Source organism: Trachypithecus francoisi, unplaced genomic scaffold (genome assembly GCF_009764315.1).
Source record: "Trachypithecus francoisi isolate TF-2019V2 unplaced genomic scaffold, Tfra_2.0 Lachesis_group11, whole genome shotgun sequence".
NCBI classification, from domain to species: domain Eukaryota; kingdom Metazoa; phylum Chordata; class Mammalia; order Primates; family Cercopithecidae; genus Trachypithecus; species Trachypithecus francoisi.
Window position 1 is genome coordinate 90,284,938 of NW_022681456.1, and position 1,153,433 is coordinate 91,438,370.

The 1,153,433-nt window shown below is 37.7% G+C and overlaps 7 protein-coding genes, 1 long non-coding RNA gene and 4 pseudogenes across 24 annotated transcripts; 6 read left to right on the top strand and 6 right to left on the bottom strand.

Moving 5' to 3' along the window:
- Positions 1-9,430: 9,430 nt before the first annotated feature.
- Positions 9,431-598,646, bottom strand: TMEM117 (transmembrane protein 117). Of its 4 annotated transcripts, none has more exons than XM_033222346.1 (8): positions 598,249-598,646; positions 589,263-589,567; positions 494,565-494,697; positions 274,611-274,710; positions 203,802-203,899; positions 112,596-112,755; positions 22,487-22,616; positions 9,435-11,168 (listed from the first exon to the last, which is right to left on the bottom strand). In XM_033222346.1, the coding sequence occupies exons 2-8, from the start codon at positions 589,537-589,539 to the stop codon at positions 10,522-10,524; spliced, it is 1,545 nt and encodes a 514-aa protein (XP_033078237.1). In that variant the 5' UTR covers positions 589,540-589,567; positions 598,249-598,646; the 3' UTR covers positions 9,435-10,521. The 4 variants fall into 4 exon arrangements, with proteins under 4 accessions (XP_033078239.1, XP_033078237.1, XP_033078238.1 ...); XM_033222347.1 differs by lacking the exon at positions 598,249-598,646 and adding an exon at positions 597,872-598,236; XM_033222348.1 differs by lacking the exon at positions 274,611-274,710 and having other exon boundaries at positions 9,431-11,168.
- Positions 422,343-423,857, top strand: LOC117090252 (annotated as a pseudogene).
- LOC117090254 lies at positions 465,198-468,885 on the bottom strand. The gene is made up of 3 exons (XR_004439945.1): positions 468,708-468,885; positions 466,537-466,576; positions 465,198-465,401 (listed from the first exon to the last, which is right to left on the bottom strand). It is a non-coding gene; the product is annotated as an uncharacterized LOC117090254 (long non-coding RNA).
- A 26,827-nt stretch (positions 598,647-625,473) lies between the features above and the next one.
- On the bottom strand, positions 625,474-626,282 carry LOC117090255 (translocon-associated protein subunit gamma-like). Its single transcript, XM_033222350.1, has one exon. It carries the CDS (start codon positions 626,225-626,227, stop codon positions 625,670-625,672), a length of 558 nt encoding a protein of 185 aa, XP_033078241.1. The 5' UTR covers positions 626,228-626,282; the 3' UTR covers positions 625,474-625,669.
- A 3,263-nt stretch (positions 626,283-629,545) lies between these two features.
- Positions 629,546-642,228, top strand: TWF1 (twinfilin actin binding protein 1). The gene is made up of 9 exons (XM_033222351.1): positions 629,546-629,773; positions 631,405-631,482; positions 633,517-633,695; positions 635,445-635,540; positions 636,470-636,574; positions 638,181-638,306; positions 638,563-638,713; positions 638,872-638,993; positions 640,196-642,228. Exons 1-9 carry the CDS (start codon positions 629,647-629,649, stop codon positions 640,364-640,366), a joined length of 1,155 nt encoding a protein of 384 aa, XP_033078242.1. The 5' UTR covers positions 629,546-629,646; the 3' UTR covers positions 640,367-642,228.
- A 6,194-nt stretch (positions 642,229-648,422) lies between these two features.
- On the bottom strand, positions 648,423-685,803 carry IRAK4 (interleukin 1 receptor associated kinase 4). Of its 8 annotated transcripts, XM_033222364.1 has the most exons (14): positions 685,657-685,803; positions 683,699-683,746; positions 676,136-676,305; positions 672,233-672,299; positions 671,972-672,117; positions 670,987-671,169; positions 670,271-670,431; positions 669,315-669,379; positions 658,027-658,141; positions 657,493-657,602; positions 652,761-652,944; positions 651,517-651,579; positions 648,713-648,871; positions 648,423-648,588 (listed from the first exon to the last, which is right to left on the bottom strand). In XM_033222364.1, the coding sequence occupies exons 6-14, from the start codon at positions 671,072-671,074 to the stop codon at positions 648,553-648,555; spliced, it is 981 nt and encodes a 326-aa protein (XP_033078255.1). In that variant the 5' UTR covers positions 671,075-671,169; positions 671,972-672,117; positions 672,233-672,299; positions 676,136-676,305; positions 683,699-683,746; positions 685,657-685,803; the 3' UTR covers positions 648,423-648,552. The 8 variants fall into 8 exon arrangements, with proteins under 8 accessions (XP_033078255.1, XP_033078251.1, XP_033078253.1 ...); XM_033222360.1 differs by lacking the exon at positions 672,233-672,299; XM_033222362.1 differs by lacking the exons at positions 672,233-672,299; positions 685,657-685,803 and adding an exon at positions 685,475-685,626.
- On the bottom strand, positions 674,477-675,541 carry LOC117090260 (40S ribosomal protein SA-like). The gene has a single exon (XM_033222368.1). It carries the CDS (start codon positions 675,444-675,446, stop codon positions 674,559-674,561), a length of 888 nt encoding a protein of 295 aa, XP_033078259.1. The 5' UTR covers positions 675,447-675,541; the 3' UTR covers positions 674,477-674,558.
- Positions 685,804-685,821: 18 nt separating the features above from the next.
- On the top strand, positions 685,822-718,342 carry PUS7L (pseudouridine synthase 7 like). Of its 7 annotated transcripts, none has more exons than XM_033222352.1 (9): positions 685,822-685,942; positions 689,726-690,651; positions 695,624-695,783; positions 698,802-698,994; positions 702,841-702,939; positions 707,031-707,112; positions 708,790-709,070; positions 715,176-715,229; positions 716,234-718,336. In XM_033222352.1, exons 1-9 carry the CDS (start codon positions 685,923-685,925, stop codon positions 716,564-716,566), a joined length of 2,148 nt encoding a protein of 715 aa, XP_033078243.1. In that variant the 5' UTR covers positions 685,822-685,922; the 3' UTR covers positions 716,567-718,336. The 7 variants fall into 7 exon arrangements, with proteins under 7 accessions (XP_033078243.1, XP_033078248.1, XP_033078246.1 ...); XM_033222355.1 differs by having other exon boundaries at positions 685,837-686,039; positions 716,234-718,335; XM_033222356.1 differs by having other exon boundaries at positions 685,837-686,039; positions 689,738-690,651; positions 716,234-718,335.
- A 68,098-nt stretch (positions 718,343-786,440) lies between these two features.
- On the bottom strand, positions 786,441-787,009 carry LOC117090884 (annotated as a pseudogene).
- A 104,298-nt stretch (positions 787,010-891,307) lies between these two features.
- On the top strand, positions 891,308-893,476 carry LOC117091083 (annotated as a pseudogene).
- A 13,888-nt stretch (positions 893,477-907,364) lies between these two features.
- LOC117091085 lies at positions 907,365-907,853 on the top strand (annotated as a pseudogene).
- A 9,115-nt stretch (positions 907,854-916,968) lies between these two features.
- Positions 916,969-1,134,472, top strand: ADAMTS20 (ADAM metallopeptidase with thrombospondin type 1 motif 20). The gene is made up of 39 exons (XM_033222369.1): positions 916,969-917,059; positions 917,617-917,978; positions 934,839-934,998; positions 964,798-965,057; positions 974,298-974,381; positions 974,914-975,038; positions 976,754-976,794; positions 998,422-998,527; positions 1,000,338-1,000,481; positions 1,002,385-1,002,526; positions 1,004,113-1,004,217; positions 1,013,000-1,013,145; positions 1,014,360-1,014,541; positions 1,014,646-1,014,782; positions 1,020,674-1,020,791; positions 1,024,070-1,024,162; positions 1,027,598-1,027,770; positions 1,027,914-1,028,043; positions 1,032,980-1,033,106; positions 1,034,513-1,034,723; positions 1,034,857-1,035,021; positions 1,035,840-1,036,004; positions 1,036,873-1,036,992; positions 1,037,633-1,037,740; positions 1,044,706-1,044,870; positions 1,044,974-1,045,264; positions 1,046,026-1,046,187; positions 1,047,783-1,047,959; positions 1,080,205-1,080,372; positions 1,097,342-1,097,515; positions 1,097,591-1,097,761; positions 1,110,325-1,110,522; positions 1,111,226-1,111,355; positions 1,111,553-1,111,647; positions 1,111,735-1,111,826; positions 1,112,368-1,112,501; positions 1,117,831-1,117,922; positions 1,130,968-1,131,072; positions 1,133,298-1,134,472. The coding sequence occupies exons 1-39, from the start codon at positions 916,969-916,971 to the stop codon at positions 1,133,385-1,133,387; spliced, it is 5,739 nt and encodes a 1,912-aa protein (XP_033078260.1). The 3' UTR covers positions 1,133,388-1,134,472.
- Positions 1,134,473-1,153,433: the final 18,961 nt, after the last annotated feature.

Genomic DNA, 1,153,433 nt, shown 5'->3' on the forward strand with positions numbered 1-1,153,433 from the left:
GATGCCTCGCCCTGCTTCAGCTCTCGCTGGTCGGGCTGCAGCAGCTGCCCAGCACCGATTGTCTGGCACTCCCTAGTGAGATGACCCCAGTACCTCAGTTGAAAATGCAGAAATCACCGGTTTTCTGTGTCGCTCGCACTGGGAGTTGGAGACTGGAGCTGTTCCTATTCAGCCTTCTTGCTCCGCCCTCTAAATCTTTTCTTAATCAGAGTATTTTTTTAAGTATGCTACACCTAATAATGCCATTTTCTGCTTAAAATTCTTTAGTGGTTTCCCACTATCTTCAGAAAAAAGTACAAAGTTCTCAACATGGTCAATGAGGCCCAAGCATGATCTGAACCCTGCTCACCTCTCCCATCTCAGCATATCCTTGTTATAAAAAAAGTGTATTGCAAATAGACAAGTTATAGTTGTATGTATTCATAGAGTACAAAATGATGCTATGATTTTGTAATACAAATGTGGAATAATTAAATCAAGCTAATTAACATATCCATCCTCACAAATATTTATCATATATCCTGAGAGAGGTACTAGATATATAGGATTGACCCATACAAATAACTAGAGGGAAAGATATACTTAAAACACATAATGACACAAATAATGATATAATTATCGCTGTAAAAAGACTACCTTTTTTTTGAAGGTAGACTGTTATAAAAACAAATGCAATCTTTCCTGCCTTAGCAAAGCATTATTATCTGGCATTATTTCAGTTGTTTTTTGTGCAGAAGCATCCTTAGGTCTGTGGATTTGGCTTTGTTCAGTCACTGACTCCTACCAAAATCCAGCGGTGTCCCAGCAGCCTGCTCCCAGCAGTTAGGTTTGTTCTCAGGAGCCAGCCCCTCCTGTGTGGGGGTGGGGCGGGCACTAAGGTGTTACTTTCCCCCATATGGTGTGTCTGGTGGTTGGGACTAGAATGCAGCCTGGTCTCTTGTCTGCAGTCTATTTTCTACTGGTACCCTGCCCAAAACCCGAGACCATTTGATTGGAGGCCAAGTGACTGGTCAATCACAAAATGCAAACTGGTTGACGTCCCAGCTTGGGATGTCTGTATGCCTCTCCTTTGGCTTCTCCCAGGAATGCTTCCTGCTTCAAACTGGACAGATTTCTCTGGAACAAATGACAAAACCTTGCCAGCGCCAGCAGTGTCTGCTGCCACACTTCCCTCCATATTGGATCCCTTGCATCAGGGGCTCTTCTGCCTTCTTTAGAAGCTACTCCTCAACCCTTTCAAATAGAGGAATCCCGCAGCGGAACTGGGCCCCTGGCTCTTGCTCCTGTTTTCTTCAATGTCCAGATTTATTTGTTTTCAGGCTTGGATGATGATAGCTATTTAAGTCCTTAGGTCTCAAAAAAACCAAACCAAAACAAACAAAAAACAACTACAACCCACAAAAATCCCTCTACTCTGTCCTTCAGAAGGGACAACAGGGTGTGGGGCTGGAGTAGGGTGGAGTAGAAAAACAGCTTACACTCATTGCCTTTAGCTAAGAGGTGACTGATGGTAAAATGCCAAGCAGGCAGAAAGAGGGGCCATAAGACACTTCTTGTCTAACGTTTTGCCCTCCCTCCACTGTTGTCACTCTGTGTAGAATCATGGCTGGCAAGGCTGGCTTGGATGGATACTTACACTTAGACCTCACACTATTGATTTGCTTAGGGCTAGGTGCCAGGCTTTTCTTCCAGCCTGTACACAACTAATCAAATGAATGGATGCTGCTGCTGGTTCTCATCAAATGCCATTAAAATATAACTCTTTCATGAATAATTCTAAACATTGGCACAAAGCAATTGATTACAAGAACTATGTATTTCAAATGGGAGGAATAATTGATGTTTTTAACATGTAAATAAGCTTCTAGGGAGTTCTGAGATACCAGTTATAAAAGTACAGCTATAATCACAGTTCATCTGAGTTTTAGAGCTTCCGATTTGTGTTTATTATCCAATTGTGGCTCTCAGAGTGCAACATGTAAAATGCAAACCTGCTTCATCATCTCAATTTCATTCTGTCTGGTCCTGCCTGTAAACTTACTAAGTGCTATGGGTCTGCACTCAGAGATATGAACTGTAGAAAAACATACAGAATGGAGACACTCTGTTTCCTTTCTTCTAAAAGACTGGCATCTCAAGATATAGAGTCAGTCATCACATAACTGCCTTCCCATCAATCACAGTCAATTCACCCATGAAAAGCTGTAGTAGAAGAAGGAACTGAAGAGTCAGGTGAAGATATTGCACTCTTGTCTCAGAAATTAGTGCAGCAGACTTCCAGCTGCCCCTCTGACTGGCTGCTCTTTGTTTTAACTCTCTCGTACTTTGTCCTGGTTTGCTCTCACTCCCTACTGTGGGCCTCCCTTACTTGATAGTTTTGTTCAAGTTTTTCTGGCTCAACTGGGATACTCTCTTTAAATTGGATTTTCTAAATTTGCCATTCTTACCTCTCATTCCCCATATTGAATGTAAGAAATAATCCTTCCTCCCTCTTAACTGAAAGGATTTGACTGGCAGAGTCTACTCCCTTACAACATCTATCATGGAGATGATCAGATAATTTGAGAATATTGTGCTACATAAATGAGTCAATTCTTTTTTTTTTTTTTGGAGTCTCGCTCTGTTGCCCAGGCTGGAGTGCAATGGCATGATCTCAGCTCACTGCAACCTCTGCCTCCCTGGTTCAAGTCATTCTCCTGCCTCAGCCTCCCGAGTATCTAGGATTACAGGTGCCCACCACCACACCCGGCTAATTTTTGTATTTTTAGTAGAGACAGAGTTTCACCATGTTGGCCAGGCTGGTCTCAAACTCCTGACCTTAAGTGATCTGCCTGCCTTGGCCTCCCAAATTGCTGGGATTACAGGCTTGAGCCATCGCCTCCAGCCTGAATGAGTCAATTCTAAACACATTATTTCACTTAATCTGTAGTTATTCAGTCAAATTTTATTGAGTCAGAAACTGTGATAAAAGATAATTAATGTATAATTCCTCCTCCCACACCAAATCATCATTATAGGCAGGATCAAAATGTTTATAATCTAATAGGAGACAGAGATATATAAACATACAGTGGAAGAAATGCTAAAGATACTATAATAGATAAAAGGTAGGTCATATAGGAACACAATAGAGGGGCAGTACATTTTATTTTGGAAGATGAAGAAAGACTTAATAAAATAGATGATACTTGAGCTGGTCTTGGTTGTTTGGTGGAAAAGGGGATTCCAAACAGAAGACACTGAGCAAAAGCAGAGTTGAGTGGTACAAGTGATGCAATGGAGAGCTGTCAGTAGTTCAACATGGCTGCAGGGTTAGAAGCCACTGGACAGGGGAGAGAAAACCAGAGACGCTGGCATACAGTCTTGAGTGCTAGGCAGTAATCTGCATTTTATTAGTGGTTCTCAAATTGATGTTTGTAAGAGAATCACCTACGGAACTTTAAAAACTCAGCTCAGCTCCAGCTCCATCCCAAACCCACTGAATTGTACTTCCCAGTGTGAGACATGGCTGGGCATATTTTGTAAATGCTCTTCTGATCAGAAATTCCCCAAGCTTATTCCATGTCCTTTGTGGGCATAGAGCTGAAGAGCATTTCCTAGCATTTCTTGCAGTTAGGCAGAGGCTGTAACTGAGTTCTGGCCAATGGAATGCAAGAAGTGATACATGCTACTTCCAAGTTTATTCCTGAAAATTCTTACAGCATCTTCCTCAGCTGCTCTCCTTCATCACCAGCCTGTTGAATATGCCAAAGACCATAAGACTCTAGAAAGTCAAAGAACCTCTTGCTGAAACATGTCTGAGTCCCTGAGTCATTGTATGTAAGACCACCCAGTGAACACCCAGTTCAGTGGCCATACGAGCAAGGAATTATTTTTATTGTGTTAAGCCACTGGGATTTTGGAGTTGTACACAATACTTTTGAAAACCACTGCTGAGCAATAACTGGCCACTGAAAGTGTGAAGTGTTACAATTGGATTTACACTTCAGAAATATTATTCTGGTACAAGTGTGGGGAATAGATAGCACTGGAAAAGGTGAGAGCCAGGAAGATCAATGAAGATTAATTGCAGTCATCTTAGGAATAGAATATGAGATTGCAGCATGGCAGTAGTGATAATGATGGAGAATAGGATAGTGGACCAATTATAGGAGACAGAAGTAAATGAAATCTATTCATTTTGGAGACCATTTGGTTATGTAAATGACAGATCCTCTGAGTTTCCCAGTGTTTTTGAAGTTCAACATGTTGCTCCTCAAATTCAAAAACATTATAATTTTTCAAAGATAATTGTATAGTAATCTCATGGTTATCAAGCTTGAAGAGTAATTGTTAAGAGTCCTTTCCTGATCTGGCCATTGCTCTTCGTCTCATCTTACACATTTTGTTTCAGTCAAGAGTAACTGTTTTTAAGTGCAGATCTTTTCTAGTGTGGTTCAGTTGAAGTCAACTGGACTATCAGATAAAATGATGCATTCAAAGCAAATAAGTCTATATGGTAAATGGAAAACTCTGACACTGTTTTAAAATTTTATTCTACAAAGCACTGTGGCTTGGCTGAAGTGTTGCCCTGATTCCACAGGCTGCCAAGGTGAGCTTTCTAAAAGGCAAGGCTAGAGTGACACCCCAATTCAGAAGTGGCTACCTCAACTGCATCCAAATACAGCTGGGAGATCCTAAAGTGCAGGGGCTCAGGTGTCTGTGTCAGCTTTCTTTAAAGGCTGAAGACACAAGCACTTTCACTTCAGGATTTATGACAGGTGGTGAATGACTGGCAAGATGAGAGTGTCCTGATAAGAGAAGCTAGTAAAGCAATCATAAAAGGAAAGAAATAATTTACAACTCTAGAGCCTAGGAAACCTTGAGGAATAAGTTTGGCCCAGCAGCTCCAAGGGTTTATGACCACTGATTTCAGACAACATAGCTGCTTGCTTTAAACTAAGGGATCTGAACTTCTGTTAAAAGTGAAAAGGGATCACATTGCAGCTTGTCGAGTTCAAAGCAACCGACAGGGACAGAAAACTGGGAGCAAACGGCCTAATCATGTTTAATGGCAGCATCAAGTCGGAAGAAGCTGAGGGGGTTCTGTTGAAAGCTGTGCACTAGAGGGGACTGGAGCCCACGCCTGTCATATTCACCTCATGTCTGCATGACTTTTTGCAACTACTTGCATGCTTTCATGTATACAGTCTTCTTTGGTCCTCTTCAAAACCTGTGAGGAATTCCCATTCCAGGGAGGAGAATAGGAGAATAACTCATGTGTCAAGGGAAACATCTTCATGGCCAGTCTTGATACCTGGATAAGGATTCTTAAAAATAATAAATTTGGAGTCATCATTTCAAAATATGGTTGTAAAATATGGTTGTCTCTAGAGCCCATATTCAACTTATGCTTCCTAGAACTGCCATTAGCTAATCTTTTTTTCCCCTTGTTTTAATATTCATAACTACCAATTCTTCCTCTCACATTCTCCTAGGGATATGTTCAAAACATGCAGAACTCCAGTCTTCCTTCCCCAAAGAAAGTAAAATGACAAAAGAAACAAATTCCAATGCTAGGAATTGTATTGGGACAAATCTGTGTTGCGGTTTTAAAAATGTTGCTTAAATCAAAACACCTGGCAATGAACTGACTGCTTTTGCCATTTAATTTGAACTTATCTGTTTCAATCATATGCTTTAAATTGTAAATTGCATCCAGGCAGCTATTAGAAATTAATATTTAACTTAGATTCTTGAGAGGTAAGAATTGCTAGAAGTCAAGCATATTTGGTTTTAAAATGGCTTTACAACCATTTCCCAGGTTATCCTTACCAAAGATCCCATTTGATACGATACTCTAGTATTTTGATGGGTGTTTATAGATGTTTGTGATGGAAAACTGGAGTCAGACAAGCCTGAATTCCAATCTTAACTTTGCATTTGGCTAGCTTTAAGTCCTCGGGCAAGTCAAAAATCCTCTCTAAGCCTGAGGTTCATCATCTGTATAGTGAAATTAACCATATTTACCTTCAATTGTTAAGGTTAATGTGAGTATTGAATGGAATATTTATTTTCACATAGAAAATATTCAAAATGGTAGTATCATTAATATGAGAATTAAGCAAAGATCTGGATAGGGTGAAAAAGTTTACTAGAGCAAGGAGTATCTATAAATTGGTTTTGTTACTGTAATTCTCAATTATAAATTATAGTGGTCCTTCTCAGTTATGTAAGTCCTTAAAAAACCCAATAGTACAGTTGGTATTAAGGAATTTAAGACCTTAAGAAAGTTTACGTTGGAGGTAGATATATAAACCTGTGAAATGTGTTTTATATTCACTGAGGTAAAATAATTGATACCTCACACTAAATTAAAATATTATCAGTAGTATTTTATACATATTAAATTAGTAATACTTTCCAACTTTGTTGCTCATTACATTTTTTCAGAATCTCTCTCTAAGAGAAAGTACCTGCAAGACATTTTCATTTACAGGATGTCAGCTTTTATATACTGATAATATGCTTACAAGCCAAATTTGCCCCGATGTTTGTTCTTCCATCAAGGATGTTCCAGTCTCTCTAAACTGATGTGGTGATTTTTCTCTCTTCTCATGTTGCCTACTGTAGTTTGTTTCACAATAACATTTCTCCCCTCCCAGGTCTCATCATGTTCCCTGGGGCAGACAGAGAGTAATTTCAATGCTAGAATGTTTAAGAAGCCAGCTAACCAACCAACCAACCAACCAGCCTTTTATGTAATACCCTCGCTGAGTTATGTTGAATCTAACTTTTGAGTGCTCTACACAACACATAAGAGTACTAACCTAATGAGAATTTTATGGTGAAGTTCCTTTCATAGAGGCTTCTATCCTCTCCCTGCAGTTTTAAAGCCTGTTTAAATTGCTGTTTTTAATTCTAAGATTTCGTTGCAGCAACCTTCACTTGTTCTCCGCCATCTGCCTAACCTTCTCTTTTCATTATAAATATCCACCTATTTTTCTAGCTTCTTCAACAAGAGTGACTTGTGAGTTATAAATACTACATCTAAATTTCCCTAGTTGTTCAAATAAGACAGTTGTAGACCAGTTTAAATGGAAGCAAGCCAAACGTTTCTGAGCTTGATTCTGTTATCTATATTTATTCTCACTAATTACAACTCTATGCACACAAATATGTTTAAATGTCTAAATGGGGATAAATGAGGAAAGTGCCAGTTTATCTGCTGCAGAACTAATTGAGTTTCTCTTGCTCTCTTAAAAGTAAGGGCTGGCTAATAGGCCAGAGTTGGGTTCTGAGGGACAAAGCTCGAGGAAATCAGGCCAGATAGAGTAGTGAGCCAAGTCACAGTCTCAGAGGAAAAAACCAATATAACCCTACTTGTAACTGCCTAACCATGAGTTGAAATTTAAAATAAGGGTCAGTTCAGAGTGAAGACAGATAGATGAGAAGCAATGGCAGGGTACTGAGGTCTTAGCTGAATGTCAGATAATCCAGTTGGCCTCCTGAATGATCAGTTATAGGGACAGTTAAGAGTGATTTATTAGCACTGTTTTTCTCATATTTTATATTGGGCTGTGTTGGTGACCCATGGGGCAGCCAAATAATGTAATAAAATTGCTTATGGACCCCCGTGGTGAGTTACCATGTATTGAATCCCTCCTTCAAATCTGAATGCCTATGTTGGACTTTTTTCCCTATACTGTCAGCCAGTGGTGCACTGTTTTTGGACATTACTTGTGTGAAATCTGATGCTACAGAAATAAAAAAAAAATTGTACCTGGTTGACTCTTAGGGCAGATGAAGAAGAAATAATTCTTAACATTTTAAATAGAATTTGCCGGTGATCTCAGTTATGCTAAAAGATAAGGTAACATGATAAGTAGCTACCATGGGGAGAAAATAGGGTAACTAATTATGATTATACAATACAAATAGACATGTGGTGATGAGATTTATGTCTAAGTGTATATTATCAGGCACAAATTCATAGTGTTTATTTAATTTTCCATTTAAACTACTAATGAAGTACTCTATAAATGTAGGATACTAAAATTATGTCAAATTAGTTCAAATTCTGCACTGTGTGGAAGAAAGTACTGTAATTACTGAACAGTAGAAATATAATTGTTTATAGTACTTAAGCATCACTGCAATTAAGACATCACATTTGTTAAGCTTTCTTTAGAATCTGTGCTTAGTAATTTTTTAAATCTTTTTTTTTAACCTCGATTTCTGAGATTGCTACACATCTCTTTTTAAAATGTCCTTAATAATTTAAAAGTTTTGGTACTCAAAAAGCTCTGTAGAATCTCAGTCTATTAGTATGACTCAGGATTCAAGACTGAACGTGAATGGATTTAATTTTTACTTTGATTTTATTTCATTTTAGTATCTTTACTTGGTATAAATGCAATACCCAAAAGAGGCAGCAAAAGACGAAAGTAGATCCACGTGTAGGTGAGAAAAGGTCACTATCAGTAAATACTGTTCAATAGTGGAAGCCTTAGAAGGCTGAAGTCTTGTTTGACTATTAAAATGTCCTTGGAAATTATTCCATTTGTTACTAAATTTATGAAAACTTTAAATATATATTTTCTTTTTTTATAGTTTTTCTAGCTAATCCCTAGAAACACATAAACATGTTGTTCTAGGTTTGTTATTTTTTTTCTTACTTCTGCTAATTAGATTTTCTCATTAAAACATTTTCCATTAATACCCATGTAAAAATTCTCAAATAATATTTTTATAAGACATGCATACTAAACATCTACTTCCTAAATCAATTTCTTTCTTCATTCTACAAGACTATGACTTTCAGAATAAATAAAAATATGGTGCTAGGTGTTTTTACATGTCCCAGAGCTAAAAGTTGAATGTTCTAGGCTGCCAAAATTTAGTAATAGCTAGTGTTGCCACCTATCACACAAAACATGGTAAGTTCCTTTGGATAGTATGGGCAATGGGTTACTATAGTGAGCTTGATCTCTGCATTTGTGTGTGTGTGTCGGATATGTTTATGATTCTAAGTAGCACCATGCATGGCTATTAAAGGTAAAAGTAACAGCAGGGGCATGGTTCCAAATGCTTAGTAAGGATGTTTATTAAAGCTGGCTCTCAAGTGACAGATAAATGCATAGTTCTATTATGCATGCTAAATTCAGTATGCTGCAAGCTTAAAAGCAGATAGATCAAAACAAGAGAGATTTAAAAAATCATAAAGACAAAATGCAGCTATGTCAGTGTGTGACAGGAAAATATTTTTTCCTTAAAAGTGATTTCCCCTCACCCTGTCAAGAAACATAACCACAATTTATGGAACAAAATTGAAAGCAAATTGGCAGAGTGTGACTTTTCTTAACTTGCCTGGCATCAAGCTTTAAAAGCCCCAAGTAAATTGACTTTTCTTAAGCCAAGGTACAATTAAACAAAAAACTACATCACATAATTACTGCTGTATAATTCTTATTTATTAATGTGCAATATTTAGTTTTTAAAAAACAAAACCAAAAAACACACACGCAAAACAAGACATTAAACAAATTCTTTCATGCACGGCTTCTCTACCTGACAAGGTTCCGCTGCATGATTTTTTTAAGGAGTTCCCTTGCTTGGGGTTGGCATATGTATTTCAGTTTTCACTATCCAGAGTCATATTTGCAGAAAGATATATGAATATTGTAAATGGTGGGCTGTGCTGCTCTCACATGATGCAAACTTCAGTTCCTTGGTTGTCTGGGGCTTTGTGTAAATGCCAATAAATTTGAGAGTTCACCCAACTGTGTCTCTTAACCTTTGTTCCCAAAGGTGAAGGGAAGGATTTTTAATCAAGTAGCAATTTATCTTTAATTAGGAAAACATAATTAGGTATTATCACCTAATTGCAATTACTGGTGGGAGAAAGTCACATTTCATGAGTAGTGACCCATGTTGGGTTATAGATCTCCTATTACTGAATTTTGGATCGGTATTTATATTTGGCAGACAGCCAATAAAAATTAAAAGGTGATCACCATGTTTCTCTGCAGTCCAGTTGTCAAAGTCACCAACTCTGCTGCTGAACAAGAAACCAAGAGATACTTCCTGAGTCACATTTAGCTATTTCTGTTTACCGCTCAGACATCAAGTGTAGATCAAAATAGTTGTATACAAAACGCCCATGTGAAATAGGTTAGGTAACTGTTCCACACTTCATTTCTGGTACAGTTAAAAACAGTTTAATGTCTCAAGGCACCACTATGGTTGAACATCAGATACACGGGTCATCAGCTAATCTTCTACTATGCTGTAAAGTCAGTAATAGCTTGTGCAATTGTGAAAAGCAATCTCTAGAGGACTGTTAAGTACACAGTAGGCACGTGTATTATAATACAAATAGAAAACAATGAATCCTAGAAAAAGCATGTTGAGCACCGTTGTGGCATTGTTCATATTTTTACCTAACACTACGTAAACCTTACATATACAAAATGAAAGACTAAATTTTTAAAGTTACACTCAAGGTTGCTTTTTGTGCTATCTCCAAGTCTATCTCCGAGTCTAGTTCGTAGGCGTACTTTTAGAAGTCGTTGGGTCTTGATCAGCTTCTGTTGCACTAGTAGATTCGTTCAACTGTGAGCTCAAGTTTTCCGAGGTTAGGTGGGAAGACTTGTAGACGATCTCATTGAAGTCAGACCTGATGCAAACCAAAGAAGGGTCATTCAAGGGGTCTTCTACTGAAGCCTGGGTGTTTTCTCGAGTGATTCCCATGTCTTTGCTATGTTCTGATGGAGATTTTCTTTTCATGCGAGTGTAAGTTTTGTCTTGATTCTCCATGCGTGGCTCATTTTTCAAAAATCGTCCGAAGAACCAAATAAAGAATCCAAACCACACAAAGGCTATCAGGCTTGGAACAAAGGCCAGACACTTTACATCAAGACTGGCTCCTATGAACCTGCTGTGTAAGAACATGTCTCCCTCAACATATGTTTTATTAGTCCGAGGGTTAGTGTGATTGGACCTCCATTCCCAGGATAGCTTTGTTCTGTTCAAATCTTTTAAACTTTCTGAGTCTTTCACTGTATATATCTTCTGCCCTGGGCCGATATATTGCCCATATTCATGAGGTTTATAAAATATTTGGTTCTTCCACATATTAAGATCCAAAATCAAGACGAGGAAGATAATTCCATAGTTAAACCATTTGCCTGCATTAAAAAAGAAATACTGCATTAATCAAAGGGCCATAAAATTGCAATAGGGTTTTCTTCAATAAAATGAGGATAATGGTATAATAGCATAAATTATTAATGTTTTAGACTGGTTAACAATTAATTTTTTGAGAGTGCTGTGCTGCCATTAAGTGAATTGGCAAAGGGGATTTACTAAATGGATTCTGGGCATATGAAAACACAACTGTAGGTCCCTGAGCCAGTCATTTATGGTATTTATACTAACAAGATCAAATCTCTCTGTTTTATAGGCACCACAGCTATACTCAAATTTGGTTCCATGTAGGTTATCCTCTAGAACATTTCAATTAATGTGAAAAAACAAAGTCTAATGAAATTCTTAGAAAAGTTCAATGTATGATTGAACATCTCTTACAGTTTTATAATTATGTCTGGGCAAGAAATAAATCATTTTGCAATGCAAGCACAGCAGTATATCAAATGAATTCATATTGCTGTTTGTAGGTGACCTGTTGATTAAACCATTAGTTGATGTGATTCAGATCAATAATCCTTGAGCATTTATTTCAAGACTTTAAAAATAATTGCATCAAATTCTCATTGAACAGAATGCATTTATCAGACATAAATGTAACCATACTTTATGAACTGCTTGAAAAGATATATTTGAAGAGATTGCAACTACTAACGTTCCTTTTTTTAGTATTTAAAAATCTTACATAAATACAATATTTAATGATCTATTATCAAATGAAAGTTTTACATTTGCAAATGGAAAGAATGTGGAAAAACTTTTCAGGTATGCTAGAGTCCATTACAATTTTTATTATAATTTCTACAAATGGACAAAAAGTGAAAAAACTTTCAAGAGATACTAGATTCTATTATAACTTTTTCATTATAAATTACTGCAAGTTTTACAGCATAATGTATATTATAATAATACAGTAATACCTGCCTTATAGGTTTGCTGTAGCAAGTTAGGGGACATATGTACCAGGTTCCAGAAGCTTTAGTTAAAATAATTTTATGTATTATGCCAAAATTTTTTTCTTTTTTATTTGAAGTAACATTATTTAACATTATTGTTACTGCTTCATATGATTATGTATTTGGCAATATACAGTCTAACAAAATATCCAGCTACATAAAAATATAAAAGACATAACTGTGAGGAGTTTAGGAAAGCATTTTATCATCATAATTACACATTTTATTAAAGCTCCTATTATAGGTAAGACTAAACTTTTAATCCTGGCTCCAAAATTACTAGCTGTGTGATCTGGACCCAGTTGTTAAATTCTCTAAAGCCCAGTTTCTTTACATGTAGAAAATAATAGTATTTATTAAAGTTGTCAGAATTTCATGTGATTACTAGATGCTAAGAACAATGTCTGGTACATAATAGGGGTTTACTAGATACTAAGGACAGTGCCTGGTACATAATAGGGGCCCAGTAATTATTATAATTATTATCACGAAAGCCTTGCCTAAACCATGATAATTTTTTTATTTGCATGAGAAGGTGCAACTTGCTCCTCTACGAAGAGAACTTACCTAAACTATATGAAGGGAAACAGTAAATCTGCTTGTCCTGACATTGTTCAGCTATATAGAGTTTATAATATTTGAAATGAAAACTCTTGCCTGAATGATGTTTTTGGGCATACCCAACTGGAAAGTAATTCTGAACACTGGGAATGTTGTTTCAGATATTATAAAATATTTATAGCATCTGGTGTTGTTAAGTTCAAACCACTCATGAGATCTTCAAAACTAAACCAGGTTCATACTAAGGATCAACCATAATAGACTCTGTGTAGAACACATTGGTATATGCTGAAGACATATGTTTCTGCCCTTCAGAAAGGAATTCATCATCTTGTTAGGGGAACAGGACAGAGATCAACAGATAAATAATAAGAGGCTACATCCGAGAGGTGCCAAATGAGTGATACAAACCATAAATGCTGTAGATATTGAGGAAATGGAAAAAAAAAACTGAAGGATACTTTCTGCAGGGAAGATTTTGAGGAAGGAACAATTCATGTGGTCCTTGAAGAACAAGCAGGACAGAAAACAGTTTGGAAAATTCTGTGTTTATTTTAGTTTATGCTTTCAGTATGTTGCAGATAGAACAGTATATATGAAAAGATGAGATGACATGGAAGAAAGAGGCTGAGGGGACAGCAAACAAAAAGAGTGGAGATTATTGTAGAAAAAGGACAGAAAGGGATGAGAAACAAGAGAAATGGAAAAGTTCAGAGATTCTTATCCAGTATTAAGGAGACACTAATCTGTAGATGCCATGACAGAAAGCAAGTTGAAGGAGGGGCTTTGGGTTCTCCTCTGTTGTAGGAGCTTTATATTTATTCCCTTGCTGTAAACTGTACGTGTTACAAAGCCAGATCACATGGTGGGGAAAGAGGTCCTTGTGCTTGTATGACTGATCACCATCTCCTTTTTAAATTTTTATTTTCCTTTTGAGACAGTGTCTCACTCTGTTGCAAGGCTGGAGCACAGTGTTGCAATTATAGCTCACTGCAGCCTTGAACTCCTAGACAAAAGCAATCCTCCTGCCTCAGCCTCCCAAGTAGCTAGAACTACAAGCCCAAGTCACCATACCTGGCTCCCACTACTTTCTTGACTCCCAAACGTTTCTTTCTCCCAAAGAACTTTTTCCAGCACTATTCAATTATTTTTCTACCAAGTGAATAGTGCTGGATGTTTGACCACTAAACTTGCACACCCAAGGATTACTTTTTATTATTTCTCAAGTGTCCTGATGTCTGAACATTTAGATGGGATGGAGAAGGAGCAAATTAAAACTGTGTGGCCTAACATCAGTTAATGGATATCATCATCTACTCCAACACATCTTTACTGGTTTGTAAAAGGGAACACCATGGAGACAAAGCTGCAGGCTAGAAATCAGCAGATGGCCCTCTCATCCCAACACTTTTAAACTTAAAGCATATGACCTTGGGTCACCTGTTTAACCTCTCTAGACCACGGTTATTCTATTTTCAAATTGAGAAAACTGAACTAGATGCCTTCCAGTTCCATAATTCTGCCCTCCTCCAACAAATCTGTCTACTTATTGGTCGTGTATAGAATCCAATTTTTTATTCTGTGAAATGGAGAATAATACCAGTGTAACTACCTCAAAGGATTATTTGTGAGGATAAAGTGAGATGTTGTACTGGAACACTCTCTGAAATATATTGTTTGCCAAATATGTAGGGTGGTATTATTTCTCCAATTTCTTTTCCCTACTTCTTTATTCCACACAGTATAGGATCTTGGTGACGGAATAGAGAGAAGGACATGTAAGGATTGTAACAAAGATATATCCTAAAATTGATCACATTATCTAACTTTTCTGTTGGGATAAAAGAGTAGACATTACTAAATACCAACAACAGGAAGATGACATGGAACCAGTTATCCAGGAGGACCCAGTGTGTGGCTCTATGTAAATATGCTTTGTGAATCAGCATATTTAATATGTTAAAAATCCTTAGCAATTAGTAGTTTGTCTACAGTAGTATTGGCCCTGAGGAAAGACCTTTTATATCTATGAATTTTGAGGCTAAAAAACAGGGGATTGTGTCCCTACCTCTCTGCCACAGAAGAGAGGCCATGTTGGGGTGGGGAAGTGCAGAGGGGAAGGGATGCAGTGAGCCAGGCTGCCTATTCATATCACATTTCCCTTCTTCTCCCTCCTGCGAATGCAGCAGCGTCCTTCCCTCACTCAGCTAAAACTTGAAGCTGCTAAAACGGTAGAAAAAAATGGCCCTTCTTATTATTTTTGTTTGTTTGTTTCTGCCCACCTGATATGACCTCTAGTTCATTTATCTGTTTACAGAGGAAGGATGTTCATCTTTTCTGTCATCCATCCTTCCATTTTTCCCACACACTGTGTCATTATCTTGGTAATGCTTTTTCCTCCTTAAGAAATTCATTTTGCTCTATCAGATGTGGCAAAGCAGAAGGTAAAGTCAGGCAGGGCAACCCAACCCCTGTGTTCTTGTCTATAAAGTGAGAGAGTTGAGCTAGATAATCTTTAAGATTTCTTCCCAGCCCTGGGAAGACTCTTTGATGAGTCTGTGAAATAAACATTGCCTAAATCTTAGTGTTTTATGCTGGGCCAGGAAATCTCAACATTAGAGCAAAGAAGATAGAATATACAATTTTAGAAGGAGAAAGGTTTTCTGAAAAAAAATTGTATATTCTGAGAAACAGTGTTTACCATAAAAAACAAATTTGAGTCCCTGAAATGACCCATATAGAAAGGATTTAAGACAAAAAAGAACAGAATAGAAAGTGCTTCCATAGCCATTTTCCCAAGTGTGTTGTTGTGAATATATAATCGACAGTAACCAGAGGGTTGGTATTTCAGCATTAATCATATGAGAGCTTTTGCATTTTCCCCTGTTGTTTCAACTACATAGCATGATGTAAATCAGCAAGGAGGTAGGGTAAGAATCCATACATTCTTTCTATTAATCTCCTTGTTGCAATACTTCACTATCTCCTCTAATGAGAAATCACTGCATGGTGTTGGTGGGATTACCTCTTTTTTGGTTTTGGGGCTTTTAATGAATCTTACTGCTTGTCAGAGATGATATTATAATGAAAATTTTATCTTTTTACTTTGTGGGAGTTTACAGAATCCGAGGATAGGTCATTTTAAAAGGATTCTTCATTAAATATCAACCTCGCTTAAATAGCAAATGACAACAACTTGAGGGAAAGTGTTATTTTTTCAACTAAGGAAAAAGACTATAAGGTACTGATAATTCCACCATAGAATGAACTTTTCATGACTGAAATATGCAAATATAATATTTTTAATCTTTTACGCTGCAGAGTGCCAGTTAGCACTGTGGTTGAGCTGTGCTGTGGGCCCTTCTCTACCACGTGGGTGCGATGACTTGGCTAGACTTTGACATCCAGTGCAGGTGTATGGATGTGCAGTTATGCTCCACAAAGTCATTCAGCAACCATCATGGGACAGCACAAAACCAGGGCCTTGAAGAAGATGAATTTTGGATAAGAAAAAGAAATATGCAATTTGCTGTATCAGTTTTCTTGGCCATCCATATTCAATCTCCCTTCATTCCAGATGTGAGCAGTAAAAACAGGGCTCATGAGTTAGCATCTCTTCATGTCTCTCCCTAGGCAATTTAGGGATATCTAGAAACCATGTTAAGTACTTGGGTTATGAGGAGGCCATGTAGCAAACTGAAAATATTTACTTATTAATTTATGAAGTAGTCATAATTACTTGAGTTATCAAAGTACTTTCTTAAGACTTAAAAACAAACTGATACAGCTTCTCAAAGTGCCTCTCTTGTCATTGTTACTTCCTAAGTGGGCGATCATTCCTTAGGAAGCAATCCAATGTGAAGAGTACAGGTAGGAACATGTGATCATAAACATAGAAAGAAGAAGACAAGTGGTTATACTGAATGAGATGACCACTAGACTATGACTTTCTTGAGATTGGGAATTGTGTCATGTTCATTTCTGTGTTCTCCAGATACCAACTAGTTTTTGACACATATTAATTCAGAAAAATATCTGTTAACCAACTTGTAAACTATGAGACAATGTGCCCAGAAAAATACACAAAGTTTTAGCATTTCAAATAAAATGCACGTGTCATAATTATCTGATGAATTCCATGATATAGCTAAAATTGGATATAATCTGAAAAACTGGGAAAAGCAAAATGTTCATGTTTCAAGGATTATGAATAATTATATATTTCAAATCCTTCCTCTGGCTCTGAAGACAATTCCTAAAGGGCATGTAAGTTTTATTACAAAGGTGCTCATGTATGTACAAATGAAGACAGGATGCCTCAGGGTGGGCAGGGCAGACACTCAGGGCCAGCAAGAACTGACAGGTCATGGGCAAAATGATGGCCCTGAAGAAGATGAGTTTTGGACAAATAAAAGGAATTTTATTTTATTTGCTGCTTTATATAGAAGTAAACATAGTTAACTCTTAGAGCTGAAAATGAAAATTGCTTGAGGAGAGGTTTGGAAAAATTCACAACTGAGAGAGGACCAAGAGGTCTTTGTGTACTTTGGATAAATTCATGATCTTCGGGGACTTTCTTTGTATACAGGATGCATCACATTTCCTTATAACAAGTCCCTTGCTAATTTTGCCAGACAGAACATTCTGCTAGAGGAACTACTGGCCTTCCCCTCCCCAGCCTTCTCATGGCCTGATTCATACAGGAGAGTTCTTTTAAAAAACCACTTTCTGGGAACTCATTTGCTAGAAATCATGCACCTATGAAAATAAAATCCTTCATTTTTATTCATTATTTTTCATATTCTCACCATTGTAAAACACCTGTACCCTCATACAACACAAGAAACTGAAATAGAACAGACACTACATAGGTTTGTTTACTTCTACATGTTCCATTTTTGCTGAAAGGGTTCCCGTGGGCATCATCGTGCCAACAGTGTGAATTCTTTTCTCAAGGCTGCACAGGTCTTCCTTCTGGCCTTTTGCCCAACCCCCTCCTAATTTACTCAGATGATGGCCACCAATGGGACACTTCCTTTGTCTGGCTGCGATGACAGATGGCAGAGCTTCCACTGGGATTGGCATTAATAGGACTCAGAGGAGCTTCCGAGACTGAATTGAGAGGCCATTCCTCTCTCACCTTCAGAGATTTAGTACATCGCATTTTCAATCCATCTATGCACTTCCTTATAGGTAAAGGGGAAGAGGGCAGAGAAGATCATTATACAGTTGCTTTTAGCATTTACTTTTAGGAGGAGAACAATGAACTTGGGCTAAAAGTACCAGTGTTACTTAATTGCTGACCATTTATTCCCTTTGTTACTGAAGTCAAAATTCTAAGAAAAAATATATTTTAAAACACCCTTGGATAGAAATGATTTATTTTTATAAGCTGTGGCCCAGCTTATAAAATGAAAGCTCATACATACTGCAGCAAGCCATCTGTCAAGGGGGATCCAGATGAGCTAAACAGATGCAACAATTCAAGTTATTTCTGACATGCATAAATAAAACTAGCTTGGAATCAGGATTAAAAAAATACTCAAATCCTAAATGCTTTTAAAATGTCAATGGGAACTCATCAGTGTCAGATAACCTTCTACATATAGAGTATTTCCTTGGGAGAGAGAATTTTGTATTCTTAGCTTTCTCCTTTTTAAGGACTCAGGACAGCAGATAATAGTAGAGAACTCAGAAGAGTGGATAGGTGGCAAGAGGGCACCCTCTCAAGCTACCCAGCATTTCTGAATTAAATAAAAAAGACAATCTCTGGCCAGATGAAAGAAAGAGCTTTAAGTAAGAAACAGTGAAAGCTTATTGAAAGCTTACTACATGGCAAACAGTGTCGTAAGTGCCTTACATATATTATTTTAATTCTCACAACAACCCTATGGGATAAGTATTATTACTGTGCCCATTAAATAGATGAGAAACTGAGTCTCTGAAGGGTTAAGGAACTCGATGATCACCAGTAAGTAGCAAAGCTAGAGCCCATGTATCCAACCTCTTTGCTCCATTGCTTCCGTGTATGCTGGATGTCTTTTCCAGATCATAGGGACATGGTAGATTGGGGCCAAGGTGGAATCAACTTTTGACTCCAGAGACCCTTCACGGTCCTTGTCCAGGCTCTTCTAGTGCAGAATGAGCAAAGCAGATAAAGCAACAGAGGGAGCCATTTGGGGTTCTACAGGTTCCCTTCCCATCCCTGGCTCCAGCTTCCTCTGTGGTCACTCAGACCAGCACCTTTCCCCAATCATAGTCTCCTCTGCTGGCCCCAGCTCTAAAATTTCAGCTCCTAGGAGGACTCTACCATGTGCCTTTCTCCCTGGTCATCCCACTGCTACTGAATTTGCATTCTACCCCTTGGCTTTTGATTTTAACAGTTGCCTATGAAAACAAATTAAAGCTGAGATAAGAGGAATTCTAACTAGAAAATGTCTCTCAGTAGCAGTGTGTCTCAAAGAGCAGTCCTCTGCCAGCCAGCAGACGTATCACTTGCCATGCTTGACAGAAGGGTGGATTCCAAGTCTGCTGCATACCTCAGGCATCAGATTCTGGAGGTGTGGCTAATGCAGATGTCTTTTAAATAAGCTCTCCAGGTGATTCTAATACACATTAATGTTTGTGATCCCCTGATGGATCTAGAGGGTTTTATGCTTACTAACCCCAGTGGTGATACTATATTTAGTTATCAAGGAAAGCACTGAAGTCTCCATAAAAAAAGTACCAGGACTTGGAGGAGCTGATCAACAAGCTAGAATTTGTAGTTCACATGGAAATTTGTAGGCTACTAACTATTGAGAATATTGAAATGCAGCATGTAGCACAGTATTTTGGAAATTTTACCTAGGTTTCCACAGAAACAATTGTCTTACAAATGTAGTCAGGTAAAGCAAAAAGCCCTTCACAGAAGACTAGATGCCATTCTGGGGTGGCCTCAGCAATCTCTTCAGCCAATTAACAAAACAGAAAGAGTAAAAGAAACAGAACGAAAAAGAGAGAAAAGCTCAGACTGCTTCAAATTCCAAACCTGTGCCATTTTCCTAGGTATTTTTATCATGGCTATGTGAATGCATGTGAACAAACTGGGTTTACCACAAATTGGATTTAATTTGTTTATGGTGGAGCCCTTCACTCCACAGTCCTCACCTACCCTGTTTTAGTTTATTTTTTGAGACAGGATCTAGCTCTGTTGCCCAGGCTAGAGTGCAGTGGTGCCATCATGGCTGACTGCAGCCTTCACCTGGGCTCAAGCAATCCTCCCACCTCAGCCTCCCAAGTGGCTAGGACCACAGGAGTGTGCCATCATACCAAGCTAACTTCCTCCCTCCCTCCCTCCTTCTCTTTCTTCCTTTCTTTCTAATTTTTTTTTTTTTTTTTTTTTTTTTTAGAGCTGAGGTTTCCCTATGTCACCCAGGCTGGTCTCAAACTCATGGGTTCAAGTGATCCTCCTGCCTTGGCCTCCCAAAGTGCCAGGACTATAGGTGTGAGCCACCACGTTCCGCCCCCTATTTCACTAATATTTTGAATTTAAGCTCCAGGATCCTCAAAAGCCTTTTTGGTAAGTCCAGGCACCCAACTGTTTGCATGGCACACTTCAGGGAGATGCTCTGATCTTGTCTGTGGTTTCTCAATCAGAAAGGAGACATCCCCAATTATCAATAGCACGTGGGGGAGCTTTTCCAAAGTCCCATTCCCTGGCCCTCACCCAGACCTACTGGATCAAAACATCAGTCATGAAACCCAACAATCTCTGTATTTATAAAGTTCCCTGATGACTGGGCCATCAGCATCATATGGCAAACACTGCACCAAAGTCTTAATTACAATACTTTCCCACCTTCGGGCAAACCAGATTAATGTGCAGTCTGCTACAAAAATTTAGCCTTTCATCCTTTTAGGTTTTCAGAAAATAATTCTTGGTGGGAAATGGGTTTTAGTTCAAACAGAAGCCATGTATCTGCTTCTATCTAAATGCACAGTAGGCTTTACCTCAAAGTTAGTAACACTGAAGCTTTAGGGACTCTGCATGCATGGCCCCCTTCCGAGGCACTGAATATAATTTTGAGATGTAATTTTATATTCATCTTCTTAAACAGAGTATTCCACATCGTGTAAACTCTGGACACCACAAATCTGAAATCTGTACCATCTATAAATGACAATGTAAATGATAAAGTTACACAAAATAACCCAAACTAAATATTTATAGCAGCTCAATTTTTTTCTTACCAATAGGTTCTCCGTTTTTTTTTTTTTTCCTTTTTAAACCTGAAGTTCTGTACTTAAGGAGGATATTTTTGACAAGGCATTCTGATAGTCACAGACAATATTAGTGTAATGATGGCCTGGGACAAGAGCTTGTAGCAATAACAGATGGTCTACGCAAAAGCCCACCCAAAGGGATATGATGATGCCACGTGTGTGATAGCTGTTTTAGAAGTCCAAGAGGGTAGCATGCGGCAGAGATTAAGTGGGGACTCTGAAACCACACTATGTGACCTGAACTCAAATTGATTGATTTACCCAGTGAGTTTAATAGATGGGCCTCATTCATTTTGAACAGGAAAAGAAACCTGCTGCATCTTCCCTATTCATGAGCTCATTCTCCAATTTAGGAAGGTCTCCTCATGCTCAAAGCAAAAAACAGCCTCCTAGCTGGGAAGCAAAGGTTTTTTGCAGTACTCAGATGTTAAAGTTTTCTGGGCTTAGACTATTTTTATTCGGCAGCACAGACAGTAGTGTAAGCACAGATTTCTTCAGCAGATTTTATTATAGCAGGTGTGGGATCCTAGGCCATTGTCCTTAAAACAGACACACATTCATTACCTGCATTTGAACAGCTTTGAACTAATGCCATCCTTTATCGGTGATCATTCAGCTGTCTGCTGCTTGTCATAAAGAAAGAGAGATATAAAACGTAGCTCAGGGAAGCCCTTTTTAGGTGAGAATGACTGATATGTCATGAAAGGATATTATAATAAATCATATTTTAGCCATTTCAAAAGCAGAAAATATCTGAAAATAAAATAATCTGAAGATCCACAAGAGAATCACTTAAGACGAACCTGAGCTTTGCCACAGAAGTAGGTTTTAGAAAAATCAAACGAGAAGTGGCCTAACTCCCTAAAAGCATATGTTCTGATTGGGGCTCTAGGATACCATTGTTTTAATTTTAGCAACAAATAAAGAATACGAGCATAAAGAATATAACATTGAAAATAGACACTGAGTTCTATGTGGTGAAAAATAAACCCATCCAATGAACAAGGCCAAGCAGAGTGGTATATGGAGTATGGCAGAAATGGCTCTCCACACCAAAGATTTTTCTTCCCTCTTTGATAATCCTACACTAGAATACTAGATCTGACACCAGAAGTGGCTGCTCGACTAAGGACTATATTTCCTTGCTCTCCCTGACTCTAACTAGGGCTATGTACCAGATATCATCAATGGAACATGAGGAAAGGTGACATATTTCTTTTCCAAGCCCAAGAGGTTAAAGAACAGACAAGCCTTCTTAATCACTTTCCCCATTCTCTTTATTTCCATCTGCCTGCTGGATGCTAACACTGAAACTGTCCAAGCCACCAGTAACCTAGGTCCCAGAGTGATAGTATGGAGCCCCCTGTTGATCTGAAAACCGCCTTGCACTGTTAAGTGAATGAGAAATAAAATTGTATTTATGTCTCTCAAATATTATGGCTTGCTTTTTATAGCAACTCGCATTACCCTGACTAATGTACGAAGATAATCAAATTGTGTTCGAAGGTACAACACACCTGTTATGTGAATACGATATTCCTCCTTGAAGATCTTCTGGAAGAAAGGAATCTTGAACTGCATGTGAGGGGTGTGCAAACCAGGGAGATTTACATCAACGTCTCCCATGAAATGGGGGAATTCCCAGTCCTGTCAGAGAAAATCAAATAAAAATGTATTTGTGATTTGTTTCATTCCTAAGCAGCAAAACATCAAAAGTTGACTTTTTATAAGCACTTATTTTAAAATCATTTAAATGCAGCCAGCTGTTGGATATATCAGTTTCATTCTGTGATGGTTATTTTATGTACATTAGGTAGCAGTACATATTCAAAATCAAAATTAAGTTGTAACTTATATCTTCAGATTTTCTTTTTAATGTGGTAATAAGAAACCAATACAGAATTGATTTGCATCTACACATGTTTATCTCTTTCATTCTGGAGAAGTGAACTTAAATGTTTTTAGGAAGGAAGTGATCTGTATTTAATATATATGGGATAAATTTGTTATTTTTTGTTTCATGACTTTTAAAAAATATGAATCTCATAGCATGTTTTCTGTAAGAAGACAAAGTAAAGAAGATCTGATTCACTTAACCAAGTTCTTTGATTCACATCAAGTGACTTTTACTGATCATGTCTGCTGGCAACCATCCAGAATGTAAAAATGACAGGCACCTGTCCTGCTCTCTTGCAATTCAGCATCAGTTTAAGCCAAACAATGGAAGACCTGACATGGTAGCATGAGAGATCAACAGTGAATTTTAATTCCCAAATTGTCATTAGTTATTTCCTTGTTGTCAAGGCAAAACTGGGTGGGCCAACCCTCCTTCTCTGAAGGAAGGGAAACAGATGCAAATGAGAATATTTTTGTCTCACCTCCTCTTGGTTTTCAGATAGAGGCACCAAATTAAAGTTCATAACTAGCATATGAAGAAAGAATACACAAAATTTGAAGAAACATTTGAGATAGATCCATAGACACTAGTATACACATTTTCACTTGTAACACCTAAATAATCACCAAATAATCAGTCCTATATTTAGTTAATATTCTTTAAAGAATGAATATGAAAAATTCAGAAACAAAATATTAATTTGAGATTTTAATCTATTACATCGATATAAAGAAATTAAGTCTATTCGAGACTTTTATATATGCAGCTGAGAGGGATGTGCTAGTAATATAGTGCCTAAACTTTTTAGAGGTTTCCATGTCTATTCCACTCTTCTCTCTGTTGGGAATTCTGGTTAAGAGCGAATGGGCCTTGAAGAAAAGATAATATGTGAGTGGCAGTAACCAGAAAAGTCTGCAATGTCTACCAGTTTCCTGATCTATGGATCATTTCAAGCTGCTAATAAGAAATAAATATACAAGAAGAAAAACGGAATGATGCAACATTATCCTGTTCTATCAGTGTACGTGTAAATCTCTTGTTGGTCTCACCTCCACTTGTCTTTCAGACATCAGCAGCAAATAGACATGTAATTTGGGAAGTTCATAAAATCCAACACACTAAAACTGAATTAATTTGGCACATTTTGATCTAAAATATTAGGTTAATGTGCATTTGCCTTTTTTCTCCCACTAATGCCACCTTTGTTCTTTCTATGTTGCTTGGAAGACGTTTGCAAAAATAATAATAATTGACATTGAATTTAGTATTTTGCTAAAGTATAACTCATGAAAAAGTATGCTTGACCAAGAAAATCACTGATAACCAGAATATCTTTTAATTGCCCTGGATAAATGACACAAAGCATTATCAATACAGTACTTCTCTTTTTATTTCTGGGTTTAAGGAAGAGAAGATTTCTTGGCAGTAATTGGGCAAGTGTATTCAGAACTGGCTTCTTTCTAGAAAGACACTTTTGAATGCTCCCATTTAGCTTTTCCTTCAATGAAACTAAAGTTTTCTATTGGGTATGAAATTGGTTTTAGTTTGAAAGCAATCTCTAGAGATTTCTTGTAGACTACGATCAAAATCCCTCTCTCTCTCTCTCTTTCACACACACACACACACACACACACACACACACAGTTCCTTGATTATTTCCCACCTGTACTTTCACAGAGAAAGATAAGTTACGGAAATAGAGAGTAAAGGAAAGAGGGGGAAGAACAAGTCTTAGTTTTTATCTGGAAGATTATTTTTTTTTCTTTTTTTAAAGAAAGGGCTCAGAGAAGGCAGTTTGGACCTGAGGGTGTGAAGTGTGAGAGAAGCAGCTGGTGCCATGTAAGAATTTTTTAAAAGAAGATAAATAAAATAGATAATGACTCATTCATAAAGTCTTTCATATTCATCCTTTCTATTTTACTTTTTATAATCACGATTTTGTTTTTCCAAACTCTTTTACTTAATCTCCTAAAGCCTTACCTCCATTCTCTCTCTCTACTAGATTTTTACATTTTAATTCCTACTCTACATATCTCTTCAGACTCATCATTCTTGAGTGAGTGTAAACTCTGGCCTAATTTAACTTGGAGCAGAACAGTAATAATGATAATTGCTAACATTTTGCAGGACACGTGGGGCTCATTTAATAGAAAACGGACATCCTGGCCAGGCGTGTTGGCTCACCCCTGTAATCCCAGCACTTTGGGTGGGACAGGTGGGCAGATTACCTGAGATAGGAAGTTTGAGACCATCCTGGCTAACATGGTGAAACCCCATCTCTACTAAAAATACAAAAGTTAGCCAGGTGTGGTGGTGCGTGCCTATAATCCCAGCTACTTGGGAGGCTGAGGCAGGAGAATTGCTTGAACCCGGGAGGCAGAGGTTGCAGTGAACCAAGATTGCGCCTCTGTACTTCAGCCTGGGTGACAGAGCAAGACTCTGTCTCAAAATAAATAAATAAATAAGGAAATGGACATCCTAGGCTGATGAAACCTCAGGTATTTAAAGGAGGTAGAAAGCAGAGAGAGTAGGGATGGTATTCTGAATCTGTCTAGGTTCCAGTCTCTTCATGTATAAATTGGTGTTTAATATGTCAGCCTCACAAGCTCCTTGGGAGGATGAGGTAACATTAGCACACTGCTGGAGATAGAGGTGAAAGACAGGTGAATGTCCAACAAAAATGGTTTATTTCCTGGCATAATTTCAAGGTCAAGTTTATCCTGACAGTCAGGCAAAGGAAGTGGATAGGTATGTTTCCAGAAGGGCCACACATTGGCTGTTTCAAGGTCCAGGAGAAAAAGGAAGAAAGCTGTGTTCTCCTTTCTGACCTTACCCATTGCAGAACACTGGCCCCTTGGGGCCTTTGACCAGGACTTGGGCCACAGCACAGTCCTCCCAGAGGGTGCCTGGAACAGGGCTGTTGAGAAGGGCACCTCCCCCAGAGACATGTAAGCATTGGCTCCATGAAGACAGAAGAATAGGAGCTTACTGGTTTCTTGTGCAATGTGGGTCACACTGTGTATAAAAGACTTTAACAGTGTGAGGGAGACATTGCTGCTATGCAGGTGGGAGGCATAGCCAGCAACATGTGTAACCAATGGCAGAGGAAATCTGTGGACATTTGGGTTATAAATTATGGAGCATCTGCAACATTCTATTATCATCCTAGGCTGTATATTCATGTATATACTTACATACAAAACCATCCTGCTTGCTATTATTAACCCATTTTTTATTGAAGTGTAATTGACAAATAAAAATTACAAATATTTAAGGTCACAATGTGATGTCTTGATATATGCATACATTATAAAATGATAACCACAATCAAGCTAATTAACACATCCACCTGCAGATGTGAACATCTGCCTCAGGGAAGCTGTCACTTGTCCAAAGTGACATAGGTGCCATGCAGCAGAGCTGAGGTTTTATCTGGCTCCAAAGAATACATACTTTCTGCTAGGCCATGCTGCCTTTAACTATGGAAAGTGACATCACTTCCTGCTTTTAATTCAGAACTGGAATTATTTTTATCTGCTGTATGTGTTCTAATTGAGAATCACTGAAGGCAGTCGTCACCAAAAGCCAGTTCCATGACAGGCTTTAAACTATTTTCCTTCTTTTTCTTTTCTTTTTTCTTTTTTTTTGTCACAGGGATGTCATTTGATTCATACTACCTTGATGTAAACAAGAAAACCTACTTAACACTTTCTTCAAGAAACAACTGCCCCAGGGATAGTTGGCTTCTAACCAGACTCTGATGAGTGGAGAGATTTGACTAATGGGTGATTCACAGCAAACACTGAGATTCTCTTGGCATCATAACTATGGATGTATAGCCAGTTTTATATACCGATTGTATAGAAGTGTTATGAGAGTCACGGTTTTCTTTCCTTCTACATAAATGTAAAATACATATTTTGAATACAAGATAAAAATGTTGAATTAAGGGAATGATGAGGCAAGAGGTGTTCAGCTACAAAACCCATGGTAGACAGGCTAATCCTGGGATTGTATACTATGAAATATTCATTTATTTTGTTCTTTAAGAAGTGTTATCGGTGTTTAGTAATTCACAGCTTTCTTATTCTCTGCTATTAAATCTTACAATAACTGCAGAGGTCTATGAGATCGGTGGTTCAGTGATGTGAGAATTACTTAGGCACATGGTATTACGCTACTCCAGTTCTCATCAGTTCAAGGTAATGTACACAGTGTGAACAGACTTCCGACTTTGCATCTTGCTTCATATATGATGAACAGTTAATTTTTATTCATATGGGGGTATTTCCCATATAAAAGTAAAAGGACAGTGTCATGATATATACACAATCTTATTTTTTACATATATGGATGGTTTACTTTTGCCTGAGCAATGAAAATCAGTTACTGATCCCTATTATTCATGAGCCACATTAGACAGAGAATTTCAGTTCGATGTTAAATATATAGGCAAGATCATCTCGGGATATCTTGGATTCATAATTTCCCAATGTTTTCTCATTGAGACCCATGCCTCAGGGTCAAGGAAAATAATTTGGTACTATTCAGGGGAACTCAAGCTTGAAATCAACACTGTTTTGAATTCCCTGACTGGCATTCAATTTCCCAAATCAAATGAAGAGACCTCATTTCTATTTAGAGAAGCGTTAGAGGATAAAAATGTAATGATTACTCCACCCTGCAAAACTAAAGCCATAGTATCAGAATAAAAGTTGTATTTTCTAGGCTAAAAATTAGCCACCTGGTTTATGAGAAAATTGATAGATTAGATTAGATTTTAGTGAAAAGCTGATAACCATTTAGAACAGAGTTGACAATAGATTCTTAAACTTTACTATAAAATACCAACAGTTTTCAATGTAATAATTTGTATATCTTCTCTTTATAGGCATTAGATTATTAAGCTTGAATGATATCAAACATCAACTTTACAGATATATTTATTTCTTTCCATGTTAATCTCTATCCCACCATATTTCATAACTGAATTTAGATCTATGAATATCATAACATCATTCTACCGAAAATTTCCCCAGCTTGTGAAGTGTCCTTAGCTTTGCTATGCTTAGCAGTGTCCTAGCAACCGAATTTCAGATGACAGTGAGCAGTGGTGGCCTGGAGAATTGTACTCAGGCTTTGGGTGATATTTTTGTTTCTTATTAAGAAACTCGAGTGCCTGATTTCTTTCAGCAACACTGTACTTCTTCTAATTGGCAAAGTTGCCCCAGTATCACTTGGCCAAATAAATCCATAGAAACCTTGACATACAGTAGATTTTGCTTGTTTATTTGTTTATTAATGTAAGCTCCAGGGAGCTTAGAGGAATTTCTTTCTGTTTTGTTCACTGCTGTATTTTCTATGGCTGAAATAATGCTCAGTATATAGTGAGAACTCAAATATTTGTTGAATTGATGAATGGAACTCTCTGAAGGTTGAAGACACACAACAATCCTCACCTGTAATCCCAGCACTCTGGGAGGCCAAGGCAGTCAAATCACTTGAGTTCAGGAGTTCGAGACCACCCTGGCCAATATGATGGAACTCCATCTCTACTAAAAATATAAAAATTATCCAGGCATGGTGACTCATGCCTGTAGTCCCAGCTACTTGGGAGGCTGAGGTAGGAGAATTGCTTGAACCCGGGAGGCAGAGGTTGCAGTCAGCTGAGATTGCACTACTGCACTCCAGCCTGGGTGACACAGCAAGACTCTGTCTCAAAAAAAAAAAAAAAAAAAATCCCTTTGTGGTTTCACATAAATGGAAACACAAGATGGATATAAGTTAACAGAAACAACACAATAAATACTTGTTTTTGTAAATAAATATTATACATCAATCTTATATTAATTATTAAAAATTGGTTGTCTTATTTTTTCCCTATAAACTAGTTGTACTGGAATTATACAGAGTGAAACAAAGATTGAGCCATTTGTCATTGATCACAGAGGAAAGGAGTGGATAATTAGAGAGAGTGGAAGTCATTGTAAATATCATGAGAAGAGGCAGTAAATGTTTGGAGAGTTGGTTAAAAATGTTTGTTGGGGTGATCCAAGTCACCCTTTTCATCATCATGTAAATGCAAAGAAGTTCATGAGACATGTCTAACCAAGGGAGAGAACAAGGAAAGAGAATATAAACCAACATGTGATTTTAAAGGTCCGGTGATCATTTCGAACAGTGAATGACAGCAGGAGGAGCAATAAGGCAAGGCTGAATGTAAGAGATGCCCTGCGGTAAATGTGAAGGATGAACAATAGAGACATTGCAGGAGGTTACTTCCTAGATGTCCTTGACAACTCCCCTTTTCTCATATGTTGTATTCTCATTTTCTCTTAATATTTACTGTTGTTTTTCCCTTCAAGGGCAAATTAATTCTGTAACCCTTTGGAGTTTTCTCTCAGGAGGAACTTATGCTATTTAAAGAAATTAAAATCTGTGGAGAAAAATCTAGACTTTCTGGTTCAAGTAGGCTTTTTTCAACAAGTAGTAAAATGGCAGACCTCATTCATCACTAAAACAGATCCAAGTCAAACTGTGACCCCTTACTTGAAATGTTGTTTAAAACTTTACTTTTTTATGTGCTTTTGTATATTCTAAAACACCAATGAACTCTCAATATTGTTGTTGCTCAAACAATTTAATTATCCTAAGGATCTATTTTATAGGGTGGCTTAATGTCTTTTATTCATCAATAATTTTTCTTACTTGCAAAGGCCAATATGAATTTTTCTGGAAAATTCTGAAGTCAACATATATAAATTAAATATAAGTAACAGTTTAGTGCCTATAGAAAAAGGAAATAAGTCAAGCCCAGAAGAGGCCTGAAAAGTAAGTATAGTCTGTTACTTTTCAGAGGCCTTGCCTTGAGGCTCTGGCAAGATAGCAGCAGGTTTTTAAAGCAAACTTCCTTACATCTAGACACCTTGAAAACATCATTCCTTTAAGTGCCAAGGTAGAAACCTGTCTGATGAAATGCACTGGGCCTCATTTAAAGACATCCTGCCCTGGCAGACTGATGTGATGAAGGACAAAATATAAGTCAGTCTTATAAGTGTTTATAACTAATAGAAATGTATCATGTGGCATCTAGGAAAAATGGAAAATCAATATCCCCTCACTAGGCAAATATGGTTAATTAGTACACAGGAAAGAATGCTTAATATCTTAAAGACACCAATAAAAGGGGAGAGGGGGTGCAAATAATTGGCTATGAAGAGTTGCTGATAACTAAAGTTAGTGCAAAGTCTAAAGAAACGCATTCAATGATAAGTCATCTTGGATCACCTTCATCAGTTATCAAACAACTTGATCTAGTTAGCACTTCCTAAGAAGAAGGAAAGTTAACTATATAAATTGGCATATTCCTTACTCAAATGAGTGCTCCTCCAATAAGGAATGAGTGAAATCTAGTGGAACAAAGTTATTAAACAACATATTTGTGTTCTTGTTCAGGCTCTGGCTACAGTTCAATAGCACATAGCTCCTACTTACTTGGTGCTTTATTATATTTGCATATTTGGTACAAAATGTCACTGCTCCAGAATCTGTTCTGGCTCCACACATGCTGCCAGGAATGGTCACATTCAATTGTCTGAATGAATAATTTCTTCTATGGGCTATATAGGAAAATTAATTGCATACTGTCAAGAGTAGGTATTATTGTCCTTGGTAACATTTTTATTTAATATCTAGGTCATTTTTCTCCATGAAAAAAATAATGATGATGGAGATCAGTAGGAAATGTGATTCAATATAGAAATATTCACTTTACAAATACCGGAGAGCATACAAAGTTGATCTAAATATTAGATGGTGGGTAGAGGTGAATGACCTCCAGAGTTCTTCACAATGGTTTCAGTTCTATGATTATACGTTTTTCTGGAATGTCTTATGGAGCATATATTCTATTTGGGGAGACAGACCAATCAGAAAATAGCAAGATAATGTGATGTCAAATAGTGATAAGTGTTCTGAAGCAAATAAAGTAGAGAAAGGGGATGGAGAATAGTGAGTTGGGTGTGGCTTCTATTTTAATTATTAAAAAGAAAACTTCTCTGAGGATGACCTTTGTGTGGAGTACTGACTGATATGAAAGAAGAAGCCCTGAGAAGCTCTGGAGGAGGATTATATCAGCTAGAGGAAAGAGCAAGTGCAAAGGCCCTGAAGAGAAAATGAGACGATTGTATTGAAGAAACAGCAAGGTAACAATGGTCATGGGAGCGTGAGTGATGCGGACAGTTATAAACCAACTGCAGAAGGGGTAAAAATCTGTTAGGAGACTGTTGCAGTGGTTTAGGTGTGAAATGATGGAAATTTAAATAAGGGTGGCCAGGTGATCAGATCAAGGTGTATTTTGAAGGCATCACCAAATGAATTTCTGAATGTCTGGAGCAACTGGGAAATGGTAATAGCATTTGCTGAGAAGGGAGACATTGGAGAACCAATACACTTGCAGAAAATAGAGAAGTGGGTAAGAAATCCAGAGAACTCAGAATATGCTAATGTGGAAGGGCTTATTAGACATCCAAGTGGAGGTATATTATGTAGGTAGTTGAGAATCTTTGGGGAGAGCACAAGGCTGGAGATATAGAGGTGGACTCACCAGTCTATTGATCTAAGGCCAGAGAATTGGATAAAATCATTTAGAAATGGGGCATAGAAAGCCAAGAGAAGAGGCCAGGGACTGACTGAGGCACTCCCTCATTTATAAGCTGGAAGAGAATCCCGTAAAGAAAACTGAAAAGAAATGACATGTATTAGAAGAATAAGAGCAAGTGGTGTCCTAGAAGCCAGGTAAAAAAAAGTTTCAAAAGGGAAGGCATGATTGACTTGTGTCAAATGCCCCTGAAGGGTTAAGTAATAAAAAGACTGAATATTAACCATCAGATTTGGCAAAACGGGGGTTGTTGATATTGATAAGACCTTTGAGCTCCTGAGGAAGCTGACATTGGGCACAAAGGCCTGATTGGAGTTGGTTCAAGAGAAAACGGGAGGTGAGAAGTAGAGGAAATAAATACGGAACTCTAATGAGGAGCTTTGCTGTTAGTCGGAGTACGGCAAAGAGGCAGTACCTGGAGAGAGACTATGATTAGATTAGTTTCAAATAATTTTGTTAGCATAAAATAACTTGAATTTTAGTAGAACAGAGGACTCTGACATGTGAGATTCCCTTTTAATATTTTCAGTAGTTTTTGCAATGGCAAATGTTAAAAGCCAGTGTGCACCAATATGGATACACTGGTTGTTTACAGCTGGTGTCCATTCTGATTGTGCAGTATCTATTCTCTTTGGTCAGTACTGCTGCTGTACCAGTAGTTAAATATTCTGACCATAACTCTTTGTGAAGTCAAGATGGTTGTTCTTCTAAAAAACAAAACAAAACTGGGTTAAGTTCACTGTGTCTTGAATGTAGCAGGCTTTTAGAAACAACAGGCTGGATCCTCACTGCTCTGTACCCAGTGTGGTTTCTTTCTGTTTTCATCTTTTTTAGTAAAGACTTCAGGTTCTGAAACAACCTCTGTCTCTGACCCCTATGGACCACCCTGTGATAATATGTAACAGAAAGTAAGACCTTTAGAGCAATGGGTTTGAATTGGCAGGCTTTCCATGCTTTTCTTCAATGAGTGTTAGGTCAGGAGTGTTCATCCTCTGAGCTCTAGAGAAAAATTATCCACCCTCATGTAAGAGAGGAAAGACTAGGAAAACGAGATACACTGGAGCAGGTTACAGGGAAGGAAAGAATAAAATACATTTTGTTGTTGGAGAATTATTCCCTCAGTGAATTGAAAAATTTTCTGAAACTATTGTTAGTCCAGAGGTCAACGGCCAAGAAAAGTCTAAAATACACTACTTTCCTGGTTGGACACCTATGGGAGAGAGATTCTATCACTCTCAGGGTCTTTTTGGAAAACAAGTACACATGCTAGAGTAAAGAACCTTACATGCTTGTTGGCAGTTGCCTATCTTTATACCAACACAATCCATTCAAAGCCTGAGGTGGCTACAGCAAATCCGTTTCATAGATTCCACATAGCATGAATAGAGTGAATGTGACGTCCACATTTCTCACAGAAGTTCCCAATGATATACTCAAGTTCCCCGTAGGAGGGATCACACTATTATTGAACTAATTCAACAGTTAGTCAATGCTCACTAGATGCAAAGCACCTATTCTCAAAGAATATAAAATAACATTGATAAATAAAGGATCAAACTAAACTCTTCCTTTTATAGTTACAGACAATGACAGTCAAGGAGGTTACAGGAATCCTCCCATATCGTCCAACAGATTACTGAAAGAGACCAGATGAAATTCAATCAGTAACCCTCAAACTAGATTCCAATACGTTTCCCTTCATATTACGGAGGACTCTTCAAGAAAATCCTATATAGGAGATTGACTGTATTTTCATATTCTATTCAGACTAAGCAAACAAACATTTGTCATTAATTTGCTCTGTGCCAGGCACTTGATATATTTAATCTATGGTAAACCACATGCAAATATATATGGTAGGTAGGATTTTTCTTAACTTACATGGGAGTAAACTGAGGCTCAGAGAGCAGTTAAATAGCTTGTCCAATGGGGCACAATTGATACCAAAAGGATTTGTACCCAGGACAGTCTGATTGAAAAGACTTCTTTTGTTTACCACAGTAAGATTTTTCATGACATTTTCCCCCATCAGGCCTAATGTTGCAATTATCTACCCACTTTAAGTCCAACTATCATGCCGATATGTCTTCCTGTTTGATGCTAAATTATATCTGTAATGAAAGGTTGACTTTCAGTGGTATGTTGCAGCTCATCTTGAAATAATATTTTCTCAGAATTTTTTGCTACCTGGAGCACCTGGGGACGGAATCCTGTCTAACACACATTGCAAAGTGATGGAATGGAAGTGGTCCTATGTTTATCCTGCAAGTCATTGACAAAGCCTACAAAATATGCAGGCTGAGATAGGCATTTAACTCTAGATGGTTTATGGCCATCTTAGAATTTTTACTGCCAATGCATAGATTTGACTCTAAACTTATCATATTTCTAGTAATGAATACTATCTCCCTAACTTCTTTGCACTTCGCTTTTCTCACCTGAGGGTATTTTTCATCACGTTTAGGCACTCTGATGTCAGATTCCTATATCATTGCATAGAAAAACAGAATGGCTTTTGAGATGATTTAGAGCCCACTAGTGATGGCTATCAAACTTCACAGCTTGCTAAAAAGACAGTTTTTATGTTTCTTTGGAACTTATGTGATGGTAAGATTTGTACTCCCAACATACTGTGGCTGTGCATATCATTAAATGGTAAAACTTTTATATTATGTATATGGCTTAAGGCGTACAAAAACACAAGAAACTCTACATGGATAACAATAATTTTGGCATAGAAACCTAATGAACTATTTTCTCTTAAGTCTTCCTCTGTGTATCAATGGAGTGTTTAAGTTACTGTGTTACAAGAAGCCCTTCACTTAAAGGATTAATTCTTTTTGCTCATAATTATGATCAGAAGATGACACATTGCCTGTAAATATAAAAATCATTAATCATTTTATTAAATATCCTTCTTTATATTTGATTTTAAATAGAATTGTCAATGTAACCAACATTAAAAACTATATCTGTAACGTTATTATGAGGTTGAAGCTTCATATAATATCTCTGTGCAATATATCATATTTCTAATGAAATGTGTCATATTTAAAAGTATTACAAATGATATCCTTAGGCATATGTGGAAACAAAATAACAGGAGAGTTCTGAAGGTGGTAAAAATGATCAGAAATGATTTTATGTTACCTCAGTATAATATCTCATAAAATTTTTACTCATAAAAATTGGCAAACCTATGGTTCTGAAAATGGACTTTTAATGCACAGAGAGACTATATGGAAGCAATCATAAAAACTAAAAATAAAACATAAAATTTTGCCTTCAAGCAGTGGATTGTACTTGGTGAGCCATAGGTAAATGTGAAACTTTACATTTGCCAGTTGCCAAAGGCTTTGCTTTATGGGTATCTGCAATGTTATATGCATAAATCAATTAATATGCTTTTTTCCCCATATAAACCCAGGTACACTTGATTTATTGCCTCTTGCTGGAGGAGAAGTTGGCAAATCAGCATCATTATGAAATTGTTTAGGTGACAAACTACTCAGAAATCAGTTTTCTGTAAAAGGTTCCAAATTATTTTACAAATGTATGATTTGCTGACTGCTCTCTGCCCCTAATTCCCAACTCAGAGATTCCTGGACTTTTAATACTATATTTATCTTCAAATGAAAAATTCACTCTAACAACTACACATTCAGAACAAAAACCTCAACTAATCATGTATTATCTGTCTTTCAATTAGCCTTAGTCTGAAATGGAGAGCTCTTCAAATCTCTTCTTTTAGAACAAAATGTAGGAAGAACATTTGGGTGTTTTAATGTAAATACTTGCAAGGTATGCTAATTAACTCAGAATCAGTGAAAGATTTTTTCAATTTTACTTTCTAAGCCTCAATTATATACAATGAGAAAGAATAATAATTATCATAATTAATGATTTTTCTTTTCCAAGTCAGTAGTTTATGATTAATCATGCCCTTACTGACAATTATATATTATGATCATAGGTTGCTCATGCAATAATCTAAAATAGATGTCCTTTAAAGTTACTTAAATGAAAGGAAATACATCTTCCTTTACTAATATGATTAAATGTTTTGCTTGCCACCTTTCTAGTTGGGCAGTGTAATTGATGCACTATTCTAACAATGACTACTATTCAGTAATCTCCCACATGAAGTAGGCTCTGTACTAGGTGCAGCCTTTTACGTATATTTCTTTGTTCTATGTTAAAAATGATACTACAGGGCAGGTTTTATTTTTCTCATTTTGCAGTTGGAGACACTGTGGCTCACAGAATGCACCTGCCTTACCCACTGTAATATGGATATAAATAGAAGAGTAAAAGCCAAACCTAGGTCTGTCCAGTCCCATGAGTGTTTTTGCAAGATGGCAAGTAATTCAGCTTGTCCTGGGTCTAAATGGCCTTAGATTACTGTCTTGGTTTAACCATTGTTTCGCTTGTGTCTCTCATTAAACCACAGCTGGGTGTGGTGGCACGCACCTGTAGTCCCAGCTACTCAGGAGACTGAGGATGGAGAATCCTTGAACCTGGGAAGTGGAGGTTGCAATGAGCTGAGATTGCACCACTGCACTCCAGCTTGGGTGACAGAGGGAGACGCCATCTCAAATAATAATAATAATTTTAAAAAAAGAAAACTAAGCTGTCAAATTGTGCACAGATGTTTGCCCACAGTTTTGTAGAGGTACAGTCTTCAGATTGCTCTTCTGGTTTAGTCCTTGTCACTTCTCTTTACTCTATCTTTGATTTCCAGTCATTATTTTTCATTGAAAATAGATCTTGCCTTCACCATCACAATTCTAAGCTAACACTTGTTTTGCCATCCTAGTTAACAACTAATCTCTTTTCTTTGCTTTTTAAAAACATTTTGTCTTTTATTTGTGCCATCACCTTTTATTTGCTAAATACTTGCACATTCAAGAACTGTTTGTGTCAGTCCCCCTACTAAGCCTTGGCGATATAGCAGTGAATCAGGTAGAAATGGCTCTAGGCTCTGTCCTCATGGGGTTTACAATTTGAATATGGCATAACTACATACACAGAATAATTTCAGAAAATATTAGTGCTAGAGAGAAAATAAACCAGGATAAGGATTGGGAGAAGCTATGTTAGGGTTAAGAAAAGACCTCTATTAGGTAAAAGCCTCTCCAGGGAAAGAGTATCAGGTGCTGTGATGTGTGCTATGGCTGCAACCAGGACCAAAACAGAGGGACAGAGGTTTACCATCAGGTCTGGTGGGAGTGACAGGTAAAAGAACTAGTAAAGAGCCAAATAAGTGGTGATATGTTTTGCAAAGGAAATAAACTAGGGATTGAGAAAAGAAATAACAGAGGGGGCACTCTGCAAGGCATCTTGAAAGAGGAGACACCTGAGCTGGGAGATGAGGATGAGAATGATCTAACCTTTGAAAAAGTAGAGACTATTGAGCAAAGCAAGTGTTTAATTACCTACTTCATGCCAGTACTCTGCTAGATCTTAGAAATACAATGGTCAATGAAAACTCATGTACACCCTGACTTCTTGGAGCACAGTCTAAAAAGGGAAAAAGGGAGTTGAACACTAATCAAACAATGATGGAAATAAACCTTAGTACTTCTTGGTTAACCTGTATGGCCATGCCTTGAAGGTACACTTTTTTATGTCTCTTCAGTCCTTAGCACAATAGCAGATGCGTGGTAGGACGTAAAAACCATCTGGCTGTTCGATTATTCACCAATATTTAGTAAGTGCTTACTATGTGCCAGAAACTGTGCAAGGCCCTGGGATACCAAAGACATAAATCAAAATTCTTGCCTCAAAGAAAGCTCATCCTCTAGTAGAAGAGGCAAACAAGTTAAACAATACTCACAGGATAATATGGAAGCATTGTATTAACAATAGAGTCTTGAAAGAAGTTCCCTGTGGACCGACCAGGGAATAAATTCTTCATTCAAGCACGGAGGGAATGAGTAAATTAACCAATCATTCTCTATCTTCCATTTTCTTGGTGACCATAGGTTGTTGACAGTATGTAGCTCATCACTGTATTACAGGAGTAGGATGTAACTGTACAAATTGCTCATCTTTTTATAGTATGGAGTTTTTAGTTTTAAACAGAGACCAAATGAACTTTTCTCAGCGGGTAGCTTTAATTTATGCAACTTTACATTAATTGTCTTTAAGAGTCTGTGAAAAGATGACTTTTTAAAAAAATAAATTAATTAATTAATTTTTCATTATACTTTAAGTTCAAGGGTACGTGTGCATAATGTGCAGGTTTGTTAACATATGTATACTTGTGCCATGTTGGTGTGCTGCACCCATCAATTCATCATTTATATCAGGTATAACTCCCAATGCAATCCCTCCCCCCTCCCCCCTCCCCATGATAGGCCCCAGTGTGTGATGTTCCCCTTCCCGAGTCCAAGTGATCTCATTGTTCAGTTCCCACCTATGAGTGAGAACATGCGGTGTTTGGTTTTCTGTTCTTGTGATAGTTTGCTAAGAATGATGGTTTCCAGCTGCATCCATGTCCCCACAAAGGACGCAAACTCATCCTTTTTTATGGCTGCATAGTATTCCATGGTGTATATGTGCCACATTTTCTTAATCCAGTCTGTCACAGATGGACATTTGGGTTGATTCCAAGTCGTTCCTATTGTGAATAGTGCTGCAATAAACATACGTGTGCATGTGTCTTTATAGCAGCATGATTTATAATCCTTTGGGTATATCCCCAGTAGTGGGATGGCTGGGTCATATGGTACATCTAGTTCTAGATCCTTGAGGAATCGCCATACTGTTTTCCATAATGGTTGAACTAGTTTACAATCCCACCAACAGTGTAAAAGTGTTCCTATTTCTCAACATCCTCTCCAACACCTGTTGTTTCCTGACTTTTTAATGATTGCCATTCTAACTGGTGTGAGATGGTATCTCATTGTGGTTTTGATTTGCATTTCTCTGATGGCGAGTGATGATGAGCATTTTTTCATGTGTCTGTTGGCTGTATGAATGTCTTCTTTTGAGAAATGTCTGTCCATATCCTTTGGCCACTTTTTGATGGGGTTGTTTGTTTTTTCCTTGTATATTTGTTTGAGTTCTTTGTAGATTCTGGATATTAGCCCTTTGTCAGATGAGTAGATTGCAAAAATTTTCTCCCATTCTGTAGGTTGCCTGTTCACTCTGATGGTAGTTTCTTTTGCTGTGCAGAAGCTCTTTAGTTTAATTAGATCCCATGTGTCAATTTTTGCTTTTGCTGCCGTTGCTTTTGGTGTTTTAGACATGAAGTCCTTGCCCATGCCTATGTCCGGAATGGTACTACCTAGGTTTTCTTCTAGGGTTTTTATGGTATTAGGTCTAACATTTAAGTCTCTAAACCATCTTGAATTAATCTTCGTATAAGGAGTAAGGAAAGGATCCAGTTTCAGCTTTCTACTTATGGCTAGCCAATTTTCCCAGCACCATTTATTAAATACGGAATCCTTTCCTCATTTCTTATTTCTCTTAGGTTTGTCAAAGATCAGATGGTTGTAGATGTGTGGTATTATTTCTGAGGACTCTGTTCTGTTCCATTGATCTATATCTCTGTTTTGGTAACAGTACCACGCTGTTTTGGTTACTGTAGCCTTGTAGTATAGTTTGAAGTCAGGTAGCGTGACGCCTCCAGCTTTGTCCTTTTGACTTAGGATTGTCTTGGCAATGTGGGCTCTTTTTTGGTTCCATATGAACTTTAAAGCAGTTTTTTCCAATTCTGTGAAGAAACTCATTGGTAGCTTGATGGGGATGGCATTGAATCTATAAATAACCTTGGGCAGTATGGCCATTTTCACGATATTGATTCTTCCTATCCATGAGCATGGTATGTTCTTCCATTTGTTTGTGTCCTCTTTGATTTCACTGAGCAGCGGTTTGTAGTTCTCCTTGAAGAAGTCCTTTACATCCCTTGTAAGTTGGATTCCTAGGTATTTTATTCTCTTTGAAGCAATTGTGAATTGAAGTTTATTCATGATTTGGCTCTCTGTTTGTCTGTTACTGGTGTATAAGAATGCTTGTGATTTTTGCACATTAATTTTGTATCCTGAGACTTTGCTGAAGTTGCTTATCAGCTTAAGGAGCTTTTGGGCTGAGACAATGGGGTTTTCTAAATATACAATCATGTCATCTGCAAACAGGGACAATTTGACTTCTTCTTTTCCTAACTGAATACCCTTGATTTCTTTCTCTTGCCTGATTGCCCTAGCCAGAACTTCCAACACTATGTTGAATAGGAGTGGTGAGAGAGGGCATCCCTGTCTTGTGCCAGTTTTCAAAGGGAATTTTTCCAGTTTTTGCCCATTCAGTAAGATACTGGCTGTCGGTTTGTCATAAATAGCTCTTATTATTTTGAGGTACGTTCCATCAATACCGAATTTATTGAGCATTTTTAGCATGAAGGGCTGTTGAATTTTGACAAAAGCCTTTTCTGCATCTATTGAGATAATCATGTGGTTCTTGTCTTTGGTTCTGTTTATATGCTGGATTACGTTTATTGATTTGCGAATGTTGAACCAGCCTTGCATCCCAGGGATGACGCCCACTTGATCATGGTGGATAAGCTTTTTGATGTGCTGCTGAATCCGGTTTGCCAGTATTTGATTGAGGATTTTTGCATCGATGTTCATCAGGGATATTGCTCTAAAATTCTCTTTTTTTGTTGTGTCTCTGCCAGGCTTTGGTATCAGGATGATGTTGGCCTCACTCTTTTTCAATTGATTGGAATAGTTTCAGAAAGAATGGTACCAGCTCCTCCTTGTACCTCTGGTAGAATTCAGCTGTGAATCCATCCGGTCCTGGACTTTTTTTGGTGGGTAGGCTATTAATTATTGCCTCAATTTCAGAGCCTGCTGTTGGTCTATTCAGGGATTCAACTTCTTCCTGGTTTAGTCTTGGAAGAGTGTAAGTGTCCAGGAAATTATCCATTTCTTCTAGATTTTCTAGTTGATTTGCGTAGAGGTGTTTATAGTATTCTCTGATGGTAGTCTGTATTTCTGTGGGGTCGGTGGTGATATCCCCTTTATCATTTTTTATTGCGTCTATTTGATTCCTCTCTCTTTTCTTCTTTATTAGTCTTGCTAGCGGTCTGTCAATTTTGTTGATCTTTTCAAAAAACCAACTCCTGGATTCATTGATTTTTTCGAGGGTTTTTTGTGTCTCTATCTCCTTCAGTTCTGCTCTGATCTTAGTTATTTCTTGCCTTCTGCTAGCTTTTGAATGTGTTTGCTCTTGCCACTCTAGTTCTTTTAATTGTGATGTTAGAGTGTCAATTTTAGATCTTTCCTGCTTTCTCTTGTGGGCATCTAGTGCTATAAATTTCCCTCTACACACTGCTTTAAATGTGTCCCAGAGATTCTGGTATGTTGTATCTTTGTTCTCATTGGTTTCAAAGAACGTCTTTATTTCTGCCTTCATTTCGTTATGTGCCCAGTAGTCACTCAGGAGCAGGTTGTTCAGTTTCCATGTAGTTGAGTGGTTTTGATTGAGTTTCTTAGTCCTGAGTTCTAGTTTGATTGCACTGTGGTCTGAGAGACAGTTTGTTATAATTTCTGTTCTTTTACATTTGCTAAGGAGTGCTTTACTTCCAATTATGTGGTCAATTTTGGAATAAGTGCGATGTGGTGCTGAGAAGAATATATATTCTGTTGATTTGGGGTGGAGAGTTCTATAGATGTCTATTAGGTCCGCTTGGTGCAGAGATGAGTTCAATTCCTGGATATCCTTGTTAACTTTCTGTCTCGTTGATCTGTCTAATGTTGACAGTGGAGTGTTGAAGTCTCCCATTATTATTGTATGGGAGTCTAAGTCTCTTTGTAAGTCTCTAAGGACTTGCTTTATGAATCTGGGTGCTCCTGATTCAGGAAAGGTTGTTCCTTTCCATGTTTAGGGCTTCCTTCAGGGTCTCTTGTAAGGCAGGCCTGGTGGTGACAAAATCTCTAAGCATTTGCTTATCTGTAAAGGAGTTTATTTCTCCTTCACTGAGGAAACTTAGCTTGGCTGGATATGAAATTCTGGGTTGAAAATTGGCCCCCACTCTCTTCTGGCTTGGAGAGTTTCTGCCGAGAGGTCTGCAGTAAGTCTGATGGGCTTCCCTTTGTGGGTAACCCGACCTTTCTCTCTGGCTGCCCTTAAGATTTTTTCCTTCATTTCAACTTTGGTGAATCTGGCAATTATGTGTCTTGGAGTTGCTCTTCTGGAGGAGTATCTTTGTGGCATTCTCTGTATTTCCTGAATTTGAATGTTGGCCTGCCCTACTAGGTTGGGGAAGTTCTCCTGGATGATGTCCTGAAGAGTGTTTTCCAACTTGGTTCCATTTTCCCCCTCACTTTCAGGCACCCCAATCAGACGTAGATTTGGTCTTTTTACATAATCCCATACTTCTTGCAGGCTTTGTTCATTTCTTTTTCTTCTTTTTTCTTTTGGTTTCTCTTCTCGCTTCATTTCATCCATTTGATCCTCAATCGCTGATACTCTTTCTTCCAGTTGATCGAGTTGGTTACTGAAGCTTGTGCATTTGTCACGTATTTCTCGTGTCAAGGTTTTCATCTCTGTCATTTCGTTTATGACCTTCTCTGCATTAATTAGTCTAGCTGTCAATTCTTCCACTCTTTTTTCAAGATTTTTAATGTCTTTGAGCTGGCTATGTAATTCCTCCTTTAGCTCTGAGAAGTTTGATGGACTGAAGCCTTCTTCTCTCATCTCGTCAAAGTCATTCTCTGACTAGCTTTGATCCGTTGCTGGCGATGGGCTGCGCTCCTTTGCAGGGGGAGATGCGCTCTAATTTTTTGAATTTCCAGCTTTTCTGCCCTGCTTTTTCCCCATCTTTGTGGTTTTATCTGCCTCTGGTCTTTGATGATGGTGATGTACTGATGGGGTTTTGGTATAGGTGTCCTTCCTGTTTGATAGTTTTCCTTCTGACAGTCAGGACCCTCAGCTGTAGGTCTGTTGGAGATTGCTTGAGGTCCACTCCAGACCCTGTTTGCCTGGGTATGAGCAGCAGAGGTTGCAGAAGATAGAATATTGCTGAACAGTGAGTGTACCTGTCTGATTCTTACTTTGGAAGCTTCCTCTCAGGGGTGTACTCCACCCCGTGAGGTGTGGGGTGTCAGACTGCCCCTAGTGGGGGATGTCTCCCAGTTAGGCTACTCAGGGGTCAGGGACCCACTTGAGCAGGCAGTCTGTCCCTTCTCAGATCTCAGCCTCCATGTTGGGAGATCCACTGCTCTCTTCAAAGCTGTCAGACAGAGTTGTTTGCGTCTATAGAGGTTCTGCTGCCTTTTTGTTGTTGTTTTTAGCTGTGCCCTGTCCCCAGAGGTGGAGTCTACAGAGACAGGCAGGTTTCCTTGAGCTGCTGTGAGCTCCATCCAGTTCAAGCTTCCCAGCGGCTTTGTTTACCTACTTAAGCCTCAGCAATGGCGGGCGCCCCTCCCCCAGCCTCGCTTCTGCCTTGCGGTTAGATCGCAGACTGCTGTGCTAGCAATGAGGGAGGCTCCGTGGGTGTGGGACCTTCCTGGCCAGATGTGGGATATATTCTCCTGGTGTGCCCGTTTGCTTAAAGCGCGGTATTGGGGTGGGAGTTACCCGATTTTCCAGGTGTTGTGTGTCTCAGTTCCCCTGGTTAGGAAAAGGGATTCCCTTCCCCCTTGCGCTTCCCAGGTGAGGCGATGCCTCGCCCTGCTTCAGCTCTCACTGGTCGGGCTGCAGCAGCTGACCAGCACCGATTGTCCGGCACTCCCTAGTGAGATGACCCCAGTACCTCAGTTGAAAATGCAGAAATCACCGGTCTTCTGTGTCACTCGCGCTGGGAGTTGGAGACTGGAGCTGTTCCTATTCGGCCATCTTGCTCCGCCGCCCAAAGATGTCTTTCTTATAATACTTTACCTTAAGTCCCATTTTTCCCAAGACAGACCCTGCTTGTTAGACTTGTGTGGTGAAACCAAAAATGCAATCTATATTACTGCTTCAATGCTCAATTCATATCCTTTGAACACTATTGCTAAAGCCATAAAAATGACAATGGTTTGCAAAATTTCTGTCGGCTAGTAGAAATGTTTTGGTGTCCTATGTTAACTTCAGTCAATTTGCAACATTTCTTAAAACCATAAAATATATAAAAAGGTGTAGGTGACTTCAGATCAGCAAGAATATTATTGAGAAAAGTGATTAAAACAAGATTCTCAAGTCCATCGTTAAGGCTGTATGCCTTATTCACATCTAAGCTAGTTTTGACTTAAAATTGTTGACATCATTTAGATTGTTTGCCATTTGGAAAAACACTGGTCTGACAGTTTCCTTGGTCAGTATTTACCTTACACATGAATATGTTTTTAATGTGTTTTAAATGTTTTTAAAAGCCAATACTTTTAATCTTTGACTTTTGTTGTTGTTGTTGTTGTTGTTGTTTTGAGATGGAGTCTCGCTCTCTCACCCAGGCTGGAGTGCAGTGGTGCAATCTCAGCTCACTGCAACCTTTGGCCCTGGAGTTCAGGCAATTCTCCTGCCTCAGCCTCCCAAGTAGCTGGGACTACAGGTGTGCACCACGACGCCCAGCTGATTTTTGTATTTTTAGTAGAGATGGGGCTTCAGCATGTTGGCTAGTCTAAAATGCCTGACCTCAGGTGATCCTTCCACCTCGGCCTCTCAAAGTTCTGGGATTACAGGCATAAGCCACCACGTCCGCCCTAATCTTTAACTCTTGAGGTGATCACTTTGGCACATGACTATGATACCACGTACCAACCTGTCACCAAAAACAGTAATATACACATATCATTTTCTCCAATGCTTCCATAATTCATAAGAAAAATTTACAATTATATTTACTTTCTTAAAATGGGGCTTTAGGTATTGGTATACACACATACACACTTTCCTTATTATTTTCATAGAACATTTGACCATGTAAATTAAAATTAAGAGTACAGAAAAATTACATGTTCCAGCGAAGTAGATCTACTTTTAGAAATCAGGTACAAATGTATGTTTTCTTTGAGTTTCAACTCTTTATTTTTAATCTGGTTTCATACTACCAAAGAAATTGAATTGAATGATGATGTGATAAAAATAAAATCAAACTACTTGTTTGTGCACAGACAAAAAAATTGCTAACATTTTTACTTTTAAAATAGCTGCCTTGGAAACTTGTAAACAGTTTGTAACTTGTAAATATAGCTGGTCTTGAGATAATTTTCTTATTCCTTTTATTCACTTACATTTTAATTTGAGAATACGTTTATGCAGTCATGTTTAAATGTATTTATATATCCATATTAATCTGGTCATTCTACTCCTGGAAATCTTCTCTGCTAAGGAAATAATTAAAAAAATAAAAAATCCATATGCATAAATATAGATTTTCAATCTATTGTTATTTATTATGGTGAAAATGTGGAAACTGCCTTTTGATAGAAAAGAGTAAAACAAATTATGGTTTATAATTCCATGAAAAATTACACAGCTACTCAGAATTATAAGTATGCAAACTTTATGATATATAGTTAAGTTAAAAATACATAATACAAAATTGAATATATGGTATAATTTTACGTGGAAAATCACAGATGCACAGTAAAAATAAAACAAAAAGACATAAGTAATATATCAAATTAGTTTTATTATTGTAGTAAAATTATAGATGGTTTTAAAATTATCTTGCTGTTCAAAGTTTGAAAGTATTTGTATATTATTTTAATTTTGTGCACACACTCTAGACACTTTCTCATTTTCTCACAGCTATTCTTTTACGTTTTTTTTTTTTTTGCTTTAAATCTCCCTTTAATTCTAACATAGTCAATATCTTCCTTTGAACTCTAACCTTATATCCTCTTATAAACCTTGCTTTCATTCCATATTGCTTTTATTTACTTTTGGTTGGAGAAATTCCTTTTCAGCTCTGAGTTCAATGGGGATATAATATCACCTGCCTTCTTTCAGTGTCCCCAGAGTGCTGTGAGATTTAATGGGATAATGTCCACACAGCACTTTATGCTCCTTAGAAGAAGGTGCTATATAAAAACAACGCATTATAATTATATATGTTATTACAAAACCCACAAAGATATTAGAGCTACAATTTGGCACAAGTAGACGGGTTGGACTAACTCCAAGTTAGTTGCAGGCTGGGCAATGTCCCTTTACACCAAACTCCCAGGGGTGGGAGGAGGTTGCTGCTTCTCCCTCCTGGCACTTGCAGTATCAAGAATGCAAAGCCTCAGCTCTTCTCAGTGTTACAAACAGAACATTTCAGTTTTCATGTACCATCTTTAAAAAAAAAATCACAGTATGTCATTTATGTTTACTTGATACTCTCATTTTCACTCTCTCCCCCTTCCCCTGGCTTAGTTCCAACTGAATACATTTCCAATCTATTTATGGAAGATAAACTTACAGAGCCAGGGTCAAAGGCAGATATCACTGACTACTGGAAATTATCAGGTGACACGAGGGATTGGGTATTAATGAAGAATAACACAATCTCTGAGTAGAATTAGAGGTCATTCAGCATAGCCAACCACTACCTGAAGCACATCACCTATCCTGTGTTCACAAGTGGCCAACCATCCTCTGAGAATTTCTAATTAAGGAACACTTGCTACTTCTTATTTCATTTTTTTTCAATTTTATTTTATTTCATTTTTAAATTAATTTCAACTTTTACATTCATGGAGTATATGCGCAGGTTCATTACCTGGGTATATTGTGTGATGCCAGGTTTGCGGTATGATTGTTCCTGCCACCACAGTACTGAGCAGAGTGCCCAACAGTTAGTTTTTCAACCTTTGGCTGCCTCCCTTCCTCCCTCCCTGCCTCTAGTAATCCACAGTGTCTTTCGTTGCTTTATGTCCACGTTATCCAATGTTTAACTCCCACTTATAAGTGACAACATGTGGTATTTGGTTTCCTGTTCCTGTGTTAATTCACTTAGGACAATGACCTCCAGTGGCATCCATTTGCTGAAAGGGGTATGATTTTGTTCTTTGTTATGGCTGCATGGTATTCCATGGTGTAAATGTACCGTATTTTCTTTATCCAATCTACCACTGATGGGCACCTAGGTTGATTCCATGTCTTTGCTATTGTGAATAGTGCTGTTTGAACATATGAGTGCATGTGTCTTTTTGGAAGAACAATTTATTTTCTTTTGAATATACACAACCAGTAATGGAATTTCTGAGTCAAATGGTAGTTCTATTTTTAGTTCCTCAAGAAATCTCCAAACTACTTTCCGTTTCTACTGAACTTATTTGCATTTCTACCAACAGTGTATAAGCATTCTCTTTTCAGTCTTACCAGTATCTGTTTTTTTTTTACTTTTTAGTAATAGCCATTCTAACTGGTGTGATGGTATCTTGTTGTGGTTTTGATTTGCATGTCTCTGATGATTAGTGACATGGAAACACTACCTCTTTTAAAAGTTCTGACACTTAGAATGTTCTACTCTACATACAGCCACACTCTATCCACTTGTAGTTCTGCTTTCTGAAGCTGATCTAAGTGTCCCTCCTCTGACTTAGTCACTTCACTGTGCTTCTTTATTCATTCACTCTGTCAACACTTATTCTATAGCCATGGTGTTGTCCCATGTGAGACTCTGGGGACACAAAGAGAATTGCTGACACTTTTCTGTTCTAGAGGATCACACAGTCTAGTGGGGACACAGACATCAAGATAGAGAAATGATCATAATTGTGGCAGGTGGCCATGCTGTGGTTAGGAAGGAAAGTGCCAAGGAACAGAAAACAGGGAGAAACTAATTCTGGCCTTGAGAGCATTCAGTAAAGCTCACAATCACAGAGAAGGTGATTTTGCTCTCTGTTGAAAAGATGACTAAGATTCTGCCAACTAAAGATATTTTATGAAAGAATTCTGCATACGAACAAATGTGAATGGGCCAGTTTTATACAAATGACAGTGATAAGTCCAATATGGCTGAATCTGAGTGATAGGGATGAAGTTGAAGGAACCAGTGTGTGAAGGGTTTTATTTTCAGAGCTTACAAATTAGGCTTTATGCCCCATGCAATGAAGCTAACAGGGATTATGAAGAGCAAATGACACGATCAGATTTGTCCTTAGGAAGATGACTATAATAACGAAGGTAGAGTATTGACTACAGTGGGGAGAGTCTTGTGTTAAGAAGCTATTGCAAAATTCTAGACAAGACATGGTGAAGACCTATATTCCAGTGTTAGAAAGATAGGAGTGAAATCTGAGAAGTTACTAATGGCACCAATGTTAACATATTGGATATGGGAACCAAAGGAGTGGGAGAAGCAAAAGGTAAATCTATTTTCCTTACTTGAGAGACTAAAGGGATGGTGACATCGTTAACAACAACATCAACAGCAATATACAGAGGGCAGAAGATTTGGGGAATAATTATAAGATAATAACATCTTCAGGTGGGAATATACAGAAGACAGCTGGAAATGTGGATCTGCAGCTTGGGGAATGTCAAACTTGGAAATAAACTGAAAGAAAAAATAACCAGACCAAATAAGCAGAACAAAATAGTTCAAAGGAACTCAGTTGAATACCTAGTGAGGCTTTACTGTGACCTCTCTTATTCTTTTAATTTAATTATTTTTGCCAAAGATGCTGTTGACACTATGAACTCATTCAGAAGACAGTAATATAAACAAAATGGATGAAAAGAGCTTAACCGTTTGCTCCTTTATAATTCCGCATTTGGTTTAGTTTTGTAGTTTGCAACAAATGCAGTTCATTTATCTGTATTACATGTCATATTGTAATTTGTCATTCTTATCATATCAGACTTTCCTATCTTCCCCAAGACATCTTCATGAGGAAAAGTAATTTAAGGCATTTCAGGATCTTGTATTCTTAAAATAAGGTCCTTCACACACACAAGTTCTGAGAAGTTACTAATGGGTCTCACAATTGCACAGAAATCCAGTTCTCTCTTTTACCATGTGGAATCTGCCTTTTTTTTCTTTTTTTTCCTGACTCTAAACAGATATCTACCACAGAAGACAATGTCCATGAACCTGCTTGGAAGACGCTGGAAAGCCACTGAGTTAGCCATCAACCTTTATGAAACTGTCTCCCTCCAGTGCTAGCATGGCTGGTTTTGACTCCAGCTAACTACTGCCAAAGATGTCTCCTGTTCTGCTTCTTTGGGTCAGACAGAAGGCTGCTCCAGCCTCTTGCTGCAGTCACTATTTTAGTTTTATGTACCCCTGCTTCTTCTGGTGCTATATATGGAATACAAAGCAGAAGTCTTCAGTGTTTCCAAGATCGCTCAAAAATTTTGTAAAGGATGCTTTAGGATTTTTATCATCAACACATTCAAGGCTACATTTCTGAGGGTGGTGGAATGAACCACGCAACTTCCATGGTTTGGTTCCTTCTACTCTCAAAGCAATGAATTTATATCAAGCTTCTCTATGTCAACTCTCTATTGCCATAAGATGGACTACTTCCTAAAAGACTCTTCTGTTCATGATGCAACGGGCTCCTGGCAGGCCCAACCTTTAGGACTCTCCAGATGCATCTGATCATACCTGACTCAAGGTAAATACTGATTGGGTGATCATGTGTTATGCTGTGTATCTCAAGTAGAATAACCAGGATAAAGTCTATGTAACCTCCAAATAGCCAATGGAAAGGAAGTGTCAAATCAAAAAGAACTAATGCTATCTCTCAGACATTTATTTTGAGAAACTCAAAACACTATCCCATTATTATATTCAAACAGAAATTTGATCAGTCTAAAGCAATATCAGCCAGAAGACAGATATATTTCTAAACAAATATATAGAGCTGAAAAGGCCAACTTGTATAAGGAAAATCCATTTTTCAAATGATTGTGCATCATTTAATTTTTACAACATCATGCATGAAAGTTCAGTTACCTTAGCCTTTGGAAATAATAATAAAAACAGAGTACCATGCATCCATTTACTTTGGGTCTGCTAACTTTATTAGTTTTAATGTTAATAAAAAGTTATTTATTATGAGTATGCTGGTCAGATTAATTCTAACTGCAAGCTTTCCCCAGTGATTATGGTTCTGCATAGAATTTTCAAAAGAATTTAGAAGATACAAAATTTCTTCCTGTGACTAATTTTCTTTATAGTGTAACACTACTAAAAATTGTTTTGCAAATTAAAAGCACTTTCTTTTCAGTGAATTTTTTTAATTTTTAAAATTATTTTTTAAATGTGGGTACATAGTAGGTATATATATTTATGGGGTACATGAGATGTTTTGATATAGGCATGTAATGCACAATAATCACATTATGAAAAATGGGGCATCCATCCCCTCAAGCATTTATCTTTTTACAACTTTTACTTATCATGCATATATGTCTGTCTTAAAGAAGAAACAAAAGAGAAAAAGGCAAGAAAAGTGAATACAAATGAAAGGAAGATACATTTAGTCACCAGCCTCATATCTGACCCTAATGCATAAAGGCTGTACTGAGGGCAATTGCTGGGAAATACAATTTCAGTTTTTATTTTTTTTAACATATGCCATGGTGATATATCTACTAATGCCAATGCTGTGTAGAGAATAGGAACTTCATCCCAGAAGTATTTCAGTTTTCAAAAATCACTCAGGAAGAGTTGTCAAAAATATTCTGAACTATATTCTAATTGCTGTAACTCACTTGGATTTTGACAAACACAATAGGTTTGGGTTTTTAAATCATTTTTTTAAATCAAACATCCACAAGCAAAATGTAATGAAATTTTCTCTATGTAACTTAAATCAGATTTCTATATGAATCAGAATATACATGTAGGCCTTGAATGAATAAAAGAGTATGTGCCAAGAACATACACTGGGGAAGAGTTAGTCTCTTCAATAAATGGTGCTGGGATAATTGGATGTCCATATGCAGAAGAATAAAACTAGACCCCTATCTCTCGCTACATACAAAAATCAAATCAAAATGAATTAAAGGCTTAAATCTAAGACCTCAAACTATGAAACAAATACAAGAAAACATTGGGGACAATCACCAAGACATTGGTCTGAGAAAAAATTTCTTGAGCGATACCCTGCAAGCACAGGAAACCAAAGCAAAAATAGACAAACGGGATCACATCAAGTTAAAAAGCTTCTGCACAGCAAAGGGAACAATCAACAAAGTGAAGAGACAGCTCACAGAATGTGAGAAAATATTTGCAAAATGCCCGTCTGACAAGGGATTAATAACCAAAATATATAAAGAGCTCAAATGACTCTATAGGAAAAAATTTAATAATCCAATAAAAAATAGACAAAAGATTTGTATAGACATTTCTCAAAAGAAGACATACAAGTGACAACCAGGCATACGAAAAGGTGCTCAACATCATTGATCATCAGAGAAATGAAAATCAAAATTACAATGAGATATTATCTCACTCCAGTTAAAATGGTTTTATTCAAAAGACAGGTGATAGCAAATGCTGGAGAAGATGTGGAAACTAGGGGAACCCTTGTACACTGTTGGTGGGAATGTAAAGTAGTACAACCACTATGGAGAACAGTTTGGAGGTTCCTCAAAATCTAAGAATAGAGCTACCATATGATCCGGGAATCCCACTGCTGGTTATATATCCAAAAGAAAGGAAATCAGTATATCAAAGAGATATCTGCACTCTCATGTTTGTTGCAGCACTGTTCACAATAGCCAAGATTTGGAAGCAACTTATGTGTCCATTAGCAGATAAATGGATAAAAAAATGCAGCACATATACACAATATTCAGAGTACTATTCAGCCATAAAACAATGAGATCCTGTCATCTGCAACAACATGGATGGAACTGGGGGTCATTATGTTAAGTGAAATAAGCCAGGCACAGTAAGACAAACATTGCATGTTCTCAATTATTTGTGGGATCTAAAAATCAAAACAGTTGAACTCATGGAGATAGAGACTAGAGGAATGGTTACCAGAGAATGGGAAGGATAATGGATACAACAAAAAATACTTAGAAAGAATGAGTAAGACCTAGTTTGACAGCAAAACAGGGTAATTATAGTCAATAATAATTTAATTGTGCATTTAGAAATAACTAAAAAATATAATTGGACTGTGTTTAAAACAAAGGATAAATGCTTGGGGGGACAGATAATCCAATTTCCATGATATGATTATTATGCATTGCATGCCTGCATCAAAACATCTCATGTACCCCATAATGTATATACTTTGCATATGGAAAGTTGGTTGATTTTTGTCTTTCTCCTTTGCTAGATTGTGATAAAGATATATACCTAGTATGTACTCATAAAAATTAAAAATTAAAGAGTATGTGAGACAAGTTTTTCCTAATGAAGACAGGCTGTTCCCAGCAATTAATTACTTCTGAAAGAAAAAATAATTGGAAGATATTTAATAAAATATCAATGATGTGGGCATATGCTTTGGATAAGAACAGAATTCATCGAAAACACAGTCCATTAACTGGCCACTTCTCTGACGACCCATTCTGTATTTCACTTCCTCGAACTGACATTTGCAAATGAGCCATCTTTGCCTTTCCTGGTTACATCAGGTATACTTTGCATATGGCAAATTGGCTGATTTTTTGTCTTTCTCTTCTGCTAGATTGTGAGTAACTTGAAGGCAAGGACTAGGTCTTAGTCATCTTTTATGTTTCAAGTACCTGGTACAGTGTTTGGAACATAGCCAATGTGTAAAATATTGTCAAAGGAATGAGTAAGTGAGTGGATGAGTGAATGACTTTCTATTCCATAAGGCAGCTGCACTTTCCTAAATTGGGAAAAGTTGACAGATTAAGCCCTGAGGGAAAGAAGGATGCTACTTCCAAAAGAATGCTCAGCACTTCTCTGGGAACATAAAATGCAGGTTCCAGAATGTATTCTCACATGGAGTGACACAGACAAGCAATCAGCACTCTGAAGTGGATCTGACAGGAATGTCAACGGCCATGTTGTGATTAATAATGGAGGGACAGTACAGGCACTCAGAAAAGAGCAGCTTGCACTGCCTGATTTCCTCCATTTTCAATTCAGCTAAAGTACCCAGACAACTTGATTCAAGTTTTCATAGCTGTTAAAATAACTACCTCATTCCTATTTTACTGAATGGGTGGCTTTCTTTCAACATGTGGCTATTATAAAGAAACTGATGTATTGTTTGCTTAAACAATAGAAAATCATTGTATAACAGAAGCCCTGGAGAATGAGTTAAATGGGTCTATTAGCTGTTAACTTTCACAGAAAAGAATTAAACATACATCTCTGAAAGTTTGAAGATGCATACTCCATCAAACTTTACAATCTATGCCTTTGTCCTCTGTGAATACTGAAAGCTTAAGTACCCTTCTACCCTAGAGTATTCTTGGGAACATACCTGAGATTTGTATGATTCTAGCACAGTCTGTGAATTTTCTGGCACTCTTATTTATTTCTACATCTATGTATCCTAAGTAGAGGTTAAAAATGCATGGCATTTGAAGTCCTTCCAGAATCTGTTACCTGTGGGAAAAACTCCAAACTTTTAATCCAGAGAACTATTCACCATGGAATAAAAGGTTACAGTATAGGTAGGATTGATTTCAGTGGAAGATTAGACAATGGGAAAAAGAATGCTTTTAACTAATTTGCTCCACATGTGTGTGTGTGCGTGTAAATACAGATATAATAGAAATTATGGGGGAGAAGATTTACAAATTAATTCTATTTAGTTGTCTAAACAAATAAAAAGTAAATGTCCTTATCAGGAAAAAAGTGGTTAAAACTAATTCATGGCCTAGAAAAATTATCTCTTCTCATTGGGCATCTCTCAGAAAAGCATTATTTTCAATAATATGCTTACTTCATACAACCACTTGCAAAGAGACAACCATTATGCCACTTCAGTGAGCTGAAGATTTTACTGATATTTTGGCCTATGGCATCTTTTCCCCTGTGTTGGAAAATTCATCCGTTAAAATCCACATTCAGAGGAAGCACTCAACTCTGAAATCACTCTGCTGACTCAAATTGTGTTCTGAAGGGAATTGGTCAGGCCACATTTGACACAACGAGGTACAACTTGGCAACATATGCTGAAGTGACACAGTATGGGGAACAAGGAACAAAGCATGTCCTGCTGCTTATACCACGGGATCGCACATTATGTGCAAGAGTCTAAAAGACAAATGGACCCATTGAGTACTTTTCCTATTGGGAAAAGGAAAAAGAGGGTGAGAATGACAGCAAGAACAAGAGTGAGAGAGAAAGACTCTTCGTTGAGTATTGTGTGTGCTGCATGTTTCCTGTGTATTTTTGAGGAGGAGATTATGAGCAACCACATTGTATATTTTGAAGCAGGATGAAAGAACCACATTTATCTGATTTATGAACAACTCACACAGAAAAAGCATCATTATGCAGGAACAGAAAGTGTAATGTAATGGGGAGCAGAGCAAGAAGACATGAGGCAGATGAGAACAGAGGTAGCCTTTATTGGGCTCGTGGGCGAGGTTCACCAATCCCCTAGGAGAGGGGCGAGGAAGTCGCGCCTGGGGCAGGTATCAAGGGCCTTTTATAGGGCGAGGTAGGTGGGGGTTTGTAGGTTTCGGTTTCCTGAGTTAGATTTCGATTTCTGAGGAATGACGTGTCCAGGAGTTTGCGCAGAGCGGGGAGTTTTGGTGGGCTCAGGGTGCTTTTCGCGCACTGAAAAGTTCTAGCAGGAAGTCCCAGTGGGTAAAGTCCCGACAAGGGGCTCGCATGTCAGGTGGTACCGCCATGTTGGGTCTAGGTCCCTGCCTAACAGAAAGTTGTACAGGTAAATTAATTCAATCCACCTTTGTAGAACACTGCATGTGGAAAGCAACACAGAATTTATAAATTAAGTATAGTACCACACATTCTGTTCAAAATAATCATTTCAAGAGCTTAATAAAAGGAAAGCAGGGGATACAATAATAGAAGTTTTGTTTCCCAGTTAAGAGTTAGATTGAAATGATTTAAATTAACTTACTTAAAGGTAACCAAATTAAACAAATAAAATGATTTTATTTCTTTCAAACTGATAAAACTTCAGGGGAAAATAATTCAATACTTTAAAAGACATAGTTTAACAGATTACAATTTCTTCATTTGTTAAAAGAGGAAATTTTAGTAGATGATATGTAAGATTTCTTGCAGGTCCAGAAGATTCTGTTTCTATCAAAGTAAAATAAGCAGCCTTTGTGAAGGATAAGAGATTACACTGTCCCTAATTATAATCCTATTTACAGAACCCTGAAAGATAATCTAACAGCCCCAGGGTTCACTATTCAGATATATATTTTCAATTTTAAAATGTAGAATTAATTACATCTGTACACACAAAATAACAATAAGAACCAGGAAATAAATAAATAAATAACAATGATATGTTCTATGTAAATGAATAGCAGTTGGCTTTCTTTTCAACTTAATCTCCACGGATTTTTGTATTAGTCTGTTTGGTATATCTTCAGCTCTTCCCTGTTTGAATAACAGTTATGATGCTGATTATATCAATAATAGATCCAAATCATTTGGGATCTATTTTGTGCTCCACATTTGACATATTTAATCATCACAATAATACTATGAAGATGTGTTTTATCTGTTTTATAAAATGAGAAAATATTCACACATCTCAGAGAGGTAAAGTAACCTACCTAAGGTCTCCCCCATCTATACAGTGACAATTCTAGAAATTGAATCTGTGTCTGACTGAAATCAAGGTGCTGCTATTCCACATGATAAAGGAACTGAGGTGAATATGCCCTGACGAAATGGGAGCTGGTGAAATAATCAGAAATTCAGAGCCAACACAATATCCTCAATATTCCCTCCAGACAACTCAGCTCTGATGACTTTGTCTGGACAACAGTCATTCTGACAGTGAGTCCCACTGGCATGGATGGAACCCCCTTTCCACCATTTTATTGCACCAAAGGAGCCCTACTCCCTCTCTTCTGGGCCATTCTCTGCTCCTCCACACCAGCCCCCAAGTCCAGCCCAGCCTGTAGCTTGGAAATCTCCTTCCTCTTCCCAGTCCCCAGTTAGTTGAAATCCCTGATGTGATTCCTGATGACTGGTTTAATGCACCTTCTCTCAGTAGGCCCACTCTGTTGAGGGGATAAAGATGAAAGATGATAGCAAGGACAGGAGAAGCAATGCAAACAGTCAGATATCCCAATAGAAGGCATAAGAGACCCTGCAATCCTACTCATTGGGCACAACAGGAGGCAGAACCTTGGCCTTTTCCTATCCAGGATCTCCTCTATGTAGCAACGACAGCATGAGTAGAAAAGGAGAGGAGCATTGCAGACATGTAACTATGTGACTGAACAATGATGCTGACTGCACACAGGATTCTGTCCCCAACAGTTTACTGACAGGCAAGCTTACAGTCACAAATTTATGTAATACTACATATTTCTCTGTCCATGTTTTTTCTTCAACTCCACCAACATTCCCAAATATCTCCACCCAGATTCCCAAATAATATCTATATCAACCCCAGGTCCTTTCTTTAGCACTTCATATCTGCCCATATTAGGCTTGTGCATCACCTCCTTGCATGACCATGATACTTCAACCTGGACAGTAGTTTGATATTCTTATCGGTGCCAACAGGATCAGGTACATGATTTGAGAGGCCCAGCAGAAAGGAAAACATGGAGCCCCTTGTTCAAAAAGCATTAAAACTATGAAGAAGGCAACAACTGTCATTAAATCAAGTACAAAGTTCTTCAGAGCATGGGAAGCAGTGTAACTGCACAAGTGGCATACCTATGAAGCTAGCCCTGGGTGTCTGTTCAGTCTTTACTTGGTGAAAATCATACTCCTAGTTGGCTCTCTTCTAGGGAGGTAAAAACATATGATGACTCTATTATCAAAACTATGTAAAGCAGCAGATGTTTGCTTTTCATCATACCTTACAGTTCTCAGGTGATGTTAATAGGTTACCTATATTTCCCCGACATCGTAGTTGTGGTTTTCAACACAAGCCTGCTCTCCCTACTTATTTCTCAACAATTTAAGACCAGCTTTGATATTTACTACCCATCATCTTTGTGCTCAGCACTGAACAAGCCAGGCAACCTACCATTATGAGCTGCCCCCACCTGTCTGATCTACACCAGCTTCTGGCTTCCAGCTCCTTGACATGAGCAAACCACAAACCCAATATCACAGTCCACTTCAGTGCCAGCAAATACAGTCAAAGATGACCAGCTTGTTCCCAAGCTCCCCAGACTTGGAATATTCCAGTGGAGATTCTGACATTGAGGATGTAAAACTGGATTTTTAATGTTCAGTCACTGTGATATTCCTTCGTCTGTGAATATAATTGATGATTTTAACATTCGTTAAGCAGTGATAAAATACACATAACATAAAATTTATCATCTTAATTACTTTTAACTGTATACTTTAACAGTGTTGAGGACATTTAAATGTTGTTCAACCTGATTACTATGTATCTCTACAACTTCTTTAGTTGTCTCAAACTTAAACTTCATACCCATTAAACAAGTCCCTGTGTTCCCTGTCCCCCAGGCTCCTGGCAACCACCATTTCACTTTTTGTCTCTATGAATTTGACTAGGTACCTCATAAAAGTGGAATCATACAGTATTTCTCTTTTTGTGATGGATCATTTGATTTTAACTTTTGATGTAAATTTTTCAGGTGAGTGTGGAGAACTGGAAGCAAGTCCCTTTAGGGGTATCAACAGACAACCAGTAAGTTTTAGGGAATTTGCTTATTCCCATAGGAAATAACAACCGAAAGGGAGAGCTGGATCTGTTCCCTGGGTTGGAAATATTCTCATCACCACTTCCCCCAGGCAAAGTCTCTTTTCCGGCCGGGCGTGGTGGCTAATGCCTGTAATCCCAGCACTTTGGGAGGCCAAGGCTGGTGGATCACTTGAGGTCAGGAGTTTGAAACCAGTCTGGCCAACATGGTGAAACCCCATTTGTACTAAAAATACAAAAAAAAAAAAAAAGCTGGGCATGGTGGTGGGCATCTGTAAACCCAGCTAGTTGGGAGGCTGAGATACCTGAACTATGAGAATCGCTTGAAGCAGGGGAAGGAGGTAGGGGGCAGAGGTTGCAGTGAGCAGAGATTGTGCCACTGCATTCCAGCCTGGGCAACAGAGTGAGACTCCGTCTCAAAACACAAAAACCAAAACCAAAACCAGTCTCTTTTTCCTTTTCTTCTCATTTATCAGGAAGAATGTTAAAAACTTTTGAGGTCAAATGTCTCAATCTACATTTGCAAGGTGGTCTTTTTTAAAACTGATTACTAAAGAAGAAAAATAAGCCTTTTTGTCTCATAATAATAAGACAATAATTTAGGTAACCAAACCTGCAAACGTGCCCACTGTTAGATATTTAATGAGTCTTTTTTTTTTTTTTTTTTTTTTGACTAATCAGCAACTCATTTCTGTTTTACCTCTCCTTAGTTCACCCTTTGTACTGGAAACGCTTTGCCTACATATGCAGATCGTTGCAGGCTGACCTTGATAAATGGTCTATGTTTGTGTAATTTAGATTAGTTCAGTAATTGTTTGGAACAGAGGCCAGCAATCTTGCCAGGGGTATTAAACATTCGCTTTCAGGACTTGGTGGTCTGTGAGGAAGGAGAGGTCAGACCAAGGTTGCTTTACCACCTTCTCCCAAGGTCATGTCTACTTTTGCTCTCTTTAAGCAGTTGCCCAGAATCCATCAGCTGGAAGCTGGCTGGAAAGAGGGAGGGCTGATTCCCTAGATTATCCCGGAAGCAGAGATGTAGTAAAAGCTGGCTAACTTTAGAAGAAAGTAGAGAGCAAAGCTAAATCGAAAAGGTAATAAAAGTGTTCCTATGGCCTTTAGACATGACAAATGACTTTCTGCAGCTCTGCTTTCAATAGCCAGTACACTGGAATTGTTCCTGAGAAGCTAGATAGCTGACTTGTAGTTTTACAATATACTTTAAGTTTGTTTTATTATACAGAACTATTTTTTTTTCTTCTAAAATATTTGGGAACTCCTATGAAGTACAAGTAAGAATATGGTAGCCTCTAAGAATTCCAGAGTCTGATCTCTATCCCTTATTTGATCTGACAATACGCTCAGTTCTGAACAGTTTTCATGATGAGACAACTCACTTGCCATGTCAGCCTCTGTTGGAGTGCCTCACTGCTTAGCGTTCTCCTGCTTCATCTATCCAAAACTGTTTCCTTTAACGTATTCTCTGAGCCCATGGCTAATATGTTTACTGACTCTTCTAGATTCGATATCCACGAACGCTGCTATAATTTCTATCTGTTATTCCTTTCCCAGCTATATAAGCCAATCAGATGCTTGGATCCTTTTTCATCTGGTGTGGCTGCAAATTCTCTCATGCCATGGTTGTTTCTCCTAACATGTTCTAGTTGGTTTACAGACCCAAACACAGTCACAGGCCAAGCTGACCACCTCAGAGCAGAGCAAGACTAACACCAACCCTACACTCCCATGTTTAATGAAGCACTATTCACAATAACAAAGATACAGAATCTACTTAATAGTCCTTCAATGGATGAGTAAAGAGAATGCAGCATATATACACAGCGGAATACTATTCAGCCATAAAAAAGAATGAAATCATGTCTTTTACAGCAAAGTGAATGGAACTGGAGGTCATTATCTTTTATTTTTCATTTTTTATTTTTTTGAGATGGAGTCTTGCTCTGTCACCCAGGCTGGAGTGCAGTGGCACAATCTCGGCTCACTGCAAGTTCCGCCTCCTGGGTTCAGGCCATTTTCCTGCCTCAGCCTCCCGAGTAGCTGGGACTACAGGTGCCTGCCACCACACCTGGCTAAATTTTTGTATTTTTAGTAGAGACGGGGTTTAACTGTGTTAGCCAGGATGGTCTTGATCTCCTGACCTCATGATCCGCCCACCTTGACCTCCCAAAGTGCTGGGATTATAGGCGTGAGCCACTGCGCCCAGCCCTGGAGGTCACTATCTTAAGTGAACTAAGTTAGACACAGGGAAATACCACAGGTCCTTACCCATAAGTGGGAGCTAAACAATGTGTCCACTCAGGCTGGGCGCTGCACACTTGGGCTGGGCATGGTGGCTCATGTCCGTAATCTCAGCAATTTGGGAGGCTGAGGTGGGAGCACTGCTTGAGCCCAGGAGTTCATGACCAGCCTAGGCAACATGGTGAGACCCTGACTCTACCAAAAAAATTTTATCTTCTAATTAGCTGGGCATGGTGGTGTGCACCTGTAGTCCCAGTCACTTGGGAGGTTGAGGTAAGAGGATCGCTTGAGCCCAATAGGTCCAGAGTGCAGTGAGCTGTGATCATGCCACTGCACTCCAGCCTGAGTAACAGAGTAAAATCCTGTCTAAAAAAAACATGTACACTTGGACACAGAGAGTGGAATGACAGACAATGGAGACTTGGAAGGGTAAGAGATGGGAGGTGGGTGGATCGTGAGAAATTACTTAATAGATGCAATGTACATTATTCAGGTGATGAGTACCCTGGAAGCCCTGACTTGGCCACTGCACTATGCATGTAGCAGGACTGAACTTGTACCCCATAAATTGATGCAAATTAAAAATGTGTACAATGTAAAAAATGGTCAAATGGTCAGAAATTCAAACATGCCCTATAAGCATATATATGTTTATAATACTAAATCAATGATCTATCCTCCTCCACAACCTCCAGTTCCATCTCCTTCTTGTAAAGGCAACTACTAGATATCCTTTCAGTAAATAAATTCTTGATGTGCATAGCTAAGTAGTTAAATGGTTTGGAATGGGAGACTCAGCTGTTTCTTCCCCAAGCCTCATACATTTTTAAGAGGAAAGGGCCTCTGTAGCTGGAGACTGGCTGAAAAGAGCAGGCAGGCACCACAGATGTTACTGAGAACTGAACTGTGGTAATGCTGGCAAACTTTCTCAGGAAAAGTAGAAAGCACAGCTAAATCACAGTGTTTATAAACACAAGCCTGTGGCCTTTACATTTGATAGGTAAGAAGTAGTACTTCCTTGTTTGGATTGGTTTTCCTTTAATTATAAATGAGGTTGAGCCTTTCTTGGGAAATGTATTAGCCATTTATATGAATCAACTTTCTCTTCATAGTCTTTACTCGCTTTTACCTTCCTGCATTTGCTTCATTTACGTCATCTTTATTCCTTTGGTGTAAGGAGTTAGGTTGTGATCCAACTTTTTTTTTTCCCAAACACCTAGCCAGTGTCTCAAAGGTTACTGAATAATTTACCTTTCCCTGACTGATGTAAAATACCACCTTCATCTTATATTAAATTATTTCTATATGTAGTTATGTTCTAAATCTCTATCCTAATCCAGTGAATTTCTATTTCTTTTTAATGCAAAAACTATTTTAGCTATGGCTTCATTACAATATTTTAATATCTCGCAGTGCATTGCAGACTTTCCATAGCTAACTCTGCATATGTATTTCTTCACTTTAAATGTAGAATTGTCAGGTTCAGAAAAGTCTTCTTGATTTGGATATATTAATATATGTATATTAGATATATATAAAAATCATATATGAGTAATTTAGGGAAAATTAAAAATATTGATATTGAATCCTCCAAAGCAAAGTACTTTATATCTATATTTTTTATATACCTCAGCAGAATTTTTAAGAGCTTCTTCACAACAAAATCTACATATTTTTTAACTTTATGCCAGCTATTGTATCTTTTTGGATTGCTTATAAATGTGATAACATCTTTCATTGTGTTTTCTGATTAGTTACTGATTATAGAAAAGCTATTTGGTTTCTGTACCGTATATTAATGTTATAGCCATTATCTTTCTGAAACATAATTTTTCTAATAGTATTTGTGCTGATTCTCTTGGTTTTCTGAGTATAGGATCATGTTAACAGCAAGGATGATGATCTTGCTTCCTGCTTTACATCTCTTATTTAATTCCATTGGCTACTATTTCAGACAAATGTCAGGTGTAGGGGATATAATATGATGGATGTTGTAGATCATTGCAATCAGGGTCATGTTATTTCTCTTTTAGTATGACTTTAGTCTGCTGGAAGATGGAAAATGAAAAACTACGTTTCCCAGGATTTCTTTGAGCTTGGATTCTACCTGCAAGCTAGCAAGCAGATGTTTACACAGGAAATTTGGAGGGCAGAAATGAAGCAGATTGGGCTGTGCTTCTCTTCTATTGATTAGGCAAACCAAGAACACAGTCAGAGAGTTTCTGCAGCTTTCCTAAGCACAGCATAGATACCCAGTGTTTAATGCCTAGTTTTGTAGGTGTTGAGAAGCAGTGGGTAGGACAGTCATTTTGCTACTATAGGTCTTCCCTGAGATGGTGTGATCATAGAGCAAATAGTTGGGCAGTGGCTGCAAGATTCCATAGTTTCACAATCACAGCTGATGCAGCAGCTCTCTTGGCAGGTGTTCTACGAGACATACCTGGAAGCTATGCCCAGAGCTTGCTCCATCAACTTTTCCAACAATTTCAAAATCAATTTTGCCACATGGTCCTTTCTACTTAAACTAGCTAGATTGGTTTCTGTTGTCTGCCAGAAACTCTAATGATAAAACATTATTATCTTGCTCCTAACTTTAAAGAAAATACATAGATAATTCTAATATTTCACAACTAAGTATGATGCTGGTTTTTGAATATGTGTGTGTATAAATATATTTGCATCAAACTTTGAAAATACCTTTGAAATTACCTCTATACTCATGGATGTTTACACTTCTCATTTCTATTTTTTTTTTTTTTTTTTTACTCCTTGGATTCCTTAATTTTCCATTGTAATAGCAAATTTATATGGACATGCACTATTTTTGAAAATGTTTTACACATGTTACTTTTAGGTCTATTTTCCACCATCTTTTTCGTGTGTCTGTGTATATGTGTGTATGTGTGTGTAAAAGATTTGGCCTAGAATTTCATAATGCAGTATATTACCTATACCTTCCAGCTTTGTTTTATTTGTAAATCTGACCAGGATACAAATTTATGTCATTTATTTAAAACAAAAAGTTAAACAGGATAAGTCTAAAAATAAAAAATCCTGCAAACCTTTAGAAATCACTTTACAGACTGACATAGATTTATTTATTAACATTTTTAGGTATAATCTTTAATCCGTTTCAGATCCACCAAATTATGCTCATTTTTTCTTTATCTTTACCCACATTATCTTAATTTAAAGCAGGACATTGTGTTAAAGTTCTCAAATAATTAATCAATTGTCAAGAGGGTCAAGGTCTGTTTTTAAACCTTTAATTAACTTTTAAAAATACTTCTTATAACATATTTTAAAACAAGATTCTGAAAGCTTTACCTCTAATGTAAAGCCTGTAAGGTCCCTTAAAATCAGAAATCAATAGTGCTTTTCTTTCTACTTTAAACATTCAGTCAGCATTTCCCCATGTAGGTCAGTGGTTCTTAATCATTCACGGCTGCTCCCTCTGTTCTACGGTTTGCAATGGAAAGTAACACTGTTAGGCTACATTTTTCTTCATCAGCACTTGATTTATACATTTTTCCCCAAATATCTACGTTCCTTAATTCAATTAATGCCGAGGTACTTTGAACTACAGACTATGATATGCATTTTAATGCGAAAATATGTGGTTTGAGAATGGATTGCATGCTGTCACAATAAACCCCAAGGAGCTCTTTCAAGGTTGGTCATCCTCATCTCTATCAGAAGGTACAATGTTTATTTATTTTCCTCTCACAGCTGTATGACTTAGTCGTTTGCAAATATGGAGTCCGATTGTCAGTCTATTGGAAAGACGTCCCTGAAGGATGAAGGGCGTGGGTCACTGGAAGCGGGATCACCTGTTCATCTCCTGGGATCTCTTTCTCCCCACAAAGCAGCTCTGTGACATTCTTACCTGACCACTGTCACCAGGTATTGCTAGAACCTGAATGTGTCTCCCAAATTAATTTGTTGAAACTTAGTCAACAATGTCATACTATTAATCACCTCACTTTTAGCTTAAACTAGTAGTGATTAAATCATGAAGCTATAGCCCTCATGAATGGATTATAAAATAAATCTCTTATAAAAGGGCCAGTTCTTCTGCTCCTTCTACTACAAGAGGATACAGCCTTCATGGTCTCTGGAAGATACAGCAACAACGTGCCATCTTGGAAGCAGACAGCAGCCCTCACTGGACACCAACACTATGAGTGCCTTGATCTTGAACGTCCCAGCCTCTCTAAGTGTAAGGAAATATTTTTGTTCTCATTAATTGCCTAGCCTCAGGTATTTTGTTATGACAGCACAAATGGACTAAGACAGTACCTTCTATAAGCTTCCGCAACTGCAAAGGAATATTACACACAAAAGAGGATAAAAGATACTGAAGACATTGAGTTTCAAACACTGTTTTAAAAGATCAGTCTTATTTCTTACACGTTTAACTTTATAATACTGCTTCCGTCAGCAGCTTCAATTACTATTATTACTTTTTAGGAATTGCTCTAGCTGACAGCAGGTCTGATTGATGTTTACTCACATCAGTTTGAATGAATAACTGTAAAAGATGTACAGTGTAGCTTGAACGGAGAAAAGGGAAAGGAAGAACAATCTAGACTTAATCATTTATAAAGTGCTTGCTCTATGACTGATACTATGTTTTACATATATAGCTTTCAAAAAAAACCCCTATTTTTTTAAAGCCTTTAAATGCAACCTTCAGGCACTTTTCCAATGCCTAATGGATTTCTCTAAAACATAAAACCAGGAATCCAGGAACTATTTGTTTCTGATTTCCCATAAAACTTCATTAATCACCACGGATCACTAAAAATCAGTAAAATGTCATAAAAGCTTGCTTTCCATTTTCCTGCAATTCTAATGCTGACACTTCCATAGTAAAGGGTTGGAAAATTGAATGGGTCAGACATGTTCTAGAATACAAATTAGTAGTTCATGGCAAATAGAAAATATTTATATGTATGTGTCTAAGTATGAAACACATGCGTAATGGTGGTTTTGCTGGCATGAGAACCTTTTTACTCGTTACCATCAATTCACTTCTTTTTTATTTTCCTATTTTAAAAACAATCATAGATAAAATTGACTGAATTATTATTCTCTTCATTTTACAGATGAAGACAATAAGGCTTACAAACATGCATAAGATCACAGGGTGAGTAAACGCTGGGACTAGGACTTATACCTCAGCAAAGCTGACTTTAGAATCTGTCCCTTTACGCACAGTACTATACAGCTTTCCCTCAAAACATTCTGCAATAAATTATCAAATGTATTATTATGTGGCCAAAAGTATGAATCAAATAGCTGCACTCACAAAATTAAAAGTTAAACATGGTGCTTGCCACATCCTAAATTGGTTCTACTTATGGAAGGTACATCACGTCTCTTCTACAGAAAAAAACCCATCTTTGCAACAAATCCATATTTCTGGTTTTATTTCTTATAGTTCAAACATTTCCCCCTTTAGATTATAGTGTACGTAGTTTTAGCGGCAAGAATTGTCACTGATTGCTGATACGTAAGATGATTAACATATTCTACTGTTTTAGCATTATGATACCTATTATAAAGTTGGGTTAATCCAGCAAAATCTGCTTGATTCTCTTCACTGCTATTGTGCAGATTTACAAACAGGCATATATTTTTAACAAAAAAGTGAAACACTTCACTAACAAAAATCTCTACATGTTTTTACTAAGATTATGTTTTCAGACAATATACATGAAAATCAGGACGACATAGTTACTACCATTAGACACATTTTAACTTTAATGATAGACAATTGAAATTCAGGATGTTTTTCTAATAATTCTGGCTCTGCCATTAATTAACCAGATGACCCTGAACATACAACTTAACCTCTCTGAGCATGTACTTCTTCCTTTGTAAAACAGATACAAGTATCATCTTACCTGATGGAACCGCTATGATGATCAATGACAAAAAAGCAATGAGAGTGAATTACAAAATACTATTTTCATATAAAGTATTATTTTAAAATGATTTTACTCAGAGACTTATTCTGTTTAGACTTACCTGTTGTAATCTAACCTAAATATTTTATTCTAAGCATGTTAGTTTCATGCCAAAAGTCACTGATGTCTCGATATTTCTGACCCCACATTTCTACATTCCTCTGAATTTTCAAGCGTTTCCATAATCTGACTTCAGGCCACATATCCAATGATAGTTTCCACTGTCAATCATCATGGACTCTGTTGCTCTTCTCAAGCCTATCACCATAATGTTCCATATCCCACCTACGGTGGTCCCAATATGCCATGTCTGCTTTTCTCCTTAGTGAATTCTCTTCCAGTCTTCAAAGTCCCAAATTTTCCATGACAATCTCTGAAGCCTATGAAGATTTACATTCAGAGTATACCTCATGTTATAATGCCCTCCTTACATTCTCTGATTTTTCTGTTTGTGTTTTGGCTTGCTCTCCTTATGAAATTATAATCTCATAGTGAAAGGCCATTCTATATACCTTTTCAGAAGACTTTTACAGTATTGAGCATATAACTGAATTTTTTTCTTAGATCATGAATCAGATACTCATGAAACAGTACTTTTTAAATGTCACTGTGCCAAGAGTTGAGGAGCCTGGTGGCCACTATTTCACTCCTCGTACAGAGCATCATGTGGTGGAGGATTCTGTTCTATGCCCAGGCGTTAAGAGTTGCAAGGTTCTCTTAATGGGAGGAACCTCCTTTCTGAAGCCTAGTGCCCCATAAGCCAAACCTTAAGTAATCATGCCAGGTGTCTCGGAAGAGGTGACTCTTAAGCTAAAAATCTCTGAAAGAATAAGAATCATCCAGGTGAAATGTGCACCAACCACGTTCTTTATAGCTTTCCAAGGTGATTAAAAAAGACGTGGGGTTCACCTGAGGCCCAGAGCTGCACCATGCCTTTTCAAGAGCCTCAGTGACAATCATGTACTCCTAATTCTTGATAAGGTAGCTTTTCCATACAGTCACATAGCTTTGCTTAGCCAATCTAATGATATGCAGGATGAATGTTATTTTCCTAAAGTCAATGAATCCCTTCCCTTAATTATATTACCAAATACTTGACCTGAAATAAAAAGTCCTACATTGACTGTATTTCCACAGCAGATACAATATTATGTCATAATTACTTGTCTTGACAGTCTTTGTCATGCATAGCATTTGAAATTATTCTTAAGAAGAAGAATACAATCTTATCAGGCACTAAGCAAAAGTTTGTCATCAAAAGAGAAGTCCAAGAAAGAACATTATTGTTTACTAAATGCACACTATGTGCCAGCCACCAGGAAATCTATTTTAAAGTCTCCAAAATTCTATTGAGGTAAATAAAATAATTCATTTTGTAAATGAGAAAACAGAGGTTTCAGAGAGGTTTAGCAACTGCCCTTAGGATACAGCAGACAGATTTGAAACCCAAGTTCATAACAATTTAAAGCCCAATTCTTTCCTTTCATCACCCTCTTCACAGGGTTGATCGGTCAGAGAGGTAAACTCTAACCATGCTCCCCAGATCATGCCATGTCTCTCCCCTTTTCAGTGTTTTTCTATCTCTCTTTACTTCTCCATAATACAAATCACCACAACTTGAACATATGTGTATTAGTCTGTTCTCATGCTGTTATCCAGAACTGTCCAAGACTGGGTAATTTAATTCAAAAGAAAGAGGTTTAATTGATTCAGAGTTCCACAGGGCTCTAAGTTTCCTCAGGAAACTTACAATCATGGAGGAAGGGGAAGCAAGCACATCCTTCTTCACATGGCAGCAGGAAGAAGTGCCAAGCAAAAGGGGAAAAGCCCCTTATAAAACTATCAGATCTTGTGAGAACTCACTCACTATCATGAGAACAGCATGAGGGAATTGCCCCTATGATTCAATTTCTGCCCACCGTGTCCCTCCCACAATAAGTGGGGCTTATGGGAGCTACAATACAAGATGAGATTTGGGTGGGGACACAGCCAAACCATATCAATATGTATTTATTTCTATGATTCATTAATTAATATCTACTTCTCTCACAAGATTCCAGGCTCCAAAAGGGCAGTTCCAGTTTCACCCACCATATTTTATGCCCAGGGCCTGGCATATTGTTTGTATTTAAAAAGCTCTTACCAAATAAATGACACTACTCTATGCAGTACACTTACTCCATGCACTCTGAAGCAAGAAACTTGGAGTTTTTGATCAAAGGCACTTCCAGTAAGAACAATGCAGTCTCAAATTGGTGAGAGATGTGTAAATTGTCTGGTGGTTTTGACAACACAATTGCCATCAGTTTTGAAATATTAAGGAACACTCTTCAGTAATCATTTACATCTTATCAAACTGTAATAAAAATATGTAATGTGTTAAGAAACTGTCAATGTACAAAGACACTTTAAATCTCTTAATGTCAGTTGCAACAGAATCGGTATAGCTTTATATGTTATTTTAAAGTAAAAGAGATCTTAAAGTTATGGATACTTTCAGTCCTCTAGTATTAATTAAAACTGTGCACACACACCCACACACCCACACACACAGAATTATACTTCCTATGAAAATACTGGGAAATGCTGATATTCAATTTAGGACATTTTATTTCTAGTCAAGCATTTCTCTAGGTGTGTGTGTGTGTGTGTGTGTGTGTGTGTAGTAACAGTAGTTTGTTTAATTTGTTTTTATAAGCTCCTAGCTGGAAGCTGGCTCTGCCTAAAAAATTTCATAGACTTATGAAAATTCTATAATTAATTCCATACTTCTCCTAATTCTATGAAATTCTAGAATTCATAGAACTCTCACAGTGCTTGAGAATTTAGATATGAATTATGCCAGGATTATAACTTTTAACTTAGATTACAACAAAGATCTAGAACAATTTTGTCAGTGGTCATATTATCATAAAACATTCAAAGGTAGGCTTAAATCAGCCCACTTTATTTTCTTTTCCTTTGGTCCAGTTCTTTGTCTGATACAGAGCAATTTGGCATAACCCAAAGACTGGCTTTGTTATTCTAAGTAAGAAGATATTTTTTCCACCTTCTAGTAAGAAGTGAAATGCTCTACACAAACTTATTCCATTCTTGCAAAGTGAAGAAAAGAAGGAAGGCTATGAAAATAAAACTATGCAATTTATTTACTATAGCAACACTTAGTTTTATTACTCCCATTTTATAGATATGGGAAACTGGAAACCAGAGAGGTTAAAGACAGCCAGTGTACCAGAGCTGATAAGAGATGCAGTCAAGATGTGTCTTCTCTGGGACTTGGTTTACATACATGTAACAGAAAAAGTGGCTGTTCCATCTACATGTGCCTGAAATATGTGATAAATTGATGAATAAGTGTGATGCCTCTAGCACAGAGTTGATGATTGGTAGGCACTCACACATTATTAATAAATCTTATTATCTTAATTAAATTTATTTTTGGCAGCACAGATAAAACCTATGTGCCCAAGGTGACAAGAATAAAGTTTTCTTCATCAGTCAATGAATTAGCAAGTGTCACTAAGTATTGCTGCGGAGTTGGGTGTTTGGGATACTGACGGCTAATAGCAGGCATGGATTTGGTCTCCAGGTATCTACTCCCTAGAGGAAGGGAAAAATTTCCAATGGACAAGAAAGGGTATTCAAAATTTTGAGCAGTAAATTGTTGAAATTCTACAGGAAGCTTGGAAAGACAGTCAATACTGTCCATTAAATGTAAATGAACTACACTGCATCATTAATTCATGAACAATTGCCCTGCTATCCAAACAGTCAACATTTAAGCTTAAATTGATAAGCAGTTCCTTCCTAATCATTTAAAGGCTCTTTAGCTCTTGAGTGTGGAGGCTGTGCACAGAGGAAATAAATATGCCAGCCCGAGAAACACCATCGTGGGCTTTTTCAGTGATGGTTGGGCCCTGAAGACAACTCTCAGCTTATGAAACACCATGGTTATTAAAGCTGACAAGGATCTCAGAGGATCTTACCTCTCATGTGACAATGTCTGATTTGACACCCATGTTGCTTTATTTACTTTGTAGTGTAGTGTCTTAACTTAAAAAATCACTTAGATGATCAAAGAGTTTAATAGTACTACTAAGGTGGTTCACCTGCTGCCAACAATAAAAGAAAAAGAGAGAGAGAGAAAAAAAAGATTTCGCTTTTTATATAAAGGTCCCCCTAGAAGAAATACTAGAGCGGAATCAAACGCCCTTATTGGAGATCTAAATCAAATATTCAGTGGTCACCTCCACACAGAAATTGACCAAATCATAAATGTTGTGATTCTAGACTTTGTTTACATATTGATTCCTGGGAGATCAAATAATTTGGGGTTAGGTTCCCAGACTTGCTAAACAATGTTTTTAAACTTATAGTTTAGCTGAAATACTCTCAGTTTTAAATTAAAAATGTAAAATAGTGTAAAACAATGCCATTACCTTATAGTAATATAACAAAATAGTGAGACCCTGCTGCTACTTCTATCCAGAAGGAGGTTTCCTTCCACGTATGAGTGTGCATACACGTGGTCAATGTGTGAATGTTGGTGAGGTGGAAACATTACCTCCATGCACAAGCTGCCTATGGACATAGGATTTCTGCAAATCACATACGATAATTGGTTGTTTTTGTCTTCTAATTTGTCACAGGATTAGTGAGTATTCAATTAGAATCAAGATCTTGGACTTGTCCAATGTGGTAGTCACTAGCTACATGTGGCTATTAAACACTTAAAATACGGACAGGTAGAATTGAGATGTGCTGTAAGTATAAAATGCACACTAACAATTTTGTATGAAAAAATAACGTAAAATATCTCATCAATTTTATATTGATTACAGGTAAAATTATAGTATTTTAAATATACTGAGTTAAATAAAAGATGTTATTAAAATTAATGTTACATGTTCCTTTTTTAATGTGGCTGCTGGTTACCATTACACATGTGGTTCACAATGTATTTCCATTGGACAGAACTGCTTTAGAGCATAGTCAGGAGGCTTTTAGGGTTATTAGGAGGAAAAGCCCCAACTAACTTAGAAATAAAGGTTTTATTTATTTATTTATTTATTTATTTATTTTATTTTATTTTTTGAGACGGAGTCTCACTCTGTTGCCCAGGCTGGAGTGCAGTGGTTCGATCTTGGCTCACTGCAAGTTCCATCTCCAGGGTTCACACTATTCTCCTGCCTCAGCCTCCCAAGTAGCTGGGACTACAGGTGCCCACCACCATGCCTGGCTAACTTTTTCTGTTTTTAGTAGAGATGGGGTTTTACCATGTTAGCCAGGAGGGTTTCGATCTCCTGATCTTGTGATCCACCCACCTTGGTCTCCCAAAGTGCTGGGATTACAGGCCTGAGCCACCGCACCCAGCCAATAAAGGTTTTATTTTAATTACATAAACAAGTTCATAACTTTTTTAAAAAACAGTTCCTCATTAAAAAAATGCAAATCAAAACCACAATGAGATATCACTTCACATTCAGTAAGATGGGTACAATCCCAAAAAATCCAGAAAATAACAGTGTTGCAGAGGATGTGGAGAAATTGGAACCCTTGTGCATTGATAGTGGGAATGTAAATGGTATGGCAGTTCCTCAAAAAACTAAAAACAGAATTACCAAATGACCCAGGAATTCTACTTTTGAGTGTATTTCCAAAATAATAATAATAATAATAAATCCTGAAAGTAGGAACTTAAACAGACATTTCTATGCCCATCATACAAATATTCATAGCAGCATTATTCACAAAAGAAGGAAGCAACCCAAGTGTCCATGGATGGATCAATGGATAAACAAAATATGGTATATACATACAAAGGCATAGTCATTAGCCCTAAAAAGAAAAGAAATTCTGACATATGCTATGACAGGGATAAACCTTAAAGACATTATGCTAAGTGAAATAAGCCAGACATGAAAGGATAAATGCTATATGATTGCACTTGTATGAAGTACATAGAGTAGTCAAATTTATAAAGACAGAAAGTGAAAGAGTGGTTGCTCAGGCAGAAGGGGAAAAAGAAATGGGGAGTTATTGTTTAACGGACACGGAGAAGAAAATAATATTCTGACACTTTTTTAAATGGTACGGAAGACTTAATTCAGACCATTGTGATAGATGTCAACACTATCACAACTGGAAGAAAGATTGGGTTGAACACCAAATAAGGTACAGACAGCTGGGAATTACAGTTTCATGTACAACTTTCTGAAGACTTATTCTGGCTAAGTGAGGTTGACCAGTTCAGACTAGTGCTCACCTCCACTGCTTTAAATTCCTTATTTATTTTAATACAGCTCCAGTTCTCATTCGTTTTGGGGTGTGTGTGTGTAAGGGGGCAGCCATATCATGGTATTGGTTGATACTGTGCAACAGGATATTGCTGCTAAGCCTCCATTCTGTATATTCGCACTGTGATTACTCAGAATCCTTATGTTCTTCCTATGTAATTTCACATTATATTTGGGCTACTGTTCTAGAGCTGTAATAGTAAAAATATTTTACACAGATAGTCCATCTCCCATCCACTACTCACTTCATGGTCTCTGCTTGTCCCTTCTGTGACCCATGTGGCATCTCTGTGGAATTTAGGGTTCTGAGAAGTATAATTTGTCTTGAGCTATCCAAGACCTGTTGTCTTATTTCTGGTATTATATCAGGTCCCTAAACATTTAAAGCATCTCACCCTGATTCCAGGAATCATTGATGTAACAAGAGAATTGTTTATTGATATAATCTGTATTTAAGAACTATTTCTGACATTCTCTTTTCTGCATTACATTGGTTTTTTGAATGGCATCTGGCTTTCCTGGTAATGAAAAGATTTTTCTGCTACAGGAAGATTATAGAATTCTGTAGAAACAAACAAATTGAAATGGTAAAAAATGGTAAAGGTTTGAAAATTTTTAAATTTGGGGAAAACATCTAAATTCCAATCAAAGATATCTTTTAGTTATAAATGATATCACTGATTGTAACATGTGCTTTATCTGGCTAGAATTTGCTGCTGTGGCTATCTGTGACACTAATTTTCTAAAAGTAGCTGAACAAAGGAACTATAAGAGCTAGCAGTTTTCTTTTTCTTTCGTTCTTTCTTTGGTTTTTTTTTTTTTTTTTGAGACGGAGTCTTGCTCTGTCGCCCAGGCTGGAGTGCAGTGGCAGAAGAGTTAGCAGTTTTTTTGTAGAGTTATTTACTTACTGGCAGAATAAAATGCACTGTTTCTGTAATCTTCAACCCCTACACGGAACTGAGAATGTAAAGAGTGCTGAAATTCTTAATAGTTTTTATCTTCCATGGCAAATGAAGTTAATTCAATTCAATTTGAGTCAGTGCACATTTACGAAAACTCTTACTGCAATACACTGGCCAAATGGTGGCGATACTAAGAAATGTATGATGGCTGTGCCTTCAAGGAGTTCATATTCTAGAGGGTTATGCACTGTTTTAGAACTTCCAAAGGAAATCAGCCATAACTAATAAAATTAGCATCAACTCTCAGAATGTTCTATAGTGAAAGAATAAAAGGGTCATTAATCAACTGGAGAAGCAGCTAGGGTTTTTGATCAACTAGAGATAACATCAAGCCACATTTGGTTAACAAGTTCACTATTTAGAAATTACTTAACTGGCTTACTGCTCCATAGAGAAAAACACATTTGTAATCTGTCACAGAAGTTCAGGCCTGGGTCTGGACATTTAAGTCACAGTATGTAATGTGGCAGGATGCATTTTCCTTAATGGGCATTCCATGACAGCTCACTAGCTAGCTCAGGAAGTGTGGAGATATGGAATTAAAATATTAGGGGCTTCTGACCTTCGCAATTCTGGAGTTCTTACTGACTCAGAACTTTTCCTGCACAGCATACTTATATCTGAAGGGACTGACTCTAAATGCAATATGCAACACACTTGAGTAATTGATTGCTAGAAAAACTAGAACTCCTACTTCATATTTCTACGTAACAACATGAAAAAAAAGTTATGGAAGGTAAAACTATCCGTTAATGGCCAGAATGAAACATACATATAACAGATGTTAAAATATATAAAATGTTTATTATCCCAAGATCTTCAGCGGTTAACTATGCACATTCTCTTTTGTTATGCAAAAACATGCAGGTACTTTAATGAACACTACAAGGATTCCTGAGCAAGTAAAACTGAGTGTGTGTTTTAGTTAACATACTGTATAACACCAATCAAACTTTCAACGGAATCATAAACATCTTGCGCTTAATCATCTTGGCAAAAATTATGCATTTTGATTCCAAACACAATCCTGTTATTCCTCTACACAACTCAAACAAGTTTAATTCTTTTCCTTTTATTTATCTTCCTAAACACTGTATTACCAAAGATGGTTTTATACCTGAATGTACTATAAATTCATTCAAATTTCAATAATGGCTGAAATATGATTTATAGAGTTGTAATCACCTCTTCAATTTTTAAATATTCACTAATCTTTCCTATTGAATTTTCTTTTTTTTTTTTTTGAGATGTTAAGGTTCTTAAGAGGAGAGGATACGTATTGTATTATCGTTATAGCCCCAGTACCTACAGTATAGCTAATAAATATTAAATACATAAAAATATAGGTAAATATATCAAATATAAACACTTTGTCAAGTTTTTTTAATGACTTATCTTTTGTATTAGGTCAATTTGGTGACATTCTGGAGAGAGGCTGATGAGACAAACTGACTTCCCAGTCCTCTGCCTTGACTATAGCTTAACATATGGCTCAGGCTAGAAGGAAGGAGGCTTCAGTACATAGATAGCCTGTGAAACTCTACAGTGTGAAAAGGAGGAACGTGTGAACCTATTGAATTTTAAGAAACATCAAACCATTCATTTAGGTGACACATTTGGTGAATAGTGTGGTGAAGTTGCCCAAAGAGGCCTGGATTGCAAAGGACCTCATAGGACACTGAATGTTTTAAAGACAATAAAAGCCACAGAAGTTTTCCAAATAGGGGAGTGATATGATCAGAGGTGTTTTACAAAGGAAAACTCACAGTGGAAGATGGATTTGATGCCCTGAATTTCAGCATACTGCTCTTCATATGATCTGAGGCAACATAGAATAGCTAAATTCTCTTTTCCATATGCAGTCTTTCAAATATATGAGGGTAAATAGCATGTTCCTCCTCTAAGCTTCAAGCTAAACACCTCCCTTTCCTCCATCAGTCCTCTAATGTCATTCTCTGGGTCTCTCAACATCCTGGATGTTGGCCTCTGGACACGCTTTCCGGTTCCTCACTGTCTCGTTTGAAACACAGAACACTCAGCTTAACATAAAAAGCAGAAATCACAAACAAAAAGATTGATACATTTAAAACAACTGTATGTTGAACACACCCTCTTATAAATTAAAATATGGACTTCTGTATTAATAACACATTTGGGCTTTCTAAGATTCAGATGCCAGGGTTCTTTTCTTCTTCTTCTTCTTCTTTTTTTAAAAACAAACAACAAAAAAAACAGGGTTGCACTCTGTTGCCCAGGCTGCTGGAGTGCAGTGTGGAAGGATTTTGGCTCACTGCAACCTCTGCCTCCCAGGTTCAAGCAATTCTCCCACCTCAGCCTCTGGAGGAGCTGGGATTCCAGGCACATGCCACCACACTCGGCTAATTTTTGTATTATTTTGGTAGAGATGGGGCTTCACCATGTTGGCCAGCCTGGTCTTGAATCCCTGACCTCAAGTGGATCTGGTCCCCTTGGACTCCCAGAGTGCTGAAATTATAGGTGTGAGCCACTGCACCCAGCTTTCAGATGCTATCCTGACCTTTTATATATGTTTTATATAAAATTTTCTATGAGCAGTATTCAAGAATTTGTATTGTACACATATGGACACACCTACCCCATACCACATACAGACATACACACATACATATCAAGTGATTCTTAGGTAGATTCAATCTGGAAAACAACTGTTGTAAACAATCTCAACAAATAAAACTCAGAACAAATATGTGCAACATATATGACAGGAAAAGCCCAAGTTTACAGTATAAAGGATTAACCATTTATAATTTAGGGCAGTGTAAACAGGCTCTAATATGTTATAGAGTGTAGCAATGATACTGATGATGGTGAAAATAGTACTACTAGTAATAGCATCATCATAAGAAAAGAAGGGAAAAGAAAAGAAACTAATGAAATTACAGGCAAGGAGAAGTCACCTGGCCAAAAACTCTCCAGGGCAATCCTTTCTCATGTCTCACCTCCTTTTCCTTCTATAATTATATGAGAATGGCTCAAGAATACAAAAGCTTTCTGATTTTAAAAGACGGGGCAGGTTCTACTTCAAAATAACAGTTTGAGATACTATATTTACTTCTCTTTTCTCTCTAAATACCATTAAAATTATTGAAATGATGTCAAAACGAGGTGAAGAAAGAGGATCAGTAATGAGGCGGGAAAGAAATAGAGTATACCACAAATAGCTCCCATATATGTAAATGGTTCTAGAGCACAGCAAAAGACAGAAGGGCTTCAGCTAATTTATAAGACTAACATAAGCATGATAAAAAAAATTGCAGGAAAAAAAGAATACACACACCTCATTTATAAATATAGATGCAAAACTGGATTCAGAAGTATCTTAAAAGAATAATGTACTACCACAAAGTGGGACAGACCCTAGTAATGTAAGTTTGGGTCAAAGTAAGAAATCTATTAGTTACATTAATAGTTCAAAGTAGAAAACATACTTAAAGAAAGCACATAAGATTACCTAGAATGTAAAAAGGTGCTCTATAAAATTCATCATAAATTCCTGATAAAACAATAAGTTATTTTCTTAATGCTTTAGCAGATACCAACAGCAAAAGTGATAATAAATGGTCAAGTGAGTAAGAAAAAAACCCTAAAACTTCAATAAAGGAATAGGATGAGCCCATGAGCTAGATGTTCATAAAACAATATGCATATTCATCAAGCATCTAGTATAGGAAACAAGTTCAATCTAACTAATAATAATAAAAAAGAGTAATAGGTTATGTTTGACTGTTGGCTACCAAAAGATTTAAAAAATCAATAACACTCAGTGTTGGCAAAGATATGGAGAAAATCAAGTGTATTAGTTTCCTATTCCTGATGTAACAAATTACCACAAACTTAGTGCCTGAAAACAATAGAACTTTATTATTTTAAAGATCCAGAGGACAAAAGTTCAAAATTGGTCTCACTAGTCTAAAATCAAGTTGTTGAGAGGGCTGTGTTCCTTCTGGAGGCTCTAAGAAAGAATGGGTTTCTTTGCCTTTTCTTGATTGTAGAGGCCACCTACAGTCTCTGGCTTATGGCCTTCACCCCAACCTTTAAAGCCAGCAAGGTACACTCACACTGTTATCTCTCTGGTTCTCTTCGGCTTCCCTCTTCCTCTTTTAAAGACTCTTGTGATTATATTGGGCCCTCCTGGATAAGGAAATCTAAGGAAATCTCCCTATTTTAAAGTCAGCTGATTAGCAAACCTAATTCTAGTGTAATCTTAATTTCTCTTTGCCATGCAACTTCACATATTTGCAGGATCCTGGGAGTAGGATGTGAATATCTTTTGCGGGGGGAGGCTGGGAGTGGGGACCACATTATTCTGCCTACTATACCAGGTATTTCCAGTCACTATTGGTGGGAGTGTACAGTATATTCTTACAACCTATCTGGTAGTTTGGCATTAAAATGCCCATGTAGGCTACTTTGCATCGTGAAATAAAATTAAATATTAATTAGATTTGTAAGTTCCTTTTTATAGCTTGGTTTTAAACCATATCTCAAAGATGTGTCAAAAACATTTACATTGGCTCTCTTTCCTGAAATGTAGTGGTGATGACCTACTATTCATGGTGTCCTCAAGCAAATTCCAGGCCATGCAGAGATGAAAGTAATTTTCTAAAAACATTTTTCAAAATCGAGCTTACTCTTACTAATAGATAAGGAAATCAGGAAGTCTTTTAGTAGTGAAATGAAGCTTTTTGTAACTGTTGGAAGAAAACAGAGAGGGTGTCTAAATACTCTAGATCTCTGGGAATCAATAACCTTAAAAAGATGTTCTATCATTCATTTACATTTTTGCCTCAGTAGGTCAGAAAATATACACTTTATGATCTAAGGAATCCTAGAGGTCAAAAGAATATGTCTCAGAGCTACTCACCATGCAGATGCAGACAGAATTTATACCTGAATCAAGCTATGAAGTAACAATATCCAGGTAAATATCCATGTGGATAGAGCTGGTTGGCAGCTAGATATCTCTAACATAGCTTCTCTGACATAAATTGCCAATTTCTTTTATTGAAATGAAATTACTCCCTGTTACATTTCATTATCTTCCTTCTACCCCCACCCAGGTCATTATGGCTAGAGAATTTTCCAGTTTAGAAAAAAATCTCATTTTATGAGAATCCCTGTTTCAAGTTCTCCCATTTTATTGTGAAAGCCTATAAACTATCATTTTCTTTCCATCAAATAAACCATGATTTTCATTTTATTACAGAAAGCATAGTAAATATATATTTAAAGATCCATTTGCCACTAAGCTTGAAACCCTGAGTGATTCTCTATCTGGATATACAACACAAACTAATGTTATTAATATTGAGTAGTTTGCAGTTGGGAATACATAGTTTTTATTTTTCTAAATTAATAATCTATAACTGAGCTTACGATTTATGAGCTTTTAAAGTTGTACTTCATTTGGCATAGTTTTTTCACCCATCATAACAGAAGGTTTTACTCCTAATGTGAAAGTCTGTGATTGCAATCTTCCATCACTCCATTCTTAAGGAAGCACCTCTGGGTGGGAGTCACCAGATTTATCCCTGTTGGCAGTAGCAAAATGAATTCAGATTTTATCATAATATTCTTATCTCTTTTCCTTCTTCTAGGGATTAGGAAAGACAAAATGGGGTCTGCCATGTTCAGAATCTCTTTCTGGTGACTTTGCATTCAGAATTTTCCTAGCTTGCTACAGGGAAGAGCAATCATACTCCCAAATTTTGCTACTCTTTGCATCTGTCTCTAGGAGATACGCCAATGGCATGCATAAAGGATACCAATTTCAACTAAAAGAGTTACCAGAAGAAAAGCTGGGCTCAGAGATGTAAAGAAGAGTAAGCACAAACAATCCATTCTGGGTCTATGATGACTGTGTTTTGCAAAATACTATGAAAATCGAATTACATCATAAACACTCCTATAGCCTACAATAAATTTAATGCAGGAATTGTCTAATGTCAACAGGCTTTAAATAATCCCTGTAAAACAAATCTTTCAGTTTCTGATCAATTCAAATACAATTCTCACATAGAAAAATTATCTTAAAAATAGCTCATACAAGTACATTGATCTGAAATCCTAAAGAAATGAAAAAATAAAATTTCTCCCAGTTGACAATACTCTAAAATCTTTCCTTTAAAATGTGAATATTGAGTCCCAATGACCTGTCAGGAACTGGTTTAGGTGCTGGTCTACATTCAGCCAATATCTGTTGAATATTCTCTGTGTCTGACGTGAACTATTCTAGGCAATTCTTACAACATTTTAGTAAAACAATTAACTACATGCAAACAAATTTAAATGCAACAGTAAACTCTAATTGAAATATCTAAAAATTGCCATGAACAAATAATAAAAGAAGCCTAAAGTTTATCGGAGAGAGGCAGATGAGACTTCACAGAGAGGATAGCATATAAGCTGAGGGTTGGATGGTTGAGGGCAGTGAAGCATGCACAATGGGGAGATGCCCTCGTTTTGCACATGCAAAGGTCTGCACTATTTTAAAAAAGCAGAATTGGGTAATCAACAAGTATTTCAAAATTTAATAGTGTATAAAATGCAAGAGGTGGTGGTAGGAGAGGAAAGATGGTGATAATGACCAGGAAGAGAAGGTCAGAAGCTAGGCATGAGCTAGATGATAAAAGGCCTTGTATAGATAATATGCAAGTGAATTATTATTTAAAGAATTTTGAAGATCAGATTTTGGTGTTAAAAAGATTACTTTGGCATAATGGAGTAAGACCAAAAGAAGAGAAAGGGCTTTGTACTAATATAGGCAAAAGTTGATGGTAACCTGAACTATAAGGTATAGGTGATAAGAGTCTAGAGGGGCAGATTCAAAAGATATTTGGCAAGAAGAATATACAGGCATGATGGCTGACTGGAAGATAAGTACGAAAAAGAAATCTTGGAGTTTTTAAAGTTTTTTTTTTGTGTGAGTGACTGGACAGATAACAGTTTGAAGGGTTGATGATAGCTTGGTTTTAGACATGATGAACCAGAGATGCCCATGTAAACATCCAGGTGGATAGAGCTGGTTACCAGTTAGATATCCAGGTGTGAAATTCAGCAGAAGTCTTAGAGCTTGAGGCAAATTTGAGAAAGACTAGCCTATTGGGAGGCTGTTAAGCCATGGCAGTGGACAGAGTTGCCTTAAAAAATAACTTGGGAGAGCCGAGTGATTAGCAACCAAGTGGACCCAGCCAGTGCCCGTAGGGGTCAGGTGTTGTGGTTTTAATTTAAAAGGGCTTGGAGGCGATTTGGATCAAGAAAGCAAAGCTGATCTCTAGTTACTCGTCATTCCTTTGGACTATGAGCCAAGGTGTGCGGCAGCCTTTAGAATCTGAAGACAAGGACACGGATTCTCCCCTCCAGCTCTACCGACACATTGACTTTCAGAAGATGGCCAAATAGGAACAGCTCCAGTCTCCAACTCCCAGCGCGAGCGACACAGAAGACCGGTGATTTCTGCATTTTCAACTGAGACTCTACCTCTGCGGACAGCGCACAGCTGCAGTCCAACAGGGGAAAGAGCCGGGGCCGGTGCAGACGCGAACGACTCTGTCTGACAGCTTTGGGGAGAGCCGTGGATCTCCTAACGCGGAGGTTGAGATCTGAGAATGGACAGACTGCCTGCTCAGGTGGGTCCCTGACCCCTGAGTAGCCTAGATGGGAGACATCCCCCACTAGGGGCAGTCTGACACCCCACACCTCACAGGGTGGAGTCACCCCTGAGAGGAAACTTCCAAAGAAAGAATCAGACAGGTACACTCGCTGTTCAGCAATATTCTATCTTCGGCAACCTCTACTGCTGATACCCAGGCAAACAAGGTCTGGAGTGGACCTCAAGCAATCTCCAGCAGACCAACAGACAGTCCTTCTGACTGTCAGACGGAAAACTATCAAACAGGAAGGACACCTATACCAAAACCCCATCAGTACGTCACCATCATCAAAGACCAGAGACAGATAAAACCACAAAGATGGGGAAGAAGCAGGGCAGAAAAGCTGGAAATTCAAAAAATAAGAGCGCATCTCCCCCTGCAAAGGAGCACAGCCCATCGCCAGCAACGGATCAAAGCTGGTCAGAGAATGACTTTGACGAGATGAGAGAAGAAGGCTTCAGTCCATCAAACCTCTGAGAGCTAAAGAAGGAATTACGTACCCAGCGCAAAGAAACTAAAAATCTTGAAAAAAAAGTGGAAGAATTGACAGCTAGACTAATTAATGCAGAGAAGATCATAAACGAAATGACAGAGATGAAAACCATGACACGAGAAATACGTGACAAATGCACAAGCTTCAGTAACCGACTCGATCAACTGGAAGAAAGAGTATCAGCGATTGAGGATCAAATGAATGAAATGAAGCGAGAAGAGAAACCAAAAGAAAAAAGAAGAAAAAGAAATGAACAAAGCCTGCAAGAAGTATGGGATTATGTAAAAAGACCAAATCTACATCTGATTGGGGTGCCTGAAAGTGAGGGGGAAAATGGAACCAAGTTGGAAAACACTCTTCAGGATATCATCCAGGAGAACTTCCCCAACCTAGGAGGACAGGCCAACATTCACATTCAGGAAATACAGAGAACACCACAAAGATACTCCTCCAGAAGAGCAACTCCAAGACACATAATTGCCAGATTCACCAAAGTTGAAATGAAGGAAAAAATCTTAAGGGCAGCCAGAGAGAAAGGTCGGGTTACCCACAAAGGGAAGCCCATCAGAATAACAGCAGATCTCTCGGCAGAAACTCTACAAGCCAGAAGAGAGTGGGGGCCAATATCAACGTTCTTAAAGAAAAGAATTTTAAACCCAGAATTTCATATCCAGCCAAACTAAGCTTCATCAGTGAAGGAGAAATAAAATCCTTTACAGATAAGCAAATGCTTAGAGATTTTGTCACCACCAGGCCTGCCTTACAAGAGACCCTGAAGGAAGCCCTAAACATGGAAAGGAGCAACCGGTACCAGCCATTGCAAAAACATGCCAAAATGTAAAGACCATCGAGGCTAGGAAGAAACTGCATCAACTAACGAGCAAAATAACCAGTTAATATCATAATGACAGGATCAAGTTCACACATAACAATATTAACCTTAAATGTAAATGGACTAAATGCTCCAATTAAAAGACACAGACTGGCAAACTGGATCAAGAGTCAAGACCCATCAGTCTGCTGTATTCAGGAGACCCATCTCACATGCAGAGACATACATAGGCTCAAAATAAAGGGATGGAGGAAGATCTACCAAGCAAATGGAGAACAAAAAAAGCAGGGGTTGCAATCCTAGTCTCTGATAAAACAGACTTTAAACCATCAAAGATCAAAAGAGACAAAGAAGGCCATTACATAATGGTAAAGGGATCAATTCAACAGGAAGAGCTAACTCTCCTAAATATCTATGCACCCAATACAGGAGCACCCAGATTCATAAAGCAAGTCCTTAGAGACCTACAAAGAGACTTAGACTCCCATACAATAATAATGGGAGACTTCAACACTCCACTGTCAACATTAGACAGATCAACGAGACAGAAAGTTAACAAGGATATCCAGGAATTGAACTCATCTCTGCACCAAGCGGACCTAATAGACATCCATAGAACTCTCCACCCCAAATCAACAGAATATACATTCTTCTCAGCACCACATCGCACTTATTCCAAAATTGACCACATAATTGGAAGTAAAGCACTCCTCAGCAAATGTCAAAGAACAGAAATTATAACAAACTGTCTCTCAGACCACAGTGCAATCAAACTAGAACTCAGGACTAAGAAACTCAATCAAAACCGCTCAACTACATGGAAACTGAACAACCTGCTCCTGAATGACTACTGGGTACATAACGAAATGAAAGCAGAAATAAAGATGTTCTTTGAAACCAATGAGAACAAAGACACAACATACCAGAATCTCTGGGACACATTTAAAGCAGTGTGTAGAGGGAAATTTATAGCACTAAATGCCCACAAGAGAAAGCAGGAGAGATCTAAAATTGTAAAAGAACTAGAGAGGCAAGAGCAAACACATTCAAAAGCTAGCAGAAGGCAAGAAATAACTAAGATCAGAGCAGAACTGAAGGAGATAGAGACACAAAAAACCCTCCAAAAAATCAATGAATCCAGGAGTTGGTTTTTTGAAAAGATCAACAAAATTGACAGACCGCTAGCAAGACTAATAAAGAAGAAAAGAGAGAGGAATCAAATAGACGCAATAAAAAATGATAAAGGGGATATCACCACCGACCCCACAGAAATACAAACAACCATCAGAGAATACTATAAATGCCTCTACGCAAATCAACTAGAAAATCTAGAAGAAATGGATAATTTCCTGGACACTTACACTCTCCCAAGACTAAACCAGGAAGAAGTTGAATCCCTGAATAGACCAATAGCAGGCTCTGAAATTGAGGCAACAATTAATAGCCTACCCACCAAAAAAAGTCCAGGACCAGATGGATTCACAGCTGAATTCTACCAGAGGTATAAGGAGGAGCTGGTACCGTTCCTTCTGAAACGATTTCAATCAATAGAAAAAGAGGGAATCCTCCCTAACTCTTTTTATGAGGCCAACATCATCCTGATACCAAAGCCTGGCAGAGACACAACAAAAAAAGAGAATTTTAGACCAATATCCCTGATGAACATCGATGCAAAAATCCTCAATCAAATACTGGCAAACCGGATTCAGCAGCACATCAAAAAGCTTATCCACCATGATCAAGTGGGCTTCATCCCTGGGATGCAAGGCTGGTTCAACATTCGCAAATCAATAAACGTAATCCAGCATATAAACAGAACCAAGGACAAGAACCACATGATTATCTCAATAGATGCAGAAAAGGCTTTTGACAAAATTCAACAGCCCTTTATGCTAAAAACGCTCAATAAATTCGGTATTGATGGAATGTACCTCAAAATAATAAGAGCTATTTATGACAAACCCACAGCTAATATCATACTGAATGGGCAAAAACTGGAAAAATTCCCTTTGAAAACTGGCACAAGACAGGGATGCCCTCTCTCACCACTCCTATTCAACATAGTGTTGGAAGTTCTGGCTAGGGCAATCAGGCAAGAGAAAGAAATCAAGGGTATCCAGTTAGGAAAAGAAGAAGTCAAATTGTCCCTGTTTGCAGATGACATGATTGTATATTTAGAAAACCCCATTGTCTCAGCCCAAAATCTCCTTAAGCTGATAAGCAACTTCAGCAAAGTCTCAGGATACAAAATTAATGTGCAAAAATCACAAGCATTCTTATACACCAGTAACAGACAAGCAGAGAGCCAAATCATGAATGAACTTCCATTCACAATTGCTTCAAAGAGAATCAAATACCTAGGAATCCAGCTTACAAGGGATGTAAAGGACCTCTTCAAGGAGAACTACAAACCACTGCTCAGTGAAATCAAAGAGGACACAAACAAATGGAAGAACATACCATGCTCATGGATAGGAAGAATCAATATCGTGAAAATGGCCATACTGCCCAAGGTGATTTATAGATTCAATGCCATCCTCATCAAGCTACCAATGACTTTCTTCACAGAATTGGAAAAAACGGCTTTAAAGTTCATATGGAACCAAAAAGAGCCCGCATTGCCAAGACAATCCTAAGTCAAAAGGACAAAGCTGGAGGCATCACGCTACCTGACTTCAAACTATACTACAAGGCTACAGTAACCAAAACAGCATGGTACTGGTACCACAACAGAGATATAGACCAATGGAACAGAACAGAGTCCTCAGAAATAATACCACACATCTACAGCCATCTGATCTTTGACAAACCTGAGAGAAACAAGAAATGGGGAAAGGATTCCCTATTTAATAAATGGTGCTGGGAAAATTGGCTAGCCATAAGTAGAAAGCTGAAACTGGATCCTTTCCTTACCCCTTATACGAAAATTAATTCAAGATGGATTAGAGACTTAAATGTTAGACCTAATACCATAAAAACCCTAGAAGAAAATCTAGGTAGTACCATTCAGGACATAGGCATGGGCAAGGACTTCATGTCTAAAACACCAAAAGCAACGGCAGCAAAAGCAAAAATTGACACATGGGATCTAATTAAACTAAAGAGCTTTTGCACAGCTAAAGAAACTACCATCAGAGTGAACAGGCAACCTACAGAATGGGAGAAAATTTTTGCAACCTACTCATCTGACAAAGGGCTAATATCCAGAATCTACAAAGAACTCAAACAAATATACAAGAAAAAAACAAACAACCCCATCAAAAAGTGGGGAAAGGATATGAACAGACATTTCTCAAAAGAAGACATCCATACCGCCAACAGACACATGAAAAAATGCTCATCATCACTGGCCATCAGAGAAATGCAAATCAAAACACAATGAGATACCATCTCACACCAGTTAGAATGGCAATCATTAAGAAGTCAGGAAACAACAGGTGTTGGAGAGGATGTGGAGAAATAGGAACACTTTTACACTGTTGGTGGGATTGTAAACTAGTTCAACCATTATGGAAAACAGTATGGCGATTCCTCAAGGATCTGGAACTAGATGTACCATATGACCCAGCCATCCCACTACTGGGTATATACCCAAAGGATTATAAATACTCTACTACAAAGACACATGCACACGTATGTTTATTGCGGCACTATTCACAATAGCAAAGACTTGGAATCAACCCAATGTCCATCTGTGACAGACTGGATTAAGAAAATGTGGCACATATACACCATGGAATACTATGCAGCCATAAAAAAGGATGAGTTTACGTCCTTTGTAGGGACATGGATGCAGCTGGAAACCATCATTCTTAGCACACTATCACAAGAAGAGAAACCAAACACCGCATGTTCTCACTCATAGGTGGGAACTGAACAATGATATCACTTGGACTCGGGAAGGGGAACATCACACACTGGGGCCTATCATGGGGAGGGGGGAGGAGGGAGGGATTGCATTGGGGAGTTACACATGATATAAACGTCATGCACATGTATCCTAGAACTTAAAGTATAATAAAAAAAAAAAAATAACTTGGATGAGAAGATAAGGAAACACAGGGCAGAACCACAGAGTATGTATAATGGGCAGCTAGAGGAAGGAAATTTGACAAACTGGACTGGAAAGAAAGAGACATATAGTCAGGTTTTGAGACCAAAAAAAAAAAAAGGTAATTTTACGAAAACTAAAGAAGAATGAATTTTAAATATTAAATTAACTGGTAGTCAGAAGATAAAGTGAATGCACCCACCAGATCTTATTTCTACACTCATTTAATACATGTAAGAACTTAGCACTTTTTTGTATTTGTGTCACCAGAAAATGCATTATTTTTCTTCCAAGACAGCAGATTAGAGGCTTGCAGTGTGCTTTAGCCACTTGGAAAAAGCAAAATCATGCATTTTAATTCAAATGCATGAATTTTAATTCAAAAAGGAAAATGGGAACCCATTAAGACAGTGAAGGAAGTCCCAAACCCCAGGGAGAAGAAAGTGGGCAAGCTGTCCCTGTGAAGGCATTTGGTAAATAAAATTGAGTGAAGATCCAGAACAGGGGATGGGCAGAGAGCCTCCCTCTGTGAGTCACTTTTCCAGTGGGGATCCATGCCACCCAAGACAAGAAAGAGCATTTTGTTTCTCCCAAACCTTGGGACTAACTCCCAAGCCTTGGGGCGAGGCTTGGAGACATTGGGAGGAAAGGATACCAGGAATTCCTGCAGGCATTTTCCCAGACTCAGGATGGACAGCAGGATGCCATTTTCAATCCAGGTGCATACAAAGTCAGTAATTCTTTGACAACCCAGCAGCGTAGCCAGGCAGGCATTATAGTCTTGGATCAGAGATTGTAGAGCTTGCTCTGGTGCTAAGTAGGGGCCTCCATAGCCAGAATTGAGTGGTGCATGTGGACAGTGCCCCAGTTGTAGGTGCTGGAATTGTGCTCACCTCGTGTAGGTCTAGGGTGAGAGGGGAGCTGCTACAGCGATAGTTTCTCTTGAGCAATGAGTCTTGTAGCTAGGCCTAGCTTGGCGACCTGGAACTGGCCTGTGTGTGACCTTGTTTGGAGCCCCATCCTGCTCACCTGAGATCATGGTGCAGGGGACACTCTCTGCTCCATGCCTAGGCAGATTTTCAGGCATTGGGAGCACCCACTTACATGAATTTGCATCCTGAGTCATCCCACCTCTCTGCTCCATGCTTAGGCATATCTCCAGGCATCTGAAGTACCCTCTTGCCTGGGTCAGTGGCCTGAGTTGCCCCACACTTCCTTGGAGAGACTGTGGTGCCGTGGGGCCCCCTATGCTCTATGCCCAGGAAGATCTCCAGGTGCATCCACTCTACTGGATTAGGAGTTCAGGCAGTCACCCTCCCCATGCAGAGAACTTAGGGCCAAGCAGGTTACCAATCTCCATGCCTAGACATACCTCTGGGTGCTAGGTGGCCACCCATTAGTGCTGGTGCTAGTATCTGCCATTGAGTGGCTGTAGGTGAGCCTGTGCAATCCAGCCCCTACTATCTTGGTTCCCTCATGTGGTGGTGAGCAGGGAGCTAAGACCACTGTGCACTAAACAGTTCAGCCCATTGCCTGAAGCAACAGAGACCTCCCAGTAAACAAGGTTGAACTATATACCCATCCATGTTGGCTAGAGCTGGCTTTTACCCATAAGTGCCATCTACTGGCCTGTATGTAGAACCACACAATCCAACATAAAACCAGCTGATAGAAGTGCATAGGGCTATAGAAGCAAAGCCAAGGCCAGGCTGGTGGATCACCTGAGGTTAGGAGTTTGAGATCAGCCTGGCCAACATGGTGAAAGCCTGTCTCTACCAAAAATACAAAAAATTAGTCAGGTGTAGTGGCAGGCACCTGTAATCCCACCTACTTGGGAGGCTGAAGCAGGAGGATCACTTGAACCTCAGAGGCAAAGGTTGCAGTAAACTGATATTGTGCCATTTGCACTCCAGCCTGGGCAACAAATGTGAAATTTCGTCTCAAACAAAACAAAACAAAACAAAAGCAGAAAAAGAAGCTAAGCCAAAAGACACTAGTCAACATTCTTTACACTCACACCCGCTAGGGAAAAGAACAAAGAAAAAAAAAATATATATATATATATATATTATAGGAAGAGAAAGGGGAAAATCCTATTCACACAAAAATATTAATAATTACAAAAATTAGAAATGCCAGTGTCTCCAGATGAGAAAGAACCAGTGCAACTTTTCTCATACCATGAAAAATCTGAATATTGTGATACCACCAAAGGATTACACAAGTTCTCCAGCAATGGTCCCTGACTAAAACAGACACTCAGAAATGATGTATAAAGAAGGCAAAGCTTGGATTGCAAGGAGGCTCAACAAGATTCAAGACAAGGATGAGAGCCAAAAAAAAGAAACTTCTAAAGAAATCCGGGAAATGAAGAAAGAGATAAACATCTTTAAAGAAAATTAGTCAGAACTTCCAGGATTGAAAAATTCAATTAAAGAATTTCAAAATACAATTGAAGGTTTTATCAATATACTAGACCCAACAGAAAAAAGAATTACAGAGCTAGAAGACTAGTCTTTTGAATTAATCAAGTCAGACTAAAACAAAGAAAAAAAAATTTTAATGAAGTCTGAAACTTTTAAAAGTCTGAAAAAGATGGGATTATGTAAAGCAAACAAATTCATAAATTACTGGCATTCCTGAGAGGGAAGGAGAAAAAGTAAACAATCTGGAAAACATATTTGAAGCAATAGTACAAAAAGCGTCCCTAGTATTGTTAAAGAGGTAGACACCCAGGTCCAAGAAATCCAGAGAACACCTGTGAGATACCATACAAAAAGAACATCACCAAGGCATAGAGTCATCAAACTTACTAAGGACAATGCTAAAGAAAAAATCTTAAAGGCAGCTAGAGAAAAAGTTCAGACCATGTACAAATGGAATCCCATCAGTTTAAGAGCAGATGTCTCAGCTAAAAGCCAAAAGAGATTGGGGGCCTATTTTCAGCATCCTAAAGGGAAAGAAATTTCAACCAAGAATTCCATATCCCATCAAACTAAGCTTTATAAGCAAAGAAGAAATACAATCTTTTCCAGACACCCCCCACACACACACACAAAAAAGCTAAGGGAATGTATTTCCATTAGACTAGCCTTAAAAGAGGTCCTTAAGGGAATTTTTTAAATGGAAACAAAATAACAATACCTGCTACCACAAAAATACATGTAAGTCCATAGTTCACAGACCCTATAAAGCAATTATATAACAGAAACTACAAAGCAACTAGCTAATAACTTCAACATAGGATTAAAACCACACATGACAATATTAACCTTGAGTGCAAATAGTCTAAATGCTTTACTAAGAAGACACAGAGAGTGGTAAATTGGATAAAAAAGTAACACCCATCTGTCTCCTGTCTTCCAGAGGTCCTTCTCCCAGGAAATGACACTTATAGGCTCAAAGTAGAGTTGGAGAAAGAAATATCTATCATGCAAATGGAAAACAAAAAAGAACAGGGGTTGCTATTTTTATATCATTGCTATTTTTATATCAGATAAAACAGACTTTAAGCCGGCAATAATAAAATTTGAAAAAGAAGGACATTATATAATGATGAGCAGTTCAATTCAACAAGAAGACTTAATAATCCTAAATATATGTGCACCCAACATTGGAGCACCCAGATTAATAATACAAGTATTCCTATATCTATGAAAAGCCTTAGACTGCCACAGGATAACAGTGCTTAGTCATAAAGCAAGTCTCAACAGATTAGAAAAAATAGAAATCACACCCACCATATGCTCTGACCACAGTGGAATACAAATAAAATCAAAACCAAGAAGGTATCTGAAAACCACAAAATTACTTGGAAATTAAACTGCTTTTTTCTGAACAATTTTTGGGTAAACAATGAATTTAAGGCAGAAATTAAAAAATTCTTTGAAAGAAATGAACAGACAACACAACATATCAAAATCTGTTGGATGAAGCAAAAACAGTGTTGACAGGAAAATTTATAGCTCTAAACATCTACATTAGGAAGTTAGGAAGATCTCGGCTGGGCGTGGTGGCTCACGTCTGTAATCCCAGCACTTTGGGAGGCCGAGGTGGGTGGATCACGAGGTCAGGAGATCGAGACCATCCTGGCTAAAATGGTGAAACCCCATCCCTACTAAAAATACAAAAAAAAAAAAAAAATTAGCCGGGCCTGGTGGCAGGCGCCTGTAGTCCCAGCTATTCTGGAGGCTGAGGCAGGAGAATGTTGTAAACCCAGGAGGGGGAGCTTGCAGTGAGCCGAGATTATGCCACTGCACTCCAGCCTGGGTGACAGAGTGAGACTCCATCTCAAAAAACAAAAAAAGAAGTTAGGAAGATCTCAAATTTACAATGTATTATCACATCTAGAAGAACTAGAAAAACAAGAATAAACTAACTCCAAAGCTAGCAGAAGAAAAGAAATTATTAACATAGGAGCAGAATTGAATGAAATTCAGACCCACACAAAGCATCAGTGAACCCAAAAGTTGGTTCTTTGAAAGAGGAACCAAGACAGATAGACTGCTAGCTAGATTAATAAAGAAAAAAAAAGAGAAGATCCAAAAAAGTGCAATTTGAAACAACAAAGGTGATATTACAACCAATCCCATAGAAACACAGAAGATTCTCAGAGACTATTATGAACACCTCTACGCACACAAACTAGAAACTCTAGAAGAAATGGATAAATTCCTGGAAATACGCAAGCCCCAACATTGAATCAGGAAGTAATTGAAACATTGAACATACCAATACCAAGTCACAAAATTGAATTAGTCAAAAAAACCTACATACCAAAAAAAGCTCTGGATCAGATGGATTCACAGCTGAATTTTACTACATGTAGAGAAGAGCTGGTACTAATTCTATTGAAACTATTCCAAAAAATGGAGGAGGATGGGTTCCTGCCTAACTCATACTATGAAGCCAGTATCACCCTGATACCATAAACTGATAAAGGCACAATGTAAAAAGAAAACTAGACTGTAGTCCCAGCTATTCGGGAGGCTGAGGCAGGAGAATCCCTTGAACCCAGGAGGCGGAGGTTGCAGTGAGCTGAGATCGTGCCACTGCACTCCAACCTTGGCGACAGAGTGAGACTTTGTCTTTAAAAGAGGAGAAGAAAGAAGAAGAAAGAGAAAGAAGAAAGAAGAAAGAAGAAGAAGAAGACCAAAGGCCAATATCCTTGATAAACACAGACACAAAAATCCTCAAAAAAAGGAAAAAAAAAATTGCCAAAAGAAATCCAGCATCATATCAAAAAGTTAAGTCACCATGATCAAGTAGGCTTTATTCCTGAGATGTCAGTTGGTTCAACACACAAAACTAAATAAATGTGATTCACCACAAAACCAGAATTAAAAACCAAAACCGTATGATCATCTTAATGGAAGTAGAAAAGGCTTTTGATAAAATCCAACATCCCTTTATTATAAAACGCTCAACAAACAAGATCTTGAAGGAATATACATCAAAAAAAATAAGAGTCATCTATAAAAAATCTACAGTCAACATCATTCTGACTGGGCAAAACTGGAAGTATTCCCCATGAGAACTGGAACAAGACAAGAATGCTGTCACCACCCTGATTCAATATAGTACTGGAAGTCCTAGCCAGAGCAATCAGACAAGAGAAAGAACAAAAGGCATCAATAGGAAAAGAGCAAGTCAAACTATCTCTGTTTGCAGATAATATGATTCTATGCCTAGAAAACCCTAAAGCCTCTGCCAAAGGCTCCTAGACCAAATAAACAATGTTAGTAAAGTTTCAGGATACAAAATCAGCATATAAAAATCAGCACCATTTCTATATACCAATAAGGTTTAAGCTGAGAGCCAAATCAAGAACATAATCTCACAATACCCACCCACACAAAAAAGTACCTAGGAATACAACCAACTAAGGATATAAAATATCTCTAAAGAAGAACCACAAAACACTGCTGAAAAAAATCAGAGATGACACAAATGGAAAAACATTCCATGCTCATGGACTGGAAGAATTAATGTCATTAAAATGTCCATACTGCTCAAAGTAATCAGAAGATTCAACACTATTCCTTCAAATTATCAACGTCTCTTTTCACAGAATTATGAAAAATTATTCTAAAATTCATACTGAACCAAAAGAGAGCCTGAATAGCCAAAGCAATGCTAAGCAAAAAAAAAAAAAAAAAAAAAAAACAAAGCCAGAGGCATCACACTACCTGACTTCAAACTACACTACATGGCTACAGTAATCAAAATAGCATGATATTGATATTAAAAACAGATGGATAGAATGATAGATCTGAAAAGTGAACCCAGAAACAAGCTGGACAACTATAACCATCTGACTTCGACAAAGTCAAGATAAATAAGCAATAAGGAAAGAACTCCCTATTTAATAAATGGTGCTCAGATAACTGGATAGTCATATACAGAAGAATGAAGCTGTCCCCCTACTTTTCACCATATAGAAAAACTAACTCAAGATGGGATTAAAGATTTAAATGTAAAATCTCAAGCTATAAAAATCATAAAAGAAAACTTAGAAAATACCATTGTAGATAAGAGGATTGGCAAAGAACTTATGACTAAGCCCTCAAAAGCAATTGCAACAAAGCCAAAAATTGACAAGTGAGACCTAATTAAATAAAGACCTTTTGTACAGCAAAATAAATAGCAGAGTAAACAGACAGCTCACAGTACTGGAGAAAATATCTGCAAACTATGCATCCAAAAGAGGTCTAATATGCAGAATCTGTAATGTACTTAAACAACCTAACAAGCGAAACACAGATAATCTCATCTAAAAGTGGGCAAAAGAACACAAACAGACACTTCTCAAAAAAAAAAAAAAAAAAAAAAAGACAGGGGCACACCGAAGACAGCCGAATAGGAACAGCTCCAGCCTCCAGCTCCCAGGGTGAGTGACACAGAAGACGGGTAATTTCGGCATTTTGAATTGAGGTACCGGGTTCATCTCACTGGGGCGTGTTGGACAGTTGGCACTGGTCTGCAGGTGCAGCCCGACAGGCGAGAGCTGAAGCATGGCGAGGCATTGCCTCACCCGGGAAGCGCAAGGGGGAAGGGAATCCCTTTTCCTAGCCAAGGGAAACTGAGACACACAACACCTGGAAAATCGGGTAACTCCCACCCTAATACTTCGCTTTACCAGGGATCTTAGCAAACCGCCCACCAGAAGATTATATCCCACACCTGGCCCAGAGGGTCCCAGGCACATGGAGCCTCCCTCATTGCTAGCACAGCAGTCTGTGATCTAACGGCAAGGCAGCAGCGAGGCTGGGGGAGGGGTGCCCATCATTGCTGAGGCTTAAGTAGGTAAACAAAGCCTCCAGGAAGCTCTTATTGGGTGGAGCCCACCACAGCTCAAGGAGGCTGGCCTGCCTCTGTAGACTCCACCTGTGGGGACAGGGCATAGCTAAACAAAAAGCAGCAGAAACCTCGGCAGAGGTAAATGCCCCTGTCTGACAGCTTTGAAGAGAACAGTGGATCTCCCAGCATGGAGGTTGAGATCTGAGAATGGACAGACTGCCTGCTCAAGTGGGTCCCTGACCACTGAGTAGCCTAACTGGGAGACATCCCCCACTAGGTGCAGACTGACACCTCACACCTCACACGGTGGGGTACACCCCTGAGACGAAGCTTCCAGAGCAAGAATCAGACAGCAACACTCGCTGTTCAGCAATATTCTATCTTCTGCAGCCTCTGCTGCTGATACCCAGGCAAACAGGGTCTGGAATGGACCTCAAGCAAACTCCAACAGAACTACAGGTGAGGGTCCTGAGTGTTAGAAGGAAAACTAACAAACAGAAAGGACACCCACACCAAAATCCCATCAGTACATCACCATCATCAAAGACCAAAGGCAGATAAAACCACAAAGATGGGGAAAAAGCAGTGCAGAAAAGATGGAAATTCAAAAAATCAGAGTGCATCTCCCCCTCCAAAGGAACGCAGCTCATCGCCAGCAACGGAACAAAGCTGGATGGAGAATGACTGTGATGAGTTGAGAGAAGAAGGTTTCAGTCAATCAAACTTCTCAGAGCTAAAGGAGGAACTACGTAACCAGCACAAAGAAACTAAAAACCTTGAAAAAAGAATGGATGAATGGATAACCAGAATAATCAATGCAGAGATGACCCTAAAAGAACTGATAGAGATGAAAATCATCACATGAGAACTACATGAAAAATGCACAAGCTTCAGTAACCGACTCGATCAACTGGAAGAAAGAGTATCAGCGATTGAAGATCAAATGAATGAAATTAAGCAAGAAGAGAAGTGTAGAGAAAAAAAGAGTAAAAGGAAATGAACAAAGCCTCCAAGAAATATGGGATTATGTGAAAAGACCAAATATACATCTGACTGGTGTGCCTGAAAGTGACGAGGAAAATGGAACCAAGTTGGAAAACACTCTTCAGGATATCATCCAGGAGAACTTCCCCAACCTAGTAAGGAAGGCCAACATTCAAATTCGGGAAATAAGAGAATGCCACAAAGATACTCCTCGAGAAGAGCAACTCCAAGACTCATGATTGTTAGATTCACCAAAGTTGAAATGAAGGAAAAAATGTTAAGGGCAGCCAGAGAGAAAGGTCAGGTTACACACAAAGGGAAGCCCATCAGACTAACAGCCGATCTCTCAGCAGAAACTCTCCAAGCCAGAAGAGAGTGGGGGCCAATATTCAACATTCTTAAAGAAAAGAATTTTCAACCCAGAATTTCATATCCAGCCAAACTAAGTTTCATAAGTGAAGCAGAAATAAAATCCTTTACAGACAAGCAAATGCTTAGAGATTTTGACACCATCAGGCCTGCCCTACAAGAGATCCTGAAGGAAGCCCTAAACATGGAAAGGAACAACCAGTACCAGCCATTGTAAAAACATGTCAAAATGTAAAGTCTATCGATGCTAGCAAGAAACTGCATCAACTAGCAAGCAAAATAACCAGCTAATATCATAATGACAGGATCAAGTTCACACATAACAATATCAACCTTAAATTTAAATGGACTAAACGGTCCAAATAAAAGACATAGAATGGCAAATTGGATAGAGTCAAGACCCGTCAGTTTGCTGTATTCAGGAGACCCATCTCACATGCAGAGACACACAAGGGCTCAAAATAAAAGGATGGAGGAAGATCTATCGAGCAAATGGAAAAGAAAAAAAAGCAGGGGTTGCAATTCTAGTCTTTGACAAAACCGACTTAAATAATCAAAGGTCAAAAGAGACAAAGAAGGCCATTACATAATGGTAAAGGGATCAATTCATCAGGAAGAGCTATCCTAAATACATATGCACCCAATACAGGAGCACCCAGACTCATAAAGCAAGTCCTTAGAGACTTACAAAGAGACTTAGACTCCCATACAATAATAATGGGAGACTTTAAAACCCCACTGTCAACATTAGACAGTCAACGAGACAGAAAGTTAACAAGGATATCCAGGAATTGAACTCAACTCTGCACCAAGCAGACTTAATAGACATCTACAGAACCCTCCATCCCAAATCAACAGAATATACATTCTTCTCAACATCACATCGCACTTATTCCAAAATTGACCACATAGTTGGAAGTAAAGCACTCGTCAGCAAATGTACAAGAACAGAAATTATAACAAACTGTCTCTCAGACCACAGTGCAATCAAACTAGAACTCAGGACTAAGAAACTCAATCAAAACCGCTCAACTACATGGAAACTGAACAATCTGCTCCTGAATCACTACTGGGTACATAATGAAATGAAGACAGAAATAAAGATGTTCTTTGAAACCAATGAGAACAAAAATACAACATACCAGAATCTCTGGAACACATTTAAAGCAGTGTGTTGAGGGAAATTTATAGCACTAAATGCCCACAAGAGAAAGCAGGAAAGAGCTAAAATTGACACTCTAACATCACAATTAAAAGAATTAGAGGAGCAAGAGCAAATACATTCAAAAGCTAGGAAGGCAAGAAATAACTAAGATCAGAGTAGAACTGAAGGAGATAGAGACACAAAGAACCCTCCAAAAAAATCAGTGAATCCAGGAGCTGGTTTTTTGAAAAGATCAACAAAATTGATAGACTGTTAGGAAGTCTAATAAAGAAGAAAAGAGAGAAGAATCAAATAGATGTAATAAAAAATGATAAAGGCGATATCACCACCGACCCCACAGAAACACAAACTACGATCAGAGAATACTATAAACACCTCTATGCAAATAAACTAGAAAACCTAGAAGAAATGGATAATTTCCTGGACACTTACACTCTCCCAAGACTAAACCAGGAAGAAGTTGAATCCCTGAATGGACCAATAGCAGGCTCTGAAATGGAGGCAATAATTAATAGCCTACCCACCAAAAAAAGTCCAGGACCAGATGGATTCACAGCCGAATTCTACCAGAGGTACAGGGAGGAGTTGGTACCATCCCTTCTGAAACTATTCCAATGAAAAGAAAAAGAAGGAATCCTCCCTAACTCATTTTACGAGGCCAACATCATCCTGATACCAAAGCCTGACAAAGATACAATAAAAAAAGAGAATTTTAGACCAATATCCCTGATGAACATCAATGCAAAAATCCTCAGTAAAACACTGGCAAACTGAATCCAGTAGCACATCAAAAAGCTTATCCACCATGATTAAGTGAGCTTCATCCCTGGGATGCAAGGCTGGTTTAACATATGCAAATCAATAAACGTAATCCAGCATATAAACAGAACCAAAGACAAAAACCGCATGATTACCTCAATATATGCAGAAAAGGCCTTTGACAAAATTCAACAGCCCTTCATTTTAAAAATTCTCAATAAATTCGGTATTGATGGAATGTATCTCAAAATAATAAGAGTTATTTATGACAAACCCATAGCCAATATCATACTGAATGGGCAAAAACTGGAAGCATTCCCTTTGAAAACTGGCACAAGACAGGGATGTCCTCTCTCATCACTCCTTTCAACACAGCGTTGGAAGTTCTGGCTAAGGCAATCAGACAAAGGAAAGAAATAAAGCGTATTCAGTTAGGAAAAGAAGAAGTCAAATTGTCCCTGTTTGCAGATGACATGATTGTATATTTAGAAAATCCCCTTGTCTCAGCCCAAAATCTCCCTAAGCTGATAAGCAACTTCAGCAAAGTTTCAGGATACAAAATCAATGTGCAAAAATCACAAGCATTCTTATACACCAGTAACAGACAAATAGAGAGCCAAATCATGAATGAACTCCCATTCACAATAGATTCAAAGAGAATAAAAAACCTAGGAATCCAACTTACAAGGGATGTAAAGGACCTCTTCAAGGAGAACTACAAACCACTGCTCAGTGAAATAAAAGAGGACACAAACAAATGGAAGAACATACCATGCTCATGGATAGGAAGAATCAATATTGTGAAAATGGCCATACTGCGCAAGGTCATTTATAGATTCAATGCCATCCCCAATAAGCTACCAATGACTTTCTTCACAGAATTGGAAAAAACTGCTTTAAAGTTCATTGGAACCAAAAAAGAGCCCGCATTGCCAAGACAATCCTAAGCCAAAAGAACAAAGCTGGAGGCATCACGCTACCTGACTTCAAACTATACTACAAGGCTACAGTAACCAAAACAGCATGGTACTGGTACCAAAACAGAGATATAGACCAATGGAACAGAACAGAGCCCTCAGAAATAATACCACACATCTACAACCATCTGATCTTTGACAAACCTGAGAAAAACAAGAAATGGGGAAAGGATTCCCTATTTAACAAATGGTGCTGGGAAAATTGACTAGCCGTAAGTAGAAAGCTGAAACTGGATCCTTTCCTTACTCCTTATACGAAAATTCATTCAAGATGGATTAGAGACTTAAATGTTAGACCTAATACCATAAAAACCCTAGAAGAAATCCTAGGTAATACCATTCAGGACATAGGCATGGGCAAGGACTTCATATCTAAAACACCAAAAGCAATAGCAACAAAAGCCAAAATTGACACATGGGATCTAATTAAACTAAAGAGCTTCTGCATAGCAAAATAAACCATCATCAGAGTGAACAGGCAACCTATAGAATGGGAGAAAATTTCTGCAATCTACTCATTGTCCCTCTGACAAAGGGCTAATATCCAGAACCTATAAAGAACTCAATCAATTTTACAAGAAAAAAATAAAGAACCCCATCAAAAAGTGGGCAAAAGATATGCACGGACACTTCTCAAAAGAAGACATTCATACAGCCAACAGGCACATGAAAAAATGCTCATCATCACTGGTCATCAGAGAAATGCAAATCAAAACCACAATGAGATACCATCTCACACCAGTTAGAATGGCAGTCATTAAAATATCAGGAAACAACAGGTACTGGAGAGGATGTGGAGAAATAGGAACACTTCTATACTATTGGTAGGACTGTAAACTAGTTCAACCATTGTGGAAAACAGTGTGGTGATTCCTCAAGGATCTGGAACTAGAAATACCATTTGACCCAGCCATCCCATTACTGGGGATATACCCAAAGGATTATAAATCATGCTGCTGTAAAGACACATGCACACATATGTTTATTGCGGCACTATTCACAATAGCAAAGACTTGGAATCAACCCAAATGTCCATCAGTGACAGACTGGATTAAGAAAATGTGGCACATAGACACCATGGAATACTATGCAGCCATAAAAAAGGATGAGTTCATATCCTTTGTAGGGACATGAATGCAGCTGGAAACCATCATTCTCAGCAAACTATTGCAAGAACAGAAAACCAAACACCGCATGTTCTCACTCATAGGTGGGAACTGAACAATGAGATCAGTTGGAGACAGGAAGGGGATCATCACACACTGGGTCCTATTGTTGGGGGTGGGGAGGGATAGCATTAGGAGATATACCTAATGTAAATGACGAGTTAATGGATGCAGCACACCAACATGGCCCATGTATACATATATAACAAACCTGCACATTGTAACATGTACCCTAGAACTTAAAGTATAATAATAATAATTTTAAAAAGACATACAAGGAGTCAACGAGCATATGAAAAAATGCTCATCATCACTAATCATCAGAGAAATGCAAATCAAAACCACAATGAGGTACCATCTCACACCTGTCAGAATGGCTATTATAAAAATAAATAATAGATGCTGATGAAGCTGCAGAGAAAAGGGAATGTTTATGTACTGATGGTAGGAATGTAAATTAGTTCAGCCCCTTTGGAAAGTAGTTTGGAGATTTCTCAAGGAACTTAAACAGAACTACCATTCAACTCAGCAATCATATCACTGGGTATATACCCAATGAAAAATAAATCATTCCATCACCAAAAAGACATGTGTACTCACATGTGTATCATAGTGCTATTCACAATAGCAAAGACATGGAATCAGTCTGAGGGCCCATCAGCGGTGGATTGGATAAAGAAAATGTTATGCATGTATAACCTGGAATATTACACAGCCATGAAAAAGAACAAAATCATGTCCTTTGCAGCAACATAGATTCATCTGAAGGCCGTCATCCTAAGTGAATTAACATAGGAACAGAAAACCACATCCTGCATGTTCTCACTTACAAGCAGGAGCTAAACATTGGGTACATATGGACAAAAAGATGGCTACAAGAGATACCAAGGATTACTAGCGAGGGAAGGGAAGGGACAAGGGCTGAAAAATTGAAAAACTACTTATTGGGTACTATGCTCACTACCTGGATAATAGGATTATGCATACCATAGGTGATAGGATCATCATTCTGTGATCACTCATAGGATCATTCATCAACATCAGCATCACACAATATACTCACGTAATAAACCTGCACAAGTACCTCCTGAATCTCAAATAAAAGTTGAAGTTATTATTATTATTATTATTATTATTGAGACGGAGTCTCGCTCTGTCGCCCAGGCTGGAGTGCAATGGCATGATCTCGGCTCACTGCAAGCTCTGCCTCTCAGGTTCAAGCCACTCTCCTGTCTCAGCCTCCCAGGTAGCTGGGACTGCAGGCACCTGCCACCATGCCCAGCTAACTTTTTGAATTTTTTTTAGTAGAGATGGGGTTTTACCGTGTTAGCCAGGATGGTCTCAATCTCCTGACCTCGTGATCTGGCTGCCTCGGCCTCCCAAAGTGCTGGGATTACAGGTGTGAGCCACTGTGCCTGGCCCGAAAAGTTGAAATTATTTATAAAAATAATGTACCTTGGCCTCCATGACCTTTTCTTTACCCTGGCTCTTGCCCAGAAACCCATCTGGCATGTAAAGAGGAGGACTGACCTGGTCATCAAATGCCAAAAGAATGGGAATATATATATATATATAATATTAACTGAAAATTTATTAGGAAGCTGAAGCTGGATATAGGATGTAACATTATGCACAATAGAGCAAAACTGTTTTGAAAATCCTCTCTGTTACAATTTCTGTTGGCTGTGGCAGCTGTCATCTCTATGTCCTCCCTTTCTTTCCCCATAATAAGTCTTTTCAACCTTCTGCATAGGCAGGAATACTCAACTAGGTTCCTGAGCTTCTCCAATTTGCATCTACACCCACCACCCAATTCATTAAAACAAAAGATCTTTCTTGGTATTCACCCTCTTTAGAAGGCCCAGGAAGGGATTATAAACAACTACTTATCTTTTTTCTAGACACATTTTTGTGTGTAAATTTATTTTGTTATAAAACTGAGATATATGTACCTCCCTGATTTCCTGCTGTTTGTCGGCTTTAGACCTTATTCGACTTGCCAAATGAATGTACTCAGCTACTGAAATCAAACAAAGCTTGAACAAAGGGTAATCTCTCAGATATAAATATCGTTTTCAGCATACATATATGTATACACATGTATATACACACACACACATAAAAATTAGAGAAAATATATCAAGAATACATTTAGTTTTATTTTTCAGCTTTCCACAAATACACAACAGTAGTGATATAGTTTTATAGGAGAAATTCAAAATTCTGAACAATTCCCCAAACTTCTTCAAATGCAATAAATTGAGACTATCATCTGGCAGTTTAGAATTTTCTTGCAGTTCTATCATGTACAGCCATCTGATCAAAGCAATAGCAAACATTCACTTATTACCAGAGTTACATGAGAGCTGGGAAATCACAGTCTAATTTTAAACTCATATTTCCAGGCAGAATCCCCTACTGATTCTCATACTAGTAAGAGGAAGATCCAAGAATCTCCATTTTTAAGCAGAACCCAGGTGATTCTAATGCAGGTAACTATGATGGCAAGAATCATCAGTAATGATTTAAAAGAACATATTCCCAGGCACCATTACCCACTTACTAAACAAGAAACTTCTGGAGCTCTCCTGATCCAAAGAACTCACATCTTTGTAAAGGTTCTGGTGATTGTGTGTGTGTGTGTGTGTGTGTGTGTGTGTGTGTGTGTGACGGAGTTTTGTTCTTGTTACTCAGGCTGGAGTGTAATGGCGCAATATTGACTCACCCCAACCTCTGCCTCCAGGGTTCAAGCTATTCTCCTGCCTCAGCCTCCAGAGCAGCTGTGATTACAGGCTTGTGCCACCATGCCTAGCTAATTTTGTATTTTTAGTAGAGATGGGGTTTCTCCATGTTGGTCAGGCTGGTCTTGAACCCCTGACCTCATGTGATCCACCTGCCTCGGCCTCCCAAAGTGCTGGGATTACAGGCGTGAGCCACTATGCCCTGCCCCCAGTGATTCTTATGATCAGGTAACAGTGAGAATCATTGCCTTAGAGTATGCCTCTATTCGTAGGTTATGGCTACATGGTTTCTCCTACTCCAAATTCTTGATATACCATCATATTACCATAGTTTTTCTTAGTTAAAACCAATGAAGATCTGAATGATCAATTGTAATTCAAAGAATAACTGAAATTTTTTTCAACTAATTTTCTTCCATCCATATTATGTACTTTTGACATGCAAAAACATCATACTTCAAGCATTTTTTAAAAATCTGACCATCACAAAAAAATCTTGTAACAAGAGGAGGGAAAAAACTGTCATGCTATCAATGAGAAAAGTGGATTCCTAGAAACAAACTGACTTAACTAAGGTCACACTGCCACTAAGAACTATGCAGCCCTGACTTTAGTCTATTGCAAGAGTGTTCCCATCACTCACTAAACTTCCTGTCACCTGCAATGTGCTTTGTTTTCAACATTGTATACAGTATATCATTTCATTTTATATGCACAATAGTACAATGAGTTATGAAAAAAAGTATGGTCTTTGAAGTCGGACAGATTTTTTTTTTTTTAATTATCTTTCTGTTGAATCCAGACTGCATCTGTGTGCCTTAGGGAATTCTCATTTTCTTCTCATTTGTAAAATTATAGATAATATTAATAATATTATCCTTATTGGAAGATTTTGTAAGATTAAACGAAATAAAGTACATCTAAGCATCCAGGACAGTGTCCAGCACATAATAAGTGCTCAATGAATGTTGGCCTTTTAGTTTCTTTGACTTCTTCTCTCCCTCAACTCCTGTCTTATTTTTAGTCCAGTAGTGTTTTCATTGCACCATTCTGCCCTTCTTAGTAGCCTGTTCCTCATTTCACTGTGCAGTGTTCTCATTCTGGTCTCCTGTTATGGATTCCATATTTAATCTAACTAGACTTGACACTGAGCCTCTTGGACAACATTCTCCAACGTGCCTTTTCATGTTCAACTCCAGAGTTAACAAACCTTGACTTAGAAACTGCCCATTGGGGTAGTGAGTAGGGGTTCAGAAGACCCAGCTTCTACATCAGGTCCTGTCACTGACTGACTTTATGACCTTAGGCAAGTTAAAGAACCTCCCTGGGCTTCAGCTGTAAAACTCAAGATATGAAAAAGTGATCCTAAATTTTCCTCCTGCTCTAAAATTTCATGACTTTATGATATTAATGAACTTGTCGGTCTAACAATAGCTCTTTTTCATTTCTTATTTTAGGCATGAGTTTAAAATGAATGCTCTGAATTACAGAAGATTGTTATACTGGCTTCCATGATTCCATTGCCTACAAAGTTCTTTTGCAATTTTTTCCTTAGCTTTATCATTGTAACTTAAAAAGTTCATAGAGGAGCCCATAGAAATACTTCATATCCCTGAAACCATCCATTAAAAATAGTTATAGGCCGGGCACGATGGCTGACATCTGTAATCCTAGCACTTTGGGAGGCGGAGGCGGGCAGATCATGAGGTCGAGGGATTGAGACCATTCTGGCTAACCAACATGGTGAAACCCCGTCTCTACTAAAAATACAAAAAAATTAGCCAGGTGTGGTGGCGGGTGCCTGTAGTCCCAGCTACACAGGAGCTTGGGGCAGGAGAATGGCGTGAACCCGGAAGGCGGAGCTTGCAGTGAGCCGAGATGGCACCACTGCACTCCAGCCTGGGTGACAGAGCAAGACTCCGTCTCAAAAAAAAAAAAAAAAAGTTACAAAGGATCAGTCATCAGATCTGGGGAAAAGCTTGCACCATAGCTTGCATTTAGCATCACCTATACAATTCTGACCTGAAGTATAGCCATGCTCTGAGTTTGGGTGTTAACAGCATGGCTGAATGTATCAGTCTTCAATGCTGCACTTTTTTTACTGGGTACAAGAAGGACAATGACAAGTAGCAACTACTACACAGGACTTCCAGGGCCAACATTGACACACATACAAAGATGAGAGTGAGGGATGGGGCTGAAATATCCTTTTCACAGTGATAGTCAAACTCTAATTATAAGAAAAAGCACATTCATTGGCAAAATACAAATGCAAATGAGTTATATCTTGCAGCTTCAGCATGGCTTTGAAAAAATTCCTGCCCATGTGCAGTAGTATAGAATTTATCTTTCCAGTTTTTTAATCATGTTCTAGCTGTCTTTTTAACGAATAGCTCAGGGACGGAAGCTTTTTGCTTTAAATTGGGTAAAACTGGAATGTCTCTATTCTCCACTTACTTAACCAAATCTTATAATTCCTTTAAACTACATTCTTTCCACGTTATACATAAAGACTAGCGTGATCTCTCCCATTCACGATAATCCCTCACAGAATTTACTGTCAGTTTCAACTGTCATCTATATCATATGCTAACCAGACTATTAGTTTCATTTTCAAGTGAATGTGTTTGTCACTCCAGTACCCATGATTGAATCCTAAAAGTTTTTGCCTGATAAACCCAATGCTTCCAGCTCACTATTACCTTCTGCCAAATTCCTCTGATACCATGGGCCACCTGTCAGGACATCTTCCTTGGCACTTCATGCAGACTACCCACTTGGCTGGACTCCTTCCGTCTGCATGGACAAACTCACTGTGTTAAGTCTGTCTACTATTTGGAGATCTGTTGCCAGGACTGCTAATAAACATAATGTGGTCCCCCTCCGTGATTCTCCCTCAACAGTCTGTCTCCCCATTGTACTAGCAGTAATGAGGGAACGGAAAAATGGTGAGAGTAAATAAAGTTGAGATTTAACCCCTTAAGCACATACCATGAAGAGAGTAGGCATTTGTGGCTAATCCAGGTATTACCTAAGTGATAAGCCCTTTATTCCATGTCACCACTTGGGACCCTATAACAGAAGCCAGCACCATTGTGTTTTCAAATAGTATTTTTCCTTGAGTAAGGAAAAATGAAGATGTTAAACACATGTAAGGAGGAGCTTAAAATACTTTGAAGAAGTTATATAAAATATTCCCAAAGCTCAAGGAGATGTTAAATCTAGTGGACAAATATTTAAACAAATCTTTCTTTCTAAGTACCCTGTAAACGTAACTAGTTGGAATAACTTATCTTGAAAATATATTCTCACTTGTTAAAACATCATGGCTATTTAATCAACATAGGTTTATGCTTGTTGCTCTGCCACATGTTCTGAAATGACTGAATCCACTTTCCACAACTGTGACCTCAAAGGAAATGCTCTACTAAAGTCAAGTCAATGGAGTTTTAAAATAAAGTCTACCAAGAGTCACAATGTCTATTTTTAAAGTAGTCAATCTACTTCTGAGAGCCACGCACAAAACAGAAAACAAACACACTTTAAATCTGTTACACAGTGAAATGTTTGTGGAATGCAATTTTCATGATGATTTTTTCAGTGCATTAAGACCGGGGCCTATCATGGGGAGGGGGGAGTGGGGAGGGATTGCATTGGGAGTTATACCTGATGTAAATGACGAGTTCATGGGTGCTGACGAGTTGATGGGTGCAGCACACCAACATGGCACAAGTATACATATGTAACAAACCTGCACGTTATGCACATGTACCCTAGAACTTAAAGTATAATAATAAAAAAAATTAAAAAAAAAAAAAAAAGAATTGCTTTTCAGGAAATATCACTTCTCTCCAAGTGCCTTTTGACTATACCAAAGAGTGCTTTTTAACACCTAACTGCAATTCATTCAGATTTTTATTTAGATAGTTAATTACTGTAAGATCATACTTCAGTGAAAATGACCAAATGTAATATCATTGATAGTTCATTCTCCTGCTGTTGGTATTTCACCTCTTGAAAAATCACATTATTTGGTGCATGTGAAATAATGTTACATTAATTTCTTTGTTCTTTCACAAAGCAAAATATTTATGGTAAAACTGCAATGCACTAACCATGCTGTGGGAATGAAAAAACTGATAAAACATTTCCTCTCCTCAAGGAGCTTACACATTACAGGAGGTATGTGTATACACAGGTGACAAGCAGGTACTTAGATAAATTATAAGAGGGAGAAGTGTTGAAAGACACCAATAGTGTGAGGATCCAAAACTTGATCTTTGAAACTTTCTTATTCTTTTTAATAGTCTCTCCTCTATTCAGCTTCTGTTATGAACTTGATGCACATAAATCTAAGATATTACACAGACACACACACACACAACCACATCTGCACATATATATGCATATAGGCACACATATATTTGTATGTATTGATATAGAAATATGAGTAGATTTCTGCTAGGTCTATCACCTGCTTTCCATTTTTTTCTTTTTCTTTTTAAAATAATTTCTGATTTTATTATAGATTCAGGGGGTCCAAGTGCAGGATTGTTACATGGGTATATTATGTGATGCTAAGAATTGGGGTATGGATGACCATGTTGCCCAGTAGAAAGCATAGTACCTGATGGGTGGTTTTTCAGTTCATTCCCCTCTCCCCTTCTGCCCTCTCCAGTAGTCCCCAGTGTCTGTAGTTCCCATTTTTATGTTCACCTGTACTCAATGTTTAGCTCTCATTTATAGATGAGAACATGTGGTATTTGGTTTTTTGTTCCTCTGTTAATTCACTTAGGATGATGGCCTCCAGATGAATCCATGTTGCTGCAAAGGACATCATTTCATTCTTTTTCATGGCTGTATAGTATGCCATGGTGTATAGGTACCACATTTTCTTTATCTGATCCACTGCTGATGGGCACCTAGGCTGGATGAACATATGTGTGCATGTGTCTTTTTGGTAGAACAACTTCTTTTCCTTTGGGTATATACTCAGTAATGGGATTGCTGGGTTGAATGGTAGTTCTGTTTAAGCTCTTTGAGAGATCTCCAAACTGCTTTCCACAGTGGCTGAACAATTTACATTCCCTCCATTAGTGCATATGCATTCCCTTTTCTCTGCAGCCCTGCCAGCGTCTGTTATTCTTTTTAATCTTTTTTATAATAGGTCAGACTGACAGGTGTGAGATGGTATGTCACTGCAGTTTTGATTTGCATTTATCTGCAAATCAGATAGTAATGATGAGTATTTTTTCATATGCTTGTTGGCTGCTTGTCTTTTTTCTTTTCTTTTTTTTTTTTGAGAAATGTCTGTTCATGTTCTTTTGCCCAATTTTAGATGGGATTATCTGTTTTTTGCTTGTTGAGTTGTTCAAGTATCTTTTAAATTCTGGATGTTAGACCTCTGTTGGATGCATAGTTTGCAGATATTTTCTCCAATACTGTGGGTTGTCTTTTTACTCTCCTATTTCTTTTTCTGTACAAAAGCTCTTTTGTTTAATTAGGTCTCACTTGTCAATTTTTTTGTTGAAATTGCTTTTGGGGACTTACTCATAAATTCGTTGCCAAAGCAAATGTTGGAAGAGTCTTTTCTCATGGTTATCACTGCCCTAGGCCCATGGCAAGTACTGCCTGGCTACTGCTGATGTTCACACAAGATCCAATGGCTGTTTAGTCAGCTTATGGTAAATGCTGCCAGGCCTGGCTCTCTCCTTTCAGGAATGGGCCCCCATCTGGCCCAGGATGAGTCCAGACATGCCATTTAGGAGCCAAGGCCTGGAGTCAGGCACCTCAGGAGCCAACTCTGTACTCTGCCCCACGGTGGCTGAGCTGGTACCCAACCTGCAAGACAAAGTCTCCTTTACTCTTCACTGTGCTTTCCTCAAGTAGAAGGAATATCTCACCATGGCCACCACAGGTGGGGAAGTTTGGGTTTCACCTGAAACCAGCATGGCCCTGGATGTCACCCAAGGCTGCCTGGTTACTCCTTATGTTCATTTAAGGCCCAAGGGCCCTTTAGACAGTGGGTGATGAATCCTGCCAGGATTGAGTCCTTCCCTTCAAGTCAGTGGGTTTCCTTCTGGCCCAGAAATGTTGTCCAGAGGCAAAACCTGAAATGGGGGCCTCAGGACTCTGCCTGGTACCCTAGTCTACTGTGATAAGCTAGTATCCAAGTTGTAAGACAAAGTCCTCTTTACTCTCTCCTCTCCTCTCCTGAAGCAGAGGAAAGGAGTCTGTCCTGGAGCTGTGAGCTGTACTGCTAGAGATTGAAGGAGGAGTGGTTCAAGCATTCCCTTGGCCACCCTAGCTGGTGTCTCACTAGGTTGCATGACACAAAGTCCACTGCCTCCAAGCTCAGCATAGCACAAGGACTAGCCAAGAAATTCCAAGTCCTTGTGGCCTAGACTGCCTTTCAAATTTATATGGGATCCCAAAGCACTTTAGCCTGCAGTTGGGAAGCTACCAGAAATTCCCCTCTGGCTAGGGCTGGTCTAAATGCTCTCTATGTGTGCCAGCTGAATTTTGCCCTGTGTTGCATTCTGCTATGACAGGCAGCACTAAGTTCCAATGCAAAGTCCCACAGTCACTGTGCTCTCCCTCCCCTAAGCACATAGATTCTCTCTGTGCCACGTGGCCACTGCTGGGGGATGGGGGAAGAGAGGTATCAGCAATTCAAGACTGTCTCTCCTACCCTCTTCAGTGCCTCTTTCCTTAATATAATGTTAAAACCAAGTACTGTGATCATTCATCTGATTTTTGGTTCTTATGGAGGTGCTTTCTTATATGGATTGTTGTTAAATTTCATGCTCCTATGGGGGGACAATCACTGGAAGGTTCTATTTGGATATTTTCCTCCATTTGTCCCACTTTTTTCCTTTGTTTACAAACATATTTTAACTATTTTTTTAAAAATTGTGTAAATTTATGGGGTACAAGTTTAATTTTCATACACAGATAGTGTAGTGGTGAAGTCGGCACTTTTAGGGTATCCATTACCCAAATCTTTTCCTTAACCTAGCAAAGATAGTAGGTGGGTGGCGTATGCCACAAATCAAATGCTTATGCAAAGAAATAAAGGGATATATATATATAAATCAAATGACATAATTACAAATACTTAATAGAAACTGAGATAAGGTTTTCCTTAGAAGACAGTTTTCTCTACAATTTATTTCTTGTGTCCTGTATGTAGCATGTATGAGTCACATTACATTTTGCTGGTATCTGTTTATGCCCTAGTTCTAGTGAGTTTACTAAAACCACAGAAAAATGTGATACAATAATAAAGGTAGAAAAATCCTATGTAGTAAATATCTATAAAAATTGATGATTTACTTTCTCTAAAAGTATTCAGAACTGGCCTGCTAATTTTATTAAAAATATTTTTTAAAAACTTCAGAAAACATCCTGGCTAACATGGTGAAACCCCATCTCTACTAAAAAAAATACAAAAAACTAGCCGGGCGAGGTGTCGGGCGCCTGTAATCCCAGCTACTCCGGAGGCTGAGGCAGGAGAATGGCGTGAACCTGGGAGGCGGAGCTTGCAGTGAGCCGAGATCGCGCCACTGCACTCCAGCCTGGGTGACAGAGCGAGACTCTGTCTCAAAAAAAAAAATAAAAAAATAAAAAAATAATAAAAATTCAGAAAAGTAGCACCAAATTATAACGGTTTCTTTTTTAAAAAATTACAATGCCAACCGGGCACAGTGGCTCACGCCTGTAATCCCAGCACTTTGGGAGACCAAGGTGGGCGGATCAGCTGAGGTTGGGAGTTTGAGACCAGCCTGACCAACATGGAGAAATCCCATCTCTACTAAAAAAAAAAAAAAAAAAAATTAGCCAGGTGTGGTGGTGCATGCCTGTAATCCCAGCTACTGAGGCAGGAGAATCGCTTGAACCCAGGAGGCGAAGGTTGCAGTGAGCTGAGATCGCGCCATTGCACTCCAGCCTGGGCAACAAGAGTGAAACTCTGTCTCAAGAAAAAAAAAATATATATATATATAAATAAAAAAAAATATATATTATATATATTATATACATATTATATATATATATAAAATACCTTTCTATAGTATAAGTGGAATTTTCCTACCAATAGAAAACCTAAGCTCGATTGCTTTCAAACCATTTAAATAATTATAGTAAGGACAGGTGTTTTAGTGACACTAATTTTACTTCTTTATTTTTTTTTCATCTGAAATATGTAAATATGGGATGAATTAGAACACAGGTTAGTTGGTTGTGAACTTGCTAGGATATTTGCCTTACATATTTTCAAATGTCTTCAGTACATATGCTTTCTGGGGCTCTATTTCGTTAAATTAACTCTCTTACCACATGTACTAGTTTCTATAACTTCTACATGATGCTCACAAAGAGGGATACAGTTTGCAGAAGACTCAGTGCCGAGCTGTCACTTCTTTATCCTCATCAAGCAGTTATTACTCTGGGCCTAATCCTGCCATGTAAGGAACTTTGCTTGGGAAGCACCAGGGATATGAAGAGTTATAAGGAAAAAGTGACATGTTGATTTGCAGTTTAGGTAAAAAGTGCTACAGGAGTTCTGAAGAGGATGTGATCACGTGGCTTTAATGAAGAGAGAGTTGAAATGGTCTCCAATGGTAGGATCTAAATGAGCAGAACAGAAAAGGCACAATTTGTAGAGGAACAAGAGACTTCTGACACTGGGGAATAAGTGTTCTGTGGGCAAGTGCCCAGCAGCAAATACTTTGATCTGGGTGGAACTAGAGCATAGAAGACATGGGAGAAGACAGATTCAGGGCCAGATCATGGAAGGCACTCAGAGAGCTCCCAGAGGCTGGACTCCTCTTGAACAATGAGAAGTCATGGACAATATCTAGGGCTGAGAAGTGTACAACATGATATTTCCAACTGGAAGGTTATAAAGAAGAGCTGCATAGGGCATACGGTACAAAGGGACGTGGACGTGTGATGGCAGAAGGTCCATAGGAGAGTACTTTACAATAGTATAGAGGGGAGTGAGAAAGAAGAATGGTATTAAAGGCATAGAGAAAGATAAATCAGTAGGCCTGGCTAGCTGACTTAGTGTTATGGGAGAGAGAAAAGAAGAAGTTAAGAGACCTAAATTTGGGGGCTAATTTTTTACTCATCTTTATATTAGAAACCTATTAATTTGGAGTTTATAGCCCAACCTCTCTCCCCTTTTCTTTCAGATGAACTCATCGCCATAGCCTCCCACGCTGAGCCTGTGAGTTCCTGCAATTCCTTCCTAGGAAATCCAGAACCAGGCCTGACAGCTAGAGAAAGGGTGGCTGCACTCTGAGGTGCTGGCAGTAGCCATTTTCTTCCATTTCAACGAGAAACCTGGGAAGACTGCTTTACAATAAGAGAAAAAAAAGAGAAGGCAGAAATAAAAAAGTTAAGAGACAAAAAATAAAGGCTAAGTCTGGATTCCCTGTTACACCCTGGTCTCTGCTTTCATGTGTTCCTAGAGGCAACTACATCCCTCCTCTTGAATTGGGTAGGATATCCCTAAAATGCAGCAATACCTTCCTCCTTTGATTAAATTAGCTTGGCAGGGTTATTGCTACTTGCAGCCAAAATGGTCCAAACTTAAATATTCCTCAGCATAAACTCTTCATCGTCGGTCAGTTGGTGCTCTACTCTCTGAACACTTCAGCACGTTACTGACATTTTACATTGTTATGATATTTTTTCATCTAGAATATCTTTCCCTTCCCCTTTGCTGACTCTGCCTATGTAAATCCTGACTATCCTTTCTTTCTTCCATCTGTCTTTATTAAGCAGTTTTTGAATGAATCCCTAATATCTGTAAATTACAGTGTTATATTTTCCCACTTGAAGTCCTTGATTTTAGTGAACTTATTGGAAGAATACTTAAAACTTATACAAATAGAGTAGAAGCATGAGGATGGTAATGGACAATCAAAGAATTTATGCTCTCAAATCTATGAATGTAAGCAAATTCAATTAGACAATCGTCTACTTGGCTACTAATACCATTGACTTTAAGATGTGTTCAGAGAGGTATCAGTAGGCCATTTGGCCAATGTGGACATTTTATATGAGGAATTATATTAGTTAGGAAATAGAAGAATAGCTTTTTATAAGTAATCCATGATACATTATTGCGTAAGTGCTAAAAATTCAATTCTGTAGATATACATGGAACGTCCTACAGCTTAGTGAGAGACAGATCTAGAACCTGCCAATGCTGTCTGACTCAAAGTCAGATTGGAAAGCTTTTTCCATTGCTATTTCACGAAATAAGAAATTTATCAATTTTCAAATGCGACAAAAATATTCCGTTTTATCTCTTCAAATAATTTTTTTAAAAGATAGTGTATTTTAAAACATTAGCTATTAAAATAGTCATATACTCAAAGAACCATCTTGAACCTAACGCCCAAGATATATTATTTAACAAATTTAAAAAAATCAATCAATAAACTGCTATTCTCTTTTGAGACAACACTGAATATCTCTCATAAAAGCTTCTTTTTGCCTTTAGAAATGAGAAAATCAATCTGCTATCCTGTGAAATCTCACATAAATTCAGAATACAATGGAGTATTCCTTCAGTAATCATAGTCTTTAGACTGGTGACTTACAATGCCTCAGGAGGGAAAAAAATTGCCTGATGAAAGCAATAAGAAAATGTCTAACAAATGGATGGATATTTAATGAGCAAGATAAAATGCCAAGAAATAGCAAGTGTCTCTTTCTGTCCCATTCAAAAGAATATTCCTAAAACCCCAAACGGTCACACCAGATTACATGAGTAACACTGGTTAGTGTGATGCTATTGTATGAAAAATCTGTTGCTAAGCAGGGCAAAAATATGGTTTACATGAAAATGGAATGATCTCTGGTGAATACTGAAAGAAAGTAACAATTTCCATAACCAGAAAACGAATTTTTACATCACTCCATTTCAACTGCTATAAAACCCCGAGTTGCTTTGACAATTGCTTTTCCCTGCTTTGCTGCTTTTATATCATCCTCATGTCTGCAGCTTTCCATTTACTATATGACAGGGTTTTTGGTTTTTGTTTCTGAGTGTGTTTTTTCCCCCTAAAGCCTAGGCAGAAAATACCAACGTGCTATATGGTTTCTAGGGGCCCACCTTGCAATGTTCATAAAATACATTTTTGGTGCCCCTCTTATAAAAATCCAATTGGCTTTCCTCCCAGTACAAGAGCTGAAAATATAAACAGAGAAGGCCCCATTAATAGTAATTGTAAATGCTGTACTTATTTAGATTTATGGAGCCTGCTGCCATATCCTGTTTGTTATACTGGGAACAGAGCATGCAGCGGCTTCGGTGAGGGGAGGGGAAACACACTTACCTGCATCACAATAAGGAGGTCAAAGACCAAGATAAAAGAAGCAAGGAATGCTCTGGAAACTTCATCACTGGGCAAAAATCCCCGATTCAGCTTGTCCCAGCTGATCCAGTCCGTTGTAATCACAAGTACAACCACAGACGTCAGAGTAAAAAGAACTGTCCTGTAAAGAACAAGACACTCATTAAAGAACATAAGGCATAAAATATAGATACCAGAGAGTGCATGTTATCTGTGCTGTATTAAATGTCTGCCCCTTGGTAAGTACCTACCCTAAGGTATACAAGCCAAAAGGAAGATAAAAAAGGTTGGCCGGGCATGGTGGCTCATGCCTGTAGTCCCAGCACTTTGGGAGCCCAAGGCGGGCGGATCACCTGAGGTCAGGAGTTCGAGACCAGCCTGGCCAACATGGTGAAGCCCTGTCTCTACTAAAAACACAAAAAAAAATAGCCAAATGGAGTGGTGTGCGCCTGTAGTCCCAGCTACTTGGGAGGCTGAGGCTGGAGAATCGCTTGAACCTGGGAGGTGGAGGTTGTAGTGAGCCCAGATTGCGCGCGCCACTGCGCTCCAGTCTGGGTGACAGAGAGAGATTCCATCTCAAAAAAAAAAAAAAAAATTAAATTAAATGCCTTCTTTGAAAAGCAATTAGGAAAAGTTATAATAGCATCTCTTCCAAGATTTTCCCTAAAGAACATTAAGATAATAATTATGGAACAAATAATTAACAACAATTTTAAAAATGACTTTGGTTAGTGCAGTAAGTGTCCCAAGAAAACACTGTGTGTAGCTCTTAGTAAACCTGTACATTGTTTACCAAGCATAGTGGACATGCAATGTAAGAAGATAAGGCAGACAGTGAATGGGTGAGGAAATCTTTGGATTCCATTATCCTTCTACAAAAGGGAGGGATATTTACACCAGACTCATCACCATCTCCACCATATGGACCATTATAAGCACCATATGGAGCTTATAAGCTGTATGATAAGCTCCACACAGGGACCACCTCTAAAAGCCAATAATGTAGCTTGTTCTCATAGGACATATATCATCCATGGCTTGTGGTCCAGTGACCTCTCTCCATGTCAGAGCACCTACTCCCTGCTATAAGATACTAGGAGCCTGACATTTTCTCTTATCTATCTTTTTAGCCCCCATAAAATCTTGCATAAATATACACAGATGGAGTTCAATGAGGCTTAGTTGAAAATAAAGCATTTTTAGAAAATTACTCAAATTAGTCTTTAATGCTGACTTTTAAAGTAGATCTGAAATATGTGTGATGAAAATTTAATCTGCCAGAGAATCGTCCATAATGTAGTCAAGCCTGTGCTTTTCAGGGCTACATTGATGGCTAGATATTGTTTAGAAATTATAAGAAGAAAAAAACCAATTATTTGAAATTAATCCGATAAAAATGCAAGAAAGAAAAAGGAAATAAAGGAAAACAGAAGAAAAAACATAGAGGTGAAATAACATTGTAGAACACATACCCATTTTGGCAATTAACAAAACTGTTTTTGCCCTCTAATGTCTTATAATAATTAAAATTCATAAAAAATATGAATCTTCATAGAATTCTCTTCTCAATTGTACATAGTATAAACCCCAAACCAAAAATTTGGTTTTCCTTTTCATAATTTCTTATTTGAAGCAAGTTATACTTTGATACAATGGATATAAAGAAATGTTTCTTATATTTTTTCTCCTCATGAATGGAAAGATACATTATTTTTTAAAATTTTAGAAAATAAACATTCCTATTAAAACTCATTATTTTATTAAAATTGCAAACTTTCAAAAGAATTTGACTCGACCTCTAAAATAAAAAGTACAGACTGTCTCCTGCTATGGTATAGAGGAACTCTGACCACAGAAATTCAAAGGAATTAAATAAGTATGGGAGAAGTTCTAACTAATTATTATAACTCAATAGATAGAAATTGCAAGTATTATATAATAAGAATAGTGGGACTTAAGCAAAATTTTCTCCAGGTTAAGTCTATGTGTTTTTGATTTTGTTTTCTTGAGCTTGAGAAACCTCAAACAACTCTGAATGAAATCACCACAATTTCTCTTTTCAAGAAGGAATATAACAGCCTCAATGAAGAATAAATATTGATTATTATTCAAAGTTTTTTGGGTAATAAGGATATTTTCTCATCATTCTTGGTTTTTCAAGTGCATTTCCCACAAGGATGCTATAAATATATACACTTTAGAGGATGCACTCATATGGCTGTATAGGTTGGTAAATAGTTGGGGCCCCAATTTTCTCATGTCCCACTTTCTTTGCCTCCCCAGCCTCCTTCACAGAGCGTCTCACCTCCCTGTTATCCAGCACTGCCTGGCTAACCTCTGGTGAAACAAGGGTACTCCAGTACCTCACTCTAGTTCTATGGCCAGTATGTAATCTATTGTTCAGAGCCTGTAGTCCACAGGCTCTGTGATATTTTTAATATCATTACTGCATTTTCACCTGGAACTTCCTTTAGTAAAGACAGTTGATTAAGAAGAATTAATACTCTAATGTTACTTCATAGGTCTAAAAATGTAAACTGATACTGTAAAATTAAATATTTATTCAGAGGCACATTTTTAGGTGTGAAAGTCTAGGAGTTTGGAATAAGTGTCTGCTGACCAATTGAAACCTCATCTATTACAGTATTTATAAAGGAACTATTCTAGGAGTCAGCAAGATAGCAGCCTAGGAGATTCTTACTCATATCCTCCCACAGAACAATAATTTGGCAGCTATTTATGGACAAAAGTGCCTTTTTCTAGCTTTAGGATTCAGATACGAAGTCCAAGACTGATCAGGGCTGTCTGAGAGGGCAGGCCTGTACCCAGTCCCCAGGCTTATGGACAGTGGTCCTGGATACAGACCCAGAAACAGCCTCATCCCCCTGTGAACTTGGCTACAGCTCCATTTGGCCTTCATCCTGCCACCAGAATCATCCACCAAGGAATGAGGGAGGAGTCATGCCCACATGCACTTTGTACAACAGACCTGCTGATCTCAGCCCCATCTGTGGACCCTAAAGAGGCCCTGTAATTCAGCTCTAGCCATTCTCACCTGTAGTCTGAGAGCATTTCTGCCCACAGGGATCTGCCAGGAGATATGCCCATTCATGCCCTGGTGGCAGTCCCACCAACTTTGGTCCCACTGTAGATGCTGAAAAAGCCCTTTAACTTTGTTCCAGCTTCTCTCAGCTGTGATCTGAGAGCAGTTCTGCCCACCAAGGGACTTTATAGAAAACATGCTCATCCATGCTCCCAGAAATGGGCCTCAGGCTGAATATAGATCCTGCAGTAGACCTGTGACCTAGCTCCAGCCCTGCTCGGCTGTAGTCGGGGGCAGTCTTTTCCAGTCAAGAACCTGGAAGGAGGTACATTTGTCTGTGACCCTGGAGAGAGATCTAAAAACACTGAACTCAGCTGTGGACCCTGAAGCACCCCCTGTAACTCAGTTCTAGCTCCTCTCAACCATAGTCCAGGACCAGTTCTGCCTGACCAAGGATCCACCTAGTGACCCAGTGGGAGCCCTCCTAAGAACCTGGAGAGAAAGACATCGAATAGCATACCTGGTAACAGGTCTACCATCTGTGGAGCCAACTGTAGAATCTAAAGCACACCCTTGCCCTAGTGTCAGTTCTACTGCCCAAAGTCCAATCCGTCTTGAGACCAGACAGGATTCATATACACTCGTGCTCCTCGTAAGAACCAGCAAAAGTCATGTGACCCAGTTAAAATTCCAGTCGACTGTGATCCCACAAGAAATCCTAACAGGCTGGGAACACTATAGGAGAAGATCCATATCCACCAAAGCCAATCTGTAAAGACTTGAACAGGTATTTGTTCCTTCAAATGCAGACACAAATGCAAAGCTACACAGATAATAAAGAATCAGATAAACAAGACACCACAAAAGGAAAGTAGTAAGTGCCAGTAATAAACCCAAAGAAATTGAGATCTATGAACTGTGTGACAGAGAATTCAAAACAATCATATTAAAGAAGATCAATGGGATGGAAAAGGAAACAGACAACTAAATGAAATCAGAAAAAGAATGCATGAACAAAATTAGAAGTTAATAAAAAACAGAAACCATTAAAAAACCCCAGAAATCCTGGATTGAAGAATACAATAACAGAACTGAAAAAATTCAAAAGAGAGTTATAATATCATATTTAATCACACAGAAAAAAATATCAAACTTAAAGACAGGTCACATGAAATTAGCCAGTTACAGGAATGACAATGAAAAAAGAGTAAAGACAGTATACTAGGCCAAGTGGCTCATGCCTGTAATCCCAGCACTTTGGGAGGTCAAGGCAGGTGGATTGCTTGAGGTCAGGAGTTTGAGACCAGCTTGGGCAACACAGTGAAACCCTGTCTCTTAAAAAAGAAAAAAAGAAAAATCAGCCAGGCATAGTGGCCTGCACCTGTAGTCCCAGCTACTCGGGAGGCTGAGGCAGGAGAATCACGTGAACCCATGAGGCAAAGGTTGCAGTGAGCCAAGATCACACCACTGAACTCCAGTCTGGGTGACAGAGCAAGATTCTCTCTCAAAAAAATAAATAAAGACAATATATATAGAAAGAGAGAATACTAACCTATGGGTACCATCAAGATAATAAATACATGATTTATGTAAGTCACAGGAGAAGAGAGAAAGAAAGAAACAGAAGGCTTAAAGAAATAATGCCTGAAAACTTCCCAGAGGGATATAGACATCCAAATTCATGAAGCTCAAATAATCTAAAGAAGGACCCATTCAGAGAATATTTTTCTGAGACACATTACAGTAGTTCCCCTATATCTGTGGTTTCACTTTCAATGCTTTCATTTACGTACAGTCAGTCAACCACAGTTTGAAAATACTAGATGGAAAATTCCAGAAATAAACAATTCACAAGTTTTAAATTGCATTCTGTTCTGAGCAGAGTGATGAAATCTTACTCTATCATGCTCTTTCTTGTCCAGGATGTGGATTATCCCTTTTTCCAGCATATTGACACTGAGTATGCTACCAGTCATTTAGTCACTTAGTAGCCATCTGTTATCAGATTGACTGTTGTGGTATTGCAGTTTGTGTTCAAGTAATACTTATTTTACTTAATAATGGCTCCAAAGCACAAGAGTAGTGATCCTGGCAATTTGGATATGCCAAAGAGAAGCCATCAAGTGAAAAGGTGAAAGCTCTTGACTTAATAAAGAAAGAAAAAAATGGTATGCTGAGTTTCCCAAGATCCATGGTAAGAACAAATCTTCTACCCATGAAATTAAGAAGAAAAAATGTAAATTCATACTAGTTTTGCTGTTGCACCTCCAACTGCAGAAGTTATGGTCACAATGTGTGATAAGCAAAGATGGAAAAGGCATTAAATTCATTTGTAGAAGACATGAAGAGAAACAGGTTCCAACTGATGACAATTGGCTTCAGTACTATCCACAGTTTCAGGCATCCACTAGGGGTCTTAGAATGTATTCCTCACAGATAGAGAGGGAATACTTTATGATCAAATTGACAAAAGTCTTAAACAAAGAGGGAAACTTTAAAGCACCAAGAGAAAACAGACTTATCACAAAGAAGGATACCCTGATAAAACTATTGCTGAACATCTCAATAAAAAACCTTGAAAATCAAGAGAGAGTGGAATGATATATTCAAAGTGTTGAGGAAACGAAGAGTTAAAATAGAATACTATATCCAACAAGGCTGTCTTTCAGAAATGTAGGAGAGAGAAGGAGTTTTCCACAGAAGCTGAGGCTAAGGGAATTCATTGCCACTAGATCTGACTTTTAAAAGAATGCTAAAGGTAGAAACTAATGCTAAATTGAACTGAAAAGATGCTAATTGACAAAATAAAAATATCTGAATATATAAAATTCACTAGTAGAGTTAAAAATATAGTCAAGTTCAGAATATTGCAATAGTGGTATATAAACCACTTGTAACTTTAGAGTAAAGTGGGGTGGGGGAGGGGGGAGAGATAGCATTAGGAGATATACCTAATGTAAATGACGAGTTAATGGGTGCAGCACACCAACATGGCACAGGTATATATATGGAGCAAACCTGCACGTTGTGCACATGTACCCTAGAACTTAAAGCATAAAAAAAGTATTAAAATAACTATAGATACACTAATTTGTTAAAGATATACAATCTAAAGAGATGCAGAGTGTGACATCAATAGCATAAAATGTTGACTGGTGAGTAAAAGTGTAGCATGTTTGTATGCAACTGAAGTCAAGTTCTTATCAACTTAAAACGGAATGTTATTAGATCATTTATGCAAGCCTCATTGTAACCACAAAGAAAAAACCTCTAGTAGATACACAAAAGACAAAAAGAAAGGAATTAAAATATAGGATTTTAGAAAATCATCAAAATACAAAGGAATACAGCAGGAGACAAGGAAAGGAACAGAAGAATAGCAAAACATTTTAAAAAGTGGAAGTCATAAGTCTTTACCTATCAATAATTAGTTTAAATATAAATGGATTATATTCTTTCATCTTAAAATGCAGAGTGACTGAATAGATTCAAAAAGCAAAAACAAGAGTCCATTATATGCTTCCTATAAGATCATCATCAGTTTAGTCTTAAGGACACTCATAAGCTGAAATGCAGGAATGGGAAAAGATATTCTAATCAAATAGTAACCAAAAGACAGCAGGGGTGGATATATTTAAATAAGACAGAATGGACTTTCAGTCAAAATCTGTTACAAGAAACAAAGAAGGTCATTATATAATAAAAAAGGTCAATATATAAAGAGAATGTAACAATTTCGAATATATATGTATCCAGTACCAGGGTATCTAAACATACAAGGCAACTACTAACAGAACTGAAAAGAAGAGACAGCAATGCAATAATAATGGGGGACTTCAATTTCTATTTGCAACAATGAATAGATCACACAGATCAAAATCAACAACGAAACAATGGACTTGAATAACACCATATACCAAATGACTAACAAATATATTCAAAACATTCCATCTGAAGCAGCAAAATGAACCCTCTTCTCCAGCACACATGGAACATTCTTCAGGATAAGATCATATGTTAAACCATAAAACAGCTTAAAAATTTTTAAAAGATTGAAATCATCTCAAGTATTCTTTCTGACCACAATGGTATGAAACTAGAATCAATAACAGGAAGATTTTGTAAAATTCACAAGCATATGAAAATTAGACAACATGCTACCTGAACAACCAATGGGTCAAAAAATAAATCAAAAGGGAAATCAAAAGTATCTTGATACAACAAAAAATAAAAACAGAACATACCCAAACTGATAAGATGCAGCAAATACAGTTCTAAGAGGGAAATTTATAATAATAACTGCCTATAAGAATAAAGAAAGATTCCAAATAAAACACTAAATGTTATACCTCAAGGAACTAGGAAAAGAAGAACAAACTAATGCCAAAGTTAGTGGAAGATAGGATGTAACAAAGATCAGAGCAAAAATAAATCAAATAGAGACTAAAAAACAATGAAATACCAACAAAGCCAAAACGTGGTTTTTTGAAAACATAAACAAAATTGATAAATTTTTAGCCATACCAACCAAGAAAAAAGAAGGGACTCAAATAAAAATATAAATAAAAAGGAAGACATTAGAACTGATACCACAGAAATACAAAGGGTCATAAGAGACTACTCTGGATAATATTCCAACAAATTGGATAACCTGTAATAAGGATAAATTCCTAGAAACATACAAGTTACCAAGACTGAATAATGAAGAAGCAGAAAACCTGAACAGACTGATCATGAGTAAGTGATTGAATCAGTAATCAAAAACCTCTAAAGAAAAGTCCAAAACCTGATAGCTTCACAAGTGAATTATATCAGAGATTTAAAGAGGAATTATTATCAATCATTCTCAAATTATTCTAAAAATTCAGAAGGAGAGGATACCTCCAAACTCATTTTAAGAAGCTAGCATTATTCTGATACTAAAGCCAGATATGGATACTATAAAAAAAAAGAAAACTATAGGTCAATATTCCTAATGAATATAAATGCAAATATTTTTAAGAAAATGTTATCAAACCACATTAATAGCACTTTAAATGAATACCATGATCAAATGACATTTATCCTTGGGAAGCAAGGATATGTTAGCTTACACAAATAAAAAAAATGTGATGCATCACATTAAGAGAATAAAGGATACAAATCATATGATCATCTCAAACGCAGAGAAAGCATTTGATAAAATTCAACATTATTCCATGATAAAAACTCTCAACTAATTAGGTATAGAAGAAATGTACCTCAACGGAACTAAGGCTATTATATATAACAACCTCACAACCAACATCGTACTTAACAGTGAAAAGATGAAAGCTTTTACTGTAAGATCAGGAAGAAGAAAAGATGCCCACTCTCATCATTTCTATTTAACATGGTACTGAAAGTTTAGTCAGAGCAATTAGACACGAAAATGAAATAAAAGATATCCAATTCAGAAGGGTAAAAGTTAAACTGTTTCTGATTGCAGATAACATGAGCTTACATATAGGAAACCCTAAAGACTCCACAAAAAACAAAACAAGACAAAACTGTTAGAACTAATAAATAAATTGAGTAAAGTTGCAGGACAAAAAATCAACATGCAAAAGTTAGCTGTGTTTCTACATACTAATAATAAATCATCTAAAAGAGAATCAAAACAATCTCATTTACAAAAGAATAACAAAGAATAAAATTCTTGGGAATAAATTTAACCAGAGGTAAAAGATCTGTACACTGAAAATTGTAAGATGTTAATGAAAGAAACTGAAGAAGAGACAAATAAATGGAATACTTCTATCTTCAGAGATGGGAATACTTAATACTGTTAAAATGTCCATATTACCTAAACAAATCTTCAGATTCAATGTAATCCCTATAAAAATTCCAACGTCATTTTTTCAAAGAAATCAGAAAAACATTTTTTAAAATTAATATAAAACTACAGAAGATGGTGAATAGCCAAATGAATCTTGGGAAAGTAGAGCAGGGCCAGGCATAGTAGCTCATGCCTATAATATCAGTGCTTTGGGAGACCAAGGTAGGAGGATCTCTTGAGACTGGAAGTTCCAGACCACCCTTTTAACATAGTGAGATCTCGTTTATATATTAAAAAATTAATAACTAGCTGGGTATGATGGTGCATGCTTATAGCCCCAGCAACTGCAGAAGCTGATGTGGGAGGATTGTTTGAGTTCAGGAGTTTGAGTTTGCAGTGAGCTATGACTAAACCATTGCACTGCAGCTCCAGTGACAGAGAGAGACATTTGTCCTTAAAAAATAAAAAAGAACAAAACTGGAGGCATCACACCTTCTGATTTCAAATTATGTTACAAAGCTATAGTAATCAAAACAGTATGCTACTGGCATAAAAAAAGAGATACATAGACCAACAGAATAGAGAGCCAGAAATAAACCCATACATAGACAGTCAACTAATCTTTGACAAAAGCACTAAGAATACAAACAGAATGGCATTGTGATAAATGAATATCCATATGCAAAAGAGAGAAATCAGACTGCTACATCATACACAAATATTAACTCAAAATGGATTTAAGACTTAAATGTAAGGCCTGAAAACATAAAACTCTTACAAGAAAACAGGGGAAAAGCTCCTTGACATTCATATTGGCAATGATTTTTTTTGGATATGACACCAAAAGCAGAGGCAAAAAATAAAAAATAAATAAATGGGATAACATCAAAGTAAGAAACTTACGCACTGCAAAAGAAACAATCTGACAAGGGGTTAAAATTAAAAATATATAAGGAACTCATACAAGTTAATAGCAAAAAATGAAATAATCTGGTTAGAAAATGGGCAAGGGATGTCAATAAACATTCTTCCAAAGAAAACATACAAATGCCCAACAGGTGTATTAAAAGGTGCTTTATCTCACTAATCATCTGGGAAATGCAAATTAAAACTACAGTGACATATCACTGTTAGAATGGCTATTATCAAAAAGACAAGGGGTAACAAGTGTTGGTGATGGTGTTAAGAAAAGGGATCCCTAGGCTAGGCGCGGTGGCTGTAATCACAGCACTTTGGGAGGCTGAGGCAGGCAGATCACGAAGGAGTTCGAGACCATCCTGGTCATAGTGAAACCCTGTCTCCATTAAGACTACAAAAAATTAGCTGGGTATGGTGATGGGCACCTGAAATCCCAGCTACTCAGGAGGCTGAGGCAGGAAAATCACTTCAACCCAAGAGGCGGAGGTTGCAGTGAGCTGAGATTGTGCCACTGCACTCCAGCCTAGGCAACAGAGTGAGACTCCATCTCAAAAAAAAAAAAAAAAAGAAAGAAAGAAAAAGAAAAGAAAAACAGATCCCTTTTACATTGTTAGTGGGAATGGGAATGTAAACTGATTCAGCAAGTATGCAAACAGTAAGGAGGTTCTTCAAAAAATAAAAAAATAGAACTACTATACAATCCAGCAATTCCACTTCTGAATATATATCTAAAGGCAGTTAAGTCAGTATCTTGATTAGATATCTGCACTCTCTTGTTCATATCATCATTATTCACAATAGACAAGATGTAAAACAACCTAAGTACCTGTTAATGGATGACTGAAGAAAGAAAATGTTACACACACATACACAGACACACACACACACACACACACACACACACACACACACACACACACACAATGGGATAGCATTCAGCCTTAAAAGAGACGAAATCCTTCCATTTGCAACAACATGGATGTACCTGAAGAACATTATGCTAAATGAAATAAGCCAGATATAGAAAGACCCATACTGTATGGTATCACTTATATGTGATAACTGAAAAAGTAGAACTCATAGAAGCAAAGAGTAGAACAGTTATCAAGGATTAAGAGTGGGGAAAATTGGGAGATATTGTTTGAAGTGTACAAACTTTCAGTTATAAAACGAATAGGTTCTGAGGGTCTAATGTCCAGCATGGGTGACTATAATTAATAATACTGAAGTTTTACTTGAAATTCACTAGCAAGGTAGGTATTGAGTGTCTTCACCACATGCGTACATACATATACACACAATGGTAACTATGTATGATGAATATGTTAATTTGATTGTGTTGATATATGCATAGGTATATCAAATCATGTTCTGTACTTTAAACATATGCAATTTTGTTAATTATACCTCAATAAAGCTGAAAAAGGGAGTAATTCTTATTCGTGCTAATAATCTCATTGTGAATAAAGTAATTAAAATTAGTAATTAAAACTTTTTTTATAATTTGATAAGTACTTTGGTAATTAGAATTTATCATAACATTTTGTGTGAGAGATTCCTGAGGCCAAATCAACACCAACTCACCTCTTGGATGTTTTCATTATTTGATATATTTATACAAAATAAAATATTCTTTCTAAGAGCTCTTGATAAGTGGTTTTCCGGCTTTATAATGTACTTCCATTTTGACAAAGGGTATTGCTACAGATCTCAGGAAACAGTTACTGGTAACATCTTATTACTCCAAAGGGAAATTAAAGGAGGTATTCTGTCTGATATTTAATATTTAATTCTCCAAAAGGAATAAAAATGGAAATCATTAAATATGAATGCATACAGCTCAGAGAAAAAGACCTAAAAATAAAATCTCAAGAGAATGGAAAAAAGAAAAGAGGGAGCAAAATACTTTAATTGGTCATATCACCTCCAAAATTATGCTCAGTGCCTTATGTAGATATAACTGCAGATGCAAATGTATTGCATGCCATTTGTTTTTCTGAGCCATTTCTTGTAAAATTGATAGACTTTACCATGCTACGATAATTTAGTCAAAACCATTAGTTTGAAAGAGCCAGAGCTCAGTTAGTTGGGTTATATAAAGAGTCACTTTTCTGTAAAACTGTCATGAAGGAAATAGTAATAATACCAATTACTGTTTCAGACATATGGCACTTAAGCCAAGCACTGGTATAAGGTCTTTATACAAATTAACCGCAAATTTACTTATGTAATGTTTACTACTACCCCAATACCATCCCACCCTATTTAAAAGTACTGAAACTGAATCACAGAAAGTTTCAATAATTAAATCGAACTTATAACACATACTTTATAAATTATATAACATATAAGATAGAAATGATGTAAGATGGTTCAAGTCCAGGCTGACTCATGACAGTTTTTGTCATAAGCACTGCACTGCAATGCCTCTCATAGGAAGCACTTGAATATTACCCTCCTGTTATTATGTTTGTAGCTAGGATTTCATTCCTTTTCATTTTTCATTATAAGTATACTATTGTAAAATCATCATCCAGAAGTACTTAACATTGAAGAGTAAAGCTGACAGAGACTGTCAAGGACTGGCAGGGAACAGTTAAAAAAAAATTTCATGGCAGTGAAAATGGAACTTCATGGATGTTGGCCATCAATACACCATTCTTGGGTTTTTATTTAACCAACATGGTGGAAAAGGTGTTTAATCTGGACCATACTTCTTGGGGGGTTTCAATTTCTCTTTTCGAGTAGTATCCAATTAAACAATTATCTGGATTATTTTCCTTTCAGGCTGCAGCCACTGCCAACATGACACACTGGCTCATCAATTCTACCCCCTCTGGTTTCTGGCCACTAGTCAAATGGAAAGAACTCATACATAATTATCAGCTTGAGTGGTTGGAATCTTCATTATCATGATTCCATATTTCCAGTTAGTCTATTTCCTTTTCCTTAATTGTTGCTAATACCTCTTACGTTAACAGAAATTAGCATGTGAAACTAAGAAGGGTTAACAGAGCTTTTATAACCCAATGGTTCCTAACCTCTGGGGTGGGCTCCTGAGAATCACAGAGTTGTTGCTAAAGAAGTGTGAATGCATATGTGCACTAAGACGTCGGTAAAGTGAACAAATAAACTGCTTCCATAGAGGTTAGGCCACCTGCTTGTGTCACAGAGGCTGCCAGTTACAGAACTGATGAGCATTTATATCTACTGACACTAAGGATTTGCTTTGTAGTAGAGTTCAAGTTTTATAATAGACCACTTTTTCTGTTCAGCTAAAAATCTGCAGAAATTCTCAAAAATATAATATCATCTTGATACCATTTGTTGGAAACATCCATTTTAGAGCCTACTCAATTGTTTACTCTATATGGGATTAGAGACATAGTAGCACATGTAAATAAATCCAGATAATCTCCCAAAACAAGGTTTAATTCATAGTCTTAACTGCTCCTTTATTCTAACTCCTGGGTTTTCTAAAATACGGAACTTTTACTTTAGGTATCTACATTTATGGATATTGTTTTCTTTCATTCATTACCACTTAAGATAGACTTCTTGAGTAGTCAGCCTGAAAGCAGTCATTAAATCAAAAGAGAGAAGAAGCGGCATTAGGTTTAGATAACCCACAAAGGGTTACTCATTTATGGTGGTTAACTATCATGCAATTTAATTTTCATTACACTGGTAGCAAAAATGTGCAGAATTGCCTAATATAAGCTGATTGCCAAAATTTGATGATTTTTTCTATCAAAAATAGAAACTTCATGTGATTCGACATAATAAATATGTTTTATGTGTTTTAATACACTACCTATTATTCTTGTTCTAAATGTTTATAATCTTTGATTCCAGTCATGAATATCATATTCCTTATGTTCATGCTGCACAGTTACTATGAAATCTTAAGGGAAATAAAAATAACTTTTATTTCTTTTTACAATACTAATGTTAAAATGTTGGAGTGCAACCAAAAAAAGCCAAATAATGCATCTGTTTCTTACAGAAAAATAAAAGTCTGTGAATCTTATTAAAATGGAAAGGTTTAAAGTTAACACTACAATAAATGTATGAAGTGGGATAGCAAACTTAATTTTACAATTAAATTATGATATAGTCTCACATATGAAAATGCAAAATACATGAAACAAAATGTGGCATTACAATGGAATTTAAAACCATTAAATGTCCTAATTTCTAACCATGTTGTTTATGAGAAAAAAATAAAACAGGCAAAAAGCAGAAGAATGCTTTCCTTCATTTTTCACTGCAAAACCAAGAATCAGTTCAAACATTCAGTTGCCTGTGAACACTAAGTACCAGCACACTGAAGTCACAGATGGCCCTGAAAGAATGCCAACACTTTTCATTTTGCTTGTTTTAATGATCAATATTGCCACTGCAACTCTGTAAGAAAAGCAATCACCACTCATGTACTCAAGCCAGTTTATCCTGAAATATGTGGGTTTACAGAAGCCTGAAGCCCAGCTGATGAGGTCAACATTGCTGTTTAGGAAGTGGGGAAGGAAGTGATTTGGTTCCCTTCTGGTTTCCCATTCTTGAGATGAGGAAACGTCAAGGGAGCACAAAGGTAATGTTTGCCAAGTGACCTAGTGAAACAGTACAGCTTTTCCATATGGCTTTCAGTAAGTAAATGCTGCTGCTGGTTTTTGGCCAACCTGAACACATTTGTTAAGATAGCATCCTTGAGAATGGAGATGAAGTTATGAACTTATCTTGTTTGTGGCTCCATTGAGATCTGGAGTCTGTAAAGGAAATTACTAGACTCTAATGTTGTCCATTAAAATACACTTTTACGTGTTACTTATCTTTGTATATCTCTATTACTTCAACAAGAAAAGAACCCTGAGCACAGCAGCACCTCAAAAGTGTAAACAAAATAAAAAGAAGGAAACAACTTGGTAACACTTGTTCTTGACAGGCCATAAAAGAGGTGGCTGAAAAAGATACCTCTGGGTTGGAGCATTTGATCATTCAGGTTGTAATGTATGTGAACAGTGTCCCAGCACCCTAATCTATGTAATAACAATGTCCCCTGGAGTTCTGCAGTGCCCAGCCACTGCAACTATGTTGGACCCTGCACACTGGCAATCTCTATATAAAAAGTGATGATTGAAATAATTGTATTTATTGTAGTGGCTTGAATTCCTCTACCTATATCTGAAGGATGTTAGTTTACTGAGAGGCGCTTAAAAGTAGCTTATTGGTATAGAACATAGTTAATCTTGGTTAGGAAGAACCATTTTAGTTTCTCTGCGTTTCACAGTTTTGGGGTGTAGAATAAAAAATATGAAAAAAAAATACCTAGTAGACTGCAAAGCCATTAGGAGATGGCCTATGCCATTTATTATTGATTACCAATGACTGGTACATTGCTGCTGCTTAACAACTAGTTGAATGAATAAATTCATCTATTTGATCTGAGATGGAAAATGTTTATCCTTTATCATCCACCGAGCTCAGATGCTACTGCAAATAGTGGTACATTCCTCTTTACAAAGCAAAGAGGGCTGTGCAGTGTAAAACTAGGTTAGATGGACCTAATGGGCATGTTAATCCTATGTGTCTCTTAGTTAACTCACCAGCCCAATTTTTCTTACTACTGAATTACCTCGTACATGCTAAATAATTCACCAGTTCAACAGAGGGAAATTATATTAGTCTGTTCTCACACTGCTACTAAAGACATACCAGGGACTGGAAAGAAAAAGAGATTTAATTGGATTTAGAGTTCCACATGGCTGGGGAGGCTTCAGAATCATGGCGAGAGGTGAAATGTAGTTTTTGTTTGTTTGTTTGTTTGTTTTTTGAGACGGAGTCTCACCCTGTCACCAGGCTGGAGTGCAGTGGCATGATCTGGGCTCACTGAAACCTCACTTCTCGGGTTCAAGCAATTCTCCTGCCTCAGCCTCCTGAGTAGCTGGGACTACAGGCACACACCACCATGCCCAGCTAATTTTTGTATTTTTAGTAGAGATGGGGTTTCACCATGTTGGCCAGGATGGTTTCCATCTCTTGACCTCATGATCCGCCCGCCTTGGCCTCCCAAAGTGCTGGGATTACAGGTGTGAGCCACCACGTCCAGCCAAAAGGCACTTATTACATGGCAGCAGCAAGAGAAAAATGAGAAAGACACAAAAGTGGGAACTCTGATAAACACATCAGATCTCGTGAGACGTATTCACCCTATCATGACAGTAGCACAGGAGAGACCAGCCCCCGTGATTCAATTACCTCCCCCTGGGTCCCTCCCACAACATGTGGGAATTCTGGGAGCTACAATTCAAGTTGAGATTTGAGTGGGGACACAGCCAAACCATATCATTCTGCCACTGGCTCCTGCCAATCTCATGTCCTCACATTTCAAAACCAATCATGCCTTCCCAACAGTCTCCCAAAGTCTTAACTCTTTAACCCAAAAGTCCACAGTGTAAAGTCTCATCCGAAACAAGGCCAGTCCCTTCCATCTATGAGCCTGTAAACTTCCTAGATACAATGCGGGTACAGGTATTGGTTAAATACAGCTGTTCCAAATGGGAGAAATTGGCCAAAACAGAGGGGTTGCAGAGCCCATGCAAGTCCAAAATTCAGTGGGGCAGTCAAATTTTAAAACTTCAGAATGATCTCCTTTGACTCCAAGTCTCACATTCAGGTCACGCTGATGCAAGAGGTAGGTTCCCATGGTCTTGGGCAGCTCCAGCCCTGTGGCTTTGGAGTGGACAGATTCTCTTTTGGATGCTTTCATGGGCTGGCGTTCAGTGTTTGTGGCTTTTCCAGGAGCAGGATGCAAGCTGTCAGTGGGTCTACAATTCTGGGGTCTGGAGGACTGTGGCCCTCTTCTCACAGCTCCACAAGGCAGTGCCCCAATAGGGCCTCTGTGTGGGGGCTCCGACCCCACATTTCCCTTCTGCACTGCCCTAGTAGAGGTTCTTCAAGAGGGCCTCACCCATGCAGCAAACTTTTGTCTGGGAATCCAGGCATTTCCATACATCTTCTGAAATCTAGGCAGAAGTTCCCAAACCTCAATTCTTGACTTCTGTGTACCCACAGGCTCAACACCATGTGGAAGCTGCCAAGATCTGGGGCTTCCACCCTCTGAAGCTACAGCCTGAGCTGGACATTGGCCCCTTTCAGCCATGGCTGGAGTGGCTGGGACACAGGGCACCAAGTCCCTAGGCTGCAAACAACATGGGGACCCTAGGCCCAGCCAACGAAAACACTTTCCTCCTGGGCTTCCGGACCTGTGATGGGGGTGCTGCTGTGAAGGTCTCTGACATGGCCTGGAGATATTTTACACACGGTCTTGGGGATTCACATTAGGCTCCATGCTACTTATGCAAATTTCTGCAGCTGGCTTGAATTTCTCCCCAGAAAATGGGTGTTTCTCTTCTATCACATAGTCAGGCTGCAAATATTCCAAACTTTTATGCTCTGCTTCCCTTATAAAACTGAATGCCAAGTCACCTCTTGAATGCTCTGCTGCTTAGAAATTTCTTCTGCAGACACCCTAAATAATCTTTCTCATGTTTAAAGTTCCATAGATCTCTAGGGCAGGGGCAAAATGTCGCCAGTCTCTTTGCTAAAACATAACAAGAGTCACCTTTACTCCAGTTCCCAACAAGTTCTTCACATCCACCTGGACCTTACTGTCCATATCACTATCAGCATTTTGGGCAAAGCCATTCGATAAGTCTCTAAGAAGTTCCAAACTTTCCCATATTTTCCTGTCTTCTTCTTCTGAGCCCTCTAAACTGTTCCAACCTCTGCCTGTTACTCAGTTCCAAAGTCACTTCCACATTTTTGAGTATCTTTTCAGCAACATCCCACTCTACTGGTACCAATTTACTGTATGGTGGCAACAAGAAAAAAATGAGAAAGAAGCAAAATCAGAAACCCCTGATAAACCCATCAGTTCTTATGAGACTTATTCACTGTTATGAGAATAGCAAGGGAAAGATCGACCCCCATGATTCAATTACCTCCCCTTGGATCCCTCCTACAACATGTGGGAATTCCAGGAGCTACAATTCAAGTTGACATTTGGGTGGAGACACAGACAAATCATATCAGAAATATACAAAATATTCTCCATTAATCATTACCCCAGGCATAAAATATTACTGCAAGATTGGTAACAAAAGTCATAATAAAGATATGGCAATAGATTAATGCCCATTAATATAGACAATGCCAGGAAGAACTATATCCATTATTATTTAGTGAAAATAAAATGATACCTACAATACTCCAAACATTGTCTCGACTTTTAAAAATGCAAAGTAGAATTTTCTTAACTGTATCAAGTTGCATCTTTTACCTGTTGTTAAAAGTACTTTAAAAAAGAAAAGAAAAAGTAGGATAATGTCAAATGGCAGTGAACAAGACAAAAGCATGTTTTATTTGATTTCTAAATAGGATGAATTTATATACTAGATTAAAAATAAGGTTCTGATAAAATTTTGTGACTTTGATAAAGACAAAGTGTTTACATAAATCAAGGCTAAGAACAACAGTATGTTTGAGTTGCATCTCAAACATCTCTTGAAGAGGATATATCATCATGAGACTTTCCACCAAGAAACATATTTTGATAACTCCCCATAAGTAACCCAAAAAGAGACAATGTTTTCCATGATAAGGGCCGCATGACACAATGGCTAGGAAGGCAGATATTATAAACATAAAATAATTTTCTGTTGTGAAAGAAAACTATAAAATAAACAGAAGTAACACACAAAAAAATCCCTGAAATTATACACATATATTTAAAGGATGTAATGTCTTGTCACAATGAAAGATCAAAAAATTAATATTAGGATTCATATAGGACACATTTCACTCTTAAATTCTAAGGCAAAATATTTTTTTAAAGCATCTAATGCTTTATTACTGTAGAAATATACTTAGTTTCTCTTGGGAACTTGTGAATATGCTGACTTATTTAAGACTAATTCAGGAAAAACTGCGAAAACAACCATACTTCACTCAAAAATAAGGAAAATGCATGATAGCACTTGTGATCGGGGGACCCACTTATCAGCCTGATTGAGTTAAGAATTGATTGTTGGTATTTTAAAGGCAAATCATCAACCTTGTTTGGTAAACCCAGTGGAGAATTTTAAAGCTATACAAAAAGTATAATTTCAACAAAATTTAGAACTTCTCTTAACAGAAAATGTTACTTCGGGTAATGTAAAAGATTGGAAAATAGGATTGCTTTTTGAATTTGAAAGTTATATTGTCATGTAGGCAAGGGCACAGAGAATTCAGGAAACATTTTTTGAGCAACTACCATGATAAAGCTAAAATATAGAGACATGGGAATGACCTCTGCCCTTAAGTAACTTGCTGTCAAATGAAGGATGCCAATATATACACAACTAATCATACCTCAGGAAAAAAAAAATGATGTTATACAAGTTTCTAAGAAAATCTGATTGATTTTTATCCATGTATGAAGGGTGGCTGAGAGTTCTGATTAAATTAGATCTAAAAGATGAATAAATTTCCACAGTAGAAAGGATACTGCAGGCAGGAAGATAAATTTGAAAGGAAAATTGAAATTGTAGTGGATGGGTAGTAAAACATCGGAGAAGAATGGCAGATATTTCCACAGTTTCTAGACTATGTGAATAAAAGAACTGTGAAACCATTAACTGAACTGGGAAACTGGAAAGAAAATAGAAATAAAATATGAATTTGGTTTTGCACTGATGGTTAAATTTAAGAACTGGCAGGACATCTATATAGGGATTAACAACAGTCAGCTGGAGATAGGAATCTAGACCAAGAAAAGATCAGGGCCTGAATTTTGAATCTTTCAAATAAAAGTTAAAGTCACAATGATGAATGAATTTTTCAGGTAAAAAAATAAAAATAAAAAGTGTATATAGGGGAAAACAAACATAGAATACTGAATATTACTGCTTTTTATGTTGTATTCAGAGACAGATTGAGACTAATAAGATGTAGCCAGAGATAGCTTAAGAAATCCAGAGAAAACCAGTAAAAAGCTATCGAAGGAGAGAATTTCAGGAACAAACTAGTGGCCAAAAACTCCAAAAACCACATAGAGGTTTTACATGATAAAGACTAAAGCTGGACCACTGTTGAAGACATTTCCTTCTTCAACACAAGATTGTTCTGAAAATTGTAGGCTGGGCACAGTGGCTCACGCCTGTAATCCCAGCACTCTGGGAGGCCCGGGTGGGTGGATCACCCGAGCTCAGGAGTTCAAGACCAGCCTGGGCAACACGGTGAAACCCTGTCTCTACTAAAATACAAAAAACTAGGCGGGCATGGTGGCATGCGCCTGTAATCTCAGCTTCTCAGGAGTCTGAGGCAGGAGAATCACTTGAATCTGGGATGTGGAGGTTGCAGTGAGCCGAGATTATGCCACTGTATTACAGCCTGCGCAACAGAGCAAGACTCCATCTCCAAAAAAAAAAAAAAATTGCAAATTTGGATGTAAATATAGTTTCAGATATTTTCCTTGTAAATTCAGATATGGGCTTAATTTGTGTTCTGCTCCCAGGTTCTCTCTTGGTAAGGGGGAAGAGAAAAAAAATTATTTGGATAATTTACTTTAAAAAATTTGGCTGCAACTGGCCAAGTAATTTACAACTTTATTACAGTTAACCCAAATATCAGAAGCAAAGGTATTTAGTACTTTAATTTTCCATTATGTTCATGAATGGAGAAGGGCATTCAAAACTCATCCAGGTATATTAAAAAGCTACCTAATATCAAGTCATTCTACTTTGTAGAAACATATTTCTCAGTCATAGCTTTCGATTTTGACTTTATCATTTCCTTATTAAGAGAAAGTAGTTGGCATTAATATTTTGAGGAACAATTATATATGGGCACAAAATTATAAGATACAAATATATCTACTCTTCAGCACTTTATAACATAATTAGGGAAATGGGCTATAATTTAATTAGGTAGAGAAGACGATCATGTACTTCTAACTGTAATGAGGAATAAAGGAAAGTCTCAAGAAGGCACTAAAATTATCCATTGCCTTGAAGAAAGAGCAAATAAGAGAAAGGATCATGTTATATCTAGGGATAAAATTAGCAGGCATTAACACCATTGTGTTGTGAGGAAGTGAATACATCTGTCTAGACAAGAAAAAGGATAGGGGATATGGATTGGGTTAGATCCATGCTTATTCAAGCAAAATAGGGTTAGATATTTAAGGGCAAAGCCATATTTCTGATGGACTTAAAATTCTTAAATTCTTAAAATTGTTCAATGAAGACTTTTTTAATTATTATTATACTTTAAGTTCTAGGGTACATATGCACAACGTGCAGGTTTGTTACATATATATACATGTGCCATGTCGGTGTGCTGCACCCATTAACTCATCATTTACATTAGGTATATCTCCTTATGCTATCCCTTCCCCCCCTTCCCATAATAGGACCCGGTGTGTGATGCTCCCCCATTCCTGTGTCCAAGTGATCTCATTGTTCAATTCCCACCTATGAGTGAGAACATGTGGCATTTGGTTTTCCATTCTTGCAATAGTTTGCTGAGAATGATGGTTTCAGGCTGCATCCATGTCCCTACAAAGGACACAAACTCATCCCTTTTTATGGCTGCATAGTATTCCATGGTGTATATGTGCCACATTTTCTTAATCCAATCTGTCACTGATGGATATTTGGGTTGATTCCAAGTCTTTGCTATTGTGAATAGTGCCACAATAAACATACATGTGCATGTGTCTTTATAGCAGCATGATTTACAATCCTTTGGGTATATACCCAGTAGTGGGATGGCTGGGTCATTTGGTATTTCTAGTTCTAGATCCTTGAGGAATCACCATACTGTTTTCCACAATGGTGAACCATTTACAGTCCCACCAACAGTGTAAAAGTGTTCCTATTTCTCCACATCCTCTCCAGCACTTGTGTTTCCTGACTTTTTAATGATTGCCATTCTAACTGGTGTGAGATGGTATCTCATTGTGGTTTTGATTTGCATTTCTCTGATGGCCAGTGATGACGAGCATTTTTTCATGTGCCTGTTGGCTGTATGCATGTCTTCTTTTGAGAAATGTCTATTCATATCCTTTGCCCACTTTTTGATGGGGTTGTTTGTTTGTTTCTCATAAATTTGTTTGAGTTCTTTGTAGGTTCTGGATATTAGCCCTTTGTCAGATGAGTAGATTGCAAAAATTTTTTCCCATTCTGTAGGTTGCCTGTTCACTCTGATGGTAGTTTCTTTTGCTGTGTAGAAGCTCTTTAGTTTAATTAGATCCCATTTGTCAATTATGGCTTTTATTTTTTTATACTATCACCAGAACAGAAAACCAAATACCACATGTTCCCACTCATAGGTGGGAATTGAACAATGAGATCACTTGGACTCGGGAAGGGGAACATCACACACTGGGGCCTATTATGGGGAGGGGGGAGGGGGGAGGGATGGCATTGGGAGATATACCTGATGCAAATGACGAGTTGATGGGTGCTGATGAGTTGAGGGGTGCAGCACACCAACAAGGCACAAGTATACATACATATGTAACAAAACTGCACGTTGTGCACATGTACCCTAGAACTTAAAGTATAATTAAAAAAGATTATTATTTTATAAAACTGGAAAAAAAAAGAATGTATTAAAATAGTCAGCAGACAATTCTACTTAAGCCAAAGCAGAAGACCCAGTCATGTCTCAACGAACTTTTGACCTACAGAACCGTGAAATAATAAATGGGTCTTTTTTTTTTTTAAGACATCAAGATTTTCGTAATTTGTTATGCAGTAATAGAAAACTAATACAGCTTTAGAAATTTAGGATACTTAGGATCCTAAAATGATTGTTCTTTAGAAACATTTCCTAGTCCAGATATAGAAAAGAAATGTTTAGCTCTTGACAGCTATGATAATTAAGATCCACTAAAAAGGATTACCTATACAAACTGGAAAATAAACCTCGGTTTAAGCAAAAACTTGTATTCACAGGAAAATGTTCATTGAATTAGAAAACAAAAATTAGCAAAATTAGAAAATCTTGTCCAGCTACTTGTCTTCAATTGTATAAATAATTGTTCAAGGAAGGCTGTATCTACCTCTTTTCCCAAAATTTCACAAGAAAGAATAATGCCTTCAAAACCCATCCAGGCATATTAAAATGCTACCTAATATCTAAATGCAATTTCTCTTAGCTAAATTTAACCGCCACAGCCCTAGAAGATTACTAGTCAGGTTCCACACACACACACACACACACACACACACACACACATGCACGCACACAGACTTTTCATGTATCTAAAAAGAGCAACTCAAAGGAAAAAACGGGTCTAGCTAACAGACATAGCTCATACTAATTACTTTTTAAATCGAACTTATTTATTTATTTGCTTTTAGATTGACAAGTAAAAATTGTATATATTTATGGCATATTACATGATGCTTTGGTATATGTATACAATACAATTTAGACTGGCTTAATCAAGCTATTTGACATATGTATTATCTCTCAGATTTATTTTTTGTGGCGACATCATTTAACCTACTCTCTTAGAAATTTTGAAGTATACAACATATTGTTATTAACTATAGATACCATGATATACAATAGATGTATTAAACTTCTTTCTCCTGTATAACTGAAATTTTTTGTCCTTTGACCAACATCTCCCCAGTTCCCTCACCCCCAGCTGCTGATACCCATTTTATTCTCTTTTTCTATGAGTTCAAGTTTTTAGATTTCACTTATAAGTGAGATCATGCTATATGTGTGTTACTGTGCCTAGCTTATCTCGCTTAACACATTGTCCTCCAACTTCATCCATATTGTTGCAAATGATAGGATTTCTTTCTTTTTAAAACTTGAATACTATTCCGTTCTATATACATGCCACATTTTCTTATCCATTCATCCATTGATGGACACTTAGGTTGATTCCGTATCTTGGCTAGTGTGAGTAACGAACACTACTGCAATGAACATGGCAGTGCAGATATCTCTTTGACATACTCATTTCATATCCTTTGGATATATACCCAGTAGAGGGATTGCTTGATCACATGATAGTTCTATTTTTAATTTTTGTGAGTACATAGTAGGTATATATATTTATGGGATACATAAGATGTTTTGATACAGGCATGCAATACATAATGATCACGTCATAAAAATTGGACTATCCATCCCCTCAAGCATTTATGCCTTGTGTTACAAACAATGCAATTATACTATTTCAGTTATTTTTAAATGTACAATTATTGTCGACTATAGTTACCCTTTTGTGCTATAAAACAGTAGTAGGTCTTATTCATTCTTCCTAAGTATCTTTATTATGCCCATTAACCATTCCCACCTCCCCACCTCCCCACCCTCATTAGCCTTTTCAGCCTCTAGTAACCATCCTTCTACTCTCTATGTCCATGAGTTCAATTGTTTTGATTCTTAGATCCCACAAATAAGTGAAAACATGCGATGTTCGTATTTGTGTGGTTGGCTTATTTCACTTAACATAATGATCTCTAGTTCCATCCATGTCATTGCAAATGACAGGATCTCATTCTTGTTTATGGCTGAATAGTACTCCATTACGTATATGTACCACATTTTCTTTATCTGTTCATCTGTTGATGAACACTTACATTGCTTCCAAATCATGGCTATTGTGAACAGTGCTGCAACAAATATGGGACTGCAGATATCTCTTTGATATACTGATTTCCTTTCTTTTGGATATATACCTAGTAGTGGGATTGCTTGATCATATGGTAGCTCTATTTTTAGTTTTCTGAAGAGCCTCCAAACTGTTCTCCAGAGTGGCTGCACTAATTTACATTCCCACCAACAGTGTATGAGGGTTCCCTTTGATCCACATCTTCATTATTTGTTATTGTCTGTCTTTTGGATAGAAACTGTTTTAACTGGGCTGAGATGACATCTCACTGCAGTTCTGATTTGCATTTCTTTGATGATAAATGATGTTGAGCACCTTTTCACCTGCCTGTTTGCCATCTGCATGTCTTCTTTTGAGAAATGTCTACTCAAAACTTTTGCCCATTTTTTGATCAGGTTATTCAACTTTTTTTCTACAGAGTGGTTTGAACTCCTTATATGTTCTAGTCATTCATTCATTGTCAGATAGGTAGTTTGTAAACATTTTCTCCCATTCTGTGGGTTTTTTACTTTGTTGATTGTTTCCACCACTGTGCAGAAGCTTTTTAACTTCATGTGATCCCATTTGCCAACTTTTGCTTTGGTTGCCTTTGCTTCTGGGGTATTACTCCAGAAAACTTGTTCCCAGACCAACGTTCTGGAGAGTTTCCCCAATGTTTTCTTATTAGTAGTATCATAGGCTGAAGTTTTAGATTTAAGTCTTTAATCTATTTTGATATGATTTTTATGTGGTGAGAGATAGGGGTCTAGTTTCATTCTTCTGCTTATTTATATCCAGTTTTCCTAGCTCCATTTATTGAAGAGACTATCTTTTTCAAAGTGTATGTTCTTGGCACATCTGTTAAAAATGACTACACTGTAGCTGTCTGAATTTGTTTCCGGGTTCTTTATTCTGTTCCATTGGTATATGTGTCTGTGTTTATGCCAGTACTATGCTGTTTTGGTTACTATAGCTCTGTAGCATAATTTGAAGACAGGTAATGTGACTACTCCAGTTTAGTTCTTTTTGCTTGATATAGCTTTGGCTGTTCTGGGTCTTGTGGTTACATATATTTTTAGAATTGCTTTTCCTATTTCTGTGAAGAATGTCATTAGTATTTTGATGGAGATTGCATTGAATATGTAGATTGCTTTGGATACTATGGACATTTAACCAATATTGATCCTTCTAATCCATAAACATGGAACTCTCTTTCCATTTTTTGGTGTCTTCTTCAATTTCTTTCATTAGTATTTTATAGTTTTCATTATCAAGATCTTTCACTTATTTGGTAAAGTTAATTGCTAGGTATTTATTTTTGTGTGTGGCCACTGGGATTACTTTTTTAAATTTCTATTTCACATGGTTCGCTGTTGGCATATAGAAATGCTACTGATTTTTGCATGTTGATTTCATATCCTGCAACTTTACTAAATTTATCATTTCTAATAGTTTTTTGTGGAGTCTTTAGTTTTTTCCAAGTATAAGATCATATCATCTGCAAACAAGGATAATTTGACTTATTCCATTCCAATTTGGATACACTTTATTTCTTTCTTGTCCGATTTCTCGGACTTCTAGTACTATACTGACTAACAGTGTTGAAAGTGGGCATTCTTGTCATGTTCCAGATCTTAGAGGAAAAGCTTTGAGCTTTTCCACATTCAGTATGATACTAGTTTTGGGTCTGTTTGGATGGCTTTTATTATGTTGAGGTGTGTTCCTTCTATCCCCAGTATTTTGAGGATTTCATTTTTTATCATAAAGGAATGTTGAATTTTATCAAATGCATTTTCAGCATCAATTGAAATGATCATATGACTTTGTCCTTCATTCTGTTGATATCATATATCACACTGATTGATTTGCATATGTTGAAATATCCTGGCATCCCAGGGCTAAATTCCACTTGGTCATGATGAATGATCTCTTTAATGTATTGTTGAATTTGGTTTGCTAGTATTATGTGTAGAATTTTTGCATCAATATTCATCAGATATACTGGCCTGTAGCTTTCTTTTTCTGATGTGTTCTTGTCTGATTTTGGTGTCAGGGTAACACTGCCCTTTTGAATGAGTTTGAATGTATTCCTTCCGCCTCTATTTATCAGAATAATTTGAGTACTATTGGTATTAGCTTTTTAAATGTCTGGTAGAATTCAGTGGTGAAGTGATCAGGTCCTGGGCTTTTCTTTATGGGGAGACTCTTATTATGACTTTGATCTTGTTACTTGTTATCGAGTCTGTTTAGGTTTTGGATTTCCTAGTTTTAATTTTTTTGAGGTACCTCCATCATGTTTTCCAAAATGGTTGTACCAATATACATACCACCAACAGTGAATAGGGTTCCACTTTTTTCCACATTCTCACCAATACTTATCTTTCATCTTTTTTACTGTGGCCACTCTAATGGGTATGAGGTGATATCTCATGGTTTTTATTTGTATTTCCCGGATGATTAGAGATGCTGGGCATTTTTTCATATATGTGTTGGATTTCTATATGTCTTCTTTTGAGAAATGTCTATTTAGGTCTTTGTCCATTTATCAGTCTATTTGTTTTGGTGCTATTGAGTTGTGTGAATTTCTTATATATTTTATATATTAACCCCTTATCACATATACAGTTTGGATATATATTCCCTCATTATATGAGTTATTTATTCTCTATTGATTATTTGCTGTGCAGAAGATGTTTTACCTTGATGTAATCCCATTTGTCTATTTTTGCTTTTGTTGCCTGTGTTTTGATCATTTTGAGTATTAGCCAGAATATAATGGAACATTTCCCTATGTTTTCTTCTAGTAGTTTTATAGTTTCAGGTCTTATCTTTAAGACCTTAATCACTTTTAAGTTGATTTTTGAATATGATATGAGTGGAGGATCAAATATCATTCTTCAGCATGTGGACTGTCAGTTTTTCTAGCATCATGTATTGAAAAGATGATTGTTTCCCCATTGTATTTTCTTGGCATCTTTGTCAAAAATTGATTGACCATAAATGAATGCATTTCTTTCTGGGCTCCCTATTCTGTTCCAGTGGCCTATACGTACATTTTTGTACTGTTTATGTGTACTTGGAAAAGACAGTTATGCTCTCAGGTCTAATTTCTTAATCTATGAAATGAAGAATGAGAAGAAGGAAAAGCAGAATGGGCAGAAGGAGACAATGATTATAAAAGCTAAAATTTATTAGATAGTTAAAAGTATATTACTATATCCATATACTCACTTCTTAAACACATCCTATGAGGTAAATACTATCATTTTATGAAACCAGTATCACCTTAATACCAAAACCACAAAAGGACATAACAACAACAACAAAAAAGAAAACTACAGACCAATATCCATGATGAATATAGATGCACAAATCCTCAGTGAAATACTAGCTAATCAAATCCAACAGCATGTCAAAAAGACAATCCACAATGGTCAAGTGAGTTTCATACCCAGGAAACAGGGATGGTTTAACAAACACAAGTGAATAAATGTGAATTAAAAACAGAATTAACATAAACAGAATTAAAAACGAAAATTAGATAAATAGAATTATAAAGAAAAATCACTTGGTCATCTCAATAGATGCAGAAAAAGCCTCTGACAAAATCCATCAACTCTTTATGATTAAAAACCCTCAGCACAATTGGGATAGAAGGGACATACTTTAATGTAATAAAAGCCATTTATGACAAACCCACAGCAAACATAATACCGAATGGGGAAAAGTTGAAAGCATTCCCTTTGAGAACTGGAACATGACAAGGATGCCCACTCTCACCACTTCTATTCAAAATAGTACTGGAAGTCCCAGTCACAGCAATCAGACATGAGAAAGAAATAAGGGACATCCAAATCAGTAAAGAGGAAGTAAAACTGTCACTCTTTGCTTATGATATAATTGTATACTTGGAAATCCTAAAGATTCCTCCAAAAAGCAGCTAGAACTGATAAATGAATTCAGCAAAGTTTCAGGATACAAAATTAATGCACACAAATCAGTAGGTTTGCTATACACCAACAGCAACCAAGCTGAAAATCAAATCAAGAACACAATCCCTTTTTACAACAGCTGCAAATAAATAAATAAATAAATAACACTTAGGAATATATCTAACCAAGGAGATGAAAAACCTCTACAGGGAAAACTACAAAACAAGGCTAAAAGAAACTATTAACAATCTCTTTTTGTGTAAGGAGCATTATACTTAGAGTGATTAAGTAGCTTGTTTAAGATTACAAAGTTATTAAATATGGAGTTTAAATTTAAACCCTAATCTCTATGACTCCAACACCAAAGCACTTAGCCACTGTGCTATTTGGATGTACCTAATTATGGTGTTTTTGTGAAGGTTAAATGAAATAATGAATGTGAACTAACACTGAAAAATATTTGTTATTATTGCACTTAAAAGACAACAATTTAGTCATTCTTTAGTCTTCTTTTTCCAGGTTATTTCACAGGTATTCCAAGATAAAGCTACTATAATTTCACTAACTAGTAGTTGGGGAAATTTTCTGTCAAATTATAAGACTGTTAAGTTTTCTTTTTACCCAGAGATGATACCTGTAATCCACAAAACCAGATTTCTTATTGACAATAATTTTCTCTGCTTTGTTTGGTAGTATTAAGTGATAAGAAGCATACGCTGATACAGAAACATAAATATCTGTTTTGACCCAATGAGGACTTGGAAAGTATCATTCATCAAATTGAAAAATGAAATATATAATATAAATATAATTACTGGATTTACAAATGTTGGACTGAATCAATAAACAAAATCGAAGGCAATTATAATTCCAATGAGAGAATGTTAATTTTAACAATGTAAAAACAACATAGCTCATAAAAATGTAGAGGATGAGGAAGGGAGACGAGGTAGAGAGAAACATCGAGCCATAATTTAAAGATAAGAATAGAAAAAACAAAACTAAAAAAAAAAAATAAGAATAATTGCAAACAGTAGCCTGGGACAGGCAGTAGAGGGTAGTAATATAAGACAGTAAATTTCCTATCACTGATTATGTGTTGTTAATAATTACTGTGTGAAACTGATAAATTTTTTAAATTAACAGAATAATTTAGGATTTTAAAACAAGAGTCAATTACAGCAAGGGTTGAGTAGTCATTAAGGAGTGTGGATTGGGGTGGTAGTGTTTTACTTTTAAATTTATGTCTTTTGGTGTTACTTTAATTTTAATTTTTGTTTTTATCATTTGCATGTATTATTTATAGAGTAATAAAATTATCACATAGTTAACCCAAAGGCAATCCTAGTTTGAATGTCAGACAATAGAGAAAGGAGAAAACTTGCCTTAGATATCAGACACAGGTATAAAAATAACAGAGATGAATCTCTTAAATGTAATGTTTAATGGAAAAAAAGCAAGAGATAAAAGTATGTATTTATTTAGACAAAATTCAGAAATGGATAATCAGACTATATTATTTAGGGATGCATGTAAGGTTGATAAAACTAGAGGAAACCAAGTAACTGATTATTACAAAGCACCAATTATGGCTGTCTTAAGGGAGGAAGGAACTGTGATCTGGGAGGGAAACAATAGAGGTTTTTGGGGTCCCTATAGTTGTCTATTTCTTGACCTGAGTGGCGGGTAGTTGACACTTATTAGAAAAGGAAGGCTATGGGCCAATTTCAATATAAAATAGTGCTCATACTTATTAGATTTCAAGAAAATTAAAATTTAAACCACAAAGATATATTTGCATACACCTACTAGTTTGCCAACAATGTGAGAGTTGTTAGTATACCTAAATTAAACATATAAATATAAAGTTTATAGTATACATATACGTAACAAATATATTTATAACACTCTTCCATATACAATAAACTCATACATATGTAATATGTAACAAATATATTTATAATATACTCTTCTATATATAATAAACTCATACATATGTAATATTTCTCATAATTTTTAAAAATGACTTCATTTCTCCCCTGAACAAAAGACACCATGGGGCCAGGTGCTGTGGCTCACACCTGTAATCCCAAGACCTTGAGAGGCCGAGATGGGTGGATCACCTGAGGTCAGGAGTTCAAGACCAGCCGGGGCAACATGGTGAAACCCCATCTCCACTAAAAGTACAAAAAATAAAAATAAAAAAAAATTAACCCGGCATGGCGGTGCATGTCTGTAGTCCTATCTGCTTGGGAGGCTGAGGCAGAAGAATTGCTTGAACCCAGGAGGCAGAGGCTGCAGTGAGCCGAGATCGCTTCATTGCACTCCAACCTGGGCAACAGAGCAAGACTGTCTCCAAAAAAAAAAAAAAAGATATCATGATCAAGTATAATTTTTTCCAGACAAAGAAACTATAAGGAATATTACAGACCCATAACCTTTATAAAAATTATTAAAAATTAAAAATAGAACTACCATATGATCAAGGAATACCACTACTGGGTATATATACAAAGGAAATGAAATCAGTATGTTAAAGAGCTATCTGCACTCCCATGTTCAATGCAGCATTATTCACAATAGCTGAGACATAGAAACAACCTAAATGTCCATTGATGAATAACGGATAAGGAAAACATGGCACACATAATGTCCTCCAGGTTCATCCGTGTTGTCAAAAATCACAGGATTTCCTTCTTTTTTAAGGTATTCAGGCTTATGCTGAATAATAAACCAGACACAAAAGGACCAATAGTACATGTTACCGATTATAAGATGAATCTAAAATTGTCATACTCATAGAAGCAGTGAATGGAATGGTTGCTAGGGACTTGGGGGGAGAAAGGAGGGTCAAAAGGTATACATTTTGGTTATACAAGGTGTGTAAGTCCCAGAGATATACTGGACAGCATAGTGCCTGTAATTAACAATATTGTGTCGTAAACTTACGATTTTACCAACGAAGTAAATCTTATGTTAATTATCCTTATCATACAAATAATAATAAAGAAATTGGGAGCAAACTTTTAGAGGGGATGAATAAGTTCATGATGTAGATTGTGGTGATGGTTTCACAGAGAATACTTATTTCCAAATTCATTAAGTTGTATATATTAAATATGTACAACTTTTTGTATGTCAACTTTTTGTATGTCAATCATAACTTAACTAATTTTAAATAATCAATTTTATTTCTTATACACTAGTAATGAACAATCTAAAAATGCAATGAAGAAAAAGATTTATGATAGCATCGAAAAGAACTAAATATTTAAGAATAAATGGAACATAAGTCAAAGCCCATACACTGAAAATTACAAAATATAGTTGAAAAAATTAAAGAAGACAAAAATAAATAGAAATATATCTTATGTTCATGTATTGAAAAATTTAACACTGTTAAGATGGAAATACTCTTCAGATTGATATACATATTCAATACAATCCCTACCAAAATCCCAGCTGTTTTATTGGCAGAAATTGACAAGCTAATCCTAAAATTCATATGGAAATGCAAGGGACCCTTGGCATAAAGAAAGATATATATATCGGCAAAACAGAATTGAGAATCCAAAAAGCAACCCATATATATACATCCATGGTCAATTGATTTCTGACAAGGCTGCCAACACTATACAATGGGGAAAAGAATAATCTTTCCAACAAATGGTGTTGGGACAACTGAACAATCACATGCAAAATAATGAAGTTGGATACTATCCTATACCATATATAATAACTCAAAATGGATCAACAACCTAAATATAAGAGTTAAAGCTATAAAACTCATAGAAGACATTACAGGAATAAATCTTTGTCAACTTGAGTTAGACAACTGTTTCTTAAATGTGATACCTGAAGTCTGACCAAAGAAAATATAGATAAACTGAATTTCATCAAAATTAAAAACATATGTGCTTCAAAGGACACCAAAAGAAAGTGAAAATGCAAACCACAAACTAGGAGAAAATATGTGCAAATCACTTATCAGATACATGACTTATATGCAGAATACATAAAGAACTCCTACAACTCAACCATAAAAAGACAAATAACCCAATTTAAAAATGGGTAAATATGTTAAATAGACATTTCTCCAGGAAAGATGTAAAAATGGCCAGTAAGCACATAAACAGACGCTCAATACAGTCATTAGGAAAATGCAAATCAAATCTAAAATGAGATAGCAGTTCACATCCACTAGGATGGTTACAATGAAAGTGACAGATGATAATAAATGTTTAAGAGGATAGAGAGCAATTAGAACCATCATTCATTGCTGGTAGGATTACAAAACGCTATAGCCAGTTTGGTAAGCAGTTTGGTAGTTCTTCAAAATGTTCAATGTTACTATATTACCCAGGAGTTATTTCAAAATGTTATAGATTTACCATACTATTCAGCAATTTCACTTCTAGCTACACACCCAAGAGAAATAAAAACATATATCCGTAGATAAAGTATGTGAATGTTCATTGCAGCATTATTGCTAATAGCCCCAAAGTAGAAACAACCCAAATATCCATCAAGTGATGAATGGGTAAATAAAATTTGCTTTATCCATACAATGGAATATTACTTGTGAATAAAAAGTAATGAACGATTAATAAATGCTCTATAATGGACAAACCTTGAAAGCATTATGCTAAGTGAAAGACTAAAAATATCACATAGTGTATTATTTTATTTATTGAAATATCCAGAATAGGTAAATAAATAAAGACAGAACACAGACTGGTGTTTTCCATGGCCTGGGGAAGAGGAGAATGGGAAGGAATTGCAGAATGGGTAGAGGGTTTTCTTTTGGAGTGATGAAAATGTTTCCGAATCAGATAGACAGGGTGGTTGTACAATATTATGAAAGCTCCAAGTGCTACTACATTGTATACTTTAAAATGGTTAATTTTATGTTATGTCAATTTCACCTCAATAAAAAAATAAAGGCTGGAAAAAAGAAACTATCCCAAATGGGTTGACTCAAGCTCTGCCCTCTCTCACCCAAACCACTGACATAGCCTTCTAACTGGAATTACTGCTTTTAGTTTTACCTCTCTATGATACATCCTCCACAGAGCAGCCAAAAATGACCTTTTAAACTTAAACTAGATCCTATCACTCACTTCTTCCAACAGTGTGTCATTGTACTTAGACTGAAATCCGAATACCCTACCTTAGCCCCACAACGTGATCTACACCTTGTCCCCCTCTCCAAAGTCGTCTGGTACCATTTTCACTCTGGCCCTTCCTTTGTTTCTGGATCATACCAGCCTCCTTTCTGATGTGCAGCCTTTGGATTAGTTGGTCTCTTTCCTTTGCTGGCTTCTCGTTATACAGAGTTCTGCTTATAAGTTCAGAAGTTCAGAAGTTCAGAGTTCTCTAAACTCCCAGGCAAAAGAAGACACCTAAACACTCGTTTCTTTTTATCTTCGTATTTTACTTCTTGACAAGCATCTTCAAAGCTGGTATTTTCTTTGGCTTGTTTGTTTCTCATTTGTTTCTTTATCATCTCTTATCGCCAGAGCAGCTATTTTGGAATCATACTGCTAGGTATCTAATCCCAGCTCTGTCACTTTTGGGACAAATTATATTATCTGTACATAATTCATAAGGTTGTTGTGAAGCTTAGATGTGGTAATTTTTATAGAATGCTTAAAACTTTAGTAAATGCTAAAAAGCAGTAGTATATGCTAATTATTATTATTATGTATTTTCAATTCTTTTAGTGATCATCCATATAAATGATGGCATTTGGTATGATTTTCATATATTCAAACCACATCTTTATATTTTTTCTTTATCTGTTGGTTTTATGTTACCTAGAAAAAGCATCTGTTTTTTTCAGATTTCTATGGTTCTGTGAGCAGTTTTCATCCTTCTGACATACATACACTATCAAAATAATAAAAGTTGCCCATGATGTCCTTTACTTCTCTTGTAGCAATTAGGTGGGACATCTCTGCTTTCTTTATCCCTTCCCTAAATGCTTCCCATCAACATCCTTCTTATCTGAGATCTGTGAGCAGCCTTCTCCAGTCTACACATTCCTTCACAAATACCCACCTCACAGAAACACTGGCCCCAGTGTCCTGAGAGCCACAGAGTTAAGGTAACAAATACGGAAGGGACTAGCATAGCTGATAGGGGATTCTGAAGGTGCAACACCACATTCACATTTGTGCTTGGTGAGGAAACAGTAATTGTCTTAGGTTGAAGCTTCAGTAATAGTCATAAAATCAAGGAAGTGAGAGGGCACACTGAAAAATGGATTTTGAATTTCCAGCTAGTGGGAGATCGTCTAGGTAGACAACAAAGATGAAAGACAATGATCAAATAAATAGACAGAAAAACAAACTTGTCAGAAAAAAATCTCCCAAACACCCATCAACTTAAGTTTTACCATATTCACTGAACCTTTTGTACATGTAGACAGTCATCGCCATTTGTAGGTATACTGAGAACCGTAAAGTCTTTAGAAAACCATGAAACTGACATAGCAACGTTTCAAAACATAAAACAGGGATTCTAATTGAGTAAAACTGTTGCAAAACATTACACAATTCTGTTGCCCTGAAAATATTAATGTGATCCTCCAGGATATAAATATACCTTCACTGAAATAAATTATGAACTAAAAGTATTCTTGATTATTTTATCTTACCAAGTGAAGCGATATGTATATTTTATATTTATATTTTCCATGCACAGTGGTCTGTTTTTCTATTATCTTTTCTTATGAGAGGCATAATGACAAATAATTCCAAAGAGTGTATAGCATTATTACAGCAGATCAATCAAATGGCTAATTATCTCCAGGAATAGCCCTCTTACCTAAGTGACATTATCTTGCTTTAAAGGTGATTAAAATAACAAATGAAGAAGTGATTTCATTTTTTAAAAACAATTCTGCAAGGAACCAGTCCATCACTGATGGATATTTGGGTTGGTTCCAAGTCTTCGCTATTGTGAACAGTGCTGCAATAAATATACGTGTGCATGTGTCTTTATAGTAGAATGATTTACAATCCTTTGAGTATATACCCAGTAATGGGATTGCTGAGTCAAATGATATTCCTGGCCTTCTAGATGCTTGAGGAATCGCCACACTGTCTTCCACAATGGTTGAACTAATTTACAGTCCCACCAACAGTGTAAAAACATTCCTATTTCTCCACATCCTCTCCAGCATCTGTTGTTTCCTGACTTTTTAATGATTGCCATTCTAATTGGCGTGAGATAGTATCTCATTGTGGTTTTGGTTTAGCATTTCTCTAATAACCAGTGATGATGAGCTTTTTTTCATATGTTTGTTGATCAGATTAAAGAAACACAGAAAAGCAGATTTCTGAGAAAACTCTGTTATAGATAAAAGTAACATGGAATCTGGGAGGCAGAGGTTGCAGTGAGACGAAATCATGCCAGTGCACTCCAGCCTGGGGGACAGAGCGTGACTCTGTCTCAAAAAACAAAACAAAACAAAAAAACACCCTCATGCAATGAAAATCATGGCAGAGCACATTAATTTAATTGCTATAGAATTATATGATAGCAAATCACATGAAACTTTCACTCTGGTGGCTACCTTAGTATGAAGGTCTTTGTATCCAATGATCACTTTTATGGTTTGGACAAGATAACTTCCCTCATTTCCATCAAACACGTGGGTTTGTGGAAGCAACACGAATGAACAGACTACTCTGTTTTACTGGTTCTATCAGTGATCACAGGATACTTGGTCATGTTTTAACTCTCTGCTTCAGTTTTCTACTTTCTGCCAAGAGAAAAGAAAGTTTTCTTTCTATATTCATATTACATAGTTTCCTAAAACAAAACAAATAATGTATGAGTATAGTATATACTATTACTGGAATTCACACAGGTACATACAGACTGCATAATGTGTGTGTACAAACTGAAAAATTTGTGGTACTATCAATATTTTAGCCTTTTGACTATAGTCAGCATAACCTTTTATGCTTTTCTCCGTATTTTAAAGGCAGAACTTATTTTTTTACATAAAATATTCAGGAAAGGCTCTGCAGAAGCTGGTTCACACCTACATTAATCTTTACAGGTATTTCTTTTATAAAAACTCCACATAGATTTCCTTTTAGTAGCAAAAACATTGGCTGTTTACATTCTAGTTCGTTAAACAAGGTAATTCTCCAACTTTGAACAAAGGTCATTAACTTGTAATTCATACCCAAATCAATAGAGAATTACAATAAGATGAATCTTGCAGGGTGTAAAGGAAAAGTTAGTTCAGAACTTCATTCAGAAGGCCTTCCTGACTTGGCTTTAACTGAATTTCGCTCCAATGCTTTGCTCCAAACATCATTCAAAATGCTGCGTATGTGAAGGTTTCTCAGAGACTCCTACTTCTCAATTTACCACTAAACTGGGAAAATTACTGTGGTTTTCTTTGTAAGCAAAATATCATAATAGCAACAGCAGGATTATTCAACACCATCGTATCTTCCATATATGTTATTATTATTCAAATTGGACTGTTTCTTTAAGCTTTATTTTTTTAAATATGACTTCTCCCCATAGCAATACTATTGGAAAAAATCTGCAGCATTGTTTTTTAAACTTTGAAGTCAAAGCGGTACCAAGACAACCCAAATCCTCAATAATATCAAAAAGCTTTTCATCCATTGTGCAAAAAAAAAATCCAGACTACTGATCTAATAAATACCAAAATTTCAGAATTGTTTTGCATTTTCCACATTATAGTTTGATATGTTAAATCAGACAGCATGTGAGAACATTAGTTTTTCAGTTAGGCAGAGTCGTGTTTGAATCTTTACAATTTACTAATTAAGCAATAATAAGCAAGTTATTTAACCTTTTTGAGCCTTAGCTTCTTCATCTGAGTTAATGATAAACCACTCCCCTTCAGTTATTTACTGAGTTAATCATGTGAAGTGCCTATAAGATAGCTCCATAAATGATTTCTGTTTTATAGACATTATTGATTTTTTAAAAAATTATGTTTTAAGATGGACCAAAGATCCAATATGTATTAATGTAACTTGTATATACTCACAATTTAAAAATCTATTTTAAAAACCCAAGACATAATTGGATAATGTCCTGTAAAGGACATACTTATCAATTAATAGAGATTATAGAAGAAACATGCTATATAAAGTTCAACGTGCCACTCACAATTACAAGACAATATTTTAAAAGCAGCTTGCTAAAAAAATTTGTCTCTCTTTTTACTTGTGGAGTCTGATTAAGATGCTTAAACCTCAAGATTTATGCCCATCTGCCTCTCCTCTTGCTGCCAGGATCTATGATTTGCACATGGTTTTCCACTGTGAAACTAGTTGGGGTGGGAAGGAGTGAAGGATGGTTTTAAACAAGACAGAACAAAACTAATCTCCATCCGTAAACAGATTTGTTTTTCCCTTCTAAACTCATGTAGTCTGAAGTACATGTTGGGGCGAATGATAACCAAAGTAACCAACTTTAAAATAATTTCATGACTACAGCAATTTCCTCTTATATTACCAAATAATAAATACTGTATGTTTCTATTTGTTTTTGTATTTACCACAGAGGTTAATAAGAGATGATATTACCAATGGATTACAAATAGAGCATATTAGAAAATGGAAAGTTATTTACTAGTATGTACTTTTTCTTTGTAAGTATGAATTACAGCATCCTTTAGGCACAACTTCATTTGAAATCACAGTTTCTCATCATGAGTCTTTGTACTTGTGCACCCGATGGCTGAGGCAGCATATGAGGAAAGGTTTAGACTCCACTTAGCCAGAGGGCAAGTCAAACAAATCACAAGTGAGTCTGTAAGACACAATCTCATTACCATAAAAATTACCACTGTAAATGCAGTGGTAACTCAAATGGCTTAAGAGCATGTTTTCTCACCTTTCTCTAACCTGCAGATATCTTTGGGAATAATGGCCTTAGTGGCCAAGGCCAGTCTTCTGGACTGAAGAGCTAAGTGTCATGGAAAGACGCTTCTTGTACCATCAGACCCTAGGTTGGCCTGGGAGCTGCAGGGAAAATGTCCACAGACAATTCTGACCAGTGAAACCAATCAGCAGAACCTAGTCAAAGGAGGTTTCACATGGTGTTCTAAATGTTCTCAGATATCATATAAATCTTCAATTTTTTTCATGGTGGTTTTGTAAATAAGAAACAATTGGTTCTTAACTAAAAATTATTACATAAACTGATGTCCTTCATTCTTCAACTCATCAAATAGCACTAGTGCTAAATGTGGGCCGGGTTACAAACAATTTTATAATGAGTTTTTATTGCTTTTTAAAAACACATGTTTCAAATGCTTTTTCTCTAATTCAAATACATAATTTTAATTCAAAAAGGGTAATTCTATTTTTAATATGACCACTGTTATTATTTACTCATTATAACAACAAGGATGCACAGAAACATTTAGATAACGTGTCTATTTCAGTGAACGCCACCACTTACTATTCCTTGTGGAAGATATTTAATTGCCTGCTAAAGTTGGAGAAGTCTTGTGTAACTTTTACCGACAATCATCCTCGTGACCATCATCATTCCCAAAGATCAATTTAACGTAACTCCGTGAAAGAAGTCCATATCTTCAAGAATTTCCTGGAAAGTGTTAAGATAGAAAGACAAGTAGTTTCCCAGTGAGACTATAAAGACTGAGAAACTTTGCTTTGAATCCTGACTCAGTCCCTTTTGAAACCTTTACAATAATCATATTAAACATGTTTTTGAACCATCTGAGATTCAGTTTCCTCAACTTAAAACTGGGGTTATAATAACTACATCATAGAGTATGGTGAAGAGTATGTGAGATAATTTATGTAATTCACACAGCACATTGTAGGGACTCATACTGTAGGTTGCTATGTAGCCAGAACATTTAGGATAATGCTCGCCACTTCAATATCAAGAAAGCTCACTCCATTAGAGGAGCTGCTGTACCTCCTATGCAGTTTAGTAAGAAACAATGACTTGGGAAATGCTAAAGGGATAACAGAACACTAATATGAAAAGTGAAGTACATTTTTATATTTTACTCAAATGTTTTGTATACAAAGGCAGAAATACAACACAAGCCACAAATCAATAAAATTAATTTAAAATTATGAATCTGATATTTTATATTTTTTTCTTAATCAATCCTTGACATCCATGTTGACTTTATGCTTACAGCACATCAATTCAGACAAATTTCAAATGCTCAGTAGCTATATGCAGTTAGCTCCTGTATTAGAAAATGCACATTAATGAACATCTGACTGAATTTATCAATATTCATCTCAATGTTCCAGCAGTCTCTGGACACAGCCACAACTACACATTTGCTAATTCTGTAAAGTTTATATGTGATTCTCAAGGATAGCTATATTCTCCACTGAGATGACTTAAAAGAAACTCTGACTATTGAATTGTGAAAAGCTTTCCAAAATAAAATGTAATTACAAATGTTGTGAACCAATCTTCAATGTTTTTTCAAAAGAGTTTGAATAAATATAGATTCTTTAATTTAACAAGGTTGATTTTTCTTCTGTTAAGAGTTTAAATAACAGAAATGTCAAAACACTCTAATCTTTTTTTTCCTGGTGATGCTTTAATGTTAAAAATATTTCTCTAGAATACACACCATATGTCATGAGGGAAGGAGAAAAAATGTTTTCCATAAGTGAATGAAATTTTATAATCAGCCATATGAGCTACAAGTCTTTTAAACTCTTGAAAGACATAGAGCAGCCATTATTCAATGAGGCCATGGCTGCTCATTATACATAGACAGTAATTACCTAAGGTAAGAGGAACTAATGTCAAAAATACATAAACACATTTTTTAAATGTAATAGAATGAATAGGGAGGTTCGTTTATGCTTTGGAGGGGTTTGTATGATCTAGCATCAAAAATTATATAAAAATGCCTTTTGTTGATAAAGGCACACCTAATGCTTTGGTAGCTACTGAGTTGAATTCAAAGCTAAGCCAAGATAAAGAAATTCCTTGGAAAAAGATAATTAAGTCTCTATTATGAAAAAAGGTAATTTTCAAACTATGTTCTGTCTTCTCATAAAGGTAATAAATATTAATAATCTCCAGGTTTCCTAATCTATTTATTTTAATTATACTGGATTCATATTATTCTAAAGAATACTACTGAAATTAACAAAGTTATGACTTAACAGCAATGAGTTCAGAAAGATTATGTCACAAATAATTCTGGCAAAAGCCAAAAATGTATGTGCATAATATATACTTCATTTAAAAATAGAAACACCATATTTTCACATAAATTTCCTCCTTATTGCATATGATATATTTTTGTTCCAAGAGGGAAATGTAAAATAATCTGTGTCTCCTGCATAATGTGTTTTATTTAGGTGTAGCACCAGAGATATGGGTGTCAAGTGGGATCTATGTTGGAGTAGTTGATTTGGCTTTAGGATGCCAAAGGTAGTGATTTACAATGAAATCTAGAAGGCAATTTGCCCCAGTACCAGTGAAAATTCCGGTCAGGACAGAATGTTTTATGTAGAGAAGAAACTCGAAATCAGATATTAGTAGCAAATATTGTTCCAAGCTACCAGTCTTTTGAAGACACAGCTCTAGCAAGTAGTTGAGGATATGACAGGCAAGGTCCTTCCTCTACTGAAGATGGCTAAAAGGACTAGACATTGTATCAAGATCTGGATTCAAGACAGAGCTCCAATACCAAAACAGAATGGTAAAGACAAACAGCAAATGGGGTGTACACTCATATAGAGAGAGACAGTCAGTATGTCAAAAGGGTGAGAAGAATCAGCAAATGGATAGGAGTGCAGACGCCTTAAGCACATAATATTGAGCCCAGGGCAGCAGGACTACTTCTAAACCACCGTAAGAGGAAAACTCTTCCCATGGGTGTGCAACTTCTCCTTCTCTCTCCCTCTTTCTTCTTTGCTTGAGTGATGTGTTCTGCAATAACCTAGCATATAGGCTATTTGAGGATTCAATGAAGTCACATACATATAAACATCTAGTATGCAATAGATATTTCATAAATCCTGTCTTCCTTTATGTGAAGAAGGGTTAACTAGGAGGAATAAAAAAGTCATTTTTTAGGGTCAGCAGGGGCCCAGTCACAGACCAGGAAAAGAGAAGGCACTAAGCATAGAACCAGGCTATATGTGTAAATAATGGCCGAGTTACAAACCCTTTTAGAAAACACTTAAAACCAAACAAACTATCATTATATACTGAGACAGGAAAAATCAATAACCTGTAGAAACAATTGCACATTTTTAAAAAATAATGCTGATGCTTTAAGGTATTGATTTCTTAAAACAAACATTTCTTTGATTATCCTAAATAATGCTATTCTCAGAAACAGAAATCAAGTAAGATGAAAGCCCATGTTATTTTATAATTTTAATTGCATCTGCAAACACTTTTTGGGGTTTGTGACATCATATCAATTCCTATTGCATTATATTACTACTGGCTATACCTTTCATCATAAAACCCAAGAATGCATAGTAATCTATAGCAGTAAAATTCCACATTGTATAAATCTACATCAAAATTCACATGAAATATCCATGTATTATTTATAAGAATAATTTCATCTTGTGAATCTGATCAAATTATAAATGATGAGATGAAACCTGAAATGGAATTTAACTTTATTAAAACATGTGATTGCATATTTCTTCCTTCCTTCATATTTAAAAGGTTAAAACATGACATTTTGGGTCCACATTCAATAGTAAGTAGTTTAAGTACAATAATGAGATTCCATATATCTGACCAACAGGGCTTTAAATACTGTGGGCTGGATGTGATGACAATCAAAAAAAGCAGAAAGGCAACAAAAAAGTAGGAAAAATCTTGTTCCTTCCAACATATATACATTGTTTTATATACACATATGTGCAAATATAAAATTTTTATATAAATTTAGATATACATAAATTTATATATAACCTTATTCTGTGGGTATGTGTATATGTGTGCACATAGTGTGTGTATATGTGTTTATATCTGTTTATTTATTTAAAGTTTTACAAAAATGCTGGCTACAAATGATGTTCCTAACTAGTATTTTTAGTAATGTAAGGAGCTATAAATGACTTATATGAATATTTTAATATAAAATCTGCTTGAAGATATGAGGAATGGTCTGGATTGGCTTTCTAAGTCAGATTATTAATAATTTGTTTCACTGAACAACAATCCTATAGTTATCATCAGTGTCCAGTAATGACATTCTCTTTCTGAAATATGAGGATTGTTTTCCAAAATATATTTTCCATGTTAAAAAATATTTTTAATTGCTAATAGTAAAACACAGAAAAGGGTATAGCAGAAAATGAAATTATCCCTCCAGTAATGCAGTGGTTGATTTTTTGCCAGTATTTTGTTATTCTTTGGCACTATTTTATTCCTGTTTTCTCTATAGCTATGCATCTATATGTGTATGCATGTGTCTGTGTTATCGAATTGTGATCCTACCATGTCCAAGTTTATGCCCTGCTTTTACAATTAACTACTTACATTGTGGATATTTGTAAGAAAAATCAAACACAGTCATTCAAATGCACTCTCTTACAGAGCTGTGTAATACTCCATGATATCTATTTACTTGGACTTGTTATTAGACATTTAGTTATTATATGTCATATATGTCACTGTTATATGTATTATAAATCCTAGTCAATATCTGGTACTTTCTTAAGACATGCTCCTAGAAGCAGAATAATTACTGAATCAAGGGTATGACTATTTTATGGATATTTTCCATATTATAAAATTTATTTTTTGAAAGGTTGATTCAAATTACACCCTAGAGGTAGAGTATGAGAATGTCTACTTTTATCTAGTAAAAACTGTTTTAAAATCTGGGCTAATTTGATGATGAAAATGGTACTTAGAGTTTTCATTTCATTTTGTATGATCAATAATGAGGATTTCATTTTGTATATTTAGAAATCCTTTCTATGCATTTTTCTGTAAACTGTCTACTTTATAGTGTTCTTCTAATTGGTTGATTCTTATCTACTGAAACTATTAATCCTCTTCTTACTAATTAAAAACAACTTTCTACCATGTCAGTCATTTTTAATTTTGCTGATAACTATTTTCTGTCAAGAATGTATTTTTTTATGTAGTTCAATATATCAATCTTTTTACTTTTGGTGATTTTTCCTTTTATGCTTAGAAATCTTTTACAATTCTCAACTACTCACACACATGCCATTCTAATCTATATTTCTTTTTTATTTTTTGCTTCACAGTAGTTATTGCTATCATTGAGTTGGTTAGCCTGCTTCTATTTTTTTTCTTTTTTTGGTCAAATGAGGTGAAGGGTAAAAAATGATGATCAAACTTGACTTTTTTCCAAATAGATGATTTTCCAAGTTTCTCTATTGAAGACAGAAATGTTCTCTGCAGTTTTGTAATGTTTCTTTGAAAGAGAGAGAGAGAGTGAGTATGTGTGTGGGAATTATCAATATAGCACAGCAGCTTTCATGCAAGTTCTGAAGTCACATTGGATTTATAACTGGCTTTACCACTTACTAGTGTTTCACCTTGACAAATCATCTAATCTTCGTATGCCCAGATTTTCGAAGTGTAAAGCATGGATAACAATAATGTCAGCTTCATTATGATGTGAAAATGGCATAAACTAATCACACAAGGAACCTAGAGAGCACCAGCTCACCTGCTGAGTCAATCGACCCAATTAAGCAATCCTGGATTCTAATCTCTAGATTTGGCTGTGGGAGAACAGAGCTCCTTATAATCCACATCTGAAATTCAGCATCTCTACCATGTGGCTTTCAATTTGGGGAGGCTCATATAGGGTCTTTTCTTACCCTCTGTCTACCTCAGCTTTAGGATTTTGAGTGGATTACTGATCTCCTTTCAAGATGTTCGCTTAGGATAGACTGAACTTTGCATAAATCATAAAAGACCACGTTTTAAGTTGATCATCCTGAACATCCCTTCAAATATGGTGAAAATTTTAGCAGTATTTATCCTGTCTCTTGATTCTTGCACCAATACCATAATGTTTTAATTTTTGATTGTATAATTAAAAAAAAATAAATCTAACAGGTTAAATATGTGCTCCCTCCCACACACACTCCCCCTATTCATTAATGTTTAATTAGTTATTCTTTTCCTGTGTTTTGACAGGTGATTACACATAAAGTAGAAAGATAATGTTAGAAACATACCATTTTAAACCACGGTCCAAAAATCCACCTGGTTTATAGACATTTGTGTTTCACACAGGAGTAATATTTCTTAGTTAGAAGGTTGCTTTTTTCCTTTTCTTTTTTCTCCTCTTTCTCCTTTCTGTTCGTCCTCTTTCTCCAACCTCTTCTTCTTTTCTTTGCTAAATAATTAATAACCACAACCATAAAATCTTACTTCAGAAGATTTATTATCCTCATTTTTTCTGTAGTGAAATTTTTACTGGACAGGAGTGGGACTGACATGTCCATACTGCCCTTTTAATGCCTCCTCTGTGTCAAAAATATCCTGCTAGGTACTTTTCACAGTCCTGTGGGGAAAACGGAAGCTCAGAGGGTTCAATAAGGTGCTCCAGGTTATGTAACTGATAAAGGGATTTCATCCCAGTATAAATCAAACCTGTGTAAACATCAAAGCCAAATCCTAAACAACTATTCCATAAGACTCAACCAAGGGATGTGAAAATGAAGAGGATGGAGCCCTGATTACATAATAGGGATTGGGAGCAGACTTCATAAAAAATGACATTCAAGCTGAATCTTTGCTTTTTGTTTTTGTTTGTTTATTTTTGAGACACAGTCTCACTCTGTTACCTATGTTGGAGTACAGCGATGTGATCTCAGCTCATCGCAAGCTCCGCCTCCCAACTTCAAGCGATTCTCCTGCCTCAGCTTCCTGAACAGCAGGGATTACAAGTGTGTGCCACCACTCCTGGCTAATTTTTGTATTTTTAATAGGACGGGGTTTTGCTATGTTGCCCAGGATGGTCTCAAACTCTGGGCTTAAGTGATCCGCCTGCCTCAGCCTCCCAAAGTGCTGGGATTACAGGTATGAGCAACCAGGTCTGGCCACAGGCCGAATCTTTAGATATGGATAACGTTTAATAGGTGGGAAAAAGGGGGAAAGACCTTGTAGGCAAGGGAAGCGCATGATCAGAGTCACCAGAGATGAAGCATGCAGCAAGCTTCTGAAACTGGGAGAAGACTGTAGATAAATTGAAGCATTGATATGTCAAGAGATGAAAAAAAGGTTAGAAATGAAGGATGAGCTAGATGCTGTATAGCCTTGAACATTATGCTAAGAAGTCTGCAATTCTTTTTTCTTTTTGCCTTTAAGTAAGGAATCTGGAGTAGGGAGTAATGGAGGAGGAGTGGGGTGATCTCTGGGTAGGAAGTTAGCATTAAGATAGTAATAGTTTCTAAGAGTGATCTGATCCAGTCCACATTTTAAGAAGCTAATGCTGAATGTTTTTGTTTGTTGCCTATTACTTTGTGGCCTCTGACATTTTTGTCTGACATATGTAGAGGTAAATAAATGACTAAATATTTTCCTTGACCACCAAGGGTACAGAGCTACTAACTCAAAGACTAGTTAGGACTGTTGGTAGATTCAGTGTCAGTTAATAAGATAATTTGATATTTCCAATTAATCTGTGGTTTCGGTTATAAATTAATCCAATATATAGTTTTAAAATCCACCTTACATATAAAGTAATGAGCTATAAAATGTGTCCTCAGTGATCTAGGACAGTGGTCAAACTACACTTGGCCTCATGTTGCTATCACAGATGATTAAACGCTGGTTCTCATGAAGCTAAATCTATCATCTTATAAGCTACCCTTAGGATTTCTCAATATAAAAAAAGCATCCAACCTTAATGGCCTTAGAGGCCTTTAGAGGCCTTAGAGGCCTTAAATACCAGTGTCCTGAAGAGGCTTTGAAAGCAACAAGCTTTCACAGCTCATAAATTGGCATGACAGATCTGTCAGTAACCACATTTTAAATGCCTCCCTGGGATTTCAAGTTTCCATTTTAGAAGACCTGTTTTCATTTTATATCCTGTTAAATTATGATGGTACTTCAGCTTTTTCCTTTAATAATGGTGTAAATCTATTTGAAAGATGAATCGCTAGGCTTTGTAGTGCATCCATCAGAGGTGTCATTCACTCTGGAGTACTGGCCCTCAACCCTACGACATCACTGCATCTTGGACAAGATGATATATACTGCTGAGTCAAGACATGAACCAGAGCAATCATGTCACCAAGAACCCTCTCGCAATATTTATTTTTATTTTTATTTTATTTTACTTTAAGATCCGGGATACAAGTGCAGAACACGTAGGTTCGTTACACATGTATACGTGTGCCATGGTGGTTTGTTGCACCTATCAACCAGTCGTCCAGGTTTTAAGCCCCACATGCATTAACTATTTGTCCTAATGCTATCCCTCCCCTCACCCCCAACAACCCCCACTGGCCCCAGTGTGTGTTGTTCCCTTCTGTGTCCACGTCTTCTCATTGTTCAACTCCTACTTAGGAGCGAGAACATGCAGTGTTTGGTTTTCTGTTCCTGCGTTAGTCTGTTGAGAATGACGGCTTCCAGCTTCACCCATATCCCTGCAAAGGACATGATCTCATTCCTTTTCATGGCTGCATAGTATTCCATGGTGTGTATGTACCACATTTTCTTTATCCAGTCTATCATTGATGGGCATTTGGGTTGGTTCCAAGTCTTTGCTATGGTAAATACTGCTGCAATAAACATACGTGTGCACGTGTCTTTATAGTACAATGATTTATACTCCTTTGGGTATATACCCAGTAATGGGATTGCTGGGTCAAATGATATTTCTGGTTCTAGATCCTTGAGGAATTGCCACATTGTATTCCACAATGGTTGAACTAAATTACATTCCCATCAACAGTATAAAAGCGTTCCTATTTCTCCACAGCCTCGCCAGTATCTATTGTTTCCAGACTTTTTAATAATAGCCATTGTGACTGGTGCAAGATGGTATCTCATTGTGGTTTTGATTCGCATTTCTCTAATGATTAGTGATGTTGAGTTTTTTTCATGTTTGTTGGCCACATAAATGTCTTCTTTTGAGAAGTGTCTGTTCACATCCTTTGCCCACTTTTTGATGGGGTTATTTTTTTCTTGTAAATTTGTTTAAGTTCCTTGTAGTTTCTGAATATTGGACCTCTGTCAGATAGGTAGATTGCAAAAATTTTCTCCCATTCTGTAGGTTGCCTGTTCACTCTGATGACAGTTTCGTTTGCTGTGCAGAAGCTCTTTAGTTTAATTACATCCCATTTATGAATTTTGGCCTTTATTGTAATTGCTTTTGATGTTTTAGTCATGAAGTCTTTGCCCATGCCCACGTCCTGAATGGCATTATATTGCCTAGGTTTTCTTCTAAGGTTTTTATGGTTTTAAGTCCTACAATTAAGTCGTTAATCCGTCTTGAGTTAATTTTTGTATAAGATGTAAGGAAGGGGTCCAGTTTCTGTTTTCTGCATATGGCTAGCCAGTTTTCCCAGCACCCTTTATTAAATAGAGAATCCTTTCCCCATTGCTTGTTTTTGCATGGTTTGTTGAAGATCAGATGGTTGTAGATGTGTGGTGTTATTTCTGAGGTCTCTGTTCAGTTCCATTGATCTATATGTTTCTTTTGGCACCAGTACCATGCTGTTTTAATTACTATAGATTTGTATTACGGTTTGAAGCCAGGTAGTGTGATACCTCCAGCTTTGTTCTTTTTGCTTAGGATTGTGTTGGCTACACGGGCTCTTTTTTGGTTCCATATAAAATTTAAAGTAGTTTTTTCTAATTCTGTGAAGAATTTCAATGGTAGATTGGATGGCAGTAGCACTGAATCTATAAATTACTTTGGGAAGTATGGCCATTTTCATGATATTGATTCCTATCCATGGAACCCTCTCAAAATCTTGACCATATTTGGAATTTTACCCATTGTATGGATTCTAGTTGTTTGCTAATTCTATCTCCTGCAGACCTCAGCCTAGACAAATAAACATGTAACTTTGATATTAGTAGTTGTATACCACATACACTTGAATACAAACCTCTAAAACACACACACACACACACACACACACACACACAAAATCCACCCAACCTTTCCCTACATTAAATATCTCTATTTCCTCTCTTGCTCCTGCTCTGCTATATGTGATGCCTGCTCTGCTTCACCTTCTGCCATGAGTAAAGGCTCCTTGAGGCCTCTCCAGAAGCTGTGCAGACATCTGCACCATGCTTCCTGTACAACTTGCAGAACAGAACTAATAAGAAGCAGCCTAAAAAAATGAATAAGCCCCACCACACACACACACACACACACACACACACACACACAAAAGATGAGCCTCAGCCGAAGGAGATGCTGGGTCATTTTTCTTCAGGACCATTAACCTCAAAGTCGAAGGCAGAGGCCAAAACTCTGGCTCTGGTTAAGACACAAACAGTGGATAATGCCAATGAGAAATTCGGAAAACCCCCAGAAAACCAAAAGAAGCTCTCTGACAAAGATACGGCAATCATCAAGATCCAAACCTGGTGGCGGGGCACCCTGGTGGACCAGGCACTGTGGCACACAGCCCTCAGCACCTGGATCATTCAGTGCTGATGGCAGCTGATACCATCCGGGATTCTGGAGATGAGGCAGTGGACGGCACTGGAGGCCTTCTCACGGGAGGAGTGGGCAGCAGTCACACTGCAGTCCCTGACCCACATGTGCCACATCTGCCAGTGCTAATGCCACATTCTCAATGCTGTCTGCATCATCCAGGACGACTGGAGGTGCCTCTGTGTTTCCTGGAGGCTCATCAAGGTTTGTTACAGAGTGATGGCCAACCACTGCCTCTTGAGCTGGAGATCTTGAGGAATTGGCCGGGCTTGTCTGCAGCCCCATGTGGAGAAGGACTCCAGTCCTTATCTAAAACATCAAACACAGAGACTGTGTTTGATGAGAAATGTCTGCCACAGGAAGGAAAGTTCAGAGTACAGATCAGTCAATTAGCCAACCCCAGGAAGCATCATTCATGTTTGGTCTATGTAAATGGTATACCCTCCCCAACACTGGGTATAATGGAAGGCTGGGGGCTGATAGTGATGGCAATGACATCAAAATCTCCAGAAATTCACCCATCTGGGTCTAGTTGCTCAGGGTTTGTTTCCTGATTCACACAACTGAGAGGAGTCTACCCATCCCAAACCCTGTGATCCTGTCTCCCCGCCCAACTGGGGGCTATATCCTCATACTCGGCTTCTGAGTCAGAATCTGAGACCCAAACTGGAAGCTGTTAGCATAACCCAAGCCCTCATTCTCATCTCAAACCCTATCTTTCCCTTGCCCTCAATCCCCAAATGGAAGCTAGAACTCAATTCCTTCAGACCAGCCTGGCATAGGAGGTTCCACAGGCAAGGGGGTGGGAGAGAGACCATTCTGCTGCCAGCCCAACCCTCTGGTGAGTGTCAGACCCCAGGCTATCACAGCACCCTCTCCCCAGGACTAACCTCTTCAACGACTGGTCCAGGCAGAGCTGGCTCCTCTGAAAGTTCCTTCCTGTGAAATACTGCCCCCTGGTGTGGGGTTGGGGCACAGGTAATGATAAAGGGCCAATTAAGAGGTCAAGGTTTGTGCTGCTCTGATGATCAGTGATGCTGAACATGGTTTCATACATCTGTTTGTCATTTAGCAAAAAACAATGTAGAGTATATTTCAAGATACTTAGAAAATTTTGAATGTTGTCACCACAAAGAAAGGATAAATGTTTAAAGTGATGGATATGGTAAATACTCCAATTGATCATAATATGATGTATAAAAGCATTGAAATATAACCTTGTACACCATAAATATGTAAAATTGTAATATCAATTATAAATTTAAAAATAAAATACGAAAAAATATATCCTTGTTTCTCTGGCATTTAAAAACAAAGCTTGAGTATAAAAGAATGTGTATAAAATGTTGCCTTATCATCCTGTTGCTATCTCCCCCCTGAAATTTTTCCTTAATTTAATCAGTGATATTATAACACAGTAGCACCATTATTTCCTAACAGTATAAAGTTCAGCTAGTTACTACCATACAGACTTCGCTTTTGAGAGAGAAAAGTAATGATCTGAAGATACAGATTGCAGCAATAATACAAGTGAATTGTAATTTGAAGGCCTAAATACCACTGCTGTGAGCAGAAATAGGAGTTTTGCCTATGCCAATGCGTTCTATTAAATGGGCTGAAGACTGCCTGGCATACTCTTAAGAGTGCCAAATTTATTAATGAGGCAGTGTTGGGTATCTAAATGCAAATCAAAAACTCCCATTCTCCCTCCTCTGCCTATATTTCTTGAGATGATTAAAAATAACCACTGCTTCTGAGTGACTGTCACTCAAAACTCTGTGCAGGATGCAATAGATGCAGGGCCCAGAAATGTTTTTAGACCATCAAGCATTGGCTCACTGGAAGGTGCTGAATAAATTAAATCACAAATATAAACCCCAGGTTGATATGTTTGAACTTCTCAGCAAACATTCTTCATACATATTTAATTGCTCCATTGAGACTGTTACTGTTTGGAGAGGTTCCAGGCATTAACTCCATTCCATTAGTAAGCTTGCAGGGTGTCTACTTCTTAACCCAAAATGATTGATTCTATAAATGCCTTTCCACTGACTGACCTGAACGCTAATTGAGTTTGTGTATAGATTAAAAGAAAAAGTGTGTTTTCAGAAAATGTTCAACATATATTGCTGTCACTTAAATTCCTTGTAGCAGGAGAAAGTGGCACGTCTAAATGATGACACTAAACATCTTATCTGAACTGGCTTTTTAAAACACAGTGTGCAGCAAATTAAGTTACAATGCTAGAAAAAAGTAGTGAAAAATACAGTTTTCAATGCAAAAGCAAACAGTCTTCTTTAAGAAGAGCATAAACATTTGTGGACATATTAATGCCTCATTCTGGCAGTTTTCAATTCTCCTTGTGGTTAATGTATTTATTGTAAGAAAACATAAATTTATTTTATTCTATTACAGAAAACTAAAACCCAGAATATCTTATTATTTAGTTCTACTAGGGAGGGAAAACTAAATGTATCTTAAGATCTTTTACAAACATATATCAAAATAGTAAAGTGTCCATTACTGTACTTTTGAACTCCTACCTTTATGCATAGTTCATAAAAATAAGATATACTTAAGTAATGGTAATGTAATGTGACTCAGCTTAAGAAACTGAGCTTATAATTCTCCTATTTATTTATCTCTTTGTTAGTCTGTAGATGCTGATCAAATTAAAATTCTTAATGCTCTAACCTTATTTAGAACAAGTAAAATTAGTTTTTAAAAAGTGATGCATCTAATAATTGTTTTGGATAATTCCCATATGGAGTTATTTTGATGCTAAGTACATTGTATATAAAATGTATTTCTTTTAAATGGTCATTTCTGACCAATAACTGTAGGATAATTTGGGATTATAGAAAGTTCTGTTTTCCTGACTGATTTTTTCCTAACAATCATTCTAATGTCCACCATGAGCACTCTCTTTAGTCATCTTACTATACTATCCAGAGTTCTCAGCAGCATTTTGTTAGTTGCTACCTAAGCTTTTTCCTTAAATAAGTACATTGAAAAACAGGCATACAAATAGGAAAGGAAGTGAAATTGTCTCTGCTGATGACTTGATCTTTTTTTTATGTGCTTTTGTTATATATTATATATATTTGTTTTATGTGCTTTTTGTTTTATATATACACACATACACATATATTAAGTTTCATTTTATGTGCTTTTGAACTTTATACAAAAGGCATTGTACCAGGAGCACTATTTCACATGCAGTTTTTTATACACGACATTATATTTTCTTCATCCATTCATGGGTTGATGGTACTTAGGTTTCTGTTGGTTCTGTATCTTTGCATTTGTAAATTGTGCTGTGATAAACATATGTGTGCTGGTGTCTTTTTGATATAATGACTTCTTTTCCTTTGGATATGTACCCAGTAGTGGATTTTGCTGGATCCAATGGTAGTATATATAGAAAATACTAAAGACTCCAACAAAAAACCGTTAGAACTGATAAATGAATTCAGTTAAGTTGCAGGACATAAAAGCAACACATAAACATTAGTAACATTTCTGCATGCTAAAAACAGACTATCTGAAAAATATTTTTTTAAATCCCATTTACAATAGCATCAAAAATTAAAATACTTACAAGTAAATTTAACCAGGAAGATGAAAAATCTGTATGTTGAAAACTATAAAATACTGATGAAAGAAACTGAAGGAGAGACAAATAAATGGAAAGATGTCTAGTGTTCATGGATTGGAATAATTAACAGTTAAAATTTTCATACTACCCAAAGCAATCTACAGAGTCAAGGCAATTGCTATTATAATTCTAATGGCATCCTTCACAGAAAGAGGAAAAAAAACAACTCTAAAATGTGTATAGAATCACAAAAGACTCTGAATAGTCAAAGCAGTCTTGATCCAAAAGAATAAAGCTAGAGGTATCACACTACCTGATTTCAAAGTACACTACAAAGTTATAATAATCAAAATAGCATGATACTAACATAAAAATAGACACACCAACCAATGGAACAGAACAGACAGCCTAGGAATAAGCCAACCAATTTATAGTCAATTGATTTTTGACAAAGAAGCCAAGAACACACAATAAGGAAATGCAGTATCTTCATAAGTGGTGCTGAGGAAAGTGATATCAAAATACAGAAGAATAGGCCGGGCGCGGTGGCTCAAGCCTGTAATCCCAGCACTTTGGGAGGCCGAGACGGGCGGATCACGAGGTCAGGAGATCGAGACCATCCTGGCTAACACGGTGAAACACCGTCTCTACTAAAAAATACAAAAAAATTAGCCGGGCGAGGTGGCGGGCGCCTATAATCCCAGCTACTCGGGAGGCTGAGACAGGAGAATGGCGTGAACCCGGGAGGCGGAGCTTGCAGTGAGCTGAGATCTGGCCACAGCACTCCAGCCTGGGCGGCAGAGCGAGACTCCGTCTCAAAAAAAAAAAAAAAAAATACAGAAGAATAAAATTGGACCCTTATCTCACCCCATATACAAAAATCAACATAGAGTGAGTTAAAGACTTAAACCTAAGGCCTGAAACTTATAAAACGATTAGAAGAAAACACTGAGGAAAAGATCCATGACATTGGCCCGGGCAATGATTTCTTGTATACGATCACCAGTTGCCTAAAGACAAAATAGACAAATGAGATGACATCAAATGAAAAACCTACTGCATAGCCAAGGAAATAATCAACAGAATCAAAAGACAATCTATGTAATGGAAGAATATATTTGAAAGCAATATATTTGATAAGGGGTTAATGTCTAAAGTATATAAAGAACTCAAACTATTCAATAGCAAGGAAAACAAATCTGATTAAAAATGGGCAAAGGACCTGAATAGACGTTTATCCAAAAAAGACAAACACATTAGTTTACCTAATGTTGAACTGTTTTGTGTTGCTAGAATAAAAATTATTGGATTATGGGGGGGGGGAAATACATACAAATGGCCAACAGATATACAAAATAAAATGCTCAAAATCACTAATCATTAGTGAAATGCAAATTAAAACCACAGTGAGACATCACCTCACACCTGTTAGAATGACTATTACCAAGAAGACAAAAGATAAGTGTTGGTGAAGATGTAGAGAAAAGCAAGTCCTTGACGCTGTTGGTGGACACTATTGGCAGCCATTTTGAAAAACCATGTGTAAGTTCCTCAAAGCACTAAAAATATAATTACCATATGATCCAGCAATTCCAAGTCTGGAGATATATCCAAGGGTATTGAAATTAGTATGTCAAAGATATATCTCACTCCCAAGTTTATTGTAGCATTATTCACAATAGCTAAGATATGAAATCAACCTAAGTGCCTATCGATGGATGAATGGATAAAGGAAATGCATATACATACAACAGAATACTATTCAGCCTTAAAAATGAAAGAAATTCTGTCACTTGACAACATGGATGAATCTGGAGAACATTATGCTAAGTGAAATAAGTCAGGCACAGAAAGACAAGTACTGCATGGTCTCACTTATGTTTGGAATCTTAAAAAGTTGAACTTGTAGAAGTAGAGAGTAGAAGATTGTTGTTGCCAGAGGTGGGAGGGTGAGAGGTGGATGGGGAAAGAGAAGATGTTAGTCAAAAGGTACCAAGTTTCAGTTAGGAGGAATAAGTTTTAATCATCAGAATGACACAGCACGGTGACTATAGTTAATAATAACATATTTTATATTTCAAAATTTGCTGAAGGATTTTTAAGGAGACACTTATCACATCACATCATAAAGAAATAAGTGTGTGAAGTGATAGACATGTTAATTTGCCTGATTTAATGATTCTATGATATACACGTGTATCACAGCACCACATTGTACCCCATAAATATATAAAATTATTATTTGTCAATTAAACAATGTTTAAAAAGGATAACTGGTTTGAAGGCATTTATACTTTAGTTATTACTTATTTAAAATTAGTATTTAATCTAATTTTTATATATCTCAGGACTGTGTAAACTCCAGATTATAATAGTGAAGAGAAATCTATCCAGAGTTTCTCAGGTATAGCTTTCTAATTGAGTCTGTCGTTAAAGTATACAAGATAATGACCTACTGACCCATTTCCAGATATTCTGTAAAGACATTAGTTCTATTCTGACCTAAATCTAATAATGCTATCATTGAAAAGATAACACACAAAGAAATACAAGAGAGATTCAACAATCAAAGATCAGTAAACAGGCAACCTACAGAACAGGAGAAAATATTTGTGAACTATGCATTTGACAAAGGTCTAATATCCAGCATCTATAAGGAACTTAAACAAATTTACAAGAGAAAAACAACCCCATTAAAAAGTGGGCAAAGGACATGAACAGACATTTTTCAAAAGAAGACATACATGCGGCCAATGAGGATATGAAAAAATGCTCACTATCACTGATCATTAGAGAAATGCACCATCAAAACCACAGTGAGATATCACGCAAGTCAGAGTGGCTGTTAATAAAAAGAACACAAACAGATGCTCACGAGGTTGCACAGAAAAGGGAAGACTTATACATTGCTGGTAGGAGTGTAAATTAGTTCAACTATTATGGAAAGCAGTATGGTGATTCCTCAGAGCTAAAAATGAAACTACCATTTGACCCAGCAATCCCATTACTGTGTATATACCCGGAGGAATATAGTTCATTCCACCATAAAGACACATACACACAAATGTTAACTGCAGCACTATTAACAATAGCAAAGACATGGAATCAACCTAAATGCCCATCAATGACAGATTGAATAAAGAAAATGTGGTACATATATACCATGAAATACTATGTAGCCTTAAAAAAAGAATGAGATCATGTCCTTTGCAGGGATGTGGATGGAGCTAGAGTCCATTATCCTTAGCAAACTAACTCAGGAACAGAAAACCCAATACCACATGTTCTCACTTACAAGTGAGAGCTAAATGATAAGAACTCATGAACACAAAGAAGGGAACAAGACAGTAGGGCCTACTTGAGGGTGGAGGGTAGGAGGAGGAACAAGAGTAGAAAAAATAACTATTGGGTACTAGGCTTAATACCTGGGTGATGAAAAAATTTGTACAGCAAACCCCCATGACACGAGTTTACCTATATAACAAACCTGCACATGTACCCTCGAATCTAAAATAAAAGTTACAAAAAAAAGACAGATTATCTGGGAGTTGACTGGAAAACATGATGAGACTTGAGGAGAACGTTAAATATTCACAAAGAGATTTCTGAACTCCACGCAGAGCAAGAAGGAAGAAATAGAGTCACTGGTGGAAGAACAGATTCCTAACAAAAATGTTAACTATATTTTGTAAGTAACATAAACTTATTCTCAAATTTAAACAGGAAAGAGAAGAATAGCCAAGCAAATTCTGAAAAAGAAAAAAATAAATGGGGACCAATCCTCCAGAGGTTAAAATATTTTATAAAGCTCCACTGATTAAAACAATTTAGCATGCATAGAAAGATTTTTAAAAATGGATCTATAGAGAAGACTAGAAAGTCCAGAGATTAGTATATAATGGCAGTGATATATCAAAACTGTGGGGGAAGATGAATCATTGAACAAATCGTTGTGGGACTACTGTTTTGCCAGCTTTAAAATATCATGGAATGTTTCTTACCTCATACCATATGACAAATTCCAGATGGATCAGAGGCCTCAACACACAAAAATAGAGGCATAAAACTACCAAAAGAAGCCAAAGAAAACACTTTTCATAACCTTGGAGTAGGACAGTGCTCTAATAATAACAAATTCTTGAAGTCATCAATAGAAAGGTTGATAAATTTGATCACATAAAAATAAAATATTTCTGCATGGCGAAAAAGTACCCACTATCACAAAATAAAAATAAAATTACCAATCTCATTCAAAGTAAGAAAAATACAAATTAAAACAACAAGGAATCACTATGTCTTTTTAATCTATCGAAGACAAGGATTAAAAATTTTGATATTATACTGTTTTGGTAAAAGTGTCTGACAAAGCATGAATTATCAGATATGGTCAGCCCTTCTTATGTGCATGCTCCACATCTGTGGATACAATTAATGTCAGATCAAAAATATTTGGAAAAAAGCATAAAAAACAACACAATAAAAAACAGTACATCTAAAAAACCAATAAAGTATAACAACTGCTTATATTGTGTTTTACATTGTATTAGATATTATACATAATCTAGGGATAATTCAGCGTGTAAGGGAGGATGTCCATGGGTTATACGCAAATACTAGGCCATTTTATACAAGGGACTTGATCATTCACGGATTTTGGTATCCACAAGGGTTCTGAAACCAATTCACACAGATAACAAGGGAAGACTCTAATCCAATGCATGATTCAATAGTGGGGAGATTTGGTACAACTTAGAAAAGCAATTTGTCAACACCTATCAAAATTTAAAATGCATATTCCCTTTGGCCCAAGAATTAAATTTCTAGGAACATACATATAGCTTCATTCAAGTGTGAAATAATATATGTAAATCGATATTCACTGCAAACATTTGAAAACAACTTAAATTGGTATTAATAAGGAAGTGGCTTAACAAATTATGTTTTTTTCTATAAAATGTGGAAAGATCTCCAAAATATATCATTAAATGAAAAGAGTTGTGCAAAATAGTCTCTATGACCTACTCCCATAATATTTATATAAAAGAAATAAAAGCGCATTAACATATATATGTCTATAAATACACATATACATACACACACAAACATATACATACCCATTTCTTAAGTGATAAAAAAGAAATTAGCCACTGTTTCTGGGAAGAAGTGTGGGTAACTGGGAGATAAGGAGAGGATGGCAAAGACCACCAATTGTTGTAATATCTGTTCCCCTCTTCATCCTTAGAACAGAACACTTGATTATTCAGTAAGTGCGTGGCACTCACGCCAGGGGTAGGCGTGTGACTAGATTTGAGCCAACAGCGTATAAATGAAAGTCATATGTGCAACTTCTGGGAAATAGCCTTAAAAGGAGAAAGAGATATGTTCCTTTCATAATGACCTTCCTCCTTCCTACAAACTGTAATGTGAAGATTCAAACTGGATTTCAAGCATCTATTGTGACCCATAAATTAGAATGGCAAAGACAGCAGTGCAGCAAAATATAAGGAGGTTGGGAATCTATAAATCATGCAGCAGAATACATGGCCCAATTCTGAACTTTTTAAAGGTCGCTGTTGCTGTTAGGTTTCTGTCACTCTCAGTTAAATGGAATCCTAATATAGCAGGGCAGTCACTTTTGCCCAAATACCTTTTAATTTCGTCTGATTTTTTTTCATTTGCATGCATTTTCCATTCAAAAGTAATTTGTGTATGTTATTAAATAACATAATAGAATATGTTACTTTATCAAATGGAAAGCAGAAATTATCAGTATTTATTTGGCATATATCTGCATCAAAAATGATCCTTAAAACCGAAATACTGACAAAGTCATATGAAGTAATATCTCAGCCACTTGGAAAGATAAAGAGTAAAACAGTAACTATCTTTTTTTATAACAGTCTTTAGTGTATGAGAGCATGTGTATGTGCGCATGTGGGCATACGACTATATCCCGTGATATTAAATATCTGGCATATAAATTGTCATACTGGTACCATTGACAAGTGTTGATAGGACATTATGGACAACAGAAAAGATGCTACAGGCATGAAAAACATCAAATGTCCTAATTTCCATTGTGCACTTCTGAAAACAATATTCTGGTAAATTTGATATCTCCCATTAGAAAGTTTCTATAACTGAATATTGAACAAATTTGGACTATATTGGGTGAATATGGAGATCACTAAGAACCAACATGGGTTTAAGAACAGAAAAGTATATAAAAATAACAATTTCTGTGCTGCTAAAAGGTTTAATTTCGATAAATAAGAGTAATATTGTGACAGGAACATCTTAATTTCAGTGTATTTGATAAAATTTTCTGATAGAACAATCTTTAATGCCACAGGTACAGTTGTAGCTTGTTGAATTACCATTCCCAAAAAGTAACAAATAGTAAGAGTTATGCTGTATACTTGCTGGGAGCACTAATAAGTTGCCAGATCTGTGTTCAACCTTGTTCTGTTCAACATTTTCACCCATTATTTGAATACACACTGAGAAGATATGTTTATGAAATTTGTGACTAATAAAAAGTTGAGAAGCATAATACCATGAAAGACAAAATCACAAAGCTGACTGTGAAGAGCTAGAAATTATAGTCAGAAACTAGAATAAATAAGGAAATATATTTAACAAAGGCAAATTAAAAACCCTACACTAGGACTGAAAAATGGAGAAACCTATATTAATGTAGATATTTCTGACAATAAGCTCAATTTAAATGCACAATATATCATGATTGTCACAATAATCTAAAGCAACTTCAGGCAGAATTCAAAGAAATACAGTATCAAGCAGAAAGGATAACGGTACAGAAGAAAAGATCACATGTGGTGTACCATGATCAATTGAGTGCATTTGTCTTAAAAGATAAATTGATAAAAATGTCTAATCAACTAATTGAAACCAGTTTAGTTTGTTAGTACAATCCAGGATTGAATTGGTTCTTTGAACACCACAGATATTTAAAAACAAACAAACAAACAAACAAACAAACAAAAACCTTTGTCTTTATATACTGTAAGAATTCCCATTGAAAGGGGAGATACAATTGGGTTGAGTTTTGTTGTTGTTGTTTGTTGTTGTCGTCCTTTAGGGACAGGGTCTTGTTATGTTCCCCAGGCTGGAGTGCAGTGGCTATTCACAAGCACAATTATTGCACACAACACTCTTGAACTCCTGGCCTTAAGCCATCCTCCTGCCTCACCCTCCCAAGTAGCTGGGACTAGAGGCACACATCATTATGCCCAGGTAGGTTGAGTTTTTCATAGCCATATACATATATCTATTTATATATATAAATAGATACAAAATATATATTTTATATATAAATATATATTTATTTTATATATATTTCATAGCCATATGTATAAATATATTTATTTTATATATTTATATATTTATATATTTATATATAAATTTATCTATAAATATTCATATATATTTATACATATATATGAAATGCCTTGATTTAGTAAAATCGAAACACATTAGTAGCCTGGTTCTCCCCTCCCTCCTTCCTTCTACTTTTCCTTCCATAAAGTTTTACTGAGAGTTTACTATTATGTACAACTAAATTGACATTTAAGATACAAAAATCAGTTTGAAAGCTCCTCCCCTTATATATTTACAACATTTGTAAAGATACTTCACACGAAAACTAGTTCATTAAGCAATGCTTCACCCTCTTTCCTACGCTCAACCCTTTTAACTTTTCTAATTAATGCTTTGTTGCAAAATACACAAACACACACACAAACACTTCTTCTTATCTGTAATTTCCTCACATTTTTTTAAGAGATGTGAGAATTTAATCGTCTCAGTGGTGAAGTCAAACCATGATGATATGTAGAGAAAGAATTACTTTCATGGCTCTTTTTTCTCATGATTCCATTAGTGAGTTTTAGTTTCCTAAAACTCTTCACAGAGCAGTGCTGAATAAATGTCTGCAGATATCAGTTTTATTGAGTACATTCTCAATGCACACAAAATAATATTTCTCTACATGCATAATGCAAATGTATTAACTTATTTTCCACTGGTACTATTTAATCTGTGCCCTGATGTAATGGGGCATTCATTCATTTATTCAACAGATACATATCTAATACCTATTGTATGTCATGAATTCATGAATTATATCAGATAATGATGATTAAACAATCAAAAATAGCTACAGTCCCAGTCTTTTTTTTTTTTTTTTAATTGAGACAGAGTCTGACTCTGTCTCCCAGTTGGGAGTACATTGGTGGGACCTCGGCTCACATCAACCTCCACGTTCTGGGTTCAAGCAATTCTCCTGACTCAGCCTCCCAAGTAGCTGGGATTACAGGCACAAGCCACCACGCCCAGCAAATTTTTGTATTTTTCGTAGAGATGGGGTTTCTCCAAGTTGGCCAAGCTGGTCTTGAACTGAGCTCAAGTGATCTACCTACTTTGGCTTCCCAGTGTGCTGGGATTACAGGGGTGAGCCACCACACCTGGCCTGTAGTCCCTGTCTTAAAGGAGCTTGCAGACAAATGGGGGATATATAAACAAGTGTAAATTACAATGTAGAATATGTGCTGTAATAGAAAAGAATGATATTCTATGAAAGGAAAAAAAAACCTATTTGAACAATGTCTGGGGGTTTCAGAAGCCTTTACTGAAGAAATGATGTCTGTCATGTCCCAAAGAATAAGAAAAACTAAGCAGATGAAAGGTGAGTGTTTTAAGCAGATGTATCTTGAAACTTCTGCTTCAAGTAACGGGGAACTAGGAAACAGATCAAACTGCTTGCTGAAAAACTAAAAGGCGTGCATAACATATAGAAAGAATATTCTTTAAAAATATCAAAGATCACGCCTGTAATCCTAGCACTTTGGGAGGCCGAGACGGGTGGATCACGAGGTCGGTAGATCGAGACCACCCTGGCTAACACGGTGAAACCCCGTGTTAAAAATACAAAATACAAAAATTAGCCGGGTGCGGTGGCGGGCGCCTGTAGTCCCGGCTACTCGGGAGGCTGAGGCAGGAGAATGGCGTGAACCCGGGAGGCGGAGCTTGCAGTGAGAGGAGATTGCGCCACTGCCCTCCAGCCTGGGCGACAGAGCGAGACTCCGTCTCAAAAAATAAATAAATAAAATAAAAAAATAAAAAAATTCAAGTACTAGTAATATTTCAAACACATCTATTGAGAACATGATATAGTTTACTGAGAAACATTAAAGAAGACATAAATAAAGGAATATGTATCAATATTCAAAGATTGGAAGGTTCATAATTCTTAAAATGTGAATTCTTCACAAATTGATCTATAGTGTCAATAAAATTGTAGTCAAAATTCCAATTTTATTGTGGAAGTTGATATGCTGATTCATAAAATTAAATGGAAAAATTTTTAAAGTTAAAATTAAAGAACCAAAGAATTATGAAGATATTCTTGAAGAAGTAGAACGAAGGGGCAGGAACTACTTCAACATATATATGAAAAAATAAAAGTTTACTTCTGCTGCAACCACTTAACACCAGTTGTAGACTTAAAAAGCAAAGCAGTAAGCTTGGAAAATAATACAAAGAATATCTTTATAAGTTAAGAACATTTTTGTTCTTAATAAAACACTAAAAGGCACTAAACTTTAAAAAGTTGACTACATTATAATTAAGAAATCACGATCAAAAAATAAAAATAAAAATAAAGAATGGCAAATGTTTATTTACATAATACTTCCTAGGTTCCAGGCATTCTTTCTACTGCTTTATATATGTTAATCAACCACCATGTGAGGTAGAACTACTATTATTCTCATTTTTACAGAAGAGGCATGGAGAAGTTTAATGACTTACCAAAGTTCAAACTGTTAAGTGAAATAGAGCCATTATTTGAATCAGATAGTTTTGCAATAAAGTTCATGCTTTTACCCATAAGAAGGGTAAAAAGACCAGGCACAGAATGAGCAACATCTACAACTGACAAGGAATTGGCATGCAGAAAATATTTTAAAACTCTCTATTATGAAAATACATATAAACCAATGGAAACATGGGCAAGAAACTTGAACAGGCACTTCAGAAACAAAGATTTTTAATGGTCAATACAATAACCAGGGGAATACAAATTGAAGCCGTAATGAGATATTACTGAACAACCACTAGATTGGCTAAAATCAAATTCTATAAACATTAGGTGAAGCAAAGGGGTAGAAAAAGATAACTTTCATATACTATTTGTGGGGGTATAAACTGATATTCCAGAAAGCTGTAGAGATTATCTAGTGAAGGTGAAAATACACTTACCACGTATCTCTCCTTTACTCCTGAATATACATATTCTAGAGTTATCGGGATAACCATCATCCAAGAGACATGTATGCAAGAATGATCCTGAAGACATTATTTCTAATAACTAAAAATGGGAAATAGCTAAAATGCCCATCAAGAGGAGAATGGATTTTTTAAAAGGCTATGTTCATACAATGTAATACAATGCAATAATGAAAATGAAGAAACTAGAGATACACTCTAAAACATGTATAAACCTTACAAACATTATTATGAGTGAAAGAAGGAAAACATAGAGTGTGGTTATATATTTCAAAAAGAGGAAGAACTGAACTGCATGTGCAATTGGCGAAATGATAAAGCAAAGTAGGAAATGATCACCACAAAGTCTGGATAAGTCCTTGGGGTAGAAGAAAGGGGATAAGAAGAATGTAATATAAAAGAGAAATTGGAGGAATCTGGAATGTTGATGACATTTTATTTCTTGGCAGTAGAGGACACACGGGGTCACTTTGTAATTACTCATTTTATAGTACATTGTGTTTAAACCTTTTTTCTGTATGTGTGTTTTATTTCACAATTTTTAAAAAGAACATATTGTAAGTGCTTCAGGGAGGAGGGATAAAATATCCAAAGAACCAAAGGCAAGTGACAATGTCCAGCCATATAGGAATTAAAGAAATGTATTATCTCTAGAGCAAAGAATGTCAAAGAGAATTGTAGGTGGAAAGTGACAAGGAATGAAGCTAAAGACCCAAGAGAAAAGGATGCATAATATCAGCTTTGAGATTCTATTAAAATGTTTGGAAATTATAAGAGCACAGGGGAGCCAATGAATGATTATAAACAGGGAAGTACCAAAGTAAGATTTGTGTTTAAGACATCTTGATCTGTCTTTTAGTGAAGAACAGAAGAGCCTTTACTATGAGGAAGAAAGGATATAGGCGGGATGATAAGTAAGTTGGCTGTTGATGTTCTTCAGGAGAAAGAGGGTGAGAATCTGAACAAGGGAAATGGCAGGGAGGATAGCAAATAGCTGATTCCACAGTAATGAAAAGAAAGGAAGGAAGAATTTTCGGGACCTGACTGGATGTAGAGGTGAAGAATGGAAAACAAAGTTAAGTGAATGACATTGCCATTTCAGAGAGACAGGTGGAGGGGAAGAGGGAAAAGTAGAATTAAGTGGAAAATAGAGTTCCCTTTTGGGTACTTATTTTTAAACCAACCTATTTTGATCACCATTCAAAAGCAGGATATAGAAAATATCGAGGGGTCAGTCCCTCTACTGATTGACTACATAATATTCAGCAAGTCACGGACCACTCTCAGCCTGTTTCCTTATGTACAAAACTGGGAAAACAGTATTATTTCACAAAGTTCAAAGTTCATGCTCCAATTAAACGAGGCAGTAAAAAAAAAGTACTATACTCAGGTCATAATAGGGGCTTGACTCAGGAATCTGAATCTGAAAAGCAGATAATAAATTGCTTTTACATAATGTGTGGGAAAACACACCATTAGCATATACATCAGAAATGTGAATGCAGAGCTCACAAAACTGAACAAAAGAGGATTTTTAAAATGCAAAGTTAGTTTGCTTTATGTTATTTTTATAAGCAAATATTTCCATTGATTTGTATGTTTAATGAAGTTCTATATTAAAATTATTGGAATAAAGAGAAACATTTTCCCCCAAAGCCCATGCATGTAATCTATAATAAATTTTCTTCTAATGTAGTTAAAGCTAACACTTGTTAAATGCTACAGATTATGGCTCCCAAAGGATATCTTAAACAGGGGAATTGGTGGAAATACAAGCATATCTATTGTCTCTACCAGTTTTAGAAAATAAGGAGGCAAGTGAGAGGGAAAGTCTTCCAGGGATTAGAGGAAGTCAAAAGATGGTTTCTAGAAAAGTGAGAAATGGGGCAAAGAGAATCTAGAAGTGAATTGTTCCAAAATGCCTGTGCAATGCACATAAGCTGGGCTGTGTGTTTTTTCCTCTAGCATGATACATTTACCTGGACCCCATGAGCACATGTTTCTCTCTGGCAGCTACATACTAGGAACTGTGATCATATCTCAACTAACGGGAGGTCATAGTGATGTGACTCTAAGGTAAAATGGTCTTAACTGAGCTAGGACACTTCATTAATATCTCTAATGTGATGTTGAATAGTCATCTCAACCTAACATGTAGTATTTCATTGCTCGGACCAGAAACTTCGAAGTTCAAACGTTTCTCCCTGTTTCTTTCTCTGATAATCAGCGAATTCGGCATCACAACTTGGGTGCCTAGTGGGCATCTGTCCAAAGAGAAATCTTGATTCTCTTCTCCCAAACTGCTCCTCCACCAATCTTTCCATCTCTAAATGGCACGATTACTAGAGGCTCAAGGCCACAAGTTAAGTTATGTTTGGAGATAGTCTCCTTCCATTTCTCCTCATGTCTCTATTCCCTGTAAGACATGTTCTGAATCCATGTACATCTCTCCACCTGTACCACTGCCACTTTCGTCCAAGCCAACATCCACGTCTTGCCCAGATCACTGTTGAGTGTACTGCCTTCCTATAATCCATTCTCTATACAGCAACTAGAGCAATCATTTTATAAAGTTGCCTAAAATTCACAGTGGCTTTCTGCTACACCTTGTGTGTGGCCCACAGTCTCATCTTACCCACATCTTACCCACTACTTCTTGGACTGACCATATCTCAAGCTACCCTCTACCTTTTTCACTTCCTACAGGACAGGATGGCCTTTTTTTCCTATTCTCATAACATGGCAAGCATATCCCCACCCCAGAGCCTTTGTATTAACTATATACTGCACATGGGATGCTTTGTCCTCGACCTTCACATGGTTCGTTCCTTCCTGTCATTCAGTTCTCTGATAGGTATCCATGGGAATTTTCCTGGCTTATAATTTGAAGTGGTCTCTTCGGATCACCACATTGCTTTATCTTCTTTATGACATATGCCATTATGGGATTAATTGATTGGTAATCTTTTATTTACTTAGGTCTGTGTAACTCTACCAGAATGTAAACTACAGGTCCTGACAGAAGGTACTTTATCTGTTTTTTCTCACGTTTGATATCTAAAACAATCACTGACACCTAACAGGTAAAAACTATTGTCAAATTCATAGATAGGCCCCTTATATACAAAATGTCGGCAAAGTTTTCTTTCCAAAATATTTCTAGAATCTACCTACTTTTTTTCATCTCTTCTGTTTCCTTTATAGTTCAACTCACCATGATCTCTCTCAGGGGTGACTGCAATGTCCTCTTTCCTAACTGGTCTCCTTGCTTCCCTCAGCAGCCAGAACAATCTTTAAAAATGTAAATGAAATCATATTGTGCTTCTATTTAAAACTGTCCATGACTTCCTATCTCTCTTAGAACAAAATTTCTTCATCTGAGATGATCTAACCTCTGACTGCTGCCAACTCTCCCCATCACTCCCTCCCTCCCAAACCCACCCTACCCTTGTCTCTGGGTTTTATATTTCTCTCTAAGCCGTCTTGTCAATTAAACCTTCTGGATCTCATGTTCTTCAACTATAAAAATAGTAGTTCTGGAAAGGCACAAGATGATCCACAAACATTTACTAGACACATGCTGTGTGGCAGAATCTATCCTGGGCCTTGGGAACAGAAATCTGAACAGGCTTAGTCACTGCCCTTGAGGAGATCAACATGTGAAATAAACAACTCCAGTGCCGTGAAAGCTATAAGACAGGGACTTGAAATCAAATGGTGCTGAGTCTATTGGAGGAGCCTGGGAAGTCTTTCACAGAAGCAGAGACAATGCTCAAAAAGGACCTTTCTACATTGTAAAGCACTATGAAAATGCGATATATATAAAATAGGATTATTGTTGAAATATAGAAGTATTAGATTTATTTTCAGTAAAGTTTTTTTCTGCCTTACCACACGATTAGGCAGAAAGAACTGTCTAGCCAATCCCAAAACCCATTTTGTTTCAACTTGCAAGCAAAATAAAATAATTCATTTTCTTGCTTTTTTAAGTGTAATAGATTACATATGACTTAGTCTTTTTTGAGACAGGGTCTCTGTGTCACCTAAGCTGGAGTACAGTGGCATAATTTCAGCCTCAACCTCCAAGGCTCAAATGATCCCCTCACCTCAGCCTCCCAAGTAGTTGGGATTACAGGTACATGCCACCGTGCCCGGCTAATTTCTGTAGAGATGGGGTTTCGCCATGTTGTCCAGGCTGGTCTCAAACTCCTAAGCTCAAGCGATCTGCCTGCCTTAGCTTCCCAAAGTGCTGGGTGAATCTTTTCTTTTGTGGCTGCAAATAATAAAGTTTCCAGGGTCATGTGTCTGCAAATCAAGTTACTGCTATGACCCTGTAATGCAAATATTGAGTATGTGGGAATTAGAGCATAGCAAGTCCAATCCTGAGCCATGTCTTGAGCCAAAGGCATGAGGCCTTAGAAATTGCCTTTGTAAAAATCCATGATAAGAAGTTGTGTTCGTATTTCTTGACTCTTTATTTTTAAAAAAAATTCGTTACTTTGGGGATTGGGATTAATTGGGCCAAATTTTAATTGTATTTATATTACACATGTGTATGAGCTTGCTAGGGTTGCTATAATAAAGTACCACAGACTAGGTGCCTAAACAACGCACATTTATTTTCTCTCCATTCCAGGGGCTAGAAGCCTCAAATCAAGGTGTTGGCAGGGCTGGCTTCTTCTGAGGCCTCTCTCCCTGGCTTGTAGATGGCTGTCTTTGCCCTGTGTCTTCACATAATCTACACTCTCTGTGTGTCTGTGTCCTAACTTCCTCTTCTTACAAGGACACCAGTCATATCAGACTATGGCCCACTCTAATGGCTTCATTTTACCTTAATACCTCTTTGAAGTCCCAATCTCCAAATACAGTTACCTTCTGAGGCATTAAGACTTCAACATGTGAATCTGAAGGATAAACATTCAGCCCATAACAACATGTATATTATATACGTACACACACACACACACACACACACACAAATATATATATGTAGTTTATTGGGATATAAATGAAGTAAACTCTCCCTACTTCAGGATAGATGAGAATCTATGATACTGAACCCAGGGGTCTAATGGTTATTAAACCTTATTTAGAAACAAATAATTAATTCTATTACCATGCTATTTCAAGGGCATTTCTGGTGACCTTTATTTCTGCCCCAGTGATCCCATTCTTATCCAGAGAGATGACTTCTCAGTCAATAACCACTTACATGGAAAAGATGGCCATGGGACCTGAACAGATTGTGAAACAGGTGCAAGAAGAAAAATTTCTAAACAAATAGCGGTAGTAATTCTGCCTGGTTCTCTAAGAAATCATGGTGGTTCCCCTAAAGGGGAAAAATGGTTTCCTCAGGAGTTGTATTAATTTTTTCTATTTATTTTTTTAAACAGAGTGCCACGTAAATGTAGAGTCTGTAAGCTGCATGATGGGGCGAAATGAACATGTGTATGGGTGTTTAGAACTGTTTTTGTGATGTTAGATAAATTGAGTTTCTTCCTCATACAACAGTGATTGTAACATCTATCCCACAGGGCTGTTATAAGTTAAGTGTGAGTATATATTTAAGGCGCCAGCCTTAGTAGAGAGTCTCAGAGATTTTAGTACCCTTCTTCCTTCTCCAAACCCAGTCCAGTAACTTTAATCAACTGTGGACACAAATTTGTTAAATAATACTTCTATAGTGCAGAAAACCATGGGCAGCTTAACTGGAATCTGCTACAGCGAGGACGGATTTATAAGAAGCAATGACACTAAGTGTCTGATTCATTAACCTCAGAGACCTGCAGTTGGCATATTTTACATTAAAAAAAATACTGTGGTAAAGTCACTGATTAAGATGCTTATATACTAAAATTGCTTAATAGAAAAAATGATAATAGTATCTCATATAATGTAGGTGTAAAATTAGAATTCAGATTATGTGATTCTATATGTAATCATCTTATGCTAAAAGGAAAAAAATCCGTTCATTTATTCATAGTGAAAAAAACATACTAAATTGCCTTTGATAGTTTCAACCTTGGCAACATGCTGTTCTTTTAATTCCAGAAACTGTATCCCTGCACTATTTTTGCAATTTTACGCCAAGTACATTTTAATGTAGTTTCATGGCAGTTTTTTGGCTCATCATTTCCTCTCTGTGATACTCAAATTTCATTTCATTAAGCACTATGTTACTTCATGGTATATTACAAGAGAATCCCAGCCAACTATATTTTAGAAGTGTGAGGGGAAACCTAAAAGTTGTATGTTCTTTCTCAACTGAATACAGTATACTAAGTATTTTTCTTTGACATATAGTCTTTGTTCCTTTCTTTACCCCAAATTGCCACTCTAACATGAAGACACATAAAAACACTATAGCAAGAAAATGCAGCATTCAGTGATTCTCATCAAGACAGCACGTATGAATAAATCATGCATATCTATGGGCACTGAGCTCAGCATTCCCATTCCTTATGAAAGGGGAAAAGGGCAAATGCTGCAGAGAAGCCTGGAGTTCTTGTGATCTCTCTACCCCAAGCTTTCCGGACACAGCTTTGGGGAGTTTGGGAGGAGGGCTGAGAAGACTGAAATGAATGCGCTTCGGGAGAGCAAAACTACTGTGATTTTTTTAAATTACCAGTTTACCCTACAATGAAGCTGCACTCACTGATTTATTATAGCAAATCTCATTGCCTCTGGGGTAGTTTATTTACTAAAAGGGTATTCAAAAGTAAGACCTGCTTTACAGATCAAGCAATTGGGGGACCACACTTACATGGTAATAGAGTTTCAGAGACAAAAAAGAGGTTCCCAGTGACTTTCACATCCTGCTTCATATGCTTTCTAATACTTGGCATTTTGCCAAAGGTAATTTCCTTTTATATTAACATGAAGAAGGAGGAGGAGGAGAAGAAGGAGAAGGAGAAGAAAGCAGAGAAAAACTAAAAAAAAAAAAAAATCATTACTCATCCCTGGTTCCCCTTTGTGCTCGAGTTGGCACAGATGAAGGATGTAGAGAAGAGTCATCAATGAATCTGTAGATTAAGTATAGATGGGACAAAAAGGTCTAATTTAAAGTACTTGTATATATTTGGGTTCTTGGGCAGATTAATAAATACAATCTCTGAAGACTAATATTGATACAAAGATATAGATAAAAGATGGTCTTGCATGGGCTAATACTAAAACTGTTGTGAACCAAGGCTTATAATCAGTCCAATATATGTTTGTGTGTGCATGCTTGTGTGCATATACGAGCTTGTGCATGTGTGTGTGGGTGTATGTAAGAGAATCAAGGCAGAGACAGGTAAATATGGAATGAGAATGAAGTTGAAGGTCTTTTCTTCACATTAGAAGGGAAGCTATAAGGGCTAGGACATGGTAGGGAAGAATGTTTACCAAAAAGGAGAGTACAGTAAAAGCCCATACAGAGTTAATAAAATATGGAACAGCAGTAGATTGACAGCCAGGATGATGGATCATATCCCAGAAATTCTTTGTCTTCCATAAGGGCCAAGCAAATTGGCGGAATGAGGCTAACAATTATACTTTTCAGAAGCTTCTCTTGGCAGCTTTGGTATTTTTGCTTATCATTGACCTGAATTTCTGTTTTTGCTTTGGTTTGCTTTAGGACCTCACAAGTCAGCCTGTATAAGCTCTAGTTGGCTGAGTTAGTTAACTGAGGTGAAACTCCAATCTGAATAGCAGGAAACAGGACCCTAAAACTGGAAAAACTCATAGTTTATAAAGAAGAGGGTGTTTTGGTTTAAAATGTGAGCAGTCTATTCTTAGGAGCAATGGAAGTGCCAATTTGGAGAAAAGCAGAATATTCTTAATAGCCTTTGTTTTGAAATCATATGTACAAAATAATTTAATTTCTACTTTGTTGGTAAGAAACAGACTCCAGAGGGCGGAGCAAGATGGCCAAATAAGAACAGCTCCAGTCTCCAACTCCCAGCACGAGCGACACAGAAGACCGGTGATTTCTGCATTTTCAACTGAGGTACTGGGGTCATCTCACTAGGGAGTGCCGGACAATCCGTGCTGGTCAGCTGCTGCAGCCTGACCAGCGAGAGCTGAAGCAGGGCAAGGCATCGCCTCACCTGGAAGTGAAAGGGGGAAGGAAATCTGTTTTCCTGGCCAGGGGAACTGAGACACACAACACCTGGAAAATCGGGTAACTCCTATCCCAATACTGCGCTTTAAGGAAACAGGCACACGAGGAGAATATATCCCACACCTGGCCGGGAGGGTCCCACGCCCACGGAGCCTCCCTCACTGCTAACACAGCCGTCTGCGGGGATCTATCCGCAAGGCAGCAGCGAGGCTGGGGGACGGGCGCCTACCATTGCTGAGGCTTAAGTAGGTAAACAAAGCCACTGGGAAGCTCGAACTGGGTGGAGCTCACAGCAGCTCAAGGAAGCCTGCCTGTCTCTGTAGAATCCACCTCTGGGGACAGCCCACAGCTGAAGTCCAATAGGGGAAGCAGCGGGGGCCTGTGCAGACGCGAACGACTCTGTCTGACAGCTTTGGGGAGAGCCCTGGATCTCCCAACGCGGAGGTTGAGATCTGAGAACGGAGAGACTGCCTGCTCAGGTGGGTACCTGAACCCTGAGTAGCCTAGCTGGGAGACATCCCCCACTAGGGGCAGTCTGACACCCCACACCTCACAGGGTGGAGTCACCCCTGAGAGGAAACTTCCAAAGGAAGAATCAGACAGGTACACTCGCTGTTCAGCAATATTCTATCTTCTGCAGCCTCTGCTGCTGATACGCAGGCAAACAGGGTCTGGAGTGGACCTCAAGCAATCTCCAATAGACCAACAGACAGTCCTTCTGACTGTCAGACGGAAAACTATCAAACAGGAAGGACACCTATACCAAAACCCCATCAGTACGTCACCATCATCAAAGACCAGAGACAGATAAAACCACAAAGATGGGGAAGAAGCAGGGCAGAAAAGCTGGAAATTCAAAAAATAAGAGTGCATCTCCCCCTGCAAAGGAGCACAGCCCATCGCCAGCAATGGATCAAAGCTGGTCAGAGAATGACTTTGACGAGATGAGAGAAGAAGGATTCAGTCCATCAAACTTCTCAGAGCTAAAGGAGGAATTACGTACCCAGCGCAAAGAAACTAAAAATCTTGAAAAAACAGTGGAAGAATTGACAGCTAGACTAATTAATGCAGAGAAGGTCATAAATGAAATGACAGAGATGAAAACCATGACACGAGAAATACGTAACAAATGCACAAGCTTCAGTAACCGACTCGATCAACTGGAAGAAAGAGTATCAGCCATTGAGAATCAAATGAATGAAATGAAGCGAGAAGAGAAACCAAAAGAAAAAAAGAAGAAAGAAATGAACAAAGCCTGCAAGAAGTATGGGATTATGTAAAAAGACCAAATCTACGTCTGATTGGGGTGCCTGAAAGTGAGGGGGAAAATGGAACCAAGTGGAAAACACTCTTCAGGATCATCCAGGAGAACTTCCCCAACCTAGAAGGGCAGGCCAACATTCACATTCAGGAAATACAGAGAACACCACAAAGATACTCCTCCAGAAGAGCAACTCCAAGACACATAATTGCCAGATTCACCAAAGTGGAAATGAAGGAAAAAATCTTAAGGGCAGCCAGAGAGAAAGGTCGGGTTACCCACAAAGGGAAGCCCATCAGACTAACAGCAGATCTCTCGGCAGAAACTCTACAAGCCAGAAGAGAGTGGGGGCCAATATTCAACATTCTTAAAGACAAGAATTTTCAACCCAGAATTTCATATCCAGCCAAACTAAGTTTCATCAGTGAAGGAGAAATAAATCCTTTACAGATAAGCAAATGCTTAGAGATTTTGTCACCACCAGGCCTGCCTTACAAGAGACCCTGAAGGAAGCCCTAAACATGGAAAGGAACAACCAGTACCAGCCATTGCAAAAACATGCCAAAATGTGAAGACCATCGAGGCTAGGAAGAAACTGCATCAACTAACGAGCAAAATAACCAGTTAATATCATAATGACAGGATCAAGTTCACACATAACAATATTAACCTTAAATGTAAATGGACTAAATGCTCCAATTAAAAGACACAGACTGGCAAACTGGATCAAGAGTCAAGACCCATCAGTCTGCTGTATTCAGGAGACCCATCTCACATGCAGAGACATACATAGGCTCAAAATAAAGGATGGAGGAAGATCTACCAAGCAAATGGAGAACAAAAAAAAGCAGGGGTTGCAATCCTAGTCTCTGATAAAACAGACTTTAAACCATCAAAGATCAAAAGAGACAAAGAAGGCCATTACATTATGGTAAAGGGATCAATTCAAAGGAAGAGCTAACTCTCCTAAATATCTATGCACCCAATACAGGAGCACCCAGATTCATAAAGCAAGTCCTTAGAGACCTACAAAGACTTAGACTCCTACAATAATAATGGGAGACTTCAACACTCCACTGTCAACATTAGACAGATCAACGAGACAGAAAGTTAACAAGGATATCCCGGAATTGAACTCATCTCTGCACCAAGCGGACCTAATAGACATCTATAGAACTCTCCACCCCAAATCAACAGAATATACATTCTTCTCAGCACCACATCGCACTTATTCCAAAATTGACCACATAATTGGAAGTAAAGCACTCCTCAGCAAATGTCAAAGACAGAAATTATAACAAACTGTCTCTCAGACCACAGTGCAATCAAACTAGAACTCAGGACTAAGAAACTCAATCAAAACCACTCAACTACATGGAAACTGAACAACCTGCTCCTGAATGACTACTGGGTACATAACAAAATGAAAGCAGAAATAAAGATGTTCTTTGAAACCAATGAGAACAAAGATACAACATACCAGAATCTCTGGGACACATTTAAAGCAGTGTGTAGAGGGAAATTTATAGCACTAAATGCCCACAAGAGAAAGCAGGAAAGATCTAAAATGGACACTCTAACATCACAATTAAAAGAACTAGAGAGGCAAGAGCAAACACATTCAAAAGCTAGCAGAAGGCAAGAAATAACTAAGATCAGAGCAGAACTGAAGGAGATAGAGACACAAAAAACCCTCCAAAAAATCAATGAATCCAGGAGTTGGTTTTTTGAAAATATCAACAAAATTGATAGACCGCTAGCAAGACTAATAAAGAAGAAAAGAGAGAGGAATAAAATAGATGCAATAAAAAATGATAAAGGGGATATCACCACTGACCCCACAGAAATACAAGCAACCATCAGAGAATACTATAAATGCCTCTACGCAAATCAACTAGAAAATCTAGAAGAAATGGATAATTTCCTGGACACTTACATTCTCCCAAGACTAAACCAGGAAGAAGCTGAATTCCTGAATAGACCAATAGCAGGCTCTGAAATTGAGGCAACAATTAATAGCCTACCAAAAAAAAGTCCAGGACCAGATGGATTCACAGCTGAATTCTACCAGAGGTACAAGGAGGAGCTGGTACCATTCCTTCTGAAACTATTCCAATCAATAGAAAAAGAGGGAATCCTCCCTACTCATTTTATGAGGCCAACATCATCCTGATACCAAAGCCTGGCAGAGACACAACAAAAAAGAGAATTTTAGACCAATATCCCTGATGAACATCGATGCAAAAATTCTCAATAAAATACTGGCAAACCGGATTCAGCAGCACATCAAAAAGCTTATCCACCATGATCAACTGGGCTTCATCCCTGGGATGCAAGGCTGGTTCAACATTCGCAAATCAATAAACGTAATCCAGCATATAAACAGAACCAAAGATAAGAACCACATGATTATCTCAATAGATGCAGAAAAGGCTTTTGACAAAATTCAACAGCCCTTTATGCTAAAAACGCTCAATAAATTCGGTATTGATGGAACGTACCTCAAAATAATAAGAGCTATTTATGACAAACCCACAGCTAATATCATACTGAATGGGCAAAAACTGGAAAAATTCCCTTTGAAAACTGGCACAAGACAGGGATGCCCTCTCTCACCACTCCTATTCAACATAGTGTTGGAAGTTCTGGCTAGGGCAATCAGGCAAGAGAAAGAAATCAAGGGTATCCAGCTAGGAAAAGAAGAAGTCAAATTGTCCCTGTTTGCAGATGACATGATTGTATATTTAGAAAACCCCATCATCTCAGCCCAAAATCTCCTTCAGCTGATAAGCAACTTCAGCAAAGTCCCAGGATACAAAATTAATGTGCAAAAATCACAAGCATTCTTATACACCAGTAACAGACAAGCAGAGAGCCAAATCAGGAATGAACTTCCATTCACAATTGCTTCAAAGAGAATCAAATACCTAGGAATCCAGCTTACAAGCGATGTAAAGGACCTCTTCAAGGAGAACTACAAACCACTGCTCAGTGAAATCAAAGAGGACACAAACAAATGGAAGAACATACCATGCTCATGGATAGGGAGAATCAATATCGTGAAAATGGCCATACTGCCCAAGGTTATCTATAGATTCAATGCCATCCCCATAAAGCTACCAATGACTTTCTTCACTGAATTGGAAAAAACTGCTTTAAAGTTCATATGGAACCAAAAAAGAGCCCGCATTGCCAAGACAATCCTAAGTCAAAAGGACAAAGCTGGAGGCGTCACGCTACCTGACTTCAAACTATACTACAAGGCTACAGTAACCAAAACAGCATGGTACTGGCACCACAACAGAGATATAGACCAATGGAACAGAACAGAGTCCTCAGAAATAACACCACACATCTACAGCCATCTGATCTTTGACAAACCTGAGAGAAACAAGAAATGGGGAAAGGATTCCCTATTTAATAAATGGTGCTGGGAAAATTCGCTAGCCATAAGTAGAAAGCTGAAACTGGATCCTTTCCTTACCCCTTATACAAAGATTAATTCAAGATGGATTAGAGACTTAAATATTAGACCTAATACCATAAAAACCCTAGACGAAAATCTAGGTAGTACCATTCAGGACATAGGCATGGGCGAGGACTTCATGTCTAAAACACCAAAAGCAACGGCAGCAAAAGCCAAAATTGACAAATGGGATCTCATTAAACTAAAGAGCTTTTGCACAGCAAAAGAAACTACCATCAGAGTGAACAGGCAACCTACAGAATGGGAGAAAATTTTTGCAACCTACTCATCTGACAAAGGACTAATATCCAGAATCTACAAAGAACTCAAACAAATTTACAAGAAAAAAATCAAACAACCCCATCAAAAAGTGGGGAAAGGATATGAACAGACATTTCTCAAAAGAAGACATTCATACAGCCAACAGACACATGAAAAAATGCTCATCATCACTCGCCATCAGAGAAATGCAAATCAAAACCACAATGAGATACCATCTCACACCAGTTAGAATGGCAATCATTAAGAAGTCAGGAAACAACAGGTGTTGGAGAGGATGTGGAGAAATAGGAACACTTTTACACTGTTGGTGGGATTGTAAACTAGTTCAACCATTATGGAAAACAGTATGGCAATTCCTCAAGGATCTAGAACTAGATGTACCATATGACCCAGCCATCCCACTACTGGGTATATACCCAAAGGATTATAAATATTCTACTACAAAGACACATGCACACGTATGTTCATTGCGGCACTATTCACAATAGCAAAGACTTGGAATCAACCCAAATGTCCATCTGTGACAGACTGGATTAAGAAAATGTGGCACATATACACCATGGAATACTATGCAGCCATCAAAAAGGATGAGTTTGCGTCCTTTGTAGGGACATGGATGCAGCTGGAAACCATCATTCTTAGCAAACTATCACAAGAAGAGAAAACCAAACACCGCATGTTCTCACTCATAGGTGGGAACTGAACAATGAGATCACTTGGACTCGGGAAGGGGAGCATCACACACTGGGGCCTATCATGGGGAGGGGGGAGGAGGGAGGGATTGCATTGGGGAGTTATACATGATATAAATGATGAATTGATGGGTGCTGACGAGTTGATGGGTGCCAACATGGCATAAGTATACATATGTAACAAACCTGCACGTTATGCACATGTACCCTAGAACTTAAAGTATAATAAAAAAAAAAAAGAAAAAAGAAAAAGACTCCATTAAACATTCATACAAATTGAAGGATCTAGTTCCAAATGATGATCTAGTTTGAAGCCACCATGAAGGGAGAAGGTCTGGTATGGGGGTTGAGGGGACTTTAATACAATCAAAAGGTTTAAGTCATCTACAGAAACACTGGAATGATAATGCTGAAAAAGGAGAACTTTGTGTAAAGAAATTCATATAGAATGGCCCAAGAACTGAGGACTGTAAAGAAAGGTTAAAAAAAAAACGTTTCCCGGCCAGGCGCGGTGGCTCAAGCCTGTAATTTCAGCACTTTGGGAGGCCGAGACGGGCGGATCACGAGGTCAGGAGATCGAGACCATCCTGGCTAACACGGTGAAACCCCGTCTCTACTAAAAAATACAAAAACTAGCCAGACGAGGTGGCGGGCACCTGTAGTCCCAGCTATTCGGGAGGCTGAGGCAGGAGAATGGTGTAAACCTGGGAGGCGGAGCTTGCAGTGAGCTGAGATCCCGCCACTGCACTCCAGCCTGGGCGGCAGAGCGAGACTCCGCCTCAAAAAAAAAAGAAAAAACAACCTTTCCTTACTATGTGTCTATGTGTTCACACACTGGGGCATTTTGCAGGGTGGAGGGTAGGAGGAGGGAGTGATCAGGAAAAATAGCTAATGGATACTAGGCTTAATACTGGGTGATTGAAATAATCTGTACAACAAACCCCCATGACACAAGTTTACCTATGTAACAAAACTGCACTTGTACCCCTGAACTTAAATTAAAAGTTAAAAGAAGAAGACTAGCACTAAAAAAAAGAAAAAGTTTTTGAATTCTTGGTTTATGACTTTTTATCAAGGTTCACACTTACCACTAAATAGTTTCAACACCTTCCTGGATCTACAATCACCAAAACATGTGATTTAGAGAATGTAGCATTCTAGAAAGATTTATATTGCTAGAAAGCCTAGTTTGTGAGATTTATATTGCTAGAAAGCCTAGTTTGTGGCATTATAGCACTACTTGCATTCAAGACCAGGGCAGAGATGTAATGGGGATTCTGTTTTGGAGCTATTAAGCCAATACATTATTCCTCGGTAGTTCCTCATTTCTAACATCTCAGAGCTGCTATATCAAGAGGCCTGACTGACCTGACCACAGAGGTGGAGAGAATAGGCAGGATGGACACAATGTAAAAGCAACTCCTGCCCATGAAAATGGAGGAAATATTCCCTTCCACCTAGAGGCAGCAAAAGAAGAACAGAAGAATGAGAAAGCCAGACAGCAAGGATCTTATTCCCCTATACCACCAGCATCTACTTTAAGGAGGGAGTGGTGATGTGCAGAAATGACAAGATTCACATGAAGGCACTCAATGTGCATCAGGGCTTCTCTGACTGTAGCCCATGGGAGATGGCAGGTCTCTCCTACAAAAGAATGATTATCACAGTCTAGGGCATTTGTAAATGGACATAGGTAGGCACAGAAGACTGAGAAAGCTCCAGATGCCTTCCTTTTCTCTCTGCCAATGTCACAAAGTCCTGCAGATGACCCAGAAGTTCCTGTAAGTGGATGCAAAGGTGATGAGAAGACTGCAGAGGCCTGGACTCAAAGACCCTTTAGGTCCCAACAGTCCAAGACTAAGTCCCTGGACTGTGGGGACCTTAAGGGAGGAGGAGGTGAGTGGAATTCACAACCAGAGACACAAGGCTAGGAATTAAAAGATCAAACAGGAGGCTGGACTTCAACCATCACTGTCCATGCATAAGGCTAAATGAACAGTTGAGATCATCAAAGATACACAGACTTCCCCTCCTCCATCATCATAAAGTCAAGAAGTCAAGAAGATGGAATGAAAGAGGGAGATCGGCCAGGCGCAGTGGCTCATGTCTGTAATCCCAGCACCTTGGGAGGCTGAGGCGGGCGGATTACCTGAGGTCAGGAGTTCAAGACCAGCCTGGCCAACATGGCGAAATCCCGTCTCTACGAAAAACACAAAAAACTAGCTGGGTGTGGTGGCTCATGCCTGTAATCCCAGCTACTCCGGAGACTGAGGCAGGAGAACTGCTTGACCCTGGGAGATAGAGGTTGCAGTGAGCTGAGATCGTGCCACTGCACTCCAACCTGGTTGACAGAGTGAGACTCTGTCTCAAAAAAAAAAAAAAAAAAAAAGAAAAAAAGAAAAGAAAAAAGAAAGAAGGAGAACTGAAAAACTAAACATTTATCCAAAATAGACTTAACCAAATAAGACTGAGTTCTCTGAAAGATACCATTTAGACTAAAAGTCTTGCAGATATCATTAATTACTAATCTAAAATTTTGTGATGAAGCCCTATATCCCACATTATAGCAGTTAGGTGGATGCTCATGAGGAAGACATGATCAGCTATAGATCACAAATACATTCTAACTTTTTGCATATTTGATATATCACTGTACTGAATAATATCAGTAAAGAAATAGTCCATAGTTAGAAGCTTATGCTAGGGCAAACACACTGGCTGTGTTAAGAGAGTAGTTGCTACAGCCTTGAGGTTTATGCATAAGTAGGCAACAACAAAATCTTCTGCTATAAACAACTGAACACTAATTAATAATTTGGGAGAAGGCCCCTTAGATGGCCTTCTCTTTTCTCTTTCTACTCTAACTAGGATATAGTCTTAAAAATTGGACCCAAATAGATACAAAATATTTATAAAGGTACAGCATTTTTATGGTACAGATGTACAGGGTCTTAACCTACATTCTATCAACATGACTTATCACTGACAACTTTAAGTTTCATCACAAGGTCAAGGTAATGTTTGTCAGATTTCTCTACTGTAAAGCTACTTTCCACCACTTTCCATAGTCTATTCTTTGGAAGCAAGTCACAAAGTTCAGCTCATACTCAAGGACTGAGGAGTTAAGCTTCACCATCTTCAGGACAGGAATATCTACATAAATTATGTAAATTCTTCTATACAGGAGATTTGTCTCTTCTTTCCAATTTACTTATTTATTTAATCATTTTTATCTAAGTATGAATTCATGAGTACTTGATAGTTTGGGTTATAATCTAATACTATGTAACTCATTTTGTTGACCAAATTTCTCTAGCTTTGGCCATTGAGACCTCTTTTGGGTTGACTCTTGCGTCCCTTTGAAATGCTCCATCATTCTGTTTTTTGAACACTTCCTTACTTTCTGACATGACATGATGCTTCAGGATCATCTTCTATATTCTCTACCCCAGATTTAGAATCAGTCATTTCTCCAAGGAGCCCTAGTTCCTTTTATTGGAGAATGATTTTATTGGAGAAAAATAAAATTTTTTTATTTATTTAATAAATAAAATCTGGGCAGTGGGTGTGCTCATTACCACTGAGGTATTACTCTATCTAAGCTCTTCCAGCAGATAGAGTGAGCTATATACAAACAAAGCTAAAATTATCCTTGTAACTATCCATCTTTCTACGTTAGAGTGAGCTATATACAAACATAGCTAAAATTATCCTTGTAACTATTCATCTTTCTATGTATTAAGATAAACATGAATTCATACTGATGTCTCTGACTCTAATCCAGTACCATATTGTTCATTATAGCCTGTCCCCAACCCCTTGCTTATCTGTAACTTCAGTCTTTGACAGTGAGAAATCTGGATTCTGTCATCTACCATTCATTTACTCATCAATCAATTCCAGCAAACATGTAAAGCAAGCTCAGAATTGTTAACTGATAACCCCATGAGAAATAACTCTACCAACTAATACAGTTGTGCATGTCTAGTTCCCTTCGTATTAATTCTTAAAATTCCCAGTCAGCACACTGTTTTCTAAAGGTACCTAAATTAGTATCTTTTTATTTCTCCACCTCCCATGTCATTAAATATCTTTCCAAAGATAGTGGAAAGACAGTGGCTAGATTGTGTTCTATGGAATGAGCATGCTAAAACTAATTTAATATTTTCTTAGGATGTTACTTCAAGTTTTTTTTTATTATTATTATACTTTAAGTTCTAGGATACATGTGCATAACGTGCAGGTTTGTTGCATATGTATACTTGTGCCATGTTGGTGTGCTGCACCCATCGACTCGTCAGCACCCATCAAACTCGTCATTTACATCAGGTATAACTCCCAGCACAATCCCTTCCCCCTCCCCCCTCCCCATGATAGGCCCCGGTGCATGATGTTCCCCTTCCCGAGTCCAAGTGATCTCATTGTTCAGTTCCTACCTATGAGTGAGAACATGCGGTGTTTGGTTTTCTGTTCTTGTGATAGTTTGCTAAGAATGATGGTTTCCTGCTGCATCCATGTCCCTACAAAGGAGACAAACTCATCCTTTTTTATGGCTGCATAGTATTCCATGGTGAATATGTGCCACATTTTCTTAATCCAGTCTGTCACTGATGGACATTTGGGTTGATTCCAAGTCTTTGCTATTGTGAATAGTGCCGCAATAAACATACGTGTGTATGTGTCTTTATAGCAGTATGATTTATGATCCTTTGGGTATATACCCAGTAATGGGATGGCTTAATCATTATACTGAATACTTCATATTTGTCCAAACACACAGATGACCTTAGACAAGGAAACAGTCTACCCAGAATTATATTATTTTAGAATACAAAGAACTTTAGATACCAACCATTCTTGCAATCAGTGCTGGAATGTTATCTCCCTAGTAGATGCTTTTAGCAGGAACACTGAACTCATTATTTTCCAAGGAGTAGAGTTATTATTTGAGTAGCTATAATGTATAGTATCTTATTACTTCTAGTGTCCTCCAATAAAATGCTGGACTTTTCTTGTGCTTAATATAGCCAACATTTAGGATATCAACTGTAATATTTAATTTCAACCTTGCAAATGTGTTTTAAAAAAATTAAGCCCTTGAAAACCCTGAAGATAAACAATATAAAAATAACAGCAATTGGCTTTTTATATGTGAACTTAAGTGAAGTTTCTGGTAATACATCATGTTTTATTGGCAAATTAAACTATACATTGTACATCTTTGTCTTGCTTAATCTCCATAATTGAGAGAAAATGATATACAATTATATCAAGTTAAACTACACAGAATGTTCTGATTGTTACTACTGACTTACAAGAATTGTTATCTCAATATCATCAGCAAATTATTTTAGTTTAGTTATCTAATCATCAGCAAACTCTTTCAGTTTCAATTTTCTTGATGCTTTCATACAAAATAACAACAACAAAGAATAAGGGAGGTAACGTGAAACAGTCAAAAGTCTACTAGACCAGGAATCAATAGCCCTGGGTGCTTACTGCCACAGGAACATCAATTTTGTGATCTTAGACAAGTAACTTATTTTTGTTTCAATTTCTTTGTCAATAACAAAAGGGTAATAGAACATAAGTAGATAAACTCCAACGGTTTCCTGGATATTTCGTCTTTCTTTACATAACCCAAATTCATTTGCAAGGAGAAAGAAATGGTTATAGTAAATACATTTGTTGAAAATATGATTAATCGGCCGGGCGCGGTGGCTCAAGCCTGTAATCCCAGCACTTTGGGAGGCCAAGACGGGCAGATCACGAGGTCAGGAGATCAAGACCATCCTGGCTAACACAGTGAAACCTTGTCTCTACTAAAAAAAATACAAAAAAACTAGTTGGGCGCGGTGGCGGGCGCCTGTAGCCCCAGCTACTCGGGAAGCTGAGGCAGGAGAATGGCGGGAACCCGGGAGGCGGAGCTTGCAGTGAACCCAGATCGCGCCACTGCACTCCAGCCTGGGCGACAGAGCCAGACTCTGTCTCAACAAAAAAAAGAGAGAAAAAGAAAACAAGAAAATATGATTAATCATTTTTAAATATGTTAAATATCTTAAAATCTTAGAATAACTGCAGCCATTCAGTGCAGTACTGTGCAGGCTCTGCCCAAACTGGAATCCCAGGTTCACTAGCTATGCGACTTAAACAGCAGGTTTTTGTCTTTAAAATACAGCTAATAATGATAATTACCATGTAGAGGGGCAGTGTGGATTAAAGGAAACAACGATTGTGAAAAGTCTAGCACCAGGAATACATGAAGCACTCAATGATAGCTGCTCTAGAATATAATTATAAGGATATTTCAATAGAGAGGTAATGACTGATAGGTAATATGTCTCCTATGTCTGATAGGTTAAATGTCTTCCTATGTCTGGGTGCAACAATTTGGGTTTGTTTGTTTCTCTTTTCTTGCCTAATTGCTCTAAGACTTCTAGTGCTATGTTGAAAAGAAGTGGGGAGAGTGAGCATCCTTGGCATGTTGAGAGGAGAAGTTTTCAGTTTTTTACCACTGAGTATGATGTTAGCTGTGGGCTTTTCATGTATGACCTTTATCGTGTTGAGGTACATTCCTTCTATACCAAGTTTGTAGAGTTTTTATCATGAAAAGATGTTGACTTTTGTCAAATGCTTTTTCTGTACTATTGGGATAACTGTGGTTTTTATTCTTCATTCTGTTACTGCAATGTATAATTACATTGGTTGATTTACATATGTTGAATCACCCTTGTATCCCAGAGATAAATCCCACTTGGTCATGGTACATGATCTTTTTAATGTGCTGTTGAATTTGGTTTGCTTATTTTATTTTATTTTATTTTATTTTATTATTTTGATGGAGCCTTACTCTGTCGCCTAGGCTGGAGTGAAGTGGCGCAATCTTGGCTCACTGCAACCTCCACCTCCCAGCTTCAAGCGATTCTCCTGCCTCAGCCTCCCAAGTATATGGGATTGCAGGCATGTGCCACCACGCCCAGCCAATTTTTGTATTTTTAGTAGAGATGGGGTTTCACCATGTTGGTCAGTCTAGTCTTGAACTCCTGAACTCAAGGGATTTGCCCACCTTGCCCTCCCAAAGTGCTGGGATTACAGGCATGGGCCACTGTGCCCAGTCTGGTTTGCTAATATTTTTAAACAATTGTTGCATCTCTGTTCATCAGGGTGTATGTTTCTTGTTCACTGTTGCATTCCCAGAAGGCCTAACACAATTGAAAGATATAAATATGAACAAATATATAAATAAGGTAAGCATGTATTTTTCTCTCACTTAATAGCAAATCTTTGTCCAGCTTACACATAGAGACATTGGTTCCTCTTTGGTTTCTGGAATATGAGTCACTTATATGCCCAGCCATTATAGACAGGTTTTATTTAACTTTTTGAGAACTAACTCAGAGATTGACTCATCTGATCCATGACACCTGCCTATAGATTCTACCTCTAGTTTGTCAGAAAACTTCCTTGGTGCAAAAACAAACATCAAAGCATTTCAACCTTCAATACACTTAATGCATTTATCCCTTATTCTAAAGAAAGAAGGCACTCACAAAGGGAGCTCTGGACAGCAGGGGAAATGAAGAAAAAAGATATTCTGAAAACAAGAGCTGGCACCACGTAATCAGCACTGCTGAGGGGAATTTGCGCTGGACCTGGGCAATGGCAGCAGTCTAATCCCAGAAAGAGAATGCTCGTCGGTGGGGTCTGTCTCAGGTCTCAACTTGTCTCAGAGGAACCCTCCCCTGTACTCTCCACTCCCTTAGTTTTGAAACATGGCTCAAAAAACAAATAATAATTCACTTTCACTTAATAATGGTAAATGAGTTGCTCCGTAGGGGACATCAAACTACTAGTTACTAATACTATTACCAAAACTTTTCTGCCTGTCATTTCCCCTGATTCTTAGGTCTCCATTACCTTATTGTATTTTTATGATTGTTATGTTACTCTCCATACCATATTTAATGTATATTAAGATAATAATCATTTGTTGATTAACTCTTCTCTGGTCAGAGGTAAACAACTAAGTTCCTTTTTTTAGACTTTAATAACTATGATATTCAAAGCAGCAAGAATATCAGCTGCTACATTTGTTTCTCAGTTAAGAATTAAGATAATTATAATTAAGAGATACCCCATCCAAACCATTACACTGGTAGAGAAAGTACTTTAAAAAATACACAACATTGCACATCCAAAAGAGAAAACATAAAATTTAATCCTATGAACCAGGATGGAACAGAGTACACAGCTGCTGTATACAGATACACACAGCAATACATTAGGAATATTTTGCTTTCCAATTTCTCTTGGAGCTTCCAAGTCATCACAGACCACAGTTTTACCAACTGCTTTGCCACTATAATACTCAAATACTATAATACTTGCCACTATAATACTCAGTAGTGCTCAGATTACCATCTTTCCAGTTTCCAGAATCAATTTCCTTGCCATTTGCTGCCCAGCCCTTAATACTCAAATTTCAGCTTTCCATTATGGCAGCACCCCATTTCTAGGGATGACATTCTGTAAACATCAGAATGGGTTATTTTATACTATAGTATCAGACAGTCCTTAAATCTCAGTGGATTATTTCTCACTCAAACTACAAGTCTGCAGTGTTATCAAGGATGCTTGCTTTATCCTGGTCATTCAGGGAACCCAAATGACAAGGGCTCCAGCTAGACACAGCTTCCACAATTGCAACTGAGAAAAGAGCTCCTTTTGGCTGAGAGTAGTGGCTCATGCCTGTAATCCCAGAACTTTGGGAGACCGAGGCGGGCAGATCACGAGGTCAGGGGTTCAAGACCAGTCTGACCAACATGGTGAAACCCCATCTCTACTAAAAATACAAAAATTAGCCAGGCATGGTGGTGTGTGCCTGTAATCCCAGCTACTCAGGAGGCTGAGGCAGGAGAATCTCTTGAACTCGGGAGGCAGAGGTTGCAGTGAGCCAAGATTGTGCCACTGTACTACAGCCTGGGCAACAGAGTAAGACTCTGTCTCAATAAATAAAAAAATAAAAATTTGCCTTGGTCAAAGCAAGTCATGTAATCAGAGGGGGCAGAAAGGTGAAATCCTCTTATATGTCAGGAATGTGAAGACCTGGAGTATTTGTGGAGCCCTAATGACCACTAGACCTCCCAATCCCTTCTTCCACCAATTCCTCTGCTAATCACAGAAGTCTGTTTTGTCTTATTTTTCTTTTTAAGCTAAGCCTTTGGGAAATATCATCCTAAAATGCTTCCCTTCAAAGGCATACAAATTGTGTCTCTTGAGAGTACACAAATCAGGGGAATAGAAGCTGATATGAATATCATATTATTTGTTCTTTATGTAGCTGTTCTTTTACTTCAGACACAAGTCAGTGAAAATGGTTGTTGGTAGAGCCTCTGAAAAATAGAAGAGCACAAGGCATTCACATAGCATTTAGATTCTTAGATCTTTGCTCTTTTTAATTATCAAAAGGGCTAGGAAAAGGGCTTTGGAAGAGACCTATAAATATTCCCCCCTTTCCACCTTTCAAATATAGTCACTATTGAGGTTCCCCTGCAATATGAAAGCCCAGGTGCTACAGCAGCCTCATCTTTGCACAATTGCAGAAAGAACTAGGAACCATTTTCTTCAAGGCAGAGACACCTATCACTGAAAATTAAGGAAGAACTCAGTTTCTGACAGGCGTTTGTGAGTTAAAGCAGCTACAAGTAGGTAAGAGATACGTTTACTAGAACAAAATTACATGTTGTGCTGCTCAAACTCCCATGCAGTCACACTGCAAGTTAAGAAAGATTTCCTTTGCAAAATTTTTTCTCCACCATACATTTTTTTTTCACACTAATCTCTCTTTCCTTAACTAAAGCAAAATCAAAAGAAAACATCCATTTTTGAGTGGGCGACACAAAGTATGTAAATACTGTCTTTTATTTAATCTAAAACCTCGCCAATGAGTTTTGTATTTTATCTCCTAGGGCTAAAAAAACAAAACCAAACCAAACACCAAATGCCCTTTTTACTTGCTAAATCCCTTTTATGTGAAAAGTATGAACAAAAAGGAAGATTTCTTTGCTTCCCGCATAATTTCTATATTCAACTTTTTCCATCAGCTTTTCCTTTTTTAAAACCATGAATACCGTTGTCAAGATAATCTAAATGTATAGAAATGGATAAAATGGGAAAAAGTTTTAAAGTGGCATTTAAATTGTTCTTCAGTTACTTTATGCAATGATTTGAAATACTACTTTTGATATAAAACAGTGAAAACAATCTCTCTAATATATTGCCTAATTATTAAAAATTTTACAGAAACAATGACTACAAAATGTGTGAATTTTAGTTTGCTCTCTAAGAATATTATTTGCCAGTGACTAATTAAATTATCATTTTTACAGCATTTAAACTACATTTTAGAATACCCACTGGGCTATGTTATCACATATGTTAAAAATAAACCCATTTGAGGCCGGGCGCGGTGGCTCACACCTATAATCCCAGCACTTTGGGAGCCCAAGGTGGGTGGATCACCCATGGTCAGGAGTTCGAGACCAGCCTGGCCAACATGGTGAAACCCTGTCTCTACTAAAAATACAAAAAAAAAAAAACTAGCCAGGCCTGGTGGCTTGTGCCTGTAATCCCAGCTACTCTGGAGGCTGAGGCAGGAGAATCACTAGAATCCAGGAGGCAGAGGCTGCAGTGAGCCGAGACTACGCCACTGCACTCCAGCCTGGGCTACAGAGCAAGACTTTGCCTCAAAACATAAAAAATAAAGCATTTGTAAGACACCAGTGATATATAGACCTGAGTGATAATGTTCAAAGAAAAAATCGTATTAATGGATTTCTCTCCTCTGAAACAGCAATCATGATTAAGAACAGCTAATGACAGCAATCATGGGGGCCTATATAATACATGGCTTACCCTAGCAAATAGTATACATGTGACCTTGATAACTAGCAGAGAACAGTCATCAATCAGCTACCTTTGAAGATACATGTATTAGTCCATTCTCATGCTGCTCTGAAGAAATACCTGAGAATGGGTAATTTATAAAGAAAAGAGGTTTAAAGGACCCACAGTTCTGCATGGCTGGGAAAGTGTCAGAAAACTTACAATCACAACTGAAGGGGAAGCAAACACGTCCTTCTCCACATGGCAGCAGGAGAGAAAAGTTCCAAACAAATGCGGAAAAGCCCCTTATAAAACCATCAGACCTCATGAGAACTCACTCACTATCATGAGAACAGCAAGGGGGTGACCACACCCATGATTCAATTACTTCCCACTGGGTCCCTCCCATGACAAGTGGGGACTGTGGGAACTACAATTCAAGATGAGATTTGGGTGGGGACACAGAGTGAGACCATATCAGTACACTAATAAGAAACATATGTAAACATAGTAAATAAATATTGTTTCAAGAGAGACCATCTTTAAACACATTTGATATTAGTTTATCTCCTTTCAAATTCTGACGTTTAAGACCCCTGTAGAGAATTCTGTAGGGAAGAAGGCTCCCAATAACTGTATGTTCTTCTTTAGCACCCTACCTAAACAAGAATTAACATTAACATTAATCATTTGGAAATGTGCACACTGACGTATCCTTTGTTCGCCTAGAACAAAGGCAGTCCTAGTGTAATAATTAAAAACTAGGCAGTCCTAGTGTAATAATTAAAAACTAGGGCTCTGGAGTCAGAGACCTATGCCTGTAACAATAGCACCTATCTTACAGGATTGTCATGATTAAATAAATAAAGATATAGGATGTAGAGTCTTTGGCCTACTGCCTCAAGTAAAACATACTATCAATACATATTTCTTATAATAATTATATTTATTATATTTATATTAATTATACACTTAATTATATTAATTATAATATAATTATTCACAAAAGCTATATGGGAAATTTACAAATAGGAAAAAAGATGGAGGTTACATAGTACCATAGGCCACATGTGACTCATGAAGATGAGGTGTGAATACCCATCTAAAAAATCATACTAATTTTCATAACAGTATTGAAAATCCATTTTTGTTTACCTGCTAAGAATTGAGTTCAAAATGTCATATATCTCCAGCAACATTTAATGATAGTGCTAAAGCACAAAAGATAAGATAGAGTGTATATTTTCCTCAAGTACTTAGTTACTATGATTTTTAAAGCATTTGCATTAAAAAAATCAACTGCCAGAATTAAATCCAAGAATAAACAGATTTTTTTTTCTCTTTTGTTTCAAAAGGCAGGTATACAGGATACTATACACCAGCACCAGCTATAATCAATTACAGTTGTCCCTTTATCTGGTGGGCATACATTCCAAGACCCCCAGTGGATGCTTGCAGTCCTGGATAGTATAAACCCTGTATATCCTATGCACGAACTTATTTTTCCTTCTTTACAATTGCAGGGATAGAAGATCCATTCTTACCATATTTCTTAGCATACAATATGTTAACCTCAGCGTATGATTTTTTTTTTTTTTCCTTATTAAGTAGAGAACTTTCACCTTTTCACTTAAAGGAAGCCATATTGCTTCTCTTCGGCTTAACCCAAATTGCCAGCAACAATACTCTTATGCTTTGGGGCTGTCACTATCTAAAATAAGGATCACTTGGACACAGCACTGTAATATCTTGACAATAGATCCGATAAGTGAGATAGCTACTAAGTAACTAAAGGGCAGGTAGCATCGACAGCATGGATAGACGCTAGACAAAGAGATGATTGATCTCCTGGGAGGGTATGAGTCTTCATCACACTACTCAGAACAGCACACAATTTAAAATTTATGTATGGTTTATTTCTGGAACATTCCATTTAATATTTTCAGACCACAGTTGACCGAGGGTAACTAAAACCAGGGAAACCATAGGTAAGGGGGAAATACTGTAGAACATTTGTGAGATGGTATCTCATTGTGGTTTTGATTTGCATTTCTCTGATGGCCAGTGTTGACAAGCATTTTTTCATCTCACACCAGTTAGAATGGCAATCATAAAAAGTCAGGAAACAACAGGTGCTGGAGAGGATGTGGAGAAAAAGGAACACTTTTACACTGTTGGTGGGATTGTAACCATTATGGAAAACAGTATGGCTCAAGGATCTAGAACTAGAAGTACCATATGACCCAGCTATCACATTACTGGATATATACCTAAAGGTTTATAAATCACGCTGCTATAAAGACACATGCACACGTATGTTCATTGCAGCACTATTCACAATAGCAAAGACTTGGAATCAACTCAAATGTCCATCAGTGACAGACTGGATTAAGAAAATGTGGCACATATACACCATGGAATACTATGCAGCCATAAAAAAGGATGAGTTCGGGTCTTTTGTAGGGACAGGGATGCAGCTGGAAACCATCATTCTCAGCAAACTATCACAAGAACAGAAAACCAAACACCGTATGTTCTCATTCATAGGTGGGAACCGAACAATGAGATCACTTGGACTCGGGAAGGGGAACATCACACACCGGGGCCTATTATGGTGAGTGGGGAGAGGGGAGGGATTGCACTGGGAGTTATACCTGATGTAAATGATGAGTTGATGGGTGCTGACAAGTTGATGGGTGCAGCACACCAACATGGCACAAGTATACATATGTAACAAACCTGCACGTTATGCACATGTACCCTAGAACTTAAAGTATAATAATGATAATAAATAAATAAATAAATAAAGAGCATTTAGTGCTAGAAAGTTGCCTTTCAGCACTGCTTTAGTTGAGTTCCACAAAAAAAAAAAAAAAAAAAGAACCTTTGTAAGTGTTAGTTTACATAACTTTTCTTGGGATTATATAATTATTCAATTGTATATTATATCATGTAGAATCACTGTGCTTGGGGAGTGTCCCACAGCCACGTGAAAGTGCCCTTCTTGCTGCCTCTCTATTTCTAACTTTTCTGTTTGAACTTGTTCACATACACATAAATAATGGTGACTTCACAAAAAACAAAGTTCCATAAGACATGGATTATTTTTTAATTTCAATGATTGGGCTGGAGAGCTAAAGGAAACTACATAAAGAAGAAATGCCAATGTAGCCGATGTGATTTGTAAAGAGGTTCCTTTTCTTTATCACTTCTCAGAGCAAAATCATATCCTGTCAAATATACTAGGCAATTTAGTATTTATAGGAGACAGTTTTATATATCAGATTTTACTGATGAAAATTACAGCTTGTCTTTGCTGAATCAAAAACCTACCTCCGGTCAAATCTTAAGTGTATCACTATATTAGCAAAACTTCTCTTTTATAAATGTGAATATACACAATATGTAAGAAGAAATTAATTCATAAAATAATTAGGATAATGGTTTTAATAGAGCATTAGTAGGTACCAAAAATGTCCCTCTAGATAGAATTCTGTATCTCTAAGGAAAATTACACCCAACTCAAGTCCTTTAGTGAATGAGGCAAGGCAGAAATAAGTAAGTGAAACAATTTCCTACCAGAACAAAGTGATCCTCACATTTCCTTTCTTCCAGAAAGCTCTTGCGGATTTTCCCCAGTCAGGATAGGGTTTGTCCTGAAGCATCATATCAGTGACCTGAAGCAATGAAAGGAACTTATTTAGCACTTTCAGAAATCTTAAAATCAGATTTAACTATAAGCCTATAATTTACATTCTATTGAGAATAGAATAAGTACACATTTTAACATTATAACATATGCAGAAACAAAAATTAGGATATACTTCATTCAATTAAAAACTCTAATAGTTTATTTGACTGTACTGTACATACAGAATAAGCACATTTAAAGTCATTCAACATGTCAGATATTAAGATTTTTTTAATATTAAGATTACCTTATATAAAGAAAGTACCTTTGAATATTAGTATCACCATAGAAACAAAGCATATGTAACAAATAAAATACTATATTCTTTAAAAGTTTGTCTAAATTCAAAACTCAAGCATTCCCTGATGTCTAGATTTTTAGTGATATCATTAATCAAAACATTATCTTCTCTTTTCCTCTTCCTTACTTCTTCCAACTATATGTGTGGTAAACTACTCGTACCCATTTTTATAGCATATTTATTCTAATTAGCTAGCATTCTCTCACCCACAATTCTATGCCTTCATCTAAAAATGTTCTTCCTCTTTTCCTCACCTGCACAGATTCTGCCCATCTTCTGAGGCCTAAGTCATATTACTACTGTGATGTCTTCACTGTTCTCTCCCACTTATAGAAAACTTGTGGTTCTTGACCCATCCTTCTCATGTCATGTATCACCTTCTACCTTCTCTTTTACTTACTTATATACTTTTTTCTCTCTTCACTAGGCTTTGAAATCCTTGATGGTGAAGCTCTTTCTATCCCTTCTAATGTCAAAGGGATTTTTATATACTAGACCAAAATATTTGCTCAAGAAGAAATGATAAAATAAATTAAGATATAAATACCTGTTTTTAAAGATCCATTAACAAAATACATTGCTCATTTACCACATCACATATTAATGATTTCAGCAGAAGCTCAAAGTATCATAAATAGTTAATCTATTAGAAAGGTATTTTAAAAATCCAATGAGGATGGAGAATAAATTTCCTTTAAAAAAGTGTTACATAAGTGTGTGTGTATGTTACACACACGCACGTTTCCCATTTCCAGAAAATCTGCCTTCCCTTCAAGAGAAGAGAACACTATTCCAATACTTATGATTTTAATTAATAATGTTCAAATTCAGACAAGATAGATTCAAAATTATGAAAACAGAAACGAAATGAGGTTTATTGCATTGAGTAAGAGAGATTTTCATCATCCACTAAAATAAATTTTTCTCTTGTGCTTAAAGCTTTATCATTGCATTTAAGTGTAGCTTTCAACAGTGGCCTTGATATGGGTGAAATTTAATCATTTATGATGAAAGATGGTGATTCAGTGGGGAGTCCTGTTAGATCAGTGACCCCTTCAATAGTACTGGACTCCCTGTAGAAGGCACATAAATTCTCAACAGGGGCATCCAAAATGGTCTCTGGAAACATTCACCAGCATGTCACTGCTTCATATGCTCACTTAGATGACACAATCAGAATGGTGGATAAGGATTCTAGTTTACAGGAAAGATCTGATATTAATTCTTCATATTATTTCTCAATGTCATTTCTATGAATAGAGTTCCCAACATTCTCTTGGTTGATGAGAACCAAAGATAGTCCATTCCCCTTCACTGAGTAACACTACAGATTTATGTAGGCTCTATCTAACATAGGGCCTACAATAATTTCACATGATGTGGCTTCATTGTTGAATAAAAAAAGATTCAACAATCATGCATGGTTTTAATATAAACTTTCAGTTTATTCCTTTTTAAACTGTCAATCACCATCAATGTGAATGCAACTAATATTAAGAATTCAAAAAGGAAAACATTTTTTACTTATTTTTAAAGGGAAACTAGTTCATCAATGATTTTTTCATGTTTATTTTCTTCTTGATCCTTTTAAATTACAGGATTATATTTTCTCACTCAAACTAATGCCCATGGATAGTATTTCCCATCAAAATGATTCATGATACTTATCAAAAGGAGTAAAGGGAAGATGATAGAATAAAAATTAACTATGAATCAAATGAATTACATTGTTACTGAAAAAAAATAAAGGTGAAAACAGAGAAATTTAAATCTCACATACTCCTAGGAATAAAAAGAGCTTTATATCATAACTCCTCTTGAGGAAAAAATTGCTATTTTTTCCAAATACAATTTCAGCCACTGTACCTTTATAACCTTCTTTAATAACAGGTCTCACGTCAAATATTTTTAACAAAACCTAAAGGTTACATGAATAAATACGTAAATAAATATTTCTTGTTGCATCAGACTTTTAAAAGATTTAATTAATTCTCTTCAGTAATATTTATCCTGTTCCAGAAATAATCAACATGGTAATAAATATTTCCAAGGAACAGAATGATTACTGGGTGGGTTTTATTCAATTTTCAATGTTTTCTCCAGGGCACTTTCTGGGAAATACTTATTATATTTTCTAGAAGGACGCAATCTGCTGCTGTATGACCAATTATTACAGCTGCATGTTTTGTAAAAATGACATTCAAGGATAAAGCATTTTCTCAGGAAAATGGTGAGATGAAGCAAAAAAAACATTCTTTCAGATGCTAGGCAGCTGATCTTTGTCACCTCCAGCTCAAACTCTTTATTTTAAGTCATATCATCAGATCAATGTCAGGTCACTCGCAGCTAAATTGGCAGGAGCAGAGACAATCATTAAAGGGATGCATTCCATAAAGAAAAATCCAATTATCTCCTGCATTAGAGAAATCAAATTCATTTCTGGTGTTGGTCAAGGACAGTCTTTGTGGGAAAAGATGCCGGAAAGGGAGACTAAAGACAATGCCATGAGGTTTCTGCGTAGCATAAATACATAAAACCTGTGAATGCCTCTCTCACAGGCAGGTATTAGAATTTGAAATTGCAAATCTTTCTATGCTAGGAGAAATGTGCTTAACTCTTTGAGTCTCAAAATCCTTCCCTTCCCCTTTCCTCTCTACTAGGTCCCTGTACAGAACTCAGAACCTCATTATGGCACTCACCACATCATGGCTTATCAGATAATCTTTTTCAGTAGAATATAACTTATTTGAGAACACAGATATTGTGCAATCTCAGCAAAAACATGCATTTTGAGGTTTAAAAGTCAGTAAATGATTGTTTAAAAAAACTATCTCTACAGAAATCTAAGTGAAATCTTTGCTTTCCTGTGAGGTGAGCCTGTATGATGCCGGTTAACAACAGCATGAATATAGCAATGATGACAGTTATACTTCACATTGGCTATACAGCTTCATGGATTACAAAGCTGTTAATGGAGTTTTCTTATTAAGCATCACAGCAGCTTTGTAAAGTAAGTCATTATTTTCCACCTTTTAGCAATGGAGGAAGAGAAGTCAATGAGGTTAAATAACAGAGCAAGGTCACCATCTATTATACCATTATGTGCACTATTTCCAGAGTCAGCCTGCCTGGGTTCTAACCCTAAATATATCTCTTAGTAGGTTTTTTTTTTTTTTTTAAATTTAGGACAATGTAATTAACCTCTCTGTGCCTTGTTTTCTTATTAATCACCTATGAGCACAAAATATATATATTAGCAGGTGGTATAATAATTATTGGTGTGTTATTGTTCATATCTGAGATTTCTATCCAGTCACTTTGCTTTATATCAGTAATATATCACACAAATGGATTTAGAGTCAAAGGATTTGACAATCTTTTCTATAAAGACAAGACTATCATATACTGAACTATTAGAAAATGATAGACATAATTTAATGTTACAGTATGATACAGTCTATAATTACTATTTAAAATCAAAGGGAAGGAGGTCACTGAATGCTGCAGTCTTCTAAGAGGGCTTCATAAAATACTTGTGTGACAAAACTGAGTATTAATTGACATTCTGTGTGATTCTCTACTTTTGCCATTCTTATCTTCTTAGCCTGATTACAAGCTAATTCCCATGCAGGTACTACATATATTATATCTAAAGTCATATTTGATATGGTTGTATGCTAAGCATGTGATACTCATGTAAAATATTGATTTATGAGGGCTACAAGGCCAAACTATGGCTATGTAGTGTCGCTCTTGAGGTAGCCACTAATTTGTAGAGTATCATTTAAGATAAACAAGTGTTATTCTATCAATAAACAAGCATATACATAAAGGATATTAATGAACATAATAGATAAAATTTTATTTGCTAGTATGTAATTTTATTTCTTTCTACTTAACAATATATTGACATCACTCAATATTAGCACATATAAAACTGTTGAGATAGCTTCTTCTTGCTTTAGTCATCCATCATGCCTTTTTAAAAATTGTTGTGCCTTTTATTTTAGGTTCAGGGAGTACACGTGCAGGTTTGTTGCATGAGTAGATTGTGTGTCACTGGAGTTTGGTGTACAAAAGATTTCATCGCTCAGGTAGTGAGCATAGTATCTGACAGGTGCAAGTTTTTGATCCTCACCCTCCTCTCACCCTCCCCACTCAAGTAGGCCCTTGTGTCTGTTGTTCCCATCACTGTGCCTCCGTATATTCAATGTTTAGTTCCCACTTATAAGTGAGAATATGCAGTATTTGGTTTTCTGTTCCTTTATTAATTTGCTTAGGATAATGGTCTCCAGCTGCATCCACGTTGCTGCAAAGGACATGATTTCATTATTTTTTATGGCTGCATAGTACTTGATGGTATTTATGTATTATATTTTCTTTATCCAGTCCACCACTGATAGGCATTTAGGTTGATTCCGTGTCTTGCTATTGTGAATAGTGCTGTAATAAACATCTATATGCATTTGCCTTTATGGTACAACAATTCATATCCTTTAGGCATATGCCTGCTGGGAACAGGCCCCCAAATCTGGCCATAAACAGGCCATGAGAAACTGGCCATAAACAAAATCTCTGCAGGACTGTGACATGCTCGTGATGGCTATGACGCTCACACTGGAGGTTATTGGTTCACCAGAATGAGGGCAAGGAAAACCTGGCCCACCCAGGGTAGAAAACCACTCACGGCGTTCCTAAACCACACACAATAGCATGAGTGACCTGTGCCATAAGGACATGTTCCTGCTGCAGATAACAAGGCAGAGCCTGTCCCTTTGTTTCCCATAAGGAATGCTTTTAGCTAATCTATAATCTATAGAAATAATGCTTATCACTGGCTCGCTGTCAATAAATATGTGGGTCAAACTTTGTTCATGGCCCTCAGCTCTGAAGGCTGTCAGCCCCCTGATTCCCACTCTGCACTCTAGTTCTATGTCTTTGTCTTAATTGCTCCAGCACCACTGGGTTAGGGTCTCCATGACCGAGTGGATGTCGCTATATGCCCAGGGATTGGTAGGTCAAATATTAGTTCTATTTTAAGTTCTTTGTGAAATCTCCAAACTGCTTCTCACAGTGGCTGAACTCACATTCCCACCAGCAGCGTATAGGCATTCATTTTTCTCTGCAGCCTAGCTGGCATCTGTCATTTCTTTTTCTTTTTAATAGCCATTCTAACTAGTGTGAGATGGTATCTCATTGCAGTTTGATTTGCATTTCTCTAATGATTAGTGACGCTGAGCTTTATATATATATATGCTTGTTGGCCATGTGTGTGTGTTCCTTTGATAAGTGTCTGTTCATGTCCTTTGCCCATTTTTTAATGAGATTATTTGTTTTCTTGCTTGTTGATTTATTTAAGTTCCCTATAAATTCTGGCTATCAGACCTTTGTCACATGGATATTTTGCAAATATTTTCTCCTATTCTGTAGTGTATTTATCTGTTCTCACACTGCTAATAAAGACATACCCCAGACTGGGTAATTTATAAAGGAAGAGGTTTAATGGACTCACAGTTCCACATGGCTGGGGAGGTCTCACAATCATGGCAGAAGGCAAAGGAGAAGCAAAAGTATGACATACATAGTAACAAACAAGAGAGCTTGTGCAGGGGAACTCCCATTTATAAAACCATCAGATCTCGTGAGTCTTATTCACTACTACCAGAACAGTATGGGGGAAACTGAATCCATGATTATCTCCACTGGCACCTCCCTTGACATGTGAGGGTTATTACAATTCAAGGTGAACTTGGGTGGGCACACAGCAAAACCGTTATCACATAGGTTGTTCATTTACTCCGTTGATAGTTTATTTTGCTGGGCAGAAGCTCCTTAGTTTAATCATGTCCCACGTGTCCATTTTTGTTTTTGTTGCAATTGCTTGTGGGAACTTCATCATAAAATTTTTGTCAATGCCTGTGTTCAGAATGGTGTTTCCAATATTTTCTTCTAGGGTTTCTATCATTTTAGATCTTATATGTAAGTCTTTAATCCATCTTGAGTTGATCTTTGTATACAGTGAAAGGGGTCAGTTTCATTCTGCATATGGCTAGCCAGTTATTCCAGCACCATTTATTTAATAGGAAGTCCCTTCCCCATTGCTTGTTATTATCAACTTTGTTGAAGATCAGATGGTTGTAGATGGTTATAGGTGTATGGTTTAATTTCTGGGTTCTCTAACCTGTTCCATTGGTCTCTGTATTTGTTTTTGTACCAATATGCTGTTTTGGTTACTATAGGTTTGTAGTGTAGTTTGAAGTCAGGTAGTGTGATGCTGCTGATTTTGTGCTGTTTGCTTAGGATTGCTTTGGCTGTTTGGGCTCTTTTATTGTTCCATATGAACTTTAGAATAGACTATGGGTAATTCTGTGAAAAATGGTAGAAATAGCACTGAATCTGTAAATTGCTGCAGAAAATATGACAATTTTAACAATATTGATTCTTCCTATTCATGAATATAGAATGCTTATCCATTCATTTGTGGCATCTCTGATTTCTTTCAAAAGTGTTTTCTAATTCTCATTGTAGATATATCTTCCACCTGCCTGGTTAGCTGTATTCCTATGTATTTTTTCTTTTTGAGGCTATTGTGAATGAGCTTGTGTTCTCGATTTGGCTCTCAGCTTGGACATTACTGACATACAGAAATGCTGCTGATTTTTGTACACTGATTTTGTATCCTGAAATTTTACAGAAGTTGTTTATCAGTTTAGGAGCCTTTTAGGGTTTTCTAAGTATAGAATCATATTGTCTGTGAAGACAGAGAATTTGACTTCCTCTCTTCCTATTTGGGGGTCTTTTATTTCTTTCTCTTGCCTGATTGCTTTGGCTAGGAATTCCAGTACTATTTTGAATAGTAGTGGTGAGAGTGGGTATGCTTTTCTTGTTCTTGTTCTCAGGGGGAATGCATCCACATTTTGCCCCTTAAGCATGATGTTAGCTGTGGGTTTGCCATAGATGGCTTTTATTACAGAATATACATTCTTCTCAGCTGCACATGACACATACTCTAAGATCAACCATATGCTTGGCCATAGAGCTATTCTCAACAAATTCAAAAACAGAAAAATCATACCAACTACACTCTCAAACCACAGAATAATACAAATAAAAATCAGTATCAAGAATATGTATCAAAACCATACAATTAAATGAAACTTAAACAATCTGCTCCTGAATGACATTTGGGTACAGAATGAAATTAAGGCACAAATAAAAAGTTCTATGAAACAAATAAAGACAAAGAAACAGCATACCAGAATCCCTAGGACACAGCTAAAGCAGTGTTAACTGGAAATAGTGCTAATCACCTACATCAAGTTAAAAGGGTCTCAGATTAACAACCTAACATCACACCTAGAGGGCTACAAAAACAAGAGAAAACCAACCAAAAAGCTAGCAGGAGAAATGAAGTAACCAAAACCAGAGCTGAAATGAACAAATTTGAGACATGAAAATCCATACAAAAGATGAACAAAACAAAAAGTTGGCTCTTCAAGAGAGCAAACAAGATTGATAGAGTACTATTCAGATTAAGTTAAAAAGAGATTTAAATCAACACAATTAGAAATGACAAAAGGGACATTATCACCGTCCCCACAGAAATACAGAAAAACCTTAGAGACTGTTGTAAGCATTTCTGCATATGAAGGCAGAAAAACTTGAAGAAATGGATAAATTCCTGAAACATATAACTTCCCAAGATTGAACCAGGAAGAAACTGAAACCTTGAAAAGACTGAAGCAAATTTCAACATGGAATCAGTAATAAAACTTCCTACCAACAACAACAACAACAAAGGCCATGTGTGGTGGCTCACCCTTGTAATCCCAGCACTTTGGGAGGCCAAGATGGTCAGATCACCTGAGGTCAAAAGTTTGAGACAAGCCTGGCCAACATACCAAAACCCTGTCTCTACTAAAAATATGAAAAAAAAAAAAAAAAAAAAAATCCGGGCGTGGTGGTACACACTTGTAATCCCAGTTACTCAGGAGGCTGAGGCAGGAGAATTGCTTGAACCCTGGAGGCAGAAGTTGCAGTGAGCGGAGATCACGACACTGCACTCTATCCTGGGCAACACAGTAAGACTCCATCTCAAAAAAAGAAATAAAAAAAATGCTACCACTTCCAAAAAAGTACTGGACCAGATGGATTCACAGCCAAATTCTATCAGACATACAAGAAGAGCTAGTACCAATCCTACTTAAATTATTCCAAAAATCAAGGAAGAGGAATATCTCTGTAACTCATTCTATGAGGTCAGCATCATTGTCATACCAAAACCTTGAAGAGTCACAACGAAAAAAGAAACCTGCAGGCCAGTATCCCTGATGAACATACACACAAACATCTTCAACAAAATACTAGCAACCAAATCCAGCAGCATATCAAAAAGCTAATCTGCCACAATCAAGTAGGCTTTATTCCTAAGATGCAAGTTTGGTTCATTATATGCTAATCAATATATATGATCCATTTATTGGATCACATGAACAGAATTAAAAACAGTTACTACATGATCATCTTAATAGATGCAGAAATGGCTTTTGATAAAATTCAACATGCCTTCACGTTAAAAATACTCAAAAACTAGGCATCAAAGAACCAACATACTTTTTTATGTGTATTCTTCTAAAATATGAAAGGTTTCTATTTTGTTCTAAGTATTATCTTTATATTTAAACTTCATTTAGGCATGTATTAATATTTCCTATTTATTTAGATTTTACTTACTCCATACTATGAGCATGGATAGGAAAATTTTATTTCTGCTTCCTCCCGCTCTGTCTTCTTTCCCCTCACTACCCTATTTTATTATTTTTCCTATTAACATATTTAACTCTTTGAATATCTTATATTCCTATTTTATTTATCACCTTTAATGATATCTTCACTCGTCATCTATAAAAAATGAGAAAATAAAAATATTTTACTTTCTTACACTATATGTAATTTTTATGTTCTTAGGGTTTGGGAATATTTCTATGTTCTGCTTTATAATTGGAAGTTATGCATTTCTCTTAAACTTGACCCTAAAATTAAATTGGCAAGAGAATGATATAGCCTACAACCAAACTGCTTATTTTTAAAATACTTGGCCAATAATTAGGCTAAGTTTAAAATTATTGGGTCACATTTTTTCCCTAAGAAACTAGAGGCATTCCTTTATTGCCTTAACATTGTTGATGCTAAGAAGTGAGAAAACTGAACCTGAAATTATTTTTTTTCCATCTCTCCAGGTAAATTAGTTTTATAAAGAATTCTTTTTATATTTTGAGTATAATAATTTTGCTAAGTTTATTGATTTGTGTCAATTTTCTAGGCATGACTTGCCCTTTCAATCAAAGAATTCAAGTTTTCCTTTGTTCTGTTCTGTCTTTTTGGAATCTTATCCTAATCCATGACTTTTATTTTCCATTACTTTAGTTCTATTTTTTGGGGGACAACAATTATGTATATGCTGGTTTTCTCTGTCCTCTATGTCTACATTCCTTATTAGCTTTTAATTTTGTTCACTGAGTTAGGACCTATACTGAGGATTTTGGAGTGTGTCCAGTAATATTTGTAGAGATTTCAATTTGACCTTTATTTATCTAATTTTCTTTCTTCCATGTTTCTTTCCTGAGTCCACCATCTTTTATTTCATCTTCTATTGTCTCACATCATCCTCTCTGAATTCTTGTACCATTGCTTTGAAACCTTATTTTAAAAGGCAATTACTTCCCTATTTTTTAAAAAATTCAATATAATATGTTTGGTCACCATTTTCCTCTGGTGGACTCTTCCAACTTCTGCTGGATTTTCCTATCATTTTCTTCCTTTTTTCTTCTTAGTAACAAAATTCTCATGCTAGTTCCTTTGGGACCGATTGACATCTGAATGATGTCAGCTTTTTCCAGACTTTCTGTATCCAAGAGGCTCATGTTGAGGGGTGGTAGGACCAACTCAGCCAGCACACCCTACCCGCATTGTGCCAGGGCTTTTAGAGTCTGGCACCTACCTTGAAGAACTGTCCTTTACCAACTTTGCCTTTGACCAGCAACTATCATGCTTCCTCTTTTCATTGTCTTGAAACGTAGTTGACCGTCACTGCATTTGGGAACCCTCCATTATAGACTGTGATTCAGAGTTAGATATGTCACTTAGTCTTAATATAAAGTTAGCATATTTGATTCCTGCTCTCTGTGTTCTTTTGGTTGATTGCCAAAACCTCTCTATTTTAAAACAAAATTTCTGAATTGTTATTTAAAGCAATTATAAGAGGCCCATTTACAATGACACAGATTTTTGGCAAATTTGAGCATATATCACCCAAAATAATTAGTATATCCATGAGAGGCTTGTTTCCTTTTTTAACAGTATCCATCAGATGACCTAAATAACATTCAAAGCCAGTTTTTAATTAACAATGTTTTCTATTAATGTCTTCCCCAAATACAACTTTGTTCAAAATAAAATAAATGTAATAGGAGATTTTGTAGGAGTTTCAACATAAAACCGTTTCAGCTCTTTTGAGAGATAATTCTGAATAAAGGTTTTGTTTAATATTCAGTATATGTGGTAAACTAAACATTGGGTTTATCTGACTACCTATCTTTATAACATATATGAAACATGAAAAGTGTTTCATAAATGGAATGCTAAGGGGGTTTTTGTTTCTTTTATTTGTTTTTTGTTTTTTGAGATAGAGTCTCACTCTGGCACCCAGGCCAGAGTACAGTGGGACGATCTCAGCTCACTGCAACCTCTGTCTCCCGGTTTCAAGCCGATTCTCCTCTCTCAGCCTCCCACGCAGCTGGGATTGCAGGTGCGTGCCACCATACTCTGCTGATTTTTGTATTTTTAGTAGAGACGGGATTTCACCATGTTGTCCAGGCTGGTCTCGAACTCCTGACCTCAGGTGATCCACCCGGCTCAGCCTCCTAACATGCTGGTATTGCAGGCATGAGCCACCGCGCCCAGCTGCCAAGTATTCTTTAACAGCATTTAGTAGGTAGATTTTTCATCTCTTCTCTTAAAGATAATAGTAATATCACAGTCCCACATTGGTAGCGTCTCCCATCTCATGAAAATTACAGCAAAATATGCCACCAGAAATAGGATTTTCATAGATTTCCTTAATTATCTTTTAAATACTTCAATAAACGTCCTGGTATAACTGTTATCATGGCAAACATTCTTTTAGTTCCTTGTGCAACTAAGAAAATCAATTGAGACAATTAGGGAAGAATTGCCCCACCACTGAAATATTGTTTTCCTGACTTGGTTGATATCATTTTATTCAATTTCATTGAGGAAAATGTGGTCATGTATTGGTCAGTATATTGTGGTCATATACTGGTTCACATCAGGAAAAATACTTTAGGTGAAATTATAAGCAAGTATTTGGCACTTTCTCAGTATGCATAGCCAATTAATGCCAAGCTTTCAATATTAAAAAACCCATAATTTAACATATGCTTTGAAATTTCCTATGGTGGCTTATTCAGTGACAGGATGGAAAGATACTGAATTTCTTTTAATTTGTAAAAGCAGATCTAATGTTTGAGAACTTTTACTGCCCATGGAATATGGTTCAGGATATATTGATTTACCAATAGCCAAAGCCAACATCAAAATGAGAACATCTTCACATACACAGGCCAAGAGGAAAGACTCTTTATCATGATGAAGGACATGAGCACTGACTAAGAGTGTTGGGACATTGGTTACCAACCAGAAAATGTCAGAATTTAAATTGGAGAGGAGGTGAGGTGAACAACAGGGCTCCAGTATTTCTTCAAGTTGTTCATTTTACTTCTCTGCTTCTAAGCATATTGATAGAAAGTCCTAAACACACTGCAGTCATATTTCCCAAAGTTTCTCCCAACATCATCATAACTTAGTATGAAAAATGAGTCCATTTTTTTGATGTTTGATTGCTTATAACTTTTAAGCCTCACCCCTCCTTCTTCCCTTTCTGCCTGACACTTGAGAAAACTGATACGAAAACTATGGTGCCCCTTCCTTTGGTACCAGCAGGAAGTTTAAACCATGTATGGAAACCCTCACCCTGGTTTCACTCCAAGTATACCATAAAAATTCCAAACCAGTTTCCTTTCTAGGCCCTGGCTCAAGTCATTTTCAGATCTGCCTGGGAGCCTCCATGCTCTCCCCAGAAAGCCTTGCTACTTATGAAATAAACCTTTTATACCCTCTTGGGGTAAGTCTGACATCATTTGGCCTAACATCTGAACGAATTTTGGGTGTGTGTCCATCCTATGTACACAGAATGTTAACAACAGTAATAAACCCAATATCATCATGACAGATAAAGAGCTTCTGGTTAATTTTTCTCATTTATTATTTGAGGTCCTAACTTTTCTTATGGAATAGGCAATACAAACATCCTCTGCGGTGGCCCTGCTTTGTTGGTAATTTTGCATCCACTGTAGCATAGCATTATTTTCTTATGCACCCGCTTATATTACTCTGAGATGGAAACAAAGTCTAAATTTCATGTCTTTGACACTATGTAAATACTGTACTGTATAGGATGTATGTATGTAGTTTTGCCCCCCTTTTGCTGCCCTTCCTATTCCAACCATACACAGCACATCACACACACAGACATACATATATGATCCATCTTACACAACATCACTTCCAACTGAGACAAAGAACAACCCAAAGGCTAACCAGAAAGGATTATGCATACTCACTGAGGAACATTAGCTGAGTATACAATTAAGTGAATGGAAACTGCAGATGAAAGTTTCCTAAATCACCTAGTGATGCCTTGAATAAATTGCCACAAGAAGTATCTTAAAAATCACTGCAAACATCTACTGGTGAACATTAAACCTGGAATGTATTCTGCAGCATTTTAGAGGCACAACCAGGATTTCATAATGCATGAATATTAATGCACCTGCTTATTATCTCAATGATAGCCTGCCCTGCTTTTGTGATGTATTGCACCTTATTGCTGGATCCCTACTGATTTACAATGAGTGATGGACTGTTATATTATTAACTAAGGAAATTGGGCATGTCTCAGAATATAGAAGCATTTGGAGAAAGACATCTGAATCATCTGAATACAGAAATACACAATTAAAAAGTACCTTTCCAGGCAAGTTCTGCAGAGTTTCAAAAAGTGTGTTAACAAATACAAAATAAATATGATGTGCCCCAGTATGATTTGCTTTCCACCACATTGAATTGTAATTTAGAATAAATGGAAAACAAGAGAATGATCACTGGTTTTGCTGAGCAAGAAGCCAGAAGAAAGAAAAAAAATGTACACCATCTTCTAGCATGCTATTCCTTACAGGTGGCTAAATTATAAAACAATATTAGCCCAATATTATATGATTGAGCATTTATTTTTGCCTGAAAGAATGAGTAGCTTTCAGGATGCATACCGTCTCTGCTTTGTTAACATGGATAACTGATCATTACTAGATAAAGTAATTACGTACAATATACCGTCATATAACGACTCTGAAAATGTATACAGGGATGGAATGCTAATAGAAAGAAAAATAAAGCATGTTTTCAGAAATGTGATCATAAAAAATATTATCCACAAAGGAGCCCTTGGAACACACAAAAAAAGCAAATATTTTCTCAAAGGGAAAATAAATCTCATCTTAAAGATCCTCAGCTTTCCAGTTTTTTAAATGAAATGGCTACGACATGCTATCCCTAATGATGGAGCCAAAGGAGTTGGCTCAGTCACTCAGATCCTGCACCACTAGGTAGCCTGCCATATTGTTTGTACAATACCACTTATCAAAATGGTTCAGCCAGCTCTATAGGGTGACAAACCCAAATCTGTAGGCTAGTGTGTGGAAGATAACTTATAGGCTTGACATTTGTTTCTAATGTTAGGAAATGGCAAGTCCAAGAAAAGACTGGTAACTCAACCATCTGACATAACCATAACCATTTTCAGAATTTGAGAGATTAAAAAGTAAGGGAACTATCCAAACTTATAACATGGCTTATAAGTTTGAGCAAGCATTGTTTCTATCTTTTATTGTTGCTTGAAAACAGAATTATAATGTTACGGACTGAGTGTTTCAGTTATATTCATAATAGAAAACTTAGAAATTTAAAAGCAGTGACCGAAATGTATATCTTTGTAAAAAGAAATCCTACTTAGCATTCAGTGTCTAAAAATAAAGTCAAATATTTTTATTTTAAATATAAGTGAAATATTGGCTTTAGGACATATTTTTAAGATTATACCAAGTAAAAGTATTTTAGTCAAACCATTTCATTTTCTGTTGTTTTGTTAAAATATCTGATGTAATTACATATCCAAGATATTTTCATTTTACTTTTCTGATATTTTTCTATATTGAAGCATAGGGTTATATCTTTGATCTCTGCTGCATTGCTGTTGATAGTTTATTTTTTTCACATGGTTTATTTGTACTTTTAATCTTGATTAATATTATATTAGTTTTGTTAGCCTTTCAGATAAAAAATTTTGTATATTTCGATCCTCTATATAGTACCTTTATTTTTGTTAATTCTGCTTATATCTTTATTTGCTTCCTAATTTTTTTTTACTAATTTACCCATTCTTTTGTTTTTCTAAATTCTTAATGCTAAATGCTTACCCCATTCATTTCAGTGCTTTTTCTTTTCCACCATAAGCACTATGATGATAGGTTTAACAATCATCAAATTCTGTCAACTTATTCTTTCTTTTTTTTTAATGAGACATGGTTTTGCTCTGTTGCCCAGGCTGGAGTGCAGTGGCACAAATCATAGCTCACTGCAGCCTCAAACTCCTGGGCTCACGCAGTCCTTCTGCCTAAGGCTTTCAAGTAGCTTGAACTACAAGTGTGTGTCACCATGCCCAGTTATTTATTTATTTATTTATTTATTTATTTTAGGAACAGGGTCTTGCTATGTTGCACAGGCTGGTTTCGAACTCCTGGCCTCAAGTGATCCTACTGCCTCAGCCTCCCCAGTAGTTGAGATTACAGGCATGAGCTACCACATCCATCCTAATTTATTCTTTATAAATTTTGAAAGTATATTATATGGTACATACAAGTTTAAAATTGTTACACGTTCATTATGCAGTATCTCTTTTTAATCCTAAAAATGCTTTGTTTCCTGTCAAAAGTCTGTTTTGCTAGATAGCAATATAACTATATCAATTTTGTTTTAGGTCGTATTTTCCTGGTATATGTTTTCCAGGCATTAACCTTCAAATATTCTATTACTTTATGTTTTAAACATGATTCTGAGAAGACTGTATGTGAGATGGAACTCCGAGAATGACCTCCTATGGCCCTTGCTCTTGTGAAATCTCCTTCCCTTTAGTTCTGGGTGGAACCTGTGACTGTGATAAGCAGCAAAAGAAAGATTATTGGGTGGTCCTAATTTACTCAAATGAGCCCTTCAAAAGCAGTAGAAGTCAGTGATATTGGAAGCTAGAAAGGGATTCAGTGCAGGGATGGTCTCCTTTGCTGACATGGAAGAGACAATTTGAAAAGACCTAGGGTGGCCAGGGCCATTTCCAGAAAGGAAACAGGGACCTCAGCCCTACAAGCAAAAGCAACTGAATTCTGCCAACAAGTTGAATGAGCTGGAAATCAGGTTCTTCCCTGGCTCCTCCAGGAAAGAGCCAAGTCTGGCCAATAATTGATTTCAGATTTGTGAGAACCTAGTAGAGCCCACACAGACTTTTGACTTACGGAAGAGTGAGCTATCAAATGCGTCTTGTTTAACGCTGTTAAGTTTATGGTAACTTGTTATGCACAGTAGAAAACTAATACACAGCATATAGATGGAAATGTTTTAAGCTAGCCTGCTAATCTTTGCTCTTTAACAGAAAAATTACATTAATTGTGCTTACTAACAGAATTTTTTCTACCACTTCATTTTATATGCTCCTTTGCTCAAACTTTTCTTTGTGCTTTCTTTCAGATTAACTGAGATTTTATTTTATTTTTAACAGAGTCTTCCTCTGTCACCCAGGCTGGAGTACAGTGTCTTAATCTTGGCTCACTGCAACCTCTGCCTCCTGGGCTCAAGTGACCCTGCTGCCTCAGCCTCCCAAGTAGCTGAGACTACAAGTGTGTGCCATGCCACCATGCCCGAATAATATTTGTATTTTTTGTAGAGTCAGGGTTTCCCCATGTTCTCAAACTCCTGAGCTCAAGCAATGTGCCTGCCTCAGGCTCCCAAAGTGCTGGGATTACAGGCTGGGATTACGTGGAATTAAGTGCTGGGATTATACCACACCCAGCCCTGAGGTTTTATTTTCATTTCATTTCTTCCTTTCTTCTATATTGGTTTGGATTTCTATTCACTAGGAAGTTGTCCTAGCAATTTCACTCTGCATACTTAAATTAGCAAAATTGAACTAATCAATATCACCATTCTACTCCACCAATTCAAAACATTTGTGATCATTTAAATCTCATAACTCCTTCCCAGCCTTTATGGAAATTTTTCCAGAATTTCAGTTCCACTTGACTTTTATTAACACTTGCTTATTTTTCAGAAAGAAATCATTATGGTAGTTGTTCAATATGATACATGTTTGCTTACATTTAAAAACATATTAAACATATTCTCTATCTTTGTCTGATATGCTCTTTAACCCACAACTGAACTGTTCATTTCAATCATTTAAAATTTTTTTCCTAAAAGTTCTGTTTGGGTCATTTTCAAATGCCTCAGTCTTTCATTCCTCACCCATATTTTCAATTTCCTCTTTATTTATTTGCATATATTACTTTATGTTCTATATAGATAATTCTAAGAATTAAAATCTTTGTGGGTCTGATTCTGCTAGTTGTATTTACTGCTGTTTCTCATGACACTCGTTTCTTTGTGTGTTTTGTAATTTTTAATTATGCAGTCATGTTTATCAGTCATTTATTTGTGGAGGTATTTTAAGGACTGATTTGTTAGTGTGTCCCCTCAGAGAGAATGTTTGCTTGGTTCTGTGAAGGGCCTAAGGAAACTTCCAACCTGGGATCTCTCCAAAATAAATTTTTATGTGGAGTTTTTTAAGCCTACAGGTAGTGAGACTCTGGGCCATCAACTCACTTGAGGAACAGAATATTATGAATTCTCAGGGGATACTTTATGTTTTCCTCTCTCTAGGATCTCTGACATGACAAACCAAGTTTCCAAAGCACCTTTTTATTTAGGGTAGTTTTTTTTTTTTTAATTTTTCAGTGAGAGTGTAGCTATTCAGGGGTCCTGGCCTTATATTGGTTGTTTCTGATTTGACAACATACTTTGTCTGAGCCCTTGGGTTTTATTTCATACGAGTGAAAAACAAGTGCTGTAAGTCACTAGCATTGGCAGATGCCCTCAAGCCAGTCACAGCCCCACTCACTACCTCTCTGGGTTTGAGTCACACTTTACTTTTGGTCTCTAAAGATATCCTTTACTTTTGTACAAAAGATCATGGTTTTGAAAAGATTGCTGTTTTTCTTATCTGTTTTATTTTTTAAAATTAGATAGCCAAGGTGTTTTGTGTTGGGAAAGTGTTGCTGTTCCTTTTTCCCGGTTGTCTTGTCCACTGTATTCTTAGGAACAGTTCAATTTGTCCATACTCTTTCACTCTCATTTTAGCATTGTAGAACACAAGATGTTTTAACAAAGAATTCAAGTTTTCATCATTAGTCCTAGAAAGATATGTTTAAAGTCCAGAAATAATTAATTATAGAAAGAATAAAGATATTTAATGATTTTCAAATGTGCACAGCCAAATAAATCCTACAGATTCTAAGTCTGGTTATACTAGAGAAGTGTCTCCTCTCCCAACACATACCTCATTTCTACCTATATTTCTCTGAAGCAGGGAAAGGCTAATCAAGTTTTCACTTTGTACCTTTAAGGACCTACAACATGTTTATTGACAACTAATTAACATATTTTTCTATGATCCAGGCATTACCATGCTCCCAATTTTATAGAACAGGAACACATAACCATACAGCTTGGAAAGGCTTGATAGCTGGTTCAATGTCACAGTATAGCAGAGCCATGATGCAGATTAAATACAATCATGCCTGATCCCAAAGTCCAAGCTCTTAGCAAATGGATTACGTGTATATTTCACTAATGTTAACAATATTTAATGAAGTAATATTTTTTCAAACTAATTATTTTATATTTTCAGACTTTTTGTAAAATCATTTTATTTATTCAATGCATTCAACCAATACTTCACCTATATTAAATATACAATAATTTTAAAAGGACTCTTGGAACTTCAGTTCATTTGTACTCATCACCATTCAGTGTCACATCAGTTTGACAATCTTTATTTCACAAATGGCAAAGCAGGCACAGAGAAGTTTCATGATTTGCACAGAACAATTTAGAACTGTAGCCAAATTAGCCCATTTTATTTAGTCTTCTCCCTTTGCTTATACTAGCATTTGGAAAATGGTAATCTCCTTATGCAAACACCAAAAACAGTAAGCATCCAGTAGGTCCTGAAAGGCAGTGCAATCAGAGCAGGACTCACACGGCTAAGCCTCAGGTGCAGAGGACCATGGGTTCTAGGAGTGGACCACTGGCTCTGCTGCTGAAGATCTCACTGATGGAGAGGGAATGAGGGTGACATTTGACCACCCTGCACCCTTTATCCCAAACCCACTTCCCACATTACTGGCATACTCCTCTAAGATTGAGTATATGCTATTAGAGGGAAGTTTATAGAACTAAGTGTTTATCAAAATAAGTGTGATTAGTATCAATCCTACCCTTATACATTAACTTTAATGCTTAAAGCTGACTCTGATCATACATACATCAAAAAATGTGTGTCCCTTGACCATTTTACATTTGCTCATGGGATTTAGAAAATGTCTATATATTTTATAAAAACATTTATTAAATATTTTCCCATTTAAGTTTTATTGACCAGCACATACTGAATGTATTCTATTACTTATAGAAAAAAAAGTAGTCGTTCAATTCAATTTAAAACAATATTCAGTGTACTAAATACTCATGCATTATTAATTCTGTGTCCGTCCACTAAGCATTGTGATAGCTCATTGACTCACCTCAGGCTGTTCATCCTTAGAACAGTGAGCCCTGCATTCGTAGTGTGATTGTTGTGAGACCTCGATGAGGTACTATTTTAAATGATCCAATATGTATGGTTATTATTATATAAGGTGAGCATACAGAGTTTCTGACCTCAAAAAAATTTAGAATCAGTAAAATATATTCAAATCATTTGAGTAGGACGGAACAAAATGTCAACTGAACCCATTACTACAACTCTACCATCTCTTATTCAAAACTTATTGAGACCAGATACCCTTTAAGATCTAAAATTCTTTAGATTCTAGAAGGGAAATGGTATATATACAGCTATATGTATATAGTTTATAGAGAGACAGATGATACATAGATAGATAGACTGATAGACAGATAGATAGATATGGTTTGGCTGTGACCCTACCCAAATTTCATCTTGAATTGTAGTTCCTATAATCCCTACATGCCGTGGGAGGGTCCAGTTAGAGATAATTGAATCATAGGGGTGGTTTCTCCCATCCTGTTTTCGTGATAGTGAGTTAATTCTTAAGAGATCTGATGGATTTTATAAGAGGCTTCTCCCTTAGCTGGGCACTCATTCTTCTCCTTGCTGCCATCATGTGAAGAAGGACGTGTTTGCTTCCCCTCCCACTATGAATGTAAGTTTCCTGAGGCCTCCCTAGTCATGCTGATTTGTGAGTTAATTAAACCTCTTTCCTTTATAAATTACCTAGTCTCAGGTATGTCTTCATTAGCAGTGTGAGAATAGGCTAATATATATATGGTGTATATATATTAGCATAGGCTACTATATATTACTAGTGTGTGTATTATATATTACATATATATATACTCTTAATCTCTCTCTCTATAGAGAGAGTACACATATACAGCTTATCAGGTAAAACTTCCATAAGAAACACATTCATACTTCTGTAAAAAAAACACATGTCTCTTCACACTTGGGATAAATACAGATCATGAAAAGCCTCACGTCAATTTAGATCTGGTTGTGCCAGAAACTGGATGAGAGCCAGGCAGGTTTTATGAAGTCATATTTTTTTCTTTTTTGGCTTTCAACACTTTCAAGATTTCAGAATTGTGAATAAGGAGCTGTAAATCTCAGGAGTGTGTTTAACTGACACAATTACTTATCCTCTATTTCCTTCTCCACATTTTCCATTTATCTAGACCTGAAGTTAAGTGGGTTTTCTTTCTGTAGCAACTACAAGTCAGCAACGGGCATCAGAATCACCTGAGCAATGCTCCTGTCACACAGTTGCTGAGCCTCACGCCAGGGTATTGGGTTCTAGAAGTAGAACCCAGAACTCTGTATTTTTTCCAAACTCCTACAGATGATTTGTTATACACCCTTCATTGAGAATCATAGCTTGAAGAGACAATATATAAAAATTTATTTGCTTTATAGCTATGTGGCTTAATAGCATAAGAAATTCAACAAACAAGATTATTTCATGTAAAATTAACAATTCTCCAAATCCAAAGTTGCCTTTCCCAAAACCTTAGCATTTTGAGTGCTACTAAACAATATTAGGCTATTACAAAAGTGACAGGATGAAAATGGCCATTCTTTGAGTGACCATTTTCATTATTACTTTTCTTAAATGGACACTCCTATACTCTGAATCCATACTATGTGCACAGCTCATGTGGACCAATCCTTGGCCTACAGCTTTTCTTGTTTGTCATCTCTTCTTACTTAATTGAGCAATTTAATCAGCTTTTGGCATAGGCCTGTGAGCCTTCTGTCAAAAAATCATGCTTGGGTGCTAGTCACGTAAAAACAGGTAACTCCACAATTTCATATAATTTTCAGCCATCTCATCTAGCATATAATTTCCAAGAATTTAGAAGAAATGACTTAAACTATGTATTTGTATTTATAAAACTAATTTTTCTAAAATCACTACTATATCTCCTTGGAGTGATGCAGACAAGTTGATTTTACCAGAGCTTCTAAGTTCTCTCCGTAAGTACTGAGGAATGGCAATATATTGCTGCTTCACTTTGCCTATTTAAGGTTTCTGAACCTTTTTTCTTCCCCTTTTACACAAATGATCTTTAAGCTCTGCAGGTTGCTGAGGTTTTTGTTTTGTTTTGGAGGAGTCATAAGGCAATAGTTTATTTTTTCTTTCAGATGTAGCATGCTGTCATCTCCTCTTACACATGACAAGTAAGTTAATAAAATTCATATTCATGATAACATGAGCCTAAGGTAAATACTTTTATTGCCTGGAGTGTACTATTGTATAGAAGCAAATCTAACATTCTTTCAGCATCTCTAGCTTATCAAAGCCGTTCTCACATATCTTTATATTCTTTTTCACTGTGATAGCTAATCCTTTCATACTGAACAGAGAAATACCATTTTCTGCAGTAACGCTTGATTAAAAGATTCTTAGCAAACATATATAGTTGAAATAAGAATTAAGAATGCAAAATAAGTCTATTCTTAATGACATCGATTATGTGGATATTGGAATTATTCATTCATATATTCAACAAGTATTAAAAATTAAACATATAGTTAAAAGAAATAAGACATAGTGTTTGAGAGATCAATAGGGTGACTACAGTTAATAATAATCTAGTGTACATTTCAAAACAGCTAGAAGAGAATTCAAATATTCCTAGCATAAAGAAAAAATAAATATTTAAGGTGGTATATATCCCAATTACCCTGATTTGATCTTTACACATTATATGAATGTATCCAATTATCATGTGTACCCTGAAAATATGTACATTAGGTACCAATATAAAAATTAATTTGTTACATGCTAAAGCACTTTTCTGGACTCTTGGGCCACATCAGTAAAAACAAACAAAAATCACAGAGTTTACATTCTAGTGGCAAGAAAATACTTAAACAGTAAACACAATAAATAAGTTCCATAATACGTTACAAGGCAACAAATGACATGAGAAAAAGAAAAAAATTAAGCCTGGTAAGACAAATGGGAGTGCTGTGGGAGGTGAGAGCAGAAGAGGGGAATGGTTGCAATTGTACTTGGGGTGGTAAGGGTAAGATTCATTGAGAAGATGACATTTGAGCAAAATGGACAGCAGGTGGGAAATGTTATATACAAAAAATAGAGCAGAGCAGTAGGAGCAAGGAAGCTTGTCACTAAAGTGCGTTGATTATCTCTATCTATCCACTGACCTCTGAAGACAAGAGATAAGATATAACTGGTGCCTGACAAGAACCTCCTTTGCCCTCTGGCCCCCAGGAATGGCATAATTAGGACTGACTTACTCTAGAAACCACAATAATCTCCCAATACTCTCAGATCCTGTCTCATGATCAAGTTATAGGCCCCTTGAAACACTTAAGCAATAAGATGTAGCAAGACTAAAAGTGGTACCAGAAAAACAATAAGGAAAAATGGATCAGGGTTAGCTGCAAAAGATAAGCAGAAAGGCAAAGCCAAAATCACTTATTGGATGTTCAAATAGAAGGTGACCAAAGTCATTGAAAGAGAAAACAGAATTGCAGGCCTGAAAGAGAACCCCAAATCAGCAACAGATAAATTCAGATATGGACATGTAAGTAGCTCACACTGGCCAGCCTACTTAATGTGATCTTTAAGGCTGTGTTTATGCCTTTCTGCCTCATTAAGGCTATCTACAACTATTTTATTGTATTTTATATCCCCCTTCCAAATGTGTCCTAGAAGAGGCTCTAGGTACATCTTCTCCTTACAAATACCAGGTTGGATTCTCTTAATCCAGTCTCAGAGCCACCTGAAAAAAGATTTAATTTCATCAAATGCTCTTGAAATAGAAAGTCTGCTGTATCAATTCTTCCTTAGAGGTAGTGAATAGATAGATCAATGGTAAGTAAATCATTGGTGACAGCTCCATATGAGTCACTTAGGATATTACAAAGGGTCTCTCTGTAATATCCTAAGAGATATTACAGAGTGTGTACTGTACCCCTTACCTGAAGCAGCCATCTAGGAAAACAAATACTGGTGGTCAAAGGGTTATTTCAGGAGATGACTGAAATATTAGGACATGGTACTTTGCCTGAGACATGGCTGCTTCTGTGATTTAATCCTGTTTATAACTCAAGACCCAGCATAAATGCAACATATCCATTGTCTCCATTAGACTATGAAATTCCTCCAGGTTAGAGATCCCATCTGATTCAATCCGAATTTCCTTAGCACATAGTATTAATACAAAAATACTACTGAGCGCGAAGCACTAAAAATATATAGCTGTTGTCCCCCAGGGACTTTCAAATATTTGATAAGTGATTAAATTAACAAGTGAATATCAGGCTAACAGCACTAGTTCTAAAAGGCATAATATGAAAAACTATACAGTCAGAGCTACTCTTATAGGGAATAATATAAAATAGTATACTTTTTAAAAACAGAGATACAAGAATTTTGTTTTGACAAGCATATAGATCAAAGAAAAGATGAAAATATTAAAGACCATGATGACCTTGATTTTTTCCCACTTACATGTGTCCATCTAGATTCGACTGATATGGAGGAAATATATATGCAAATATAAGTCTGGATATAATTAAAAAGCACATATACATTAAATAGTTTTAAGAAGCCTCCCTAGTGAGAGTCCATCTGTGCAAGAAACCAATACATAGTAGAAAACTTGTCTGCCTTGAGAATTAAGTAAGGATGGCTAAATATAAAATTACTGCTGGTTTAGCATAAGATTATTTTATACATACTCCCAGCTTCTCCCACTGTTGAAATGACTCCCAAGGAATAGGGTACGCCTGCTTAAAGGTAGGGTAACTGCTTTAGGGAATCACTACCGAGTAGCCTCTCATGAATTTAAATATTAATGTGCTTCCAAAGCACCAAGAACACATGCACAGGATAACGATGCTTTGGGAGAATGGAGACAAAATCCATTTTGCTTTTTTAGTGCCATTACTGTCTAAATTTTTATGTCTAAATTATTAACTTTTGTTCCTTTTTTTCTTCCACAGGATCATTATAAAGTGAACAGTACTAAGGTAGTCCTAATATTAGGCGCAGTAAAATCAGTCTTCCAGGATATACCATGTGGTAACTCAAAGTTATGTGAAACTGAACAGTTATGACTATTACTAGATTTTTTAAACATATGCTCCTTACAAAAATAGGCTATTGTGAGAGTAAATCATTCTCATTTTCACCTACCCCTTTCCATAGGAAAACTGGTTACGTGTGACACAACATATGGAGATGCTTGGCAGTAATTCACACACGTATGCCGCCCTCTATTGAGGACCGCGCTGGGGGTGGTGAAGAATGAACAGCCACAAGAGACAAAGACAAACAGAGAACATGGCGGCCGCGCTTAGAGCCTCCGCCTCACTTTATTTATACTCCATAAATCCCACGTCAGCAAAAATAACACAATGCAAAACAAACTTTCTGCACCCAGATGTACCTTCTGCTTAGTTCCTTGTCTCTAAGCTCTTTCTTATTTGTCTGCCTTCTTGGCACCTACTAGAGTTCATTAAAAGTTCAACTAGAGATACTGTCCTTGACTACTGGAGTTCATTAAAAGTGCAACTAGCTAGAGATACTGTCCTTGAGCCTTATCTATTCTTAGCATATTGTTTTCAATGGTCCCTGCAGCCCTCCCTGCATCTTTCCATGTGCATTTAACAGCTCAGAAAGAATTTGCAAAGTTGGCTATCAATTAAACAAACAAGTTTTAGAATGAAGAATATCACGCTCTCTAGACTGGTCTTGCTTGGTTTGCCAACCCTGGCTCTCTGGAGGAAACAAATCTGATTACTTTCTTTGAGACATAAGATTCCTTGGAAAGGCAAGTCAACAGGAGCTCCTGGGCTGTCAATATTGGTCCTGGAAGGACTTCCAGTAATGCCTTTAAGAGCAGATGTCAAAATCCTAACCACATCTCATTATCAGGACTCCCAAAGGCCCTTTTCACAAAAGTGGAGGTTTTGGCAGAGGCTCTAGCCAAATCATCTGCTGATTATTCTGCATTCCACCTGCTGAAATACCCTTAGGAATTTCTATTGGATATGTTACTATTCTGTGGCTCATATTGCTACAGAACATTCTGATTACCTGTTTTAAAAGTGCTGCTTTGTGTTAGAATGGGTGGTACATTGCATGTGAGAAAAGGCACTAATAATAACACTATAAGAAAGTAGGAGCACGTGTGTGTGTGTGGGGGGGTGTGTGTGTGTATCTTTTAGGTCTGAAAATGAGCAGAAGTGTATAAACTGTTTCATCTTAAGCATTAACCAGACTATCTTTTATTGAGCATCATGTTAAAAAGAAGTAACAAACTACTAAAAAAAGACCCCATGATACAGCAAAGACCATCTACTTGATTCAGAGACTACAGCACCACTAAGCGCTATTCATTGCACATGGTGAAATACTGGAATATTTGTATCACATAAACTAGGAATAATTTTACAAACTAGTAAAACATGACTAAATAATATGTATACAATATAAATTCACAACCATAAATATGAGTTCATGAAAAAAGGCTCTTTTTAAGCACCAATGTCTTTTCCTAATGATTTAAAAATAGCGAGTTATTTTTAATAACTCACTTTTCTGTTCTGCTTTTTATAGACTAGCTCTTCTTAGAAGATATGCAAGATCAGGTGGCAAAATCTGAAATATAACTTATAGGACAAAGGTTTAAAATTGGGAATTTTTATCACTGTATTTTTTCTATAAATAGGAAAAAAAATCTTTATCTAATTTTCATGATGGAACGTTTTGATTCAGCTCATGACCTTAGCTTGCAAACCGCTGTTCCTTCAATCATGGTTTCAGCAATCATGCTTTGTATTACTACCAGGGCTAGATACTAGAATAGTCACTGATAATGCAAAGTAAGATAAGATGTCAGCTCTTATCAAAAGGCATTTAAGGCTGAAGGGGAATACAGACAAATAAATCAATGATTACCTGCATATAAATTCAAAGACTAAGCTATACATAGGTTTCTATTGCAGTGTGGAGTAAGAGCACCTAAATTACACTCAACCCTATTGAGAGAAGCTTCCTGAAAGAGGAGACACGGTTATTTCAAAGACTGAGTAGGGGTTACCTTAAGGAATAAGAAAAGCGCCATCTAGGTAGAAGGAGGCGTACAAGCACAAGGTATGAGTATTTGGCACAGGAAGTTATGCTTAAATATGTTTGAGATTGCATTAGTTTTCTATTGTTCCTGGAACAAATTACCACTAATTAAATGGCCCAAAACAACATGCAGTTACTAGCTCACAGTTGTATAGTCAGAAAATGAGGTACATTGTAAAACCAGGAACAGAAAACCAGGAAAGTCACAAAGTGAAACAGGGTATAAGCAGAGCTCTAGGAAAGGATCTGCTTTCAAGTCATTCTGGTTGTTGGCAGTATTCAGTCCCCATGCAGCTGTAGGACTGGGGTCCCCATTTCCTGGTAACCTGTAGGCTGGGGTTTTTCTCTGTTTCTAGAGGCTGCCTGCTTGGTCCCCTTCTACCATCTTCAAGGCAAGTCATGATGAGCCAACTCCCTTTCATGCTTTGATCTCCCTGGGCTCCCCTCCCCATCTGCCCCATGTCTCCTGCTGCATCTCCCTAACTCCACTGCCTTTTTCTGTTTCTTTTCAGGGCTTATGTGATCACAATGGGCTCATCCAAACTATCCAGGTGAATTTCTCTACTTTTTATTTTATTTTTGAAATGGAGTCTTGTCTGTCACCCAGGCTGGAGTGCAATGTCATGATCTTTGCTCATTGCAGCCTCCATCTCCTGGGTTCCAGTCATTCTCCTACCTCAGCTTTCCAAGTAGCTGGGATTACAGGCACCCACCATCACACCAGGCTAGTTTTTGTATTTTTAGTAGAGACGGGGCTTTGCCATGTTAGCCAGGCTGTTCTCGAACTCCTGACCTCAAGTAATCCACCAGCCTCAGGCTCCCAAAGTGCTGGGATTACAGGTGGAAGCTGCTACACCCGGCCCTAGTTTCTCTGTTTTAAGGTCAGCTGATTAGTAATCTGAATTCCATCTGCAAAGTCCCTTCCCAGCAGTATCTAGATTGGTGTTTGCTTGAAGCACCAGCGGACAGGAATGCTGGGGGACATGTTTAGAATTCTACCTACTGCAGGGATGTGGATTTTAGAGCTTGGCTTGGGAAGGTCTTGCTAAGTGTGAAATGTGAGGGAAGCAGTCAATCGACGAATATGTAGAAAAGAGGGATTCTATCAAATGGGCTATTAGCTATCAACTCCCTCACTTTTTTATGTGACACACCCAGGCCAAACATGCAGTCCCGTCCCCTTTCCCAACTGTTCTCTCAGCACACTAGGCTACTCAGTTGCATATTAATCCTTTGACACCTTATTCCTTATGCAGCTTGCCTTTGATCCTATTTTTAAAATCCACTTTCATATGCAAAAAATCATTCTGTATGTCCTCTAGGCTTGCTCCTGTTCCCTAAAATAAGTTTTCCCAGCCCCCTTAATGAAGGCCACAGCATAGCACTCTCTAAGATTGTCCAGTTAATGTTTACACCAAAATAATAGAGTGATAACTGTGCAAGAACCAGGCAAAAACAAACAAACAAAAAAAAACTAAAGCATATAGCTTTAGCATAGCTAAAGTACTTTATAAAACACTTTATAATTAATCACACCTAGCTTCATGTCACCTAAAAATGTAAGTATTCGCAATTAACAGCTATGCAAAGTAAGTATCCAAAATTAAGAGAGTAATGCATTTACTAAGATCACACCACAGTGTACTCTCACACATGCAACAATTCTATTGACATGCAAGCAATAATAGGGAATGTCTAAATAAACAATGACATTTTTATATCCTTACTAGTCATTAATAATAATTACCCTATATGAATGGAAAATATTAGAAATACACCAAAATTTTTACTGTAATTATCTCCAGCTGAGGATTTTTGGCAATTTTTATTTCTTCATAATTTTCTAAATTTTCTAAATCCTAAATGATTTTATATATGCCTCTGTATGCATGTGTGAAAGAAAAACAAAACCATTGCTGGTAATAAATGATTGTAATGATGTTCATTGGATTATTTTATTATGTTTAAATATGAAAAAATCAAATAAAGGTAGGTACTAAGATAGAGAAGGCAACTAATAGATGTAGAAAGTTTTTTTTTATTTATTTTTATTTTATTATACTTTAAGTTCTAGGGTACATGTGCACAACATGCAGATTTGTTACATACGTATACATGTGTCATGTTGGTGTGCTAACCCATCAACTGGTCAGCACCCGTAAACTCATCATTTACATCAATTATAACTCCCAATGCCATCCCTCCTCCCTCCCCGCTCCCCACAATAGGGACTGGTGTGTGATGTTCCCGTTCTCGAGTCCAAGTGATCTCATTGTTCAATTCCCACCTGTGAGTGAGAATATGTGGTGCTTGGTTTTCTGTTCTTGCGATAGTTTGCTGAGATTGATGGTTTCTAGCTGCATCCATGTCCCTACAAAGGACACGAACTCATCCTTTTTTAGGGCTGCACAGTATTCCATGGTGTATATGTGCCACATTTTCTTACCCAGTCTGTCACTGATGAACATTTGGGTTGATTCCAAGTCTTTGCTATGGTGAATAGTGCCACAATAAACATACGTGTGCATGTGTCTTTATAGCAGCATGATTTATAATCCTTTGGGTATATACCCAGTAATGGGATGGCTGGGTCAAATGGTATTTCTACTTCTAGATCCTTGAGGAATCGCCATACTGCTTTCCACAATGGTTGAACTAGTTTACAATCCCACCAACAGTGTCAAAGTGTTCCTATTTCTCCACATCCTCTCCAGCACCTGTTGTTTCCTGACATTTTAATGATTGCCATTCTCACTGGTATGAGATTAACTGGTATCTCATTGTGGTTTTGATTTGCATTTCTCTGATGGCCAGTGATGATGAGCATTTTTTCATGTGTCTGTTGGCTGTATGAATGTCTTCTTTTGAGAAGTGTCTGTTCATATCCTCTGCCCACTTTTTGATGGGATTGTTTTCTTCTTGTAAATTTGTTTGAGTTCTTGGTAGGTTCTGGGTATTAGCCCTTTGTCAGATGAGTAGACTGCAAAAATTTTCTCCCATTCTGTAGGTTGCCTGTTCACTCTGATGGTAGTTTCTTTTGCTGTGCAGAAGCTCTTTAGTTTAATTAGATCCCATGTGTCAATTTTGGCTTTTGTTGCTGTTGCTTTTGGTGTTTTAGACATGAAGTTCTTGCCCATGCCTATGTCCTGAATGGTATTACCTAGGTTTTCTTCTAGGGTTTTTATGGTATTAGGTCTAACATTTAAATCTCTAATCCATGGTGAATTAATTTTTGTATAAGGAGTAAGGAAAGGATCCAGTTTCAGCTTTCTACTTATGGCTAGCCAATTTTCCCAGCACCATTTATTAAAAGGGAATCCTTTCCCCATTTCTTGTTTCTCTCAGGTTTGTCAAAGATCAGATGGCTGTAGATGTGTGGTTTTATTTCTGAGGACTCTGTTCTGTTCCATTGGTCTATATCGCTGTTGTGGTACCAGTACCACGCTGTTTTGGTTACTGTAGCCTTGTAGTATAGTTTGAAGTCAGGTAGCGTGACGCCTCCAGCTTTGTCCTTTTGACTTAGGATTGTCTTGGCAATGTGGGCTCTTTTTTGGTTCCATATGAACTTTAAAGCAGTTTTTTCCAATTCTGTGAAGAAACTCATTGGTAGCTTGATGGGGATGGCATTGAATCTATAAATGACCTTGGGCAGTATGGCCACTTTCACAATATTGATTCTTCCTATCCATGAGCAGGGTATGTTCTTCCATTTGTTTGTGTCCTCTTTGATTTCACTGAGCAGTGGTTTGTAGTTCTCCTTGAAGAGGTCCTTTACATCCCTTGTAAGTTGGGTTCCTAGGTTTTTTATTCTCTTTGAAGCTATTGTGAATGGGAGTTCATTCATGATTTGACTCTGTTTGTCTGTTACTGGTGTATAAGAATGCTTGTGATTTTTGCACATTGATTTTGTATCCTGAGACTTTGCTGAAGTTGCTTATCAGCTGAAGGAGATTTTGGGCTGAGATGATGGGGTTTTTTAAATATACAATCATGTCATCTGCAAACAGGGACAATTTGACTTCTTCTTTTCCTAACTGAATACCCTTGATTTCTTTCTCTTGTCTAATTGCCCTAGCCAGAACTTCCAACACTATGTTGAATAGGAGTGGTGAGAGAGGGCATCCCTGTCTTGTGCCAGCTTTCAATGGGAATGCTTCCTGTTTTTGCCCATTCAGTATGATATTGGCTGTGGGTTTTCCATAAATAGCTCTTATTATTTTGAGATACGTTCCATCAATACTGAATTTATTGAGCGTTTTTAGCATGAAGGGCTGTTGAATTTTGTCAAAGGCCTTTTCTGCATCTATTGAGATAATCATGTGGTTTTGTCTTTGGTTCTGTTTATATGCTGGATTACATTTATTGATTTGCATATGTTGAACCAGCTTTGCATCCCTGCGATGAAGCCCACTTGATCATGGTGGATAAGCCTTTTGATGTGCTTTTTGATGTGCTGGATTCAGTTTGCCAGTATTTTATAGAGAATTTTTACATCGATGTTCATCAGGGATATTGGTCTAAAAGTCTCTTTTTTTGTTGTGTCTCTGCCAGGCTTTGGTATCAGGATGATGCTAGCCTCATAAAATGAGTTAGGGAGGATTCCCTCTTTTTCTATTGATTGGAATAGTTTCAGAAGGAATGATACCAACTCCTCCTTGTACCTCTGGTAGAATTCGGCTGTGAATCCATCTGGTCCTGGACATTTTTTGGTTGGTAGGCTATTAATTATTGCCTCAATTTCAGAGCCTGCTATTGGTCTATTCAGGAATTCAACTTCTTCCTGGTTTAGTCTTGTGCATTTTTCACGTAGTTCTCATGTTATGGTTTTCATCTCTATCAGTTCTTTTAAGGTCCTCTCTGCATTGATTATTCTGGTTATCCATTCATCCATTCTTTTTTCAAGGTTTTTAGTTTCTTTGTGCTGTTTATATAGTTCATTCTTTAGCTCTGAGAAGTCTGATCGACTGAAACCTTCTTTTCTCAACTCATCAAAGTCATTCTCCGTCCAGCTTTGTTCCATTGCTGGCGATGAGCTGCATTCCTTTGGAGGGGGAGATGCGCTCTGATTTTTTGAATTTCCAGCTTTTCTGCCCTGCTTTTTCCCCATCTTTGTGGTTTTATCTGCCTTTGGTCTTTGATGATGGTGACATACTGATGGGATTTTGGTGTGGGTGTCCTTTCTGTTTGTTAGTTTTCCTTCTAATAGTCAGGACCCTCAGCTGTAGGTCTGTTGGAGTTTGCTTGAGGTCCATTCCAAACCCTGTTTGCCTGGGTATCAGCAGCAGAGGCTGCAGAAGATAGAATATTGCTGAACAGCGAGGGTTGCTGTCTGATTCTTGCTCTGGAAGCTTCGTCTCAGGGGTGTACCCTGCCGTGTGAGGTGTCAGTCTGCACCTAGTGGGGGATGTCTCCCAGTTAGGCTACTCAGGGGTCAGGGACCCACTTTAGCAGGCAGTCTGTCCATTCTCAGATCTCAACCTCCATGCTGGGAGATCCACTGTTCTCTTCAAAGCTGTCAGACAGGGGCATTTACCTCTGCCGAGGTGTCTGCTGTTTTTTGTTTAGCTATGCCCTGTCCCCACAGGTGGAGTCTACAGAGGCAGGCCGGCCTCCTTGAGCTGTGGTGGGCTCCACCCAATTCGAGCTTCCTAGAGGCTTTGTTTACCTACTTAAGCCTCAGCAATGGCGGGCGCCCCTCCCCCAGTCTCGCTGCTGCCTTTCCGTTAGATCACAGACTGCTGTGCTAGCAATGAGGGAGGCTCCATGTGCGTGGGACCCTCTGGGCCAGGTGTGGGATATAATCTCTTGGTGTGCCGTTTGCTAAGATCCCTGGTAAAGCACACTATTAGGGTGGGAGTTACCCGATTTTCCAGGTGTTGTGTGTCTCAGTTTCCCTTGGCTAGGAAAAGGGATTCCCTTCCCCCTTGCGCTTCCCAGGTGAGGCGATGCCTTGCCCTGCTTCAGCTCTCACTGGTGGGGCTGCACCAGCTGACCAGCACCGATTGTCTGGCACTCCCTAGTGAGATGAACCTGGTACCTCAGTTGAAAATGCAGAAATCACCCATCTTCTGTGTCACTTACGCTAGGAGCTGGAGGCTGGAGCTGTTCCTATTCGGCCGTCTTGCTCAGGATCCAAAAGTTATTTTAAAGTAACAGTTTGGATTAAAAGGGTTTTTTATTTAACTACACATCAAATGAAGTTATTTCTGCATACAAGATGGAGGTGCTACTGACCGACTCATCACACTTTTGCCAATCAGTACAACTAAGCTATGAGGTGCCTGCATCCACTTGCTGAAATTCAGGATAACTCTAGGCATGGCAGGGGATGTATGTCTGAATTATCTAGTAGACTTTTTTTCTGGACTTTCATAACAATTCTATGATGGCTTAAAACCTTTAAGTATGTAGAAAAACATGGTAAGATGTCAGGTAGTTCTTTTACATGGTTGTTTACAAAATCTCACTGGACAAAATAGAGGAACAGGAGCTGCATGTGGCTTAATGAGGGAATATTGATGATGATGATGATGATGATGATAGTGATCACAGCAGAGACACACTGTCTGCCATAAATGTGTGCTCTCACTTACCAACCATTAACACTGGGAACTGGCTGGCCAGTAAGGGGCCACATTTTTTGGTGCATTTTTGAAGCTAGGCGAGTCCATGTGATTAGTGCTGCTCAATGGAATGTTAGTTGAAGTGATTTATTTCACTTTTAGGTGGTGTTAGTTATAAACCTTCTTTTTTATTTTCTTGTACCTAGATAAAGAAGACACTGAGGCCCTAAGGGATGGCTGAGCTACCAAATAAAAAGAGAGTGCACCACTAAATCACAACATGGAAGAAAGCCATCTGCCAACCAGGACAGCCCACAATGGATTGTTATATAGCACTGAAATGTTTGGGTTATTTGTTATTACACTTAGTATTTCCCAAAATAACACAATGATAAAGATAGCCAGCAATAATAGACCACTGTGATGGTTAATATTAGGTGTTAACTTGACTGGATTGAGGGATGCCTAGATGGCTGAAGAAGCATTGTTCCTGGGTGTGTCTGCGAGGGTACTGCCAGGTGGGCTGAAGCAGCATTGTTCCTGGGTGTGTCTGCGAGGGTACTGCCAGGTAAGGTTGACATTTGAGTCAGTAGACTGGGAAGAAAGACCCACCAATTGGTGGGCACCATCCAATTGGCTGCCAGCAAGGCTGGAACAAAGCAAGTGGAAGAAGGAAGATAAGCAGCTTGCTGCTGAGTCTTCCCACTCTCACTCTTCCCTTGCCATGCTGGACACTTGGCTTACTCTCTTCCTGGTCTTCGACATTAGACTCCAGGTTCCTTGGCCTTTTTGAACTCTAGGATTTGCACCAGTGGACTCCCAGAAGCTCTCGGGCCTTCAGCCTCAGACTGAGGGTTGCATTGTCAGCTTCCCTGGTTTTGAGGCTTTTGGACTTGGACTGAGCCACACTACAGCTTGTAGATGGCTTATGATGGGACTTTGCCTTGTAATTGTGTGAGCCAATTCTCCCTAATAAACTCCCTTTATGTATGTATATATAAAGCAGTTTTTTTCCTTTTTTTTAAAGACAGAGTCTTGCTCTTGTCACCCAGGCTGGAGTGCAGTGGCGTGATCTCGGCTCACAGCAACCTCCGCCTCCTGGATTCAAGTGATTTTTCTGCCTCAGCCTCCTGAGCAGCTGGGATTACAGGCACCCACTACCACACCAGACTAATTTTTGTACTTTTAGTAGAAATGGGGTTTTGCCATTTTGGCCAGGCTGGTCTTGAATTCCTGACCTCAGATGATCTGCCCGCCTCGGCCTCCTAAAGTGCTGGGATTACAGGCGTGACTCATTGCACCCAGCCATATAAAGCAGTTTTTATATATATCCTCTTAGTTCTGTCTCTCTGGAGAACCCTAATACAACTACTTACTATGTGCCAAGTATTATGCTAAGCAATTTATATACATTATCCCATTTAAAGTGTATCCCAGATTCTCAAAAGTAGATATGTTATCTCCTTTTAAATGGGGGGAAAAACATAATGTAGACTATTGCATAATTTATCAAGGGTAATTAAAATATTGTATCTTTTACATAATAGATTTGAAAACCATGTCTAGAATCTCTTTTCAACCGAAACTCTTCACTACAATGTGGTATTTATAGGTTTGAAATTGGTAGAATGACCTTATCCAAACAGCCTGATTAATGAAATGATGCTCACCTAGAGGGAACACTGAGGTTTAATATATCAATCAATGAACTGGATGAAGATATACAGTTCTACATATCAAACCTGCAGGTGACAGGGAGCCGACACAGATAAGTAGACTACATGAGAGAAAAGGATCAAAACATCTATTAAAAGAATACAGAAATGACTGGGGTCTTATAAGTTAAAAGTAAATAATGTTAAATATAAGTTTCTGTTATCATAGCCAATAAACAAATGAGATAGGTACAGAATGGGAGTGGCATGGCTTAGTAGTGACAAGAGTTATATGACAAAGTTTAGTTGTCAGTGCATTCAGTAAGGGTCAATACATTGACGTGATTATCAGAGACAAATGTAATATTGGGCTAAATTAACAGTGTACCTAAAGCATAAGAGGTAACAGCAGAACTCCCCATTTTAAGAAAAACATTGGTAAGTGACCAAGATACTGAAGCATCTTGAATTCAAGTCAATTAAGAAATAACAAGCTGTTGTAGATGCTTGCCCTGAAAAAAAAAAAAAAACTACTTAGGTGAATTATATTATGTGTCTTTAATTAAATAATAGTTTGTCATATGGAAGAGAAAGTTTTGGTATAACCTCGACAGTTGGAACAATAATCACAGAATGTAAGCTCAGGAAAAGTGATTTGGGGGTCATTGTAAGGAGAAAATTTCGAAAACTGAGACTTGTCAAGAGTTGAAATGGGCTTTCCTGTGAAGTAATGAGGTTTCCATTACTGGAGGCATTTAAGCATAGTCTAGACAATTCTTTTGCAAGAATAATCCAATGCTGAAATTAACAAAATAATCATGAAATTCTCCTCCAAAACTGAGAAACTGCAATTAAATGGATGATTTATAACTAAATTTTAGTCAATTCATACCCAAATCAGTCACCACTTTATAAGTTGTGAAGACTGAGTTACTAATAACTTTCCTGAAGCATGGTGAATAGGATAGGACAAAAATCTAATAAAAAAAAGAAATATACAGCGTTTCAGCCTTTGTATACCCAGCTCACCACCACCAACTGAATTTTGAACAATCCACTTCCCTCTATCTGCGGAGGCACAGCCACAAATAAACATAGAACACAAATAAGCTATAAATAAATAAATATCTCAATTATAGTCTGTGCTTATGATTATGTGTGTGGAAAGAGCTGACTGTTTATAAGACTTGGGTAACAGGATTGCAAAGAGCTTGTTCATTTTGCATTGAGCCTTCAATGAGGTGTAACAGTAAATTTTTTGTGTAAAGAAGAAAAGGAAAATGGATGCTCAAAAATATTTTGCCCAGCACATACAATTTTTTATCTAGTGAAGTTTACAGACTTAGAGACTTGACCATTTAGTCAAAAATAGTTAGAAATATCTTTCTTTTCTAAAGCAATGCTTCTTTCTTGAAGTGATAGGTACTACACCATAAATTGAATGCCCCTACATGAAACCAGTAAGAAATGTCTCTTATATTTCTTTAATGGTTTGTAGCTTGATTTTTGTTCATCTGAAAGATGCAGCTGGGACAGTAGTTTATCAATATGAGTAACATGACTGGCTTGAGTATTTTACAGTCATGTAGAACTTTACCCCTTTCCTTCCTGAGCTAGTCCTCCATGATATAATACTGTACCAAACTTCATTTTTTATATTCTTAACACTGTTACTCTCTTCTTGTGTTGTTTTATAAAATTCTGTGAGGATAGCATTTTAAGGACAGTTATTTTGAGGCATATATATATGTATATACATATGTGTGTGTGTGTGTATATATATATAGTGTGTGTGTGTGTGTATAGCATTCTTTCCATCACCAGTAGCAATTCCATAGTACTAGAAACACTTCACAATGCAGAGAATGAAATGGTTATAGTCAAGTGACAGCCACCAAATTTTATTCTCCATATAGAATTATTTTAAAAGGGAAAAATATTTCCTTTTGGTTTAATTAAACCAGAGCTTAATTACAAGCTGAAAGCAAGCTCTATGGCCAATTTCCCTTGGACTCTAGGTTAAGTTATTTGAACTCTCATCCTTCTCTCCACATGTAAGGCAAAAAAAAAAATAGTTATCTGGCACATGTTTGACAGCCTAAGTGCTAAACTCTATAGAACTTTATGGGGATCCATGGATAAACAAATCATAGCTCTTGCCATTGAGGAATTCAGTTTGATAGCGATCTCTATACACGAGATTACTAGTTAACAAAGACTTGCACACTAAAGCAATACTGAGACAGCACTTCTATACTTCATATTAACAGAGATGTATTATTCACTTGTTCATTCCACAGGTATTTATTGGGCATGTACTATGTGCCAAGCACCATTCTAGGTACTGGGTATAAAACAAAGAATGAAAGAGAAAAAAATCGTTGCCCTAGCAGAGCTTAAGTTCTACTAAAAATGATAATGTTCCAGTCTAGTCAACCCTAAGTGAGGCAAGCACTTTCATATGTAGATGGTATTATTCTGCATAATATTAGTAATAATATCTGAGAAGAAAGTTTGAAATAGGTATAAGATTAAACTTCTTTCTTAAAAATCAGACAAACAAATAAAATACCTTCCTTATTCCATCTCCCCCTTGAGTTTGTATTTCATTTTTCTTCCATTACAAACTTCTTGAATAAATCATCTACACTTTCTGTTCTTTATCTTCATCTCCCACTTAACCTGACTGTCTCCAAATTATTTCTACTTCATAACATCTACTGAACTGACTTCCTACATATCAACAAAAACCATTCATTCATTTCAATTAAACCAATAAACATCTGTCCAGGATTTTGCATACCTGACTTTCCAGCAGCATTTGCTACAGTTGACCACTGCTCCCTTTTACAGTTCTCATTCCTTTGATTTGTGATACTGTTTTTATCTGCTGCCCCTCCTCCATCTCTGCTGTCAGTCTTTATCAGTCTACCTTTTCCAGCTCTACCTTCTTCATTTGACAAATAAATAAATAAATGGTGGTATTCCTTGGGCCTTTACCTTAGACCATCATGTCACCTAACTCCATACTCTCTGCTCAGGTAACTCCCATAACCTCTATAATCATCTGTGGGCAAAAGATATCTGAATATGTATATCCAATTGTATTCTTCCCTGAGTTATATGCCCTCAGGCTTGAGCTGATCTAGCTCACCCCTTATTTGACATTTCCATTTATACATCTTTCAGCCATCTCAAACTCAACATCATTATCCCCATCCCACTCTAAACAAACTGCTCTTCTTCTAGTGCTCCCTCACTCAGTGAATGACACTAACCCAGTTTCATAAGCCTGGGGTCATCCTTGCTTCCTCCCCATTTTCAACTCCCACCACTAGTATCACAAAATCTCACCAGCTCAACCTCCAAAATACCTGTCAAACTCTCTTCTCCACCATCAACACCTAAAGCTCCATCTTCTCTGGCCTAAACTCCTAACTGAAATCTCTGCAGCAACTCTTTGTCCTAAAAACAATTATCTATTTTCTAGCCAAAGTAGTGATAAAATTTGCTTCAATAGTTTCTTATATCCTTAGAATTCAAAATATTTACCATATTTTAAAATCTTTAAAGCCTGGTCCTTCAGCCTCTCTAGCTCTTTTCCTCACTCATGAAACTTCAGCCAGAATTGTACAATTTCAAAGTCCTTGTGTTTCTAGGAATCTCTTTCTGTTTGGATCTTCAAACACTCTGATCCTTCTCCATGAGACTCCATGCTCCTGTTGCCACTGCCTCTCTTCAACCTGATGGCTGAGTTTCATTCTTCAGGCATCACCACTTTTTTTGAGAGGTCTTACTTGACCTCCTTCTTTTGAGTCAGGATTTTCTGTTGTGTGATAATCTCACTAGATAAACTCTGTACAAAATGTTCATCAAATGCTCATCACATCTAAATATATTTGTTTTCCCTGCCAAACTGTAAACTCCCTAAAAGTGAGAATTCTGTGTATCTTATTTACACAGAGTACTAGTTATGACATAGGTATTCAGTACATTTTTGTTGAATAAAAGAATAAATAAATGAATGACTTTATTAAAGGTATTCAAAATTGTGGCCTAAGAAAACTCAAAATAAGTAACAAATATAACTGATAAAATTTCATCAGCATGTTATATATTAAAACAAAAAAATTAAACTACCCAGAGCACAAAACTCAAAAGAATAGTGAAGTACAGTGAGCAGGGGTTGGCAACCTTTTTCTGTAAAGAATTGGATAGTAAATATTTTGGGCTTTGGGGGCCACAGTGTCCCTCTTTCACAACTTCTCAACCAGTTATTTTATCCCAAAACAAACTATGCACAATATGTTAACAAATGATTGTGGCTGTGTTCCAGTAAACTTTATTCACAAAAAACAGTGGTAGGCTGGATATGGCCCAAGGGTCATAGTTCTCTCATCTCTTCATTAAATGTCCATATTTGGTTAAAAAAAAAAAAGATATTCACAAAGTATGTTCTCTAATATGCTTAGATTATAATGTCAAGAAAAGAAATCTGGGGTTCTCCAAATTTTACACAGAGTTAAATTAATATGGTTAAAATATTTGCATGGAAAAAGCTTAAAAACTCAAAAAAAATGTTAAAAGCAATTACCAGTGGGTCATGAATCTACGGAGAATTGATTTCTTTTTGAGCTTTTCTGACTTTTCTTAGACATTAACCATTTGTTTTGTATTTAGAAATAAATAATTCATCATTTTAACAATTAGGGGAAAATAAGCATTAAAAGTATTTAAGTGTAAAGGAAATTTATCCATAAATAACTAGAAGAAAATATGTGGGAAACATTTAATTGACTTACTGATAAACTTCTATTATTAAAATTTATGAAATAAATTTCAAAGAAAAAAACTAAAATACATAATAATATCACAATCAAACATTTTATGAAAATAAATATTTAAAGTACCCAAAACAACCTGGGAGGTTTTGTGCAGAAAGTCTGATAAAAATTAATATATTATCTATATTAAGAATCTATTGGTAATAAGAAAGATTCTAGTGTTTTAAGCAACTAAAGAATAAAATAATGTCAAACAGGCAATTCATGAAACTACACACATCTCACAAACTTATGAAAACAATCCACATCCAAACTCAAAAGAAGGTAACCAAGTTAAACACCCCGGCAAATGGCCTCCAACTGTAAAAACACATTGTAAAAACAATTTTACTTTATATCCTCAGTAAAATGAAGAAAGTTATTAAATTGATAAAATAAGAACAGGTTGCCAGGCATGGTGGCTCGCGCCTATAATTCCAGCACTTTGGGAGGATGAGGAAGATGGATTGCCTGAGCTCAGGAGTTTGAGACCAGTCTGGGAAACATGGTAAAACCTCGTCTCTACTAAAAATACAAAACATTAGCCAGGCATGCTGGCACACACCTGCGGTCCCCGCTACTTGGGAGGGTGAGGTGGGAGGATAGCTTGACCCTGGGAGACGGAGGTTGCAGTGAGTCAAGATTTCACCACTGCACTCCAACCTGGGTGACAGAGTAAGACCTCATCTCAAAAACAAAAAAACAAAATAAACAAATGCAACAAAAACAGGCTACTTTAAAAGGTTGTAACTTGAAACTAAGAAAGATTTTGCGGCCTGGGGCCATGGTCCACGCCTGTAATCCCGGCACTTCTGGAGGCCGAGGTGGGTGGATCACATGAGGTCAGGAGTTCGAGACCAGCCTGTCCAAAATAGCGAAACCCCATCTCTACTAAAAATACAAAAATTAGCCAGGTGTGTTGGCATGTGCCTGTAATCCCAGTTACTGGGGAGGCTGAGGCAGGAGAATCGCTTGAACCCAGGAGACAGAGGTTACAGTGAGCTGAGATTGCGCCACTGCACTCCAGCCTGGGCGACACAGCGAAACTCAGTCTCAAAAAAAGAAGAAAGAAAGATTTTGCAAAGAAAACTACCATATAAGTAGGTGTGCTGAAATTAAAAACACATGCACACAACAGAGGTAGTGTTATGGGTTTAAACTGTGTTCCTGAAAAGTATACATTGAAATCCTAGCCCCCACAGAATGTGACCTTATTTGGAAATAGGGTCATTTTAGATTTGATTAGTTAAGATGTCATACTGGAATAGGTGAGCCCTTAATCCAGTATGACTGGTGTCCTAATAGGAAGAGGAGAGCGATTCAGAAAGAATAACTGCCATGTGTCTCGAGACACACAGCGAGAAGACAGTCATGTGAATGAAAATGGAGACAGAGGAATGAATTACGATACCACAAGCCAAAGGATGTCTCAAGTCACCAGAAGCTAAAGAGGAAAGAAAGGATCTTCCCCTGGTGGCTTAGAGGAAGCATGGCCCTGCCAACACCTTGGTTTCAGACTGCTAGCCTCAGAACTGGGAGAGAATACATTTTGGTTGTTTTAAGCCTCTTATTTAATGGTACTTGGTTATGGCAGCCATAGGAATCTAATACAGACAGTAAATAACAGAATATGCAATCCTAAAAGAACCTGTGAAAAATGTTCTCCAGTGGCTTTCCACTCTCCCCAGCATAAAATCCATTCATCTTAACAAAGCCTTCAAGACTTTTACCTGATGTGGCCACTGCTTACAACCAAACTTCATCTCCCAAGCACTGCTGCCTCACCCACTATGTTTTATTCTGGTCATCTTTGAGTTCCTCAAGGATGTTAGTTCCCTTGAGCTAAGGCCTTGGCTGTCTTGAGGCCTTGCATATGCTGTTCCCTATGCCTGGAACACTCTTCCCTCCACTTTCTCTCTGCTTGGCTCCTTCTTATACTTCTCTCCTCCTCAGCAAAAATGTTACTTTCTCAAGAGGCATTCCTTAATCATCTCTAAAGTTACCATCCCCTCTCCCAATCTTGGTATTTCCTGTCATGGCAATCAGTTTCTGCAATAGAAAATAGCATAGTTAAGAGGAGTCTAACTTAGATGGGGTAATTAGGGACAGCCTCTTGACATGTCGGACCACTGAATGGGTAAAACCATTTTACTATGATACTAAATACTATTGCTGAGAAGCGTAACTTGGGAGAAATCTTTCAGGAATACATTTGGCTCAATGTATTCAGAGGCTTCAAAAATATGTTCTAAGAAAAAAACGGGGGAAAGAGACAGTTTTTCCTTTCAAAAGAATTCCAGTCAATCAATGTCGAAGGAAAGAGGGAAATACAGTATCACCATTAGGCAAACACCACAGTAATAATTATTGCTGATAAGACCCACTAATGGATTTTAAGATTAATGGGCAAAAGTTGAGGAGAAATAGGATATTTGTATAAGTCTCAAAGTTAACTCCCTCAAGAGTTAAAAAGAGAAAATACAGAATACTGGATCAGATCTCAGAACAGAAAAATATGTTGTTGGGAAAACTGGCAAAATTTGAATAAGATCTGTAGTTTTGTCTTTGCACAAATGTCAATTTCCTGATTGTATAATTGAATTGTGATTATGTAAAGCATTAACATTAAGAGAAACTTGTTGAAGGGTACAAGGAACTCTCTATACCATTTTTGCAACTGTTTTGTCAGACTAAAATTATTTCAAAATAAAAAGTTAAAAATTTTAAAATTAATTTTAAAAAGTCACAGGGAAAAGAGAACATTGATCCATCAAGATGTAAAATTCACTGGTTCTGCCTCCAGGAGGTAGAAAGAAACTTACGTGGTTCTTTAGACCTTGCTTGGCCTACACTGAATGCGTGTATGTCTGTATTGAAAATGCAGGCTTTAAAACATTTCATCCAAAAAAGAAAAATAAAGTTGGAGGTCTCACATTTCCTAATTTCAAAACTTACTACAAAGAAGGGAAAAGCTTCATGACATTGGAATTGGCAATGATTTCTTGATATACTATGAAAAGGCGCATGCAATAAAACAAAAAATAAATTGAATTTCAAAGTTAGAAACTTTTGTGTATCAAAGAACACCATCTATAGAATGAAAAGGCAACCATGGAATGGAATAAAATTTTTGTAAATCTTATATTTGATGGGGATTACTGTCCAGAATATATAAATAACTCCTACAACTTAACAAAAGAAAACAAATAAGTCCATTAAAAAATGGGAAAAGAACCTTAACAGTCAAATAATATACCCAAAAGATAAACGGATGGACAATAAGTACATGAAAAGATGCTCACCATCACTAATCCTTAGAGAAATGCAAATCAAAACCACGAAGAGATACGACTTCGCACCTGATAGAATGACCATTATTTTTAAAAAGAAAGAAAATAACCGTTGGTGAGAACAAAGAGAAATTGGAATCGCTGTGCATTGCTGGTAGCAATTGTGGAAGCTGTGGAAAACAAAATGGCAGTTTCTCAAAAAATTAAACATAGAATTACCATATGATCCAGCAATTCCACTTCAGGGTATGCACTCAAAGGAAGTGAAAACAGAGAGTTGAAGAGATAATGTACACCAATGGTCACAGCAGACTTATTTATAATAACCAAAAGGTAAAGTAATCCAAATATCCTTCAGTGGAGGAATGAATACACAAAATTTAGTACACATACACAATAGAATACGAGCCTTAAAAAGGAAGGAAATTCTGACATATGCTACAACATGGATGAAACCTGAAAACAATGAGTCAACACAAAAGGACAAATGTTGTATGATTTCAGCTACATAAGGTACCTAGTGTAGTCAAATTCCTAGAGATGGAAAGTAGAATGGTAGCTGCCAGTGGCTGAGGGGAGGAGAAAAAGAGGAATTATTGTTGATGAAACAGAATTTCAGTTTGAAAAGAGGGAAAAGTTCTGGAGATGAATGGTGGTTCTGGTTCCACACAATGTGAATGACCAGAGTCACCAAACTCTACACTTAAAAATGGTTAAAATAGTAAATTTTATGTTATGCACATTTTATCACAATAAAAAAATACATATATTTTAGCTCAAAAGTTCTAATTTTGGGAACCTTTATAAAGAAAATAACATGAAAAAAATTTAAAAGCTTCCTCTACAAGATGTATCATTATTTAGAATAACCCAACACTAGAAAGAGCCTAAATGTCCAACAATAAAAGTATGTTTAATTAAAGTAGGTTATGACCACACAGAGTCATGATACAGTCAAGAAGATTTTAATAAAAAGGAGTAAATGCTTATGTTATTATGCTAAGTAATAAAATAATGTACAAAGGCATAACAAGTTATAAATAAAATAAATCACAGGTTAACCATGGATTTTCACCATGCTAGAAATATTTTCTACCGTTTCAATAAAACAATACTTGGGGGAGGGAAACAGCAGTAGGTTCTCCAAGGTAGCCATTAATCCTACAGATCCAGGATTTTTCTTTTTTTCTTTCTTTCTTTTTTTTTTTTTTTTTTTTTGAGACACAGTCTCACTCTGTCACTCAGGTTAGAGTGCAGTGGTGCGATCTCGGCTCACTGCAACTTCCACCTCCCGGGTTCAAGGATTCTCCTGCCTCAACCTCCCAAGTAGCTGGGACTACAGGTGCGTACCACCACGAATAGTTAATTTTTGTATTTTTAGTAGAGATAGGGTTTCACCACATTGGCCAGGCTGGTCTCTAACTCCTGACCTCATGATTTGCCCGCCTCGGACTCCCAAAGTGCTGAGATCACAGGCGTGAGCCACCGCGCTCGGCCAGATTCAGGATTTTTCTACTTGGCCTACCTGAATATAGGCACTTAAGAAATAACAGGACTATGTGGAATTTTCAAGAGGAGAGTAGATAACTTCTTGTAGTTCTGACTGTGCTGGGCACTGAATTACACACTAGAGCTGCACTATGTAATGCAGACCTCAGAACTGTGAACCTACAGACATTATTTCCTCTCTTCTTCTAGAGAAGAAACTAAGACTCAACAAAGCTAAGCAACTTACTCATCTATTGAAATGGCAGAGCTGAAACCAGAACCCCTCTGATTCTACAGCTTTTTTTTTTTTTTGAGACAGAGTCTCGCTCTGTCGCCCAGGCTGGAGTGCAGTGGCACAATCGGCTCACTGCAACTTCTGCCTCCTGGGTTCAAGTGATTCTCCTGCCTCAGCCTCCTGAGTAGCTGGGACTACAGGCGCGTGCCACCATGCCCAGCTAATTTTTTGTATTTTTAGTAGAGATGGGGTTTCACCGTGTTAGCCAGGATGGTCTCGATCTCCTGGCCTCTTGATCCGCCCGCCTCAGCCTCCCAAAGTGCTGGGATTACAGGCGTGAGCCACTGTGCCCGGCCTACAGCTTATGTTCTTTCTACACTGCAAGTCTCCAGTGTATTATTCTACTTGGGGCAAAAGGAGTGCAGTGGGCCCTGGAAGAATCATATTGATCCCTGGGGGGCATTTAATGCAAGGCAACCTCTCTATGTCTAACAGGACTACAATATTTCAGAATCATTTAAACTCAAGGATTTGACAGCAAAACCATCTGTGGAGATGTTCAATATGGTATACAACAAATTATGCTCAAGTAGAATGGAGGACGTTTTATTGCATATAATTTCAGGAACAAATACATATTCTAGGGGCCATCTTAGTGCATGTATCCTACACTTCTGTGAAACTCAAGTGGAAAAAAGATGTAATAATCCCACAAGAGACTGGAAATCCTTTAAGAAAGAGCACATTTGAAAAATTATTGCAATATTAGTTTGTTCATTCAATAAGTATTTATTAAGGAATAACACTGAGCTACATACATTACTAGTATGGAACAAAAATTATAGGTTTTAAATTTTGACAGACTGGTATATTTCATATTTGATAACAAGCCTTGTAAATTTGGGTAGAGAAGCTAATTTCAGAGACAGGAGTACTTGGAGAATTTAAAATTCTGTGCGAAATTGCTCTTTTCCATTCACTAAGGAAGAAGATTTTGCAGGATGCTTAAATTTGTGTGAACATAGATAGGAGTTTGACTAGAGGACTAATAAATATAATCATTTTCCTGCAAGGCTTGTAGCAGCATGATCATTTAAGTAGTAAAACATGTTTATTTTAGAAATTTTTATTTGTCCACTTAGAAACAGAGCAGTCTTGTGTAATTCACCCCATAAAGACTGAACTTGTTGCCAAATTGCAAGTCTTTTTAATTTTTATACTGACTCTACCTCTAAAACATTTGTAGGAAGGAAAGCAAGTTGTTTTTTCGCATATTTGGTCCAAACACAATGTGAAACTTCATTTCTTTCACAAAATCTATTGTTAATACCCTCCAACAAAATTCACTTTTATAGATTCACATTTTTATTTAACTCAATTAAAGACGCTGGCAGTACTAAACATGAGTGTGGCTAAACTATACTATCCAGTTCCTTGAGGGGGTATCACTGGCCTGTTTATCTGAAATCTTTCTACTTTTTTGACGTAGGTATTTATTGCTACAAACTTCCATCTTAGCACTGCTTTTGCTGTATCCCATAGGTTTTAGTATATTGTGTTTCCATTTTCATTTGTTTCAAGAAATATTTTTATTTCCTTCTTAATTTCTTCTTCAACCCAGTGGTCATTCAGGAGCACGTTTTTATTTTCCTTGTATTTGTACAGTTTCCAAAGTTCATGTTATTGATTTCCAGTTTTATTCCATTGTGATACAAGAAGATAGTTGATATAATTTCAAATTTTAAAAATTTGTTGAGTCTTGTTTTGTGGCCTAATATATGCTCTATCATGGAGAATGTTTCATGTGCTGATAAGAGGAATGTATATTCTACAGCTATTGAATAAAATGTTCCATAAAAGTCTGTTAGGTCCATTTGGTCTAAAGTGCAGTTTAAGTCCAATGTTTCTTTGTTGGTTTTCTCTCTAGATGATCTGTCCAATGCTGAGAGTGGGGTGTTAAAGTCCCCAACTACTATTGTATTGAAGCCTATCTCTCCCTTTATATCTAATAATAATTGCTTTATGTATCTGGATGCTCCAGTGTTGGGTGCATATGTATTTGGAATTGTTATATCCTCTTGCTCAACTGACCCTTTTATCATTATATAATGACCTTTTATGTCTCTTTTGACTGTTTTTGACTTAAAATCTGTTTTATCTAACTATAGCTACTCCTGTCAGCATTTAGTTTTCATTTATGTGGAGTATCTTTTTCCATCACTTCGCTTTCAGTGTATATGAGTCTTTACGGGTAAAATAAATTTCTTTAGGCTGCATATAGTTTGGTCATGTTATTATTTTTTCATCCATTCAGCCAATCTATATCTTTTAAGTGGGGAAATTAATCTGTGTTGTAAAGAGATTGAAGTTTACTGATGAGGAGGTCTTATTTCTATCATTTTGTTCATTGTTTTCTGGTTGTTTTATACATCATCTATTCCTGTCCTTCTCTCGTTGTTTATTATTGTGATTTGGCAGTTTTCTGTAGTGGTAACATTTGATTCCTGTCTCTTGGATATTTGTGTGTCTGCTCAATCAGTAAGTTTGAAACTTTCGTGTGTTCATTCCATGTTGTCACTCATATGTGGAGCTAAAAAAGTTGATCTCATGAAAGCAAAGAGTAGAATGATGGTTACCAGAGGCTGAGAAGAGTGTGGTGGTGGAGGTGGTGGCGGGTGGGTAGTGATCGAGAGAAGTTGGTTAATGGGTACAACGTACAGACAGATAGAAGAAATAAGTTCTAGTGTTTCATAGAATAGTAAGGTGACTATAGTTAACAATATATTGTATATTTCAAAATAGCTAGAACAGAAGATTTGAGCTGATAAATGTTACAAAAAGAAATGATAAATGTTAGAGGTAATGGATATCCTAAATACCCTGATTTAATTATTACACACTGTATACATGTATCAAAATATCACATGTACCCATAAGTATACACAAATATTTTATATCAATACAAAATATACCATCCAGATCATGGTTTAAGTGATTCTCAGAGTATTATCAGGCTTACTATGTCACACTTTCTGCCTCAACTGGCCACTCTATCAAGACTAAGATTGTAGCCCTTTAATTCAGAAATCCTCTTATTATATCCCAGAGTTTACAGAATCTTCATAGCCTATTCTTTTCATTTCAAAATTCATGTTCCTATATTTCCATACTGCTGCCTTTTACAAGGGTTTTTTTCCAGGCCCTCACAAAAGTATAGTCTCTGTAACGGCCTTTGTAACAACTTGGATGGAGCTGGAGGCCATTATTCTAAGTGAAGTAACTCAGGAATGGAAAATCAAACATCGTATGTTCCCACTTAGAAGTGAGAGCTAAGCTATGAGGACAAAAAGGCATAAGAATGACATAATGAACTTTGGGGACTCAGGGGTGGGATGGTGGTGAGGGATAAAAGACTACATACTGGGTACAGTGTACACTGCTTGGGTGACGGGTGCACCAAAATCCAGAAATCACCACTAAATCATACCCATGTAATGAAAAACCACTTTATCCCCAAAACTATTGAAATAAATTTAAAAATAAAATAAGATATTAATAAATTCATAGAAGACAAAAAGAAGTATGTTTTTCTGACTTTGGCTTATGTTTCAACTCCTTTATGCTGTCTCTCAGGTTTTTCTTATTCCACTGTATAGTCTCCTCATTCCAAGACCATTGGGGATGGAGAAAGTTTTGTCCAATCCCAATCCTGTCCTAGCTCCTGCACCAGGCCCCCAGGATCCACTGGGATCCAATCCATTTATTTTAGGATCCCTTTCATCTGGGAAGGGAGAAACAAGAGGTTGTGCCAATATAGGGCTCAATGCCAGATGAAAACAGAAAATACTTTGGGAAAATCCAGTTGACCTGACATATTATGATGAGTGGCTTCAATAATCTCTAAATGCCATTAGCAGATTCAATGTTTGTCTTAAAATATAAAAAGTAACCAGGGTGCAACTTACAATGTTATATTTTAGAAGTCACATTTTTGAACACTGGCTAATCAATGCCAATCCAACAATGCTCTTAAAATTAGTACATTTTGGTGATGCTCACATTTTTATCCTAGGAAGACTCAGTGAAACAATTTTTCCATTCATTGTTCTGGCTGCAGCGAAACAAGGCCAAATTCTCTTTTGTCCTGTAAATAAATCTGATGATGATTAAAAGAAATCTTTATTACCGTGTTTTCCAAAGTTTCACACATTTACCTATTGCTTCTAAGGCAAAGTATGCTTAGGTAAGTTTGGTTAACATTAGGTAAGTTTGCCACCTGATTCTTTTCATACCTATTATCTTTTCATACCTTCAGTAAAAGATCATTTCAGAAAAGGAGACTTAGCTAAAGATAGAAAATTTATATTATTACTAAATAAATGTTGAGCTCGTTCTGGAAAAGTAAAATAAAATAAAACAGGTTTTACAGCATTTTAAAGTTCTCCATGTCCCTAAATGTTATGTCATAAGATCATCTTGTAGACAAAGGTATTAAGAAGGTCTGAAAAGCCTCAGTGAGCAATTTAAAAATAATGCACTCACTACTGAAGATTTTTAATCTTAATTCTTAAATGTGGCTCGTGCCTAAAATTATCTGTTAAAATGCAAATCCTATGGATTTGCTAAACCATTCTTTCTTCCACCAAAGAATGTGCAAGCTTTGCAGCAAGCCATCTCTAAAGTTTTCTAGCCCGATTTCTTCAAATGGCAAATCCCTTATTTAAGACTCTTCAACAGACACTTAAGTGAGACAGAAGAAAGAACCGAAGCTGACCAGAAGGTTTGATCTTCCTGTTAGTGTTGTAGGAATTTTGCATATGCATTTTTCCAATGTTGGTGACCAGTCAAAATACACTGACCAGATCTCTTAGGATTTTTCCTAGGGAGCAAAAATCACCTGAAAAGGCTATTTTTTTTAAAATCCTTGATTTAATAATTAATTTTGAGAAAGGCCATCATGCAATACCTACTCCAAAGGTCACACAACTAAATGTGTTATTAGTCTGCCTTTAGGAAATGGAGGCAAGACAACATCAGAGACATTTTCAATGGAACAAGTGCAAAGGCCACTGCATGATCAGTATTCATTCAGTCTCATAACTATTACAACTTTATTTATGCATTCATTCATTCAGTCTTAATGCTATAGTAAACAGATACATCTGGAGGGAAGAGGAAGAAAAAGGACAAGATATAATGACTCTTTGTAAAAGCAGTTAGGTTTTGACCATATAAGCTTCTAAATCAAGAAAATCCAAGCAGCCAGTTAATGGATATGCATTAGGTCAGAGCATGAAAGGCTAAGAGAAAGGTTGAGTGACAGATGAGGGAGCAGTTTTACTGGAAAAGATCAGAGATGAGTTACTTTGTCCAACACCATTCAGCTCTGTCTGGGGAGGGAGAGAAAATGCACCCTGAGGGCATGGTTTCATGCAGAAGAGTATTGAGGAAGCTGAGACAGTGGGGCCAAGAAGTGGCACCTACCCCAGAGTTTGTATGAAGGCCTAAAGAAGGGAAACTATGTCAAGTGCTGTAGAAGGGAATAGGTATTTAAAGACTGGGGTAGACCACAAATTCTCTGTCCACATACAGTGCCCAAAGTTGCTGTGGTTCTCTTCTATGTCTCCGAATATATATCATCATCTTTATTTTGGAGGAGTTCTCTAGAATGTCCACGTTCTCTGGAGCTCCATATGGCATCTCATTCTTTAAACTCACTTTAGTGTTTCAAATAAAAGGCATATTCTGATGATTCCCAGATGACTGCATAAAGTCTAATTTATTTTCCATATCTGACTGCTGACTGTACTCCTCTACCTTGATGTTCCATAGACGCCTCAACTAACATATACATCTGACCTCACTACCTCTCTCACCACATAATTCTCACCTTCCTGAATTATGGATTTTTGTGATCAGTGTCAACTTGTCACTAGGTATACCTATCCATGTAATAAAAATTAATTAATGGATTAATTTGCCACTACCATAAACCAAGAATAGGGAATAAGTATAATAGTACAACCAACTGAAATACTGAAATAAAATGATAATATGGTAATAATAATAGATAACATGTAGTAAGTGCTTCCTACATGCCAGGTATCTTCTAAGTGCTCTGCCTGCATTAATTCATGTAATCTATATGCTTACTAAATGATAATTACTAAGAACTGTGCTAGGGTATGTCACACACACATATGCATTTACAAACGGCATATATAAATTCCATTCATTTAATTAGCAGAACTCCTATAAGGGAGCATTAGTATCTCACTTTCCTTTTAAGGAAATAGGGGCAATAAAATCAATAGCAATAGCTAGCATTTATGAGAGCCTATCATGACATAAGTTCCATGCTAAGTGACTTACAAGGATGTAGGTATCAGTTCACTTTACCAATAAGGAAATTAAGACCCAGGTCATACAATTAGTAAGTACCAGGATTGAGATTTAAACCCAACTGTAGCCAAATTCAACATTCTTTCCACTATTAATAGGTTATCTTTATTATTTTCTGTTTATTAAGATAGGAAAAGATGCAAAAATTTTCAGAAAAATTTCATCAAAACATAATTATAGTCACAAACCTCCAGGGATTAATTTGTGTTTATGTTAACTATTGAGTAAAGAGAAATATGTATTTTGATGTCAAATAAATGGGGTGTTACTCAATATCCCTGAAAACCCTATTGCCCAGTGCTCATTGTACTTCACGAGTATAGCCAATTAGTGACTGTGTAACCTTGACTCAAAATGCCTCTACTTCTTCAGCTATAAAATAGAAATAATCATAATATACCTAATAACATTTGGCTCTAAATAAATCAATAGGTTTAAAACATTTAGAACAGGCTCTAGCACATAGATTCAAATTTTGTATATTACTATTGTAGTTACTATGGCAGCTACAATAATTAATTTCAAACCACCAACACAGATCAAGGCATTGATAGGGTAATTTCTTTTTTCATAAACAGGATCTCATTATGTTGCCCAGGCTGGAGTGCAGTGGACCAACCATAGCTCACAGCAGCCTCAAACTCCTAGGCACAAGTGATCCTCTCACCTCAGCCTCCCTAGTAGCTAGGACTACAGGCATGCCCCACAGAGCCCAGCTAGTTTTAAATTTTTTTGTGGAGACAGTGTCTTGCTATGTTGTGAGGCTGGTTTCAAAATCCTGGCTTCAAGCAATCCTCCCACCTCAGCCTCCCAAAGTGATGGAATCACAGGTGTGAGTTATCACACCCAGTTAATTTTTTAAATGGTATAAGGAAATTCAACATTATTCAATAGTTATATTCCTGAAAAACTATATACAAATCAAAATTTTAATAAAGTAAATAGCATTCTTGCAGAAAATAAGCTTCATTGGTGGATCGTACTGCACTGTAACTAGTAATTTCCCTTTATCACTTATCTTTAAAAATGGAAAAGTGGAGAAATATGGATATTTATATATTAACTTTTCTGTGAGTTATATAAGTATGTGTATATATATACATGTATGTGTACGTAATTTACTTAATGCATGAACAAAATAATTTAGATGCTTAATCTAACATCACTGAATTGCCTTGGTGATCTAAAAGGGCTAATGCAGCTTACAAATACATGAGCCTTCCTCTGTGGATTGGACATCTACACATCTACACATTCTCAGTACTTATTTTTATCCTTGGAATACCTTCAGGGAATGTCATGTTGCTTTCCAGGCTAGTAACAGGGTCCTGCTAGTTTACAATCTGCCACTTCTCTCTGAGCCTTCCTTTGGCCAGGGTCTTTGTGCTTTCATCCACTCTCTGATTTGAAACTAGGAACCTGGGTGGAGATGAGCATTATCCTAAATTGCCTACATTTGTTCCTGTGCCTGCTCTGTCATTTCCACACCAACACTTTGTTTCTCACCGGGCATCTGGTAGCTTAGATTCTTTATTAAAATTATGTTTTAGTAGTATCAAGAACCATCTGAATTAAGTTCATTCTGCTGGTGTTTTCAACAAAGTTACAAAGTAATTAATAATTTTATCAGCATTTTAACTTTTAATGGCATGTTTACAGAGGAACCATAAATATACTAATGTTTAGGGTATCAGCGCTAATTCACAGGCACGCAGAAATTATATGACCCACAGTTTGACACCAAATCTTGTGATTATCTGGCTGCACATTATTATCATGAATTTCAAGCATGAATAGGCAAAGCCTTCATTAGAAATTATGGACCCACTGTTTAGGAAAAAAAAAATGCTAACATCAAAAGTGAGGCTGGCATTTGGTAAGCTTTCAAAAGCACAGCTCTGCAATTGTTTCAGCTTGATTAACCATTCACACCTTCGCATTTGTTTTAGAAAACTAAACCATCTGCAGTTTTTGGTTTAAAAAAAAAAAAGTCTTTAAAGAGTAAATAATACTATTGGACATGGCAATCTGTTTTCCCTGTAGGTAAATAGAACAAGAGCTAGAGTCCAACAAGCTGGCAAACAATGTTTTTTCAAAGGAAAGGAAATACTAAGAAGACAGAGATTTTAAGGCAGTAACAGACATTCCATCTGAAGAGGACTTAACACTTTCAAACTCAGCCTTCAACTTCCCACGGCTGTAACACTTGGTGATTAAGGATTGCTATTCATCATTTCTGCTGCTGAAATATTATCCCAGAACCAATACAATTACCTACCCATAAAATATTTTCCATTTGCCACCCCCATCTCCTATCAGCCCAGTACCACAGATATTCTCTACAGATTTCTTCCTCCCAGCACCAGACATCAAACATGCATCACCCCAGTCTCTGAGGTTGCTGGCATCTTGTATTCTGTAACCTTTGCTCCTCCTCACCTTTATTCTCTACTTGCACATTAGCTACAATCTGCCAGCCAGCTGTACCACAGCAAAGATGCCAAAGACCAGGGCAGACACTGATGGCTACTGACAACATGGTCAATAATCACTTTCCTATTTTGTAAAATCTTTGTAATTGACATTTTCAGGGCTGCTATTTTTTTTAAAAGTTCCCAAAATGCAATTTAATTTTTGCAATAATATTTATAGAGTTTATTATTTTCCAATTGTACTAAAATACCCTAGACCCAACATTTAAACCTCAACAATATATGATTAAATTTTTTAAGATGCCATAGCAACCAAAGATTAAATTTGAATTTGTATAATAGAACTCAGACTCCCTTAAAAATTGTCTCTCAGCTGAAAAGAATACTAATATAATTTTGTGTGGAGTCTTGTCAAGTGCTTTCAAGAAATGTCAAACTATATTTTTAGCCATGGAGTTTGCTTAATCCCATAAGACACTATCTTGCCTTTATGTTGACAAATGAACAGGACTGAAATATCAGGGATCTGAGCTTGTGTCAGGATCCACTTCACATCAAAAGTTGTTCTTGAGCAGTTGTTTTGTCAACACTTTTGAATTAAAATCTGCACTTACCCTTATGATTCCCCTGAGTTTACTATTGAATTCTTTTGTTGTCACACCTGAATTGACTCCAAGCTTTACTTTTATAGACAAGTCAGTGAAATGTTGTGGAAACATAACGCAGAGGAGAGGTCCTGATAATTGTCACTGACTAGGAAAACACCACCTTTACTCTCTGCTTCCCAAATTTGCTTCCTGAATTACATATCTGGCCCAAACTCCCTTTCCTTCATGTTTTTCTGCAAATAATCCATTTTAGAGAATATAGCATTCATCCTTTAATAAAATCTGCTTCTTGGACTCTACTAAAACAACCAGGACTAAAAAGATATGCAAGAAAACTATTTGGATGAATATCTAATTTTTGCCTCAAATATTCATAGACTTTAGAACTCAGAACTCATCAGGATGGAAAATTATGAGACAAAGTTTTACGGCAAAGCTCAAATTATCTACTTTGAGTCAAGATTATATTTTAAACTTTCGCATTTCTCAATACTTCTTTTTAGTCACTTATTTTAATAAATGGAACTATGATTTGCCTGCTCAAGACTGTCTTACCATCTTTTGAAAAGTATACCTAACATATAAGCATTCCTTAGAGAACACAAACTTTTTATGGTGTGTTTTCATCACATAATTCATATTTTAATTTCTATAAGCAGAGAAAATTGTAAAATGACATAACACTAACATCAGGTATATTTATAATTCAGAGTGACCTATTTACAGCTGACCTCATTAAAAAAGGTTGCTATGTAAAATAGTGATTTTACAGTCTTAGTATCAGTTCCTATTTGGCTAAGCTTTGGAAATGACACCAGAGCAACAATAAAAAGATGTTAAAATTAGTAAAAAGTCTTCATTCAGAAAATCCAAATTGAGCACGATATTTTAAGATGTTCTAATGTATGAAACACTGTAATTTTTTAAATTAAGTAACACTAACAATATTAGCAGTCATAATTTCACATGTGTTATCTTTTATCTTACAGTGGCTCACAGTCATATCTTCTAAGTAGTAATTACTAAAAGTAAGCCAACCCCTGAGCAAATGACAACAATACCTACTAATGTTTAATAAGAAGTAAGGAATCAAATTAAAGCACATGAAGAATTGGGGGAGCAGATCATTTACTGGTGGGCAGTTAAATCAGAAGAAAGTTTATGTAGATGATACTTTCTTGCAATAGGCAAAATTATAAAAGGATTGTTCTTCATATTATGAACTGAAAGCAGGGGCTGGCAGTGCTTGTCCTGATAACTAGAGAGGGGAAAACTTCTTAAATATTATCTGAGCCAAAGCCTGGGCATAGTAACATCTGTCAGTTTTTCCATCAAGGATGGTAGAATCTAGCCTTGGGAAAAGTGGAATTCACTGTGAGCATCAAAAGGAACCCAGAGTCAAAGTTGCTCTGTAAGTATCCCACAGCAAGTTCTAGACTTAACTCTGGAGGCTAGGTAACATTTATTGAGCACTTATATTGCCTTGTGCCAATGCATGGGCCCTTGGGGTGCTGCAACCCAAAAAGAAAGCCAGCCCTCTTCATATCCATCTTATCCTCGTGCCTGCTTGTTGTATAGTCTTCCAGTACCAAAAGATTCTTCCTCTTGGTTTCTCCTCAACCTTAATATCTGATGAGTATGACCCCATTAATATCTGATTTTGACATATAATATGTCAAAATGTTCCCATGCCAAACTTCCTGTAATCACCTTAGAGAAACAGTCCCCACATTTTTCTGCATTTTAGAATCTCTAGGAATCTCTTGAACATTCCAACAATCCAGGCCACATGTAGACAAGTTAAACCATTATCCTCGAGTGAGACACAGGCAACAGATGTCTCTGAAACTTTCCAGGTGATTCCAGTACGCAGACAAGTTTGGGAATCGTAGCCTTATGAAATTCAGGTAAAAACTGATTAGAGCACCCAACTAAACAATAAGCTCTGTTCCCTAAATCTATATATAAACTGCTTAAGAGATTTATACATACTGACAGCTTAATGATATTTGTATTCATTTACGATTTCCACAATGCATATTCATTAAGTGCCCACCTGCACACAATTTCCTGATGATAAACTAATGCTAGTAAGTGAGTCAATAAATACAGCATGAGCTTGAGGTCTCTCTGCATGCATGCTGGTATAGGCTAACCTGATTACTATAACAATAATTTAATTAACACTTCAGTAAGTGTTACTATGAAAATGCTTTTTGCCTACTTGAGCCTTAAATGTTTGGGTGGAATTAGTGCTAAGCAGTACAAGGATTCCAGTTGTTCTTATCAGCTATGATTAACATGCAGAGAGTCCTTGTCTCCCCTAAATTTTAGTGGACAGAACAGGGAGAACCAACCTTTTACAGGACGGATAAGTTTAAGGGTGTGATAGAGACATTACAAAATGGCAACTGCCCCAAACTCATGCCCTGTGCTGTGCTGTTCTTGCAATATTCATGTCATAGTCAGTTTCCAGATTAATGTACCCTGTTTTAAAAGTACAAAACAGGACTCCCTGTCAGATGACCAAGGGGCAGAATTTCTGCTGAAATTATATCCTACTTTGCATTAGTGATATTTTTGTTTAAAACCAAATTTTAATGCTTCTTTACAAGAAACAAGATCTCTGGTTCAACGCAGCTCCCCTCAACTCCTCACAGCCCCTTTTCTCTCATACCAGATGTTTCACACTTTTACTAGATCAGCCTGGCCTTGACGGTATTTGAATTTGCAATGCTGGTATTTATTATTTATGCAAGTTTAACAGAGAAAGCCACTGTCACTCATTAAAAACCTCACCACAAACTGATGACTTAAGCTACTGAAACATGGTTGGTAAGATCTCAACACACCAAAAGGCATTGCAGAACAAATTCTACATAGCATGACCATTTGCCAAACCAGCAAGTCTATGGAGGGGCTGGCTGGAACAAGACTATTGAGAGATTAATAACAGCAAGTTAACTTCAAATGCAATGGTATTTTGAGTCAATTTTTATCATATTTAATACAGTCTAATGTTTATTCCTTACTAATTTGTTATGACTTTACATGTGTTTCATATATATTTATTAAGTGAATAGATTCATGAAGAAATAAGAGAGACCCTCAGTGGAGTTTTGGAATACTAAAGGCGTGTAATTTTGCAACATCAAAATTTGATAAAATATTATAAAACTATGTATACAAACAGCTTATTTCATGAGTTTTGTTATCTCAAAATGTTTGTTGCAACAAAGTGACTGAATGGAGGCAAAAAGATGATTATCTTAGGAAATATTTGGACAAAAATAGTAGCAAAAATAAATTTGGACTATTCCTCATTTAGTTGAATAAGCTCTGCACTTCCCTTGACACGAGAGAAAACCTTTACTCAAAGATATTATGGTCTACAGAGATAGTCAGCTGAAGGTGTCACCAATTTTAGAAAGATAGCCACGGCATAACGATAGAGACTTGTAAGGCTAAGAAAGTAAAGTATACAAAAGTACCAGGAATAATTATTCTGCTAATTTTTTTTTAAAAAATCATATAATCAAAACAAGGGGTTTTTAGATATATAGCATATTGTTTGGGGGCAAACTGGTTCACTTTGCTAATTTTTTATTTAAGTAAAATAAAATGCCTGCATTTTTTTTCAAACCTGCAATTTAGATTTGCCAAAAATCTTCCTTCAAATTGATTGTTCGTTCACATTGAAAATGCCAAAGAGAAATTAGGATAATTACGACATAAGAAAAAAAGCACTTGGGTTTTATAAATTATTAGGTTTCATTTTTCTTCAGTAGCTACAGGTTCATAGTATTTTTATGATGTATTTTAAAACCTTTACAAGAGGTGCTATTCTTTCAATGAAAACAGATGGCTTCTCTCTAGGTTTTCTGTTTCAACTCACGCACTTGACTCATAGGCATTACTTCTCATATATCCTCTGGTCAGTAGTCAAGAACAATTTGGAATTCTTAATGTGGCCCATGTGGTGTCCTATTTTTTTTTGTGAGTCCTTGTCTATAGCATTTAAGAAACTGTTGGTGTGGACTTTATCTTCTGTTTTAACTGATATCTTTGGAAATGGCAGAGATGTTTATTTGATCTTACACCTAACCGGTAATTTCTACTGCTGTTGCATGCTTAATTGACTCCTTATGCAATATCATGTTCCAAAAGCTACTTAAGATGTTTCACTGAGCAATTTGGTAGACTAGTGAAGGACTGTGGAGGCAGGTCCAGGTCTGAGATAAAGCTTAATATATTTTGTCAGCCAGGGAAAAAAGAAGTTATTTATTTCCTAATCAGCTTTCAGATATATAAGAGAAGAATATATCCCAAACATAGTTTTAGGAAAACTCTTACTTAACCATTTCTTATCAAATATTATACTCCCTGTGTTCACTCAAATACTTTAATCTCTTGAAAACATAATGGAGTTTTTATGAAGCAACAACAATAAAGCATAAATACAAGGTACTTCACTGCTATAAATCTCTTTTTGATGTTTAACTAAATATGATTAAAACATATTTAACTAAAAACGTGGCATACTCTATGAATATAAAAAAACTGTACTGCTCTAAAAATCTGTGGAGCAAACAATTGCTAAAGAACAGCCATTTCATACAAACCCTTAGCACTTAAGTAACCAGGAATTGCAGTATCTGTCTTAAAACAATAATAAGATAAAACTTATTCCTTCACTTTCTTCCCATTCCAGAAATAAGATGCTTTCCACCATCTTTATCAAAAGGAAATAGAAATATAGGAATTTAAGAATTTTCTAAAGTTGAAAAGCAACAGTTTGGTTGAGATATGATGGTTATATCATTTCATGCCTAAAAAGATACTCACTTTCCCCATCTGATGACAAAATTCAACAAATTGACATGTAAGCAGAAAAAAAAACTGAACCAAAATCTATGCCTATATGCCATGTTGGATTAAGATCTACTATAAAATATTTGCGGCCGGGCGCGGTGGCTCAAGCCTGTAATCCCAGCACTTTGGGAGGCCGAGATGGGCGGATCACGAGGTCAGGAGATCGAGACCATCCTGGCTAACATGGTGAAACCCCATCTCTACTAAAAATATAAAAAAAAAAACTAGCCAGGCGAGGTGGCGGGCGCCTGTAGTCCCAGCTACTCGGGAGGCTGAGGCAGGAGAATGGCGTAAACCCGGGAGGCGGAGCTTGCAGTGAGCTGAGATCTGGCCACTGCACTCCAGTCCGGGCGACAGAGCGAGACCCCGCCTCAAAAAAAAAAAAAAAAAAAAAAAAAATATTTGCAAGAAAATTATTCAGTTTGTCAGAAGACTATAGTATGTGAAAGCAATAAAAACTTTGGAACCAGACTGCCTGGGTTATATTCCAAGTTCTGCCATTCATGCTGCTGCTATCTGTATGACCTTGGGCAAGGGCAAGACACTTAACCTCTCTAAGCTTCAGTGTCTCTATCTGTTTCAAGGTTTTTATGAATGGAAAATCAGTATGTATCTGATATAAAGTTAATGATACAATAAAATGAGTACTCGTTAATATTAGCTGAGATTAGAACTTGAAATATTAAGCTATGTGCTTCTTTTGTAGTACTTCTGGAATTAGTTGAATGACATCTCTGATCATTTCTTTTACCTTTACCCTGATCATTTCTTTTACCTTTAGTTAGCACCTCCTGCAGGCCCAGCATGATTCTAAAATATGTATGTGTGTGTGTGTATGCACTATTCTAAATATATTTATATTATATATACTTTAGAATACTTAGAATTATATATTTATATATCTTATATATATTTATATAATATATTATATTTATATATCTTATATATATTTATATAAATATATTATATTTATATATAAACATTATTCTAAATATGTGTATTTAGAATAGTTCTTGGCCCACAGGAGGCACTAAATAAAGGTGAAAGAAATGTTAAGAGAGCCATCCAACTCCTTCTAAACGTACTACAAAAAAGCACACAGCTTCTTTTTTCAATCTCTAATATAAGCCTATATTAACAGCTAGCACTCATTTCATTATATCATTGACTTTCAAAGAGGAAAAAAATCAAGTATTAATGCCTCCTGGGCTTTATTCAAACTTCTTCAGGTAAGTGGTGGATAAATAGTGCTTTAAAAGATGTGGAACTTTATGTTAGAAAAATCATAAAGAATATGTGGACAAAGGAGGCACCCACCTAGAGGAAGTATAAACTAAGTAATAGAAATAAAGTATAATGGAATTGAAAGAAGCTGAAACTAAGTTGGGGATGAAAAAGATGAAAAATGAGTATCCCCTGTCTCTGGTGGGAATGTCTTTCTGTAAGAGATGTCCTCAGTTTTTTCATATCTTAATGTAGTTCAATTCAATACCTAGGTGAATTTTCCTAGGTGTCTTTCATATTCTTAGTAAATATGAATATAACATTTATATTCCATAAATTTTTAATAAATATAAATTACATACAATATACCTATCACATACTATGGAATTATTTGATATTTTGATAGGCATTGACATTAGGAGACTTACAGTGAAAGCCAGAATTTGTGCCTCTATTCTTAAATATCTATACATTATAGTACAATCTTTTTTACCCAGAAATCCTTTTTTATTCTATTTCTATTTTTATTTTTTTAATTCCAAAAGTCCTGAAAATTAAAAGACTCTTGATCACCACTTATGATGCTATCTGAACACAGGAAGTTAGACTCTCCTGCCTTATTAATTTTTTAGTGGGAACTTATTATTTTGAAGGAACATGAAACACAGAGCTAAAATATTTATAGAGACATTAAAATATTTATACATGCAAAAGCAAAATGACCACATTTACTTCCCTCTAAACTTCCTAATGAGCAAAAAGGAAATGTAAAAAATAATTTCCCTTTTATGCTCGTTGCTTCAATCAAATGACCAAACAAACTGATTTTTTTTTTTTTGGCAAGTATGGATGCCATTAAATTTGCTGTCCTTGGGTTTTGTCTGTGTGATGGTCCATGTTGGTGCCCCACTCACATCCTCTTGACCTACTGGAGCACTCCATTCCCCAAGAGCACAGGCCCAGGAGATCTGGCTGAGGGCAGACTTTATGTGACACCATATAACTGTATCTTTGCTTGCCTCCTTCTCTTTCTCTCTCCTGTTTCTCTCTTCTCTTACAGATTCTCCAAGAGTACATCCTCTTTAAATCTTGTGCTCCTAAATCCCTGATGCATGCTTTTTTTTCTCAGAGAACCTCACATAACATGAAATCTTTATAGAAAGATAGCGTATTAATTAAATGCTTGATCCAGTTTGCATTTTCACTGTATAAGTAATGAAATGGAACATACCATTTCTTTCATATTAAATGTATCAAATATGAGGTTAACTAATCAGGGGTAGGTTGAGGTCAAAATGATTCCAATGAACAGGTGGGGAAAGACAGCAAAAGAGAAAGACCCAGAGGAATGTTCGGCTCTTAGGTCCAGCTCCCATGGCTAAATATCTGGTTTGCACCCTTCCATTTCTCATATACATGTGTTTAATAAGTTTGCTCACTCTGGCCTTCTATTCTAAGTTTCGTTTAAATTTTTTTTCTATTATGAAGTTCAATAAAGCTGTTATTGCTACTTTATTTCAAGTGCTAAATCAAATTCAATTATGCTTTTTATTCTGTCATTTTGAAACATCAGTAGAAGAGAAATAATTAGAAAATTGGCACTGATTATAATACGAATTGTCAAACTCAATTCCAGACAGAATAACAAGCTAGATGTTGGTTATATTCCAGGTTATTGTTCAGTGACACACTCAGTGTTTGCGAAATAGTCCACAAAATAGTGACATGTATAAACTAGAAAATTTTTGAACTAAACTATTTTTAACTTGATAAAATGAAAATAACACAGTTAAACTCCTTTCCTAAATAAGTGTGCAATAAGTATAAAATGACAATTAAAATTGGCCACATTTTAGGTTGCATGTTTATATAATTATAGATATTATTTCATATTATCTATATTTAAACTAGAAGGAATACTTTAAGCTCGAACACTGCAGAAATATTTCCTCCCTCTATTCTGTTCTAGATTTGTAAATAAATATTAACCCTTGATGTAATGGTATTACTCTCAAGTATATACCACTCTTTAATTCTCTCGGTCTACTGAAATTTAACCAATTTTCTGTCTTACGTAGTAATCTCTGCTTGTTCACATGACTCAAGAGACATATCTCAACACAGCTTCTTTCTATCCCAGACCTGGGAGCAACACAGTGCCACTGAGAGCAGTAACGACCATTCAAAGAATGCATTGGCAGGATCTGCAGAGCTCAATCTTTTCTTTATACCCTTTGCCACTTATACTCAAGAATGACATCACCATTTTGGGAGAATAACACTGACAATTCATCACTTCCATTCAAGAGTGTTCACAAGCATGTGTCCTTGTGGTTCGGGAAACAAATTTAGTGTGAAAAAGTGCATAGCCTGGTTGAGGTGGGGTAGGGAGAGGAGCAAAGCAGGGTTAATATATATGATACGCGGAACAATACAGCTGACCTCCTTCCACCTTGCTAGGATTCTAGAATGCTCATTTTACAATAATAAGTCACAAAACTGAACTAGAAGAAAAGAAATGAAACTGTGCTTATGCGCTGTTATGATCTATCTATTTATTCTTTAAATAAATATTTCTTGAGCACCTATTTTATGCCTGGTTCTGTGTTCGATGTTAACCATTATAAAGAGTCTTTTGAAGCAAATATAATAGCAGTATAAATATTAATTATAAAATCTCTGAAAAAATACAAAATGTATGAAAAATAAGAAAGCAAAATTTGTCACTCAAATATTTAAACAGATAATGTAGTACTTATACATAAAATAGGCACAGTTAAAATAGAAGGGTAAAATATATTTCTAAATATACCTTTTTTTCTAAAATCATATCCTTGCTAGATCCTCAATAGAGAGAAATAATTAAGCAACAATTACAACTTATTTCTTACTATATTCCAACTACAAAGGCTATGTTTTATTAATCCAAAAGCATTTTTAATGGTTAAGTTTGTCTGGCTCTAATAAACTCCAAGTTTCAAGAGGAAAAAAAGTCTGTTAAAACCACAAATAATTTTATAAACAGAAGGTCACTATAAATGCCTTAAATAAAAGTAAAGCCAGTTACTGAAGCTTGGGCAATGGAACAGAACAGAGCCCTCAGAAATAATATCACACATCTACAACCATCTGATCTTCGAACAAACTTGACAAAAACAAGAAATGGGGAAAGGATTCCCTATTTAATAAATGGTGCTGGGAAAACTGGCTTGCCATAAGTAGAAAGCTGAAACTGGATCCCTTCCTTACATCTTATGCAAAAATTCATTCAAGATGGATTAGAGACTTAAATGTTAGACCTAATACCATAAAAACCCTAGAAGAAAACCTAGGCCATACCATTCAGGACATAGGCATGGGCAAGGATGTCATGTCTAAAGCACCAAAAGCAATGGCAACAAAAGCCAAAAATGACAAATGGAATCTAATTAAACTAAAGAGCTTCTACACAGCAAAAGAAACTACCATCAGAGTGAACAGGCAACCTGCAGAATGGGAGAACATTTTTGCAATCTACTCATCTGACAAAGGGCTAATATCCAGAACCTACAAAGAACTCAAACAAATTTACAAGAAAAAAATAAACAACCCCATCAAAAAGTGGGCAAAGGATATGAACAGACACTTCTCAAAAGAAGACTTTCATACAGCCAACAGACACATGAAAAAATGCTCATCATCACTTGCCATCAGAGAAATGCAAATCAAAACCACAATGAGATACCACCTCACACCAGTTAGGATGGTGATCATTAAAGTCAGGAAACAACAGGTGCTGGAGAGGATGTGGAGAAATAGGAACACTTTTACACTGTTGGTGGGACTGTAAACTAGTTCAACCATTGTGGAAGACAGTGTAGCAATTCCTCAAGGATCTAGAACTAGAAATACCTTTTGACCCAGCCATCCCATTACTGGGTATATACCCAAAGAATTATAAATCATGCTGCTGTAAAGACACATGCACACATATGTTTATTGCGGCACTATTCACCATAGCAAAGACTTGGAACCAACCCAAATGTCCATCAATGACAGACTGGATTAAGAAAATGTGGCACATATACACCATGGAATACTATGCAGCGATAAAAAAGGATGAGTTCATGTCCTTTGTAGGGACATGGATGAAGCTGGAAACCATCATTCTCAGCAAACTATCGCAAGAAAAGAAAACCAAACACCGCATGTTCTCACTCATAGGTGGGAACTGAACAACGAGAACACTTGGACACAGGAAGGGGAACATGACACATCGGGGCCTGTTGTGGGGTGTGGGGAGTGGGGAGGGATAGCATTAGGAGATATACCTAACGTAAATGACGTGTTAATGGGTGCAGCACACCAACATGGCACATGTATACATATGTAACAAACCTGCATGTTGTGCACATGTACCCTAGAACATAAAGCATAATTAAAAAAAAAAGAAAACACCACATAAAAATTGTGGAATGCCACCAAAACAGTAACTAGAGAGAAATGTTTCAAATTCATATACCATATTTGTGTCAAATTTAAGATGTCAAAAGTTATAAGATACACCATTGTTTTGTGGCCACTAAGAAATAAAAGTGCGGCCAGGCGCGGTGGCTCAAGCCTGTAATCCCAGCACTTTGGGAGGCCGAGACGGGCGGATCACGAGGTCAGGAGATCGAGACCATCCCGGCTAACACGGTGAAACCCCGTCTCTACTAAAAATACAAAAACTAGCCGGGCGAGGTGGCGGGCGCCTGTAGTCCCAGCTACTCGGGAGGCTGAGGCAGGAGAATGGCGTAAACCCGGGAGGCGGAGCTTGCAGTGAGCTGAGATCCGGCCACTGCACTCCAGTCCGGGCGACAGAGCGAGACTCCGCCTCAAAAAAAAAAAAAAAAAAAAGAAATAAAAGTGCTGATTAAATATGAAAATAAATAAATAAATAAATAAATAAAAGTAAAGCCAACTGGCAAACAACTAAATTTATTTTTTCCTGTTTTATGTGTCTACGACATTCATGGTAAAGCCTTTGCTAGTAGTGGCACATATATATAAATTCTGATAGATAATCCGAGCGCTAATATGTTAAAGCCAAGCAATGTCCTGTGACTATTAGGAGTTGATATACACAGTATATGGTTTTCAGGATGAAGGATGCTTTATGACGACTTCAGTGTTCAGTGTTGGCTAACAGAATTGTGTTTTGTTTTGTTTTTTTTTTCTTGAGACAGAGTCTTGCTCTCTTGCCCAGGCTGGAGTGCAGTGGCACAGTCTCCGCTCACTGCAACCTCCGCCTCCCACATTCAAGCCTTTCTGCTGCCTCAGCCTCCTAAGGCATGGGATTGCAGGCATGTGCCACCACACCTGACTAATTTTTGTATTTTTAGTAGAAACGGGGTTTCATCATGTTGGCCAGACTGGTGAACTCCTGACCTCAAGTGATCCATCTGTCTCAGCCTTCCAAAGTGCTGGGATTACAGGTGTGAGCCACTGCACCAGGCCCAGAATTGTCTTCTTAGGTCATGGCTCAGTTTTATCTTATCTGTACACCTCACCCCAACAAGAACCTCAAACCTAGAGTCTGATGTCCTGATTCTATTGTGAGTCATACCATTCACTGCTGTAAGATGGAAGCAACTAGGACAGGATGTACCAGGGGCTAGAACAGGGAATTATTAGGTATAGGTCAGCATAAAGTGCTTCTTCTCTCCGGTATTAAGGGCAGAAGCAAGTGCCATCATGATGTCCTCGGAATCCCCTGCCACCTTAGACTTCATCAGAAGCTGAAGCAGCAATGGCAAAACTGGGGCAATGTGATATGGAACTGGCCGACTCTCCTCCAGCTTCTGACTTACTGGCACAGTGCATGGGCACATAGGTGGATACCTGGAAACGGTGTCTCATGAGACACCCCATGTTGTTTTATTTACATCTTCATGACAGAGCTTTTCTCTGCTCCTGCCCATAGCAAAGACCCAGCTCAATGCGGATTACATCGCTCAGCACTTCACATATTTCTTACATATTAACTTATTTTAAAAACCTAATTGACAAAAGAATTAGCACCCTTAATCTTGACATACATCTCTTGTCCTCTGTATGGGGAGTACCACAGAGCCAGGAAAAGTCAGAACTGCCTAGGAAATTGGACCCAGTAGAACTTGAAGCTCTGTAATGTGAGGGCCAAAGACACTTCTCATATTGGTTGACGCCATCCTTATCTTTGGATCACATCAATACTGATATGCCTTTTAAAACTATGAAAAAGCTTTGAATTATTTCCATAAAAGAAAAATCCTCCATTTCAGAAATATATAAAAGACACACTTTGATTGTTAACTTAAATAGTTGCTTTTCCATGATAGTCACTCTCATCATTGATATTCATTTCATGATGAGAATTCTATAGACAGACTTTAAAGGTCAAGGCTACCTTAAACTTCTCTCATGAGGGAAAATATTATTTTTTAAATGTTATCAATATACACATATGTAGACATATAAATATTTATACAGAAACACACTGCCCAGTCAGTGAATAGAAATGGGAATAGAAATGATGTGCTCTGGGAATCCTCTCTGTGTGACTGTATTTTAAAATTAGGAGCGTTTGGTATTTCCTTTGCTATTTCTGTCCCTGTGTCTAATGGGGAAAGGTCAATGTTTCATGTAACATAGCATAAAGAGACTCTGGATTCTCTTCCAGCTTACAGAAAGGCCCCACGGGGTTAGATCACTTAAGATTACATTGTGGAGTTCAACCTAGAATACCGTTTGCTTGACTCAATCCAGTCTTAGTTTTGTGATGTAGCAGTAATCTTTTATACAGAAAACAGTGAAGTTATCAGTTTAGCCACTAGAAATATAAGGCATTAAAATAGTAAAATTAGAAGAAACTATGAAGGTCAGCCAGATCTTGGAAGGAGACAAATATCACAGGCTGAACTGTGGAATTATTTGTACTCCCCTTAGCCAGATGAGAGGAGCAGACAAGTGCAGAGTAGAAATCCACCCAGGAAGGGTTAAAGGTCTTTGGTCAAAACTCTACCATGCATTTTCCTCCTAAGGCTGCTGTAGCAATTGGACCCCTCCTTATGGTTAAAAAAGAAAAAATGCTAATTTAAAAAACAATAATAATGAACCAATAAATAGAGGCAGAGCTGTTTATGGTATAGAAAGAAATGGCTGGGGAGGAATTGGATAGAATTGGGTTATAAACAAACAATGTTGTCATAGTAGAAAAGAAAATGATTTATGTAATAAATGGCTGGCATGAGCCTGCAAACTCCAGAGTGAGCTCCTAGGTCCTGCTGGTTCATTGTTTTTCCTCTAACTTTTGTCAGGTCACTATGAGACAACAGTCAGGAAGCAATGTACCATATCATCTTAGTCTACTGAAGCATTGGCGATTGAAAGAAACTCCAGACACTCTGGACCCCAGGCCTAGTATAAAGTGGGCTGCTCCCACTTACCGGGCTCAGGAAGTCTAGGCATCCTGAATCTTGGATCAATGGCTTGCCCTTGCCATCACCTCAAAGGACTGAGCCCAAGCTAAAGGGATGAAGCGCCCCGCAATGTGCACAATGAAGCGCTTCTGTCTACCTCATATTTTAGCATTTTAAGTCACATCACAGGGCCACACATTTAAGCTTTACAGAAAATATGTAACACAGGAAGGAACTGTTAACCCTATTTGATAAATCTGCAGACTGAGCCTCAGATAACTGTTTATTATTTGTGGAAGGTCGAACCATAGGTGGTCAGGTCAGATAATTCAAATTCCTGGACTCTAAATCTAGTTACCTTTTCCATCTTATTAAGCAGATTCACCACAAAGTGGTGTCGAAATCATAATGCACAATTAATGTCGAAAACAATTTTTAAACATCCCCTCAAATTTCAAGGAAATCACGTTTTTTTTTTTAATTGGAAAATTTATCCTTTTTATTATTTTCTTACAATAAAAATAAATTTACTTATATGAAATCCATACTTTTCTACACTGATATACCATATTAAAACATTAATTACATACACTTCCACTTGAATTCCAAAACTATAAAAAAGTGTATTTATGTGTACATACACAAATATACAATAGGCATTTCTCTCTTTAGAATAAACAATGTTAGAGAATATTCATCATTCAAATCTAGACTCAGAGCTGAATAATCTAAAAATGATTTCTTTTTTTTTTTTAATTTTTTATTATACTTAAAGTTCTAGGGTACATGTGCATAACGTTTATATCATGTATAACTCCCCAATGCAATCCCTCCCTCCTCCCCCCTCCCCCTGATAGGCCCCAGTGTGTGATGTTCCCTTTCCCGAGTCCAAGTGATCTCATTGTTCAGTTCCCACCTATGAGTGAGAACATGCGGTGTTTGGTTTTCTCTTCTTGTGATAGTTTGCTAAGAATGATGGTTTCCAGCTGCATCCATGTCCCTACAAAGGACGCAAACTCATCCTTTTTATGGCTGCATAGTATTCCACGGTGTATATGTGCCACATTTTCTTAATCCAGTCTGTCACAGATGGACATTTGGGTTGATTCCAAGTCTTTGCTATTGTGAATAGTGCCGCAATAAACATACGTGTGCATGTGTCTTTGTAGTAGAGTAATTTATAATCCTTTGGGTATATACCCAGTAGTAGGATGGCTGGGTCATATGGTACATCTAGTTCTAGATCCTTAGCAACGGCAGCAAAAGCCAAAATTGACAAATGGGATCTAATTAAACTAAAGAGCTTTTGCACAGCAAAAGAAACTACCATCAGAGTGAACAGGCAACCTACAGAATGGGAGAACATTTTTGCAACCTACTCATCTGACAAAGGGCTAATATCCAGAATCTACAAAGAACTCAAACAAATATACAAGAAAAAAACAAACAACCCCATCAAAAAGTGGGGAAAGGATATGAACAGACATTTCTCAAAAGAAGACATCCATACAGCCAACAGACACATGAAAAAATGCTCGTCATCACTCGCCATCAGAGAAATGCAAATCAAAACCACAATGAGATACCATCTCACACCAGTTAGAATGGCAATCATTAAGAAGTCAGGAAACAATAGATGTTGGAGAGGATGTGGAGAAATAGGAACACTTTTACACTGTTGGTAGGATTGTAAACTAGTTCAACCATTATGGAAAACAGTATGGCGCAATCACGTTTTTCAAAGTTTATGTATCTGCTCCTAAAAAGCTTCTTCCAATGGAAAAAAAGAAATTTTTATTTGAGACAGAGTCTCACTCTGTCCCCCAGGCCGGAGTGCGGTGGTGCGATCTCGGCTCGCCACCTCGCCCGGCTAATTTTTTGTATTTTTAGTAGAGACGGGGTTTCACTGTGTTAGCCAGGATGGTCTCGATCTCCTGACCTCGTGATCCGCCCGTCTCGGCCTCCCAAAGTGCTGGGACTACAGACTTGAGCCACCGCACCCGGCCAGGAAAAAAGACATTTTTCACATGAGGCAGCCTGGTCTCAATGTCTAACTTACTCTAATTGCTATTTCTTGAGATGACAAATAAATCATTTTTCAAGTTTACATTTTAAAGTTAATGGAATAGGATCCATCTAGTAATCTGTTAACATTGTAAAAATCAACAGAGATAGGTGGAGGCTCAAAAACAGGCCCTACAAACCCTTTCGTGGTTACCTGATACTCTTCCCGGATGTTCTCAGTAGGAGCAGTTAAGCTACAACTGCTTCCTGATCCCGGAAAGCACCTGTTCCAGGTAAGAAGCAATCAATAGAAATGGCAGAAACTCTTTTGTTCCTACCTACAATATCTGGGACATATCTGCAGGGACATGTCCACAGCAAGTCTTATTTCGGTCAGGCATTATCTGCCTTCAGGTATATCTCCTCATTGTCAAGTGAATAGACTGACAAAGGTAATTAGAATCAACTGCATTTATGAACGATGTTAATGAAGTGCTCCATTTTTATGGGAGTTACACTCTTTGCATTTTGTGAGTCTCTCATAAATATATAGAACCCAGAGCCTTCTAGCAACATGCTATCTTTAAATTTTAACCCAATAATTAAAAACAGAAGATACTTTCTTGACAGATGAGCTCAGCAGAAGACATGTTTGTCTGTTTGTTCCAAGCTTTTAGTAATGAGTAAGAAAATACCAAAGAGATTAAAAGAGGTAATACTCAGAACTCAGTTACCATTATATTAGTAGCTTCAATGAGGAAAATAAATGTAGAAAACTATTTCTTAAATTGTTAAAAAAATATTTCATATGCTCTTCTGAGACAGGACAGACTACATTCCTTACCTGAAAATTGTACATGCCTTTAAAAAAAGCCAAAATTATTTAGACAAACAAAATTATTTATAATTTCACAGGGAGAATTTCTATTAATGTTATGACTGTATATGTTTATATGCTCAAACAAACATGTGTGTTTAGATAGATAGATAGATAGATAGACAGATAGACAGATTCTGGTGGAGTGCCATTACTTATATTCTAATTGCATTGATTTTTCTCTGAGGTCCACAGATATTGGATATAATCTCTGGAATTATCTTTACTCATAAATTTGTTTCACTCAAAGAGAGGTAATTATTTTACTCTACACCATCAAAAGCAGTGTCTGTCCAACACTGTCAACATGTCTTCCGTTTGATGTTTGAAATGGGTGAAGTTAAAATTTTCTTACCATCCAAGCTGTGACAAAGTCCCCCATCCAGGTCCCTACTGCAGCTAATTTCATGAAACTTTCATTTCGGATGCCCATATAGTCTGTAATGATATATGCTCTGTGGAAACAAACACACAAGACATTGTCCGGACTCAGAGAGTCATACAGTTAAGGCTTTCTGGTTCTGCAACAGGCAAAGGGACTTTCCCCACAAGCTGTCTTGCTCTTGTCCCATCACATAGGCTTACAAATCTGGAAGTCTAAGAAGAGCTCTCAGGGTGTCTGGGTCACTTTCAGCTACACTTGAAGACTGAATGTGGCTCTACCAATTACCATGTGCATTTCATATTTGAGCTGTAAGACTAATGACAGCTTTTGAAAAATCAAACAGAAATACTCAGCAAAGGTATTTCTGCATGCTCACTCAAGTATGAGCGGAGCAGAAACACTTCCTAAATTGGAGTAACTTGAAAGAGGGGAGGAGAGCTAACTTTCCTTCAGTTCCATCAAATCAAAACAATTGGAAAAATGCTGGGATTAGGCTTTAGATATAACATCATACCTGAATAATGTTTATAATAATATCAAGATTTAAGAAAAATTCCCATGCATAGTAAAGCAGTATGAAATGTGATCCAAATATGTGTGATTTAAATTATTACTGAAATATAAATGATAACAAAATATAATTATACCATTTGTTTTTTGTATAGCTAATTCCTATTTCCACTGATCATTAAATATTAGTATTAAGACTATGCTAACTGGCCGGGCGCGGTGGCTCAAGCCTGTAATCCCAGCACTTTGGGAGGCCGAGACGGGCGGATCACGAGGTCAGGGGATCGAGACCATCCTGGCGAACACGGTGAAACCCCGTCTCTACTAAAAAATACAAAAAAACTAGTCGGGCGAGGTGGCGGGCGCCTGTAGTCCCAGCTACTCGGGAGGCTGAGGTGGGAGAATGGCGTAAACCCGGGAGGCGGAGCTTGCAGTGAGCTGAGATCCGGCCACTGCACTCCAGCCTGGGCGACAGGGCGAGACTCCGTCTCAAAAAAAAAAAAAAAAAAAAAAAAAGACTATGCTAACTGTTCATCAGGCATTTTCATTTCTACTTTTTCATTTAATATTCAAGAAAACACTAATTATTATTTTTCTGATTTTGCAGTTTCTCTGAAAAAACTGGGACTCAGATCACATAACTTGCCCTATTCATGTAATACAACTAACGAATGGTAGCTAGGTGACAAATTTCTCTCTCCCTCTTTTAGTTTTTATTTTACTCTTAAGTTTTTGTTCACTTAACTATTTTTATCTTAAATTTTGCTCCTTTTCTTACACAAAATAATATCTGTACAATTTAGAGTATTGGTAAAACTTAATTCTTCTTATTTTTAAAATATATCCAATAGATAATGATTGTTCATTATTTATCTACTGAAATTATGAAGGGACATGTTTTTGAAGTCACTGAGAGGTAAACTATCTCCAATTCAGTTTTTTCTTTTCTGGAGTTATTTCAGATGGTTCTGTTATCCATAAAATAAATAGATATTTAACTAGTTTTATTTAACAACAAAAGCAAACTTAAAAATTCTTGACATAACTCTTTTTCAACAAACTTCATTCACCTACCTTGGAGAGTCTGTGTAAGTATTTTAAGGACTAAACCCAACATTTTGGATCGCCAATTCCATGGATTTACATAGTAGCCCAAAATTTATAGCTACCATAAATTGCATGCTTATAAGGTGCCAAAGATAGTTATTACCACTTTAAATACACTGTATACATCAACTCTCACACTGGTCCAATGAAATATATTATTATTACCAATTCACAACACGAAATTGAGATTTACAGAGTTTTTGCAACTTGCTTAAGGTCAAGCATCTGGTAAATGGACAGGATTTAAATCTAAACTTGACTGACTCACAAACCCAGAAATTTAACCACTAAGCAACACCTTCTTCTTATAAGTGTTAGTGAAGATATAAAACACAACGAATATCTACTCTGTCCACAAGTAGCTTAGTAGATGATAAAAATTAAGACTTACTTCCCTTTAAGATAAATCATAAGAAGTCAAGAATAGTATGCAGAACCTTTAGCTCTCCAGAGCAATATTCAAATCTAGAGTTTCAATTCATGTTGAATTCACCAATCAAAGTAGCATCCACTTGAAAGCTCTCAAGTTATTTACTTGGATAACTTGGTGTAGCACCCTTCAGTACCACAATCACTGAACAACTCTTGGTCAGTGAACTCAACGTTACTATAAAGGATTAGCTCTGGTAATTGCCCAGTTCTTTCAATGATACCTAATTTGAAGAACTTGTTCAATGCCCCACCTGCCCACTTTTCTAATTAGTTCTAGACTATCTTGGGGTCGTGTGGAAATTTTAGGGTATATTCCCTGTAACTGCATAGATGTGCATAAGAGAAGGTATCGTTCTTTTATTTTAGTATCTAAAAATAGAGACAGGCGGCTGGATACACTCGCAACAGATCAACCATCCAGCTAAGAACTGAAAGAAAGAAAGAAAAAAAAAACTCCACCACACTCTGGGGCTTTTCAGAGGGAAAAGGGTGGGAGGAGGGAGAGGATCGGGAAAAATAACTAATGGGTACTAGGCTTAATACCTGAGTGATGAAACAATCTGTACAACAAACCCCCATGACACGAGTTTATCTATATAGAAAAACTGCACATGTACTCCTGAACTTAAAAGTTTTTTTTAAATGCAAAAAATGTCACAAATTTGGTATCATGGAGGTTACTGACAAAAGGAGTTTTAATGAAGTGGTGCTACTGTACATGTGTATACAATTTGAATATATGTTAATCAAAAGTGTTAACACTGTTTAAATAATCAAAAAAATTAAAATTGATGAGGCAATGAAAACTAGAAAAATCAAGATATCGGATTAGAGAGAATTGTGAAAAATTAGAACTGTGGAGACGTTAGCTGTATTTTCTCTGGGCATGTTTGCTGACTCTGCATGCAAGGAAACAGGATGAGAACTTGGGTTTTGCCCTTTGCAATCGGCAGTCTCAGTGAGCTGAAGAGACATTGGAAACTTAGGAAGGAGAAGCCCAAAAGAGAGCATGACACACAGCTGGTTGCCTTTCAACACACTTGACAAACCTTTCTGAACTTGTAGGCAGTTCAAAAGGAAGTAGGAAGGAGACTAAAAGACTAAGTAAAATCTCTAAAAAGCATTAGGGAGCTTTGGCAACTTCCTTATGCTGAGGACTCTATTACAGAGTTCAGAACCAGCCAGAGAATGTGGTCCAAGAGAATACAGCCCTCTGGAGGGCTACAGAAAACCAGAAACGGATGAATCCTTGATGAAAGTGTAAACCAGCCCTTACCCAGTCCATTTTATGACCGGATTGTGGTGATCAGCTTCTACTCTTTCCACCTAACAAAGGAAAAAGTAAACCTTTTGTGGAAAAATAAAATTTTATTTTATCCTCTACACACTTTTATACATAACATCTGTCCGTCATTCCAAAATTACCAGGATGTCAAGAAACAAGCTCATATCACTGAAAACCAAGAGAAAAAACTGTCCAGAAGGACAGGAAGCTATTTTGGCAATCCTGTCCACTGTTGATTCTCCAGTGGAGAATTAATAAATATTTGTTTAAATTATGATTTAATAAAGTGACCCAAATCGTTCATATTTATTTATATATGGCATGGGTAGATCTCCATACATTAAATCCTAGAAACAGCAATAAAATGAGATTGAATCATAAAAAACTTTTCCACGGAGGAAAATATTTAAAACTTCTAAAAATTGTTTTGTGTGTTCACTTAATCTCTCCAACTACATTTGTAGCTTCTTGATTGACTGCAAGATAATGGTCCTGTATTCACCCAGAATAATATATCAGTACAAAATAAAGTATCCTTGCCTGTGGCTGTGGACATATGATAAGTGCTAGATGCTATAACAATGCAGATGAGACAGTACTGATAGTTTATGAAATAACTAACATACTTAAAAATGAAGAATAATATATAAAGACTATTCAGTAATTATTCTTACTTTTGCTGCTTTGGATAAATATGAAGAAAAGTTACAAATACGCACATCTGTCATAAAAATTTTCAGTTACTATTTCATTCATTTGCATATCCATTAACATTTAACAAGATTTCCTGGTTGGATTGTAAAGAACAAGACAGACATATATTTATATCAGCAATTTTAGCCAGTTTGAATATCACATTGGACTCTAAAAAAGTGAAATTGTGGGGTTTCATATACCTAATGATTTGGGCAAGTAATTCAAAATTATATTTTACTTGCTAAGAGGCACAATTGAAGTTATTTTGTTTGGTGCTTTAGCTGATTATTTTAACAACTCACACATCCTTTGTTTTCTTTTATGCTTTGTTTTCTTTTTTGCACTATCTAGAAAATCTTGCAGTTCTACCAGCCTTCTCAGTAACTACTGATCATTGATACAGGCTTTTAAGATCCTAAATAAATTTTTTCTCAGCCTCTAACTTCAATTATTTTTATCTTGAGATTTACACCTTAACCATCAAATCCATAACAAACATGTGGAGATTTCAATATACAAGATCTGGAAAAGGTTAATTATCATAACATCCTGACAACATGAGATAACCAAGGCTATTAAAACCTGTTGCAAAGTGACTAAATAGATTCTAACATGAGCTAAATCATCAATAAAACTACAGTATAGTTTATATTACAGTAAGGGTCTTGATCACTAGCAACAAAAGTTCCAGTTCACTTCAGTCTATTAGTCATACATAAGTGATTGCAGTCAATGCCAGGTGATTTAGCGGTTGAGTCTGAATTTTAACAGGAGGTAGTACACACAGATCACCAAACCAATATGGATCCATGCTTCACTGAAAACCCATCTGTGGCCAGCTGGATTCATAATGTCACAACTGTCTCTCTCAGCCATGTTTGAGCAACATAAATAAGACTGGGGGCTTCACACACAAGTAAATTATGGGCAAGGAGTGGACTTGCATGAGTACAGGCCTGCATTAAACACACTAAAACTAAAGCAAAAGCTCTAAGTATTCTTAAGGCATTAAAGTGAAAATTTGTCACTACAAAATGCCAAGAACTAAACCTAGATTTTTTAAATTAACCTTTTCTCAATCATTTTGTTTGTAATGAAATGATTAACTAGATTAATGACTCTAGTCACTTACTTGACTATTATCCAAATAAGCACATTTTAGTATATTTGGTTCTAGTTCTTGATTTAAAATACTTTGATGGAGCTCAATACATGTATAAGGACCTTCCAGGCTAGACCTATGGTTTGAAGCTATGGGGCAAGATCCCCTGGAATGTCACAAAAAAGCTGCAGACAATTGTTAGCTGTAGTCTGTAATGATTAAAATTGCATCTGAACCTAACAATGGTCACGGATAACATTCCAACTGAAATTTCCTAACTTTAGCCGTTAATTCCCTCTAAGTTCTATAAGGAAGACATATCTAAGAAGACTGGAGACAGAGTATTCATTAACCAACCCACCTCACTGTGAATACATCCAGCATACATCAATTCTTCCTTCCATTCCTTGCCTTACTTCAGCCCATTCAGTGAAATTCATTTGTGCTGTATACAGAAACATTAGTATTATATCAATTTCTCCCTTTCCTTTACTCTCAGCATTAGTGATTAATCACTAATGTTACTTCTGAAAGGCTCTCAAATCGATGCTGTTTTTCTGTCATCACCACTATCAATGTTTAAATTCTATACATAATCATCTCTAATCTGAAACTAAAGTAATAATTTCCTATTCCTTTGTAACTATTTCCACCTACAGTAAATTCTTTATTGACACTATGGGGATTTCTAGGGAAGAAATAGGGCATACTGGAGAAGCAGAAGTCCTAGAATCAGAAAATATTAAGCTTGCAACCCATCCCATACCCCCATGACTTGGGACAAATGATCAACTTTGATAATCATTCATTTCCTTGTCTATATACTGGGAATAAAAATACTTTTCCTTCACAGGGGTTTATTAGGGAACATATGATATAAAGTATGTAAAGCTTCTAGTACAACTATTTCATAATATGCATGAAAAAAAGGTAAACCTCTGGCCTACTGGCTTCCATTTTTCAAAATAATATTGTGGTCCCCAATGTCACAGGGTAAAGCATGTGATATGGTTTGGCTGTGCCCCTACCCAAATCTCATCTTGGATTGTAACTTCCACAATTACCACGTCATGGGAGGGACCCAGTGGTAGGCAGTTGAATAAGGGGGGGCGGGTCTTTCTTGTGCTGTTCTTGCAATGGTAAGTGGGTCTCATGAGATCTGATGGTTTTAAATAGAGGAGTTCCCCTGCACAAACTCTCTTTGCTGGCCGCCATCCATGTAAGATGTGACTTGCTCCTCCTTGCTTTCCGCCATGATTGTGATGCCTCCTGAGCCATGTGGAACTGTAAGTCCATTAAACCTCTGTTTCTTCCCAGTATCGGGTATGTCTTTATCAGCAGCGTGAAAATGGACTACGACAACATGGATAAGAAAAACCTCCACTCTGCAAGGCATCTTTATTTTTAGATTCATCTACTTACATTTCAGAATCTCCTTCTTTCAGGCCCTCCTCCTACTAGAAAATCAATCTCACCAATATACCACCATTTCATAATACACTTATCATGGCTGCCCAGAATGCTCTCTTTGTCACATGCCATTCCCTGTCTTCTGGCTTGAGATTACTAACTCAGTCTGTCCACTGAGAAATCTACTGCCATTACTTTTGAAAGTTATCACTTCCCAAGTGTTGTCATAATACTTCGAATATACCTCTACGTTAAATACTTTTCCCAGAGTATTTTAATGATTTGCTTACATTGCCCCTCTCTCCCATAAGAGTTACTTCATCAAGGGTAGAAAACATGTATTTTTTTTTTTTTTTTTCAAATGAAATTCTTGGCCTAGGGTATAGTATGTTTTAGGAATGCAATAAATAAGTAAATGAATTAAGTAGTCAATTACTTAAATCATTGGACATCAGGGCCAAAGTAGGATGTGTGTGAAAGCATAAAACGTAAAAACAAGGATTTGCAATACAAGATAAAATAAAAGCAAACATCAAAGACAAATTGTGTGCCATGTAATTATGATGCTCTAACAAAGTTAGAATACAGTGTTATTGTATCATTTTTATTACCTCTTCTGGAATAAAAAGCTAGAGGCCATAATATAAATAAAGAACATATCTTTGACTTTCTGCAACACATGTTGTAAATTTACTTACTCTCAATGTTAGTTAGTTGAATAATTTAAAAAGTAAAATATTGAAAATCTACTTAATCATGTTAAAGCATTTTTTAAATGGGATAACTTATCAATACATGATTTAGTGCACCAATTTGCTGGCACAAACAATACCAGAGCTACATAGTAAAACACATTTATTTTATCCATGTGAAAAAAAAGGAAAGAAAATATATTTTACTGCCCTTCAAATGGATACTATAAAACTACATTTGTTGTGTGTCCTTTAAAGTCAAAATATAGAGGTCTACAAGGTTAAAAAACAATATAGCCTCAAAACTAATTTTAAAGTTACAGATTTTTTGTGGTTATACCCCAAGTTTCTTTCATAGTTTTTTTCTTTTATCAACTTCCCAAATGCTCCAGGAATATGCAATCTAATGTGATGCTCTTAACAATTCTGTCTTCTACCTCTAACGAATTAAACAAATACAACAAAGACACTTCATGTATCTTCACTAAAGTTATTAGAAAAATAATACAGATAACTTTAAAATTCTGTAAGCTTTAAAATTCTGAGCTTGTTGCTAAGAGAGCCCCAATAAATCCCCAAAGGAATCCAGAAAGTCACAAATTACCTGAAAATAATTTCATAATTAATTTAGTCACATTTTAATGTTAAATAAAATTTAGTGTTTAGAACTATTCTAGTAAAATGTATACAATGCATTGCCATAAATTTTTATTATTGTAAAAGGGAACTGTAAGTTAAGCCAGAATGGCATTCATTAATTTACCCTATATAATGATGCTTCTATCTAAACTACTTGGAAGGGCATAAAATAACTTACAAGTTTTGCAAAGAGTTTGATGTTGTTCAAAGTAGAACAAAAACAACTTCAATTTTAATGGGTATGTGTCAGTGGAGACAAGTGTTCATGGTTGTAAATTGTCAAAATAATGGAATAAAAACAACAGGACATAAATACAATAAATTAACATTTGCCAGGAACTATAATTTGTCCACTGTATATAATAAAATGAAGAAACCTGAAAGATGAGACTGCTCTTTTGTTTCCCACAAAATTTTCAAATTCAAAGCAATTGTGAGTTTCTTTTCTTTCTCCTCTCTCCCCTCCTCCTCCTTCTTCTCTTTCTTCTTTTTGTCCATCTTCCTCTAGATATGAATTCAACCACCTCTTTTTCTCTTCCCTGTAGCTACTCAACACTATTCCCCAATGATTTACTCCATATTCCTGTTGAAAAAATTTTAGGCTCCAGTGATATGGGGAAGAAAGAAAGGAACTGTCTTTTTACCCAGGAACCTTATTGCAGCATGTAAATTTATATTGGATAAGTATCTATCTTAATTCATATTCATTTATTCATTAAACAATTAATTACTGATGTCTCACTACATGCTAGACCATGACCCTGATACATGTAAACTCATACATTTTCAAGGGAAAGAAAATAGCACCCCAGAGCTAGTGGTCCCATCTTGGATTATCACTCAGTGCCTCTTTTCTAGTAATTTCTTCCTGCCATTGGGGAAAGCTTATGGAGTCATGTATAATGATGCCCAACTCTGCTATTGTTTCCTTTTCTGGTAATTTAGAACCAATACAAAAAGAGAGAAAGAAAGAAATATCTTTCCTGGAGGCTACAGGAGAAAACAATCCAGTGATTATGGAGACTACAGCTTTATCCCCTGTAATCTGGGGACAAAGCAAGGGAAGGAAAGAGAGAGAGAGTAGCAGAGAGTGAGAGGGCAGGCAGAGGATGAAAGCCGACCGACATATGCAAAGAAGGAGAGAAGACAGGAAAAAACATGGGTGCTGTGGCAGTCTAATTCCAATGCCTTCCTGGGACAAGCATACCAGCACTTTGGATTCCGTGGGACATCCATGTTGCCTCCTAAAGAATCACTGTTCCCGGCCGGGCGCGGTGGCTCAAGCCTGTAATCCCAGCACTTTGGGAGGCCGAGACGGGCGGATCACGAGGTCAGGAGATCGAGACCATCCTGACTAACACGGTGAAACCCCGTCTCTACTAAAAAATACAAAAAAACTAGTCGGGCGAGGTGGTGGGCGCCTGTAGTCCCAGCTACTCGGGAGGCTGAGGCAGGAGAATGGCGTGAACCCGGGAGGCGGAGCTTGCAGTGAGCTGAGATCCGGCCACTGCACTCCAGCCTGGGCGACAGAGCGAGACTCCGTCTCAATTGTAACTATTCACCCAGGAAAGATGGTAGAGTCTAAAATTGTGGTTCTGAGTATTTTGTTCAATTTTAACTATGCAACAATTCTTCTAACCTTTTAGAAATAAATGACACTAAATTGGCTATAAGAAAAAAGCCATCAGTGTAGTTGGGACCGAGGTTGGTACTCAAATTATTCCTAATTAGAACAAAGACAAACGATGTGCCCACACTTTATGGCACTGCTCTAGGCAATGGGGAAAACTTATGCTTAAATCTAATGTACTGTTTACGCATACAAATTTCATAGGTGTCCTAAAGTTTAGAATAGCACTCTCCTCTCTCTCCAGTTAAAAAATGCGATATATGTTCCTGTTAAGACCGATCTGTTAAGCCTGGGCAACATAGCGCACCACATCTCTACAAAACCAAAAAATTAGGCAGGCTTGGTGGCGCATACCTGTAGTGCAAGCTACTTAGAGGATGGACTGCTTGAGCCCAGGAGGTCACGGCTACAGTGAGCAAGCCTTGATTGCACCACTGCACTCAAGCCTGGGCAATAGAGTGATAACCTGTCTCAGAAAAAAAAAAAAAAAAAAAAAAAAAAAAAAAAAAAAAAAAAAAAAAGACCAATGTGTCTCCATTTTGAGAGATGTGGGACAAATGGTGAGTTTGTCAACTGAGTCACAATACGTGAGGGAATATCTGTGCATTGAATAGATGAAAAGCTAGATATGACATCACTTAACTAGCTAATATAAAGGGAGCCTGATTTTGAAATAAAAAGTGTTGACAAAAGATAAAATAAAGGCACATAATGTGTAACCCGGAGAGAGTGGAGGTTGCATTTCTGACACACCAAAGATATTTTATAGGTCTCTTACAGTGTCAGAAAAAGGTAACAAGAAGATAATATTAAGCAGACATCATTTAGTAGTGTAGAATAGAGCTGGAGAGAGCAACACAGGAGTCTGGGAGAGGGGCCCTGGAATTGAGTTTGCCAGTAATATAGAAGTGGCATATCAGATAAAGGATTTTGAAGTACTTTCCCCATCTGTGCTTGGCCATCCCTGAACTTGAACCTTCCACGAAGGTTCTAGTTAAACGAAGAAGGCTAAAGTCCAAGGGATATCTCTTTAGCCTCACAAAACCTCATTATCATCAAATGCCCTTCAAATTGGAAGTTAATTAGTTCTCATTGCCCCATAAATGTGTTTCATAATTTTACCAATTATATAGTTTCTCTTCACTTAACCACCAAGAATTTCATGCTCTGCTTTTGCAACGTGTGTTTCAAAAGCTTCACCACCCCAGCTATCAGACTATGGTCAAAAAATAAAAAAGAAAGCAAGAAAAAGGAGAGGAGAGGAGAGGAGAGGAGAAGATAAGCCACAATTCCACCCATCTTGTGAACATTTCAGACCCATCAAGTTCCTCCAAATAACTCAGTAAGTTTTCTGAGAGTTTCCTTTGTGCTGTTGGAACCAGTACTGTTAGCTATTACAGTGCTATTTTCCTCTTCTTCCACTCACTGTCATGAAGGCTAGTTAATTCCAATGCCAAAAATGGTTCCAGAGATACCCTCTCTTCGACTGATGTCCACCAAAGAGCCTGCTACTGCCATTCATGTTGTCAACGTGTGCACCAAGACCAAGGTACTCATGTCTGTGCCAAGGACAATACAGACATCTTTGCAAATTCTCTTATTACAACAGAAGGCTCCCTTGTCTGTAATCAGTCAACCAATACACCTACATCATTGTACCATGCCTGTGCTACCACAAGCCAATAGCAACAGGGACATTGATGCCCTGCAGTCTCAAATTCCCACAGAGATTATGGAAAAATCACTTTTCACTTTTACTTTCTCTTGTACTTGCTCTTACCATCTGATTCAGGTGTGCGTAGTGGGGACCACGAGTAAAATACGCTGTGCTTTATTCGTAATAATCCTTTCTTTTTCAACACCTGCCCAGTGTCTTTGAACTAGATATCCCTGCTTCAACTGTCTCTTAGATGTTATTTTTTAGGCCTTTTGGTGCCACATGTAAACAGCACCCTAGAAGTAAGATTACACGTAAACTTGGTGGAGTGAGTAATTATGTTTCCCTCTTCCAAAATCTACTACAATGACAATGTAGGAATTAAAAAATGATGCAGAGTAGGAGAAGAAATGACAGAACATGAGAAATTTTTAATGCAATTTTAGAAAGCAGATTGAGGAATGGGGATGGTCATAGTTTCAGCTTTCTTTGTTGTATTGACTTTTTCTGGAACACATAATAAGAAGGAAGCTAAGCTCTGCCTCTGGATCCCAATAATGCTCAGGGATGAGCAGCTCAGGATTTCTGAAGGCAAGGGAGAAGAGGAATGAAAGTGAAGAATGATCCTCCAATGGAGGATCAGTAGAAATCTTTCACAATGGGTTGTTAGGCCACCATGTATCTTCCCTGGTGCAATGAAACTTGGAAATGACTTTCACCCCACCTAACTTAGATGGGATATTTGCTGCATGAAGAAATTCAAGCCTGGAATGAAACACCTTAATGAGAAGGAGCTTTCAAATACAAGGGGTGTGTGTGTGTGTGTGTGTGTGTGTGTATGTGTGTGTCCCATTATCCACAATGTTGTTTATGTTGTTTGTCTAGGTTAAAAACAGAAGTTACATGTAAAAAAAAAAAATCTGAGCAGCCCCTCCCACTTAAAAAAGTCTTATTAACAATTGAGGGTCTCCCAGTGAAATGGCCAAATTCCTAATAAACACAGCCTCCCTCTGTCTAATTCTTATCCATCAACAAGCCTATCCATGCACAGAGACTTTCCAGTCATCTTTTTATTGTTCAGCCTTAAATATGGATAGACTTCAGGTATTATCATGTATTTGAAGAAAATCTCTAACAAGGAAAATAAAAAGCTCAAAATGAAATAAAAACAAGGAACAAAACAGACAATGCAGAAAACAGAAAAAGTGAGAACAGAATAAAGATATTTTTCAGACCTGCAAAGTAAAAATTCAATTATATGCTGCCATAAAAATACCTAAAACTAAGGCTACATAAAGGTTGAAAATAGTGGGAAAAGATAACATGCAAATAACAACAAAATGAAATTTGGTATAGCTATATTAACATCAATTTTAAAGGTGAATAGTATTATTATAAATTAAGACAGATTCTTATTAATGATAAAAGGATCAACTTAGGAAGATACAGTGTGCTATCAAAATATATAAATTAAATTGACAAAACATTAAGGAAAAATAAATTCCGATAGAAAATGTGAAATAATATATTTTTCTCAATAATCAATGGAACAAGCAGACAAAAACTAGTAAAGATATAAAGGATTTCAATAAGAAGATTAGTAAACTCTGCCTAACGGATATATAGAGAAAAACCCCACAACTACAGAATGCACATTCTTTTAATGCAACAGAGAACATTTAGAAATATTGATCACAAGCAGGGCCATAAACAAGTCTCAAAAAAATTAAAATGACTAAATCATACATAGGATATTCTTTGTCCATATTATAACTAAACTATGCATCGGTAACACATAATTTGAGAACTCAGATCACTGGAAACTAAGAGAGACACTTCCAAATAACAGGAGTGAAAATAGAAACTTCAATAAGGCAGAGTAAATACTTTGAACAGGATAATAATGAAAGTACTGTGAGAAATCGCTAACACCATGCTTAAACTTTTGGATGCTTAAATATATTGGAAAATAAGAAATGCTAAAACTGAATGATTAAGAATCCTCGTCAAGGAATTAGAGAAGAAACAGCAAAATTAACCACAAAGAGGGAAATCTATAAGTTTTTAAAAGACTTCAATTAAATAAGTAGTAAAGAAAAAAGGACTTATACAATAGACCAACACAGCTAGTCTTACGAGAAGATGTAAAATTAATCAGTCCCTGGCAAGACTGATCAAAATATACAGAAAAAGCACAATGTCAGAAATCAATGTCAGAAATGAAATAGGGGCATTGCTATAGATTCTTCAGAGATTAAACAAATAATCAGCTCATTTTTTAAAATGATATGCAAGCTAAAAATGAAAATTTAGGTGAAATTGATAAGTTTCTAGAAAAAAAAATTTACAAATTACCAAAATGTACAAAGGAATAAAAAGTAGATCTGTAACTATTCACAAAATTCTATCTATAATTAGAAACTTTCCCACAAGAAAATCCAGGCCCAGATGTGCACATGGGTACCAAGAGAAAAGTACAGGAATGTTTATAGCATCATTATTTATAATAATCTGGAATGGAAAACTACCCAAATGCCTATCAACAGAAGAATGGATAAACATTATAGTAGAGTCCTACAATGAAGACTACTCAACAATGAAAACAACTACTAATTGAAGCCGGGATAGATCTCAGAAACTGTCACAGGAAAGAAGTCAAACCCTCACCAAAAACATTACGTAATTACAAATATATAAAACTCAGAAATAGCCAAAACTAAGCTATGGTGTTAGAGAGTCATAAAAGTGGTAAAACTATTTAGCAAAGTAAGAAAGCAAAGGGCCTAAAACCTGAGATAGTTGTTACTTTGGAGAGAAGGGAGAGGTTTATCACTAGGACAGCCAGAGGGCAGCTTCTGGGATCCTGACAATACTCCTTCATTTGACATCAGTGACAATAACATAAGCAACATGAGTGTTCACTTAATAATATTTTATAATAACTTACTCTGCAATAATTAAGACATACCTGTGTGCAATCGGCCTTCACTTGTATGTAGTTAGATTATTTCTACATTTTAAAAATTACCAAAAAAATGAAGAACCAATTAGCACAGTAAAGGTTCAACAAATGGTAGCTATTTTTTTTTAGGGAGAAACACTGGGACAGTAAAAGATCAACATAGCTTTGGGAGAAAATTATTTTGATTTTGGATCGGATGGTGCCACAAAGGGAGGTAGAAGAATGAAGATTCCTGAAAATTTATGATCGAGGCTGTGCAAAACTTCTGTGACTCTAGTGAAATATCCTGGCTAGAACAAGGGCAAGGTAAAAACTAATAAACAATTAAGCTGAAAATTAATGATATAGTGAAGGGCATTGTAATGAGTGCCACCACATAATTTAGCCTATATTTTAAAGTCTGTGAACAATTCACATTTGTAAACTAGATTGTTAAGCTTCTTCCATAAGTTGCTAGTTTAAATATCTTTCTGCATTCTGACTGACCATGCTTCTTGATATCTCTTAATGGGAAAGTGATGGTATAGCTGAATGAAAGGGCTACCATTTTTACGTACATAATGCCGATAAGGTAGAGATTCAATCTAGTGCCATTTGAAAGACCCATAAAAATTTATATCTGCTTCATTTATTTCAAGATGGGGAGGCAGGAAGTCACCTCGAAGCAAATGTTCCCTGAGTTCCATGAGGAATCACTTGGGTAATTTTCCTGTAGTTCTCTGGGTTAAGACAAGAAAGTTACTGAGGAAGGGGAATGGGAAAGAGTGTAATAAAACTTCTGTGACTCTAGTAAAGCTCTGCAAGACACTGACATGCAAAGCTGATCACCAGGGAGGAAAAGAGGAGATCTGTTCCTCAAGATGGGAAGCACAGAGGCTTATTGTGGAGGACCTGACAAAGGCCCAGCGCTACAGAAGAATGATGAGACGTCTCCAAACAAAAACTGTGGGGAAAGTGAATGGCCACACTGCTGACTTGGGCTGCTCACTAAAGGGCATGTGTAGGAGAGCTGTTTTCAGCCCCCAGTATGACTGATGAAAGCTCTTCTGAACTCACCATTCTGGGGTTAGAAACAGCGCTGTGGCCCATGCAGGGTCTGGGCCCGGGACAACACTCATGCTGAGTAGACAGAAGACCGTGGAACTATGCAGGAGCAAGCTTCAACAATGACACCATGTAGCAGACTAACAGTAAGACACAGGTAAAGTAGAAGAATAATCAGAATGGCACAGCTTTTTCTATAGCAGGTATTTGAAAAACACAGACCCTAGTGGACTAGGACTGGGTAAGGCATCAAGTTTAAGGTTGACTGGGTGGGAATAACTTCAAAAGGGATATTGGATTCCTTGCTAATGAATGCAGGTAAGACTTCAAGACATTAATTAAAAGGTTAAAATATGTCAGCCCAAATTTATACTCATTTTGCAAAGCATTCATGCCACCAATATATGATGCTAGAGATTTCTATACAATCAGCTTAAATCTGCTGGGCATACATATAATCCCTCACAAATAATGAAAGCATAGGCCTTTGGTGGTAATTAAAGGTCTGTTTGCCTGGGAATTTCTCTTCAAGCAACTCAAGAACAAGAAGCTTAGGAGCATAGCCAGCTCTGAAAGAATAGCCACTTAGGATGCCTCCCAGCCGTCTTCAATGAAACTTAAAGGCAGCTGCTTATCCCTAAAGGAGAGGGTCAGCTATTTATTCATTCTTTCAACAATACTGATTGAACACCTCCTAGATGCCAGGAACTGTGCTAGGTGCTGGGAATACCAAGATGAATAGGACATACTCATTACCATTTAGCCAATGAAAAAAGACTTGCAAACAATTCAACAGAGCCCTCTGTGTAAAATGTTGTGCATGAAGGGGGAAGCAGGGATGAGAGAAGCCTAATTCTTCTGGTGTGAAGAGAAGGAGGCAGAGAGAAGAGAAGGCTTTACAGAGAAGGGCAGAGGAGGGCAAAAGTGTTTGAAGTAGAAGAAAACAGACAGACAAAGGAAGAGAAAGCCGGAAGCAGGAGGGCACGAGAGGAGCGGAGAGAGGAGCGGAGAGGGCAGCTCAGAGCTGCTGCTGGAATGCCCGGTGTGGCAGGCAGGCAAGCTGGAGAGGCAGAGGATATGTTACGGCAGGCTTTGCACAGCCTTAGCAAAGCTTGAAATGAGAACTGAAATGGGAACATTAGAAGCATAAACCTCTATCCCAACATCTACCTAATATTATTTATTTCATATCTTTAAAACGCTTTCCATTTAGGAAACGGTATCAGTCAGAGTTCTCTAGAGAAACAGAACCAGCAGATGATGAAGTAGATAGATAGATAGACAGACAGACAGACAGACATAGGCATACACATAAATAGAGACGTATTTAAAGGAATGGCTTATGCAACTGTGGATCTGGCAATCCAGGTTGGAATTTCTTAGGAAGAAGCTGATATTGAAAACATTCAGGAAGAATTTCTTCTTTTTCTGGGAAACATCAATTTTTGCTTCTGCAGCCTTTCAACAGATTGGGTAAGGCCCACCCACATTAGCAAGAAGAAACTACTTTACTTAGTCTTTTTTTTTTTTTTTTTTTTTTTTGAGACAGAGTTTTGCTCTTGTTGCCCAGGTTGGAGTGCAATGGCACAATCTCAGCTCATCACAACCTCAGTCTCCCATGTTCAAGCAATTCTCCTGCCTCAGCCTCCCGAGTAGCTGGGATTACAGGCATGCACCACCACACTCAGCTAATTTTGTATTTTTAGTAGAGACAGGGTTTCTCCATGATGGTCAGGCTGGTCTGAAACTCTCGACCTCAGGTGATCTGTCCCCCTTGGTCTCCCAAAGTTCTGGGATAACAAGCGTGAGCCTCCGCGACTGGCCTTACTGAGTTATTTTATTGGAGATGTCAACTACATCTACAAAATACTTCACAACACCACCTAGATTTGTATTTGATTAAATAACTGGGTACTATAGCCTAGCCAAATTGATACATAAAACTATCATAGAAATCATATTAATAATTTACATTTAAAGATACAGTTGTTTTTACATCCAAAAATACACCTATCAACGTATGACACAATATTTTAAAATCTCTTTGATCCTGATTTTAGAGTTCAACACAGAAATCCTGTAACATTGCCTCCACTTTCCCTAGTTACCTCATCAAGTAGAAATGGTGCTTCTCATCAATATTATCATTGAGAAGTCAACAGATTTATGCATACCTGAATATTTTATCATTTAAACTGTGGGATTTCACAATATTTCTGAAGTTTTAACTCAGTTTCCATGAGTTCATACCTGTGCCTTAATCCATGAGTTTTGTTGCAACACAGAACTATATGGCTCTCTTTTTCTTCTGACTCCTTTTTGAAGTTCCTACACTAGAATTATTTGTGCTATGAAGCATCAACGTTCTGCTTGCATGTTAACAGCTGCAGTCAACAGGTAAATTACATGCATGGTCAACCTAAAAAGTATTCACTTTAAATTCCTCTTGAGAATAGAGGTCATGTTTATGTTGGATATTTTTACCAAACGACCTATTTTTTTTCCCATTAAAAATAGACTATTCCTTGAATAGAGGCAAATACTGCAACTAGCGCACCACATACTATACAGTCATCAGCCTATGAGAAACACAAAAAGAAAACCCCATGTTGTTCAATGGTTAACCATATTTATTACAGATTTTAGATTTACTCATACTCAAAAAGATACTTTTAGATATTGATACAGTTTGGCTCTGTGATTCCTCCCACAAAATCTCACCTTGTACTCCCATAATTCCCATGTGTTGTGGGAGGGACCCAGTGAGAGGTAACTGAATCATGGGGACAGGCCTTTCCCATGCTGTTCTCATAACAGTGACTAAGTCTCACGAGATCTGATGGTTTTAAAAACAACAGTTTCCCTGCACAAGCTGTCTTCTCTTGTCTACCACCATGTGATACGTGCCTCTCACCTTCTACCATGATAGTGGGGCCTTTCCAGCCACATGGAATTGTAAGTCCAATAAACCTCTTTCTTTTGTAAATTGCCCAGTCTTGGGTATGTCTTTATCAGCAGCATGAAAATGGACTAATACAGACATCTTCATAAAATCCTTAATTGAAATGACTCATTACTTGTGAACAGGTGGCCTCCACAGATGAAGGGGATGGGGAACACACAGTAGGACCTCTTGACTATGGTTGCTACTGTCTGTGTCCCAACACCCAGAAATCAGGAAAGGGTCCTGAGCAATCAGAATCTGAACTGTGATCCCGCATCTAAGGGTCAGCAGACAAATGAGACCAAGCTAGAGCTGCTCAGCCAACAGAAAAAGTCTAACCACCAAATCTAGGGAGGAAATTTACTAGAAATATGTACACCAGGGTATAAAATAGACAATGTCTACAGGCAGGCACAGGGGAAGCCAGTAGCAACTCCTGAGCTGAAAAGCAGACCCTCTGGTTATATACATGGCTAGCTTTTTACCCAGCTCTTGCAGCTGTGAGCAAGGCCATGCTGGAAGAGCTTAAAATGGGCAGAAGAATAAGCCTACGGGAGGCCTCCAGATAAATACTCATGTCTGTATGTGGTGAACCTTATCTTATTATTACAGTCAAGCTATGAGTATATAATGCAGGAAAAAAACAGGTAGACAGCACTCTTTTAATTAACATTGCTTTGATAAATTTTCAGTGACCTTAGTTGGCCTAATAATCCACACGCAAATCAGCAGCACCCAAAATTAAGAATAGAAGACAGTCATCGGGAAAATGGTAATTCCTACTAATTTGAAGTATTTTTTTTTTTTTTTTTTGTTTGTCAACATAGGTAAATCATCCCTTTCTTCTGTCATTTCCTCTTCACAGTATGATTTTACCTTCTCTGGGCACACACCTTCATGGGCACCAGACAATTGCCCAGGTGCTGCTCCAGGCCCCATCTCTATCCTCTCCTTTGAGTTTTCTCTCTCTTCAAGGCCTAAAGTTCTCATTCTACTGACTTTAAGTGACTTTTTTTTTTTTTTTTTTGAGACGGAGTCTTGCTCTGCCACCCAGGCTGGAGTGCAGTGGCCGGATCTCAGCTCACTGCAAGCTCCGCCTCCCGGGTTCACGCCATTCTCCTGCCTCAGCCTCCCGAGTAGCTGGGACTACAGACGCCCGCCTCGTCGCCCGGCTAGTTTTTTGTATTTTTAAGTAGAGACAGGGTTTCACCGTATTAGCCAGGATGGTCTCGATCTCCTGACCTCGTGATCTGCCCGTCTCGGCCTCCCAAAGTGCTGGGATTACAGGCTTGAGCCACCGCGCCCGGCCTAAGTGACTTCTTTTAAAAGCCTATCTGGATTTTTCTTTGCCACTTCTCCAAGATACTACTTCCCAGACTCCTGAGCATCCTTCACCACTGCCCCCAGTGAGCATGTCCCACAGACCTCTCAGTCCTGATCCATGTTCTACTCATTCTCAACCCTGGTTACATATTACATTCACCTGAGACACTTTAAAGAGGCACTATTGCCTAGCCTGCTTCCTAAGAGGTTCTGACTTACTTAAGCTGATGAAAAGCAAATGCATCAGTCTTTTTTTTAAACCTCCTGGTGATGCTAACACACGGTCAGACTGGGGAGTCACTGACATGGCTAAAGCTTCTACACACAGCCCCAGGTAGTTGGGAAGACAATTTGGGGTGTGAGCCACCACACTGAGCCACAAAGGGTCTCAGAAGTCACTACAAAGGACCACTGGAAAGCAGACTATGCAATAGGAATCATGAGCACTGTAAGAATCGTAAGTGCTAAAATGACACAAGCAAGTACCTTTGGATAGATAGGAATGATCAAGGCTGGAGCTCATGAAAACAAAACATTTACACTCTCCTGACTTCCAACAAATGGCTTCATTTATTCATTCAGTTGAGTGTTCACTAGATTAATAGTCAATCTCATTAAGAAGAACAGTGAGCTTCCTTCCATCAGGAGGCATCTAGAGTGTGCTGAGGTGGTCAGCTTTTCACTACATAAATTTCCTCTGCAAGCTCATGAAAAAATGATGAAACTATCAAAGAACAGTCTGTTTCAGAATCATTTATTTAAAAAGCACACAGCATATGATGACATAATTGTATCTTTGGTGATTAACACAACCAGAATTTATTTAAATTAGAGACCTTATGGCTGCAACAAGCTGTCATCATAAGGTGATGTGCTTGGCACACATTGCATTCAAAGTGGAGCATAAGTAAAAATAATTCCACACAAACTACTTTTGTTCACTTTGGAGTCAGTTTTCTGAAAAAAATTAACAGTAAAACTTGAATTATGAGTACAGATTAGCTAAAATACAGTTTTAATATTACTTTAGGTTATTTAGGAACTGGGGGAAAGTCTGTTAACTAATGGCTGCATCGTATTCCCAAATGACACCTGAGAATTGGAAAGTAAAATGCAAGAAATGTGTTTTAAATCCAGAGATACAAATAAACCCACTTGTGACGAAGGGTAACAGGATTTCATTGATTAAAGGGTGTTACAAAAAATAAACCGCATTAACTTTAAAGAAGTGAAAAAATACCTCTGCATGAAAAGTAGAGGCTAAAGAAAAATTGCAATGTGTATTGATTTTAATAAAATAAGATACCGTGTAATACTTGAAGAGCTCATCAAAAAATACACACACAAAAATCCTTACTTTCACCAATTCCTACTAAAGTTTTAGGCATCAGCCGATAACATGACATACAATCTCTCTACTTCTCGTCATCTCATAAACATAGTAATATCCAGCCATTCTGAGCCGCCCTTGCTATGCTCTATCTCTGAGGTTATTGTACAATTGCTGTTCCCTATGTTCGGAATACCTTCTTTTATCATTTTCAGCAGTCGACCCTTGCTTCTCTTTTAAAATAAAGCTCCAGTGTCACTTCCTCTTCTTTCCACCTTTCCCCTGCTTTCTAAAGCTGAAATGGATTTCTACCTCTTCTAAACCATAGTTAATGTAGGTACCTAATAGAATTATTTTGGTTAAATACATGTCATTCTCTTCGAATCAAATCTGGATCATTACTCAATGAGAAAGGGGTTGGCCTCAACATAAAATTATATTATTTCCCATGAACATATTTGCCTTTTATTTATTTGTCTTTCTTCTTTTAAAAAGCTTTTTAACCAGGAAAGTTTAAAATTTTCATTAATCTATAAAAGGCATTAAAGATTGGAAGGAAAACGTCACCTGATATTCCATCACTCAGAACAACTGCTTCAATTTCCTTCCAGTATATTTTCTGTACTTTTTTTTTATAAAGAAGTCAAGATGTGTATCAGGACAAAATGCGGCAGAAGATTTAGAGAGATGATATTAATAGATAATTAGGTAAATAGATCACAATTTACAAAAATAAAATTATTTACAAACAAAACAACTGATAGTCCATATATCTCAATAAATTGGTAACACAAAGATACAGAAAGGAGTTTTACTGGTAGGATCTCCTTACTCGAAGCAGGAGGTACTTAAAGGAGAGTCAAATAATATCATTCCGACATATATCATGGCCAAACAAACAATAATGGCTGACCACAAAGACAAAAACACAGATGGCTTCCATGCCAAATATAGATTATATAAAAGTGAAGCTCTAAAGTAAGTGGTAGGTTGTTCTAGAATTACTGTATTTCTTTCCCCTTCACCGGTCAAAAACAAGACATGGCCTAGTTTCATTCTCAAAACCCCTGATGACTTCAGGATCAAGCTATTGCATATTGCTCACCATGAGCCAATGCAGAGACAAACCCAGGCAGAGGAACTGTGCCAAGGACATGTCCAGAGCCCCAGGACAGAATGGGCAGACTCTAGGGACAAGATGAATCATGATGCAACTGATTCAACTGATACATCCTGCAAATAGTGAAAGGCACTGCAATAACTAAAGATCAAAGAGGACAACTGCAACACCTTGAAGAAAATGCTACAATCAAAGAAAAAGAAAAAACCCAGTATGCTATGGTTTAGGTAAAGCTTCCATGTGCAAATGGCATCAGAATTGACATTTAAAAGATGAGTCGATATAGCTAAGAAGAGAGGTGGGAACATTTCAGGTAGAAGAAACAATATATGCAAAAATAAGGAGGCAAGAGAGATGATGATGAACTCAAGGCACTTAAAATATGCTGAAACTGAAGTCAAAATTAAGGAGTTAGTTGATGGAAAACTAGGGGGTTAGAGTGATGAGGGACAAAAAATGGAAATGTAGGCGGGAACTGATCCTCAAGAGCCAAGTACAAGGCAGAGAGTTTACTCCAGAATCTAAAGGGAGTTTTCAATGATTCTAAGCTTGGATGCCAAAATAAAAATACAGTTTGTGTTTTATTAACACTCAGCTGACAACAACATGGAGATTTATAAGGTTACGATGAGATGAAATTAGATCAGTTAGTAGGCTACTGCAGAGAGTCAAGGAAAGACAAGGGCCTGACTAACGAACTAGCAGCAGTTATGAAGAGGTGGGGACACAGTTAAAGTCTTTTAAGGGATGAGAACCGATAGAATTTGTAGGATGAGGTGGTAAGAAAAAGGATGGGGTTAAAAGAAATTCAGTATCTCTGCTTCAGCAACTGGTGAACCAGTGGTGCTGCCATGCACAAAATTAGCAAATACAGGAAGTGAGGAAGGTTTGAAGAGAGGAGATACATTCAATTTTGGAAAAGTAGAGTTTTACATGCCTGTGGAACACAAGGACATGCCCAGTAAGTAGTTGAAATACTAGTCTGCACTGGGATCGAGAGAAAGATACAAGAATATTCAGGCTAGAAGTGCAGTTTGCAGTTTGTAGTTTTAAAAGTAGGTGAAATTCCACAGAGAGAACAAAAGGAAATTGAGGCCACAAGCTGAGATTGAGAGAAAGATACAAGAATATTCAGGCTAGAAGTACAGTTTGCAGTTTGTAGTTTTAATAGTAGGTGAAATTCCACAGAGAGAAGAAAAGGAAATTGAGGCCATAATCCCAGCAAAACCAACCTCAAAGGAATTGGAAGAAAAAAAGGACCCACGCTGTTTAAAGAGAAGGCAGCTTCAGAGAAATGAGAACAAATTAGGAGAGTATTGTAAAGCGATATAACAAAAAATACAAGAAAACATAATACAATAAGAAATTCAAGAAATGAAATGATTGGCAGCGTGAAATGCTCAAATAAAGTGAGATAATTAAGAATTGAAATATATCTGTTAAATTTAACATGTAGATAATTATTGACTTCAGCAAGAACATTTTCAGTGATTGAGAAGAGAAAAATACTAATGTGCAGTCAGTTGGGTCATATAGAGGAAGAAAGGAGATAAAGACCATAACTGTAGCCACTTATTTTAATGTGAAGCTTGGCTGGAAAGGGGCAGATACACCAATAACTAGGCAACATAGGCTTAAGCAATGAGAAAAACACAATCGTGTTTCTAGTAGATGAAATTGATCCAGAAGGCACTTTATCATGTATGAGGGCTAGTTTTGTAAAGACTTGATTTCTCTACTTAACTCTAAGTTTCTTGAGTGCAGAGACACTAGCCCAGGCATAGTACACATAGTAGCTGTTCCATAAATGCTACTTAATCAACGAGTAAATGAATGAGTCGATCAATCAGAAAGAATATGAAGAATATGACTATGATGAATGCAGACAGGCTTGAAAATTGTAGAAACAGCCTGATGTCACAAAATAAAACTATGGTGGGAACATCCACATCTGGTTTTTCATTCAAATAATAGCAAAAATAACAAGTTATATGACTTCAGTTAAAAAAAAAAAACTATAATATTTGAGTCTTAGATTCTTTATCTGCAAATAAGAAAGTCAGAGTTGATCAGGAATGGCATAGACAGTTTTAACTCATCCTCAACTCTGATGGGTTGGTCATAGCTTCTTGAAACACACTGCAGAGAATTTTGCAGCTCTGTCTTTATTCAATAGAGGATTTTAAAGGATTGGCAATGTCTGCCATGTATGCAGAAGGAGGAACAGATGATGCATATGCTACATATTTGCCAATCCTGAAATAATTCATGTATACAGCTCTTAAAGATAAAAATTTATATATGATTTACAGTCTTTTTCTGAAAATTCATTCATAATTAAGTTTTTCAAGATATTCTACAGTAAATTGGATTTAAGACTAAAGAGATATTTTATTCGTAGCCTCTAACTTTAAAAAAAAAAAAAAACACCAAACTAGAATGTCTAGAATAGAGTCCACATACAGGAAATGTGGAAGTAGTAGCATTTTTATAGGAAACAGTAGTGTTTGTTCTATTAGCTAAATGCACAGAAGAATAATGTGTTCTACCATCCTCACTCCTTCTACTTCTACTAATACTTATGTGGTGACTTTTCAGCATCCCTGATGCTCAATGAGATTCTTTTCTCTCAGAAGTTTGTCTTGATGGAGGTTGGTGGTAAGTATGATTAGCCTCACTGACTAGATGGAGAAAACAAAGCACAGAGACAATAAATTACTTTTTCAGATAGCCACTGAGCAAACTAGAATGGATGTGGAAATCTTTCTTTGGCCAAGCAGATGGAAGGCTTGATTTAGGCATTTCCTCAGCCGTCCCAGAGCGGTACAGAAAAAGGTTCTCTTGAGATCTGGGTTCAGTACCCCTGAGTTTTACCATTCGTCCAATACCAAGCTAAAATACAGTTCTAAATGCAGAGGCAAGTGCCTTGATTTTACTATAGATCTAGTTATAAAATAGTTTTATTTCCATAGCCATTCACTCATTTCTGGTTGCCATTATGAACAGGCACAAGATGGATATAAAGGAGTAAAAAGTTGTCATTTTTCTTTAAAATTTTAAACTTACTTAAATTTGGTACAAATGATTAGTGGAACAGGTAAAGAAAGAGATGAAGTAAACTATCCCTTTTAAATTCAATTTAGTGGATGTGCTCATCCAATGTCAACAGATCTGTGGAAGTATAAACTGTTGAGAAGATTTTACTCATTTTACAAAAAGTGTCAGAATGAAAAATAAGCAAACAAAGTTACAGATGAAAATAAACAAACATACAAAGGGTTTATTTGGTCTGTAGAAGTCAGGTCAGACACTGGTGGCTCTTTCGCTGTGTTATTCAATTGGTTCAGTGCAGGACATGACCAACTTTTAAAAGCCCCATTCCACAATGACTGCATACTACTTTTCCGGAATATGAAAACAAAAAGTTTTGTGGATATAATTCTTGCCATCTGTCCACAAAGAAAACAAAGTTGTTTTCTGAAAAGTTGATTTGAAAATTGTACATTTCAAAATGATCATGAAAGAAGTAAAATAATGTTTCTTGTGGAAGAAATGTTATGTAAATTCATAATTGGAAGGTGATAAATATTCTTCATTAGAAATAGTTGAAAATTAAAAATTCAGTCTGTGCTGTTTACCCTTCACTACTATATGTTAATTTTTAATATTAAAATTATATCTATGTTTCCTACCTCCACGTCAACTCACATTAAAATACAGTGACACAGTGAATGAGTCTTTAATTGAATGTGACAATGCTCTCAAACCACTGTGCAGTAAAGCAAGAAGAGTCTAGGTTCTAAGTGAATTTTTATTTCTCTTCTAAAAAAGTAGATCATGTAAACCTGAGACTAATTTTTCCCCTCTTTTGACGCTGGTCACAAATAAATGTTTCTTAAAAGGGAATGTGTTAATTGGACAAATATACATGGAGTTATTTTTAACACTGTGAGCCCTGGAGCCAAGAAGGCTAGGTTCAAATCCTTGCCCCACATCTTACCAACCCTGGGAAATAAAAGAAAGTTAATTTTAATTTCAATTTTCTTAGTTTTACAGTAGACACTGGTGACAGTTTATATATAAGGTTATTTTAAGAACTAAGTGAGATAATTTATTATAAAGCACTTAAACTTTGTACTTGACCCCTAGTAAGTACTCAATAAGTTGAGTATTATTGTTTGTTTTTAAAATTATAGCATCATCAACTTTACTGATGGACAGCCAAATAATCATTCATCCTGACTGACATCTGAAGGATGACCTCTTATGAATGCAATGTTAGTAGTATAATAGCAATAAAAAAGAGATTCAAAAATAATAAAGTACTTTTTAAACTATTTTACATAGGAAATATATGTATACATTTCCATGAAAGAAACTAAGCTCAAAAATGAGATAAAAAATATTCAATGTACTATTCACTATAATTGGAATTCATTTTTTATTCCACATGTGAAATACTCAATATCCGTAACTCTGTGGTATCAATTATTAATTCAGATTATGTAATCTATAGAAGAATTTTCCCGTGATTCAAATGTATGCTCCCAGATACGTAATTTTGTTTAATTTTTTATTAAAAATTGACAAATTATATTAGTATACATGGAGTATTATGGAGTAGAAAGTGATGTTATGATTTATGTATACAATACATTATCATTAAATATAGTTACTATACTGTGCAATAGATCTCAAAAATTTATTTCTCCTGTTTAACTGAAACTTAATGCTGTTTGTACCAATAGGCACCCAGATATATAACTGCTATTCAAAGTAACAACAATATATAATTGTCACTCAAAGCAAAAGACCAACGGTAACAGCTAAAATATATTTTTTAATTGGAGTTCAATTTTTTAAAATTTTAGATTCCATCCCTTATATTTGCGTGTGACCTCAAGCAAGTTACTCAGCCTTGTTGAAAACTGTGCCTGCTTTCAGATATTTAAATAGAAATAATAGACAAGGTTTTTGGTTCACCAAGCTCCTCTTTCAGACTGGAGCTGGGAAGTCATTACGCCATCCTAACAGCAAGTAAACAAAGGTGAACAAGCCAAGAAATCAACAACTTTTCTTGGATTTGTCAAAGAAGTGCAAGCAGCTGCCCCCAAAACTGGAAAGACAGACAGGTGAATACAGAAAATTGCAACTTAATAGACAAGAAACCCTTAAGTAGAAACCTCTAAGGGAACCAGTGCCAGGACAGAAAAACCTGAACTGTAATTGATAAATTGCTAGAGGCTCAGTGTGGACATATCTCCACAGGTACCAAGTAATAGGAAGGTCCCAAAATTTAGAAGTTTTACTTCCTGAAACTCTACCAGGTTCTCAGAGTGAAAATTGCTTTAAAATGCCCTTATACTTTCAGCAGGGGAAAACACTCCTTTTGGAATATGACAGAGCACTCTGCTCTTCACGAGACCTGCCCTCAAGAGAAACTGTTTTATGATGCCTAACCTTATTGGGATTTGATCAGAGCCTATCTGACCCGGGGAAGGCAAATACCCAACTCTAGACCCCTCCACCCATCCTGTCCCACCCAGGGGCCAGGAGGTTGGTAAAGGAGACTAAAAAGCACTTTTCAAGTTCACAGTCCAAGGGCTAAAAACACTGAGACCTAACCATAGGACTATAGAACATTTCCACTTTTCCCACACCTTACCACCACATTAGTAAAGGCCAATTTACTGCTGCTTCTCTTATCCAATGCATGATTACCAGGTATTTTAAAAAGCAAAAAAAAAAAAAAAACACACTTTGAAGAAATGAAAAAGCATCAGAATCAGAGTCAAATATGGCAGGAATGTTGGAATTATCAAACAAGAAATTTTCTTTAAGAACTCTGATTAATATGCTAAAGATTATAATAGAGAAAGTAGACAACATGCAAGAATAAATGTGTAATGTAAGCAGAGAGATATAAATAATTTTAAAATTCTGGAGATCAAAAACAGTGTAACAGAAATAAAGACCCCCTGTGATAAGCTCCTTAGTAAACTAGGAACACCTGAGGAAAGACTCTCTGGCCTTGAGGCTATGTTAATAGAAACTTATCATATTGAAAATCAAAGGGAAAAAAGACTGGAAAAAAAATCGAACAGAACATCCAAAATCTATGGAGCAACTATAAAAGGTATAATGTAAGCTTAGTGGGACTACCAGAAAGAGAAAGAGAGAAAGGAACAGAAGAAATACATGAAGCAATAATGATGGAGAATTTTCCCAAATTAATGTCAGACACCAAACCATAGATCCAGGAAGCTCAGAAAACACCAAGCAGGATCAATGCCAAAAAGCTACACTTAAGCATATTATATTCAGACTACAGAAAATACATTTTTAAAAAATCTTGAAAGAACCCAGAGGAAAAAATTACCTTACCTACAGAGGTGTAAAGATAAGAATTACATCTAACTTCTCCTCAGAAGCCACACAGCAAGAAGAGAGTGGAGTGAAATGTTAAAAGCACTGCGAGAGAAAAAAATAACACCAATCTAGAATTCTGTACCCTGCAAAGTTATTCTTCAAAAGTGAATGAGAATAAAGACATTCACAGACGAACAAAAATTGAGGGAATTTGTTGCCAGTAGACCTGCCTTGCAAGAAATGTTGAAAGTTGTTCTTCAGACAGAAGAAAAAGTATATAGGTCAGAACTCAGAGTCACAAAAAGGAAAAGTGTTGGAGAAGGAAAATAAGTTAAGGAAAAATGGAGACAATAATACCAGTCACAGGGCCTTTGTGGGACTTAAATATGTTTAAATAAATAAGGTAATTTACTAACTCACCAAGCAAGCAAATGGTAGGTGCTCAATAAATATTTACGACAGAAAAAAAAAAAAAACCCTAATTACCAGTTGACTGAAACATTTAAGCCTGATATAATTTTGATTGATCAGATTGTGTATGCTGAAAATATTTGTTAAAAAAATAAAAGGAAGGAGGAATGGAGAGAGAAAAAAGAAGAATGGAGAGATGAAGGGAGGGAGGAAACCCAAAGCTATGATTTAAATGACCTTATATTCCTGTTATAGTTAATATACTAATTAATCATTCTACTTTATAGCAACAATATTTACACTCAGTTCCAAATAAGTTTTCCAGGATAGCTTCCATTTAACAGCAGCTGTTGAAATCGTAGTAACGAGTGATCATTTACAAACTGTTAACTCCATATCTTGCTTATAAAGACCACTGCTCCTCTCTCCTGCTTTCCAGAAGTGCCAATTTCACCCTTCTTATTAGAGTTTATACTGTAAAGTTTTAATTCAGGGGTTTCTTGGTTCACAATTAAATCGCGATAATGAACATTACATAGTTCTCTTCAACTATGACATGAAAGTTAGTGAGAAAAAAACAGGAACAAAATTCAATTATCTATATGTTTTAAAAGTGCTTGAGGGGAAAATCTAGTGAAGACTAGATAAAAAGTCAAAGATGAGATATTGTAGCTGCTCAAGAGAAAAGAAAAATGATGGTACCGATTCAGCCATATGATTTTCCCACAAAGAATACAAGTTTAACATTTGTCACCTCATAGTTGTGTGGATTCCAGTAGCAGGTGCTGGGATCCATCAGCATGCCAAGTAACAAGACGGCATCCATGAGAAGCCAATCACAGTAAATGATGAAATCTGCCCCCAAAAGGCCAAACATTAAAAAGGAATGAGAAGAACTGAAAAAATAATAGAGGAGAAATATGAAGCAAAGTTAATGAGAGACAGATTGCCACCAACATCATCAAAAGAAAGGAAGTACACACATAAGTAGAAAGATAACATAGGAAACAGGTACAACCTACTAAATGCAATGGTTAGAAATTGAACCTACAAAGATATACCTCAAAGTTCAGCCGGGCATTCTGTGGTGCTTCTTGCTGCCCAGAGTAATGGTACTGATTAACATCTTCTTCCCTCAGACTTCATTACAATATCATGTAATGAAGGACCTTAATAGTTAACTGGCAAAATGTGTTGTCCATAAGTTACAGGAAAAATTCCTCTAAAAAAAAAGATATGGAGTTATGCTGAGAAACGTGCAGAAGAAAGAAGACCTCATAAAATAATATGAAGCAAGTGATCATAAAAATGCCTCTCTCCTTAACTCTACAGAAATAAAAAAATTTCCTTTGTATTAGTCTATTCTTACACTGCTAATAAAGACATACCCAGGACTGGGTAGTTTATAAAGGAAAGAGGTTTAATTGACACCCAGTTCAGCAGGGCTGGGGAGGCCTCAGGAAACTTACAATCATGGCAGAAGGGGAAGCAAACATGTCCTTCTTCACATGGCAGTGGCAAGGAAAAGTACAGAGCAAAGGAGGGAAAAAATCTCCTTATAAAACCATCAGATCTCGGGAGAAGTCACTCACTTTCAAAAGAACAGCATGGAGGTAACCACCCCCATGACTCAACTATCTCCCACCGGGTCCCTCCCACAACAAGTAGAGATTATGGAAACTGTAGTTTAAGATGAGATTTGGGTGGAGACACAACCAAACTATATCATCCCCTTATCCAAAATATTTACAATGCCAACCAAAAAATACAAGGAACTTAAGATGAAAAAAAAAAAAAAAAGGGTAGAATAGTGGTGTTTGGACTATTTCTGAAACCTTTTGTTTGTACTGTATATTAGGGCTTGGAGGATAGGAGCTCAAATGAAAAAGTATTCAGAAATGGTGAGAGAAAGGTAAGAGAACAAATGGAAGAAAAAGGAGAGGCAGAAATAGTATTACAGAGACAAAGAGAAAGAAAGCCAGAGACAGACATTTAGAGAGAGGGATAGAGGTAGAGAGAGAGAGAATGAAAGAATGACTTACTGAGGGGTAAAAAAAGAACTGCAACTCACTTCTCCACATTCAGGCCTCTTCATACCTACACGGGTTAGACAGAAGAAAATATATCTTTTTTGATCTATAGTTGAACAGATTTGGGGAGTTTAATGAATAAACTATTCTAGATAGCCGATTCCCTTAATGTGGGAAATGTTCCTTACAGCAAGCATAAATCCTACATGCTTTGCTGTGCTTTCTTCTCAATATTAATGAAGGATGGTCTAAGTCTGTCCTCTAGGAAATAATTTTTCTTTCTTATATCTCCCTTCAGGCTTTTTCTTCTCCTGGCTGAATAATTGTTCCTTTTCCTGTTCTTCATTATTCTAATTTTTAAACTTTTAATTATCTTTATGGGTTTCCTGAGTATCCTCCACAAATTACCCCAAGCCCACCTCAAAGTGATCTAATAACAAGAACCACATGAAAGTGTATAGATCAGTTTATGAGGCTTATAGAAAATAAAGCAGTTACATAGGCCCTATTTCCTTTGACCATAACAATCTTCCCTTAATATAGACATTACAGTTACCCTTGCTGTATCGAAAAGAAAAAGGCAGGCAGGGATTAAACACCTTAGATATTGCTAGACAGAGAGGGGAGGACAGCTCAGGAACACAAGTGCAGAGGCAGCCATTCCGTCTGGTGTAGGGAGGAGAGTGGAAGGACATAAGACAGAAACAGAAAATGACAGCCAGTCTCTGAGGGGGTTTGCATGCCATGCAAGAATTTTTTTCAGCTGATCCACTGGGCAATGGATGTTTTAAGTAATCTACTGAAAGACCAGCCTTGTTTTAATGGACAGCTGCTCTTCCCACAGTATGTAGTATGATGTGGAACAGGTGGGAGAGGCTTATGCCCAACAAGCTATAAGGATATTAGGAGTCCCCTGCAGTAAACCAGGTGAGAGGTGATGAGTCCCAAACTAAGGCAAAAACTATAAAGACTGAAGATTCGGACCCACATTCAGGGAACACTAATGGACAGAGGAAGGAGAGTCCATGAAAGAGACTGCAAGTAGCCAAAGAAGGAGAAAGAGCAGATCAGGAGAGTGACATCAAGGCAAATAGCACTGCCATGGTCTCAATGTTTGTGTCACTTCAAGGCACCATCACCAACCTATTATGTTGATTAGGTTTCAACATATGAATATGTTTAAGCATATGTATTATAATATAATAGCATATGTATTAAGCATATGTTCAACATATTCATATGTTGAAACCTAATCTCTAATTTGGTGGGATTAGGAGGTGGAGCCTTTGGAATCTAATTCAGAGTTCTCCTGAATGGGATTAGTGCTCATCTAAAAGAGTCCCCAGAGAGCTGCCTTTTCCTTTTACTATGTAAGGATGCAGCAGGAAGACACTTTCTAGGAACCAGAAGATGGTCCTCAACAGGCACCGAATCTGCAGGTACCTTGATCTTGAACTTCACACCACTAGAACTGTGAGAAATAAATTTCTATTGTTTATAATCCGCCCAGTGTGTCATAATTTATTACAGCAAAATACTGCAATGGACCAAGACAAGCACCAAACTGACGGTTGGATAAGCAGTAGCACAGAGGCTGCAAAGACACTCCAGAGCTGGTGTTTAGCAGGTCACCAATAACGGCTCTAAAATGAGTACTTTTATTAAGCACCGGAGATGCAGAAGAAAATCTGCAGTGCATTGAGAAGTAAATACTGAGTGATAGAAACTATTATGTCTAGAAGTTTTATGGAGATGATGAGAAACGAGGTAAAGCAATAACTTGAGGAAAATTTAAGAGGCAGAGGAGTTTTGCTTTGGGGGATGTTATAGACAAAAGAGAATAAGCACAATATGAGCAAAGTATCATCAAGCATTATATTTTATGGGTGAAAACATATCATCACTTGGCAATGAGTAAGCTTTAGCTAAAAATAGAATGAACCTGGCATTAAATATTCCCATGATATGAAGTATTAGGCATTAACGTGTGCAGTAAATCTAAGAGACAATTAGGATGTTTAATGGAATTTATTGGTCTCTGCATACACAGATATCTATATATATTCCAAACTCTCTGCTAGTACTGTCCATAAAAAAATGACCAGTATTCCAAATGAAAAGAATAAATCTCAATTCTTTTATATATATAATGTCACTTTGTATCACTGTCCCTCATATTAATAAATAACAGAATGCTAGTGATTCCCATCTGGCACGTTTATGGGGCATATAATAACCCATGTTTTTAGTTTTTAGCTTCAGCATTACTTTCAGTACACTACCTAATATAAACATACCTAGAACCATGTCTAGCCCATTATAGAGGATAAATGAATTGTATTAAACTTTGTCATTATTTTTGGAGTCCTGCTATGTCTGATTCTTTTGCTCCAAAAGAATCATTCTAATTTTAATACAATTTGAAGTACCCTCAAAGGCTTTTTTTAGTCTGGTATTACTATTCCTCTGCAATCTGTAACTAGCATTCCCATTAAAGCAATATCAGGTCATCATTCTTAATGTTCCCACCACCACATGGCTTGCTCAGCTACCAATTTGCTATAGCTTCTAGGCTCATTTTAGCTTTTTTTTACTAATATCCCACTTGTTTTGGTGGGCTTCTCAAAGTGTTCCTCCATGTACATATGGCAAAATAATATTCTGTTTCTTATTCTGTTTATTTCTCACGATCCTCCTCAATAGTAGCATTTGATATTGAAATTCTAAACTTTAGATGTTGAAGTCATGTTTTATGCAGTTCTAAGCCAGGACTCCACCCAATTTGCTGACGCATTCAGGCTTCATCTAGAATATTTCTAGTTTTATCACTTTATTATATCAGGTTCTTTATATTTTATTTGAAAACAAGGTTGTACTGCTAAACCAAAAGTTTGAAAAACAGAACAAAAAGTTTTAAAGTTTTAGACACCCTACTATATCACTATTTAAAAAAAAAAGTAAGTAAACTTCCACATATACCCAAGTATTTTCACCATCTTACAGAAAAGTGTTAAAAGTAGAGTGTTACTATTAATTTCTTCAAGCAAGTTCATTGTGGCATACCATTTAAGGCATGAAAATCAAAACAGCACAGAGATCTGCATAGGGCAAAGGTCACCTGCCAGAAATCTATTCAAGTATTTTCATGGAATAATTGTTTTTTAAAAACTAAAAAAAGAAAAATGCTGATACCAAGAAAAGGCTGAGGTTGCAAAGCACAGAGGTTGCTATTTCATTAAAGAATAATTAGCTGTTGTTCTACTTCAGATCACTTCAGAAAAGCGGAAATAACTTCAGGTTGACTTTTTTTTTTTTTATGATAATCTGAGGTTGGCTTTGTTGGTAATCCAATAATAACAGCAGACTTCTAAGCAGATGGATAAGAACCAGATGTCAAAAGCAAATTAACATATCATGAGACTGCTCCATACCCTGAACAGTTGAAAGACATTCCATAAGATTATGGGCTGGCCCTTTGCCAGACATACCTGAGGCAAGAGCCGTCTGCCATGAGATCAAGAAATGACACGAGGGAACCACTATAAGGAAACAAGAAAAGATAAACGTATCTATTCTATCACTCCTTTGAAAGCAGTCTCTCTCAGATATATATTCAATATTATTTGGAGAAACTGAGTAAGACCTACTCCTTTCAGAATTTTTTTTTTTTTTGAGATGGAGTCTCGCTCTGTCTCCCAGGCTGGAGTGCAGTGATGCGATCTCGGTTCACTGCAAGCTCCGCCTCCTAGGTTCACACCATTCTCCTGCCTCAGCCTCCCGAGTAGCTGGAACTATAGGTGCCCGCCACCACACCCGTCTAATTTTTTGTATTTTTAGTAGAGACAGGGTTTCACCATGTTAGCCAGGATGGTCTTGATCTCATGACTTTGTGATCTGCCTGCCTTGGCCTCCCAAACTGCTGGGATTACAGGTGTGAGTCACTGCACCCAGCCATCCTTTCAGAAATGTTAAGGCAAAACAAGAACAGCTAACACAGATTTTGAGTGTCACCAATGAGCCCAGCTGGCTATTTCTCAAGAAAGTTATGATAGTATAGGATCTGGCTCCCAGCCTTCAAGACTCAAAAATCTGACTTTGGCAGAAGTCAAAGAAGGGGTTCAGCCCTTAGGGATATACCCACAGTAGACTGATGTAACACACAGAATACTAATGGCCATATTTTAAAAGAAAAATGTAAACATCACCAGGACCAAAGCCCTCATATTTGCTTGACTCTGGTATTCTTTCTCAATAGGCAGACACATTGAAGAATCCAAATTATGATCAGAAACTTGTAGAGTTAGCATGGTCTCAGAAAAAAAAAGGGCATTTGTGAAATGATTTAAGTCTGTAATAATAGGCAAAAATGCCTGCTGTCTCTGTCTTCAAAGGAGAGGTGTTCTGGGCAACGGAGAATAGTATCACTGGCAGCCTCTCTCCCGGACAATGCTCAGCCACATCATGCCATCACTGGCCTCTATGACTGTAAGACCTCTGAGGGGTCAGGGATATTGCCTGTCTTGTTCATCACTATAGCCTCTGGCACCCAGAAGGCATTCAACATATATTTGTTTGGCTGAATGAATTCAACTCATCTTTTTCTATGTTTGCAATGCTGACCAATGCATATTCCATTTTCAAATATGTTAATGTTCAATCCAGTTACTATAGACCCTACTGACTCTGGGGTCATTTTATCTGAAAGCTGACCTTATCCATCTCTGTTCTAACTTATTAAATTGGACTCTTAGAAGAGTCACCCTATATTCCTATTTCAGAATTTATTAGGGATACATATCTGAACTGTCTCCAAGCACCAGCAACACTCATTTTGACCTATTCCAAATTACTGTATTTCTAATTGGTGTAACTCTAACTTGGCCACTGGTGAAGATTTGGAAGCTATTATATCTTTGAGTCATGAAAATGAATACCTAACCTGAAAATAAGTGACAACTTGAACTGAGTCTTTTCTTCTCTCTCTCCTATTCATCTTCTGGACTTTTTCTCCGCAACTTTCTCTTGAATCTAAAGGCCTTCTTTCATTTTTTCTTCCCACTTCTGTACTGATACAAACTCACTGTCCAGCCTCCATTCCACTAAACTAATACAAATCCTCCATTTCTTTCCCCACTTTGCTGCTTACTTCCCAGTGGTCCCATCAAATTTCTATTTGCAGAAATTTAGATTTCTATTCAAATCCATTCTCAACATAAGCTTCATGCAAAATGGCTTCCCAATCCTACTCACTGAATGAATTTACTTATTTTTCTCAAATTTTTGCCAAAAACTCATCTGTTTTGGTGATTCCACATACAAAAACCAAAAAAAATTAAGAATATTAAATTTAATAAAGCAAATAAAAATGTTAACAAGTGTTAATGCTTCAGGATCAGACTTTCACTAAACTGCTAGTATATGTTTGTGCAATATGCATTGTACATGGGTCATGTGCATGTACAGCATAGACAAATGTCCTTTCCCTTACAGTGCCTTTTACTACAGAAGCAGCAAGAACAAGTTGTAGTGATATGATGCATCTTTTTAATGCTCAGACGATACTGTTTTGCCCTGATCCAACCCCTGACAAAAAATGTTGACCAACATGGTAATATCTTAGCTAATTCGTCTTGTAGAATTGCATTACCAATGTAAAAATATGATAGTACATATGTATTAAACAATGTCAAATACTTTCAGACAAACTTTTTTTTTTTTTTGAAGCGGAGTCTCGCTCTGTCGCCCGGACTGGAGTGCAGTGGCCGGATCTCAGCTCACTGCAAGCTCCGCCTCCCGGGTTTACGCCATTCTCCTGCCTCAGCCTCCCGAGTAGCTGGGACTACAGGCGCCCGCCACCTCGCCCGGCTAGTTTTTGTATTTTTAGTAGAGACGGGGTTTCACTGTGTTAGCCAGGATGGTCTCGATCTCCTGACCTCGTGATCCGCCCGTCTCGGCCTCCCAAAGTGCTGGGATTACAGGCTTGAGCCACCGCGCCCGGCCCAGACAAACATATTTACTAGTTGTTTATAAATTAGAAAAAGTGTCTAACAAAGTACTTGGCACAGAGTAAGAACTTACATTTTAATTTCTCTTTCTCCTCTTTAGTTGAGTATTCCCCCTACACATATACTAACACATATGCAAGTTATTTCCCTAATTTGATCTATTCATTAATTAATAATGAGTAAATTTTTAGAAATATCGACTTGGATGCCCAGAGTGCATTTTCTTAGTGATAATGGAATTCCTATCTTCATATTAGGAATGGGAAGAATTAAATATTGGACATGAAAGACAAGATTTAAGGGGATATTCGTGTCGATTGATTTACGTGTTTTTATCAACCATCTGGACTTGGTCCATGTATTAGATATGTCAAAGGTAATTTTTTAATACTTTTCACTAATGCATTTCTTTCATAACTCCTTCTGAGTCTTTCAGTATAATCAGAAAGCCAGCCAAAATAAAAATTTAGGAACCATTACTATTAATAAATGCAAGCTCCTGGGTAAAGTGTCAAAACAATTCCAAAGGGCTAGACTTTAACCTCCAATTCATTCCACTCACTTCTGTCCAATTACCAAATGCATATCGCTCTAACCAAAGTGCACATTTTTTAAGTTTGACATTGACATGCACCACACAGAGATCAGAACTGGGCAGAAGCCCATGACTTACTATGATTTATATTCTGTCATTGGGGCTAATGCATAGTGAATGGTTCAAAATTCTCTTCCCTTTCTTCAGCCCTTTAAATTGAATCAAGCATAGGCACAATATTAATTTTAAAGTTAACTTACTCTAATTGAATGGCAATGCTTTATTATGGTCATGTATCAAACAAGGGCCGTAATACATCATAAGGGACACAGTTAAAGTAGATTCTTCCATGTTTTGCTTTTCATTCTGCTTAATTTTTCATACACTATCTCTTTAAATACTATTAGTTGATTAATATACTCTGTTAGTACATTAACAATATTAAATCATCCCTGTATAAGCCACATCAATACTAAATCATGCACAATGATACGTAAACCAGTTCATATTTCTTTACACAGAAGAATTCTTAAGCCACTGAAACACACAGCTAAAGAAATCGTAAGTGGTCATCCAGTCTATCTGCCTTCCTCCAAGAAAGATCAATTTTCTCACATTCTACCTCTGTCCCTTAGATGATTCTGTCTCTTAGTAACATCTAAGAAAAATTAATGAGTAAATATTTCTTAAAAGATCTATGTAATGCTATTCAATGAAAAAAAGATGATTTCATTGGTATGGTTGGTTTATAACTTCCTAGAAATAAGAAAAAGAAACTTCCCATGGTTAGATTGAGAAATCAAACATGGTTTTTTGTTAACATCCATCATCTGATTTTCATTGTAAACATTAGAATTGGTCTAATACAAAACTGTGAGGTTTGTGCCAATGTCCTCCATCCCCCAGAGAAGGATTCTGGACACTGTGATTCTTGTTCATATTGTGAGAACTGAATGAAATGATATATGTAAAACAGGTTAAAAACATTTCAGAAACTTAAAAGTCATACAATTATATTAATAATTATCAAACTGGGATTGATGAAAACAGTAACAATTAGAAATAAAGTTAGAGAGACAAAGTCTTTAGCTTTATACTCTAGGGAGCTGTGAATATATAATTTAATAGAATAATGTTAGTAATTCTGGCATGTTACTCTTTCTTCAGAAAAAAAGAAAAATATCTCCCTTGACCAGAACACTAAAAGAAAAAAATAAAAAAAGGATTTAGCCTAATCCAACTCCAAGCCCAACTAGCATTCTTATAGATTCAGAGTATTACCATGCTCCTCTCAAACTTTCACAGTCTGATTCCCTATCTCTGAAACACTTGCCCCTTCTTCCCACCCCCATTTCAGTCTAATTTCTAGTCATACTTATATTTGCAACTTAAATGTCACTGCCTCAAGGGAATTTTTCTGCTCCAAACCCCACTCCAAACTAGGTCAAGTTAATTTCCTATACTGCAGACTTGCAGAACACTTTGTACTCTTCCTCCTTTATTGCATTTAAGAAAACTGTATTCACAAAATTATGCGGTCATAATATATGCTCTGTGTGCACAGGAGTCACGTCTGTCTTGTATGGTCCACCCCCTGGCAGAGAGTTGGAGCCCAATAACTACTAGTGAAAGAATGAATAGTTCTTAGCCTCTTAGGCTCTATATGGAGACTGCTGAAGCTTTTCCATGCCACTTGAGTTCTCTGGGTAGGTGTCTGGTTTCCTATAGTGTGTGGCTGCTTTTGAAGGAGTTCAGTATTTTTATTCCCACGAGTTAGCTTCAACAACAGCTATTCCATTGGCAAAGTCACTCCTATGTGTGGGTGAGAGGTGATAGTATTTCAATATGCCTCTGGATGGTCCCTAGATGGTAATAAAAGTAATGTCTTCTACACAAGCTAGCATTAAAACATTTCATCTCCTACGTCCTAGGCAAGATGATCTCACTGCACTGCACTTAGGAAAGCCCCTAGTTCTAAATTTCAAGCTCTGATTGGTACCCATCAGTACCTGGGCCACTGTACTGAGCTCAACCAAACACTGCTTTGCTTTTTGAAAGCAACACCCTGTCAGAGGATGTGAGTGGAAATACGCTTTCAGAAATTCTATGATTTTAGCAACATGTGAAGATTCTAGAAGGTAATAAATGCCTACACAAAGCTGAGCATTTAATCCCACACAGTGGCAAGAGAATGACTTATTTCTATACTTAACTCTGTATTATTTTATTACAAAGAGATGTAGCTGACATATATCAGATTGTTCATATGATCAGCATAACCATTCTTTGTTATCAATGAACCATGCTAATTCATATTCCAAGATGAAGCATCTGAGCTGAGTATCTTCTTGTGTCACCTGGGATGGCTATACTTTCATTCACCCCCTCATCAGTTCTACAAATCATATGGCTTACCACTAATCTACTGTGACCCCATCTATGTCACCAGAAAACGTGGGTGTAGTATTTGAAATGAACAGCTAACATATCCAAATATATGGATACAATATAGCATGAATAAAAACCTGTGACTGTACTACATTTATCAGAATTTGTCTTGAGGCTAACAGGAAAAAAAAAAAACTAGAAACATACAGTTTTCAATTGTTTCTGTTTTTACATTCCAGTTTCCCTTGGGTAAATACAACATCTAGAATACTATCCTTTTCAAAGCCTTGAATTTTGAAAAGAATGCAAAGTTGATTGTATTCTGCCCTCTGTTGTGTCAACTGACTCTAAAATGCTGAGAACAGAAATATTCCCCCTTCTGACCTTAATATCAATCAGACACTGTCACACTTGACATTTTATTGTCCCTTCCTTAGTGGCACGCTGTAAATAGAAACATTATTGTTATAAATTGTTCTTTGAAGTTTGACATTGTACAAATTACACTGTGCACTCTATTTTATTAAATGGTAAAACTCAACAGGCTTTCTATCAGGAGCCCAACTTATGGTACTTTGTTCTCCTAAGAAATGAGTGCTATGTTGGCAGGCTAAGCATGAGGCCTCATCCTAATCATTCTGCCAACAAGTAAGTTGATATGGTTTGGCTGTATCCCTACCCAAATCTCAATTTGAATTGTAGCTCCCAGAATTCCCACGTGTTGTGGGAGGGACCCAGGGGGAGGTAACTGAATCACGGGGGCTGGTCTCTCCTGTGCTATTCTCATGATAGTGAATAAGTCTCATGAGATCTGATGAGTTTATCAGGGGTTTCCACTTTTGTATCATTCTCATTTTCTCATGCCACTACCAGTAAGAAGTGCCTTTCACCTCCCACCATGATTCTGAGGCTTCCCCAGCCATGTGGAACTGTAAATCCAATTAAACCTTTTTTCGTTACCAGCAGCATGAAAATGGACTAATACATAAGTCACAAAATATTTTTCTTAGGATATAACTTAAAGCATTTATCTTGATCTGTTTTAACATGTATCTTTGTATACCTTAACATAGAGAGGTAATATACTGTATCAGAGGTAAAACATTCTATCAGCAAGAGGTGATGCCTGCACTCAGAAAAAAAAAAACCCAACACATAAATACAAGATAAAGAATTAGTACACAAATAAAAAGGCACAAGAATGGAAGAGGAATTAAGTATTTTTCTTGCCTTGAAAAGGTGTTCTAGGTTGGGGGTGTTGGCTCATTGCTGTAGTCCCAGCACTTTGGGACACCAAGAAGGGTGGATCACCTGAGGTCAGGGGTTTCAGACCAGCCTGAGCAACACGGTGAAACTGCATCTCTACTAAAACTACAAAAATTAGCTGGGTATGGTGGCACATGCCTGTAATCCCAGCTACTCAGGAGGCAAAGGCAGTAGAATTGCCTCAGCCTGAGTGGCAGAGGTTGCAATGAGCCGAGATTGTGCCACTGCACTCCACCCTGGGTGACAGAGTGAGACTCAGTCTCAAAATAAATAAATAAAAAGTAAAATAGGGGGCGGAGCAAGATGGCCAAATAGGAACAGCTCCAGTCTCCAACTCCCAGCGCGAGCAACACAGAAGACCGGTGATTTCTGCATTTTCAACTGAGGAACTGGGGTCATCTCACTAGGGAGTGTCGGATAATCGGTGCTGATCAGCTGCTACAGCCTGACCAGGGAGAGCTGAAGCAGGGTGAGGCATCGCCTTACCTGGGAAGCGCAAGGGGGAAGGGAATCGCTTTTCCTAGCCAGGCGAACTGCGACACACAACACCTAGAAAATCGGGTAACTCCCACCCCAATATTGCGCTTTAAGCAAACGGGCACACCAGGAGAATATATCCCACACGTGGATGGGAAGGTCCCATGGCCACGGAGCCTCCCTCATTGCTAGAACTGCAGTCTGCGATCTAACCACAAGACAGCAGAGAGGCTGGGGGAGGGGCGCCCGCCATTGCTGAGGCTTAAGTAGGTAAACAAAGCAGCTGGGAAGCTCGAACTGGGTGGAGCTCACAGCAGCTCAAGGGAGCCTGACTGTCTCTGTAGACTCCACCTCTGGGGACAGAGCACAGCTAAAAAACAACAACAACAAAAAGCAGCAGAAACCTCTGCAGACGCAAATAACTCTATCTGAGCAAACAACTCTATCTGACAGCTTTGAAGAGAGCAGTGGATCTCCCAATACGGAGGTTGAGATCTGAGAAGGGACAGACTGCCTGCTCAAGTGGGTCCCTGAACCCTGAGTAGCCTAACTGGGAGACATCCCCCACTAGGGGCAGTCTGACACCCCACACCTCACAGGGTGGAGTACACCCCTGAGAGGAAGCTTCCAAAGGAAGAATCAGACAGGTACACTCGCTGTTCAGCAATATTCTATATTCTGCAACCTCTGCTGCTGATACCCAGGCAAACAGGGTCGGGAGTGGACCTCAAGCAATCACCAACAGACCTACAGCTGAGGGTCCTGACTGTTAGAAGGAAAACTATCAAACAGGAAGGACACCTATACCAAAACCCCATCAGTACGTCACCATCATCAAAGACCAGAGGCAGATAAAACCACAAAGATGGGGAAAAAGCAAGTCAGAAAAGCTGGAAATTCAAAAAATAAGAGCGCATCTCCCCCTGCAAAGGAGCGCAGCCCATCGCCAGCAACGGATCAAAGCTGGTCAGAGAATGACTTTGACAAGATGAGAGAAGAAGGCTTCAGCCCATCAAACTTCTCAGAGCTAAAGGAGGAATTACATACCAAGCGCAAAGAAACTAAAACAGAGTGGAAGAATGGACAGCTAGAATAATTAATGCAGAGAAGGTCATAAATGAACTGACAGAGATGAAAACCATGACACGAGAAATACGTGACAAATGCACAAGCTTCAGTAACCAATTCGATCAACTGGAAGAAAGCGTATCAGCGATTGAGGATCAAATGAATGAAATGAAGCGAGAAGAGAAACCAAAAGAAAAAAAAAGAAAAAGAAATGAACAAAGCCTGCAAGAAGTATGGGATTATGTAAAAAGACCAAGTCTACGTCTGATTAGGGTGCCTGAAAGTGAGGGGGAAAATGGAACCAAGTTGGAAAACACTCTTCAGGATATCATCCAGGAGAACTTCCCCAACCTAGGAGGGCAGGCCAACATTCACATTCAGGAAATACAGAGAATGCCACAAAGATACTCCTCCAGAAGAGCAACTCCAAGACATATAATTGCCAGATTCACCAAATTTGAAATGAAGGAAAAAATCTTAAGGGCAGCCAGAGAGAAAGGTCGGGTTACCCACAAAGGGAAGCCCATCAGACTAACAGCTACAAGCCAGAAGAGAGTGGGGGTCAATATTCAACGTTCTTAAAGAAAGGAATTTTCAACCCAGAATTTCATATCCAGCTAAACTAAGTTTCATAAGTGAAGGAGAAACAAAATCCTTTACAGATAAGCAAATGCTTAGAGATTTTGTCACCACCAGGCCTGCCCTACAACAGACCCTGAAGGAAGCCCTAAACAGGGAAAGGAACAACCGGTACCAGCCATTGCAAAAACATGCCAAAATGTAAAGACCATCGAGGCTAGGAAGAAACTGCATCAACTAACGAGCAAAATAACCAGTTAATATCATAATGGCAGGATCAAGTTCACACATAACAATATTAACCTTAAATGTAAATGGACTAAATGCTCCAATTAGAAGACACAGACTGGCAAACTGGATAAAGAGTCAAGACCCATCAGTCTGCTGTATTCAGGAGACCCATCTCACATGCAGAGACATACATAGGCTCAAAAAAAGGGATGGAGGAAGATCTACCAAGCAAATGGAGAACAAAAAAAAAGCAGGGGTTGCAATCCTAATCTCTGATAAAACAGACTTTAAACCATCAAAGATCAAAAGAGACAAAGAAGGCCATTATATAATGGTACAGGGATCAATTCAACAGGAAGAGCTAACTCTCTTAAATATATATGCACCCAATACAGGAGCACCCAGATTCATAAAGCAAGTCCTTAGAGACTTACAAAGAGACTTAGACTCCCATACAATAATAATGGGAGACTTCAACACTCCACTGTCAACATTAGACAGATCAACGAGACAGAAAGTTAACAAGGATATCCAAGAATTGAACTCATCTCTGCACCAAGCAGACCTAATAGACATCCATAGAACTCTCCACCCCAAAGCAACAGAATAGACATTCTTCTCAGCACGACATCGCACTTATTCCAAAATTGACCACATAATTGGAAGTAAAGCACTCCTCAGCAAATGTAAAAGAACAGAAATTATAACAAACATGTCTCTCAGACCACAATGCAATCAAACTAGAACTCAGGACTAAGAAACTCAATCCAAACCGCTCAACTACATGGAAACTGAACAACCTGCTCCTGAATGACTACTGGGTACATAACAAATGAAGACAGAAATAAAGATGTTCTTTGAAACCAATGAGAACAAAGATACAACATACCAGAATCTCTGGGACACATTTAAAGCAGTGTGTAGAGGAAATTTATAGCACTAAAAGCCCCAAAGAGAAAGCTGGAAAGATCTAAAATGGACACTCTCACATCACAATTAAAAGAACTAGAGAGGCAAGAGCAAACACATTCAAAAGCTAGCAGAAAGCAAGAAATAACTAAGATCAGAGCAGAACTGAAGGAGACAGAGACACAAAAAACCCTCCAAAAAATCAATGAATCCAGGAGTTGGTTTTTTGAAAAGATCAACAAAATTGACAGACCACTAGCAAGACTAATAAAGAAGAAAAGAGAGAAGAATCAAACAGACGCAATAAAAAATGAAAAAGGGGATATCACCACCAACCCCACAGAAATACAAACCACCATCAGAGAATACTATAAACACCTCTACGAAAATCAACTAGAAAATCTAGAAGAAATGGATAATTTCCTGGACACTTACACTCTCCCAAGACTAAACCAGGAAGAAGTTGAATCCCTGAATAGACCAATAGCAGGCTCTGAAATTGAGGCAATAATTAATAGCCTACCAACCAAAAAAAGTCCAGGACCAGATGGATTCACAGCTGAATTCTACCAGAGGTACAAGGAGGAGCTGGTACCATTCCTTCTGAAACTATTCCAATCAATAGAAAAAGAGGGAATCCTCCCGAACTCATTTTATGAGGCCAACATCATCCTGATACCAAAGCCTGGTAGAGACACAACAAAAAAAGACAATTTTAGACCAATGTCCCTGATGAACATCGATGCAAAAATCCTCAATCAAATACTGGCAAACCGGATTCAGCAGCACATCAAAAAGCTTATCCACCATGATCAAGTGGGCTTCATCCCTGGGATGCAAGGCTGCTTCGACATTCGCAAATCAATCAACGTAATCCAGCATATAAACAGAACCAAAGACAAGAACCACATGATTATCTCAATAGATGCAGAAAAGGCTTTTGACAAAATTCAACAGCCCTTCATGCTAAAAACGCTCAAGAAATTCGGTATTGATGGAACGTACCTCAAAATAATAAGAGCTATTTATGACAAACCCACAGCTAGTATCATACTGAATGGGCAAAAACTGGAAGCATTTCCTTTGAAAACTGGCACAAGACAGGGATGTCCTCTCTCACCACTCCTATTCAACACAGTGTTGGAAGTTCTGGCTAGGGCAATGAGGCAAGAGAAAGAAATAAAGGGTATTCAGTTAGGAAAAGAAGAAGTCAAATTGTCTCTGTTTGCAGATGACATGATTGTATATTTAGAAAACCCCATTGTCTCAGCCCAAAATCTCCTTAAGCTGATAAGCAACTTCAGCAAAGTCTCAGGATACAAAATTAATGTGCAAAAATCACAAGCATTCTTATACACCAGTAACAGACAAACAGAGAGCCAAATCAGGAATGAACTTCCATTCACAATTGCTTCAAAGAGAATAAAATACCTAGGAATCCAACTTACAAGGGATGTCAAGGACCTCTTCAAGGAGAACTGCAAACCACTGCTCAGTGAAATCAAAGAGGACACAAACAAATGGAAGAACATACCATGCTCATGGATAGGAAGAATCAATATCACGAAAATGGCCATACTGTCCAAGGTTATTTATAGATTCAATGCCATCCCCATCAAGCTACCAATGAGTTTCTTCACAGAATTGGAAAAAACTGCTTTAAAATTCATATGGAACCAAAAAAGAGCCCACATTGCCAAGACAATCCTAAGTCAAAAGAACAAAGCTGGAGGCGTCACGCTACCTGACTTCAAACTATACTACAAGGCTACAGTAACCAAAACAGCATGGTACTGGTACCACAACAGAGATCTAGACCAATGGAACAGAACAGAGTCCTCAGAAATAATACCACACATCTACAGCCATCTGATCTTTGACAAACCTGAGAGAAACAAGAAATGGGGAAAGGATTCCCTATTAATAAATGGTGCTGGGAAAATGGCTAGCCATAAGTAGAAAGCTGAAACTGGATCCTTTCCTTACTCCTTATATGAAAATTAATTCAAGATGGATTAGAGACTTAAATGTTAGACCTAATACCATAAAAACCCTAGAAGAAAACCTAGGTAATACCATTCAGGACATAGGCATGGGCAAGGACTTCATGTCTAAAACACCAAAAGCAATGGCAGCAAAAGCCAAAATTGACAAATGGGATATGATTAAACTAAAGAGCTTCTGCACAGCAAAAGAAACTACCATCAGAGTGAACAGGCAACCTACAGAATGGGTGAAAATTTTTGCAATCTACTCATCTGACAAAGGACTGATATCCAGGACCTACAAAGAATTCAAATAAATTTACAAGAAAAAAACAAACAACCCCATCAAAAAGTGGGGAAAGGATATGAACAGACATTTCTCAAAAGAAGACATTCATACAGCCAACAGACACATGAAAAAATGCTTTTCATCACTGTCCGTCAGAGAAATGCAAATGAAAACCACAAGGAGATAACATCTCACACCAGTTAGAATGGCAATCATTAAGAAGTCAGGAAACAACAGGTGTTGGAGAGGATGTGGAGAAATAGGAACACTTTTACACTGTTGGTGGGATTGTAAACTAGTTCAACCATTATGGAAAACAGTATGGCAATTCCTCAAGGATCTAGAACTAGATGTACCATATGACCCAGCCATCCCACTGCTGGGTATATACCCAAAGGATTATAAATCATGCTGCTATAAAGACACATGCACACGTATGTTCATTGCAGCACTATTCACAATAGCAAAGACTTGGAATCAACCCAAATGTCCATCAGTGACAGACTGGATTAAGAAAATGTGGCACATATACACCATTGAATACTATGCAGCCATAAAAAAGGATGAGTTTGCATCCTTTGTAGGGACATGGATGCAGCTGGAAACCATCATTCTCAGCAAACTATCACAAGAACAGAAAACCAAACACCGCATGTTCTCACTCATAGGTGGGAACTGAACAATGACATCACTTGGACTCGGGAAGGGGAACATCACACACCGGGGCCTATCATGGGGAGGGGGGAGGGGGGAGGGATTGCATTGGGAGTTATACCTGATATAAATGACGAATTGATGGGTGCTGACGAGTTGATGGGTGCAGCACACCAACATGGCACCAGTATACATATGTAACAAACCTGCACGTTATGCACATGTACCCTAGAACTTAAAGTATAATAATAATAATAATAATAATAAGTAAAATAAAAATAAAAGGGGCTCTGCACTCAAAGATAGGAACAATAAACCCTGGGGAATCCAAAGGTGGGAAGGTAGCAAGGGTTGAGAAACCACCTTTCAGAGGTTATGTTCACTACTTGAGTGACAAGATAATTAGAAGCCCAAACCTCAGCATCACACACATAACAATCCTGCACATGTACCCCTGAATCTAAAATAAAATTTAAATTAAAAATTGTTTAAAGGTAATTAAATCAATCACAAAGATATTATGTCTGAATACTTACCGTTTAATGTACCAGAATTGATGTGTGGAAAAAAAAAAATGCTATGGTTGTCTTCATGAAATTTATAGTCTAGTTGATCAAGTATGGGATAAACACATAAGACAATAAGAAGACATTATGTGGTAAGTATTGCTAATCACAATAGATGCTCTAGAAGAAGGGTTGGCAAAATATAGCTCCTTTGTAAATAATTATTACAAATTATTTGTAGATAATTCATTGGAACACAGCCACACCTATTTGTTTAAGCCATAAAAAAGGATGAGTTTGTGTCCTTTGTAGGGACATGGATGCAGCTGGAACCATCATTCTTAGCAAACTATCACAAGAACAGAAAACCAAACACCGCATGTTCTCACTCATAGGTGGGAACTGAACAATGACATCACTTGGACTCGGGAAGGGGAACATCACACACCGGGGCCTATCATGGGGAGGGGGGAGGGGGGAGGGATTGCATTGGGAGTTATACCTGATATAAATGACGAATTGATGGGTGCTGACGAGTTGATGGGTGCAGCACACCAACATGGCACAGGTATACATATGTAACAAACCTGCACGTTATGCACATGTACCCTAGAACTTAAAGTATAATAATAAAAAAAAAAAGAACTCCCACATACTAGAAAAAAAAAAAAAAGAATTGTCTATGGCTGTTTTTATTTACAACAAGAAAACTCAATATTGCAACTGAAACCTATGGCCCACCAAGACTAAAATATTTACTGTCTTTAAGAAAAAGTTTGCTATCCCCTACTGTAAAAGGTTAGAGGAAGAAGAAATTGCTATTCACTGGAATGGAAAAGAATGGCTTAAACAATGGGTAGAAATCAGTGAGGAAAGCAATTACAGCAGAATTACAGATTCATGATAAGTGTATTCTCATGTGACTCCCTTAAGCTGAGAGAGTCACATGGCAAAAGTGCAGAGGTGAAAATCTGTGGGGTGGGACAATACAGAAGTCAACCTGGCTTAAGGAGGTAGGGCTCATTGTTTGGGAAGATGAGACCAAGTAGAAAACGTGGTTTTGAGTATGACACAAGTCTGACAAAAAGCACCTAAATGTCAAGTGAAGAAACAGAGACTTTCTCCTCCTAGTCAACAGAGGAGAGCTTTGTGGTTGTCAAGGTAGTGGCTTTATTTATTTTGCTTTATTGTAGCAGATAAGTAAAACATCAAAGATATAGTTTAGAAGATATTACCATTTTTTTCCAATAAAGCATTTATAATATTTCTTCTAACTAGTTCAGTTTGCTGCAGAGCAAAGATTGTCAAGGAGTTTTTTATACCACCTCTATAAATTCATCCTTCCTTTTCATTCATTTCAAAGAACATTTAACATTGTTATTTATAATTTCTTACCCAGCACATATTTGTGTCCCTTATACCTGTGATCCACATTGTCTTCATGTTTAATACTTGAAGAATCAAAGCCCTGAGCAGCAACAGAGAAAAAGAATGACCTCTGACCAGGTCTCTTTTGATGTACAGGGTGTACAGGTGCTGTCATTTTGATTTGCCCAAAGGTAAAAACTTAAATTCAGTATAGAAAGTGCAGTCCTCAAAAGAAATAAATACACTAGGGCCAGCTCCCAGGCATATAGTATTTGATACTTTTGCTCCTGGCTGTTGGCCATTTCAGTCTAGTGCTGGGGGCAACAGTTCAGCCCAGGAAAGATTTGGCAAGTCTATTCAAGTATCCAGTGACCCTGAGTGGTACAGCTCAGTTGTCAACCGTTTGTGCCTAAGAGTCCAGGTAATTTCTGCAGCAGAATTATATAGGTTCATGACAGGTGTATTCCCGAACTACCTAAGATCATCTAAGGAAGTCTCCTCCTATCTTCAGGTTAACCTTGAAGCAAATTCAACTTTCAGGTGTCACCCAGGACCACATTAGATTTCACAAGATCACTCATAATCTAAATGGAGACATCAGTTCTAATTCAAATCAGCCTCATGATCCAGAGGCTGTGATAGAACTAGATTTAGCTCAATTAACCTTGTTTTATGGAAATTTTTTAAGGGGAAATACAATATGATGGAAAAATCACAAGCTCTAGAATTAAAAGATCTGAGTTAATTTTATTAGTTGAGTCTCCCTGAGACAATCACTTAATTTCCCTGAATATAATTTTTTCTTACCTGTAAACTTATGTAATATTGTCATGACTATATTAATTAATCTCACAGTGTTATGGGGGAAATCAAAGAGAAAGCACTTGTGAAACTACATTGTAGACTTTAAGCTGTTCTGAAAATATTTCTTATTATTACCACTTCATATTTATACAGAAATTCCTAAAGTGTTGCTGGGAAGCCCTGGAGACACCAAGACCCTTTGAGTTCTGCAACAACAAAACTGTTTTTATAACAGAACTAAGCTGTTATTTGACTTTTTCACTCTTACTATCTAAAGCTACAGTGAAGTGTTCCAGAGGCTAAGGGACATATGATATCATCATGCTATCAGTTGACAGAATGCTGTGCTTGTGTACGTTTGTATTTTCCAGAATTTTGTAAAGTAAATCTTTGGGGTGCTCAATAAATTTTAAGAATGTAGAATACTTCTGACATCAAAAAGTTTGAGAACCACTATTTTATATCAGTTTAGAACTCCTTTTGTACTTTACAAACAAATAATGTACAGATTATATGTTCCTTTGGTAAATACATGTCAAGATTAGAGAGGCAGAGAGAAATATTTTTGAATGCTATACATTTGTGAACTTATCAATTTAAAAATAATAATAAGGCCAGGCGTGGTGGTTCATGCCTGTAATCCTAGCACTTTGGAAAGCCGAGGAGGGTGGATCACTTGAGCCCAGGAGTTTGAGGGCAGCCTGGGCAACATGGCAACACCCCATCTCTACATAAAAGAGGGAAATTGGTCGGGCGTGGGGGCACACACCTATAGTCCCAGCTGCTCGGCAGGCTGAGGTGGGAGGATCCCCAGAGTCGGGGGAGACTGAGGCTGCAGTGAACCATGATCATGCCACTGCAGTCCAACCTGACTGACAAGAGTGGGCTCTGTCTCAACATACATACACACATATACATACATACATACATACATACATACATAGAAAGAATGGTAAGAAAAACTGCAAATTCAGTTATATCAATTAAGGTGCTTACTGAATACTTTTTGTATGTTTAGCACATTGTTCTAAGGCACACACAAGAAAAATCCAACACACTTGCTACTCAAGATACCTTGAAGTAATTAGTGAATAAAAGAGTATTTTTAGGACAGGACCAAAGTACAACGGAGGCAGGAATCAACAGTTGTGGCCGGATGCAGTAGCTCACGCCTGTAATCCTAGCATTTTCAGAGGCCGAGGGGGGTGGATCACGAGGACAGGAGAATATTACGTAAGTTTACAGGTAAGAAAAAAATTATATTCAGGGAAATTAAGTGAATATTGATTAAAATTCTGACTGAGCTATTTTATTTTGTAAAATACATAATATAATATATAATTTGGAACTAAAGTGTACTAATTCTGTGGCACAGACCAAAAGTAAAAAGAACTAGGATAGGAATAGATCTATGACAGCGTGTATAAGAGGCATAAGAATAAAAGACATCATACTCTTCTGCTTGGTTCTGCAAACATTAATTATGAAGTCATGATAATGTAAATAATGACAATGAATTTAATTAAAATGAGATCACAGTTGTTGTCCGATGGAAACAAGACTAAGAGAAGTCATCCTGGTTGTTGTAATGTAAGCCGTTAAGTATTATTGGACCTCATGTACTATGTTCATGCATTTCATGGCTAAAAGTAAAAACTGTTTCTAAAAATTAGGCTTCCATACTTTGTTTGATAGTGAAAGAGCCTACCAAAACCCCAAGTGCAACAGCACAGCTGCTTGCAAATGGCCCCCAACCATTTGAATCTCTGATCTATCCAGACAGAATTTTGCTTGGGACTTGAGCTAGAAACTGAGAAAGCAAAGCGGGTCTGGATTTGAATAGAAACAGAGTTGAAGTCCAGCATGCAAAACAAACCTAGTTCTGGAATGGAAAACAGGACCAAAGTACAAAAGTACAGTGGAGGCAGGAATCAAGAGTTGTGGCCGGATGCAGTAGCTCATGCTTGTAATCCTAGCACTTTGGGAGGCCGAGGGGGGCGGATCACGAGGTCAGGAGATCGAGACCATCCTGGCCAACATGGTGAAACCCCATCTTTACTAAAATACAAAAAAAAAAAAAATAGCTGGGTGTGGTGGCACGCACTTGTAGTCTCAGTTACTTGGGAGGCTGAGGCAAGGGAATCACTGGAAACCGGGAGGCACAGGTGGCAGTGAGCAGAGATCATGCCGCTGCATTCTAGCCTGGCATCAGAGCAAGACTCCATCTCCAAAAAAAAAGATCTGGAAGCAACATCCAAGATTCTCCAAGCCAAAGCATTTTAATACTCAATATCCTGCTGAAATGAAAGCTCTGGAAAACGCTAGCATCATTTTCCATTATTGTTAGCTTTCTTGTTCACTTCTCTTTGTTAAAACTGATGTTGGAAGAAAATTGACCTTAGATGACTTATAGCAAGAAACCTTGGTCAAAGAGAATAATTAAATTCATTTAAAACCCTGTGCTATTCTCTATCTCCTTCCCTCTCTCTCTCCTTTCTCCTACTCTTCACCCTCTTCTCTTTTTTCTGAAACTGTGATTACAGAAGAAATTGTAGTTTTGAAAGAAGCTCTGCTTTATTTATTCTTATTCTTCTCTAGAAAATAAATAGCTAAAGAAGGAGACCAAAGAGACAGTGTTTTTATACATTTTGTAATTGTTATGTTCAGTAATGATAAGGCATGGGGATAAAGAAGATAATTTCTCTCTTCCAGGAAGAAAAGATGTTCTATAATTTCAAAGTAGTACAGATTTAGTGAGATGCCATACAGAGCTAAAATGTATGATTAGCAACTACCTTTCGCAGGTGAGAAAACACCATTTTGCTTTCCCCTAAACATATGTTTCTCAATCTATTTTCTGAATTGCTGAAAATGGACTCTTGAACCCCTGTAGAGAGAGCTGAAGGTGATCTGCTTTTGCATGTGTTCTCAGATCAAGCTCCCTATTGATAGTTTGGTGATAGCAAACCAGACAGAGTGATTATACCAGAGCCCCAGAACCACTAGCCGCCTTGATAACAGCTTTATTATTTGGATTCTTACTTTGAAGTTCAAATGAATACATGTTCTATATCTACATTTCTTAATCTGTGGTTATAATATGCAGATGCCCTGGTAACCATGTATTAATTTAATCAAACATTTATTGAGCACTATGTAAAGCACGTTTCTAGATACTATAGTAGAAAAAAATGAGACAAAGTACCTGTCAAAGTAGCTTTAGGTAATTAAGGAAATAAAACACGTGTAAAAGTAGGCCTCCAAAGACTACAAATGAGAAATGTTTGTATATTCAAAATAAAGGTTTAATGAGGTAGTCTTATGAATTAATAGCAAAACATGGATGATGCCAAATGTGTCAATATTTCTAACAATACAAAATCAACATCATTTTCCTCACTGGTAACATTTAACGAAAACTTCCTATATATCAGGTGCTGTTATTAAATCTTCACAGCAACCCTAGCTGAATGCAATTTTCAGAAATTCTGCTTATATTAGATGGTACAGAGAAGCAAGCATTTCAGGGAAGTCCTCCCATATAAAGTTTACTCATTCTTCAGGAACTGGATTTCAGATAAACTTTCACACCACCTGGGGAGCACTGGTCTGATGGTACCCGTAGGATTGAGTGCTTTTTTATATAGGAAGCAACAACCTAAGAGTACATTTAGCACAGAATCCACATGGCCATTGTTATGCCACTATAAATATAGGAAGTCAATAAGTAAATTAAGTTTAGCATGGGGGCCTGAGATCCCAGTATGAAGCCCTGAAAAGGACAGATCTTGGGAATTCAAGCCATTTCACCAGGTAGAAAAGGTGAAGTGAGTAATTATCCCCAGATTGTGACCTTTTCTGATACAGATGAGGGAAAGAATGAAAGACACAACAGGGAAAGTTCATGCTTCATATAATACATTCGTCTCTTACTGTGAAATATCACTTTAGGACACAATGGGATTTTAAAGTTGTATTTTAAATAATTAAAATAATTAGTATAATGATATTAAATACCTTTTTATCACAGTATGTTATACTGATAATGGCATAATGATATACTACTGACAAAGGCTTAAAAAAATCTACAGATATGGTAGTAATGGCTTAAGTAGTTATCATGCTGAACTTTTTTGCTCCATGGATATTGGAAGACTTTTCAAAGTACAAGTATAATACAAACGATGTTTAAATAATATAAACATGTCAGAGCCAAGTTTAGTATTCCCCTTGTTCCAATAATAAATATGTTAGAATCTAAAGGCTTTAGAATAAAGGATCACTCTTAGTTTGGGGCTGAAAAAACACAAACATATTTCTACCTACCTATATATATGATTTAGTCTGTCATCTACCTTTAAACCAATATTTAACCAGTTAGACATTTTCTTGTTGGAGACCATTTCAATAAGTAAAACGTACTGCTTTAGAGAATTCAAATAACATTTTGAAACAGTTGTGCTCAAAATATTTTGCGTGTGTTTTTTGTTATATTTTTAGGAAATTGAACTTTATTTACAAAAATTAATTTAATACAAATCAACAGGAAAAAAGACAACCTAACTGGGAGGAAAAATTGACCAAAACGTGTGACAAGACAAAAGATATTTCACACACACAAAAAAGTAATAGTAATAAAAATATAAAAAGATGATCACTCTCATTAGTAGTCAAGCAAATGAAAATTAAGACCACAATGAGATCATTTTACACCCAAGAGTTTAGCACGAATTATGAAATCTGGCCGGGTGCAGTGGTTTACACCTGTAATTCCAGGACTTTGGGAGGCCAAGGTAGGTGAATCACTTGAGCCCAGGAGGTCAGGAGCAGCCTGAGTAACATGGCAAAAACCCGTATCTACAAAAAATACAAAAACTTAGCCCAGTATGGTGGTGCATGCCTGTACTCCCAGCTATTCAAGAGATTGAGACAGGAGAGATACCTTGAGCCGAGGAAGTGGAGGTTGCAAAGATCCCACTACGGCACTCCAGCCTGGGCAACAGAGTGAAACCATGTCTAAGAAAAAAAAAAAAAATCTAATAATACCCAATACAAATTTGAGGATGTGGATCAAGTGTAATATTGCCAGGGATAATGTAAACTGGCACAAACATGTTTGAAAACAATTTATCATTATATGATAATTGACTATGTTATTTATGTTACTGAACATAAATGTTCAGTATTCAAGTTGAACATTTGGATAAACCATGGTCTTGCAACTCTGCTCTTCATTATATGCCTAGAAAAACTTGTGCACACGTTTAAAGGAAGATGTTTACATTAATATTCGTAGCAGCACATATAAAATTGGAAATAGTCCAAAACTGGAAATAGTCCAAATGTCCAACAATAGAAAAATGGATAAATAACTTGTGGTGTACTCACACAATGGAATGTTTTACCAAGAGAAAGTTAATAAACTATAGTCACAACATCAAAGATGAAAAAAACAAATTACAAAAAGTTCAAAGATAAGCAAAATCAAGCAACATACTTTTGGCTATACACACACACACAAATACACACACTTATATACACATATACATATGACATAAAACTTTTAAAATAAAGGCATGGGAGAAATAAAGCCAAAATGCAAAATAATCACTATTTGTGAAGGGATCCAGGGTAAGGCTACTGGTAGTGTTCCGATTCCTGATTTGAGTGGTAGAGTTCTTTATATTGTTGTGTTGCATAACATACTTTCATGTTGCATGCATTATATTTATAAATTGGTATATTTCAATGTCTTTAAAGTCTTATATGCAAAACTGTTACAAAATTGTTATTCGATAGTTGTAATTATTTCCAATTTTTCTCCTTTACTTTCGAGAAAGTACTTTTATGTAACATATTTCTCTCAATTCTATTTTATTGATCAATCATTTATATGCATTTTAAAAACCATAAGAAGAAAAAGTAAGGATATTTACTGTTTTATGAGAAAAATATTTAGTAATATCTATATCTATGTCTATATCCCTATAGTTACACTGACTTAGAACAGAAACCTATAGAAAACAGTAGCTATAGAACCCATAGGTAATACATCCTTTGAACACAATTAGAAGTCAGCTAAAATACTCAGTAGTATCAATTAAGTTTCATACATTTGTAGAGAAAAAATGCTGAATTTGGACTAAGAAATCCTTAAAATTTTTAATTGTTAAATTCCTTTCTAACTCTTACTGAAATTTTCTACACATCCATAGATTTCGTGCTTATAAATAACATGGGTACGATTTTGATTTTATATCAAACTGTGTAAATAAAGATTAATATGGTATTAATGTCGTTCTAATAGAATTATTCTATTTTACAAATGATCAATAGTTGCAGTCCTTTTTGTTGAAACGATCTTATAAATCACAATTATCTGGCTGATAATTTCATAAATATAAATTAAATAATATTTTAATATTATTTACCTTGGGGAGTTTTTCTGGTATACTTGTCTGTTCTAAATTGTTTTGAAAGTTTCTCCCATTAAGATTTATACAGTTAACTCTCTCTCATAGTAATTGTGGTTCTGGCTCTAAAACCTAATACTGTATATGTGACATTAAATTATGCTGATGAGATTTTATTAATGGAATGGTGGGGCACCATGCTTCTAATTTACAAGGCTTCCAGTAAATAACTTGCTTGATGAGATTGGAGATTTATTTGTTTACTAACTTAGAAGTTTTGCATGTTGGACTTACTTCAGTCTCAAATAAATCCCCAAAGGAGTCATTAACTTAAAAAATAATTATAATCAATAGTCATGGAAACCTCAAACTCAGAACTTAAGACTCTACCAGAAGGAAATCACCATACAGCAGAAATCTCAGATTTATATTCCAAGGTCATCTAATTATTGATTCTCTACAAATAAGGTTTTTTAATGTATAAATGGATGATCACAGAACACAGACACTTCTGTCTTTCAGCGTGAATAATTGTAGAGATTTGCATATGTGTTTAATACTGCCTGCACAAAGAAATCACAAAAAATGAACTGAGGAACACAAAAAGCTGGAACACCATGCATCTAATTAGGATCACATTTAGCTGAATTAAATCAGACACAAATACAGTTTGTGATTTCACAACTGTATCATTTTCAAATTTATGGCAACTGATTACTTCAGAGATACGACAAATATTACTAAATTAAACAAGTTTTTGAAAATAGAATTTAAATCAGAAGAAAAAGTAAGTAGATAAAATGGATTATTCTTTTAGTACCAATAGTTTTCAGCTTCATGTGTCAATTTGTTTATCTATTTCTTCAAAAAATACTTCTTGGGGACCCATTTCATGCCATGCAAATGCCAACGGAAAATAATACTATGATTAAATTAAATCCGTTATAATTATTTGTTCATAATATTAGTCCAAAAGTAACTATAACATAAATTCCCGTTTAACTATAAAACACTTATTTTTCATTATGCAATCTTGTATCAAAATCAGAAGATAAGTAATTTAGAACAGAAGTTGGCAAATTTTTTCTGTAAAGGGATAGATAGTGAATATTTTAGGCTTTGTAGGTGAGACAGTCTCTGTTACAACTCTATTCTGTCATGGAAGCACAAAAGTAGCCATATGTAACAGACAATACATAAATGAACTAATGTGACTATGTTCCAATAAAACTTTACTTATGGAAACATAAATTAAAATTTTACATCATCTTCATTGGGTCATAAAATATTTTTCTTCTTTTGATTTTTTTTCAACCATTTAAAAACGTGAAAATCATCCTTAGTTCACAGACCATGCCAGAACAGGTAGGAGGCGAGATGTGGCCCGTGAGCCAGTTTGCTGACCCTGACTTAGAACATAAAACTATCCTCCTTACGAAAAGTTCCTTTCTTAAAAACATCATCTTTATTCATAACGTGATATGGTTTGGCTGTTTCCCCAACCAAATCTCATCTTGAATTTTAGTTTCCATAATCTCCACACGACATGGGAGGGACCCAGTGGGAAGTAATTTAACTATGGGGGCAGTTACCCTCGTGCTGTTCTCGTGATAGTGAGTTCTCATGAGATCTGATGGTTTTATAAGGGGTTTTTCCCCCTTTTGCTTGGCATTTCTCCTTGCTGGCGCCATATAAAGAGGGATGTGTTTGCTTCCCCTTCCACTGTGACTGTAAGTTTCCTGAGGTTTCCTCAGCCATGCTGAACTGTGAGTCAATTAAACCTCTTTCCTCTATAAATTACCCAGTCTGCGGTATGTCTTTATCAGTAGTGTGAGAACAGACTAACACAACATGAGAAAAGAATTTTGTGTTTCTCATATGGTTTTAAAGGTTCTACAATAGTACTCTGGACAGAAGTGTCAAACCTTAGTATGCATAGAGAAAGACTCCCATATACACTCTTTTGTGTGTGTGTGTGCGTGTGTGTGTGTGTGTGTGTGTGAGATGGAGTTTCACTCTGTCACCCAGGCGGGAATGCAATGGCATCATCTTGGTGCACTGCAACCTGTGCCTCCCAGGTTCAAGTGATCCTCTCACCTCGGCCTCCTGAGTAGCTGGGATGACAGGCGCCTGCCACCACATCTGGTTAACTTTTTTGTATTTTTAGCAGAGATGGGGTTTCACCATGTTGGCCAGGCTGGTCTTGAACTCCTGACCTCAGGAGTTCTTGAGGCTGGCGTCCCAAAGTACTGGATATCAGGCATGAGCCACTTTCAGCCCTCATTTTGAATTCATTTAAAATTTAAAATAGTACCTCTCTGGAGATAAACAATTTTTTAGTTTGCTTCCCCTTAGTCTCATAAAATCTTATGTTGATATCATCAGATCCGCCTTATCTAAAATATCTTGAGATATCTTTAAATATTGAAATGTAACTTAAACAAATTTACAAGAAAAAAAAAAAGAATCCCATCAAAAAGTAGGCAAAGGATATGAACAGACACTTCTCAAAAGAAGACATTTATTGTAATCCCAGCACTTTGGGAAGCTGAGACGGGCGGATCACAAGGTCAGGAGATCGAGACCATCCTGGCTAACACGGTGAGACCCCGTCTCTATTAAAAATATAAAAAACTAGCCAGGCGAGGTGGCGGCGCCTGTAGTCCCAGGTACTCGGGAGGCTGAGGCAGGAGAATGGCGTGAACCCGGGAGGCGGAGCTTGCAGTGAGCTGAGATCCGGCCACTGCACTCCAGCCTGGGTGACAGAGCGAGACTCCGTCTCAAAAAAAAAAAAAAAAAAAAAAAAAAAGAAAGAAGACATTTATGCAGCCAACAAATATACGAAAAAAAGTTCATCACCACTGGTCACTAGAGAAATGCAAATCAAAACCACAATGAGATACCATCTCATGCCAGTTAGAATGGCAATCATTAAAAAGTCAGAAAACAACAGATGCTGGAGAGGATGTGGAGAAACAGGAATGCTTTTACACTGTTGGTGGGAGTATAAATTAGTTCAACCATTGTGGAAGACAGTATGGCGATTCCTCAAGGATCTAGAACTAGAAATACCATTTGACCCAGCAATCTCATTACTGGGTCTATACCCAAAGCATTATAAATCATTCTACTATAAAGACATAGGCACACATATGTTTATGGCAGCACTATTCACAACAGCAAACACTTGGAACCAACCCAAATGCCCATCAATGATAGGCTGGATAAGGAAAATGTGGCACATATACACCAGTAAATACTATGCAGCCATAAAAAAGGATGAGTTCATGTCCTTTGCAGGGACACAGATGAAGCTGGAAACCATAATTCTCAACAAACTAACACAAGAACAGAAAACCAAACCCTGCATGTTCTCACTTATAAGTAGGAGCTGAACAATGAGAATACATGGACACAGGGAGGGTAACATCACACTGGGCCCTGTTGGGGGGTGGAGGGGTTAGGGGAGGGATAGCATTAGAAGAAATACCTAATGTAAGTGACAGGTTGATGGGTGCAGCAAACCGCCATGGCACATGTATACCTATGTAACAAACCTGCACATTCTTCACATGTATCCCAGAACTTAAAGTATAATAAAAATAAATAAATAAAAACAAAACAAAAACAAATAAAATCATAATAATACCTAAGAATTTTACACAATTGTAAGGCACTTCAAATAGAAGATATTAAACTGAGTATCCTCAGGAAAAAAAAAAAATTGAAATGTAAACATGTAAAAACAGAATATATTGAAAGTTGAGCACCAAAGTGCCTCCCCTGTGGTTCATCCAATCATGCATTGGTTCTTGCAGAGTATACCTGCAGAGTATACTCGTGGTTGCAAATGACTCACCATGGATGAAACAGCTATGTTTGCACACATGCTGTCGAAATGCTGTATCCAGCTGGGGACATCCACTTTCCTAGAATGTTAAAGAGCTGTGTCATGTATGTTGCTTGACATCTATCCTCAGCCAACTTATCCAGTTCAAATTACTTGATATGGTTTTATTGTTAACTCCAACAACAAATCAACAAAAATTCTGTGGAATCTTAAATATTTCTGTCGTTGGCATATCTCTCTGCTCTGAAGGCATGATCCTTAAAAACACTAGTTGAGGGGAACAAAAGTGCCAATAATATGAAAATGTCTTTTACATAAATGGTGTTCTATTTCTCAAAATTAAACATTTTGGATAATTACATCATTTACTTTTTTTGAGTTTTTATCAACACAGATGTTATGATTATTTAATTCCTGTAAGTTGCCTTTCTGAATTCTGTCTCTTTGATTTTCTGCATTTCTTTTGAGTTACTTGCTTTGTAGGAAATGTCAAAAAAAAATACTGGTATTTTTCCTCCTTCTCTTTGAGTTTGTAAAATGTAAGTACAACAACATATTTTGGTATCAGGAAATTTCTAAAGCTATGTCTTTGAGAGGAAAATATTTTCTACGAATAAGAAAATACAAAATATGAATGAAGAACCTGAACTGTCAGCAAAAGGAATAATAAAATTATGCTGCTGGAATCCTTTGTTTGGTTGAAGGACTATGCCAAAAGAATGAGGCAGCAACATTTTGCATCTTTTTCAAGGTCACAACTCCAGGTGAAATTATCTTAATGTTTCTAAGTTGTTCTTAGAAAGGAACCCCTTAATATTAAAAAAAAATTCTTAGAATATAATTTAGCAATTTAGCAGATGATATTTCAAAATGAAAGCAAAATCTTCTAGGACTCATTCCCTTCCAATCAACAGAAAGGTGCAATAAATTAACCAAGCTCAGGGCTGACATGTTACATGACCTTTGGCCATGTTAAAGGGCTGGAAAATGTAGTAGTTCAAGCCATTGTTTATGTTTCTAAGTAATAAATTCAGTTCAGACTTTCTAAGTGATAAATTTAGATTAGACCAAAGTAACAAAAAAAGAGCTCCTTTTGGCAAATATTCTCACATAGGCTATAAACTGAAATGATTTGAACATTAAATGAAAATAGAGATCTTCAAATTCTGTAGAACTTTAGAGCAGAGTTCTTGACCTGTTTGCAGCAAGTTGTACCTGTGGAAATGCCAGCTTCAAAGTAGCATCTAGTAAAGAAACAGGTTCAGAAGGCGATAGAAATGTGACTCACTTGAGCAACTGTTCTAATGAACACTTTTCACTGCCTTCAGCAGGTTAAGAATATTAAAGCTTTGTTCCTGCTGAGCCTGCCTGGGTATTTTCTATTTGTTAACTCCCCAGGAACTTGTTGTAATGTCTCCTGGTGAGTATGAAACTATACCACATTCTGTAGTTGCCAGCTGGTAGAAGCAAAAACATCTGGGCAAGGTACTTGTTAAATGGCATATTTCTTCTCCCTGGCAGGCTCTGCAGACTGGGAAATCTGCTTCTTAGTTGGGGCTTTATTCTAATGGCCCAAACTGTCAAATCAATCATTTAAGTCCTGTCTACTACTGCTCCTGGGAATGGTTGGTGTTTTGATTTTTTCACATCTTCCATTGGGCTATTTTACAGCCTGCTACAATAAATCCCCCATTGGTTCATTATCTACCACCATTCTCAAAGGGCTACATTTATTATACTAAAGTTCAACGACTAAGGAGACAACTATGTTTATCCATGCTTAAACAGAAATTAACATATTGCTGTGGACACTGATTACTCAAATATGTATCGGCATTGGTTAATTGGAGATATGTACTGATTTGCTATCCATATTTAAACCTACAGTATAAATGTAGGATCATGAACAGAATGTCTCACTTATATGCTAAATAGCTTTCAACTTCATGAGCTGGGAGGTGTGAGCAAGATACGAAAACCTTTCTAACACCACAATAATTATCCATTATTAGTTTTTATAAAGAAGAGATGAATTAGTAACCTTTTCATTAAAGATTGTTTCTTCCTTTCCTTTGGTGTTCAAGTTATGATTTGCTTGAATGTTATGTTTCTATATATGTCATTGAAATCCAATTCTTCCTGTCATTAATTAATAGAAGAAAAAGAGGCTCATATATCAAGGTAACTTTTATGTCACAGGCCACAGACACTCATAATACAGTATAGTTCTTAATGTTATCAATAACCCACATTTCCCCGATGTCATTTCCTCACTAGTTTTTAAAGTACTTCCAGCGCTTTACAACATCCATTCCAATTATTTCTTAGAGAAAGCAAGCAATTTCTCACGTATGTTTTTAATGCAATGCCTGAGGTACTACCTGGCACCTGCCATTTTCCTCTTATGAAAAAGTCAGTTCAGGCCGGGCGCGGTGGCTCAAGCCTGTAATCCCAGCACTTTGGGAGGCCGAGACAGGTGGATCACGAGGTCAGGAGATCGAGACCATCCTGGCTAACACGGTGAAACCCCGTCTCTACTAAAAAATACAAAAAACTAGCCGGGCGAGGTGGCGGGCGCCTGTAGTCCCAGCTACTGGGGAGGCTGAGGCAGGAGAATGGCGTAAACCTGGGAGGAGGAGCTTGCAGTGAGCTGAGATCCATCCACTGCACTCCAGCCTGGGCGACAGAGCGAGACTCCGTCTCAAAAAAAAAAAAAAAAAGAAAAAGTCAGTTCATCTTGGTGGTGGTAATGGCAGTGATTGCATCAGCTGATCGGCTCTCTGAAGTCCTCAAAAACCTAACCGGGAACTTTGGCCCCACTGTTGTCAGCACTGCTGGGACTTAGACAAAGCCAGTCTGACAAGTTATGGCACTGATGCTGTCCCCAAACTGTGGTACCACAGCCCAGTTTTACTAAAGAAAAGAGAGACCCTCCCCACATCTTCATATGATACTACCAGGCCACAGTTCCAAAACAAGGCTGCCTTTGCTCCTAATGTCTCCTAGATATTCTCATGTAAAAGAGTACTATCATTTCCCCCCAGACCCCAGGCAGATAAGCTAAAAAACAACATGAGAGGTGGACACCATATAATAGCCAAGTTCAACCTTCCTTTTTAAATAAATTAGTTCAGATTAAACTCACTGCCTGACTCGACCTTACCACTGTCATATCTTTTCCTAGGAGGATCCTATGTACACAAAGATGAAGAAAATATTACTATCCCTGTTTTACAAGTACAAAATCTAAGGCTAGGAAACAGAATCAGTTACTTAATTTTTAAGACCAAGTGCAAAGGAAAATGTGGATTTCCTTGTTCAAAAAATATTACACATTTCAATATAGCAACTACAGAACATTAATCCAAGTGCGGGGCCCTCCTGACCAAGGTGCCGTGCAACTATGCAGGTCACATGCCCATGAAGCCAGCTCTGCACAAAGAAATGAAGTAACTTACCCAACACCACACAGCTACTGCATGCCTGAATCAGATTCCAGCTCCTAGATTTGAAGCCACCAGGTGCTCTGTTCCTAATACAACATCCCCACCATCCTTCAGATGTACCCAGCCTTGGCCAAAACCTAAGAGGGGAGCATAGCCCAGGTTTAAGTTGGAAATCACAAAATAACCCTGGTCTAGTCTCTTATATGTAGACAAAGTTACGACTAAGCCAGTCTAAAAAAAAAATCAGCATTTACCACCATGGAAAAAGCACAGGGCTTTTTCATATGTTGAAAAAACTTAACTCCTGAGAAAACTGAATAGGCCTCTAACACGAAGGAGAAAATGACAAGAAAAAATAATGCATTCATGTATATGGGTTACACTAATGCATTAGTGCATAAAGACTGGGGTTTACATCCCTTTCTCAATTTTGTCTAAATCACCACAAAGCAAGGGATGCTCGCATGTTCTTAAGGATTCTAGGAAACAAGATCCCACCCCTCATGAAAAGGTTGAATTTGCCTCTTCCTCTGAAATTCTCTGTTTCTGAGGCATCATTATTTTTTTGTAAGAATTGCAATTTTTACTTAAACACAGTTATTAAACATCTTTCTGCTTTAGACAAGAACTGTCAAATGTATATTCTGATAAAGTCCCAAGTCAGATCTAGAATTAAAGCCTCATTCATCTCTCTAATTGCTTAGCAAATAAGCATGCAATAAATATTAACTTTTATTTATTCATTTTATTTTAATCCCTTAACTTTTCTTAGAGCATTTGCATGACTGAGACTTCGTAAATTTACTTTCCATAGGAGCTATTAATTTGTTTCTGTTATTAACTAATAAAAGATTAATGAGGAGGGATTTAATAGATAAAAACTATACTCGGGATGCCCAAATGTCCCCATGTACCCAGGACAATCCAAGTTGATACTTAATGTCTTAGCTTAATTACTAATAAAGAGTCCCCTTCGATTCTCAAAAGCACCCCATTTTGGATGACAAACTGTATGATTACCTTGACTATAATGCAACTGGTATAACTTCAAAGGCTACTAGTTTCTCCATTCCAGTTAAGTTGGTTTTTTTCAAAAATTATTTTTATTTGTGGCTTTGTAAAATCAAACAGAAAACAGGGAAGGTACACTGATTCATTAACAAAGGTTGATTAAAAACTTCTTGTGTTAACCCCTCTGTTAGGCATGTGAGGTTAACACAAATAAAGAACACAATCACCATCACTAGTTTGGTTTTCTTGTATCTTTTTCTTTTTCCTTTCCAAAATGGCTCATGTACTAAAATCATTAAGAACCACATTCCCAGATTAAAATAATCACAATACCTTTAACTTCTCCTTACATAAATAATTTTCTGTCCTTTTTTTTTCTGCCACTTACATTTTTGACATTTCTCAATTTGTATAGCCACAAATAGAATACCAAACACTGGAGATCAACTTGCAAATGTAGTAAGAGTGCAGCTTCAGGCTCTGTCTACACCATATCTTCAAGACTGGCTCTTCTAAGAAGTTCCTTCCAACAACTGCTCTCCTTGCTCCAACCTCCAACAGCACTCCAACGACCTCCAATCTCAACTGATCTGAAACTTGCCATGTTGACTTTCAATACACTTTTTTTTTTTTTTTTTTTTTTGAGACAGAGTCTTGCTCTGTCGCCCAGGCTGGAGTGCAGTGGCCGGATCTCAGCTCACTGCAAGCTCCGCCCCCTGGGTTCACGCCATTCTCCTGCCTCAGCCTCCGGAGTAGCTGGGACTACAGGCGCCCGCCACCTCGCCCGGCTAGTTTTTTGTATTTTTTAGTAGAGACGGGGTTTCACCGTGTTAGCCAGGATGGTCTCGATCTCCTGACCTCGTGATCCGCCCATCTCGGCCTCCCAAAGTGCTGGGATTACAGGTTTGAGCCACCGCGCCCGGCCTCAATACACTTTTAAAAAAGGACATATCTGTGCTCCCAGCTGTACTAAAGTCTCCTTGAGAGCAGTTGGAAAACCTCAATAATAGTATTAATTGAAATTCATTAAACACTAAATGTATGCCAAATGCTTTACATTCTTTAGTTATTTAATCTTTAGAAACATACTTGAAGGTATTATATCATCATTTAAAAAAAAAATGCTTGATGGGGTATTGTGGGTGGGGGCATAAGTAACTTGCCCGAGTTTACCCAGCCAATAGGAAGGAAGGCAGAAGCAAGGTGTGACCCACAGTTGGTTGCCTCTTAAATACATGCTCTTAGCACTCTAAGATTCTTCTTTACATGGCCTGAAAATAGAGTTATCTGGGTATCAGGCACAATAAGTGTTCAAAAATGATCTACTTAGTAATGTTTTAAAAGCTTGTAATATAGAATAGGGAAGCAAATGTTAAAGGTTTTCAACAGAAAACAAAAGACAATGTGAGTTTTTTTGTTTTTGTTTTTTTGGGAGGGGGGGCACGGACAGTCTCGCTCTGTCGCCAGGCTGGAGTGCAGTGGTGTGACCTCAGCTCACTGCAACCTCTGCCTCCTAGGTTCAAACGATTCTCCTGCTTCAGCCTCCCGAGTAGCTGGGACTACAGGCACGCACCACCATGCCCAGCTAATTTTTGTATTTTAAGTAGAGATGGGGGTTTCACCATGTTGGCCAGGATGGTCTCGATCATTTGACCTCGTGATCTGCCCACCTCGGCCTCCAAAAGTGCTGGGATTACAGGCGTGAGCCACAGTGCCCAGCCAGCAATGTGGCTTTGTAAATCGCTTCTTGTAATCATAAATTATTTACCTGCTTGGTCCTTGACACATACCTAACAAACAGCAGACACTCAATAAACATTTGTGGAATGGAGAAACAAACTTATATTCAGGTTATTTGTTATATTCAAGCTGTATTCAGAAGGTTTTTTGTTTGTTTTATTTTGTTCTTTTCATTACCGGACTGAACTCCCTATTTGAAACAAAAGCCCTGCCCAGCCTAAGCCCTATATAGGGTCCGATGGCTTCCTGAGACCTAAATGCTTGACCTCAATGTGGACTTAGTGTGTCTGGCCAGAGAGGCAAGAACTTATCACAAAAGTAACTCAGAACCCAGGGACCTAATTCTTGTCAGAAAGAGACAAAAGACAAAAGACATCTTTTCTACTGAGGATTCAGGCAGAAAGAGAGCAATGAGAATGTGAAACCTGTAGTGACAAGAGCAATATTTTTAGCATCTTCTGAGAATCTCTTCTGGTGTGTCTGGCTAGGTAAAAGAAATAAGAAAATTCCAGATCCAAAGTAAAGGGAAAGAGTAAATAAAGCATGCTGCATGTTGCCTCTTAATTTTGTTGTTGTTGTTGTTTCTCTATTATTACCTAGAAAAGAGCTACTCAGCTTTTTCAGTATCTCCTCAAAGTTCTCAAGGCCAAATTGGAATAAATGGGAAAAAGTTTCCATTGGAGATAACTTGTTTATCTTTATTAGTGAGAAGTGCATCAATCTACCAACTCCTGGATGTGAAGCTGGAAGCCTCCTGAATGCCTAGTGCCGTTCTGGCTATCAAATTTCAATTTCAAGTGATATTTCTTGAAATGTCATTTGCAGAAAACCTGCATCAAAGAAGCCTGGATGCCTACTAAACTACAGATTCCCAGGTTTGTCACCACCCCTGCTTAACCAGAACCTCTGGGTTGGAGCCTAGAAACCTGCATTTTATAACACTCCTTAGATGAATTTTAAGCACACAGGAATTTGAGAACCAATCACTGGATTTGAACCAGGCCAGAACAAATGCCATTGATAGGATACATGTGATATTACCTATCTGTGAAATTAAGCTCCTGAGATGCCCCAGAATTTCATCACCGTTCCTCATTTTTCCCTCGAGTTTTGCTAGTGCGCCCAGGACACTACAGAAAGCTGTTAGCAGCTACATAAGCAGAACACAGCTAGATCCAAATCTGTTTTTGGTTTAATACTGATTGTAACTGTAAGTAGTTTGATTGTAGCTCTAAACTGCAGTTTCTTTATCTGTAAAATAGACATTGTAATAAAATAGTAACATCTTTCACACGTTGTTATAAAAATTAAATGTAGTTTACATTTTCAGCATCATAGGTTAAAATTCCCATTCCCTTTAATTTTATTATTTATGCCTAAACCTAGGGCCTTTCTATATTCTTTCATAGCCATTTTGGAGCCTTGGGTCATTCATTATTTCAGTCTCAAGGTGTGCTTGATAAAACAGCATCAGTCATGTGCAAGGGAAGGGTGAACGCACACCTGGACACAAGATGGATCTGAAAAGCAGCCTCTCTCAGCTGCATCCACTTAGGCAGGAGGAAAAACACCCGTCTGGCACTAGCGCAGCTGTTCTGCTTCCCAGAGCCATTTGGAAACCCAGCTTTAAGCAAATCTTATGAAGAAATCAAGGGTTAATTAAAAAACAAAGGGCCATTGTTATCTTGATAAAAAAAAAATATGCAATTTATAAACCTAATGAAATATACTTTCTTTACAGAGAGAGCTTTCTGGTGCATTTTAAATGTTTTTCTATAAGAAACATATTCTACCCATGAATTTTCAGGAACTTTTCCACTGTGTCACAGGCCAGAAGGATGGATCTGCCTCTTCCCTCCAGAGAGGAATGATTTTCCTTACTCCTTGGCTGTCTTCATTGCCTGTGGAAGCTCGGCTCTGGGGCAGCTAGAGAAAAGCCACAAAGCAATCAGAGTCAGAAGCCCTTGCAGAGCTCAGGTGGCGTCTCACTTAACGGAGCAGGCTGAATCCAATTGGTAATGCCTCATACAAGGTATTCATATAATGCTAAAGTTAGGTCCCAGGATATAATAAATAAGCGTTAGTGACATCTGTTTTAGTCTCTGCCCTGTCATCAAAAGACCTGTGAGGCAGTCACTTTCCTTCTGGGCCTTGGCTTTCTCATCTCTAAAATGAAGCTTGCCATCTCCTCCTTGCCCTCCCCCAGAGGATCACTGCAGGACCCAGATGAGAAAATGTACATGAAGAGCCTGGTAAAATGATAAACCAAAACAGGTATCATGAATCATGACTGCCAGACACTGCAGGTTGACTGACCCAATATCCACCCTCAACTTCTTTATTTCTTAACTGCCACTTCTACAGGAGCTAAGAATGCAAATATTTTAACTGTTTCATCTTTCCTTACAGATCCAGATAGTTTGTAACACAGAGGGAAAGCTTTCCAAGTAGATGTGGCTAGTGCTCTTTCCCTCCTTTCTGCCTTCAACAAGGATGTGATGTCTGGAGTTGCAGCAGCCATCCTATAACCATGAAACAAAAAGTACAATGTCAACAGCCAACATGTGGAGAATGGTGGAGAAAAAAAGATAAAAGGGGACCAGGTGTGGTGACTCACGCCTGTAATCCCAGCATTTTGGGAGGCCAAGGTAAGTGGATCACTTGAGTCCAGGAGTTTAAAACCAGCCTGAACAACATGACAAGACCCTATCTCTACAAAAAATACAAATAATTAGCTGAGCATGGTGGCATGTGACTGTAGTCCTAGCTACTCAGGAAGGTGAGGTGGGAGGATCACTTGAGCCTAGGAGGTAGAAGTTGCAGTGAGCCAAGTCCAAGCCACCACACTCCAGCCTGAGCAACCGAACCAGACTCTGTCCCCTGTCCCCCACCCAAAAAAAAGGAGGGGGGGGGGCTCTGAATCCCTGATTTCATGATGGAAAGGTTGAATCAATTTCAGAAACCTCCTGCATCAAAGAAAACAACAAGAAAAGCAATTCTCTGTTTGTTTAAATTACTATTAGTCAGATATTTTGTTGCTTAAAGCCAAACATATTCCTGAAATAGGAATAGAAGCCAGAATAATCATTTTAAAGCCTAAATCAGATCATGTCCCTCCTCTGCTATAAAACATTACAGTGGTTTCCCACCTCACGCAAGGTACTGTCAGCCTTTCCAAGACCCTAAAGCCCTACTCAATCAGGCCCCCTTGTGAACTTTCTGACTTCATCTCCTGCTATCTTCCCAGACATGGTCCATTCCAGCCAAAATAAGCTTCTTGGTCTTGAATCAACACACCAGGCACACTCCTGCCTTGAGTCTTTTCATTTTTACTGTTTCTTCAGTTTGGAACACTCCTCCATTAGATATTTACCACCCTCTCACTCTCTACTGCCAGGACTTTGCTGAAATGTCACCTCTCAGTGAGGTCTTTATTCCACCCTATATCAGACTACAACCTCCCCAGCCCCCAGCACTGTTTTACTAGTCTATAACCTTTTTAATTAATATAAATCCCAGATATATCCTGCAAAGTATAGGTTTTACATAAAAAGCTGATTTAATACTTGAGGGTTTATTTTTTTCAGAACCATAAAAATGTAACATTTTAAAAACATTTTATTATTTATGTCAGGGCAACCACCAGAGAGATTTGAAGTACCTTACAAAACAAGCCATATGCATAGTCAGTCATTACCTAAATAAACATAACTAAAAACCATAAAGAATAAAGATTTCAACGGTGATTCTCCTTTGTATTCACTCTAAGCTCTTTGGGTGGGCTCAAACTCCTTAGTAAGACCCAGAAAAAAATAATTAACTGTGACAACTGGCTGCCATCATTGCTAGAGATGGCAATTTACAGAAGTACCTACACCAAGTAAATACAGGCATGCCTCATTTTATTGTGCTTTACTTTATTGTGCTACACAGATACTATGTTTTTCAAAAATAGAAGATCTGTGGCAACTCTGAATCAAGCAATCTGTCAGCGCCGTTTTTCCAACAGCATGGGCTCATTTCATGTCTCTGTATCACATTTTGGTAACTGTCACAATATTTTAAACTTTATCATTATTATTTTATCTGTTATAGTAATCTGTGATCAGTGATCTCTGATATTACTCTTGCAATTATTTTGGAGCACCATGAACCACATCTATTTAAGAAAGTGAACTTAATTGATGAATGTTGTGTGTCTTCTAACTGCCCTACCAACCAGCTGTTCCCCTTCTCTCTCTCTCTCTCTTTCTTTCTCTCTCCAGGCCTGCCAATTCCCTGAGACACAACAATAGTGAAATTAGGCCAACTAGTAATGCTACAATGGCCTCTAAATGTTCAAGTGAAGGGAAGAGTTTCACATCTCTCACTTTAAATCAAAAGCTAGAATAATTAAGCTTAGTGAAGAAGGCATGTCAAAAGCCAGGATAGGCCAAAAGCTAGGGCCTTAGCACCAGTTAGCCAGGTTGTGAAGGCTGAAAAAGGTGATGAAGCTGCAGAAGAAATGTCTGAAGTTAGCAGAGGTTGGATCATGCAGTTTAAGGAACGAAGTCACCTCTATAACATAAAAGTGCCAGGTGAAGAAATAAGTGCTGATGGAGAAGCTGCAGTAAGCTATCCAGAAGATCCAGCTCAGATCACTGATGAAAATGGCTACAGTAAACAACAGATTTTCAATGGAAATAAAATGGCATTCTATTGGAAGAAGATGCCATCTAAGACTTTCATAGGTCAAGAAGAGAAATAAATGCCTGGCTTCAAAGGACAGGTTGACTCTCCTGTTAGGGGCTAATGTAGTTGGTGACTTTGGGTTGAAACCAATGCTCGTTTACCATTTCAAAAATCCTTGGTCCCTTAAGAATTATGCCATACCTACTCTGCCTGTGCTCTATAAATGAAACAACAAAGCCTGGATGACAGCACATTTGTTTACAGCATGATTTGCTGAATATTTTAAGCCTACTGCTGAGATCTACTGTTCAGAAAAAAATATTCCTTTCAAAATATTACCACTATAATATTATGAAATATCACTGACAATGACAATCTTGGTCACCCAAGAGCTCTGATGGAGATGTACAAGGGGATTTTCATGCCTGTCAACATAGCGTCCATTCTGCAACCCATGGATCAAGGAGTAATTTCAACTGTCAAGTCTTATTGTTTAAGAGGGACATTTCATAAGGCTATAGCAGCCATAGATGGTGATTCCTCTGATGGATCTGGGCAAAGTAAATTGAAAATAGTCTGGAAAGGATTCACCATTCTAGATGACGTTAAGAACATTTGTGATTCATGGGAGAAGGTGAAAACATCCACATTAACACGAGTTTGGAAGAAGTTGATTCCAACCCTCATGGATGGCTTTGAGAGGTTAAGATTTCAGTTAAAAAAGCAACTGCAGATGTTGTGGAAACAGCAAGAGAACTAGAATTAGAAGTAGAGCCTGAAGAGGTGACTAAATTGCTGCAGTCTCATGATAAAACTAATAGATGATAAGTTGCTTCTTATAAATGAGCAAAGAAAGTATTTTCTTGAGATGGAACCTACTCCTGGTGAAGATGCTGAGAACACTATTAAAATTACAACAAAGAATTTAGAATATTACATAAACTTAGTTGTCAAAGGAAGCAGCAGAGTTTGAGAGAACCGACTTCAGTTCTCTCAAGAAGTTCTACTGTGGATGTAAGGCTACCAAACAGCATCACAGGTTACAGAGAAGTCGTTCATGAAAAGAAGCGTCAACTGACGCAGCAGACTTCATTTTTATTTCAAGAAATTGCCATAGCTCCCTCAACCTTCAGAAACCACCTTCACGATCACTCAGCAACCATTATCATCAAGGCAAGACTCTCCACCAGCAAAGATTATAATTTGCTGACACCTCAAATGATCATTAGCATTTTTTAGTAATTAAGTTTTTTAACTGAGTTATGCACATCTTTTAGACATAATCCTACTGCACACTTACTAGACTACTGCACACTTACTAGATTACAGTATAGTGTACATATAGTTTTTATATGCATTGGGAAACCAAGAAATTCATGTGACTCGCTTTATTGAAATATTTGCTGTATTTTGGCAGTCTAGAACTGAATCTGTGTATCTCCCAAGGAAGGGGTTCCTCCAATCAAGCAATAGCCTCAGAATTCAACAGGTGACACAGGTGACCCAAAACATTTAGCTTGTTTACTATGGCTCACAAAGTCAACAGGAAATTCAACAACTCTACAAACAGTTCCAGAGAATGCTTAGTATACTGCCTTTTGCTTCTAAAGCCAAAGCCACTCCCATCATCTCATCTACAGTTATCCCTTGTTAAATTAAGTTTCGCCTAAAGTTGCCTCCTCACCTATTTTAAGTTCAGCCCAAAGGTTTCTCTGTACACAGTAAACTGTAACCTGACTGGATGTGTAAACAGACTGTAACCTACTCTCATGCGAGTGCCAATCACCAAGTAATCCAGGGCCCAACTGTTGAAATTGTATCAAATAAGGCACTGTTTCTGTACCTCATTTCTATCTTCTGTATGCCGCTTTCCTTTTTCTGTCCATAAATCTTCTTGTACCACCGCTGCACTAGTCTCTGAGACTACTCTGGTTCAGGAGTTTGCCTAATTCACAAATCATTCTTTGCTCAATTAAACTCTGCTAAATTTAAACTAAGGTTTTTCTCCTAACACCATCAAACCTTTGCCAGACTCCTCACATGATCTTTCTCAAGGATCCTAATTGTATCTCAGAGCTTATTTACTATTTACTTCATCTGCAAATGATATTCTCCTTATGCATCATTAACGTAGAGAGAAGAACCACATAATAAGGGTAACTTTAATGGAGACCTCTACCCCACTTTGCTGAACGTTAGCTAGGTATGCTTATCTGTACACAAGTGGGATTCTTCATCTCATTTCTGCTGCTCACCATATGAACTCATTCTCCCTTTCTTGTCTATCAGGACGATTTCAGTTCAGCACTTTTTAGAAAGCCCTCAAGCACAACTGCTTTACATGAATTTTTACCAAATAAAATTTGTGATTTGGTGGAGTTTTGATTTTGCCAAATAAAAAATATAATCCTGTAATCATATTCACAATTCCCTATGAACTACTGATTGTTTTTAAGAAATATGTAATGAGCTCTAAATATGTCCCAGAAACTGTACTAGGTACTAAGGATATGTGATGTACTAAGTACTAAGGTACTAGTATGTACTAAGGTATGACCAAAGTCTCCTTTTCAGAGAGTTTATATTTTTTTTTTCTTTTTATTTGAGACAGAGTCTCACTCTGTTGCCCAGGATGGAGTACAGTGGTGCGATCTCGGCTCACTGCAACCTCCAACGCTTGGGTTCAAGCAATTCTGCTCCTTCAGCCTCTCAATTCTCCTTCTCAGCTGGGATTACAGGTGCCCACCACAACTCCTGGCAAATTTTTGTATTTTTAGTCGAAACAGGGTTTCACTATGTTGGCCAGCTGGTCTTGAACGCCTCAAGTGACCTGCCCGCCTCAGCCTCCCAAAGTGCTGGATTACAGGTGTGAGCCACCATGTCCAGCCAGTTTACTTACGCATTAATTTTATATTTATTTTATCAGATCATATTAATAAAATTAAACTAAAAGGGCCATTGTATTTTTATTTTATGTATGTAAAGCATACCACATAATGTTTTGCTATGCAGTGAAATGGTTACTATAGTCAAGCAAATAAAACTTACCATATCACACAGTTACCCCCCTTTCTTGTATGTGTTATAGGCACCTAATATCCACTCTTTGCAATTATCACAAACACAATACAATATTATTAACCATGGTCTGCTGTACATCATAGCTTTAGACTTACTCATCCTATACATATATAACTTTACAACCTTTGACTTATATCTCTTCATTATAGGGTTATTGTTATTGAATGCTAAATTATGCATACAATTCCTCGTGTTCAAAACCAAAGATGGAAACAAACATTTATCATATCACATTGGTAATCATATCATTCAGGAGAGAAAGCTTTTTCTTTAAAAAAAAAAAAACAGATTTTAAAAAATTAATCATGAGTCATTATACTAATGACACTGCAAAACATTTCATAGAAGTCTTGACTAACAAAGCTAACAGACAGACAAAGCACACACACACACCCCTTCAAAGAGCCACTTGATAAAATATCCTTTCAATTTGAATAACTTTAGCACCAGTTAGTTGCAGAATCAAAGATTCGATTTTAGTCTAACTTGCAATCCCTAAACTTTATTGAAGTAATAAATTAGTATGAGCTTCCAAACCCTTTTCCATTTGAAAAAAATACATATATACATATTGCAAATAGCTGAAGTTTAAATGAACTTAAACAGCAATATTTAAGCGGAAACTTTTAAACTTTTTAAAAACAAAATAGAAATAATGTCAACTGATTCACATTGTTCTTACGGCTCTTAAGGAGAAAGCATCTCCTCCCCGGCTTGCTTAATTTTGGTTTGATTCCTGAAGTTTGTCATCATCTCTCTTTTTAGGGAATCATCTCTTTCTCTGTGGTTGTCTTTTTTGATCTTGCCATATGTAGGTCTCTCTCTAGAATTGGTTCTCAGTAATACCTTCACGGAGACCCCCCAGGAGGCCCATAAATTCACCTACCATAAAAACATGTTTAGAATCTCCCCAATACTAGAAGAATTTTTTGCTCTAAGAAATTATTTTAAATTTCCCTCCTTGCTTCTGATTAATGCCATATCTGAAAGGAACAAGCCTATTAACTTACAGCTCTTTTGTTGGTTGCCCCTGGCAACCACCTTTTGCCACTTCTCTCCCTCAGAGCCATGCATCCTTTTATAACATCAGAGAACTGCATATAATTTTAATTGGCTTTATAACATCTTCTAAGTATGACATGAAATAAGAACAATGTACAGAGTAAAGAAACAAACCTAGGATTGACAAATCTGGATTCTATTTAACCACATAGGAACTTTCTTTTTTCAACTGGCAAGTGTGTTGGAGGTTACTTTGAGCAGTGAGACTGCATTTCAAAAAGCAAACTGACATTGCTAATAAGATATTCAAGGTTATGCAGAGAATACAAACTGTCAATGAGGGATTTAATGGCTCTACTGCATTCCTTTATACTCTTTAAAAACATCTTCTTGCTTCAAAACAGAAATAATTCTATATTGAAGAAATACTCATACAGTCTTCATGTTTTAGGAAAGAAGATGATAAAAGATTCTTGAGAGATAGGATTGTCAGTCTTGGTGTCTCTTTACAAGTTCTCTGAGCAGTCACTTTCTGCAGGAGGAGGGAGGATACTGTTTCTAAACGTTCAGACTGTTCAACTGAGAAGACATCATATGTCTCCTTATAGCAAGTGCACGACATCATTTCACCCATGAGGCCGAGAGTTAATGCTCTTCAAAAACAAACTTTTAACATTACATTTTTAGGTTTACATCTTAAAGTCATTTTAGAAACTGGACCTGGACTCATAACTAACCCACCATTATGGCCACAGTGAGACTTCAGGACATCCTTTCATTTCAGTGATCACTTGCAGTTTCTTGTCTTAGCACTTATCAAATCAGATTTCCTAAAGGAAGATTTGTATTGACCTACCTCACTTTTTCTTGCCAGGCAATGGTTCATAAGTCACTAACTACTGCTTAGCTGTTTTATGTCAGGAGACTCCCATATTCCAGTCCACTGTGGTCTAGGGAAAACTAGGATCATTTGGTTAAGACCATAGCTCCCAGGTGTATCTCTTCAGTGGGAACTTTAATCAAAAAGTCCGTCTTACAAGGAACAAAGGGTAGAAAAATGCCATGAAACATATCTGATTTAGCCCATCATCAGCAAAATTCTGAACCAGTTAATGCAAAAATTAATCATATTTGGATTATTCCACCAAGGTTAGAGCCTTGGAGGCAAAATATTGAGCTATTTCATAGATGGTATGGACATCTATATAGATACTTTAATTAGATACCCTGAGACATATAAATTTAGTTAGGTGGACTGTCTCTTTTAAGAAAACTGGTCCATACCTAACCGCCTCTTCCAAAGAAAGTGGGGAACAACCCTTCCGATATAATTTGAAGCACAGCTAGTTCTTCCTACCTAAATATATCCTTCAACTTTATTTACTTCTAATGCAAGTGGCAATATTTCTGGAAAAATTTATAAAATGAATCTAATAGCATTCAAACCCTTTCTTACTGCTAGGCAATCATTTTATTCATTGTTCAATCAGATGGTCCAAAACATTTGCCTTCTTTACATCTTATGTTCAACGCTGCTTCCTCATCCCCCAAAATGATACTGCTCCCTGCTTGATAGAGAGGATATGATGAAGGTCATCTTGGCATAACTCCTCATCCTTAGTGTCTCTCCCAAAATTATCATAGGCACAATCACCAAATCACTTTAAAAATGCCCTATTTTGCCCAACCTTCTCTTTTGTCCTCTGCCTCTGAGGAAAAGATAAATACCCCTTATTCATGGCCTCTAAACCTATTTTTGAGTCCATCTAATCTCACTTTTGAACCTTGAGTCTCTCACTCCCTACTGTTTTCTTCCCCCACCCCATAAATGTATTACCTCAGCTATCCTAATCTTAAACCAATATAAAACAACAATGACAAATTAAATCCCCATAAATGTAGGTCCTCCTCCATATGGAATGACTGTTTTAGTACTTCACTAACATTGACATAAATCTCATCTCCCTTACAGGCAGTCATGAAAAAAAAATGTAATCCTACCAAGTACATCCTGGATTTTGTAGTGTTATGGAAATGTGTGGGGATAACAGGAGGTGTCATGCTTCCCATGAAGCATAGAGTTTCACTCAGAAAAATCCCCATTAAACACATCTCCTCTCCAGTCTCTCTCCTTGACCCCTGGTCACCATATCTCACCTCACAATCCTCCCACTACAGAGTGCTGAGACCAGTCTTTTCTTTTTCTCACTCATTTTTCTTGCAGAGTAAAATTTTTGGCTTCCATATAAAACATAGCTCAGCTAAGCTCCAACAGCTCCCTCTTACTGTCTTCTCAGAAATGTTCTTCCCATCCTACAAAGAAATTCTCTGAGTTGCAAAGAAGATCAAATCTTCTTCATATCACAGTGTGAAAATCTCCTCTGACCACAAATACCAGAGATCTACAACTGTAACATTTTTTCACACTGCAAAATTTCTCCAGAAAATATATGTCCTCTGCTCTAACCACCAACTCGCTAATCTCCTGCAATAAATATTTTCAACTCAATTGCCACTTAAAATTTGCATGGCCCTATTTAGTGACCAAAGCCCACTTTTCTGTTCCATAATTTGGTGAAAATACTGTCTACTTAATTGGGTTGTTATAAAAATAAAATGAGTTAAAACACATAAAGCCACCAAACAGTGCCTAAATCTGAGAGGTAATAAAGAAAAGTCACTCTCTCCCACCAAACATGACTATCTTCACTGTTAGAGTCTCCTTTTTTCTCAGTGACCGTTCCTTTAACTCTCTTTCTTGCTTGTTTTGTCTCTCCCATCTACAAAATATAAGCAGATGCCAAAGTTGTTAAGAGTTCATACTTCCTCCTGTTCCTCCTCCTCCTCCTTGTTCTCTCTCTCAGAAAATTCACCAATTTTGTGGCTTCAACATATACAGCTCTAACCTTCCTCCTGTGCTTTTGTGACTTTCTCATCTCTTAAAATTTCCATATGTCTAAAATTCAATCTTATGTCTGAAAACTGCTCCTCTCCAGACACACTTTTCTCTATAAATGTTGCCATTGTTCTAACAAGTAAAATTACTCAACAACTTCCCCCAATGCTTAGAAGATGAAGTCCACAGGCTCCTGAGCTCTCATGTTGAAGTCCTCCACAATCAGCCTCCAGCCTTGGCTGTTTCCTGCATTGTTCCCCAGAAACACCAGATTAAACTCTGCTGCTGAGTCTCTGTCCTTGAGGGCCCTCTTGTCAAGAATACTCTCCCAGTTTCCCGCAACTTTAACTTAAATTCTAAGTTCCTTCAAAGACTAGACAAATTCCACCTCTTCCTGAATCCTTCCTCAGTTGCCCCAACCTTTCCCCTGAAAATTTGCGGTGACTATTGTTGCTATAACACTTGCTCTTTCCTCATTTATTTCCTTAGGTGGTTTGGTAAAAGAAAAGAAGGACAATGCCAGAAGATGAGAAGAAAAAATTAAACATCTATGAAGCTTCCCACGTATCCTAGTCACTGGGCTCGCAGCTTTCACTAATCTTCTCAGTAGTCCTGAGAGGTAGATATTACTGTTGCATGTTAAATTCTTCCAGGGATAGAGCCTTCACATTTCTCATATTTGGAAATCATTCGATGATACTTGCTTTCTCATTTTTTGTTTCAAATTCCCAAGGTACTTGGGATAGTTTGTACCTAAACTTCATCATAACAGAATCATACAGCTATTCATAAGCTATTTTCACTATATTCTTCTTATTTAGGCTGTCATCCTTTAGCCAAGTGTGAGGCTGGGTCCCTAACTTTAGTCTATAAAGCTGTCACAACAATCCTCATGGACTTACAGTGACATGCCCATAGGCATGTCAAAAAGATATACATATAAATGTCATAGTTAAATACTTGGTAGCAATTTATTCTGCTTTTTCTGCTGCTGTAATTTTAATGAGCACACTGCACATTCTCATATGGGACCTGCAGTCCATTAGAGAATGTTGCTATATACACTATGTAAGTCCTTGCCTGTCATAGAGAGATTTACTGACAAAATGAAAATTATGCCTTATTTCTTCAATGTCACAAGAGGTAGAATGGTGCAAACTTTTGTAAATGACTTACAAAATGGATGCCATAACCCATTTACACTTTTTTTTTAAAGTAAGGACCACCCCAAAATGAAAGAGTGAGCTTATCACACATTCTTAAACAACTAAAATACATCTGCTACAGCAAATGTTGGCAGAATTCTCTCAAAAACTAAGTTTCTCTCCTTGTAACAATGGAGATTCTGGCCGGGCGCGGTGGCTCAAGCCTGTAATCCCAGCACTTTGGGAGGCCGAGACGGGCGGATCACGAGGTCAGGAGATCGAGACCATCCTGGCTAATATGGTGAAACCCCGTCTCTACTAAAAAATACAAAAAACTAGCCGGGCGACGAGGCGGGCGCCTGTAGTCCCAGCTACTCGGGAGGCTGAGACAGGAGAATGGCGTGAACCCGGGAGGCGGAGCTTGCAGTGAGCTGAGAGCCGGCCACTGCACTCCAGCCTGGGCGGCAGAGCAAGACTCCGTCTCAAAAAAAAAAAAAAAAAAAAAAACAATGGAGATTCTGGGGAAAAAAAAGTGATATATAATTATTTCACAATTATTTACACATTTTATTTTATCTTAAAGGGATTTTAATAAAGTGACAAGAAAGCGGGTACTCCAAGTCACTTTTTATAAATCTATACATTATCCTAATTTATTTCTAAACCATACATCAGGGGTCCCCAGTCCCTGAGCTGCAGACCGGTACCAGTCTGCTGCCTGTTAGGAACCAGGCCACAAAGCAGGAGGTAAGCTGCACGCCAACAAGCATTACTGCCTGAGCTCCACCTCCTGTGAGATCAGTTGGGGGCATTACATTCTCATAGGAGCATGAACCCCATTGTGAACTGTGCCTGTGAGCAATCTAGGCTGCATGCTCCTATGAGATTCTAACTAATGCCTGATGATCTAAGGTGAAAGTTTCATCCCAAAACCATATGCCCACCTCCACCCCTCCCCCGATTCATGGAAAAACTGTCTCCCATAAAATCAGTCCCTGGCGCCAAAAAGGTTGCGGACTGCTGCTATAGATCCTTTGATTAAACTAAAACATGTCATTTACTTCTTTCAGTTGATTTCTCTGATCTGCAAATTTCACAGAGAAGAATGTACAAAGTACTTTGACAACAGAGTGAACAACAACAAAAAAAAAACTGAAGAAAAAAACGTAACAGCAAAATTCATGAGTCTATAGGGCTCAGATTTCATCTGCTTCATATCCACAATACAATTTACTGTGGTAATTACACGTATGTTGTAGAAACCACTTCCTTCCCACAGAATAAACCCTTTTCCGAATGAATATGTCTGTGTGGGTATTTTCTTAAGTCACCAAGATAACTTTTACTCCTTCAGTATATGAAATTTGTTAACTGCTTGAAATAGTGCCATGGAAGAACTATAGTGGAACAAGAAGCAGTATTTGGTTCATTTTTAAATGAACATTGAAGAAAAATACAAAAACCTGAGAAAATGATGACATTGGTATTCACAGCATAGAAAAATTGATCAAGGTAATATCACCTACCAATCCCTTCCTGGGTAACACTTGGGGAAATAGCTTCTATTGTGATTACAGAAGATCATGTTCAGCAAGAAAATACAGGTTTCAGATTTTTTCATACTGATTTGACTATGCCTTGTGGTATACGTAAGTTTTCATTTTTGACTTGAGGCTGCTGAGATTCTTAGCGAATATATTATTTTAAGAAGGTTAAATTGAGGGGGCGGAGCAAGATGGCCGAATAGGAGCAGCTCCAGTCTCCAACTCCCAGCGCGAGCGACACAGAAGACCGGTGATTTCTGCGTTTTCAACTGAGGTACTGGGGTCATCTCGCTAGGGAGTGCCGGACAATCGGTGCTGGTCAGCTGCTGCAGCCTGACCAGCGTGAGCTGAAGCAGGGCGAGGCATCGCCTCACCTGGAAGCGCAAGGGGGAAAGGAATCCCTTTTTCCTAGCCAGGGGAACTGAGACACACAACACCTGGAAAATCGGGTAACTCCCACCCCAATACTGCGCTTTAAGGAAACAGGCACACCAGGAGAATATATCCCACACCTGGCCGGGAGGGTCCCACGCCCACGGAGCCTCCCTCACTGCTAACACAGCCGTCTGCGGCGATCTATCCGCAAGGCAGCAGCGAGGCTGGGGGAGGGGCGCCCGCCATTGCTGAGGCTTAAGTAGGTAAACAAAGCCGCTGGGAAGCTCGAACTGGGTGGAGCTCACAGCAGCTCAAGGAAGCCTGCCTGTCTCTGTAGACTCTACCTCTGCGGACAGCGCACAGCTGCAGCCCATTAGGGGAAAGAGCGGGGGCGGTGCAGACGCGAACGACTCTGTCTGACAGCTTTGGGGAGAGCCGTGGATCTCCTAACGCGGAGGTTGAGATCCGAGAACGGACAGACTGCCTGCTCAGGTGGGTCCCTGACCCCTGAGTAGCCTAGCTGGGAGACATCCCCCACTAGGGGCAGTCTGACACCCCACACCTCACAGGGTGGCGTCACCCCTGAGAGAAACTTCCAAAGAAAGAATCAGACAGGTACACTCGCTGTTCAGCAATATTCTATCTTCGGCAACCTCTGCTGCTGATACCCAGGCAAACAGGGTCTGGAGTGGACCTCAAGCAATCTCCAACAGACCAACAGACAGTCCTTCTGACTGTCAGACGGAAAACTATCAAACAGGAAGGACACCTATACCAAAACCCCATCCGTACGTCACCATCATCAAAGTCCAGAGGCAGATAAAACCACAAAGATGGGGAAGAAGCAGGGCAGAAAAGCTGGAAATTCAAAAAATAAGAGCGCATCTCCCCCTGCAAAGGAGCGCAGCCCATCGCCAGCAACGGATCGAAGCTGCTCAGAGAATGACTTTGACGAGATGAGAGAAGAAGGCTTCAGTCCATCAAACCTCTCAGAGCTAAAGGAGGAATTACGTACCCAGCGCAAAGAAACTAAAAATCTTGAAAAAAAAGTGGAAGAATTGACAGCTAGATAATTAATGCAGAGAAGATCATAAACGAAATGACAGAGATGAAAACCATGACACGAGAAATACGTGACAAATGCACAAGCTTCAGTAACCGACTCGATCAACTGGAAGAAAGAGTATCAGCGATTGAGGATCAAATGAATGAAATGAAGCGAGAAGAGAAACCAAAAGAAAAAAGAAGAAAAAGAAATGAACAAAGCCTGCAAGAAGTATGGGATTATGTAAAAAGACCAAATCTACGTCTGATTGGGGTGCCTGAAAGTGAGGGGGAAAATGGAACCAAGTTGGAAAACACTCTTCAGGATATCATCCAGGAGAACTTCCCCAACCTAGTAGGGCAGGCCAACATTCAAATTCAGGAAATACAGAGAACGCCACAAAGATACTCCTCCAGAAGAGCAACTCCAAGACACATAATTGCCAGATTCACCAAAGTTGAAATGAAGGAAAAAATCTTAAGGGCAGCCAGAGAGAAAGGTCGGGTTACCCACAAAGGGAAGCCCATCAGAATAACAGCAGACCTCTCGGCAGAAACTCTACAAGCCAGAAGAGAGTGGGGGCCAATATTCAACGTTCTTAAAGAAAAGAATTTTAAACCCAGAATTTCATATCCAGCCAAACTAAGCTTCATCAGTGAAGGAGAAATAAAATCCTTTACAGATAAGCAAATGCTTAGAGATTTTGTCACCACCAGGCCTGCCTTACAAGAGACCCTGAAGGAAGCCCTAAACATGGAAAGGAACAACGGTACCAGCCATTGCAAAAACATGCCAAAATGTAAAGACCATCGAGGCTAGGAAGAAACTGCATCAACTAACGAGCAAAATAACCAGTTAATATCATAATGACAGGATCAAGTTCACACATAACAATATTAACCTTAAATGTCAATGGACTAAATGCTCCAATTAAAAGACACAGACTGGCAAACTGGATCAAGAGTCAAGACCCATCAGTCTGCTGTATTCAGGAGACCCATCTCACATGCAGAGACATACATAGGCTCAAAATAAAGGGATGGAGGAAGATCTACCAAGCAAATGGAGAACAAAAAAAAGCAGGGGTTGCAATCCTAGTCTCTGATAAAACAGACTTTAAACCATCAAAGATCAAAAGAGACAAAGAAGGCCATTACATCATGGTAAAGGGATCAATTCAACAGGAAGAGCTAACTCTCCTAAATATATATGCACCCAATACAGGAGCACCCAGATTCATAAAGCAAGTCCTTAGAGACCTACAAAGAGACTTAGACTCCCATACAATAATAATGGGAGACTTCAACACTCCACTGTCAACATTAGACAGATCAACGAGACAGAAAGTTAACAAGGATATCCAGGAATTGAACTCATCTCTGCACCAAGCGGACCTAATAGACATCTATAGAACTCTCCACCCCAAATCAACAGAATATACATTCTTCTCAGCACCACATCGCACTTATTCCAAAATTGACCACATAATTGGAAGTAAAGCACTCCTCAGCAAATGTACAAGAACAGAAATTATAACAAACTGTCTCTCAGACCACAGTGCAATCAAACTAGAACTCAGGACTAAGAAACTCAATCAAAACCGCTCAACTACATGGAAACTGAACAACCTGCTCCTGAATGACTACTGGGTACATAACGAAATGAAAGCAGAAATAAAGATGTTCTTTGAAACCAATGAGAACAAAGATACAACATACCAGAATCTCTGGGACACATTTAAAGCAGTGTGTAGAGGGAAATTTATAGCACTAAATGCCCACAAGAGAAAGCAGGAGAGATCTAAAATTGACACTCTAACATCACAATTAAAAGAACTAGAGAGGCAAGAGCAAACACATTCAAAAGCTAGCAGAAGGCAAGAAATAACTAAGATCAGAGCAGAACTGAAGGAGATAGAGACACAAAAACCCTCCAAAAAATCAATGAATCCAGGAGTTGGTTTTTTGAAAAGATCAACAAAATTGACAGACCGCTAGCTAGACTAATAAAGAAGAAAAGAGAGAGGAATCAAATAGAAGCAATAAAAAATGATAAAGGGGATATCACCACCGACCCCACAGAAATACAAACTACCATCAGAGAATACTATAAACACCTCTACGCAAATCAACTAGAAAATCTAGAAGAAATGGATAATTTCCTGGACACTTACACTCTCCCAAGACTAAACCAGGAAGAAGTTGAATCCCTGAATAGACCAATAGCAGGCTCTGAAATTGAGGCAACAATTAATAGCCTACCCACCAAAAAAAGTCCAGGACCAGATGGATTCACAGCTGAATTCTACCAGAGGTACAAGGTGGAGCTGGTACCATTCCTTCTGAAACTATTTCAATCAATAGAAAAAGAGGGAATCCTCCCTAACTCTTTTTATGAGGCCAACATCATCCTGATACCAAAGCCTGGCAGAGACACAACAAAAAGAGAGATTTTAGACCAATATCCCTGATGAACATCGATGCAAAAATCCTCAATAAAATACTGGCAAACCGGATTCAGCAGCACATCAAAAAGCTTATCCACCATGATCAAGTGGGCTTCATCCCTGGGATGCAAGGCTGGTTCAACATTCGCAAATCAATCAACGTAATCCAGCATATAAACAGAACCAAAGACAAGAACCACATGATTATCTCAATAGATGCAGAAAAGGCTTTTGACAAAATTCAACAGCCCTTTATGCTAAAAACGCTCAATAAATTTGGTATTGATGGAACGTACCTCAAAATAATAAGAGCTATTTATGACAAACCCACAGCTAATATCATACTGAATGGGCAAAAACTGGAAAAATTCCCTTTGAAAACTGGCACAAGACAGGGATGCCCTCTCTCACCACTCCTATTCAACATAGTGTTGGAAGTTCTGGCTAGGGCAATCAGGCAAGAGAAAGAAATCAAGGGTATCCAGTTAGGAAAAGAAGAAGTCAAATTGTCCCTGTTTGCAGATGACATGATTGTATATTTAGAAAACCCCATTGTCTCAGCCCAAAATCTGCTTAAGCTGATAAGCAACTTCAGCAAAGTCTCAGGATACAAAATTAATGTGCAAAAATCACAAGCATTCTTATACACCAGTAACAGACAAGCAGAGAGCCAAATCAGGAATGAACTTCCATTCACAATTGCTTCAAAGAGAATCAAATACCTAGGAATCCAGCTTACAAGGGATGTAAAGGACCTCTTCAAGGAGAACTACAAAACACTGCTCAGTGAAATCAAAGAGGACACAAACAAATGGAAGAACATACCATGCTCATGGATAGGAAGAATCAATATCGTGAAAATGGCCATACTGCCCAAGGTTATTTATAGATTCAATGCCATCCCCATCAAGCTACCAATGACTTTCTTCACAGAATTGGAAAAAACGGCTTTAAAGTTCATATGGAACCAAAAAAGAGCCCGCATTGCCAAGACAATCCTAAGTCAAAAGGACAAAGCTGGAGGCGTCACGCTACCTGACTTCAAACTATACTACAAGGCTACAGTAACCAAAACAGCATGGTACTGGTACCACAACAGAGAAATAGACCAATGGAACAGAACAGAGTCCTCAGAAATAATACCACACATCTACAGCCATCTGATCTTTGACAAACCTGAGAGAAACAAGAAATGGGGAAAGGATTCCCTATTTAATAAATGGTGCTGGGAAAATTGGCTAGCCATAAGTAGAAAGCTGAAACTGGATCCTTTCCTTACCCCTTATACGAAAATTAATTCAAGATGGATTAGAGACTTAAATGTTAGACCTAATACCATAAAAACCCTAGAAGAAAATCTAGGTAGTACCATTCAGGACATAGGCATGGGCAAGGACTTCATGTCTAAAACACCAAAAGCAACGGCAGCAAAAGCAAAAATTGACACATGGGATCTAATTAAACTAAAGAGCTTTTGCACAGCCAAAGAAACTACCATCAGAGTGAACAGGCAACCTACAGAATGGGAAAAAATTTTTGCAACCTACTCATCTGACAAAGGGCTAATATCCAGAATCTACCAAGAACTCAAACAAATATACAAGAAAAAAGCAAACAACCCCATCAAAAAGTGGGGAAAGGATATGAACAGACATTTCTCAAAAGAAGACATCCATACAGCCAACAGACACATGAAAAAATGCTCATCATCACTGGCCATCAGAGAAATGCAAATCAAAACCACAATGAGATACCATCTCACACCAGTTAGAATGGCAATCATTAAGAAGTCAGGAAACAACAGGTGTTGGAGAGGATGTGGAGAAATAGGAACACTTTTACACTGTTGGTGGGATTGTAAACTAGTTCAACCATTATGGAAAACAGTATGGCGATTCCTCAAGGATCTAGAACTAGATGTACCATATGACCCAGCCATCCCACTACTGGGTATATACCCAAAGGATTATAAATTACTCTACTACAAAGACACATGCACACGTATGTTTATTGCGGCACTATTCACAATAGCAAAGACTTGGAATCAACCCAAATGTCCATCTGTGACAGACTGGATTAAGAAAATGTGGCACATATACACCATGGAATACTATGCAGCCATCAAAAAGGATGAGTTTGCGTCCTTTGTAGGGACATGGATGCAGCTGGAAACCATCATTCTTAGCAAACTATCACAAGAAGAGAAACCAAACACCGCATGTTCTCACTCATAGGTGGGAACTGAACAATGAGATCACTTGGACTCGGGAAGGGGAACATCACACACTGGGGCCTATCATGGGGAGGGGGGAGGAGGGAGGGATTGCATTGGGGAGTTATACATGATATAAACGTCATGCACATGTACCCTAGAACTTAAAGTATAATAAAAAAAAAAAAAAAAAAAAAAAAAGAAGGTTAAATTGCCCACTATCTGATGTCAATAACATGTATGGTGATTGTCCCAGAAAAAAAAAAAAAAAAAAAAAAAAATCTCTATTTTCTATATCTTGCTATTGTTTATTTTCTCCAAATTAAATATTGAATAAAAATAAATAATGAAGCACAGCTGCTCTCAAATGGCTTCTTATTAACATAGCTGGAATTTTAAAATGCATCAGCAATAATTCACTTTTACAGAGAATACACTTGGTTAAATAAAATTGGGAAAACTGGTGAAATCCTGACTTTGTGAATTGAAGCCTGTACAGGTATTAGGTAACTGGATATAATCACCAATGCTTTACACATAAACACGATTTCGTACAGAAGAAATCAGCTTTACATAGGGTTTGTTATTAAGTTATATCCTGACATACGTATTTTTTCTATTTCTAGATAAATAAATCAAGCAACAGAAGTATATGGTTCCCCCAGAGCCACACAGCTTATCAGGGACAGAATAGAGCCAGAATCTAGACAGAAACTTTGAATAGTGTTCTTTGGGTTGTCCCTCAATAATTTAAATAAAAATTGACATACTCTTTTTTGAGAAATATTGTTTTCTTTTCAATTAGCTGGTCACATACTTCCTATATTTTTAGTCAAAAAAATCATAGCACAGACTTTCTATGGCAAATTTTCTCTCAGGACCTCTATAAAATGCTCTGCCACTATATGCTAACTCAGAGAGACAAACCTTCCACTCCCTTTTGGAGACAGAAATGGTATGTGCTTGCAGCTTTTGAGTAGTCACAGTATAGTTACTCCAGCATATCATGCTGCTATCTCCTCATAGCATTTATACCCAGTCTGTCATTATTTTATGTGTTTGTATATTACTTGCCTCCCACTAGAAGTTCCTTAAGGGCAGGGCTGCTATCTTAGTCATGTAACCCCAGAAATTCACGGGACCAGGACTGGCACATAGTAGGTGATCAAGACATTTTTCCTGAATAAATGACTCATTCATAAGACCCGCTTACCAACGGCGCAATTTAGATACACTGCTTCCTTTTCTAAAGGGAGCAGAAGTTCGCAAAACATAGCCACGCTGTCAGATTCGACACCTCAATGTAAAACATAACTTTTAAAGTTACACAAATGGAAGACAGCCATCAGTTAAAGTAGTTTCTTTCCAAAGGTCATAAGCACAAATAGGGTGAAGATCTCTGGCTCTCTCTGAGAGAGTCAGTGACAACTCAAAGGCATGAGACTTGCTGTGATTAGAGCTCAAGTAACCATTTCTTTACCCTGCATATAGGTGGGTGCTGCTCACATCTGTTCTGAATAAAAGGCCTCTCCGTGCCTCAGTTTCTTCATCTGTAAAACTGGGATAATAATATAGCCTGTCCCATAAGGTTAATATGTCAATATGAAGATCTGAAATAACATAAAATATATGTTATACACAGAGAGAGAGAGAGAGAAAGAGAGAGATACACACACATATCACAGTGCCTAGAAAACAGTGTACATAGTAGTAATTGTTATCAGGTGTAATGGGCAGCTTATTACTGGTTTTTCCTCCCAAGTCACCCACTTTCCCACAAATGTGTAATTTACCTTAAAATATAAAAGAGAAAGTCAAGTTCTTGCTACCCTCTAAAGTTGACACATTTTTTCAAAGCTATATTCTAACACCCATAATTACTATTAATTTTACAAAACTCTGTTCGAGTAGGTATAATTAAAACTTTAAAACACATACTCTCTAGAAAAGAGATTAAAATAAAAGTTAAACTGTTAACTTGACAAATGGGAAAGTTTTTATTGGGAACACCTTTCCCAACATAATATAAACAAGTCGTTTGAGAAAAGAGGTTTGGAAAAGTGTGTCAATGTCCCTCGTTCTCTGATGCTGGAAGGAACATTAGTGGGACATTACAAAAAGTAATTTGTTAATATATTTTTAAATGCTTTCAAATGTGTATACAATGGAGTACAGTGGTGTGTGCCTATGGTCTCAGCTACTCAGGAAGAGCCCAGGAGTTCAAAGCTGCAGTAAGCTATGATTACGTCACTCAACTCCAGGCTGGGTGACAGAGCAAGAATGTCTCTCTAAATTTAAAAAAAAAAAAAAAAAAAAAAGGAAACCTGTTAAATATAAAGGTAAAATTTTAATGAAAAAATATGTATACATCTATATACTTGTAATTCCACTTCTTGTAATTTATTCTAAAATTGTAACTGCTACAAATTTAGATATAACAATTACGCTGACTCTGTTTAAAAGAATAAAAAGCTGAAAGTATAACAGTTTATATAACTGTTGGTAGAAATATACAATAAAATGCTTTAAGCTTTTAATAATAAATAAAATGTTAAAGATGTGGAAAATAATTATAACATATAAAGTTAAAAAATAGGTGCAAGACATATAGGGTAAAAATTTTACTTAAAAGAGACTGTGTATATCTTATTCACAATATATTTGTATTCAATATGTTTAAGATACTGTTCTAAGCACCTTACAAATATTAACTAATTTAATGTTGATTTTAACTCTATAAGAAAATATTATTATTATTACCACTTTACAAATGAGGAAAATTGAGGCACAAAAAGCAGCAGCACACCTACCTGATACCGCACAGCTAGTAAATGGACACATCAGGATTTGAACTCAAGTATTCTGGCTCCACAGTCCGTGCTTTCATTCACTGATTATTTTTCCTAAGGTTGATTTTTGCCTATCCATATTTTTAATATGCTACAGTGGATATGTATTATTTTCATTATAATCAAAGTGATTTTAAGTGTATGGTAAGAGATCTATATTTTAAAAGAGCATTTTCTGGGTAGCTGTTCCTAACAGCTACATGTTTTTTTCTCGCCATAGTATGTTTTTATTTTCATGAAAAACGTTCTAAGTATAAATAATCAGTACAGACGTACAAAATTTTTATTTAATCCAATTTTTACCTAATCTGCATTCTCCTGTCTCCTCTTAGTTTTAACAGAAAAAGGAGCTTCCTGCTAATTATACAGTTTTTATGGAGTTTTTTAAATAAAATAGAGTTTCCATCACAGAACTTTTACGCTTTTCTTATCTAAGACGTTTTCTAGGTTAACAGTTTAATTGTAATCATTCATTGCCTACCTATTATAAAGAAAGAAAGTAACAAACATGTAATAAATCTAATAAAAATCTGAGTAGGATTAACACTGAGGTGAGTTTATGGCCGTGGCTACTCTGATACTATTCCAGTACTTGGGGACATGGACAATAAGATCCGCCTACATCAATAATCCTATTGGTATCCATAAGGAAAGTATCAGTATCACACACAACCTAACAAGCCAAAAAACTAAAGGAAAGTTGTGCTCCAAATGATAACAATGTACTTCTGATTTAAAACACAGTTTACAAAACTCCAAAGTTTTCAAATTTTATTTCTGAGACATCTGTTTTGAAATGTGCCATGTGGGTTTTAAGATAACCTCTCCATGCAGCGTCCACAATGATCATAACTAACACTGTGATACAGTTCAGTTGAATTTCAAAACTGATTGTTCATATATTCAGGGAGATTTGCAATATAACCTATTTCCGAATTATGAAAAAGAGCAGCCTTTCAAGAAGTCTCAATATGAATCCAAGGTGTTCCTCAAATTCAAAGCATTTTAGTACCCTCAAACATCTCTGAAAATTTAGAAATTACCAGATAAGTTGTTCCTTTACAATCCTTGATTAAGATTTATAAGCACGTAGATTTTTAAATACAAATCTCCCAAAACAGGAAAATATCCTTCTCAATATATGGCATTGCTCTTATGGCTTTGATACCCAGGGGATCTCCAACTAAATTGGTTCACTAAAGGCAGTACCTCCAGGGAGTATATAACTAACATTAAAAATATGTCACTAGTTATCAGGGATGCAATTTTTCAACAAGTTCTTTGATCTGCATCACTTCTTTTCACATACAATTGCCTAACTTGGTGAAAAAACTTCCAAGAACATTTAAAACTAATCACACCCAAATTTAAAAGCCGTATTTGCTCTATCTGAACTAAGATTCATGTTGCAATAGCTCCATTGCATTTTCACTCTGTAGTAAGATGTTAAAATAAAATTCTTCCTCTCACTTCTGACTAAGGCTTAGGTACCAACCACTCCCAAATTCCACGTTTGTGGTATAATTTTTTAAAAGTACATTTGGTCTTTCTACCAAGTTCTAGGCACAGAGTTTCACAAATTCTTGGAATTTCCTGAATGATAAGAATGTCTTTTGTTATTCATACAAAACCCTTTGGACCATACCTGAATTTATGCCAGCAAGGTGGTTCATGGATATGGGGTGGGGAGATTGGCTGGATGGCTTCAGGATGGAGGCTGGTTGCCAGAAAAACCAATTATGTAATTAGGGGGTTGGAACTTTCACTCTCCCAATCTCTGGGGAGAAGAAGAGGGCTGGAGATTGAGATCAATCACATGGCCAATAGTTTAACCAATTATATCCATAAAATGAAACCTAGAAAAAAACTCTCAGCAATAAGGCTTGGAGAGCTTCCTGGTTGGTGAACATATTGATATGCTAGAAAGACAGACCAGTTGGAGAGGGCACAGAAGCTCTGTACCCAGGACCCCTCTAGACCTTGCTGCCCTGAGTATCTCTTCATCTGGCGGGTCATTTGTATCCTTTACAATAAACTGTCATTGTAACTATAGTAACTATAGCACTTTCCTAAGTCCTGAATCAATTGTAACAAATTTTTGAACCTGACAGGGGAAATTCCATATTTACGGTCAAATTGAGCAGAAGAACAGGTAGCATGGGGACCCAGGATGTCCAGCTCGCATCTGAAGGAAAGGCAACTGTATGAGACTGAGCTTCTTAACCTGTGGCGTCTGCACAAACTCATGGTAGTATCAGAAGTGAACTGAATTGTAGGACACCCAGTTGGTGTCAGGGACCACCAAAAAGACCTTAAAGGAGGTGATCAAGAACTTCTTTTGCAACTCGGACCTGGACACCACCTCTAAGGTTGGAGAGACTGGGAGAAGAGGTGTGAAGCTGTAACAGCTCGTGGTATTCTTTGGGGACAGGGAGTGATTTTCTGCACCTCAAGCCCAAGGAAAGAGGTATCAGAGACATTCCTATGTGTCTCCTAGAATGAAAGTGAGCCTACACCTGAGAAATCTAAAGCGGAAGAGACTGCCTGGCAACCTGCTCTGACAACATTGCCAAGAGTGGTCCCTGCACTGGGGGAAGAATGCAATTACACAATGTGTGGGGCAAAGGGCATGGCACTATTTCCCCTGGGTCAGACGTGGGCCACACTTGAGAGGGCCAGCAGTTGTTGTCTTAAATTCTGCCCGAGGGTCCTTGAGGCAGGGTAGAGACACCAGCAGTGTGTGGGAAGTGAAGGCAGAAATATAAGTGACCCGCCAGAAGGGGTTTATTCACCCATATCACAGAACTCAGGGGAGAGATTCCCAGCAACACTACAGAAGGTCTCCAAAGGTCTCCAAAGAACCCACAAAAACACCCACAACTGCCTGGAGTGTCCCTGAGGGGTTGTCTGTGACTGCTACACTCATTTACGACTTTTCCTGTTCCCTACCTTATTTCTTTGCTGGAGGAACCAATGCATTGGGAGGTTGGATTATTGCCCTGGACTGGATTGAGACTGCTTTGGGGGCACTAAAAGTAATCAGATAAAAAAATGTATTTATACCTAAAAGATGCCAGAAAAGTCATGAGATACCACCTCTTTTTGGTCAAAGAAGGTGGGAAGGGGTGAAAAAGCCCAACAGAACTGAAGCTAAAAGTAAAATATTTTGAAGAAACCTAGTTATTCAATGAGATAGATCTTCCTCAAATTTGCCAGCATTGCTAATATGTATTGTTTTATTATGTGCTGCACATATTTAATCTACATGATAACCCTATCAATTATAGGTACTATTATCATCTTTGTATTTGATAAGGAAACTAAAACTTAAAGAAATGAAATAACTTACCAATATTGCACATGACCAAGGAGTAGAGCTGGTATCTGAACCCAGATCTTATTGACAGCAGAGACAGTGCACTTATTTAATGCATCATGTTGACTTGCCCACTGAATATAGGTTTTTAAAATCATATTGACAAATTGCCTAATGATGGTTAAGCCCATATGATTCCTTTTGAAGTTGTTATTATATACTCAAGCTCGTTAGCTTGTACTTTGAATAATGAATCGGGTAACTTCCAATAATGAATAGCGTACACGTGAGACATAGTCATTGAGAAGACGAATTCCCACCTCTGTCTTAGCACTGCCCCTATTCACACAGTCGTGTTACCATTTTATGCATCTCAGTTTCTTTATCAAGATGGTGTGATTTCCACTGTCATATAACTTGATCATGGTAAATTTAAATAGATGCCTTTAAATGGTGGCCTGATTTACCATTTGACAGGAGAGGAAATACTTAGTGAAAAAATACATAATGTACATTTTTCCTTACAACATTAGTCTTGTCAGAACCTAGTTTTACAATAATTTTTAATTATATACCTTTGGGCTTCAAGTATATTTTATTATTCATTTATTCTTGAGAAATGAAAGGAAGTCTGACATTTTCTTGCATACATACATAGTATAGTTTTTGCTACTATTGTTCAGTAGAATAGATGTGGATTATCATCTATTATTATTACTGTCATTATTATTATTAGTATCCTCCCTCTCACATCAAATTACCATGGCTACTATGAGTTGGAGGAGGGTTTACAACATGTCAGACATTCTACAGGATTTATCATATTTTGAGGCCACAGGGTCCTGTCAGGACTTCAAGGGCATCCATGTGTCTGTCTATATACATTCCCTTCACCATTCCTGAGCTTCCCACTCTGAATTTTATATGCAGTTGGCAACACACTTGGGAATGTTTCAAAATGAATGACTCCATACTGTGTAACACATAAAGAGATTATTATTGTTGTCTTCAATTATCTCAAATCCCAAGGATCATAATAAATGAAATCTTAGGAATAACAAAATAATAAATTTTCATTTAGAAGGAGTTGCAATCTGAATATCCTTAATACCTGCCATCAGTCTTTCTCCTAAACTTCCTAGGACATGGGCGATATTGCCCTTGAATGTCCTCAGGGCTGTCAGTAAGATTAAATCTTCAGTCTTTACTGATGTAAATTCTTAACTCAAGGGAATATAAGACATTCTTTGTGAAACAAAAGGTGACAGACAAAAATGGTTTAAGAAATCACTCTTTAGAACTGTATTAGCAATAGATCTCCTAAGGGTTCTTTTACCAGACTGAAAGTTCCTTAAGATCATGTACCTAGCAAGCACAATACCACAATATATGCTTGTTTCATCAATGTTAGATTTTATTTTTAAAGGCAAGGCCTAAGAGAAAGAGACTGAGGCAGACTTGAGAGAGATGATGAGGAAAGAGATTCATCTCCATATCAGCTTCTCAGTACCTAGAAGTTGCTCATCACCCTTAAAGTTCTGACCTGCTTAAGAATCTCTGCTATTCTAACTGAGCACAATGTCTCACATCTGTAATTCCAGCACTTTGGGAGGTTGAGGCAGGCGGATCACTTGAGGTCAGGCATTCGAGACCAGCCTGGCCAGCATGGCGAAACCCCATCTCTTCTAAAAATGCAAAAGTTAGCCAGGCATGGTGGTGCACGCTTGTAATCCCAGCTACTTGGGAGGCTGGGGCAGGAGGATTACTTAAAAAAGCCCAGGAGGCAGAGGTTGCAGTGAGTCAAGATTGTGCCACTGCACTCCAGCCTGGGCGACATAATGAGACTCCGTCTCCAAAACAAAGAAGCTCTGCTATTCTGAACATCCAATCCAGCAAACAAAGACTGTAGTCTGGATTCCCCACTACCCAACAGCTTTGATCACGTGTTGAGCTCCTACCTTTCCAGAGGCCCCACCTCGTTTCCCTTCATTCTGCTATAGAATTGGAATTATTGTTTTGCCTTATCTGTCCCTCGATCCCTGAAGCTAATCAGAATCAAACACTAACTGCAGCTAGCTTTTCTGTAAAATTTGTCAAATAAAATAAAACTTTATTACTCACTAAGCATCAATCATTATTTGCTCTGGGAAAGCTGTTATTTGCAAAGTGGTGGAATCTAAAGTTAATTCCTCGGGCCATTCTCTCCAATTGAAAAACCATTATTAACCCAGCCCTTTATTTTAAGGGCACAAATCATTATGTTTGATGTCACTTTTTTAAATGATTGGACCCATTTGTCTTGTGGATAAAAATAGTTTATAGATGATTATAATTTTAGATAAAAGATTTTGTAATTAATGAAAAATCATTATCTTACACATAAACATACATAAACTTGTCTTTTAGTGCTCTCACATAATGTCCCACATTCAAGGAAATAAATGCATAGATAGGGACTAACCTAGTCATTTCTTTTTTTTCTTTTTTTTTTTTAACTGTTTTTTATTTTACTTGAAGTTCCAGGATACACGTGTAGAATGTGCAGGTTTGTTACATAGGTATACCTGTGCCATGGTGGACTGCAGTACCTATTGACCTATCCTCTAAGTTCCTTCCCCTCGACCCCCAACCCCCAACAGGCCCTGGGTGCGTGATGTTGCCCTCCCTGTGTCCATGTGTTCTCATTGTTCAACTTCCACTTATGCGTGAGAACATATGTTGTTTGGTTTTCTGTTCCTGTGTTAGTTTCCTGAGGATGGTGGTTTCCAGTTTCATCCATGTCCCTGCCAAGGACATGATCTCATACCTTTTTACGGCTGCATAGTATTCCATGGTGTATATGTGCCATATTTTCCTTAGCCAGTCTATCATTGATGGGCATTTGGGTTGGTTCTATGACTTTGCCAATGTAAATAGTACTGCAATAAACATATGTGTGAATGTGTCTTTACAGTAGGATGATTTATATTCCTTTGGTATATGTATATACCCAGTATGGAATTGCTGTAACCCAGGCATTTCTTGACCACCTTTTAAACTAGGATAGAATTATCCAACATTTCAGAACTATTTCCTAATACCTGCTATATAAATATAAAAAAAAGTAGTAAGAATTATAGTGATATAATGACAAAAAAGATTACAGCATTAAATGCCACTCCCTTGAAGTACTGATTTGTTATAATACCATATTTCCAAAAGCTTTCATTTATCCTAAAGAATTACTCTATCCAGTACGTGTTTGTATTTCTCATGTTCTGAATGCTCACATATACTCACAGTCAATGACACCTACTGTGACAAATACACGCACGCTGTCTTGGCCAACAGTATTACTCTATCATGCTAAAAATACTCTCAGGCAATGGAAATACTAACTTACTAGGACTTGAACATATTCTGAAACATGAACTCTTTATTTAGCTGTAACCTCAGTTCTGCCCTTTATTTTGTGCACTGAAAACCATTTTGATCCATAATAACTAAAAAAAAAAAAATGCATATGATAGTACACAGAAAAATTTATCAGAGTCAGCTAAAGCCGTTATTGAAGTGTATAGGAAAATGTTTAACCTTTAATATAATGGAATGGAAGAAAAGTTGAAAATTAATGAGCTAAATCCATCTCAAAAATTTATAACAACAGCAAAACAAATGCAAATAAAGTGGAAAAAAAGAGAAGGGGCAAAGATAAGAACAGAAATGAAAGAAATAGAAAACAAAACTTAGAAAGGATCAATGAAGCCAAAAATTGGATCTTGAAAATGACTGTAAAATTGATAATTCCTTGGCCAGATGAATGAAGAACAAAAGGGAAAAAGAAAAATAATAATGTTAGAAATGAAAAAGGGGGCATCACTACAAAATCTATAATATTAAAATAACAGTGTATCATAATATGTGAGAAGGAATTTGAAAATGTAAAGAAAATGGATAAATTTCTAAAATACAAAATTGACACAAGAAACAAAAAAAATCAATAATTTCAATAGTTTTAATAATTTTATAAAGTAAATCTGTGATTTAAAAATTTTTCCCAAAAAATTTCAGGCCCAGGTAGCTTCATTGGAAAATACTACCAAACATTTAAAGGGAAAAACAAAGCCAACTCTTCCAGTGAATAGATAAAGACAGAACTTTTCTCAACTTATTTTAGGTCAGTATAACCTTGGTATTACATTCTAACAGTAAATTGGTGCAAAAGGAAAATTTCAACTCAGTTTCACTTGTGAACATAAATGCAAAAATCCTAAACAAAATATCAACCAACTATATCCAGTAATATATAAAACTAATGACACATCTTGACCAATTGGGGATTTTTCTCTGAGGGCCTACCATTTTGGGTTTTATGGTCTACAGTCATATAAAGGATTAGATGCAAAGTCTATGGACTAGTCAATTCAGCTGGTAAAATTATTGACTCCTTACAAAGCAAGAATTTTTAAAAAAGCAATACCTTCTATGAAATAGTGAACCAGAAAATAAAATACACCCTACAGAACAAACTAAGAAAAAACACATCTCTTTGTCTTGAATATGGATGGAGGTAGGTGATTTGGGGGCTAAATTCAGAGGATCTGTGTGGTCAAAAAAATCCAGGCCAAAATATTAATATCTAGTAATCCAAGGTTGCCACAGCCTACAGTTTTAGACAAAGCAAACTCAAATTCTCTCTGCAGTAAAGCACTTTAAATGTGAAGTTCAAAGTATTCCTACAGATAAAACCCCATGGATTATGGGCTCAAATGTAAATACGATCAAACATATGAGGAAATAAGCAACCAGAATGCAGAGAGCAGAAAATAACAGAATCAAAGATACTGCTGACACTGCATTTAACAGATATCTAATGTAACTGTATTAGTTACGGTAATCTAGAGGGACAGAACTAATAGAAATAAATACATACACACACACATATATACACTAAAATATTAATCTATTTTGGCAACACCCACACAGACACACCCAGGATTAATACTTTGTATCCCTCAATCCAATCAAGTTGATATTCAGTATTAACCATCACAAGTCCATGCCTTGTCAACTTGGATCCATACACATCTCTTGAGACCATACATAATTTTCAAATAAAGACAATAATGAGGTCATAATTACGCCTAGCATAATACAACTATCCTTCATACAACCGGAAACACACTAATCCCCAACTCCAAAATACTATTACATAAAGGTAATGATACTTAAATGCTGATATGAAGTCAACAAATCTTATGTCACATGATAAAAGAAAAGGAAATAAAATGAAGATATTTTCTTAGTACAAAGTCTATACATGCACAAATATGTTTTTAACAAAAAAGGAGGAAATAAAAACTCATGACAGTTACAGTCCTCATTTCTGTAGCTGGTCACATGATCGTAGCTGGTATTGATGACTACCTTCTTCTACTACCCATTCTGTATTCCCTTTGCCTTCAGCAAGCACCTCAGCAGGTCGTGGCTTTTTTTCCTGGTGTACTGACCCAAACCTCCATTCCTGAAGGGTGTGGGTCATTTGTAGTCCTGCCTGATTTGGGCTGTTGTAGTTTCCCATTGACCTTAATCACAGGGCATGGTAATACTAAAAGACGCCCTAATGGATCGCCTGCATTCCATGCATACTCTTCCTTACCTCTGTTATAGAGTAGTAGACTGATTTCATCTTGATAGTCCGGGTAAATCACCCCAGCCAACACTGAAACTCCCTTGCTAGACTGTTAACTTAAAGGCAGGAGGAGCCCAAAGTGTCCAGGCGGCAATCTTAACTTCCAGTTTAATGGAATCATTGTTGTGTCTCTTGGTGGCAGTGTCCCTCCCTCTGGAACTAAGACCTCTAGCCCAGCAGAACGTAATGTCACTTGAACAGGGAGCAAAATTTTTGCAAGTGGATCACTAGGGGTGACGGTGAGTGATGCCACTTCCACCCCTTGATTCCTGGACCTGGAATCAGGGATATGAGAGAAACAGTACCATATATTGAACGCTGATTCAGATCATACTTGGTCTTCTGGAGAACTTTGCCCCACCCCTGCAAAGTATTGTCACCTAGTTGATGTAGTAATTTTGACTTCAAAGGCCATTCCACCGTTCTATCAATCAAAGGCCATTCCACTGTTCTATCAATCCAGCTGCTTTAGCATAATGGGGAACATGGTAAGACTAGTGAATTCCATGAGCATGAGTTCACTGCCACACTTTTTGAGTCTCGCACCATCACCTGGGCTGGACTGCAGCAGCACGATCTCAGCTCACTGCAATCTCCACTTCTCAAGTTCAAGCGATTCTCCTTCCTCAGCCTCCCTAGTGGCTGAGATTACAGGCGCCCGCCACCAGGCTTGGCTAATTTTTCAATTTTTAGTAGAGATAGGTTTTCACTATGTTGCCAGTCTGGTCTTGAACTCCTGACCTCATAATCCACCCACCGGAGCCTGCCAAAGTGCTGAGATTACAGGCGTGAATCACCACGCCCGGCCACTGCTGCACTTCTTTAGCCGTAAAGTGAGTACCTTGGTCAGAGGCAATGCTGTGTGAAATACCATGACGGTGGATAAGGCATTCTGTGAGTCCACGGATGGTAGTCTTGGAGCATTGCATAGCAGATAGGCAAACCCATATCCACAGTAAGTGTCTATTCCAGTGAGGACAAACCTTTCCATGATGGAAGAGGTCCAATATAATCAATTTACTACCAGGTAGCTAGCTGGCTGATCACCCCGAGGAATGGTGCCATATCAAGGGCTCAGTGTTGGTCTCTACTGCTGGTAAATTGGGCACTCAGCAGTGGCTGTAGCCAGGTCAGCCTTGGTGAGTGGAAGTCATTGTTGCTGAGCCCATGTGTAACCTCCATCCCTGCCACCATGGCCACTTTGTTCATGGACCCATTGGGCAATGACGGGTGACTGGGGAAAGAGGTTGAGTGGTGTCCACAGAACAGGTCATCCTAGCAACTTCATTATTAAAATCCTCCTCTGCTGAGGTCACCTGTTGGTGAGTAGTCACACGGGACGCAAATATCTTCACAGTTTTTGACCACTCAGAGAGGTCTCTCCACATATCTCTTCCCCAAATTTCTTTGTCACCAATTTTCCAATAGTGCTTCTTCCCAGTCCCTGACCATGCTTCTTCCAAGTTCTAAACCATTGGCTACAACCCATGAATCAGAATATAATTGCACATCTGGACATTTCTCCTTTCATGCAAAGTGCACAACCAGGTGCACTGCTCAAAGTTCTGCCCACTGGGAAGATTTCCCTTCACTGTTTGTCCTTCAGGGATGTCCTAGAAAGGGACTGCAGTGCTGCAGTTGTCCACTTTTGGGCGGTGCCTGCATATCCTGCAAAGCCATCTGTGAGCCAGTCCCTAGTCTTCTCTTCCCATCAACTGATCATAGAGAACTCCCCATGAGGCCATCAGTGCAGGCTGGGGTTGGGAAGAGAAGGGCGGATGGCAGCAGTGGAGATCATGGGCATTTGAGCCACTTCCTCATGTAACTTACTTGTGGCTTCAGGACCTACTCCAGCCCTATCACGTATATACCACTTCCATCTGATGATGGAATGCTACTGCTCATGCCCCACATTATGGCTAGATGGGTCAGAAAGCACCCAGTTCATCCAGGTTGCATGGTGACTTGATGATACACGGTCAAATGTTCAGTTTCCACCAAAGCCCAGTAACAGGCCAAGAGCTGCCTCTCAAAAGGAGAGTAGTTATCTGCAGAAGGTGGCAGGGCCTTGCTCCAAAATCCTAGAGGACTCCACTGTGATTCACCTGTGGGGGCCTGCCAAAGGCTCCAAACAGCATCCCTATCTGCCACTGACACCTCAAGAACAGCAATTACAGGGCTCTTCAAAGACACAGGTGCTGCTCTCACAAATCTATTTCTCAAGGCATTAGTCAACAGTGTATCTTCTGGACCTTCCCAGCTGGGATGAGTATATTTAAAGTAATTAATCCACTCCAAAATCCCAATCTCCCTAGGCCCTTGGATCCCTTCCTCTACATTAAACCAAGGGAGGTCAGGCATTTCCAGCTCACTCACAGTAGGGCCATCTTTTCAGCTAACAAAGCAAATAAACTATTAGAACCTTTTTTAACTCCCTGAGCTGCAACACTAAATGCAGAGTCCCTACTTAGTGGGCCCAAATCAATAAATTCAGCCTGATCCAACTCAATGTTCCTTCCACCATTATCCCATCCCCTTAATATCCATTCCCACTGTTCTCCAGATTTCTGTTTACATAAACTGGAGAACTCAAACAGTTCTTCTCACGCGTAGTGCACCTCCTCGTGGGTCACATTCAACCTCACTTCCAGGGGCCCACTAGGACTTCAGTTATAGGTCCAGAAGCAAACAGGGCTGTTGGGGGTGGCTTCAGAGGAGAATCAACATTATTTTGCCTGGAAACAGACTTGAGGAGGCCATCACTGTTGTTTCAGGCAGTGCAGGGTTAATCTCCTCAAAAGTGGAAAGGCTGATGGCAGCATGGGTCGGGGAGTGAATGTTGCCACTACGGAGGATAGGGCAGCTGTTCCTTCCGGCAAAAAAAAGTTTCATCAGAGTTTACAAACTCAGTGCCCCCAGCTTCATTAGGGTCCTCTCACAAGTCCCCATTCCAAGTTTCAGGGTCCCATTCTTTTCCAATCAATGCCCTCACTTTAACAGTAGACACCTGGTGAGGCTGTGCATCCATCTTTCGTTGCAGGTCAGCCACTCACATGATAAGAGCTTGTATCTGTTTATTCACAATTTCAGCTCTTTCTCTACAGAAGATAAAACTCACTTGGGACAATCGTAGCAGATTTGAGGATTAGTATCTGCTTCTGAAGCCAGGAAACAAAATCGCTGAGTTCATCATTTTCTTTCATCACTTTGTCCACTAAACTTAGGAGCAACCACCAGCTTCTTTATGTTCCTTGGTTCTCCACGTACGGTCCAGGACTCACTAAACTCCTTGCCTCTCACAAGCGGTGAATTAGGAGTGTCAAATGTATTTATTTTGCATAACTCTCTAAACAATTCACATTAAGGATTAATCAGTGTTCTCCCTACTATTAGAAGCAGAGTCCTTAACATTTTGCGGTCTAATCATATTAAGAAGCCAACTACAGAAACCCAAAAACCAACGAAACAATTCCATCCTTAATATTCTTTTCCTCTACAACTACTCCTGGTACCAAAATCAATATTACTCAGGATTCCCTAGAGGGACAGAATTAATTGTGTGTGTGTGTGTGTGTGTGTGTGTGTGTGTGTAGGAGTTTATTAAGTATTAACTTACACAATCACAATGTCCCACAATAGGCTGTCTACAAGTTGAGGAGCAAGGAGAGCCAGTCCGAGTCCCCAAAGTGAAGAACCTGGAGTCCGATGTTGGAAGGCAGGAAGCATCCAGTATGGGAGAAAGATGTAAGCTGGTAGGCTAGGCCAGTCTCTCCTTTTCACATTTTTCTGCCTGCTTTATATTACTGGAAGCTGATTAGACTGTGCCCACCAGATTAAGGGTGGGTCTGCCTTCCCCAGCCCACTGACTCAAATGTGAATCTCTTTTGGCAACACCCACACAGACACACCCAGGATTAATACTTTGTATCCTTCAATCCAATCAAGTTGACACTCAGTGTTAATCATCACAATAACTATGCTTAATAATATTTGAAAAAAATTAAGATTATGAGAGATTTTTAAATAAGTAAAAAATCTCAGCAGATTAAAAAAATAAAACAACCAAAAACATAATACAACTTCAGACGTTGAAAACTGTAATTATCAAACATGAAGAAAATGAATAGGATAAAAGGCAGATTATACATAGCTGAAAAGGGAATTTATGAAATGAAATATGAATATTAAAACACTGATCTTGTATCCTGAAACTTTGCTGAAGTTGTATATCAGATCTATGAGCCTTTGGGCAGAGATAATGGGGTTTTCTAGTATAGAATCATATCATCTGTGAAGAGAGAAGTTTGACTCAATCCCTTTCTATGTGGATGACTTTTTTATTTCTCTCTCTTGCCTGATTCTCTGGCTAGGATGACCAGAACTGCTGAATTGGAGTAATGAGAGTAAGTATCCTTGTCTTGTTCCTGTTCTCAAGAAAAATGCTTCCAGCTTTTGCCCTTTCAGTATGATATTGACTGTGGGTTTGTCATAGATGGCACTTAGTGTTTTATGTTCCTTGAATGCCTTATTTGTCGAAGGTTTTCAACATGAAGCGATGTTGAATTTTATTGAAAGCCTTTTCTCTGACTACTGAGATGTGTTTTTTTTGTTTGTTTGTTTTTAGTTCTGTTTATGGGACAGATCACACTTATTGATTTGTATGACGAACCAACCTTACATCCCAGGAATAAACCCTACTTGATCATGGTGGATTGGCTTTTTCCTGTGCTCCTAGACTCAATTTGCTAGTATTTTTTGAGGAATTTTGTATCTATGTTCATCAGGGATATTGGTCTGAAGTTTTCTTTTTTCATTGTGTCTGTCAGGTTTTGGTATCAGAATGATGCTGGCACAGGAGGCTGAGGATCGGGAGACTATTGGGTACTATGCTGACAACCTGCATAATGAAATAATGTGTACACCAAACCCCAGATGCAATTTATCCATGTAACAAACCTGCACATGTACCTCCTAAGCCTAAAATAAAAGTTGGAAGGAAAGGAAAAACATACATGAAAACATTACTGCGAGGTAGTGCAAGCAGCTTAATTGTGGTCAGAGAACATTGCGTGCATGATACAGATTCTTTGAAATTTGATGAAAATTGCTTTATAGCTGACCTGCTAAATGGTTAATTTTTGTAAATAATTGATATAGCTCAAGAATACTATGTATTTTTGCATTGACTGGAGTGTTCTGTACTTTTGCAGTAGATCAAGTAGCTAGTCATGTTGTTCACATGTATTTCTTCTTTCCATGTGCTTATTTTTTCATTTGTCCATTTACTTCTGTCAATCATTACTTTCTGCATTTTGACACTACGTTATTAAGCATGCCACAAACTATTCCTGGTATGTTGAACATCTTTGTTATATAGTATATGACCATCTCAATGAATAGAGAATAATCATGCTATGAAATCCAACACCCACTCATTAATAATAAAAACAAATTTTTATCTAACTATAAATAAAAGAGCACTTATTTTGCCCAACAAGGAAGATATCAAAAAGAAACATAAAATGTTAAAGCACTCATTTGAAATCAGAAGCAATACAAACATGCTTTTCATTACCACTAACATTCAACATTATACTGGAAGTTCATGTCAATGCAATAATACAGCAATAAGATATAAAATATATAAGGATTGGTAATGAAGAAACAAAACTGCCATTTTTAAGATGACAGAATAGTCCAAAAAGAAACCTGGAAAGATGAACATATAAATTATTCAAATTATGAAGAGATTTTAGCTCGTTTGCCAGATGTAAGAACAAATACAAAAGTTAGCTGCATTCCTATTGTTAGAAAACTTAATCTAATAAAATAAGGAAATATATTTATAACAGTCACACAAAAAACATAAAGAAACTAAACAATGGAATTCTGGGAGCCAGTTTGTACAGCTTGCAAGAAGTCACCATGAAATTTTTAAGAATTTTGTGAGCCAGTTGTTAAATAAGATCATAATTAAAAATTACATTATATAAACTTGTAATTATTAATAATTATTACATTTTGCAATTATTTACATTGTTGAGGTTACTGGCATCTATTGTTTCCGTTTTGTGGCGATACTATATAATGGCACACTACTCCATATCTCTTCTCAACTCCCCCCATTCAGTGACAACATGTCAGTAACTTGATATTGGCCATGGTAGGAGAATTTACAGCATGGAAATCAGCAAATCTACAAGCTGTTCCCCTTCTCCCACTCCTCAGATAAGCTATTGTGAAACATTTACTGGCACATCACCGAACCAAAGAACAAACCTATCACAAGATGTTAAAGACCTTTATGGAAAAAAATTATTAAAAATTAATTTATTGAGCACCTACTATATACCAGGGACTATTTCAGGAAATAATCAGGCAGATAAAACTCTTTGTTGTCATTTATATCAAGGAGAAGCAACATGTAATATGAGGTTAAGAAGTATGGTAGTAAAATAAAAATATTCTAGAAGAGGGTGGGGTTTCTTTTTAAATAGTCTGGATGGTAAAGACTTCATTGCGAAGGAAAAAGCTAAATAAAAACATAAATAAAAAGAGAAATAACGCTAGATAAATTGAAAAGTATAACACATTCACAGATTAAAACACCAAAATACTTCAAATTTGGGGAATTTTACTCTGTGAATGTGTTATACTTTTGCATTTCATAAAATCTGTGAATTTATCACAAATTTATCTATACACGGATTGCCAGTCAAAATCTCAAAAGTTTTTGGTAGAATTTGATCACCTAATTCTAAAATTTACATGAAAGAACAAAAGCCCAAGAATAGTCAAAGTTTCTGAAGAGCAAAGTGGGAATTCCTGCCCTATTAATTATTAATATAATAATTAATAAATGTACAATATATAATAATATATAATAACATATATTATTATATATATAATTGATATTAATATATTAATATATTGTTAATAAATTATATTAATAATATAAATAACATATACAATAATATACAATAATACTATGTATACAATAATATATTAATTTATTATAAGGTTATAGTAATTAATAAAATACAGCATTAGCACGGGTACAGAATCCAGAAACAAATCTCAAAGATTTAGAAAATTGATATGCCAGAGATAGCATAAGAGTTCAGTGAAAGAACAGGAAAGGCTATTACAACCAGTGTCTAGGGAAAGCTTTAAAACAGCTGGACAGGGGGTGGAGCAAGATGGCCAAATAGGAACAGCTCCAGTCTCCAACTCCCAGCGAGAGCGACACAGAAGACCGGTGATGTCTACATTTTCAACTGAGGTACTGGGGTCATCTCACTAGGGAGTGCCGGAAAATCGGTGCTGGTCAGCTGCTGCAGCCTGACCAGCGAGAGCTGAAGCAGGGCGAGGCATCGCCTCACCTGGAAGCGCAAGGGGGAAGGGAATCCCCTTTCCTAGCCAGGGGAACTGAGACACACAACACCTGGAAATCAGGTAACTCCCACCCCAATACTGTGCTTCAAGCAAACAGGCACACCAGGAGAATATATCCCACACCTGGCAGGGAGGGTCCCACACCGACGGAGCCTCCCTCATTGCTAACACAGCAGTTTTCGGGGATCTATCCGCAAGGCAGCAGCCAGGCTGGGGGAGGGGCGCCTACCATTGCTGAGGCTTAAGTAGGTAAACAAAGCCCCTGGGAAGCTCGAACTGGGTGGAGCTCACAGCAGCTCAAGGAAGCCTGCCTGTCTCTGTAAACTCCACCTCTGGAGACAGCGCACAGCTGAAAACCAACAGGGGAAGCAGCGGGGGCCTGTGCAGACGCGAACGACTCTGTCTGACAGCTTTGGGGAGAGCCGTGGATCTCCTAACGCGGAGGTTGAGATCTGAGAACAGACAGACTGTCTGCTCAGGTGGGTCCCTGACCCCTGAGTAGCCTAGCTGGGAGACATCCCCCACTAGGGGCAGTCTGACACCCCACACCTCACAGGGTGGAGTACACCCCTGAGAGGAAGCTTCCAAAGGAAGAATCAGACAGGTACACTTGCTGTTCAGCAATATTCTATCTTCTGCAACCTCTGCTGCTCATACCCAGGCAAACAGGGTCGGGAGTGGACCTCAAGCAATCTCCAACAGACCTATAGCTGAGGGTCCTGACTGTCAGAAGGAAAACTATCAAACAGGAAGGACACCTATACCAAAACCCCATCAGTACGTCACCATCATCAAAGACCAGAGACAGATAAAACCACAAAGATGGGGAAAAAGCAAGTCAGAAAAGCTGGAAATTCAAAAAATAAGAGCGCATCTCCTCCTACAAAGGAGCGCAGCCCATCGCCAGCAACGGATCAAAGCTGATCAGAGAATGACTTTGACGAGATGAGAGAAGAAGGCTTCAGTCCATCAAACTTCTCAGAGCTAAAGGAGGAATTACATAGCCAGCGCAAAGACACTAAAAATCTTGAAAAAAGAGTGGAAGAATTGACAGCTAGAATAATTAATGCAGAGAAGGTCATAAACGAAATGACAGAGATGAAAACCATGACATGAGAAATACGTGACAAATGCACAAGCTTCATTATCCAACTCGATCAATTGGAAGAAAGAGTATCAGCCATTGATGATCAAATGAATGAAATGAAGCGAGAAGAGAAACCTAAAGAAAAAAGAAGAAAAAGAAATGAACAAAGCCTGCAAGAAGTATGGGATTATGTAAAAAGACCAAATCCACGTCTGATTGGGGTGCCTGAAAGTGAGGGGGAAAATGGAACCAAGTTGGAAAACACTCTTCAGGATATCATCCAGGAGAACTTCCCCAACCTAGGAGGGCAGGCCAACATTCACATTCAGGAAATACAGAGAACGCCACAAAGATATTCCTCCAGAAGAGCAACTCCAAGACACATAATTGCCAGATTCACCAAAGTTGAAATGAAGGAAAAAATCTTAAAGGCAGCCAGAGAGAAAGGTCGGGTTACCCACAAAGGGAAGCCCATCAGACTAACAGCAGATCTCTCAGCAGAAACTCCACAAGCCAGAAGAGAGTGGGGGCCAATATTCAACGTTCTCTAAGAAAAGAATTTTCAACCCAGAATTTCATATCCAGCCAAACTAAGTTTCATAAGTGAAGGAGAAACAAAATCCTTTACAGATAAGCAAATGCTTAGAGATTTTGTCACCACCAGGCCTGCCTTACAAGAGACCCTGAAGGAAGCCCTAAACATGGAAAGGAACAACCGGTACCAGCCATTGCAAAAACATGCCAAAATGGAAAGACCATCGAGGCTAGGAAGAAACTGCATCAAGTAACGAGCAAAATAACCAGTTAATATCATAATGACAGGAACAAGTTCACACATAACAATATTAACCTTACACGTAAATGGACTAAATGCTCCAATTAAAAGACACAGACTGGCAAACTGGATAAAGAGTCAAGACCCATCAGTCTGCTGTATTCAGGAGACCCATCTCACATGCAGAGACATACATAGGCTCAAAATAAAGGGATGGAGGAAGATCTACCAAGCAAATGGAGAACAAAAAAAAGCAGGGGTTGCAATTCTAGTCTCTGATAAAACAGACGTTAAACCATCAAAGATCAAAAGAGACAAAGAAGGCCATTACATAATGGTAAAGGGATCAATTCAACAGGAAGAACTAACTATCTTAAATATATATGCACTCAATACAGGAGCACCCAGATTCATAAAGCAAGTCCTTAGAGACTTACAAAGAGACTTAGACTCCCATATAATAATAATGGGAGACTTCAACACTCCACTGTCAACATTAGACAGATCAATGAGACAGAAAGTTAACAAGGATATCCAGGAATTGAACTCATCTCTGCACCAAGCAGACCTAATAGACATCTATAGAACTCTCCACCCCAAATCAACACAATAGACATTCTTCTCAGCACCACATCGCACTTAATTCCAAAATTGACCACATAATTGGAAGTAAAGCACTCCTCAGCAAATGTCAAAGAACAGAAATTATAACAAACTGTCTCTCAGACCACAGTGCAATCAAACTACAACTCAGGACTAAGAAACTCAATCAAAACCGCTCAACTACATGGAAACTGAACAACCTGCTCCTGAATGACTACTGGGTACATAATGAAATGAAAGCAGAAATAAAGATGTTCTTTGAAACCAATGAGAACAAAGATACAACATACCAGAATCTCTGGGACACATTTAAAGCAGTGTGTAGAGGGAAATTTATAGCACTAAATGCCCACAAGAGAAAGCAGGAAAGATCTAAAATGGACACTCTAACATCACAATTAAAAGAACTAGAGAGGCAAGAGCAAACACATTCAAAAGCTAGCAGAAAGCAAGAAATAACTAAGATCAGAGCAGAACTGAAGGAGATAGAGACACAAAAAACCCTCCAAAAAATCAATGAATCCAGGAGTTGGTTTTTTGAAAAGATCAACAAAATTGACAGACCGCTAGCAAGACTAATAAAGAAGAAAAGAGAGAGGAATCATTAGACGCAATAAAAAATGATAAAGGGGATATCACCACCGACCCCACAGAAATACAAACCACCATCAGAGAATACTATAAACGCCTCTACGCAAATCAACTAGAAAATCTAGAAGAAATGGAATATTTCCTGGACACTTACATTCTCCCAAGACTGAACCAGGAAGAAGTTGAATCTCTGAATAGACCAATAGCAGGCTCTGAAATTGAGGCAACAATTAATAGCCTACCCACCAAAAAAAGTCCAGGACCAGATGGATTCACAGCTGAATTCTACCAGAGGTACAAGGAGGAGCTGGTACCATTCCTTCTGAAACTATTCCAATCAATAGAAAAAGAGGGAATCCTCCCTAACTCATTTTATGAGGCCAACATCATCCTGATACCAAAGCCTGGCAGAGACACAACAAAAAAAGAGAATTTAGACCAATATCCCTGATGAACATCGATGCAAAAATCCTCAATAAAATACTGGCAAACCGGATTCAGCAGCACATCAAAAAGCTTATCCACCATGATCAAGTGGGCTTCATCCCTGGGATGCAAGGCTGCTTCAACATTCACAAATCAATCAACGTAATCCAGCATATAAACAGAACCAAAGACAAGAACCACATGATTATCTCAATAGATGCAGAAAAGGCTTTTGACAAAATTCAACAGCCCTTCGTGCTAAAAACGCTCAATAAATTCGGTATTGATGGAACGTACCTCAAAATAATAAGAGCTATTTATGACAAACCCACAGCTAATATCATATTGAATGGGCAAAAACTGGAAAAATTCCCTTTGAAAACTGGCACAAGACAGGGATGCCCTCTCTCACCACTCCTATTCAGCATAGTGTTGGAAATTCTGGCTAGGGTAATCAGGCAAGAGAAAGAAATAAAGAGTATCCAGTTAGGAAAAGAAGAAGTCAAATTGTCCCTGTTTGCAGATGACATGATTGTATATTTAGAAAACCCCATCGTCTCAGCCCAAAATCTCCTTAAGCTGATAAACAACTTCAGCAAAGTCTCAGGATACAAAATTAATGTGCAAAAATCACAAGCTTTCTTATACACCAGTAACAGACAAGCTGAGAGCCAAATCAGGAATGAACTTCCATTCACAATTGCTTCAAAGAGAATAAAATACCTAGGAATCCAACTTACAAGGGATGTCAAGGACCTTTTCAAGGAGAACTACAAACCACTGCTCAGTGAAATCAAAGAGGACACAAACAAATGGAAGAACATGCCATGCTCATGGATAGGAAGAATCAATATCATGAAAATGGCCATACTGCCCAAGGTTATCTATAGATTCAATGCCATCCCCATCAAGCTACCAATGACTTTCTTCACAGAATTGGAAAAAACTGCTTTAAAGTTCATATGGAACCAAAAAAGAGCACGCATTGCCAAGACAATCCTAAGTCAAAAGGACAAAGCTGGAGGCGTCACGCTACCTGACTTCAAACTATACTACAAGGCTACAATAACCAAAACAGCATGGTACTGGTACCACAACAGAGATATAGACCAATGGAACAGAACAGAGTCCTCAGAAATAATACACACATCTACAGCCATCTGATCTTTGACAAACCTGAGAGAAACAAGAAATGGGGAAAGGATTCCCTATTCAATAAATGGTGCTGGGAAAATTGGCTAGCCATAAGTAGAAAGCTGAAACTGGATCCTTTCCTTACCCCTTATACAAAGATTAATTCAAGATGGATTAGAGACTTAAATGTTAGACCTAATACCATAAAAACCCTAGAAGAAAATCTAGGTAGTACCATTCAGGACATAGGCATGGGCAAGGACTTCATGTCTAAAACACCAAAAGCAACGGCAGCAAAAGCAACATTGACAAATGGGATCTAATTAAACTAAAGAGCTTCTGCACAGCAAGAGAAACTACCATCAGAGTGAACAGGCAACCTACAGAATGGGAGAAAATTTTGCAACCTACTCATCTGACAAAGGGCTAATATCCAGAATCTACAAAGAACTCAAACAAATTTACAAGAAAAAAACAAACAACCCCATCAAAAAGTGGGGAAAGGATATGAACAGACATTTCTCAAAGGAAGACATTCATACAGCCAACAGACACATGAAAAAATGCTCATCATCACTCGCCATCAGAGAAATGCAAATCAAAATCACAATGAGATACCAATTTACACCAGTTAGAATGGCAATCATTAAGAAGTCAGGAAACAACAGGTGTTGGAGGGGATGTGGAGAAATAGGAACACTTTTACACTGTTGGTGGGATTGTAAACTAGTTCAACCATTATGGAAAACTGTATGGCAATTCCTCAAGGATCTAGAACTAGATGTACCATATGACCCAGCCATCCCACTACTGGGGATATACCCAAAGGATTATAAATTATTCTACTACAAAGACACATGCACACGTATGTTTATTGCAGCACTATCCACAATAGCAAAGACTTGGAATCAACCCAAATGTCCATCTGTGACAGACTGGATTAAGAAAATGTGGCACATATACACCATGGAATACTATGCAGCCATAAAAAAGGATGAGTTTGCGCCCTTTGTAGGGACATGGATGCAGCTGGAAACCATCATTCTTAGCAAACTATCACAAGAACAGAAAACCAAACACCGCATGTTCTCACTCATAGGTGGGAACTGAACAATGAGATCACTTGGACTTGGGAAGGGGAACATCACACACTGGGGCCTATCATGGGGAGTGGGGAGGAGGAAGGGATTGCATTGGGGAGTTATACATGATATAAATGATGAATTGATGGGTGCTGACGAGTTGATGGGTGCAGCACACCAACATGGCATAAGTATACATATGTAACAAACCTGCACGTTATGCACATGTACCCTAGAACTTAAAGTATAATTAAAAAAAAAAAAAAACAAAGCTGGACAAAAACTTAGGAAAATATCTCCATAATCTTAGTTTACAGAAGAATATCTTAAATAAGAAACATACAATCCATAGAGGGAAGAAACTTAGGAATTCAACTATATTAAAATTACAAACTTTTGTTTATCAAAAGAAACATCAAAGAAATGAAAAATAAGCCACAGTAAAACGATATGATGTCTGGCATTTGCTTGGAGGGGAGGTGGTGACTCGTGAGTACCTGCTTGATGAAATAAGAGTAACCATGAATTAAGGAAATGGATACTGCTGTAGCTGAGCAGTGGGTACCACTATTCCATCTACTTTCATACGTGTTTGAAATCGCCACCATTCACAGAAAACATTCAAAACACATACTGAAAAAAAGATTAATATTCAAAGCATTTAAACAACTCCTAAAATGTTAATAAGAAAAACAGGATTCAGTATAAAAGAAAAAGGCCACCAGATATAAATATGTTTTCTACACAAGAGGAATATTGTCAAAGGATCCATCAAGTGTTGATTCACCAGATGGAAACGTCTGTGGCCAGGGGCACCTTTGCCCAAGTTTTTACTCGGGCCTGCTGGGCTCATCCCACCCACTCAGACTGGCAGACTGTGCTCAGCTCACACTACTGGTCTGACTCTCATGCCAGTCAAGGGCAGGCCAGGCACGGAGTGGTGAGGGGTGTGTGAGCAATCGAGTGTGGGGTCCGGTCACTGCGCACAGCCATGCATACTGGCTGTGGTGGGGTGCTTAGCTCCGGGTTCTGAGATGGGTGTCGGCTCCCTATAAGGCTGTGACTGGAGCAGGTGTACCACAAGCAGCTTCCACGGCTGGCACTGGGGAACATAATGGCACCCAGAAGCTTGAAGATGCCAGGAACTGCAGAGCCCCAGAGAGGGTGTCACAGCCCTGGCTTGGTGAGCTCCTAGGTCTAGGCTCCCCAAGGGGCCACAGCCTTTCTCTCCTTCTCTCTTCTCTCCTTCTTGTCACCTGCAACAGGGCAAGCAAGGGGCATGTTTCAGCTCTATTTGTGTTATAGCTCTTTTAGCCCCAACATTTGGCAGGTCCTGAGTTCTTGTCCTGTGTCCAGGAAAAATGAGGTATGCAGACAAGTGGAAGGTGAGCAAGATGAAGAGGGGCTTTAGTGAGTGACAAAACAGCTAAGAGGAGACCCTCAGTGGGTAGCTCCTACCTGCAGGCAGGGGATCCCAGCAAGTATTCAGCTTTCAGTGGAGAAGAGACCCCCAGTGGGTAGCTCCTCTCTGCAGCTGGTATTCCCAATATCTGCCCAGCTCTCAGCAGAGGAGGCACTGGAGTGCTCCTCTCTCAGCAGAGAGGAGACCCTGTAGTGGGTGGCTCCTCTCTGCAGCTGGTAGTCCTGACGTCTGCCCAAATCTCAGCAGAGAAGAGACCCTGGAGTGGGTCGTTCCTCTCCACAGGCAGATCATCCAGTCATCTCCTTGAGTCTGGCTGAGTTCAAAGTTTTCATGGGCTTCAGAGAGGAGGAAGTGTGTACTAATTGGTTCATGGGTGGCCGTGGGTGGGCACAGTAAAAGCACCATATGTTCCCATTCTTGTCCATCAGCCAGGCCCCCAGGCTTCAGGCCCTCCCTGGCTTGAAGATGGGGCTTGACAGGGGACCCACCCCTTTCTGCCCAGGAGCCTACCTGCCTCCTGTCATTGCCCAGGCTCTTTGTGCCGAGGAGTGCCTGCAGGCCCCGGTAGCCACCCTTAGCCTCCCTCCCATGCTTGTCAGTGCCCAACGTCTGGAGGGGCCGAGGTGGCAGGGATCTGGCATGTCAGCATTGCCCCAAGTGGCTGGATTGTGAAAGCACCCATGCTCAGCCTCAACTTTGCTCCAAGATGGGAGTGAGCATCAGGAGCAGGGAGAGGTCAGGCAGCAGGAGCAGGCATTTCCAAGCTGCAGGGAAGGGGGGTTTCCCAGGCCATCAAGAGCACAGAGATGCCAGGCCTGCAGCTGTGGCTGGATGGCTACAGCTGTTCCCCAGGACAGTGGGGCTCTTGCCTGCTTCCAGCCCCCAAGAGCACAGGGATACCTGAGTCTGCAGCCACAGCTTGGGTGGCTGCAGCTTCACCTAGGAAGTGCAAGGCTCCTAACCTGCCAACTTGGAAGGGGGCAGGGCTTCTACCTGTTCCCAGCTCCCACCAGCTCCATGGAGCTGCAGCCCTGGCCACACCTCCCTCACCATAGCCAGTGTGTTTGCAGTGGTCACTCCAGGTGGGCCGCTGCTGCCATTAATATGAAAGATCAATAAATATGAAAAGATATTTCAACCTCATTTGTAATCAGGGAAATTAAAATTAAAACCATGAAGAGGTAACATATTACACAGATGGGTAAAAATTGTAGTCTGTTGTATAAGTAAGTAAGAACTGACCTGCAGCTGATAAGAGTACAAATTAGTACAACCAACCTGGATAATCATTTGGCATTATCTAACAAAGTTGAAGATACACATAACATATAACCTTACAATTTGACTCCTAGGTATATTTGTTATCTGTAAATTTGTACCCAAAGAGACATGTTACAAGAATGTTCTTAGCAACAATATCTGAAATGGCAAGAAAACTACAAACAACCAGAATTTCCACTAAGAACAAAAAAAGATTTTTTGTGTTATTTTCCTTCAACAGAATATGGTAATAAAAGTAAATACCTCATCATAAATGGCAACATTGCTATATCTCAGAAAGATGAAGTTGAGTGAAAAAAGCAAGTCTTGGCAGTGTATATTACATGAGTATGATATCAAGTTCCACAAATGAAAAATAACATATTAACTGAATGCATTTACACCTCATAAAATATGAAGAAAGGCAAATAATTACAAACACATAATTAATTATAGGAATTTCCACTGGAAGGAGGCAGTAGAGTGGGGGAAGACCAGAGAGATGTCCATAGAAGGCTTCAGGATATTAGTTGCTTAAGCTGAGTGGTAGGTAGAAGATTATTCCGTTCACTATTATTCTTTAAACTTACAAATATTTTATATACTTTTTTCTATATTTACTTATTTCAAAATGCATATGTCATTGCTAAAAAGGACAATGTATATAGCAACTTCAGTGGAAAAGATTATTTTAATGCAATGTGAGATGACAACCACTGAGATCTGTAATGATCTCTGTGATCTAGAAACTTTCTACTTTTCTACTTTATATTATTAGTGCCCCAAAACTGTACAGAAAAGCACAGAGCTAAACATCAGAGAACAAAGAGCTAGAAAACACTTAGTGGGAAAGAATGAGATATGTCCTTCTATCATGTCATAAAACACCTGCCGTATCTTTCATTTGATAAAAGATATTAAGAAAACTCAAGGACCCTCAATAGTCCTGCAGTTGCCTTCCTCTCTCTTCAGGTGTGATTCCCATCATTTTCATCTTGAATCAAATGACAGACAGAGAAAATTCATGGTCCCATCCTCTCCCTGGTGTAACCTCGCATCCATTTGTTATCAAGCATAACCTATTTAGCTAATTGTAAGACCTCAACACTTTAGCGCTGTCAGCAAGTAAAAGTCATCTAAAATCCAAGCCAGATTCAATACATTAATAAAGATTATAAACTTTAAGAAAAGAGTACACTCAATTTAACACACTAGATTAAGGTAAACAGCAATGAATAGAAAGAATCAACGTTCAATGTTAACCTAAGCTAATGCAGTCATCTCTTGACTGGTCTCCTGCTTCAAGTTTATTCAGTCAGTCAATTCTACATATACATCCAGTTAAATAACATATTGGGTTAATTACTTGACTACTATTGTTTCTCTCACTAGAAAATACATTTTTTGAGCAAAGGAAATATATTTTATTCGTCTTCAAATGTCCAGCATTAGGCATATAGTAACACTCAATAAATACTAAATAAATGAATGAATAAAGATACAATCACAGAATACATAAGCAGCCATCTATTCAATTCCTTTGTTTCACAGGTGAGAAAAATGAGACCATCCAGATTTCTCAAAATGCCCACACGGTTGTTTCATTTGCATCCTTACTGAACTCAATAGAAACAGAGCCAGTAGGAGATACACACACGGAGATTTATTATAGTGGAACTGGCTCATGCAATTATGAAGGCTGAGAAGTCCCGCAATCTGCCATCTGCAAGCGGGAGACTCAGAAAGCCAGCACTGTAATTCAGTCCAGGTCTGAAAGCCTGACAACCATCAGAGCTGATAGTGGAAATTCCAGTCTGAGGAACAGAGAAGAAGAGATGAGATGTTCCAGCTTAAGGCAAGAAGCAACAGGGGCAAATTCCTCCTTTCTCTCCATTTTGTTCTATTCAGGACCCCAAAAGATTGGTGACTGCTCACACTGGAGAGGGCAATCTACTTTACTGAGTCCACTGATTCAAGTGCTAATCTCATCTAAAAACATCCTCACAGACACACCCAGAACTGATATTAAATCTGGGCATCGTGTGGCCATTCAAGCTGACGCATAAAACTGTCACAGTGTTAAAAGGCACATCATAATAGCATTACCTTCCTACAGAATACAGGTTTTTCAAAATGTAAAAGAATCATTCATTTTGAATTTTCATTTTCTCAAATTTTAATTTTCATTTGAGTTTGATTTATTGAGTGGACAGCTTGTGAGTCCACTCTGAATTCAAGACTGCAGTCTAAAAATAGCTACCAAAAATTGTAAATTCTGCATTTGCAGAATTCTAACATGACTTTAGGAGTAATCACCACGGACTTAATTGCACTAAACATCACACATATATTTTAATATATTTGGACTAATTTAACAACTATTATTTATACTGTTCATATCAATTATTTTGCAAAGATAAATGTTACTGATTTCCCGCTGAGGCCATAAGAACCCGAGGATAGAGCCCCTCACTGCCCCATTTACATTTCTCTTTTTTCAGAAACTCTGTTCCATAGAAGCAATCTCAATTAAGACTCTTTTAAAGCTGAGCACAGCCATGGGTTTGTACCATCAGATATCTATGAATTGAGTAAATTCCTCTCCTTATGAGGTCCCAAGATAACTTTGGGCTACTGGACTTGATAGAAAGTGGCATTCCTTACTTACCACAAGTCAGAAACCCTGTACAGGAACTGTGGAGACAAAGTATGAGACATTTCCCCAAAGGGCTTTTATTGGCTCTACAAGTCAAATAAAAGGAAAGCCAAGGCCTTGGTAAAATAACCAGTTTTTCCTATTGTGTCCTGTTATAAAAGGAAACAGATTCTTATTGCACTTATGCAAATAACTACATTGCCATAAATTAAGGATACTCATAAATAGTTGCTAAATTATGGACAAATCAGGTAGAGAGAAACAAATGTGCTCCAAATTTTGTTCATGAGTATACTTTACTCAATTGCTACAAGCTGTAAATAGCTCAAAAGAAACGTTTTCTCAACTCTGAAAAACAGAGCAAAGTATCAGCAGCATTTTAAGCAAAAAAAAAAGATTACTTCAGATTTCTTTAGTTGAGTTTATGTATTTAACTCCTGTTTGATATTCATGAACATTTCAGCTCTCAATGAGAGTCCTGAAAGTTGTTTCCTTTATTCTAATGTCACAATTTCAGAAACAATTATCAGAAACCTGCATTTAAGTGCACCTGTCGAAGTTCTATACCTGACTATACACCATCTTGTAAAGAGGACCAAAATAAGACAATTGTCTGTGGATGGCAAAAAGTTCTAGGAAAGCCACAGTTAAAAACACGATTGACAAATTTTGGTTACCTCTGTGGCACACAATGATTTTATGTAACAATTATAATTATTAATATACACTAAGTTACATCAGAATTACAGGAGTTTCCTACAGTTTTCAACATATATCAATAGCACATTTATACAAATACAGCCCAAAGAATGCCAAACACTGTTTTACATTTGACAATGCTACCTGCATGATTTTTACACCAAATAAGCCAAATGTCACTGTTGCCTTAGTCCATTATTGATGTCAAACCCAATTCTTAATAAAACCTTATAGACAAATGTATTTAATCTTAATTGGTTTGACCCTAAGGTAAGAGTCTCGTAAACCTTTTATAACCCTTTACAAGTTTTGTTAAAGAGCAGATTATAATCAGGCTTTTGCTTTAAGGAAAACCTGTTGTGCTTTTATTGCAAAATTCAATATACAGAAAAACTGAATAATGGCACTTTAGCCAATAAATTCACACACAGAATTTCTTTTATAATTAACTTCTCACAAACCTTCTACAACTTGTTTAAACCTTCAGCTTTATCCTATTTAATTTAACCCATTTATGCTGAAGGCTGCAAATTTTGGGGGGGAAATCAGACCTTGGTGTTGACCTTGAGCAGTAGGATATAAATAACTCTCACAAGCTCAGTGTTCCAATAATGGAACACTAGGCATATATAGGTTAAAACAATCCTTTAACCCTTTAATTTAGGCAAGAAAAATCCACATTCCCATGCCTTTCTATAATTGTTTCCAAAAACACATTTCACTTTTGTTACACACCTTGCATGTAAAACTGTTTCTTTATAGTAGTCTCAAATACACGTTACACTGTTAACTCTTAGTGACTTTTACTTTTGGTGAAAATCCTAGTTAGTAAGCGATGTTAATTATGTACTAGGTGTGGAACCTATCCTAGGACACACCAGGCAAAAGTGCAGATAAGGGCTGACTCCAGCACAGCTAGACAACGTGGCTAACTCCACATGTCCCCAGGCTTTATCTAGAATTTAATGCTCCAAGGTAGGTAAATTGAACAATTTTCAAAAGTCAAAGAAGCAGTTTATGACCTTAAAGGATTTAGCAAACCTAATATCGAACCTGCATAACTTAGACCAAATCTTTACATTTTTGAAGATATTTTTATTTTACCAATAATCTTTAAAACTGTCTTTATTTCCTAAAGATTACTTAAGTCACATGAACTAAAAAGTATTACACTTTTTACTTTTCTTACAAAATATTTAAGCTCTTATTTTTAAGCCAATTAATCAAAGCTCTTTTATATCACACACATACAACATATATACATATACATACAAACAGAAGACAAAGGACTCATCTCTAAACCAGGAATTGAACTCTAAATGCAGGCCGCCATCGTGAAAAGAGAAAGCACGGCCACATATTTACAAGGTCAAGCTCCCAAGGACATACAAGACAAGAAGGAAACCTCATCCAGTTTTTTCAGGGAACTGCAGCAAAGTTTTTAACTGACCAATTTGCTGGGCTATCTTCAAAAGTGGGCTTACAGGTGTCCTAAGCCCGTGTTCTATCCTAAGGTAGCCCGCTCCATTATAGAACACCGAAAGACACACACACCAAATTCACAACAGCTTAAGATTAGCCTCGCAAATCTTTTTTCCCATTAATCAAAACTTTAATAAACAGTGATTTTTACCATTCATTCAAACAGTTTGCAGCAAGAGAGAGAGGAGCATTGCCAGAAAGACCCACCCATTGCAGCCAACACTGAAAAGTTCAGGCAGTCGCTTGTCAGCAGTAAAAGAATCCTTTCCAGCAGTTCTAATAGCACTCAAGTTTCCCCATTTAGGGAGGAAAAAGCTCCCCATGTCCCATGATCCTGTACATGCCTAATCCTGTACATGCCTGTACATGCCTAAGGATTAGGCTTACCATAGTTACAAGCAAAGAGTGCAAAGCAGATTATTCCAAAGAGAATAGCAGTTAACAATCCGTAGTGCCAAACCTATTCTTAGCCAAGAAGGACTTAAACGAGAAGGACTCTACCAAGAGGGACTTTACTGAGAGGGGTCTCTAACCCCCTAAATCTTAGAAGGAACTCCAACCCTCCTAAGTTAGACTTCTAACCCAAGGTCAGTCAAGCATCCTTGCCTTTTATTGAGAGGAGCCTTTAATGGTCTCTGTCTTAGGAGAGACTCCAACTCCCCTGAGTTAAGCCTGTAACCTAATTCCATTCTTTTCCCGGGTATGCATATACCCAAAGTCATCCAATCAGTGCTATTTCTTTGGGTGAGAGTTCTCTCAGTATCATTCCTTCAGGGTTCGCCAGAAAGAAGTTACTGGACCCCACCTCTTACCCAAAGTTAGCATTTGGGTCAGGGGTTTCCGCACTACAGTCCCTTCCATGGTCACTAGAAAGACGTTACAGGAAAGGAGTTCCAATCCAGACTCCATTCTTAGATCTTGTGCAAGAAAGAATTCAGGGTGAGTCCACAGTGTGAACTGAAGGCAAGTTTATGAAGAAAGCAGAGGAATAAAAGAATGACCACTCCATAGACAAAGCAAACCCAAGGGCTGCTGGTTGCCCATTTTTATGGTTATTTATTGATGATATGCTAATCAAGGGGTTGATCATTCATGCTTCCCCTTTTTAGACCATATAGGGTAACTTCCTGATGCTGCCATGGCATTTGTAAACTGTTATGGCACTGGTGAGAGTGGGGCAGTGAGGATGACCAGAGGCCACTCTAGTGACCATCTTGATTTTGGTGGGTTTTGGCCAGCTTCTTTATTGCAACCTGTTTTATTAGCAAAGTCTTTATGATCTGTATTTTGTGCTGACCTTTGATCTCATCCTGTGACTTAGAAGGCCTTAACCATCTGGGAATGCAGCCCAGTAAGTCTCAGCCTTATTTCACCCAGCTCCTATTCAAGATGGACTTGCTCTGGCTCACATGCCTTTGACAAAATAACACTAAGCTTAAACATTGATTTGCTCATTCATTCATTCATTCATTCACCTCATGCCTTTGTTCCAGATACTGGAATGATGGAAGTGTTTTAATACCTTTAAAAAAAAAAAATCTACACTCAGTCAAACAGCTTTTGACAGTAAATAATAAGTATATATTTCAAATACAGAAAACTTAAGAGTGTGTAAGAGCTAACTTTAGACTAACATAAGGGCTTCAAAGGCCTGAACTCACACTCATGTCTTCTCCCTATATTTAAACAATTTCTTTAATACTACTTGTAAGGTACCCTACCAGTCAAACAATAGGTCTAAAGTCCTAGAATATGACCCTCTACCATCCATTTAGTCAGTGTTAAGAAATATGATTTAAACATGACCATCTGACATCATGTGCCTCTTCAGGTAATGCAGTAAGAAGGAAACATCTCTCACGTAGTATTCCTCATAAAAATGCAGCATCTGAGTCCAATCATGAAGTAACATCAGATAACTGCAAATGGAGAAACATTCAACTATATTACTGACCTATCCTATCCTCTTTTAAAATGTCTAGGTTACAAAAGGCTAAGAAGGCCAGGTGCGATGGCTCATGCCTGTAATCCCAGCATTTTGGGAGGCCAACATGGGTGGATCACTTAAGCTCAACAGTTCAAGACCAGCCCGGCCAACATGGTGAAACTCCATCTCTACTAAAAATACAAACATTAGCTGGGTGTGGTGGTGAATGCTTGTAATTCCAGCTACTTAGGAGGTATCGCTTGAGCCCAGGAGGTGGAGGTTGCAATGAGCCAAGATTGTGCCACTGTACTGCAGCCTGGGCAGCGGATACTCCATCTGTAAATAACATAACATAACATAACATAACACAACATAACATAAAACATAAAACGCTAAGAAATGGTTCAAGGTTTGAAAAGACTGAAGAAATGAGCTAACTACTAAACACAACTCATATTGCATCTTGGGTTGGTAAAACAGTTGATAGGAAAATCATTCATGAAAAAGTTATCAAAATGCCTGTGTGGTCTATAAATTGTTAATATCATATCAATGTTAAATGTCTTGATAATTGTCTTGTGTTTACAAACAAAAATGTTCTTGTTCTTAGAAAACACAACTATTTAGGGATATATACAAACAGAAAATAACAGTGCAAATATGATTTTCAAATATGGTGATAATTGCTAAATATGAATATTTGAAAGATTTTGTACTATTGTTTACAACTTTTCTGTAAGTTCTAAGTGAGTTCAAATAAAAGATTAACAAAATGATTAAACATGTACTTGCCAATTAAGAGATCTGGGAAAATAAAAGTGTTCCAGTCCTACTCTCATGAGTATAAAAGAAAGATAAAGAAACAAGTAAAATATGTAATAAATACTTATAAATCATGATAAATGCTATTTTAAAACTCTACAGTGTTAAAATAAGAAATAATGGGACTGGGAAGGTTTCAATGGGAACCACTGATGTAAAGGTCAGGGACTGTCTCAGTGAGAAGGTGACATGTGAAAACCCATCTCTTCAGGGGCACGTGGAAACCCAGGGAAAAGCAACAGAGGCATCTGGGCCAGCATGTGCAAAGGTCATGAAGTGGGTCTCCAGGTTTTTAATCACAGTCTAAATTTACAAGAAAAGACAGAAAAAAAATGTGGCAGCAGGGTACCAGAGCAGCAGGAGTATAAAATCAGAACAGCCTATGGAATTATTTTGGACATATGAACATGGTTCCAACAAGTTAATACCACTGCAGATGGCTAAAAAACAACCACAGCAAGGAGCAAGCCAAGTCTTTGAAATGAAATTTCTTATTTGAGTGAAAAAATAAGAATAATCACAAGACCAAGATGTGATAATTCATATAACAAGGTCACCTGTTATAGCCACAAACCAATCAGTATGTTTTCCAATGCAGAGGGTAGAAAAGATTATTGGTCCATAGCACAAAGATTATTTGTGCTGACAACTAAAGTCATCTTTGAATGAGAAGAAGAGTGACCTGGCCCACCTAAAATTTCCTCCAAAAGGATATATAAATACCTCTATGGGGGGATGGGTAATTCTTTGATTATACCAGAAATTCATAAATTCTTCATCAAGAATTGTAGCTGTGTAATGAATCTAAATTTGGAGTTCTATCACATATGTAATTGACAGAAGATTTGAAATACCATCTGTTATATTTAAACTTCAGAAATTTTCTCTAGAAATGTTCCTTTTCTCAAGAAAAGAAGACTCTTTAATACTTGTTTGGTAGAATAAAAAATGAGATGTTCCAACAGGCTGCCAGCAACATTTTTTTTCGAAAATACAACAGCTGAATTCACAAATTGTCCCAGCATTTCATTACTACATGTTCCTAAACTCATAAAAAGTCCTTTCAACACCAATCAATACAACAGTGAAAAAAGAGAAATAGAGCTCTACATTCTTGTTTTTCTATCTTTAAATAGGATTAATTTAATGCTTACTTATTCCTCCATATCTTTCTTTAACTTATCTAGTAATATAGTTTATTTTCTTAAAATTCCACATAAGTTTATACTCTATTTCCACATTAGGAGAAGGAGAAGCCTATTATGAACAATTATAAATTTAAGTAAATCTGGTGTTCATCTAATTCCTTCTTAAATAAAAGTCAGTATGAATCCAATTAGCTGCACACCAATTGTGTATGGTGATTAAGTGCTCCTGGACTGTATCTGTTCAACTTGACATCTGCTTCGTTATGTTATAATTAATATTATTACACAAGATGGAGTCTTTAATTTACATCAGTATTTTACAGGCATTGCTTCACTGACTCCTCAAAACAACCATTTGAGCATTATAATCTCCATTCTATACAGGAGCAGACTAAAGCCTAGCAAAGTCAAGTTACTTGCCTAAGGTCAATGACTCAGTCACTATACAGTGAGTCCTATTATGTATGTGGTGGAGAAACTTAGTCACCTTTTGGTTGTAACATGAAAGTTAGCTCCTTATTCAAGCACTCCAACCTGCCTATATTTAGGAATAGATGATGGTGCTCTCTCTCTTCTCTCTGTATGTATATCTACATATATCTGTGTGTATGTATATATGTGTGTGTGTATATATATACACATATACACACAAATATATATATTGATACACATGTATACACATATATGTGTGTACATATACATTCAAAGGCATAATATTTTTATACCTACACTGACTAATCATTAAAATAATTTTTCCGGCCGGGCGCGGTGGCTCAAGCCTGTAATCCCAGCACTCTGGGAGGCGGAGACAGGCGGATCACGAGGTCAGGAGATCCAGACCATCCGGGCTAACACGGTGAAACCCCGTCTCTACTAAAAATACAAAAAACTAGCCGAGCGAGGTGTCGGGCGCCTGTAGTCCCAGCTACTCGGGAGACTGAGGCAGGAGAATGGTGTAAACCTGGGAGGCGGAGCTTGCAGTGAGCAGAGATCCAGCCACTGCACTCCAGCCTGAGTAACAGAGCGAGACTCCGTCTCAATAAAAAAAATAAAAATAATAATAATAATAATTTTTCCTTATGTTAAGAAAATCTAATATGAAATGTTTGGGTAAATTTGACTTTCAATCACCACAATACTTCAATTTTGTTTTCATTTGCTGTTTTCCTTCTCTCTCCCTCCCTCCCTTCCTGCCTTCTTTCTTCCTCCCACCACACCTTCCTTCCTACCTTCCCTTCTCCCTTCCTTCCATTCTTCCTTCTTTATTTATTTAGTAATATACCCTGCTTTCTTCCCCAAAAGTTTGAGATACTAAATAATCCGCCTGCTCTTGTTCTCATCAGTACATGTACTCAATCCATGCTCTCTGTACCACTCATCGCAGAAATAAGTACTGCAACGGTGAGGACTGCTCCCTTTCATATCTGCCCATACAGCACTCCTATTTTTTTCCTACACATTGTTGAGGTCACCTTATTTTTATGACTTCATCATCCATCAAAGGCATTTCTGCTGCTCAGCATATAATCTAAGTATATATATCAATTGACTTGCCTCCATTTTAGCTACGTTTTCTTTGCCATAACACCCTAATGCAGTGCACAAGACAAACTATACACATCTCCTTAGTGCTGCACTTAGGAATATTACACTTAGGCTCACAAGGAGCAAATGTCAACAGTTCATTGTTTTTTCTGATCTCATGTTACCATGTTAGTCTTCTGAAAAGGGCTTCCCGTCTTCATGTGGAACGACCAGCTGTCAGTTAATCAGTGACATGGAAAAGAATAATAGTTAAATCCATGGGTTTTCCTACTGGATTTTAGGAAACTAAGTCACCTTCTTGTTTTCATTCAAGGGCAGTCTTTGCTTTTTTCTGTTAAGAGGGCTGGGTTCATCTGTCTAACATGAATAAAAGCACTCAGCATCATGTTGATACCACTGAACTGCAGTCTGATAATTGATCTGCTTCCTTTATTTGCAGTTTTTGATTAGATGCCAGACCTCATTGATGTAATCCACTGTCTGGAAATTAAATTAAAATGAAGACTCCTTGTTTTCCTTTTAAATTCATCTCTGTACTTGAGTAGTATTTTCGTGGTTTGAGTATAATATGTGTGAAGTCTATATCTATGTGAATCATGAGAAAGGAACATACAACAATTATTTTGATCATTTGGGGAAACTTTTATTGCTGAGTGTTATCCCTTCCTAATATTTCACACTTTTCACATAAATAATACAAAATTACTGCCTAAGGACTTCATGGCTTTTTAAAACTGAGTATCACCCCCTCCTCAACATCATGCTTCTTTATTATGCTCACATTCCTCATGACACCTGTAAATGCTTTAGATAATACTTGTACTTCATTTTACGACTGAATCACACACATAATATGCACGTCTATGCATTCGAAATATTTAAAGGAGACATGTTTTAATCCTTAGAGTAAACATATGAATGAGGTAGTATTGTTATCCTCATTTGACGGTTAAAAAAACAAGTTCAAAATGGTTCCCCTTTGGACACCCAAGTCATGAGGCCAGAATTTTAAAGGAGAGTTCACTCTCTTAATTACACTGTGTTTTAATTACATTGCTTTTCCACCCTTTCTGTCACCTCTGTAATGTAGTTTGGTCAATAAAAATAATTACAGGTAGTATCATCATCATTTTACAGCTCAGAGAGGCTAAATGACTTCTCTAAGTTCACACAGCTAATGAGTAATCAAGGCTCAAACTCAAGGCTTCTGACTTTAAGTCCTTTGTTGTTTCACTATATAATGTTGTCTTTAATGTTCACATAAAAACAGGAACCAAATTACAATTTCACACTATGAAGGAACAACAAGTTTTAATGCATCCTTTATGTAGATTCATTTTCTTCATGCCAAGGAAGAAGCAAACCTACCTGGCTTATTATTTTTAAATAACATACTCATAGATATATATTACACATATGTGGTAAGTTCAAGGATTTGGGGGTTGACCAGAGAAAAGGCAAGACCCCAAGAGGCACTACCACAGAGCATGCTTTATTGCAACTTACGGTTGCATGAGAGAGGAAATTCCTCCCAGCAAGAATACTTCCAGAAACAGTGGCAGGTGGTCACTACTCAGAAGGAGAATAGGTCAAGGGATCTCCAAGGGAGGATAACTTGGAGAGGGGCTTACATGCCTAGGTTAGGGCATTCAGCAGCAAACTATCTGGGTTAGAGGGATCAAAGGGCAGCAGGGTTTGGTGTCTTTATCGCTGGAGTTTGTCTTATCTATGGTTAGCAGATGCTCGGTGCAGACTCACAAGCTACGTAAAACAGGCAAGCTCTAAGTGTCTAAAAATATGCTTATTTGGGCTATATTTAAAGCAATTGGATGTGTAAGAATTTGAGTTTGGTTCTAGCTAACCATCCTAGCCTGCTATGAAGAAGTAAACAACATAGAGGCCAAATCAAGCTAATACACCAGGGCCTTCTTTAGCCCGTTTCTGTAATACTATATGCATGAACATGGATGAGGCTGGAGGCTATTCTCCTTAGAAAACTAATGCAGAAACAGAAAGCCAAATCACATGTTCTCACTTACAAGTGGGAACTAAATAATAAGAACTCATGAACAGAAAGAAGGAAACAACAGACATGAAATAGGTTCTATTTGAGGGTGGAGGATAGGAGGAGAAAGAGGAGCAGAAAAGATAACTATTTGGTACTGGGCTTAATACCTGGGTGATGAAATAATCTGTACAGCAAACCCCCGTGACATGAATTTACCTATGTAACAATCCATCACATGTACCCCCGAACCTAAAATAAAAGTTTATTTATGTATATACACACACAAATCTCTCATCTACTGACTGAATTTCAGGTAATCTGTGAGACAGTGAAAAACAATAGTTAAATCCATGGGTTTTCCTCCTCTTTATATTTTTAACAAACTACTTCATAATCCTGATTTCACACTACAAGCAGAAAGAAATAAATGCCTGGGTTTTGCAAGCTGTGTAGTTATTATCATCAAACTCAGCCAGCACCACAAATCACGGTGTATGTTATTTGCTTAACCAATTGATATGTAAACTGGATCTTGGATTTTGCCTTTTCTATGTATTGTAGCCTCTATTCTGTCTTTAGCATTTTCTCCAAATGAAGTGTAGATTGTGAGCTGAGTTCTGGCTGCTAGCTATTTTTGACAAACTGTTGACTCCTTAAAATATTTATAAAATACCCTATCAAGAACTAAAGACTGTTTACAGAATCACCAAAATTTACATAAAAACTCCTTAGCCCTAGGTTTAAATCAGCATTCATAGCCTTAGTGCATGCCCAAAGTTTTCAACATATTTGTTTAGATACTTGCAAAAAACTTTAGGGTTGAAAGGTACAAATGATAATGTTAGGGCAGTCCCTTAAATTTGCAGATCAGAGTAAATGATGTCTCAGGGACACAAAAGTAGATGACAGCAACAATAGATGAGAAGTCAGGAATCTTAGCTCAAACTGAGTTCTTGAACTATGCCATGCTGCCACTTTATAAATTCTTGACAGTTGGTCTTTAACCAAGAGAATACATCGAAGGTGGATAGTAAGAGGCATAACCACTACCCCATGTAGTACTTTTAGAATGTTGATGCTTGTCAGATAGGGCTCCATATAATAAGAAAGACATAAGATAACTGTGAGGGAATAATGATCCACTGATAACAGTATCTGGATACTGCTAACAGAGCCCATATTATTTTCATTGGAAGAGTTATTTCTTTTATCAAAAATATCATAGACCTGATCATTGAATTTGACCAAAAAAAACCTGGAATTCTTTAATCCTGTTTTTTTCTGAATTTTAAATTCATTTTTAATATGCACAGTTAATTATTAAAAATTTCTAAGAAAACACCATTACTGACTAAATCATTCCCTATGCTACACGGAGGTAGTGGGAGGAAGAATGTCAATTTGCTAAGTATTTTTACCAACCAGATTCTTTTACACAGTATCAACAATCAGACTTTTCATTATGTTTAAAGAGTTTTTTTCTCAAATTGGGAATTATCATATGTGGAAAGAAGAAAAATCAAAGAAGTTTGGGGGGATTCATTACTCACATTCATAGAGCCTTTATTAGAATGATTCCAAAACTTTCTAGAGACAGAATTCCATGTTTTGATAATTAAGAATAAAAAGGATATTCCCTTTATCATTTTTTATTGCGTCTATTTGATTCCTCTCTCTTTTCTTCTTTATTAGTCTAGCTAGCGGTCTGTCAATTTTGTTGATCTTTTCAAAAAACCGACTCCTGGATTCATTGATTTTTTGGAGGGTTTTTTGTGTCTCTATCTCCTTCAGTTCTGCTCTGATCTTAGTTATTTCTTGCCTTCTGCTAGCTTTTGAATGTGTTTGCTCTTGCCTCTCTAGTTCTTTTAATTGTGATGTTAGAGTGTCCATTTTAGATCTTTCTTGCTTTCTCTTGTGGGCATTTAGTGCTATAAACTTCCCTCTACACAATGCTTTAAATGTGTCCCAGAGATTCTGGTATGTTGTATCTATGTTCTCATTGGTTTCAAAGAACATCTTTATTTCTGCTTTCATTTCGTTATGTACCCAGTAGTCATTCAGGAGCAGGTTGTTCAGTTTCCATGTAGTTGAGCAGTTTGGATTGAGTTTCTTAGTCCTGAGTTCTAGTTTGATTGCACTGTGGTCTGAGAGACAGTTTGTTATAATTTCTGTTCTTTGACATTTGCTGAGGAGTGCTTTACTTCCAATTATGTGGTCATAATTTTGGAATAAGTGCGATGTGGTGCTGAGAAGAATGTCTATTGTGTTGATTTGGGGTGGAGAGTTCTATAGATGTCTATTAGGTCTGCTTGGTGCAGAGATGAGTTCAATTCCTGGATATCCTTGTTAACTTTCTGTCTCGTTGATCTGTCTAATGTTGACAGTGGAGTGTTGAAGTCTCCCATTATTATTGTATGGGAGTCTAAGTCTCTTTGTAGGTCTCTAAGGACTTGCTTTATGAATCTGGGTGCTCCTGTATTGGGTGCATATATATTTAGATAAAGGGGATATCATCACCGACCCCACAGAAATACAAACAACCATCAGAGAATACTATAAACACCTCTATGCAAATCAACTAGAAAATCTAGAAGAAATGGATAATTTCCTGGACACTTACACTTTCCCAAGACTAAACCAGGAAGAAGTTGAATCCCTGAATGGACCAATAGCAGGCTCTGAAATTGAGGCAATAATTAATAGCCTACCCACCAAAAAAAGTCCAGGACCAGATGGATTCACAGCTGAATTCTACCAGAGGTACAAGGAGGAGCTGGTACCATTCCTTCTGAAACTATTCCAATCAATAGAAAAAGAGGGAATCCTCCCTAACTCATTTTATGAGGCCAGCTTCATCCTGATACCAAAGCCTGGCAGAGACACAACAAAAAAAGAGAATTTTAGACCAATATCCCTGATGAACATCGATGCAAAAATTCTCAATAAAATACTGGCAAACCGGATTCAGCAGCACATCAAAAAGCTTATCCACCATGATCAAGTGGGCTTCATCCCTGGGATGCAAGGCTGCTTCAACATTCGCAAATCAATCAACGTAATCCAGCATATAAACAGAACCAAAGACAACAATCACATGATTATCTCAATAGATGCAGAAAAGGCTTTTGACAAAATTCAACAGCCCTTTATGCTAAAAACGCTCAATAAATTCGGTACTGATGGAACGTACCTCAAAATAATAAGAGCTATTTATGACAAACCCACAGCTAATATCATACTGAATGGGCAAAAACTGGAAAAATTCCCTTTGAAAACTGGCACAAGACAGGGATGCCCTCTCTCACCACTCCTATTCAACATAGTGTTGGAAGTTCTGGCTAGGGCAATCAGGCAAGAGAAAGAAATCAAGGGTATCCAGTTAGGAAAAGAAGAAGTCAAATTGTCCCTGTTTGCAGATGACATGATGGTATATTTAGGAAACCCCATCGTCTCAGCCCAAAATCTCCTTAAGCTGATAAGCAACTTCAGCAAAGTCTCAGGATACAAAATTAATGTGCAAAAATCACAAGCTTTCTTATACACCAGTAACAGACAAGCTGAGAGCCAAATCAGGAATGAACTTCCATTCACAATTGCTTCAAAGAGAATCAAATACCTAGGAATCCAGCTTACAAGGGATGTCAAGGACCTCTTCAAGGAGAACTACAAACCACTGCTCAGTGAAATCAAAGAGGACACAAACAAATGGAAGAACATACCATGCTCATGGATAGGAAGAATCAATATCGTGAAAATGGCCATACTGCCCAAGGTTATCTATAGATTCAATGCCATCCCCATCAAGCTACCAATGAGTTTCTTCACAGAATTGGAAAAAACGGCTTTAAAGTTCATATGGAACCAAAAAAGAGCCCGCATTGCCAAGACAATCCTAAGTCAAAAGGACAAAGCTGGAGGCGTCACGCTACCTGACTTCAAACTATACTACAAGGCTACAGTAACCAAAACAGCATGGTACTGGTACCACAACAGAGATATAGACCAATGGAACAGAACAGAGTCCTCAGAAATAATACCACACATCTACAGCCATCTGATCTTTCACAAACCTGAGAGAAACAAGAAATGGGGAAAGGATTCCCTATTTAATAAATGATGCTGGGAAAATTGGCTAGCCATAAGTAGAAAGCTGAAACTGGATCCTTTCCTTACCCCTTATACGAAGATTAATTCAAGATGGATTAGAGACTTAAATGTTAGACCTAATACCATAAAAACCCTAGAAGAAAATCTAGGTAGTACAATTCAGGACATAGGCATGGGCAAGGACTTCATGTCTAAAACACCAAAAGCAAAGGCAGCAAAAGCCAAAATTGACAAATGGGATCTCATTAAACTAAAGAGCTTTTGCACAGCAAAAGAAACTACCATCAGAGTGAACAGGCAACCTACAGAATGGGACCAAATTTTTGCAACCTACTCATCTGACAAAGGGCTAATATCCAGAACCTACAAAGAACTCAAACAAATATACAAGAAAAAAACAAACAACCCCATCCAAAAGTGGGGAAAGGATATGAACAGACATTTCTCAAAAGAAGACATCCATACAGCCAACAGACACATGAAAAAATGCTCATCATCACTCGCCATCAGAGAAATGCAAATCAAAACCACAATGAGATACCATCTCACACCAGTTAGAATGGCAATCATTAAGAAGTCAGGAAACAAAAGGTGTTGGAGAGGATGTGGAGAAATAGGAACACTTTTACACTGTTGGTGGGACTGTAAACTAGTTCAACCATTATGGAAAACAGTATGGCAATTCCTCAAGGATCTAGAACTAGATGTACCATATGACCCAGCCATCCCACTACTGGGGATATACCAAAGGATTATAAATTACTCTACTACAAAGACACATGCACACGTATGTTTATTGCGGCACTATTCACAATAGCAAAGACTTGGAATCAACCCAAATGTCCATCTGTGACAGACTGGATTAAGAAAATGTGGCACATATACACCATGGAATACTATGCAGCCATAAAAAGGGATGAGTTTGCGTCCTTTGTAGGGACATGGATGCAGCTGGAAACCATCATTCTTAGCAAACTATCACAAGAAGAGAAAACCAAACACCGCATGTTCTCACTCATAGGTGGGAACTGAACAATGAGATCACTTGGACTCGGGAAGGGGAACATCACACACTGGGGCCTATCATGGGGAGGCGGCAGGGGGGAGGGATTGCATTGGGGAGTTATACATGATATAAACGTTATGCACATGTACCCTAGAACTTAAAGTATAATAAAAAAAAAAAGAATAAAAAGGAAGGACTTCCACATATCTAAGTAATATTAACAGCACCACCTGTGTAGTTTATAATCTATACATATTTACACTGATTAATGAACCTGCCAATTAGAATAAATGAAAATTAATCAGAAATTACATTTATGAAATAAACACTACATAAAACTTGAAATAATGAGCACATTAAACTTGTTTGCCTAAATGTCTTTATCCAGAAGAAGAAGAAAGAGGAAGATGAGGAGGAAGAGGAAAAAGAGAAATGTATAGAGAAGAGAGCCCCAGATTAGGAAGCTAAAGATCTGACACCTGGTCCTAATTCCAGTACTTATTAATGGTGCAGATTTGAATGAGCCAATACCCTCCTGAAGCCTCTATTTCTCCCTCTGCCACTCTGTCAGGGCTGCTATAAGTGAGTGTTTCTGGGAAACTCCAATGGGTCTCCTGGGGAGTGAGAATTGACCATGTCTAGTCTTTTCAGGGAAGTGTGTGACCTGCTGTACAGGATTTGTCTGACATGGTCTTTGTCTCAGGGTTTTGCGTGCATTACATACTGGGAAAATGATGGTCTAGTCACACTAGATGAGCCTGCCCCCAAAGATGTTGAAAAAGTGGCTGCAATTCATCATAAAGCCCCACACCAAACAACATTCTTTCATACAAAAACACAATTAAACAAGCAAAAAACTCTACAGGCAATTTGAATACAAAAATCTCCTCCTTCCCTGACCTTGCCCAGAGCTGAGAACAACTGACTTTTAGGTGAAGTCTACTTAGGGTTGAGTGCAGCTACAAGAGTAGAGTTAATTGGCCAGGCACAGTGGCTCATGCCTGTAATCCCAACACTTTGGGAGGCTGAGGCAGGCAGATCAAGACCATCCTGGCCAACATGGTGAAACCCCGTCTCTACTGAAAATACAAAAATTAGCTAGGTGTGGTGGTGTGTGCCTGTAATCCCAGCTACTCGGGAGGCTAAGGCAGGAGAGTCACTTTAACCCAGGAGGCAGAGGTTGCAGTGAGCTGAGATCATGCCACTGCACTCCAGACTGGCGACAGAGCAAGACTCCATCTAAAAAATAAAAATTAAAAAAAAAACCCCAGTAGAGTTAATTAACAAGAATACTTTCTGGATAAAATATTGATAAGGTCCTAGGAGTTGCTTAAGACATATTATGTGGTTTGAGGAATTCATAATAGCAGAAGTCTCCATTTATGTAACAACCAATGGAATAAACAGTGCAAAGAGTTAGTTTCATAATCTAAGAAATGTACCATTTTTATTAAAACAACTGTCTCTAAATTACTTTGGCCACTTCTAATTAAAATTACTTTAAATATGTTTCATCTAATATAGTGCAGAGATTTTATGTTTTTATTGCATGCTTAGAACACTTGCAAATTCAGTAGGTCTAAAATGTAATTTTGACCTTTCCTTAAAGCATACATATCATTGTCAAATAACCTGAAAGAAAATATGAAGCATAAAAAAGGTGAAAAAAATGAATTTTTGAATGAAAGAGTCCTTTTTTCATTCAATCAGCAAAAATTCACTTTTGCCTTTTGTAACCATTTTGGAAATCTAGTTGACTAACCAGGGTTAGTGTAATTCCCTACATTTTTATGTTTCTTATCTAATTTCAAGACAAAGGCAGAAAAAGGTTGTGTCTGGGCACAGCTGCCACACAGCATGAAATGAACCCCAGCAGAGTAGCCTCGTCACCAAGAGCAGCCAGCACATACCAAATTGGGAGTGATTAATGCATGATATACCAACTAGATAGTCTAATTAAATAACAGTGGTTAATTACTAATTGGTATGTGACTTAAGTAGACAGAAGTACTTAGACTTGTCAGATGTTAAAAAGAACATTGAAAAAATCAAAACTCTGTCATTTCAATGATCTATTTAAAAATGATGCATCAGAGGTTTTTTTTTTTTTTTTGCTCTCATTTGCCTAGCCAAAACACACATTGAATAACCTGTTTTCTCTTTCAAAAACTGATGTCCTTATTCTACTTAAATAATAGCATTACCTTTGATGTCATGAAAGACTACAAAGCCTAAAATGGTATAATATTTTGAAGTGGTGGGGAGGGTAACATAGTGTCTAATATCTATTTAAACATCAGTATATTTGAAATATATCATTATTACTCAGTTGGATACATTTCGTTCTTACTTCTTACATGCTTATCAAGTGCATACTTAGAAAGCCCTGGTTTCAACTAAAAACTCCTCTAGTTAGCCAATCCAGTGACAAGCACTCAGAATACACAAATCTATTTTCTGAGTGATTCATGGTCCCTGGACTTTGGGGTAAGAGGAGGGCCAGCAGAATCCAATTCTTGCTTTTAGAAATCATACAAGATTTCTTTCCACAACTGTGAGACTTGGTGGGTCTGGGTTTTTTCCTTTTTTGACATCTACAGAAAAAAATACCATCTGTCTCCTCATCACCAAAAAAAAAAAGGAAAGAAAGAAAAGGAAAAGCTTGATACAGCATAGTGACGGCAATCTTTACTTTCAATTATTTATCACCTAAAACACACATAAACACATAAACACACACGCACACACACACATAGAAAGCTTCACAAATAATGTTTCCTCCTTTTGTGAAAAGTGTAGGTGGAAATACTACATGCATCCTAAATGAATGGCTTCACCCAGAGCATCAGATTGATGCTCATCTTTACTAAACACTATTTTTTCACAACCTCACCAAATATCCAACTAATCATACCTTTGCCATCTCCTTGGTGATAGTGACACATTTGCCGCCTTGAAACAAAAACCCATAAACAAAAGATAACACTCTAAAATCCACGACACTTTTGCCTGTAAGGAGGCTTAAGGATGGAGGGACTATTCTATAATTTATCAATTTATATCTGTGGCCAGAATAACACTCATCAGAATCATCAAGGATACTCAACTAAATTGCACTTTTCTGAGTCTCACCTAACACCTCACAGAATCTCTATTTTTGGCAGGCACCCAGGTGATACTGATGCAACCTAAATTATAAAGGTGGTGTCTGGGGCTCAGGGTACTCCACCAATACTTTGAATCATCTACAAACCTTCAGGCACTCTGTTCACCATTGACCTCTGCCTTCTTCCCCATTAGCTCTTATAGATGAAAGCAGACGGTCGGGGGCGGAGCAAGATGGCCGAATAGGAACAGCTGCAGTCTCCAACTCCCAACGCGAGCAACACAGAAGACCAGTGATTTCTGCATTTTCAACTGAGGTACTGGGGTCATCTCACTAGGGAGTGCCGGACAATCGGTGCTGGTCAGCTGCTGCAGCCTGACCAGCGAGAGCAGAAGCAGGGCGAGGCATCGCCTCACCTGGGAAGCGCAAGGGGGAAGGGAATCCCTTTTCCTAGCCAGGGGAACTGAGACACACAACACCTGGAAAATCGGGTAACTCCCACCCCAATATTGCGCTTTAAGCAAACGGGCACACCAGGAGAATATATCCCACACCTGGCCAGGAGGGTCCCACGCACATGGAGCCTCCCTCATTGCTAGCACAGCAGTCTGCGATCTAACCGCAAGGCAGCAGAGAGGTTGGGGGAGGGGCGCCCGCCATTGCTGAGGCTTAAGTAGGTAAACAAAGCCCCTGGGAAGCTTGAACTGGGTGGAGCTCACAGCAGCTCAAGGAAACCTGACTGTCTCTGCAGACTCCACCTCTGGGGACAGGGCACAGCTAAAAAAAAAAAAACAACAACAAAAAGGCAGCAGAACCTCTGCAGACGCAAACATCTCTGTTTGACAGCTTTGAAGAGAGCAGTGGATCTCCCAACATGGAGGTTGAGATCTGAGAATGGACAGACTGCCTGCTCAAGTGGGTCCCTGACCCCTGAGTAGCCTAGCTGGGAGACATCCCCCACTAGGGGCAGTCTGACACCCCACACCTCACAGGGTGGAGTACACCCCTGAGAGGAAGCTTCCAAAGGAAGAATCAGACAGGTACACTTGCTGTTCAGCAATATTCTACCTCCGCAACCTCTGCTGCTGATACCCAGGCAAACAGGGTCTGGAGTGGACCTCAAGCAATCTCCAACAGACCTATAGCTGAGGGTCCTGACTGTCAGAAGGAAAACTATCAAACAGGAAGGACACCTATACCAAAACCCCATCAGTACGTCACCATCATCAAAGACCAGAGACAGATAAAACCACAAAGATGGGGAAAAAGCAGGAGAGAAAAGCTGCAAATTCAAAAACTAAGAGCGCATCTCCCCGTGAAAAGGAGCGCAGCCCATCGCCAGCAATGGATCAAAGCTGGTCAGAGAATGACTTTGACAAGATGAGAGAAGAAGGCTTCAGTCCATCAAACTTCTCAGAGCTAAAGGAGGAATTACGTAGCCAGCGCAAAGACACTAAAAATCTTGAAAAAAGAGTGGAAGAATTGACAGCTAGAATAATTAATGCAGAGAAGGTCATAAATGAAATGACAGAGATGAAAACCATGACATGAGAAATACGTGACAAATGCACAAGCTTCAGTAACCGACTCGATCAACTGGAAGAAAGAGTATCAGCGATTGAGGATCAAATGAATGAAATGAAGCGAGAAGAGAAACCTAAAGAAAAAGGAAGAAAAAGAAATGAACAAAGCCTGCAAGAAGTATGGGATTATGTAAAAAGACCAAATCCAAGTCTGATTGGGGTGCCTGAAAGTGAGGGTAAAATGGAACCAAGTTGGAAAACACTCTTCAGGATATCATCCAGGAGAACTTCCTCAACCTAGGAGGGCAGGCCAACATTCACATTCAGGAAATACAGAGAACGCCACAAAGATACTCCTCCAGAAGAGCAACTCCAAGACACATAATTGCCAGATTCACCAAAGTTGAAATGAAGGAAAAAATCTTAAAGGCAGCCAGAAAGGAAGGTCGGGTTACCCACAAAGGGAAGCCCATCAGACTAACAGCAGATCTCTCGGCAGAAACTCTACAAGCCAGAAGAGAGTGGGGGCCAATATTCCACGTTCTGAAAGAAAAGAATTTTCAACCCAGAATTTCATATCCAGCCAAACTAAGTTTCATAAGTGAAAGAGAAACAAAATCCTTTACAGATAAGCAAATGCTTAGAGATTTTGTCACCACCAGGCCTGCCTTACAAGAGACCCTGAAGGAAGTCCTAAACATGGAAAGGAACAAGCGGTACCAGCCATTGCAAAAACATGCCAAAATGTAAAGACCATCGAGGCTAGGAAGAAACTGCATCAACTAACGAGCAAAATAACCAGTTAATATCATAATGACAGGAACAAGTTCACACATAACAATATTAACCTTAAATGTAAATGGACTAAACGCTCCAATTAAAAGACACAGACTGGCAAACTGGATAGAGTTAAGACCCATCAGTTTGCTGTATTCAGGAGACCCATCTCACATGCAGAGACATATATAGGCTCAAAATAAAGGGATGGAGGAAGATCTACCAAGCAAATAGAGAACAAAAAAAAGCAGGGGTTGCAATCCTAGTCTCTGATAAAACAGACTTTAAACCATCAAAGATCAAAAGAGACAAAGAAGGCCATTACATAATGGTGAGGGATCAATTCAACAGGAAGAGCTAACTATCCTAAATATATATGCACCCAATACAGGAGCACCCAGATTCATAAAGCAAGTCCTTAGAGACTTACAAAGAGACTTAGCTCCCATACAATAATAATGGGAGACTTCAACACTCCACTGTCAACATTAGACAGATCAACGAGACAGAAAGTTAACAAGGATATCCAGGAATTGAACTCATCTCTGCACCAAGCAGACCTAATAGACATCTATAGAACTCTCCACCCCAAATCAACACAATAGACATCTTCTTCAGCACCACATCGCACTTATTCCAAAATTGACCACATAATTGGAAGTAAAGCACTCCTCAGCAAATGTCAAAGAACAGAAATTATAACAAACTGTCTCTCAGACCACAGTGCAATCAAACTAGAACTCAGGACTAAGAAACTCAATCCAAACCGCTCAACTACATGGAAACTGAACACCTGCTCCTGAATGACTACTGGGTACATAACGAAATGAAAGCAGAAATAAAGATGTTCTTTGAAACCAATGAGAACAAAGATACAACATACCAGAATCTCTGGGACACATTTAAAGCAGTGTGTAGAGGGAAATTTATAGCACTAAATGCCCACAAGAGAAAGCAGGAAAGATCTAAAATGGACACTCTAACATCACAATTAAAAGAACTAGAGAGGCAAGAGCAAACACATTCAAAAGCTAGCAGAAGGCAAGAAATAACTAAGATCAGAGCAGAACTGAAGGAGATAGAGACACAAAAAACTCTCCAAAAAAATCAATGAATCCAGGAGTCGGTTTTTTGAAAAGATCAACAAAATTGACAGACCGCTAGCAAGACTAATAAAGAAGAAAAGAGAGAGGAATCAAATAGAAGCAATAAAAAATGATAAAGGGGATATCACCACCGACCCCACAGAAATACAAACTACCATCAGAGAATACTATAAACGCCTCTACGCAAATCAACTAGAAAATCTAGAAGAAATGGATAATTTCCTGGACACTTACACTCTCCCAAGACTAAACCAGGAAGAAGTTGAATCCCTGAATAGACCAATAGCAGGCTCTGAAATTGAGGCAATAATTAATAGCCTACCCACCAAAAAAAGTCCAGGACCAGATGGATTCACAGCTGAATTCTACCAGAGGTACAGGAGGAGCTGGTACCATTCTTTCTGAAACTATTCAATCAATAGAAAAGAGGGAATCCTCCCTAACTCATTTTATGAGGCCAGCATCATCTGATACCAAAGCTGGTAGAGACACAACAAAAAAAGACAATTTTAGACCAATATCCCTGATGAACATCGATGCAAAAATCCTCAATAAAATACTGGCAAACCGGATTCAGCAGCACATCAAAAAGCTTATCCACCATGATCAAGTGGCTTCATCCCTGGATGCAAGGCTGCTTCAACATTCGCAAATCAATCAACGTAATCCAGCATATAAACAGAACCAAAGACAAGAACCACATGATTATCTCAATAGATGCAGAAAAGGCTTTTGACAAAATTCAACAGCCCTTCATGCTAAAAACGCTCAATAAATTCGGTATTGATGGAACGTACCTCAAAATAATAAGAGCTATTTATGACAAACCACAGCTAGTATCATACTGAATGGGCAAAAACTGGAAAAATTCCCTTTGAAAACTGGCACAAGACAGGGATGCCCTCTCTCACCACTCCTATCAACATAGTGTGGAAGTTCTGGCTAGGGCAATCAGGCAAGAGAAAGAAATCAAGGGTATTCAGTTAGGAAAAGAAAAGTTACATTGTCCCTGTTTGCAGATGACATGATTGTATATTTAGAAAACCCCATCGTCTCAGCCCAAAATCTCCTTAAGCTGATAAACAACTTCAGCAAAGTCTCAGGATACAAAATTAATGTGCAAAAATCACAAGCATTCTTATACACCAGTAACAGACAAGCTGAGAGCCAAATCAGGAATGAACTTCCATTCACAATTGCTTCAAAGAGAATAAAATACTAGGAATCCAACTTACAAGGGATGTCAAGGACCTCTTCAAGGAGAACTACAAACCACTGCTCAGTGAAATCAAAGAGGACACAAACAAATGGAAGAACATACCATGCTCATGGATAGGAAGAAACAATATCGTGAAATGGCCATACTGCCCAAGGTTATTTATAGATTCAATGCCATCCCCATCAAGCTACCAATGACTTTCTTCACAGAATTGGAAAAAATGGCTTTAAAGTTCATATGGAATCAAAAAAGAGCCCGCATTGCCAAGACAATCCTAAGTCAAAGGACAAAGCTGGAGGCGTCACGCTACCTGACTTCAAACTATACTACAAGGCTACAGTAACCAAAACAGCATGGTACTGGTACCAAAACAGAGATGTGGACCAATGGAACAGAACAGAGTCCTCAGAAATAATACCACACATCTACAGCCATCTGATCTTTCACAAACCTGAGAGAAACAAGAAATGGGGAAAGGATTCCCTATTTAATAAATGGTGCTGGGAAAATTGGCTAGCCATAAGTAGAAAGCTGAAATTGGATCCTTTCCTTACTCCTTATACGAAGATTAATTCAAGATGGATTAGAGACTTAAATGTTAGACCAAATACCATAAAAGCCCTAGAAGAAAATCTAGGTAGTACCATTCAGGACATAGGCATGGGCAAGGACTTCATGTCTAAAACATCAAAAGCAACGGCAGCAAAAGCCAAAATTGACAAATGGGATCTCATTAAACTAAAGAGCTTCTGCACAGCAAGAGAAACTACCATCAGAGTGAACAGGCAACCTACAGAATGGGAGAAAATTTTTGCAACCTACTCATCTGACAAAGGGCTAATATCCAGAACCTACAAAGAACTCAAACAAATTTACAAGAAAAAAACAAACAACCCCATCAAAAAGTGGGGAAAGGATATGAACAGACTTTTCTCAAAAGAAGACATCCATACAGCCAACAGACACATGAAAAAATGCTCATCCTCACTCGCCATCAGAGAAATGCAAATCAAAACCACAATGAGATACCATCTCACACCAGTTAGAATGGCAATCATTAAGAAGTCAGGAAACAACAGGTGTTGGAGAGGATGTGGAGAAATAGGAACACTTTTACACTGTTGGTGGGATTGTAAACTAGTTCAACCATTATGGAAAACAGTATGGCAATTCCTCAAGGATCTAGAACTAGATGTACCATATGACCCAGCCATCCCACTACTGGGGATATACCCAAAGGATTATAAATTATTCTACTACAAACACATGCACACGTATGTTTATTGCGGCACTATTCACAATAGCAAAGACTTGGAATCAACCCAAATGTCCATCTGTGACAGACTGGTTAAGAAAAATGTGGCACATATACACCGTGGAATACTATGCAGCCATAAAAAAGGATGAGTTTGTGTCCTTTGTAGGGACATGGATGCAGCTGGAAACCATCATTCTCAGCAAACTATCACAAGAACAGAAAACCAAACACCACATGTTCTCACTCATAGGTGGGAACTGAACAATGAGATCACTTGGACTTGGGAAGGGGAACATCATACACTGGGGCCTATCATGGGGAGGGGGAAGGGGGGAGGGATTGCATTGGGAGTTACACATGATATAAATGATGAATTGATGGGTGCTGACGAGTTGATGGGTGCAGCACACCAACATGGCAAAAGTATACATGTGTAACAAACCTGCACGTTATGCACATGTACCCTAGAACTTAAAGTATAGTAAAAAAAAAAAAAAAAAAAAAAAGATGAAAGCAAACTGTGACTTTATTTGTATTTCCACTAAAGAATAAAGGGAAATGTGGCAAGAAATCAGGGTGAAGAATTAACTGTCAAGTCATGTTTTGTTTCCTATCTAGTGTAAAACACTCATTGATTGAAATGTAGACTTATGGAGTGAAAGCCCTAGAGAAAAATAATTAAATAATCCCAAAACAATAATTAAGTTAGGAGGAAGAAAGCTGAAGTAAGACAGAGGAAAGAGCAACCATTCCTAGGGCAGGTGGGACACAGGGAGAAAGGGAGACTCTGCTGTGGCCATGGGGATGGTCCCGTTTCCACCTGGGAGGTGAGCTGAGTGAATTCCCAAAGTTAGGTCTGCAAGCAAACAGTGCTAAATTACCCTTGCTAGCTTGGAACCAAGAGTAATGGCTTCACACAGAGGCTGGGACTGGCTGGGTATCTGGCTGCCTTTAAGGAAAAGGGAAAGAAGCCAAATGTGCTACTGAACAGCACCAGGAGAAGCAGCAGTAGTGAGAGGCAGTGGACATAAAAACAGAGCAGCCAGGTGGGGTGCAAGGGAGGCAGAACCCTGTGAACCCCACTCCAACAAAAACTGAAGGGAGTTGTGAGGAAGGGGTAGTGCTATCAATCCAGTCAATGGGGGTGACCCACAGATTTACAGTTTATTCCTGGGTATTTTGTTTTACTCTTGTTTTTGAGACACAGAGACGGTAACTCTGTAATATTTCCAAGCTAGTGGGGTTTTGTAATTAAGCCTGTTCCCACCAAAATGAAACTCTCTACATCAAAATTTTCTTAAATCCCATTATATCTAAATGAGTTGTATAGTCTTATTTGTTGTTTGGTAAATCCAATTATATCTCAATGAGGTGTATAATATTTGTTTTTGTTTTTGTTGCTTACTTCATATAACAAACAAACCTGTCATATATATAATTAACAGACTGTTAGGGGTCAACTTGGGAAATTATTATACTTGTACTTATTTTATTATTTCTATTAGGAAAATACATTCTGAATCCGAATTCTGAAGAGTTAATTTATAAGCAAATTTTTGGATAGGTACATGTGGGTAATTGAGGACTTCCTGTACAACTAAATTCTGGCAGGTTCTAGCTCCTATAGGTATCTTTGCTACAAATGTTTATCCACAGTGCCCTCTAGTGGTTTTAATTCTCATTTCAACATAAACAAAAAAAAATTGAGCAAAAGCTTTTTCATCTTGAGATGAACATATGCATGTAAGTCTTAGAATCATATAATCCAAAAATTTTATGTCCAAGAAATCTTATTTGAGTATATTATATATATAATCAAGAATTAATCACTGATCACCATGACATAAAAGAAATACATTCTTCATAGAATTGATAAATAAAAGCCTTTCTGGGTTTTATTCTTTTTCAATTAAGAATATCAATATGGACACAATAATGACTGACTTCAGACTTCTTTTTAATTTAAATTTTCTTTTTCATTTTTTTTTAAGTCCAGCATCCCCTCTTTTAGATGATACACTGTTCTTGGACAGATCTTGTAGGTAGTACAAGTAATAATAGCCAAAAAAGAAAAAATTGTTCTATGGTAACTACATCATCTGTGTCTCAAATCTCTGATTTATATATTACTACTGTAGCCAGAAATTTTTTTTTTTCTGAACCAAGTTTGCTAAGGTTTTTCAGATGCCTCTTAACAAATAAAATCTCCTAAGTGAGGCCAATCAGAGAAATTACAGCAGGCTTGTGCTGTCCTCAGGCTAGATGCAAGGTAGTGTGCCTTAAGCTTAATTAAATTATATTATTTTCACATACTTGTCACAGCATTTCACAGAACATAGAAAAAAAACACAGTACAACAAATAGAGGCTATAAGGAAAGATCAGAGTAAGGAGAACAAAGAAAATGAAGGAAGAAAGAAAGAAAAGTGTCAACATAAAAGCAAAACATCAAGGGGAAACAAAGAGCAGTAACCAAAAGATGGGAGATACCACTGTTCATTTTCCTTGCTACATCTAGGTGATTAACCATATAGTACAAGAAAGTACACTACCTGTGGAATTGGGTAGTGTAATGTATCTTTTGATTATGCATAGATCTACTTATACTTACCAAATAATAGGAGGTTTGGAAGTTTGGAACAAAACAATGCAGTGGTTTTCAAAGTGTTATCCCAGATTTAGGAGCATCAGCATCACCTGGGAACGTGTTAGAACTTCTCAGGCCATACCCCAGCTATTTCTACCTCAGGCTCATATCCTCCCTGGAAGCAGACACTTCATGTTAGGTCATGAGAAACTCAGCTCCTCAGACACCTGGCCTACAGTCGTTGGCCTCATCTTTCAATCTCATCTTATCCCCTCATCGTAACCCCAAGGCCTCATCAGGTCTGCTGAGGGAGCATGTCCATACCACCCTTAGTGACAAAGGGAAAATGCTTCTGTTATTCTCTGCACCACAGTGGGGTGACTGGAACTCTGTAAGGTTGCCATGGCCCCTCTACCTGCCATGGCCTATCTACCTAGAGCCAGTTCAGTTCTATTGCTTTTGTGCTGTGGGGACAGGGACTTCTGAATATGGCTTCCCACTGCCCAGGCTTCACCGTGAAAAAGACACAAGTCTTTCCTTCTCTAGTCCACAGCTGTATCTGAGCTGTCTATTGTTCTCCTGTGCCTCTCCCTTGAAAGTTTGTTGGGTTTCAAATCCTTTTTCAACTTCCAGTTTCCCGTCCAACATGTCAGGAGCTTGGAAGTTGCCACTCCATCCTAACAGCAAGCAAAAAGCTGAGTGATCTGAAAAATCAACAACTCTTCTTAGATCTGTCAGTGAAGTGAAGTCATAGGGCAAACCCTACACCAAAAATTGGAGAGACAGACAGGCAAATACAGAGAATCACAACTTACCAAAAGAGGAATTCATGAGCAGAAACCACTTCAGGAACCAAGGCTGAGGTACAGATATCTAAGCTGCAACTGATAAGCTGATGGAGGCTTGGTGTGGACAAGTCTGAGAGCTAGAAACTCCAGGGAACCCAGCCACGGAGGACCCTCACACTTCTGTAAGTCTTACCTCCAGGTCCTCACAACGACTATCAGAGAAAAATCCCCCTGTGCTTTCAGCAGTGGGGAGGGAAGAGGAACCATTTGAAATATGAAAGAAAGGATATTCTGTTCTTTGCAAGGCCTGCCCTCCAGAGCCTAACCTCCCGGAATTTTATCAGAGCCTAACCTACCTGGCAGAAGGGAAATACCTAACTCCAGACCACCCTAGTCATCATATCCAGCCTAAGTTGGGGAAAAACTGTGAAGCACTGGTGAAGTTCAGAGCCCAGGGCCACAGGCTCATTAAAAGTCTGAGACCTAGACTGGGTGCTGTGACTCACACCTGTAATCCCAGCACTTTGGGAGGCTGCAGGCTGATCACTTGACCTCAGGAGTTCGAGACCAACCTGGGCAGCATGGTGAAATCCCATCCCTACAAAAAAAACAAACATTAACTAGGGTGTGATGGTGTATGCCTGTAGACCCAGCTACTTCGGAGGCTGGGGTGGAAGGATCACTTAAGGCTGGAAGGTTAAGGCAGCGGCAGCAAGCCCTGTTCATGCCACTACTGGACATGAGCCTGGGTGACAAAGTCAGAACCTGTCCCAAAAAAAAAAAAAAAAAAAGGCAAGCAAGAAAGAAAGAGAAAAAAGAAAAAAAATGTGACAATCAGAGGACTACAAAAGACTTCCCCTCCCCACCACACCCTACTAATGCACCACTGAAGGCCTATTTACTGCACTTCTTTCTACCCAGTACATCACGTCCTCCTTTCAACAAGAAATTACAAGGAAAACAATTATAAAGCAAAAACCCCAGTTTGAAAAAAACTGATCTGGTATCAGAACCAGAGTCCCATATGCCAGGAAAGTTGGAATTGTTAGACCAGGAATGTTTAAAAACTATCATTAATATGCTAAGGGCTTTTATCAAAAAAAAAATAATAACTTGCAAGAACAGATGGATAACATAAGCAGAAAGATGAAATTCTAAGAAAGGATTTTTTTTAATGTTACAGATCAAAACAAGTGGATCAGAAATGAAGAATGCCTTTGATGGGCTCATTCATAGATTGGACATGACTGAGGAAAGAATATTAAAACTTTTTTTTTGAGAACATGTCAATAGAAATCTCCAAAACTAAAAAGCAAAGAGAAAAAACAGAAAATAAAAAGGAATATATAAGAACCATGGGTTAACCAGGAAAGGTATAACTATGTGTAACGGGAATATCAGAAAAAGAAGAAACAGAAAAAAAAAAAAGAAAAGAAACAATATTTGAAGCAACAATGACTGAGAATTTTTCCAAATTAATGTTAGACAACAAACCACAGCTCCACGATGCTCACAGAACACCAGGCAGAACAAGTACCAAAAAAAGCACATAACACCTGGGCATATTGTATTCAAACTGCAGAAAATCAAAGGAAAAAAAATCTTAAAAGAAAACCAGAGGGAAAAAAACCACCTTACACATATAAAGGAAAAAAGATAAGAAATACATCCAACTTCACCTCAGAAATCACGCAATAAAAAGGGACTGGGGTGAAATACAGTGGTCCCCCTTATACCATGGTTTTGCTTTCCATGATTTCAGTTGCCCTCTGTCAACAATGGTCTGAAAATATTAAATGAAAAATTCTACATAAAAATAATTCATAACTTTTAAACTATGCACCATTCTAAGTAGTGTGAAGAAATCTCACACCACCCCATATCCCTCCTGGGAAGTGAATCATCTCTTTGTCCAGTGTATATATGTTTATATGCTATAAATGTATATAGTCACTTAATAGCCTTCTCACTTATCAGAGAACAGACAACAAAATGAAGTTTGGTATAACACCGTAAGATATTTTGAGAGAGAAACTATGTTTACATAACTTTTATTACAGTATATTATCATAATTATTCTATTTCATTAATATTGTTAATATCTCACTATGCCTAACTTATAAAATAAACTTGGTCATACATATGTACATTTGTATAGTAAAGAATACAGTTATATTAGTCTATTTTCACGATGCTGATAAAGGCATACTCAAGACTGGGATAAAAAAGAGGTTTAATTAAATTACAGTTCCACATGGCTGGGGAGGCCTCAGGATCATGATGGAAGGCAAGGAGAAGCAAGTCATGTCTTACATGGATGGGAGCAGGCAAAGAGAGAGAGCTTGTGCAGGAGACCTCCTCTTTATCAAACCATCAGATCTCATGAGACTTATTCACTATCACAAGAGCAGCAACAGAAAGACCTCCACGTATGATTCAATTATCTCCACTTGGGTTGTTCCCACTACACATGAGAATTGTGGGAGTTACAATTCAAGATGAGATTTGGGTGGGACACAGCCAAACCATAACAATAGTATATACAGGGCTTATACTATCCTCAGTTTCAAGCATCCACTAGAAGTCTCAGAATGTATCCCCTACAGATAGGAGGGACTACCGTAATAAAGAGTTGAGAGAAAGGAACTCATTTTTTTCTAGAAAAATCCTAGAATTCCGTACCCTCTGAAATTATTCTTCAAAACTGAAAGAAAAATAAAGACTTTCTTAGACAAGAAAAAAATGAGAAAATTTGTTACTAGTAGATGTATCTTGCAGGAAATGTTAGAACAAAGTTATTCAGAGACAAGGGAAATGATATAGGTCAAAACTTCCAATCTTCATGAAGGAGAGCATTGTGAAGGAACAAATAAGGTAAAATGAAGACTTTTGTTTCTATTATTCTTAATTGCTCTGACAATTTGTTCAAAATAGTAAGAGCAAAAATGTATCTGATTATGTATTCTCATGTGTATATGCTTAGGTATAGTTTTATATAAGTAAAACGAATGATAGCAATTATACAAGGGATGAGAGGAAGGAATTAGGAATATCTTATTATAAGGTACATGCACTACCCATCAAGTGGTACAGGGTTATTGGAAAGGGGACTTAGATTACTTATAAATGTACATTGTAAACTCTAGGACAAACACCTAAAAAGTAAGAAAACAAGTATGGTGATATTCTAAGGAGACAATATAAAATCATATAAAATATTCAAATTAAACCACAAAAGGCAGCAAAAGTTTGGAGCACAAAAATGGAAGCAAAGAACAAGGGCAATAAAGAGAAAATAGGTGTCGACCGAGGAATAGTGAGTCCGGGTAAGGTCTCCAGGAGGTGGAGGGCTAGAATGGGAAAACTGATCTTCCAGAGCCCCTTCCAAGGCTCCCAGAATCTTGGAACTTCACTTGCCAGCCATAGTGTGCTTTCCTGACACTGCTTCCACATGTGGTGCAGGAACAGAGAGCTTCAATACCCAGAGCAGCAGGGAGACATGGCAACAGAGGGTAGTCAAGCAGAGGAAGACAAAAGTGGCCTCCAGGGAAGCCAGAGCTGACAGAAGTGCTCCTAGGAACATCTATTCATTGCTATTGTACCAAACCTGACGCACTCTCATTTGTCAGAGGTGGCCCCAGGTGGGTGTCAGTGTCACACATAGGGGTAAAACTGTTCCTAGAGCAAACAATGATGAGAGAGCTGAAGGCAAATGCATACTTGAACCCCCAGATGGGGACTATGTGGGAGACTAATGGGTCTGTGAAAGAGAACTCCAGTCCCAGTAAGAAATACATCACATAAATAGGGTATCTCGGCCTGAGGACGCTCACAGGCACTTCCAGACCTTCTGATACGATGAAGCAACTGGACCACCGGAGGCTGTCAGCCTACTTCAGAAATTATGCCATCAGTGATTGAGGCCAGAGATCCACTCAAAAGAGCAGATCTTAGAAATACTGATGTTAGAGCAGCCCCTGACTATTTTGCACAAGGATACCCAGAACTGGATGCAGAAGCATCATCCACAGAATGTCAAAACAGGCTGTGGTCCTGGTGAAATGCTTGCAGAGAGAACCTGGTCAAACAAAGAATAAGGTCACAGCCCATGAGCTGGGAAAGAAGGCAGTGCTCCTGGGAGGAACAGCAGTGGCCCCAGGCTTCAAGTGTAAACCAGTGAAGCCCCAACCAAAGAGTGTGTTCCAGAAAGAATGCTAGAATATATACTGGGTACTCCAAGAACAGCTGGGCTGGAATACTCACAAAGAAACACAGCCTGTATATGAAAGAGTTGTGTATGTACAACAGTTTTTAGCCTGTTTTGAGCAGAAAAGGACCAAAGACTGGAAGATGGCACCTGAGCTCATCCTACCTGAGTCCCAGAGTTTTTGACATTTGAAGAAGTGGCTGTGTATTTTTCTGAGGAAGAATGGCAATTATTGCATCCTCCTGAGAAGACTCGACAACGTTGTAATGCAGAGTATCTATGAAACTGTCATCTCTCTAGGATTAAAGCTAAAATATGACACTGGAAATGATCATCCTGTATCTTTCTGCACCAGAAATACAAATGTTAGGATGCAAAGTATCAAAAAAGACCAGAATGAAATTGCCCAGAAAACAACAGGCAGGGAAAATCATGGTGATACACACAAGGTACAGAAACAGCATCGAGCTTTTCCAAGGAAGTAAAGAAACTTGCCACTTGTAAACAAGAGCTTCCAAAACTTATGTATCTTCATGGGAAACACCACACAGGAGAGAAATCTTTTAAATCTCAGGAATGTGGGAAAAGCTTCAGTTAGCTCTGATCTTCTTAAGTACCAGAGAATTCACACTCAACAAAAAACCTATAAATGTCAACAATGTGACACGAGGTTTAGATGGAGTTCAGATCTTAGTAAGTGCTACATGACACATCAAGGAGTAAAACCATATAGATGCTCATGGTGTGGGAAAAGCTTTAGTCATGACACAAATCTACACATACACCAAGTAATTCACATGGGAGAGAAGTCCTTTAAATGTCATGAATGTGGAAAAAGATTCATTCAGAACTTCCACCTTATCAAACACCAGAGAACCCACACAGGTGAACTGCCTTATACTTGTATCATATGCAGAATAAACTTTAGTAGGTGGTTGAGCCTTCTTAGACACCGGAAAAGCCACAGAAGAAGGACGGCATGTCCAGTGTCTCTAAACTGAGGATTTACTACATAGAGCTTCACCTTAGAAGTGATGAAAGAACACAAAACTATGAGGCATTCGATGATAGCAATCTGTCACCAGTAGAACATTTGGGAGGGGTAGATCTTACGCTTCACAAAAAGGAATCTAAGTTGCCTTATTCAGCATTGCATTTTCAGTACCTAGCACAAGTCTTATACATAATGAGTATTTTATAAACAAAAAAATGAAAGTATACCTATGAGATATCTTTACCTATCTATCTATATGTATGTATCTGATTATTCAAAGCTTCCCCACCCCCAGTCATCTAAATTCTTCCAGTATCAGGTGTTTGACAGATAACAGTCAAGACTTATTCTTCATTCTTTGTGAGGACAGATGGAAAGTAAGAGTACTTTGACCCTCTCAAGGGAGCTCACAGATAATTACTAAGTTAGAGACAGTATTAATAGCTATGATTCAATCTGGAAAGCAGTCTTGGTCCTCATCCAGGTATCTGTTTCTTTGTAGGAAGCACAGATAAGTGGTGAATGATCTTTTTCTACCTTTCATTATGTGGACTGGATGGAGGTTTTCAAACTGGTGCCATACTGCTGCAGGGCCTAAGGGGAGGCCTGTATTTATGGCTGATCAGCTACAATTCTATTAGTCCATTTTCATGCTGGTGATAAAGATATACCCGAGACTGGGCAATTTATATGGGAAAAGGGTTTAGTGAACTCACAGTTCCACGTGGCTGTGGAGGCCTCACAATCATGGCAGAAGGCAAGGTGGAGCAAGTCATGACTTACATGGATGGCAGCAGGCAAAAGGAGAGAGCTTATGCAGGGGAACTCCTCTTTACAAAACCATCAGATCTCATGAGACTTATTCACTATCATGAGAACAGCACCAGAAATACTAGCCCCCATGATTCAATTACCTCCCACTGGGTCCCTCCCACTACACATGGGAATTGTGGGAGATACAATTCAAAATGAGATTTGGGTGGGGACACAGCCAAACCATATCAATACTATTTAGAGGGCTTGGTACTATCCTCAGTTTCAGGCATCCACTAGAAGTCTTAGAATGTATCCCCTACGGATAGGAGGGACTATTGTAATAAACAGTTGAGAGAAAGAAACACTTTTTTTCTTGAAAAAAAGCTAGAATTCTGTGTCTTGTAAAGTTATTTTTCAAAAGTGAAAGAGAAATAAAGACTTTCTTAGACAAGAAAAAAAAAGAGGAAATTTTTTGCCAGTAGACCTATCTTGCAAGAAATGTTAGAAAAAAGTTTTTCAGAGACCAAGGAAATGATATAGGTCAGAAACTCTGGTCTTCATAAAGAAAAAAAGAGCATCATCAAGGAATAAACGAACGTAAAACGAAAACTTCTTTTTCTTATTCTTAATCTGACAATCTGTTCAAAATAAGAGCAAAAACATATTTGATTATGTATGCTCATGTGTATATGCTTAGGTATAGTTTTGTATAAGTAAAACAAATTATAGCAATTATACAAGGGATGAGAGGGAGGAATTAGGAATATCTTGATATATAAGGTACATGCACTACCCATCAAGTGGTATAGTGTTATTTGAAAGGGGACTTGTATTACTTGTAAATGTATACTGCAAACTCTAGGACAAACATCTAAAAAGTAAGAAAACAAGTGTGTTTCTAAACTGAAGAAAGTTACCATGTAAAGCTTGACCTCAGAATTGATGAAAGAATACAAAATTATGAGGCTTCTAATAATAGAAATCTGTCATCAATAGAACATTTGGGAGGGGTACATCTTACACTTCACAAAAAGGAATCTAAGCTGTCTTATTCAGCATTGCATCTTCAGTGCCTAGCACAAGACTTATATATAACGAGTATTTTAAAAACAAAAAAATGAAAGTATACCTATGAGATATCTTTACCTATCTATCTATATGTATCTGGTTATTCAAACCTTCCCCACCCCCAGCCATCTCAATTCTTCCGGTATCATGTGCTCGACAGATACATAATGGTCAATACTTAGTTTCATTATTGATTCTTTGTGAGGAGAGATGGAAAATAAGAGTACTTGGACCCCTCTCAAGGGAGCTCACAAAGAATTACTAAGTTAGAGAGAGTATTAATAGCTATCATTTAATCTGCATGAAAAACCAAGCCCAGGCCTCAGGGAACTTGACTCTGTAACAGCAAGAGAGGATTCAATGTTTACCCTGGGAGAGTGCCCCATTCTATTTGCTTCTCTCGTAAGTACCCACTACCACAATGTCTTCTGTCAAGGAATCGCAAGTAGCAAGGGAATGTCTGAATGCAAGGACAGACCTAGGTACCTTGCAAGCACTTCATATCTCTCTGCTTGCTGACTCTGTCTACATAGACATATAAAATGACATGAAGAGGGAGGCAGTCTTGGTCCTCATCCAGGTATCTGTTTCTTTGTAGAAAGCACAGATAAGTGGTGAATGTTCTTTTTCTGATTTTCGTTATGTGGACTGGATGGAGGCTTTCAAACTAGTGCCATACTGCTGCAGGACCTAAAGGGAGGCCCATCTTTATAGCTGATCAGCTACAACCCTATGTATTAGTCCGTTTTCATGCGGCTAATAAAGACATACTCGAGACTGGGTAATTTATATGGAAAAAAAGGTTTAATGGACTTACAGTTACACATAATTGGGGATGCCTCATAATCATGGCAGAAGGTAAGGAGAAGAAAGCCAAGTATTACACGGATGGCAGTAGGCAAAAAGAGGAAGCTTGTACAGGGTAAACTCCCCCTTATAGAATCATCAAATCTTGTGAGATTTATTCACTATCACAAGAATAGCATGGTAAAGACCCGCCCCCATGATTCAATTACCTTCTACCGGGTCTCTCCTGTAACATGTGGGCACTGTGGGAGTTACAATCTGAAACAAGATTTGGGTGGGGACACGGCCAAACTATATCACCTATACCACTTTCTACATCTGAATACTCTTCAAGAAGGCCTGGAGATTTTGCAAAACTTATTTACTGAGAATAGCAAGGACAGCGCTGTGACCTCTTCGTCTTGGTGCACAGCTAATACCAGGAGGGAACATCCTGAAGTGTCAGAGCAAAATAAGGCATGTGGCTTAGAGTGATGACCCCAGTCAAAACAAAGCTGGATGGAGATTGTTTTCTAATATTATTGGTTTTCTTCTTGTCCCTATTAGTCAAAGTGACTATCTCTTATGAAAAGATAATATGATGTCAAAAGAAGTTGGAATATATGGATTTACATCAGTTCCTGGTTTATAATATTGTCCAAGGCTTCTATATATTTAGTATTTCATAAAATTGTACTTTTAAATGAAAATGACGTTTCATGTTAACTTTAGACATTAAACAAAACTTTGTTACCAAAGCACCCAGAAATGGCCAATGTTCACTTATTTGAAACAGAGGTCTTCAGGTATTTTTTCTACCAAGAATCCGTTCTAATCTTTTTTTGAAATTTGTAAAATGAGCATAGTAATTCCTACTTCCTAGGGCTACTGTGAGGATTAAATGCACACATGTGAGCATGCCTGACAATGACTGGCCACAGTAGACGTTTCCTAAACATTTGGAACTTTCTTCATTCTTCTTTCAGTTAGTTATTAGAAAATAAGCTTTGTCTACTTGTCCAGCTTTTAAGCATCCTTCATTAATGAGTTTTCCCACATTTCTAGCTGGTATTTAGGCCCACTAATAATGGTCAGAATGGTAGCCTTCAGCATATTTCTTTCTAGAGGTGCTCCTCTCTAATCAGCCTGAAACAATACATTGATGTCGCAGCTTAGCTAGGTATACTGCTCATGGTATATTACATAAAACCAAAATATACTAGAAACCCCCAACTTGAGATTCCTGTAATGGAGGAGAGGTAATGGCTAGGGGTGGAATTTTTGTAGACAATATTTATGCTATTAGGTGCATCCTCAAGCCAATAAAGTGGAAATGAAAAAGGAAAGAGGTGATTGTATAGTGGTCACTAAAAAGAATGAAAGTGCTAAGCCAAGAGGAGGAAGCTATCTGGGAGGAAAGGATCTCATTATATTCCCAAAGGCTGGAGACTATGACTGCCCCACCATCCTCTCTACAATGACCTGAGATTATTTATGCCCTTGACACTAAAAGGGGAAATTCCACTTCCTGCAGAGGGCTCCATTCTCTTTGTGTGAATCCATGTTTGCTAGCATCCTGGCTAGCTGCTAGCATACTACCATTCCAAAGAATTTATTCATGTAGCTTTTAGAAAGAAGGGAAGTTAACTCAAAAATTCAAGGATGTACTGGATCAATGGACCCAGCAGTTATTGCTCCTCATGAGAATCAGCAAAGTCCCCAAAAACAAGTCAGCAAAAGAGCACTCCATTTTCCCAAAGCTGCTTACCCCTGTTATACTCCCTGTTAGCTTCAAAGCTTATCATGCAGGTCCGTCTATGCTGGCATCATTACCAGCAGGGTTCGAGAGCAGGAAACATGGTTCTATTTGACAGATCAATTATTTATGGCAGGTGGCAAGAAATGATTACCTTTAGATGTGTCTAAGCAGAAACAGAGAATTGAGATTTGTTATTCCAAGTTCAGATACTCTACCATCATTTGAATACAAGGGCTCCAGGAAAAAGCATATTCTCATCCCCGAGGTTGTAGAAGAGGATCAGGTTGCCAGGGTTTCTGACTGACTCATTAGTGCCTAGTCTGCCCTTTCAGCCCTCTGACACAGTCTCCCAGGGCCACATTCCCTGTACATCCTGACTACTCATGTCATTTCCTTGCCATCTTAGAAAAAGAGAGAAAGCGTATGTCCATGGAGACATGGGCAGTAAGGAAAGAAATGACAAAATGAGATAAAGGAGAAAGATGGCATTGTACTACATATCTGCCCACCACCTCCTCGGCACACGGCTAAGAGACATAAACTCCACTGGCTTTCCGAGGACACAAGAGAAAGACAGCATACAAAAGCTCAGGAACTAGAGAAATTGGCAGATTTTCATGCATGGGACACACTGAAGAGGCAGAATGCTCCAACTTCAGATCCCACAGGCAGAAATGGAACTGAAGACCCGAACCAAGTGTGAGGGGGTGTGGGTGCATGTTTCAGTCTCCCAGAGAAGATGGGCTGAGCGGAGAAAGCCAAGAAAGGGTCTGTGAGAGCAGAGGACAGCAGGCTTTTTCACTTGTGTGCATTTGTGAGGACTGAGGTTGGAAGTCAGGAATTCAGGGAGCAAAATGCCACTGTTTGAGGTGGCTGAGGCACAAGAGCATGTGAGTGGATCAAGCCTACCCTGTGCTAGACTCAGGTCTCCACCTTTTCTCTCCCAGCAGACAATGACATGGCTTCCCCCCATGGGCCTTTTAAAGTTTCTTCTAGCATCTCAAGAAACCTCTTCCTCCTTCATTGCCTTGTTCCCTCTGCCACAAGCCAATCCTGCTCCTGCTATTTCCATTTTCCCAGGGCAGGAGAGGAGGAGGGGCCCAGACGCAGGGCCTAGTGAGTGTTACTGTGTTCCACTGTTCCCAGAAGAATGGGCATGATAACTGAGAATGGCAGGCAGCGTTGGGGAGAAAAGAATAAACAAAAAGGAATGATGGCCTAGTCTTTTGTCAAGTAAGTTAAAGGCCCTCCTTGCTACCTCCTCTTTATTCCTTGAAAAACAGTAAATGACAGGTAGGTGGGCATGGCAATGACCATGTTGGGGAGGAAGCTGTTTCTCATTTAAAGGAGGGAGCCACCTACAAAGTCCTGTCCCTGGCTCAACAGCAAAGCCCTCCCATTCTCATTCTTGTCTTCTTTGCCTTCCTCTTCTCCATCCATGCTACCCGCTCCTTCCTACCACTGTGGGTTCAGACAAGGGACACTGGAGTAGAAGGAAGAAGGGACAGGGAGCCAGGGAAACTCTCAAGGATCAACAATTATGAGATATGAGGGGAGGGGTCAGGAGCCATGTTTGAGAGCAGTAGAAGGACAATGTCACCCTTAGATCTGGACAACCCAGGGAAAGGACAGAGGGAAGGAGGCCAGGTCAGCCTTGGGAAGCAGTTCTGCTCCAGGGCTGGGAGTTAGGGATGAAGTAGGAAGAGCCAGGCAATGCCTAGAAAGATTTCACTTGTCCCTCCTCAAGCTCTGGGTATCTCAGGGTGAGACCTGGGATGACAAAAAGGAACTAATCCCAACCCGAGAGCTGCAGCAGACACTTCAGAGGGATTCTGAGTCTGGTAGCAGAAGATCTCATCCCTAAAGGGGGTTGTCTCTTCGGGTCGTACCCGTGCATCTGCCCATCTCCAGGCCTCCATTAGGGAGGCCCTCAGCTTCCATAAAAGGGGTTATTCTAGTTTTATTTCTTCACCTTATGCCCATTCTGCTGTAAGTGACAAGAGGGTAAAGACCTTATTTTGGTGGCATTCTCTATGTTGAAGCCTGGTGCAGGTGTTCTCTTGGCTGTCTCCTATAAGGCCAGGAATCCCTTCTTAGGATGGTCTGGGCTTTTTGTTGTTGTTCCTCTTGGAGGGTTCCAAACCTATTCTCTCAGGATATCCCCTCATCAGAGGTTTCACTCCTGAATTCTTTAAGAGAGAGCTGGCCCGTTAACAGGGGGTGCTATGTCCTCCAGAAACACTTCCTGTCCCTATATACAGTCTGACTGGGAAATCACCCCTCCTCTACCCATTCTGAAGCAGGAGAGTCAAAGGAAAGGATGGACACAGGAAATTTCCCTGGAAAGGCAGAAGAATCCTCAAAACATCCCACCTTGACATTTCTGTGCCACATATTCAGTAATTTTTCTCAAATACAATGGTCACAATGTCACTCTTCCACTCGTAAAGCTGCAACAGCTCCCAGCTCCCACATCCTTGAAGTCCCCCTCCCTCCTTCAGCCTCAAGGCCCTACTTCGCCTTACCCCAGATGAGAGCCACTCTCTCTCCTCTGTTCCAGCTCACGTATACCTGATGCTGAACCAGGCTGTGAATCTGTCTTCAATTATGCTTTGTTTTTAGCCCCTAATATCGCCTCCCAACCTGTCCAAATCCTTTCTTCAGCATCACATCCTGCTTCCTTCTTGTAGCCCCCGCAAACTCACTTCACAGTGTCCTCTTAGAACAACTTCTGAAATCCAGAATTTGATTAAACACCTATCAATGAGTCCTTGTTCCAGAGTTTCTACTTCAATTGGTCTGGAGTAGGGCCAAAAAACTGGCATTTCTAACAAGTTATCACGTATGCTGATGTTCCAGCAACCCCACTTTGAGAACTACTGTCTTAGAGTACATCTCCTGCACTTTCTCCAGAGGGGAGGGGTTGCCTTAGAAGCCCAGTAATTCTACTAAAGGCTAGCCCAGAGCTAGGTATCTATATACACTCTCTGAGTAGATGAGCCTGGCCATTTTAGGGTTAAATGTGAACTTAATCTGTACCTTATTTTCATCCAATTGGTAAATCTGCACCAATAATTAAGAGTGGGTACAAAATCTCCATATGTTCCCTCAATGTAGAAAGCTTCCAATGCCTGTCTTCCTAATCTTCCTGATGTCTCCAGGACTGCCAGAAGCCTGGTCTCCTCGAAGACCTCTGGGTCTCCATGAGCAGGAACTCATGAAATAGCACTTCTTCCATCTGCTTTTCCGGGCCCTTGCACATCAGTCACCACAACTTCAAAGCTGGATACACAGCTAGGACCTCTGGGATCTGGTGGCCTCTAAGGGTGGAACTGACCTAAACACCTCTGTAAATCATCTCTGTAAATTACAGGAATCATCTCTGTAAATTAGTTTTTCTCTTTTCTAGTGCTGAGTCTCCTCCACTTTCCTACCTGTTGGCCCTCTGCAACTCAGCCCATCCTGCATGCTGTCCCCTCTGAAAACCCACCCAGGCAGAGGTCACAGAGAGGCCTGAAATGATGTAGTAGGGAAGTGCAGGGACCTACTTCTCTCCAAGGAGATTCAACTTCCTCTGAGCATTCTTAGCCCTTACTTCATTCTGGAGGTAGGCAGGGGCTGGATCCATCCAGTGTCCCGGAGGTACAGGTGACAGTGTGATCAAGAAGACTCAGCCCAGCAGGCCTGGCCAAAGTCCTCTGAGAAAGTTGGGACTCCCTCTAGTGGTTTCAGAGTCCTCACCTCTGGGGCCTGCAGCTCCCCAGCCCCTGCAAGTCAGCAGCTGCACTGTGTTTAAGACCCAGAGAGGCCTCTGGAGATGCAGTCTTAGGAGCAACTCCTGAGAAGTCCTTAGTCAGTTGTCTTCAAACAAGGGTCACTTGCCTCTGGGACTACACAAAGATGGTCCTGGGAATAGTGGGCATGAAGAGTTCTAAAGGAATCTATTTTCAAATCCTCAGTTCCATACATACTTCTTCCACAGACTGATCCAATGGAAATCTTGAGGGAGGTCTTTCCTGCCTTCCTTTCGCTGACCTCTTCCACCACTTTCTCCTTCCCTGAGCCTACCAGGGTACATTGCCCCAGAGTTTACCACCTCCCAGGAGCCAAAGGGGCTTTCAAAATATCCTAGCACAGGAAAGGAGGAAAGGCTGGGAAGGAAATCCTGCAAATAATTTCCTGTGTTTTCCTTTCAACAGAACTGAAGAAGGACTTCATCAATTAGTCAGCTGATCATTGGGCAAAACTGATGATAGTTCAGGATTTAATTTGTGTCATATAACTCTAAAGGAAATTTAAAATGTTGAATGACCTCATTATAAGAAAATTCCTTTCATTCCCATTAACATACCATCTCTGAAAATAAGAAATAGAGATATAATTGGTGGTGAGCCAAGCTTTATTCTCGAAATAACTAATATTAATTCATGGTATTAACTAATTTCAAAAATCCATCTATATCCAGCCAGGCACAGTAGCTCACATCTGTAATCCCAGCACTTTGGGAGGCTGAGGCGAGTGGACTGCTTGAGCTCAGGAGTTCGAGACAAGGTTAGGCAACATGGTGAAACCCCGTCTCTACAAAAAAGAAAAACAAATAACAAAAATACTAGCTGGGTGTGGTGGCATGTGCCTGTAGTGCCAGTTACTTGGGAGGCTGAGGTGGCAGGAACACTTCAGCCGAGGAGGCAGAGGTTGCAGTAAGCCAACGTTGTAACACTGCACTCCAGCCTGGGCAACACAGCCAGACTCTGTCTCAAACAAACAAAAACCATCGACATCATTAGAAGTGGGATTTTTAATAAATTCTAATTTTTCTTCATAATTATTTAAATGTATAACATTTTTCTGGTTTGATCAAAAGCATTTAATAATTCAATCAGAAGAAACATAGCACTTAGCCTCCCGGTCACAAGAAAGCTTTTTCTATTTATATGCATTTTAAAGAAACCTTTGTGGAAGCATGACACACAAACAGGAGTATTCAGTGTAAAGCTCAGTGAATTGTTACAAAGTGAACATCCTTGTAATTACCATCCAGATCAAGAAAAATAACATACAGCAGCATTCTAGCACTCTAGGAGTGGAATGACTGGAATATTGATATATGTTCACCTTTATAAACTGCCAAAGTGTTTTTCAAAATGTACCAATTTACATTCTGAATAGCAGCATATGAGGGTTTCCTTATCCTTGTCAACATTTGAAATTGTCTTTTTCATTTTAGCCTTCCTAGTAAGTGAATTGTAGTACTGCATTGTGGTTATAATCTCTATTTCCTTGATGATCAATTAAGATGTGTTTTCATGTGTTTGAGTAGTTGAATATTCTCTTGTGAAGTGCCTGCTAAGTCTCTTGACTACATTTCTATGTCTTTTTCTTACTGATTTGTTTGATTCTAAATTTGAGTTGTTAGATATGTATGCTGCAAATATCTTCTCTTACTTCCTGGCTTGCTGTTTCACTCACTTAATGATGTCTCTTGATGAAGAGAAGTTACAAGTTGTAATGTAGTCCGATTTATCAAATATTTCCTTTCATTATTAGTGCTGTTGGAGTTCTGGTGAAGAAATCATTGTCTAATCAAAATCATGAAAATAACTTCCTATGTTTTAATTTTCCAGTTGTATTATTTTACCTTACACATTTAGACTTATCTGGAATTGATTTCTTAAATAAAATGTGGTATGTCCAAAATAAATAAACAGAAAACAGTAACAAATATGGTAGATATTAACCTAACTATATCCATAGTCGCTTTAATGTCAATGGTCTAGAAACAACAATTAAAAGAAAGATTATCAGGCTGTATCCAAAACCAAGACTTAAATATATGTTGTCTACAAGAAACCCACTTTAAATATAAAGACATATAGATTAAAAGTAAATGGATATAGAAAGATATACTATGTTCTAAGAAAGTTCTATTCTTGGCTGGAGCCCTGACAACATTTCCAGTCCTTGCCTTTCCCTCTGCCAATGTCTAGATGATCTTGTTTCTGTAATTCCCAAGCAGTAATTTAAGTCCTATGCTTGTAGGCAGAATCACTATCCTATCTACAAAATAATTTAGGTATTGCACCAGTTGTGAGGGATTTTTGCTACAGATCTTACCTTCCCTAGTTGATTCCATAGCGCTTTAAACACTGATTTGGACTTCCAGCCTAGCAGCCAGACACTCTATTAGACTAGTAAGAACACTATCTATTTATCTCCCTCTCTTGCCCTATGGAGTTGTGAGAACAGCTCTATCACAGAATCTGGCATAAGCAGTAATATTAGCATGAGTGCATGTATGAACTTTAAAAGGAGATTGAACTGGATTCAAATCTGGGCACTACCACTTACTAGGTATGTGATCTTAGGAAAGGTCAGAAAAGCTCTCTGAGGCTCAGTCTCCTCACATATAAAATGAAGAGAACCATAACAACAATGGCACGTCAATAATAAGAATGGTAGTAGGAGACGAAGAGGAGGTGGGCCTACAGGGCTTTATAGTAAAACTTAGATGAGATAATACTGATTTGCGTAATTCGTGCCAGGCCCATGCAATCACTCAGTAAATATGATGCCAGTGACAATGGTAATGATGATAATGAAAATGAGAAATTATAGATTCTATATATGGTGTCCTACATAAAGTGTTATTTTTAGAACTTGAGGGGAATAGAATTGGAGGATGCAAAGGAAGAAGCAGAAAGAAACCAGTCATCTTTCACGAAGAAACTGATAACTAGTTCCAGTTAAATATGTAGTCTGAACTTGATGGACAGGGTATATATTTAAAGTAGAAGTGGAGATATTAAGTAGAAGATCAGAAACTCAAAGAAAAAAAGGAAGATCTCTTTACTGTTTCTTATTAAGTCCCCTATGCCTATACCAAAAAAACAAAAGAAGAAGAAGAAAAATGGAAACAAAACTAAAACAAGCAGGTACCTATGCATCATTTCACCTGTTCTTGCTGCTATTTCTGTTGGAGAGAACCACATGGAGAGAGAAGTTCCAGAAATACTCTGCTTCAAGACTATGAATCTTAATGGTTGCATATGCAGGCTTTGGAGTCAAATATAGCTGGGTTCTATGTCAGTTCTACCACTTTCCAGCTTACCTAATCTCTCAGGGCCTCAGATTTTTAATCTTTACCCTTCTAAAGCAAATGTATTAGAACATTTTGTAGAATGCCACAGAAATCCAACTCAAACTAGCGTCAACAAAAAGAATCTACTGGCTTAAGACTGAGCCGCCAGAACAACTGGAATCACAGGCACTGTCTGAATATTTTTTCTGACTCTTGTATCTGCTCTCTGTATTGTCAACTTAATTTCCTCTCATTAAGACCAACAAATATGCGCAGTGAAAGCTCCCACTGCTTCAGCTACCAGGGAGGCTCCAAGTTAATTTTTTTTTCTAAGGTAGCACTCCATTAAGCTCATTTCGAGTCAAGTGCCCATCTCTGATCCAACTAAAGATTGCCACTGGGATATGATTATATAAGAAGATGGCTGCTCCTATACTAACCATAGTAGACAACAGAAGAAAGGATCATGCGGGGAGAAAATCCCACAGATATTCACTAAGCTGATTTTTTTTTTTTTTTTTTTTTTGAGACGGAGTCTCACTCTGGAGTGCAGTGAGACGGAGTGCAGTGGCATGATCTCGGCTCACTGCAAGCTCTGCCTTCCGGGTTCACACCATTCTCCTGCCTCAGCCTCCTGAGTAGTTGAGACTACAGGTGCTCACCACCATGCTCGGCTAATTTTTTGTAATTTTAGTAGAGACAGGGTTTCACTGTGTTAGCCAGGATGGTCTCGATCTTCTGACCTCGTGATCCGCCCACCTCGGCCTCCCAAAGTGCTGGGATTACAGGTGTGAGCCAACACCCCCGGCCAATAATGTTTCTTAAAAAATTTAATGATATATTTCAGTGAAAATGGATTCATTAACTTTTAAGTAAAAATGAAATAAAACTGTATCTAGGAAACAATCTTAACTTTAGAAAGCGTAACATATACTAAAATCACTGTCAGAAAAAGGACTAAAACATTAATAATGTTTATCCTAGATAACAGAATTATGAATAACTTTCATTTTTTCTAAATGTTTTACTTGTTCTATATTTTTTTCTTCAATAAGCTTGTATTACTTTTACAATCAGCATGAAACAGTAAAAGATTTTGGTTGTCTTTTTTTTTTTTTTAATATTACTTATATTCGTTTCAGGTTAAATTCTGCAATACATTAAGACAGGCTCACACATAACCCTAGTTAAAATGCAAGGGAATGAGACAAAGTTCTACAAGCTTTCTTTGACTTCTACAGTAATTGTGAAAGTTGTCCAGAAAATATATGAGTTTATTTGAAGACAGAACTCCAGAACAAGTTTTCAGAGATGACTCATTAAAATCACATTGGTTCTTAATTTTATAATTTGGCAATTTATCATATTACTGTTATTGTTTCGGTAATGTGTGGATGATTACTGCGTTTTCTTATAGCCTGTGATGTCTGATCATTCGGTATTCCACAGATCATATAAGGTCCAGATCACTAGCTAGCATTATCTAACCGGAGGGAGGTGAGGGATGAAAGACTACATATTGGGTACAATGTATACTGTTCAGGTGATGAGTACACTAAAATATCAGAAATCATCACTAAGAACTTTTCCATGCAACCAAACACCACCTGTTCCCCAAAACCTATTGAAATAAAAATTTTAAAAAACAAGAAGACAAGTAATTACTAGTGCTGGCTTCTTTACAGTGCTTCAAAGAGTATGGAGAAAGAGTTCCAATCTATTTGGTAACAACAATGTCAATCCCTGTGTGAACACTAAGGCATCTAAAATCAATCACCTTTAAGAGATAACAGGTTTTACAAAAGGTCAGAGGGAAAAAAAACCACAGGCCTCAGAGTCAAAGTTTAAAATTCAGAAATTCAGTTTTGCAAGCTCTGTGGCCTTCAGCAAAATCCTTAATTTCCTTTTTTCTTTCTTTTTTTTTTTGAGACAGAGCCTCGCTGGAGTGCAGTGGTGCAATCTTGGCTCACTGCAACCTCCACCTCCCAGGTCCAAGCGATTCCCCGAGTAACAGGGACTACAGGCACACGCCACCACACCCAACTAATTGTTTGTATTTTCATAGAGATGGGGTTTCACCATATTCGCCAGGATGGTCTCGATCTCCTGACCTCATGATCCGCCCGCCGCAGCCTTCCAAAGTGCTCGGATTATAGGCGTGAGCCACCACGCCCGACCAAATTCCTTAACTTCTGAAGCTTCAAGTTTCTCACCTATAATAAAGATAATGCTTCTAACATACAAGATTACTGTTGGATTGGATGAGATAACACATGATATTCTCATTATCACACGTAGTGCTTCTGGTACACAACAAGCACTCATCAAAAGTACACTTCCTCCATCTCCCATCCCAATTCCTCTTCCCAACCATTTTGCATCAAATATAGCATGTTAAATAAGTAAATGCGAAACGTGATTTCTCTTGAGCATATATATTCACTATGAGAAAAGGATAATTATAAATCTTTCTTTCAATTAATTGAAAAGAAATAGTAGCTATAAAATACACTACTAGATAAAAAAGAAAAAACTATATAAAATGTTTGGACCATGTAACTATCGCTAATATCCAAAATCCTGGATTTTACTACTGTTTTGTTGTTTATTTGCATGTTTGTTTCTTTTGCTTTCCAATCTCTGATCCTCCAAAATAACAAAGCTTAAAGATTGCACAAAAGTTATTCTGTGGGAAAAAAATTTTTGGCCATCATCAAATGGTAGGCTTAAAATCACGTAGGAAACTCCTTTTTATTATAATGAGAAATAGGAATATAAGATAAAAACTTTTCTTGTTGAATCATGATATTCTACAGTCACCAAATATTTGAAGGGGTCTATTATCAATAAACATGCCTCCATTCATCAGAGATGTAGCTCACTGCCTTAGTTCTGACTGGAGAAAGCACAAAAATAACAATGCTTCTTTACCTCTGTTAGAACATGGAAACTTTTAATACGATGGTCCCTTTCCTCAAAAACAGACAAGTGCAAGTATGAAATTTGGCATTGCTGACCTGAACAGAAGACATTTATAGGCCTTCCATGGACTCAGGTTGGTCCCTTAGCAGGATTAAGAACATCAAAATATTCTACATTAACATCTCCATTCTCATGAAAACATTCTCACGAGCTTTGAAAGAAAATAAAAATCTTGGCCAGACACAGTTGTTCACACCCATAATCCCAGCACTATGCGAGGCTGAGGTGGGTGGATCACTTGAGCCCAGGAGTTCAAGACCTGCCTGGACAACATGGCGAAACCTCATCTCTACGAAAAATACAAAAATTAGGTGAGTATGGTGGCACATGCCTGTAGTCCCATCTATTCAACAGGCTGAGTTGGGAGAATCACTTGAGCCCTGGAGGCGGTGAGCCAAGATTGCACCACTGCACTCCAGCCTGGGCAACAGAGTAAGACTCTGTCTCAAAAAAAAATTTTTTTAAGGGAAAAAAAATCTGAATTATAGGTGGTTTTTAATTTAATATAAACAATTCTATATCTGCTGCCTGCCTGAGATAGATACATAGTGATTTTTTTTTCACTTCCCTCCCATTTTCTCCTCACATCTTCCATCCCTACCCCCTCCATCTTCTCCAGGGCTCTCCTCTCAATCCCAAACCCTAACACAAGAGTCTAGTGCACCAGGGATATATGTGTTCTCAATCATTAGGCTTAGGAAATGCTTACATCCATGTAATCTGTCCCTTGAAAGAGTTAAGGATCCCTTGAATTGAGCTGAGGCATATAGTACAAGTGAAAATGATAAGTGTAACAAACACCCGTTGTTGAGCATCCATTATGTACCAGGCACTATGCCAGGTATTTCATATTTCATAATATCAAATTCTCTCAACACGTCTGTAAAGTAGGTGTTACTAAAACATCCATTTTACAGATGTACAATATTTTATAGCCAGGAAGTAGCTCAGTCGGGATTGCATTCTGGCACAAAGACTACAGTTTGTCTAACTGATGCCCTAGAGGTTTACTTGAATGTCTTTATTCCAGAAAGACCAAGCAAAAGACTTCAGCTAAAGTATCACATTTATGTGACCTTTTCTCTGTCTACATAATCAAGGCAGTGTCTACTTTCTGTAGTTTTTCTTGCACTGTTTGTCCGAACTACTGAACACTTGTTCCACAGTGCTGTGCATTGTTATTCATTCAATATATATTTAGTGAGTATCTTTCTTGAGCCAAGATTTGAACTCTCGGGAAAGACCAGTGAACAAGACGTAGTCTTTGACCTCAAGCCTCTTCGGTTTAAAGATGAAGGACATAAAGGTTATTACCCCTAAGGGATCAGGGAAGACTTCTTGGAGTTGGCATATAAACCGAACCTTGACTGATGAGTCGAACATGGCCTGAGGAAAGGAAGCAAAATGGGGTCCGATAATGCAACTTGTGCCACAGCTCAAGCAGGAAGTGAAGCTGGGGGCCTGGGCCAGACCTGGACACATGCATACCTGAGAGAGCATGGAGAGCTGGAACACTGTCGGTTTCAGAATTTGGAGATAAAGTCAGAGGATGTATGTGGTATAAGCAAGTCTGAAGAAGCAGTCAGGGGCTGGATCATGAAGGGTATTTTCAGTCAGATAAACTAACAATTCAGGTTGGGCGTCGTGGCTTACGCCTATAATCCCAACACTTTCAGAGGCTGAGATGGAAGGACTGCTTGAACTCAGGAGTTCGAAACCAGCCTGGGCAACATGGTGAGACCGTGTGTCTACAAAAAGTTTAAAAAACAGAAAAGAAATTAGCCAGGCAGGGTGGCATGCACCTGTAGTCCCAGCTACTTGGGAGGCTGAGGCAGAAGGATCACTTGAGCCTGGGAAATGGAGGCTGCAGTGAGTTAGAAACACACCACTGCACTCTAGTCTGGGCAACACAGTGAGACCTCATCTCTAAATTAAACAAATTAATTAAATTAAAATTAAAAATAATTAAATTAAAATAAACTAATTCATACTGAAGTACATGGAGAGCAATGAATTTTAAGATAGTGGTTCTTATGCTCAGACTTGCTTTCTTTTGTTTTGCTTTGCTTTTTTTTTTTTTTTTTTTTTTTTGGAGACAGGGTCTCACTCATTCACCCAGGCTGGAGTGTACTGGAGTGCAGTGGTGCGATCTCAGCTCACTGCAACCTCTGGCTCTCAGGCTCAAGTGATCCTCCCACCTCAGCCTCCTGAGAAGCTGGGACTACAAGCATGTGTCACCACTCCCAGCTAAGTTTTGTATATTTTTGGCAGAGATGGGGTTTCACTATGTTACCCAGGCTGGTCTCAAACTCCTGGGCTCAAGCAACCCATCCTCCATGACCTCCCAAACTTGCATTAAGTTCACTTTGGCTTCAGTGTGGAAAATGGGTCACAAAGGCTGAGACTGGAAATGGAGAGATCAGTTTGGAGGCTGCTGCAGTCATTCAAATGAGAAAGGATGATGGTCTCATTTAAGATGACAGTATGGAAAACAGAGTAAGATATAATAAGCAATCTCTCTCACTCTTGCTCTCTCTCTCTCTCATCTTGTCCACAGATAATAATAAGAACTAATATTTATTAAGCATATATTATGTAGCAGTCTCTTTCCTAACTCCTTTATATTTGACTCCTTTAATCCTCAAAACAAGCCAATTCCTCATTATACAGGAATTTGACTTCTTTAATCCTCAAAACAAGCCAATTCCTCATTATATACCTTAGGATACAGCTTGAAATCAAGTTACGTGGCCGAGGTCCTTGAGGAGGTCAGAGACAATATCCTGTGTTTCTTTCATTTTAGACAGATAGACAGAGATAGATAGATAGATAGATAGATAGATAGATATCGATAGATAGATACCAATAACTATTTGTAGATTGGTTATTACAATCCAAAATTTCTTGGACTTCTTATCTCCTGAGGTGCTCAAACAGAGAAATGTGACGATTTGTCAAGGATGCTTTGAAACAAAATCCTGTATTGTGTGGAAGTTTTACTCAGAAAATCCTAAGGCCCCAAATACTACTAACATTCTGATGACTTTATAATTGGAGGAATTTAAAGGATGCATGACTTGATCATTAATAGAGAAACCTCTGAACTTGCAAGGTTCTCCACCAGTAATAAAATCATCACCAGTGTCACCCACACTTGCAAACACCATATTCTCTGGCTACTATTTCTGAGGTCCTCTTTCAGTGCTCCCCACATGACTGGGCAAAAGGAAATACCCAGCTTTGTGTGACAGGACACTGATCACACATATTTCCCTGAAAACTTAATCAAAGTATAATAGAGACACAGTGATGTTTTATTAAATTATTAAATCCACTTTAATTTCCTAAAGCACCAGCATGTAGTAATATGCTAATTTCCATGGACAATGTAGCATTTTATAATGGAATTAGGGATATATTCCAAGCAAAGGTTGAAAATCTCTCAAATCGGAGAACTGTGCCTTTATTGCTTTTCTAATATTAACATGCTCTGGGACTTCAGGCAGGTCTCTTATGCCTCTCTCATTTGTATCCATTTGTAAAATAAGGAATAATACTTAACAGCTACCTCACAGGGACATATACTGAAAAAATAATAAGCTAATATAGACAGGCAAGATGCTCTGAGATCTTTGGATGAAAGATCCAGCACATTAAATCCTAATTAATGTTAAAGAATTAAAGAGGCACACAAATCCTATTAAATGTATATATTTCAGAGGAATGGACCATGATATCATAAGCTATATAAAAAATCTTTTATGGTGTGAGGTATGAAAATATTAAAATACAAGATCACTTTATAAATGTCCTCTCCTTTTAGATTAAAAGCCAGCAGTGCTCAATTCCATCTTTTTTCTAAAACTTCAAAGGATAGTGAAATGTCCCATGATAGTATCTTAAAAGGAAATCTGGAGTTACCTTAAAGTCATTTCTGGATAATAAAATAGTGTAAAGTCTAATTTTTGAAACTGCAAGAAAAAAGACCTCAGATTCATTTGACCCTCAATTCCTGTGCTCGACATTTCTCACGTGGGTTGAAAGCAGGCAGATGGTTAACAGCTGCCAGGAATGACAGAGTTCTAGACTGAAGGATGATGATCCACTGCTCTAATATCCTCCACTCCAAGAACCACCTTTAAGAGTTTTTTGAATCAATTTTCTTATAATTAATATTTCCTAAGGCAGATTAGCTTCCACATTAGGAAATGCTGGCCTTGATTTATGTTCTAGTTTAAATCTTACTAAAGGGCATCTTTCCCATTTTAGAAATATAGTCTAAAATGCCATCTGAGAGCTAGTAGATAATACAGTCATTGTCTTATTCAAAGGCATTGTATGTAAGGTATGCAGAAATAACACAGAAATAAAAATTTGTTTCAGAGTCAGAAAATGCCACTGATCCAGAAGATAAGAGATATTTTAAGATCTAAGCTCTTAAATGAAGATCGATTACTGTTTGAGGCTAAAATTTTAGGCAGAACTTAAAACAATTAACAATAATTAATAATAATTATCTGGAAGAACAGAGGAACAGATTTTATGGATCTAGGATTCCTAACAAGAGCTTTGACATTCTCATAAGGCTTAAACAGCTAAGTACAGCATCCCCTAACAAAGAAGGGAATTGTCCAGAAAAATGAATACATTCTAACTAAAAGAGGTCATTGATCTCTGATTCGAATCTTGCAATTGAAATTTCCAATATCCAAATGTTACGCTGCTTTCACAGTTACTAACCACTCTGAAAAATAAGAGAAACCAGCCACGGGTAGAACAAATTATAGAATGTAGAATAAGATTGCAGTTTAAAAAAAAAATGTAACAGTAGAGAAATTCTAGATCTTATATTTATGAAACCAAAACTAAATTTCAAATACAAATGAGTCATCAGGAAAGCATAACTGCAAAACTGCCTGTCAGCCTACTTCCCATTCCAGGGAGGTCTGAATCAAGCGCAGTGACTAGAAAGCAATGAATAATATAAACATATGCCCAAGAGGAACAGATTCTTAAAACCTGTCCCAGAAATATAAAAGTTGGAAGGAATAAAGTTTTATCTATTTGTAAATCTACTTTTTAAATATTTCATCAGGACCAATAAAAAATTGAACATGACATGTGCTATCTTATTAGCACTTGGAGAAGAGTGAGTAAATGCCTCATACTGGTACCACTGCTCCCTTTTCCCTTGCCCACAGTAAACATAACTTATTGAAAAACAATAGTTTCCCACTGAGCATAGGGAGGGTTTTTGAATCCTTTTGAAAATATTGCCCCACTTAGTCACTACCTCACTACCTATCAACTGGAGTTGTGTTCTGAGGTGACAGCTATTTCCTGTCTCCAACTTAGATACTCATATGGAAAAGTTGCTTATAATTAAAAAGTAATGGTTTCTCATTTACATATTATGTCTAGCAAACACTTAAATATGTACTTGTAAACGTTTTGCAAAATACTAACTATCATTCAGAGCAGCCTCATATTTATTTTATTTATGTCATTTTGTTTTTTAATATTTGTATAAATGTATGGAGTAAACATTAATTTTGTTCCATGGATACATTGCAGCATGGTGAATTCAGAGGCTTTTAGGGTATCCATCACCCAAATAATATACATTGTACCCACAAACTCTGACACCCCAACCTATCACCATGCAATTCCCGTTGCTAACCATTTAAATATTTGATGCTGTGCTTTGTCGAATTTGCCAATGCACTGCAGTCCATATATTCTCAAGTCTACATACTTTCATTCTAATTTGCTGCAATTTAATAACATCTTTCCTGAAGGAGAAGAAATAAAGCACTACCATATGAATGTAATTTAATTGTAACACTGCCAAATTTCTGATCATTAAAATTTGAAAAATGTGTGTGATATACACATACATAAGCTAAACCCTAACACTCACACTTCTACTTCTGTGAGTGGTACTTTTAAGCCAAGGGTTGAATAACACAAATTCACGCATGTAGATCTCATTTTACTAGATGCTGCCAGGCATTTAATACATACATTTTTTAAAAAATATATAGGTGAATTCAAGTGCCCAGTTCTGTGAAGGCTTATTACCACACAGTATCTTATTTTACTCTATTATAAAAATACATTTAAATGAAACCTTTCTATTACAATATTTCAAATTTTCATGTTTTCCATAAGCAATAATGTCTTTCCTAAGGCTTGTTCTGAGATTCTAAAGGCATTTCAACCAAAAATAAATGTTATTTTAGTTGATACAAAATTAGAATATAATAATACCCAGACAAATTGAAATTGGTGGTTTGTCACGATTAACTGCAGATACTACATATAGTTAAAAACAAGATCCCACCCCATCTTCAAACATTCATGTGTTTTCCTGACAAATATAGAAATAAATGTTAATTTTCAACTTCCTGGAGGAAGCCAAGAAAGACTTATAAGTTGAAGAGCTCAGAAATCGATAACACCGGATCATCAGAACAAAATGTACTCCATCACTAATGCACGTTTTTGTTTTACAGGTATGAATATGAACACTGATCCTAACTTACATCGGCCACTGCACTCCAGCCCGGGCTACAGAGCGAGACTCCGTCTCAAAAAAAAAAAAAAAAAAAAAAAAGAAATGCGTATGCTAACAAGCACATGAAAAAGTTCTAACTAAAATAACACAAATTAAAAGTTCTAACTAAAATAATACAAATTAAAATAATACTCAATTTTTTGTCCATTTGATTAATATTTTTTAAACTGACCCAGGGCACATAAGACTGCCAAGCAGGGGGGGAAAAAAACGAACTAAAAGCTTCATTGAGAGGTTAATTCACAGTAAAATGTACACTGTAAACAAGACAAGGTATCACTGGGACAAGATAACAGAAACAAAAAGCTAGAAAATAAATTAAAATATGTTAAACAGAATCAAAGATATCAAAAAATGATAAAAGTCACATTAAAAAATCACTCTAGCGGCCGGGCGCGGCGGCTCACGCCTGTAATCCCAGCACTTTGGGAGGCTCAGGCGGGCAGATCACGATGTCAGAAGATCCAGACCATCCTGGCTAACACGGTGAAACCCCCTCTCTACTAAAAACACAAAAAAAATTAGCTGGGCGTGATGGCGGGTGCCTGTAGTCCCAGCTACTCCGGAGGCTGAGGCAGGAGAATGGCATGAACCCAGGGGGCGGAGCTTGCAGTGAGCTGAGATCGCGCCACCTCAGTCCAGCCTGGGCAACAGAGGGAGACTCCCTCTCAAAAAACAAACAAACAAACAAAAATCACGGTAGCATGTGCATGACTTGGCTAGGTGTGCCATAACAAATATCCCATGTACTGGGTAACTAAACCAACAGAAATTTATTTTTTCACAGTTCTGGAGACTAGAAGTCTGAGATCAAGGTGTTGGCAGGTGTGGTTTCTTCTGAGGCTCTCTCCTTGACTGACAGATGGCCACCTTCTTGGTATGTGTTCACACTGTCTTCTCTGTGTTTGTGCTTGTGTCTGGTGCCTTAACTCTTCTTATAAAGACACAAGTCATATTGGATTGGGGCCTACCATATGACCTCATTTTACCTTAATCATCTCTTTAAAAGCCCTGTAGCCAAATATAATCACATTCTGAGATACTGGGTGCTGGGGCTTCAACAGATGAATTTGGGAGGTGGGGACATGATTCAGCCCATAAGTATACAGAAGGGAGAAAATATGACTTAAAAAAGGAATAAAATAAAACTTACGGAAATAAAAAAATATAGCCTTAAATTTAAAATCTAATTGGTAGGTTAAACAGCAGAAGTTCAGTTTGGAGGTCTGAAAAGAGAATTAGTGAACTGGAAAACATCTGTGGATAACATGGAATATGCACAGAGAAATAGAAAGGTGAATGATAAGACAGGATGATTAAGACAGACAGAATAGGATGAGATGCTTCAATTTATGTCTCATTGAAATTGCAGAAAGGATGTTACAGAAGTGAGTGAGAGGTAATAGTTAAAGAGATAATGGTTGAGAATTTTCCAACAGTCATGAAAGATATTGATTCTAAAATTTAGGAATACCAAGAAATTCTAAGGAAGACAAATGAAAAGAAATCCACATTCAGATTATTGTAGTGAAGTGCAGAACTTCAAATACAAGGAGATCTTAAAAGCAGTAATGGAAGGAAAAAATCATTATCTACAATAGAATGAAAATTATAAAGACATCAGCAATAATAGATGCCATAGGACAACAGAGTAATGTTTCCAAAGTGCTGAAGGAAAATAATAGTCAAATTCTAATTCTATATCCAGTTATACTATCATTCAAAAGAGAATGCAACAGGAAAAGAAAAATACTTTATATCAAAAACGTAATCGTGAGTACTTCTAAGTACATTAACTGTAGATGATTTTTATTTCTTTATATTTTTCTGTATTTTCAAAAATTTCTGTAATCATTTTTTAACCTCTATCATTTTAACATTAATAATTTACATTTACACACAAATAATTAAAACATATTCATCTTTGTTAAGACAATGGAATAAAATAACTTCATAGTCATTTTCTTCATTTTAACCAGTAATTTTTCTTTCTTGGTGTATTACATCTCAGAGCCCACTAGAATAAATATCATTCATTCAGACTTTGATTCTTTCCCAATAAAGTGTGTGACCAAAAAAAATAATAACAATTTAAGACAAGAGGTGGGACTGTAATTTAGAATTCAAGTATAGCAGAATTACAAAATGTAATTAACTCAGCATTATTGAACCAACAAACATAGAACTTTCAACTTGAAGTATGTCCTCTGGATCCCTCACTGAAGGTTTGTTCTTCCAGCATGATCTATTATATCAGCAGTGATGGGCAAGGCCAATGAACAAAAGCAGAAATCCTGTTGGGATTCCATCCTCAGTTAATCCTAGCTTGTTTTAGAAATTACTTTAATCACCTTCATTTTCAGTTTCTAGCATTTGCTTACCAACATCTTGATTACTTTTTATTAACATATCCAACACTAATTATAAGCTGAGTGATGCTGCTAAATCTTTCCTTCCAAAACAATGTTCCATACACAAACATTTGAAAATAGAATCAGTAAGAAATAATCATCCGCAATTATGTTTTGCAAGTACTTTTTAAATGAGCAACTATAATAATTAATATGTAAAAAGTTATGCTCATTAATAATTTCTTAAATTTGGGATAACAAAACATATAATGATAAATTGTTTATTTATCAAATAAACAAAATAGCTGATTTATCAAAACCAGCTATTTTGTTTTTCAGTGTTTCTCTGGAATAGGCCAAATTTTTAAAAAATTATATCACCTTTTTTGGTTCAAATATTACTTTCATATAAATATAAAGCTTTGACCTTGTAATTTTCAATGTTTCATTGCAATTTTACTAGCTTTTGGGCTTTGGCAGAATCCTGCTGTTTTTCTTGCAAGAAAATGACTTTAAAATAACTTTCTAACCCACACTTTACTTGGTGAGCACAGAAGATAACGGCTTTAAAAAAAATCTCTAATCAATCTATAAAGCATTCTTGAGAATTTCAAGTAACCGTTTGACTTCTTTGCATGTAGAGATATGTAGGAACTTACGGACATTTCCCTCCCATTGTTTTCTATCAAATGATTCCCAGTTTATTAATATGCAATCTTTATGCAGGTTAGGTAAGTATGAAAAAAAAATCTCAAAGAGAGAAGTTTCAAATAAAGCCATCACACAGGAACTTATATCAGTTCAAATTTCCATTGGACATGCTCCCATTTTGTTGATATTTCTTTAAAAGACTCTTTCTGCTCCAAATTTAATGGCATGGTTTCATTTTGCAAATAAAAGACATTTCAGTATGTGGGCTCACTGTAAAACAAACATTCCATTTTGCATGATTGAAGACAAATGAGATTAACAAAAAAATAACAATAGATTGCAAAATAATACTTTTCCTTTACCTCTTTGGACTACATACTTGAGTAATAAATGCTTTGGTTCAAACACAAGGTATTACATCCGAATTGTTTAAGTGTCTCTTATACTAGTTATTGGTTCCTACAAGGATCTATCAATAGGGGAAACTGATGTTCTAATTTATTTCACCCAGAATTCAAATCTTTCCCTATGGTAATGATTTTCTGTAAGTCACAAAGAAATGTTAGCAGATGCTGATAAAAGGAGATTAACTGCAGTGGAAGGAGTCAGGTGCTCATCTGACGAAAACACTATATCAATGTAATATAGTAGTCATAATACACCTTTCAGCTAAATTAGGAGTGGGAAGCTAACGATACGCTTTTGTTGTTGTTGTTGTTGTTGCCTGCTGCTGTTACGGAGTCACACTCTGTCACCCAGGCTGGAGTGCAGTGACGTGATCTTGCTTCACTGAAACCTCTGCATCCCAGGTTCAAGCGATTCTCGTGCCTCAGCCTCCTGAGTAGCTAGGACTACAGATGTACACCACTGCACCCGACTAATTTTTGTATTTTTAGTACAGACGAGGTTTCACCATGTTGGCCTGTCTGGCCTCAAGCTCCTGACCTCAAGTGACCCGCCCGCCTAGGCCTCCCAATGTGCTGGGATTACAGGCATGAGCCACCCCGCTCAGCCATGATATACTTTTAATCCCCTGTGATTCTGAGCATTCTGCTTTCACAAGCTTATGGGAGTCTATATCGGGTAACAGTGGCTTTCAAGTTTAAAAAAATCAAACAATTCATGGCAAGAATTCTATTATGCATTGTGAGCCAACAGACAAAAGCAAATACAGTTTGTGAAAAAGTACCTATTATTAATATATGCCATTACTAATATTTTTTATTCTGTTTTTATTTTTTATTTTTTAATGCTTGTTGAGTCCCATAGACTGGAGTGTAAAGTGCTAACTGTGAGCTGGGACAAGTTATTTACCTTCCTTGCATCTCAGTTTTTTTCACTCTGAGTTTACAAAATTAAATCAGATAACATATGTAAAGTTCTTGGCACATCATAAGTTCTCAATGTAGATTAATTCCCTCCTGTTCACACTATTCTTTGTTACTTAAATATAAAGTAAATCCTCATATTATGTTGCTCAAAGCCAAATATTAAATGCCTTCCATATATATAAATGGTTGGTGCAAAAGTAATTGCAGTTTTTGCCACTGGAAGTAACGCCAAAAACCACAATTACTTTTGCACCAACCTATAAATTTATGCACAAACTGTGATAGAGGCTATAGCAGTGACTCCTAGTGTATTACATCTCCCTGTATCCATGACCCTGCATGGTCCTCTTCCTCACAGACTGTGAACTTGGCCATGGGACTTACTTTGGCCAAAGAGATATTAGCCAACATGACACAAATAGAAGTTTAAGAATTGCTCGTGCACTGGGTCTTTGCCCTCTTGGTCCTGGGAACTCTTTCTTGCTACTTTCGGAAGGCTGACACCATGTAAACAAACCTGCAAAGCCTACCAGAGACTTGTAGTCCTGCAAACAGCCAGAACCACCAAACATGTGAGTGAGGTCATCTTAAAGCATCTCAGAAAACAGCTGCTTGAGATGGGCAAAAGAATATCCAGCTAAGCCCAGCCTGAATTGCTGGCCCACAGATCAGCAATCAAATAAAATGGCTGCTGTTTTAAGTTTGTAAATGTTGAGGTGGTTTATGATGCAACTCCTGTAACTGCATAGCATTTATTCAACTTTATAATAAGAATTTAAAAATGAGATCTGTTACTCTGCTTGAGAAGCTATAGATTAAGGATATCATTGGCCAGGGAAAATTAGGTAGTATATGGAAGGGGTCAAAATACTTCCTCCAGGAAATTTGTATAGCTCAAGTATTTGATAGCTGAGCTTCTAAACAAAATACATAATAGGTGAATACTCTCTGTGTTCTATTTGGCAATATGACAGAAAAAGTAAAAGAAGAGTCATTCTATTCACAGTTTATCTCCCAGGAGAGATTGTGACTGAGCAATCTGGGGTGTGATTTTTCTTGAAAGGGATAAGCACACAAAATAATTTTAAGAGGAAAAGAAGGTCATCTCCCAGAATGAGCTAAGCAGAAAATATTAAGATGCCATCTCAATAATTTGTCAAGTATATCTAGGGAAGTAGATTAAATAATTACATAATGTAGAAAAGGGAGAAGGTATTCTTTAATGCATTTAATTAGAAAAAAATGGTTAGAAAACAAGAGTATGGGGGTTTCTTAGCAGTAACCATCTTTTCCTGTACCTAACGTGAAGCCAGCGTGTAGACTGAGTTTGCTTACCAGACATCTCCCTTTTGTAAACATGGATACATTAGAACCTGATGTAATTTGCCATTCAATAGTGTACCCATTTCCCTTCTTCAGATTCACACTCACCCTGGACCCTTCTGATCATTTTATATTCCTCGGAGAAACTATTTTAGCTGACCCACACATCTGGTTTCTCTGACATTTGTAGTCTCACCTTAAAATAATGAACTCACATTCCTATTTATAGATTTAAAAGAATTTTTTAAATTTTTCATTGGCACTTTGTAATTCTACATATTTATAGGGTACAATTTAGTGTTTTGATACATATATATGTTGTATAATGATCAAGTCAGGGTATTTGGTATATCCATCACCTCATGCATTTATCCTTTCTTTGTGATGAGAACATTCAAAGGATCTCTCCTAGCCACTGTGTAATATATAATACCTTACTGTTAACCATCATCACCCTACTGTGCATTAGAACACCACAACTTACTCCTCCTATCTAATTGTAATTCTGTGCTCTTTGACCAACCTCTCCCCATTCTCTCCTCCCCCTCACCTTCCTATCTCTAGTAATGACTGTTCTACTCTCTGCTTCTGTGATAACTACACTTATTTTTCTTTGCAATTCCACATATGAGTGGACACCTCTTGAAAAGGTAATTTTTCTAGTAGAACCCATTTTCTCTTTATTTAGATTTCATTTTGAGGCAATGCTTTGCTCTATTGCAAACACTTGTATCTTTTTTGTAATACTAAAGAATCTTGGACTAGGTAGAGGCATTAGAAGTCAGAAGGTTTAACCAATCACTCAAAGTAGAAATCTTATCTATATTCTCCCTGACAGGTAGTCTATCTAGTAGCTTCTCGAACACTTCTACCAGTAAGGAACTCACTGCTTTACCAACAAAACAAGCACTTTAGTTTTACGTGGCTCTAAGAGTTTAAAAGTTATTGCTTATATTAAGCCCAAACTGAAGCTCTATAACTATGATCCATTCATCCTTTCTCTTTCTGTCCTCTGGCACTACACAGATTAAGTCTACTCCCAATTGTACATGACAGCTCTTCAAGTATTTGAAGATAGTGATAATATTCCCCAGGCTAAAACCCAGATTGAACAATTCCTGAAATAAAATTGTCAGAAAAGCCTTTATTCAAGTGGTCTGGCCTCCAAATATAATCAAATAGCCAATGAACCTTCAAGAATATAGACTTGAAATGTGGTGAAAATGTGCTAGACATGGTGTAGAAGATCGGTCAGGGTCATGGGAAAAGTTATAAAACTTATACGGAAAGACACAAACTTTCTTGGAAGGCCAGATTTTGCAAAGCTTGGGAGAAGAATGAGCTGAAGGCAGCTGTTCTTGCCCTGGGGCAAAGGGCGAGGGCAGATAATAGGGAAATGAAAAGAAACCTATCTAGATAAATTTGTTTAGTCCTGTCTCAAGAAACCAACCTTTGATCATTCATGCTCAGGACTGCTCTCTACTCAGAGAGTTAACAATGTTTATTACCCACAAATTGTGTTTGCTCCAAGCCTTTGTCATCAAATCTGTACTAAATAAATGTGAGCACTGCCAGCTTAGGGGGCTGCTAAGTCTCTTCAGCCCCTAGTGCCAGCAGTTCCCTAGACTGCTCTTTCACTGGATACCTGTGTCTGAGTACTTCTTTCATCTGTTGCTTGGCCAGAGCATGCAGGACAGACTTGGCAGGTGGTGCCCCATGTGAGGAACGCTGCAACGGATCGCAACGGAACCCTCAAAAATGGAGGTGAAGAGACTGCACAGTCAGTAAGTCAGTAAGTCATTGGTGCCTGCTCAGGATTTCCAAGTTTAAGTTTCAATTATTCAGGCTAGGGTTTTATCATGGGACAATAGTTATCAGCTCAAGAGCAACAGTATATATAAGTATTGAAGCAGCTGCTTAAAGCTACCACAGCCTCAGTTTCATAGGCTCAATTAAGGGACCTAATGCAAACTGTTGTATCCCATAACCCATGGTTCCTAGAAGAAGGTATGCTAGACGTAGAACTCTGGGAACAAGTGGGAAGAAATCTGAAACAACATCATGCACAAAGGCAAAGGATCCCAGTAACAACTCTAATGTTATGGGCTTTAGTTTGGGCTGCTTTGGTCCCACTCTACACAGAAGAGCCTAAAAAGGGAAGGGAGGAAGAACTATCACCTACCTTACCACCTCTTCCTTCTCCCTCAGCCAAGCCATTACTGGGCAAAAATAACAAAGAGGAAACAGAGGTTTTGCCTAAGCCCCCTCCTCCAATAAATTGGAAAAAAGACAAGGGATACACTATAGCTATGGAACCCTATATTAGGCAAGCGGCATTAAAGGGAGAGTTCTTAGCCTGCCCAGTAATGCAAGATTGACAAGGCAATCAGGTCTATGAACCCATTTCTTTTAATGCTTATAAAGAGATAAGAAAAAGCATTAGAGGAAATGGAGTTGTTAGCCCATTTACAAGAGGGTTAATTGAGGTCACTCTGCAGGCCTCTTTCTAATAATGGCCACTGTTATTCCTCCCCTACCCCTGACATAGCTCTCTCAAAATCCTATTTGGATAGAACAGTAGCCTTTAAAGGGAGAGAAATTACGAGCCCATGAATTAGTTGAGGAGCAATGAAAAGCCAGCCATATAGAATCATCAAACAGCCTTTGGAATTTGCCCATTTTTGTCATTCCCAAAAGATCTTGCAAATGGAGACTTTTGCATGACTTACAGTCTATCAGTACTAATTTGCAACCTATAGGGCCCCTTCAACAGGCCCCCCCATTCCCCTGCAGCGATTCCTCAAGATTGGCCTATAGTCATTATTGACTTAAAAGACTGCTTTTATACTATTCCCCCTGCAAAACAGGACAGAGAAAAATTTGTATTTACAATACCAACTATCAATAATGAAAGGCCAGCTTGCCAATTTCATTGGAAAGTACTTCCTCAAGGAATGCTAAACAGTCCTACCATGTGTCAATATCATGTAAATCAGGATTTGCTGCCCAGTAGAAAAAAATTTCCTAATTCCAAGATTATTCATGTTATGGATGATATTTTACTAGCAGCCCCAATGGAGCCAGTACTTTTAAGTTTATATGCCTCTGTCATAAAGAACACACAGTTAAGAAGTTTAATCATAGCGCCTGAAAAAGTACAATTGTCTTCTCCTTGGAAATACCTTAGATACATACTAACTCCCTGGTCAGTAAGACCTCAAAAGGTTAAATACTAGCAACTTACACACCTTAAATGATTATCAAAAATTACTGGGTGATATTAATTGGCTTCACCCCTCCTTGAGCATAACTACTGGTAAGTTACAAAACCTGTTTTCTATCCAAAAAGGCAACACAGCCCTAGACTCTCCCAGGCATTTAACTCCTGCAGCAAAAAGGGAAATTAAGGAAATAGAGGAAGCTATTTCTCAGAGGCAACTAGATCGCACAGACCCAAAATATTCAGTCCAGTTGTTTGTCTTTCCTACTAAACATTCCCCAAGAAGATTAATAGGACAGATGGTCCCAAGGCTATGCTTCCTAGAATGAGATTTTTGCTCACATACCGAGACTAAAACACTATCTCCCTATATCCAGCTAGTTAGTAAAGTCATCTACACAGGCCACAGACAATGCAATCAGTTGCTAGGTTATGACCCTGGTATCATAAGAATTACTTTAAAAAGCAATTTGAAGTAATACTGCCCCTATCTCTAGATCTTCAGATAACACTCTGATTATATAGGTCATACAGAACATGCCCTTCCTGCTGACAAACTAATTCAGTTCTTATCTCATACTCATGTAGTTGTGCCTACAAAAGCAGTTCACTCCCCCATACCTAAAGCTTTAACACCTTTTACTGACAGCCCTGGTAAAAACAGAAAAGCAGCTGTTTGGTGGAGACCACATAATTCCCTCACTTCTTCTGGACTTACTAACACTCAGAGAGCCAAGGTTAGAGTCTTAATATTAGCCCTGGAGACCTTTTCTGCTCGACCTATCAATATTATTAGTGATTCTGCTTACTCTGTTTATTGATTGCAGAACCTTGAAATAGCCCTCATTAAGTCCACCCTGTGTGCACTTTTTCTTCAACTTCAGCAATTGCTGGATCAACGTACACATCCTATTTTTATTACACATATTCAAGCCCACAGCTCACTGCCTGGCCCACTGGCTACAGTAATAACCAAGCAGACGTGCAAGTTATGAACTCACTGCTTGACCAAGCCACCCAATAATGTCAATTTTTCCACCAAAATTGGAGGAACTTAACTAAACAATTTCAACTTACCCAAAGACTAACTAAACAAATTATCCTGTAATGCCCAGATTGTCAGCTCACAGGCATGTCTCCTCCTTTAACATGTGCTAACCCTAGAGGACTAGAACCTAATCAGTTATGGCAAACAGATGTTACACATGTCCCTGAATTCGGAAAACTAAAACTACATATGTACATGTATCCATTGATACCTATTCTCACCTAATTAGCACACATGCTCTTCCTGGAAAGTCCAACCAATATGTTATTAAATATCTTCTCTCAACTTTTGCATTTACAGGGTGGCCCACAAAAATTGAAACCGGTAATAGTCCGGCTTATGCCAGATCACAGTTTCAATAATTTTGCCATATGTGGAACATCCCGTATAACCCCCAAGAACAGGTAATAGTAGAATGTGTCCATTCCACTCTGAAAAATACGCTCAGAAAACAAAAAAAAAGGGGAATATGAATAAGGACCCTGCAACACTACTAGCACAAGCCTTATTTACCCTTAATTTCTTAAATTTAAATAATAAATTTCAATCAGCTATAGAAAAGCACTTTGCTAAAATTTCTCAAGACATAAAACCTGCAGTTTTATGGAAAGATGTAAATAGTAATGTAAGTTGTGATCAAAATGAATTGCTAACAAGGGGAAGAGGATATGCTTGTGTTCACACTCCCTCAGGTCCTCTGTGGATTCCAGCACAACACATCAAACCATACCATGGCATGGCTAGGACAAAACCCGGTACCAGAAATGAAGGAAACGTCCCTGTGGAACCCGCAGCCTCAGACGATGTGGCTTCCTCGGATGACAAAAGCCCCAGACATTACCTAGGGGATGCTGAAGAAGACAATTCAGGATGCTGAGTGAATCCTGATCCAGATGCAGACACCATTCACTCCAGATAATCTGTTCCTTGCTATACTCTCTGTTATACATTACAACGCACATAGGGTATTGATCATTTTTATGCTCTCGCTCTGCCTGCAACCCGCACCTGCTACACTCTATTAGGCTCCTCTCCTAGATCTGCCTTTCTTCCGCCCTGTTACTTGGGCAGTCTCTAATAACATAACTGCTTAGCTGGAAGCGGTTAACATACCCCCAGTGGGGGTGTTCCTTAGTAGCGGCACACATTGAACTAAGGTGCCAAGTAATACTACATGTCACTCCTTGATTAGAAAAGAAGGTTACTGATTACACTCATGTTTGTCTTATGTTATTTACTAATTCTAGGATGCAAAGCCAGAATACGAGTTATAATCACGGTGCCTGACAAACCTGTTGCTGCACACATCTGTACTCTTCAATAAACAAAACCTGATGCAAAAAACAGAAAAGGGGGAGATGTAGGAGATCAGTCAGGGTGGTAGGAAAAGTTATAAAAATTATAGGGAACGACACAAACCTTCTTGCAAGGCCAGGAGGTTTTGCAAAGCTTCAGGGAAGAATGAGCTGAAGGCAGCTGTTTTTACCCTGGGGCAAAGGGTGAGGGCAGATAATAAGGGAATGTAAAGAAATCTATCTAGATAAATTTGTTTACTCCTGTCTCCAGAAACCAACTTTTACATTCACATTCAGGATACTGTCTATGTGATGGGTCGACAATGTTTATTACCCACAAATTGTGTTTGCTCCAAGCCTTTGTCATTAAATCTGTACTAAATAAATGTGAGTGTTGCTGGCTTAGGGGGGCTGCTAACTCTCTTGGGCCCCTAGTGCCAGCAGTCCCCTAGCCCACTCTTTTACTGGATACCTATGTCTGAGAAATCCTTTCATCTGTTGCTCTGCCAGAGTCTGCAGGACAGACTTGGCAACATGGTCTGATACTGCAGAGTACTACTAATTTCCTTATTTTAGAAAACAATGCTACCTATGACTCATTATAATGCTCCTTTACAGTCATGTCACATTGGTGATTCCCATTTAGCCTCCAGTCAACTAGAAGCGTAAAAGCTTTACTAAAAACAAACTTCTGTTAACAGTTCAACCTCCATTTTTGGGGGAGATAATTAATACAAGTGTAGAATTTAAAGTTGTCTCTCATTTTAGTCTTGGTACTTTCAAGCCATCACACCATCCTATGGATACTTTTTGTAATTCTGATTCCTTTAGATACTTCTCTCACCATCACCCCAAAGACTGATAGGCTGAGGAATCTGGCAGATCGAGAGCCCAATGGCATGCCACTAGATACTGCGGAGGGTCATTTGGCTATCAGTCTTTTCAGTGTATGTTTTTCCATGTCATCCTAAAGAAATAATGCTTTCTGCTTTTGAGTCCAGCATAATGAATTGTATCACAAAGCCACTGGGTTTCCAGCAAAGATCACCTTTGTTTAATGGATAAAAGCAATGTACCCTGAGAGTCTGCTAATGCTTGGTGAATAAAAGTTTATTTTAAATAGAAGAAAATGTATTTTTCAGATACCCTATGACTTAATCACCACACAAATCCTATAAAGTAGATTTGATATTATCATTTTTACTTTATTCCTAGGAAAATTCCATGTAGCTAATACTGCCAGTTCTCTGGAGTGAGAAAGACTGCATCTGAATTCTAACTCTGCCTGACATGATATCGGCTACATGACTGTCAGCAAACTACTTAACCTCTGTGAGTGGTCTGTCTCTCCCCCTAAACTGTCATGAGCATTAAATAAAGTTATATACATGAATCATGTAACATAGCACCTGGCAAAGAGTCAGGTCTTGATAACTATTATCTATAATTATTATAGCCCGGGATGAGAGAGTTTGAGAAGTGGCAGAAGCAGGATTTGAAGCAGAATTTGTCTGGCCCCGAAACCATTAGAAATATATAGAGTCAAGGGCACACAGAACTAATTTTACTTTTCCTCTAGCAAATACAATTCATCTTCCTGACCATACCTCACCATACCCATAAAAAAACAAAAAAAAAAATGAGGTGTTGAGACTAATAAGAGGAACAATGCAACCAAAGATATCTCCCAGTTAGAGATTTTATACTGACAACTTAAAGACAAAAACCAGGTTAAGAACTAGGTCATGGAAAACATGAGTTACAAGGCAGACAAATGGTAGCTGAAGGGAGGATATTTGTGAGGCAATGACAAATTCATTTGCTGTCTAATATTGAGGGCTAAGGCTGAATGGCATTTCGATTGCGAAAGGTTATGTGCATTGTCCTGGTTCTTGTGTGTGTGTGTGTGTGTGTGTGTGTGTGTGTATAGAAGCCCTTTATTAAATATATAATATGCATATATTTTCTTGAAGTCTTTGGTTTTTCTTTTTATTTATTTATTTATTTTCATTATACTTTAAGTTCTAGGGTACATGTGCATAACGTGCAGGTTTGTTACATATGTATACTTGTGCCACGTTGGTGTGCTGCACCCATCAACTCGTCAGCACCTATCAATTCCTCATTTATATCATGTATAACTCCCAATGCAATTCGTGCCCCCCTCCCCCCTCCCCATGATAGGCCCCAGTGTGTGATGTTCCCCTTCCCCAGTCCAAGTGATCTCATTGTTCAGTTCCCACCTATGAGTGAGAACATGTGGTGTTTGGTTTTCTCTTCCTGTGATAGTTTGCTAAGAATGATGGTTTCCAGCTGCATCCATGTCCCTACAAAGGACGCAAACTCATCCTTTTTGATGGCTGCATAGTATTCCACGGTGTATATGTGCCACATTTTCTTAATCCAGTCTGTCACAGATGGACATTTGGGTTGATTCCAAGTCTTTGCTATTGTGAATAGTGCCGCAATAAACATACGTGTGCATGTGTCTTTGTAGTAGAATAATTTAAAATCCTTTGGGTATATACCCAGTAGTGGGATGGCTGGGTCATATGGTACATCTAGTTCTAGATCCTTGAGGAATCGCCATACTGTTTTCCATAATGGTTGAACTAGTTTACAATCCCACCAACAGTGTAAAAGTGTTCCCATTTCTCCACATCCTCTCCAACAACTGTTGTTTCCTGATTTTTTAATGACTGCCATTCTAACTAGTGTGAGATGGTATCTCTGTGGTTTTGATTTGCATTTCTCTGACGGCGAGTGATGATGAGCATTTTTTCATGTGTCTGTTGGCTGTATGAATGTCTTCTTTTGAGAAATGTCTGTTCATATCCTTTGCCCACTTTTTGATGGGGTTGTTTTTTCCTTGTATATTTGTTTGAGTTCTTTGTAGATTCTGAATATTAGCCCTCTGTCAGATGAGTAGATTGCAAAAATGTTCTCCCATTCTGTAGGCTGCCTATTCACTCTGATGGTAGTTTCTTTTGCTGTGCAGAAGCTCTTTAGTTTAATGAGATCCCATTTGTCAATTTTGGCTTTTGCTGCCGTTGCTTTTGGTGTTTTAGACATGAAGTCCTTGCCCATGCCTATGTCCTGAATGGTACTACCTAGATTTTCTTCTAGGGCTTTTATGGTATTTGGTCTAACATTTAAGTCTCTAATCCATCTTGAATTAATCTTCGTATAAGGAGTAAGGAAAGGATCCAGTTTCAGCTTTCTACTTATGGCTAGCCAATTTTCCCAGCACCATTTATTAAATAGGGAATCCTTTCCCCATTTCTTGTTTCTCTCAGGTTTGTGAAAGATCAGATGGCTGTAGATGTGTGGTATTATTTCTGAGGACTCTGTTCTGTTCCATTGGTCCACATCTCTGTTTTGGTACCAGTACCATGCTGTTTTGGTTACTGTAGCCTTGTAGTATAGTTTGAAGTCAGGTAGCGTGACGCCTCCAGCTTTGTCCTTTTGACTTAGGATTGTCTTGGCAATGCGGGCTCTTTTTTGGTTCCATATGAACTTTAAAGCAGTTTTTTCCAATTCTGTGAAGAAAGTCATTGGTAGCTTGATGGGGATGGCATTGAATCTATAAATCACCTTGGGCAGTATGGCCATTTTCATGATATTGATTCTTCCTATCCATGAGCATGGTATGTTCTTCCATTTGTTTGTGTCCTCTTTGATTTCACTGAGCAGTGGTTTGCAGTTCTCCTTGAAGAGGTCCTTTACATCCCTTGTAAGTTGGATTCCTAGGTATTTTATTCTCTTTGAAGCAATTGTGAATGGAAGTTCATTCCTGATTTGGCTCTCTGCTTGTCTGTTACTGGTGTATAAGAATGCTTGTGATTTTTGCACATTAATTTTGTATCCTGAGACTTTGCTGAAGTTGCTTATCAGCTGAAGGAGATTTTGCGCTGAGACGATGGGGTTTTCTAAATATACAATCATGTCATCTGCAAACAGGGACAATGTAACTTTTTCTTTTCCTAACTGAATACCCTTGATTTCTTTCTCTTGCCTGATTGCCCTAGCCAGAACTTCCTATTCAACTATGTTGAATAGGAGTGGTGAGAGAGGGCATCCCTGTCTTGTGCCAGTTTTCAAAGGGAATTGTTCCACTTTTTGCCCATTCAGTATGATATTAGCTGTGGGTTTGTCATAAATAGCTCTTATTATTTTGAGCTACGTTCCATCAATACCGAATTTCTTGAGCGTTTTTAGCTGTTGAATTTTGTCAAAAGCCTTTTCTGCATCTATTGAGATAATCATGTGGTTCTTGTCTTTGGTTGTTTATATGCTGGATTACGTTGATTGATTTGCGAATGTTGAAGCAGCCTTGCATCCCAGGGATGAAGCCCACTTGATCATGGTGGATAAGCTTTTTGATGTGCTGCTGAATCCGGTTTGCCAGTATTTTACTGAGGATTTTTGCATCGATGTTCATCAGGGATATTGGTCTAAAATTGTCTTTTTTTGTTGTGTCTCTGCCAGGCTTTGGTATCAGGATGAAGCTGGCCTCATAAAATGAGTTAGGGAGGATTCCCTCTTTTTCTATTGATTGGAATAGTTTCAGAAGGAATGGTACCAGCTCCTCCTTGTACCTCTGGTAGAATTCAGCTGTGAAACCATCTGGTCCTGGACTTTTTTTGGTGGGTAGGCTATTAATTATTGCCTCAATTTCAGAGCCTGCTATTGGTCCATTCAGGGATTCAACTTCTTCCTGGTTTAGTCTTGGGAAAGTGTAAGTGTCCAGGAAATTATCCATTTCTTCTAGATTTTCTAGTTGATTTGCGTAGAGGCGTTTATAGTATTCTCTGATGGTAGTTTGTATTTCTGTGGGGTCGGTGGTGATATCCCCTTAAACATTTTTTATTGCGTCCATTTGATTCCTCTCTCTTTTCTTCTTTATTAGTCTTGCTAGCGGTCTGTCAATTTTGTTGATCTTTTCAAAAAACCGACTCCTGGATTCATTGATTTTTTGGAGGGTTTTTTGTGTCTCTATCTCCTTCAGTTCTGCTCTGATCTTGGTTATTTCTTGCCTTCTGCTAGCTTTTGAATGTGTTTGCTCTTGCTTCTCTAGTTCTTTTTTTTTTTTTTTTTTTTTTTTTTTTTTTTTTTTTTTGAGACGGAGTCTCGCTCTGTCGCCCAGGCTGGAGTGCAGTGGCCAGATCTCAGCTCACTGCAAGTTCCGCTTCCCGGTTTACGCCACTCTCCTGCCTCAGCCTCCCGAGTAGCTGGGACCATAGGCGCCCGCCACCTCGCCCGGCTAGTTTTTTTTTTTTTTTTTTTGTATTTTTTAGTAGAGACGGGGTTTCACCGTGTTAGCCAGGATGGTCTCGATCTCCTGACCTCGTGATCCGCCTGTCTCGGCCTCCCAAAGTGCTGGGATTACAGGCTTGAGCCACCGCGCCCGGCCTCTAGTTCTTTTAATTGTGATGTTAGAGTGTCCATTTTAGATCTTTCCTGCTTTCTCTTGTGGACATCTAGTGCTATAAATTTCCCTCTACACACTGCTTTAAATGTGTCCCAGAGATTCTGGTATGTGGCATCTTTGTTCTCATTGGTTTCAAAGAACATCTTTATTTCTGTCTTCATTTCATTATGTACCCAGTAGTCATTCAGGAGCAGGTTGTTCAGTTTCCATGTAGTTGAGCGGTTTTGATTGAGTTTCTTAGTCCTGAGTTCTAGTTTGATTGCACTGTGGTCTGAGAGACAGTTTGTTATAATTTCTGTTCTTGTACATTTGCTGAGGAGTGCTTTACTTCCAATTATGTGGTCAATTTTGGAATAAGTGCGATGTGGTGCTGAGAAGAATGTATATTCTGTTGATTTGGGGTGGAGAGTTCTATAGATGTCTATTAGTTCCGCTTGGTGCAGAGCTGAGTTCAATTCCTGGATATCCTTGTTAACTTTCTGTCTCATTGATCTGTCTAATGTTGACAGTGGAGTGTTGAAGTCTCCCATTATTATTGTATGGGAGTCTAAGTCTCTTTGTAAGTGTCTAAGGACTTGCTTTATGAATCTGGGTGCTCCTGTATTGGGTGCCTATATATTTAGGATAGTTAGCTCTTCCTGTTGAATTGATCCCTTTACCATTATGTAATGGCCTTCTTTGTCTCTTTTGATCTTTGATGGTTTAAAGTCTGTTTTATCAGAGACTAGGATTGCAACCCCTGCTTTTTTTTGTTCTCCATTTGCTTGGTAGATCTTCCTCCATCCCTTTATTTTGAGCCTATGTATGTCTCTGCATGTGAGATGGGTCTCCTGAATACAGCAGACTGATGGGTCTTGACTCTTGATCCCGTTTGCCAGTCTGTGTCTTTTAATTGGAACATTTAGTCCATTTACATTTAAGGTTAATATTGTTATGTGTGAACTTGATCCTGCTATTATGATATTACCTGGTTATTCTGCTCGTTAGTTGATACAGTTTCTTCCTAGCCTTGACGGTCTTTACATTTTGGCATGTTTTTGCAATGGCTGGTACCAGTTGCTCCTTTCCATGTTTAGGGCTTCCTTCAGGGTCTCTTGTAAGGCAGGCCTGGTGGTGACAAAATCTCTAAGCATTTGCTTATCTGTAAAGGATTTTGTTTCTCCTTCACTTATGAAACTTAGTTTGGCTGGATATGAAATTCTGGGTTGAAAATTCTTTTCTTTAAGAACGTTGAATATTGGCCCCCACTCTCTTCTGGCTTGTAGAGTTTCTGCCGAGAGATCTGCTGTTAGTCTGATGGGCTTCCCTTTGTGGGTAACCCGACCTTTCTCTCTGGCTGCCCTTAAGATTTTTTCCTTCATTTCAACTTTGGTGAATCTGGCAATTATGTGTCTTGGAGTTGCTCTTCTGGAGGAGTATCTTTGTGGCGTTCTCTGTATTTCCTGAATGTGAATGTTGGCCTGCCCTCCTAGGTTGGGGAAGTTCTCCTGGATGATATCCTGAAGAGTGTTTTCCAACTTGGTTCCATTTTCCCCCTCACTTTCAGGCACCCCAATCAGACGTGGATTTGGTCTTTTTACATAATCCCATACTTCTTGCAGGCTTTGTTCATTTCTTTTTCTTCTTTTTTCTTTTGGTTTCTCTTCTCGCTTCATTTCATTCATTTGATCCTCAATCGCTGATACTCTTTCTTCCAGTTGATCGAGTCCGTTACTGAAGCTTGTGCATTTGTCACGTATTTCTCGTGTCATGGTTTTCATCTCTGTCATTTCATTTATAACCTTCTCTGCATTAATTATTCTAGCTGTCAATTCTTCCACTCTTTTTTCAAGATTTTTAGTGTCTTTGAACTGGCTACATAATTCCTCCTTTAGCTCTGAGAAGTTTGATGGACTGAAGTCTTCTTCTCTCATCTCATCAAAGTCATTCTCTGACCAGCTTTGATCCGTTGCTGGCGATGGGCTGCGCTCCTTTGCAGGGGGAGATGCGCTCTTATTTTTTGAATTTGCAGCTTTTCTGCCCTGCTTTTTCCCCATCTTTGTGGTTTTATCTGTCTCTAGTCTTTGATGATGGTGACGTACTGATGGGGTTTTGGTATAGGTGTCCTTCCTGTTTGATAGTTTTCCTTCTGACAGTCAGGACCCTCAGCTGTAGGTCTATTGGAGATTGCTTGAGGTCCACTCCAGACCCTGTTTGCCTGGGTATCAGCAGCAGAGGTTGCAGAAGATAGAATATTGCTGAACAGCGAGTGTACCTGTCTGATTCTTCCTTTGGAAGCTTCCTCTCAGGGGTGTACTCCACCCTGTGAGGTGTGGGGTGTCAGACTGCCCCTAGTGGGGGATGTCTCCCAGTTAGGCTACTCAGGGGTCAGGGACCCACTTGAGCAGGCAGTCTGTCCCTTCTCAGATCTCAACCTCCGTGTTGGGAGATCCACTGCTCTCTTCAAAGCTGTCAGACAGAGTCATTCGCATCTGCACAGGCCTCTGCTGCTTCCCCTGTTGTTTTTTAGCTGTGCCCTGTCCCCAGAGGTGGAGTCTACAGAGACAGGTAGGTTTCCTTGAGCTGCTGTGAGCTCCACCCAGTTCGAGCTTCCCAGCGGCTTTGTTTACCTACTTAAGCCTCAGTAATGGTGGGCACCCCTCCCCCAGCCTCGTTGCTGCCTTGCGGTTAGATCGCAGCAGACTGCTGTGCTAGCAATGAGGGAGGCTCCGTGGGCGTGCGACCCTCCCTGCCAGGTGTGGGATATATTCTCCTGGTGTGCCCGTTTGCTTAAAGCGCAGTATTCGGGTGGGAGTTACCCAATTTTCCAGGTGTTGTGTGTCTCAGTTCCCCTGGCTAGGAAAAGGGATTCCCTTCTCCCTTGCGCTTCCCAGGTGAGGCGATGCCTCACCCTGTGTCAGCTCTCGCTGGTCAGGCTCCAGCAGCTGACCAGCACCGATTGTCCGGCACTCCCTAGTGAGATGACTCCAGTATCTCAGTTGAAAATTCAGAAATCACCAGTCTTCTGTGTCTCTCGTGCTGGGAGTTGGAGACTGGAGCTGCTCCTATTCGGCCATCTTGCTCCACCCCCCCGTCCTGGTTCTTAACAGGACCTTCCTGGCCTTTAGACAGCTCCCTACATTTTCATAGGTAGAGATATTAATTATAACATCATGGAAACTAACACTAAGGAAACTAAATTATTCATTAGCATTACACATTAATAACAGATACATCAATATTATTAAGAATATAAACATAGAAGACATAATTACTTTCTAATTTTTAGTAAAAAAAAAATCTATTTCCATGTTGTAGCAAAGTTGAGGAAATTATATTAAATACATGATATCTGGAATAAAAGACATCAAAAATGTATATCTGGAACAAGGTTAGGTGAGATAGATCATAAATTTTGCCTATCATAGTTATTAGACAAGAGGATAAACAGAAATGAGAACAGAAATTCCAAGGAGCAGTCTTCTCACTATCAGGTGTCAACCAATCTGAAGTTTATTTAATCAATCATTCAGCACTTTCTTAAAACATGTGATAGAAACAAGAACTCAGAAATAAAACAAGTCCTTTATAAAACATACTTTCTAAAGGATAATTCCCAGCTATATATCCCTTAATTTTAAATAAATAATATTAATATTCTTCTATAAAAGGAAAAGTTTTTCTGAATAAAGTCAGATTTAAAATGCTGAAGTTTACTTAAAAGCCTTTAATATTGGGATTCAACTACAGAAGTGCAATTAGAGTCTCTCTAGACACTGCAGTCCCCGAGTAAAAACAATAATGTGCCACCACTCTGTGTCAGGTGAAGAAACAGGTAGTGAAACAAATAAATCTTGCCAGAACCTGACAAAGGCAGGAAACTGTTGTCTTCCAACCGTGGTTTAAAGTCAAATCACTGAAGTGAATAGAAAAAGTTACTTGATTCAATTTAAACAAGCCCTCTTTCTATGGTCTGATGACTACAAAAGTTCTGTAGAAAGAGCCAAGTAAATTCTGGTATAATTCAAAAGACTTCTTGTTTAACATAATTTAAACTGACAAAAAAAAATACAAAATATTATTTTTTTGCTTCTAAAAAGTCTCACTACCCAAGCAAACATTTCTACTTAAAAGATTTTAAAGTCACTATAATGTGGCGTATGAAAATGGGTTATGATTCTGATTTAGGAATAGTCAAAGAAGTTCATATGTGGCTTCCTTGATAGTAGACTTCTAAATAAGTGTCCCAGAAAGAATTATAGCATCTTGGAAACCAGTCCAAAGCCAAGACCCCAAATTGCTGTAGCAGCTTTGAATACCAGGCTCTTGCAGCAGTAAGTATATGATAATCTGAAATTACATGCCATTGCAAAGAGCTGCTGGTCTTGTCTCACACTTTCAACCAAATGAAATGACAGTTTCAAAAGCTGCATATCACCCCCTTTGAAAATTCCTTGTACACTCGCAATTAAGTCATAACCTAATTAAGGCTTCTTGGTTTCACCTGTGAGGTTACTTTTTGTAAAGTTCAAAAGCCAAAAATCTTAACTGCTTGGCCTGGCTAAAGTCAAGTAACAAGGGATCTAAAAGGATTTTCTTAAAGAGTGCTCAGCTTAATAAAAGTGGATATCCAAGTTACAAGTATATTTAAAAGGCCTTTATGTTTTTCTCTTCTTGGATCTTATTTTTCTGGACATATTTTTTCCTTCTCAGTTGACTGAATCATTATTCTCCATTTTTTGTCTTGCCACTCTTAAAGCACAAATGAGAGGCCTTAAGATAAATTCTGGTAGCCTGGGACTCCTTGGGAAAAACAAAAGAGGGGTAACAGACCCTGTTTTGGAAAAACTTGTTTTCCTCATGAAATCCTAGGAATTAAAAGTAGAGCATTCCCTCTCAAAATCATAGGCTCTGTTCTGTTTTACACTGTGTTATCTGAGTTTTTAGTTTTGGGGGTATCAAATTACTTCATATTATGAGAGAACTTCGGTGTGTAATAACTAGGTAGGAAATAAACTTTAAAAGATAGCTGGTAGGGAGGGATACTTAACTGTTTGCACATTTGAATCACAGAAGCATACTCTTGGTCACCTGAAAGATATGGAAATAAGAGGTGAAGCCAGCTGAACTTCCTGGGTCAGGTGGGAACTTGGAGAACTTTTTTTACAAGAGGATTGTAAAATGTACCAAATCAGTGCTCTGTAGCTAGCTAGGTTTGTAAAATGCACCAATCAGTGCTCTGTAAAAACACAGCAATCAGTGCTCTGTAGCTTGCTAGAGGTTTGTAAAATGCACCAATCTGTGCTCTGTAAAAAAGCACCAATCAGCACTCTGTGGCTAGCTAGAGGTTTGTAAAATGGACCAATCAGCACACTGTAAAATGGACCAATCAGTGCTCTGTAAAATGGACCAACCAGCACTCTGTAAAATGGACCAATCAGCAGGATGTGGGCAGGGACAAACAAGGGAATAAAACCTGGCCACCCCAGCCAGCAGCAGCAACTCACTCAGGTACCCTTCCATGCTCTGGAAGCTTTGTTCTTTCGCTATTCTCAATAAATCTTGCTGCTGCTCACTCTTTTGGTCTGTGCCACCTTTAAGAGCTGCAATACTCACCGTGAAGGTCCATGGCTTCATTCTTGAAGTCAGCGAGACTAAGAACTCACCAGAAGGAACCAACTCTGGATACAGAAATATCCCCCCCCACCCCCACTGAGATGGGGTTCATCCCCCATGGGGGATGGATTAATTACAACGGAAGTTGATTGGCTTTGGGTTGCCTTGCAATGAAATGCATGCTATGTGCTGTCTTCTCCAAGATCTAGTATAAAATGGCACCCTTATTTTGGGGACTTGTCTTTGCCTTCAGCTGTGCCTGCTTGTTAGGACCCAAAACTGCATGCTATCCTGGCCCTATCCCTCCAAGGCCTCTACCCTGAAGCCAATAATCCAATTAAGAACTGGCAAACAGGCCGGGCGCGGTGGCTCAAGCCTGTAATCCCAGCACTTTGGGAGGCCAAGACGGGCGGATCACGAGGTCAGGAGATCGAGACCATCCCGGCTAACACGGTGAAACCCCGTCTCTACTAAAAATACAAAAAACTAGCCGGGCGAGGTGGCGGGCGCCTGTAGTCCCAGCTACTCCGGAGGCTGAGGCAGGAGAATGGCGTAAAACCCGGGAGGCGGAGCTTGCAGTGAGCTGAGATCCGGCCACTGCACTCCAGCCCAGGCGAAAGAGCAAGACTCCGTCTCAAAAAAAAAAAAAAAGAACTGGCAAACAAAAAAACTTGATTCCACTTATATGAGGTATCTAAAATATTCAAACACATAAAAGCAAGGCATGCAGTAGTGGTTGCCGGTGCTGGAGGGATGGAGAATTGAGAAGTTACTAATCAATGAGTATAAAGTTTTTGTTATTCAAGATGATTAGGTTCTAGACATCTGCTGTACAACACTGTGCCTATAGTTAACAATACTGCATTGTATATTTTAAAATTTGTTAAGAGGATAGATCTCATGTTAACTGTTCTTGCCACATAAAAAATAGTTTTCATGTAGAGTACTGGAGGTGGGAGGGGCATGGTGTGCTAAATGTTATGATGTAAGTGGCACATGGTTCCATGGGAACACACAGAAGAAACATTTTACCTGACCTTAAGGTGTTAGGAAAGTTTTCCCAGAGGAAGTGATGTCTAAGCAGAGACCTGAGTAAGTATGAGCTTGCCAGGGTATAGGCAGTGAAGGCATGGAGGGTAGGGGCTGAAGGGGTTTATTTCAAGACCTAGAGGTATGAAAAAGAAAGTCCTCTTCATAGAACTAAAAGAAGTTCACTTTGGATGGAACTTAGCCTTTGGGCGAAAATAATAGAAGAACAGAATGATGAGATAAGCTGGGGCTGTTACTTAAAAGTCATGGGAAGGACTTGGACTTAATTTTGAAGACAATGATAAGTTGTTCACTGAAGAGTTGGATGCAAGGACATAAATGTTTTAGAGGAATTACCACCACATGAACATACTGAACTAGGAAAGACATCTGTTGCAGTAATCCAAGAAAGAAATAAGGGGAATAGCAGTAAGGTAGGACTAATTAAATGGATTTGAGAGATACTTAGCAGGTAGAATCAATAAGCCTTTGTGATTTACTGCATGCATGAGATAATGGAGAAGAAAAAAAGAATGAACAACACACCTAAGTCTGGCCTTAGCTACTGGGTACATACCTGTGCTATTTGTTGATATGGAACAGAGAAGGTGGCAAGGGTAGGGTGAGAGAAGTGAAGAGTTCAATTTTAGACTATCCAAGTTGAATACCATTGACATATTCAAATGGATGTTTCTAGTAGCTAGTATGATATTCAGCTGAAAAAAAAAATTAAGGGTAGACATATATATTTTAGAATCTCCTGCATAAAGATAGTCAGTCAAGCTACAGAGGTAAGTCCATACAAGTAGCCTAACTAGAGTAAGAAAACAAGATTAAAATTCTGAGTGATGAGAGCCCAAAAAAAACTGAAAAGCAGTACAGTAGTCCCCTCTTGTCCACCAGTGGATGCCTGAAACCACAGGTAATACTGAACCCTATATATACTGGTTTTTCCTATATATACATACCTATGATAAAGCTTAATTTCTAAATTAGAGGAAGAACTTAACAATAATACTCTATAATAAAGTAGAGCAAATATAACAACATGCCACCATCATTACTCTTGCATGCAGAGGTCATTATGAAGTAAAATAAGAGTTCCTTGAACACAAGCACTGTTGTACATTGACAGTCAATCTGATAACCGAGACGGTGGCTAAGTGACTAACCTGCCTCCTGCGTATCCAATGTGGATATGCTGAACAAAGGGGTGATTCACATCCCAGGCAGATGGCACAAGACTTCATCACGCTACTAACAATGACTCACAACTTAAAACTTACAAATTCTTCATTTCTGGAGCTTTCCATTTAATATTCTCAGATCATGGTTGGCTACAGGTAACTGAAACTGCGAAGAAAAACTGGGGATAAGGAGGTACTGCTATATCTAGAGGAGAAATTAAAGAGAGGAAGGCAGTGAATGGTGTCAGGAACCAAGGAAATACAGTATTTCCAGGAGGCAGGAATGGTGATAAGTGTCAAGGGATGGAGAGAGAAACAGGTTAAGTAGAATAATGACTGGGAAGCATCCAATCCACCGGATGGTTTGACAGAGTCCCTAGGTGACCATGTGGATTTTAGAAACACCCAAGATGATGGCAAGACTTCAAGCAAAGACCAAGACTGTGAGACAGGCACAGAAACCTTTTAGTGAGAGAGAAGGAATATTGAGCAAGCTGCCAGGTGACAGAAGGGAAGAAGTACAAGGTGAATGCCAGAAGCCTCCAAGAGTTTTCATACAAGGATGGAAATATAATTTTAAATTAATTTTTTTTTTTTTTTTTGAGACAGAGTCTCACTCTGTCGCCCAGGCTGGAGTGCAGTGGCGCGATCTCAGCTCACTACAACCTCTGCCTCCCAGGTTCAAGAAATTCTCTGCCTTAGCTTCTCGAGTAACTGGGATTACAGGCGCCCGCCCCCATGCCCAGCTAATTTTTTGTTTTGTTTTGTTTTTTGTTTTTTAGAAGAGACAAGGTTTCACCATCTTGGACAGGTTGGTCTTGAACTCCTGTCCTGACCTCATGATCCACCACCTCGGCCTCCCAAAGTGCTGGGATTACGGGCATGAGCCACCGCACCTGGCCAATTTTAAATTAATTTTTAAAGGATCGATAAATATTTACTGCACACTAACAGACATCTACCACAAACAATATTTTGCTTCTATCTTTTCATGACAGCAATTAAAGTGCATTTTCTACTTTATTCTGTAAGGTAAAAAGATATTTCTATGGCTCTGTTGTGCTTTCTTTGATTAGTGATGCTGTGACATTACCAGCTGAAACAGTTTTATTATATCTTTTTATATTTCCGCTTACAATATAATTCTTACTTCCCAAAGTACAATTCAAACTCATTTCCTACTAAAAGGATATGCACATAAATCTGCGTGTCACACAAAGCTCATGAGGAAGTGTTAAGTGATTTTAGTAAGAATTATTTCCCCATGTGCAGGCTACAATAAAAACTGCCAATTCTGGAAACAGTTTTAAATACAGGTACTTTTTCATGCCTAACTGAAACAGCATTACACCATTATTCCTAAATTAATGTGGTATATGGCACCTATAATCTGATGACTGTAATAATTTGTATTGTGCTAAAGAGATAATTTTTGTTTTTAATTCTGCAAAGGGTTTTAGCTACCCCTATAGCAGAATAGGATGAGAAGTAGCCTGGACTTAATCTTCCTTCAGCAGCTTTTTCAAGCTGAATATTTACCTTTTTGGAACAAATAATTTAAAAGTTAAGTTATAGACAACAAAACACAGAACTGTATAGCCAGAAAAAAAGGTGTTACCTGCCAATTATTTTTTCCTTTGTCACAAGTAGAACTTAAACCATTCCCAAAAGATAACCATCCATCTGCAGAAGAAATTTGATGAACTCCTTTGTCATGACACTTGATATTGTCGAAAAAGTCAAATACGCAAGATATTCTCCTTGGAGGCTAGTAAGTTCCACTTGGGTGCCATATGCTACAATTAGGCTACTCCTTAAAACTGCAAATAAAGACCGTACTTACTGACAGACTTGAAAAAGAAACAGCCAGCTAAAATTCATTGTTCTGTTTACGGTAAGGATGTTGTTAGGAATATCACTGAAGATGTTCTCTACATTTTAGAGGATCCTCTTTATGAAAACTCACAGGAAAAATTTGCATTCAATAAGAAAGATCAATAGTGCTTCTCCCAAATGTATGCTGTATAATATCATATGTGGTCTCTATGCCCGAGACTGAGTCTTCTGTTTATTTGCTAATATGCTGTGGAACTATTTTAAAGTCCCCCTACCATAAACAGAAGAAAATATCCGGAAAAAACATAGGGCAAAAAATAAAATCAGCACAGAGAATGCAGGAGAGCACAGGAAAAACTCTTATCCTTAACACATAAGGATTTTGTAGCCATTCTGTGTGTGTGCGTGTCCACAGGCTCACGCACATTTCTGTGTATTTTCATCATTCAGAACACACTATTTTATTTTACATGCAGTGCATTAGTTATCCACTGCTAGGGAATAAATTATCACCAAATGCATCAGTTTAAAACAGAAAGCATTCAATATCTCGGTTTCTGTGGGTCAGGAATCACAGCACAATGTAGCTGGATCCTCTGGTTGAGGATCTCTTACAAGGCTATAATCACCACATCAGCTGAGGCTATAATCATCTCATGGCTTGATCTGGGAAGGAACTGCTTCCACTCCCTCATGAGGTTGTTGGCAGGCCTCAGGTCCTTGCTATTATCTGGAGATAGCTGCTTGCCACATAAGACTCTGCACAGGACGACATACTGCCAATGTGGCAGGTTGCTTCCCCCATAGTAAGGGCTCCCAGAGAGAGGGCAAGAAAGAGTGTGCAAGACAGAAGCCAGCCTAACCTCAGAAGTAACATGTAGCTGGGTACAGTGGCTCATGCCTGTAATCCCAGCACTTTCGGAGTCCAAGTGGGAGGATCGCTTGAGCCCAGGAGTTTAACACCACCCTGGGAAACATGTGAAACCCATTTCTACAAAAAATACAAAAAATTAGCTGGGCATGGTGGCACATGCCTGTAATCCCAGCTATCCAGGAGGCTGAAGTGAGAAGATCACTTGAGCAGGAGGTCAAGGCTGCAGTGAGCTGTGATTGTGCCAAGGCACTCCAGCCTGGGTGACAGAATGACGCCTCACTCGAAGGAGAAGGAGAAGGAGGAGGAGGAGAAGAAGGAGGAGAAGGAGGAGAAGGAGGAGGAGAAGGAGGAGGAGAAGAAGGAGAAGGAGGAGGAGGAGGAGGAGGAGGAGGAGGAGGAGAAGGAGAAGAAGGAGAAGGAGGAGGAGGAGGAGGAGGAGAAGAAGAAGAAGAAGAGGAGGAGGAGGAAGAAGAAGAAGAACAGGAAGAGGAGGAGGAAGAGGACAAGGAAGAGGAGGAGGAAGAAGAAGAAGAGGAAGAAGAAGGAGGAGGAGGAAAAGGAGGAGGAGAAGAAGGAGAAGGAGGAGGAGAAGGAGGAGGAGGAGGAGGAGGAGGAGGAGAAGGAGAAGAAGGAGAAGGAGGAGGAGGAGGAGGAGGAGAAGAAGAAGAAGAGGAGGAGGAGGAGGAAGAAGAAGAAGAACAGGAAGAGGAGGAGGAAGAGGACAAGGAAGAGGAGGAGGAGGAAGAAGAAGAGGAAGAAGAAGGAGGAGGAGGAGGAGGAGGAGGAGGAACATGGCATTACTTTTATCAAATTCTATTCATTAAAAGCGGGATCCACTGGGTTCAACCTACACTTAAGGGGAAAAGAACAAAGGACTGGGCCTAATGCCAGGAAGTGGGATCACTGAGACCATCTCAGAGGCTGCCCACTACACAGTTACAGTCATTTCTCACATTCTAGGGACTCTTCTTTAGTCCTATTGAAATCTGAGGCAGGGCATGACAGGTTTGCCTTAAGAAAAGTGGAGCTCATTTTAATTTTCTTAAATTATTGTCATGGGCACAGAAAATGCAATCAAATTAGTGAGTTAGTCCTTAACTTTGACAATTCTTTTGTCAATTACTAAGACCATTTCTGAGGCTTCACTCTGAATATGGACTTCTATGACTTTATTTTTTGCCTAGTAACTTATTTTTACATAGTTAGCCTGATACAAGTTATTCCTGGAAAAGAGCTTTTATCTTAAAATAATTTCACGTTCTCTATTATTAATAGTACTGAACGTGGCTGCAAATTAGTCACAAGCGAGTATGAATACTCATTGTGCACCAAGGCCAAGATTTCCCCTTAGAGTATCCCAAGGTAATTCTCCTTCCCTCCTTATCTCTCTGTTCTCTCCTACTGGTTTTAAGTATGGTGGCAATATTATTAAGTCAGCCATGGACATCATAATCTGTCTTTTCTTCTGTGTTATTACTAACAGCACTTTCTTTTACTTTCAAAGGTGTCCTCATTTGAATAACAAATTAAAAACCATCCTATTTTTAGGTAATGTTGTGTATTATTTTAATTTATTTATGTTATAGTTTTTATTAGGTTTTGTCTCAGGAATTTTAAAGAGTGGAATAGAGGAAGCACCTCTTATCCTCTTCTTTTTCTAGTGGGAAAGGTTTAAAGAGAAAACAGATATTGAAAGAGTGAAGTATTCAGCTATTCACAATAGCAAACACATGCAATCAACCTAGGTGCCTATCAATGGTGGATTAGATAAAGAAAATGTGGTACACATATACCATGGAATACTACCCAGCCATAAAGAAGAATGAGATCATGTCCTTTGCAGCAACGTGGGTGCAGCTAGAGGCCATTCTCCTAAACAAATTAACGAAGGAAGAGAAACCCAAATACCGCATGTTCTCACTTGTAAGTGGGAGCTAAACATAGAGTACACACGGACATAAAGATGGCAACAGGAGACATTGGGGACTACTAGTGGGTGGAGGGATTGGGGCTAGGGCTGAAAAACTAACTATTGGGTACTATGCTCACTACCTTGGTGACAGGATCAATCATACCCCAAACCTCAGTGTCATGCAATATACCCATGTAACAAACCTGCACATGTACCCCCTGAATCTAAAATAAAAGTCAAAATTATAAAAAGAAAAAACAGTGAAGTGCTCATGACTCCTCCTAATCTCAGTCCAAGCAGTGGTGTACATTTGACAGGTATTTAATGAAAGCAAAAAAGGCTCAGACCATTAAGCAGAATTTGAACAGATATATTTGGCAAGGATACAATATGCTTAAGGACAATATCAAATAGAAAGTAAGCAACATTCACAGAAAAATATGAACAAGCCTGTTCTAACTCCCTCTTGAACCTTCTGGGCAGATGAGAACTTTCTGGGTAACTCTAGGAAGAGGCACAGTAATCCACACAGCAAGTGGCTCAAATCCAAGCCAATCTGCACAGGTTACAATTTTCCATTCTAGTGCTTCCTCTGGGCTGTGATGGAAGACCTCATAGAGATATACAAATATACACGTGATTTACTATCTACCCTGACTTCAACCAAGATCAGGAGAAAAACATGCTATGTGCAGGGCTTTGCTCAGAAAATTTCAAGATAAGGCTCAACTTAATTCTTTTTCTTATTTTAACTCAAATTCATCCCTTCATGACCTCATCCTTTGCCTTCAGCAAACTCCTAACTTACCCAGAAGTAGCAGCTGACTTGAACACCTATGTCTCTACTGCCAATTATTACCTCACTCACCCTGTTAACATTACTAGCATAGAAAGGAAACCTGTTACCAGGGCAACCAGGACGAGTGCAAAAGTTCAGCCACAGTTGGAGCCTCTATTTTAAATGATCAAATTCCAACTGTGTTCTTGACTCATTTTCAATTTGTAGACATAAAAAGGTATAACATTTTATAATTCCTCTGACTTATTATACATGTTTTAATCCATATCTCCATAAGGTCCTGTTGACCTGTTCCTTTTCTTTGAAATTCAATAACTAATTTGTTTCTATTAACTAGGGATGACATTCAAAGTGTTTAGAACCAAAATGACATAAGAAGTACCAATCAGAATGGATGTAGTCACCATATCAGTACTATATTCTGATAGTAGTATATCAGAATGTATATAGTACTAATTATAGATAAGAACTCAACCAGAGCATACTAGCCACCAGTCAGTCCAGTGTCTTACTAATCCTGATATCTTACCTTCCTCATGAAATAGATTTCTCTTCTGTTCAATTATTGCACACTTATCCTGACTGGCGTGTACAAGTGGAAAAATAACTAGATATTGATGTGAAATGCATCCACGCCTTTTATGTCAAGCCATAGATGGGATGATTTTTAAAATATTCTATATATTTCCTTCATAGGAAGAAAGACATCGTGTGTTAGGTGGAGAAGGATTTTAGGAAGGAGAAGTAGGAGATCAGGAAGTATATAATCCCTTTCTAGTTGAGAGGTAGGAGTGGTCTCATGTGGTAGTCAGTGGAGTTGTTCCTGAAAATGCTTCTGGTTCTCCTCCTCCCAAGCCCATGCACTTACCATGCCCTTGTGCTTGGGTGGGGCCAAATAATCAGTTCTTATCAGAGTGTGAGCAGAAGTGATTTATGTCACTTCCAGGCAGAATGTTCAATTACTGACTACTCTGAGACCTCCCTGAGAGCAACCTTCCACATTACAACTGCTATTTCAGCCTTGATCCCAGAGGGAGAGCAACAAGCAATAGAGCCCTCCAGCTAACTCACAATGAAAATGTAGTGAGAGCAAGAAATAAACTCTGTTGTTTCAGACCACTGAGATGTTTGATTTGTTTGTTACTGAGGCATAATCTAACCTAACCTGACTGATACATATTAGTTTTAAGAGCTTATCATTGAGATCTCCTGTTTACTTTCCTAATTCTGAGATACTTAGTTCAATGGCTGCGAGTCTGTAAACTCTCTCATATTGTACACAAAATTTGGGAGGCTGGAGGAAGTGGGTCCATGGAGTTCATTAAATTCTCCAAAACTCCTGACTTTAGCTCCACCTTATTGCTAATTCCTAAGTAATCCATGAGTTTAGACTATTACCACAAATGACAACCTTGACTTGGATCTCCAATTATGCCAACCTTGACTTGCATCTTCTAGTCCTAAATTCTTACCTTGTCTTTGTAAGCCATCATCACTCATTGTGTGGCTACAACAAAATGTGTGCTTGATCTACTTCTTGAACCAGCTCTGTTTGATGTTAGGGAAATCTGTCTTTAAACTGTAACTGGAGCTGAAATTTCCGAGCTCATCTCTTTTCTGCTGAGCCCTGTATTAACTTGACAGGATCCTAACAGAAATACCACATCTGTTGCTCCTTTAAGACCTCTTCTATGAGGTGTTGTTGATGTCTCAGTATTATGAACTATATATCCACACACTTGATTAAGATGCCTCTGTAGAGTTCAAAATGTATCTCTTTGTTACTCAAAACTTTCTATCATCAGTGATTTATTTTGGACACTTAGCTGTAAGTTTGTCCATCAAACTCTCTAATAAAAGTAAAACGCTTTAATAACTAGATTTTATTGCCTAACAATGGATATTACACATTATATATTGTGTATACTAGTATACATTAAGTAGTATATTTAAAATATAATTTATAATATATTTAAAATAACAGAATATGCATACATAGATGTATTAACAATAAGCAATCAAATACTGAGGCAATACTGAAGCAATACAAACTAATTGTTTTTTGCTAAAAGAATATAAGCATCTTATATGCGATATATATATTATTTCCTATTACTACATAGGATGCTGAATAAAGTACGCTTTGCAACATGCCTAGGAACTAATTTTTTTTTTTTTTCTTTTTTAGATGGAGTCTTGCTCTGTCGCCCCGGCTGGAGTGCAGTGGCGCAATATCGGTTCATTGCAAGCTCCGCCTCCCAGGTTCATACCATTCTCCTGCCTCAGCCTCCCGAGTAGCTGGGACTACACCACCATGCCTGGCTAATTTTTTTTTGTTTTCGTATTTTTAGTAGAGACAAGGTTTCTCCATGTTAGCCAGGATGGTCTCGATCTCCTGACCTCATGATCCACCCACCTCTGTCTCCCAAAGTGTTGGGTTACAGGTATGAGCCACCACGCCCGACCCCTCCTAATCTTTTAAAATATGCATTTTAGGGAGACAGAATTAAACTGTGGAGGGTACAAAATAAATATCAAAATCCAATATTTCCCTTTCTTTCTTCATATTTTAATTTTATTGATCTTTTATTGTAAATGACATAAAGTGGTGGTTCTTAAAATTAAATAAAATTAAATAAGGATATTAATTTAGTATGTTACTTAAATCAGTATCAGCCTTTGAGTGTCCCAATTCTAAAGAGCTTTACTACTGTAAATATTATGCTCTTTCAAGCCCCATAATCCCACGTCTTCTGACACTAACTTAATTATATTATGCATATTTGCTTCTCCAGATAAAAGGAAAAAGTACAGTGTCAGGGTACCCTGGCGGTAGCCTAAAGGAAAATGAAATAGAGAAAAGTTAACCAATTCCGATGTGATCCTCTTCTTAAGAAAGTACAAGCAGCTCACTTAAGTTCACCATGAAAACAATATTAACCTTCCCAATCTGGTACTGGAAGGGTAGAAGAGTTTGTAGACATTTCTAACTCAGGAGCAAGGATACTGTATACACTTGTACTGTCACTGATGCTACCTTAGGAGGAAAATATTTAAAAATTAAAATATTTTCTTAATAGGACTCCATTTACTGTTTTTCATCAATTCCTCAAGAATAACTACAGAGTTAATAACGCACAGGATAAACTGTCACAGAAATATCACTTTCTCAGATGGTGCTGGGCCATCTCTTATTAATTTATTAAATCAGACTATATAACTTTTGGTAAGCCGTGAACCTCAGGCTATCAATATACATCAATTTTCCATGACTAGAAAGTAATTATTTCCTACATATTCACCACTGGGAAGAAGGAACTCAGACTGACCTAAAGATATTCATTATCATATGGGTTCTAGATAACGAATACACACACAACATGTGCACACACACGAGCCACTGAGTTATTCCCAAGCTATCATCCATAATTCTATCAAATTTTCCCACTTTTTAAAAAGAATTATCAAATAATCATTTAGTTACTTAATAAAAGGTGTAACTTGTGAACCCTAATGAAATATTACAGTAGATTTTCACATTTACTTTTCATTTATGGAAAATCAAATAAGGAACTGCTTATTTACCTTCATAAAGATGCATTCCAATAGCATTCAAGCCAGGTGTCATATATTCCATGGGCTAATTTCACTCCATAAGTATCTTTAAGATTACACATTAAGTACTATGGCATAAACATTCATATTTATTAAAGACCTACTGGGGCCAGGTATTCATTTGGGCATTTTGTATGAAAATAATAATTATTACAATTGCATGATAATGTAATAATATTACTGCCATAAATTAGGTCGTTTCATATATTGGCCAAATTACTTATTGTTTTTATTATAGCAATTAATATTTATTGAGAGCTAAAGTACTTCAACTAAAATATGTATTTTCTGTTATTATAATAGCTACTAATATTTATCAAGAGTTCATTACATGGTGGACATTGTACCAATTGTTTTGCATTTATTATCTTCCTTGATTGTCACAACAACCCTGAAACGGGTACTAACATCCTCATTTTACACTTGAGGAAACTGAGGCTCAGAAAGTGTAGTTTACTCAGAGTCACAAGGCTAAAGAATGGCGGGACAAAAGTCCATGCTGTTTCTATTATATCACACTGCTTCCCACATAAAAAAAATAAGGTCAAAGACAACCAAGATTTTTTGCGACCTTAAAAATTTACTTTGCCTCTTCACTTTGGAAGCGTGCATTTCCCCCAGATTAGTCATGATGATGATGATGTCAGGAATAGTGATATTAATATCACTATTAATATCATTAATTATAAATGATATAACAACTCATTTCTAGAAAATGAGAAAACTAACTTTCCTGCATTATTTTTGCCTCTATGTAGTTAAGACGAGGCTAACATACAAGTATTTTATTTGTCAGATCAGAATTTTCCCCCTCTAACAAGCTGATAAAATATTTAATAAGAGAGCTGGAGTAAACAACCATGAATAATGATCACAGAACACCTCTTAAGTGTGTCAAATCAGTGTCCATTCTGAATAGCTAATAAAGCACTCCCATAGAGTAACAAGGATGCAACATTATGTTTTTCATTAACGTTTTAAAACTTCACCAATTCAAACAACACTAACTGAACTTGTGATAATTTGGATATGCTGTGCCATTTTACCTTTGTACTATTAAAACCAAATAATGCAAAACCAATAATGTTAACAGCAGCAAACTGTGCCCTATTGCTGTTTCCTCTAGCTAAATAAGTCTAGTCTCATTCTTTCTCTTTCTCTTTCTTCTTCTTCCCTCTTCCCCTCTTCCCTCTCCCTCCTTCTCTCTCTCCCCTTATTCCACCTCCCTCTCCAGGGCCTCCCTGGGTCAATCCTCTTGACCAGAATCAGCCATTCATTTCCAGCCTTTCTTGTCACCAGCCCATTCTCGGCAACTAGCTCTGCCCCTTACTCCCAGCCTTAGTAATTAATTGTGCTATTATTGTGAATTAATCGTACAAGCAAGTCAATGTTTAGCCTAATTAAGAGTGAACCCAACAAATTATCGAAAGCACCACTCCAGCAGAATTTGCATCCAGCCTTGTATGAGCAGCCAATCAAGCTTTTCAGCTATTGAATCAAGGAGTTCTGGGCTTCATTAAAACACACAGCTCGGCCCTCTTCCCACACCAGCGCCTGAGCCCTTTCCAGTCCTCCATTCTTTACCCACCCCTAAATGCTGTGCTTAACTACATACCTTTGGAAATCACATTGTATCTCTTTTTTTTAATTTGCTACAATTGGTAGCTTTGTACTTTAATAGTTTCATCAGTTTAGGTCATTTATAGTTTATTAAATTTAAATTTTTTCTTACCGCCTCCCAAAACAAATTAAATAAAACAAATACCACCTCCCAAAATAAATAAAACAAAGAAGCAAACACACAAACATTCCTTCCTTGGAAGGAAGCTACCGGTGTAAACAATGGCAGCAGGTTGACCAACTTATTACTTGAAAAACAATAAGTGAAAATCACAGTTCTTATCAGTAAAAATTTGCACCTGGGCTCCTACTACTCAATCATTATTGACTAGAATAAGAAAAAAGTTTGTGTAAGGGATCAGAAAGCATACTGAAGCTGTTGAAAATAGTGAACTTAACAAAATTTTTTAATTAAAAATAAACCGCTTGAAGTAAAAATTCACCCTGATTTTTTTCCACTAAATAATTCAGCCTTGAGAAAAATTGTGTCCTGAAGCCTACAGCTGTGAAGATAGAAACTGGAGCTACAAATCAGAGAGTTTTTTCATACTTATGAACCAGTGTATTAGTCATTCTTTTAAAAATCAGGATAAATGTAAGAGCTCCAGAGGCTAAGGCCTAAGTCAGCATGGTGCGTGGAATTTAATTAGATCTTGAACAATTTCTTTCAGCCTTCCAAGTCTATGCCAGTCTCTCCCTCGTTTATTTTTCCTATTCATCCTTGCTTGCTTTTGTTGCCCCCTCAGTACATAGAAACCATGCGTTTTACACCTCCATTTCAGATATTCTCTCCTGCCACCTCCCTGGGTGCAGTCGTCCTGGTCAGATCACACTTACTGAGGGTACTCGCCATACCCAGCCAGATGAGTTCTCCATGTGACTTCTTACTAAAGCTTATCAAAAAGGAAACAGAACAGAGAGACCGAGTCTATTCCATTCTCATTACAGTCACCACCTAACCCATACCTTCATGTTGTTCAGGTCCTGAATATGAATAGTAACATTTATTTTCAAAATCACCTGCATCACTTTGTCTTATTTCTCAATTTCTCTCTCTGAAATACTTAACACATAGTGATGTATTAATATTGGTAACTGATTCTCTGGAAAAGGCTTTGTATCAGGAAAAATGGAACTTTCCCTTGTGATTAACACTAGAAAACATCAGCTTCTGCATATCCTGCCCTAAACAGTATGCACTCTTTGGAAACATTCCAGTTCACAGAAGAATTTTTACCAGTGAGTCAAATGTCTAATTCTCTCAGTGCTAAACACTGTATTTATCATTATAATACTAAAATAAGTCTATAAACATACTGATGTATATGCAAGCATATAAGTATCTATACATACTGTTATTTAAACCTGTTTTAGAACATAAAGTAAAAGGGGCCAAGCACATCACAAAATAACAAGTGCTTATCATAGAATTCACTATGTAGATTTCCTCAAAAAGCCCATTAACAACACAACAGGAGAATATTTCAACACCAAGTTTCAGAAATTCAGAAGCAGGAAGACTCCCTTCTTTTCCTGTGATTCATTAATGAGACAATCAGTGCTGAAAACATGCCTTTTGCTGCCATCAAGTGGCTCTTTTCAGAATATTCTGATCAACATCATGGTGTGCTAGCACTGCTTCCCCCACCACTTCCTTCCTTGTACATTATACATTATCAACCTTTGGGGAACAGGAATATTTGAAAAGACCAAGCAAGCCTTTCCTAAACTAGGACTTTATACTATGGATGCTATAAAAATTACATTACTAAGAAATTATTCAGAAAGACAACTTCAAAAAGTGTTTGAAGTATCCAAAACCGAAAAATCCTTCCCAGCCCTGGGTGACCTTTTCAGTTTCTAGTCAATAAAGATTGTGACCTGAACTTGGGAGCACGCCTCTCTTTATTAATACCAAATAGAGAATTTCTAAATAGACTGGTTCAGGGTACATAGTTGAAAAGAGGGGAAATTAGAAAACGTATTTGGAATAATTTTTAATTAAGTCAAATCCCATTACTATGGAAGAAAATAGTTTTCTATTGATGTCTCATTTTCTCAAGGCTTCACTCCTATATATAAATAATGCAGCATACTGTACAGTCACTGCAAAAGTTCAACTGTGATTACTATATAATTCTCATTTTAATATAGTTGATTGCCTAGTCCCTTTTTATTTGAATATCTTCCCTTTTTTATTGCTTTTTTTCAAGTTCTAGGGTACATGTGCAGGATGTGTAGGTTTGTTTCATAGGTAAATGTATGCCATGGTGGTTTACTGCACCTATCAACCCATCAGCTAGGTATGAAGCCCAGCGTGCATCAGCTCTTTTCCCTAATGCTCTCCCACTCCCACCCTTCCCCAACAGGCCCCGGTGTGTGTTGTTCCCCTTCCTGTGTCCATGTGTTCTCATTGTTCAGCTCCCACTTATAAGTGAGAATATGCAATGTTTGGTTTTCTGTTCCTGCATTAGTCTGCTGAGGATGATGGCTTCCAGTTTCATCCATGTCCCTACAAAGGACATGATCTTGTTCCTTTTTATGACTGCATACTATTCCATGGTGTGTATGTACCACATTTTCCTTATCCATTCTATCACCGATCGGTATTTGGGTTGATTCCATGTCTTTGCTATGGTGAACAGTGCTGCAATGAACATAGGTGTGCATGTGTCTTTATGGTAGAATGATTTATAATCCTTTGGGCATATACCCAGTAATGGGATTGCTGGATCAAATGGTATTTCTGTTTCTAAATCTTTGACGAATCACAACACTGTCTTCCACAATGGTTGAACTAATTTACATTACCAACAGTGAAAATGTGTTTCTATTTCTCTACAACCTCAGCAGCATCTGTTGTTTCCTGACTTTTTAATAACTGCCATTCTAACTGGCATGAGATGGTATCTCATTGTGGTTTTGATTTGCGTTTCTCTAATGATCAGCAATGTTGAGCTCTTTTTCATGTGTTTGTTGGTTGCATGTACATCTTTTTTTTTTTTTTTTTTTGGAGAAATGCCTGTTCATATCCTTTGCCCACTTTTTAACGGGGTTGTTTGTTTTTACCTTGCAAATTTGCTTAAGTTCCTTATAGATTCTGGATATTAGACTTTGGTCAGATGGATAGATCGCAAAGATTTTCTCCCATTCCATACGTTATCTGTTCACTCTAATGACAGTTTCATTCACTGTGCAGCAGCTCTTTAGTTTAATTATATGCCATTTGTCAATTTTTGCTTTTGTTTCAATTGCTTTCAGCAATTTCATCATAAAGTCTTTGCCCATGCCTATGTCCTGAATAGTCTTGCCTAGACTGTCTTCTAGGGTTTTTATAGTTTTGGGTTTTACATTTAAGGCTTTAATCCATCTTGAGATAATTTTTATATAAGGTGTAAGGAAAGGATCCAGTTTCAATTTTCTGCATATAGCTAGACCATTCTCCCAGCACCATTTATTAAATAGGAAATCCTTTCCCCATTGCTTGTTTCTGTCATGTTTATTGAAGATCAGATGGTTGTAGATGTGCAACTTTATTTCTGAGTTGTCTATTCTGTTCCATTGGTCTATGTGCCTGTTTTTGTACCCATTACCATGCTGTTTTGATTACTGTGGCCTTGTGGTAAGTTTAAAGGCATCATAGCGTGATACCTCCAGCTCTGTTCTTCTTGTTTACGCTTGTCTTAGCTATGTGAGCTCTTTTTGGTTCCACATGAATTTTAAAATACAGTTTTCTAATTCTGTGAAGAGTGTCAATGGTAGTTTAATGGGAATAGCATTAAATCTACAAATTGCTTCGGGCAGTATGGCCATTTTCATGATATTGATTCTTCCTATCCGTGACCATGGAATGTTTTTCCATATGCTTGTGACCTTTCTGATTTCCTTGACTGGTTTGTAGTTCTCCTTAAAGAGGTCCTTCATTTCCCTTGTTAGCTGTATTCCAAGGTATTTTATTCTATATGTGGCAATGCGAATGCGAGTTCATTCATGATTTGGATTTCTGCTTGTCTGCTGTAGATCTATGGGAATGCTTGCGATTTCTACACATTAATTTTGTATCCTGATTAGAGGTGACAATGTGCTAGCAGCCCTAACTCTCAGTGCCTCCTCGGACTTGTTGTCCTCAATATTTTATTGAGGAATTTTGCATGAATGTTCATCAGGGATATTGGCCTGAAGTTTTCTTTTTTTGTTGTATCTCTGCCAGGTTTTGGTATCAGGATGATGCTGGTCTCATAAAATGAGTTATGGAGGATTCCCTCCTTTTCAATTGTTCGGAATAGTTTCAGAAGAAATAGCACCAGTTCCTCTTTGTACCTCTGGTAGAATTCTGGACCTGGGCTTTTTTTGGTTGGTAGGCTATTTATTACTCTCTCAATTTCAGAACTTATTATTGGTCTATTCAGGGACTCAACAACTTCTGGGTTCAATCTTAGGAGGGTGTATGGGTCCAGGAATTTATCCATTTCTTCTAGATTTTCCAGTTTATGTGCATAGAGTTGCTTATAGTATTCTCTGATGGCTGTATTTCTGTGGGGTCAGTGGTGTTATCCACTTTATCATTTCTGATTGTGTTTATTTGGGTCTTCTCTCTTTTCTTCTTCATTAGTCTTGCTAGCAATCTACTATATTGATTCTTTCCCCAAAAAACCAGCTCCTGGATTCATTTATTTTTTGAAGGGTTTTTCATGTCTCTATCTCCTTCAGTTGCACTCTGAGATTATTTCTTGTCTTCTGCTAACTATGAGGTTTGTTTCCTCTTGGTTCTCTAGTTCTTTTGGTTGTGATGTTAGGGTGTCAGTTTGAGATCTTTCTAGCTTTTTTATGTGGGCATTTAGTGCTATACATTTTTCTTAATATTGCTTTAGCTGCATACCAGAAACTCTGATACACTGTTTCTTTGCTCTTTTTTGGTTCAAACAACTTCTCGATTTCTGCCATAATTTCATTATTTACCCAGGAGTCACTCAGGAGCAGGTTGTTCAATTTCCATGTAGTTGTGTGGTTTTGAGTGGGCTTTTAAATCTTGAGTTCCAGTTTGATTTCGCTGTGGTCTGAGAGACTTTTGTTACGATTTCAGTTCTTTTGCATTTGCTGAGTAGTGTTTTACTTCCAGTTATGTGATCAATTTTAGAGTAAGTACCATGTGGTGCTGAAAAAAAAATGTATATTCTGTTGTTTTGGGGTAGAGAGTTCTGCAGATATCTATCAGGTCCACCTGGTCTAGAGCTGAGTTCAAGTCCTGAATATATTTGTTAATTTTCTGTCTCAATGATCTGTCTAATACTGCCAGTGGGGTATTAAAGTCTCCCACTATTATTGTGTGGGAGTCTAAGTCTCTTTGTAGGTCTCTGAGAACTTGTTTTATTAAGCTGGGTGCCCCTGTATTGGGTGCATATATATTTAAACTAGCTCTTCTTGTTGAATTGAACCCTTTAACATTATATGATGCCCTTTTTTGTCTTTTTTGAACTTTGTTGGTTTAAAGTCTATTTTATCAGAAGCTAGGATTGCAACTCTTGCTTTTTTCTGCTTTCCATTTGCTTGGTAAATTTTCCTCCATTCCCTTATTTTGAGTCTGTGTGTGTCTCTGCACATGAGATATATCTCTTGAATACAGCCCACCGATGGGTCTTGTCTTTGTATCCAGCTTGCCATTCTGTGTCTTTTAATGGGGCATTTAGCCTATTTACATTTCAGGTTAATATTGTTATGTATGAATTTGATCCTGTCATCATGATGCTGGTTGGTTAATTTTGCAGACTTGTTAATGTAGTTGCTTCATAGTGTCATTGGTCTGTGTACTTCAGTGTGTTTTTGTAGAGGCTGGTAATGATTTTTCCTATCCATATTTACTGCTTCCTTCAGGAGCTCTTGCAAGACAGGCCTGGTGATGACAAAATCCCTCAGCATTTGTTTGTCTGAAAAAGATTTTCTTTCTTATTCGCTTTTGAAGCTCAGTTTGGCTGGATATGAAATTCTGAGCTGGAATTTCTTTTCTTTAAGAATGTTGAATATTGGCCCCCAATCTCTTCTGGCTTGCAGGGTTTCCGCTTAGGGGTCCACTGTTAGTCTGATGGGCTTCCCTTGGTAGGTGAACTCACTTTTCTCTCTTGCTGCCCTTAACATTTTTTCCTTCATTTCAACTTTGGAGAATCTGGTGATTATGTGTCTTGGCATAGATCTTTTCATGGAGTATCTTAATGGGGTTCTCTGGATTTCCTGAATCTGAATACTGGTCTGTCTTACTAAGCTGGCGAAGTTCTCCTGGATGATATCCTGAATTGTGTTTTTCCACTTAGTTCCATTCTCCCCATCTCTTTCAGGTACTTCAATCAGTTGTAGGTTCCATCTTTTTACACAGTCCCATAATTCTTGGAGGTTTTGTTCATTCCTTTTCATTCTTTATTCTCTAATCTTGTCTGCCTGCCTTATTTCAGCAAGATAGTTTTCAACCTCTGATATTCTCTCTTCTGCTTGGTCAATTCAGCTATTGATATTTGTGTTTGCATCACAAAGTTCTCTTGCTGTGTTTTTCAGACCCATCAGGTCATTTATGTTCCTCTAGAGACTAGTTATTCTAGTTAACAGCTCCTATAATCTTTTATCATGGTTCTTAGCTTCTTTGAATTCGGTTAGAACACAATCATTTGGCTCAGTGAAATTAGTTACTACTCACTCTCTAAAGCCTACTTCTGTCAGTTCATCCATCTCAGCTTCAGCCCTGTTCTGTGCTCTTGCTGAGAGGTATTGTGATCATTTGGAGGAAAAGAGGCATGCTGGCTTCTGGGATTTTCAGCATTTTTGCATTGGTTTTTCCTCATTTTTGTGGATTTATCTACCTTTGATCTTTGAGGCTGATGACCTTTGGATGGGGTTTTTGTGGGGTCTTTTTGTTGATGTTGCTGTTGTTGTTGTTGCTTTCTGTTTTTCTTCTAACAGGCCCCTCTTCTGCAGATCTGCTGCAGTTTCCTGGGGGTCCACTCTAGACCCTGTTCACTTAGGTTATCACCAGTGGAGGCTGCAGACCAGTGGAGGCTGCAGACCAGTGGAGGTTGCAGAACAGCAAAGATTGTGGCCTGCTCCTTCCTCTGAAAGGTTCATCCCAGAGGGGTACCAACCTGATGTCAGCCAGAGCTCTCCTGCATCAGATGTCTGCCAACCCCCGTTTGGAGGTCTCACCTAGACAGGAGGCACGGGGTCAGGGACCCTCTTGAGGCAGTCTGTCCCTTAGCACACATGCACAAAAAATGCAGACCAGTCTAAGAAAACTCCTTCTTCCCCTCGGAAACCCTACAGCCACTCACCATTCATTCTAGTCCTGAACTGGTGTGCTGTGCTCAGGGAATTGCCCTCATCAGGATCGGCCAATCTCTTCAGAGGTGGCAGGCAAGAAAGATTAAGTCCGCTGAACCTGAGACCACAGCCACCCCTCCCCACAGGTACTCTGTCCCAGGGAGATGAGAGTTCAATCTATAAGCCCCTAACTGGAGTTGGTGGATGTTCTGCAGGGAGGCTCTGCCTACTGAGGAAGGATCTAGAGAAGCAGTCTGGTCACAGCTGCTTTGCTGTACTGTGGGGAATTCTGCCCAGTCCAAACCTCCTAAACCGCCTACTAAAGCCACAGTAATGGCAGCTGCCCCTCCCCCCGGCAACTTGGTCATTCCAGGCAGATACCAGACTGCTGTGTTGGTAATGGGGATTTCAAGCCAGTAGTTCTTAGCTTATGGCCTCTATAGGAGTGGGAGCCACTCAGCAAGACAACTTGGCTCCCTAGCTTAAGCCCCCTTTCCAAAGGAGTGGACACTTCTGTCTCACTGGGGTTCCAGGTGCTGCTGGAGTATGTAAAAAGCTCCTGCAGCTCAGTGCCTGTCTGAACAGCCACCCAGTTTTGTGCTTGAGACCCAGGGCCCTAGTGGTGTAGGCTCACAAGGAATCTCTTGATTCGTGGATTGCAAACATCCATGGGAAAAGCATAGTAACACTGGGGGGTGGCACAGGCCCTTGCCACTTCCCTTGGCTGGGCGAGGGAGGATCCCCCCGCCCCACCCAGGCCCCGCTCCTCCAGGCTCCATGCACTTTCCGGATGAAGCAATGCCCCACCCTGCTTCTGCTCATTCTCCCTGGGGCATGCCCACTGCCTAGCCAGTCCCAATGAGATGAACTGGGTACCTCAGTTGGAAATGCAGAAACCACCTGCCTTCTGTGTTGGTCTCCCTGGGAGCTGCAGACCCAAGCTGTTTCTATTTGGCCATCTTGGCCCCTCCCCGCATTCACAAGAGATCGTTAAACTGATAGCAGAATTTTAAAAATGACAATGGTTATTTTAAAAACAAAGTCAAAATACTGGGGGGTAACAACCCCCGTGAGAAAAAAAAAAAATAGTTCAGAGCAGTCTGAGCTATGTGAGGTACTCGGGCCCAGAAAGACATGAGTATGGAACTTCAGTCATTGCCCTCAACCCCACAAGACCCCACCCCCAGCCTCCACCACACCCATGCCTGGGGCAATTGTTTAACAAGTCATTTTGTTCCTGACCAGCTGTATAGTCAATCAACAGCTTGTGTTATTTTAATATGAATTCTTGATAAACAACTCAAAATCTGCCTCTTCTTTTCCATTCAAAAAACACTTATAACTGCTGTTAATTGAAGCATATATTCAGGGCCATTTGGATCTATGATCTTCGGTTGCAGTCCTCAAGCTTGGCCTAAACAAACTCTACTTATATTAATTTTGCCTCAGTTTCTTCCTTTTAGGTTGACTCTGAGAAAGCAGCAAATCAGAGTATTGGTTCCTTTGACTGTAAAATGCATTAATACGATTTTTTTCATGAAAAGAAAAGCCCTTGATAAATGGAAGTGGATAGAAGTTGAGGCAAAAGGGAACTAAATTGCTCTACATAATAAAACAGAGGAATTCAAGTTATTTGGGGAGGGGTGTCCAGAGAAAAGAACCTGAAACTGGGTGAAGTATTTATAATAGCTGAGGATGTTTTGAGGTTCTAAAATCCAAAGGAAACTGTATATTAAAATCACAAAACTGCACCTATGGTAACAGTTCCCTGGGAGATATTTTTCCCCCAGAGCCCAGTTTAAGTACAAGCTTCTTTGATGCTTGACTGTGCTAAGTGGTTTTGTTGGAGTAGGTAGCTAGGCAGACATGAGCAGGGCAGGAGAGGGCCCTCCTCAAGAATGTCAGGCAATCATCAGGTGATAGGCAGTTGTTAAACAGTCTCTCCAAAATAATAATTGGTCACAGCCAGTGCCACGGAAAGGCAGTCTCCCAACAGATAGCAAACTCCTGGTGATCAGCAGCTTCCCAGAAGTTGCTTCCCAGAAGGTCTCAGAAGTTGGGCCAGTGGGCTCAAGCATGTGCCCTAACAGACCAAATGGCAGAGTTTAACTGGTATATGACCTTCCTCTGGGAACACTTGACTGGTAAGAGAAAAATGCCTCGGATGAGCATGCACACAACTTCAGTAAACACACTGCACATGCAGCCCCTCCCAAGTGCTGGCAGGCCACTGAGCATGCAAACAGTCCACTCCAAGGGAAGAATCAAGGGAGAAGAAATGCAAACCTCAGAACCCTTCCAATGTATAAAAACCCAAGTCAAGGGTCAGATGGGGCACTTGGATCTCTCAAGTTGCCCGCTTGGCCCTGTTCCAAGTGTACTTTACTTCCTTTCATTCCTGCTCTAGAATTTTTTAATAAACTCTCACTCTTGCTCTAAAACTTGTCTCAGTCTCTCACTCTGCCTTAAGTCCCTTAGCTGAATTCTTTCCTCCAACGAGGCAAAAATCCAGTTTGCTGCAGATCCGATGATTCAGTGCTGCTAACAGGTACATGTTTTCCACTTCACCCCCCCACTCCCACTGTAGCCCTTTGTGGGACCATCTGTATGGAAACTTCTATTTTCAATTTTTCAATTAATATGAGCCAAATCCTTGTTTCTGGTCCCTACATAAAGGTTAAAATTCAAGTGCCTAAGTCAACTCCACTGAGTATCAATCAGTTCATTGTCTTACTGCCCCAGTTTTCAGATCCTTCTGCATTTTTGTCCTCTGGGATTTTTCCTGACCTTTGGGTAAACTCAGCTACGCATTTCAAAGGAGTATACCAAGTTGCTTCATCTCTTCCAGCTGTTCTAAAGATTTTGTAGTAGGCAAGGCTTCAGGTTACCTAGTCTGCCACCTTGTAAAAAAAAAAAAAAAAAGATGGCCGGGTGCGGTGGCTCAAGCCTGTAATCCCAGCACTTTGGGAGGCCGAGATGGGCGGATCACGAGGTCAGGAGATCAAGACCATCCTGGCTAACACACTGAAACCCCGTCTCTACTAAAAATACAAAAACTAGCCAGGCGAGGTGGCGGCGCCTGTAGTCCCAGCTACTCGGGAGGCTGAGGCAGGAGAATGGCGTAAACCCGGGAGGCGGAGCTTGCAGTGAGCTGAGATCCGGCCACTGCACTCCAGTCCGGGCGACACAGCGAGACTCCGCCTCAAAAAAAAAAAAAAAAAAAAAAAAAGAAATTACTCATAAAACGGCTAGATGCAAAACTATGCCCAGGATCAGCACCTTCTCCGCAGCAGAACCCTCAACATTTATAAAATGATGAGTTTAGTTACATCTTGGTGACTTAAAGAATAAATGAGGTTACAATAAGAAGCATTTTAGTGGTGTAAGGAACTGAGGTGCAGAAAGAGAGTCAAATTTGGGACAAGTTTTTTCCTCGTGGTGCTACAAATACGGATTGTTCAAGCCTTGATCCTTTTTAGCTCAACCAGCTAACTTACCTCTTTCCCTCTCCATATGACTGCCTTTCAGCTTGGCTCCCCAGAGATGTCTACAGCCATAAGAGTTAGTGCATACATCAGGGAATCCACTGTAATGAGGAAAACAGGAACCAGGCAACTCTGGGCTAAAAACTCTTGAAGTTCTGGTCTGGATAAACCTAGGGATTTTTTTCTCTATAGTAAGAGATCATGAGACCCCAGCTTAGAGTAAATTTATACCCATTCCTAAAATTGGCACACATGCACAAAAAACGCAGACCAGTCTTAAGAAAATTCCTTCTTCCCCTTGGAAACCCCACAGTCACTCATCATTCATTCTAGTCCTGAACTCCACCAGTTTGGAAAGGAATCCTAAAATACATTAACACAGATCTAGACGCCATACGAAATTCTTGAAACCCTTTTGGAAATAATTCTAGGCCAATATTCCTAGAGAGACTCATAAACAAAGAAACATCGGACTCCCCACAAATTCAGTGTAATGCAAATGAGATTCAGTGTAAAGAATCCTGAATTCCTCTCTAGTACCAGGAATCCTCTGATATAAAACCAGTTACTTGTCATGTCTGTGTGCCCACTGTCCTTACTGCACTCTCTGGCTCCATTATTCCCTGTGCTACATGGGATGAAGCAATATCTCAGAAAACCTGGTGTGTTCTAGGACAACCCCAATAGCACAGTTGTATCCATTTGCTCTAAGAACTGATTTTCCTCCAAGTTTACACTCCTATTGCAATGTGCTCACGATCAAATGATGTGTGTCATAAAAGTTAATAATACATCTTTCATAAATGGTGATTTAATTTTTATTTTTTATTTTTCTTTTCAGAGGCAGAGTCTTATTGTTTTACCTAGGCTGGAGTGCAGTGACACAATCATAACTCACTGTAACCTGGAACTCCCAAGCTCAAGCAATCCTCCTGCCTCAGCTTTCCAAGTAGCTAGGACTACAGGGCGTGCCATCACCCCCAGCTAAGTTTTTTATTTTTTGTAAGAGATTTCAAAGTCTCTGTTGCCCAGACTGGTCTCAAACTTCTGCCCTTAAATGATCCTGCTGCCTCAGCCTCCCAAAGCACTGGGATTATAGGCCTAAGTCACCATGCTCAGCCTTGATTTATTTTTTCTGCAGAACTAAACCATTTGTCCCTTGCTATGAATTTTTCTAAAATATGGCACCTTTAATATATCCTCTCAGTAAAAGATGTTTTCCTATGAAGATGAGGCATAACGGTGAAGAGTTCAACAGTTACATAAAACTCTGTAAGATTGTATTTAGTCTTAGAATAAAAATGACCACTTTCAATTTTAGTTAGGCTACACATAAATTGTAGGCTAACTATTCTCTTATTTCCTAAGCATATCTCCTGCTTCTTTCAATTGTCAAATTCTTCTTGAATAATAAAATACAGAGAAAGGCTAATAGACATATGGTGAATGAGTAACAGGGTCAACCATCAATCAGACCTGTGTTCTTTAAACAATAAAGTGGCAAAACCTCTCTAGTCCTCAGTTTCTTGATCTGCAAAATGGAGATGATAACTCCTACTCCACGGAGTCATTGAGAGATTTAATTGAGATAATTCGTGCCTGGTGTAAATGCTCAACAACTATTAGCTCTCATTTTATTTCCAGCTATTGAGTGCTTTATAGAGTACAAGGAATTATTTATTGCATTTAATTTATTTCTTTCAAATCTGTTCCCTTCCTCAAAATAAGCATTTCCAGTTAGCACAGGCCTTATTAGCTCCAGATAAAAAAAACAAGCAGAATTAGATCAAAAGTCAGCTTCTTAGCAAAAGATATATTTTATATATTATATAATGTATTATTTCCAGCAATTGCTTTTAAAATGTAGTTTTCACATAGGTTCCTTCTCCTTCTGCTCTCAGTGCTTTGAGTACAAAAAAACTCACAGAGAAACCTTTGGCTGTGTTAGGTAACTCCAACCATTACCCATTCTAGTATTACAGGCACTACTCCAAGGCTGAGGCATATTCTGATGAGCCATAGGTGAGGGCCTTCAAAACAGACGTGGTATTAAAACTATCATTCTAAGTCCAAGAAATAATTACAAAGTATTTTAATAACTTTCTAGAGCCTGAACATTTTACCTCAAATCACATTCTTGAATTTATCACTTGTCAGTATAAACTAAAATATGAAATATGTGAATGTATTTTTTCCTTTGCTATTCATCTCCTTTAGTGAGGGAAAAGCAATGAAATTCTAAATGAGCTTCCCTCTCAGTACTGAACAATGGTGGCCAAAATCCATATGTAACACCAAAACAGTTCCCTGTTTCCCATGGAACTGGACAACAATCCTGCCTAGCCTACACTTAGAAGAAAAGGATATTACCTAGCTTTCTGATCTATTAGGGGAAACAGATCAAAATCTTTCTCAGTAACTATTTCAACACACAACAAATACCTAAAGTGGTTTATTATTGTCACGAATCTAATTTTAATACTAAGCCAATCTCCTTATATTCTGGTCTCAAAACTTACTGAGAGCAGGCCAGACGCAGTGGCTCACGCCTGTAATCCCAGCACTTTGGGAGGCCAAGGTGGATGGATCACCTGAAGTCAGGAGTTCAAGACCAGCCTGACCAACACGGTAAAATCCCATCTCTACTAAAAAATACAAAAATTAGCCAGGCGTGGTGGCAGGCACCTATAATCTCAGCTACTCGGGAGGCTGAGTAGGAGAACTGCTGGAACCCGGGAGGCAGAGGTTGCAGTGAGCGAGCCAAAATCGCGTCATTGCACCCCAGCCCTGACCGACAACAGCGAGATTCCGTCAAAAAAAAAAACCAAAACAAACAAACAAACAAAGTTACTGAGAACAAACCAAGAGGAAATTATACTGAAAGACCAATCCTTGTGTTTCATTATAGAATGAAAGGGGTAAAGAAACTTAGAAAAATTATACAACTACTTGTTAGCACATCTTCATGCCTTACTGATTTGATAAGTATATATCACAAGCTAGGAGTTAATACAGTGTGGCCCACATTTTTTTTTTTTTTTGAGAAGGAGTCTTGCTTTGTCGCCAGGCTACAGTGCAGTGGCATAATCTCAGCTCACTGCAACCTCTGCCTCCCGGGTTCAAGCGATTCTCCTGCCTCAGCCTCCCAAGTAGCTGGGACTAGAGGCCCACACCACCACAGCCAGCTAATCTTTGTATTTTTAGTAGAGACGGAGTTTCATCATGTTGGCCAGGATGGTCTCAATCTCCTGACCTTGTTGATCTGCCCGCTTCAGCCTCCCAAAGTGCTGGGATTACAAACATGAGCTACCGTGCCCAGCTGTGGCCTACTTTTAAAACAACCTGTTAATCACAAAACTCTCTCTCTCAAGGGACTGTCAAGAGAGTTAAAGAAAATCCTGTACCAAACACTTTTATTTAGTCAGGCATTGCAGACCAATGAAATTGCAAACCTGGAAACCTTCATCTTAGCCCCACTCTATGAATCATTTGAATATATGCAAACCAATAAGATTTCCTGAGTCTTATACCCGCTTATCAGTATAATGAAATTAGTACCTGCCCTCCTACCACCCTATACAAAAGTCCTAAAGGATAAAGAACAAAATCTAAATATTGTAATGCAGTATACGCTTCCTGGAAAAAAAAATTTTAATATCTTAGGTAAGAAAAACATACAAAATACTCCTTCTTCTTAGGGCAGAATATTTGTAAAGCAGACAGACTACTATAAGCTAAAAAATTCTTAAATTCTTATGAGTTTCAAACATAACACTCACCACAGTAGAAAGGGGAAAGATAACCTACCCCATGTTTCCATCCATCAGAAGAATCGTGTTGTATATGTGAGAAAATATGAAGAGAAAGAGAATTGTGCTGAAGAACATTGTCATCCACGACCCATGATCCTCTCGAAACATTTTTAATCGCAGCAACTGACCTGAAATACAAATATTATTAAATACTAATGTACATTGTAACTCAAAATTCATGGATCTTTGCTTTATTTTTATGAATCTCTATTGTCTCACTATATTCTGAAGTCTTTGCCATAGGACTGCCTTATGAGTAAAGCCACAATATAATGTTCTTTTTGCTCTTTTGTAAATAAATGATCATAAATAAAGTCCAAGACGATCCTCATATCACATATCATCCTAGAGTAAATAGTACTAATCCAAGAATCTAGTGTTCAGAGACAGTACATTATGCTAGCATGAAAATAAGATGAACTACAGCCCTACTTAGCTGCTACTTTTTATTTTACAAATATGTTTTCGGTTCACACTGAAACTACTTAAGGCAAATGGTAAAGTTGCATGAATCCCATATCGTTTCCCTTTGTTTCTATAGATCCATTCCCAATACTGGCCAGATGATAAAACCAAGACCAACCTTACTTATCAGGTCTAATTGTTTAAGGTACATGAAAACTTGAAAGAAAAATTTAAGTCTCTGTTATAAAACATGCAGCTTAGCCTCACTCTTAACACCCATGCCCCTGTACAAGTACAAATACAAGTGCATATGAGAGGTGACAGTGTATGTGTTAATGAAGCTGGGTGTGGCTCTTGGGAAAACATAATTTTCACCCTGATGACTAAAATTCCATTTATGAAGACAAATGCTAACGTTAGAGAGAATGTTAAGATGCAAACACCTTAAGGAAGAAACATGTATGAAGATGAACACTAAAGTAAAAACTACTAATATAATTCCACCAGAGAAATGTTTTGATTTATGGTAAAGAGAAATGATGGCACTAGTACCCTGAAAGATAAGGAAGGTGAAAAACCTTGGGAGTAAGAAAGATGTGAGCATAGGTCACCCTAGCTTCTCCCAAGATAAACTGTGTCTATTTTACTTACCTCCCTTCCTAAGAGTAATAATGGAGATGACGTGCATATAGGAACTACAATTACTAGCCGCATAAATTATAAGATCATAGAACCTGTTGATTAATCAATAATTATGAAAAGCCAGGGATTTTCAAGCCTCCACACAACATACTGACAAGAATATTGTAAAAACATATTAACCACAGAATGCTTGAGAGTAAAATCACGTGCCACAAATATCTTACACTATAAGGAATATTTATCTATTCATTGAACAAATATTTAATATGTGCCTATTACATGCCAGACACAGTTGTAAGTGCTGCAGATTCAACTGTAAGCAATGCAGGACAGTGCTTGAAGTCAATTATCATTTGAGTATTTAATGGAATTGTGACCTTACTTTGGATTCATGGGCTCTCTTTGTTCAGGGGTCCCTTTTCTGCAAGTCCTTTCAGCTTTAGACTAAGACCTATTTATTTAATTCAGCAGTTGATAATGAAGCACTTCCAAGAGGCAATTAGAGTTCTTTTAAGATTTAAATGTGAATTTCTTTCTTAATATAAGCGTGTGTCAAAAAACTTCACTAACAAATATACTTTAAAAGTCAAATAATAATGCTGGTGACTCAACAGTGCTTTGCAAATAAAACATTGTGGACTAACTGTACACAGGTGGAAATAATACAAAGTTAGCAAAAAGAGAGATGTGGCAGTACTGTTTATGCTGTCATTGCCAAGCTCATCGTCTACCACTAATTTTAGCCATTAGTGTCATTAGAACAAAATGGCAGGTTCACATGACTTGAAATTCATTCGAAGACAACAAGAAAAGTGCTGCAAAATATTAAGTCCAGAACTAGCATGACCTAAGTGTTGAGTCGCATTGTATTATAAAAATTTCCCATAAACTACTTAAAGGTTAACTCAATAAGTAACCCTCAAATGTTAAGAAACATATACACAAGGACTGCCCTCAGCTTACTGTTCTCACAAAGGACTTCTCCCATGCAATGTAATCAGACCAAGAGCCTTGCAACTACCTGAGGATGTCAGATGGAAATACACTGTCTCTGCCCTTTAGGGTGACTATATATGTGATTTGCCTAGGACAGTAGTGGTTTATAATTGTTGTCCTGGCATAAGTATTAATAGTAACCCCTTCCTTTCTTAAGTATGCTTGTTTGGAAGATAAATTATGTGTCACTTTTCCTATAGGTCTCTAGGTCCCAGAATTCAGAATTTTATGACTTTCTTTTAGAGGAGTTTCAGGAGACAACCAAGTTGCAACAATCCTTATAGGCCAACAGAAGTGAAAAACATCACTAAGAGGGATACATTTCTGACATGGTCAAAAATGATTATTTGAATCACAGATATACTAATATTTGTAAATCTGAGTGTGTATTTATTTTATTAATAAGATCCATCTTGCAGTATATAGACTGTTACCTTCAATACAGTCAAAAAATTAGAAAATATAGCTCAGAACAATCAAAAGCATTAAGGCGGGACACAAACTTGCATATGTGAAGGAGGAGAGGGTGAGAAGGCACAGGAATTGATGATTATGAAGGTTGGCTAAAGTCAGATGAAAATGGCCTAGAACTTCAGAATGTTTTCTGAAAATACAGTAGGTTTAGGGACACTAAGATGTCATAAAATTCTAATGATATAAAAGCATATTTAAATGTGTATGTAAAGGGCCGGGTATGGTGGCTCACGCCTGTAATCCCAGGACTTTGGAAGGCCCAGGCGGGCGGATCACCTGAGGTCAGGAGTTCGAGATCAACCTGGCTAACACGGTGAAATCCCATTTCTACTAAAAATACAAAACAAATTAGCCAGGCGTGGTGGCACATGCCTGTAATCCCAGCTACTTGGCAGGTTGAGGCAGGAGAATCGCTTGAACCTGGGAGTTGGAGGTTGCAGTGAGCCAAGATCGCGCCATTGCACTCCAGCTTGGACAACAAGAGCAAAACTCTGTCTCAAAAAAAAAACAAAAACAAACAAAAAAAAAGTGTATATAAAATGAACCTATGTATGTTGTGGAAAACAGAGGCAGACAATTGTGATAGGGAGAATTATGGAGAAACTACTCGGTTTCTTGGCTTTTTTGCTGCTGTGTTCTCTTCACCAAAAGAATGGAAAGAAGATTTTCCTTTCTACCTCACTGCCAGACTTTTTTTATTGAGAGTTCTAGGTCCCTTTTCTTTAGGAGTGATTTTCACATGGAGGCCTGTGCAAAGAAATACACTACACAGTCTCAGAGGAGGAGAAGTGTTTGTGTTTCCAGGTAGGAGATGTGGGGAGCCCCACCTCTGGAAGATTGTTAAAGCAGGGTTCAGATAGACCGAGGGCTTCTGGGTTCATAAAGAATACAAGGATTTAGGTCTCCAACGTGGCAGAGCCTCATTTGGGGGTGACTACATGGATATTGGTGAAGGCCAAGGTATCAAGGGTCATGATGACACAGTTTGGCTCTGTGTCCCCACCCAAATCTCACCTTGAACTGTAATAATTCCCAAGTGTTGTAGGAGGTCCCAGCGAGAGGTAATTGAATCATGGAGGCGAATCTTTCCTGTGCTGTTCTTGTGGTAGTGAGTAAGTCTCATGAGATCTGATGGTTTTATTAATGGGAATTCCTCTACACAAGCTCTCTCTTGCCTGCCACCATGCAAGATGTGACTTTGCTCCTCCTTTGCCTTCTGCCATGATTCTTTGTGAGGCCTTCCCAAGCCATGTGGAACTGTGAGTCGATTAAATCTCTTGTCTTTATAAATTACCCAGTCTTAGGCAAGTCTTTATTAGCAGCATAAGAACAGACTAATACACATGGCTTTGGAAGTCTGAGTTATCAACCTAAGCTAGTCCCAGGGGAATGGTGCCAGTAGGGCAGCCACCCACCTCTATTAGGCACACAATGACCTGAGTAGATCCCAGGCACCTCAGACAGCGTCATTGTGCCAAAGTGGTAGAAAACCATTACTGAAGTAGCAGTAGGAGAAGGGTAGAAAAGTAAAAACAAGCTGAAGGAGTCTTTTCAGTATGTGTAGCCCTGGAACTTCTGCAAAACCTTGGTGATAGAAAAGGCGATTTGAAATATTATTAATATTGGACTCTCTGCTTACCTTGGGAAGCAAAAACTCAGAATAAGATTTAATTTAGACGAAAAAGTATGGCATTACACATAAGACCCTGACTAGGAAATACAAAAGGACAAATGAAGGGATTCATTCAAGAGGACTCCAAACTGAAATTAACACTACTGTCCATTAAGTCTTCTGCTCTAAAACCTATATATGATTTGACCCACACATATATACAAAAAACAAATAGAATCTGCAATTACTTAAAGGAGTATATTTAGTTTGTTGGAGTCAAAAGATATAATAGGCAAAAAATCCGCATAGCAGGCATTCCACATACCAGTAAGAATATTCCTGTTGCAAATAACAAAAGCAAAACCAAAACCTAAACTTCAACTAAAACTAGATTAAATTATAAGGATTCTTTATTGGCTTCCTTCTCACAATTTCTTTTTTTTTCTAGCCCTGGCTAGAGTGCAATGGCACAGTCTCGGCTCACTGCAACCTCCGGCTCTAGGGCTCAAGTGATTCTCCTGTCTCAGCCTCTGGAGTAGCTTGAGATTACAGGCACATGCCACCATGCCTAGCTAATTTTTGTATTTTCAGTAGAGATGGGGGTTCACCATGTTGGCCAGGCTGGTCTCGAACTCCTGACCTCGGGTGATCCATCCACCTCGGCCTCCCAAAGTGCTGGGATTACAGGCATAAACCACTGCACCTGGCCTCTTCTCACATTTTCCATCTTTTTTTCTCATGTCTGTTCTCAAAATAAAACAATTAACTTTTGCATACAATAGATATTCAGGAAATAATGTAGATCTAGTTTACCTAATAGAATGACTTCAAGCAAGGCCTGATCCAGCACTCAGATAATATTATCAAGGCTTGATTAATCTCTATTTCCCAGCTCAATTTCCTCAGTGTGGCATCTCATCCTAGCTGGTTCCCATTACTTTCTCCCCCAAGAAACATGCACACACCCTTTGTTGTCCCAAGATGACCATAACAACCTGAGGGCTGCTTCTTCATTGTTGTCCATGGATGAAAAGATAATGCTTTTGCCCTAGCATTTCTAGAGAAAATTATGAGATTCATTCTATTCGAGCTCATTTGGGTCCTGAACCAATTACCCTAGGCAGAATTATGAAAAGCAATCTAACTAAGTCTTAGGATTAGCTAGGCCTATGCCACCTGCTCCACTCCTACAGCCAGATGAAATTAGTTCCCTAGCATCACCTTGACCCCATATGCAAGTTAAGTTTGGCAAACATGGTATTGAAGAGGGGAGAGCCACAAACAAAAGGCCTCTGGGTCCTTGAGTCACTGCTTGGAACACAGGTGCCTGCCATGTCTTGGGCTTTATGTGAATGAGAAATTCAGCTGGTCTGCAGTCATTATACATTTTGGAGATCTGTATTACTGCAGCTACCATTATCTTACTGGATCAAAGATGACTGATGGAAAGAGGCCCATGGAAGGCAAGAAAAAATGGGGTTTAAATGGCCTACATGAAGTCTTTATTTCCTTTATCTTTCTTTACATCCCTAGTTCTCAGCATAACACATAATAAAATATTTTCACTGAATGAAATACTGATGAGAAGATTCTAGAAAGAAAATTAAGACCTGCACTCAAGTCCTCCAAAAGAAAAATTCTACAAGTAAAATAGGAAGAAAACACACCTTGCTGGCAATGATGTACTGTTACCTCTCAGTCTGCTCAACCACAAGAGTCCTAATGAGATACAGTAGGAGTGGGATGCAGCTCCTTCTTCACATATTTTTTCTTTTTTCCTCTCTTGTCCCACTGATCTCAAAACCCACATCACTACCTTGCTGACACTATACCTGCTAACCTAGAGGCTTTGGTCATACAAAGAAAATAGCCATTCTATATCATTCTTCTGTGCTCTTGTAATGTTTAACCAGGCCTTTTATTTAAAGAATTCCAGAAACTGGCCTTAGGAGATCCAAACATCCAACCAAGGTTGTGGGGTGTCCCACCTTGAGAAGGAAGGCTAAACCGCTGATTTATAGCCTTATTGCCCCCAGCCAGGCCACTAGGTGGCCCATTACCTCAAACCATCACAACCAGATATGCTGTCCTGCATACCCTAGCCCTCACATGCTCCACCCAGCCCAGCCTGCACACCCTCTCCTTGATGTCAGTTCCTGTACAATGCCTAACAAAAAATCCCTACGGCTCTTTTCAGGGAGCCAGCCAGAGAATTCTTATACCTCCACTGTCTCCCTTGAGCTTGAGCACAAGTCCCAAAATAAAGCCTTGTCTGGCTAATCTACTTGGCCTTGTGTAAATGTCTATTACACAACAGCCTGAGGGCCTGTGGTCTGTAACACTGAGACCCAAAGATTTGTATAGTTTTTGTCTACCATATGTGTGCTACACCTGTCTATAAACTGTAGCACAGTAGAGACCAGATTGATCTTCTTTACCACTACGTCCCCATGGCATAGGACCTGGCACACAGTACGCCTTAAGTTAGTTGTCCAATGGATTAAAAAAACACACTATATAAATAAATGAACAAACAATATTCCACTGTATGGAATCCTGTCTTTCTAGATCTAGGTCCTGTTATACTTGCCCTCTGAGCTCTTCAGTTCTTTAAGGTGCTCTCCTCCCCAACTTTCTCCCCATCTATGAGTCACCTCCTAAATTCTGTTCCCCCCATTTAGCATGAAACTCCTGCTTCCTTATCAGCCTTTTCATCAACACCATATACATTTCTGTAGACCCTAGATGTGTCTTACACATCTCCAGCAAACAACCAACTCTGATGTACAGCTACAATTTGTTTTCTCCAATTTTGACTACTGTGGAAAAAAGTTGCACAACACAGTTGATAAGCCACTACATAATCATAATCCAGAGTTTAGTTGCTATCACAGCACTGCACATTAATGCATCAATGCCTTTCCCTGTCCTTGTCAATTCTCTTTCCTATTCCCCTTAATATCTATCAAATTTCATCTCAAAGCTCCCACTGAGCCCCTTTCACTCTTAGAATATGACTCTGGTCTCAACCTCAAGAAGACATCCTTGTCATCAAACATTATTTCCCTCAACTTCCTACCTACTCACATTCATCTATTTATCTACCTTCATGACTATCCTAACTTCCTTCCCTTATTCCTCAAAGGATGCAGTACTCCTCCCAGAATAGACTCTACTTGTGCCTTTTTAAAACCACAACCCCTCCTCCCTTGGGGGACTTGATCCAGCCATCCTTTCGCTCCTTTGTATATCTGATCTCTCCCTCTCTCCTCATTCTTTTTTCTCCACCTCTGAAGCCTCTTAAGTTGATCCTAAAAATAATGTCCTTGAACTTCCACCTATTCTCCCTGCTTTCTCTTCCAGACTTCATGAAAGAGTAATCTTTATCACACCCACTCACCAAGATCTTACTTGCCATGCAAACATTCCACTGAAATTGTTCTGGCAAATGCCATGACCTCCACCACTTCCAAATCCAGAATAAATATATTGGTCTTTAACTTGCAAGACATCCTGGCTGCATCTGACCTAACAGTTGTTCTCTGTCTCTTTTCACACTACTTCCTCATGTTCCCTAACACCAAATATGCCATTCTTTTTCTATTTTCCTGCTTTTTCTCAGTCACCATTTTAGGCATCCCTTCTTCCAATTAGCACAGAAATAATGATGTGCCATGGTCTGTCCTCAGTCCTTGTCCTCATCATATCACTATATGATTTCATCCTCTCCCATGGTTTCAACGTCCAGTATCTCCAGTAGAAACTTTTCCTCCTGAGCTTCACACTGGAAGTCAGCTGTCCACCATAGTCCTAGATATCCTACCAGCAAATCAAACTCAGTAGACAAAAACAAAGCCAAAATCCCTACCCTCTGCCCCAACATACAATATGCCCCTATTTGCAACTTGACCCATCCCATCCCTAAATCTACTCCTACTTCTGACTTTATTATCATTTTCAAAATAACTCAAGGTAGAATTCACTCTTGACTTTTTCTTCCTGCACACCTTCCATTTCAATCAATTGCCCTATCATTTTATGCCCTTACCTCCAAACTCTTCTCTCATAATTTAGGTTCTCACTGTCTCTTGGTAAGACCTATTGCAATGCCCTCTTAGCTGGCCTGTCTTACTCCAACCTTTTCCATCTCAAACCCACCCTCCACAGAGCCAGTAGATCTGACTAAAATCACACGTGGTCAAATCAAGTCACCCCTTCACTTAAAAAAAAAACTTTCAATAATCACAAGTCCCCGTAATACAAAATCCAAGCTCCCTAACATGGTATACAAGGCATGAATTAATTTGACCCATACTTCCCTCTCCTCCCTCACCACTCCCATCGTGTCACTGTTTCCATCAACACTAAGCAGGTTGCACTTTCTATGCTCATGCTCAACCCTCTGCCTGAGATAATCTTCCTTCTCCACAACTCAACTAACTGCTCTCCTTCCTATAAAGCCTAAAATGCAAGTCAGAAATGATCTCTAGGAAGCTGCCTTCTTTGTTAATACTTTATATCTGGGATTATAGAAAGAGCTTATAGGATGGACTCTCTCAGGAGGTAGTAAGTTCCTTTCAGTGCAGACAAGGAGAAATGGCCCTTGCCAAGCATAGTTTAAAGGGCTGAATCACATGACTTTTAAGATCCAGTCCAATTCCGGGATTTATGATTTGCTTTGTCAGGGAGAGATTAGGTCAAAATCTGCTAATTCAAAAAACCATTTTATATATATACGTGTGTGTGTGTATATGTGTGTGTGTATATATATGTGTGTGTATATATATGTGTGTATATATATAATATATACAGTCCTTACCCATTATAAGTATTCCTCCTTATATTTTATCTCTCATTGTATGCTTCTCTAATATATAAAATGAACCTGAAGTTAACACACTGATAACATTCTTTAAAGGCCAACTTAATATTTAACATTTTAAATATTAGAATACTTGACAATAAATGTAATCCCTATTTCTTATGGTTGGAAGAAGACAATAAAAGATAAAATGAAATTTAATCACAGCAGTTGAAAACTAATTGAAATTCACTTCCAGTCAGACTAAAATAAGTATATTAAGACTGCATCACAAACTTGTGTAAATTATATAGTTTATAAAAACATGATATGACTATTTTTGTTTAAATTCACTAACTAAAAACTGGTAACAGAAGCCTGGGCAACATGGCAAAACTCCATCTCTAATACAAAAAATTAACCAGGCATGGTGGAGCACCTGTAGTCCCAGATACTCCAGAGGTTGAGGTGGGAGAATTGACTGAGGCCAATGAGGTCGAGGCTGCAGTGAGCCAAGATCATGCCACTGCATTCCAGCCTGGGTGACAGAGTGAGACTCTGCCTCAAACAAAAATAAAATAAAATAAAAAATGGTAACAGAATAAAAGTAACTAAAATATGAGAATTATTCCATGAACGGAACATCAACCAAGTTATCTAACAAACGACACAAGAGTATCATTATGGCAGTTAGGATGGTCTAGTTAGACAAACATGACTTTATACAATAAATGTAAGATCATAAAACTTTTGTACTCTAAGAGTACCATTACATTAATATTCAGATCAAATCTTATTTCAGGGTACAAAGAGAATTTAAAAACATTGAGCAGATGGTTATTATCCCTTATTAGGAACAGGAACATACTCAAGAAAAGTCAGCTATTCTCTGAATTTGACAGAATATCAAACACTGAATATTGAGATACAATCTCTCATAATACTAACAAAGATTACAATGTGAAATTCAAAAGAGCTTCTACAAAAAAAAAAAGGAAAATAAAAGCATGGTTAGAAACAGTATGAATGATAGTGTGTTCAGATCTAAAGTTTAATGTCAATTTAACTAAATGTCAATTTCAAAAGTGTGTATATTAAAATAAGTGTTTAGCAAAATTACTAAATAAACACATGTTGACATAAATTAGTCTCAGTAACACAGTAATAAACCTTCCATTTGAGAGAGTCTGAATATTGTATTTTACTATTACAATTTGGCTCTTTCCATTAAACCATCCTCAAGTTTAACTCAAATTGCTTATTGCTCAACATGAAAAAACATGACTGCAAGAGGAAATAAAGGTATTCATTTATTAGAATCTATTAGTTTTCCTTTTAAGGAAAAGTTAGCCATCAAATAAAAAGAATGCTAAATTAATGCTACATATTACCTTGTAGCCCAAGAGAAGATTTATCAGCACACTTAATTTATGCATACAGATATTATGTTCTCTAATTTTGATGGAATCAATTTGGCCTATAATTTATTACTAAGTGAAATTATATCAAATAGCATTTTTAAGGTCAAAACCCATCAAATACCAGCAATTTGATATCGCTTAACCTAATAAGACATAACTAGCTATGGTAGATTTAAAATAATTATTTTAGAAACATTATTTCAACATTCAATAATCAAAATTCTTTTAATCTATTTTTATAAATCAAGTAAAAGTAAACATAATATTTTCTGAACCCTTAGAGACTGTCACTATTGAAATTCTGGGCCACGAGCAGTGGCTCACGCCTGCAATCCCAGCACTTTGGGAGGCTGAAGCAGGCAGATCGCAAGGTCAAGAGTTTGAGACCATCCTGGCCAACATGGTGAAACCCGTCTCTACTAAAAATACAAAAATTAACTGGGTGTGGTGGCACGCACCTGTAGTCCCAGCTACTCGGGAGGCTGAGGCAGGAGAATCGCTTGAACCCAGGAGGCAGAGTTTGCAGTGAGCCGAGATCACGCCACTAAACTCTAGCCTGGCGACAGAGTGAGACTCCATCTCAAAAAAAAAAAAAAGAGGCCGGGCACGGTGGCTCAAGCCTTTAATCCCAGCACTTTGGGAGGCTGAGACGGGCGGATCACGAGGTCAGGAGATCGAGACCATCCTGGCTAACACGGTGAAACCTCGTCTCTACTAAAAATACAAAAACTAGCCGGGCGAGGTGGCGGGCGCCTGTAGTCCCAGTTACTGGGGAGGCTGAGGCAGGAGAATGGCGTAAATCTGGGAGACGGAGCTTGCAGTGAGCTGAGATCCGGCCACTGCACTCCAGCCCGGGCGACAGAGCGAGACTCCACCTCAAAAAAAAAAAAGAAATTCTGTATTTTGAAATGGGTAATGAGATAGAAAGTATAGTTCCCAATTCTTAAAAATTAATATTACTACCATTATTAAATTCTTACATCTTCACCATTATACTAATACCAATATTAAAGAACAAGAATACTTGACAATTTTAAAATAGGTTTTCCTTTAACTTCAGGCATGATATTAATGCAATTAAAAAGGAAAAGTTAAATTGCCAAGAATAATCCCCTGCAGGCTGATTTCCATGGTCTTAAGCAATCTTGATCAATCACAAGGCGTGGATGCCAAAGCCAAGATTCTGCCATGTCATCCACATTTACAGTATTCCTGTTATTTGTACCTATGCATTCAGATCTCTCTGACTCTCCCTTTTATCCTGAATTTGATTTTCATTCACGGCTTTCCAAAAGTCCTCTAGGTCTTACAGACTGGTGTCTCGTACTTGAAAATGTGCTATTGTCTCTATACATTCCATTTACAGATTTACTAAAACATATTAACTCATAAGATACAAGTTTAAATGACAGATTAGGAGTATCAAAGAGAGGTGTTAATTATAAGTTGCTATGCTTTTTAATCCCCTAGTAATATCCAAGAATAATGTATTTCAACTCCTTTGATTAATAAATGAGAAAGCTGAGGTGTAAGTAGTTCAAATAACCCACCAATGGTCACACAACAGTTTGAAGGCAGAGTCCACGATTCTTTTGATGTACTTTAAGGTGAGTTAGGACAAATCTATCAATCATTATTTCTTTTAAGCCAAGTGTAAGGATCTTTCGGACAATTTTCCAATAATTATCCAAGCCCAAGTTAAAGTAGAGTCAAAAGAACAGGATACAGGAATCACTTTGGTGATCACCATCAAAAACGGTATTTGAAAGGTGTTCAAACAAAAAGTATCCAGTTCTGGGAAAAAAAAAAAAAAAAAATCTTATTTAATGAAATCAGAGCAAAATAAATCCAACTACCAAAATCTAACAAAGTTATTTTATATAAATTCTTACATGAGGCAGCCATTTTCTCTATTTTATCTAGACCCCTACGATTTAAAAAATCTAGAAATAATATAATTTTAAACACCAAAGGCTTTTGTATTAATGACAGTAACTCATATGGCAAATTCTTAATTCTAACTATGTGCCTGGCCATTGCTGTGTACTGTAAATATGATGGTAATTAGGGGAAACACAACACACACAGATTTTCATGCACATCAAAAGGGCTAGAGGCAAGAGTCAGCCAAAATTTAAAGAGTACCAGTAAGCAAACTTAAAATCTAGCGTTACTTTCAGGCCAAACACCCATAAAAACGCTGAGAAAATAAAATAAAAGTAAGCTCAAGGTCACTGCAAGGTAGAGATGCCAAGCCTGGGTCTCCCAGCATAAATCAGGATCCTTCAAAGAATGTAAAGTTGTCCTTAAACTATAGTATCTATTGGATTCCAAATTTGGCAAATGTGAACACTCTCTAGAGAAAAACAAGCTTTATTTAAACCCTCAGAATTTAGATAGATTATTAAAATATGAGTTTAAAATAAAAACTCACTAAACTCAAAAAGAAGTGTTACCATGAGTGAGAGTTGACAGAAATAGCAAATAAAACTTTAGACAATACAAGAACTTTAAATATTGAAATTACCAAATGTAGGCTGGGCACGGGGGCTCATGCCTGTAATCCCAGCACTTTGGGAGGCCAAAGCGGGCAGATCGCAAGGTCAGGAGATTGAGACCATCCTGGCTAACATGGTGAAATCCAGTCTCTACTAAAATATACAAAAAATTAGCCGGGCATGGTGTCGGGCACCTGTAGTCCCAGCTACTTGGGAGGCTAAGGCAGGAAAATGGCGTGAACCCAGGAGGCGGAGCTTGCCGTGAGCCAAGATCGAGCCATTGTGCTCCAGTCTGGGCAACAGAATAAGACTCCATCTCAAAAAAAAAAAAAAAAAATTACCAAATGTAAAGTATTTGAAATCTGCTATGTTGCAATTTAACACATGGGCATTTCTCTAACCTCTGGAACATATGGAACATAGTTATAATTTTTGATATCATTGTTACTAACTATATCAACAGTATCATTTTTGGGCTCTTCTTTTGACTTATTTTTCCTCTGGATTACGGGTCATATTTTACTGCATCTTTGTGTGTCTGGTAATTTTTGACTGGATGCCAGACATTGTGAATTTTCACCTTCATGGGTACAGCATATTTTTGTATGCCTATAAGTACTCTTGAGTTTTGTTCTTGGATGCATTTAAATTACTTGGAAATAGTTTGATGCTACTGAATATTTCTATTAAACTTTGTTAGGCAGCAGGAGCCTTCAGGGTTAATTTTGCCCCACTTCCACCATTCTGAGTACTCTACCCGATGGCACATAAATGACAAGATTTTGTGTTTTTGCCTTGTAGGGACACAAACTTTTCTTAGCCCTGTGTAAGCTCTAAGAATTTTTACTGTGTTCCTTTCGAGTGATACTTTCCCCAGCTCTAGGTGGTTTCTCGCATCCCTGTGGGTGATCATTACTCAGTGAAGACTTAAGAGGCATCTTCAGATCTCTAGGGTTATTCCATTGTGCTGCCTTTTTCATTCTGGCACTCCGCCATATGAAATAGCTGTCTTGGTCTCCCCACACACCCAACTCTATCTCCTCAATTCAGGAAGATGCTGGCCTCTGCCTGATTTCCTCCTTCCTGCAATGAGGCCAAAAAACTCTCCAGGAAGTAAGCTGTAGTAACTGCAGGACTTACTTATCTTAAAAGACAAAAAAGATCTTAAAATCAGACAGTAAAGACAGATTATTTGAAAGGAACAATAATTATACTGATCTCTTCCCAACAGCAACAATGGATGTCAATAAGATAGTGCCTCAAACTGCTCAGAGGAAATAACTATCAACCTATAGCTGTATACCTAGCAAATGTATTTATCATAATGAAGGCCACTGTTTGAAGGCATCAAAAAGCAAACAAGGCAGGCAAGACTTGAAAGGCCAAGATTACTAAGGAAAGAAAATGCACTTAGATGAGCCAAATTTATTGCATCTTTTTTCCCCCTGGGAGATTTGCTGATTTTCAGGGTCATAGAGACCATATGGAGAACTGTGGCTTAGAGCTTAAAGCAGTGTCACTGGACCAGAGACAAAAAATTGAAATTCATGTCTACAAATGCAATTAGGACATGAAAGATCAAAATACCAGAAGAAAAAGGAAACTCAGAAAGTGACCCAAAATTCTAACACAATTTCCCACAGATCATTTGCTGACACCTACTATACTATATAGGTGAGAGGTAAGCTCAAGCAGAGAACTGCTGACAAGCGAAAAAAACTAAGCATAAATTTTAGTCTCACGATGCTGAGTAAACAAAAATTAGAATTCAGGGAACATCAAAGTAGAAGAATTCTGGGCAGAGTTCAGGCTTTAGGATGTGATATATGAAAGGCACTATCATAGGAGTAAGGACAAATCAGAAACAGATCAAACCAAAGAAAGCCTGAAACCCAGTATCTACAAACTAGAAGAAAATAAAATTTTCTCTAGGGAAGATTGTATCATCACGAATCTCTACAATTCTTTAGCTATTATCTCTAATATTCAATTTTTTTAATTAGGCACACAAGGAAACAAGACATAAAAAATTGCTGAAAACCAGGAGAAAAAACTGATAACATAAGCAGACTCAGTGATGATGCAAAGATTGGCATTTTAACACAGAAGTCAGAAAACTACAATTAGTATGTTCAAGGAAATATATAAAAATTATGAATTCTACCAAAGAAATAACCAATGGATAGATTTAATAGCTGTAAAGTATGCACATATTATTCCATTTATATAAATTTTGAGAAAATGCAAATAAACAGTGATTGTGTGAATGCATAGAAGGATAAGAGAAGCAGGTTACAGGCCGGGCGCGGTGGCTCAAGCCTGTAATCCCAGCACTTTGGGAGGCCGAGACGGGCGGATCACGAGGTCAGGAGTTTGAAACCACCCTGGCTAACACGGTGAAACCCCGTCTCTACTAAAAAAAAAAAAAAATACAAAAAGCTAGCCGGGCGAGGTGGCTGGCGCCTGTAGTCCCAGCTACTCGGGAGGCTGAGGCAGGAGAATGGCGTAAACCCGGGAGGCGGAGCTTGCAGTGAGCTGAGATCCGGCCACTGCACTCCAGCCTGGGTGACAGAGCAAGACTCCGTCTCAAAAAAAAAAAAAAAAAAAAAAAAGAGAGAAGCAGGTTACAAAAGCTTACACAGACATGGTTATCCTGACTGTCGTGGTGGTTTTACAGTTATATACATATATCAAAAACTTACAAAACTGTATACTTAAGTATGTGAAATTTGTTATATGTCCAGTATACCTCAATAATGCTGTTAAAGACTTAAAAAATAATAATAATATCATTTAGAATTTAAAATGTGGAATTTCAGTTTATGACAAAAACAGGCTACAAGGCAGAAGGGGTCAATAAAGTTAAGTGCTACAAGGTTCTTGGAAATTGTTGGCAATATTCACTAAAGGTAGGCTTTAATGTCAATTATGCGTGTTTTACTCTTTAGGGTAATCAATAAATGAATAAAAGTATGTGTAACTAACAAGGCAGTATAGTAGTAACAATAAAATATTTAAAATATTGCATTTATCCGAAGCAAAGCAAAAGGAGTAAAGAACTAAAGAAAGATAAGGCAAATAAAAAACTAACATGGTAAAGTGATATAATTAAATGCAAATATTTGATAGTTATGTAAGTACAAATGTACTAAATACTCCACTAGAAGACATTTGTTACAGGATTTTAAAAATGAAAACAAAAAAAAGCAAAAACTGAGAGAGTATACCTCCTATATGCCTTCATTTAAAAGTACTTCAAGGAGAATGAACCTAATTCCAGAGATGATCTCAGAAGAAATATCTGAGGCAAAGAGAAATGGTGATAAAAGAAACTAGTAAGTATATATCAAATCTAGACAAACATCGTTTATACAAAATAATAAAAATATTAATGTCTACTTTGCGGAGTTAAAAAAAAAAAAAAAAGAACTAGAACACTGAACAGCAATTCCATGGAAGTAAGAAGAGGCTGATTACAGTTAAAATGTTCTAGAGAACTTTTTATTATTTAGCAGGTGATTAAGACATTGATCAGCTGTAGAATAGCTAGGTTTTTTAATATACATAGTAAAGTATCAAGGGTAGCCACTAAAATAGTAGATATGTAATACATAGTTTCTAAACCTAGCAGAGGAGTGAAGGAGGGATAGAAAGAGAAAAGGAATAAACAAAATTCAATCTGTGCAAAAAAAGGGAAAAAAGAAAGAAGGAAAAGTTGTGCTAACAGAAAATACAAAAAAACTTGGCAGAATCAAATCCTAATATAAATTTAATATATTGGTCTTGCCAGTTAAAAGACAATAATTGTTAGATAGAAGATAGAAAACTGATAGAAAAATCCAAAGATGTGTGTTTGCAAGAGACATGAGTAAGAATACAGAAGTGTTGGAAGTAATAGGCTGTAAAATTATATACCAGATAAAACTAACCAAAAGAAAGCTAGAATATGTATTAATTTCAGACGACATAGATTTTAAGTTAAAAAACAATGTTAGGAATAAAGAGAATCATTACATATTAACAAATACTAAATTCTCCAGGTAAATATAATGATTTTAAAATTGATCAATAAGATAGATTATATAAATAAGATAGATTCAAAATACTGTATGTAAAACAAAATCAGATAAACTATAGGAAGGAATTTAAAAACCTATAATCAGCATGAGATGTTAGCATTCCTCTCTCATTTAATAAGTCATGCAAACCCCCCCAAAAAAACATAAAAATTAACAAAGAAATAGTATATTTGAATACTACAATTAAAACTCGATTTAATGGACTTCATATTGAACCCTGCATGCAACAATTAGATAACACATACTCTCTTCCAACATGCATTGAAAGCTTTAAAATTGACAAAACAAACCTCAGTGAAGCTCAAAGATTAGATATCACACAGACTACATTTTCAAACAAATGTAATCAATTAGAAATAACAAAATGTTAAATAATTTTTATACCTCACACTTCAGAATTTAAAAACACATTTCAAAATAATTCATGAATAAAACAAAAATCCCAATGGAGATTAAAAAACATTATCAAGACAAATTTTTGGAACGCAACAAAAATAGTTGAAAATGGGAAATTTAGTCTTCAATTGTTTAGATTATGAAAGAAAGGCTGAATATCTATAAGCTATATATCCAACTTAAGAAAAAGAACACAAGGTAATAAACTCATAGAAAGCAAAAGAAAGTTGATATTAAAAGATATGAAAAAATAATTAAGTCAAAGGCAAAAATAAAATACAGAGGATCAATAAAGCCAAAAACATTAAAGTTTTATAAAACCAACAAATCTCTTACTAGACTGATGAAGAAAAAAGAGAGAAGGTAACAAAAGTATTAGAAATGAAAAACTACAAACATAGCAGGGATAAAAAATGAATACCGTGAAAAGGATATTATTTGCCAAAATGATTAAAGAAGTATGAAACTTGAGTTATTCTATTACTAAAAAAATATTTTATTCAGTAGTTCAAGCATCTTTCAGTGAAAAGAATACCATGTCTAAATGGTTTGAGAGAGGAGTTCTTTCAAACATTCAAGTAACAATTAGTTCCAATATTTCACAAACTCTTCTTCCCTAAGGTTTTATAATTAACTTAAAAAATCAAATTTAAAGGGGTAGATAATTTAAGAATGACTAATGTGAATTTAAATCTGAAATTCCAATGTAACCATTTATTTTTTCTCAGACTATATTCCCTAGCTTATGAAAATGTTTATCAGAAGACTTTAAGCAATATAACTCCTGGATTTCACAAAGAGGAGCAGCAAGCTAATTGGAAGAGGGGAGAAGAGTGTTCAACCTACAGTTACATAGCACTTCACTTTATATAAGGGAGAACAAATCAATTATCCATTAATGGAAAGGATACGCCAGCCAATGTTTTAGGACTAAAGCACCCTGGTGCTTCTACTGATTTCAGGTAAGAATTTCACTGCCAATTTTGAATTGAAGTATTCCATTAAAGTACAAAAGTTCCTTGACAGATGTATGCAACGAATACCTTCAAGATACATAAGACCAAAACTGAGATATAGTGAATTTTTCTAAACATATATTTAATTAGCATACAGATTAACCTCAAACATTATTTATGCAGCTACTAATGGCACTGGCGATATATATGTTTAATATGTTCTGTGTTGCGCAAACATGGCAAGTGGCTAGTTTGAGCTTAAAGCTGGGATTCAGACTGGCTCGCTAAACTGAAAGGAAAGAATTCCAATAATTTCAATAGTTTACTTTCTGGCTAAATGTCAAATGAAATAGGCGACACAACATTGCATCTGAAGCATATGATGGTACACAAGGGTCAAGCTCAGCCCACGTATCCTGGTTTAAGCCCCACCAGATAGAGAAGCACACTATCTTGTACTAGGGGATAAATATACATAATTCATAGGTAGAAAAGGGAACATTTTTTCCAATTCCGGGTGGAAATCAGCACAGGTTTTGAAATAGGAATAATTTCACGTAATTCATCTTCATTTTAGTAGCCTGGGGGCTTGTAAATGTGGAAACCCTCAGAAAGCATCCCATTGGCATGGATGACTGATGAGGTGGAGTCCTAAAGCCCACAGCAGTGGTGGAGCACTAACCTCCATCAGTCCCCAGCAAGTCAGCATCAATAGAGGGCACAGAACAGAATATGACAGACGACTTTATAAGCCCATATGACACACTTGGAGATAAGAAATAAGTGTTTGAGATTTTAAATAAGATTAGAAATTGGAGGTTGCAAAGAGTCAGTGAAAATGGGTTGCACATACAATAAATGTGACCATTTAACTCAATTCAATACTTTTAACCAAAAATAAAAAAATAAAAATTTTTTTTGGGAAAGTGCGGTAGCCAGCCTACAAGATGGCCCTCAATGAGTCTCAGCTCTGGCTAGTCACCCCCACACACACTGAATTATGACTGGCCTGTGTGACCAACAGAATATGGTTGAAATGACATGAGGAACTTCCAAGGCTAGGTTGTGAAAGTTATTGTAGTTTCCACCGTGGTCCCTCTCTCGAGTTGCTGTCTCTGGAGGAAATCAACTATTACGGCACGAGGACAATCAAGTTGCCCTACAAAAAATTCCACTTGAGGAACTGAGGGATCCAGCCAACAGCTAGCACCAACCTGCCATCCACTTGAGAGAACATCTTCCATCCTTCTTGGAAGGTAACTTTCCAGTCAAGCCTTCAGATAGCTATAGCTCTGGCTGATATAGTCACAACAACCTCATGAGAGATGCCAAGTCAGAACCAGCCAATCGGCTCCCAAACTCCTCACACAGAGAAATTATGAGATCACAGATGTTTATTCTTGTTTTAAGCCACTGAATTTTGGGTGTGTTTGTTACAAAACAATACATAACTTTATGCTCTATAATTATTCTGAAAATGAGTAAGAGCCACTTGAGAACCTGAAGCACGGAATTAACATGATGAAAATGTAATACGATAATGCAATTTTTATGAGGAGAGATGTGGGACCGCAAACTAGAAATAAAGTACAATATTCATAGGGTAAATACTTATTTTACATTATTAAAATGTTTGACATTTTATTAAGACAGAGCAAAAGAATATTTGTGAAAATAACCCTCACAGCACAAAATACTTGAAATAAATAACTTCAAAGGGCAACTTTTATGTAGCAAATGTCAGTAATGGCATTTTTTATCTCTACTGTAATTCACATAATGTATCATATTTTCTTACCATATTTTATATCCTTTTAGTCAGACTGTGGATGTCTATACTACCAATAAAATAACAGACATAGGAGTTATTTTATATGACCAGTGTCTATGCAAACAATGAATAATAAAGCACTATAATTTAGATGCTTAGGGTTCTTTCATCTTTAAGAATTCAGGCACTATTCCTCCCAAGTTTTAATCTACTGAGATTTGTAACCTGTCTCAGTTATAGAAAAGGACAAGGAGCCACACCACACTCTGGAGAGCCAAGAGCTTGTATTTACAGAAAAGAGATTAGTATATAAAACCCATTAAGATTCACAGTACCATTTTTTGTTTGAAATCTCACTCCTACTGAATTCACTATTTTATTTGGTTCCTATTTAACAGGCATTTATATAGTGCTGTGTTCTAGGCTCTGTGTTTTATTAAAGGGTAATTTACTTAGCCACTATTCTAACATTTGATGGTTATAACTTAATATTTAATATGTATATAGTATAAATTGTGTTTCCTTCCTGAACTTCACAAATAAATCTTTCTATAAATTAAACACTGTTGACTATTACTGACATTTATTTTTCTGCATATAAGGACATGAAAAATCTGTGGTTAGAATATTACCATATTACTCAATACTTTCCATTTCCAGCACCATCTATACTCAACGGTGTTACATGACTATGTAAAATGAAATTGATAATTTTTAGTGTATAATAACTTGAAATTATGACAGATAATTATCTTATACATTTTTATTTAACCAAATATGCAAACCTCCAACTTCAGAGAGATTAGTAGGAAAATATTTCCAAATATAATATCATTTGAATTAGCCTCTTGTACAGTCTTAGAAATAGTTATCCATTAGTGCCTGGAAGAAGTAATAACATGATGAGTTTTTGATGAAAAATACTGACTCATTGTAACACATTATATTCTACTGTGGCTCATCATTAACACATAAGATAAAACAGTGATACCTGTTATAGAAGTATTGTCACATTTGTGAAAATGAAAAATGTGTGACCAGATGCCACCCAGATTGTACATCTAACACACGAAAAATCATTTTTAGGTAGCTATTACATGCAAAGCATTACTTGAAATCTTGACTGCTCCTTTTAACAAATATGTTGGTATAAATACATTATAATGGGCCACCTCATTTGTTCTACCAACTAGATTACACAAGAGGATTGGCAGTATTATGTGGAATGTCTATTCCCTGGTCCTAGGTGTTTCCTTCCAGATAAAGAATGGCCTACTCTCCACTTCCAGGGGACAGGCAACATACCTGACAGACCATTTTGAAAAAATAAATTTGGCATATATAAGTCAACGTCTTTTCTTTATAGACCAAGTTTCTCCTGGAGAGCACTCCAAATTCTGTTCTGCCTTTCCAGGAGAGGTGTGTCCAACCCAGTATTGCCTGGGACCAGGGAAATCAATTTAATTTTGGAGTTTAGTATTGGGAAATCCCATGCCTGAAGATTCTCCAGTATACAGTCTTTTAGGAATAAAGGTGGTATTTTGATCACCAATTTCTGCCTTATTTCTTTCTTTATTTAAAACATAGGCTGAGAAAAGGGGTGCTTCTTCTTGGGCCTCTTAGGGGATGTAAGAAGTGGTGAGAAGACATAAGAAGTGGTGAGAAGAACCAAATAGTCTACAAAATGAGAAAAGACAATCACCTAGACACTAACCAGCATTTTCATGAGTTCCAACTTTCATTCTCTTGCAAACTACCTATGTTGTTTGAAGTTACAATGAAGAGATTCAAAGAACTTAATCAAGTATAAGTAAGCAAACCAGCACGTTTAACCAAACCTCAAAGCAAAGGTGATTTTAGCCATCAACAGACCTGAGAAGCCAAATGGAATGCTGTAATGAGGCTGCTATGCTAACATAAGATCCAAATTCACCAAATGTGTCACTCTATTGTAATGCTTTTGCCTTACAAAAGTACACAGATATTTAAATTATTCCGTATAATTAAACCAAAAGCACAAACAAGGGCTACATTTATCTATATGTTAATTTCACATAACATTCTCTTTTCTTTCACTAAGTCACCAGGGATGGCTTACTTTCTAATGTATTCTTAAATTCAATTTTTAAAAACCTAGAAATAATTACAATTCAATTACTGCTCCAATTTCTAATGTTATGTCCCTTTCTATTTAGAGAACCCATTGTACACGTATTGCCTTCTAATACCAAAAGACAGAGAGAGAGAGAGAATGACAGACAGAGGCAAAGAGAGGCAGAGACAGAAAGAGAGACTACACAAGTGTTAAGAGAAATGACAGTTTGCAAGACATATCTGACTCATTGGTTAAATCCAAGGAGTCCTTTTTGTGCTTTTTGCTAGTTCTGCTGACAAGAAGGCACCCTAAGGTGGGCAATTTACATGGAGGTTTAATTTGGAGAAAGGAAACTTTAGGACTTTTATGGTAGAGTTCAGGAAGAAAGTCCACTTCCAGAGTTTGACAGGGACATTTGGGAGACCTGGTAAAAATAAGAAATCTGCCAAACAGAGGTAGAAATGAAGAATTCACCAATACGGAAAGTCAGTGAATGGAAAGAATGTCAGCTGAGCAAATGGGGGAATGCATTTATTCAATGAATATTCATTGTTGACGATGCAGAACCTAACCTTAACTGCAGTTATGAACATAAAACTTTTCCTTCTCTCAGGAAACTTGACATTTAGTTGAGAAGATGAGATACATAGAAACAAAAAGGTAAATAGCATTAAAACAAAATGTAATTAACAACGGAGTTGTATAGCAAATTTAATATATGAGAATAGAGAAAATCAGAAGGATGGAAGAAAGAGAAGGTGAAAACAATAAAACTTTTACTGAGCTCTTCTTCTTTGCAAAGGTCTTTCACATAATATTTCAAATCTCAAAATAAGCAACTAAGTATAATTGCCCCCATTTTGTAGATGAGAGAGTAGAGGCTCAGAGAGATTACTTGATTTCTCTAAGGTCACACAACTAGTAAGTGGGATATCTAGGAGTTAAATCTAGATCTATCAGACTCCAAATCTTATTCTCTCTCTACCAAGTACTAATAAAAAAAAATGTAAAGGAAACTGAGCACTGGAAAACAAGCAAAACACTTTCCTTCATTCACCAAATATTAATTCACTCTCTGTTTGAGTATATGCATGTTCTGGGGAAAAATACGCAGAAAGAAAAATATTTTTCTACATTTTTGAAGCTTCTAGGCCAAAGATGCGTGGGTGGATAAGACAGACAGAGACAAACCAACAAATAATGCAGAGCTTAGTAAGAAAAGTGGCAAAGAAAAATGAGAAAATGCCATGGGCTCAGATAAGAAAAGATCACATTATTTTAAGAGCATCAATAGGGCCACATTAGGAAACACAGAAGGGTAGACAAGTTTATAAGAACGGGAACCAGCTACTCCAGTTATATATGATAAATGAGTAAAAGTGTAGAAGTGGAAAGCACGATGCAGATCAAGAACTAACAAAAAGCAGGAGTGTGACTGAAGTGTAAGACACAGGGAGGGAACCACAGGAGAGTGACAGACTTCAAATATTTGGCTAAGATATTATACTTAATTTTGAGCATAACAAACAACTAGATAGTCAAGCAGAGAAGAGATACTCTCTGAATTATCCTTTACAGGAAGTAATCCACATTTTAAAGGATGGATTTTAAAATGCTTCTGAAATAGTACAGTTAAAAGCAATTCAGAGCCAGGTGTGGTGGTGTACCTGTAGTGCCAGCCACTCAGGAGGCTGAGGCAGGGGGATCACTCCTTGAGCCCCAGGAGTTTGAGGCTGCAGTGAGTTGTGATCATGTCACTCCACTCCAGCCTGGGCAAAAGAGTGACATCCTGTCAAAAAAAAAAAAAAAGCACTCTAGGTTTGAACTGGTATGACAAAAAGTAATTTTTTTGAGATGGAGTCTCGCTCTGTCGCCCACGCTGGAGCACAATCACTCAATCTCGGCTCACTGCAACCTCTGCCTCCTGGGTTCAAGTGATTCTCCCGGCTCAGTCTCAGCTAGGACTACAGGTGCCCGCCACCACACCCGGCTAATTTTTTGTATTTTTAGTAGAGACGGGGTTTCACGGTGTTAGCCAGGATGGTCTCTATCTCCTGATCTCGTGATCCGCCCACCTCGGCCTCCCAAAGTGCTGGCATTACAGGCATGAGCCACCGGGCCTGACCAACAAAAAATAATTTTTAAAGAGAGGAGTGCAAAGACGTTTTAGAGATAAAATCTATAAAATTTGATAGCTGTTATCCTGTTGAGAGAGAGGTCAGAGAGCAACTTCAGTGTTTGAAACTCAGGAATCTGGGGAAATGGGAAAGCCAATAAAAAAGGAGAGGTTGTAGAGATCAACTACTGACATGGGTTGTGCCACAGGGAGAAGATTGAGTCTGGATTTTCATTAAAGTAACAGAATGAAGAGGTCCTAGAGGGAGATGAAAATATCATGAGTGATGCTGGACCGAGAGATATAAATACTAACTGCATCAATTTAGAGCTGATCAGTCAATTCTTGAGAATAAAGTCACCAAAAGAAAGAACATGCAAATTAAAACCACAATGAGATATCACCTCACATCTGTCAGAATGGCAATTAACAACAACAAAAAGTGTTAGAAAGGATGTGGAGAAACTGGAATCCTTACACACTATTGACAAGAATGCAAAATGGTGCCACCACTGTGTCAGTGTGGAGGTTTCTCAAAAAATTAAAAATAGATACCATATGATCTAGCTATTGAATTTCTGGATATTTATCCAAAAGAACTGAAATCAGGATCTCAAAGTGATATCTGCATCCCCATGTTCATTGCAGTTTCAACAGCCAAGCTATATAAACAAACTCAATGTCCACAGACAGATAAATTGATAAAGAAAATGTGGAATATACACACACAATGATACAGTATTCAGCCTCAATAAAGAAGGAAATCCTGCCACATGGGACAGCATGGATGAACCTTCAGGACATGATGCCAGGTGAAACAAGCCAGTCACAAGAGAACAAAGACAGCATGATTCCACTTATATGAAGTATCTAAAACAGTCAAATGCACGGAACAGAGAGTACAATGGTGGATGCCTGGCTCTGGCAGGAGGGGGAAATAGGGAATTACCAATCGATGGGCAGAAAGTTCCAGTTAAACAAGATGAATAAGCCCTTGACATGTGCCGTACAACGCTGTACCTAGAGTCAACAATAACGTATTGTTATTACATTATTACTTACAAATTTGTTAAGAGGGTATACTTCATGTCCAGTGTTATTACCATAATAAAATAAAAATTTTAAAAAGAGAGAGGATGCATGCGACGAGGAGAAAAGGAGAAGCAAGAATGCAGGGCTGGAGACACAACACCAAAGTTTTTGAACTAAGGAAGCAGCTCTCTTATGTAGCTCACTTAATACTTGTAGGAAACTGGAAATTAAAGAAGAGCCAATGAAGGAGGCCAAAAAAGCAGAGTATATAGCAGATAATTTTCATTATGGAAATCAAATGAGAAAACTTCAAGTGTAGTTACAGTATCAAATTGTACAGAGATTAGAGAATTAAGACAGAAAAGAGGATTTGCAGTGTGATGGTCAATTGAGATTAAAGAAAGTATTTTCAGAGGCATGGTGAGAATATTAAAATGCTTTTGAGTGTTGGTAGGGCAGACAGCTGTGGAACTCAGTAGACTGCAGGATAATTCCCAGTGTTCAAGAGGCAGGCATAGAGCTAAGGGCTAACAAGACCCACTGGAAGCATCTGTACAAAGGAAGCATCAAATTAATGTGTTTTAAAAAAGAAAAATAAATTCAAAGAAAAGGTCTATAGCCAAGCAAGCATTTATCTTGAAAAATAAAATCAGAAGTAGTTTCTAATTGCTTAATTATCTACGCAGTTAGACAAAGCTATCCAAAAGGATTAGCATGGTGAAATAACCTTTTGTTTAGGCAGTGATTCTCAAGTGAGATTGGCTGTTAACCTTTGTAAACTTTGCTGTTAACCTTGGCAAGAACTGGGTGACAAGTTAAAAAAGAGAAGTCAAAAAACTTATTCAAAACCCCTGCAAGAGATGTTCTAAAAACAAAAAATTATGATTGCTGATGACATAAAAATAGCCATCAACTTTAATCAGACTAGACCAGATGGAGCCTGCATATACAAAAAGTGTACTGTCGCGAATTATATTAAGAAAAAAAGAAATGCTCCAGGCAAGGACAGAATGACGTCCCCCTTGTAACAGCTAAAATCACAGCACTCTGCAGGCAGTCTGCAGCACCATGTAGGCTATATTTTTGTCAAATAATGTGAGCATGTCTGACAGTTATGTTCTATCTCAGGCTGTGTCCTTGATGATAAGAGTGTTCTCATGGAGCAGAAATAGAAACTGAAGGATTTCCCCATCTACCAGAGAATAACCTTAGGAAATCAATCTAACAAACTAGTAAAGATGATTCAATGCCATAGACCAAGTGACTAGAATAGAGATCAAGTCTTTCTATAGAAACCTAAATCAACTTCAACTGGCAAAAGTCTAAAAAAGTATAACCCAAGTCTGTGCAAGACAGTGATAGGACAAGGGGATTGTGAGGTCACTCATTCCAGCTCCCACCTTCTATGAGTTTATAAATCCTGATAAAAATGTTTGCCTTTTGCTTGACAAAAATCTTTAAAAGAATCCTAAAATTAGACACATATAAAAGAATTGGTTTGAAAATTCGGGTAAGAATTATGAACCCCAATATTGCAGACCAATAAATTTTACTGGCCGGGCGCGGTGGCTCAAGCCTGTAATCCCAGCACTTTGGGAGGCCAAGACGGGCGGATCACGAGGTCAGGAGATCGAGACCATCCTGGCTAATATGGTGAAACCCCGTCTCTACTAAAAAATACAAAAAAACTAGCCGGGCGAGTTGGCGGGCGCCTGTAGTCCCAGCTACTTGGGAGGCTGAGGCAGGAGAATGGCATAAACCCAGGAGGCGGAGCTTGCAGTGAGCTGAGATCCGGCCACTGCACTCCAGCCCGGGGGACAGAGCGAGACTCCGTCTCAAAAAATAAATAAATAAATAAATAATAAATTTTACTAAAAGCTAAAAATGTTTATGTTTATGATATGCATAATAGGTAAAAGTGAGGGTTTGGGAGACAGATGGCTGAGGCTTAATTCCTGGTTTTGCCACTGCCCACTGGGGTGACAGTTACATAACTTCCCTCTGCTTCTGGTTATATGTAAAATGAGGGTAATAACAGTAACAGACTGCTGTGAAGATTACATTGTGACTTACATAAATCACTTACTAAAGTGCCCTGACACAGGGCATGCACTCAAGGTGAGTTAGTATTCTTAGAGACAAGATCTTGCAGCTTCAAACTACTGAGCTCAAGCGATCCTCCTGCTTTGGTCTCTTGAACAGCTAGGACTACAGGCTCGGCGATCCTCCTGCTTTGGTCTCTTGAACAGCTAGGACTACAGGCTCGCGCCACCACACCAGGCTAATTTTTTTTTTTTTTTTTTTTGTAGAGATGAGTCTCTCGCTGTTGCCCAGGCTGGTCTCAAACTCCTGACCTCAAGCAATCTTCCCACCTTGGCCTCCAAAAGTGTTGGAATTACAGGCATGAGCCACTGTGCCCAGCCATAGTACTATTATTGTATCACTATGTCAATAAATCAGATTTGATCTCTGCATGTAACTCATCACATCTAAAACTGGGCACAGGAAGGTCATAAATAAATGGTTAAGGTAACGAATGGCTTCAGGTAATCTGATTATGCTCTAGGAGGCTGCAACCTTAACATGAATCTGACTGTGGCAGGGAAGAAGGATGGACCACTGGGAGGAGTAGAGAGGGGAGTATAGGCTCTAACAGTGAGACTGTTAACATCAGAGAAGAAGCCTAGATCTACTTCACACCAACAAAAACCCAGAAACAGTCAGAGGTTCCATCAAATATATCTATCTGGCTTATGTTTAGCCCTTTCAACTCCTAGGATGAAATAGGAAAACTTCGAGATACCATTTAATTTTTTTTTTTTTTTTGAGATGGAGTCTCGCTCTGTCACCCAGGCTGGAGTGCAGTGGCGCAATCTCGGCTCACTGCAGGCTCCACCTCCCGGGTTCACACCATTCTCCTGCCTCAGCCTCCTGAGTAGCTGGGACTACGGGCGCACACCACCACGCCCAGCTAATTTTTTTGTATTTTTAGTAGAGACGGGGTTTCACCATATTAGCCAGGATGGTCTCGATCTCCTCACCTCGTGATCCACCCGCCTCAGCCTCCCAAAGTGGTCATTTAATTTCTTAGTCCCAGTAGCTAAAGAGAAAACACCATCAGGACTCATCAGTTTCACACTCCAGCAACAGTAATGCAACAACTCTTCATTGTGTTTGTCCTTCTTACAACGTTCAAAGATCTATGGACTAAGATGTCCACATCAGAGTGATATAAGTAGTGAAATAAAAGGCAGCATCCTGTGAACATCCTAAATGTTCAACTAAATATGGTGGTATGATAAAGTGATAAAATCATGCAGCCATTAAGATGTGCTTATACATGATATTTAATAACCTAGAAGGGGTAGAATCATTATAAATATTGAATACACAGAATAAATTCAGTTTTATAAACACATATACATAAGAAAACATGCCAAAACGTTAATGCTGGTGTTCTCAAGATGACAGATTACTAGAGAATTTTTTCTTCTTTGAACTTTGCTACATTTTCTAAATTCCACACAATGTTCCTGTTTTAGTTTATAATTTAAACAACATTTTGAAGAAAATAAAGAGGTTACCATGGCTGGCATTAAGTCACTGAGAAATATTTGTCAATGAAGAACAAAGAGTTGGAACCGGGAATCCCTCCCCTCTCTCCATTCCATTTCCCCTTCTAACATTCTCCCTCCATGCCTCCCCTCTTCTGTTGGATTTGAAGGTGGTTCAAAATGTGGCTGGGAAAAGAAGAATGAGTTAGTAGCGGCTATGAATTTATCCCCCACTTTTTTCTTGCCCAACCATCACCCTCTCCCTGCCACTATTTACCATAATGGCCACAGCAGCCCTTTTGCTAGATCAGACAAGAGAGTTGTTAGAGTGGGGTTGGGGGTGAGGTTGAGGGGGGTGCTGAAGCTGCAATATCTGCAACAGTGGCAGTGAAATGTGGTCACAGCCTCCCATCTTAAAAATAAAAATTAAAAAAGTGTTCCCTTAACCCTTGCCTCCTCCTCTAGTTTGAAGACACTATACCCAGTAAACACCACTAGATTTTTTTTTCCTTTTTATTTCTCTTTCTTCCCTCCTTCTTTCCTTCTTCCCCTCCTTTCTTTTTCTTCCTCTTTTTTAATAATAGAAACAAGCCTTCTCTGTTCTCCTAGGCGTCACCTGAGCAGGCCTTCAAATTAGACAATTCTAGGGCTAGGAGATAGTCCCTGGCCTAGGACTAAGTGCAATAAACCCTTCTGTGACCAAGCAAGAGTATTTAGCTATGCAAAGTTGGTCACCGAAGGGGATGAAGATCAGTTTGTATAAGAAGCACTGATATTTGAAAGTAAGGAAAGTTATAGGTGTGGACTGGACAAGGTCAAGCGGCAAGAAAGGGTAATGAAGCTCTAGAAACAAAATAACCTTGAGGCAAGAAGAACTATGACTGAGGAACTAGACTCAAGACAGGAAGTCCAAGATCCACAGAGGAGGGTTAATTCCTGTCTGCTCCTCTGTTTCCAGGTACCCGGCACAATGCTTAGATCCTAAGAGGTAATGATTCACCATGGGAATATTAACTGAAGAAGAAGTCTAAGTGTGGAGTGCCTTTGGTAAATGTCACTGAGGAGTGGCCAAGTCTCCCTCCAAGGAATATGGGTAAGACCTAGACTTTGAGAACCTGGATGTCTGTATGCCTGGAAAAGACTAACACTCAATACTGACACCATGTGGAAGCAAAGGAGAAATGGCAGTAACACTGTTTAAACATCAGTGCTTTCCCCTGGGGAAAGAAAGCAGCCAGATTTTCCTCTCACAGTATAAGCTTCAGGGGTCTTGGGCAAATCAAGATGAAAAGAAATCCCAGGAAGATATGAGACCTTCTGATATGCAGATTTACAGTGAGTCTTAATATAAATTTGCTGAAGGAGGGGGAACCAGAACTTATACCACTGAATATTACAGAACTATTAATAAATACTACACTATGAACAAAATCAAATACCATCAATCTCTACCCTCTGAAGGTTTCAGCTTCCTCTCCCTTTGATCCCAAAGCTTCCATATACCCAAATGCTTTTTGGTCAGCTCCTCAACCCAAAATTCAATTTATTTCATGAATGAAAGACAGGAGAATAAAGAGCAGGCACAGCTACCATGAAATCTCATCAATCTGACTTCTTTTATATGCAGACGCATCAGTCAGGGACAGTAAAAGTAACCCACTGTTCCCCACTGTCTTTCTCCCCCATCCCCTCTACCACACATTCAACTGGAGGCTGAAAGCTCCATTTGCAGGGCCTGTGTCTGCCTTGTTCTCCACTGAATTCCCGGCACGGTGTTTGGGACATTGAAGGAGCACCACGAATATTTGCGAAATGAATTAGCTCATTCAATTGCCAGATCAGACTTAGCTCAGGGATAAAGAAGAATGAAATGTGATCACAATCTAGGGGAAGACTGAGGAGTGGTTTCATTAGAGCTAAGTTTCTTAGGAGACCTGCAGGTCTGAAAAAGGAAGTAAGCAGTAACAGAAGGAAGAGAAGCAAAGCCAAAGCAGAAACAGAGAAAGTTTAGTAACTCAAGTTTTTCCCCATAGATGAATATTCCTAGCACAAAGCCTTCAAGCACATCCCCTCCTGAACCCGTTGGAGGTCCCCCGACTCTCCCATGCATTGGTATACATGGGGTTGTAGGATCACGGTTTCCATTTAATTGACTAGAGTTAGCCAAAGACTTCTCCTGTGATACTTTCTCTACCCTCAGATGCACCAGAGGAAATATGGAAAGGATAAAGCATTTGTATCTTTCACATCTGGGCATTTACACCTAATATCCCAAAAACATATAAGAGAACTAAATCGGGTCGGGCGTGGTGGCTCACGCCTGTAATCCCAGCACTTTGGGAGGCCAAGACAGGTGAATCACGAGGTCAGGAGATCCAGACCATCCTGGCTAACATGGTGAAACCCCGTCTCTACTAAAAATACAAAAAATTAGCCGGGCGCGGTGGCGGGCGCCTGTAGTCCCAAGCTACATGGGAGGCTGAGGCAGGAGAATGGCGTGAACCTGGGAAGCGGAGCTTGCAGTGAGCCAAGATTGCGCTAGGCACACCCCCTGGGCGACAGAGCAAGGCTCTGTCTCAAAAAAAAAAAAAAAGAAAAAGGGAACTAAACCAATTAAAATACATCAATATAAATGGAAAAGCCCATGAGAACTGTTGTCCTACTTGACAAGATATAGTTAATATTTGGTCATGTGTAATACTTCTATTCTCTGTAAACATAAATTATGTTTCTGTAAACCTAACTTTAAAAATAAAACATATCTCATATTCTGCCATGATGAAAGCGAACAAAGTGAATAATTAAAAGATGCCAAAATTTTCCTTTACTCTTTTATTAAATCATGTTGTGTGATTCTGTGCCTTGCGTAAATCCAATTTGGATTGATTTTCTAGAGATAATATAATGCATACTGTAAAAGCAACTGTCACACAGTGAGAAAAACAGGAATGACTCATAAACTCAGAGAACAATTGGATGTTAGATTTAAATAGAATGTCAGTTGGACATGGCCTGCTTCTCCTCTCTCTGTCCCCAGTTTCTCTGGGATGTCACTCAGATAGCCCCAGCCCTCTATCAGGCAAAAACAGTCCCTCTCTGTTAGTTCCCTTTCCTTCAGGTAAATAGGAATCTTTTATCCCATAACATGACAGGACAGATGCCTAATACAAACTTTATTAATCCATATGAATATGTAGACAGTAAGAAGTTCAAAATATGATTATAAAACAATGACTTTTTTGTTACTAGACATTGCTTCAAGCAATGTTTATTAAATATGAGGCACTTTCCTGGGGTGAAGAATGAAGCAGATCCAGCAGCTATATTCAAGGATTTAGAGCTTGGTAGGTATGCCTTTAAAGCCAGGCTTCCCACCTGGAGTCCAAGGACGCACAGACAGTCCATGAATGAGCTTCCAGAAGCCTACGAATCCCTTAAATAAATGCAGTGTGTTTACATGTTGGTATGTGCATCTGGCAGGGCCGTATGTTCAACAGGTATCAAATTCTCAAAAGAATTGGTGGCCCTAACGAAGTTAAGAATCACTGCCTTGAGGCTTATAAAATATTCCACTTCTCAAAACAGTTCCAGATGCTCAAAACATTTTTTTGAACTTTTCCTTTGGAATGCTTCAAAGCCTAGGATACCTTTCATGAATAATCTCAATAATGACAAGCCTTCCTTGGAGGAGGACTCCAGTTTTTAAAGTCATGCAAAAATATGGCAGACAGATATAATAGGAAGATGCCTAAATTGTGTAGTTTATTTTTGGAGAAAATGAATATAACTATAACTTAATGGGACTATTTTTGGGGGGGTACATGCATTAAAGGTTAAACATATATTAATTGAAAATCACATGGAAAAGCACCAATAAAAACATCAGTACTTTAAGGATTATATTAACCAAGGTGGAAAAAAAGACATATTTTTATTTTTTCATTCTTTAAACACATATTTATTGAGTGTGTAATATGTACCAGGCACTCTTAAAAGTGCCAAGGATAGATATACGAGTTAACAAAACAGAGAAAAATCCCTGCCTACATGGAGCTTTCATTCTGCCTTTTTTTTTTTTTTTTTTTTTTTTTTTTTTTTTTTTTTTTTTTGGGATAGCGTCTCACTCCCTTGCCCAGGCTGAAGAGCAGTGGTAAACTCTCGGCTCACTGCAACCTCTGTCATCCAGGTTCAAGTGATCCTCCTGCCTCAGCCTTCTGAGTTGCTAGGATTACAGGCATGCACCATGCCCGGCTAATTTTTGTATTTTTAGTAGAGATGAGGTTTCACCATGTTGGCCAGGCTGGTCTCAAACTCCAGACCTCAAGTGATCCACCCACCTTGGCCTCCCAAAGTGCTGCAATCACAGCCATGAGCCATTGCCCTAGGTTTCATTCTGCCATCTTTGTTTAACAATTGAATTCATCTAACATGTATTGCACAGCTATGAATGTGTTAATAAAAATAAAATAGAAAAAATAAAGTAGGAGTTTAAAAAGTATGTTATAGAGAAAATAACGTTTGGGTAGAAAATTATTGATGGCAAAATACAATGTATGTTTAGCATGCTGGCATAAATATTTGGTTAAAATGAACAGAATTATTATAACCAAAACATACAAATAAACAGTAATGATATTGAGTACTTGACAATTCTTAGAGAATATACAGTATACTTTTAAACTGTATTTACTCATGTGATCTAAGCAAAAGCTACAGAAAGATTTGGGGGATTTGGGAGCGCAGGATCACAATATAGAGGAAACAGAAAATAAGGATGTCATCAGATTCAGGACTGAGTTTGCTCCCTTCTCTAAAAATATAAAGATATGTCACATCCAGAAATTCATAGAAAAGGAAGTTCTTGCTCCAAGCCTAAATCACTTTCCTAAATTAAGTGAGCAAATAGTCTCCATCCTTCTCTAATCTGAACTCTTCAGGTTATTTCTAACACTCTCAAGCTACAGATCAAAGAGCCCAGAAATACAACTTTCTGGTATTATCCATTATGGTTTTAAAAGTCTATGTGAAAACGCAAATAAAAAATAAATATTTAAAAATAAATAAGTAAAGTCTAAGTTAATTGATTAACAGTTAATATAATCTAATGGAAGAATGTCTTGAGTCATGGGGTCTGCCAGGAGAAGAAGGGTGACCATCTTCTGGTCCCCACTCCCCGTCAAGATTGTTCATCACCCCTCCCATTGGGTGCCTAGAAAATGCAGATGAGTGCATACTGGGAATAAGAGAATGAATAGAAAAAAATCCTCAAAAAATATTCTAAATTGAGTACTAAGAAACTCATCTGATGCCTTGCAACTGCAGCTGCCCTTTTGAAGCTTTCTCTGCATAACTTAAGGGGAACTAGAAATCTTCAGGATAAGGGAGACATACACAGGCACACACAGGCTCAAAAACAATTTCTTTTTTTTGAGACAGAGTTTTTTGCTCTTGTTGCCCAGGGTGGAGTGCAATGGTATGATCTCAGCTCACCACAACCTCTGCCTCCTGGGTTCAAGTGATTCTTTTGCCTCAGCCTCCCAAGTAGCTAGAATTACAGGCACGCGCTACCACACCCAGCTAATTTTGTATTTTCAGTAGAGACAGGGTTTCTCCATGTTGGTTAGGCTGGTCTCGAACTCCCAACCTCAGGTGATCCACCTGCCTTGGCCTCCCAAAGTGCTGGGATTACAGGTGTGAGCTATCACGCATGGCCAAAAACAGATCTTTTGACAAGCAAATGTTGATGAAATTGCTATTTTGGAGTGAAGAAACTGGAACAACAAGGGACTAAACTGCTTGGTATAACAATGTAAAAAAGTTTTCTTGGGTACAGAGAATATTAGTTCTATAACTGATTTCTCTTCTTCAGATGTAAATGTTTAGGACCAGGGAAATGGAAGCCAGGTACTAACCTGGGAGTGATAAACGATCAACGGATCAATGTAGTGCTATTGAGTGCATAAAGGAGTCACCGAGGCAGGCTGCACTTGCTCAACCACTCTTGGTGGTAGAAAAAATTACAAAAGACAGGATTCTTTTTCCAGAAGAGCTGGCTGGGGCCTCAGGAGAAAGACTGCTTTGTGAAAGGGCCTGATGAAAAGTCTAGGATTGGGGATATTAAAATGTAAATGGATATTAAAAGTTAAATAGAATTTAAAACACGAATATCATTAGGAATCTTTTTGTCTGTTTTAAAAGAAAGGGTCTTGCTCTGTCCCCTAGGCTGGAGTGCTGTGGTGCCATCATAGCTCACTGTAGCCTTGAACTCCTGGGCTCAAGCGATCCTCCCGCACCAGCCTACAAAGTTCTGGGATTACACGCATAAGCCACTGTGCCTGGCCTAAAAGGTTGTTTTTAAGGAAATACACTTTCTGCTTGTGAACTATTCAATGAATCTGTTTTATTGTATGATTTTGAGGAAATTAAGATATCATTCTTTTTAATTTGTGAACATGTCAAGTTGCTCATGCAAACTGATCTTAGAAAAATCAAAACACTTCTTTTCTTAAATGATACCATCTGGCAAAATGACCAGGCATTCACTTATAACACAATACTCTGTGAATGCATGATCATTAAATATGATAGCGATGAAAGTTAAAGAATTGGGCTTTGTTTCTTTTTGTGGAAGAAAAAGTTAAGCCATCAAAATGATGGCATTTGAGTACATAAAGGAGTCATTGAGGCAGGGTTAAACACTTGCTCAGTCACTCTTCCTGGTAGGAAAATTAGAAAGGATAGGATTCTTGTTCCAAGAGGTCAGATAACCAGATAACCATGGGTAGGCATATAAATGGCCCAGGCTGAGCTGTGCTGCAAGATAAAGTGTTCCTTGGGTTGAATAATCTCCAAGAGAAAGAGCTCACTAGCAGAAACTCTTTTGTAAAGTGCAGATATATCAAACATTGTAACATTTTCTTTAATGTCAGAGTTACCCTAAACCCACATCTTAGGCTATAAATGCTCCCTTATCACCTGTCTCTTCATCTTATCTTTATCTAAAAAGAAAGCTGCCAACTTCAGTAGGTATTTTTCATATATTCTAACCACTTTTAAATGAAATTGAAAGTAAATTAATGCAACACATAAAAATCATTCTAACAAAATTTTCTGCTGCACTGATATCCCATTTTTTATGTGAGATGACTCATTCTAATATTGTCCTTTAATCTGTATTTTTCTTTATTCTATATTCAGTAAGTCCATCTTGGACTCAATTGATTTTATATACTCAACACTCGATTTCTTAGAAAAGTTTTTATTGAAACACCAGCAGAAGCAGTAAATAGTAGTGCTTAGTGACCTTTTCCCACCCAGCACTAGAAAAATCAGATTATACTTTTCATAATTTCATGGTATCCACTTTTTTTGCCCTGTACCCAAAAAATATATACAACACTTCTTCTGAAAAGTATATATCATGTATCACCAAGAGAGGTCTGATAAAATTTTATTCTTTTTCTAAGCATAACTGGACTCTAGAAAATCAAGTAAATTTCAGAAAACTTTAAAACTGGCAAGAGTAAAGTTACTAATGTCACAGCTTAAAAATTCCATCAATACCTCATGAGTTTTCCAGAAAAGGTCAACCAGAAAATAAAGGTCTTCCATGTTTTGGTCTATAATTTTAGGAAAAATAATTTACTTGTAGCATTTACTTTTCTATTTTAAGGTACTGCTGTGCTTTTGTCCTTGTTAAGCTACTCTTGGGTTTTAATCAGTTATCCAGTTTTTTTTAAGATTATGCTGAAATCTTATCTTATTTACTAATATGCAAGTAACTATTTTTACTTGATGTCATTTGAGTAACTAATGGCTTGTTCTCTAATCTATCCATTTAATGGAAGGGTTAAATAGCACTGAATCTAGGACTGGCTCCTCTGGGTCATCATGTATCCCTCTTACTTCTAAAACATTAATAGTCACCTTTGGGTGATAATACCATGGTCTGTCTGGTTCCAATACCCTCCTACCCCTATCCCGTCTCTCCCCACAGTGGAAGCCACTTAAGCTCTCCTGGATGTTCATTCTTATCTCAGGCTTTGGACCAATAGCATCCTCATGAGAAGGGAACTTTAGCTCAATGTAGAGCTCTAGATATCAAGTCAACCTTGCTATTAGTTCACTTCTGAAAACTGACTCTTTGGCAAAGTTCTAACAACAGGCTTCTGTCTTGTTTTCCTGAAACCAAGTCCCAACTGATCCTCTTGATGTGGTAACTGGGTCTCTTGCTCATTTCCTTCTGTGCCTGGGCCTTTGTTCTGATAAAACCATTATGTCAACTCTCTGAATACCATAAAGTACCTTCCTGAAATAATCTTTCCTCCAGTGTCTACAGTTATGCCCTGGTCCCAACCCATCTCCAGCCTCCCTCACTCAAGGGCATGCCTAGTTCCAACTTCCAGGTCCCCTAGATCACTTCTGTTCCAGTTAACACTGTCAGGTCTGACTCCGCCTTACAACATAAGACAACCAGTTGTAAATTCACCAACAGAATGCACAATTGATCAAATGGTATTTTCACAGATTTATAAACCTATAAAATTTATGTAGGTTGAGTAAGCAAATGTCTTCCCAAATCCATAAAATGTTAATATTATCATTTTCTCTATGTAATATGCCACCATTATCACTGTAGAATAGACCACAAAATGTACAAATTTTGTATATTGTTATAAGAAATAGTACAATATTTACTGACTACTAAACCCCATTCTCTCCTAGGCTCTTGAAAAAAATGTTAGGCAAACAGATGTACACTTTCATGGAATATGTATATTTTACTTTTCTTTTTGAAATAGAGATCTTAAAAATGCCTTCAGGTGCTTCATCTATTCTTCATAATCCTTCTAAAAAGTTGGTTAGTAGCACTGTGATGCTCTGCTCTATGACACACGTAAATAAATTAAACAGCACCAGTCAGGCACGATGGCTCACACCTGTAATCCCAGCAATTTGGGAGGCCAAGACAGGTGGATCACTTGAGGTCAGGAGTTCAAGACCAGCCTGACCAACATGGTGAAACCCCGTCTGTACAAAAAATACAAAAATTAGCCAGGTGTGGTGGCCCACACCTGTAATCCCAGCTACTGAGGAGGCTGAGGCAGGAGAATGGCTTGAACCCAGGAGATGGAGGTTGCAGTGAGCTGAGATTACGCTACTGCACTCCAGTCTGGGCAACAGAGCAAGACTCCATCTCAAAAACAAAACAAAAAAACAAACAAAGAAAAAACAGGGCAAATGAATGATCTATTGTTGAAAAAGAAAGCATTTGGAGAAAAATAACTCTCATATGCTACCAGCAGAAACATAACTTGTTTCATTCTTTCCAGAAAGCCTTTGCACAATTTGTTTCCAGAGCTTTCTTAAAAGTCAACTCATTTTGACACAATAATTCTCTTTCTAGGAGTCTTTCCAAAAAAAAAATTAGACATTTATTCAAAGATTTATATACAAAGATGTTTCATTTATATCAAAAGAAAAATAGAAACAACCTAAGTAAGCAATGAAGATAGATATACTGTAATTCAATAAATTACAGTATATCTATCTATGTGATGGGCTATAATACTTAATGAAATCAGGGAAATCCAGAAAAAAAAATTGTGCTCTGGTTAGTCAACAGTCTTCAAATAGTAGGTGATTTTAATTTTCTTTTCTTTTTTCATTGTTCTTCCTCTTCTTCTTCTTTTCTTTCTTCCCCGCTCTCTCTCTCCCCGTCTGTCTTTGTTCTGCGGTTTCCAAATGTTCTATACTAAGTATGCATTGCTCTTTAAATAACCCCTCCCCCAAAAAGAAAGAATTGCAGAGAATGTAAAATTTTTTTTTTTTTTTTTTTTTTTTGGAGACAGAATCTTGTTCTGTCACCCAGGCTGGAGTGCAGTAGCGCAATCTTAGCACACTGCAACCTCTGCCTCCTGGGTTCAAGTGATTCTCTTTCCTCAGCCTCCTGAGTAGCTGGGATTACACGCACATGCAACCACACCCGGCTAATTTTTGTATTTTTAGTAAAGACAAGGTTTCACCACATTGGCCAGGCTGATCTCCAACTCCTGACCTTGTGATCTGCCTGCCTCGACCTCCCAAAATGCTGGGATTACAGGTGTAAGCCCCCGTGCCAGGCCAAAGATGTAAAAAAATTTAAGGGTATGAGGGTTTCTTCAGGTATAATGAAGAAAAATCTAATTGATTTCTCTTTTTAATTCCTTAAAAAATTAACGGGTAATTTTCCAAAGAGCTGTGGTCACTGCTGTAACTTCCTAAACTACCTCTGTGTAATGACTGTCCCCATCCTCAGAACACTGTCCCAGCAGATCTCTAAAGCGATGTTAAGGAAAAAGTTAGCAAGCAAATAAACCAAAAACCCCTATATGCAAGTACCCTATGTAAATACAATATGCTGCAGCAAACTCCGGCAGTCTAATCCCACCAGTAGATTTTTACTGCAGTTTGGAGGATCAGATTTGAGAATAAGCTGAGAAAATAGTTGTGAGTGGGTTCCAAACTTTAAAACTTACCTTCAATTATAAACCACCTTCAATTATAAACCATTAGCAGGAAATGATCATGGATGGTGTGAACACTCACTGAGTGCTTACCAATTTTGACCCACTTCACAGTAATATACATACGAGAATAAAATGAGTATATATAAACCTTTATTATAAACCTCTTCAGAGAGAAGAAAAGCAGTTTGCACAAGGTCACATATCTAGGTAGTGGCAAGTCCAGCTCTGTCTGCTTCCAAAGCTCATTTTCTTCCTAATACACTACTTAGGACTAAAGATCCTGCCAATTCAAAAGAGGACAATTAAAGAGAATGTATGTAAAGTACCTTGCACTGTGGTGGGTATCAGGCAGGTGCTAAATAAATGGTAGTCATTTTATAGTTGCTAAAAGTTAGTGACATGTGTACATTCTCATTTGAAAAAAGAATAAAAATTGAGGGAAACACACCTGAAATGAATTTCCAATGATCTGTTAATTGAAGTGGCTTACTAAGGAAACAAAGCACAATTCCCCAGGACTCCGATATGCAGAATTCACAATATGGTAAATTACTGTTTATTCAGAATGATCATGATAGGAGGCTGGTTATTATTGCTACTTAAAAATGTATATATGAACTACCAATGTTTTACACTGTACATACAATAAAACCCCCACCATATACTAAAAATAAGTTTATATTTTTAACAATGAAGAAAGTTCAGAATCTTTTACAAATTATCAATGTAAAGTGTCACTGTGGTTTATAAACAGTACTCATCAGTAAAGATTTTCAGTAAAACGAGCCCTAGATAATCCAACTTTCACTACTTTACAAAGTTCATTGCTAATAGGCTACTTTCAACTGGAGCTAAGAAAAATATTTTGGGTTTCATAATTAAACATATTTAGGACCAGACTTCAAGCAATATGAATCTATAGAAAACAGCTACTTTCATGTGGTTAGATTAGGACTTGTATTGAATTTTCAGCAGTATGAAAGGTTCTTGGGCAAGGGCAGCGGTTGTATTCTCAAGATCTTTTTGATCTTGCCATAATGCTTGGTTATCTGCCTATAACATATACTCGATAGAAATCCACTGACAGACTGCTGCTCCACCCCAACTAGAAAATGACTGCTGTCTTTCTTAGCTGAAGAATCTGGAAGTTCTCAAGTCTGTCAGATCAGTTACTTTTCAACAACTTATGAGGCCACTTTTGTCTCAGAGCCAATCCCACTGTCGGTAGATCTTCTTAGACTCTCCAGTTCTGTTGCAAATGCTAATGAATCAGTTCAGGAATTGAATTTCAAGAAAAGTGTTATGTAAGAGAAGCACCCTATTACAGTACAACTAACTACTCTGTTGGACATTGTGAAGTAAGTTATTTAACACCGATATCACATGGTGCTCTCAGCCATGGGAAACTGTGTAGGGGACACTATAATAGGTCAATGAGATTAATTCACTCCTGGAACACTGAAGGCACTTTTTTCCTGTATCGTGGATATCTAAAGTGGATTACAGATGAGATGATAACAGCCTCCCATCCCACAGCCAGATGTAGAATAGGTCTAGAAATGTGAGGTTCAAGTAGGGTCTATTATTAATCTATTCTTAATAGAAAGGTTCTATTATTAATCATTATTAATCACAATATATTCTGAAATGTATTATTTATTAATATATTATTCATTAATTAATATAGTAATCATAATATATATTAATCACAAAATATCTTTAAAGTCCAGCTTGACACTTAAATACCTAAAAGGGCATAAAGATGTCTAGCTAGATTTCTAAGAGAAAAATTATACCATTAACAGGAAATAAAGTCATAAGAACTCAGATTGATAAGATTAAGAGTGAAGAAGTACTTCAAACATCATCCAAAATCTACAAACTCATCTGGAGGGAACGATAAGGAATTCTGTTTTGAGCTGTTAAGTTTCAGATGCCAATAAGTAAAGAGCAGAAATTAGGAGAGAAGCTAAAACTATGAAGGAAACCGATGTTTGTGTGTCTGTGTCTGTGTGTGTGTGTGTGTGTGTGTGTGTGTATACGCATGTGCGTGTGTGTGCGGTACATTAGTCGCATTCATAGACTTGACAGCCAATGCCATGGGAATTAGACAAGGGTCATGAGAGAAAAAGCACGGACAAAGAAAATGAAGGCAAAGACCAGGCACAATGGCTCACGCCTGTAATCCCAGCATTTTGGGAGGCAGAAGCCGCAGTGGATCACTTGAGGTCAGGAGTTTGAAACCAGCCTGGCCAACACGGTGAAACCTCACCTCTGCAAAAAAAAAATACAAAAATCAGCTGGGCATACTGGCACACGCCTGTGGTCCCAGCTATCCAGGAGGCTGAGGCAGGAGAGTCGCTTGAACCCAGAAGGCAGAGGCTACAGTGAGCCGATAACATGCCACTGCACTCCAGCCAGGGAAACAGAGCAAGGCTCCGTCTCTCAAAAAAGAAAGAAAAATCTGAGCGCGGTGGCTCACACCTGTAATTCCAGCACTTTGGGAGGCTGAGGTGGGCAGATCACAAGGTCAAGAGATGGAGACACCATCTCTTTCACCAACATGGTGAAACCCTATCTCTACTAAAAATACAAAAATTAGCTGGGCCATGGTGGTGCATGCCTGTAGTCCCAGTTACTCAGGAAGCTGAGGCAGGAGAATCACTTGAACCCGGGAGGTGGAAGTTGCAGTGAGCCAAGATCGCGCCATTGTACCCCAGTCCAGAGTCCAGGCAACAATGTGAGACTCTGTCTCAAAAAAAAAAAAAACTGTTACAAAAGGAAAGTACAGATGGAACTGGAACTGATAGGTGAGAAAATAAATTAAATAATTCAGTACCACAAAAGCCCAAGGAAACATTTCAAGAAAGCAGCTCTCAGCAGGAGTTTAAGAATACAGTGAGAGGGCCGGGCGCGGTGGCTCAAGCCTGTAATCCCAGCACTTTGGGAGGCCGAGACGGGCGGATCACGAGGTCAGGAGATCGAGACCATCCTGGCTAACACGGTGAAACCCCGTCTCTATTAAAAATACAAAAAACTAGCCGGGCGAGGTGGCGGGCGCCTGTAGTCCCAGCTACTCCGGAGGCTGAGGCAGGAGAATGGCGTAAAACCCGGGAGGCGGAGCTTGCAGTGAGCTGAGATCCGGCCACTGCACTCCAGCCCGGGCGAAAGAGCAAGACTCCGTCTCAAAAAAAAAAAAAAAAAAAAAGAATACAGTGAGAGAATGAAGAAAATGTAGATTGAAAAGACTGAATGTGCAATGTTTTATTCAAAGCATTTTGGGTTGCAAAAGAACACGCAATATAGTTCAAGTGAGGGAGAATTTACTTAATAATCATAGAGGCAATCTCATAGAGAAAGAAAAAGTTGTCTTATAGGCACTTGAATCAGGCAACTAGGTCTAGTCATTCTCTCAAAGTTTATATGATGAATCTCATCTTCTCCATTTTTCCTCTTGAGCAGCTTCCCCTTCTTGTGCACCGACCAACATAGTTGCCTGACACAAAAATATATTAAATTATAGGGCAAACACCCACCATAAACTGAAACTTCCTCATCCTAATGCAAACTCAGAAAATATGACAAAATGATAAGCTGTGGGTCAGCAATTGAGTTCACCACCCTCAGGTTATGTGCACATTCCTATCCAGTCAACTGCAGTGAGGGAGGAGTCACATGCTATAACCATGGCCACCAAAGCCTCCAGCAAAGGCCATGGACTGAGAAAAAATTTAAAAAGGATGTACAGGAAGTGTGGACCACAAAAAAAATGTGTTTATTTCAGACAACCTAGAAGTGCCTGTTATAATTAACTCAATGTTGAAAAACATGGGGGTGCCTACCCTGTACAAGGTGCTATAGACTGAACTCAAACGTTGTGTCTTCCCAAATGTCAGCAGAGTAGGAGACAATGTTGAGGACAATCTTGTAACTACAAACTATGAACAATATGATAACTGCTATATAAAAGTGATCAGATGACTAGAGGAAATAATGACTTTATAGAGGAGGTGACATTTTTGCTGAGTTCTGAAAAATGACTAAGATTTCAATAAGAGAAGGAAACAGGGAGATAGGGAAGGAAAAGGCACGATCTAGAAGACACTGTCTCCACTGCTAGGCTGAGAGCCTCCTGAGGGTAAGGAATATTTCCCACGAACCTTTATATCTCCAGTGCTTCATATATCATTGCTGCAAGGTAAGAGCTCAATTAATATTAGTATTTTATTATTAAATATTGTGATGGTCAATACTAAGTGTCAACTTGATTGGACTGAAGGATGCCAAGCATTGTTCCTGGGTGTGTCTTTAAGGGTGCTGCCAAAGGAGACTGACATTTGAGTCAGAGGACTGGGAAAGGCAGACCCACCCTCAATCTGAATGGGCACCATCCCATCTAATCAGCTGCCAGTGTGGCTAGAATAAAGCAGGCAGGAGAAAATGAAAGAGCAGATTTGCTGAGTCTTCCAGCCTTCATGAGCAAAATTATGAGAAAATTTTTAGCCTGTGCAGAAAACAATAATATTCAGTACTTGAAGACTATTGAGACATAAAAGGAAGGATAAGTGTAAAGACGTATTATGTATGTTTAAAGACATATTATATATTTGAATATAAACTAAGCATTAGCATTAGCATGGACCTTTAGCATAGTGTAGGGAATATCACTGCCCTGGAAACAAAGAGACTAAATTATAGCACCAGATCTGACAAAAGTTTCCTTGACCATTTCTCATGTATAAAATGAGACTGGCAAATTTTCTCCACCACTTCAGAAAGCTGTTTTGATACGTAAATTAAATAATGTTATATTGAAGATGGTTCATTCACCTTTGTATTCCCCACAGCACCCATCACAGAACTTTGCCTAGTATAATGGCTTTAATTCATTTGTAAACTGTAAAACTATTCAAATATAACAAGACACATGCACGCATTTGTTCATTGCAGCACTATTCACAATAGCAAAGCCACAGAAACAACCTAAATGTGCACCAGTGATAGACTGGATAAAGAAAATGTGGTACATATACACCATAGAACACTATGCAGCCATAAAAAAGAACAAGATTATGTCCTTTGCAAGGACATGGATAGAGATGGAGGCCATTATCCTTAGCAAACTTACACAGGAACAGAAAACCAAACACTTCATGTTCTTATTTACAAGCAGGAGCTAAATGATGAGACCACATGGACACATAAAAGGGAACAGCCCACCACACTGGGGTCTTTTGGAGAGTGGAGGGTGGGAGGAGGAAGAGAATCAGGAAAAATAACTAACGGATACTAGGCTTAATACTGGGTGATGAAATAATCTGCACAACAAACCCTCATGACACAAGTTTACTTATGTAACAAACCTGCACTTATAGCCCTGAACTTAAAAGTTAAAAAAAGCAAAATGTTCAATCCTCACAATTAATAAACCCATTTGATTTAGTATATATGCAAAAATTGTGTGTTCAACTGAGTTAGTTTTTATTTCTGTATATATTTTCTAAGAATATTGCCACATAAATTCTATTCAAAAAAATGGGCATTGAAAATCTGTGATGTCAATAGCAAAGATGTGGAATCAACCAGAATGTCCACCAATGATAGATGGGATAAAGAAAATGTACATATACACCATGGAATACTATGTAGCCACAAAAAGAATGAGATCATGTCCTTTGCAGGGACATGAATAGAGCCGGGGGCCATTATCCTTAGCAAACTAATGCAGGAACAGAAAACCAAATACCACATGTTCTAGGTGGGAGCTAAATGATGAGAACACACGGACTTACACAGAGGGGAGCAGTTATACACTGTGGCCTATTGGCGGATAGAGCATGGGAAGGAGAGAAGGAGGAAATATAACTAGTATGTTCTAGGCTTAATACCTGGGTGATGAAATAATCTGTACAACCAACCCCCATGACACATATTTACCTATGTGACAAACCTGCACATCCTGCACATGTACCCCTGAACTTAAAAGTTAAATTTTAAAAAAAGAAAGAAAGAAAAAGAAAATCTGTAATGTGACACTAGGGATGCAAAGATGAACCAGTCACCCTTTTCTCCCTCAAGGAATTCACAATTTAATAAGGGAGATAAGACATCTGTGAAAATACATTTAATACCACCTAACACCTTGAAAATGGAAATGTGAGTGAGGGAGTATGCTGTGGTAGCTGTCTCCAAGGTGGCTGCCATTAATTCCTTCTCTCCCTGTATGTCCACACCATGCTCTTGGCAATGAGCAGAGACTTTCCTTTCACTCTTGAATCTGAGCTGGCCTGGGATTTCAGTGACCGATAGAGTACCATGGAAGTGTTTATGTCAGTTCCAGACCTAACCTTTAAGAGGAATGGCAGCTTCCATCTTGGTCTCCTGGTGGCTTTAAGAAGTTGTCATGCTGAGAAAAGCCAAAGCTCAGCAGGATGAGGTGCCCTGCAGAGATGGAGAAAGGCCAAGAAGCATTGAGGTGCCAAACTTGTGAGTGAAGAGGCCATCCTGAAAATTGATCCTCTAGTCCCAGCTACTTCAGCTGATGACCCATGTATCCGAGTCCTTCATAAATTTCTAACCCACAAAATCACAAGCAAGGTAAAACTGATATTCTAAACCACTAAGTCTGGGTCAGGGTTTTAGGTAGCAATAGATAAGTGAAATACATGGGATGACAGAAGAAAAATTAATTTCAAAGTAGAGAATAGGGAAAGACTCATGAAAAGGTGGTTTTGAAGAACAGGTAACATTCGGATGGAAAAAATGGCTAAAGGGGATTGTGATTTTTCACAAAGAGAATTGAGTATAAAATTAATCATGGAGGTAAGAAAGTCTAGAATATTTAAGTAATGGCCAGAGATTTGGGTTGATTTAAATATGCACTGAAAAAGGCAGAATTTTGAGAAATTTTTAATGGGAATAAGTGCAAGACTGAAACTTAGTTTCAAAAAATGCCTTGAAGGTATCTGAACTACATACTGTAGCCAACTGAGTGATTTAAGTTTTTAAGCAGTAATGTGTCATAATATCCTCGCCTCTTCACTGCTCTCACCCTAGTTCAAGCCTCCATCATGTCTTAAGACTTCTAGAAAAGCATTTGATTTGTCTCTGTGCTTCCATTCTTGTCCTCTTACAGTTAGTTTTTGACACAGCAACTAATATAATCAATTAAAAATATAAATTAGGTTATGTCCCTTCCTGTCCAAAATGCTCTCAGAATTTTACATTGTACTTAGAATAAAATCCAAACTCCTTATTGTGGCCTCCTAAAAGAGCCAACATAATCTGTTTTTTGCTCATTTTTCCAAATTCACCTCCTTCCATTCTCTACCTTCTACACTGCACTCCAGCTACACTGGCCTTCTTGCTGTTTCTGGAACATCATATCCAGCTCATTTCACCTCTGGGCTTTTCACTTGCTATTCCTTCTGCCTTAAGTCTATGATAAAATCTCACCTTTTCAGACAAGCCTTCCCTGATGACCTTATCTAAAATAGTGCCTACCCCATCTCTTGTTCTTTTTCCCATTAAACTGCTTTATTTTATTTCATAATCTTGACTACCATCTGATATTTACTATTCATTTTTCATTTGTCTCTTTATAGTCTATCTTCTCTTATAGATCAAAACATGACAGGATTTTATCTATCTCGTTTATCACTGTAGCCCCAGTATCCAAAATAGTGGCTCACGCATTGCAGATTTTCAATAAATACCTCTGGAAGGAAGGAAAGAAGGAAGTCAGATTAGAGCTACATTTCAGGAAGAGTGTACAGAAAATAGTTAACATATCAGGCCTAAGTTGCTGTCCTTAGAAAAGCCTGCTTGCAAAGTTGGCCCTTGGCTGGTATCTGGAAACTAATTTGGGGAAGGTTCCCACCATTCCATAATTTAAAAGGCTGGTTCCTTGTGCCTAAACTGTTTATACAAACAATATGGCTTACCCTGAACACCTGCTTTCCTTCTGGGAGCCTGGAATTTGGTTACATGTCAGGTAGAGGGTGCCTACATGACCAGCCCCCAATAAGAACCCTGGCCAATGAGTCTTTAACAAGTTTTCCTGGTTGGCAACATTTCCTATGTGTTGTCACAATCCCTTGCTGGGGGAATTAAGTGTGTCTCATGTGCCTTCACTGGGAAACAATTCTGGAAGTTTACGCCTGATTTCCCCAGGATTTTGCCCCACGTACCTTTTCCCTTAGTTGACTTTCCTTTGGATTCTTTCTCCATAATAAATCCCAGCCATGAGTCCCAATGAGGAGGCCTGTGAGCTCTCCTCATGAGTCATCAAAACTAGGGGTGGTCTTGACCTCCTGATACCAGGAGTATTTTGACAGCAGCGTATAAGGTAGATTTGATGACTAGAGTAATTATTGACAAAGAGGCCAGCCAGTTGGGAAAAAGGCTATTGCAGTGGTCCAAGAGAGAGATATTGGCAGGGCAGTATAGCAGTGGAGGCAAAAAAAAAGATGGATTTTTTAGAAGTATATTTTCCAGGGGACAGTTTTGTAAACTTCTAACAAAAGACATTGGATTACAAGAGGTTAAGGAGTAATAGAGAACTAAGGAAGCTGAGAGTAAGTGCAGACTACTTTTAAACAACAGAGGAAAAACATATGAGTATATAGCAGTTTTAGGGTAGCCTGATTAGGAGAAAATTATTACATAAAATAGGAGGATATGAGTGTTTTCTAGAAAGCAATTAGAAAGCTTAAAAATTCAAGAGGTATTTCCCAAAAGAAATGTTAGAAGATGGCTTAAGAACAGAAATGGAATCTAGAAAAGTTAAGATTGTAAGCTCAATGAGGGCAGGTATTTCTGTGTGTTTTGTTCACTGACATATTCCATGCACCTTGAAGAATACCTAACACATGGTATGCACTCAACAAATACTCATCAAATGGTAAGGGAAAAGGAAGGGCCATTATTTTAAAAGTAGATAAATCCTGAAATGTGGAGGAACAGAACTGAGAGATGTCAAAGATGATTATATCATATCTGTCAGTAAAGTAAGAAGCTAGTGGGTTCCCCTTAAACTGAATAGGAAACATGCATGACCTCCTCTGGGGAAATCATTAGGAAACAATAAGAAAGTAACAAAAATAAGTACTGCTTTTCTGCCAAGATTTCCTCCTTAGGGAAAAAAAAAGTCAGATGAATTTTTAAAATACTTTTAGAATACACATAACATGACACCTAAGTGAAGTAAGACAAATCAATGTCTTCTTTAAAAGTATTCATAAGAAAATATCCCTTGGGGCTGGACGTGGTGGCTCACCCCTGTAATCCCAGCACTTTGGGAGGCTGAGGCAGGTAGATCACGAGGTCAGGAGTTCGAGACCAACCTGACCAAGATGGTGAAACCCCAACTCTACTAAAAATACAAAAATTAGCCAGGCACGGTGGCAGGCACCTGTAATCCCAGTTACTCAGGAGGCTGAGGCAGGAGAATCACTTGAACCCAGGAGGCAGAGGTTGCAGGGAGCCGAGATCAGACACAGAGCCTGGGCGACAAGTTCTATCTCAAAAGACTCTATCCCAAAAAAAAAAAAAAAAATTTGCGGGGCGTGGTGGTGTGTGCCTGTAGTCCCAGCTACTCTGAAGGCTGAGGCAGGAGAATCGCTTGAACCCAGGAGGCAGAGGTTGCAGTTAGCCAACATTGTGCCACTACACTCCAGCCTGGTCAACAAGAGCGAAACTCCGTTTCAAAAACAAAAGCAAAAAAAAAAAAGAAAAGAAAATATCCCTTGGAGAAATTATTTCTCTAGCCCTAAAAATCTGATGAAAAAGAAAGATTCTACGTTTGTCTTCAAAACCCATCTAGAATGACAGGACATCCAAATGATTCTCATTTGAATGAAGAGAGAAAATGTACTTTTACACTGCATGGGGTGAGATTTATTGACAGATTTTCACTAATAGTCTTACAGTCCAGACCAAAGTACAATGTCAACCTAACCCAGAAGGTGCAAAAAGAATTGTTAACATTTGAAAGGAAAATATCAAAAATTAAATTTCTATTTATTTTATAACTGCTTCAAAAAGAGAACACTGAAAATAAATCTATATTCCTACATTAAATATTACTTTTCTCCTTTTTATGAGTTACATATTACAGAACATGTCACGAATACTGGGTGGCACTTCCCAAATACCCCTTTCAAGACCAAATGACTGATTTTCCAAGCTGCTGAGAAGACTGTCAACTGACTGATCTCAACTCTCAGCCCTCAGTCCTCTCCAAGAACTGCCCTTGCCTGAAGAGAGCTATCTCTCCCAAGGTCATGCACCATTCCCAAAGCAGCCCTCATCCGATGGCTGATCCATGTGACCGTATAAAAGCTCAAGCCCTCATCCCAACTCAGGCCTACTGTGAAGGACTACTTTAGTTTCAGAGCTCCCTGTGTGGGGCTCGTGGGGACCTTGTTGTGACTGTATTGCAACCAAACTGCTGCCTCTGTCTTATCCTGCTCTGCTTTCTTCCCTTCCCAAGAGCACGCCCCACTGAACTTCCTGCACCTCCTTCTCAGAGTCTGCTACCCAATGAACCTGCAAGAAAGATGCAAGAATCACTCATTGTTCTAAGAATTAAATAAAAACGAAATCTATGTCTTGCTTTTCTCGTATTTCAGCAAAGTGGTTATGTCCCTCAACAGTTCTCTTACTTAAAAGTAAATGCAACGTTAGAAAGTAAAAAAGTAGAAATCCTACTTTCAAACAAAACTATTTCAACCACACAATTTATTATCTACATCAGGGGTCCCCAACCTCTGGGTCGCAGACTGGTATAGGTCCATGGCCTGTTAGGAACTGGACTGCACAGCAGGAGATGAGGGGCTGGAGAGCAAGCATTACTGCCTGAGCTCCACCTCCTGTCAGATCAGTGGCAGCATTAGATTCTCATAAGAGTGTGAATCCTATTGTGAACTGCACATGTGAGGGATCTAGGTTGTGCGTTCCTTTTAAGAATCCAGGCCAGGCGCGGTGGCTCACGCCTATAATCCCAGCATTTTGGGAGGCCGAAGCAGATGGATCACTTGAGGTCAGGAGTTCAAGACCAGCCTGACCAACATGGTGAAACTCCGTCTTTACTAAAAATATAAAAATTAGCCAGGCATGGTGGCAGGCACTTGTAATCCCAGCTACTTGTGAGGCTGAGGCAGGAGAATTGCTTGAATCCAGGAGGCAGAGGTTGCAGTGAGCTGAGATCATGCCATTGCAATCCAGCTTGGGTAACAAGAGCAAAACTCAGTCTTGGGGAAAAAAAAGAATCCAATGCCTGATGATCTAAAGTGCAAGTTTCATCCTGCAACCATCTCCTGCTCCCCCACCCCTGGTCACTGAAAAATCTGTCTTCCACAAAATCCATCCCTGGTGCCAAAAACGTTGGGAACCGCTGATCAACATTATCTTGGGCAACTTAATCTCTGATCCTCAGTTTCTTCATGATTTAAAAAAAATTATAATAGTATCTATCTGATTAAGTTGTTGTAATGATTAACTAATGTACACAAAAATACACAATAAGGGCTCAATAAATATCACCTCACTTCTCTCCATTCATTATCCATGGGGCATGAGTTCACAATTGCTTTTCCATAAGCAATTCATTTGCACTGATGATGCAAACCCCTAATAACAAAGAGTACACAATTATAAAAGAGTTGTGTGGCTAACAGATGGCATATCTGATCAATAAGGTGTGAGAAAGTATTATTCACACTACAGAGAGTCACATACAGAATAGTAAATTCCTCTTTACTGAGCATTTACAATATATGAAGTACAATGTGGAGTGTTTTGCATTTTATATTTTCTTTAATCCTCGAAACAATACTGTGAGATAGGTATTGTGCCTATTGCACAGGTACGAAACTGGTGATGTTCGGAGAAAGTAAATTATTTAAGGTTACACATCTAGTCAGCGGCACAACCAACATCTGAACTTAGTTTTCCTGCACCTAGACTTTTGTATTATACTATAGAATTTCTTTTGCTTTACTTCTCTTCTACAGATTTGCCCCAAATAGAGGCTAACTTTGGCACACCAGCTATACAAAAACACATAGAGCCATCTTAGCTTCCATAGCACAGCACAGAAAGAAGGGATCTGTAACTGCTGTTTCGATCCTCACTATGAAACAAACAAATGGTCTCACCTGCAGCCACATAATTTACTCTTACAGCCAGAGCCCCTTTCCTTCCATACCCGGTCCATACAATCTGTCTTCTCATCACTGTTGTCCTTGAGTAGATTGGTCTTTGTCCGACTACTGAAGCTACCCCAGCCCTCTATCTGATCCTAAATAAGTATAACTTCTGCTGAACTTTCTGCCGTCGTAAGTGTAACTTCTGCTGACATTTTTCCCATCCAGGCCTTGGCAGTGAGATGCATCAGAGCTGTTGGAGTCAGAGTGCTGGTGTCTTCTACAGTAGGGACCCTTGTCCTGAGATCATATGTCTGCACTGGCTGAAAGGCAAGGTCACAAACCAGACTAAACCCTAAGTAGAATCCAGTTGCACCTTTTAAAGAACATCCTTAGTTTAGTTTCTTGTAAAAGCCCCTAGATATGCTACAATGGTTGTCTTCCAACTGTTTAATTTTTCATGATGCTATTTCAACAAACTGCAATAATTTGTTTTACTCAGTTTTGTGTACATTGCACAAAATAGCAGGAAGCGAAGTACATTCTTCACTTTTAACCTGCATTAATCATTACTCTCCCCAGGGAACAGCTATTTATAAGAATCTCAATAATATTTTCTCCTAGGAAACCTCCTGAGCACTGGATTCTAGCTTTGTCCCAAGCAGTATTTCTGCTTTTTGCTTTGCATAAAAATGATAGCAAGTGCAGCCACCCAACCCCTCATTGAAAATAGGTGAGGCCCAGGCCAGGCACAGCGGCACACGCCTGTAATCTCAGCAGTTTGGGAGGCCAAGGCAGGCAGATCACTTGAGGTCAGGAGCTCAAAGCCAGCCTTACCAACATGGCAAAACCCCATCTCTACAGAAACACACAAAAATTAGCTAGGCGTGGTGGTGTGCGCCTGTAGTCCCAGCTACTCCAGAGGCTGAGGCATGAGAATTGCTTGAACCCAGGAGGCAGAAGTACAGTGAGCCGAGATTACATCCCGGTACACCAGCCTGGACAACAGAGAGAGACTCTGTCTCCAAAAAATAAAAGAAAATAGGTGAGGCCCACGGACACATAGAGGGGAAATATTCACACTGGGGCCTTTCTGGGGATGGAGGGTGGGAGGACAGAGAGGATCAGGAAAAATAATTAATGGGTACTAGGCTTAATACCTGGCTAATGAAATAATGTGTACAATAACCCCCCTTGACACACATTTACCTATGTCGCAAACCTGCACATCCTGCACATGTACCCCTGAACTTAAAAGTTAAAAAAAAAAGAAATGGCTACCTCGAGAGAAAAAAAAAAAAATTCTCAAACCTATGTCCCCCTCAAATTATTGTTCTGTCTCTTTCCTCACCTTCAAAGCCCAATTTTTTAAGCTATGCAAGTTGTTTGAATTTGCCTAAGTACTATTTACTCCTGAACCAACTGCAATCTGACTTCCATCCCCCCCCACTCCACTAAAATATCTTTTATAAAATCTTAAGTGATCTACATACAAATCTAAGTGACACATCCCAGTCCTTCCCTACTTGACCATTTTGTTGTTGTTGTTGAAATACTCTCTTTTCTTAATGCCTACGACCCCATACTCTCTTAGATATTTCCTCCATCTCTAGCAATTCTTTTTCCTCTTCTCTGCAGGTACACTGCCCTCTATATGTCTCTTATATTCCTTAGTCCCTGTTCTCCTCTCCCTTTACCTCCTTAGATGTTTTCTTGTCTCCAGGATTTTCCACTATTCATCCTTCTTTCTGCTGCCAAAGTGACCTATACCACCTATCTAAATTATTACTCTACTGCTTAAGAACTTTTAATGCCTCTCTATAGCATATAGGATAGATAATATGATGCACAAGGTTCCCCTATGTCATGGTGACTGCCTTCATCTCTAGCACAACTTATGCTCAATATTCTAGAAATACCTCATTAGCTGTAATTACCTGTGCTTAACATACTGTTTCACACTAAAATGTCTCATACCTGGAATGCTTATTCTCTTGTCCGTACTTAGCTAACTTCTACCTATTCTTTCAAATTAATCTCTTGTAAAACCATCTCCAGGAAGCCTTCCCTGGTTACCTGTAGTTGAACCAAATGTCTGTCTTCTGTATTCTGAGAGCTTCCTGCGCATATCTCTATTACTGCTTCTACCGTATTATGGTGAAATGTATTGTATACATAGTTGTCTCACACACTAAGGTTAAAGCTTTTTTATTTACACTTGGTCTTAGCCAAAAAGGCAAAAAGTAATAAAGTTTCTTTACCTAAAAAAAATAAAGTATACATTTATGCCTAAAAAGAAAACTTCCAAAAATATTAACAGTAGTCATCTCAAAATGGTAAATGATAGACACTGTTCTTTTTTTTTCCTTTTGGCTGCACGTCCTTAATGTTTTACAATGAATTCACATTTGTTTTTTGTTTTTTTTTTAAAGTTCTTTCTCGTGAAAATAAACTGTAGCTGGATATCAAAAAAAGAAGAAGAAGAAAATAAAAAGAAAATAGGGGAGGCCCTTAAATCTTTATGAAAGCAAGAGAACAAAGTTGGGAGGGAAGCTATACTCCATTCTCTTTGAAGCACTCACGTGTTGACAACAAGCCTACACAGGCACAGGGCACGCTGATCTCAAAACACAGTGTCCTTACACATCCCGCCCTGACTAGGACCAATACACACAAAGCTGAATTGTTCACACCAAAAGAGGTCAGGTGGACACTCTGCTCTCAAGAGACTGTGATTGCTACGAATCCAAGAAGTGTTTGTTTATTGGCTCGCTACCTCACTTTCATAAATGGGATAGGACAGGTGTCTCGGGTAGCGACTATCTGGGGCCTGTATTGCGCAGGCAGTTAGAATAATTTACCAAGACATTTCTAAGTAAAGAAAGGCAGATTTATTACAGAAAGCAGAAAGTATGAAAATACGTTGCGAGGGTGCCATGGGCAAGTCAGCAAGAGTGGCGCTGACTGCAAGGAGACAAAGGCTTGCTGGGGATTTTATAGGATGGTGCTTGTGCTGTGTGCTGAAGAGGGCTTTGTGCTGTACTGATAATGCCAAGAATGCAGTGTGCCAACTTGTAGGGTCTGGTGGTAAGGTGAACACAGGAAGACTGTGAGTTATTTGTGCAGGAGGGCTACATGCCCTGGACCAGGAAGAAAGGCAGACTTAAAGCTTATCTGCTTTTTCTTTGGCTTTCCCCTGTTCCCACCAGCCTGAGTCTTTTTCCCTAATTAGGACTCCACAACAGACAAACAAAACAGTAAGAGTGGAGCAAGAATATGGGAGATGGTAGAGATAGCTACTCGGAAGATTCCACTTAAACGAATCCTTCCCTACCAAAAAAAAAGCCAATTGTCCTTTTTGGACAGACATGGGATCAAAACTCCTCATCAACAGAAACCTTTACTGGAGGCCATGAAACAAGCATAGATTTCTGAAAATGCTAGATAGAACTGAACAAAAGTTATCACTAAAACAAATACTATACATCTAAAAATATAGTTTTTGGGAAAATGGGTTTGAATGAATTTTTTTATTCCATTGAGAATTTATTTACCTAATAAATAATAAAATATAATAATATATACTATTGAATACACTGACCTAAAAGTATATTACCACATTTCAACTCATGAAAGCATTTTAATTAATAAGCAAAGTCAATATTTTCATACAAGTAAAATAGTCATTTCAGTTCTCTGCTATCAATATGGGTAAATTTTGGCTCCTTTTTTTTTTTTTTTTTTTGAGACAGAGTCTCGCTGTGTCGCCCAGGCTGGAATGCAGTGGCGCGATCTCAGCTCACTGTAAGCTCCGCCCCCCGGGTTCACGCCATTCTCCTGCCTCCCCCTCCCGAGTAGCTGGGACTACAGGCGCCCACCACCACGCCCGGCTATTTTTTTTTTTTTTTTTTTTTTTTGTATTTTTAGTAGAGACGGGGTGTCACCGTGGTCTCGAGCTCCTGACCTCGTGATCCACCCGCCTCGGCCTCCCAAAGTGCTGGGATTACAGGCGTGAGCCACCGCGCCCGGCCTGGCTCCTTTCACTAAATAGGGTAATCCAGTCTTTTTTTTTGTTTTTTGTTTTTTTCTGAGATGGTATCACTCTGTTGCCCAGGCTGGAGTGCAGTGGTGTGATCACGGCTCACTGCAGCCTTGACCTTCTGTGCTCAAGAGAGCCTCTCACCTCAGCTTCCTGAGTAGCTGGACTACAGGCATAAGCTATCACAACCGGCCAATTTTTGTTTTTCTTGTAGCATCAGGGTTTTGCCATGTTGCCAAGGCTGGTCTCAAACTCTTGGGCTCAAGCAATCCTCCCACCTCAGCCTCCCAAAGTGCTGAGATTATAGGCATGAGCCATTACGTCTGGCTATAGGCCACTCTTACTATATTTCCTCCCTTAGAATAGAGTTGGTTAGCTAGCTCCTTGTTTTTTGTTTTTTTGTCTTTCATAAAAAGAAAGAATGGTATTTGTCTTATGTTTTCATCATCTGAATGTTTTTCACATTTTTACTAGGTTCCAAAGAAGGTAATATGCATAAATAAAGCACAATTTTAGAAGTGGGCTGCCAGGATCTCTACATTAAAAGGAAATCCAACTGATTCATTCCCTTTTAACCACTCATAACTATTCTTACATCAGCCTGGAAAGGCAATAAGTGGTTTTGGAAATCTCTGTTTAGCTGATTAGCTGAATGTTGGCTCATATTTTAACTGTCTTACTGTTTCTGGTTAATGTAATTCCAAATTATGAGAAATCTATTTTGTGTTCTCAGTATTTAAGATCTCAGCTATTTCATAGTTATTTCTGGCAGGCTTTGTATATGAAATGCAGTGATGAAAAGATATGACTTGAATAATCATATGTACTATATAATATATCAAGAAGAAACAGAAAAAGACAAGAAATACACGATCCTGAGCCTTTCAACAATGTTTCTCCTGTTAAATGCATGTCTCCAATAAACTAAAATCACTTCTCAAGAAAATGTAATAGGGCTTATTTATTATACCTCTTCTTCCTCATTTATCTAATGAAGCTTACTTGTATATACTAAATAACCTAAACATCCTCAAGTTTTACATTAAAAAGAACAAAAATATAGAACTCTTCTCCTTTTTGTAATGGATACAAAAACCACCATTGGAAACTTTTGGGAAAAATAACCTAAAAACTTCAATAAGAACTTTGCATTTTTCAAAAGCACTCCAAATCAGAATGCTTTTATTATACTGTCTCAATCTTAGCCTTGCATAACTAAGAAAAAGAAGTCCCAGAACTGAGATGAGCTTCAATTATAAAAGATGCTGCAAAGAAATGAATATCTTTATTGGTAATCTTAGTTTTTTTCCCTCCAAACGTCTGAAATAAATTTTTTACCAATTCCAGAATCTTAAAATCTACATCTGACCATTGAATAAGCTGCTGTGTTCAGTATCTTCCACCAGAAGGTGCCCTCGCCCAAGGAAGAAAACCTCCTTTCCATACATACACAGCTAAACTCCACATTTATGCTCATTGACCTAAATGTACTATACTACATCAAGAAGAAACAGAAAAAGACAAGAAATACACGATCCTGAGCCTTTCAACAATGTTTCTCTTTTTAAATGTGTATCTCCAAAATAACTAAAATCACTTCTTGAGAAAATGTAATAGGGCTTATTTATATAACTCTTCTTCCTCATTTATCTAATGAAGCTTACTTGTAGACATTAAAATTTAATCAGCTTTTTCATTTAAAATCAGCTTTTTATAGATGAAATCTCTTAGAGATAAGCAAACTCTTCAGATACTTCTAATGAAATTTTGGATGTGAGACAACAGAAATTAATGCTTGCAGAATGTGCAGACCTCTTTAAATTGTCCTCAAAATCAGGGGTAAAGTGAGGAGTTTGGTAAAGAAGGATAAAGGATATAAACATATTTCTATGCCAAGACTGTTTAGAGAAGTACTGTGCAATAGGAATACAATGCAAGCTTCACATAGAATTTTAAACTTTTTAGTAACGACATTTTTAAAGTCTTTTTTTTGGAAAGGGAGTCTCGTTCTGTCATCCAGGCTGGAGGGCAGTGGCGCAATCTTGGCTCACTGCAAGCTCCTGGGTTCACGTCATTCTCCTGCCTCAGCCTCCCAAGTAGCTGGGACTACAGGCACTCGCCACCATACCCGGCTAATTTTTTATATTTTTAGTAGAGACGGGGTTTCACCGTGTTAGCCAGGATAGTCTCGATCTCCTGACTTCGTGATCCCAAAGTGCTGGGATCACAGGCGTGAGCCATCATGCCCGGTCTTTTTTTTGTTTTGTTTTGTTTTTTGTTTTGAGACAGTTTTGATCTTGTTGCCCAGGCTGGAGTGCAACGGTGCGATGTCGGTTCACCACAACCTCCGCCTCCTGGGTTCAAGTGATTCTCCTGCCTCAGCCTCCTGAGTAGCTAGGACAACAGGCTTGCGCCACCACATCTGGATAATTTTGTAGTTTTAGTAGAGACGGGGTTTCTCCATGTTGGTCAGGCTGGTCTCAAACTCTCAACCTCAGGTGATCTGCCCACCTTGGCCTCCCAAAGTGTTTGGATTATAGGCATGAGCTGCCACGCCTGGCCTTAAAGTCTTTAAAGAGTGAAATTGATTTCAATATTTTACCTGACCAAATATATCTAAAATATTATCATTTCAACACATAATCAATATAAAAAGTATTAGTAAAATATCTTACATTTTCTTCGTATTCACTGAACTCCAGCCTGGGTGACAGAGAGTTCTTATGCTTACCGACACAAAGGAATGCACAAATGCTTTTCTCTATATATCATATGAAAAAAATTGGTCTAATTTCCCTTCATCTCTATAATCTTTTTTTTTTTTTTTTTTTTTTTTTTTTGAGGCGGAGTCTCGCTCTGTCGCCCGGACTGGAGTGCAGTGGCCGGATCTCAGCTCACTGCAAGCTCCGCCTCCCGGGTTTACGCCATTCTCCTGCCTCAGCCTCCCGAGTAGCTGGGACTACAGGCGCCCGCCACCTCGCCCGGCTAGTTTTTGTATTTTTAGTAGAGACGGGGTTTCACTGTATTAGCCAGGATGGTCTCGATCTCCTGACCTCGTGATCCGCCCGTCTCGGCCTCCCAAAGTGCTGGGATTACAGGCTTGAGCCACCGAGCCCGGCCTCATCTCTATAATCTTTGGACTCCATAATAACCTACAAATATAAAATAAAATAAATCCTAGCCTTGTTTAATTATACCTGTGTTCCTGATAGCACCAAACATAAAATATATAGGCATATATAATAGACCAAAAATTGCAAGCTCCCATATACATAAGATGAACAGTGAATAGTACATGTCATGTGTATAATAAAATAAACAAGCATTAAAAAGTAGATTTAACAAGCATCTCCTTGTTACTGGTTTTAGAATTCTCTATTTAACTAGCTCTGTGAGTTAGAATTTTCTGAATCACAGGTAACAAGAACATAAAAGGCCTATTTATCATCCACATGCTCTTCTTTCATAATAAATTGTACTTTTACCTGAAGAATGGCAAGTTGATACAAAAATATTCTTAACAAAAATGAAAAGGGTTGACTTATTAGGCCATAAGGTCCTGAAAGTAGACTGGGTTTTATTTTTCTTGTCAAGCAAGAGCACAGTTTAAAAGACAACCTTGTTTCTTTTACAAGATGTGTTCATGAGAGCAGTGAAATACAATCACTTTGAGAAACTGCAGCAGCAAGAGGTCACACCACTCAGGCTCTGTGGAAAATGGCTCAAGGGAGACTGTCTCCGTCTGCAGGGGATTCTTTAGGGACCCCCACACCCAGTTCCAAGTCACCATTGATTGATGCTGAGCAAAACCGGACTTTTACATTAAGAACAACAGCATGCCCAGGAGGAGCTGGCATTCATCTGCAATTCCTTATACTCCCCGAATTTCTACAAAGCCTCAATGCTTAATTCTGCAAGATAATTTTGAAATTAGACATGAGTAGCTGACAGGATGATTTTTCTTTCTGCACAGGAAAAATAAAAGGAACAAAAATTGAAGTTAGAAAGAAATTTTTTTTAAAGTTATTTAACCATGTAACATGGCTGGTTTTATGTTATTGTATTCAAATAACAGTATATAGTGCAAGTAGTTATGAAAAGTAATAAAAAAGCAAAAGCCACCCTGATAAATAAAACAATGCCTTAGGATAGTGGGTAAATTTATAATTGATAGGAATCTTTACATCCTCCTATTTGATCTTCATAAATTCCTAGAATTGAGGACAGGCATTATTACTTCACTTCATAAATGAGAAAACTAAAGCTCAGAAAATTGCGTACTAAAAGTTGATGAAATAGGGAAGTATGAAAAATGCTACCTGAAAAATATTAGAGACACTCCAATGACTTGAAGAAAGCTTTAATTTATATTCCTTACAAATGAATTATTTTTCTGTCTGGGTAGAAACAGATTTCCTTCCTAAGGGTCTATTACAGGCTTCACGTAATTTTTTTCTAGCCAGCTGGAATCACTTTCGATCTTGCTCAAGTGAAGGGAACCTCCTGGAGGCTTAGCAGCATCTTCTGCAGCAATGTGGCTCTTTCTACCAGTACACTCTCAATTATTCAAGATAACACAGGAAGGCCTGGAGACAGATTACTCCAAAGGCAGCAGAAACAAATTAACAGTTAGTTGAATTAGATAAACTTGATTTAAATGAGTGCTTTAAACTTCGCATGCTGATACAACATACATTGATGAAATATGTAGAAAGGAGTTGGAGCTGTCCAAAAATACAGCAAGCAGGCACAGTAGGATGGCTTAGAATCAAACTATGGAGACGACATAGCCTTCATCAGATCCAGAATTAGGAGGAGGCATGACTTGTACCTCTACCTGTAAGCTATACACATTGATACACTTATCTCATCCAATAGCAAAATATATTTGCATACTACTTTGAGGCCTGCACTGAGAAGACACACAAGTTTGCTTCAAAGAGATATGGCACTCACACTGACCTCACCAACAGGGAGCAGTGGAGTTGCATATGCAATTATACACTGAAATATACTGTGGTCACCAATGACTCCATAGAAACTTTTGTTTCTATTTTAGTATTTAATTTCATTGACATTGAAAACAATGCTTTAAACTGTTTTGATGATAAAGTTTTAGAAAACAATATAAAATCTGCCTTATTCATTAACTTATTATCACTTATTTATGATCTATGTCAAAATGATAGTTTGATTTTGAATTCTGAGGCTCCCACAGTAATAGAACAATTTCAGTATATGCTTTGATAAAACTGTTCACATATGTATCCAAAATCTACATATATTAAAAATAATATTAACACACAGGGTTTTCAGATCCCTGATCTGATCATGCTTGACAAACTTACTCACTTATCGGCATTTATGACTAGCATTTATCATTTAACCCAAGTATTACTGGCTAATCAAGTATAAATACAGTATTCCAGGAACTTCTTTCACTAGATATTTTCAATATATCATTGGTACACATTTATGAATGACTACCTACCATACTTAATTCACTGTGTCACCATCTCTGTTCAGAAACATTCAATGACCAAGATTTTTCCCATGAGCAATAACCAATTTTACTTTTCTAAATAAAGTGTTTATTTTACTTTTGTTCTCCAAATTTCTAAACTTTCTCATTTTAAAATGACTTTTACATAGTGCTAGTAGACTTACAATTTTCTAAGACATATCAAGGTTTTTTCTTTTTAATATTTACTTCTCTCCTTCAGAAAGACAAAATTTTAATCAAAATCACAGCATACATTTAGTGAGTTAATAAAAGCATGCATTTAGCTACAACCTATTGTTGTCACCTTATTTTATTCTATATTTTTAGCTGCAACAAAAATTGTTCCTTCCTCTTATCAACAGAAAAGTATAGATTATTTCTGAAAACAATTTCTTAAATTGAAACACTTTTGCTATTTCATCCTCTATTTCCTCTTCTAAAAAAATTGGTTGTTTGACATGAAACAGACCAGGATGTAAGCGACCATATTTTCAGCAGCCTTTCTGAGGATGATTACCTCTGAGAACATCAATGGCTGGAGAAATCACAATGGTTTAGCTGTTATCTTGTGTAAAATAATATACCAATTAAGCTAACTATAAAAGTGATCCTGACTTCAGGGCACACTCTTCAAAGCCCTGAAATTCCTCTGAGGACTACAGGAAGCTGTCTAGTTTGACAGCACAGTTTGCAGAAAAGTCAGAGTGGTTTGTTAAGGCCGTTGATTTTTTTTTTTTGTCTTCCTTATTTACTTTTTCTTAGAAAAGCAAAATTTTTTCATTGTAAAATGTGAAACAATCCTAAGATATACATGCACACACTAAGATACAGTTTTAAGAACTTGAGTGTATCCTTTCACAGCTTCCTGTACGTTCAAACAAATCATAAACATATATAAAGTATTATTATGTGTGTGTGTGTTTTTTGTTTTTACAAAAAAAGAACCATACTATCTATATTACTTTGCAACTGATATTTCTCACTTAGCATCATGGGCATTATCATGAGTTAACAGATCTAAACCAAGGGCTACATAATATTATATGTAACGTGAATGATCCACATTTTATTCAAACCTTTTCTTATATGTGGTCATTCACATTGATTTCAGCTATTAGTTGCTACAAGCCCTCAAAATATTACATATATGTTTATATAAAAACACATCTTTTTTTTTTTTTTTTTTTGAGACAGAGTCACACTCTGTCACCCAGGCTGGAGTGCAGTGGCACGATCTCGGCTCACTGCAACCTCCACCTCCCGGGTTCAAGTGATTCTCCTGCCTCAGCCTCCTGAGTAGCTGGGATTACAGGCACCCACCACTATGCCCAGCTAGTTTTTTGTATTTGTAGTAGAGACGGGATTTCACGATGTTGGCCAGGCTGGTCTCGAACTCCTGACCTCAGGTGATCCACCTGCGTCAGTGTCCCAAAGTGCTGGGATTACAGGTGTGAGCCACTGCGCCCGACCAAAACTACTTATATTTCTATAAGACAGATTATTTCAATTAGTGGGTCAAAGGATATAGCTTCTTTTCAAAAACTAATATTTCTCCAAATTGAAGATCAAATGTCACAGGACAACCTGGAAATATATACCAAGTGAAAAATGAGCACATTCTTTGACTCAAAAATTCTAACTCTAGGCATTTTTCTTAAATAAATAATTGTGCAAATGAGCATAATTTTTAATGTATGTACATGGACATTCTTTGAAGCTGTTTATAAAAGAGGAAAATAGAAAACACCCCCAAATTCAAGAACAGTATGATATAAATTATGTTAAACACACTCAATGGAACAATAAGCAGACATTAAAATTAAGTTTATACTATACACATTATGAAAATATATACTTATTGACAAGGTAAGATGTTTAAAAATAAGAAAGAAATTAATTAAATGTCACTGTCATAAAATAATTTAAAAGAGAGGGGTACTGAGGGAAAGGATAGGACAAAATACTAGTAATACTTATTTCTATATAGTATTTTAAACTAAGCGTAATTATTTACTTCATGTTCTTATTTATCCAACATTTATTCAACAAATATTTACTGAGTATCTATAGTATCAGAAACTATGCTAAGCACAGCATTGGAAAAAGCAATATCTTAATGAAAATTATCCTGTGTGTCTATGAGGCAGGAAGAAAGTGGAAGCCCAGAAAAGGTGAGGGGAGGGGAGCTTCAGAAAGCAGACAGGACAGGTTAAAGGCTCAAAAAATATTTGAAATTGTATAATCATTCTAACACAGCTGTGAGATATTACCATATTCAGTGCAATGCAAAATTTCTATAAATTGTCTAAGATCACTGAGCAAATAAGAATGTCTTCTCCATCCTCTTATCCTCCATCTGACAGCTAGATATGAGCTGAGTTTCCTAGAAAACCACATCTTGAAGATCAACCTAAGCTCTTGAAAGACCTTAGAAATGACAAGACAATACCAGAGGAAACCAAGTTGAAAGCCCATAGTCTGGTTGGAGCCTGCACAGCAAGAAGATGTGTCCCAACTCTAGGAAACAACAGAGACTCAGAGAGCAAAATCAGCCAGAGAAAGCCACCACACCTGAACAATCCTAGACAAATCAAATCATGAGTTATACTAGCTGCTCTTCTTCATCATAAATGCCAGCAAGGTGAACAACAACCAGAGAGGAAAGGACAAAGTCATGAGAACAGGATAAGCCACTGGATACCATGCAGATCATGAAGGGCACACTTTTCTCTTGTCCCTACAGATGACATCTTGGAGGAGAGGAAGAAGAATGCTGAGATATTAAGTATTTTACTCAAAAGAACTAAGCCAATCAAAACTATCCCAACAAGGTTTTCAATTCTGAAGACTAAAAGTTTAAGCCATCAAAATTACTCCATATGAATAAGTGGACCAAGTGAGACGAAATGCAGGTTTTCCAGATGGAGCTTGTTTGTAGACCCATATCATCCCAGGGCAGGGAAGTAATATATAATGGGGAAGAGAGGAGAGTAGGACATGAAGGCAAGGCAAAGTAGCCTCTGATTTCTTTCCCTAATTCACTGTTAGCCCGACCCAATAATGGTGTGATAATTTGTTATTCTTCCTTGCAATAATAAAGTAGCCCAACAGGTTTTTGTTCTAGGCCCTGTCCCAAATTTAATTCTTTGAATTTTAGGCAGCTAGATAATCAATCTAACCAAAGTCACAGTCCGAGGAAAGGGCAAAGAAAATAATCAAGAGATAGAGAAATTAATTTATGAAAGAAACTTTACTGGACACAGTCCTGCATGACTTTTAGAATACAAATGAGAAACATATAAGCCAAGTTGAACTGCTTAAGCTACTGAAAGCAAAAAGCAATAGCATATCCCAAAAGCTCAGATGTGGATTTCTAGGTATCTCAAAAAAATAAAATAAAAATATATCATGTAAATCTGCTTCAGGGTTCTGAGCACTCACTGCTGTTGACAGTGAAAGACATTCAGCTACTGGATCTCCTGTACAAGTCAGATGGCTCCTGGTACACCTTCAGCACAATCCTTTCTACTTATCCTGTTGTCCTACCTGATTCTGACTCTTTTCACACACCACACACACACACACACACACACACACACACACACACACAGTTCCCCACCATTCTTTTCAACACACTGTCCTGAGTTTAAGCAAATCTTAATGCTGTAAAGAAGCTGTTTGTATTTAACTTCTTAAAAATACATCATTTACAAAATAATTTTGGGCAACTTGTATCTATTACTTGCAACTCAAAATTATGGAGGCTAACCTGTTTTTTACGGAAGATAATTAATACAGTTTGTACTAACAAGTTCAGCTCCCCTGAACTTAAGAAAACTTATCAAATGTCAAATGTTATTTACTAGTGAGAAAAAGTTATTTACTAGTGAGAAAATGTAATTCCCACCTGCATCCCCAGAGGGATTTCAGTGACCCTGGCCTCACTTCATCCCAGCAGATCTAATTTGATATCCCCATTACTCTTCCAGAAATGAAGGATTTCAGTGCATATTTAAATGGTAATGAAGTCAGTACATTAGACAGTAGCTCAAATTAATTCAACTGATACAAATGGAGTGCTCATTCTGTGCTATATTGACAAAACAAGTCAAATTAAAAAGAAAGCTAAAAGTGCAGGATCAATTATCCAAGAACCTGTGTAGACTAACAAAATGGTTAGAGAAAATAGACTATATGAGGCTATCTCCCAGAATTTAATATGGCTTTTTGTTTGTTTGTTTTTTTGAGATGGAGTCTTGCTTTTGTCGCCCAGGCTGGAGTGCAATGGTGCCATCTCGGGTCAGTGCAACCTCCGCCTCCTGGGTTCAAGCGATTCTCCTGCCTCAGTCTCCTGAGTAACTGGGATTACAGACGCCCGCCACTGGGCCTGGCTAAATTTTTTTTTTTTTTTTTTTGTACTTTTAGTAGGGACAGGGTTTCACCATGTTAGCCAGGCTGGTCTCAAACTCCTGACCTCAAGTGATCCAACCGCCTTGGCCTCCCAAAGTGTTGGGATAACAGGCATGAGACACCATGCCCAGCCTTAATATGGTTTTTAATAAACTTTTCTGACCTCTTACCTGTGGAAAGAGGAGACAAATTAAAGTTCTGTAATTCCTTCCAATTTATTGTAATACAAAAGGTAAATGTCCGGTTGTCTTTACTATTTTCATTCTTTCCTACAGTGTTATTGAAGTAAGAAATGTATCTAGTCCAAAGAGAAAAAAAGCAATAATTGCCAATGTGGGAAAAACTAAGACAGGAAAACAGAATAGAATAAAGAAAAGAAGGAAGTTAAAATGTAAGACTAGAATGTAACAAATGAAAAAAATACATGGATTTTTCAGCTCAGATTAAAAGCAAGCTACAACAAAAAATTATAACTCACTGGCTTTACCAATAAATGATCAAAAGGTGGTTGGAAGAATAAAAGAAATGAAAGAGAAAATAAGTATATGCAGATAGCTTTAAGGTAGCGAAAAAGGAATCCAAAAGACAAAAATAAAATTGCAAAGCTTTAGGATAACTTATCAAAATATTCTTCTGAGAGCCTTATTGGTAAAAGGCTCTCAGAATGAAATTCTGAGAAATACAAAATAAAAGGAGAAAATAAAATAAAATAAAACAAAAGGAGAAAATAAAAATAAAAAGGAAAAAAATTAAAACTGGAAAGAAGGGGCCGGGCGCGGTGGCTCAAGCCTTTAATCCCAGCACTTTGGGAGGCCGAGACGGGCGGATCACGAGGTCAGGAGATCGAGACCATCCTGGCTAATATGGTGAAACCCTGTCTCTACTTAAAAATACAAAAAACTAGCCGGGCGAGGTGGCGGGCGCCTGTAGTCCCAGCTACTCGGGAGGCTGAGGCAGGAGAATGGCGTGAACCCAGGAGGCGGAGCTTGCAGTGAGCTGAGATCTGGCCACTGCACTCCAGCCTGGGTGGCAGAGCAAGACTCCGTCTCAAAAAAAAAAAAAAAAAAAAAAAAAAAAAAAAAAAAAAACTGGAAAGAAAGATACAGTAAAAACAGGTAGAAACTGTACAGAAAGAAAGACAAAATTTAAGATTAAAATGAAAGTGACTACAGTTTCTTTTAATGACATAAAATTAACAAATGTTTTCCTGACTCAGCATAAGCCTCAGAAGTTTATTAATATTCAGGACAAGCAAGAAGATAGCTAAATGTGTTTTATTGCATTTTGGTATTAAAATTAATCGTTAAATAAGGACGTCATTAGGGTACTAAACCTCTGAATGTTGGATGAATTTGATACCTTTCTATCATATAGTAAACAGAATTTCTAATATATTTGTAAAATGTAATTATATTCTCACATACTAAAAGGTTTTGATTAAAGTGGATTCTCAAACAAATACTTCTAAAATAATATCTATGTTGCACAGCACTTGTTAAATGTGCCTGATTATACTCTACTAAACCTATTAGAAGAAAACTAGACTTTCTTTCATAAACTGTAAGATAGTACTTTGAGAACTCAAATGCACTAAGTATTATCCTTCTATCAAAAGGACAGACTGGAAGCCATTTTAACTAGAAACTATTATTTCTATTACCTTTAATCAGTTTGCAAAATCCTCTCTCTGTCTTCAGGCATCCATCACTATTGAGCATCCTCTTCCTAAGATTTTATTTCACATGGTGCCTTTGATGAAATTCTCTACTGATCTTCCTACATCCTCGTATTGCCCCTACATTTTAGAGTCTGACTTATCTTTTATTTCAAGATATTTTCCAGTGCTATAAAACTTCTCATTTGCATCATCATTTTTCATCTTTCTCTCTTTGCCAAAAAAGAAGAATCGAGAGGGGGAAAAACAAAGCTATAATCTGTGGCTTTTACAGAAAATTCATAATGCTATTAAGGTATTAAGAATTCAAAGACTGGCTGAATTTTATTTCATGACAATTTCTTTGTACCATACGGCACGACACACTACTTGATGGTAGAGTGGTAAAGCACACTATTATCTTAACTGTCATAACTGGAAGATGGAAAGATTCAAAAATACCTTTGTGAGTGGGCATTATCAACAAATTATGCTCAATGTCTTCCTGTACAATATGTCATGTAATGATTTATGATCTTCCATTCTTGAAAAAGCTAATTCTCTGGTAACATTAAAATACATACAAAAGCTCTGAAAAAGTAAGTATTTGAAATTCTCAGGCCGGGCGCGGTGGCTCAAGCCTTTAATCCCAGCACTTTGGGAGGCCGAGACGGGTGGATCACTAGGTCAGGAGATCGAGACCATCCTGGCTAACACGGTGAAACCCCATCTCTACTAAAAAATACAAAAAAACTAGCTGGGCGAGGTGGCGGGCGCCTGTAGTCCCAGCTACTCGGGAGGCTGAGGCAGGAGAATGGCGTAAACCTGGGAGGCAGAGCTTGCAGTGAGCTGAGATCTGGCCACTGCACTCCAGCCTGGGCGACAGAGCGAGACTCCGTCTCAAAAAAAAAAAAAAAAAAAAGAAAAGAAATTCTCAACTAAAAATGAGCAAATCAGATGCCCAAAAGAAAGTATCTTACAGAAAAGTTCCCTATTTCTTAATACCTGCTATGTCACTGAGTTCCACTGGCCAAACAGTCAAAATGCCTTCGTCATAGATTTTCCATGGTTAGAGGTACAGACACTTTTTTCATTTATTTTTAGAATAGTATTGATGCTCATAATGATGGTCTGTGCCAATATTGTTTTCAAGCCAATCTTTGATTACTACAGGATATGAGCCAAAAATAGAAAATAATGAACCTGCAATTGAGATAGGTAGCAGGTGGTTCTGAAGATAGAGTGCTTTGAAATGCCTTAGTCACATCTCACTCCACTAAAAAGGCAGGAATAGACCAATGCAGGAGGATTACTTGAAGCCAGGAATTCGAGACAGGCCTGAGTAATAAGCAAGACCCCATCTCTACAAATTAAAGAGTAAAAAAGAAATTAGCTGAGTATGGTGGCTCACTCCTGTAGTCCAAGCTACTGAGGAGGCTGAGGCGGGAGGATCACCTGAACTCAGGGGGTCAAAGCTGCAGTGAACTATAACTACTCACATCCATAACCTTTGAGCAACTACCATTTAGGGTAAGACAGCACCAAGAAAACTCATCAACTGATATGTGTATTTCTTTGCTGTCAGAACAATACTTAGAAAAATTGCTGAAGACTAAATAGGGCCTAGTAGTGTGCTGTGAACAAAGGAAAAAAGATTCCTCAATAATGTTTGAAAAATACTTCCAATTAGTCTTTTATGAAACATTATTAGCTTCTTATTAGCACACATCAATTAACAAAAATTATCAAATCAGATCATTAACAAGTCAATCCAATTCTCAAATGTTGCAAAATTGTTCTGTAATGGCTTACCTGGTTGTAACTAAATACTAGTCATTATTGTAGAGACAGCTAAAGATAGATATTTTATTCAGAGTTGATTTGCAGACACAAAACCATGAACAGATACTTCTCAAAAGAAAACATGCATGTGGACAACAAACATGAAAACAGCTCAAGATCACTGATCTTTACAGAAATGCCAATCAAAACCAAAATGAGATCCCAGCACTTTGGGAGGCCAAAGCTGGCGGATCACGAGGTCAAGAGATCGAGACCATCCTGGCTAACACGGTGAAACCCCATTGCTACTAAAAATACAAAAAAAAATTAGCCAGGCATGGTGATGGGCACCTGTAGTCGTAGTCCCAGCTACTCAGGAGGCTAAGGCTGGAGAATTGCTTGAATCCAGGAGGAAGAGGTTGCAGAGAGCCGAGATCGTGCCACTGCACTCCAGCCTGGGCGACAGAGCAAGACTCCATCTTAATTTAAAAAAAAAAAAAAAGGCTGGGTGTGGTGGCTCACGCCTGTAATCCCAGCACTTTGGGAGGCCAAGGCGGGTGGATCACTTGAGGTCAGGAGTTCGAGACCAGTCTGGCCAACATGGTGAAACCCTGTTTCTACTAAAAATACAAAAATTAGCCAGGCGTGGTGGCAGGTGCCTGTAATCTCAGCTACTCAGGAGGCTGAGGCAGGAGAATCGCCTGAACCCAGAAGGCAGAGGTTGCAGTGAGTCAAGATAGTGCCATTGCACTCCAGCCCTGGCCAACAACAGCGAGACTCCATCTCAAAAAGGAAACAAAAACAAACAGATGCTGGTGAGGTTGTGGAGAAAAAGGAACACTTTTACATTGTTGGTGGGAGTACAAGTCAGTTCAACCATTGTGGAAGAGAGTGTGGCAATTCCTCAAAGACCTAAAGGCAGAAATACCATTCAACCCAGCAATCCCATTACTGGGTATATACCCAAAAGAATATAAATTGTTCTATTATAAAGACACATGCACACAGCTGGGCATGGTGGCTCACGCCTGTAATCCCAGCACTTTGGGAGGCCGAAGTGGGTGGATCTCCTGAGGTCAGGAGATCGAGACCATCCTGGCCAACATGGTGAAACCCCATCTCTACTAAAAATACAAAAATTAGCTGGGCGTGGCAGTGCATGCCTATAATCCCAGGTACTCAGGAGGCTGAGGCAGGAGAATAACTTGAACCCAGGAGGCAGAGGTTGCAGTGAGCCGAGATCACACCACTGCACTTCAGCCTGGCAAAAGAGCTGGACTCCACATCAAAAAAACAAACAAAAAAGTCACATGCACACTGCAGCAGTATTCACATGTTCACTGAAGCACTATTCACAAAAACAAAGGCGTAGAATCAACCTAAATGTTCATCCATGATTGACTGGTTAAAGAATATATGGTACCTACACACCGTGGAATACTATGCAGCCATAAAAAGGAATGAGATCATGTCCTTTGCAGGGACATGGATAGAGCTGGAGCCAATATTCTCAGCAAACTAATGCAGGAACAGAAAACCAAATACCACATGTTCTCACTTATAACTGGGAGCTAAATGATGAAAACACATGGACACATGGAGGAGAACAACACACACTGGGGCCTGTAGGAGGGTATGGTTGGTGGTGGGAGAAGGGAGAGGATCAGGAATAAAAGTTAATGGATGCTGGGCTTAATACCTGGGTGATGGGATAATCTGTGTAACAATCCACCATGGCACACATTTACCAATGTAACAAACCTGCACATCCTGCAGATGTACCCCTGAACTCAAAATAAAAAGTTGGAAACAACAACTTTTTTAAAAAAAAGGTCAGGATCCAAGGAAAGAGCATGAGCTTGAAAGGCAGAAAATGATGCAGCAAGAACAGGGAACAGAAAGCATTACAGTTTGGCCTCATATTCCAGGTTTTAACAATTGTTTTCTATTCTGCACACAGACAGAAAATGAGAGTAAGCCACTGACTGATCGATCCTGACATCAGAGTACACATTTGAACGCATATTCCCATTTGCCCACAAGTTTCTGTCACCTGTGGGCAGAAAACAATTCTGTTAAGTATACATTATTTGCATATGTTGTAGAAAATAAACATAACCAAAATTTTCCTTTATCTCTTCATGTCCTTACTATGAATCACATCTCTGACAGGTAAGTTATTATTTATAAAGTGCTCAGAACAGTAGCTGGCACATCAAAAATGCTACAATAGAATTAAATAAAGTAAATAATTAAGTGAAGCCTTGACTCTTCCTTCTGCTTAGAGAAGGATGGCAGCTACAAGTCCCCAAGAGCACGAAAAAAATGGAATCATTTATGCCAAGAAATCTCTTTCTAAAGGGGTTTTTGATAATGAACTCAATTTCTTATATAAATATATATATAGCTATGTGGATTATTTCTTCTTATGTCAGTTTTGCTAAGTTATTCCTATCAAGAATTTTTTTTCTATTATATTTCTTTAGTGGATTTTTTAGAATTTATTGGCACAAATTGGCATTCCCTATACTTTTCATCTCTTTAGATCTGTAACAAAATTCCATCTTTAATTCTTGATACTGGTAGTTTGTGTTCTCTCTTTGCTTCTTAACCAGTATTTCTAGAGATTTCTAGTCTTATTAATGTTATCAAATAATCAACATGTGGATTTATTAATTTTCTCTATTGTTTCTTTTTTTTTCCTTTTTTATTTCTGCTCTTAAATTTATTTCCTTCTTCCTACTTACTTTTGATTCAATCTGTTCTTTTCCCAACCCTTTACAATAAAAACAGAGCAATGATTTGCAACTTTTTTCTTTTCTAATATAAGCATTTAAAATATAAATTTACCCCAAGCACTGTTTTGTTATATCCCATAAATTTTTATATAACTTCATCATCAGTTAGAAATATTTTAAAATTTATCTTCTAAATTCTTCTTTGATCCATAGGCATTTTGAAGTGTGTTTTTTTTTTGGGGGGGGGTGTTTGTTTTGAGATGGTGTCTCATTCCGTCGCCAGGCTGGAGTGCAGTGGCAGCATCTCGGCTTACTGTAACCCCCGCCTCCCAGGTTCAAGCAATTCTGCCTCAGCCTCCTGAGTAACTGAGGCTACAGGCACACAGCGCCATGCCTGGCTCTTTTTTTTTTTTTTTTTTTTTGTATTTTAGTAGAGACAGGGTTTCACCATGTTGCCCAGGCTGGTCTCGAACTTCTGCGCTCAGGCAATCCGCCCGCCTCGGCCTCCCAAAGTGCTAGGATTACAGGCATGAGCCACCACAAGCGGCCTGAAGTGTGTTTTTAAATTTTTAAATATTTGGAGAGAGAAAGAGAATTGGCGGGGAGAGGGGTGGAGAGACAGAAAGAGAGACAGCAGACAGAGTGTGTGTGTGTGTGTGTCTGTGTGCGTGTGTCTGTGTGTGTCTGTATGTGTGTGTCTGTATGTGTGTGTATTTGATCTTTATTTCTAATTTAATTCCTTTGTGGTCAGAGAACACACTTTGTATTATTTTATCTTTTGAAAATTTTTATTATGGATCAATATATGCTCTATCTTGATTAATATTCCATTGCACTTGAAAAAAAATGTGTATTTTTTTCTGGAGTAATGTTCTGTGAATATCAGATCAAGATGCTTGTGCTAGAATTGTCTGTATTCTTACTGATTTTTCTGTATAGCTAATTTAATTCCGTCAATTAGTAAGAGGACAATAAATTATCTAACTATGATAATGCCTTTTGCTCTCTGTTAGTTTTAGTATCCGATATTTTGATTCTCTAGATACGTAAATGATTGTTTTATTGTACAAATGAATTGACCCTTTCATTATTTTAAAACATCTTTTTGGTTACTTTGTCTGATATTAACATATTCACACGAGTTTTCTTTTGCTAAATGTTTACAGGATGTATTCATTTTCCATTCTGTTGCTTTCAACTGCTCTGTATTGTTATATTTAAAATACATCATTTATAAACACTATATACTTGGATCAAACTTTTTAATTCAGTCTGACAATCTCTGCCTTTTAATTGGAATGTTTAATTTTTCTGCATAAAAAATTATAGATACAGTTGGATTTAGGTCTACCACTTCGCTATTTATCCTTGTCCCATCTGCATACTCTTCCTCTGCTCCTCTTTTCCTGCCTTCTTTTGGCATAATATTATTTTATTAGTATAATAATTTACATCCTATTTAGGTTTCTTATGTATCCTCTTTATACTTTTCACTGATTGTTCTAAAGATTGAAACGTGCCTTTTTAACTTACCACAGTTTAATTAGTGCTAATATTGTGCCACTTCATACAAAATACAAGAATCTTGCTAAAGTGTAATTCCATTTGCCTCCAATCTGTCATTATTGTCATATATTTTATAGTATCATATGTTACAAAATCATGATATACAATATTACAATTTTCCTTTTGAACACTGTTGTCTTTTTTTTTTTTTTTCTTGCGATGGAGTTTTTGCTCTTGTTGCCCTGGCTGGAGTGCAATGGTGCAATCTGGCTCACCGCAACCTCCACGTCCTGGATTAAAGTGATTGTCCTGCCTCAGCCTCCCCTAGCTGGCATTACAGGTATGCGCCACTACACCCGGCTAATTTTGTCTTTTTAGTAGAGACGGTGTTTCTCCATGTTGGTCAGGCTGGTCTCAACCTCCCGACCTCAGGTGATCCACCCGCCTCAGCCTCCCAAAGTGTTGGGATTACAGGCGTGAGCCACCATGCCCAGCCTAAACATTCTTGTCTTTTAAAGAAATTAAGGAAAAAACAGTCTAATTGAGCCCTATATTTATGATTTCTAGTGCTCTGCATTCTTTCCTGTATATTTGATATTTCTATACGGTTTCATTTATCTGCAGCCTGAAGAACTTTCTTTAGCATTTCTTGTAGAGCAGGTCTGCTATAGATAACTGTCTTGTTGATTTGTTTGAAAAGTGTCTTTTATTTATTTTTGTTTTTTAAGAGACAGGATCTTGCTCTGTCACCCAGGCTGGAGTGCAGTGATGGAATCACAACTCACTGCATCCTCCATCTCCCAAGCTCTGGTGATCTTCCCGCCTCAACCTCCCAAGTATCTGGAACTACAGGTTTGCACCACTTTTCACAATCTTTTTTTTTTTTTTTTTTTTTTTTGTAGAGATTAGGTCTCACTATGTTTCCGAGGCTGGTCTCCAAGTCCTTGGTTCAAGCAATCCTCCTGCCTGAAGTGTCTTTATTTTACCTTCATTTTGTAAGTATATGTTGGCTGGATATAGAATTTTAGGTTGAAATTTTTATTTCTTACAGTACTTTCAAGATATCTTCTGGCCTCCCTTGTTTGTGATAAGAAATTAACCATCATTCATATCATCATTCCCTTATGTGAAATGTGACTTTAGTTCTGACTGCTTTCAAAATTTTCTCTTTATCTTTTATTTCAGCAGTTTGACTATGATGAAACTGTTGGTGGTTTTCTATGTCCTTGCCCATGAACAAAGTATGAACACTGTTATAAAGTCTTTGCTAATGCCAGCTTCTGGATCATCTAAGTGCTTGCTTCTATTAACTACTTTTTCTCTGGACTACGGGTCGCACTGTCCTGGTTTTTTGTATGTATAATAAACTTCAATTTTAAACTGGACTTTATGGATGATACATTGTTGTTTTATTATCTTCCTCTAAGAGTATTAATTTTACTAATAATTATTATTAATTATTGGCTAATCACTTCAAACTGGTGAAGGCTTGATTTGGTTAATCACTTTAAATTAAATGTAAAACTACCAGCTAATCACTTTGAACTTGTGAAGGCCTGATTTGATACTTGGTATGTATGAGCCTATATTAGTTGTGGTTTTTTTTCTCTTTTTTGAGATGGAGTCTCTTTCTGTCACCCAGGCTGGAGTGCCGTGGCACGATCTCAGCTCACTGCAACCTCCACCTCCCAGGTTCAAGCATCTCTCCTGCCTCAGCCCCTCCAGTAGCTGGGATTACAGACATGCACTATCACGTCCAGCTAATTTTTGTATTTTTAGTAGAGATGGGGTTTCATCATGCTGGCCAGGCTGGTCTCAAACTCCTGACCTCAAGTGATCCACCCGCCTTGGCCTCCCAAAGTGCTGGGATTACAGGTCTGAGCCACTGTACCTGGCCAAATTTACATTCGTTTTTGTCCACAGTCCTGAGGCAACTCCTGTAGCCCAAGGATGTATTATTTATTTCTAAGGGGCACCCTTCTGGGGTTTCAATGCCCATGACTTTACCAATCCTTCTAACGTGGTATGACTCAAACCCCAAACTTTGTCTTTACTGCAGTAGACAGCACTAAAATTTCTGTTCAACCCTTCCCACCTCTCAGCCATTGCTTTTGCTGGGCTTCTCAAAAATTCCCTCAAGTGTGAACAGTTCCGGGCCAGTTAAGAATTAAAGGAGAGTTTATACACAAAATTTCGGGCTTCCCTCTGTGGGTCTGCCCTTTCTAGGATTTGCTCTATTACTTTCCAGCTGTTTTGTCAGCCCTGAACTCCATGCTCTGAGTCCCCAAATCAAGAGAATTGTGGCTTGCTTCGAGAGTCAGAGATGCCCCCATGCGTAATGGTCTAATCTTTTCAAAGCAACCTAAAGGGTCACTCTAAAAACCTAAACTGGATCATATATCAGTGTTCTGCTCAAAACTCTATGATGGCTTATTCTTAAAATGAAATACCATGATCTACCAAGTCTAACATCACTAAACTCCTACCTCCTCCTTCCTTACTCTTTAGGCTCCACTAACTTCCTTGAAGGTTTTGTTGTTTGTTTGTTTGTTTGTTGTTGTTGTTGTTGAGACAGAGTTTCACTTTGTTGTTGTTGTTGTTGAGACAGAGTTTCACTTTGTTGCCCAGGCTGGAGTGCAGAGGCACAATCTCGGCTCACTGAAACCTCTGCTTCCTGGGTTCACGCAATTCTCGTGTCTCAGCCTCCTGAGTAGCTGGGATTACAGGCACCCGCCACCATGCCCAGCTGATTTTTTGTATTTTAGTAGAGACAGGGTTTCACCACAGGCAATCAGCCTGTCTCAGCCTTCCAAAGTGCTAGAATTACAGGTGTGAGTCACTGCGCCTGGCCGATGTTTTTTGTTTTTCTTGGTTTTTCTGTTTGTTTTTTCTTTGAGACAGAGTCTCGCACTATCGCTCAGGCTGGAGTGCAGTGTGAAATCTCAGCTCACTGCAGTGCCCAATCTCAGCTCACTGCAACCTCCGCCTCCCGGGTTCAAGCAATTCTCCTGCCTCGGCCTCCCAGACGTTTTTTAAATGTACCAAGTGTTTTTACCACTCAGATTCTACATATGCTACTCCTTCAGTTTGAATGCACTTCTTCCAGATTTTCACTTGGCTAGCTCCTTTCTCATCATTCAGGTCTTAGTTTCAATATAACCTCCTCCGAGGCAGCTAACCTGACCACTCTATTTAGCGTATCCTCTGCACTCCATCCCAGGCATTTTCTGTCACAGCTCCCTGTTTTGTTTTGTTTTGTTTATAGACTATATCACTAGCTAGAAGTGCTTCCTTTTCTAAAATGTTACTTTTTAAATTTCTGTATCAGTCAGGACTTCTTAATTTCTCCCAGCCAGGCACTCAGGAGAAGTTAGGTTATGCCATGCTTGGAGTTATGCCAACTCTAAAATCTCAGTGGCTTCAAATAATAAAAGTTTATTTTCCAGGCGCGGTGGCTCACACCTGTAATCGCAGCACTTTGGGAGGCCAAGGTGGGCGGATCACGAGGTCAGGAGATCGAGACCATCCTGGCTAACATGGTGAAACCCTGTCTCTACTAAAAATGCAAAAAATTAGCCGGGCATGGTGGTGGGCACCTTTAGTCCCAGCTACTCTGGTGGCTGAGGCAGGAGAATGGTGTGAATCCCGGAGGCAGAGCTTGCAGTGAGCCGAGATCACACCACTGCACTCCAGCCTGGGCAACAGAGCAAGACTCTGTCTCAAAAAAAAAAAAAAAGGAAAAACAAAGTTTATTTCCTTCTCATACTACATGTCCACTGAGGATCAGTTAAGGGCCCTACTCCACATTGCCTTCACTCTGGCAGACTCAGGCAGACAGTGCAGCAACTATCTGGAAAACTGCTGATAGCCAAGGAAGAGAAAAAGAAGCTGGAGGGTCTTGCATGTGCAATCAAATGCTCTAGTTCAGAAATGCCACACATCACCCCTGCTCTGACCTAACCAGCCATAACTAATCACAAGTACAACCTCACCACGTGTCAGACATGATGAGACTGAGACAAAAAGATCTGATGAATTGCAGGAATGACCGACCACATTTGTATATTTTTCCCCCACCAGAATACATAACCTATAAGAATAAAAATCTCAAGTGTTTTGTTATTATTATTCGTCACTGTATCCCTAGTGCATAGAATCAATCCTCCCACATAATATCTCTGGAATGAATGTATAACGTCTCTTTTATTACCCTTTCTTGCATACCTAAAGCTAAAATATGTCTAGACTTGCTCAAAGTATTGTATCTAAAGATCTTCCTCCCCTCATTGTGACTGAAGAAGAGTAAAAATATTCTTCTTTCATACTCAATTTGATCTGTCATCTAGAATTCAGCTGTTAAGCAAATTCTGTGTCCTCTTTTAAACATAGATTGTTAAGCACTTGTTTACAAAACTCAGTGGACAGCACAGAGTTCAGTAATCTATTTAAGCTCTAAATAGAAGCAAGGGAGCAACCCAGAAATAAATGGATAGGGTCATTTTCATGTGCCTGAACTAGCAGACTCATGGCTGGGGTTGTAACAGGGAAAGGTCTGTGAACCTCCATCTCTACACCCCCTCCCCCACATGGACAGAACATCTATTCATCCCTAGAGAAAGAAAGACGCTTTTCTTCCTCTATGGGGGGATCTGAGAGTCAGAACTTTAAAGACAATCAACTGTGACTTCCCCACATGGCTGCCTCCAGGACCACACTCCCCACCTCCACTGCTGAAAATACCATTACAAAGTTAGCACTGCCTCCACCACTGACAGGGATGGGGAACAGGCACAGAGAAAAATCTCTCTTAAAAATTATTAAGTAACTCAGCCTTCCTAAAAACCATCTTCCCTCACTTCTAAGTTCCACTGCAGGGAGGGAAGTGAGGTGGACAGCCCCATAAAGGAGCCATAATGGGGAGCTGAGAAGAGTAAAGGAACTGCCAGAATAAAAATCACGGATCCTGCATTCTCTCGGAATAAACTAAAACAACGAGCTCAAGGGCATCACTAAAACATCAACTTTAAATACACCATATTTAATTTACAAACTAAATAAAGCTATACAGATTTATGTGTTTATTGGCATCTCCCTTTTACTTAAGGAGGGAAGACTTGTTACAAAGGGACCCTATGACCGGCTGTCCCGCCTCCCTCCACTTCTCCTCCTAGTCTCTTTTCTGTTCCCTCTGCTCCAGCCACTGACCTCCTTGCCACCTTGTTCACCAAACACTCTCAACACACCACACTTTGGGGCTTTCAGAGCTGCCCTGCCCTCTTCTTGGGATGTCCTCCCCGAGAAAGCTACCTAGGTTGTTTCTTCACCTTCTTCAGGTCATCTCATTAGAGAGGGAATTCCGGGAATTCTCGGGGCCCCTCCCTAGACTCTCCCTGTTTTATTACTCACCACAGCATTTATTGCCCTCTGATATAATATATAATGATTTGTTTATTATCCATCTTTTCCTACTAGACTGTAAGCTCAGTCACGGCAGGGACCTTGTTGGGTTCAATGCTGGATCCCCAGGGCCTAGAAAATTCTAAGCGTTTACTGAATGAACAAAATCAAGTCCTATATCATTAAGGCTCCTGTACTTTGCAAATAAGACAAATTAATGAGCATGATCCACAAATTCAACAAGTGCTAAGCTTCAAAAAAGAAATTCTTCACACACTGGGATCTGTCGGGGGGTGAGGGGGCTAGGAGAGGGGTAGCATTAGGAGAAATACCTAATGTAGCTGATGGGTTGATGGGTGCAGCAAACTACCATGGCACGTGTATACCTATGTAACAAAACTGCAAGTTCTGCACATGTATCCCAGAACTTAAAGTATAATAATAATAATAAAAAGAAACTCAATGACATTAACACCTTCATAGCTTAATATCAGTGAGCATAGATCTGCTTTTTCTTAAAGTCTCTTCTAGTGGCACAAATAACCAACAGAACCACACATTTGTTTCTTTCAGCAAACTTGGAGAATAAAGTAAGATGATCTAATGATAATTTAAGTTGCCAATTTTAGAAATAGATTGTTATGCCTTATGTTCAGTATATGATGGGAATGGACTCAGGGAACAGGAGTCTTTAAAATGATGTTATTTAGAAGAAAAGTATATTTGCACTATCAGTCTTCCTCACATATTCTCTTCCTTCCTCCCCTCCATTTCATTCTCATTGCCACCACTTCTAAATCAAGCCTTGATCACTTGAGGTCAGGTATATCCCAGCAACTGCAGCATACCTCCCTGCCTCAAGGCCAAGTAAGCCCACATGCATTTTCCTACAATACTGTTTTGATCTTGTCATCCTTGTGATCAAAAACTTTTTCTTCTCTGACTTCATATATTCTGTTTTATTCCCACAATAAGTTTATACAACTTTTTAAATTTACAAATCAAGAAAGGAGGGATATGCTCCATGGTTTCCTATCGTTTTCAGAATGAATTTTAAGCTCCCAAATCTGGAATTCCAGAACCTCCACAATTTGCACTGAAGCTTCTCTTTCCTGCTGCCAGTCTACCCAAAACTTACTGATCCAGGAACAATGGCCTGTTCATGTTTTACACTGCAACCATTTTGCCCTTTCCTTCCCCACAACTTTGTGCTTGCCATTTCTCCAGCTTGGAAGGCCCTCCTCCCTCCAACAGAATTCTGCTGGAGTTGCATGGTAAAGCTCAGGTTCAGACACAGGAAATGCAGAAACAGTGATCAAACAGAGACTTCTTTGGGGATAGTCACCATTGTTAGAGGTGCTCAAAGATTGGCTAAAAATATAACAAGGAACCTCTTACCAATTCCATTCACTCTGAGATTCTATGATTCCCACAAACTCCTATTTCACTAGGAAGCTTTATTTGATGATTTATCTTGGGTATGACTTCTAGACCTCTTCAAAACAGACTGTCCCTCCCACTCACACTGCAGTGTTGGCAATTATCATATTTGATAATTTTCCCGCCTAAAAGGCACAGGCTCATGGCACCTGGTGCTTTCCCTTGCAAATGACAGATATTCAACACATTTGTCAATGATGGTGTTGAAAAACAGCACAGTTCAAACAGGAATAAATTGGAAAGGACATAAAAAACACTCTTCCCTGGAATACTGAAGAGTAAGTTCCAACTCACTCTCTCAAGTTTGTGTGTATTTGCTGGTAGTCTGTCCATTTCAATGGCCACATCCTCAAGGACACACAAAGTATCATAACAAGCATGGAGTAGCCTAAGAATATCCGGATTTCACTCCTCTGAAATTAAAGGGAAAAAGTATAGTACAGCCAAGAATGTTAGGTTACTGATGGCCACAAGGACAGGAAGCATTGTACTGAGTTTCTCCGGGATCCACAGCAATGATAGACTTTGTCCTAAAACTACAGAACTTCTCGTGGGGGCAACTAAATGACTTTCTTTAACTAAAAGAGAGAGCTGGTCAAGCAGGAGGCGGTGCCAGAAAAAGATCCAGAACACAGGCAACGCAGAGCAAAACTGTAGGGAATGGCCTAGCACAATCCGGTCTTCAGGCAGACAAGGCACACCAGCTGCCAATGCGCCATCTGGGATGCCTGAAAAGGCGCCTGTCTGGGAATCAGGAGGCTTCAGTTTATGTTCCAATTTTACTGCTGGCTACTGTTATGACCTTGGAGGCAGGCAGATCAACCCTGTACATTTCTATTTACCCATCAACAATAACTCTAGGTCATAGCCAAGATAGGAATACAAATTAAAAACAATAGGACTGCTTGGACCACCTGTGATACTCAAAATCAGATATACAGTGTCAAGGCCACCACCGTAAAACAACTGAAGCCTGTCTTTGGAGAAGCCCCTTATTCCAGTCTGACCCTCTGCATATCCCTAAATCTTCTAACATCTTTTCTTTGACCCCACTTCTATCCAGAACCCTGCATAGCAACATAGTTACCATGTCAGCACACTGGCCTACTTCCTCCCACCTGCCACCACTTATTTATCCTTTGGGAACAGATCTCTCAATGATGGGACTGTCAACATCCTTGTTAGTTCATCACACCTCTCAAGTAGCATAATATTTTAAACCCAGTGAAAATATCTTCAAGAAATGATTCTAGTTGTAGGAACTAGTAAAAGATAAAAGGAAACAAATCAGCGGAAAATTCTGGCAGCATCCTCTCAATTCACACTACTCACCCAGCCAGGACTGATTACCCGATTACTTGAAGAATAAGCAAACTAAGACCTCTAACAAAATGGTTTTAAATGAATCAAATAATCAAGCACTTTTCATTTTCAATTTCACCATATGTTATTTAGCCAGCTGTCAAATTCCACCTTGGCTGGTTACATCTCACTAATAGTGAAGTGGTTTCCCTCTGCACGGTGTATGAGTCTGCCTTCTGTAATTCCATGTGACAGCCCCCTTTGTGAGAAACTTCTACCATTACCTCCCATAGGTGGGAAATAAGAAAAGGACATGGAGGCAATGATTGGACCTGGTAAGAAAAGAGTCCCTTGGCCCCTGAATGACTCATTTGTATCAAGAACAAGAAAAAAGAAAAAAAGTACCTAGGAAAGCTACCCTGGTTGGTAATTGCTTAATTATAATGCTCTAACCTAACTAAAAGTCCTTGAGGTATCCTTTTACAGTGTTTGTATCCTCTGTCCTAGGGGAACTAGAGCAGCCAGATGATTCTATCACACTGAAAGCTGCAGCTCATTGCTCTTTAGCGCTAATGGATGTGCAACTGACTGCACTGCAAACTAATGAAAGCACCTAATAAGCAGGTGTGGGAGGAAATGGCCATGTACTTGGGACTTCCAGCCTCACCTTCCTTCACTGCTCTAGGAGAGAGAACATAACAGGAACATAAAGTAACAAGATTAGCTTTTTGAAAGGGGCTACAAAGTTCAGTAGCTGAAACACACCAAATCTCCCTCTGAAGAAGGGCCTTCCTGGGGATTTTTTAAAACATTGAATATCAATAATTTTCCAATTTACCTCTCCTAATCTATCTCATGTCTTTTTAAGGAACTGCTTTTTTATTTTATTTTTTTCATGAGTGTTCATAGCAGTTTTATTTGTAATATATAAAAACTGGAATAAAAATAGAAATGTCTATCAACAGATATTACGGGTAAACAAATTTTGACATATTCACACAATACCAGTCAGAAACAAAAAGGAATGAAGTATTGATACATAAAACATGAATGAACTTCAAAATTATGCTGAATGAAAGAAACCAGACAAAAAAGAGTATATGCTGTTATGTTTTCATTTATATAAAATTCTAGACAATGCAAACTAATTTATAGTTGACAGGAGTGGTTTGGAGAGGGAGGAGGAGGATTGTGATGGGGTATGAGGGACTGTTTCATAGTGATAGACATGAGGAACTGCTTTTTTAAATTCCTTACGCCAGAAGGTCACTCCAAACTTTGAAATAATATTTTTCTCTAATTTAAATTCTGTTGGTCACTTTGGGCTCTAAAATTACTTACTCTGTGAAAAAGGTCTGGGTGTTGACAACTCAAGCACCTAGAAGAAGTATTATTCCAGCTCTCAGTGCAGACTGGTTGAGAATGAAGATGGTGACACAACATTAAATATTTGTCATGAGTATCAAATATAACATTTTGAGGGGGCAAAGCTTAAAGCTATAGATATTCTAAATGGCATTTGGCTATATAGACAGTGTCTGTTCAGATAATTTCCCCAAAAAAGTCCTTAGCACTCTGATAATACAATTCTTAAAATAATCAGTTGTTGACATTTGCCCTGAGTAGTCATAAATACAGTTTTAATATACTCTCAACGACCATGATAACTTGTTGGTTATTTACACTATTCAGTTATTCAGATCTCAAATTAACACAAAGGAAGTCAAACCATACTCATATCATTGTATTAAAATAATAGTTTTTTATTCCTAAATATCTAATTATTCATGTTTTGATATTCCTGTATCACCATGACTACCTTGACCATGCTTTTCAGAATCTTTGAATCTTTTCTATTTTGAAATGATAAAATCATATGTGCAGTTCAACATAACAAAAAAAATTCAAACTAAGCTTAAAGCTAAGAAAATAGAAGACAAATAGGCATTTCACTTTATTAAATTCATTATGACAAAATATTGTTGAGTTACTTGGTATTGTATGGGAGACATCCTTTTTGTTACAGCAAAATGAAATACACAAACTAGAATTTGTCTTCTCAAATCTCTGGATATATTGAGAATGCTTTGGTCCCCAGACTTCCTGTTTCAAACTAAAACAGACATAGGTACATAGAAAATAGCAAACCCCTTAATGATTTGCATAATATAATCACAAGAAAAGTACATCTTCAGCAAGTATTCATATATTGTAGCCATTTAGTTATGAAATTATTCTATTTTTTTTAACTACAGCATTTTAAAAAATCATGATTTTTGGCCGGGCGCGGTGGCTCAAGCCTGTAATCCCAGCACTTTGGGAGGCCGAAACGGGCGGATCACGAGGTCAGGAGATCGAGACCATCCTGGCTAATACAGTGAAACCCCGTCTCTACTAAAAAAATACAAAAAACTAGCCGGGCGCGGTGGCGGGCGCCTGTAGTCCCAGCTACTCGGGAGGCTGAGGCAGAAGAATGGCGGGAACCCGGGAGGCGGAGCTTGCAGTGAGCTGAGATCCGGCCACTGCACTCCAGCCTGGGCGACAGAGCGAGACTCCGTCTCAAAAAAAAAAAAAAAAAAAAAAAAATCATGATTTTTATGCAGCTGGTTATCGTGGGTTAAGCAAAGATGTATATATTTCATATATCAGGGAGGCTTATCAGGAGGCTGAGGTAGGAGAATCACTTGAACCTGGTAGGCGGAGGTTGCAGTGAGCCAAGATCACGCCACTGCACTCCAGCCTGGGCAACAAGAGTGAAACTCCATCTCAAAAAAAAAAGAGAAAAAAAGAAATGCTTATCATAGTCAAGTACAGGTCCATAATTCAGTTTCCACAATCCTGAGATCCAAAAGACTCTGATTTTTGTAACTGATTTATTCGCAAAACCTGACCAAACCTGAATCCATTTAGTAGCAAAACCTAACTTGAACTTACTTGAGTCTGTCTATGGTCTTTACTTATCCAACTTAATGTAAATATGTATACATATATACAGAAATATTAGTATGTCTGATGATGGGGTATTTAGCAGGGTGACCTTAAATAAAGGCAAATGCTCTAAATTCTGAAACACATCTGGCCTCAGGGTTTTGGATAAGAAGTGGTAGGCCTGGGCCCAGAGCGGTGGTTCACATCTGTAATCCCAGCAATTTGGGATGCCGAGGCGGGTGGATCACCTGAGATCAGGAGTTGGAGACCAGCCTGGCCAACATAGTGAAACCCCATCTCTACTGAAAATACAAAAATTAGCCAGGTGTGGTGGCACACGCCTGTAATCCCAGCTACTCAGGAGGCTGAGGCAGGAGAATCACTTGAACCCGAGAGGTGGAGGTTACAGTGAGCTGAGATCATGCCACTGCACTCCAGCCTGGTGACAGAGTGAGGTTCAGAAAAAATAAATAAACAAATAGTCTGCCTGCACTAATCTTAATAACACACACCTTTGCTGTTCTGTGAACTGTTCAAGGTAAATGGGCCATCACTTATGTGCTCATGACCTACAGCCATCACTTCCTTAACTCATTTTCATCTTCTCTAACCGGATTCTCCTATGGACTTTTTTTTTTTTTCCCAGTAGGATAATCACTCCTCCAGTCTCCCAGCCTAATCTTACTAGTTACCTTTCATTTCATTCTCACTCTTGCTTACTCATATCCCATCAGTTGTGGAAGTTTCACATGGCCTCACATACCCCCATCTGCTTGCCTTTCCTCCACCCCTTATCCACCCCTTATTTTAGACTGGTCTGAACAAACTTAAGCCAGAATTATTGCAGGCAGCCCCCAAAGACCTTCTTACTTCCTTTTTACTCCCTGAATCTCTCCTTTTCCAATTCCCCTTAAATTCTGCTTCAAGATTAATCTTGTCACCATCTCACACATTGTTCAAATATTTCCCTTGACTTAAAGACCGTAATGGAAGAGATAAATTCTAAAGATAGAAGACTAGCATTTAAAGACCAAAGAATTTTGGCCCAACCTACCTTTTCACTGCAACACCTCTTTCCTAACATAAATTGTTCTCAGTCAAAATAAGCACGAATTCTTCAGCTTTTCCCCCAACTCCAAAAAACAGCTGAGTTGTCTCCATCTTCGCTCACACTACCTACCCAGGATCTGAAATCGGTAATGAATACCTTTCATCATATCTGACTATTTTAATCTCACTCACACTTGAGACTCAATTTAGGTCCCACATGGGCAACAAAGCTTTCTTTCCCTGTCCTGGCCCCCTATGATCCTCTCTCCTAAATTCCCACAGCACTCACAATCCATACTATTCATTTGATACTCGACACACATTTTCTTGTATCATCAAAGTATTTGATTTTTCATGCATATATATCTTGTATTTTTAACCAGATTTTAAATCCCTTGAAATCACAGACCATGTCTTATATTTTATGTATGAACAAATAAGTACCTTTCTATATCTTACAATAAAAAGGCAATACTGGGCCGGGTGTGGTGGCTCATGCCTGTAATCCCAGCACTTTGGGAGGCCAAGATGGGCAGATCACGAGGTCAGTAGATTGAAACCATCCTGGCCAGTATGGTGATACCCCATCTCTACCATAAATACAAAAACTAGCTGGGCATGGTAGCAGGCGCCTGTAATCCCAGCTACTCGGGAGGCTGAGGCAGCAGAACAGCTTGAACCTGGGAAGCAGAGGTTGCAGTGAGCCAAGATCGCGCCACTGGACTCCAGCCTGGCAACAGAGTAAGACACTTTAAAAAAAAAAAAAAAAGGTAACACTGGCAAAGACAACATGTAAAGGATGAAGAAACATTAATTTACTTAATCAAATGTATTGAATACTACTGTGCCAGGCATTGTTTTAGGCACTGAAGATTAAAAGGTAAGCAAGATCAACATAACATCTCACTCACCAGTTTCGGGTATAGCTGTGAAATCATATATTAATGAAACAATTTTACAAGTAACTATATAAGCAAATACATGTTTGGAAAAGGAACTATGCAGTATTAACAGGCTTCGAATTGTTTTCAGATGCTACACCTACCACCTCATTCTGAGGTGGCCTGCCTTCCAACCACTCCAGTTCCAGCTAAGTAATACCTTCAATGAATACAAAGAACATAATTCTTGTTGAGAGACTGACAGCTCCTTATGGTGGAGGTCATCTGACAATGTGTTAAAAGGGCAGTGTTAAAAAGAAAATGGCAACTAATAGAGGATCTCTGCACAAGTTGGAAAACAAAAGGAAAAGAGAGAAGACAACAGGAAAGCAGTCTGTCTGAGAAATACATTATTACAGTCTTGATGTTCTAAAATCCATCCTCAGATAGAGCTATTCAATCAAAGTAACTTGAACCCTTATCACTTTGCCCTTCATAGAAATGTTTTCATGAAATAAAGCATCACAGACTTGCTTTCACGATTAAATTTTTTTGTTTGTTTGTTTTTGAGATGGAATCTTACTCTGTGCCAGGCTGGAGTGCAATGGGACAATCTCGGCTCACTGCAACCTCTGCCTCCTGGGTTCAAGCGATTCTCCTGCCTCAGCCTCCCAAGTAGCTGGGACTACAGGTGTGCGCCACCATGCCCAGCTAATTTTTGTATTCTTAGTAGAGACAGAGTTTCACCATGTTGGCCAGAATGGTCTCGATCTCTTGACCTCATGATCCACCCATCTTGGCCTCCCAAAGTGCTGGGATTACAGGCGTGAGCCACCGTGCCCACCTGATTAAATGTTATACTCTACACTTTGATGAACGTTTGCTTTAAGACACAAGAATATGAAATCCATTTCTGCATTTGCCACTTCACCATTCAGCATCTCCAAGCACAAGACAAAAGAAAAGCTTTACCAAAATTTATGACAAGGAAGTTCTACAACTTGGTGCAAAGAAAAATACCTCTGTGGAGCTTACAATTTTCATCACTGCTGATAACCACAGTGATGTAGTTTCCCCTTGTGCCCAGCTCTGAGAAAGCTCAAAACCAAGCAAGGTTTTGAAATTCATGAAATCAAAACAAATTTGATTCTGCCTTTTCTGTGGTCCTGATTTTCTACTTCTACTGTATTATGCATACATGTTGTAAATAATTTAAATTCCTTTTTGGAATAAAAATTATTTCTTGAATAAGCTCAAGAAATTAAATTCTCCTTGTAGATAGGTCCTAATTGTCAGCATAATAATTTTGGATGTCTCTATTCATGGATATCTCTAAAGTATAATCCCCCAAAAAGCTAGGATGATTAAAACACATTAAAAAAAAAAACTAGAATCATCCAAGCAAATGAAAGAGAGAGGTACTGGAAGAGTATAAACTGACATTCCAATGGAACCTAACTTTTATAAATCCTCATATAATACCTAAAGATTCTGTTTTAAACTAAAAAAAAATTCTAAACTTATCAATTCTGATTTCAGAATTGCTCCTGAATTATGTTACTACCTAAAGAGTCTCAAAAACCTAATATTTATGTCTCACAGAAAAATTAAATTTATAACCAATGAAGTATATTAAATCATGTGCTCACAGAATAATTCGCTCTCTCTCACACATCCCTTAAATTGGGAATACTTATTGTTCTTCTGGAATCTACTAAGAAGAGACTTCCTATAACAAAATAAATGAAGGAAGACTTACAAGTTGATTAAATGAAAGGGATAGTGGCATTCTATATAATATTTGTATTTGGCATTTTATTAGAGAATTATATAAAAAAGAAGCTGTTGAGTTGATCTCAAGAAATGATTCTGATCATTTTTATAAGCCATTCTAATATTTCTGTAACAAAAATTTCTGTGCTTCTCATTAGCAATCCCACCCCTTCCAACATACACACAACATCATCCTCATCATCATCATCACCTATCAGAAGCTTGCATGTACAAATTGTTAAATATGTCCTTTTAAAAATGAACTATGAATAAATGCTAATTATTTGAGAACCAGGGCAGAAACATTTATCATATACCAAGCCAACAAGGACATCTATGTTTGCATTAAATTTTTAATTCTTTTCCATATCATTGCACGGCTGTGACTCTTTGGTACAAGTAGTCACAAGTGGGAGCTGAAGAGAAGACAACTGAAGTCTTACACGAGGGAGTCAGAGAAAGTGCCACAGAGGAGATAATGCTTGAACTGATATTTGAAGGAAAATGGAAAACTAGCCAAAGTGACAAAGCAGAGAGGAGCATACTGGGCATGGGAGAGCACACAGGCAAAAAACACTGGGACATGAGATAACATGGCAAGTTTGAGAACCAGTAAATATTTCCCTGCAATATGTGGAATGTGAAAAATCAGGTTTGGAGTGAGGAAGGAGTAGATCATAAATAACTTCGAGTATCAATCAAAGGAGTTTAGATTTTATTCTGTTGGTGGTTCTGCAGGTCGAAGTAACTCCATCTTAAATGCTAATCCATCATGTTGACTTCTGATCAACCCTAGTTCTGGGAAGGCCTCTAAGACTTTTACTTACCATGAATTCTTCCCTTAAGCAAATTCTCTGTGGTGTATAAGCCCTGGGTCTGGAGAATAACAGGGCAAGGATACATCACCTCACAGGTACCGAGATATGGCTTCTGTTAATAAGTCCCTATTTAATGTTGTTTCCTGTGAAAATGGATATGTCAGCCTCTTTCTTCAGGCTCTCAGCTCCCTCAGTCTTTGGGGATAGGTTTGCAAAGACCTACTTGCCACAGAACAGTGACAGAAGTCATTTAGCAATATGGAAAAAATAATTCCACTAGCAAAATCCATAATGAACAAGAGGAGCAGATAACTATTTGGAGGAAATGACTAATAGTTCATGAAGTAAGGAAGAATCAATTGCCATGAGCAGAGACAGAAGAAGAAGACAAGTTCAAAGTTTATTAGGAAATTTGATCAGAGAATGAGAGGGGACAAGTTTGGAGTTCATCAGGAAATTAAATCAACAGTCCTCACCATTTACAGAAGGTTATGATTCCTTCTCTAATATTCCATAAAATTTCATAGGTTTTTTAGTAAGAGAAAAAGGAGAAGGAAATTGCCAAATAGAAGAAATCAAGCTGAGTACATCATATAATCTTTCCTACTGTAAGTAAAAAAAAAAAAAAAATTGAACTCACTTCCATTATTTTAAAATAATTTGTACTCAATAAACCACTTGAAACCAAAAGTGCTTTTTCAGGGCTGATTACTTATATCACCAGTAAAATGTAAGCCATAACTGAAATGTGATTTTAGTATAAGAGATAAAAGTTTGCAAAACAATAATTTAACAAAATGTAGTGATTACAAAACCAAATGTCCTGTTTATAATTCACACCATTAGCTTAACGGTGTGATTCTCAATCAATCTTCAATATAGCCAGATGACTTTTCTCCAAACTGGATATTTTGGTCTAAATTTGCCTTAGCTTCCTCCGCTGAGAAAATTTTCTCGAATGGGATCCAAACACATCCAGCCATTGCTTGTAACAGGTATCTATTGTTTTGTCTCCCCAGCACTCTCTATCCATTTTTGGAAAATGACCCACTCCCATTCACTATCCACCCTTATCCTCTTCTATCCATATAATTACTATGCAGGACATGATGCTTGTTTAATGTTTGGTAGATGATCCAACTAACATTGAGTTCCTAAATATTCTCTGTGTCAATGACCCATCTCTCTACTCTACTTTAGGACTCACTCTCTAAAGACCACACCCTACTTGGGAATCACTACTGAAGAATGGTTTACTTCTGTTACAACATCTCATGTGACCACACCCAGCAATCCTTTCCTTTTTCTTACTCCCATCTCACCTGTTGAGCCTCATCCAAATCTTCAGGCCCCTGCCCACTCCTCCCAGACTGTTACGAGAAGTCAGGGACCCTGAACAGTGGAACCGGCTGGAGCCACGGCAGAGGAACATAAATTGTGAGGATTTCATCTTAATATGGACATTTATCATTTCTCAAATAATACTTTTATAATTTCTTATGCCTGTCTTTAATCTCTTAATCCTGTTATCTTCGTAAGCTGAGGATGTATGTCACCTCAGGACCACTGTGATAATTGTGTTAACTGCACAAATTGATTGTAAAACATGTGTGTTTAAACAATATGAAATCAGTGCACCTTGAAAAAGAACAGAATAATAGCGATTTTTATGGAACAAGGGAAGACAACCATAAGGTCTGACTGCCTGCAGGGTTGGCAAAAAAAAGCCATATTTTCTTCTTGGAGAGAGCCTATAAATGGATGTGCAAGTAGGAAACATATTGCTCAATTATTTTCCTAGCAAGAAATATTAATATTAATACCCTGGGAAAATAATGCATTCCCGGGGGGAGGTCTATAGATGGACGCTCTGGGAATGTCTGTCTTGTGCAGTTGAAATAAGGACTGAGATAAGCCCTGGTCTCCGGCAGAACCCTCAGGCTTACTAGGGTTGGGAAAACTCAACCCTGGTAAATTTGTGGCCCGAACGGTTCTCTGCTCTCGAACCCTGTTTTCTGTTAAGATGTTTATCAAGACAATGCACTGCTGAACATAGACCCTTATCAGTGGTTCTGTTTTTGCCCTTTGCCCTGTGACCTTTGTTGGACCTTTATCAGTGGTTCTGCTTTTGCCCTTTGCCATGTGATCTTTGTTAGGCCCTTATCAGTGGTTCTGCTTTTCATTCTTTGATGCACGTGATCTTTGTACCTACTCTCTGTTCTTACACAGAGAGTTCTGTTCTGTTTCCCCTTTTGAAATCCTTAATAAAAACTTGCTGGTCTGAGACTCAAGTGGGCATCACAGTCCTACCAATATGTGATGTCACACCCAACTGTAAAATTCCTCTTTTCATACTGTCTCTCTTTCTTTCTCAGCAGGCCAACAATTACGGAAAACAGAAAGAACCTACTTTAAAATATTGGGGGCGGGTTCCCCCAGTACCAGACCTTCATCTCCCTCACCTGTTTTCCACGTCCAACCACAATCCCCTATCAGTCAAATGAATAATGCGTTTCCTGTAACTCTCCATTTATTTTCCATCCTTTGTTTCCAATACAGCAAGCCTGATCAGTCTCCACCCAGATGAATCATGCTCAAATTCTCTTCTGGATGACTGAACTCTCAAAAAGAACACTGCTCAACAATCCAGACTGGTATCATTCAAATTTATAGTGGCTAACAACCCTCATGATAATCAGCAACCCTTTCATTTGTTCTGAGTCAGTACACTTCCCAACTCCCTAAGCCCACTGTTCCAAACCTTAACCACTTCCTTAAACCGCCTGCATCATCAAGCCCCTCCATCTTTATCGTCAGATCTTCTTTTTCATAGTAAAACAGAGGTTATCAGATTAAAGAGATATCAGGTTATCAGGTTTAATAGACAGAAGAATATTCACCTTCCTGTTCCTCCACCTCAAACATAGCTAATGGAGTACCAATCTTTATCTCACTCATGTCTATATTTGAGCAACCAGGGTCTCTCCTCTTTTCCTCTCCAAGCCACCACTTCTACCTGTGTCTTAAGTCTGAGACCACAGAAACCTTCAGAGATGCTGTCTTTCTTCTATATCTTTTTACCTCCACTTTAGCTCCTTCTCCCACGAATATAAACAGGTCAATTAATCTTATCCCCCAAATAAAACTATCTGCCCCACCACCAACAAAATGTTCCCTTGGCCCTTCTTCCATTTTTAGCACTTCTCTATTTCTTTCTTTTAGTTTCTCACCAAATGTCTAGAAACTATATGCATCTATACATATGTGTGCATTTTATATATATAAGCACACAGACAATAAATATAAAATATGTGCATTTTATATATTTATATAATAGAAACAGATGGCAATAGTTTAAGGAATAAATAGAGAAAAAATATATATAATACTATGTGTATGTGTGTGTATGGATATTTATTTATTCCTTAAAACATTGCCATGGTTTCTAATCCAACCTCTAGACCAAAAATACCTTCAGTAAGTCACCTATTTATGTTATCACTGATAAGTCCAAAGCTCTATCATTAAATTCTCTTCCTAATTGACCCAACTACAGCATTCAAAACTACTTTATTTTCCCCCATTGCATACAGAGTATACATTTATTTGTTTAGTCTTTCTCTCTCCTGTAGGAACTAAGTTTTTATGAGGGCAAAGACCTTACCGGCTTGATTCACTGTCTAGAATTGTGTCTGGCATGTTATAAGCGATGAACATTTATTGAATAAATATCACCTACCTCTAGGCAAAAATCGGTTAGTTCAGAGGTGGGAACCACACCCTGAGACAACTTCACTCTCTTCACTGAGAGTTTAAACTTGAGACCAGGAAAGTCAACCCAGTCTCTCTAGGTAATAAAAATTCACCTTCAGTGTAAAAGGAGAATAAAGCAGATAATACACAGAAAGTGAGACAAATAGCATCCTAACAGATTTCAAGCCCTTGGTTTCATTTATCCCAATGTCCCAATGTCCCTGTCACTTAATTCTATCTTTGGTCTCTGAAATATCCTAACATCCTTATAGTAAGTTACCTTTTTAACTTAAACAATTTAGTCTCTTCTTCTGTCATTATCAAGAGATTCCTTACTAATATACTATTCTGTAGCTGCATAGGTTCAAAAATAAACATCCTAAAGCCAATGTTCAAAAAAAAAAAAGAGAGTAAAAGTTTACAGTTCCAACTCCCTGAATGAACAATATGTGTAAAATATATTTAACAAAAATGTAGTGTGATATGTGTTTGGACCAGCAGAGGCAAGATGGCGCACTTCCGGGTTCTTCATCCCCCCAACTTTTCCCGCGCGCGCGAAAATGCAGCCGACGCCCGGGAAGGTGCAGACCAACTGGGCATGCGCCAGGTGACGTCAATCTGAAGAGACCAAGATTTACCTGGTCGCACCTGCAGAACGCCCCCGGACACGCCCGTGCCCCGCCTATCGCCCTCCCACTCCCAGAAAAGCCGCTAGGGACGAGTGCCACGCCCGCGGACTTCCCAGCTTCCCCACTGCGGTCGGGACCGTCGGAACTCCGTCCGAGGTCAGCATGGAGAACTCTGTGGGCCTCATTTGCCCTTCTTCCCCTGAAGCTAGGTGACCAAAATAAACTTGCAGTTTTGCTCCTACCCTTGCCTAGTCGCTGGTTCCTTTGCGCCCGCTCTGGTGGTCTTAGAAAAAAACAAAACAATATGGAGTCATTTTCTTTATGATTTATAAACTCTCTGCCACACTTAGGTACTATTTACGGAAGGAAAAGCTATTTTCTTGTTCATATCTTCTCTAAAAAAGATTACGTATATATCACCATGGAATACTATGCAGTCGTAAAAAAGGATGAGTTAATGTCCTTCACAGGGACATGGATGCAGCTGGAAACGATCATTCTGAGCAAACTATCACAAGGACAGAAAACCAAACACCGCATGTTCTCACTCATAGGTGGGAACTGAACAATGAGAACAGTCGGACATGTGGCGGGGAACATCACACCCCAGGGCCTGTCATGGGGTTAGGGGCAGGGGGATGGACAGCATTAGGAGAAATACCTAATGTAAATGTTGAGTTAATGGGTGCAGCAAACCAACATGACACATGTATACCTATATAACAAATTTGCACGTTGTGCACCTGTACCCTGTAAGTTAAAAGTATAATTTTAAAAAATTTAAAATTTTTAAACAAGTTTTCAAAAAAAAAAGATTATGCATATATTCATTTTATTCCTAATGCCTTTTTTTTGAGACGGAGTCTCGCTCTGTCACCCAGGCTGTAGCACAGTGGTGCAATCTTGGCTCACTGCAACCTCCACCCCCCACGTTCAAGCGATCCTCCTACCTCAGCCTCTCAAGTAGCTTGGATTACAAACATGCGCGACCACACCGGGCTAATTTTTGTATTTTTAGAGTAGAGATGAGGTTTCACCATGTTGCCCAGGCTGATCTCAAACTTCTGACCTCAAGTGATCCACCCACCTCGGCCACCCAAATTGGTAGGATTACCAGCGTGAGCCACCACACCTTCCCGAATGCTATTTTTTGAAATGAAGTTTGGTACTAATTTTACCTCATGCTAATTTTCCTTAGACAGTAGGAAAAGTAAACCATTAACAGCGAGTAGTTGAAAAGTAAACCATTAACCGAGAGTAGTTGAAGAACCCAGTTACAACCACGCATAACAACTTTAAGGCAGGAGGACAAACTAAAATGTCTCCTACATTGGCATTTAGAAACATACCTCATGCTAATTTTCCTTAGACAGTAGGAAAAGTAAACCATTAACAGAGAGTAGTTGAAAAGTAAACCATTAACCGAGAGTAGTTGAAGAACCCAGTTACAACCACGCATAACAACTTTAAGGCAGGAGGACAAACTAAAATGTCTCCTACATTGGCATTTAGAAACAGTAAAGTTGTATCTTGGAAAACATAAATTAAATAATGAGCAATATTACATTTCATGGGTCATGGTACTTACCAAACAAACGCTGATGGAACAGAAATTTGCCAGCTATTAGTCCTGTGAGAATGGCAAGTAGCCATAGAAGCACCTTCAAAATCCTCCAGCCAACTCCTCTAGGGTATTTATTTGTAACAAATGAAAAACAGTTTCCAACAACAATAACATTGGCTTCTGTTTGGCTATGAGAAACTGGGTCCTCCGCAAATATTAAGAAGTTAAAGAAGATCACCAAGTAAGCCACAATCATGCGAGACCAGGGATGCTGGAAATAATAACGAAAGTCTTTACCCATTCTTCAAAACTCCCAGTTCGTACTTTACCTGTGTAAGAAAAGATAGATAGGGTTAGAGCAGGAAAACAAGTAGTCTCTTCCTTCTTTTTATCAGTTCAGGTTTATAACAGTTTCATAAAAAGGTATTAGGAAAAGATTATATCTGTTCCTACTTAGGGCTCCAAGACAAGTCTGAGAATGAGGAAAGCAAATACTGCCCCTTCCCTAACATCTAATCATACCTCTGATCATTTGGAGACTTGGGAAAGAAAAACAATGGAAGAGTAAGGAGAAACAAGGGGATGTGAGAGGGCAGAACACTGTCCAAAATTGGGATGGTGACCAAGATGACATGTAGAGGTCCTCCCAGGGGGAAACGCAGAGGTGGCACAACCACAGCTCATTGCAGCCTCCATCTCCTGGGCTCAAGTGATCCTCCCACCTCAGCCTCTCCAGTAGCTGTGACCACACGCATGTGCCACCACACCTGGTTAACTTTTGTATTTTCTGTAGAGACAGGGTTTCACCATGTTGGTCTTGAACTTCTGGGCTCAAATGATCTGCCCACCTAAAGTTCCCAAAGTGCTGGGACTACAGGTGTGAGCCACCATACTTGGCCTCCTGTTTTTGATTATTACAAAATCAAAACAATATAGAGGTAAAATGAGCATACATTAACGAAAGTTAAACAATATTCTCTCCTCTGTCCAAATCCTTCTCCTCAGAGTTATGACTGCTTAAGAATTTGGTGTAATTACTTTCAGATCTTCTTCTAAACACTGACAAATGTATATACATGAATAAACTTTTATTAAAATGTTCACAGTCTAGTTATCAAATAATTTCAATAGAGAGTAAGTTCTATGAAATAGCTAAGTCTACAGCAGAGTAGTAGCCCACAGAAAGGACTGGGCAATCCTTTGCACTGGGTGAATGAGAAGAGGAAGATTTCACAAAAGATATCCCCACGTTTAAGGTTGGAGGATTAGCATAATTTTTTTTACTAGTGAAGAAGGGACGGATAGAAGGCAAGCCACTCTAGGCAGTGGCTACGGCACATCCAAAGGCACAGGGCACTGCAAAATATGTAATATGTCTACAGTAGTGGGTTCTAACCTGAATATGTGCACTGGAAGTACATAGCTATCTTAAAATGAAAATGTTCAGGCCCACCTCCAAAGTCTTGCTCAGCTCCTCCCTCTTCCCTCTTTGGGAACTAGCCTGCCCATAAAGAACACAAGCTGTAACTTCCACATGAAGAGATCTGTCTGGGTCCACCAGGGCTTATAAGTGGATGATTATGTCTATGTAGTTCTGGGGTTTGGCGTTCGTGAGCCCATTTGGCTCTCAGATTAAACTGTGTCTGTTTTTCAGCAACAACACTGATTAAATCTTAGATATCAAAAATAATACAGACAAAAATTTGACAGCCATCTGCCAATTCATTTTTCTTCTCTCCCAATCTGTTCAGAATTCAGAAAGGGAAGAGGGAGAAGAGGGTCCTTTACAAAGTCTACAGCAGTTTACATGCCAGGCTCTGTGCTGGATGTCTGTATGTATCACTGTGTCATTTTTGTCAGAACAACCCCCTGAAATACTGTTATGATCATTCCTGCCACTTCATTTTACAGGGTGGAAATTGGGGCTGACACAGATTTTCTGACTTGCCCAAAGTCACCTAGCAGGAGAGCTCTGATCTGAGCCTCTGAGGCCGACCCCAGGTGCTGATCACTATTCTCTGCAGACAGCCAGATCAGCTCCTTGCACTTTCCTTGCCTAGAGAACAGGCCTAGGTCCCAGTCCCAGGGATGCCATCCCTTGAACGTCTTCTGGAGACATGTTCTCCTCCAGACACAAATATAATAACTCTGTAATATCTACTTCTAACGCATAAAAAAAATTTGTGTGTGTGTGGGCATGTGTGTGTGTGTGTGTGTGTGTGTGAGAAAGAATCCTTTATAAACTCTGAACACTTGGTGGGGGGAGTATCCATTGATAAATACTCTCACTTTATACATGACTGAAATCATAAAGACCATGCCACAAGCCTGAAGTAAGTCAATGGAAGATCTGAGATAGCCTCCAAGGCTCCCAAGTCCCAATCCAATATTCTGGGCTGATGAATGCCAATTCAATCCACAATCTTAGTTAATGAGGACTTGTCATGACTATTTTACAAAAGCAATATAAACAGGGAAAGGATTGGCAATAGAATTCAGCCAAGCAAACAGTCACTGTGCCTTGGATTCATAAGCCTTCTAAGCAATTTTAAGTCCCTTGTTATCTCTGTGAACACTCTGAAATCTATCCCCAGGGGCTGTAGCTTGGATCGCCTAGGAATGGTGACTATCTCAAGAGTCTTGTTTTTGTTTTTGTATTTTTCAGTGTGAGGCTCATCACCTGCTATAGCAGCAGAAACTTAAACGTGTGACTCTCACACCAAAGACAGCAGAGCAAGTAGTGAAGAACAAAAATAAACTTTTATGCGTTTTCATGATATTTAATGTGTAAGAATGCCAGAATAGGGTGGTTTTCAACTCAATTTCACACAACACTTTTGGAAGTGTCCAAAGACCACCACTACAAGAAAAATTCATCACTGGTCACCAGTGAGTCATAAAAAAGAAATAGTTCCCATATGCCCATCAGAACTAGAAAGGAGTATTATTTAAGAAGCTGTTATTACAGGTTGCTGTCACTGCTTTTGCCAGTGAAGAATTCTACCACCACCTCCCCTCCCATCGTGAACACACACAATTAAGGCAGTAGGAATTAGAAATACTACTGAAATAGCATTATTGTCATTCCTATCACTCCATTTTACAGAGAGGAAATTGAGGCTCACATGGACTTTGTAACTGGTCCAAAGTCACCTCTCAGAAGAGCTGTGATCTGAGCCTCTGAGGCGGACTCCAGGGCCTTATTACCATTTCCTACAGACGGCCAGATCAACTCCAATACATACAATCTTGATTCTTTTTTAAAATACATGCATTTTGGAGGCTAGCACATACTTATTTTCTTGTTTTTAACTTGAGAATCTTGCTTCGTGGGCTATGTGATGTCCACATGCTCAAGTTAAAGTAGAACATTCAAAAAATTTCAGAGACAGCTGTTTCTCTGCAGCATTTATATTATTTAGGGAAATAGAACTATAGCATTGAGCAATAATCCTGCACTAGTACATGATTTTATTTAATTACCGCAGTAATGCCATGAATGCTACTATCACTGCCACATTACAGGGAAGAAAACGAAGGCTCAGAGCAGTTGCTGCCTGTTTAATTTACATAGCAAGTGGAAACATCAGGGTTTGAATCCAGACCTACATGTAGCCCTTAATCTTTCTAATATACCACAAAGCTGGAAGTGTTTTTTCCAGTAAGATATTTCCCATCACGGTTACAGCTTATTCTGTATTTCCACTAACAGTTTCAACTAGCAGAACAAAACAGGACCTCATTATTGATCATTTAAGCTGGCTGAAATTTATTCTTGCCTCATAATTCTGAAGTTGAAGTGATATCTTCTAGAGGGTCCCAAATTTCAAACTCTTACATAATAATTTGAATTAAATCTCTGCTTATCCTCACTTCATGACTTCGTACACAGGCTGCAAATGTTTGCCTAGTCATCTCAGCCCTACTTTCTAGTTCCTTAGGTACCCCAACATTATCCAGAGAACCAAAGCTGTTTTTACCTCTGTAGTGCACATAAAACATCTTTACAATCAGTAAGATCATTTGGTGTATCTACTGTTAATTTAAATGCAGGCTTGAGGCTGTTCAAATGGACTATGTTATACAGGGCACATAGTCTGCAAAACCTTTCCATTTTTAAATTCATTTCTATAACCACAGATGAGAATGAGCTTTTATCTTAGCTCCTGGCTCATTATAGTGAAATTATCTGTGTATGTGTTTGTCTCCCTCACTTGATCATAAGCTCCTCAGAGAAGTGGCTGTTTACTGCCAGGGCACAGCACAATACTGGGCTCATACTGGGTGATCAGTAGGTATCTATTGGATGAGCTGAGTGGTACACTCACAAAGAGAAGCTCCTTCATTATTTAGGTGAGATGAGAAGAGGGTGGAGCAATCTGCCATTCAACTTCCGCTAAGGCAAAGTGAAGGGGAGCAGTAGAGACCAAGGACTACATTGATGACCTGGCCAGTAACAATACTAATGCATCCCCACTAAACTCCCTCTCATTTCAGCACGAGGTGTTAAATTAATATTTCTAAGGCTAACATATATTGAGCACATACTATATACCAGACACTACGCTGATGAGCTTTACCAGCATCTCTTAAATTTCATAGCAAACCAATGAAGAAAATACTATTTTCCCCATTTCACAAATATTGAAACTGAGACTTAGAGTTCAGTACCTTGTAAAAAAATAACAAAATTAATTTATATCAGAGCCACAATTTAAACCCAAGCCACCTGGCTTCAACACTCCATGCAATGCCTCCCACACACAAGGACACAAATTCTAAAATCTTACCCTTTACATTAGTTAGAAAGTTTCTGATAATAAAGCCAAGTGATATAAAAAAAAAAAAATTCACAGTACTTCTATTTTGTGCAAAGGCACAGAAGAAACTGCCTGGGACTGATGTAGAGATGTATCAGTAGTTGCGTGTGGCTGGAACACTGGGTGCTTGGCATTATCCTGTGAGAGTTAAGGATAATTTGGAGCCAATCCAACAAAGATTATCCAAAAGTGTTGGTCTGTATTTTACTGAAAATAGAGAATTATCAAAGGTTTCAGAGCGGAATAGTGAGACAATCTTGCATATAAAAGGGATGATATACAGATTTGTTAACTCCATAACAACATTCATTCATTCATTTGTTCAATATTTACCACTTGCCTATTTTTTGCCAGGCACAGGCCTATGTGCTAGGGTAACTAACAGACAAAGACCTGTTGCTTGCATCTGATAGTTTCTTTGAGGGAAACAGATATTAAACAGATAAAAATTAAACACAGTATTCAAGAAAGTTCACAGAGAAAATTAAAGCAAGGAAAAGTTAACAGGGAGTGTCAGGTGTGAGGGAAGCTGAAGACTTCATTATAAGGCGACATCAGAAGACAGGCACGAAAGAAGGGAGAGAAGTCAGCAGCTATCTGGGAAAATTGTGATCCAGATAGAGGGAACAAAAGTTGGAAAGGCTATTGTTGGGTGCAGGTTTAGAGCAAATTAAGGATCTTCAAGGAGGGCAGTATGACTGGATGGGGAGCAGGTGCAGGGGAGTATGAAAGAGATGAGGTACAGGAGGTAGCATCTGATCATTAGCAGGCCTTGAAGCCCTCCTATGTGGGCTTTCACCCTGAGTGGGATAGGAAGCAGAGGAGGGACACAATCTGACTTATATGTCAGAAGGGCCTGTCTGTTTCCTGATTGAAAATATTTTATAAGAAAGGAGGGTAAGGGGCCGGGCGCGGTGGCTCAAGCCTGTAATCCCAGCACTTTGGGAGGCCGAGACGGGCGGATCACGAGGTCAGGAGATCGAGACCATCCTGGCTAACACGGTGAAACTCTGTCTCTACTAAAAAATACAAAAAACTAGCCGGGCGCGGTGACGGGCGCCTGTAGTCCCAGCAACTCGGGAGGCTGAGGCAGGAGAATGGCTTAAACCCAGGAGGCGGAGCTTGCAGTGAGCTGAGATCCGGCCACAGCACTCCAGCCTGGGCGGCAGAGCGAGACTCCGTCTCAAAAAAAAAAAAAAAAAAAAAAAAAAAAAAAAAAAGAAAGGAGGGTAAGGAACAGAAGAGCAGGGAAGCTACTGAGGAAGCTGTTGCAAAAGAGATGCAGCAACTTAGACCAAGCAGACAGAAATTAAGGCAGTTTAAACAACTCTGGTTCTGGACACATCAAAGATAACTACTAAGATTTACTAATACATTGGATGTAGACGTGATCTAGGCAAAATCCAGAATGGAACTACCATTTCCTGAGATGGAAAATGCATTTCCTGAGATGAAGAGGGTTGCAGCAGATGTAGACAGCAAACTTGTAATTAACACTTTCTAGTGCTTTTAGGGGTTGGGCTCTTGGAAAGCACTTTCCATGTATTCTCTCAATTATTCCTGATACCAGCCATTTGAATTTACCAGTGAAGAAACAGAAATTCAGAGACATTATGATCTGTCCAGGATCATAAAGCTACCAGCTGACAGAAACAGGTACAACTACCTCTATATAACCCCAAAGTTATTACTCTTAGTTACCATTGTGTGAAGTATAAAATACAGAATAAAATTTCAATGGGAACGAAGTAAGAGTTAGGTACTAAGTGATGACTTGCACCTAGTAGGCCTTTAATACATATTTGCTGATGGATGAATAAATGAATAAACAGATGTATGGATAACAGAAAACAGACCAGCCTGGGTGAGGAAAAAAAAAAAAAAAAACTAGAAGACTCCATTCCAGAGAGAGCACAGTCTGGATAATACACATCCAAATCTGCAAAAGGAGTAATGGCAGAAAGGTGAAAAACCAAATATATGGAATGTCCTCAAAGAGCTACAAACTTTCAAAAGCAATCTCAGGCGGCACAACATCATTTCTGTTTTTGTCTACTGGTGGTATGGGGATGTAGAGGTGGGGAAAGGCAGAGCCCACAAGGAGTATGAAAAGTCTTATACTTACTTTCCAACCTATTTGGTCTCACACACACATATGTACACACGCACACAGACCAGTCCTGAGGTAATGACAGGTCTTAGTATATTATCTTCAATTGTTACATAAAAAGGCAAGAAAAGATTATATATACCATTTTACATAATGCAAGTGCCTAATACAGGTTTTTAAAAAAACACACAAATAGCAATAATAACAGAAATAAAGTTAGAACTTCTTACTTTTAGTCTAATACAAAAGACCACGGGGCTTTTAAATAAACAGCAACCTTTTAAGTCAATCAATAAAACCACCATAAGTGGTTCTGATAGATTCCAGGACAGTATTTGTGGTACCTTAGCTAATTTAGAGGTTTACATCTATAAATCACTTCCTAGACTTTCTCTTCACATTGTTTCAACCTTTAAGTGATTTTTCTTCCCTTGTTCCTATCCTGCAGTCCTTGGGTAAACAAATTGCTTAATCAATGCAAGTTTCTAAAACAGCAACTCCAAAAGCAAAATAGGTCTACTGGTCCTCTGAACAGAGACAACTTTCCATTGAAATGGCAAAATATTTACGAGCCCTAGCACATTATAAAGTTAAAAAATAATCACTACTATATCCTTTAAAAATGTTTAGACCTCCTTTTCAGTGATTTGTTTGTAATAAAGAATTGCCAGTGGGGCGCAGTGGCTCACACCTGTAATCACCGCATTTGGGGAGGCCAAGGTGGGCCGATCACAAGGTCAGGAGTTCGAGACCAAGCTGACCAACATGGTGAAACCCCACCTCTACTAAAAATACAAATATTAGCCAGGCGTGGTGGCGTACGCCTGCAATCCCAGCTACTCAGGAGGCTGAGGCAGGAGAATCCCTTGACCAGGGACGGCGAGGTTGCACTGAGGTGAGATCACCGCACTGCACTCCAGCCTGGGCGACAGAGCCGGACTCCATGAAAGACAGAAAAGGAAAGAGAAGAAATTGCCATGGCCATATTCCAAACATAATGCCAAAGAAAAAAACATTTAATGAATTAAATAGAATTCATGTAAAAAGTGTATTTTTTAAAGACAGCTTAAAGCAGCATGGATAAAACTGACAAAAGCCAGTTTCTCATCACAGGGATGAGAGGGAGGGTGGAATAGGAGGGATAAATGCCTGAGACAAAATGTCAAAATCCATAATTACTTTTAAACCACGAAGACTGGGAGGATAAAAGAAAGTATATCCATGGTCAAATGTCAATACTTTACAACAAAAAAATGAGGTTTACAGGGATTCAACTACTTTTATATTCAATAAATTCAAGACCTCGTTTCTGAAGCCAAAACAAAAACCCTGTGGCTTCCTAGAAGTCCTTCCTTGGATTTCAGACCATACATCATTTATAATTAGGGGGCAATACATACCCTTATATTCAACATACTTTTCCTCATGTTTTTTTCCTTTTTGGTTCCTGATAAGCATGTGATGTTTACTCCCCTCTCTCTCACACACACACCCACACACACACACACACTTCATTGTTTCACAGACGGTAGAAAGCACTTGTGGGCCTGTGGCATTTTCAAAAATAGGAATAAAAACATAGTTTTATTTAGTCACGATGAAGTTAGCAAACACCCAAACACCCAAGTCTTTGTTTTTTTCCCCAAGAACAACACCTACGAACTGCAACCTGTTAATTTAATTAAGAAAAATAGGGCTTTTACTCAGTTCCTAGGCTAGGAATCGCTGAAGCAAGGAAAGTTCAAGGTCTGCTCTTCCACCGTATCTCGGCACCCTGGAGCCAGGAGTTTGAGGGCTCCCACCAAGAGTCTTTCGCCCAGGAGTCTCCACTGCCCTTAGTTAGAGGGCTGGCGCGTCCCCCTCCCTCCTTGACACTTCACCCTGCCTCTTTGGCTGCCATCCCCAGGAAGGCAGGCGCCGGGGAATTTGGGGGCCGGGCCAGGCTTCCGCGGCTGCTTCCGCACTCACGGGCAGGGACGAGGAGGCAGCCGGGCTGCGGGCGGCAGGGCCGGGAGGGCTCCGCTGCGGCTGGACCGAGCGGCGGGGGAGGCTCGCCCAACGCCCGGGCCCACGTACTCACCCGAAGGGTCGCGCGGAGCGCGGGGCGACTACACACGGGAGTCGCGGTCAAGCACAGCCCTCGGCGGGCCGGCGGCCTCGCTGGGAAGCGCGGCAAGACGGGCCGGCGGCGTCGCTGCCGCTGCTGCTGTCACGAAGCTATAAATACCGGCTCGGCCCACACCCGCCGCCGCCTACGCCGGGCGCCCTCCGCGCCGGTGCTTCACCGCGCCGCGCTCCCGCCGCAAAGTCCGCGGCCGCGGGCCGGGCAACGCGAGTGCAAGGGCACCGGCGCCGCGCGGGTAACCGCGATCATGCCAGCTGTGTGCAACCTCTGCAGCTGGAGGCATGGCCTTTCCCAGCCCCCGCCCTCCCGCCCGCACCACGGGCTGACTCTAGCCCGCGGGCCGCGTGCGCCACGGGCCGGGCCGAGCCTGCCCGGGCCGGCCCACCTCTGCAGAGCTGCAGCTGCAGGCGGGGGACGATTCAGGAACCGGGTGGGGGTTGGGGGGCGGCTGACAGAAAATCCACCATCCTGCAGGGAACCAATGAGGGTCCCACTGGAATGTCCTCGAAGAGCTGCAGACTTTCGAAAGCAATCTCAGGTCACAAAACGTGATTTCCGTTTTTGTCTGTTAGAGGTGTGGGGATGTGGGGGTGGGGAGAGGCAGAGCCCATGAATAGTATGAGAAGTCTTCTACTTACTTTCCAACCTGCCTAGTCTCACACACACATGTGTACACACACATTCATACACACATAGAGATACACAAATACACTCATGCATGCATATGTATACACACATAAGCACAAGTACACACATGCATACACACGTATACCTCAGCACACATACTCATGCACAATTTTTGAACTTTTTGCAGTCTGAGGCTCTCAGAAGGCTGTCATTCTATGGTACCTAAATGATACCGCTGCGGCATAGGGCAGGAAGACCCTTTGACTACATATGACCAATTGCTCTCTTCCTGAGTGTAACCTCATTTCCTTCCACACCTAATGGCAGCTGCTACCTCAGTTTACCAGTTGCTGAAAATGTGTTAACAGCTGCTATCCAGCATGCTAATATTTCTTGGTAATGGAAGTTATCACCAGTGTATATAATCAAATGGAAAATAGGATAATTTCTATATGCCCATATTAGCAAACTTATGAAGGAAGAGGTAGGCCCTCTCCTGGACTGGTAGCCTGATTCAGGAATGGGTTGGATGGCAAGAGGGAGAACTGAGGTGTCAGCAGACTTTAAGATGGGATGGAGAGAACCATGCCCAAGTGCCACAGGGTAGCTTATCTGCACAGGGATAATTGGGAATGCACTGCGATACTTCCCACTAATTTGACATTTTTCTAGCTTCCAAGAATGACCATATATATATTGTTATATATATATATATTTGCCTCTCATATATATCAGAGTGAACTCAATCCACTCCATAATCAATTGAACTACATGGGTGTCTACTAAAATGAACTTCAGTTCATCAGAACCGAAATGTCATTCAGCAGCTTGTCTTCTGTCTCCTTAAGAAATGGAACCCCCACATCCCCACACCACTATATATATATAGTAGTCAATCATTTGTGGTCATTTTACAGAACTCTTAACTAGTAAGGTTCTCTTTTGTAATGCTTTAACAAGTTTTGCCAGAAAGAGTTGTTGCCTATGCAGCACTTTGTACATTTTACTATTACACTTTTGTTGTTCTTTTTTGTGACTTCTTTTTTCCCCCACTACGCTGTGAACTCTTCAAGGGCAGAGACTAAATGTTACTCATCATTGTATCCTTAGTACCTAACATAGTAAGTTATAGTAATGGCTCATAGATACTGGATTAATTCCACATATTAGTCATTGTATTCCACTGTGCTTTTATAACTGTAATTAATAGTATTATTTAAAGAATTTTTAAACTGTTACACGTGGGTAACTGTTTAACAAGGGTTCCATATACTATATTTTCCTTGGATCTCCATTTAAAGCAAGGACTCTTCAATCAGTTAAAACTGAAAAATAGTAAAACTTCACAAATTACACAGAATACTGAGGTCTGTAATTTACTTCTTTTATTATTACTATTTTCTTTGAGACATAGTCTTACTCTGTCCCCCAGATTGCAGTGCAGTGGCACAATTATAGCTTACTGCAGCCTTGACCTGTTGGGCTCAAGTGATCCTCCCACCTCAGCCTCCAGAGTAGCTGGAATGACAGGCACACACCACCACACCTGGCTAATTTTTGTATTTTTTGTAGAGACAGGGTTTTGCCACATTGTCCAGGCTGGTCTCAAACTCCTGGTGATCTGCCCACCTCATCCTCTCAAAGTGTTGAGGTTACAGGTGTGAGCCACCGTGCCCAGCCTTTTTTTTTTTTTTTTTTTTTTAAGAGACAGAGTCTTGCTCTGTCTGTCACCCAGGCTGGCGCACAGTGGTGCAATCATAGCTCATTGCAACTTCAAACTCCTGGGCTCAAGCAATCCTGCTGACTCACCCTCCCAAGTAGCTGGGATCACAGGTGCACACCACCACACCTAGCTAATTTTTTAAATTCCGTAGAGACAGGGTCTACATTGCCCACCTGATTGTGAACTCCTGGCCTCAATCCATCCTTCAGCCTCGGCCTCCCAAAGTGCTGGGATTTTAGGGTTAGCCAGAGCACCCAGTTAAGGTGTGTAATTTATAACCCCCTGTCACCTCCAGACAAAACAAAATAAAGGAAAATAAAGGAAAAGAGGAGGCACTTTCCCTTTCATTGAGAAAGAGACTGAAAAAAACATTGTATTTCAGGGGATAGTGGGGTAAAAATCATTCAGTAGCTTGTCGTCTGTCTCCTTAAGAAACAGAACTCAATCCACTCCATAATCAATTGAAGTACATGGTTGTCTACTAAAATGAACTTCAGTTCATCAGAACCGAAATGTCTGGCATCACTTACATGGAACTTGTTAGCCTACCTTTAGACCTTTAGATCTCTCTTCATATAATAATAATTTTAAGAATAAGCTCTACCAGTGCTTACTATTTATTGTTGAGAAGCCTCAGGGCTTAGAGAATATAGTTCTCTAGGACCACTTCAAGGCAAAATACTGAAATGGGCAAGGCTTGTTTTCAGCATCAATGTTCCCTTTTTACCACTGACCAAGAAGCCTGTGCCCTTTGGCTTGGTAGCCAGCCATGATCTCCAGCTCAGCCCTATTTCAGAACCGGTCAGAGGAATAGCCTCTCAGCTTGGTCACAATAACAATTAGTGACAAAAGTTCAACTTATTGAAGGCTTATTGTATACCAAACTCATTACATGTATTAAAGACATGTGAGATAGCTGCTAAACACGGAGTATCTCTCTCTACATTTACCTTTGAGGAGACAGGCATACCGAGGTTGAGTAATTCATTCAAGATATCACCTATTTAACTTCCAATAGGTCAAGATATTCAAGATATCATTCAAGTAGCATAGTGGCAGAGTAAGGATCAGAAGCCAGGCAATGTGGCTTGTCAGCCCACGTTTTAACCTCTCATCTTATGTAATACTTCTTCTCCATATAAGAGGAAAGAGATGTGGGTTTTCTAGTTAGGAGACCTGACATAATGAATATTGGTATACATTCTGGCTCCACCGCTTACTAGCTATAAACTGATACAAATTGCTACTAAAAAATTACAGTAGGAATCCCCAGATCTTCCCTCTTCACCACTGAAGTGGTGAGATGTTAGATCTGGATGTGGACTTAGGAGCTCAAAGTAGGTCACTGAAATCTGTTCACAGACAGATCCCACTCAGGATTTCAGCTACTGTTCTCCCTATTCTTCAGTCTCCTTCCATCCCAATCACTACCACATAGACCTATTAGGGACTTTAAATGACCCAATGTCTATAAAACACCTGTAGTGTCTGCCATGTAATAGGTAGTCAGTAAAGGCCATTCTTCTTTCCCATCAAACATTACCGTTCTATGAAAACTTTCTTCTAGGTCAAAAATCAATTGGCCAGGTGGTGATTGCTTACTCACACAGAGTTAACCACTTCTTCAGTGTTGGTCAGCAGTGATTTTCAAAGGGTATAGATAGAAGTTCCAAAAAGAAACCAAGATAGTACGGCATAAATCTCCCACTCCCTCATCCATATTTTAGCCCAAACCACTCCATTTCTTTTATATGCAGGAGTTTAGCCAATTGGCCACAGTTTCAGACTGTCAGGGTAACAATAGAAATAGTTTTTGAAAACTCTCAGATCACACTGGTCAATCATCTGCCTACTCACCTCCACATCTGAAGTCAACCCTGCGAATAGGCTTAAAATGTGTGTTGTTTACATACCATTCCTTTGTAAAATCTGATCCAAGAGTTAAAAAATCAGAAGCAAGGCCAGGCGCAGTGGCTCACGCCAGCACTTTGAAAAGCTGAGGTGGGCAGATCACAAGGTCAGGAGTTCGAGACCAGTCTGGCCAATATGGTGAAACCCCATCTCTACCGAAAATACAAAAATTAGCCAGGCGTGGTGGTGCACGCCTATAGTCCCAGCTACTTGAGAGGCTGAGGCAGAAAAATCACTTGAACCCAGGAGGTGGAGATTGCAGTGAACCAAGATTGCGCCACTGCACTCCAGCCTGGGTGACAGAGTGAGACTCAGTCTCAAAAAAAAAAAAAAAGAATCAGAAGTAACCACATGAGGCATGATGTTTTTCCGTTCACCTCACATGTCCCAGTACCTCAATAATACAGTTTACTCTTGATTTAAAAAAAAAAAGAAAAAGATAAGATCAATGCTCAATGTACATTTCAAAAATTGATGAGAGCTTTCATTATGAACCAATTTATCCTCTCTAAATGGCATTTTGAAAGCCAGGGGAAAGTATAGGTGTAATCATCAGTAAACTCTACCAAGTCAATTGGGAAATGTTTTTGTCAGTGATTAGATGGACTCTAAGCAAAACTTTTTAACTTCCAATAGGTCAGTCAGGATGATGCTAATTACATGCTCTGAATATAAGCAGCATAATTTCCTTATTGCCAAAGAGGCAAGAATAGAAATTTGCCCACCAAACACAGACAAATTATGATCCATAATTTTCTTTGGTATTTAAAGGGCAGTGACTCTACTGCTAGGATTTTCCTCAACAGTCCTAATTTCAAGTGTTCATTCCCATTAAGCCCAATGCATGCTGATATATTTTAAGCCCCATATCCTGAATTTTGCTTGTGAAAAGATGGCCATCATATGTCTGCTGCTTGGAATACTAGAACCTGTGCTCTGAAATCCTCATGATGATGCCAACTAGTTGTAATATGATATCAAGCAAATTAAGCTCTCTGTAGTTTAGAAGTAGCTGCTTTGCATGTCTTAGAGGGATTAAAAATGAATGTTACACTTTTAGCATTTGGTCTGGTACATATTACATTTTCCATAAATGTTGGCTCTTTTTGTTATCATTATTATTCATTTCATCCCTGGCCCACTTATATTCTTCATGTCCCATAGAGTTTCTTTTACTGAAGAACTGGTTCACCTAGCCTTGGCTTAACCCTGTAAATGACTGGGCGAAGGTACTTTTCTAAACAGTTTTTTGTTGTTGTTGTTTTTTCTTTTGAGACAAGAGTCTCACTCTGTTGCCCAGGCTGTAGTGCAGTGGCATGATCTCGGCTCACTGCAACCTCCGCCTCCCGGATTCAAGCGATTCTCCTACCTCAGCCTCCTGAGTAGCTGCAATTACAGGTGTGCACCACCACACTCAGCTAATTTTTTTTGTATTTTTAGTAGAGACGGGGTTTTACCATGTTGCTCAGGCTGGTCTTGAACTCCTGACCTCGTGATCCGCCCACCTCAGCCTCCCAAAGTGCTGGGATTACAGGGGTAATCCACCACGCCTGGCTCTAAACAGTTTTCAAAGCAAAGGAGTCATGCAAACAGAGGGTGGGCTAGCAGTCACACCAGAAATACAGCTGTTACTTGCCTGGTAGGGTGGGCAGCGTCACCCCTGATTCATACACAGGGCTGTCCTGCAGAATCTATATAAATGCAGCAGTTTCTTCAAAGGGCCATTCCCATTACCTTGACAGAGAGGGGCAATTGTGCTGCTGCCCTGCCCACCTACAGTTCCTTTTTTTTTTTGAGACAGAGTCCGGCTCTGTCACCTAGGCTGGAGTACAGTGGCACAATCTCAGCTCACTGCAACGTCTGCCTCCCGGGTTCAAGCGATTCTTCTGCCTCAGCCTCCAGAGTAGCTGGGACTATCGGCACATACCACCACGCCTGGCTAATTTTTGTATTTTTGGTAGAGACGGGGTTTCACCATGTTGGTCAGGCTGGTCTTGAACTCTTGACCTCGTGATCCACCCGCCTCAGTCTCCCAAAGTGCTGGGATTACAGGCGTGAGCCACTGCTCCTTTTACTACCTCTTGCTTTCTCCTCTGCCCCGTGCTGACTCCCACATACACAGAGGCTCCCACTTCCAGTGTGCAGTGCTTAGATGACCTCATAAACAGGAATGTGACTGCTGGTTTTAAATGGCAAATTTGCTTTTGGGGAGTTTTGAGCTGACATTCCCTTTCTTCGTGGTTCAAAAACAAATGATCTTTTTCTTTCTTCAAAACTGTGTTTTTCTTCAAAACAGACCTCAGACAACTTTGATAGACCTAGCTCAAGGTAGAAGGGAGGCTTAATCTGGGGGAACACAACAATATACTGGCTTTCGAGATCTCTTGACTTCATGTAAAGTACCAAATACACCACCCAGTCAATAAACATCTCCAAGCAACTAGTCTATCAAGCACTTCAAAATGTTGAGGTTTGTAATATAAATACATTGTGTCTATTTCCTTACGGAACTCATCATCTAAGTGAGCAGACAATAGGTGGCTTATGATCACCATAAATATTAATACAAGGTTACACATGATCAGGGCTAAATGCATTGTACTGACCATAAAAGCGACAGAAATCTGAAACGGAAAAATAAAACTATCCCTAAGAATTGCTGTAGAAAGCCAGACAGAAGAAGTTTGAGGCAAACATTGAAGGATAAGGAGAATTTAGATACACAGAAAAGGGGGAAGAAAGAAATTCCAGGCAATGGGGAGCAGCACAGAAACAGTAATGATAGCTAGATACAGTGGCATGCCTTTATAGTCCCAGCTACTTAGGAGGCTGAGGCAGGAGAAAGGCTTGAGCTCAGAAGTTGAGACCAACCTGGGCAACAAAATAGCAAGATCCTGTCTCTTTAAAAAACAAAAACAAAAAACCCAATGCCCAAGGCTCTAATTACCAAAAGGCTCTCAATAAATAAGTGCTGAAGCAAGGGAGAAAGACAGCGAAAGGGTAAGAAAGAAAGGAGGGAAAGATGAAGAAAAAAAGCCAGAAGGAGCCAGAATGTTGTGGTCCAATTCACAAGAGCAGGGACTCATGGGGGATAGTGAAATACATCATTTGTAGTAGTAGGAAAAATCAGATTGTTGAGGATGGACTTCTCATGTCCAGCCATTTTATCACTAAGGGGATGGGGGCAGGGACTCAGGATAGAGGAGGATAAACTGGAAGTCAAGAGAAATAATTGGCACCAGGAATTTTAAATAATAAGAAACGAAAATTATTTATTTGTTTCATGACAAGGGTTATGAGTACCAGTTGCCATGAAATGAAACAGTAAGAGTCACCCTTTCCCCATGGACTGGAAGGGCTAGTCTCTCTGCCTCTCTCACGGGTTAAGGGGAGCAACCCCTACCCCCAGTATTTCATATGAAGGAATAAGGTAGGGGCCTAGAATGCCTTCTTCCAATGAGCTACCTGAGACGTGTCTGAGGCCCTTCCTCCATCATAGCTGCTGAGCCCTGAGGCCTGGCTGGCCCATTCTTCTGAGTTTTAGGATGCCATTAAAGACCTGAATCTCACAGAGTACATTATCTGCTCATAGTGAGCACTAATACACATTAGGTATTAAAATAATACTTCAAAATATTGTAGACTAAGGTACAATTCCCATATCCTCCTTTTCTCAAGTTAGCATGTATCTCCTCCTCTCACTGTGTTCATTTTCCAGGCTACCCTAACAAATTACCACAAACTTGGTGGTTTAAAAAAACAGAAATTTATTTTCTCACAGTTCTAGGGACTAGAAGTGTAAAATTATCTGTGCCAGCAGGATGACATTCCCTCCAAAGGTTCTAGAAGAGAATCCTTCCTTGTCTTTTGCAGCTTCTGGTGATTCCTGGTGTTCCTTGACTTGCAGATGCATCACTCCAATTTCTGCCTCCATCTTCACGCATCCTCTCTTCTGTGTCTGTGTGTTCAAATTTTTAACTTCTCTTAGAAAGGCACATTTTTGGGTTTAGGGCTCACTCCAAATCCAGGATGATTTCTTCTTGAGATTTTAACTAATTACATCTGCAAAGACCCTATTTCCAAATAAGATCACATTCTGAGGTTCCAGTTAGACATGAATTTTGGGTGAGGGGCAGGACACTATTCAGCCCACTACATCACATTTTTAAATAAGCAACTATCCCTCATCTATATGTCATAACTTTACTTACAATACCTGGTCATTTCTTCAATATGGAGTAAAAATACATGAAAGAAGTCTAAAAATACATAAAAGAAGTAATTTACTTAATGGTAAAGATAATGTGTTTTTGTAACTCTCCCACCAAACAATGTTATTTACATCTCTCACATTTACTCCAGCAATGTACGGCACTGGGTTTTTATTTTGCTTCTATCTGCTGAGGTGTGTTAGGCCTCTGAATGTCAAAGTATTGCATGTTAATTATGCTACCATTCCAAAATGTAAAACCATCATTTTCAGGAAGCTCTTCTGTGTCAGGCACTTCAATGTTCTGCCAGTTTGATGGTGAGAAAGATAAAGCTCAAGGCTCAAACAGATTATTCTAAGCAGTGAACAGACAGTAGATACAAAACGTATAATGATGTAATGTTAGGCTATGAAAGGTGCTATTAAGAAAAATAGGTAGAATCAGAGCATCAAGAAGGATGTGGGTGACAATTTTAGAAAGGGTGGTCAGGGCAGATTTCCTTTGAGGTGACATTTATGCAGAATAATTAAGCGACCTCCTTGCTACTTAAGTCTATTTTCCATCTGTTTCTTCCATTGCATTCTTACTAGAGGCAATAAGAAGTCCATGTACTAGATTAAATGTATTTTTTTCCATATTTGAATATAACTCAAATAACCATGTTTAGTAATATAAACTCAGTCCTTTATGTCAAAAGGGTATTTTGGTCATTACATCGCCAACCAACCATAGACTAATGCATCTGTGATGTATTCCTTCATAGTCACTGCATTCCAGGCACTATTCTAGGGGCAGGCAGATACAGAAATGATCAACACAGACAAAAATCCCCAGTATCAAGCAACTCTATTAGAATGAGGCTTGCACTGGACACGGTGGCTCACGCCTGTAATCCCAGCACTTTGGGAGGCTGAGGTGGGCGGATCATGAGGTCAGGAGATCGAAACCATCCTGGCTAACATGGTGAAACCCCATCTCTACTAAAAATACAAAAAATTAGCCGGGCATTGTGGTGGGCGCCTGTAGTCCCAGCTACTCAGGAGGCTGAGGCAGGCGAATGGCATGAACCCAGGAGGCAGAGCTTGCAGTGAGCCGAGATCGCGCCACTGCACTCCAGCCTGGGCGACAGAGCCAGACTCTATGTCAAAAAAAAAAAAAGAATGAGGCTTGCATTCCAGCATTAGATGTGAAGAGAGAAAACTGAGTTTTGCTCCCCAGCTCTCTTACTCCTCTCTTACACTTAGTACATCACTTTTTAGTTGTAGGCCTCAGTTTCCAAGTCTATAAAGTAAGGAAATTGGACTAGACAATCTCTGAATTTTCTTCTTACCCTTGCACTCTATTGTTTTAAGGTAGGCAGCAACCCAGTTTACAATAGCTAGCCAGATATGTTAAATAGCTTCCAATTTAGGCAGCCACAAATATCCCTGGAATTATGAGCAGAAACCAGTAGCAGGAATCCCCAACTCTAGAGTCCATAGATAGGTGGGTGGTCTCATTGTGGGAAAAAGGTGACATTATCTATTTGAAGCAGCAGTCCCAGCTGGCAATTGGAAATATGGGGAGTAGATCTAGCCTCAGGGGGTACTGAGCTGCCAAAAACTTGGACAGAGAATTCAGTGGCTTCAAGAAAAGATTAAATTAATACATGTGAAACACTTAGAAGAGTGCCTGGCATAGAGTAAACCTCAATAAATAAAGCTGTTGCTATGATTGGCTTGTCCCAGAACTGGATTACCCTTAGAAAGCCAAGGTAGACTTACTGAGCAGCCATGGCTAAGCCTCAGTGGGCACACTGGTGCCTACCACATACCTCATGCACCCTATTGCTGGCACCCACCCACCATGGGTGCAAATGTAGATTTCTGGCTTGGGCAACAGACATATACCTTTGATGGTGCATTTCAATGGAATTTTTTAAAAGTCTGTGTTCAGGCTTTGGAGAAAAATAATACACTTGGATTCAGACAATGAGAAGTTATCCAGGTAGAGATGGTGGAGATTTCTATTAAGGCAGTTGTTTATATAGATCCACAACGCAGGGAAGAAACTAGGGCTGAAATAACAGATGTGCCAGCCATCAGCATCCATTATGAGTCAGTGTTTCTCAAAGTGTGGTCTCTAGACCATCTGTGTTACAGTAAACTCAGGTGGGTGTTAACAAACAAATTCCGAACTCTACCTACTAAACCAGAATCTCTTGAGGTGGAGTTTCATAATCTTCATTGTAATAACTTCCTAAATAATTCTTATGCACATTTAATTCAGAGAGACACACAGAAAGGGAATTATTTATGTTACTGCTCTTCCTATATTTGAATAGTATAATATTTCATAATAATATCACATATTTAATAATAAATATAATCATAGTTCTTTATGTCAAAGGGAGTATTCCAGTCATTGGATTTGCCAACCAAACACAGACAGATGCATCTGTGATTTATCCATTCACATGAAGATAAAGTTGCCTGAGGAGAATAGAGAGAATGAGGAGAGAAGGTAGCCAGGAAAGGGTTATGGATAGGGCCCTGTGGTGCCTAGAATCCTGTCACTTCATACCACCTTTTAAGTGAGTAGGGATCAACCCCTGCTGCATATTGGGATAATCCGGTGCTTGGGGTTCACCCAGCTAGACTAATGAAATCAATATTCCTTAAAAGCCGGAAGGCCAGGCCCCTTCCCTCCGTAGTTCCAAATAGCCGCTTCTATGCCAACCCTTGTAAACTGGTGGCAATTTTGCCTGTGGATTATTTTCTTTGATCCTCATACTACTTTAAAACTTTAGCTGAGTTGCAAATATTTACAAACCAGTAGATTTCACTTTAAAGAAAAACAGAATGTTTAGCTTCTTATGAAAACCAAAAGAACTGGCCTTTCAGGGTCTACATTCTTGAGTGGCATACAGTTGCCCAACAAGGTCTTCAGTCACTTAAGTTCCCCACCTGGTTGCCTGGCCTCTGAAGACATTCGGGAACTATAGTGCACCTTACTACAGGGCTTTCTTTTTGTTTTGTTTTGTTTTGTTTTGAGACAGTCTGGCTCTGTCGCCCAGGCTGGAGTGCTGGAGTGCAGTGGCGCAATCCTGGCTCACTGTAAGCTCCGCCTCCCAGGTTCACGCCATTCTGCCTCAGCCTCCCCAGTAGCTGGGAGTACGGGCACCTGCCACCACGCCTGGCTAATTTTTTGTATTTTTAGTAGAGACAGAGTTTCACTGTGTTAGCCAGGATGGTCTCGATCTCCTGACCTCGTGATCCGCCCACCACAGCCTCCCAAAGTGCTGGGATTACAGGTGTGAGCCACCACACCCAGCCCCACAGGGCTTTCTTAGCTCGGCATCTGCCATCCTGCATCCAAGGCACTCTCCTGTCACAGATCTCAAGGTTTCCCTGAGCAAGCATGACAATGGTTTGGGAAAATCACATGAAACAGTCTCCACCTTATCTGCTGGTTTTATCCTCTCCTTCTAGAGCCCATTTCCTGGAGCCATAGTTGCGAAAGTCTCCTGTCCTCTTGACAGAACTGGAGCTGCTACCCTGGAAGCAGCACTCACCTCAGGCCAAGTGAAGGCTGACACTGAAACTGATACTTGTGCATTCTACCAACAGGGATAGATTCCCTGCTAATCACAAATTAGCTGGACACCTGGGTCTCCCAGAATGAATCCCGGCAAGTCCCTCAAGCCTTAGTGAAATCACCTTTCTTCAGGAGGAAGCAATGCCAGCTGGTTTGACCAGAGAGCCTCCCTAGGTCTGTGGAAGGCTGGATTCTGTATTGAAATTTGATAGACATACTTGGTGAGAGGAATTCAAGAAAATTGTCCCTCCTTCAAGTAATGAACTTTCTCAAGTCTCTTTTGTTTCCTTTACATCACAATATTAGCTAATGGATTAGTTAACTAATTACCTAATTATTTTTTAAAATACCAATGCTAGACATCTGAGATTTTTATTGTTTTCCTGCTGTGAAAATGTATATGTATACTAATGTAATTAATTTGTCAAACTATTGTTAAAACTATTAAGCTGGCACAAAATGTTTCTTATCTACAGTAAAAAGGAAAACAATAGGAAATTAGCATTTGAACTGATATGGAAAGTACTTCAATTTAATCACTATCAGCACACAAAGCTTGTTTTTTTTTAAATTACACTCATGGCCAGCACAGTGCCTCCTGCCTAGAACTTTGGGAGGCTGAGGCCGGTGGATCACAAGGTCAAGAGATTGAGATCATCCTGGCCAACGTGGTGAAACCCCGTTTCTACTAAAAATACAAAAATTAGCTGGGTGTGGTGGCGCGTGCCTGTAGTCCCAGCTACTTGGGAGCCTGAGGCAGGAGAGCCTGAGACTTGAAACCGGGAGGCGGAAGTTGCAGTGAGCCGAGATCACGCCACTGTACTCCAGCCTGCAGACAGAGTGGGACTCCGTCTCAAATAAATAAATAAATAAATAAAAATAAAATTGCACTTACACAAATTTGTTCTCTCTGAGATTGTTTTCAGCCTTACCCAAAAGAATGTGGTTATCCTTTTCTTGATCATCTCATCGTTTAGCTTCAATAAATGTATAGTATAATGGAAAGGAGGTAGATTTTTGGAGTTAGGCCTGGGTTCAAATTCTACTTTGCTACCTTTTCTATCTGTGAACTTGGCCAAGTTGTTTAACCTCTCTGAGACACATACCCATATTTAACATTTTTGGCTAATAATATAAAATGTATGGACTGCAGTGAGGATTAAATGAAATAGTATAAGCAAACACACCCTGACACATCTTCTATTACCTTCTTAATACATCAAGTTCCATTCCAGTGGATAATAGGCCTAATAAATGTCCTCAAATTTTTGTAATAAAATTTCTATATAAATGCTTTGCCATAAATTCAATGGAAAAGTATCATCATACCCTCTGGGTCCATGACTTTGATATCCCTTAAAACTGTATTGTGGGTTCCATTTTTACAATAGGCCTAATATTGTTATAATTATCTCTATAAAAGAGAGAAAAAGGTTTTCACATTTCAGTAGATTACCACTTTTCTTTTCTTTTCTTTTTTTTTTTTTGAGGCGGAGTCTTGCTCTGTCGCCCAGGCTGGAGGGCAGTGATGCAATCTTGGCTCACTGCAAGCTCCGCTTCCCGGGTTCACACCATTCTCCTGCCTCAGCCTCCTGAGTAGCTGGGACTACAGGCACCCACCACCGCACCCAGCTAATTTTTTGTATTTTTAGTAGAGACGGGGTTTCAGCGTGGTCTCAATCTCCTGACCTCGTGATCCGTCTGCCTCAGCCTCCCAAAGTGCTGGGATTACAGGCGTGAGCCACCGCGCCCGGCCTTTTTTTTTTTTTTTTGAGACAGGATCTTACTCTCTTGCCCAGGCTGTAGTGCAGTGGCATAATCTCTGCTTCCTACCTCAGCCTCCCAAGTAGCTGGGAGTACAGGCAGGTACCACCATGCCTGGCTATTGCCACTTATTTCAATCAATATTTCATTCATCCTCTTAGCAAAAATTTACTGTCTACTATAGGAACAGCTAAAAGAACATCATCCCTGCTCATCTGATAGAAAAATAATACAGACAGGTAAACATATCATTTATTATACTACCATATAGAAACAGGAATAAGTGTCCCATGAGAACACAGAGTACTGGACCACCAGCTTCATCTAGACATATGAAAGGATTCACAGAGTGACAAAGTGAGACTGCATCTCAAAAAAAAAAAAAGATATTTAAAGATTTTATAAATATTAGGCTATGGCCATCCACAAAATTACACAAATTAATTTTGTCACCAAACTGAACTATGTTAAATCATTACTGAAAAATCATTAATGTAGTGTAATAAATGATACGAATTTACTTAAGTCTGCAAAACCAAAGTTTGTAATGTGTTCTGAGAGTTTCTCTGCCCAATTTAACAAGAAAATAAAAATCTTGTTTTAATGTGGATGTTGGGTAATATCTGGGCTCACGCAAGAGTTAAGTAACTGTCTGCCCGAAGCCAATCTCGCATTGAAGTCAACTCACATTTATGCCTTAGTAAAACTACACCTAAACGCATTGGAACACATCTTCAGTACCCTAGAGAAGTCCTGAAATCTTGAATATCAGTTCCATGCCCATAAATGTCTGGACCTCTTAGAGTTCTAAAAACTCTTTGAGACTCATCATCTTTTGCTTCCTTCTGAAAGAGGCAAAATTATACATTCACAACAACATGGTCACGCCCACAGCTAGCTCACCCAACATAGTGTTGCAGGCCCTCATGGTTGACACCTTAGAAATGTACAAAATAATAATTTTTTAAAATGATTTAAAAACTTATCTTTCTTGAGAGGAACCAAATCCCTGCCCTTCTGTACTAAAAACAAAACAAAGATGTAATATTCAGTATCCTTGCAGATAGTCACAACTGAAGTATAACACAAACAGAATACAACTGGAAATCATGAAAGATGGGCTTAGTCAGCTCTGCCACTGCTGATCTGTATCATCCTGGATGAGTTACTTAACTCTGTGCTTTCAGGGCCTCAATGCATTTTTATAAACTTTAGTAGATTCAGGCATTTTGGGGAATATGAAATTAATATTCAAAATCTTAAGACTTCTTGGCTGGGCACAGGGGCTCACAAGTGTAATCCCAGCACTTTGGGAAGCTGAGGCGGGAGGATTGCTTCAGCCCAGGAGTTTGAGACCAGCCTGGGCAACGTGGTGAAAATCTGTCTCTATAAAAAATACAATTAGCCAGGTGTGGTGATGTGTGCCTGTAGTCCTAGCTACTTGTGAAGCTGAGGTTGGAGAATTGCATGAGCCCAAGAGGTTGAGGCTGCAGCCAGCTATGATCACACCACTGCACACCAGCCTGTTAAGACCTCTGTGGTCACCCAAGATTCATCCCGTGTGCTTATGTGTATTTTTGCTGAGGCATTAAGATTTCTTCATGATTTCAGTCACACGATAAAGCATATTGGATGAAAAAATATTTACTTAGTCCCTAAAATTCTATAGTCCTAAATAATTTATATCAAGCAGTAATGCAATTTTTATTCATTTTGTGTCTTTATGCTTTCTTTTTTTTTTTTTTTTTTTTTTTTTGAGACAGAGTCTTGCTCTGTCACCCAGGCTGGAGCACAGTGGCGAGATCTGGGCTCACTGCAAGTTCCACCTCCCGGGTTCATGCCATTCTCCTGGCTCGGCCTCTCAAGTAGCTGGGACTGAAGGTGCCCGCCACCACGCCTGGCTAATTTTTTGTATTTTTAGTAGAGAAGGGATTTCACCGTGTTAGCCAGGATGGTCTCGATCTCCTGACCTTGTGACCTCAGCCTCCCAAAGTGCTGGGATTACAGGCGTGAGCTACCACGCCCGGCCACTTTATGCTTCTTCTCGAAAGACAGAAGGGTTTGGCAAACATTTAACTTATTACTTGTCTATGTGTATTTGAGACTAATTTCTATTTGTGAGTAAGCAGTGCCCTTCCTGCTGTCTTTTGATTATGAGGACAATAACGTGGGCAAAATGCGTAAAATTGCACATCTGTAGAGTAACAATGCTTGCTACAAATTTTTCTGCAGCAATGTATTGATTCTATTAAAAAAAAAAATACACCGATGGCTGGGCGTGGTGGCTCATGCCTGTAATCCCAGCACTTTGGGAGGCTGAGGCGGGCGGATCACGAGGTCAGGAGATCGAGACCATCCTGGCTAACATGGTGAAACCCCGTTTCTACTAAAAACACAAAAAATTATCCGGGTGTGGTGGCAGGTGCCTGTAGTACCAGCTACTTGGGAGGCTGTGGCAGAATGGTGTGAACCTGGGAGGCGGAGCTTGCGGTGAGCAGAGACCGTGCCACTGTACCCCAGCCTGGGCGACAGAGCGCGACTCCGTCTCAAATAATAATAAAACAAATACAAAAATTAGCTGGGTGTGGTGGCGCACGCCTGTAGTCCCAGCTACTTGGGAGCCTGAGGCAGGAGAATCGCTTGAACCAGGGAGCGGAGGTTGCAGTCAGCCGAGGTTGCACCACAGCACTCCAGCCTGGATAAAAAACAAAACAAAACAAAACAAAACCTGTAATCATGCCCTGTTAAGAGCTAGAGAGGTAGAATATCTGAAAACACGTGCAATGGATAATAATAATTTTTCTTTTTTTTCCACAAGTTTAATTTTATCATATTCAACTGCCTTTATGTGGGAAATATAAGCTTAGATCTTTCCATGTAGAAGAGAACCACAAAATAATTAGGATACCAAATACAGCTCTTTTCTAGAATTCAGCATCAGCCTACAGAGTTTCATACTGTAATGATGCCCCTCCTTTCCTTTCCTCCTTTCCTTTCCTTTTTCTTCTCTCTCTCTTCTTTTTTTTTTTTTTTTTTTTTTTTTTGACAGAGTCTTGCACTATCACCCGGCTGGAGTGCAGTGGCATGATCTCGGCTCACTACAACCTCCGCCTCCTGGCTCAGGCTCAAGAGTAGCTAGGACTACAGGCACGCACCACCACGCCCGGCTATTTTTTTATATTTTTAGTAGAGACGGGGTTTCACCATGTTGGTGAGAATGGCCTCGATCTCTTGACCTCGTGATCCGCCCGCCTCAGCCTCGCAAAGCGCTGGGATTACAGGTGTGAGCCATCGCGCCCAGCCGCCTATTTCAATTTAACCACCTAGTCATGGGAACTATAATAGAGAAAATCAGTGCTGTTGGATTCAGACATCTCTTCTGAAATACCGTAAGGGGAAATGCAGTACTGTTCTGAGAAACAAGATAGGAAAGTTCAGCTTACAGTGGAGTCGGCCACCAATCAAACTTTAGAATCAAAAATCAGAAAGATCTACAATAAATAGAAAGACCTGAAGACCAGTGGAGGCCTTCACTCTTTTTTCCCTTTACCAAAACTAAGAAGCAAGACAGCAAGTAAGGATTTGGTATACACTGTGTCTACAGTACGTCATAGAAAGTGGATTTTTAGGTCCACAATCAAACAACTGGTTCAACAAATCCCTCCTTCCCCTCCTCCCCTCCGCCATGTATTCGGTGACTTAATCCGCAGCTGTGAGGTAATGTTGCCTCTCCCCGTACAATTCTGTATCTTTAGTTTCTTGGTAACCCTGTGTTCTCAATCTGTGCATCACATCATGGAGAATTATGGGAACCCTATCGGTTTTGCTAGAGTGATGTGGCACTGAGATGTATTTAAAATTGAAAGAACAAGTAACAAGGAAGTAAAAAGAAAGTTATTAGGAAGAAATAAAAAGTGGAAAGAGGTTCCTTTAAAATATTGTGGATGCACATACCCCTCTAATTTCTGTTTCTGACTCCATTAAAATGTGTATCAAAATCTGAACTGAGACCATAAGGGTAATATTAAAATGTCAAGATTAAAAGAACAGATACAGGCCTGGTGTGGTGGCTCACGAGGCCTGTAATCCCAGCACTTTGGGAAGCCGAGGTGGTCAGATCACGAGGTCAAGAAATCGAGACCATCCTGGCCAACCAATGTGGTGAAACCCCGTGTCTACCAAAAATACAAAAATTAGCTGGGCGTGGTGGCACATGCCTGTAGTCCTAGCTACTCAGGAAGCTGAGGCAGGGGAATCGCTTGAACCCGGGAGGCGGAGGTTGCAGTGAGCCGAGATTGCACCAACATACTGCAGCCCAGGCGACAGAGCGAGACTCTGTCTCGGAAATAACAACAACAACAACAACAAAAAGAACAGAATACAAATTTCAAAGTAAGAAAAGTAGGTTAAGGTGGGTAGGTGGGTGGGGTGTGGGAGTGGGGGTGCAGATTGTTTATAAATTAGAAAAAAAGGGTGTTTAAAAGTTGATTTTATTTTCCAGTAAGTGGAAGGAAAAAATGTCAGTACTTACTTATATGTACTTTCTATTCTCACAGGAAATTTGATTAACTCAAACACTTAAAGCTTATCATATATAAATGGGTAGAAGTGAGAATCTATTTGTATAACTTTGTTTGCAAGTTTTAACGTGTATGGAGAGGGGAAAAATTGAAGTCCTTTACTTCAGTAACAGTATGAAGGTGGACTTAAGATTCTGCAAACTCATCAGAGAGGCATCCTTGAAAAGTTAAACCTCTCCATTTCAGAGCTGCTAAATAAGTGCAAGTATATACCTGTGCTATAACTAAGTACGTATTTTCAAGTAGTAGAAGTCAAAAGTGGACATGGAGTCTCCTTGTTTCTGTATATTTTTAAAAATAGCTTCATCACTCATGAGATAAACTGAGATATGGCTCTAAATTTAGTTCACAAAACTAAACTCTCTGAAGAATAAAGCTCTTATGCTTGCATTAACATAGCCGATATGAGTAAATTTTATGCAAATGGAGAATTATGAAATAATTCATAGTCTAATTCTGAGCTTAGAAAAGAAGTGTAATTTTATTTTTTCTGCATTGATGCTAAGTGGAATCAACTGATCTAATACAGTGTACCTTCAGAAATACTCCAGGATGACTGTGTTCATACACTAACATAATTTATAACCTGAAAAATAAAAGGTGATGTTTTTCTTAACTCAAAGGAATGATGTAATTCCTTGTAAGTCCACTCTGAAATATTTAAATTGTTTCTACTGCCTTCAGTAATGGAAGAGTTTCTTAGGTGCTGCCTAAATATATAAAAATCCTAAGCTTATTCCAGTCATTTAAGGTCATAAATTCAAGTTTTGCTTTTGTCAAGTCAGGACTCCAAATGGAAATAAACAAATGTATATATTCTTTTCAATCATATAATCAAGGAATATCTCCTAAATCATCCTCATTATTCTCCCAAGAGGAGTTTTTATTCAATCACTATGTTTTCAAAACATAACTCTTATAGCAAAAGTATATTTCCGTAACTAACTCATTATCCCTTCAGGTAAGGCCAACACATTTGACAGAGATCCATAAAGATTATTTTTCTGATTATTGGTTAATAGGCACAGTTTGTACCCAAATTGCTTTTCCTGAAAATTGAAAACCGTATGAATTTTTACTCAATTCTGTCACTTATTTCTATTTTAAGAAAAGCATATTAAAACCAGTATTTAGATTCATTTAAATGTGGGCCTTTCAAAGGCCCTACATCTGCTCAGAATGCTGAAGAATCCAGGGTACTCTTTGACGGCTGAAAGAGCTAGGCAGCCAGGATATTTCTGCATTCCTTCACAGCTCCCAGTTTCCAAATAACTTCAATTTATTCTAAATTCCTAATGCATTCAGGTTGTGCAAAATGTTAATTATACCATCTTGCATAAAATTAATATACATCAGATGTCAGATAAATTAATCCTGGCATCATATTATAGTTTGGGTCTCAGGTAGTTTATTTTCAATAATTTCAACAATATTGATGTTTCATTTCAGAGAATGTTTAGTTCATAGTGCAGTTCATTTTAAAAGCCTGAGAAATTTGGAGGATTCTGCTTGAATCAAATCACCGAGGTGAAACACTGGCATGTGATAGCTAAGTATCTTTCTTTGCAGCTAGTTTCCAAATGCAGGGCTTATCAAAATCCCTGTTCTGCCAGCTACTCGACCATCTCTCCAGAGTTTTAGACTGGGTAGTGGATAGAAGGTGAGTAAAGTCATAGGTAGTGGACAGGAGGTGAGTAAAGTCATGAGTAGTGGACAGGAAGTGAGTAACGTTGTGGGTAGCGGACAGGAGGTGAGTAAATTTGTGGGTAGTGGACAGGAGGTGAGTAAAGTCAGAAGTGAGCTAACTGTGGTGTGGAAGGAAATGAAGTGGTTTTGGAGTATAATGAAGCAGAACAGAACACCTTGCCCACAATTACCCCAACAAGCCAATGGCATTTTGTCTACCTCCTCCCTTTCCCCAAACTGACAACCCCAGGTGACTGCTCAAATGCCATTTGAAGTAATAGCCAAAGACTTTGAGCTTAGAACCCTTACAATTTGTATAGAAAATAAGTATTTAAAAAAAATCTTCACAATACAAAAACTACCTAAGATTACAGAAAGCTTACTCAGTATACACGAATATGCTAAGAAATGGATGTTTTATTTAGATGTTCCAAAATTTAATGCACTAAAATTTGAAGCCCTAAACATTTGAAAGTACAACACATTTGAGTGGCAGACAAAAGGAATGGAGTCTTATCCTCCTTTCTCTTGCACTGCCTTCCTGCCTTTGTGCATAGCCAGCTACTGGGTCTCAATTTGTCATTGTCATCAGTGTTCAAAATGATGCCACTGATGGCTGACGGCGTTGTTTTGCATGTGTGCAAGTGTGGCAAAAAGACAGCGACATGACCAGCAGTTCTCTCCATCCAGCATATATGAAAAGGCAGTCCTTGGGTTTATGGCTGCAGCAGCAATTTTTACAGCCTGTTACTGTTTACGGCTTTGGGTTCTTCACCTTATATGCTACCTGACACCTTGACTCCAAACAAATGACCTACTTTTCACTTCATGATCTGCTGTTGCTGTTTCCTGGTATTTTATCACCAGGCTGCCTTATGTGAAAATGTACCTCTGTGTATCCTTATAACACCTCTCCTGTGTCTTCAGCAATTCACTCTGCATCAGTTCCTCAGACAGCTGATACTGGGGTATTCTATTGACAGAACTAAGACAACTGGTGTTGGGGAGAGGCAAACGAAAACTTCCCTGACTTCCTGAATGGCTCTTACCAACTCGTCACATGACTTAAAATTCTTCATTGTTAAGGCACTGACAATTTGTATCCAAAATTAAAGCATTAAAGGTCTCCATAAATGATAAATGAGGATAACCAACAATATAGTAGTAACAAGCACTATTTAACATTGACTAGGAGCTAGCCATTGAATATACTTGTCCTTAAAATCCAACATCACCTGCAAGATGTTATTATTGTCCCAGTTTACAGATGAGGAAATTGAGACATCTGGAAAGATTAAGGAATTTTTCCTAGACGACACATCTAGCAAGTGACAGGGTAAGATTCAAACCCACAGCCGGGCGCGGTAGCTCACGCCTGTAATCCCAGCACTTTAGGAGGCCGAGGCGGGCAGATCACCTGAGGTCAAGGGTTCGAGACCAGCCTGGCCAATATGGTGAAACCCTGTCTCTACTAAAAATACAAAAATTAGCCGGGCCTGTTGGCAGGTGCCCATAATCCCAGCTACTCGGGAGGCTGAGGCGGGAGAATCGCTTGAACCCGGGAGGTGGAGGTTGCAGTAAGCCAAGATCGCGCCATTGCACTCTAGCCTGGGGGACAAGAGGGAGACTATGTCTCAAAAAAAAAAAAAAAAAAAAATCCAAACCCAGGACTGTCTTACCCCAAAGCCCAAGGTTGCTGCATTGTATGCTGGTAATGCAGCGGAACAGCCTTGGTCAGCCATTCACACCTGCATAGGAGCTGCAGTGCTCAATAAATGTTTGATGAATCAGTGAATGAGCTCCTCGTGGTGAATTAGTTTACCAGATCGGCTTCCAGTTACCTGGCAAGTATTCTGAACAAGCGAGACTCTGGATAAGTTAGCTGTGCTAGGAGAAAGGAAAGATGCAGCCCAGAACAGAGGGTCCAGCACCAGCAGGCTTAGGTGAGATAACATCTAGAGAAGCCAGTGGGGAGAAAGTCACAAATATGCATAATGTTAGAAGGATGATAGGGAAAAGAATAGAAAGAAACAGCCCAGCAAAGATCAAACACCAAAAGCAATTCTGGGATAATATTCTTATTCAAAGATGACCCGGTTGCTGTGGTCCCTTCTTTCTCCCTTTGACCATCTCCCATTCAACATCACACAAGTAGGCAGTTGTGGAAGTAAGCTTTTTCCATAGCGGGAGACACTGCTTCTCTGATGTGTACTCAAACTTTAAATTCCTCAAAGTGCAATTCAGTTCACTTAGAGCTGTATTTTTTTTTTTTAATGAAAATTACATATAATTTCAAGCATATTCCTGTTTCAGACCAGAGCTGTAGAACCGAAAGATCTGTGTCCTTTTCAACACGTTAGTCCATCTCCATTATAAACATCTAAGATGTGCTGTCACAGTATGAATATACCTGAAAATCTACTAGGGATCTTTGCCCTCTATCCCACTTCACTCTTAATGAGCTAGAATACATAGGAAATATCAGGGCACTGACAATGGTTGTAAAAGAAAGGAAGGGAGGGAGGGAAAAAGAAGGAAGGGAGGAAGGAAAAACAGAGTTTAAAATGAAATAAAATCCAGACTAAAGTGAACTGGAGATTATCTACTACAGCCAGGGAAAGTGAACTGTGATTTAGCTGAACCTGTGCTATTGTTTGTGAAAGAACAGTTCAGGAAGAAACAACAGTCACTGAGTAAGGAAGGGCCCTGAAATGAGCTTCTTTAAGAGTGTAGAAAATACTGCCTAGGGAAATGAACTGATGTAGGCTGGCACACCGTGTGAAGAAACAAACTGTAATGTTATCTCAGAGAAAGGGAGGGAAAAAGAGTTCAGGATTTGAAGGGTGAGAAAGAAAACCAGTTCAGGGCCGGGTGTGGTGGCTCACGCCTGTAATCTCAGCACTTTGGGAGGTCGAGGCCAGGAGTTCAAGACGAGCTTAACAAACATAGTGAAACCCTGTCTCTACTAAAAAATACAAAAATTAGCCAGACATGGTGGCAGGCACCTGTAATCCCAGCTACTCTGGAGGCTGAGGCAGGAGAATTGCTTGAACCGGGGAGGCAGAGGTTACAGTGAGCCGAGATTGCGCCACTGCACTCCAGCCTGGGCGACAGAGCAAGACGCCGTCTCAAACTTAAAAGAAAAGAAAACCAGTTCAGAAAACCTGAATGAAATAGCACCTAGGATCATGAATAATGCTGATAGGAGTATGACTATGAAGGCAACTGGGATGGACCTACGGAGTCAGTGAGTCAGGAGAATCCAAACAGAAAAGTGCTCTTGGGAGCCTGAATGGAAAATCTAATCTAGAAACTTGAGTGGCAGACTCAGCTGCTGCTGGTGCTGCTGCTGTTGCTGATGCTTTTTTCTTTTCTTTTTTTTTTTTTTTTTGGAGACAGGGTCTCACTCTGTTGCCCAGGCTGGAGTACAGTGCACATGATCGTAGCTCACTGCAGCATTGAACTCCTGGGTTCAAGCAATCCTCCCACCTCAGCCTCCCGAGTAGCTGGGACTACAGGCTCACGCCACTGCAGCCAGCTAATTTTTTTTTTTTTTGTACTTTTTGTAGAAATGGGGAGTGGGAGGCCTCACTTTGTTGCCCAGGCTGGTCTCGAACTCCTGCCCTCAAGCAATCCTCCCTCCTCAGCCTCAAAAGTGCTGCGATTACAGGCATGAACCATCGCATCTTACCTCGGCTTCTTCTTAAAAAGAACCCAGCCTAGTATAGGATCAAAGTCAACTGGCTTAATAAGATTGATCAAAATTGCCAAGTGCAAGGGCTAGTGTGGATGCAGGAGCAGAAACAAGAAGAACCTGGAAGAGTAAAGTTAACTTGTGAAACCTTTGCTAACCTGATAATTGAATAACACAAAAACAAGAATTTGACATTTCTCTCACTTGTATGTAAATATATCCTTCACTTTCCTTTCTCTGTAGTAAATCCAAGGTGCACATTAATTGTAGTAAAATGTGCTGCGTTGCAGTGAGTAAAGAGAAAGAACAGAAAGAAAAGATGGGTCAGGCTCCATGCTTCTGTGGATTCCTTGATCCCAGCCCACCCAATCCTCTAACAAGCTTGATTCTCCATTGACAACAGGTCAAACATAACTGAAACGAAAGGCCAAAGAGAAATTGTTTCCAAAGGTTTTCTCTTTTAGGCGCTGTCTCTGAGAACTCATTTAAGAGAGAAGAGTGTCAAGTCTAAGCCTGTAGATAACAAAAAATGAAGTACAAACCAGAATTGTAAGATTACATCATAAATTCAGAGACTATTGATGTCTGTTCACAGTACTATTCAGCTATTTAGCAAAGCTACTCAACAAATAGAATCTTAAACTTTTTTTTTTTTTTTTTGCAGATGGTGAATACTTTTTGGATTTTTATTTAACCTTGGGATGAGTCAATATTTAAGAAAAATGTTGAAATTCAGAAGATACATGTATCTCTTACAATGTTTTCATTTACTATAGTAGTGAATCTCATTAAAGTTTTAAGAATATAGAAATATATGCTGAAAGATATACAGTATTTCTAAATCTGATGACCAAGGCATATTTAGCTGCTTTTATGCAGAGGAATATTTTCGGGTCTCAGCTGATTTGCTTCTCTATTTAGCAAAGTTATAGGAAACTTTTGCCACTATCTCGTTATATGCGAAGAATGTAGATTAACTTGCTGTAATTTCAACTTTAAAACTATATGTGTCCTTGGCTGCTCAAATTCTCACTAATTGCAATCTAAAATTTAGGAATCAAATGAATTTGGTAACACAGCATCCCTGTTGTACTAATCTACTATGAAAGATTTCACTCTATGAACCAATGAACTGTATGATGAAGGATATTTTTACATAACAGTCTTGGTAAAACAAGGTGCCTCACTTACAGAATATATTTGGCTGCTAGTAACACAGACTGTAATTAATCATGGCTTAAATAGAATGGAAGTTATTTTTCTTGAATGTAAGACAATTCTAGAGGGAGACATGCCAGGTCCAGTAGGGGAGAGTGACAGTCAACAAGGAGGCAGAAGATTTCTTTCTGTCTTTCTTTTCCACTATCCTAATTTGTGGTTTTCATCATTTAGATAGCCTCAGGTCCAAGATAGCAGCTGGAACTCCGGCCACCACACCTTCATTCGAACAGAAAACAGGAGGAGGTGGGGTAGGGAAATAGAAAAGGATCATCCACTATCTAGCCCCACTCACGAAGCCTTTCAAGAAGACTCACCCAACAATTTTTCATATCATTGGTTGAAATTTAATCACATGGCCACATCGAGCTGCAAAGGAAGTAGAAATGCAAACTTTTACCTGAGCACCTTGCCACATCAAATAAAATATTAGTTGTGTTGTTAAGGAATAAAAATTATTGTGTAGCAACTGTCTGTCTCACCAAAAACTATCGTTAAAGCATTACAAACACATAGGCGCCAATATAATTATCTTAATGAATAACTTTTGAACAATTCTTTTTCTGGGATTCATTATATTACTGTTCTCATGAGGCTATGATTTTCAGGCAGCTCCAAAGAGTAGTTTAGGCTGGAAGTGAAGGGGCTTTAATTCTCCCATAATCTCATTGAGCATCCCTGCCCTCTCGACCTGCTTGTCAATTTGCTATGAATGCCTTTCTTGAATTTATTTTAAAAAATACAGCAGAACTGAACAAAACAAACAAACCCTGCTATGCAAGCTCAGCTTACAGTCCCCCTTGCACCATCTTCCCACCAGATTGCAGATTCCAGCCCTAAATTTATCTGATATGGAAAGTCTGGAGTTGCCTATGTTGCAACTACAGAAATACATAAAGGACATGGAAGGTTGTCCCCGTTTGTGGACCCAGTATGAGATAATATCTCCTGTACACGCTAGTTAAAAGTTAGGGAAGGTTTTTGGGTGTTAATTAGCATCACTAGCAAAGACAAAGAAACAGAGAACCAGAGGAAGCAGCATGTTCAAAGTGATTTGCAAATATTCCGATTAGGCATTTGAACCATCCTACCCTACATGACATGTTAGAGATAATGAGAAAGAGATTCAAGATGCTGTTGCTAAGGCACTTTTCCAACCCAGGGTGAAAATCTCACTATAAATAATACATCAAAAAGCTGGTTGCTTTGTGCTTTCCTGCACTTTGATTCCAATATGCATCCTTATCATTATCAACAATTCTTTTGAACCAGTGTTCCCTGTTTCTTTCATTGGAAAGTACGTATCATTTATTAATATTACTTCAGTCTAGATTTTACTTGGGAAAATAATACAGAAATATCATTTGCTTGAACTATTCCCTAACCCAGACTCTTTGTTCTGTTTTCTCAAGCACCACTGAGTCCAATAGGAATGAAATAACTTTATCTTATATATTCCATTTCGTGAAAAGTTTTAGCAATCTTGTCAGGTGTTTATTGTGAATTGTTGAGGGTTATAATTACATGCATATAATAAAAGTTAATTTCAAGGCCGGGCGCGGTGGCTCAAGCCTGTAATCCCAGCACTTTGGGAGGCCGAGACGGGCGGATCACGAGGTCAGGAGATCGAGACCATCCTGGCTAATACAGTGAAACCCCGTCTCTACTAAAAAAATACAAAAAACTAGCCGGGCGATGAGGCGGGCGCCTGTAGTCCCAGCTACTCGGGAGGCTGAGACAGGAGAATGGCGTGAACCCGGGAGGCGGAGCTTGCAGTGAGCTGAGAGCCGGCCACTGCACTCCAGCCTGGGCGGCAGAGCAAGACTCCGTCTCAAAAAAAAAAAAAAAGTTAATTTCAGTCAAGGTATGTTGCTTAATTCTTGATCCTCATTTTTTATAACCCAAAGGGCTATTTTTCTTATTTAATGCTTTATAAATCTAAGGATGTGTTACATAAAACACAGCAGTTCACAGGGCCCAGTGATATTGTGGTTTTATGAACCTATATAAGAAATCAACTTTGGATTGTTGCTTTTGAGGTTTGGAAATTCATATTTTGAAACATACTATATTGTAATGTATTGTGTTATACTTAATTCTAATAAAATATGAAGCCTAACAAACATTGAGCATCTCATACATGTTAGAGCTTCATAAAGTCATATTTCACTTGATTTTCTTTTTTTTTTTCCGTTCAATTCATTTAATTTCAACAATCTGTCAAAAACAGCCAATAAACAAATACTGAATTACATTCTGCTGGGTTTTTTAAAGGCTCTAGACTATGAAAACATCTTGTGTGTCTCCCACCCTGACCACCCTGCGACTTTTCCATATACCACAGGCCACCCATAGACACAAAGCCAGGGGGTGAAGCTGACATGGTCTATTTGGAGCCAGTAGACAGGAGGGTGATGAGTCCTGATGAAGCACTTATGGACAAGATGTAGTTCACTGTGGGGTTGAAGTTCTTCAATATGAAGAAGGAAGCAACAATGACCACGACCAGGAACAGAGTGTTGTTATAGAAGATGGAAAATGTTGTAGCTTCATAATCAGCAACTTCATTCTTCTTCCACAAGATTCTTTCATCTTTCTCCTTCCGAGACATCTTTCTATTATCAGCTTCAGAAAGTTTTCGAGTCACTTCTTTGGAAACAGCATCCTCCCTCTTCTGTGCTACTTTGTGCTTGAGAACAAATTTCACATTCTTGTACGCAAAGGCTACCAAATATGTGCTTACTAGGGTTATCACACTATACAAAACAGCAGACTGAATAAGATCCATATGCCATATTCTCCAGTATAACCAGATGGGGATGGCGGACACGATGAACGCGTTCCCGAAGAAGAGCGCGGAGGACTTGGCCGAGAGATTGCGGCTGAAATCCCGCAGGAGCAGGTCCTCCTCGGACTGCTGTTTGGAGCTGCCTTTGGGAGCCATGGCGGAGCAGGAGGCGAGAGCTTCACTTGATTTTCATGACAACCATGAGACGTGAGTATGGCATATAACAAGAGAAAATGGAGACTTAGGTTAAATAATGTTGTTCTTGGTCATACAACTTCTATGTGTTTTATTTTATTTATTTATTTTATTTTATTTTGAGACAGAGTCTCGCTCTGTCGCCCAGGCTGGAATGCAGTGGCCGGATCTCAGCTCACTGCAAGCTCCACCTCCCGGGTTCACGCCATTCTCGTGTCTCAGCCTCCCAAGTAGATGGGACTACAGGCGCCCACCGCCAGGCTAATTTTTTGCATTTTTAGTAGAGATGGGGTTTCACCATGTTAGCCAGGATGGTCTCGATCTCCTGACGTCGTGATCCACCCACCTCAGCCTCCCAAAGTGCTGGGATTACAGGTGTGAGCCACTGCGCCTGGCCTCTATGTGTTTTAAAAAATTTACAGCAGGCTTTCTTCTCTAGGAAAATCTAATGCAAATAGTGCAGCTCTTTATAATTACCTCACCAAGTAAAGAAGAAATGAATCTATCAAAAAGGTTTCAATTCAGAGAAGACACAAGATGGATGGATGAATGATTTTTTATAGATTCCTGTGTATATGCACTATGCACAAACATGTATACTGCTCACATTAATGTGGCACACATCATAGTCTCTTTTATCGCAAAAAGAATTTATGGAGGGTTTGATTTTAAAATGTCATTATTTGGCAATTGACCACACAGATCTAGGTCAGAAGTCCTAAACTACCATGTTCATAGGTCAAACCTGACTTGCAGTTATAGTTCTCTTTTTGTTTTGTTTTCCTACATAACTGAAATAGAGATTTTACATAAAATCCCAGTTTCCAACATCACTTGCAAAACATAAGATTGGTCACCTTGCACTTGAATTCCCACAGAGCATCAGTCAGTTAGAATTGAACTGAGTAGTAGTAGCTCCTTTTTTTTTTTTTTTTCCTGGTCTGTCGCCCAGGCTGGAGTGTAGTGGGGAGATCATGGCTCATTGCAGCCTCTACCTCCTGGGCTCAAGTGATCCTCCCACCTCAGCCTCCTGAGAGCTGGGACTACAGGTGTCAGCCATCCCACCTGGCCTAGTAGTAGCTCCTTTTAGATGGATCCTGTGCTTCCTCTTGTCGCCACAGTCTCTATTTATTAGCTTCATTCATTTATGTTATTTAACTGACCCCGTAAGCATTGGTGTTTTGTGACCACCATCTTAGGTTTTAAACATTAGCTCTACCAGATTGTAAAAAGTAGGAATTCTACACCTGTTTCCCACACCCCAGATCCGTCTCCCCTCCTGTGATAATTTCCTTTCACTCATGGGCAGTGTACATTGGGTAAACCAGCCAGCTTGGCCAAGAATGACTTGACACAAGCCAAGCAGGGTCATTCACATGCTTTCTCTTGGGAACTTTAAACTTGGACTTAGAAGAGCTATTTAATCTCTGCATGCAGCTACAACCCTGTTAATTCGGAAAGTGTAGGGTAGCCATATTCAGCCATTTTGACTGCACAAGCAGAGAGATCCTATTTGGAGAAAAATAAGAGAAAAGCAGAGGTGACAACCAGGTTGTCAAGATCTGTAAGATCCTCCAATATCCTTAGAATAAACGCTCTTATCTGCATACGTTGTCTTCAAAGGGTTTGTTTCTTACAGACACTTGTCTTAGTGTTGAAACCTGCTGACTTCCCAACTCTGTGGTTCAATTTCCAAACCTCTTAAAGTTAAAAAATAAAACCTGATATTTTGTTTGGCCCGTCACACAGGATTATGCTGGTACTCAAATAAGTCTATTATATATTCTTTGAAAACTGTACCATACAAATCTAAGGTATTATTCTCATGACAGCTCTGGCAAATGTTCACTAAATGGAGACACAATAGATGAAAAAAAGTGGGAAAATATTTGTGGCTAGAGCAGAGCAAGGCATCCAACACCCTTGAAGCTTTTAGGTGAAACTACTGTACTGGCAGTAAATAAGAACTTTCTGGTGGCTGTCAGGGTGGCCCCAACCTAACCAGACATTCCTCTTCTTCAGGACTGAGCATATGGTGGTCTTTCCCAAGGACGACTATAGAAGGATTATATTTTTCTCATCTGTACTTTTGAGCAACGCCAACTTCCTTAAGCAATTTCCCCGAGATACGAGGATATGAATCAGTTAAAACACTGCAAGTCAACTCTGCAATTTTCTCTCTGCTCAGCGATGTAGTAAAAAACTGGTAAATCAAGGCGAACCATTGTGTCAGGAAGAATTGGGTTAGAATGAAACTCCTCCCTACATTTCTTAAATCCATACAAGTCATAAAACTCAGATTTAGTTTATTCCCGAATATAAGAATATGTCTGAAAAACAGAGCTCAGACAACAGGGAATAGAACATAACCTTGTTTGCTGTGATCCTTGTAAAGAAAAACAATTGCAGGCCTGTTAATTACTCATTAAAAATACATTGTATAGTATTTGAACAGTGATTAACTCGCACTTATATTACTGACCTGAATAAATTACTTGTTCATTAGATTATAATTTCGTATATATGTCACTTCAAGGCCCTAAAAATAAGAACTAGCTTCTCACCTAGTAGCAGTAGAGAAGCAGTACCAAAAAAACCCAAACTCCCCCAAAAACTAACATTACCTTTCAGGAAGGAACTATATGTTTGTAAAAGCAGGAATGGAAAAGATTTTAAAGTAATATCTGCTGTTACCTTACAAATCTGTCCAAGTGAATTTTGAATAATTATTGGATTAAATAATAAACTGCCAACCTAAAGCAGAGCAGGATTTGCAGTGGTATAATCGACCACAGAGGGATACTCAAATCAGCTAATCTCTTAGTGGCTGGCTCTTTTTGGAGTGAAGAGAAAGATACAGTGAGTCTCTAAATGTGTCCAACTGAAAAGAAAAGTTAACAGTCTGAGATTAACTCAATTTAAAATCGTGGAAAAATTTGATGAAAGACAGTCTATAATATATTCTTTCAAAACAGTGGAGCAAGGAGAAGGCTCTTCTACACTAAACGGTATCGATTATAGGAAAAGTAAACCAAGAAAGGTAATGTGCACATCTTTTTTAAGCTGAAAAAGCCTATTTGGTAAAATGATCATTTCCGTTTTTAAACATCCCTTTGCTGAGGCAGCGAATGGCGGCGTCGGAGGGATCGTCAGAGGGCAGACGTCTGAGAACGGAGCTGTCTAGATTCTGCGGCATTTCCCCCCAGGTAGAAGCGGGAGAGGCGGCGGCATGAGCAGAAGCAGGACCCCAAGCAGAGAGCTAGGGTCGCAAGGCCTGGGGTTGTACCGCAGCCCGAAGGCCAGGAAGGGCGGCGGGGCGGTGGGGGCGCTCCGGCACTCAGTCAATCTCACGGGGCGGGGCGGCCCAGGGTCGCGTGCGGATGACGCGCCGGGACCGGCGGAGGAGCAGCCACTTCCTGGGGCCGCCGGCCGGGGCCGCTCGCCGCATTCAGCGCCGGAGCCGGGAACTAGCGGTCGCCGCCATGTCCCACCAGACCGGCATCCAAGGTAACAGAGCCCGGCGCGACCCGCAGGGAAGGTGCTCCCGGGAGGCTCGGGAGAGACCGGAAGGCTGCAGGACGGCAGGGCTGGAGTCTGGCCTGGACCTCCGGAAGTCGGTCTCGCGGGGCGAGCCGGGCCTCGGCGCCTCTCCGCGCTCCTGCTTCCCAGGCGCTCCCGGCCTGCGTCCTCCTCCAGCCTGGTTCCTGCTGCCGCCACGTTGCAGATGGACTCGAAATTCCGGGGAGCGAAGGAAATTGGCTTTCGAGGCGGCCTGGTTGAAGGGGGCGTGCCTTCCACCGTCCCCGACATTAGCCCAACTTTCCCCCTTTTGGTCAGGTAGGGAAGAGCTGGGACAGTGGAGGCGACTGGGGCTTCCCTACGCTGTCGAGAGCCAGGCGAGTTTTCCTTTTCATGGTCCAAAGGAGAATATTACAGGACTTTGATTACGAAAAGAAACATGCCAGAATCTTTCTCACATCGGTTGGGGTGCTTCCCAAAATTCTCCCGCACTTTGTCCCCAAATAGGAAAGTGAGAGTTGTTCTGAGAAATCTCGAGTGCAGCGTGTTTGTGTTTTGATCTTTTTCCTAGGCACTCCCCAAGGGAAACTGATCTGTATGGTTGCATGTAATGCGTGCAGACAGTTCAATGTGCAATTATATTTGACCTCCATTATTTCCTGGTTTGAAATTGGGCAGCCTGGAGGTGCTCACCTCATCAAGAGTCAAACAATATATCCCCGGGTTACTCGCGATCACTTAACGAGTTCTGGTATAAACTCAAGCTTTTACTGTTAATAGCGAGTATTTCTCCCAGATGAACACTTAATTGTATGTTTTATTCTTAAAGATTTTTGACACCACGCCACATACCCCCTGCATGCACGCAGCAGCAAAATAGTCTCAAATCTAAAAGCGTTGTTTTATTTATCCTCATTAATTTCGATATATAAATATGTCGTTATTGACTCTCATGCTTGAGCCTTATAGCAAGCACTACCTACTTATATAGTGGTTCTTGCTGCTAATAGACAACACAGGAACGAAATTAGAACGAAATCGAAGCTTTAATAGGAACACAAGCGTTAGTTATTAAATACATATTTATTCAATGATTTTAATCTAGCTTTTGAGAAATGCAAGTTAGAAAAATACAACCAGAATTAAGATTAAAGAAAAAGACAGTAATTCAATCAAGTTAGGGTATTTGATATTTACTGTTGTTTTTAACGGGAAAATACAGAAAGTGAATTGATGAAGGAGTGTCATAAGCTTGAAACTGAATTAGAATGAAAGCAGGTTTTCAATATTTTTCAGAAGAGCAATAAAAGTTTTTCAAAATTGTGATTTGCTCATTATTGGGTTTGAGTAACTTCAGTATATTCACCCCAGTGTTATTTCTGCACAGAATTATGTAGCTAAAACAGATTAGAATTATTAACATACTTTTAAAATGCTAATATTTATATTTCTTAATTGTATACAGTCTTCATTATTTTATGCGGTAAAGTTTTATAATACTGATAATAAGGATGCTACATGCTCCAGATTTTTTCTTTGTGTTCTAATTAATTTTTTCAATATAAATAGGAAAGTATATATAAGTATAAAAAGTTTACTTTCTTTATCTTTTTCCACAGCGAGTGAAGATGTTAAAGAGATCTTTGCCAGAGCCAGAAATGGAAAGTACAGACTTCTGAAAATATCTATTGAAAATGGTTAGTTAAATATTTTAAAATATTTTTTGTTCCTGGATTAGTGGTGGCCATTGTATTTTTAAACTTAGTGTGTGTTGTCAGTGATTTGAACTATTAATTAATGTGAAGCAAGTTCAGATCTTCCCTTACGGTAACTTGGATTCCTCATACTTTGTGCAGGTCCCTGTGGGCCCCTGATTTCATTCTGAATTATGTGACTATCAGGGAAACAGAAAGATGTTTTTTGATGTGACTTCTTCCTCTTTTACTTTTTGTGTCTTAGTTTCTGCACCACAGTCCATTTCTAATGTCAGTGCTTCCATCTCTGGAATGGAAATCACTAAACAGGTGATTATCAAAAAAAAAAAAAAAAGAGTTACTTGTGAATTATTCAATAAAGTTTGTTTTTAAATACAAACAAAGGATTTCAAACTTCCATTTACTCCATTTGATTGCAGCCTTTGCTACAGAAATGATTATTACCCTTTCTTGTTTTGGGAAAGTTCTGAGAATATAACAAACTACAAATTGATTCTTTAAAAATAATTCTGTAAACAGGGAATCTGGTTGAGTGGGAGAATCTTTTAAATCAGGCGGATTTGAATTTGGACAATTACTACTATTATAGCTACTCAGTCACAAATGAATATGTTAAAATATTCCAGCGGCCTAATTTCTTAAATATCTGAAAATATTTTGCTTTGGAAAAGTAACTTGTTCTTTCACAAACTGGAAGTAAATCTAATTTGTTTTCTGTTTTCTGCTTATATATTAAAAGTACCAGAATAGTTTGTAAAATATGCATTTGTTTACATATAACATTCAATAGGAATATATGTATATTGTAAAACAACATATTTTAAAGATACTGAGCTAAAATTTTTAATACCATCACTTCCTAAGTGACTAGTTAAGGATCTAAAATGGAAAAGTTAATCTAACTAGCATCTCTACAGAAGGAAAATGGCACTACTTCCTAAATTATTACTTTCTGGTTTTACTTTTTTGTTTTGTGAAAAGTTTTAGATAAGGAAAATTCCAAAGACTAAAATTGTATCATAAATACCTATATCTCCCCTTTATTAATAACTGCTAACATTTTATCATATTTACTTCAAGCATTTTAGAAAATTCAGTGTTTTTGTGGTATAAGAGCATCCCCTTTAAACAGTTTTGCTTCTGACCTCATTCCCCTGGGGCACCTGCAGTTAGGAGTTCTGATATTTGTGCAGTCTCTTTTTACGTATATCCCTAAACAGCATATAGTGCTCTTTGAGTTCAAGTAAACTGCATGATACCATCTTATTCTGTATCTTTCCTTTTTCTGAAAATGTTACATTTGCAATTAGTTTTGATAGCTCAATAACTGATTTTAAATCTGAACAGAATGTTATATGACTATGACACACATTATTTTTCCATTCTCTTATTGATGAACATTGAGGCTATTTCCAGTCTTCATTGTTACTATATAGTGCTGCAGTGAACACCTTAGTATTTGTAAGAGTTTCTGTATGCATAGTAGATTCACAACTTTACTTGATTCTGCCGAATAGCATTTCAAAGTGGCCATACCAGTGTATGCATCTAGGCAAATGTTTAAATCTGTAGCATTATGGCCAAATAAATAGGAGTTAAACCTGGTTTTATTTAATATTTCTTACTGTACAATTCAATGTTAATGTCAGAAATTATACTTTTGAATGGTAGTTTAAATGTATTTTGTTGATAACTTAAGCACAGACATCTTGGAAAGTAGAAATGTAACCACCCATTATTTGACCATTCAATTCAACTGTTATGATCATTTTTATATGTTTCTTTCTTAGGCTGTGTATATTTTAAAAATTTTAACCATGTTCATAAAAAGTTATCAGTTTTTATAATACTCTGTATCATAATTACTTTCTATGTTGCCACATTTTTCTTTTCAACTTTTTGATGTGAATAATAGTAACTGGGAAATGACTATATATTTATTTTTCTAGTCTTCATCACACTACCACTTGGTATTTCAAACCATTTACCTATCTTTCTAAAAATAATTTTTCATAGAGCAACTTGTGATTGGATCATATAGTCAGCCTTCAGATTCCTGGGATAAGGATTATGATTCCTTTGTTTTACCCCTGTTGGAGGACAAACAACCGTGCTATATATTATTCAGGTTAGATTCTCAGAATGCCCAGGGATATGAATGGATATTCATTGCATGGTCTCCAGATCATTCTCATGTAAGTAACTTTTTTATAGTTTGTTTAACATTAAATGCTAGAAAGATGTTTTTGAAATTTCTAGGTCAAATAAAGGTTAAAAAGCAATAATTATTTCCCATAGAAGGGAATGATCATGAGGAAAATCCTAGTATTTATAATATAGAATCAGGAATAATGTGCTCAGATTTGGGAGTTTTGCCATTGAAATCAAAATAATTATTATTGATTTAAGATTTAAAAATTTGTGGCAATGGCAATTTTTTTTCTTAAAGCAGAATGTCACTGTCGTCCAGACCAGAGTGCAGTGGTGCAATCTTGGCTCACTGCAACCTCTGCCTCCCAGACTCAAGTGATTTTCCCACCTCAGCCTCTTGAGTAGCTGGGATTACAGGCATGTGTCACACCATACCCAGCTAATTTTTATATTTTTAGTAGAGATGGGGTTTCACTGTGTTACCCAGGCTGGTCTTAAACTCATGGCCTTAAGTGATCCACCCACCTCGGCCTCCTAAAGTGCTGGGATTACAGGCATGAGCCACTGTGTCCAACCTAATTTGTGGTAATTTTAAAATGACTCATGGGCCTCTGAAAAATGAAGGAAACTACCTGACCCTGAGAGTAATAATTGTAATAAATCTGAGAACTAATTGAACATAATATTAAGTTTTGTTAGTATTATGCATTTATTAATCACTGCCATTCAAGTGATGGGCCCGCATACAAACAAGTATTTTAGGAAAGCTGGTAGTAGATTGACTAAATAGAACAACAGACAGAATTAATATATGAACATGGCCCAATATTTAAAAAATTAATTTGAATTTTTCTTATTAAAAAATAATTATTTTTAAAGTTATCTAGATATTGTTCTCAAAAGATCATCCCATTCCTCTTTAATTCCCCATGTTCTATCTGAAAGAAATACTGGATTTGACCATGTAGGATTATGAAATTATTTGTTAATTGGTAGTTATCTTTGGTAGCTTTCCATAGATACTAGTTGACTCTTTAATTTTTTTTCCATCTTTGTGTCCCTCCTAGAATGGTATGTGCCATCAGTAAGCCATGAATTTTGATTCTTAACAACTTAATTCGTAATATTTGATACAGCTTTGAGAAGAATGTCACTATCAAAGTTACTTCATTTCAGTTTTCCTCATATTTTAATTTTTTTATTCTTGAACTCATGAGTTTGCAAAATGAAGAATTTAAACAATTTATATTTTTTTCAACTTTAAAATGTGGCCAGGCATGGTGGCTCATGCCTGTAATCCCTAAACTTTGGGAAGCTGAGGCCGGTGGATCACCAGAGGTCAGGAGTTTGAGACCAGCCTGACCAACATGGTGAAACCCCGTCTGTACTAAAAATACAAAAAATTAGCCGGGCGTGGTGGTGCACACCTATAATCCCAGCTACTCAGGAGGCTGAGGCAGGACAATCACTTGAACCTGGGAGGCGGAGGTTGCGGTGAGCTGAGATTGTGCCATTACACTCCAGCATGGGCAACAAGAGCAAATGTGTATCTCAAAAAACAAAAAAAGTGACATTGTAAATTGAAGTCTATCTTAATAGCCATTGATAGTTTAGATGCCCATGTTAATGATGGTTATTTGTACACACATATTTTAGCATATTATAGTGGGTGGACTTCAGCTCAGTTTTATTTTTAATATGATTCAGGATGTTAATACATTCAAAATGTGCTTTCTTTTGTAATGTTATGTTTTCATTTATTAACTTCTAAGTAAACTTTCACAACTGAATAGGTTCGTCAAAAAATGTTGTATGCAGCAACAAGAGCAACTCTGAAGAAGGAATTTGGAGGTGGCCACATTAAAGATGAAGTATTTGGAACAGTAAAGGTATTATATTTTTATGTGGATTCTATATGTTGCAATTAAAATGATTAAAGAAGAACTGCTAGGTAATGGGTAATTGATATGAAATCAAATGGATAATCTGAAAACATGAGAATAAGAGAAATACTGTGTTTCATATGATATAAACGTTACCTGTAATGAATATGTAACTTTGAGTTTATTCATTTGTATCTGTTTGACACTGACAATAAGTGGTATTGAAACATACTGATTCTTCTAAAGTACATGGTAAATATATGTATTTACACGTATATACACAAATTGAAACACTGAAATATATTTTTGAACTTTTTTGTTTGTTTAGAGTTTTCTGATTCAGAAAGTCATATAATCTAGTGGAAAGAGCACAAGACTAGATGGGAATATATTGCTGCTTCACCATTAATTGTGAAGTCGGCTGGTTTCTTAATTTCATGAGTCTCAGTCTTCTAAACTACAAAATTTTGATGATAGGTAGACCTCTTTGTAGTATTTTTTTCTTTTGACATGAAAACTGTAGTAGTTCTCCATGAATAATTACAAAGAAATTATATAAATCATTATAACATAGTATTCAGAATCTGAATATGTTAATTATTGGATAATCATTGGGCAGTTTTCCCCAGAAGGTTAATTACAGTTGTCCTATAGACTTAAAGGATGACCAGGTTCAGTATTTCACTTTGCTAGTATGAAACTCATACAAAATATTTAGTAATTATGAAACGTCATATAAAATGAACAGCAGGTACTCCCGTTAAAAAGTTTTGAAACTTAAAATTGAGGATTAAAGTAAAAATATATTAAAATTCTTAATGCTATTTATTTTAATTTAAAATCTTTTCTGTTAATGATTTTGCTTTTCCTAAAGTAACCTCACTGTCGTTTTAATTCTAGAGAATTACTGATTATAGTCTATTCTGTACTTACAGGAAGATGTATCATTACATGGATATAAAAAATACTTGCTGTCACAATCTTCCCCTGCCCCACTGACTGCAGCTGAGGAAGAATTACGACAGATTAAAATCAGTGAGGTAAGTTACAACTTCAAAGCTTTTGCACGATTTTAAGTGTTTGAAAATACCGTATTTTTAATTAGTAGATGTGGGAGGTAACTAGAGATTAAAGAAGTTAGGTAGCTTAAGTTTATTCCGTTTAGTTTAGAGATAAGTCTATGTGCTTAATGTCTTTTCAGAAAAGAAAAGTTAAAAATGAATATTAAACTTTATATGCATTTTATAAGTAGCTTAGAATATTAAACTTTATATGCATTTTATAAATAGCTTTTCCTGTAATTTTCCTGTCAGAATAGTAACTCTTCCTGTTGAAGTACAACTGTTGCAAACTTTGTACTTTGAATATTATATAGAGAAAAAGTGTGTGTTACCCATTTAGTGCAAAGAATATATCTAATAAGGTTGCCTGAAGCAGATTATTGTTTTGTTGGCTTTCTGGAGAGTCTACAAATTAACTTCTGTGAACTCTACTTGAATAGAGATATATATGGAAGATTATTATTTGAGTACCTGTTGAGCATATTTGAGTCAATAAATTTCAGCCATATTATTTTGTAGTTTATCATTATTTTTAATGTGTTTTCTACAGCCATTCTAATATACTGGAATAACTACTGTATTTCTGCTGGGACTTTACAGAAAAGAACAAGTGGCTGAAACCACTATTCATTAGGCTGAGTCACAGACTAATAGGAATCAGTCTGGAGAATGGTTGAATATCATTTAATATTAAACTGGTAGCAAGGATCTGTCATATGATTTTAATTCATGTTATTTGAGTAGGGCTTTTTATATGATTTTTTTTTTTTTTTTTTTTTACAAGTTTGATAGTTTGTTTTATTCCTTGCACTCAGAGCCCAGAGGATCATATTGGGGTATGCATTCGCATATGTTCTATGATGTTTTCATTAACTAATATCATTTATGCTGTAGAATCTCCATTCATTTTTTTTAAAGTAAAATTTCTATTGGACTTTCTGTTGCAACACTGCAAATGAGATGCTCTGCTAGCTATCATTTATCAAGTATAAAAATCTTAAACATGTGCATTGAATGCTTTCTTATCTTTCTCCTCTTCCAGTACATGCACACCATGTTTTTAGTAAAGAAATCTCTTAAGTCTGGAACTTCTGCAGTAGTATAACTTGTTGAGCTGTGTTATGTCTTTGTACACTGTTTGTACTTCCTTTCAATTCAGTGCATGGTGTTTGTGTTGCATTTTCTGTCCAACAGAATAAAGTTCTATACCTACTGTATGTAGATTGTTTATAAATTCTATCAAGTAAAATTTTATAACTAATGGTGTAACCTGATGACACTCTAAAGAGCTTGTGTAGCTCATTGAAATTGTGCCAAACCAAACATAAAAACAAACAAACCCCCCAAACCCCACTAACTTTGTACACTCATGCAAATGTTCACTTCCAACATTGTCATAAAGATGTGTCATGCACTCTGCATGTTGACAAAATGCTAGCAGGACCGTGAACAAATGTGAAAAATAATTTTAATTATAGGCTGGGCTAGGGTTGAATGATACTATTTTATAGAGGTTGGGTTTTCTTATTTTTGCCATAGGATACTGCTAACTGCTAAACTTGTAAATTAAATCTGTCATACTTAGGTACAGACTGACGTGGGTGTGGACACTAAGCATCAAACACTACAAGGAGTAGCATTTCCCATTTCTCGAGAAGCCTTTCAGGCTTTGGAAAAATTGAATAACAGACAGCTCAACTATGTGCAGTTGGTAAGAGATGTATAATGATTATTAAGTGGCTGCTCTTTTTGGTAGTTTATGGCTCATATAGGGTTTATTTTTAATGTATTTTAAATTTTAAATATGCTTTCTGATTTCTAAAATTCATTTTGTAAATGTTCGTTGTGAAAAAGTCAAACAGTGCAGAACTAAGTTCCTCCTTTATCTCTTAGTCTTTTCATTACCTGTTTTAACTTAATTTCCTTATATCTGGTTTTAATGAATGTATTTTGTTTCTTATTGGCAGGAAATAGATATAAAAAATGAAATTATAATTTTGGCCAACACAACAAATACAGAACTAAAAGATTTGCCAAAGAGGATTCCCAAGGATTCAGCTCGTTACCATTTCTTTCTGTATAAACATTCCCATGAAGGAGACTATTTAGAGTCCATAGGTATATGATACATTGTTTTTAACACGTTACTTTCAGTTTGTTTATTAGTATATCAGCCCTATGTGCTTACTTATTTCTTGCCCAGAGGGCTTAGCTGTAGTTTTATGAAGTTTATGCATTGGTATGCTAATTATATTTGTTATTATTTGAACTTACAGTTTTTATTTATTCAATGCCCGGATACACATGCAGTATAAGAGAGCGGATGCTGTATTCTAGCTGCAAGAGTCCTCTGCTAGAAATTGTAGAAAGACAACTACAAATGGATGTAATTAGAAAGGTAGCCATTTTAAAATCTTCAGTTTTTGCTAAATTTTTCTTTTCATTTCTATGTAGTTTATGATGTATTGTGATTTATAAATGAAAATATTTATTTTTCTTATTCTAAATCCTTAGGATCTCCTCTAAGTGCCTGGGGACTACCTATCATGATCCCCATCTCTATATATATCTGTACTTTCTAGTAAGCCACATGTGGCTATTTAACTTTAAATAAGATTTAAAGTTCTGTTTAGCCACTAGCCTCACGTCAAATGCTCATTAGCTAAATGTGGTTACTGGCTACTGTATTGGTTAGTGCAGAATGTATAGGACATTTCCATTGGTGCAAAAAGTCCTATTGGACAGTGCTGCCAGAGCTACATACTTGTGATTATTTCTGGACTCCATATTAAGAAGGAATTACAGTCTTCATTATGACTGTGAATTATGGGATGGTTGGGAGTCTTTCCAGTTTGGGGGAAGTAAGGAATAAGCATAAACATTTGACTTTTGGAAACTAAGCTACCAGTTTTCTTAATTTAATTTTCTTAAGTACAGATAGGGCATGGGGAAAGATATATATTCTTGAGCCCTTAAACTCATACAAATACAGGTTCTTAAAAACTACCAGTGTTTTTAGGTTCTGAACCCTTCATGCTTTTTAAGCTCCTAAGAATCAATCACTTTATCATGGGTAGCACCTTCTATAGCAGGGATCAGCTGACTTTTTCTACAAAGGACCAAATAGTAAGTAAAGGCTTTGCCAGGCCACATATAATCTCTGTCACATATTGTTGTTTAACAACCCTTAAAAAATGTAAAACAATCTTACCTTGGGCAAGATTTGGCCTTTGGGCCATGGTTTGTTTACCTCTTGTAGAGGGCTTTCAAGTGACCCAAGTGATGAAAGGGCCATGAGTAAATGTTCCTTGAATAAATAGTGTATCACAGCAACTTGAGCATATAGTGGTGGCTTCTACTTTTAAATATTATTTAAACTGGAGCAGTAAGAAAGAACCAAGAAGGAAGTGAATGCAGCTGATTATATATTCAAGCAATTTAGCCCCTTCCCCCAAAAGAAGAAAGTGAAACTGTTTACATATGGTCCTTGATTCTGCCTTACTGGAATGGGTATTATTTGTGAGCATTCATATACCTGAAAACCAGCTTGTTGCTTGTATTAGGTTTTGAATGTTGCGCTTCTAATTTTATCTTTTACAGATTGAGATAGACAATGGGGATGAGTTGACTGCAGACTTCCTTTATGAAGAAGTACATCCCAAGCAGCATGCACACAAGCAAAGTTTTGCAAAACCAAAAGGTCCTGCAGGAAAAAGAGGAATTCGAAGACTAATTAGGGGCCCAGCGGAAACTGAAGCTACTACTGATTAAAGTCATCACATTAAACATTGCAATACTAGTTTTTTAAAAGTCCAGCTTTTAGTACAGGAGAACTGAAATCATTCCATGTTGATATAAAGTGGGAAAAAAAATTGTACTTTTTGGAAAATAGCACTTTTCACTTCTGTGTGTTTTTAAAATTAATGTTATAGAAAACTCATGATTTCTATTTTTGAGTTAAAGCTAGAAAAGGGTTCAACATAGTGTTTAATTTTGTCACACTGTTTTCATAGTGTTGATTCCACACTTCAAATACTTCTTAAAATTTTATACAGTTGGGCCAGTTCTAGAAAGTCTGATGTCTCAAAGGGTAAACTTCCTACTTTCTTGTGGGACAGAAAGACCTTAAAGTATTCATATTACTTAATGAATATGTTAAGGACCAGGCTAGAGTATTTTCTAAGCTGGAAACTTAGTGTGTCTCCGAAAAGGGCGGAAGTTGCTTATTCCGAGTAGCTGTGCTAGCTCTGTCAGACTGTAGGATCATGTCTGCAATTTTTAGAAATAGTGCTTTACATTGCAGCAGTCTTTTATATTTGACTTTTTTTAATAGCATTAAAATTGCAGATCAGCTCACTCTGAAACTTTAAGGGTACGAGATATTTTCTATACTGCAGGATTTCTGATGACATTGAAAGACATTAAACAGCCTTAGTAAATTATCTTTCTAATGCTCTGTGAGGCCAAAAATTTATGTTCAGGTTGAAATTTAAATTAATATCAAAAGGAAACAAAAAATGTTGAGTTTTAAAAATCAGGATTGACTTTGTTCTCCAAAACCATACATTTATAGGCAAATTGTGTTCTTTATCACTTCTGAGCAAATACTCAGATTTAAAATGACTTTAAAGTCCTGGTACTTAACAGGCTAACACAGATAAACACCTTAATAATCTCAGTTAATACTGTATTTCAAAACACATTTAACTGTTTTCTAATGCTTTGCATTATCAGTTACAACCTAGAGAGATTTTGAGCCTCATATTTCTTTTATACTTGAAATAGAGGGAGCTAGAACACTTCATGTTTAATCTGTTAAACCTGCTGCAAGAGCCATAACTTTGAGGCATTTTATAAATGAAATGTGGGGATCCAGGATTTGTAATTTCTTGATCTAAACTTTATGCTGCGTAAATCAATTATCGGAAATGCACATTTCATAGTGTGAAGCACTCATTTCTAAACCTTATTATCTAAGGTAATATATGCACCTTTCAGAAATTTGTGTTCGAGTAAGTAAAGCATATTAGAATAATTATGGGTTGACAGATTTTTAAAATAGAATTTAGAGTATTTGTGTGGGGTTTTGTTTGTTTACAAATAATCAGACTATAATATTTAAACATGCAAAATAACTGACAATGTTGCACTTGTTTACTAAAGATATAAGTTGTTCCATGGGTGTACATGTAGACAGACACACATAGACCCAAATTATTGCATTAAGCATCCTGGAGCTGTGTTGCAGACCATAGCTGAAGCTGTTATTTTCAGTCAGGAAGACTACCTGTCATGAAGGTATAAAATAATTTAGAAGTGAATGTTTTTCTGTAGCATCTATGTGCAATTATACTCTAAATTCCACTACACTACATTAAAACAAATGGACATTCCAGAATATAGATGTGATTATAGTCTTAAACTAATTATTATTAAACCAATGATTGCTGAAAATCAGTGATGCATTTGTTATAGAGTATAACTCATCGTTTACAGTATGTTTTAGTTGGCATTATCATATCTAGATGGTGAATAACATATTCCCAATAAATTTATATAGCAGTGAAGAATTACATGCCTTCTGGTGGACATTTTATAAGTGCATTTTATATCACAATAAAAATTTTTTCTCTGTAAGTTGTGTATGTTCTGTTGGTTTTTCTACTGTAGTTTTTTGTAATGTTTGTGTAATTTTGCATAACTCAGTACGTGGTGTTAGGTTAGAAATCTCATTCATTTATTTGTTAGTCTGCCTAAGTCCAAAAAGGATTTTAAGTAGCTTTAAACTTAGGCAAGGATAATTGTGACTACAGAGTGCTTAGATTAAAATTTGCCATGGTTGTAGCAATAGTAAAAATGCCATGAGTTACTCATTTTCTGTGATAGAAGCACCGCAGTACCAATTTACTTGACACCAAACTCTTCAGACTTGCCACTGTATTCATTCATCTGAAAAATGTTGAATGCACTCCTGTGTGCAATTTGGTTTGAAATCCTTTTTATTAGAGATGTGACAAAATGGATGTCTTTGGTAGCAGTTTTACAAAAGATGCTGAAATAGCTTTAGAAAGACTCATTGTTGGGCCGGGCGTGGTGGCTCAGGCCTGTAATACCAACACTTCGGGAGGCTGAGGCGGGCGGATCACGAGGTCAGGAGATCGAGACCATCCTGGCTGACACAGTGAAACCCTGTCTCTACTAAAAATACAAAAATAGCCAGGTGTGGTGTCGGGCACCTGTAGTCCCAGCTGCAGGCTGGGCAGGAGAGAGGTGTGAACCCGGGAGGTGGAGCTTGCAGTGAGCGGAGATCGCGCCACTGCACTTCAGCCTGGGTGACAGAGCGAGACTGTCTCAAAAAACAAAAAGGCTCATTGTTAAAACTTTTAAACATTTAAGCTAAGGCATTTCTACTCAGAACTAAAATAATATGCCTGAGGTTCATACTGTAAATAGTTTGGTGTATATCCTTTCACATTTTCTTTGCAAATACAGTCATACATTTAAGGATGGAATTTTTGTTGTTTAGATGGAGTCTTGCTCTGTCACCAGGCTGGAGTGTCGTGGCGTGATCTTGGCTCACTGCAACCTCCCCCTCCCAGGTTCAAGCAATTCTCCTGCCTCAGCCTCCTGAGTAGCTGGGACTACAGGTGTCCACCACCACGCCCAGCTAATTTTTGTATTTTTAGTAGAGATGGGGTTTCCCCGTGTTGGCCAGGATGGTCTTGATCTCTTGACCTCGTGATCCACCCACCTCGGCCTCCCAAAGTGTGGGGATTACAGGCATGAGCCACCGCACCCAGCCTGGAATGTTCTTTTTTAAATAAAACACTAATTCTGGGTTTCATGCTAGATTTTGACCCAGTAGGTGGGTCCAGGAATCAAATAGTTCTACAAATGATTCATGGCTAGCCATGACTGGGAACAGTTTACCTTAAATCATATAAATTGTAGGTCTCCCCCACCCCAATTCAGCCAACAAACTGAAGTTTTACACTGTACTAGTTATGATAGTGGCACTATCTCATAGAAGAAAGTTTAGGTCTTACTGTTGCCCAGTAGCTTCTACGTGACTTGCCCGTGGCTCTCTACCTTCCTTGATCAGTCTCCTTCAGTTCATGGACAGCTCTCTGTTCCTCTAGTAGACCAAGCACAGCCTCAAGAGCACTGAATGTGTTCCCCACACTGGATCACTCTAACCCGGTGTCTACATGTCTTCCTCACAGGTCTCTGCTCAAGGGTCAGTGTCATCTCCTTAGAGAGGTCTCCCCTAATTTCCCAATCTGATTGTACTCCTTGTTCCTCTCACCTTAATCCTACTTTAATCCTCTTCATGGCACTTAGCTATTCTATATCTGTGCATATGTTGTCTCTTCCACTAAAATACCAGTTCAATGGGGCAAGAAGCTTAGTTTCATTCACTGCTACATCCTTAGCACCTAGACGTTTCTATGACATAGTGGGCATTTTTAAATTTGTTGAATGAATAAATGAATTTACCTTTCCTTGAAGAACAGCTGTGAAAGGAGCACATGCCAGCAGTGGTAGGTCACCAGAGGATCTAGCCTCCATCATTTTATTTCTGGCCACAGCAAAACTCACTAGCACTGGCAAAATCTGTTGCCCTGTGAAAGCCGTGGGTTCCACCACACAAAATGCCAGTACTGACCCATTCCTGAGCATCAAGTGCTTTCCAGTAGGGATCTTCATTCAGCTGATTCTGTGCACCGAAAAGACTGAGACCAGCCTCTACTCAACTGTCAGTGCTGCTCCACTACCACCCTCATTTGCTAGGATTCAGTCAGGCTGTAGTTTCTTAGTGAACTCTGGATGGTTAATGGGAAAGAGGCAAGCTATGAATGGGGGTTAGATTGTATTTCTTAGTTTTCTAATTACCAAGCTGCATTTATAATAAGACAAGCTGGGCCATATCCTCGTGTGTGTGTGTGTGTTTCTGACTGCCACTTACTGGCTACATGACTAAATCATGATTTAGTAATACTAATGCATAACAAACTATGTGATTTTCATGGTAGCTTATACCTGTAATCTCACACTTTGGGAAGCTAAGGCAGGAGAACTGCTTGAATCCAGGAGTTCAAGACCAGCCTCAGCAACATAGTGAGATCCTGTCTCTACAAAAAATTAAAAACAAAAATTAGCTGGACATGGTGGCACGCACCTGTACTCCAAGCTACTCAAGGGGCTGAGGCAGGAGGATCACTTGAGCCTGGGAGGTCAAGGTGGCAGTAAACCATGATCAGACTGCTACACTCCAGCATGAGTGACCAAGTGAGACTGTACCAAAAAAAAAAAAAAAAAAAAAAGCAGTTTAAAACAACAGCTATCCTTCCTCACAAATCTACAGTTAGCTGACCTCTCATGTCTCATGCATGTTTGTGATCAGCTAGCAGGCGGGCTGATTAAGGATGACCTCATCTGAGATGCGTTGTCTCTGTTTTGTATGGTCTGTCATCGGCAACTTGTTAGCCTTGGCTTGTTCTCATGTCAGTGGCAGGGTTCCAAATGAGAGAAGTAGTGCATTAGGGCTTTTGAGGCCTGGGCTTGGAACTGACCATTACTCTTCTGTAAGCAAGTTACAAGGGCCAGCCCAGATTTAATGGTTAAGGAAATAGACTTTACTTCTTGATGAGAAAAATTACAAAGCCAAATTGCAAAAGGCATCAAATATACAGATGAGTGGAGAATTGCAGTCTAATACAATGAACAAGGGAAAGAAGTTATTTAATCTTTGGGGGTCTCAAAATTTCCTCAAGAAGTAAAAGAACAGAACCTACACTGTAGATTTATCAAATCAGATCACGCATCTAAAACTCTTAGCACAATGTTTGGCACAATAGCTTTCAACACATGACAGAGAAAATGATTATGATTAATATGATGCACAGACATAGTGTTAGTGGTAAAGATTGCAAACTGATGCCAGATGCTAATTTCTGCCATGCAACTTATTAGCTATATAATCTTGGGTAATTTCCTCATCTGTAAAATGTGAATATTATTACCAAATTCATAGGATTGTTATAAGGATTAAATAAAGCACTTCAAACAGTACTCATAAGTGTTTAATAAAAACAATACATAACTTAAAAATTACAAATTTATATACTGTTAGCCCGTTTTGCATCACTATAAAGGAATACCTGAGGCTGGGTAATTTATAAAGAAAAAAGGGTTTTTTTTTTTTTTTTTTAATGGTTCTGCATGCTTTACTAGCATGGCACCAATATTTGCCTGGCTTCTGATGAAGGCCCCAGGAAGGTTACAATCACAATGGAAAGCAAAGCGGGAGCAGACTCTTTTAAGCCACCAGATCTTGCACGAACTGAGTGAGAACTCACTCATCACCAGTGGCTCTAAGCCATTCATGAGGGATCCACCCCCATGACCCAAACACTTCCCATCAGGCCCCACCTCCAACACTGGGGATTACATTTAAACATGAGATTTGAAGGAGACAAACACCTAAACAATGTCATTCTACCCCCAGCCCCCCAAAACTCATGTCTTTCTCACATTGCAAAATATCATCATCCCTTCCCAATAGTCCCTCAAAGTCTTAATTCATTCTAGCATCACTCAAAAGTCCAAAGTCTCATTTGAGACTTAAGGTAAACTCCTTCCACCTATGAACCTGTGAAATAAAATATAAGTTATTTACTTCCAAGATACAGTTGACGGTACAGGCACTGAGTAAAACATTCTTGTCCCAAAACGGAGAAATTGGCTAAAGAAAGGGGTAACAGGCTCGAGGCAAGTCTGAAACCCAGCAGGGAACACATTAAACTTTAAAGCCCCAACATATTCCTTGATTCCATGTCCTGCATCCTGGCACACTGGTGCAAGGGGTGGGCCCTCAAGGCCTTGGGCAGCTCCACTCCTGTGGCTTTGCAGGGTACGCGGCTTCCCTCATAGTTGAAATTGAGTGTCTGTGGCTTTTCAAAGCTCAGAGTGCAAGCTGCTGGTGGCTCTACCATTCTCAAGTCTGGAGGGTGGCAGCACCTTTCCCATAGCTCTACTAGGCAGTACCCTGCTGGGGTCTTTGTGTTGGTGCTCCAACCCCACATTTCAGTATGTAGACTATAAGCCCCCCACTGTACATGCTCTGTTTTATTCCCACATACTCCTCAAATGTTGGCAGAACCTGTAAATATCATGGGAAATCATCACGGGATAAACATCATGGGAGAGTATCTGTATTTGTTTTCTATTACTGCATAATAGATTACCACAAACTAAAAGGCTTAATGTGATCCATTTATTTATTTATTTATGAATGACAGACTCTTGCTCAGTCACCCAGGCTGGAGTGCAGTGGCACAATCTCAGCTCACTGCAACCTCCGCCTCCCCGGTTCCAGCAATTCTCCTGCCTCAGCCTCCCAAGCAGCTGGGACTACAGGCGTTCAACACCACGTTCAGCTAATTTTTGTATTTTTAGTAGAGACAGGGTTTCACCATGTTGGCCAAAATGGTCTAAAACTCTTTACCTCAGGGGATCGGCCCGCCTTAGCCTCCCAAAGTGCTGGGATTTACAGGTATGAGCCACCACAACTGGCCAATGTGACCCGTTATCTCACAGTTCTATATATTAGAAGTCCAGCACAGCACAGATAGGTTCTCATACTGAGGATCACGCAAAGCTGAAATCTAGGTGTCAGCCAGGTTGTGGTATCATCTGAAGCTTGGAGTACTCTTCTTAGCTCACTCAGATTGTTGGTGGAATTCAATTCCTTGTGGTTGCAACTGAGGTTCCAATTTTTTTTTTTTCCTGCTTGCCCACAACTGGAAGGTACGTCTCATCTTCTAGAGGCCACCTTTAGGTTTTAGCCAATGTGGCCCTCTCACAACATGGTACATACTTCTTCAAGGCTTACAAGGAGAATCCTTCTTGCAAGGGTTCACCTGATTAGGTCAGGCCCTTTCAACAGTCTCAGAGTGAGTTGTTTAGGAACCTCAACTGCATCTGCAAAATTCTTTCAACTTTGTCATGTAACATAATCTAATAATGGACATATTATTATGGCAGTATCATCAAGGGATATTTTATTTGTGGTTAAATGCTGTGAACACAATCTATAAATATATGACTAATAGGATTTTGTAACTGGCTCTATAAACTTTAAATTTTGTATCATTTTTATAATTCACAAAGTGCTTGTATATATTCTGCATCATTTGATTTTCATGATTACCTGTCAGAGAAGCACAGCAGATATTAGCCCAATGTTATCAGTGGCTCAGTGTGTGTCCTCAGCAGCTAAGTGTGTGTCCAAAGCTTTACAGCAAATTAGTAGTGGAGTCAGTTGGGCTTCAGATCAGAGTGTTTCCACCCTACATACAGCCCAGGTTCTTTTTGCTAACTCTGTAATGTTCAAACTGTGTTTGATGCTTGGAGATATCTCAGGGATTACTGTAAGAACTGGGTGTGATACTAATGGGTAGGGCTAAGTGTTGATACAGTGGCTCTATTTTTATATGTTGGACGTTCACCCCATGCTTTAATAACCACTGCCCTGCAACAGCCTATGCCTTGTTAACGGTAAAGAAGAATATTTAGGAAAAAAATTAGTTAAGAAAATGGTTGAGGCCGGGCATGGTGGCTCACGCCTGTAATCCCAGCACTTTGGGAGGCCGAGACGGGGGGATCATGAGGTCAGGAGATTGAGACCATCCTGGCTAACACGGTGAAACCCCGTCTCTACTAAAAAAAAAAAAAAAATTAGCTGGGCATGGTGGTGGACACCTGTAGTCCCAGCTACTTGGAAGGCTGAGGCAGGAGAATGGCGTGAACCCAGGAGGTGGAGCTTGCAGTGAGCCCAGATCACGCCACTGCACTCCAGCCTGGGCAACAGAGCGAGATTCCATCTCAAATTAAAAAAAAAAAAAAAATGGTTGAGATAGGCGTATATAAAAAGTTAGGAGTCTATTCCAATAGTTTTAAGAAGCTGTCATCTCTTGCAGCAGCTGTTGAACCTTATAAAAAGACATAGAAAAAAACAAAAGAACCACATTATACACTTGCTTTAAAATATACACTCTGGAAAACATGATGAACCCCACCCCTTTCACTTTTTAAATAAGTATACAAAATTTATACCTTCTTAATGTCTGGTCTCTTATTTTTCTTTTCATGCAGACATTGACTAGCAACAGAGTACATAGCTTCAATTGAAGTGGAATCAGCATCATTCATCTTTTTATCAATATAATCTTCAATCGTCTTTTCTTCATCTTCAATTTCTTCTTTAATATCTAGCTTTAAAATGAGTGTTAAAACTTTAAGAGCTTCAAATCAAAGTGAAGGAAATTAGAATGTATATTTTAATTATTTAAATTAATCTACTTTGTAATAACATGTACTCTCATTTTACTATCTTATCTTAAAACCTCATTAAGAATTCAAGACCCAGCCTGGGCAACATGGTGAAACCCTGTTTCTACTAAAAATACAAAAAATTAGTCAGGCGTGGTGGTGTGCACCTATAATCTTAGCTACTCGGGAGGCTGACACAGGAGAATCGTTTGAACCCAGGAGGCAGAGGTTGCAGTGAGCCAAAATTGTGCCACTGCACTACTCCAGCCTGGGTGACAGAGCGAGACTCTGTCTCCAAAAATAAAACAAAACAAACAAACAAACAAGACATACAGGACAAATTCTATGTAAATAAGTACAGCCATCCACCACAAAATGACATTTTGGTCAATTGGTCAATGACAGACCACATATAGATGGTGGTCCCATAAGATTATAATACCGTATTTTTACTGTACCTCTTTTATGTTTACATACATAAATACTTAGCATTGTGTTACAATTGCTTACAGTATCCAGGACAGTATTATGCTGTACAGCATATGTTTGTAGCCTAGGAGCAATACCATACAGCCCAGGTGTGTAGTAGGTCACATCATCTAGGTTTGTGTAAGTACACTCTATGAAGTTCACACAATGAAACTGCCTAACGACGCATTTCTCGGAACATATTCCTGTCATTTGGCAACACGTGACTGGGTGTGTGTGTGTGTGTATAATATAAATGTGTATTTATTTATACCTTCTAGATACTTCCACCCATCTGCCTTCCAATTTTTATATTTATGTTATGAGCTAATTGCTTATATGTTTCCATTAGCAGCATTTACAAGGTGGGCAGCACAGTGTGGTCTGCTTCTTGATGTGCTTCTAATAGCGCAACTCCAACTTTTGGACCCTGACTCCTCCTCCCTGTACCCAATAAACTTCTCTATGGGTACTAAGATTGCTGAATCAAAGAGAAAAAGGGAGGGGAAAAATGGGGAGCAGGCCATGATAAAAAAAATAATTAACAGGGAGAGAGGTGTAGGAATAAGATAGTAAGTTGGGTGAATCATGGTCTCCCAAAACATGTCTATGCCATAATTTCTGGAACCTGTAAATGTCCTCTTATTAGGAAAAGAAGGGCCTTTTTGGATGTAATTAAGTATCCTAAGATGAGAATATTCCAGATTATGGACAATCCTGGAGGTAAGCCCTACATCCAACGAGCAAGGCAAGATTCTCTCTGGAGCCTCCAGAGAGAGCATAGTCTTGCCAATACCTTGATTTCAGACTCTGGCCTCCAGAACTACGAGCAAATAAATTTCTGTTGCTTTAAGTCACACAGTTTTTGGTATATTTTTACAACAGTCCTAGGAAACTAATACAGATGAAAAAAACTATTCATGAGAGGTAAACTCTTCAAAAACACTTTCAAAAGATAAATTCTGAAAATGTTTGGCAATGGCGAAATCTAGTGACATAAGGGTTCTTCAAAGGATCATTTTTTTTTTAACTGTGCTTGTACGAAAATCTTATTAGAGTCACATCACAGTCAAACCTTAAGAATGGGTGAAAGAATGTAATTCTCCAAAGATTTATGATTTTCACTATTATATGATGAAATGCAAAACTTGTGACTGAGATAGAGCTTATGTTTTTCTGCATTTCATCCTTACTCAAGCCAAAGTTTTGAGGCTTTTATATATTTTGAAAGAAAAAGCCTTAGGCAAAATGATGGAAAACTTAGGTAAAGTATATGCTGCATGCAAGTTAGTGAATCAATCTGGGTTCCATCTTGAGCCCTCCATACCCACAGAGGAGGTCACAGGAACTCCAACTTGAAGGCAGTTGGTCAGAAGTTCTGGAGGCCTAAACTTGCGACTGGTGTCTGGTGGGATCGCAGTCTTGGGGACTGAGCCCTTAACCTGTGGGATCTGATTCTGATGCTATCTCTAGGAACAGTGTCAGAATTAAATTGGAGGAGATCCAGCTGACTTCTGCTGCAAAGTAGACTGTCTGCTTGTTGGTGGAGAGAAATCCTCCCCACTCACATTTGGTCACAGAAATCTTCTGTGTTGATTGTTGCTGTGATGTGAGAGCAAAGGAAATACATGATTTGCGTTTTTCCTAACAATAGCAAATTTGGTATGTTTTTTATTGTAACTTTGTAAATAAAATACTCCATGATAGAAATAAGTAGAGAACTTTTACTAGCAATTTTATTCTGAGAGAAATTTGAATAGAAGCCATTTTTTTCCCTTCTGAAAATGTTGAAAACACTGTTATTAAGAGTAGCCACCCTGAAAGTAACAAAATAAACATAAGCTAAAGAGGACCTCAGAAATCATTTAGTTCTATTTTCATTTTACCCACAAAGAAATCAGAACAAAGAATACATAAGTGACTTTTCTAGGCTTCACAAATACTTCATGGGAGAGCTGAGAATGAAAAATATTTAATGCTTTTTCCATATGCTATTGTGTAATAGCCAATGGAAAGACTGCCAACAGAAAATGTTATTTCTAGATGTCAAATTTATCCATATAAATTTAGACTACAAAAGCAGAGAAAAAAGGATTGAGGAAAACGAATATTTCAATTACCAATAACTGAGGTTCACGGTGTTCATCCACGGCTGGAAGTCCAGTTATTATTTCTAGTAAAACCTATTAAGACAAAAAAATTTCATTAATATAATACACAAGACAGGCTGGGCATGGTGGCTAATGCCTGTAATTCCAGCACTCTGGGAGACAGATGTGGGAGGATAACTTGAGCCCAGGACCTCAAGACCAGCCTGGAGAACAGGGAGACCCTGTCTCTACAAAAAATTTTTTAAAAAATTGGCTGGGTGTGGTAGCACACATCTGTAGTCCCAGCTACTTGGGAGGCTGAAGTGAGAGGATCACTAGAACCTAGGAGGCTGAGGCTGCAGTGAGCCGTAATTCCGCCAGTGCACTTCAGCCTGGGTGACCAAGTGAGGCCTTGTCTCTAAAATATACATATATTATACATGATACTAATAAATTATATATATAATACTCAAGACAATAATAAATATAAACTAGAAGGAATATGAATCTTGTTTACAAAATTTGATTAATCATTCTATACAAAGCTATGTCTTTTAGATATTAAAGTGGAAAGAACACGAGCTGGGCATTTCTCGCCATCCCTCCTTCAGGGATATCTCGGACCCCATCATGAGCATAAGCAGCTCTTTTCTATTGGCAACTCTACTAAAGAGTCAGCCCCACTCAACATATGTTCTGGGAACTCCCAATCCTTTTCCTGCCTCTTAGAGATTCTTCACAAGAATAATTTTCTCTGGCTCTTAGGAGAATATTATTTTCTAAACATTAGGCATATTCTACAGTCCTATGCCTTATTTTCACAGTGCTATGAAGTTAAATTTCCATATATGAAACACATATGAAAAAACAAATTGAAGAAAAAGTCCCCTGCTTCTCTAACCACCCACACCTATCTCTTATTCTATCTTAAAATTTATTGGGAATAGACAGGTAGATTAGTAAATGTCAAAAAATGTGAGACTAAAGTATACACTGTATGACACGATTCATTTAATGCATTAGGTGTCATGCTAATTCATAAACACAGATGGCAAGAAAATCATTTCTTGTAGTCATTTCAAAAATAAATTCAAAAGTTTTACACATTGGAAGAAGTTTTTACAAACTTTCTGGTATAAGTAGAGGTTAATGTGAAAAATTTGTGTTGTTACATAAGAGAGCTAAACAAGATAGGTGTATTAAATAATATTCGACTTCATTTCCACAATTATAGCAGAATGACTATTTTTACTAATTATGTATATGGAACTTACCACACCAAAGCTGTAAATGTCAGATTTGGGTGTTATTTCTCCTCGCAAAGCTTCAGGTGCCATATAAGCTGTTGTTCCCACAATTCTGCTAGTCATGACTGTCTGGGCAAACTTCTCAGAAGCCCGTGCAAGGCCAAAGTCAGATATTTTAGCAGTAAAAGCTTCATCTAGTAAGATATTTGCACTGAAAAAAAGTAAAGTTTGAAGAAAAAAAATGTTTTCCCCACCCCAAAAAAGTCAAACAGTTCCTTAGCTAAATGTATGTATGCATGTATATATGTATATGCATACATGTCTATGTACATACATATTTACAGAGTATAACATTTTATAGTATGCATCATAAAAGCCTAAAATTTCTATTAATAAACCTAGAACTCAGATTATAGCTAAAGAGAAGCACTGTCCTTTTTTTTATGTTTCTTGAGGAAAAAATTTAGGAGAATAAAAATGAAATAAAACTGTCTACATTAGTAAGAGATATTTTCATTATTCCACAAATAATTTATTATAGGGTAAATTACTACAAAGTCTTCCAAGGCACTTTTAATAATTCCTTTCTTAATATGTATCAATTCATTTAAAAACAAATTTCCAACCAAAGTATCTCAATTATGCATTTCTTTATTCTTTTGTTCTGTACTATCTGGCTTTTGAAGAGAAAAAAATATGGCCAAAATATCTCAATTAATTCATTATATGCTTTCATACTTTCATTCAACACAATCTTATTGAGAACTCCCTATGTCGTATAATATTTAAGCTCACTGCTGGGCATGGGGGAGTCTTAAAATCTTGTCTGTGACAAAGGCATAAATACTTTTTTATAACAATGGTAATATTAGGTACAAAATGCTGAGAGAACAACCATGTGCCTGGAAAAGCAGGAAAAATTTCAAACAGAGGGTGAAAAGTGTGCTTAGTATTGAAGGATTATTAGAAGTTGATAGTTATATGAGGGAAAGAAAGGCACTCCAGGCAAATGGAGTAACAGGTACAGAGTGATGAAAATATGATATGGTGTACATGGTCAACTTCAAGGAATGAGTGTCCTAGAAACATGGAGATTATTTGAATTTTATCCTGTGAGCAACAGGCTACCAGCTAAAGTTTTCACAGTAGGAAATTGATGTTATTAGACTTAACTTTTAGGACCATGACCTGGTAGCATTGTAGTGAATAGATGAGGACTGATAGGCTGGATTTAGGTTGACTACAAAGGTTTGTAACAAAGCAAATGAGAGATAATGAGGGTCTAAATGGTCATAACATGGGATAAATGGGAAGTGAAAATTTTGAGGCTCACTCTACAGAATTTTGTAATTAGCATGATACAGAGAATGAGAACGTCTTCAGCTTGAGAGAGAGAATGAATAGTGACTTCACTGGATCAGAAAGGAAATGTGAAAAGACTTTAGGTTGGAAAGAGCTGATGAGTTTGATTTCTGATGTGCTGACTTAAAGGTTACTGTGGGATACCCAGATGCAGTGTTTTTGGTACGGGGCTACTAAAAATCCAGGACTGGAAGCTTATAATACAGATTCGAAAAACACTCACATATAAGTAGCAGTTAAAATCAACATAATATCACTCAGCAAAAACACACAGAGAGAAGCCGGGCAGGTGGCTCACACCTGTAATTCCAGCACTTTGGGAGGCCAAGGTGGGCAGATCACCTGAGGTCAGGAGTTCAAGACCAACCTGATCAACATGGAGAAATCCCATCTCTACTAAAAATACAAAATTAGCAGAGCGTGGTGGTGCATGCCTGTAATCCAAGCTATTCAGGAGGCTGAGGCTCGAGAATCTCTTGAACCCAGGAGGCGAAGGCTGCAGTGAGCCAAGACTGTGCCACTGCACTCCAGCCTGAGTAACAAGAGTGAAACTCCGTCTCAAAAAAAAAAAAAAAAAAGTACAGGGAGAAAAGAGACAATGATAAGAACATGAGAAAGTACCAACAATACATGAAGGATAGGAGATGGTGTTTCTTTTTTTTTTTTTTTTTGAGACGGAGTCTTGCTCTGTCGCCCAGGCTGGAGTGCAATGGCCGGATCTCAGCTCACTGCAAGCTCCGCCTCCCAGGTTCACGCCATTCTCCTGCCTCAGCCTCCGGAGCAGCTGGGACTACAGGCGCCCGCCCCCATGCCTGGCTAATTTTTTTGCATTTTTTAGTAGAGACGGGGTTTCACCGTGTTAGCCAGGATGGTCTCGATCTCCTGACCTCGTGATCCGCCTGTCTAGCCTCCCAAAGTGCTGGGATTACAGGCTTGAGCCACCGCGCCCGGCCCGAGATGGTGTTTCTTTTCTCATCTAAGGTCAGTTCCTTTGCTCGAGCTGCTTACATTCTCAGGAACCCTACTGAACACATTATCTCATTTCTCTCTTCCACGGTATCCTCTCCCTCTTAATCTGGATCCTTCCTATAGGCAGATAAGCACAGTTTAGTCTCTGCTCTCTTAAAAAAAAAAAAAGTTTCCTGAATGACATATCTATTTCTAGCTGTCCCCTTAGTAAAATGTCTTAAAAGATTTGTCTGTACTCCTATCTAAGTTCTCTAGCTCTCACTCTCTCAACTACAATGTGATTTCTTTTTTTTTTTTTTTTTTGAGATGGAGTCTCGCTCTGTCACCCAGGCTGGAGTGCTGTGGCCGGATCTCAGCTCCACCTCCCGGGTTTACGCCATTCTCCTGCCTCAGTCTCCCGAGTAGCTGGGACTACAGGCGCTGCCACCTCGCCTGGCTAGTTTTTTGTAGTTTTTAGTAGAGACGGAGTTTCACCGCGTTAGCCAGGATGGTCTCGATCTCCTGACCTTGTGATCCGCCCGTTTCGGCCTCCCAAAGTGCTGGGATTACAGGCTTGAGCCACCGCGCCCGGCCATACAGTGTGATTTCTAAACTAATTACTACATGGAAATGGGTTTCCATAAAGTCACCAAAGACAATGGTGATGCTAATCCAATGATTAAAGCACTTGATTCTTTTTGACTACTCCCTCTTGGGAAACACTTTCTTTCCTCATTTTCAGGGACTCCATACTCTGCAGGTTTTCACCTTACCTTTCTCTGTATGTGTACTTCCTTAGATTCCTTTTTGTGATCATCTCTTCTATTTGGCCATTAAGTCTTAGGGTTCCTCAAGACTTAATCTTGTGACCTTTTCTTAATCTACATCTCCCCTCAAGTGAATACAGTCACTTCAATTATCACCTGTATGCAAGTAATATACACATTTATATCTTCAGCTCAGACCATCAGCTCCAAATCTGTATATCACACTAACATCTCTACTACTATATCTTAAAAGAACCTTAATTACAACATGTACAAAGGAGAATTCACATTTTCTAACCATCTGTCTAACCCCAACCTAACCAGGTCTTTTTTTGGTCCTTTCTACATAAGTGAATCATACCATAATCATTCCAGAATGCAAGTCTGGATGCCATTATTCCGGGAGTCATTCGTGATACTTCCCTCTTCCTGAACCCCTGCATAGCCAAGGTATCAACAAGCTTTGCCATTTTAATCTTTCTAATCTGCTCACCTCTCTTCATACGAACTGCCACCTATGATAGACTACTAACTGCTTCTTCTTATAAACTATTCTCTACACTAGAGTCAAAATCGTTTTTGCAAAACTTAAATATGATGCCACATTCCTACTTAAAAATTTCAGCGGCATCTCATTATACTTGAGATAAAACTAAAAGCCTTACCTTGGCACATTAGGTCCTATAGAACTTAGCTTCCTACACTTCTCTGTAGTTTTATCTTCAATCCACCACCCCATAACTTTGTGCATCTCAGTCATACTGCATTTATTCATTGTTTTTTTTTCAGACAGAGTCTTGCTTTATTACCCAGGTTGGAGAGCAGTGGCATGATCATAGCTCACTTCAACCTTGAACTCCTGGGCTCAAGCATCCTCCCTCCTCAGCCACCCCAGCATCTGGAAGTGTAGGCATGCATTACCAGGTTTGACTAATTTTTTTGTAGAGATGAGGTCTTGCTATGTTGTCCACGGAACATAATCAGGTCTGCAACTCCTGGCCTCAAATGATCCTACTGTCTTGGCTCCCAAAGCATATTTCATTTCTTGTAACTCATCATGCTCCCATATTTTCTCTCACCACTGGTCTTACAAATGCAGTTCCTTCTGCCTAGAATGTTCTTTTCCCCATCATCTATTCTACAGTTACCCTCAAATTGTGCCTACTTATTTCCTGCCCATTCTTTGAATCTCTGCTTAAATATCACTTTCTTGGAAAACCTTCTTTATATTAATCCTATATACTATACTGTATTATATATAATATATATGTGTGTATTTTGTGATTTGATTGATGTTGAGCTCTATATATTAATATGTTACTTATAGTAGGTAAATATTTAACTAGATAAATACACAAGAAAGAAAGAGAACTGAAAAGTACTCATGAAGGATGAAGGTGATTCAGAAAAGAATGGTGATCCATAAACTAAGAAAACAACTAATTTCCATAAGGCAAAAGGGTCAAGAAGAACGGAATAAACTACTATTAAAACAACTAAAAAAGGTCAAGTAGGATGAGTACTGGAAGATTATAGATGTCCTTATTGAGAAGAGCTTTCATGGAGTGATGGAAAAAGTCCAGGTGCCCTAGGTTAAGACATGCATGTGAATAGTGAATAGAGTGACAGCAAATTATTCCTTAAAGACAGCTTTCCAAAAGTTTTTAAACAGTAGCATTTACCTTTTAATATCTCTATGAATATGATGATTTTCATGTAGAAAATTGATGCCATTAGCTGCACCCTGAGCAATTTTGCATCTCATGTGCCAAGAAAGTGGTGGAGTACCATCCTTGTAAAGAAATAAACCAAATTAAAAACTAGAAAGAATAATAAAAAATCTACAGAAACTATATAACACAGAATATTTTTCTAGGCAACAACTGAAGATGATGCTATATCAATAATAATTTAGGACTACATTTTTAAGTTATTAAAAATAATCTCCAAATAAGCTCAAATGGGTGTTTACATTTCTTATTTGAAGATAAAAATATATAAAAGCATCTTCCTAGTATAGTCTTGACTGAATTTTATATTTAGGATTACCACCTAATAAAATGGCAACCCAGTTGTTGACATATCAACTGTATAATTTTCATAGAGCAGGAAAAATATGAAAGCGAATTTGGTTTAAATAATCCAGTAACAAAATGAATATTAATACTCCAGCATATAAACAAAAAGCCAAACAATCTGATGAACAAATAGCTTACCAAGCAAGAGAGTCTGTCTAGTAATGAACCATTAGGCATGTAAACATACACTAAGCAGAGGTCATCTCCATCACTTGAGAAACCAAGTAGTTCTACTAAGTTTTCATGTTGACACCTGTGACAAACAATTTTTCATGCAAAATTATTATAATAAATACTTATATAGTCAGTTGCAGGTTGGAAGTTATTCAAAGTTTTAATAGAAAAAAATAGTATGTTATATAACATTTCTAACATGATGTTTATGTTTATGTATGTTTATTGTAACTATTTATAATTTTCTGCAAATAGTTGTTAATATTAAACAACATTAGAAGTAAAATCTGGGTCCCGGAGCAGGATGGCCGAATAGGAATAGCTCCAGTCTCCAGCTCCCAGCACGGGCGACACAGAAGACGGGTAATTTCTGCATTTTCAACTGAGGTATCGGGTTCATCTCACTGGGGAGTGCCAGACAATAGGTGCTGGTCAGCTGGTGCAGCCCGATCAGCCAGAGCTGAAGCAGGGTGAGGCATCGCTTCACCTGGGAAGCGCAAGGGGGAAGGGAATCCCTTTTCCTAGCCAGGGGAACTGAGACACACAACACCTGGAAAATCGGGTAACTCCCATCCCAATACTGTGCTTTACCAAGGGTCTTAGCAAACGGCACACCAGGAGATTATATCCCACATCTGGCCGGGAGGGTCCCAACCCCCCGGAGCCTCCCTCATTGCTAGCACAGCAGTCTGAGATCTAATTGCGGAGGTTCGGGGAGGGGCACCCACCATTGCTGAGGCTTAAGTAGGTAAACAAAGCCGCCAGGAAGCTCGAACTGGGTGGAACCCACAGCAGTTCAAGGAGGCCTGCCTGTCTCTGTAGACTCCACCTCTGGGGACAGGGCACAGCTAAACAGAAAGTAGCAGAAAGCTCTGCAAATACAAATGACCCTGTCTGACAGCTTTGAAGAGAGCAGTGGATCTCCCAACATGGAGGCTGAGATCTGAGAATGGACAAACTGCCTGCTCAAGTGGGTCCCTGACCCCTGAGCAGCCTAACTGGGAGACATCCCCCACGAGGTACAGACTGACACCCCACACCTCACATGGCGGGGTACACCCCTGAGACGAAGCTTCCAGAGCAAGAATCAGACAGGATCACTCGCTGTTCAGCAATATTCTATCTTCTGCAGCCTCCACTGCTGATACCCAGGCAAACATGGTCTGGAGTAGACCTCAATCTCCAACAGACCTACAGCTGAGGGTCCTGACTGTTAGAAGGAAAACTAACAAACAGAAAGGACACCCACACCAAAACCCCATCAGTATGTCACCATCATCAAAGACCAAAGGCAGATAAAACCACAAAGATGGGGAAAAAGCAGGGCAGAAAAGCTGGAAATTCAAAATATAAGAGCGCATCCCCCCTCCAAAGGAACGCAGCTCATCGCCAACAACGGATCAAAGCTGGACGGAGAATGACTTTGACGAGTTGAGAGAAGAAGGCTTCAGTCCATCAAATTTCTCAGAGCTAAAGGAGGAATTACATACTCAGCGCAAAGAAACTAAAAATCTTGAAAAAAGAATGGAAGAATGGATAACTAGAATAATCAATTCAGAGAAGGCCATAAACGAACTGACAGAGACAAAAAACATGACACGAGAAATACGTGACAAATCCACAAGCTTCAGTAACTGACTCGATCAACTGGAAGAAAGAGTATCAGCGATTGAGGATCAAATGAATGAAATGAAGCAAGAAGAGAAACCAAAAGAAAAAAGAAGAAAAAGAAATGAACAAAGCCTTCAAGAAGTATGGGATTATGTGAAAAGACCAAATCTACATCTGATTGGGGTGCCTGAAAGTGAGGAGGAAAATGGAACCAAGTTGAAAAACACTCTGTAGGATATCATCGAGGAGAACTTCCCCAATCTAGTAAGGCAGGCCAACATTCAAATTCAGGAAATACAGAGAATGCCAAAAAGATACTCCTCGAGAAGAGCAACTCCAAGACACATAATTGTCAGATTCACCAAAGCTGAAATGAAGGAAAAAATGTTAAGGGCAGCCAGAGAGAAAGGTCAGGTTACACACAAAGGGAAGCCCATCAGACTAACAGCAGATCTCTTGGCAGAAACTCTACAAGCCAGAAGAGAGTGGGGGCCAATATTCAACATTCTTAAAGAAAAGAATTTTCAACCCAGAATTTCATATCCAGCCAAACTAAGTTTCATAAGTGAAGGAGAAATAAAATCCTTTGCAGACAAGCAAATGCTTAGAGATTTTGTCACCACCAGGCCTGCCCTACAACAGACCCTGAAGGAATCACTAAATATGGAAAGGAACAACCAGTACCAGCCATTGCAAAAACATGCCAAAATGTAAAGACCATCGAGGCTAGGAAGAAACTGCATCAACTAACAAGCAAAAAAACCAGCTAATATCACAATGACAGGATCAAATTCACACATAACAATATTAACCTTAAATGTAAATGGACTAAATGGTCCAATTAAAAGACACAGACTGGCAAATTGGATAGAGTCAAGACCCATCAGTCTGCTGTATTCAGGAGACTGATCTCACACGCAGAGACACACATAGGCTCAAAATAAAGGGATGGAGGAAGCTCTATCAAGCAAATGGAAAACAAAAAAAAGCAGGGGTTGCAATACTAGTCTCTAATAAAACAGACTTTAAACCATCAAAGATCAAAAGAGACAAAGAAGGCCATTACAGAAAGGTAAAGGGATCAATTCAACAGGAAGAGCTAACTCTCCTAAATATATATGCACCCAATACAGGAGCACCCAGATTCATAAAGCAAGTCCTTAGAGACTTACAAAGAGACTTAGACTCCCATACAATAATAATGGGAGACTTCAACACTCCACTGTCAACATTAGACAGATCAACGAGACAGAAAGTTAACAAGAATATCCAGGAATTGAACTCAGCTCTGCACCAAGCAGACCTAATAGACATCTACAGAACTCTCCACCCCAAATCAACAGAATATACATTCTTCTCAGCACCACATCACACTTATTCCAAAATTGACCACATAGTTGGAAGTAAAGCACTCCTCAGCAAATGGAAAAGAGCAAAAATTATAACAAACTATCTCTGAGACCACAGTGCAATCAAACTGGAACTCAGGACTAAGAAACTCAATCCAAACCGCTCAACTACATGGAAACTGAACAACCCACTCCTGAATGACTAATGGGTACATAACGAAATGAAGGCAGAAATAAAGATGTTCTTTGAAACCAATGAGAACAAAGATACAACATACTAGAATCTCTGGGACACATTTAAAGCAGTGTGTAGAGGGAAATTTATAGCACTAAATGCCCACAAGAGAAAGCTGGAAAGATCTAAAATTGACACCCTAACATCACAATTAAAAGAAGTAGAGAGGCAAGAGCAAGCACATTCAAAAGCTAGCAGAAGGCTAGAAATAACTAAGATCAGAGCAGAACTGAAGGAGATAGAGACACAAAAAACCCTCCAAAAAATCAATTAATCCAGGAGTTGGTTTTTTGAAAAGATCAACAAAATTGACAGACCGCTAGCAAGACTAATAAAGAAGAAAAGAGAGAGGAATCAAATAGACGCAATAAAAAATGATAAAGGGGATATCACCACCAACCCCACAGAAATACAAACTACCATCAGAGAATACTATAAATACCTCTATGCAAATAAACTAGAAAAGCTAGAAGAAATGGATAACTTCCTGGACACTTACACTCTCCCAAGACTAAACCAGGAAGAAGTTGAATCCCTGAATAGACCAATAGCAGGTTCTGAAATTGAGGCAATAATCAATAGCCTACCAACCAAAAAAAGTCCAGGACCAGATGGATTCACAGCTGAATTCTACCAGAGGTACAAGGAGGAGCTGGTACCATTCCTTCTGAACTATTCCAATCAATAGAAAAAGAGAATCCTCCCTAATTCATGTTATGAGATACCAAACTCATATTTGGTATCATCCTGATACCAAAGCCTGGCAGAGACACAACAAAAAAAGAGAATTTTAGACCAATATCCCTAATAAACATCAATGCAAAAATCCTCAATAAAATACTGGCAAACCAGATTCAGCAGCACATCAGGAAGAAATTGAATCCCTGAATAGACCAATAGCAGGCTCTGAAATTGAGGCAATAATTAATAGCCTACCAACCAAAAAGAGTCCAGGACAAGACGAATTCGCAGTTGAATTCTACCAGAGGTACAAGGAGGAGCTGGTACCATTCCTTCTGAAACTATTCCAATCAATAGAAAAAGAGGGAATCCTCCCTCACTCATTTTATGAGGCCAACATCATCCTGATACCAAAGCCTGGCAGAGACACAACAAAAAAAGAGAATTTTAGACCAATATCCCTGATAAACATCAATGCAAAAATCCTCAATAAAATACTGGCAAACAGGATCCAGCAGCACATCAAAAAGCTTATCCACCATGATCAACTGGGCTTCATCCCTGGGATGCAAGGCTGGCTCAACACACGCAAATCAATAAACATAATCCAGCATATAAACAAGAACCAAAGACAAAAACGACATGATTATCTCAATAGATGCAGGAAAGGCCTTTGACAAAATTCAACAGCCCTTCATGCGAAAAACCCTCAATAAATTCGGTATTAATGGAACGTACCTCAAAATAATAAGAGCTATTTATGACAAACCCACAGCTAATATCATACTGAATGGGCAAAAACTGGAAAAATTCCCTTTGAAAACTGGCACAAGACAGGGATGCCCTCTCTCACCACTCCTATTCAACATAGTGTTGGAAGTTCTGGCTAGGGCAATCAGGCAAGAGAAAGAAATCAAGGGTATCCAGTTAGGAAAAGAAGAAGTCAAATTGTCCCTGTTTGCAGATGACATGATTGTATATTTAGAAAACCCCATTGTCTCAGCCCCAAATCTCCTTAAGCTGATAAGCAACTTTAGCAAAGTCTCAGGATACAAAATCAATGTGCAAAAATCACAAGCATTCTTATACACCAGTAACAGACAAACAGAGAGCCAAAACAGGAATGAACTTCCATTCACAATTGCTTCAAAGAGAATCAAATACCTAGGAATCCAACTTACAAGGGATGTAAAGGACCTCTTCAAGGAGAACTACAAACCACTGCTCAGTGAAATCAAAGAGGACACAAACAAATGGAAGAACATACCATGCTCATGGATAGGAAGAATCAATATTGTGAAAATGGTCATACTGCCCAAGGTAATTTATAGATTTGATACCATCCCCATCAAGCTACCAATGACTTTCTTCACAGAATTGGAAAAAACTGTTTTAAAGTTCATATGGAACCAAAAAAGAGCCGGCATTGCCAAGACAATCCTAAGTCAAAAGAACAAAGCTGGAGGGATCACGCTACCTGACTTCAAACTATACTACAAGGCTACAATAACCAAAACAGCATGGTACTGGTACCAAAACAGAGATATAGACCAATGGAACAGAACAGAGTCCTCAGAAATAATACCACACATCTACAGCCATCTGATCTTTCACAAACCTGAGAGAAACAAGAAATGGGGAAAGGATTCCCTATTTAATAAATGGTGCTGGGAAAATTGGCTAGCCATAAGTAGAAAGCTGAAACTGGATCCTTTCCTTACTCCTTATATGAAAATTAATTCAAGATGGATTAGAGACTTAAATGTTAGACCTAATACCATAAAAACCCTAGAAGAAAACCTAGGTAATACCATTCAGGACATAGGCATGGGCAAGGACTTCATGTCTAAAACACCAAAAGCAATGGCAACAAAAGCCAAAATTGACAAATGGGATTTAATTAAACTAAAGAGCTTCGGCACAGCAAAAGAAACTACCATCAGAGTGAACAGGCAACCTACAGAATGGGAGAAAAGTTTTGTAATCTACTCATCTGACAAAGGGCTATGATCCAGAACCTACAAAGAACTCAAACAAATTTACAAGAAAAAACAAACAACCCCATCAAAAAGTGGGCAAAGGATATGAATAGACAATTCTCAAAAGAAGACATTCATACAGCCAACAGACACATGAAAAAATGGTTATCATCACTAGCCGTCAGAGAAATGCAAATCAAAATCACAATGAGATACCATCTCACACCAGTTAGAATGGCAAGTATTAAAAAGTCAGGAAACAACAGGTGCTGGAGAGGCTGTGGAGAAACAGGAACACTTTTACACTGTTGGTGGGATTGTAAACTAGTTCAACCATTGTGGAAAACAGTATGGCGATTCCTCAAGGATCTAGAACTAGAAATACCATTTGACCCAGCCATCCCATTACTGGATATATACCCAAAGGATTATAAATTATGCTGCTATAAAGACACATGCACACATATGTTTACTGCGGCACTATTCACAATAGCAAAGACTTGGAATCAACCCAAATGTCCATCAGTGACAGACTGGATTAAGAAGATGTTTCACATATACGCCATGGAATACTATGCAGCCATAAAAAAGGATGAGTTTGTGTCCTTTTTTAGGGACTTGGATGCAGCTGGAAACCATCATTCTCAGCAAACTATCGCAAGAACAGAAAACCAAACACCGCATGTTCTGACTCATAGGTGGGATCTAACCAATGAGATCGCTTGGACTCGGGAAGGGGAACATCACACACCCGGGCCTATTATGGGGAGAGGGGAGGGGGGAGGGATGGCACTGGGAGTTATACCTGATGTAAATGACGGGTTGATGGGTGCAGCACACCAACATGGCACAAGTATACATATGTAACAAACCTGCATGTTGTTCACATGTACCCTAGAACTTAAAGTATAATAAAAAAAAAATAGAAGTAACATATCACTGCCCTCACTTAAATTCTAAATAGATCTAGTATGATATTTATGCCTGTAATAATTTATGCATTAAATGTTTAACCCAACTTGAAAGGCTAAAATGAAGAACTACTTAATAATTCTCTAAAGGTTAATAAAAGTAAAGACAACATTAACAAAAAAAAAAAAAAAAAAGAAGTAAAATCTATTTTCTTTTCTTTTTTTTTTTTTTTTCTGGAGACAGGGTCTAACTTTGTTGCCCAGGCTGGAGTGCAGTGGTGCAATCATAGCTCCCTGTGGCCTCGACCATCTGGACTCAAGTGATCCTTCTGCGTCATCCTCCCAAGTAGCTTGGACTACTGGTACATACCACACTCAGCTACTTTTTAAGCTTTTTTGTAGAGATGAGGTCTCACTGTGTGTTTCCCAGGCTGGTCTCAAACTGCTGGCCTCAAGCGATCCTACCACCTTGGCCTCCCAAAGTATTGGGATTACAGGCATGAGCCACTACACCTGGCCAAACCTTTCTATTTTACAGTAAAAGCTAAATAATTCAGATTATTAGAACTTGTGATAAGTTTGGTTAAGGACTAGGCTGATGTTCACTTTCTTTAGCCCAATATTCAATGATGGCACAAATAAATTTCAAGAAGTCCATTGAATTTTTATGCTAATACTGTCAAGAATTTTCTAACAAACTCAAAGCACTGATTTACAGACATGATCTTGAATCACATCTAACTTACATGTTTTTGATCTTTAATCACACTGGATTATTTATAACCTAATTTGAGTGTCTTTATGTACTTGAGAATAATAAAACTAAAGAGACCTACGATATAATAAAGCGGCAGGCATCTGTGTTAAGATGAAAGAACACAGGGCTCAGAGTTATACATCCTAAATTTAAAGTCTAGCTCTGCCCCCTCCTGGATACCTGACCTATGGCAAGTTAACAGCCTTACTGAGCCTCAGCTCCCTTATCAGCTAAATGCAGAAAATAGTACCTATTATGTAATATGGATGCTGAGACAATTAAATGAGAAAATGTAAACATGACAGCCTAGAAACATATCTGGCACATGATAAGTGTTTTATTATTTAAGTGCTTATTCATTTTGTTCATTCAAAATTATCCACAATTCTAGCAGTTCATTATATCAAATATGACTTCTTCTATTCTCATAAATATTTTAAGAAGCGCAAATTAAAGCAATAAGTGTTCCATTTTCCACCAAATTGGCATATTTTAAACATGAGTAGTTAACATTTGCTGAGTTTATACTATATACGAGGCATTGTGGCAAGTGATTTACCTGCTTTATTTAATCCTCACAATAACTTAAGTAAGTACTATTATCCTATTTTATAGATGAGAAAATTAACGAATAGAAAGTTAAGAAACTTGGCCAAGATCATTCTGCTAGTAAGGTCCAGAGATTGGCACTTACTAAAAAATAGTAATAATAAGCTGGGCGTGGTGGCTCACGCCTGTAATCCCAGCACTTTGGGAGGCCGAAGTAGGTGGATCACGAGGTCAGGAGATCAACACCATCCTGGCTAACATGGTGAAACGCCGCCTCTACTAAAAATACAAAACGAAATTAGCCGGGCTTGGTGGCGAGCGCCTGTAGTCCCAGCTACTCAGGAGGCTGAGGCAGGAGAATGGTGTGAACTCGGGACAGCGAGCTTGCAGTGAGCCGAGATTGCTCCACTGCACTCCAGCCTGGGCGACAGAGCCAGATTCCATCTAAAAAAAAAAAAAAAAAAAAAACAAAAAAAAACCGTAATGATATTAAATGAAGATAAGGAACCAGTAAAGTTTGAAATTGTAATGCACTGCTGGTAGTAATATAAGTTTGTTTGTTTATTTATTTATTTATTTATTTTTGAGACGGAGTCTCACTTTCTCCCCCAGGCTGGAGTGCCGTGGCGCGATCTGGCTCACCGCAAGCTCCGCTTCCTACGTTCACGCCATTCTCCTGCCTCAGCCTCCCGAATACCTGGGACTACAGACGCCCGCCACCTCGCCTGGCTAGTTTTTTGTATTTTTAGTAGAGACGGGGTTTCACCGTGTTAGCCAGGATGGTCTCGATCTGCTGACCTTGTGATCCGCCCGCCTCGGCCTCCCAAAGTGCTGGGATTACAGACGTGAGCCACCACGCCTGGCGCTGGTAGTAATACAAATTACTGAAACCTATCTCAAAAGCCATTTGAATGTTTGAATGTGTATTTAGAAAGTCTTTAAAAAGTTCATGCATTCCGACCCAGTAATTCTTTTTCTAGGACTTTACCCTAGATGATAAAGTAAGTATAACTGCATTTAAAGATTTATATGCAAAGAACTTTAAAGAAGCTTTATTTTTAATACTGAAAATTAGAAACAAATATAGCTATGGTTAAATAAAATATGATTCTCACATATTCTAGAATGCTGTACAATAATTTAAAATGTTTTCAAATTATTTTTAATGACATGGGAAAATACTACACACACATCATGAAGCAAGTATATAAAAATATTAGCAGTGGTTATCTCTGAGTGATGTATTTGAGAGATGGTTTGTATTATTATTATTAAGTTCCAGGACACATGTACAGAACGTGCAGGTTTGTTAAATATGTAAACATGTGCCATGGTAGTTTGCTGCACCTATCAACCCATCACCTAGGTATTTAAGCACTGCATGCATATGGTTTTGTATATTTTAAAAATATTTTCCTGTATTTTCCAGATTATCTACTGTGAACAAGTTAATTTTAGAACTGCACAGTAGGGGTAGAAGTGGAGAAAACAAATCCTAAAAACAAAAAGTTTGATCTTTTTTCAGTGTGTATCATTTTTACCATGCATAAGTCAATTCTAGTCTATTCTTCTTACTTGAGGTTAAGTAACTATGATTGGTGATTTACAGCAGTGGGTTTAACGGGTATAATTTGGTAAATCCTATTAGGATTCAGATCAAAAGTTCAGGCTCTGCAATCAAACAGATCGGGATTTCAATCCCATCTCTAACACTTACTGGCTACGTGATCTTGGACAAGCTATTTAATGTTTCTAAATCTCAGTTAACAAACAAAATGGGCAGTTGTAACAGTTGTAAAGGTTAGATAGACAATGCACATAAAGTACATAGCACAATGTCTGGAATGCTGTACACACTCAAATATCAATCACTATTAATTACTATAATAATTAGAATTAGTTCTCTTGTTGTCCCATTTCTTTAATGTTGTAGGAGATGCTGTAGGCAAAACAGGGGCGGGGAGATCAACACCTGTTTTCATATGACCTCAGTTTATAAATGCTAGTGTTTAAATGTGTCCCCAAAAGTTCAAGTTCATGTGTTAGAAACTTAATATACCCATTGCAACAGGGTTGAGAGGTGGGACCTTTAAAGGGCAGTTGTTGTCCCTCCTACCTTTCCTGATGATGTCCAACAATTTTCCAGCACACAGGGTCAATGCTGAGAAGGCAGATAACATGACTAATTATTACAGTAATTAATAGTTGGTCATGAGGGCTCTAGTTGCTTTATAGGTGCTACTTTATATATAAAGTATATATATCTTCAGATATATATGTGGATACTATGTGGAGCAGGGCTTCTCAACTTTAGTTTGTGAATCTCCCAAAATTGTATGTATGATTGTGTGTATATGTACATAACTACATTTTTCTAGGGGTAGGGTCCATAGCATTCAACAGATTTTTAAATTTTAAGAACTACTATGTAGAATGATGTTTATTTAAAGTATATCTGCCTTCAGATAACAGCACATAGAGTAAATGCTTATCTTTACAGATAACATGACTCTAGTTGCTTTATAGATGCTACTTTATATATTCTGTAGATAGTTTTTTAAAGTATCTCTACAATTGATCTCTCATGAATTCTGGAAGTAGAAAACATGATAATGAAGGACATGATAGTAAAATTCCACATAATCTTGTTGTGACTTAAAATAATGACTGCAGTCAAGCGCAGTGGCTCCTGCCTGTAATCCCAGCACTTTGGGAGGCTGAGGCAGGCAGATCACGAGGTCAGGAGATCGAGACCATCCTGGCTAACACCGTGAAACCCCGCCTCTACTAAAAATACAAAAAAAATAGCCAGGCATGATGGCACATGCCTGTAGTCCCAGCTACTCGGGAGGCTGAGGCAGGAGAATCGCTTGAACCTGGGAGGCAGAGGTTGCAGTGAGCCGAGATGGCGCCACTGCACTCCAGCTTGGGTGACACAGTAAGACTCCATCTCAAAATAAATAAATAAATAAAAATGACTGCTATTTAATCTCCAGGCATTAAGTATATGTAATCACAGAATTATGGAGCCAAAAGTACTTTCAATTTCTCTGAACACTTAATTTTAATTTCATATATTTGCAAACATCACTAGTTCATGGCACACTCTAGTGTGAACCAGGTTCCTTACTCCTTGTCTTTTTCCTTTCCACTACACCGCACTGCCAAATTAAGACTTACTTTGCCATTACTTTTATTTCTTGATCAAACTGCTGTTTCAGTTCTTCAGTAGTAATGTCAACCATCTGAAAAAAATAAAATATACAATGTAATACTACACAATTCTAAGGTTCCTAATGCTCAGAGGGATCAAGAGATCAGCTGGCTCATCTCCCTTTCTTTAAAACAATAAGGTATTATTCTCCCAATTCTACAGAACAACTGAGATCGAGAAATACTAGCGATTTGCTCAAGGTCCATGGCTGGTTAGTGGAATGAAAAATATTCACTGAGTTGTGGAAACAAAATGAAATAGCATGAAATTTCACTACACAAAAAATTTGAAAAAATATTCTAGGAAACAGAAAACACACGCAGTTTTAGTGCAAAATGGAAAACAAAACCTACAAAAGCCCTGCAATGTATATGACAAAGAGTGACTATCTTTATCACATACATATGCATTCTATTGATATTTTTAGGCTCTAACAAAAGGTTTAGAATATAACTAGTCAATAAGTAAAAGGTGAACACCCCAGTAGAAATGGCAACAAAGGACACAGATAAAAAAAAATTTAATGTTTTTTCTGAATGTATACTTCCTAAACTTTATTTTTAAATGGGAAAAGTAATGCAAACAAGGTGTTGTTGTTGTTGTTTTTAATAGTTTTCCTGGTATCTTACAATTTTAATCTTGATTACACATGAAGCACTATGTGGAGCAGGGCTTCTCAACTTTAGTTTGTGAATCTCCTAAAATTGTATGTATGATTGTGTGTATATGTACATAACTACATTTTTCTAGGGGTAGGGTCCATAGCATTCAACAGATTTTTAAATTTTAAGAACTACTATGTAGAATGATGTTTATTTAAAGAAAATACATACTGAAATAATGTATTTCCTAAAGATTAACTTTAAAATCTGTTATAGAGCACACTATGAAGCTACTCTTTATTCCTGAAAATATAACTTACTGCTGCAAGCTTCTTTACTGCCACAGTTGTGTTATTTACGTAGCCTTTATATACAACTCCAAATCCTCCCTCTCCCATTTTATTACCACCAACAGAAATGGGTCGTTCATCAAAGTTATTTGTGACGTTCTTCAATTCATAAAATGAAAAACTGTGAAAACCTATAATGTCAAAATAAGAAAAACATGTTTAAATTTTTAAAATTCCTTTTAATAATTCTAATATTTTCTCATTTGAAGATTTCACATGTATGTAAATATTTATGATTTTGAATTAGACAAGACGGGAGAATATAAAACCATTTCTAAAATACAAATTATAAGTTTTTCTTGAGAATTCTGTTTGGTGATCCTACCCTCTGAACACTGTAGTCACCCACCCAAAATTCTAGTCACACATTTGAGTGGGTCTAGTCTACCTACCCAAAACTCTAGTCACATATTTTATTTTAAAAAGTGACCCTTCCAAGTTATGTAAATATTTACTTATTTTTTTTTTCATAGCTTCTCTGGTTGTTTGCATATCCTATTGCCGCTAATCACTGATTAACACAATGAAGATGGTTCTTAATATATCCGGAGGAAAAAACTCACAAAAGAGCTATTGCCAGTGTGCCTGTGATTGCTGCACAAACAAAAGAACAAAAGCTTTCTTTTAAAGCACTGCTAGTCTTAATGACAAATCCATTAGTAGAAAGCACTGAAAATGTTACTTACGTGTATCACTAACTTCTAAACTTTTATTTTCTGGACTTAAGGAGTCAGGTGGCATATAGCTTTGTTCAAGATTCTGCAGAGGTGTCATCAATGTCCTGTCTTTGTCATAGAAAGGTATCTGTTTTTGTTGAACTGTTACAGCTTCTTTAGAAGGTAGTGTATTAGCAGTTTTGGGAACAGCATCTAACAAATGAAGTAAGACACAAGTGGTTTTTCAGTAATAAAAAGTGGTTGTGAAAAAGTTAAACTAGAAACTTGGTTCATTTAATATCATTCCAGTTTCTACAGGTTGGTCTTATATTCTCACAGCACACACAAGAAGCTACCTAGTAAGAATCTGTAAGTTATAATGAATATGAGTAAAGAGAGTAAGGCAGTGTTTTCAAACAGTGATCCACGAGCCACCTGAAGCACTTATTTAAGAATATAGACCTTAAACCCAATTCCAGAATTCTGAATACATTGATTTGGAACAGACCCTAGGAATCTACATGTTTAACCAGAACCTAACTGATTCTTATGCATGATAAAGGTTGAGATCCACTAGTGTGAAAGGCATCAAAGGAAGAAAAGAAAGGTTATAAGGAAGGCAACTAGACACTAACACATCAGAATATAATTTTTTAAAATTATGATCATAGAGTCCCATCAGGGTAGAAGTTGAAGATGAAAAAAAGCAAGAACTCAAAAGAATAATTACTTTCTTACAGCCTAAGCCAGATGTGTGAAGTCTTTCCTTCTAAACTTCCTATTGGCACAAAACTATCTGACTCTTAAAGCTTCTATCACCTTAGTAGCAGGGTCTACAGTGTCCTTTGTCGGTACTGCTTTTTAAAGAGTTGAGGAGTGCTGAAAGAAAGAAAGGGACTCTCAAATGTAAACTTCATCTACCATGCAGAAAAAGTAAGAGTAAGAAGAAACATTTCTATTTTGGCCATTTGTCTTTCCACCCTAATTGTGGACACCCTGGTCACAATCAGTTTACCTGGGAGCAAAAGACTCGCAGGAGCAAAAAATTCATTTTGGATTAAAAGATCCACAAGATCACCAACTGTGCAATTTGTGGTGCCCCAGTCAAACAGTAATTCAGAAGTGGGACTTTTTCCAGTTTGAAGTAATGCTTCAAATCTCCTTAAAAGTAAGTAACAAAGAAACAAAATTAGTCTATTGTCTTAGTCCATTTTGTGCTGCAATAATAGAATACCACAGACAGGGTAATTTATAAACAATAGTTAATTTGGCTCACGGTTCTGGAAGCTGGGAAGTCCAAGATCGAGAGGCTGCATCTTGTTAGGGCCTTCTTGCTACATCATCTCATGGTGGAAGGGCAGAAGGGCAAAGAGCATGCACATGTGCATGTGAGAGAGAAGGAAAAGAGAGAGAGAGAGAGAGAGAAGGAAAAACAGGGCCTAATTTACCTTTTTATCAGAAACCCACTCCCAAGATAACTAACCCACTCCTGCCATGACATCATTAATCCACTCATAAGGGCAGAGCCCTCATGACCAACTGCCCTTTAAAGGTCCCACCCCTCAACCCTGTTGCAATGGGTATATTAAGTTTCTAACACATGAACTTGAACTTTTGGGGACACATTCAAACAATAGCATTTATAAACTGAGGTCATATGAAAACAGGTGTTGATCTCCCCTGCCCCTGTTTTGCTTACAGCATCTCCTACAACATTAAAGAAATGGGACAACAAGAGAACCAGCAAGAATTACAAAGAGACAGGAAAAATAGGAGGAAAAAAGATGCCAAAGATGATGATAATAATCTACTGGGTACTTATGGGGTATTTACTTAGTGGGTTACAGGATGTACACACATGAGCATGTTCAAAGATATTATGATTATCATACGAATTTACTAGTGAAAAAGCGAGGCTTGGAGAGGTAGAGTAACAAGCCCATAGCCACACAGCCAATATGATTGATGTATCCAAGTTGAGGTCCAAATTCAGATCTCATTTGACATAAGAGTGTATTCTCAATCTACTTAGCTATATTACTTCCCACATAACTTAGGACTCTGATAGCTATATAATTTTTAATAAATCTGCCTGCTTAATGAAAGAAACAGAATACACAAAAACTTAGGAAATTATTCCTTCAATCTTAACTGTAATTCAATTAAATTGAAAAAAAATCACAAAGTCGGCTTTCATCCCATTTCTTTCCATTTCATTTCTTTAAAATTAAAAATTAGTTTTGAAAAGTTAACATTTAAAAATTTAACCAATATTGTTTTTTTCTTTTTCCTCTAAAGATTTTAAAAAATTTCAAACTCACAGAAAAGTTGAAAAAATGATAGAATGAACAACCATTCACCTAGATTCACCAATTGAATAACTGATAAAATTGTGCCATATCTGGGCTCTTGTGCATGCTCTCTTTCAATCTATGTCTGTGGGAGTGTATTTTAGAATACGGGCCAGATGTCATAGAATGAGTCTAACAGCCTAGATATATCCGACTACTTTCTCATGATTAAATTCCGATGAAACATTTTGGTAGAAATACTACATAGGTATAATGTGCCCTTCCCATTGTATCATATCCAGGGGTACGTATTGGCATTTTGTACCATTATTATTGGTGTTGAAATTTGATCACATGGTGAAGGAAGTGTACTTCAGATTTCCTCATTAAAAATGTACCCTTCCCTTTCATACTTCACAAGTAATTTGTGTACAATACTTTTTATCTATCTATTGAGGGAGTCTTGCTCTATCACTCAGGCTGGAGTGCAGTGGCATGATCATGGCTCACTGCAGCCTTCACTTCCTGGGCTCAGGTGATCCTCTCACCTCAACCTCCCAAGTAACCGGGACTACAGGTATGCACTACCACGCCCAGCTAATTTTTTGTAGAGATGGGATTTTACCGTGTTGCCCAGGCTGGTCTTGAACTCCTGGGCTCAAGCAATCTGCCCACCTCGGCCTCCTCAAGTGTTAGGATGACAGGCATGAGCCACTGTGCCCAGCCTATAATACTTTAAAATCTTGTGCATATCCTGCTCATATGCATGAGAACAACCACCTTTCACCTTATGCTTTTAGGTTCAGTGATGAGCTTGCAAGAATCAGTTACTCATTGGTGGTTACAAATAGTTATTTTTCTCATTCTACCCATTCTTTTCACAATTATTTGCAGGTATTATTCTGTAAAGAAGAGCTTTTTCTGTCACAGGAGTGAGTCTTGAAAACAGGGGGAAAAAAAAAAAAAAAGAAGAGCTTTATCTTCCTGACACCACTGCCCCAATTATCCTCCGTAAGTTTTTAACAGTAATATTAAAAAATTATCTTTAAACATTGGCTTAACACAGTTTAAACTTAAGCTTCTTTCAAGTAATTTAACATGTTCGCTTTTCTTATGAGAAACATTTCCTGCAAGGGAGCCAAGGCTATTAGGTTCTTTCCGAGGTTAATGCTGAAAATAACAAAGAGTCTTCTTTTCCTTTTGCTACCAAAGAAACATTTTGACATCGGTTTTTTTTTTTTTTTTAGAAACTGATGTTTATTTTCCATCAACCATTTTTCCATGTTGCTTAAGAGCCCGTGCAAGAACAGCTTAAGACCACTCAGTGGTTGCTCCTACCCATTCAGTGGCCTGAGCAGTGGGAGCTGCAGACCAGTCTTCCGTGGCAGGCTGAGCACTCCAGTCTTCAGTAGGGAACTGCTGAATAGGCACAGAGGGCACCTGTACACCTTCAGACCAGTCTGCAACCTCAGGCTGAGTAGCAGTGAACTCAGGAGCTGGAGCAGTCCATTCACCCTGAAATTCCTCCTTGGCCACTGCCTTTTCAGCAGCAGCCTGCTCTTCTTTTTCAATCTCTTCAGGATCTCTGTAGAAGTAGAGATCAGGCATGACCTCCCACGGGTGTTCACGGGAAATAGTGCCACGCATGCGCAGAACTTCCCGAGCCAGCCTCCACCACATCAGACCCACTGAGTGAGCTCCCTTGTTGTTGCATGGGATGGCAATGTCCACATAGCGCAGAGGAGAATCTGTGTTACACAGAGCAATGGTAGGTAGGTTAACATAAGATGCCTCCGTAAGAGGCTGGTGGTCAGCCCTGGGGTCAGTAACCACAAGAAGCCGTGGCTCCCGGAAGGCTGCCTGGATCTGGTTAGTGAAGGTTCCAGGAGTGAAGCGGCCAGCAATTGGAGTGGCTCCAGTGGCAGCAGCAAACTTCAGCACGGCCCTCTGGCCAGTATTCCTGGAGGATATAACACTGACATCAGCAGGGTTTTCAATGGCAACAATGGCACGGGCTGCCAGCAGAAGCTTCTCCCAGGTCCTCTTCAGATTTATGATGTAGATGCCATCACTTTTCCTTTTATAGATGTACTGTTCCATCCGGAAGTCAAGATTGGTGCCACCTAAGTGGGTTCCTGCTGCAAGGAACTTAAGGACATCTTCCTCCTTCATTTGCAGGACATCAAGGGCTCCGGACATTGTGAAAAGTTTCCCTGTAAGTTACGACGGGAATCCAGAACAACGCCGTATGGACCCCTCTGTAGGTAGCGCGGAAAGCTACATCGGTTTTAAATGCAATGACTGACAAAAATAAAATCTGCATGCATATTTTACACTAAATCGAGCAGAGATGAGTAAAGAGGAAAAATTGAAATTATCTGATGATAGCACTGAGAAATCCTGAATTTAAGAATTCTGTTCGCAGAAGTGTACACTTGTAAGCAGCAACTTTAAAATGTCAAATTGAAAAACTCCCAAAATACACTGTTAGAGTGCATTAGAGAGTCACACACTTTGAAGTTTAAGCTCTAGATTTTTACTAGACATTCTTATAACATTCTTATTTTCCTTCAATCTGGAAATGAGAAGTGTGAGGCAGACTGAACTTCACTTGGCTTGCCAAACTGGGAACCACAGCAAAGGTGGGAATATTGATTCTAACTCAAAAAGCTTATTTGAGAGATCACAATATTAGCCCTATTGACATATGGGAGAAAGAAGACAAAATTGCAAAAGGAACAACCAAAAAGAGGTTACTTACTACCAATGTCTCCTCCACAGTATAGGGGTTTACTTTCTAAACTGCCACATTAGACAGTACTTATACCAATTAATCATTCCATATTGTGATGTAAGAATTTAAAAATACAAAGAATTTTATCTGTTACCTTATGTGAAACTGATTGTATCTATCATCACCAGATGGTTTTTTAATAGCTACAGCTAACTTCTTCCATCCTTCTTGAGGATCAATAAAATCTGACAGCTTCCTAATCAGTCCAACATTGAGGCAGCGCACATATGTTGATGGTGTTATGGGTTTGTTCATCTTCTATTCCTAAAATATGGAAAAATCTCATTAAAATTTTATAGTACTTTTAGAGATACATCTGTAAGCTTCTACATCACACTTTGCTATATCATATGAAATGCCAGCAACTGATTATACCATAATAAAGAAACATTCCAAAGTCAAGTCATTGATACCCTAAGATGAAACTAAAATCGTAATTCATTTGTCCAATTATCCTCTAGATTTCCTTCCTTTTTCCACCTATTAATAGCAATAAAAATCGGAGGACTTTTTTCTGACATTGATATTTTCCAAGTATAATTTATAGAAAGGGGCAAAACACTTACCAGAGCAATTCTTTTTAACAGTAATATCAATAAACTATCAGAATTAGCATATTCAGAAATCAAATCTGTTAATAAAAACATTTACCTTTCAATTTAATATATGTTGCTCAATCAGTACTCATTTACGATTAAAAATTTATGTAACGTTCTTTGGTAGAAGAAAAAAAAAGTACTGAAATGAATTGTGTAGCATTAACAGATATGGTCCACCCACCCACTGTTCACATAGCTTGCTTTTCCTTGACCTCTGCACATTTTCTGAGTCCATGAGATCTGCCTGACCACAGTTCATTTGCTACTATGCCAAAACCTGTGTTTCACCACTTCAGCCACTGTCTAGACAGAATCTTTATTTCTTCAGTCCCCCTTTTCTTCTGCTACTCCACCCTGGAGAGTTGCAGCCAGGGATAAATCTAACAATTTTACTTGTACACCAGAGTTGCTGATGTGAATACAAATTTATGGTAATCCTCTTTCCACATTAATGACCTAACACTGCCATTAATCCTTCCACTTGTCTTCTCTCATCGTCCTTAGTGACTATTTCATATCTTTACTTCTTTCTATGTGGATTTTATTTGTTCTGCGTGTACCTCATTCTCAATAGGAAATGATCTTTCCTTCCAATTAAGACAAATAGACTCAGATACTCTTTTTTTTTTTTTTGAGACGGAGTCTCGCTCTGTCGCCCGGGCTGGAGTGCAGTGGCCGGATCTCAGCTCACTGCAAGCTCCGCCTCCCGGGTTCACGCCACTCTCCTGCCTCAGCCTCCCGAGTAGCTGGGACTACAGGCGCCGCCACCTCGCCCGGCTAGTTTTTTGTATTTTTTAGTAGAGACGGGGTTTCACCATGTTAGCCAGGATGGTCTCGATCTCCTGACCTCGTGATCCGCCCGCCTCGGCCTCCCAAAGTGTAGACTCAGAGACTCTTATGTCATTTATTTTTGCTTCCCTATATATATTTTAAAAATACAATTTTAGAGTAAATAATGTGTTCATGTGGAACAACATTCTAAAACTATCAAAAAGAGTAAAACGAAAAGCTTCTCTGTATCATAGGCTTCTATGTTAGTATCCACTTCCTCTCTTTGGACTTCTTTGACCACATCTAAATAGGTCTAGCTGCCCTTCACCTAATTATCTGTCATCATTGCACAATGTATTTGTAATCACATATTTATTTGTTTACTTGTTTACTGTCTCCCATATTAGATTTTAAGATCCATGAGTTCAGGGCCGTGCTAATTTTATTCATGAATATATAGCTAGTGACTTGCATACTGTAGATAATGGTGTTGTTCAGTATTTATTTTAGGAACAACTAAATTATTTCCCAGTACAGTTTAATCATCTCTGCTTTACAAAGGTGGTAAGTGAAAGATCCAGGACTTACACTTATGTCTGACTCCAAAATTCATGCCATACAACTCTGCTTTTATAACACAATGCATTGTTCATGCCATTCTCCTTTTCAGAAAGACTATTCCTTTCCTTTCATTCGTGAATACATTCAGCAAATATTTATGTCAGTCTTTGTACTAACAAATGGGAGCACAGAGAAGAGAAAATCTTTGTTTCCAAGCTGTTCAGTATACCACGGGATACAAACAGTGACAGGGAGTGATAAAAGCTGCAGGAGTGTTATGGGGCCCAGAAAAGGGGCATCAAGCCGAGGCAGTCTGGAGAGGGATATCAAGACAGATTTGCCTGGAATATGAGGTTGGAAGGATGAACGAAAGGGAATGAGAATAAGCCCAAAAGAAAATTCCAGACAGAGGGAATAGCATGGGAAAAGGTGGGAGCACGTGCGTCTCAGGCAAAGAGCTTGCTATGGCTGGACCATAGGATGCCTGTGATTAAGTGAGAAGAGATGAGGGTGGAAAGGTAGCAGGGCCAGATCATCATGTACCTCATATGCTAAGACAAAGAGTTTGAACTTATAAACTAAAAGTTACAGGACAGCTACTTCAGGATTTTTAGGAGGGATGTTAAATAATCTTATATGGTTAAGTGGATTCCTCTGGATAAAAATTAAAGGGATGTATATTGAGGCAAGACAATTAGTTTGAAAACTTCTGCAATAATCCAGGTGAGCAGAAATGAGAGCTTGGAAAAAGTATAGGGTAGGGGAATGGAGAAATAAAACATCAAAACATTTAGGCGGCCAAATCAAAACAATTTCACTAGAGATGAACAATTAGAAGAAAGGGAGATAGAACAAAGACGGTTTTTTTTTGTTTGTTTGTTTTTTTGACTCACGTTAAATGTGAAATATCTACCTTTGGCACCATCTAGGGGCCTTCATACCAAGTACTTAAATATGCGGTCTAGAGCTTAGGAGAGAGGTTTCAGCGAAGAATGCTCACTATGTAAGTATTCTCGTATATAAGGGATTTTCAAAAAGTTAATGGAAAATGCATATCATGCAAAAACCATGCATGGATTTCAAATTTTTTTTTTCAAAACATATTTCCAAAATATTTCCTAACTTATCATTCATGTCTAAACAGGATCTAGTTTGAGGCACTAAGAAGAATAAGACAGTTTGAAAAGAACCTCTACCACAGCAACATGAATTCTGCTAAAAGTGAAGCAAGAACAAACACCACATTTATGTGGAGGTTGGTTGGAAGAATGGTGAAATCACTGATGCTTTATTGATGGGGACGATGCCCCCAAGAAAATCAGCAGCATACAAATCAGTAACTCATTTTAAGGGATGAGATGATGTTGAAGATGAAGCCTGCTGCAGCAGACCATCCACATCAATTTTTGAGGAAAACATTCACCTGGTTTGTGCCCTAAATGAAGAGTACCTATAATTAACAGCAGAACCAACAGCGAACACCATAGACAACTAATTCAGCCTATACAATTCTGACTGAAAATAAAAGTTGAGCAAACTTTCCACTTGATGGCTGCCCAAACTGTTGCACCCAGATCAGCTGCAGATGACAGCAGAGCTTTCAATGGAAATTTTAAACAAGTGGGATTAAGATCCTAAAGCATTTCCTCAAAAAATTTTAACAGGAGATGAAACATGACTTTACGAGTATGATCAAAGCAATGGCTCCCCCAGAATGGCAGCGGTCCAATCAAAGCAAATGCAGACAGTCAAAAGCAAGGGCATGACGCAGCTTTTTGGGATGCTCAAGGTATTTTTGCTTGTTGACTTTCTGGAGGGAAAAAGAATGGTAACATCTGCTTATTAAAGAGTGTTTTTGAGAAACAGTAGCTTTTCTAAGTGTTTCTAAACTAAAGCTTTTCTGCTAAAGCTTTAGTCAAATGTTTAGCAGAAAAACGCCTGGGAAAGCTTCACCATAGAGTCCTTCTCCATCACAACAATGCCCCTCTTCTTTTCTCTCATCAAACAAGGGCAATTCTGTGAGCACCAACTGGAAATCATCAGGCATCCACTTTACAGTCCTGATTTGTCTCCTTCTGACTTCTTTTTGTTTCCTAATCTTGAAAAATCTTCATAGGGCACCCATTTTTCTTCAGTTAATAATGTAAAAAGACTTTATTGACATGGTTAAATTCCCAGGACTCTCAGTTCTTTAGGGATGGCCCAAATGGCTGGTGTTATCACTTACAAAAGTGCCTTGAACTTCATGGAGCTTATGTTTAGAAATAAAGTTTACAGTTTTTTGTTTTTTGAGTCTCGCTCTGTCACCCAGGTTACAGTACGGTGATGCAATCTTTGCTTACTGCAACCTCTGCCTCCCAGGTTTAAGTGATTCTCCTGCCTCAGCCTCCCAAGTAGCTGGAATTACAGGTATGCACCACAACACCCAGCTAATTTTTGTATTTTTGGTAGAGATGGGGTTTCGCCATGTTGGCCAGGCTGGTCTTGAACTCCTGACCTCAGGTGATCTGCCCACCTTGGCCTCCCAAAGTGCTGGGATTACAGGGATGAGCCATAGCGCTGAGTCAAAGTTTACATTTTTTATCTTTTAATTCAATTTTTCCACAAACTTTTTGAAATGCCCTCATACAAATTAAGAGCATATATATATATATGGTTGAAACAACAATAAAATGAGGTTGCCTATTAGGAATGCTTAGAATGGAAAGGAATGATGTGAAAGAAGAATTTTAAAAAATACTGCTTAGTCATGAAGGCAAGAAAAAAAACCAGGACAGCAGCATACCAGAGACATCTAGAAAAGGTGGCAGGTTGGTACAAAAGACTCAGAGAGGTCAAATAGACACTGATGGAGATGTTAGACTCTGAAATCAGAAGGCCTTTGGTGACTTGGGAATAGCTATAGTGAAAAAGTGAGTGAATGGCAAAAGCAGATTTTCCAAGAAGTCTCATTATGAAGGGAAGGAGAAAGAGAGAGGAGTGTGAGCAGAGGGAAAACAGGGGTGGAGGGGTAGGGAGAGAGAGGGAGGAGAGCATGCAAGAGAATAGCAGTTTTCAAATTTGGTCTCAGGACCTTTTACCCTCTTAAAAACGATTGTAAACCCCAAAGGGCTTTTGTTTATGTTGGTTATATCTACCAATATTTACCATATTAAATTGATGCTGAGAAATTTAAAAATTACTTATTAATTCATTTAAAATAATCATAAATATACATGTTAGCATATATATTTTAATAAAAATAACTACCTTTTCCTCAAAAACAGAAGAGTAACATTGTTTTAAGGTTTTGCTAATCTCTTCAATATTTAACTTAATAGAAGAGAGCCAAATTCTTATATCTGCTTCTGCACTCAACCCACTGCAGTATATTGTTTTGGTTGATGTATACGAAGAAAATCCAGCTTCACACAGACATATAGTTACAAAGAAAGGTGTATTTTAATAGCCTTTTCACAAAGTAGTAGATATTTCTCTTTGATACTACACTAAAATTGAAAGAAATAACTTCCTAAAGGTAAGCTGCAATGTGGAATCTGAAGCTGTATAAATTAACTTGGAACATTAAAATCCATTGCACTCTGAATGAATCTTTTAACTATACATGATTTTGACCTTACAAATCTCCTGAAAGAGCATTAGGGACTCCCAACAGACTTTGAGAACTGCTGGTGTTAAGCGTTTAAGACTTAAGTTGTTTGGCAATACAAATGGGATAATGAATAGCATACAGGTGAAGAAATCAGCCTTGAAGAGAGAGAAGTCTCTTTTGAATCTAGAAAGAAGGAAGCAGAGGTTTAAATACAGATATATTTGAAGGGAGAAGAGTTCCCACATACTGTTATTTTTTTCTGTGAAACAGGAAGTGAAGTCATCTAGGGCCAGGTAAAAGAATAGCCCACGTATCTTAAAGGCCCCCTGGTAAATGCCTATTATTCCTTCAAGCCCAATTCAAAAGGCACTGTTAGCTTCCCCTGATTGTCATCTCTTTTGCTCCAAAATGTCACCTAATCATTCTTCTGTTCTAATAATTATTATGTTTTACTGTTTATGTATCTGCTTTCTCTGTTAGATGGGTGCTCTCCTGGCTGGGACCCAACCAAATTCACCTCAGCAACGACTCACGACATTTGTGTTGAATGAAAGGCTGAGGATTTTTAAATTTTAATTAAGAAATTGTATCTAGGTTACCTATAGACTCTGCAGTTGCTCTCTTCAAGTTATTTTTCCTTATTAAGATTTCTCTCTACTGTAAGGTACAACATGATTGACAAAGCTAGAAAAGATAGAACTGCTTAGTAGTTTTATAAATTAGAGCTAAATACAAGGAACTGAGGAAAAAACCCAGACGATCTAAAGGCCAGGGATAAATTTGGTAGCTCTCCTGCACCCAGGCTTCCAGCAGAGGTGATGAGTATAGGGATACTAGGAAAAAGGCCTTCTGCCAACTCTTCCAGACATGTGCCCAGAAGTTCAAATTCCCAGAAATTAAAATTTTACTTTAAATGTACATTCATATACCACTCCCAACCACATACTTACAAGAACATAAGCCAAAATATTAACAGTGGTTATCCCTTGGTGATGACTTTTATGATAGTTTTGTTTTCGTTTTGCTTTTCTGAATTTTCAATAATGAAAACACACTGTGCAAAAAAACCTTAAAAGTGTCATCTCTTTCAAACTGTTCAAGATTTACCTTAGTACACTTAGGATTAATACAGGAGGATTTGCTTACAAATAAATAATTAAATACCTTCATGACTGTTTCGTCTTACCACTAACTCTCATAGTAAAGAAAACCCATTCATATTTTCAAATAAGACAACTCAGACAAGTATAAAAGGTGGGGTGGTGATTGAGAAATATATTAAAATCAGCACCTGCTTATGGAATCCAATGCCTTCCCAAACAAAGTACTGTGCCCAAAACAGGAGGGCAAAAGATTCTTGTCAAATGTGTTAATAAAGTTTTAAGACTGCTTCATTAGCACTTTGATCAGAGGAAAAGATTGTGCAGCGGTGGAGGGAAGATGAACTTTGAGGTTGCACAGGCCTAAGTTCTAACCAAAGCCAACTGTGACCAGAGTTAGTAATTACATTTCTCTGGACCTTGCTTTTCTTTATCTGAAAAACAGAGATAGTAATACCTAAGAATTGCTGTAAGAATTAAAATCAACACATACAAAGGGCCAAATCTTGTCACATAATAGGTGTTCAAAAAAAAAAAGGAGCAATTATTATTTTCTGGCAGAAATTATTCTTATATCACATTTTTTTTTTTAAAGATATGTGCACAGTTGTATTTAGGTTCAATTTCCAGAACAGTAATGAGGATCTACTGAAAGGGTACAAATAACAAGTCTGAGAAAATAACTAAGTTTTTAAGATGGTGGCAGTCTTATTTGATCAACCATGGTACTTTTAATATATTTATATCCTTTCTAAAATATACTATTTACTTCCATATATTCTTAGCAAAATATGTTGTATAACCATTAATCTTTATTTTTAGATACTTTAACATCATCATTATGAACAAAAGCTGGTGAGGCCTTCCAGCGCTATTAAATTAGATAGGGCTGCCTATTACAAATTGGGATATGTGCTGGTGTACCATAAATTAAACATAACACATCTTTCTTGAACATTGATCCAACACAACAGTAAGTAATTGAAAATGCTTTGCATATATTTAAGAAACAAAATATAATACCATTGACTCACCGAATATTTACTGAGTGTCTACTATGTGCTAGATACTGCTCCGGGCCCCTAGGGATGAAGCATTAGGAAAATTAGAGAAAACACAAACAAACAAACAAAAACCTGAACTCATGGAGTTTATATTCTAATGGAGGAAGGAAGGCAATAAGTAAATAAATAAACTCTATAGTATGTTAGATGGTGCCAAGTGAAGTGAAAGAACAAAACGAAACAGAGAAAGGGTTGCAATTATAAATAGGGTAGTCAGAGGAAGCCTCAATAAGAAGGTGCCATTTGATTAAAGATCAAAAAGAAGGTGAAAGCCAGCCAGTGGACTATCTGGGAAAAGTTTGCGGACAAAACGCAAACGTAAATGCAAAGGTTGGAAATGGGGCCACTGGGCAACAGCAAGGACATGGTGAGACTGCATAGGAGGGAACAGGCAAGTAGCAGATGAGGTTAGAAAGGCAAAGGGGCCAGGTCTCCAAGGGCCTTAGAGTTTTTGCATTGACTTTGTTTATCCTCTGGGTGAGATGTAGAGGCTGGAAGTTTTGAGAAAAGAAAGACATGCTCTATACTCATGTCTTAGAAGGATACTGGGGCTGCTGGGAGTAAAGGATGTTGGAGTAAGACAGAAGCAAGAAAGAGGCATCTAGGAGAGCCTACCAATAAGCCAGGTGGGAGGGGCTGGAGGCTGGGACCAGGGTGGTAGCAGAGCAAGTGCAGAAGTCCTAGGATTCTGAGGTGGAGCCAATAGAAAGCTATGTGCTGATGTGGAGAGTGAGAAGACAGCACCAAGGTTTTTGGCGTAACCAAGTTTCCCGATATTTACTGAGATGCAGAAGGCTGAGGAAGGAGCATGTTCGGCCTGGAATATCAGAAGCTCAGTTTGGAGACGTAGAAGGCAAACTTCAAATGAACGCTTTGCACGAAAACAGAAGAAATTTGAACTTCCTGATAGCCCTCTTCAAGGACCACTCCAAGAAAGGGAAAGGCAGATTTTAATATCCTGTGCTTACAAGGGACCTTGGGCAGTTACGTTTTTGAAGCACTAATAGCGCCGTTTCTTTCCATTCTAAATGCTCAAAGTGCTTTCTCGCTTTCCCGGGGTTTGCTTTTTTTTTTTTTTCTTTTGAGACGTCGTCTCCCTCTGTTGCCCAGGCTGGAGTGTAGTGGTGCGATCTTGGCTCACTGCAAGCTCCGCTTCCCGGATTCAAGCGATCTCCTGCCTCAGCCCCTGGAGTAGCTGGGATTACGGGCGCCCGCCACCATGTCAGCTAATTTTTGTATCTTAGTAGAGACGGGGTTTCACCATGTTGGCTAGGCTGGTCTCGAACTCCTGACCTCAAGTGATCCGCCCGCCTCGGCCTCCCAAAGTGCTGGGATTACAGGCATGAGCCACCGCACCTGGACAGGGTTTGCTTTTATCCCTTTGTCTCTCTCTGGCTTCCAAGCTGACAGGTACATTTTTTCCCCCATCTGCGAATGTACTCATCTGATCCCATAAGCCCCCTCCACTTTCTAATTCCCTGGAAGCTTGGAGGCCGGAGAAACAAGCGAATTACAATCGTGTGGAGGCTCCGCGAGCTGTCGGAGCCACAGGCATCTGTCAGGTGCTGGCCTGACTTCCTGGTTCTGGGGAAAAGATACTTCATTTCGCAATCGGGCTCACGGAACCCAGCGCCTGGGAGGTGAGAAACTTGAGGTCCGACTGCGCCCCAGAACAGCTGAGTGACGTCCCTCCAAGCCTCAGGCTCTTTCTCAGGGCCGACGAACTTCTTGATTCCCGGGACCTACCCAAGTCTTTCTCCTGGAGTAAGCTCTGTCCACGGAACCCACTTCCTCTCTAACTTTTCTCAAGGATGATAGAGATTTCCGTTCCGCAACCTACCACAGCAACCCTGGGGCAGAGGTGCCGAGGCCTGGAAGCGGACCTCGGACGACCTTTGACCGAGGCATGAAGGCGGGGAATGCCTTACCTGCCCGGGCGCGGGTTGCTGAAGCCGGCGACAGAAGAACCAGCCGAACTAGGAAGCGCCGTGGAGGGGCGGGGCCTGCCGGGTTGGCCCCGCCCCACTTCCCCGATGGCTTCATCTTGGCGCCTTTAGGCGGCTCCACAAAGTGAGAAACTCCACGTCTTGCTTAGGGCTCGTCTTTACGTGGGCGCCTGCCCCTTTAATTACGCCCGTGTCGGAGGCTGAAACACTTAAGGCTTCCGGGCATGCGCACAGCGTTGTGCAAATGAATGCTTTCCACTGAACCGAGGTAGATCGGGTCGAGCTTCTTGCGCGATGGTGGGCTTGTATGCGGGGGGGTGACGAGGTTGGCATTGAGGATCCATACCCTTTGCCCCCAAAGAAAGGTGACGTGGGCTAGTATCGCGCCTTTGGACAGGCAGTTAGGGGAGGGAGAAGAAACAGGTAGAGTTGCTGGCCTTGTCGGGGACACTTTTGGACGTGCTGGAGGGCAGCGACGCCCTTAGTTCTGCGAAGTTAAGTAGCTTCTGCAGGACTGGGTTCAGTATTTCTGATACCTTCTCAGAATCCCTCTTCAGCCAACGAATTCCTCAACCACGGGCCAAGCAAACTACTCCCCGCCGGCCCCCCTCCCCCCGCCCCCGGCACCTGGCTCCACACTGTGGTGAGCAGTCTCTGTTGAATGGGAACACTGCACCTTCAGGCTTAACGCCATGTGGGCTCCTTTGCTGCCCTCCAGTTTGGTTCCACTCTTTTACCAGAATGCTGGAATTACATTCTCCCCGAGTTTCCCTACCTGTTTCACTTGCTTAGAATGTCTATCTTCCTCCATTTTTCTGGGAGAAAGAAAAGGTCATTATTCTTTCAGAGCCAATCCCTACAGCTATGTTCTTGACCATGCTGTTTTGTTTTTCAGCTCCTCTAACTGTTACTCAGTCGGATACATCCTGCTCATTTCCATCAGAATCATCTTACTGAAACCTGTTTTGGGATTGTGTCCCTTTTCTATTCAAACACTAACAGCCATCCATTGACCACCCAATAGATTCCAAGTCCTTGTCAGGCCATCTTCCATAATCTGGTACGAACTCAGCTGCATTTTCCAGCACAGTACTCTCCCTGCCTCCCCATCCCCACTGCTCTGTATCTGGACTGTTTGTTTTTCTCTCACACATTGCATGTTTTGTTTGTACATTACTTGTGAGGTCTCTGCCTCATTTCTGTCTCTTGAACTATTGGAGGACTTAGATGGCCACTTCTTGCATTATGCCTCTCCTAATTATCTTCCACTTCACTCCTACAGCACTTATTTTGTACTAGTTTTTTCATTTATTTAACAATAGTATTTATTGCAGACCTACCATGTGCTTGACACTTCAAAATGTGGGATCATCAGTAGTAAATAAGGCAGACAAGCTTACTCCTCACATGGAACTAACATTCTCTTTGGAGGAGATAGACAATAAGTAATAAAGAAAAACTTTACCTAGAACTGCTATGCAGAAAATTAAATAGGGTTTTGTGAAAGAGAATCACTTGCTGGGCGCGGTGGCTCACGCCTGTAATCCCAGCACTTTGGGAAGCCGAGGCGGGTGGATCACGAGGTCAGGAGTTTGAGATCAGCCTGGCCAATATGGTGAAAACCCGTCTCTACTAAAAAAATAGAAAAATTAGTCAGGTGTGGTGGCGCGTCCCTGTAGTCCCAGCTACTCCGGAGGCTGAGACAGGAGAATCGCTTGAACTCGGGAGGCAGAGGTTGCGGGAGGCAGAGGTTGCAGTGAGCTGAGATCGCGCCACTGCACTCCAGTCCGGTGACAGAGTGAGACTTTGTCTTTTTTTTTTTTTTTTTTTTTTTTTGAGACGGAGTCTCGCTCTGCCGCCCAGGCTGGAGTGCAGTGGCCGGATCTCAGCTCACTGCAAGCTCCGCCTCCCGGGTTCACGCCATTCTCCTGCCTCAGCCTCCCGAGTAGCTGGGACTACAGGCGCCCACCAGGTCGCCCGGCTAGTTTTTTGTATTTTTAGTAGAGATGGGGTTTCACCATGTTAGCCAGGATGGTCTCGATCTCCTGACCTCGTGATCCGCCCGTCTCGGCCTCCCAAAGTGCTGGGATTACAGGCTTGAGCCACCGCGCCCGGCCTGAGACTTTGTCTTAAAAAAAAAAAAATCACTTGCAGGTTCCTGTAGATTATTGGCCAGGAAAAACTTCTCTGAGGGCATGAATCCTAAAAGATGCAGCTATATGGTTCGGGAGGGAACAATTTAGCCAACAGGAACAGTTAGCACAGAAGTACTGAAGAAGGCCAGAGTAGCTGGAGTATAGTGGGTAATGGGGTAAAGGTACAAAAAAATTTGGAAAATAAACAGGTTCCCTAATCTTAGACGTCCTTGGAAGCCATGGTAAGTAATTTGGATTGTATTGCAAATGTGATTAGAGGGTTTTAAACTGGATTGTGATACGATTTAATGTACCTTTTAAGACACCATTCTGGCTGGTTTGTGGGCTAGTTGTAGAAGCAGGAGTTAGGGGCCTTCACAACAACTAAAAGTTTTTGGAATGGAAGTATTAAAGTAGGTGTGATGAAGGACAGTGGGGGTGATAAAAATCAGATGCTTAAGGTTAATGCAGTTTTTGGAGATGAGAAAGTCAAAGTTATGACCATGACAGTGGATGCCCAAGATGAAGTAGAGGTGTGAGGTTGAGGTTGAGATTGAGGACTTGAGGGTCCAAGACATTGAATGGATGATCCGTATAGATGATCATGAAAATCATGTTGCGTAAGAAGATAGTGAGCCAGAGATCAGTGAATGAAGCAGAGTTGTCTGGGGATCCGAGAGAGGATGACAGCAGATGGTAAAGCCCAATGGCAGGCTCTTCAAAAGAATTGGTTTTTTGGAGGTAGTAGAGGAAGAAATGGCTTGCAAGGAACAGTGACAAACATAGAACAATATTTACAGCCTCCAGGTCCTAAGGTAGGTGGGTGGGAAAGAAAAAATAGCCCTCACTTGAGAGGACTAAGGAAGAAGCAGCCTGAAAAAATAGCCAGCTTTCAATTAGGGCAAGAAAGTGAGGGAACTGTACAGGAAATTAAGTAATTAAGGAAAAATAATATTTTCTTTAGGAAATTAGGGTATGGAGAATTTGTTGTGATTTCTCTATGGCATGATTGAAAGGATTGAGAAGGGATGTGATTTGCTAAATTGGTTCAGAATAGTAGAATACATTATAGATATGAGATGATGGTCCAGATGATGATAAATTACTTGGAGAATGTGAGTAAACACAGAACTCAGTAGTATGGGGCCCCTGGGCAATTTATCTTTCCTGCAGCTCCATATGGTATGGTAGCCATGGGTTCGTGTGAAAAGTGAGAGATCAGAGTACTATTCTCTTGCGTAGTGTTCCCAGGAAGCTCTGTAAGGGTTTCTTCTGTTTGATGCCAATGATATAGTTAGAACTTTCCTCTGGGTCAACCTCGAAAGCTTCCATTTGTCCTAATGGGGGCATTAGAGAAGGCCCAGGACTGACTTAATCTTACCTTGAAATATAATCAAATCACAAATTTGTATTTATAACTTCATTTACCCATCAGTTTTCCTATTGTCTTCTTGTTACCTCTCCTGTCACTAACCACTAATAATATGAGAAAACTTAGCTACATATTCTCTGGAATTAGCTGGAGATTTTAGGCTCCAGGAATGGAATTTGGACAAATCTTTGTTTTATAGTCCTGTGTTCTCACCTCTTCTTGTGGGCCTACAAATGATATTTTTAAGATAAACTTAAAATTGACTCATTTTAATCCCAGATAATAGGTACAAATCTGGAGTGAGTGAAGATACAAGTTAACAAATCTTTAGCTATACCAGAAACAGTTTGCCTATTATTTCAGCTTGGTATAGGAGAGTCAAAGTACACAGGATGTACATATAGTTATAAATTAACGATGCCATTTAAGAAGACTCAGGATTAAAAGAGAGACAGGATTAACTAAATCCTGCAAACCTATTCCTATCTGGTCATCCATAATTTCTCTTTCTGTTAACTAACCACCTCTTTGTTTTGTTTTTTAGGCATTATTATAGAAGAATGGAAGAAGATACAGATTATAGAATCAGGTTTAGTTCTTTGTGTTTCTTTAATGATCATGTTGGATTTCATGGCACTATAAAAAGCTCACCAAGTGACTTTATTGTTATTGAAATTGATGAACAGGGACAGTTAGTTAATAAGACCATCAATGAGCCTATTTTCAAGATTAGTGAAATACAACCTGAGCCAAATAATTTTCCAAAAAAAACAAAACTAGATCTTCAAAATCTGTCCTTTGAAGATGGAAGAAACCAAGAAGTTAATACTTTGGTTAAGTACACTGATGGTGACCAAAATCATCCGTCTGGTTCAGAAAAGGAAGATACTATCAGTGATGGAACTTCCAAATGTGAAGAAAAAGCTGATATTTTAAGCTCCTTTTTAGATGAAAAAACTCATGAGTTACTGAATAATTTTGCCTGTGATATAAAAGAGAAGTGGCTTTCTGAAACAGAGCTAATTGGACTACCTCTTGAATTCTCAATAGGCAGAATCCTTGACAAGAACCAGAGGGCTAGTTTACATAGCGCCATTAGGCAGAAATTTCCATTTTTAATAACTGTAGGAAAAAACAGTGAAATTGTTGTAAAACCAAATCTTGAGTATAAAGAACTTTGTCATTTGGTATCTGAAGAGGAAGCATTTGACTTTTTTAAATATTTGGATGCGAAGAAAGAAAATTCCAAATTTACCTTTAAACCTGATACAAACAAAGACCACAGAAAAGCTGTCCACCATTTTGTCAACAAAAAGTTTGGAAACCTTGTGGAAACCAAATCTTTTTCGGAAATGAATTGCGGTACTGGTAATCCGAGTGTGGTGATAACAGTAAGATTTCGGGAAAAAGCGTACAAGCGTGGGAAAAGACCTCTTCCTGAATGCCAAGAAGGAAATGTTATATATACAGGTAATTTAATAAATAATCATCCATTTTCTTGGATAAACTTAGTTAAATTTAAAATTGTGAAAATGAATTGAATAGACTTGGCTAGAGAGATTGGAAAGAATACATGCTTTACCTTTAGGGAGGGGAACTGCTGATAAGCAATTTAAGCAACTCTAGGAATTCTTATTTATTCTGTTACTTACTGGAAGATGATAAAACCTTTCAAATTACACTGAATTTAAAAATTAGCCTTACTGATAACCTAGGCATTTATATTAGCCTATTCACAAATGTCTAAAGTTGAATCAGTTGGTTTGTGTTTAATAAGTTTTATTGAAGGTAAATCTTGATTTCATATTTTGAAAGTCATCTCAATTAAAATTAAGTTTTTAGAGATAAGAAGAATATATTTACTGTGCTTGGGAAAGTGAAGAGATACTTTGTAATCCAAAACAAATTATATTTCCCTACCTTGGGTAGGGAACCTGAAAACTTGGTCCTGCTGATCATCTAGACAAGATGTTCTGAAACTTTAGCATGCATATAATCATCAAAAGGTCTTGTTAAAACAGATTTCACAGCCTCATTCTCAGTTTCTGATTCTGGGGCTTTCACAAATTTCCAGACTGTTTTTTTCCTGGTCTGCTACATTTTGAGAATCACTGTTTTAGGGTCTGTGTTTAATTCCCAGGGTGGCTGGAACTGATGAACTCTCACTGTAAAAGTCCAGCTGACTAGGTTTAACTGGCCTCAATTCTACTTGAAGGATGGGAACTGTTTCAGATGATCATATTTAATAAATTAGAGTTTGAACCTTGGATCTATGTGCGTTTGATTTGATATTATGACTTTTAGTTCACAAAAAGACTTATGAAATTTTTATTTTTATTTATTTATTTATTTATTTTTTGAGACGGAGTCTCGCTCTGTCGCCCAGACTGGAGTGCAGTGGCCAGATCTCAGCTCACTGCAAGCTCCGCCTCCCGGGTTTACGCCATTCTCCTGCCTCAGCCTCCCGAGTAGCTGGGACTGCAGGCGCCCGCCACCTCGCCCGGCTAGTTTTTTTTTTTTGTATTTTTAGTAGAGACGGGGTTTCACCGTGTTAACCAGGATGGTCTCGAACTCCTGACCTCGTGATCCGCCCGTCTCAGCCTCCCAAAGTGCTGGGATTACAGGCTTGAGCCACCGTGCCCGGCCAAGACTTATGAAATTTTTAATGTCTTTAAGATTTGATTTCACAAATGTAAAAATGGGAAGAATAATACCATGGGCAAGTTACTTAACAATTCATAACTTTTGGTTGTACTTGAAAAATGGAGTAATAGGAAAGCCTGACACACAATGATATTCTAAGGATTAAATGAAATAATGAAATTGTTTACTATGTAATAGTTACTTAATATTAGGCATATAGTAAGTGTTAACAGATATATCCATTTTGAAGGAAAAACACTAGCTTTACACGTAGAAAGAGGAATTGCTGGTGAGTGATTTAAGCAGCTCTAAGAATTTTTATTTATCTTATACTACTTGAAATTCTAACAATATTAATTTGGGTTAATGAGTAAAAAAATTATAGAACTTTATATATTAATTTAAATTCATTTTTCTAAAGTTGTGAATAGTTGGGGGCATATGTTAAAAGGAGGAATGATGGTTCAAAAAACCTTTTATTTTTTATTTTCAATTATGTTAAAATATACGTAACATAAAATGTACCATCTTAATCATTTTTAAGTATCAGTGGCATTGAGGACGTTCACGTTGTTGTACATCCATCACCACCATTCATCTCCATAATTTTTTCACCATCCCAAACTAAAATTCCATATTTATTAAACAATCCCTCCTCCTCTCCAGCTCAGAAAAATGGGAACCACCATTTTTCATTCTGTCTCTATGGATTAGACAACTCTAGGTATCTCATATAAGTGGAATCATACAGTATTTGTCTTTTTATAACGGGCTTATTTCACTTAGTATGTTTTTGAAATTCATCCTTGTTGTAGCACGTGTTAGAATTTCCTTCCCTTTTAAGGCTAAATAATACCCCATGGTAGGTGTGTGCCACATTTTGTTTACTCATTCGTCTGCCAGTGGATGGGATATAATGGTCAATAAAGCACACATGATATTTGCTTTGGAAGCATTCAGCCTTGGAACTTGGAAAGAATTTGAGGGAGAATGTGGATGTGAGGTGACTTCTGAGGCTACGTCATAAAAGTATTATACTTCTTGTCATGTTCTTGGATTGCTCATTCTGGGGAAAGCTAGCTACCATACTGTGAGGAGACTCAAACAGCCCTTTGGACAGGAACTATAGCTTCATGCCGATAGCCAGTACCAACCTTCCAGCCATGTGAATGAGCCCCCTTTGGAAATGGATCCTCCACTTTCTTTCAGGCTTTTAAATAACTGCAGCCCTAGCCACATCTAACTGCATGCAACCTCAGGAGAGCCTGAACTAGAATCACCAAACCAAAGTGTTCTTGAAGTCCTGATCCACAGAAACTACAGGCGATACATGAATATTGTAAGCCACTAAGATTCGAGGTGACTTGTTGTGTAACAATAAATAATACATAGCATTTAACCCTGGACATGCACAAATTACTGATCAGCAACAAACTCAAGGAACCACTTATGTAGATTTCTGGAACTCCTTCTCTACAAAGCTTTGTCTTATCAGGTACTCTCCCTGTGAATTCCAGCCCACTCAGCCTTCCTGAATTCAAATATCTACCCTCTTAACTCAGCAGAACTTCTGTGCTCTACCTGGATTCTGTCTGTGCTATGTTCCAGAATGTACTTCTAGGCAAAAAATTAGAGTATTTTAGGACTCCTCTCGTTTGTTTTTCTTTTCTTTTAGATTACAGTTTTGTGGTACCTATTCTCTAGTCTCTAAAAATGGCTGTTTCATATGTTTTGTTCAGTTTTCTATTTGTTTACAGTGGGAGGTCATCTGGTATCAGTTATTCCAACATGGGTCAAAGTGCAAGTCTCCAAAATTGAATTTTAAAATTCAGTATAATTGACTTTCTTTTTAAATATGTAATTGTTCCAAGTAATTAAGAAAATGTTATAAATCTTATACATAAAACTTATAAATTTAGTGACCCTTAAGATTTTGTAAATGTTCCCATATTGCTTACTAACTTAAATAAGATTCAATGTAAAAAGACAAATGTAAATCAATTAAATATTTTAAATTGGAACTCCAAGTTTCATTCTCTTAAACATTCAAGTGCATAAACTTTTATGTAGATACAGATTAATATTAACACAATATCATGGATTTGATCCTCTTAAATATATTTCTGTACTAAATTCTAAATCTTTATGGGTGAAAAAATGCTTATCCACCTAGGCTACTATCAGCAACAAACCGATATCTCAAACAAGTTGGAAATTTCTTTTAAATTGCTGAGCTTTTTGAATGACATGTCGAAAATTGTCAGGGCGAATGGCTGCTGCTAATGGACCTTCAAGAACACATAGAAGTAAGACAAATAATAAATGGAAGGAACACATTTTATTTTTAAATTTTTATTTTAGTTTCAGGGGTACATGTGCAGGTTTGTTACAAGGGTATATTGTGTGGTGCTGAGATTTGGGGTAGATTGAACCCATCACCCAGGTAGTGAGCATAGTACCCAATAGGTAATTTTTCAGCCCTGTGCCCTCCCTCCCTCCTACCTCTTATAGACCCTAGTGTCTGTTGTTTCCATTTTTATGTACATGTGTACCCAGTGTTTAGCTCCTACTTATAAGTGAGAACATGCGGCATTTGGTTTTCTGTTCCTTTGTTAATTCACTTAGGATAACAGCCTCTAGCTGCATCCATGTTGCTGCAAAGGGCATGATTTTGTTCTTTTTAATGGCTGTGTAGTATTTCATGGTGTATATGTACCGCTTTTTTTTCTTTGAGACAGGGTCTCACTCTTTCACCCAGGCTGGAGTGCAGTGGCACCATAGTGGCTTGCTACAGCCTCAACCTCCTAGGCTCAAGCAGTCTTCCCACCTCAGCCTCCTGGGTAGCTGTGACGATAGGTATGTGCTACCACACCTAGCTAACTTTTTAATTTTTTGTAGAGATGGGGTCTCCATATGTTGCTCAGTCTGGTCTTAGATTGTTTGCTCTTGGAATCCTTCTGCCTCAGCCTCCCAGAGTACTGTGATTACAGGCATGATCTACTGTACCCAGCCACATTTTCTTTATCGAATCCACTGTTGTTGGGCACTTAGGTTGATTCCATATCTTTACTATTCTGAATAGCGCTGCAATTAACACACAAGGGGAACTCATGTTTTAGAGGACTGAAATGTATGAAAGTACAAAACTGTTGAAGGCTCTAGTTAATCCAGGGATTACAAGAAGTTCTCTGTGGCAGGGTTATAGGATATATGAAGGGAAGTGGTGCACTTGGAGACTGGAAAGGTAGATTTGGGCCAGATATGAATACCAAATTAAGGAATTTGGATTTTTTTGCCTGTAAGCCTTCAATGAGCCAACCAACAGTTTAAAAATAACAGCTGAAATCTATCATGCTGATTTTATATTTTCATTAAAAAATACTCCTTACAGCTGGGTGCGGTGGCGCACTCCTGTAATCCCAGCACTTTGGGAGGCAGAGGAGGGTGGGTGGATCATGAGGCCAAGAGATCGGGACCATCCTGGCCAACATGGGGAAACCCCGTCCCTACTAAAAATACAAAAATGAGCTAGGCGTAGTGGCGTTTGCCTGGAGTCCCAGGTACTGGGGCAGCTGAGGCAGGAGAATCGCTGGAACCCAGGAGGCGGAGGAGTGAGCCTAAATCACGCCCCTGGACTTCAGCCTGGTGACAGAGTGAGACTCCGTCAAAAAGCAAAAAACAAAAAAAAAATCCTTACATTAATAGTTCGATTCATTATACTAATCTGTTAACTAAGAATGTAATTGATATATGGTAGCTGCTTTTTTTGTGATCTAAGTTTTTTTTGTTGTTGTTTCAGCTTTTACCCTACGAAAGGAAAACCTGGAAATGTTTGAAGCAATCGGTTTTTTAGCTATCAAACTTGGTGTTATTCCTTCGGATTTTAGTTATGCAGGCCTTAAAGACAAGAAAGCCATCACCTATCAAGCAATGGTTGTTAGAAAAGTGACTCCAGAGAGGTAATAAGATATTACTTTATAAGACTGAACTCTGGCCGGGCGCGATGGCTCACGTCTGTAATCCCAGCACTTTCGGAGGTCAAGGTGGGCGAATCACGAAGTCAGGAGATCAGTACCATCCTGGCTAATACAGTGAAACCCCGTCTCTACTGAAAATACAAAAAATTAATTAGCTGCGCCTGGTGGCGAGCACCTGTATTCCCAGCTACTCGGGAGGCTGAGGCAGAATGGCGTGAACCCAGGAGGCGGAGCTTGCAGTGAGCGGAGATGGCATCACTGCACTCCAGCCTCCGTCTCAAAAAAAAAAAAAAAAAACAAACCAGGTTGAACTTTACTTTCATACTTCATCCAATAAATACGTATAAGATCAAAAGCTCTGAATAATACTGGGAACATATTAACCTCACTATCAATATTCACTGATTACATACTTACTGAACAGCACATTCTGTATTCATAATTATCTTCTAAATAGAGATATGTCTTAAGTTTACATTGAAAATATAGGAAGTTTTAGGATGGAAACTTTGAGAAGTGGAAGATTTGAATTGTCTAAATTGTTTCTAAATATCCTGTACTGTATTCAAATATGCATTTATATTCATAAAAGCACCTTATAAATCATGTTTTCCTAATTAATTATATTATGGCTTTATTATCATAGATCCTTACATTTAAAATCCTTGTTAAATGAATGTAAAGTACTCAAATTTAGTCTCCGTCAGCTTAATCAAATTGTATGCATTTTTTTGTAACTATAAAAGACATATATTTATTGTGGAAAATAGAAAAAAGTTTTTTAAAAATAAAGTTACTAGTAAGCCTACTACTCAGAAATAACTGCAACAGGCTGGGCACGGGGGCTCACGCTTGTACTCCCAGCACTTTGAGAGACTGAGGCAGGCGGATCACTTGAGGTTAGGAGTTTGAGACCAGTCTGGCCAACATGGTGAAACCCCATCTCTACCAAAAATATAAAAAATTAGTTGGATGTGGTGGCATGTGTCTGTAATCCCAGCTACTTGGGAGGCTGAGGCAGGAGAATTGGTTGAACTGGGAAGTGGGAGTTTCAGTGAGCGGGGATCATGCCACTGCACTCCAGCCTGGGCGACAGAGCGAGACTCTGTCTCAAAAAAATAAATAAAAATAAATAGCTGCAATAACATTTTTCTCTATTTCTCTCTAGACCTTTTTCAGAGACTACATCACACAGAAACTTTAATTTATTATTTATCATTATTATTATTATTATTATTATTTTGAGACAGAGTCTTGCTCTGCCGCCCAGGCTGGAGTGCAGTGGCCGGATCTCAGCTCACTGCAAGCTCCGCCTCCTGGGTTTATGCCATTCTGCCTCAGCCTCCTGAGTAGCTGGGACTGCAGGCGCCCGCCACCTCGCCCGGCTAGTTTTTTTGTATTTTTTGGTAGAAACGGAGTTTCACCGCGTTAGCCAGGATGGTCTCGATCTCCTGACCTTGTGATCCCCCCGTCTCGGCCTCCCAAAGTGCTGGGATTACAGGCTTGAGCCACCGCGCCCGGCCTATTATTTTTTTGAGATGGAGTTTCACCCTTGTTGCCCAGGCTGGAGTGCAATGCACAATCTCGGCTCACTGCAGTCTCTACCTCCCGCGTTCAAGCAATTCTCCTTCCTCTGTCTCCTGAGTAGCTGGGATTATAGGCGCCCACCACCACGCCTGGCTAATTTTTGTATTTTTGGTAGAGATGGGGTTTCGCCATGTTGGCCAGGCTGGTCTTGAACTCCTGACCTCAGATGATCCACCCGCCTCAGCCTCCCAAAGTGCTGGGATTACAGGCGTGAGCCACTGCTCCTGGCCAACATTTATTATATATGTGAAAATCATACTGCATATACAGTTTATATTTTACTTTATAAAATAAAATAATGTTATTAGATGAAAATTTACGTCATGAAATATTTCAAAATTATGTCTATCATATAGACTAATTTGTTTAACATTCCCTGTTTTTGAAAATTGAAATTCTTTCCAGCTTTTCACTGTAAATAATACCATGATTAATATTCTTACACTTAAATCTGTAACTTATAATTTCCTTAAGATAAACTTCAAAATGTGAAAAATTGGGTCAAAATTCAGCCTAGTTAATGTAACATCGATATGTTAATTATTAGTTATTAGTTAACACATGTTGAAGTATCCACTATATGCAAGTAGACTCTTCTGAGTGCTTCTAAGCTCTTACATGGGGGACAAAAAAAAAGTGTTTGAGTTTGCTTTTGTGGTCACGAAGTGCAGGGTAGGGCAGAAAGAAGGACTTTAGATGTTAAAATGTATTTAAGATGAAAGCTTCCCTCTTAGGATGAGAGATTGCTTTAAATTAGCTTATGAGTCTGGAATTTTAATTACACTTCAAGTAATAGTAAAATTTTAGCAGATTCAGAAAACTGGAGATATATTTGTGGGGCAGTAACTCAATAGTCTGTCACATATATAATTCCTGTAAGGAGTATGGAAACTATGGCTATAAAGGAAATTTTATATCAGCCCTTATGGGGTCATACAAGTTACTCTAAAAATATTGAAAATATTAATTCTTTAGATGTTGGGAAAAATTGAAAGTTTGTGTAAGGAAGTGCTCAGAGCAGAATTTCAGGAAAATCCTCTGGTGCCAGTGATTTTTCTTGGTAATGTTGGGGAAAGAGACTGAGAAGGAAAGGAGCAGAGTTGGGGACAGGAAGATCAGGAGAACCGCTAGGAGGTTCTGTCACTCAAGCTAAGAAGTTAGAAGGCCTACATAGGAAGAATGATAACATTAGTAATATATGTTCAAGTTTTTAAAATAATTCTGTTAATGTAATCCTATAATAATGGATATTAAGCACACATTTGGTGAAATAACATGAACTTTAGAATATTCTAAAAAATTTGTATTAGTATTCTCATAAGGTGTTGCTTGGCAACTGCCATTTAAAACCTTATTGTAAAGTAATTTTTAAATGTAAAATTTAACTGACTTTATATGATTTATTACTTACAGGTTGAAAAATATTGAAAAAGAAATTGAAAAGAAAAGAATGAATGTCTTTAATATTCGCTCTGTAGATGATTCCCTGAGACTTGGTCAGCTCAAAGGAAATCACTTTGATATTGTTATTAGAAATTTAAAAAAACAAATAAATGATTCTGCAAACCTGAGAGAGAGAATTATGGAAGCAATAGAGAATGTTAAGGTAAGAAAACTTAATTTTAAAAGAGTATCCAGGGAAATCTTCATAGTCTCTTTCTCTACATTGAGGCAAGAGGGGAAACTTCTTTTTCTTTTGTACCTTTTTATGGGATTTTTAAACATGATAATTATTTTTTAAAGTGATAAATAAGGCCATTTGGCTTATATTTTACTTTCAGCTTAATACATTTTTGTATTTAAACAAAACAAAATATGTAAACATGATTTTAAAAATGCAGGGTATGGCATCCTCCAGAGAAGAGGGGACAATCTACATTCATAAGAGAGATTTTTTAAGCATCTGCTATATAGAGCAGTATTTAGTCAGGGGAACTTATTTTTTGGAAATTTTGATGTATACACATTATAAATCATACACACTGTATTAGTCCATTCTCACACTGCTAAGTAAGGACATACCTGAGACTGGTTAATTTATGAAGGGAAGAGGTTTAGTTGACTCACAGTTCAGCATGGCTGGGGAGGCCTCAGGAAACTTATAGTCATGGTGGAAAGGGAAGCAAACACATCCTTCTTCCCATGGTGGCAGGAAGAAGTGCCAAGCAAAGGAGGAAAAGCCCCTTATCAAACCATCAAATATTGTGAGAACTCACTCACTATCATGAGAATAGCATGGGAGTAACAATCTCTATGATTCAATCCCACTGGGTCTCTCCCATGCCACGTGGGGATGATGGAAACTAAAATTCAAGATGAGATTTGGGTGGGGAGACAGCCAAACCATACCATAAACTTTATGTTTTACGGTAAAAAATTACTTAGCATAAGTGTCTAAATGACATTTTCCAGACATTTAAATGTACACATACAATGATAGCCTTCAAGACCAAATCATCTTAGATCATCTAGACATCAGCAAAGTTTATACTGTAATGGGCCAGATAATAAATATTTTTTACCTTTTAGACATATGGTTCCTCTTGCAACTAATCTACTGCCATTGTATGGAAGCAGCCACAGACAATATATAAGTGAACGAACATGGCTGTGTTCCAATAAAACTTTGTTTACAAAAACGTGTTGGACTAGGTTTCATTTGTGGGCTGTAGTAGTTTGCTAACTCCTGATGTAGATGAGTTCTCAACCTGAGGAGCTTTCAAAAAATTTCACCCATTGATCTCTACTCCTGAACCAATTAAAAAAGAACATTTGGGGATGCAGGTTAGGCATTAATACTTATTTTTTATTTTTTTATTTTATTTTATTTTTTTTTTTTGAGACGGAGTCTCGCTCTGTCGCCCAGGCTGGAGTGCAGTGGCCGGATCTCAGCTCACTGCAAGCTCCGCCTCCTGGGTTTACGCCATTCTCCTGCCTCAGCCTCCCAAGTAGCTGGGACTACAGGCGCCCGCCAACTCGCCCGGCTAGTTTTTTGTATATTTTAGTAGAGACGGGGTTTCGCCGTGTTAGCCAGGATGGTCTCGATCTCCTGACCTCGCGATCCACCCGTCTCGGCCTCCCAAAGTGCTGGGATTACAGGCTTGAGCCACCGCGCCCGGCCAATACTTATTTTTTAAAAACTTCTTAGGTGACTCTACTTTAGAGCCAATACTGAGAAACACTGATTAAAGTTTCTGACCACAAAGACCTTTTTACACAATTTTATACCTCTCCAACAGGAAAACAAACAAACAAAAACTGGTTATTAATCTGCCTTGTAGTTAGGAAAATATCTTCCAACTAAAGATCTTTTAAATCCAGCACTTTCATCTGTATATGGAAGTTACCTGATTGTATACTCATTATATGTTGTATACAATCATTATTAGTTCATTCTCATGCTGCTATGAAGAAATACCCGAGACTGGGCAATTTATAAAGAAAAGTGGTTTAATTGACTCACAGTTCCATATAGGTGGGGAGGCCTCAGGAAACTTACAATCATGGCAGAAGGCACCTCTTCACAGGGTGACAGGAGAAAGAATGAATGCCAGCAAGGGAAATACCAGATGCTTATAAAATGATCAGATCTCGTGAGAACTCACTATCATGAGAACAACATGGGGGAAAACCGACCCCATATTCAATTACTTCCCACTGGGTCCTTCCCATGACGTGTGGGGATTGTGGGGGTTACAATTCAAGATGAAATTTGGTGAGGACACAGCCAAACCATATCATATGTTATTTTACCTTTGTTTTCCTTGACCCACCTAAAATTCTACTTTTTTTTCCTCAAAAACTCTTACTAAAATGATATATTTTAAAAAAGGTAGAAGTTTCTTTGAACTCTGATAGCATTTATTACCTGTCTTTCATTTGTTATGTATGAATATACAGCTACCTATTACAAAATTCCCATTAGAAACAATCTTAGTTTTAGCCAACTTCCATTGGTTCTCATGATGTGAGAAAGGACTTGAGAAACCCTGAAAATAAGGAGTCTTTGAAGTTTTGTTTCAAGGGATTATATCTCTGTTATAAACCTTTTGTTATATCTAATTACTTTGAAGGGTTACTTTAAAACTCTTCTGGTTATTCTAGGATATTATGTGATGTTATTTTTTCAAATTTGAAATAATTAAAAATATGAGATTTAATTCAGGGAGTACTTATTCTATCTGCAGTTAATTTTTTTTTTTTTTTTTTTTGAGACGGAGTCTCACTCTGTCTCCCAGGCTAGAGTGCAGTGGCGTGATCTTGGCTCACTGCAAACGCCACCTCCTGTGTTCAAGCCATTCTCCTGCCTCAGCCTCCCGAGTAGCTGGGACTACAGGCGCCCACCACCATGCCTGGCTAATTTTTTGTGTTTTTAGTAGAGACATGGTTTCACCATGTTAGCCAGGATGGTCTCGATCACCTGACCTCGTGATCCGTCCGCCTTGGCCTCCCAAAGTGCTGGGATTACAGGAGTGAGCCACCGTGCCCAACCTGCAATTAATTTTTTAAATGACATGAGATAATGACATGCTTTTGTACCATGCTGACAACAAATTGGCTCAACATCTTTTACTAAAAAATTCTTGGGTTGGTATTCAATAATAATTGTTGACTGAATAAATGCATACTCTCCTCATGAAGTAAGTGTGGAGGACTCTTTTGTCTTTCAAGAAACTGTCTGGGCCTGGTATTTTCTTTCTGAGCACATGTTTAATGACTGACCAATTTCTTTAATGGTTGCAGCAGTATATTACAGTTTTCTATTTCTTCTGAGTAATGTGACAGCTTTAAAACATGGCCTGAAGGGTTCACCTCCATCAAGAAGTAAAGTCTGTATTCCTCCCCTGGAATACAGGGAAGAATACCTGTTCCAGTTGCTGGAACAGCTGGGCCAGTAGAGTACTGCTGAAGTGGCTCCATTGTCTCAGGTCAGCCTTTAAGAAACTGAGATGAACTAAAGAACAAACAGTTATGTAGAAAAGAGCCAGGATGTGTGGGGTTTGAAAGTAAGCCTGTTCTCGACTCCCTACATCTCCAGACAGCCGAAGAGTCTCAAAATAAGAAAGAGCGTCAGGGTAGGGGTCAGATCTGGGTACTCGGTGACCAACTCATTTTGGATGCCCAGAACTTTTCTGGCTCTAGCACTGAAAATCTCACATCCCAGGAAACTCCTTAATAACATGAATGGAAAGCTGACATATTTTCTTCACTGGTTTTATGTTCTAACTGGTTTTGTGTTCTCACTGGTTTTATGTTCTAACTTCTAATTCTGTGTTTTCTTTCCTATTCTTTAATTGCACAGCATTTCTCAGACTATTTGGTCCCTATGTGCATAATGCTGATTACAGAGTTCTTCTATTAAAATAATTATGAAGAGAAAAATTCAATTGTGTATTTTGACACATAATTGTACTTATATACTCTTAATTTGTTGATTATTTTGTATACATAGAAAAAAGGCTTTGTGAATTACTATGGACCACAGAGATTTGGGAAGGGAAGGAAAGTTCACACAGACCAAATTGGACTAGCTTTGCTGAAGAATGAAATGGTATGGATTTTGGAAAATGTAATCTTATCTGTTTCTGTCAATTATACTTACTACATAATCCAGCTCCTTACTTTCTTAACTCTAGCTTATAAATGCATGTAAACACACACATACCAAATATATTACATCACTGAACATTTAGTAAGCTGCTGCTATGTCCTTGGTATCATATTATAAGAAAGCCAACTGTGTGAGTGTCCTTGTGGTTAGTACATATTTGAGATTTGACACAGATATGACTATCACTTTCCAATTTAGTGAACTGAATAGAAGATTTAGAGGAAATTTTGACCCTGTAATCCCAGAAATCAGGTATCAGATCATATAAAAGATAGGAATCCACGTAAGTCCAGAGACTAAAAGGGGAGCAGCAAATTTGAAAACAAAATCTGACTAGTTCAAAATGAAACTAAAAATGCATGTTACAACTAAGAAGCTGCATTTGCTGAAATATTAAAAGCATATGTGTGTATATCTACTTTTAATTTATATTTTTTATATATAATTACATATTTTTACACTAAAATGGAATGCACATAATGGAGGAAAACTACAAAACTATAAAAATTATATATTTGAACAAGTGGAAGATTATTCTTATGATAGTATCTTGTTCACTCACCTGTGTTCTAATATAGTTTCTTGAGTGCAAGAGAAGGAAACAGTAAAAGATTTTGTGAGAAACATGGTACATTGAACATCATCTTACATATCAAATAATGTTCAGAGCTGATATTTAGACCACATCTGCAAATCTATAGGTAGTTCTGGGTTTCACATTTCAAAGGAGATTTTAGCAACTGGAATATAACTGATATGATAAAGAGTCTAGAAATGTTTACCTCAGCAGTGGTTCTTTAGTCTAGAAAACTCTGAAAATTAACTTGTAAAATGTTTAAAATTTTGTCATACAGAAGAAGTACTTAATAGTTTGGGGCCTGCTGGATGCAGCATATGTTCTACTTGAGTTCTGCCATTTGTCACCTGTGTTACTATAGGTACTTAACTTTTCCAAGTTGCTTAACTTTTCCAAGCCTCAGTTTCCTTATCTGTAAAATGGAGATAGCATGTATGTCACAAGATTTTTCTGAGAATCAAATGAAAGAACGTTTGTTAAGGCAGCTAGTACAGTGCCAGACAAGTGTCCATAGATGGGATCGGCTAGATATTTAAGGGACTTGTAGTCCAGCATAAAAGACTTTTTCTTAACAATTGTTCAAATAACTGGAATGTCCTGTTTCTCATGGCATTTAAGCAAAAGCTGGATGGCTACCCCTCTACCCCTTTCAAACCTCATATTGCATGCTCTTGAATTTTTAAAAACTTTTGCTTTAGTAGTAATAATCAATTATTGCTATGTAACAAATTACCCCAATACATAGTGGTTGAAGACAACAAGCATTTATTATCTCAATTTCTGAGAGTCAGGAATTTGGGAGCAGCTTAGCTGAGTGGCTCTGGATCAGGGTCTCTTGTGAGGCTGCAGTCACACAATTGGCCCAGGTGTGTAGTCTCTGAAGACTTGACCAGGATGGAGGATCTGCTTCTAAGCTCATGCTCGTGGTTGTTGGCAGGAGACTTTATTTTCTTGCTTTAAGACTATTTGTGGCATGGCTTCTCCTAGAGAGATAAGTCTAAGAATGCAAAGGAGAGAGAGAGAGAGAGAGACAACAGATACCGCAGTGTCTTTTATAACCTAGTCTCAGAAGTGGCATACTTTCACTTCTTCTGTCTTCTGGCCACACAGATCAACCCTGATAAGTGTTTGAGAGGACTACATCACGTGTGAAGACCAAGTGAGGGAGAGCATTGAGGGCCATCTTAGAGGCTGATTCTTGCAGCTAAAAAGCTGTATCTTCTTTCCTTTGCCTGAAGCACTCCCTCCCCAATGTGTATATTCTTTAGGTCTCACTTTAAATATTCTCTTTCTACTCCCCAGGAAAAAGTGAATTCCTCTTATTTTGTGATCCTGTATCATCTTGGGCTTACCATCTTAAGTTTTATTATATTTTATTGTTATTACTTATTTAATTTTGTCAGTAGGCAGGAAGTTTTAGTTGGACAGAGACCATGACTCTTCTACTCAATGCTCTGTCCCTAATACCCTATGCAGTACCTAGCACATGGCAGATACCTAATAATATTTGTTTGAATAAATGAATACTGTAAAGGAAAATTGAGTGGGAAATTGGGTCAAATGACCTATTTAAGATTCTTTCCTACTCTAAGACACCTGCTTTAGAAATAAATCCCAGGGCTAAAGGCAGTGACAAAATAAGTGAACTAGTAGATACTATTTAAAAAGAAAGGAACATCTTTTAATCTATTTAGGATTTAAAATAAAATATTAAATTTGGCAACTTTTTCATTAAGATTTTGGCAATTATTTTTAAGTCCAAAGAATTCAGGAAATTGAGAGCACAAATGAAATTAAGGGCTTGCCTTTCCCCTCTGCTTGCTACTTTCCTATTTTTGTCATGTGTGTTGGTCAGGTCTGAAATTTATGTCATTATTTTACCCTTGTGTTCTTAGCTCAATAATAGAGATAAAGCATGACAGAAGTCTAGGTTGTCTGTCCATTGCCAATGACAATAGAATTTATACTGTGTACTTACTTTGATAGTACTCTCGATATAACCTCTTCTCCAATTTTATATCTCTCTTTATCTTTTGTCTTATGAATCCTTTTTGGTTTTAAGGGAGAACTATCTTTTATATTTCCAATATCCTTTTCTTCTTCAAGGACTTCTAAGTCTTGAGAAATAAAAAAGCCAGTTAAGATATTTGTGCTGAGGTGGGCAGTTCACAAGGTCAGGAGTTCGAGACCAGCCTGGCCAATATGGTAAAACCCATCTCTACTAAAAATATAAAAATTAGCTGGGTGTGGTGGCAGATGCCTGTAGTCCCAGCTACTCGGAAGGCTGAGGCAGGAGAATAGCTTGAACCCAGGAGGCAGAGGTTGCAGTGAGCCAAGATCGCGCCACTGTACTCCAGCCTGGGCAACAGAGCAAGACTCCGTCTCAAAAAAAAAAACCAAAAAAGGATATTTGTGGCTGTGAAATGGGTGAAACATAACTTTAATTCATTTGATCCTAACCTGAAAGTTATAGCTGTGTTTTCTTTGGAAACTTCTGAAGCTTCTTTTTTTAATGTTTTCTTTCTGAGCTATTTTCTTTACTTTTGCTCTGGGAGCGAGGCATTCTACATCTTCAGAGCTACTTCTTTTCCTCTTTCCTTTTCTGACTCATGTAAGTTGGATACTTAAAATCTTTGTTGTTGGTTTTTTTCTTTGAGGGTTGCTTTTGGGGTTCACTAGTTTCTACTTCTGAGCCCTCAGAGTAGTTCTTGATCTTTTTACTTTATAGCTGCCTGCATTTCTTGTGTCCATATTTAACTCTTTGACCTGGACATTGTCTTGCTTTTTCATTTGCCCTTTCTTTTATTTTGTTTATTTTTCGTTTTTCTTCTGTAACAATACATTGGTTTAATTTTACTTCTGCTCCAGCCATTTAAATATTAAATATTTTCAAATACATCTATTTAAAGATTAAACAAATATTTAATATTTATTTTTAGGCCAGAAGGGGCTCAATTTTCACTGTCTTAGGAAGTATGTTAGGTTTTCTTGGTGCTTCTTCTGGTGGGTTTTTAAGAACCTGAAATGAATTCAAAAAAGTTTTATTATTTATAATACTTTCTAATTTTTTTGCTTTTGGAAACAGTTTAAAAATAGGGGTTTAATACATTTAGCCTAAGCTTTTCAGAATTCTTACACCTTACTAAGAATGTCAATATATTTTAACCTTAATATTTAAAAAAAATGACAAAAGTGGAATTATGGAAGTGATAGGGAAATGCTTTTTTCAGTCCATAATATTTTAAACCTATATATAAAGTTATTTCGTGTAGAAGGCTTATTTCTACATTTAACATTGACTGTTTAATTTTTGAAACCCTAAAGAGAAAATTGCAGCATCAAGTATAATTATTAAATGCCTATTCTTTTAGGATGCTGGAGAATTTGCATCTTTTTTTTAAGAAAGTAATTTGCCATTTTTATTAACACATGTTTACTTGCTTGATTTTTCAAGACGAAAGCCATAAAATTGTTTCTTACACCAGAAGACTTGGATGATCCTGTAAATAGAGCAAAGAAGTATTTTCTTCAAACTGGTATTTAAGTTTCTTTATCCTGTACATAGCCATGCAGATACAGATACACACTATAAATGTTTTATCAGCAGGAGAACATTTATTGTAACATAAATGTGATAAGAAATCGATTATAGTATATTACATACTGAATACTTTTATTCCATGACTTAGCACTCACTTTGTTTTTGGTCAGATTTGGAAGTTTTTTTTGTATATGCTAACTCTTGTCTAGGGGTAGGGGCAATGGGAGAAATAGTTTCTTAGTTTTTCTTGGCTGAAATCCTCTCAAAAGAGAGGAGTTCCAAATTCTAGTCTGGCACTGATGGCAATATAATTAATTGCAGCTGGGGGAGATACAAACATAAATAAATGAAAGTTCATTTATGATATTCCAAACTTTATGCATTATTTTCATTCTGGTTGCCAATTAGCCTTGTCAGTTTTTAAAACTTTAGGTCAATATGATGGAGTATATATAGAATGCTTGATGAAAACCAGTAAGGAAAAGTGGTTATGAATGTGGCTTGAGTCAGACTGCATGGGGTTAACTCTCAACTTTAATACTTCCCAACTGTATGATCTTGTGCAAGTGATTTGACGTTATTGTGTTAGTTTCCTTATCTGTAAATTGAAGCAAATCACAGTACCTAAAAGAGTATTATGAGATTTAGATATGCCCTTGGAATAATGCCTTGCATGTGCTACATACAGATAAATATTACCTTTATTTAAATAATATTATTTATAATATTATAAATATTACCTTTATTTAAATAATTAAAACAGCAACCACACCATGTCAGATTCATTCAGATATCTGACCGACATACTGAATTTCACTTACATTGAAATAAAGGATGTCAGTTTTCAAATATTTATTTATTATTTTTAATTATGTACACATTACATATGTGCAACTATTCACAGGAAAGTAATATTTTTGTGCCACACCACAATGTGTAAACAGTGTGGGCACTTCTAACTCTTATGAGTAATTTAAGTAATACTAAGGAAAATTCAAAGTGACTTATTTGTGTCTGTTGTAGAGTCCCCGAGATGAAAATTTTCTTATGGTAACAATTCTTCAACACTCATATGCATAAGAAACACCTGGTACATTTATTTCAATGCCAATTCCAAGGCCATACCTGAATAAGCATCTTTGTGGTAGATTCCAGTCATCTACATTTCAAAGTGCATCCTATTTTGTGAGGCATAATAGTGTGCCTGAAGGCTCCAGATCTCAACCCTTTCTTAGTAAAAAAAAGTTCTGTGTTTATGTCCAGAATAACTCTTTAAAAAACTCTAGTCTCTGCTAGCTCAGCGATAGCAATTAAATTATTTAATCCTTGAGGGTTTTTTTTTTGTTGTTGTTGTTGGTTTGATTTTGTTTCAACAGTCCTGTGAATAACTTCATTAGTTTATCTCTATTCTGAAGTAAGGGACTTTAGTAAGCTGTTATAAATGTTGGATTCTTGCTTTTTTTTTTTTTTTTATAACAGGAAAAGTGAAAGTAGGGCCATATTATGCTTATTATTTTTTTAAGCTCTTCAAGTGTAGCTAGGTTTAACCGAAAGCGTTAAATATCATCTTAATACCCATGTTCATTGCTTTAGTTTGAGATTAGAACAAAAGCCTTTGTAAACTGGTCTTTAAATAAAAGTGGCTAACTACCTGATTTACCCTTTATTTCAGAGGATGCTAAAGGGACGCTTTCCTTGATGCCTGAATTCAAAGTGCGGGAGAGAGCACTGTTGGAGGCATTGCATCGCTTTGGCATGACCGAGGAAGGTTGTATCCAGGCATGGTTCTCTTTACCCCATTCCATGCGCATATTCTATGTTCACGCATATACCAGCAAAATTTGGAATGAGGCAGTATCTTACAGACTTGCAACCTATGGAGCAAGAGTAGTGGAGGGTGATTTGGTCTGTTTGGATGAAGATATTGATGATGAGAATTTCCCAAATAGTAAAGTAAGTATCATTCCATCAGAGTTTTCCAAGAGTAGTTACTATACCAGAACATGAATTTTCAAAAGCCCTGATTATAGAAACACTTTAAACATACATGTAATTTATTCATCTGTTTGTATTTATATTTACTTATCTCCTGCTTCAAGTCTGCTGTCAGTTTAGGCTTAACACATGTTGGTAAATGGAAAGATAAAAATAGTGGTATGGAGTGAAAGATATAGGTAGTAAAGCTTTCTTTAAAAAACCCATTTGAGGCCGGGCGCGGTGGCTCAAGCCTGTAATCCCAGCACTTTGGGAGGCCGAGACGGGCGGATCACGAGGTCAGGTGATCGAGACCATCCTGGCTAACACGGTGAAACCCCGTCTCTACTAAAAAAATACAAAAAATTAGCCGGGCGAGATGGCGGGCGCCTGTAGTCCCAGCTACTCGGGAGGCTGAGGCGAGAGAACGGCGTAAACCCGGGAGGCGGAGCTTGCAGTGAGCTGAGATCTGGCCACTGCACTCCAGCTTGGGCGACAGAGCGAGACTCCGTCTCAAAAAAAAAAAAAAAAAAAAAACCCATTTGAAAAGGATTATGCAAATAATGCACAAAACAGCCCATCAAAATAAAAATCAAGGCCAGACGTGGTGGCTTATGCCTGTAATCCCATCACTTTGGGAGGCCGAGGTGGGCGGATCACGAGGTCAGGAGTTTGAGACCAGCCTGACCAACATGGTAAAGCCCTGTCTTTACTAAAAATACAAAAATTAGCCAGGCGTGGTAGTACACGCCTGTAATCCCAGCTACTCAGGAGGCTGGGGCAGGAGAAACTCTTGAACCCCAGAGGTGGAGGTTGCAGTGAGCTGAGTTCGTGCCACTGTACTCCAGCCTGGGTGACAGAACGAGACTCTGCCTAAAAATAAAAATAAAAACATTGCGGATGACTCTGCCATCCCTGCTAGCATCCTAATGTGATTCCCTCTGCTTCCTCCAGAGACTCAACCTCCATTGTTATATGTCTTTCTAGACTTTTCTCTATGCTTTCACATAAATATCCATTGAAAATCTATTTTTATTATATTAGTTAACACTGAGAAAATAAAAGATAGGATTTAGAGACTCAAAACTTAAAATATGAAGAGGAGAAGGAATATGATTTTTATAATGATATAGGGAACATGTAATGTATATTTCTTTTATGGAAATGTGATTTTATCTAAATGTGATTCATAATTTCCTCAACAGTGTCTTAGAGACATTTATATTAGTGAAGTTATAATATAGTTTATATTTTAAAGCTTGGTTCTTCCATTTCCTCGTTGTCAAGTTTTTTTTTTTTAAATTAATTAATTAATTAATTTTTTTGAGACGGAGTCTTGCTCTGTCACCCAGGCTGGAGTGCAGTGGCGCGATCTCGGCTCACTGCAAGCTCTGTCTTCCGGGTTCACGCCATCCTCCTGCCTCAGTCTCCTAAGTAGCTGGGACTACAGGCGCCTGCCACCATGCCTGGCTAATTTTTTTGTATTTTTAGTAGAGACGGGGTTTCAACGTGTTAGCCAGGATGGTCTTGATCTCCGAACCTTGTGATCCATCTGCCTCTGACTCCCAAAGTGCTGCGATTACAGGCGTGAGCCACTGTGTCTGGCCGTCTAGTTGTGTTTATCTCTGTGGGTTTGAACTAATGAAACTGGGTTCCATAAATCATGCAAGGAAGTTCATTTGACTGTACTGTAATACAAAAAGAACAAATTATTTTCTAACATTATCATGTCAGTCTCATAAATTTTAAAAATTAGTGAAAATTTGAATAACACTTTCATATGTAACCTAATAAAACCATTGAATTTTAGAGAAGAAAAGGATTTTAGAGACACTCTTTTTTAATTCCCATTTGAAGGGGTGGCCTGCCCCTCCACACCTGTGGACGTTTCTCATTAGGTGGAACGGAGAGACTTGAGAAAAGAAATGAGACACAGAGACAAAGTATAGAGAAAGAAAAAGTGGGCCCAGGGGACCGCCGCTCAGCATACAGAGGTCCTGCGTGGTACTGGTCTCTGAGTTCCCTCAGTATTTATTGATCATTATCTTTACCATCTTAGAAAAGGGAAGTAGCAGGATAACAGGATCATAGTAGGGAGAAGGTCAGCAGTAAGACATATGAATAAAGATCTCTGTGACATGAATAAGTTTAAGGAAAAGTACTATGCCTTGATATGCATATGCAAACATCTCTATAAACCTTTTTAGTGCATAAAAAGCAGCATTGCCACTAGCACGTCCCACCTTCAGCCCTAAGGCGTTTTCTCCTTTCTCAGTAAATAGAACATACAATGGGGTTTTACAGCAAGATGTTCCATTGCCCAGGGATGGGCAGGAGACAGATGCTTTTCTCTGTCTCAACTGCCAAGAGGCCTTCTTTCCTCTATTACTAATCCTCCTCAGCACAGACCCTTCATGGGTGTCAGGCTGGGGGATGATAAGGTCTTTCCCTTCCCACGAGGCAAGATTTCAGACTGTCACATGGGGAGAAACCTTGGACAATACCTAGCTTTCCTAGGCAGAGATCCCTGTGACCTTCTGCAGTGTTTGTGTCCCTGGGTACTTGAGGTTAAGAGAATGGTGATGACTTTTCACAAGCATACTGCCTTCAGGCACTTGTTTAACAAAGCACACCCTGCACAGCCCAAAATCCCTTAAACTTTGAGTCACCTCAGCACATGTCTCTTGCAAGGACAAGGTTGGGGGTAGGGTTAACAGATTAACAACTTCTCAAATACAGAACAAAATGGAGTCTCTTATGTCTACTTCTTTCTATATAGACACAGTAACAGTCTGATCTCTCTTTCTTTTCCCCACACCATTTTATAGAATGAAAATTGGGTCCCAGATTGGAGAGGAGACAGATTCAGAGTCACACAGGTAGTGGAATTAAAAAGATCCAGCTGCCTAACTCCTAGCCCAGTTTGGTCTCTACTAGAAAAATCATGGAGTATGGAGAAGTAGTCTGTAGTGAGAACTAGAACATGGGCCGGTTTTTCAAAAATAGAGGTAAAACAGACTCTGAATTCTACATAATGGAAACGTTATCTAAATTAATGTCAGAATTCTTGACGTATTAATTGAGGTTTTTTGGTTTTAAGTAATAGAAACCCACCTCAAACCCACAGTAATTTAAAGAAACACGAGAATTTATTGGCCCTCGTAACTGAAAGCCCATGACTGATTCAGGCACAACTGTATTTGGGACTTAAGTGTCCTAAACGATCGCCTTTTTTTTGATCATTCAGCTCTGCTTTTCTCTGTGTTAGATCCATTCCCAGTCTAGCTTACACCTTTGGTGGCAAGATGGTTATTAACCACCCTAGGCTCATTTGTCACCACTCTAGACTTGCTTCTCTGCAGAAGAATGATTTTTCTTTCCCAACAGTGCCAACAAAAGCTGTGTAATTGAGTCTTAGTGGCTAGGAATGGCCTGGCCTGGATCATATATACAGAACCAAACCAGAAAGTGTGAACTGCAGTATGTGATTGACTAAACCTGCATTCCTGGGACTCCTTCCTGGGACCCTTACCCACATCTGACACCTGGGAGAGGTCCCTTGGAAAATGAGAGTGCTACTACTTGAAAAGAGGGAGTAAAGATTGCATAAGCCAGAACATCAGCTGTCTGCTTCACTGTTTCATTAAATGGATGAATAGGCAAAAACTGCAATTACTTTTGCTCCAACCTAATAGGAAAGAAATAAGAAAATGGTCACTAGGAGGCAGCATATGTTGCTAAGAATGGTAATTTAGTTGAGATACAGACTCAAACTCTGTGTGAAAAGAAACCTAGCAGCATTATAAGTTTTATTTTACCTCATGTGGGGAAGAAGAGATGTGCCAATGATCCCCTTTTGATAAATAACAAAAAATCGTTATCATTTATTAACACCTCCCAGATAACGTGTCCGTTTAAATATCGGAAAGCATACTAATTAGTAAGTCATCCATTTCTAAATCAGATTTTTGGAAGTTAAAGATTACTTTCACAAGATACAGCAACAATTTTTGAAATGCATGAGTTTTATAAGACTTCTTCATTCAGAATAACATTTACAAGGATAGTTTTGTGACTGACATTTTAGCTGCTTTCTTTTTGGAGCTGTAGGAGAAGAGAAAACATTTTCTCCTACATACTTTGCAGTATTTCCTTTTATGAGCAGCAAAAACAATGTTTCTATATATTTTTAAATCGATCACTTATTTTATTAGTTAGCACTGAGGAAAGAAAAGGCAGGACTTAGAGGCTCAAAATATAAAATATGAAAAGGAAAAAGAATACAATTCTTAATAAATGGTATATGGGGCATGTAATGTGCATCTACAATGAAAAATTATAGAAAACTAATCTGATTCCTTCTTTTGATAGGATTACTAGACTAACAGGTGTAGCTACATTTCAAATCACTTGGTAACTTTTTTGTGTGTGTGTGTATGGGCAAGATGGAGAAATGTGAGTTACACAATTAAAAACTTAGGTGAATTTGTAGTTGGGGAGCAGCCATACAAGGAAAACACGTTTGCTCATGAATTGTTGGATATCAACCTGGAGGGAATTCTCTAAAGACAAAGCATGGTGTTTTATACCTAACCATGTTTATTCATTGCTTTCATAAATTATAAATCACAGTATGTAGGTATACTTATCACTCTGTGAAAGAGAAAAGGCTAGAAATGATGATGCAAGAGAGATCATAATTCCATGTAGTATGTCTCTTGTAGTTTGATCAGATCACATCTGGAGCTTTGTATCTGTTTCTGAGTGCAGTAATTGAAAGAGGTTAGTTACCAATAAGCAAACAAACAAAAAAACCCAAATTATAAACAAAAAAGGTGTTACATTATTGATAAGATGAGGGAGAGTTGAGGGGAAAGCAGGTAGATTTAGAAGGGCTCTAGACACTGTACCATGTGATGAATACTTTAGGAATATGAGAATGCTGTGAAACCTTGTGGAGGGAGGATAGATGCCTTTCTGCTTGAGCTTTCATATCACACACTGGGGCCTATCACACACCGGGGCCTATCACACACTGGGGCCTATCAAGGGGAGGGGGGTGGGGGGAGGGATTGCATTGGGAGTTATACCTGTTGTAAATGACGAGTTGATGGGTGCTGACGATTTGATGGGTGCAGCACACCAACATGGCACAAGTATACATATGTAACAAACCTGCACGTTATGCACATGTACCCTAGAACTTAAAGTATAATAATAATAAAAAAAAAAGAGAAAGCAAACTGCTTATTCTGTGATATCCTAGAGCAACATTTCATAGAGTTAATCTATCATGCACCTTTTTTTCCTCTTGTATGTGGCAGTTGTTACCATTCTATGAAACAAATGCTGAGAAATACGACTTCTTTAAATTTTTTTTTTTTCAATTTTATTTTAAAGACAGAGTCTTGGTCTGTCACCCAGACTGGAGTGCAGTGGCACCATCATGTTTCACTGCAGCCTTGAACTCCTGGGCTCAAGCGATCCTCCTCCCTGAGTCTCCTATGTAGCTAGCACTACAGGCATGTGCCACCACACCTGGCTAATTAAAAAAATTTTTTTAAATAGAGACAGGCTCTCCCTATGTTTTCCATGCTAGTCTCAAACTCTTGGCCTCAAGCAATCCTCCCAAAGCACTGAATTGCAGATGTGAGCTACCACATCCAGCCAGAGAAACATCAGTTCTATAGAGAGTATTATATTTTCGGGGGACAGAGATAAGTGGGGGTGGGCAGTGAGTTGATATTATAGAAGCGGATTTTTGATTCAGCCTAACAAAGAAAAACTTTGTGATTTAGAAAAAGATTGCTGGTGATTGAGGTGAAAGTATTGCCTCAAAGTTTTCAGCAGTCCACCTTTCTCCATGTTATCCAACTTCAGTGATTAGTGGTTAAAGCAGGAAGAACCATTCTAATTTTTATGTATTCTACACCTCCAGAAACAAATTATGATAAGATCTTGTTTGGGTCTATGTATATTCAGCGTAGGAACTGATTTATATATAATAGAATTAGGGAAAATTGAAAGTGGAGGAAATTTGGAACATGTGGAAATCATTCATATTTTCATGTTTTTTAAAACTAGGTTCACCTGGTAACTGAAGAGGAGGGATCAGCTAATATGTATGCAATACATCAGGTAAATTTGCTTAAAAATTACTATCACTTAGACCTAAGTGTAGACGTTGTCCCCAAAAAGCAAAATGTTGACTAGTTCCCCTCCTCTTTTTTGTTTTAAATAACTTTTAAATTAAGATATAATTTATATACAATTAAATTCACTTAGTTTATAATTGTAGAGGCTTTGATCAACATATTTTTGATAAATGTAGGACTGTGTGGCCACCACAAACATCAATCATAAAGAACAGTTTCCTCCCCTCTCCAAATTTTCCTGTGCCCATTCCCATCCTTCACCCAGGGCAACCCCTGGTCAGTTTTCTGTCACTATGGTTTTGCCTTTGAAATAATGTCATATAAGTGGAATACTACAGTATATGACCTTATGGGTCTGGCATCTTTCACTTAGCATAGTGAATTTCAGATTCATTCATATTGTGTATATTTGAATTTTTTACCTTCTTGCTTTTCTTGACTACCTTTTGGTACTGTTCAAGAAAACTGTCTAGAAGACACCAGCAAAGGAAGAATACCCCACAAAATGCAATGTTTACTCACAAGCAGCTAAGAAAATAAGCATTGAATGTGTTGCTATGTGTTTGCTTTCTTGTTTTGGAAGAAATAAGAAAATTTAAGATTGCCCACCAAAATACTGGTAATGTGATTGAGCAGTAGAGGTTACTCTTCGTGTTACAGACAGTACATGCTTTATTCTATAGAGATTAAGTCGATATCAGCTAATTAAGTGTACCTAAACTTCTTGAATAGTGAATTTTCTAATAATATCTGATTTGAGTTGGTTACCTTAGTTATTGTGAGTCCTTGATTTTAGTTAGCTATTTTCTTTGACAGCATAAAAATATCATAGCATATTATTTAAAATATGTTTTAGGCTTATTGTGATGTTTATATTCTGAGACTGTTTTTACAAATCCGGGTCCCAGTCATAAAAGTACATTAAAAATATGATCATGTATCTTTTTGAAGGCTATTTTCATATTTTTTCCCTCTTTTCTTTCACAGGTGGTTCTTCCAATACTTGGATACAATATTCAGTATCCAAAGAACAAGGTAGGGCAGTGGTACCGTGACATACTTAGCAGAGATGGACTACAGACATGTAGGTTTAAAGTACCTGCTCTGAAACTGAATGTACCAGGATGCTATAGACAGATTTTGAAACATCCCCGTAATCTCTCATACCAACTAATGGAAGATCATGACATTGATGTCAAAATGAAAGGTTCCCACATTGATGAAACAGCTTTGTCTCTTTTGATCTCTTTTGATCTTGATGCTTCATGCTATGCTACCGTTTGTCTGAAGGAAATAATGAAGCATGACATTTTAAACTGATACGCTTGGTATAACCGTATATGTGTCACTCTGAAGGAAAGGGAGCTAAAATGTCTTAAGCACCTCCCATGTGTTAGGAGCTTCATAATTGTTATCTCTTTTAATTTTCACAGCATCCTGAGAAGTTAGGATTTGATACTATAATTTTATAGAGGACATGTAAGTGTCAGGGTCTAAATTTAAGGTCCACGTGACCCCAAAGCCGGTGTTTTTTTCTATTGTATGTTTCAGTGACCTTTATTCTGTGTAATAAAGTTACAATCTTTTGAAACCATTAGGAATATATATAATACTGCAAGATAACATTTAAGAAAAAAAGTTGTGAATGTTCATATCCTCCAGCTCCTTGCTTAGAACCTTGGTGAAATTAGGTTGCAGTAAAGCAAATGTTGGAGAGAAACATAGATGAAGCATTTTGCTAATTATTATTGTCCTCCTTTCCTATTTTTGAAATTATTGATCAGAACAATATACAAGGGAAATATCATCCCTCTGTATGTGATAGGTACCCCAGAGTAGTTATTACCTCTTTGTGAGACAAATAATCTTTGATGAAGACTGAAATAAAATTTCTCATCCAATTTTTATACATTGCTATATGCTGATCCTCTCGACCATTTGTAATTTTTTTTCGTATTATCTAAAACAGGTGTCAGAATCAGGCAGATTTATGCTTAGATTCTAGCTCTGACACTTACTGGTGACTCTGAGTATGTTGTTGATTTTTTTGTGTGTAGGTTACTGATAGAATCAAGACAATGCCAGCTTCATAAGTGACAAATAATAGGATTATTTCCACATGTTCTGTTGCTGGAGGAATAAAACATTGTGCCCATTTGAAAATTTTAATTTTTGTTGATTTAGCTATCCCACATTATAAATCATCCTTAACCATTTTATATCAGTTAAATACAGGGGTGGGGTGGGGGAGGAATGACCGGCATGTAGACATGTATTGATTTAGGAATATCTGAGCATTTCTTTCATTGTTGGTAAGATATCATGATGAAATTAAAACAGCAGTATGGAGCATTATATATCAGTAATGTGATACTTTATATGCTTAAGCCAGTTTAACCATTTTGGGAAATATTAGCATAAGGAAATAAAATCCAAAAGAAGGAAGAGAAGCTATATGCAATGCAAGATTCGCTTATTGCAATATTTTTATATACAATTAAAGACACTAAAAACAGTTTTCAAAGTCCATCATTACATAACTAAAGTGAGTAAAATGATATGTATCAACTTGATGGTAAAATATGTAGTTATTTAAAAAAGCAATGAACAATTTAGTTTCATGAGAAAATATTGTCCCCTAAAAGTAGAACATATATATTGCAACTGCAATAATGCTCTGAATTCATCTTTCACAAATAAGAGGCATGTTAGCGTAGTGATTAAAAGCACTGATATTGGAGGCAAACTTACCCAGTTTGAACTCTGGCACTGCCATGTATAGCACTGCAGCCTTGGGAAAGTTATTTAAACTCATGTGCTTCAGTTTCAACATCTGTAAAATGGGCATGTTAACATTGCCTATCTCATAGGCTTACTGTGAGAATTTTCTAAGTTAATATAAGTGAAGCAGCTTTAAAAAGTGCCTGGCATTTAGTTATTGTTAAATAAGTGTCTGCAGATGCAAGTTTGGAAGATAAAAACAAATAAATGAAAATGCTTTCCTGTTAAGATGATGGGGTATTTGGATTTTTTTTAATACTAAAAAGTTTTTTTTGTTATATGTTTTGGCAGTAAATAATTCTCAACACACAAAAATTGGATATTGTAGTACCATTGATTTTCTTTGGATTACTGCCATCATTTTAATATTGTATTGAGAATGAAGTGATGTTCTATTAGGTAGTAAAAAAATTTAGAAAAATGTTTTATTTTATATGATAAATTATATCCTATAAATGTAATCATAAAATGAGTTATATACATTATTAAATCTTAGTTTTTAAAAGTTTTGAGTAGCTGTCTGAAAATATGAAAGCATGAAAATGTATCATTGATATTACTTTCTTTGCCTGCAGATGGCACTATAATTTTAGACTTATTTATTTATTTAGTAAATACTTCAGCTGTGTATAAAGAATCAGTAAGTTTATTTCATCACCATAAAATGTATTGAGATATCATTCATGTGGAATATTATTTTATATGCCAATAAGACTTGCCATGTTACATTTTCTTTTTGTTTAAGGACTTTTATTATTAATAGTATGCTTTGGACCAGCTGATCACTAGTCACTTAGATTTTTGCAGTTTTGCTGGAGCATTTCAGACCTTCATAAGCGTGATCTTTGGATTAGGTTTCTTTTTTCTTCACATCATTGTTAGGAGATAATTTATTTTTAAAGTGTCATGTTAAACTGCAAGGATGTCCATTAAGCATCACAATTAAACATGCCAAAGGAGAAGCCATATCTTCAAAATACTCACTTAACCTACCCAAACATCTCAAACCCACCTTTTGCTGACCTTCTATAACCCCATTTCCAAAGTTTTGCTTCCTTTTTATTGTTTCTTCCAACTTTTATTTTAGGTTTGGGGGTATATATGCAGGTTTGTTACATGGGTAAATTGCATTTTGTGGGGGTTCAGCATACAAATTATTTCATCACCCAGGTAATGAGCGTAGCACATGATACATTGTTTTTTGATCCTCATCTTTCTCCCACCCTCCACCCTCAAGTGGGCCCTGGTGCCTGTTGTTCCCTTCTTAGAGTCCACGTGTACTCAAAGTTCAGCTCCCACTTAGAAGTAAGATCATTTGGTATTTGGTTTTCTGTTCCTGCATTAATTTGCTTAGAATAGTGGCCTCCAGCTACATCAATGTTGCTGCAAAGACATAATTTTGTTCTTTTGTATGACTGTGTAGTATTATCTGGTATATATGTACTATGTTTTCTTTATCTAGTCCACTGTTGATGGGCATCTAGGTTGGTTCCATGTCTTTGCTATTGTCAGTATTGCTGTAATGAACACATGTGTGCATGGTCTTTATGGTAGAGCAATTTATATTTCTTTGGGTATATAACCAATAATGGAATTGCTGGGTCAAATGGTATTTCTGCTTTAAGTTCTTTGAGAAATCTTCTAACTGCTTTACACAGAGGCTGAACTAATTTATATGCCCACCAGCAGTGTATAGCATTCCCTTTTCTCTGCAGCCTCCCCAACATCTGTTATTTTTTGACTTCTTAATAACAGCCATTCTGACTTGTGTGAGATGGTATCTGCTTGTAGTTTTGATTTGTATTCCCCTAATGATTAGTGATGTTCAGCATTTTTTCATATGCTTTTGGCCCATGGATGTCTTCTTTTGAGAAGTATCTGTTCATGTCCTTTCTTCCTTTTTTAATGGGGCTATTTTTTGCTTGTTAAGTTCTTTATAGATTCTGGAAATCAGACTTTTGTTCATGCATACTTTGAAAATATTCTCTCCCATTCTGTAGACTGTCAGTTTACTCTGTTGGTAGTTTCTTTGGCTGTGCAGAAGCTATTTAGTTTGATTAGGTCCCACTTGTCAATTTTTTTTTGTTTTTTTAGATGGAATTTCCTTCTGTCACCCAGGTGGAGTGCAGTTGCTCATTGCAACCTCTGCCTCCCGGGTTCAAGCCTTTCTCCTGCCCCAGCCTCTCGAGTAGCTGGGGTTACAGGTGGCCGCCACCATACCTGGTTAATTTTTGTATTTTTATTAGAGACAGGGTTTCACCATGTTGACCAGGTTGGTCTCAAACTCTTGACCTCACGTGATCTACCCACGTCGGCCTCCCAAAGTGCTAGGATTACAGACTTGAGCCAGCATGTCACTTGTCAATTATTGGCTTTGTTACAATTGCTTTTGGAGTCTTTGTCATGATATCTTCGTTAGGTCTTAGGTCCAGAATGGTATTTCCTAGGTTTTCTTCTAGGGTTTTTATAGTTTTAGGTTTTACATGTAAGTTGTTAACCCATCTTGAGTTGATTTTTGTATATGGTGAAAAGAAGAGGTCCAGTTTCAATCCTCAGGATGTGGTTAACCAGTTATCCCAGCACCATTTATTAAATAGGGAGTCCTTTCCCCATTGCTTGTAATTGTTGACTTTAACAAAAACCAGGTAGTTGTAGGTGTGTGGCTTTATTTCTGAGTTCTCTAACCTGATCCGTTGGTCTATGTGTCTGTTTTGTATCAGTACCATGCTATTTTGGTTACTATAGCCTTGTAGAATAGTTTGACATCAGGTAATGTGATGCCTCCAGCTTTGTTATTTCTGAATTAGTTTTAATTGCCAAGGTTGTTTGAGCCAGCAGTAGTGCCTGGGAGTCGGTTAGGTGAAACAAATTGAGGTGTTTTTATTAATATTAAGTTTAAAACACCTTGATTTTTTTGTGAGTTGTAAAAAACTGAAAGTCATGTAACTTTTGATTTAACTAACATTTTCTGAGTATCTATTATGTCAGTATCTCACATTTTAATCCATATTCCCACCCTGTGTGGAGGTATTATCTTCACTTATTTTGCAGATTGGAAACATACCTGAATAGTTTACTAACCTAATCCAGGTCAAACAAAATAGTGTGTGGGGTGAGTGCGATTATACTTCCTAAATCAGTACTGTTTTCATCTACCTAACATTTGCCTTCTGAGAACAAGTTTTTGGATAATAACTTCCATTTAGGCCGGGCGCGGTGGCTTACGCCTATAAGGCCAAGACGAGTGGATCACAAGGTCAGGAGTTCAAGACCATCCTGGCCAAGATGCTGAAACACTGTCTCTACTAAAAATACAAAAATTAGCTGGGCTACTTGGGAGGCTGAGGCTGGAGAATCGCTTGAACCTGGGAGGCGGAGGTTGCAGTGAGCCAAGATTGCCCAGCCTGAGTGACAGAGCAAGACTCCATCTCATAAAAAAAAAACTAAAAATTAAAATATAACTTCCATTTCTACCAACTTGATATTACTTGCCGTTGATTTAATAGGCATATTGGGCCGTGTCTTGGCAGAGACAAGATACCTTTTGAGATTCTGAGACCAAAATATAAAGTAAAGGGGATCCCTTCAGGAAATCCCCAAATCATTTTGAAGTTTTCCCAAAATATTTTGGGATTTGTATTATAATAATATGTAAAATCATTGTAGATCATAGGAGGTGTTTTAGATGGTACCTGGCACAAATATCATTGAAAAAGCATAGTGAGAAACTTGTTCTTTCTCAATTCATTTTCAGTCTTTGCATCAGTCATTCTGTTTAAGGAAGGAGAAAGCTGATTGATACTATTTACATATATCAACATTTGCTAATTTACCTTTTTAGCCAGCTATGCGGGCTTCAGGCTCAGAAACATCAACAGGCAACAATATAATATGTAGCTAGAATTTAATAGGCTTGCATTGTTTTATTGAATTTATTTTCCCTTTTATTTATGGCAATCAATTCTGGCTTCCTGTTTATGTGATGGTATTATGTTTCCTTTAAAACTAAATTTAATTTTATTTATTTTTGTATTTATTTTATTTTTAGAACTGTGATTTCATTTCTTTTTTTTTTATTATTATACTTTAAGTTCTAGGGTACATGTGCACAATGTGCAGGTTTGTTACATATGTATACATGTGCCATGTTGGTTTGCTGCACCCGTTAACTCATCACTTACATTAGATATATCTCCTGATGCTATCCCGCCCCCCTCCCCCACCCCACGACAGGCCCCGGTGTGTGATGTTCTCCTTCCTGTGTCTAAGTGTTCTCATTGTTTAGTGCCCACCTATGAGTGAGAACATGCAGTGTTTGTCTTTTTGTCCTTGCGATAGTTTGCTGAGAATGATGGTTTCCAGCTTCATCCATGTCCCAATTTAATTTTAAAGAGGTAGAATCAATTTAAAGGTATTAAATAAATAATAGTATAGAAACAGCAGTAATTATGATACCAATACCTGAATGATTAGAGTATGGGAAATATACTGGTACAGTTGAGAATCCCTGAAATCAGAGATGGGCTCTACCACTGCTTTAATATGTGACTTTAGTAACCCACTGACTCTGTTGTAGAATTCTCAGACTTGAAGTACTGTTAGTTATTTTTCAGTCCAGGATAGTATTGCATCAAACAAAATTATGAAATATGTACACATTTAAGACATTATGAGCAGAGGCATTGATGATCACATGCTGTATCTTAAGATTTTACTGATAGAGATTTGATTTTAGAAAATCTTATGAAACACTAAGAACAGTGTCTGGTGCCTAGCAAATTCTCAGTAAATTTCAGCTAGTATTACTATAGTTAGTATTACTTTACTATGCTCCCTGATAAAATTTTTATAATAAAATGGTTAGTGACTTTCCGTTGAGGTCTGATCTGACTTATTCTTAGCATAAAGTAATTACAATTCATATTTTTAGAGGTTTTTTTTGTAGTAGTAGAAACAACTATTTCTAAATCTGGGGATTCAGTAGTTCATTCAAATTGGGATCTTTAAGAGCTGTCTAGGTCAATGTTCCTTAACATTTTCTACGTGGGAGCAATCTTTAAGAGAACAGAAAGAAAATGAAACTCTATATAATTTAATGCAAAGTTTTTTTACTTTAATGTAAGAGTAGGAAAAGAGGTTGGAGGAAGATACAGGGAGGTAGGAAAATAGGACTTTTTTCCTCCATTTACTTTTGATGTTTGAATTTCAAACATGAGTATATTTGTGTATTATTTTGCAGTTAAAAACATTGAAGACTACTTAAAGATCAAAGAGGGAAATTTAAGGGAATTAATAGGTTATGATTGCATTTGTTCAGAATGGTTTTGGTGGCTCATGATAACATTTTGAGAGAGAGATTTTTACGCATTGTACATTTTAGTGGCACCAGTGGCAGCTAGGATAACTAGTTTAAAGTTTTGGGCCTGTGTTAATAGATTTTGCTTTCTAATTTCAGAAAGATTCTGTCTTATAGTACTGTTTTAATCTGTTTTTCTAAGCCCTCTGATTTATATGTATTTAATAGGCCACAAAATAATGTCAAATATATGGCATAATCAACAAATATTTGAATAAGTGAAAGGTACTCTATAAAATGCTATGGGAAAGACAAAAATAAATAATATCCGTTTGCTTGAGGGATTAACAGTGTTATATTCCTTAAGTTTTCATTTGATTTGAAATGCCACTTGCAAATGGAATATGCAGACTAAATGGCAAAGAGAAAATCAAGCAGCATCTTTTCATTTCACTTACAGCTCACTGTACGACCAATATGTTACTTGACCTCTCAGCACTCCATTCTAAATCCTTAAGTGATACTTATTTAGCATTTCTAAGCATCTTGAGATCTCCTCTTAAAATATGCTTTGAACTATTCAGTCTAAATGCTGCTTTCTAAAAAGCTACTCGTTTAAAGAATCGGAAATGGTGTTAATGGAGTTAATCTTGTGTAATTTCAGTGTGGGTTGTCAAGAATACCTCTAAGTAAAGAAAATGACTCTAATCTTCTTAAGCAATTCATTTTCTCAGCAACTTTGAGGCAGGAGTTAATTTACTCTGCCTGTGTACATAGGCCGCCTCTTACAAAAGAAAAATTTTACTATGGACAGAAGTCAGGATAGCCATGAAATTATTTAAATTTAGTCTTTAGAACATATTACAAAATGTAAGATACATTAAATTGTCTTTTTTGTTAGAAACTCAACTACCAATGTAGAAATAAAACTCCTGTTGCAAGGATGGAGTTTAGCCATGGAGTCAAAACAAGAGCTATTTGGTTATTTTAAAAGAGAAGAGATCAAAGAGCTGGTCATTCCTTAACTAAGGGTGTTTGGGCAACAGGATAGGGTGAAGAGTGGAGGGGGTTAGAACTCAATTCTTTATGCTTTTATACCAAGGCTCCCTTTTCTAATAAGCCTTACTGGTATTTCGTTAGACTTAGTTAAATCAGGATTCTGAGTTTTTCAGTACAATAGGGTTTTAATCTGAGCTGATCATTGTTTCCAATGCGTCCTCTGTGGCAGGGGAACGAAAAGAACTAGTGTTCTTTTCTAAAAAGGGAAGATGGATATTTTTTCTATAACCTTTATAATTCCCTTATAATAAAATGAATGATAGGTTATAATAAAATGAATTTTTTTGCATATGATTTTCAAAAGGAAACTAATTTATTTTTCTGTAAAATATCTCAAAGGAATCTAATACATTTTTATTCTATGTAAATAATAATGTAATTTTCACATTTAGGAGGCAATAGCAAATCTGGGAAGCAGTTATTCTAAGTTGGAAGAGCATTCTCCCAATGCATTGAAAACATTTGATGACTGTTTTTTATCTTTTCTTTATTTTGATTATTATAATAATGTTCTAATTGGCTGGCCTTTGTTTTTCACTGTAGTCAGTCCATCTTGTTTACTATTGCCAGTTATTCTCCAAAAAGTAGAAATGAGATCCTGTCATTGTTTTGGGGCCATAGAACATTTCAGAAGCTTCCCAGTATCTATGTAGTAACAGTCCAAACCCCTTAACATAGCACATTTAGTCCTGCAAATATGGCGCCAAATCTTCAAGTGACATCTGTCACTACTCCATAGTACATACCCTTTGTTACAGCTGTTTCACAAATACAGGTTGAATACCCCTTATCTAAAATGTTTGGGACTAAAAGTTTCAGATTTCAGATATGTTTGGATTTTGGAATATTTGTACATGTATAATGAGATACTCTTAGAGTTGGAACCCAAGTCTAAACAAAATTCATTTATGTTTCATGTATACCTTATACACATAGCCTGAAGGTAATTTATTTTTCCTTTGGGAACACTGAATAGACTACGTGTTGTGCACCTACATTTTGACTGTGACCTATCATATGAAGTCAGGTGTGGAATTTTCCATTTGTGGCATTACGTCAGTACTCGAAAAGTTTTGGATTTTGGAGGATTTTGGATTTTGAATTTTCAGATTAGAGATGCTCAGCCTGTATAGCAGATGTTCCCATGTTATACACCTTAACCTCCCCTTCCCATTGGCTGGAACATCTCTGCTTATATTAAATGTCTTTTCTGTGAAATCTGTGTTCTCATAGCCTTTTGTATAGTTCTCTACCATCTCATTGCTCACATTGTATTGTACTTATTTGATTAAATATCTGGATCACCTACTGTGAATTATTCAGGAGCATTGATCTTTATACCTCTGGCACCTATCAGTGCCTGACATATAACAGGGTTAAAAATGGTTAGTGAATACTGCAAATATACCTTAGCAAATTTATTTAGTTCTTATTCTCAAGAAAGTTCTAAAATAGTTCTTTCCCCTCATAGAAAGTTTAGAATATTAAAATTGGGTATCATTATAATGCACTTTCTTTTGTAACAGTTACATCTTTGCCTTTTATTGAAATATTAAATGCATTGTAGAATTTCATTTAAAATTTAGAACAAGCTGTCAGGTATGATAACTATTGTCATTTAACAAATGAAGATTCTAGGGCTTGAAGAAGTTGTTTTAGGGCCATGATGATAACCACTTTGCTCTACTGATTTCTAATGGAAAGTGTTTCAGTTTTCCACTTTGCCTAGCTAGTGATTATGTAATTTCTGCTTATCTCTGAATTTATCTGCATATTTCTAAAACTTTATGACATTAAGGAAAGTTGGGGAAAATTCATTTTAAGTGCTGTAATGACAATAGTTGTCAATCATTGAGTACTGTGTATTAAGCATTTTATATTTTATCAACAAGTACTTACATGTGGGATGAGTACTGTTACTATTTTCATTTTATAGATGAGGACACATATAGAATGCACTTAGGAAACTAGAGAAAGAGAAAACATGGATAATTATCTGGAACTAATAAGACAATAAAGTACAGATTTAAGAAGTTCAGTGAATCCCAAGCAGTATAAAATAAAAAACTACATTGAGATACATCATAGTGAATATGCAAAGCATCAATAATAAAAAGAAAAACCTTAAAGGCAGCTTTAACAATATACTGAATGACTAATATACTCAGCAGCCATAGAACCTCTATTCTTTTAAAGCATCCATGGAACATTTATGGAAATTGTGCACTGGACTATAAGCATATGCAATAAAATTCCAAATGACTGAAACCATACGAGTATATTCTTTTGCCACAGCACAATTAGACTAGAAATGAGAAACAAAAGGATAACAGGAAAATATCTATATATCAGAAATTAAGAGATACACTTATTTATTTTTTGTTTTTTGAGATGGAGTCTCACTCTATCACCTGTCCAGTGGCACAGTCTTGGCTCACTGCAACCTCTGCCTCCTGGGTTCAAGTGATCCTCCTGCATCAGCCTCCCAAGGAGCTGGGATTACAGGCGTGTGCCACCACACCCAGCTAATTTTTGTATTTTTACTAGAGATGGGGTTTCACCATGTAGGCCACACTGGTCTCGAACTCCTGACCTCAAGTGATCTGCCAGCCTCAGCCTCCCAAAGTGCTGGGATTACAGGTGAAGAGATACACTTCTAAGTAATCTATATGTCAAGTAAGACATAAAGAAATTAGAAAATATTTTTAAGTCAATGATTAAACCATACTACACATCAAAACTTGTGCAATGCACTTAAAGCAGCATGTAGAGGGAGATTACATTCATAAATGCTTATGCTAGAAAAGAAGGAAGCCTGTACATTATGTAGCTATGCACCCATCTAAAGAAGTTAGGAAAATGACATTAAGTAGAACATCAAAAGAAAGAAGGAAAGGATAACTTAAAACAGAAATGAATGAAAAAAAAAAAAAAAAAACAGAATAAAAGAGAGGGTCTGCAAATCCAAAGTTGGTTTGTTGAAAATACTAATAGAGCTGACATACCTGTGGTGAGACTGATGGAAATAATGCAATTACAACTAACGGATATCATAATTACAAAGGAAATCACTATAGGTGCTATAAAAATTAAAAAGATAATAGAATATTATAAATGATTTTCTGCCAATATTATTGAAAGTTTAGATAAAATGGAAAACTCATTTAAAAATATAATTTAACAGTATTGTGTTATGTAAATACTATAACGATAATCCTGTAATCATTAAATGAACCAGTAGTATAAAATTTTTCCATATAGGAAAGGTCAGGCCCATGGGTTCAATGGTTGGTTCTACTAGACATTCAAAAAAATAATAATTCAAGTCTACACAAACTGTTCCTGAGATTAGAAAAAATAAGGAAGAGTCCCCCCACCTGTTTCTTACGTTATGAGACCACAGACCTAAAAGATAGAAGACAGCTTTTGCATCCAGTAAATCCTCCATGAACACCTCTTTAATCACAAGTCCTCAACTTCAAGGTTACTTTTATTTCAACTTTTATAATACTTTTCTTACTTTTCTTTATAGCTTTACCACCCATGTATTCATTCCTAAAAAATATACAGTTTTGTCTGACTTTGAATTTTACGTGAATGGAATTGTACATGTCTGTGTTTTTGTCTTCCTTCTTTTACTCAATACTGTTTCTGAGATCAATCATATTATTTGTTAATATTTTGTTTAGGATTTTTGCATCTCTATTTCAGTGTGAGTTTGGAATGTAAATTTCCATTCTCAGACTATCTTCTGGCCTGTATTTGGTTACATGAGTATATGTTTTAAAAATATTACTTACACTTTCAATAAATTTTAAGGACTTTTATATTGTTTTGTGTCATAAATTTTTTAGAATGCAAGAATAAATATAAAACATCCTTTGGTTTGAGGAAACTGCTAAATCTAAATCTGTTAATAATCCTTTCAGCTCTTTTGAAGCAGATTCGTTTTTAAAAGCTGCCCTGTTTTCTCTTTGCTTTGCTGTATTTAGGGTTTGGGGAACACACACACACACATGCGGATGCACACACATGAACACATATATTGAACTTGCATATATATATATATATATTTTTTTTTCCTTGAGATGGAGTCTCACTCTGTCGCCAGGCTGGAGTGCAGTGGCACAATCTCGGCTCACTGCAACCTCCGCTTCCCGGGTTCAAGCAATTCTCCTGCCTACCTTCCCAAGTAGCTGGGACTACAAGTGTGTGCCACCATGCCCAGCTAATTTTTGTATTTTTAGTAGAGACGAGGTTTTACCATGTTGGCCAGGGTGGTCTTGATCTCTTGACTTCTTCATCCACCCCCCTCGCCTCCCAAAGTGCTGGGATTACAGGTATGAGCTACCATGCCCAGCCGATGAACTTGCATTTTAAATGTACTAGGGGGCTAGTCTATGAGAAAACCCATGGTGATTACCGTGAACAGAACAAAGGAAACCATCAATAGAATGAAGACACAACCTACGGAATGGGAGAAAATAATTTGCAAACCATACATACCGTAAGGGGTTAATATCCAAAAGTAATAGCAAAAACAAAAACAAAACTTGATTAATAAATGGACAAAGGACCTGAATAGACATTTCTCAAAGAAAGACATATAAATAACCAATAGGTATTTGAAAAAAATCCTCAACATCGCTAATCATTAGGGAAATGCAAACAAAACCACAGTGACTGTCACCTCACATCTGTTAGAATGGCTATTATAAAAAAAGATGAAAGATAACAAATCTTAGCAAGGATGTGGAGAAAAAGGAATCAATCCTTGTACATTGTTGGTGGGAATGTAGATTAGTACAGTCATTATAGAAAATAGTATAGAGACTACTCAAAAAATCAAAAATAGAACTACCATATGATTCAACAATCTTACTACTGGGCATATATCCGAAGGAAATGAAATAAGTATGTTGAAGAGATCTTTGCACTCCCATGTTTATTGCAGCAGTATTCACAATAGCCACAATATAGAACCAGCCTATGTGTCCATCAGCAGATGAATGGATAAAGAAAAGGTGGTACATATACACAATGGAATACTATTAAGCCTTTTAAAAAAAGGAAATTCTGTCATTTGCCACCACATGGATGAACCTGGAGGACATTTCAACTCTAAAAGAAGACTTTAAAATTTTCCACAAAATTTTATATACAGTTAAAGAGCATTTACTATTTGCTAGGCACTCTCACAAACACTTTGCCTGTTATTCTTTTAATCCTAAGTTTAGCCAAGAAGTGTATGTAGCCATTTCACACACAAAACCCACTATTAAAGTATTATGGTCAGAAAAGCAAGCTCGAATATCTTGTTAAAATTTCAAAATACTTTATTTTGAAATTTTATACAAATTCTATACTTAATATCTTCCCTAGTAGTTGTATTTTTTCTTATAATTATGTAAAGAAAGGTAATCATTTTTTCCCCACTAATACCCCTAATCCTCTCCAGTCTACTTTAGAGTGACACAATTATCACTTTCTTCATGTGAGGAGAAAAAGTTGGGGCGCAATACCCTATATGGTGTCAGAAAAAATAGAGGAAGAGGCTGAAGGCAAGATTCCTCATTATTCTTAACCATTCTGCATTTTCAGGATATATTAAAAATAAATAATGTTATAAAATATGATGTCCATATAAAAATGGCTGTTTATTGCCCTGTGTCTTTCTCCTTTGTTTTTCCTCTCTCTTTTTGGTCATGTCCCCATGGTCTCAGTCTTCACTGGACTTGATCAGTTCCACAGCCACAGAAAGCCATAGGTGGTTGGTTGGCTTCATAAGATACTTCTGTGACCTTTGTACTGCTGATTACTTAGTGTTCCCCAAAGAAAACTCACTAGGAGCCATCCTTCAACTTCAATGCCTGCTCTAATTTCACAGGGAAATATATCCTTGCACTTATAACCCCCTCATAGCTCATGTAACTCTACTAGGTATACTTGCATGACTTAGTGCACTAAGAAAAACTGGGGGCTACCCTACAGTTCACTCTGCCTATTTCTGGAGTTTTAGAATGCTTACTTTTATTAAGCAATCACTTTTTAGATGATGAATTGAAGTATTTTGATAATCAGCTGAATAGCTCTAGCAATTGCAGTTGAATAGAATTTCTTTTAGTAGGAGCTACTGGGAAATACTCTGTATGTGTTCTTTGATAAGCAAAATTAGCAAACTTAGCATTTTCAATCCTTGACTACTGCATTTACACTTGTATTTCATGTTATCCAAGAGACTAGATACAACACTGTCTTACGAGACATGAGTTAGAATTTAGATGTCTGCCAAAACACGTTTAGGTGACTTCTGATATGAACATGGCTGTGTAAGTGGGGATTTTTCCCCCTTCTGGAAATCATACAAAAGTAATGAGAAAAATGACTTAAAAAAAAAAAACCTACAAACAATATATAAGCAAATTTAACGAATGTCTATGAGCTACCAAGAGCAGATGAGACCTGAAAATTTGCATAGTAGAGAATGAAAAAAGTGGCAAGACTGTTCAATAATAGCGGATCTCAAAAGCAGCAAAAATTGCTTTTTCTAGAGAAAAAAAGTTAATTTGCTTATTTTCAAGGGTGTAAAAAATTAAGTAAGCAAAATTGGCAGCAGAAACCCTACTGAACCTGATTTGGGGCTAAACAAAGCATCACAAACAATGGTATGCTATATTTGTAGAAGAGGGAATCTTTGAGTTATAAAGCTTGGAAGATTATCTTGGCCTCTCCCTCCTAATCAAGATCTTCCTGCAAATAGCTGGTCTGGGAAATTTAACTCATTGAATTACAAGTAATAAAGGATATTGGCACGGCCTCAATACATAGATACTGTAAGATAAACATGTGGAAGGGAGCAACAAGATTTACCAACAGACTACACAAAGGTGGCCATAAAGAAGATAAAAAATGTGATAAACACTTACAATTTTTTTTGTAAAACAATAATTTTTATAAAGGATGACTATAAAAAAGAAATGGATCAAGTATAAAAAAACAGGAAAGATACGACAAGACAAAAGGAGGAGGAGATGAAACCTGAGATAGTGGATCTTAGGAAAGATGCAAAAGATGAAAGCAAAATCATCAGAAAAATGGAAATAAATTGAAAGAAGCACAGGTAACAATAGACAATGAGGAAAGCAAGGAAAAACAAAGACTATCACTAGAACAAAATTGAGCTCTCGCAAGTATGAAGATTTAAACACACAACAGATACCCACAAATGAAAGAAAAACAATAAAATGAAATGTTAGTGGGTTAGGGTATACAAGACTACAAAAGACCTTTATGTTTGTGCTAACAAGAATCTCTGAGACAAAACAAAAATTATACTTTCCTATGGAATTAACAGAGGGTCTTGGATTTAAGGAAAGCTTGATGGACTGACTACAAGGGTGAATTTTTTTTTTTTTTTTTTCTAGCAACACAGTCTTGCTATGTTGCTCAGGCTGGAGTGCGCTGCCTATTCACAGATGTGATTATCATAAGGCACTTCAGCCTCACACTACTGGGCTCAAGCAATCCCCCTGCCACAGTCTCCAAGTAGCTGGGACTACGGGCACATGGCACTGCCGCAGGCTGACGTGCATTCTTTATGGCTAAGCAGAGAGCCATTTTAGCTCCCATTCTGAGGGTACTTAAACTCAACGTAACATAATCTGTGTACCAGCCTAAGCTCAACTCAAACTCTAGAAAGAATCAGAATAAACAGCCTTTCTTCCAACAGCCAAATAAGGAAAGAGCTTCTACTGTTTGAGAAATAAAACACCACTGGTATCTTATACTCAATGTTGGAATTGAATTTTTAAAATAAGGCATTTAATGAAGGAAGAAAGTGTGATCCATAATGAAGAGAACATTTAATGTTAAAATATTGAAGAGCTGCTCCTAAAGATAAGAAAGAAGGCAAAAATGTCTGCTCTCACCACTTCCGTGATAGTAGACGTCCTAGCCAGGGAGATAAAGTAAGGAAAAGAAATTACATGTAAATACATAAAGTTTGGAAAGGAATAAATTCTTATCTTTGGAAGACAACATGATGTTGGACATATAAAATGCAAAGGAGTCTACAAACAAACAGCCAGAACTAATCGATGCTTTTAGGAAGTTCACAGACTAAAAGGTCAATGTGCAAAAGTTAACTTTATTTCTATATAATAGCAATGAATAATTGAGCAATGGAAATTTAAAAGCAATAATATTTACAATAGTATAAAAATATAAAACAATTCGGAGTGTATTTAACAAGTGATTACACTCTACACTGTTAACAAAACATTTCTGAGAGAGAAATTCAAAAGACCTAAATAAATGGACAAATGTGTGATGTTCATTGACTGGAAGAGTCAATGTTGTTAAAATGGTTTACCCCAAATTGTTATACGGATTAGATTAAATGCCGATCAAAACACAACCTGTGTTTGACAGCCTGTTGTTTGTGTGAAAAACGGTACAAATCAGCAGTCTCCAACCTTTTTGGCACCAGGAACTGGTTTCGTGGATGACAATTTTTCCATGGATGGGGCGGGGGGTTGTGGGGAGATGGTTTTGGAATGAAACTGTTCCACCTCAGATCATCAGGCAATAGGAGCCCAAAACCTAGATCCCTCACATGCACAGTTCACAATAGGATTTGCACTCCTATAAGAATCTAATGATGCCGCTGATCTGACAGGAGGAAGAGCTCAGGCAGTAATGGTGGCTTGCTTGCCACTCACCTCCAGCAATGCGGCTGGGTTCCTAACAGTCCAGTGCCAGTACCACTGGGTACCAGTCAGTGGCCCAGGAATTGGGAACCCCTGGAACAAATGATTTGGAAAATTGTCATTTTCTCATAAATTTCACATACACTTGCAATATGATTCAGTAATTCCAAACTAGATATTTACCAAAGATTAATGAAAATACATGTCTACCCAAAAGAAGGTTAAAAAATGTTCATGGTAGCTGGATGCGGTGGTTCATGCCTGTAATCCCAGCACTTTGGAAGGCCGAGGCTGGCGGATCATGATGTCAAGAGATAAGAGACCATCCTGGCCAACATGGTGAAACCCTGTCTCTACTAAAAATACAAAAAATTAGCTGGGTGTGGTGGCGTGCACCTGTAGTCCCAGCTACTCAGGAGGCTGAGGCAGGAAAATCCCTTGAATCTGGGAGGTGGAGGTTGCAGTGAGCCGAGGTTGCGCCACTGCACTCCAGCCTGGCGACAGAGCGAGACTCCATCTCAAAAATAAATAAATAAATAGATAGATAAATAAATAAATAAATACATAAATGTTCATGGTAACTTTATAATAGTCAACAACTGGAAGCAACCCAAATGTCCATAAAAGTAACATGTATAAACAAGTGATGGTATATTTACATAATGGAATAAAAAACAATTTTAAACTACTGATCATGCAACATGCGTGCATATTAAAAACATTATGTCACATAAGAGAAGCCAGAAGCAAAACAGAACATGTGCTATGATTCCATTTATATGAAATTCAAAGCAGACAAACTATGGTAATAAAAATAAGAACAATGGTTGCCTCAGTTTGTAGGAGGGGAGGAGAAGCCAGTGTGCAGAGGGAAGGAGGTTTGATTTGATCCAAGGGCCACAGGGAATTTTTCGTGTGAAAGAAATGTTTGGTACCTTGTTTGAGATGGGATAAACGGATTTATTAATTTGTCAAAACTTGTTACACTGTACACACTAAAGATCTGTGCATTTCTGAATGTAAATTATAATTGAATAAAAATATTATAAAATGTGTGTGGTAGCCATGGCAATTTTTCACTCAAATACTTCTCCAAGAGTGAGAGTGGCAGGTGGCATGCAGTTAGCTACAGGCCTGCATTTAGTCACCTACATACTTTCAGGATGTACTGCAGCGTTGACGACAAGGACATGGTCTCTCCTGCAACTCCACCAGTGCTTAGCAGGGCAGGGATATTAAGGCCACATCTCTGCCCAATGCGAGACTTCTCTAATGCACAGTCTTTGTTCTGGAGCTCCCTGTAAGGTTGGCCATGACTTTTTCAGAGCTGCACTGCAGTCAGAGGATCTTCCTACCCAACTGTCCTTTCTTTCCCCCTTTCCTTCCCCTCCCTCTTCTTAAGTTTCAGACACATACCATGGTCTGAAGGCTTTTCCTGCCTACTCTTGCTCCTTCTCTTCATTATCTGTCAGTCGTTAGCCCCCAAAACCTTTTGCTTGTCTAATTCCATCTTGGCTTCTGATGCAAACTGTCAGTTTAAAATAAAACTGTGAGGAAAATGAGGCCATATATATGTCATATCATAGCAGAAAGCAAATTTCACTCTATCCTGTATACAGGCTCACCTAAAACAAATGATTCAAAGCGATCATATATAAAGTTGTGAACAAAGATAAATATGAACAGAAAGCAAAGGTCATAATGTTAGTATCAGTATAGAATGAATTCAAGTCAAAATACATTAAATGAGACAAGGATGCTTTATAGTGCTAAAACTTCCAGATTACAAAATTATAATGAGCTGGAATAGTTATGCATTGAATAAAAGGAGTTTCATCAGTCCAAAAGCAGGTATTATATAAATAGAAGGAAAAATAGAAATATACTATTTTTAGGACACTTCACTTCCCTCCATCCATGACAGAGTAAGCGGGAAAAAATATGTTTAGCTATAAAAGAATTATGTTAATTCATAAGGTAGATATTTTATATAATATAAAATGAGCTATATACATGGAGAATATAGAATAAAATTTGTTTTCATTGCCAATGTAGCAGTCTATGGAAACTGGCCATATATTTACAAACAAAAAATTAAATCCCAAAACATTGAAAGAGTGGAAGCATTTTTCAATCATAATTTAATACGAGTAGAAATGATTAATGAGCATAGCAAAAATACAGGTACTGTGAGGTCCCATGAGAGCAGGGACATTGTTGGTTTGTGGTTTTTTATCATGGTATCCTCAGCATCTAGCACAGTGCCTGGTACATAGTAGGTACTCAATAATTCTTATGACTGAGTAAATGAAGAATAGAAGACAATAATATTGATTTAATTCTTTGTGAAGGACTACAACTAAATTTATTCCATGTAGATGAAAGTCTCTCTGGAGGCAGAGAGATGCTATGCTCATTGATTGGTTTATTTGTTCATTCTGCAAGTATTTACTTACATGGCAGACACTAGGCTAAGCATGAAGTAAACAGTGATAAGGAGAATAGACATGGTTCCTGACCTCAAAGAATTCACAGCCTGGGAGGTAACTGTTGAAGAACTTAACAATTCTCTATTTCTAATATTTTATGTAGAACTGTAATTATACATTTGTAATGGTGCTGTAATAGAGGGTTCTCACAACTATTTTCTTGATTCTCACAGTACAGATATTGTATCCAATATACAGATAAAGAAACAGATACTTAAATAGTTATGCTTTGTATTTCATTTAATTTAAGAACTATTTATTGAGTGCCCACTATATGTCAAATATTTCTGTAGGAGCTGGAGACACAGAAATCAACAAGACAGAGAATGATCCTTCTAGTGAAGATGGTGGGAGGGGGCTGGCAAACAAGAAACAAGTAAGTTTAAAAATTCAATTTTAGGCCGGGCGCGGTAGCTCACGCCTGTAATCCCAGCACTTTGGGAGGCGGAGACGGGCGGATCACGAGGTCAGGAGATTGAGACCATCCTGGCTATCATGGTGAAACCCCATCTCTACTAAAAAATACAAAAAAACTAGCCAGGCGAGGTGGCGGGCGTCTATAGTCCCAGCTACTCGGGAGGCTGAGGCAGGAGAATGGCATAAACCCGGGAGGCGGAGCTCGCAGTGAGCTGAGATCCGGCCACTGCACTCCAACCTGGGCGACAGAGCGAGACTCTGTCTCAAAAACAAAACAAAACAAAACAAAAAGTTAGCCAGGTGTGATGGCAGGCGCCTGTAGTCCCAGCTACTTGGGAGACTGAGGCAGGAGAATGGTGTGAACCCGGGAGGCGGAGCTTGCAGTGAGCCAAGATCGTGCCACAGCACTCCAGTTTAGATGACAGAGCGAGACTGTCTCAAAAAAAAAAAAAATCAATTTTAATATGGTATTACAGAACAAATAAACAGATTGATGCAAGTAGAAAGTGACTATAGAGAGAATTGAAGGAAGGACTTTATTTATTTATTTATTTATTTATTTATTGAGACAGTCTCACTCTGTCCCCCTGGCTGGAGTGCAGTGGCACGATCTCGGCTCACTGCAAGCTCCGCCTCCCGGGTTCCTGCCATTCTCCTGCCTCAGCCTCCCAAGTAGCTGGGACTACAGGCACCCGCCACCGTGCCCGGCTAATTTTTTGTATTTTTAGTAGAGACAGGGTTTCACCATGGTCTGGATCTCCTGACCTTGTGATCCGCCCCCCTCGGCCTCCCAAAGTGCTGGGATTACAGGCGTGAGCCACCGCGCCCAGCGAGGAAGGACTTTCTTAAGGTGGTGACATAGAAACTGAAAAATAAAGAGTTAGGGGAGGGGAGTGGAGCAAGATGGCAGAATAGAAGCTCCACCGATTGTCTCCCCCCGACAAGGACACCAATTTAACAACTATCTACATGAAAAAAGCACCTTCATAAGAACAAAAAATCAGGTGAGCACTCACAGTACCTGGCTTTAACTTCACATAACTGAAAGAGGTACTGAAAAGGTAGGAAAAACAGTCATGAATCACCAACACCACTTTTTCCCCATTCTCTGGCAGTGGTGGCATGGTGCAGAGAGTGTTTCTGAGCACTTGAGAGGGATTGACTCAGTGCTGCCCTGTTAGAGCAGAAAACAAAACTGGACCAAATTCAGCTGATGCCCACCCACAGAGAGAGCATTTCAATCAGCCTTAGCCAGAGGGGAACCGCAGATCCCAGCGGTCTGAACTTGAGTACCCACAAGCCTTGCCACTGTGAGCTAAAGTGCTCTTGGGCCCTAAATAATCTTGAAAGGCAATTTGAAAAGATTGAAAGGACTCACCTGAACTCCTAGCTGAGTCCTAATGTGGAACTGGACCCAGAGCCAGTGCGCTCTGGGGGCATGTGACCTACTGACACACTGGCAGGGCAACCAACAGAGTGCTGGCATTGCCCCTCCCTATCCTCAGGCTCCACGGCTCGTGGCTTCAAGACTCCTTCCCTCTGCTTAAGAAGAAGAGAGGGAAGAATGGGGAAGACTTTATCTTGCATCTTGGATACCAGCTCAGCTACAGCAGGATAGGGCATCAGCCAGAGTCGTGAGGCCCCCCATTCCAGGCCCCAGCTTCTGGATGACATTGCTAGATACATGCTGCACCAGAAGGGAACCTGCTGCTTTGAAGGGAAAGATCTAGTCCCTCAAAGGATTCATCAACTGCTAAGTGAAGAGCCCTTGGGCCCTGAATAACCAGCAGCAATACCCAGATACTACATCAAGGGGGTGAGCCTCTGAGACTCGCTGGCCTCAGGTGAGACTCAGCACATTCCCAGATGTGGTGGTTACATGATGAGATTCCTTTCCTGGTTACAGCTTGAGAAAAAATGGAGGCAAAAGTAAAGGGGACTTTGTCTTGCACCTTATGTACTAGCTTGGCCACAGAAGGGTAGGGCACCAGGTGGGCTCTTGGGTTCCATGATTCCAAGACTTGGCTCTTGGATGGCATTTCTGTACCTGCCCTGGGTCAGAAGGGAGCCCACCGTCTTGAAGGGTGAGTCCCAGGCCAGGCAGCATTCAGCATAAGCTGACATATGAGCCCTTGGGCCTTAAGGGAACATCAGAGGTAGTCTGGCAGTACTTCTTGTGGGCCTGTGGTGGTAGTGGCCATGGTGTGAGGCTCCTCTGACTTTGGAAAGGGAGGGAAGAGTGGGAAGGACTGCATCTTGTGATTTGAGTGCCAGCTTAGCCTCAGTACAATAGAATACCTGGTAGACTTCTAAGGTTGTTGACTCTAGTTCCTGGCTCCAAGATGGCAGCTCTGGACTCACCCAGGTCCTGAAAAAAATTGCCATCTTGAAAGGATGGACACAGACCTGGATGACTTTGCCACCTGCTGATTATAGAGCTTGCAAGTGATAGCCAGGGAGTGGTTACAGCAGGCCGTGGGTGAGACCCAGTGCTGTGCGGGCTTCAGATCTGACCCAGCACAGTTCCTGTATTGGTGCCCACAGGAGAGCTTGCATCACTCCACCCCCAGCTCCAGTTGGCTCAGAACAGAGAAGAGAGAGAGAGAGAGAGAGAGAGAGGAGAGAGAGAGAGAGAGAGATAATCTGTTTGGGAAAAAGTAAGGGAAGAGAATGAGAGTCTCTGCCTGGTAATCCAGGGAGATCTTCTGGACCTTTCCAAGACCAACAAGGCAGTACCTCTGTGAGTCTGCAAGAAGCACAATATTAAAGGGCATGTGGTGCCCCTTAACACAGATTCAGATTAGATCACAATACCCACATCATTTCAAACATCTGGAAAGACTTCCCAAGAAGGATGAATATGAAAATGCCCAGAATGAGAAGACTACAATGAGTCCCTAATGCTTTAATGCTCAGACACAGACAAATATCTATAAGTTTTAAGACCATCCAGGAAAACATGACCTCACCAAATAAACTAAATAAGGAACCAGGGACCAATTCTGGAGAAACAGAGATATTTTACCTTTCAGATAGAAAATTCAAAATAGCTGTGTTGTGGAAACTAAAAGAAATTAAAGATAACACAAAAGGAATTCAGAATTCTATCAGCAAAATTTTATCAGACAAATCCGATAGACAAATTTTATCAGAACCAGGGACCGATTCTGGAGAAACAGGATATCTGATGTTTCAGACAGAGAATTCAAAATAGCTGTGTTGAGGAAACTCAAAGAAATTCAAGATAACACAGAGCAGGAATTCAGAATTCTATCAGACAAATTTAACAAAGAGATTGAAATAATTAAAAAGAATCAAGCAGAATTCTGGAGCATAAAAATGTAATTGGCATATTGAAGAATGGATCAGATTCTTTTTAATAGCAGAACTGATCAAGCAGGAGAAAGAATCCATGAGTTTGAAGCCAGGATATTTAAAATACACGGTCAAAGGAGATAAAGGAAAAAAACAAAAAAAGAATAAAGTATGCCTTCAGAATCTAGAAAGTAGACTCAAAAGAGCAAATCTAAGAGTAATTGGTTTTAAAAAGGGGTAGAGAAAGAGATGGGGCTAAAAGTTTATTCAAAGACATAATAACAGAGGTCTTCCCAAACCTAGAGAAAGACATCAATTTCCAAGTACAAGAAGGTTATTGAACAGCAGGCAGATTTAACCAGAGGATACTACCTCAAGGCATTTAATAATCAAACTCCCAAAAGTCAAGAATAAAGAAATAATCCTAAAAGCAGCAAGAGAAAAGAAACAAATAATATACAATGGAGCTCCACTGTATCTGGCAGCACACTCTTCAGTGGAAATTTTATAGGCCAGGAGAGACTGGCATAACACATTTAAAATACTGGAAGAAAAAAAAATTCACCCATAATAGTATATCTGGCAAAAATATCCTTCAAACATGAAGGAGAAATAAAGACTTTCCAAGACAAACAAAAGCTGAGGGATTTCATCAACACCAGACCTGTCCTACAAGAAATGCTGAAGGGAGTACTTCAATGACAGATAAAAGGATGTTAATGAGCATTAAGAAACCCTCTGAAGGTAGAAAACTGGTAATACAAAAGCACGCAGTAAAAGACAGAATATTATAGCACTGTAACTGATAAACTACTTTTATCTCAGGTAGACTAAACAATGAACAAATCAAAAATAATAACTACAACAACTTTTCAAGACATAGGTAGTACAGTAAGCTATAAATAAGAACAACAGTAGTTAAAAAGTTGGGGGACAAACTTAGAGTAGAGCCTTTAGTAGTTTTCTTTTTCTTGTTTTTTGCTTATGCCAACAGGATTAAGTTGTTACCAGTTTAAAATAATGTGTTATAAGATAGTATTTGCAAGCCTTGTGGTAACTTTAAACAAAGAAATATACAATGAATACACAAAAAATAAAAAGAAAGAAATTCAGTCACATCACCAGAGAAAAATCACCATCACTAAAAGGGAGAAAGGATGAAAAGAAAGAAAGAAAGAAAAGAAAAAGAAAGAAAAGAAAGAAAGAAAGAAAAAGAAAGAGAGAAAGAGAGAAGAGAGAAAGAGAGAGAGAAAGAAGGAAGGAAGGAAGGAAGGAAGGAAGGAAGGAAGGAAGGAAGGAAGGGAAGGAAAAAGAGAGAGAGAGAAAGAAAGAAAGAGAAAAGAAAGAACGAGAAGACCAGAAAACAACTAGAAAACAAATAACCAAAGAAGGCAGGAGTAAGTCCTTACTTATCAATAATAACACTGAATGTGAATGGACTAAACTCTCTGATCGAAAGACCTAGACTGGCTGAATGGACGAGAAAACAATACCCAGTGATGTGTTGCCTACAAGAAACACACTTCACCTGTAAAGACACACATAGTCTGAAAATAAAAGTATAGAAAAAGATATTCCATGCCAATGGAAATCAAATAAGAGAAGAGTAGCTATACTCATATCAGACAAAATAGATTTCAAGACCAAAACTATTGACAAAAAAGGCTACTATATAATGGCAAAGCAGTCAATTCAGCAAGAGGATATAATTGTAAATATATATGTACCCAACAATGGAGCACCCAGATATATAAAGCAAATATGATTAGAGCTGAAGAGAGAGATAGACCTGAATATAATAATAGCTGGAGACATCAATACTTCATTTTCAGCACTGGACAGATCTTCCAGACAGAAAATCAATAAAGAAACATCAAACTCAATATGCACTATAGACCAAATGGACCTAACAGATATTTACAGAACATTTCCTTCAACAGCTGCAGAATAAACATTCTTTTCCTCAGCACATGAATCATTCTCAAGGACAGATCACATGTTAGGTCACAAAACAAGTCTTAAAGCATTCAAAAAATTGAATTATCTAACATCTTCTCTGATTACAGTGGAATAAAACTAAAAATCAATAACGAGAGGAATTTTGGAAACTATACAAATACATGGAAATTAAACAGTATGCTCCTGAATTACCAGTGGGTCAATGGAAAAATTAAATAGGAAATTGAAAATTTTCTTGAAATAGCAATTGTAAGGCATTGAACTCAGTGCTGTTCTGTTAGACCAAACTCACTTGATGTCTACCCACAGATGGAGCATTTAAACCAGCTCTAGCCAGAGGGACATCGCAGATCTCTCTGGATTTGAGTTGCCACAAACTTTGCCACTGAGGGCCAAAGTGCTCCTAGTCTCTAAGTAAACTTGAAAGGCACTCTAGGCCATAAGGATGGCAGCTCTTAGGCAAGTCCTAGAGCACTTGGCCCAGAGACAGTGGACTAGAATTACATGTGACATACTGAGACACTAGCTGGGGCATCCAAAGGAGTGCTGGCATTACTCCTCTCCTATGTCCAGTCTGCTCAGCTCAGGGCTCCAAGAGACATTCTCCTGTTTGAGAAGAGGAGAGGGAAACGTGGGGAGGACTTTGTTTTGCATTTTTGATACCAGCTCAGCCACAGCAGGGTAGGGCACTAGTCAGAATCACGAGGCCCCTATTCCAGGCCCTAGCTCCCAGATGACATTTCTAGACACACTCTGGGCCAGAAGGGAACCTGCTACCTTGAAGGAAAGGACCCTGTCCTACCAGCTGAGATCAGGCCACTGTACTCCAGCCTGGGTGACACTAGCGAGACCCTGTATCAAAAGAAAAAAAAAAAAGTACTCCATGAATAAACTATTAGAACTGAATAAACAAATTCAGTAAAGTTGCAGGATATGAAATCAACATACAAAAAGCAGTACCATAGCATTTCTTTCTTTTCTTTTTTCTTTTTCTTTTTTTTTAGTTTTAAGGAGCAGGGAGTTTAATAGGCAAGAAAGAAGAGGGAAGAAAAAATAAGAAGCTCCCCTGTACAGAGACAGAGGGAAGGGGGCTCCAAAGCTGAGAGACAGAACCCCACCTGCCACAGATACCAGCCAGGTATATTTGCAGAGGCTGGACGAGGCAGTGTCTGTTTTTCATAGGGCTCAGGGGATTGGTTTGACTAGGCATGTCATTCACATAGCAGGTGAAAAAGCTAGCCCTTTCACCCTAGCCTTTTAATATGCAAATGGAAGGCGCCATGATGTTCTCCACACGTGGGGATATGTGGGGGAAGCCATGTTGTCAGGAACATGTGGGGCAAGGGCAAGAAGGCTGTGGGAATCTCCATGTTGGGTGGACTCAGTTTCTAACAGCTGGAGAAACGCTTCTGGAGATGCTTTAAAGAATGAAAACTTCCCAAGACCCCTTTTTCTCTCTATCTGCCTAAAATAATTTCTTAATAATTTCCTAATAACTCTTACAACATTCCTCTCTGTGGAGATGCCACACTGACTGCTATTAGAGGGTTTTGGGCAATGACTCTTTCTGGCTACTTCCTGCTGAAAGGGGGCCTCGAATGGCGAACAACAGTTAGGGCTCTTCCTGGGGTTGATTTAAGGGTCCTCAGAAGAATGACATGTCCATGTGTGGTTCAGTTTGCAGCACCATTTGGAGTTTGATTGCTTCTAGGCGAGAAGAAACAATTCAAGTTATAGCATTGAGTATACAGGGTCCAAATATTAATACAAGACATATAAGCAAGAGAGGGCTTAATGAAGTGACTAACCAATTCCATAAAGAACACTGGAATTCATTAAAGAGGGATTGTATCCACCCAGAGCTGGAGCTGGCATTTTCCCTGAGCCTGTTAATAATTTTGATCTGATTTTTAAGTACTTATAGATTTTCCTTTACTTTACTAGAGGTGTTAATCCAAAAGCAGCATGTTTCATTTAAAAGTGCATCAGTAAATTCAATAAAAGTCCTGGCAGACTTAATGATAGTAAAACTTTTATGCTTCCTTTTTGTTAGTAACTATTATCCTGGTTATAAGGTTAATAATTAATTAAAATACGACAGCAATGGAAACTCTCTGTCCAATATTTTAGTTAGAAGGTGCTACCGTGTATAACCCTATTGCAAATAGTAGAGTGAGTATAGCAGTTCCCACAAGTGTGGTGTAGTAAATAATTTCCATTGAAAAATTTACTTGCCAAGATATAGAATTTTCCTTTGGGGGTGTCTATGAAGTTCCTTGGTTTTATTTTCCCAAACAAAGAGATCTTCGGGTTATGGGCACCCTATTCACTTTCATTATCTGGCAGAGTTTGTAAGATAATTGCCAGAACTAGTATATTGATCCAGATATTTACATTCCCCATCCCTTTTTGTTTCTTCCAAGCTTCAGGCTTCAGGAGATCACCACTTGACTCACAGGAATAAGCAGGGTCTAAAATGCAGGCCAAAAGCTTAAAAACAATTAATGACTGGGATTTAATGACAAACATATGATAAGCTTTGGAGCAAATTTTTTCTCTCCAGTCCCCATTTTTGGTAAAAACTAATTATGAATAAACTTCAGTTTTATACTTGACCTGATTATTTGCATAAAGTGCAGCAAGAGTGGTTAATTTTACATAGGCCTTTTGGATTAGCTTTGATGAAACTCTGTTTCACAAGGACTCTCAGGTAAGACCTTTAAAGTTGAGCCCAGCCATGGGTTTGTATCCTCTAATACCTGTGACTTGAGTGATCCTCTCCTCTTGAGGTCCCAAGGTAAACTCAGAGCTCCCAGACCTGTTAGGAAGTGACACTCTTTACTGACCACAGGTTAGGAATCCTGTGTGGGGACTGTGTAGGCAAGGTATGAGGCCAGCTTTCCCCAAGGGGCTTTTATTGGCTTTGCATGTCAAGCTTGATTTCTTAAAGGGAAACACACCATTTCAGTTAAAGCCTTGGTAAAACAACCAGTTTTTCCAATTGTGTCCTGTTGACAAAGAAAAATGGATTCTTACTGCACTGTTGCAAACAAGTATATTGCCATAGGTTAAGAATACTTACAGGTAGTCTCCAAATTTTAGAGGAACTAGGCGGAGAAAAATGAACATGCCCCAAATTTTGTTCCCAGTAGTATACCTTACTCAATTATTAAGGGCTATAAACAGTTAAAAATGAGTTTTCTTGACTCTGAAAAACAAAACAAGGATCAGCAATATTCCAAGGAAAAGTTGAAAAGCTTGCTTAAACTTTTTGAGTGGAGTCCATTTAGTTAACTCTTGTTTTTTTTTTTTTTTGAGATGGAGTCTTGCTCTGTCACCCAGGCTGGAGTGCAGTGGCATGATCTCGGCTCACTGCAAGCTCCGCCTCCCAGGTTCACACCATTCTCCTGCCTCAGACCCTCGAGTAGCTGGGACTACAGGCACCCGCCACCGCGCCTGGATAATTTTTTGTGTTTTTAGTAGAGACGGGGTTTCACCATGTTAACCAGGATGGTCTCGATCTCCTGACCTCGTGATCCGCCTGCCTCGGCCTCCCAAAGTGCTGGGATTGCAGGCGTGAGCCACCGTGCCTGGCCAACTCTTGTTTTGCTTGATATCTGTGAACATGTCAGTTCTTTAGGAGTCCTGTACGTTCTTTCTCTATTCCAATGTTACAATCTTCAAAGCTATTAAAAACCTGCATTTGAGAACACCTGTTAAGTCCTTAATATGGCTTGATTATAAACCATCTTTTGAGAAGGTACAAAGCAAGACAATTGTCTGCGAATGGCAACATTTCCAGGATAGTTACAGTTAAAAACATGACTGACAAAGAAGTTTATTTATCTCCATGGTTTACAACAACTTTACCCTTAATTATGATTGATAGCATTTACTTAGACATTAGAATTTTAGAAATCCCATACAATATTTAAACATATATTAGTATTATTCACCGAAATATAACTTAAAGAAGATTGAACATCATTTTGGCAATCTTATGTGACTAAACATCTATACATGTCAAATAATTCTGTTTACTTCTTTTTCGAATGTTTCAGGGGCCCTCTGAACTATTTAAAAAGCCAGGCATCAGGAAGGACAATTTCCAGATTGCCATAAATTATTTTGCAAAATGATTACTCAAAAGGCAAAAACCTTTCATTAGCCTTTACTATGACATGAAAATCCTGTTCAAAGCCAAACTTTACCCTTACATTCGTTTATTAACGTTAACCCCAACTTGTTTAAATGAAACGCTATAGATCATTCCTTCTTATTTTAATCAATTTGACAATGAAGTGAAATCTTTATAAACCTTTTTTAACCCTTTTACTAAAGGGCAGATTAGTGTCTTAAAGCCCTCTTTGCTATGCTTTTATTTCAATGCTCAATTTATGAAAAGACCATATAGATACGATGGGAAAGGACAGTATAGTGCTTTTACCGTGGATTTCATTGCAAGGCAACCCAAAGTTAATTGGCTTAGTTTGTAATCAGCTCATCCTGATAGGAGTCTCATCTCCTAGTCAGGGGTCGGGATGTTTCCCTATTTTCCAGATAGCCAAGAACATGCTTCTCTGATTTATTACCATTAGCCATCCCTTACAGCGTAGTTTCTACCTAGTTATTACACACCAAAGCTCTCTCATAATGTGAAGTAATTTCTGATATCCCCAAAACTCAAAACTGTCAGATAACACAATGCAAAACAGAACAGAGCCTTTGTTGGGAGGCCGAGACGGATGGATCACGAGGTCAGGAGATCGAGACCATCCTGGCTAACACCGTGAAACCCCGTCTCTACTAAAAAATACAAAAAACTAGCTGGGCGAGGTGGTGGGCACCTGTAGTCCCAGCTACTCGGGAGGCTGAGGCAGGAGAATGGCGTAAACCCGGGAGATGGAGCTTGCAGTGAGCTGAGATCCGGCCACTGCACTCCAGCCTGGGCGATAGAGTGAGACTCCGTCTCAAAAAAAAAAAAAAAAAAAAAAAAGAGTGGTAAGACAAAAAATGGAGAAACATAATTCAGTCAACTGAGAAGAAAAGAGCCTTTTTCCAGAAAAACAAGATCCAAGAAGAGAAAAACATAAAGGCCTTTAAAATATACCTATAACTTGATTATTCACTCTTAATTAAGCTAAGCATTCTTTAAGAAAATCCTTTTAAATTCCTTGTTACTTGACTTTAGCCACACCAAGCAGTTAAGATTTTTGGCTTTTGAAATTTACAAAAAATAACCTCACAGGTGAAACCAACAAAGCTTAATTAAGTTATGACTTAATCACAAGTGTACAGGGTATTTTTAAAGGTGTGACAGGCAGCTTTTGAAACTGTCATTGCAAATTTGTGACAGTGAAAGAGATTGAACCTAAACAACTCCATTTTGTTTCCAACCCATAAGCTGTCCTTGCCCATCCCTGGGCATAGGCTGAACCAACTTTGGGAGGAGCCTTGTTAACAGTTTATAGTCTAAAACAAAGATGATAACAGGCACTTCCAAGATATACTTCCTTTTTCCCTGGGCACCAGACCAATAAACTAAGCACAAGACTAGAAACCATGACCCAGAAGCCATGCAGCTGGAGGCTACAAGATTTTTTACCCTCTCTAAGCTGCTGTCAAGATCAGTGCCTAAGATATTTTGTAAACCCTGCCCTTGATGGATCAGCTGGCACCACCCAGATTGTCAAACTGCCTTATCTGATTTAGCACAAGAAGAGGCTACTTCCTGCTGAAAAATGGCGGAGACTAAAACAAAGTATTGCCATACGGTTATAGATTATGTTCCCAAGGACATAAAATAAGATGGAGGCCTGTAGCCAAGTTTGTTACTGACCATTTTGCTGGGTTAGCTTGAACAGCAGGCCCATGGGATCCTGGGCCTGGTTTCTAATCTTATCCCTTTTACTAGTTTGCACAGGTAAAGAGAAGCCAAAAGCCCTAATGGTAAGAAATTTTTATCCTTTTGTCAGCATGTCAGACTTCTGGGTTCCCTTCCCCCTAGCTCAACTCTAAGCCAAGCATTTTTAAGGTTTGGAAAATTAACTTCTCCCAGGTTGGAAGAACATTATAAAAGAGATAGAAACCATTTTAAATTATGAAAGAAGGAAAAACACCATAAAAAGGAGTTCCAATTAGGGTTTTTTAGGAGGTATTTCCTCTCTTCCTATTGGGAATGGTGTTTCTCCTATTTCTTTGCCTTCGCTATTTTCTCTTTTCCCTTTTGGCCTACTACAGGAGGCATATTGTTCATGTCCAAAATTTTCTCCTGCTTGCAGAGCTGCCTGTTTTAACCGTAGTTAGGGTTTGGCTTAGCAGCATCACATTCCTGCATGAGAGGTTAAATACCTGAGTTAAATTTTGGAAAGCTTCTATATACCTATCAGGGTCGTCAGAAAATTGACCCAAGTCTCCTTTTACTTGCCTAATGTTCTGCAATGAGAAGAGAATGTGAAGGGACCCCAAATAAGGGGAACCCTCAGATGATTTCCCTGAAAGTTACCTTTTTTAATTTTGAGGAGCGATTTTCCCTGGGCCTGCCGATATGGCCACAAAAGAAAATAAGCCACTTTTTCTTCGAAGTTTCAAGGTTGAAGTAGTCCCAATGCTTCAAAATACACTCCAGGGGAGTGCATGTTGAAGACGATCTGTTACCCATCTAGAAAAAGAAGTGAGAAGAAAAGCATCCTTTCAGTCTCTTTCCTTTCGGTATGCAATCCAGGATGGAGGAGAAAGTAGTAGGAGGCGTCCATCCCCCCAACTATCTTCTCTGCTTCTTTCCTGGATTCCCAGCACCCATTTAAATGTACTATCCGTGACTGCAGGTGTGACCCTCCAAGCCATGGCACTAGAGGAACTGAGTTTGGGCCTTAGTCATGCTGTCCCCAAGCAATCAGTTCTCTGCCTTTTATTTCCCTTTGACCTTCTAGAGTTGTGTGGCCTTGTGCCTTCCAAAAAACAAAAGACCGATTTCAAGAAAAACCACCTAATTGGGCAAGGCCCCTTTAAGGGAGAGGGTGTGCTAGATTGAACTCTGTATCCTGCTATTACAGCCCATGCTAAAGCATTTACCCTTTAAAAAATGGTTCTGGTTAACATCTGGACTTAAAATCCCTTATTAATTAAGTACTGTCTTAATAGGAGACAAAATTGATGCCTTAAAGGAACTTAGGAACCAGAAATTCTCAGTTGCTTCTGAACTTTTCCCAGCCTTGTGCAATGGCAAGGTTCCCCATGAAAAGAAACTATTTCAAACGTGCTCAACATTCCCAAACCCACGGGTAATGGGGGTTCTCCACATTCTCCCCAGCAAGCCTCACATCCGTGACTTGAGTACGGCAGCCAACGCTAAGCGTATGTGCTAGGCTGACAGATGCCTGTTGATTTATTGGATTTATTTAAATATAGAGGCAAAGAGCACCTCGGAATGATAGAATAGATTTTAAGCTTGCTCCCATGCTCACTACTCCGATGAAGGCTGTACTTGGATTCCAAGCCAATGCACCAAATGATATGGCTCTGATGGGTGGAGGAATGTCAGGTTCTTTGTCTCAAGTTCAATTAGAAAAAACCACATGGACGCACGAGGAGTAGTTTTAAGGAGCAGGGAGTTTAATAGGCAAGAAAGAAGGGAGAAGAAAAAAAGAAGCAGCTCCCCTGTACAGAGACAGAGGGAGGGGGGCCCCAAAGCTGAGAGACAGAACCCTCTCAGTAGCATTTCTATATGCCAGTAGTGAACAATTGGATAAGAAAATACAAAGTAATGCCATTTACGATAGCCACAAATAAAATTAAATACCTTGGAATTAACCAAAGAAGTGAAAGATCTGTTACAAAACTATAAAAGACTGATGAAAGATATTGAAGAGGGCCCCAAAACATAGAAAAAATATTCCATGTTCATGGATCGAAAGAATCAATATTGTGAACATATTCCTACTACCCAAAGCACTCCACAGATTCGATGTAATCCCTATCAAAATACCAATGACATTCTTTACAGAAACAGAAAAAAATTCCAAAAATTTATATGGAACCACAACAGACCAGAGTAGCCAAAGCTATCCTAAGCAGAAAGAACAAAACTGGAGGAATCATGTTACCTGACTTCAAATTATACTACAGAGCTATAGTAACCAAAACAGCATGGTACTGGCATAAAAATAGATACATAATCCAATGAAACAGCATAGAGAACCCATAAACATATCCACATATCTACAGTGAACTCATTTTTGACAAAAGTACCAAGAATATACACTGGGGAAAAGACAGTCTCTTTAATAAATGGTGCTGGAAGAACTGGATGTTTACATGCAGAAGAATGAAACTAGACCCATATCTTTCACCATATACAAAAATAAAATCAAATGGATTAGACTTAAATCTCAGACCCCAAACTATGAAACTACTATAAGAAAACATTGGATAAACTCTCCAGGACATTGGTCTGGGCAAAAATTTCAGCATAGACAACTAAAGCAAAAATGGATAAATGGGATAACACCAAGTTAAAAAGCTGCACAGCAAAGGAAACAATCAACAAAGTGAAGAGACAACCCACAGAATGAGAGAAAATATTTGTGAACTACCCATATGACAAGGGATTAATAAACAGAATATAGAAGGAGCTCAAACAACTTACAGGCAAAAATCTAATAATCTGATTTAAAAATGAGCATAATATCTGAATAGACATTTCTCAAAAGAAGACACACAAATGTCAAACAGGCATATAAAAACGTGGTCAACAGGCTGGGCGCAGTGGCTCAGGCCTGTAATCCCAGCACTTTGGGAGGCTGAGACGGGCGGCTAACGAGGTCAGGAGATTGAGACCATCCTGGCTAACAGGGTGAAACCCTGTCTCTACTAAAAAAAAAATACAAAAAACTAGCTGGGTGAGGTGGCGGGCACCTGTAGTCCCAGCTACTCAGGAGGCTGAGGCAGGAGAATGGCGTGAACCCGGGAGGCGGAGCTTGCAGTGAGCTGAGATCCGGCCACTGCACTCCAGCCTGGGTGACAGAGGGAGACTCTGTCTCAAAAAAAAAAGGTGGTCAACATCACTGATCTTCAGAAAAATGCAAATCAAACTGCAGTGAGATATCATCTCACCCCAGTTAAAATGGCTTTTATTCAAAAGGCAGGCAATAACAAATGCTGATGAGGATACGGAGAAAAGAGAACACTCATACACTGTTGGTGGGAATGCAAATTAGTACAAACACTATGGAGAATAGTTTGGAGGTTCCTCAAAAAACTAAAAATAGAGTTATCATATGATCCATCAATCCCACTGCTGGGTATGTATCCAAAAGAAAGAGGAATCCGTATATCAAAGAGATATGAGCACTCCCATGTTTGTTGCAGCAGCGTTCACAATAGCCAAGATTTGGAGGCAACCTAAGTGTCCATCAACAGATAAATCGATAAAGAAAATGTGGTGCATATACACAATGGAGTACTATTTAGCCATTGAAAAAAATGACATTCTATCATTTGCAACAACATGGATAGAACCACAGGTAATTATGCTAAGTGAAATAAGCCAGGCACAGAAAGACAAACATAATAAGATCTTATGCATTGTAGGATCTCAAAATCAAAACAATTGAAATCATGGTGATAGAGTATAAGGATGTTTACCAGAGGCTGGGAAGGGTAGTTGGGGTTGAGAGGGAAGTGAGGATGGTTAGTAGGTACAAAAAATATCTAGAAAGAATGAATAAGACCTAGATTTGCTAGCACAACAGGGTGACTCTAGTCAATAATAATATCATTTGCAACAACATGGATAGAACTGCAGATAATTATGCTAAGTGAAATAAGCCAGGCACAGAAAGACAAACATAACATTAAATTGTTAAATAATGATTTAATTGCACACTTAAAATGACTAAAAGAGTATAATTGTATTATTTGTAACACAAAGGTTAAATGCCTGCAGAGATGGATACCGCAGTTTGCATGACGTAATTGCTACACACTGCGTGCCTGTATCAAAACATCTCATGTACCCCATATGTACATATGTACATATGCCTAGTATGTACTGACAACAATTAAACGTTAAAAAAAAGAAAAGGGAAGTAAAAAGTTAGAACCAGCCATGGGAAAGTCTTCGGTGGGAACATCAAGTTCAAGGCAATTAGCAGGATGTGAGGTTGGCACATTCAAGGAAGAAAAAGTCTAATGTCAGTGTTACACAGTATGAGATAAGATTCAGAAAGCCAAATCACGTTGGGTTTTATAAGCCATGGATTCTTTTCTGCATGCAACAAGAAGTGACTGAAAAGTTCACACAACTTACTTAGCATGGGTACTCACCGATGAGGATTATGTGGCACTGCATATAAAACAAACTAATTGTGCCTACACTGACTTCAAACACAACGTGGACTCAATAGAGAAGTTGTAAGTTATTATCTTCATTATCTGGGGAATTTCTTTAGGCCAGTGAATCACCTTGAAGACACTGAACGTTGTCCTTCAGAAGTGTGTGTGAAAGGAGGGTGGGAGGGGGTAATGCCAAGGAGACACTGAGGGTATTGCTCCTTAGGAAAATGTTTGAGAAGCCCTATTATCAGAGGGAAAAGGATGTAACCAGGACTTCTGGATCTGGGGGATTTAAAAGCAAAACACTCCCAGATATTTAGGGAGGGAAGAAAGACAGTGATTCTGTGTCTTTAAGTACTTTATGTGGTAGAGAATGGTAACAGTCCTATGAGACCCTGGGAAGCAAGTATCAGGCAGTTTCAGCACAGCCTAAGCAGGGGTGTGTGTCACCGCTGGACATTCACTATCTGTCAGGCTATAGCCAGCAACACCAGCAACACCATGTAGCAGAAAGAAGCAATTGTGGAACCAGCTCCCTTTCTGCTTGAGTGCAGAAGGCAGAATGAACCTCTTTTCTACTGGATAAAGCCCAGGGATTTTGGAAAATTCAGGGGAAAGGTGGAGCTCAAAGAAGAATGTTGAACTTACGACTAAAATGGCAGGCACGTGCTTAAGCTATCAATTGGGAAAATAAAAAAGAAATGACCTAAGGTGTATCCCAAGCTTGTAGAGCAGTTTGTTTAAGTGTGAGATATACAACTCATTTCAGGAATATTGCCTTGTCTGGAGGGATGAAAACAAGATTTTTGGTACAAAAAGTTACATAAATCATTTGATATTTAGTAGCTCTTTCAGGATTGCAAAATCAAGCTGGCACCAGAGTCTGTGCTCTTATCCAATAGTATTTATTTATTTATTTTTTGGTCTATCCATTAATTAAAAAAAAAAAACTGTTGTAATTTAAAAAAATACCATTGTCTTTATTTGGCATACAGTTTTTATTAATTTTGGTTCCTGGTTAGTATATTTTATATTCAGTCATTTTCACCATTGCTCAAATAGTAACTAATGAGTTATCCAGGTCTGCTGCCCTTGAGAACCTTCCATAAATACTCTGTATTGTGGTTGTTTATTATTATTATTATTATTATTAGTTTTTGCTGCTCAGACCTTGTTCTTTTTTTTTTAATCATACCTTGCTTTTGCTCATTTTATGTTAACTCTGCTTCATTATCTGTATTCTTGACATGATGAAAATTCAGGTTCATATCTGAGCAGTGGTGGTCATGTGGGATTAGAAAGACCTTTGGGGGTTACCTGGTTTCACTCTTACCATCCCTTTTCTTCAGCTCTCTCTTAGGTCCTATGAGCTGCTCATATAATGTTTTCTTTTACTTAAGTTAGCCAGGTTTGGTTTCTGTTGCTTGTTACTTAAGTATCCGAACTAATACATAAGTTATGACAGGGTCTTCTCTAACTTCCCATTCCCATAAATAAGTCCTCTAGGGAAGTAAGACCTGCCAGGAAAATACATAGTTAAGCTGACCATGAATGTTAATCATGGTTTTAATAGTGATATGTATTATTCCTGCCCTATATTGTATGCATTTTCATAAGAAATGTTTTAGTGGAAGAAATACGTTGGTCATAATATAGTAAGGTCTAAATCAAAAGATGCCCAGAGACCATCTTGAACAATATTTCTCACTGTTGTAGTACACAGAGATAATATTCACAGCTCACACTTTGGACAGGAGCCAAAAGAGCAAAGAAGAAGGGTGCAGAGAGATGAAGTAAGCAGGAATTTATTCCAGATGTCTCCTGCCTAAAAGCACCTTAAAGCTTTGGTAAACTTAATTTTAACATAGACACAGATTCCTGTCTTCTTATAGTATTTTATATTTGTATTTCCAATTTGACTTTTTTTTTTCTTTTTTTGAGGCAGAGTCACACTGTCCTCCAGGCTGCAGTGCAGTGGTGCAATCTTGGCTCACTGCAACCTCTGCCTTCCAGGTTGAAGTGATTCTCCTGCCTTAGCCTCCTGAGTACCGGGATTACAGGTGCCCGCCACTATGTCTGGCTGACTTTTGTGTTTTTGGCAAAGATGGGGTTTCACCATGTGGGCCAGGCTGGTCTCAAACTCCTGACCTCAGGTGATCTTCCCACCTTGGCCTCCCTAAGTGCTGGGATTACAGGGTGGGTCACCACACCTGGCCCAGTTTGACTTTTGACTTTTCAAAATTCCCACAAAATAAATATAGATTATACAATGCAGTTTTTATAGTCTGTAAGACCATTTTGTAGTAAGGCTTAACAGTTTTTTTAATAGTATAAAAAAGTCTTAAGATTAAAATTTTCTCTTTATAATTTCTTTCAAGGCCAAGAAACTCAAGTCTTTTTGAAACTGAATATAATTTTGTTAAATTTTAAATCTGAAATAAGCATTAAAAACAGGAAGTAATATTCTAAAATAAGGTTATTTACTAATACTGTTATTTTTGTCTCAATATAAAATACTGTATTTAAAAAATTATAGTTGTATTTATTGTGGTTTACATTTTCTTTTATTGATTTTTTGGTTCCTTGTTGGTGTATCCCAAAATCATTTATTTCAAAACATCCTTCAAATAGTAAATAACAACAATTTTAGGACCTATATTCTAATGTTGTAATTGAATAATTATTTACTATATTTAATAGAAATAAATACTAGTAATTATTACATAGCTTAATGAAAGCAGTATTTATAATTTTTATTACATTTTATTTTCAAGCCTTTAACATAAATGGTACTAAGTAATCTGAATATCTATGCTTTTTTTTTTGCCTCATTATTTTCATGTTCTTCTATTTTTATTCCTCATTCTTATTTGCCAATTCCAACCATTCTTGTAAATGTTTTTTCTCTTCTAAGAGGTCTTCTAACACTATTCCAGCATAACGTTTCCTGTCTCCAACAGTCATCTAACATGGGATCACAGGCTCCTTTGTGATAAGTTTTTTGTTGTCTTATTAGTCAATATTCCATATATTTTACCTCAAACTAAATTGTAAATTCCCTGAAATCAGGGACTGAGGCAGTATGAACAAATAGTTTAGAATCATGGCCTCTACAGCTGTATGCCTTGGGTGAACGTCAGCTCTGTCACTATTTTCTTATGGGCATAGGATTCAATTTCTCTAATTAGTTTCCTCTTTCTCTTAAAAATACTCTAAAAGAAATACCTGCTTTCAGTTTTCTTTTTTCTCTTTTTTCCTTTTTCTTTTTTCTTTTCTTTTTTGTTCTTTGAGACAGAGTCTCACTCTGTCGCCCAGGCTGGAGTGCAGTGGTGTCATCTCTGCTAACTGTAAGCTCTGCCTCCTGGGTTCACGCCATTCTCCTGCCTCAGCCTCCTGCATAGCTGGGACTACAGGCGCCCGCCACCACGCCCGGCTAATTTTTTTGTATTTTTAGTAGAGACGAGGTTTCGCCGTGTTAGCCAGGATAGTCTTGATCTCCTGACCTTGTGATCTGCCTGCCTCGGCCTCCCCAAGTGCTGGGATTACAGGCTTGAACCACAGTGCCTGATCACCTGCTTTTATTTTTCAATAACAATAAGCATCAGTTTATCCAGAATATTAGCACGATTTACTGGATTTATTTCTGATGATATTCTATTAAATATGTGTTATCCTCACTTTATAGATGAAGATTCTTTTGCTCAAAGAAGCCAAGAACTTCCATGAGGTGATATTGTAGGAGGTGAAACCAAAGCTTGAACCTAACGCCATGACCCATGCCAAAGTACTTTGCATACTGAAAATACGAAATTAGGTGATTAGCTAGCTTGTAGTGTCAACTCCCCAGGACTGAGACTGAAGAATTACTTGAGCCCAGGAGTTCGAGGCTACCATGGGCTATTATGACACCACTGCATTCCAGCCTGGGTGACACAGTGTGACTGTATCTCTAATAATGATAATAATAATAATGATAATAAACAATACATTTAAAATAAATAGGTGACTGATGAGTTGTCCCTTTTTCAAATCTTTGCCTACTTAAGCTTTCTTACGTGTAGACAGTTGTTAATTTCTTTGAGTTTCTCCCTAGTTTATTGCAAACTCCCCTCTTCCAACCTTAAGAATTTTAAGAATAGGGTAGGGCTAATTATCTATCAGCTACCATTTGATTTCTAATCAAATTCTGAAACTAATTTGAAATTTCCTGCTTGACTTGCAAAGTCAGTCTCTGTTCCTTCATTTTGTGCTTTCCAACCTCATCTTTTCTTAGATCACCTCTCTGTGACTGCATAACTGAGTCACTCTTTCCTGTTCACTGCTCCACTGCTTACTTCCTTTCTACCCCCAAGCCATTACATCTGTCCTTCCTCACAAAGTATGTTTCTTGTCGGTTGAATCTGTTTTTAATTCAAGTCTTCAATCATCCTCTGTTGCCTGAAACACTTACAGCTTGTCTGAAATCCCATTTGTGATTTTACCCCTTTACTTTAGATTTCTTCTTCTTTTTCTTTTTTTCTTTTAGGAATCTTTTTCTATTTATTTTCTTATAGAATTATCTCTCATCTATATTGCTTGTTCAAATGACTTTTTTTTTTATGCTGGCTATAGCAGAACAAGTTAATCTGTTAATCACATATATATTAATTAGAGTTCATTCTATAATTTTAACTATCCATGGATGGAAAAAATCTATTTCTGCCTCTTTTTATAAATCTAAATATAAAGCTAGCATTTTATGTATGTTTTTAACGATAATGACATTTTAGGAGTAAGTAAAATTTAGGTAACAGAAATTTCTATGGAAACTCTAGTAGACTTCAATCCTACATTGAGGTACATAAGCAGATTTGAGTGTAAATGAGTTCAGTGTCTGTTAAAAAACTTGAGCATCTCTGTGTGTTGTTGTAGAGAAACAATTATACTGCCTGTTCCTGCATACTGATTGCTTTTTTCTGATAGCAGCGATCACAGTGGCTGTTATGACCCAAGGGAGCTCAACCTCTTGGGTTGAAGGGTTTGTCCCTTCAGATCTAGAGCCTAAGAGCAAAACTCCATATTCTCACATGTGAAGCCAAATGTCTTGTTTCAGGTTTTTAGCAATAATTTAGATTGTGAATTATCCTTTTGAAGACACAAGACTAGTCAGCAACATTTAATTCTACCAAAGTAAAAATGTCATATCAAAGTCTCCATGAAATTGACCCAACTATTGATTTTAAGAGATCCTAATTTGACAATTTTATAATCCTGTATTTGCTAAAACTCTATCATGCTCATAGATTAGCTCAAGAAAGTCTAACATACCTAGAGTTTGGATCCCTATATCAAGAATTGCTTTATTCTTCATTCTCTTAATTCTTCTTCCAAGCCAAAGGTATCTGAAATTTCATGCCAGTCTCTTGCTATGAGACAAATTCTAGCCCTGGGCTAAACACATAGAAAGCCCTAGGCTCACTGAATCTTTAGCTCAATAATAAACCCCATTTATATTGTTGATTTCCCATGCCTATTACTAAAGCCACCAACTTGGAATCTGAGCCTTGCTGCTACACTTCGCTTTTTGGCTTGAGTTTCTGATCTTGTGTTGCCCAGAAACTCTAATTTTCAGCCTCTGTCTTCTAGCATGGCTTCAAGTCCTCCCAGACAACTGACCTACCTGTTTTCTCATTAGATTCCAAGGAACTTGCCAACTCCAACCTGTCTTTGTTAATATTCTTGATTTGGATCTTTGCCCGCTTAGATATTCTTTAATCATAGCCTTAACATTTACTCTTTCATAGCCAGATTCTTAGTTCTATCCCTGAAACTTCCAGCCTTGTTTGTTTCAATCTAAATTCTGGTGAAATATCCCGGTCAGTCATTCAGCAACTTGAACATTATGTATAAGGCAAGAAATATTGCATTTCTCAACCCATAGCCTTTATAATTTATAATTTAATCACAGGGATGTCACAAGGGTTTGGTGTACAGATTATTTCGTCACCCAAGTCATAAGCATAGTATCTGATAGGTAGTTTTTTGATCCTCGCCCTCCTCCCACCCTCCACCCTCAAGTAGGTCCTGGTGTCTGTGGTTCCCTTCTTTGTGTCCATGTGTACTCAATGTTTAGCTCCCACTTATAAGTGAAAATATGTAGTATTTGGTTTTCTGTTCCTGTGTTAGTTCGCTTAGGATAATGGCCTTCAGCTTCATCCATGTTGTTGAAACTTCATCCATGTAGCTCTTTTTTATGGCTATGTAGTATTTCATGGTGTATGTGTACCGTATTTTCCTTATCCAGTCTACCATTGATGGGCATCTAGGTTGATTCCATGTCTTTGCTACTGTGAATAGAGCTGTGACAAACATATGCATACTTGTGTCTTTATGGTAGAACAATTTATATTCCTTTGGGTATATACCCAGTAATGGGATTGCTGGGTCAAATGGTAATTTTATTTTAAGTTATTTAAGAAATCACCAAAACGCTTTCCACAATGACTGAAGTAATTTACATTCCTATGAGCAGCATATAAGCTTTCTCCTTTCTCTGTGACCTCTTCAGCATCTGTCATTTTTTGACATTTTAATAATAGCCTTTCTGACTGTTATGAGATGAAACCACGTATCACTGTGGTTTTGATTTGCATTTCTCCATGATTAGTGATGTTGACCATATTTTCATATATTTATTGGCCTCATTTACGGCTTATTTTGAAAAGTGTCTGTTCAAGTCCTTTACTCACCTTTTAATGCACCTGTTTGTTTCTACCTTGTTAGCTTGTTTTAAGTTCCTTATAGATTCTGGATATTAGGCCTTTATTGGATGCATAGTTTGTAAGTAGATTCTCCCTTTCGGTAGGTTGTCTGTTTACTCTGTTGATACTTTCTTTTGCTGTGCAGAAGCTCTTTAGCTTAATTAGGCTCCATTTGTCAATTTTTGTTTTCGTTGTGATTGCTGTTAGTGTCATGATCATGAAATCTTTGCCAGGGTCTATGTCCAGAATGGTATTTCCTAGTCTATCATCCAGGGTTTTTATACTTTTAGGTTTTATATTTAAATATTTAATCCATCTTGAGTTAATTTTTGTATATGTGAAAAGAAGGGGTCCAGTTTCAATCTTCTGCATATGGCTAGCCAGTTATCCCAGCATTATTTATTGACCAGAGATTTCAGACCCCATTGTTTGTCTTCATTGACTTTGTCAAAAACAGATGGTTGTAAGTATGTAGCATTGTTTATGGGCTCCCTATTCTGTTCCATTGGTCTATGTGTCTGTTTTTGACGTCAGGTAATGTGATACCTCCTGCTTTGTTCTTTTTGCTTAGAATTGCCTTGGTTATCTGGATTTTTTTTTTTTTTTTGGTTCTATATGAATGTTAACTTCCAAGATCAGACAAGGTTAAACACATTCAGGGTGGTATGGCTGTAGACGGGTTCCATATGAATTTTAAAACAGTTTTTTTTCTAATTCTCTGAAGAATGTCATTGGTAGTCAGATAGGAATAGCATTGAATCTGTAAATTGCTTTGGGCAGTATGGCTGTTTTAACAATATTGATTCTTCCTATCCATGAGCAAAGAATATTTTCCATCTGTTTATATCATCTCTGATTTATTTGAGCAGTGTATTGAAATTCTTGTTTTAGAGATGTTTCACCTCCCTTGTTAAATGGATTTCTAGGTATTTTATTCCTTTTATGGTTGTTGTAAATGGGATCGCATTCTTGATTTGGCTCTCAGCTTGGATGTTGTTGGTATATAGAAAAGTTACTGATTTTTGTACATTAATTTTGTATCCTGAGACTGCAAAACTTGTGTATTAGTTTAATGAGCTTTTGGGCAGAGAGTATTGGGCTTTATAGGTATAAAATCATGTCATCTGCAAAAAGAGATAGTTTGACTTCCTCTTTTCCTATTTGGATGCCCTTTATTGCTTTCTCTTGTCTTACTTCTCTGGCTAGGACTTGCAGAACTATGTTAAATAGGGGTGGTGAGATTGGGCATCCTTGTCTTGTTCTGGATGTCAAGGGGAATGCTTCTAGCTTTTGCCCATTCAGTATAATGTTGGCTGTGGGTTTGTTATAGATGGCTCTTATTATTTGGAAGTATGTTCTTTGATACCTAGTTTGTTGAGGGTTTTTAACATGAAGGGATGTTGAATGTTATCAAAAGCCTTTGGTTTTTGTTTGTAATTCTGTTTGTGTGATGAATCATATTTATTGATTTGCATATGTTGAACCAACCTTGCATCCCAGGGAAAAGCCTACTTGATCATGGCGGATTAGCTTTTTGATGTGCTGCTGGATTTGGTTTGCTAGTATTTTGTTGAGGATTTTTGCATCTATGTTCATCAAGAATATTGGCTTAAAGTTTTCTTGTGTGTGTGTGTGTGGTGTGTGTGTGTGTCTTTCTGTCTGTCTGTCAGGTTTTAGTATCAGGGTGATACTGGTCTCAAAGAATGAGTTACAGAGCAGTCCCTTTTAAATTTTTTAGAATAGTTCCAGTAGGAATAATACCAGCTCTTCTTTATATATCTGGTAGAATTTGGCTGTGACTCCATCTGGTCCTGGGCTTTTTCTGGTTGGTAGAGTTTTTATTACTGATTCCATTTTGGAACTCATTATTGGTCTGCTCAGGGATTCAATTTCTTCTTAGTTCAATCATGAGGGGTTGTATGTTTCTAGGAATTTATTCATTTCTTCTGGGGTTTCTAGTTTGTGTGCATGGAGGTATTAGTAATCCCTGAGATGTTTTTGTATTTCTGTGGTGTCAGTGATAATGTCCCCTTTGTCATTTCTCTTTGTGTTTATTTGGATCTTCTTTCTCTTTTTTTTTCCTATTAGTCTAGTGTGAGCAGTCTATGTATTTTATTTATTCTTTCAAATAATGAACAAACTAAACTTCTTAATCTTTTGTATGGTTTTTCATAGCTCAATTCCATTCAGTTCAGCTCTGGTTTTGGTTATTTCTTGTTCTCTGTTAGCTTTGGAGTTGGTTTGCTCTTGTTTCTTTAGTTTCTCTAGATGTGATGTTACATTGTTAATTTGAGATCTTTCTAACTCTTTGATGTGAGCATTTAACACTATAAACTTCCCTCTTAACACTGCATCAGCAGTGTTCCAGAGATTCTGGTATGTTTTATCTTTGTCCTTATTAGTTTCAGAGCATTTCTTGATTTCTGCCTTAATTGCATTGCTTACCCAAAAGTAATTCAGGAGCAAGTTCTTTAGTTTCCATGTGATTGTATGATTTTGAGCAATTTTCTTAATATTGATTTCAATTTTTATTGTACTGTGGTCCAAGAGTGTGATTGGTATGATTTCAGTTTTTTTGATAAGGATTGCTTTATGGTTGGGCATGTGGTGAATTTTAGATCATCTGCCATGTGCAGATGAGAAGGATGTATATTCTGTTGTTTTTGAATAGAGAGTTCTGTAGATGTCCATTAGGTCCATTTGGTCAAGTGTCAAGTTCAGGTCCTAAATATCTTTGCTAGTTTTCTGCCTTGATGATCTTTTTAATACAGTCAGTGGGCTGTTGAAGTCTCCCTCTATTATTGTGTGGTTGTCTAAGTCTCTTTCTACGTCTCTAAGAACTTGCTTTATGAATCTGGGTGCTCCTGTGTTGAATGCATATGTATTTAGGAGAGTTAGGTCTTCTTGTTGAATTGAACCCTTTACTATTATGCAATGTCTTTCCTTGTTTATGTTTTAAAATTTGTGTTGGTTTAAAGTCTGTTTTGTTTGAAATTAGAATAGCAATGCCTGCTTTTTTTTCTGTTTTTCATTTGCTTAATGGATTTTTCTCCACCCATTTATTTTGATCCTGTGGTTGTCAGTGCGTGTGAGATGGGTTTCTTAAAGACAGCATACAGTTGGGTTTTGCTTCATTATTCAACTCTCCACTCTATGCCTTTTAATTGGGGTATTTAGTCTATTTACATATAAAGTTAATATTGACATATGCGAATTTGATCCCGTTATGTCGTTAGCTGGTTATTATGCAAACTTGTTTGTGTGGTTGCTTTATAGTGCCAGTGGTCTATGTATTTAAGTGTATTTTTTTGGCAGTCAGTATTGATCTTTCCATATTATTCCCTTCAGAACCTTTTGTAAGGCAGGTCTGGTAGTCAAATTCTCTTAGCATTTGCTTGCCTGAAAAGTATCTTATTTATCCTTTGCTTATGAATTCTGTTTCTTTTTAAATATAAAAATGCAACACCTTAGGAGGGACATGTTTTATTTATATGTGTATGAATAAATTGGGACAAGAAGTAGTACAAAGAATTTTAACAAATGCCCATTAAATAAATGAATGAATGGTTCAACTAGCCACATTATTTGCTTTTCATTGTTTATTTTTGGACCTGATTATTTTATTTATTCATATCTAGTTTATTTCCTCAAAGGTTATGATGGAATTAAATTATTGGCCAATTAATAACAGAGTAATTTAAAGACTCATACCTGATTGGAATGTCATGTGTGGAGTTTAACTTTTGAGTATAGTTCCAAGGTAGTTTTCTCCTTGAATATGTTTGCTGCTTTTTCTGTAACTAGTAGTAGTAACTTCATCTTTGCAGTATTTGATATCAGGGATGAATATAAATTCATTGCCATTATAAAGCTTGTAAACACTTTGCATAAATGTTCATCTATACTGAAACTTTTAATAGGACCTACATGCTAGATAGGGATCTTTGTATTTGGTGCTTACATCCAAGGAAATTAGCTGGTACAGTACCATGTATCGGATATGGCAATGTTCAATTACCAGTACCAGAAACTCAAAATACCAATGAGTTAAATGGGAGTAATTTATTTACATCTCAAGTAAAATTCCAAAATAGGCAGTACACTGCTGGTAAGAAAGATCTGTCCCATAAAGTTCTTGGGAAACAGATTCCTCCTCCTTTTTTGTTTGACAATGTGTGGATTTCCATTCCCAGTGTCTACTTGTGGTCCTAGTTCACTGCTCCATTCACATTTGCTAAGGCATGAGGGGAACATTGACCAAAAAAGGAGCAAATATGTGGGCCAACTACTTTTACAGAAAGGTTTTGCTTTTATGTTCTTGCTAGAATCCAGTCACATGCTGCTTGAAGATCCAATGGAAGCTAGGAAATGTAGTTCTTATTCTGGACATCTGTGAGTCTAACCAAAAAGTCAAGAATTCTTTATTATGGAAAAGGAAAAGAACTATTGGGGGAAATGAGGAGTCTGTATCACCATATGAGAATTACTTTACGTTAAAGATGCTCTGAAAATAAAAATGGAAATACTAAGTCACTGGAGAATAACTCAGGGTAGTCATTGGAATTTTTTAATATCAAAATCACAATGTGTTCACATCTTATAACCTGCCTTGTGCCCTGTCAACTTAATATATAAAATGTACTTGGAATAAGTGACAGAAAAATAAGTAGATAGTAAAAATAACACATTATCCATATGTCCTCATAATCTGCTTATCAAAGCTGGTCAGGTATAAAGAATATGAATTGTTCAAAATTATCTGAAATTGAAATAAAACTCCTTAATAAAATAGAACTTCAGTAGTTTTATATTCCTATATCATTGCTTTGAGTGTGGGAAAAAGAACAGTACACTTCACTGAAACAAAGGAGATGAACTAGAAATCCTGACAAGCATCATTTAACAGAAGGTGGGGGCTGGTTGGGCTAGCATCAAAAAGGATTAGGAAGACATGCAAATGTTGCAGAACAAAAATGCTGTGGTAAATACTGAATATAACTCTGTTACCTTTTGAATTTCTTGGTTATTTTCATATTGAATATGAATGAAGTTTTAAAATGATGAAGAAATATCTAGAAACATATTTCATGCCAGTTTAAAGAAAATACTAATTCAACAATGTTCCAACTTTAGTGGTCTCTTAAATCATTATTAGTACCACTTGTTTTTCACAACTTTCTCCTTTTTTGCACCTGTACTTGCAAGATATGAAAGATGTGCTACTCTTCCCCTGACAAAAAAACCCACTTTATTCAATTTATACCTTACTTTGTGAAGGAAAGCTTAGTGTTCTTAGAGCTTCTGCTCTTGAAAGGATTGAATTCTCTAATGTTACATTCAAACAAATGTCATTTATTAAATAGTTGTATTGCCTCATTAATGTTAGCATTTTCCTCATCTATCTGCTATGAAATTGTAACCAAAATAAAACTTTAGAGACAGTGTGAGGCATCTATTGCCCACTCTTTTCCTTTCTTTGCATCTGAGAGCAGCTGTGTTTTAGAATAAGGGGGATAATAACACAAAAGAGGTCTTTCTTGGTCTCTTCCTCAAATATAGCTAGGAATTTAAAATAATGTTGACATATATTTTGTAGCACACAAATATTATCTTCTGGCCGTTGACATTCTGTGCAATAAAATTGGGTCTCCCCCCATCCCACCCTCACTCAAACTATCCTTTTCTCTTTCTAATTAAGTTTAAATGAGTTGGAAGTTATTCATCCTTCTTCTTTCCTTTGGGTTACCAGGGCAATGGGATGCAGATATCCAACAGCCATGAAGATTCTGACAATGCCAAGAAAATGCATTCCCTTTACATTTATTTAGTGAGAAGTCTCAAAAAATTAAGGATGGGAGGTGACTGTTAGAAGAGGGAAGAGCAGGAGTGGATTCAGGTTTTGTGAGGCCTGGGATTTATTTAATAGGGAAAAGAGGAGGTTCCTGTTTAAGAATAAAGATACAAAATATCTTTACAAGCTTACAAAAAGGATCATGCAACCATGGTGGCCTGTGCAAAGGAGAGGTCCTGAAATGTTTAGCATCACAGAAAGTCTGCATCTGGTCCAGTGTTCAGATGTATTTTGTGGGGATTTTTGCCATTGATTTATGTTATACTTCACCTGGTCCCCCTTTTGACTCACTGGACTTTCTTGGGCAAAACCCTGGGTTTGTTAAATGACAGAATAGAAGTTGGGCAACTTCTCATAATTCCTGTACAGCCTGATTTAGCCTATGTGCTGGAACCCAGAGGCTGCTCTTTCTTTTTTCTAGCAAGAGATAATACGAACTTAATCTGGAAGGGGAATGATTAACGAAGAAATTTTCTCTTGTAAAGAATCATGTTAGATGGTGCCCATTTATCCTATGCATATTGACTATCCATTATAAACAAAGTATTTCAGGTAGAATTCCAAATGCCATGATATCTAAGACAATAATCCTATAACTTCTACGAATTTTTCATAAGCTAAGTTAGGAAATAGAAAGTTGGATGCTTTTGTGTATGTGAATATAAATGATAATTTCATCAGTAAAGTGGTCAAGTATTATTACTTAAAAAAATTCCTGACACTTTATATTTGCAGGTTACTAATAAATAGTTTAACAATAAAGTAATGAGATTCATCTTTAAACACACTCATATTTTGAAATAAATATGCTTCTTCTTTAAATGGAGTCGTTTTTGAAAGTGATATGCTTATGCATTTACTTCAATATTATTGAAATACTTGTTTTGGAATTTCCCACATAATTTGTTTTATACATAAATATATGTACACATGTATGTATAAATCAAATGTAAATATGTTTTATCTCTTGTGAGGACTATATGAATATACATGCACACACATACACATACATTCATGCAAAAAGTTTTATCTTCTGCATGACCTATATATGTAAAACTACAAAATATACCGCTGTTGTTGTATTTATTTTTGTGTGCAGATGTAAGAGTAAAATAAAGGGAAATAACATAAACATGGATATGGGACATCCTCAATATTGTTACAGTGTTGTAATTTATAATTGTAAGGTGTAAGTTCTCCATATTAATCTATAATTAAATGTAATTCCAAGTCTTGTTTTTGTAATATTTTACTTTAGAATTTGAAAACTTAAAAAGACATTTTATAGTGCATTTAGGAAAAATGTGTAAGAAATATTAAGAAAATGTTTCAAAAAAAAACCAAGAAATTTGTCCTATCATTGATGTATATTTTAATATGTAAGACTTCAGCAATGAACATGTTCTATATTAACATATATTATGTAATCAATTTAGTGTCATACCAGTGTCAGATTGTACAATTAAAAACAAGCCAAAATATCTATAATGATTTAGTGTGTGGATACGGTGACATGGAAAGTCATTGAGCAAGGTCGCATAATAATAACAGCATTTACTGGTTACTTACTGTGTTCCAGGTGCTGCTGTAATCACTTGACATGTATTATTTAATCTCCACAGTAAACTTGGGAGGTTGCGTTAGTCTTATTTGGTAGATGTGGAAACTAAGACATAGAGAGATTATGCAAATTGCCAAAGATCATATCAGTGGTAAGTGAAACAGGCAGATTTTTATTTTTTTTATTTTTTAAATTTTTTTATTTTTTATTTTTTTTATTTTTTTGAGACGGAGTCTCGCTCTGCCGCCCAGGCTGGAGTGCAGTGGCCAGATCTCAGCTCACTGCAAGCTCCGCCCCCCGGGTTTACGCCATTCTCCTGCCTCAGCCTCCTGAGTAGCTGGGACTACAGGCGCCCGCCACCTCGCCCGGCTAGTTTTTTTGTATTTTTTAGTAGAGACGGGGTTTCACCTTGTCTGCCAGGATGGTCTCGATCTCCTGACCTCGTGATCCGCCCGTCTCGGCCTCCCAAAGTGCTGGGATTACAGGCTTGAGATTTTTAAAAATGTTTAATTTTTAATTTTTCTTTCCTTGTCTTATGGTGTTAGTAACAGGCAGGTTTTGAATCTAGGCAGTCTGGCTCTCAATTCAAGCTCTTAGCCATCATGTATTTTTGTTCACAATGCCCCTTATCCATTTTGGATGCTGATTATTTTAAAACATTGTTATTATCATAGGCAAAAATTTAAAAAATGTTTTTCATTTTTAATAGAATTTTTTAGTAATGGAATTGAACTTTTAAAATTATTATATATTTATATTTCTTTTTTGGTGAATTGTCTGTTCCTACTGATATGTTCAAACTTTTCTTATGATTTGTAAGAATTCTTCATAAGGATGCTAATTTTTTATCTGCCATACAGATAGCTTTAGCGAAACTGGACTTTACTTATTTTCCCCAAATGGCATATTCTGTCTTATCCCTGGTTCATCAATTATACTGTTTCCTCTCTTTCTGAAACACATTTTTCCTGTGTAACCTGTACTCTGCAGGATCTCAGTTTAAACATCTCTTAGTAAAGCATTGCCTGAACTGAACAGAGACGCACTGCTGCTAGGCAAGTAAAATGCCCCATGTTTCCCTCTCTGAAACACAAATCATACCTATATTTATTAATCCAAAATCCATCCTAATAGAAGGCAAATTACCTGAGGATCACCATCTTGTTAATCTTGTACACCTCTACAACTGGGGCAGAGCTTGGTACTCAAAATTGGGGAATAATATGAATGGCCATTTAGAAATATGTATGAAAAGCCTAACCTTTAACTCAGCAATTTCAGTTCCACAAATATTTTTAAAATAAATAATTGGACAAGTGTACAAAGATGAATATATGAAGTTCCTTGTTTCTTCACAGTTATAATACTAGAAGATATGAACCATGACAATTTCTAACAACAAGGAATTGATAAATTAGTTGTGGTTCTTCCTGGTTCAATCTTGGCAGATTGTATGTTTCCAGGGATTTATTCATCGTGTCTAGGATTTCTAGTTTGTGCACATAGAGATGTTTATAGTTATCTCTGGTGATCTCTTTATATTTCTATGGTATCAGTTGTAACATGTACCCTTATCATTTTGGATTGTGCTTATTTGAATCTTCTCTCTTTTTTTCTTAAACTAGCTAGTGGTCTATTGATCTTATTTATCTTTTCAAAGAACCATCTTTTAATTTTGTTGATCCTTTGTATCCTTTTTTTTTGGTCTCCATTTCATTTAGTTCTGTTTTGATCTTTGTTATTTATTTTCTTCTTCTAGCTTTGGGTTTGGTTTGTTCTTGCATTTCTAGTTCCTTGAGTTATAATATTAGGTTGTTAATTTGAGATCTTTCTATATTTCTAATATAGGGGTTTAATGCTATAAAAATTTCTCTTAGCACTGCTTTTATTAAATCCAAGAGGTTTTGGTATGTTGTGTCTCTGTTTTCATTCATTTTAAAAACATATTTGATTTCTGACTTAATTTCATTGTTTACTCAAAAATTATTCGGGATCAAGTTGTTTAGTTTCCATGTACTTGTGTATTTTTGAGAGTATGTCTTAGTATTGATTTCTAATTTTATTCCACTGTGGTCCAAAAAGGTCCTTGATAGGATTTTGATTTTTTAATATTTATTGAGATTTGCTTTGTGGCCCAAGCATATGGTCAATTTTGGAGACTGTTCCATGCTCAGATGAGAAAAACGTATATTCTGTGGTTGTTAGGTAGAATGTTCTGCAAATGTCTATTAGTTCTATTTGGGCCAGAGTCCAATTTAAGTCCAGAGTTTATTTGCTGACTTTCTGACTTGATTACCCATCTTGTGTTGCTAGTAGGGTGTTGAAGTCCCCACTATTTTTGTGTTTCTGTCAGCCTGTTTTCTTAGGTCTAGTAGTTTTTATTTTATGAATCTGGGTGCTCCAGTGCTGGGTGCTATCTATGATTGTTAAATCTTCTTGCTTTATTTAATCCTTTATTATTATATAATACTCCTTTTCTCTTGTTTTCCTGTTGTTGGTTAAAAGTCTGCTTCATCCAGTATAAAAATGGCTACTCTGCTTGCTTTTTTTTTTTTTTTTTTCATTTGTATGAAATATCTTTTTCTACTCCCTTGAGTCTGTCTTTAGTTATTTGGAAGGTCTCTTGTAGGCAGCAGATAGTTGGGTCTTTTTTTTTTTTAAGTCAAATTTGCCACTCTCTATATTTTAAGTGGAGTATATAGGCCATTTATGCTCAAGGTTAATATTGATATGTGAGGTTTTTTTTCTTTGGTCATAGTTTTGTTAGCTAGTTGCTTTGGAGTCTAAACTGTGTAATTACTTTATGGGATGTGTGAACTTTCTACTTATATGTGCTTTTATTATGGCAAGTATCACCTTTTCATTTCCATGTTTAGGACTCCTTTGACCGTTTCTTGTAGGACCTGTCTAGTGGTGACAGATCCCTTAGCATTTGCTCATTTGGGAAATACTTCGTTTCTTCTTCATTTATGAATCTTAGCTTGGCAGGATATAAAATTCTTGACTGGCATGTTTTTTTCTTTTAGGAGGTTAAAGATAGGCCACCAATCTTTTCTGATTTGTGAAGTGTCTTCCGAAAAGCCTGCTGTTAGTCTGATGGGATTTCCTTATAAGTGATTTGATGCTTCTGTCTAGCTGCCTTTAAGATTTGCTCTTTCATGTTGACCTTGAATAGTCTAATGACTACATGGCTTCATGATACTTGTCATATAGAGTATCTTGTGGATATTCTTTGCATTTCTTAAATCTGGATTTCTACATCTGTAGCCAGATCAGGGAAACTTTCCTGAATTATTCCCTCAAGTATGTTTTCCAAACCTCTTTTTCTTCTTTTCCCTCAGGAATGCCTAAAAGTTGTAGGTTTGATCACTTTACATAATCCCATATTTCTCAAAGTCTTTGTTCACTTTTAAAAATTCTGTTTTTTTTTTTTTTTGTCTAACTGTGTTAATTTGAAAGACAGGTCTTCAAACTCTGAAATTCTTTCTTCTGTTTAGTGTAGTCTTGTTAAAACTTTCAATTGTATTGTGAAATTCCTTCAGTGTATTTTATATTTCCAGAAGTTCTGAACTATCTCATCTTTCATCTCCTGATCTGTTTTTCTGCCTTTCTGTGTTATTTTTCAACTTTTACTTAGATTGCACAGAACTTGCTTACAACCCATACCTTAAGTTATTTATCTGTCATTTCAAAGTTTTCATTTTGGTTAGGACCCATTGCTGGAGAGCTGGTGTGCTCTTTTGGAGGTATCACAACATTTTGTTTCTTCATGGTGCTGGAGTTCTTGTGGTGGTTCCTTCCTATCTGTAGAAACTGTCACTTTTTATTTTTGAATTTACTTTCGTTTGGGTGAGTTTTATTTTCTTCTCTCTTTGAGCGTATGACTGTTGCATATACTGGGTAGGGTCTTTTGGCTTTGCTTCTATGTAGTTTTAGGGGGCCAAAGCTCTGTATGAATTAGTTGGTTATAGATAGCGTAGTGGTTTTTTTCAAATGCTAGTTGTTTGTAGGTTGTAGTAGCAGTGTGCTGTATGTGTGATCAGGTTCACAGTTTCCAACAAAGATAGAGTCATATTTTGTTCTCCAGCACCTCTGTCAGCAGAAATTACATTGGTTTGGGCAGTTCACCATGCGTGCCACTAGGTGATGCTTGTGAGTGACAGCTGGCTGTTGTACACTAATGTCAGAAGTTGTGATGGACAGTACCGTTTGACCTCCCAGCCAATAGATGGTGCTTGTAGGCAAGATGAAGTTATAGTGACGGTAATGGCTTTTTTTTTTTCTGAGGCAGAGTCTTGGTCTGTCACCCAGGCTGGAGTGCAGTGGTGCCATCTCGGCTTGCTGCAACCTCTGCCTCCTGGGTTCAAGCAATTCTCCTGCCTTAGCCTCCCAAGTAGCTTCTCCTGCCTCCCAAGTAGCTGGGTACAGGTGCCTAGCACCATGCCTGCCTAATTTTTATATTTTTAGTAATTTATAAAAATTTTAAAAATTATATAAAAATATAATTTTTATATTTTTAGGGGTTTCATCATATTGGTCAGGCTGGTCTTCAACTTCTGACCTCAGGTGATCCACTCACCTTGGCCTCCCAAAGTGCTGGGATTACAGGTACGAGCCACTGTGCCCAGCCGGTAGTGGAATTTGTACTTGGTCTTTGTTGATATGTTGACAGGGGAAGTACTGGGGTGTCCCTGACAATGGGTGGGGTGTGTGGCTCTCAGGGGTCACTCCCCACACTCTGCTGCCAAGGCAGCTAGAGGCGGCAAAGCTAGACACTGCTGGATCAGGTTGGTCCAGGCTCTCTGGAGCAGGTGCAGGTTCTGACCTTGGTGAAGTTCTGGGGCAACTCTCAGGCCACTGGGACAACTCTCCAGGGAAGGGCAGAGGCATCTCTCCTGTGCCACAGAGCCAGCTCAGAGGAAGAGGGGTGGCGTGGGGTTTTCAGCACAGTAGTGAGCTGTGGGGCCTACCCAGCTCCCACACCCTGATCTGGTGGGTCTTCCTCCTCTCAGTGTCTGGCTCTGGCGACAGGCCCAACCAGTTAGGCTACTTCCAAGTCATCTATATCCAGATCGCTGAGCCATTCCAGGCATTCCAGAGTATAAAATTCCCTGCGCCAGAAAGTAAGGCTTTCAGGCCAGACACATTCCAGGTCTTGTGAAAGGAGGGGTGCCCAACTCCTGCGCCATGACATGGACCTGCACTAAACTCTTCTCTGTGTTCTGACAGTGAGGGCTTCTCTACTGCTAAAGATCAGGCCACTAGTCTCACCTTCATACCCCTAGGTGGTATGGTCAAGTCCTAGGGAACTTGGAGCAGACCAGCAGATTGTCCTCTGGCCACTCAGGGTCATGCACGAGCTGTGATGGAGGTGTTGAACTGCTCCTAGGCTACCAACAAACCACTCCAGGCAGGGCAGTGGAGGCTGTGCTGTGGGTGCCCACTTGCCCAACGTGGGAATGACAAGCAGGTAGTCTTGAGAGGACCAGCAGGCATGAGGGGCACATGATATGATGCATCTCAGTCCTGTGACAGTGATGGTTCTGTCTTGGGCCCATGAGCACACCCAACCTCAAATCCCTTCTGGCCTCCACAGATGGCAGGAGCTACAGCCACTTAGGGCATGACCCAGAGCCTCAGGGGATGGGTGCCTAGAGTTACGTTTTGCTATAGCTGCCCAGCACACTGAAGTCTTGAGGGCTCCATGCGGGTTTAAGCAGTGCCTCTGCTTGTTCTCCAGACAGCATTCCTTGCCACTCCAAAGATCTACAGGAGTCATGGGAACTCCCATAGCTAGGATCTCAGAGGTCCACGGTGGGAATGTGGTGCCCTGGGTTTCCTTCATTCATCCCTTCCTGGGGTTCAGTCTGGGTCTAGGGGTTGGTTCTGGCACCTAGCAACACTCAGCAGGATACTCCACTTCCTTCCTCTTCAATCACACTGTCTTCCATCACATCGCTGTTACATTTCAGTGTTTTCTCTCTAAAGATCCATTTGAAGTGTGAAGATTTACTTGATATTCTGGTTCCTCTCTGTGGAAGAGACACATCTTAGCTGCATCTAGTCAGCTGTCTTGAATCTAATCTCCTGGACTCATTTCTATTCAATTGATCTCTATGTCTATCCTTATGCCAGTACCGCACTGTCTTGATTACAGTAGGTTTGCAGTAAGTTTAAAAATGAAGAAGTGAGAGTTTTCTAGCTTTGGTTTTCTTATCCAAGATTGTTTTGGCTAACCTGGGTCCCTTGCATTTCTATATAAATTTTAGAATCAGCTTGCCCATTTCTTCAAAAGAACCAGTTGAGATTTTACTAAGGATTGCATTGCATCTGTAGATCCACTTGGGCAGTATTGCATCTGAACAACATTAAGTTTTCCAATCCATGTACAAAGAATGTCTACCATCTATTTAGGTCTTTAATCTGTCTCAGTGGTGTTTTCAGTATACAAGTCTCGTACTTAAAAATAATTTTATTCCTGGCTGAGCGTGGTGGCTCAAGCCTATAATCCCAGCACTTTGGGAGGCTGAGGCAGGTGGATCATGAGATCAGGAGATTGAGAACATCCTGGCTAACACGGTGAAACCCTGTCTCTACTAAAAATACAAAAAATTAGCTGGGCATGGTGGCACATACCTGTAGACCCAGCTACTTGAGAGGCTGAGGCAGGAAAATCGCTTAAACCTGGGAGGTGGAGGTTGCAGCGAGCCGAGATCGCACCACTGCACTCCAGCCTCGGTGACAGAGAGAGATTCCATCTCAAAAAAAAAAAAAAAGTAATAATAATAATTTTACTCCGAAGTATTTTATTTATACCATTGTATTTTTAGACTACTTAATTGAAATGGTTTTTTGTTTTTTAGTGTATACAGCCTGAATTATTTAACAAGCAGTTTTGGTAGGTTTTGTTGATTTATTCAGTCTCTTACCTAATATTTCAACTATTGTAATTCCATGCAAAAAGATGTCATTACCATGTCAGACAAGACAATTTTATGTGAAAAGCCAACTAGTTCATTTTTGCACTACTCCGTTACTACTTACATGCCAAGTTCATATTCTAACCAAATGTTTTCTAAACTTTGTTATTTTCCTTTTTCCTTTATGACTTTTGTCATATCTACATGCCATTTAATATACTTTTTAAAAAATCTAATCACTTTTTTAATGTAAATAAATGTATCTAAAAGGAAATGTTATATCACAGATTTAAGAAGGCAATAATGTCTTCCCCTATGCATTACAATAAATATATTACTACTAAAGTAAAAAATGTCATGTCTGTGCCACCTAAAATTATTTTTAGGCAATCATAAGTTTACTACCCTTTGGGAAGCTCTATTATAACCAGTTTAATTAACTGAATAAATAAAAATTTCCCTAAAATTTATTATTTCATGATGGCCAGATGATTACTTAGTGACAGAAAGCAAATAATTAGGGTCACTATCAGATCATCTATGCAAAACACAGGAATAATTCTACCAATTTTTAATTGTGTTTTCTAGAGAATATCTAAGGAATATGTATGAGTTTATAATACTCCTATGAGTAAAATCTGCTCTCATTCAATGCTACATTGGATAGCATGGATTACATCACACTGTTATCTGATAAATATGATTAATTTCCTCTTAGAAGGTAGGAACTGTGTCTATTTAACTTGCCTCATACAGCATGCAGCAAAACTTTATGTTCATTTGGGAACTTAATAAATTCAAGTGGATGATATAATTTATTTGTTAATCACCAATCATTCTGAAAAATAATGATGTACCCAGGTCTGTTGGTTCCACCCCACAACAATTGTTGTTTTTTTAAATTGAGGGTTGAACATTATTGAAAGACCGCTACTTAAAAGGAAACACAGTAGAAAATTGTTCAGCTTTTCAACAAAAAGAGGGAGCTTTCGTCTTTGATAATTAAATTCCTTTCAAAGGTAACAATTAACTGAACATTTATTTTACTTGGAGAATAACAATATTTATTTAAGTAACAATTTAAAGCATTTTATCTAAAAAAGAAAACACTTCTTGTCTGGATTTTTAAACAATCCTTCAGTAAAAATCAGGCCACAGAATTTTTGCAGAAATAATTAGCTATGTGTTTCATGGTAGGGAAACAGAGACTCTTGGCTTATCTCCTTTTTTTGTTTATTTGAGACAGAGTCTCACTCTTGTCGCCCAGGTTGGAGTTCTGTGGTGTGATCTGTGCTCACTGCAACCTCCACCTCCTGGGTTCAAGCTTCTTCTGCCTCAGCCTCCTGAGTAGCTGGAATTACAGGCGCTCACAACCATACCCAGCTAATTTTTGTACTTTTAGTAGAGACGGGGTTTCACCGTGTTAGCCAGGCTGGTCTCAAACTCCTAACCTCGTGATCCACCGCCTCGGCCTTCCAAAGTGCTGGGATTACAGGCACGCGCCACCATGCCTGGCGGCTTATCTCTTGACACTACAGTTTTGAAATGTTTAGAGAAATACCAAAACTAGCTTCATTCTATCCCTTTCCATACCATGACACTGCTTCCTCAAATCTGGGTCCAGCTTCTGTGAAGCTAGAGACAACGTCCAAGTGTAGAAAGGGTCTTTCTTATAGTTACTCCCATGGTCTAGGAATGCAAACGCTAAAAGAGTAATTGTAATCTAACCAGGAAGTAAAGAGACACAATTCACATAATTTGATTTTGAACATAAAATTTCTTAGATGTGGCACTTCAGAAAAAAGAATCAGTGAAGCCAAAGAGGCTGGGGAGTGTATTGTTCAATAAATACACAGAGTATTTGAGAAGTTTTATAATCTAATATAGGCTGTGACTTATAGCTTGGCACCATATTGTTATAGGCAAAATATACCTGAAATTAATTTTAGTGAGGTTTTTAAATTTTTAAATTTTGTTAAAAATATTCAGGGAAGATCCTTTTAACTAAGAGCAAACAGCTAATTGTACTGTTTTATAATCTGCATCTTCATCACCTATAAAGTGTATGTTCCTATATTTCTTTTGGTTGCACTGTAACTGTGGTGGTAGAGTTGTTTATCTTGATTAAAAAGATGATAGAGCATCTATCTGACTGGCAATCTAAATAGAAATTCCTGTTCAAAGGTGACAGGAAGCTCTTTGATCAAATGTCCAAACTAAAGGTAATGTAATCATGTGTCTTCCTGTTGAAAATGCCCTTCATCATTCAAGATGTTTATACACTTGAATGGAGTGATTAGGATTAATGAAACTGTTGGTATTCCAAAATCCTAAATTAAACATCTATAAGGCCATAAATTTTATTTTTCTGCTCTTTTAAAGACAGTAGGAGGATAAATGATTTTGCAACAGTAAAACTAAATCTGGATCTATATTTCCTCTCGTAGAATTTTTTTTAGAATAGCAAACGCATCAAACAAGACAGATAAAGCACAGGACTTGGTCTTTTAAGTAATAGAAAATTGAGGTGAATGTCTAAAATCTCAGGCCTAATGACTCTTGGTAACGGAAAAACTCAGCCCCTTTGCCAGTACACATATACTTTTGCTTTGATTTAATCAAGGTTGTTGAAATAATTTTGCTTCCCCAGTTTGTGCCACCTTGGTATCAGACACAAATCTTGCCCTCCTTTGTATTAATATTAGCTTGCCCTTCTTCCCTTCTTCCCTGCCTCTTTTTCCTTCTCCCTTTTTTTTTTTTTTTTTTTTTTGAGACGGAGTCTCGCTCTGTCACCCAGGCTGGAGTGCAGTGGCCGGATCTCAGCTCACTGCAAGCTCCGCCTCTCGGGTTCCAGCCATTCTCCTGCCTCAGCCTCCCGAGTAGCTGGGACTACAGGCGCCCGCTACCTCGCCCGGCTAGGTTTTTTTTGTATTTTTTAGTAGAGACGGGGTTTCACCGTGTTAGCCAGGATGGTCTCGATCTCCTGACCTCGTGATCCGCCCGTCTCGGCCTCCCAAAGTGCTGGGATTACAGGCTTGAGCCACTGCGCCCAGCCCTCCCTTTTTCCTGATGCCCTGAGTTCCCATCCCTCACTAAGGTGATAGCTTTAGACCATCACTTTTAGACTAGGCTAAGATAAGCATTCTTTCATATTTATTTGTCATAAAAATGTGTATATAAATTAAGATTTAACTTTTTTTTTTTTTTTTTTTGAGACGGAGTCTTGCTCTGCCGCCGGGGCTGGAGTGCAGTGGCCGGCTCTCAGCTCACTGCAAGCTCCGCCTCCCGGGTTCACGCCATTCTCCTGTCTCAGCCTCCCGAGTAGCTGGGACTACAGGCGCCCGCCTCGTCGCCCGGCTAGTTTTTTGTATTTTGTAGTAGAGACAGGGTTTCACCGTATTAGCCAGGATGGTCTCGATCTCCTGACCTCGTGATCCGCCGTCTCGGCCTCCCAAAGTGCTGGGATTACAGGCTTGAGCCACTGCGCCCAGCCCTCCCTTTTTCCTGATGCCCTGAGTTCCCATCCCTCACTAAGGTGATAGCTTTAGACCATCACTTTTAGACTAGGCTAAGATAAGCATTCTTTCATATTTATTTGTCATAAAAATGTGTATATAAATTAAGATTTAACTTTTTTTTTTTTTTTTTTTGAGACGGAGTCTTGCTCTGCCGCCGGGGCTGGAGTGCAGTGGCCGGCTCTCAGCTCACTGCAAGCTCCGCCTCCCGGGTTCACGCCATTCTCCTGTCTCAGCCTCCCGAGTAGCTGGGACTACAGGCGCCCGCCTCGTCGCCCGGCTAGTTTTTTGTATTTTGTAGTAGAGACAGGGTTTCACCGTATTAGCCAGGATGGTCTCGATCTCCTGACCTCGTGATCCGCCCGTCTCGGCCTCCCAAAGTGCTGGGATTACAGGCTTGAGCCACCGCGCCCGGCCTTTAACTTTTTATGACCTGTGACCATAAAGTTCTAAGTACAAAAGGTGACTGAATTAAATTATTATAATTATCAAGAAAATACAAATAACAAAAACATGAATATGTTATGCATTTGATAAATGGGTGGTAAATATAAAAATAAACTTTTATTGGTAACCTGGATCTTAATGAGATGGATATGGAACTATTGTCTCTAATTAGTTTGTATGCACAGATGTGTATTAGTTAACACTAGGGTATGTCCTATGGGAATATATCATGGTAAGGTTCAGGATGGGTGAGAATGACATCTTTCCTTGTAAGGGGGAAAATGACTATCATGAAAGGGGATATAGGAAAGTACTTCTTAAGCAGAGATACTTTCTCAGTCAGTGTCTTGGTACATTTCAGGGTTCTTACGAAAATTATTACTTGAAAAATATCCTTGTTTTGTGCCACTTGGGTGTATATTTGGGAATAAGTATAAGCCAATTCGAAGACTGCTAGTATGGAGAGTTACAGGTCACTTCTTTGTGGCAATTACCCTAGCCCAAGCCTTGTGTTCTCCATTAGAGACTAAGGACCATCTTTGATATAAAAGTCAAAACTGAGCTATTGTCTGTGGAATGCTAATTGCAAGGTATCTGGAAACAACCAAGAGATGCCAAGAGTATTCCAGATAACAGATTTTCCTCAAGGTATACCAGAGGTATTGGGATTGTGTATCAACCAAATTTATTTAAGACAATGGCCATTTGCTTTACAGACATTAACCCATCTTAGACAGTACCTAATATTTAAATCAATTTTCTATATTTAATTCCTTATCTGAGAAACTTAGCCTCAAAGTAAAACTGTTTGTGTAAATGTTGATTTTCTGACAGTTCCTCAGAGTGAATCTCCTTCACATCCTCCTTGTTCTGATGTTTGTTGTTGTCATTTTCCTTTTTTTTAACTTGAAAAATTCAGAAAGGGAAGAGATGAATAATGACCCATATCCTGTGACCCAGAACGAATAGCTGTTAACATTTTGACTTTTGTGCTTTTGTCTTTTCTCTATGTGTATTTTTTAAAAAGATTTCATAAATGACAAATGGTATTAGTTTCTTGTGGCTGTTGTAACAAGTTACCACAAATTGGGTGACTTAAAAATGTATTTTCAGTTCTGGATGCTTTAGATCTGAAATGAGTTCCACTGGGCAGAAATCAAGGTGTGGTCAGGGCTATGCTGCCTCCAGAGGCTCTAGGGAAGATTCTATTGCCTGCCTCTTCCAGCCTCTGATGGCTATTGCCATTTCTTGGCTTGTGACTGTATCGCTCCAACCAGCAACTTCCAACTTTTTTCCCTCTTTTTTCTGTCTTTGCATTGCCTTCTCCTTTGTGTGTCTGTGTCAAGTCTCCGTTTACTTCACTGTTATAAGTACAGTTGTGATTACATTTAGGACCCAGTCTGATAATTCAGAATAATCTCTTTATCTCACAATCCTTAAATGAATCACATCTGCAAAGTTTTTGGCATATCAGTAATATTTTTAGGTTCTAGGATTAGAACCTGTATCTTTGGGGGTTGGGACACTTTCAGCCTACCACACATTTGAATATATAGTCTATTTAAATTACAATTTGGGGTTTTAGAGATAAAGCTAAAACCCCACTTGCTCCCAATTTTGGACCTCTCCAGATTCTCCAGAGATCACCACCACGTTTAGTTTGCCATCCTTCTAGAACTTTTAAAAGCCTTTCTCTCTCTCTCTCTCTCTATATATATATACACACACACACACATATATACACACACATATATGCACACATATACATATACACATATATACACACACAAATATCTATAGATGTAGATACACACACATATATATTAGAGATAGATACACACAGATGTGTATCTATCTCATCTATCTATCTTTTTGTCTATCTATCTATCTATCTATCTATCTATATCTATATACAGCAGGTATCTTTACTGTCCAATATAATAAATATGTTTCTTTTTGGTGCAAGATTGGGCAGGTTTAGTGCCTGCTATGAACAGATTCGAGTTCCCTAAACTCTGAATTCCACTCCCACAATGCAACCTCCTACACGTGCACGCTTCACTGGGTCTCTCTTTGTCATCTTATGGGAATTGGGGCTCAGAGATAGAGCGCAAATTTGCTGTATTGCTGTGACTAATAAATAGTTTGCTGCTATTGCTGTGACTAATGAACTATCCTGTGTCTCTGATTCAGGAGACTCATGTCTTCCACAAGCATCCAGTAAACTATGGCTGGCTAATTTGCTGGCTTCTAAGTAGAATAAAATCTCTGACGTTTCATAGTTCTTTCATTTCCAAATTTAAAGCTAATATAGCTGATAACTGCAGAAAAATGCTATGTGAGCCCTCAAATTTAGATTTCAAAAAAGTTTGGACAGAAAATTGATTTTTTAAAAGTAAATCATATATGAACAGGAAAATCTATACTTTTAGACTTACACATACATGCACACATACATACATAACACACACATATATACACACACATATATGCACACATATACATATACACATATATACACACACAAATATCTATAGATGTAGATACACACACATATATATATTAGAGATAGATACACACAGATGTGTATCTATCTCATCTATCTATCTTTTTGTCTATCTATCTATCTATCTATCTATCTATATCTATATACAGCAGGTATCTTTACTGTCCAATATAATAAATATGTTTCTTTTTGGTGCAAGATTGGGCAGGTTTAGTGCCTGCTATGAACAGATTCGAGTTCCCTAAACTCTGAATTCCACTCCCACAATGCAACCTCCTACACGTGCACGCTTCACTGGGTCTCTCTTTGTCATCTTATGGGAATTGGGGCTCAGAGATAGAGCGCAAATTTGCTGTATTGCTGTGACTAATAAATAGTTTGCTGCTATTGCTGTGACTAATGAACTATCCTGTGTCTCTGATTCAGGAGACTCATGTCTTCCACAAGCATCCAGTAAACTATGGCTGGCTAATTTGCTGGCTTCTAAGTAGAATAAAATCTCTGACGTTTCATAGTTCTTTCATTTCCAAATTTAAAGCTAATATAGCTGATAACTGCAGAAAAATGCTATGTGAGCCCTCAAATTTAGATTTCAAAAAAGTTTGGACAGAAAATTGATTTTTTAAAAGTAAATCATATATGAACAGGAAAATCTATACTTTTAGACTTACACATACATGCACACATACATACATAACACACACATATATATACACACACATTATGAAAAAATCACATAAAAACTTTAGAGAACACTTGTAAAAACAAGAAGAGAAGCAAGTTACTTATACTGTCATCATTGTGAAATAACAACTACTGTTAAAATGTCTTATACTTAAAAGTTGGCTTTGAAATTCCTGCATCTGACTGATTCTGCTGCATTTTCTTGACAGTGAAACTATGGTCTTTGTTGGGGACTAGTGGTAATTGTGTTTTATATCAATATCATAAAGGTAAGACATATCTCAAATATGCTATATTTTCTTTAACATTGCATACTATACCTGTAAACTGCATTTTTTTAACCTTAGATATCTATTTTAATGTTTACCTTATAAAAGAACAAACATCTAACAACAAACTTTTTATCTGGCCACATTTGTATTGTTCTAAAATTCTGAGAATTCTTAAATAATACAATTATAATTGATATAATTATTGATTGTCTTCATTCTTAATCCTGTTCTTTAAAAAAAAAAAAAACTGTCAACTGTCATTCTCACAGATGTTCTACTTTTTCCTATCCCCTGGGTCAGCTCCATTCTTTTCTTAAAACATCTTTAAATTCATTTTGAAGATTTGAAGAAACGTACTTTTTACTTATTGAGAGAAAATAACCTTTTAAAATAAACTACTAGTTTTTTAGTGGAATCCTGGACCATTAATCTGAAATTCTGCAGTGAAGGAACATGACTATTTTCTGTAATAAGTATAACACTATTCACAGATCAAAGAGAAGAAATAAATGCAGAAGAGATCCTTGGACCTTAGTTGAAAGAAAGTTCCACCTGAAGTCTAAAATAAAAAGAAAATGAAACCAATAATTTTTAATATTAAAGTGTTGAATAAAATATATCATAAAAATACCATTTACATTATTTAAACAAGCTCGTATTTATACAAAGTCTATAAGAACTCCCCCACACATATACACTTTTAATGAATACAAACCTGTACTTTATATTCTTTTAAAAATTGTTTCAATTATCCCTCATAGTCAAAGCAATGTTGCCAGTGTATTACTATTTGCAGCATGCTTTCAGAAAGATAATATGTCAGAGACAACGACATGAGTCAGTATGAGTGATTTTATAAAAAGTTCATGTAAATGAGGGGATTTTAAATGTTTTCACTTCAGAGAAATGGTAAATATTTGAGGTGATTGATATGTTAACTGGCCTAGTTTGACCATTCTACAATATATATATGTGTTGAAATATAATATTGCATCCCATAAATATATATGATTATTGTTTGTCAATTAAAAATAATAAAATAAGAACTTATCACAGATGATGAGGCCTGCTATGATCTGAATGTTTGGGTCTCCCAAATTCACATGTTGAAACTTAACCTCCAGGGTAATGATATTAAGAGGTAGGGCCTTTAGGAGGTGATAGGGCATGAGGGCTCCACTCTCATGAATTTGTACTATTTTAACAAAGGCCTGAGGGAGCTTGTTTGCCCCTTCTGCCTTATGAGAACCCATATAAGGCACTATCTCATATACTGAATCTGCTGAAACCTTGATCTTAGACTTCCCAGCCTCCAGGAACTGTGAGCAATAAATTTCTGTTGTTTATAAATTAAAAAAAAAAAAAAAAGAGTTCATGACCCTTCAAGGTAAGTGATTTTATCATGAAAATAAAGAAGGATGAAGGAGACCTTGTTTCAGAATTAAACTTTCATCTATTTTTACATTTGAATGGAATAATATTTTTCTAACAATAGATTTTTTGAAAAGATGGAAACCAACATATAGCATGGTTGCAATGTTTAAATTAATGTGAAGAATGTGTTCCAAAGAAGTGAACTATTTCAAAGAGATAAAGTCCTCTTTGTGTTTTTTAGCAACAAGAACAATGGTTGTAAGAAATCTAGTTTAGGTTTTTCTAGGACCATGTGGTTTTGAGGTACTCAGACATTTTACTTTCTTATTGCCAAAGAAATTATCGTTCAGATAAAAAGATTCTTGGAGGCTTTAAAATAAAATGTGTGATTATGCTTTGTCAGTAAATCTTGCTGTATAAGTCAAATTGCCACCATCGGTCTTTCCATAGTAGCTCAAGTCAACATTAACCATGGACCACTATGACTACTTGGAAATTTTGTCACTCCCAGTGATTCTGTTTTTCTATTTCATGACTTTCTGACTCTTTATTTAATGTTAACCTCCTTTTTTTTTGTGATGGCATTTCTGGAAATTGGTGGATTTATTTCACTTCTTCCTTGTTTCCCACAGCTGCGCCAAAAGGTTGCAGTTATATCACTACGTGTTTATTTCTTTGCTGCCTGCTTGGCATATGGACAATATATTTCTGCTCTTGGACCATCTGAAATTCAACAGTCTTCTCTTCACACAAGCAAAACCCAGCTTTGATGATGACAGCTTGGCCACATTCCAGAGTCTTGCTTTTAGTTACTCTTGCTTGGTAAATTATTATAAAGAAAGTATAACATCTGGTTCATTAGGAAAAAGTTATCAATTGTATATAGTTAAAGCTGTGATAAATTTTAAAATGTGGTAGTAAAGAATCTGTTCACTGATTAAAACTAGAAAAAAGTATCATCATGACTAGTAAGTTAAGGTCAGATAATAGAAGTGGTGGGATTTGTGGTAAGACTAAATAACAAATGGGTAATTTTAAACTTTTTTGTTGCTTTTCATATTCATGAAAAGTCAGTGTGATTCATGCAATGACTCTATGAGTTAGATATTTTATGAACTCTATTTACAATTGGTGGGCATAAAACTTAGGAAGATTAAATGACTTGTCCTAGGAAATACACCTAGTAAGTTGCAGAGACGGTCACAAACTCTGATACCTGACTTTTTTTTATGGCAGCGTGCCTATCTGAGGAGTCAACAAAAAATATATTAGTCATATCACAAGTGGAAAAAAGGAGGGAAGGATATTAGGTTTCATCTAATCTCTAAATGTCTTCCTTTTTGGGGCCAGAAATATTATCTTTCACTATTCCAGATTATTGCTAAAATGTATTAATTTTCTTGGGCAACAGGGAATGGTTTTAGGGTTCCCCATCCATCTCCATTAGAATGGATTAATTCATTACAGTTGTTACTTCAATTCAGCCATTTTGGAAGAAGCAGAGGTTGTTACAGGTTGAGAACTGAGAAAGTAGATTTTAATAGGAAACAGGGATTTGCCTTGAAGGCGGTTGTGGTACTATGACCAAAGAGTTAGATCAAGAGGAGAGTGTGAGAGTTGACAGGGTATAAAAGGCAACCCTAGACAAATTGAGACCACTCTCTGCTGTGGTAAGGGCCAGACAAGAAACCTGGGATGGAAGTAAATCAAGGCTAGGGTTAGCAAAAATCATACTCTGATTCAATTTTTGTTCTTGCCTCGTTCATCTTTTTCTGGTTCTGCTAGATTTTCAAAAAGTCAGTCCCAAAAGCTACTGTCATATGATATGGCAGAGCACTTCCGTTCATGTCAGCTAAGGGAAAAGTCTGCTACAGTTAAGATTGACAGGGGCAAACTGAGGTGGGTGGGGGACATAGGCAGTAGCTCCTTTGTTCTGTCATTAATGGGAAACAGACGTCTAAACACCTCTTGTAAATGCTCGAATTTATCTCAAATATGTTAGGCACTATTATGGTATCCTTTATTCGGTCTTTGTATCATGAGTATGAAGACCCTTCCAGCATTTTTACAATGTGCTTCACTTTATGAAGACATGTTCCACCTTAAGAAGACTCATCTAAAATGAAATTAATGAGTTCCTTCTTAGGATTGGGTTACATGCCGATGCACATATTTGCTTTAGACACACCCTTTTTCCACAGCAACCCAAAGGGCAGCTGGGCATTTTATGTAGGAAAAGAGAATTCTTTGTGAGAATAGCCTCACGTTTGGTGAAGAAATTTTACCCAAAACTGAAATACAATGAAGGAAGTGCAGATTCTATTTCAACTTAAAAAGTTCATGTTCTTTAAAACATGCAAATTTATTTAAAAACCTTAGTTATACCTTTCCAAGTAGAATAATTTTTCTACACAAGTTCCTTCTCATTGATTTTTTTCCTACTTAGAAAATTTCCATTTTTTAATGATTTACATTTACTCACTGAAAGATTGTATGAGAATTAAAGTCAAACTAAAGAATAAGGTTTTTTTTTTGTTGTTGTTAGACAATATTTTAAAACTGTTTTAAGAAAGATTTAAAAATTGAGAATAAACATCCTAAATTTTGGTCTATGGTTTTCTCTGATTTTGTGGACTAGATCGTTAATCAGAAGGCTATAATTTATTAGATGAGTGAGCAACTGCCAATGTGAGATTGTAATTTGTACACAAATAGCTGAAATTATTGGTTTGGGTGAATTCAACATATATTTTACCATTTTGTAAATTTGCCCAGCTTGAGATACTGCTTTCAGAGAATTTATCAGAATCATATATATTAAGTTCGTAGATGATTATTTTTGTGTGTTCCTTATTTTGAGGACACATTTAGACTTTAAACTGTACTCACAGTTACAGCGAGGTAAATAGCACTTGCTTTTCTAATTCAAAAAAGTATTTGATAAAACTACTTCTCAACTATTTTTTTTCTCTTGCAAAAGGACAAGTTAATATAAATACTTTCTGGTACTTAGAAAAGTCATAATTTTCTAGCATCTCAGTCAGGACTCTCTTGGCACATATTTTGCAGTCTCCCTTTAATTGTTGACTTGTATATTCATGTGTAGTTTAATTCAGTTTAAACTGACTACCAGGGAAAGGCTTCAGGCTGTTAGGTGGAGATTACAATTATGTTCTTATTTCACTTGTGGAAAGAGCCAACTGTGAAGTACTTCTAGGAAGACTTTATCTCAGTCTCTGTGCTGTGTATGGAGCTGTGCTGGTGAATAACTGGTTTGCCTTTTAAAGGTTTCGTAGAAAGTAATATATGTCTTGTCTTATCAACCTTGTCACTTACATTCTGAAGGCTGAAATTTCTGATTTGTCTTGAAAGCAAGAAACGGTCATCCCTGCAGTTTCAAAAGACAAGCGAGACAGAAGTTTAAATGTGTAGCTATTTTTTCTTCTGAATATTGTTACTTATTTTAAGGATAGTAATACAACTTGTCATGATGAATTTAAAATGTTTTAATCAGTGAAAGGTAGAGTTGGTTGCAATTCTAATTAATTTAGATTCAGACAAATTAATTAAATCAGAATTTCAGATAGTATTAAATATTATTTCCAGACTATTTACATTTTTCATAATAAATTCACAGAAAATGGGAGGTAATATTTAATCAACTTAATAAAATGTTTCTTCAAAGCTTTAGCAGAGCAATTATAAATACATAAATTAATTTGCTAAATAAAAATATTGCATATGTTAAAAAGTTGAATAGAGCACCTATTTAGAAATATATTCATGCAATTCTACTTCATTTATATAACTAGTAAATTTGCATTCCTTAAATTTTTCTTTAAGGCTGTTTACTTTTTGAAACTGTACTCATATAGTCTTCACATCTCTTGGGCCCCTTAAGGAAAGATATAAAGTAATCAGAGGAGGAAGGATCCAAAGAAGCAGAAACATAATGATTAGAAAGCCAGAGATATTATTATTTAAGTTGTCACTGGAGTAAAGTTTCAAAAAGCAGTTCCTCATTAACAATGTTAAGTGCAGCAGAAAGGACCAGTAAAACAAAGACTAAGAAGCTCACATTGCATTTGGCAATTTGGGGTTCATTTGTGATTTTTCTGAACGCATTTTTGAGTAGAATTATCGAAATCAGATTGCTGAAGCTAAAAGAGAAAATGGGAAGTGAAAAATTAGAGACAAAAGATCTGGTTAATTTTTCAAGTCTGGATAGCTAAGGTAGGGAGCAGATGGCAGAGGAAATGACGGGGCTAAGGGAGAGTTTTGAGGAAGGAAGGCAATTGTGCATGTTAATACACAGAGGGACAGCCACTGTTGGGGAGAAGTTAAAAAGAAGGGAGAAGAGAGGTATTCAACAAATACTGTATACATGAATTTCTTTATTCTATTAGTAAAAATTTAGTTACACCAAGAAGCAACTTTTTTTGGGCTTTAGAGTTGACAATCAGAACAGTTATAAATTTGTATTTGTTTCTAAAGTTTATGGTGTGTACTCCCCCAAACTACTTTAAAAATCTACTCACATCATTCTTTCTCACCAAATTTCACCCAGTTGGGAAGTGTTTCCTATTTCCTATTCCTGGGGAGAGCTTAGGTGAGATTACTATTATTTCTTAAATATATATATATATTTCTTAGTAAACTTAATTTTAATGGGTCTCAAAATGACAGATTTTTGGTCAAGTTTTTTTCATTAAAAAGTACTGATTTTAAAAACTAATCCCTTAAAATGGCCACGCACATTAAAAAAAAAAAAAAGAAAAGAAAAGAACAACAAAAACCAAAGTGGTCCACAAAACATTATCCTTTCCTTCTGAAGGTTTTATGATGCATTGTTATCATTAACCAGTCATTTACTATTAAACCTAAATGGCCAATTGAAACAAACAGTTCTGAGACTGATCTTCCACCAGTGATTAAGACTGGGGTGACAGGTATTAGGGACAATATTCATTTAGCCTTCAGAGCTTTCTGGGCAGATGTGGTGACCTTGCCAGCTCCATTGCTTTGATGACACCCACAGCAACTGTCTGTCTCATATCACAAACAGCAAAGCGATCCAGAGGTGGGTAGACTGAGAAGCTCTCAATACACATGGGCTTGCCAGGAACCGTAACAACGATGGCAGCATCACAAGACTTCAAGAAAGTAGGGCCATCTTCCAGCTTTTTACCAGAAGTGCTGTCAATCTTTTCCTTCAGCTCAGCAAACTTGCATGCAATTTGAGACATGTGGTAATCCAGTACAGGAGCATAGCCAGCACTGATTTGGCCTGGATGATTCAGGATAATCACCTGAGCAGTGAAGTCAGCTGCTTCCATTGGTGGGTCGTTTTTGTTGTCACCAGCAACGTTGCCATGACCAACACCAGCAGCAACAATCAGGACAGCACAGTCAGCCTGAGATGTCCCTGTAATCATGTTTTTGATGAAGTCTCCATGTCCTAGGGCATCAATGACAGTCACGTAATACTTGTTTGGTCTCAAATTTTCACAGGGAGCTATCAGTGGTGATACCATATTCACACTCAGCTTTCAGTTTATCCAAGACCCAGGCATACCTGAAGGAAGGAAATTGTAATCGCTTTTTCTTGTTCTTGTATTTTTAATAGGTATTGTAGAATTAAAGCAGCCCAATTTACTCAGAATTTCTAGGAAGTTATTTTGGACAGTTTGCCATAGCATTTTCTAGTATCTTCCAGCAAAATTAGTGAAGGTTGTTATTTGGATACATTTGAAGAAGATAATTTCAAAATAGAGAGAAAGTCAGGATGGAAATAAAATATGCAGATTTAACTTTTGATCCCTCTTGTAGGTGAGAGGTGATTATGATTAAGTTTGATTGTTGCCAATGAATTCTTAAGATCCTGCTTCCTTTTGCAGAAAAGGTCTGCCTCAAATCAATGGGGTAAAAGGAAAGAAAAAGGAAGTTAAATAGCTACTCTGTTATTTCCAAAGTAAATAATTATGGAATAAAATGTACGTAACTACCTTAGCCTGTGAAAGGTTGATTACTCCTTTAAACACTTCAGAGGTGGGTACATTAATTGTTGTATTCCTTGATTCTTACTTTTGTTATTGAGTTAGTATAAGGACAATGCAGCAAATCTAGAAATCTTTCTTTTGTTCCAATACTTTTTCCTGTTAGACTCCAGGCAAATTTCTAAAAATATTTGTACCTATCTAAGTAGGATAACTAAATGTCACCACATCTTAGAAGTTTGATTCATTCTGTCAGTCTGCTTGGACTGCAAAAGACACTTATGAGGTAAACCAAAACTTTGAATTTGTTTTGTTTGGGAGCCCCTGAAATTTCCAGTTTTTTTCTAAAGTCATTCATTTTAGTTAAGGGCAAATTTGGATTGTAATTTGTGCCTTTTTTCATTGAGACTTTAAGCTTGGCTTTAATTTCCTCCCCTGCTGGTTAAGAGTTCATAAAATGTTTGTGTGTGTTTGTTTCTGTGATACGAAGTAATTCCAGTGTGTTTAACAGTTTTCCCAGAACGAGAAACTGTGCACCCTGGTAGATTTTCAATCTACTGATGGCAAGGAAAAGCAATGATATTAATATAGATTATTTCCACTCCTCTATTTTTCTTTCATCTTATCCTTAAATGTGACCAAACAACATAAACTAACTAAAGTCTTCTAAATGTATGAGACATGTTAGAAATGATAAATCAGTGAGAATGAAAAAAGGATTTGAAGTTATCTCTAAGCAGAATACTTACTTAATATATACTTATGCAGCATTTACCATGTGCTAGACCTTGTGCTAAATATTTGCAATATTAGTTCATTTTGAGCTCCTAATACCCAGAGAAGATAGATACCATTGTTATCATTCACATTTTACATATGAAGAAATGTAGGCATTAAGAGGTTGAGTAACATGGCCAAATTCACAAAACTTCTGGCAATGAAGCTGGGATTCAAGCTCTCCAATCTGTGTTCTTAATTATCTGCCTAGTTATTCTGCTTCTCATTATGTGGTGATGAGTTAACTGCATTGTTGTAAGAAAAAAAAAATGATGACCTGGTGAATTTCAGTCTTTATAGTGAGTTCTTCAAATTGTAATTTGTGAGTGAACCACTGGCCTCTCTCCTTAATTAAATATTAAGAAATATAAGTGCAGAAACAGTATCTGATCCATCCTTGTATCCTGAATTTCTTTTTTTTTTTTTTTTGAGGCGGAGTCTCGCTCTGTCGCCCGGACTGGAGTGCAGTGGCCGGATCTCAGCTCACTGCAAGCTCCGCCTCCCGGGTTTATGCCATTCTCCTGCCTCAGCCTCCCGAGTAGCTGGGACTACAGGCGCCCGCCACCTCGCCCGGCTAGTTTTTTTTTGTATTTTTAGTAGAGACGGGGTTTCACCGTGTTAGCCAGGATGGTCTCGATCTCCTGACCTCGTGATCCGCCCGTCTCGGCCTCCCAAAGTGCTGGGATTACAGGCTTGAGCCACCGCGCCCGGCCTGTATCCTGAATTTCTTAGCAAACTAAAAACATAAGCATGTAATCATTGTACTTCAAAGGGAATCTTTTTTGCAGATAGATGAACAGTCCCAATTATAAACCTTGTGTTCCCCCTGAATTAGGCTTTTTACTTCTCTGATTGCCTAACTGTCCAGCAATTAGGCTTAGTGTTAGGCCACTGCATTGAATACCTCTAGGAGGTGCCACTCATAGAGCACACACGGCAAATGGCACAAACTACCTGTATGGCTGAGTGCATTGGCTCGGCTATGTAAGTCAGTATTCTTTGGTCTAAGTCATTAATGATGAATGGCTGCTTCATTGTAGACAATGTGTGCTAGTAATCCCAAGTAAGTGAATAGAAGGTTTGATAGGGTTAATAGCAGTGATTAATTCATTAATTCCTTAATTCATTGAGACAGTAGAACACAGAGGTTAGGAGCTGGGGTCTAGAGTCAGAATATCTGGACTTAAATCCCAACTCCATACCTTAACTAGCTGATGACCTCTGACAAGTATCTTTCTCAAGCCTTCAGAGTTCTCACTTATAAATAAAGATTTTAGTTCCTACCTCTGGGATTTTTGTGATGACAAAACAATTATATTACAGAATGTTAAATATTATATTATATTGAAGATTACTTCACCTCTCCGGGCCTATGTTTCCTCATTTATAAATGGAGAAAAGGAGGCAGGAGATAGGGATGTGGGTGAGGCAGGGTAAAGTTGGGGTATGCTGGAGGTGGAAAGAAAGGTGGATGAACTGAGGTCAGTGGTTATCAAGGTTTTGAGTTTCACAACCAGTGAATCGCATATACCCATATATGTTGTACTGGGGGTCCCCAAGGCCATCCTTAGAGTTGATGCTTCACTGGAAGGTTTCACAGAACTCAGAAAGCTGTTATACCCATGGTTGCAGATTATTACAGCAGAAAAGATACAGATTAAAATCAGCAAAGGAAAATCGCACAGAGGGTGAAATCTAGGGATAAGCACATGGTTTCAGATATCTTCTTCAAGTGAAGTTGTAGAAACAGCAGACAGTGCTTCATTCTCTCAGTAACAAGTTGTGCCAGCATGTGTGGCCAACTAGAAAAACTCACTCCAGCATTTTTGGGATCAGTCTTGGGGATCAGTCATGTAGGCATGAGGTGCTATTGTGACTGACCTTAACTACTCAGTCTCTAGTCCCTCGCAGAGGTCAAACTGACAGAAAATGGCCCTAGGTCCCAGGTGAACAAAAACAGGCATTCACCATACATCACATTGTTAGCAGAAACACTTCTGGCATGGCCCAAGGCTCAGGTATAAAATGACATGTTTATTAGGTAGGATATTCCAAGACCTTATGGGTTATCTCTTAGGAGCCAGTGAAGGCCAGCCTTGAAGACGGTTGGAATGCACAGGATTTGAATAGCCCAAGTCCAAGTTAACTCTTTACTGCACATACATATATACCTATACATATTGCTTTGGTCTAATTCTTCCAACATTTATGTTGAAACCTAGTTCTCATTGTGGTGGTATTAAGAGGTGGAGCCTGTTTGGAAATAATTAAGTAATGAGGTCTCCACATTCATGAATGGGATTAGTCCCTTTATAAAAGAAATTTAAAAGCAGTTTCCTGGCCCCTCCTGACACGTGAGTTCATAGCATTCTCTGCTGATGCCATGTGAGGATGCAATAATAGGTGCCATCTTTGAAGTACAGAGCAAGCCCTCACCAAACACTGAGTCTGCTAGTGCCTTGATATTGGACTTCTCAGCCTCTAGAACTATAAGCAATGAATTTCTATTTTTATAAATTACTCAGTCTCTGGTAATTTTGTTATAGCAGCCAAATGAACTAAGGCAAATGTATGTATATGTATGCATACACATAAACAAATACATATACATACATATTTAAGGTTTTGATGGGCTGGAGTAGAATAAAAATCATCGAATTGCCAACTTTTTAGTTTTACAGATAAAGCTTTTAAATGAACTGTGTTCAACTATCACCATTACTTAATAAAATGAAGGTCATTTTTACTAGCAAAAAAGGTAGAGGGACTCAATTGCAGAATACAGATGTCCTTATTGAGATAAGACATTCATGCATACATATGCACATATGCATTCACAGAGCAAAAATATTATTAAAATGCATACATTTATAATATAAATGCTTATTTTATACCATTTCCATAAATAATTATTTCCTTGAACAATTATCAATTTGGAAATCTATATTTGATTATATATCACAAAGTAGAGCTTATTCATCCAACTGTTTCCTATACTATGTTATTTTTTCACAGTTTAGCATAGAAAATACTATTTGCAATACATAGAAGTGTTGGCCAAAAATAGAAAATAAAACCTATTTTATTTCATTTGGAATATTCTGGGAAAACTAAACTGAAAGTCCAAGCAATGATCGTGTCATACCTTTGGCTGCAGTTTGGATGACTCACTAGAGCAGCCTGTGGTTAGGAAGCTCTAGGGTCCCCCTTATACTGAGCACGGTAAGCTTGAGGGTTGGAGGTGTGTGGGCATTACGTGCCTCAAAAAGAGCCGTGTGGAAGTTATCTGAGAAGAATGTTTTGGATCAGACCATGAAAAAGTGTTTGTGAACAACTGGGCCAGATGGACTTCTTCAGTCTTAATGTATATTACCTGACTTGTGGAAATACAAATAAGAAAAACAAAGTGGATGCTGCTTTTAAGGAGTTAGTGATATAGCTACAGAAATAAAACTAATGGGAATGAAACAATACAAAGTAATGAAATGCTAAATAAATGGACTAACTACATAGAGATGAGAAGGTCTTAGAATGATGGAATTTTCAGGGAAGATGTGAAATCTGATCTGGACCGTAAAGAGCTAGCAGGATTTGCACAAGGAGAAGGAGAGAGCTCTCCAGGTAGGAGAAAGAAAAGGAGCTGAGGTCTAGAGGAGGGATTAGTCATAGACCATGCCAGCACCAGTGGTGGCCCCAGAAGCTTAAGTGGAATTCAGTCTTATTTTTAATTTTTTTAATGAGAGTCTTGCTCTGTCTCCCAGGCTGGAGTGCAGTGGTGCCATACTGGTTCGTTGCAATGTCTGCCTCTGGGGTTCAAGCGATTCATGTGCCTCAGACTCCCAGGTAGCTGGATTACAGGCATGTGCTACTGCACCTGAGAGACAGGGTCTCGCCATGTTGGCCAGGGTGGTCTCGAACTCCTGGCATCAAGTGATCCGCCCGCCTCAGCCTCCCAAAGTGCTGGAATTACAGGTGTGAACCATGGTGCCCAGCCCAGAACTCAGTCTTATAGAAGAATAAAAACATTGACTTCCTAGTGAAAGACCAAATGAGGCAGGTCTAGAAAGCTAGGTAGTAGAGTTGGACTATGAATTGTGCAGACAAGACATACAGATTTGTGAGAGGGCAAACATCTGTAATTTATTGAGCAGATGTATATTGAGTACTACTGTGTGTCAGACGCTGTGTATTGTACCTGTAAATAGTGACTATGTCAGATGTAATCGGTGCTGTCAAATGTTTAACAATGAGCCCCCTGAGGGAAAATATGCCCTGAGTCATAGTGTTTGCTGATGTCTATGGTATAAATGCACCCACAATGGACAATTTAAAGTTATCAAGATGACTTTGCTGAAGGCAGTGTTTGAGAAGACAGCACACAATCCACTTTCTCCAGCTGGTGAGAGCCAGCTCCAGCACACCACTGGATAATCCCAGGCATTGTAAATCTGAAAAGTGATATCTCTGGGAGAGCCATGTAGCAGTATTGTTGAGGGTAATTGGTAGAGGGAGGAGATAACAGCCTAAGCTTATTTGCTGTACCAGGCATAGAGCAATAAAGGCTGTGCTGGAGTGTTAGCAGTGAAAATGGGGAGAAAAATGTGTACAATGGAAATATTTTAAGGGAAGAAAGAGTGAGACTTGGAAAAATAGCTGTGGATGATGAAGGAAAAGTCAAAGACTGACTTCAGCAATACTACTGAATTCAGTAGTCAGGGAGGCCTATGATTAGAAATAGTGTGGTTGGTGTTATAGTTCTCCACTCCCATGACCTTTCACCCTTGCAGCTGAGGTTCTTTTGCTTCTTTTAAAAACTTAATCCTATCCCATGCCCTGGGACTAATCCTCGACTATGCAAAGGAAGTTCTTAAAAGCTTTACTGGAAGCAGCTGTGTGATAAGATGAAATAAGTCGTGGATTCAGGAATTGAAGGTTTGGTTTTTAAACCCTGGCTCAGCTACTTGATGGTAACATGACCTTGAATAGTTTGCTTTCAACTATTAGCCTTTAGTTTCCTCATCTGAAAAGTTAGGACTATAATGATGGACATTTCACCTTCACATGTACTATCTCATTTAATCCTCAAAACAACTCTGTACAGAAGACCATTCAAGTCCTATTAATGCCCTATATTACTCACAAGGAAAATGTAAGTCAGAGGATCTTGATGACTTGCCCAGGACTCATAGCTAGTGATAGAAACAGAAATGCAGATGCATTGATGGCAAATGTTAATGATCGTTATGATTTTTTGAATCCTACCTATGTGCGAGGGACTTTATATGTGCCATAAGCACTTTACTTATGTTACCTCAATTATTCTTACAATCACATTGTGAATTATCACCCCTATTTAAAGAAGCTGAAGTTTAGAATTTAGGTAAGTTGCCCATGTTCAGAGAGCTACTATGTAATGAAATGCATGTTTTCTACTTGACACATTAGTTCTTTTCTATTTTAAGGGATGGTGTATCCAATATAAGTAAAATCACTTGGTAAACTTAACTCCATTGTGGATTCCATTTTGTTATTGCTTTGTTATTATCTATCTTTTAAGTTGCATAACCAACTATTTGATTTCTTTTGAAATTAATAATCCACAAATATTACAAGTATGCAAATAGTGCAAGTGAGTTCAATATACTCACCATATTTTAATAAAACCATGGCTTTACTGCTCTAAAACCAAAGTATAAGATCATATCTGTTCATATTTTAATAAACCATTCTCATTAAAAAGTGCACAATTAGCATTAAAATTAAAATTAATATTAAATTAATAAAATCAAAATCTTAAGGATGAGACTATTTTGCATTTTAACACATGTATTACAACCAAAATTTCACATTGCATGAAGTTATTTATGTGTTTGCGGGAGCTATGAATCTTATAAAATGTGGAAAACTGATTCCAAAAATAAATTAATTAATTTAAACACAATTACTAGACAGTTGGGTTCAATTCCCTTCAAAGAAAATGTTTCTAGGCAGTGCCTGAAGAAAATGCCATGATCAAGGCCATGCAAACCTCCAGGATCCACGAACATATTTGAGCTATTTCAGAAAATTATTTTTCAGTTGCTTAATTAGCAGTTTTTCCTATAACTCTGATTAAAAATAAATTCAAAAGTATGGACAATTATAAATCTATTTTAAACATTACAAATGATTGGAAATGAATAGGTAAGCTAGGCAAATTCCTTCCTTTTCTTGGGATATTGGGCAAAATTGCTCTATGGTATAAGGCCACATTTATAATGTAGCCTCTGAAGGTTCAATCTATATATTGTTATTCCAATGCCTTTAATTAGAATTACTCTTTCATCATACCACTAAAATAGCTTTATTTGATCTATTTGGCCAGAATTAATGAAAACTTCTGATGGGTAGAGAAGTGTTAATACAGCATGTTTTACTCCCTAGATAACTCCTGCAAAATGCTACTAGAAAAAGAAGTTATTCCAATATATCTGTAAGGTTTTCTGTGTGTTTGATCAAATTAGAGAAAAATATTTAAAAGGAACTAAGTAGAGTTCATGTTCTTGAAAATCAATTATATTCAAAATGCTCATTACGGCATGGTATATTGAGTTGTCCACATCGCAGCAAAATAGAGGTTGAATTTCATGACTCTGCACTTGGAACAGAAAGAAAGTAGAACCCGTCACTGGAGGAGAAACGTTGTAAAGTAGAGAACTTTTGAAGGAACATAGAACTTGTTTAGTGCCAGACTCCTCCTCTGTGTAAAGTCTGCCATCTACCAAAGAGCTGGACTGTGGGAAAACATTCATAAAAGAGACATTGAGTAGATAGATAGTGATCTTCCTAGGGTTTTGTGTATGGATCTTGGCCTTAGCAGAACGCTGCAACTCTCTTTACCATATTGGTTCTCTCTTCTGAGCAAGCATTAGATGCCCTTCTGGTTTTCATGCCAGTAAATAATCCCCTAATTTATTTTATTGAATACATCTATGTAATATATTATTTTTAAAAATTACACAAATATTTTCATAAAAACAATAAATTATAGGAATCATATAGAATACTATCATTATTCCACTTTCCATAGTTCTCTGTGAGACTATTTAAATCTACACCACATATTCTTCAGACTCTAAAATTAACTTCTAAAATTATAATCTTATCTTACATAATGAAATATTTCCTTAAATAATATTTTCTCCATAATTTAAATTAAAAAAAAAAAAACGAACAATGAAACTGGTGAAATGCTGTGATTCTGACCTCTGCCTATATCTCAGGTACCCCAGGAACCCATGTGGAATGTTTATTAGGAAGTATTCTTGGGACCAACACAGAGGAAGGGATATGATGGAAGCAAGATTGGGCATAGGGAGAAGTGAAGCTGTGATGTGATCCCAGTGAAGGTCTCAGCCAACACGTGGGGAGTTCTGGATCTAAGAAGGTCATTCCAATTATTTTGAGTTGTGGCTGGGGCTGGACTTTATACCTCGTGTAAATTAATTACTGGATATGAACTGACCTTGGAAGGAGACGAAACTTTGGGGGAGGCAATTTTCTAAAGCCATGACATTCCAGCTAAAGAAGGCTGATAAGTGAGGGCTGTTTTCAGGCCATATTCCCAGTAGATGGGAAACAAGCCCTTCTTCCTTGAAGAGGTATCTAAATGTCCATAACAATCCATCTTGGATTTCATTTACTCTGACCTGATTTTATTTGAGCTTTCTTTCTCCCTGATGTTCAATGAGAGTGAAGATAATCCAAGCAAGTGGCGAATTACTTAAAATCACAGAAACTTTGAACTAGAGATATTCCGTGGCAGTAATAGATTTGGTTCAACTTTTCTCCAGTAACACTTGTCTATCATCATAGTTGGATTGATACTTGGGAAATAAAGCGAAAATACAGATGAGAATAAAATACTGACTGTACAATTTACTTTGTCACCATAAAATTCCAGACTCCTATGGATTGATGAAGAATGGGGTAAGATGGAAAGGTATTTTTTTTTTCACAAGATAAACTCTTGTAACAGAAAGTCAAGTGATATTTTTCCTGTTTTCCTCAAATTTCTGCTAAGGTAAAAACTGAAACAAAAGTTTCTAAGATATGAAACAAAAGTGTCTAAGCTCTCTATATTCTACATTGAAGGAGCTTCCAGAAGTTAGGTTAGCTATCTTCCTGCAGATCTTAATTAATTACACAACTACCCTGTCACCAACAATCGCTTTCACCCCTTCTTCCTCAAGCCCAAGTGAAAGAAGGGTCATCTTCAGTCTTTTGGAGATAGTAGTGTCCACGCAGAGAGGCGAGAGGGAGGGAGTTGTTTTCAATCCTCAGTATCAAGGAGGGTTGTTTTAAGATAATCACTTACACAAGGTTAAGGATGCAGCAAAGGGAGATGGGAATCTTGTTCCCCAGTTGGAAATCAGCTTATCAGCAGTTTTGCTGAATTGAGTCTGTACTACCTGAACAGGGGAGGGAAGAACTGGAGAGAGATGTTAGGCTCACAGCAGCACAATGCCCTCACTCTCACTTTTTGGCATGGCAAGAATATGTATTTCTCACAGAGGAGAGCTGGTCTTGACCTGTGCCGCCGATATCGAAGCTGGATGAAGAACCTCAGCAGCAAAAGGCTGCAAACAATCTTCCTTTGATGGGGAGCTGATTTTCTGCTTCAGGGAACTGTTTTGTGGTAAGGACCCTGGAGGAGCCAGCTTTTGGATACCGGCCACACTGAGGTCATTGAGAACCAGTGTTGGGCAGTGAAAAGGGTGACGTCTTCAAAGAGGGCCCACTATGGGAAGCCATGTGAGGTTTCAATAAGCCAGACACTTTTCATGCTCGTCCACCCTTCTCAGTTCTGAAAGTTGAGCTTCAATGGGTCACTGTCCAGTAATGGAAGCATGGCCAGGAGATTCTACTGTTCTAGGATAGTCTCCTCCTTTGTTGGTTTTACTTTGTCTGGCAGAGCTTACCCTACAAGTGGAAAGTTCTCCCTGATTGCAGCTGGAGGCAGATTGCCTGGATTTATATAAACTCTACCTTGCTAATTGTATAGTCCTTTGGTAGTTTAGTGAATGATTCTGTGCCTCAGTTTTCTTATCTGTTATTTGGGGATAATAAAAATGTAATGTTATGGGGTTGTTGTGAAGTTTAAGTGCACATAGTTTGTATAAATCTTTCAGTCTAGAGCCTGGACTATTGTGTAATCTCAGTAGATACTATTAATGAGTGCTGCCACAGCTTGTCATCCTTTTTTTTTAAGTGAAAGCAAGTTTATTAAGAAAGTAAAGGAATAAAAGAATGGCTACTCCATAGACAAAGCAGCCCCAAGAGCTGCTGGTGGCCCATTTTTATGGTTATTTCTTGATTATAAGGTAAACAAAGGGTGGATTATTCCTGCCTCCCTTTTTAGATCATATAGGGTAACTTCATGACAGTGCCATGGCATTTGGAAACTGTCATGTACTGGTGGGAATGTGGCAGTGAGGACAACCAGAGGTCACTCTCATGGCCACCTTGGTTTTGATGGGTTTCAGCTGACTTTTTTACTGCAGCCTGTTTTATCAGCAAGATTTTTTATGACCTGTATCTTGTGCTGACCTCCTATCTTATCCCATGACTTAGAATGCGTTAACCATCTGGGAATGCAGCCCAGTAGGTCTCAGCGTCATTTTATCCAGCCCCTATTCAACATGGAGTTGCTCTGGTTCAAATGCCTCTGACACTACTGGACATTTGATCTCATTTTAACCTACTCTTCTATCTTCTCAGGCCTTTAAAGAGTGACTAACGTCATGGGACTCCAGAATATTGAGTCTTGGAGAATAGGTATCAAGTTATCTTTCAGGGTCATTTAGGACATCACTAACCATTACCATGTTTCTGGAAGAAATTTGTAATTGTGTAATACTATTTATCAAATGGTTAGCATTCTGGGAAGTGAAACTTTTAGATTTCCATAAGGAAAACAGCTCTATTGAATAAGCATTGCAGAGTGGCAGAGAGCACAGGCTCATAAATGAAGTTACTCTGCTTCTTTATTTGTCTACGAAGTTAGGGACCATTTCTGTAGTTCATCACAGCTTGTCATTTCATTGTTTGATATTGGACTCTGCCATGAATCTGCAGCACACATAGTTGGGACTCTGGTGACATCCTTCTCAACATTTGTGAGGTAACTGAACCATCTGGATTTCCTGCTGTTGGCTAAGTTCATGATTCAAATCAAATGCCTGACATTGCCATTGTCTTGGCTTAGACAAATGACTCTCAAATATCAGGGTAATTAAACACCATTTAGAGGAGCTTCTAAAAACACATGTCTTCATATTTCACCAACAGAAGTTCTGATTCAGTAGATCTGGGGTTGAGTTCACAAGGTGGTCTATAGATCACACTTTTTTTTTTTTTTTTTTAATTTTGCTTTGTCACCCAGGCTAGAGTGCAATGGTGCGATCTCAGCTCACTGCAACCTCCGCCTCCCTGGTTCAAGTGATTCTCCTGCCTGAGCCTCCCAGGTAGCGAGGATTTATCAAATGTGCCACCCCAGCCAGTTAATTTTTGTAATTTTTAGTAGAGACAGGGTATCTCCATGTTGGCCAGGCTGGTCTTGAACTCCTGGCCTCAAGTGATCCACCTGCCTCAGCCTCCAAAAGTGCTGGGATTACAGGCATGAGCCAACACGCCTGGCCAGATCACACTTCTTTGAACACTGTCGTAGAGCAGAATTGTAGAATTCTGTTGGGACTCACTCATTATCAAGCACCCATTTGGATATTGATGTTAGCCTGGAGTTAACATATTTATTGAGCATGTACTACATGCTCAGAATTTGCCTATATTTACTTATTTTTACATTCCAAACACCTAGTACTCAATTATTGACTGATTAAATAAACACAGGATGGGATAAATTCTCTGATGGGAGCAAATAAAAGACAAAATGCAACTGGTCTTAGAAGGTCAGAGAAGTTTCCTTCAGAGAAAGTACTAATAAACTGTATTCCGAAGAATGAACAAAAATGAGCCATGTGAACAGGTGATGCATCAAGAGTGATCTAGTAAGTGTTTGGTCTATGGCATGGAGGCTGAAATATTTGTCTTGAGTGTACAGATAATGATTGAAGCCAAAATAGTGAAGAATATGACTTAAAGGGAGTGCATAGCGTAATAGGTTTTTTTTTTTTAAAAAAAGGCTGGGCAGGGCACAGTGGCTCACGCCTGTAGTCCCAGCACTTTGAGAGGCTGAGGCAGGTCGATCACGAGGTCAAGAGATAGAGATCATCTGGCCAACATGGTGAAACCCCGTCTCTACTAAAAATACAAAAATTAGCTGGTCATGGTGGCGTGCGCCTATACCGCAGGCTACTTGGGAGGCTGAGGCAGAAGAATTGCTTGAACCCGGGAGTCGAAGTTGCAGTGAGCCAAGATCGCACCACTGCGCTCCAGCCTGATGAGAGAGCAAGACTCTGTATCCAAAAAAAAAAAAAAAAAAAAAAAAAAAGGCCAAGGACAGACTTCTGAGATGATAAGAGACATAACCATACCTCCATACCTTGAGTTAATGCATTTCTCCTTTTTGTTTTATTATATCCTGTTCTAACAGGAAATTCTCAATAAAGTTAAATTTTTAAATGAGCAGTGATCTTTACAGTCATTCTTACCTCCTATTTAATGGGAAATGTATTTGAGAATTTTATCACTAGTCGTATATTAAAGGTGAAGTCCACTTCCAACAAGCCGGAAAACAAAATTCTTAATTATGGCTTGTGCAAGCTTAGCCTCCTTTGGACAGCATATAACAGTATATGAGTGGGAATGTTCACAGATCCCATGTAAAATGTTGGCCGGATATTTCCGTGCTCGCTTTTTTCTGCTGCTCACTTTTTCTGCTGCTCACTTTTTCTGCTTTTTCTAGATGGTTAAATAACACTTGATGTTCAGACTTATAAGCAGGGGCTACTTAGTTGGAATAGCATTTGAGAAATACTTTCAAACTGTAGTTTAGAATCCAGTGAAAGCTAAGGAAGGGGTTCACCCAATGCATGTGACTTCCCCTTCTCCAGGCTCTCTAATTTGTCATCCAAAAACCCTATAATCCATCACCTCCCACAACTGTGGAAAGAGTATGAATGAAGCTGGTAAGGTAAGAACAGAGATGGGGTGAGAAGGAAACTCTGGCTGAGGGAGGAAACTTAAACCTGAATCCAAGATCTCAAGTAAGTAAACAAAATGTAGGCTCCTGTGAGCTCTGAAATTGAAACCAGAGGCTTTCTTCCGACAAGCACTCTTTTGCAAGTCTCCTACCAGTGAACAGCCTAGAGGTGTCAATATGTCATACATAAAAATACTTACATGTGAATTGAAACTCCATGTTAAACACCTGCTATGGTATCAAATATTATCATGGGTGTTTAAGACAAGGTCCTTCCCTCCAGGAGCTTACATTCTAGTTGTGTGTCCTTTATACTGGAGATTGTATGCAAACCACTCTGAGCTAAATCCACCCCACTAGATTTGTTTTGTACAATCCTTACAGTGTTTTAATAAAATCTTAAATTTGTTGGCTTCACTTAAAAAGTTTTTGCATGAAAATTTGGATTTCTCAGTTGTCTTGAAAAATCAGAAAGTCTGGCAATTCTAGACAAAATATTTATTCATGGCAAAAATCCATGTCATGAATGGGAGCCATGAAGCAACTGTCCCTTTAAGATGAGGCAAACCCTCCAGTGTCTATTCCTCAGGTAATAGATCTGTCTAGCATCTGTGGGCTTAGGAGTTTGCAACTCTTACTCTGCCTCTCAGGCACTGTAAAAACCCTTCTTCAGCAGTCCCCAAGTTGTAGTGTTCAAACCTTTTCATGCAGGAAGTCCAAAGGTACAGCCTATCCCATTCCAAGACTGCAGTTTCTCCAGAATATTGTCCAGGAATGCTCTAGTTGTAAAAGTGTCCTTAGGGCCTCCTTGCAGATCAGATCTTCTCAGCTGACCAAATTTTTCTACACTTGAGTGAGACAGTTTTTCAAAAAATTTGTCAAAACAAAATTGGCATTGCTAGCTGAACATTTATATACCTAACAGAGATGATGTAAGTCTTCACAAAACAAGAAAGATCTATCTCTTTAAAGTTACTTATCTTCTACTTGGAATAATGGAATCCATAGACCTGACACTTTCATCACTATAGAAGATCACTTAAATGAATCTTCACCAAACAAAGTTATAAATCTATTCTCTCCTGTGTGACCCTATTAATTACTTGCTACACATATGTGAAGACAATTAGAACAAAATGAGAAAAATATTATGAAGATATGAGCCTGGTATTTGAAGTTTAGTCAATAACCTTTAATAAACTCATTGACCCAATTAATAAAATAGTGTACATTCTCTCCCAAAATTATCACCTTTAAACATTAAAACTCATGGAATCTTGCCTGAAAATGATATAGCATTGAAAATTCTCATTCAACTTAAAATACTTATACCTCAGCTATTTGCCATAGCCCAGTTTTTCATTGCTAGGTAAGGTACTTTTTTTTTTTCCCACATTAGAAAGTACCAAATCGAAGATACACAGGTCCTTTTAGTTCATATTTTATAGTATAATATTATACAACAGTAGAACTGTGAAAGTCTTTAAAGATCATCCAGTACAGCCAAAGTATTTCATTTGTGCACCTTAAACCCTTGACAGCTGTTTTTAGACCTAGTTGCATTTTGCTAGTATCCATTGTGTTGCCAGGCTTTGATCAAGAGGATTCCTTATCTGTGGCCTACAGAAAATGAATTAAAAATCATGTCCTTTCATCTACTGTGAGCTTAGCCTTGTGAATCACTTGCTTAGCCCTGCTCCTTTTCAGAAGACGTGTTGTTTCTCTCACTGGTTCCTGGTAAGAATTCTTTTTTTTTTTTTCTTGATGAACCAATTCCTTTATCCTTTTCTACAAAAGGGCCCAGCAGATGTCACTTCACATTTGTCAAGCCTAAACCACATAATCTTTTTAGCATGGAATATTTTATAATATCTTCCTGGCACTTTCTCTTTACTATCTTTAATTAATCCCCCAAATTGCTAAGTAGTTGAACTACATGATCAAAAAAATATTGGGGAAACCTTGGGAAGAGGGCTCAAACTCCATTTATATTTTATTTCCATATACAGGGAACAGACTATGATGATTTGGGGCAGCTCATTCAATTGTTTGAATTAAATCTATCATTTGAGAACTTATACTGGCCTTACTTTAAAAGTAACTATAAAATTTCATTACATATCATATTGGATGTAAAAAAAAACCATGAAATCTATAAGGTTTGGGTATTTAAGTTGCTCTCTTAATAATACTATAAGACAGTAAAATATCACCATAATATTTTTATAAGGCAGTACTTGATAATACTATAAGATTCTCTACCATGGTGCCATTAAAGAAGAGAAGTTGAAAAATAATTTTCCTTGCCTTGGGCATAGTTCTGTTCTGCTGTTGTTCAATATTTGACCTAAATTCTTATTAAAACAAGTTTAAAACCCACAGGTAATACTCTAATTGTTCCCTAGGAGAATCTTTAATTTGTTCATATATTCACAAGAATTAAACATATATATTTCCTAGAAAGCCACAAGTTTAAAATAATTCTGTAATTTAAAGTTTAAAATTGGTCTGCTTTAAAAATAACAGAAATCTGTTCCAAATGTCAATTTGACTTCTTAAAATGGTAGTGTTATTTTTTTAAACAAAAGCTTCAGAGCCAATTTGTTCATCAAGTATACAGTTGTGACTTTGAAACAACAAACTGATATGTCTCTTTCTAAAATGGTGATACAGGTAATACACTTTTCCTCTGAACTCATGAGTTCTGTGTACAAACTATTAAAGGAAATGTAAACATTTTATTTCTGAAGTTATCTTAAACTTGATTTTATAAGAATTACACATGAAAACAGCCTATATCAGGTAACTAACAACCTAAAATTAGCCGATACGAATCTGAAATAGGCACCTTTGAAAAAGCTATAAAAGCTGAATTCCTACATAATTGTATTTGGTTCTCTGTGTCTTAGTTGAGGTTGTTATTGCTAGTTTCATAATTAAATTATATCCATTCCATATTCTAGCCTTAGCTGAAAGTAAAATTTTCTCATCAAGTTATTAATTACTAAATATAAGGAGTTAAAAGGAAATGTTGACAACTTATAATTTAATCAGCCCAGAGCTAATGGTTCTGATATAATTAAAGGCTAGTTTAATCCAACCATTCTACAAAATGTCTTAGTTTAACTTAAAAAGTATGTTTATTGTGTAGTTTGTTTGATTAGAAAGGCTCTCTTTGTTTCTCTCTAGTGCAATTAAATATTTCTCCAGGAATATATGTTATTACCAATGTGCTAGATGTCAGAACACAAGGCAAAGTTTGTTAAAACCCTAGAAAATCAGAAAATTTAAGATATCTGCAAGTATTTTGACTACTGACATTTAGTGAGTTGAAGATTTCCATATGATTTCTTCTTTTCTGAAGTGTAGATGTTAGAATAAGGCTTTTCTGAAGTTTTTGAAATTTTCTGTAAACAGATTGACCTGTGTCTTTTTGAAAGGACTCATTGTATAATAGTCAACTGCTATTGATTTAGAAAAATTATTTATTTATTATTCTTATTATCCAAATAGTTTGAATGAACTAACGTTTGAGAGAAGATAAATAACCTTATGTGCAATACAAAATTATTTGAGATTCTCTTTGTATGGATTAAACTGACTATTCCCTGTGCTTTGCCAGTCTTTCAGGACTTTCTGTAGTCTGATTCACGGGCTAGATCAGCATTTCCACATATTTCTGCATAGTTCAGCCCTTACCTTCCTTTTAAACATTCAGCATTAAGGTATGTATATGTAATATACATTAGGCATTAATAAGCATTAAGGTACAATATGTAATAGAAATTTCTACTGAGTCCAGGCAGTCTAGTCTACTAGGAGAGTATTAGGACTGATGGTGTTCTAAGTGGAAGTTGTTTTCTAGGGTCTGTCTGAAGCCTGGGTTAATACTAGTCCTAAAAGTCCTCAGCTTCTGGTGACACCATGCAACCTGACTTCAAACTACACTACAAGGCTAAACAAAACAGTATGGTACTGGTACCAAAACAGATATATAGACCAATGGAACAGAACAGAGGCCTCAGAAATAACATCCCACATCTACAACCATCTGATCTTTGACAAACCTGGCAAAAACAAGCAATGGGGAAAGGATTCCCTATTTAATAAATTGTGTTGGGAAAACTGGCTAGCCATAGGCAGAAAACTGAAACTGGACCCCTTCCTTACACCTGATACAAAAATTAACTCACGATGGACTAAAGATTTAATTGTAGGACTTAAAACCATAAAAACCCTAGAAGAAAACCTAGGCAATATCACTCAGGACATAGGCATGGGCAAAGACTTCATGGCTAAAACACCAAAAGCAATGGCAACAAAAGCCAAAATAGACAAATGGGATCTAATTAAACTAAAGAGCTTCTGCACAGCAAATGAAACTATCGTCAGAGTGAAAGGGAAACCTACAGAATGGGATAAAATTTTTGCAATCTACCCATCTGACAAAGGGCTAATGTCCAGAAACTACAAGGAACTTAAATAAATTTACAGGAAAAAAAGAAACAACCCCATCAAAAAGTTGGCCAAGGATATGAACAGACACTTCTTAAAAGAAGACATTTGTGTGGCCAACAAACATATGAAAAAAAGCTCATCGTCACTGGTCGTTAGAGAAATGCAAATCAAAACCACGATGAGATACCATTTCATGCCAGTTAGAATGATGATCAGCAAACAACAGATGCTAGAGAGGATGTGGAGAAATAGGAATGCTTTTACACTGTTGGTGGGAGTGTAAATTAGTTCAACCATTGTGGAAGACAGTGTGGCGATTCCTCAAGGAGCTAGTATCAGAAATACCATTTGACCCTGCAATCTCATTACTGGGTATATACCCAGAGGATTATAAATCATGCTACTATAAAGACACATGCACACGTATGTTTATTGCAGCGCTATTCACAATAGCAAAGACTTGGAACTAACCCAAATGTCCATCAATGACAGACTGGATTAAGAAAATGTGGCACATAGACACCATGGAATACTGTGCAGCCATAAAAAAGGATGAGTTCATGTCGTTTGCAGGGACATGGATGAAGCTGGAAACCCTCATTCTCAGAAAACTAACACAGGAAAAGAAAACCAAACACTGCATGTTCTCACTCATAAGTGGGAGTTGAACAATGAAAATATATGGACACAGGGAGGGGAACATCACACACTAGGGCCTGTCAGTGGCTGGCGGGATAGGGGAGGGATAGCATTAGGAGAAATACCTAATGTAGGTGACGGGTTGATGGGTGCAGCAAACCACCATGGCACATGTATATCTGTGTAATAAACCTGCACGTTCTGCACATGTATCCCAGAACTTAAAGTATAATTTAAAAAAATAAAAAGGAAAAAGGAAAAAAAAAAAAAGTCCTCAGCTTCCCTGAAATCAGTCTTGAAAGTCCCACAGAGCCTTCAAAGACTCTGGATTCAGGATCATCATAGATGAACTTCTTCAAGGGAGGTAAGAATTGATCTCATACTTCTATGAGGACTGAGGAAGTGTTAAGGAGTGATCAGTGTCCATTAGCATGAAGTCCCTAGACTTGACCTAACTGCTGCTCTGACCTTAGAGCCAGGAGGCGAGGACAGTTCTGATGAGCCTTAGGAATGCTACCAAAGTAAGTAACACATTGGAACTCTCTCTGAGCACTCTCTGGTACACTTTCCAAGTTGAAGAGTGGTACCAACCCACATTTGGCATTAATCATTTTATGTTATCAACTCTTCATAACCTCAGCATATATGTACAATGATAACACACACATGTTCATGTCATATATTTTTATATTTATTAGTAGATTACATATGCAAATGTACTATAAGAATATTCACTTAGAGATAAAATGCCTGTGTATTAAAATGTCAGTCTAACCTGAGGATTAAGTAATTTTTTGTTGTTAAAAATGTATATATTTTTATTGTATATTTATGAGAGAGAGAGAGAACAAGGAGGAGGGAAGAAAGGAGAGGAAAAGAAAGAGAGCTTATGTGCTGACTACATTTATGCAAATACAATCAAAACATGTTATAACTTGAAAGGATATTCATGACCTTCTTATCCAACTCCTTTATTTTCTAGTATAGGCAAAAAACTCCAGAATGGTTTGTGATCTGGTAATATTTTTTATTCTCTTTGATCTTAACGTGGGGAAATTTCAGTGACTATAACAATAGGAATGCTTAAAAAAGAAGTTATCAAAGCAAATTAGGGATATAACTTTACTGTTGAATGATTTACAATTCAGTAAGAAAGTCTTGTGCATTTATATTGACATTGCTTACATATAATATACTTGTCTTGTCTTCCTGTTTGGCTGCCAAGCTTATTTAGGGCAGAGATAATGCCTTCTCTACAGCCTGTGAACCTACTCTGTGACTCTGTGCAGTGCGACATCATTCGTAGCCAAACAATCACTCTAGAATGAAGGATAAATAAAGACCTTTTAGGAAATAAAGACTAAGGGTCTACTTTTTGTGACTTGTTCTACTTCTACTTTCAAGCTTAAGTGAATTTTGTTCCAGCTTTTTCTTCATTTACACTATTCCCCTCTTTTCCTTCTATATTTTTTGTCAAAATACTGCTGATTTTTCAGGTACAATGCAAATGCCAATTCTTCTGTGATGTCTATCTAAATACCCTAATAGAACTTAATATTTCCTTTATCTATATTCTTGATTTCTGCTTTGTATTGTATTACTTACGTGTCTTTCTCCTCTATTAGTCACAGAGTTGTCTTTGGAACTAATGGGTGATTTAAAGGCAGGTCTCTGGGGAGGTGAAGTGGGTAGGATTCAGGCTTTTTACGGCTATTTTAAACAGAGATGCTTCGCTTTTGTGTTATAAACTTGGGAAAGCCAATACAATTTCTTTGATAAAATCTTTTAACTGCTAAAAGCCAAAATTTAAAGATGACTACCAAAATTTGTAATTACTTGAAGGATTATTTTATTAATTTCTGTATTTTGGCAAACATGGAACAGAAAGTTTTCCAGTAAAGGGCTATATCTGCCCAATGAGATCATTTAAAAGAGCTGTATTGCATTTTAGCTTAAAGTATAGTGAATAAAGTCAGTATTACTGCTTTAACAACAGTCTTTTTCAAATGTTAAGCTAGGAGAGTGACAGAACCTCAAGTACCAGTGGAGGGGCAGGAAAGAAGAAAAAGAATCAGGGCCCTGGAAATGATTTATGAAGAAGAGTGGTGAGACTTTATGGAGCGGACACTAACAGATGGTTCATACTTTTTTTCATTCCCACAATTATCCCTCCTCGACCCTGCTCCTGGAATATACATTCTGCACTAACACAAGGGCAAAAAGCTCTTTGGAAGATCTATTGGAGCCATGTGTAAATAGCACTTGGGCTCCTAACACAATGACGACTCTCAGCATCCCCAGGCTCCAGATTCACACTTGTGGGTATTGTGGGTGATAAAGTTTTGTTTTTCATACTCTTGTGTTAACAGACATGATTTATCAGAGTCTCGGAGAGTCACAGGTGTGCTTTTTTAAGCTTCTAGTCTAGACAGAAAGTATGAAAACATTAGTCAACCTCCTCCAAATTGATTTAAATGAATCATGAGTGGATTTCCTCCAAATCCGTTGAACAAACCTCAGTCATTAATATTTTTCATTCTTTAAGGAATCAGAAGTGAGTTTTAAAAAAATACGAAACATTCTTTTTAGAAACCAGATATCCTTAAAAAAACTAATTTATACTTCATTCTGCTTAAACATAGCACTAAAATTCAATGGAACTTATAAAATATGTATTTTACTCCTGGAAGTCTTTGACTTAATTTATTAATTTTGGCTTAAACGTAAAACATATTTCTAAAAATATAATACTATTAAACCTGAACATAGAATTTGAGATTGGAAAGATTTTAGCAGTTTCTAATCTAACCATCTTTCAATGCAAGATCATATCTAATAACAGAATCTTCACACTTTGGCATTTTTTGTTAGAAAACTCTCTTTTCAGAAAGCCGGGCACCTCATAAGACAGCCAATTTTTTATCCAGTACTACTTGTCATATCTTGACATTGCATTCTATCAAGCCACAATCTGCCTACAGAAATCATGTTCCCAGAGATCAATTGTTGTTAAACCTTCTGGGAACTTGCAGAAGCTTAATCTCTCTCCCAGAAAAGTTATTTAAATATGTAAAGATATATACAGGCATACTTCAGGCATATTGTAAGTTTGGTTCCAAACCACCGCAATGAAGTGAATATCACAATAAGCCAGTCACACAAATTTTTTGGTTTCCCAGTACATATAATAGTCATGTTTATACTATACTGTATTCTATGAAGTGTGCAATAACATTATGTCAAAACATTTATATACCTTAGTTAAAAATATTGTATTGCTAAAAAGTGCTGACAATCTTTGGAGTCTTCAGCAGGTTGTAATCTTTGGTGGGTCTTGCCTTGATGTTGATGGCTGCTATCAGGTGATGGTTGCTGAAGGCTGGCGTGACTAGGGCAATGTCTTCTTTTTTCCTTTTTTTTTTTTATTATACTTTAAGTTCTAGGGTACATGTTCACAACGTGCAGGTGTGTTACATATGTATACATGTGCCATATTGGTGTGCTGCACCCATTAACTCATCATTTACATTAAGTATATCTCCTAATGCTATCCCTCCCCTCCTGTCTCCACCCCATGATAGGCCCTGGTGTGTGATGTTCCACTTCCTGTGTCCAAGTTTTCTCATTGTTCAATTCCCACCTGTGAGTGAGAACATGTGGTGTTTGGTTTTGTGTCCTTGCAATAGTTTGCTGAGAATGATGGTTTACAGCTTCATCCGTGTCCCTACAAAGGACATGAACTCATCCTTTTTTTATTGCTGCATAGTATTCCATGGTGTATATGTGAAACATTTTCTTAATCCAGTCTATCATTGATGGACATTTGGGTTGGCTCCAAGTCTTTGTTACTGTGAATAGTGCCGCAATAAACGTACATATGCATGTGTCTTTATAACAGCATGATTTATAATCCTTTGGGTATATACCCAGTAATGGGATGGCTGGGTCAAATGGTATTTCTATTTCTAGATCCTTGGGGGATTGCCACACTGTCTTCAACAATGGTTGGACTAGTTTACAGTCCCACCAACAGTGTAAAAGTGTTCCTATTTCTCCACATCCTCTCCAGCACTTGTTGTTTCCTGACTTTTTAATGATCACCATTCCAACTGGTGTGAGACAGTATCTCATTGTGGTTTTGATTTGCATTTCTCTGATGGCCAGTGATGATGAACATTTTTTCATGTGTCTGTTGGTTGCATAAATGTCTTCCTTTGAGAAGTGTCTGTTCATATCCTTTGCCCACTTTTTGATGGGGTTGTTTGTTTTTTTCTTGTAAATTTATTTGAGTTCTTTGTAGGTTCTGGATATTAGTCTTTTGTCAGATGAGTAGATTGCAAGAATTTTCTCCCATTTTGTAGGTTGTCTCTTCACTCTGATGGTAGTTTCCTTTGCTGTGCAGAAGCTCTTTAGTTTAATTAGATCCCATTTGTCAATTTTGGCTTTTGTTGCCATTGCTTTTGGTGTTTTAGACATGAAGTCCTTGCCCATGCCTATGTCCTGAATGGTATTGCCTAGGTTTTCTTTTAGGGTTTTTATGAGGCGTAAATGAGTAAGTCTTTAATCCATCTTGAATTAATTTTTGTATAAGGTGTAAGGAAGGGATTCAGTTTCAGCTTTCCACATATGGCTAGCCAGTTTTCCCAGCACCATTTATTAAATAGTGAATCCTTCCCCCATTTCTTGTTTTTGTCAGGTTTGTGAAAGATCAGATGGTTGTAGATGTGTGATATTATTTTTGAGGGCTCTGTTTTGTTCCATTGGTCTATATATCTGTTTTGGTACCAGTACCAGTACCATGCTATTTTGGTTACTGTAGCCTTGTAGTATAGTTTGAAGTCAGGTCATGTGATGCCTATAGCTTTGTTCTTTGGCTAGGATTGTCTTGGCAATGCGGGCTCTTTTTTGGTTCCATATGAATTTTAAAGTAGTTTTTTCCAATTCTGTGAAGAAAGTCATTGGTAGCTTGATGGAGATGGCATTGAATCTATAAATTACCTTGGGCAGTATGGCCATTTTCACAATATTGATTATTCCTATCCATGAGCATGGAATGTTCTTCCATTTGTTTGTGTCCTCCTTTATTTCGTTGAGCAGTGGTTTGTAGTTCTCCTTGAAGAAGTCCTTCATATCCCTTGTAAGTTGGATTCCTAGGTATTTTATTCTCTTTGAAGCAATTGTGAATGGAAGTTCACTCATGATTTGGCTCTCTGTTATTTGTGTATAAGAATGCTTGTGATTTTTGCACATCGATTTTGTATCCTGAGACTGCTGAAGTTGCTTATCAGCTTAAGGAGATTTCGGGCTGAGACGATGGGGCTTTCTAAATAAACAATCATGTCATCTGCAAACAGGGACAATTTGACTTCCTCTTTTCCTAACTGAATACTTTTTATTTCTTTCTCCTGCCTGATTGCCCTGGCTGCAACTTCCGTCACTACGTTGAATAGGAGTGGTGAGGGAGGGCATCCCTGTCTTGTGCCAGTTTTCAAAGGGAATGCTTCCAGTTTTTGCCTGTTCAGTATGATGTTGGCTGTGGGTTTGTCATAAATAGCTCTTATTATTTTGAGATACGTCCCATCAATATTGAATTTGTTGAGAGTTTCTAGCATGAAAGGCTGTTGAATTTTGTCAAAGGCCTTTTCTGCATCTATTGAGATAATCATGTGGTTTTTGTCTTTGGTTCTGTTTATATGATGGATTACGTTTACTGATTTGTGTATGTTGAACCAGCCTTGCATTGACTGGGGTGATTTCTTAAAATAAGACAATGATGAAGCTTGCTACAGAAGATTTCTCTGTAGCATGTGATGCTGTTTGACAGCATTTTACCCACAGTAGAACGTTCAGAATTTGAGTCAATCCTCCCAAACTTTGCCACTGCTTTATCAGTTTTATGTAATATTCTAAATCCTTTGTTGTCATTTAAATAGTGTTCACAGAATCTTCACCAGGAGTAGATTCCATCTCAAGAAACCACTTTCTTTGCTCATGTATAAGAAGCAAGTCTTCATCTGTTAAAGTTTTATTATGAGATTGCAGCAATTTGGTTACATCCTCAGGCTCCACTTCCAATTCTAGTTCTGTTACTATTTCTACCACATATGCAGTTACTTTTTCCACTGATGTCTTGAATCCCTCAAAGTCATCCACGAAGGTTGGAATAAACTGCTTTCAAATTCCTGTTAATGTTGATATTTTGACCTCCCCCTGTGGATCACAAATGTTTTTAATGACATCTAGAATGGTGAATGCTTTCCAGCAGGTTCAATTGACTTTGCTAGATCCTTCAGAGGAATCACTACCTATGGCACCTATAGCCTTTAAAAAATGTATTTCTGGAATAATAAGACTTGAAAGTCAAAATGATTCATTGATCCATGGGCTGCAGAATGGGTGTTGTGTTAGTAGGCATGAAAACAGCATTCATCTTCTTGTATGTCTGCATCAGAGCTCTTAAGTAACTGGGTGCATTTGTCAATGAGCAGTACTATTTTGAACGGAATTTTTTTCTGAGGACTTCTCAACAGTGAGCTTAAAATATTCAGTAAATCATGCTATAAACAGATATGCTGTCATCCAGGCTTTGTTGTTCTATTTAGAGAGCACAGACTATTAATTTTTTTTACCCAGTGTGTTCTAATTCAAGCAGATGTGATTTGCCGTTTCTCTGATACCTGCTTAAATGGTATCCATCTGTATAGGACAAGCCCTGTCATCTGAGGATTTTGAAGCAGACTTAAAAGTCCACGGCATGTAATATTTTGCTGAGGCATCATTTTGAATTATGAGTATTGCAAGGCTGGTGTGTGAACATGAATCATAGAGCAGGGAAGAAAGGCTAAACAAACACACAGAGCCTACGCCCCCCAGTCCTCAGTGCTACTCTCTGTGATACATTATTTTATTTAGTTGTCAAAATATCCCATGATGCTTATATTATTCCCCCCATTTTAGCTATGAGGTCACTGATAAATTACATGCAGGTATTTGGTGACAAACATCTTTGGACATGTGTGTCATAATTTCAAGACATATACTCATTTTATCCTTTATTCTAGATTACATGCCTCTTGTGATCAGAGACTATTTGATGGCCCCATTCTTTACCACCCTCAGTACTTAGGACAATTTGTCAAACTCTATAGGTTCTCAATCAATGTCTGAGAAATGAATAAATGATAAGGTTTAAAAATTCAGACAGAAAAAGTGTATAGGGGTCATTAATTGGCTAACTTAAGTGGAAAGGAAATATTTAAGAGGAAAGTAATATGTGGTAAAAAAAACAAAACAAAACAAAACAAAGCAACAAATTAGTAGAGCCAGAGAAAATGCAAAATAAACCCCAAGTAGCATAATTGTGATTTTTAATTTAATGAGATATTTTCAAGATCCACCGAAAATATTAATGGATTATGACAAGAGTACATTGGTAGTTGTATTTTGACTCACTAAACTGGAAAGATATTAGGAGAAAGAAATTTAATGGTAAAATATTGCCAACACTAGGTCTACTGCAAGTTGCCCAGAGTCCAGGTGAGTGATTTAAGTAAAGATTTAATAAAAATAACAAATCTATTTTAATGTAAAAAATTATTGCTAAATTGCAATATGCATTTTTTTTTTTTTTTTTTGCTAGGGCTGCCATACAAAGTACCACAAAGTATTTCTGTGTGACTTAAACAACAGAAATGTGTTGTCTTATAGTTCTAGAGACTAGAAGTCCAAAATCAAGATGTTGGCAGGTTTGGTTCCTTATGAGGGCTGTGAGGGAAGGATTTGTTCCCAACCTCTCTCTTTGGCTTGTAGATGACTGTCTTTTTTCTATATTTCTTCACATCCTCTTCCCTCTATGCATGCCTGTCTGTGCCCAAATTTTCTCTTTTTATGAGGACACCAGTCACATTGGATTAGGTCGTACCCCGACAACTCCATTTTAACTTGATAATTTTTGTAAAGACTCAGTTTCCAAATAATTTCACATTTGAGGTGCTGGAGAATCAAACTTCAGTCTATAAATTTGGGGTAGGAGTACACAATTTAGCTCATAACATAATGTGTAAGGTAATCCTGAATAACAATAACAAGAATTAAAAGATGAACACATCTAATAATTATTTACTGATTTCCACTTATACACCAGACATGGTGCTAGGCATTCAAGGTACCAAACTAAGTAAAGATAAGATACATATATCCTTAAGGGTTTTATAGTCTCTTGGATGAGGCAGATAAGTAAGTAACTAATTACAATGCAATTCATTTAGAAGTATAATTTAAATATTTACAAAGTATCATCTAAGAATAGAATGGTGGGAAAGTTAAAAAATAAGAAAAGGCATCAGTGAGGAGATCACTTTTAGGTTAAGTCTTGGATGATGTAAAGAAGCTTGAAAAATTAAGTTGGAAAGCAAATTCTACCAGAGGAAATAGTATGGTTTATTCTCAGTAATGTCAGATTTTTAGTATGAAGTACATGTTGCGAGTAAAAGATGAAAAGTTTGAAAGTTAGCTAGGGAGCCTATCAAGAATGTCATGCAAATGAGATCCATTAAATTATTTTAAGTAGAGAAGTGATTTATAAAGATTACCCTGAAGGCTATTTTAAGAGTACCTTAGGAAGGAATAAAGAGCCACAGAGCCCAGGTAAGAATACATTCTACTAGTCAGATGAGAGACCAAGAGTGCCTTAATGACAAGAGTAGCAAAATGGAGAGCAAGGTATGGAAAACAGAGAAATGCACACAATAGACTTGACAAGATTTAGTGAGCAACATGTGGAATTAGGTGGTTGTTTAGTATGACTCCTAGATTTCTGAAGTGTGTACTGGGTGGATAGAGTTGGTATTAAATAATATAGGAATACAAGAACAAAGATTTGGGGATAAAGATAATTCATCCAGTTTTGAACACATTGAGTTTGAGATGCTTGTGAGGCATCCAAGTAGAGCTGTTTAGTAGAAAGAAAGAAATACATATAGGCAGATCAGGAAAGACATGTGGTAGAGATTAAGCTTTGGTAGTCATCAGCATACATATTCACTCACTTGTATAGCAAACGTTTGTTGAGTACCTACTAGATCCCCAGAATTATGCTTTTGGTGAACATTAAAGCTAGGGGACTAGATTGCGATACCCTAATGAAAACTTGAAGAAAATATGACCCAGGTTCTAGAAAACATCAGTATAAAAAAAAGTGACAGAGAAAGAGGAACTGATAAAGTAGATAAGAATGATCAATCAAAAAGTGAAGAATTTGAGAAATTGAAGAATAGCAAGAGGGAGATGTTTAACAGTATTAAATGTTATTGTAAGACAAGATAAGAACTGGAATCAGGCAGGGTTCTGCCAGGAAATAGCTGCCCCCCTCAAATGGGGTAATTAAGGAGAGAATGAGAGAGAGAGAGAGAGAGAGAGACAAAGAAAGAGTGAGAGAGAGCTGTAGAAGAAAGCCAAGAACCTCCTGACATAGGTGATTGTGGTCATGAATAGAAAAATAAAGTTGCAGCCAAACCACAGGATGGCAGGAAGGGAGCTGGGTGAATACCTTCCATACTCTGGCCTCTTATGGTGTCTCCCATCGACAAAACCCAACAGGATGTCAGAGGAAAAAGTTCTTGATGTAGTTCATATAGGTCAGCTTCTCTGATCAAGAAGCAGAGTGGAGGGCCAGGTGCGGTGGCCCACGCCTGTAATCCCAGTACTTTGGGAAACCGAGGTGGGCAGATCACAAGGTCAGGAGATTGAGACCATCCTAGCTAACATGGTGAAACCCCGTCTCTACTAAGTATAAAGACATAATAATAAAAAAAATTAGCCAGGTGTGGTGGCGGGTACCTGTAGTCCCAGCTACTCGGGAGGCTGAGGCAGAATGGCGTGAACCAGGGAGGTGGAGCTTGCAGTGAGCTGAGATCCTGCCACTGCACTCCAGCCTGGGTGACACAGCGAGACTCCATCTCAAAAAGTAAAAAATAAAAAATAAGAAAAAAAAAGCAGCAGAGTGGAAAAGAGAGAGTAGACTTGGTAGGGTCAGTGGAGAATATTCTGTTTAGGTTTTAGAAGATATTGTACTTGGCAATTTGATGATCAAGGGTAGGGTGAAAGGAACATGAGAGAATGAGGGTAGAAGCCACATTGCAGTAGGCAGAGGCACAAATGAGGTGTGAAAATATAGATACACCTGTAGCCTTTCAAAATACTTAACTGAGAAGGGAAAGAAAAAAATAAGATCTGTTTCTTTTTTTTTTTTTTTTTTTTTTATATATTTAAGAAACTAAAGTTCTTTTTTTTTTTTTTGTCTTCTATTCTTTTTTTTTTTTTTTTTATACTTTAAGTTCTAGGGTACATGTGCATGACGTTTATATCATGTATAACTCCCCAATGCAATCCCTCCCTCCTCCCCCCTCCCCATGATAGGCCCCAGTGTGTGATGTTCCCCTTCCCGAGTCCAAGTGATCTCATTGTTCAGTTCCCACCTATGAGTGAGAACATGCGGTGTTTGGTTTTCTCTTCTTGTGATAGTTTGCTAAGAATGATGGTTTCCAGCTGCATCCATGTCCCTACAAAGGACGCAAACTCATCCTTTTTGATGGCTGCATAGTATTCCATGGTGTATATGTGCCACATTTTCTTAATCCAGTCTGTCACAGATGGACATTTGGGTTGATTCCAAGTCTTTGCTATTGTGAATAGTGCCGCAATAAACATACGTGTGCATGTGTCTTTGTAGTAGAGTAATTTATAATCCTTTGGGTATATACCCAGTAGTGGGATGGCTGGGTCATATGGTACATCTAGTTCTAGATCCTTGAGGAATCGCCATACTGTTTTCCATAATGGTTGAACTAGTTTACAATCCCACCAACAGTGTAAAAGTGTTCCTATTTCTCCACATCCTCTCCAGCACCTGTTGTTTCCTGACTTCTTAATGATTGCCATTCTAACTGGTGTGAGATGGTATCTCATTGTAGTTTTGATTTGCATTTCTCTGATGGCGAGTGATGATGAGCATTTTTTCATGTGTCTGTTGGCTGTATGGATGTCTTCTTTTGAGAAATGTCTGTTCATATCCTTTCCCCACTTTTTGATGGGGTTGTTTGTTTTTTTCTTGTATATTTGTTTGAGTTCTTTGTAGATTCTGGATATTAGCCCTTTGTCAGATGAGTAGGTTGCAAAAATTTTTTCCCATTCTGTAGGTTGCCTGTTCACTCTGATGGTAGTTTCTTTAGCTGTGCAAAAGCTCTTTAGTTTAATTAGATCCCATGTGTCAATTTTTGCTTTTGCTGCCGTTGCTTTTGGTGTTTTAGACATGAAGTCCTTGCCCATGCCTATGTCCTGAATGGTACTACCTAGATTTTCTTCTAGGGTTTTTATGGTATTAGGTCTAACATTTAAGTCTCTAATCCATCTTGAATTAATCTTCGTATAAGGGGTAAGGAAAGGATCCAGTTTCAGCTTTCTACTTATGGCTAGCCAATTTTCCCAGCACCATTTATTAAATAGGGAATCCTTTCCCCATTTCTTGTTTCTCTCAGGTTTGTCAAAGATCAGATGGCTGTAGATGTGTGGTATTATTTCTGAGGACTCTGTTCTGTTCCATTGGTCTATATCTCTGTTGTGGTACCAGTACCATGCTGTTTTGGTTACTGTAGCCTTGTAGTATAGTTTGAAGTCAGGCAGCGTGACGCCTCCAGCTTTGTCCTTTTGACTTAGGATTGTCTTGGCAATGCGGGCTCTTTTTTGGTTCCATATGAACTTTAAAGCAGTTTTTTCCAATTCTGTGAAGAAACTCATTGGTAGCTTGATGGGGATGGCATTGAATCTATAAATCACCTTGGGCAGTATGGCCATTTTCACGATATTGATTCTTCCTATCCATGAGCATGGTATGTTCTTCCATTTGTTTGTGTCCTCTTTTATTTCACTGAGCAGTGGTTTGTAGTTCTCCTTGAAGAGGTCCTTTACATCCCTTGTAAGCTGGATTCCTAGGTATTTTATTCTCTTTGAAGCAATTGTGAATGGAAGTTCATTCCTGATTTGGCTCTCTGCTTGTCTGTTACTGGTGTATAAGAATGCTTGTGATTTTTGCACATTAATTTTGTATCCTGAGACTTTGCTGAAGTTGTTTATCAGCTGAAGGAGATTTTGGGCTGAGACGATGGGGTTTTCTAAATATACAATCATGTCATCTGCAAACAGGGACAATTTGACTTCTTCTTTTCCTAACTGGATACCCTTGATTTCTTTCTCTTGCCTGATTGCCCTAGCCAGAACTTCCAACACTATGTTGAATAGGAGTGGTGAGAGAGGGCATCCCTGTCTTGTGCCAGTTTTCAAAGGGAATTTTTCCAGTTTTTGCCCATTCAGTATGATATTAGCTGTGGGTTTGTCATAAATAGCTCTTATTATTTTGAGGTACGTTCCATCAATAGCAAATTTATTGAGCGTTTTTAGCATAAAGGGCTGTTGAATTTTGTCAAAAGCCTTTTCTGCATCTATTGAGATAATTATGTGGTTCTTGTCTTTGGTTCTGTTTATATGCTGGATTACGTTTATTGATTTGCGAATGTTGAACCAGCCTTGCATCCCAGGGATGAAGCCCACTTGATCATGGTGGATAAGCTTTTTGATGTGCTGCTGAATCCGGTTTGCCAGTATTTTATTGAGGATTTTTGCATCGATGTTCATCAGGGATATTGGTCTAAAATTCTCTTTTTTTGTTGTGTCTCTGCCAGGCTTTGGTATCAGGATGATGTTGGCCTCATAAAAAGAGTTAGGGAGGATTCCCTCTTTTTCTATTGATTGAAATAGTTTCAGAAGGAATGGTACCAGCTTCTCCTTGTACCTCTGGTAGAATTCAGCTGTGAATCCATCTGGTCCTGGACTTTTTTTGGTGGGTAGGCTATTAATTGTTGCCTCAATTTCAGAGCCTGCTATTGGTCTATTTAGGGATTCAACTTCTTCCTGGTTTAGTCTTGGGAGAGTGTAAGTGTCCAGGAAATTATCCATTTCTTCTAGATTTTCTAGTTGATTTGCGTAGAGGCATTTATAGTATTCTCTGATGGTTGTTTGTATTTCTGTGGGGTCGGTGGTGATATCCCCTTTATCATTTTTTATTGCGTCTATTTGATTCTTCTCTCTTTTCTTCTTTATTAGTCTAGCTAGCGGTCTGTCAATTTTGTTGATCTTTTCAAAAAACAACTCCTGGATTCATTGATTTTTTGGAGGGTTTTTTGTGTCTCTATCTCCTTCAGTTCTGCTCTGATCTTAGTTATTTCTTGCCTTCTGCTAGCTTTTGAATGTGTTTGCTCTTGCCTCTCTAGTTCTTTTAATTGTGATGTTAGAGTGTCAATTTTAGATCTCTCCTGCTTTCTCTTGTGGGCATTTAGTGCTATAAATTTCCCTCTACACACTGCTTTAAAGTGTCCCAGAGATTCTGGTATGTTGTATCTTTGTTCTCATTGGTTTCAAAGAACATCTTTATTTCTGCTTTCATTTCGTTATGTACCCAGTAGTCATTCAGGAGCAGGTTGTTCAGTTTCCATGTAGTTGAGCGGTTTTGATTGAGTTTCTTAGTCCTGAGTTCTAGTTTGATTGCACTGTGGTCTGAGAGACAGTTTGTTATAATTTCAGTTCTTGTACATTTGCTGAGGAGTGCTTTACTTCCAATTATGTGGTCAATTTTGGAATAAGTGCGATGTGGTGCTGAGAAGAATGTCTATTGTGTTGATTTGGGGTGGAGAGTTCTATAGATGTCTATTAGGTCCACTTGGTGCAGAGATGAGTTCAATTCCTGGATATCCTTGTTAACTTTCTGTCTCGTTGATCTGTCTAATGTTGACAGTGGAGTGTTGAAGTCTCCCATTATTATTGTATGGGAGTCTAAGTCTCTTTGTAGGTCTCTAAGGACTTGCTTTATGAATCTGGGTGCTCCTGTATTGGATGCATAGATATTTAGGAGAGTTAGCTCTTCCTGTTGAATTGATCCCATTACCATTATGTAATGGCCTTCTTTGTCTCTTTTGATCTTTGATGGTTTAAAGTCTGTTTTATCAGAGACTAGGATTGCAACCCCTGCTTTTTTTTGTTCTCCATTTGCTTGGTAGATCTTCCTCCATCCCTTTATTTGGAGCCTATGTATGTCTCTGCATGTGAGATGGGTCTCCTGAATACAGCAGACTGATGGGTCTTGACTCTTTATCCAGTTTGCCAGTCTGTGTCTTTCAATTGGAGCATTTAGTCCATTGACATTTAAGGTTAATATTGTTATGTGTGAACTTGATCCTGTCATTATGATATTAACTGGTTATTTTGCTCGTTAGTTGATGCAGTTTCTTCCTAGCCTCGATGGTCTTTACATTTTGGCATGTTTTTGCAATGGCTGGTACCGCTTGTTCCTTTCCATGTTTAGGGCTTCCTTCAGGGTCTCTTGTAAGGCAGGCCTGGTGGTGACAAAATCTCTAAGCATTTGCTTATCTGTAAAGGATTTTATTTCTCCTTCACTGATGAAGCTTAGTTTGGCTGGATATGAAATTCTGGGTTGAAAATTCTTTTCTTTAAGAACGTTGAATATTGGCCCCCACTCTCTTCTGGCTTGTAGAGTTTCTGCCGAGAGGTCTGCTGTTATTCTGATGGGCTTCCCTTGTGGGTAACCCGAACTTTCTCTCTGGCTGCCCTTAAGATTTTTTCCTTCATTTCCACTTTGGTGAATCTGGCAATTATGTGTCTTGGAGTTGCTCTTCTGGAGGAGTATCTTTGTGGCGTTCTCTGTATTTCCTGAATTTGAATGTTGGCCTGCCCTACTAGGTTGGGGAAGTTCTCCTGGATGATATCCTGAAGAGTGTTTTCCAACTTGGTTCCATTTTCCCCCTCACTTTCAGGCACCCCAATCAGACGTAGATTTGGTCTTTTTACATAATCCCATACTTCTTGCAGGCTTTGTTCATTTCTTTTTCTTCTTTTTTCTTTTGGTTTCTCTTCTCGCTTCATTTCATTCATTTGATCCTCAATCGCTGATACTGTTTCTTCCAGTTGATCGAGTCGGTTACCGAAGCTTGTGCATTTGTCACGTATTTCTCGTGTCATGGTTTTCATCTCTGTCATTTCGTTTATGATCTTCTCTGCATTAATTAGTCTAGCTGTCAATTCTTCCACTCTTTTTTCAAGATTTTTAGTTTCTTTGCGCTGGGTACGTAATTCCTCCTTTAGCTCTGAGAGGTTTGATGGACTGAAGCCTTCTTCTCTCAACTCGTCAAAGTCATTCTCTGACCAGCTTTGATCCATTGCTGGCGATGGGCTGCGCTCCTTTGCAGGGGGAGATGCGCTCTTATTTTTTGAATTTCCAGCTTTTCTGCCCTGCTTCTTCCCCATCTTTGTGGTTTTATCTGTCTCTGGACTTTGATGATGGTGACGTACTGATGGGGTTTTGGTATAGGTGTCCTTCCTGTTTGATAGTTTTCCGTCTGACAGTCAGAAGGACTGTCTGTTGGTCTGTTAGAGATTGCTTGAGGTCCACTCCAGACCCTGTTTGCCTGGGTATCAGCAGCAGAGGTTGCCGAAGATAGAATAATGCTGAACAGCGAGTGTACCTGTCTGATTCTTTCTTTGGAAGTTTCCTCTCAGGGGTGACGCCACCCTGTGAGGTGTGGGGTATGAGACTGCCCCTAGTGGGGGATGTCTCCCAGCTAGGCTACTCAGGGGTCAGGGACCCACCTGAGCAGGCAGTCTGTCCGTTCTCAGATCTCAACCTCCGCGTTAGGAGATCCACGGCTCTCCCCAAAGCTGTTAGACAGAGTCGTTCGGGTCTGCAGCGGCCCCGCTCTTTCCCCTAATGGACTGCAGCTGTGCGCTGTCCGCAGGGGTAGAGTCTACAGAGACAGGCAGGCTTCCTTGAGCTGCTGTGAGCTCCACCCAGTTCGAGCTTCCCAGCGGCTTTGTTTACCTACTTAAGCCTCAGCAATGGCGGGCGCCCCTCCCCCAGCCTCGCTGCTGCCTTGCGGATAGATCGCCGCAGACGGCTGTGTTAGCAGTGAGGGAGGCTCCGTGGGCGTGGGACCCTCCCGGCCAGGTGTGGGATATATTCTCCTGGTGTGCCTGTTTCCTTAAAGCGCAGTATTGGGGTGGGAGTTACCCGATTTTCCAGGTGTTGTGTGTCTCAGTTCCCCTGGCTAGGAAAAGGGATTTCCTTCCCCCTTGCGCTTCCAGGTGAGGTGATGCCTCGCCCTGCTTCAGCTCACGCTGGTCAGGCTGCAGCAGCTGACCCGCACCGATTGTCCGGCACTCCCTAGTGAGATGACCCCAGTACCTCAGTTGAAAATGCAGAAATCACCGGTCTTCTGTGTCGCTCGCGCTGGGAGTTGGAGACTGGAGCTGTTCCTATTCGGCCATCTTGCTCCGCCGCAGATCTGTTTCTTTAATTGCAAGAAGATGAAGTGTTGAGGGAGTTAAGACATGAGAGATTTAGTGATATATTTAGGCTGAATGAAAATATTGAGTGGGGAGATGTATATCTGCATTTCTGATGAAGCAATGTGTAAGGGGACACAGGTTATTAGAATCAAGAACAGGAGAAAAGAGTAACTTTTGACGTATGTCCCTCCTTCTGACCAGCGAGCTTGTCTATCTTCTTGTAGCACTTGACACCTAGTTGGATGTGCCCATTCTAGTCCCCAGTGACAACAAATGCTTTGAACCTGGTCCAATGGCAAGCAGAGGTCTGCTTTTACACAGGCATAATTTTTGAAACCTTATCCTTGAGGAATGTCCCCAGGCAAAATTCAGTGACCTCAGATTCCCTGATGTACAGAGAGATACAACTACTCTTTCTATTTTAGATACTCCTCAGTCATCTCTGCTTTTCTCTATGCTTCTGTTCTTTCTCTCATTCTCTCTCTTAAAAATTTCCCTTGATTACTTGTCTTACTCATGGTTCAAAATTAACCCCTTTAGCCATCTATAGCCTAGAGAGGTAGAAACATAGGGTCCATTATTCACCAGCAGTTGTGACCAGCAGAAGATCCCTTCAAGAAGTGTGAGTAGAGTAGACATTCCAGAACACCACCATTTCTCTTTTAATCAGAATTTTAATTTCTGCTTCAATCCATCCATTTTACACCATAAGTGATATTGTTTTATTTAAGAGCTTTCATGAACACTCATATTTGAACAAACTGATTGAATATGAAACTGCATTTATCAGGTTTGGTGCTTGTGATGTACAAATTCTAATTTACTTTAAGTTTTATATAATGGGCAGATTGAATTTAAATGATCATACTCAGAAAAATCTCTGTGTAGTCAAAACCAGAAATAAATGTGTAAGATTCTGTTACTGCAAAATAGCAATGTTGCACTGCGATCAGCAATTTAAACAGCCTAGCACATATTTATAGTTGGCATCACATATACGGTCTGTTTCTGCCTCACTTAACTCTGGGATTAAGATTTGAACCTGACCTCCTTGCCCTTGAGTTTATCTACCTTTCAAAGAAAACAAATCATTCCTGCCCAAAGTTAATTATAATTCACTTGCAGTCGATTTACTAAATTGCTTCCAGATCTGCATTTTAAAAATAAGCAAACTAGAAAGAAATATTTGCTCTTTAAAAAGAGTATTTGTTTTTGTCCAAATGTACATTTTCTTTAGCTACATATGTTCAGTTAATTTTCTCTGTAGTTTAAGATGGTGCCTAGAAAACCTTTAAAGAGTTAGAATGGACATTGCTGTAGAAGAGTGCCTTAATGTTCTATTGCTTTATCACTCAACTATTATGATCTGGGAATGCAAATTTATTTGTAAAAATTGGCAAAACACAGCTTTCTGGGAAAGTTTTATCTATTAACCAAAAGTAGAGAGGACACACACAATTCCTTTCCTGTATCAATACTGATTGTGGCTATCTTAGGACTGTGTTGGGAAAGATTTTGAAGGTGGGGGTAGAGTGTTGCAGAGAGCTGTTTAGTTGTTGATCTCAGCCAGATGCCTGGAATGGGAAGCTGTGCTGTAGCTCCCATCTCAATATTAATGTCATATCAGGACTAAGCAAGTAACATTTCTCTTAAAAACAAGCATGTCCATAACAAAAGACAGCATAGGAAAAAAGCATGTGTTGCTATATATATTTTTGTGTATGACTGTGTATAATTCTTTGATCTACTTAGATATTAGCTGTCCAATAAGTAGTCAGAGGCATTTGAAGAGAGAAAAAACATGCCCTCATACCTGCTACCTTCACTACTGGGGGCTACCAGGATATAAGAACATAGGACCTAGCTCTACTCCTTTCCCAAATGCAGGAGTTATAGGAGGACTCCCACTAGCAGACCAAGACCACAAATTTTACCTGTCCCCAAATATAAAGGAACAAATAGGCTTTGTTGCTAAGGGAGAATAGAATGATAGGTGGCTACAGAAAGGGTTCTCATGTTGATGTACCATTAACTCTGGGGCAAGAAGTTGAAGAAAGGAAAACTGACACTGTCTTATATAAATAAACAGGAATGTAAGGATAGGGAGTAGCAGAAAAGAGAAGGGAGAGAGGGAAAAGATAGGCCAGACACTATTTCAGGAGGCTGCATCCTAAAAATAAACGTGCTAAGCAGAGAATTCCTGACTGTGGGGTAGTAGAATTTTTAACAATAGTAATTCTAACTTTCCATTCTATGCTGTGACAAAAACCTTGTCCATCTTCATTTTCACAAACAGTGTAAAACCATCAGCCTTCAGCACATTTTGGGGGAAAAGAGTCTTGTTTAAAAATAAAAGAGGTTTGTTTATGGAAGCTCTGAAGACAACCCTCACTGCAGCTGTTTTTCTGTTTGCTCTTGTTCTAATTTGGACCACCATTCACGTTGCTGCTAATCACTGCCTAGAAAACTTAGATTTCCATTTATTTTTGTACAGTATAACTATCACCATGTGGATGTCAGTAGAGTGAAGAATTTTGGGAGGTAACACTTTTCTTTACTATTGCATCCCAATATTCCCCACAGAATCCCTCCTCATAATATTAGACAGGTTTGGAGTACTTTTTTTCTCTTGTTTTTCCAACACACTATATGTTGTACATTTTTTATCTTCCAACTCATTTATTAAAAAGAGTGCATGTTCGTATATTATTTTCACTGCTATATTTCCCACAACCTAATAATCTTTAACAAAGTAGGTATTCAACAAATAGTTGTTAAACAAAAAATAAGTAAACAAGTATTTTATATTTTATAAAATAACTTACATTTCCTACATGCGATGCAATAAGATATAATCTACACTAGTCTCAAACGTACTGAATTCTAAAAATGTGAATCAACAATCCACAGAACTAATTTCATGACCCACAAATGATCATGATTCATAGTTTGAGAAACAGTGACTTAAACATTAAGCAAGAATATTCTGTGTCCAGCATAATGGCAAGAGCCCACTGGAACCTAGATTTCCAACTAATTACAACAAAAGGATCTTAACAAAAACAAAAAGGAACTACCTGAAGACTGTAAGAAAGTTAACAAAATTTCGACTAACAAAGAGTCGAAAGTAAATGTACAAGGTATATTTTCCATTTTTTTTCTCTTATGCTTTGCTCCAAGGGTGAGCCCCAGTCACAGAGCAGCACATCAGCATAATAGGTTAAAACTTCAATAGGAAGCTCATCTTTACAACCAGAGAAACCAACAAAGAAGATTCTGGGGCCTGGAGAGAGGACAGAATCTCAGAGAAGAGAGAACCAGAAAGGAGAATCCCTGATTCTGTGTAAAACCTACAGATGTTTCAGGTGCACTTTTTCTTTATGGTGCAAGAGACAAGCTCAAACAAGTGGATTAAGTTTTTGGAACTGAACTGAGATTTTAACCACCACACAAAGAAAGTGAGACAGAATTTGTGATCTAAACCTAGCCATGTTGATTGCCTGCTAAATAAAAATCAACATTCTCCAGAGTATTATAACAGAACCTAGAGTCTACACAACATGACATTCACAATGTCCAGGATACAATTCAAAATTATTCAGCATAAAACCAGGAGAATGTGGACAGTTATCAAGGTAAAAAAATAAACAGTTTTCCTAGATAACCCAGATGTTGGAATAATCAAAGATTTTAATGCACTTATTACAAGTAGGTTTTATGAAGAAAGAATATACTTGAAATGAATTAAGATAATTTGCCATCACAGAAAAGAAACTTTAAAATTAACTAAATGGAAAGATTAGAATTTAAAAAGTAGTTTCCCCAAAATAAAAAAATTCACTGAATGTGCTCAATGGCAGAATGTAGATGACAAAGTAACCTGAGGACAGGTAATTTGATCAAATCTGAAGAACAGAGAGAGGAAAAAAAAAGAAATGTGTGACAGTATAAAAAGGTCTAATGAACAATGCAATAGGAGTTCCAGAAGGAGAGGAGAAAGAGAATGGGATAGTAAAAAAATATATTTGAAAAATAATGGCTTGGAGTTTTCCAGATTTGTGAAAGATAAAAATGTACATATTTAAGAGTTCAGCAGATCCACAAACCAGATAAATTTTTAAAAATCAAATTTAAACAAATAATACTAAAAATACAGGAAACCAAAGATTTTCTTTCAATCTGATAAGTATGTTTTTTTCCTTTTAAGGTTACATTTCATATATCCAAAGGAGCAATGATTTGAATGATGGCATGTTGCTCATTTAAAACCTGGGAGATCAGAAGACAGTGCGGTAACATCTTTAAAGTGCTGAAAGAAAAGAACAGCCAACCTAGACTTTTACAGCCCATGAAAATATCCTTTAAAGATACAGGTAAAATAGGAAACTTCTGGTCTCTATTCCAGCTTCATTCTGACAAGTAAAAGCTAAACAACAGAAAAATCAACAACCATTTCTTAGATCTATCAGGGAAGTGAGGACACAGAAAAATGCTGCTTCCCAAATTGTAGAGACAGACAGGTAAATACCTATCATCACAATTTACTGGAGTAGAAACCCCTGAGCAGAAATCTCTGAGGGAACCAGTGCCAGGGTATGAAAACTTGAATTGTATTTCATGAATTACTGGAGGCTCAGTGTGAACAAGTCTGAGTTAAGAACTCCAGAGGACCCAGTCATAAGGAGGCCTCCATGATTTTGTGAGTTTTACCTGCAGGAACTCTACCACATCCTTACAGTGAATGTTGGAGAAAAATCCTCTCATACCTGTAATAGGAGGAGGGGAAAAAGAACCGTTTTGAAATACACTTGAGCGTTCTGTTTTTAGCAAAGCTTGTCCTCAGAAGAAACTATTTTACCCCAGCCTATTCTGCTGGTTTTTTTTTTTTTTTTTTTTTTTTTTTTTTTTTTCCAGCGCCTAAACCTCCCTTTGGGAAGGGACATACCCATCTCCAGCCAGCTGCAGCCTTCCACACATGGAAAGGAAATTCCCAACTCCAACTCCCTGTAGCTTTACACGTGGGAGAAGGGAAATACCTAAGTCGGGCTTCCTCTAGCCGTCATATCCCATCCAGCAGGGTAAAAACTGTGAAGTACTGATGAAGTTGACAGTCCAGGGGCATAACCTTACCAAAAGACTGACACCTTATCATAGGACTATAGAATGCTTCCTGATATGGTTTGGCTGTGTCCCTGCCCAAATCTCACCTTGAGTTATAACAATCCCCACATGTCAAGGGCTGGGCCAGGTGGAGATAATTGAATCATGAGGGCAGTTTCCCCCATACTGTTCTCATGGTAGTGCATGATCTCTCAAGATCTGATGGTTTTGTAAATGGCAGTTACCCTGCACAAGCTCCCTTGCCTGCCGCCATGTAAGACGTGACTTTGCCTTTCCTTTGCCTTCTGCCATGATTGTGAGGCCTCCTCAGCCATGTGGAACTGTGAGCCCATTAAACCTCTTTCCTTTAAAAATTACCCTGTCTTGGGTATGTCTTTATTAGCAGTGTGAGAACAGATGAATACACTTCCCCTCCCAACACATGTTACCAACATATTACTAAAGGCCTATTTACCAGAGTTCTTTCACCTAGTGTATCATGTCCACCTTTCAACAAAAGGTTACAATGCACACTAAAAGCCAAACCCCACCCATTGCAGTTTAAAGAGATGGAAGAAGCATCAGAATCAGGGTTAGATATAGCAGGAATGTTGAAATTGTCTAACCAAAAAGTTTTAAAATCTGTAATTCATATGCTAAGAACTTTAATGACAACATGCAATAATAGATAAATAACATAAACAGAAAGAATGGGCATGGTGGCTCACACCTGTAATCTCAGCACTTTGAGAGGCTGAGGTGGGTGGATTGTTTGAGGCCCATGCAAAACCAGCCCAGCTAACATGGCAAAACTCCGTCTCTACTAAAATACAAAAATTAGCTGAGTGTGGTGGCATGTGCCTGTAATCCCAGCTGAGGTATGAGAATCATTTGAAACTGGGAAGCAGAGTTTGCAGTGAGCTGAGATATCGCGCCACTGCACTTCAGCCTGGGCAACAGAGAAATGGAAATTTTAAGAAAGAATAAAAAAAAAATGTTAGAGATAAAACACAGTAGCAGAATTAAAAACGTCCCTTTGATGAACTGATTAGTAGGTCGAACATGGCTGAGGAAAGAATTGCTGAGCTTGAGAATATGATAAAAGAAACTTACCAAACTGCAAAGCAAAGAGAAAAGAGACAGAAAAAATCCTAGAATATCCAAAAACTATGGGGCAAGCAAAAAAGTTTACTATATGCATAATGAATATAATAGAAATACAAGAAAGAGGAAAAAAAGAAGCAATATTTAAAATAATAATGACTGAGAATTTTCCCAAATTAATGCCAGACACAAAACCGTAGACCTAGGAAGCTCAGAAAATATCAAGCGGGATAAGCACCCGCACCCTACCCTCCAGCAATAACTACACCTGGGCATGTAATAGTCAAATTACAGAAAAATCAAAGGTAAGTAAAAAATACTGCAAAAATCCAGAGGAGAAACACTTTATCTTTAGCAGAGCAAAGCTAAGAATTACACCCAACTTCCCCTCAGAAACTATGCCAGCAAGAAGAGATTAAAGTAGAATATTTAAAATATTTGGAGAAAAAACCCACCAATCTAGAATTATGTATCCTGTGAAATTATCCTTTAAGTTGAAAGACAAATAAGGGCTTTCTCAGACAAACAAAAATTCAAGGACTTAGTTGCAAATTATATAGGTGTGTGCACACATATCCATACACACACATATCCATATATATGTGAACACATGAATGTTTATGCATAAGTGAAATGAATGACAACAATTATATAAGGAATGGGAGAGAGTAATTAGGAATAAAGATATAAGATACTTGTACTACCTGTGAAGTGGTATAATGTTATTTGAAAGTAGACTTCAATTAGTGTAAATATTTATTGCAAACTCTAAGGAAACCACAAAAGAAAGTTTAAAAACAAGTATAATTGATATATTAAGACAGGAGAGGAAATGAAATCATATAAAATGCTCAATTAAGACCATAAAAGGAAGAAAAAGTACAGAAGAAAAAATAGGAACAAAGATGCCAATAAAAGACATAGATTGCCAGAGTAGATAAAAAAAAGCAGGGTCCAACTATATGTTGTTATGAGAAACTCCCTTCAAATATGAAGACATACGCACATTAAAAATAAAAGGATGGAGAAATATTAACATACTATCACTAATAAAAATAAAGTGGGAGTAGCTATGTTAATTTAGAGCAGAAAAATTACCAAAAATAAAAAAAAAGAGAGGCATTAGGTAATGACAAAGGGGTTAGTACTCTGAGAAGACATAACAATCCTCCATGGGTATGTGCCCAACAACAGAGCATCAAAATACATGAGGCAAAACTGATAGAACTGTAAGGAGAAATTGATAAAACTACCATTATATTTGTAGACCTTTACACTCTTCTAATAGAAATGGACAGATCTAGCAGGAAGAAAATCAGTAAAAACAGGATTGAACTCAATCTCACCATCAATCAACTGAATAAGAATGGGACACAAGGGCCAAAGAATAATTCTGGAGAGAAATTTCAAAATATTTTGAATTAAATGAAAATGAAAATACAAATTATCAAAATTTGTGGATGCAGTGCTGAGGGAGAAACTTATAGCATTAAATACAGAAGAAACTTCTTTTCTAATATATGCATTCAATGCTATATGGTGGTAGTGGAGGGAGAGTTGTGCATGTGTGAGGACAGGAAGTATATAAGAACTCTATGTTCTTTCCACTCAATTTTAATATGAACCTAAAACTGCTCTAAAAACTAAATTTTATTAATGAAAACAAACCAGATAACACTTCATACCCAATGGAATAAGCTGAATCTAGGGTGACAATAACAAGTGTTATTGAGATTATGTTACAGAGAACTTGGGTTGCTACATATTCTTAACAATCCAAGTGTTGTTGAGAATATGAAGTAATCCAAATTCTTCTACATTGTTGGTGGGAATGTAAATTAGTACAAACACTTTAGATAATAATTAGATATTATATACTAGTTCCAAAATATGCATACCTTATGATCCAGAAATTCCACTCATAGGCATATAGCCAACAGAAATACATATATATGAGCCCCAATAAATATGTACAAAAATGTTCAAAGCAGAATTATTCATAATAGCCTCAAACTTGAAAGAACTCTAATACCTGTCAATAGTAGAATGAATTAATAAATGCTATACATTCATTGATGGAATGCTAGATGATAAAATTAGCAACTAGATAAATATAAGCAACATAATATTGAGGTGAAAGGTGCCCAAAATTTAAAATGTATGATCTTATTTATTTAAGTTAGTTTAAAATAAATTGAAACTGGGGGCGGAGCAAGATGGCCGAATAGGAACAGCTCCAGTCTCCAACTCCCAGCGCGAGCGACACTGAAGACCAGTGATTTCTGCATTTTCAACTGAGGTACTGGGGTCATCTCACTAGGGAGTGCCGGACAATCGGTGCTGGTCAGCTGCTGCAGCCTGACCAGCGAGAGCTGAAGCAGGGCGAGGCATCGCCTCACCTGGGAAGCGCAAGGGGGAAGGGAATCCCTTTTCCTAGCCAGGGGAACTGAGACACACAACACCTGGAAAAACACTCCCACCCCAATACTGCACTTTAAGCAAACGGGCACACCAGGAGAATATGTCCCGCACCTGGCTGGGAGGGTCCCACGCCCACAGAGCCTCGCTCATTGCTAACACAGCAGTCTGCGGCGATCTATCCAGAAGGCAGCAGCGAGGCTGGGGGAGGGGCACCCACCATTGCTGAGGCTTAAGTAGGTAAACAAAGCCGCTGGGAAGCTCGAACTGGGTGGAGCTCACAGCAGCTCAAGGAAACCTGCCTGTCTCTGTAGACTCCACCTCTGGGGACAGGGCACAGCTAAACAACAACAGGGGAAGCAGCAGAGGCCTGTGCAGACGTGAACGACTCTGTCTGACAGCTTTGAAGAGAGCAGTGGATCTCCCAACACGGAGGTTGAGATCTGAGAACAGACAGACTGCCTGCTCAAGTGGGTCCCTGACCCCTGAGTAGCCTAACTGGGAGACATCCCCCACTAGGGGCAGTCTGACACCCCACACCTCACAGGGTGGAGTACACCCCTGAGAGGAAGTTTCCAAAGTAAGAATCAGAGAGGTACACTTGCTGTTAAGCAATATTCTATCTTCTGCAACCTCTGCTGCTCATACCCAGGCAAACAGGGTCTGGAGTGGACCTCAAGCAATCTCCAACAGACCTATAGCTGAGGGTCCTGACTGTCAGAAGGAAAACTATCAAACAGGAAGGAAACCTATACCAAAACCCCATCAGTACGTCACCATCATCAAAGACCAGAGACAGATAAAACCACAAAGATGGGGAAAAAGCAGGGCAGAAAAGCTGGAAATTCAAAAAATAAGAGCGCATCTCCCCCTGCAAAGGAGCGCAGCCTATTGCCAGCAACTAATCAAAGCTGGTCAGAGAATGACTTTGACGAGATGAGAGAAGAAGGCTTCAGTCCATCAAACTTCTCAGAGCTAAAGGAGGAATTACGTACCCAGCGCAAAGAAACTAAAAATCTTGAAAAAAGAGTGGAAGAATTGAGAGCTAGAATAATTATTGCAGAGAAGGTCTTAAATGAAATGACAGAGATGAAAACCATGACACGAGAAATATGTGACAAATGCACAAGCTTCAGTAACCGACTCGATCAACTGGAAGAAAGAGTATCAGTGATTGAGGATCAAATGAATGAAATGAAGCGAGAAGAGAAACCAAAAGAAAAAAGAAGAAAAAGAAATGAACAAAGCCTGCAAGAAGTATGGGATTATGTAAAAAGACCAAATCTACGTCTGATTGGGGTGCCTGAAAGTGAGGGGGAAAATGGAACCAAGTTGGAAAACACTCTTCAGGATATCATCCAGGAGAACTTCCCCAACCTAGTAGGGCAGGCCAACATTCAAATTCAGGAAATACAGAGAACGCCACAAAGATACTCCTCCAGAAGAGCAACTCCAAGACACATAATTGCCAGATTCACCAAAGTGGAAATGAAGGAAAGAATCTTAAGGGCAGCCAGAGAGAAAGGTCGGGTTACACACAAAGGGAAGCCCATCAGAATAACAGCAGATCTCTCGGCAGAAACTCTACAAGCCAGAAGAGAGTGGGGGCCAATATTCAACGTTCTTAAAGAAAAGAATTTTCAACCCAGAATTTCATATCCAGCCAAATTAAGTTTCATCAGTGAAGGAGAAATAAAATCCTTTACAGATAAGCAAATGCTTAGAGATTTTGTCACCACCAGGCCTGCCTTACAAGAGACTCTGAAGGAAGCCCTAAACATGGAAAGGAACAACCGGTACCAGCCATTGCAAAAACATGCCACAATGTAAAGACCATCGAGGCTAGGAAGAAACTGCATCAACTAACAAGCAAAATAACCAGTTAATATCATAATGGCAGGATCAAGTTCACACATAACAATATTAACCTTAAATGTAAATGGACTAAATGTTCCAATTAAAAGACACAGACTGGCAAACTGGATCAAGAGTCAAGACCCATCAGTCTGCTGTATTCAGGAGACCCATCTCACATGCAGAGACATACATAGGCTCCAAATAAAGGGATGGAGGAAGATCTACCAAGCAAATGGAGAACAAAAAAACGCAGGGGTTGCAATCCTAGTCTCTGATAAAACAGACTTTAAACCATCAAAGATCAAAAGAGACAAAGAAGGCCATTACATAATGGTAAAGGGATCAATTCAACAAGAAGAGCTAACTCTCCTAAATATATATGCACCCAATACAGGAGCACCCAGATTCATAAAGCAAGTCCTTAGAGACTTACAAAGAGACTTAGACTCCCATACAATAATAATGGGAGACTTCAACACTCCACTGTCAACATTAGACAGATCAACGAGACAGAAAGTTAACAAGGATATCCAGGAATTGAACTCATCTCTGCACCAAGCGGACCTAATAGACATCTATAGAACTCTCCACCCCAAATCAACAGAATAGACATTCTTCTCAGTACCACATCGCACTTATTCCAAAATTGACCACATAATTGGAAGTAAAGCACTCCTCAGCAAATGTCAAAGAACAGAAATTATAACAAACTGTCTCTCAGACCACAGTGCAATCAAGCTAGAACTCAGGACTAAGAAACTCAATCAAAACCGCTCAACTACATGGAAACTGAACAACCTGCTCCTGAATGACTACTGGGCACATAACGAAATGAAAGCAGAAATAAAGATGTTCTTTGAAACCAATGAGAACAAAGATACAACATACCAGAATCACTGGGACACATTTAAAGCAGTGTGTACAGGGAAATTTATAGCACTAAATGCCCACAAGAGAAAGCAGGAAAGATCTAAAATTGACACTCTAACATCACAATTAAAAGAACTAGAGAGGCAAGAGCAAACACATTCAAAAGCTAGCAGAAGGCAAGAAATAACTAAGATCAGAGCAGAACTGAAGGAGATAGAGACACAAAAAACCCTCCAAAAAATCAGTGAATCCAGGAGTTGGTTTATTGAAAAGATCAACAAAATTGACAGACCACTAGCAAGACTAATAAAGAAGAAAAGAGAGGAATCAAATAGATGCAATAAAAAATGATAAAGGGGATATCACCACCACCCCACAGAAATACAAACTACCATCAGAGAATACTATAAACACCTCTACACAAATCAACTAGAAAATCTAGAAGAAATGGATAATTTCCTGGACACTTACACTCTCCCAAGACTAAACCAGGAAGAAGTTGAATCCCTGAATAGACCAATAGCAGGCTCTGAAATTGAGGCAATAATTAATAGCCTACCAACCAAAAAAAGTGCAGGACCAGATGGATTCACAGCTGAAATCTACCAGAGGTACAAGGAGGAGCTGGTACCATTTTTCTGAAACTATTCCAATCAATAGAAAAAGAGGGAATCCTACCTAACTCATTTTATGAGGCCAACATCATCCTGATACCAAAGTCTGGCAGAGACACAACAAAAAAAGAGAATTTTAGACCAATATCCCTGATGAACATCGATGCAAAAATCCTCAATAAAATACTGGCAAACCGGATTCAGCAGCACATCAAAAAGCTTATCCACCATGATCAAGTGGACGTCATCCCTGGGATGCAAGGCTGCTTCAACATTCGCAAATCAATAAACATAATCCAGCATATAAACAGAACCAAAAACAAGAACCACATGATTATCTCAATAGATGCAGAAAAGGCTTTTGACAAAATTCAACAGCCCTTCATGCTAAAAACGCTCAATAAATTTGGTATTGATGGAACGTACCTCAAAATAATAAGAGCTATTTATGACAAACCCACAGCTAATATCATGCTGAATGGGCAAAAACTGGAAAAATTCCCTTTGAAAACTGGCACAAGACAGGGATGCCCTCTCTCACCACTCCTATTCAACATAGTGTTGGAAGTTCTGGCTAGGGCAATCAGGCAAGAGAAAGAAATCAAGGGTATCCAGTTAGGAAAAGAAGAAGTCAAATTGTCCCTGTTTGCAGATGACATGATTGTATATTTAAAAAACCCCATCGTCTCAGCCCAAAATCTCCTTCAGCTGATAAGCAACTTCAGCAAAGTCTCAGGAGACAAAATTAATGTGCAAAAGTCACAAGCATTCTTATACACCAGTAACAGACAAGCAGAGAGCCAAATCAGGAATGAACTTCCATTCACAATTGCTTCAAAGAGAATCAAATACCTAGGAATCCAACTTACAAGGGATGTAAAGGACCTCTTCAAGGAGAACTACAAACCACTGCTCAGTGAAATAAAAGAGGACACAAACAAATGGAAGAACACACCATGCTCATGGATAGGAAGAATCAATATCATGAAGATGGCCATACTGCCCAAGGTTATTTATAGATTCAATGCCATTCCCATCAAGCTACCAATGAGTTTCTTCACAGAATTGGAAAAAACTGCTTTAAAGTTCATATGGAACCAAAAAAGAGCCCGCATTGCCAAGACAATCCTAAGTCAAAAGGACAAAGCTTGAGGCGTCACGCTACCTGACTTCAAACTATACTACAAGGCTACAGTAACCAAAACAGCATGGTACTGGTACCAAAACAGAGATGTGGACCAATGGAACAGAACAGAGTCCTCAGAAATAATACCACACATCTACAGCCATCTGATCTTTGACAAACCTGAGAGAAACAAGAAATGGGGAAAGGATTCCCTTTTAATAAATGGTGCTGGGAAAATTGGCTAGCCATAAGTAGAAAGCTGAAACTGGATCCTTTCCTTACTCCTTATACGAAGATTAATTCAAGATGGATTAGAGACTTAAATGTTAGACCTAATACCATAAAAAACCTAGAAGAAAATACCATTCAGGACATAGGCATGGGCAAGGACTTCATGTCTAAAACACCAAAAGCAACAGCAGCAAAAGCCAAAATTGACAAATGGGATCTAATTAAACTAAAGAGCTTCTGCACAGCAAAAGAAACTACCATCAGAGTGAACAGGCAACCTACAGAATGGGAGAAAATTTTTGCAATCTACTCATCTGACAAAGGGCTAATATCCAGAATCTACAAAGAACTCAAACAAATATACAAGAAAAAACAAACAACCCAATCAAAAAGTGGGGAAGGATATGAACAGACATTTCTCAAAAGAAGACATTCATACAGCCAACAGACACATGAAAAAATGCTCATCATCACTCGCCATCTGAGAAATGCAAATCAAAACCACAATGAGATACCATCTCACACCAGTTAGAACAGCAATCATTAAAAAATCAGGAAACAACAGGTGTTGGAGAGGATGTGGAGAAATAGGAACACTTTTACACTGTTGGTGGGATTGTAAACTAGTTCAACCATTATGAAAAACAGTATGGCAATTCCTCAAGGATCTAGAACTAGATGTACCATATGACCCAGCCATCCCACTACTGGGTATATACCCAAAGGATTATAAATTATTCTACTACAAGGACACATGCACATCTATGTTTATTGCGGCACTATTCACAATAGCAAAGACTTGGAATCAACCCAAATGTCCATCTGGGACAGACTGGATTAAGGAAATGTGGCACATATACACCATGGAATACTATGCAGCCATAAAAAAGGATGAGTTTGTGTCCTTTGTAGGGACCTGGATGCAGCTGGAAACCATCATTCTTAGCAAACTATCACAAGAAGAGAAAACCAAACACCGCATGTTCTCACTCATAGGTGGGAACTGAACAATGAGATCACTTGGACTCGGGAAGGGGAACATCACACACTGGGGTCTATCATGGGGAGGGGGGAGGGGGGAGGGATTGCACTGGGGTGTTATACATGATATAAACGATGAATTGATGGGTGCTGACGAGTTGATGGGTGCAGCACACCAACATGGCATAAGTATACATATGTAACAAACCTGCACGTTATGCACATGTACCCTAGAACTTAAAGCATAATAAAAAAAAAAAATAAATAAATAAATAAATAAATTGAAACTACAATATTTAGAGATAATGTTTGTGTTACAAAATTACAAATTAAATAAATAGTTATAAATTTTAAAGCTGATAAAATAAAGATATACTCATATAAAGGTAAAATAAGATAATTGTTGTTAGCATAGTCTACAAGAAATTTTTAAATAATTTATTCAGGGAGAAGAGGCATAATAGCAGAGGGAAAGGTATGTCATCAGGCATGAAGAAAGAACAACAGAAGTGGTAAATATATGTGACTAAACAGAAAAGATTATTTTTTACTCTTAAATTCTTTAAGATATGTATAACTCTTTAAAGCAAAAATGACAACACTGTCTGCTGTGTTTTTGAGCAACTGTAGATTATATTATATCAAACAAAGTATATAGACAGAATGTCAATAAATAAGTTAAAATGTAACATTAAAAATATTCAAAAATCCCAAAGAATGCAGGAAAAGGAGAACAAAGAATGAAGTCAGTGGGAACATATAAAAAAGAAATAATAAAATGGTAGACTCTTCAACCAAACCATATCAGTAATTATATTAAATGGTCATGTTCTAAACACACCAATTAAAGATAGAGATTGATAGAGCACATAAAAAAGCAAAACTCAACTACACTTTGAAATAAACCTCAAATATACCAGCACATATAGACAGAAAAAGATATACACATGGATGGAAAAGATCTACCATACAAGCAGTATACATACAAAAGCTGAAGTGAAAACTTTAGTATCAGATAACATAGACTTTAAGACAAATGGTGTTGCCAGAGATAAATATTTTATAGTGACTGAAATGCCACTTCACAGTTGTCTTCTCCTTTCTGTGACTGATCCTTCCACCCAGCTTCTAGATTCCTTCTCCTCCCTGCTTCTCCAGTGATCCTCTCTCTCAATCTCTATCTCAGAACTTCACTTCTTCTCCTTTTCAATTCCTTTACGTTACTCTGCAAGTATATTCCAGCATTTCCTATCTTGAAAAAACAAAAACAAAAACAAAAAAACTTGGATACTGTTTCAAAATTTCTGACTAGATGCAGCTAGTATGAACCTCTTCCACAGAGAGGAACCAAAATGGCAAGTGGATATTCGCATTTCAAATTGATCATCTAGAAGATAACACTGGGATTCAGCAGAGAAGTGATGAGAAGCACCCAAAGCAGGTAAGGGGAGAGTGAGTCCTTGCTTGGTTGGAATTGACTGGGATCTAGAAGAAGCTTCTGGGTGCAAGGAAAGCATAAGAGAGGGGCACCTAGGGCTGCATACTTCCACCACCGTCCTTTAAAATGTTAATTATGGGAAAATGTCTCAACCCATATACATTTTGAAACTAACATAGGGATTGGCCTAGAGATTGCACAGACACATTGCTAGAAAGAGGGAACTCATGTAAAGTCTCACAGATTTCCAAGCCCTGAGCAGCTGCAGCTTGGCACCATCCTCAGAGCCAAATCCCCAGAGAATTGTGTCTTGCCCGGGGAACAATGCCACAGCTTTTGCCACCAGGCTAAAGAGGGAGTGCTCCCCTGTACCCCAAGGACAAATCCCACTGTGCTGTTATGGGCTGCTGTGGGATAAGGTACAAGCAAATTATACTCCCCGTAGCTACCTGCCTTTTGCTACAGCCAAGTGGGGGGGGTCCTCCCTTCCCTGGTGGTAAGCCCACAGTCAGAACTATTCTGAGATCCTAGCCTTCAAAGGTTTACATTCCGCAATGGTGCCTGGACTTCCACTACCATTGCCACTGCTGGGCCAAGGAGGAAGAAAGAAGGCTGGACACACTTACATACACCTAGTACAAATCGTACTGCTGCTGCTGTAGGCTGCTGTGTGACAAATGCATGAGTCAATTGCTCTCCCCACAGCTACCTGCTTATGCTGCTCCAGTTGAGAGGGGACCCACCTTCCCTGGTAGGTAGGCAGCATAGACACTGCTGCCCACACCAGAGCATTCTGCCATGGCCTGGGGACTACCATCCCTTGCTTATCACAACCAACACCTGAATGTGCCACCATGGGGCCTGAGGACAAGTCTTCCAGACTGGGCCCCTCTACCCAGTACTTGAGCATGCCATCCAGAACTGTGGAAGCTTTCCAGCCAAGCCTACTATTGCTAACACCTGAGCACTCTTCCCAGACTCAGGTTGGGCTGATTCAACCTTCCAATACCATCACAGCCAGTACACACCCACACATGATCTCAATACTGGAATAATCAGCCCTCCTGGAACCAATAATACTATAAGCTGTCCTGGGTTGCCCAAAAGGCAGGCTCAGTCCATTGCTGCCACCATTAGGGCCCAAAGACTGGCCAAGCTGACATCCTAATCACCAGCAAAACACAGCACAGTCTCCACTATTAACTGCACCTCATTAACTGCCACCATTTATTGAACACTGTCTTCAGTAAGTGATTCTGGGAAACATGGATAGCCACATACATAAGAATGAGATTGGACTCTATCACTCACCATATACAAAATCAACTTAAAATGGATTAAAGACTTAAATGTAAGCCCTGAAGCTAAGAAAATATTAGAGGAAAACATTTTGTGGACATTGGCCTAGACAGTGAATTTATGCTGAAGGCTCCAAAAGCAAATGCAAAAAAACCAAAAATGGACAAATGAGGCTTAATTAAACTGAAAAGCTTCCACACAGAATAAAAATCAAGAGAGTCAAGAGTCAATTTGCAGAATGAGAGAAAATATCTGCAGATTATTCATTAGCATGGGATTAATATTTAGAATATACAAGGAACTCAAACAACTTACCAAGAAAAAACAAATAATTCCTTCAAAAAGTGGGCAAAGGAAATGGCTAGACATTTCTCAAAAGAAGACACATAAATTGCCAACAAGTATATGAAAAATTGCTCAGCATCACTAATCATCAGAGAGATGCAAATCAAAATCACAATGAGATGTCATCTTATCCCAGGAAGAATGGTTATTATAGATACTGTGAGGATGTGGTGAAAAGAAAACCCTTATCCACTGCTGGTGGGAATGTAAACTATTATAGTCACTATGTAAAACATTACGAAGATTTCTCAAAAAACTTCTCATGCAATTCAGCAATTCCTTTGCTGTGTATCTACCTAAAGGAAAAGACATCAATATATGAAAAGGGTATCTGTACTTACATGTTTATTACAGCACTATTATCAATAGCAAAAATATAGAATCAAGGTAGGTGCCCATCAACAGATGAGTGAATAGAGAAAATGTGGTGTATATACACAATGGAATACTATTAGGCCGTGAAAAGGAAATAAATCATGTCATTCGCACAACCTAGGTGGAACTGGAGGTCATTATTTTAAGTGAAAAATAAGCCAGGCACAAAAAGACAAATATTACATGTGAAGAATTTCACATTATTCACTTATATGTGGAAGCTAAAATACTTGATCATTTTGAGGTAGAGAGTGAAAATATAGATAACAGAGGCTGGAAAAAGTGAGTATGGGGGAAGTGAGGAAGATAAAGAGAAGTAAGTTAAAGGATACAGACATTCAGTCAAAATGAATAAATCCAATGTTTGATAGCAGAACAGGGTGATTGAATTTACAAAAATGTACTGTACTCAAGTGATGGATACCATAAATACCCTGTAATCACAGTGACTCAATCACTGTGCATTATATATATGTAACAAAATTTCACATGTACCCCACAAATTTGTACATCATAATAATAATGATAAAATGATCTTGCTTGAAAACAGATCATTCATCAGGAAGATACATAATTATAAGTATGTATTCCCCTAATCACAAATCCATAAATATATGAAGCAAAATGGACAGGATTAAAAGGCAAGTAGTAGTATATTTCTACACAAATATAGTAGGAGATTTAAAACCAAGTATTTCAGCAACTGACAGAGCAAGGAGATAAATAAAAAATAGTAAAGACATAGAAAATCTCAATAAAATTACCAACTGCTTTGATCTAATTGACGTTTTTAAAATACCACATCTAATAATTGCAGACTTCACATTATTTTCAAGTGTGTATTGTGGATTTACCAAAATAGAGTATAAATTAAAGAATAAAACATGCCTCAATAATTTAAAGGGATCAAGAATCACACAAAGTGTATATTCTTTTGCCAAAACATAATTAACTTAGAAATTAATAAAAAGTATTTAGGGCTGGGTGCGGTGGCTCACACCTGTAATCCCAGCACTTTGGGAGGCCAAGGCTGGCAGATCACCCAAGATTGGGAGTTCGAGACCAGCCTGACCAACATGGAGAAACCCCGTCTCTACTAAAAATACAAAATTAGCTGGGTGTGGTGGCGCATGCCTGTAATCCCAGCTATTCGGGAGGCTGAGGCAGGAGAATTCCTTGAACCCAGGAGGCGGTGGTTGTGGTGAGCCGAGATTGCACCATTGCACTCCAGCCTGGGCAACAAGAGCAAAACTCTCTCTCAAAAAAAAAAAAAAAAAAAAAAAAAAAAAAAAAATTTAGAAAATCCTCAAATATCTAAAAATTAATCAATTTACGAATTATTTACAGGTCAAAGACAAAATCACAAGAGAAATGTAAAAAATATTCTGAACAAAATGACAATGAAAATATTATGTCAAAGTAAAACATAGCTAAAAAGTACTTTGGGAGAAAATTTTAGCTTCTGATACTTATATTAGAAAAGAAGAAAGAGGTAGAATTAATGACCTAAGTTTCCACCTTAAAAATCTATAATACAAAGAGCAAAGTAAGCCCAAATTAAGCAGCAAAATGGAAATAATGAAGAGCAGAAATCAGAGAAATAGAAAACAGACCAATAATAGAGACAAGAAGGAAGGCAAATGTAGATTATATGAAAAGATCAACATATTGACAAATGTCTAGTTAGACTAATCAAAGGGAAAAGAATCACAAATGAAAAAGGGATTGTTACCGCAGATCACATAGACAGCCAAAGGATAATCAGAGACTGCTGTAATCAAACATATGCCTGACAAATTTGAAAACTCCGATGAAATAGACATTTATTCAAAAACACCAAAATTTGCTGTAAAAGAAACAAGAATTTCAACTACCATGTCAATGAAGGAAATGTATTTATTTTATCTAAAATCTTCCTAAAAAGAAAATCTGAAGCCCATAGATTATAACCAGAAAATTTCATTAAAAATAAAGAAGGAAAAAAGACCAATATTACACACACATTTTAAGAAAATAAAGGAGGAGGGATCACTGACTAATGGCCAGTATTACCTTACTATGACAAACTGACACAAATGTTACACACACATAGGAGAAATTTATAAGCCATTATCCTAGAGAAATTTATAGGCCAACATCCTTCATGAATCAAAATGCAAAAATCCTTAACAAAATGTTTATAAATTAATTTTAACAACATTTTAAAAGGATGAGACATTATAATAAAATGGAACTTATTTCCTGAATGCAAGGTTGATTAACATTTAAAAAAATCAGTGAAGTTTGCCATATTCATATAATACTAAAAAAAACCCCACATAATCTTTTCAATAAATGCAGAAGAGGCTTTTAACAAAACTCAGCATATATTTGTGAGAGTATCAGCAAACTAGAAATGGTGTGAGAGTATCAGCAAACTAGAAATGGTAGGGAATTTTCTGAAAGAAATAAAAGGTACCAGCAAACAGCTATCATATTTAATGATGAAAAACTGAATTGTTTCCCCATTTGCCTGGGAGCAAACCGATACTGCCTGTTTTAGTACTTCTATTCAACATTGGTCTAAGGTGTAAGGTCTTGAAAAAAGGCAGTTAAACTGTTTCTATCTGCAGATTCTGTAATTGTTTATATAGAAAAACCTCTGGTAATTGACAAAATAATTACTAAATTAACTAATGGATTTAGCATTGTGGCAGGATACAAGGTTCATACACAAAAGTTAGTTATAGTCATATACTTACAAGAAACAACCGAAAAAAATAAAAAAAAATTTTCTGAGTAACACACAAAAAAAGTAAAAACATAAAATACTGACGAATGACACTAGCAAAGGGTGTCCAAGATATCTGCACTGAAAACTGCAAACATAGCTGATAGAAATTAAAGAAATGCTACATCTATGGAGAGAAATTAAGACTCAGTATTATTAAGCCAACTAATATTCTTAAAGTCCCCAAATTTATCTGTGGAATCAATGCAATCCCAAATAAAATTCCAGCATTTTTTTTTTTAATAGAAATTGACAAATTTTTCCTAAAACTTCCATGGAAATGCGAAGGATCTACGGTAAACAAAACTTTTTTTTTTTAAAGAAGAAAGTTGGAGAGCTTACCCTATAGTTTGGTATTCATGATAATAGAGATGTATAGATTAGTGGAACTAAACAGAGTCCAGAAATAGACTATACATATATAACCAGTTGATTTATAACAAAAGTGCCAAGGCAATTCAATGGGACACATCTTTTCAACAAATGGCACTGGATTGACTGAATGGAAATAAATAATGAATCCTTGCTGAACACCATGGATAAAAATTAGCTCAAAACCAATCATAAATGTAGGCAAGACGGTGGAATAGAAAGCCCCACCAATCGTCTCCCCCTGCAAAGAGACCAAATTAACAACTATTTATACAGAAACAATGCCTTCGTAAGAAACAGAAATCAGGCGAGTGCTCATAGTACTGATTGGATTTAACTTTTTATCTCTGAAAGAGGCGCTGAAGAGATTTAAAAAAAAGTCCTGAACAGCCAACACCACCACGCTGGCACTCTGGGCAGCAGCTGTCTTGTGTGGAGAGCTTCCCTGTACACTGGGGGAGGGAGAACACAGCAATTGTGAGACACTGAACTTCAGTGCTGTCCTGTTAGGGCAGAAAGAAATACTGGACCCAACTCAGTTGGCACCCACCCACAGAGAGAGCATTTAAATGAGCCCTAGTCAGAGGACAATTGCAGATCCCAACAGTCAGAACTTGAGTGCCCACAAACCTCCCCACTGAGGGCCAAAGTGTTCTTGGTCTCTAAGTAAACTTGAAAGGCATAAGGACTGTAGCTCTTAGGCAAGTCCTAGGGCATTAGGTCCAGAGACAGTGGATTGGGGTTGCACGTGACATACTGAGAGACACTAGCTGGGGCAGCCAATGGAGTGCTGGCATTCCCATTCCCTAAGTCCAGGCTGCACAGCTCAGACACCAAAAGAGACAGTCTCCTGCTTGAGAAGAGGAGAGGGAAGATGGGGAGGACTTTGTTTTGCGTCTTTGACACCAGCTGAGCCACAGCAGGATAGGGCACTGGTTAGAGTCATGATGACGCCATCCCAGGCCCTAGCTCCCAGATGGCATTTCTAGACACACTCTTGGCCAGAAGGGAACCTGTTACCTTGAAGGAAAGGATCCCATCCTACCAGCATTCATCGTCTGCTAACTGAAAAGCCCCTGGGCCCTGAATAACCAGCGATAATACCCAGGTACTACACTGAAGGTCTTGAATGAGCCTCTGAAACTTGCTGGCTTCAGGTGAGACTCAGCACATTACCAGCTGTGGTGGATACAGGATGAGACTCCTTCCACTTGAGAAAAGTGGAGAGAAAAGTTATTCTCAAGTGTACATTATATGTTAGGTCACAAAACAAGTCTTAAAACACTAAAAAAAAAAAAAAAAAAAAAAACCTGGAATAATATCAGGCATCTTCTCTGACCACAATGGAATAAAACTAGAAATTAATAATAAGGAATTTTGGAAACTATACAAACACATGGAAATTAAACAATACACTCCTGAATGACTTGTGGGTCAATAAGGACATTAAAAAGGAAATTGAAAAATTTCTTGAAAAATAATAATGGAAACGCAACATAGCAAAATCTAACTACTAAGAGGGAAATTTATAGCTGTAAGCGCCTATATCAAGAAAGAAGAAAAAATTCAAATAGACAATCTAATGTGTGTTTTAAAGAATGAGGAAAGCAAGAGCAAACCAAACCCAAAATTAGTAGAAGAAAATAAACAAGAAAGATCAGAGCAGAAATAAATGAAATTGAAATTAAAAAATACAAAAGATCAACGAAACAAACTGTTGTTTTTCGAAAAGTTAAACAAAGTGACAAATCTTTTTAACTAAGAAAAAAACAGAGAAGATCCAAATAAATAAAATCAGAAATGAAAAAGGAGACATTATAACTGATACAGCAGAAATTCAAAGAATCCTTCATAGCAACTATATGCCAATCAATTGGAAAATCTAGAAGAAATGGACAAATTCCCAGACACATATACCATGATAGAACCAGGAAGAAATCCCAAACAAGAAAAGACCAATAATAAGTAGTGAGACAAAGGCATAATAAAAAGTCTGCCAGTAAAGAAAAACCTGGGACCTGACGGGTTCACTGCTAAATTCTACCAAACATTTAAGGAAGAACTAATACCAATCCTACTCAAACTATTATGAAAAATAGAGAAGGAGGGAATACTTCCAAACTCATTCTATGAGGCTGGTATTACCCTGATACCAAAACCAAAGTTATGTCAAAAGAAAAAGAAAACTATTGGCCAATATCTCTGATGAATATTGATTCAAAAATCCTCAACAGGCCGGGCGCGGTGGCTCAAGCCTGTAATCCTAGCACTTTGGGAGGCCGAGATGGGCGGATCACGAGGTCAGGAGATTGAGACCATCCTGGCTAACCCGGTGAAACCCCGTCTCTACTAAGAAATACAAAAAAACTAGCCAGGCGAGGTGGCGGGCGCCTGTAGTCCCAGCTACTGGGGAGGCTGAGGCAGGAGAATGGCGTTAACCCGGGAGACGGAGCTTGCAGTGAGCCAAGATCTGGCCACTGCACTCCAGCCTGGGCGACAGAGCGAGACTCCGTCTCAAAAAAAAAAAAAAAAAAAAAAAATCCTCAACAAAATACTACCAAACCAAATTCAACAATATGTTGGAAAGATCATTCATCATGACCAAGTGGGATTTATCCCTGGGATGCAAAGATGGTTCCACATATGCAAATCAATCAATATGATATATCATATCAACAGAGTGAAGGACAAAAACCATATGATCCTTTCAATTGATGCTGAAAAAACATTTGATAAAATTCAACATCTCTTCATGATAAAAACTTTCAAAAAACTGGATATTGAAGGAATATACATCAGCATAATAAAAACCATCTACAAAAGGCTCACAGCTAGTAACATACTAAATGAGAAGAAACAGAAAGGTTTTCCTCCAAGATGTGGAAAACGTCAAGGATGCGCACTATCACCACTGTTATTCAACACAGTACTGGAAATCCTAGCTAGAGTAATCAGACAAAAGAAGGATATAAAGGGCATCCATACTGCAAAGGAAAAAGTCAAATTATCATTGTTTGCTGATGATACAGTCTTATATTTAAAAAAACTGAAAGACTCTAAAGACAAACTATTATAACTGATAAACAAAGTCAGCAAAGTTGCAGGATACAAAATCAACATACAAAAACCAGTAGCATTTCTATATGCTAACAGCAAACAATCTGAAAAAAAAGTAATTCCATTTACAGTAGCCACACATACAATTAAATACTTAGGAATTAACCAAAAAAGTGAAAGATCTCTATAATGAAGACTGTAAAATATTGGTGAAGAAAATGGAAGAGAACACTCCCAAAAATGAAAAGAACAAAAACATAGCATGTTCAGAGATTGGAAGAATTAATATTGTTAAAATATCCAAACTACCCAAAGAAATCTACAGATTCAGTGCAATCCCTATCAAAATACCAATGACATTTTTCACAGAAATTAAAAAAAAAATCCTAAAACTTATATGGAACCACTGCAAACCCGGAATGGCCAAAGCTATCCTAAGCCAAAAGAACAAAATTGGAGGAATTACATAACCTGACTTCAAATTATACTACAGAGCTATAATAATCAAAATAACATGGTACTGGCATAAAAACAGACACAAGACCAATGGAAGAGCATAGAGAACCCAGAGACAAAGCCATATACCTACAGTGAACTAATTTTCAACAAACGCGCCAAGAACATACATTGGGGAAAAGACAGTCTCTTTAATAAATGGTGTGGGGAAAACTGGATATCCATATGCAGAAGACTGAAGCTAGACCCCATCTCTTATCATATACAAAAATCACATCAAAATGAATTAAAGACTTAAATCTCAGACCTCAAACTAGGAAACTACTATAAGAAAATATGTAGGAGACTCTGCAGGACATTGGTATGGACAATGTCCACTGGCCCCAGGGTATGGGGTATTTCTTGAGTAACACCCCACAAGCACAGGCAACCGAAGCAAAAATGGATAAATAGGATCACATTAAGTTAAAACTTCTGCACAACAAAGGAAACAATCAACAAAGTAAGAGACAACCCACAGAATGGGAGAAAATATATGCAAACTACCCATATGACAAAGGACTAATAACCAGAATATATAAGGAGTTCAAAAAACTCTATAGGAAAAAATCTAAGAATTCAATAAAAAACTGAGCAAAAAATTTGAAAAGACATTTCTCAAACGAAGACATATGAATGGCAAATGGGCATATGAAAAGATGCTCAACATCATTGATCATCAGAGAAATGCAAATCAAAACTACAAGGAGATACCATCTCACCCCAGTTAAAATGGCTTATATCCAAAAGACAGGCAATAACAAATGTTGGCAAGAATGTGTGAAAAATGTGTACACTGTTGATGAGAATGTAAATTAGTATAACCACTATGGAGAACAGTTTGGAAGTTCCTCGAAAAACTAAAAGTAGAGCTACCATATGATCCAGCAATCCCACTGCTGGGTATATACACAAAAGAAAGGAAATCAGTATATGAAAGAGATCTGCATTCCTGTTTGTTGCAGCACTGTTCACAATAGTTAACATTTGGAAGCAACCTAAGTGTCCATCAACAGACGAATGGATAAAGAAAATGTGATACATATACACAATGGAGTGCTATTCAGCCATAAAAAAGAATGAGATTCAGTCATTTGCAACAACATGGATGGAAATTGAGGTCATTATGTTAGGTGAAATAAGCCAGGCACAGAAAGTCAAACATCACACATTCTCACTTATTTGTGGGATCTAAAAATCAAAACCACTGAACTCATGGACATAGAGAATAGAAAGATGGTTACTAGAGTGTGGGCAGAGTAGTGGGGTGCGGGGTCAGGGGGCGGGTGCTGGAGGGGAGAAGGGGATAGTTAATGGGTATAAAAAACAGTTAGAAAGAATAAATAAGACCCACTATTTGCTAGTAAAACAGGGTGACTATAGTCAATAGTAAATGTACATTTTAAAATAAAGAGTAACTGGGCTGTTTGCAACTCAATGGATAAATGATTGAAGAGATGGATATCTCATTCTTCACAATGTGCTTATTTCACATTGCATGTCTGTATCAAAACATCTCATGTACCCCATAAATATATACAATTACTGTGTACCCACAAAAATTAAAAAAAATTAAATCATACATTTAAATATAAAATTTCTAGAAGAAACATGTGAGAAAATATCTGTGATCTTGGGTTAGGGAAACGTCTGCTTATTAGAACAATAAAAGCATGAGTCATGAAAGAAAAAGTGTTTTGAAAAATTTGTCAGGCTGTACATGGTGGCTTATGCTTGCAATCCCAGCACTTCGGGAGTCCGAGGTGGGTGGATCAGTTGAGGCTAGGAGTTTGAGACCAGCCTGGCCAACATGGCAAAACCCTGTCTCTACCAACAACACAAAAATTAGCTGGTCGTGGTGGTGCATGCCTGTAATCTCAGCTACTTGGGAGGCTAAGGCACAAGAATCACTTGAACCCGGAGGTAGAGGTTGCAATGAGCCCATATGGCACCACTGCACTCCAGCCTGGGTGCCAGAGTGAGACTTTGTCTCAAAAAACAAAATAAAAAAAAAAATAGCCAGGCATTGTGGCATCCACCTGTAGTCTCAGCTACTCAAGGAGGCTCAGGTGGGAGGATTGCTTGAGCCCAGGAGGTAAGGTTGCAGTGAATCAAGACAGTGCCACTTTACTCTAGAGCCTGTCTCAAAAAAAATTTGTTTCAATCAAAATTAAAAAGTTTGCTCTTCAAAACACACAATTAAGCCAATCAAAAGGCAAGCTGCAAACTGGTAAAAATTATTGGCAATACACATATCAAACAAAAGAATTATATACCAAGTATATAAAGAACTCTTACAAGTAAACGATCAACAAGCAACCTAATGGAAGATGGGAAAATGTTCAAAGTTACCAGTTATCAAGGAAATGCAAATTAAAATCACAAGGAGATACCACAACTCAGGTACTAAAATGTCTAAGATTTTTTTTCTTTTAATTATACTTTAAGTTCTATGGTACATGTGCACAACATGCAGGTTTGTTACATAGATATACATGTGCCATGTTGGTTTGCTGCACTCATCAACTCGTCATTTACATTAGGTATTTCTCCTAATGCTATCCCTCCCTCAAACCCCATCCCCCGACAGGCTCCAGTATGTGATGTTCCCCTCCCTGTGTTCATACGTTCTCATTGTTCAACTGCCACTTACGAGTGAGAACATGTGGTGTTTGGTTTTCTGCCCTTGTGATAGTTTGCTGAAAATGATGGTTTCCAGCTTCATCCATGTCCCTGTGAAGTACATGAACTTGTCCTTTTTTATGGCTGCATAGTATTCCATGGTGTATATGTGCCACATTTTCTTAATCCAGTCTGTCACTGATGGACATTTGGGTTGGTTCCAAGTCTTTGCTATTGGGAATAGTACCACAATAAACACACGTGTGCATGTGTCCTTATAGTGGCATGATTTATAATCCTTTGGGTATATACCCATACTGGGATCGCTGGGTCATATGGTATTTCTAGTTCTAGATCCTTGAGGAATCGCCACACTGTCTTCCACGATGGTTGAACTAATTTACACTCCCATCAACGGCGTAAAAGCATCCCTATTTCTGCACATCCTCTCCAGCATCTGTTGTTTTCTGACTTTTTAATGATCGCCATTCTAACTGACATGAGATGGTATTTCATTGTGGTTTTGATTTGTATTTCTCTGATGACCGGTGATGATGAGCATTTTTTCATATGTCTATTAGCTGCATAAATGTCTTCTTTTGAGAAGTGTCTGTTCATATTCTTTGCCCACTTTTTGATGGGGTTGTTTTTTTCTTGTAAATTTGTTTGAGTTCTGTAGATTCTGGATATTAGCCCTTTGTCAGATGGGTAGATTGCTAAAGTTTTCTCCCATTCTGAAGGTTTCCCATTCACTCTGATGATAGTTTCTTTTGCTGTGCAGAAGCTCTTTAGTTTAATTAGATCCCATTTGTCAATTGTGGCTTTTGTTGCCATTGCTTTTTGTGTTTTAGTCATGAAGTCTTTGCCCATGCCTATGTCCTGAGTGGTATTGCCTAGGTTTTCTTCTAGGGTTTTTATGGTTTTAAGTCCTACAATGAAGTCTTTAGTCCATCTTGAGTTAATTTTTATACAAGGTTTAAGGAAGGGATCCGGTTTCAGCTTTCTACTTAAGGCTAGCCAGTTTTCCCAGCACTGTTTATTAAACAGGGAATCCTTTCCCCATTGCCTGTTTTTGTCAAGTTTGTCAAAGATCAGATGGTTGTAGCTGTGTAGTGTTATTTCTGAGTCCTCTGTTCTGTTCAATTTGTCTATATATCTCTTTTGGTAGCAGTACCATGCTGTTTTGGTTACTGTAACCTTGTAGTATAGTTTGAAGTCAGGTCACGTGATGCCTCCAGCTTTGTTCTTTTTGCTTAGGGTTATCTTGGCTATGTGGGTTTTTTTGTTCCATATGAATTTTAAAGTATTTTTAAAAATAATTCTGTGATGAAAGTAATTGGTGGCTTGATGGGGATGGCATTGAATCTATAAATTACTTTGGGCAGTATGGCCATTTTCATGATATTGATTCCTTCTATCCATTGGTATGGAATGTTCTTCCAATTGTTTGTGTCTTCTTTTATTTCAAGAGCAGTGGTTTGTAGTTCTCCTTGAAGAGGTCCTTCACATCCCTTGTAGACTGGATTCCTAGGTATCTTATTCTCTTTGAAGCAATAGTCAATGGGAGTTCACTCATGATTTGGCTCTCTGTTTGTCTGTTACTGGTGTATAAGAATGCTTGCCATTTTTGCACATTGATTTTGTATCCTGAGACTTTGCTGAAGTTGCTAATCAGCTTAAGGAGATTTTGGGCTGAGACGATGGGGTTTTCTAAATATACAATCATATCATCTGCCACCTGCAAATAGGAACAATTTGACTTCCTCTTTTCCTAATTGAATACCTTTTATTTCTTTCTCTTGCCAGATTGCCCTGGCCAGAACTTCCAACACTATGTTGAATAGGAGTGGTGAGAGAGGGTATCCTTGCCTTGTGCCAGCTTTCCAAGGGAATATTTCCAGTTTTTGCCCATTCAGTATGATATTGGCTGTGGGTTTATCATGAATAGCTCTTATTATTGTGAGATACATTCTATCAATATCTAGTTTATGGAGAGTTTTTAGCATGAAGCACTGTTGAATTTTGTTGAAAGCCTTTTCTGGATCTATTGAGATAATCATGTGGTTTTTGTCGATGGTTCTATTTATGTGATAGATTATGTTTATTGATTTGCGTATGTTGAACCAGCCTTGCATCCCAGGGATGAAGCTCACTTGATCGTGGTGAATAAGCTTTTTGATGTGCTGCTGGATTCGGTTTGCCAGTATTTTATAGAGGACTTTTCACATCAATGTTCATCAGGGATATTGGCCTAAAATTTTCTTTTTTTATTGTGTCTCTGTCAGGCTTTGGTATCAGGATGATGCTGGCCTCATGAAATGAGTTAGGGAGGATTCCCTCTTTTTCTGTTGATTGGAATAGTTTCAGAAGGAATGGTACCAGCTCCTCCTTGTACCTCTGGTAGAATTTGGCTGTGAATCCGTCTGGTCCTGGACTTTGTTTGGTTGGTAGGCTATTAATTATTGCCTCAATTTCAGAACCTGTTGTTGGACTATTCAAAGATTCAACTTCTTCCTGGTTTAGTCTTGGGAGAGTGTAAGTGTCCAGGAAATTATCCATTTCTTCTAGGTTTTCTAGTTTATTTCCATAGCAGTGTTTATAGTATTCTCTGATGGTAGTTTGTATTTCTGTGGGGTCGGTGGTGATATCCCCTTTATCACTTTTTATTGTGTCTATTTGATTCTTCTCTCTTTTCTTCTTTAGTGGTCTTGCTAGCAGTCTATCTATTTTGTTGATCTTTTCAATAAACCAGCTTCTGGATTCATTGATTTTTTGAAAGTTTTTTTTGTGTCTCCATATCCTTCAGTTCTGCCCTGATCTTAGTTATTTCTTGCCTTCCACTGGCTTTTGAATTTGTTTGCTCTTGCTTCTCTAGTTCTTTTAATTGTCATGTTATGGTGTCAATTTTAGATCTTTCGTGCTTCCTCTTGTGGGCATTTAGTGCTGTAAATTTCTCTCTACACACTGCTCTAAATGTGTCCCAGAGATTCTGGTATGACGTGTCTTTTTTCTCATTGGTTTCAAAGAACATCTTTATTTCTTTTTTGTTTTCTTTCTTTCTTCTTTTTTTATTATTATACTTTAAGTTCTAGGGTACATGTGCATAACGTGCAGTTTTGTTACATATGTATACTTGTGCCATGTTGGTGTGCTGCACCCATCAAGTCTTCCGCACCCATCAACTCATCATTTACATCAGGTATAACTCCCAATGCAATCCCTCCCCCCTCCCCTCTCCCCATAATAGGCCCCGGTGTGTGATGTTCCCCTTCCGGAGTCCAAGTGATCTCATTGTTCAGTTCCCATCTATGAGTGAGAACATGCGGTGTTTGGTTTTCTGTTCTTGCGGTAGTTTCCTGAGAATGATGGTTTCCAGCTGCATCCATGTCCCTACAAAAGACACAAACTCAACCTTTTCTATGGCTGCATAGTATTCCATGGTGTATTTGTGAAACATTTTCTTAATCCAGTCTGTCACTGATGGACATTTGGGGTGATTCCAAGTGAATAGTGCCGCAATGAACATAGTGTGCATGTGTCTTTATAGCAGCATGATTTATAATCCTTTGGGTATATCCCCAGTAATGGAATGGCTGGGTCATATGGTACTTCTAGTTCTAGATCCTTGAGGAATTGCCATACTGTTTTCCATAATGGTTGAACTAGTTTACAATCCCACCAACAGTGTAAAAGTGTTCCTATTTCTCCACATCCTCTCCAGCACCTGTTGTTTCCTGATTTTTTAATGATTGCCATTCTACCATCAGAGTGAACAGGCAACCTACAAAATGGGAGAAAATTTTTGCAATCTACTCATCTGACAAAGGGCTAATATCCAGAACCTACAAAGAACTCAAACAAATTTACAAGAAAAAGAACAAACAACCCCATCAAAAAGTGGGCAAGGGGTATGAACAGACATTTCTCAAAAGAAGACACGCATACAGCCAACAGACACATGAAAAAATGTTCGTCATCTCTGGCCATCAGAGAAATGCAAATCAAAACCACAGTGAGATACCATCTCACACTAGTTAGAAGAACATCTTTATTTCTGTCTTCATTTCGTTATTTACCCAGTAGTCATTCAGGAGCAGGTTGTTCAGTTTCTATGTAGTTGTGCAGTTTTGAGTGAGTTTCTTAATCGTGAGTTCTAATTTGATTGCACCATGGTCTGACAGACAGTTTGTTGTGATTTCTGTTCTTTTGCATTTGCTGAGGAGTCTTTTACTTCCAATTTTGTGGTCAATTTTAGAATAAGTGTAATATGGTGCTCAGAAGAATGCATATTCTGTTGATTTGGGTGGAGATTTTTTAAAGTAACCATATTAAGTGTTGGTAAGGATGTGTATCAACTGAAATTCTCATTACTGCTGAAGGGGATATAAAATGATAGAACTACTTTGGACGAGTCTGGTACTTTCTTAAATGAACATACATATACTATGCAACTCTACCTTTTAATTCCCAGGAAGATAGTCAATAAAAAGTCTAAGATTTGTACATGATACATTATAGCAGCTTTATTTATAGAAGCCTCAAACTGGTAAATACTCAAATGCCAATCAAAAGAAGAATGGGTCAACAAATTGTTGTTTAGACCTAAAATGGATACTAGTCTTCAGTTAAAAAAAGGCAAATGAATGCAAACAATCACATGGGTGAATCACAGAATCATTAGGCTGAATGAAAAAAGCTGGAGAAAATAGAGTGTGTATTCTATGATTACATTTATATAAAATTCTAGAAAATGTAAACTAAACTACAGGAACAAAAAACAGATCATTGACTGGAGAGAGGGGTGGAGAAAGGGGTGGATTACAAAGGGGCATATGAGCTGATGGAAATGTTTTTCTTGATTGTGGTGAGGATCTCACGTGTGTATACTTATGTCAAAGATGATTAAATTATAAAATTTAAATATGGGAATTTTATTGACCTCACTTATACCTTAATATAGTTATAAAATAAAGCAATATAGATGGACTTTTCTGATGGTTCTACACTAAGTAATAGCAAAACGTATTTTTGCCCTTGAAATATAATATATAACTTGATCTTAAAATATTAATTTTTAAATCATGAAGAAACAAAAAATCTGAACAGACCAATAGTGAGTGATGAGACTGAATCAATAGTAGAATGATTCTCATCAAAGAAAAGCCCAGGACCTGATGACTTCAACGCTGAATTCTTCTAAACATTTAAAGGTGAACAAATACAAATCCTTTTCAAACTTCTCCCCAGAAAAATGAAGAATAAGGAATACTTTCAAACTCATTTCAATAGATGCAGAAAAAGCATTAAACATCCATTCATGATGAAAACTGTCCACAAATTAGGTATAGAAAGAATGTACTGCAACCCAATATAGGCCATGTATGACAAACCCACAGGTAATATCATATTCAATGGTGAAAAGTTGAAGGCTTTTCCTGTAAGATCAGGAACAAGACAAGAATACTTTCTCATCACTTACATTCAACATGGCAGTGGAATTACTACACACAGCAATTAGGTAAGGGAAAGAAATAAAGGCATTCAAATAGAAGGAGAGGAAGTTAAATTGTACCTGTTTGCAGATGATATGAATTCATATATAGAAAACCTTAAAAATTCCACCCAAACCGGTTAGAACTAATAAACACAATCAGTAAGGTTGCAGGATATAAAATCAACATACAAATATCAGTAACATGTCTATACACTAGCAATGAACTATCAGAAAAAGAAATCAAGAAAATAATCCAATTTAAAATAGCTACAAAAAATACTTATGAATAAATTTAATTGAGGAGATGAAAGTCCTGTATACCGAAAACTATAAAATATTGATAAAACTAAAGGCACAAAAAATGAAAAGATATCCCATGTTGATAGGATGAAAGAGTTAATAGTGTTAAAATGTACATATTATGTACAGTAATTTACAGATTTAATGCAATCTTTATCAAAATTGCAAGGACATTTTTCACAGAAATACATAAAAACAATTTTAAAATTCATATGGAGTGCACAAGAGACCTTGAATAGCAAAGCAATCTTGTGCGAAAGGAACAAAGCTGGAGACATCATACTCCTGATGTCAAAATATACTGTAAAACCATGGTAATCAAAACAGTGTGATATTTCCATAAAAACAAACACATAGACCAATGGAATGGAAAAAAGACATAGAAATAAATTCATGCATTTAGGGTCAATTGATCTTTGGCAAGGATGTCAAGAACACAGAATGAGAAAAGGACAGCCTCTTCAATAAATGATGCTGGGAAAAGTAGATATTCATATGTAGAAGAATGAAATTCGACTGTCATCTCATACCACACGTATAAATCAACTAAAAATAGATTAAAGACTTAAATTAAGACCTGAAATTGTAAAACTACTAGAAGAAAACAAGTTCCATTACATTGGTCTAAGTAATGACTTTTTTGAATATGACTTTAATAGCACAGGCAACAAAAGCAAAAATAGAAAAATGAAATTACATCAAACTAAAAAGTTTCTGCGCAGCCAAGGAAACAATCAACAGAATGAAGAGACAACCTACAGAATGGGAGAAAATATTTGCAGATTGTATAGCTGTTAAAAGATTACTTTCCAAAACATAAGGAACTCAACTCAATTGTGAGAAAACGAGTCACTTAAAAAAGAGCAAAGGATCTGAATAGACATTTCTCAAAAGAAGACATACAAATGGCCAACAGGTATATGAAAAAATGCTCAATATTACTAATTATGATGGAAATTTGTAAACTCACACCACAAGGATACATCACTTCACACCTATTAGGAAAGCTATTATCAAAAAGACAAAAGATACGTGTTGGAGAGGATGTGAATAAAAGGGAATCCACCTGCTGGTGGGAATGTAAATTAATACAGCCATTATGAAAAACAGAATGGAGGTTTCTCAATTAAATAAAGAACTACCATATGATCTAGGAATTCCATTACTGGGTATATATCCAAAGGAAATGAAATCAGTATTTTGAAGTGATATCTGTATTCCCATGTTCAATGTGGCATTATTCACAATAACCAAGACATGGAACCAACCTAAGTGTCCGTCAATGGATGAATGGATTTAAAAATTGTGGCATGCACACCATACCACATATATATATATAAATGTGGTATGTGTATACACACACACACATACACACACACACACACACACATATACACACACACACGCAATAGAATTCTATTCAGCCTGAAGAAAGAATGAAATCTTGTCATTTTTTAGAATATGGATGAACCTAGGGGACATTATGTTAGGTGAAATAAGCCAGGCATGGAAAGATCAATACCACGTGATCTCACTTATGTGTGGAATCTAAAAAAGTTGAACTCATAGCGGTAGAAAATATAATAGTGGTTATGGGAAAATGTTGGTTAAAGGATACAGAATTTCCAGTAGATTGGAGTTCAAGTGATCTACCATAATCTACTGTACAATGTGGTGACCATTGTTATTAAGAACGTATTGTATTCTTGAAAAATGTTAACAGAGTAGATTTTAAGCATTCTTGCCACAGAAAAATGTAAGTATATGAGGTAATGCATATGTTAATTCGCTCTATTTAGTCATTTCACAACGTATACATACTGTATTTCAAAACAACATATTATACATGATAAATATATATAATTTTTATTGGCAACTTAAAATATAAAAATTTAAAAAGTATTGAAGAATAAATATAAATTTAACTTCCCTCATTATATGTGCCATTATATAATGTGGAAGTCAAATATAATGTGTTTGTATATTTATACATAAAATATTTACATAAAATTTATCTTGTAGATTAATTATAAGCCTCCTGAACATTGACAACCAGAACTTTTGCATCTATATCTCCCACTGGCAGTGTACAGTGACATTAATAAACTTTTAATGTTTATTTTCTGAAAAATAGCTTTTATTAGACTGTAAAATAGTGGAAACACCTTTTCTGATCAAAGGGATCACATTTTCTGATCAAACTCTATTGAGAATTGTTTAGAAGAGTGATAAGCATAAAACATACATTAAAATGAAGAAAGAATAAAGGGTTACCCAGAAATGTATCAATAGAACAAAAATATATCTCTGCTAAGAAGACCATTAGTATCCTCTAGGAAAGAAACATATTAAAGCCTTTCAATGGAAACACACTCCCATACATATACATGCACACACAGTACTTTTATCTTTGCCATAAAGAAAAGGAGAATCATAAATTGGAGATCCCTCACACTGTATTTAAGAGCAACCTACAATTAGCTTTAAAATGAGTTACTTTATCCAGACTAAATGAAGGGTAAAAGCTTTGAAAAAAACCCAGCTGTTCCAGTGAGTGCTTTCATGCATTTAAGTAATGGGATGTGCTTAGAAATGCTCCATTTCCTGCCTTACACCAGGAAAGCATGCATTATACAGCTGCCTGACACCCCATCCCTAGCACACTTGCTAAGTATAAATTCCAGCTGAGGATTTCTTTGTCACTTAAAAATTTTCTCTATTTTTTTTTGTTTTGTTTTGCTTTGGCTGATGGTTTCCACACACAAATTTCTGAAGAAACCCTTTAGCAGAATAATTTCCTCCTAATGTTGATTTATAGTAGCTGACTGTAGAGAAGCTTTTTTCCTTTAATTTATTGTTTTTGCCCCCTCTGGGGGGCAGTGGAAAGACTAAAACTACTAGACTTGTCTCAAAATAGAGGATATTTGTGTATCGTTTCATAGTACACAGTACATCAGATACTTGACATTCCAAACTGCTGTTATAATTTAAAAATAATATATCAGTGAAATTTAGTCTTATGTAGAACATTCCAGTCCTCCACAAACATTTATGATTTCAATTATTTTCTGCTTATTAAACAGCAATCTTCCTGGCAAATATATACTACTGTGCGTCCTAGCCAAATAAACCACTGTCAGATGAAGTTAGTTAAATTTAACATAAATTTCATGTGATATAACAAATATATTTAATATGTACCTTCTATAAATAAGATCATTTGATATCAGCATGTGAAACTTCGGTAATCTTAATTTTTTGAGTCTTAATAAGTTAATTAATTGTAGATTTGTTAAGTTATTGTGCATTTTTATTGTCATTAGATCTAATGATTTGATACCCAGAGGTTATTTTGCAGCTGGGGAAAGGATTACCAACAGTTTTGCCCTGCCAACAATTAACACTCGGAATGAGCATGAAATACTACAGTTCATTTCTCTGTGTGAACACAAGCATGTTATACTGAGCGGACTTGTAAAGAACTGTGATCTTTGAATTTTGGGAGTTACTCAGGCTCTGCAGAAATCATAGAGTAGTTAAGCAGGAAAGTTTTAAAGTTTCAAGATAATTTCCCCAAAATAAATACATTGAAAGAAAAAGAGTGGCCAGGCATGGTGGCTCATGCCTGTCATCCCAGCATTTTGGGAGATGGTTGGATTGCCTGAGGCTAGGAGTTTGAAACCAGCCTGCCCAACATGGTGAAACCTCCTCTCTACTAAAAATACAAAAAAAAAAAAAAAAAAAAAAATTAGCTGGCTTATGGTGACACATGCCTGTAATCCCAGCTACTTGGGAGGCTGAGGCAGAGAACAACTAGAACCTGGGAGGCAGAGGTTGCAGTGAGCTGAGATTGCACCACTGTACTCCAGCCTGGGAGACAGAGTAAGACTCCGTCTAAAAAAATAAAAAAAACAAAAACAAAAGAAAACCGAAAGAAAGAAAGAGGAAGGAGAGTCTTAGTCTTCTGAGACTCAAAGAATGAAATGATGAAATTAAAAACTTAATTTTCTATCAAACTGTCAGAATCTATTTTGGAGTTATTAGGAGAACTCTTACTGATACTTTCTGCTTTCTTGACCCCTTTCATTCACGTAGAAAGCACAGGAAAAAACAAGTAATATACTCAATGCTTGTGTGTTTGCTGTCAAGCAGTATCTGTGAAACAGAACAGAGAATGTTTCTCTCTGTAGTAGTGGTCCCTAGGAATCTATATCATCTCCTGAAAACGCACCCTTCATGTTCTATGGGGTCTCAAGCTCACTGCTGAAATTTAGCCTAGTGACCAGACAAGGTTCTGACCTGCCAGTGAGCAAAGACTGTGTCATATTTAGAACACCCATAGACCACAAGCATAGCAAAAAATTTGCCTGTTAAATTGATCTCGTTTGTTCATAAATAAATAGATGTGTATTTATTCATTCATACAGCTATATATAGCTGTATATTTATCCATAGCAGTATGGAACTACTTCATTCCATACTTCAACCCACTCTCTTTCATATTCCATTTTTTTCTCTTCACTTATTTCATTTAAACCTCACTACTGTTTTTTGACATCGTTTTTATGACAAATCATTGACAAAAGGATATTGAAATTGGAAGGGACTGGAAAGATCCGATTTCTCATTTTACAGTTGAACACATGAGGGTCCAAGACTTGAAGTAACTCATCAGTGATTGCCAGAGAATGGCAGAACCTAGGACTATCTCTCTGAGTTGCCAGCTTGTAGTTTAGCGCTCTTTTTGTCATACGCACTTGCTCTCAATATACATGATTTTCCTTTAAAAAATTTGAGCTAGTTCTTTACATAGGCAGCTTTACCTGGTATGATTTAAAGGCATCTATAATCCTGCTTGAAGCAACATTTCTTCACTGCTTGCCAGTGTGCAGGGAATTTTCACCATTCGATTATCAAAAGAGAAGGTCTATTATTTCTTATGAATGGACATTGGGCCTGACACAAAGATTTGCCTTATTTAAAACAATGATTTTGGCAAATGGATATTTTATTCCTTGATCCCAACCCTTTGATATTCCTTATTCCCTAATCTCATCTGATACAGAAAATTGCAGTCGTATTTTCTGAGGATACTGTTTACCAATCTGGAAGAATGTACAAGGGAAATTCTTATATTATATTTCCTAAGTATGTAGATTTCACAATGGTTTAAACAAAGAGATATTTACTTTATTAATGGTTTAGAAGTAATAAGAAAGAAGTAGGGAAGAAAGCAAGAAATAAAAAGAGGAAGGGAAGGAGAAGGATGGGGAAGAAAGGAAAGAAAGAAGAAAGGAAAGAAAGAAGGATGAAAAGAATGAAAGAAAAGAATAAAGACTATATAAAAAGGAAGAAAGAGAGTAAGAAACCAAGGCACTGAACATCTAATTGTCATAAATTGTTATAGGCTTGAGTTTTTCCAAACTTAGATATAAACACAGTGACAAATTTTATGGGCAAAAAGAGTCACACAAGAATTGTTCAAACTGATGAAGAGTTCAGAGTTGGAACAGTTTAATTAGATTTCAAATAAGGCTCTCTGCTGAATCTATAAGAAGAATAAAAAATTATAAGGATTTTTGCTATAATAAGAATAACCATATGGAGTGAATAAGGAGCTCACGAGCTTTAATCATTGCTTTAAGGTGCCCACATCTAATCCAGGAATGTCTTTGATCATAAGTGGGTTTATGATTCCTTATTCCTCCACCTCTTAAGGACAGATATAAATGCTAGGCATATATTACTTTTGGAGAAATGCTTATAGAGGATGAGCTCACAGTAAGGATGACTCTGCCAGTGCAAATACTTTAAGACTGACTTCTTTTCCTCTAAACTCTACTGGAATAGATTCTGATCATTTTCTTCAGGGACAAGCATTTTAAAAATAGTGTTCATAATTGATCAATATTCCTTGTTTGATACATTATTGTTTGAGATATTTAATACAGCTCATCTCACTTTAATATGCATTAGAATCACCTAGGGATCTTGTAAAAAGATTATAATACAGTATATCTGAAATGGAGCCCTAGATACTGTATTCCTCACAAGCTAGCAGTATAGCTGGTTCATAAACTACACTTTGAGTATCAATAAGTTAACACATTTAATGAAATTATCTTCACCTCTTGTAGGCCTAGGAGCTGGTCTGTCTCTTCAGGGAATATATAAATCTGACTTTCTTTTGAGATTAAATATAAAGAATGTGAAGCTAATTTACCTTTCCCCAAGTAGTTCTCCCCAGTCACTCATCATTACCGAAGGTGAGGGTCAAAGATAGTCCAAAGAAAAAGGTCATTAGCTGTGATTGGGGGTAGGCTCAATATCTCAGGTGGATTTGGACATGTTTATCATGGAAAACAAAGGTTTGGCCAAAATGTAGAGTTAACAATTCCGGGATCATATCAATGCTAACACAAGGAGCATACCTCTTACATTTAGAATGTTGAAAAAATAGATGGCACACAAAAGGACCATTCCAACAAGGTAACGTTCAGTCAAGACAGAACCAAATTTGCTGACACATTCTTTCTTCTTTTCTGGTTTGTCAAGATCATATACCAATTGGTAGATCTAAAACTATACTGAATGTAGATAAATCTGACTTTAGAAGGTAGGAAAAAATGAGGTTAAATAACTCAAATTCTCTCCTCTGTCCAACTTCTTCTATTCCCTTGCACTCTCTAGTAATTTTTGCTCAGCCTGAGTACTGAAAAGAAGATGAAATCCTTGTGCCAATGGAACTCTGATATAATACATCTCTGGCTTATAGTAAATAGAGTAGAAATATTTTCTATAGTTTTGATCAGCATCGTTTTATGATTCAGTGTCTTATCAAAAATCTGGACTCATGGGTATGTGAGAAATTTGCTAAGCAAATGATATATAAAATGGTTAAAATCTATATTAGATCTATTAAGTGTATTCTATTTGGTGAATTGGGTGATCAAGCAGTTAACAAATATTTATTGAAAGCATAACTGAGAGTCTATATCTAGTAGTCTTCTAGGATCTTGGGCTATCCTAGTATATTATAAAGGAATTGTCTAAGGGAATGGGCAGCTTTGAGATCTAGATACAAAAAGAATTTAGAAGACCAGAATTGTTGGCGTTGAGGTGACGAAGAAGAAAGAAGCCAAGACCTCAGTGTTGCTTTTGATGATTAGGTGAACGGTGACGGCATTCGCTGACAGCGTACAAAGATAAAGAACACTATGGGTAGTGGAGGTGGAATTCATTCGGATTTGGAAATGTAAAGTAGGAAAGATGCAGGGTATTTAGCAGGCAGTCACATATACGGGTCTGGAGCTCAAATGAGTAGACCAGTTCAAGAGACAGGTTTGGAGATTATAAATCTACTGAAATAACTGGAGTCATGAGAACAGACGCTGCCCCCATGGAGATTGTGAGGTTGGGGATTCATGAGGATTGAAGGCTGAAATCTGGTGAATACCTAGATTAATGGGATACTTAGAGAAAAATGTACATTTGTGGTGTATGGAGATAATTTTTTTACCTTTAGATTATAAAATGTTAACATCTGTACATTCATACAGCCTGTTCCCTGTTACTTTGATTCTTTTAAAATTAATATGCTATTAAATTATCACAAAATGACTCAATTCCTATAAGTATGTGCAACAATATAACTAGAAACAACAAAATCAAAGCTGTAAGGTCTAGACAGGGTGGGTGGGCCTGGTTTGTCTCTCACTCCAGCTTGGTGCCTTGTATGGGCTGCTATCTCATCAGCCTTTACAACACCTCCTCAGCAGGAGTCAAAGTAGCAATCAGACAAGCCAAGTATAAACCTCCACATGCCTGACATTCTCCACCAAGAACATGGATTCATTCTCTCTTCTTACATTCCCCATGGGTGCTTCTGTGTCTTCCACAAAATGTAACAAAAATATTTCAAGAACGCATAGCATTTATAACATGTTACTAGCCCATATTTTTGAACAATGATAGCAACCGAAGTTATGAAGATACCTATGAGTTAAAAGCAATTATACTGTTTTTAGGGACTGTTAATGACTGACACAAACAGCCAGTATTAGATCTATGTGAGCAGTTTGTTTAGAATAGTTCAAAAGAAGAAAATAATGGAGAATAGGAGAGAAGTAGCAGCAAATTAAAAGAAAAAGGACTAAATAAAGGTGAATTCTGTTGACCATCAACTATTATTTGGCTAACCTAAGGGTTAAGAAAATTTTCACATACCTTTGAAACATTTTATGTGTAATATTTGCTCTGCAGATTTAATGTGACATTAGAGGGCAGGTCTCTGTTATTGTCATGGAAGCATGTCAGAAAAACAAGGTATTATTTTAAGATTAGAAAGTATATTATTAACTTGTTTTACTTCCACAATTTGGGAAAGAAAACACTGTAGCCTTTTACTTACCTCCACATATTGAAAATCATGGTTCTGTACAAAATTACAGCCATATCAATTAGTGGGAGATCTGAAGACAACGAGGGCAAGATGCACTCCCTTAAATTGGAAGAAAAGGTGAAAACTATCCACTGAATAACTCCAAGCTCTATATTTAGAGACAAAATGAGGTACAAATTAATTTTGAATTCAAGGTAGAAAGGCACAGTCAATTCAAACATTCTGTAAGTGGATAGCTCTTTACAATCTTCAGCAGTAGCATAGCTGGTTTGAAAGTTATTTAGGCCATTCGACCCTGTCTTCAGTTTTGCCCATGCTATGACACTTCACTGTGCCCGTGTATCTTTAGCAAAGAGCAAAGAATTAAAAGAAAAGATAAATGCTTGCTCCTAAATGTCCTGTTTAAGCCTGCATTATTCCTAATAACAAAGTCATGGAATCAGCCTAAATACCCATCAACAGTAGATTGGATAAAGAAAATGTGGTACACATACACCATGGAATACTACAAACCGTAAAAAAGAATGAAATCATGTCCTTTGGAGCAACATGGATGCTGCTGAAGGCCATTATCCTAAGTGAAATAACACAGAAACATAAAATCAAATGCCCCATCCTCTCAGTTGTAAGAAAGGAGCTAAACAATGGGTACACATGAACATGAAGATGGAAATAATAGTCACTGGGAGCTCCAAAAGGGGGGGGGGGGCAAGAATTGAAAAACTATCTGTGGGTAGTTCGCTATTTGGGTGATGGGCCCACTGGAAACCCAAACCACAGTACGACCCAGTACACCCATGTGCAAACCTGCATGTGTGCTCCCTGAAGCTAAAACTTAAAAAAAAAAAAAAAAAAGAAGGGCAACAAGCATACACAATTGTACCAAAACCTGTCACGGGGCCCATGTGGACAACGGCATGCAGGATGATACTCTGTGTTCTTTATAACATAGCCAGAATCACACTTCTGACTATCATATTTTTTACATAGCTGGGATACTTTTTCATTTTATATCTGTGTACTTAGTTGAATAGAGGCTTTTGTCTTAAAACAAATCATCTTTTACTTTCGGAATATCTATAATACCAAAAAAAGTTGTTTTAAAAATTATTTCATAGTTTCCTCAATGCAAAATGGGTCATTATTTATGGTTGCAAATAGATTAAATAGATTGATAAATGAATACAATAGTGTCTTGAACTCATCATTTTCCAGGCAATGTTATCTAAAATGATTTAAATATGTATATTTTGTTTCCATATTGTGAAAGATAAATTTTAGATCTAAAAATCTAGTGGTATTATCTTTAGCTCTGACTTTGAAGTACTTTCTCAGAGTAATTTTGTTACTTTTGAAAATTGCATAGATTGTATTATCTACAGTTACACTGTCACTGGCACTTTGGCTGAGGTAAATTTATTCCTCTCTGTCCTGTTGTACTGACCAAAACTCTTTGATTAGGCAGCAGCTGTTCTGCTGTAAGCTAGTGTGATTAGCATTCTGGAGGCCAAGCCATCCATGTTTCATTTTATTTATTTTTGAGACAGGGTCTTGCTCTTTCACCCAGGTAGGAGTGCAGTAGCATGATCACAGCTCATTACAGCCTTGGCCTCTTGGGCCCAAGTGATCCTCCTGCCTCATTTTTTAATTTTTTGCAGAGACAAGTTCTCACTGTGTTGCCCAGATTGGTCTTGAACTCCTGGGCTCAAATGATCCTCCTGCCTTGGCTTCCAAAAGTGCTGTGATTACAGACATGAGCCACCATGTTTTAAAGGAAGTGTAATTTGGCCTGTTGAAGGAAGTTTACTTTTTATTTTTATTTTTTACATTTGATGTGATATCCACATAAAGGGAAGATGCTTTCTTTGCTAAAATTCTAGGAGAATGGGGCATATTTAATTTAATGTTATTAAATAATTAATTTAATATTATTTTCCAAAACTCTTATGTGAATAAATGTATCAAAAAAGTAGACATCCTCCACCACCTAGAAGTTGAACTGCTTTTCCACTTTTTAATAATTCTAGTTCATTTTGCATAGTACTACTGGAAACATACGTGTTGGGAAGATGCAGAACTTGTTTATCAAATCAACTATGACAAAAATGACCTTAGGTGGACGTTGCAGCAAGCCAAGATCATGCCACTGCACTCCAGCCTGGATGACAGAATGACAGTTTCAGAAAAAATAAATAAATAAATAAAGACCTTAGGGTTTCTTGAGTTTGTGATCTAAAACATACACCTGCTTTTTATTTTTTAAAATTATAATCACTCTTTAGTGACATTATGCAGTGGCATTTTTCCATTATAGAGATGAATACAGATTCTGTAAATACAAAGTGCACACAGTAGCAAAAAATCATCTCATATTTAGGATGATTATACGTTTGTCTCTGAATAAAAAGGGACAAATGGTTTTGTCATTTAATAAGAGAAAAACATTGAAACATATTATAGTCTAAGGGAAATTATAAAAGAAAACCTGGGATTCATAGTCTTCTTGAATCTACCTTGCCTTTCAGAACCTGGCAAATATTACCCCCCTTCTGATCCATCATGGTGCCCCAAGAAGGAGCAAGTGAATGGCCCTTTTGTCATCTTTCTCACTTAAATATATTTCATTTCCATGTTAATATTCTGTCTATATGATCTGGGTTATAATTATATTTTTAAAGGAAATTTGCCTGTGTTGGGCAGCTAATCTATAATGAACAATACTAAATGCTTATAAGCATCTTGTTTTCACTAATTGTACCGTGGGTAATTTAATTGCAAGACACAATTCCCAAAGATGAACCACTATAAGACAAAGTATATAGTACATTGTACGTCAGTTTGTACACAGGTACCCAAACCAAATTCTTGCTTCTTATTGGATTTTCTTTATTACATTCCTGGCATTTGTAACCATCTGAAATTACCAAATTTACTTGTTGGCTTATTGTTTACTTCCCATCATGAATGTATAAATTTCAGACAGTAGGGATTTCTGATGGTCTTTTCCATGACTTATCCCCAAGAACTGTATCCCAGAACCTGGTGCAGATGTGATACCTGGTAAATGTTAGTTGAATGGATAAATAAATTAGTACATGAATTAATGAATGAATGTACTCCTCAGGATCTCAGCTTCTGGGACCCAGAAGACTTAAATCTTCCTTTCAGACATTCTATTGTAAATTGGGAAAAGGAAGTCTGAAGAAGGTAATATAGTTTGTGGTAAAGTGACTTGGGATATTAACAACACATACAGCTGGGACTAAAAGATGGCCTCTTGGGGCATGCCCAAGATGGCTAAATAGGGAAGCTCCAGCCTCCAGCTCCCAGCGTGAGTGACACAGAAGACAGGTGATTTCTGCATTTTCAACTGAGGTGCAGACCGACACCTCACACCTCACACAGCGGGGTACACCCCTGAGATGAAGCTTCCAGAGCAAGAATCAGACAGCGACACTCGCCGTGCAGCAATATTCTATCTTCTGCAGCCTCCACTGCTGATACCCAGGCAAACAGGGTCTGGAGTGGACCTCAAGCAAACTCCAACAGACCTACAGCTGAGGGTCCTGACTGTTAGAAGGAAAACTAACTAACAGAAAGGACACCCACACCAAAACTCCATCAGTATGTCACCATCATCAAAGACTAAAGGCAGATAAAACCACAAAGATGGGAAAAAAGCAGTGCAGAAAAGCTGGAAATTCAAAAAGTCAGAGCGCATCTCCCCCTCCAAAGGAACGCAGCTCATCGCCAGCAATGGAATAAAGCTGGACAGAGAATGACTTTGATGAGTTGAGAGAAGGCTTTAGTTGATCATACTTCTCAGAGCTAAAGGAGGAACTGTGTAACCAGCGCAAAGAAACTAAAAACCTTGAAAAAAGAATGGATGAATGGATAACTAGAATAATCAATGCAGAGAAGATCTTAGAAGAACTGATAGAGATGAAAACCATAACACGAGAAATACATGGCAAATGCACAAGCTTCAGTAACTGACTCGATCAACTGGAAGAAAGAGTATCAGCGATCGAAGATCAAATGAATGAAATGAAGTGAGAAGTGTGGAGAAAAAAGAGTAAAAAGAAATGAACAAAGCCTCCAAGAAGTATGGGATTATGTGAAAAGACCAAATCTACATCTGACTGGTGTGCCTGAAAGTGACGGGGAAAATGGAACCAAGTTGGAAAACACTGTGCAGGATATCATCCAGGAGAACTTCCCCAACCTGTAAGGCAGGCCAACATTCAAATTCAGGAAATACAGAGAACACCACAAAGATACTCCACGAGAAGAGCAACCCCAAGACACAAAAGTGTCAGATTCACCAAAGTTGAAATGAAGGAAAAAATGTTAAGGGCAGCCAGAGAGAAAGGTCGGGTTACCCACAAAGGGAAGCCCATCAGACTAACAGCAGGTCTCTCGGCAGAAACTCTACAAGCCAGAAGAGAGTGGGGGCCAATATTCAACATTCTTAAAGAAAAGAATTTTCAACCCAGAATTTCATATCCAGCCAAACTAAGTTTCATAAGTGAAGGAGAAATAAAATCCTTTACAGACAAGCAAATGCTTAGAGATTTTGTCACCACCAGGCCTGCCCTACAAGGGATCCTGAAAGAAGCATTAAACATGGAAAGGAACAACCCATACCACTCATTGCATAAACATGTCAAAATGTAAAGTCCATCGATACTAGGAAGAAACTGCATCAACTAGCAAGCTAAATAACCAGCTAATATCATAATGATAGGATCAAGTTCACACATAACAATATTAACCTTAAATGTAAATGGACTAAATGGTCCAATTAAAAGACACAGATTGGCAAATTGGATAAAGAGTCAAGACCCATCAATTTGCTGTATTCAGAAGACCTATCTCACATGCAGAGACAACATAGGCTCAAAATAAAGGGATGGAGGAAGATCTACCAAGCAAATGGAAAACAAAAAAAAAAGCAGGGGTTACAATCCTAGTCTCTGATAAAACAGACTTTAAACCATCAGAGATCAAAAGAGACAAAGAAGGCCATTACATAATGGTAAAGGGATCAATTCATCAGGAAGAGCTAACTATCCTAAATACATATGCACCCAATACAGGAGCACCCAGATTCATAAAGCAAGTCCTTAGAGACTTACAAAGAGACTTAGACTCCCACACAACAATAATGGGAGATTTCAACACACCACTGTCAACATTAGACAGATCAACGAGACAGAAAGTTAACAAGGATATCCAGGAATTGAACTCATCTCTGCACCAAGTGGACCTAATAGACATCTATAGAACTCTCCACCCCAAATCAACAGAATATACATTCTTCTCAGCACCACATCACACTTATTCCAAAATTGACCACATAATTGGAAGTAAAGCACTCCTCAGCAAATGTCAAAGAACAGAAATTATAACAAACTGTCTCTCAGACCACAGTGCAATTAAACTAGAACTCAGGACTAAGAAACTCAATCAAAACCACTCAACTACATGGAAACTGAATAACCTGTTCCTGAATGACTACTGGGTACATAACGAAATGAAGGCAGAAATAAAGATGTTCTTTGAAACCAATGAGAACAAAGATACAACATACCAGAATCTCTGGGACACAAATCAACTAGAAAATCTAGATGAAATGGATAATTTCCTGGACACTCACACTCTCCCAAGACTAAACCAGGAAGAAGTTGAATCTTTGAATAGTCCAACAACAGGTTCTGAAATTGAGGTAATAATTAATAGCCTACCCACCAAAAAAAGTCCAGGACCAGACGGATTCACAGCCAAATTCTACCAGAGGTACAAGGAGGAGCTGGTACCATTCCTTCTGAAACTACTCCAATCAATAGAAAAAGAGGGAATCCTCCCTAACTCATTTCATGAGGCCAGCATCATCCTGATACCAAAGCCTGACAGAGACACAATAAAAAAAGAAAATTTTAGGCCAATATCCCTGATGAACATTGATGTGAAAAGTCCTCTATAAAATACTGGCAAACCGAATCCAGCAGCACATCAAAAAGCTTATCCACCACGATCAAGTGAGCTTCATCCCTGGGATGCAAGGCTGGTTCAACATACGCAAATCAATAAACATAATCTATCACATAAATAGAACCAGTGACAAAAACCACATGATTTTCTCAATAGATCCAGAAAAGGCTTTCAACAAAATTCAACAGTGCTTCATGCTAAAAACTCTCCATAAACTAGATATTGATAGAATGTATCTCACAATAATAAGAGCTATTCATGATAAACCCATAGCCAATATCATACTGAATGGGCAAAAACTGGAAACATTCCCTTGGAAAGCTGGCACAAGGCAAGGATACCCTCTCTCACCACTCCTATTCAACATAGTGTTGGAAGTTCTGGCCAGGGCAATCTGGCAAGAGAAAGAAATAAAAGGTATTCAATTAGGAAAAGAGGAAGTCAAATTGTTCCTATTTGCAGGTGGCAGATGATATGATTGTATATTTAGAAAACCCCATCGTCTCAGCCCAAAATCTCCTTAAGCTGATTAGCAACTTCAGCAAAGTCTCAGGATACAAAATCAATGTGCAAAAATCATCAGCATTCTTATACACCAGTAACAGACAAACAGAGAGCCAAATCAGGAATGAACTCCCATTCCCAATAACTTCAAAGAGAATAAAATACCTAGGAATCCAACTTACAAGGGATGTAAAGGACCTCTTCAAGGAGAACTACAAACTACTGCTCAGTGAAATCAAAGAGGACACAAACAAATGGAAGAACATACCATGCTCATGGATAGGAAGAATCAATATCATGAAAATGGCCGTACTGCCCAAGGTAATTTATAGATTCAATGCCATCCCCATTAAGCTACCAATGACTTTCTTCACAGAATTGGAAAAAACTGCTTTAAAGTTCATATGGAAGCAAAAAAGAGCCTGCATTGCCAAGACAATCCTAAGCCAAAAGAACAAAGCTGGAGGCATCACGCAACCTGACTTCAAACTATACTATAAGGCTATAGTAACCAAAACAGCATGGTACTGGTACCAAAACAGAGACATAGACCAATGGAACAGAACAGAGTCCTCAGAAATAATACCACACATCTACAGCCATCTGATCTTTGACAAACCTGAGAGAAACAAGAAATGGGGAAAGGATTCCCTATTTAATAAATGGTGCTGGGAAAATTGGCTAGCCATAAGTAGAAAGCTGAAACTGGATCCTTTCCTTACTCCTTATACAAAAATTAATTCAAGATGGATTAGAGACTTAAATGAAAACCCTAGAAGAAAACCTAGGTAATATACCATTCAGGACATAGGCATGGGCAAGGACTTCATGTCTAAAACATCAAAAGCAACGGTAAGAAAATCCAAAATTGATAAATGGGATCTAATTAAACTGAAGAGCTTCTGCACAGCAAAAGAAACTACCATCAGAGTGAACAGGCAACCTAGAGAATGGGAGAAAATTTTTGCAATCTAGTCATCTGACAAAGGGCTAATATCCAGAACCTATAAAGAACTCAATCAAATTTACAAGAAAAAAACAAATAATCCCATCAAAAAGTGGGCAAAGCATATAAACAGACACTTCTCAAAAGAAGACATTCATACAGCCAACAGACTGATGAAAAAATGCTCATCATCACTTGCTATCAGAGAAATGCAAATCAAAACCACAATGAGATACCATCTCACACCAGTTAGAATGGCACTCATTAAAAAATCAGGAAGCAACAGGTGCTGGAGAGGATGTGGAGAAATAGGAACACTTTTACACTGTTGGTGGGACTGTAAACTAGTTCAACCATTGTGGAAAACAGCGTGGCGATTCTTCAAGGATCTAGAACTAGAAATACCATTTGACCCAGCCATCCCATTACTGGGGATATACCCAAAGGATTATAAGTCATGCTGCTATAAAGACACATGCACACATATGTTTATTGTGGCACTATTCACAATAGCAAAGACTTGGAATCAACCCAAATGTCCATCAGTGACAGACTGGATTAAGAAAATGTGGCGCATATACACCATGGAATACTATGCAGCCATATAAAAGGATGAGTTCGTGTCCTTTGTAGGGACATGGATGCAGCTGGGAACCATCATTCTCAGCAAACTATTACAAGAACAGAAAACCAAATACCGCATGTTCTCATTCACAGGTGGGAATTGAACAATGAGAAGGAAGGGGAACATCACACACCAGGTCCTATTGTGGGGAGGGGGGAGGGGAGAGGGATAGCATCAGGAGGTATACCTAATGTAAATGACGAGTTAATGGGTGCAGCATACCAACATGGCACATGTATACATATGTAACAAGCCTGCGCCTTGTGCACATGTACCCTAGAACTTAAAGTATAAAAAAAAAAAAAAAAAAAAAAAAGATGGCCTCTTAATTCCTGGCCTATGTTGCTTTCACATGCCAGTCGATTATGAATTGTAGCAATTTTTTATTTGGAGATGGTAGAATTTCCTTCTTACCTACATTGTTGAGCCAACTAGAAATCCTAATTAGAATATATTGCAGTAATTAGAAATTACTGTGCATAAAATATGTGTTCGGAGAAATAGAGAATAAAAAATATATGTACAGTCTAATAACAACTGTGTAAAGCATACCTATATCAATTTATATGAGTCAATGGATGTAAATGGATGCAATTTGAAATGTATTTAACTTTTTTCTGTGGAATTAAAGTTAATGACAGATAACTCTTGGAAATTCTGAAATTGAAGTTTTAAAAATGTATTATATCTTCAGCCTGCTCTTCTTCCCTGGTTTGTTAACACTGAAAAATAAGTCTATTTCGGTTTTGCATTCTTTCTATCAATGTTTTAGCTTCTTTTCAGAGGGAGAGTGTTAGCTTCTGGGATTGTTTTAAATATTGCTTGGAATTACTTGTTATTTTTTCAAAGACATTGCATCAAAGCTGATAAATCAGTCTCAGGCATCTTTAAAATCTCTACTTTGTTATTCCACCCTTCTTATGCATATTCCTTCCTCCTGACCAAGGACTATATTGTTCTTATATGTTAATGGATTACTAAAAACATTGTCTTACAAATAATTTACAGTCACTACTGACAGGTAAGTTAGAAGAGAAAGACTCCTCAATATTTTCGGTCATCCACCAAATCTTCTCACAATGTAATGATAGAGAACCTTAAAATAAAAACTGAAAGGTGCGTTCTATTCTGAATTTATTCCCAGACTTGCATTATTTAAAATTTCTTCATGTTGAGGCTTTGTTACACAGTCTATCAGCAGACCTTTTAAATATATGGAAACCTAGTAAAAGATAGTGCCCAGGTTAAAATTGAGGAAGAAATACACAGAAAAATAACAATTCCATACCATTTTATTTGATTTTTCACTTTTTGAATATTTGAGCTAAGTCGATATTTTGAAAATAAATCTATGAAGGGTTCTGTGCAAATTCTTCTACTTGCATCCTAGACTGCCTTCCTAAATTTCTCTGCTGTGTTTGTTTCCCTCTGATTTGAAAAACTCCCTTCTTGGAGCATCACTTCCCTTAACCCACGAAGCCAAATGGTCTTTCAGTTCTCCCCACCACTGCTTAGGCTATTTCCTCTGCTTAAAACCCTTTTCTATAATTTCTGTCTAAGTCGCTCCTATTTACCTAACAATAACCAGTTAAAATATTACCTCAGTGGTAACGCATTTTTAAACTTTCCCTTTATCACCTACAGAATATTTCTTTCTTTCTTTCTCATCACATAGTATTTTGTATTTATCTTTGGTCACACTGTATGGTTATTGAATATCCTGGTGGTAAACTTAATAATCTATTAGAGTCAGAAAATGATACCTCTTCCTGCTTCTCCAGGGTCTAGAAAAATGACTGGTACACAGAAGGATCTCAATAACTACTCAGAGAGCAGTGGGCACATGGGAGAATTCGTTAGATACGAGTCAAATTATTTATTATTTGCTAAGTGAGAAAAGCATGATAAATGGAGAGATTCCTCCCCCCTGCATATAATTTAAATAGCCTTATTTTGGAAGACAATGAAAAATATTTGAGAAATATGAAATGACAGAAAAAAGTAACATTGTTCCAACTTTGCATATTTAAGTATAAAAAACACATGCTATGATTTAGCATAAGTGAAAAATGAGGTGAAAAATCAGACAGTACACCACCTGTTCTTACGAGAAACCCTGGAGATTTGTCATAACTTACTGTCCTCAAAAAAGTTTTAGTATTATTTCTACGGCGAGTAAGAATAAAAATCAAGGGTAGTTGATTTCAGTAGACTTGACATCAAATAAACTCTTCAGGCATATCTGGTGGTATGTCTAAGCTGGAACATAAGTGAGATTTCACTACAGTTAATTGATAGAGAGTTTCTGTTTCATTTCACTAAACTTTTCCTCACCCAGTACTGCTCTCTTTCACTGCATGTCCTTCTAATACAGATAGGTTTCTTTCTCTTTCACATATGTGCATAATATGGAAATAAAAATTATTTTTCTCTGACATATGTAATAGATAATATATGAGGAAGTGCATTCATACACACATGCATCCATATGTTTGTACACATACATGTCTGAAATGAAAATTATATGTAATATGGAATAACAATAGCTTCTATTCTATTGAGTACTGCTGTGGTTTGAATGTTTGTGTCTTCCCTAAATTCCTACAGGGAAATCCTAACCCCATGGTTATGGTATTATGACCTGTGACCTCTTAGGAGATGATTAGACCGTGAGGGCAGAGCCCTTGTGAATGGGATTAGTGCCCTTGTAAAAGAAGCCAGAGACCTGTCTTCTCCCTTCCACCATGTGAGGACACAAGTAGAAGGAGCCATCTCTGAACCAGAAAGTGGACCCTCACCAGACATCGAACTGCCAGTACTTTGATCGAGGAATTTCCAGCCTCTAGAACTGTGAAACATAAATTTCTATTGTTTATAAACTACTCACTTTATGGCATTTTCTGATAGCTGCCTAAATAGACTAAGACAAGTACTTACTACATGTTGTTTGTGCCATAAAATATTATACCAAATTTCATTTATTTCTTGTAATACCTCTTCAAGGAAGATATCATCCCCATTTCACAAACTGAGGATCAGAAATGTGAAAGAGTCTCTGTGGGGAGGTGCATTAGATAGGCAATAGCATGGCTGGTTGAGTCTTTAAATTTTTTTAATTAGAGAAGAATCTTTAAAAGTTGCCAACAGTTTTCTGCTTCTAGAGGTAGAGATGTCAGTTTACCTTGGAACAGACTTTGATTTGGTGGTGGAGGTTGTGGGAATTACTGGATGCAGTGCTTTAGTTATACAAATACAAGACAAATATCCACCCATTATTTTTGAAGAAAACAATAAAACAACCATGAACTCGATAGGCAATGTTTCATATGAGATGTTAAAGCTTCTATTTAATAAAAATATTTTGTACATTTTTAGGAGGACCATTCCATGCTGGAGACAGAGAATTCTCCCCTCTCTTTTATCGAGTCTGGTCTTAAGCTGCCAAATGCCCAAGAGCATTAGTATTCTTGAAAGGTATGCGTTTGCGTACATGAGGAAGAGTTTTCTTCGCTCAGACTTTGTTATTAGCTAGTCACAAGACTACATCACAGCAGAAAAGAAATGCAGACATGATTTCTTCATCTTATGTCAGGAAAGCTAAAAAAGGAGCCAGGTCACATTTCACATACTAACTTAACATCACTTTGGCATCCCACAAAGGGTGTTATTTAAGATTAATTTAGGAAATTTATTGAGTTAGCATTGTTTTTTCCTTTTCCTGGACCATGCGAGCCAAACCACACTTGATGGGTGCAGGAGAGTGTTTTCTCCCTGAAGGAAAGAAAGTACGTTCCTTGAGTTGTCATGCCCCGTGGAGGAAAGGCTTGCAAGGTAATGAGGCAGAGGCAGATACGGAAACTGGAGTGTGGTGCTCGGAATTTGAAATCTCCCTCTTTTCTCTAGTCCTATGGGTGGTTGATATGGGAGCTCAAGGGACACTGATGTCTAGAGTTTCCTTTTGATGGTTGGAAGTAAAAGGAGGTCCATTGGCCTTAGCCAGTTCTAGAGCTATGTCATACTTCCATTACTCCAGACTATCAAACATTTCAGCAGAGACTTAGCTGTGCCCACCCTCGAGTAGAAATAGGATGATGTGTGTTAACAATCTGACAAAATACTTGGGAGACAAAGGGAAGTGGTCTGTAAAGCACCTGGAGTGGGATTGGTCCTGATTGAGGGGCCAACACAAATTTGCAGCGCATATAGACATGATTTAGTATGGTGGTTTTATATTGTGTCTACTCAGCCAAATTGAAGCAGCAACTTTTCCCAGAATCCCTTTACTGTATGGTTCCAGATTAGAATTTGCCTCAACAGAGATTTGTGTGATATTTGGGAGGCAGAAGGAAAGCAGTAGCAACTATGCTTTGAAAGTCCATCGGGGTGCCAGGCATGATTGAAGCTTGTGCACCTCATTGCTGACCTACTGGCCCAATTTTTTGGTGCAGGGCTGTAGCTGGCCTGCAGCTTCTCCTGCTCCCCTCATGTCTTCCTGCAGTTTCTTGGGGTCCTGAGCCATGCACATGTGCAGCTCCATGGAGAAATGAATGAATCCCTTCTGCGTGTCCACTGCATCTCAAGATTAGAAACAGTGAGAGATAGTTTCTTACTGTTGTGGGTTCTAGTTTGTCCTTAGACAACTTCAGTTCACATCCAGACTGTCAGTCCTATTGTCTTGCAGTGACTTCAGGCCCATCACCAGAGGCAGAGATGATATGTTTCCATAGACTTCTTTATCAGTTCCCACGATTTCCTAAGGCTTAATATCTATAATAAATCCTTCATCCCATAGCAATTACAGTGTTTCTACTTCACTGACCAAATACTAACTGATGTGCCTGGCAAAGCCTGAAGACCAGATAGATGCATGTGGGCTGGTTATATATTTGGTAAAAATGTTTTGGAACACTGTGACTGTCTGCAATTAGAAAGAAGGATTAATAAATTTATGAATTATGGTTCTATTTATTGCTCCCTTTGAAGGGTAATTATTTATCATCTTAAGTAGGATTATAGAGTACATGTGTCAACAACATCCAATGATAAGCCAGGGATGTTCTGTAAGATGCAAATTCAAGTGACATTGTAGCTTAAATTTGCATTATCAAGTTCAGATCATCAAGTTCAAATTCAGATATCTTATAACTCAAAATAGTTATTAATAACTCCCCCAAAACATTTAACTCAAACCCATAGTTGATTAGTCCATTCTATTCAGTCTTTTTTTTTTTTTTTTTTTTTTTTAAACACATTCCCTATGCCAGGCACTGTGTCAGATACTAGGGACATAATTACAGGTTTAAAAAAAAAGACATAGCCCATTCCTCCAGGATGTTTGCTACCTGGAGGTATCTGACCCCTTGCAACCTTTTAAAATAGCCAGTTTGGCCATTCATCACCGTGACTGACAGATAAAAATAAAACTCAGAAGGTGTAATCTGTTGAGATCATTTTTTCCAACCCTCTCCTGGCGCTTGACTCCCAGGATTTCAAACTCTGGGCTTCAGACTCTTGAATTCCAAACCTGCTTCTGCTCCTTCCATCTATTTGGGGATTTTTGATTTTCAGCTTATTGGATTTCAGGTTTTCATTGAGCTTTGTTTTCTACTTGCTTCTGACATTTCCTGATCTTTTCCAGTTCTGGCCTAAGGAATCAGGCCAGATAGGTTAGCCCCAACCAATCTCGTAGCTGAGGGAGTGGGATTCAGATAAATGAGGAGACAGAGGTGAAACACAGAATTGTAACATAATAAAAAGTGCTATATTGTTCATGCTTAACATAGTACACATTCATTGATGGTGACATAATCAGCACTATAAATTGTGACCTCCATTGACTTCTGGCCCTATAGCTACATATCTTTAACTATACTTTGTTATTCTTCCATTCATCCTACAAATATTTATTATGCAAACCCCCATGTGCCACCCACACTCATTAATTTTCCTTTATCTCACAGGTATCTCTTCTGCTGCTTCAGGCTGCCACCCAGGCTTTGGAGAAGCAATGTAAAGGAATGATTAACCATGTGGTGTTAAGCTGCTTAGGTTCAAATCTTGACTCACACTCCTTTATGTTTTAGTTCTTTTTTGTCCATAAAATAGGAATAATCACACACCTACCTCCCTGGAGTGTTAAGGTTAATGTCATTTATGCATTAAAGCCCTACCCCAGGACCTGAGACAGATAGATATTCAGTGGGCGTAACTATTATCATTAATGATTCCACGTTTTCATCTGTTCTAAGACCAGTTTTTCATTTTGCCATATTTTCAATCTTCCTTTATTTGCTCCTGTCTCATATATCATTAAAAGTCCTCAATTCTATGTATCTCTAGCTATGACCCTCATCATTCTCCTTTCCTTTATAATTTGAATGCTTAGAAATATTAATGCACACTATTTCTATTTCCTTACATCTAATTCACTTTCTAGCCCTTCCCAGTAATGCCGACTAATAATCATATTGATTTCCAGTCCAAAGGTTGCTTGGTCCTCGTTTGTCTGAATTACTACAGCATTCCTGAGACTTTCTTTTCCTTCGGCTCTGGCACACTGCTCTTTCTGGTTCTTCTTTAACATTTTCAATCATTTCTTCTCAGTCACATTTACAGATTTCCCCATTCATATATCCACAACCAATACAATTGGTTGTAGAGTTCTGTGATTTTTACATTCTTAATGTATCTTTTATCTATCTCAGCCATTCTTTTGAGCCACAGTTACCTCAGCCCAGATCCTCTTTATGTCTGAATTGTTGCAATAGTTTTCAAGTTGGTCATACTGCTTAGTTTCTTGCCCCTTCATATTTTTGCCACAATCGTGATCCTTTCAAAATACAAATGTAATACACTATATTTCTCAGGTCAAAGCAGTGTGGAGGTAATAAGGGGACACAACATCAATATCAAGACAGTACTCCTCCTCCCAAAACTTATAACCCCAGACCCATCATGGGGAAAAGATCAGGTAAATTTAAAGAGAGGAGGGTTCTCCTCACAACTATCAGAGTTATCAAAAATAAAGAAAGCCCAAGAAAACATTACCGCTAAGAGGGGCCTAAGGAGATATGACAATTAGTTGTCATGCGGTATCCTGGATGGAGTCTTAAGAGAATGGGATCCTAAGAAAACTAAGGAAATATGACTAAACTATGAACATTGGTTACTACTCATGTATCAATATTAGTTTATTAGTTGTAATAAATCTAGCATATGAATATAAGATGTTAATAACAGGGGAAACCGCAGGGAGGGTGGGCATGTGGAAACTCTTTACCATCTGTTCGATTCTTCTGTAAATCTAAACTGTACTGCAGAATAGCCTATTAATGAAAAATAGTTTCTCTCTCTCTCTCTCTGTCTCTCTCTCTCAGTCTTCCTCTTTCCCAAATCTTCCCTCCCTCTGTGGGAAGCTCTAGATCCCTTAAATTTTTATCCAAATACAGAAGCCTGGGTGGCTGGTGACAATTAATGTGTGCTCTGAAATGGTCTTGTTGTCCACTCTTTCTTCTGTCTTGTTCTTTCAAAGAAAAGAGAGAATAATGCCTTCTGCTGGAGTTCTTGCCACGGCACTAATGTCAGTTTGGTGTCCAATGTTTAATGCTGATTTGATGATATTGTCTTGGGATCTGAGGTTCTCATGGGCATCTTGTGGAACAGGTGTTTCTTTGCTTGTCATTGCAATTCCTTCTCCGTGGGGCTGAGGCATCAGTCCCTGGGGACTAGGAAGGAGAACAATCAGAGGAACAGACATTGCATTCCTAAGCTTAGAATCACTGCTCTTTTGTCACTTACTCCAAGAGTTCTTGGAACTCTTACTTTCTATGGATGGACTATTTCCCAAGAAGTTTCTTGACTACTCAGGCAAACAGATTACTGAGGTCCTGGGCCACCTGTCCTCAATACCTGTCTGGACATGTCTGAATCTGAGGTAAAAAAAACAGCTCAGGCTCAGGTTACAGAAATATGATCATGTCGTTGTGCTGTTTGGAATTCTTTAATAACTGCTTACTTCGCATGGTTTTACAAAGCACTCTCATATCCTGCTTCAGTATATATCTCCAGACTCAGCCCTCCACAAACTCTCCTCGGTCTCTCTAGTCCAGCCACATTGAATTATTGTAAGCACCTACATTTCATTGATTCACCAGGCTTCTCGGCCTCCATGTTTTACCCATGCTGTCCAAACTGGGTTAGCCACCCTTCCTTCCCTAATCATCAACCCAAAGTGTCAATATTTTTGTATATTTTCACCACTACTGCACTACTCCATTGTGTTAATTATCTATTGATGTTTAATGAACTCCCCCAAAACCTAGTGACTTAAAACAACAAACACTTATTGTAACACAGTTTCTGTGGGTCAGAAATCCAGGCATGGCTTAACTGGGTCCTCTGTCCAGGGTCTCTTGAAAGGTTACAATCAAAGGTGTTGGTTGGAACAACAGTCTCATATATAGGCTAAACTGGAGAAAGATCCACTTCAAAGCTCACCTGACATTGTCATTGGCAGAATTCAGCTCTACATGGGCTGACGGACTGAGGGCTTCAGTTCCTCTCTGGCTATTGACTACAAGTCTCCCTCAGTTACTGATGATGTGGACCTGTTCAAAGGTAACTGGTTTCCATCAGAGCAAGCAAGAGAGCAATAGAAGTTGAGCAAGAGAGAAACGAAGAGTCTTTTTGACATTTAATTTGGAAAAGACATCCCATTACTTTTGCTGTATTCTATTTGTTTGAAGCTAGTTACTAGGCTCAACCCACATTCAAGTGGAGAGAATTATACAAGGGCATGAATACCAGGAGACAGGGATCATTGGGGTGTTTTGTGGTTGCTTTGTGGAGGGCAATAAACACTCATCCATAATTGGTTAGGATGATGAGACTGTGAGACTGAAGATGCTTCCATCCCTCCATCCAAGTGGCAGGGAAATATTTATTGCTCATATAATGAGACTTTCTAAAAAAAAAGCTGGGCAGGCATAAAAGCTGGTCTGGAATGTCTTGAGTGAAAAGGGAAGCCAGTGGCTTTGGTTTCGATTGTGGTGAGAGGGTGGGGCTGTAGTGAGTGTTCCCAGAGGAACAGGGTTTGAATGGTTTGCACTTCTCCACCAGCACCAAGGAATGGAGCCCCAAGGCTTTCTTTTTATCTTCCCCTTATGTGGGACAAAAGGGAAAGGGTTAGGGTGGGGCATGAAAGCTGTCAATAGTCAAGCATCAAAAATGAAATTGGTGTCAGATTCCTTATTACTGGGAGCTGTCTAATGTATCCATTGTGGTATAATTATATAATTTTTTGTCTTTTATTGGATAAGAATATAGTTTATTTATCTTTATGTTTTCAGCACCCGGTGCAGTGCCTGGAATATCATGGTCACTCAATAAATATTGGATGAATGAATAATTGAACGACTGAATGGACTTTCCCTCTTTATTTTATTTTATTTATTATTATTATAGTATAAGTTCTGGGATACATGTGCAGAACATGCAGGTTTGTTACATAGGTACACACATGCCATGGTGGTTCGCTGCACCCATCAACCTGTCATTTACATTAGGTATTTCTCCTAATGCTCTCCCTCCCCTAACCCCTCACCCCCCAACAGGCCCTGGTGTGTGATGATCTCCTCCCTGTGTCCATGTGTTCTCACTGTTCAACTCCCACTTATGGGTGAGAACATGTGGTGTTTGGTTTTCTGTTCCTGTGTTAGTTTGCTGAGAATGATGGTTTCCAGCTTCATCTATGTCCCTGCAAAGGACAGGAACTCATCCTTTTTTATGGCTGCATAATATTCCATGGTGTGTATGTGCCACATTTTCTTTATCCAGTCTATCATTGATGGGTATTTTAGTTGGTTTCAAGTCTTTGCTATTGTGAACAGTGCTGCAATAAACATATGTGTGCATGTGTCTTTATAGTAGAACGATTTATAATCCTTGGGGTATATACTCAGTAATGGGATTATTGGGTTAAATGGTATTTCTGGTTCTACTTTCCCCCTTCTTTTGATGATTATTTATTTACTAATTGTAGATCTATTGATCTTTCAAGATTCAGCTCAATTACTATTTCCTCTTTGATGCCTTTCTTGTTCCCTTCCCTCTTTTTCTGGTAGAACTGACCACCTCCTTCTTTGTGGTCAGCTATACTGGTTTCTGTCATAAAGCTAACATAACTCAATTGCCTTTATTTTTATACAGGACTGTCTCCTTTATTAGTCTGAAAGTTCTTGGATGGTAAGAACTAGTCTTGTTATATTTGTACCCTCAGTATCTAATGTGCTATTAGACATAGCAGATGTTCAGTTAGTGTTACATGTGAGATTCAATTAATTCCGCTTTGGAGAAGGGAGTAAGAGAAAGCTAAATATAGGAAGAAAATATCTGGATCTTGAAGACTAAATAAAAGGGATACAGGAGTGGGGAGGCTTTGAGGAGAAAATAATCTAGACACAGTAAGTAGCAGAAGGAAAGAAAAAGAATTGCAAAAGAAAACATGGTGTATTCAAGTAATACAGTAAGACTAAGTTGGTTGGAGGTGAGGCTAAAGAATTAGGTGCACAACTAGGTTGTGAAATTTTGTAGGCTATATTAAGTAGGATGGACCTTCTCTTTAAGCTAATGGGGAATAGTTGAAGATTTAAACGAAATCTGAGTGCAGCTGTTAATAGAAGTAAATTGTTCCAGAAAAATAACTCTGATGGTAGGATACGATGAATTGAGCAGGGAGTGACTTAGAATCAGTCACAGATGAGGACTGGGTTGTTCTACTGGGACGACATGAACTCGAACTAGAAAAATCAGCGTGGATGGAAGGTGAGCATCAGCATTCTCTAAGCTGATGAGAGGAATCTGGGAGCTCTGAGATTTGTGGGTGGTGGGACACTGAGAAAACGCCATTGAAGGGATTGTGAGGATGTATAGACAGTGGAAGTATCATCCAAAGAAAGAAAAATCTGTTATAATTGTCTTGATAATTGATCAATTGGTGTCCCCAGTAAGGACTTTATTCCACTTCTGATTTTGGAAAGATACATTTTAACATAAGACAATAGAAAAAAAAAAAAAGAAAACCTGTCATGCCTAAAGAATCCAAATGGATACAGAAAATAGTTTTTCTTATTTCTCTGGTTAAAATTCTATAGAATTGTATTATCTCCTCAATTTTAGCTTTTTATTCTAGAAGAATTACCACAAACTTCTTATGTTAAGTCTCAGAACTATTTTCTAACATTGAATATTGTAGCTTAAACTTTCTGTTCAAAGAAAAATGTTGCAATGGTTATAGGCATGACTATTTTCATAGGTAACTCTGAGAAACAGAAATAGACATGTTTGAAGATATTTCATGTTCCTAGTTTAAGTTGGAGTCTGAAGCATTCTTGGTTAGAATCCATAACTCCTATACTCCGTGAAGGCCTTCATTGGCTAGTTGGGTGGAAAACAGGCTACAGGACAAAAAGATACCCATTTGCTGCTCTATTTCAAAGTTTCTATAGCTGTTCTGTAGAGTAGCCTATGGGGGCTCTCTTTAATACCATTTTTTCAGATCTCTCATGTAATTTTAGTATTGAATGGTTAATGGAAATGAAAGTAACAAAATGCTGTTCTGAATTCAGTAAGACTTTTAAGTGAATTTATATGTTACTAACAGCAATAGCATGTGCACACATTTGATGACACTAGTATTCTACATACCTGTGTGATAGTAGCATTTATTCAGTTGTACATTTGATTTACCTTATCCCTTTCAGTAACTCCATGGCTCTGAAAGGGTTTTTGACTCATGGGTTAGAAATGGATTTGGCTCAACTTCCTTACTTTATAGATAAGGAAACGTGTTGAGTAACTTGTAACTTACAAGCAACTTACATGGGGGTTACTCAAGATTATACAGAGTTTTGAGGGCAGAGTGCGATGTGGAACTTGTGACCTTTAAATCAATTAATACAACTCCAAAATACCCCAAAGCATTAATACCTGTTAACGCAAAGGCAAAGCTAACCTGTAGTTCTTATGCTAAGTGGTATGATACATCAATTCCACTCTTTAGAAGGTAGTCTCAGACTTTAAACTTTCTGGTATGTTTGATATATCGTAATGGACCCGATATTGCTAGTGAATGTTACAAATTGTTTTCTTGATTTTCATTATTCAAAAAAGTGTATAGGGTTTAGAATCTATATTTGATAAATTCTGTCTGCTTATCTACATGCTCAAGGACTTGGTACCATGATTCAGTCTCTTTTGCATTAGTTTTTCCTCCTTGAGAACAGGAAAGATGTAATAAAGAAAATAAAAGCCAGCATGGCTTGGCATCAAGGAAGAGGAACTGAGAAGGGTCAGAAGGGTACATGTTTAAGATGCTGAACCTATGTGTAGATGGCTGTGTTCCACCCATCAGCTGAAGGAGTGTATTTGAAGTGGCATAATAATTAGGTTCAAAAATTTACCCTCAGTGTGCCCTTCAAAGTAAAACCTTGACTTGAACCTTGGGGCAATTCATTTCAATGGTTTTTCAATCTCTGTAGAATACAGCTGCAGATGGGAAATCTCAAAAGAACTAGTTTTCTCCCCTTTGAGAACTATAATGCATATTTTCTGGGTAGAGTGTTGGCAAAAGCAATTTCCCTTTTAATTTCATATCACTTATTTCTTCTTTATGATTAAACTGATATTCAAAATTATTATCAGACCTCATTTTTTCTGAACTTACATTATAATAATAATAATGCAGTGTAGATTTTCTGAACTTACATCTTATTTTTACAAGATAAAGTATCTGGAGACAGAAATTTTAAGTTATATATACATTCCAAATACCATGTATTGTTTTTTTCAAATGACAAAAAACAGGAAAATAAACACATTGCAGAATTAAAATGTAATATAGCTGTCACTTTATTATACATATCAAATATTTTTCTTTTCTTGGTTTGCAGATGAATTTTGCAATAACTATGTTTGATTCAGTTGAAATAAAGGTTTGGATACTATTGCCTTCAGAACCAAGTTAACACATAATTGTATATATACCAGACACTCCATATTGTCAATTAAAATGACCTTAAATATTTTTAAGGGACATGGATTTAAACAAACAGCCACTTGCTGACACTTCAGCACTTTAGAAGCGTGTGAGAGAATGTAATGTTATGTTCTGGCACAAAGCCAGAATGTTTTGTTTTCTTACCAACATTTTATTTCCTTGAACTCGAAAAGAAGTGACAGGTTATTTTGTCTGTAATGGTGGTTATTTTCAACTTCAAAAACTTTTCTGTGATCTTAAAACCTTATAATTTGTTCACAGTTACAAGCTAATACAAGCACTGAGCAGCATCTGTATGTAATTTTAGCTGAGAGATATAGCGGGAACTTTTAGTCTTTCCAAACTTATTTCATTAGACATGTATTGTCTAGAGCAAGTCTGCTGCAAGCACAATACCGAGTTAGCTTACATCCATATTAGTGTTGGAAATGTGGACGTGTGTGTTTTGGGGGGTCTTAAGTGGCATCCTACATCAGTCTCGTTCTCTGTTATGTGGAGAACCGGGAAGGAAGGAGGAAAGACAGAAACATTTGTAATAGAGCTTGTCATGCCAAGCTTTGTGGCAGCGCACTCCCATGTGCTACATCACTGAAATCTGAAGAAAACTCTCACCTCATTTTTGACACTAAAGCTTTTCAGTGTCTCCTTTGCTTGTTGCTATGATGCTCTCTTTTTGGGCTTTCCCTTCCCAGGGAAGTGACTGGCCCTCTCCAACTTCTCTTCTTCCTCCCAGGTACTTATTTCCCTGAAGTTTAACTGAAGCTTTCTGGAGATGTGGGATTTAATACAAAGTAGTCTTGGGAGAGGAAAAAAAAATATTGTGGGCAAGGCGTCTCTTTAGGGCTTCTCAGACTACAGACAGACTGGTCCTGCCTACATGCAAGAAAAAAAAATCACGTGAATCATCCTGATGAAATGAAGGGCAGAAAATTTCAAAGAGAAAAAAACAGAGTTTGTTTGAAAAAGGGTAAAGAAAAATCAAACCGAATTCAGTGTTTTGTGGCAGTCCCAATTATTTAAAAAACTATGAAGTTAGGAGGCATGAAATTTTGTAATGAAATTAGAGATAGTCTATCGTTTACATGATTTTAGGGTAATTGTGGAGAATGTCAACCTAAATGTTACAAATTGGAGAGAAATTATGGGAATTGCCTGAATTTTCCAAAAACTCTCTGCTTTCTTACATCCAATCTTTTTGTTATCAGCTGTGTCTTAACTGTGAAAAAAGTGATGAAAGCAAACCTTACCTGATAACATTATTAGACAAATTAATTAGGGAAAGTTTGGATGGAGAAGTTTCTTTGTAGAAGTCTAAAGGTGTGTCCTTATCACTTAAAAACAGACCAGGGATTCTGCTTGCTAATTTCTGTGCGAAGTTCTTGCCCACTAGCAATAGGGACAGAGGCTGGGATGCTTTGTGGTGGCAGCAAAATGCTGGCAGTGAAAAATATATAACAATGCCTCTGTTTCCTGTTTCCAATTCTTGCAGCATAGAGCTGGAAAACAGAAAACGTGCTGCCCTGAATAATTCAACTTTTAAATCTGTTGGTGGTTCAAGACAATTTTGATTTACTTTTCTTCAACGTTATATTCCTTGCCTAGTTTTCATACCAAGGTTTTTGGCTTTCTTTCCTCCTCTGCTTTAAGTTTTATTGATTTTTAAGAATCAGTGTGATCTGCTTTAGAAATATTAAGCAGGACTATCTAGTCAGAAATAAGAAACACAAAGAAAGATATTAAAAAATGCCAAATCTAAAATAAGAAAAAGTCAGCATGAATTTTACAAGGCTTTATGGTTTTATGATGACTCTGTTACCCCACTCTAATGTTTTAAGAGAGTTTTAAAGCTATATTCTTGCCCACAATCTCTTTTGTAGATAATGAGCTTGACATGCTTTAAATATTTACAGTGGGACTCCAGCATGTTACAGAAAACAAGTCAGCTTCTAGCATATGGGCTATGAAGCTAGAATCTTCATTAGTGTCACACATGGTGATAGAGTGGGAATAAACAGTCTAAAATAGGCAAGCCTAGTGAGGCTGGATCAGCTAATTGATGATAAACTTTCACATGTGTCTTACCAATATGTGCTTTAATATATATCTTTGTGTTTTCTTTTTATTTAAAAAATTTTTTTTGTTTAAACAGCATGAAAATGTTAATAAAGAGAATATAAACAGAAAAATAATATTCAAGTTACTACTTTCCTAATAAAACTTTTATTTTCTTTCTCTCTTTCTCTCTCTCTTTCTCCCTCCCTTTTCCCTCTCTTGCGCTCTCTCTCTCTCTCTCTCTCTCATACACACACACACACACACCCCTAATATTGTCCTTGCTGGCCTTCATTCTCCCCTCCTTCAAACAGGTTTTCCCCCACGTGATAGAGAACACGACGGGTAGCAGCAGCTCCGAGGTCGTAAACTTGACAACTTCATGACTCTGAGCAAAGACAGGGCTTCTCTCTGCCTTATTCCATATATAATACTCCTATGGGATAGTTCTGATTAGCCACATCTGAGTCTTATTCCTATCCTTGATACCAATCCCTGTTGCTAACACAACAGGATACTGTTGAGGTTGTGAGACTTGTCCATGTGTCTGCAACTGGCAGCCTCACTAGCTTCAAATAGTTGGAGCAGGGAAGAATCAGTTCCCCAAAAGAAGGGAGTTGCATTTACTAGAGGAAGGAGAAAGAGACATGTTCAGCAGATAAAAATGTAGATGGCCACTATATGGAAAATTAAGGATATAGTGAGAAAATGAGAATTGCTGGATATGCTGTTTTCCAAGAACTGGTCACAGAATTTCCAGCAGAAAATGACAATATGTTTATTATTTATTCAATTGATATTTATTAAGTGTCTACAACTGTAACCTTTTACGTACAGTTTCTTCTTTGCTGTGATATAGGAGTGAGCAGGAGCTAAAACTCAAATTCAAACCCCTTGCCCTGGTGGAGTGGTTTATGAATGCTTCTTGTGACTTTTAGAATGTCCTCACTGAAGCCACATGTAGTTGTTTCTGTAATTCTGAATTCTCTAGTTCATCTGAGGGCCCTGCTGCTGACACCACAACATCACGGTCACAGCTGCCCGACTGGTCCCACTTCCTCTGCCCATACACACACTGACTCCACACACTTTATCCCTCCGTCCCTCACGACACTCATACAGGCTGACTGCTATGACTTGGATTTGTCATGTTCTCTTTGGTATCATGCCCATATTCTCGTGCTTGTCAGTACTTTCTCTTTTCCATCACTTTCATCTTCGGCTTAGGTAAGAAATAGCCTTCTTCTCTCCAATGAAGTAATTCCTAACCAGCTCCCAAATAGTAACCCTTGCAATTTTCCAGAGATAAAAACACTTTATTAGGCTCAGTTTTTAAAAATTCTTCACCCGAGGCTTCTAAAGGCATTGTTGGGTGCTGGTATTTTCACTATTGTTTGATTCCTTGAGTTCATCCCTGACATACTTCTGCTAGTGCCCCAGTACAGTCCTAGTTCTTCCACACTGCTCACTCAGGTCCATCTCAAGACCTCACTCCCTACAGAGTGGGAGGTTTGTTTGACACTATATTTGTTCAAGGGTCTCAGAAACTTCTCTCAAGTGGGCTTTTTGAGTTTGCATGCAACTAGAATCTTCCAAGTTCTTGTCTTTTATTCCTTGATATGTTGGAAATTTACAGTGGATGTACATTTTGGGCTTTGTCTGATGCCCATGCTGCACAGCTATAATATAAAACAGAATGAAGTAAGATCAAAACCAAAAGAATACAGAAAAGGTCAAGGGAATGCAGGGTAAGGACTAACTGATTCCAACTGTGGAAATCAGGTCACAATTTTAAGAAGAGGTGATATTTGAGCTGAGCTTTGAAGGGTGGGTTGGATTTTGATTGGGGGTATGGAAACACTTCAGACTGAGAGACTGACATAGATAGAGAGTTGTGACATCCATGGCCAGTTTGGGGAATAAAATTGCATGGTCACAGAACTTTGGGGGAACAAAGTGTATTCCTAAAGATCCTTTAAAATGTTCCCTTTCAAAGTGGCTCCTAATACTGTTCAAAATGCTTTTTTGTTATAAAATGAATGAAAGGAAAAGATTATTGAATCCCATATGTGAATACTGAAGAGTTCAGCCTTAATTGGGAGAGGCCAGGTATCTGAGCAAGTAAGCAATATTTTCTTTTCTGGGTTTTTTTGTTTGCTTGTTTGTTTTTGCTTTTGTTTTTGAGATGGAGTCTCACTTTTGTCACCCAGGCTGAAGCGCAGTGGTGTGATCATGGTTTACTGCAGCCTCGACATCCTGACCTCAGGGATTCTCCCACCTCAGCCTCCCGAGTAGCTGAGACTACAGGCCTGGCTAATTTTCTTTGAATTTTTGTACAGATGCATTTTTACCATGTTGCCCAGGCTGGTCTCGAACTCCTGGGTTCAACTCCTGCCCACCTTGACCTCTCAATATGCTGGGATTACAGACATGAGTCACCGTGCCTCACCTGGAGGCAATATTTTCTAAAAAAATATTGACAGCAATGAAAATGTTGCATAAAGAGCTGCTAGACTGGGGATAAGGAGACCATCCAAGAAACTACTGCAAATTAAGAGGAAAGCAGTTGGTTAAACAGGCTGAATTCAAAGAGAACTGATCAGAAAATAATTTTGGAGGTCAGTGGGAGGAAAATGACTGCTGTTTGACGGAAGCTGCTGTTGTTATCTGGCTGCTGGGGCCTTCTGTAGGACAGATGCCCAAATGCTGCTCTTTCTTTGATGCAGGCTCTTTTTGGACTATCTCTGAGATACACATCCAAAGGCTGTGGGGACTTCTACATTACCATTCTCTGTCATAGGTGATACTCTCTCTACCTTACTTTGCAGGGCAACCTTCAATTTTTCAGGCCTCTGTCTTGGAGGTAGACCCTACAAAACCTTTCTCTCTTGGCCCCACCATTCAGACTGTTCCATGTGAGAACCACATACCTAGACCGTCTGCTCTCCAAACTCCATGGATTTATTAGGTTCTCTCAAAGACCATCACGCTTCATTCTTGAAATAGCCCTGGATGATCCAAATAGTTTATGAAGCTTAGAAAGAATCCAGCTAGAGAATGAGATGCCATCTGAATTTTCCAACCAATCTATCCAAAGATTCCCCTTTGCTCTCTATCACTGGAGATGCATCCTGCAAATTCCCTTAGAAGGAACTTCTCTCCAAAGAATCTTAGGTGATTGCTTGTCACGTAGTAACATTTTGCAGCCACTACTTTTTCTGTGTTTAGTATTCTTTGCAGTTCTTCGTGTGTGGTGGTGTTTGCTTCTTATTCCTTTCATATTATAATATTGGGGAATAATGAAGAGTATTAAGAATTAATAATTTCTCCCAAATATCAGAGTTAAAAATATATCCTCTACCTAAGTGATATCTGCACTCTCATGTATATTGCATTGCTATTCACAATGGCCAAGATCTGGAAGCAACCTGTGTCCATCAACAGATGAATGGTTAAATAAAATGTTGCACTTATACACAATGGAGTACTATTCATCCATAAAAAGGAATGAGATTCAGTCATTTGCAACAACATGGACAGAACTGGAGGTCATTATGTTACATGAAATAAATCATCCTTTTACTGACTAGATGTCTCTCTTTTTCCCAAGACTAGTCCATTTACCACTTCACAGGTTACCATCCTTACTCCTGTTTCGTTCCTGAAACTTCAACTGCTCCCTCTCTACTTGTTCTATTCCATTGGCTTTTCAATATTCTCGAGACACTTTTATCTTTAAAAAGTTCTTCAACCATATGTCTCCCAGAGCTCATGCTCTCACCATAACTCAGTTACTGAAATACGTGTCTGTGCTCATTGTATCAACCTGCGTCGCTTCCCGGTGCATAATCTACTCATTTCGCACTAAAGGGTCCACTAACGTCATGGATGACTCTCTTTTTGTGAAATCCAGTAGATATTATCACTCTTCATTTTATTTTACCTCTTCCCCATTGTTAGTTGACTAATGTTGTCCTTTCAGAAATACTCTGGTTCTTATGTAATCCAATTTTAACTCCTATTTTAACCTTTTCCCCAAGTTTTTAAAGATAGCATCTTAAAATGAACCATCCTAGCAGCTTTAATGACACAACAAACTGGAAGAATTTTTTTTCCATATTCCGGTGTGATAAACCAATCCCACAGAGGTGGGTATATCCTCATACGTGTTCCCATATTTAAAACAAAGAGAGAGAGAGAAACAGGGAGAAAGAGCGGAAGGGGGGATCACAAATAGATATCCTCAATATGCTTCATTTAGGAGGTGCTCTGGAAAAAACAAAACCCTGACTATCGTATGAAATCAAAATAGAGACACAGTAAGAGAGGGAGGATTTAAGTAAATTCACATGTGGGATTTTGTAACAAAAATTGCAGAATCATGGCTGCTGGTTCTTACTGACAGATGTGGTTTGGGCTCTCTACTCCTCCTACCTTCACTATAGCTTACATTAGATGAGAAAAAGCACAAATAAGAATAATCAATAAATATTTTGATGCAGCGAGGTCTGATCCAGAATCATGGTGAGCCACTCTAAAATAGATGACTGAGCCTGCCGCTCCTTACCTTGTATTTATTCAAGGAAACGGGAATCTAGGTATTTTCAATGTTTACAAGTTTATACGGCCCAAGCTCAGTGTGTCTGTGAAAACTTCTGTTTTCTTCTGGAAGAATCAAGAAAAGATGATTTGAGAGATGATAATATCTGGTCTGCGCTGAAGCAACATTTTTATGTTGTGTACAAACAATCTTTGTGTATTATTCGTAGCATCATCTCGACAGGGAAAGTTACAATAGCACTTATTCATAAAAACCATGAAAGTAGGCTTCTCTCCTGCCCGCCCCTCCCCGGCGCGTGGGCCCAGACGAGCCGACCCGCCTGGCTCCCCTCGCCGGCACCGAAGGGTGGGCGGAGTGCCCTGAGGAGGCGGGGATGGGAGGGCTGGGCCGACCTGCCGGCGGGCTAAGATGCCGAACTTGGGCGCTGCCCTCGCCTGCACGCGGAGGAGCATACAATCCGACCTGGCCTTCTTCAGGTTCCGGCGGGACCCGGCCAGATGCCAGAAGTGGGTGGAGAATTGTAGGAGTGCCGACTTAGAAGATAAAACACCTGATCAGCTAAATAAACATTATCGATGGTGTGCCAAACATTTTGCGACCTCTATGATCTGTAGAATGAGTCCTTATAGGACAGTTCTTTGAGATAATGCAATACCAACAATATTCGATCTTACCAGTCATTTGAACAACCCACATAGTAGGCACAGAAAACAAATAAAAGAACTGAGTGAAGACGAAATCAGGACACTGAAACAGAAAAAAATTGATGAAACTTCGGAGCAGGAACAAAAACATAAAGAAACCAACAATAGCAATGCTCAGAACCCCAGTGAAGAAGGGGGTGAAGGGCAAGATGAGGACATTTTACCTCTAACCCTTGAAGAGAAGGAAAACAAAGAATACCTAAAATCTCTATTTGAAATCTTGATTCTGATGGGAAAGCAAAACATACTTCTGGATGGACATGAGGCTGATGAAATCCCAGTAGGTCTCTTTACTCCAGATAACTTTCAAGCACTGCTGGAGTGCCGGATAAATTCTGGTGAAGAGGTTCTGAGAAAGCAGTTTGAGACAACAGCAGTTAAAACGTTGTTTTGTTCAAAAACACAGCAGAGGCAGTTCCAGAGATCTGTGAGAGCTGTATTCGAGAAGAAACTCTCAGAGAAGTGAGAGACTCACACTTCTTTTCCATGATCATTGACGACGTAGTGGACATAGCAGGGGAAGAGCACCTATCTGTGTTGGTGAGGTTTGTTGATGAATCACATAACCTAAGAGAGGAATTTGTAGGCTTCCTGCCTTATGAAGCTGAAGCAGACATTTTGGCTGTGAAATTTCACACTATGATAACTGAGAAGTGGGGATTAAATACGAAGCATTGTCGTAACCAGGCTAACATTGTGTCTAGTGGATTTTCTTCCAAAATGAAAATTGTTGCTTCCAGACTTTTAGAGAAGTATCCCCAAGCTACCTACACAATCTGCGCTTCCTGTGCCAAATATGTGGTTGGCAAAATCAATACCTGTTATAGGAGTATCTGTTGCATTAGGAACAATTGAGGAAGTGTGTTTTTTTCATCGATCACCACAATTACTTTTAGAACTTGACAGTGTAATTTCTTCTTCTTCTTTTTTTTTTTTCCAGAGCAGTAAAGAAAGGGGTAAAGAACTGAAGGAAATCTGCCATTATCAGTGGACAGGCAGTCATGATGCTTTTGAAATTTTAGTGGAACTCCTGCAAGCACTTGTTTTAGGTTTAGATGGTACAAATAGTGACACAAATATTAGATGGAATAACTGTATAGCTGGCCGACCATTTGTACTCTGTAGTGCAGTAACAGATTTTGATTTCATTGTTACTATTGTTGTTCCTAAAAATGTCCTATTTTTTACAAGAGCCTTTGGGAAAAACCTCCAGGGGCAAACCTCCGATGTCTTCTTTGCAGCCGGTGGCTTGACTGCAGTATTGCGTTCACTCAACGAAGTGATGGAAAATATTGAAGTTTATCATGAATTTTGGTTTGAGGAAGCCACAAATTTGGCAACCAAACTTGATATTCAAATGAAACTCCCTGGGAAATTCTGCAGAGCTCACCAGGGTACTTGGAATCTCAGCTAACCTCTGTGAGTTACTATAAAGAAACCCTAAGTGTCCCAACAGTGGAGCACATTATTCAGGAACTTAAAGATATATTCTCAGAACAGCACCTTAAAGCTCTTAAATGCTTATCTCTGGTACCCTCAGTCATGTGACAACTCAAATTCGATACGTTGGAGGAACACCATGCTGACCTGTATAGTAGTGACTTACCCAATCCTGACACGCTCTCAGCCTAGCTTCATTGCTGGAGAATCAAATGGGCACAGGAGGAAAAATAGGTATGAAAATGAACGAAAGCGTCTTAAAGCCTATTTGGGGAACACTTTGACAGACTAAAGATCAAGTAACTTGGCTTTGCTTAACATAAATTTTGATATAAAACACAACCTGGATTTAATGGTGGACACATACGTTAAACTCTATACAAATAAGTCAGAGCTTCCCATAGATAATTCAGAAACCTTGGAAAATACCTGAGAGACTTTTAAAAATAGGTTTTCTTGGCTGGATGCGGTGGCCTCTGGATAATCTATCTGTTTAAATGGCCCCCTTTGAACTCTTATGCTTTGAGGACCTATCTGTTCTTCCAGAAGAGAACATTGAAAGTCCCATGTTTCCTTCTGCGTGATCTCTGCTGGTGGCACTCTGGAATTGTTTCAGTTAAGTCATTTTAGACATAGCATTTATTATCATTGTGAATCTCTTCTTGTTGGGTCTTATGAATTCTTTGAAGAAATATATTTTGAAGAGGTATGAGAGGAAGGAATACATTTTATAAAATGTTATAGTGAAGCCCACAATTGACCTTTGACTAATAGGAGTTTTAAGTATGTTAAAAATCTATACTGGACAGTTACAAGAAACTACCAGAGAAAAGCTTGTGAGCTCATCAAACAAGGACTTCAGTGTAGATTTTGTCTTTCTCAAATGAGCTTAAAGGAACAAACAAAAGTTAAAGTTTGAATGGAAGAGCCTGTTGTTTTTCCACATCTCATTGTTGCTGTTTACATTCCTTTGTGGAGCCTACATATTCCTAAGCTTTTTAGCAGGTATATGTTGAACACTTGTGTTTCATGCTGAAGACAGAATCGGAGGCCATGGATACTGACAATTGGTTTGTCTGGTTTTTTTTCCTGTCTTTTTCCATGACTCTTATCTACTGCCTCATCTTGATTTATAATCAAAACCTGGAAAACCTACAAAAATAAGTGTTGAAGTTTATCTAGAAAAATATGGAAAATATTGCTGCTGTTTTTGGTGAAGAAAATCTATTTTGTATGGTTTATTTCTATCTAAATAAAATGTGACTTTTGTTTAAAAACAAACAAACAAACAAAAACCATGAAAGTAAAGAAATACTATGTAAGGCATCCCTTTGGCTGATGTATTGTATTTTCAAAGCAATTCTTGTGAATTTGAATTTATTTATCTCAATTTATTTATTGGAATTTATCTTATTTTAATTTTCTGTAAAAAGTACATTCCTTTACATAAAATACAATTTTGGTCTCAATTTGTGTGGGTGAGAATATTCAGTAATAGAAACCCTACACTTTGATAAGTTCATTTCAGTTTTTAAATGACCTTAATACTTAAGTCTCTATATATGTGTGCAGTGTAAAATGTTGGAACAAAAGAAGTCAGTGTGCATAATCTACAAAATTTCTCAAAAGAAACCATGTAATGCACCCTTTTCTCTCTAAGCTGTTTGTAAAGCTTTATGGACTACATGTAATTCATTTGAGCTTAGTAGGCCTCTTTTGGATATGAAAATATTGATTTCAACTTTTTATTTCCACCTTACTTTGTCTCATCAAGGAACAAGGTATTTCTTGAAGCTGCTATATCCCAAAGGGCAACATCTATTTTTTGCTACCCTCCCTTCATAATGAAGATTCAATATTCATATTGTCCTTCTTTAGCCTGCAACCTCTTCCCTTCCCAGGTGGTCTTATATATTTTATACTTTATTCTAAATCATAAAATTATAGAAAAATAAAATGTTGGATGTGTAAATGGTCACAGAAATTACCCAGTTCAATCTTCTCATTTTACAGGTAAGAGAACAGAGACCTTAAAAGGAGAAGAGGTTTGACATACATGTTCTTTGGTGTGACAGTGTCTTGAGCATCACTCTTACTAGGCCATATTGGTTATAAATAGTTATTATTTTGGAAAAAATGTGGTGAAGTGTCCTGGAATGAAAAAGCCTGTATGAATTTTTGCTCAGAGTCAGCAAATCCCTGCTTCTTAGTACAGGCATTTACTTTGCTCTTTGCAAACGTATTAGAGAGTCTTATATTTAAACCATTCAATCATTATCATGTTAGTCTGATGGATTTCCAGGCACCTCCCCAGCTAGAACAGAGTTGCAGTTTTAGCTCCTCCCATTGCTTCCAGAGTTTTGTAATTTAAACTGGATAGGGAGAGAGCAGCTGCTTTCTTCTTCTATCCTTGGAACAATGCCTTCCCTTCCTTCATCGGCTTGCTAAAGTCTCCTTGCCTTTTTTTCTCCCTGTGCTGGTGGTGTTCCACCTTATTTGTCATTCAGTCAGGTCAGTGGGGCAAACTCCAAGACTGGCTCCTGTGTTCTCTCTAATCTTCTGTCATTTTTTTTTCTTTCCTGGCAAAAACCTCTACTGGTTAAATGCCACATAATGTCGATTTTTTGTTTAACACTTCCTTAAAATACAATTATTTTTGCTTTTCCTCAATACAATATATCTTTGCCTTAGTGTAGAATTAAAAAAAGTTTTAGTGGTAATAATTCTTTTAACCTTTTCTACCACTAACAGACTGCTAAAATTTTGTCTCATTAGCAAATTGAAATGCAGAATATACTACTTGAATACTTTGTGTAGAAGGAAGCACTTTACTTACATGACCCTTAAACCATAGATATCAAGAACTTATTTTCCAGAACATTTTGCCAAAAGACCAATTTTCAGGAGCAAGACGCATCAGTTCATTATGCTTTGTACAATTCCAATATAATGACCATTTAAGCAGAAACAATGGTATAATTGTTTAGAAAAACATATTTCCTTTAAAGCAGTTGACTGTTCCACTTACATTTCATTTTTCCTGGACTAGAAACATCACTCTATATAGAAGTCAATTGATGTATTTTGTGTGAATCCATTGTGTCAGAAAAAATACTTCTACTAAATAATCCTATAATACTGTACAACAGGATATAGACCTTAATATGCAAAATGGTATAAAAGGTCAAGAAGTTTCAAATAAAATAGAAAATGATGATTAGACTCATCAGGAGTCTACATTCTCTTGAGTAAACTTAGCAGCACTACATATTTCAAAAGAAAACTAGTGAATCATTCATGAATCCCTCAAAATCAAGGGAAAGTTATAAATTTCCATTTTTCTTTATTTTTCTTTCTTTATTTTTTTAACTCATGAGTTAAGTGCCATGTCGTTGACAATGTATTTTAATTAAATGCAAATATGTTCTTTGGAGGAAATATAAAGAAAAATTGAATATATTATTAAGTGACTCATAAATAGCAATAGATCATATTTTTGTCAGAATTTTCCTGATATTTTTGGCTTGTGAGAGTCTAGTTATAGGCTCCAAATTTGTTTTAAATTGTGTCTAGAAATAAATATTTACCCTCAAAGATTATTTTAATGTTCAATTACCTGAGGTTCTTTTAAGCTTTTCCCATATAGTAAAAAAAAGTGTTTTCAATATTAACATATTAAATAAAAATACAGTATTACATACCCACACAAAGAAAAATGAACGTAGGAGTGTAGATGTATAAACTTTCACAAAACAACCCACCTGTACAACTAAAATCCAGATCAAGAAACAGAATGCTTCTACCATCTTAGAAAATCTCTCAACTTCACTCTAATCTCTATTCTTTGCATCCCAAGGGTTAGCCAGTACCTGGACTTCTAATGACATAGAATATTTTTTTCTGTTCTTGCATATTGTACAGATATGGAATCATGCAATATATATCCGTTATTGTGGGGTCTGGGTCTCTCTCTAAACAGTTTCTTTGTGAATTCATTTATATTGTTGCATGTAACTGCAGATTTTACGTTTTCATTCTGTCTAATATTCCATTGTGCACATATACCATAGTTTGTTGATCTTTTCGACTGATGATTGGCTTTTGGGTAGTTTTTAGGTTTGAGCTAAACCTAACAACTGTGGTTGTAGCAATATGCATCCCCACTCAGCAGTGTCTGAGAGCTCCAGTTGCACCATGTCGTTGCCACCATTTGATATTATCCATCTTTTAAACTTATTCAGCCTGTGAGTACGTGCTTTTTTATTTGCATTATCTTGATTAATGATTTTGAGTAAATTTTCCAATGTTTATTTGCATTTTTATATCCTGTTTGTGAAATGTCTTTTAGTCTTTTGACTATATTTATTGTTTGGTTGTCTTTTATTTAATGTAGAGTAGCCTTTACTAATATGTTCTGGATACAAATCTTTGTTGGATAAATGTGTCTCCCACACTTTTCACTCTCCTGACAGTGACTTAAATAGTTCTTAATTTTCTTATAATCCCATGTATTATTTTTGCTTTAGAAATCCCATGTCTTATTTTTTCCTTTGTTTCTCTATTTAGAAACAAGTTCTTTGTCATTTTATATAATTACAAATAATTTCTCCAACATACTTCTCTCTCTCTAAATGATATCTTTTGGATGCACAGAGGTTCTTAATTTTGCTGTAATCCAGTTTATCATTTTTGGTTGACAGTTTTGAATCTTTCTAAATAAATTTTTACCTATTCCAAAGGCCCATATGTTATCTTACATTTCCTTAAAAGCTCTATTGCTTTTTCTTTCACATATAAATCTACAATCCATCTGGAATTGATTTCTGGGTATGCTGTGAAATAGGGAATCATATCTTAATTTTTATTACATAAAGAATACATATTCATTGTAGAGAAAGCAGAAAATAGAGATTACTTATGTTCTACCACCCAAGACTATCACTCTGACACTGTGATTTGTATATTTCTACACACTGCTATTGTTATTACTTTTTAGTTTTGTTACATAATGATATTGATGTAAAAGATATTCTTTTTTTTCTCTCTCAAATATATAAACTAAGACTGAGAAGCCTAGTTCTTTTTCTTAAAAAGCCACCCTTATGGTCCATGATAAAAAACAAAATGAAAGGAAACAAAATGTCTCTAAGTTAATGTGAATGCCTTCTTATTTATATCTCACATTTTTTGTTTGTTTGTTTGTTTAAGACAGAGTGTCACCCTGTTGCCCAGGCTGGAGTACATTGGTGCGATCTTGGCTCACTGCAATCTCCATTTCCCGGGTTCAAACGATTCTCCTGCCTCAGCCTCCCTGAGTAGCTGGGATTACAGGCGCCCGCCACCATGCCCAGCTAATTTTTGTATTTTTACTAGAGATGGGGTGTTTATGTTGGCCAGGCTGGTCTTGAACTCCTGAACTCAGGTAATCCACCTGCCTTGGCCTCCCAAAGTGTTGGGATTACAGGTATGAGCCACTGCACCTGGCCTGTTTCACATATTACAGGCTAACTTCTCAAGCAGACTTTTGAGTTTTCCTTCTCCTATGGCAAATTTTCCCATCAAAATCAGTTAAACACATTATCTTTAGAATCATGAAGGCCTGTAGTTTATTTTCTAACTCTCTCATTTTTTGCTTGTATCTTTATTAATTCCTGTATTCAATTTTACATGATTTTTTGACCAACATTTTGGTTACTGGCTGAATTCATTTTTCATTCCTTTTAAAAATTGATCTAAAAATTTAAGGTGATAAATTTTCTTTTGAGTCCGGTTGTATCTCTATCCCATTTGTTCTGATGTGTAGCTTTTCATTATTGCTGATTTTTTTTTCTTTTCTTATTTTATTTTATTTTTTTGTGATGGACTTTCGCTCTTGTTGCCCAGGCTAGAGTACAGTAGCCTGATCGTGGTTCACTGCAACCTCCGCTTCCCAGGTTCAAGTGATTCTCCTGCCTCAGCCTCCTGAGTAGCTGAGATTACAGGTGCGTACCACCAAGCCCAGCTAATTTTTGTATTTTTAGTAGAGACGGGGTTTCACCGTGTTGGCCAGGGTGGTCTCGAACTCCTGACCTCAAGCAATCTGTGTGCCTTGGCCTCCTAAAGTGCTGGAATTACAGGCATGACCCACCGTGGCTGGCCTATTGATGATTTTCTAAAACAATGTTCAAAATATGCATCTAAACATGCACATAGATATAATGCAAATACAAGTGCTTGCATTTTCTACTTGACTCAATTTGTTTTAAAACTCCCTCTGAGGCCGGGCATCGTGGCTTATGCCTGTAATCCCAGAACTTTGGGAGGCCAAGGTGGGCGGATCATGAGGTCAGGAGTTTGTGACCAGCCTGACCAACATGGTGAAACCCTGTCTCTACTCAACACACAAAAATTAGTTGGGGGTGGTGGTACGCACCTGTAATCCCAGCTACTCAGGAGGCTGAGGCAGGAGAATCACTTGGACCCGGGAAGCAGAGGTTGCAGTGAGTCGAGATCGGGCCACTGGACTCTAGCCTGGGCAACAGAGCGAGACTCTGTCTCAAAAAACAAACAAACAAACAACAACAACAAAAAACTCCCTCTGAAGAAAACCTTTAGTTTTCCTGCTTTGTCTTTTTAGCTTATTACACTGTAATCAGAGAATGTTAGCTAAACTAGTTCTACTTTTTGGAGTTTATGAATGTTAAGCAAAAAGTCTAGACACAACTATTTTATTAGTTATACCATAAAGGTTATTTACATTCTCATTCATATTTTTGCCCTTTTACCCTGTCATGAAATGGTAGGTATGAATTAAAAACTCCTACTACCAGTCTATTCTTTCCTTCATTTTTTTTTTTTTTATTATACTTTAAGTTCTAGGGTACATGTACATAACGTGCAGGTTTGTTACATATGTATACTTGTGCCATGTTGGTGTGCTGCACCCATCATCTGGTCAGCACCCATCAATTCATCATTTATATCAGGTATAACTCCCAATGCAATCCCTCCCACCTCCCCCCTCCCCATGATAGGCCCCAGTGTGTGATGTTCCCCTTCCTGAGTCCAAGTGATCTCATTGTTCAGTTCCCACCTATGAGTGAGAACATGCGGTGTTTGGTTTTCTCTTCTGTGATAGTTTGCTAAGAATGATGGTTTCCAGCTGCATCCAGGTCCCTACAAAGGACGCAAACTCATCCGTTTTTATGGCTGCATAGTATTCCATGGTGTATATGTGCCACATTTTCTTAATCCAGTCTGTCACTGATGGACATTTGGGTTGATTCCAAGTCTTTGCTATTGTGAATAGTGCCGCAATAAACATACGTGTGCACGTGTCTTTATAGCAGCATGATTTATAATCCTTTGGGTATATACCAGTGGTGGGATGGCTGGGTCATATGGTACATCTAGTTCTAGATCCTTGAGGAATTGCCATACTGTTTTCCATATGGTTGAACTAGTTTACAATCCCCCAACAGTGTAAAAGTGTTCCTATTTCTCCACATCCTCTCCAGCACCTGTTGTTTCCTGACTTTTTAATGATTGCCATTCTAACTGGTGTGAGATGGTATCTCATTGTGGTTTTGATTTGCATTTCTCTGATGGCCAGTGATGATGAGCATTTTTTCCTGTGTCTGTTGGCTGTATGAACGTCTTCTTTTGAGAAATGTCTGTTCATATCCTTTGCCCACTTTTTGATGGGTTTGTTTGTTTTTTTCTTGTAAATTTGTTTGAGTTCTTTGTATTCTGGATATTAGCCCTTTGTCAGATGAGTAGATTGCAAAAATTTTCTCCCATTCTGTAGGTTGCCTGTTCACTCTGATGGTAGTTTCTTTTGCTGTGCAGAAGCTCTTTAGTTTAATTAGATCCCATTTGTCAATTTTGGCTTTTGCTGCCGTTGCTTTTGGTGTTTTAGACATGAAGTCCTTGCCCATGCCTATGTCCTGAATGGTGTTACCAAGGTTTTTTTCTAGGGTTTTTATGGTATTAGGTCTAACATTTAAGTCTCTAATCCATCTTGAATTAATCTTCGTATAAGGAGTAAGGAAAGGATCCAGTTTCAGCTTTCTACTTATGGCTAGCCAATTTTCCCAGCACCATTTATTAAATAGGGAATCCTTTCCCCATTTCTTGTTTCTCTCAGGTTTGTCAAAGATCAGATGGCTGTAAATGTGTGGTATTATTTCTGAGGACTCTGGTCTGTTCCATTGGTCTATATCTCTGTTTTGGTACCAGTACCATGCTATTTTGGTTACTGTAGCCTTGTAGTATAGTTTGAAGTCAGGTAGCGTGACGCCTCCAGCTTTGTCCTTTTGACTTAGGATTGTCTTGGCAATGCGAGCTCTTTTTTGTTTCCAAACTGTTTAAAAGCAGTTTTTTCCAATTCTGTGAAGAAAGTCTTTGGTAGCTTGATGGGGATGGCATTGAATCTATAAATAACCTTGGGCAGTATGGCCATTTTCACGATATTGATTCTTCCTATCCATGAGCATGGTATGTTCTTCCATTTGTTTGTGTCCTCTTTGATTTCACTGAGCAGTGGTTTGTAGTTCTCCTTGAAGAGGTCCTTGACATCCCTTGTAAGTTGGATTCCTAGGTATTTGATTCTCTTTGAAGCAATTGTGAATGGAAGTTCATCCTGATTTGGCTCTCTGTTTGTCTGTTACTGGTGTATAAGAATGCTTGTGATTTTTGCACATTATTGTTGTATCCTGAGACTTTGCTGAAGTTGCTTATCAGCTTAAGGAGATTTTGGGCTGAGACAATGGGGTTTTCTAAATATACAATCATGTCATCTGCAAACAGGGATAATTTGACTTCTTCTTTTCCTAACTGGATACCCTTGATTTCTTTCTCTTGCCTGATTGCCCTAGCCAGAACTTCCAACACTACGTTGAGTAGGAGTGGTGAGAGAGGGCATCCCTGTCTTGTGCCAGTTTTCAAAGGGAATTTTTCCAGTTTTTGCCCATTCAGTATGATATTAGCTGTGGGTTTGTCATAAATAGCTCTTATTATTTTGAGGTATGTTCCATCAATACCGAATTTATTGAGCGTTTTTAGCATGAAGGGCTGTTGAATTTTGTCAAAAGCCTTTCCTGCATCTATTGAGATAATCATGTGGTTCTTGTCTTTGGTTCTGTTTATATGCTGGATTACGTTGATTGATTTGCGAATGTTGAACCAGCCTTGCATCCCAGGGATGAAGCCCACTTGATCATGGTGGATAAGCTTTTTGATGTGCTGCTGAATCCGATTTGCCAGTATTTTATTGAGGATTTTTGCATTGATGTTCATCAGGGATATTGGTCTAAAATTCTCTTTTTTTGTTGTGTCTCTGCCAGGCTTTGGTATCAGGATGATGTTGGCCTCATAAAATGAGTGAGAGAGGATTCCCTCTTTTTCTATTGATTGGAATAGTTTCAGAAGGAATGGTACCAGCTCCTCCTTGTACCTCTGGTAGAATTCAGCTGTGAATCCATCTGGTCCTGGACTTTTTTGGTTGGTAGGCTATTAATTATTCCCTCAATTTCAGAGCCTGCTATTGGTCTATTCAGGGATTCAACTTCTTCCTGGTTTAGTCTTGGGAGAGTGTAAGTGTCCAGGAATTATCCATTCTTCTAGATTTTCTAGTTGATTCGCGTAGAGGTGTTTATAGTATTCTCTGATGGTAGTTGTATTTCTGTGGGGTCGGTGGTGATATCCCCTTTATCATTTTTTATTGCGTCTATTTGATTCCTCTCTCTTTTCTTCATTAGTCTTGCTAGCGGTCTGTCAATTTTGTTGATCTTTTCAAAAAACCAACTCCTAGATTCATTGATTTTTTGGAGGGGTTTTTGTGTCTCTATCTCCTTCAGTTCTGCTCTGATCTTAGTTATTTCTTGCCTTCTGCTAGCTTTTGAATGTGTTTGCTCTTGTCTCTCTAGTTCTTTTAATTTCGATGTTAGAGTGTCCATTTTAGATCTATCCTGCTTTCTCTTGTGGGCATCTAGTGCTATAAATTTCCCTCTACACACTGCTTTAAATGTGTCCCAGTGATTCTGGTATGTTGTATCTTTGTTCTCATTGGTTTCAAAGAACATCTTTATTTCTGCCTTCATTTTGTTATGTACCCAGTAGTCATTCAGGAGCAGGTTATTCCATTTCCATGTAGTTGAGCGGTTTTGATTGTTTTTCTTAGTCCTGAGTTCTAGTTTGATTGCACTGTGGTCTGAGAGACAGTTTGTTATAATTTCTGTTCTTTTACATTTGCTGAGGAGTGTTTTACTTCCAATTATGTGGTCAATTTTGGAATAAGTGCGATGTGGTGCTGAGAAGAATGTATATTCTGTTGATTTGGGGTGGAGAGTTCTATAGATGTCTATTAGGTTCGCTTAGTGCAGAGATGATTTCAATTCCTGGATATCCTTGTTAACTTTCTGTCTCGTTGATCTGTCTAATGTTGACAGTGGAGTGTTGAAGTCTCCCATTATTATTGTATGGGAGTCTAAGTCTCTTTGTAAGTCTCTAAGGACTTGCTTTATGAATCTGGGTGCTCCTGTATTGGGTGCATATATTTTAGGATAGTTAGCTCTTCCTGTTGAATTGATTCCTTTACCATTATGTAATGGTCTTCTTTGTCTCTTTGATCTTTGATGGTTTAAAGTCTGTTTTATCAGAGTAGGATTGCAACCCCTGCTTTTTTTGTTCTCCATTTGCTTGGTAGATCCTCCTCCATCCTTATTTTGAGCCTATGTATGTCTCTGCATGTGAGATGGGTCTCCTGAATACAGCAGACTGATGGGTCTTGACTCTTGATCCAGTTTGCCAGTCTGTGTCTTTAATTGGAGCATTTAGTCCATTTACATTTAAGGTTAATATTGTTATGTGTGAACTTGATCCTGCCATTATGATATTAACTGGTTATTTTGCTCGTTAGTTGATGCAGTTTCTTCCTAGCCTCGATGGTCTTTACATTGTGGCATGTTTTTGCAATGGCTGGTACCAGTTGTTCCTTTCCATGTTTAGGGCTTCCTTCAGAGTCTCTTGTAAGGCAGGCCTGGTAGTGACAAAATCTCTAAGCATTTGCTTATCTGTAAAGGATTTTATTTCTCCTTCACTGATGAAACTTAGTTTGGCTGGATATGAAATTCTGGGTTGAAATTCTTTTCTTTAAGAATGTTGAATATTGGCCCCCACTCTCTTCTGGCTTGTAGAGTTTCTGCCAAGAGATCTGCTGTTAGTCTGATGGGCTTCCTTTGTGGGTAACCCAACCTTTCTCTCTGGCTGCCCTTAAGATTCTTTCCTTCATTTCCACTTTGGTGAATCTGGCAATTATGTGTCTTGGAGTTGCTCTTCTCAAGAAGTATCTTTGTGGCGTTCTCTGTATTTCCTGAATTTGAATGTTGGCCTGCCCTACTAGGTTGGGGAAGTTCTCCTGGATGATATCCTGCACAGTGTTTTCCAACTTGGTTCCATTTTCCCCCTCACTTTCAGGCACCCCAATCAGATGTAGATTTGGTCTTTTTACATCATCCCATACTTCTTGCAGGCTTTGTTCATTTCTTTTTCTTCTTTTTTCTTTTGGTTTCTTTTCTCGCTTCATTTCATTCATTTGATCCTCAATGGCTGATACTCTTTCTTCCAGTTGATCGAGTCTGTTACTGAAGCTTGTGCATTTGTCACATATTTCTCGTGTCATGGTTTTCATCTCTGTCATTTTGTTTATGACTTTCTCTGCATTAATTAGTCTAGCTGTCAATTCTGCCACTCTTTTTTCAAGATTTTTAGTTTATTTGCACTGGCTACATAATTCCTCCTTTAGCTCTGAGAAGTTTGATGGACTGAAGCCTTCTTCTCTCATCTCATCAAAGTCATTCTCTGACCAGCTTTGATCCGTTGCTGGCGATGGGCTGCGCTCCTTTGCAGGGGGAGAGGTGCTCTTATTTTTTGAATTTCCAGCTTTTCTGCCCTGCTTTATCCCATCTTTGTGGTTTTATCTGCCTCTGGTCTTGATGATGGTGATGACGTACTGATGGGGTTTTGGTATAGGTGTCCTTCCTGTTTGATAGTTTTTTCTAACAGTCAGGACCCTCAGCTGTAGGTCTGTTGGAGATTGCTTGAGGTCCACTCCAAACCCTGTTTGCCTGGGTCTCAGCAGCAGAGGTTGCAGAAGATAGAATATTGCTGAACAGTGAGTGTACCTGTCTGATTCTTACTTTGGAAGCTTCCTCTCAGGGGTGTACTCCACCTTGTGAGGTGTGGGGTGTCGGTCTGCCCCTAGTGGCGGATGTCTCCCAGTTAGGCCACTCAGGGTTCAGGGACCCACTTGAGCAGGCAGTCTGTCCCTTCTCAGATCTCAACCTCCATGTTGGGAGATCCACTGCTCTCTTCAAAGCTGTCAGACGGAGTCGTTTGTGTCTGCAGAGGTTCCTGCTGTTTTGTTGTTGTTGTTGTTTACTGTGGCCTGTCCCCAGAGGTGGAGTCTACAGAGACAGGCAGGTTTCCTTGAGCTGCTGTGAGCTCCACCCAGTTCGAGCTTCCCAGCGGCTTTGTTTACCTACTTAAGCCTCAGCAATGGCGGATGCCCCTCCCCCAGCCTCGCTGCTGCCTTTCGGTTAGATCGCAGACTGCTGTGTTAGCAATGAGGGGGCTCCTTGGGCGTGGGACCCTCCCGGCCAGGTGTGAGATATATTCTCCTGGTGTGCCCGTTTGCTTAAAGCGCAGTATTGGGGTGAGAGTCACCCGATTTTCCAGGTGTTGTGTGTCTCAGTTCCCCTGGCTAGGAATAGGGATTCCCTTCCCCCTTGCGCTTCCCAGGTGAGGCGATGCCTCGCCCTGCTTCAGCTCTCGCTGGTCGGGCTGCAGCAGCTGACCAGCACTGATTGTCCGGCACTCCCAGTGAGATGACCCCAGTACCTCAGTTGAAAATGCAGAAATCACCGGTTTTCTGTGTGGCTCGTGCTGGGAGTTGGAGACTGGAGCTGTTCCTATTCGGCCATCTTGCTCCGCCCTCTATTCTTTCCTATATTTCCTTATAATGCTTGCAATTTTTGCTGCATGGAGGTGGTTACTATGCTATGCACTTATATACATACTTATAACTGACATATAGTTATGAATTTTTCATTTCGCTCTGTAACATTTGGATTGGTTCAGTACCCAACATTGATTTCAGTCTTAGCTCTAAGTTAAAATGTTTCAAAACTATTTATCATTCCTTTAGCCCTCATTTACCCATTCTTTGGTTGGTTGCTTTTTGGCCTTCAGGAAAATATTCTCTGAGTTCTTGCAGATTCAAAATTGTTTGTCTATAGTCTGTATTTGAAAGACAGTTTTGCTGGATAGAATCCTCAACTCATATTTCTTTCCTTGATATACATTAAAGGTTGTATCCTTAATACACAATAAGAATCTTGTTTGGATGCTGAATGCCTTCTGATGTCTTATGCTGTTGAATGTTGCTGTAAAGAAATATGAATAAGACCTATGGCTTTTTCCTCATAAATAACATTTATCTTCCTTGGCTAGGAAAAAAATTAATCTTTATTTTAAAGCCCAGTGGCTTTACTAGGAAATGCCTTAGCTTTACTAGGAAATGTCTTTATGTTAACCATTCTTAGTCAATTTCTTTCTACCCAGTGTTGTTGTCAAATATGAAAATTTAAGTCTTTCATTTTAACAAAAGCACTCTTGAATTATACCTTAAATTTGTTCTGTTAATTTCTTTTTTTTTCTTCAGTGACTTCTCCCAGCATGTATATGTGGATCTCCAATGTACATCTTTTATTTATATTTTCTCCCTATCTCCCTAGTCTGTCCCTCTCTCTCCCTCCCTTCTTCTCTCCCTTACTGCTGCCCTCCCCTCCCTTCCCCTCCCCTCCCCTTCCTTTCCATTTCCTTGTTCCCTCCTCTGTTTATTTTCATTTCAATGTGGTCAGTTTCCCATTTTCTCCATATTCCTTATTGTGTTTTTCATATTGCCTATTTTCCCTCATGCAAGTTTCAATTTATTTTGTTAGGATACTTTCCCCTCTCTACTTCTTTTCTGAGTTGCTCCAGATCATATTTTATTTCTTTCTGTTGTCTCTCTATATCTTCCCAGAGTTCCCATGTTTCTACTTTGAGGTCTTTACTTCAAAAGTAGTCTCTTTATTAATTTTTAAAAAATCTGTGACAAAATGTTTGGCGACAACTTTTATTTTCTCCATGGCAACGTTTGCAGTGTTCTTTCATCTGTAGGTAAGTTTTGATGCTCTTTCCCATGTTTGTTTCTTATAATCCGTTTTTATTTATTAAATGCAATCCTTAAAAAATAAAGCATCTTTTTTTCAGCCAGAACCGCCATCTTCCAGTAATTCACCAAAATGATGAACACAAAGGGAAAGAGGAGAGGCATCTGATACACATTCTCTAGGCTTTTTAGAAAACATGGAGTTGTTCCTTTGGCCACATATATGCGAATCTATAAGAAAGGTGATATTGTTGACATCAACGGAATGGATACTGTTCAAAAAGGAATGCCCCACAAGGGTTACCATGGCAAAACTGGAAGAGTCTACAATGTCACGCAGCATGCTGTTGGCATTGTTGTGAACAAACAAGTCAAGAGCAAGATTCTTGCCAAGAGAATGAATGTGCGTATTGAATACATTAAGCACTCTAAGAGCTGAGATAGCTTCCCAAAATGCGTGAAGGAAAATGACCAGAAAAAGGAGGAAGCCAAGGAGAAAGTTACCTGGGTTCAACTGAAGCGCCAGCCTGCTCCATTCAGAGAAGCACACTTTGTGGGAACCAATGGAAAGGAGCCTGAGCTGCTGGAACCCATTCCCTTGATTAATGGTTCCCTATGAATTATTCCCTAAGAATTCATGGCATAATAGGTGGTACAAAAATACCTCCGGACTGTAAAAATGTTTCTCTTCATTGAGTAAAAGTGTGGTGTCCTCCTTCCCCGAAAAAACATTTAAAGCAAATTTTAATTGTGTCCTAATTCATTGTGTAATGTCTTTACTATTCAAATTTAATGTATTTCTTGCTGAAAGATGTGAGGTGGCTTATTGTGCAACAAATTACTCAATTGGTTAGAAAACAGTCAGATACTATTTATGAAACATTTATACTGGTTTGAAGATAGTCCCTCTAAATCATCATGGAACAAATAAAATAATTTATAAAATAAAATAAAACATCCTTGAATTAACTGGATTTTCTTGGACTAGCCTTCTAGCCTCTGTAGTTCTCTGCTGTTACAGAGACAGATTGTTTCTTCCAGCTCTGGCTCCTCTTTGTTATTATTTGCATAGCTCACTTCCTCTGCTTTTCTGAACAAAATTTGGTCCAAGAGGACTTCTGCTGGCAGCATGCTCATGTGCTCAATCTCTGATATTCCACAGATGGAATATAGCTTTCACAAAACAAGGTTAACACTCACCTTCAGCAAATACATTTTTTTTTTTTTTCTGGTGTAACTTGACATCTGCCTCTGCTAAGTCTCCTTGCTCCTCTCTGGATAGTTTACTTCTCCATATGACTTCTACCTCATTTGTTTATGGTAACTGTTATGTGATCTGGGAGTTATCCCTCTTCTTAAAAAAAAAAAAAAAAAAAAAAAAAAAGCAGTTCCAGGAGGTGAAAGTGAACTATTCTGGTATATATAGTAATATTCATCTTTTAAATTAATTTCTTTATATTTCATCTATATGAAGTATTACCATCTTAAAAAATAGTGCACATGCACATGAAGCAACTGTGGAAGAACAGGGAAAGAATCACCAAGAAGAATTAGAGGTAACAGTGCCTCTGGCTCTTACAAAGCCAGGAACAGTCTGTTTTTGCTAACTACAATGGGAAGCCTTTTGATTCATGGGCATTGGATAGAGTACAAAGAGGATCTTGCCTTAGTAGTAGAAGATAATTAGCCCTAGACTGAGCTCTACTTTACTCTTGCTTAACAAATGTTAAAAGTAAGACCAGAGATGACGTGTTTCCAAGCAACTTAACTGTATCCAGAGCAAAGTTCAAGAATAATTATAGTAATTCAAAAATATCCAGTACCCCAAAATGCAAAATTAACTGTGTATGACATCCAATAAAACCATCATCAGGCATCCAGGAAGTAGGAAAATATGATCAATAATAAGGGAAAAATCAGTTCACCTAAATTCACTGAGCACTGACCCTAATGTTAGAATGGACATCAAATGAATTATAACTGCATTTCATATGTTCAAAAAGTTAACTAGAGGTATGTAAGATACAAAATAAGATTCAAGTTACAGTTCTAGAGATATAAATGACAGAATGTGAAATGAAAGGTACATTGAATAGGATTAATGGCAGAATAGAGAAGGCAGAAAAAAAGATTAGTAAACTTGAAGATATGGCAATAAAATTATCAAAAATGAAACACAAAAAGAAAGATAATTTAAAAAAGTAAACGGAGCTTCAGAGAGTTGTGGGACTTCATGCAAGCTGATATATGTTTAACTGGAGTCCTTGAAAGAAAAGAGAGAGAGGAAACAGAAAAAGTTTTGACCCTAAAGATTCTTCCAGAAAGCTCCTAGAACTGATAAAAGAATTAAGCAAAGTTTCCAGACACAAAATTAGTGTACATTAATCAGTACCTCTTCTATATGCCAAAAGTGATCAAGCTGAGAATCAAAGCAAGAACTCAACCCCATTTACAATAGCTGCAAAAAAAAAAAAAAAAAAAAATACTTTAACACAAAACTACAAAACATTGCTGGAAGAAATCATAGATGACACAAACAAATAGAAACATATCCCATACTCGTGGATGGGTCGAATCAATATTGTGAAAATGATCACACTGCCAAAAGTGATCTACAAATTCAATGCAATTCCCATCAAAATAACACCATCATTCTTCACAGAATTAGAAAAAACCATTCTAAAATTCATATGGAACCAAACAAGAGCCAGCATAGCCAAAGCAAGACTAAGCAAAAAGAACAAATATGGAGGCATCACATTACCTGATTTCAAACTATACTATAAGGCCATAGTCACCAAAACAGCATGGCACTGGCATAAAAATAGGCACATAGACAAATGGAACAGGATAGAGAATTCAGAAATAAACCCAAAGACTTACAGCAACTGATATTCAACAAAGTAAACAAAAATAAAGTGGGAGAAAGGACACCCTTTTCAACAAATGGTGCTGGGATAATTGGCTAGCCACATGTAAGTGAATGAAACTGGATCTTCATCGCTCACCTTATGCAAAAATCAACTCAAGATGGATTAAGGACTTAAATCTAAAACCTGAAACTATAAAAATTCTAGAAAACAACACTGGAAAAACCCTTCTAGACATTGGCTTAGGCAAGGATTTCATGACCAAGAACCCCAAAGCAAATGCAATAGAAACAAAAATAAATAGCTGGGACTTAATTAAACTAAAGAGCTTTTGCATGGCAAAAGGAACAGTCAGCAGAGTAAACAGACAACCCACAGAGTGGGAGAAATCTTCACAATCTATACATCTGACAAAGGACTAATATCCAGGATTTGTAATGAACTAGAACAAATCAGCAATAAAAAACCAAACAATCCCACTGAAAAGTGGGCGAAGGACATGAATAGATAATTCTCAAAAGAAGATATACAAATGGCCAACAAACATATAAAAAATGCTCGATATCACTAATAATCAGGGAAATGCAAATGAAAACCACAATGTGATACACCTTATTCCTGCAAGAATGGCCATAATCAAAAAATTAAAAAATAATAGATGTTGGTATGGATGTGGTAAACAGGGAACACTTCTACAGTGCTGGTGGGAATGTAAACTAGTACAACCACTATGGAAAACAGTGTGGAGATTCCTTAAAGATCTAAAAGTAGAACTACCATTTGATCCAGCAATTCCACTACTGTATATCTACCCAGAGGAAAAGAACTCATTATATGAAAAAGATACTTGCATGCATATGTTTATAGCAGCACAATTCATAATTGAAAAAACATGAAACCAACCCAAATGCCCATCAATCAATGAGTTGATAAAGAAACTGTGGTATACACATATGATGAAGAAATGTTTTCTTCAGCTATAAAAAATGAATTAATGACATTTATAGTGACCTGGATGAATTTGGAGACTATTATTCTAAGTGAAGTTACTCAGGAATGGAAAACCAAACATCGTATGTTCTCACTCATAAGTGGGAGCTAAGCTATGAGGATGCAAAGGCATAAGAATGAGAAAATGGATGTTGGGGACTCAGGGAGAAAGGGGGGGAAATTGTTGAGGGATAAAATACTACAATAGGGTGCAGTGTATACTGCTTGGGTGATGGGTGCACCAAAATCTCACAAATCAACCCTAAAGAACTTATTCATGTAACAAAACACCACCTGTTCCACAATGAACTATGGAAATAAAAAAAATCTAAATAATAATAGTTGTACTATAGTTATATATGTCATATGTGGACATTAGAGAACACAGGATTAAAGGTATACAGAAATTCTCTTTAAAAAAGAAAAAGTTTTGAAAAAATAATAACTTCAAATTATGCAAATTTGATGAAAATAAATTTGGGAACCCACAGTTCCCAAAAAACTCAATGAACTCCAAGCACAGGAAGCATTAAGAAAATCACATCAAGTCTTATTGTAATCAATTTGCACAAAACTAGTGACAGAAAAATCTTAAAAGGGTTCACAACAAAAAGATACCCTATTGCAGAAGATGAATATAACAGATTTTTCATTCATGACATATTTTTTGTCAGAAAAAAACTAGAAAATAGCAAGAAGACAATTAATCAATGTCTTCAAACTACTAAAAGGAAACCCACAGCTTTCAGCATAGAATTCCATACCCAGAAAAAAATAGGCTTAAAAAATAAAGATGAAATCAATACTTTTTTTTTTTTTTTTTTGAGACAGAGTCTCGCGCTGTCACCCAGGCTGGAGTGCTGTGGCCGGATCTCAGCTCACTGCAAGCTCCGCCTCCCGGGTTCACGCCATTCTCCTGCCTCAGCCTCCCGAGTAGCTGGGACTACAGGCGCCGCCACCTCGCCCGGCTAGTTTTTTGTAGTTTTTAGTAGAGACGGGGTTTCACCGTGTTAGTCAGGATGGTCTCGATCTCCTGACCTCGTGATCCGCCCGTCTCGGCCTCCCAAAGTGCTAGGATTACAGGCTTGAGCCACCGCGCCGGGCCGAAATCAATACTTTTTAAGACATACAAAAGATGAGAGGATTCATTATCAGCATCCTTACACTATAAGAAATGCTAAAGGAAGCTTTTCAGGGAAAAGAAAATTGATGTTAGATGAAAGCAACTGTTTAAATAAAAATTGCAACAATGCAATATGGGATTTATAATACATGAAAAAGTAAAAATTAAAAAGATTGGAAGAAAGAAATTGAATTGGCATGCTATTACTTGAAGATAGAGATAAGCTAAATATGTATACTATAAATCCTGAAGTAATCACTTATATAACAAAACAAGGAGTGGAGTAGTAAAGGAGATTAAATAGAATAAAAAACATATTAATTTAACCCAAAAGGAGACAGATGATGAAGAAAAAAGGAATGATTAATGATAGTACAGATAGAAAACAATTAACAAGATGATAGACTTGAATGTAACTATATAAATTATTACATTAAATGTAAATGGTATAAATATTTCAATTAAAAGACAGAGATGATAAGATTGGCTGATAGTAGGCCCAACTGTCCCTAGGTTATATACATTTTATTATTTGTATTTATTCATTTAATGAATATTTAATTTATTTATATTTCATAGGGGGGACAGAACTTGGTGCTGGTGATACATATGATGCATAATTTAGTATTAAATGCAGGTAAGTAAATATGCAATTAATACAGAGTGTCATAAGTGGCTCGATAGAAGAGTTTGATTTTTCTCTGCATTCCTGGAAACAATGACAATATTTTAAAATTATTAACAAAATGACCACAGCTTGCACTGCTTTAATTACACTGCTGGATAGTTTTCATACCCATTAGAATATATGAAGAGTTTCTACTAAGCAATTGGCTATTTATAATTACAAATGAAGCATTATCTGTGGAGTCTTCTGAAAAACCCACTTTGCATTTACTATTTCTCTGTTTTCTTCCTGTACTAGAGCAGAGGTTTTCAACTGGGGCCAATTTTGCCCTCGAGGGAGATTTGGCAATATCTGGAAATATTTTTGGTTGTACAACAGGGGTGGGGTACTACTGGCATCTAGTGGGTGGAGGCCAGGGATACTGCTAAACATACTACAAAGCACAGCATAGCCTCCAATAACAAAGAATTATCCAACCCCAAAAGTCAATAGGGCCTTGCTTGAGAAACCTTGGACTTCAGTGGCCAACTAATCCTAGTTTTCAAAAGACTTCCCAGGTTTCAGCACTGAAAATCTTGCATCTTAGGAAATTCCCCAGTCTCAGGTAAATCATGAAGTTGACCACCCTAATTCCTACCTATTAATATTAGAAAAGCAGTATATATTCAAAGAGTTGTTCCTTTTAGTATGAACATTCAATATTCCATAATCAGCATGAATATGCATTGAGAACATAGTTTGTTCAGTATTATGTCAAGAATGTTACCTGTATTGTCCCTTTTAATCATCTTAACAATTGCATGAGATTATTATTATTAACTTTATTTTAGAACTGAGAAAAAGTAGGCTTACATTAGGTAAATTGTTCAACATTATACAGCTGCTTACAGTAGAATTAGGATTATAAAACAAGGTCTATTAACCCCTAAATACAGTGAGAATATATTTTCTCCACATTGTGCCAAAAACTGGTTGCATGGCTTCTGTTTATAATGATTAATGTCTCAATTATAAATCCAACTACATTTTATTAATTATTATATTATATTATTATTTTTAGAGACGGGATCTCACTCTGTTGACCAGACTGGAGTGGTAGTGTGATGATAGCTCACTGTAACCTTGAGCTCCTGGGCTCAGGAATGATCCTTCTGCCTCAGTCTCTCAGTCTTCCCAGTAGCTAGTTCAACAAGCAAGTGCCCTATGCCTGATTAATTTTTTTTTTTTTTTTAGAAACGGAGGTCTCACTGTGTTGCCCAAGCTGGTCTCAAGCTCCTGGCCTACATGATTTTCCTACCTCTGGCTCTCAAAGCACTGGGATAAGGTACCACTTATGGAATTCCTCTGACATACCATTTAACTTACCTATTACCTCCATGAAGCTCAGAGAGATTACATAATTCACTCTGGATTAGCATCGAGTTAGACCCAAATCTCTGGTTTCAAATTTCATACAGTTCAAAGAATTCCATAAGTGATAGTTCTAATTATCAATGTGAGGAAATAGGTTGAATTAAATGGCATAGATTAGCTTATTTATGATATCTTCATTAGCAGAGTAGGAAGAAAAAAGAGAGATAATGTGAACATCATAACATTTATAGCTCAGTATAACAAAAAGGTATTTGCAGTCAGAAAGGATTAGTAAAAATCCAGCTTAGATACTGTATGACAGTGTAGCGTCTATCTTCTATGAAATGAGGAAAACAATAGTTTTTACTGAACATTGCAAAGATAATAATGATATAGAATACACATCCCACATACCTTTTCATTTATTTAAAAAATGGTGCCGGGCATGATGGCTCTTGTCTGTAATCCCAGCACTTTGGGAGGTTGAGGAGGGTGGATCATCTGCGGTCAAGAGTGCGAGACCAGCCTGACCAATATGGTGAAACCTTGTCTCTATTAAAAATACAAAAATTAGCCAGGCGTGGTGGTGAGTGCCTGTAGTCCCAGCTACTCGGGAGGCTGAGACAGGAGAATTGCTTAAACCCAGGAGGTGGTGGAGGGTGCAGTGAGCCGAAATCATGCCACTGTCCTCCAGCCTGGGCGACAGAGCGAGACTCTGTCTCAAACAAAAACAAAAGCAAAAGCAAAAACAAACAAACAAACAAAATTCCCTCACCCCATTCTTAGAGCAAGCTGAAAATCAAACGCGTGATTATAAATACTGCCCTGAGTTACAAACATTCAGTGATGGAAATGAAATACCAAATTTTCCCTGTAGTCAGCAATGAGATCGTCAATTAAACAGGTGCAGTTCTATTTTCTGGTATTTGTAGGAGAGAAGGTATGGCTCCTAACGTGAAGACACATTCAGAGCTGCCATGTAATTAAAATGACTCAATTATAATGTACTGAAGGTAACCACTAAATAGACAGGTGTGAGTAAAGTCCATTTTTGTTTTGTTGAGAATAATAGTATGTTTAGCTTAGGAAAAACATCCCACCAGAAGTCTGTAATTCTTTGGTGAATGAAATATCACTTTGTGAGAAAAGAGTACAAAAGAAGGGGAATGATTATGAAAGAATTACTATCACCAAGCTGGGTGATTTCCTTGGGAGATGTAAGATTAAACCCTCTTTCATTGAACAAGATTGTTCCACATTTGTGGTGAACAACAGATGACTAAGTGTATGCCATAAAAGTGCAGAGGCATGCCATCAGAGGTCAATTCAAAGAGTGCAGCATTTTCATTGTTGAGAGCTCAGAGGAGGTACTAAATTAAAAGTGTTTTCCATTGTATGTGTGAAGATTTACTCACATACTCCTTTACTTTTTTTCTCATATTCTTTCTCTCCCCTGGTTGGGATTTCAAGACAATCTGACTACTCCCTCCCGCTTTGCTTTCATACTGGGTATCGAGAAAAGTAATTATGTTACCAGCAAATCAAATAGGTGGATTTGAGAAATGAGAAATCGTACTAAAATAATTGATTTCGGCTACCACTGAGGTGTATTCAATTTAACAGACACCTAGGGACAACTGGATTCAGAGCCACAGTAATTGTTAAGGAGGATAGTTGTGAATACATGGGGTTATTTGTATGTTATAAACAAAGGGTATATGAATACTGTGGAACTAACAGCAAAAACTCTCGCAGGCAGGGCAGATCCAAGTTCTGTGGGTCTTGACGTTTATATAATTTTGGAGGGCTCTTGATACAAAATTAAGTACAAATACGAATATTAGAAAGAAGAAAGAAAAACAGTAAGTTACTAAAACTTTGGAGACTCAGATCCTTTTCTTGAATTTATTTCGGCAATTGCCAGAAGTGCTTGTGTGCAAACTCGGCTTCCTCGCCTCACCTATGGCACTCATCAACTCTCAGCAACTCCCAGCACACACAGGGGCCCATGCAAGTGAGGACCGGTCACTGAGCTTCATTGGTAGCATCCTCTGCCTACAAGAACTTCCGCTGTAGCTTATTTTATTTTGTTTGAGAAGCCTAAAAGTACCGTGAAACATAAAAAACAGAAACTTTCTATCTGATGCTTGTCATTTCATCTAAGAGCTCAAAACCCCAGGCAACTTTCACTTACGCCGGTGCTTGCATCTGGCTGGGTTTCATAGGTCCCGAGTTGGTGCCCAGCCGGGCCTTGGGGCTACTCAGCAAGTTGAGCGCCCGCTGGGGCAGCAGGAGGGGACCGCACTCCCCTTGCGGCTGGGTGGAGAAGGGAGGGGGCTGCGCGGGGGAGGGCGATTCGGGGCCGCGCCTCCAGTTGATTGGCCGGGAACAGCTCATAGGGGCGGGCTCTCCCCTGCGCTCGCCGGTCCGGGGTGGCTATATTGGCACCATTCCTGCTAGGTCGAGTTGCTTCCCCCGCGCCGAGCTGAACCTGAGCAGGGAGTTTCTGAGAGCGGTGCGGGGGCAGGAAGGGGTGTGAGGCTACAGTGCTATGAAACAGCGGCTCAGCGAGTGAGACAGGCGGTGTGGCTAGACGAGCCGGCCCCAGGGCCCGCGCTGCTGTTCCCTAAGCTGCTGAAGCGCGGAGATTGGCGGCCGGCGCGGAGAGCGGCGGGCGAGAGGGAGGAGAGGGATCTGAGCGCGAGGGAAGCCCGCTCGGCGGCTGGCGGCTCTGGTGGGCCTCCCCGATCGGGGTCCCCTGGGTGGAACCATGTGGGTGGCCAAGTGGCTGACTGGGCTGCTCTGCCATCTCTCGCTCTTCATCACCAGGTCTTGGGAAGTTCACTTCCACCCCAGGCAAGGTAAAGTCACCGCGAGACGCCTTCAGCGGCGAAGTGGGGGCTCGGGGCCCGAGTGGGACATGCAGGTCGAGGGGACGAGCGGCTCAGCCCGTTGGGGAACCCTGGCCCTGATGGGGTTCCCGGGACTCCCGGACCAGTCAACCCGAGAGGTCGCGACTGTGCGGGGTTTCGAGGAATTGCGCGCGCCGGCGACGCATCGCACTCCCGGGACCACGCGGCGGGGGCCCAAGGGGCAGGGGGACGGGTGCACCCGGAGGGAAGGAGTTGGCGGCTGCGGGGAGGTTAGGAGGTACTGGGGAAGGAAGTGGGTTGCTTAGGGCCATTAGTAGGGTCTTTGCTTGGGGAGGGTAGGGCAAGTCGGGGGTGTGGGAAAGCAGAGCACTAACAGCCCCAGTGCACGTGTGTGTGTGTGCGTGCGCATCAGCATGTGTGCATTTGTCATGCCCCTGGCTGTACTGGGACCTGGGACCTTTAGCGGGGACGTTTGGTGGAAAAAGTTTAGAGTTGGACAAAGAAGAATGCGTGGGAGCTCATTGGTCCTGTCGCTGTGGTTGCAGAAGCCCTGGTGAGGACCCTGACCTCCTACGAAGTAGTGATCCCGGAGCGGGTCAATGAGTTTGGAGAAGTGTTCCCTCAGAGCCACCACTTCAGCCGGCAGAAACGCAGCTCCAAGGCGCTGGAACCCATGCCGTTCAGAACCCACTATCGCGTCACTGCCTATGGACAGCTCTTCCAGCTGAACCTGACCGCCGATGCATCCTTTCTGGCCTCCGGCTACACCGAAGTGCACTTGGGAGCCCCGGGACGCGGGGCCTGGGAGAGCGACGCAGGGCCCTCAGACCTGCGCCACTGCTTCTACCGCGGCCAGGTTAACTCGCAGGAGGATTACAAGGCCGTCGTAAGCTTATGTGGAGGCCTGGTAAGCGTCCTCGGGTCCCTTGGCATTTTCTTGGGATTCCGGCAAGGGCTACATTCAGGGAACAGGGCCTCGGGTTTTCCAGTTGGTGGCTGATGACCCTAGAGTTCAGGTTGAGCTACCAGAAGGATTAACACCAAGCCAGAGGCAACTCCTTAGGAAGGCTCTCGCGGCAGGATGAGCAGGTCTCTGCCTGCTGGGCAAAACCGACCCTCTGTGCAACGCTGATGAAAGATGCTCTTTCAAGCATCTTTCCTGAAAGTGTCAGACGCTGGAGTGGTGCTCAGGGAGTGGCATGTGGGACCGCTGTTACAAGCGGAGTGTGGCTTCCAACTGGAGGGCAGGCTGTTTGACTCAGATGTACCCTTTCGTGGTCCTGTTGAGGAGGACCACGTATTTACTTAAATAAGTTTGTTTCTGGAATTTGATAGAAGGAAAGGAGAATGAATATACATATAATGAAATGGCTCTCACTAGCAAGGCCTGAATAGGAAAAGTTTGTTTTGCTGATGGTATGGGGATAGCATGTGAAGTAGAGTAGGGAAGAAGTTGAATCTGTTCAAAATGCATCATACTTGAAAACAGTCTATCTACAAAGATCTGTTGGTTATGTCTATTATATTCTTGTGGTGGTAATCAGATGACACATAGCTACACCAACCATAATGTGATATAAAAGTATCATTTTATTGGTAACAAAGCCACAATGTCTGTGGTTTCACCTACAATCATACTTGAAGGAAATGTTGCAGTATCAGAGGTTAGTGATAATAAAGATGTAACTTTTTTCCATCCAAGTTCATGGAACCCCAGGGTAAGGACAGTTGTTTTAAAACATATATAGGCTCACTGCATCAGTAACTCCTCTGACAAATACATATTCAGGAAAAAACAAGAATTAGGAATTTGGTTACAGGATTCTACAGTTCCTAAGTATCTAGCTTTTGTTTAGCAGATACACACTTTTACAAAAGATACTTCTGGAAAGGTTTTCAAAGATATTTTTAGAACATCAACACTGTTTATTCTTTGATTAAATAAAAATCTGATAACATTTCTCTGCAGTTCAAATGTAATACTCCTTTGGCTTAATTGATTTAAGATGCCTTCCTGTATGTGAGCTCTTTTTCAAGTGTTTATCTTGAGTTGTTTTTTTCATGAAATGGCTAGAACCATTTCCTTTTTTCTTCCATGTGAAATACTTGCAACATCACAATGACAGAATCACACTCTAATATTTACATAGCCAGCTATACTTCAAGGGACAAAAAAAATCTCCTTTCTAAAACCTCACATAGCCACCTAAACTTCAAAGGACAAAAAAATTCTCCTTTCTAAAACCTTTCTAAACTAATGTTTAGTTTGTCTGGAAAATCCTAGACTTGCTACCACAAATTTGTCATGGTCAATATGTTTTCTCATGGAAAAGCATTCCAGATGGGAAGGCATTATTGGGAATGCTGTTCCTGCTCATTTTGATTCATAATGTTGATGTAGTTAAATGATTATTCAGTATCCTTTTTAAAACATTTTTAATTTTTGTGGGTACATAGTAGGTACACGTATTTATGATCAATATCCTCTTTTTGAATTCCGAAAGCAGTTAAAGATGTTTGAGTCATAACTTTCTAGTCACTGTGTCAGTTTGGATACAGTTGGCCAAGTCATCATCATACATTTTTGTTTTATTACCAAGTTTATTTTATTAACATATCTAAAAATTAATATTAATATTTTTATAATGTTAAGTGTGAAGATTTTTATTTCCTCATTTATGTGGATAATTTAATGTATTATACAATATATTATCTGAAAGTTAATCAGCAATGTTTATCTTCTTTAGCAATGTATTCATTAATCAAAAATGAAATCAATCATTTGTGTTATATTGATTTTATAATAAAACATTCAGAACAAAATTATTTAATTTAGTTGAGGGATTACTAGAAATTACAAACAAATAAAATGATTTGTTCTGAATGTTCTTTTACTAAATTTTTGAAGAGGAAAAATCATCTATAGTAGTCATACTTTCGATGGCAAGTAAATAATCCCATATATGTACTCTGCTTTTGATTAATTTATTGATATTATCAGAAGTTGTTGATTAAACATTTAAACATTTATTTTCATATCTCCATAACTCAGCTTTATTTTACATAATTTCTCTGTATTGTATAAGGCTTAGTTGCATACTTCAATCATTATAGAGAAAGAAATTTTCCAGTAACATTGGAAATAACTAGAGGTACCAATATCTCCATTTTTTTCAGTAGTGTGATCATAACCAATTGTAAGTCTAAATTAATGATGAGATTAGTGACTTTTTTAAAATTTTGCATTTTTTAATATTAGCACTAAAATGGATATTAGCTACGTATTTATGATTATATATATTTATTTCTACCCTGACTCTATGATTAAATTTCTTTGGATTAATAGTTTCATCAAACAGTAGAACCTGGTAGATTTTAGAATCCATTTGTAATTATACCAGATTCCTCTTTTTAGTCTCAGATCAGCCTTTAGTTTTTGTATGTAGGTAAACTGTAGTATCTGAAGCCTGGACCAGCTGAGTTGTTTGCAGATCAATGTTGATACAAAGCTTGGGAATTCAATAATGCTAACCTGATGGCCCTGCTCCTACTTGCTTCCTAATTTATCTTTGTCACCTTGTGTACTTGATAATCTGGCTTTGGTCTCTCAGTCCATGAAACATTAAGGTTGAAGTTTGCTGAAGGATTCTCAGAGCCAGTCTTATTAGTTTAGAGATGTTCTATTCTTTTTCTAGTTGCTTTTTGCTTTACTTTAGTTTTGCTTTTAATCATGAATGGATGTTGTATTTTATTAAATGCTTTTCCTGAATATATTGAAATGAGCATTCAATCTCATTTTTTTTTTCTGCTAATGGGTATTGTTTTATATATTGGTGGATTCAATAGTTCATTGAACATTGATGGAAACTGACTATATACAGGGTCATAACGTGTTATGAGGTCTTTGTATTGTTTGGGAGAGGGGTGAGGAAATTGTACCATCCTTCAGTTCCTCAAGTGACTGGTGATGTTCTTTGTGCTATAGTTTCATTGTACTTTTCTATTAACAGCAGCTGATTTCTGGGCCTGAGAACTGATGGCCTTTTATCTCCTTGCTCAGTGGGAGCTCACTGGTCTTGACTCATCCTCCTCTGGACTCTCACTAGTGCTGTATATCCCTCCGAATTCTGGCTGTAATATCCATTTGATTTCTTGTCTCAGTAATTCATTGTGCAGCCTTCAAATACAAAGTCTTGCTGCATCACCTTCTCTAGGTAAACTGGTTTGGTGATGCTATTGCTATTCTTGCAAACTCCTCTAAAGGCCTCGAGTCCTCTATGGCATTTGAGAGTCAAGAGGGATTCATTTCCTCTCTTTGTCAAACTCTTCTACACCTCTAAATTTGATGTGTATAGGGAACCCTTTCAGAGGGTTCCTTCCTTGAGTACCACATAGTCAGCACCCTGGAACACCTCTTTGGGCAGTCCCTTTAAACAATGCAATATGCCTTCTGTTTCTGGGATTTTAAACCCCCAGTGGAGAAGTTAATGCGCATACATCTTACCATCTGTTTCCTTTGCCTCCATTGCCCTTTTTTCCCCCCAGTATCTACTGAGTTTCCTTTTCACATCTCATTTAATTGACCTATTGCCTTCCATCTTCCCAACTGAGGCAGAGTCTCTCCTTCCCTTCTCTGGTGGTGGCTGGAGAATGTGGCTTTCAGAGAAAAAGAATGAAAAACAAATCAAATTAATATTTTCAAAATATCTCTGTACAACCATTTGTTAAGTTGACACCCCAACGTATTTATTGATTCAGTTTAGTTTTTAGTGTTGAATTAACCCCAAACATGTGAACTAATACTTTCTTCTAATTTCTATATGGTTAAATTTCACCCACTTTTAGAAGTTTTGGTATTTACGTTTTTCTCTGAACCATAACCAGTATTGTTTAATTTTTTTCCTAAGTGTTTTGAGCCCAAGAACCAGAAGAGTCTAAGAGTCTGGCAGAAATTTTCTTTGTTTAACATGTATATAATTCTTGCTTTTCTAATCTTTTCTTTGCTATAATTTTTATTTCCTGTAAGTGTATTTATTCATCCCATGATTCAAACATTTCTGAATAGAGATTTATTTATACATTTCCAAGATCTATAAAAGGTATAAAAATGGAATGGAATCATAAAATTATCTATAAGTAATGTAACGGCTAATCAAACTCTCTGTTTTTAATCCATTGATAGGCTACCATAGCATGTATAGTTACCAGGACTTAATATCCCTATATTCAACTCTAAACTTCTTTTTTATGGTCATGTTATTTATCATCTCATAATGTTGATAAATAATCTTGCCAAAGTATTTAGAGATCAGTATTTAATAAGCTGGCATATACTTCTCAGGGTAGGATGGACAAACTTTACACAGGCTGTTTCTGACAATCCCTCGTGCTTCTGGTAGCCCTTTTCTCATATTACCTAGGGTGTTCACGTCTTCCCAAGGTCCCCAGGAATTAACTCAACTGCCTAGACAGTTAACTTCACTATTTCTTGGTGGGATTTGAGGCAATGCTGTCTTTCTGGTTGAAGGAAACAGTTTCCAGATGTCATAACACCAGACATTGCATCTGACTTATACAGTATTCTCATGGAGTAGCTTGTCATGGCCATGTGTACCTTTGAAGTTTCTCACATGAACCATTCTGCAACATGTCAAGCACTACCTCCCTGATAATTGATTATTGAGTAACTTCTTGTTCAGACAGGAAATAAAAATATAGAAAGCATCAATAGTGTTTTTACTGTTTTTTTGTGTATTCTGGCAAATTTTTAGTTTTTTTATTTCCAAACTTTCTATTTTCCCAGAACTAATATAGCCCTGGATTATTACACATGCCATTCTGTATTCATATTTTTTCTTATTGGGAAAACTAATAAGAACCTCTTTTGGTATTGACTGCAATACTAGTCAAACAGCAGTATAGAAAATTTCCTATGCTGTTCTTTTAACATTCTAGTGTGTGTTAGTCCAGGTCTTTCAAGAGGCAGATGCAAAGATAAGTGTTTATTTAGGGGAAGTGTCTGTGTTAGAGAAACTAAGGAGAAAGCTGGAGAGAGACTTACATAGGGGAAAAAAAGGATAAGAATGTTGGATAGTAGCATTCTAGGCTGCTGGGCAGTCCAAGCAAAGTTGAGCAAAGCCATCCTTGAGCCAGACTTGTCCAGAATAAGAGTCCATGGCTCTCAAGAACAGGTCTGCCATGGTATCCCTACCATACTCAGTTACTGACAGGGAGAAGCCCTTGGGAGCTATGGCCAGGGTGCAAACACTGTGATGGATTCCAAAGTGCCCTTGCTAAAGTGGATAGCATAAAAAGTGCTGTGTAAACTTTGAGGAATGGAATAATCAAGGAAGGAGTGATTAAGAGAGTTGTGAGACCTGTGCTGCTGACTTCTCAACTGGACTTTGAGGAATGAATAAATGTGGATATGAAAATTCAAGGGCTTCCTGTGGATCTGTGCATCTGAAAAACAGGGTAGTTTGGGTAGTGAGGGTTTAAGGCCAAGGTTGGAATGGGATTATTAAGGTCCTGAAATGCATTGTAAAGGAATGAGGATTTGAACAGTATGTGGTAGGTTTGTTCAATGTGTAAGGAGACACATCTCCTCTTATGCAACATTGTGCAGGGTACGGGGGAGGCAGTGAGTCACTGGGGGGAAGGAGAAGAGTGGGTACCTATGGAAGGTATGCTACTGCAGACCAGTGTTTCCTTACTGGGAGCAGTTTTGTCCCCCAGAAGATATTTGTCATTGTCTGGAGACAATTTTAGTTGTCGCAACTGTGGGTCCATTGAGGTGAGCATGTTACTGGCAGAGCATGGGTAGAGGGCAGCAACATCCCACAATGCACAGCACAGCCCCCTACAACAAAGAATTGTCAAGCTGTCTGTAGTGCTGAAGTGGAGCAGCCTTGCAGGAGACCCCTTAGAATTTTGGAGCATTGGTGAAGGAGACCAGAAAGGTTTAAATGACTCTGGCTTAAATGACTGAATGATGTTGTGGCTGTTAACCAAAAAAGGCAATGACAGAAGTGGCAAGAAAGGTAATTATTCTGGAGACACTTGTTTGATTCTATCACAGATTTACTCTAATCTTCATAATTGCTTGAATTTGTATTTGCTCTTCTTTCTGTATAGAATGTCCTTTCCCTCAACCTCCTACTGATCCTTCCTGATCCATTTTGAGCTACCTTCCTTTTTCCCTGATATTCTCTTGGCAAAATTGACCAGGACTTCCTTGGTGTACCAGTTGACGTTTTATGCACGTGTACTCTCATCACATATTAAAGTTATTTTTCTGCATTTCTATTTCATTTATAGAATTAGAAGGTAGAAAAAGATAGTCATATTTCTTTTAGCATATAATATATTATATGGAATTTATCAATACATGTATTATGAGTAAGATAAGCAGCTAACTTTTATTTATATATGCCAAATATTTAGCTAACTCATCTTTACATCAGTCATTTGATTCAGGAAAATTATTTTACCAATTTTAGTTAAAGTGCTTGGGCATATTTGAGAAATTTTGTATTGACTAAATCTTTTCAGATGATATGTAAGTTAATCATGTTCCATTTATTAGTTCATTCATTTAAGCTCACATCACATCCTTGTTTTTTGTGGCTTTATTTCTGTTGCAATTATTGTAATTACTGTTTAATATGAAATATATTTAAGCTGTCCAACTCATACTAATATGCAGAGGAAGAAACACATTGTTAATTTGTCAACAAATACTTATCAGTCATTTATTATCTAACAGCCACTATTAGGTTTTGGTGGTACGGTTGTGTGTTTTCTATTTGAAAAATACTGTGTTTATTAATTACAAATATGTTTATGAGCTATATAATTTATAACTATAGTAAGAGCATGGAGAAGGTATACTGGATCTTGACTTTCTCAGCCCAAAGGTGGCACAAACCAAATTTATGTATATTCTATTGAGGAGAACTAGTTGCCTGGTTCTACCTAGAAGTAAAAAGACTGGAAAATGAGGGGCATTGATTTTTCCTAGGAGAAAGAAAGGAACACCCATATTGGTGATCACCAATAGTCTTTACTACAGGCTGTCCTTCTGTTTGCCAAACAGATCACACATCAAACATACTTTTCTTGTCTATAAGGAGAAAACTCAAAGTTCCCACAGGGGCACTGACTCTGGCTCAATGTCCAGGATCTCTGGATAATGCAGTCTTCTCCATAAAGTCAAGTTGTGGCTCTCCGTAGCTTGGAAAAATATGAATTAAAAAGATAAATTATCTTCAGCTACCAGCCAAATATATAGCATGACCAGCATGACTGCAACCCTAACCTCAACTTGCTACAGAAAGAAGAATAGGAGACACCTAATAATCACTGATATTTAGCAGTTTTTGACTCCTGAAGAGGAGTTGTGGAGACTCACTACTCTGGAAGGAGAGAAGCTCCTCGATTACTTTTCTTTCTTTTTTTCTTTGAGACAAGACCTTGCTCTGTTGCTCAGGATGGAGTGCATTGGCATGATAATAATTTACTGCAGCCTTGAACTCTTGGGTTCAAATACTTCTGATTCAGCCTCCCAAGTGGCTGGGAACTACAGGCACAAGCCCCCACACCTGACCAGTTTTTGTTTGTTTGTTTGTTTGTTTTGTTTTTAATTTTTAGTAGAGATGGTGTTTCCTTATGTTGACCAGACTGGTCTTGAACTCCTGGCCTCAAGCAGCATTCCTGCCTCAGCCTCCCAAAGTGGTGGAATTACAGGCATGAGCTACAGTGCCCGGCCCTTGGTTTTGGCTGGGATTCTTGGACCTCAATTACCCAGGTCCTTGGTTCTGCCTTCTGGAACTGTCTTGTCCGTCTTCCTCCATGGCCTCATCTAAAATGGGGTCTCAGGGGGATTTTGTCTTGGGGGAGCTTCAAGAATGCTGGGGTAATTCTGAAAATTTATAGGTTATTTTACAATGAACTCCATCAAAAGCTTTTTCAGTCCAGGCTAGTGTTTTCGTTGACAGTATAATCCCTTTAAAACTTAGTTGGCTTCTGACAGCAGATCAAGTTTTGATAATTGCTTCAAGTTAGTTTTCTGTGACAGTTGCCAAAACCTAAAAGGCATTTATTTTAAATCTTTTAATGCCAAGAACTTATTATAGGGAAAAACTAAATTTTGAATTCTCACTTTATTGGTAGAATAAAATTTCAACTCTACTAAAGTAAAAGAAAATGACAGTATATTATAATTTTTAGGTAGGGAAAAATACCAGATATAACAAATAAAAAAAAAATCAATAGATTTGCCCAAATAATAATTGAAGAGTACCATGTCTAAATAATTGTAAAAAAATTTAAAAATAAACTGGGAAAATATATGCCACAAATATTACAGGTGGTCTGGCACATGCATGCCATATGTCCCTCTAGATATCATATGTATTTTTGTGTTTGTTTTAAAGTCATATTGCTTTAGAATATTTTAACAATATATCATGAGTATGTTTCCATTATAGACCTACAAAATAGTTTTTAATGATTTCTTATTTTAAATTTCTCATTGTTATGATTTTTGATTTTATATTTTCATGGATATTTTGGAGACAGTTTGGGAGAAGCCATATGAGGGCCACTACGCAGACCCCACAAGAACAAGGGCCTTTCTTTGACAATTCTCTCCTCTTTTTAATTAGTTCCTATGACTTCATAACACCTCAGTGCCCACAAGAATGAGAAATATTACAGAATTTACTCCATGTTATCAAGGCTGCTGGGCCACACTCCTTGAACTTGTGTCTTTTGGCTACATAAATCTTGCATAGATGAGTCCAGAGTCTTTGTTTTATATTCTTGATTTGAATAGGCCAGGACTTGGCAAGAGACCAACCAGTCTGTTATAAAAAGGTAAGATACCAGCAACGTATTTATTTCCCTTTTATTGTTTCACTTTTATACTAGAGATCTGGGATTGTCTCAGAATGGGGAAGGTAAATAATGCTTCTAGAGAAGAGAAGAACAACTAATCTTTTTTTTTTTTTTTTTTAAAAAAACCCTTACTATGAATTTTCTGTTTTATGCATCTGGAGGTAATTCTTATGTTTTCTTCATATCATTGATTCATTCATTTATTCATTGTGTGTTTGTGTATAGTACACTATTTCCTAGGCATGATTAATGATGTTATAAGGAGAAACTGTCAGAGAGAGAAAGCTTTTTACATTTTTACTTATCACCAGATAAAAATTAATCTCAGAGTTCATATTTGTGGTCTTTTATTATATAACATTTATACTCTGCCAGTGGTAAAAAGAGTGGCTGTAACATTTGTGTTTTTAGTGGAGAATTTTTCATCTTGCTTCAAAATGCATTCAATTTCAAAACAACTGTTGAGCTCCTATTATTAATATTACTTAAACACACATTAACTTTCCTAGGAAATTGGGTACATACAATTATTCCAATTTTGTTTTACAGACAATGGAACTGAAGGTCAAAGATATAAAGTAACTTACCTAAGATTCTATGAGCACAAACCCAGAACTCATACCTAGGCTTTCTTCTTATATATCATCATACTGATTCTCATGATATGATTTATGATTGAAGATGGAAAAACTAAGTATTTTAGTCAACACTTCAGCAGTACCTTATTTCCAAATGCTCTCCAGTTGACAGTGTTTAATGTGATAACTATAATTGATTTGGGAAAGGAATTCAAAGGATTTGTATTTTGTACTTGTTATTACCCTTTAATGAAATCTGAGAGTACCTTATTGGTTGTAGCAAAAGTACATGTATTTGCTATGTATTTTGAAAAAAATGTGGATGAATGCCACGATTCTGAAATAAGAACACTTTGGGAAAAAAATTATATAAAATCTTCTAAACATAAATAATTTTGGCCTATGGGAATAAATTGGAGCCAGTTGTATAGTCACTTAACTGCCTTTCAAAACAGCTTGGCAAATAGAAGATCATTACTCTGAGTAATCAAGAAACTCCTACCCAAGTGAAAACTAGTTTTGCTGCTTTTAATAGTCATTGAAAGAAAGTGTTGGGAATTTGATTGACATTTATCATGAATCAAATTGCAGGGCCTATCTGTAGATAGGCATGTTGCTAAAAATATAGCATGATCTAAATACAGTTCTATGAACCACCTGTTTTTTTTTTTTAGTCCGCTAATTCTTTGCTGGGTTCTTTCCAAGTTAAAAAAAAAAATTTAAAGTGCTTCCTTAGGAGCCTTTAGGGAAAGCTCTAATATTTTAATTATTTGAACAAAAAGTCCACTGAAATGGGGTAAGTTATAGAAAAGTCGATGGGAGCAAAATGCTTCTAAGTCTTTCATTAATAAGTAAAAAGGATAAGTGTTTATCCTCAGTTTGAGGACAAATATTTGCCAATGTTTTTTAACTTACTGCTTTCAAACATACAAGCTTTCATTTAAGTTTTAAAGGCAATATTTTTTAAAACCTAGAGTGTTCTAGCACAACTTAGAAGGGGGTGCCGATGGCTTCTGGATATAACTATATTTTCTTCTTACATGGGAACACAGATTGGACCCATGTGCAGTTTTATTGCCACATTATAATAGTACCTGCCTCCCAGAGTTTGAGCCAAAAGGAGGTTAAAAAAATTCTGTGGTTGGCTAGGCGCGGTGGCTCACGCCTGTAATCCCAGCACTTTGGGAGGCCGAGGCGGGCAGATCACGCAGTCAGGAGATCGAGACCAGCCTGGCCAACATGGTGAAATCCCGTCTCTACTAAAAATACAAAAATCAGCCAGGCATGGTGGTGCTTGCCTGTAGTCCCAGCTACTTGGGAGGCTGAGGCAGGAGAATCACTTGAAACCAGGAGGTGGAGGTTGCAGTGAGCTGAGATCGTGCCACTGCACTCCAGCCTGGCAACAGAGCAAGATTCGGTCTCAAAAAGAAAGAAAGAAAGAAAAAAAATTCTATGGTTAATAGAATTATTTTCCATATTGCTTGAAGATAGTGTGATGTTATTTAAAGTGGTTTTGTAGGTACATTTAGTTGAGTAAACAAGCTGCCTCATGTCTATTAGTATCTTTTGTCAAGATAGTATCACATTTCCCCTCTTCAGCATGCTTTTTAAAAAAGGTAGAAAGGGATTTTCCATGGATCCATGTACTCAGGTTTCAAAAACAGTGTCTTTGTTACTTCTCATAAGTATGGGTAAAATTAGTTTTCTAGGAAGGCAGAGAATGCTAGAGTATTGGTGTTTGTTGACAGTAAGTGATTTGCAGTTATCTTTGGAAAATAGACACTGGTAGAATGAGTGAAATATGTTAGGGTATCAGCCCTAGAAAAGTGTCCAAGAAATAGATAAGAATTCTTAATATTTATAGCTTTGCCTTTTATTTTATAGACTATAATTATGTCTGATGGAATTTCATTAATTTTTCAACTATTTGTAAATGTGTAATCCTAACATATTAGCAGACTATGTAAGGGTGTCTAAACATTTTACTTTTCAGCGTTTAAAGAAAACCATCATACAACTATATCCCATACATGTCTCAAGAGTACCGTAACTTAAGAATGTTCATTAAAGGCCGGGCGTGGTGGCTCACGCCTGTAATCCCAGCACTTTGGGAGGCCCAGGCGGGTGAATCACAAGATCAGGAGTTCAAGATGGTGAAACCCCGTCTCTACTAAAAATACAAAAATTAGCGCGGTGGCAGACGCCTGTAATCCCAGCTACTAGGGAGGCTGAGGCAGGAGAATTGCTTGAACCCAGGAGGTGGAGGTTGCAGTGAGCCAAGATCACGCCACTGTACTCTAGTCTGTGCAATAGAGTGAGACTCCATCTCAAAAAAAAAGGAATGTTCATTCAAAAAATTAAAGAATTACTTACTCAAGGGTATAGGTAGAGAAGAAAATAGGTACTTCACCAGGTTTGTTACAAAAATGTTCATTTGCGCAGCTGTGTATGGAGTGCCTGCTGTGTTTCAGGCAATGTTTTAGATGTTGGAACTCTGAGAATAGTAAAGATGTTCTTACCTCTAAGGAGATTTCAGTGTAATAATAAATATCAGTGGAAAGAGAACTTTATGGCTATAATGGCCATAATCATTTAAATGACTTTAAGTGTTCGGTTAAAATAGTATTTAAAATATATGTTACTTTAAACTATTAAACTACTACAAGAAAGCACTAGGGAAAATGTTCAGGACATTGGGCTGGGCAAAAATTTTTTGAGCAATACCCCGCAAGCACAGGCAACCGAAGCAAAAATGGACATACGAGATCACATCAAGTTAAAAAGCTTCTGCATAGCAAAGGATACAGTCAACAAAGTGAAGAGACAATCCACAGAGTGGGAGAAAATATTTGCAAACTACCCATTTGAGAAAGGAGTAATAACCAGAATATATAAGGAGTTCAAACAACTCTATAGGAAAAAAATTGAATAATTTGATCAAAAACTGGGCAAAAGATTTGAACAGACTTTCTTAAAAGAAGACATACAAATGGCAAACAAGCATGTGAAAAGATGCTTAACATCATTGATCATCAGAGAAATACAAATCAAAACTACAATGAGATATCATCTCACCCCGGTGAAAATGGCTTATATTCAAGACACGGGCAATAACAAATGCTGGTCAGAATGTGTAGAAAAGGGAATGCTTGTGCATTGTAGTGGGAATGTAAATTAGTGCAACCACTCTGGAGAACAGTTTGGAGGGTCCTCAGGAAACTAAAAGTAGAGCTACCATATGATCCAGCAATCCCACTGCTGGGTATACACTCAAATGAAAGGAAATCAGGACATTGAAGAGATATCTGTACTCCCACTGTTTGTTGCAGCAGTGTTCACAATAGCCAAGATTTGGAAGCAGCCTAAGTGTCCATCAACAGACGAATGGATAAAGAAAATGTGGTACATATACTCAATGGAGTACTATTCAGCCATAATAAAGAATGAGATCCAGTGATTTCTAACAACGTGGATGGAATTGGAGATCATTATGTTAAATGAAATAAGCCAGGCACATAAAGACGTACACTGCATGTTATTTGTAGGATCTAAAACCCAGAACAGTTGAACTCATGGACATAGAGAGTAGAAGGAATAGTTCAGAGGCTGGGAAGGATAGTGAGAAGGTGGGTGGGGTGGGGAGAGGTGGGGATGGTTAATGGGTATAAAAAAATAGAATGAGTAAGACCTATTTGCTAGTACAACAAGACTATAGTCAATAATAATTTAATTGTATATTTTAAAATAACTTAAATAATGTAATTGGATGTTTTGTAACTCGAAAAGCATTTATCAAAAGATAAATGCTTCAGGAGGTGGATATCCCATTCCCCATGATGTGCTTCTTTCACATTGTATGCCTGTATCACCATATCTCATGTACCCCATAAATGTATACACCTACTATGTACCCACAAAAATTAAAAATAAAAGTAAGGGCCGGGTGTGGTGGCTCACGCCTGTTATCCCAGCACTTTGGGAGGCTGAAGTGGGTGGACCACTTGAACTCAGGAGTTTGGGACCAGCCTGGGCAACATGGTGAAACCCCATCTCTACCAAAAAAAAAGAGAAAATTCCGCCAGTTATGGGAGGCTGAGGTGGGAGGATTGCCTGAGCCTGGAAGGTGGAGGTTGCAGTGAGCCGAGATCATGCCCCTGCACTCCAGCCTTGGTAACAAAAATAAATGAATAAATAAATAAATAAATAATAGATAAATAAATAAATGAAAAATAAAATAAAATATGCTTTTTATTTGCAGTGGAATTTAAAACAATGATTTCAAAGTATCCCTATATTAAGATATTTGTAATTGAGAAATGGAAATGAAGTCTCATTCACTGAAACTGCATTTATCATACTTCCTGTAATTCAGTAATTCATTTCTGGATTGGGTCTTCATAGAAAGATGCCTTTCCATGTGGAAAAGTGCAAAGTTTTAAATGTAGGTAAATGTATTTGTGTGATTCTCTGGTGTGAGGAGTGTTTTTTTCTGTCAAGCATAAATAGTGCAACCGGCTTCTGCCTGTCTGGTGTCATCTGCTACTCTGTATCTCCTGGCTGGCACAGCTGCAGCCTCACTGTTCTCTCTGTCACTTTACCTGCTAAGACTTTTTCATCTCTAGGCCTTTCAGTCACTGTTTGGAATATTCCCTTCTATGTGGAATGTCCTCCCAGAATTTTCCACAGCTACCTCCTGATTATTCTAGCCTCAGCCTTGCTGTCCCCTCCTGGAGTGCCTCCCCAGCCTCACCCTCTTTTATTCTCTCTCTCCTTATCTTATTTTTTATTGCACTTATTGCATATTCTATTATATTTTTATTTATTGTCTGCCTTTTTTCCATAGGAGTATACATTCTTTGAAGCCAGGGATTTGGTCACATTCACCTCTGTATCTTTAGCCCCTAGAACGGTTCTTGGCCCATAGTAGGTGCCCATTAAATATTTGTTGACTAGTTCATAGAGTCTATCAAAATTGGCACATGATAATGAGTGCAGCGTAATCAGTTAAGGCATGAATTGTGAAGCCAGAGTATTTGGGTTCACATCTTGATCCTGCCACCTACTTGGCATGAGCCTTGGACAAGTGACTTAACCTCTCTGTTCCTCATTTGTCTCACCTGTGAAGTGGGGATAATAACATAATTTACTTTAAATAATTATTATTAGGTTGAAATGAATTATATATTTATATAAAATATGTATATGGATGAATATATGTAAATGAATAATGTCTGATCTGTATATTGGAATTAGCTATTAATATTATAAATGCCTCCCTTGGATGACTTACCCTCACCTGACTCGAGAGAGGGATCTATCTATATAAATTGACCATTTTAGGGCTTCTTTCCAACAGAGTGCAAGTTCTTGTTATTTCATACCTTGATGGCTAAACATTTACCTTCACTAGTCTTTCCTTAGCTGTACAGTTGTTTAGTCTTTCAAAGTTATTGCTTTGACTCTGCTCCCCGCTCCCACTTTTATTTGAATTCTTCAATGATTCACAAATGAACCCTTCTCAGAATTTCAATGCACCTAAAATATTAACAAAAATATAAGATAAAACATTTATATTGAAATATAGTTGTCAAGATATTCAAAAAAGTTATATATATTTTATTAGCACCTTAAATAATAAGATGTATTGGCAGACTAATAACTACCTTAATTTTGAAGTGTTGATAAGCATAAGCAATATTTTTAGATATTTCAGACATCATTATGTGATGAAAATGTCTGTGCTTTCTATTGACAACCTTACTGGAATTTGTAGCCTACATTCAAATTTAGCATTTCTTTCATGAAGTAGTTTATAGGTTCATTATAATTAGGTTAATGACAATAAGGATGTAATTTTTTTTCTCACTGAAGTTTGTGGACTCTTCTGACAAAAATCCCTGCAAGCAAGGGTCTTTATATTCTAGGTCTAGCCTAAGTTTTCAAATTTATGCCCTACTTTTGCTTAACATAAACTGAGCTTGCAAAGGTAGGAAATAATAGCTTTCATGGTTTAACAAGTATTTACTGCTTACCACATGTGCCTAGATCTCAGATAGTCTATTCAGCAGCAGAAATTCAGGGATAGGTCTCTGCTTATTTAAAGACTTCTGTCTAGTGGGGAAGAATAGTTTTAAATAGCAAACAAACATGTACATGCAACATACAATAAATGTGCTAAAGAAATCAAGCAGATGTAATGTGTTTTTAGGAGTAGGGATGGGTATGTGGTTACCTAGAAAGCAGGTCAAGGAAAAACTTTCTGGGTGATTCTTATTTGATCTGACACTTGAAGGATGAGATGAAGCCAGCCAGACTGAGTGTGATGACGCAGAGGTAGAGATGAAGGGTGGGAAGTAGGGAAACATTTTAGGTAGAGGGACAGCATATAGGAAGCACAATGCCATACCTAGTCCATCCTACATGCACCCAGTTTCTCCCACTTCTGTCGGCACTGTTTCTAATAATCCTTCTAGAGTTTTTTCAGTAGTAACCAGGCAAATAGAAATATTTAGTTTTTGGGTTTCTTCCTTTATTATACAATAGTAGTGAAGTATACATTCTGTTTTGTAGCTTTTTTGTTTTGATGTAATGATATGTATTGGAGTTCTTTCTATATCACTACACAGAATGTTCATTCTTTTTTTGTTTGTTTGTTTATAACCTCAAGGGATGCCATCACATAGTTGTGCCAAAGTTTATGTAAACAGACTCTATCAATGGACTTTTGAAGTGGTTCCAATATTTTGCTATTAAAAACAATGTTATGGTTAATAACCTTGTAAGTATATTATTTCACACATGCAAATGCATAGTATATGTAGGATAAATTCTCAGGAGGGGAATTGCTGTGTTCAAGGGCAAACACATTGTTAATGTGTTAAACATTGCCAAATTGCTCTGCATACTGATTGTACTGATTTATATTTTCAACACTAATGTATTAAAGTACCCATTTTCCCACAGATCAAAATAGCACAGGCTTTATTATTTATAGACTATTCTAAACACTTTTTCCATTTTGATGCTTTTGTCTATGCTGTTCTTTGTACCTGGAATGCCTGTCACTTAGCTTGGCCTATTGGAATAGTATCCAGTCTTCATGATTTTATACATAGGAGTGGAGAGAGAAAAATGACCCATGGAAGGGAAACTTTTTATGCTCAGATGGTGGCTCTTAGTGAACAGACTCCTTGCTGTTTTGCTTCTGTCTGCTCATTTAACCTGTGGCACTATGTGTTTTTTCTTCTTGGCGACTGTTAGGAAAATTTCATTTTTGTTTCCTTTATTTTCAGACGGGAACATTTAAAGGACATGATGGTGAATATTTCTTAGAACCTATAATGAAGGCAGATGGGAATGAGTATGAAGATGGTCACAACAAGCCACATCTTATATACAGACAAGAATTAAATAACTCTTTTCTGCAGACTCTGAAGTATTGCAATGTGTCAGGTAAACTGTGAAATAAAACTTTTTTCAGCTAAATAATGATACTATTGAAATCTTTTGATAGGTTATAATTTACATATTCCCTTCAATATTTTATTTATTTTTAATTAATTTTTTGAATTGAGAAATAAAAATTGTGTATGTTTAGCATGTACAGCATGTTGGTTTGAAGTATGTATACACTGTGGAATGGTTTAATCAAACTAATTAACATATGCATTAACTCACATCCTTATTTTTCTTTTTTTTTTTTGTGGTGAGAACACTTAAAACCTACTCTTAGCAGTTTTCAAGAATACAATACACTACATTGTTATTGAGTATAGTCACCATGCACAGTACAGTGGCCTATTTCTCTTATCTAACTGATGTTTTATGCCCTTTGACCAACATCTTTCCTTACCCCCTGCAACTGCAGCTCTGGTAACCAGCATTCCACTCTTTACATCTATGAGTTCAACTCTTTTAGATTCCACATATAAATGAAGTCATGTGATATTTCTTAAATATTGAAGGACATGATCTTTTAAACAATATTTTCACCTGTACAGATGCATTAGAGATTTTTCTGTCTGTAGATAACTTTTTTTGTAGTGAACTAAATTTGAATCCCAAAAGTTTTTCAGTATATGAGATTTGTAGCAAATAATCATACAGAAAATTTTCACTTCAATCTGTTAGTCACATTAGTATTATTTAATTTTTTTTCAGCAGGATTTTAGATGAAAAAATAATTCCTGAACCTAAGTAACAGTAAAAACATATTGCTCAATTTTGCATGGTTTAAACTTTATATGAAATGGAAACATATTGTATATAGTTTTCTGTGACATCCTTTTTGCTCAGTATTGTTTCTGGGGTTCATCTATTTTGGTGCATGTAGGAACAGTTCATTTATTTTTATTGTTGTACAACATTCCATTGTTTGAGGGTAACACAGTTCATATATCAATTTTCCTGTTGAGCTTTTGGGCTCTTTGCTGTTTTTTGGTGTTAGAAGCAATGTTTCTGTGAATATTCTTGCCCCCATCTCCTGTTTTTGGGAGTTTCTCCAGGATATATGCATGGATACTAGATAATTCCACATTGTTTTACAAAGTGATTTTTAAATCAATATTATGGTTTCACCAATCTATGAGAGAGGTATATTTTCATCATTTTTTTTCTGTAAAATTTAGACTACTGAAGATCTACAGTAGATTAGAATCTAAGAAGCATAGATTTCTACAGAGTATATCTGTGGATGGTAAAATACTTACATATTGTATAAAAGTTGTATTTATTAAGAGTTGTGTCCATATAGGTTCACATATCTTCACTATTCATAGAATGACATGCAATGATATGATGGAGAAAAGGCACCTGCAGTTACCATCAAAGTACAAAATTTAGACAAAAGAGTGGGATTAGCAAGGATTTATTTGAGATCATAGGTGTCCATAAACTATAGTTCCAAACACTGTGATGCCATCTGTTTTGGGATATAGTGATATGTAGGCCTTTGATGGTTTTCCCTGGGAATGCACTTCTTAACCTTTAGAATGGTTCTCACTGTGTCTAAGGCCGTGTTTTAAATCTATTGACATAATAGATGCCTTTCTTATGCTTTTAATATGAGCATAAGGGTTTCATTTTTATGGCTTCAAAGAAAACACAAATGGGTACAGCTTCACAATGGAATTCTGCAGAGAGAGCTTATACTTGTTCTGATCTACGATTCAAGAGCAGCTTGTTTAATGAATTGTTTAGCTTCTTAGGAAGAAAACCACAAAGTAACATTCTGAATACATAAATGTTTCACATAATTTGGAAGATTTTGCATTCACAAACAAGAATATAATTCAAGGAAAGCTAGGCTTTTTTTTGTTAAATTGTTTTATACTAAAGACTTATTAGAAAGCTGCAAATAAAAAGCAAATGGAAAGCTATGTGATTTCATTTTCTTTTAATCATAAAATACTTTTTTCCTACAATATTTATCTAATAAAATGTAAAAGGTAGTATCCTTTTCAATTCTTAAATCACCTCCAATTTTAGGTACAATTAGCATATAGATTTTTAATTACTAATAAAGGCAATTAATTAGTGACCTAAAAATTAGCTAATAAATACTCATTTTTTTTTTTTTAGTAAAAGTGGAGCATTGCAAATGCAATTAAAATTATCTAAAGCATTTTTTCTTCCTCCCTCAGTTCACACATTGTTGTTTAGAAATACTTGGAGGTTTTATATATTCTTTTTAAAAGTTTTAATAGCTTTTGGGATACTAGTGGTTTTTGGTTACATGGATGAATTATATAGTGGTGAATTCTGATATTTTAGTGCAGTCATCACCCAGGTAGTGTACCTTGTACCTGATATGTAGATTTTTATTCCACACCCACCTTCTACCCTCCCACTTCTGAGTCTCCAAAGTCTATTATATCATCTGTATGCCTTTGCATACTCACAGCGTAGCTCCCACTTACAAGTGAGAACATATGGTATTTGGTTTGTCATTCCTGAATTACTTCACTTAGAATGATGGCCCCCAGCTCCATCCAACTTGCTGCAAAGGACATTATTTCATGCCTTTTTATGGCTGACTGGTATTCCATGGTGTATATATACCATATTTTCTTTATCCGCATGTTGGTTAGCGGGCATGTAGGTTGATTTCATATCTTTGCGACTGTGAATTTGACCACAATAAACATATGTGTGCATGTGTCTTTTTCATATAATGGTTTCTTTTCCATTGGGTAGATGTCCAGTCGTCATATTTGCTGGATCAAGTGGTGGATCTACTTTTAGTTCTTTAAGGAATCTCCATACAGGTTTCTATAGAGGTTGTACTAATTTATATTCCCACCAGAAGTGTATCAGCATTCCCCTTTCACCACATCCATGCCAACATCTATTGTTTTTTGACTTTTTAATAATGGCCATTCTTACAGGAGCAAGGTAGTATCCCATTGTGGTTTTAATTTGCATTTCCCTGATGATTAGTGATGTTGAGCACTTTTCCATACGTTTGACCATTTATATATCTTCTTTTGAGAACTGTCTATTCATGTCCTTTGTACACTTTTTAATGGAAGTATTTGCTTTTTTCTTGCTGATTTATTTTAGTTTCTTGTAGATTTTGGATACCAGTCTTTTGTCAGATGCATAGTTTGCAAATATTTTCTCCCATTCTCTGGATTGTCTGTTTACTCTGATGATTATTTCTTTTGCTGTGCAGAAGCTTTTAAATTATTCAAGTTCCATTTATTTTTGTTTTTGGCATGTTTGCTTTTTGGGTCTTAGTCATAAATTCTTTGCCTAGGCTAATGTCCAGAAGAGTTTTCCCTAGGGTTTCTTCTATGATTTTTATGGTTTCAGGTCTTAGATTTAAGACTTTAATCCAACTTGAGTTGATTTTTGTACGAGGTGAGAGATAGGGATCCAGTTTCATTCTTCTATAGGTGGCTATCCAACTCTCCCACCATTTATTAAACAGGGTACCCATTTTCCAATTTATGTAGTATGCTTTGTCAAAGATCAGTTAGTTGTAAGTATTTGGCTTTATTTGTAGATTCTCTATTCTGTTCCATTGGTCTATGTGCCCACTTTTATACCAGTACCATACTGTTTTGGTTACTATAACCTTGTGGTATAATTTGAAGTTGGATATATATTGCCTCCAGATTTGTTTTTATTTGTTTGTTTGTTTTGCTTAGGATTGACTTGGCTATTGGAGTCCTTTTTAGTTCCATATGAATTTTAGGATTTTTTCCTAATTCTTTGAAAAATGATTTTGGTATTTTGATAGGAATTGCATTGTATCTGTAGATTGTTTTTGGCAATGTGGTCATTTTCAGGATATTTTCCAGTCCATGAGCATGGGATGTATTTCTGTTTGTTTTTTATTCATCTATGCTTTCTTTCAGCAGTGTTTTGTAGTTCCTGTTGAGATCTTTCACCTCCTTGGTTAAGTGTATTTCTAGGTATTTTATTTTATTTTTTGCAGCTATTGTATAAGAGATTGAGTTCTTGATTTGGCTCTCAGCTTGACTGTTTTTGGTTTGGTTTGTGTATGTTGATTTTATAACCTGAGACTTTACTGAATTTGTTTATTTTTTATTTGTATTTATTATTTTTTAAAATTTAGATTTCTTTTTTCACTTTTTTTTTTCACACTTTGTGTTCTAGGGTACATGTGCACCATGTGCAAGTTTGTTACATATGTATACATGTGCCATGTTGATATGCTGCACCCATTAACTCATCATTTACATTAGGTGTATCTCCTAATGCCATCCCTCCCCCCCTCCCCTGACCCCACAACAGGCCCCGGTGTGTGATGTTCCCCTTCCTGTGTCCAAGTGTTCTCATTGTTCAATTCCCACCTATGAGTGAGAACATGCGGTGTTTGTTTTTCTGTTCTTGCGATAGTTTGCTGAGAATGATGGTTTCCAGCTGCATGCATGTCCCTACAAAGGACATGAACTCATCCTTTTTTATGGTTGCATAGTATTCCATGTTGTATATGTGCCACATTTTCTTAATCCAGTCTGTCATTGATGGACATTTGGGTTGGTTCCAAGTCTTGAATTTGTTTATTAAATCTAGGAGTCTTTTGGAGTACTGTTTAGTCTTTTCTAGGTCATATCATTGGTAAAGAGAGATAGTTTCACTTTCCTGATCATATCATTGGTAAAGAGAGATAGTTTCACTTCCTCTTCCAATTTGAATGCCTTTATTTCTTTCTCTTGCCTGATTGTTTTGCTTAGGATTTCCAGTATTATGTTGAGTAGAAGTGGTAAAAGTGGGCATCCTTGCCTTGTTCCTGTTCTCAGGGGGAATGCTTTCAACTTTTTCCCATTCAGTGTTATGTTTGCTGTAAGTTTGTTAAATGTGGCTTTTATTATTTTGAGGTATGTTCCTTCTATGCCTAGTTTGTTGAGGGATTTTATCATAAAGAGATGCTGGATTTTTTCCAAATCCTTTTTCTACGTCTATTGAGATCACATGGTTTTTTTCTAATTCTGTTTATGTGATACTTTATTGACCTGTGTACATTAAACCATCCCTGGATCGTTGTGATGAAACCCACTTGATTATGGTGTATTATCTTTTTGATGTCTTTTTAGATTTGGTTAGCTAGGACTTTGCTGAGGATTTTTGCTTCTATTTTTATCAGGGATATTGGTCTGTATTTTCTTTTTTTGTTAGGTCGTTTCCTGGTTTTCGTATCGGAGTGATACTGACTTCATAGGATGATTAGGGAGGATTCTCTGTTTCTCAGTCTTTTGAAATAGTTTTAGTAGGATTGGTACCAGTTCTTCTGTGAATATTTGGTAGAATGCAATTGTGAATCTATCTGGCCCTGGGCTTGTTGTTGTTGTTTGCAATTTTTAAAATTACTGATTCATTCTTTCTGCATGTTATTGGTCTGTGTAGGGTTTCTATTTCTTCCTGATTTACTCTCGGATGGTTGAATGGTTCCAGGAATTTATCTGTTTTCTCTGGGCTTTCTAGTTTGTGTGCATACAGGTATTCATAGTAATCTTGAATGATATTTGTATTTCTGTGGCATCAGTTGTAATGTCCCTAGTTTCATTTCTAATTGAGCTTATTTGAATCTTCTCTCTTCTTTTCTTGGACAATTTCACTAAAGGTCTATCAAGTTTGTTTATCTTTTCAAAGAACCAGCTTTTTTTTTCATTGATTTTTTTGGTATTGTTTTTGTGGTTTCAATTTCATTCGGTTCTGCTCTGAACTTTGTTACTTATTTTCTTCTGCTAGCTTTGGATTTAGTTTGTTCTTATTTCTCTAGTTCCTTGAGGTGTATATTAGATTGTTAACTTGTGATCTCTCAGACTTTTTGATGTACAAATTTCGTGCAATAAACATTCCTCTTAGAACTACTTTTGCCCTGTCCCCAAAATTTTGATAACTGTGTCACTATTATCATTCATTTTAAATGGTTTATGAATTTCCATCTTGATTTCATTGTTAACCTAAAAATCATTCAGGAATAGATTGTTTAATTTCCATGTATTTGTGTAGTTTTGGGGGTTCCTTTTGGAGTTGATTTCTTGTTTTACTTCACTGTGGTCTGAGATGATATTTGATATGATTCCTTTTTTTTTTTTTTGAGACGGAGTCTTACTCTGTCACTCAGGCTGGAGTGCAGTAGCACGATCTTGGATCAATGCAAGCTCTGTCTCCCGGGTTCATGCCATTCTCTGGCCTCAGCCTCCCAAGTAGCTGGGACTACAGGCACCCACTACCATGCCCAACTAATTTCTTTTTGTATTTTTAGTGGAGACGGGGTTTCACTGTGTTAGCCAGGATGGTCTCGATTTCCTGACCTCGTGATCCACCTGCCTCGGCCTCCCAAAGTGCTGGGATTACAGGCATGAGCCACCGTGCCCAGCCGATATGATTCCTGTTTTTAAAAATTTATTGAGATTTGCTTTGTGGCCTACCATATGGTCTATCTTAGAAAATGTTCCATGTGCCGATGAGAAGAATGTGTATCCTGCAGTTTTGGGGTAGAATATTCTGTACATATATCTTAGATTCCTTTGTTCTAGAGTGTACTTTAAGCCTAGTGTTTCTATGTTGACTTACTGTCTTGATGATCTGTCTAGTGCTATCAGTGGAGTATTGAATTCCCCCATTATTATTATGTTGCTGTCTATCTCATTTCTCAGGTCTAGTAGTAATTGTTTGATGAGTCTGGGAGCTCCAGTGTTAGGTGCATATAATTTACGATTGTAATTTCTTCCTGTTAGATTGATCATTTTATCATTATATAATGCCTTCTTTGACTTTTTTCTTTTTTCACTGTTGCTGCTTTAAAATCTGTTTTATCTGATACAAGACTAACTACTGCTCACTTTTGGTTTCCATTTGCATTCAGTGTATTTTTCCACCTCTTTACCTTGAGTTTATATGAATCCTTAGGTGTTAGGTGACTGTCTTGAAGACAGTAGATATTTGGTTTGTGATTTGTAAAAATCCATTCTGCCCATGTGTTTCTTTTAAGTGGAGAATTTAGGCCGTTTATGTTCAGCCATATTATAGAGATATGAGATACTGTTCCATTCATCATGTTAATTGTTACCTAGATATTTTTTTTGTTGTGTAATTGTTTCATAGGCTCTGTGAGTATTATGCTTTCAAGAGATTCTATTTTGGTGCATATAAAGCTTTTGTTTCAAGATTTAGAACTCCTTTCAGCATTTATTGTAAGGATGGTCTGGTAGTAAATTCCTTCAGGATTTGTTTGCCTGAAAATGATTTTATTTCCTCTTCATTTATGAAACTTAATTTTGCTGGATACAAAATTGTTAACTGACAGTTGTCCTGTTTAAAGAGGCTAAAGCTAAAACCTCAAATCCTTTCTTGCTTGCAAGGTTTCTGCTGAGAAGTCTACTGTTAGTCTGATAGGATTTCCTTTATAGGTTCCCAGATGCTTTTGTCTCATAGCTCTTAGAATTCTTTCTTTCATGTTTACTCTAGATAGCCTGATGACTATATGCCCTGATGATGACCTTTTTGCAATAAGTCAGGAGTGCTTTGAGTTTCTTGTATTTGGACATCTAAATCTCTAGTAAGGCCTGGGAAGTTTTCCTCAATTATTTTCTCAAATAAAATTTCAAAAGTTTTTGCTTTCTCTTCTCACTCATAAACACCAATTATTCTTAGGTTTGGCTGTTTTACATAATCCCAGACTTGGATTGTTTAACGTAATCTTAGAAGCTTTGTTCATTTCTTTTAATTATTTTTTGCTTCATTTTTGTCAGATTAGATTATTTTGAAAGCCTTGCCTTTGAGTTCTGAAATACTTCCTTGTAATTGTTCTAGTCTGTTGTTGAAAGTTTCCACTGCATTTTGTAATTCCCTAAGCATGTTTTTCATTTCTAGAAGTCTGATAAGATTTCCTTTATAGGTTCCCAGATGCTTTTGGTTGGTTTTTCTTTGATATCTATCTCTGTAGAATTTTTTCCACTCATATCCTGAATTGTTTTTTAAATTTCTTTATGTTCATTTTCACCTTTCTCTGGTGTCTTCTTGAGTAGCTAAATAGTTAACATTTTGAATTCTTTATCTGGCATTTCAAAGATTTTATCTTGATCCGGATCCATTGCTGGATGGCTAGCGTGTTCTTTTGCGTGTTTTATAGAGCCTTGTTTTGTCCTATTACCAGAATTATTTTTCTGGTTCCTTCTCATTGGGGTAGAATATTTCTTCTAATTATTCTTGAATTTATTTTTGATTTGATTGTGTTTTTTTTTAATTTATTTTTTTCCATCTTAAGGGTGTGACTTTAATGTTTATAGTTTACTGTAGTGTAATCAGGCTCTTGTTGCTTTCAGGGGTGAAGCCTCTGTATGAATTCCTTGACTATAGAGAGTGATAGCTTTCTCAGATGCTGGTTGTAGCAATGTGCTCAGTGTTTGAACAAATTCACTGTGTCCTATAGGGTTGGAATGGCAGAGGTCTCTTGAAGCTTATCTTATTCCCCCAAGGTGTTTACTTTATTTATTTTTTCCCAGAATTTTATTTACTAGGTTGAATATTCAGGCCAGTAAGGGAAAGGCCCATAGGTAAAAACCAGCTGTGGCTAATGTAGGTGAGTAAATGCAATATCCAATGGTGGGCAGAGGGCCCATCCTTGACAGATGTGGCTGGGGAAGCTCTCAGTGAAATGCATTGAAGTTTTATCAGACAGAAAGGCCAGAGCCACTTCAGCTCCCCTGCCAGGTCAGCAGGAAAGCTATCCACTTACCAGACACAATCCTGACCCAGTGTTCCAGCTGTTCAGATTAGGCAGGCAGATCTTTAATCTGCAGGGATATTGATGTTCCAGGTAGAGAGGAATCTGGACTCTACCTCCCTTGCAAACCTGCACCTGGGGAGTATTCTTCCTCTGGGGATGCAGCCACCCTGAAGAATTCCAGAAAGGCTGGTTATAGGTGTACTCATGCCAAACTCCTATGGTAAAAGCCTCAGTTGTGACTGCAGTGGTGGATAAGGGGGAAAAGAAATCTCTGTCTTCAAGACCTTTCACAAGCACTAGGGCTACCTGAGGGTTGGGGTAGAGCTGCAGACTTTCCCTGCTGAACCCAATACTGCAACTGTGCCTCTGCTGATATAAACTTGCCACCAGCAGAAAGGTCTGGAACTCAAGACCTGCTATCTGGGTTCTTTTGTCCCATGGGCTGTTCCCTTGATGTGGTGCATTCCCTCTTCCCCTAGGAGTAGGAATCCCTGAAAACCAGATTACTGGGAATGCCATTGCACCTTTGAGTCTGGCTGCCAATGGGGCTGCAACACTCTAGGCTAGTGCTGGGGAACATCTGCAGTAAATCCAATGGTGTGACCTGTCCTCAAGTCTCCCAGCAGTGGGTACCAACGCCAGCTCTGATGGGAGTGGTGAGGGAGTGACATAGACTGTGAGATTCCTTGGTTGTCGATAGCTTTAATGTGCTGACTTGCTCAAAAGCCAGTTGTGGTAGTAATGAATTGATCTCATTAATTACTGGACTGTTTGGACAGGCTCAGGACCTCCTGATTAGCCAAGGTACTGCAGACTATGGTGATATCTGCAGTCATGTGCAAGTTAACTCCTTTCTGGGCACAATGTTTACTTGGAGATGCTGTAACAGACCGTGTCAGTTGGCCTCTAGCCAGGAGGTGGCGCTTGCAGGATAGCACCAGCTACAGTAGCAGTGGTGGGATTTGTGCTTGCCTTAAGTTACCCAGGGGAGGTACTCTGGTTTCTCAGGCCATGTATGGGGCCATAAAGCTCCCCAAAGTGTCTGTCCTTTGTGTTAAGCTACCAGGGTGGTGGTGGGGGGAGGGGGGTGCTGGGGCGGGCAAAGCCAGCTGGGGGCTGGGTCAGGCAAGTCCTTGCTCTGACTCTCTGAGTGTGGGGCAAGGAACAACCCCTCTAGGGGTCAAGGGGTAGGTCTCTGGTCACTGGGGAGATGGTCTCATGTTCCAGAGGAGAGCATAGCTGCCTCTGCTGCACAGAAGTGTTCACCCAGGGAGTAGGGAGTAGCAGGCAGCAGTAAGCCCCACCCAGCTCCTGTGCACTTGGCAAAGTAGATCTCAAAGCCACATTTTTTCTGCTAGCAGCAGCAAGCTAAATTCTAGGGCATCTAAGCTCAGAACTCAACAGCAGCTTTCAAACCACATCCCTCCCAGGTTGCCTGCACAGCTGGGGTACCCAACTCCTGCACTCTTTCCATTTGCCCCCTATCCCCACCTGGTTCTGACCAAGGGAGTTCTTCCCCACTTGAGGTTATATCACAAAATTCATTTCGGAGCTTTTTTTAACCTATGACCACTGCCTGAGTTAACTGGCAGACTTCCATGAGGTCCCCTGGGAGACAAAATAAGGAATGGCTTCTGCCGTTCTGCATGGAGACTGGGAATGCATGCAAGAGTCTTTCCACTGCCTCTCCTACCTTTATATTCCTTTCCTTAAATCAGTTCCAGCTCTGGGTATGGTTAAGGCCTTGCCCTGTGACCTGGATTCCCAGGTTTCCTGGTGGGGGTGTATTTCCTGGAGGCAGTCTCCCCATCGCACACTCTAGGGACCGAATGTCTTATATATTCTAATGGATGAACCTTCAGGAGGTTCCCCAGAGAATCCTTTAAATAGGTGGGCCTACAGATTTAGCACATGAGACAAAGTGATTAAATGGAAAAGGAAAAGTGATATCTTTTTCTGATACAGTATTTATGTTGATAGTTTTAATTCATTATGACCCTAAAATATTACAATTCATGGTAGTTTCAGCCTTGAACTAAATTGTTTCCAAGGTCAAAGTTCACTGTGTGCCTCAAGGTCATCCAACTTACATTTGGTAAACCTTGTCACTGTGGATGCCAGGCTCTCAAATGGATGTCAGATATATTCTAAATAAAATCCTATGGAAATGGTAAAGCAAGCAAATTAAAAACCCATGAAATGAACAAACACCAACAAAAAACCCCACAAACACCACCATCAAACAAAACTATACAAAATAAATAAACCCAAGTGAGGAAGGACCCTAAAAAGATTCACAGGAATGAAAAAAAGCCTCTGAATTCTGTTAAGTGTAGTTCTGCTATGGCTTGTGTCTAAGGGCAGATCACAACCGGTCTGTGTTCCTCAGGAGACCTCATTAGTTTTGCTTCACTTCCTCTATCACCCACTCTGTCCCTGTAATCTCAGTGTCATGGGTTAGGATGTAAAGGATTTGTAGAGCAATAAAACAGATGACTGGATGGAAGTGAAAACGAAATGTCTTTAGATGGTAACATGCCTTGGCTCTGTGTCCCCACCCAAAGCTCACCTTGGCCTGTAATCCCCATAATACCTGTGTGTCAAGGGCGGGACCAGGTGGGGGTAATTGGATCATGGAAGTGGTTTCTCTTATGCTGTTCTCATGATAATGAGTGGGTCTCATGAGAACTGATGGTTTTGTAAGTGTCTGGCATTTCCTGTTTGCACTTCTCCTTCCTGCTGCCTGTGATTAAGGTGCCTTGCTTCCCCACTTCACCTTCTGCCATGATCCTAAGTTTCCTGAGCCATGATGCACTGAGTCAATTAAACCTTTTTCCTTTATAAATTACCCAGCCTCAGGTATTTCTTCATAGCAGCGTGAGAGCAAACTAATACAGCTGGGTTTTAAGATGATGTCAGTCAGCTTTAAATTTCTGTGCTTTTCCTGAAAGTTTTCTAAATTTATTTATTCTTACAGTCTTTGAGTACCTAATGTTACAAAATTTATAAAGATTGGTTAGAACAGGGCTCTAGCCAAGAGGGAATGTGGCATTTGTATCTTCTAAGTCCTGCTGCGTGTAGAAAAGAGCAACCCATTTACTATATCAGGAGAGTAAGGTGCAGGTGTGTGTGTAGTCTGGGGAGGCTGGCAAGGTGCACAGAGACTAGTTATGAAAGAACTCTAAGGATTTTGTTGCTTATCCCATAGGCATTGGGGAAACAACAAAAAAATTAAAGCAGAGATATTATCAAAAATATTTTAAAACAGATATTATATAATTTGCTTTAAAAAATAGTTGTATTAGTTGCTATGGCAGCTTTTAAAAAATATGTAATTTTGGCTTTGAATGATAAGAGACTGAAGGTGGGGAGACTGAATTAAAGAAAAAAGCCACCTTATCAACAAAGGATTTAAGATAATTAAATCCTTTGTTTACATAAAGAAGTAAATTGAAGATAATTTCCTGAAAACATTTTTATCAACTTTGAAGAGACGTTTATATTATTTTTTGTGAGTAAGCTATTTGGAAAATATTTTTGTGAATGCATGAGAACTGCCTTTTTAATAAAATTATGTACAGATTATTTCCCCTTACTTTAAATATAATAATTTAATCAACGTTGGTCTGGAGGAAGTCCAATGTTTTTAGTTTCGGCAGAGGCCAGAGTTTGCTTAGTTAAGCGAGTTCTGGCTATGCTACTAACTGGCTTTGAGACCTAAAGATCTCTGGGTCTTACTCAAAGTAGATAATGAATAGTTAATGAATTTAATTGGTTTCCTATTCAATTAAATGGGAAACTTGTGGGTTTTTACCTTATTAACTTTCTAACTTTACAGCTAAAGGGATCAGGCAGTTACCAGAAAGGAGTAAGGTGAGGTGTCGTGAAGGAACTGAACTGTCCATTGGGCACTGGAATATACGTGCTTCTTGCAAAAGATGCTTTGGGAATGTGAGACCAGTATTACCAGATCATTTGTACTTTACAAAGAAGATGAAAATCTAGATTTTTTTTTAAAGTGGAAAAAAACAAAAAGAAACATGAGAGCTGAATTTCATTAGCCATCATTTTGCAAACTTACTTGATTTTTGAAATCCCTACTATTTATAACATTTTATAAATTTGTGAGCAGAGAAGAAGGTGCCATTAATTAATGTAGGGACAGAGGATTTTAAATATGGCCATGACCATGCCCATTATTGTGTACTATAACATGTTAATAATGTTTTAAAGAGTCAGCTTAAGCTTCTAAACCTATGTAGAGATAACTATAGAGATATTATTCTCCTTTCCAACCTTTTACTGGAACTACTCTTTCAAAGATCACTTATGACTTTCTACCTGCCAAAAGCATTAATCTGTCTTGGTCTTACTGTTACAGTTTTGGGGAACCTGTCACACAATCCATCAGCTTATCCTAACTGCATTTTCTTACGTCTTTGGCTTAACTGGCACACTTTGCTTTCAACTTTGCTTCTTTTCTTTCTTTCTTTCCTCCCACTTCCCTTCCTGGTTGTCATTGGTTTCCCATCTTCTAAGTTAAGCATTTTTTTAAAGTGCTCTTCTTGGACCACCATTTTAGACTATCTTTTAATATAGATCATGTATTTTTTCTGCTTTCTTAATTTTAACTACGAATTTAAATGATACATGATGTTAAAACTTTTAACTTAAGTGCTTGTTTTTAGACCAAAACTCAGGTCATGCATGTTTTCTTAGATGTACCAGTGACAGTGTAGATTCAACACAGTTAAGGCTGAAGCCATTCTCTCTCTTTCACCTCTCTCTTCACCTACACCCTCCAAAAGAAGCCTTTTTTTTGGTGCCTAATTTATTTTTTACATTTAAAAAAATTTTAACTGAGGTATTAGCAAATATAATACAGACTGTGGTAAAAGAACAAGAACTAGAAATAGTGCAAAACTGCCCAGTTTTTTGTTAAATCATTTCTTTTTTGCCATGGCATTTAATAATTTTGTGTATATTCTATCAAACTGGGATTATTTGATGACCACTCTTCAGATTTTTTATTTGGGAGATGGGAAGGCTGCAAGTAGAAAGACCAAGGTGATATTAAGGTTATGACTTTCAAAATCTGATTGTACAACAGCAAATAAGATAAATTTCTGAATTCGTTATCTGTCTCTTTTGTATACTGACTACTAACCCTGGAGGAATCAGTGCATAGCATTCAGCTGAAAAGAAAAAAATGTAGCATAGAGTGAATAAATAAAAAGTTTCTTACCATGGGGTAGGGATGTACCAGGAGAAGTAATGAGAAGGAAAACCAGAAGAGCGCAGTGATAAGACACATACAGGTTTTTCCTGCTCCTTGTTAGAATATGAGAGTGGAGTTGGACATTGAATAAGTGAAGAAAAAAGTTGATTGCTAAGAGGCGACTCCTTTTCTTGTCCCACATAAGAACTCTGCAAGATGAGGTGTCACCCTTGCCCTAGCATGGTTTTTTTTAAAAAACTTTGTTCATTGATTCATAAAATATTTACTGAATACCTTCCTCACTGTTGCAGGACTATCCTGTGCAAGTGCAGTGAGGGAGGAAAGAGGGTTGTAGGAAATCAGTAGAAAGAATGGTAGTAGGAGGCCTGATCATGTAGTTATGGGTGGCTCCAGGTTGTGGGATCCTAAAGATTAGACAGTTGGAGTGCTCTTTAATAGAAAATTATGAATACATAATTTCTAGAGACCAAAAGTTTAAGCCTTTTTAGGTTCATGGTGAATCCATCTCTACAGTTAAGACATTTTAAGTCACAGTACTGAATTTGGCTATAACTTTAGCAATGGAAGCCACTGTCAGATATGGAGCATAGTAATGATATAATCAGTCCACATTGTAAAGAGATCACTCGGATGATGTGGGAAAAAAAACTAGGGGAACAAGCAAAAGCAAGGAAACCAATAGGAGGTACTGCAGTATACTGCAATAATTGTGTTGAGAAGTGGTGAGGTGCTGAATTAGGGTGGTAAATGTGAAGACAGTGAGAGGTGTCCAGATATTGTATATATTTTAATGGTCAAGCTGACAGGTAAGTTGTAGGTGAGGGCTGAGAGTAAGAGAGTTGTCAGATTATTCTTTTTGACAGTATTGTAAATGATATCATTTAAAAAATTTTATTTTCTAATTGCTATGTTTATTCTATATAAAAATGTAGGCATTTAAAAATATTGGCCTTATATTCAGCAACCTTGCTACATTTATGTACTCTAGTGGTTTATTTGTTGATTCTTTTGGATTCTGTACCTTGATAATCATGTAGGCAGTTTATTTCTTCCTTTCCAATCTTTCAATATTTTATTTTTCTTGTTTTGTTACATTGGCTAGATTTTCTAGAACTGTCCTTAGAAATAGCAGTAATGAAAATCCTTGCCTCACTGCAAGTTTTAGAACGAAAGCTTTCAACCTTTTCTAATACATACAATGTTTGTTGTAGGTTTTTCTTAGGTACTCTTTATCTGATTAGGGAAGTTCTCCTAAATTTCTAGTTTACTAAGAATTTTTATTATGAATGGATGTTGAATTTTATCAAGTGTTTTCCCTGCATGTACCAAGATGATTATATAGATATATAAATATATATATTTCCTTTTATTAAGTTAATGTGATGAATTTGATTAATTGATTCTCAAATGTCACATCTACCTTATATTTTTGCCGGTCTTGGTTTGATAATGTTATCTTTAGAATTTTTCATCTATGTTCAAGAGTAAATTTAGTTTGTAATTTTCTTGTGTTGGATAGAAGAAGAGCAAGGAAGATGAGAGCCTATTGAAGAGAATGATTAAAATAATGGACCATAGGATATAAACTCTGTGAGGACATCATTTTTATTTTATAAGTTGATACTCATTTAGATTTACTCACCAGGTAAAGAAGATAAGCAAAAATAAATAGATTTATAGAGAGCAAGATATACAACTTTTTCTATCTAAAATATTAGATCACTAATCAGCATGTAGTTCCTTTTATAGTTTTCCTTTGGTCTAGCAAACACTTAATTGTAAATGCTTAGTGAAGTCAATTTGAATCTTTGGCTCTAGTAGAGAACTGCTTAGCCACATGATGCTTTGCTTATGAAAAGGAAGCAATAATTCTAATTATCTGCAATTAGAATCTGATTCAGAATTGCGCTATTCAGAAGCAGCCCTATTTTTAAAGACATTGACACGTCTGACTGGGCTGCATTCACAGAGTATAAATGCAAGGGAAAACTGCAAAAGGAGGATGGTTCATGTTTTTGGCTGGCCCTAGCATATGTTCAGTACTTTGTAAAGATCATATGTTGGAGTGAGTTGGACCCATCACCAGGACAGGAAACAAATATACTGTTTCGTGTGGAGAGCATTTCAGACTACTGGACCTCAGGACTAATGTTTTCTCCCTTGAAAGAGAGCCAGAAAACTGAAGACGGTGGGGCAGTGGGGCGGGGTGGGGGGAGAGGGGGAGAACCTCCCTCCCCACTCTGACCTGTCTGTCTGCAACTTCTTTTGTACATATTCAGCTGTATCCAGATACTAGATTTTTCTTGGTGTTAAATAAGATCGACAAAACATTCATTTGAAAAATGGTGAATTATTAAATTCTGGGATGTAGCGTAAAATAAAATACCTGCTTGAAAATAAGTGTTCAATCTATAAATAATTTTAAAGTTTGATTTGTTCCTAGTTTTGTCAACATCTAAAAATAGTGAATGGGTTAGTAACAGCTGATAAAAACCATGTGAATAAAATTGATTCCATAATAAACATATTAAGTACTATTAATGTATCACATAGAATTTTTGTTTCTAACATTTAGTATTCATTTAGTGACCATCTTTTAATTACATCTCTAAGTTTTTCAACATTAGATTTACTTTGGAAAATATCTTTAATGTTTCTTATTTTACAAAATCTTTTAAGAAAATATAAAAGGTTAGATGGACATTTCATATGATAATTCTGTTGTTTTCAGTCAAAAGCTCTTTCAGAAATTACAGAGCCAGGAGGAGTAAATGTAGAGTAATAAAAAAATTTGCAAGAGTAGCATTAGAATAAAGAATGAGTTAAAGTATAAACTTAGCTTATATCCTGGATATCTGAATTATGACTTTTTAACAAATATCCATCATAAATTACAGAGTTAATAACATAAAAGGAAAAGTTCATACTAATATTTCATCAAGTTATTTGAAAATGGTGTTGAAAATAGTATTATATCAATACTTGAATTGATGGAGTAAATAGAGAAGTTAAAAATTATAAATGGTTACTTTGAATTACCTTTGTATTTTGGGAAGTATTTTAGAATTCTTAGTACTTAAAATTATCTCAAATTATTTCTAGAATGATTTTACACACATGGAGCAGATAGTTAGAGACTGTGGTTGATCTAGCTCAGAAACAAGCCGTATAAAAATTTGAAAAGCAAAAGGGAGTTATTTGTTGTATGCTGTTAAATCATAGTCAGTGGAGATGGCTTGGAAATGGAGTGCCATGAAGGCTCATCTGAAAATAGGAAGATAAGATTAATGTAGTAGAATCATGTATTACTGTCAATTTTAATAGCGTTATGCCATATTCTAATTTCAGCAGCCTCACACATTTGCAAGAGTCACTTAGTAGATATCAATATTCAGCATGAATTCTGAACACATGGTTTTTCTTTGAAGAACAAAATGATACATTTCATTTACATGTTCAAATGCTAGAGTATATATTTAATTCACTGATTAAAAGATTTTCAAAAGCGAATCTTTTCAAGAAATAATAGAGGAAGAGTTTGGAATATCGTATTGTTATATATATAATCATCCATCTAAATTCTGATATTAGGATCCATTGGTTTATTTTAGTCCAACTTCGTTACTTAGAATTTCTGGTAAATCGCATTTGAAGATGTGGAAAAAGCTTTTTTTTTTTTTTTTTTTTCTTTGAGATAGAGTCTCATTCTGTCTCCAGGCTGGAGTGCAGCAGCAAGATCTTGGCTCATTGCAACCTCTGCCTCCCTGGTTCAAGCTGTTCTCCTGCCTCAGCCTCCTGAGTAACTGGGATTATAGGCATGTACCCCCCACCCAGCTAATTTTTGTAATTTTAGTAGAGATGAAGTTTCCCATGTTGGTAAGCATGGTCTCTATCTTCTGACCTCTTGATCTGCCTGCTTTGGCCTCCCAAAGTGCTGGGATTACAGGCATGAGCCACCGCGCCTGGCCAGGAAAGCATTTTTTAAAATGAAAAGGGTGAGGCCAGGCATGGGGGCTCATGCCTTTAATACCAGAGCTTTGGGAGGCTGAGGTGGGAAGATTTCTTGAGCCCAGGATTTCGAGACCAGCCTGGTCAATGCAGCAAAGAAAAAAAAAAAAACAAAAAAAACAAAACGCGGAGGGCTGTACAAATGTTCCCCTTGTTTTAATGCTCTTAAAGTGTAGAGGTTACGATGCCAAAAGCTGGAAAGAGACAGTAGGTGTGCATGTTCCTTTCCATTAAAAAAAAATCTTAAAGGCTTTGAGTTTGTGAAATTAACGTGTACCTGTTTTCAGTTTCTGATGTATGCAGGAATCTTTGATGCAGCTTTTAAGGGAAGTGTGTCTTACACTTCTTTAGAACAAGTCTCATGGGTTGGTTTTTTGAGAATGCGGAAGAATAAAAAATATTTACTCTGTGATGCTTGACCAGTGTGCTCCATTGTCCTGTTAGCACACATAGTGGGAGGAGGTAGGATTTTTTGCTATCTGTAGGATTAATGGGGGTAATTTGGAGGTTTCTAGTGCCTTCTTTTTTCCTTTAAGGCCACTAGATGAAAGGACATTATCAGATCTGTCTCAGGTTTTTATTCTAAATAGAGCCAAAAGCCTTTATATCCAAATCTTGGCTCAGCTCTATGCTTCTACAATGCAAGAGGGACCTCTGTAATGCATATTTTTGTGAATATGAGTGGCTAGTCTTTTAGGAATCAACATTTACCAACATGACCCTGGTTACTACATTCTCAACAGTCTTCATATATTACCACATTCAACTTTTAGAAGAGTCATGTGATGTGGAGTTCAGCTGAAATAATTGATACTGAGAAATCTGAATTCATGTCTTTGTTATGCCACTTATTCAGTTGGTGGCTGTTGAAATTTCATCTAATCTGTGTCACATGTCTCTGTGTTTTAAAATGTGCACCATAATAGTAAGTGATTCAGGGATGTGAAGAAGACTGATGGTGTAATGATTTGTTTCAAGTTTCAGCTGGCCACTGGTAAGTTCATAATCTTCTGCAAATTTATTGTTAGTAGTTAGGGCTCCAGTTATTAACTCGTGAAACTCTTTGAAAAAGGTACTATGAAATATTTTATAAGCTGCAAGCTATAATTCTAAAGTACTGGTTGAAATTTCTAATAATATTGAGAAATCACAGAGGACTGTAGATTTTCATACACTTTTGTGTTATGAAATACTACTAATTTTTAAAATAAATATATTTCAGGTTTATATTTTATTAGTTATATTACAATAGGCAGTTTAACCTTCCTGTTCCCCACTTTCCTCATATATAATAATAATAACCTCATATATAAAATTATAATGATTATTATCCTCACATAAAATTATTATCCTCATATATAAAATGAGGATATTTTATTTTATTAGTTATATTACAGTAGTCAGTTTAACCTTCCTGTTCCTCACTTTCCTCATATATAATAAAAATATTATCACCCTATATAAAATTATGATTATTATCCTCATATATAAAATGAGGATAATAATAGTACTTACATCATAGGGTTTTTGTTAATGCTAAATGAGATAACATATATGAAGTGTACTAGTACCTGATATGTAATAAGCACTCAGTATTGTATCTTTATTGTTGTTGATAGTAGTATTAATAAGAAAACGCAATAGTGTGGCAACACAGGACATATAATAGATCCAGAAAACAATTTAAATGATAAGAAAATGTGAGATTTTACAATACACCTGATATGGTCACACTTTATCTCAAGGACCACCCAGGTATTTGATATGTTGCACATTCAGCAAGTTGTTTGAGATGTTAAGTCTAGAATAAGCATCATTTCATTTTATGTCCTCATTTAAAAAATGGATGGTTGCATGCTAGTGAAGAAGTGTAAAATGTGTTTCCTCATCTGGTCAAATATAGAGCATTATATCAATTCTAGCCTGTGTACAGACATCAGAATGAATGTTGTACTTAATATTAGGCAAATCGAAGATCACATATCTGTCTTTTAATTGTTCCTATTGTGCATCACAATTATTGTTCCTACCCTGAAGATCTGGCCTGATCAACTCTTTTGTCTTGCTCTTCAATATATTCTTTTCCTTCATTTCCCTCTCTCACTGCCTTTCTTCTATTTCCCTCCCCCATTATCCTTCCTTTCTTCATCCTAATCCTTTTTCTTTTTTTCCACGAACATTTACTGAGCACTTACAAAAGGCAGAACATATTGCCTAACAGTGTTCTCAGTCTTTAGGGAATTTATAGCTTGGTGGTGGTGGCTATATTTAGGGGTGGGCTAGTAGGGAGAGGCTTAGACTGTATCTTATGGGCAATGAGGATCCATTATATCTCTTTCTAAATAAGGATGAGATAAAAGGAATGTTTCTAAAAATGAATCTTTTTGGACATAAATGAAGGATGAATGGAAGGGACAAGAGATTGAAGATGGCAGAAACGTTTGGGAGACTCTGTGTCTAATTTTGTATTCATTATTCTAATAATGTTCTGAGGTGAGAAGGACCTGAATGAATGTGGAGGCAAGGACCCTGCAGGAGAAGCAATACAAGGAGCATTTTGAAGGAGAAATGGCCAGACTTGGTGACTAGATACAAAGGGTGAAGGAGGGATAGGAGGAGCCCAATGGTAATGTTCAGTTTTGAATATGAGTTATATGTATTGGGAGGCTATTTCTCACATGAATAGAAAGGGAAACTGTGTATGGGAGAAGAAAATGATGAATTCAGTTTTGTATGTTTAAATATGAGGTGCCAGTAGGACATCCAAGTAGAATTATGGGATTCTAATCATATTATTATTTAACACTAATTTTCCAGTAGTTTATATTCTTATTAACATCCTCCTTGCATTCTAGAATACACCATGCTGTTATAAGAGATATTCAGTGATTGTAATTTTCAAGTGTTTTATGCTCTAGTGGGCAGATTATCATTGTTGCATGATAGCGTGATTTTGTATTTTGGTTTGGTTTAAATTAGTTTTGGGTCATAATACACTTGTTATTAATGAAAGACAACACGTTATTTTAACATTTGACTCAATGAGACCTAAATAGAAAGGGATACATTACATAGAAATGATGTAATTGAACTGGCCAATGTGCTTTGAATAGTGGCCATTTATGTAGGGTATTTGGAAAGGTAATTGTATCAACATTTGTAACACCACTTAGGTATAAATACAAAAAAGTAATGAGATTAGATATTTAGCCAAGAAAATAGTAATATATGCATTTTAAAAAATAATCATTTAAATTTAAAATTACAATAACAAAATAAGCTCATCATAATAATTTAAAGGGCACTGAGATGTTAAAGAAAGCATGTAATAGTTTTACTGTCTCCCTCTTCTGTCTCACTTATTGTTAAATGTTTGGGGTGTATACCTTTTAGGCTCATTATATACATTTTATGAGTACTTGCATATTTGGAAAAGAGTTTGTTTTTACAAAACTGGGATTAAACTACACACACCATTTACATTTTTACTTAAAAATGCATTCTGGACATCCTTCCATATCAAAACTTATAGACCTAATTCATTCATTTAACAACTGCATAACATTCCATTATTCAACTATTCCTCTATTGAGGATTATTGTCTTAATTGGTTTCTTATTTTGTCTCCTGGGTTTTTCAGTTATGCAAGCCTTTCATCTACAAAATAAAATCAGAACAATAAACTTCTTAATATTCATACTGTTTATATCATTTTATTTTCTTATTGCTTTAGCTAGTATTACCAAAACAATTTTATATGATAGTGATGAGAGCCAGCATATTGCTTTAATAGCAGTCAGTTTGCTATATTACTATTTACTAAGAACTTAGTAATAATATAATACATATTGATGAATATATGACCCAATACAAAATATAAGACCTGGATAACAACCCAAATGCAACCACATAATTTCATTCCCCTCACCCATTTTGTTCACTTGCCCCCCCTTACCTGAAGCAACCAGCATTCTTAATTCCATGTTTGTCATCTCCTTGCTTTCTTCTTATGTGATGTTATTATACCCGTATATGGCATATATTTTTATTTTAGTTTTTAACTATATTTTAAAAACTATGTTGGAGTTAATTTTCTCACTTTCCTTACTTATAGTGACAAGATTTATTAACACTGTTGTGTGTTCAAGTAAGAAATTATAGATTTCTTCTAAATTGTTCAATTACTTTGCCAAAGAGTTGTGTAGAATATTCTTTTATGGTTTATTCCATTGCTGATGAAATTACACCCCTGAGATCTGTATTGATAACATTGTATTTGTTGTTAAATTTTGATTCTCTTTCCTTTTGTCTTTAAACGTCATTGTCAAGCAGAGTCCTTGTGTCATTCTATTACAAGGATAAATGTACACATATGTTCCTTGCAGCACTATTCCCAATAGCAAAGACATGGAATCAACAAATGCCAATCAATGATAGACTGGAAAGGGAAAATGTGGTACATATACACCATGGACTACTATGCAGCCATAAAAAGGAACGAGATCATGTCCTTTGCAGGAACATGGGTAGAGTTGGAAGCCATTATCCTCAGCAAACTAACTCAGGAAGAGAAAACCAAACACCTTATGTTCTCACTATTTATAAGTGGGAGTTAAACAATGAGAACACATGGACCCAGGGAGGGGAACAACACACTTTGGGACATGTCAGGGTTGGGGGAGGGAGAACATCAGGGAAACTAGCTAATGCATGCTGGTCTTAATACCTAGTTAGATAGAATGAATAAAGTCTAGTACAACAAGGTGACTACAGTCAGCAATAATTTATTGTACATTTCAAAATAATTAAAAGAGTATAATTGGATTATTTGCAACACAAGGAAAGGATAAATGCTTGAAATTATTTATGCCCCATTTACCCTGATGTTGTTATGTAATATATGCCTCTATCAAAATATCTCATGTACCTCATAAATGTATATACCTACTATGTACTCACAAAATATTTTTTAATAGTAAAAAAAATTTTAACTAAAAAAAAAACACTCTGAACCAGGTCCCCAGGATTTGAATCCCAGCCATGCTACTGATCAGTTAACATATGGCCGATTTTGTTTATTAACTGAGTTCTATAAAGTTTTTGTTTTTTGATGGACAAATTCAACCTGTTCAGTTTTATCATGATAAATGATCTATTTAGTTTTGTTCCTTTTATTTGTTTTTATTTCTACTTCCATTACTTAGCAAATGTGTATGTGAGTTTCTTAAGCTCAATATGTTGTAGATTCCTCATCTGTAAAATGAGATAAACAATAACACCTATCTTATGTGGTGTTATTGAATGTTTCAATGATAATAATAATAGTCTCTAAAAATTTATGCTATTTATTGCAGACTTTTTTTCTGGGATCTAATGATCATCTCCTTCGGTGTTCTCATTCCAGATAGAAACTGTTTCTTTCATCATTTTATTTTATTTTATTTCTTAACTTTTATTTTAGGTTTGGGGTACATGTGCCAGTTTGTTATATAGGTAAATCTGTGTCACAGGCGTTCGTTGAACAGATTATTTCATAACCCAGGTACTAAGCCCGGTACCCAATAGTTATTTTTTTTCTGCTCCTCTCCCTCCTCCCACCCTCCACTCTCAAGTAGGCCCCAGTGTCTGTTGTTCCCGTCTTTGTGAACTTGAGTTTTCATCATTTAGCTCCCACTTGTAAGTGAGAACATGCAGTATTTGGTTTTCTGTTCCTGCATTAGATTGTTAAGGATAATGGCCTCCAGCTTCATCCATGTCCCCCAAAAGATATCTCATTCTTTTTTATGGCTGCATAGAATTCCATGGTGTATATATACCATGTTTTCTTTATCTATTCTGTCATTGATGGGCATTTAGGATTATGAATAATGTGGCAATCTTTCATTATTTTAGTTTGCACTGAAACCATCTATATTCTAGTTTAGTCTCTGTCAGCCTGATTTCTTCAAACCATAGTGCTTTCTTAATTGAATTGTGTTATTTTTTACTTATTATTGTTAGCCAGTGAGATATATAATTTCTTAGCGCTCAGGCTAGACAGACTTTCGGAGATTCTTCAGGCAGTGAGATAGTAACAGGCAGTAGAAGATAAGACAGGATTTCTTTTTCTGCTAGAGACAAGTGGTAAATTACTTGACAAGAGGGATGCTTTCTTTTGAGGAGTGTGGAGATGGTTTTTCTCTTCTGAGGTGAGGGCTGCTTGTTGTCCCACATTGCAAATCTTATGCAGTGCTGCTACATCAGCTAGCATAGTCAGCCTTTCCCAGAATAGGATGCCATGTATGGATAAGGAAAGCATCTCTTGCTGAAGCTTTGTTATCACTTCCCCCACCCCAGCTTTACTGATGTATAATTGATTGATAAAAACTGTATATATTCAAGGTATACATCATGATGATTGATATATGTATACATGTGAAATGATTACCACAATTAAATTAATTAACACATCATCGCCTCACAGAGTGATGTGTGTGGTGACAACACATAAAAGCTATTCTCTTAGCAAATTTCCATTAAATAAGACAGTATTATTAATTATAGTCACTATGCTGTACATTCAATTCCCAGACGTTATTCATCCTATAACTAAAAGTTTGTGTGTTTGACCAGCATCTCCTCATTTCCTTCACTCCCTAGCTCCTGACAACCACTGTTCTACCCTTTGTGAAGCTTAGTTCTTGTCCTTTCTAGTTTTCTCCTGTGGACAGACATTTGGGTTGTTTCTAGGTTTGGTTATTATGAATAAAAGTGCTATAAACATTCTTTGAAACATTTTAAAATTGTGGTTAAAAAAAAAAAAGGTGGCCGAGCATGGTGGCTCACGCCTATAATCCCAGCACTTTGGGAGGCCGAGGCAGGCAGATCACAAGGTCACGATATCGAGACCAGCCTGATCAACATGGTGAAACTCTGTCTCTCTAAAAATACAAAAATTAGCTGGGCGTGGTGGCGTGCACCTGTAATCCCAACTACTTGGGAGGTTGAGGCAGGAGAATTGCTTGAACCCGAGAAGCAGATGTTGCAGTGAGCTGAGATTGCACCACTGCACTCCAGCCTGGTGATGGAGCGAGACTCCCCCTCAAAAAAAAAAAAAAAAAGTAACATGAGATTTGCCATCTTAATCCTTTGTACGTGTACACTTCAGTAGTGTTAAGTATATTCACATTGTTATGCAACAGATCTCCACGACTTTTTCTTCTTGCAAACTGAGACTATATCCATTCACAACTCCCCATTTTCCCTTTTCTCTATCCCCTGGTAACCACCAGTATACTTTTTGTTTCAACGAATTTTACTATTTTAAGTATCTCATTTAAGTAATATCATACAGGATTTTTAAAAAACTGGCTTATTTCACTTAGCATAATGACTTCAAGGTTCTTCATGTTGTCATATGCGACAGCATGTCCTTCCTTTTTGTTGTTGTTGTTGTTTTTGTTTGTTTGTTTTAGAGGTGGAGTCTCATTCTTACCCAAGCTGGAGTGCAGTGGTGTATCATAGCTCACTGTAGCCTCAAACTTGGAGGCTCAAGTGATCCTCCCACCTCAGCCTCCAGAGTGCCTGGAACAACAGATGCATGTCACCACACATGCCTTCCTTCCTTTTTTATACTGAATAATATTTCACTGTATGTGTATACTACTACATTTTGTTTAGTCATTCCTTTGTCTTTGGACATTTGGGTTGCTTCTGCTTCTTAGCTATTGTAAATAATACTGCAAAGAACATGGGTGTATAAATAGCTCTTCAAGACCGTGCTTTCATTGCTTTTGGATATTTACCCCAGTAGGATTGCCGGATCATAGGGTAGTTCTATTTTTATTTCTTTTTTTTTTGAGACGGGGTCTCACTCTGTCTCCCAAACTGGAGTGCAGTGGCCAGATCTCAGCTCACTGCAAGCTCCGCCTTTCGGGTTCACGCCATTCTCCTGCCTCAGCCTCCCGAGTAGCTGGGACTATAGGCGCCCGCCACCTTGCCTGGCTAGTTTTTTGTATTTTTTTTAGTAGAGACGGGGTTTCACCGTGTTAGCTAGGATGGTCTCGATCTCCTGACCTTGTGATCTGCCCATCTCGGCCTCCCAAAGTGCTGGGATTACAGGCTTGAGCCACTGCGCCCGGCCTCTATTTTTATTTCTTTTTTTTTTTTTTTGAGACGGAGTCTCGCTCTGTCGCCCAGGCTGGAGTGCAGTGACCGGATCTTGGCTCACTGCAAGCTCCGCCTCCTGGGTTTACGCCATTCTCCTGCCTCAGCCTCCCCAGTAGCTGGGACTACAGGCGCCCGCCACCGCGCCCGGCTAGTTTTTTTGTATTTTTTAGTAGAGACGAGGTTTCACTGGGTTAGCCAGGATGGTCTCGATCTCCTGACCTCGTGATCCGCCCGTCTCGGCCTCCCAAAGTGCTGGGATTACAGGCTTGAGCCACCGCGCCCGGCCTATTTTTATTTCTTAAGGAAGGTCCATATTGTTTTTCATAGTGATTATACCATTTTACAACCCTACCAACAGTACATAAGGTTTCCAATTTCTCCACATACTTGCCAACATTTGTTATTCTCTCTTTCTCTCTGTTTCTGTGTGTGTGTTTAATAGTAGCCATTCTTATGAGTGTGATGTGATATTGTGGTTTTGATTTGCATTTATTTAATGATTAATTGTGCTGAACATCATTTCATGTATGTGTTGATGATTTGTATAATGTATTTGGGAAAGTGTTTGTGCAAGTCTTTATTCATTTTTAATCAGATTGTTTTCCTGTTGTTGAGTTGTAGGAATTTTTTTAATATTCTAGATATTAATTCCTTATCAGATACATAGTTTGTAAATATTTTCTCCTAATCCATAAGCTGCTTTTTTGCTTTACTGATTGTGTCCTTTGAATAATATTTTTTAAGTTTGATGTAGTCCCATTTGTCTATTTTTGCTTTTGTTGCCTGTGCTTTTGATGTCATATCCAATAAATCACTGCCAAATCCAACGTTATGAAACACTTTCTTTATATGGTTTCTTCTAGGAGTTTTAATATTTTGGGTCGTTTAGATTTGTAACTCATTTTGAGTTAGTCTTTGTATATTGAGTGGTCTTGGCACTCTTGTCAAAAATCATTTGATCATATACACAAGGGTTTATATCTGGGGTCTCTATTGTAGTTCATCAGTCTATATATTTGTTTTGCTGTGAACTTATACCAGTTTTCTTGTGAACATATGTTTTCCTTCTCTTAGATAAATACCTAGGAGTGGAACTGCAGGGTCATAGGGTAAATGCATGTCTAATTTAAAATTGGCCAGATAGGTTTTTCAAGTGATTGTACCACTAGGTATTAAAGCTCTTTGTAATTTTAGTCATTCTGGTAGGTAGAATCATATTTTTTTTGTCTCTTGGTTGAATTGGTATTGAAGCACCTCAAGATACCTGAAATTTTATCTTTACTATATTGTTAATTTATTTTTTGCCTCTTTCAATTAGAGTGTAAGCTTTATGAGGTGCTATTTGCTCCTCAGTATCTAAATGTTTCCTGATATGCATTAGGCATGCAATAAATGTTTCCTTTAAATTAACGAATAAATCAAAGCATAAATATTTATCTTTTCCTTGATTGAGATTTCTATATATCAGGTATATCTGGGATCTCCTCTAGGGTCCAGTAATTGATCAAGGATATTTTCGTGGGCAAGTCACTTCAGGAGAAAATGGCAGGAAAAAGTTTTAGGACTGCACAATTTGTCAAATTTCCAGAATTTCCCACTAGGATAAATTTTAAAACCTAGGAACATAGCACTATTAAAAGCGAGATGTTTTTAGGAATTAGAAAAAGAAGTTCATAGACACTTTTCAAAAGAACACATACATGTAGCCAACAAACATATGAAGAAATGCCCAACATCACTAATCATCAGAGAAATGCACATCAGAACCATGATGAGATACCATCTCACACCAGTCAGAATGGCTATTACCAAAAAATAAACAAATAATAGATGCTAGTGAGGTTGTGGAGAAAAAGGAATGCTTACACACTGCTGGTGGGAGTGTAAATTAGCTCAGCCATTGTGGAAAGCAGTGTGGCAATTCCTCAAAGAACTAAAAACAGAATTACCATTCATCCCAGCAGTCCCATTATAGGGCATATACCCAAAGGAATATAAATTATTCTATAAACACACATGCATGTGTATGTTCACTGCAGCACTATTTAAAGTAACAAAGACATGGAACCAACCTAAATGCCCATTCGTGATAGACTAGATAAAGAAAATGGTGGTACATATATACCATGGAATATTATGTAGTCATAAAAAGAATAAGATCATGTTCTTTTCAACAACATGGATGGAGCTAGAGACCATTATCCTTAGCAAACTAATGCAGGAACGGAAAACCAAATACTGCATGTTCTCACTTGTATGTGGGAGCTAAATGACAAGAGTACATAGACACAACAAGTAAAAGACACCTGGGCCTACTTGAGGGTGGAGGGTGGGAGGAGGGAGAGGATCAGAAAAAACAAATATTGCTTAGTGCCTGGGTAACTAAGTAATCTATGCACCAAACTTCCACGACATGAGTTTATGTGCAGGACAAACCTGCACATGTACCCCGAACCTAAAATAAAAGTTAAATAGAAAAAAAAAGAATAAGACAAATAAAATTTTTTAAATTAATTAAAAAAAATTCATCTGTGGAAACTTAATGTCTAAAGTGGTCCATTTCTTTCTTACAGCCATAAGATAACATTCGTAAAGATGAATTATTTTAATAATAATGAAATATGTTTTTATATTTATACCTAATTCTTATAGTACAGCCATGTCTTGGTTATTGATTACTTTGGTATTGATTATTTGGTTTATAAACTATCCAGGACCTTGATTTCTTCTCACTTGACTCCTTTGGTCCACTTTTCTATTGAAAATACCACCACTAAACAATTGGCAGAAAAATTAGCCAAGAAAAAGAGGAAGAAGTAAAGAAGAAAGGAGAGGAACAAAATGAAGGGGAGAGAAATAGGACAAGCACCTGTGCAGCCTGTGAATTTTTTTCCATTAGGACAATTAATTAAGATTTAAATGCATAGGCATAAATGTGTAAGTTTCATAAGTGCATAGGACTCTAATGAATAGTACTATACTGTAATAATCTTTAATGATCAATTATTTTTCATGCAGTATTTATATATAAGCAAACACAATAAATCAGGTATTTTATGTAATCAAATGTTTAAAAAATTATAGCAACATTTGCCTTTCTGGATTCAATAGATTCACCCACATATTGTTATTTTGCTTAATTTTCTGTTGTTCTTGGTGCTTTTCACATGTAAAGAAAGTTTGTTTTGTTCTATATTTTATAAAGTTTCACCCTACAAAATGTTACTACTCTGTAAGGAGATTAAATGTCATTGTTGACTTGAAAACCTAATTTACATACTGAGAAAAACATAAGAAGTCCTGGATATTTTTATTTTCTACTTGGTAGTTAATAAATACTTTTGAATAGTCATACCTTTTCAAATATGACTTAGATACGATTTTACCTTTTCAAATATGACTTAGATCCAATTTCTTGTTGGTAAAATCTAAGAAAATGTGAACTTTTGCAAACTTTTTATTACTATAGAAAGCAATCTTCATGATAATGCTGTACAATACTATTTTAAATAATACTTTCTCTTTGTCCTTTTATTTTCATGTTGGGAACAGCTATGTAAGTATTAAATAATTTTGGCTATTCTATTTTTTGCGATATTTTTGGTCACATCCAATTTAATGGTTCTACATTATATTCTTTTTTTCTCCCTAGAAAGTCAAATAAAGGAAACCAGTTTACCCTTTCATTACTACAGAAACATGAATGAAGATCTTAATGTAATGAAAGAAAGAGTTTTAGGACACCCATCAAAAAATGTACCATTGAAAGATGAAAGAAGTCAATTACATTCCAGGAAAAAGCGTCTTATATCATATCCAAGATACGTTGAAATTATGGTTACAGCTGATGCTAAAGTGGTTTCTGCTCATGGATCGAATTTGCAAAACTATATACTGACTCTAATGTCAATTGTAAGTAAACTTAATATGACTTTTATATTTCCTAAAATGTTTAGCTTAATGAAATTTTAAATGTCTAAATAAAAAATTTTTTTCCAAACATTTTAGATGTAATTTTGTATCTAAGTTTAAGCCAAAAATAAGATTTCATTGAAGTTTAGTTTAGATAGAAGTATAGCAAGTATCCTATTCTGTTACTTGGACACCTTTCTAAAACATTTAAAAATCCACAAAACCACTTATAGAAATGCTTGAATTATTCTTTACTTCATCACATGAATGGCTTCTGCCCTCTAGTGACAGGAACTGTCCTAGTTGCATTGATCTTTTGCTCTTTAAATCTGAATTTTAAAACCTCACCCTATTTCTGCACAGAGGGGAGAAGATATTATGACTATATTCTCCAAATCAGAAATTTGGACACCTAACATCTTAAGTTATACATGTATTTATGGTGATAAAGGGATAGGCTGTTACTTATAGAACTGTCCTAACAAATTTGGAATATAAGATCACAATAACTCTCAGGGTCCTTGATCTGATGTTAATACCTTTGTCAAGCAGTGGTAGTTTTAGTATCCATAGAACTGTATTCTAGAGCTGGTGAAGGGTGCCAATTCTGTGTGAGTGGAATCACCCTTCATCCTTACGTGTGTGTGTGTGAGAGAGTGTGTGTGTGAGTGTGTGTATGTGTGTATCTCCCTCCACCACCCTGGGACATTCCTGAATTAGACCTGTCATTTTAGAGTAATCACTAAAGGTAGCCATTTTCATGCTAGTTTAGTTGATGAATTATTGGCCAGGCATGGTGGCTCACGCTCGTAATCCCAGCACTTTGGGAGGTTGAGGCGGGAGGATCACCTGAGGTCAGAAGTTCGAGGCCAGCCTAGCCCACATAGTGAAACCTCATCTCTATTAAAAATACAAAAAATTAGCTAGGTGTGGTGGTGGGTGCTTATAATTCCAGCTACTCGGGAAGCTGTGGCAGGAGAATTGCTTGAACCTGGGAGGCAGAGGTTGCAGTGAGCTGAGATCATGCCATTGCACTCCAACCTGGGCAAGAAGAGTGAAACTACAATTAAAAAAAAAAAAAAAGAATTACATAGCCACCTATTTATAGATTCAGGGTATTTAGAACATATCTCATGACTGGAAGTACTTCTATTCACATGTAGGGAATTCAGGCTCACTTAGTTGAAAAGACTTAGCCAGTGCATATCTATAGGACATTGTAAATTTCTGTTAGCTAGATATTCCCAGTTTATTGTGACATGAAGATCATAAGATACAATAATTTTTCTAAAATATGACATTTTACCTTAAATTCTTATTGTTATACCATAGTCTATGTTGCCTAAACACAGTATCTGATACTGTGGGTACTCAATAAATAGTTACTGAAAGTATGAATGGAAACATGGTTAAAGTATTACTAAAAGTAATATTGTTTTTCAGAATTCAGTGCATTGTGATAAATAACAACAGAGATATATAAAATAATTTTTTGAAATTGTGTAAAATTGACCCTTACTTTGTTTACTTCAATTGAATTTTTGTAAATGATAACAGAAGTATAGATAGAAATTTATCCTAATTACTTTTTTTTTTTACTTGTGAATTTGAAGTAAAATTACCTATATGTATTACCTAGATGTATAATTATCTAAATGTTAGTATGGCAAACTCTAAATTATGAAGGGATTCTAATGAAAACTATGATGTGGAGGATGTCAATTGTTATGTACAAGATTGTATCAATTATATGGAACACTGGGATATACTTTGCAATAGAAAATGGTTAAAGGAGATGGCATTCATTAAGAAAGTTGGGGCTGGGCTTGGTGGCTCATGCCTGTAATCCCACCACTTTGAGGGGCCGAAGCAGGCAGATTACCTGAAGTTAGGAGTTCAAGACCAGCCTGGCCAACATGGTGAAACCATGTCTCTACTAAAAATACAAAAATTAGCCAGGCGTGGTGGCACATGCCTGTAAGCCCAGCTACTCGGGAGGCTGAGGCCGGAGAATCACTTGAGCCCAGGAGACGGAGGTTGCAGTGAGCCGAGATCGTGCCACTCTACTCCAGTCTGGCTGACAGAGTGAGACTCTGTCTCAAAATAAATAAATAAATAAATAAGGAAAGAAAGTTGAGTGGGAGAGATACTGAAGGTAAATGTTAGATCTGATAGATTTTTAAAACATGGTAAGTGACAGATAACTATTGTCAGTGCTTTGGGCATACTGACTAGAAGGAATAAAGGAATAAACACAGGACTAATATTGGAATAGTTTCATGCATTTTTGGTAACATCACCACCCTCAGAAAGGTTCTGTTATCTACATTTTACATAAAAATCAGTATTGGCCAGTCGCCATGGCTCACGCCTGTTATCCCAGCACTTTGGGAAGCCAAGGCGAGTGGATCACGAGGTCAAGAGATCAAGACCATCCTGGTCAACATGGTGAACCCCATCTCTACTAAACACACAAAAATTAGCTGGACGTGGTGGCGTGTGCCTATAATTCCAGCTACGTGGGAGGCTGAGGCAGGAGAATCGCTTGAACCTGGGAGGTGGAGGTTGCAATGAGCTGAGATTGTGCCACTGCACTCTAGCCTGGCGACACAGCAAGACTCCATCTCAAAAACAAACAAACAAAAATCAGTATCATCACTGTTAGAAGATATTGTGACATACTTTGAGATAACTAAAGTTGTCCATGGAAAGTTTAAAGCCGGAGTTAATTGAAGGGAATGCAGACAGACCTTTTGACTTCATGGAAAGCAAATCTTCATTGAAACAATGCTTGAAACAACAGATCAATGCATGTACTTCTCATTTTCTGGATTTTTAGGGCTGCTAGAAGGAGAGCAGCTTTCTGTTGAAGACAGAATTTTTATAGACACAGTCATCTGGTTTGTGTTAAGCTTTTATTCTCAGGGAGATAGATGCAGCAAAATTGAGGAAGAGATGTGCATTCCAAATAAAGTGGGGTAGGAGGAAAAATTAAGGAGGGTAAGTCTCCCTTTTGAGATACTTTGATTTTTTGTATATGCTTTCTTTTTTCCTAAGTAGCCAAATTTTAGATGACTTCTAAGCTACCTGGGTTTAGTGCTTTTCTTCTCTGTCACTGAAAGACTGTTCAAATGAGGACACGGGAAAATTAGTAGAGCCTATGGTTCTATACATAAATTGTTGCTTTTTTATTGGCTAAAAAACAGTGATCACAACTATATTTATGGTTGCAAAAATATTAAAGGTAAAAGGGAACTTAAGAGAAAGAGTGACAAACTCTCCCTGTTTTACCTGGAACTAGCTCAGTTTTGGTATTGAGTCTCATGTCCTTGGAAACCCTTTAGTCCTGAGCAAACTGGGACTGTTGATCACACTATGTAGAGATCAAATCTAGTCCAACTTGTTTTATTGCTACTTGTTAAATCCATTTCAAAAACCGCTTTAAAGAGGTAAGAGAAATGCTATTTGCACATAAGTGTCCACCGATATTTCCAGTTTAGGAAGGAGCTGTTCAGGTTTTGCCTATTTTTTCCAGTTTTTAGAAGGCACTAACTGCATTTATTCAAACACACATGTGGATTATTGGTGATATTCTGATCACGGTAATTTAGGAAAAGGTCAAGACAATGTGACATAGGATTGGTATACAATAAAGACAAGTTCAAAGTGATGAGAAAGAATTTTTGTCTGTGGAGCTCCAGATATAATGGGGGAAATGAGGGAATGCTTTCAGGATTAAGCAAATGGGTTATACACACAACTTACATTATCTATCCTTACTCATCCTGCACAAAGTAAACAACTGTGCTGTCTTCTTAAACTTTTTCTTTGCTTTCAACAATTTAACGAAATATCTGAGTGCAGTGATATTGAAATAAAGAATGTGACTTAATTCACTTTTTAGTTGCACTTAACGTTGTCAGAGTAGACTAGAGACCCTTCTTACTCAAAGGGTTTCTGGAATTAACATTAAAATTAGTGGGGAAGGCCGGGCGCGGTGGCTCACGCCTGTAATCCCAGCACTTTGGGAGGCCGAGGTGGGCAGATCACAAGGTCAGGAGATCGAGATCATCCTGACTAACACGGTGAAACCCCGTCTCTACTAAAAAATACAAAAAAATTAGCTGGGCGTGATGGCGGGCGCTTGTAGTCCCAGCTACTCGGGAGGCTGAGGCAGGAGAATGGCGTGAACCCGGGAGGCGGAGCTTGCAGTGAGCTGAGATTGCGCCACTGCACTCCAGCCTGGGCGACAGAGGGAGACTCTGTCTCAAAAAACAAACAAACAAAAAATTAGTGGGGAAGAACACACTTGTGATGTATAATATATCTAGTGAAATAGCGTTTGTGTTAAATGAGCAGAGATACTCAGCTGCCATTCTAAAACCTTTATCCTTAGGGAATTTGGGTGACAACACCGGGTTAAAATGGCATTTATATATGCATTATCAAGCTACTAAAATGTATGTAAACTAGAGCAACTTTTTCTTCAGTATATTTATTTTGATACTCAATTTATTATTTAATAGACCTTAAATATTTACTAAGTAGTAAAAGACTTCCACACTTCATTGTGTTTCTAAAGGTTTGACTCTATAATATTCACCCTCTTGCAGATGTAATAATGTAAATTTAAGGAGCATCACATAATCCTCAAGAATTAACCCTTTCATTAAAATATGGTTACTAGTATTAGAGGCATGTATCAACTAAAAACCCTCATTTGCATTACATTGACTTTATACCCTTACTTTCAATTTTGTTGGTTGTTTTTACTGATGTTATTAGGACGGGGAAGATTTTTAACTATATTACAATAAAAACTAATGATATGCTTTCATACTTGAGGTATAACCATTTATATTATTTTTCCCTTCAATTTGTTGCTCTGCATATTCTTAATTATTTGCACATATTTGCTCTGTATGTATATAGAATTTCATCATTTTCAGTTTAAAAATGAAAAGATCTTTCTGATGAAGTTAAGAGTAATGATCTTTGTAAACATTTGTTTGTCAAAATCAGTTTTTAATAGATGACTTTGTACTTCTTAATGAAGGTGGCCTATGAACATACCATTTATGAATGTTTGCTAAAGCTCTATCTAGAAATTATTTTCAAAATGGTTGGTAAGTTAATGGTGATAGCAATTTGTTTCGTGCTTTGTATGAACTATATTTTGCCTAGAATTTTCTTAAAGATTTCAACAATACAATTCATACCATTTCTTCTTCACCTTTCATTAAATATCCATGAAATAATAATATTTACTATTTTATGAAACCTATAAAGAAGTAAGAACTACTTATGTGAGGAAAACTAACATTTAAAGAATAAAAGATTAAATACATTTTAAATAGATCAATAAAAATTCTAATACATGGCACTCTAAAATGTAGTGAGTAAGGTAATATATTAAAAATATTAAATGGCTTTTAGAATAGGATGATACATTAGAAGTCTGGTCTGGTGTTTCCTAAAGTGTAGTCTATGGAATGGAATATTAGTCCTGTGATATGCTCCATGGGGGGCAGTGGGGAGCTAAGGACTGTGGTCATATAGTTGCATGAAATGCTGTATATAATATCTCTGTGTCACAGATTTAATATATATATCTGTGTGTGTGTGTGTGTTAGCCTATTCAAGATTCCATGAAGATATCTAATTATTTTAGCTCATTTTGCAAACTGTGGAATGATTTTGTTCTTTAAAACAAATGTCTTTCACAACTCTTCCCCAGCAGCACCTGGTTAATATTAATCCAATATGCAAGGGCATTGTGACCCAAGGGTACCCAGTGCCTCCACATGGATATTATGGACATTAAGACAAAAAAAAAAGAAAAAAAGGATAAACCCATTTTCCAGGGTTGAACAACTAGCTTGCAGCTACTAATAGAGCTGGAACTAAAGCCCAGGTCTGCTGACTGCCTAGGGCTTCTCTGAGGCCATGGGCAAGTGACCATAACAGGACAATACCAGTGGCCAGGGGATGTGTTGCAGCAGGGTTTTGAAATGTCTTGAAATGTTTTTACCAAGAGCTAATTGGTTCAGAATGCTGAATAAAGATCAGATAAAGTAGTCAGTGCTCTAAAGCCAGACTGTACAGTACAGAATGAAAATTGGTTCTCTTTGCTACCAGCTGCCGGATGTTCAGTGTCTTACTTAACTTCTCTGTATCTTACTGTTCTTATCTGTAAAATGGACACTATAGTAGCTCCTATCTCATAAGATTTGTTGTGATAATTAAATGAATTAATACATTTAAACTTGAACACATCTGGCACACAATAAACATTGAATAAATATTTTATGTATCATTTAATATTTACTCATTTATTATTTATAGCAAACATAGTATCCTATCATCAAGGCAGTCTAATTTGGGGTGGTGGTTTTAGGAATGAGGGAAGTGCATTGTACATACTGCTTCAAAAATTCTCTGAGTACCAAATGGGCCTTGTGGCTATCCATTGCTTGAATCACAATTTAGCTTTATTGAATAGAGTCATTCAATAACAGTACCTTCAAACATCTAAATATAGTTAAAGGTATACATATATTCTACATGAGCACTTAAATTATAAAGGTCAGTAAAATAATAAGAGATACAATTAGAAAAAATGAGCATGATGACATTCTTAATTATTTAATGAAATATACTATTTTACTGTAAAAGCAAAATACCATCTCCAGGACTTTCTTTGGGGGAAGTAAAAATTATGTAAATCAAATTGCCTGTTTTCGTATATTTTATTCCCAGAGGACTGTGAATTAAGGGGAGAGATTATGCCTTGTTTAGCTCTGTATATTTAGTAAGCAACACAGGGTTTGATGGGCAGTAGATATTCAGTAAGTACTAAAAGAGATAATAAAACAATCATGCTTTTGGATACTTTGCTTCCAATTTAGACATACTGTGATAATTAATTTGAAACGCATGTACTAGAACTAATATTATGAATATCTGTATCTATAGCTGTATTATGCCTTTTCTTCTGAAAAAGCTTTATAAGTAGCAATAAGAGTAATAGCCACTGTGATTGATCCCTATGATCCTGGCCCTAATCTAAATACTATTTGCATACCATCTCATTTAATCCTTATAGTAGCCTAGAAGTAGGTTTTATCAAATGGCTGTTAGAATTGAAACCTGTGTCTGTTTGCCTTAAATAACTATATTTTATAACCACTATCCACCTTGCATAGCAATAGTTTGCATTATCTTTTCCCTAGTGTTACATTTAAGGATATTTTGCTGTAGTAATATATTTTAAATTATACAGTCAGAATATTGGGACTTTTTTCCAAATTCTAGCTTGCCGATTTATCGCTTTTAAATAAACGTGCAGCATCTGTTTCCTTCCAAAACTGGAAATATTTTTGTGGTTATGTATTTTATAGCTGATACTATAACATCCAGATTTTCATTCATAGTCAAAATACTTGGGACAATGGATATAGTAGTTAGCCATGTAGACACCTCATAGTGCATATTCTCTTTTTTCTTGGACTACTGGGTATGCATATTATTCTGAGACACAGAAGTCTTCATAGCTGTTTCTCATTTATAGGGGAAAAAGAGCTTTTATAAATACCTTTGAGGTGTATCTTTTACCTTGTAGTTTGGCTTAGAAAAGCATCCATTTTTAAACTCACAGGATCAAGCGTAACTCCAAAATCATAATTACAGGTGTGCTTTTTTTCCCCCCATGGTAGATGTATTTTAAAACATTGCATGTAAAATGAATATTTATAAATTCAACCGTAAATTCACAGCTCCTATTTTAAAGTGAGAAATACTGCATTGCTAACAGACCTGCTTGAATTTGCCAATCAGCTGACCATCCCTGTCTTAACTTACTGTCAACCTCGCTGGGGCTACCTCCACTCTTGCCAAAACATGCTACTACCAGAGCCAAAGTCATCACTATAGGTTCAGATGACAAACCTGTAAATATTTGAGACTGCACAGCCATAACGGTAGTACAGATGCTGGACTATGTATTTATGCTCATGCTGACCCTACAGTGTCAGCAGCTCTAAAGATGCTTTTGGCTCTAGTTCTGGTAGAAGTCCATTTGGTACAAGAGGCATTGACAGCAGTCATGTTATATGTTGTGGTGAAGCAGCTTTGACTGACAGAGTGAGGGCTCCGGTAGTGATACTTCTAACAAACTGTAAGCTCCACAAGGTCAGGGCCTTTGTTCTCTTCCCTATATCTGCTTCTGTAGCCAACAAAGCAAGGAGTAGATACTGAACATTTATTTATTAAACAAATGAGGGAAGTAGCACACCCTGGAGCAATTGCTGCTTTGACTTAGGCAGTGGCCAAGAAGGTGATCTAGGGTTTAGAAGCAGTTTTCATTGCACAGGTAGCCCAGATCCAGAGTGGGGTATGTCTCTAATTAAGTACCAGGCAGTGGCATTGGCCATGAAAGATGCTCCTACTGCAGTGGCAACCTCTATAATGGCTACAAGGAGAGGATATGAATTAGCGAATGGGATGGCACCTTGATCATGAATCATCAGTGAGCCCATGCAGAGCCCATCCAGAGTGCCTAACATTCTCCAATCCTGGAAAACTGAGGACCAGGTTGCGACTCATGACCTCTTCTAGGGCTGTTTATATGATTCTAGATGGATCTGTCTCTATGGATTCTGGTAATGCTAAACTTTAAAAATAATAATCATATTTGGAGTTGGAAATATACAACTGTGGCTGAAAGATTAGGTGAACTATCAGAAAAGAATAGGTAAAACTTACATATTTTTATGGAGTATTGTAGTCATGTCAATTGTGGATTATGACACAGAATGAAGTGAATTTCTTGCTGAATAATCCATAACAGCAGTTCCAAAGGCTAACATGTGTTCAGAACACTTGAGAGCTTGTTAAAGTGCAGACTGTGAATCATTAATCCAGGGTAGGGCCTGAGATTCTGTTTCATATCAGCTCTAGGTTATGTGGATGCTGCTGATCCATGGATCAGTCTCAGTAGCAAGGTTTAAGATACTCAAATTTTGAGAATCTTTAAGATGCCTGGGTCTCAATCCTGCAGATTCTGATTTATTTGGTAAGGGACGTGGTCTGAACATGAGGATTTGTTAAAGCACTCTAAGAGATTCCAAGATTCCTACGTGCAGTGCAATTGGAGAACTGATACTCTGTGACTGATTTCAACTTACTTTTGAGAAGAAATATTCATTTTAAACAACTAATCCTACATTTTTTTACATGCAGGTTGCAACAATCTACAAAGATCCAAGTATTGGAAGTTTTATACACATAGTAGTGGTAAAATTAGTTATGATTCACCACGAGGAGGTAAGAAACAGGTCTAATATTAGTAACCTTAGTTGTAGTAAGTTTTTAGTGACAATACATAGAGATTATGGAATTCTTACTAGAAATGAGGTATTTTTAAAGTTTGCTTTAAAGACTTGATTTGAAAACGAATGAGATTACCCTTATGTGTTGTGATGGAAATAAAGTAGAATGACAGCAGTGTTTAACTGAGCAAAGGAAGTAACAAAAATGAATAAACAAGTCAAAAATAAAAGATTAAAAACCTTAGTATTCATTTTTATAATCCTAATGTCAGAGGATTTAAAATATAGTAGTTTTTAAAAGTTTTTCCCAAATATTGGATGGTTATATTAAGAAGATCTAATTAGATTCAGTTTTGATCACGTTTTAGATATTGCTAAAATATGTTGTAGTTAATATATGAAGAAGAGATGCTCCTTCATTTGCCTGTGAGAATGCTATTTGATAAATTGTGCAGATGCTGATAAACTTGGAAGGAAAAGAGGACATTAATATTTTGATACAGTATTGCTTTGCTTATTTTGCATAGGAAGGGCCAGTCATTAATTTTGATGGTGCTGCCACATTAAATAACTTTTGTTCATGGCAACAAACTCAGAATGACGTTGATGATGTTCACCCTTCCCACCATGACGCTGCTATTCTTATCACTAGGTATGATTATAGAAATAATCTTTCCCATACAATCCTTTATTCTTCCCTCCTGCATGACTGATACTTCTTCATAATTCTTTGTTAATAATACACAGAAGTGTTCTATGAGAATTTGTACTACAAAAGAAACTATCAAATAAAAGCATTCTTTTGTTCTTTCAAACCAGAATACTAGTTAGTTCTCTAGGAAATTAGCAATGTCAGGTTGCTGAGTAATGGTTTGATCTAAACAAAACAATTTCCTAACGATATTAGGACAGAATGAGAGAATTAAGAAATTAACATAGTTATGGAACTGAGAGCAGGTTTTGTTCATTCCCTTCTTGGTATTTCAGTTGCTTGGAAAGAAGAACAACTTTCTTCTTTCGTTTGTCCACTTTTTGGACTCCCTTTGCTTTTAAAAATCTGTTTATCTGTTCCTTGTTTTGATGCTTAATGCCTGCCTTAATTGCCAGGCTACCTTTGCTAGGGTTATTCTCAAACCTACTTATTTATATGAAAAACAGCTTCTGCTATTATAAAATTATTATTCATTTTACAAGGAATACTATACATTGTTAATTCATACGTTTGTTTCAGCAATGGTGATACTACCAGAATATATAAGTCCTAGGTTTGATATTTGTTTGACTAACCAAATAAATCCTTTATTTAGGCATCAAACTCAAATAAATCTCAGCTTTCTGGAATTCTAAAACGAAAAGCTTTAGCCTATGTAAAATAGCTAACATGTAGTTCATGTACAGTTATGTGTTGCTTAATGATGGGGACACATTCCAAGAAATGCATCATTAGGTGATTTAGTCTTTATGCAAGCATAATAGAGTGTACTTATGCAAAACTGGATGGTTTAGCCTATTAGACACCGAGGCAATATGGTATAGCCTAGTGGTCCTAGGCTACAAACCTGTACAGCATGTTACTGTACTGAATACTATAGGAATTTGTTACACAATGGTAAGCATTTGTGTATCTAAACCTATCTAAACATAGAAAAGGTACAGTGTAAATATGGTATTATGATCTTATAGGACCGATGTCATATATGCAGTCTATTGTTGACTGAAACATGTTATGCAGTGCATGACTGTACTTTAATCTCTTTTCAAAACCAAAGCAGAATTGATTTAATTTTATACATAGTATTATATTATATGTAGTCCATGGTTCTTCCTTGGATTGTAGTTAGAAGCCAAGCAGGAGAGATTGGAGATAGCAGATTAACTATGGGAGGAAGAAAGGGCTATGAGAAAGAGGTGATTAGAAAGGAGACACAAGGACCGTCAAATTGAGTGGCCATGGACTAAGTAACGCAGAAGCAAAAAAAAATTAAGCAACTTGATAACATCTGAGAACACCATTATTTGAGAATGATAACTGAAGCTCATGATGACATTGAATCATCATGAGGGTAAATTATATTACATATACTGTGTAAGTTAAAAGCAGAGACGTTAAAAATAGAAAGTTTTTCACTGAACTTGGTTAATGATTCAACTATTTACAACACTCATTATATAGTACGTATTGCTTATTGATGTGGACAAATGGTGTATTACTCTAGGTTTAGACTTTTTGAGAGGTTAATATGAACTAGATTTTAGAAGTTAGCTTGTGGTAGTAGTCATATCATAGTTAAAGCTTCTTTGTTTTTATTTTGGCTTGTTGTAAAAATATTTTCCAAAAATGCTTCAAAATAAATCTTTTATTTTAAGGGAAGACATTTGTTCATCTAAAGAGAAATGTAACATATTAGGTAAGTTATTTTGTCAATTAAGTTTAGCTTATGTAATTGTTTATTGAATTATTTAAAATAATGTTTAGGCTTTTTTCCATTTTCCATTTTAGTGATTTTGATTAAAATTATCTTGATAAATTATTACACTTGTCACTTATTTCATTTCTGCTGCTGTAAATTTTACAAAATAATAAGAACTAACATTTATTTGCAAATTACTAAATATCAAATGCTGTGCATGAGAAATAATACATAATCACCTATATGCCAGTTTAAAGGGAAATAATAAAATGAATAGCCATGAATTCACCATTAGATTTAAGTTAGAACTTTGCCACTAGTATTGCGTGGTCTATGCTCAGTCATTTTGCATCTCTCTGCTTTTCCCCGTGAGGTAGCCAATAGCATGAATTTTGTATTTACCAATTCCTTCTGTCTCTTGAAAAATAGTCTTATTACATACATATATGTTCCTAAACAAAAAGTATTTGCTTTTATTACATATATATGTGTTTCTAAACAAAAATTACTTTGCCTATTTTTGAATTCTGTAGTCGAAGTTCATGCATTTTCACTGTTATATAATATTTCATCTACAGTTTATATATCTATATTATATTAGTGTGTATTTGGGCTGATTCTACTTTCTTGTGTCATGAACTTCACTGGAAGAGCTAGGGTATATCCCTAGTATTAAGATGCCTGTGCCATTAAGTGAGCTAATATTCACATTTATAAGATATAACAAATTATTTTCTAAAGTGGTTATGCCAATTTATACATTTATCAATAAACATTCCTTTTGATTATATCTTTATAAATACTGGGTATCTTCAGATTTCTTTTTTTTAGTCTAAATGTAATATATTTTATTACCATTAGAATTTTCATTTCACTGATTGCTAATGAATTCAAGCATCTTTTCATATATTTGTATTTCTTTTTCTGTAAGGAATTAAATAAATGAAAGAAACATTGCCTATATTTGTGGTGTGGTATTTGTTGCTTTCTTAACTGCTTTTCAGGTATTCTTTATAACTTCCTGACACCAAACCCTTTTTGGTTTATACGTATTACAAATACCTTTTAGCAGTTTGTTGTTTTGTTTTCATTCTTTTATGTGTGAAAATATAAAATGTAGCTGAATTTATAAATCTACTCTTTTAGCGTTAGCTTTTTTGTTTCTTCTTTTTATTTTTTTTAATTTTTTTTTATTATACTTAAGTTCTAGGGTACATGTGCATAACGTGCAGATTTGTTACATATGTATACTTGTGCCATGTTGGTGTGCTGCACCCATCAACTCGTCAGCACCCATCAATTCATCATTTATATCAGGTATAACTCCCAATGCAATCCCTCCCCCCTCCCCCCTCCCCACCATAGGCCCTGGTGTGTGATGTTCCCCTTCCCGAGTCCAAGTGATCTCGTTGCTCAGTTCCCACCTATGAGTGAGAACATGCGGTGTTTGGTTTTCTGTTCTTGTGATAGTTTGCTAAGAATGATGGTTTCCAGCTGCATCCAGGTCCCTACAAAGGACACAAACTCATCCTTTTTTATGGCTGCATAGTATTCCACGGTGTATATGTGCCACATTTTCTTAATCCAGTCTGTCACTGATGGACATTTGGGTTGATTCCAAGTCTTTGCTATTGTGAATAGTGCCGCAATAAACATGCGTGTGCATGTGCCTTTGTAGCGGCATGATTTATAATCCTTTGGGTATATACCCAGTAGTGGGATGGCTGGGTCATATGGTACATCTAGTTCTAGATCCTTGAGGAATTGCCATACTGTTTTCCATAATGGTTGAACTAGTTTACAATCCCACCAACAGTGTAAAAGTGTTCCTATTTCTCCACATCCTCTCCAACACCTGTTGTTTCCTAATTTTTTGATGATTGCCATTCTAACTGGTGTGAGATGGTATCTCATTGTGGTTTTGATTTGCATTTCTCTGATGGCGAGTGATGATGAGCATTTTTTCATGTGTCTGTTGGCTGTATGAATGTCTTCTTTTGAGAAATGTCTGTTCATATCCTTTGCCCACTTTTTGATGGGGTTGTTTGTTTTTTTCTTGTATATTTGTTTGAGTTCTTTGTCGATTCTGGATATTAGCTCTTTGTCAGATGAGTAGATTGCAAAAATGTTCTCCCATTCTGTAGGTTGCCTGTTCACTCTGATGGTAGTTTCTTTTGCTGTGCAGCAGCTCTTTAGTTTAATTAGATCCCATTTGTCAATTTTGGCTCTTGCTGCCGTTGCTTTTGGTGTTTTAGACATGAAGTCCTTGCCCATGCCTATGTCCTGAATGGTATTACCTAGGTTTTCTTCTAGGGTTTTTATGGTATTAGGTCTAACATTTAAGTCTCTAATCCATCTTGAATTAATCTTCGTATAAGGAGTAAGGAAAGGATCCAGTTTCAGCTTTCTACTTATGGCTAGCCAATTTTCCCAGCACCATTTATTAAATAGGGAATCCTTTCCCCATTTCTTGTTTCTCTCAGGTTTGTCAAAGATCAGATGGCTGTAGATGTGTGGTATTATTTCTGAGGACTCTGTTCTGTTCCATTGGTCTAGATCTCTGTTTTGGTACCAGTACCATGCTGTTTTGGTTACTGTAGCCTTGTAGTATAGTTTGAAGTCAGGTAGCGTGATGCCTCCAGCTTTGTCCTTTTGACTTAGGATTGTCTTGGCAATGCGGGCTCTTTTTTGGTTCCATATGAACTTTAAAGCAGTTTTTTCCAATTCTGTGAAGAACTCATTGGTAGCTTGATGGGGATGGCATTGAATCTATAAATAACCTTTGGCAGTATGGCCATTTTCACGATATTGATTCTTCCTATCCATGAGCATGGTATGTTCTTCCATTTGTTGTGTCCTCTTTGATTTCACTGAGCAGTGGTTTGTAGTTCTCCTTGAAGAGGTCCTTGACATCCCTTGTAAGTTGGATTCCTAGGTATTTTATTCTCTTTGAAGCAATTGTGAATGGAAGTTCATTCATGATTTGGCTCTCTGTTTGTCTGTTACTGGTGTATAAGAATGCTTGTGATTTTTGCACATTAATTGTGTATCCTGAGACTTTGCTGAAGTTGCTTATCAGCTGAAGGAGATTTTGGGCTGAGACGATGGGGTTTTCTAAATATACAATCATGTCATCTGCAAACAGGGACAATTTGACTTCTTCTTTTCCTAACTGAATACCCTTGATTTCTTTCTCTTGCCTGATTGCCCTAGCCAGAACTTCCAACACTATGTTGAATAGGAGTGGTGCGAGAGGGCATCCCTGTCTTGTGCCAGTTTTCAAAGGGAATTTTTCCAGTTTTTGCCCATTCAGTATGGTATTAGCTGTGGGTTTGTCATAAATAGCTCTTATTATTTTGAGGTACGTTCCATCAATACCGAATTTCTTGAGCGTTTTTAGCATAAAGGGCTGTTGAATTTTGTCAAAAGCCTTTTCTGCATCTATTGAGATAATCATGTGGTTCTTGTCTTTGGTTCTGTGTATATGCTGGATTACGTTTATTGATTTGCGAATGTTGAACCAGCCTTGCATCCCAGGGATGAAGCCCACTTGATCATGGTGGATAAGCTTTTTGATGTGCTGCTGAATCCGGTTTGCCAGTATTTTATTGAGGATTTTTGCATCGATGTTCATCAGGGATATTGGTCTAAAATTCCCTTTTTTTGTTGTGTCTCTGCCAGGCTTTGGTATCAGGATGATGTTGGCCTCATAAAATGAGTGAGGGAGGATTCCCTCTTTTTCTATTGATTGGAATAGTTTCAGAAGGAATGGTACCAGCTCCTCCTTGTACCTCTGGTAGAATTCAGCTGTGAATCCATCTGGTCCTGACTTTTTTTGGTTGGTAGGCTATTAATTTTTGCCTCAATTTCAGAGCCTGCTATTGGTCTATTCAGGGATTCAACTTCTTCCTGGTTTAGTCTTGGAAGAGTGTAAGTGTCCAGGCAATTATCCATTTCTTCTAGATTTTCTAGTTGATTTGCGTAGAGGTGTTTATAGTATTCTCTGATGGTAGTTTGTATTTCTGTGGGGTCGGTGGTGATATCCCCTTTATCATTTTTTATTGTGTCTATTTGATTCCTCTCTCTTTTCTTCTTTATTAGTCTTGCTAGCGGTCTGTCAATTTTGTTGATCTTTTCAAAAAACCAACTCCTGGATTCATTGATTTTTTTGAGGGTTTTTTGTGTCTCTATCTCCTTCAGTTCTGCTCTGATCTTAGTTGTTTCTTGCCTTTTGCTAGCTTTTGAATGTGTTTGCTCTTGTCTCTCTAGTTCTTTTAATTTCGATGTTAGAGTGTCCATGTTAGATCTATCCTGCTTTCTCTTGTGGGCACTTAGTGCTATAAATTTCCCTCTACACACTGCTTTAAATGTGTCCCAGAGATTCTAGTATGTAGTATCTTTGTTCTCGTTGGTTTCAAAGAACATCTTTATTTCTGCCTTCATTTCGTTATGTACCCAGTAGTCATTCAGGAGCAGGTTGTTCAGTTTTCATGTAGTTGAGCGGTTTTGATTGAGTTTCTTAGTCCTGAGTTCTAGTTTGATTGCACTGTGGTCTGAGAGACAGTTTTTTTTATAATTTCTGTTCTTGTACATTTGCTGAGGAGTGTTTTACTTCCAATTTTATGTGGTCAATTTTGGAATAAGTGTGATGTGATGTTGAGAAGAATGTATATTCTGTTGATTTGGGGTGGAGAGTTCTATAGATGTCTATTAAGTCCGCTTGGTGCAGAGATGAGTTCAATTCCTGGATATCCTTGTTAACTTTCTGTCTCGTTGATCTGTCTAATGTTGACAGTGGAGGGTTGAAGTCTCCCATTATTATTGTATGGGAGTCTAAGTCTCTTTGTAGGTCTCTAAGGACTTGCTTTATGAATCTGGGTGCTCCTGTATTGGGTGCATATATATTTAGGAGAGTTAGCTCTTCCTGTTGAATTGATTCCTTTACCATTATGTAATGGTCTTCTTTGTCTCTTTTGATCTTTGATGGTTTAAAGTCTGTTTTATCAGAGACTAGGATTGCAACCCCTGCTTTTTTTTGTTCTCCATTTGCTTGGTAGATCCTCCTCCATCCCTCTATTTTGAGCCTATGTATGTCTCTGCATGTGAGATGGGTCTCCTGAATACAGCAGACTGATGGGTCTTGACTCTTTATCCAGTTTGCCAGTCTGTGTCTTTTAATTGGAGCATATAGTCCATTTACATTTAAGGTTAATATTGTTATGTGTGAACTTGATCCTGCTATTATGATATTAACTGGTTATTTTGCTCGTTAGTTGATGCAGTTTCTTCCTAACCTCGATGGTGTTTACATGTTGGCATGTTTTTACAATGGCTGGTACCGGTTGTTCCTTTCCATGTTTAGGGCTTCCTTCAGAGTTTCTTGTAAGGCAGGCCTGGTGGTGACAAAATCTCTCAGCATTTGCTTATCTGTAAGGGATTTTATTTCTCCTTGACTTATGAAACTTAGTTTGGCTGGATATGAAATTCTGGGTTGAAAATTCTTTTCTTTAAGAATGTGGAATATTGGCCCCCACTCTCTTCTGGCTTGTAGAGTTTCTGCCGAGAGATCTGCTGTTAGTCTGATGGGCTTCCCTTTGTGTGTAACCCGACCTTTCTCTCTGGCTGCCCTTAAGATTCTTTCCTTCATTTCTACTTTGGTGAATGTGGCAATTATGTGTCTTGGAGTTGCTCTTCTGGAGGAGTATCTTTGTGGTGTTCTCTGTATTTCCTGAATTTGAATGTTGGCCTGCCCTACTAGGTTGGGGAAGTTCTCCTGGATGATATCCTGAAGAGTGTTTTCCAACTTGGTTCCATTTTCCCCCTCACTTTCAGGCACCCAATCAGATGTAGATTTGGTCTTTTTACATAATCCCATACTTCTTGCAGGCTTTGTTCATTTCTTTTTCTTCTTTTTTCTTTTGGTTTCTCTTCTCGCTTCATTTCATTCATTTGATCCTCAATCGCTGATACTCTTTCTTCCAGTTGATCGAGTCTGTTACTGAAGCTTGTGCATTTGTCACGTATTTCTCGTGTCATGGTTTTCGTCTGTGTCATTTCATTTATGACCTTCTCTGCATTAATTAGTCTAGCTGTCAATTCTTCTACTCTTTTTTCACGATTTTTAGTTTCTTTGCGCTGGCTACGTAATTCCTCCTTTAGCTCTGAGAAGTTTGATGGACTGAAGCCTTCTTCTCTCATCTTGTCAAAGTCATTTTCCATCCAGCTTTGATCCATTGCTGGCGATGGGCTGCGCTCCTTTGCGGGGGAGATGCACTCTTATTTTTTGAATTTCCAGCTTTTCTGCCCTGCTTTTTCCCCATCTTTGTGGTTTTATCTGCCTCTGGTCTTTGATGATGGTGACGTACTGATGGGGTTTTGGTATAGGTGTCCTTCCTGTTTGATAGTTTTCCTTCTAACAGTCAGGACCCTCAGCTGTAGGTCTGTTGGAGATTGCTTGAGGTCCACTCTAGACCCTGTTTGCCTGGGTATCAGCAGCAGACGTTGCAGAAGATAGAATATTGCTGAACAGCAAGTGTACCTGTCTGATTCTTACTTTGGAAGCTTCCTCTCAGGGGTGTACTCCACCCTGTGAGGTGTGGGGTGTCAGACTGCCCCTATTGGGGGATGTCTCCCATTTAGGCTACTCAGGGGTCAGGGACCCACTTGAGCAGGCAGTCTGTCTGTTCTCAGATCTCAACCTCGGTGTTGGGAGATCCACTGCTCTCTTCAAAGCTGTCAGACAGTGTCGTTTGTGTCTGCAGAGATTCCTGCTGCTTTTGTTGTTGTTGTTGTTAACTGTGCCCTGTCCCCAGAGGTGGAGTCTACAGAGACAGGTAGGTTTCCTTGAGCTGCTGTGAGCTCCACCCAGTTCGAGCTTCCCAGCGGCTTTGTTTACCTACTTAAGCCTCAGCAATGGCGGGCGCCCCTCCCCCAGCCTCGCTGCTGCCTTGCGGTTAGATTGCAGACTGCTGTGTTAGCAATGAGGGAGGCTCCGTGGGCATGGGACCCTCCCGGCCAGATGTGGGATATATTCTCCTGGTGTGCCCGTTTTCTTAAAGCGCAGTATTGGGGTGGGAGTCACCCGATTTTCCAGGTGTTGTGTGTCTCAGTTCCCCTGGCTAGGAAAAGGGATTCCCTTCCTCCTTGCACTTCCCAGGTGAAGCGATGCCTCGCCCTGCTTCAGCTCTCGCTGGTCGGGCTGCAGCAGCTGACCAGCACCGATTGTCTGGCACTCCCTAGTGAGATGATCCCAGTACCTCAGTTGAAAATGCAGAAATCACCGGTCTTCTGTGTGGCTCGCGCTGGGAGTTGGAGACTGGAGCTGTTCCTATTCGGCCATCTTGCTCCGCCTTCTGTTTCTTCTTTAAGAAACCATTGTGTAACTCAAGGTGTAAACATATTATCCTGTTTTCTTGTAAATATTTTAAAATTTGTCCTTTAACATTTAAATCTCTAATCCATCGAGGTAATTTTTTTTGATATCGTATTAGGTAGAGATTTAGTTTTATTCCTTTTAAAAATTCAAATAAATATCCTTTATTAAAGAAAAAAAGGAATATGGTTAATCACCAAAATTGTATGCTGTTACTTTGCATGTACAATAAATGAAAGGTGATTGCAGTACTTGGTGTACTGGTAATTAGCTCTGAAGTTATGTATAACAAATAGGAAACACAAAGCAATACAATATAGTAATTACAATTTAGAAAAGTTGCACTAAAGAGCCAAAGGCAACAGTGAAAACAATTATTGGAGATTTCATAGTATCGCTATTAATGCTTGTTTAGTTTTTTCTTTATACTTTTAATACATTAGAATGTTAAGTATATTTAAGTATTGTAAATTTGCAAGCGTTGGCACTTCCAATACACTATGCACATTGTTTATTTAACGTAATGGTGTTAAGGCAATCCTTATAAGCCAAGCACAATGTGCTGCTATTTTGCTTCTACCTTTATAATATTGTACAAAGCTAGTAAATGGTGAGTGCCAATAAAATTTTTATTTACCTGGAAATTCTACAAAACATGTCAGTCTTCTTACCTCTAATGGATATTATTCATGCAAAATGATGTGTAGTGTTGAAGTTTTCCTGAATTCATTATTTCACACTTGGCAAGATATGCAATACACTGAGAAATTCAACAAGGCAGTGGGAATTCTATCAAAGAAGTTCGAAGTCACTGTGTGGGTTGCATCATCTACTCCCACAGATAAAGGGAAAATGCCACCTGTGATTATGGAGACTTCTTAAAACCAATATAATTAGTATTTGAAAAAGCTGGAATAACTTGTTATATCCCTTGATGGTTAACCATATAACACATAGGTTAAAAAAAAGCCAAAAAATTTCCTTGTTAAACCTGAGCTCTATAACCACATTCATACCTTTTGTTTTCATCTAAACATTACTTTTTAACATCTTTCCTTCACTCTCTCAACCCCCCAAATGAAGCCACTCTTAAAAATCAGTTGTACCTGATTTAAAAAATAACACAGAAACAAAAAAGCCCTTCTTCTAACCCTCAAAATAAACAATTGCTTTGAAGTTCACTGTGAAATTACATTCATAATCTTTTTTTATTTGACTAACCAATTTTCCAAACTATACATTAAATAATTCCTCTCTTTTTCTGAGAATCTGCAATGTCATTTATAAAATTTCAGTATGCACCTGAGTCTGCAACATCATGCCACAATTTTATGGGACCATAGTTGCTATTTATCCATGCATCAGTTCTGTAATATTTTCATTTTTATAGTTCTATAATAAATATTAATCAGTGGGGTATATACCATCAGCTTATTTTCTTCAAGAATATTTTTGCTATTTTTGGACTTTTGTTCATCTATGGAAGTTTTAGAATCAGCATGTTAAGTTCTCAAAACATTTATCTGTCTGTTTAAGTAAGACTTTTAAAATGTCATTCAATAATTATTTTCTGTCAATGTGTCATGTACAACTTTTGCTAGACTTTAATTTTTTAATTTATTAATTTTTTTATTTCAATAGCTTCAGAGGTGCAAGTGGTTTTGGGTTACATGGATTAATTATATCGTGGTAAAGTCTTAAGATTTTAGTGCACCCATCACTTGAGTAGTGTACATTGTACCTAATAGGCAGTTTTTCACTCAGTTTTTCACTCCTCACCCCCCTCCCACCCTCACACCCTTCCCTCTTCTGAGCTTCCAGTGTCCATTGTATCACTCTGTATGCCTTTGTATACCCATAGCTTAGCTTCCACTTATACGTGAGAACATGCAGTATTTGGTTTTTGATTCTTGAGTAACTTCACTTACAATAATGCCTCCAGTTCCATCCAAATTGCTACAAAAGACACTATTTCATAGTTTGTTTGTGTCTGAGTAGTGGTGTACAATATCTGTTGTTGCCAATCAATATCCATGGTGTACAATATCTGTTGTTGCCAGTGGTATGCCAATATCCATGATATGCCAATATCTTTGTTGTTTGACTTTATAAATAATGGCCTTTCTGGTTGGGGTAAGATCGTATCTCATTGTAGTTTTAATTTGCATTTTCCTGATGATCAGTAATGTTGAGCATTTTTTTGTATATTTGTTGGCCAATTGTATATCTGCTTTGAGAAATATCTGCTCATGTCCTTTGCTCACTTTTTAATGAGATTATTTGTTTTCTTGCGGATTTGCTTGAGTTTCTTGTAGATTCTGGATATTAGTCCTTTGTCGCATGCATTGTTTGCAAATATTTTCTCCCACTCTGCATTGTCTTTTCACTCTGATGATTATCTCTTTTGCTTTGCAGAAGCTTTTTAATTTAATCAGGTTCAGTATTTATTTTTGTTTTTGTTGCATTTGCTTTCGGGTTCTTAGTCATAAATCTTTGCCTAGGCCAATGTCCAGAAGAGTTTTTCCTTGGTTTTCTTCTTGAATTTTTTTGGGTTCAAATCTTAGATTCAAGTATTTAATCCATCTTGAGTTGATTTTTGTATAAAGTGAAAGATAGGGATCCAGTTTCATTCTTCTACATGTGGCTATCCAACTTTCCCACCATCATTTATTAAATAGGGTACTCTTTCTCCAATTTATGTTTTTGTATGCTTTGTCAAAAATCAATTAGTTGTAAGTATTTGGCTTTATTTGTGGGTTTTCTATTCTGTTCCATTGGTCTAGTGTCTGCTTTTATACCAGTACCACACCATTTTGTTTACTATACCCTTGTAGTATAGTTTGAAGTTGTGTATGTGTTGCTTCCAGGTTTATTCTTTTTGCTTAGGATTGCCTTAGCTATTGGGCTCCTGTTTGGTTCTATATGAATTTTATGATTGTTGTTTTATAATTCTTTGAAAACTGATATTGATATTTTGATAGAAATGCATTGAATCTGTAGATTTCTTGGCAATATGGTCATTTTCAATGATATTGATTTTTCCAGTCTATGAGCATGGGATGTATCTGTTTGTTTCATTTATTATTCATCTATGTTTTCTTTCAGCAGTGTTTTATAGTTCTCCTTGTTGTGATTTTCCACCTCCTTGTTAAGTGTATTCCTAGGTATTTTATTTTATTTTTTGTAGCTGTTGTAAAGGGTTTGAGTTCTTGATTTGATTCTCTGCTTGGTTGTTTTTGGTGTATAGCAGTGATACTGATTTGTGTATGCTGATTTGGAAACCTAACACTACTGATTTATCAGATTTAGGAGTCTTTTGAAGGAGTCTGTAAGATGGTCTAGGTATACGATCATATAATCAGCGAACAGAGATCGTTTGACTTCCTCTCTTCCAATTTGGATGCTCTTTATTTCTTTCTCTTGCCTGACTGCTCTGGCTAAGACTTCTAGTAATATGTTGAATAGAAGTGGTGAAAGTGGGCATCTTTGTCTTGTTCCACTTCTCAGGGAGATTGCTTTCAGCTTTTCCCTGTTCAATATGATTGTGGCTGTGGGTTTGTCATATATGGCTTTTGTTATTTTGAGATATTTTCTTTCTATGCCTAGTTTCTTGGGAATTTTTATCATAGAGGGATGCTGGATTTTATCAAGTTCTTTTTCTGAATCTATTGATGTGATCATTTGGTTCTTATTTTTAATTCTGTTTATGTGATGAATCACATTTATTGACTTGTGTATGTTGAATCATCCCTGCATTCTTAGAATTAAACCTCTTTGAACATGGTGAGTTATTTTTTTGATACACTCTTCAGTTTGCTAGTATTTTGTTGAGGATTTTTCTACCTATATTTATCACGGATATTGTTCAGTAGTGTTTTTGTTGTTGTTGTTGTTGTTTTTTGGCTATGTCCTTTCTTGACTGGTATCTGGGCACTACTGGCTTTATGAAATAAGTTAAGGAGGATTTCCTCCTCCATCTTTTGGAATAGTTTTAGTAGAATTGATACTAATTCTTGTTTGAATGTCTGATCGAATTCAGTAGTGAATCCGTCTGGCCTTGGGGTTCTCTCCTATGTATTGACTTTAGATAGCCTGATGACGGTAAGCCTTGGTGATATCCTTTTTGCAATGATTTTCTCAGGAGTTCTTTGACTTTCTGAATGTCTGAATGTGTCTGAATGCCTACATCTCTAGCAAGGCCAGGGAAATTTTCCTCAGTTATTCCCAAAATAGATTTTACAAACTTTTTGATTTTTCTTCTCCCTTAGGAACACCTGTAATTCCTAGGTTTGGCCATTTTACATAATCTCATATTTCTTGGAGACTTTGTTCATTTATTTTCATTCTTTTTAAAAAAAATTTGTCTGATTTGGTTAATTTGAAAGTCTTGTCGTTGAGCTCTGAAATTATCCCTTCTAGTCTATTGTTAGACTCCTTCTAGTCTATTGTTAAAATTTGCACTGCATTTTCTAGTTTCCTAAATGTGTCTTTCATTTCCAGAAGTTGATTTTTTTTATTTAAAATATCTCTTTAGAACATTTTTTATTTATATACTGAATTTTTGAAAAATCCTATGTTGTTTTTCACCTTTCTATTGTATCTCCTTGAGTTACTTAATAATCAACCTTTTGGATTCTTTGTCTGGTATTTCAAATATTTCATTTTGGCTTACACCCACTTCTGGAGAGTTAGTGTGATCTTTTGGGGATGTTATACAACCCTGTTTTTGATATTGCCAGAATTATTTTTCTGGTTCCTTCTCATTTGGGTAGACTATTTCTTCTAATTATTTTTGTATTTATTTTTGATTCAACTGGGTTTTTTTTTTTTTTTTAGAATTTCACTTTTCCCCCATTGAGGATGTGCCCTTAATGTTCATAGCTTATTGTCACCTAGCTTTGGTTTTGGGTGCTTTCAGTGGTGGACTCAGTATGAGTTCTTTGGTTATAGAAAATCCATGCAATGGGTTTCTCAGATGCTGGTTGTCATAGTGATCTTGTGGGTCTGTGGGTTCACTGTGTGGCTGGAATGGAAGAGGTCTTATGACGCTTATTTTGCTGCCCCATGGTGTGCACTGTAAAAAGTGTTTTGTCCCAATATTTTATTTACTGGATTGAATAGTTCATGCTTCAGGCCAGTAAGAAGTACCCGTGGGTAAAAACTGGCTGTGGCTAAAGCAGTTGAGTAAATGTAAGACCCCAGTGTTGGGCAGACATCTCAGCCTTGGCAGAGCAGGCTGGAGAAGCTGCCCTGAGGTCTTTTCAAGGGGAAGAGAAGGAGCCACCATGACTCTCCTTCCAAGCCAGCAGGAAAGCGATCCACCACCCAGTCACATTCCCGACCCAATGTTCTGGCTATTCAGATCAGACAAACACCTCATTTCATTTTTAGGAATGCTCATGCTCCATTTAGAGAGGGGTTGTGACTCTACCTCTTGTGCAAACCTGGACCTGGAGGGTGCTTCTCCCATGGGGATGTTGTCACCCTGAAGCACTCCAGAAAGGCTGTCTACAGATGGCAAGGGGGAGAAGTCCCCTTCTCTAAGACCCTTTATGAGCCCCAGGGCTGCTTGACTCTTGGGGTTGGGCTACAGATTTTCCCCACTGAGCTCAGAACTGTACCTATGCCTCTGCTGAAACTCCCCACAGGTGGAAAATTCAGGGACTCATGGCCTCCAGTCTGGTTTCTTTTGTCCCACGGGTGCTTCCTTAATATAGTAAACTCCCCTTCCTCCTAGAAGTAGCAGTCCCTGAGAGCCAGGCTTCTGTGAATCCTGCTGCTCCTTTGGGTGTAGCTGCCCAGTGACACTGCCACACCCCAGGTTGGTGCTGGAGAAAGTCTTCAAGGGATCCAGAGATGTGGCCTGTCCTCTAGTTTTCCAGTAGTAGGTACCAGTACCAGCTCTGATGGAGGTGGGCAGGGAGTGACATAGACTCTGAGATTTCCTTCATTATAAGTAGCCTTAGTGTGTTGGGTTTCTCAAATGTCAGCTGTAGTAGTGATGTACTGGCTCATGGACAGACTCAAGATCTCCTGGTTAGCCAGGGTGATGCAGGCACCTTCCTGAGCCAGGAAGGAGAAAATTGGACTTATAGATGTTGTAACTGGCTGTTCAGTTGCACACCAGCTAGGAGATGGTGCTTTCAAAAGTTCACCAGTTACGGTGGTAGCAGTGGAATTTGTGCTTGCCTTATGTTACCTAGGGGAAGTACTCTGATATCTCAGGCAATGGAGGGAGCCATGGAACTCACAAATGTCCTTGTCTTTTGTGTTATGCTACCAGGGCAGGTGAAGGGGCAAAGCTAGGTTGGGGATGGGTCAGGCAAGTCTGTGCTCTGGCTCCCCACATGTAGGCACAAGCAGCAGCCCCAGTGGGAAGCAGAGGGCAGTTTCCTGGCTGCTAGAATAATGTTCCTGGGAGGAGCACAGCTGCCTCTGCTACACAAAAGAATCTACACTGGGAGGTGGCAGTAAGCCCCACTCAGCTCCCACACTCTTGTGAGGCAGGTCTTATACCCACAGTGATCTGCTAACAGCAGCTAACTGGGGTTCAGGCAGCTTGTTTCAGAATTCAAAACTGCCCCAGACCATAAGCCTTCCCTATGGAGACAGAGTGGCTTTCAGGCCACACCGTTTCCTGTCTGCCCATGAAGCAAAGGTGTCCAGCTCTTGCCCACGTGGTGTTAACACACTTCAGGCTTGCTCCTCGGGTCTGGCCAATGAGGTTCGTTCCCACTTGAGATTATATTGCAAACCTCAATTGGGAGCTTCTCTCAGCCTGTTACCACTGCCTGAATTAGCTGGCCAACTTTTGTGAGATTCCCTGTGAGAAAGGATCAGAAATGGCTTTCTTCCATCCCTGTTGGAGACTGGGAGTGCACACACTGATGCTGCTCCTTCTCGTTTATTCCCCACTGCTCACTAAATCAGCTGCAGCACTGGGTAGGGTTAATGCCTTCTCCCCATGGTCTGGATTTCCTGGCTCCCCTGTGGGAGTGTGTCTCACGGTGGCAGGCTCTCCCCCATTCATACTTGGGAGGCTCCATTTTCCGTCTGCTCATGATGTAGGCTGTTGCTCATTGCTTCCTTCAAAGGGTCTGTGGTTTCTTTCCATTTTTCGGTTAAGTTTCTGGGTTGCTCCTTGGAAAAAAGTTCACAGTGTGAGTTCCACACACTATTTTGTCTTTCCAGGTGTGAGAGACATACCAAAAATACCTCCAGTTAGCCATCTTGGAGGAAAAAAAAAAAAGACTTTTATTTTCTATTGTTAAAGTAAATGTTTTATGGTGCTGGTCCATAGAAATGCAACAGATTATATGGCTTGTTGATTTTTAAATGCAGCCACCTGATTCATCACTTTAATTAATTCTCATATTTTCACTTGTAGATTCTTGTGGATTGTTATGTGAATAATTATGTTTGTGAATTATGGCAATATATTTCCTGTTTTTTAATCCTTATAACGCTTTTCTTGTCTTACTGCAAGATACAAACCTCTTATAGAAAGATGAAGAGACCTTTCTGGATTTTAAAAGGAATATTTTAAGGTTTCACCATTAAGAAAAATATTTGCTATAGGTTCTTAGCAGATAAGTTTATTAACCTTGTTTTCTGAGTCTTTTAAACAATGATATATGTTTTATTTTCTTAAGTGTTTTTTCTGCAGATAGTGAAATAATCACATGATTATTTCATCTTAACCCATTTATGTCTAGTGTTCCATTATTGGAACGCTAATTTTGTGGAAGCTATTTATATCCTACTGCTCAAGTTCATCACCAAGGTCTGATTTTTCACACAAAAAAATGTGCAACCTCCTGTATAAATGGGTTAATCTGATGAATTCCCTAGATTTTAAAAATTAATACTATTTTTAATTGACAAATCATAGTTATATACATTTTTGGGGTAAAATGTGGTGTTTTGATATACATAGATAATGTGGAATGATTAAATCAAGCTAATTAACATACCTATTATTCTTTTTTTTGGTGAGACATCTGAAATGTACTTTCTTAGTTATTATAATACATTATTATAACTATCGTCACCCTCCTGTGGCAATAGATCTCAAAAACTTATTTCTCCTGTCTAACTGTCCTCCTGTCTAACTGAAACGATGTACCTTTTGACTAAGAACTTCTCCATTCCCTACCTTCAATATCTGCCCACACTCCCTCGGCATCCGGAAACCACCATTCTTCTCTCTACTTATCAGAGTTCGACTTTTTTAGATTCCATGTAACTGAGATCATGTGATATTTGTCTTTCTATGCCTGGCTTAATTCACTGAGCATAATGCCCTACAGGTTCATCCATCCTGTTGCAAATGATAGAATGTTCTTTTTTAAAGGCTCAATTGTGTTCCATTATGTGTATATACCACATTTTCTTTATCTACTTATGCATTGATGTATACTTATGTTGTATACTGTTGCTGGTAAATTATTACAGCCATTATGGAAAAGAGTATGAAGATTTCTCAAAAAGCTGAAAATAGAACTACCATATGATATAGTAATCCCACTCCTGGGTATATAGCGAAAGGAACTGAAATAAGTATGATGAAGAAACATTTGCATTTCCATGTTTATTGCAGCATGGATTTTTCTAATGGTAAACCAACCTTGAACAAGACTTTTCCTTCTCTACGTCCCCCACACTGCTAGATTCCACTTGCTAACTTCATGCATACATTTTCAGGAGTGAAAATGAGCTGTAATTTTCCTTTATTTTAGTGTAGTTTTCTAATTTTGATTATAAGGTTTCATTCACCTTATAAAATGAGTTAGGATGTATTACTTTTTTCCCCAAGTTTAGAAGATTTTATGTGCTATTGGAATGATACATCCTTTCAACATTTGAACAGTTGGTACGCCCCACGTAGAAAACCATTTGCGTTTACTTGCCATCATATTTATTTGCGGAAGGTTAACCATTTATGGAGTTTCTCCAGTGGAAATCAGATTTTATTTATGTCTTCTTAAATATATTTGAAAAGTTATTCTTTCTAGATATTTGACTATGTCTTTTACTAGTAACATTTTTTAGCTTAAATTATTTTCATAACATTTTCTTATTGTTTTAAACTTTCTCCCTCTAGCTGTGTCTCAATTTATTTCTGATATTGTTTGTGCCCCCTTTTTAATAGATCAATTCACTGAAATAGTGTTTATTTCATTTGTCTTTTTAATGAACCAACTATTTGCTTTTTATGTCTTATTTTTATTTCATGAATGTCTGCTCGTTGTTATTTTTCTTGTAGTTTTGTTTTTCAATTTACTCCTGCTGTTCTATTTGTAAGTTGATTGCTTAACTGATTAATGTCCAGGATTTCTTCTTTTATAATTTTACTATTTAAGTCTATCAACTTACTTCAAGTATCACTTTTTTGGGTCTCATAAGTTTTTATTAGTATTTTCCATGTCATTAACAATTCTAAATGTATGTAAAACATATTTAAATTCCATCATGATTTATTTGCTGCTTCATGAATTATTTAAAAATGAATTTAAACATTTCTGAATGTGTGGAGACTTGTTATTTTTGTTTAATGACTTGCAATTTAATTTTATTGTAGCTGGAGAATGTGATCTATTGATATTCTTTGAAATCTTGATATTTCCTTAATGATCTATTATGTAGCCAATTTAAGAAAATACTCCATGTATACTTAAAAAGAATGTATATTCTCTGAGTTCTGCATTTGTCTGTTAAATCAAATTTGCTAATTGTGTAATTCAGATCAACTGTGTATTTACTAATTACATTACTAATTGAAACATGAAGTAAATCTCTATCACTTTCTTCACATAATATTACAGTTAGTTACTTCATCTAGCTGAAGGCTAACTTATTAGATATATAGTTTAGTGAATAGAACCTTCTACAACTGTATAGTGACTCTCTTTATCTCTGATAATGTTTTTTAAAGAAAAAATAGAGTTGGTGTGTCTGAGCTGTTGTCACTCACAATAAACATATATGGGTTATTTCCACACCAACAAGCAGTTCTTCAACTCTCCAGACACTGAATACTCTACAATTCAATTCATTTCTGATATTTAATACCTTGAGTTTGTGTCAGACTCCGCAGGTTTAAGCACTCAGTCTTATAAAACTGTCTTTAATTCAGGCACCAGTTGCAAGCATTAGGTGCCCAGGGTACCTACACATCTGTCTGAGTTGGCTGCAACGTTGGGGGTTCTCACAACCCACTCTTTCTGATTCAATAATTTACTAAAATAACTCATAAGTTTCAGTTGCTTCCTGATTTAACAGGTAAATACTCTTATTTTTGAAATATAGTTTTCTAGTTACCAATTCTAGGTTGACAGTTATTTTCTCTCAATATTTTGAATATATGATTGTGTTGTGTCTGCCTTTTGCTATTGAGAAATCTATAGTGGGTTTAGTTGTAGATTTTTTTGGTGATCTATCTTTTATAAGATCCTCTCTTTGTCTTGAATATAGAGCAGTTTCATTAAAACTTCATCCTAATATAGATATGTTTCTTTTTATTTATCCTGCTTGGGCTATGTTGTGAGTCCTGTATCTACTGTTGATCTTTCAGCAATTTTGGAAAATTTTCATTTTTTTTTTTTGAATTTTATCCTATTATTTTATCTGTTTTCACCGCGGGATTCTACTCCATCTGTATTAGGTCTTCTTACTGTGTTTTCTATGCTTTCACTTCTTTTTCTCTTCCTGCCTCATTCAAGCAGCTTTAATTTCCATTTTACTAATATAAATTAGTATATTTGGCTCTCTCTTTTCCTGTGTCTAATCTGGTATTTCACCCAACCTTCACATTTTATATTTTAAAATGTATATATTTTTCAATGTAAAAGATACTACTTAATTCTCATTAAAAATCTACCTGTTCATTTTGTTTACATTTAAAAAATATTTGTTCATGTTTTTAATTGAATTTCATTTTCTTAAACATCTTATGTGGAATAATTTTTATATTATGTATCTGAAAATTCACACATCTGAAATACTTGATAGCCATACATCTTATTTCTGCTTTTCCATATGTTCTCTTTATTTATTTGATGGTCTTTGATTTTGAGCTTATATTTATTTAATATTAAGCCATGGGATTGAAAAATTGCTAGCTCAAGAAGTGTGTGCTTTCTTCCAGAGAAGATTTTTATTTCTTGTTGAAATCTAAAGCGTGTTCATAACTGGAGTCCCTGGCTTAATGAAGAAAACTCAACATCCACATCCACCTTGAAGCTTCCTCTAGCAAGCTCTTACTCTTTGGATAATATTACTTTTATCAGTATTTGCCCTCAGAATAGCATCTATCCTTATTATTCATTGCTTACCACTTAGAATTTGAAAAGTATGAATGTATGTGTATGTGTGTACATATGCCTGCATGCTTACATATTGAGAGAGAGAGAGAGAGAAAGAAAGAGACATATGTGTGCTAAATCACTGAGGTCTGGACTTGATAGTCCTCACTAGTCATGTGAGCTAGGCATAAATCGAAACCTAGTTTTTATTAAATATCTAGTTTGTGTTAAGGGATTCTTTAGAAATGCCCGTCTTCCACACTTGTAGAAATAGACACTTGCTGCTCTAATTTTTACAACAGACTGAATTTCTTCCTCCCTACAAACTATTCTCTGACTTTGTTAAGTGTATTTTATGAGATCACTTAACAAGAATCTATTGAATATATTTCTTGCATTATCTATATCCTGTTGTCCCATCTTTATACTTAAGTAGTACAAACTTTTACTGAGTATCTGTCATTTCTTACCTTTTTTTAGTGATTGAATGCTAGACATTCTGGACTATTCCTATAGAAATGGTTGGTCTTCTAGTCCCCAATTATGGTTTTATAGCTTTCTGCTACTCCTATGTACATCAATTATAATGACATTCAGAAACATATAATATGATGATGAAAGCACTATTATTCCTTAAGTCAAGAGTAATGATGATAATGATAGTTAAGGTATTTGAATGCTTCCTATTAGATACTATATTAGAACAACTGTTACTTTAATTTTATAGATGAGGATGAATAATTTGCACAAGACCACACAGCTTATATTAATGCAAGTATTAGTATTTTATTTTCTCATCTGAAATATGTAAAAATAACAAACTAAGGAGAGTTCTTAATGATAAACACAAAATGTTGGTAGTAATTACTAGATTTTCCATTATATTTCCATTTCCATTTATTGTTGTCTCAGTCCCTGACCATGTTTTGCAAAATATGTTGCAGAATGATTTTCATTCTTCAGGATGGCTAGATTGGGTGACTGTATGCAGCTTCTTTTATTTCCAAACACAGGGAACCTGTATCAAGCTTGGGCCCATGCTGCTTTATTCTATCTTTAGACTTTTAGAGAATCCAGAATTAGCTTAAATGAGTCTAGACACAAACCATCAACCAGCGGCATGTTTCCATAATATTAACCATTTACTTTGAGTTTTGTTGGTGTTGCCTGCTTACAGGAATATTTGAGCTTGGTCTCTAATCACATTTGGTACATATTTTTACAAATCTCTTATTTGACTAAAATGTTCAGTTTAAAATGTACGTACCTTTAAGCATGAAACATAAAGTTTGGTTGGTAATGGACTCATTACTGTGTTCCAGATATCTGCACAGCGCTAAAAATGAAAATATTGGAATTGTACAATTTGGCAAATTGAAAATACTAATAAATCCTACTGTAGAATACCCATGAAAGAAATGTGTTTCCCTTGAACTTATCCTGACAAAAGAAACATATAAAAAGATGATGATTCACTAAAAAACTGAACATGCGAGCATCAATTGTAGAATCTTAAGGAAGCCGGTAATTCCCTCACACTCTACAGAGGAAATAATTTCTCTACAGAGAAATAATTTTTTTGTTCTTTTAAATTTTTTTCCTTGCTTAATTTTAGTCTTCATTGTAAGGAAAAAGCTCGTTTCCTAGAGGGACCTTGCCGAAGCAAGACCTTTTGACGGTGTGGTCTGAAAGAGAGCAAATCTTTCCTTTTTGTTAAAAACTATTGGCTAATGAACTTCATCTTTTGACTTTTCCTCAGCCTATTTGGATTCCTCAGTTTAACTTCCATTTCTCTTAAAGCACAACGAAAACATTCTAGTTGTTAGGACATCTACCTTAAATGCTGAGAAGATGTTCAAGTTTTTAACTCCTAAGAATAAAAAACGACATCGCAGGGAAGAGCTAAACTAGGAGCTAATGGAAGTCAGTTTATTCTATATTAAGAAATTTCTAAATGCAAAAGCTTTATAGCAAGAAACTAATGATCTTATATATGAAAAAATCTTTTTTTTTTTTTTGGTGAAAGAAGAGTTCTACGAAAGCAGGTAAATTTACAACCAAATTGTAGGGTAGTAATAGCAAAATCATGGGATTATGTTAATCTAAAAAATAAGTAAATGAAAAACTAACTTGATTGGTGATGAAATATGGATTGTTGTAATGAATATTTATTTTGAGTTTCTTATTCTATACTATTTTTAGAGGACTGCATAAACTATAATTATTGCTGTCTTTGGTGTCCAACCAGTTCATACCTTCATCTTTCAACAGCACATTTGAGTTGCATGTTATTCTTTATACAGGACTAAACAGATCCTGATTTGCAATACATTTCCTATTGTGGAAATGTTACAAAATTATTCATTACTGCAGTAATGATTATACTATAAATTCATTTTATTGTATTTAACATATATTAAATGCCAGACACTATTCTGACCACTTAACATATTTTTCACTCATATCATGTGATAATTGAATATTTGTATACTGCTTTAAACCTTAAAAAATTAAAGAAACTCCATTGATTTGTAGAGTTCTGTACCATTTTTTTCTCTTACTAGCTTTTCTATTACCAATCAACACATTTAATCTCTTTCCTGCTACCCACACTAATGTGTTAAAACACTTCATACTTCCTGCAAATATTCTTTTCTTTTTAAAACATTTTAAAAAAAATTTTTAAAAAGTTGTTTGCTCACTCTACATTTTTGGATTATTTACTTCAGTAAAAGATTCCAAAAAATTGCAAAGATGATTTCAACTGCAGATAAATCATTCCATTCTCTTTTTTTCACTTTCTAAAATATTCATTCAATATTAACAGCCAATTCTACATTCTTTTCTAAGTAATAACGTCAATGGTTAAATGCTTCAAAATTAAGTTCTTACTTTATGATTTTGGTAGTGTTTTCCATTTTGATGAAATACAAATGTGAAATTTTTCAGGTTTATCATACTTAGGTACCATATGTGATCCTTTACAAAGCTGCTTTATTAATGAAGAAAAAGGACTCATTTCTGCTTTTACTATAGCCCATGAACTTGGGCACACGTAAGTACCTTCTGTCACCTCCTTAATGTGCATTCTGTTTATCTTTGCACAGAATGCCTGAAATTCCATCTTCAGTTGAGTAATTAGCACCTTTTTTTCTTCATAAAATGTTATTAGTGTAATTTTCTTCCCTGAAATGCTAACTCTGGCTTTTTGTGATCTATGTTAGGTCAGACAGGCTGCACAGATCAACAGACTAAGCAAAGCAAAGAACTAGAACTTGGGAATTCTTTTATTTCCTTTACTGTATTGGATACATGACAAGCACTTCTGGCCTCTGTCTCTTGTTATCCTATATATGACCAGGTACTGTCCTCTACCATTTTATGGGAGGGCCTGCATGGGCTCCTGGTTCTGGGGGACTCCCCCAAATATTTGTAATACCAACTCATTTCTTGCTCTCAGTAATGTGCCCCAACAGAGGATATTGCCCATGGGAATTTCTTAGTTACTAAAAGATTTTTTTTTTAAGTTTTCACTTTTTCCATAGTTGCTCATAAAAATGTGGGATTCTCTTACCTTTTCCTGCATTACTGAAAAATATGCTGGGATTCTATGTTGTAAGAATAGAGGCCGTGATTTCTCATGATACCCTTGGAGCTTCCGTGGAAAATCAGAAACCCCTACAAATGTATCCTCTGAAAAAAGATTCTAAATGTACCCCTCAGAACTCCTGGTGTTTCTTTGTTATCTGCTAATAATGACCTGAGTCTACAGTTGCCTCTGTTAGTTTGACCACATTTAATTTCCTAGTCACGCCTTGAGATATCATTAGAACATTCAACGGGAAAAATAATTTCAAATGGAGATAATTTTTAGTAAACGATCATCTCTTCGGTTCCTTGTTTGCATGGTTATATCTCATAATCATCAACAAGCTACACACTTTATTTTGTAAGTTGTTTATGAAGTGGGGGGATAGGATGAGCAGAATATCTGAGGACAGTAGAAGTAGTGCAGCAACATCTGGGTAGCACTGTGTGCTGGTTTTCAAGGCTGCTGACCAGTAGAAGACTATTTTTGCAGAGAGTACCATCTTAGATATTTGTTTTCTTCCTGAGAAACTCTTTAGGTGTATCTAGTATATGGGTAAGTTGTTTAATTTAAAAAATGGTTTAAAAACAAATTTTAGCAGGCAAGGATCTGAATTAAGTGGTTTCAGTGTTCCTTCTAAACTTGAGCTTATACTTGAGTTCCCCCCCAGATTGTACAGGATCTGCTGCCAACCTGCTAATTACTTAATAATTAAGTCATGAAGATTTGACAGCCCTTTAGGAATGTTTTTATTATTGTAGTTCTGTTGGGCATCACTTAGGAAGTATGGACCTGAAATAGTATTTAGGGTCTTTCAGATAAAATAGATGGGTACTGTAGAATGATGAGAATTGGGGATTCACAAAGTTCTTGTGATATTGTAGCCATAGTCAATGGTCTAGAATTTAGTATGGTATTACCTTTACCTGATCTCTATCCACACACATCTCTATCCACAACATGGGATATCCATGTTGAACCTGCAGGCACTTTTTAAATCAATGCTGTGGTCCATATTGTGATGAGGTGCAACAGAGTCCAAATATTTTGATTGTGTAGATTCAGATGCCAGATCACCAGCCTATAATATTTCTCAGCCATCAGGTACTTCTAAACATGAACATTGTAAGGCCTTATGGATAGATGGAGTTCAAATTATGATATACGCATATTTACCTATATTTTATATTGTATTATAATGTGACTATAAAGGATCTGTTACTAATATTGTATGCATCTTTTGATATTCCTTTTAAGTGTTTATTTTTATTTTTAGACTTGGTGTTGAACATGATGATAGTCCTAGATGTAGAGAAATGAATGTTATGCAATATCATGTAATGGCCCCTGTTTTAAGTTTTCACATGAGTCCTTGGAGCTGGTCAAACTGTAGTCGGAAATATATTACTGAATTCCTAGAGTAAGTAAATTTATGTTACATAATTGAACATGTATTCGATTATAAGATTTGAAATCAATATTTTTAAAGGTAGTTCAATTTCTGTTTAACTTTTTCTTGTTTAAATTTATGTTTACTTTCACTGTACAAATGGATGTTTAAGAACAAGAAGAGTTGTGTGTGTGTATACATTATATATATATAATTTCACTCTTTAAAATTAATATTTTTATTGTGGTTCAGACCTAGCTATTTTTTTATTCTGGATTCTTTCTTGTGATGAAAACTATGTTTGATGGGAGACTGATGGGAATTCCAGTTTCCTTATGTGTTTTTGAGTTTTTTTGAAGTGACTAGGCAATATTTTGAGAGAAATTTTTGTGGCTGAAGTTTGAGGTGCCCCTGAAGGACAGAGAATAGCTAAAGTCAAACTATGAATTATTCTGATAGTTCTCTAAAGTCACAGAGATGTCGAGTCTCTAACTTTACATAGTCTTTCAGGAGCTCTTTCTAGCTCTGAAGAGAGGTAGTAGATCCAGGTTTTTCTTGCCTCATTTCTCCACCTTCCTTCAGGTTTCTCTGCTTCCCAATTTCTTTTGTCCAAATGGTGTTTCTTTCTCAGTCACTGAAACTTTTCCAAAAGGCAAGCCTGAGCTCCTTCCCAATAATCTTTTTGTGTAAATGTAACACTACTTCACTTCTTCTACTGATATATTCTAACCATCAATTTAACAGCGTTAGTATTTTCTAATTCCCTCTCTCTTTATGAAACCTAAGCGAACAAATAAAATCATGCTTTGGAATATATATTTATAAATATATCCTTGAATTATAACCAACAGTGATAATACATACTTCTATGGGAGCTTGACTTAAAAGCACAATTGATACTTGCTGTAAGAAGTACAGAATTGTATATAGCTTTGTTCAATAGTTAAAAATACTGATGTGACATGTAAAAATACCAATGGTGTGCTTTTCTTTTTAGAAGAGGGTAGTATTTTGATTTTCTTCAAAGGAAATTTTTAAGGGTACATGTTCATTTAGTTGGAAAATTTATATTTTTCCTTTTAACCAGTAAAATTTTTCAAAAAAAGATTTATTTTAATTATTGCAGTGGGACAAATTGTTGCTCTTAGCCCAATTGGAATAGCTGTATATTTCCACAGAGTTTTCTGCATACTGGACATTGCATGGTAAATTAGGAGTAGTATATATATTTCTCATGCTTTTTCCTAAGTCATTCAAACCTATCATGTATTCTGATAGCATGGTAAAAAGATATTATCACTCTCAATTTACAGATGAGGAGACGTGGTTCAGGGAGATAGGGAGATTAAAAAATTTGTCCATGGCCATGCATCTTGGGAATTGATGGAACCAAAACATAAGCTCCCAAAACCAGTGATCCATTCTGCTATATTCCCTCCTCGAAAGACCTCTTGAGGTGGAGACAGCATACAACTTTTTGAAGCTTCTTTGTTGTTGTTGTTTAGTACTAGGAATATACTTTCTCAAGTGATTTTAAAACTTGTTTTTCCAACATTTTAACAGTTAGTCATTACACTTGAGGCATTACTATTGGATAGCAAAGTAGACCAAAAGTGTGATATGGATGTATGTTTCATAAATAATGTTCTGATGAATTTCTGTTTATTGCTTATCATTTTTTAAAATTGCCACCTTCAAGGTGGTTGTGGGGATCAAGTGCAAACATGCACATTAAAGGTCCTTTGTAAGCTGTGAGGTCATCCTTATGTGTAGGAACATTGCTATACTGATAGTGATGTGAGTTGTTTTTTTAAGTTATGAATAAATACTGATATTCTCTTTGAAAGTAAAGAACTACAGAAAATGTGATAAAGAATCATACTGGAATGCATCCATTGTATTCGTAATATTTTATTTTCTGTCATTGGTACAGTACTGGCTACGGGGAATGTCTTCTTGACAAACCAGATGAAGAAATATATAATCTGCCTTCAGAACTTCCTGGATCACGATATGATGGAAACAAGCAGTGTGAGCTTGCGTTTGGTCCTGGGTCACAAATGTGTCCCCATATAGTAAGAAAAGAAAATTCCTTTATTTTGTTTGAAAGCTACCATAAAGTTATGCTTAGAATATATTTCAAAATGTGTTTATTCTCTTGAACTAAATATAGCTTTTAAGTCTGATAATTTAGTATTCGTCAAAAAGAGGTTAAGAAAAGGAAAATTAAAACTTATTGACTACTTATTATGTGTCAGGTACTGTTTGGGGTACTTAAAAATTATCTTTGTTAACTCTCACAAATCCCTATGCAGTATTCTCATTTAGAAAATAGGGAAGTTATATAATTTGAAAATTAAAAGCATTGAAATATTAATTTTCAAATGATATTATTTCGAGTTTAAGGAGAAAATATAGGTGTTTTGAATCTGAATTGTTTTAAAGGCACCAGGAATCTAATAGAGTACATTTTCCTTTACATATGTTTGAATCCAAAAGAATTAAATTTGGAGCATATTGTTTAGTTTTCATTGAGCTATTATTTTATAATATTTTGAGGATTTTTCATAGACGAGATACTTTTTTCATTGAAATAGTTGATCCTAACACTTTTATTGGATCTGTAATTATGATTTTCTTTTATATGGGTGTAAATTTAAGATTTAGTTTAGAATAAATGTCACTGCTTTGGTGAATCCATGCTTTACTTTTCCATGTAGAGTACTCATTCAGTTTTTCTTATTCCCTATATATTTTTGCCTAATTGCTTCCCTCCCTACTAGGTTGTGAGGATCATTGGACCAGGAATGTAGACTTACTCAGTCATTAAAATAAATATCTATGTCTATTCCTAGGGTCCAGTTTAGGATTTGTCACACAGTACATGCCACAAAATAAATGCTTATTGAATGTTGAATGAATGGATTGATTAGAGAATGCAGGACAGGCAAAGCTCATTTCACATAGTGACTATTCTTCCTAAAACCTTAAATTTCAATAAGCCTTTAAACATTCATGGTGACGTGGGGAAGATTTACCTTAAAATATCATTATAAAAGATACATTTCTTTCCAATCTGATTTAGACACTAAATAAGTTTTGAATTTAAATTAAAAAAAAAGAAATGAATCATATTGGGTATAGCTCGCATGACCCTCTGTGGACTTTTGTTTCTTTCGAAAAATTCAGAGCCCTTTGTTCAAATGTTGAAAGTATGCATTAAAATAGGAAACTTCAGTATACATTATACATTATTTCAATGCAGATTATTCATACATTCCACCATTGTATCAAAAGCAGCTTCTGGCAACTTCTTATGAATAACATTTAACAATAAAAAGTTCTTTAGAAAAATATCTTGTAAAGAGAGAAAACTATCTCAAATAATTTTGAAAATTTCCACTCCAATTTATAACTCCTATTCTATGTATGAATAAAGTTTTTTTTAAAAAAAAGCTTTAAAGAAAATGTCACAATTTTATATATTTAGAAGAAAATTAATGACTAGAACTTACTTAGTAAAAAAATTTGCTGATTAGTTTCAGCTTCTACCATAGAACCAGGAAATAGATCAATTTATAAACCAACGTGTAGTACTGAATTGAACCAGTGTTGTAGTGTTATCCTTACACTGGCTTGCCTGCCTTTTGTTACTCAGGAGAATATATGCATGCATCTGTGGTGCACAAGTGCAGAAAAGCTTCACAAAGGCTGTTTCACTCAACACGTGCCACCAGCAGATGGAACAGACTGTGGTCCTGGAATGGTAGGTTTTCTTGAAGGGTGAGTCTCGTATAAAGATATTATCCAAGGATGTGATTGCTCTGCATTTTCACACCTTGTTTGTTATTTGCTGTCAACTTTTCTTCAGCTAGTTGAATTATTAGTGCCGTGTTTGTTTGATATAGTACATTGTCAACTGAACTAAATTTTTAATTTTACCCTATTTCTAAGCTATGGAAGATGAATAAGTTTTGTATAGTTAGCATATAAATAATTACATGGATATATAGTTATCTACGTATATTATAGCATTGTTATTAAAATTGAGGACAGATATAACAGTCCTAATATTTTGGCAAATTCTACAGATTCAGGGATGTTTCCATTTCATGTTTTCTCCCTTGAAACTCAGTTAATACAATTGAAAGTTTTAAGTGGCTTCTTTAGACCTTTATTGTTTCTAAGTGTATCAAGATACATTATACTGCTAAAATCAACCACCTACTGTGCTGTGTCTTTATTATTCCAACAGTCATGAACTTATTTAAAACTGTAAACATGACGTTGAATGATAACGCTTACCATGATAATGAAAAGTGTCTTGTGAGAGGATGAAGTCAGAGTGTACTTTGTGCTCCAGGACCTCAGTGGCCAGTGTTGACTACATTAAGTGTTTAGTCTGTCAGCATCTCTGAGCTCCCTCAGTGTAAAAGGAACACTTCTTTGGCAATGGATTGGCTAATTCTGCCTCTTTGTTATCTTCACATTAGCCAAAAAAGATAAACTTCTTAAAAATAAGGTCAATTCAGTAGCTGAACTTGTGCCTTTACCCCCTCTTGCTTCATTGAAATATTTATACTAGTTATTGCTTTTCTCTTGAGTCACTTACATCAAAAGGTGTGTGTTTCCTATGAATATTGCTCACATCACAAATTAATTGGTTACTAATATTTTATTTGAAACTTCAAGTTTTGTAGCAGCTGAAGTACTCATTGAAATCGTCTAACACACTAATAACCTTTTTGCAATTTTAGGATGAGTGTTCTAGTGGGCTTTTTCAGTTCAGCTGGCTTTGAATTTTAAAATTTGAACTTTATACAACATTTCTATTTGTTGGATAAGAATTATTTAAAGGACTTTACTTTTTTCTCAGTTCTTGTGACTAGTATTAGTAGATAGCTTTTTGAGTAAAAGGTGGCATTTGTGAGAGTAACTACCTGAGGCTGAGCAGAGGAAAAAAAGTCTTTTCGAAGTATGAATGCTGGCCTGCTGATATTGGCAAATTTGAAGATGTGCTCCAAGATGTTCACCTGATTAAAATCCAGGACTGGCATCTTCCTCTGCTCCTCAGCAAATTTTCAAGTTACTGTATGCCATGAACCTTCAGGATTGATTGCCTGTGGCAAAAGTAGTAACTGATATATTTACAAATATTAAGAGATATACTATTTATAGCTAATTTATTAATATTCTAAATCCAGTTAGGGCATAAACATGATTTTTTGAAATTAAGGTATATATAAGTATAATGCATAGATCTTAGGTATACAATTTGATGAATTTTAACAAATGTGGATGCACATATAGCCAACATCCCAATAAAAATTTCTATCACTTTAAAAAGTTCAGTTGTGGCTGGGTGCGGTGACTCAGGCCTGTAATCCCAGCACTTTGGGAGACCAAGGCAGGCAGATCACCTGAGATCAAGAGTTCAAGACCAACCAGGCCAACATGGCGAAACCCTGTCTCTACAAAAAATACAAAAATTAGCCAGGCATGATGGCAGGCACCTGTAATCCCAGCTACTCAGGAGACTGATTCAGGAGAATCGCTTGTACCTGGGAGGCAGAGGTTGCAGTGAGCCGAGATCATGCCTTTGCACTACTAGGGGACAAGAGTGAGACTTCATCTCAAAAAAAAAAAAAAAAAACCAACAGCAACAAAAATTCGGTTGTGCCTCTATCAAGACAACTTTCCTTCCTTCCAGAGAAAACTCCTCTTCTGATTTTTATTTCCAGAGATTCGTTTTTTCTTGTTTTTGTCAAAAAAGAACATCCTCTTTTTTGAAGGAGTGGAATGGAACAGGCATCTTTTGTTCAACAAAAGATATGGAAACTTCCAAAAGATATGGAAATATGGAAAACAAACTTCATCCATATTATCGTGTGCATTAGCAGTTCATTCCTTTATACCACAGTATAATTCAGCTATACAGATGTACTTAATTTATCAATTCTCCTGTCAATAGATATTGAATCATTTCTGGTGTTTGGTTATTATGAATAAAACTGCCATGAACGTCCCTGTACAAGTCTTCTTGTAGACATGTTTGTGTTTCTCTTGGCATAGAATTGCTGGATGATAGGGTAAGTGTATGTTTAACATCATAAGAAAGTGCCAAACAATTTTCTAAAGTGTGTACACCATTTTAGACTCCCCCCAGCAATGGAGGAAAGTTCCAATTACTCTGTATTTCTTGCCAAATTTTGATACTGTTAGTCTTTTAAAAATATTTGGCCATTCTACTAGGTATAAAATGGAATCTCATTGTGGGTTTAACTTGTATTTCCATGATTATTATAAACCTTGTGCATTTTTTCATGTGCTTATTAGCCATTTGAATATTTTCCCATTGAGATGGTAGGATAGGCATGGATTTATTGAGATTCAAGGTAAATGTGATGAAATGCTAAGATTTACTTTAGAGCCAATGCAAATTAAAAGCAAAGGTGGCATTTGGGGTAGTATCATGTGGATTATAATAGGTATAAATTCTCTTTCTAAAATTAATAAAACACAGTGAACCCCTATATATTTAGCTGTATTCAGTATTAAATAAACCTTTTATTGAAGGGACATTTGAAACAAATATTCTATAATTTTGCCTTAACATTCTTCTTTATTCTGTTTATCTTGTGACTGTCTAATGAGTCTGTGTGCTGAACACTTTTGCTAGTAAATCAATTTGTGTGAAGCCATGGTGAACCCTTCTGATAATGAGTTAATTTTACTACATGGTGAATAGTATAATATTATAACATTTTCATGCTCTAGTCTCTCAAATTATTTTTTAAAAAGAGTAAGGATTACTTAAATTGTTCATGCAAGATTCTTACAAAATGCACATGCACATAGCACGTTATGATTTTTTTTCCACTTCTAATACGGCTTTCTTATATTGAATGACTTTTTGTAATGGAGAACACAAAGCATTTTTACTGCTATAAGCTTGGCTATAGGATTCATTCAATCAGCAAAGATTTATCAAGGTCCTACTATGTCAGGCACTATTTTAGGTACACTATTTCTCATTTTCTTCTGTTGCTGTAGGATACATCAGTTAACAAACCGACAATGTTACCGCGAGTCCTTGCTCCCAGAGCCCCCAAGATGGTGGTGGGCCACTTCCAAAATGGTGGCAGGCAGCTTCCAAGATGGTGGCAAGCCTCGTTTTCTCTGACCTGGGGTTCTTGGCCTCATGGATTCCAAGGAATGGAATCTTGGGCCATGCGGTGAGTGTTACAGCTCTATTAGAAGCCATGGGTCATGGAAAAGAACCATGGAACCCAGTGACTAGTGTTCAGCTCGATTGGGATGAACCCAGGCACTTAGCCATGCAGGAACAATGGCAAGCCTTTAGCCCAATCAGGAGTGGCAATGGCCGTCTCGCTGAATCAGGAGCACAGCAGACATCCTGTTGGAGCTGGAGGGATGGAAGTCAGTGGCAGGTCTGAGAGGGCAGCAAACAGCAGTGGTAGATGGCGAGTGAAAGCTCAGCTCTAGCCATAACAAACATGGACCAGAAGAGAGTGCAGCTGCAAGATTTAATAGAGTGTAAACAGAGCTCCCATACAAAGGGAGGGGACCCAAAGAGGGTAGCCGTTGCAGGCTCAGATGTCTGGGTTTATATCTGGATCATTGTCCCTCCTGCTGTGCTCTCAGGCGATAGATGATTGGCTATTTCTTTACCTCCTGTGTTTGCCTAATTAGCATTTTAGTGAGCTCTCTTTACTACCTGATTGGTTGGGTGTGAGCTAAGTTGCAAACCCTGTGTTTAAAGGTGGATGCAGTCACCTTCCCAGCTAGGCTTAGGGATTCTTAGTCAGCCTAGGAAATCCAGCTAGTCCTGTCTCTCAACAAGATCTCTGCCCTCATGTAGCTTAAGTTCTAGAGGGAGACTAGACTATTATAAATAATTAATATAATAGTACCATCAAACTGGTTGGTGCTATGGATCAGAAAAATAGAGCAGAAAGCTGATTAGAAGTTTTATGGTAGGAGAGGGCAGATTGCAATTTAAAATATGATGGTTAGGACAGACATTATATGAAGTTACCAAATTAGCTGTCTTAAAGGAGGTGAGAGGGTTAGCTATGAGGATATCTGGGGTAAATGAATTCCCAAGAAAGGGAATAGCTGAGCTCCTAAGTCTGGAGTGTGCCTGGAGTGTTCAAAGAAGAACAAGGAGGACATTTTAGCTGGAGTGAAGTGAAGAAAGAAAGAGACTTATAAGGAGAAGCTGAAGGAAGATTTCGTAGGGCATTGCAGGTGTGAAAGAAAAATATCTTAGGACTCTTCAAGCTGGGAAGGTCTCAGGACAAACCTGCTTCCTATTCTATTCAAGTCATCACTTTGCTCACAGAAATAGACGGATATTCTAATTGCCTCCTTTGGAAATACTTATCAGAAACCCAAAAGAATGCAACCATCTGTCTCTCACTTACCCATGACCTAGAAGTCCCCAGTGAGGGGTGGGGAGGGGCTTGCTTTGAGCTGTCTCCGCCTTTTTGGAGAGAACTAATGTACTTCTTATGTATTGACTGATGTCTTGTCTCTCCCTAAAATGTGTAAAAACAAGCTGTGCCCTGACCACCTTTGGTGCTTGTCATCAGGACTTCCTGAGGCTGTGTCATGGGCATGTCCTCAACCTTGGCAAAATAAACTTTCTAAATTAACTGGGACCTGTCTTAAATTTTTGGTGTTCGCAAAGGCCATTGTGAGAACTGCGTATTTACTCAAAGTAAAATAATGAAGGATTTGAATGGATTCATACCTGATTTGACTTAGTTTAAAAAGAGATCATTCTAGCAACTGTGTTAAGGCTAACCTATCAGGCACAAGAGTGGAAACGGACATCTACTTAGCTATTTCAGTGATAGAAGTAAGGGATGCTAGTGCTCAAACCAGAGTGATAGTAGTGAGATAATGAAAGGTCAATTTTTGATACATTTTAAAAGGAAGTAGAACATTTATTCTAGCTAATGTATCAGATGTGGAGTGTTCAAAGAAGAAGAAGAGAAATGATGACTAGGCTTTTGGCTGAACAACTTAGATCAACTCAGTAAAAGTGGGTTTTGAGTTGGGAGGGCAGGAATTCTCTTTTGGATATGCTGTGCTTGAAATGTCTATTAGACATTCCAGTAAATAGTCATAAGTAAGTAGGCATATATATGAGTCTGGAGTTTAGGAGAGAAATCTGGACTAGAAGTAACTGTTAATAGTAAAGAATTAAAAAACCAAGATATGAGCCAGGAGAGACATTCCAACATTAAGTTGTCACAAAGAAGAAGATAATTTAAGAGAGAGATCTGGACTAGAAGTGACTGTTAACAGAAAAGAATAAAAAAACTGAGATGTGAGCCTGGAGGAACATTCCAACACTAAGTTGTCACACAATAAAGAAGAAACAACAGAAGAAAATGAGAACAATTAATTATGAAGAAAGGAAGAAAACCAAGAGCCCTGGAAATGAAGAGAAAAAAAGTATGTCAAAGAAGAAAAGTGATTAATCATGCACATATTGCTGATAAGGAAGACAGAGAATGAGAACTGGCCATTGGTGTCCTATACATTGTTAAATATAGTGAACCCCAAGTTTCTCTTCAAAGAATCACTATGTCAGTATGTTCAGCTCTCATATTCTTTGAATCTCCATTTTAAAGTTTAACTTCCTGGCTCTCTTTGCTTCCTTGCCTCTAAAGTTTCAGTAAAGAACTTTCCTGCCATTCCTAAACAGTAGTTCACATCTGTTCCCTTGGTCACCTGTTCTGACCTAAGTCATCTTTAGTTACCTGTTCCTAATCATCCTTCCTGCCAAACTATTCACCCCGCCATTCCGGCTCATGCTCCTGCTCTTTTTAAAATAGCCAGTTGGAATTAGCTTAGACTGTGTGGTCCAACCCTAGCCAGTAGGGGAATGACACAGCAGTAGGGGCTCTCTGTGTCAAGAGTAAGAACTGCCCCTGCCGTGTCTAGATGTGCTCTTGCCATTGTTCCATCTGTGAGGAGCACCCTTTTTGCAGAAAGGAAAATTTGCCTTGCTGAGAAAATTAATGTTCAAGTGCTATTTCTTTGCAGCACCAGGGAACAAGCATTTTGCATTTCTAGCAATTTGAACAGATTAATGGAGGAATAGGATATAAAAACCTGGCTGGGGTGGGGTTATGAGAGAATTAAAAAGGAGTTAAAGAATGAACATGGCCGGCTCTTTCAAGGAGAAGCAGGACAGCAACTGGTAAGGGCAGTGAGATATAGGAAAGGTTTTGTTGTTTCTATTCTGAAAGTGAGAGAAATAAGAGCTGTGTTCGTATGTTAATGAGAATAATCCAGGGAACTACTTTGCAAATTATCTGTAGTAACAGATTGTCTTTGTTCTTTTCTAAAATATCTGATTATAAACTGATACTTTTGTACAAAGTAATAAAAATTATTGACTAGGAAAATAAAATGGAAAAAAAACATTCAAAATATAAGCCAAATTTTTCTATGGGAAACAGTATGGGAAACAGCCATTCCTCACAAAATTAGTAATCGAATTATCATATGATCCAGCTATTCTACTTCTGGATATATACCCAAATAATTGAAAGCAAGATCTCAAAGAGATATTTGTACACTCATGCTCATAGCAGCATTATTCACAATATCTAAAAGTGTAAGCAGGAGTTTGAGACCATCCTGGCCAACATGGCAAAACCTTGTCTCTACTAAAAGTATAAAAATTAGCTGGGTGTGGTGGTGTGCACCTGTAGACCCAGCTACTCGGGAGGCTGAGGTAGGAGAATCACATGAACGTGGAAGGTGGAGGTTGCAGTAAGCTGTGATCATGCCACTGCTCTCCAGCCTAGGTGACAGAGAGGGACTCTACCTCCAAAAAAAAAAAAAGGATGAAAATAACCCAGTGTCCATTGATGGATGAAAGGATAAATAAAATGTAGTAAATGCATACGCTATGGTTTGAATGTTTGCCCCCTCCCAAACTCATATTGAAATTTAATTGCCCATGTAACAGTATTGGGAGATGGGGCCTGTTTGATAATACTAGGGCATAATGGCTCTTCCTTCCTGGGTGGGTTTAATGCCTTATAAAAGAGCCTTCAGGAGTGAGCTGTCTCGGTCCTTCTGCATTGTGCCCTGTGAGGATCCAGCATTCTCTCCCTCCAGAGGATGCAGTGTGCAAGGTGCTATCTTGGAAGAAGAGAATGGGCTCATCAGACACCAAACCTGCCGGTACCTTGACCTTAGATTTCCCAGATCTCAGACCTGTGGGAAATGAATTTCTGTTATTTATAAATTATCCAATCTTGGGTATTCTTACATAGCGTCACAAAATGGACTGAGACAACATACAATGGAATATTATTCATTTTTAAAAATGAAGTTCTGACACATGGATGAAGCTTGGGCATATTATGCTAAGTGAAATAAGCCAGTCACATGAAGACTAGTTCTATAGGATTTCAATTATATGAAGTATCTGGAGTAGTCAAATTCATAGAAGCAGAAAGTAGAATGGTGGTTACCAGGAGGTAGCAGGGAGGACAAAATGGGAGTTATCGCTTAATGAGCATAGCGCTTCAGTTTTACAAGATGGAAAAGTTCTGGAGATTGGTTGCACAACAATGAATATACACAACACTATTGAACTATATACCTAAACATGGCTAAGATGGTAAATTTTATGTTATGCGTGTTTTGCCGCAATTAAAAATAAACATAAGACAATTTTTAAGTTATTTGCTTAGACATAAAATTTCTCTGTAAAAATCTTTTAAAAATTTCGAAATGCTTACTCTCAAGTTGTGTTATCTTCTCTCAGTCTGGTAACTAATTCATAGACTGGCATGACTGCATGGTCATACTTGATTAGCTGTCACTGAAATGATGATGTAGAAGAGATGAGAGAATTGCTGGAGTGATGTTTGGTGTAGTGAGAAGGGATGGGATTAAGTGCACAAGCAGAGGGGTTGACTTTGTCTGGGACAGTGAATTTTCCATGTATGCTAACAGGTAGCAGGTCTGAATGTATGAGTGCAGATGCTGTTGAATGAGTAGAACAGGTGGTGAGAGACTGTGGGTAGATTATTCTGTAAGTTTCCATTTTCTTGATGAAAGTAAAGAAAGAAGGTTGTCATTTGAGACTTTGTATAGGGTAAAGTAGAAAGCTTTTTATGAGTGGAAGAGTGAATAGATACTTTGAGTAAAAAAATGGAAGGATGGAAATATACCATATTAACCTAGTATTTGATTCTTCTATTCAAAAAATACCCCCCATATTCCATTTTACTATTTAATTTTTCCTTCCTCCCCAGTGACACTAAATCTTAAAGCCAAGAGAAATATTACACTCCTTTTGTATTCCACAGATCTTATTCAGTAGGTAGGAAATATTCATAAAATGGTTTCAAATGTAATCTGAATTAATAACAACTTGCTTCAAATTGTTTAGTTTATTCTTCTATTGATCTTTATGCTGCTATTACAATTTTTATGATGTTCTAATTAGAGGCACACATCATTTCTTTTTGTGCTTATTATTTTTATAGCATTGCCGTCGTGGGCTATGTGTAAACAAAGAAATGGAAACACGTCCTGTAAATGGTGAATGGGGACCATGGGAACCTTACAGTTCTTGTTCAAGAACATGTGGAGGTGGAATCGAAAGCTCAACCAGGCACTGTAATCGTCCTGAGTATGTCTTTTTTATGTCACTATAAATTAAGATTATCTCAAGGCACCAGAAAGTAAACATCAGTTTCACTCACTTCTAAAACTGGAGGTCAGTCCGTAAGTTTCTGAGATTCAGAAAACTTCTGGAACACTTTAAGCCATATTGATTTATATTTTGGTAGATTCAGACATTTTTTAAAAAACCCTAAATAGATTAAATTTTATAATCTGAACTGAGATCTATGTTGTTCATTTTTTTGTTTTTTAATTTAGTATAAATTTTGAGACATACTTTTAAATATGAATGACAGTTATATAATGGCATTTTCACATTTACCGTATGCCCAGTGAAACATCCTGGCTCCTTTCATTTATGTTTTGGATCTTCTGGACAACATGTATAGTTTTGTTACCGGTATTTTTACTGTTTTGTGCAATGTGACGTGTGATATTTTCTTTTCTCTGCTTCTTGTGTTATAGATGCATCATTGTCTTTAGCTGAATAAGTACTAAAGCATATATCCCCCTCATCAAACTATTTAAAAGAGCTTAGATATTGCATTAAGATTTTAAATTAATGTTTCTGTTGTATATATGATATAGAAGTTGGTAAGCAATATGATTCTCTTTACTTAAAGTATTATTAATAAGCATTTTTATTGCAGAAATGTGACTTACTCTGAATAAAATCTTGGTTCATTTAAATTTTAGGATAAATTATACTAGAAGTCTTTATATTCCAAAAATTCTGCAAAAAAATTTTATTTTCTGGCATAAGCCAAAATAACATGGATATAGATTGATACCATAAAACTCCTTAAATTGAGTGATAAATAAGATATACATGACAAAGATGTGTATGTATTTTCTTTTTATTTAACAAGGCATCTGCCTTTGTTACTGTCTTTGGCTCACGACATGTCTTTTTTTCTTTCCAGAAAATGAGCAGACCCTTTTTTGGAAGTTTCAGAACAAACTTCCATTGCTGGTTTCTTACTGGTTAACCTAGTCAAGAATAAGATATCATTTCTGCCCTCTAGGCTCACTGTCCACGCTAAGGTGGATATTTTAGTGGTTCATTATCCATAGAATTGCTTAAAACTCATGTTACATACTTCTGTTAAAAAGTGGGACTTCATTGGTTTTCTAGATCCTAGAAAAGATTGGAACTTTTAGAAGTAAGTGGCACCAATAATGTTGTACTGATATGCTTTAAAATGTAATGAATTTGACTAGGCCAAGAAACGGAGGAAATTACTGTGTGGGCCGCAGGATGAAATTTCGATCATGTAATACTGATTCATGTCCAAAAGGCACACAAGACTTTCGAGAGAAGCAATGCTCTGATTTTAATGGCAAACATTTGGACATCAATGGCATTCCCTCTAATGTGAGGTGGCTTCCAAGATACAGTGGCAGTAAGTAAATTATACTGTTTCTTTGATGTAAATTTTTCTGAGACATAAGAACACATAGCTTTATTATTATACATTAAAAAATGTGACCTTTTTCTTTTTTACAGTTGGCACAAAAGATCGTTGTAAACTCTATTGTCAGGTTGCTGGAACCAATGATTTCTACCTATTGAAGTATATGGTTGAAGATGGTACTCCTTGTGGAAATGAAACTCATGACATCTGTGTTCAAGGCCGGTGTATGGTAAGTAAACTGTACGTTTCTGTTATATTTAAAGTGACTTTAAGAATAATGTTTTTTTCTATTTATATAACCAAATATTACTTTTACTATCTCAGTATATGTTCTTATGCATTCCAACAAAGCAACCTTTGTTATCATGCTATCTATAGAAGTATAGTTAGCCTGGTTACTGGGAATTCTCTGTCATCAAAAATGCCCCAACAAAGCATTAAGTTAAATTTTCTGACTTCCTATGGTCCATTGTACTCATAATCAAAATAGAAATGAGGTCAGCTTCCTAAAAAGATAGAAATTAATAGGATACAAGGATTGTAAAGTGATTTTGCTACTTTAAATGTAACCTTCTACAGTAACATTTTCCTTGTCCGTTAAAACCATTGATAGTCTCCCTTCCTCTTTCCAGCTCTCTGTCACTTACTTTTATGTGCATTCAACAAACATTGATTGAGTAGCTACTAGATGTCAGATACTGTTCAAGTCACTAGGATAAAAGATTGGAGCAGAGAATCCCACTTCCAAGATGGTCACAGATTTGTGGGGGAAATAGGCATGTAAACAATTACAATGTAGTGCTATGGGTTATCTGCAAGGTAGCATGGAGTTATTGAAGAAGGAGTGTCTTATTTTATGGGGAGGTGGGTAAAGGATTCAGAGAACCTTTCATGGAGCGCATGAGACTTGTGCCAAGTATTGAAATGAGTAGGTTTTAGGAAGGCAAGGAATTATGGGAGCAGAGTTGGAGTTAGGGACCAGCAGATGGTTGTCAAATGCACTTTTTTTTTCTTAACTCCTTGGAAACACATAGAAGCATTTGAAGTCAAGGGAGAGATGTGATTCAGTTTGCATATTGGAATCTTCAAAATATTGGGTTTAGAAGATTGGAGACAGGTGGTCCATTTAACAGGGTTCTAGGTCAGAGCTGATAAGATGCTGAGTTAAAGCACAAACATTGCAATGGCAATCTTGAGAATGGATGGCAAGTTTGAGAACTAGGCTAGTGAATGTGGTCTAAAGAATATAGTAAGTGTACTTCTATGAGATCAACTTTTTTAGATTCCACATATAAGTGAGATCATATGGTATTTGTTTTTTGGTGCCTGGCTTATTTCATTTAACATAATGTCCTCCAGATTGATCCATGTTGTCACAAATGGCAGGGTTTCCTCTTCTTTATGGCTGAATAATATACCATTTTGTATATAAACCACATCGTTTAAATCCATGCATCCACTGATGGACATTTAGATTGATTTCATATTTTGGCTATTGTGAATAGAGCTGTGATAAACATGGGAGTGTAGATCTCTCTTTAATATACTAATATCATTTCCTTTGGATATGTACCCAGTAGTGAGATTGCTGGATCACATGGTAGTTCTATTTTTAGTGGATATGTGCTGTCACCACAAAAATGATAACTACGTGAGGTTATGCATTTGTTAATTAGCTAGATTTAACCATTCCTTAATGTATTGATATTCTTCAGAACATCATGTCGTACATGATAAAAACATACAATGTTATCTGTCAATTTAAAAATAATTAAAAAATTAAAAATATAAGTATAATCTTATGAACTTATTCTTTTGGTTAAAGTGGAACTCTATAAGGCAAACTTAATCTCCCCGTAAACAAGTCTCTATTACCTTATCTGGGTGATAAAGGCCCTTCACCCAAAGAGCTAATGAGCTGTTCAAAGAGAGTTAAAATAATTTAAGTTGGAAACAGCTTAAATACTGAAAAGGTTATTCAGTGGCCTGAAAAAAATTGTGCTTTAAATTAGCAGCTTAAAGTCATATCAAAATGCAAAAGTTATGATGAAGATTATCTGAACATATAGAGGCATACTACTTTCAGAAAATATATACTTAAAATTTTGATTTTGAAAACATCTGCCTTGTATATAAAAAAATTCACGAGGCTTAAGAAATTTTCTTTACTGATCACTAAATTTAGAGGGCCATTCCAAACAATGGAAAGAGTTATTGCAATGTATGCAGAGGACAGCTTCTTCATGGAAAGGAGCTGCATTTGGTTTTTTGAAATTTCTGGAACAAGCCATCTATTTGCATATTCATTCAGTTTTTAAAATAAGCACTGTTATGCTGAGTATTAGTTTTAGAGAAAATGTTGCTTTTAAATATTTATTTGAAACTAAGATTATTTGCAGAGTTCTAAGGTCATGAGTTAAAATAATAACTATGAAAGACATCTTTTTGGAGTATTCTAATGTGTTACTTACATACTCATTCTTTAGTCTCTTTGAATTACATTTCTTTTAAGAGCGGTTTTCAAATGACAGTGCCTATTGGAATCAATGTCAGTGTTACAATGCAGATTCCTAGGTTTTATTTCCAAGTATTATAATTCAGAAGATCTGGGAATCTGTCTTTTTAAATACCACCCCATGTGATGTTGATGCAGGAGGTCTGTGGATGACCCTTTAATAAACATGACTTTTTAGACCATGTAAATAGATATGTGAAAATATTGACATACAACAAGATGCATACATATTTTGAAACAATTCTGTTGTACTGAATCTCCTGGTAATTGAAAGGATGTTTGTGAAAAGAACTTTGTAAACTTTAAAGTGCCATTCTTATAGTTGGTCATTCTTTTTTTTTTTTTTTTTAACTTTTATTTTAGGTTCAGGGGTCTATATGCAAGATTTTATACAGGTAAATTCGTGTAATAGGGTTTTGTTGTACAGATTATTTCATCATCTGGATACTAAGCTTAGTATCCAGTAGTTACTTTTTCTGATCCTCTCCCTCCTCCCACCCTCCACCCTCAACAGGCCGCAGTGTGTGTTGTTCCCCTCTTTGTGCCCATGTGTTCTCATCATTTAGCTCCCACTTATAAGTGAGAACATGTAATATTTGGCTTTCTGTTCCTGTGTTGGTTTGCTAAGGAGGGTGACCTCCAGCTCCATCCATGTTCCTATAAAGGACATAATTTTATTGTTTTCTATGGCTGCATAGTATTCCTTTGTGTATATGTGTCACATTTTCTTTATCCAGGCTACCATTAGTAGACACTTAGGTTCATTTCATTTCTTTGCTATTGTAAATAGTGCTGCAATGAACATACACCTGCATGTGTCTTTATGGTAGAACAAATTATATTCCTTTGGGTGTATATCCAGTAATGGGATTGCTGAGTTGAATGGTAGTTCAGTTTTTAGCTCTTTAAGGAATCTCCACACTGCTTTCCACAGTGGTTGAACCAATTTACACTCCCACCAACAGTGTATAACCGTTCTCTTTTCTGCAGTCTTTCCAGCATCTGTTATTTTTTGACTTTTTAATAATAGTCATTCTGACTGGCGTGAGACGCTATCTTATTTTGGTTTTGATTTGCATTTCTCTAATGATCATTGATATTGCACTTTTTCCATATGCTTGTTGGCTGCATGTATGTCTTCTCTTAAAAGATGTTTGTTCATGTTCTTTGCTCACTTTTTAATGGTTTTTTTTCCTTGTAAATTTATTTAAGTTCCTTATAGATGCTGGATAAGAGACCTTTGTCAGATGTGTAGTTTGAAGATATTTCCCCCCATTCTGTAGAGTGCCTATTTACTCTGTTGATAGTTTCTTTTGCTGTTCAGAAGCTCTTAAATTTAACTAAATCTCATTTTCCAATTTTTGCTGTTGCAATTGCTTTTGGTGTCTTCATCATGAAATCTTTGCCAGTTCTTATGTCCAGAATGGTATGGCCTAGGTTGTCTTCCAGGTTTTTATAGTTTGGGGTTTTACATTGAAGTCTTTAATCCATCATGAGTTGATTTCTTTATATGATGTAAGGAAGGTTTCCAGTTTCAATCTTTTCTGCATATGGTTAACGATTTATCTCAGCACCATTTATTGAATAGGGAGTCCTTTTTCCATTGCTTGTTTTGATCAGCTTTGTTGAAGATCAGATGGTTGTAACTGTGTGGACTTACTTCTGGTCTCTCTATTCTGCCCCATTGGTATGTGTGTCTGTTTTTGTACCAGTACCATGCTGTTTTAGTTACTGTAGCCCTGTAGTATAGTTTGAAGTTGGATAGCATGACGCCTTCAGCTTCATTCTTTTTGGTTAGGATTGCTTTGGCTATTTAGGCTGTTTTTTTGGTTCCATATGAGTTTTAAAATAGTTTTTTCTAGTTCTGTAAAAAATATCAATGGTAGTTTTATAGAAATGGCATTGGATAGGCCGGGCGCGGTGGCTCAAGCCTGTAATCCCAGCACTTTGGGAGGCCGAGACGGGCGGATCACGAGGTCAGGAGATCGAGACCATCCTGGCTAACACGGTGAAACCCCGTCTCTACTAAAAATACAAAAAAAACTAGCCGGGCGACGTGGCGGGCGCCTGTAGTCCCAGCTACTGGGGAGGCTGAGGCAGGAGAATGGCGTAAACCCGGGAGGCGGAGCTTGCAGTGAGCTGAGAACCGGCCACTGCACTCCAGCCGGGCGACAGAGCGAGACTCCGCCTCAAAAAAAAAAAAAAAAAAAAAAAAAAAAGAAATGGCATTGGATGTATACATTGCTTTGGGCAGTATGGCCATTTTAGTGATATTGATTCTTTGCGTCTGTAAGCATAGAATATTTAGAATATTTTCATTTGTTTGTGTCATCTCTATTTCTTTGAGCAGTGTTTTATAATTCTCATTGTAGAGATCTTTCACCTCCCTAGTTAGCTGTATTCCTAGGTATTTTATTCTTTTGGTGGCCATTGTGAAGGGATTGTCTTCCTTATTTGGGTCTCAAGTTGGTTATTATTGGTGTGTAGGAATGGCACTAATTTTTGTACATTGATTTTGTATCTTGCAAATTTGCTGAAGTTGTTTGTCAGGTTAAGGAGCTTTTGGGTCGAGACTGTGGAGTTTCTAGATATATAATCATGTCATCAACCAGCAAGGATTGTTTGATTTCCTCTTTTTCTATTTGGATGCCCTTGCTTTCTTTCTTTTCTCTGATTGTACTGGCCAGGACTTTCAGTACATGTTAAATAGGAGTGGTGAGAGAGTCATCCTTGTCTTGTGCCAGTTTTCAAGGGAAACTCTTCCTGCTTTTCCCCATTCAGTATAATAGCCTTTGTGAGTTTGTCATAGATCACTCTTATTATTTTGAGGTGTGTTGCTTCAATGCCTACTTCATGAAGAGCTCTTAACATGAAAGGGTGTTGAATTTTTTTGAAAGCGTTTTCTGCATCTGTTGAGATAATAATGTGATTTCTGTATTTTGTTCTGTTTATGTGATGAATTGCATTTGTTGATTTGCGTATGTTGAACCAACTTTGCACCCTGGGGATGAAGTCTACTTGATGGTGGTGGATAAGCTTTTGATTTGCTGCTGGATTTGGTTTGCAAGTATTTTGTTGAAGATTTTTGTATCAGTATTCATCAAGGATATTGGCCTAAAGTTTTATTTTTTTTGTCGTGTGTCTGCCAGGATTTGGTATCAGGATGATGCTGACCTCATAGAACAAGTTAGGGAGGAGTCCCTCCTCCTCAATTTTTAAAATAGTGTCAGTAGGAATGGTACCAGCTCTTGTTTGTACACCTAGTAGAATTCAGCTGGGAATCATGTGGTCCTGGGCTTTTTTTTGGATGATAGACTACTTATTACTGATTCCGTTTCAGACCTCATTATTGGTCTGTCCAGAGATTCTCTTTCTTCCACCTTCAGTCTTGGGAGGGTGTATGTGTCCAGGAGTTTATCCATTTCTTCTAGGTTTTCTAGTTCATGTGCATAGAGGTGTTCATAGTAGTCTCTGAGAGTTATTTGTATTTCTGTGGGGTCAGTGGTAAATCCCCTTTGTCATTTCTGATTATATGTATTTGGATCTTCTCTCTTTTCTTCATAATTAGTCATTCTTATAATATTGATTGTAATTGTGTCTTGAAGGCAGCTGGTTGTGATCACGTGTTAAACTCCAGTGCCAAGATAGACAAATGTGGAGTGTGTGGTGGGGACAACTCTTCATGCAAGACAATAACAGGTGTCTTCAACAGTTCTCATTATGGTAAGTTGTGTATTTGTTTCTAGTTTTCCCTTTTATTTAGTATAATAATGGAATCTGTAAAGAATGTGTAATAGTAATCCTTTGTTACTGTTTTGTCTACTCTATACCATTAGTCCAAAATGATTGTTAAGGAAAAATTTCCTAAATATAAAATAATAAAACCTGCCCCAGGCAAATCTGATTCTTAAAAATGTATTAGGTGCATTTATTAGAGTAAATTCAGTGCTGTTTGACTATGATGCGTGATATGTGAATAATCCTCCCATAATGAAATGCTTTCTTTCCCTATAACCTAAAATGTATATATTTGTGATTTTTTTTTCCAGGAAACTTGCTTTCAAATATTTTCATTACCTGAATCGCTTTCTTTTTTTGATATGACTTGGCCTGTTACATTTCTTATTAATAGTACATAGAAAATGTTGATTGAAGGTGAAGGATGAAACCATTAACTTAAATCTTTTTCTGAGTTAAATGTTTCAGAATTATTGTCACATTTGATTTTCCAGGCAGTATCTTGATCACATATTGGCCATGATTTAATTTTTCTCCAAAAAATCATGAGAATATGTAAGATATTTTCCATTGTAATGTTTTCTGGGCAAGATTTTTTGTTTTTATGATAATAAAAGCAGATCTTTAAAACCTTCTTTGCAAATTAAATGTATTTCTTACAACCTTATTTATTCATTTATTTATTTAGAGACAGGGCGTTACTCTGTTGGCCAGGCTGGAGTACAGTGGCACAATCATAGCTCATTGCAGCTCTGAACTCCCGGGCTCCAGCAATCTTTCCACCTCCTCATCCCCAGTACCTAGAATTACAGGTGCTCACCACCATGCCTAGTTAATTCGTGTGTGTGTGTGTAGAGATGGGTCTCAATGTGTTGCTAGGATGGTCTAAACTCCTAGCTTCAAGGAATCCTCCTATCTCGGCCTCCCAAAGTCCTGAAATTACAGGCATGAACAACCATACCTAGCCTATTTTTTTTTAACAAGATTTTTTTTTTTTTTTTGAGATGGTGTCTCACTCTGTCGCCCAGGCTGGAGTGCAGTGGCCGGATCACAGCTCACTGCAAACTCCGCCTCCCGGGTTTACGCCATTCGCTTGCCTCAGCCTCCTGAGTAGCTGGGACTACAGGTGCCCACCAGTGCACCGGCTAATCTTTTGTATTTTTTAGTAGAGACGGGGTTTCACCATGGTAGCCAGGATGGTCTCGATCTCCTGACCTCGTGATCCACCCGTCTCAAGATATTATTTTTAATTAAATCAATTGACAAAGATTTTGAAGTATCATAATACCTAATATTGGCAAGGATGTACATAACCAGGCACTCTCAAACATTCCTGGAAGGAGTTTGTCTTTGTACCCTTTGACCCGTCAATTCCATTCACCTTTGTCTTCTGTGTTTTCTTCTACATCTTGTAGTTAAAATTGCCTTGTAGAATTTTTCCAGTGTTAGCCGTCACTGTGGGATCACTGTTGCTATATTCAAGACATCAGAAAATATCTGTCAGTGAAGTGAGAGCAGTTTATCAACAAAGACCACGCCGTGGCCACTTTATGGGTGCAGATCTTGACAAAACGATTCTCAAGTTCTAGCCTATTTTTTACAGTCTTACCGTTCAGCTTTAAATTGTGTTTATGTGTGTTCAAATGGTTACTTCCATTAAAACAGTATAATTTAAAACTTAATATTTATGTTTTTATGTATATGTAAAACAGTACATTTTATACTCTGATATTTATGAATCTCGGTTACCAGATGATTTGATATATGATTTTCCTAGTTATTTATTGAGAGCTACACACATTTTATTCCCTTATATAATGCATGGCGCATACTTATTACAGTCTGTATTTACCGAAAAATGTTTTTTCCAGGATAAAGCCACATAAACCAAATTAAGATCAAATATGTAATCTTGTGAAAATTGTACTGTGCATTAATCAGTTTGCAAATAGAACAGTGTGTTAAACTTATTTGCAAGGTCTGATTAGCATTTGTCACATTTCTGCCCCCTGGTGGTAGCCTTCATCTTACCACCTTTGCAATGCCTTAGGCTTGCTTTCTTGAAAAAAAAATAATAAATAGTAAAGACATAAATAGTAAAAGTAGTGGGTGAAAATATTTTATAGTGAAAAGGTGGTTAATTAAAATTATTCTTGTAGGTCAATAACCTACAACCAGTATGCAATTAGTGTATACTAAATCATGAAACTATTTACCATCTTACACTAAAAATGTGATGCCTTAGATATAAATAAGGCTGCTCTAAAACACATGCAAGATAGTCTGACATTAGGGTTGTAAATTTAAACTCTTTTTAAACTGTCTTCTTAAGTCAATTCCATATTTATCAAAGGTAGTGTATGAGAAAAATTACTTCTTTTGCTCATTAAATAGGGGGAAATCCTAATAAGGAAAAGGAAAAACTTAGAATAATATCCTTAGAGTATAACTAACTGTATATTTAAAAACCTGAGTATTTGGACAACTATGGAATGTGTTTTTAGTTTCATGAAAACGTAAAATGTTTTCTCTTAATATATGTTAGATAAAATATTTCCTCTTTTGAGCAGTGCCAATGTTGCCGAATTTGACCTCATAAAATGGAAATACTACATTCGTTTCACTTGAGTAAATTTTTTACTTTTCTCATAACAAGTTTATTAGTATTCTTGTAAAAATAATGTAAAATTTGGGGAATAGATCAAGGGATTCCTGCTTGTACTATAAATAAAAGCTCAAGAAAAACTTGAGCTTTAAACTTTTTCTTTTTTATGATTTTTCAATAATGGAACTGAAAAATTTTATTATTTTGCTATTTACTGAGGCTGTGTGAACACATCATAGCAATGACCAATTATTTTAATATCTCCTGGACTTGTGAATTATATTGGAAATCCTCTATTTTTTTCTCAGTATAAAATACAAAAGCATTAACCAAGCTTAAAAGTGAATATGTGAACTAAGTGTCTCAGGAGCTAAAATACTAGCTTTATTCCATTCTATATTAAGAATATTAGAAGTAGGAAAAGATTAGGAAAAGTTAAGAATCTTAAACTCTGTTTCTAGACAACAACCACTTTTTCTCAGTCTTCAGCAATTTGTGTAATGTACTGACTCAAAAGGAATAACCACTGTGTAATTTTGTAAAGACACAACAAAATTAAGTCTGACTATGGTGTTCATATTTTTCATTCATTCAGCAGCAATAACCTCTGGGTCATCTGCTTTTTGTGAAATTTAACATATGTAAAATTATATTGCAGGTTATAATGTTGTTGTAAAGATTCCCGCAGGAGCAACAAACGTTGACATTCGTCAGTACAGCTATTCTGGACAACCAGATGACAGTTACCTTGGTAAACATTTCTCATAAACAACAGCCAGTATGTGGCTCATTGCAATTTCATGGATGTCTGTAGTTTATGTAAATTCTTGGAAGGCAACAAGAGTCCCTTTAGCAAACATGCAATTTCATTTCATACTGAGCTTAGGGCTCCCTATACATATGTTCTTAAGCAGTCCAAAATGTATTACTTAAAAAAAAAACTTAATGAAATTCTGAACAATAATTTGTCTTCAGTTTTTTTCTCATGTGAATAGTTTAGATAACCAGAAGTTATATTCAATTAGTTGCATGTGTATTTAGAATAAAATACTATTCTATCATTTTGTCTAACATTAGTTATAGAATTCTTTGGGGTTAAGTGTTTTAAATAATTTTCTTAATTTTTTTTTTTTTTACTATGTAGCTAAAGTATTTAAATACAGTTTTTTAAAAGCTCTTGTATTTAAAAAAGTTAGAAAAAGAACTGTGGTTTCACATTTTTATATGTTAATGAATATAGTCACAGTATATTGTCTGTTAGCTATTTCTAAAGTATAAACTTAATTTATGTTATTTATTTTTAGAAATTAGCTTTCAGGCTTAAAGAATTTCACTTTAGACACAAATATGAAAAGGATGCTTTAAAAATCTTTTCCTTCTGCCTTAGAAATATCTTAGTAGTGAGTTATCTATAATTCACCAAGCTGGAGTAGGTAGGTAATGGTGCAGAGCTGATATTGAGAAAGCATCTGCTGTACATTAATAAGATGCGGACTATTGACTCAAATAATTAACCTATGTAACTGCAATCTGAATCTATAATGAACAGCCTATCTCAGGAATTGCATTTGGAACTATACAGTCAAATGTAAAGGGAACAACTCCTTAATGGGTACAAGGTTTCCTTTTGGGGTGAACAGGTTTTGGAACTAGATAGAGGTGATGGTTGTACGTCATTGTGAATACACTAAATGCCATTGAATTGTTCATTTAACGATGGTTAATTTTGTATCAGTTTCACCTCAATAAAAAATGCAAAATATTTTATTAAAATCAAGTGTAAATAGTTAGAATTATTAGCCTTTTACATTTAGTTGAAATTCTTTTCCTCATGCTAAAAATATTACTTCAGTACATATACATAGATATATGCTACCATATTGGAAATAAATAATTTAATAGGTGTCTCTTAGATTCCAAATGTAGACAAATATATCAATCTGGGTCTGGATCACAGGTTCTTCTCAACTTTAAAAGTTAGAAATGTTGGCCGTGCATGGTGGCTCACACCTGTAATCCCAGCACTTTGGGAGGTCAAGGCGGGCGGATTACCTGAGGTCAGGAGTTTGAGACCAGCCTGACCAACATGGCAAAACACTGTCTCTACTAAAAGTACACAAATTAGCCGGGCATGGTGGCAGGTGCTTGTAATCCAAGCTACTCGGGAGGCTGAGGCAGGAGAATCGCTTGAATCCAGGGGGTGGAGGTTGCAGTGAGCTGAAATTGTGCCATTACACTCCAGCCTGGGCAATAAGAGCAAAACTCTGTCTCAAAAAAAAAAAAAAGAAAGAAAGAAATGCTCACCAATAAAGTATCAGTATACTTTTTGAGAGCATTGTAAATGGAAATATCAAAGTCTAAGTCGAAGTGAGTAAAATAGACGTGTGATGTCAATAGAAGGAATTTTTAAAACATTTATATTTATGAAGTTTGGTAACTAAAAGTAGGGAAATGTGTAGTTTTTTTTTGTCTAAGCCAGTAAGGTTTTGTTTATTTCCCTTAGGTTTAACAGAATCAATAATCCCTTAAATAGACCTAGCCACATCTGATAAAGCACAGATTCTTAAATAGAGGAATTTCTATGTCACAGACTAAATATAGAACTTTGTTTGTTCCTCACTGAATTCAGTGTAATTCATAAAGACAGTTATACTAGTCCACATACACACAGAAATACCAAATTTATTTTACAATAATCCCTTAAATATTGCTTTTTCAGAGGGGTGTTGTATTTATATTAGGAAGTTTAGCCATAGATAATTGTGTGCTTTCGGTGAGGTTTCCTGGAATGCCAAACAAATGTTTTCTGGAAAGGTTATTCTTCCACTGAAAAGTATAACTTAAGTAAAGCAAACAAAAAAGTATTTGATTAATATGGGGGTTCTTGTAGTGTAAAATTTTAGATATTACACATCCTCTTGAAAATTAAAAATAAATAGCACAGTACTGTACAATTCACATGCCTAAAAACATTTTTCAAACTTGATCCTGACTAAAAGACTGAAATAGAAATTTTTATTATTTCTATTACGCAGTTTAGGAAACTGAGTGTGAGGTTTGTCCAAGATTACATAGACATTAATTGCAACAACTTAAACTTAAATCCATTGTTTTAACCCCACATTCATTTCTTTTTACTACTGCATGATTGTGGGTGACATGTAATTTTATATTTAAAAAGTAACATTTCTAATACATACTATATAATTGTCTTATCTATTTGTATATATAATATATAAATAAATACACACATATACATATTCTATAGGCATATATTAATGTCTGTCACTGGGAAAAAGAGAACAAGAAGGGGACATGAACAGAGAGGGAACTGTATTATTCTGAAAAGCAGATATCCACTTATGTATTAACAGGGATACAGGGCTTTTCTATGAAAGATCTAGATGTTTGTGTAGAGAATGACATAGTCATTGCATAGCCTTCTAGAATGTTGATCCTAGAGTTTTAAAGCTTTGTACCTTTTTTCTAAGGTAGGCATAAATGGAATGATGCAGCAGTCTGGCTGCTCCTTCTTTCCCTACCACTGATGACCAGGATGATTGAACTAATCTGTCTGCTGGGGTCATGACTTCTTTCTGCTTTCCCACTTCTTGTTCTGAAGCTACATGCCTCATGAAAGAAGATGACCATCTGAGATATAAACGTATAGAGTGAACTTATTTTAATATCTTTGGCTGATGTGCTGAAGTTATCCAACTTATTGATAAAATCCCACATTACAGTAAAATAAAGTTTATTTCCTCAACATTAATTTTCATTTGCATTCTTTAATTTCAAAAAAGGATTTGAACTTTAAAAGTTAAACAAGTCCAGACTCGGTTGCTCACGTCTGTAATCCTAGCACTTGAGAGGCCGAGGCGGGTGGATCACTTGAGGTCAGGAGTTCGAGACCAGCCTGGGCAAGATGGCGAAACCCCGTCTCTACTAAAAATACAAAAATTAGCTGGGCGTGGTGGTGCATGCCTGTAATCCCAGCTACTCAGGAGGCTGAGGCAGGAGAATTGCTTGAACCCAAGAGGCGGAGGTTGCAATGAGCCGATATCATGCCACTGCACTCTAGCCTGGGAGATAGAGCAAGACTCCATCTCAAAAAAAAAAAAAAAAAAGTTAAACAAGTATTTTCTGTATTGTTGATTGGTGTTACTATTTCATTATTCTTTTACAGCATTATCTGACGCTGAAGGGAATTTTCTTTTCAATGGAAATTTTGTTCTAAGTAGATCAAAGAAAGAAGTCAATGTGCAAGGAACAAGAACTGTTATTGAATACAGTGGATCCAACAACTCAGTTGAAAGAATTAATAGTACTAATCGACAAGAGAAAGAACTTATTTTGCAGGTAAATTCTCAGTTATCAATAATAACACTTAAATTTAATTATATTAGTAAACTACTGGTTAAGTGCTTAACATCAAATATAAAATGATGTCTTAAGAATATTTTTTATGAATTAATTGTACGTTCTTTTGTGTTCTTATTGAGGTGTTATGTGTGGGTAATTTATACAACCCTGATGTACGTTATTCCTTCAATATCCCTTTGGAAGAGAGGAGCGACCTGTTCACATGGGACCCCTATGGACCATGGGAAGGCTGTACCAAAATGTGTCAAGGTACGCTGGCATTCAATAAGGGACAAAAGACTGACTGTGCATTCTGTCGTCATTTTGGGTACTTTTGAGTCTTTGCTGCCTAAGGACTCCTCCCCACTGTCCATATGCATATCCCACACTGACATATAAAGGTTTTCAATCTTGTTTTCCTTTCTACTTTTTTCACTAATTCTTTCTATTTCTTACACTTAACAGCACTATTTAATGTTACTGTTTTCACCCTTCTCTGTCTATTACTGTTCTTTTACTTTCCCATTCTCGTTCTCTTTTTCACAGCCACAGAAAGTTTCTCTAACATATATATCCTGCTTCCTGGTGAAATAGCTGCGTTTTCTTCCACTCATCTCCACACAGTCTTTCTCAACAACTTGGCTTCCTCTTTTATTGTTGAGATAACAAACATTCTTTCATCTTTTTATTTTCTTTCCCTGACCAGTAGAAAGTATAATTATGTAGATGGCATGAAAAATGAAAAGAAATAGAGTGAGAAAAGGAGGAGAGTGGGAACAGCAGGGCAATTTGTAGAGGGGAAAAAAGTGGGAAGACTAGAGTCTGCAGTCTGTAATTATGAATATTTAATTGTGTAATATTATGTTCAATGCAGTAAGTATTTATTGAGGGAATACATTCAGATTATCCCAATTCTGCATTCAAGTTTTATTCTAGTGCTTGAAACAGGTGCATGAATATATATGTTAATTTATTAATAAAATGGTAAATATAGTACTATAGATATGCACAGTGTGGACCTAAGAAAAGGTGGAGGGAACAGTTTTTGAGGAGATTGAAGCTGACGAGAGAGAATTTTGTGTAGAATGGAAGAAAAGTCTTCATGAAGAATAGAGAAGCAGTTTGGGAATTAGGGCATGAGTGGGTCAGGGCAAAGGATGTTCAGAACCATGTGGAGATGAGCTTATCATAGAAAGTAGGCAGCCAGAGCCGATGACAAAAGATGGTGAGAATGTAAAGAACAGTCTACCATCTGACCTGACGAGGTGCCAAAGGAACTGTGATGCCCTATTCAGGAAAAGGCACAGTCTTGGTCCTGTGGCATCTAGACAGTGCTTCCCAGAATGATTTCATGGGAACAATTGTTCCTGTTTTAGCAGTGTCTCAGTCGAGGGATACAAAGATATGATGCGACATAGACTGGTATAAATGCTAGAGTAGAAAACACAGAGCTTTGGTTGACATAGAAGGAAGAATTTATTTCGACAGAAAGGTCCTGCATATCCTTTTAGAAGAGAATTAGAATTTGGGGAGCTGGGATCAGCATTCCAACTTGAGTGGGTAAGCTCGTCTGTGACCATGGATATGGGGAGTTAGAAGGAGAAATTCCAGCAACAGGAGAATGAAAGAACATTTTAAAATGCAGTGAACACACCAAGAATAACAAGATTCAAAATGGAAGTTTGGACAAACGTGGTGAGAGATGATTTGGGAGTCCAAAGCAGGAGAGTTCTCTTAAACAATCACGCGCAGGGGAAAAGCAACTTATTTCTTTTACCACATAGTGAACTATGATTATGTTCCCTTTTTTTGTGTAATTTTTTTAGTTTCTCTGAAGTTAAAGTTAAATTCCCTCCATTTTGTTTGTTTCTGTGTACTGAAAGTTATCGGTCCTTAAACTTTTTGTCAGAACTATGCATTTTGTCTTAATATTTTCAAGCATATTATAGAATCTATCAATTTTATTTTTCCTTCACTTTTTCTTTACCTCTGGCTACTGTGGCCCTCTGTTCTCTAATTTGTTCATGTTGCTTTTTAGGCTTGTTTAATGACTGTCATCTTGAGATTTCCCTTCGTTGTTGTCCTGGGAATTCTCTTCAGTATTCTGTGTAGATTCCCTATTTTCTAAATCCTATCAATCCCTCTTTTTGATTTACTTCTTTCATTGGGTGGAACATATCCCTCAGTATTTTCTTGAGAAGAAAAGTAGATTTTTGAGACCTTTCATGTCTGAAAATGGCGTAACTATATTCTCATGCTCGATCAGTAGTTCAACTGGTACAGAGATTGTTTTTCTTTAGAATTTTGAAAGCCTTGTTTTCTGGCTTGTTTTCCAATTTCCTGTGCTTCTACATGGCATGTTGTATTCTGAAAGTTTTGTGGATCCTCTCTTTAATTCTAGTGGTATGAAATTTCAGGACAATGTGCATTGATTTGGTTTTTTTTTTCATCTATTTTTCTAGGTAATTAAGATGCCATTCCAATTTAGAAACATAAATCTTTGTCTTGATAAATTTTATCATGTTCTTAGATGACTTCCTCACATTAACTTTTCTCTTTTATCTTTGGGAAACTAGTATTATTTGGGTGTTCACATTCCTGAACTGCTATTAATTTTCTAATTTATTTTCTCAATGTCATTGTTTTCTTAATGTTTCTTCTCATAACATCTTGCTTTTGTTTTAGGAATGTACTGCCTTCTATCATATCTCTGAGTGTATTAATCATAGTCCTTAAGTTTTCTTCTGCTCCCTCACTTACACGTGTTTCATCCCAGTTCTATTTTGTTTTTGTTCATTTTGCTTTTTTCTTGTGTGTTAGAGGCTTTCCTAAAATGTCTAGTGATCTTGTGCTGTTTGTTCATATTTTAAAAGTACTAAAATTCTGATTGAAAGTCCTCTGTGGGTCACACAAGTTAACTAGAAGTTTCATTATAGAGTAACTTGGTCATTAAGTAGCCCTCTCTCATGTCATTGGAGAGAAGTCTCAAATGTTATTGTCAGGTGATCTTTTTTCTTGAGTTAAACAGGCCTGCAAGAGAGGAATTCTCTCATCTTCTGATTATCATGAGGGTGCCACGGGATAGCAGAAGCTGGCATGGTGCCAGCAGGGGACTGCGAACTGAATGGGCTGGGATCACGCCATTAAATGTGGGCAACTTTACTTAGCCACCTTGTTTCAGTAGAGCGTGTTCCCACCTCTTCTCAGCTGTGTCTTATGCCTTCAAATTTACTTTTTCTAGAGCTATGCTGTGCAATATGGTAGCCAGTAGCCCCATGTGGCTAATCTATTGAAATGTGCTATAAGTGTTAAATACATATTAAATCTGGAAGTCTTAGAATGAAAAAAGAATGTAAAATATATTATTAATAATTTTATATTGATATGTTCACACGATCATATTTTAAATATTTGGGGCTAAACATGAAGGTTACGAAAAATAGTTTAGCTGTTTTCTTTTTTTTTAACGTGACTACTAGAAAATATACAGTTCCAGATGTGATTCACATTCTGCTTTCATTGAACAGTGCTGCTCTCAACTAGGAAGCTAGTAGTCTAACCGTTCTTTTCAAATACTTTTCAATTAATTCTTTATTATTTCAGGCCTACCCCTCACACATTCACCCTGTCAGAGGAACCTGCTGTTTTCCATTCCTGGGCCTTTCTTGGGTTCTGTGTCATGAATGATTTGTTTGTTATTTACTTTTCCACTTTGCAGGGTTAGGTTTCATCTTCCTTGGTTCTGTTAAATAGTTATTTCCATCTACTTTTCATATTCAAAATTTCCTTTTCTTGCTGTTTTTTTTTTCTTTTCTTTTTTTGTTCTTTTAGGTTTGTGCCTTTTCAGAATTTCTCATAGTTATTTCAAAGGATATTTAGGAAGGAGCAGAGATAACATATATGATCATATTTAGTTAAGTGGAAGCACAAAGTTGAACTTTGATAAAACAGAAATTTGTTCATGTCACTGACTGTTTAAACTCTTTACTGTCTCCTCATTGAAGAAAGCATAAAGCTCAAATGAGTCTGGTCAGTTATGACTGCTTCTCTTAGTTTGCTTTTGCTGTAGTTATCCTGCATGCAAACAACCACCAAATCTTAATGGCTTGGAACAATAAAGGTTTATTTATTGCTCATATCATGTTTTGGCTGCTAATTTGCTATGGCTCTACTCCAACTTGGTATCTGTGCCCATGGTTTTTGTTTTTTGTTTTTTTAATAGACTTTATTTTTTTAGAGAAGTTATAGGTTTACTGAAAAATTGAGTAGAAAGTACAGAAAGTTTGCATATTTATCCATCTTCCCTCTGCCATTCTCCTCCACACTCCTCTATTATTAACATCTTGCATTAGTGTGGCACATTTGTGCAATTGATGAGCCAATTTTGATGCATTATTATTAACTAAACTCCATAGTTTACATTAAAGTTTACTATTTGTACAAAAATTCTCTGGGTTTGACAAATGTATAATGACATGTATTCACCAATATAATATCATACATAGTAGTTTCACTGCCCTAAAAATCTCTTGTGCTTCATCTATTTATTCTTCCTTCCTTCCCCCACAACCAGTGACAAACACTGATCTTATTGTTGTCTATGCCTTTTTCTTTCATGATTCCAGGCAGAAAGATCAGCTCTATCTGGGAAATGATGTTCTGGAGGCAGAGGGAAAAAGGAAAGAGAGCTGGGTGGGACTGGAATAGGTCATATTCCTTTTCAGTCAGTTGATAAAAAGCCTGATGCTGATGGACAGGAAAGAGTTCTTCCCCTACAGGAAGCTACTATAACATTGTAGCAATAGAGATATGTAATCCTCTTGCAGGGAAAGGGGAGGTAGCTGAGGAAGCTGATGGATGACAGTACTATAGTGTACTGTATAGCAACAGCATTGTCCTCAGCTACTCAATTATTCACCAACAACCACTCTATCCCACTGTAGTGAATTTCTTTTTACTCCAATGCCTGTCCCATCTTCTGTACATCTCTTCATTAAGCAAACTTCTCAGTCATTCAGGATTCAGCTTACTTATTATAAAAAGTCATTCCTCACTAGATTAATATACTGGTATATCCTGTATGTTGCATTGGAAATTTTTACTTGCTTAGCTGGCTCCTTTAAGCTATTAGCAGAATTACATAATTATGGAACATCTAACTGTGAATTTTTCTTTCGTTTTTTATTTTCATTTGACTTTGGCCAAGGTCTTCAGCGAAGAAAAATAACTTGCATACATAAGAGTGATCATAGTGTTGTGTCTGATCAAAAATGTGACCAATTGCCACTTCCATCATTTGTTACTCAAAGTTGCAATACAGACTGTGAACTAAGGTAAAAGAGAAATAATATGTAATATAACCAGATTAATAAGTGAGCTAAGATTAAAATGTCTAACACAGTGACTGACACAGAGTGGACATATAATTATTACTCATCATCTGCCCTGCCATGAAAAAATTTCAGGCTCACTAATTTGTAGTAAAACTCAGTACATGATGATTTGAATTTTCATTCATAGCATTTTCTGAATACTGGTATATAGGCCTCAACATTTTGTGTAGAAAAAGATTGCAATGTTGTCTGTAAAATAAATACAAGTAAATTGTAATCTGAAAATGGATGGTTTAAAGGTCTGAAACAATAAATTTTGTAGCATGATTCGTTATTTTCCACTGAATTAATGAACCAGTAAACTTCTGAAGTTTGGGAATTGGAGAAATCAAATTGATTGATTTCCTTGATATTCTATCAGTATTTTGTCCATTAAACTTCAGGGAAATTGATCCTAGATCATGACAGGAAGTTTATACTTCTAATTTAAATTTCTTATTATTTGGGTTTTGTGTGTGTGTGCATGTGTGTGTGTGCATGATTGGTCTTGGAGTGACATGGTATACAATGAGTCCATCTATCATATTTATACATTTATTTTCAGCATTGTAGCGGGTACCTTTTAACATTCAGATATGGCCAGAACCTCTTTCACTTGATGAGAATTTCTATATATTTATGGTGTTGTTTGATGACATAGCAAAAGCACAGTAGTAGAACTGCCTGTGTAAGTTGGATCCACTACATAGTAGTAAAAGGAAGTACAGTGAAATTCTTGAAATGCAATTAGGGATGGAAATGAATTTCGTGAATTCTGTGCTTTGTTATTCGGGTGCCCTCACATTGATGAATGCTAGACTACAATTGGGATAATTTGGCTGTAACTAACATTTTTACTTGTGGAAAACATGTTTTCCCTGGAAACATGTCTAAATATAGATTACATGAATTAATGAGAAAGTGTGGTGTACTTTACAAAAACTAGTTAACTTTTAAAATGCTTTATTTTTATCGATGTAGTCAAATTCCTAGACATTCCCTGGTCATAAAATCAAAATACTTATAGAGGGATTTCATAGGGAGAAACTACCTGATTGGGAGTCAGATATATGCAGTTATTGTCTTAAATCAGCTGCTAAGTAATTGGGTAATCATGATCTAAACCAGTTGTTTTCAAAGGTTTTTGAGGAAGCCTGGGGTTCCTTGGATGCACCTCCGAAGCTGCCACCAAATGCTGGCATGAGGTCAGTAGTATAATGCTGGCTTCCTGGCTCCAGACTGGTTTTGTTTTTTTGGTGGTTTGTCCATCAACTCTCAGAATTTTAAAAACTGAATGCATGAGTGTCTCTGAACCTATTTTTAATTACGTAATATACCTCCTAAGTATAGTAACATCTTTTTTCAAGGTGGCATGTTATTGGCAAAAGTGAATGTTCAACCCAATGTGGTCAAGGATATAGAACCTTGGACATCCATTGCATGAAGTATTCCATTCATAAAGGACAGACTGTTCAAGTGGATGACCACTACTGTGGTGACCAACTTAAACCTCCTACCCGAGAACTATGCCGTGGTAACTGTGTCTTCACAAGATGGCATTTTTCAGAATGGTCTCAGGTACAATAAAAATGACTGCTTAAAAAAAGTTGCCCTTTTTTTTCTAATTACATATTTATGTTACTCTAAAGTACAGTTTTGTTGAAAATCTGATTTTTTCCCATTAGTTACCACTTTTTTTTTCTAAAATCAGTGTTCCAGGAGTTGTGGAGGAGGGGAAAGGTCTCGAGAATCTTATTGTATGAATAACTTTGGCCATCGTCTTGCTGACAATAAATGCCAAGAACTGTCCCGAGTGACAAGAGAGAATTGCAATGAATTTTCCTGTCCCAGTTGGGCTGCTAGTGAATGGAGTGAGGTACATTAAACACATGAGGCTTGGAACTATTAAAATATGGTGTTAGTACAGCTTTGTAATCTAAGACTTTACAAAATTTAAAAGTGCTTAAATTTATTTCATCATTTTGTAAATAACTATTATCAAAGCAATCAGAAATTTACAAGGCAGACCAGGCACACACTGCCTCATGCCTGTAATACCAGCACTTTGGGAAGCTGAGGTGGGAAGATTGCTTGAGCTCAGATGTTCGAGACCAGCCTGAGCAACATAGTGAAACTTAGTTGGGTGTGGTGGCACACACCTGTGGTCCCAGGTACTCGGGAGGCTAAGGTGGGAGGATTGCTTGAGTCTGGGAGGTGGAGGTATCAGTGAGCAGAGACTGCAGTAAGCTGAGATTGGCCACTGCACTCCAGCATGGGTGACAGAGTGAGACTCTGTCTCAAAAAAAAAAAAAAAGAAAGAAAGAAATGTACAAGATAGTTTGTCATTATACTATTTACAATATCTGACTAGCAATAACACTAACTGATATTTAATCTATAACCCTTTGCATAAGAAAGTGCCAGGGTCCACAGCAGCCTGGGATGAATACTTATTCTAAGGTTAGTTTTGCACCTTTGTTTCTAGGATAAATGGATGTTTCAGTGGGAATTAGCAGCAGAAGTTAGGGGCAGGCTGATTTTACCCAGTGAATATTTCTGGAGGAGTGAGGGAAAATGCATTTGGGAATGGTTTTTCTACTGTGTTTTCCTATGCAAATTGATCGTTGCATTATTTTAAGGCATTTGTGTTGACTAATGCTACAAATAAATAATGATCAGTTGTATTCTTAACAGTGCCTTGTTACATGTGGTAAAGGAATAAAGCAGCGGCAGGTATGGTGTCAGCTGAATGAAGATCACTTGAGTGATGGCTTCTGTAACTCAAGTACCAAACCTGAATCTCTGAGTCCATGTGAACTTCATACATGTGCTTCCTGGCAAGTAGGACCATGGGGACCTGTGAGTATATGATACGGGTTTTTCTAATTTGATCTATCTTTACAGAATAACACAACAGTTGTGTTATATTTACTCCTCCCTTAGTGGGTGCAATGGAATTTGGCTTGATTTATTAAAAAAACAACAACCCTGAAATGTGAACCTTTATGTGTAACATGTTGACAGTACTGCTAATTTTGCTGTAATAAATATTTCAGCTTTGCTTTTGAACTCCCTTTTGTTAACCAAAATGCTACAGACTTTATGCTTTTATCAGCTTTATTTAGATTATAAATATTTTCATCTCTGTGTCTGCATTGATATCTTTATTGTTTTTAGGATAGGCATTGTTTAGATGTTTCGCTGAACAGGCAGCTAGGAGTCTGCAGGATGAGCAATGATCAGGCTGGATGAGGATGGAGTAGCTTATTATTCTGCAGAGGTTGCCACAATTGACAGGAAGCCTTCTCTCATTTTCCCTTTAACTTTATCATATGCTGTTCCTTCTTTGTCTCTTTAAAATTTACTTAGTATATTAAATGACATGCATACACTAGGTGGTGTTTGAAAAGTATTTAGTTTCCTTAAATCATATTGACTGTTTCTAAAATATCAGGCCTCTATTTATATTTTTATATGACAACTTTTTAGGATACATTAATTGTTGTACAGCTTGGTTAACTTCAATATTTGATTGGCATTTACTAAATTTGAATAAATATGCATATTTATTGACTTTGCTCTTTTTAAGTCTTAAATCTAAAATAAAGGACTGATAAAAAGATTATTGGAAGTATATTATTAACAGGGTATTCGTTAAGAAAATAGAAGTTTATGTAACTTTTAGAAAACAATGTTTTTTAAACATCTATTTATATTCTTCTTTCAGTGCACAACGACATGTGGACATGGGTATCAGATGCGAGATGTTAAATGTGTCAATGAGCTAGTTAGTGCAGTGTTAGAAGACACAGAATGCCATGAAGCTAGTCGCCCCAGCGACAGACAGGTAAAAAGAATCATGGTTTACAAACAAAAAGATTTACGAGACAGAAAGATTGTTGATGTGTTAAACATCAACATTTTAACTTTATACACCATGATTACTTATTTTTTTCCACTTAAACTTGTATGCCTTAAAAATGTGTATGTGAGAGAGAGAGAGGGAAAAAAATAGAATTTATTGTTCTTGGTTTTGCCAGCTTTGTAGCTTTATTAATGAAATTTTTTTTTTTTACTCTTTATCTGCTGAGGGCTCACTCATTTAACTTGTGAATTTCAATTATTTGAACTGAAGAAGGAGTATATCTAGTATTATAAATATCATGAACTCGTAAAGTATATTGTGCTTTTTAAGGTAGAGTTCTGTGTCCATTCAGAATGTTTCAGTTGAGCAGTATTTTTAAAGGACTGACGCTCTTTTCCTTTTCAGCAATCAGACAGAATGGTCCAAACTTTAGGATTCAGTCATTATCCACTACGGACACTTGACAATACTGTAGTTAGTGCTTTTGAAGATGAAAACATTCATATTACCAATTTGTAATTTAGTATAGAATTGTTCTTGAGACATACAGAAGAAATGAAGTATTAGATTTTATACAAATCAGTCATTAATGTTTTATGATATCCATTTTTCTTCTGAACAGAACTGTGTACTTACACCTTGCCCATTTATTTCTAAACTTAAGACCACTTCATTACCAACTGCTCTCATAGAAAAGATGGCACAATGGCGACATGGTTCTTGGACCCCAGTAAGTGAATTTCTTTAGTAGATACAGTGTTTCTATTATGGAGGCTTTTAGACATCAACAAAATGGTTGCTAGAGATTTCACAAATTAATGTATACATTTATTCTCAGGTTTTTTTGATAGTATCGAAGAAGTATAGGGTTTAGAATTAAGAATTAATGGCTAAGTCCTTTGCCTTTCAAGAACTCTGTGTCTCTGGACAAGAAATTGAAGCTTTCTGAGTCTATTTTCTTTTTTTTTTTTAATTATTATACTATAAGTTCTAGGGTACATGTGCACAACGTGCAGGTTTGTTACATATGTATACTTGTGCCATGTTGGTGTGCTGCACCCATCAACTCGTCAGCACCCATCAACTTGTCATTTACGTCAGGTATAACTCCCAATGCCGTCCCTCCCTCCTTCCCCCTCCCCACAATAGGCCCCGGTGTGTGATGTTCCCCTTCCTGTGTCCAAGTGATCTCATTGTTCAATTTCCACTTATGAGTGAGAACATGCGATCTTTGGTTTTCTGTTCTTGCAATAGTTTGCTGAGAATGATGGTTTCCAGCTGCACCCATGTCCCTACAAAGGACAGGAACTCATCCTTTTTTATGGCTGCATAGTATTCCATGGTGTATATGTGCCACATTTTCTTAATCCAATCTGTCACTGGTGGACATTTGGGTTGATTCCAAGTCTTTGCTATTGTGAATAGTGCTAAACATATGTGTGCATGTGTCTTTATAGCAGCATGATTTATAATCCTTTGGGTGTATACCCAGTAATGGGATGGCTGGGTCATACAGTATTGCTAGTTCTAGATCCTTGAGGAATCGCCATACTGTCTTCCACAATGGTTGAACTAGTTTACGTTCCCACCAACAGTGTAAAACTGTTCCTATTTCTCCACATCCTCTCCAGCACCTGTTGTTTCCTGACTTTCTAATGATCACCATTCTAACTGGTGTGAGATGGTATCTCATTGTGGTTTTGATTTGCATTTCTCTGTTGGTCAGTGATAATGAGCATTTTTTCATGTGTCTGTTGGCTGTATGAATGTCTTCTTTTGAGAAATGTCTGTTCATATTCTTTGCCCACTTTTTGATGGGGTTGTTTGTTTTTCTCTTGTAAATTTGTTTGAGTTCTTTGTAGGTTCTGGATATTAGCCCTTTGTCAGATGAGTAGATTGCAAAAATTTTCTCCCATTCTGTAGGTTGCCTGTTCACTCTGATGGTAGTTTCTTTTGCTGTGCAGAAGCTCTTTAGTTTAATGAGATCCCATTTGTCAATTTTGGCTTTTGTTGCCATTGCTTTTGGTGTTTTAGACATGAAGTCCTTGCCCATGCCTATGTCCTGAATGGTATTACCTAGGTTTTTTTCTAGGGTTTTTATGGTATTAAGTCTCTAATCCATCTTGAATTAATTTTCGTATAAGGAGTAAGGAAAGGATCCAGTTTCAGCTTTCTACTTATGGCTAGCCAATTTTCCCAGCACCATTTATTAAATATGGAATCCTTTCCCCATTTCTTGTTTTTCTCAGGTTTGTCAAAGATCAGATGGCTGTAGATGTGTGGTATTATTTCTGAGGACTCTGTTCTGTTCCATTGGTCTAGATCTCTGTTTTGGTACCAGTACCATGCTGTTTTGGTTACTGTAGCCTTGTAGTATAGTTTGAAGTCAGGTAGCGTGATGCCTCCAGCTTTGTTCTTTTGACTTAGGATTGTCTTGGCAATGCGGGCGCTTTTTTGGTTTCATACGAACTTAAAGCAGTTTTTTCCAATTCTGTGAAGAAAGTTTTTAGTAGCTTGATGGGGATGGCATTGAATTTATAAATTACCTTGGGCAGTATGGCCGTTTTCACAATATTGATTATTCCTATCCATAAGCATGGTATGTTCTTCCATTTGTCTGTGTCCTCTTTTATTTCACTGAGCAGTGGTTTGTAGTTCTCCTTGAAGAGGTCCTTTATATCCCTTGTAAGTTGGATTCCTAGGTATTTTATTCTCTTTGAAGCTATTGTGAATGAGAGTTCATTTATGATTTGGCTCTCTGTCTGTTACTGGTATATAAGAATGCTTGTGATTTTTGCACATTGATTTTGTATCCTGAGACTTCGCTAAAGTTTCTTATCAGCTTAAGGAGATTTTGGGCTGAGACAATGGGGTTTTCTAAATATACAATCATGTCATCTGCAAACAGGGACAATTTGACATCTTCTTTCCTAACTGAATACCCTTGATTTCTTTCTCTTGACTGATTTCCCTGGCCAGAACTTCCAACATTATGTTGAATAGGAGTGGTGAGAGAGGGCATCCCTGTCTTGTGTCAGTTTTCAAAGGGAATGCTTCCAGTTCTTGCCCAATATCAGTATGATATTGGCTGTGGGTTTGTCATAAATAGCTCTTATTATTTTGAGATGCATTCCATCAATACCGAATTTATTGAGAGTTTTTAGCATGAAGGGCTGTTGAATTTTGTCAAAGACCTTTTCTGCATCTATTGAGATAATCATGTGGTTCTTGTCTTTGGTTCTTGTTTACATGCTGGATTATGTTTATTGATTTGCGTGTGTTGAGCTAGCCTTGCATTCCAGGGATGAAGCCCAGTTGATCATGGTGGATAAGCTTTTTGATGTGCTGCTGGATCCTGTTGGCCAGTATTTTATTGAGGATTTTTGCATCGATGTTTATCAGGGATATTGGTCTAAAATTCTCTCTTTTTGTTGTGTCTCTGCCAGACTTTGGTATCAGGATGATGTTGGCCTCATAAAATGAGTTAGGGAGGATTCCCTCTTTTTCTATTGATAGGAATAGTTTCAGAAGGAATGGTGCCAGCTCCTCCTTGTACCTCTGGTAGAATTCCACTGTGAATTCATCTTGTCCTGGACTTTTTTTGGTTGGTAGGCTATTAATTATTGCCTCAGTTTCAGAGCCTGCTATTGGTCTATTCAGGGATTCAATTTCTTCCTGGTTTAGTCTTGGGAGAGTGTAAGTGTCCCGGAAATTATCCATTTCTTCTAGGTTTTCTAATTTATTTGCATAGAGGTGTTTTTAGTATTCTCTGATGGTAGTTTGTATTTCTGTGGGGTCGGTGGTGATATCCCCTTTATCATTTTTTATTGCATCTATTTGATTCTTCTCTCTTTTCCTTATTAGTCTTGCTAGTGGTCTATCAGTTTTGTTGATCTTTTCAAAAAACCAGCTCCTGGATTCACTGATTTTTTGGAGAGTTTTTTGTGTCTCTGTCTCCTTCAGTTCTGCTCTGATCTTAGTTATTTCTTGCCTTCTACTAGCTTTTGAATGTGCTTGCTCTTGCCTCTCTACTTCTTTTAATTGTGATGTTAGAGTGTCAATTTTAGATCTTTCCAGCTTTCTCTTGTGGGCATTTAGTGCTATAAATTTCCCTCTACACACTGCTTTAAATGTGTCCCAGAGATTCTAGTATGTTGTATCCTTGTTCTCATTGGTTTCAAAGAACATCTTTATTTCTGCCTTCATTTCGTTATGTACCCAGTAGTCATTCAGGAGTGGGTTGTTCAGTTTCCATGTAGTTGAGCGTTTTGATTGAGTTTCTTAGTCCTGAGTTCTAGTTTGATTGCACTGTGGTATGAGATATAGTTTGTTATAATTTTTGCTCTTTTCCATTTGGTGAGGAGTGCTTTACTTGCAACTATGTGGTCAATTTTGGAATAAGTGTGATGTGGTGCTGAGAAGAATGTATATTGTGTTGATTTGGGGTGGAGAGTTCTGTAGATGTCTATTAGGTCTGCTTGGTGCAGAGTTGAGTTCAATTCCTGGATATTCTTGTTAACTTTCTGTCTCGTTAATCTGTCTAATGTTGACAGTGGAGTGTTGAAGTCTCCCATTATTATTGAGTGGGAGTCTAAGTGTCTTTGTATGTCTCTAAGGACTTGCTTTATGAATCTGGGTGCTCCTGTATTGGGTGCTTACATATTTAGGATAGCTAGCTCTTCCTGTTGAATTGATCCCTTTACCATTATGTAATGGTCTTCTTTGTCTCTTTTGATATTTGGTGATTTAAAGTCTGTTTTAGAGACTAGGATTGCAACCCCTGCTTTATTTTGTTTTCCATTTGCTTGGTAGATCTTCCTCCATCCCTTTATTTTGAGCCTATGCGTGTCTCTCCATGTGTGATGGGTCTCCTGAATACAGCAAACTGATGGGTCTTGACTCTATCCAATTTGCCAGTCTGTATCTTTTAATTGGGCCATTTAGTCCATTTACATTTAAGGTTAATATTGTTATGTGTGACCTTGATCTTGCCATTGTGATATTAGCTGGTTATTTTGCTCGTTAGTTGATGTAGTTTCTTCCTAGCATCGATGGTCTTTACATTTTGGCATGTTTTTGCAATAGCTGGTACTGGTTGTTCCTTTCCATGTTTAGTGATTCCTTCAGGGTCTATTGTAGGGCAGGCCTGGTGGTGACAAAATCTCTAAGCATTTGCTTGCCTGTAAAGGATTTTATTTCTCCTTCACTTTTGAAACTTAGTTTGGCTGGATATGAAATTCAGGGTTGAAAATTCTTTAAGAACATTGAATATTGGCCCCCACTCTCTTCTGGCTTGTAGAGTTTCTGCTGAGAGGTCTGCTGTTAGTCTGATGGGCTTCCCTTTGTGGGTAACCCGACCTTTCTCTCTGGCTGCCCTTTACATTTTTTCCTTCATTTCAACTTTGGTGAATCTGACAATTATGTGTCTTGGAGTTGCTCTTCTCGAGGTATATCTTTGTGGCGTTCTCTGTACTTCCTGAATTTAAATGTTGGTCTGCCTTGCTAGGTTGGGGAAGTTCTCCTGGATGATATCCTGAAGAGTGTTTTCCAACTTAGTTCCATTTCCCCCCTCACTTTCAGGCACACCAATCAAACGTAGATTTGGTGTTTTCACGTAATCCCATATTTCTTGGAGGCTTTGTTCATTTCTTTTTCCTCTTTTTTCTCTAGACTTCTCTTCTCGCTTCATTTCATTCATTCGATCTTCAATCATTGATACTCTTTCTTCCAGCTGATTGAGTTGATTAGTGAAGCTTGTGCATTTGTCATGTAATTCTCGTGTCGTGGTTTTTATCTCTATCAGTTCGTTTATGTCCTTCTCTAGTTATCCATACTTCCATTCTTTATTCAAGATTTTTAGTTTCTTTGCGCTCGTTACGCAGTTCCTCCTTTAGCTCTGAGAAGTATGATCGACTAAAGGCTTCTCTCAACTCGTCAAAGTCATTATCCGTCCATCTTTGATCCGTTGCTGGCGATGAGCTGCATTCCTTTGGAGGGGGAGATGTGCTCTGATTTTTTGAATTTCCAGCTTTTCTGCCCTGCTTTTTCCCCATCTTTGTTGTTTTATCTGCCTTTGGTCTTTGATGATGGTGACATGCTGATGGGGTTTTGGTGTGGGTGTCCTTTCTGTTTGTTAGCTTTCCTTCTAACAGTCAGGACCCTCAGCTGTAGGTCTGTTGGAGTTTGCTTGAGGTCCATTCCAGACCCTGTTTGCCTGGGTATCAGCAGCGGAGGCTGCAAAAGATAGAATATTGCTGAACAGCGAGTGTTGCTGTCTGATTCTTGCTCTGGAAACTTCGTTTCAGAGGTGTGCCCAGCCATGTGAGGTGTGAAGTGTCGGTCTGCACCTAGTGGGGGATGTCCCCCAGTTAGGTTACTCAAGGGTCAGGGACCCACTTGAGCATGCAGTCTGTCCATTCTCAGATCTCAACCTCCATGCTGGGAGACCCACTGCTCTCTTCAAAACTGTCAGACAGGGTCATTTGCATCTGCAGAGGTTTCTGCTGCTTTTTGTTTAGCTATGCCCTGTCCCCAGAGGTGGAGTCTACAGAGGCAGGCAGGCCTCTTTGAGCTGCGGTGGGCTCCATCCGGTTTAAGTTTCCTGGTGGCTTTGTTTACTTACTTAGCCTCAGCAATCAAGGGCGCCCCTCCCCCAGCCTTGCTGCTGCTTTGCAGGTAGATCTCAGACTGCTGTGCTAGCAATGAGGAAGGCTCCGTGGGCATGGGACCCTCTGGGCCAGGTGTGGGATATAATATCCTAGTGTGCCATTTGCTAAGACCCTTGGTAAAGCGCAGTATTAGGTTGGGAGTTACCCAATTTTCCACGTGTTGCGTGTCTCAGTCTCCCTTGGTTAGGAAAAAGGATTCCCTTCCCCCTTGCGTTTCCCAGGTGAGGGGATGCCTTGCCCTGCTTCAGCTCTTGCTGGTCAGGCTGCACCAGCTGACCAGCACCGATTGTCCGGCACTCCCCAGTGAGATGAACCTGGTATCTCAGTTGAAAATGCAGAAATTTCCCGTCTTCTGTGTCACTTGCTCTGGGAGCTGGAGGCTGGAGCTGTTCCTATTTGGCCAACTTGCTCAGGGACCCATCTGAGTCTATTTTCTAATCTTCAAAATGGGAATAATAGTAATAATTATGTCACAGGTTGTTATGAGAAGCAGATATAGTATTAGGCTTTATCAGTTTTTATTTAAACTACAAACATTTTCGTGTTGTTTTTCTACATGGAAAGCTTTCATATATGTGGAGTATACGTTGCTAAAATCTTATAGAATATGTATTTTTAAGTTTCACATGTTCTCTGAATATTTTAATTATGGAATTATATCTATCTGTTACTTAGTAATAAATGTTAGATATCAAAATTATTTTTATTGATATTGTAAGATTCTCGTACCTAAAATATTTTCAGTACCTTAATTTTAGCAAATAACTAAGCATCATTTTAAATCATTATATTTATGTATTATTGAATTATTATACATTATTTGTGAAATTTATGATCTAAACTGATTGGAATATTCAGTACCCCATCTTTATTTGACTCAGAAGTGATGTCAAGTGATACTATCTATAATAATTTAAATTTTCTCAAGAAACTGGATGTTTTAGAAATGTGAGTAACAGCTATGTATAAGGGACATGGGTGATGTACTACTGTGTAATGCCTGGATACAATTTGATTTCTTAAAAAGTGCTCCGTATCTTGTGGAAGAGGTACTCAAGCCCGCTATGTAAGCTGTCGTGATGCTCTTGATAGAATAGCAGATGAATCATATTGTGCCCACTTGCCCCAACCTGCTGAAATATGGGACTGTTTTACCCCTTGTGGAGAGTGGCAAGCAGGGGATTGGTCACCCGTAAGTATTCTTATGAGAACAAAAGAAAATGAAAAATTTGAATATATTTGATACTAAATATAAATTAATGTTGTATATTACCCTTGGCTAAATTTTTGATCAGTGTTCAGCTTCCTGTGGCCATGGAAAAACAACACGACAAGTTTTATGCATGAACTACCATCAGCCAATTGATGAGAATTACTGTGATCCTGAAGTTCGCCCTTTGATGGAACAGGAATGTAGCCTAGCAGCCTGCCCGCCTGCACACAGCCACTTTCCTAGTTCTGCTGTGCAGCCAAGCTATTATCTAAGCACGAATTTGCCATTAACTCACAAACTTGAAGTTAATGAAAATCAGGTGGTCCATCCATCGGTCAGAGGAAACCAGTGGAGAACTGGACCATGGGGATCAGTAAGCCATTTTTATTGAATTATATTAATTCTATAATTTTGTTATATTACATCCTTTTCACAGGTATGTATATGATGCCATCAGTACTTTAAATGCTAAATTTATTTGAAGATCAATAGTTTAAATATTAAAAGGATTAAGCATTTTTGATGCTCGTTACAAATGCTAGAGTTCTTATTGAATTATGCACTAAAATGTTATTATGATTACAGAGGAATGTACTGTAAAACAATCTGAGTAGAATTCATTATAATAAAAACAAAAGAAAACCCTTTAAGGGGTATGACTATAAATGTTTATGAATAAACCTAAACCCCAAAATTATTATGATAGCAATACAATAAGCTAGTATAAAATCGTGACAAACTACACATGGTATAATTATAGTTCATATTGTACATGAGATTAATAATACAAAATGAAGAAACACACCAGTGTAAAGTTAAATAATTTAATGCTGTCTTTTATTCATTCCTAGTGAGACCTCAAAACTTCAATTTTTTACTTAACACTTATGATAAGTGAAAATTGTTTCCTAATGCAAACTTGAAAGTCCCACCTTTTCATCAACAAATTCTAATGAAGCTCCCAGTAAAACTCAAGTGTTTTGACAGATTTCTCACTTCAAATTGTGATTCCAATGAAGGAGATTCTAATGTAGAGTTTGATTTTGATTGAGTCGGTGCTGATTTTTTTTTACCATGTAAATTAATGATGTGGAATCTGCAGTTTGTGCATATTTTGTGTTTTATTCTTGTCAGTGCTCTAGCAGTTGTTCTGGAGGACTTCAGCGTAGGGCTGTGGTCTGCCAGGATGAAAATGGACAAAGTGCTAGTTACTGCGATGCAGCCTCCAAGCCTCCAGAGTTACAGCACTGTGGTCCAGGGCCTTGTCCACAGTGGAACTACGGAAATTGGGGAGAAGTAAGTCATAGTATTTTCTAAACTTGTGAGATTATTACATCTCCGAAGACCAAAAGTAAAAAGCATCCTATACTGTTCGATCATCTTATTTCACTATACTATGTAGAAAAAGATTTTTTTTTTTTTTTGAGACAGAGTCTCACTCTGTTGCCCAGGCTGGAATGCAGTGTTGTGATCTCGACTCACTGCAACCTCCCCCTCCCGGGCTCAAGCACTCTTCCCACCTCAGCCTCCCAAGTAGCTAAGGCTACAGGTGTGTGCCACCATGCCTGGCTCTTTTTTTAAATTTTTTAATAGAGATGGGAATTTCACCATGTTGCCCAGGCTGGTCTCGAACTCCTGGCCTCAAGTGATTCTGTTGACTAGATTTTTTTTTAATTGCATGAAGCCATGTTCTGTTAATAAATGTTCTGTTATGGTTTAGGTCACTCATTCATGTTTTTAAAAATGCTTATTCTAGAATTTTCAACAGAATCTAATATGCTAGGCAATATGTCTTTGAACTACTAGTATCTTTCTAAAATTGATTTATTCTCTTAATTTCTTAGACAACTAGGTTGATATAAAAATAGAAAACTAGAATAAAATATAAACCATGTTTAATCCTATTACTAAGTTATGCATTTGGCAAATCTTTTTCTTTAAGCCAGATAGTTGTCAGTTATTGAGCACTTGCTTCATTCACTTGCACTCTGTAGGCACTGGAAATAAAAAGATAATTTTTTAAAGTCACTTTTAATACTAACTTCCTTCATAATGTGGAATGGGAACAAATAAGAAGCCAGTATTTCTATTAGCTTTGGAAAATTAAAATGAATGACCTAATTAAATTAATCAAATATTTTTGCTTAATGATTTTTAGCACATAATTTCTGTTCACTGGGAGTTTGAAGCCATGTTTGTAAAGTACACTCAGATCAGGTGCTAATACATATCAAGCACATTTTTAAGATACACTTTTACTATTTTCCAAAACTAAAGTAACCTCTGTTTCTGAGTTTGCATGCACTCGTTTTGAAAATTCAAATTATATGTCCCAATATAAATACAACTTTTTAACAAAATTTGGTATATTTTCTGCCAGGCTTTTGTTCTACATGAGTTTTAGAAATTGGTTCATATTATACAGCTATTTTATTACTTGCTGTTTTTATATTATATATACTGAACATTTCATGTTTATAAAATTAGACATACCCTTATTATTAATAGCTTTCATGGTTATTTAGTAACCTGTTGATTGGATATTGTACATTATGTACTTAATGCTCATTACTTAGATAAATAAATTTTTATTCTGGCTTGACCTGCCAACATTTTCTTATAGGTCCTGGATATCTTATTGAAATATATTATGATACTAATCCTCAAAATCTAGTCAACTTTTAAAGTCGTGGAATTGAAACTTTGATTTATTTTTTTTATCTAGGGAGAAATGTTGATAATTATGAAGTAATTATAAACAAACTCTACCATTACTAGAGTAACATTACTAGAGTAAACATAATTACTGATTATGTTTAAACATTGAATGAAGCAATACATTATTCTCTTTAAAACCACATAGTTTTGAATTTTCCTATTCTTGTTTTTAGTGTTCACAAACATGTGGAGGAGGAATAAAATCAAGACTTGTAATATGTCAGTTTCCCAATGGCCAAATATTAGAAGATCACAACTGTGAAATCGTAAACAAGCCACCTAGTGTAATACAGTGTCATATGCATGCTTGCCCTGCTGATGTCTCATGGCATCAGGAACCATGGACATCGGTATGATAGTATTCTTGCTTGTTAATATGTCATACTTTAAAGTTTGAGTCTGAGTGAGGGAGAGTTCATTTTTTTTCTTTTCCTCAACTTTTATTTTACATTCAGGGGTACATGTGCAGGATGTGCAAGTTTGTTACATAGGTAAATGTGGGCCATGGTGGTTTGCTGCACAGATTATCCCATCACCTAGATATTAAGCCCAGCATCCATTAGCTATTCTTTCTGATGTTCTCCCTGGCCCCCACACTCCTTCCCCAACAGGCCTCAGCATGTTGTTCCCCATCATGTGGCCATGTGTTCTCATCATTCAGCTCCCACTTATAAGTGAGAACATGCAGTGTTTGGCTTTCTGTTCCTGTATTAGTTTGCTGAGGATAATGGCGTCCAATTCTATCCATGTCCCTGCAAAGGACATGATATCATTCCTTATTACGGCTGCATGGTATTCCATGCTGTGTATGGTATGATAATATTCTTATTCTTTTTTGTTTTGTTTTGCTTTATTTTGTCTCTTTTGCTTTAATTTATTCTCTTTATAAATTGTGGAATGCATACACTTTATCTTCTCTGATTTCTTTGTAGAGTAGATCATTGACCCTCTTGGTTTGTGTTTTGAAATTTGATATTTGGAAGAGGAATCCATTTAATTTCAAGTAGTGTAACATATATAATGGTATTTTATATATTTATTTTTTAATATGTGAACTTTGGACCATACCACTGTTCTAATGGAAATATTTTTCTCCATTTTATCTTTGGTTTGCTGTCAATTAATCAGGAATATTATATTATTTACATTTATATATAATGTTGACGTTGTGCTTGTAAAAATGGCAAATTAAGGCTGTGTCTTGTTTAAGCATATAATTATGTGTGGCTTTCATCTGTTGATATCCATAACTGATCCAAAAGCCAAGTAGTATTCTTTAAAACTTGTTTTTTGTCATTATCTGACTTACTATTTTGTTTGGAAATGTGAAAATATTATGTTTAAAAAAGTAGAGAAATTTACTTCCATAACGTAACTTGTTTACAGTTTTTTACATATGTCATGCAAAAGTTTAATTTATGTAATAATTTATATGATTATGCATTTCTCCCACTTTGTGGAGTTACTGTGGTTTGGGAATATTTTAATTTTCTGAGTTTTTATTGGAGCCATAGACAAAACTCATAAGCTTTGTTCGTGAATGATTCTTTAGTGGTCTTCAAATATCTTTTTTTGAGGAGTAATTAATATATAATTATATTGAAATAGGCATTTTGATTACCATTGATCTTTTAAATCGTGAATGACCAAGTATATTTCCGTTAACTGAAAAACTGATTTGAGTTTATAATCTATTTGTAATTAAATTTATAAAGCTAAGTGATTCTTTATTTGAAAATTAGTTATAACTCCAGTTTTGTAACCAACACTTGATGCCTGCACTTGTTTTGTTTTGCCCTACTCAAACATCTTTATAATAAGATGCAAACCCAAGTTTCAAGTCATGTTACTTGAAGAGTAGGTCAAGCTCTGGTTCAGGCTGAAATTCATTTTTATAGTCAAAGTGTGACTGGTGATGTTAAACAACAGAACATTTTAACTTTATAGGAGGATCTTAAAGTAAAATTGCTGCCTCAAAGGACCATCATCTTGTGGATCTAATGAAAAACATATTTTACCATGGAAAGCACTCACATATGTATTTAATAAATGTCATTACCAACCATCTTATATATCCTAGGCACTGTGATCCAGAGATAATTGAAACATATTTCTTATTCTTATGGAGTTTACAGTTTACTTTGGGAGATTTGAAATACTGTAAGAACTCACCATAAAAAGATATTTTTTATTAGCTATGTTAGATTGGAAATCCACTTTCTGCTTACTATGTCTCTGTTGCATCTTCTTTCATTTTATTGGTTATAGTTTGCAAGCCTAGTTCTTAAGAACGCTATGGATTACTTTCTTGGAATTTTTTCCCAATTAGGAAAGCAGAATCCTAACCACTAATGAGACTGAGTTGTAATGGCATTTGTTTCTGAGCACAGATATTTTATTTTCCCTACCCATTCATGCTTTTAATTCACCAAGCATTAAACATTTACTCAGGTCTCATGCTTTATACTAGGCATTGAAACAATTAAAATTAAGTGTTTTTGAGTCAGATTCTCTGTTTTAGAGGTCAGCAAACTATGGTCCATGGACCAAATCTGGCCTGTTGCCTATTTTTGTAAACAAGTTCTGTTGGAACACAGTCATGCTCATTTGTTTATGTGTTATCTATGGCTGGTTTTGCACTACAGCAGTAGCATCAATTAGTTGCAATAGAAACTCTGTAACCCACAAAGCCTGAAATATTTACTATCTGGCTTTTTCTGGGAAGAGTTTGCTGACTCCTGTTCTATTTAATAAACATTATAATGCTTTTAAGTTTAACCTAAAAATCTACTTAGATTTATAGAATATTAAAATTACAAATAATTCATTCCAGGTCAGTTTTAGATGTTTTTGATCCTTTGATAGTTTACATTTTAAGGTTTATCAACCTTCTCTACATATCCACTGTGATATTCATGCAATGTTTATGTAAATGTATCAATACTATATTCCAGTATATTTCTGTTATGCTATTTTTTGTATGTAAATTATGTCACAAGTGAAAAATATGAATGTTCATTAAAGTCCAGTATATAGATGACTTTTCAACCTCACAAAAACAAATGACCAAGAAAACAATAATCACAGATTGCCAAATAGTAAGGCAGATGTGCAGAATTCTTTAGTGTTTATTACATGTATATCCCAAAAGGAGTTCATTGAATAATTCAGTCTTTGCACTATGAAGAAATGTAATATTTTTATTTTTTTGCTAAGTTGAATATATTGAAGTTTTAAAAATCACAATAAATGTTTGTATAGAATTTTTACAAACATAGTTGTTTACTTTTTTATATGTATGAAGTACTTACGTATCATTAGAATGACTGGATTTCTTTTATTATACGAAGTATATTTATTTGTTAAATTAGCCTTTTATATTAAATGGGTTTAGGACATCTGAAGTTTTGTTGTCAATACCAAATATAACATTTTACCTCTTTCAGTGTTGGTGCATATTAGACAAACTTCAGAATACCTTATTAGCATACCAGAGTAATGTTCTTTCATGGATAACTTTAACTTCAGCAGATCCTACTGACTAAGTAGAAAATTAGGAGTGTGTATGCATGTGTGTGTGTATGAGTGAGTGACATGAAATCTCAGAAACATTTTTCATTTTAAAGCAAAGGAAATGGGAAATGTAAAATTATTTAAATTATTATTAGAAAGTTTTAAGATACATTTAAATTTTCTTCATGTTGTAGAAAGTCTTGTGCTGTAATAAAAAAAGGAATAAATAAATTTAACCTTTGTTAATTCAATGGCTACATTTCTGGTGATTAGTCAGCGTGAAATGATTGTGTTTTAACCTGTTTATTAATGAGTATTGTGGCTTTGTGCTTTATGTCATTCATATGTATGTTGTATTTTTACTTCTTGCACTTAAAATGTTCTAAGTCACTGAACAGATCTTGTATTATTAATATAAGGAATGCCTCCTGTCTTTCGATGGTGTTTTCCTTAAATAACAAACTGTTAATTTCTCTTATTAAACATTTAATTGTTGAATAGTATATGTTTTCATAATTGTATTTAGTTTATGTATAAGCTACTGAATTTTTTGCATAATATTCCTGTTAGAAACTAACACTGAGATTTAAAAGTATAAGACTTATTTGTTAGCTGTCAATTTTTAAATACTGTGAAGTTTTTATAAATTTTCTTTTTATATATTATAAACAATGAATACAAATTAATAATGTAAGCAAATTTATTTAATAAGTTAAAAATAGATATGCTTATGACCAAAGTAGTCTTTAAAGGGTGAGTAAAAGTTTTACTTTTCTCATTCATATATAGTAAGCGACATTACGTGTAACATAGTTCAATTAGCAAATGCTCTTTAAGTAAATTTATATTAATCAACTTATTTTTTCTCACTAAGTTTCATTTTAGAAGTTATTTATTTTCTTGGAATTTTTTATTCCTGACGTAGAATGAAATAATATTTGGTAAACAAATAGAGTGTATTCCAGTGTGCTTTGGGAATGATGACTGTCCAACAGTAGTGAATAGAATATATATTTTTTTCCTTTTTGCCTTAAAGATTGTTTCTCCTCACATAAAAACATGAGAAAGTTTTTTTTTTTTTTTAAATGAAAGCTTGCTACTTGAACCCTAAATTCTGGTGCATTCACTTGGTGTTTCTTCTTAAAAAAAGTCCTTCTGAAACATTGTGCAGAAAAAAATATATACTGTACTAAATCTATTATATGATATAATGGAATGCAACAAATAGAAGCACTGTCAGAAACGATCGTGTAAACTGGGCGTGGTAGCTCATGCCTGTAATCTCAGCACTTTGGGAGGCCGAGGTGGGTGGATCACTTGAGGCCAGGAGTTCGAGACCAGCCCGACCAACATGGTGAAACCCCCGTCTCTACTAAAAATATAAAAATTACCTGGGCCTGTAATCCCAGCTACTCTGGAGGCTGAGGCAGAAGAATCACTTGAACCTGGGAGGTGGAAGTTGCAGTGAACCGAGATGGTGCCACTGCACTCCAGCCTGGGTGACAGAGCGAGACCCTGTCTCAAAAAAAAAAAAAAAAAAAAGAAGAAGAAGGAGAAGAAATGAGCATATAGTAGCAGCAAACACCAGTAAATCTGACGTTTGTCCATTTGAAAAGAGCACTGAGGGTTTGAGCAAAGGGTGTTGGGCTATGACTCCCCCTGTAGCTCCCATTTAAGAGAGATGCACTCAGCAAGAAACTGCCTCTACTGCTCCTAAGGCCAGCAGGAGCCAGGTAATGTGTAGGCAAATAGTTTCAAGAAACTGCCACTTCTTTATGTTGACTTTGTAAAGTGTTCAGTGAAAACATTTATCGTAATTGTTTTCTTAAATTTAAAAAAGATACATAAGCGTAGTAAACAGGTTAGAAATCTATTTTAAAAATAAATTTTATAATACACTTCCCATAACAATATTAAGTATTTAGTATTTCTCCATTTATTATGTTTTCTACTGTATCTTTCTAAAATACATTCCTTGATTCTCCCCAAAAGTGTGAGTATCTACTACATATTAGACATTGTATTGGTCACTAGAAATGAACCAGGCACTGTGGACTAGGTGTTTGCAGTTTAGTAATGCATGTAATTAATAAACAGATGGTCAGAATGCAGGGTGAGATTCCTAACACATTTCAGTAACAGTCATGTGATTTATCATACTGAAGACCCGTAATATTTGGAGCTTACTAGGGTGAGATAATCCAATAATTAGTAATGAAGATTGTATTTAACAATAAAATAATTCGGCAATTGTTCCTTCTACAAAGCCTAAACTAGTAGGCTATTCTATCATAACCTGACAAGAGAGAAGCAGTGTTCTAATTCCCTACCATAAAAGAATAATATTTTGCATAATTGCAGCATTTACTTTTTCTGCACATATGGATTTCATATGTTACCAAAGAAGGGGATGTAGATGGATGTATAGTTTGTCCCAGATATGATGTTCTGAAAATAATTTTGAAGACAAAATTGGGCCCTGCAGATTTGAAATGTATGGCCTGGGAAAAATTTAAGTGGATACTCTAATTAATGGTGAGATCATAAAAGGAGAGACTGTGTGTGTGTGTGTGTGTGTGTGTGTGTGTTATAATGTTGAGTGAAGTTGGAATGTACAGTATAAAACAACCCTAAAAACTCTCAATATGAAATGATTATAGGCCATATTTTTTTCTGTATGTTTCCATGTTAAAGAAAGTGAAAGTGTCCATGTTTCCACGGCAGTTCTCCTATTTTTCAGGCATAATGCTTCAGGAATGTTTAAGAATCTCAAGAAATTGTTCTTAGTGTTTTACAATATCTATGTGCTATATATTGAGGCTGCTTATAGAAAATATGTAAGCATTCTTAATATTAGTGCATTTAGATATCCCAAATTTTTGTTATAGAACCTTTGTGTGTTACCTTCCAATAGTTTGAGAAAATCATATTTTAATTTCTACATTATCACATCACTCAGACATTAACGTTCGTATGTTTATTCCTTATTAGGAATAAACATTTTTAAGTCATTTGATTTTTAATTGTTTGATCATATGTATCATTCTCAGTAGAAAATTTTGAGCATATGCCCTTATCTATATGTATTATATAGGCATACATTGCACGCATAAACTAACATATGATTATGTGACTTATAGAAGATATACAAGTATAAATTTAAAAGGGTAAGTTGAATAATTAATGTTAAATATAATTTTTATTTTGTGAATGGTAACTTTTCTCTCATAACTATTCTAACCATTTAATTTTTTAAAAAGTAGTAGAATGTTTTGTTAATTTTGAAAATGTTGGTTCAACACTGTGCTATAGCAGTTTTAAAATATGGTTTATTTCAATATGTGGTTTCAATAACTTCTTTAGCTGAAAAATATACCTCACAAAATATCTCCAAATAACAAAGTTTATCACTGAATACTCCTGATATATACCAGTAATTGACTTCAAATCCAGTATAAATAATTATTGGGAAAAAATTGAAATTTGTTTCTCAAATTTCTGTTTTCCATGTCATTCAGTTCTTGAAGTACTACTAAAAGAAGCTGTAGCTTAATATTTTAACAAGAAGCTTTAAAACTCAATGAAACTTTGAAGTATTTGGAAGTCATTTAAACAGATTAGAAATTTTTGTTTCAACATTTTAAAAATATACAAGTGGCATATTGTTTCTGAAATGTTTGCTTCAAAGTTTTAAAAATATGCACTAGGCGAGGCCGGGCGCAGTGGCTCATGCCTGTAATCCCAGCACTTTGGGAGACCGAGGCGGGCGGATCACCAGGTCAGTAGACTGAGACCATCCGGGCCAACATGGTGAAACCCTGTTTCTACTAAAAATACAAAAATTAGCTGGGCGTGGTGGCGTGTGCCTGTAGTCCCAGCTACTCGGGAGGCTGAGACAGGAGAATCGCTTAAACCCGGGAGGCGGAGCTTGCAGTGAGCTGAGATCCGGCCACTGCACTCCAGCCTGGGCCACAGAGCGAGACTCCGTCTCAAAAAAAAAAAAAAAAAAAAAAAAAAAAAAGAAAAGAAAAGAAAATGCACTTGGCAAAATCACCTAGCAGGAGAAACGTTTCCAAACATTTCAAAATGTTATCTCCTGAGTAGAAGGCGTTTCCAAAAGTAGTTGCTTTCTCAACTACTGCTAAATGTTTTCTTCATCTTAAAGACTAAATATTAGGTATCACATTTTTCTCATAGAAAAAAATTCAGCAAATTTGGAACAATTTGGTAATATAAAAATTGGTAATCCATCTTTATGAGCCCATTCATCATTATGACTTTGAATGTAACCAGCAAAAGTCTGTGTGCTTAAAACTAAAACAAACCAACCAGCAGCAGCAGCAGTTGCAGTTCCTCCTGGCACTCCTCATCTCACTACAGAGGATTATGAGTTTATACATATCATAGAGTTCATATATCTTCCTCAGTGGGCATGTATGAGCTGCAGTGAATACACTGAAAGTGGATGACAGAGTGATGGTCTCCTTCTTCTGTCAGGAAACCTAATGAGTTATAAATGTTGTCTGTCAGACTGATATATAGCCCCATGTAGTAAATCTTGCTAATTTTCCTGGAATGTTAGATAAAACAAATATGAGTATATGTTCTAAAAAAATAATATTTTGGGCACTCCAGTGAATCACCCTTGCCTCTGAGCAATATATCCTTTTGAAAGACTGTGACTTAGAAACTTAGATACCTATGAGGAATATATGTTTAATAATATATCTCAAACCTTATAAATTGGAGTCAGTATTAGAATTATGTAATTTGTTTTCATAGCCACTATTGACTGCTTCCTGGTTGTAATCCTCACCCCCTAGATTGTACTTAACCTCATACACTAATTTACCCAAGTCCTAACTACTAGTAGGACATACCTAGGAAGGTACTTTGTTATCACATTATGTGGTAATATGGCCGTTTATGTATTAAAACTCTTCTACATTATTATATGTTTTACATATACTTGTAAGAATTAAGTGAAATATTGCAAAGTTTTTGATAGTTCAGTTATTAGGTCACATAGTAAATCCTTCTGTGTCGGTTAACTGAGCTGAAAAGTGATCCTATTAGACAGCTTTTGATATTTTGCAGCTGTGACTCAGGGAAACCCAGAGGTCTTAGAAGTAATTATGAAGGGAATCATGGCCATTGCACTGCCGGAATTGCATTACCTTTCCACTCAAGATTATTGAGATCCCTTATCTACCAGGCACTGGGTTAAGAATTGTGGAAAACAAGATAAATAAGAATGGCATACTCTCCTCAAAGGACTCACAGTCTAGGGAAAATTAAATATACATGCAAATAACTCTAAGAAGCCAGAAAGGGATATCATAGGAAGTCAGAAAATATGCGTCTGATTGGAGAAACATGAAAGGATTTATGGGGGAGAAGGTATATGTCTAAGGATTGATGGGTAGATAGGATTTTGAGTGAGAAAAGAGGTATCAGGTAGGAGACCACCTAGAGCAAAACTATATAGACCAGAAAAAAAGTAGTTCAGTGTGACTTGTTTGTGATGACAAGCCAGTTTGTGAAACTGGTTTGTGAGAACAAGGGGTGGGATACAATTAGAAATATGAATTAGGGCCATGTCAAAGAGGACCAATGAGGATCGTGCCTAAGAAATTTAAAAAATTCTATAGGTATAGAAAAACTTGATTTTTTTTTTTTGGACTGGGTGTCAGAACTGTATCTTGAGAAGTTTAGTGGACAATTCTTATCATAAAATATCAGCAAACTGAAAAGTGACAGACTGGAGATGAAAAGTCAAGGAGGGAATGCTCCAAAAGCTGAGGTGATTTAGGGGCCATTCATGCGGCTAGTCATCAGGTGTTTATGGATTACTCACCCATAACACTCAAGTGTCTGTAGGTAGAGAAGAAACCAGTGGAGGAGTGATTGATGGGACACTTTTTGATCCAAGGGTGGGGTGGCATCTGAAGGTGGGAGTAAAAGAAGTATAAGTAAACATCTGAACACAATAAACTTGATAAAAGCCAAGATGGGTAATTTTGAGATCAGGGAAGTTTGGACTTGAGGAGAGTAAAAGTTTCGGCAATGAGTGAAAAAGTCAATTTGAGAGCACTAGGATTACACGTTGCGGTGTGAAGGGCCCATGTGATGATGCATAACAAGATTTTGTATTAGATAGTCTCATGTAAGAGAATATAATCTTGACTTTACCAAGAGAAATGTGAACTTTCATTTATCAAAAAAGTTTGAAGACATATTATTCCTAAGCCTTGAAATATTAAATATTGAGTCTATCCGAGATCTTGTAAGTAAGAATAAGAGCTGTGGTATTAGAATGCCTCGATTTGACTCATGTTTTACTCAGTGACCTTTGCCAAGTTACTTAGCATTTCTAACATTTCATTTTCTTAGAATGAAAATAGTAGCTAATTAAGGAGGGTTTTTTTTTATTATTATACTTTAAGTTCTAGGGTACATGTGCATAACGTGCAGGTTTGTTACATATGTATACTTGTGCCATGTTGGTGTGCTGCACCCATCAACTCATCAGCACCCATCAACTCATCATTTATATCATGTATAACTCCCCAGTGCAATCCCTCCCCTCTCCCCCCTCCCCATGATAGGCCCCGTTGTGTGATGTTCCCCTTCCTGAGTCCAAGTTTCCTCATTGTTCAGTTCCCAACTATGAGTGAGAACATGCAGTGTTTGATTTTCTGTTCTTGTGATAGTTTGCTAAGAATGATGGTTTCCAGCTGCATCCGTGTCCCTACAAAGGACACAAACTCATCCTTTTTTATGGCTGCATAGTATTCCATGGTGTATATGTGCCACATTTTCTTAATCCAGTCTGTCACAGATGAACATTTGGGTTGATTCCAAGTCTTTGCTATTGTGAATAGTGCCGCAATAAACATACGTGTGCATGTGTCTTTGTAGTAGAATAATTTATAATCCTTTGGGTATATACCCAGTAGTGGGATGGCTGGGTCGTATGATACATCTAGTTCTAGATCCTTGAGGAATTGCCATACTGTATTCCATAAGGGTTGAACTAGTTTACAATCCCACCAACAGTGTAAAAGTGTTCCTATTTCTCCACATCCTCTCCAACACCTGTTGTTTCCTGATTTTTTAATGATTGCCATTCTAACTGGTGTGAGATGGTATCTCATTGTGGTTTTGATTTGCATTTCTCTGATGGCCAGTGATGATGAGCATTTTTTCATGTGTCTGTTGGCTGTATGAATGTCTTCTTTTGAGAAATGTCTGTTCATATCCTTTGCCCACTTTTTGATGGGGTTGTTTGTTTTTTTCTTGTATATTTGTTTGAGTTCTTTGTAGATTCTGGATATTAGCCCTTTGTCAGATGAGTAGATTGCAAAAATGTTCTCCCATTCTGTAGGTTGCCTGTTCACTCTGATGGTAGTTTCTTTTGCTGTGCAGAAGCTCTTTAGTTTAATGAGATCCCATTTGTCAATTTTGGCTTTTGCTGCCGTTGCTTTTGGTGTTTTAGACATGAAGTCCTTGCCCATGCCTATGTCCTGAATGGTACTACCTAGATTTTCTTCTAGGGTTTTTATGGTATTAGGTCTAACATTTAAGTCTCTAATCCATCTTGAATTAATCTTCGTATAAGGAGTAAGGAAAGGATCCAGTTTCAGCTTTCTACTTATGGCTAGCCAATTTTCCCAGCACCATTTATTAAAAGGGAATCCTTTCCCCATTTCTTGTTTCTCTCAGGTTTGTCAAAGATCAGATGGCTGTAGATGTGTGGTATTATTTCTGAGGACTCTGTTCTGTTCCATTGGTCTAGATCTCTGTTTTGGTACCAGTACCATGCTGTTTTGGTTACTGTAGCCTTGTAGTATAGTTTGAAGTCAGGTAGCGTGACGCCTCCAGCTTTGTCCTTTTGACTTAGGATTGCCTTGGCAATGCGGGCTCTTTTTTGGTTCCATATGAACTTTAAAGCCGTTTTTTCCAATTCTGTGAAGAAAGTCTTTGGTAGCTTGATGGGGATGGCATTGAATCTATAAATTACCTTGGGCAGTATGGCCATTTTCATGATATTGATTCTTCCTATCCATGAGCATGGTATGTTCTTCCATTTGTTTGTGTCCTCTTTGATTTCACTGAGCAGTGGTTTGTAGTTCTTGAAGAAGTCCTTTACATCCCTTGTAAGTTGGATTCCTAGGTATTTGATTCTCTTTGAAGCAATTGTGAATGGAAGTTCATTCCTGATTTGGCTCTCTGCTTGTCTGTTACTGGTGTATAAGAATGCTTGTGATTTTTGCACATTAATTTTGTATCCTGAGACTTTGCTGAAGTTGCTTATCAGCTTAAGGAGATTTTGGGCTGACACGATGGGGTTTTCTAAATACAATCATGTCATCTGCAAATAGGGACAATTTGACTTCTTCTTTTCCTAACTGAATACCCTTGATTTCTTTCTCTTGCCTGATTGCCCTAGCCAGAACTTCCAACACTATGTTGAATAGGAGTGGTGAGAGAGGGCATCCCTGTCTTGTGCCAGTTTTCAAAGGGAATTTTTCCAGTTTTTGCCCATTCAGTATGATATTAGCTGTGGGTCTGTCATAAATAGCTCTTATTATTTTGAGGTACGTTCCATCAATACCGAATTTCTTGAGCGTTTTTAGCATGAAGGGCTGTTGAATTTTGTCAAAAGCCTTTTCTGCATCTATTGAAATAATCATGTGGTTCTTTTTTTTTTTTTTTTTTTTTGAGACGGAGTCTCGCTCTGTAGCCCAGGCTGGAGTGCAGTGGCCGGATCTCAGCTCACTGCAAGCTCCGCCTCCCGGGTTTACGCCATTCTCCTGCCTCAGCCTCCCGAGTAGCTGGGACTACAGGCGCCCGCCACCTCGCCCGGCTAGTTTTTTGTATTTTTTAGTAGAGACGGGGTTTCACCGTGTTAGCCAGGATGGTCTCGATCCCCTGACCTCGTGATCCGCCCGTCTCAGCCTCCCAAAGTGCTGGGATTACAGGCTTGAGCCACCGCGCCCGGCCTAATCATGTGGTTCTTGTCTTTGGTTCTGTGTATATGCTGGATTACGTTTATTGATTTGCGAATGTTGAACCAGCCTTGCATCCCAGGGATGAAGCCCACTTGATCATGGTGGATAAGCTTTTTGATGTGCTGCTGAATCCGGTTTGCCAGTATTTTATTGAGGATTTTTGCATCGATGTTCATCAGGGATATTGGTCTAAAATTCCCTTTTTTTGTTGTGTCTCTGCCAGGCTTTGGTATCAGGATGATGTTGGCCTCATAAAATGAGTGAGAGAGGATTCCCTCTTTTTCTATTGATTGGAATAGTTTCAGAAGGAATGGTACCAGCTCCTCCTTGTACCTCTGGTAGAATTCAGCTGTGAATCCATCTGGTCCTGGACTTTTTTTTGGTGGGTAGACTATTAATTGTTGCCTCAATTTCAGAGCCTGCTGTTGGTCTATTCAGGGATTCAACTTCTTCCTGGTTTAGTCTTGGGAGAGTGTAAGTGTCCCGGAAATTATCCATTTCTTCTAGACTTTCTAGTTGATTTTCGTAGAGGTGTTTATAGTATTCTCTGATGGTAGTTTGTATTTCTGTGGGGTCGATGGTGATATCCCCTTTATCATTTTTTATTGGGTCTATTTGATTCCTCTCTCTTTTCTTCTTTATTAGTCTTGCTAGCAGTCTGTCAATTTTGTTGATCTTTTCAAAAAACCAACTCCTGGATTCACTGATTTTTTGGAGAGCTTTTTGTGTCTCTGTCTCCTTCAGTTTTGCTCTGATCTTAGTTATTTCTTGCCTTCTACTAGCTTTTGAATGTGTTTGCTCTTGCCTCTCTAGTTCTTTTAATTGTGATGTTAGAGTGTCAATTTTAGATCTTTCCTGCTTTCTCTTGTGGGCATTTAGTGCTATAAATTTCCCTCTACTCACTGCTTTAAATGTGTCCCAGAGATTCTGGTATGTTGTATCTTTGTTCTCATTGGTTTCAAAGAACATCTTTATTTCTGCTTTCATTTTGTTATGTACCCAGTAGTCATTCAGGAGCAGTTTATTCAGTTTCCATGTAGTTGAGCAGTTTTGACTGAGTTTCTTAGTCCTGAGTTCTAGTTTGATTACACTGTGGTCTGAGAGACAGTTTATTATAATTTCTGTTCTTTTACATTTGCTGAGGAGTGCTTTACTTCCAATTATGTGGTCAATTTTGGAATAAGTGTGATGTGGTGCTGAGAAGAATGTCTATTCTGTTGCTTTGGGTGGAGAGTTCTATAGATGTCTATTAGGTCCGCTTGGTGCAGAGATGAGTTCAATTCCTGGATATCCTTGTTAACTTTCTGTCTCGTTGATCTGTCTAATGTTGACAGTGGAGTGTTGAAGTCTCCCATTATTATTGTATGGGAGTCTAAGTCTCTTTGTAAGTCTCTAAGGACTTGCTTTATGAATCTGGGTGCTCCTGTATTGGGTGCATATATATTTAGGAGAGTTAGCTCTTCCTGTTGAATTGATCCCTTTACCATTATGTAATGGCCTTCTTTGTCTCTTTTGATCTTTGATGGTTTAAAGTCTGTTTTATCAGAGACTAGGATTGCAACCTCTGTGTTTTTTTATTCTCCATTTGCTTGGTAGATCTTCCTCCATCCCTTTATTTTGAGCCTATGTATGTCTCTGCATGTGAGATGGGTCTCCTGAATACAGCAGACTGATGGGTCTTGACTCTTTATCCAGTTTGCCAGTCTGTGTCTTTTAATTGGACCATTTAGTCCATTTACATTTAAGGTTAATATTGTTATGTGTGAACTTGATCCTGCTATTATGATATTAATTGGTTATTTTGCTCGTTATTTGATGCAGTTTCTTCCTAGCCTCGATGGTCTTTACATTTTGGCATGTTTTTGCAATGGCTGGTACCGGTTGTTCCTTTCCATGTTTAGGGCTTCCTTCAGGGTCTCTTGTAAGGCAGGCTGGTGGTGACAAAATCTCTAAGCATTTGCTTATCTGTAAAGGATTTTATTTTTCCTTCACTTATGAAACTTAGTTTGGCTGGATATGAAATTCTGGGTTTAAAATTCTTTCCTTTAAGAGCATTGAATATTGGCCCCCACTCTCTTCTGGCTTGTAGAGTTTCTGCCGAGAGATCTGCTGTTAGTCTGATGGGCTTCCCTTTGTGGGTAACCCGACCTTTCTCTCTGGCTGCCCTTAAGATTTTTTCCTTCATTTCAACTTTGGTGAATCTGGCAATTATGTGTCTTGGAGTTGCTCTTCTCGAGGTGTATCTTTGTGGCATTCTCTGTATTTCCTGAATGTGAATGTTGGCCTGCCCTACTAGGTTGGGGAAGTTCTCCTGGATGATATCCTGAAGAGTGTTTTCCAACTTGCTTCCATTTTCCCCCTCACTTTCAGGCACCCCAATCAGACGTAGATTTGGTCTTTCTACATCATCCCATACTTCTTGCAGGCTTTGTTCATTTCTTTTTCTTCTTTTTTCTTTTGGTTTCTCTTCTCGCTTCATTTCATTCATTTGATCCTCAATCGCTGATACTCTTTCTTCCAGTTGATCGAGTCGGTTACTGAAGCTTGTGCATTTGTCACGTATTTCTCGTGTCATGGTTTTCATCTGTGTCATTTCATTTATGACCTTCTCTGCATTAATTAGTCTAGCTGTCAATTCTTCCACTATTTTTTCAAGATTTTTAGTTTCTTTGCGCTGGGTATGTAATTCCTCCTTTAGCTCTGAGAAGTTTGATGGACTGAAGCCTTCTTCTCTCATTTTGTCAAAGTCATTCTCTGACCAGCTTTGATCCGTTGCTGGCGATGGGCTGCACTCCTTTACAGGGCGAGATGCGCTCTTATTTTTTGAATTTCCAGCTTTTCTGCCCTGCTTTTTCCCCATCTTTGTGGTTTTATCTGTCTCTGGTCTTTGTTGATGGTGACGTACTGATGGGGTTTTGGTATAGGTGTCCTTCCTGTTTGATAGTTTTCCTTCTGAGAGTCAGGACCCTCAGTTATAGGTCTGTTGGAGATTGCTTGAGGTCCACTCCAGACCCTGTTTGCCTGGGTATCAGCAGCAGACGTTGCAGAAGATAGAATATTGCTGAACAGCGAGTGTACCTGTCTGATTCTTCCTTTGGAAGCTTCCTCTCAGGGGTGTACTCCACCCTGTGAGGTGTGGGGTGTCAGACTGCCCCTAGTGGGGGATGTCTCCCTGTTAGGCTACTCAGGGGTCAGGGACTCACTTGAGCAGGCAGTCTGTCCATTCTCAGATCTCAACCTCCGTGTTGGGAGATCCACTGCTCCCTTCAAAGCTGTCAGAGTCGTTTGCGTCTGCACAGGCCTCTGCTGCTTCCCCTTTTGTTTTTTTAGCTGTGCCCTGTCCCCAGAGTTGGAGTCTACAGAGACAGGCAGGCTTCCTTGAGCTGCTGTGAGCTCCACCCAGTTCGAGCTTCCCAGCGGCTTTGTTTACCTACTTAAGCCTCAGCAATGGTGGGTGCCCCTCCCCCAGCCTCGCTGCTGCCTTGCGGATAGATCGCCGCAGACTGCTGTGTTAGCAATGAGGGAGGCTCCGTGGGCGTGGTACCCTCCCGGCCAGGTGTGGGATATATTCTCCTGGTGTGCCCGTTTTCTTAAAGCGCAGTATTGGGGTGGGAGTTACCCGATTCTCCAGGGGTATGTGTCTCAGTTCCCCTGGCTAGGAAAAGGGATTCCCTTCCCCCTTGCACTTCCCAGGTGAGGGAATGCCTCGCCCTGCTTCAGCTCTCGCTGGTCAGGCTGCAGCAGCTGCCCAGCACCGATTGTCCGGCACTCCCTAGTAAGATGACCCCAGTACCTCAGTTGAAAATGCAGAAATCACCGGTCTTCTGTGTTGCTCGCGCTGGGAGTTGGAGACTGGAGCTGTTCCTATTCGGCCATCTTGCTCCGCCCCCCAAGGAGGGTATTTTTTAAGGATAAAATGGAATAGGAAAAGTGGTTGTAATAAGGCCTGTTACATAAAGGCCCAATATATTTTGCTTATTGTTATCACTTATTCAGTAAGTATGTATTATTTTTTCTCAAGGAGTTAAATATCCAAATATGGTAGAACAGGCTAATTAATAATATATCAAACAATTTGAAACAAGTCTACTTGAGGAAGTTGTACTCTAGTATAAGAGAGGAATCAATTTGGACCGTTATTTTGTTCTTTAAAGTAAACTTTTATGGAAATAAGACATCCAGCAAAACTTCAAATCATAATGGTCCAGTTCAACGAATTTTCCAAAGTGAACACACTTATGTAGACAATGCTCAAATGGAGAGCATGAGCAGCCCCTTTTCTGACATCAAACATAATAGATTCATTTGCCTGCCTTTAAACTTTATACAAATGGAACTTAGAATATTTGTGAGAGTTAGAATATCATACTTGAGACTCATTTATGTTGCATGTAATTGTAGTTTCTCATTGCAATCTAGTACTGTGTCATATAAGCATATAACTTCTATGACTTTTATGTAACTGCTATGACTTCTATGAATAAATGAATTAATATGATTTGTATTAATATTTATCCTTCAGTTGACAAATATTTGGGATTGTTTTTAGTGTGGGACCTACAAACAATGCTGTGATGAACATTTCTCAGACATGTCTTTTGGTGAACATGTATGTCCGTCTCTTTTGGCTAGGTAGGCAGGAGTTGAATTGCAGGATCTTAGTGTATATAGTGTAAACTAGTTTAGTTTTAGTAAATACTATATGACAGTTTTCTAAAGTGGCTGTATGAGAATTCTGGTTGCCCCAAATCCTTGCCAACACTTGATATTATCAGACTTTTAAATTTTAGTAATTCTAGTGAGTATGTAGTGGTATTTCTTTGTGGTAGTAGCTTACATTTCTCTGATGGCTAAATTGTTTATACCCAGGGGATATCCTATTTTCTGAAGCACCTATGGAAGTCTTTTGTCCACTTTTCTGTTGGATTTTCTGCATTATCTTATTGATATATGGGAGTTATTTTTGGTTCTGGGTATAAGTACCTTGTTAAATATATGTATTGAAGGACATATCACCTCTTCATTTCAGTCTTTTATGGCCATCCAATCCCAGGAATAGCTACTGAGAAGTAGCAACAGTAAATGAATTTCTACTTCTTTGCATTAAGTAGATAGATGGGAGGTTCTGAGAGGATTAAAACGAACAAATATGGAGAGAAGAGCAAACTGTTCTGTTGAGAGAATGGATGGCTTGTGTGTATAGCAAAGATTTATTTTAAAATTATTTAAAAGGCAAACTTTTTAGGAGGGAAAACTTGCTACTTTACTCTGCCAGTTTAATTAAGATAAGAAAGATTAGTCTCCCTGCACTATTTCTCCTTTTAAAAAATGCTAAGTCCCTAATTTTTAATCTTCATGAATTTCTATTAAGTTTATTTATTCAGTAGACATTTACCTAGCAGTTACTACGTGTTAGATACTAACAGATGTGGAGGATAAAAATACGATTAGATCAGGACATAGGAGAGTTTGTATTACAGCACAATAAAAAATGTTAAAACGAAAGAATATACATATGGTTAGTTCTGCGCACACAATCATGTGAGTGCAGAGGTAAGTGTTTAGGAATGTGGTGGGATATGGGATGGGAAAGATTCTTCAAGGGCTGAAAAGGGAAGAAATGAATTTTCTTCTCCCTGAGTCAAGTTTCATTATTGTTAGCTTTTTCAGGTGTTTTGAATATCAGTTTGATATTTGGTAAAGTATTCTATCTCTGGAAGTTAGAACCCATTCAAAATCAGTAGAAACTTGCAATGAAATTAAATTTGCAGGAAAAAGAGTTTTATAAAATCAATTTGATATGCTTAATCATTAAGTTTAGATAATTGAAATACTTAAACATATGATTGTCAAATTATTTTGAGACAAATATTTCTTTTAAAGTGGTATTTATTAGTAAGAATTACTCTAAATTAAAATAGCTCTAAAATATGAATAACAACATACCTAAAATACCAAAGCAAGCAGTCAGATTTCTAGTTTGTTATAATCATTAAAATTGTCAGAAAAAGACTTGCCTGCAGTAGAACTATTTCTGTTTCTTTCCTATAACTTTTTTCAAGGTGTAAACACAGATTTAGGAAAGTTCATGTCTTTTATTATAGTAGATTTTGCCCATCATACACAAACCCTATAATATTTGATAGAAAAAAATCAGAAGACATTTTGTGTCACTGATGATTAATCATTCTGTTTGTGATGTCATTAAATATAATGTGATAATTAAAATGTGTGAATGATAAAGTATAAATGATAATGTGTAAACAATGTGACTATGTTCTCTTTAGGAGAAGGTAAGAAAAAAAGAATTTATACTGATACACTAATAAAAAAATTATTAATGGCTGGGCAAGGTGGCTCATGCCTGTAGTCCCAGCACTTTGGGAGGCTGAGGCGGGCAGATCACGAGGTGAGAAGATCGAGACCATCTTGGTCAACATGGTGAAACCCCGTCTAAAATACAAAATACAAAAAATACAAAAAATTAGTGGGGGTGGTGGCGCGCGCCTGTAGTCCCAGCTGCTTGGGAGGCTGAGGCAGGAGAATGGCTTGAACCTGGGAGGCGAAGCTTGCAGTGAGCTGAGATCGCTCCACTGAACTCCAGCCTGGGTGGCAGAGCCAGAAACTCCATCTCAAAAGAAAAAAAAAAGAAAGTTGTCTATTCTATCAACTAGAGAATGTTCGTTGTTCTATCTGAGGGCAACCTCTTTATTGTTTATTCGTGGGCCTTAGGAAAGTTTCACATCTAGAAATCGGGAAGATAATCAGACATAACATATCCCTCACTCCTGGACATTTCTTCTGTGGCAGGGAGCTGGCTCCCAGATAGTGGCTCAAATGGGATCCTGTCTCCTTGTCAGCGTTTCTCTTCTAAAATTGGCAAGGTGTCAATCAGTTGAAATCAGGAGAACTTTCTTGTCTCTGTTGATCCACAAGGTATCCCTTAGAGTCAGAACAAAACAACAGAAATCTTGAAAAAGAGATCTATTACGTGCAGCTTTCCTTTCAGGGTTATTTTTGTGGGACTAAAGATCATTCAACTCTGCGCCATTCAGATAAAGTAGATTGCATATTTAAAAGGTCTTTGCTGTACATATACATTTCAACTTTGTAAAACCGCACCCTTTAAATAAAAATGCTCAGGCGACTGAATTTTCTCTCTACTGAAGAGTAGCTGTAGAATAGTATATCAGATCTTAACGTTTCTGGAGCAAAAATGTTAGACAATTTGAAGCTTTGTAATGTAAAAAAGTATAAAAATAATTTGAGTAGAAATACAGAAAGCATATGTAAGCCTGATTATCTCTATATATACAAGCTTGTTCCTATGGCTTTTTTCTACATAGCATCGGTTCATTTTCTTATTCAGTAAACATTTATGGAACTGGTTTCTGCCCTTATTGAGTTTAGAATTCTCATTTATAATGTCATCATTTTATTCAAATTTCTAGTGCGTTAATAAGGTATTCCATGTATTCATATATAGTAAAGTAGGCGATTTAATATTATGGTATACACTGAGGAGGTACCTTAAGAGATTTCTTTGTATTTTATTAAATGCTCTCTCTAAAGTTTTCTGTGTCACTCTGAAGCTCTGAAAATTTTACATAGTTATTTTTAAAGTCAAAATATGGAGAAAACTGTGATGAATAGTTGCTTATTCTTACAGATTGGAGAAATGTTTTTTATTTTTATTTATTTTTCATGCTTAGAAGAATTCTATAAAGGTTTTTAAAAGAGACGTTACTTGGAAAGATGTTTAGCTTATGGTATTAAAAAGCAGATGCTGGGCTGGGCGTGGTGGCACATGCCTGTAATACCAGCACTTTGGGAGGCTGAGGTGGGTGGATCACCTGAGGTCAGAAATTCAAGACCAGCCTGGTCAACACGGTGAAACCCCATCTCTACTAAATATACAAAAATTACCCAGGCATGGTGGCAGGTGCCTGTAATCCCAGCTACTTTGGAGGCTGAGGCAGGAGACTTGCTTGAACCGGGGAGGCACAGGTTGCAGTGAGCCAAGATCGTGCCATTGCACTCCAGCCTGGGCAACAGGAGCAAAACTTCGTCTGGAAAAAAAAAAAAAAAGGGAAACAAAAAACAGATGCTTTTTGAAAACCGATTTTATCAGAAGCTAAAATTTAAAAGTCTGGGGAAAACTTAAAGGTTTTATTTAGACACCTGATGTCATAGTAAAAGAGGCAATATAAAACTTTGACACTGATTTGATAATTTTGAAGACTAAACGATGGCAGAATCCCTTTCTGTCAAAGGATGCCCCATAATTCAGGTAGAATTTGCATTTTTCTCATTTGAGTAAACAACAATAATGCAATATGTTTTCATTTGTCCATAAATAATGCATATATCTAAAGAGTTAAATTATTGTGATTCTTGAAATATTTTTAAGATATAATTTTTCCTCTCTTTTTATCATATCTTTAAAATTGGGAAAGACTTCCAGTTTTCTCTTTCTTATCCCTTCTTATCTACACAAAGCATAAATTCTTTGAAGACAATTTTCAATTGAAGTGCATAAAGCTTCAGTTGTGTCCTAGTGAAACTTCCTAAAGTTGGAGGCCATACATAATACAATATAGCCCATTTCTTCTTAGGAAAACTAAACAGACATGTGCTTCCAATTCTCATTCTGCACCCTGAAGTAAGTAAGAATCAATCAAATTCCTCCCCTATAGGGCAAATATTTGAAGACAATTGTTTCTCTCTGCCTTCTGTTTTCCAGAAATCCAAGTCTTTCCTCCCCTAGAAGTAATCTCTAATCCTTTCATCTGTGTCTTTTGATATTTACCCTCCATATTGCCAAATAATAGGCTTATTCAGCTGTTTATGGATATATCCAAACAAATTTACCTGTTGACTCCCTTTTATAGAGGTTGAGAATTCCAAATTAATTCCAAATCAATTTTGATTAAGTCAGCAGTGCTGCTGTGTCAGTGTGGAGCCAAGTAGTGTACTGTCCTTTCTTACACAACTCTTAATTTTTCCAGCGGTGGATTGCCTTATTTTAAATTTTGCTTACTTTTGTTATGTTTTAATCACTGTTTTTTTTTTTCTTCAAGGGCTTGAACAGGTATGTAAAATATCTATAAACGGTTTTTCTAAACGCTCAGATATTTCCTGTATTTTGGACTCCTTCCAGAGACCCCTCCACCCTCAATCTGCCTCCTCTGATCTGGCACAGATGACCTTAACCCTGCTTTACCAGTCTCTCATCCTGTGAAGTGTTTTCACTGGTCTTTGGTTTTGATAACTTTTTCTTACATCACATATATTTCTCTTTTTTTGGTTTACCCTCTCATACTAAAACACTTCTTCCTGCCAGTACCTTCCTTAAAAATGAAAAAAATGAGAGGTACAATTTTCCTTCTGTGCAAACCTGGAACTCTCTTTAGTCAATCCTTATATTGGAATAATTGACTACCTATAAAATTCTAGCTTGAAAATAATTTCCCTCAAAAATTTTAAAGCATTGCTTATTTTACTTTAGCATTCTGAGCTATTATTGCGAAGTCCGAATGCATTCTGATTCCTTCCCTGTTGTTATGTGCCCTTGTTTCCATGCCTGTTCCACTGAAGCTTTTGGTATTTCCTTTCTGTTTATCCCTGTCATTCTTACAGTTTCTGGTGAAGTGACTTAGTGTTTACGAATGTGCTTAAAATTTAGTTTGCTAGACGTTCTTTCTGTAAGCGCTTTCATTAAAAAGATTTGTATTGGGAAAATTGGTTGTATTACACTTTGATAATTGCTATGCAACCTTTTTTTTAACTCTTTATGGTTGAATATTGGGATTCTTGGATTGGTCTTCTAATTTTCTTGTTTTTATCTTCCTATTTCTACTTCTGTCTTTTGATTTTACTTGATGGGAAACTTTATCAATATTTAAACTTTATATTGAATTCTTTATTTTAGTTATATTTTTTAATTATCAAAAGGTTTGTCTGCATTCTTATTGTTTTAGTGTCATAGTATTCAAATTTTGTTTTGTCCATATAGGATCTACATTTCTGTCATAGCTACAGTATATTTTTTGGGGGGGATAGTTTATCTTTATTGTCTTTTGATAAAGACACACTCAGGATTTGAGAAAGGAAGTAAAAAAAGGGAATAGAGGTTTAGTATGCTTTTAGATTATTGTGTCAAGAACTATTTCAGGTTTATTCATACATTATCTAATTTAATCTCACAACCACCTTGAGATGTAGGTGTTATTATTATCATAGCTTCTGACAACTGAGATTCAATTGTAGGCCTCTGACATCAAATCTCATCTACTACTAGATTATTATTCCATCTGCTACTCTCCACTAGTGAAAATGATGAAACCCCGACTTAAATATTGATACAAATAATTTTGTGTGATTAAAGGCAAAATCTTAGAAATTAACTTAAATTCATTGAAATATGGAATTAATCTCTAAAACATTCTCCCTCAACTTTTTTACATATGGAAAACAGACATTAATATGTGCAGTGGGTGTGGTCTTTTAATCTCAACTCTGACTTTTCTCTTTTCAAAGCATGCATAGAACTCATTTATTTCTCATGTCAGAGTACTCTGTGCATATTCCTTTTTAGGCCTTTATAACCCTACTTAAAAGCAAACTTATTGGCTTTATGGCTGTTAACTCCCACAGCTAGCACATAAAACATTTATGGAAACTTAAAATGGTAAATCCTGCTATTTTGTTGGCACTCGATTTTAAGAATTTGTAAATGTTACCATAGTAAGTAATGCCTTAAAAGACAATATATTTTTTAAAAGGTATGCTTTAGATATTTTTCTGATCTCTTTATCTTTTTATGGTCTACTCACACTGAATAGTTTTCTACATTTGTCAGTCCAGGAAGGCAGACGGTCATGCTTCTGGATGTAGGCTCCCAGGGGTAAGATGGGAGTGGAGTTTTTATAATGGAATTGGCGCACATTCTTGCAAAAGCAGTGTTTCAGTTGATTTGTGTAAAAACATTAAGAAAAAGTGAATTCGCAATAATGGCCCCAAAGAAATTGTTAAAAATAGACAAGACTTGCATTATTCTCATATTAACCATACCATTTTTCTCCATGTCACCCTATACTTGTAAAGGTTCATGTTACTGGATGAGTCAATAAAAACTCCAAACAGCAACTCTTTAGGTGAGTTCCACTTGCTAAACAGATTTTATAGAGGAGTCCAAAATGTTCATTTCCCCTTTGTAGTACACACAAACAATATTATTAGAAAGTTAAAAGTATAAATTACAAGCTTTAAATGAATGGCAGTTTTTCTTGAGTATTTTTGCTACAAATAGTGCTCACATCTTGAGTTAGACTTACATTTACTCTTGCTTCTACCAAAATAAACTCAAGTTCAAGAACTAATGTTTGTAGGTTTGAAATGATTCTTTATCAAAACTTACTATTGAAGAAAATTAATCCAATCAATTGAGTCCTTTAATTCCCACTCACTAGGATGATTTCTTGTTCTGATTTTCCAATAGTTATTTGTGGAAAATAATATTATAAAATGAGATAAGTGAATATTTCTGTACAAGATACTTGCATAAGTTACTGCAGCTTTCCCTCAAGTTTTATATTTGAAAGTGAAAATAATCACAAAACTTTTCCAAAATTATAATATAGAAAATATTAATAATTATAGTAAATTATCTTTATTACTTCCAATTGAGTTAGATGAATTTCATGTAAGTTCTCTCATAGTGCATGGATTAGCCAAGAACTGTAAATTCATTATGAGTGTATGTACATATATATATGCTCAAAATAATATAAAATTACATATGATTATTACAATGATATTAATTTAATGAAATTCTGCTGGATATATTTGTTGTAAATCATTTGTTTTTTTCCTTTGAGAGTCAAATATATTTGCAAATTAATCTGATTTTTAAATTTTTAAAAGTCTGGAGCTACAAATTTTAAATATGATTAGATGCAATGCAATGGAGTGAAATATTTCAGTGATAAATATTTTTAAAACCAAATGCTGTCTTGGCTTATTAGAGCTGAATAGTCAAAGAACGCCTGTAACAAGTTAAAAAGGACATTTTCAAACTCCATTAAACTTTAAAACTATAAGCATAATCTTTCAGGAAGCACTATGAATGGGGTCCCTGTTGATGGATTTAGTGTCTTACTCCCTAGAGCACATGTGCATTGAATTAAAGGAACAGTAGCAGTACTATTTTAGAGTTGACACTCTACTCTTAATATGCATATTTTGTCAATTTGTTTTGTTTTAAGCAGAAATACATCCTACTACTCTATTATAGCTACTTTAATGTTTTACTTTGCTGCTAACTGAGACACTCAATTTAAAAAAGGTTTCTTCATTCTAGGGAATTCCCTTAATTACAAAGTAGTTGTATGAACTCTTATCTAAGATTTTCCTATAGTGGGCTTTTCTCTTGGATCTACAAGTATCATTGGCTTCTGGATTTAGATATAGCCTCCTTGTTTTATTTAAAGAATGCTATTATAGGCTTCTAAAAAAAATGAAAGACATATACATGGATGCATACACATGATAGTGTTTTATTTCTCAAAATATCTAATTTGTGGTCTGTTTAGACATGAAATTCTATCATTTCCTGATTTACTATGTTGTTTCATACATTCATCTTTTATTTCATAATAGTGTTCTAAAGACATTTAATATAATCAAACATCATTTAAAAAATTCTTTAGCAAAAATAGCTATAATGTGTTTTTTACTAAAATATTTTAATTTAACTTTGCTGAAGATGCATAAAATATTTTAATTTTGAAAATAGATAAAAACAGGACAAATAATACATATTCTAATGTTGAAAAGTTCATCGATACATTTGGAATTGCCAAAGACTAAGGAAAACACAACTAATCATCTCAAATTGTTCCAAGAGAGACACTCCAACATCTGATTATCTTTAGCTATTATAATATGTGGATGTTTAAATAAAAACCACTCTATTTTATGTATTGTATGATATATCTTATGAAGTTGCACCTATCTTGATGGAAATGATTTCTGGTTTGTAATGAGAAAGTGGACTTGAATTTGTAATGTATAATATGTGAGTTTCCTTAAGTTTACCTTTACCTAAACAAAAAGGTTGCATGAACCCTCAGCATGCTTTATTTGGTTGTCTGCAGAAATTAGCTAATACCTGGCATAAAAATGAGCAATAGGATAGACATGATACCCAGCCATATGGTTATAAGCGCTTACACTTTCAACAATGACTTACGCACCTTGCTGTCAGAAAACAGACAAAGAAAAGTGGCATATCTAGTAATAAAGTAAAAATTTGTTTTTATCTGATCATTTGATGACTTCTTAAGGATTGTGTTTTAAAAAAAATCAGAAAATTTCAAAAGTCAAAGTGAATTTGAATAATGCCACCTCATTTATTTTTATTCAGTTTTGTCTTTTCTTATTGTCATTTTTTGTTTAATAACAACAATAGAGGACTAAAATAAAATGGTTGAGGGAGAAAAATGATAATTATGAAGTTTACGTCTAGTTAGGTTATTTACGGTAGCTTAAAAAATTAAGTGCCATAATTTTTAACCATCCCTAAAATGGTTTTTGAAAAAGTATATGAAATGTTTACAATTATATTATCAAATTTTGGAATGTTTAATTGAATTTATTTATTATTATTTTAATTTTTATTAGAGAAGAGATCTCGCTCTATTGCCTGGGCTGCAGTGCAGTGGGGTGATCCTGGCTCACTGCAACCTCCATCCCCTGGGCTCCAAGGATCATCATACCTCAGTCTCCCAAGTAGCTGGGACCACAGATGTGCATCACCATCACCATGCATGGCTAATTTTTCTTTTGTAGAGATGAAGTCTCATTTTGTTACCAGGCTGGTCTCAAACTCCTGGGTTCGAGCAATCCTCTGGCCTCAGCCTCCCAAAGTGCTGGGATTACAGGCATGAGCCACCTCACCTGGCCTCTATTTAATTTAAAATGTTTTTCTTATCAGCAAATGTGGAGACATGTTTAAGGAGCAGTAGTTTAGCTGTTGTAAGATACTTCTAGCTCTTACTGATTGACCTGGAATAACTAAACAATCTCTGCTTCAGCAACAGAGTCATTGTCAAATTCACTCATTGAAAGTTTTTTCAGCTGGCAATAATTGAGGCAATGTACAGATTTAGAAAATTTTAAATTATAACACAATAATTTATATGAAGGAAACATGTATGAAGGTAAACTAGGTTTTCTTTGAAGTCTCTCTCAGTAATCAACTTTATCTTAATACTCACTAAAATATTTAGCATAAAACTTACAGTTGATGTCAAAGCCTTTTTCTAATATTGTGTTTCAAAGACTAATTTTTAGCATATTAAGTATTAGTTTTGATACTCTTTTAGAAGTTTAACCAAAGTTTAGATGATTAACATAAAAACAAATATATATATACCTTCATCCATAGATGAAGCTATGCAGTAGCAAATGAAATGGATATTTGCTACTTTTCTAGCCAAGCTTAATTAAAAAATCCAATGGATAAATAATGCTTACTCTTAATTTTAATTTCAATTGATTTTTTTTTTTTTTTGAAGCGGAGTCTCGCTCTGTCGCCCGGACTGGAGTGCAGTGGCCAGATCTCAGCTCACTGCAAGCTCCGCCTCCCGGGTTTACGCCATTCTCCTGCCTCAGCCTCCCGAGTAGCTGGGACTACAGGCGCCCGCCACCTCGCCCGGCTAGTTTTTGTATTTTTAGTAGAGACGGGGTTTCACTGTGTTAGCCAAGATGGTCTCGATCTCCTGACCTCGTGATCCGCCCGTCTCGGCCTCCCAAAGTGCTGGGATTACAGGCTTGAGCCACCGCGCCCGACCTCAATTGATTTTTTATACACAAAACTTCAGGTCTTTTTTTCAAATAGCCAACTAAGGATTTTTGTAGCTAAAATTGAGGATGATCATTACTATGTAAAATAACTATTACATTGGAAATGTACCATCTAAATCAGTTCATGCGGTGCCAGAGGAGTATCTACTATTTCAGATAAACATTGGTCAGTAAATTGATGCAAGATCCTATGGCTCGTGCTGCATTGGTATTATTTCCTCCTTGTAAAAGAAAGGTAGAATGATTCGTGACACACTAAATTAAAAACGAGTGATTCTGGGTGCTATTTGTGTGTGCGTATGCGTGTGCGCATGTGTGCGTGCGTGTGTGTGTTTCCCTACAATATGTCTGTTCTCAGCAGATTTTATAGTCTGGAAAGGGAAAGAGACATAGAACAGACAATTACAGGTGTACTGAGTATAGCAAAGAAGAAAGGGTGCTAAAAAAAAGTCTGTAAGAACCCTACCTAATCTTGTCTAAATTGGATATCAGACATCCTCCATCAGAGAAGGGAGTTTTGAGAAGGAAATGAGATTTAAACTCACCATTGAAAAGTACGTAGGGATGAAATGGGTGAACGTGTTGGAGTGGGAGAAAATGATATGATGCATGTGCAATGATATGATAACTTGAGCTGGGAATGAACAGAGTATTTTCCAGGAAACAACATTCATAGGTCAACTCTCCATCTCTTCTCTATCTGTCTCATCTTCACTATTCCATTTGCTTTATGGGAGACATTTTCAATCTTGTCCTGAATCTAATCAATGTGATGTTCTGCACTACTCTTTTAGTTCTTTATTTATTTTATTTTATTTTATTTTGCATTTTGCTATAGCATTACAGTTGTCTTCAGAGTTTTCTTAGTTTGGCTATTTCTCTCTTTAAAAAAAATGACTTTCATCTTACCTTTACCCAGAGATGTATATGAAATAAGTATTATTTTACCAATATTACATATGAAAAATGAAGGTCTAGTGAGGTTAAATAACTTACTTATAGTTATCCAGCTTGTAAAATCTATAAAGAGCACAGTTTATGCATGACTACTGTAACAGTTACTTTTCAGGGATATATAATTACTAGTTAGGGTACATATTAATTCTAACCAGTACCTGTGTGTTTCCCCGTACTGTCAGAAAGGATACAATATAATAGTTTAGGGAAGCCTAAAAAAACAAGACTTCATCCTAGAACTAAAGCTAAATGAATTTTATTTCCTTATTTTATTTTGTTTTACAATTTAAGTTTCCAGAATTAATCGACAAGACTCCCACAAATTAAGTCAATACACTCATTCTTCTGTAGTATCCTATATATAAACAAAAAAATCCACACCTAAAAATGAGAAGTAATCTTATTCTATAATTATGTACAGCTTTTCTCTAAAAATAAAAATATACTTGTTCCAAAGTTATCATGTTAGAGGGGACTACATTTTCAGCACTTGAAAAATTTGCATTTTTTCAGATTCCCTGTTTTATCTTAGACATCTGTCTTCACCTAATTTATAAGAATTATCAGTTTGGGGCACTTGTATGTTTATTTAGTATCACTACTTCTGAAATGGGTTGTGTTGTATCTACTGTTCCATAGTAGTCGTTGGGAAAAAAAAAAAAAATCTCAGCAAGAGTTTAAGACTAATTAAGGGAACTAGGGCTGATTGTCAAGAAAAATTCTTTTGATGAGAATGCTAGAAATGAATTACACAGCATTAAATAAAACCTCAGAAGACTATGATGGTATCAGGGTTATAAAACAGAGGGAAAAAAACAACAGATTGCTGGGATACCAGAAGAAAACACTGCATCTTTGAATACTCCTACCAAATGGGCTATTTTGTGGAATCCTTACAACTCAGAATGTATTGTAGATTGAAAGGAAGGTATCACTAGTTGTTTACTCTGTGGATGCCTCATTCCAACTAAAACATAACTCTTTGCATAACATGTCCTGTTTTACTTTAGAGAAATCCCCAGATGGAATTTCATCAAATATGATAAAATGCTGGGCTTATTCCTCTTTAAATCTCTAGGATAGAATCTGTACTTACCCTCTTCAGATCTTGGAGAAAAAGAGCTTTACTTAAGTATATCTAAAGCACAATTCATTTTGTAATTCTTTGATTTTGTATTTTTTTCTATCATTCCTAGAAGACTTTTGGTTTTTTAACCAATGAATATATTTCATGGAATTTAAAATTTTTAAGTAAATTATTTTAGAGTTTAATAAAAGCAAATTAAAAATTGCTTATACCATTAATCAACGTCCATCAGCTGATAGTTATTACACATGCCACTTTGTATGTGATATGGGTGATCTAAAAGGGCTTGACCTCCAGGAAGCTGGGTAGATGAAGCATGTGACTAAAGTTGAAAATGTAGAAAATGATGAAGTGCTAAAAACAGGGTAGGACTCAGAACAGTTCAGGGAAGTGAAAGATTGATGTGTATTTACTCTAGACATGGGATTGAATTAGGGCTTTAAGGATAATTATTAGAGGAAGTGATTAGTCTAGGTAAAGGAAATAATGAGTTAGGCCCCGTGTTTCAGCGAATATGTCACATTAAAGAGAAAGCAATTATGCTTAAAGGGAGCAAAGGTTTGCACGGCGAAAAGCAGCAAAATATAAAGTTGGGAAGGCATGTTGACTAAAATTTGGTAGATCAAGAAAGCAAGGAGTATAAGTTTGACTTGCTGTTAAGACAATAAGAGAGCCATTGTCAGCTCTTGAGCAAAAAAAGCATAAAAATGTGCTTATAAATTATAAAATAGAAAGATTGATAAAAATAGATTTATGTTGATTAGAATAACAAAGAAGAGAGAGAAGCAGAGATGACCTAAAGTTATAGAGTAGAAGACTATTCAGTTTCTTGAAAAATAATTCTTAACTTTGGCAGTGTACTACATGTGTGAGTTTACATTCCACTCATAGATAATGCTTATAAAGGAAATGTATTGCTGAATTCTTAATTAGAATTTGGAATTTAACTTGTCCCCTCTTATGTTACATAACTTTGTAAGTGAATTGCCAATTCTTATCAGAAATATCAACAAGTTACTGTATATTTGCTGGCTGATTCTTGGATTCTTGGCATTGTTAAAAGACCTCTGGGAATTTTACAAAACAGACACACCTGGACAATGTCTAGATAAGTCATATCAAACATAGATATAAGACCATTCACCTTTGTCCGTCAACAAACTTACCTAACTTACCTCTCCTTCAAGAATGAATTTAAATATTACCTTCTCTTTGAGCACTTACAAATATCCTAGAAAGAAATGGCCACATTTCATGAATTTTTAAATTCCATCACATTTTTTATTGTATCCTTTTAATGGTATTTAGTGTCGTGTAGTGTTTTTGTTTTTCTGATCTTCACTGAGTGCAATATTAAGACCTACACTGGTATAATTCACTTCATAGATGATGTGTATCATTTAGATTATAAGCACTTTGAGGATACATCAAGAGCAAAAGCAAGAGATGCTGTTTAATGAATCTTTGCGTGACTATTCGCAATAATTATTACCTTTTAATAAAGTGACTAGCAGAGGGGGTAATCAATGTTTCCTTTGTTCAAAAGGTCACAGTTTAAAAGTATTATTTTGGGGAAAATTATTCTTCCATGTGTGAACATATACATACTCAAAGTAGTCAGCACACTCCCTAGTATATATTTGACACTCAATAATATTTGATTTTTTTTAGTATATAATAGGTTATACTCTGAAAAGTAAACAATGAAGAAAAGAAAGAGGCAAGGAAAGTGCCCAAGATACGTGGTCAGGAACGATAAAGCATATAGGTAGGTCTAGATCAATAGGAGGAAAGAATGTATCTTAAGACAACATACGAAGATCCACCATTAGAGATTTTCACAGAACCAAGTGTGTTCTAAGTGGCATGGAATGACTGTAAGTATTAATGAGGTGGAGGACAGGTAGAGAACATCTAAGATATGATAATAGTTCTTAATAATCAATGCATTATTGCAACATATTGCTGCTAATATAAAAAGGTAAATTATCTCCAGACTGTTCATTTTTTAAAAGTTTAAACTCTTTGAGTATCAAATAGTCCGTATAGTCTAATATTCTAGGAATTCACAATATGCATAAAATGCATAATGTAGTTTCTAAATGAAACCATATGCCAACTGTTGGAATGAGAAAGGTTGTCTGGACTCCATGACTTCTTTGCTTAGCTTTCCCCTGGTACATATACCATGCTAAAATTGTCAATATCTTCTCTGAGACTATATGAAGGAAAATGGTAGAAGAGGAAGCTAAATGTTTACTGAGGATTTACCAAGTGTAATAGGGTCTGGGTTAGACATTTCATATTCTTTATCTCATGTTAATCTTCATAGCAAGTTTGTAAGGTTGATGTTACTACTCATGTTTTATAAATGAAAAATAAAAATCAAGGCTTGGACAGCTTATGAAATGGGCCTAAAGTTACCCAGCTGTAAATGGCATAAGTGGTACTCAATGCCAGAGCCCAAGTGCTTTCCACCACATTGCACTGTCCTCACTCATAAAATGAAAACTGACTGACAAATGAAGTCAAATCATTATTTTACCTATATTTTTAAAAATATTTCAGTTATTTTTTGTTTACTAAATAAATCAGAGGGCCGATGGTAGGGAAAGACGTCTTCCAGACTGATGCAAAAAACAACCTGAATTGAAATGATGCTAAAAAAAGTAAATTTTCTGCTTTCTCAATCACAGTTTCCTGCACTGAGAGATTACTAAAATTTTTAAATATAGAAAACATACTTTACAGTATAGAAAAGCATATGGAGATAAAAATAAAATGGGTATTGATTCTACAAAATGGAATGCAAGTTTTATTGGATGATAAAAGGAGTTAGTTGAGGATAGTCTAACCTTAAAAGATTTAAAGCATTGGTGTGTCAGAAGAGTACCTGGTATATTGTAGACAATCAATACACTTTTTGTAGAATAAATTATAAAAATGTAATCATATTACCTTGTAATATTCACATTAATTGATAGTCCAGAGCAGATTGGTAAATTTTAACTTTTTGCTAATTAAAGATACCAGAGTATATCTTAATAAAAATATCAAAGCAATTATGTATGGATTGTTACATTTTGTACTTCTTTAAGATAAGCTTAAATTAATCAAGAAGAAAATGAATCAAGTGCATTCATATTTCTTTTCTAGTGCTCAGCTTCTTGTGGTAAAGGTAGAAAGTACCGGGAAGTGTTTTGCATTGACCAATTCCAAAGGAAATTAGAAGACACAAATTGCAGTCAAGTACAGAAACCTCCAACTCACAAAGCCTGTAGATCTGTCAGATGCCCTTCATGGAAAGCCAATAGCTGGAATGAGGTATATGATGTATATTTTATAATTATATATGTATTTTTTGTATTTAAAAAGAAAATCTTAATTCATTCTTATTTTTCATAACCTTAATGTTTTACTTCTCTAAAATGTATTGTTATGTACTTTTTTGCACTATGCTTTGTTAGTATTAATACTAAACAGTGTTAACACATTTGCTAAGTTTATAGTTAAATAATAAATTAGTCATTTGATTTTTTAAAAAATTAATACAGGGTCTTGCTATGTTGCCCAGGCTATTGTTAAACTCCTGGACTCAAGCAATCCTCCCATCTTGTCCTCCCAAAGTGCTGGGATTACAGACATGAGCCATTGTGCCCAGCCTAGTCATTTGATTTTTGTGACTATAAACTTAACAAGAAATTGTGTTACTGAATACTAGCAGGGGCTACTGATAATCATAATACTGTTCTCTGCAGTCTAACAGAAAAACATATATGACGATACATTTTGTAACTGCCTTGTTTCTACCCCCAACTCTTGGATTTTAGCTAAGATTGAATCCTGGAGAAGGGACTGGTAAATTCCAGATGGGATTGTAATCAGAGATTGAGAGTTAGGGAGTTGTCAGAGATAGATAGCTTAGGCTGTGCTAGAATGAAAAGACTCACCAAAAATGAAAAGACTCACCAAAAATGAAGTTGATAAATAAATGAGACCCAGGCTGACAATTTAGCCTGTAAAAGAAGGGTAATTGATACCACTTGGCATGCTCAGAGAAAAGAGATCAAAATTTAAATTCGGGTAGGCATGCATTTGAAAATGACTGTCAAACACCACCAGCTTGGGAAATACTGAGAAGAAAAAAGCCATGAAAGAAGTCAGAAAAGATAGCTGGAATAATTTCCTGAGGACTGATTTCAATGGGGCTAGACTTTCAACATAGCCATCTGGCTGCTTTCAGCAGTACCTCAGAGAGCTTATCTATTTCTTAAAGGGCCTAGTCCTGCAAAGGGAAAAAGAAAGCCATCTTCTCATCATGGAACTTCCTTATCTCTGTCAGATGTTTGAGTCTGTCTATTGGGGAGCTAGAAGGAAATGGAGTTTCCCCTGGGGTCCAAAGTCATTATCATTCTCTCTTTGCGCTCAGCATGTCAATGCAGGGCACGCAGCTTTGGAGTGGAATTATGTCAGTGCCTCACTGATGCTGAATAAAAGCCTCCCAAATTGAGTAAAAGTCTCAAATGTCTTTGTAGAAGAGGCAGCCTCTGTCAAGTGTTAATGTGCTGGGGCTTATGGTCAAGAAAACTAGAGGCTAATGTGTCTGTTTTTTATCCCATAAAAAAAGATGTATTATTGGGCATTTGCTTCTATATTGAATGTTCATCAATCAATCAATTATTTTTCATGCTTTACCAGATGTCGTGATTTAAAAGATTTCTCTATTAACTTGTTTAATTTAGTAAATGTCACTACTCCCTACTAAGTTGTTCAAGAAAGAAATACTGGATCCATCCTTATCCTTTTTCCTTGCCTCCATAGTTAGTCACTCAACAGATTCTCTCATTTCTCATTCAAGTAGCTCTTGAATCTCCGTTGCACCCACCCCAGTCTAGTTTAATAGTTCATTGTCATCTGTTCCCGAGCCTATAATGGCCTCTCTACATATATTTTGACCATTATTTACATTCATATAGTGTGAGCTCAGAACTCAGATATGCTTGTGTTGCTTAATATCATCTTGGGTCACTTAATAGCATCTGTGACTAAGCATTATCTTTAGGGAGTAAGACTAAAACCTAACCCATGCTCACTTTTTCAGAATTATCTCAGACCAGTGTCTCTTTTTCTCTTGGCGACAATGGATATTTTGTTTCCTAAGCACCTATCTAAGCTAAATACTTCTTGCTTTGAATACTGTGATCTAATTGCAAAAATACTCACCATCTCTTAAATTATTATGTTTCTCATATTATGGTTTTACTTAAAGTGGAGGTTTGCCTTACTTGATCTGGATAGAGGTGTGGCAGGATAATGGCAAAGTAGCTTTCCCCTAAGGATGTGAAACATTCTAAAGGCACTGAACATGAACGGCCAGAGATCTGCTGGACCATTTAGATACCTAAAGAATCTCACACAACAATATTCAATATAGAATCAGGTCAAATCAGCCTCTTGGCTGCTTACACCTTCTTTGAGACCCATCATTTTCTTTTTTTTTTTTATCTTGAAATAATTTTTTTTTATTATACTTTAAGTTCTAGGGTATATGTGCATAATGTGCAGGTTTGTTATATATGTATACTTGTGCCATGTTGGTGTGCTGCACCCATCAACTCGTCAGCATCCATCAACTCATCATTTACATCAGGTATAACTCCCAATGCAATCACTCCCCCCTCCCCCCTCCCCATGATAGGCCCCGTTGTGTGATGTTCCCCTTCCCGAGTCCAAGTGATCTCATTGTTCAGTTCCCACCTATGAGTGAGAACATGCGGTGTTTGGTTTTCTGTTCTTGCGATGGTTTGCTGAGAATGATGAAGGATCTAGAACTAGAAGTACCATATGACCCAGCTATCCCATTACTGGGGATATACACAAAGGATTATAAATCATGCTGCTATAAAGACGCACGCACACGTATGTTCATTGCAGCACTATTCACAATAGCAAAGACTTGGAATCAACCCAAATGTCCATAAGTGACAGACTGGATTAAGAAAATGTGGCACATATACACCATGGAATACTATGCAGCCATAAAAAAGGATGAGTTTGTGTCCTTTGTAGGGACATGGATGCAGCTGAGATCCATCATTTTCTTACTTGCATTTTAAGATCAGAGCTGGGACCAAAGGTGATATAAATTCCAAAATCCCACAAATCTGCTGTCCAGTGCCCCCACCCAAAGCCCCTAATTTGGAAAAAAAAAAAAAGAAAAAAAGAAACTGTATACTAAATGCTAGATGTTTAAGAGATTTTGTATTTCTGTAATTCCATATTGTGTAATTTCAAAAATACATAAGTATAAATCTTTATTTCTATATTTTCAGAATTTCTGACATATATGTATATGTTTTATAATTTGAAAAATAGTAAATGTTAATTTTTTAAGTCCCTAAAGCTCCTAAGAATCTGTGATCCCTTCATTTGTAATGTCAGTGACATTTCTACTTGTGAAGGTAGACTAGAGTTCAGGGACAGGGAGGATGTCTTCCTGCTTCCAGCACTGGGTAAACTTTGCTTCCTAATTTTTTCTAGCTAGTGAAATTCTGTTTTTCATTTCAATGCTGTCTGTTAATGCTCCTCCTTTATCATCTTTCTTAATATTTAAAGTGGCCTTTCTTGGGGTAGGCTGAGGTGACGAGCACTCTAACATAAGGCATTTATCGAACTTTTCAAGGCATAAATAGTTGAATCTCCATAACAAAAGTAAAAAAATGAGAAGGAGAAGGGAGCAGCAAGGGACACATCCTGACACCATATAAGAGTTTTTATTCCCCACAAATGCAGGTATTAATATGTGCATTAGGCAGATGAAGAAACAGCAGCTTATAGAAAGGTTAAGAAGCTTCCATGGAATATTATGCAGCCATAAAAAAGGATGAGTTCGTGTCCTTTGTAGGGACATGGATGCAACTGGAAACCATCATTCTCAGCAAACTATCGCAAGAACAGAAAACCAAATACCACATGTTCTCACACATAGGTGGGAATTGAACAATGACATCACTTGGACATAGGAAGGGGATCATCACATACCAGGTCCTTTTGTGGTGAGGGGGTAGGGGGGAGGGATAGCATTAGGAGATATACCTAATGTAAATGATGAGTAAATGGGTGCAGCACACCAACATGACACATGTATACATATGTAACAAACCTGCACATTGTGCACATGTACCCTAGAACTTAAAGTATAATAAAAAAAAAAAGAAAAAAATGAAGCTTGTGTAGGTCATAGTGCAGGAAATGTTGGGGGCAGGGATTTGAACACAGGTCTATTTGAGCTTTCTCCATTATACTAGTTATCATTATTCCATTATTATCATTATACATTAGCTCATCCTTATATTTCCTTAGCAAATTATTGCCCCTTTGGCCAAGAAGGACACATGAAGTTCACAATTTCAGGCCATCACTGCACTACATATAATAATGTGGTCAATAGAAATGTAATTTCGAAGTTGTGCTGAATTCATTGCAAGTTTTCAATGTAAAAATATCTGTTGCATATATATTTATTTTTTTATTTATTTTACAGGTTAAAGGGTAAATAACTGAGGATATAGTTGATCACATATTAAATATGGAGTTGCTTAAATCACTAACATATTAGGTTACATTAACAGAAGGATGATGTTCAAAATGTTGGGCACTAATATATCCTGATCAGATATTTGGAGTAGTGCCTATTCCGGAATACAGATTATAAGAAAAATCTTGACAATTTTCCAGAGAAAAACAATTAAATGGTAGCACTATACTATGTTGGTTGTCTAGTGTTCTGCTGCTAGTAGCAAGAGTCCTGATTTATTAGTGGTTTAAACTACAAAGACTTTTCTTGTTTACATAACAAAATCAGAGAGTTGCTGGTTTTAATTTTAATTCAGCAGCTCTACAACATTAGAGTGCTGGATTGGCATTTCTGTGCTTCTGTTGTTCAACTCATAATGGTCATAAAATGGCTGCTACAGTTCCAGTCCTCATGTCTTCATACTTTCTCACATGAAAGTAGGTATATATTTGTTCTATATTTAAAAGGCAGACAGATCCTGGACAGTGCAGTAAAGTTTAAAAAATATTCTAGTTCAATATAAGAAAAAATTTGCTAGCATTGGAGATTAAAAAATGCTATGGCTGCTTTCACAATACAGTGAACCTACCCACAATGAAGTTATTTAAGTATGAGTAGGTTTTATGGTCACTTATTCATTATTGTTGTAGAAGGATTTCATAATGAAAGAGAAATTAGGATTACTTATTCCTAGAGTCTCTTTAACCTTAAAATACTATACTACTGCTAATGGTACTACTATATTATTGATGCCCTTGAAATAAACCATAGTTGCAAATAAGTGACTGTAATGAAATCAAAACCTTATCCATAATAAAAAAATTATAAACAAAGTATCCAAAGAGAAGACTTCTCTATTTTCATTTTAAATAATTATTTATTAAACAGCAGAGTGAGTCAGCTTTGAACCCGTTTTTGCAATGCACAATCTAATATTTCCTTATCTCTGCTCTACAATAGCTATAATGGCTACAGTACCTGTGGATTTGCTAAAATTTACCTAATCCATTTCCACTCTCAAGTCTTTAAAGCACTAATGTATGCAGTGCTACATTTGTTCATAAATATGATATTTATGAACTGTCTGGATTGAGTTATATAATATAGATGAAGTAGTGCGTCCCAATCAGTTAGTTGGTGGTATAATTGCAATTATAGCTTCACAATGCCTTTACATTCATTACCCAGATTTTTTTAAAAGACAAAATTTGACATGCTTGTAAATATTAGTTCTATAAAACTGTAAAGGACGGGCGCAGTGGCTCACGCCTGTAATCCCAGCACTTTGGGAGGCTGAGGCGGGCGGATCATGAGGTCAGGAGATCGAGACCATCCTGGCTAACACGGTGAAACCCCGTCTCTACTAAAAATGCAAAAAATTAGCTGAGTGTGGTGGTGGGCACCTGTAGTCCCAGCTACTCGGGAGGCTGAGGCGGGAGAATGGCATGAACCCGGGAGGCGGAGCTTGCAGTGAGCCGAGATGGCGCCACTACACTCCAGCCTGGGCAACAAAGCTGTCTCAAAAAAAAAAAAAAAAAAAAAAAAAGTTTTTTTCTGTCTCAAAAAAAAAAAAAAGTTAAAATAATGGGAGTTATAATGTACCTTGGGAAGCCATTCTAGTAAGCCACTTAAGAGTGGATGATAGTGTTTTCCCTGTATTTGCAACCATAGAAGGAAATGGCTTTGGGAAAAGGGAAAGAGTTTTGCCATGGAAATGTTAAATTTTAGGTGCCTTTGACGTATCTAAGTAGAAAACATATAAAAAATCTTATAAATACATGAGACAGTTCTTATAAATACATGAAAATATAAATGCAGAGCTCAGAATTGTGATCAAAGCTGGAGACAGCATTTAGAAATTACTCAAGTAGAGAAAAAATTGGTCAGAAAGAGCTTTTTAAGAGAATCCAGTTATAAATGGAACCCTGGGATATGCTGACATTTAAAGAATATGCAGAGAAAGTAGTAAAAGACCCTAAGAAGGAGCAATTCAAGAGGTAAGAGGAGACCCCCTAGAACTAAAGGAGTTTCAATTACAGAACCAGAATGATTCAACAGAAAGTGATCAATGGTGCCAAATGTGTTTGGGAGATTAACTAAGAAAAGATTTGAAAACTTTCTGTTGAATTTGGCAATTGAGATTATTGATGACAGCAGGCTAAGGAATATTCAATTTAAGCAATGAATTCTTCTAAGTTAAAATCTAAAACCATACTGATTTACGCTATTGTACTTTTATTCCTAAAAACTGAAAAACAAGTTACTTTTTTCTTCCAAGTAGTAGTCCCTTCTTTTTCTTTTTAGAGAAGAGTTCATATCAAAAATATAGTAGCTAGCTGTTCTCTTAGTGGATTTTTAAAAACTCATGCTAGGATCAAAGGACCAATAATCAAGTGTGGTTTATCTAATTGTAGGAAATTATATTTGCCTAATAGAACAACTTGCTAAATTGTGTTTTATAAACTATTTTTTCCAGGAATTCTTTTTCAGGCTTAAAGGCAGGATGTTTTCCAAATATAGTTTATATTTCTGAAATTAGCTGTGAAAAATATTTTCAGGAGCTTTATTTTATAGGCTAGACATTTTCAGAAGAGATTCATTTAAGTTAAACTACATCCAGACATTTTAGTCTATTTAATATTGTGCCATACACAAAGTGCAGATGAAATTTGTAGATATGCATAAGATTTTATACATTTAGTTATGCCTTATCTTTTACTTCATAAGTAAGCAACAAAAATCCTCTTTGAAGTCAGTGGTTGCTGCTTATACTCACAAGAGAGAAAACTACATTTTAAAGTGCTTTTCCAGTAAAAATGTTGGCACAGTTTATGAGAGGAATTTTAGTCTACTGGGTAAACTAAATTCTTAGCTTTTGTGGGCTTTTAACTTTCTTTCAGAAATACCCTGTATTTCTTCAAAATACAGAGTAAAACTGTATTTTGCAGATATATATTTACTGTTGTGAAAAGGAAATTAGTTACTCTGGAACTCCTGCAGAAATAATGAAGTTGGTGAATAACCTGATTTTTCCCCCTATAATATTACAGTTGGGAATACTAATGGATCCCCAAACAATATGACTCATTATGACCTGCAATTCCTACTGGAATGACAAGGAATATAAACAATGAAACTCACAAATTAAATATCATTAGACATATGCTACACTTTATTAACATTGGCATCACAACTCTTGTAGTCAAGCTCTGTTATTATATGGTTTTACTACTTAATTTTGGAACACCTGACATCCTAGAGTTGAAAGATTGCCAAGTCCTTTTTCATCCCCAGGAGGCAACACAGTAAGAACTCAGTCTGGAGTAAAAAAGAACTGAACTTCAACTATTTTTCACTGCTGCTGTGATCTGAATATTTGCCAACTCCACACCTGAAAAAAACGCATGTGTTGAAATCCTAACCCTTGAGGTGATGGTATTAGGAGGTAGGGACTTCGGAAGTTGACTAATTCATGAGGGTAGAGCCCTCATTGTTGGAATTAGTTCTCTTATAAAAGACACTCCGGAGAGCTAGCTTGTTCCTTCGCCCATGTGAGGACACAGTGAGAAGGCACCCTTTTATAAATCAGAAAGTAGGCCCTCACCAGACACTGACACCGCCAGCACCTTGATCTTCAAATTCCCAGCCTACAGAACAGTGAGAAATAAATTTCTGTTGTTTATAAGCCATGAGTTTATGGTATTTTGTTATAGCAGCCCTAATAGACTAAGATAAAAAAATTGGTACTGATAATGAGGTGCTACTATAATAAATATCTCAACTACCTCAGGTGTGTCTCCAGTGGTCCCAACTATAGCAATGGCTGTGATGGCCAGCCCTCTGGAGTGCACAGGTGATAAACTTTAGCAGTGTCCAATGGGACTATCTCCACTGACAAACAGAGTAAATGAGTCATGGTTGTGTGGCAGCTTCCACCTAAATTTCAAAGGATAGAGCTACCTACAGACTTGGGCACATGAGCTAGGAAGAAGGCCTTTGCAAGGGCAGAGCTATGTTCATGGAAATATGGATAGTAAAGGCCATGAGGTCTCAGATGGAAATCATAACATGTTATCATATTATTGGACTGTGGAGGAAAGTTCATCCTTGTTCTAAAGTGGCAAAAAAGAAAAAATTGTCCCCACTAAGGTGATGCCTAGTGGAGCCATGGTGTCAGAGCTGCCCCTGTGACCCCGGACCACTAGAGCCACTGGCATGCAACTTCAGTCTGGAAGGGCCATAGGCACCAAACTACAATCCATGAGAACTGTGGCGTGGGCTGAATCCAACAAAGCCATGGAGCAATGCCACCTAGAGCCCTGAGGACCCGATCTCTGCCCCAGTGTGTCCAGAAGGTGGAACATTATATCAAAGATTATTCTCAAGACTTAAGATTTACTGTTGTTAGCTCTGCTAGGTTTTTGACTTACTCAAATCCTACTACCCTTTTCTTCTTTTCTACTTTTCTTTTTTTGAAATGAGAATGTCTATCCTATGACTTGCCTATACCACCATTGTATTGTGTAAGCACATAATTTTCTTGATTTCACAGGTTCACAGCTGAAGAGATATTTGCCTCAGGATGAATCAATTATACCTTGAATCTCACTCATATCTGATTGAGTCGATACTGAGATGAGAGTCTGGACTTTATAGACCTTTGAATTGATGCTAGAATGAACTAAGACTTTGGTGTTATTGAGATGGAATGAATGTATTTTTCACGTGAGAAGGACATGAATTTGAGGAGTGGGGCAGGGAAAGAATGGGACGATCTGAATATTCGACTGTGTTTCCTCAGAATTTATATGATGAAGTTCTATACCCCAAGGTGATGGTATTAGGAGGTGGGGCCTTTTCTAGTCCCTTTTAAAGGACACCCCAGAAAGCTAGCTCATCCCTTCCTCCATGTGAGAACACAGTGAGAGGGTGCCCTGTAGGAACCAGAAAGTCGACTCTCACTGGATGTAGAATCTGCCAGCACCTTGATCTTGAAATTCCAGCCTCCAAAACTGTGGGAAAGAAATTTCTGGTGTGTAAGACATTCAGTTTATGGTATTTTGTTATAGCAGCCTGAACAGACTAAGACAATCACTAACTATAGGCAGCACTTCAGGCAAGGGACTTTAACTTCTCCGAGTCCCAGTGTCCTCAGCCATAGTGCCTCTTTTATAGAGGTATTGACAGGAATAAATGTATGGAAAGTGTTCTGTGACATTTCACAAATAACACACAATTGTACACATAAGAAAAACAAGACTTGGAGAGGTTAAGACAAGGTTGTCTATGTTTACAATTTACACAACCAGCTTTCCAAAACTCCTATCCATTGAAATATAATCATGACTCAATGAATTAGCCAAGATGGCCAAATAGGAACAGTTCCTATCAGCAGCTTCCAGTGAGACCAATGCAGAAGGCAGGTGATTTCTGCATTTCCAACTGAGGTACCCAGTTCATCTCACTGGGACTGGTTAGACAGTGGGTGCAGCCCATGGAGGGTGAACAGAAGCAGGCAGGAGGGACGTCACCTCACTTGGGAAGCACAAGGGGTCAGGGAAATCCCTCCCCTAGCCAAGGGAAGCCATGAGGGACTGTATCTTGAGGGACGGTGCTATCCGACCCGGATACATGCTTTTCCCCTGCTCTTTGCAACCCACAGAGCAGGAGATTCCTTCAGGTGCCTATACCACCAGGGTCCTGGGTTTCAACCATAAAACTGGGCGGCTGTTTGGGTAGACACCAAGCTAGCTGCAGGAGATTTTTTTTGTACGTGGCACCTGGAATGCCAGCAAGACAGAATCATTCACTCTCACGGAAAGGGGGCTGAAGCCAGAGAGCCACATCATCTAGCTCAGCGGATCACACCCCCATGGAGTCCAGCAAGCTGAGATCCACTGGCTTGAAATTCTTGCTGCCAGCACAGCAGTCTGATGTCAACCTGGGATGCTGGAGCTTCGTGGGGGGAGGGGCATCAGCCATTACTGAGGCTTGAGTATGCAGTTTTTCCCTCACAGTGTAAACAAAGCCACAGGGAAGTTCAAATTGGATGGAGCCCACCACAACTCATTTTTTCAAATTGGGTGGAGCCCTCCACAACTCTAGCCAAGTTGCCTCTCTAGATTCCTCCTCTCTGGCCAGAGTATCTCTGAAAGAAAGGCAGCATCCCCATTCAGGAACTTATAGATAAAACTCCCAGCTCCCTGAGACAGAGCATCTGGGGGAAGGGGCAACTGTGGGTGCAGCTTCAGCAGACTTAAATGTTCCTGCCTGCTGGTTCTGAAGAGAGCAGTGGATCTCCCAGCACAGCACTCGAGCTCTGCTAAGGGACAGAATGCCTCCTCATGTGGGTCCCTGACCTCTGTGCCTCCTGACTGGGAGAATCCTCCCAGCAGGAGGAGTCTCCTCATACAGGAGAGCTCCAGCTGGCATCTGATGGGTGCCCCTCTGGGACAAAACTTCCAGAGGATGGAAAAGGCAGCAATCTTTGCTGTTCTGCAGCCTCTGCTGGTGATACCCAGGCAAACAGGGTCTGGCATGGACCCCCAGCAAATTCCAGCAGACCTGCAACAGAGGGTTCCGACTGTTGGAAGGAAAATTAGCAAACAAAGGGATGCCTTGAACACCAACAAAAAGGATGTCCATGCCAAAACCCCATCCAAGGTCACCAACATCAAAGATCAAAGGTAGATAAATCCACAAAGATGAGGAAAAACCAGCACAAAAAGGCTGAAAATTTCAAAAACCAGAATGCCTCTTCTCCTGCAAAGGATCACAACTCCTCACCAGCAAGGGAGCAAAACTGGACAGAGAATGAGTTTGGTGATTTGACAGAAGTAGGCTTCAGAAGGAGGGTAATAACAAACTCCTTTGAGCTAAAGGAGCATGTTCTAACACAGTGCAAGGAAGTCAAGAACCTTGAGAAAAGGTTAGAGGAATTGCTAACTAGAATAACCAGTGTAGAGAAGAATGTAAATGACCTGATGGAGCTGAAAAACACAGCATGAGAACTTCATGAAGTATACACAAGTATCAATAACTGAATCAATGAAGCGAAAGAAGATTGAAGATCAACTTAGTGAAATAAAGTGTGAAGACAAGATTAGAGATAAAAGAATGAAAATGAGTGAACAAAGCCTCTGACAAATATGGGAAAATGTGTAAAGACCAAACCTACGTTTGATTGGTGTACCTGAAAGTGACAGGGAGAATGGAACCAAGCTGGAAAACACTCTTCAGGGTATTATTCAGGAGAACGTCCCCAACCTAGCAAGACAGGCCAACATCCAAATTCAGGAAATATAGAGAACACCACAAAGATAGTCCTGGAGAAGAGCAACCCAAGACACATGATTGACAGATTCACCAAGGTTGAAATGGGGGGAAAAATGTTAAGGACATCCAGAGAGAATGGTCTGGTTACCCACAAAGGGAAGCCCATCAGACTAATAGCGAATCTCTCTGCAGAAATCCTACAAGCCAGAAGAGAGTGGGGGCCAATATTCAACATTCTTAAAGAAAAGAATTTTCAACCCAGAATTTCATATCCAGCCAAACTAAGCTTCATGAGCGAAGGAGAACTAGAGAAGCAAGAGCAAACATATATGAAAACTAGCAGAAGACAAGAAATAACTAAGATCAGAGCAGAACCAAAGAAAATAGAGACATGAAAAACCCTTCAAAAAATCAATGAATCCAGGACGTGTTTTTTTGAAAAGATTAACAAAATAGACTACTAGCCAGACTAATAAAGAAGAAAAGAGAGAAGAATCAAGTAAACACAATAAAAATGATAAAGAAGATATTACCACTGATCCCACAGAAATACAAACTACCATAAAAGAATAATATAAACACCTCTATGCAAATAAATTAGAAAATCTTGAAGACATGGATAAATTCCTGGACACATACACCCTCGCAAGACTAAACCAGGAAGAAGTCAAATCCCTGAATAGACCAATAACAAATTCCGAAATTGAGGCAGTAGTTAATAGCCAATGAAACAGAACAGAGGCCTCAGAAATAACATCACAAAACTACAACCCTCTGATCTTTGACAAAAACAAGCAATGGGGAAAGGATTAATAAATAGTGTTGAGAAAACTGGATAGCCATATGCAGAAAACTGAAACTGGACCCCCTCCTTACACCTTATACACAAATTAACTCAAGATGGATTAAAGACTTAAACATAAGACCTAAAACCATAACAACTCTAAAAGAAAACCTAGGAAATACCATTCAGGACATAGGCATGGGCAAGGACTTCATGACTAAAACACCAAAAGAAATGGCAACAAAAGCCAAAATTGACAAATGGGATCTAATTAAACTAAAGAGCTTCTGGACAGCAAAAGAAACTATCAGCAGAGTGAACAGGCAATTTACAGAACGGCAAAATTACAGAAAATTTTTGCAATCTATCCATGTGACAAAGAGATAATATCCAGAATCTACAAAGAACTTAAACAAATTTACAAGAAAAATACAACCCCATTAAAAAGTGGGTGACGGATATGAACAGACCCTTTTCAAAAGAAGACATTTATGGGGCCAACAAACATATGAAAAAAAGCTCATCATCACTGGTCATTAGAGAAATGCGAATCAAAACCACAATGAGATACCATCTCACGCCAGTTAGAATGGTGATCATTAAAAAGTCAGGAAACAATAGATACTGGAGAGGATGTGGAGAAATAGGAATACTTTTACACTGTTGGTGGGAGAGTAAATTAGTTCAACCATTGTGGAAGACAGTGTGGTGATTCCTCAGATCTAGAACCAGAAATACCATTTGACCCAGCAATCCATTTTGGGTATATATGCAGAGGATTATAAAACATTCTACTATAAAAATCATGTGCACATATACGTTTATTGCAGTACTGTTCACAATAGCAAATAATTTGAACCAACCCAAATGCCCATCAAGGATAGACTGGACAAAGAAAATGTGGCACATATATACCATGGAGTACTATGCAGCTATAAAAAAAGGATGAGTTCATGTCCTTTGCAGGGACATGGATGAAGCTGGAAGCCATCATTCTCAGCTAACTAACACAGGAACAGAAAACCAAACACTGCATGTCCTCACTCATAAGTGGGAGTTGAACAATGAGAACACATGGACACGGGAAGGGGAACATCAAACACCAGGGCCTGTTGGGGTGCAGGGGGCTAGGGGAGTGAAAGCATTAGGAGAAATACCTAATGTAGATTATGGTTTGATAGGTGTAGCAAAACACCATGGCATGTGTATACCTGTGTAACAAACCTGCATGTTCTACAAATGTATCCCAAAATACAAAGTATAATAAAAAAATCAATAAACTAGGAGCTGGCTTTTTGAAAAGATTAACAAAATAGACCACTAGCCAGACTAATAAACAAGAAAAGAGAGAAAAATCAAATAGACACAATAAAAAATGATAAAAGGGATATCATCATTGATCCCACAGAAATACTAACTACCATCAGAGAATACTATAAACACCTCTATACAAATAAACTAGAAAATCTAGAAGAAATGCATAAATTCCTGGACACATACACCCTCCCAAGACTAAACCAGGAAGAAATCAAACCCCTGAATAGACCAATAACAGGTTCTGAAATTGAGGCAGTGATTAATAGCCTACCAACCAAAAGCACAGGACCAGATGGATTTACAGGTGAATTCTACCAGAGGTACAAAGAGGAGCTGATACCATTCATTCTGAAACTATTCCAAACAATAGAAAAAGAGGGACTTCTCCCAAACTCATTTTATGAGGCCAGCATCATCCTGATACCAAAACCTGGCAGAAACACAACAAAAAAAGAAAATTTCAGGCCAATATCCCTGATGAATATCGATGCAGAAATCCTCAATAAAATACTGGCCAACTGAATCCAGCAGCATATCAAAAAGCTTATGCACCACAGTCAAGTTGGCTTCATCTCTAGGATGCAAGACTAGTTCAACATACACAAATCAATAAATGTAATCCATCACATAAACAGAACCAATGACAAAAACCACATGATTACCTCAATAGATGCAGAAAATGCTTTAAAAAAAGTCAACACCCATTCATGCTAAAAACTCTCAATAAACTAAGTACTGATGGAACGTATCTCCAAATAATAAGAGATATTTATGACAAACGCACAGCCCATATCATATTGAATGGGCAAAAACTGGAAGCATTCTCTTTGAAAACTGGCACAAGACAAGGATACCCTCTCACCACTCCTATTTAACATAGTGTTGGAAGTTGTGGCCAGGGCATAGGCAAGAGAAAAAAACAAAGGTATTCAAATAGGAAGAGAGGAGGTCTAATTGTCTCTGTTTGCAGATAACATGATTGTATATTTAGAAAACCCCATCGTCTCAGCCCAGAAACTCCTTAAGCTCATAAGCAACTTCAGCAAAATCTCAGGATACAAAATCAATGTGCAAAAGTCACAAGCATTCCTATACACCAATATTAGGCAAACAGAGAACCAAATCATGATTGAACTCACAATCACAATTGCTACAAAGAGAACAAAATACCTAGGAATACAACTTACAAGGGATGTGACAGATCTCTTCAAGGGCAACTACAAACCACTGCTCAAGGAAATAAGAGAGGACACAAAAAAATAGGAAAACATAGAAAGAATCATTATTGTGAAAATGGCCATTCTGCCCAAAGTAATTTATAGATTCAGTGCTATTCCCATCAAACTACCATTGACTTTCTTCATACAATTAGTAAAAACTCCTTTAAATTTTATATAGAACCAAAAAAGAGCCCGTATACCCAAGACAATACTAAGCAAAAGAACAAAACTGGAGGCATCACGCTACCTGACTTTAAACTATACCACAAGGCTACAGAAATCAAAACAGCACGGTACTTGTACCAAAACAGATACATAGACCAATGGAACAGAATAGAGGCCTCAGAAATAACACCACACATCTACAACCATGTGATCTTTGACAACCTGACAAAAACAAGCAATGGGGAAAGGATTCCATACTTAATAAATGGTGTTGGGAAACCTGGATAGCCATATGCAGAAAACTGAAACTGGACCCCCTCCTTACACATTAAACAAAAATTTGAACTAAAGACTTAAACATATGACCTAAAACCATAAAAAGCCTAGAAGAAAACCTAGGCAATACCGTATATTCAGGACACAGGCATGGGCAAAGACTTTATAACTAAAACACTAAAAGCAATGGAAACAAAAGCCAAAATTGACAAATGGGATCTAATTAAACTAAAGAGCTTCTGCAAAAAAGCTATCATGAGAATTAACATACAACCTACAGAATGGGTGAACATTTTTGCAATCTGTGTGACAAGGGGCTAATATCCAGAATCTACAAAGAAACAAATTTGCAAGAAAAAAACAAACTACCTCATCAAAAAGTGGGTGAATAATATGTATAGACACTTTTCAAAAGAAGACATTTATGTGGCTAACAAACATATGAAAAAAAGCTTATCATCACTGGTCATTAGAGAAGTGTAAATCAAAACCACAATGAATACCTCTCATGCCAGTTAGAATGGTGATCATGAAAAAGTCAGGAAACAACAGACGCTGGAGAGGATGTGGAGAAAAGGAATGCTTTTACACTGTTGGTGGGAGTGAAAATTAGTTCAACCATTGTGGAAGACAGTGTGGCAATTCCTCGAAGATCTGGAACTAGAAATACCATTTGACCCAGCAGTCCCATTACTGGGTATATACCCAAAGGATTATAAATCATTCTTTTATAAAGACATGCACATGTATGTTTATTGCAGCACTATTCACAATAGCAAAGACTTGAAACCAACCCAAATGCCCATCAATGATAGACTGGATAAAGAAAATGTGGCACATATACACCATGGCATACTATGCAGCCATAAAAATCATGAGTTCATGTCCTTTGCAGGGACATGGATGAAGCTGAAAACCATCATTCTCAGGAAATTAACACAGGAACAGAAAACCAAACACCACATGTTCTCACTCATAAGTGGGAGTTGAACAATGAGAACACATGGACACATGGAGGGGAATATCACACACTGGGGCTTGTTGAGGGGTTTGGGGGCAAGGGGAGGGATAGCATTAAGAGAAATACCTAATGAAGATGATGGGTTGAGGGGTGCAGCAAACTACCACCACACATGTATACCTATGTAACAAACCTGCATGTTCTGCACATGTATCCCAGAACTTAAAGTATAAAAAAAATTAGCAAGTATTTGGATTCCATAACAGGTAAAAACTATAGTAGGTACTGTAGATAAAAAGATGAATATATCACAATCTTAGAAATTATTGTCTCTTTGAGAGAGATAATGAGTATAATCTAAGAATTTAATTGACATTTAAAAGCAATGTTGTGGAATAATTCGTGATTAATTGTGTGGTAATTTTTGTAGACATTATACTCATTTAAGTCAGAAGACAGAGTCATTGATTGGGATGCTGTCTACTATAACTTGATTCACTTGTCAGAGTTTCTATAAAGCTGAAGTACCTTATGCCAAACAGAAAATATACATTTACAGAGATAATGGTAAAAACACTTATTGTATGTATTTTTATCTAATTCATGTTATAATACCAGGCTATATTTAAAATAAACAATATGTGATGGCTCCATTGGCTATTTTTATATAATTTGGTATTGCTTAGCTAATTATTCAAATCAACGGGACTCCTTTGTAGTGCTCTGTGACCTGTGGCTCTGGAGTTCAGCAGAGGGACATATACTGCAGACTGAAAGGTGTTGGTCCGGTGGTTGAAGAAATGTGTGATCAGTCCACCCGACCTTGTTCTCAGAGGCGATGTTGGAGTCAGGACTGTGTGCAGCACAAGGGGATGGAAAGAGAGAGGATGAATGTGAGTATCAACAAGTAAATTTTCAAAGACATTGCATATAAGAATGTGTTATTCATTTGGTTATTGCATTTCTAGTGTTCAACATCATGTGAGAGAAAAGATTCACATCAACGAACGGAGTGCACAGATAACCAAATTGGACAAGTGAATGAAATAGTCTATAATTCTTCAAACATATTTCTTACATCCAAGAATTGCAGGAACCCTCCTTGCAATTACATTGTGGTAACAGCAGACTCATCACAGGTAAGGTAAAGAAAGGAAGTTGAGAATTTTTGCTCCTTGATAAAGCAGCTGAATCTACAATTTGACACAGCTGAAACTGGGTATAAAATTTGAATATGAGGGCAGATAATGGTATGCATATCAATCTAAGGAATGAGAGCACTGACAGTTGGATGGTGCAAATAGAGTAATAGTGACAATGTGTTAAACTCTAGTGCAAGTCTGAAGTGTTAGTAGGTGCCAACTGTAAAACCAACCACCAGGAACGATTTGGCAAACTGGCCCTGTACAGTTGTCCACTTTTGAGAAATGGCTTTATTGAGGTGTAATTGATGAACCATAAACTACATATATTCAAAATATATAGCTTAATAAGTTTGAACACATGTACACAGCCATAAAACCAGTACCATTTTCAAAATAAAGAGCATCTCCATCACTCCCAAAAGTTTCCTTGTGCTGCTTTATAATGTCTTCCCCCACCTCCATTTTCCCTCCTCACCCAATAAGTGACCTCACCTGTTTTCTAGCAGTGATCTAGCACTATACTTGTTTGCATTTTATAGAGTGTTATATAAGTGGATCATACAGTGTATACTTTTTTTATCTACTGTAATGTAAGTATTTTGAGATTTGATCAGGTTGTAGTATGTATCAGTAGTTTTTTCTTTTATTGTTGAATAATATTCCACTATATGGATGTCTTTATGTTTGCTTTTCTTTTCTTTCTGATGTCTGATCCCCATCCAGTCTGTTTCTTATCTAAGCAATTATCATCTTCATCCTTAGAGGTTTAATTTCAACTTTTTTATATCTTCCATATCTCTACTTAACATGTTGAACATATGAAACATAGTTGCCAATTTTTTTTTGCAGGTAAAATTTTCCAATTTTTATTTTTTTCTTGATTTTTTTAAAATTATAATTTTAACGTCCTCTTCTGGACATCTAATCCTAACATCTATGCGCACGTTTATAATTTAGCGAATTTTAGTATAATCACCTGTATGTGCAAGCATCACCATGATCTAATCCCAAACCTTTTTATCACTCCCAAAAAAATATCTGCACCCATAAGTAGTAATTCCTTATTCTCACATTTTCTCCTAGTCTCAGACAACCACTAATCTGTTTCCGTATCTATGGATTTGTCTGTTCTGCACATTTGGTATAAATGTAATCATACCATATGTCGTCTTTTGTGTCTAGCTTCTTTCACTTAGCATGATATTTTAAAACTTTATACAAATTTTACCATACATCATTGCTTCATTCCTTTTTATGATAAATAATATTCCATTGTAGGAATATACTATATTTTGTCTATTTATTTGTCAGTTGATGGACATTTGGATTGATTCCAGTTTTGACGTTTGAATAATGCTGTTAGAAACATTTGCATACAAGTTTTTGTGTAGACATATGTTTTCAATTTTCTTGGGCATATGCCTAGGAATAGAATAGCTGGGTATTGTAATTCTATTTAACTTTTTGAGGAACTGCCAAACTGTTTTCCACAGTGGGCATACTATTTTTCTTTCCTATCAGCAATGTATAAAGGTTCCTATTTCTCTCTCCATATCATCATCAGCACTTGTTATAATCCATCTTTTTTTTTAACATAACCATCCTAGTATGTATGAAATGGTATCTATTTTATGTTTAAGTTGCATTTCTCTAATGACTAATGATGTCGAGTATCTTTTTGTGTGTATGTTAGTTATTTGTGTATCTTTAGATAAATGTCTGTTCAAATCTCCTGCCCCTTTGCCCCCCCCCTTTTTTTTTTGAGACGGAATCTCGCTCTGTCACCCAGGCTGGAGTGCTGTGGCCGGATCTCAGCTCACTGCAAGCTCCGCCTCCCGGGTTTACGCCATTCTCCTGCCTCAGCCTCCCAAGTAGCTGGGACTACAGGCGCCGCCACCTCGCCCGGCTAGTTTTTTTTTTTTTTTTTTTTTGTAGTTTTTAGTAGAGACGGGGTTTCACCGTGTTAGCCAGGATGGTCTCGATCTCCTGACCTCGTGATCCGCCCGTCTCGGCCTCCCAAAGTGCTGGGATTACAGGCTTGAGCCACCGCGCCCGCTTTTTTTTTTTTTTTTTTTTTTTTTTTTTGAGATGCTCTCTTGTTCTGTTGCCCAAGCTGGAGTGCAGTGGTATAATTACAGCTCACTGAAGTTTTGACCTCCAGGGCTCAAGCAATCCTCCCACCTAAACTTCCTGAGTAGCTGGGACTACAGCCATGTGTCACCATTTCTGGCTTTTCTTTCTTTCTTTCTTTCTTTTTTTAGAAATGGGGTCTCCCTGTGTTGCCCAAGCTGGTTTCTTACTCCTGGGCTCAAGGGATCATCCCTCCTGGGCCTCCAAAAGTCTCGGACTACAGCATAAGTCACCATACCTGGCTGCTCATTTTTTCACTGGGTGAGTTGTAAATTATTTATATATTCTGGGTACCAACTTTTATCAGTTAGATGATTTGCAAATATTTTCTCCAATTCCGTGGGTTATCTTTTCTCTTTCTTAATAGTATGCTTTGATGAAGTGAAATTTTGTTTTTTGTTTTAGTTCTTTGTGCTTTAAGTATCATATCTAAGAAACTTTTGCCTACTTCATGGTCACAAAGATTTATATCTATGTTTTCTTCTTAGCCTTTTATAATTTTAGCTCAGACAATTAGGAGTTTGATACATTTTGAGTTAATTTTTGTATGTGATGTGAGGTAGGGGTCTAACTTCATCCTTCTGCATGAAAAAATTATTCTTTCCCCCATTGAATTAGTTTGGCATCCTTGTCAAAAATCAATTGACAATTGACCATAAATGTATTGGTTTATTTCTGAACTCTCAATTCTATTTTCTTGATCTATATGCCTATCAATATATTATTACAATATCAATATTATATTGATAGTAATCAAGTAGTCTTGATTACTATAATTTTATAGTAAGTTTTGAAGTCAGGAAGTATGAGTGAACCAATTGTTTTCCTTCCTCCTTAAGATTACTGGGCTATTCTGAGTCTCTTACATTTCCATATGAATTTTAGGACCAGTTTGTCAACTTCTATGTAAGAGCCAGCTGAGATTTTGTTAGAGGTTGCAACGACTCTTGATTAATTTGGTAAATATTATTATCTTAATAATATTGTCTTCTTATCTCTGAATGTGGGATGAATTTCCATTAATTTAGGTTTTGACTTATTTCAAGTATGTCATATAGTGTACAAATCTTACACTTCTTTTGTTTAATTTATTCCTGAGTATTTTGTATTCTTCTGTAAATGGAATTGTTCTATTAGTTTCATTTTCTGATTATTCATTGCTAGTGTATAGAAATAGAATTGTTTTTTGTGTATTAAAAATTTTGGCAGGGGGATTTAATTATTTAGTGTGTGGATTAAATGGGATTTTCTGCTTACAATGTCATCTTCTCTACAAATATAGTTTTACTTCTTGCTTTAAAGCTGGATGCCTTTTGTTTCTTTTCCTTGTCTAATTTCCCTGTCTAGAAATTCCAGAATAATGTTAAATAGAAGTGGTAAAAACAGACATTTCAGTCTTGTTCCTGCTGTTTGTAGGAAAACTTTTAACTTTCCTAATTCAGTATGCTAACTATAGATTTTCTGTAGAATCTCTTTATCAGATTGAAGAAGTACCCTTCTAGTCCTAGTTTGCTTCGTGTGTATATTATGAAAGTGTGTTAGATTTTGTCAAATGTTTTGTCTGCATCTACTGAAATTATCATACTTTTTGTTCATTCTTCTATTAGTATGGTGTATTACATAGATTGACTTTCATATGTTACAATAACCTTGCATTCCTGGGATAAATCTTACTTCATCATGGTGTATAATCCTTTTTATGTGTTGCTGGAATTGTTTTGCTAGTGTTTTGTTGAAGAATTTTACATCTATATTCTTTATTTTATTTTATTTTTTATTTTTTATTGTACTTTAAGTTCCAGGGTATATGTGCATAAGGTGCAGGTTTGTTACATATGTATACTTGTGCCATGTTGGTGTGCTGCACCCATCAACTCGTCAGCACCCATCAACTCGTCATTTACATCAGGTATAACTCCCAATGCAATCCCTTCTCCCTCCCCGCCCCATGATAGGCCCCAGTGTGTGATGTTCCCCTTCCCGAGTCCAAGTGATCTCATTGTTCAGTTCCCACCTACGAGTGAGAACATGCGGTGTTTGGTTTTCTGTTCTTGTGATAGTTTGCTGAGAATGATGGTTTCCAGCTGCATCCATGTCCTTACAAAGGACTCAAACTCATCCTTTTTCATGGATGCATAGTATTCCATGGTGTATATGTGCCACATTTTCTTAATCCAGTCTGTCACTGATGGACATTTAGGTTGATTCCAAGTCTTTGCTATTGTGAATAGTGCCGCAATAAACATACGTGTGCATGTGTCTTTATAGCAGCATGATTTGTAATCCTTTGTGTATATCCCGAGTAACGGGATGGCTGGGTCATATGGTACTTCTAGTTCTAGATCCTTGAGGAATCGCCATACTGTATCCCATAATGGTTGAACTAGTTGACAATCCCACCAACAGTGTAAAAGTGTTCCTATTTCTCCACATCCTCTCCAGCACCTGTTGTTTCCTGACTTTTTAATGATTGCCATTCTAACTGGTGTGAGATAGTATCTCATTGTGGTTTTCATTTGCATTTCTCTGATGGCCAGTGATGATGAGCATTTTTTCATGTATCTGTTGGCTGGATGAATGTCTTCTTTTGAGAAATGTCTGTTCATATTCTTTGCCCACTTTTTGATGGGGTTGTTTGTTTTTCTCTTGTAAATTTGTTTGAGTTCTTTGTAGGTTCTGGATATTAGCCCTTTGTCAGATGAGTAGATTGCAAAAATTTTCTCCCATTCTGTAGGTTGCCTGTTCACTCTGATGGTAGTTTCTTTTGCTGTGCAGAAGCTCTTTAGTTTAATGAGATCCCATTTGTCAATTTTGGCTTTTGTTGCCATTGCTTTTGGTGTTTTAGACATGCAGCCCTTGCCCATGCCTATGTCCTGAATGGTATTACCAAGGTTTTCTTCTAGGGTTTTTATGGTATTAAGTCTAACATTTAAGTCTCTAATCCATCTTGAATTAATTTTCATATAAGGAATAAGGAAAGGATCCAGTTTCAGCTTTCTACTTATGGCTAGCCAATTTTCCCAGCACCATTTATTAAATAGGGAATCCTTTCCCCATTTCTTGTTTCTCTCAGGTTTATCAAAGATCAGATGGCTGTAGATGTGTGGTATTATTTCTGAGGACTCTGTTCTGTTCCATTGGTCTAGATCTCTGTTTTGGTACCAGTACCATGCTGTTTTGGTTACTGTAGCCTTGTAGTATAGTTTGAAGTCAGGTAGCGTGATGCCTCCAGCTTTGTTCTTTTGACTTAGGATCGTCTTGGCAATGCGGGCTCTTTTTTGGTTCCATATGAACTTTAAAGCCGTTTTTTCCAATTCTGTGAAGAAAGTCTTTGGTAGCTTGATGGGGATGGCATTGAATCTATAAATGACCTTGGGCAGTATGGCCATTTTCGTGATATTGATTCTTCCTATCCATGAGCATGGTATGTTCTTCCATTTGTTTGTGTCCTCTTTGATTTCACTGAGCAGTGGTTTGTAGTTCTCCTTGAAGAGGTCCTTTATATCCCTTGTAAGTTGGATTCCTAGGTATTTTATTCTCTTTGAAGCAATTGTGAATGGAAGTTCATTCATGATTTGGCTCTCTGTTTGTCTGTTACTGGTGTATAAGAATGCTTGTGACTTTTGCACATTATTTTGTATCCTGAGACTTTGCTGAAGTTTCTTATCAGCTTAAGGAGATTTTGGGCTGAGAAATGGGGTTTTCTAAATATACAATCATGTCATCTGCAAACAGGGACAATTTGACTTCTTCTTTTCCTAACTGAATACCCTTTATTTCTTCCTCTTGCCTGATTGCCCTAGCCAGAACTTCCAATACTATGTTGAATAGGAGTGGTGAGAGAGAGCATCTCTGTCTTGTGCCAGTTTTCAAAGGGAATTTTTCCAGTTTTTGCCCATTCAGTATGATATTGGCTGTGGGTTTGTCATAGATAGCTCTTATTATTCTGAGATAAGTTCCATCAATACTGAATTTATTGAGTGTTTTTAGCATGAAGGGCTGTTGAATTTTGTCAAAGGCCATGTCTGCATCTATTGAGATAATCATGTGGTTTTCGTCTTTGGTTCTGTTTATATGCTGGATTACGTTTATTGATTTGCGTATGTTGAACCAGCCTTGCATCCCAGGGATGAAGCCCACTTGATCATGGTGGATAAGTTTTTTGATGTGCTGCTGGATCTGGTTTGCCAGTATTTTACTGAGGATTTTTGCATCGATGTTCATCAGGGATATTGGTCTAAAATTCTCTTTTTTTGTTGTGTTTCTGCCAGGCTTTGGTATTAAGATGATGTTGGCCTCATAAAAAGAGTTAGGGAGGATTCCCTCTTTTTCTATTGATTGGAATAGTTTCAGAAGGAAAGGTACCACCTGCTCCTTGTACGTCTGGTAGAATTCAGCTGTGATTCCATCTGGTCCTGGACTTTTTTTGGTTGGTAGGCTATTAATTATTGCCTGGATTTCAGAGCCTGCTATTGGTCTATTCAGGGATTCAGCTTCTTCCTGGTTTAGTCTTGGGAGAGTGTAAGTGTCCAGGAAATTATCCATTTCTTCTAGATTTTCTAGTTGATTTGCGTAGAGGTGTTTATAGTATTCTCTGATGGTAGTTTGTGTTTCTGTGGCGTCCGTGGTGATATCCCCTTTATCATTTTTTATTGCATCCATTTGATTCTTCTCTCTTTTCTTCTTTATTAGTCTTGCTAGCAGTCAATCAATTTTGTTGATCTTTTCAAAAAACCAACTCCTGGATTCATTGATTTTTTGGAGGGTTTTTTTGTGTCTCTATCTCCTTCAGTTCTGCTCTGATCTTAGTTATTTCTTGCCTTCTGCTAGCTTTTGAATGTGCTTGCTCTTGCTTCTCTAGTTCTTTTAATTGTGATGTTAGAGTGCCCATTTTAGATCTTTCCAGCTTTCTCTTGTGGGCATTTAGTGCTATAAATTTCCCTCTACACACTGCTTTCAATGTGTCCCAGAGATTCTGGTATGTTGTATCTTTGTTCTCATTGGTTTCAAAGAACATCTTTATTTCTGCCTTCATTTCGTTATGTACCTAGTAGTCATTCAAGAGCAGGTTATTCAGTTTCCATGTAGTTCAGCGATTTTGATTGAGTTTCTTAGTCCTGAGTTCTAGTTTGATTACACTGTGGTCTCAGAGACATTTTGTTATAATTTCTGTTCTTGTACATTTGCTGAGAAGTGCTTTACTTCCAATTATGTGGTCAATTTTGGAATAAGTGTGATGTGGTACTGAGAAGAATGGATATTCTGTTGATTTGGGGTGGAGAGTTCTATAGATGTCTATTAGGTCTGCTTGGTGCAGAGATGAGTTCAATTCCTGTATATCCTTGTTAACTTTCTGTCTTGTTGATCTGTCTGATGTTGACAGTGGGGTGTTGAAGTCTCCCATTATTATTGTATGGGAGTCTAAGTCTCTTTGTAAGTCTCTAAGGACTTGCTTTATGAATCTGGGTGCTCCTGTATTGGGTGCATATATATTTAGGATAGTTAGCTCTTCTTGTTTAATTGATCCCTTTACCATTATGTTATGGCCTTCTTTGTCTCTTTTGATCTTTGATGGTTTAAAATCTGTTTTATCAGAGACTAGGATTGCAACCTCTGCATTTTTTTATTTTCCATTTGCTTGGTAGATCTTCCTCCATCCCTTTATTTTGAGCCTATGTATGTCTCTGCATGTGAGATGGGTCTCCTGAATACAGCAGACTGATGGGTCTTGACTCTTTATCCAATTTGCCTGTCTGTGTCTTTTAATTGGGCCATTTAGTCCATTTACATTTAAGGTTAATATTGTTATGTGTGAACTTGATCCTGCCATTATGATATTAACTGGTTATTTTGCTCGTTATTTGATGCAGTGTCTTCCTAGCCTCGATGTTCTTTACATTTTGGCATGTTTTTGCAATGGCTGGTACCGGTTGTTCCTTTCCATGTTTAGGGCTTCCTTCAAGGTCTCTTGTAAGGCAGGCCTGGTGGTGACAAAATCTCTAAGCATTTGCTTATCTGTAAAGGATTTTATTTTTCCTTCACTTAAGAAACTTAGATTTGCTGGATATGAAATTCTGGGTGTAAAATTCTTTTCTTTAAGAACGTTGAATATTGGCCCCCACTCTCTTCTGGCTTGTAGAGTTTCTGCCGAGAGATCTGCTGTTGGTCTGATGGGCTTCCCTTTGTGTGTAACCCGACCTTTCTCTCTTGCTGCCTTTAAGATTTTTTCTTTCATTTCCACTTTGGTGAATCTGGCAATTATGTGTCTTGGAGTTGCTCTTCTGGAGGAGTATCTTTGTGGCATTCTCTGTATTTCCTGAATTTGAATGTTGGCCTGCCCTACTAGGTTGGGGAAGTTCTCCTGGATGATATCCTGAAGAGTGTTTTCCAACTTGGTTCCATTTTCCCCCTCACTTTCAGGCACCCCAATCAGATGTAGATTTGGTCTTTTTACATAATCCCATACTTCTTGCAGGCTTTGTTCATTTCTTTTTCTTCTTTTTTCTTTAGTCTTCTCTTCTCGCTTCATTTCATTCATTTGATCGTCAATCGCTGATACTGTTTCTTCCAATTGATCGAGTGGGTTACTGAAGCTTGTGCATTTGTCACATATTTCTCGTGTCATGGTTTTCATCTCTGTCAGTTCGTTTATGGCCTTCTCTGCATTAATTATTCTGGTTATCAATTCTTCCCCTCCTTTTTCAAGATATTTAGTTTCTTTGCGCTGGGTACGTAATTCCTCCTTTAGCTCTGAGAAGTTTCATGGTCTGAAGCCTTCTTCTCTCATCTCGTCAAAGTCATTCTGCGTCCAGCTTTGATCCGTTGCTGGTTATGAGCTGTGTTCCTTTGGAGGGGGATATGCACTCTTATTCTTTGAATTTCCAGCTTTTCTGCCCTGCTTTATCCCCATCTTTGTGGTTTTATCTGTCTCTGGTCTTTGATGATGGTGATGTACTGATGGGGTTTTGGTGTGGGTGTCCTTCCTGTTTGTTAGTTTTCCTTCTAACAGTCAGGACCCTCAGCTGTAGGTCTGTTGGAGTTTGCTTGAGGTCCACTCCAGACCTGTTTGCCTGGGTGTCAGCAACAGAGGCTGCAGAAGATAGAATACTGCTGAACAGCAAGTGCACCTGTCTGATTCTTGCTTTGGAAGCTTCCTCTCAGGGGTGTACTCCACCATGTGAGGTGTGGGGTGTCGGTCTGCCCCTAGTGGAGGATGTTTCCCAGTTAGGCTACTGAGGGGTCAGGGACCCACTTGAGCAGGGAGTCTGTCCGTTCTCAGATCTCAATCTCCCTGTTGGGAGATCCACTGCTCTCTTCAAAGCTGTCAGACAGAGTCGTTTGTGTCTGCAGAGGTTTCTGCTGCTTTTTGTTGTTGTTGTTGTTGTTGTTGTTTAGCTGTGCCCTGTCCCCAGAGGTGGAGTCTACAGAGACTGGCAGGCCTCCTTGAGCTGCTGTGAGCTCCACCCAGTTCGATCTTCCAGGGCTTTGCTTACCTTCTTAAGCCTCAGCAATGGCGGGCGCCCCTCCCCCAGCCTTGCTGCTGCCTTGCAGTTAGATCGCAGACTGCTGTGCTAGTAATGAGGAAGGCTCCGTGGGCGTGGGACCCTCCCGGCCAGGTGTGGGATATCATCTCCTGGTGTGCCCGTTTGCTTAAAGTGCAGTATTGGGGTGGGAGTTACCTGATTTTCCAGGTGTTGTGTGTCTCAGTTCCCCTGGCTAGGAAAAGGGATTCCCTTTCCCCTTGTGCTTCCCAGGTGAGGCGATGCCTTGCCCTGCTTCAGCTCTTGCTGGTCGGGCTGCAGCAGCTGACCAGCACCGATTGTCCGGCACTCCCTAGTGAGATGAACCCAGTACCTCAGTTGAAAATGAAGAAATCACCTGTCTTCTGTGTCAGTCACGCTGGGAGTTGGAGACTGGAGCTGTTCCTATTCGGCCATCTTGCTCCGCCCCCTACATCTATATTCTTAAGAAATGTTGGTCTATAGTTTTATTTTTTTGTGATGTCTGTCTGGTTTTAGGAAATACTGGCTTCATAGGATGAGTTAGGCAGTACTCCTTTTTCTTCTATCTTGTGGAAGAGTTTTGGCAGGCTTGGTGCTAATTCTTTAAGCATTTGGTCCTGGGCTTTTCTTATGTGAAGTGTTTTGGTTACACATTTAATCTCTTTACTTGTGATAAGTCTATTCAGCGTCTCCCTCCTCCCCAGGGTTTGCTGTTGCTGCTGTTTGTTGTTGTTTGTTTCTTTAGTGAATTTTCTGAGCTAACTGTAAAGTCTGTATTATTTGTCATACATGGCCACTGAAGTCTCTGCTCACTTAGTTTAGTTGTCAGCTATGACTGAACAGTAATTTCCTTAATTTCTGGAACCAATAATTTTAGTTCCCTAGACTTTGCCAAAGTACTGTGTTTTGGGGAGTTGGGAGTAGGGTGTGGCCTTCAACACCCATCAGGTAGATGACAACAGTTCCTAAATCCTAACTTTCTGTTTGTGTAGAGCCTTGAGGTCAGCTGGAGGAGAGGCTGCAGGCCCTTCTCAGATGCTTCCTGAGCTTGCAGACAGACTTGGACATGTGTACAATCTGATGCATGTTCACAGCCACCTAGATCTCATTAATACAATGGAGCTTTTCAAAGGTCTGATGAACATCTTATTCTCTAGTTTTTCCTTTTAAGTTTTTTTGGCTAGCCTGTTGTTGCTCCAACTGTTATTCCACATCCTGGAAACTGCAAAGTTAAACAATGGTTTTTTCATTGAGCGCAACAAATGTCCCTAGATTTTTAGAACTAAGCAAGTCAGGTCAAACAAAGAGATTCTCGCAAGTGCGGTCTTCCAGAAAATCACTAAACAGTTCAAATAATGACAATTTTCTAAGAATGTGGCTTTGAATGATGCCCAAACCTGTTCTGCTCCCCTCCAGTGGCTGCCAGAATTCTGGTTTCACCATAATTACAGGGCTGTTGATTTTAAAGGTTTCCATGGAGCTAGAAAGAAGAGGATGGAAATAGAGGACGTTCAACCATCACAAAACTTGCTCTTCTTACCAAGAGTAAGCCATGGTTATTGAATAAATGCCTTCTGGATTGCTGCAAGTCTTTGGTCAGTTTCCAGAGTTCTGAAAAAACTTATCTGGAAAATTTTGCCCATTTTCTCACTGCCGTTATAGAAGAGAGAGTTTTTAGGTGTCCTTACTCTTCCATTTTCACAGATGTCACCCTCTAGGGATGTTGTGATAGATGGGTTTTTTCTTCGTTATGAGTCTTATTGTCCAGGTTCTTTGCATGCCAATTAATTTTCTGTTGCATGTCAGCCATGAATTTTACCTTTTTGGTGACTAGATATTTTTTATTCTTATACATATATTTTGAGTTTTGTTCTGGATTGCATTTATTTTGTTGGAGAGCAGTTTGACCCTCTCTTGCCTTGCACTTAAGATGTGTTAGCAGACCAGTATGTTGTTTAATCTAGGTTAACTGTTCCTCTCTACTGTGGCAAGACTCTTTTGAGTACTTTACCTATTTCCTCATGTATTTAAGTTTTCCAGTCTAGCTGGAAGGAATAGGCACTATATTTGGTTCTGTGTGATCATTAGAAAAAGTAACTTCTAAGCCTTTTGGTTGGTTAATTGCCTCACGTTGGTTGGTGTCCTCACAGGTATGTACACACTACTGGTCAGAACTCTGCTGTCTTCCTTTCATTGTGCCAAGACCTGGAAAGTTTTTCAAAGCAGTAGGCTGGAATGATTTTATAGTGTCACTTTGTTTCTCATCTGTCACGGATTACTATTCTTTATTATCTAAGGTTGAGTGTCTTAAAAGCCGTTGCTTTATATATTTTGTCCAGATGTTTTGGTTGTTTTAAGTTAGAAGGTAAATCTATTCCTTGTTACTCCACTTTTGCTAAAAGCAGAAATCTATTTGCCCATTTTTGGATTGGGGCTTTAATTTACACCTAAATCGCTTACCCATTTTAGTCAAATGTTATTAGACTTTACATTATATCTATGAAGACACATGTGTGCTAACTTATACATTGTTACCAGTGATCTAAGGCTAATAGATACCCTTTATTTCCAGTAAGGACCCTCAATATGTTTTGTTCCTCCAAAGCTGTGCCTATTGGGAGACATAGTTTCATACAGTTAAGATGGTAATGTAATTAAAACACACACACACACACACACACACACACACACACAGGCACTACAGGTAGAAAATCTAGCCTGAATCTGAGTTTCTTTCATTTGTTGGTACAACTCTGGGAAACTTGTCTAATGTCTGAACCTATGCTTGCTCATCTGTAAATGAAACTAATTAAATAGGATTATTGTGGAAATGACACAGCATAATGTATATTAAGCATCTGACAAATATTAAGCCCTGGCTAAAGTTAATGACATTTTCTTCTCTTTTAATCATGTATTTTTCAGTGTGCAAACAACTGTGGATTTAGTTACAGACAAAGGATTACATATTGCACCGGGATCCCATCTACTAAGAAACATAAGCTCCATCGACTTCGGCCTATAGTCTATCAGGAATGCCCTGTGGTGCCTTCCTCTCAGGTTTACAAATGCATTAACAGTTGTTTGCATTTGGCCACTTGGAAAGTTGGAAAGTGGAGCAAGGTCAGTGTATAATTATGAATTTTAAAACTTCTGAATAAGACTTTCTAGGTATGGGAAATCTGGTAATCTGTACGTCTAATTAGATCCTCAGAGTTGCCCCAGACCACTATTGTCTAAAAACCACTTTATTTGTTATTTATATAAATATCTTATCTCTTGTTTGATGCTTGCTATAACTTGCTTAAAGCAGAGACCATAACTCATACTTATTTCTGTTCCTTAGAGGGCTTAGCACAGTGGCTTGCACTTTGAGTAAGTGCTTAAGAAATATTTATTGGTTAAGTGAAGAAATAAATCAATCTAACATATGAGTAATAAAAGTTATATCATATTCTGTTTCCAATTTAATTGATAGAAAGCAAGTAAATATCACTTTGCAAACTTAGCACATAACTTAATGAAATAGTCTTAATTACCATCACTGACTAATGTTTATGAAGTATTTACAATGTATTGTTGCTAACTGCACAAAATGAATGAAAAGAAGCCAGTAACTGAGAAATAATAGATTCAGGCTCATGCCTAAGGATTTCTCCCACCTGTGACTCTCCAACCCCCAGCATAGTTTTGTGTCTTCTGTGGATCTAGCCACTACTGACCTTCAGTGTGCTCCAGAAATACCTGGTCTAAGAAAAGGAGACTTGGATTTTCTGGCCTTATGATTCATAATATAGTTTATCTTCAAACCTTACTCTGTTCACAGTGCTCAGTGACTTGTGGAATTGGGATAATGAAGAGACAAGTGAAATGCGTTACCAAACATGGTTTGTCCAGTGACTTATGTTTAAACCATTTAAAACCAGGTGCTCAAAAGAAATGTTATGCCAATGACTGTAAGTAGTAGACTTCAAAACTCTACCTAATACCTAAGGGTTTCTAATAAGTTTCAGTTAAACTAAATATCTGTAGTAGTTGCACACTCCACAAAACAAAGTGTCAGATACTCAGAGTGTAGCAATGTTTCTATGATTAGGTTCATGCTGCGTTTGTAATTTGCTCTGTGTTAAGTTGTGTTAATTTGTCTTTGAAGGTAAATCATTTACCACCTGCAAAGAAATTCAAGTGAAAAACCACATTAGAAAGGATGGTGACTATTACCTTAACATTAAGGGAAGAATAATAAAGGTATTATGAAAACAGTTCCTATTTTATTTTAACGTTGATCATTGACTTTGGAAAAAGTTTTTCTAGATGTTTACATTTTTTCTTTAGATTCATTGTGCAGACATGCACTTGGAGAACCCTAAGGAATATTTAACACTGGCCCAAGGTGAAGAAAACTTTTCTGAAGTGTATGGCTTTAGGTATGAGATGTGTGTTGGTCTATCTGAGCATTTTCATGATCTTCCGAGAGAATTGGAACTTCTAGCCTTTAGAGTGATACTTGAATAGCTTACATGTGAGACAAATAATGTGGGAGCAGGTAGACATGTTACGACCTAAACCAGATGTTATTAATGCCTGTTCAGAAATAAAGGCTTGAATATTAACCTGTACTGTTAATATTGACTGTTGACAGAGAGATTGACTAAGAATACTGTGGCTGAGAAGTCAGACATGGAGAAGGGAAGAATTTAAGAACTATGTGCATTTTCATAAAATCAAATTAATTCCAGTAATAAAAGCTAGAAGAATTGCAGTTGAATTATTTTTCTACAAACTCTTCTTAGATGTTTCACTGAGAATTTTGTAGGCTCACCTAAAGTGATTTTTACTTCTTTCTTAACTTGTTGACATTATAATATCGAAGAGCAGGAGTGTGTTTTATTTTTCTGTTCCCAAAGATAATCTACATTATGGCCTAGTAACTGCATCTAATACTAAAATATTCCAATGTTGTTACAGACTAAAAAATCCATATCAATGTCCTTTTAATGGGAGTAGGAGGGAAGACTGTGAATGTGACAGTGGACACCTAGCTGCTGGATACACTATTTTCAGCAAAATAAGAATTGATCTCACTTCCATGCAAATTAAAAGTAAGTGCTCAATCTACATTTTAAAATCAAAAAGCCTCCATTTGCTTATGAATGTCTAACAATATGTTGGTATATATGGTAGCCAGGGTACAGAGAAGGACCTGGCATTGTGCAAAAATTGCTTACTTTTTAAAAAACAGTTAGCTACATACTTCCTCTGCAATGACATGCACCATGAGGACTTTTTTTTTTTTTTTTTTTTTTTTTGAGGCGGAGTTTCACTTTTACTGCCCAGGCTGGAGTGCAATGATGCAATCTTGGCTGACTGCAACCTCCGCCTCCTGGGTTCAAGCAATTCTCCTGCCTCAGCCTCTCGAGTAGCTGGGATTACAGGCACATGCCACCATGCCCGGCTAACTTTTTTGTATTTTTAATAGAGATGGGGTTTCACCATGTTGGTCAGGCTGGTCTCGACCTCCTGATCTCAGGTGATCCACCCACCTTGGCCTCCCAAAGTGCTGGGATTACAGGCATCAGCCACCGCTCCTAGCTGGAGACTCTTAATAAAAACGTAATGACAGTGACAAGTAAGATACTGCCCTTCCAAGATAAAATCCTCTACCTTAAAATCCTCAGGTACATTAAGGATAAGAAAGTTGATATCCTCAGTCTACTTGTGGAACCTTTTTGCAGGGCTTAAAGTAATCATTTAAATTAGTTTCAAATGATAATTTATCAGGTATTTTCCCATACATTATCTCATTTGACCTTTTTAAACACTCTTATATTAGTTAAGGCAGGTATTACATCATAATGTTATAAGTAATATGGAAGTTAAGCAACTTGTTCCATTCATACAATTAGTAACTGGCATTAAGAAAAACAAAGTCCTACTCACAGGCCTTAGATTATAGATCGCATTGCTTGTCTAGAAAATAATTTATAATACAATCAAGTCAAAACATCTTTATAGAACTTAATATACACCAGGCAAATGCAGCCTGCCATCCTGAAAGTTACATATCTACATGAAGAGGCAAAAAAGTGCATTTCACTAGCAGAGGTTCCATCTCAATTGCCATTGAATCGTCAGTGCCTAGCATGGTGCATAAGTCATAGAAAGCAATGAAAAAAATTTAAGAAAGCATATGCATGAATACATAATATATAAATTATAGTCATACAATTATGAACCATTATTATTAATAATAATGGCTATGATTTACTGAATATCCACCATCTACTACAGTGTGGAAGCATTATATTACTATGGTTACAATAATAAATTCTAGACTGTCTGGGTGTAATTCTTCATCTTCATTTATCAGCTGTGTGATGTTGGGCATATGTCTTTAAGCCTCGGTTCCCTCATGTGTAAAATGAGAAACTACCACTAAGGTCTTTTCTTCATTTCCTTTTTCTTTCCTTCTTTTTTTTTTGTTCTTATTTGGTGATGATTAAGAGATGATATTTGTAACGTATCTAGTCATTGTTTTACATATAATACAAGGTTGTCAAACCCACAGCCTGCAGTCCTCATGCGGCCCAGGGCGGCTTTGAATGTGGCCCAACACAAATTTGTAAACTTTCTTAAAACATTTTGAGACTGTTTTTGTGATTTTTTTTTTTTTTTTAGCTCATAAGCTATTCTTAGTGTTAATGTATTTTATGTGTGGCCCAAGACAATTATTCTTCCAGTGTGGCCTGGGGAAGCCAAAAGATTGAACATCCCTGATAGAGTACATGCTGTATAAATATTGGTTATCATTTAATAATGTGTATGGTTATAAGCATATTATTAGCACTCTAAGTTTCTAACCGGCACTCAGTAGCTTATTTGCTGTTAACTAGGCTGCTTTTTAACAAAGCTGCCATTTTGCCAGGCATTGGTCTGGGCCTGGAGCATACAATGTCAAATATATACAGTTTCAGCTCCTCTCTTCTTCTTCCTCAAACTTGTATGGTAAAAATCCAGCCTTGATTAAATTAAACCTCCTACCCATTCTGTGCTTGTAGCATAAAACTGAATGTGGCAAATAATACTAGCCCTTCTGACTGATACCATTTTAAACCCATGAGTACTAAGCTTACAGGGATCCATGGCACTGCCAAGTAACTATTGCATGTCCCTAGTCCATTCTCTCTCCTGCTTTTCTAACTTATACCTTCTCCTCCAGCTTCGAATTTCCACATTTTTAATACCTCCATTCTACTAACTCACTGCTGGTGATCTTGCTCGCTATTTCACTGAGAAAATAAGAACAACCAGAAGGGAATTGCTCAAGTTCCCACTGCCACATCTACCCATCTACCTGAATCTTTACCTATCTCCTTTGCTTTCTCCTGTTTACCCAGATGAACTCTTCATGCTCCCATCCAAGGCAAATCCTGCTCCTTGTCCTCTAAACTCAGTGCCTTGTACCTACTCAAGAGCATTATTTCAGCATATTTCATGATCTCCCTCACATCCTCAATTCTGCTGCTGAATCATTTAAATTCTTCATAGAGAAACATGTTATTTCTTTCATCATAATCATGAGCAAATAATCTTGACCTTTACCCCTCCAGCCACTGTCCAGTTTCTCTGTGTTCATTTATAGTAAAATTTCTGAAATGAATTATAATTTGCACTCTCCAATTTCTCTTTCCCCATGCTATACTCTAATCAATCTCTTATTCATATCACTTCCAGGAAACAGTCCTTATCAAAGTCGTCAATAACCTGTTTCCCTAAATCCAATGATAAAGTCTTGTTTTTCATCTTACATGATTCATCAGCAGCATTTGTTTACCAGGATACCATCCTCTAATGGTTTTGCGCCTTTCTTGACCCCTCTTTCTCCTGTCTTTCTCACTGTTTCTCAACTTGGCAAGTTATTCTTCATCTTCTACAACTCTGAATGTTGAGGAGCTGTAGGATTCAATTGTTATTTGGGAATCTCATTAAATTTATAGATTTCAAGTACCACCTGTTAAATGACAGTCCCAAATGCACATTTCCAACCTGGACTGCTACCCTAAACTCCAAAATCCAACTGTCTACTCAGCATATTCATATGAATGTTTAATAGGCATGTCACACTCAATGTATCCAAAACTGAACTTCTAATATTTCCTGCCAAACCTGCTCCTCAAACCCAAATGTTTACCACTGCAGTAAATGCCACCAATAATAGTCTATTTAGTCTAGCTAAAACCTAGTAACACCTTCATCTTCTACCTTTCTTCCACACCCACATGTAATTCAGCATCAACTTCTGTCAGGTGAATTTTCAATGTGCATGCTGTTATGGACAGAATTGTGCCTTTCACTGGTCAACACAAGTCAACATGACCTTCCCACCTCTATTTCCTCTCAGTTTTCTGCTGCCCCGAGCCCCCTCATCACTCCTACTATAGACACAGTGGCCTGTTTGCTGTTCCTTGAACACACCAGGTATGCCCCCATCTTAAGGCCTTTGCATTTATTGTTGCATCTGCCAGGAACATTCATCTGTAGCTGTCTATATGTTTTACCCCTTCATTTCTTTTGGGTCTCTGCTGAAATTCATCTTCTAAATAAGGCCATCCAGAACCACTCTCCACCACTAAATTCTCTTCCTCCCCATTCTATTCTCTGCTTTATTTTCTTTCCATAGCAAGTATCACCCCTAACATACTGTAATATTTGTTTTATAACTTGTCTCTTCCTGGTAAGACTCAGGTTCCACTGGCCTCTGTTTCACCCACTGCTGTGTTCACAATATCTGTAATACTGCCCAATGCAAAATATATTGTAAATAAGTATCTGTTGCATTGAAAGTCCTTGCTTTTCTCAAGAGGTTTATAGGAACAGATAGTTTGAACAATCTCAAGACAACTTTGAGTTAACAAAAGTGGCAAAAAATGAGTTTTAGGAGGAGGGAGAAGCGTGAACAAAAGCATGGAAGGGAGAAGCATTCTGGTGGTATCAGAGAATAAAAAGCAGTCTAGTTTTGTCTAAACATAAATCAAATGTAGGTTGGGGGATGGTAGCTTATTAGAGAAGTTCGCAGGGAACAGATCATGAAGAACAGTGTATACTAAACTATCCATTTGAATTTTATCTTGCAAGTTATAGGAGCCATTGGAATAAAAGCGTAAAGGCATACGCAGGGGAAGGAATGTAGTTGGTTGGAGGCAGAACAAATTGTATCCATGAAAAATGATTAGGAAGCTAATGTAACAATTCAGATAAAAAATGATGAGTACTGGAAACATGGGTCAGGATACCCATCTGAGAAATATTAAAGAGGTAGACACTACAGGATTTTCTGATAGAAGGGGTGTGGGAATTAGTGACATGGAATGTTTAGAAAGGTTTCTAAAATAACAAGACAGATGGTAATATAGTTTAGTGAAATGGGAAATAGAGCAAGGCAATTAAATTTGAAGAAAAAGGTAATTCATTTAGCTTTGAACATGTTAAATGACAGATATCTGTGGGTCACCCAAGTAATGATGCCCAATAGGAGTTTGATATATGTGCTGTAACTCATCAGAGTCAAGTGAACTGCATATATACTTATGAGTCATCATTGTGTAATTGGCTGATGAAACTGGCTGCTGACTGACATGCTTTTGGAGATAGTAACAATAGATGGTTTGAAAGTTGTGTCTCTGATCTTTTCCAGCCTAACCCACAAATGCCACAAATAAATAGTGGTGTGCAGATGAATGACCACCAGTTATCCAGGGAAGAAAAAGTCCGATTTGTGGTGCTAGGCACTAATATATACATGGTGTATATATTCCTGCCATGACCAATCATAAGCTACCAACATGACCTCATTGTACCTGGGCTTGGGAAGAGATGCACACAGTTGGCTGTCACTATTTGTTACAAGCTGGCTCTGGTAAACCATGGAAAACTTCCTGGTTTCCTGTGGAGAGATTTTTCTCTGTGGAGAGATTTTGAATTACCTAAATGAATTACCTAAATGAATTTTTATATATTCTGTCTATAAGCTTTCAATTTTATTGTTTTGTCATTTATGTTTACATAACCTTTTTTCTCCAGTGATTTTGCTTCTGACCCCACTTTATCTATTTCAGATATTCTGTGACTTCAAATGTAATAATGCATTTATTTAGTTTTCAATCTTCTATTTAATTACTAATATGCTTGCCATTTGTTAGGGCAATTTATGATATGAACATTTTTGTATTAAACAAAATTTATTCATTGAGAGCCTAGTCTGTATTATACACTAGAATTGTGGCATTTGTGCTTAAAATTTTAAAATTAATATATAAATATGTATGTTTACTAAGTAAGTAATATGAAAACTCTGTGTTTGATGACAAAGATTGCATTATTGTCTCCATGCTAAAGAGTTTCATTTATTATTTTCTATTTATTATTTTCTAGCTACAGACCTTTGTTTTTCCAAAACAGTATTTGGAAATGCAGTTCCATTTGCCACAGCTGGAGATTGCTACAGTGCTGTCAGATGCCCACAGGTATCTCATATTTGTTTGATTAATTTTCTTTCATTGTGAAAAAAAATTATAGCTTCTCTTCATTTATTTTTTTTGACCAGAATATTGCAATAAACATAAGTAAATAGAAATGCAAAGCTTCATATATACACTTTGTTTCAAAGGTTATAGATAACCTTTGGAGGAAAAGCATCTTTGCCAATTTTGGGTTTGTTTAAAAGGTATAACAATAATTTTAAACAGATTCTATTTCTTCTTCCATAATATGTTATCAGTTTCTTCATCTTTCCATTTAGTCCATGGAAATGAATAGATATTTGTCAAAAGGCAAAGGAATGGATCACAAGCATGTGACTTTCATACACTTCTGCTGACATCAGTTCCAATAGCTTCCTAGGTCTGTAACATCCTCCAAATGACAGTCTATTATCGGTAAAATTTATATTGAATACATTTTCATATTTTTATTCTTGCTTTTATCCTTTATTTCCAGAGTTCTCTTCACATGCTCTTATGTCATTTCCATGATTTCCAATACAGAGCATGCTTCTTAGAAGAAAATTTACTCTCACATTTTTAGCTAGAGATTTTACATAGATAATGAAAACAATATTTTTATGATAAGATGAAGGATTGTAAGCTAGATGAATATAGCACTTTTAGGTGACTCATTGGTAATGGAATATATGAACCAAATCTACTACCTAAGACAAGTGGTAATTGCTATATTGATATGATTTTGAAGAGAAGTAGTTAATAGTTTGTCATAGGCCTCTCTTCTTAGACTATTCCATTTATAATTTTCATCATATGACATTGAAGTTACGCTTATATTAGGAAGAGAGGACATTTTCTGTTAGAGAACTTAAAGGAGATCAAGAGACACTGGAACTGCAGGCTGAAATGAATAAAAGCCTGAATAAATCTATACATCTTAACTCAGGTCCAGAAACTCAAACAGAATGTGGTGATGTTACATGAAAAAGACAGGTGTTTTATTCACCCAGCATGAGTTCAGTATGACTCCTTTAGATCAGGGAGTGATTTATAAACAACCTAATATAATCATAAGGTTACAAAACAAAATAGCAAGATGGAAGGATTTATTTTTATTTGATACTGAAACATTACGGTTATTTTAAAATTTCTATCTGTAAAAGATCATTTTCAACCTACTTAGGAGTAGGAGGGGATCATAGGAAAGAAGGAAGGGTTTAAATCATGTCAACTAAGGAAAATGGAGAAGGTAGCCAGGAAAAGAGTGGGAGATAATGGTAATGATCTTTACATATTTAAAGAACTACCGTACCATGAAAGAAGAATGGGGTCATGTGTGTTCCTCCAGGAGGCATTAGTAGGGCAGTAGATTCCAGCTCAACAGTAAGAAGGCTTTGACAGGTAGAGTTGTTGGTAAGGAGAACCCAAATCTGGGGCCCAAATAAATCGTTAATTTTTGCCTTTATTTGTATGGATTGATCTTGTATTCTGCAACTTTGCTGAACTCATTTATTAGTTGTAACAGTAGATTACTTAGGATTTTCTTTATACACAGTGATGTCATGTGCGAATAAAGATAATTTTACTTCTTCTTCAATCTAGATATCTTTTATTTCTTTATCTTGTTTTATTGCCCTGACTACAGCTTCTAGTACAATACTGGATAAAAGTGGCAAGAGTGAACATCCTTGTGTTCTGATATTAGGCAAAAAGCATTCAGTCCTTCAGCAATAAGTATGTTAGTTTCATGTGTATGTTAAGTATGTCAGCTAGGAGTATTTTCTAGATATCCTCCTCAGGTTGAGGACGTGTCCTTCTGTTTCGAGCTTAAGTGTTATTATAAAAGGATGTTGGATTTTCTGTGGAGAAGATCCTGTGGTTTTTGTCCATTACTGGATAGAGTGTTACCACACTGATTCATTTTTGTATGTTGAAACACAATCTTGCATTCATGTGATAAATCCCACTTAGTCATGGTGTATAATTATTTTCATATATCGCTAAATTCGGTTTGCTAGTATTTTTTGAGCATATTTCATATTTGTAGGAGAGATTGTTGTATCTTTGTTTTTCTTGTGATATCTGTCTCGTTTTGGTACCACAGAAGTTGTGGCCTTATAGAATGTAGTGGGACATGTTTTTTTCCTATTGTACTGTTTGGAAAGAGTTTGTGAAAAATGTATTCTTTATATGTTTGGTAGAATTTACCAGGAAAGCCATCTGAGCCTGGGCTTTTTGTGAAAGTTGTTTTAATTACCAATTTACTTTATTTATTTATTATAGATGTATTCAAATTTTTGCTGTTCTTGAATTTGTTTTGGTAGTTGTGTCTTTTTAGGAATTTGTTTGTTTTATCTAAGTTAACTAATTGGTTGTCACACATTGTTCATAGTATTCCATTATAATCCTCTGCTCTTCTTTTTCCAGTGTTTTAAGGTAAAAGGGTAGATTATTGATTTGAGATTATTTTTCCTTTTTAATATAGACATTTATAGTTATAAATTTTCCTTTAATCAATTCTTTTGTTGCATCTCAAAATATTTGATATATTGTGTGTTTCCTTTAATTTATTTTATTTTCTATTATCTATAGTTATATCTTTGATATATTGGTTATTTAAGAGTGTGGAGTTTCATTTCTACATATTTGTAAATTTGCCAAGTTTTCTTTTTTGTATTTCAACCTTTATTGTGACTGGAAAACACGCTCTGTGTTATTTTATTTACTTAAATTTATTGAGGCTTATTTTATGGTATAGCATATAGTTTGTCCTGGAAAATCTTCAATACATTCTTGGGAAGAATGTGCATTCTGTTGTTGTTGGATGAAGTGTTCTATAGACTATAGACCTTATTGGTTTACAGTGTTGTTCAACTCTTCCTTTCTTGTTGATCTTCCGCTTAGTTGTTCTATCTGCTGAAATTCTACAACTATAATTTTTAAATTGTCTATTTCTCAATTCTATCTTTTATGTACTTTGTTTTGCTTAATTTATTTTGAGATTTTGTTGCACGTGAATATATAATTGTCATAACTTCCTAACATATTGACCTTTTTATTATAAAATATTCATCTTTATCTACAGTAATGTTTCTGTTTTAAAGTCTAATTTATCTGATATTAGTGTGGCCACTTCGGCTCTGTTAGAATTGCTATATATATTTTCATCCCTTTACTTTCAACTTATTTATATCTTTGGCTCTTAAGAATGTCTCTTACAGAGTATTTTGTTGGATTACTGCCTTTGATTGGATTTCTTGAACGTTACTATTGCTATGTCTGGATTTACATCTGCCATTTTACTTTTTGTTTTCTATATGTCTCATATTGTCTTTGTTCAACTGTTCCTCCTTACTGCTTTCTTTTTTATTCAGTGAATGTTTTCTAGTGTAACATTTTAATTTCCTCAATTTTTTCATTATTTTTGAATTGTTTTCTTAGTGGTTATTCAAAGGCTTACAGTATACGTCTTATCAGAATGTACTTTACATTTTACTATTGAACATTCCTATCTTTGCAGTGAAATATAAAGACAGTACTACTATAAATGACCTATTTCTTCTCTTTTTCTGCTATATTTGTTATACATATACCATTTATAAAGGCAACAAACTTGCAACATATTGTTATTATATTAACTTAAATAATTTTATGTCTTTTACATAATATGAGAGAAGATAGAGCAATTATATATCCATAGAGTTGGTTACGTAAACCTTCTCATTTAGTATTTCTGGTTCTCTTTATTTCTTCCTGTGGATTTGACTTATTGTCTTGTGTCGCTTCCTAACTCTAAAACAGCTTTGCTTCCACCTGTCTTATTTGTCCCCTTATCGTCAAATATGTTATACGTCTATATATTACAAGTCAATAATAGAATTATATACACCTTGGTTTATATGACTGCCTTTAAATCAGTTAAAATGAGAAAAGTGAAGACATAAGCAATTATAGCGTATTTTATAATTATCTACATAATTATCAGTACTCTTGATTGTTTTGTGTTGATTTGTTTTAATGTCTGGTGTTACTTGATTTCAGCCTGAAGAACTTCCTTTAGTATGTCTTGTAAAGTAGATCTGCTAGCAATAAGTCCTCCCTTTTTTTTTTTTTATCTAGGAGTGTCTTTATTTTGCCTTCCTTTTTGAATGATAGATTTGCTTATTGAAAAATTATTGATGCACAGTTTTTATTTTCAGTACTTTGAATATATCATCACACTGCCTTCTGACTTCTAAGTAGATAATAGATGTCAGCTTTTATCTTGTTGGGTTCCATGGATGTGGTCATTTTTCTCTTGGTGTTTTTGGGGATTTTCTCTTTGTATTTGTCTTTCAATATCTTTACTGTGTCATATTTTATGTGCCTCTCTTTGTGTCTACTGGGCTTGGAGTCCACTAAGCTTCTTGGATAGGTAAATTAATATGTTTCACTGATTTTGGAAAATTTTCAGTCATTATTTCTTCAAATATATTCGCTGCTCTTTTTAATTCTTCTCTCCTTTTGGTACTTCCATTGTGCATATGTTGGTGCACCTAATGGTGTCCTTTCATTCCTCTGAGGCCCTGTTCGTTTTTCTTCTTTTTTCCTCTCTGTTCTTCAGACTGCATCATTAACATCCCTTTAAGTTTGCCAATTCTACTAGATCCATAGACAATTTCAGTCCCCTTTGTGAATTTTTTAATCTTGATTATTGTACTTTTCATCTTCAGAGTTTTCCTCTGACTCTTTGTGAAATATGATATCTTCATCTTTATTGATATTCTCTATTTGATGAGACACAGTTATCATACCTCCTTTTACTTTTTTAAACGTGGTTTCTTTAGTCCTTTGAACATATTTGTATTAGCTGCTTTGAAGTCTTTGTCTGCTTAGTCTGACATCTGATACATCTCAAAGGAAGTTTTTCTTGACTTTTTTCTTGTGTATGCATCATGCTTTCCAGTTTCTTTGTATGCCTCATAAATTTTGTTGAAAACTGGACATCTTAGGTAACTATATTTTAGCAACAGTGATTACTGATTTCACTCTCCCTTCTGAGGCTTCTTGTTATGGTTGTTGTTTGCTTCTTTGTTTGTGTGCTTTTTCAATTACCTGACTGAAATATGTTACACGTCTATATATTACAGGTCAATAATAGAATTATATACACCTTGGTTTATACGACTGCCTTTAAATCACTTAAAATAAGAAAAGTGAAGACATAAGCAATTATAGCATATTTTATAATTATCTACATAATTATCAGTGAATTCTATTTCTCTTGTAGTGTGCAGCCTTTGATGTTGCTCCTCAGTGGGCACAGTCTTGGGCATGCACAGTGACCGTGATACTCCTCTCCTTCAGGGATAACAATGGTCTTAGCTGGGCTTTCTTCAGTTCTCATTCCCTGAAACTATTTTGAGTTTATCTGTGGTCTGTCTCTACTGATAGGATGCTTAGCAAGAGCTCCGCTCATTGCTAGACAATTTCCCTATTCTTTCAACAATATTTTGGGGACACAAATAACTCCATAAACTGATCCAATGAAATTGAGACCCCATGGCCTCAATTAGTCTTATAATCTGTCTCTGAGATCAGGAAAGTCCCCAAGAAGAGCCTTTGTTAGCTGCCTCATTCTCTGGTTCTCTCTGTTAAACTTCAATCTTATCTACCATTTGCCTTCATTGAGCTACTACCCTCCTCTTAACAACACACCACTAAAATCTTCTTTTCCGTAGAGTACTTAGACTTGAACTTCTCCAGATTCTATTCCAAATAAGCTCAGTCACAATAGGAAAAGCTAGTGAATTTCCTATTTTTACAACTTGATTCTCTCCCTGGGAAGAAGCTCTGCAATACTGTGTATCTGGGGACAGGGACAGTGGCCCATTCCTCAGAGTAACACCCCTGCTGTATAAATGGAGTGCTGAGTCATGGCAGTAATCCCTGGTCTTCTTGACTTTTGACCTTTTCAGCATGGCGTGTCTGCCTTACCAGTGATTTTTTGTGGGGACATTTGAGGCCTAGTGTTCTTGATCTACCATGCCTGGGGTGGACTGACTGCTCTGTGAGTAGGGACTGGGTGGAAGAAGGGAGCTTCAGACTCTCAGCTACTCTTGCCTATAATTCAACTTCTGCAGTACAGAGCTGGGTGGAATAAGAAATGCTGGTGGCCTGCCCCTCTCAAAGAGAAACCATAGCCTTAACAGGGACCTGGGGGAGAATATCCTTAACTGCATTCACCATGATTAGAACGATCATCTTGCTGAGGTGGGAAGAAAAGAGGGTGAGCCATGCTTCAGATGCCACAGATTCTCACTGTTCTTACCTAGATTTAATACATTTTCTTGAATAAATGTTTCTCCCTTTTCCATATAACCGTAGAACAAATTTCAGAGACTTTAAGTGGTGGTTATAGTTATAATTTTCACCAGTGGTGTTTGTTTCACTGGAGAGAGTGTCCATGGGCTCCTCACATCACCGTTCTAGAAGTGCTTCCTCACATGATTGTATTTTTAAAGGCAGGCAACTTTGCAGAGGAATCCTATGTTCTCATTCAATCTTTGAGGCTGGTTAGCTCTATTTATGTCCATTCTTCTTTCCAATTTCCTATTTCACCCATATTGGTGATGAATACCTATCTCTAACATGGTGACTCTGACCTACTACTTTCCATTCAGTTCCCTTCCCAGGACTGTCCTTTCCCTGCTGAGCCCCTCCTCTCCTGAAGTCCTGCACTGTCTCTTTTTATACCTGTTCTTAAGTCAAGGATGTGTAATCTAAAACTTTTAACATTCTAAACAGTTTTTTCCTTGATATGTGGATGTCTTTTGTTGGTGACACATCCATTCCAACCCTCTTAAATGGAGATTATACATTCTACAATGGTTAACCTATCTCAAGACTGGTCAACTTGTCCAACAACCCATCCTCCTTTTAAGCTATGCCTTCTGGTCATATATTTGATGTAATTAGAGATAAGTAAATTGACAATGGAACCTAGTCTGCTAATACAAGGCCTAACAAATGTTGTTACTTTGGAAAGGTCACCCAGTTCTGGAAATCTGGTCCTTGTCATTACACGTTGAGTTGGGAAAGGTCTGGTCAATGAGACATCAAGAAAATCACAGGAGATGCATATACAAGTAAATCATATAACTGTCAAATGGAATCAAATTTTATTTTATTTTATTAATGAACTTTCCTTATAGGAAATATCTGAACAGAAACCCAATTATTACAAATAAAATATTTCTTCATGTACATGAAATTTGAATGAGATATTTGCACAATCAGGTTTTTAAATAATAAGATAGCTATTTCCATTTCTTTCTAACTCCGTTTCTCCAATTTCTCTGTAATCCTTTTTTCCCTATAAGATCTTGAAAAAGTTATGTAGCTGTAAACTGAGATTACCCAGTTTATAACTGAAGAAACAGACATTCCATGTTAACAGTCTGTCCAAGATCCTTAAGAAAGTCATAGGCAGAACCAGTAATAAAATGTTCTTCCTGCCCACTGGGGCGAGATGTCTCCCTTGCACGGTTTTCTAGGCATTTCTGAAACGCAAATTTAAGAAACGCTCCATTTCCAAAATTAGATGTTATTGGGCATAGACACATGCTGTCAAAAGGAACTGTGCCCTTCTATATTCAGCCTGTATTTCTCTGCTTGAGGCTACTGTGACCAAAAATACAAACTGCCCAATATTTTTGGAGATGTTCTGTCAATATATAAACTAGATTCTGTGTTATGTTACACAGCATCTGCATGAATACTCTCCAGATGTTTGATGTCACAGAACTTATACTGTTGTTTTGGATTCATCAAACCCACATCCTCTGTGTTTGCATGTGACAGGATAATCTGGGATAAAAATGCTAAAATGAGCATGGACACATATGGCACTTTTTAGGGAAAATAAACTTTGCCACATTGCAATATGAGATGAAATTAAGGAGTGTGGTGTGACTTTAGAATGCATATGTCAAAAGTAAAGTAAATGTTTTGTACTTTTTGCAAAGCCACAAAAACTTTAAAAAACAAAACTAATGTGGATCTCTTTAACTGGTTGGTAATTACATAAAAGTAGGAGAAAAATCATATTTGGCTAATGTTAGTGGGTTATGGCCAGCATCCAGTTTGAATGTTAAAAGTCAGTTGTTAGATATTTGGAATGTGTATTCATTATTATCAAGTTGTAGAGCTTAATATATATCCATAAGATCTACCCTTTCGATTACATTGTTTAAATCATGTCCTTTTGTTCACTTGATCTCTCTTGTTACTGGAAGTGGTATATTGATTTTTCCTATTATTAGGGTGTGTCTGTGTAGCAGGACAAGCCGCAGACAAAACTCCTCAGACACTGGATTAAAGAAGGAAGAGGTTTATTCGACCGGGAGCATTGGCAAGACTCCTGTCTCAAGAGCTGAGCTCCCCAAGTGAGCCATTCCTGTCTGGTTTAAGGGCTGGCAACTCTAAGGGGGTCCACGTGAGAGGGTCGTGATTGATTGAGCAAGCAGGGGTACGTGACTGGGGACTGCATGCAATGGTAATTAGATTGGAACAAGACAGGATAGGGATTTTCACAGTGCTTTTCTCTACAATGTCTGTAATCTATAGATAACATAACTGATTAGGGCAGGAGTCCATCTTTAACTACCAGGCCCAGGGTGTGGTGCCGGGCTGTCTGCCTGTGGATTTCATTTCTGCCTTTTAGTTTTTACTTCTTCTTTCTTTGGAGGCAGAAATTGGGCACAAGACAATATGAGGGGTGGTCTCCTCCCTTATCTGTGTCTCCATGCATATCTCATAGATTTTGCTTTATAAAAGTTGTTGTATGATTTGATACATAATATTTATTATGTGTTATGTCTTCTTTGTGGATTATTACTTTCAGCACTTCCTTGTCACGGTTTCATGATTGGGGACTCAAATTCTCCTTTGTCATTTGTCAACATTGCTACCCCTGCTATCTTTTTATGTCCTTTGTCTTTTTATGCTCATTTTTAAGTATTTATTTATTTATTTATTTATTTGTTTATTTATTTTTGAGACAGAATCATGCTCTGTCACCCAGGCAGGTGTGCAGCAGCACAATCTCAGCTCACTGCAACCTCTGCCTCGCAGGTTCAAGAAATTCTCCTCCCTCAGTTTCCTGAGTGGCTAGGATTACAAGCGACTGCCACCACGCCTGGCTAATTTTTATATTTTTAGTGGAGACAGGGTTTCACCCTGTTGGCCAGGCTGGTCTTGAACCCCTGACCTCAGGTGATACACCTACCTCGGCCTCACAAAATGCAGGGATTTCAGGTGTGAGCCACCGCACCCGGCTCGTGATACGCATTTTCAAGTCTTACTCATTTTAAAACCTGAGATGTTGGTTTCCTTACTGTTGAGTTTCTTTATATGTTCTGGATACAAGTCTTTTGTTGGATACGGCATTCTAGTCCAAACCTTGTCTTTTCTTTCTGTTAAGTATCTCTCACCAAGCAATTTTCAATTTTAATAAGGTCAAATTTTTGTTTTATGGACTGTACATTTAGACTCATTTCTGAGAAATCATTAAATAGACTCAAATTACTGAGATTTTTCTCCTTTTGGAAGTTTTCTTCAAAAACTTTTTATAGTATTATGCTTTACACCTAGACCTACAATTTATTTTGAATTAAATTTTGTACTAAGTCTGGGGGATTTATAGACGTAATTTTTCATCTGAGTCCAAAACATATAGATACCCAATTTTTCTAACACCACATGTTGAAAAGACAATGTTTTCTCCACTTATTTGCCTTTCTACCTTTGTCAAAAGTACTGGCCATATTTATGTGGGTCTTTTTTTCCTTTGATTTACATGTGTCTGTCTTCACCAACACCATATGTCTTGATTAGGATAGCTTTATGATAAGTGTTAAAGTAGTATGGGTCCTCCAGCTTCATTCTTCTTTTGTAAGCTTATCTCGACTATTTATATCCATAGCCTTTCTTTATAAATTTTAGAATCAACTCTCTGTATCTACAAAGATTCTGGATGGAAAATTTGTATTGGTATTATATTAGATCTATAGAGTATATACATAATAAAATGTGTACAGTACATTTAAAAATTGTAAAACATAATTATTTAATGAGCACACATGAACCAACCAGTCAATCCAAGAAGTGAAACGTTAAAACTTGCATCTATCTATATGCTTCTTCTCTATCTTATACCCATACCTACCTTTTTTTTTGACACAGCCAGTTACTCAAGAATAAACATTCCAATTTATTGAATTCCTAGGTCTTCTGAATCATATTACCTTCCATTTGTGATTTGGCTACTGAAATTTTAATTTGTGTAGTGACTGCTTCTTCAAAATGTCAGGAGAGTAGAAGAGGAGATAAGTTTCATACTGCGTATCTACTCTCCTGACATTTCATACTACATATGCATGTATGGAGCGAGAGACAGTGAGAGAGAGAGAGAGAGAGAGAGAGAGAGAAACCTCATATGTTGAACAATTTTTAGGTTAAAGATTAGGTTTGAGGTTTAAATTTTAATCTTAAATGAAGTATTGGAATTAATTAACACATTTATTCACTTATTTATTACTTCTAAAATCCTATAGGAATGTATAAGTACCTTTTTATGGCACTTATAGTTCTCTCGTTGAATTACTTTTTTTAGGTACATATGCTATTTCACTTGACAGATTTAGAGTGAGATCTGTCTGATCTCATGGTACTTGACACCATCTCTGCCAGTCAGTTAATTTTGAACAAATGAGTGAGATATATTTTCAGCTCCATCAACATCATACCAAATTTCAGATAATTGTTTTACCATTTTTTTTTTTTGAGATCGTATTATGTAGTTTTTTAAGTAAGGACTAAGAACAGAAATAAAGCTCATGAAAATTAGTCCAGAGAAATGGAACAATCAATAGTTCTAGACTCAACTAATTGTGTTGATGACCACCTAAGGCTGTTAGTAGTCCATCAGATTCATTCCTTTTACTTCCAGTGTATATACATTTGAATATTTTTAAGGCATATTGATCAGAGAGGTAGAGAACAAATGGAAGAATGGAAAAATGGTATTAGGTTGCATGGCCCAATCCGGGCACTCAAGGAGGATCTGGTTACAAGAAATTTACATGATAGAATATATTTTCATTTTTTAATAACTTTATTTGGTGAAAAGCCTATCTGAGAAGGAATGTGAGATTGGAGGTATACAGTGCAAAAAACCTGTATCAGGTTGATTAAGTATCAAATGGAATAATATATCCTAAGAATCAATTCTTTTTATTCAAATATTTGTGAACATAAAATACCACTTTGTCTAGTTTTAGTGTCATTCATTATCATAGAGTCTGAAGAGTTTTATGTATGTATTTGTGTATTTACTTTTATAATACTACTATTTAATGTTTTTAAAGCTGCACTTAATTCATCCATTTGAAAACACTTATTGAGAACTTAGGCCCTGTTCTGTGCTCTGGGAATACAGCAATGAAGCTGACATAGAGTTCATATTCTAAATTTCATAACCAAGTGATGTTGTATATGATAAATTGTCTTTGAAATTTATCTAAAACTAATTATTTCTGCAATGGAAAATTCTCCATTTATTATCATTGTTTTATACAAATATTTGATCTTTATTTGTTTTTAAATGAGAAATATACAATATAAGACTGCTGGCCGGGCGCGGTGGCTCAAGCCTGTAATCCCAGCACTTTGGGAGGCCGAGACGGGTGGATCACGAGGTCAGGAGATCGAGACCATCCTGGCTAACACGGTGAAACCCCGTCTCTACTAAAAAAAAAATACAAAAAATTAGCCGGGTGAGGTGGCGGGCGCCTGTAGTCCCAGCTACTCGGGAGGCTGAGGCAGGAGAATGGCCTAAACCCGGGAGGCGGAGCTTGCAGTGAGCTGAGATCCGGCCACTGCACTCCAGCCTGGGCGACAGAGCGAGACTCCGTCTCAAAAAAAAAAAAAAAAAAAAGACTGCTAAGAAATCCAAGTTAATGACTAAATTGATATCTAATTGTTTTAGCAATATTAATAATTCACATTATATATAGAGTTTATTTAGACTTTGCTTTTATGACAAGATAATATTTTCATTCATATAATATAAAATCCAGTGTTTTGTCACAGTCTTGCTAAAGATTCATGAGTCTTAAGCCATTGAGATATTGTGATGTAATTGAAGAATGTCTTAATATTGTTCTGAATCTATATGCATACTGAACATTGTCAGTAGACTGAACTTGTTTATAGTTCTACTTTTCAATGCTTAAATCTGTACTATAAAATTATATAAATATGACACAAGTGTTACCTATTTTAATCACACATTTTCTCAGTTAACATTGCAATTTAATAGTTAACAAAGACAGTGTGAAATATTTTGACATAAAAATGGTCCTGTACTTGGAAAGAATTAGATCATAAAGCTCATAGGGGACCCACACACCATAATGTGTGTAAACCATGTGGCATCACACATCTAAACACCGTTTTTGGTGTTTAAAATAGATGTAATTGCCAGGACAATAATATTATGTGAGATAGTTTTGTGTGGTGAGTTAAGAAGTAATATTCTTATCACAAAAGGAATGGGGCAATAACAGAGATTCTGGAAAACACGTCAAATAGGTGAAACATCATAGAAGTTAGCAATGAAGGGTCAAAAATAGAAAGTGTAGAAATGTTAAAGTGCAGCGAATATTGGTCCCCATGAACACTATTTCTGTCAGGATTTACTAATTTCTACAGGACCATTAGCTCTAGTTGTCAAATCATAGAGTCCTGGAGTTGGGCAGAGTTACTTCTCCACAAATGGCATTATATAGTGTTAATTCAGTTGTCACTTGCAATTGAGAAGACTTATTTGTAATCAATTTTCAAAGTCCTTAACCTGTTCATTTTCTTTACAGTAAGGTTATATCGATATTCTTTCATTTTATAAAAGACCCTTGAAGAGTATTTTGAGTCCATCCTTATATAATTCCTATTCAGATGTTGTTAGCCAAGAGCATTCTTAAATATTTATAAATTCCATCTATTTTTGTTTGTTTTATTTACAATCCAGGGACAGTTTAGCATTAATTTAGCAGGAACTGGGATGAAGATATCCAGCACAGCAAAGTGGCTTGCTCAGGGGAGTTATACCTCTGTCAGCATACGAAGATCAGAGGTAAGTCCTGCAGGATCAAAAAGCCTGTTTGAAATACTTCTGTGCTGTGAACTACCATTAAAGGCTCTCTACCTTAAATGTAAACTTGTATGAAATTGATGACTAAAGAGTTATTGCATATAATGGGTAGATTATACATAATGGAGCACAACATCAATTTATGAAATGAAACGGGATTCATTTGTATTAATGTGCATGTGTAGGTTTTGTATACTTATGAATCCATATATGGGCTATAGATGTCTGGACATAAATTGCCAAATGCCAGGACGTATAGGTTTTGTCTATCTCAAGTTTGGAGCTAATGACTTGAAATACAGGTCTTCCAAAAAGGTATGTTTTTTACTATACTTGAATTACTGAAAGTTTACAGGTTTTAATATTTCAAAATGAGTGTTAAGTTTTGTTTTCTTCCCTCACTGTTTTAGTGATGGGGGTGGTGTTGGAGACCCTTGTCATTTAACAAATATTCTTCACAGTTTTTTCAAGAATTAGGATTATGTATTTATGTTGTACTCATGTTTTCCTGTCTTTATCTAGATAACGTTGTTATTTTATTTGTAAAAATATAGACTGTTATGTAGTATTTATATATACAGTTATAACTATTTTTTATAGCTTATTTATATAATTATTTTAACTATAGCACATGTTGTATTATCCAAATAGAATCCACTTAATTTTCTGCAGGTATGATGTTCCAATATGTACACTTCAAGAAACGCTTTCTATTACTCACGGTTATTGTGTCTTAGATAACATAGCCCTGCCCATAGTAAACCTGGATCTAGGTTATATTTGTTCTCACTTATATTACACATAAATTAGCACCAGCAACAACCCCTGTATACTCTAATGTTTTATGATTTTTATTTCTTATGATAAAAGTGATTTTTGTTATACTCCTATTTATATAAATATTTCTCATAAATGAAACTTAGTATTCTGATAGTCATAGCCTTTAAAACATTCTGTTTCTGAAGATGATAAAATTGGGCTTTACTTGACAAAAGATTTGTGTTTTTATTAACTTCTATTCTAAAGATTAACTCATTATTTATTTCATTGAGAACTTCTATCTCAATCAAAAATGTTGCACATAACTATTTCTTGAGATCTGATGCCCGGTGAGAAACTGATTGGTAAAATCCAGACACACTTACAGAAATGCAAACATATTTTCCTTTGCCAATAAGTTTAATGAAGATCGAGTTCTTACTACAACAGAGGGAATAGGGAATTATTCAACTCTGAGATTTTACTGCCATTCCCTTCTCTGTGTACTCAGGTTCTCCAGAGCTAAAATTGCTTTAGAAAGAAAAGATAACTTCAAAAGCTTCCATTCTCAAAACATTCTTCCATCTCAAAATGTCCCCAGAACCTACAGTTTTCTTCTCTATCTTTACTCCCTTAGATTTTAAAAAATTACCTTTTCCAGATATGATAGGAGTTCAACCTGCTTTTGTGTCGTGTTCTAGAAATGTCTTCAGTCTTCACTTTTAGACCTAAAGATGTGAGGCATCTCGAGAGTGCATCTATCATGTCCTGACCAACCCGCTTCAGCCCACCTCTGTCACCTGTTCCTCAGTGAACTGCTCTGCTTATGGAACAATCTCCCATTTTAGTTCTTTTCTAATTCTAGTGACTACTTTCAGCCCAGTTTTAATTTTTTTTCTCCATTTTACCACCTTCTATACTTTTCTCCAGAGTGTGTTTCTAATGCCTCCACGAGATGTTTGAAATAAATGGGATAGAGTATGAATTATATACCTTTAAAGTCAAGTTTATACAATATCCTTCTTTTATTTGGTCTAAGAGAACATTATATAAATTTATGTAAATACTGGATAGCAAATTGGGAGAGGTTTTAATAGACTCACTGAAGCAAATAGAGACCTAGATGAAAAATATGTGGATTGAGATTGAAATATGTGGATTGGATTTAAAACTTAATTGAGATTTAAATTGTCTAAATTATAGTATGGTATATAACATTCAATTAGCTAAAATGAATCTCAGGTTGTCTAATATCCTTTAACTTTGCCATGTCCACCAGTTTGAACTAATATCAAAAGGGTATGATCTTTGACCTCAAATGCAATTCTTATAGGAAACCTCTGCTAATGATTTTAGCCATATGATTCAAAGCATTTGCCTTTTCTGCTATTTGCATGCAGACATCAGCTTGTATAAGATTCTTCTATATTTCTTCTTCCAATTTTCAGGATGGAACCAGATTTTTCGGCAAGTGTGGAGGGTACTGTGGAAAGTGTCTTCCTCACATGACTACTGGTCTCCCAATTCAAGTCATATGAACATTTAGAAAGGGGATGTATGCCCTAAAGAGGAAATATTCTCTGGAACATTCAAATAACGGTGCTCATTTCTTTATTTCTCCCTTCCCGAGATTTCCAGGTCTAATATGTCTCTGCGTTTTTTTCAGGGTGCTCATCAGGGATTCAAATAACTGCTTAATAAGGTTCTATTAATCAGGATTTTTTTTAAAAGAACATAATAATTTATAACAGAGAATACCAGGATTGAATGAATTATACCAAGACAGTGCTGCTCTTAACATCTTGGACTGGATCACACTTATCTTATACCTATAAACACATGTGTAAATCTCTGCTCAGCTTTGTACTGTACAATGAAATTTATTCTACTAGCTAAAATGAAGCAAGTAAATATTAGGATAATAAACATTCAAAATTACTATAAACATTATTTAATCTTTCTGACAAATAGCAAATCAGTAGTTACATAAAAAAGCACAGAGCCATTATACTTTCTACTCATACAGTTTAGATACCTTGTTTTATTTTTCCTTTAATTTTTACTTGTGGATTATGGTGCTTCAATTAAAAAAATAGTCCTCAAATGAGGTACAAATTGTGTATTAAAAATGTATGTTTGGGTTAAATAGTAAATAAAAAATTTTGTGGGTATAATAAAGATATGATATAATTTAATTTTTAAGATCTACCTCAAATTTGACTGTACTTATAAGAACAATACATTGTTTTTATAATGTTTATATTCTGTTTTGCCTTTATAATTCTTGTGTGTGTATATATATTCTTTAAAAATCTATTTTCTCAAAGTTGTGTACTGTATTCTATTAATTAAATATGTGAGAATTCTTTTAATTTTGAAGATCTTATTTTGGTAAACATAAAAATATATTTACATATGTAAAAGTTTTATTAGAGATGTTTAAGTTATTTTATATCAGAGGTTTCTCAAAGTCAGAACATAAAGGAGTATAAAAATTAACTATTAATTGGCAAATTCTCAGGTATTAAGAGTTTTTACATGCAGATAATTTAACCATGTATTATATAATAATATGCTTTTGAAAGCCATGTAGACAAATAATATTTTAATATGGAGACCTACTCTGAAAACCAAAAAAAAAAAAAAAAAAACCGTGGAATCTACTAATAGATTTTTGCCAGTGAATACTAGTGTACTTGTTTTACCCACAAATTGTTGTTCTCCCAACCAAACATTTCTTACAGATGTATTGTGCCATATAAAGCTCTAATGCAATTTTGTTCCAGTATGGTTAAATAAACATTTGAAGATGTCTGTATCAAAAGAAGTATTTTGTATTATGTGCCTTAAGCCAGTTACAAACATTAGTACAAAACGTGTGACATTTTCCAGGAATCTTTTCATGCATATTTAGAATCTTACAATTTATAAACATTTAAATAAACATATTTTTATGATTCATTAGCACTTTGTCTTTATTGTCTTTACATGTTAAAAAAAGAACTTTCACTGCAAAGGTCTGTAACTCTAAACACTTTAGAAATTCTAATTTTTAATTTTTATTTTTTTTGAGACAGAGTTTCGCTCTTGTCGCCCAGGCTGGAGTATAATGGCACAATCTCGGCTCACTGCAACCTCTGCCTCCTGAGTTCAAGCGATTCTCCTGCCTCAGCCTCCTTAGTAGAGGGGATTACAGGCTCCTGCCACCATGCCCAGCTAATTTTTTGTATTTTTAGTAGAGACGTGGTTTCACTATGTTGGACAGATTGATCTTGAACTCCTGATCTCAGGCAGTCCACCTGCCCCGGCCTCCCAAAGTGCTGGGATTACAGGTGTTAGCCACCATACCCAGCCAATTCTAAGAAATTTTTAATCAAATTTGTGCAGTTAGGATGAAGCACAGCTCCTATCTCTGTCCTTCTCATGGCAGAGGAAACCTGGCAGGAAAGCTGGCAACAGCTTGCAATGCCTCTGAAAGCTTGTATATACAAGGACTATTGGTGTCTACTCTGATTCAAGTGACCAAACCAGATCACAGGACCAAGTCCTATGCAGTGGGGCAGAGAAATGTGCTCCTGCAGGGCAGGATGGCCAGATCTATGGAAATCGGTGGGGACTTAACAATCTCTCCCAAGGCAAGAAGCAGGTCCTTGTGATACATCATCTTTAACCTCCCTAGAATTTGCCCAAGTACTTGCAAAGTGTTTAAGTAAATTAAATTACCACTGGAAGAGAATAAAAATTTTAGTTGATCCACATTCTCATTGACACCTGAATTTCTGGGTTTTTTTTTTTTTCTAATATGATGGGACATAGCATGGTATTTCATTGTCTGAATTTATATTTATCTGAATACCAGAGTAGATGGGATCTCTCATATGTTTTTACATTTGTTTTCTTTTTTTGAGAATCACTTGTTTATTACCTTTGTCAGTTTTGGTTTAGGATTTTTTTTTTTTTTTAAGTTAAAGGACTTTTTAAAAGTTACCATCAGAGTGGGAACAAGAAAAATATAAGTTTACAGTTTGGGACTGTTATTTTAAGTTCATTTTCTTTGTCCTCACAGTGTCTATGTCAAAGTGTTGCTGTTTTGCTCAAATATTTTGTCTCCTTTCTAACCCCAAATTCTCAGAAGGTAGCATTACTTTCTATTTTACAAGAAAGAAAACCATTGAAAGTAAATTCTTTCAACTTCCTGCCACTTACACATCTCCTCTCCACCTCCTCTGCCCCAAAAAAGAGAAAGAAAAAAAAAGTCATATTTCTGAATAAAAGCCAAGCAGTTTTATGTGGATATAATTTAAAACATTTGAGAATCTCTTGCCAAAAAGCATGCTTTTGTATTGTACCTTAAATTAGTTGCAAATATTAATATACAACTTATAACGATTTACTTCTTTAACATTTAAGATGGCATGCTCCCTGCATCTATTTTCTCTTTTTTTTTCATGCCCTGATGGAGAAACAATTACCCTGCTCATGTGTGAGGATAATCACTCAACCTCTGCCTTTGATTTCCCCTACTCTGAATTCTCTAGGACTTCTTCCCATTGATTATTCTGTCTCCCTTTCCTTTCTCTTACCACGGGTTCCTTTTCTTCATTCAAAAACCATGTTTGCCTCTCTTCTATATTAAAACAAAAATATCTCATTTTCCTGTCCAATCAGTAATTATGTCAAGTTAGTTTATCATAGTGTTTAAATCTTTTCTATATATTTATTGATTTTTCCAATTGTAGTATTGATATTGAGAGATTATAATCAATAAAGTCAGTACTGCAATTTTAAAAATTGTAAAACAGGTAATTCTCTCTCTATTTTTGGTGTTTGCTCTAGGAATTCCAATATAGATCCTTAACTTATCATAATCTACCTTCAGTGTTATAAACCTCAAATACAATTGTATATAAATTCTTGTTTTAAACATGTCTTTTAAAATAAATAAGATACTATAAATTATCCTTTATATATTAGCTGGGCATGGTGGTATGCATCTGTAATTCCACCTACTCTGAAAACTGAGGTGGGAGGATTGCTCGAGCCCAGGAGGTCAAGTTTGCAGTCAGTTCTGATAGTGCCACTGCACTGCAGCCTGGGCAACAGAACCAGACCGTCTCTTAAAACAAACAAACATACAAACAAACACACAAAAAAAGCCCCTAACATCATGTACAAACACTGATGGAAATAGAAGATAGTAATATAATAAATTTTGCAAAAACAACTTGTTCACAACTGTGTACAGATTTGAAAAATATAAAGCTGTTTTATGATGCTATAACAACAAAAAGGAACAGAATTAATTCATTTTTTTCTCCCTCAATGTCACTCATCAGGATAAATGTAGCTATCAATCAACATTGGCCATTGCATGAACTTCTAATTTTTATTTTCTTTTCTATTTATTTATTTATTTTTTATTTTTTATTATACTTTAAGTTCTAGGGTACATGTGCATAACGTGCAGGTTTGTTACATATGTATACTTGTGCCATGTTGGTGTGCTGCACCCATCAACTCGTCAGCACTCATCAATTCGTCATTTATATCAGGTATAACTCCCAATGCAATCCCTCCCCTCTCCCCCCTCCCCATGATAGGCCCTGATGTGTGATGTTCCCCTTCCCGAGTCCAAGTGATCTCATTGTTCAGTTCCCACCTATGAGTGAGAACATGCGGTGTTTGGTTTTCTGTTCTTGTGATAGTTTGCTAAGAATGATGGTTTCCAGCTGCATCCTTGTCCCTACAAAGGACACAAACTCATCCTTTTTTATGGCTGCATAATATCCCATGGTGTATATGTGCCACATTTTCTTAATCCAGTCTGTCACAGATGAACATTTGGGTTGATTCCAAGTCTTTGCTATTGTGAATAGTGCTGCAATAAACATACGTGTGCATGTGTCTTTATAGCAGCATGATTTATAATCCTTTGGGTATATACCCAGTAGTGGGAAGGCTGGGACATATGGTACATCTAGTTCTAGATCCTTGAGGAATCGCCATACTGTTTTCCATAATGATTGAACTGGTTTACAATCCCACCAACAGTGTAAAAGTGTTCCTATTTCTCCACATCCTCTCCAGCACCTGTTGTTTCCTGACTTTTTAATGATTGCCATTCTAACTGGTGTGAGATGTTATCTCCTTGTGGTTTTCATTTGCATTTCTCTGACGGACAGTGATGGAGAGCATTTTTTCATGTGTCTGTTGGCTGTATGAATGTCTTCTTTTGAGAAATGTCTGTTCATATCCTTTGCCCACTTTTTGATGGGGTTGTTTGTTTTTTTCTTGTAAATTTGTTTGAGTTCTTTGTAGATTCTGGATATTAGCCCTTTGTCAGATGAGTAGATTGCAAAAATTTTCTCCCACTCTGTAGGTTGCCTGTTCACTCTGATGGTAGTTTCTTTTGCTGTGCAGAAGCTCTTTAGTTTAATTAGATCCCATTTGTCAATTTTGGCTTTTGCTGCCGTTGCTTTTGGTGTTTTAGACATGAAGTCCTTGCCCATGCCTATGTGCTGAATGGTACTACCTAGGTTTTCTTCTAGGGTTTTATGGTATTAGGTCTAACATTTAAGTCTCTAATCCATCTTGAATTAATTTTCGTATTAGGAGTAAGGAAAGGATTCAGTTTCAGCTTTCTACTTATGGCTAGCCAATTTTCCCAGCACCATTTATTAAATAGGGAATCCTTTCCCCATTTCTTGTTTCTCTCAGGTTTGTCAAAGATCAGATGGCTGTAGATGTGTGGTATTATTTCTGAGGACTCTGTTCTGTTCCATTGGTCTAGATCTCTGTTTTGGTACCAGTACCATGCTGTTTTGGTTACTGTAGCCTTGTAGTATAGTTTGAAGTCAGGTAGCGTGATGCCTCCAGCTTTGTTCTCATGACTTAGGATTGTCTTGGCAATGCAGGCTCTTTTTTGGTTCCATATGAACTTTAAAGCAGTTTTTTCCAATTCTGTGAAGAAAGTCATTGGTAGCTTGATGGGGATGGCATCGAATCTATAAATAACCTTTGGCAGTATGCCCATTTTCACGATATTGATTCTTCCTATCCATGAGCATGGTATGTTCTTCCATTTGTTAGTGTCCTCTTTTATTTCATTGAGCAGTGGTTTGTGTTTCTCCTTGAAGAGGTCCTTTACATCCCTTGTAAGTTGGATTCCTAGGTATTTTATTCTCTTTGAAGCAATTGTGAATGAAAGTTCATTCATGATTTGGCTCTCTGTTTGTCTGTTACTGGTGTATAAGAATGCTTGTGATTTTTGCACATTAATTTTGTCTCCTGAGACTTTGCTGAAGTTTCTTATCAACTTAAGGAGATTTTGGGCTGAGACAATGGGGTTTTCTAAATATACAATCATGTCATCTGCAAACAGGGACAATTTGACTTCTTCTTTTCCTAACTGGATACCCTTGATTTCTTTCTCTTGCCTGAATGTCCTAGCCAGAACTTCCAACACTATGTTGAATAGGAGTGGTGAGAGAGGACATCCCTGTCTTGTGCCAGTTTTCAAAGGGAATTTTTCCAGTTTTTGCCCATTCAGTATGATATTAGCTGTGGGTTTGTCATAAATAGCTCTTATTATTTTGAGGTACATTCCATCAATACCGAATTTCTTGAGCGTTTTTAGCATGAAGGGCTGTTGAATTTTGTCAAAAGCCTTTTCTGCATCTATTGAGATAATCATGTGGTTCTCATCTTTGGTTCTGTTTATATGCTGGATTATGTTTATTGATTTGCGAAAGTTGAACCAGCCTTGCATCCCAGGGATGAAGCCCACTTGATCATGGTGGATAAGCTTTTTGATGTGCTGCTGAATCCGGTTTGCCAGTATTTTATTGAGGATTTTTGCATCAATGTTCATCAAGGATATTGGTCTAAAATTTTCTTTTTTTGTTGTGTCTCTGCCAGGCTTTAGTAGCAGGATGATGTTGGCCTCATAAAAAGAGTTAGGGAGGATTCCCTCTTTTTCTATTGATTGGAATAGTTTCAGAAGGAAGAGTACCAGCTCCTCCTTGTATGTCTGGTAGAATTCAGCTGTGAATCCATCTGGTCCTGGACTTTTTTTGGTTGGTAGGCTATTAATTATTGCCTCCATTTCAGAGCCTGCTATTTGTCTATTAAGGGATTCAACTTCTTCCTGGTTTAGTCTTGGAAGAGTGTAAGTGTCCAGGCAATTATCCATTTCTTCTAGATTTTCTTGTTGATTTTCATAGAGGTGTTTATAGTATTCTCTGATGGTAGTTTGTATTTCTGTGGGGTCGGTGGTGATATCCCCTTTATCATTTTTTATTGCATCTATTTGATTCTTCTCTCTTTTCTTCTTTATTAGTCTTGCTAGCAGTCTGTCAATTTTGTTGATTTTTTCAAAAAACCAACTCCTGGATTCATTGATTTTTTGGAGGGTTTTTTGTGTCTCTATCTCCTTCAGTTCTGCTCTGATCTTAGTTATTTCTTGCCTTCTGCTGGCTTTTGAATGTGTTTGCTCTTGCTTCTCTAGTTCTTTTATTTGTGATGTTAGAGTGTCAATTTTAGATCTTTCCTGCTTTCTCTTGTGGGCATTTAGTGCTATAAATTTCCCTCTACACACTGCTTTAAATGTGTCCCAGAGATTCTGGTATGTTGTATCTTTGTTCTCCTTGGTTTCAAAGAACATCTTTATTTCTACCTTCATTTCGCTATGTACCCAGTAGTCATTCAGGAGCAGGTTGTTCAGTTTCCATGTAGTTGAGCGGTTTTGATTGAGTTTCTTAGTCCTGAGTTCTAGCTTGATTGCACTGTGGTCTGAGAGACAGTTTGTTATAATTTCTGTTCTTTGACATTTGCTGAGGAGTGCTTTACTTCCAACTATGTGGTCAATTTTGGAATAAGTGCGATGTGGTGCTGAGAAGAATGGATATTCTGTTGATTTGGGATGGAGAGTTCTATAGATGTCTATTAGGTCCGCTTGGTGCAGAGATGAGTTCAATTCCTGGATATCCTTGTTAACTTTCTGTCTCGTTGATCTGTCTAATGTTGACAGTGGAGTGTTGAAGTTTCCCATTATTATTGTATGGGAGTCTAAGTCTCTTTGTAAGTCTCTAAGGACTTGCTTTATGAATTTGGGTGCTCCTGTATTGGGTGCATATATATTTAGGATAGTTAGCTCTTCCTGTTGAATGAGTCCCTTTACCATTATGTAATGGCCTTCTTTGTCTCTTTTGATCTTTGATGGTTTAAAGTCTGTTTTATCAGAGACTAGGATTGCAACCCCTGCTTTTTTTTGTTCTCCATTTGCTTGGTAGATCTTCCTCCATCCTTTTATTTTGAGCCTATGTATGTCTCTGCATGTGAGATGGGTCTCCTGAATACAGCAGACTGATGGGTCTTGATTCTTTATCCAGTTTGCCAGTCTGTGTCTTTTAATTGGGGCATTTAGTCCATTAACATTTAAGGTTAATATTGTTATGTGTGAACTTGATCCTGCCATTATGATATTAACTGGTTATTTTGCTCATTAGTTGATGCAGTTTCTTCCTAACCTCGATGGTCTTTACATTTTGGCATGTTTTTACAATGGCTGATACTGGTTGTTCCTTTCCATGTTTAGGGCTTCCTTCAGGGTCTCTTGTAAGGCAGGGCTGGTGGTGACAAAATCTCTAAGCATTTGCTTATCTGTAAAAGATTTTATTTCTCCTTCACTTATGAAACTTAGTTTGGCTGGATATGAAATTCTGGGTTGAAAATTCTTTTCTTTAAGAACATTGAATATTGGCCCCCACTCTCTTCTGGATTGTAGAGTTTCTGCCGAGAGATCTGCTGTTAGTCTGATGGGCTTCCCTTTGTGGGTAACCCGATCTTTCTCTCTGGCTGCCCTTAAGATTTTTTCCTTCATTTCCACTTTGGTGAATCTGGCAATTATGTGTCTTGGAGTTGCTCTTCTGGAGGAGTATCTTTGTGGCGTTCTCTGTATTTCCTGAATGTGTATGTTGGCCTGCCCTACTCGGTTAGGGAAGTTCTCCTGGATGATATCCTGAAGAGTGTTTTCCAACTTGCTTCCATTTTCCCCCTCACTTTCAGGCACCCCAATCAGACGTAGATTTGGTCTTTTTACATAATCCCATACTTCTTGCAGGCTTTGTTCATTTCTTTTTCTTCTTTTTTCTTTAGTCTTCTCTTCTTGCTTCATTTCATTCATTTGATCCTCAATCGCTGATACTGTTTCTTCCAGTTGATCGAGTGGGTTACTGAAGCTTGTGCATTTGTCACATATTTCTCGTGTCATGGTTTTCATCTCTGTCATTTCATTTATGACTTCTCTGCATTAATTATTCTAGCTATCAAATCTTCCACTCTTTTTTCAAGATTTTTAGTTTCTTTGCGCTGGGTAGGTAATTCCTCCTTTAGCTCTGAGAAGTTTTATGGACTGAAACCTTCTTCTCTCATTTTGTCAAAGTCATTCTCTGACCAGCTTTGATTAGTTGCTGGTGATGAGCTGCGCTCCTTTGCAGGGGGAGATGCGCTCTTATTTTTTGAATTTCCATCTTTTCTGCCCTGCTTTTTCCCCATCTTTGTGGTTTTATCTGCCTCTGGTCTTTGATGATGGTGTCATACTGATGGGGTTTTGGTATAGGTGTTCTTCCTGTTTGATAGTTTTCCTTCTAATAGTCAGGACCCTCAGCTGTAGGTCTGTTGGAGATTGCTTGAGGTCCACTCCAGACCCTATTTGCCTGGGTATCAGCAGCCGAGGTTGCATAAGATAGAATATTGCTGAACAGCGAGTGTACCTGTCTGATTCTTCCTTTGGAAGCTTCCTCTCAGGGGTGTACTCCACCCTGTGAGGTGTGGGTTGTCAGACTGCCCCTAGTGGGGGATGTCTCCCAGTTAGGCTACTCAGGGGTCAGGGACCCACTTGAGCAGACAGTCTGTCCGTTCTCAGATCTCAACCTCTGTGTTGGGAGATCCACTGCTCTCTTCAAAGCTGTCAGACAGAGTCGTTCGCGTCTGCACAGGCCTCTGCTGCTTCCCCTTTTGTTGTTTAGCTGTGCCCTGTCCCCAGAGGTGGACTCTACAGAGACAGGCAGGTTTCCTTGAGCTGCTGTGAGCTCCACCCAGTTCGAGCTTCCCAGCGGCTTTGTTTACCTACTTAAGCCTCAGCAATGGCAGACGCCCCTCCCGCAGCCTCGCTGCTGCCTTGCGGTTAGATCGCAGACTGCTGTGCTAGCAATGAGGGAGGCTCCGTGGCCGTGGGACCCTCCCGGCCAGGTGTGGGTATAATCTCCTGGTGTATCCGTTTGCTTAAAGTGCAGTATTGGGGTGGGAATTACCCGATTTTCCAGGTGTTGTGCGTCTCAGTTCCCCTGGCTAGGAAAAGGGATTCCCTTCCCCCTTGCGCTTCCCAGGTGAGGCAATGCCTCGCCCTGCTTCAGCTCTCGCTGGTTGGGCTGCAGCAGCTGACCAGCACCAATTGTCCAGCACTCCTCAGTGAGATGACCCCAGTACCTCAGTTGAAAATGCAGAAATCACCGGTCTTCTGTGTCACTCACGCTGGGAGTTGGAGACTGGAGCTGTTCCTATTTGGCCATCTTTCTCTGCCCCCCTAATTTTAAAAAATGAGTACTATTTTCAAACTTAGAGAACTCATTCTTTCCTGTTAATTTTTTTCTTATAATTTTAGAATGTCTTTATTTGCTAAGTGTTTACTATTTTGCTAAAAGGCAAATAATAGGATTCAATTATACAGTACTTGCACTACTTAATCTTTAAAAGATAACATTATTACTTTTGCTACATTTCACTTACCCCTTTTTCTAGTAATTTTCCGTGTTTGAAACTTGAAAGAATAGTTACACTGACAACAGTGGCATCTGCTGGCCATAACAATTCCTCAGAAGAATCAATAAAAATTACCAACCTAATTTCTTCCATACTTTCCTGGAAATCTTGAGGCACACCTATTGCAATGCATTAGGCAAGCTATCTTTGAGGCGTCTTCAACCCAATTTAACATTGATATCGACATCTATATTAATATCCTACATTCATACATACATGTATTCTTTTTGCAACTTCAATCTGAGAACATTCTTAACAATATAAAATCTTTCTTGACCTCCAGGAGAAAATAAAGAAGCTTTTCATGTGATAATTTTTTTTCAGGAATTTTTATTCTATCCAGGGGGGAAACGTGGAATGTGAACAGAGGCTTTCTGGACCAAGGTGTAGCAGTAATGAATAAGGCAACATTGAATAACTTCACCACTTGGGTTTTTTTTCCCTCAGCTATAAAATGAGAAATTCAAAACAAATAACTTCTAAGGTACTTTTCAGCTGTGAAAGTTTATATGTATAAATTGTGTCTGGTGCACTAGTTAGGAGTTACTATTTGTTAAATGTGTAAAGCTACTTGGTATTTAATAAGAGTAAAACACTGTTCAGGGGTAGCTTATCAATCTACTGTTCACTTTTGTGATACAGAAAACTGTTCAACTTACATATGTGAAGCAAAGATATACTCCTGTCACAGTTTTATACTCAGTGTTTTATAATTAAGACAACCCGAGTTTTTGATGTTCTCTGCCACTTTTTGAATGTGTGGTCTCATAGCAAAACACTGATACAATCTGAGCTTCTGTATTCTCAGTTGCAAAATGAATAGAAGAAAAAATGTCTTGCTTACCCTCCCAGCATAAAAATTGTGAAATTAAATGAGCTATTCTTCATAAAAATGTTTTGAGGAGTACAAATGACCCAGTTAGCAAAATCCCTTTATTTTAAATATTGAAAGCAGTTTTGAAAGCATTATAGTTAGTAGAAGACTGGTTCTGGGGTCAAAACTCCAGCTCTGCTGCTTATGTATGCCCTGTGATCTTGGGAAAATCACTTGATTTCTTTGAGTTTGATGGGAATGTTAAGAGTACCTGTCTCATTTTGTTGCAGATATTAATATGTAAAATGTTGCACTAGGCCAGGCACACAATAAGTTTTCATAAGCGTTAGCTATCAGTACTACTGTCATGATGACCTGTAGGGTCAATACTTTTGTCAACTAATCCTAAAGCATACAAGCATTTGGTGTATGTAGTGAGGAGTAGAGGAAGTGTTGCCGCTTGAAAACACAAGTCCCAGGGAAAGTGAAGAGGCTTTCTGCTTTTCCATACATTATTTGCAGTATAGACCATCTGACTTAAACCTGGTGCTCTCACCATCCATCTCTACTGAACACCACTGCTGTGCTTCTGACCTGTTCTGAATTAGCAATCACCCCTCACCTTGGAAAAAATTAGCCACAGCCTAATGTGTGGATTAGATCTCTCAACAGTGGTCTCATTTAGAGCTTACCATTTCTGCCCCTTCTGAGTCCTTTTTTCTCTGATCTTCCTCCTAATTCTCTGCTGTTTTCCTTTGCCTGATTTCTCTTCTGTTTCAACATATCATATAATGAATGCCTTGGCATGACCTATCATAAAACCATCTTGGAAGGTAATGTCGAGTGCTTTCTAAGCAGCTTCATCAAATGTATAACCCAGATGGTTGAAAAAGATGATCTCAGTATGAGGTATCTGTGAAGGTGCCAACCAAGCCAGAGTGTAGCCAACTTCAGTTACATTAGCACGAAGACTTTCTTTACAGGGAAACACTTATCTATTCCATCAGCTAGTATCTGACTTTTGGTTCTGTCTTTCCACCATTTCATAAAAGTATTTAAAAAAAAAAAAAAAACTCTTAAACTCTTTTGCTTTTTTTTAAAGCAAAATTTTAAAAGCTAATAATAATGTATCTGTATCTACACCAGAGTTAGTAGATACCAGGAAGTGTGCCAATAGTCTCCCATTTGGCACCCAGAGTAGGCATTAATCATTCCAGACATTTCCTACTGCTAATCAATCTGGATATATCCTCAAAACTCTTAGTATAGTTTCCTGAGTAACCACCACCAATATATCAAATCTGACAGATGATGGGATATCTCTCTGCTTTCTCTGAACAAGGTCTGGATAGCCAAGAGGAATCAACTTTCCCAGAGCCTGGCCTAATGGCCAAATTCAATAGAGATGAATTTCCCAAAGCCATCCCGCATGTGTTCATTGAAAACAACTCTAACCAAGACACTAGACTAAGAATAATTGACCAAGTCAACACAGTCCCTGTCATCACACAGTATATAATTAGTTTGGTATGTAGTTTTTAGAATTTTCTCAAGTAGGAAGTGTTGGAGTTTTGCTTTTGTTTTGTTTTTAGTTAGTACTAGCCAGAAAAAAAAGAGGTATCGTGTCATTGAGGTATAAAAAATCCCAGACTTGGGATTTAGGGAGGGGTGTGAGAAAAAGTAACTGAAAAAGAAAGTTGCATGGAATCTAGGGCAAAGATAGTTTAAAATCTTGCTGGAGACATTCCCTGGAGAAAAGTCATCATTTATTTTGTGTTCAGTATCTACATCATTTTTCTTATGTTTCACGAATGCCCCACTTTATCAGGTGAATCACATTTCCCAGTGTAGAGGCTGAAAATATCAGACACTTGCTTTCCTGACCTCCCTTGCAACTAAGATCCAGACATATGACCTCAGCTCCAACAGTCGGATGCACCATCACTGATTTTCATCAGAAGTTAGTGACTCTGAGAAGTAGAAGCAGTGCAGTACACACCAGTGACAGATGGCACATTGGTGATGGCTAGATCCAGGGCCCAGAGGCAGCAGCAGGAGCTCTTGTGGCAGCATCATGCATCAGTAGAGCAAGCTGACAAGTTCAATGCACAGCTGCTATGTCAGCAAATCTTCAATGCACCAACCAGGGGAGTGATTTTGGCCTTTCTTCCTGGCTGCAACTGGATATGCTTTAATAATTTATTTTGTGTTGAATTAACCAGACAGTTTCTGAAGCAAAGAGCAGGGAAGAAAAGAAAAAAAGATCACTATGCAATCTCTACTTAATATCAGTCTGTGTTTAATGCTGTCAGAGGTAGTTCTTTCAAAAATGTAGAGATAGAGGTCACTTTCTAATTCTAACCATAAGCCAAATCATAACCCACATAGAATTATTAACTTTCTTTTGTAGGCTCGCATGGCTTCTTTGAATCTTTTAGTCTATGTTTGTAAATAAAATTTTGGGATCAAGACATGAGTTTTACAACCATGCAAAATAAAAGCCCTGGTTCTTTAAGGTCTAATAGGTTTTAGCAAAGGTAAAAACATATGAAGTCTTGTTTGAAAGTAAAAACGTATCTGATTGTACATTTCTGGTGAGACATACCTACCTCTAGTCTTTTCTGTTCCAAGGATAACTGTTCTGCAAATGCCTTTAAGGATGCACATCAAATTCAAATATAAGTGCTCCTCATTAAGTGGTACAATGTTATTATTATTATAAAGAAGCTTATGAGTGACTTTACTGAAATAAAGATGTACTCTTTAATGGCAAAACCCCAGCTTATTGAGATTCTACATGACTCACCTAGTTGAGATTCTAGACAACTCGCCTTAGTAAGGAAGTGCGGGAGATATTTGAACCACTACTGATATGGTTTGGCTGTGTCCCCACCCAAATCTCATATTGAGTTGTAGTTCCCATAATCCCCATGTGTCATGAAAGCAACCTGTTGGGAGGTAATTGAATCAAGGGGGAAGTTACATCCATGCTGCTGTTCACATGATAGTGAGTGAGTCCTCATAAATCTGATGATTTTATAAGGGGCCTTTTCCTCGTTGCTTGGCACTTCTCCTTCCTGCCATCATGTGAAGAAGGATGTGTTTTCTTCCCCTTGATTGTAAGTTTCTTGAGGCCTCCCCAGCCATGTGGTCAATTGAAACTCTTTCCTATATAAAGTACCCAGTCTCAGGCAGTACTTTATAGCAGGTTGAGAATGGACTAAGATAGTAAATTGGTTCTGAGAGTGGCACACTGCTGTAAAGATACCCAAAAATGTGGGAGTGACTTTAGCACAGGGTAACAGGCAGGAGTTGGAACAGTTTGGAGGGCTCAGAAGAAAGAAAGAAGTGGAAAAGTTTGGAGCTTCCTAGAATCTTGTTGAATGCTTTGACCAAAATGCTGAAACTTATATGGACAGTGAAGTCCAGGCTGAGGTGGTCTCAGATGGAGATGATGAACTTGTTGGGAACTGGAATGAAGGTCACTCTTGCTGTTTTAGCAAAGAGCCTAGTGGCATTTTGCCCCTGCCCTAGATATCTGTGGAGATTTGAACTTGGGAGAGATGATTTAGGGTATCTGTCAGAAGGAATTTCTAAGCCGTAAAGTTTTCCAGATGTGATGTGGGTGCTGTTAAAATAATTCAATTATATGTATTTGCAAAGATATGCTTTGGAATTGAAACTTAAGTTTAAAAAGGAAGCAGAGCATAAAAGTTTGGAAAATTTGCAGGCTGAAAATGTGATAGAAAAGAAAACCCCATTTTCTGAAGAGAAATTAAAACCTGCTGTAGAAATTTGCCTAAGTAACAAGGAATCAAATGTTAATTGCCAAGACAATGGGGAAAATGTCTCCAGGGCATGTCAGAGGTCTTCATGGCAGCCCCTCCCATCACAAACCCAGAGGCCTAGGAGGAAAAAATAGTTTTATTAGCTGGGCACAGGGCCTTGCTTCTTTGTGCAGTCTTGGGACTTGGTGCCCCGCATCCTGGCCATAGCTAAAAGGGGCCAGCATACAGCTCAGGCCATGTCTTCAAAGGGTGCAAGACCAAAGCCTAGGCAGCTTTCATGTGGTGTTGAGCCTAGGGGTACACAGAAGTCAAGAATTAAGGTTTGGGAACCTCAGCCTAGATTTCAAAGGGCGTATAAGAAACTCCTGGATGTCCAGGTAGAAGTTTATTGCAGAGGTGAAGCCTTCATGGAGAACATTTGCTAGGGAAGTGTGGAAAGAAAATGTGAGATTGAAGCCCCCACATACAGTCCCCACTGGGGCACTGCCCAGTGGAGCTGTGAGAAAAGGGCCACCATCATCCGGACTCCAGAATGGTAAATCCACTGACAGCTTGCACTATGTACCTGGAAAAGCCATAGACACTCAATGCCAGCCCACAAAGGCAGCTGGGAGGGGGGTTGTACCCTGCAAAGCCATGGGGGTGGAGCTGCTCAAGGCCTTGGCAACCCACCCCGTGCATCAGTGCGATCTAGATGTGAGATGGAATCAAAAGAGGTCATTTTGGACCTTTAAGATTTACTGATTGCTCCATTGGATTTCAGACTTGCATGGGTCCTGTAGCCTCTTTGTTTTGGCCAATTTCTCCCATTTGGAACAGGTGTATTTATCCAAAGCCTGTACCCTTATTGTATCTAGGAAATACCTAACTTGCTTTTGATTTTACAGGTTCATAGGCAGAAGGGACTTGCTTTGTCTCAGATGGGACTTTGGATTTGGACTTTTGGGTTAATGCTAGAATGAATTAAGACGTTGGAAGACTGTTGGGAAGGCATAATTGTGTTTTAAAATGTGAGGACATGAGATTTGGGAGGCGCTGGGGGTGAAATGATATCATTTGGCTGTGTCCCCACCCAAATCTCATCTTGAATTGTAGTTCCCATAATCCCCACATGTTGTGGGAGGGATCCAGTGGGAGGTAATTGAACCACTGAGGCAGTTACCTCCATCCTGCTATTCTTGATAATGAGTCAGTTCTCAAAAGACCTGATGGTTTTATAAGGAGTTTTTCACTCTTCACTTGGTACTTCTCCTTCTCATCATCATGTCAGGAAAGGCATGTTTGCTTTTCTTTCCACCATGATTGTAAGTTTACTGAGGCTTCCCCAGCCATGAAGAACTGTGAATCAATTAAATCTCTTTCTTTTATAAATTAAGAATTGCCAGTCTCAGTCAACTCTTTATAGCAGCATGAGAATGGACTAATACAGCCACTGAAATTCAGAAGTAGGTCTAAGATTTCCCACTTTTGAAAACATCAATGGCTAGGTGCAGTGGCTCACACCTATAATCCCAACACGTTGGGATGCCGAGGCAGGAGGCTCACTTGAGTTCAGGAGTTCAAGACCAGCCTGGGCAGCATAGTGAGACCCCATCTCTACTAAAAGTTTTTTTTAATTAGCAGGGCATGGTGGAGTATGCCTGCAGTCTCAGTTACTTGAGAGGCTGAGGCAGGAGGATTGCTTGAGCCTGGGAGTTTGAGGCTGTAGTGAGCCATGATTGTGCCACTGCACTCCAGCATAGAAGAATGAGACCCTAACTATGAAAGAAAAAACAAAAGAAAGAAAATATAACTTATTCATCCATTGCCTCATTTAAGAAACATTGTTTATATATGTACCCTGTGAAGAGCTAGGGATACAATTCTAAGTACACACCTTTTCAACCCTCATCATGCTTACATTCTAGTGTGGGAGCTAGGCATACCCAAAGTAAGTGAATTTGGTTGTGACAGTGCTATAATTCAAGTCATTGCAGGGTACAATGGGACAAAAAGGAAAAACTTATCTGGTTCATTTAGACTTGGAGTGTGAAGTGGGAAAGTATTTTAAAAATCTTGCTCATATCCTCAACACATGAGTAGACAAAGCCAGGTTTATAAATCAGAATGTTTTTGTTTGAAACGAAAGGAAATCCCAACTTGAAGGGGCTCTACTTGAAAGCTTTTCTTAGAGAGACCTTCTGGCTATGGCCACTCTGTGAGCTGGGGTAACATAGGTCTCCACTCACTGTAGAGATGCTGGATAAGATAGAGCAGCAGCAACCACAATATGCATAGCCAAGCTCAAAGTGCAGAGGGAAATGAACGGTCATTCCAATGTTGTATACTCAGACAAAGAGTAATAAACGTGGAATAAAGTTATTTTCATACAAAGACTGTGTTTCCTACTCACGGACCCTTGCTCAATGACCTACTCATGGACCCTTTACTGACCATTAAAAATTTTACATCAATAGTAAAGGCATTGATCTCAGAATGTAAATGCAAAGGATTTAGTTAACATCTGTGTAAATCTGAATAAGCCCTGACTGCAAAAACTAACAATAAAAATGTCTTGTTTTTGAAATTAAAATGCTGACCTACAATGAGTTTGAAAGAGGTAGGAGGGTGATTTGTAATTAAAACTTTCTGAAGATCTAATTTTGTTTGGAAAGAAAGTAGAGAGATAAAATTTAGACTTTAGTTAAATAAGCATGTTTAAAATTATAAAGGTGACTATTAAAAGTTCTAACTCCTAAACAAGGATAGGAGAAAGAGAATATAAACAAAATTTCATCAAGGAGGAGATATGGAGGAAAATAAAGTAAACAAAGGAAAAGCATGGCAAAAAATAGCACAAAATAGATGGTAAAACTGAATCAAGATATATCAGTAATTTTGGTTTTGTTTTCATTTTTCAAGTCCAGCTTATGTGCTTTAAAGAAATGCATATAAAATGTAGTGATTGCAAAAGTTGAAAATAAGGGGCTGAGGAGGAGATATTTTAGGTAAGTATGAAACTTGCGGAATTATTAAAATTTGCAGCTCAAGCCTGTAATCCCAGCACTTTGGGAGGCTGAGACGGGCGGATCACAAGGTCAGGAGATCGAGACCATCCTGGCGAACATGGTGAAATCTCGTCTCTACTAAAAAATACAAAAAACTAGCCGGGCGAGGTGGCGGGCGCCTGTAGTCCCAGCTACTCGGGAGGCTGAGGCGGGAGAATGGCGTAAACCCGGGAGGCGGAGCTTGCAGTGAGCTGAGATCCGGCCACTGCACTCCAGCCTGGGCGACAGAGCGAGACTCCGTCTCAAAAAAAAAAAAAAAAAAAAAAAAAATTTGCAAAATATTCTTTAAGCCTAAAGCATTGCAAAAGGTAAAGACAGTTATTACAAACAACTATTACTGAAAAGGTGTCTTCATTCAGACCCCAAGAGAGGGTTCTTGGACCTCATCCAAGGAAGAATTTGGGGCAAGTCCGTAAAGTAAAGTGAAAGTGAGCTTATTAGGAAAGTAAAGGAATAAAAAATGGCTACTCCATAGGCAGAGCAGCAGCATGGGCTGCTTGTCTAAGAATATTTTTTCATTACATGCTGAACAAGGGGTGGATTATTCACGAGTTTTCTAGGAAAGGGGTGGGCAAATCCTGGAACTGAGAGTTCTTCCCCTTTTTAGACCATATAGGGTAACTTCCTGATGTTGCCATGGCTTTGTAAACTGTCATGGTGCTGATGGGAGTGTCTTTTTGCATGCTAATGCATTATAATTAGCGTATAATGAGGAATGAGGATGACCAGAGGTTACTTTCCTTGCCCTCTTGGTTTTGGGGGATTTTGGCTGGCTTCTTTATCACAACCTGTTTTATCAGCAAGATCTTTGTGACCTGTATCTTGTGGCAACTTCCTATCTCATCCTGTAACTAAGAATGCCTAGCCTCCTGGGAATGCAGCCCAATAGGTCTCAGCCTTATTTTACACAGCCCCTATTCAAGATGGAGTCACTCTGGTTCAAATGCCTCTGACACAACCAGAGAAAATATTTATCAGAAAGATGTTGCAATCCTGAACCCATGCACCAAAACTCATAGCTTCAAAATATAAGCAGTAAAAATTGACAGACTACAAGAAGAAATGTGAAAATGTAATAGTGTCAGAAAATGCAATTTGGATATTAAAAACAAAACATCCAAACAACTTGTAGGTTAAAGAAAGACCCAGAATATTTTGTAATTTTAAATAAAAGCAAAACACGATCACAGCTTGTAAGATCAACGTTAGCAACGTAAGGAAACAAAAAGAAGATAAACCAAGGGTAGGACCTGTTTGGGAAACCCTGGGACACATGAAGAGAATCACTTGGCCTGATACCTCTGAATGTTTTGAACTGAAAGACTTCTGAACTTTCTGACCCTGCAGAAATGGCCAGCCTCTCCCTAATACGAACCAGTACTCCTTCCATTCTGGAAGATGATGCAGAGGTCCCTCTTCCACAAGGCTTTAGGTACCTCTTTCTGTATCTGCCCTTCCTTCTCCTCCTGGGCACTAAGCCACTGGACCTATAAGTAGGATTAAGTCACAGCATGACCCAGCTAGGAACTTACTGGGCTTTATAACAAAGGAAAAGAGATATTTCCCAAAGGAGCTGCGAGACCTAGCCAATATGTACTGGCAGAAGCTGGAAAAGTGGCATTTGAGGGTGCCTGCCCTGCTGAGAGTTATGGAGATAGTCAATGGAACACATCATCTCAAGGGGCAAAATATGAGGGGAGTCAACAAAGGCACTACTCAGTGTGTACCAGTAGAAGACATCAAAGGAGACCAAGCACTGTTATTCTTTGCCAAATTTTTGGACTTGCAGTTTTCAGACCCAACACCCGTTGATTGAAGAGTCGCTTGGTATCTAGGAGGAAAGACTGCCAAACCCTGGTGAGTTTATATGCTAATAGTTTCCCCAGTCCTTCCCCTGAAACATCTGTGGACATTTACTCAGATACTGTGCACTAGGGAAAGAGGAATGACTGTGCATTTCAGAGACCATTAAATACTGGGTCTGAGCTGACACTTACATCTGGAGACCTGAAGTGTCATCATAACCATTAGGATGAAGTCCAGATAATAAATGGAATCCTGGCTGTGTTCTGATTTATAGGGGGTTCACTAGGTCCATAGATCCACAGGCCCCGA

Bases quoted from the DNA above. Each gene is read 5' to 3' on its own strand.
- ADAMTS20 (XM_033222369.1), top strand. From the start codon at position 916,969: ATGTGGGTGGCCAAGTGGCTGACTGGGCTGCTCTGCCATCTCTCGCTC. The intron at 976,795-998,421 runs GTAAGTTATTTT...GAAATTTTTCAG, and splicing joins AGAGAAATGTAACATATTAG to GTTTATCATACTTAGGTACC. The intron at 1,037,741-1,044,705 runs GTAAGTGAATTT...TTTCTTAAAAAG, and splicing joins GACATGGTTCTTGGACCCCA to TGCTCCGTATCTTGTGGAAG.
- TWF1 (XM_033222351.1), top strand. From the start codon at position 629,647: ATGACGCGCCGGGACCGGCGGAGGAGCAGCCACTTCCTGGGGCCGCCG. The intron at 633,696-635,444 runs GTAAGTAACTTT...ACAACTGAATAG, and splicing joins GGTCTCCAGATCATTCTCAT to GTTCGTCAAAAAATGTTGTA. The intron at 638,994-640,195 runs GTAGCCATTTTA...TATCTTTTACAG, and splicing joins AAATGGATGTAATTAGAAAG to ATTGAGATAGACAATGGGGA.
- IRAK4 (XM_033222360.1), bottom strand. From the start codon at position 676,296: ATGAACAAACCCATAACACCATCAACATATGTGCGCTGCCTCAATGTT. The intron at 657,603-658,026 runs GTAAGCTATTTG...TTTCTTTACAAG, and splicing joins TAGACAGACTCTCTTGCTTG to GATGGTACTCCACCACTTTC. The intron at 648,589-648,712 runs GTATAAATTTTG...TCTTTTTATAAG, and splicing joins AGAGACCAGACATTAAGAAG to GTTCAACAGCTGCTGCAAGA.
- LOC117090255 (XM_033222350.1), bottom strand. From the start codon at position 626,227: ATGGCTCCCAAAGGCAGCTCCAAACAGCAGTCCGAGGAGGACCTGCTC.
- PUS7L (XM_033222352.1), top strand. From the start codon at position 685,923: ATGCTTTCCACTGAACCGAG. The intron at 702,940-707,030 runs GTATGGATTTTG...TGATTTTTCAAG, and splicing joins CTTTGCTGAAGAATGAAATG to ACGAAAGCCATAAAATTGTT. The intron at 715,230-716,233 runs GTAAATTTGCTT...TTTCTTTCACAG, and splicing joins ATATGTATGCAATACATCAG to GTGGTTCTTCCAATACTTGG.
- TMEM117 (XM_033222346.1), bottom strand. From the start codon at position 589,539: ATGGGTAAAGACTTTCGTTATTATTTCCAGCATCCCTGGTCTCGCATG. The intron at 203,900-274,610 runs GTAAGAAAATTT...TCATTGCTTCAG, and splicing joins ACTTTGTCACAGCTTGGATG to GTCACTGATATGATGCTTCA. The intron at 11,169-22,486 runs GTGTGTTGTACC...TTTTTAATGCAG, and splicing joins ATATCGTATTCACATAACAG to GCAAATGGTTTAACTATGGA.
- LOC117090260 (XM_033222368.1), bottom strand. From the start codon at position 675,446: ATGTCCGGAGCCCTTGATGTCCTGCAAATGAAGGAGGAAGATGTCCTT.